This window comes from Chiloscyllium punctatum, chromosome 20, assembly GCF_047496795.1.
Source record: "Chiloscyllium punctatum isolate Juve2018m chromosome 20, sChiPun1.3, whole genome shotgun sequence".
Taxonomy (NCBI): domain Eukaryota; kingdom Metazoa; phylum Chordata; class Chondrichthyes; order Orectolobiformes; family Hemiscylliidae; genus Chiloscyllium; species Chiloscyllium punctatum.
Window position 1 is genome coordinate 73,381,634 of NC_092758.1, and position 1,128,889 is coordinate 74,510,522.

At 44.1% G+C, this 1,128,889-nt stretch overlaps 5 protein-coding genes across 9 annotated transcripts; 3 read left to right on the top strand and 2 right to left on the bottom strand.

The window, feature by feature from the left end:
• Positions 1-9,332: 9,332 nt before the first annotated feature.
• Positions 9,333-513,072, bottom strand: LOC140492194 (A-type potassium channel modulatory protein KCNIP1-like). 5 transcript variants are annotated; one of them, XM_072591070.1, is made up of 8 exons: positions 512,877-513,072; positions 83,264-83,388; positions 58,680-58,749; positions 56,266-56,336; positions 29,959-30,066; positions 28,639-28,743; positions 26,299-26,361; positions 9,333-10,344 (listed from the first exon to the last, which is right to left on the bottom strand). In XM_072591070.1, the coding sequence occupies exons 1-8, from the start codon at positions 512,950-512,952 to the stop codon at positions 10,297-10,299; spliced, it is 666 nt and encodes a 221-aa protein (XP_072447171.1). In that variant the 5' UTR covers positions 512,953-513,072; the 3' UTR covers positions 9,333-10,296. The 5 variants fall into 5 exon arrangements, with proteins under 5 accessions (XP_072447171.1, XP_072447168.1, XP_072447166.1 ...); XM_072591067.1 differs by lacking the exon at positions 512,877-513,072 and adding an exon at positions 322,439-322,688 and having other exon boundaries at positions 83,288-83,388; XM_072591065.1 differs by lacking the exon at positions 512,877-513,072 and adding an exon at positions 322,439-322,684.
• Positions 513,073-677,576: 164,504 nt separating this feature from the next.
• Positions 677,577-745,386, top strand: LOC140492195 (E3 ubiquitin/ISG15 ligase TRIM25-like). The gene is made up of 6 exons (XM_072591071.1): positions 677,577-678,125; positions 708,644-708,739; positions 709,717-709,947; positions 728,010-728,032; positions 739,648-739,781; positions 744,857-745,386. The coding sequence occupies exons 1-6, from the start codon at positions 677,577-677,579 to the stop codon at positions 745,384-745,386; spliced, it is 1,563 nt and encodes a 520-aa protein (XP_072447172.1).
• Positions 745,387-779,410: 34,024 nt separating this feature from the next.
• Positions 779,411-786,287, top strand: LOC140492196 (E3 ubiquitin/ISG15 ligase TRIM25-like). The gene is made up of 5 exons (XM_072591072.1): positions 779,411-779,759; positions 781,518-781,613; positions 782,084-782,314; positions 783,795-783,928; positions 784,617-786,287. The coding sequence occupies exons 1-5, from the start codon at positions 779,436-779,438 to the stop codon at positions 785,131-785,133; spliced, it is 1,302 nt and encodes a 433-aa protein (XP_072447173.1). The 5' UTR covers positions 779,411-779,435; the 3' UTR covers positions 785,134-786,287.
• A 15,981-nt stretch (positions 786,288-802,268) lies between these two features.
• On the bottom strand, positions 802,269-931,064 carry LOC140492197 (putative ammonium transporter 1). Its single transcript, XM_072591073.1, has 8 exons — positions 930,954-931,064; positions 900,174-900,263; positions 894,552-894,773; positions 892,249-892,322; positions 866,666-866,890; positions 864,953-865,091; positions 855,029-855,108; positions 802,269-802,333 (listed from the first exon to the last, which is right to left on the bottom strand). Exons 1-8 carry the CDS (start codon positions 931,021-931,023, stop codon positions 802,331-802,333), a joined length of 903 nt encoding a protein of 300 aa, XP_072447174.1. The 5' UTR covers positions 931,024-931,064; the 3' UTR covers positions 802,269-802,330.
• A 34,126-nt stretch (positions 931,065-965,190) lies between these two features.
• Positions 965,191-1,119,518, top strand: lcp2a (lymphocyte cytosolic protein 2a). Its single transcript, XM_072591074.1, has 21 exons — positions 965,191-965,352; positions 972,951-973,013; positions 981,865-981,911; positions 1,041,466-1,041,531; positions 1,053,647-1,053,678; positions 1,056,188-1,056,231; positions 1,056,348-1,056,549; positions 1,058,053-1,058,150; positions 1,059,492-1,059,573; positions 1,063,606-1,063,686; positions 1,073,001-1,073,026; positions 1,074,446-1,074,468; positions 1,077,919-1,078,026; positions 1,080,543-1,080,570; positions 1,080,707-1,080,719; positions 1,097,333-1,097,462; positions 1,108,821-1,108,861; positions 1,111,636-1,111,736; positions 1,113,331-1,113,405; positions 1,116,968-1,117,123; positions 1,117,873-1,119,518. Exons 1-21 carry the CDS (start codon positions 965,275-965,277, stop codon positions 1,117,996-1,117,998), a joined length of 1,620 nt encoding a protein of 539 aa, XP_072447175.1. The 5' UTR covers positions 965,191-965,274; the 3' UTR covers positions 1,117,999-1,119,518.
• The last annotated feature ends 9,371 nt before the right edge of the window (positions 1,119,519-1,128,889 follow it).

Genomic DNA, 1,128,889 nt, shown 5'->3' on the forward strand with positions numbered 1-1,128,889 from the left:
AGAGGGAATTCCAAGATTTTGACCCAGTAACACTGAAGGAATGACACTGTATTTCCAAGTCAGGATGGTGAGGGGCTTGTTGGGGAACTTGAAGGTGGTGGTGTTCTCATGGGTCTCCTCCCCTTATCCTTGCAAAGAGAAGTGGTCATGGGCTTGGAAGGTGCTGTCAAAGGAAATTTGGTGGCATGTATTGCAGTGCGCCTTGTAGATAGTACATAGTATTGCTGCTGAGTGTCACTGGTGAAGGGATGGATGCTTGTGAATGTGGTACTAATTGAATGGGTTACTTTGTGCTAGCTGCTATAAATGTCTTGAGTTTGGAACTGCACTCATCCAGGCAATTCAAGCATAATCTGTCACACTTCTGACTTGTGCCTTGTAGATGGTGCACAGGCTTTGGAGAGTCAGGAGGTGAGTTACATGCAGCTGCATTCTTCACCTTTGACCTGCTCTTAGAGTCCTACAGGCCCTTTGGCCCAAACTGGTCCATGTGGACCAAAATGTCAGTGCACACTAATCCCACTTCCCTGCACTTAGCCCGTATCCTTCTAATCCTTTCCTGTCCATGCATTTGTCCAAATGCCTTTCAAATGCTGTTAATGTACCCACCTTAACCACTACCAATGGCAGCTCGTTCCGTATGTGTACCATCCTTTGTGTAAAAAAGTTGCCCCTCAGGTTCCCTTTTATTCTTTCCCCTCTGACCTTAAAGTGATGGCCTCCAGTCGTCAATTCACCAACGCTGGGAAAAAGACTGAATGCGTTCACCCTATCCATGCCTCTCATGATCTTACACACCTCTATAAGATCCCCCGTCAGTCTCCTACGCTCTAAAGGGAAAAGTCCTAGCTTGGCCAACCTCTCCTTATAATTCAGATCATTGAGTCCAGGCAACATCCTTGTAAATGTCTTCTGCACTCTTTCTAGTTTAATAATAAGGTAAAAACTAGTTTAATAATATCCTACCTATAACCAGGTGACCAAAACTAACACAATACTCTAAGTGCAGCCTCACCAATGTCATGTACAACTGCAACATGTCTTCCCAACTTCTACACTCAATGCTTAGACTGATGAAGTGTAGGAGTTAGGACCCCTCTTCACTGGCCTGTCTATCTGTTACTCTACTTTCAGAGAATGGTGCACCTGAACTCCAAGGTCCCTCTGTTCAACCACACTCCTTAAGGCTCAACCATTCACCATGTAGCACCTACGTTGATTTGACTTTCCAAAATGAAAGACCTCACACTTATCTATATTAAACTCCATTTGCCATTTCTCGGCCCCCTTCCCCAGCTGATTAATGTCCTGCTGCACTTTCTCACTGTCCACGATATCATCTATTTTAGAGTCATCATCTAACTTATTCATCATGCCTTGTACATTCTCATCCAAATCAGTGATATAGACAACAAACAGTAATGGGCCCAGCACCGACCCCTGAGGCACTCCACTAGTCACAGGCCTCCAGTCCGACAAGCATCCTTCCACTATTATCCTCTGCTTCCAACCATCAAGCTAATTTTGTACCCAATTTGCCACTTCGCCATGGATTCCATGTGATCTAACCTTCCAGAGCAGCCTAGCATGTGGAACCTTATCAGAGGTCTTACCGAAATCCATGCAGACTACGTTTACTGCTCTGCCCTCGTCAATCTTCCAGGTCACTTCATCAAAGAACTCTTCACAAATTTGTGAGGTATGATCTCCCGCACCAAAGCCATGCTGACTACTCCTAATCAAACCCTGTCTTTCCAAATACATGTCTATCTTAACTCTCAGAATCTTCTCAAGTAACTTACCCACCACAGATGTTAGGCTTATTGGTCTGTATTTCCTGGGCTTTTCTTTTCGCAGCCCTTCTTGAGAAATGTCACATTTGCTACCATCCAGTCTTTTGGAACCTCACCCATGGCTCACGATGATGCAAAACTGTCTGCCAGGGCCCTTGCAAATTCCTCTCTAGCCTCTTGCAGTGTTCTTGGATATACCTGGTCAGGACCAGGAGATTTATCCACCTTCATATAATCTAATACATCCAACACCTCCTCTGCTGTGATATGGACTGTCCCTAAGATACTACTACTAAGTTCCCCAAGTTCCCAAGTCTTCATGTCTTTCTCCACAGTAAACACAGAGGAGAAGTATTTATTGAGGAACTCACCCATCTCCCGCAGTTCTACACGTATATGTCCAGTTTGATCCTTGAGGGGGCCTGATTCTCTCTCTAGTTATTCTTTTTTTCTTTAATATAATTGAAGTACCTCTTTGGATTCATTGTAATCTTCTCAGCCTAGGCTATCTTGACATCTTCCTGATTTCCTTGTTCAGTAAACTCCTGTATTCACTGTATACCTCCAGGGATTCCCTTGATCATAGCTGCCTGTACCTGAGCCATACCACCTTCTTTTTCTCGTCAAAGCCTCAATATCTTTGGTCATCCAGGGTTTCCTATTCCTGCCAACCTTGCCCTTCACCCTCACAGAAACATATAGACTTTGGACTCTAGCTATCTCACTTTTAAAGGTCTCCCACTTGTCAGCTATCCCATTGCTTGTAAACAAACTATTCCAATCAGCCCCTGCAAGCTCGGGTCTAATTCCATCAAAGTTCACCTTGCACCAACTTAGAACTTGGACATAGCCTTGCGTTTAGGTGGCAAATCCAGTGCTGTTTCTGGACCATTGTAACCCCTCTTTGTGATAGTGGAAGATTCAGTGATGGCAGTGTTACAACACGGGGTAAACCGTCCTGCTTAATTTAAACCAGCAATACAGAAAAGATTTGTCTCATACAGTAATCGGTGAAAATTCAAGAAGCCAAGAACTAGTTAAAGTAAAAATTAACAACTCTATTTCTCAAAGTATAATAGTTAACAGAGAATAATTAACTAACAACTATTTACAACTCCTTCCTCTAACCTATCTTTTGTTTTCTCATCTATTATACTAGTCTGATAAAACCCCAGATTAAGATTCACCCAAAATATCCAATTTTGAAACCAGCCAGCTGTTGTATCTTCCTCTATAGATGTGCTCTCCAGGTCGGTGCTGATGCTTTTCTCTGTGCAAGCTCCTTCTCTAGACAGGTACCTCTCTGAGAGTTCTTACTAGCAGCCACATCTGTTGGTCTTTTGGCAGTTCTCCCACAACTGTTCAATTTTCCCTGGTTTTATAGCCCCCTAAGCATCGGATTGTGTCATTGGTTTTAATATTGTCAGTATAATCAATTAAAACTGGATTGGAGTCTGTTTTTATTGGGGGGATATAATTTAAGCTGATTAGCTGAATTCAAATTTGTTTTTGTCTCCAGGCAACCAGCTACCCTAGCTGCTGGACCACGTTACATTGTTCCTTGATCAGAACAGTTGGTGCTGTCAAGTTGTTCTGCTAGCTAACAAACTCTCTTACATCTTCATAACAGCAGTACCATTAAAAGTCAAGGGGCAATGGTTACATTGTCTCTTACTGGAGATGGTCATTGTTTGCCATGTGTGTGGTGAGAATGTTATTTGGCACTCCTTTAGTATCTGAGGAGTAGCGATTGATGCTGAACATTGTGCAATCAACAGTCAACTTCTGACATAATGGAGGGAAGGTCATTGATGAAGCAGCTGCTGCTGAGGGTGGTTGAGCTTAGGACACATCCCTGAGGAACACCTGCAGAAATGTTCTGGAGCTTAGATGATCGACCTCCCAACAACCGTGGGGCAACGTGATGGCTCAGCAGTTAGCATTGCTACCTCACAGCGCCAAGGACCTGGGTTTGATGCCACCCTCGGACGACTGTTTGTGTGAAGTTGGCACTTTCTCCTTGTATCTGCACGGATTTCCTCCAGGTCGTTCGGTTTCCTCCCACAGTCCAAAGGTTGGGTTAGGTGGATTGGCCGTGCTAAATTGCCCAAAGTGTCCAGGGTTGTGTAAGTTAGGTGGATTAGCCATAGAGAATATGGGGTTACAGGGATAGGTGGGTGGGATGCTCTTTGCTGGGTCAGTATGGACTCAATGGGCCAAATGGCTGCTTCCTACATGCCAGGTACGCCTCCAACCAGTGGAGAGTTTGCCTCCTGATTCCAGTTTTGCCAGGGCTTCTTGAGGCCACACTCGGTTGAATGCAGCCTTAATGTCAAGGGCTGTCACTCTCACCTCACCTCTGGAATTCAGCTCTTCTGTCCATGTTTGAACCAAGGCTGTAATGAGGTCAGGAGCTGGGAGGCCTTGGCGGAACCCAACTGGATATCACTGAGCAAATTATTACAGAGCAGGCACTGCTGATTACACCTTCCTTCACTTTACAGATGGTTGAGAGTAGACAGATTGGACATAATTGGCCCAGTTGGATTTGTCCTGCATTTTGCATATAGGGCATAACTGGGCAAGTTTCCACATTGTCTGGTAGATGCTAGTCTTGTAGTTGCACTGGAACAGCTTGTTCACGAATACAGAGCTGGGAGCCAGAGGAAAATATGGATCTTCTCAAAGAAACTACCCAAATTTTTGATATTTGGAACCTATTCTCTACCCCACTATGGGAAGACAACATTCCTGACCTTACTTACAATCTAACTGGAAGCCCCAGTCGATCCCAGGGAGTATAGGGCACATTGACTCTGGAGCTCTGAAACTTGCCTGTCTGCAACGCTCAGGCAAGTTGAACAGGGATAGGGTTAGGGTGGTGTAGTGGTGTGGTAATATCCCTGGGTTAGTATTCAGAGGCCTAGATTAATGTTTGGGCACAAATTGGTTCAAATCCCTTCATGGCAGATGCTGAGATTTAAATTCAATAAAAAAAGTCTAGAATGAAAATATAGTTTATGATGAGGTTGAAAGCAATGTTGTAAAAACCACTTTGAAATCTGCCATAAGTTAGGCCCAGATGTGACATCAATGTAGTTCACCAACTTTGAGATGGCCAAGCAAACTATTTGGTTCAGTAGCAATTAGGGATGGAAATAAATGTCCACATCGCATTAAGGGAAGTAAGAAGAATCTGGGAACTGTGTGTGTAAAACTGGCATGCAGCACTCAAATCTCTGAGAGCAGGCACTGTCTCTGTTCTGAGGAAAGGTCAGTTGACCTGAAACGATAGCTCTAATTTCTCTCCATAGATGCAGGCGTAGGCCATTCGGCCCTTCTAGTCTGCCCCAGCATTTAATATGATCATGGCAATCCCTGTATCACATTCTGACCCTCCCCCCATATCACTCAATCCCTTTTCCCACAAGGGCCACATCCAGCTCCCTCTTGACTATATGCAATGAGCTGGCCCCAACAGCTTCCTGTGATAGAGGATCCCACAGGCTCACAACTCTCTGAGTGAAGAAATTCTTCCTCTTCTCAGGCCGGACTGGCTTACCCTTTATTCTTAGACTGGTCAGGGCTGGATGGATTGCATTCCAGGCTGTTAAAGGAAGCCAGGGAAAACATACGTGATGCTTTGAGGATCATTTTCCATCCTCACTAGATACAGGTGAGGTCCCAGAGGATGGGAGAGTTTGGGAATAATGACGTACCATTATTCAAAAAGGGTGCAAGGGAAAGGCCAACTAAGACCATAAGGCCATAACATATAGGAACAGAAGTAGACTATTTGGCTCTCAATCCTGCTCCACCATTCAATAGAATCATGGATGATCCAACATTTCACATGTTCATGTTCTTGCATTTGCCCCATAATGATCAAGAATCTATCTATCACAGCTTTAATTAAACACAATGTCTCTGCCCCACAGCTCTCTGTTCCAAAGTTTCTCAAACTTCTGAGAAAATAAATTCCTCCTCAGCTCAGTCGCAAATTGGCATCCCTCCAATCAGAGGCTGTGGTCTCTGGTCCTTGACTCTCCCATGAGGGGGAACATCCTCTCAGCATTTAGCCCGTCAGGTCACTTAAGAATCCTGTATGTTTCAATTAGAACACCTCATTCTTCTATATTCTAGAGAGTAGAGTCCCAACCTGTGAGGCTTTTGCTCATAAGACAATCCCTCTGTACTGGAGCTCATCCAAGTCAACCTCTCTGATCTGCTTCCAATAAAATGATCTTTCCTTAAATGAGGAGACCAGTTGTGGGTGGCATGGTGGTTAGCACAGCTGCCTCACAGCACCAGAGACCCGGGTTCAATTCCCGTCTCAGGCAACTGTCTATGGGGAGTTTGCACATTCTCCCCATGTCTGCGTGGGTTTCTTCCAGGTGCTCCGGTTTCCTTCCACAGACCAAAAAACGTGCAGGTTAGGTGAATTGGCCATGCTAAATTGCCGGTAGTGTTAGATGAAGGGGTAAATGTAGGGGAATGGGTCTGAGTGGGTTGCGCTTCGGAGGGTCAGTGTGGACTTGTTAGGCCGAAGGGCCTGTTTTCACACTGTAAGTAATCTAATCAAACCTGCTCACATTATGCCAGATCTACTCTAATCATCACTCTACAGTTACAGTAAGATTCCCCAATCCTCAAACTCTAGAAATAAGGACCAATACTCCAATTATCTTCCTGAATTCCTGCTGCACTTATGTGCTAGCTTTCTGGGTTTCATGCACAGGTATCTTTAAGTCCCTTTGTGTTGCAGCATTCTGCAATTTTTCTACATCTAAATAATAATATTCTGTTCTTTTGTCCTCCCTACCAGAGTGAACAATTTTACGTTTTCCCACATTATACACCATTTGTCAACTTTTTGCCCATTTACTTAACCTATAAATATCTCTCTGTAAACTATTTGAATCCCTCTCACAACCTGTCTTCATTTAGTTTTGTGTCAGCTGCAAATTTGGCTACAGTACCTTCACTTCCTTCCTCCAAGTCATTAATATTGTAAACAGTAGTGGTCCCAGCACTGATCCCTGTGGAACTCCACTGATTGCAACTTGCCAACCTGAGAATAAACCCCTCACTGTTTTCTGTCCATTAGCCAATTCTCTTTCCATGCCACTGTGTGCTCTAATCTTGTGACTTAACCATTTGTGAGTTACCATCTCCGACACCTTCTAGAAGTCCAAATACTATACACCTAGTAGTTCCCCTCTAATAATCTGGTTGAGACTTCCTTGAAAAACTAATAAATTAGTCAGGCACAATTTCCCTTTCATGAAGCCATGATTGATTCTACTTGATCAGATTATGGTTTTCCAAATGTTCTGCTCTTACTTCCTTACTAATTGATTCCGATACTTTTCCAACATGAGATGTTCAGTTAATCAGCCTATGGTTACCACTTTTTATCTTCCCTTGTTGAACAAGGGTGTCACATATAAATAATTACAGGCCGACAGTCAGATCACAATAGTGGGCAAATTACTACAGTCAATATTGAGAGACACAACTAACTGTTACTTGGAAAGGCGCAGATTACTTGGGAATAGACACCATGGTTTTGTTAAGGGCAGGTTCTGTCTTACAATAGCATCTTTTGAGAAAGTATCAAGTTGGATTGATGAGCAAATTGCAGTGGATGTGATCTACATGGATTGTCGTAAGGCATCCAAACATGGCTGACTGATCAGAAACATTAAAGTTCATGAGATAGATGGGAATGTGGTGAGTTGGATCCAAAATTGGTTCAGTGACAGGAAACAGAGGGTCATGGTTGATGAATGTTTTTTGCAAATGGAAAATGGTTTCAGTGGTGCTTCATAGACCCTGTAGTTGGGTCCTTGCTATTTGTGGGATATATTGACGATTTAGATTTTAATGTGAGCATGATTGGGAAATCTGCAGATGTCACAAAAGATTTGGCTGGGTAGGTGATAGTGAAGGGGGCAGCTGTGAACAGCAGGGCAATGGATAAGTGACAGAGAAGTGTAAGGTTAGATATTTGGTGGGGAGGGAAAACAAAGTGAAGGAATAGGCAATCAGTGGGTGGTAGGACTGCAATTATTCACAATTTATACAGACGATGTGGAGTTGGGGACCACTACAGGGTGTCAAAGTTTGCAGATGGACACTGAGTGGCAGAGCAAAGTGTGCAGAGGACTATGAAACTTTGCAGAGAACATAGATACTTTGAGTGAGTCAACAAAGATCTGACAGATGGAATCCAATGTTAATAAATGTGAAGTGATCCAATTTGATAAGAGTAATAGTAAAAAGGACTATTACTTGAATGGTGAATTGTTGCAGCATGCTGCTATGCAGAGGGACCTGGGTGTCCTTGTGAATGAATCACAGAAGGTTGGTCTACAGGTACAACAAGTAATTGGGAAGGCAAATGGAATTTTGTCCTTCATTGCTGAAGGGATTGAGTTTAAAAGCAGAGAGGTTATGTTGCAGCTGCATAGGATGCTGGTGAGGCCACAGCTGGAGTACTGTGTGCAGTGTTGGTCTCCTTACTTGAGAAAGGATCTACTGGCACTGGAGGGGGTGCACAGGAGGTTCACCAGGTTGATTCTGGAGTTGAGAGAGTTGGCTTATGAACAGAAATTGAGTAGACTGGGATTATATTTATTGGAATTCAAAAGATTGAGGGGGATCTTACAGAAACATGTAAAATTATGAAGGGAATAGATAAGGGAGAAGTAGAGAGGATGTTTCCACTGGGAGGTGAAGCTAGAGCAAGAGGACATCGCCTCAAGATTAGAAGGAGCAGATTTAGAATGGAATTGAGAAGGAACTTCTTTGCCCAGAGGGTGTTAATCTATGGAATTCCTTGCCCAGAGGAGTAGCTGATGCTACTTCAGGAAATGTTTTTAAAGCTAAGGGAGATTTTGTTGAACAATAAAGGAATTAAGGGTTATGGTGAGAGCATAGGTAAGTGAATCTGAGTTGATGAAAAGATCAGCTATGATTGTATTGAGTGGCAGAGCAGGCTCGAAGGGCTGGATGGCCTACTCCTGTTCCTAGCTCTTATGCTCTTACTGAGAGGAGTGGAGGAAATGAGAGACTTCACAAATGATAGGACAGGTAGATAAGGCAGTAAAGAAGGCACAAGGAATGCTTTCCTTCATTGGATGAGGGGACGGTCATGGGCAGGTGATGGGGAGGTTTGAGTGGGCAGTGGGAGCCGGAGGAGGAGGAATGGCCATTCCTGTATGGTTCAGGAATGATTTGAAAGGTCTGGCTAACACCCAACCCAGCCCTTGCCTTGGCCCTAGTGACGTGAATGATCCTAATGCAATGATGTGAGTTGTACAGAAATTTACTTTATAAAAAATTTTCAACTCTAATTATTTCCAAACGTAAAAGGACTGAAACGTCAGAAAAATACTATTTGAACAGAATGTGTCATACTCAGGGCTGTCAGAATTGTGGGGAATGGGCTGGACCAGGGAATTCACAGCTGCCTGTCAGTGTTTAGTGTGGAATGTGCACAGGTACCATCCAAAGCAACTTTGCTCCCACTCTATCTCCAAGAAAGGCTCCGAGAATTTATTTATTTAATGACATATAATACTAACAATGAATGACACGACAGAGCATATTTGACATCTTACATTCAGCAAAATATCACAGCTGTTAGAGTCCACGCCAATCTCCACCCATTGCTTTGCAGCATGTATACAAAACAATAATTCACAATTGCATTGGCTATTTTGCTTATTTTCTGGGTATGAGAAGGCAGATTTATAAAAAGTGCACAATCTGACAAATCCAGGTCCCAGAAACAGAAACTGAACGTCAGGTAGTTGATGACATCTTGAAGAGGAAGAAACGCAGTGAGCTACTACACAGACAAAGGAGGACTGATAGAGAAAATGGAAGGGACACAGAAAAGGGGAGAGGAACAAAGCAAGTTTGGCAGAAAGGGAGAGAGACAGAGAGAGAATGGGAAAGGAACAAGAGATTAAAAGGGGGAACAAGAAAGAAACAAGGGCAGAATTGAGGACTGAGGGGGAGTAAACAGTGAAGGATGGACAGAGACAGTAAAAGCAACAGATAATGAGAAATAAGCAACACAATTGTAGGAGAAGAAGTGAAAAATGAGGCAGGGACAAAGGAACAAGAAACAAAGGAAAGAGAGTAAAGAAAAAAGGAAAGGAATAAAGATAAATAGAATGTAGTGAGCAGTTCTATACTTGTGCTGTGAGTCTGATTGGATAGCAGTCAGATTAATACACCAGCTGTGGAAATAATCTCTGATTCCCATTTACACACCTCGACATTGGATCATGCTTTCATCAAAAATGGCTTGTTAAAAGTTCTTTGCACATTTATGGGCTTTTTGTTGTAGAAAATCAATGTGTCAGAATCTCTTTCTGGTTAGACACTACTCCAGCAGGAAACATGCATAAACAGAAGAAATGTCCAGGCAGAATCCCTCTCTCAAACTGTCTGATGAATATCCCACTGTCTGGGAGCTCCTTCTGGGTGGCTACATCACATTTTCAAAGAGTTGTAAAGATCTCATGATATTTTCATCCTGAAAAAAAGGAAGAAACAGAGTGTTCCAGATGATTAAACTTTAAAGACAAACAGATTGGGACCACCCTCTGTGACCAGCCAATACTGAGTGAAACTGTCTTATTCACTGAAACCTATAAAATTCAGAAAAGGCTGAGGCTCCACCACAGTCTGAACTGTTTTTGACATATTTGTTACCCTGTTTCTCTGACTTCCTACATCAAAACATTCCCTCAGACCAGTTCTAATGATCCCCAGCCTACTAAATCAGTGACTATGTCTAATCTTCATCTCTTGTGTCTAAGAATTGAACTCTACTAAAAATATAATCTTTGAACAAACTCTCCCCTCCGTTCTTTCTCATGCTCAATTCCTACTTTTGTAGTGAGAGTGGAAATTGCATTGGTAAACCTGTCACACTGTAATGCTACCCTCCCACCTTGGGGGGAGCACTGCTGCTGGTCAGTGGTATATTTATAATGAAACATGTTGACAGCATCTTAAAACTAAGAACAGTTTGCCCAGAGAGAGGTGGGAGACAGAGATGGGATAGGCAAACAAAGAGATTGCTGATGACGAGCTGAGAGCAGATAAATTGGGTGGGGTGTGAACAAGAGTTGAAAATGGATTGGCCGTGCTGGGAGCAATGTATACAAAACAGTACTTGGGCGTAGGCAGTGGACATCCAGGAGGATATTCACATACTAAAATTGTTAAACTTGATATTAAGTCCTGAAGGCTGTAAGTACCGTTGGGGGAAGAGCCCTCTAGTTTACGTTGAACTTCACTGGAGCACTGCAGCAGGCCTGAGACTGAAATGTTGGCTAGGGAATACGGTGGTGTATTGAAGTGGCAGGTAACTGGAAACTCGGGGTCAATTTACAGACAGAATCACAAAGCAGTCACTTAGTCTGCATGTCATCCCTCTAATGTAGAGTTCTGAAGAAGAGTCACTGGATCTGAAGTGTTAACTCCACTTTCTCTCTGCACATCCTGCCAGACTTGTTGAGTTTCTCCAGCAATGTCTGTTTTTCTGGAGGAGACCATACTGTGAGCAGTAAATAAAGTGGAGAAGATATGGTGTTGGACTGAAGTGGACGAGGTCAGAAATCACACAGTGCCAGATTATAGTCCAGCAGGTTTATTTGAAATCACAAACTTTCAGAGCACTGCTCCTTCATCAGGTGCAGAGAGGCACGTAGGCACACAATTTATAACAGAGATCAAAAGATCATATGAATGGTGAGAGTGGAATGTCCACAGGTCAAACTATAGGTCTCTGTAGGTGATCGAAGTGTCAGACAGTGTAAGTAAAGTGGGAGAAAGTGAGGACTGGATATCAGAGTCGAAGAGTGTGGCGCTGGAAAAGCACAGCTGGTCAGGCAGCATCCATGGAGCTGGAGAGTCGATGTTTCAAGCATAAGCGCTTCATCAGGAATGAGGTCCTGGGCCTCCTCCATCGCCAAACCCTAACCACATGACACCTAGAGGAAGAATGCCTCATCTTCTGCCTTGTGACCCTCCAACCACACAGGATCAATGTGGATTTCACTGGTTTCCTCATTTCCCTCCCTCCACCTTATCCCAGATCCAACCTTCCAACTCGGCACCGCCATTTTGAACTGTCCATCTTCCTTCCCATCTATCTGCTCCACTCTATCACCTTCACCCCCAAATTCATCGACCAATGGAATTCCCAGCTACCTTCCCCCCAGCCCCACCCCCACCCCCTCCCATTTATCTCTCAGCCCCCTTGGGCCACCCCTCATTCTTAATGAAGAGCTTATGCTCGAAACGTCGACTCTCCTGCTCCTCAGATGCTGCCTGTCTGGTTGTGCTTTTCCAGCACCACATTCTTCAAACTCGGTGTAAGTAAAGTGTCAACAACTAAATAAAAGTAAAAGGATGATTAAATGAGGCAGAAATATAATTATAAAAAAATTAAAAATAAGGTGAGTCAAACCAAATGACTGGAATAACATGATAGGTCTATGATTCGCATGGCGAGAGGCTAACCAAAGTAACAAGTAATTCAAAACTGTACAAACTATTTAAGGTAGAGATTAATAACACGTTATCAAGGTGATGGTGCTGCAACAGGACAGTAAGGAAGATTTTACAGATACAGACAGTGTGGTGGGGTCACATGTAGCGCGACATGAGCCCAAGATCACTGTTGAGGCTGTCTTCATGATTACAGAACGTGGCTATCAGATTTTGCTCAGCGATTCTGTGTTGTTGTGTATCTTGAAGGCTGCCTTGGAAGATGTTTACCCAAAGATCGGAGGCTGAATGTCCTTTACCGCTGAAGTGTTCCTGGACCGCGAGGGAACACCCCTGTCTGCCAATTGTTGCATGGTGTTCATTCATTTATTGGTCTTGCCAATATACCATGCCTCAGGGCATCCTTGTCTGCAGCGTATGAGAGAGACAATTTTGGGCAAGTCAGCTGAGTATCTGCTGGGTGTGTGGTGGATGGAATTCCCATGTGCGATGGTAGTATCCATGTTGATAATCTGACATGTCCTGCAGAGGTTGCCGTGGCAGGGTTGTTGTCAATGTTGTCCTGAAGGCTGGGTAGTTTGCTCTGAATGATGGTCTATTTAAGGTTTGGTAGTTGTTTGAAGGCAAGAACTGGAGGCATAGGGATAATCTTGGCGAGATGGTCATTGTCATCGATGACATGTTGAAGGCTGCGAAAAACATGGTGTAGTGCCTCTGCTCTGGGGATGCACTGGACAATGAAGAGGACTCTATCGGTCGTGACCTGTGTTTGTCTTCTGAGGAGGTCATTACATTTTTCACTCTGGCATGCGTGAACTGGTGATCAATGAGTTGAGCATGTTCTTCAAATCTTTGGGTGTCCGTTGCATTCCTCCTTATTGGAGCAGATTCTGTTTAGGAGATGGCTCCTTGAGCATGTTCAGCGTGGAAGCTAAAGAAGTGCAGCATCATGAGGTTATCCATGGGCTTGTGGTAGAGTGAGATACTGAGGTATCTGCCCATGATGGAAATGCATGTATCCAAGAATGACACTGCTTCTGAAGAGTAGTCCATGGTAAGTCTGATGATGGGGTGAATTGTTGATATCATTGATGTTGTTGTGCAGTTGTTTCAGTGATTCCTCGCTGTGAGTCCAAAGGAACATATAGTTGAGAAGATTTAGTGAAGTGTAGGTAAATTACTGCTTCACCTGAAAAGTCTGTCTGAGGCCTTGGATAGTGAGGAGGGAAGAAGGAAATGGGCAGGTGTTACAAGGGGAGGTGATAGCCTAGTGGTATTATCACTAGACTTAATCCAGAGACCCAGGTAATGTTCTGGGGACATGAGTTCAAATCCCACCATGGCAGATAGTGGAATTTGAATCCAATGAAAAAGAATCTGGAATTCAGATTCTAGTGATGATCATGATCATGACTTCATTGTCAATTGTCTGAAAAACCCATCTGGTTCAGCAGAGGACTGTGAGGTCCAGCAGAAAACTGTGACGATTTGCATCAGCACGGTCATCACTACCAGAAGGAGGACCTCAGCAAAACACCCTCTGAGTTCACGTGAAGGCAAGTGTCCAACAGATGACTGCAATGATATTGATTGGCTGTTGGGTGAAGATTTCCATCGGTGTAACGTCTGCCTGCCAAAGAAGATCAATGGGCTCCACTGGATGGTAAATGTACAGACCAGTATATATGAATGATTAATTCTGATCTCTGTATGTAAGGAAATGCAAGGTGCACCTATGAATGGCACCACCAATTGTACAGATTATCAAAATATTTTATGAATAAAGTATATTTTTGAAATAAAAAAAGGATTTACATTGGTGTAGTCACCACTACCAAACAGTGGTTTATTGAAGGAGCATTGTCAAGGAACAGTTACATTATGGTTGGTTCTGTTGCAGAGAGAAGGGGTAATAGTTATAGGAGGCTTAATTGTAGTGGGTGTTTCTGTGACTGCAAATGAGACTCCAGGATGGTATGTTACCTCCTTGGTGCTCGGGTCAAGGATGTCTCAGAGTGGGTATAGGACATTCTGGAGGGGAAGGGTGAACAGCCAGTGGTCGTGGTAAACATCGGTATAAGTGACACAGATAAAAAAAGAAGGGATGAAGTCCTAAAAATAGAATATAGGGAGCTAGGAATGAAGTTAATAAATCGGATCTCAAATGTAGTGATCTTGGGAGTACTACTGGTGTAGTAAAAATGACAGGATATATTGGATGAATATGTGGTTGAAAAGATGGTGTCGGGGGAGGGTTTCAGATTCCCAGGGCATTCGCACTGGCTCTGGAGGAGGTGAAACGTGTACAAATTGTACAGGTTACATATGGGCAGGACTGCGACTGATGTCCTCGGGAGAGTGTTTGCTAGAGCGGTTGGGGAGAGATTAAATTAATATGCCAAGGGATGAGAACCTATGTACATAGTCAGAGAAGGAGACAGTAAGGACAAAAACAAAAGGAGATAGAATAAGGAAAGTGACAGGCAGAGAAACCAAGCACAAAATTGGGCTATTGAGAAAAAATATTGGGAGCGAGACAAACAATGTTAAAAAGACAAGCTTCAAAGGCCTTGTGCCTTAATATGCGGTGCATTTGCAATAATGTGGATGAACTAATTGTGCAGATAGATGTAAGCAGGTACGATATAATTGGGACTATAAAGACAGAGCTGCAGGGTGACCAGGGTTGGGAACTGAATGCCCCAGGGGTATTCGGTATTTAGGAAGGACATTCAAAAAGGAAAAGGTGGTGAAGTAGCATTGCTGGTTAAAGTGAAAATTAACACAATAGTGAGAAAGGATATTAGCTCTGACAATGTGGAGACTTATGGGGAGAGTTGAGAAATACCAAGGGGTAAAAAACATTAATGGGTGTCATTTATAAGCCCTAAACTGCAGTGGTGATGTTGAGAATGGCATTAAATGGGAAATTAGAGAAGCATGAGATAAGGGAATATCAGTGATCATGGGTAATTTTACGCTGCGCACAGACTGGGCAAATCATATGAGCCACAATGTCATAGAGGAGGAATTCCTGGAGTGTATACGGGATGGTTTTCTTGACCACTATGTGGAAAAGCCAACTGGAGAGTCAGCCATCTTAGAAAGGGTACTGTATAATGAGAAGGGAATCATTGCCATTCTAACTGTGTGAGACCTCTAGAGGATGAGCGACCATAACATGATAGAATTTTTAAAAATCAAGCTGGAGACTACGGAGTTGATATGGAGGCTCGGGTGCTGAATCTTAAGGAAACTAAGAAGATATGAGGCTTGATTTGTCCTTGATAGATTGGGGAGAGTTAGGTAAAGGGATTACGGTGGATAGGGAATGGCAAACATTAAAGGAATGTAGGAGGGAACTGCAACAGCTAGTTATTTCTGTCTGGCACAAAATCAAAATGGGTACTAGGGTCAATCTATGGCTCACAAAAGAGGATCTAAAGAAGAAACACACCGATTGGCCAAGAAAAATAATAGGTCTGGGAATTGGGGATAGTTTAGAATTCAGCAAAGAAGGATCAAGGGATTGATTAAGAAGAGGAAAATACAGTATGAAAGTAAACTTGCAGGGAATATAAAGACTGACACAAAGAGTTTCTATAGGTATGTGAAGAAGAAGAGATTGGTGAAGACAAACATAGGTCCTCTACAGAGGAAATGGGGGAAGATATAAGAGGGGACAAAGAAACAGCTGAGCAACTGAATACATACTTTGGTTCTGTCTTCACTAATCAGATACCAGAAGAGAATGCAAAATTTAGTGAGAAAGAAGAACTGAGGGGGATCAATATTAGTAGAGAAATGGTGCTGGGAAAATTGAGGGAATTGAAAGCTGTTAAATTCCCAGGGCCTGATAATCTACATCCTAGAGTACTTAGGGAAGTGGCTCCAGAAATAGCAGATGCATTGGTGGTCACTTTCCAAGATTCTATGCACTCTGGTGCAGTTGCTGCAGATTGCAGAGTAGCTAATGTTATTCCAATATTCAAAAAGGGAGATAGAGAGGGAATTATAGACCAGTAAGCCACAGGAAAGAATTCTCAAATCCATTGTCAAGGAATTTATAGTGGAGCATTTAGAAAGTAGTGGCAGGATCAGACAGAGTCAGCATGGATTTGTGAAGTGGAAATCATGCTTGACAAGTCTGTTGGAATTCTATGAAGGTGTAACTAATAGAGTTGACAAGGGGGAGCCAGTTGATGTGGTATATTTGAACTTTCAAATGTGCAAGATTAAAATGCATGGGATTGCGGGAAGTGTATTGAGATGTTTAGGAAACTGGTTAGCAGAAAGGGAACAAAGATTAGGAATTAATGGGTCCTTTTCAAATTAGCAGGCAGTAACTAGTGGGGTGTCACAGGGATCAGTGCTGGGACTCCAGCAGTATTCACAATAATATTAATGATTTGGATGAGGGAACAAAATGTAACATCTCAAAATTTGCAGATGACACCAAGTTGGATGGGAGGGAGAATTGTGACAAGGATGCAGAGATCCTTCAGCATGATCTGGACAAAACAATGCCAGATGCAGTGTAAGTTTGATAAATGTGAGGTTGTTCACTTTGGAAGCAAAAGCTACCTGAATGGCTGTAAATTGGGAGTAGGGGAGTGTGCAGTGGGACCTGGGTTCCTTATGCACAGTTGCTGAAGGTCCAGCAGGCAGTAAAGAAGGCAAACGGTATGTTGGCCTTAACTGCTCGAGGTTTCGAGTACAGGAGCAAGGATGTATTGTTGCAATTTTACAGGAGCTTGGTGAGGCCATACCTAGAATATTGTGTGCAGTTTTGGTCTCCTTTTCTGAGGAAGGATGCTCTTGCCCTGGAGGGAGAGCAGTGAAGGCTTACCAGCTGATCCCGGGGATGGTAGGACTAATGGAAAAGGATAGACCAGATCTAAAAGTTGAAGTTCTAAATTGGAGAAAGGCCAATTTTGACGGTATTAGGCAAGATCTTTCAAAAGCGGATTGGGGGCAGATGTTCGCAGGTAAAGGGACAGCTGGAAAATGGGGAGCCTTCAGGAATGAGATAACAAGAATCCAGAGAAAGTATATTCTTGTTAGGGTGAAAGGAAAGGCTGGTAGGTATAGGAAATGTTGGATGACTAAAGAAATTGAGGGTTTGGTTAAGAAAAAGAAGGAAGCTTCTTTAAGTTATAGAAAGGATAGATTGGGTGAATCCTTAGAGGAGTATAAAGGCAATAGGAGTCTATTTAAGAGGGAAAAAGGGGACATGAGATAGCTTTGGCAAATAAAATTAAGGAGAATCCAAAGGGTTTTTACAAATACATTAAGGACAAAAGGGTAACTAGGGAGAGAATAGGGCCCCTCAAAGATCAGCAAGGCAGCCTTTGTGTGGAGCTGCAAAAAATGGGGGAGATATCAGTATTTACTGTGGGTTGGGGTGGACTGGTTGGGCCAAAGGGCCTGTTTCCACACTGTAGGGAATCTAATCTAATTTAAAACGATATGGAAGATATGGAATGTAGGGAAATAGATGGTGACACCATGAAATTGTCCATATTACAGAGGAGGAAGTGCTGGATGTCTTGAAATGCATAAAGGTGGATACATTTCCAGGACCTGATCAGGTGTACCCAAAAACTCTGTGGGAAGCTAGAGAAGTGATTGCTGGGGCTCTTGCTGAGATATTTGTATCATTGATAGTCACAGGTGAGGTGCCGGAAGACTGGAGGTTGGCTAACGTGGTGCCATTGTTTCAGAAGGGTGGTAAGGACAAGCCAGCGAATGATAGACCAGTGAGCCTGACGTCGGTGGTGGGCAAGTTGTTGGAGAGAATTCTGAGGGACAGGATGTACGTGTATTTGGAAAGGCAAGGACTGATTAGGGATAGTCAACATGGCTTTATGCGTGGGAAATCATTCTCACAAACTTGATTGAGTTTTTTGAAGAAGTAACAAAGAAGATTGATGAGGGCCGAGCGGTAGATGTGATCGATATGGACTTCAGTAAGGCGTTCGACAAGGTTCCCCATGGGAGACTGATTAACAAGGTTAGATCTCATGGAATACAAGGAGAACTAGCCATTTGGATACAGAACTGGCTCAAAGGTAGAAGACAGAGGGTGGTGGTGGAGGATTGTTTTTCAGGCTGGAGGCCTGTGACCAGTGGAGTGCCACAAGGATCGGTGCTGGGCCCTCTACCTTTTGTCATTTACATAAATGATTTGGATGGGAGCATAAGAGGTACAGTTAGTAAATTTGCAGATGACACCAAAATTGGAGGTGTAGTGGACAGCGAAGAAGGCTACCTCGTATTACAACAGCCCAGATAGGTTAATGGGCTGAGAAGTGGCAAATGGAGTTTAATTCAGATAAATACGAGGTGCTGCATTTTGGGAAAACAAATCTTATCAGGACTTATACTTAACGGTAAGGTCCAAGGGAGTGTTGCTGGACAAAGAGACCTTGGGGTGCAGGTTCATAGCTCCTTGAAAGTGGAGTTGCAGGTAGATAGGATAGTGAAGAAGGCATTTAGTATGCTTTCCTTTATTGGTCAAAGTATTGAGTACAGGAATTGGGAGGTCATGTTGTGGCTGTACAGGACATTGGTTAGGCTACTGTTGGAATATTGTATGTAATTCTGGTCTCCTTCCTATCAGAAAGATGTTGTGCAACTTGAAAGGGTTCAGAAAAGATTTACAAGGATGTTGCCAGGGTTGGAGTATTTGAGCTACAGGGAGAGGCCGAACAGGCTGGGGCTGTTTTCCCTGGACCGTCAGAGGCTGAGGGGTGACCTTATAGAGGTTTACAAAATCATAAGGGGCATGGATAGGATAAATAGACAAAGTCTTTTCCCTGGGTTCGGGGAATCCAGAACTAGAGGACATAGATTTAGGGTGAGAGGGGAAAGGTATAAAAGAGACCTAAGGGACAACCTTTTCACACAGAGGGTGGTAGGTATATGGAATGAGCTGCCAGAGGAAATGGTGGTGGCTAGTACAGTTGCAACATTTAAGAGGCATTTGGATGGGTATATGAATAGGAAGGGTTTGGAGGGATATGGGCCGGGTGCTGGCAGGTGGGACTAGATTGGGTTGGGATATCTGGTCGGCATGGACGGGTTGGACCGAAGGGTCTGTTTCCATGCTGTACATCTCTATGACTCTATGAATATGGAAGCTTCTGGGGTGGAAAGTGAGGACAAGGGGGAATTTATCGCTGTTGTAAGGGGAGGGAATGGGTGAGGCCAGAAGTGTGGGAAATGGGTCAGATATGGCTGATGACTCGGTCAACCACAAATGCTAGCAGACCTGCTGAGTTTCTCCAGCATTTTGTTTTTGCTTCAGATCTCCATCATCTTCAGTTCTTTATTTTTATTCTACCTGTTCCAGGATTGTGTGAAGTTTTCACCCACTGCAGTAAGTGGTCATTGAGCTCAATCGCTGAATCGTCAAGTAGGAATTGGGCTATATTCGCAGGCTGTGATTGAACACCCCTCATTTCACCTAAAGTTTGGTGTTGACTCCAGTGTGCAGTGCATAAGTTACAAATTGTGGGTCCCTCCCAAATGTCACACTCAAAGTGGAGTTAGTGTATGGGTAAGACTGTCAGTAAACCTTCACATATTGGTGGGAGTGTAAGTCCAATTACACATATAGGTGTGACTGCCAGTACAATGAAACATGTTGGCATGATGGTTAGTACAATTACACACTTACATACAATTAACATCTAAATGTGATTTCAATTACATATGTATGTGTGATTGTTCATACAATCACACATCTAAGTGTGACTGTGATTACACATGAAGTGTGATTGTTCATTTATACTAAATTAATATTTTCCTTCTGTGATTATTCAATTATAAGATACTGAATGGCATTGTTGAAAATGTGGGTGTTGAGCAACTGAGCAATTTAGAGATAGATAAAGTACAGGTGCTAAAAAGGCTGGCAACACTCCAGGGAGAGAAGTTGCAAGGTCTGAATGGGATGCATCCCAGATTGCTGGGGTAAGTAAAGAAGCAAATAGTGGAGCCGTTGACAGAAATCTTCCTGGCATATCTGAACACAGGATTACTCCCAGGGCATTGGAGGATTGTAAGTATGACACAGTAATTTAAGGAAGGGACAAGGATAACCCAGGAAATTACAGACCTCTCAGCTTGACATCATCAATAGTGGGAGAATGGATAGAGACCACAATACAGGAGAAGGTAAACACAGATACAGAGAAAAATATGTTATTACTGTACAGTCAACATGACTTTGTCAAGGGCAGGTCAAGTCATAAAACATAGAACACAAACAACAGAACATTGAACATACAACAATATAGGACAGGAATGGGCCATTTGATCTATGATATTGGACTGAACATGATACCAAATTAAGCTTAGCCCTTCTGCCTGACCTTAGTCTATATCCCTCCATTCCTTGCATATTTGTGTGTCTATCTAAAAGCCTTTAAATGGTCCCAGCGTATCAGCCTCCACCACCAGTATGTTCCAGACTCCTAGTGATCTCTGTGTAAAACACTTGCCCCTCACATCTCCTTTGAATTTTCACTCACTTACCTTAAGTGCATGCTCCCTAGTATTAGATTAGAGCTGACTGTCAGCTCTACCTGTGCATCTCAATTTTATAGACTTCTTTCCAGTCTCCCCTCAGCCTCCACTGCTCCAGAGAAAACAACCTGAGTTTTTCTAGCCTTTCCTTATAGCTCATATCGTCTAAGCCAGGCAGCATCCTGGTAAACTACTTCTGCACCCTCTCCAAAGCTTTCACATCCTTCCTGTAATGTGGTGACCAGAATTGAATGCAATACTCTAAGTGTGGCCGAACCAAAGTCTTATAAAGCTGCAACATGACATCCTGACTCTTGTACCAATGCTCTGATCAATAAAGGCAAGTAAGCCATACCCCTTCGTTACCCCCCATCTACTTGCATGGCCACTATCAGGGACCTATGGACTTGAACCATAGCACTCCAACCATAATCTACCATTAACTGTATACTTTTCCTTAACATTTGATCTCCCAAACAGCAGCACCTCACACTTGCCCGGATTAAACTCTTATCTGCCCGTTTCTCTGCCTGTATCTGCAACTGACTGTATTTTTGACAACCTTCTACACTATCCACAGCTCCACCAATCTTTATGTTATCTGAAAACTTACTAACACACCATCTACATTTTCATCAAAATTATTTAGATATTTCACAAACAGCAGAGATCCCAATATGGATCCCTGCAGAACAGTACTAGTCACTGACCTCCAGGCTGAAAAACATCCTTCTACCGCTACCCTCTGCCTTCTATGAGCAAGCCAGTTCTGAATCCAAATGGCTAAGTCACCAAGGATCCCATGCATCTTAATCTCCTGGATGAGCCTACCACGAGGGACCTGGCCGAAAGCCTTACTAAAATCCATGTAAACAGCATCCACTGCTCTTCCCTCATCAAGCACCTTCGTCACCTCCTCCAAAGATTCAATCAAGTTAGTAAGACAAGTCCTGCCCTGCATAAAGCCATGCTGACTGTCACTAAGTGGGCCATGCCTTTCCAAGTGAATTTAAATCCTATCACTCAGAATTCTCTCTAATAGTTTCCCAATCACCGATGTGAGACTCACCGGTTTATTGTTTCCTGGATTGTCCCTATTTCCCTTCTTGAACAGAGGAACAACATTAGCTACTCATCAGTCCTCAGGGACCTCTCCAGTCACTAGCGAGGACATAGAGACCTTGGTCAAGGCCCCAGCAATCTCATCTCTTGTCTCTCTCAATAACCTGGGGTAGATGCCATCAGGCCCTAGGGACCTATTCACCTTAATGCTCTTCAGGACACCAAACATCACATTGCTTGATCTCAAAATGCCAGAGCATATTAGCATACTCCACAACAATCTCACTATCTTCCATATCCTTCTCCTGGGTGAATACCAACATAAAATATTCATTTAGAATCTCGACTACATCCTCTGCCTATAAGCACAAATTCCCTCCTTTATCCTTGACTGATCTTACCTTCTCCCTAGTTATCCTTTTGGTTTTTAGAATACCTTGGGATTCTCTTTAACCTTACTTGCCAAGGTCGTTTCATGGCCCCTCCTTGCCCTCCTAATTGCCTGCTTGAGTTCTTTCCTGCTTTCTTTATATTCCACATAGGCAGTGTCTGATTTTAACTTCCTCAACCTTACATATGCTTCATTTTCCCTTTTGACTAAATTTATAATCCCACTCGTTATCCATGAGTCCTTTACTTGTCCTTGTCCATCCTTGTCCTTCCTCCTTGCTGGAAGGTGCCAGTTCTGAACTCTCCCAGCAGGTCTTTAAATAACTCCCACATAACAGTTCCTCCCAATTAACACTCCCTAGCTCCTGCCTAATACTAATGTAATCTGCCCTCCCCTAATTTAGTACCTTCCCACAAGGTCCTGACGTATCCTTATTCATAGCTATTTCAAAACATAAAGAATTGTGATCACTGTTTCCAAATTGTTCTTCCATGAAAGCTCGGTCACCTGACTAGGCTCATTAGCCAATATAAGTCCAGTGTGGCCCCCATTCTGCCCCATTTGAGCCTCTTGCCCTAAGGAAATCTCAGTCAATATTGGGATGATAAAGTCACCCACTATCACAACCCTGTTCTTATGGCATCTTTCCATAATCTGCCAACATATTTGTTCCTCAATATCTAGGTGACTGTTTGGGGGTCTATAGTATAATCCTATCAGAGATTGCACCCATCTTATTTTTGAGGTCTACCTATATTGCCTCAGTGGATGAACTCTCCAGTACATCCTCTCTGAGTGCATTCTCCCTGTTTAGAACATCATTCCTCCACCTGTTTTACCTTGCTCTCTACCTCACTTAAATCAAAGAAACCCTGGAACCTTGAGCAGTCCCACTCTCAACCCAAGTCTCTGTAACATCATAGTCCCATGTACTGCTCCAAGCTTTAAGTTTATGTGCCTTCCCCTTGTGTTGAAATAAACATACTTCAGATTGTCAGTCCCATTGTGCTCATTTACCTGTCTCTGCTTGTCCTTCCTTTCAGACTTATTGGTCCTAACCTTCCCCTCAATTTGTCCACTTACTGACCTGCTGCTCTGGTTTTCATCCCCCTGCCACTCTCGTGTAAACCCTCCTCAGTAGTACCCGTGAACCTCCCTCCAAGGATTTTGGTTTCCCTTCAGTTTAAGTACAATTCATCCCTCTTGTACAAGTCACACCTGCCCCAGAAGAGACCCTATGATCCAAGAACCTGAAACTCTTTCCCCGCTCCTGTTCCTTAGCCAAACATTCATCTGTCGGATCCTTCTATTCCTTGCCTCACTAGCATGTGGCACTGGTAGTAACTCAGAGTACTAGCCACAAGGTCCTGTTTTCCAGCCTCTTTCCGAACTCCCTTTACTCACTCCACAGAACCTCATCCCTGTTTCAACCAATGTCATTGGTACCAATGTGCACTGGCTGCTCACTCTCCTCCTTAAGAATTTCATGCAATTGCTCAGAGACATCCTTGACCCTGGCATCCTGGAGTCAAACAAATTTGATTGAGTTCTTTGATTAGGTGACACAGGCAGTGGATGAGGGTAATACTGTAGATAAGACCACAAGACATAGGAACAGAAATTAGGCCATTCGGCCCATTGAGTCTGCTCCACCACTCAATCATGACAGATAAGTTTCTCAACTCCATTCTCCCACCTTCTCCCTGTAACCCTTGATCCCCTTGATACTCAAGAACCTATCTACCTCAGTCTTAATATACTCAATGACCTGGCCTCCACAGCCTGCTGTGGCAATAAGTTCCATAGATTCCCCACTCTCTGGCTGAAGAAAGGTTTCTCCTTATCTCCATTCTAAAAGGTTTTCCCTTGACTCTAAGGCTGTTTCCTTGGGTCCTAGTCTCTCCTACCAATGGAAACATCTTCCCAACATCCACTCTGTCCAGGCCATTCGGTATGCTGCACGTTTCAATTAGATTCCCCCTCATCCTTCTAAACTCCATCGAGTATAGACCCAAAGTCCTCACAAGTTCCTCATAGGTTAAGATTTTCATTGCTGGGACCATTCTTGTGAACCTCCTCTGAGCATGCTCCAACGCCAATACAATCTTCCTGAGATGCGGGGCCGAAAACTGCACACGACACTACGAATGTGGTCTGACCAGAGCCTTATGGCCAGATGTTATTGGGCTTTTGGAAAGCATTTGATATGGTGCCACATGGTAGGTTGATTAGTAAATTAGAAATGTTTGCGATTGATGATACCTTGGCAGCACGGATTAGAAGTTGGCAGAAACATAGGAAACAGAGGGTAGGTATAGATGTGTGATTGTCAAGTTGGGAACAAGTGGAAATTGGCAGCATGGTGGCTCAGTGGTTAGCACTGCTGCCTCACAGCGCCAGGGACCCAGATTTGATTCCAGCCTTGGGTGGCTGTCTGTGTGGAATTCTCCCCGTGTCTGCATGGGTTTCCTTCCACTGCTCCGGTTTCCTTCAACAGTCCAAAGATATGCAGGTCAGGTGAATTGGCCATGCTAAATTGCCCGTAGTGTTAGGTGCATTAGTCAGAGCAGAATGGCTCTGAGTGGGTTACTCTTTGGAGGGTCGGTGTGGACTTGTTGGGCCGAAGGGCCTGTTTCTACACTGTAGGGAATCTAATCTATCTGGTGTTCCTCAGGAATTGACTTCTGGCACCTTGCTTTCTCTGATTAAACAAATGGTTTGGAGATGGGTGTTGAGGGCAAAATCTGTAAATTTGCAGATAACACCTAGCTGAACAGAATAATAAATCGTGAGGATGATGCTGGGTGACTCTAGAAGGACAGCGACAGGTTGGCCAAATGTGCAGACACCTGGCAGATGAATCTTAATGCAAGAAAATGTGAGATCGTGCACTTTGGAAGATGAAACATGGAGACACAACACAGGTACAACTTTGAGATGAGTAATGAAGCAAAGGGTTTACATGCATGATTCTCTGAATGTGGCCTGGCAAGTTGAAATAGCTGTTAAGAAAGCTTAGAGAATCCTTGGGTTTATAAATGGGGGCATAGAGTGCAAAAGCAAATAAGCGATGGTACACCTCTAGAGGGAAAGATTACAGAAATTGAGCTGCCTTTTCTTGCAGCAGAGAAGATTAAGAGGTGACCTTATTATTATTGAAGTGTTCAAAATTATGAATTATTTTGAAAGGGTAAAGAAGGATATTCTGTTTCCACTCATGGGTGTCAGTATTCAGGGTTACAATTTCAAGATTGCCAGCAAGAGAGCTAAAGGTGAGATGAGGAGAAACTGCTGTACTCAGAGAGCTGTTCGAATTTGGAATGTACTACTTGGGAGAGTGATAGAAATGGAATCGGTAGGGGATTTCAAAAGAGAGCTGGATATGTATTTGAAAGTGATGAATTTAGAGGTCTATGGAGATAGGGCTGGAGAATGGGATGAGCAGGATAGCTACTTTGTGACCCAGTACAGATACGATGGGTCAAATGGGCTTCTTCTCTACTGTAAAATTCTATGATTCCACAATTCTAGCTGGGTAGAACTGTACAGTAGTGCCCCTGTACCGTCGGGAGATACGTTCCAGGACCTACTGCGGAAGCTCAAAACTGCGGATAGGAGCGAACCCATTCATTTCAAATGGGAAATTTACCTTCCCGGTAGTCCTCAGGCCCTGGTTCTGGAAGGTTCCCAATAATATGTGTGGGCCGCGGCAAACCACGGGTAACTGAAACTGTGGAAAATGATTCTGCAGATATGGGGAGTCGCCCCATACTTACATGTACATGGTCAAGTGTGACTGTCAGTATACTTCCACTTGTAAGTGCAACTAAAACTACGTAAATGCCGTGATTGTCAGTACAATATACTTCTCACTATGACTGTGAGTCACATGTAGGTGTGATTGCCAGTGTAATTATACTTGTAGTTATCAGTACAATTAGACATGCAAACTGTGACTGTAAGAATAATTACATAGAGACTTACCTGGAGACAAGATTCTATAAACTCATCCATCGTTACTACACCATCCTTGTTCTTGTCCATTTTCTGTGATGGTACAGATTGATATGAAAGATTGTTAAGAAATGTTTCCATAAGGAACACACAGATACTTCCTCCACTGGTCTAGTCCATGCATGAAACAATCTTGGTGTAGACTTACATTTGAAACTTTTATGAAATTGAACAAGAATGCCAGTCTAGCTGTGTTTATAACCAGCAACAGGACTGGACAAAAGGACTGCAGCACCATCGCCAAATCACAAAATATGTCACTGTGCCCACCATCATCACTGGGTCAAAATTCTGGAACTCCCTCCCTCATGGCATTCTGGGTTTACCTACAGCACACGGTAATTAACTGCAGCGGTTCAAGAAGGCAGCTCACCGCAACTTTCTCAAGGCCAACTCAGAATGGGCAATAAATGCTGGTGCAGGCAGCAATTTTCACAATCTGTGCAAGAGCTTGACGCACACTGAGTACCCAGATATAAGTAGTTACATCTGAATATGGGTGGGCTAAACCTGGAAGGGTTAAAACTGAGGAGTGGCATAAACACCACCCATTGTGATGATATCATGTAGACTTGTGGATAGAATAGCTTGGTATCTTGAAGATTTTAACACTGGGTTCTCCTCAAGATCTCTGCAACAATGTCTATCATATCAATGAAAGCTGTCACTAGTTGCTAACATGCAATAAACTATATCTTGTTAATTGCAAAGGGCTCTTCCAGTTACACCAGGAAGTGGTTTCCCCCGGCCACACCACATGCCATGGTTCCTTATATTTAAAGAAGATGGTGGCAGAAATTTACATCATCAGCAGCAGCAGCTCACCCATTTCAGTGAGCTGACATAGCCATACAATAAGGTCATACCTATGACTGCCACAGGTAAGGGATCAGAGAATGGGAGATCTCTCTTAAACCATGGAGCCACCCAAATTTGTGTAAGATGTGAGTGCTGGGACATAACCATGAAGTGGCTGCTCAGAGTAAGAGGATTCTGAAGGCGACTGAGCATAACTAGCACTATCCTTGTAAGCCATGATACTGACAATCAATCCATCAGTCTCATCACTTCCACAGTCATAGAACATGCCAAAAATAAATCATCAAACTCACCAAGGAATTGGTTCTATCAGAAACATTTTAAACTCAGCTGTTAAGAAAAAGGCATGAAATTGGAATTTAGACCACAATCCCAAACAGAGTTGGAGGTTGGTCATGGTATGATGAAAGGCGTATAACTTACAAATATATTAATATCATTAATGGAAATTTGTTTTCAAGATAGACGTAGATGGGTATCAATTGTTTCTGTTAATAATGTTCTTTCACAATAAAAAAAGAGAGGACTTTGAGAGCACTTCCATAATAATTATTAAAGCTAGAAACATTTTTGTTTTATTGGATTTACAACTGTTAACTTTGTTTTCAGTTTAGGTTAGGAGACCAGATTGGTTGAGTTTCAAAACAAGTCCAGTTTCTCTCCAGGAAGGGGTTTAAGGGTGGTTCTGGGAACCAGTTTCCTCAGCTAAAGTGATTAGTTTGTAAGGAGAGTTTGGTTTGAAGTCTGCAGGTTATCAGAATTGAGAAAGTTTAAGCTCTCAGATTTGGAAAGGACATATTGAATTGTCTCTACAGTCCATGATAAAAAAAACTGTAAGAGGTCAGTTAAGTAGAATCCTAAAAAGTTGAGACATTGCATAATTTTCCTGTACTTGAGACTCTGCAATAGATATTGTGGGGAAACAGCTTATGATTTTATTCTGCTTTAAGATAACTATAATCACTCTACAGCCTCATGTGAACTAATTAATCTAAAAAAAATGATCTGTCAAGTCTGATTTCATTCTGAGATCTAGCTTGTCCAGTAGTGCCACCATGTGGGATCATGGGAACATTGATCTAAGGAGAAAAATAAATAAGATGCAGGTTTCCTGGAGTTCAGGCCTTGTCAAGTGTACCGTGAGTAATAAAGTGCCTTTTGAAACATAGCTGCTGCTGCCCTGTTATTCAAGTATGTGTCACAGTCCTAGTTGCAGCTGATAAATGATGAGATACACTGCCACTTGCCTCAGAATAACCCATAACCCTCACAGCAGTGACATTCTCGGGAACAATTGTGACCGGAGCAGGGACTCTGCATGGTCACACAAACCCACTGAGTAGATCCCTGACATATCCAAACCACAAAACAATTCCATCATTGTGGAAAGAATCCAAACTTGGGGCCCATGGGGAAAGGTCGAACAAGTCGCTCTCATTCAGACCACCACAGTGAACCTATTCTGGTAATTTTAAATCTGAAAGAACTTGCCTGAAAAAAGACATCCACATGATGGCGTGGAGCATCGTCCTTGAGCACAGGATAGGTGTACTTCCCCATCATGTCGTAGATAGCTCTCACAATGTCAGTCATCTCCTGTAGTTTCAGGAACAGCAAGTTCAGACACTTTCCCAAATTGAGGCACAATCAGCTCTACTACACTCGCGCTATAGTGAAGATCATCCACTTTTACAACTGTTCTCCATTGAAAATTAATTGTCCAATACACTAACTCGTCATTCAAGACATATCCTCTAGTACATTTGCTTCCCATTGAAGATCATTAACATTATCTTCTTTATTTAGATAGCTTATTCATTCTTCTTTCATGGAATTGATATTTTTCAGTTGTTAAAAGAAAATCTGCAGCCTCATGTGAACTAATTAGCTAATTAAATCAAAAAATGCCTCATTAAGGACCATGGTCTACTACACTAACTCCTCATTGAAGACCAATCATTCAGGACAAGATCTTTGTATTAAGACCATCCCTCCAGTACAATAACTCCTCATTGAAGACTCCTCCTCTAGTGCACTATGTCCCGATTGAAGACTATCCCTCTGGTGCATTAACTGCCCATTTAAGACCATTCCTTCAGTACACTAACTCATCATTGAAGACCATCCTTCCAGTATGTTAGAAAGTTCATTCCTCTCGTATACTAATTCCCCAATGAAGACCACACTTTAGTACATTAACTCCCCATTAATGACCAATCATCGAGTATAAGGACTTCATTTTGAAGATTATCCCTCTAGTATACTAAATCCCGATTGAAGACCAATTATTGAGCATAAGCACTTCACATTGACTCCCCATTGAAGGCCAATCATCGAGTATAAGGGCTTCATATTGAAGACCATCCATCTAGTACACCAACTCCCCATTGAAGACAAGTCCTGTAGTGCACTACTTTCCAATGGAAGATTATTCTTTCAATACACTAACTAATCACAAAAGACTTTTACTCCAGTACATTAAATCATCATTACAACCATTCCTCTTATTCATTAAGTCCTCACTGAAGACCATCCTTCAAGCAGACTAACTCCTCATTGAAGATCATTTCTTTAGTATACCCATTGAAGATCATACCTGTAGGACACTAACTCCATGTTGAAGACTATTCCTAGAGCAGACTAATTCTTCATTGAGGACCATCCTTGTAGTACATTAGCTCCCACTTAAGACCATTCCTTCAATATACTAATATTCCATATATCAGTATGATACAGTATCACAATTGGCTTGAACATTGCTCCAGTAAGTTAAATAATATTTCTGGTATTTGCTTGTTTAATTTTGCATACCTCTTTGTTGATATATCCATCCTTATTAATGTCATAGAGGTTAAATGTCCATCTGAGCTTCTCATGAACAGTACCCCTCAGTAACACTGAGAGAGCCATCACAAAGTCCTGAAATTAGAAGATCACAGAATAAATGTGTCCTTTGATAATCGATACAAATCAAGCCAGCTGGGGGCCTGTGCATTTGGTCAAATGTTTTAAAGGAACCAATCCAATTTTGAACATCACAGAAGATAGAGGCAACCATTCAGTTTATTTTCTAGCTTCTGTCAGAAAGAACGAGGTTCAATGGGAGGTCTGTGATCAGTGTATCTACACTGGGAGGCCTGTGAACAGCGTACCTACACTGCGAGGTCTGTCTACAGCATATCTACACAAGGAGGTCTGTGCATAGTGTATCCACATTGGGAGATCTGTGATCAGTGTATCTGTACTGGGAGGTCTGTCTACAGCGTATCTACACTGGGAGGTCTGTGTACAGCGTATCTATACTGGGAGGTCTGTGATCAGCGTATCAGCACTGGGAGGTCTGTGATCAGCGTATCTACACTGGGAGGTCTGTGATCAGCATATCTACACTGGGCAGTCTGGGTACACTGTATGTACACTGGGAGGTCTGTGATCAGTGTATCTATGCTGGGAGGTCTGTGTACAGTGTATCTACACTGGGAGGTCTGTGTACAGTGTATCTACACTGGGAGATCTGTGATCAATGTATCTATACTGGGTGGTCTGTCATCAGCGTATCTATACTGGGAGGCCTGTGTACAATGTATCTATACTGGGAGGTCTGTGTACAGTGTATCAATACAAACATTAGCTGAGTGGTTGACACTGATGAAGAAGGTCTTAAGTTTTATGAGGATATAGACAGATTGATCAGAAAGGTAGATCAGTGGCAGATAGAATGTAATCCTGATAAATGCAAGGTGATGCGTTTGGAACAAAGAACAAGACGAGGGAGTATTCGACAAACGGCAATACAGTAAGAAGCTCACAAGAACAGAAGGACCTCGAGGTGCTTGTCCACAGATCACTGAAGGTAGAAGGCCAAGTTAACAGGGTCGGTAGGAAGGCATAGGGGAAACTTGCCTTCATCAGTCATGGCGTAGGTTAGAAGATAAGGGACATCATGTTGGAGCTGTACAGGCTTTGATTAGGCCACAGCTGGAGTACTATTTGCAGTTCTGGCCACAGCACTATTGGAAAGATCTGACTGAACTTGCATTGTTGCAATGCAGATTTGCCAGGATGTTGCCTGGGATAGAGCACTTCATCCCAGCTGGGATGGAGCTGAAGAAAGGCTGGATAAACTGAGTTGTTTTCTTTAGAGCAGAAACATTTGAGGGTGTCCTGATAGAGCTGTTCAATGGTATGAGAGGCATGGACACTGGTGATTGTAATGAGGTCAGCCAGCTGGACCTCATAAAGTGAGGTCCCTGATTGGGGCTGTTAATCTAGCCCAATCAGGGAACCCTGGCTGACAGATCAAAAGGGTGAGTGTCAGGGATACAGACACTCTGGTACCTCAGTCTGAATGAGGTAATAATAATGCAGCTCCCTCACCCACTCTCTATCCCTCAGGCACCCTGTGTTACTCACTGTATCTCTAGTGACATTAATGCAGCTGCCTCACAATGTCACTCAGTAACCTCATATTCAACAGGGCCCTGTGTTTCTGACTGTGTCACAACTGATGATAATCTGCTCCCTCTAACTGTCACCCCAAAACCCCCCTGCAACCACAGACCTATTGTATCTCGACTAACTGATTGTATCTCAACTAACATTAATTCAGATGCTTCACATTGTACTCAGGAGCCCCTCTCCCAACAGCACCCTATGTTACTGACTGTATCTGTCCTAAGATTATCCAGAGATGTCAGACAGTTTTTCTTCCGTAAGCTCTCAATCCGTCAGGTTCTGACTGTACGTCCCCTGATGTTTAACCAGCTCCCTCACATTGTCACTCAGTAACCCCTCTTCAACCAAAGCCAGGTGTGATTGACTATAACTCTACAGAAGTTAATTCAGTTCTTCACACTCTCACTTAGAAACTCTGCTCCAAACCTGAGCCCTGTTTTACTGACTGTATCTTGATTAATGCTAATCCAACTCCCTCAACCTGTCATTCAAAACCCCTCATCCACTCCAGCACATTCTTTACTGACTGTACGTCTACTGACTTTATTAGGCACCCTCACAATCTCACTCAGTAATCCTCATACTTCCCACCGCCCTGTGTTACAGTGTATATCTCTAATCATGTTATTCCAGCTCCCTAATACTGTCACGTTTTATCCCCCCCTACCCCTCACTCCCTGCGTCTTTGACTGTATCTCACCGATTCTAATCCAGCCCCTTCACCCTGTTTTTGTCAAACTGTGTTACAGACTATATATCTAAATATCGACAAGGTAAAAACAATGACTGCAGATGCTGAAAATCAAATACTGGATTAGTGGTGCTGGAAGAGCACAGCAGTTCAGGCAGCATCCAACGAGCAGCGAAATCAACGTTTCGGGCAAAAGCCCTTCATCAGGAATGGCTTTTGCCCGAAACGTTGATTTCGCTGCTCGTTGGATGCTGCCTGAACTGCTGTGCTCTTCCAGCACCACTAATCCAGTATATATTAAATATGTTAATCATACTTCCTATCCAGTCACTCAGTAACACTGCTTTACCCCCAGCGATCTGTTTTTGTGACTGTATCTCCCCTGATGTTAATTCATCTCCTTCACTGTCATTCAGTAACCTCATTACCCCTCCAGACTCATGTGTTGCTCACTTTATCTCATCATTCAGTCACTCAGCAACACCTCTGACTCTCCAGCAATCTGTTTTATTGACGGTATCACAGCTGATGTTAATCAAGTTCCCTCACACTGTGACTCAGTAAGCCCCACAGTCCACAATGCCCTGTTTTACTGACTGTATTTCAACGTGTTACCCTGATCTCTCAGACTGTCACTGAAAGCCGCCTCTTTCCAAGTGCCCTGTATTATCCCCCCTACCTCTCACCACCCTGTGTTACTGACTGTATCTCTACTAATGTTAATCCAGCTTTCTCACACTGTCACTCAGTAAGACATGTACGCCTATGCATTGTTTTCCTGACTGTATTTTTATTGATGTTAATCCATCTCCATCACACTGTCACTCAGTAAATGCTCTCCCAGAAAGTGCTCTGTGCTTCAGATTGTATCTCTACTGATGTTAAATCAGATTCTGCATAATGTTATATTCTGAATCAGTATCACATCACCACCTTGTGTTACTGACTCTTTCTACTGATGCTAATCTAGCCTCCTCACACTCTTTGTCAATCCACCAGCACCTTGTTACAGATTAAATCTCTCAACATGTTAATCCTTCTCCATAACATTGTCACTCAGTAACACCCCCCATACATGTTAAACCATCTCCTTCAAAGTCACCTCTTTAACCCTCCAGAACATATGTGTCAATTCATTTTAATCCAACTTCATCATTCTATTACTCAGCAACACCTCTGACATCTCAGTAATCTGTGTTAATGATTGTGTCACTGCTGATGTTAATTGAGTTCCCTGACATAGTCACTCAATGACCCTCACATCCACTGTGCCCTGTTCTACTGACCATATTTTCACTGATGTTATCCTGCTCCCCCACACTGTCACTCAGAACCCACTCTTAGTGCCTCAGTGCCCTGTATTATTGTCTGTATCTGTACTGACATGTATTCAGCCACCTCACACTGTCACTCAGTAATCCCTATTCCCTTCCAGCTCCCTGTGTTATTGACGGTTTCTCTACTGATGATAATTTAATTCCCTGATACTGTCACTTAGCATTGCACATTCTCCCCAATACCCTATGTTACTGGCTGCATCTCTACTGATGCCAATCCAGTTCCCTTACACCGCCACTTGGAAATCTCTCTTAATTGGAGCATTGTATCACTGACTGTGTCTCTACTGATGTCAATCCAGTTCCCTCATACCTTCCACCCCAGCCTCAAGTTCACCTAGACCATTCCTGACACCTCCCTCCCCTTCCTGGACCTCTGTCTCTATCTCTGGAATCTGACTCATCACTGATATCCATTTCAAACCCATTGGCTCCCACAACAACCTCAACCACATCTCCTCTTACCCACCCTCCTGCAAAGATGCAATCCCATACTCCCAACTTCTCCACCTGCATTACATCTGCTCCCAGGATGAGGCATTCTACTCCAGGATATCCTGGATTTCCTACTTTAGAGACTTTAGTGTTCCCTCCTCAGCAATTAAGGATGTCCTCAACCGTATCTCCTCCATCCCCTGCACTTCTGCTCTCAAAACTCCTCCCCCAACAACGATAAGGATAGAGTCCCCTTAGTCCTCATGTTCCAGCCCACCAACCTTCGAATCCAATGCATCATCCTCCGACATTTCACCATCTAAAATCAGACCTCACCTTCAAAAAGAGTTTTTCATCCCCACCCCATCCGCTTTCTGCAGTGACCATTCACTTCGCAACTCCCTCATCAACTCTACACTCCCCACCAACTTCTCCATCACACCCAGTACCTTTTCCTGCAACTGCAAGAGGTGCAACACCTACCCACGCCTCCCTTCTTACTTCCATCCAAGGCCCCAAATAATCCTTCCAGATCTAGCAGAGATTCACCTGCACCTCATCCAACCTGATCTATTGCATCTGGTGCTCCCGATGTAGTCTCCTCTATATTGGAGAGACCAAGGCCAAACTCAGGGACTGGTTCACTGAGCATCTGGGGTCTGCATGCAACAATCAACCTGACCTTCCAGTTGCCGTCCACTTTAATTCCCCTTCCCACCTCTCTGGTGACATATCCATCCTTGGTCTCCTCCACTGTCAGAGTGAGGCCAAATGGAAACTGGAGGAACAACACCTTATTTTTCACCTGGGGAGCTTACAGCCCAATATGACCTCAACATCTACTTCACCAGCTTCAAAATCCCTCCTCCCCCACCCTTATTCTATGTGCAGCCCTCCTCCTCCTTATCTCCCTGACCTAACCTAACCTGTCCATGTTCCTACTCGCCTATCTGCTACACCCTTTCCATTGACCAATGACAATAACCCCCTACCTAAATCCACAATTCTCACCCACCCTTTTCCCAGCCCCAACACCACCAACCCCCTTCCCAACTCCCCCCCACTCCCCCCACCCTGCCAATATACTTCAGGGCTCCCCTCTCCTTCCTCAGTCCTGATGAAGGGTTTTGGGTTTCGGCCTGAAACGTTGACTTTCCTGCTTCTTGGATGTTGTCTGACCTGCTGTGCTTTTCCAGCTTCACTTATATTGACCCTGGTTTCCAGCATCGGCACTCCTTACTGTCGCCTTGTGTAACTAATCACACTTCAACAGTGATAATTCTCCTTCCACACACCGTCACCCAGTAACCCCTTTGTGCCTGTACCTTGTTTTTCTGACTGTATTGCTATTGATGTTAATCCAGTTCCATCACACGGTCATGCAGAAACGCCACTTACCCCTAGAGATCTGTTTTACTGACTGCATCTGTATTGATGTTAATCCACTCACTCATACTGTCAGTCAGTAACCCTTTTTCCACCAAGTGCTCTGTACTTTTGATTGTATCCCTACTGATGTTAATCCAGCTCCCTCACAATATCACTCAGTATCCCCTCTCTCGCCAGAAACCCCATTACTGACTGTATCTCTACTGATGTTTATCATGCTCCCTCACACTGTCACTGCAAAACCTCTCTGCAACCAGAGACCTGTATCTCAACTGATTCAGTGGCACCACATCGTCACTCAGGAACCCCTCTCCTAAGATTGCTAACACACTCCAGCACACTATATTTACTGACTGTATGTCTACTGACATTATCTAGCTCCCTCACAATGTCACCCATTAGCCCCCACTCTCCCCATTGCTCTGTGTTGCAGTCTATTTCTCTAATCATGTTATTCCAGCTCCCTAACATTGTCACACTAGATCCCTCCTACCCCTCACCATCCTGTGTGACTAACTCTATCTCAACTGATGTTAATCCAGTCCCCTCAGACTGTCTTTGTCAATCCACTTTGTCAGCCCTTTGTTTACAGATTATATCTCTAAACATGTTAATTCATCCCCGTCACACTATCACTCTGTAGCTTCTTTACCCTCCAGTCCCAGGTGTTACTGACAGTTTCTCTACTCATGATAATCCAACTCCATCTCATTGTCTCTCAGGAACGCCACTCCACCCAGAGCACTATTTTACTGACTGTACTTCAACTGATGTTAATCCAACTCCCTCACACTGTCACTCAGAATTGTCTCTCCCCTGAGTGCCCTGTATTATTGACTGTATCTGTACTGATGTTAATCCAGCAACCTCACACTATCACTCAGTGAACCTCTTCCAACAAATGCTCTACATTTCAAATTTTATCTCTACTGTGGTTAATCCAGCTGCAGCATAGTGATACTCAGGAATCCCTCTCCACCCAGAGTCCTGTTTTCCCGACTGTGTCTTGACTGATGTTAATCTAGCTTCCTCACACTGTCACTCAAATCTTTCTCCCACACAGCCCTGTATTAATGATTGTATCTCTATGGATGTTCATCCAGCTCCCTCACATTGTCACTCACTAAGCCTGAAACTCCCCAGGGCCTGTGTAACATATCTTGATGATGATAAACTTCCTTCCCCACAGCATCACTCATTAACCCTAGTTGTTATCCCTGGTTTGTTGCGCATGCTATGTGCAAGTGAGACGAGGAATAGGGAGAGAGAGGAGTTGAACATGTGGCTCCAGGGATAATACAGGAGGGAGGGTTTTGGATTCCTGGAGAATTAGGGTAGATGGTTCCTCTACAACAGGATGGTCTTCACCTGAACCAGAGGGTTACCAATATCCTGGGGGGGAAATTTGCTGATGCTCCTCTGGTGGGTTTAAACTAATTCAGCAGGAGGATGGGAACCTAAATTGTAGTTCGAGTATACAGGAGGTTGAGCGTAAGGACATCTGAAATAAGGTTTTACGGTCATGAGGGCATTGACAGGCAAAAGGTTGGTTTGAAGTGTGTCTATTTCAATGCTAGGAATATCCGGAATAAAGTGGGTGAACTTGCAGCATGGGTTGGTCTCTGGGACTTCGATGTTGTGGCCATTTCAGAGACATGGATAGAGCAGGGACAGGAGTGGTTATTGCAGGTTCTGGGATTTAGATGTTTCAGTAAGAACAGAGAAGATGGTAAAAGAGGTGGGAGTGTGGGATTGTTGGTTAAGGACAGTATTACGGCTGGAGGAAGAACGTTTGAGGACTTGTCAACTGAGGTAGTATGGGCTGAGATTAGAAACAGGAAAGGAGATGTCACCCCGTTGCGAGTTTTCTATTGGCCTCTGAATAGTTCCAGAGATGTAGAGGAAAGGATAGCAAAGATAATTCTCGATAGACCCCAGAATGACACAATAGTTGTTATGGGGGACTTCAACTTCCCAAATATTGACTGGGAATACTATAGTTCCATGGGTCAGTGTTTGTCCAATGTGTGCAGGACGGTTTTCTGACACAGTATGAATACTGGCCAACAAGGAAAGAGGTCACATTAGATTTGGTACTGGGCAATGGAGTCGGCCAGGTGTTAGATTTGGAGGTAGTGAGCACTTTGGTGATAGTGACCAAAATTCAGTTATGTTTACTTCAGTGATGGAAAGGGGTAGGTATACACCTGAGGGCAAGAGCTACAGCTGGGGGAAAGGCAATCACGATGCGATTAGACATGATTTAGGATGCATAGTATGGTGAAGGAAACTGCAGGGAATGGGTATAATAGAAGTGTGAAGCTTATTCAAGGAACAGCTACTTTGTGTCCTTGATAAGTATGTACCTGTCAGGCAGGGAGGAAGTTGTTGAGTGCAGGAGCAGTGGTTTACCAAGGAAGTTGAATATCTTGTGAAGAGAAAGAAGAAGGCTTATGTCAGGATGTACAAAGTTAGAAATCACACTACACCAGGTTATAGTCCAATAGGTTTAATTCGAAGCACTAGCTTTTGGAGCGCTGCTCCTTCATCAGGTAGTTTATAACCACCTGATGAATGTGTAAGCGCTCCAAACCTAGTGCTCCCAATTAAACCTGTTGGACTATAACCTGGTGTAGTGTGATTTCTAACTTTGTATACCCCAGTCCAACACTGGCATCTCCAAATTATGTCAGGATGAGATGTGAAGGCTCAATTAGGGTGATTGAGTGTTACAAGGTAGCCAGGAAAGGCCTAAAGGGAGAGCTACGATGAGTGAGGAGGGGAAATGAGAAGTTGTTGGTTCGGCTGGATGGGATTTATCCTGGGATTCTCTGGGAAACCAGGGAGGATATTGCAGAGCCTTTGGCTTTGAACTTTACATTGTCATTGTCTACAGGAATAGTACCAGAAGACTGGGGGATAGCAAATGTTGTTCCCTTGTTCAAGAAGGGGAGTTGAGACAACCCTGGAAATTATATACCTACGAGCCTTAATTCAGTTGTGGGTGAAGTGTTGGAAAAAGTTATAAGTGATAGGATTTATGATCATCTCGATAGGAATAAGTTGATTAGAGATAGTAACTATGGTTTTGTGAAGGGTAGATCGTGCCTCACAAACCTTATTGAGTTCTTTGAGAAGGTGACCAAACAGGTGGATAAGGGTAAAGCTGTTTATGTGTTATATATGAATTTTCAGTAAGGCGTTTGTTAAGGTTCCCCACGATAGGCTACTGCAAAAATACGGAGACATGGGAATGAGGACGATTTAGCGGTTTGGGTCAGAAATTGGCCAGCTGAAAGAAGACAGGATGGTGCTTGATGGGAAATGTTCATTCTGGAATTCAGTTATTAGTGGTGTACCACAAGGATCTGTTTTGGGGCCACTACTGTTGGTCATTTTTATAAATGACCTGGATGAGGGTATAGAAAGATGGGTTAGTAAATTTGCCGATGACACAAGTTGTGGATAGTGATGAAGGATGTTGTAGGTTACGGAGAGACATAGATAAGTTGCAGAGCTGGGCTGAGAGGTAGCAAATGGAGTTTAATACAGAAAAGTGTGAGGTGATTCACTTTGGAAGGAGTAACCGGCATGCAGAGTACTGGGCTAATGGTAAGATTCTTGGTAGTGTAGATGAGCAGAGACATCTCGGTGTCCATGTACATAGAGCCCTCAAATTTACCAACTAAGCTGATAGGGCTGTTAAGAAGGCAGATGGTATATTAGCTATTACTGTATTAGTTTTGAGTTAGGATTGAGATTCAGAGCCATGAGGTCATGCTGCAGCTGCACAAAACTCTGGTGCAGCTGCACTTGGAGTATTGCGTGCAGTTCTGGTCGCTGCATTATAGAAAGGAAGCTTTGGAAAGGGTTCAGAGGAGGGAAGGTATGGAGGGAAGGTCTTATGAGAAAAGGCTGAGGGACTTGAGGCTGTTTTCATTCAAGAGAAGAAGGTTGAGAGGTGCTGTAATTGAGACATAAGATAATTAGAGGGTTAGATTGGGTGGACAGTGAGAGCCTTTTTCCTCGGATAGTGACGGCTAGCACAAGGGGCATAGCTTCAAATTGAGGGGTGATAGATATAGGACAGATGTAAGAGGTAGTTTCTTTATTCAGAGAGTAATAGGGGTATGGAACGCACTGCCTGCAACAGTAGTAGACTCGGCAACTTTATGGGTATTTAAATGGTCATTGGGTAGGCATATGGACAAGAATGGAATGGTATAGGTTTGATGGGCTTCAGATTGCACCACCCTGTGAAACCAATCTCAAGGGCTGAAGGGCCTGTACTGCGCTGTAATGTTCTATGTTCTAACCCCTCTATGCCCACAACTTGTTCTCATGACTGTATTGCTGTTGATGTTAATTCAGTTTCATCACACTGTCAAGCAGTAACACCTCTCCCTCCTATCATCCTCTCTAATTTGTGTTACAGACTGTATCTGTACTGATGTTAACCCTCCTCACTCACAATGTCAAAAGCAAAAACAGAAATTGTGGAAAAGCTCAGCAGGTCTGGTAGCATCTGTGGAGAGAAATCAGAGTTAACATTTCAGGTTGAGTGACCCTTCCTCAGAATTGATGTTAATCCAGCTCCCCAATGCTGTCACTCAAAAACCATTCTGAACCCAGAGCCCTGTTCTACTGACTGTATCTCGATTTATGTTAATCCAGCTTCCTCAAACAGTCACACAGTAACCCTTAGCCTACTTCTGTGCATACTTTTATTGACAATATGTTTATTAACATTATGCAGTTCCCTCACACTGACTCATTAGCCCCCAGGTTTCCTAGTGACCTTTACTACAGTCTATATCTCTAATCATGTTATTCCAGCTCCCTAACAGTGTCACACTTTACACCCCCCTACTCCTCACCACCCTGCTTAATAAGTGCGTCTCTATGATATAAATAAAACCCCTCTTTGTCAATTCACTTGTGCCTGTGTTATATCTTTAAACATTTTAATCCTTCTCCCTAACATTGTCACTCATCTCTTTCTACACAGAAATCTGTTTCAGTGACTGCATCTCTCCTGATGTTAATATATCTCCTTTAGTCAGTCAGGAACCTCTTTACCCTTCCAGGCAAATGTGTTACTGACTGTACCTCAACGGATATTAATCCACCTCCACCATGCTGTCATTCAGCAACATGTCTGACACCTCAGCAATCGGTTTTACTGACTGTAACACAACAGATGTTGATTGAATTCCATGATACTGTCACTCAGGAACCCCGACACTCAAAACAGTGTCCTGTTTTACTGATGTCGTCCTGCTCCCTCACAACTATTGATTCCCCCAAGTTAACCTTCACCCATTCCTTTATCTGTCCAACTATCGCTCTCTCTCTCTCACTCTCTCTGGGTTTCATCTCCAATCATCAATTATTCATCCCCCTTATCCCATCATCAGCCTCTCTACCACCCTTTCCCTAGCTACAATTAGTTCAAGAAAACTGGTCACTGGACCCGAAACATTAACTCTGCTTTTTCTCCACAGATGCTGCCAGGCCTGCTGCATTTTCCCAACAATTTTTGTTTTCGTTCCTGCACGTAGTCACTCAGACACCCCTCAACCAGCCAGCACCTTGTGTTACTGACTTTTTAAAAAATTATTCATTTTGTGGAATGTGGGCACCACTGGCTGGGCCAGCAGTCACTGCCTGTTCCCTAGTTGCCCCTTGAGAAGGTGAGTTCCCTTCCTGAACAGCTGCAGTGCACCTTCCGCGGGTTGACCCACAATTCCATGAGGGAGAGAATTCCAGTATGTTGACCCAGTGACAGTGAAAGAACGGCGATTATACTTCCAAGTCAGGGTGGTGAGTGACTTGAAGGTGAGTGTTCCCATATATCTGCTGCCCTTATCCTTCTAGATGATAGTAGTTGTGGGTTTGGAAGGTGCCATCTGAGGATCTTTGGTGAATTTCTGCAGTGCACCTTGTAGATTGTACACACTGCTGCTGTTGAGCATCAGGGGTGCAGGGAGTGAATGCTTGTGGATATAGTGCCAATAAAGCAGGCTGCTTTGTCCTGGATGGTGTTAAGCTTCTTGAGTCTTGTTGGAGCTGTGCTAATCCAGGCAAGGGGGGAGTATTCTATCACATTCCTGACTGGTGCCTTGTAGAGGGTGGACAGGCTTTGGGGAGTCAGGAGGTGAGTTACTCACTGCAGTATTCCGAGCCTCTGACCTGCTCTCGTAGCCATTGCATTTATGTGTGACTCCTTTTGCGTTTCTAATCAATGATAACCCCGTCAGGATGTTGATAGTGTGGGTTTCAGTGATGATAACACCATTGAATGTCAAGACGAGTTGGATAGAATGTCTGTTACTGGTGATGATCATAGCCTTGCATTTGTGTGGCATGAATGTTACTTGCCACTTGTCAGCCCGAGTTTGGATATTGTCCAGATTATGTTGCAGTTGGACATCGACTGTTTCAGTATCTGAGGAGTCACACATGGTGCTGAACATTGTGCAATCATCAGCAAACATCCCTACTTCTGACCTTGTGATGGAGGGAAGGTCATCGATGAAGCAGCTGAAAATGCTTAGGCTGAGGACCCTACCCTGAGGAACTCCTGCAGAGATGTTTTGGAGTTGAGATAACTGAACTCCAACAATCATAACCATCTTCCTATATGTCAGGTATGATTCTAGCCACTGGATAGATTCCCCTTGATACCCAATGATTTCAATTTTGCCAGGGCTCCTTGATGTCACACTTGGCCAAATGCAGTCTTGATGTCAACGGCTGTCGCTCTCACCTCCCCTCTGGAATTCAGCTCTTCTGTCCATGTTTGACCCAAGGCTGTAATGAGGTCAGGAGCTGAGTGGCCCTGGTAGAACCCAAACTGAGTGTCACTGAGCAGGTTATTGCTGAGCAGGTGCTGCTCAATAGCACTATTGATAACACCTTCCATCACTTTACTGATGATCGAGAGTAGACTGATGGGGCAGTAACTGGCCGGTTTAGATTTGTCCTGCTTTTATTTGTAGGATGTAATTGGACAAATTTTCCATATTGTTGGGTAGGTGCCAGTGTTGGAACAACTTGGCAAAGGGAGTGGCAAATTCTGAAACACAAGTCTTCAGTACTATTGACAAAATGTTGTCAGGGCCTGTAGCCTTTGCAGTATCCAGTGTCTCCAACCATTTCTTGATGTCATGTGGAATAAATTGAATTGGCTGAAGACTGGTATCTGAAATGCTGGGGACCACTGGAGGAGGCCAATATGAACCATCCACTTGGCACTTCTGGCTGAAGATTGCCGCAAAAACTTCAGCCTGATCTTTTGAACTGATGTGTTGGGTTTTTCCATCATTGAGGATGGGGATATTTGTGGAGTCTCCTCCTCCAATGAGTTGTCTAATCGTCCACTATCATTAATGACTGCATATGGCAGGACTGCAGAGCTTTACCTGATCCATTGGTTGTGGGATTGCTTAGCTCTGTCTGTCACTTGCTGCTTACACTGTTTGGTATTCAAGTAGCCCTGTTTGGTAACTTCACACCAGGTTGACATCCTCATCTTCAGGTATGCCTGATGCTACTCCTAGCATGCCCTCCTGCACTCTCCATTGAACCAGGGTTGATCCCCTGGCTTGATGGTATTGGTTGATTGGGGGATATGTCAGGCCGTAAAGTTACAGATTGTGCTGAAGTACAGTTCTGCTGCTGTTGATGGCCCCCATTGCCTGAAGGATGCCCAGTCTTGGGTTGCTAGATCTGTTTGAAGTCTGTCCCATTTAGCACAGTGACAGTGCCACACAACACAATGGACGTTATTCTCAATGTGAAGGCAGGACTTCCTGTCTACAAGGACTGTGCGGTGGTCGCTCTTACTGATACTATGGTTGAGGTCAAGTATGATTTTCCCTCTTGTTTATTCCTTCACCACCTGCCACAGACCTGTTTTGCAGCTACGTCCTTTAGGACCCGACCAGCTCGATCTGCAATCCTGCTGCCGAGCCACTCTAGGTGGTGGATATTGAAATCCCCCACCCAGAGTAACTTTTGTACCTTTGCCATCCTCAGTGCTTTCTCTAAGTAATGTTCAACATGAAGGAGTACTAATTCATCAGCTGACGGAGGACTGTACGTGGTAATCAGTTTGCCCATGTTTAACCTGAAGCCAAGAGACTTCAAGGGGTCTGGAATCAATGTTGAGAACTCCAGGGCAGCTCTCATCTGACTGTATCCCACTGTGCCACCATCTCTACTGCTGTTGGGACTGCTGTGGTGGGATTCGAACCTGTCCCCCCAGAACATTATATTACCTGGGTCTCTAGACTAATAGTCCAGTGAAAATACTGTTAGGCCATCACCTTCCCACTGTATCTCTATTGATGTTAATCCCAGTCACCCCTTTCCAACCACAGGAGAAAATGAGGACTGCAGATGGTGGAGATCAGAGTCGAGAGTGTGGTGCTGGAAAAGCACAGCAGGTCAGGCAGCATCCAAGGAGCAGGAGAATCGACGTTTCAGGCATAAGTCCTTCATCAGGAATGATGAGCCCCTCATTTTGGATGAAGGGCTTATGCCTGAAAGGTCGATTCTCCTGCTCCTCGGAAGCTGCCTCTCCAACCAAGCCCCATATTACTGGCTGCATCTCAAACTGATTCTATTCAGTTTCATCATACTGTCACTCAGTAACCCCTTTCCCTCATTGCCTTGTGTTACAGACTGTATCTCTAACAATGTTCATCAGCTCCCCAACACTCTCACTCACCCTCTACACCTCGAGTGCCCTGTGTTAGTGACTGTACCTTTGCTTGTGCTAACCCAGCTCCATCACGTCAGTCAGAAACCCCTCTCCACCTCCACAACAATGTGTTATTGACTGTCAGTGCCCTGTGTTACTGACTATGTTTACTGATGTTAATCAAACTGTCACTCAGAAATCCATGTCTCCCCATTGTGCTCAGATACTCTCTAGTGTTAATCCATCATGGTCACACTGTCGGTCAATATCTGCACTCTCCCAATGCCCCGTGTTACTATCTGTATCTCTACTTTGATTAATCCAGCTTGGCGACACTGTCTCTCAGTATTCCCTCTTCCCCTCAGTGTCCTGTGTTACTGACTATCATAAGGAGACAGTGAGAACCCTGAGGTCACAGTAGATGCAAAACCTGCCCCCACACTTCCCCCCCTCACCTCTATCCAAAGCCCCAAAGTATCATTCCAAGTCTGGCAGAGATTCACATGCATTTTCTCTAACCTGACTTTCTGCATCTGTTGCTTCTGATGTGATCTCCTCTACATTGGAGAGACCGAGTGCAAATTAGGGACCAGTTCAGGCATCGTCTATGGTCTGTATGTTCCAATCAACCCCACCTCTGGTTGCCATCCATTTCACTCCCCTTCCCCTGATGACATGTCCATTCTGGGCCTCCTCCACTGTCAACACAAGGCTACATGGGAACTGGAGGAAGTATACCTCATCTTCCACTTGGGAGCTTACAACCTCATGGCTTAACATTGAATTCACCAGCTTCCAAATCTACCCCCACCCTCCCCCCCACAACCCGATTCCAGGTCCAAACCCTCTCTCTGCCCCGTCCCCTTAACTTGACCCAACCCCATCCATCTTCCTTCCCACCTATGCTCTCCACCTTTCTCACTGACCAATCCCAATCACCTCCTACCTGTACCCACCTATTGCTATTCTGCTCACCTTACCTCCAGCCCCACTCCTCTCCTATTTATTTCTCAGTCCCCTTCCCCCTCTTCCTGTCCTGATGAAAGGTTCTGACCTGAAATGTCAACTCTCTTGCTCCTCTGATGCTGTTGAACTGCTGGCCATTCTCTATCCACACTGACTTTCAAAGGGAATCTCATGCATATTTTTCCTTCTTGGACTTAAAAGTGGAAAATGGATATTGAGTACTGCTTTACATATAGCATACCAGGTGAATGTTATGACTTGAAGATCAAGTGTAATCTTGTGGTGAAAATTCAGTTACAGTAAACTGTCGAGGCCTACCTCAATGTCTGTTACAACTACCAGGAACTAAATTGCAGTAGTTGAGGTGAGATTCATGAGTTGAGAGCGTAGTGCTAGAAAAGCTCAGCAGATCATCCAAGAAGCAGGAGAATCGACATTTCAGGCATAAGCCCTTCATCAGGCATGAGGCTTGGGCCTGGGGGGCTGAGAGATAAATGGGAGGGGGTAGAGTTAGGTGGAAGGTAGCTGAGAAAGTGATTGGTGGATGAAGGTGAGGTAGAAGGTGATTGGTCAGAGGGGGAAGTGATGGGCAGGTCTGGGGGGCGGTGCCGGGTTGTAGGCTTGGGACCAGGATAATATGGGGGGAGAGGAAATGAGGAAGCTGTTGAAATCCATGTTGATCCCATGTGGTTGCAGGGTGCCAAGGTGGAATATGAGGCGTTCCTCCTCCAGGCATTGGGTGGTTAGGGTTTGGCAGTACAGGAGGCCCAGGACCTGCATGTCGTTGACGGAGTAGGGGGAGAGAATTGAAGTGTTCAGCCACGGGTGTTCCAGAATGTTGTCTGAAATGATCCGCAAGAAGGCATCCTGACTCCCCGATTTAAAGGGGATCACACCAGATGCAACGGATGCAGTAGATGACATTGGTAGAGGTACAGGTAAATTTCTGATGGATATGGAAGGATCCCTTGGGGCCTTAGACGGAGGTGAGGGGAGTGGTGTGGGTGCAGGTTTTGCACTTGCTGTGGTGGCAGGTGTGGGGTGTGGGCTGATGGGGGGTGTGGACCTGACAAGGGATTTGCTGAGGGAATGGTCTTTTCGGAACGCTGGTGGGGGTGGGGAGGGAAATATATCTCTGGTGGTGGGGGATCTGTTTAGAGGTGGCAGAAATGGCGGAGGATTAGATTAGATTACTTACAGTGTGGAAACAGGCCCTTCGGCCCAACAAGTCCACACCGCCCCGCCGAAGCGCAACCCACCCATACCCCTACATCTACCCCTTAACTAACACTACGGACAATTTAGCATGGCCAATTCACCTGACCTGCACATCTTTGGACTGTGGGAGGAAACCGGAGCACCCGGAGGAAACCCACGCAGACACGGGGAGAATGTGCAAACTCCACACAGAGAGTCGCCTGAGGCGGGAATTGAACCCGGGTCTCTGGCGCTGTGAGGTAGCAGTGCTAACCACTGTGCCACCGTGCTGCCCGTGATGCATTGTATGTGGAGGTTTAGTGCTGGAAAAGCACAGCAGCTTAGGCTAGTGCTGGATTTGTGAGGCAACTATCTATTAATGGATTTTTAGCAAATCTATTAATGGCACATTTGCCTCATAAATACATAGGCTCCTATCTTGCCCCACTCCCCTACTGTCCCAAAGAGAGCAAGTTTGATGCTGAGAATTCTTGGCACATCAGTCAGAGTGGAGCCCTGATGAACCTGCACTCCAAGGTCTTTTTGTTCAGCAACACTCCCTAGGACCTTACCATGAAGCGAAAAATGTCCTGCTAAGATTTGCTTTCCCAAAATGCAATACCTTGCATTTATCTAAATTAAACTCCATCTTCCACTTCTCAGCCCATTGGCCAAATACATGTATTTGGAAAGGTAAGGACTAATTAGGGATAGTCAACATGGCTTTGTGTGTGGAAAATTGTGTCTCACTAACTTGATTGAGTTTTTTGAAGAGTTGACAAAGAAGATTGATGAAGGCAGAGCGGTGGATATTATCTATATGGACATCAGCAAGGTATTCGACAAGGTTCCACATGGTAGACTGCTTAGTAAGGTTAGATCACATGCGATCCAGGGGGAGTAAGCCAATTGGATACAAAATTAGCTTGAAGGTTGGAGACAGAGTGTGGGGATAGAAGGTTGGTTTTTAAATTAGCAGCCTGTGACCAGCAGTGTGCCACAAGGACGGTGCCTGGTTCATTGCTTTTTGTTACCTATTTGGATATGAATATGGGAGGTACAGTTAGTAAATTTGCAGATGACACTAAAATAGGTGGAAAGTGAAGATGTTTATCTGAGAATACAATGGGACATTGATCAGATGAGCCAATAGGTTGAGGAGTGGCAGATGGAGTTTAATTTAGATAAATGTGAGGTGCTGCATTTTGGTATGGCAAACCAGGGCAGGACTTAAATATGTGGGGAGTTTTCCCAACAGAGCGAGACCAAGGGGTACAGGTGCATTGTTCCTTGAAAGTAGACAGGTTGGTAAAGAAAGCATTTGACACACACTTGCCTTAATTGGTCAGAACCAATGAGTATAGGAGTTGGGATGTCATGTTGCGGCTGCACAGGACAGTGGTGAGACCACTTTTAGAATGCTATGTCCAATTGTGGTCGGCCTTCTACAGGAAGGACGTTGTTAAACTTGAGAGGGTGCAGAAAAGATTTACAAGGACTTTGGAGAGACTGGAGGTTTTGAGTTATAGAGAGGGGCTGAATAGGCTGGGGCTTTTGTCGCTGAGGCATGACCTTATGGAGATTTATAAAATCATAAGTGGCGTGGATAGGGTGAATAGACAAAGTCTTTTTCCCGGGGTGGGGGAGTTCAGAACTAGAGGGCATAGGTTTAAGGTGAGAGAGGTCTAGTCATTGTAATGAGGTCATCCAGATGGACCTCACAGAATATGAGTGTCCTGACTGGGCTGTTAACCTGATCCAATCAGGGAGAGCTGGATGACAGACATAAACAGGAATGTAATAGATGCATTGTATTGTGGGTATTGAGTGAAGCTACTTCCTTCTCACTTTTCCAGAATTCAGATGAAGAAGAGAGACCTTTAAAGGCCATTAAATCCAAAGAGGTAATAGCATATCACAATGACTTGCAGAAGAAAAAAATATACAAAAGCAGTAGCAGAGGTTCTGCTCACTCTGAGAGCTGGCTCTGAGGTTAGCTTTCCAGTATCAAGTACTCGTACATGTAAGTAAGGGATGACTTGGTGATGGGATACTGGTCTCTGTGCAATTACTTCACCATGGTTATTGCCATCTCTTTAAAGTAAGCATTCATTATTTCTGAAGAAGGGTGACTGGACCCAAAATTAACTCTGCTTTCTCCCTCCACAAATGCTGCCAGACCAGTTGAGTTTTCCCAGAAACTACTGTTTTGATTCAATATTTCTTCTTGCATTTTTTTTTCCCATGTAATGACTAGTGTTAGGGGACTGCAGCCCACACCTACTATTGACTTAGTTTCCTTTTTATTCCTCATCTCCATCAAGCTGATTCTATACCCCGATCTCCGGAATCAAAGTGTTCTCTAATTATTGCATAAATCCTATCTCTTGGTCATATTTTGTAGGAAAAGGAGAAAGAAGTATAAACGGGAGTGTCAGAGGTTCTGCTCACTCTGAGAGCTGGCTCTGGGCTAGTCTTTCCAGGATGAAGGGGGTCTTAAGTGGCAATGAAAGAAAAAAAAATGCTCCTGAAGAAATTGGCTCACAGCAGTTGTCTTTGAGTTTGCGTAGGGCATTTCTGGCATTGTGCCATTATATGGGAAGCTCAACTCATTCAATCCTGCCTCAAAGACTGGGCCCAGTATGTGGAAAAAATATGTTTTATTTTTCCAGGCAAATGATATTGAGGCAGATAAAAAGCAACGAGTAATTCTCCTGACAGCTTGCAGACCCACAGCTTTTTCGGTTATTAGGAGCCTAACATTTCCCAAGGCACCAGACACTGAAACCTTTCAAGAGTTGATGGAATTAGTTAAGGAATATTATGACCCCAAGTCTCCTCTAATTCTGAGACATAGTCAGTTTTACTTGGCAGTTTGAGAACTAGGGTAATCCATGTTGGGATTTTTGATGAGGTTAAAATGACTGGACGAGGCATGCGATTCTGGTTTAACCCATAAAGAGATGCTGCGAGACCGTTTGGTATGTGGGATTAATGATGTAACCATGTAAAACTGCCTACTAGCTGAAGCCCAGCTTGACTTCAAGCAGGCACTTCAAGCAACTGGCTTATCTTTGGAAAAACCCCAAAACTCAGCCAAACAGTTAAAATTTTCTTCATGTTTTGAGCTGGCAAGCCATTCTTGTTGTTGCTGGTATGTCAACTCAAGATAGCTAAAGATTCCTTCCATGCCTGAATTGAGTAAGAGAACTCATAGGCTGATATCTAGGAACGTGTACACCCTGGAAAGCCCACCTGCACCTGGTTTGGAACAGTTAAGTTGCTCAGCAACATCCAAATCAGAATCAACCAAAATAAGTGGCTGATTAAATGGTCAGTCAGTTCCCATGGAGGTTGATACTGGTGCAGCTGTATCAGTGATTACTAAAACAAAATTCCCTCTGTGCTCCAAACCTTAAGTTTGCCTCAGACCTCAGCTAGACTGAGAACCTTTCCAAGGTAAGGCTAACACTTCAGTTCTGGTCTCTTATGAGAAACAGCTGGTTCAGTTTCCACTTTTTGTAGTAAAAGACTCAGGCCCAAGCCTGAAGGGGCAAAACTGGTTGAGAAAAGTTCGCCTTGATTGGCTCAACATTTTTTGATAACAAAATGACTGAGTGAAATCCTAACTAATTACCAGGAATTTATTTAGGAAAGTCTAGGGACTACCAGAGGAGAAAGTGAGAACTGCAGATGCTGGAGTGTCAGAGTTAAAAAGTATAGTGCTGGAAAAGCACAGCAGGTCAGGCAGCATCTGAACAGCAGGAGAATCAATGCTTTGGGTATAAGCCCTTCATCAGGAATGTAGGGGGAGGGCTGCTGCTGAGAAATAAATAGAGGGTTGGGGTGGAGCTGGGGGCAAGGTAGCTGGGAAGGCAGTATGTGGATGCAGGTGGTGGTGGTGGTGGGGGGTGGGTGTGATCGTGATAGGTCAGTGGGGAGGGAAGGAAGATGGACAGGTAGGAAAGGTCAAGAGGACGGTGCCAAGTTGGAGGATTGGATCTAGAATGAGGTGTGGGTAGGGGAGATTTGGAAACTGGTGAACTGGTGGAGCGTTTCAGAGAACATCTCTGGGACACACACAGAGAACATCCCCACCACCCTGTGGCTGACCACTTCAAACTCCCCCTTCTACTTCCTCAAGGATATGCACATCCTGGGCCTCCTCCACCACCAGATTAAAGTCACCTGCCAACTGCAGGAAGAACACGTTATCTTCTACCTCAGGGCCATACAACCATTAGGCATCAACATTGTTTCCTTATCTCCCCATCCCCGACCTCATCCAGATCCAACCTCCTTTACATTCCTCATGAAGGGCTTATGCTTGAAACGTTGACTCTCCTGCTCCTTGGATGTTGCCTGACCAGCTGTGCTTTTCCAGCATCACACTTTTTGACTCAGACTACCAGAAGAGCCAAGACCACTTTGCATCTTGATCAGGAAGCAATTCCATGATTCTGCAAGTACTGCCCAGTGCCACTTGCCTTATTTGCAAAAGTAGAAGCAGAAATCAGGCTGGAAAGTGAAGGAAGTATCAAACCAGTCCAATTTCCGGGATAGGCAGCACCGATTGTAGTGATTGTGAAGCTCAATGGGTCAGTTTGCCTTTGTGGGGATTTTAAATAAATAGTAAACCGCTCCATTGGAGGATAAAGTGAGGACGATTGAAGGTACCCTGGCTCTCACGTCTGTACTGGAGCTCAGGTATTCCCTTGGATTGGTGAATTATTACGGACAGTTCATACGTCAGTTGGCACCCTTGCACCTGCTATTGGAAAAGGGGCAGACTTGGAAATGGTCTCATAGCCAAGATGTAGCCTTGAGGGAAGTGAAGGAGCAGCGGTCATTGTCTAAGGTGTTGGCACACTGTGATCCCAAGGGAGATCTGGTGCTGACATGCAATGCCCCCCTGGAGTATCAGGGTAGTGTGGCTTACAGAGAGTCAATTAGAAAGGAATGCCCAATAGCATACACTTCCTGGACTTTGGCTGATGCAGAGCACAAATATGCCCAGATAGAGAAGGGAGGTTTGATAGTCAACTTTGTGTGAGAAAGTTCCACCAATACCTTTACAGATGTAAATTTGTATTAGTAACCCCTGCTTGGAATACTCACAGAACACAAATCTATGGCATCTAAAGCACCAAGTCAAATTCAGCAATGTGCTCTCATTCTAAGTGCATACAGTTACAAGTTGGAATAATGTCCAGGAGGCCATTAGCAAATGTGGATGCCTTGAGCCTCCCATTGGCAAATACAACATCAGTGTTCACCACTGGAAGAGCCCATTCTGGTTTTAAACTTTCTGGACACCCTTTCACCGCTGATGATAACTGACTGTGAATGCTCCAGTACTGGCAAAACTAAAACAGATGGCGGTGATGGGTAACAAAAAGGCTAATCATAACCAGAACAGAAACCTTTCTGGACCCAACAAGACCAGATCACTGCAGAAGACAGCATTTTACTATGGGGAGCAAGAGTGACTGTCCCAAGCAAAGGGGTCAGATACTGACTGAACCCCAACCCAGGGTCATCCAGGGGTTCGAAAATGAAGATGTTGGCAAGAAGCCATATCTGGTGGAACAGGACTGGATGCAGACATAACTGGGGCAGTGCCCAGAATGACAATATTTACCACCAGCATTTGGGAATAGCCAGGTAAACCCTGGACTCAGTTACACATCAACTGTGCTGGCCCTGTCATGAGCTCAATGTTCTTACTCATTGTGAGCGCCCACTCAAAGTGCATAGAGTTCATTCATCAAACACGGGGATGACAACAGAAAAGCTGTGAGCATCTTTTACGAGACATGAGCTCCCAGAAACATTGGTCGCAGGTCATCATTTGCCAGCAGGGAATTCAAGTATTTCCTAAAGTTGAATGGTATTCGGGCATATAAGGGCAGCTCCATAACATCCGTCATTCAGCCTGGCAGAAAGAGCAGTCCAAACTTTGAAGACAGGCTTAAAGAAACAACCTACAGCTTTACTCCATACCAAACTGTCCCAGTTCCCTTTTGATTACCGGACCACCCCTCATGTAACTACAGGGACAGCTCCAGCAGAGTGTTAATGGGGAGAAGACTCTGCACCAGGTTAAACCTGGACTGGGGGGTGGGGGAGGGTGAAACACCATCAGGAACACCAATTGCAAGACACAAGACTCCTCCAAGTGAGAGACACATTTTATTTCAGGGGATGAAACCATGGAAATAGCCCTGCATGCATAGGAGGCATGGTCGATGCTAGGTCAGGTCCCTTACAAGGTTTGGGGAGGTGAGACAGTCCTGATCAAGCACATGGACCACATGAAAGCTGCAAATCCACAGAGAGGTCAGGAGCAAAATGTAATCTGCACCTCAGAACAGACCAGGAATGCTGTTGGAGTCCATGGGTTCTCTCACTTGGTCTAGCGTTGAAGAAACCTCAGAATCTGAGATGGAGACAGCGTATGTCACACCTTGATACCTTTACTGCCTGAAGAAGACAATGTATTTCTTCCAAGACACTTCAGGTACAAGAGGCCTGATACACACCGTCTGTTTCTGAGGCTCAGACAGAGGAACAAGGCCTGTTGTGAAAATGCTCCAGGACAGGCTACAAGAAAACAAACAGGCCATGTCTCCAGCCTTAGAGGGTCTTAAAAGCAGGGAGCTTTTTCATGCAGAGGGTGGTGTGTGAATGGAATGAGGTGCGAGAGAGGAAGTGGTGGAGATGGGTACAATTACAACATTTCAAATGCATCTGGAGTGGTATATGAAAAGTAAGGGTTTAGAGGAATATGGGCCAAATGCTGGCAAGGGGACTAAGTCAGATGGGATGTCTGAACAAGTTGGACCGAAGGGACTGTTTCCATGCTGTATGACTCCATAATTCTATAACTGACCTCCAACTTATTTCACATATTGCCTAACTGCGTCATTCAGTTTCTGATTTAACACTCCTTGTCACTCATGGTGGTATTCCATACCCTTCCCTGCTTCAGGCCCTCCTGCTGCCCTCTTTCCCTCCTCTCTAGATTCACTGTCTCCATTACCCAACTTCAGATCTGAAAACATCCCCACTCTGGATCTGACCCTCCTTCCCACACTCAGCTTCTGCCCTTCACATGCTTCAGACTCAATTTGCCTTCTTCCTGTCCCTTCCCTTGCTCTGTGCCTGATCTGCCTCCGTTCTCTACCCTTCAGGAAAACCTACCCCATTCCTCCACCGCCAGATCCAACCAACAATGCCATCCCCTCCATGGATCTGACAACTACCCTCACCCGCCTTCCAAATAAACTGATTTCTGCCATCTCCTGGCATCCTGCTCAGGATTCCTCCTACAGTCCAAAGATGTGTAGGTTCGATGGCTATGCTAAATTGTCCACATTGTCCAGGGATTTGCAGGTTAGGTGGATTAGACATGGGGAATGCAGGGTTACAGGGAGAGACTGGGGGGGGGGGGGGGGGGTGGGTGGGTCTGGGTGGGATGCTCTTTGGAGGGTTAGTGTGGACTTGATGAGCTGAATGGCCTGCTTCCATACTGTAGGGATTCAATGATCCTAAAGATTTCAATCCAGGTCTCCAGAACATTACCAGGGTTTTGGATTAATAGTCTAATGCCAGTACCACTAAGCTATCACCTCCCAATGTCATTTCCATGTGATTGCAAACTGAATATTACCATCTCAATGATGATGACGTGAGCATCAATGACTTTAAAAAGAGACTAATTCTGGCTCAAGATGACCCACAATTTGGGCTGTGGGAGGAGGGAAACATTCTTCATCATCTGTCACGTCAGTGTGGTGATGCTGTCCTCTCAATGTAAGGTTACAATGAACAAGAACAAAGAACAGTATTGCACAGGAACAGACCCCAAGACTACATGATGCCTTTCTGAACTGAAAACATACTGCCTCAACAGAATCCATATCCCTTTTTTCCCTCCAATACATATTTCTATCAAGGTGCCTCTTAAAATTTGCCATTGTATCCAGCTTCACCACCTCCTTTGGCATCACATTTTAGGTACTTACTTGCCTCTCATCTCTTTTAAACTTACCTCTTTTTACTTTAAACCTAGGTCCCCTGGTAATTGACATTTCTACTTTGGGAAAAAGACTATCCATGTGATCCATGTCTCACATAATTTTGTAAACATCTATCAGGTTACCCTTCAGCCGCCGATGTTAAGTGAAAACAAACCAGGTTTGTCCAATCTCTCCTCATAGCTAGTACCCTCCAAACCAGGCAACCTCCTGGTTAACTATTTATGTAGCCTCTCCAAAGTCTCCATATCCTTTGCATAATGTGGCAACCAGAACTGTACACCAAATTCCAAATGTGGGCGGCACGGTGGCTAGCACTGCTGCCTCACAGCGCCAGAGACCTGGGTTCAATTCCCGCCTCAGGCGACTGACTGTGTGGAGTTTGCACATTCTCCCCTTGTCTGCGTGGGTTTCCTCCGGGTGCTCCGGTTTCCTCCCACAGTCCAAAGATGTGCAGGTCAGGTGAATTGGCTATGCTAAATTGCCCGTAGTGTTAGGTGAAGGGGTAAATGTAGGGGTATGGGTGGGTTGCGCTTTGGGGGATCGGTGTGGACTTGTTGGGCTGAAGGGCCTGTTTCCACACTGTAAGTAATCTAATCTAAGGTTCTATACAGCTGCAACATGACTTGCCAATTTTTATACTCTATGCCCCAACTGATGAAGGCAAACATGACATTCACCTCTTGACCACCTTATCCACTTGTGATCCACTACATTTTGTGGCTGATGTGGGTTTGGGAATGGGAAGGGGGTCAGAGCGCAGCAGGAACTGCCTTGTTGATGCAATGTGCTGGTCACACAGCCAGCATGGTACCTTCACCAAGTTGGTGTCCAAGGTGAGGTTGAAGCTGAGAGAATACTGGAGATATGGTTCTCATTATCAGGGTGTAGTCTATCTTATTGTGTGGAGGAGTGTGTGCAGCCCTTACCTGCAGGGTATACCACCACTGACTGTTCTCAGTGTTGAAAACCTCTCCTGCTCCTTGTGTTCCCAACATGGGTTATTTCCAGCATGGGACCAGTGTCCAGTTGCTAGTGGGGTGGTAGTCACTGAAGCTGCCTTCCTCAGGTGGATGAGGGAGGAGGGGGTCGCAGGCAAGACCAGGAGTAACAGGAGGCCAAGAGACACCCTGATCAAGGAGAATTTGCAACTGCAAGGCCACCCATGATTTGGAGATGCCGGTGTTGGACTGGGGTGTACAAAGTTAAAATTCACACAATACCAGGTTATACTCCAAAAGGTTTAATTGTAAGCACACTAGCTTTCGGAGCGGCGGTCCTTCATCAGGTGGTTCACAACTACCTGATGAAGGAGCGGCGCTTTGAAACCTAGTGCTTCCAATTAAACCTGTTGGACTATAACCTGGTGTTGTGTGATTTTTAACTCAGAGTGTGTGGTATGCACAGGAGGACCAGAGATGTTCATCCCTCTTACATTTCCTGGGAAGAGTGAGGCACATAGTTGGCCTTGGCTCTGTATGTCTCAGGACACTATAAAAAAACTGTGTCAGAATTCAGAACTGGACCTGAGGACTGAAGGAGTTGGGTTGGTGGGGGGAGGTGGGTTGGTGGGGGGAGGTGGGGTGGGGGGGCGGGGTTGGTGGGGTGGTGGAAGAACATCTCCTAATTCCAATGATGTTAACCACCTCCCTCCCACTGTCACTCTGTAACCACTCTCCAACCAAAGCCCTGTGTTCCTGTCTGTATCTCTACTGATGTTAATCTAGATCCCTCTCACTGTCATTCAGTAACCCCTAGAGCCCTGTGTTAAGGAATGTATCTTTAGTGGTTTTTATCGAGTTCCCTCACACTTGGTTGAGCTTAATCATTCTATTCTGTATTTAGTGTAAACACAGTTGCAAATATTCATGCAGTGTCCAGTTATCATGGAAGAAGAGTTACCTCAAATTTGATGGATCCATTATGTGCACTGTCAAAAGCATTGAAGAGGTAATGCGCATACATGCTGGCATCTGGAAGAAAAGACAGACGTAATAAGAAATCATTCACCGGAGCCTAGAACTGGTCACAATTATGGATAGTCATCTCTGTAACTGCTTTCTGCAATAATTAATTCAAATCTTTGACTGCTGTCTTTAGTAATTCCATATGTCTTTTACTGCTCTCTGTAATAATTGATTACATTCTGTTAGTCTCTTACAATTCATCACAGCCTGAAGCTGCACTTCATAATAAATCACTGCAGTTTGAAGATGTTTTCTGTAATAATTCATTACAGCCTGTATTACTCTGTTATAGCCTGTTCATGTACTCTAACATCTACTCTGTTCTAATTCACTGCAGTCTGTAACTTCACTCTGTAATAATAATTACGGTTTGTAACTGCACTCTGTAATATTCCTTACAGTGTGTTTTTCTGTATTCTAAAACAATATATTGCACACTGTAACTGGTCTCTGTTATAATAAATTAAAGTCTGTAACTGCTCTATTATAATACACTGCATTTTACATTAATCCCTCAGACTGTAATTGCTATCTATAATAATTTATTACACTCTGTAACTAATCCCTGCAATAATAAATTACAGTCTGTAACTTTAGTCTCTAGCTGCTCTCTACAATAATTATCTACTGTCTCCAACTGCTCTCTATTGTAATTCAGTTACAGTTTGTATCTATTCACTGTAAAAATTAATTATTAGCCATTACTATGCGATTGTTTAATTTATGAGAATGTGCCCTTGGGATCTTTTTGGTTTAGATTCCCTTTGCAGTAATGTTGGAGGTTTCTTTCCTGGATCTGTCTCAGGGCCCTCCTAGCTGAGCTATCTGATATGCATGGTGGGCAGCTGTTCTGGTTTAACTCCATGGTTTAACAGGCAGCCTGCACCTATTGTTGTAATTCAGATTGAAGGCTGGTGCTTGGGGTTGTGTGCGGAACAAGATTTGACCAGTCAGAGCAGAGGACGCCACGGTGGCACAGTGGTTAGCATTGCTGCCTCACAGCGCCAGCGCCGGAGACCCGGGTTCAATTCCCGCCTCAGGCGACTGACTGTGTGGAGTTTGCACGTTCTCCCCGTGTCTGCGTGGGTTTCCTCCGGGTGCTCCGGTTTCCTCCCACAGTCCAAAAAAAAAATGTGCAGGTCAGGTGAATTGGCTATGCTAAATTGCCCGTAGTGTTAGGTAAGGGGTAGATGTAGATGTAGGGGTATGGGTGGGTTACGCTTCGGCGGGGTGGTGTGGACTTGTTGGGCCGAAGGGCCTGTTTCCACACTGTAAGTAATCTAATCAAAAAAGGACGCCACCTGAGAGTGAAGTGGGAAAGTTCAGTAGAAAATATAACCCTCAGATTCATGGGCTCGCGTTAGAGCCAAAATATCAACAATACCATTTTAAATTCACCATGAACCTTCACCCTTTCAATTGTAGGAGAGATGGTATGTGTGGTGAGTAACCAATCTGCTTCCATGATTCAGTCAATCATCGAAACATGATAATGAGCCAGCACAGTTCTGGTTTTCACTCTATTCCAACAGAGGTTCTGGCCAAGTGGGTTTTGGGAACCCATCAGCTGAAGGGTGCATAGAACAGGTACCTGGATTCACATCACTGCTTGGGGGTCAGCTGGAGCAAGGAATGCCACATCTAACAGTCTGGTCATATAAAATAATCTGTTTCTGCTCTGGGATCAGACACAAATCAACATCCACTCTGACAATCTGATTCCTTGCAAACACGTCCTGTTCCACCAACCCTCTGCCAACCTATCAGATAGGAAGCAGCAACCTTCTTTCTTTTCACCAATCTCTTGCACCCCTCATCATCCAATTCCTGATTGTGAGGGCTACCTACTTTTTGTGACTCTCAGTTGAGCTGGCTGTGAAGCTAAACACTCTCCATTCACTCCCCTCCAGTAAGCATTGGGTATTCAGGAAAGACAGGGTGTGGTTGAAGAAGTTAGCAATGATTCTTCAAATGTAACTTTGATGGATTCCTTTCAGAAAAAGAATATTTTGGAAAACACTATCTGAGGAAGATGACAGATGATGTTTAGTCTTTGCAGATAGATTGGGAAGGTCAGGTGACCTTGGAGCCTGTATTTCATAATGCTCTCTATCACCAGAGAAACACCCACCTTCTGCCTGCGTCTGTTCAGAGCAGTATGAAGGCAATTACTCGGTATTTCCATTATAATTGCTTCAGGACTGGCAGATGATAAACTAAGTGAGCTTGGGTTTTCATTCTTCAAACTCCCATTACCTCAAGCCGCTCATTTCATGGATTCAGGACCTTATGAAACAACAATTGGAGTTTCCTTGTTTATTGGAATGTTTTGATGGAACTATCACTCACCTCCCTGTGGAAAGAACTGTGAATAAATTTGCTTAAAGGTCTCCTCATTGACAACTCCACTGGGACATTCCTGGGGAAAAAAGAACAAACAACAAATGAAATGAAGCTTGGAGATGTGGAATTCGAGGACCAATGTTCAATGACTTGAGGGAAAATTACATTGAGCTTTGGTGAATGAGCCCCTGAGAATGCAGACCAAACGATTCTGAGGTAGCTTGTTCATCTGGATACAGAGAAGATGCTCTCCCTCTTGAAGATATCTAGAACCAAGGGACATAAACAACAAGGTACCCATTTGGAGAGAGAGGGGAGGATGAATTTATTCTCCCAGAGGAACATTAAGTTTTGGAAGTTGCTCAAGAGCAGTGGAGACTGATTCATTGAATCTATTCAAAAGGCTGAATATTTAAGGCTTGCTCCAGCGAGTTAATTATAAATGATTTTTACTGAACAAATCCATGATGACTCTTCTGAATCCATCCTGCAAAGACCACATTATTACAATTTATTTTACTTTTGGACTGTCAGCTTAAAGAGGAATTGGAGCATGTTGAGAGTTGAAGACCACGTTGTCCTGTCCTACAATCCTGAGTGTGGAAACAGGCCATTCGGCCCAACAAGTCCACACTGACCCTCCGAAGAGTAATCCACCCAGACCCATCTTCCTACCCTTTTACTCCTGACTAATACACCTAACCTATACAACCCTGAACGCTATGGGCAATTTGGCATGGCCAATTCACCTAACCTGCGCATCTTTTGGACTGTTGGAAAAAAAACTGGAGCACCCAGAGGAAACCCACACAGACAGTAGCCCGAGGCTGGAATTGAACCTGGTTTCCTGACATTGTGGGGTCGCATGCTAACCACTGAGCCGTTGTGCTGTCCTGGAGCAGTAAGAGCAAAAAACAGATAGTCCAGAACTGAAGGACTCTGAACGTGGGAACAATTGCTCAACAACAACGTTTTGATTGGCTTCTGACTAGATGACCATGGATGCGTGCTCCTGTGGTCCAGAAACCTCTAGCCTGCAAAGAGAAAGTATGAAGAATCTCTTGCTCTCTCCTGTGTGGTGGTACTAGAAACAGATAACCTGTAACAGATAGCTGGCTGCCATTCACTTTCCTCTGTAAGCTGCCTGTTGAAGGACGAATAAAAACATCTTCAGAGATGTCGAAAGGACAAATTCTCAACCAGTGAATGATTGCCTGAACATCAATGGGGAGGCAAGCTTGTGCCAACATCAAAGAATCAAAAGGAAGCAAGAGCAAGCAGCTCACTGAATCCTGTGGTCCAGCCTGGTGCTTGAAAAGTGTGGGCCAGGTTTTACAAGGTGTGGCACAAACAGTGGCAATCTCACACAGATTGCCACTGTGTTCCTTTGTTTTGTGAAAGGAGAGAGCTCCAGATTTCTGACAGGAGATTCTACTCAGGGGTCCTTCAGAAAATGTAGAGCCTGTACTTTCAATCTGACAGTGCTTTTAGAGTGAAGGAGGGCAGGGTAACAGGTGGGATGGGCAGTCAAGTGCAAATATGAGTGGTGACAGCTGGGTAGGATGCCAGTAGGAAGTATGTCAAGTGGGTAGGTTGCTAGGACAGTAGGGTCCAGGTTGCTGGGGGTAAGTGAATAAAGGGTGGGTTGTCAGGGGCACCTTGGGAAGGATGCCGCATGGTTCAGGAGTAGGGTGTCAGGTGGGTAGGGGGAAGGGTGCAAAGGAACCAGGTAAGTTAGTCAGAATTTAGCCAGGGTATTGGGTGTGAGAGAAATCAGTTTTGGTGGAGGGCAAGTGAGGGTGGGTGTCAGGTCCACGGATGGCATTTTGTGTTGGGTCTGGCAATGGGGGATTGGGGTTGGTGGGGCTGGGAGGATAGAGAATGGAGGTGGATCAATCTCAGACCAAAGGAAGGGAGTGGGTCAGTCCAGAGTGTGGGAGGGGGGTCAGATCTGAAGTGGGAGAAGGGTCCAGATCTGGAGCTGGGTGATCGAGAGAGTGTGCTTGTGAGGAGAGAAGGAGAGGGTCAGAAGAGGGGTGTGGAGTCCCAGCGTGAGTGAGAGGGGTTGTTAAGTCAGGGACTGAATGATGTAATTGGGGGTGTGTGAAATAAGTTGGCGTTGAGTTGAATCGTTACTCAGATGTTAGACTAGATCTGATGTTACTCAGGTGTCTCATAGTCTAATCTTCCATGAGTAACTATTGTACTCAATTTCATCAGAAACCTCTGAATTGTCTGATTTAAATTGATCATTAAGAAGCCTTCCAAATGTAGGGAGATTGCCAATGGGATCGGGCTAAGTCCTTCAGAACCTACTTGGAAGTGGATTCTGCAGGATACTCATGCACACCTCCTACATATACAGGGAAAACAACTGTGGAGAATATGGGCCTTTGTTTCACTAAGTTTTAAAAAGGATTTTCCCATCCTTAATATCCATATCTTATTTATCTTTGTGTGTCAGTCTGTTTATCTAGATTTAAGAAGGGGTAGAGTTTAAGTCACAGCTTCAAAAGATTGCAATTACTACTTCCATTTTGCCATTGGTTAGAGAAAATTAGTTTGTAATAAGCTATTATATTCTTGCTAAGTATAGAAACCTGATGAGTGCTTTACTCTGAATTTGTCAATCCAGTAAACTTTGGAATAGTTTGACAAGATATTTTCACATCTGTGACAACTCTGGGAATGGTAGTCATGATTTGGAGATGCTGGTGTTGGACTGGGATGGGCAAAGTTAAAAATCACACAACACCAGGTTATAGTCCAACAGGTTTATTTGGAGGCACTAGCTTTTGAAGCGCTGCTTCTTCATCAGGTGGTTGTGGAGCAGAATCATAAGATACAGACTTTGTAGCAACAGGATTGCAGTGTCATGGAATGTAACATTAAACAGATTTATGTCTTTCATCTTTCAGAATTATCATGTTAGTTTTGGTTCCTAAATATGTAAATCCAAGAACATTTTTAAAGTTGCTTTCTCAAGATATCGTTTAACAATAGGCGTCATCTCAGCTCAGATAATGCATTGAAGGTGTGAAGTTAAAGTGTCTGAGTTCCAGTGGTAGGTCAGACTGATTCTATTCCTAAAGTGGGATTTATGCAACCTTACATGGCATTGTGTGATTTTTAACTTAGGGAATATTAGGATTTGAGTTTTAGTGCACTACTCCAGGAAGTCTTGAAAAAGTTTGGGAGTCTTGTGTCAGAATATTTTGGAACAAAGACAATTAGATGTGGAGATGGCCAATGTTAAAGGGATAAAAGAAAATATCAGGTTTTATAGTGTTGAAACTATGATGGCAGTAAAAACTGCTGAAGCCTTCTAGAAGAGATGACCTGATCAAGTTACAACAGATCCCAAAAACCAGGTTGACTGAATTAGCAAGTAAACTAGAAGTGGCATTGCCTGCCAAGGTTAAGAAGGCAGAAATAATTAAAGACGAAAAGCAGTATTTGGGCTAAATAGAGACATATGAGGTACCAAGTATTCCAAGTAGTGAGACACTGGAATCAATTCATATAGAGTTACAGTTAAAACAGTTTGAAGCTAAAGGCAGTGGAGAAAGACAAAGGATGAGCAGAAAAAAATAGTAAAAGGAGATGGAATTGAAAAGAATGGAATTGGAAATGAGAATGATATTATTGCAAAAGTGGATGCCGGGAGATGAAGAAATCTCTGATGGGGAGAATTCCAGTTATTATCTGAACAGTACAGCAAGGAAATGTTTTAGGTTTGTATGGGTTTTTCCAAAATTTCAGGAAATCAACATGAAGGCATTATTTATTCCTTCTGAGAAAATAATGGATCAGATGGGGGTGACTAAAGCAGGTAAAGTACAGGAAATTTATACTCTTACTGTCACAGGAGGTTTCTAGGGATTATAACACTGTAACTAATGCCTATGAGTTACCTCTAGGTGCAAATGTTTTGTAATATAAGGGAAAAGTCTAGGTAAAACAGCATTGAATTTGAAAGAGGTAAGCAAAGTAATTTTAGAGCTTTGTAAATGACTTCAACTCAGAATGTTCATATCCATCATTCTCGAGGTATAATTTAACAATGTACTATCTTATGTAATTTTTAAAAATCCATTGAAGACCAAACGGTTGCAACCTCTTGATAGACAGCAATAATAGCTAATGACTGAGATAAATAAAGAAACATAACATTCAACCCCAGGTGGCATTGTGACACAGTAGTTAGCACTGCTGCCTCACAGCACCAGGGCCCTGGGTTTGATTCCAGGCTTCGCTGACAGTCTGTGTGGAACTTGCACCTTCTCTTCATGTCTGTGTTGGCTTCTGCTGGGTGTCCACAGATGTGCAGGTGGATTGGCTATGCTGTAGTGTCCCGGGATGTGCAGGCTAGGTGGATTAGCCATGGGACATGCAGGGTTACAGGGATGGGTTGGGTCTGGGTGGGATGCTCTTTGGAGTGACAAAACAGACTCGACAGGTCAACTGGCTTCTCTCTGCATTGTAGGGATTCTACGATTTTTCAACCTCCCTAATACATTCCATAAGGAGTGAGGATCAGAAGACATCATAAAATCAGCATATGAAATACCAATTTCAAGGAATGCAGGAATACGCAAAACTCATGCATCAATAAACACTTTGCATGTCCAAGTGATTAAAACAACATGGTTTTAAGTCCCCCCTCCCAAGCATACCCTTAGCAAACACCAAGCTATCAAAAACAATATGGATGAAGTCAGATCTAGACTTACCTTCCAGAGGCAGATGAGAGACTGCTGTGTGCTCTGTTTTACAGAGAGATGAATCACTCCTGCCATACCTGACTGTGCCTTGCAAGGGACCGCACAGCATCCTCAGGTAAAGCAAAGGGCAGAATTGTATGCTTCCTAATTGTGACAATGCTGCTGTCATTTTAAAAAGGTTATTTGAAGTGAGGTTGTAAAGGCAGAGGTGTCAAACAGTCCAGGGAGCTAGATAGCTAAAAGAATTTAACAATGGAAGGGGAGTAGCCAGTTCTCCCAGTTCAGGGTTTCTAGTTTGTTTTAGCTGTAGCACTCACAAGGTGTTTGAGTCCCAGAAGGGTTGTAAGCTTCAATAAATGATTCCTCACTGACTTTCTCTGAAATCTCTCTCTGGATGTTGTTTCTTCCTGCCTGTAAGAATCTGTGTTTGAAATTATCGTTCTGCCAAGGGGTGTTTCTATATTGGAACTGCTCCTTAGTTAAGTTGCTGCATCAGGTTGGTTAAGTGTTCCAATAGTTAAGGTTTTCTAAATTCTGCTTTCTTTTGCTCATGTTTCATCTGTAGTGTTTAAATAAATTCTGTTTTGCTTAAAGCTGGTTTGACCAGCTGCATCACACTTGGAACACCCACTTCACATCTGCCTTTAAAATAAGAAAAAGTTAGGGTCTAGACTACCTTCTTAAAATATTTTGAGGAGGGTCTAACACTAATGAACACCTCTTGGTGCTCAGATGAGGTGACTGTGTGAGCCACTGGTCCCCGGCCCTGAAATACCTTACAGTGAAATGCCATCCCGACTATCTGCTGCACGAGTTCACCTCTGCCATCCTGACAACACTCTACATACCACCCCATGCGGATCTGAAGAATGCCCTGGATGAAATTTACACAGCAACAAATTCTCTGTAAACAAAATTCCCTGTGACTTTATCATGGCCGGTCACTTTAACCAAGCCAGCCTCAAGAGGGTGCTGCCAAGATACCACCGGCCCCCACTCGAGGACCGAACATCCTGGAGCACTGCTGCACAACCTACCGCTCCATCCCCTGCCCCCGCTTTGGAAAATCAGATCACAGCACCGTGTTCCCCCTCCCAGCTTACAAGCAGAAACTGAAATGGGAGGATCCTTCGCAGGAAGTAACACAATGCTGATCCGAGGCTCTGGAAGAGCTTCTCCAGGACTACCTAGAATTGATGGATTGGACCATGTTCAAGAACACAGCAGACAGCCTAGATGAGTATGCCACCATTGTCATGGACTTCATTAGCAAGTGCATGGAGTGCTGTGTACCAACAAAGTCAATCTGGGTGTGCCTCAATCGGAAACCCCCTTGGATGAATTGGGAAATCCATCCCCTGCTGAAGACCAGGCGTGCACATTCTAGTTGGATGACCCAGACTTATACAGAAAATCCACATATGACCACCACAAACCATCAGGAATGACAAAGAGGCAGTACCAGACCAAGTTAGAGGCCCAAACCAACCATATCCACACCTGTCACCTGTGGCAAGGCCGAAACAACATTACAGGATACAAAATGAAGCAGAGCAAGATAGCGGACAAAGACACATCCCTCCTTGATGCACTCACTGCTTTCTATGCTCAGTTTGAGCAGAATACCAGTGGCAAGGTATCACCTACCCCAACAGTCCCAGACGTACCTGTGCCCACTGTCATTGCTGCAGATTGGTCTTCCTGGGAATCAACCTAAAGAAAGCTGAACACTTAGGATGTGCGCGGACCGACTGGCGGAGGTCTTCACCAACATCTTCAACCTCTTCCTCCTAAAAACCAAAGTCCTCACCTGCTTCAAGAAGACCACCCATCATCCCAGTACCTAAGAATTCACATGCAATGTGCCTTTATGATGATCACCCTGTGGCTTTGACCTCCACAATCATGAAATGCTTCAAGAGGCTGGTCATAGCTCACATCAACTCGAGTCTCTCAGCCAGCTTCCATCCCCTACCAGTTGACCTCTCAATGTAACAGACTGATCTCACAACTCTGAATCCTAGGTCTCAGCTCTGCCCTCTGTAACTGGATCCTCAGCTTCCTAATCCATCAACTGCAATCAGTGAAGATAGACAACTACACCTCCTCCACGATAACACTCAACACTGGAGCACCCCCAGGATGTGTTCTCTGCCCCATACTGTATTCCCTGTACACCCACAACCATGTGCCCAAATTCTGAATGAATTCCATCTCCAAGTTTGCTGACAATACCGCTGTGGTAGGATGGATATTGATGATGAGTCAAGTTACTGAAAGGAAATAGAGGGCTTGGTGTCATGGTGTGATGAGAATAACCTCTCTCTCAATGTAAGCGAAATAAAACAACTGATCATTGACTTCAGAAAGAAAGGAGGAGAACATGCCCCATCTACATCAACGGGTTAGGGGTGGGGAGGGTGGAGAGCGCCAAGTTCCTCAGAGTGACAATAACTGACAACATGTGCTGGACTTCCCACGTAGATGTGAAGCTCAGGAAGGCACAACAACACCTCTTCTTCCTCAGGCGGCTTAGGAAATTCAGCATGTCCATAAGGATCCTCACCAACTTTTACAGATACACCATAGAAAGAGTACTGCCTGGGTGCATAACAGCCTGGTATGGCAATTGCTCTGCCCAGGACCATAAGAAACTACAGAAGGTTGTGTGCACAGCCAGGCCATCACTGAAGCCAACCTCCCATCTATGGACTCCATTTACACATTTTGTTGCCAGGAAAAGCTGCCAACATCATCAAAGACCCAGCCCATCCCAATAATGCTCTCCTCCAAACTCTTCTGTCAGGCAGGAGATACAGAAGCTTGAACACACCCACCAGCAGGTTCAGAAACAGTTTCTTCCTGGCAGTTTTTGGGCTGACGAATGGACTCTCTAACTTCAAATAATGTTGATCTTGCTTCACGCAGCTCCTGTACAGTGTAACTTGTGGGCCTCACTCTGTCTAACACTTTATGATCTGTTTGTCCTTACTTACTGCAATCTACCTGTACTGCTCGCAACAAAGCTTTTCACTGTACTTAGGTACATGTGACTATAATAAATCAAATCAAATAAGGTATATAGTCATTAATACCCACAGGATTGGGTTAAATGATGAAATTTCTTCTTATTTATTTCTAAAGATTCTCCAAAGGAATCTATGGAGTTAGCTCATTTGAATTGGTTTATGGTCATGTAGCTGTGGGCATGTTCTCCTCCTTTCTTTGTGAAGTCAATGATCAGTTCTTTTGTTTTGCTGACATTGAGAGGGAGGTTGTTATCATTGCAGCACGACATTGGGAGAAGTCTTTGAAGCAGAAAGATGGATCCTCAGAGTTGGACCATGTGTCTACGTTTCCAGAAAGACTCTCAGGAATGGCACAGGAATGCCTCACAGGCGCAAACGAAAAAAGAAATGCAGCAACAAGAATGTTTCAAGTGGGAATTGTCTTGTTACCTTTACAAGGTGAATTTCTCAAAGTGAAATTCATACAAAACATTTAGAAGGTTTTAGTAAAGTGTCTTATCTGATAAATATTCCTGATTGCAGGAAAAAAGAATCAGTTATTAAATAAACATGCTGAAAAGGTGCCATCATAGGAAATAGGAGAAGGGGAAACAACTGTTTCAGGTGGCAAGAGGAATAGAAAATTACAGGGATAGTGAGGAAGAGGAACAGGGAGAAGTAAGCAGTTCTCAATGTTAACCTTCTACAACTCAACTAGCTAACAGAGAAATATTGGGACAGTTAGATTCTGCGTTTCATACTAAGAGAATTGTGTAAGACCAGTAGAAACTATGAGGTGATCTGTGCAGGTACACTTGGATGTATTACATTCACTCAACAGGATATGTACGTAGGAGAGTCAGGACTGAGAAAACAACATCCGTATTGCTTAAACACAGAAATGCAAGATTAGGTAAAAACAGAGATTCAGAACATGTTGGAAAACCATTTGATTGAACCTGGCCAAAGCAGCTGGAATTTGTCAATAGTATTAGTTCCTAAACCAGATGGATTAACTATACTTTGTATAGATTATAGTAAGAATGCAGTCATGGAGATATGATTTGGAGATGCTGGTGTTGGACTAGGGTGTACAATACACACACACACACACACACACACGCACGCACGCACACACCAAAGATAATTTACAGCCCAGGAACAGGCTCTTCGGCCCTCCAAGCCTGAGCCAATACAAATCAACTGTCCAAACCTGTCGCCCAATTTCAAAGTATCTGTATTCCTCTGCTCCCCACCTGCTCATGCATCTGTCCAGACGCATCTTAAATGAATCTACCGTGCCTGCCTCTACCACCTCTACTGGCAACACGTTCCAGATGCCCACCACCCTCTGTGTGAAGTTCTTGCTGCGTGTATCTCTCTTAAACTTTCCATCTCTCACCTTGAAAAAGTGACCTCTCGTTATTGAATCCTTCACCCTGGGAAAAAGCTTGTCTCTATCCACCCTGTCTGTGCCCTTCATGATTTTGTAAACCTCAATCAGGTCCCCCTCAATCTCCTTTTTTCGAATGAAAATAAACCTTACCTACTCAACCTCTCTTCATAGCTAGCACCTTCCATACCAGGTAACATCCTCATAAACCTTCTCTTCACCGTCTCAGAAGCGTCCACATCCTTTTGGTAATGTGGCGACCAGAACTGTACATAGTATTCTAAATGCAGACGAACCAATGCCTTGTACAATTTTAACATAACTTGCCAGCTCTTATACTCAATACTATATGCCTTCTTGACCACTCTATCCACTTGTGCAGCAAACCTCAGATCTTTCTGCCCATCAACTTTTCCCAAGGCTCTTCCATTCATTGTATAATTTGCTCTAGAATTAGTCTTGCCTAAATGCATCACTTCACATTTGCCTGGATTGAACTCCATCTGCCACTTTTCCGCCCAACTCTCCAGTCTATCTATATCCTCCTGTATTCTTTGACAGCCCCTTATGCTTTCTGCTACTCCACCAATCTTCTTGTCATCTGCAAACTTGCCCTCTTCCAACAGTGCCCTCTTCCAGATCATTTATGTATATTACAAACAACAGTGGCCCCAACACTGACCCCTGTGGAACACCACTGGTCACCTTTCTCCATTTTGAGAAACTCCCTTCAACTACTACTCTCTGTCTCCTGTTACTCAACCAGTTCTTTATCCACCTAGCTAGAACACCCTGCACACCATGTGACTTCACTTTCTCCATTAGGCTACCATGGGGAACCTTATCAAATGCCTTACTAAAGTCCATGTATATGACATCAACAGCCCTTCCTTCATCTATCAACTTGGTCATTCCCTCGAAGAATTCTATTAAGTTGGTAAGGCACGATCTCCCCCGTACAAAACCATATTGCCTTCACTGATAAGCCCATTCTTTTCTAAATATAAATAGATCCTATCCCTCAGTACCCTCTCCAGTAACTTTCCCACCACTGACGTCAGGCTCACTGGTCTGTAGTTACCCAGAATATCCCTACTACCTTTCTTGTACAGGGGACAACATGAGCAACCCTCCAGTCCTCCGGCACCTCACCTGTATTTAAGGATGCTACAAAAATATCTGTCAGGGCTCCAGCTATTTCCTCTCTCACCTCCCTCAGCAACCTGGGATAGATCCCATCCAGTCCTAAGGATTTATCCACCTTAATAACCTATAATCTACCCAACACATCTTCCCTACTTATGTCAATGTAATCCAGACTAATCAAACGTTTATCTCTAATCTCAACATTCATCATGTTCCCCTCCTCAGTGAACACTGATGCAAAGTAATCATTCAGAACCTCACCCATTCTCTCAGGTTCAACACACAGCCTTCCTTCGTTATCCTTTAGTGGACCAATCCTTTCTTTAGTTACCTGCTTGCTTCTTATATAAGAATAAAATGCTTTGAAATTCTCCTTAATTCTGCTCGGAGAATTTCATGGCCCCTTTTAGCCCACTTTATTCCTTGTTTAAAACTTGTCCTGCTCTTCCGATATTCCTCCAGGGCCTGTTCTGTTCTCAGCTGCCTAGACCTTATAGACGCTTCCCTTTTCCTCTTGGCTAGTCGTACAATTTCTCCTGTCATCCACGGTTTGCGAATCTTGCCCTTCCTATCCTTTGCCTTCAACGGGACATACCTATCCTGCACTGCACTATCTTTAACCTATCTTTGAAAGCCTCCCACATCTCAAATGTTGACTTCCCTTCCAATGTCCAATCCACATTTCTGAGTTCCTGCCTAATTTTGATATAATAGGCCTTGGCCCAGTTTAGTACTCTTCCCTTAGGACCATTCTTTTCTTTATCTACAAGTATTCTAAAACCGTTACAGAATTGTGGTCACTGTTCCCAAAGAAATCCCCCACCGCAACTTCTACCACCTGTCCTGGCTCGTTCCCCAGTACCAGGTCCAATATGGCCCCTTCCCTCTTCGGATTATTGACATACTGCTCTAGAAAGCTCTCCTGGACGCTTCTTACAAATTCTACCCCATCCAGACCTCTGACGCTAAGTGTATCCCAGTCAATGTTGGGAAAATTAAAATCTCCAATCACCACTACCCTACCGCCTCTCCATTTTTCCTATTTGTTCTTCTGTTGGGAGACCCAAAAATGTAACTGCACCCTTCTTATTTCTCAGCTCCACCCATAATGGTCACTGTTGGGAGACCTGTAATACAGCCCCAACAATGTAACTGCACCCTTCTTATTTCTCAGCTCCACCCATAATGCCTTACTACCCAAGATCTCCATAGCGTGCTCCTTTAGCACAGCTGTGATATCGTCCCTAGCCAGCAATGCAACTCCACCGTCCCTTTTATTTCCCTCCCTGTCCTGTCTTAAGCATCTATATCCTGGAACATTTAGTTGACAATCATCATGCCCTTCCTTCAACCAAGTCTCTGTGACTGCAATAACATCATACTCCTAGGCACCAATCCAAGCCCTAAGTTCATCTGCCTTACACACTATACTCCTTGCATTAAAGTAGATGCATTTCAGGCCACCAGTTCTTTTCCACTCACCTGCTCTCTGCCTGCTCTTCCCTTTATTAATGTTATCTGCATAATTCTTACAGTCTCCACCTCGCTGCCTACTTGTTTTCTCTTCTGGTTCCCAGCCCCCTGCCACATTAGTTTTAAAACCTCCCCAACAGCAGTAGCAAAAACTCCTCTAAGGACATTGGTTCCGATCTGGTTCAGATGTAGACTGTGCATTTTGCAATAGTCCCACTTTCCCCAGAACCTGTCCCAATGTCCTACAAATCTCCTACACCATCCCTCAAGCCAGATGTTCATCCTGCCTATTTTTTCATTTCTACACTGGCTAGCACGTGGCACTGGTAGTAATCCTTCCTCTTTAACTTCTCTCCTAGCTCCCCAAATTCTTCCTTCAGGACCTCATCTCATTTTGTACTTATATTGTTGGTGCCTACATGCACCAACACAACTGGCTGTTCACACACGTACATTTGTGGGGTGAATTTGTACTTGCAGTTACATTGTACTTTGCTCAAAAACTGCATGAATCCATGTAAGACTCTGTTAACTCACTTTTTAGATTAGAATCAGTCTAAGCATTATGGCACAGATAGGGAACACAGGGGGCTAACATCTTCAACATCTCAGCATCGTATCTGTGCTGACACCAATTGCTACAGTTAATCTGAGAAAGTAACTTTTTAAGAAAAAGTTTTTTGATTTACATATGAAAGAAGTGAAACTATCATGGTCATTCTAACAGATGAGAGACTTAACAAACAATCAAGATATTTTTCAATGTATAATTTCAGTTACATCACACTGTAAACTTATGCTATAAATTTTGCGTCTTACAATCATGTACTCCACAACCACCTGATGAAGGAGCAGTGCTCCGAAAGCTAGTGCTTCTAATTAAACCTGTTGGAATATAACCTGGTGTTGTGTGATTTTTAATGTCATGGAGATAGATTCAGGCTCAATTCCCTTGTTGGAAGTCGCATGTAGTGTCTCATTCTTTTCAAAGAATAATCTATTGAAGTGCCATTAACATCAAGAGCTAAAAATGTATCCATTTTTATTGCACCAAATGGATTATATCAATATGGGTAATGCAATTTGAGTTAATGAAAACCTAACCTACATTGCAGAGGCTTATAAATCAAGTTGTAGCTTGAGTTCATAGCTGTGTTGTGCATTTGGTTGATGTCATCCATAGCAAGAATTGGGAACAACACATAAAAGAAGTCAAAGATCTGCTTAAGCAATTACAGTTCACTGGCTAAGTAATAACTTTAACTTTGCTTGATTATGGAAAATCAAGTGCAATTTACTTGGGGCATATTGTTGGAGAAGGACAAGTATTACCAAATAGAATTCCCTGCTCTGAAAACTAAACAAGAGATCATGACATTTTTAGAAATCTGTGGATCTTACTGGAAATTTGAGCACAATTTCAGTACAGTAGCTGTAACCTTAATGAATTTGTTAAAGAAACATGCAAAAGTGTGACGGTCAGCAGAAAGACAGGCATCCTTTGAGGAGCTGAAGGTGATCTTAATTAATGAACACGGTTAGCCGCCCTTGATTTTTCTGGGCTTTTCAAAATGGTGATTGATGTTAGCGACTTGGGATGGGTGCTGTCTTGTCAGGGTGAGGAGGTGGGAATAGAGATGCCAGTGGGGCATTACTCTAGGAAACTAAACCACTATTAGAAGGAGTACTGTACTGGGGGAGAAAAGACTTTGGGTTTGTGTTGGTTCTTCAACACTTTGAAGTCTACGTCCAACACAAAAATAAGGAAACACTAATTTACACTGATTCTAATCCACTGAAAAGTTTAAAATGTGAAATGTGATATTATTCTGTCGGAATCTTTTGTTGTAACCATTTAAAATAAAGATTATTCACTGAATTGGGAAAGATAATGTACAGATACATTAGTGTCCTAAGTAGAAAATTATGGAATAAGTTAAAGGTCTAAGAAATGCTAAGTTTAGAAGTCTTCATAAGGATGGAGGAAAAATGAATAGATGTAAGTAATGTGTTTTGCAGTTTGTGTATCATGTATCTTATAGTTTTGTAATGACATTTCAACTTTTATTTATTTTTAATGGGGCTTGAAATGAAAAAAGAACTGATTTGAAATCAATGATTGCTGCAGCATTGTTGCATGTTTTGACAGCAAATAACAGCACACGCATGTTAAGGCAATCTAACATAGTGGGTTTTTTGAGGAGAGGTTGAAGTGTGCTTGCAGAAGTATTGGAGCTGAGGGGCTGTATACCCTTTGATTGGTATGGCAGTCGATTGATCGGTGGACCACTGACCAGTTTTTGATGACAAAGTCCTTTTGCTTGCCAACATCAATGTGGTTGGTTCTCAGAAACAAAAACCAAAATTGCTGGGAAAACTCAGCAGGTCTGGCAGTACCTGTGGAGACAAAGCAGGGCTAATGTTTTGGGTTCAGCAATTCTTCTTCAGAACTGACTGTGGCTAGGAAATATTGCTGAAGATGGTTGGGATTGGGGGAGGAGATAAGGTGGAGGAGTCAATAACAAATGGAAATGAAGCCCAGAGTTCGACAGACAAAAAAATGGGTAAAGGTCAGCATGGGAGAATCAATAGCTGTGAATTGTGTCCATTAGTCCTGACAATGGTTGTGGTAGCAGCCTGTGCGAGGGCAGAAACTGATGTGCGCAGTTGGGGTAAGGACATGGGAGAAGGTGTTCAGGCCCTAAAATGATTGAACTCGATATTGAGCCCTGAAGGCTGAAGGGTCCCAAGTGGCCAGGGAACATGGTGGTGTGGTGAAGTGGCAGGCAACAGGAAGGTCAGAGTTTTCCTTTTCCTAGCTACAATCAGTTCTGAAGAAGGGTCACTGGGCCAGAAATGTTAACCCTGCTTTCTCTCCACAGATGTTGCCAGACCTGCTAAGTTTTCCTGGCAAATCCTGATTTTATTTCGGATTTCCAGCATTCGCAGTTCATGAGAACATAAGACCATAAGAACTAGGAGCAGGAATAGGCCATCTGGCCCCTCCAGCCCACTCTGCCATTCAATAAGGTTATGGACTCAGCTCCACTTACCCAGACCCTGCACACTTACTATAACCCTTAATTCCTTTACTGTTCAAAACTCTATCTGTCTTTACCTTAAAAACATTCAACGAGGAAGCCTCAACTGCTTCACTGGGTAGGGAATATCACAGATTCACAATCCTTTGGGGGAACAAGTTTCTCCTCAACTCAGTCCTAAATCTGCCTCCCCTCTTTATTTTGAAGCTATGTCTCCCACCCCCCTCCCCCGAGTTATAGTTTCACCTGCCAGTGGAAACAATCTCCTTGCTTCTATTGCATCTATTCTCTTCATAGTTTTATATGTTTCTATAAGATTCCCCCCTTCTAAATTCCTATGAATATAATCCCAGTCTACTCAATCTCTCCTCATAAACCAACCCTCTCACCTCCAGAATCAAACTAGTGAACCTCCTCTGCACCCCCTCCAGTGTCAATACATTCTTTCTCAATTAAGGAGACTAAAACTGTATGCAGTACTCAAATTGTGGCCTCACCAGCACCCTATACAGCTGCAGCCTAACCTCCTTGTTTTTAAACTTCATCCCTCTAGCAATAAGGGACAATATTCCATTTGTCTTCTTAATTACTTGCTGCATTTGCAAACCAACTTTTTGTCATTCATGCACTAGGACACCCATGTCCTTCTGCACAGCAGCATGCTATAAGTTTTCACCATTTAAATAACAGTCCAGTTTGCTGTTATTCCTACCATAATGGATGATCTCACATTTACCAACATTGTATTCCATCTGCCAGACCCTTGCCCTCTCACTTAACCTCTCTATATCCCTTTGCAGACTTTCAGTGTCATCTGCACACTTTGGTCCACCATTCACCTTACTGTCGTCTGCGAACTTTGACCCATTGCATTTGGTCACTAACTTCAAATCATCTAAGTAAATATTTTTTTGTTTAATGCTTGATTCTCAGGTAGCTGAACACTGTGGGGTTTGAATAAGATACAGAGCAGCCACAAGAGTATCAGCAGCTCAGGAGCTCTTTGTTCTCTGTGGGAAGGCATTTTAAGCCTGAAGAGAGCCACTTCATCCATTCTTCAGCTCTTTCTGGAAGTTATAACTTTTAATTGATAAGTCAGTGGCCTTTTATCAGCCACCCTCTGCCTTTTGCAAACCAGTGGTTGCATCCAGAGAAGGATGACTGAGAAGCTACCTTCTGATCAGCACAAGAATCATCATAGGAACTATTGAACTACCTTTGTTTTTCCCTCAACACCCATTGTTTTCAAATGTAAGTGTCATTTCATCAGGAATTTGAGTTTTAATTCATAGATTATATATTGGCAGTTCATTATTGTTTCCCTATATTGAGAGAATTTTTAAATAATAAGTAGCGCATTACAGAAAACCTAGTCCGTGTTTCTGTCAACTTGGGTCTGAAAGTCAGATAAATTGGGGAATGTTTATGTACTGTTTAAAAACTCTATGATTAGCATGACTCCAGGAATAGTGGGGCATGATTTCCAAGGTGCTAACCCAGTAAAGAGTCACATTTTTGTGACTGGTATAAGAATGGTCATGGTGGTGGAGAGAATGGATGTTTATGAATGTTGTGCCAGTCAAATAGACTGCTTTGTGGTGTTGAGTAATCATCCAATTAATATGAGGTGATGCACTTGGGCTGAACTAACAAAGCAAGCAAGTAAATGATAAATGATAGGCTCCAGGAAGCATGGAGAATCAGAGCTGGCCCCTTCAGGTATCAGGAAATGTTGATAAAATGGTTGAGAACGTATATGGGAACCTTGTCTTCATTAGTATTAATTTAACCTGGGGCAGTGTTTTGTAGAGGAATAAGATGGTGTTATTTTCAGGGTCTGTAGATTGTGAAGGAACAAGAATGGACTTGATATGGACTTGTCAGATGTGGGAGTTTAAAGACAGTTTAACGGTTACTGTGGATTATATATGTCATAAGTGCTGTTGGACGTGAATCTCATCAGATCGAATAGGGCAGTTGGAGAGATAGTTAGAAGCAATGAGGAATTTGCAACAGCAATAGTATGTGATGGATGGCAATTATAGGAAGGGGGGAAACTCTCAGATATAGACGCATAGATGGGTTAACCCCAGGAAAGGTAAGAGAGGTATGCACATAGTGCAGGAGTCTTTTGTGGATATACCCATTTCAAACAGGGATGCTGTTTTGGAAAATGTAGGGGGTGATGGATTCTCAGGGGAACGTAGCACGAACAGCCAAGTTTCTGGTATTGAGACTGGCTCTAATGCAATGAGGGGTATGTCGGCTTCCAAGAGATCAATTGTGTTAGGGGATTCTGTAGTCCGAGGTACAGATGGAAGTTTCTGTGGCCAGCAGCGAAAAATCAGAATAGTGTGTTGTTTCCCTGGTGCCAGGATCAAGGATGTCTCAAAGAGGGTGCAGAATGTTCTCACGGGGGAGAGGGGCCAGCAAGAGGTCATTGTCCACATTGGAACCAATGACATAGGAAGGGAAAAGATTGAGATTCTGAAGGGAGATTACAGAGAAGTAGCCAAAAATTTAAAAAGGAGGTCCTCAAGAATAGTAATATCTAGGTTACTCCCAGTGCTAGTGAGGGCAGGAATAGGAGGATAGAGCAGATGAATGCATGGCTGAGGAGTTGGTTTATGGGAGAAGGATTCACATTTTTGGATCATTGGAATCTCTTTTAGGGTAGACGTGACCTGTACAAGAAGGATGATTGCACCTAAATTGGAAGGGGACTAATATACTGGCAGGGAAGTTTGCTTGAGCTGCTCAGGAGGATTTAAACTAGTAAGGTGTTGGGGAGGGGGGGGGGACTCAGGGAGATAGTGAGGAAAGAGATCAATTTGAGACTGGTACAGTTGAGAACAGAAGTGAGTCAGTCAGGGCAGGCAGGGACAAGGTAGGACTAATAAATTAAATTGCATTTATTTCAATGCAAGGGGCCTAACAGGGAAGGCAGATGAACTCAGGGCATGGTTAGGAACATGGGACTGGGATATCATAGCAATTACAGAAACATGGCTCAGGGATGGGCAGAACTGGCAGCTTAATGTTCCAGGATACAAATGCTACAGGAAGGATAGAAAGGGAGGCAAGAGAGGAGAGGGAGTGACATTTTTCATAAGGAATAGTGAGGGCATAGCTGTGCTGAGGGAGGATATTCTCAGAAATACATCCAGCAAGTTTTTTGGGTGGAAATAAGAAAGGGATGATCACCTTATTGGGATTGTATTATCGACCCCCTAATAGTCAGAGGGAAATTGAGAAACAAACTTGTAAGGAGATCTCAGCTATCTGTGAGAATAATAGGGTGGTTATGGTAGGGGATTTTAACTTTCCAAACATAGACTGAGATTGTCATAGTGTTAAAGGTTCAGATGGAGAGTACAAGACAATTTTCTGATTCGTTATGTGGATGTACCTTCTAGAGAAGGTGCAAAACTTGACCTATTCTTGGGAAATAAGGCAGGGCAGGTGACTGAGGTGTCAGCGGGGGAGCACTTTGGGGCCAGTGACCACAATTCTATTCGATTTAAAAGGGATAGCTGGAAAACGGGACGGCTGGAAAATGGGGAGCCTTCAGGAATGAGATAACAAAAATCCAGAGAAAGTATATTCCTGTCAGGGTGAAAGGAAAGGCTGGTAGGTGTAGGAAATGCTGGATGACGAAAGAAATTGAGGGTTTGGTTAAGAAAAAGAAGGAAGCATATGTCAGGTATACACAGGATAGATCAAGTGAATCCATAGAAGAGTATAAAGGCAGTAGGAGTATACTTAAGAGGCAAGTCAGGAAGGCAAAAAGGGGACATGAGATAGTGTTGGCAAATAGAATTAAGGAGAATCCAAAGAGCTCTTACAAATATATTAAGGACAAAAGGGTAACTAGGGAGAGAATAGGGCCTCTCAAAGATCAGCAAGGTGGCCTTTGTGTGGAGCCACGGAAAACGGGGGAGATACTAAATGAATATTTTGCATCGGTTTTTACTGTGGAAAAGGATATGGAAGATATAGACTGTAGGGAAATAGATGGTGAAATCTGCAAAATGTCCAGATTATAGAGGAGGAAGTGCTGGATGTCTTGAAATGGTTAATGGTGGATAAATCCCCAGGACCTGATCAGGTGTACCCTAGAACTCTGTGGGAAGCTAGAGATGTGATTGCTGGGCCTCTTGCTGAGATATTTGTATCATTGATAGTCACAGGTGAGGTGCTGGAATACTGGAGGTTGGCAAATGTGTGCCACTGTTTAAGAAGGGTGGTAAAGACAAGCCAGGGAACTATAGGCCAGTGAGCCTGACCTCAGTGGTGGGCAAGTTGTTGGAGGGAATCCTGAGGGACAGGATGTACATGTATTTGGAAAGGCAAGGATTAGGGAGAGTCAACATGACTTTGTACATGGGAAATCATGTCTTACAAACTTGATTGAGTCTTTTGAAGAAGTAACAAAGAGGATTGATGAGGGCAGATCGATATGGACTTCAGTCAGGCATTCGACAAGGTTCCCCATGGGAGACTGATTAGCAAGGTTAGATCTCATGGAATACAGGGAGAACTAGCCATTTGGATACAGAACTGGCTCAAAGGTAGAAGACAGAGGGTGGTGGTGGAGGGTTGTTTTTCAGACTGGAGGCCTGTGACCAGTGGAGTGCCACAAGGATCGGTGCTGGGTCCTCTTCTTTTTGTCATTTAAATAAATGATTTGGATGTGAGCATAAGAGATACAGTTAGTAAGTTTGCAGATGGCACCAAAATTGGAGGTGTAGTGGACAGCGAAGAGGGTTACCTCAGATTACAACAGGATCTTGACCAGATGGGCCAATGTGCTGAGAAGTGGCAGATGGAGTTTAATTCAGATAAATGCGAGGTGCTGCATTTTGGGAAAGCAAATCTTAGCAGGACGTATGCACTTACTGGTAAGGTCCTAGGCAGTGTTGCTGAACAAAGAGACCTTGGAGTGCAGGTTCATAGCTCCTTGAAAGTGGTGTCGCAGGTAGATAGAATAATGGAGAAGGCGTTTGGTATGCTTTCTTTTATTGGACAGAGTATTGAGTACAGGAGTTGGGAGGTCATGTTGCGGCTGTACAGGACATTGGTTAGGCCACTATTGGAATATTGTGTGCAATTCTGGTCTCCTTCCTACCGGAAAGATGTTGTGAAACTTGAAAGGGTTCAGAAAAGGTTTTCAAGGATGTTGCCAGGGTTGGAGGATTTGAGCTATAGGGAGAGGCTGAACAGGCTGGGGCTGTTTTCCCTGGAACGTCGGAGGCTGAGGGGTGACCTTATAGAGGTTTACAAAATTATGAGGGGCATGGATAGGGAAAATAGGCATCAACGTCCTCTGGGGACGTTTCTCTGGGGTTGGGGAGTCCAGAACTAGAGGGCATAGGTTTAGGGTGAGATGGGAAAGATATAAAAGAGACCTAAGGGGCAACTGTTTCACACAGAGGATAGTATAGGTATGGAATGAGCTGCCAGAGGAAGTGGTGGAGGCTGGTACAATTGCAACATTTAAGAGGCATTTGGATGGGTATAGGAATAGGAAGGGTTTGGAGGGATATGGGCTGGGTACTGGCAAGTGGGACTAGATTGGGTCGGGATATCTGGTCGGCATGGACGTGTTGAACCGAAGGGTCTGTTTCCATGCTGTACATCTCTATGATTCTATGACTCTAGTTGAGGTGCAGAGTTTAAGATCAAAGACATTACTCTGGTTTGGCCACACCTAAAGTATTGTTTGCAGTTCTGGAATCCACATTATGGGAGGGATATGATAATACTGAAGAGGGACAGAGGAGATTTACTAGGATGTTGCCTGGGCTGGAGAGTTTCAGTTATGAGGAGAAACTGGGCAGACTGGTTTTTTTTAGAGCAGACAAGATTGATAGGGACATGATTGAGATGTATAGAATTATGAGGGGCATAGATAGGGTAGACAGGAAGAAACATTTTCCCTTGATGGAAGGATCAGTGACTGGGGTCATAGATTTAAAGTAAGGAGAGAAGTTTGAGAGGAGATGTAAGGAAATGTTTTTTCATCCAGAAGAGAGTGGGAATCTGGAACTCACTTCCTGTAAGAGTGGGAGAAGCAGAAACCCTTGAGACATTAAAAAGTATTCAGATGTGAACGTGTGATGCCAAGGTTATAAGGCAAGGGGCCGAGAGGTGGAAATGGGATTAGAATTTTGTTTTTGACCTGCACAGATGTGACGGGCGGAAGGGCCTTCTTCTCTGTTGTAGATCTCTTTCATTCTATGAGCTTCTGTTTGAGTGTTGTTGGAGCTGCACCCATCCAGGCAAATAGGGAATATCCCATCACATCTCTGACTCGTGCCTTGCAAACGGTTGACAGACCTTGAGCAGTCAGGAGGTGGTGCCATATTCCTAACCTCTAAACTGCTCTTGTAGCTACTCTATTTATATACTTAGTCCAGTTGAGATTCAGATCAATGGTAATCCCCAGGATATTGATAATGTCAAGGGGCGGTGGTTAGACAATCGACAATAGGTGCAGGAGTAGGCCATTTAGCCCTTCAAGCCAACACCACCATTCATTATGATCATGGCTGATCACCCACAATCAGTACCCTATTCCTGCCTTATCCCCATAACCCTTGTTCCACTATCTTTAAGAGCTCTGTCCATCTCTTTCTTGAAAGTATCCAGAGACTTGGCCTCCACAGCCTTCTGGGGCACAGCATTCCACATATCCACCACTCTCTGGGTGAAGAAGTTTCTCCTCAACTCTGTTCTAAATGGCCTACCCCTTATCTTTAAACTGTGTCCTTAGATTGTCTCTTATTTGAGATGGTCATTGCTTGGCATTTGTGTGGCACTTGTCACCCCAAACCTGTAGAGTATCCAGGCCTTGCTACATTTGGGCATGGATTGCTTCAGTATCTGAGGAGTCACAAATATTGCTGAACTTTGTGTGGTCATCAGCGAATATCTCCATTTCGGACCTTGTGACAGACAGAGGTTGTTGATGGAGCAGCTGTTGGTTGGGCTTAGGACACGACACTGAGGAACATTTGCAAGGAGGTCCTGGAGCTGAGATGACTGCAACCATCTTTCAAAGTGCCAGGTATGATTCCAACCAGTGAGAGTTTGCCCACTGATTTTCATTGACTCCGGTTTTGCTCGGACAGCTTGATGCCACACTCAGTCGAATGCAGCCTTGATGTTAAGAGCTGTCACTCTCCTCTCCCCTCTGGGATTCAGCTCTTTTGTCCCTGTTTGAACCAAGGCTGTAATTAGGTCAGGAACTGAGTGGCCCTGTCAGAATCCAAACTGAGGGCTAGTGAGCAGGTTATTGATGAAGGAGTGCTACTCGATAAGTTATATTTCAGCTCTACTTTTATTTGTCATTTCTGTAGTGGTTTGATACAGTTGAGTAGCTTGTTAGGCCATTTCAGAGAGCATTTTGGAGTCAAACACATTGTGGTGTATCTGCAGTCAATGGTCTCGATTAGCTTAGGACATCAGATTTCTGTCCCTGAAAGACATTAGTAAACCAGATGGGTTTTTAACCAGATGATAGTTTCATGGTCACCATCACCGAGACTAGCTTCTGTTAACTGATTAAATTTAAAATTCCCTGGTGCAATGGGAATGCTAGTTGCAATGTGAACTTATTACTCTGGATTACTAACCTCAGTAGCATCACTGGTGTGCTCAATCCCTGATGTACACCACTTCCATCCTTGCTTCATCTCACACAGCAGACCTTCTTTGCTCTCCATCAATCAATGTTCTCTCCAAGCTGCTTCTGCTATTCTCCTTTGATTACTCCTAACAAGCTTCCTGTCAGATAGCCTTTACAAATGTTCCCTGGATAATTGAACCATACAATAATCCATTTGGCCAATTCTTCCTGATTGCGTTCATTGCTGGAGCATCCAGCTGGTTCCACTATGGAATATAAAACAAATGAAGAGGAGCAAGAACGAAGAGAACTCGTAAAGGGGGTGGCCTCGGTAAAAGCAGACGAGCTGCAGTGGATCCATGAAGGTGACACCAAACAGACGAGCATGAAGGCTCCTTTCCTGGGAGGAGTAGCTACAAGCAGCAGCAATCGGGTCATTTTGGCTGCCCACATTCTTCCAACCAAAATGTATCACTTCTCTGCGTTAAATCTGATTTGCCATATACCTGCCCATTTAGAATCAGAGGCATACAGCACAGAAACAAATCCTTCAGTCCAACTTGTCTATGCTTACCAGATATTCCAATTTGACCTAGTCCCATTTGCCAGCACTTGGCCCATATCCCTCTAAATCCTTCCTATTCATATACCCATCCAAATGCCTTTTAAATATTGTGATCGTACCCCCCTCCACCACTGGCAGCTCATTCCATGCACGCACTAATCTCTATGTGTCTTAAGGTTCTTTTAAAATCTTTTCCCTCTCACCTTAAAACCAATGCCTTCTAGTTTTGAACTCTCCCACCCTCGGAAAAAGACCTTGGCTATCCACCCTGTCCATGCTCTGCATGATTTCTCCGACTTCTTTTGATGCCATCTTGATACATATTAACTTGGAAGTGTGAACTGATAGCCCTTTAGAGCTATTTCAATAATATCCATCAACATGGTATTTGCAATTCCCACCTCTACTGCATCCTTTTGGTTCAGTTAACTACATCTCCATTGAAAAGCTCTCATTCATTTTACACATACATTCCTGATGAAGGGTTTATGCCTGAAACATCGATTCTCCTGCTCCTCGGATGCTGCCTGACCTGCTGTGCTTTTCCAGCACCACACTCTCGACTCTGATCTCCAGCATCTGCAGTCCTCACTTTCTCCATGTACATTTTGTTACCCTGAACTAATCTATACCTTCCTAAAAACTCTGTAGATACAACTCTAATTGTGCACTCTAGGAATTCGCCCACAACTGGCCTGAAACTAATGGGTACAAAAAGGAAAAACCCTGCAGATGCTGGAAGTTTCTCCAGTCTAGTTTCTTTCCCTCTCCAGCAGAGAATGTAGATGTGCAAGTTGACAGGTACTGCACTGGCTACTTCCCTGCAATTGTCACAAACGATTATTCATTCACTTCTCTTGTCATCACCACTTGCACTTGCGTCACTAAATTGACAAACACTGTTATTACTTTAATGGCTCCACTGTTAAACTGCCAGCTTCACCTCCAAGTGGCTGTACTCTCTTGAACTGTGCTTTTAATGACTCTGTGCTTCACTGTTTTCATTTATATTACCGGCTGTCTTGTTTTCATAATCGCTTTCACTCTGTCTGTTCTCCAGCTGCAGATTTAATTCTCCTTATGTTCATTAGCATCACCTTCATCAACGATTATCCTTTCAAGTTTTTGATTTGTTGTGATTTACTGTTTATCCACAGAACTCAATGTTTTGTTGCACCTTTGTTTCACTATGTGAAAATAATATATATTCATAGCTGCGAGTTTCCCACTGATTATTTGCAGACATGTTTTGTAGAATTTCCGTCCAGTCAAATTCTCTCCGATCTCTCCTAATCCCATTAAACTTTGTTTCTTTCCAGTTCTACTGCAGCTTATCTTTCTCAGTTAGAAATCACACAACACCAGGTTATAGTCCAACAGGTTTAATTGGAAGCACCAGCTTTTGGAGCGATGCTCCTTCATCAGGTAGTTGACAATCACCTGATGAAGGAGCGTCGCTCCGAAAGCTAGTGAGCTTCCAATTAAACCTGTTGGACTATAATCTGGTGTTGAGTGATTTGTAACTTTGTACACCCCAGTTCAACACCGGCATCTCATATCTTTCTAGGAATTACTTCAGGGAGAATGGGACAGAAGGTACAAAATCTTACGTTCTTAAAGCCCCTATAGAGCACCTGAAGTTCCCTCTTGGTGAAGTTGGTTTGGGCCTGTAGTTGTCGTAAGCCCTCGGGCCGATGGCAAACCGTGGCCATTTCCAGCTCATCTTCAACCTTATCTGTAAAAAGAGAAAGCACAACCAAAGAATGTCAGAGAAATGAAGAAAAGCAGCACCTCAGAGGCACAAATAGCCCTCAGCCAAGGTCACACATCTCACCGGCACATTCAACACACCTTGTCTAATGCCTGGTACCAGTGAGGGTGGGAACAGATACATAGCCCATCACATTACCTGCACAAGCTGCTCCATCACATAGTTCCCAAATTTGGAGTATGTTCGTGTAGCAGTGCTTTCGCTGTCTCCTAACTTGGAGATGTGTCTTACAAACATAGAAAATAGAAGCTGGAGGAGAGCATTTGGCCCTTTGAGCCAGCTCCTCCATTCAATATGATCCTGGCCGATCATCTAACTCAATGTCCTGTTCCCATTCTCTTCCCCATGCTCTTTTAACCCTTTAGGCCTAAACACTTTATACTACCTTCTTGGAAACATTCAATGTTGGAGCCTCAACCACTTTCCATGGCAGAAAAATCCCCAGGCTCACCATTCTGTGCGTGGAGACATTTCTCCTCATCTCACTATGTTCACTATGCACGGGGATGGCTTTGCTTATCCTGATTCGGAATTTGACTTTCCCAATTGATATTGATGAATTTTTAGCCTGCACTCACAGAGAGATTACTGACATGTTATAGAATGCTTCTTACTCTCTGCAGCTTCACTGATCACCGGTCCTCATCCTGATGTATATGCACTGTAATTAAACACTTCCCTCTCTCACTAACATCACTGCACCTCAGCACTCCTTTCAAAACAGCTTTTTCTGTGTTAGTTCATAGGTACACAGATTAGAAACATTGCTTATCTGCACAGATCGATCATTTTGACACCATAATAGATGTGATATTTCAATACATCTGTAATCACTGGAAGTCAATGTTAATGTTCTGATGGATGTATTTATTACTGATTACAGAGCCATAACTGCTTTGATCCTCAGCTTAAATAAACAGAGTGAAAAGATCTTCGCAGATCCAGCTCAATAAATTGATTCACTGCGCCCATCCTTCATCATTCTGCTGCCTGGAATATTGCATAATTTACCTCTGACTGACCAAACTTCATCTAATATTTTGTGTTGGTGTCGCACCTTCAAAGTGCCATAACGTTCTGAGACACTTCATGCAAATCATCTGACGCAGAGCAACAGAAGGTCAAAAGACAGACATGTTTTAAGGATCCTCCAAAGGAGAGAGCAGCAAAGAGTTTTGGGATGGAGTTGCAGAGCACCGCGCTAGACAGGGTCTCCAATATTAGGAAGAGTGATGTTGGGGTGAGTAAGGGTTCCATGAGTGGAGATTACAGAGTTAGGGAGGGGCTTGAGCCTGGAGATATCTGAAGGCAAGGGTGAGAATTTCATAATTTAGGGCATAGCTTAACAGGGAGCCATCGAGCACATTAATTAGGAGAATGGGACGTGCTAGACATTAAGACACGAGCACCACAGATTTGGATGAACGACATTTATGGAGAATGGTAGATGGGATGCAGACCAGAGCATGTTGGAGGAGTCGAGTCCAGACCTAACAGAGTGTGACTGTGAGCTTCAACAGAAAGGTGATCTGGTTATCCATTTTGTGACTATTTTGGACACAGCAAAACAAAGGGACTGTTTGCAGAACAGGAATGGCACATTTCATTTTCCAAATACAGCTAAAGTTTCATTATCTAGCACCAATGGGACCAGGAATGTGCCAACAAATCAAATATTCTGGATAATCAAGTGGTTTGCTTAACCAATGTAAAAACAAACAGTAAATAAAGAAATGTAATGCAAAGGGTTGACACATCTTTGTTATACTTTATTTACGGCTTAAATCACTTTGCCTTAAATAAAACTTATCTACACAGAGCCCTCTCACTCGCACCCTCAATGGACTCCTTGGACATTGCAGCAGATTGTGGAATTTGAGGAGGAATTGACTCGTAATTGACTGTTGATGTTTTGTGCGGCCATTCAATTAAGCAACAAGCATACTTCCATTGAGTTAAATAAATTTAAAAATCTATAATAATTGTACAGAATAATAGTGAAATTTGCAGAATTTGAGGCATATAGTTTTTGCCAGTTTATCAACACTGCTGGTTCATAGGTGCCAGTTAAACCAAACTTTGCTGTACGTGTCTGTGACTAGACTGAAAAGGAATGGTTTGGTATTTAGGAAGTGTTTTATTTTGGTTACATCTTCCCAAAATATAGAGACATGCAATATATACTGTCAAGGTAAAAACAATGACTGCAGATGCTGAAAACCAAATACTGGATTAGTGGTGCTGGAAGAGCGCTGCTCGTTGGATGCTGCCTGAACTGCTGTGCTCTTCCAGCACCACTAATCCAATATATACTGTCAGTTGAGTAAATGGGTGTAAAAACCTTGAGAGACAGGGACGGACTCAGGCAGCAAGCGGAGGGCAAATAGAGCCTCTCATGCTTGATATGGAGATGAGGAAGATTGTCTTCTCTCAGGTGTAGACTGGTCTTTGAATTGTCTTCCCTAGACAGCAGTGGAGGCTGGGTCATTGACTACATTGAAGGTTGAGTTACACTGCTTTAACAGGGGGTAAGACAGGTAAGGGGAGTTGAAATTGATCAAAATCATTCATGATCATGCAGAACAAAACAACACGCTCAATGCACCCAATGGCCTCCTGCTGCTGTTATTTTGTATGAACTAATGATCTTATTAATTTAAAACACTCACTACACCAGATTATAGTCCAACAGGTTTATTTGGAAGTGCAAGCTTTCAGAGCACTACTCCTTCGTCAGGCAGACAGTGGAGCAGGATCATAGGACACAGAATATATAGTAAAGATTCGACACTTTGTTAAATCAAGTGTTAAATCAAGCCCCAGTGTTAAACTAGGCCCAGTCAGTGCACTGCAGTGTTAAACTAGGCCAATCAGTGCATTGCAGTGTTAAACTAGGCCCAGTCTGTGCTGCAGTGTTAAACTAGGACTAGTGTTAAACTAGTGTTAAATTAGTGTGCTGCAGTGTTAGACTTGGCCCAGTTAGAGTAATGCAATGCTTAACCAGACCCCATTCAGTCAGGTGCAATGTTAAACTAGACCCTGGTCAGTCCGGTGCAGTGTTAAACCAGAACTCAGTCAGTCTGTTGCAGTGTTAAACTACCCTTGTCAGTCTGGTGCAACGTTAAACTAGGCCCCGGTCAGTCTGGTTCAGTATTAAACCAGTCCCTTGTCAGTCTGATGCAGCGTTAAACAAGACCCCGGTCAGACTGGTGCAGTATTAAATCAGACCCCGGTCAGTTTGGTGCAGTGTTAAACCAAACTCCAGTCAGTCTGGTGCAGTGTTAAACCAGACCCCGGTCAGTCTGGTGCAGCACTGAACCAGACCCCAGTCAGTCTGGTGAAGTGTTAAACCAGACCCCGGTCAGTCTGGTGCAGCATTGAACCAGACCCCAGTCAGTCTGGTGCAGTGTTAAATCAGACCCCAATCAGTCTGCTGCAGCGTTAAACTAGACCCCGGTCAGTCTGCTGCAGTGTTAAACCAGACCCCAGCGCACTGCATGGTTAAACTAGGCCCAGTCAGTGCGCCACAGTGTTAAACTAGGCCCAGTCAGTGCTCTGCAGTATTAAACTAGCACCAGTCAGTGCGCAGCATGGTTAATCTAGGCCCAGTCAGTGCACTGTGTGGTTAAACAGTGGGCGGCATGGTGGTACAGTGATTAGCACTGCTGCCTCACAGTGCCAGAGGCCCAGGTTCAATTCCCGCCTCAGGCGTCTGTCTGTGTGGAATTTGCACATTCTCCCCTTGCCTGCGTGGGTTTCCTCCGGGTGCTCCGGTTTCCTCCCACAGACCAAAATTGTGCAGGGTTAGGTGAATTGGCCATGCTAAATTGCCCGTAGTGTTAGGTGAAGGGGTAAATCTAGGGGAATGGGTCTGGGTGGGTTGCACTTCAGCAGGTTGGTGTGGACTTGTTGGGCTGAAGGGCCTGTTTCCACACTGTAAGTAATCTAATCTAAACTAAGCCCAGTCAGTGCGCCGCATGGTTAAACTAGGCCTAGTCAGTGCACTGTGTGGTTAAATTAAGCCAAGTCAGTGGGGTGAAGTGTAGTGTTAAACTCGGCCCAGTCAGTGTGCTGCAATGTTCAAGGAGGCCTAGTCAGTGCACTGCAGTGTTAAACTAGCTCCAGTCAGTGCAATGCAGTATTAAACTACCACCAGTCAGTGCACTGCGTTGTTAAACTAGGCCTAGTCAGTGTGCTGCATGGTTAAATTAGGCCCAGTCATTGCGCTACAGTGTTAAACTAGGCACAATCAGTGCACTACAGTGTTACAAACTAGGCCCAGGCCATGTGCTGCAGTGTTAAACTAGGTACAGTCAGTGTGCTGCAGTATTAAACGAGGACAGCCAGTGCACTGCAGTGTTAAACTAGCACCAGTCTGTGCGCTGCAGTTTTAAACTAGACCTAGCCAGTGTGCTGCAGGGTTAAATCAAACCCCAGTCAGTGTGCTACAGTATTAAACTCGGCCCAGCTAGTGTCTTGCAGTGTTAAACTAAGCTCCCATCATTGTGCTACAGTATTAAATCAAGCTCCAGTCAGTGCGCTAGTGTGTTAAATTAGGACCAGTCAGTATACTGTAGTGTTAAACACTCCCAGACAGTGTTAAATCAAACCCCAGTCAATGTGCAGCATTCCCTCAGTACTGACCTTCCTATAGTGCAGCATTCCCTCAGTACTGACTCTCCGATACTGCAGTATTCCCTCAGTACTGTCCTTCCCACAGTGCAGCATTCCCTCTATACTGTCCCTCCTACAGTGTAGCATTCGCTCAGTACTAGCCCTCCCATAGTGCAATATTCCCTCAGTACTGTCCCTCGCACAGTGCTGCGTTCCCTTAGTACTGACCCTTCCACAGTGCAGCATTCCCTCATACTGTCCCTCCCACAGTGCAGTGTTCCCTATGTACTGACCCTTCAATAGTGTAGCATTCCCTCCGTACTGATCCTCCCATAGTGCAGCATTCCCTCAGTACTGTCACTCCCATAGTGCAGCATTCCCTCAGTACTGTTCCTCCCACAGTGCAACATTCCCTCAGTACTGTCCTCCCACAGTGCAGCATTTGCTCTGTACTGACCCTCCAATAGTGTAGCATTCCCTCTGTACTGACCTTCCCACAGTGCAGTATTCCTTCAGTACTATCTCTCCCATCGTGCAGCAATCCCTCAGTATTGTCCTTCCAATAGTGCAGCATTCCTCAATACTGACCCTTTGATAGTGCAACATTCCCTCTGCACTGACCCTCCCACAGTGTTGTATTCCCTCCGTACTGACCCTCCCACAGTGCAGCATTCCTTCAGTACTATCTCTCCCACCATGCAGTATTCCCTCAGTACTGTCCTTCCAATAGTGCAGCATTCCCTCAATACTGACCCTTTGATAGTGCAGCATTCCCTCTGTACTGACCCTCCCACAGTGCAATATTTCCACAGTACTGTCCCTCTCACAGCGCAGCATTCCCTCTGTACTGTCCCTCCGATAGTGCAGCATCCCCTCAGTGCTGTCCCTTCCACAGTGCAGCATTCCCTCAGTACTGTCCCTTCCACAGTGCCGCATTCCCTCATACTGACCCTTCGATAATACCACATTCCCTCTGTACTGACCCTCCAATAGTGCAACATCCCCTCAGTACTAACTTTCAGATGTGGTGAATGGCCTCTGCTGTCTCCCTTCCTAGTTGACTGGAAGGTTCTAGGGCCCGTTATATAGATGGTCTAGAACTGGCCCTTTCCAATGGATCCCTGTATGCCTGTGCGAGCTGAAAAGACTCAATTGCAGCTCGGGGGAGCTCACCCACCCAGTGCCTGCTGTTAATTACAGTGAGATCATGATGGATTATGTACCTCATTGAGAAATGTGATGTGCTAGAGGTTTTTTTTGGAATCTCGCACTAATAGCTGCTCAGTGTGGCTGGTACTGAGCTCTCCTCATTGCTCACATTCTTTCTGCTGTCAGTTTGATCGAGTACACACACTGTACTTACACATGGAGTTCGCACACCATCGCACACCACTGCTATTTTTAATCCAGTCTACTTCAGCTATCCCTGGGCAAGTCCTACTTACAGTGGCTTCACACTCGCTCTCAGGGACAATCTGTTGTGTGTAGGAAGTGGGTGTTTAGGAGAGTGTGGGCGTCTGTGGGATGGACAGTGGAGTTGAGGTTTAGAGGCATGGAATTGGGGGCGTTGGGAGGGGTGGGTTGTGGAGTGTCCAGGCTTGTGTGGGTGTGAGGAGAGGCGATGAGTCTGGGACTGTAGGAGATGGTAAAGGGGGGTAACAGGAAATGGCACAGTAGGTGACAGCCAAGTGGTATTGTCGCTGGACTATTAATCTACAAACTCAACTAATGTTCGGGGGACCCAGCCTCGAATCCCACCACAGCATAAAAAAAATCAGAAATTAAGAATCTACTGACAACAATAAAACCCATTGCCAATTGTCGGAAAAACCCACTAACGTTCTTCAGGGAAGGAAATCTGCCACCCTCACCAGTTATGTGACTCTAGACCTGCAGCAAAGTGGTTGTCTCTCAATTACCCTGTGAAATGCAAGCCATTCAGTTATATTAATTGCTACAAAACGCCTTCAAGGGCAATTAGGGATGGGCAATAAATGCTGGCTAGCCAGCGATCCCACAAATGAAAGGAAAATAAAGTGGGGCTGCCAGGGATTCACTGGACTCTCTGGGGTCAGGAAATAGTACCTACTGATTTTGGAGGTGCAAAGACCCCAGGTTTTAAAAACAAGCTTCTTTTTCACATTTTCTCTGGACTCCTCCATGACTTTATGATTTTTGCTGATGGGAATACAAACTGTTCCAATCCATGGGAAGGGGAGCTGGAAGGGGTGGGGATGGTGGAGCTAGGGGATCATGTGAGAATCTCCAGGAATGAAAGCAATCAGAGTTGGCGACCCTGGGGGGAGAGTGCCAAGGAGTTAGGGGCAGGAGTCAGGGTGCTTTGGGGAAGGGAAAGGGGTGGGGGCTATGGGTACAGTGAACAGGCAAAGGGCAGTGTGCTATGTGTCAGGGGAAGGGCTGGGGGAAGGCTGCTGTTGGTAAGGTGAAGCAGCAGTGATGAGGATGCAGCGTGTATGGACCTGTGGGCAAGGTGAAGGGTCAGGGTGCAGGGGTTATGGACATGTGGGTAAGGCAAAGGGTCAGGGTGCATGGGTTATGGACATGTGGGTAAGGCGAAGGGTCAGAGTTCGGGGTTATGCATATGTAGGTAAGGTGAAGGGTCAGGGTGCATGGGCTATGAGCATGTGGGTAAGGTGAAGGGTCAGACTGAACAGGTTATGGGTAAGGTAAAGGGTCAGGGTGTTGGGGTACAGGCATATTGGTTAAGGTAAAGGGTCAGGGTGCAGGGGTAATGAGCATGTGGGTAAGGTAAAGGGTCGGGGGGCTGAAGGGAAGGTGAAGGGGAGGGGTCGGGGGCTGTAAGGAAGGTGAAGGGGGAGGGTTTGGGGGGTCTGTTGGGAAGATGAAGGGGCAGGGGTTGGGAGGCTGTGGGGAAGGTGATGGGGTAGAGGTCGGAGGGACCCATGGGGAAGGTGAGGGGGAGAGTTTGGGGGAGGGGCTATGGGGAAGATGAAGGGGCAGAGGTTGGGGGAGGCCCATGGGGAAGGTGAAGGGGCAGGGGTCGGGGGACTGTGGGGAAGGTGAAGGGGCAGGGGTCGGGGGAGTGTGGGGAAGGTGAAGGGGCAGTGGTCGGAGGGCTGTGGGGAAGGTGAAGGGGCAGTGGTCGGGGGGCTGCAGGGAAGGTGAATGGGCAGGGGTCGGGGGCTGTGGGGAAGGTGAAAGGGCTGGGGTCAGGGGGCTGTGGGGAAGGTAAAGGGACAGGGGGCAGGGGGCCGTGGGGAAGATGAAGGGGCGGGGGTAAGAATGAAAATAAGTTGCAAAGTGCTCACATTGCTGAGATTCTATTGTTTTGGCAGCGTGTTAAATTAAAAATCAGGAAAGGGGCCCTACCCACCTTGGACTGCTGTTTTTGCAGGAATCTGTTCTGCTAAATGACCTGCCCAACCCTTTGTTCTTTAAGCCCAATGCATATCCTCCCAGTATACAGCGACTTCAAGCTATAGTGTGCCAGGTATACAGCCGCAAGTAGATTCTCGCAGGTATACAGCCCCAGGTGTGCACCCTCAAGTGTGTCTTGTAGGTATACTGCCTTAGGTGTGTGAGCCCAGGTATATAAGTGTAGTTGTATGCCTCCAGGTACATAGTGTTGGTATACAGTCTCAAGTATCTGCCCCGAGGTATATGCTCCAAGGCATATTGAGACAGGTATTCAGCTCGAAGTATACAGCCTAGGTATAAGAACCCAGATATCTTTTCCCAGGTGTACAGATGCAGGCATATACCTCCAGAACTATCCTCCATGTATATGCCCCAGATATATGTTCCTAGTTTTAAAGACCCATGTACACAGACCCAGGTATATCTCCCCAGGTATATATCCCCATTATATGGCACCACGTATAACTCTCCAGATGTATCTCTTATGTATGCAACCCAGGTGTATGACCCAAGTACATTGTGTCAAGTATACAGATCTGAACATATCACACCACCACCCCCCCCACACCCCCAGGTATATGTCTCTACCCTACCATTCACACACAGAAACCTTTAGCTTTGCTTCTCTCAGTTGCAGCGTTTGATGACATAATCCCCTCCCCCAACTGCAATTCCCTAAACCCAGCCCTACCTCCCATCTTGCGCTCACTCATTCCTAATTGTTGGGATCAGATTTCCCAGCTCCACTCTGCCTAGTCCCTCCAGATCCCAGGCGTGTGCACTGAAGCAGACAGTGATGATGATAAAGAGGTTCTGATGTTGATAACAATGGCACCTCCTGAGGCTTCCAACTCTCCCTTTTGCTCTCTCACTGCCCTATTCCCTTTCACACTTCCTGTCAATATTGAGACATCTTTGCCCCCTCCCAGTCTGTGATTTTGCTTTGTTCTGAACACAGACTTCTGCACTGTCCTTCCCCGATTCTCCACGTCTCCATCAGGATTTCTTTGCTCTAGTTTCTTTGCTGTCGCTGACTCAGGATAAATCTGTCCCAACTTCAGGAAGCTGCTGTATATTTATTTAAATTCGTTGTTGAAATGAGAAGCTCCGTGATCTCTCTGTGCAGTTTGGAAGAACAGTGAGCAGACAGGAGTCCCAACTCCGAGTGCAGACCAAGATACTCTCAACATCCAGGGCTGCAGCCCCTTCTCAGAGCTGTGACCAAGGCAGGAAATGTTTTACAGGGAAAATAAAACAGCTGGAGTCCCAGCAGGTTGAGCTAAAACTATCATGCCTTAAATGGTTAAACGCATGGCAAAATAAGGACACAGCAAGGCAAAGGAGAATGTGGGAGTCTCACTTACTGTCAGAAAAATCAATGAGTCCAAGAAAGTGGAGAAGTTTCAGTGATGTACATACTACGATCACAATTCCCAGAGTCTGCAGCCCCTCTGACTCGCCTTTGATATTCAGCATTCTTCCAAGTACTTCGCAGGGAGGCACTCCTTCCCCTTCATGACAAACTGCTGAATGTAATCCCACCGACCTCGTCCAACTTGCATCACCCTCTCCTTAAATCGCTATCACTATTCTTCCTCCTCCCCTCTTTCACACGCTCTCTCTCTCTCTCTACCTTGCTTCCACACCCTTTCTTTTACTGTACAGATCACCGTTCTCTCACTCTGTACATATCCTGCTCTCTCTCTCTGTCTCCTTCAGTTTGTCTCTTACTTTTGGTTTCTCTCACTTTCTATGTTGGTGTCTCCACCTCTCATTCTCCACGCTGTCTGCCCACTTACAGAATCGCTGTTTCTTGTTCTCCCTCCTCTCTCTATGCCTCTCGGTCTATATCATTCTCCTTTTCTGTGTTGTCGTCTTTTATCCAGCTCTTTCCCTTTCTCCGTTGTTTCTCTCTCTCTCTCTCTCTCTTTCTCTCTCTCTCTCTCACTCTGGGTATGTTACTTTCTGTCTACCTAATTCTCACTCTTCCTCTTGGTCTGAGTCCCTCTTTCTGGCCATTTCTGTCCTTCTGTCTCTCACTCCCTACCTCTGTGTGTCTTTCCACCTTAAGCCTTTGCACACCTGCTTGTCTCGATTGGTCTCTCTCTCTCTCTCTTTATTTCGTTTTTCGTTTTCTTCCACTCTTGTTAAAATGCTTCAAAGCTATGATATGCAACCTTGGCAACTCTCATGTTGGCAAGCTGTTGTACCTCCCTGTCTGGTTGGTTGTTCTGTGGCTCACTACAGTAGTCTGTAACTGATACTCCCAGCAGCAGCAGCAATGAATACACTTGCACATCCTGTCATATGAAATATGAATTTCTCTGCTTTTAACACACCAATTGGCCACATTTTAACTAACAGCTCATTGAAAATAAATATTTAATCCTGACTGAACGTTCTCAGTAGATTGTCTTAAAAGTATGGCGGAAACATATTAATGTGTTTTATTAAATGCTTCTGGATATATAGTTGTATGTGGATATTTGAGAGGTGATACATGTTGGAAGGTACAGCTTGTTAGTCAGAGGTTAATCAGCAAGGTAACATGGATAGTCTGGAAGTAGGGTCAAGAACAAAGGAATCCTGAGGGGCAAATATTAGAGAACCTTTAAATGTGGTTGGGAAAGTTGGTAGAATAGTTTAGAAACTGTTTACTCAGCTTTCCATTAAGAGACAGTGAACATAAATCAGAAAACAGATTTTTTTTTATCACTGTTTAACCTCAGCTACAGTTTGGTGTACATTTCTGGCTATTACATCTTAGAAAGCTTTGGAAAGGAATGTTACTGGGGTGATGCAGGGAGCAGGATCTTCAGACTGAGGAAGCAAGTTTGGAGAACAAACCAGAGCTCAGCAATTTAAAATCATTGCCAATGAATGAGAGGAAAAGTTAGAAGTGTTTTTAAATCAGCAACATTTTTAAAAAAACTTCCATTGGTACCTTCAAAAGGCAATTGAATGTGAATTTGAAGAGAATTGGTTCAAAGAGTTAGAGGGGAGCAGCTGGAGGAGTGAAACTAAATGGAATATCTCCTTCAGAGAGCCAACATAGACACGAGAGGCTAATGGCCTCTTTTTGAGCTCTAACATTCTTGGAGTTTATCGTTGGGAGCTCGGCTCACTGTCGTGACGAACTGACAGCTCAGGACAAGCTTTCAAATCAATATTGTTTGCTCTGTCTCTGTACTTTTCCTCAACATCTTACTCACAGTCTTGAATTTAACAACTGATATAGTCCATCAACAATTGGGTCACAAAAGCCTGTGATACTTAATTTTGAGATTTTCAGGTGGGTCCTGGCCTCACCCTCTTTGTGGGGGAGAGAGACTTCCAGATTTCTCTTCCTCACTGGGTGAAACAGTGTTACCTGCCATCTGCACTTAAACAACCTGACTCAAATCTGAAGATTCTACCCCATGTTCTGAACTCTCCCACCACAAATTTCATTTTCCCCATTTACCTATTCAAATCCTTTTAACTACCTCAAATAGCTCAAACCTTAATCCTCAATGCATGCTAAGTACACAATGAGTCTTTCTAGTCAGTCCTTGTGGGAATTCTGGGCAATAGATGTAAAATGGACCAATCATCTTCTCTTTCTGCTTCGGGAACTATAGGAAAGTTGTTGAGGAAAATTACAAATGCAGAATAGACGATAACAGTATCCCAAAATGATTTCAAACCTCATCACTATCAGAGTTAAGAAGCTCATTTTTGACACAGTAGACAGGCAGGAGGGCGGGAGAACACAGCAAGCCAGGCAGCATCAGGAGGTGGAGAAATCAAGATTTTGGGTGTAACGTTTCATCAGGACTGGGGGTGGGTGTAAGGGGAACTGCAGATAAAGTGGGCATGGGGGTAAGCGGAGAGGTTAAGAAAGGGGAGGGAGGTAACCCCTCTTCAGGTTATACCTGAAATGTCGACTTCTCCAGCTCCTGATGCTGACGGCTCGCTGTGTTCTTCCAGCCTCCTGTTTGTCTACTTTTGATTCCAGCATCTGCAGATTTTTTTGTCTCTCACCAAATTTGTTGACAAGGCAAAGTTAGGTGGGAATGTAAGTTGTGAGGAACATGCAAAGAGCCTGCAAAAGGATATACTTATGTTACAGTGACTGGCCAGGACTTAAGAGAGAGAATATAATGAAGTGTGGTGTTATCCACTCTGCATCGAAAAGCAGAACATTTTTGTTAATGGTGAGACAATAAAAATCATTTGCATTCAGAGGGTTCTGGGTGTCTTTGTACACAGAGTCAGAGAGATGTACAGCATGGAAACAGACCTGTCAGTCCAACTCGTCTGAAAAATTAATGTGCAGCTACAGGAAATGTTTAGGAAGAGAACGGTCAGTTAGTTAATGTTTTTGTTATGAAGGGATTGAAGTATAAGAGTAAAGAAGTCTGTACAATTAAACAGGGCACTGAGGAGACCACAGCTGTCACTCTGTGCAGTATGGGTTCCTCTCTAAGGATATGCATGTCCCAGAGAGAGTGTCTGGAGAATCGGATTGTTCAATGAGGAGAGATTGAGGAGATTCGATCTGTAATGTCTACTGGAGTTTGGAAGAATGACAGATGAAACTAAAAATTCAATTTCTGGATGTGGCCAGAGGTTCATGAATTTTCCTGCACCCAGTCATGTTTACCTGTTAATATTAAGATATCACTCCAAAACATCTCCTTATTTGATTGTCATCAATTAATGAGTCAAAATTAATGTTGAGAGTGATCAGCAACTGGCAGAGTTATATAAATCTTCTAATGAAGGTCCATGTAGAGGGCTGGTTTCTCTGCTTGTAGACCCTTTTCCCAATGAGAAGGCTTCATCTCTCTCACCCTCTTTCTCTATCCGTCTCCTTTCCTCTCATTGCCTCTCTCTGTTTCTTTCTGTCTCTCCCTCTCTCTCTCTCTCTTTTTCTCTCTCTGTCTCTCTCCATCTCTCTCACTTTCTGTCTGTCTCTCTGTTACAAAAATCAGGTTAAACTCAACTGGGCAATTGCCACCCCATCAGTCTACTGTCGATCATCAGTAAAGTTTTGGAAGATATCATTAACAATGCTATCAAGCAGCACCTGCTCAGCAATAATCTGCTGACTGATGCCCAGTTTAGGTTCTACCAGGGCCACCCAGCTCCTGATCACATTACAGCCTTGGTCCATACATGGACAGAAGAGCTCAATTCCAGAGGGGAGGTGAGAGTGATAGCCCTTGACACCAAGGGTGCGTTCAACCATTTGGCATCAAGGATCCCTGGCAAAACTGAAATGAATCGGTACGGGGGCAAACCCTCTGCTGGTTGGAGTCATACCTGGCACATTGGAAGATGGTTGAAGTTGTTGGAGGTTAGTCAACTCAGCTCCAGGATATTTCTGCAGGAGTTCCTCAGGGTAGTGTACTAGGCCCAACCATCTTCAGCTGCTTCATCAATGACCATAAGGTCAGAAGTGGGGATGTTTGCCAATGGTTTCACAATGATCAGCACCATTTAAATGCAAGAAGATCTGGACAATATTCAGTCTTGTGCTGACAAGTGGCAAGTAACAATCATGCCATACAAATGTTTGAAAATTGACCCTCTCAAAAAAGAGGCAATCTAAATAATACCCTTAGACAGTCAATGGTGTTACCATCACTGAATACTCCACTATTAATATCCTTGGGGTTGCCATTGACCAGAAATTCAATTGGATTCACCACATAAACACAGTGGCTGCAAGAGCAGGCCAGAGATTAGGAATAATGTAGTGAGTAACTCACCTCCTGACTCCCCAAAGTATATCCACAAGGCACAAGTCAGGACTGTGATGGAACACTCCCCACTTACCTGGATGGGTGCAGCTCCAACAACACTCGAGAAGCTTGACACCATCCAGGACAAAGCAGCCCACTTGACTGACATCATATCCACATGCATCCACTCCCTCCACCAGTGATGTTCATAACATCAGTGCATACCATCTACAAGAAGCACTGCAGCAATTCACCAAAGATCCTTCGACAGCACCTTTCAAACCCATGGTCACTTTGATCTGGAATGGTCAAGTACAGCAGATATATGGGAACACCATCATCTGCCTCTTCCCCTCCAAGCCAATCAGTATCCTGACTTGGAAATACTGTATATCACCATTCCTTCACTATTGCTGAGTCAAAATCAAATTTCTTCCCTATCAGCATTGTGGGTCTACCTACAGTTCACTATCACCTTCTCAAGGGCAACTACACTTGGCCAATTGGAGCCGAACTGACCTTAAGGTGAAGTTTTTGCCAGAGAATCCAAACAACCTATCAGTTGTATCAGAAAACTAAAATATCTTTTATCTAAAAAAATTGGTGGTAAGGTTTTTGGATAAAAGATTCCTATCAGTAAATATAGAAGCTAATCTCTTTTACAGGATATAGAACCTGGAGCTGGCCATTTTGCCGTTTGACCTCATTGCAAGATGGTCAATTGCATTAACCCTCACTTTCCCATATTCCCTAATTCCCTTCTGAACCAGAAATTCTATCTATTGAATGTCATATTAAATATATTCGATGTCTGAGAGTCTATAGCTCTCTGGCATAGAAAAGTCCAAAGATTCCCAACTCTCTCAATAAGGCAATGAGTTCTGATGTCAGTACCAGTATAAATGATTATACAAGAATAATCAGTTCTTGTATCCTGATTCTCGTGAGGAATGAGCAATGAAATGCCATTGACTTGTAATCTTACCACAATCTCTCTCTTTAGCTGCTACCTGAACTTTCCAACAGGCAGTTTTCCTGAAGACACTACAAGGCACAACTGGACTAGCTGTGGAGTCAGTAAACCATAAGGCTTCCAGTAATGACCACACCCATTAGCAATCATGCCATGGACCATCAAAAGAGATATCATTTATAGTGAATCTGCTTAGAATCAATGCCAGGATAAACTCTGCTGCTTATTATTCATGTCTGTGACTGACTTCTGTATTGAAGTGAATGTATTCAGGGAAAACTGTCAAAGTCAATCAAAAATCTGTTTGAGCCAGATGATTTCACAATGCAATGTTGATCCAGTGTCAGGCGATGTTGACTGGATACACACACTTTCAAAATTCACAAATACTTAGCAATTCCACCAACAATCTCTCATCACTTCATACACTACCAGCATTAGGGTCCTCCCCCAGTGTTGGGGGCAGGGTGATTAGTAATGGTCTGGTCTCAGTGTTGCAAGGGGAGGACAATCCTGTGTTTCGAGATGTGGGGGTGTTATTGAGGATACAGATAATCTCCAGCTGGTCACAGTTACACTGAGAATCGACAATTGCCCTGGACCGTTATGATATCACAGCAACTAAGGATGAATCTCCAGGAGGCAATTTTGAGCCATACAGCAGGAAAATGAGGAAGGTCATGGATATTGCGATGTTTTTTTTTATTTTCTTTGTACATTTAAAAATTTATAAATCCATTTGGATGTGTTTCTGAGACTATACATGGGTATGTGAATTGATGGATAGATGTGGTAGCATGGGTGATTACCCATGGAGGGGGTAACGGCATGCTGGTATCATCACTGGACTTTTGGGTGTAGGTTTGCTCGCTGAGCTGTAGGTTTGATATCCAGACGTTTCATTACCTGGCTAGGTAACATCATCAGTGGTGACCTCCAAGTGAAGCAAAGCTGTTGACTCCTGCTTTCTATTTATATGTTGGTCCTGGATGGGGTACCTGGAGTTTGTGGTGATGTCATTTCCTGTTCATTTTCTGAGGGGTTGATAGAGGGTATCTAGATCTATGTGCTTGATTATGGCGTTGTGGTTGGAGTGCCAGGCCTCTAGGAATTCTCTGGCATGTCTTTGTTTAGCCTACGAGATTAGGTTCAACAATACAATCTACGAACAAACCAACGGCACACCCATGGGATCTCCACTATCAGGATTCATAGCAGAAGCGGTAATGCAAAGACTAGAACAAACAGCCCTCCCAACCATCAAACCAAAAATCTGGGTCCGCTACGTAGATGACACCTTTGTCATCCCAAAACGAAACAAGATAGAAGAGACATTTAACATTATCAACAACACCCTCACAGGCATAAAGTTCACCAAGGAGGAAGAAACCGACAACAAACTCGCATTCCTGGATGTCACAGTCGAAAGAACGGACAACGGAGAACTACAAACCTGTGTATACAGAAAACCGACAAACACTGACCAAATACTTAACTACACCAGCAACCATCCCAACACATACAAACAAAGCTGTATCAGAACACTATTCCAACGAGCCACCACACACTGCAGCACAGACGAACTTTGGAAAACAGAGGAGAACCACCTATACAACGTATTCAAGAAGAACAGATACTCAAGAAATACAGTACGCAGATTCCTCAGGAACAAACCGCGACAAGCAGACCAAACACAGCCAAAAACCCTAACCACCTTACCATACATCAAAGAAGTCTCAGAAATGACAGCCAGACTACTAAGACCCCTCAGAATCCTAATAGCACACAAACCCACCAACACTCTCAAACAAAAACTAACAAACTTAAAAGACCCAATATAACCCATGGACAAAACCAAAGTCATCTACAAAATTACATGCAAGGACTGCCACAAACACAACAGGAAGAAAGTTAGCCACCAGAATACATGAACACCAGCTAGCCACAAAAAGACATGACCCTCTCTCCCTCGTAGCCCTACACACGGATGAAAAAAACCCCACCATTTCGACTGGGACAACACATCTATCCTGGGACAGGCTAAACAAAGACATTCCAGAGAATTCTTAGAGACCTGGCACTCCAACCACAATGCCACAAACAAACACATAGATCTAGATACCATCTATCAACCCCTCAGAAAACAAACAGGAAATGACATCACCACAAACCCCAGGAACCCCATCCAGGACAAACATATAAATAGAAAGCAGGAGACAACAGCTTTGCTTCACTTGGAGGTCGCCACTGATGATGTTACCTAGCCAGGTAATGAAACGTCTGGATGTCAAACCTACAGCTCAGTGAGCAAACCGACAACAAAAACCTCAACCTGAGCTACAAAACTTCACAAATCATCACTGGACTGTTAATCCAGAAACCCAGATAATGTTCTGGGGATGCTGGTTCAAATCCTGCCATGGCAGATGGTGGAATTTGAATTCAATAAAAATTTGGAATTCAGAATGTAATGATGACCATGAAGCCATTGGTGATAGTTGGAAAAATCCATCGTGTTCACTAATGTCCTTCAGGAAAAGAAATCTGCCACCCCTACCTGGTCTGGACTCCATGTGACTCCAGATCCATAGCAATGTGGTTGACTCTTAACTGCCCTCTGGGCAATTCAGATGGGCAATAAATGCTGGCTGACCATCTCATTCTATGAATGAATGAATTTTTAAAAGCTACATATGTGGCTATGAAGATGGGTGGGTCAAGGAATGGAACGCAGGAATATTGGAACAGGGGTAGGCCATTCAGTAGATCATGGCCTAATTCGGAGTGGGACCATTCGGTGCAGCCACTTTGTCGTGAGCGATTTAGCGCGGCCAGTTTGGCGCGACCCATTTAGGTACAGAACTGTTTTGTAGTTATTCAATAGTTTGTAGTTATTATTAAAATAAACTATAACCCATTAAAATGATATTCTGTTGAAATTGAAGAAATTCAGGGAAGCAAAAGCTAGAATACAGATACTTGTAAGAAGATTTAGTGAGAGAAATGACATTGAATATTTACGAGGGATTGCCCATAATTTTGAATAAATGTCATATTTCAGATTTTTCGTATTTACCTTATTTCTTTCATTTTTATTTTCTTTTTAACATTTTTACTGAAGAAGATAAACATTATTTTTCACTTTCTTGCTTTCATTAATGCTTGTAACTAAGCCTGAAAAGGAATAAATATGAGCTGCATCGAAACAGTTCTGCGCCTAAATGGGCTTGCACCAAAACGGGCTGCGCCAAACTGGCCATGCCGAATCGCTCACACCAAAGTGGCTGCGCCGTATGGTCCTATACCCGGCCTAATTCTACCCTGCCTTGGGCCCATGTCCCTTGATATCCTTGCTTCGTAAATATTTTTCTGCCACAGATTTAAGATTAACAATTGAATCATTATCGACAGCTGTTTGAGGAAGAGAATTCCAAATCTTCACTATTCTTGGCATGTGGCAGTGTTTTCTAATGTTTCTCCTGCCCCGATTCTAGAATCTTCTACCAGTGGAAATGGTTAATCTTTATCTTCCCTGCCTTTCCCTGTTAATATCCTGAAAACCTTGATTGGATTACCTGTTAATCTTCTAAATTCCAGCGAATAAAAGCCTAATTTGTCTAAGATCTCCATGTAACTTAACCCAGGGATTGAATTCAAGAGTCGTGAGGTGATGTTGCAGCTGTACAGGACTTTGGTTAGACCACATTTGGAGTACTGTGTGCAGTTCTGGTCGCCTCACTTTAGGAAAGATGTGGAAGCTTTGGAGAGGGTGCAGAGAAGATTTACCAGGATGTTGCCTGGAATGGAGACTAGGTCGTACGAGGATAGGTTGAGAGTTCTCGGCCTTTTCTCGTTGGAACGGCGAAGGATGAGGGGTGACTTGATAGAGGTTTATAAGATGATCAGAGGAATAGATAGAGTAGACAGTCAGAAACTTTTTCCCCGGGTACAACAGAGTGTTACAAGGGGACATAAATTTAAGGTGAAGGGTGGAAGGTATAGGGGAGATGTCAGGGGTGGGTTCTTCACCCAGAGAGTGGTGGGGGCATGGAATGCGCTGCCCGTGGGAGTGGTAGAGTCAGATTCATTGGCGACCTTTAAGCGGCATTTAGATAGGTACATGGATGGGTGCTTAATCTAGGATAGAAGTTCGGCACAACATCGTGGGCCGAAGGGCCTGTTCTGTGCTGTATTGTTCTATGTTCTATGTTCTATGTTCTATGAAATCTAGGTATTGTCCATGGAAATCTGAGTCAGTTCGCCATCATGTTGGGGTGGAGTTGAGGTGACCCAGCTTTCAGATATAACCTACAATCTCAAGGGGCTCCTTCTGTTGTAAGTGCTATCCTATCCTATCAACAAATCAACACTCTCTTACTCAGTCTGTCAACTAATAAATAAAAAGCCCAGAAATATGTACAATGGGAACGCGAGTTGTTAGAAATGTGCAAGAAACTGGGTCAAAGAAGCAGCAAGAAAGTTTGTTGCTCTCCTGGGCGAGAAAATGACTGAGGAGATAAATTGCTTTGTCTTGACTGTCTCAGGTCAGTATGAGTGAGGATTTGTACCCAGTGCTGGTGAGACTTGCGAATGTTTACAAACAGATTATTGGATGTTCAATCTTCCTCATTCCCTTTGAAAACTGGGGGTCTGGATAAAGAAGGATGAGAAGGCTGAACCAGGTCTCACTCCTCCTCTGCATGTGATGCTGGAGATGGTCAAACATCAAAATGAACAATTGAATCAAATAGTTAAGTTCTATTTATTTCAGTCTCACTTAGTTTCATATGAGTTCCACCTCAAATACTGTGTCCACTCATGGTCAGTCCCACCTCGAACACTGTGTCCACTCCTGGTCAGTCCCACCTCAAACACTGTGTCCAGTCCTGGTCAGTCCCACCTTGAACACTGTGTCCACTCCTGGTCAGTGCTACCTCGAACACTGTGTCCACTCCTGGTCAGTCCCACCTTGAACACTGTGTCCAGCCCTGGTCAGTCCCACCTCGAACACTGTGTCCACTCCTGGTCAGTGCTACCTCGAACACTGTGTCCACTCCTGGTCAGTCCCACCTCGAACACTGTGTCCAGCCCTGGTCAGTCCCACCTCGAACACTGTGTCCACTCCTGGTCAGTGCTACCTCGAACACTGTGTCCACTCCTGGTCAGTCCCACCTCGAACACTGTGTCCAGTCCTGGTCAGTCCCACCTTGAACACTGTGTCCAGCCCTGGTCAGTCCCACCTCGAACACTGTGTCCACTCCTGGTCAGTGCTACCTTGAACACTGTGTCCACTCCTGGTCAGTCCCACCTCGAACACTGTGTCCACTCCTGGTCAGTGCTACCTCGAACACTGTGTCCAGTCCTGGTCAGTCCCACCTTGAACACTGTGTCCAGCCCTGGTCAGTCCCACCCCGAACACTGTGTCCAGTCCTGGTCAGTCCCACCTCAAACACTGTGTCCACTCATGGTCAGTCCCACCTCAAACACTGTGTTCAGTCCTGGTCAGTCCCACCTTGAACACTGTGTCCAGCCCTGGTTAGTCCCACCTTGAACACTGTGTACACTCCTGGTCAGTCCCACCTTGAACACTGTGTCCAGCCCTGGTCAGTCCCACCTTGAACACTGTGTCCAGTCCTGGTCAGTCCCACCTCAAACACTGTCTCCACTCATGGTCAGTCCCACCTCAAACACTGTGTCCAGTCCTGGTCAGTCCCACCTTGAACACTGTGTCCAGTCCTGGTCAGTCCCACCTCGAACACTGTGTCCAGTCCTGGTCAGTCCCACCTCAAACACTGTGTCCACTCATGGTCAGTCCCACCTCAAACACTGTGTCCAGTCCTGGTCAGTCCCACCTCGAACACTGTGTCCAGTCCTGGTCAGTCCCACCTCGAACACTGTGTCCACTCCTGGTCAGTGCTACCTCTTCCACTCTGAGGAAAAGCACCTCTTCCACTCTGTACCAAATTTCCATTGTGCTCCAAAATCCCAGAAACACTCACTCAGTTTGTGCCTTATCCCGGATGTGCTATTTCCTAACTGCTTGTGTGGAGCTTTATCTGAGGCATCTAGATTACAAATAGGCATCTGAGAGGATGTCTTCGAGAGGGGCTTGAGCTTGTGAATGATTCAAAATCAGAGAATTTCATATTGTAGAAGAGGAAGACCTGCAGATTTTAGAAAACAAAGATCGATGAATCTCCAGGACCATTGTGGGAAGTTAGGGAAGAAATTGTTTTTGTATCATCAATAAACACGGGTGAAAAGCTGGAAAGAGAAGCCTGGAAACTATAGACCTGTGCATCTGACATCGATGGTGGGTATCTTGTTGGAGGTGATTCCGAAAGATAGTATTTACACGCATTTGTTGAGGTGATTAGGAATAGTCAGGATGGTTTTGTGCAAGGGAAGTCATGTCTCACAAACTTGATGAGTTTTTTAATGAAGTAACAAGGAAGACTGGTGAGGGCACAGTGGTAGACATGATCTTTGTAAAGTCTTAGAGAAGGTTCCACATGGAACACTAATTAGTCAAGTTTGATCACATAGGATTCAGAGTGAGCTTGACAATTGGATACAAAATTGGTTTGATAGTAGCAGACAGAGGGTGATGGTAGAGCATTGTTTTTCAGACTGCAGGCCTGTGATCAGCGGTGTTCCACAGGGATCGGTGCTGGGTCCACCTTTGTTTGTGTTTTATAAATGTACATGATTTGGATGAGAATATAAGAGGTATAGTTAGTATGTTTGCAAATGACGCCAAAATTCGTGGTAATAATGGACAGTGAAGAAGGTTATTTAAGAATACAAAGAGACCTTAATAAATTAGGTCAATGGGCAAAAGGAGTGGCAGACAACGATATAGGAAGGGAAAAGGTTGAGACTCTGAAGGGAGATTACAGAGAGGTTAGGCAGAAATTTAAAAAGGAGATCCTCAAGGGTAGTAATATCTGGATTACTCCCAGTGCTACGTGCTAGCAGGAGTAGGTGGATAGAGCAGATGAATACATGGCTGAGGAGCTGGTATATGGAAGAAGGATTCACATTTTTGGATCATTGGAATCTCTTTTGGGGTAGAAGTGACCTGTACAAGAAGGATGGATTGCACCTAAATTGGAAGGGGACTAATATACTGGCAGGGAGATTTGCTAGATCTGCTTGGAAGGATTTAAATGAGTAAGGTGGGGGGGGGGGACTCAGGGAGAAATGAGGAAAGAGATCAATCTGAGACTGGTACAGTTGAGAACAGAAGTGAATCAAACCGTCAGGGCAGGCAGGGCCAAGGTAGGACTAATAAATTAAACTACATATATTTCAATGCAAGGGGCCTAACAGGGAAGGCAGATGAACTCAGGGCATGGTTAGGAACATGGCACTGGGATAGCATAGCAATTACAGAAACATGGCTCAGGGATGGGCAGGACTGGCAGCTTAATGTTCCAGGATACAAATGCTACAGGAAGGCAAGTGAGGCAAGAGAGGGGCAGTGCCATTTTTGATAAGGGATAGCATTACAGCTGTGCTAAGGGAAGATATTCCCGGAAATACATCCAGGGAAGTTATTTGGGTGGAACTGAGAAATAAGAAAGGGATGATCACCTTATTGGGATTGTAGTATAGACCCCCTAATAGTCAGAGGGAAATTGAGAAACAAACTTGTAGGATCTCAGCTATCTGTAAGAATAATAAGGTGGTTATAGTAGGGGATTTTAACTTTCCAAACATCGACTGAGACTGCCATAGTGTTAAAGGTTTAGATGGAGAGGAATTTCTGAAGTGCGTATGAGACAATTTTCTGATTCAGTATGTGGATGTACCTGCTAGAGAAGGTGTAAAACTTGACCTACTCTTGGGAAATAAGGCAGGGCAGGTGACTGAGGTGTCAGTGGGGGAGCACTTTGGGCCCAGCGACCATAATTCTATTCATTTTAAAATAGTGATGAAAAAGGATAGACCGGATCTAAAAGTTGAAGTTCTAAATTGGAGAAAGGCCAATTTTGACAGTATTAGGCATGAACTTTTGAAAGCTGATTGGAGGCAGATGTTCGCAGGTAAAGGGACGGCTGGAAAATGGGAAGCCTTCCGAAATGAGATAACAAGAATCCAGAGAAAGTATATTCCTGTCAGGGTGAAAGGGAAGGCTGGTAGGTATAGGGAATGCCAGATGAGTAAAGAAATTGAGGGTTTGGTTAAGAAAAAGAAGGAAGCATATGTCACATATAGACAGGATAGATCGAGTGAACCCTTAGAAGAGTATAAAGGCAGTAGGAGTATACTTAAGAGGGAAATCAGGAGGGCAAAAAGGGACATGAGATAGCTTTGGCAAATAGAATTAAAGAGAATCCAAAGGGTTTTTACAAATATATTAAGGACAAGAGGGTAACTAGGGAGAGAATAGGACCCCTCAAAGATCAGCAAGACGGCCTTTGTGTGGAGCCACAGAAAATGGGGGAGATACTAAATGAATATTTTGCATCAGTATTTACTGTGGAAAAGGATATAGAAGATATAGACTGTAGGGAAATAGATGGTGACATCTTGCAAAATGTCCAGATTACAGAGGAGGAAGTGCTGGATGTCTTGAAATGGTTAAAGGCGGATAAATCCCCAGGACCTGATCAGGTGTACCCGAGAACTCTGTGGGAAGCTAGAGATGTGATTGCTGGGCCTCTTGCTGAGAAATTTGTATCATCGATAGTCACAGGTGAGGTGCTGGAATACTGGAGTGGTGCCACTGTTTAAGAAGGGCAGTAAAGGCAAGCCAGGGAACTATAGACCGGTGAGCCTGACCTCAGTGGTGGGCAAGTTGTTGGAGGGAATCCTGAGGGAAAGGATGTACATGTATTTGGAAAGGCAAGGGCTGATTAGGGACAGTCAACATGGCTTTGTGCATGGGAAATCATGTCTCACAAACTTGATTGAGTTTTTTGAAGAAGTAACAAAGAAGATTGATGAGGGCAGAGCAGTAGATGTGATCTATAGACAATAGACAATACGTGCAGGAGTAGGCCACTCTGCCCTTCGAGCCTGCACCACCATTCAATATGATCATGGCTGATCATCCTTAATCAGTATCCTGTTCCTGCCTTATCTCCATAACCCTTGATTCCACTATCCTTGAGAGCTCTATCCAACTCTTTCTTAAATGAATCCAGAGACTGGGCCTCCACTGCCCTCTGGGGCAGAGCATTCCACACAGCCACCACTCTCTGGGTGAAGACGTTTCTCCTCATTTCTGTCCTACATGGTCTACCCCGTATTTTTAAGCTGTGTCCTCTGGTTCAGCACTCACCCATCAGCGGAAACATGTTTCCTGCCTCCAGAGTGTCCAATCCTTTAATAATCTTATATATCTTAATCAGATCCCCTCTCAGTCTTCTAAATTCAAGGGTATACAAGCCCAGTCTCTCCAGTCTTTCAGCGTAAGGTAGTCCCGCCATTCCAGGAATTGACCTCGTGAACCTACGCGGCACTACCTCAATAGCCAGAATGTCTTTCCTCAAATTTGGAGACCAGAACTGCACACAATACTCCAGGTGTGGTCTCACCAGGGCCCTGTACAGCTGCAGAAGAACCTCTTTGCTTCTATACTCAATCCCTCTTGTTATGAAGGCCAGCATGCTATTAGCCTTCTTCACTACCTGCTGTACCTGCATGCTTACCTTCATTGACTGGTGTACAAAAACACCCAGATCTCTTTGTACTGCCCCTTTACCTAAATTGATTCCATTTAGGTAGTAATCTGCCTTCCTGTTCTTGCCACCAAAGTGAATAATCATACATTTACCACATTAAACTGCATCTGCCATGCATCTGACCACTCACCTAACCTGTCCAGGCCACCGTGTAATCTCCTAACATCCTCCTCACATTTCACCCTGCCACCCAGCTTAGTATCATCAGCAAATTTGCTAATGTTATTACTAATACCATCTTCTATATCATTAATATATATTGTAAAAAGCTGTGGTCCCAGCACTGATCCCTGCGGTACCCCACTGGTCACAGCCTGCCATTCCGAAATGGAGCTGTTTATCACTACTCTTTATTTCCTGTCGGCCAACCAACTTTCAATCCAAGTTAGTACTTTGCCCTTCTATATGGACTTCAGTAAGGCGTTCGACAAGGTTCCCCATGGGAGACTGATTAGCAAGGTTAGATCCTCATGGAACACAGGGAGAACTAGCCATTTGGATACAGAACTGGCTCAAAGGTAGAAGAACAGAGGGTGGTGGCGGAGAGTTGTTTTTCAGACTGGAACCCTGTGACCAGTGAAGTGCCACAAGGATCGGTGCTGGGTCCTCTACTTTTTGTCACTTACATAAATGATTTTGATGTGAGCATAAGAGGTACAGTTAGTAAGTTTGCAAATGACACCAAAATTGGAGGTGTAGTGGACAGCGAAGAGGGTTACGTCAGATTACAACAGGATCTTGACGAGATGGGCCAATGAGCTGAGAGTGGCAGATGGAGTTTAATTCAGATAAATGCGAGGTGCTGCATTTTGGGAAAGCAAATCTTAGCAGGACTTATACACTTAATGGTAAGGTCCTAGGGAGTGTTGCTGAACAAAGGTTCATAGCTCCTTGAAAGTGGAGTTGCAGGGAGATAGGATAGTGAAGAAGGCGTTTGGCATGCATTCCTTTATTGGTCAGAGTATTGAGTACAGGAGTTGGGAGGTCATGTTGCGGCTGTACAGGACATTGGTTAGGCCACTGTTGGAATTTTGCATGCAATTCTGGTCTCTTTCCTATCGGAAAGATGATGTGAAACTTGGAACGGTTCAGAAAAGATTTACAAGGATGTTGCCAGGGTTGGAGGATTTGAGCTATAGGGAGAGGCTGAACAGGCTGGGGCTGTTTTCCCTGGAACGTCGGAGGCTGAGGGGTGACCTTATTGAGGTTTACAAAATTATGAGGGGCATGGATAAGGTAAATAGGCAAAGTCTTTTCCCTGGGGTTGGGGAGTCCAGAACTAGAGGGCATAGGTTTAGGGTGAGATGGGAAAGATATAAAAGAGACCTAAGGGGCAACTTTTTCACGCAGAGGGTGGTACGTGTATGCAACGCGCTGCCAGAGGAAGTGGTGGAGGCTGGTACAATTGCAACATTTAAGAGGCATTTGGATTGGTATTTGAATAGGAAGGATTTGGAGGAATATGGGCTGGGTACTGGCAGGTGGGACTAGATTGTGTTGAGATATCTGGTCGGCATGGACAGGTTGGACAGAAGGGTCTGTTTCCATGCTGTACATCTCTATGACTCTATGGAGTTTAATTTGGATCAATGTGAGGTGTTGTATTTTGGTAATACAAACAAGGACAGGACTTATACAATTAATTGTCGGGCCCTCGGTAGGGTTGTAGAAGAGAGAGACCTTGGGGTTCAGGTACATAATTTTTGAAATTTGTATCATAGGTAGATATAGGTTAAGCCCTTTGAGTATAAGTGTTGAGATGTCATGTTTAGGTTGTACAGGTTGTTGGTCAGGCCTCTTCTGGAGTATTGTATACAGTTCTGGTTACCCTGTTACAGAAGCATATTACTAAACTGGAGAGGGTTCAGAAAAGATGTACCAGGATGTTTCCAGGAATGGAGGGTTTGAAATATAAAGATAGACTGGATGGGCTGGGACATTTTTCACTGGAGCATAGCGGGTTGAGGGGTGACGTTATTGAAGTTTGTAAAATCATGGGGAGTATAGATGGGTGAATGACAAGGGTCTTTTCAATGGAGTGCATCTTTTAAGGTCAGAGGTGAGATTTAAAAAAGACATGAGGGGCAACTTTACTTACACAGTGTGTGGAAAGAACAGCCATGAATGCAAGTACAGTTACAATGTTGAAAAGACATTTGGATAAGTTCCTGAATGTGAAAGATTTGGAGGGATATGGGACATGCTCAGGCAGGAGAGGTTAGTTTAGTTTGGGAACATGGTTGGCGTGCACTGGTTGGATTGAAGGGTGTGTTTGTACGTTGAATCACAATGTGACTGTTTAATTGGGAACATCCCTTTCAATAAACTGTGGCAACAGGATGCAATGTATCAGGTTCAAACTAGGAAAAAGGAGAGCTCAGATTGATGAAAGAGACAGAAGCTGACCATGAGATTGTTCCACCATTCTGTTCAATCACTGTCGATCTGCATCTGAATTCAATTTGCACACCCAGTGCAACATCATACTTATCCAACTAAATTACACCATTCACATGACTGAAAGCTTTACTCACTCACAGCATCCTGTAACTTCAGACTTGACCTGACTTCAGACGCCTATACATCGCACTGCTAGCCAGCAGCTGATAGAAGCACTATAGTAGTATCAAGTGGGTCAAATGCCCCTTGAATCAGGCAAACCTGACAGTGTTCATGCTGGAGGGTACCAGTTGGTGCCATACAGGCATAACCACAGAGGGTGTAAACTGAACAAATCTGGGGCAATGGATCCAGAGAGGAGGGGGAATTGGGAAGAAGGGAAGGGCTTTGCAATGTTAATGATCACTGAAAACCAGCAAACGCTGGATAGCAACTGTTGGATTAAAAGAAATAGGAAGACCTGACCTTGCTGTATCTTAATGCCACTCGTTCTGCTCAGCGAAACCTAATGCACATCAAAGTTCACACTTTAACTGCAAAAGTAGCACTTCAACCTTAAAGCCAAAGCCACAGTTCCTGAGCCACAGCCAAATTTTCTAACATTCCGTCTCTCTATCTCTTTCTCTCACTCCTGGATAGCAGAGGACCGGATTCAGAAGTGACTGAGGAAGATTCAGGGAGAAGTTGGCTCACTCACTGTGACTGAGAAAAGACTCACAAAACACCTGGTGTCAAAGAATGGTGAAGCCCCAAACAAGATGTGGTGCCGGAAGACTGGAGGTTGGCTAACATGATTTACATGTATTTGGAAAGGCAAGGCAATAATCAACATGGCTTTGTGCATGGGAAATCATGTTTCACTGACTTGATTCAGTTTTTTGAAGAAGTAATGAAGTGGATTGATGAGGGCAGAGCAGTGGACATGATCTATATGGAATTCAGTAAGTTGTTCAACAAGGTTCCTCGTGATATACTGATTAGCAAGGTTAGATCTCATGGAATAAAAGGGGAACTAGCCATTTGGATACAGAACTGGCTAGAAGGTAGAAGATAGAGGGTGGTGGTGGAGGGTTACTTTTTATTTTGGAGGCCTGTGACCAGTGATGTGCCACAAGGATTGGTGCTGGGTCCACTGCTTTTCGACACTTATATAAATGATTTGGATGTGAACATAGTTGTATGGTTGTAATGGTTGTAAATAGTTGTTATGGTTGTAAATTTGCAGATGACAGCAAAATTGGAGGTGTAGTGGACAGCGAAGGTTACCTCACAGTACAACGGGAATCTTGATCAGATGGGTCAATGGGCTGAGGAATGGCAGATGGAGTTTAATTTAGACAAATGTGAGGTGCTACATTTGGAAAAGCAAATCAGAGCAGGACTTATACACTTAATGATAAGGTCCTGGGGAACAAAGAGACCTTGGAGTGTAGGTTCATAGTTCTTGGAAGTGGAGTCGCTGGTAGATAGGCTCGTAAAGAAGGCGTTTGGTATGCTTTCCTTTATTGGTCAGAGTATTGAGTACAGGAGTTGGGACATTGGTTACGCCACCGTTGGAATATTGTGTGCAATTCTGGTCTCCATCATATAGGAAAGATTCTGTGAAACTTGAAAGGGTTCAGAAAAGATTTATAAGGATTTTTCCAGGGTTGGAGGATGTAATCTATGGGGAAAGGCTGCTTAGGTTGGGGCTGTTTTCCCTGGAACGTCGGAGGCTGAGGGGTAACCTTACAGAAGTTTATAAAATCATGAGGGGTATGGATAGGTACACAGACAAGGTCTTTTCCCTGGGGTGAGAGAGTCCAGAACTAGAGGCCATAGGTTTAGGGTGAGAGGAAAAAAATTTAAAAGGGACCTAAGGGGCACCTTTTTCACACAGATGGTGGTACGTGTATGGAATGACCTGTTGGAGGAAGTAGTGGAGACTGATACAATTACAACATTTAAAAGGCATCTGGATGGATATATGAATAGGAAGGGTTTAAGATGGATATGTCCAAAGTGCTGGCAAGTGGAACTAAATTAGGTTGGGATAGCTGGTCAGCATGGACAAGTTGGACTGAAAGGTCTGTTTCGGTACTGTACATCTCTACGACTTTATTACGATAGTATTTCCTTTCCTTTCTCATTCGCAATCCATAAAAAAGGAGTGAAAGAATGAAATGGAGAGATGGGATGTTAGAAAATTTGGATGCGGCTCAGAAACAGCAGTGCCTCAGCAGTGAGTTTGAAGTGTGGGCTTCGATGAACATTAAGCTTTTACTGAGTAGGGCAACCAGCACTCAGATACCGCAAGGTTGGGTCTCTCCATTTCTTTTAATCCAATAGCTACCAGAGGGGCAGGAACGGACATTAGTGCAGTGGCTGCTCCTGTGAGAAGTGGGAGATCAGGAGGAAGTTACATGTTCCTGACAACTGTGTCTGCAGGGAGTGTTTTCACATGTAGCTCCTCCCAGACAATGTGAATCTGTTGGAGCGGCAATTGGACTCTCTGAGGAGCATACCGGAGACAGAAAGTTCTATACATAGGAGATTCAGGGATGTGGTCACACCAAAAATTCAGCCAGATAGATGGGTAACTGCCTGGATGTGCAGGGAGGCATTGCAGGAGTCCCGTGTGGACATTCCCCTCTCAAACAGTGTTTTGAATACTGTCGGGGTAATGGAAAGCAACAACAGCAGTCAGGTCAGTGGCACCATGACTCTCGAGCAGAGAGCAGGGAGGGTTGAAGTGTAAGTGAGCAGTATGATGGGGGATTGTGTAGTCAGGGGCACAGACTGGCATTTCTGTGGCCGCAAGTGAGAATGTGTGTGTGGCCTCTCTGGTGCCAGAGCCAAGGTTATCTCTGAACAAGCACAAGGTATTCTGAAGAGGGAGGGTGAGCAGCCAGGGATTGTGGTCCATATTGGTACGAGCAAACAGGCAGTAAGAGAGATGAGGTTCTGCAGAGGGAATTTAGGGAGTTAGATAGAAAGTTAAACAAGCAGACCTATAGGGTTGTAGTCTCAGGATTACTCCCTGTGTTGCATACTAGTGAGGTCAGAAATAGGAAGACAACACAGTTGACATCTGGTGTAGGAGGGAAGGATTAGGATACCTGGATTAGTCAGATTTCTTCCAGGGAAGGAGGGATCTGTACAAGAAGGAAAGGTTCCACCTAAACTGGAAGGGCACCAATATCTTCGCAAGGATGTTTGTTGGTGCCACTTCGGAGGATTTAAACTAATGTGGTAGAGTAGCAAGTCAGCACATGTTGTGATTGAAGAGAGGTTAGAGGTGAAGTCAAGCAAGTTTAAGAGGAAGAATACAGTCAGGTTAATGAATGCAGTGGGACTGGTGGTCTGAAGTGTATTTATTTTAATGCAAGGAATATAACATGTAAGGCAGATCAGTTTAGAGCCTAGATTAGTCCATGGACCGAGATTGATAGGTTCTTGTTGTCTAGAGGAATTAAGGGCTACGGGGAGAACGCTGGCAAGTGGAGCTGAAATGCGCATCAGCCATGATTGAATGGCGGAGTGGACTCGATGGGCCGAATGGCCTTACTTCCACTCCTATGTCTTATGGTCTTATGGACCACAGTGTGGCAGCCATTACAGAAACATGGCTGAGGGAAGGGCAGGACTGGCTTCCAGGGTTTAGATGCTTCAGGCAAGATTGAGAGGGTTGTAATAGGGGAAGCTGCATGACTAATTAGAGAATAATACAGCTACGTTAAGAGAGGACACCTTGGTGGGCTCATTCAGTGAGGCAGTATGGGTAGAACTCAGGAATAAGAAAGGTGCAATCACTTTGAAGGGGTTATACTATAGTACTCCAAATAACCAATGGCACATAGAGGAACAGATATGCAAGTAGATCATGGAAAGGTGTAAAACATAATGTTAGTTTTAGTGGGTAGTTTAAGCTTCCCCAATATTGACTGGAACTCCCTTCGTGCCAAGGGCTCACACGGAGCAGAATTTGTTCAGTGCATCCAGGAGGGTTTCTTGAAACAACGTGTAGAAAGTCCAGTGAGGGAACTGGCCATATTAGACCTTGTATTGGGAAAGAGCCTGGCCAGGTGATTGAAGTTTCAATGGGGAAGCATTTTAGGAAGTGATCTAATTCTGTAAATGTTAAGGTAGTTATTGAAAAGGATGAGACTGATTCTTGCGGCAAAGTGCTAATTATGGGAAGGCTAATGAAATAAGTTGTCAAATGATATAAACATTAGGAAGGAACTGATGATTTCAGATCATGGGGTGGCTGTTTGAGGGTAAATCTAAATCAGACATGTGGATGTCTTTTAAAGACCATTGATCAGAATTTTGGACAGCATGTTCATCTGAGGATGAAAGATAAGAATAGCAAGATTTAGGAAATCTGGATGACAAGAGATATTGAATATTTATTCAAAAAGAAAAAGCAAGTATATTGTCAGATTTAGGAAAATGAAATCAGCCAAGGTCCTTTTGGAATGTAAAGGGAGCAGAAAAGAACTCAAACAAGAAATTAGAAGAGCTAAAAGGAGTCTTGAAATGCTCTTGACAAGTAAGATTAAGTTGTGTTCCACAAAGACAGTACTGGGACATCAATTGTTTGCAATACATCTCTACAAATGATTTGGATGAAAATATTACTGCTCTGAATAATAATTTTGCGGAAGACATGAATATTGGTGCAATTGTTGTGAGTGAGGAAAGTTGTCAAAGAATATAAAGCAGGATATAGATCAGCTCAAAACTGAGTGAAGAAATGGCAGATCGAGTTTAATGCAAACAAGTGTGAGGTGATACATTTTGGGAAGTCAAATGCAAAAGGAAAGTATACAGTAAATTGGAGGACCTTTAGAAGCTCTGACATATAAAGGGATGCTGGGGTGCAAGTCCAGCTCCCTGCAAGTGGCAACCCAACTCGAAAAGGTGGTAAAGAAGTTGAATGGCATGCTTGTCTTAATTGATCAGGGAATTGAGTAAAATAGTTGGCAAGACATGCTGTAGCTGCATAAGACTTTGGTTAGGCCATGTTTAGAATATTGTGTACAGTTCTGGTCACCACATTATAGGAAGGATGTGGATTCTTTGGAGAAGTTTCAAAAGTGGTTTTCAGGATGTTGCCAGGTTTAGAGAGCATTAGCTATAAGGAGAGGTTGGACAAACTTGGGTAGTTTTTGCTAGAGTGTCAGAGGCTGAGAGGTGAACTGATGAAATTGTGAGACGTATGGATAGGATGGATAGATGACACCTTTTTCCCAGGTTGAAAATGTCAAATATAAGGAAGCATAGGTTTAAGGTGACAGGGTGAAAGTTTAAATGAGATGTGCAATGCAAGTTTTTTTAATACTGGTAGGTACCTTGAACATGCTGACATGGAGGTGGTAGGTATAATAGCAATGTTTAAGGGGCACTCAAACAGGCATGTACAGGCAGGGAATATAGGGATATGGAGCATGTGCAGGGCAGATGGGATTACTTTAGAATGGCATCATGGTCAATGCAGACATGGCAGGTGGCTGTACTGTTTATGTTAGCATGGGTAGTGGCAAGTTTTGGATAGTCAGCATCACTAGATAGTAGTAGGTACTGGATGGTCAGGATCGATATATAGCAGAAATCACTGGATAATAGTCATCACTGGATTGTAGCAAGTAGTATATAGTAGCAATTATTGGATAATAATAATCACTGGATAGTAGCAAGCATTTGACTGAGGACGTCACTTTGATAGCAAGAAGTCCTGTGTGTTTTATTCCATTCCCTATTTCATATCTAGAGAATACTTGTTTTGGAAGTGGTACAGTCATTTTGTAGCTTGGGATAAGAGCACTGTCATGTGCTGAGAAGCTGAGGAAATTGGATCTGTGTTTTTTGTAGTTTAGAAGAATGAGAGGTGATTCCATTAAAGCACATTGACAGGGCAGAGAGTGAGAGAATGTTTCCCTTGATCTGGAGAATCTCATATAAGAGAATACACTCTCAGGATAAGGGGCTAATCAACTGGGCCTCAGATAAGGTGTCTTTTCTTTATTTGGAGGGTTGGAATTCTTTACCCCAGAATGTTGTGAGATCTCCATCATTGAATATATTTCAGGCTGACATTAATGGATATTTCTCAGGGAATAGAGAAATATTGAGAAGTGGGGTCAGTCAGGATTGTATCAGACTGGCTCAATGGCTGAATGGTTTACTTTGACTCAAATTCCTTATGTTCATCCTCCCATCATCTAATGATTCCCTTTCCTGCTTCCTCTCCTTTTCCATATCTCATCCATTTCCAATTTATCCTTTTGGTTCTCTATCTTGTTCCATCCAGCTCTCAGCTCCACATCCCCTTCCTCTCTTTCTTCCTCGCTGTCACCGTGTGTCTCTCACCTGAATAAGTTGCACAATTTGTAAAAGTACATTCTGCTTTTTGATCTATATTATCAAAGTGAAAACATTCACACTTCTTTACATTATGTTAGTCTTGTTCTCACTCGCTTAAATCGTCTGTATCTCTTTGTTGCCTCTCTGTGTTCTTCTCATAGTTTACATTTACATCAAACTTGGAATTGTTGTATTCCTCTCAGCTCCTTTGTCGAGGTCACTAATACAGAATGTAAAGTGTTGTGTCCCCCAATACTGACTGTTGCAGCACTCCTCCATTGTCTATGAACTTCAACATGCACCTTAGAACATAGAACATAGGACATAGAACAGTACAGCACAGAACAGGCCCTTCAGCCCACGATGTTGTGCCGACCACTGATCCTCATGTATGCACCCTCAAATTTCTGTGACCATATGTATGTCGAGGAGTCTCTTAAATGTCCCCAATGGCCCTGCCTCTACAACTGCTGCTGGCAACGTATTCCATGCTCTCACAATTCTCTGTGTAAAGAACCCGCCTCTGACATCCCCCTCTATACTTTCCTCCAACCAGCTTAAAACTATGACCCCTAGTGTTAGCCATTTCTGCCCTGGGAAATAGTCTCTGGCTATTGACTCTATCTATGCCTCTCATTATCTTGTATACCTCAATTAGGTCCCCTCTCCTTCTCCTTTTCTCCAATGAAAAAAGTCCGAACTCAGTCAACCTCTCCTTATAAGATAAGCCCTCCAGTCCAGGCAGCATCCTGGTAAACCTCCTCTGAACCCTCTCCAAAGCATCCACATCCTTCTTATAATAGGGCGACCAGAACTGGATGCAGTATTCCAAGTGCAGTCGAACCAAAGTTTTATAGAGCTGCAACAAGATTTCACGACTCTTAAACTCAATACCCCTGTTAATGAAAGCCAAAACACCATATGCTTTCTTAACAACCCTGTCCACTTGGGTGGCCATTTTAAGGGATCTATGTACCTGCACACCAAGATCCCTCTGTTCCTCCACACTACCAAGAATCCTATCCTTAATCCTGTACTCAGCTTTCAAGTTCGACCTTCCAAAATGCATCACTTCGCATTTATCCAGGTTGAACTCCATCTGCCACCTCTCAGCCCATCTCTGCATCCTGTCAATGTCCTGCTACAGCCTACAACAGCCCTCTATACTGTCAATGACACCAATGTGTCATCTGCAAACTTACTGACCCATCCTTCAATCCCCTCATCCAAGTCATTCTTTCTGCTTCTGTTAATCAATCCTCTATGCTTGCTAATACAGAGGAACCTCAATTATCGGAAAGAGATGGGCAGGCACTACATCGTTTGGATAATCGATTATTTGGTTATGTGATTGTATCAGATGGTGGGGCAGGCTCAATGGGCCCAAACCCAACCACCCCCTTTCCTCAGGGGCATGGAGTTTTCTGTTACGTCTGCTCCCTGTTCAGGAGACGAGGCAGCAGCACACCTTACGTGAACCCTCGCCTCCCCCCCACTCCACCCGGCCACCCAACGCCATCTAACAGCGCTCATGCCCCCCCACCCCACTCCCCCATAACCCCATCCAACAGCCCCCCCTACCCAGCCCCCAACACCATCCAACACCGCCCCCTCACCCACACCCTCAACCCCACCCAACACAGCTCCCCCGTCCACACCCCCAACCCCATCCAAAACCTCTCCTCTGCCCACACCTCCAACCCCATCCAACACCGTTCCCCCACCCACACTGTCAACCCCATCCAACACCGCTCCTCCGCCCACACCCTCAACACCATCCTCTACCACCCAACCACCCACACCTCCAACCCCATCCAACACTGCTCCCCTGCCCACACCCTCAACCCCATCCAACACCTCTCCCCCACCCACACCCTCAACACCATCCTCTACCACCCAACCACCCACACCCCCAACCCCATCCAACACCGCTCCCCCACCCACACTCTCAACCCCATCCAACACCTCTCCCCCACCCACACCCTCAACCCCATCCTACACCACCCAACCACCCACACCCTCAACCCCATCCAACACCGCTCCCCCATCCACACCCCCAACCCCATCTAACACCACTCCTCTGCCCACACCCTCAACCCCATCCAAAACCACCCCCCACCCACACCCTCAACCCCATCCAACACTCTCTGGGCGGAGCAGGTAACAGCTGTCTGGTGGTGTTTTTTTTAAGTCGCGGTATAGTCCAGTTATTGTTTTTTTAACGGCTAAAATTTAAAGTTTTTTTTAAGCGCCTAGCGGACCCGGAAGCTGGTGTCGCGCTAGCTTACCTGGGAAGGTTTTTTTTCTTATAAAAGCGCGCAGGCGAGGAACCCGAGGCACTCCAGGGGTAGAGCCTCCCACCCGCCCTCCTCCTCTAACCTAATAATACAACCCGTTGTGATAAGCAGGTAAGTGCTGCATTTTGCTTGTTTGTTTCTTTAGGTCTAGTTTTAAAAGTTTACCTTTTAGAGGGATGGCAGCGAAGGCAGTGCAATGTTCCTCTTGCAACATGTATGAGGTGAGGGAAGCCATTAGCGTCCCTCCTGATTACACTTGCAAGAAGTGCACCCATCTCCAGCTCCTCCAAGACCGTGTTAGGGAACTGGAGCTGGAGTTGGATGAACTGCGGATCATTCGGGAGGCAGAGGTGGTCATAGATCAGAGCTTTAGGGAAGTAGTTACTCCAAAAGTTATAGAGAGATGGGTGACAGTAAGGGGGAGTGGGAGGAAGCAGCCAGTGCAGGGACCCCCTGTGGTCATTCCCCTCAAGAGCAAGTATACCGTTTTGGATACTTGTGGGGGGATGACTTACCAGGGGTAAGCAACGAGGTTCAGGCCTCTGGCACGGAGCCTTTCCCCGTTGCTCTGAAGGGAAGGGTGGTGAAAGGTAGAGCAATAGTTACTGGGGACTCAATAGTGAGGGGCACAGATAGGCGGTTTTGCGGGGGCGACAGAGACTCACGATTGGTATGTTGCCTCCCAGGTGCAAGGGTACGTGATGTCTCTGATCGTGTTTTCCGGGTCCTTAAGGGGGAGGGGGAGCAGCCCCAGATCGTGGTCCACGTTGGCACCAACGACATAGGTAGGAAGAGGGGTGAGGATGTTAGACAGGCTTTCAGGGAGCTAGGTTGGAAGCTCAGAGCTAGAACAAACAGAGTTGTTGTCTCTGGTTTGTTACCCGTGCCACGTGATAGAGAGTCGAGGAATAGGGAGAGAGAGGAGTTAAATGCGTGGCTACAGGGATGGTGCAGGAGGGAGGGATTCCGGTATTTGGATAACTGGGGTTCTTTCTGGGGAAGGTGGGACCTCTATAAACAGGATGGTCTACACCTGAACCTGAGGGGCACCAGTATCCTTGGGGGGAGGTTTGCTAGTGCTCTTTGGGAGGGTTTAAACTAACTCTGCAGGGGCATGGGAACCTGGAGTGTAGCTTTAGGGTACAGGACCTTGAGTGTAGGGAGGTTAGGAACATGGCATCAATCTTAAAGGAGGGTGCCTGTAAACAGGAAGGTGGCTTGAAGTGTGTATACTTCAATGCCAGAAGTATAAGAAAGAAGGTAGGTGAGCTTGCAGCATGGGTTGGTACCTGGGACTTCGATGTTGTGGCCATTACAGAGACGTGGGTAGAACAGGGACAGGAATGGTTGTTGCAGGTTCCAGGGTTTAAATGTTTTAGTAGGGTCAGAGATGGGGGTAAAAGAGGGGGAGGTGTGGCATTGCTTGTCAAGGATAGTATTACAGCAGTAGAAAGGGTGATGGAGGAAGACTTGCCATCTGAGGTAGTTTGGGCGGAGGTTAGAAATAGGAAAGGTGAGGTCACCCTGTTAGGAGTTTTCTACAGGCCTCCTAATAGTCCGAGAGAAGTAGAGGAAAGTATTGCGAGGATGATTCAGGAGAAGAGTGAAAGTAGCAGGGTGGTTGTTATGGGGGACTTTAACTTCCCAGATATTGACTGGGAAAGCTATAGCTTGAGTTTGTTAGATGGGTCGGTGTTTGTCCAATGTGTGCAGGAGGGTTTCCTGACACAATATATAGACAGGCCAACAAGAGGTTTTACTGGATTTGGTTCTAGGTAATGAACCAGGCCAGGTGTTAGACTTGGAGGTAGGTGAGCACTTCGGGGGCAGTGACCACAACTCGGTGACTTTTACTCTAGTGATGGAGAGGGATAAGTGTGCACTGCAGGGCAACAGTTATAGCTGGGGGCAGGGAAATTATGATGCGGTGAGGCATGACTTAGGATGCGTGGATTGGAAAAATAGGCTTCAAGGGAAGAACACAAATGATATGTGGAGATTGTTCAAGGAGCAGCTATTGGGTGTCCTTGATAAGTATGTACCAGTCAGGCAGGGAGGAAAGGGTCTTGTGAGGGAGCCGTGGTTTAACAAGGAATTGGAATCCCTTGTGAAAGGGAAGAGGGCGGCCTATGTAAAGATGAGGCGTGAAGGTTCAGTTGGGGCGATTGAGAGTTATAAGGTAGCCAGGAAGGATCTAAAGAGAGAGCTAAGAGCAGCGAGAAGGGGACATGAAAAGTCCTTAGTTGGTAGGATTAGGGAAAACCTAAAGGCTTTCTATAGGTATGTCAGGAAGAAAAGGATGACTAGGGTAGGTATCGGTCCAGTCAAGGATAGTAGTGGGAAGTTGTGTGTGGAGGCGGAGGAGATTGGTGAGACACTAAATCAATACTTTTCGTCAGTATTCACTCAGGAACAGGACATTGTTGCCGATGTGAATATTGAGTCACAATTAATTAGAATGGACGACTTTGAGGTATGTAGGGAAGCGGTGTTGGAAATTCTGGAAAGGATGAAAATAGATAAGTCCCCTGGGCCTGATGGCATTTATCCTAGGATCCTCTGGGAAGCTAGGGAGGAGATAGCGGAGCCATTGGCCTTGATTTTTATGTCGTCGTTGTCCACAGGAATAGTGCCAGAAGACTGGAGGATAGCGAATGTGGTCCCCTTGTTCAAGAAGGGGAGCAGGGATAGCCCGAGTAACTATAGGCCGGTGAGTCTCACTTTGAGAAGGTGACCAAGGAAGTGGATGAGGGTAAAGCAGTAGATGTGGTGTATATGGATTTTAGCAAGGCGTTCGATAAGGTACCCATGGCAGGCTAATGCAAAAACTATGGAGGTATGGCATTGACGGTGCATTAGAGGTTTGGATTAGGAATTGGCTGGGTGGAAGGAGACAGAGGGGAGTAGTTGATGGTATAGGTTCATCTTGGAGCGCAGTTACTAGCAGTGTTCCACAAGGATCTGTTTTGGGACCATTGCTGTTTGTCATTTTTATAAATGACCTGGAGGAGGGGCTTGAAGGCTGGGTGAGCAAGTTTGCAGATGATACGAAAGTCGGTGGAGTTGTGGACAGTGAAGAAGGATGTGGCAGGTTACAGCGGGATTTAGATAAGTTGCAGAGCTGGGCAGTAAGGTGGCAAATGGAATTCAATGTAGCTAAGTGTGAAGTCATTCACTTTGGTCGGAGTAACAAGAAGATGGATTACTGGGCTAATGGTAGACTACTTGGTAGTGTGGATGAGCAGAGGGATCTTGGTGTCCATGTACACAGATCTTTGAAAGTTGCCACCCAGGTAAATAGTGCTGTGAAGAAGGCATATGGTGTACTGGGCTTTATTGGTAGAGGAATTGAGTTCCGGAGTCCTGAGGTCATGTTGCAGTTGTATAAGACTCTGGTGCGACCTCATCTGGAGTATTGTGTGCAGTTTTGGTCGCCATACTGTAGGAAGGATGTGGAGGCATTGGAACGAGTGCAGAGGAGGTTTACCAGGATGTTGCCTGGCATGGTAGGAAGATCGTATGAGGAAAGGCTGAGGCACTTGGGGATTTTCTCATTGGAGAAAAGAAGGTTTAGGGGAGATTTGACAGAGGTGTACAAGATGATTAGGGGTTTAGATAGGGTTGACAGTGAGAACCTTTTTCCGCGTATGGTGTCAGCTGTTACTAGGGGACACAGCTTTAAATTAAGGGGTGGTAGGTATAGGACAGATGTTAGGGGTAGATTTTTTACTCAGCGGGTTGTGAGTTCATGGAATCCCCTGCCAGTAGCAGTGGTGGACTCTCCCTCTTTATGGTCATTTAAGCGGGCATTGGACAAGCATATGGAGGTTATTGGGCTAGTGCAGGTTAGGTAGGCTTCGGTCGGCACAACATCGAGGGCCGAAGGGCCTGTACTGCGCTGTATTTTTCTATGTTCTATGTTCTAACACCGCTCCCCCATCCACACCCCCAAAACCATCAAACACTGCTCCTCCACCCAAACCCTCAGCCCCATCCAACATCGCTCCCCCGCCCACACTCTCAACTCCATCCTACACCACACAACCACCCACACCCCCAACCCCCCTCCCACACCCTCAACCCCATCCAACACCGCCGCCTCGCCCGCACCCCCAACCCTGTCCAACACCGCCCCCACACCCACACCCCCAACCCCATCTAACACCACTCCCCCGCCCGCAACCCCAACCACGTCCAACACTGCCCCCCACCCAGCCCCCAACACTGTCCAACACCGCCCCCCCCACCCAGCTCCCAACACCGTCCAACACCACATCCTCACCCAGCCCCCAACACCATCCAACACTGCTCCCCCCGCCCGCAACCCCAAACCCGTCCAACACCACCCCCTGCCCACAACCCCAAACCCATCCAACACCAACCGCTGCCCGCAACCCCAACCTCAGCCAACACCGCTCCCTCGCCCAACCCCCAACCCTGTTCAACACCACTCCCCCTGCCCAACCCCCAACCCCATCCAACATTGCTCCCCCCATCCAGTCCCCAACTCCATCCAACACTGCTCCCCCCACCCGCGCCCCCTAACCCCGTCCCAACTGCATCGAACACCGCCCCCATGCTCGCACCTCCAACCCTGTCCAACACCGCTCCTCCACCCACACCCCCAACCCCATCTAACACTGCTCCTCCACCTACACCCCCAACCCATTCCAACACCGCTCCCCCACCCACACTCAACACCACCCCCACCCACACCCTCAACTCCATCGAACACCGCTCCTCTGCCCACACCCCCAACCCCATCTAACACCACTCCCCCACCAACACCCTCAACCCCATCCAGCACCGCTACCCGGCCCACACCCTCAGCCCCATCCAACACTGCTCCTCTGCCCACACCCTCAACCCCATCCTACACCGCTCCCCCATCCACACCCCCAACCCCATCTAACACCGCTCCTCCACCCACACCTCCAACCCCATCTAACACTGCTCCCCCTGCCTGCGCCCCAAACCCCATCTAACACCGTTCCCCCACCCACCCCCAACCCTGTCCAACACCGCCCCCCACCCAGCTCCCAACACCGTCCAATACCGCTCCCCCACCCAGTCACCAACACCATCCAACACTGCTCCCCCCGCCCACAACCCTAAACCCGTCCAACACCACCCCCCGCCCGCAATCCCAAACCCATCCAACACCAACCGCTGCCCGCAACCCCAACCTCAGCCAACACCGCTCCCTCGCCCAACCACCAATCCTGTTCAACACCACTCCCCCTGCCCAACCCCCAACCCCGTCCAACACCACTCACCCTGCCCGGCTCCCAACCCCATCCAACACTGCTCCCCCCACCCGCGCCCCTAACCGCGTCCCAACTGCATCCAACACCGCCCCCATGCTCCCACCTCCAACCCTGTCCAACATCGCTCCCCCACACACACCCCCAACCCCATCTAACACTGCTCACCCACCCACACCCTCAACCCCACCCAACATCGCCCCCCACCCACACCCTCAACCCCATCCAACACCGCTCCCCCACCCACACCTACAACCCCATCCAACACCGCTCCCTCACTCACACCCACAACCTCATCTAACACAGCTCCTCTGCCTACACCCCCAACCCCATCCAACACCGCTCCCCCACCCACACTCAACACCACCCCCACCCACACCCCCAACCCCATCTAACACCGCTCCCCCACCCACACCCTCAACCCATCCAACACCGCTCCCCCACCAACACCCTCAACCCCATCCAGCACCGCTACCCGGCGCACACCCTCAACCCCATCCAACACTGCTCCTCTGCCCACACCCTCAACCCCATCCTACAACACCCAAACACCCACTCCCCCAACCCCATCCAACACCGCTCCCCCATCCACACCCCCAACCCCATCTAATACCGCTCCCCTGCCCACACCCAACCCCATCTAACACCGTTCCCCCACCCACCCCCAACCCTGTCCAACACCTCTCCCCCACCCACACCCTCAACCCCATCCTACACCACCCAACCTCCCACTCCCCCAACCCCATCTAACACCGCTCCCCCATCCACACCCCCAACCCCATCTAACACCGTTCCTCCGCCCACACCCCCAACCTCATCTAACACTGCTCCCCTTGCCCGCGCCCCCTACACCGTCCAACACTCCCCCACCCGTGCCCCCAACCCCGACCAACACCGCTCACCCGACCACATCCCAACCACATCCAACACCGCCCCCATGCCCGCACTCTCAACCCCGTCCAGCACCGTACCTCCAACCCCATCTAACACTGCTCCCCCACCCACACCCTCAACCCCATCTAACACCGCTCCCCCACCCACACCCCCAACCCCATCTAACACCGCTCCCCCGCCCACTCCTCCAACCCCATCTAACACCATGCCCCCACCCACACCCCCAACCCCGTCAAATACCGGCCCCCCAACCGCAACCCCAACCCCGGCCAACACCGACCACCGCCCACAACCCCAACCCCGTCCAACACCGCTCCCCCACCCACACCCCCAACCCCATCTGACACTGCTCCAACACCCACATCCCCAACCCTGTCCAAAACCGCCCCCAACCACATCCCCAATCCCATCCAACACCGCCCCCCCATCCACACACCCTACCTCGTCCAACACCACCCCCCAAACCACACCCCCAACCCTGTCCAACACCACTTCCCCACCCACACCCTCATCTCCAACCAACACCGCTCCTCCATCCACACCCCCAAACCCATTCAACACCGTCTCCCGTCCGCACCCCAACCCCATCTAACACAGCTCCCACACCCACACCCTCATCTCCATCCAAAACCGCTCCTCCACCCACACCCCCAACCCCATCCAACACTGTCTCCCGCCCATACCCTCAACCCCAGCTAACACCGCTCCTCCGCCCATACCCCCAACCCCATCCAAAACCGCCCCGCCACACCCTCAACTCCATCCAACAACGGTCCCCCGCTCACACCCTCAATCCCATCCAACACAGCTCCCCCACCCACACCCTCAACCTCACCAAACACTGCTCCTCCGCCCACACCTTCAACCCCATCCAACACCGCTCCCCCACCAACACCCTCAACCCCATCCAGCACCGCTACCCTGCCCAAACCCTCAATCCCATCCAACACTGCTCCTCTGCCCACACCCTCAACCCAATCACCCACTCCCCCAACCCCATCCAACACCGCCTCCCCATCCACACCCCCAACCCCATCTCACACTTCTCCTCCGCCCACACCCCCAACCTCATCTAACACTGCTCCCCTTGCCCGCACCCCCTACACCGTCCAACACTCCCCCACCCAGTTCCCAACCCCGTCCAACACTGTACCCCACACCCTTGCCCCCAACCCCGTCCAACACCGCTCACCCGACCACATCCCAACCACATCTAACACCGCCCCCATGCCCGCACTCTCAACCCCGTCCAACACCGCACCCCCAACCCCATCTAACACTGCTCCCCCACCCACACCCTCAACCCCATCCAATAATCGACCCCCACACACACCCTCAACGCCATCCAACACTGCACCCCCACCCACACCCACAAACACATCCAACACCGCCCCCCACCCACACCCACAACCCCAACCCCATCTAACACCGCTCCCCCACCCACACCCCTGACCCCATCTAACACCACGCCCCCACCCACACCCCCAAACCCGTCAAATACCGCCCCCTCCACTCGCAACCCCAACCCCGTCCAACACCGACCGCCGCCCACAACCCCAACCCCGTCCAAAACCGCCCCCAACCACATCCCCAACCCCATCCAACACCGACCCCCCGCCCACACCCCCTTCCCCGTCCAACACCGCCCCCCCACCCACACCCCCAACCCTGTCCAACACCACTTCCCCACCCATTCCCCCATCCCCATCTAACACCGCTCCCCTATCCACATCCCCAACCCCATCTAACACCGTTCCTCTGCTCACACCCCCAACCTCATCTAACACTGCTCCCCTTGCCCACGCCCCCTACACCGTCCAACACTCCCCCACCCAGTTCCCAACCCCGTCCAACACTGTACCCCCCACCCGTGCCCCCAACCCCATCCAACACCGCTCACCCGACAACATCCCAACCACATCCAACACTGCCCCCATGCCCGCACTCTCAACCCCATCCAGCACCGCACCTCCAACCCCATCTAACACTGCTCCCACACCCAACACCCTCAACCCCATCCAATAATTGACCCCCACCCACACCCACAACCCCATCTAACACCGCTCCCCCACCCACACCCCCAACCCCATCTAACACCGCTCCCCTGCCCACACCTCCAACCCCATCTAACACCATGCCCCCACCCACACCCCCAACCCCGTCAAATACCGGCCCCCCACCCGCAACCCCAACCCCGGCCAACACCGACCACCGCCCACAACCCCAACCCCGTCCAACACCGCTCCCCCACCCACACCCCCAACCCCACCTGACACCGCTCCAACATCCACACCCCCAACCCTGTCCAAAACCGCCCCCAACCACATCCCCAATCCCATCCAACACCGCCCCCCGCCCACACGCCCTACCCCGTCCAACACCACCCCCCAAACCACACCCTCAACCCTGTCCAACACCACTTCCCCACCCACACCCCCAACTCCATCTAACACCACTCCCCCACCCACACCCTCATCTCCATCCAACACCGCTCCTCCACCCACACCCCCAACCCCATTCAACACCGTCCCCCCGTCCGCACCCCAAACCCATCTAACACCGCTCCCCCACCCACACCCTCATCTCCATCCAACAGTGCTGCTCCACCCACACCCCCAACCCCATCCTACACTGTCTCCCGCCCGCACCCTCAACCCCATCTAACACCACTCCCCCACCCACACCCCCAACCCCATTGAACACCGCTCCCCCACCCACACCCACAACTCCATGTAACACCGCTCCTCCGCCCACACCCTCAACCCCATCCTACACCACCCAACAACCCACGCCCCCAACCCCATCTAACACCGCTCCCCTGCCCACACCTCGAACCCTCTCTAACACTGCTCCCCCACCCACATCCCCGACCCCAATAACACCAAGCCCCCACCCACACCCGAACCCCGTCCAATACTGCCCCCCGCCCGCAACCCCAGCCCCGTCCAACACCGACTGCCGCCCACAACCCCAACCCCATCCAACACCGCTCCCCCACCCACACCCCCAACCCGATCTAACACCGCTCCCCCACCCACACCCTCAACCCCATCTAACACCACTCCCCCATCCACACCCTCAACCCCATCTAACACCGCTCCTCCGCCCACACCCTCGACCCCATCCAACATCGCCCCCCCCACCCACACCCTCAACCCCATCCAACACCGCTCCCCCGCCCACATCCTCAACCCCATCCAACACCGTACCCCTGACCACACCCTCAACCCCATCCAACACCGACGCCCACACCCACAACCCCAACTAACACCGTTCCTCCACTCATACCCCTAACCCCATCCAACACTGCTCCCCCACCCACACTCAACACCGGCCCCACCCACACTCCCAACCCCATCGAACACCGATCCTCCGCCTACACCCTTAACCCCATCTAACACCGCTCCCCCACCCACACCCTCAACCCCATCCAACACCGCTCCTCCACCCACACCCCCAACCCCATCCTACACCACCCCACCACCCACTCCCCCAACCCCATCTAACATCGCTCCCCCATTCACACCCCCAACCCCATCTAACATTGCTCCCCCATCCACACCCCAACCCCATCTAACACCACTCCCCTGCCCACCCCCAACCCTAACCAACACCACTCCCCCTGCCCGCGCCCCCAACACTTTCCAGCACCCCCCCACCCAGTTCCCAACACCGTCCAACATCCCAACCACATCCAACACTACCCCCATGCCCGCATGCTCGCACCCCCAAACCCGTCCAACACCGCTCACCCACCCGCACACCCAACCCCATCTAACACTGCTCCCCCACCCACACCCCCAAACCCATCCAACACCCCACCTGCTCATCCGGGGCAGCCAGACAGGACACTAACAAGACTGCTGCTGCCTTTAGGGGGGTGAATTTCCAAATAGCACCTGCGCGCGCACACACATGCACACACACACATTTTTACTGCATTGGACAATGTTGGCAAGATTATCTGAGGAAGAGGGGTTTTGGGTACACCCCTGTCGAGAACTCCAGTAAAGTGTGGGAAGAGAGAGAGATGGCACGAGTTAAGTTATTTGGAGATGGTGCCTGGGCTCCCATCAATGATCAGGACTGTTCTTGGCAGCAATTTAGGAAGCCAAATTCATTTTAATCACTAAAAGACGCGATCAATGTTGGAAACACGTCTTTGATGTAATATTTCCATTGAGACCTTGAGATCTTCTTCAGATAATCCGAAATTCAGATAAATGATATTTGGATAATGGAGGTTTCTCTGTACACAAGCTCTAAATGTATGGAAATTTATCTTACCTTTTGCCTGTGACCTTATTGAATCTCTTGTTGAAATGCAGGTTTACTACATCTACTGGTTCCCCTTTAACCACCCTGACTACAGCATTCAAACTCAATTTATTGAACTCAGAAGAGGAAAAGAGAGGAAAGATTGAACAGAATGCACAAATTACAAACCAGATGGGAAAAGAAATGAACTAAAGAATGCACTTTCAGGAGAACGTAAAGACCTCTAGGTGTGTGAAAGAAATGAAAGAATTGAAGGAAATTTGTCAAGCATCAATAAGCACTCACAAGGGATTGAAAGAATTTGCGAAGACTTGATGTGAGTAGTGAAACTCCAGTGTAGTATATTGAGCATGAAACTACAATTATTGCAGAACTGGGTCACAACATCAAGGAGTGGTCACGTACCTGTTTCTGAGATTAATTAGTCTTCAACACCAAGAGGACAATGTGGACTAAATAACAGGAGGGAGGAAGAAATGGGCAAGTGCTTGGGAATGAGAATGAGAATGAGAATGGAAATTTCTGGATTTTCCCTGCAGATCAGCCCAGGTTGTGGCAGAGAGAGGACGAGGCAGTGTATGGTTGGGGTTGATGAGGCGGATAGGTCTTAATCCCATGTTGTTACCAAGCGTTTTCTCTGAAAGATTGTCATTATGAATTTGCTGAGCTGGGTTCCATGGTGTTTAGAGTTGGCCTGAGGTTGATCAGAGTGGTGCTGGAAAAGCACAGCAATTCAGGCAGCATCCGAGGAGCAGGAAAATCGACGTTTCGAGCAAATGCCCTTCATCAGGAATACAGGCAGAGAGTTGATATCAGGAACACGCAGGGTGACTGTGCACTGACCAGGTCAGACTCTGAACCAGCAAGAACCAACAATTCAATAGGTATTGAACTATAACTGGACTCACAAATCATTGCTTATCAGGTGCTGACAAAGCTGATTGGAAAATTGAGATCATCAGTTGGAGAATATTATTTGAAACAACACAATGCAAAAGAAGCAACAGGAAGAAGAAACATTGGATTCAGTCACTTCTGCTAAAACGCGGGTTTCTTCAATGCAAATTGACTATAACATGATTGAAGAATTTAGACCATTATTTGTAGAACATGAACTTTCTTTCCCTGTATTGGTTATAATGTGATGCTGGTCCCATTAGTTTAAATGGCTCTGCTATTACACAATTTTCTAATAATGCCGGATTGCGTGGGAATGGAACTATCACATTATATCAGAACCAACTGTAGTGTATTATGGATTTCCCCAATCATCTTTGGAGAGTAGACACTGATATAGACTCTCCTAGTGACTCTCAGTCACTGATAGCATATTATAGGTTCTATGATCACTTGCAGGCAGTGGATAGTGTGTTATAGACTGCCCCAACCACTCTCAGTCTCTGACAGTGTGTTATAGATTTCTTCAGTCACTTTTGGATAGTAGACAATGTGTTACAAACTCCTTTGTCATTCACTTCAATCATGCGCTCTGAGATTTGCAGAGAGGAACAGAAAAGCTGAATGCATTCAAGTGCAGTGCTCTGAGACACAGGGACCCGAACACAAGCGCCCTCTGCTGGCTATATTACACAATGCACACACACATGCACATGCACACACGATGGGGTTGATTCCAATGCTGGCCTTCCTGAGTATTTAGTTCTGATAATCAGGGAAGTCATTTGTGGTGACAGTACAGATTTGTTATTAATTGTGGCAGCATTATCTTTGATAGTATTGCTGATGTGTCCTCCCAGGAGAAAGTGAGGACTTCGGATGCTGGAGATCAGAGCTGAAAATGTGTTCCTGGAAAAGCACAGCAGGTCAGGCAGCATCCAAGGAGCAGGAGAATCGACGTTTCGGGCATGAGCCCTTCTTCAGGAATGAGGAAAGTGTGTCCAGCAGGCTAAGATAAAAGGTAGGGAGGAGGGACTTGGGGGAGGGGCGTTGGAAATGCGATAGGTGGAAGGAGGTCAAGGAGGGTGATAGGCCGGAGTGGGGGTGGGCGCGGAGAAGAAGAAGATTGCAGGTTAGGAAGGTGGTGCTGAGTTCGAGGGATTTGACTGAGACAAGGTGGGGGGGAGGGGAAATGAGGAAACTGGAGAAATCTGAGTTCATCCCTTGTGATTGGAGGGTTCCTAGGCGGAAGATGAGGCGCTCTTCCTCCAACCGTCGTGTTGCTAAGGTCTGGCGATGGAGGAGTCCAAGGACCTGCATGTCCTTGGTGGAGTGGGAGGGGGAGTTGAAGTGTTGGGCTACGGGGTGGTTGGGTTTGTTGGTCCGGGTGTCCCAGAGGTGTTCTCTGAAATGTTCCGCAAGTAGGCAGCCTGTCTCCCCAATATAGAGGCGGCCACATCGGGTGCAGCGGATGCAATAGATGATGTGTGTGGAGGTGCAGGTGAATTTGTGGGGGATATGGAAGGATCCCTTGGGGCCTTGGAGGGAAGTAAGGGGAGGTGTGGGCGCAAGTTTTGCATTTCTTGCGGTTGCAGGGGAAGGTGCCGGGAATTGAGGTTGGGTTGGTGTGGGGTGTGGACCTGACAAGAGAGTCACGGAGGGAGTGTTCTTTTCGGAACGCTGATAGGGGAGGGAAGGGAAATATATCCCTGGTGGTGGGGTCCGTTTGGAGGTGGTGGAAATGACGGCGGATGATACGCTGTATATGGAGGTTGGTGGGGTGGTAGGTGGTGCCAGTGCACAGGGGGCAGGGTGGGAGGAGGTGTAGTCTAGGTAGCTGTGGGAGTCGGTCGGTTTATAGTAAATGTCCATGTTGAGTTGGTCGCCTGAGATAGAAATGGAAGACTCCATCTTCTGCAGCTTATGTGGAACAGTCCATCTTCCGCAGCTACACTGGCACCACCCCCCACCTGTTCCTCCGTTACATCGATGACTGTATCAGCGCTGCCTCGTGCTACCACGAGGAGGTTGAACAGTTCATCCACTTTACCAACACCTTCCACCCTGAACTCAAATTCACCTGGACCGTCTCAGACTCCTCCCTCCCCTTCCTAGACCTTTCCATTTCCATCTCGGGTGACCGAATCAACACAAAATTTACTATAAATCGACCGACTCCCACAGCTACCTAGACTACACCTCCTTCCACCCTGCCCCCTGTAAAAACGCCATCCCATATTCCCAATTCCTTCATCTCCGCTGCATCTGTTCCCAGGAGGACCAGTTCCAATACTGAACAACCCAGATGGCCTCCTTCTTCAAAGACCGCAAATTCCCCCCAGACGTGATCGACGATGCTCTCCACCGCATCTCCTCCACTTCCCGCTCCTCCGCCCTTGACCCTGCCCCTCCACCCGCCACCAGGAAAGAACCCCACTGGTCCTCACCTACTACCCCACCAACTTCCATATACAGCGTATCATCCGCCGTCATTTCCACCACCTCCAAACGGACCCCACCACCAGGGATATAATTCCCTCCCCTCCCCTATCAGCGTTCCGAAAAGACCACTCCCTCCGTGACTCCCTCATCAGGTCCACACACCCCCACCATTCAACCTCCATTCCCGGCACCTTCCCCTGCAACCGCACGAAATGCAAAACTTGCGCCCACACCTCCCCCCTTACTTCCCCTCCAAGGCCCCAAGGGATCCTTCCATATCCCCCACAAATTCACCTGCACCTCCACCCACTTCATTTATTGCATCCGCTGCACTCGATGTGGCCTCCTCTATATTGGGGAGACAGGCCGCCTACTTGAGGAACGTTTCAGAGAACACCTCTGGGACACCCGGACCAACAAACCCAACCACCCCATGGCTCAACACTTCAACTCCCCCTCCCACTCCACCAAGGACATGCAGGTCCTTGGACTCCTCCATCGGCAGACCTTAGCAACACGACGGTTGGAGGAAGAGCGCCTCATCTTCCACCTAGGAACCCTCCAATCACAAGGGTGATTTCTCCAGTTTGCTCAGATTTCTCCAGTTTCCTCATTTCCCCTCCCCCCACCTTGTCTCAGTCAAATCCCTCGAACTCAGCACCACCTTCCTAACCTGCAATCTTCTTCCTGACCTCTCCGCCCCCACCCCCACTCCGGCCTATCACCCTCACCTTGACCTCCTTCCACCTATCGCATTTCCAACACCCCTCCCCCAAGTCCCTCCTCCCTACCTTTTATCTTAGCCTGCTGGACACACTTTCCTCATTCCTGATGAAGGGCTCATGCCCGAAACATCGATTCTCCTGCTCCTTGGATGCTGCTTGACCTGCTGTGCTTTTCCAGCAACACATTTTCAGCTCTGATGCGTTTTCCCAAGCAGATATGACAACATTCCAATTTATAGTTAAAAAGTACACAATATGTTCTCTTTGCCAAGCAAATGTTAATCTTTATTGTGAACCTTTTTCCCCATCTCCAATACTCCCCAATCAAGTTGGACAGAAGTGCCTTCTCCACAACACGGACTGTCTCCCTTTCCAGTCGGACCCCTCTCTCTGCCTGTTACCTGTACTTGATCTTATCATCGAGAACTGCCAACGTGACATTGGCCATTTTGTTTTCTTTGCTCCCATCCCCCAGTTTAGCCTGTCACCCTCTGAACTTGCTGCACTTCGTTCCCTCAGATCAAACCCTCCCCTTGTTATTAAACTGGCTGATAAGGGGAGTGCTCTTTGAATGTGTGGAAAGATTCAAGAAAAAAATACGCCAACTGCCATATCAACATCAGCAAAACTTTTGACACTGTCAACTTCTTAGAGTCATAGTGATGTACAGCACAGAAACAGACCCTTCAGCCCAACTTGTCCAAACCGACCAGATATCCCAACCCAATCTAGTCCCATATCCCTCCAAACCCTTCCTATTCATATACCCTCCAGATGCCTTTTAAACATTGTAATTATACTAGTCCCCACCACTTCCACTGGCAGCTCATTCCATACACGTACCACCTTCTTCATGAAAACATTGCCCCTTAGGTCCCTTTTACATTTTTCCCCTCTCACCCTAAAACTATGCCCTCTAGTTCTGGACTCCTCTACCCCAGGGAATCGACCTTGTCTATTTACTATATCCATGCTTCTCATTTTATAAACCTCTATAAGGTCACCCCTCAGCCTCTGATGCTCCAGGGAAAACAGCCCCAGCCTGTTCAGCCTTTCCGTGGAGCTCAAATCCTCCAACCCTGGCAACATCCTTGTAGATCTTTTCTGAACCGTTTCAAGTTTCACAACATCTTTCCGATAGGAGGGAGACCACAATTGCACACAATATTCCAACAGTGGCCTAACTAATGTCCTGTACAGCTGCAACATGACCTCCCAACTCCTATACTCAATACTCTGACCAATAAAAGAAAGCATATCAAAATGCCTTCTTCACTCTCCTATCTACCTGCGACTCTACTTTCAAGGACGTATGAACCTGCACCCCAAGATCTCTTTGTTCAGCAACACTCCCTGGACCTTATCGTTAAGTGTATAAATCCTGCTCTGATTTGCTTTTCTAAAATGCAGCTCCTCACATTTCTCTAAATTAAACTCCATCTGCAACTCCTTGGCCCATTGGCCCATCTGATCGAAATCCTGTTGAAATCTCAGGTAATCTTCTTCGCTGTCCACTACACCTCCAATTTTGGTGTCATCTGCAAACTTACTAATTATACCTTTTATGTTCACATCCAAATCATTTGTATAAATGACAACAAACAATAGATCCAGCACTGATCCTTATGGCACTCCATTGGTCACAGGCCTCCAGTTTGAAAAGCAACCCTTCACCACCATTCTCTATTTTCTTTGTTTCACCCAGTTCTGTATCCATGTGGCTAGTACTGCCTGTATTCCGTGAGATCTAACCTTGCTAATCAGTCTCCCATGGGGAACCTTGTTGAACACCTTACTGAAGTCCATATAGATCCCGTCCACCACTCTGCCCACATCAATCCTCTTCGTTACTTCTTCAAAACACAAGTTTGTGAGACATGATTTCCCACGCACAAAGCCATGTTGACCACCTCTAATCAGTCCTTGCCTTTCCAAATACATGTACATCCTGTCCGTCAGGATTCCCTCCAGCAACTTTCTCACCACTGATGTCAGGCTCACTGGTCTATAGTTCCCTGGCTTTTCCTTACCACCCTTCTTAAACAGAGACACCACGTTAGCCAACCTCCAGTCTCCTGGCACGTCACCTGTGACTATTGATGATACAAATATCTCAGCAAGGGGCCCAGTAATCACTTCCATAGCATCCCACAGAGTTCTTGGGTACACCTGATCAGGTCCTGGGGATTTATCTACCTTTATGCGTTTTAAGACATCGAGCACCTCCTCTTCTGCAATATGGACATTTTTCAAGATGTCACCATCTATTTCCCTACATTGTATAACTTCCATGTCCTTCTCCACAGTAAACACTGATGCAAAACACCCGTTACGTATCTCCTCCATCTCCTGCGATTCCATACATAGTCTGCGTTCTGATCTTTGAGGGGCCTTATTCTCTCCCTAGTTACCCTTTTGTCCTTAATGTATTTGTAGAATCCCTTTGGATTCTTCTTAACCCTATTTTTCAAAGCTATCTCATGTCCCCTGCACCAGCTCATTAGCCACGCATTCATCTGCTCCATCCTTCTATTCCTCTTCTCACTAGCTCATAGTACCGAGTGTAATCTAGATATTACTACCCTCGATGGCCTCCTTTTCAAGTACTTGCCTAACTCCCTGCATTGTCCCTTCAGAATCTCATCCTTTTACCTTCCTATGTCATTGGTTCCAATGTGTACAATGACCTCCTGTTGGTCCCTCTCCTGTTTGAGAACATTCTGCACTCTCTCTGGGACATTCTTGGTCCCGGCACCAGGGAGGCAATGCATCATTCTGATTTTTCGCTGCTGGCTGCAGAACTGTCTGTCTGTGCCTCTGACTAGAGAGTCCCTTATCACAATCGATCGCTTGGAACCTGATTTACCCCTCGATACCAGAGACTTGGCTGTTCATGTTACATTCCTTTGATAATCCATCACCCCCTACATTTTCCAAAACAGCATACTTGTTTGAAATGAGGATAGCCACAGGTGACTCCTATACTATCTGCCTCCATCTCCTATCTTTCCTGAAGTTAATCCATCTACTTGACTGTATCTGTGGTTTTTCACCCTTCCTTTGCCATCCATCACACCCCTTTGCTCCTGTAAATTCATCATTGCCTCTAACTGCTGCTCTAACCGATCCATGCAATCTGACTGGATTCACAACCAAAGACACTTCTTGTAGACATAATCTTCAGTAACATGGAAATGGTCTCTAAACTGCCACATCCAACAGGAAGAGTGCATCACTTGACTAAAGGCCACCTTTGCTGCTTCACAATCTACAGGCACAGAAAATAGCACTGTCGTATTGCTCTTTAAAAAAACCCACTACTCCAGGCTAACCTCATGGTTTATATTTTAAAAGTTTAATCGGGGACAGATCTCAATAAAACACATAATCACGAAAGAACCCACTCTACTCACTACTGTAGATTTACAGCAAGGTTACATTTAAAAAAAACCTATGCTCATATCTGTCCATGTGCTGTGAGTTCTCTCACCCAGGTTCCTACAAGGTCAGCTGTGAATTTGTTCATGTTTCCTAGATGCAATCCAACGTCCAGAGATACTTGAACTCAAACAGCAAAGGCAGTAACAGTGCAGATTCACTGCTGTCTCAGACAGCAGTGTGTAGGTTTCTTTTACTGACCATGTGGTCACTGCCTTTGTCTGTCTTCCTCCTTTTAAAATTGCCGTTGTTTTGATCTTTTCTCTCCCAAAGTTCCAAAACAATGCCACAGCATATTTTACACAATGGAGCATTCTGTTCAAATTTGGCTGTCCTTGGAAATCCATCCCCAGTTTCCACTTATTCCACAAACTGTGACCCTAGCCAACACAACCAGCATACCTCCCCTATCTATTCAGAAAAGACTGAGGTCAGATAAGGCCATAACATTGCACCTAAACAAGGGCACCCAGAAAAGGTTTTCAGTTACTGTTGACATGGAATGAGGTGGCTTTTGGCTAGGCAGCATTTATTTCCCACCCCTAAGGTCTAGCTGGCAGTCCCCATATCCTGTGAATGAATAAATGAGAAAATACTTGACTTTATGCTCCTCGCTGCAATACTGCACCTCACCTCCAGCAAATAGTCCACAGAAATGACTGGAATCTGTACAGAAAACAGGAAGTGATCAATGTCCACCACCTTCCATGCTCAGTCAGTATCAGGCTCCCTATGTGAGTCAATGTTACAGCGTGCACTTCATCTGCTTATACCCAAGTTCTGCATCATGCCTTGAAAGGTTTTAGTCATAAATATTGGAAACTTGGCCTAAGTGTACTTCTACTGGCAGTCTATAATAGGTAAAATGATTGAGTTATTTTTCCCACCTGTATTTCACTTGTGACTGGTCTCAGAGGATCAGACCCATATCCATAACAGAAGGATATACTGGTATCCTGTTCTCATTTTAGTGATGAGCTGCCAGAGGAAGTGGTGGAGGCTGGTACAATTGCAACATTTAAAAGACATCTGGTTGGGTATAGGAATAGGAAGGGTTTAGAAAGATATGGGCCGGGTGCTGGCAGGTGGGACTAGATTGGGTTGGGATATCTGGTCAGCATGGATGGGTTGGACCGAAGGGTCTGTTTCCATGCTGTACATCCCTATGACTCTATGACTCTATAATGGTTCTACACAGCCTGCTAACACCATATCGAATAATTCTTCAAAAATTAGCGGACACTAATTGTGCTGGTTTGATTGCAAGTTGAGATTTTGTCACCATTTTTACAAAACTGCACTCCATCTTAATGAAGACTGGCCAGTTAAAAAGATGACTTAGCAATGCTGGAGTTTTCCATATTTCTATATTGCTCTGATCACCACACTTTTTTTTTAGATTACTTATAGTGTGGAAACAGGTCCTTCGGCCCAACAAGTCCACACCGACCCGCCGAAGCACAACCCACTGAGACGCATTCCCCTACATTTATCCCTTCACCTAACACTATGGGCAATTTAGTATGGCCGATTCACCTAAACCTAATGGAAAAATACCTGGAACCTGTTTGTGTAACTGCTCTGTCTCTTCAAACTTGCTTTGATTATGGACAAAACTCAAACTTTCACTCCTGTTATGTTATCATTTAGTAGCTCCAACCACGAGTAACAACCCCTAACCTCAATGCTCCAAAAACTAAGTCCCATTCTTCGAGCACTTTGCGCGAAAGATTATATATAAACTCGACATTAATTCCAGTTCTTAAATCTTTGAATGTACTTTCTGAAGGAAGAATTATCTTTCTCCAGCAAAGGAATTTGAGTAACTTGGTTCTGGATTTAGCGGCATTATTTGAGGAAAAAGGATAATATTTCCTCTCAATAAGTATAATTTATGTTGCTCATCCCCTCTATTCTCCTCTCTTCAACTCATAGAAACACCTGCCCACAGTCTCATGTCTCTCTTGATCTATTGTGTTTTCGTTCTGGACTTCTTCAGTGAGTCCCATGGGTTTTGCTTCCAAACTCCAGCATCCTGAATGAAGGATTTCCACTTTATTGCTTTGAAAACACTTGGGGCGTTGACTTTTGCTTCCAATCTTCTTTCTGGTCTGAGCAGGAACTCCCAGTGTATTGCTATCTGTCCCTTCTTTACCCTGCCTTCCTTTCAATCTCCTACCTCTTGGATTATGGCTGGGTGATGGAAAAATGTTCCATTTTATGGATCCGATTATAATTGTCAACCAACCCCATTGCCTGTTTAGCTGGTGCAGCTGTCTTGGCTTCAGCATGAGTTCTAATTACCGGAGGAAGTAAATTCTTATTTTTTTTTCTGATCGACTGATTTCCCTGCATGTTTATTTCCAACGCCCACATTCAACAGTCAAACAGCAAAATTCAAATTCAGTGTCGACCTGTCCAGGTTGCTTCCCTAGGCATGCCTCAGGAACAAACTCATTTACACCTCCTATATCCCATTTTACTGCCTCATAATCCACAGAAACTTCTTTTGTCTTAAAAATGTTAAAATTTTAAAAATGTAGGTGGAAGAGTCAGCATGGAATTGTTCAGGGAAATTCTTGTCCAACTTGCTGAAGATTTTTGATAAGGTAACAGAAAGTGTTGATGTGTGTAACACCACTGATATGCTGTGCACAAACTTCCAAAAGGTATTCAATACTGTGCCACACAACAGGCGTGTGTGGAGTAGATTAGGTGAGGTGTTTGGTCACTAGTGGGATTACATAGCAGAACTGGTTGAGATATTATGTCTTTTATACTTTCCACAGCCTGAATGTTAACTGTTCTTCTTTTATATATTTCATCCAGCTGTACCTTTCCTACTGTCACTGGCATCTGTTGGTGGAGCACATTAATGGTTGTAGATGGAGCTTGATTGACTTTTCCTGTATCAAAATTTCTGATGCCATGTGGTAATACAGCATCTCCCATTACCTATGTATGTGATAGGTGTATTTTGCCATCCCACTGCAACATAAGCTATTACATTTAATCTGTATCTTGCCCCTTCTATTACATATAGCTGATGAGCATATGCTACTGAGGTGACTTCTGTACTATATTCATTTCGGGCTGTACAAACGATAATATCACTATACTGGGCCACTCTAACTATATCCTCCACGCTACTGCATATGGCAGTATATTGTGATATATAATAGTGGTTTTCCTTAATTACTCTACATTCTCTCCTGCATATGATAAGTGTTGACCCTGGTACATCAGTGATTGCCAGAACAATGCTGATTATGATACCATCACGTACAAAAGGTGGTTAAAAAAGCATTTGGCATGCTTGCCTTCATTGTTCAGTCCTTTGAGTATAGCAGTTGGGAAGTCATGTTGAGGTTGTACAGGACATTGGTGAGGCCTCCTCTGGAATACTGTGTCCAGTTCTGGTCGCCCAGTTGTAGAAAGAATATTATTAAGTTGGAGAGGGTTCAGAAGAGATTTCATAGAAATCATTGAATCTCGACAGTATGGAAACAGGCCATTTGGTCTGACAAGTCCACAATGACCCTCCGAAGAGTATCTCACCAGATCCATTCTCCTACCCAATTACTCTACATTTACCCCTGACTAATGCACCAAATCTACACATTCCTGAACACTATGGGCAATTTAGCATGGCTAATTCACCTAATCTACACATCTTTGGACTATGGGAGGAAACCAGAGCACCCGGAGGAAACCCCCGCAGACATGGGGAGAATATGCAAACTCCACACAGACAGTTGCCCAAGGCTGGAGTCGAACCCAGGTCCCTGGCACTATGAGGCAGCAGTGCTAACCAGTGAGCCACCATGCCACGTGATTTATCAGGATGTTGTTGGGTATGGAAGGTTCAAATTATAAAGAAAGGCTAGATAGGATGGAACTTTTTACACTGCAGTGTCGGAGGTGAGAGGCGATGTTATAAAAGTTTATAAAATAATGAGTGGTATAGATAGAGTTAATGGTAGTTGCGTTTCCCTACGATTTGTGATTTCAAAACTAAGGGGCACATTTTAAAGATGAGGGGAGAAACATTTCAAAAGGATTTGAGTGACAAACCTTTTGCACAGAGGTGGTTCACTTGTGGAATGAACTTCCTACTTTGGGATTGTGTTCCACATGGACTAGTTGGACCGAAGGGTCTATTTCCACACTGTATGACTCTATGACTCCATAACACATTCTACTTCAGTCTTATATCCACAGTTAAACCCTGAGTTAGCAGCTGGTTAGGCCATATTTCCTATATGATAAGTTAAACTGGTGTGCCTTGGTCATCCACAGGGGCGGTAGGGGGGAAGATCATTCTCTTATGAACATGTCCCAGCTTTTCCCTCATCTGCTCGAGTGTCCATGATCAACAGATGCTGCAGATATCATTTCTGATTGCATCATTTGAGAGATTTTACAGCAACCTGATAACTTTTTGAAGGTCCAGGCATGACTGTACTATTGTGGACTTGCTCGGAATCACCTATTAATTTGGACTGAGTTGCATATTCTGGATATATCCTTATACCTTTGCCAAGTTTTCCTTAAATTGAGAACTTAATCTTTTAATTGAGAGCTTAATCAGAGTCTGAATCTGGTTCACTGTTGACAAACTAATCCAATCTACTCATGAGGCCCCTGTGCTGAATACAAGAACCATATGAAAATCCAGACTGCATTTCAGTCGAGTTTAGTTCTGGACAGTTGCTGTAATCCTTCATTATTAACCCCAGCCTTCTGTGTTATTACTCACTTTACCAAAACCTATGCAATTCTCAGATCCAAACCAAACAGTACTCTGGTAGACAGATTTGGAGATGTTTTGAAACCTAGGTACCAGATCATGGTGTACATTGTAATAGAGATGTTTATTATTGTTTACTAACACCAGTCCATATTCTGGAGCTCCATGGCCCTGCTGCACTTTGCGAGTGGTGGTTTCTGTTATATTCTGGGACGTTTGTTGTTGGTGGGCATATTTCCCCCACTCTCCTGTTAACACTCTCGGTGTTGCTGACCTTACCACGTGGACCTCAGGATTCCTTGAAATGTTTTCACTCCATTATAGATGAGTGTAGTAGCAGTGCGGAAGCTGCTCATGTTCACATGTCAATGTGATAACTAGGAGGATCTGACAGCTCTCTTAGATTTGTCTGTCTTGGAACAAAGATAGCAGATGTGGTATGACATGAGAAAATGTGAACTTGTTCATACTGTCTAAAAGAATAGAAACAGCACACTATGCAAAAGGAGAGGGGCTGTCGACTGTTGCAGGAAAGTCTGTGATCTGAAGGCATGTACATGAATCACAAAATGTTAATATGCAGATAAAGCAAGTGATTAGAAGGTAATTGAAATGTTCCTCTTAATTGCAAAGAGAATCAAGTATAAGGGAGGGAGGTGCTGCTGCAGTTGTATAGAGCATTAACAGCACATCCTGAATACTCCAAGGTATTTAAGAAAGGGTATATTCATGACTTTCAGAGAAAGTCCACTCAACGCATTCTGGGGATTAAGTGTAGGTTTATGAGGGTGGGTCAGAAAGAGTGGCCCTGTATCATTTGGAGTTTAGAAGTATGAGAGATTTTATTATTGAAACATGTAAGGTGCTGGGGAAATCTGAGAGGGTGAATGTGAAGAGGATGTTTCCTCTGGGGAGGGGAGTCAATGACTAGGGGTCACTGTTTAAAACTAAAGGTCTCCCATTTAAGTTGGAGATGAATAAAATTTTTATATCTCAGAGGGTCTTTGGAATTCTCTTCCCCAGTGAAGGTTGGGTCACTGAATATATTCAAGGCTGGGTTAGACAGAATTTTGGGTAATGAAGGAGTTGAAAATTAAGGGGTCAGACATATTAAAATTGCAGGAGGAGTTAAGATCACAACCAGATCAGCCATGACTTTATTGAACAGTAGAGCACACTCGGTGGACCAAATGGCCTATCCTTAATTTCTTGCTTTTATGTTTATGATTGATCATCAGCTCAAAATACTAACTGCAAGTTTCACATGGCCCAGAAACTTCTCCTGACACATATTGCAGCTATACAGGACATTGGTTAGGCCACTGTTGGAATATTGCATGCAAGTCTGGTCTCCATCCTATTGGAAGGATATTGTGAAACTAGAAAAGGTTCAGAAAAGACTTACAAGGATGTTGCCAGGGTTGGAGTGTTTGAGCTATAGGGAGAGGCTGAACAGGCTGGGGCTGTTTTCCCTGGAGCATTGGAACCTGAGGGGTGACCTTATAGAGGTTTATAAAATCATGAGGGGGCATAGATAGGATAAATAGCCAAAGCCTTTTCCCTGGGGTGGGGGAGTCCAGAACTAGAGGGCATAGGTTTAGGATGAGAGGGGCAAGATATAAAAGGGACATGAGTGGCAAGTTTTTCACACATACATGTGTATGCATTGGGCTGCCAGAGGAAGTGGAGGAGGCTGGTACAATTACAGCATTTAAAAGGCAGCTGGATGGGTATGTGACTAGGAAGGGTTTAGAAGGATATGGGCCAAGTGTTAGCAAATGGAACTAGATTAGGTTAGGATATCTGGTTGGCATGGACGAGTTGGACTGAAGGGTCTGTTTCTGTGCTGGACATCTCTATGACTCTATGACCTGCTGTACTTCATATAAGCTGTGATGTCCCCACGGCCCAACAGCCTGCCCACACTCAGCTAGGAGTTGGGAATGGCCAGTGACCCCAGAACTAGATTGTAACTGTGAGTGTGCAGACAAACTCACCATCAGAGCAACAGCAGAGCCTTTTTGATAGTGCATGTCTTATTTTGTAGACGCAAAGAGTTTCTGCAAAGAAGACTCAAATCCTGTAAGGGAGCAGAGAGCGAGTGAAGCAGATTTTCAATGGGAAATTGATAGATTTGTTCTGCCCCTTTACTCTGCAAGGAAAAAGGAGGCTGGGCTGAAATGATGAATGGAATCAGAGCCTCAGAAACTGGAGAATACAGCGTTCCAAACAAAAGACCATTTCTCACTGTGACGTGGGGAAATGTAGGAGATTTTTCACTCTGCCCGGTGGAGCGAGTTAGAACAGTGCTGCTCGTTTCTCACTGTCTGTCTGTTGACAGCACTAAGTGGGCTGTGTGCTGTCAGCTCTTAGGAGGCACTACACCTGCTGATGCTGCACCTTCCCTGCGCATCTCCACTGACCCACATTCAAGTCGGTATGAGCTCACGGGCTGGTGGTTCAGTGCGGGTGGGGGAGGGGGGATTCTCCTGACTCTCCGCAGAGTCCACCTTTGTACCTGCCTTCCTGAAGTGTCTCTGATACCCCTGCTGGTAGATTTGCATCAGCAAAATGTCCAGCTGAAATTCAACCAGCTTCCCATGTTATCATGCAGTGTCCCTGATCTGGAAACATAGGCGGTGAAAACAGCATCTCTTGGAATATAGGCAGAAAACGGTACATAGCCCATGAGGGACCACAGGCATCTCAATGCAATCGGGACAGACAATGGGAGAGGGGGTACTACTCCACACGCAGAGTGAGGAAGTAGGCTCGGTGGCAGAGCAGTATTGGTAGATGGATTAAATTCCCACATTATTCTGCCTCACTCTCTAGCCGCCTGGCTACCTGGGATAACTGAAACCCCTTGGAAAAGTGAAACATCCAAACAATAAGGAATATGTACATAAAAATAATGGAGATGGGAGCAGGAATATCAGAATGACTGGACTAAAGGAAGTCGATCTAATTCACCTTTTACCTTCCAGGTATTTCCAGAGCATAGCAATAATGGAGTTCCTGACTAATTCATTTCCTGTACTGTGTGGCTTGATCTCACCCTGTGAGTTTGGATTCTTTGTAGTCTGGAGGAAGGCAAAAATCAAGAACAAAAGTCAAGAAATCAAAAATCTCTTCATTATACTTTAATACTGAATATTGTTTTACATTGTAATTCTAGAAAAATCAGGCTTCGCCTCATAGTTATAAAAGGTAAGGATGAATCTATGTTCTTTGTGTATTCATGTCCTTGTGCTTTCTGAATTTTGTCCAGAGAGTAGAGAGTTCTAATGTAGTCTGGTCTTGTCTGTCTTCCACAGTCCTTTCTCATTTGTTCTCATTCTGCCCACATTGTAGTATTTATACTTGGGGAAGTACAGCTCTGCGACATCACTGCAATCTTGCTTCAGGGTGCTAATACCCTTACACAACAATTATAAAACTCAGTCTCTTTCCCTGACATGAGGTGGGGGAATGGGGAAATCCCTTTAGTGCTGAGGAGCTTCAAGAAGTACATTTCCAAGATAATGGTTCAGAATCCCACCAAGTGTTCCCACAGATCATCCCAATTAGAGAAAGCTCAGGTCATGGCAGACACATTCGGTCAAGCAGAATCTCCAGTCTCAGCTGGAATGTCAGAAGTGAAAGCTGTTTCATTGGGTTATAACAAACTTCCCACCACCTTCTGATGGAGAGCTACAAGAAGTTGAGAAAGCACAAAATGAAAAACACACAGTGTGCACGCAGATCAGGAAATGTCAAGAAGGCTGCTCAAGATATAATCCTAACAACCAGCTCTTAGGGGAGTACCATGAACGTCAAGAGATAGTGGACAATTTTCTCAGTCTTCCCTCAGGATTTGGTGATATCCAGGGCCATGAGGAAGGATATTCTTCAATGAATCCACAGTGGTCACTTGTAAATAGAGAGTGTAGAGCTCAGCACAACAGTCTGTGTGGTGGCCAGGAAATTTCAGAGCAATTGAAGACTACACACAATTAAATATACTGGACTATGCACAGCAAATAAACCATTAATGAAAGAATTGAAAAATTTCACTTCAACCCACAGACTTCCAGATATTCCTGTCTTAGACAGTGAGTCACAGTTCATGAACAAATTCTTCAACAAGTGTCGTGAAGACTGTGGAAACAATGGCACTACTAGCTCTCCTCATCACCTATGAGCCAATAGAGAAGCTGGTAAAAATCACGCAAGTGAATATGTCTAACAGTAATGATTGGGACTTAGCCTCGCTGATGTATAGAGTGGCAGCCACGAACAATGGATCCTCAATGACAGAGTTAATCATGGGCTGAAGGTTGAAATAAATACCATCATTAAGGCCCAATTTAAGACTGAGTATTACACTAGAAGTGTGAATAAGAAACATGGGAAAGAATTGATGAGTAAAACAGAAAAGGTGACAAATTCACAGAGGTCTTGCTTTAATTAAAAACTGTTCTAAGGCATTAAAATAATCAGCAATAGAGTTTCATGCTGAGTCTCATGCATTCATCAAACTCCTGATTAAATTTCTCCTGGAAAAGGGCATGTTTGAATTCAGGAGTTAATTTGTCTTGTGTCCAGGGGAAAAGTAGTCTTTTGGTTAAATGCATTCACCCAGAATACCACTCTCTGTCTGTCCTTTACATTCATTCAAATCCTTTGAGAGCAGATTTCATCCTCAACAATCAGATCATCCAACACCCTTCCTGCCTGTAGACAGTGATCCACCCTGACCAGACCAGCATGAAGATCTCTGAGATCCCAGTGTTACCTGGGGACATGAATATCTATACATGGGCTAACGGTGCAGACACCTTCCTCATTGGCCTGGACAAGACGAAGGTCTTTGACAGGATATTACACACCTACATGTTCTTCACAGCCAAACAGCAATTGGATCTGACTGATCAGCACAAACATCAGTCTCAATCAATGGGTGGGAATCAGAAAGCTTTGTGATCAAACCTGGAATCAGGCAGGGCTGTTCTCTGTCTCTCTTGTTCTGCCCATGTGTTAAACAGAATCTTTTGCTATGTCCATCAGGAAGAATGTGGTAGAAGACAGATGGCTGCCTCAGGTAGTGGGGGCGGTCAGGCTAAATACCCCCTGGACGTGGACAATGCCACCATTAACTGGATAGGTCTACAGTTGGTGCACATTGGTGAGTGTTTGTGACTGGTTTGAATTGGCTGTTGAAGCTAAGGTAAAGCAAGAACACAGCCATGTCCTTTGAGACTAGTCTGTCTGGAACTTTATCCCTGAAGAAGGGCTTATGCCCGAAACGTCGATTCTCCTGTTCCTTTGATGCTGCCTGACCTGCTGCGCTTTTCCAGCAACACATTTTTAAGCTCTGATCTCCAGCATCTGCAGTCCTCACTTTCTCCTGGAACTTTATCCCCCTCATTATCAAGTCAGATTACTTGAAGCTGCTGTGGATATGGTTTGGAGGATCATACAAAAGCATACCCAACCTCACCATTTTTCTGCTAGCCACCTTTGTGTGAGGATATATACAGCTGTGTGTAGGCCTCTGATACATTATGGAGACGGACTGTGGAGTCGATGTGCTACTGCTGAGGTAAAAGTGTGGGATATGGTGAGCGTTGAGCTTTGCTGATGAGGGTGAGCAGCATTAGGGTAAGGTCTTTCCCTTATCTTTCACTAGAGGGTAGCAGAGGCAGTTCGTGGAGTGGTATGTTCCACCTATGAGATCAGGGAGAAATCAAAAGTCCCTGACAACTATGTCTGCAGGAAGTGTGTCCACCGGCAGATCCTCTCAGACCACATGGGTCAGTTCAAGGAGCAGTTGGACTCACTGAGGAGCATATGGGAGGCAGAAAACTTTATAGATAGCAGCTTCAGTGATGTGGTCACACTAAAGGATCAGCCAGATGGATGGGAGACTGCCCGATGGGGCCAGCAGGCAGGGAGTACAGGAGTCCCCTGTGGATATTCCCCTCTCAAACAGATATACCAATTTTGGATTGTGTTGAGGAGGGATGGCCTCTCAAGGGAAAGCAGCAGCCAGGTCAGTGGCACCATGATTGGTTCTGTGGTACAGCATGGAGGGTTAAGGTGTAGATGAGCGGCAGTGATAGGGGACTGTATCGTCCAGGGTCACAGGCAGGTTTTCTGAGACTGATTATGGTGTGTTGCCTCCTGGTGCCAGGGTCAAAGATGTCTCCGAGTGGACACAACATATTCTGAAAGGGGAAGGTGAGCAGCCAGAGGCCACAGTCCATATTGGTACTAACCACATGGGCAGGAAGACTGGTGAAGCCCAGCAAAGGGAATTTAGGGAGTTCGGTAGATAGTTGAAAAGCAGGACTGTATTCTCAGGATTACTCCCTATACCACATGCAAGTGAGGTCAAGAATAGGAGAAAATATAGTTGAATGTGTGGCTAAAGAGCTTGTATAGGAGGGGAGGATTCAAATATCTGGATGATTGGGATCTCCACCAGGGCAGACAGGACCTTTACAAGAAGGAGCACTGATATCTTTGCAAGGAGATTTCCAAATGCCACTTGGGAGGTAGCAGGTATGAAATTCGTTGGACAGCCTACCGCTTAGAGGACTCAACATTGAGTTCTCCAATTTCAAATAACCTCCCTTCCCATCTCCCGACTCCCTTCCCATCCCCTCCCCGTCCCTTCCATTCCTCTGACTGGCCCTTCCTTCCAGCTACCAACCGGATTCATTCCTCCCATCGACCAACCAGGTCGTAACCTCTACTTGTGTTCACCCATCCCTACCTCACCACTTTGACCCTCTCCCAATCCAAACTACCTTCCCCCTCCCCTGCTGTTATCTGCAATTCCCCTTATGGCCTATGGAGTATTATCGTTCATTAGCAGAGGGATTGAATTCAAGAGTCGTGAAGTGATGCTGCAGCTATACAGGACTTTGGTTCGGCCACAGTTGGAGTACTGTGTGCAATTCTGGTCGCCTCACTTTAGGAAAGATGTGGAAGCTTTGGAGAGGGTGCAGAGAAGATTTACCAGGATGTTGCCTGGAATGGAGACTAGGTCGTACGAGGATAGGTTGAGAGTTCTCGGCCTTTTCTCGTTGGAACGGCGAAGGATGAGGGGTGACTTGATAGAGGTTTATAAGATGATCAGAGGAATAGATAGAGTAGACAGTCAGAAACTTTTTCCCCGGGTACAACAGAGTGTTACAAGGGGACATAAATTTAAGGTGAAGGGTGGAAGGTATAGGGGAGATGTCAGGGGTGGGTTCTTTACCCAGAGAGTGGTGGGTATGCGCTGCCCGTGGGAGTGGTAGAGTCAGAATCATTGACGACCTTTAAGCGGCATTTGGATGGGTACATGGATGGGTGCTTAATCTAGGTTAGAAGTTCGGCACAACATCGTGGGCCGAAGGGCCTGTTCTGTGCTGTATTGTTCTATGTTCTATGTTACACCCACCCATAGTCCTGAAGAAGGGTTACACCTGAAACATTGACTTTTCCACCTGATGCTGCTTGGCTTGCTGTGTTCTTCCAGCTTCCTGCTTGTCTACCTTGGATTCCAGCATCTGCAGTTTTTTTGTCTCAAATAGGAAGAATAGGCAAGGCCAGATTAATGAACACAGTGGGACTGGATTTCTTAAGTGTATTTATTTTCATGCAAAGAGTGACAGACAGGGCAAATGAGTCCAGAGTTCAGATTAGTAAATGGACAAAGATGTGATTGCCATTACAGAATCTTGGTTGAGAGAAGGACAGGACTGGCAACTCAACAATCCTGGGTTTTGATGTTTCAGGCAAGACAGAGAGGGATGTAGAAGTAGTGGAGGAGTTACACTACTGACTAAGGAGAATGTTACAGCTGCAAATATGAAAGGACATCTTGGAGATCTCATTTAGAGAGATGATATGGGTAGAACTCAGGAATAAAGTAGGTGCAATCATTCTGAAGGGGTTCTACTATAGGCCTCTCAACAGCTAGCAAGAGATAGGGGAACAGATATGTAAACAGATCAAGGGAGGGTGTAAAAACGACAGGATTGTTGTAGTAGGTGATTTTAACTTCCCCAGTATTGATGGGGACTCTCTTACTGTCAGGGGCTTAGATAGTGTAGAATTTGTTAGGTCCATCCAGAAGGGATTATTGAAACAACACGTAGATAGCCCAACTAGAGAACATAGAACATAGAAAAGTACAGCACGATGTTGTGCCGAGACTTAATCCTAATGTAAAATATAGTAACTTAATCTACATACCCCTCAACTCACTGTTATCCATGTGCATGTCAAGCAGTTGCTTAAACGTCCCCAATGACTTTGCTTCCACCGCCAAGCCGGCAACGCATTCCATGCATTCACAACTCTTTGTATAAAGAACCTACCTCTGATGTCTCCTTTATACCTTCCTCCTAATATCTTCAAACTATGACTTCTTGTACCATATTAGACCATATTTTAGGAACGAACCTGGCCTGGTGATCACAGTTTCAGTGGGGGAGCATTTCAGAACAGTGATCATAATTCAGTAGGTTTTAGATAGTTATGGATAAGCATGAGGCTGGTCCTTGGTTGAAAGTCCTAAACTGAGGGAAGGCTAATTACACCTTCATTCAACCGGAATTAGACTGGCTGTTTGAGGGTTAATCCACATCTGACATGCTGGAGTCTTTTAAAGGCAAGTTGATCAGAGTTCAGGGCTAGCATGTTCCTGTGAGAATCAAAGGTACGATGGCAAGACTCAGAAATCCTGGCTAACAAGGGATATTGAAACTTCAGTCAAAAAGGGAAAGGAGGCATATACCAAGGTTGAGGAAACTGAAATTAGACAATGCCCTTGAGGAATATAAGGGAAGCAGGAAACAAGGAATTAGGAAGGTTAAAATGGGCCATGAATGTCCTTGGCAAGTTGGACTAAATTGTTCATGATTTTGGACACCTCAATAAGGTTACCTCTCAATCTTGTCCTTTCGGGAGCTTCATTTCTCTGCTCCGAGGAGAAGAAGCTCTATTTCTCTAATCTTCTTGTTTACCTAAAATTCCTCATTTCTGATAATCATTCTCTGCTCTCTCTCTCAATCATTCCTTAAATAAGGTAACCAGAACTGACAACGGACCCCGGAATATGGTCAGACCAATGATTTGTCAAGGTTTACTACCACTTCCTTGTTTTTATACTCTCTGCCTCTACCCAAGGATCCTCTAAAGCCTTCTTAGTCACTGTTACAACTTGCCTGGCCAGTCTCCATCAAAATGTATTGCCTCACATTTCTCCACATTGAAATTCATCTGCCAGCTGTTTGCCCACATAAAACAGCAAAAGGAAGGGCCCCAACACTGATCCCTGGGGAACAGTACTTTCAGCACATCTCCAGTCTGAGAAGAACCCAGCTGTACCTACCCTCTGTTTCCTATCTTTTAACCATGTTCTAAACGATGCTGACATGGACCCTCCAATCCCAAACATTTCTAACCAACTTGCTATGTGACACCGTATCAAACCTTTCTAAAACCTTAATATACAACATCCACAATACTGACCTTATCCACTGCCTGTGTCACCTCATCAAAGAACTCAACCAAATTTTTCAGACATGACCTGTCCTTGACAAAGCCATGTTGACTATCTCGTATTAACTTAGTTTCTTCTAAATATATATTTACCTTATTCTGAACTGATACTTCACAAAAGGATAGCACTCTCATCTACACAGAAACCATAGAGAAACGTTTCATGATTGTACGATCTATTTCAACTTTCTGATGTTGTATGCAGCTGTGATGGCCCTTGGGCCATCACAGCTGCATATTGTTCCTTCCAGAAGGGCTAGGATAGGCTATACATTCACAATAACACTGTTCTGAAAATCGCAGAGTTCCTCTGGACTTTTGTATCTTTGAAGGTGGTAGCACACACTGAGAGAGATGTTAACAATGTACAGGATCTTGAGCTTCATAAATAGATCTATTAAATGAAGACAAAAGTAAGGAAGTTGTGAAGAACCTTTAAAAAGCTTTAGGCCCCAGTTAGAGTATTGTGTCCAGTTCTGGTGACAATACCTCGGGAAGGATGTTCGGGTCTTTGACACAATGCGGAGGAGATGAATAAGAACAAGTGCACGGATGAGGAAGATAAGTTGGAGAAGCTGCGTTTATTCTCCTTGGAGTAAATGTCATTTAAAAGGAGACTTTATCAAGTTCCAAAACATTGTGATAGGTTGAGACAAGGTGGACACAGAAAATCTGTTGACATTTGCTAATGGCACTAGGATCGGAGAACACAGTTTGAAGGTTAAATGAGGTATTGGGTGGGGTGGGGGGGATTCGAAGACAAACGTCTTTTTCAAAGTGATGGGAATAACCTGGAATTCACTGCCTCTGAGGAAGGTGGAACAGGAGACAATGAATTTTAAAGGTAGAGACTGAAAATGATTGAGAATGAGACAGACACTGTGCAGAGAGCTGGACTGGGTTCAATAGGCTGAATGGCCTTCTTCAATACTGTAATTATTCTATACATCAATGACTCTATATATAGCAGGGAAAGGATGCTGAAATACAGTGACTATTGACTCCATTCTATATCACAACCAATGTTTTCAACTGGATGTAAAGGTCAAAGTTGTTGACAGTACATCTTCTCCAGGACAAATTATCTATGTTGGGACTTCTGTTCACATGAGTTTGGTTTTTAATTCACCTCATGTTGTCATCATTGTTCCTTTTTCTTTTTCACCCATATTTATTTAACTCGCTTCCCCTCAAAAGCATCTATCACCCATTTACCTCAACCAGTCCCTTTGAAAGCAACCGCCACATCCTCATCACCAGATGAAGGAGATTCATAAGAGTGACTGATTGGATTTATTGGTAACAGGCTCTGGTTTTGACATTGGCCCTCTTGAACCCCATCCCTTACCCCACTAGATTACCCCTGAGGTTTCTCCTTTCCAAGACAATGATATTTTATTGAAGAAACATGTTTTGCAGCCCTGAGACTGAGTAACAGTGCAACTAACATCAAACAATTGAAATACAGATTAAGTAATCAGGTTAAAAACCATGAAAACAGTTGTGAAAAAAATAGATCAATTCAGCTGGTATCTGCAGGTGGTTAGGATATAAAAGGAAGGGTCATACTAAATTGAAATGACTGACGAGTACGCCATTCCTACAGCACAAGTACTGACGTAGTTATTAATCCCATTATTTAAGAGCTTCATTGTGTTTTCAAACCATGTACACAATAAGGCAATCCTTCACTGCTGCATTTTACAGAGTTGAGCTTATTATGAATTGCCCAGCTTGTTCTGGCTGCAGTTGTAGTAATCACAAAAAATTGATAGATTCATGTGTGTTTGTCTACCCTTTCAATTTGAGGTGACTTTAGCATGTGCCGGGACAATGCACTGACTGGCTTTCTTATGCATTGTGATAAATCTGTGTGAGACCAGGGTGCCAAACAATCGCAGTGTGTTTGATTAATGGATGGATGTAGCCAATATCGATTACCAAAGGGCCATGGACAGGAGGTCAGAAAGGGATAAGGGATCAAGAATTAACATTCTTTCAGTGTTGTTTTAATCATATCACCCACAAGACCATCTTCTTTAAATTGGTTCAAACATGTACATCCAAACTTCCCATAGTTTTCATATTCTGGTCTACTGAAATCCATACACATCACACTGCAGTTATTAAGGTTTGTACTCTGTTTATCCCACATTCACTGAGAGAATCAAATGTGTCCTTAACCCTCCTACAAACTGACCCTGCCGCTCAGACTCTGCGAATGTCCAATTATTCACATGCTTTCAGCATTTGCAGGTAAGAGAAGAGAAAGCATGATCAAAGAGGATTGGGATTGGAACTGGATGCTCTGAGGCACAACACTGTATTTACTGAGCACCATGTGAGAGAGTATCCAACACAGGGAGTCCAGTCACTAAGAAATCCACAGCACAGAAACCCCAAGTACATTTAACTTTATCCAACCTCTGAACCACGACTGTATGATCAACCCTGTCAAATATCTTTGACAAGTCTGTTGTAATAATAATTGAGGTTGTTCTCAGCTCTCAAAGGATATCGAACCTTGTCAGTCTTCCAGCCCAGTGATCAGAGTGTTGCAGACTAGTACAGTTTGGGAATCGCGGATTGTGTGATCAGGGCCATACTAAACCTTGGGGAAACCACCACTGATGCACAATGCGGATAATCTAAGGTGTTTCAGCCAGATATTCACCAGGGGACTGAAAGCTATGGAACCCTCTCAGTCTGAGTGTTTGACATAGAATATACATTGAGAACTTCAACAGGATTGAACGTGTACTGAGGCACTGTGGCACTGCAAATTTACTTATATGTCTGTAATATTCATTTGAAATGTTTTGTAACATTTTTACGAATAAATTACATTTTTTCAAAACAAAGTTATGAATGTCTCTGCAATGTGAGGGAGGTGGTCTATCGGAATGAAGGGGTATAGTTTGGTGTTGCTGGTTGTCTTTTTAGCACTGGACAGTGATTATTGGCCTCCATTGAATTATTCCCTCCATGAAGCTTCAAAGTCATTGTATAGCAGAAGACAACACTCGCAGATGAAGATTGGACTAAGCTCATCTGGATTAGAGTGGTGCTGGAAAAGCACAGCAGGTCGGGCAGCATCCTAGGAGCAGGAAAATCGACGTTTCGGGCAAAAGCCCTTCATCAGGAATCCAATCTATACCAGCTGAATTTCGAGGTTTAACTCCCATGAGCTCTTGGAAGTCTTCTGACAGAAAGTTTTCTTGTCAGTAATTGGAAAAAGTCCAAAGACTAGCAACATCTATGAAGTATTTACAAATGACATCGGCAATAGAGGGTGGCTGGGACTGATCTCCAATGGGAGCTGCATTGACTGGAGACGACTGGGAAAGTGTCGTCATTAGTTTAATGTGTTAATGTCACAACCATGCATTATTGTTCTTCAACTTATTAAACAATCACGATCAATGTGAATACTTTTATAATGGCATATTTGACCTTAGTCCTGCTTCCCCCAGGAGTCCACATTGTGAAAAAACAACTGCGGTTTACAGAGAAGAGACTTCACCTTAGGAAAACCAAGTTTTGCTTTGTTGATAAATTTGAACACCTCTCTGTCTAGATTTGATTTGGGGGACCAACCACTGGTGGGATTGAGGGACATCAGGAGAAAGAGGGTATCTGGGGATGGAGGTGGGTGGGATTGAGATGCATAAGGTGGGTTGGATTGAGGGGCTTTGGGAAATGGGTGAGTGAAACTGAGGGCCATTAGGAGCTTCACTGCTGTTGATTACATTGTGTAAATTTTCCTGTTTCGCTCAGAGATGATGTTTCTGATTAGATTAGATTCAATTCCATACAGTGTGGAAACAGGCCCTTTGGCCCAACAAGTCCACACTGACCCTCCAAAGAGCAACCCACCTAGCCCCATTCCCCGACATTTACCCCCAACTAATGCACCTAACACTATGGGCAATTTAGCATGGCCAATTCACCTGACTTGCACATCTTTGAACTATGGGAGGAAACCGGAGCACCCGGACGAAACCCACGCAGATATGGGGAGAATGTGCAAACTCCACATAGACAGTTACCTGAGGCAGGAATTGAACCCAGGTCCCTGGCACTGTGAGGCAGCAGTGCTAACCACTGAGGCACCATGCCGTGACCTAGTAAATCCCAGCAGATCTCTCATACCACAGCAGGAGTTCCAGTTAAGACAATCAAAAAATCTAGTTAACTCCAGCAACTGATCTATGTAACTCCAGCAGGCAATCTGTATAACTCCAGCAGGAGATCAATGTAGCTGCAGTGTGAGATCTAGAAATCTCCAGCAGTAGATGTCCTTTAAACCCACAGCGTCGAAAGGGTAAAAGAAAGCTAACTGATTGAGCACTTTACCATTGTGTTGATAGTGGCAGACTTGCTATTGAAGTATTTGAAGAGTTAATCATCCAGTTTAATGGGTGAGTTGTGAAAAAAAATCTTTTAAAAGCCTTAAAAATATCTTTTATTTTGAGCGTAACTTGAGTTTTTTGTATATAGGATTTAACTCAATGACAGAAATAGTTCAATATTACTTAATTGTCCCTTACAGTGCCAGGGTAGTTATAATTTTTAAGAAATTTAAAATTGGCCTGAAAAATACGTGGCAAGGATGGATTTTAAAAATCCGATGCCTGTTTTAAGAAATTACTGTCAAATGCGTTGAATGAGGAGACACAGCTGCATTCTACAGATCAATAATCGGATATGATCTTTTCATTTCAAAGCTCCTGAGGGGATGAGGAAATTGTGGTTAACAGTGGAATTCGGAACCGCCTCTGCTTTCAAATGCAGCTTCACTGAGCTAGCTCAACATGCCCACTGCTTTAATTATTAAAATCCAGCAGGATCCAACTCTGATGAATATAAACAAATCCCATGCTCTCATGCACCAGTCTGCGCAGTTATGTCTTCAGCGAGATATGTTAGTTAACATTAACATTCAGATCAGTATGGCTGCTCCAACCTGACAACACAATCACAGCCGAGAATGAATGATCTGCATCTTTTCAGCTCTTGATTAAGATGATGATACTGACTTTGCAAACAAGCTCATTCCTGGAATGCGTAAATGTCACTAGATAGTGACCAATGAAGACATTCCCGATCTGTTTGCTCAGTGAATGGGAGTGTGGTAACTAATACTGAAATCCCCACCCAAGCATGAAACTGCATTACAGCTACAGGAAGAGGAGGTGCAAAATACCTCTGCTGGAATTACAGAGGGAGTGGGGGACGGTTTGGCTGGAGTTACTGAGGGAGTGGGAGATGGTTCTATTGGAGTTACTGAGGGAGTGAGAGATGGTTACTGTGGGATTTCCTGTGGGAGTGGGAGATGGTTCCACTGGAGTTACTGAGGGAGTGGGAGATGGTTCTACTGGAGTTACTGAGGGATTGGATGATGGTTCTACTGGAGTTATTGAGGGAGTGGGAGATGTTTCTGCTGGAGGTACTGAGGGAGTGGGAGATGGCTCTGCAGGAGTTACTGAGGGAGTGGGAGACTTTCTACTGGAGTTACTGAGGGAGTGGGAGATGGTTCTACTGGAATTACTGAGCGAGTGGGAGATGGTTCCACTGGAGTTCCTGAGGGATTGGATGATGGTTCTACTGGAGTTACTGAGGGAGTGGGAGATGTTTCTGCTGGAATTACTGAGGGAGTGGGAGATGTTTCTGCTGGAATTACTGAGGGAGTGGGAGATGGTTCTACTGGAATTACTGAGGGAGTGGGAGATGGTTCCATTGGAGTTACTGAGGGAGTGGGAGATGGTTCTGCTGGAGTTACTGAGGGAGTGGGAGATGGTTCCATTGGAGTTACTGAGGGAGTGGGAGATGGTTCTGCTGGAGTTACTGAGGGAGTGGGAGATGGTTCTACTGGAGTTACTGAGGGAGTGGGAGATGGTTCTACTGGAGTTACTGAGGGAGTGGGAGATGGTTCTACTGGAATTACTGAGGGAGTGGGAGATGGTTCTACTGGAGTAACTGAGGGAGTGGGAGATGGTTCTTCTGAAGTAACTGAAGGCGTGGGAGATAGTTTTACTGGAGCTACCGAAGGCGGAATGTGATGGCCTAGTTGTATTATCACCAGACTGTTAATCAATGCACCCAAGTAATGTTCTGGGGATCCGAGTTCAAACCTCACCATGGCAGATTGTGCAATTTGAATTCAGCAATAAATGTGGAATTACTAACAATAACCACAAATTCATTGTCAATTGTCAGAGAGAAAAAAAATCTGTTTCTCTAATATCCCTTAGGGAAGGAAACTGTCATCCTCCTCTGGTCTGGCTGACGAGTGACTCCAGACTCATCAATGTTATTTACTCTTCACTGCCCTCTGAGCAATTAGACATGGGCAATAAATTTTGGCCAAGCCAGCAGTGTCCTCATCCAGTGAATGTGTAAAAATAAAGTCCAAAATGGTTCTGGTGGAGTTACTGAGGGAGTCTGAGATGTTTCTTTGTATCCTCTTTAGCAATAGGTGAGGTCACAGTAGCCTTGTTTAAGAAGGGTAACAAGTATTATCCAGTAAATAATAGGCTGGTGAACCTTACATCTGTGGTAGGGAAGTTAATGGAGAAGTTTCTCAGGGAATGAATTTACTCACATTTGGAAAAGAATGGACTTATTCAGAATAATCAGCACAGTTTAAGCTAAGGGCACCCAAAGAGAAAATGCTAGAAACTCTCAGAGGGTCTGGCAGCATCTGTATGGAGAGAAAAGAGCTGATGTTTCGAGTCTAACTGACCCTTTGATAAAGGGTCAGTTAGATTCGAAATGTCAGCTCTTTTCTCTTCTTACAGATGCTGCCAGACCTGCTGAGACTTTCCAGCATTTTCTCTTTTGGTTTCAGATTCCAGCATCCGTAGTAATTTGCTTTAATCTAAGGGCAGTCTTGTCTCACAAACTTGAAGCTGATTGATGACGGTAGGCATTAGTAGTTATCTGCATGGCTGTTACATGTGACAAGGTCCCTCATGGTATGCTGGTACATGGGGTTCATGGTAAATTGCCAAATTGGATTCAAAATTTGCTTGGTCATAGGAATCAGAACATGGTTGTGGAGAGGTGTTTTTTTTCTGACTGTATGTCTGTGTTCCATGAGGATTCGTGCTATGACCTCTGTTGTTTGTAATATACATAAATCACTTTGAAAAAAGTGTAGGTGGTTTGATTATTAAGTTTGCTGACTATATGAAAATTGGTGGAGTTGTGGATAATGAGGAAGCTTGTCAAAGGATACAGCAGGATGTAGATCAGTTGGAAAGTTGGGCAGAGAAATGGCAGAAGGAGTTTAGTCCGGACAAGTGCGTAGTGATGCATTTGGGAGGTCAAATACAAGAGGAAAGTGCACAGTAAAGGGTAGGACTCTTAGGAGCATTGATATACAGAGTGCAAGTCCATAGCTCCCTGAATGTGGCAGCACCAGTGGATAAGGTGGTATAAAAGGCCTGCAGCATGTTTGTCTTCATCAGTCGGAGCATTGAGTATAAAATTTGACAAGTCATGTTGCAGCTATAGTTATTTAGGTCACATTTGGAGTATTGCGTGCAGTCTGATTGCCACATTATTGGAAGAAAGTGGAGGCTTTGCAGAGGGTGCAAAAGAGGGTTACCAAGATGATGCCTGGATTGGAGTCTGTTGGATATAAGAAGAAGTTGGACAAATTTGGATTGTTTTTGTGACAGCATCAGAGGCTGATGGGAAACTTGATAGAAGTATATAAAATTCTGAGAGGCATGGATAGGGTGAATAGTTGGAATCTTTTTTCCAGAGTGGAAATGTCAAATACAAGGCGGTACAGGTTTAAGGTGAGAGGGGGAAAGTTAAAGGAGATGTGCAAGGAAAGTTCTTTACTCACGGGATGTTAGGTGCCTGCAATGCACTGTCAGGGGAGGTGGTAGAAGCAGATAGCATAGCAATGAATAAAAGTTATTTAGAAAAATGCATGAATGGGCAGAGAAGAGAGGGATATGGATTCATTTAGAATGGTATCATGGTCAGCACAGACATAGTGGGCTGAAGGGCCTGTTCTTGTGCCACACTGTTCTATGTTCCGTATTCTGCTGCAGTGACTGAGGGTGTGAGATATGATTCCGTAGGAGTTACTTGAGGGTGTGTGAGGTGATTCTGCTGGAGTTATTGAGGGATTGAGAAGGTTCTTCTAGAGTTACTGGGGAGTGTGTAATAGGTCTGCTGGAGTAACTGGCAGATCTGGTGATGAATCTGATGGATTTACTGAGGGTGCTGGCAATGGACCTGGTGGAGTTACTGAGACTGTGTGATATGTTTCTGCTGGAGCTACTGAGGATATGGGTGATATTTCTACTAGAGTTACTGGGAGTGTGGGAAATGGTTCTGCTGGAGTTTTGGGGGTGTGGACAGTGGTTCTGCTGGAGCTACTGAGGCAGTGAGTGATGTTTCTGCTGGAGTTATTGAGGGATGTTTCTGCTGGAGTTACTGAGGATGTGTGAGATGTTTCTGCTGGAATTACTGAGGGTATGGGTGATGTTTCTGCTGGAGTTACTATGAGTATGGGTGATGGTTCTGCTGGAGGTAGTGAGGATGAGTGGTGTTTCTGCTGGAGTTTCTGAGGGAGTGTGTTATGGTTTTATTGGAGTTACTGAGGGTGTGGGAGATGGTTCTTCAGGAGTTGTTGAGCAAATGTGAGATGATTATTCTGACAGAAGTCATGATTTGGAGATGCTGGTGTTGGACTGGGGTGTACAAAGTTAAAAATCACACAACACCAGGGAATAGTCCAACAGGTTTAATTGGAAGCACACTAGCTTTTGGAGTGATGCTCCGATCCAATCCACTCCAATCTGCTCCAATCACCTGATGAAGGAGCGTTGCTCCGAAAGCTAGTGTGCTTCCAATTAAACCTGTTGGACTATAAACTGGTGTTGTGTGATTTTGAACTTTATTCTGACAGAGATATCGAGGCTGTGGGGAAATGATTTTCCTGGAGTTACTGGGAAATGTGAGATGGTTCTGCTGGAGTTACTGAAAGTGGCCTTTGAAGTTCCAGGGGTCACAAGTGGGCAGATAGCAATGACTTTGGGATCTATGTTGGAGGCATCTCAGAACAGCCGCTGATCAAGATGTGGTAAGGCTGCAGTTTGGGTGTGAAATGGTGCTTTTGGGACAGAATGGTTTATCAATCAACCCTCTAATGTGGGGAGCCCACTAACTGCTGATGTAGTGTCAGTCTGATGTCAGTCACATGGTTACTGAGCAGCCACAGACCTGATTTCATGGACATGTTTCAGGTTAGCTCAGAGTATCCTTGCAGTTGCTGACCTGACATTACAGCTGTCTCCCTGAGCTGTCAACATACTAACCTAGTAATACTTGTTATTGCAGTTTAACCTTGCTCCACTTGGAACAACTGTTGACAAAAGGACTGGAGCCGACTGCCCTCTAAGACAGTCCTCCTGTTATCTTTGGGCTCTACATCATTTATTTTAAACAGCCTGCTTGTCCTGAAGAAGGGTTACACTCGAAACGTTGACTTCTCCACCTCCTGATGCTGCCTGGCTTGATGTGTTCTTCCGACCTTCTGCCTGTCTACCTTAGATTCCAGCATCTGCAGTTTTTTTTGTCTCTGCCCCATTCACTTGGATACTCCCAGCTCAAGTATTTGTCACTTTTGTAGTAATATTCAGCTTATTCCCCACAATACTTTTTCTTTCTGTAGTACTCCAGTAAAAGGCTCAATTCTAGCCAGCAACCAGAGCATTTTGCAAACAACATTTGGATATCTTTTCCAACACAGTTAACACTCAACCATGAAAATAACTCACAGCCTCAATTCCTTACAAAGCACTTTACAGTGAATTTAGTTCCAGAGACCACGTACATCCAAAGAAGAACACTGTCCAACCACCTGGACATTTAACATCTCTCTGAAAAATGGCACTTCCAACAGTGCAGCACACTCTGTTAACTGACTTGCACTCTCCAATTAACTGGGAGGACTGCAGATGCTAGAGATCAGAGTCAAAAAAGTGTGGTGCTGGAAAAGCACAGTAGGTCAGAAAGCATTTGAGGAGCAGAAGAATTGATGTTTCGAGCATAAACTCTTCATCATGGACGTTGTATTTAGAATCTCTTTTAGAGATCAAAGAGATCTCTTCAAGAGACTCTAAGTACAATTCCCGATGAAGAGCATATCTTTGATATTCGACTCTTCTGCTTCTCGGATGCTGCCTGACCAGCTGTGCTTTTCCAGCACTGCACTTTGTGACCCTTTAAAACTCTGCTGCATCACTCATACTTTAACATCATCACACTGAATATTTCATTCGCTCAAGATGCAATGCCAAAGATTTGGTGGACTGTTTGGATAATTCCTGTATTTAAGAAGGAGACGGAATGATGTCTTGGGAATTATAGGTCAATCACTCACCATGGGTGGCAAGAAAATTAACGTCATCTTGACTAAAGGAGGAAAAAGAATATCAAAAAGCAAAAACCATAAGAATAAATTCAGTGTGGATTTCCAAAGTGAAGATCTTACTTGACCAAGATTTCTTTTGAGGGAGAAGATAACAGAGAGTAGATAATGATAATATAGATGATGTAATTTCTCTTGATTTTCAAAGCACCTTCAACAAATTGCCCTATAATACAACATAGAACAATACAGCGCAGAACAGGCCCTTCCGCCTTTCGGCCCTCGATGTTGCGCCGACCTGAGAACTATTCTCAGCTCGTCCCCCTACCCTATCCAAAATCATCCATGCGCTTATCTAAGAATTGCTTAAATCTCCTTAAGGTTGAGTTGACTACATTAGCAGGTAGGGTATTCCACGCCCTTACCACTCTCTGCATAAAGACTAATGAATAGCATCTGAGAATATGGCAGCTGGGGATGAGCAGCCAAATGGATTGCTTGTTGTCTTAAAGATCGACAGCACAGAGTGGGAATAAAGGGCAGTTTCTCAAAATGATAGCAGGAAGGAAGTGGTGTTCCATAAGGATCAGTTCTGGGAATGATCACAATTCACACTAATTATTTAAACTTGGGAATCAAAAACACAGGCACTAAACTCAAGGATGGCAACAAAGTTGGGTGCCCGGGGAGGGGGCGGGAGTTGGTGGTGTGGATGAGATGGTCAACACTGGAGGGGTTGCAACTATTGATAGAAGGTCATTAATAACTGTACAGAACAGGCAACAAATTGACAAATGAATCTCTACACCAATTATTGTGTGGTTGTAAAGTTTGATAGGAAGATTTGGGAAGCCACTTGTTAGCCGGGAGATAGGTTTCTGGTTGGGTTAGTGGAATAAAAAGATTCTAAGTATAATTGCATCAATCTCTGAAACTGTGCCACAGTTTTCGCAAAGCCACAGAAAAGGCAAAGCCAGCACCAGGCTTTGTTCTAGAGGAATACAATTGCAAAGTAGGGACCTTATGCTGAACCTGCATCAAGCACTGGCTCACCCAGATGTGGAGCACTGCATGCAGTCTTAGTCATATCATCATAAGAAGGGCATTGAGACACTGGAAGAAGTAGTTAATACTAGACTCAAGAAGTTAACTCTTCTTCTCTCTGTGCTAATAGTGTCAGATCTGCTGAGTGTCTCCAGCATTTTCTGTTGTAATTTCAGATTTCCAGGTCTTTCAAATGATGAGATGTTTGGATTGAGTGGACCCCGAAAGATTCCTGTTGTTGGGAAGAGCAGAACTACAGGCCTCAATATAAGGTAATCATCAGGAAACCAAATGGGGAATTCCAAAGACACCTCATACCTCAAGAGAGTTGTGTGAGTGTGGATATCACGCCCACAGTTCAGTGAAAAGGAAGGACTAGTGTACTAAGGAATGATGGCAGGAGTCCTGAGTGCAGCATTGATACCAGCCTGGGACAGGTGAGCTGTAATTATTAGACTTTTTTTTGCAGCATTGCTCCTAAAGTCACAGCATTATCGATTAATGACAGTATTGACCAAGGTTTTTCTGTGCCTGTTTCCCACCACATGCAAAACGTTCCCCTTGAAGTGATTATTCAATTCTCAAAGTTCCTTGGAACAAGCACAAACCCTTAGTACACTCATTTAGAAGGTGGTTCATAGTGTGCCCAGTGATTTCAGGGTTCACATCAGTGGCCCTATTTTTAGTACACAGTTGTCCCTTAGTACATAGCAATTTATTTGGAATTTCAGAAAACGCTTGACAAGGTACCACACAATCACCTACTTAATTGGATAAGAGCCTGTGATGTTGGGGGTAATACATTAGCATGGATAGAGGATTTGCTACCTAATAGAAGATAGAGGAGGACATTTTCAGGCTGTTACATTGTGCCGCAGGGATCAGTGCTGGGGCCACAATTATTTACAAAATATATTAATGACTGGATGAAGAAAGTGAATGTACTTTTGCCAAATTTGCAGAATCCACAAAAATTGTTGGGAAAGGAAGTGACTAAAATAGTGTGCAGCGTTTATTGGACCAAACTATATCAAAGAGAGAGCCTGGACCCTAACTTTTCAATTTATTTAATGGCAAGTGTAAGGTGTTGTGTTCCAGATGTGATTTAATCCATCCACCACTGGGCTTGAAACAAAACACACTTTTAATCTTGCAACACAATTAAAATACAAACAAAAAAAGATAAAATGAAATCTTTAATTAAATATTATGTTATTTAACTACCAATCATCAATTCTTCCAAGACAGCAGCCAGAAACACACACTTGGCAAATGCAAACTCAGCAAAACAGATTTTTCTCACGTGTGATCATCTTTCCAGTCCAGGAAAAAGGAACACTGACAGAAACAATTGCGCAGCAGAGAGAGAACTTAAGCTTTTTGCTGCAACACAGACAGAGAGCTGCATCTGTCTGCTCAACATCCAGCTCCAAAACCCAACGAAAAACAAAACTAAAACCCTGGGTCTGTGTTAAGCTGACTCCACCCAGTCATGCTTCTTTTGTCTAATTTGAAAAAAATCACTCAGGGAACTCAAAGTGATTTACCACTACTTCTGAAGCACTCATTCTAGCACCACTGTGGCAATATCGCTCTGCAAGAGAAACAACACAGGACAAACCTCTCTCAAAGGCCCAGTACCATCACAAGAGGGACACAGACAAGTTAGGTGAGTGGGAAAGAAAAATTGTGAAGATAGAATATAAGGTGGAAAAATTTGAGGCTCTGCATTTTGACCAGAAGAATAAAGTAGTTGAATGTTATTTTAGTGGCATGGATCTGTAGTGGTGGAATATAGAAGAATGAGAGATGGTCTTATTGAAACCTACAATATTGTCAGGAGGCGTGACACGGTTGATGCAGCAAGGTTGTTTTCCTTTGTGGAAGAGTCTAGGACCAGAGGGTATAACCACAGAAAAAGGGATCACTCATTTCAGACGAGAAGGAATTTCTTGTTAGATGATAGTGAATCTATGGAATTCTCTACCTCAGCAGGCTGTCAAGGATGCTTCATTAAATCTATTCAAGGCTGAGATAGACTTTTATTCTGTAAGGGAATCAAGTGCTGGAAGGAAAAGGCAGGAAACTGGAGTTGAAATCAACTGCGATCTTCATGTATGGTAGAGCAGATTCAAAAGGCTGATTGGCCTCGTCCTGCTCCTTTATCTTTTGGTTTAGTGTACACCAGTGTTCTACTCAAGTACATAACACTATTTTTATAATAATTACACCATATGCACCCAATGATTAGTCCATAATACTATTCCAGGAAAAGAGTACCAAGCACTATATTCACAATTAAAACACAACCTTGTTCTTGCAATTAGAACACATCACTGTTATCAATATTTGTACAAAGCATGGTTCCAGTACTGAGCGTGTTTCACTATTCCAGTGGTTGACAGATAAAACTATATCAATAATTAGTACACAACATTATTCCTCTAAATAGAACACAGCAATATTTCTTTACTGGAATACTGTGGAGTTTTTACTGAGATGCTCCATGATAGGTGGGGTAAACAGTGGAGATCATTAGAATAATAAGGATTGCTTTTAATGGCGAACATCCAGAAAGTAAAAGCTCCTAGGGCAGTCTCTCTTTTAGGACAGCTGACAGAGGTTAGAAACAAATATAGTTTCTTCTTTAGTAAGGAACAGAAGACAGTCAGGAAAGGTAGCTACTACAAGTGTAGGTTTAGTTTGTGAACTGTCCAAACCAGGAGTGTTTGGTTAGAAATCTGCAAGTTATTAAAAGCTCAGAAAGTCTATGTTCCCAGTTTTGTGAGCAGTCACACGACTGAGCTGGGAAGAATCAATTAAATCAAATGTAAAGTTTGATATAAAGGAATTTTTTTTTCTCCAGATGTGAATCTCCATGATGGATAGTGTCAGGAAAAGGGGTTGAAACATCGCTTTGCTACACATTTTAAGATCTTTTAAACTTTGTTCCATATTTCACAAGCTCTTCTGACTTCCATCTTTCCTACAATAAACTTATGTTCTATTGTTAAAAAAAGATTCTTCAGCCCAACTCAGTAAATAACAGCTCCATTAAATAAAAGTTTTAAAAATATGATTGATCAAGGCAGATTTTGTTCTGGAGTCTGGTTGTGCAATAATACCACCAAATGGAGTCATAATATTTAGTATACAACACTATTCTTGTTGTTTATATGCAGCACTGTTCTTGTTATTAGAATACTGTTCTTGTCATTTAACCATTAGTACTGTACACAGTATGATTCCAGTAATTAATATCCAGCACTATCCTTGTAACTAGGACTAGCTACGCTAACTACTGACTACACTATTCTTGTAATTAATGCAGAACACCGGTCCTGTAATTAGTACTTGAATAATTTGTATGTCGTCCTTTAATATGGATATTTTGAATCAATGTGTGCAGGTACATTGTGACAAGCTCTGGGGCAGATGGGACTTGAACCCAGGTTCCTGGCTCAAAGGTAGGGACACTACCAAAACATTGTCTCTGCAGTTAATAATTGCCACTGTTCCAGTGATTTGTACTCAGCATTGTAAATATTATACAACAATCTCCCTGCTATCAGTACCTAACACTATTCCTGTAATTATTACCTGTGATGTCATGCCATGTGTCTGGGTGTATATAAAAAAAGAACATTTTGTATTTAAAAAAAAGAACAAGACTGACCTTGTTAAAGATGGCCACCAGTGGTCGGTGAGTTTGTAATTTTTCCACTAGTCTGTCTGAACTTGCCTTTGCAAAATTCTTAAAACTGAACGACTGTATGTGGAATGCCCTTCCTTGAATATTCATTGACAATGTGAAACCTCTTGGGACGTTACAACTCCTACTCACTGAAGATAAGGCTGAGCTTTCACAGCAACCTTCAGCCCGAAACGCTGAGTGGATGATCCATCTCAGCCTCCTCCAGTGGTCACCAGCACGACAGATACCAGTCTTCAGCCAACTCAATTCACTCCATGTGATATCAAGAAATGGCTGGTGGTGCTGGATACTGCAAAGGCTATGGGCCCTGACAACAGTCCGGCAATAGTACAGAAGACTTGTGCTCCAAAACTTGCCGCTCCCCTAGCTAAGCTGTTCCAATTTAATTACAAAGAACAAAGAACAAACCAGCACAGGAACAGGCCCTTTAGCCCTCCAGGCCTGTGCTGACACATTTTGTCCTTCCGTACTAAAACAATCTTCACTTACAGGATCCACATCCCTCTATTCCCGTCCTATTCACATATTCATCCAGGTGATGCTTGAATGCTGCTGTGTGTCTGCTTCCACCACCTTCTCTGGCAGCATGTTCCAGACCCTCACCACCCTTTGTGCCCTTCTATGCTCTATCATCCCCTAATATATGTTGAGTTGCCATACGCCTCCCATCACAATAATTGTCCCCTCTGCAACTCAGCATGCTGCTTCCAATTCCACACTTACCCATCACAGCAGTTCTGCATGATAAAAGCCAATGCCCTTCAGCAAGATATAAAGCTAAAACCCACCTCTTCTTCAATATCACATCCCACCAGATCATTGGGTTTAGATGAATGAGAGGTGACCTTATTGAAACATTTGAGATTCTTAGAGGACTTGAGAGGGCAGCTGCAGAATGGTTGTTTCCACTAATGGGAGAGTCTAGGACCAGAGTGCATAATCTCAGAGTAAGGGTTTGCCAATTTGAGAGAGAGAGATGAGGAGGAACGTCTCCTCTCAGAGGGTGGTGAGTCTGGAAATTCCTTACCACAGAGGGCTGCCGAGGCTGGATCATTAAGTATATTCAAGACTGAGATAAACAGACTTTTTTAACCAGCAAGAGAGTCAAAGTTTATGAGGAAAAGGCAGGGAAGTGGAGTTGAGCATTATTTGTTCAACTGTGAGCTCTTCAATGGTGGAGCAGACTCGATGGGCCAAATGGTCTACTTATTTTTCCTGTAGGATCCCTACAGCATGGAGGCAGGCCATTCAGCCCATCAAGGCACAAGTGAGGACTGCAGATGCTGGAGATTCGAGTCGACAGTGTGGTGCTGGAGAGGCACAGCAGGCCAGGCAACATCTGATGAGCAGGAAAATCAACATTTCGGGCAAAAGCACTTCATCAGATTTTCCTGCTCCTCAGATACTGCCTGACCTGCTGTGCTTTTCTAGCACTATACTCTTGACCCCATTCAGCCCATCGAGTCCACACTGACTCTCCAAAGAGCATCCCACCCAGACTCACGCTTCTACTTATCTTTGTAACCCAGCATTTCCCATGGCTAATCCACCTAGGTCTGCACGTCCCTGGACACTGTGTCTACTCTTATGTTTTATGACAAATGATTTGCGATGTTATGCACAGGTTCACTGCCATCAATCCTTTGGTATTAGCCAAAATTACTCCGTGAGGAAGGGCTCCCCCAATAAATGCTTGGCATAAACTAAAATCATTTTGTAAACAGAGTCGGGTGATTACAAATGATTTAACAGCTAGTTACATCACACCTTAGTTCCACACTTCATATGAGACTATCAAGCTAAACCCAATCATGTGTAGATATGACTATGAGCCAGATGGATTTGGCAAGAACAACCAGTGCATGCAGAGTGCCGAGCACTCCCAGGAAGGGTCTTTTATATTCTGATGGGTGGAGTTTATCTTGGCATATCAGTTAACATAGAACATGGAACGTTACAGCGCAGTACTGGCCCTTTGGCCCTTGATATTGTGCTGACCTGTGAAAATAATCTGATGCCCACCTAACCTACACTGTTCCATTATTATCCATATGTATGTCCAATGCCCATTTAAATACCCTTAATGTCGACGAGTCTACTATTGCTGCAGGCAGGCCATTCCACACCCCTACTACTTTCTGAGTGAAGAAACTACCCTACTATCTGTCCTAAATCTATCACTCCTCAATTTAAAGCTATGTCTCCTCATGTTAACCTCCACCATCTGAGGAGAAAGGCTCTCACTATCCACCCTAGCTAACCCTCTGATTATCTTATACATCTCGATTAAATCACCTCTTAACCTTCTTCTCTCTAACGAAAACTGCCTCAGTTCCCTCAGTCTTTCCTTGTAAGACCTTCCCTCCATATCAGGCAACATCCTAGTGAATCTCCTCTAAACCCTTTCCAAAGCTTCCACATCCTTCCTATAATGCGGTGACCAGAACTGCACACAATACTCCAAGTGTGGCCTTACCAGTGTCTTGTACAGCTGAAGCATGACCTCGTGGCTCCAGGAGCGTAGGAGCAAGTGAGAACTGCAGATGCTGGAGATCTGTCAAAAACTGTGGAGCTGGAAAAGCACAGCTGGTCAGGTAGCATCTGGGGAGCAAGAGAGTCAATGTTTCGAGCATAAGCTCTTCATCAGGAATGTGACATTATGCTCGAAATGTCGACTCACCTGCTCCTTGGATGCTGCATGACCGGCATATCAGTTAACCCTTTCAGGTACTAACTGACTCATATAACAGCAAGCCTTTCCTAACTTCCATGTTTTTGTGACCATTTTGGATACTCACACAATGGTTTGAATACATTTGGCAGCCTCGTTCGTGAACTGGGAATGCATTCTGCCTGCTTATGGAGGGAAGCCTGAACCAGTTTGTATCCTGACATTTTTCCTCGAGGAGGTGGAGGAGTCATGGAGGTACAACTTCCTTCTGAACAGAGATTCAGGATTTTTACATCCTACTGTGAACTGCTGTTGCTTGCAAACAAGAAGCAAATTCACAAATCCTCTGGAGGATTGCAGAAGTAAACAAAATACCCTCCTGCCCCCAGGTTGTCTGACTCAGTTCCCATAACAACAAGTTCTGCCAAGCCGTCTGTTGCATGGTAACCACTAGTTGCTATAGCTGCTCTTCACACGTTAAGGATGGTTCCCAGCGGGCAGTTGAAACACAAACAGCAAATCTTATTGCACTTGAGGGTGCCTTTTCCCATTACAAATCCAGGAGCCTGAATAGTAGCATTACCTTCCTCACTGACTCATCAAATACTTCCTATAGACATGGGAATCAAGTGATATCACAGCATATATTTAACACAGTGAGCTGTTGAGACGATTGAGGCAAGATTGTATCTGTCTCTGTCTCCAGTGGCAATGGGAATTCAGCAACACTGATGAGTCTCCCAGGCACAGGCTGACAATGAGGGAGAACTCAAGTAACGCTTGATTTCACTTTCCACTGTTCAGGATAGCCTCCTGGCCTCATCAGAAAAGGTTGTGTTCAGTGACATTAACCATCCCCAGAGTGTTACCAACACTTATTGCTGCCCTAGTCCACTTAGAATAGAATAGAATCCCTTCAGTGTGGAAACAGGCCATTTGGCCCAACAGGTCCAGTGACCCTCCAAAGAGTATTCCACCCAGACCCATTGTCCTACCCTGTTACTCTATGTTTCCCCTGACTAATGCACCTAACTGAAACATCCCTGATTACAATGGGGCAACTTAGCACGGCCAATTCACCTAACCTGCATGTCTGCAAGGAGACTGGAGGACCCAGAGGAAATCCACACAGACACAGGGAGAATGTACAAACTCCACACAGGCAGTCGCCTGAGGCTGGATTGAACCCAGTGCTGACCACTGAGCCATTGTGCGTTAGGCACTTTGGGATGCTTTACAAAGATGAAAGCACGACATAAAATAACATGTAGCTTTAAGCACTTTCTGAATGTCTTTCCAGGAAGAACTAAGAGAGAAGTTGAGAAACTTTGGGAAGTCCAGCAACATTTTTCCAGCAAATCATGAGACATGGAGAGGTCAGAAACTGAAATAAAGGTCATGAAAGGTGGAACTTGGAAAGGGTTGCTCTGCTCACCAATTAGCACATCAGTAAAAATACTTGCTGAGTCACTGATTACATTGAGCCCTTGCGTGTTTGATGTGAGGGAAAGTTTTTTAACTGTCCTTGCACCTTCCAGGGAATATTTTTCTACCACTTGTGTGATGATACTGCTCCTTTAACATGGTTATGTTGTTCTTGGTTTTTTTTTCAGAGCGCTCGTAACCTCAGAGGCTCTGGGAGGTCTAGGTTTGAAGGGTTTTAGGGCCAGTTTGATTATAGTTAACAGACACTGCCTCAGGAAGAGGCTTTCAAGTTTAAAAAAAACACTTGTACAATGAAGGGGAGGTGGCCAGTTCTCCCAGCTCAGCGTGTTTCTGGCTTGGTTTGGTTTTAGCAGGCAGTCAGTTGTGAAGCTGCTGTGACCCAAAGAAGCAGATCCATGCTGTTCCTCCCTCTCTTTGACATCTAACCTGTAAGAACCTGTGTTGGATTTTTCGTTTGTCTGCAAAGGGGTGTTTATGGGAATTGTTGCAAGTATTTGGAACAGCATCATTACTTTGGGATAATCTGTTGAGTTTTTGGATAGGTTAAGTTATTCGATGCTTTGTTCTCTTTTGTTTGTGTTTCATTTGGTAATCTTGCAAATAAATTCTGTTTTGTTTAAAACTAAGTGGTTTGACCAGCTGCATGCATCCTGGAATATTGGCGTTACACCCGCTTAAAGCAACCAGCAAATTTAGGGTCTGGGCTATTTTCTTGAAATGTTTTGAGGGGGTCTGGCCTGCTCCATAACAAATTGGAGGATCTTTGTGGGATCTGTTCTACAGTTCCGATTGGGATTAGGGTTGTTGGACTCAAAGGATGTGAGTGGCAGGAATTAGTGTCTTTTATTCTGGGTATTGATTTCAGTTGGTTTAAACAGTGCTTGAGCTAGCAATGGCGCTTTCAGTCACTAAGAGTTTTCTAGGGGTGGAAGAAGTGACTTTGGGGATTTTACAAAAGGTGAGCAAGGCAAAGATGTTAGAATGAGCAGATAATCTGGGGTTGGAGCTGCCTCCTTCCGTAAGGAAAGGAGAGACAATTACAGCAATAGCTCAGCATTTATGTTTGCTGGAGACGTCATCAGAATCTTTAGAGATGGTTAAAGTTCAATTGAAAATGAAGCAGCTTGAGTTAGAGGCAAAAGACCAGAAAAGGACAAAAGAAATGAAATGGTTTGAATTATGATTAAAAGCAAGGAAAGAGGAAAAGGACAGAATGGCTTCAGCAGAACAAAAGGAAAAAGTAGAGAGAAAGGGAGAGTGAAGGGAGAGAAAAGGGGAGAGAGGAAAGAAATTGGCCTATGATGGGAAAGTCAGCTTAAAAGGGTGGAGATGAAGGCTGAAGGTAAGCTTAGTGAGGATGAGCAAACCCATGGGCGCCAAAGGCCTGGTGAGAAACTGTTTAAATATAGTCAAGCATTGCCTAAATTTGACGGGAAGGACGTGGAAGACTTTTTCATCTCAGCTGAAATGGTGGCTAAACAAATAAAGTAGCCAGTGACCATGTGGGTTTTGTTGATCCAAACAAAACTTTTAGGTAGAGGAAGTGAGGTATTCGCATCACTATCAGATGAGGGATCTGAAGTGAAGGACCCTGCTCAAACCTACATTGAGTTTGAAAGGATCAAACATAGTAATTTCGATAGGTGCATTAAAAATAGAGCAAACCTATGACACTCTTAGAGAGACAATTATTTTGGAGGAGTTCAAAACTTCACTTCTTGGAGTCATGAGGACACATGTGGAAGACCAGAGGTTAGCAGCTGAAATGGCTGATGATTATGAGTTGATTCATAAATCAAAGTTTGGCTTCCAATGTCAATTTCATTTTGTGAAGGATAGAAATTAGGGAAAAGAGAAATCCTCGCATGGAAAGGGAAAGGTAGATCTTGGTGAAGATCTTAAGGATAACTTACCACAAGGTAAAAAGGAAACCCTTGAATGGGAAAGAGAAGTTAAAAAGGTCTGGTGTTTTCATTGCAATAAAATAGGCCCCAAGAAATCACAGTGTTGGTGGGCTAGGAAATGCACTGGGAAGCCAGATGTCGGAAAACAGGACAAGCTAGTGAATCTTGTTGGAGTGGTAATAGAAAGCGCAGTGGAGGCTAGGAAGCTGCACCAAAATGGTCAAGCTGGTCAGAGGTTGGTTAAGGAGGAAGTACCAGATCTTCTTAAACCATATACCAGTGAAGGTAAAGTTTACTTGCATAGGCCAGGAGCAGCAGGTAAAGAGGTTACAATATTCTTCTTCTTCAGCCAGAGAGTGATGAATCTACAGAACTCATTACCACAGAAGGCTGTGGAGGCCAGGTGGTTATTTAAAACAGAGGCAGATAAGTTCTTGGTTGCCCAGGGGGTCAAAGGTTATGGGGAAAAGGTGGAAAAATGGGGTTGAAAAACTTTTCAGCCATGAATGGATGGCAGAGCAGACTCAATGGTCCGAATGGTCTTTTTTCTGTTCCTATGTCCTATAGTCTAGGAATAAGAAGCAGATTGCAGTAGCTGAAGATCAAGAGAGGATATTGCTGGGGCCTTGCCCAAGGATTTTATATCCTTGTTATCCACTGGAGAGGACTGACCAGTAGCTAGTAGACCAGTTGTTCCTCTGTTCAAGAAGGAAAATAGAGATAATCCAGGAAATTACAGACTGGTGAGTATCACATTGGTGGTTGGGAAGCTATTGGAGAGAATTGGAGAGAGTTTACAGGAATAGTGCCAGAAGACTGGAGGATAGCTAAGAAGAACCAGGAGGGGACACAAGAAGTCTTGGCAGGCAGGATCAAGGAAAACCTCACTTTCTATAGGTATGTCATGAATAAAAGAATGACTACAGAAAGATGAGGGCCAATCAAGGACAGTAGTGGGAAGTCGTGCATGGAGTTCGACAAGGTAGGGGAAGTGCTAAATAAATATTTTTCATCAGTATTCACACTGAAAAAAGATAATGTTGTCAGGGGGAATACTGAGAAGCAGGCTACTAGACTAGATGGGACTGAGATTCACAAGGAGGGGGTGTTGGCAATTCTGGAAAGTGTGAAAATAGATAAGTCCCCCAGGTCAGATAGGATTTATCTGAGGATTCTCTGGGAAGCCAGGAAGGAGATTACAGAACCAGCGAGCTTTACTTCGGTTGTGGGTAAAGCTTTGGAAAGGATTGTAAGAGATAGGATTTATAATCATCTAGAAAGGAATAATTTGATGAGGGATAGTCAACACAGTTTTGTGGAGGGTAGGTTATGCCTCACAAACCTTTTGAGTTCTTTGAGATGGTGACCAAACAGGTGCATGAGGATAAAGTGGTTGATGTGGTGTACATGGATTTCAGTAAGGTGTTTGATAAGGTTCCCCACGGTAGGTTATTGCACAAAATACAGAGGCATTGGGTTGAGGGTGATTTAACAGTTTGGCTCAGAAGTTGGCTAGCTGAAAGAAGACAGAGGGTGGTAGTTGATGGGAAATGTTCATCCTGGAGTTCAGTTACTAGCGGGGTACTGCAAGGGTCTGTTTTGAGGCCACTGCTGTTTGTCATTTTTAGAATTGACCTGGATGAGGGCTTAGAAGGGTGGGTTGGTAAATTTGCAGATAACACTAAGGTCGGTGGAATTGTGGATAGTGCCGAAGGATGTTGTAGGTTACAGAGGGACATAAATAAGCTGCAGAACTAGGCAGGGATGTGGCAAATGGAGTTAAATGCAGAAAAGTGTGAGGTGATTCAGTTTGGAAGGAGCCACAGGAATAACAAATACTGGACTAATGGTGAGATTCTTGGTAGTGTAGATGAGCAGCAAGATCTTGGTGTCTGTGTACATAGATCCCTAAAAGCTGCCACTCAGGTTGATAGGGCTATTAAGAAGGCATAGGTTTGTGTTAGCTTTTATTGATAAAGGGATTGAGTTTCAGAGCCATGAGGTCACTTGGAGTGCGGCCACACTTGAAGTATTGCATACAATTCTGGTCATTGCATTATAGGAAGGATGTGGAAGCTTTGGAAAGGGTTCAGAGGAGATTTACTAGGATGTTGCCTGGTATGGAGGGAAGGTATTTTGAAGAAAGGCTAAGGGATTTGAGGCTGTTTTCGTTCAATAGAAGAAGGTTGAGAGGTGACTTAATTCAGACATATGAGATAATCAGAGGGTTAGATAGTGTGGACAGTGACAGCCTTTTTCTCGGATGGTGAAGGCTAACATGAGGGGACATAGCTTTAAATTGAGGGGTGATAGATATTGGACAGATGTCAGAGGTAGTTTCTTTACTCAGACAGTAGTAGGGGTGTGGAACGCACTGCCTGCAACAGTAACCGACTCATCAACTTTAAGGACACTTAAATGGTCATTGGATAAACATATGGATGAAAATGGAATAGTGTAGGTTAGATGGGCTTCAGATTGGTTCCACAGGGCAGTGCAACATCGAGGGCCGAAGGGCCTGTACGACGCTGTAATATTCTATGTTCTTAGGGGTAGGATTTATGCACATTTGGAAATGCATGGCCTATTTAGGGTACAGTCAGCATAGCTTTGTGCAGGCAAGTCACGTCTTACTAAATTGATTGAATTTTTTGATGAGATGATGAAGGTGATTGATGAGGGTAGAGGAGTGGATCTTGCCTACATGGATTTTAGTAAGGCTTTTGACGATGACCCTCATGCTAAGCTCATTCAGAAGATTAAGATGCATGGGATCCATGGTGGCTTGGCCATTCGGATCAGAATTGGCTTGCCCATAGAAGGCAGAGGGGAGTGGTGGAAAAGTGTTTTTCAGGCTGGAGGTCCTTTACTAGTAGTGTTCCACTGGGATCTGTACTGGGACCTCTGCTGTTTGTGATATACATAAATGACTTAGATAAAAGTGTAGATGGTGGGATTAGTAAGTTTGCAGATGATATAAAGAGTTGTGGGTAGTGTAGAAGGTTGTGAAAGGATACAGCGAGATATAGATTAGTTGCAGATACGGGCAGACAAATGACAAATGGAGTTTAATCCAGGCCAGTGTGAGGTGTTGCACTTTGGGAGATCAAATGTTAAGGCAAAGTGTACCCTTAAGGGCAAGATCCTCAACAGCATTGATGTACAGAGGTGTCTTGGGGTTTCGAGGCCATTGCTCCCTGAAAGTGGCCACTCAAGTAGATAGGGTGGTAAAGAAGGTATATGACATGCTTGCCTTTGTTGGCTAGGGCACTGGGTACAAGAGTCAGGATATCATGTTACAGCTTAATAAGACTTTGGTTAGGCTACAGTTAGAGTATTGCATTCAATGCTGGTCGCCACATTTACAGGAAGGATGTGGAGGCTTTGGAGAGAGTGCAGAAGATACTGCCTGGATTAGAGGGTGTGAGCTATTGGAGATAAGCCCTTATGCCCAAAACGTCGATTCTCCTGCTCCTTTGATGCTGCCTGACCTGCTGCACTTTTCCAGTAACACATTTTTCAGCTCTGATCTCCAGCATCTGCAGTCCTCACTTTCTCCTCATGAGCTGTTGGAGAGGCTAGAAAAACTTGGACCATTTTCTCTGGAGCAGTGGAGGCTGAGGGGAGAGTTGACACAAGCCTATAAAATTATGAGATACATAGAAATGGTTGACAATGAGAATCTTTCTCCCAGAGTTGGAATGCCTGACACTAGGGGGCATGGCATTTAAGGTGAGACGGGGCAAGTTCAAAGGAGATGTGAGGGGCAAGTGTTTTACACATAAAATGGTAGGAGTCTGCAGCACACTGCCAGGGGATGGTGGTAGAGAGAGATACAATAGGAGCATTGAAGGGACTTTTAGATCAGCACATGAATATACAAGGAATGGAGGGATATGGACTGAGGGCAAGCATAAGGGATTAGTTTAAATTGGCATCATGTTCGGCACAACACGGTGGGCTGAAGGGTCCGGTCTTGTGCTGTACTGTTCTATGTTCTATCAACAGCTCTCAGAGTATTTGTAAGTAATTAGAAGAATTCCTGTTATGTGTCAGAGAAACAACTGTCTCCAGACCCTCCAAGGACTTTGTCCAATGCAGAGAGGTAGTGGGGCAGTGGCTCAGTGGTTAGCACTGCTGCCTCACAGTGCCAGGGACCCGAGTTTGATTCCAGCTTCTGGCAACTGTCTGTGTGGAGATTGCACATTCTCCTGTACCTGCATGGGTTTCCTCCGGTGCTCTGGTTTCCTCCCACAATCCAAAGATGTGCAGGTTTGGTGAATTGGCCATGCTAAATTGCCCATACTGTTCAGGGATATGTAGGTTAGATGCATTAGGTCAGGGGAAAATGTAGGATAATTGACTGGGATGCTCTTTGGAGGACTGGTGTGGACTTACTGGGCTGAAGGGCCTGTTTTCACACTGTAGAGATTCTAATTCTTACCTTATCTTCCTGTCTTCTCTACATATCCCTTAACTTGCACCCATATCAGTTGGTCTATCTGATATCCGATACTGGATGAACAGAAGTTTTCTCTACTTAACTACTGTGAACAGAGAAGTCATTCTTTTCCAGTCCTCACTTCACATCCCATTCCCAGTCACTGATCCTTATCCTTCTGTCTTGCAATAGACAACACAATAGGGCAAGAGATTGCAGGTAGGAACAAAGTAAGATAAGACCATTAGTAGCAAAGGAGTACATAAACCTTGAGAACAGGAATCCACAGAAGATAGCGACATATAAATTGAAAGGATGTGCTGTGAAAATGAAGTGGTATCTATTCCACAATGCATAGTCTCATAATTAATCAAGGGGTCCAGAGGAGGAGGGAACCAGACACCAGAGGGATTACGGACACACAGCTACAGAAGTATCAGCATTGGGGATTAAATATTGCAGGATATAGCATATCTAGAAAAGGTTGAATTTAGGTAGAGAAGGAAAGGGGCATGGAATAGTTGAACTTATTCAGGATAAAATACAGGCAGTTAGAGAAAGTGGACAGAGCTATCATAGAGGCAAATAATAGCATCTGTATAAAGAGAGATAAAAAGATGCAGAAGAATCCATCATGCTACCAGGTACAGTCTACAGAGCAACTGAAAATGGAAGGGAAATGGGGTAGAAGTTCAAAGATAAATGATGGAATTGAGTAAACAATAAAGGGTGAATTTCCCAATCTCAGTGAAAGGGTGATGTTTGACGGAGATTCATGGTATCCAGTCTAGCACGGCTCACAGCCGCTTATCTTACGTCACCTTCTGCTCCTCACCTTGTTAATTATGCCACTGGATGCTGTGGTATGTTTCCGAGGGAATCGGGCTGCAGGAGAGGTGGAAATACTCAACAGTGATGGGGCTCTCTGACAATCACACCACTAATGCTCAGCTGCACACCATTTTAGATGCTACAGGTCAGGAACCAGAACATTCACTGTGGAGCTAAATGGCTGCTACAGAGAAATCACCCAAAGGAAAGGAAAGCTCACTCTGCTTTGGAGACAGGGACATGGAGGTATTGTTGGAATGGGGTGGGAGACAGGAGGACTGTGCTTTCTATTCTGCGGCCACATGAGGCCACGTGACCAGACAAATCCGGCTTAGACACACACAGCAGCCAGTTCAGGACAGTGTCCTGGATTAAAAACACCCAACAATGCAAGGAGTATAGTGTGTAAGGCAGATGAACTTAGGGCTTGGATTGGTGCCTGGGAGTATGATGATATTGCAATCACAGAGACTTGGTTGAAGGAAGGCAACTAAATGTTCCAGGACATAGACGATTCAAATAGGACAAGGAAGGAAGTAAAAGGGGATGGGGGGGGGTTAGAGTTGCATTACTGGTCAGGGACAAAATCACAGCTGTGCTAAAGGAGACACTATGGAGGGCTTGGATAGTGAGGCATTATTGGTGGAACTGAGAAATAAGAAGGGTGTAGTTACATTGTTGGGGGCTGTATTTTCAGGCCTCCCAACAGTGACCATGAGGTAAAAGAACAAAAAGGAAAACAAATTATGGAAGGATGTAGAGGCAATAGAGTAGTGGTGATGGGAGATTTTAATTTTCCTAACATTGACTGCGATACACTTAGTGTCAGAGGTCTGGATGGGGTAGAATTTGTAAGAAGCGTCCAGGAGAGTTTTCTAGAGCAGTATGTCAATTTTCCAATGAGGGAAGGGGCCATATTGGACTTGGTACTGGGGAATGAGCCAGGACCGGTGGTAGAAGTTGCAGTGGGGGATTTCTTTGGGAACAGTGACCACAATTCTGTAAGTTTTAGAATACTCGTAGATAAAGAGAGTGGTTCTAAGGGGAGAGTACTAAACTGGGCCAAGGCCTATTATATGAAAATTAGGCAGGAGCTCGGAAATGTGGATTGGACACAGCTATTTGAAGGGAAGTCCATGTTTGAGATGTGGGAGGCTTTCAAAGATAGAGCAGGATAGGCATGTCCCATTGAAGGCAAAGGAAAGGAAGGAGGGTTCCCAGGGTTGGAGGATTTGAGCTATAGGGAGAGACTGAACAGGCTAGGACTGTTTTCCCTGGAGTGTCGGAGGTTGAGGGTTGACCTTATAGAGGTTTGCAAAATTATGAGGGTCATGGATAGGGTAAATAGACAAAGTCATTTCCCTGGGTCGGGCAGTCTGGAACTCGAGGGCATAGGTTTAGGGTGAGAGGGGAAAGATATAAAACCTTTTCACAGAGAGTGGTACGTGTATGGAATGAGCTGCCAGAGGAAGTGGTGGAGACAGTTACAATTGCAACATTTAAGAGGCATTTGGATGGGTATATGAATAGGAAGGGTTTGGAGGGATATGGGCTGGGTGCTGGCAGGTGGGACTAGATTGGGTCGGATATCTGGTAGGCATGGAGGGGTTGGACCGAAGGGTCTGTTTCATGCTGTATATCTCTATGACTCTATGACTCTATGACTCTGTACTCAATGCATTGGAATTGCACGCAATATAGGAATGGGGATGTCATATTGCGACTGTAGAGAACATTGGTTCAACTACTTTTGGAATACTGTATTCAGTTCTGGTCTCCCTGCTTTAGGAAAGATGTTGTTAAACTTGAAAGGGTGCAGAAAACATATACAAGGATGTTGCCAGGGTTGGAGGGCTTGAGCTAAAGGGAAAGGCTGAATAGGTTGGGGCTGTTTTCACAGGTGTATTAGATGTTGAGTGGTGATCTTATAGAGGTTTATAAAATTATGAGGGGCATGGATAGGGTGATTGGCAAGTTCTTTTTCCCTGGGGTGGGGAAGTCTAGAACTAGAGGGCATAGGTTTAAGGTGTGAGGGGAAAGATACAAAAGGGACCTAAGGGACAACTTTTCACGCAGAGGGTGGTGCATGCATGGAACGAGCTTCCATAGGAGATGGTGGAGGCTGGTACAATTACAACATTTAAAGAACATCTGGATAAATATATGAATAAGATGGTTTAGAGGGGTATGGCAAATGGAACTAGATTTATTTAGGATGAGTTGGAATAAAGGTTCTGTTTCTGTGCTGTATATTCTATGATTCTATGGTACAATTACAACATTTAAAAGGCATCTGGATGGGTGTATGAATAAGAACGGTTTAGGGAGATATGGGCCAAGTGCTGGCAAATGGGACAAGATTAACTAAGGAGTTGGACTGAAGGGTTGTTTCCATATTACACAACTGTACGACTCTAAGAACTGATGGATTTATGTTAATGAAGAGGTTATTGGGTGGGAACTGGCTGTACATGGATGCATGGAGAGCAACAAATCAGTGTGTTGGATTTTTGTGTTGTGTGAAGTTGACTGTAAAGGTATATGTCTGGCATCTGTTTAACTAACCTTCCAACTTCTAGTATTTAACAAAAATGTCTTTGAGAAAACTATTTTTTCCTGCATGGAGACTGTGGGAGTTATTGATTGTGAGGGAAGTGGATGGAATTAGTAGTGATGCATGAGAAGGAGAGGTGGTGAGGTGTCCCCGGTAAATGAGGAGGAAGTGCAGAGGATAGGAAGGGGCAGTAGTTTGGGAGAATGTAGTGGATAAGAGTCAATGAGTGGAAATGACATATGGAATAGTGAGAGCTGTAGTCCATGAGTCCTGATGAAAGGGATGAGCAGTGACAGAGTTAGACTATTGGGTGGTATTTAACTTGTGGAGCAGGGAAGATCATTGATCTTCTTAACAAAGAACAAAGAAAATTTACAGCCCTTCAAGTCTGAGCCAATCCAAATCTATTGTCTAAACCTGTCACCCAATTCCTAAGCATCTGTATCCCTCTGCTCCCCACCTGCTCATGCATCTGTCCAGACACAATTTAAATGAATCTGCCGTGCCTGCCTCTACCACCACTGCTGGCAATGCATTCCAGACACCCACCCACCTCTATGTATCCCCCTTAAATTTTGCACAACTCACCTTGAAAGTGTGACCTCTCGTTATTGAATACTTCACCCTGGGAAAAAGCTTATCTCTATCTACCCTGTCTATACCCTTCATAATTTTGTAAACCCCAATCTGGTCCCCCTCAATCTCCTTTTTTCTAATGAAAACAAACCTAACCTATTCAGCTTATCTTCATAGCTAGCACCTTCCATTCCAGGCAACATCCTCATAAACCTCGTAAACCTTCTCTGCACCCTCTCCAAAGCGTCCACACCTTTTTGGTAATGTGGTGACCAGAACTGTACACAGTATTCTAAATGTGGCTGAACCAACGTTGTGTACAATTTTAACATGACTTGCCAGCTCTTATACTCATCCAATGAAGGCAAGCATACCATATGCCTTCTTGACCACTCTATCCACCTGTGCAGCAACTTTCAGAGTACAATAATCTGCACTCCCAGATCTCTCTGCTCATCAAATTTTCCCAAGGCTCTTCCATTCATTGTATAATTTGCTCTTGAATTATACTCGTCTAAATGCATCACCTCACATTTGCTTGGATTGAACTCATTTGCTACTTTTCCACCCAACTCTCCAGTCTATTTATATTCTCCTGTATTCTTTGACAGTCCCTTATGCTTTCTGCTGCTCTACCAATCTTCGTGTCATCTGCAAACTTCCTGATCATACCAATAGTGTCCTCTTCCAGATCATTTATGTATATCATAAACAGCCGTGACCCCAACATTGACCCCTGTGGAACACCACCTTTCTCCATTTCGAGAAACTCCCTTCAACTCCTACTCTCTGTCTCCTGTTACTCAACCAGTTCTTTATCCACCTAGCTAGAACACCCTGCATGCCATGTGACTTCACTTTCTCCATTAGCCTACCATGGGAAACCTTACCAAATGCCTTACTAAAGTCCATGTATATGACATCAACAGCCCTGCCTTCATCTATCAACTTGATCATTTCCTCAATAACTCTGTTAAGTTGGTAAGGCATGATCTCCCCCTCACAAAACCATGTTGCCTATCACTGATAAGCCCATTCTTTTCTGAATATAAATAGATCCTATCCCCCAGAACCTTCTCAAGCAACCTTCCCACCACTGACATCAGGCTCACTGGTCTGTAGTTACCCAGAATATCCCTACTCCTCTTCTTGTACAGGGGAACAACATGAGCAACCTTCCAGTCCTCAGCACATCACCTGTATTTAAGGATGCCACAAAGATATCTGTCAGGGCCCCAGCTATTTCCTCTCTCACCTCCCCCACAACCTGGGATAGAGCCCATCCGGTCCTGGGGATTTGTCCACCTTAATAACCTCAAGCCTATCCAACACAGCTTCCTTCCTTGTGTCAACGTGATCCAGAGTAAACAAACGTTTATCTCTAATCTCAACATTCATCATGTTCCTCTTCTCAGTGAACACTGATGCAAAGTAATCATTCAGAATCTCACTCATTCTCTCTGGTTCCACACACAGCCATCCTCATTATCCTTTAGTGGACCAATCCTTTCTCTAGTTACCCACTTGCTTCTTAGATAAGAATAAAATGCATTGGGATTCTCCTTAATTCTGCTCGCTAAAGCTATTTCATTACCCCTTTTAGCCCGCTTGATTCCTTGTTTGAGACTTATCCTATTCTTCCGATATTCCTCCAGGGCCCAGACTGTTCTTAGCTGCCTAGACCTTATGTACGCTTTCCTTTTCCTCTTGGCTAGTCGTACAATTTCTCCTGTCACCCATGGGTCACGAAGGCAAAGGATTCGGAGAGAATGCAAAGAGGTTAGGAGAGATGTCAAAAATCAATTAGGAAACCAAAGAGGAACTATGAAATTATATTATTCAGGATCATAAAATAAATTAGATTAACTATTTTACTGAAGCATCAATACAGTAAGGAAAACTGTAATAGACAGGATAATAGTACAGATAATGATAGTGTGTGGCAAAAGTATTAAATCATTATTCTATTTCGGTATTTATCAGTGATATAAAACTGGTAGGCATGGCATTTAATGATGAATAATGAGATATATGTATTTTAAAATAATAAAGTGAAATGTTTGAATAAATAAAAACTCAAAGAGGACAAAACCCCTGGCCTGGTTGGACTGCATTCATGTAGCTTAGAAGCAACTGGAGATGAAAAAACAGAGGAATCACAACACCTTATTCATAATTCTTTCCATAAATATTTAATGTCAGTACTGATGGATAACTCATATCATTGGCCTGTTTCAGAAGGAGACAGACTGTGTATTCGGAATAACAGACAAGTCAACTGATCAAAAGTAGAAATAAAAATTGAATCCTGAGCTAAGACAGCATGTACAAAATTGAGAACATCAGAAATAGAATGACAAATATTAAGCCTGGATTTCAAAAGGGAAAGCCTTCTCTGACAAATTTTATTGCATTTTGCAGAGTGATAACAGAGTGTGGGCAATGAATCATAAAATCCCTACAGTGTGGAAGCAAGCCAGTCAGTCCATTGAGACCACACTGACCCCCTGAGCATCCCACACACACCTACCCAATCCCTATAACCTGCACTTCCCATCACCCATCCATCTAGCCTGCGCATCCCAGGACACTTTGGGAAAGTTAGCATGGTCAAACCATCCAACCTGCACATCTTTGGACCATGGGAGGAAACTGGGAGCACTCAGACACAGGAAGAATATGCAACATCCACACTGACAGTTGCCCAAGGGTAGAATTGAACCCAGGAACTTGGTGCTGTGAGCTAGCAGTACTAATCCCTGAGCCACTGTGCTGCCCAATCAATTGTGTGTCCCATAATAAACTGAGTAGTAAAGTCAACAAACGTGGAGCCAGGCAACTAACAGCAGATGATTACTCACTGATTTCAAGAGAGACAGAGGGCAGAGCGTGGGGGGATAGGGAGGCTATTCAGAATAACTGAAAGAATAGTGTTCCACAAGAATCAGCACTGGGAACATTGCTGTTCACAACAGAAACTTAGATTTTTGGAATCAAAAACACAATTTTAAATTTGTGGATGACATCACATTTGGGGTAAAATGGGAAAGGAGGGGTAAAATGGGAAAAATAGGACGGCTATGCTAAGCCAGGACCAAACTTTAGTTCGATGACAAAGTGTTAGCTGTTATTTCAGTCACTGTATTATAAAAAGGATACAGACATACTGGAAAATGATAGCAGAAGTAGATAAATACACATATAAGGAAAGGATAGAGTTTCTTTTGAGAGAGTTGCAAAGTGACCAATATTCAGAGTACTTGATGTTTTGGAAGGGCAGAAAGAGAAGAAAAGGGGGCAGGGCACTATCAAAAAAATGAGATCAGTACATTCGTGAGAAATAATCTTGACTTAGATGATCAAGACAAATCAGCAAAGGAAAACTTAGCTTATAGGCTCTGTGATGAATATTCATGATATTGTTTTATTATTATTGCTTGGAAGTGTCGGCTCTAAACTGAAAAACAATGTATAGATTATAGCTTGATTTTAATTTTTCTATTGTGCATTACGAAGGGAAGGATATAGTTTTGTTTCAGCCATGAGTTCTGTGAGTGGTGCTATCATGTCTGATGTTTTTCTGTATGCATTAAAAATTAGGCTTTTAAAACCCTTGAGGAGAACATTTCCATGCATTAAGAAATCATAGTAGAAAGAAAAAAATCTGCTGTTGCCCAGTCTCAACAGTTCAGAGTTCCAGAAAAATGGATGTGCATCATGTCTGTCCTCCACTTTTCCTACATTTTCTCTCTATCTCCTCCCCACTTCCTAGTCTTGCCATATTTATAACTTGTTTATTTTACTCTTAATAGAAAGGACCCATTCACTCCCTTTCACAGCATAATTTAAACCTGTTTTATGTCTCTATTTCTCTTTTGCAATGTGCTTACACACCATCTGTTCCCCTCACTCTTCCTCCACCTCTGTCAAAGTATAAAAAACCCTTTTCCATTCCCTTTCAGTGCTGACTCTTGAACATTGACTCTGTTTCTCTCTCCGCAGATGCTGCCAGACATGCTGAGTATCTCCAGTACTTTCTGTTTTACCTTCTGAACTATCCCTAAGGTCATCAGCAAATCGGTTATCAGCATATTGTCTGTCCTTTGGTATAAGTTCTTCATATTCTTTATAAATGGTAAGGTCCCATCACCAATGACTTGCTAGGTCCTGCCAGCCTGAAAAGACCCATTTATTCCTACTCTCTGCTTCCCATTAGCCAATCTTATACCCATGCCAAATCTCATCCCAACAGGACGAGCTTTTATTTTCTGCCAAAAATCCGTGATGTAGTACTGTATAACATGCCTTCCGGAAATCTTCACGCAGTACACACATCAGTTCCACTTTGTCCACAGCACATTAAATCCTCAAAGGACTTCAAAAGATTGGTCAAATATAATTTCCCTTTTACAAATCCATGCTGATGCTGTCTGATTACTCTGAACATTTTAAATTGCTCTGCTATAACTTTTTCTTTGCAATAATAGCTTTGAACATTTTCTGTGTGACTGATGTAAGGCTAATTAGTTGGTCTTCCCTGCATTCTGTCTTGCTCCCTTTTTAATAAAAATGTTACATTTGTCATCTTCCAACTCGAAGGAGCTATTCCCAGCTCCAGTTTTATAAAGTTAAACACAATGCATTGATAATCTCATCGGCCACTTCTTTTAAAGTTTCAGCCCACAGCTCATTCAGTGCCACTTCTCTGGTGATTGTAATTTTCCTGAGTTCCTCCCTCCATTCCTTGTCCTGATTCATTGCTGCATCTGTGATGTTACTTCTATCTTCTACAGTGAAGACTGCTGCAACATTTCAATTCAATTTACCGTTATCTTCATTAGATTACTTACAGTGTGGAATCAGGCCCATCAGCCTAACAAGTCCACACCAACCCTCCGAAGACCAACCCACCCAGACCCATTCCCCTACATTTACCCCTTCACCTAACACTACGGGCAATTTAGCATGGCCAATTCACCTAACCTACACATTTTTAGACTGTGGGAGGAAACTGGAGCACCCCCACACAGAGAGTTGCCTGAGGCAGGAATTGAACCTGGGTCTCTGGTGCTGTGAGGCAGCAGTGCTAACCACTGTGCCACTTCCTTTATCAATTTCCCAGCCTCATTTTTTAGAAGACCAATCTCAATCAGGTTCCTTTTCAAGTATTTGTAGGGATTATTTTTATTTGATTTTATATTTCTAGCTAGCTTTCTCTTGTAGCCCATATTTTCTTTATGGTCATTCATTGCTGTTTTTAATATTCTGTCCAATCTTTTGACCTGCCATTTGTCTTTGTAGAATTGTATGCATTTTCTAAGTTTGATGTTCTTTTAGCCATTTCAGTTAACCACAGGGATTGGGGCTGTCCTTTGAAATATTTTTTACTTTTTGGAATGTAGCTATGCTGCGTGTTCTGAAATATTCCCTTAAATGTCTGCCCATCCTTCAACCATTTCACTTCATGTTTCTCTCCTGCATAACTGTTTATATCTATGTTTTTGAAAATAGGCTCATACCCCCTCCTCTCTCTGTTAAACTGCTAGCTAGGGGTGCTGCTTTCACTCTCAGATCATTAATTAATGCCATCCCAATGCACAAGACCAGATCGATTCTGAACTGCTTTCTGATTGGTGCCAGAACATGCTGTTCTAAAATTCTGGCCAAAATATTTATGGTCTTTCAGCAAAAGGTTTCACTCTGGGATCTGCATTATCCAATACCACCCACAGCTGGGATCATAAGAGTTTATTGACCATAAGACATTGGAGCATAATTAGGTCATTCAGACCATCAAATCTGTTACACCATTAAATCATGGCTGACGTGTTTCTCAACCCCATTCTCTTGCCTTCTCCCTGTAATCCTTGATCCCCTTACCACTGAAAAACCTATCTATCTCTGTCTTAAATACACTCAATGACTTAGCTCCCACAGCCCTCTGCGGCAATAAGTTCCACAGATTAACTATCCTCTGGTTGAAGAGATTCCTTCTCATCTCAGTTCTCAAGTGCTGATCCCTCAGTCTGAAGCTCTGTTCTCAGGTCCTAGCCCTCCTGCTGATGTGAACAACCTCTCCATGTCCACTCTAACCAGGCCCCTTAGTATTCTGTAATTTTTAATCAGATTCCCCTCGTTTTTCTAAACTCCGAGTATAGACTGAACTGCTCAACATCTCTTCATATGACAATCTCTTCATCACCAGCATCATTCTTATAAACCTCCTCTGGACCTCTCCAGTACTAATATCTTAGATGTAGAGGCCAAATCTTCAAATGTGCTCTAATCAGAGCCTTATACAGCCTCAGCAGAACATTTCTACTCTGCTCTTGTATTCTCTTCCCTTTGAGTTGAACGTTGACATTGCATTCGCCTCCTAACTCCAACTGAACTTGCATATTAACCTAAAGAGAATCCTGAACTAGGAATCCCAAGCCTTTTTGAGCTTCAGATTTTTGAAACCTTTCCCATTTTAAGAAAATAGTCCACACCTCCATTCTTCTGCTAAAGTGCATAACCTCATACTTTACTACATTGTGATCTATCTGCTACTTCCTTGCCCAGTCTCCTCACCTGTCCAAGTCCTTCTGCAGCCTCATGCTTGCTTAACATTACCTGTCCCTCCACCTATCTTTGTGTCATTTGCAAACTTAGCAACAATGCCATCAGTTCCTTCATCCAGGTCATTAATGTATAAAGTTGTGGTCACAGTTGGACCCTGCACAACTCCACTAGTCACTGACTGTGATCCTGAAAAAGACCTCTTTATTCCTCACTCACTGCCCTCTGCTAGTCAGTCAAACCTCTATCCATGCCAGCACCTTGTTCCTAACACCATGAGAGAAAGTGAGGATTGTAAGATGCTAGAGATCAGAATCGAAAAGTGTAGCGCTGGAAAAGCACAGCTGGTCAGGCAGCAGCCGAGAAACAGGAGAGTCGACATTTCCGGCATAAGCCCTTCATCATTCCCGATCACTATCTGATCATCATGCCCGAAACGTCAACTCTCCTGCTCCTCGGATGCTGCCTGATCTGCTGTGTTTTTCCAGTGCCACACCATTTGACCCTAAAACCATGGGCTCTTATTTAGCAGTCTCCTCTGTGAGCACTTTGTCAAAGGCCTTCGGAAATCCAAATATATCACATCTATGGCTCTTCTTCATTTAACTTGCTTGTTGCCTCCTCAAAGAATTCTAATAGGCATGAGTTCCCCTTGACGAAGACATGCTGACTCCATTCTGTTTTACCAGGCACATCAAAGTACTCCACAATCTTATCCTTAATGTGACTCCAAAATCTTACCAATGACCAAGGGCAGGCTAACTGGCCTACAGCTTCCTGCCATCTGTTTTCCTCACTTCTTAAACAGGGGTGTTACATGGGTCATTTTCCAGTCCTCTGGGATCCACCTTGACTCCAGTGAGATTCCTGAATGATCACCACTAATCTCCTCAGCTATCACCTTCAGAACCCTGGTGTATAGTCCATCTAGTCAAGTGATTTATCCACCTTCCGATCTTCCTGCTTGCCCAGTAAATTCTCCTCAGTGATGGCTACTCCACCCACCTCTGTCCCTTGACTCTCTCGAAGTTCTGGCATGCGACTAGTGTTTTCCATTGTGAAGACTGATGCAAAGTACCTATTCAGTTCCTCTACCATTTCTTTGTTCCCCATTATCACTTGTTCTGCCTCATTTTCTAATGTTCCAATGTCCACTCTTGCCTCTCTCTTAGCTATTAGATATTTTAAAACTCTTGCAATCTTCTTTTATATTACTTGCTAGCTTACTCTCATATTTCATCTTCTCCTCCCTTATGACTAGACTCTGCTTCCAATCAACTCTCTTCGCTTGATCGGAGAGGTGGGTTTTAAGGATTGCCCAAGAGGAGGAGAGCAAGGTGGAGTAATGCAGGGTTTCAAAAGTGAATTCCAGAACTTGGGGAAGAGCAGCTGAAATCTCAATCACCAACATTGAGTTTTTCAAGGCAGGGATGTTCAATGGGGGAATCATAATATTGGAGTGAAGAGATTTGAGAGGATTGTGAGGAGGAAGGTTATTGACTTTGGGAGAGTTGAGGAGATGGAAGAAAGCCAAGGATAAGAATTTTAAATTGAGAGATTGCTTGACATGAGAACTGGTCTGCTGGCTCAGTGGTTAGCACTGCTGCCTCACAGCGTCAGGGACCTAGGTTCAAATCCAGCCTCCCTGTGTCTGCATGGATATCCTCCGGGTGCTCCAGTTTCCTACAACAATCCAAAGATGTGCAGGTTAGATGAATTGGCCATGCTAAATTGCCCATAGTGTCCAGGGATGTGTAGGTTAGGTGCATTAGTCAAGGGCAAATATAAGATAATAGGATAGGGGAATGAGTTTGGGTGGGTTACTCTTCGGAGGGTTAGTGTGGACTTGTTGGGTCGAAGAGTCTGTTTCCACACTGTAGGGATTCTATGGAACCAATATCAGTCAATGAGCATAGGGGTGTGAGGGGAATAAGACTCGCTTAAATTTAAGACACAGAATTTGGATGACCTTAAGTTTATGGGGACTAATGTGGGAGACTAGCCAGTTGTAGATTAGGACAGTCAATCTGGAGGTAGAGCTGGCAAGGATGAGAGTTCTAGCAAGAGACAGGGATAGATTTGAGCACTGCTACACAGCTGGAAATAGTCAGTCACAGTGATGGCAGGAATATGAGATCCGAATCCCGTAGTAGGATCAAATGTGACACCACGATTGTGAACAGACATCTCCCAAGTAATCTGATTGTAGTATCAAACTGAAAATCCATTGTCTGATACTTTGTGGTGTAACAGCTTCTCTTAAAGTGTATGATCCCATCCCATCAGTACTGAGGTGGGTTATCTTGATCAGAGCTACTCTTGGGAGATTTTAATCAGTCGTGCTATGCCAGAGAAAGGTGCAGTTTTCTGAGGCACTTGAACCCCATCATTGCACATATGGGATTACTGGAGTGATGCCCCTGCAGTTGTACAGCCCTAACAGCACCGACTGATAAGATTCAAACAGTGCCAATTAGAATCAGTCACATTATCTGTTGGCCAGTTCTGTTTCCTGGGCTCTGTGTAGCTGTATGTATTCTGCCACAGTACAATATCTAGCTGCTACCTCACAAACGTGTTGTAAATTCAATGCTTGGAATGTATTCTGATTGATGTCAGCCCCATCCACTTACAGGATTATGCTGAGAGGTTTGTGATTAGTTCTTGCTGTGCACGTCCCTCCAGCATCCTGCTGGGGCCATTTATTACACACACTCCTCTTGCTTTGTCTCCCCTCATCTGTGAGATTGTGTCAGACATGAACCTCGTACATTAAGCGTTTGCTGTAGATGTGTTCCTCAAACATTGCTACACAACCTATATCCCCAGCTATAGTACTGTTGCAATATCAGCTTTTTACATCATTTTCACCCTTTGTGTTTCAGACTTCTCCAGTACAAGAATTCTAGCATCTTTAAGAATACTATTGCTTGCCTCAGCATCATTATATAACAGAAAGATGACATTCAGCCCTCTGTGCCTTTACTGGCCCTGCCCAAAAGCTGTCTAATTAGTATTATTCCCCTTTTCTGACCTCCTAATTCTTCATTGTTACATCATTGTATTAATGCTGGTATTTTCAAAACAATTACTGAACCTGCTTCCTTTTGGGACATGTGTTCTGGATCAATGCAATTTGCTGCTATGTTTTGCATAGACATTTCTATCCATCTTCCCTTTATTTCTTTTATCCATTTCCTTAAAGGAATACAGGCCACGGCTATGCACCAAGAACTGGAAAATGGGATTTGAACAATTGGAGATTGGTTTGAATGGTGTGGACATGATGTGGATAGTGTGGACAAGCCTGTCCATATCACCCTGTAGTCTCAGGCTTTCCTCCTCATTATCTACCAGACCACCAATTTTCATGTCATCCATTTACTGATCATTCCTCCTACATTCATGCCTGGATTATTAATGTATATGACAAACATCAAGGCACCCAGCACCACGTCCTGTGATACACCACTGCACATACACTTCAAGTTGCAAAAAACATCACCCTCTGCTTCCTGTCTTAAAGTCAAGTTTGTATCCAATTTGACAATTCCCCTGGTTCCCATGTGCTCTTGACCAGTCTCCCATGCAAGACCTTGCTAAAAACCTTCCTGAGGTCCATGTACACCATAACTACTTCACTACCCATATCCACACATCAAGTCATCGTCTTGAAAAAAACTCAATCAAACTTGTCAGATGTAATATCTTCCTGATAAAGCCATGCTGACTATCTTTGATTAACCTTTGCCTCTCCAAGTGGAGTTTAATTCTGTTCCTCGGATTTATTTTTTAATAGTTTCCCTACTGCTGATATTGGACTCACTGGGCTGCAGTTTGCTGATTTATCTTTGCCACCCTTCTTGAATAATAGTCCCACACCAGCTGTAGTCGGGTTCTATAGAATTCCTCCTGTGGCCAGAGAGGATTTAAAATTAACATTAGGGCCCCTGCAATTTCATCTATTGCCTCCCACAGCAGCCTGGGATACAAAGGATGACCCGGGCCAGGATATTTGTTCAACTTTAAGTCCTCCGCTCAATGCTAACCTGCTCATGTCACAGTCTCCCTCCCTCTGTACCTATACTATCCTTCTCTGTCACGAATACAGATGCAAATGACTAATTTAAAACCACAGGTATGCCTTCTGACTCAACACACAGATTGCTGCATTGGACTCTAATGAGTGCTACTCTTTCCCTGGTTACCCTCTTGCATACTTACAAAGCACCTCTGGGTTTTCATTTGTTTTACCCATCAGTGTTCTCTTATGCACGCTCTTTGCTTCCTTAGTTTCCTTTTTAACCAATCTCTTGAACTTGCTATACTCCTCTCATGCTTCTGTTGTTTTGAGCCCTCTGTATTACCACACATTTCTCCATTTTCCCTTATCCATTCCTGTACATTCATTGATATCTAAGGCTCTCATGGATCTTTGATTCCATTCTTCACCTTTACAGGAACAGGGACTGTGCGCTTTCACTACTTCCTTTTTGAAAGACTCCCTTTGGTTTTAGTGAGAACAGCAAACGAGAGGACAGCAGATGCTGGCGATCAGAGTCAACAAGTGTGGTGCTTATGAAGAGCTCCTGCTTCTCGGATGCTGCTTGACTGGCTGTTCTTTTCCAGTGCCACACTTTTTGACTCTTAGTGAGCAGGGCAAGATTGGGCACATTGGATGGTGAGAGATATTGAGGGTCTGGTCAAGAGAAAGGAGGCATATGTCAGTATAGGCAGTTGGGATCAAATGAATCCCCTGAGGAGTATGAGATAGTTGACAATTTCCCTGGTTCCCATGTGTTCTTGACCACCAATCTACCAGACCACCAATTTTCATGTCATCCATTTACTGATCATTCCTCCTACATTCATGCCTGGATTATTAATGTATATGACAAACATCAAGGCACCCAGCACCACGTCCTGTGATACACCACTGCACATACACTTCAAGTTGCAAAAAACATCACCCTCTGCTTCCTGTCTTAAAGTCAAGTTTGTATCCAATTTGACAATTCCCCTGGTTCCCATGTGCTCTTGACCAGTCTCCCATGCAAGACCTTGCCAAAAACCTTCCTGAGGTCAATGTACACCATATCTACTTCACTACCCACATCCAAACATCAAGTCATCGTCTTGAAAAAAACTCACACTCTCTAAAGTTCACTTTAGAGAGAAATCAAGACGGCAAAAAGGGGACACAAGACAGCTTTAGCAGATAGGGTAAAGAAGAGAGTCTACAAGTATATTAAGGGCAAAAGAGTAACTCAGGAGAACATAGGGCTCCTAAAGATCAACGAGGTCATCTATATGTGGAGTCATAGAAGAAAGGGTGAGATATAAAATGAATATTCTTCATCAGGATTTACCGTGGAAAAAGATGTGGAAGCTAGAGAATGCAGGAAAACAAATAGTAATGTCTTGAAAAGAGCTGAAAATGTGTTGCTGGAAGAGTGCAGCAGGTCAGGCAGCATCCAAGGAGCAGGAGAATTGACGTTTCGGGCATGACCCCTTCTTCAGGACTCTTGAAAAGAGTCCACATTGAAGAAAAGGAGTGGCTGCAGGTCTTAGAAAAGCACGGAGGTAGATAAATCCTCAGGACCTGATCAAGTGTGGGAAGCTAGGGAAGAAATTGCGGCATCCCTAACAGATATTTGTCTAATCAACAGATATAAGTGAGGTGCCGGAAGACTGGAGGGTGGCTGATGCTGTGCCATTATTTAAGAAATGTTGCAAGGAAATGCCAGAGGATTACAGACCAGTGAGCCTAATGTCAGTGGTGGGTAAGTTATTGGAGGGGATCCTGACAGACAGCTCCTTGGAAAGGCAAGGACTGATTAGGGATACTCAGCATGGCTTTGTGTGTGGAAAATCTTGCCTCACTAATTTGATTAAGTTTTATGAAGAGGCGACCAAGGACATAAATTATGGCAGAGTCATGGATATTGTCTACATAGACTTTAGCAAGGTCTTCAACAAGGTTATGTATGGTAGCCTGGTTAGTAAGATTAGATCATATGGGGCCCAGGGAGAGCTAGCCAATTGGATATAAAATTGGCTTGATGGTAAGAGACAGAGAGTGATGGTAGAGGGTTGTTGTTCAGAGTGGAGGCTGGTTACCAGTGGAATACCACAAGGTTCAGTGCTGGGTCAACTGTTGTTTGTCATTTGTATAAATGATGTAGATCAGAATATACGAGGCATGGTTACTAAGTTTGTGGATGACACCAAAATTGGTGGTACAACGGACAGTGAAGAAGTTTATCTAAGAATACAATGGAATTGTGATCAACCGGACAGTAGGCCAAAGAATGATGGATGGAATTTAATTTCAAAAATGTATTTTTGGTGTTGCATTTTGGTAAGACAATCCAGGGCAGGACTTATACAGTTAATGGGAGGGTTGAAAGAATTTGTCGAAAGAGAGACAAAGGGGTGCAGATGCAAAGTTTCTTGAAAGTGGCATCACAGGTAGACATGGTGGTGAAGAAGGCTTTGACACGCTTGCCTTCATCAATCAAAGCCTTAAGTACAGGAATTGAGACGCCATGCTACGGCCGTACAAGACATTAGTAAGGCCACTTTTACAATACTGGTTGTACAATTCTGGTCGCCCTGCTATAGGAAGGATGTTATTAAACTGGAAAGGGTACAAAAAAATTTACAAGGATGTTATTGAGACTGGAAGATTTGAGTTATAAGGAGCGGATGGAGGGCTGGGACCTTTTCCTTGGAGTGTAGGAGGCTGATCGGTGACCTTATTGAGGTTTATAAAATCACGAGGGGCATAGATTAGGTGAATTGTCAAGGTATTTTCCCCAGGGTGAGGAAGTCCAAAACTAGAGGGCATAGATTTAAGGTGAGAGGGGAAAGATTTAAAAAGGACCTGAGGGACAACTTTTTCACACATAGCATAAGGTGTATATGGAATGAGCTGACAGAAAGTGATAGAAGTGGATAAAATTAAACACTTTAAAGATATGAGGATGAGGAAAGGTTTACAGGCATATGGCCAAACACAGGCAAATGGGATTAGTTAGGTTAAGGAAACGTGGTTGGCATGGATGCATTGGGCCTATAAGCCTGCTTCCTTGTTGTGTGACTCTATTACTCTGTAGTGTGGAATTTCCAAAAGGTAGCTGCTCCCAGTCCACTTTGGCCAAATCCTGTCTCATCATATTAAAATTTGCCTTCCATCAATTCAAAACTTTTATTTCTGGTCTCTCTGTCTTTTTCTATTACTCCTTTTTTATTTCTCAATAACAAAAATCCCTCAAATTATACCGACTAAAGCACTAGTAACCACCATAAACAAAACAATGAGGGCCAGTGGGATTTGAAGAATCTCAACCGGGCTACAAGCAGAATCTTTAAAGATATTTATAGCTTCATTGTGATTTATTATGTCAAAAACGCATCTTGGTGATTTAAAAAGATAACATAGTAACTGAACAAATACACTTAGGGCACAGTTAATTATGTGTTTAATAACTTCTAACTCTTAGTAATTTTCTTACGCTTTTTACTTGCATCCTGTCTGCCAATCCTCCTCCTCACCAATACACTTACTCAACAGTTCTCTCCCCAGTTCTCCCACTCACTACCTCCAAAATTTATGGAACGCAAAACATAGAACTATACAGCACAGGAACAGGCCCTTTGGCCCACAATGTTATGCCAAACATGACGCCAAATGAAACCTATCCCTTCTGCCTGACAATGGTCCATATCCCTCCATTCCTTGCATATTCATGTGCTGATCTAAAAGTCCCTTCAATGCCCCTGTTGTAGCTGCCTCCACCACCACCCCTGGCAGCACGTTCCAGACTTCTACCACTCTGTGTAAAAAAAACTTGCCCCTCACCTCTCCTTTGAACTTTCCCCTCTCATCTTAAACACATGCCCCTTAGTTTTAGACATCTCAATCTGGGGAAAAGATTCTGACCGTCAACCTGTGCATCTGATAATTTTACAGACTTCTATCAAGTCTCCCCTCAGCCACTCCAGAGAAAACAACCCAAATTTTTCTAGCCTCTCCTTATACTCATACCTTCTAATCCAGGCAGCATCCTGGTAAACCTCTTTGTACCCTCTGGAAAGCATCCACATCCTTCCTGTAATGTGGCGACCAGAATTGAATGCAATACTCTCAAAGTCTTATAAAGCAGCATGTGAGGGTTTTATGAAGCCATACTTTATGTTAAATTTGGCTTTATGCATTCATTGGCTGAAAGTACTGGTTGGATTTTAAAAGATGAGCAACAGCACTCCAGTGACTGGAAACAGCAGCCTCTAAGATGGCTGAACATTTGAAAACCTGCAGCCTACAAATTCTAATGCCATTAAAATAGATTCCAACTGTTTAGAACTTATTGGATGGATGTGAATGACCCCATATTCTCACCAATTGGTAAGAGAATTAGGCAGCATATGTGTGTGTGTTCAATTTGAATTTGATGTAATCACTTTGGAGGAGAGTGTCTAACTGAGATAGGAATGCTTCCAGTTGGAAAAAAGACTCAGAAAAGATTTACAAGGATGTTGCCAGGACTGGGGATTTTGAGCTATAGGGAGAGGCTGAATAGAGTGGGAATGTTTTCCCTTGAGCATTGGAGGCTGAGGATTATAAAATCATGAGGGGAATGGATAGGCTAAATAGTCAAAGCCTTTTCTCTGGGGTGGGGGAGTCCAGAGTTAGAGGGCACAGGTTTAGGGTGTGAGGGGAAAACTTTAAAAGGGACCTAAGGGGCAACTTTGTCATGCAGAGGGTGTATGTATGGAATGAGCTGCCAGAGGAAGTGGTGGAGGCTGGTACAATCACAACATTTGAAAGGCACCGAATAGCTGGTCAGCATGGATGAGTTGGACCAAAAGGTCTGTTTCTGTGCTGTACATCTCTATGAGTCTATGTCTAAACCATGGGGCTGGAGTCACTTGCTGTAACTATTTTTGACAACCAGTCAATTGATGTATGGGATCAAGTGATGAGTAAACTAAACCTGTTTGTGTTTTTCTTAGAACATAGAACATTACAACACTTCAGCCCTCGCTATTGCACTTACCTGTGGAATCAATTTGAAGCCCATCTATCCTACACTATTCTATTTTCATCCAAATGTTTATCCAATGACCATTTAAATGCCCTTAAAGTTGGCGTGTTTACTATTGTTGCAGGCACTGCGTTCCATGCACTTACTACTCTCTGATTAAAGAAACTACCTCTGACATCTGTCCTATATCTATCATCACTCAATTTAAAGCTATGTCCCCTCATGCTAGCTATCACCATCTGAGGAAAGACTGTTCTATCTGACTATAGACTGTTCACTCTATCGAACTCTCTGATTACTTTATATGTCTCAATTAAGTCACCTCTCAACCTTCTTCTCTCTAATGAAAACAGCCTCAGGTCCCTCAGCCTTTCCTCGTTAAGATGTTCCTTCCACCCCAGGCAACATCCTCCTCTGCACCCTTTCTAAAGCTTCCATATCCCTCCTATAATGTGGGGACCAGAACTGTACTTCAGGGAAGAGAAGAGATTTTGATTTTATGATTTGCTTTAATTAATGTCATGTGTATTGCCATGCTCTGGCATCATCTTAAAACACAGAAAAGTAAACCAAAACATAGACAATAAAAGCAGAAAAATAAAGAAGCAAAGCACAAATATTCAACTTTTCCAGTCCCTCTTGTTAAGCGCTCTGCCACGAGTCTGCACTGGGCCCATCTGAGTCCGCTCTCAGCTCACTCGCTGCTGCTGATGCCATTGTCATTACTGAGCTCTTCAACAAGAGGTTAGTAAAATAAAAGAAGAAAAAGAAAATGAGTAAAGAGGGAACAAAAGGAAAGAAATGAAAAGAAAAGCAGACGGAACAGACAAGCTGTGGGCTCAAAAGCCCTACTCCACCTCCATCTTACTGGAAGCAGGATCATTAGTGGAAACACTCTCTCATGGACTATCTGAAAGCTCAAGCCTTGCCTCTTGCTTGCCCAGCTACACAAAGGGGTTAACATCCAAAAGCCAAGCCCTCATTCGCAAATTCATGAACACCAACAAAAATAGTCTGTCAAAGTTTTTTTAAATTTCCCCACTGCAGAATTCAGAAAGAGCCTTGAGCAAGTCTGAAATCATCCAAATCATCAAGTTACTGAAGCGTTTTCATTATTTTTATTTGGAACATCTCCCAAGAGTTGAACATATTACTGATAAATATGTGATAAGTAAATGTTTGAGTCTTTTAATAGTCACAGCATTTCGGTGGTTAAAAATTCAAATCTCTGAATTGCCAAGTGTACGCTTTATAAGAAGATTCACTGCAGGTGTGGGGAAAAAAAAAAGAGGACTGCACCTTTGGTTCTCGTACAAAACTGAACCTTAGTGCACGTCCCATGTCAGATTCTCTCTAATGGGACTGAGGAACTCCTCCCACCATCAAAGTTTCTACTCACTGAGATCTTCAAGGAAAATGCATCAATTATAGTAGTACATGGCCTTTTATAATCTCACCAATTTTTTTTGACTTTGTCAACAAAAAATATTTATGGATGTTGCCCCAGCACCATTTTGCATTCACTCCAAAATGATCTGTACAATGTGATCCTCATACAGAACCACCATACCACAATCCAGTGAAGACACAGCTCAAAGAAGACTGTGTTTTCATCAACACTCTATCTTCCTTGCTGTATAACTGCACTTCACTCTCAGCAAATGGGGATAATGCACATAATAGAAGGAAGACTATTCAACTTATATGGCTTTCAACTGCAATCTAAAACCACTCCAACTCAGTCATTGAACTCCAGTTTGCAGTTCTGTGTGAGTTCCATTAAGAACATAAACCCTGAGTTATTGTTCCCACCTTCTCTGACGCACACAAGCAAATGGGACTTTCACTGAACATCCAGAATACGAAGGAACTCTTGCAAGGCCTCCCCAAATGATTAAGATCAAAGGTGAAATCCTTAAAACTGTGGCAATGTTTCATGTCTTGGAGTCTTTTCTCAATGGAATCAGACAAAGATCCACAGCCATCTCCCTATGAGCCAGACAAAGGTTGAGAGGTGACTTAATTGAGACGTACAAAATGAACGAACTGCCAGAGGAGGTGCTAGAGGCTGGTATTAAATTACAACATTTAAAAATATCTGGATGGGTATATGCATACCAAGGGTTTAGAGGGATATGGGCCAAATGCGAGCAAATGGGACTAAATCAGTTTAGAATATCTGGTTTGTGCAGACCAGTTAAACGTAAGGGTCTGGTTCTGTACTGTATAACTCTATGAATCGGTGACTCTATAGGAAAAGGTCTGTTATTTCTCATTGCACTGGGAACACTGATTATTTGCTGAAGGTTTTCCTTCAGCGAAAACCCACAGAATGTAACAGACTTTCAGAGATTAGCCTTGAAAATGTTTGCGCAGGGTATGAGCTTGGTTTTGTGCTATGTGGCTTTACATAATCTTTTAATAGAAAACGTCTTTCACTAAGCAATACAGCAATGAACAAACATAATGATGTGATCACTGGAACCATCATTGCTTCTTGCGGGTTTTGACCTTGCCTTATAAGTTTTGTGTGCGACAAGCCTGAAATGCTCTGCAGGCCTCAGATTTAGCCTCAGGTCTGACATGGATTCGAAACATTACTGTAACAAAGATAGAATCAAATTCCAATTAATTCTGGGCAAATTTTCTGACTTTAAAAGCATGAAGGGTCTGACAAAAAGTGGGATTATGGGATTGACACAAAGGATCAGCCATGATCACGCTGCTAGACTTTTGGGTGAAAGTGAAGAATGCAAATGCAGGGGTTTACAGTCGAGAGTATGGTGCTGGAAAAGTACAGCAAGTCAGGCAGCATCCGAGGAGCAGGAGAATCGATGTTTCATGCAAAAGCCCTTCAAGAGGAATGCTAGACTTTCCACCATTCCTATCGTCACACAATGTAACAGCAGGTGTAATTCTAACTCTTGACCTCTTCCACTGAGTTTAAACAGAGAAGGAGGGCAACGATGAAGATCATCAAGAACCACAGCTCCAAGGTTACCTGTTCCTCCTGAACATTCGACAGGTTGGGTAGAGGTGAAGTGACCATCTTTTTCGCTAATGCACATGGACCTGCAAGAACACTGAGCTATGTTTTGCTGATGCCATTAAGCTGCAAGCAACCCTTCCTATGACATTGATATCCAATTAATTAATAAGAGGGGCTCAGATTGCTTCGTAACTTCAAACCTGAAATCCAGACACCATGGTGTGACACCACGGGTGAGTTATCAAGATGGTGTGTGGATGGGTGATATCCAGACTCCACTGTTTGAGAACGGTCTTACTATCAGAGGCAATCTCTGAGGAGAAAGCTGTGATCTCATCTCAGAGACCACATTTCTGAGAAGAGGTTTAATAAGGGTATATTCTGAACAGGATGGTCGAAACATCTATGCCAACAAAGGAAGAGCACTCTTCCTAAAAAAAAAATTAAACAGAGACTTGAGCTGGCCTTGGACTCCCTGGTGAGTTCTGGGGCTTCACTTCAGAGTCATCGAGGTCTACAATATGGACAATGGCCCTTCAGCCCATCAATTAAAAGGCTCTTTGGTACATCGCTCTGTGTACCTTAACTGGAGTACAATGAGAGAATCTGCTCCTTCCAACATAAACTAACACACAGCCATCCTTCTGAATCTTCTGAGTGGTTTGAAAGAATTCAAGCCTCTGTTGCTTCAATTCTTTATCCCCAGGAAAGCAAATGGAACAAAAATCTCATGAAATCATAAAACATAAATGCACGTTCTGTTTATAAACGCAGTAATTTCCTGTGAGAGTGTGTATCTGTATGATTGAATGAGTGGGTGTTTTTACGTACATCCAGGTGCTTAACAATAAATGATTATCTTCTTTTAAAAAACTTTCAAAAGCCTGTCAATTAACTGTCCCTGACAAGTAAAGCTCTCAGGAGTTAGAACAGCTATTTTTAAACAAGCTGTCTTCAGTCAGCGGTTGAATGAATGTGATGGAGAGCACTGCCTCTCATCTCTCTCCTGTACAGCACAAAGAGCATTGGAAAGGTTGGTCAGATATCAACACACTTCCTCAGTCCCAGCCCCAGCTGCACGGCCCATAGCTGAGCATCACTGTCATTCTGTCCATCAGATCTTTTTGAAATTTGGGCCATGGATTTCCATTGGACTGGAGTTATCACCTCTACCACAACCAAATTTGAATTTGTTGTGTGTTTTTTTTGTTGAGGATATGGATATACAGTATCCCAGTAAGGGATTCTCTCTTCTTTATTTGATATAATTTGACTTAATTGATCTCAAAAGGTCTTGATGATATACGTGGGGTCCAAAGCAGGGTCTCTCTGTAGTGACTGTAACAAGGTCAGCCAGCTGGACTTCATAGAATAGAATTGGGGCTGTTAATCTGGTCCAATCAGGGGGACTTGGCTGACATAAAAGAATGAATGTCAGAGATATTGAGTCCTGAAATACCTGACTCGGTGAGATGCAGTGCTATTATCAAAGGCTATGCATTTGTAAATAAAAGGCAATTGGTGTTGGGACACCGGCCTGTGAAGAGTTATTTCAGTCTCTAGGTGGGAGGCCTCCCGATTACCCAAGAGGATTTAGTGTGGAGGGTGTTGTACATGACAGTCCCCTGTGCACAATACAGATATGCAGGCAGCCTGTATTTTCTGTTGCCTTGAAGACTCTCACATCCCAGGTGTGCTCGAGGCTGCAGCTCTCAGTTTTTTGAAGGGGCTGCTTCTTCAAGTTTATTTTCACTTCAGCCCCGCACCCCTGATCTTCAGGCCCTCGACAGGAGGAGGGATAGATGGCATTTGTGGCACGAATGTTACTTACTACTTGTCAGCTCAAGCCTGGATATATCCAGTTTGTGTTACATCAGTGTCTGAGGAGTTGCAAGTGGTGCTGAACATTGTGCAATTGTCGGCGACCATCCCCACTTCTGACCTTATGATGGAGGGAAGGTCATTGATAAAGGAGCTGAAGATTTTTGGGCTTTGGACACTACCCGGAAGAACTCCTGCAGAGATGTCCAGAGCTGAGATGACTGAATTCCAATAACCACAGCCATCTCCCTATGAGCCAGATACAATTCCAACTAGTGGAGAGTTTGCCCCCTGATACCCATTGATTCCAGTTTTACTCGGACTCCCTGATGCCACATTTCATCAAATGCAGCCTTGATGTCAAGGGCTGTCACTTTCACCTCATCTCTGGAAATCAGCTCTTTTGTCAATACTTGAAGCAATGCTGTAGTAAGATCAGGACCTTGATTATATCACCCCTTAACCTTCTAAATTCTAGAGAGCAAAGGCCTAATTTGTCTAATGTTGCCTCATAACCTAACTCCTAAAGTCCACGTGTCATCCTTGTAAATCTGCACTGAACTCTGTCCAGAACCAAAGCACCCTTCCTAAGGAGTGGTGCTCAGAGCTGCTCATAGTATTTGAAGTGGGGTCTAATGAGGGTTTTGTATAACTGCAGCATAACATCTGCATCCCTATTCACCAGCTCTTCAGAAATGAAGGATACCATTCCATTAACCTTCTTGATTAATCTCTGCACTTATTCATGGCATCTTGAAGAGCTATGCACCCAAATCTCATTGGACACCCATTGTATTTAACTTTGTGCCTTCTAAAAAATACCCTCACCTATCCTATTTTGGTCTGAAAACAATAACCTCACTCTTGCCCATATTAAAATCCATCTGCCACAGCTTTTCCCATTAATGTAATCTATCAATAACAACTTTATGCAGTTGTCAACACTGTCTACAAAGCTGCCCAATTTTGTGTTTTCAGCAAATTTATGTATTGACTTCTTATGCTAACATCCAAGTTGATTGATTTATTATTGTCACATGTACTGAGATGCAGTGAAAAGTATTGTTTTGCATGCTAACCAGATAAATCCTATCTCACATAAGTACATCAAGATAATAGAACAGAATGCAGAATATAATGTTACAGTTGCAGAAAAAGATCAACTCTATTATATGAGAGGCCTGCTCGTATGTGTGATAATAGTCGGGAAGAAGCTGTTCTTAAATCTGTGGGTAGGTGCTTTTTTCAAACTTTTGTATCTTTTGCCTGATGGAAGAAAGTGGAAGATAATGTAACCAGGGTGGGAGGGGTCTTTGATAATGTTGGCTGCTTTCCTGCAGCAGCGGGAAGTGTATACATAGTCAATGGAAGGAGGGCTGGTTTTCGTGATGGACTGGAGTTGTGTTCACAACTTGTTGTGATGCATCTGGGTAGGATGCATCTATAAAAATTGGTAATTGTCATTATGGACGTGCTGAATTGGCTTAGCTTCTGAGGAAGTAGAGGCATTGGTTTGCTTTCTTGACTGTATCATTGATATAGATGAGGTTGGACCATTGGTGATATTTACTCCATGGACCTTGAAGCTCTCAAACAAGTTCACCTCAGCACCACTGATACAGACAGGGGCGTGTCCTGAAATCGATGACCAGCTCCTTTGTTCTGTTGACATTGAGTGAGAGATTGTTGACTCTTCACCATGCCACTAAGCTGTCTATGCCCTTCCTGTACTCTGTCTTGTCATTGTTTGAGATCTAACCCGCTATGGTGGTGCCATCTGAAAATTTGTAAATGGAGTTAGAGCTGAATTTAGCCACACAGTCATTTGTTTGTAAAGAATAAAGTAAGAGGCCTCGTGGGGGCACCATTGCTGAGGATCATTGTGCAGGAGGTGTTATTGTCCATCCTTACTGACTGCAGTCTCCAGGGCAGAAAGTCAAGGATCCAGTGGGGGGGAGGGAGTGGGGGGGGGGGGGGGGGGGGGGTGGGGAGGCTGGGGGCAGAGTTCTTGCTCTCAGAGTTAGGAGCTGAGTTATTTTTCACTCATTTGTGAGATGAGGTGTTACTGGCTAGGTTAGCATTTATTGCCCACCCCTAATTGCCCAGAGGGAAATGTCAACCACATTTCAGTGGACCAGACCAAGTAAGGATGGAGCTTCCTTCCTGAAAGGACGTTAGTGAAGCAAGTGGGTTTTCCAGACAATCGATTCATGGTCATCAGGGAGGAGAAAGTGAGGACTGTAGATGCTGGAGATCAGAGTCGAGAGTGGGGTGCTGGAAAAGCACAGCAGGTCAGGCAGCATTGGAGGAGCAGGAGAGCAATTCCTGATGAAGGGCTCTTGCCTGAAACATTGATTCTCTAGCTCCTCAGATGCTGCCTGAACTGCTGTAGTTTTCCAGCACCACACTCTCATTTCATGGTTATCGTTGACATTTATGGTAAAACTTGAATCGGGACTGCAGAACATTACCTGGGTCCCGGGATTAACACTCCAGCGAGAATACCACTAGGCTATTGCTTCCCCATTGGAATTATGGTGTTGAAGGTAGAGCTAAAGTCAATAAATAGGAGGTGTCCTTGACATTCAGATGTTATAGGGATGACCGTAGGTCTAGGGAGATGACATCTGCCATGGACCTATTGTGATAGTAGGCAAAATGTTCGTGGATCAAGGTAATCGAAAGGCAGGAGTTGATGTGTCATATTTAACCTCTCGAAGCACTTCATAATGATGAATGTCGGAGCTCCTGGGCAGTAAGTCATTGTGAAGGTCTTTTGCCCGAAACATCGATTTTCCTGCTCCTCAGATGCTGCCTGACCTGCTGTGCTTTCCCAGCACCACTCTAATCTACTAAGTCATTAAGGCCCATTGCCTGATTTTTCTTTGGCAAGGAGGTGATAGCTGTGTTCTTAGAATGGTAGGACCCTCACGTTATAATCAGGAGAGGTTAATGATGTCTGCAAATACTCTTGCCAGCTGGTCCATGCAGGATTTGAGGGTACAGCCAGAAACTCCATCACGACCGGTTGCTTTATGTGGGTTGCCCTCAAAAAGCCCGATCTGACATCTGTGGTCATGGCAGTGGGTACGAGTGCACCTGAGATTGTTAGGGCAGGTGACACCATTTCACTGTCCTCTTCAAAACGAGCATTGAGCCCATCGAAGAGGGATGCATTGTTGTTAGCGACTCTACTTGACTTTGCTTTGTAGCCCATTATATTGTGTTAAGCTTTGCCACAGTTGGTGTGTGTTAGTCTGAGACTCTAACTTAGTAACTAACTTGTAAATTGTTCATGAATATTGTGAATAATTGAGGTCCCAACACAGATCTATGTGGGACACCACTAGTCACGGTCTGTCTATTGGAATACTTATCCATTATTCCAACTTTCTGTTTCCTGCCATTTGTTCTGACATCCAGCTGCGACTCAGACATGCAATCATCTCCCAGCAGAGGGAATTAGGAAGAGGAATATGATGGATTCCCACCTGCTCTCCTTGTTCCCTCGCTCAGGAAAACCAAGGACCACTGCACTGTCCCCACTAATTCAAAACATATCCAGGATCAAACGTGGCACTTGCTGGTCTGAGAGCTGATTATAAATACACAGTGAGAGTTGGACTGCTCAAACTGACAGAGGTATCAAGAAAGCAAGCTCAGGCCATAGGCATTGCTACACTGTGTTTAATGTTCAATATTGCACTGAATGTGTGGCTTCCTCAGGAGGATCAAGTATTCAGAACACCCAAAAAGCAACACACATTTGCTTTTTCAATCGACTTCAATTTTGAAAATAATTTTGAAAATTTATAAAGACCATTTGGTGAGAATGGAAGATTCTGGAGGCTCAGCACTGCCCCAGCAATAAAGTGTGAAGAATGTATCACACTGCCAACAGCTCTTGTTCCTACTCATTGACCTCTTCCACCTATTTGGTGCTGCTTATCTTTTTTCTCCGTTGATTCTGCTGTGATCAGTATTTCTCGAGTCCCCAGAGGTGTTTGACATATGCTTGAATAATTTGACAACTACAGCTTGCAAATTTATCTATCCTGATGACAACTGCTGTCCAGCCAAGCACTATCCTGCTCCCTCAAGCTTAATTAAGATGTTACAAAGTTGATGTGTCTCACATAGGATCTCATTTATAAGTGATTCAGTGTGTTCCACCTCTACATCGCCAGTCCAAAAATAGAATTGCAGATCTATATGGATGGTGAGAAGTTAAAGCATGATCCCAACCCAACGAACTTTGAATTGACTCTTAATTGGACTTTGTCCATCTGGGAACAACTGAAGAAAACGTCTGCAAAGATCCAATTCTGGAAAGAACTGAGGAACAAAACTCATTGGATAAACGTTGGCGCTGCAGGCACAACACTCTACACCTTAGCACTTGTCCTGTATGCTCTGTAGCAGAGTTCTGTGCACCTGCCTGCACATATGTGGAACTCCTCCCATCTCCACCATCCCCCACCCAAACCCCAGCAATTTGCCAGCTCCCTGTATTCACAAACATCACCATCACATCGATCCACTACTGATAAAAACCACAAGCTAATTGATTCTGCACCTCACTTCCCCACTCCATGATGACCCATTAAATCTACCTACTGCTTGCTTTCCATCTCAGTGCCCCATATGGAGTAACTTTCCTGAGCACAATCTACCAGTAGACATCCTTTGGATCAAGGAATATGAAACACAGCAAGTAATTCTCAAATTCCTTGTGACATCTTCAGACTGTCAAGTGACAGGTTTAGAATTGCTAAACACATTCAGGACAGGCCCAGTCTCCTGCACATCCAAACTGTACCAGTGGACCCTCAGTACTAATGCCTTATAAAAAAAGAGAGGGAGAGAAAATTGGAACAATGTAGAATGGAAAAGGATCATACCTTCATTCTGAGTAGCTGCTGACTGTGTGTGAAAGAGTGCAGTCACAGATAACGTGGAAGTAGAGCCTGGATCTGGAGAACTCCAATTAAGACATCTTCTCTTACCATCCTCTGGCTTTAGTTATGTTTAATAAATTGTTGCTGTCTGCTAACAAGGGAGTAGATTTTAAACTATTACAAAACACAGAGAACTGAGATACAGACAAAATGAGAGAGAGAGAGAGAGAGACAAAGTATAGAATGTGACGGAGATAGATGTTGATAAGATAATGTAGTTCAGTCAGACTTTTGACAAGAACTCACATAGCAGACTGATTAACACACTAAGAGGCCATGGCAATTTGGAAAACTGGATCCAAGATTGACTTAGTGGCAGGAAGTAGACGATGGTCAAAGGGTGTTTTTGTGACTGGAAGCCTGTGACCAATGGTGTAACAGAAGATTCAGTGGGTCCTTTGCTGTTTACTCTGTGCATTAATGACTGTAGAAGGTATAATCAGTAAGTTCACAGATGACATGAAAATTGGTGATGTGGTAAATAGTGTGGAGGTAAGCCTTAGATTTTGGGGTGATATCGATGACCTAGTCAGATAGACTGAACAGTGGTAAATAGCATTTAATTCTGAAAAGTATAAGGTAATGCATTTTCAGAGGACTACAAAGGCACAGGATTACTTGATGGATCTTCGAAAGGATAGGGGATCAGAAGGACTTTGGTGCACATGTCTATGTCCATCCTTGAAGACAACAGGAGAGATAGATAAATGGTTAAGAAGCTATATTTATTCATCGAGGCATTGAATACATGAGCAAGGAGGTTATAATGGAGTCATATATAACTTTATTTCGGCCACAGACCAAGTAATGTATGCAAGCCTCATTAAACACCTTCCCACAGAAGAATTGGTCTCTGCCTCAACCTCAAGAAGACACCAATCCTTTAACAACATGTCCCAAGAAAAGTTCTAACATGGAACATTTGTCTTATCTGGGAAGTTACTTCTCACCTAAGGCTAATATTAATATGAAGATTCAACATCTCATCCAATCTGCCACACTGCCTTCAGACTCCTAAGGGTCACAAGATCCTTGTGTATTAGGGAGTCAACATTCCAACTCTTCTATTTGGTTCCAAACCTTGGACTATGTATAAATGCCACCTCAAGACCCTTGAGCCATACCATCGATGCAGTTCAGAGACAGATTCTCTGCATTACCATGGAGGACAGCTGCACTAACATCAGCATCTTTGAAACAGCTAACGGTACCAGAATCAAGACCATGATCATCCAAAACCAACTCTGCTGACTGGCCATATGTGTAGGATGGCTGTGTTCTGACTGCCAGAGCAAATCATCTGGACCAAAGGAAGTGTTTTAAAGACATCCTGAAAGCTTCCCTCAAGAAACACAACATAGATGTCAATGTGTGGGGGACCCTTGTTCACATGAAACTGACTTGGCGGAAGGTCCTGTATGAAGGGACACAATTCTTTGAGAAGACCTGGTGGCAAGAGCAAGTATGGAAAAGGAACAGGAGAAAGGAATGCCAATGGACCAATTTGAGAGGGCATGGTGGCTCAGTAGTTAATATACTGTTGCCTTACAGTGCCAGGGACACGGGTTGGATTTCATCCTTGGGTGGTTGTCTACGTGGAATTTGCACATCCTTCAGTATAATTGCTAGAGTGTTGTCAGAGACCATGGCCTTTGTAGCATTCGGCACCTCCAACTATTTTAATATCACATTGAATAAATTGAATTGGCTTAAGACTGGCATCTGGATCACTGGAGGAGGCCAGGATGGATCATACAGTCAGCACACTAACTGAAGATTAGAACTTAGAACATAGAACAGTACAGCACAGAACAGGCCCTTCAGCCCATGGTGTTGTGCCGACCATTTATCCTCATGTAAGGTTCATCCTCATGTATGAACCCTCAAATTTCTGTGTCCACATGCATGTCTAGAAGTCTCTTAAATATCCCCAATGACCTCGCTTCCACAACTGCTGCTGGCAACACATTCCATGCTCTCACAACTCTCTGCGTAAAGAACCCGCCTCTGACATCCCCTCTATACTTTCCACCAAACAGCTTAAAACAATGACCCCTCATGTTAACAATTTCTGCCCTGGGAAAAAGTCTCTGGCTATCAACTCTATCTATGCCTCTCATTATCTTGTACATCTCAATTAGGTCCCCTCTCTTCCTACTTTTTTTCCAATGAAAAAGTCCGAGCTCAGTCAACCTCTCTTCATAAGATAAGCCCTCCATTCCAGGCAGCATCCTGGTAAACCTCCTCTGAACCCTCTCCAAAGCATCCACATCTTTCCTATAATAGGGCGACCAGAACTGGACACGGTATTCCAAGTGCGGTCTAACCAAAGTTTTATAGAGCTGCAACAAGCTCTCACGGCTCTTAAACTCAATCCCCCTGTTAATGAAAGCCAAAACACCATATGCTTTCCTAACAATCCTGTCCATTTGGGTGGCAATTTTAAGCGATCTATGTACCTGCACACCAAGTTCCCTCTGTTCCTCCACACTGCCAAGAAACCTGTCTTTAATCCTGTACTCAACTTTCAAGTTCGACCTTCCAAAATGCATCACCTCGCATTTATCCAGGTTGAACTCCATCTGCCACCTCTCAGCCCATCTCTGAATCCTGTCAATGTCATGCTGCAGCCTATAACAGTCCTCTATACTGTCAACGACACCTCCAACCTTTCTGTCATCTGCAAACTTGCTAACCCATCCTTCAATCTCCTTATACAAGTCATTAATAAAAATTACAAAGAGTAGAGGTCCAAGAACAGAGCCCTGTGGAACACCACTCACCACTGACTTCCAGGCAGAATACTTTCCTTCCACTACCACTCGCTGTTTTCTGTCGACCAGCCAATTCTGTATCCAGCCAGCTAAATTTCCCTGTATCCCATTCCTCCTGACCTTCTGAACGAGCCTACCATGGGGAATCTTATCAAATGCCTTGCTGAAGTCCATATGCACCATATCCACTGCTTGACCCACATCAAAGATTGTAGTGAGTTCTTCAGCTTTATCTTTTACACTGATGTGTTGAGCTCTTCCATCATTGAGGATGGGGATATTTGTGGAGCCTCCACCTCCAGTGAGTTGTTTAGTTGTCCACCACTATTCATGACTGGATGTGGCAGGACTGAAGAGCTAAAATCTGATCTGTTGATTGTGGGATCACTTAGCTCTGTTTATCGCTTGTTGCTTATGCTGTTTGGCATGGCAAGTAACTGTTCACACCTCATTTTCAGGTATGCCTGATGCTGCTCCTGGCATGCCCTCCTGTGCTGTCTATTGAACTAAGGTTCATCTCTTGGCTTGATGGTAAAAGTTGAGTGGGGGATATGCTGAGCAATGAGGCTACAGATTGTGCTGGAGTATAGTTCTGCTGCCGCTGATGGCCCACAGCACCTCTTGGATGCCCAGTCTTGTGTTTCCAAATCTGTTGGAAATGTACGTCATTTATTACAATATAAATACCACACACCATGAAGTGTACCCTCACTCTTCAACTACTATTCTCAATTCCACCACCCAACCTAACATCCCACCCTCACTCTGATCCCCATATCCCCAGTGGTAACAGCTTGATCCTTAGGCCTCGCCTGTGACTAGATTAGATTCCCTACAATGTGGAAACAGGCCCCTCGGCCCAACCAGTCCACACCAACCCTCCGAAGAGTAGCCCACCCAGACCTGTTTCCTTCTGACTAATGCACCTAACACTATGGGCAATTCACCTGACCTGCACATCTTTGGACAGTGGGAGGAAACCCATGCAGACACTGGGAGAATGTGCAAACTCCACAGAGACAGGCGCCTAAGGCTGGAATCGAACCTGTGACCCTGGTGCTGTGAGGCAGCAGTGCTAACCACTGAGCCACCATGCCGCCCAATATTTTCCACTCCTGGCACCATTCTGCCATCCTCAAAGTCACTCCTGACTCCATCAAATACTCCAGTGAATTCTCACACCAGTGAAACTCCCCCACCACTCTAACCCTGTCACCTGCAGATTCCATCAAACTTCCACCATCCCAATGCCTCCATGCTGGAGGATGTTCTGGACTCTGGACAATTCTGGTGTCTTTCAGCCTTTCTCTGGGGTCTACAGACCATCTAACACTCTGGTAGTGTGCAGGAACCATGATCCCAGGGCTGAAATGTCAAACCCCTGCAGTGCCCAGTCTGCTCAAAGGCAATTTCACCTTTCAGTAAATTCACCGGATCCTGGCTGGATGGAGCATGAATGTGGTTGATATATTGCTGATTGTAAATGAGATGTAGCTCCAAGAGGATGCCTGACCTTCCCTGTGTCCCACCTATCCAGTATCTCTGATCCTCATCCACAGCTGAATCGTGCCCCAGCCAGCTTCACTCTCTCTGACCTTTAACCGGACACATTCTGTAGCATGTCGTTCCCAATCAGATTGTTTACTGCTCCCAAACCCTTACTCAGTGCTTTGTCATCTGTCAAACCCAATTCAGCAGCCTCTGAGACAGACGCTGATTAATCGTGCACCCTGTAAGCATTTGATGTAAAACATTTATTTCCAATTCATCCCCTGTGCCTCAATCAACCTCAATTCTCCATCTGTTGCAAGCCAGAACCAATACAGCAAGGCAGATTAAACAGAGAGAAGAAAAAGACTCATGAATTATGAATCAGATGCATGCATGGAGACAGGAATCAATCAGGAAAACTAGAAAACAGCAATACAATTCCTTACAGACTGGGAACTCTCCACAATGTTTTACATTTAACTCTCACTGGCTCTCTCCTGTCCAATAATTGACTAAAATAATCTGCATTGACCAAAGTTCCCTCCTTATAACACTTCCAGAAGCATTCTGAAGAACAGTCATTCTGGACTCGAAACACCAACTCCACTTCTCTCTGCACAGATGCTGCCGGACCGGATGAGTTTCTCCAGCAGTGTCTATGTTGTTACAGCACTTCATTGGTTAGAAAGGTTTTTTAAGCTGTGCTATTGAAATGAAAATATTTCCTTTTTGCTATTAAGATCTCCCCACACCATGCTACACCAAATGAAAACATCCCAGTGATCAATGGCACCCAGTTCTAGTACTCCATTCCCTCTATGGTCATCCTCAGGATATCAGCAGGATCAGAGGGTCATCTAGCAAGGGAGGAACAAAACTAGGCACAAAACACTAGGCTCTCTTAATCCCTATGCAGGGGCACCAAGGCCAATTGTGAGATACCTAGCTATAGCTGCCATACTGTACACACCTGGGATTGAGCCATCCCTTCAGGAAATCACTTCTCAGTGAGAGTGCTTGATTAGACACTACATACACAACACTCTGTGAGTTTACATATATGCATTCTAATCCTGTCTTTGTGTTCCTTGTAATCCCTCTTAGTCCCCTCTTATCAAACACATAACTACACCTTTCTCAACACCTGCTCAGCTGATATGCTTACTCCTTCATGCACCTCTCCCTCACAAACATTCATCCCTTTTCAAAATCACATTTGTTCAGCTTTACTGATTCTGCTCAAATATCTGTAATCAGTCCTTGTTCACTTGATCAATGACACAATATGCCATCAACGCAATACAGCGATGTGAACAGAATAGGTGTACATGTGATAGATTGATGTGTGGTTACTCTGTGAGGCCTGCTGTCATTGGGGCTTGTAAAAAGTGCTTAGTAGAACTGCACGCACTAACTAATCCTGTACAAATTAAGGACCACTTCTCCCTGTGGATTTCAGGGGTATTCAGGACTTAGCATCAGATGTGAACTGTATCGTTCAACAGCCAGCACACCCAGGCTTTACTCTGGGCTCATATTGAGGCTAGGCAAAAGTGAGGACTGCAGATGCTGGAGATCAGAGAAAAGCACAACAGGTCAGGCAGCATCTGAGGACCAGGAGAATTGATGTTTCGGCAAAAGCCCTTCATTGAGCCTGTTGTATAGGCCAGAGGGCCTTGTGAATGAAAGTCGAGTTTCAAACAGTATTCCTGTTTCCAGTCAATATTCAGAGACCATGCCTGTAAAGTGTATGCGATCTGGGGAGAGGGCTTTTGAAAGTGTGATGCCCTTTGTAGTAGAATATCTGCATACTTTCAGCATTTTGCTTTTCTTCTGTAGAATGGAAATTTGGTTGATACACTTCAGAAATCTCACCCTTTTCTCATAATCTTATGCCCATATTCCAGAGTTTGGACTCCATACTGACTAGTTGAAGAGAAGGAAAGCTGTCTTCATGCTTAGGCTTCTTTACAACTCTATTTGGTGCATGTTAACATTAAGCACACCTCTACATAGTATTCTAAGGTCCACCAGGCTTGAATCTTACTGTTACATTGTAAAAAGACTATTGTTGACATATGCTTCACTCTTCATGTTCCCTTAATTCCACCCACAAGGTGCTATTTAAGCCCAGGGGGAGCAGTTCCGTGATATCATTGCAAGATCAATCCAGGCTCCTATACCCTTGCACAATATCTCTAATTTATTCTTTGCTGGCATGTCTCTCACTTCAGACAGTGGGTGGAATCTTGTTGATATGGAATCTTGCCTAAAGAGACATCTTGCCTAATCTAGCCTTCATAGACAATAGATGCAGGAGTAGGCCATTCTGCCCTTCGAGCCTGCACCGCCATTCAATATGCTCATGGCCGATCATTCCCAATCAGTATCCTGTTCCAGCCTTATCTCCATAACCCTTGACTCCACTATCTTTAAGAGCTCTATCCAATTCTTTCTTAAATGAATCCAGAGACTGGGCCTCCACTGCCCTCTGGGGCAGAGCATTCCACACAGCCACCACTCTCTGGGTGAAGTAGTTTCTCCTCATCTCTGTCCTAAATGGTCTACCCCGTATTTTTAAGTTGTGTCCTCTGGTTCGGCACTCCCCCATCAGCGGAAATATGTTTCCTCCTACCAGAGTGTCCAATCCTTTCATAATCCTATACGTTTCAATCAGATCCCCTCTCAGTCTTCTAAACTCAAGGGTATACAAGCCCAGTCACTTCAGTCTTTCCGTGTAAGGCAATCCTGCCATTCCAGGAATTGACCTCGTGAACCTACGCTGCACTCCCTCAATAGCCAGAATGTCTTTCCTCAAATTTGGAGACCAGAACTGTACACAGTACTCCAGGTGTGGTCTCACCAGGGCCCTGTACAGCTGCAGAAGCACCTCTTTGCTTCTATACTCAATTCCTCTTGTTATGAAGGCCAGCATGCTATTAGCCTTCTTCACGACCTGCTGTACCTGCATGCTTGCCTTCATTGACTGGTTGGCAAGAACACCCAGATCTCTCTGAACAGCCCCTTTACCTAATTTGATACCATTGAGGTAGTAATCTGCCTTCCTGTTCTTGCCACCAAAGTGGATAACCAGACATTTATCCACATTAAACTGCATCTGCCATGCATCTGCCCACTCACCTAACTTGTCCAGGTCACCCTGTAATCTCCTAACATCCTCATCACATTTCACCCTACCACCCAGCTTTGTATCATCAGCAAATTTGCTAATGTTATTGCTGATACCATCTTCTATATCATTTACATATATTGTAAAAAGCTGCGGTCCCAGCACGGATCCCTGCGGTACCCCACTGGTCACTGCCTGCCATTCCGAAATGGAGCCGTTAATCACTACCCTTTGTTTCCTATTTGCCAACCAATTCTCTATCCAATCTAGTACTTTGCCCCCAATACCGTGCGCCCTAATTTTACTCACTAACCTCTTGTGTGGGACTTTATCAAAAGCTTTCTGAAAGTCCAGGTACACTACATCCACTGGATCTCCCTCGTCCATCTTCCGAGTTACATCCTCAAAAAATTCAAGAAGATTAGTCAAGCATGATTTCCCCTTCATAAATCCATGCTGACTCTGTCCTATCCTGTTACTATTATCCAGATGTGCCGTAATTTCATCCTTTATAATAGACTCCAGCATCTTTCCCACCACTGAGGTCAGACTAACTGGTCTATAATTTCTTGCTTTCTCCCGCCCACCCTTCTTAAAAAGTGGCACAACATTAGCCGCCCTCCAATCCTCAGGAACCGACCCCGATTCTATTGAACTCTGGAAAATAATCACCAGCGCATCCACGATTTCCCGAGCCACCTCCTTCAGTACCCTGGGATGCAGGCCATCAGGTCCCGGAGACTTATCAACCTTCAGACCTAACAGTCTCTCCAACACCAAATCCTGGCAAATATAAATTCCCTTCAGTTCAGGTCCTTCAGCCACTGTTACCTCAGGGAGATTGCTTTTGTCTTCCCCAGTGAACACAGATCTGAAGTACCCATTTAATTCCTCTGCCATTTCTTTGTTCCCAGTAATATATTCCCCTGTTTCTGTCTTCAAGGGCCCAATTTTTGTCCTAACTATTTTTTTGCCTTGGACATACCTAAAAAAGCTTTTACTATCCTCCTTTATATTCTTGGCCAGTTTACCTTCGTACCTCATTTTTTCTCTGCGTATTTCCTTCTTACTAATCCTCTGTTGTTCTTTAAAAGCTTCCCAGTCCTCAGTTTTCCCACTTATCTTTGCTAAGTTATACTTTTTCTCTTTTAACTTTATATGTTTCTTTACTTCCCTCGTCAGCCACGTCCGCCCATGTCTCCTCCTGAGATCTTTCTTCCTTTGAGGAATGAACTGATCCTGCAACTTCTGCATTATACACAGAAATATCCGCCATTGTTCCTCCACGGTCTTCCCTGTTAAGGTATTGCACTATTGAACTTTGGCCAGTTGCTCCCTCATAGCTCCATATTTCCCTTTATTCAACTGAAATATTGTCACTTCCGATTGTACCCACTCCCTCTCAAATTGCAGATTGAAGCTTATTGTATTATGGTCACTACTTCCCAATGGCTCCTTCACTTCGAGGTCACTGACCAGTTCTGGTTCGTTACACAATACCAGACCCAGAATCGCCTTATCCCTGGTCGGCTCCAGCACTAGCTGCTCTAAAAATCCATCTCTGAGGCACTCCACAAAGTCTCTTTCTTGAGGCCCAATACCATCCTGATTCTCCCAGTCTACCTGCATGTTAAAATCCCCCATAACAACTGTAGTAACATCTTTGCGACAAGCCAATTTCAGCTCCTGATTCAACTTACATCCGACATCCAGACTACTGTTTGGGGGCCTGTAGATGACTCCCATGAGGGTCTTTTTACCCTTAGTGTTTCGAAGCTCTATCCACACTGACTCTACATCCCCTGACTCTAGGTCCCCCCGCGCAAGGGACTGAATATTCTCCCTTACCAACAAGGCCACCCCACCCCCTCTGCCCGTCAGTCTGTCCTTACGATAGCACTTTAGGAGTGAGATGGGGAGAAACATTTTCATCCAGAGTGGTGAGCCTGCAGAATTCTCCGCCAAAAAAAGTATCAAAACACTGAATGTTTTCAAGAAGGAGTTAGATGTAGCTCTTAGGGCTAGAGGGATCAGAGTATGGGGAGAAAGTGGGAGCAGGGTTGGATGCTTAGCCATGATCATCTTAAATTTTACAGTAAGCTCGCAGGATATCAATGTAATCCAGCAATGGAAACAGAATAGGTGTCTTCTGTTCATTATCACCTGGCCTGTAGACCCCCTTCCCTGTCCTGAGGTGAGGCTTTAACAAAAAAGTGGAAACGATGGCCACACTCAGCTGTGGGTCCACTTGCAGCCCTGTGTTCTCCTCATGCTTGGATTAATACACCCAATGCATCCAATACAAATATTAACAAATAGAGAAACAGTAACTAATCCCAGTCAATCACGAAGTGAACATGCTCAATGGCTCTCTGGAGAATTGACTGTTAATCTTGGCACGAGTCTAGCTTCCAGGTTATTGGTTACCAATGGCTTACTCCTGCTCCTGTTTCCTCTGTTTCTATGTCTCCATGACTCAGTGGTGGTCTCCCTTAGCAGCTGGACAGTCACTGAGAGTCTCACGCTGCCTAGTTAGATTGGTAAACCACATTCCCAATCACTCGCAGGACTGTCCAGCGAGAATAGTTGCCCAATCAGATTAAGGGTTCTCAGGTCTGGTGGGGGTGGGGGGAAGAATGGGGTCAGAGATATGGGCAAGGGGTAATTCCCACCTAGCTGAAGTTCACTCTATCGATCTGTCACTGACTGCCTTTGACCAAGGTCTACACCTCCAGCCTGAGCTGACTTCCTGCAGCTGTGATAATACCAGCATGGGTGGAATCGGGGTGAGGTGTGGGTGGTTCTGGGGCCTTTAAGTAGTTGTTAAAGAGTGTCAATTGGCAGTGCAGTGGGATGGCATGGGTACACCACCGCCTCCACCCACCCCACCTTAAGCTTGACAGTCCCGGGAGTAGAAGATCAATCCAAACCTGACCTGAATAACTCAGAGGTACAGTTGTTTCGGCATTCCATTCATTGTCTGAACCCCATTGTGACCTTGCCCTTCTTTCCCTATGCTTTCCACTTCAAACACCAATAATATCATGGGCGGGGGAGGGGAGATATTGGGGAAAATCAGCTAGATTCCAGCCAAATGGATTTTACAGCCATCAGTCATTGATGAGGTTAAAATAAGTCAAGGTGACATTGGGTCATCATCTGTTGGTAACCGATAACCTGGAAGCTGGACAGATGTCTAGGTTAATAGTCAATTCTCCAGAGAGCTATTGAGCTTATTCACTTGGTGATTGACTGGGATTAGTCGCTGCCCTTTCTATTTGTTGATATTTTTATTGGAAAAGCATTGGGTGTGTTAAGCCAAGCATTAGGAGACACACAGGGCTGCAAATGGACTCACAGCTGAATGTGGCCATCGCTTCCACTTCGCGGATGCATTTTTGTTAAAGTCTCACCTCAGAATAAGGAAGGGGTCCGACAGACTGGGTGATAAAGATGTTTGAGGACGGAGCAACATACCCAGAGCTCTCTGCCCACTTGGGGATCACACAGCCTCCTCCTCCTCCTCTAGTCAGGAAGGCAAGGAGGAGAAGGAGGGGGGAAATGGGGCAGAGCTAGCTGTTTTGGAACTAGTGAGGAATATGCTACTGAGAAAGGGCCAGCCAAGGTCAACAGCGACAGTGGACAGCAAGCAGGTGGAGGGAGGTGACCATTTCCTGGCACAGGATGAATTCCCTTGAGCTATGAGAATGTCAGTACCTTCACAGATTGCATTTCTCCAAGGAGGCAGTGACATCTTTATTGATTGGAGAAATTAATTCCAATTGCATTATTGGCCAAGCAATGTCAGAAGGTAACGTAGTGCCTTAAGCTTCTACCCCACTGGGATCAGTTCAGCCACATGCTGGAGAAACCTGTGCCATCTCATACCACTCACCATTTGTTGACATTCAGACAGGATTACAGAATTGTTATCGTGCAGGAAGCCAGTCAGTCCATTGTGCTTGCAGCAGCTACTTGAATGAGCATCATTACCCAGTGCGGCACGGTGACTGAGTGGTTAGCATTTGATGCCTCACAGCGCCAGGGCCCAGGTTTGATTCCAGCTTCGGGCGACTGTCTGTGTGGAGTCTGCACATTCTCCCCGTGTCTGTTTCCTCTAGGTGCTCTGGTTTCCTCCCACCGTCCAAAGATTTGCAGGTTAGCTGAATTGGCCATGCCAAATTGCACATAGTGTTCAGGGATGTGTAGTTTATGGGCATTAGTTAGGGGTAAATGCAGAGTAATGGGGTAGGGGAATGGGTCTGGGTGAGTTACTCTTCAGAGGGTCAGTGTAGACTTGTTGGGCCAAAGGGCTTGTTTCTACACTATGGGGGATTCTATGATTCAAAGTCAGTCAGTGCCAATCTCCTGCTTTTCTCCCATGTCCCCACGCATCATTTGTATCCAAATAATCACCTAGTGCCCTCTTGAATGGCTCAATTGAACTTGCCTCCATCACAATTCTTGGCAGCATATTCCACACCCTACTGTTGCTGTGTGAAAATAGAACATAGAACATAGAAAAATACAGCGCAGTACAGGCCCTTCGGCCCTCGATGTTGCGCTGACCAAAGCCTACCTAACCTACACTAGCCCAATAACCTCCATATGCTTATCCAATGCCCGCTTGAATGACCATAAAGAGGGAGAGTCCACCACTGATACTGGCAGGGCATTCCATGAACTCACAACCCGCTGAGAAAAGAATCTACCCCTAACATCTGTCCTATACCAACCTCCCCTTAATTTAAAGCTGTGTCCCCTAGTAACAGCTGACTTCATTAGCGGAAAAAGGTTCTCACTGTCAACCCTATCTAAACCCCTAAGCATCTTGTAAACCTCTATCAAATCTCCCCTAAACCTTCTTTTCTCCAATGAGAACAGCCCCAAGTGCCTCAGCCTTTCCTCAACGTTTTCCAAAATGTTTTCTCTCATTTCACCATTGCTTCTTTTGCAAATCATTTTAAATCTACACCTTTTACATTATTATGTCTTGCACAATGGGACAATTTCTCCCTATCTATTCTATCCAGTTCATTCATGATTTTGTAAACTCCAATCAGATCTCCTCTTAACCTTCTTCTTTCCACAGAAACCAGTCCCAGTTTCTTCAATTTATCCTCAAGCTGAAGTTTCTCATTCCTGCAACAATTCTTGTCAATCACCTTTGCAATCTCTCCAATACATTCACATCCTTCCTAATGTGGCGTTCACAACAATACACAGTACTCCAGCCTAGCAAGTATACTCGATGCCCCTAATGATAAAGCCAATGACACTGTCTGCTTTACTTACTGCTCTCTCCATCTGTCCTGCCATCTTTAATGATCTGTGAAAATATACATCCAGGCCCTTCTGTTCCTCTAACCCCTTTAGCACTGTACCCCCTATTTTGTTTGTTTTTTCCAATGGTCTCCTGACCAAAGTGATCATCTCACACTCTCTGCACTGAACCTGATCTGCAAACTATCCACCCACTCCATCAACTTGTCAATATTCTCCTGCAGTTCCACACTGTCCTCCTCATAGTTTACCATGCTTCTAAACTTTGTGTCATCTGCAATCCTTGAAATGGTCCCCTGTACACCAAGATCCAGATAATTAATATATATCAAGAAAAACAACAGTCCCAAAACTGGCCTCTGGTAAACTCCATTACTAACCTTCTGCTGGCTCAAAAAATATCCACTAACCAGTACTCTGTTTCCTTTCAATCAGACACTTTTGTATCTGTGTTGCTACTGCCCCTTTGATACTCTGTCCTATAACTTTCCTCACATCTGTCATGTGGCACTGTATCAAATGCCTATAGGAAATCCATGTTCATTACATTAATACCATTACCCTCATTGAGCCTTTCTGTTATCTCCTCAATGAAATCCAGCACGTCGGTTTAACATTTCCCCTTCAGAAATCCAAGCTGATTCTTCTGAGTCAACTCACCCTTTTCCATGTGACTATCAATTCAAATCCCAAATGATTTCTTCTAGATATTTCCCACCACTGAAATTAAACTGACTGGTTTATCATTGCTGGATTATCCTTGCAAACTTTCTTGAACATAAGGCCACAATGTTTACAATTCTCCAGTCTACTGACATCTCCCTTTTTGGCAGAAGGCAGAAAGTTTATGGCCACTTCTACTTCATTATTTTCATCAGAGATGACACTGATCAGGCTGAGAGGACCAGATGTTTTGTAGGTAAAGCTCAATTTCCCCAAACTCTAAGGGTTCATCAATTTCTCATATTTGTCAAATGATAAAGACCACAATGATTAGTGAGAAATGAGCTAGAAACTATGATAGAGAGTCAGTGGAATGGTCTCACACAAAATCAAATGACAGTTTCCCTACAGTGTGGAAGCAGACCATTCAGCTCTTCGAGTCTACATTGAACCTCTGAAGAGCATCCCACCCAAACCCAATCCCTGCCCCCCCCACCCCCATTTAATCCATGTAACCCTGCATTTCCCATAGCTAATCTACCTAGCCTGGACACTGTGGGCAATTTAGCATGCCTAATCCACCTAATCTGCACATCTTTGAATGTGGGGGGATGGGTGACAACCATGGTGAGTGTCTCCACCATTCTCAAGGTTTGCTTCAGATTTCCAGATTTCCTGGTTTTATACAGGTATCTCCATGATGACCATATACAGCAATATTTGGTATCATTGGAAAGAAACAGCTTATTTTGAAATTTAGGAAAAGAGTGAAGAAAAGTATAGCACAGGCCTCCAAGCCTGTGCTGATAATCCTGCCCAAATTAAACTAAAGAACAAACCTTCTGCCCTTATTTGGTCTATATCGCTCTATTCCCACCCTATTCATGTTACCATCCAGATGCCTCTCGAATGTTGCCAAAGGACCTACTTCCACCATCTCTTCTGGCAGTGCATTCCAGGCTCCGACCACTCTACATGAAAAACTTCCATCGTACCTCTCCATTAAACTTTCCCCCTCTCACCTTGAACCTGTATCCCCTTGTAATTGAAACTTGAACCCTTGGGAAAAAACTTCTGACTATCCACCCTATATATGCCTATTATAATTTTTTAGACCTCTATAAGGTCTCCTCTCAGCCACTGTCTTTCCATTTTAACCTTTCCACTTAGACAATGCCCTTGAGGCCAGGCAACGTCCTGGTGAACCTTCTCTGCACTCTCTCCTGAGTGTCCACGTCCTTCTGGTAGTGTGGTGATTAAAACTGCACACAGCACTCCAAATGTGGCCAAACAAGGGTTTTATATAGCCGCAGCATGGTTTGCCAACTCTTGTACTCCATGCCTGGCCAGTGATATATACTTTCTTAATCACCTTGGCCCCCTATGTTGCCACTTTTAGGGAACCATGGAGCTACACATCCAGATCCATCTGGATGTTGATGTTATAGAATCATAAAATCCCTACAGTGTGGAAACAGACCCTTCAGCCCAGCAGGTCCACAGTGACTCTCTGAAGGACATCCCACCCAGACCCATTTCCCTATTATTCCACATTTACCTCAAATAATGCACCTAACCTACACATCCCTGAACACTATGGGCAACTTAGCATGGCCAATTCACCTAACCTGTACATCTTTGGATTGTGGGAGGAAACCGGAGCACTTGGAGGAAATCCATGCAGACACGGGAAGACTGTGCAAACTCCACAGTTGCCTGTGGCTGGAATCGAACCTGGGTTCCTGGTGCTGTGAGGCAGCAGAGCTAACCACTGAGCCACCATGCCACCCTTAAAGGGTTCAGCTATTTACAGTATAATTCACACCTAAATTTGATCCACCAACATGCATCATCTTGCATTTGTCTGGATTAAACTCCATCTGCCATTTCTGTGCCCAAGTCATCAATCTATCTATATCCTGTTGTATCCTTTCATAATCATCGGCACTTTCAGCAACTCCACTAATCTTCATGTCACCTGCAAACTTACTAATCAGACCACCTACACTTTCCTCCAGATTATTTATATGTACCACAAACAACACAGGACCTAAGACTGATCCCTGTGGAATGTTAGTAGTTACGAGTCTCCATTCTGAAAAATATCCTTCCACCACTACCCCCTGTCTTCTATGGCCAAGCCAGTTTTGTATCCATTTAGCCAGCCCATCCCAAATCTCATGTGACTTTAGTTTTTGCACCAATCTGCCATATGGGTCTTTATCAAATGCCTTATTAAAGTCCATGTAAACTACATCCACAGCCCTTCCCTCATCAATAATCCTTCAAAAAATTCAATCAGGTTGGTGGGACATGACCTTCCCCATTCAAAACCATGCTGCCTGTTACTAACTACTCCATTTTTTTCCAAATGTGCATATATCCTGTCCCTCATTATCTTGTCCAAGAATTTCCCCACCACAGACATCAGGCTCACTGGCCTATAATTTCTTGGATTATCTCTGCTTCGTTTCTTAAAGAAGAGAACAACAATGGCTTTCTCCAGTCCTCTGGAACATGGCCTGTGGTCCGGGATGTGAAGATATCTTCTAATACCCCAGATATTTCTTCCCTTGCCTCTTGCAGTAACCTGGGATAGATCCCATCTGGCCCTGGGGACTTGTCTAACTTAATGCAGTTTGGGAGACTCAAAACTTCTTCCTTCAATATATTGACATTCTCTAGAGTATTCACACACTTATCCCCGATCTCAACATCAGGTCTGTCCTTCTCCTTGGTGAATACCGTTACAAAGTACTCATTAAGGATCATTCCCACTTTCTGTGGCTCCACACATAACTTCCCTCCTTTGTCTTTGAGTAGGCCTACTCTTTCTCTTGCTACCCTCTTTCTTCTAATATATACATAAAAAGCCATGGGATACTCCTTGACCCTGTTGGCTGAAGATATTTCATAGCCATTTTTCGCTTTCCGAATTCATTTAAGTTCCTTCCTAATTTCTGTACACACCTCAAGTTTACGCCTAAAGACAGTCCATGACTTTATTGTCTCCTCACCCAGTCTGTCTTGAACCCAAGCTTATGGGAAAGAGATAGGAGTTTGACACTTGGGAACAGAGCTTGGGAAGGATTGTTGTGTCAGGACTTCAGGACCCTGGAACATCCTTGTGATGATGTAACAGAGCTGCACATCAGAGTGTAAACAGTGAAGCATGGGCAGAGTTCATTCAAGTAAGACAAGACTGGAAGACTAACGAGCATGATTTGATTTGATCTGATCTATTACTGGCACGTGTATCGACATATAGTGGAAAGTGCTTTTTAGACAGATTGTATTATACAAGTACATTGGGGTAACAGAAGAGAGTGCAGGATACACTGCTGAGAATGGGCAGAGAGAGATCAACATTAACATTTAGGAGGTTTGGATCAGAGCCTGGTGTTTAATGTTGCTGGATAATAAATCTAAGCCTGAAGAGAGTTTTTGACTTTGCCTCCTCCCTGCCCAGTCTGCAAACTAATAGTGTGGCTTCAGACTATGTGAAAGAAGATGAACTGTGTAGTTATAAATTATTGAAGATTTTTAAAATATTTACACTATATACTCTCCCATTCTCTTTACTTCTCCAATATTCTTCATCAACATTTGAAAACCCCATACCCCTCAATCCTTAATCTCTTGGTTGAGTGTTTACAGTGAGATCCAGCAGGCTGACACATTAGGCAAGGTGCTCATGGTGTGATTTGTGTATTATATTATTTTAGATATGGATCTAAAATAATTCCTATTATTTATGTGCTGCAGGCTATTTTCCACCTGTCTGCCTCTATTAGCTTTGGAAGAGTGAGATATTTTACACAGAAATTGCCCTTCCACTATTCATCATATCAAAAAAAGACTGAACTACAAGAGGAACCTCGATTATCTGAATAAGATGGGTGGGTAGTATTTCGTTTGGATAATTGATTATTCGGATAATTGATTCAATACCTCTTCTCTGGGACTTGGAGTTTTCTGAAGTTTCCTTTTTCCTCGCCCTGCCTGCCTTGCTCCCTCTCTCTGTCTCAGGGTTGGTTTCTGGGCAGATACACACTTGTGTGTAAGGGACTGGCAGCATTGCTGAAGCTTCCCCTCCTCCCCAATCAGTTCAAAAGGATTTACAGAGTGAACATGCGCTAAGTTCCCCTCCCCATTCAGGAGACTAGGCAGCAGCACACCACGAGGGCGGCCCCGCCCGCCCCCGTCTGATCCCACCCCCATGCTCCATCCACATCCCCCAACCCTGCCTCCTCCAACCACGCCCCCACCGCTCCCTCTCCAGGGCAGCCGGACTAGACACCAACAACAAGACTGCTGCTAACTTTGGGGTGGGGGGGTTGGGGGCTGGTGAGTATCAAAATAGCACACACACACCCACACACACACACACACACAGACACACACACACAGACACACATACACACACACACACACACTTTTAACTGCAAACTTTTGACAGGTTCCACCTTTGCCTTGTACAGGACAATGTTGGTGAGATTATCTGGGAAGGAGGGTTTAGGGTACATCCCTGTGTAGAACTCCAGGGAAAGTTTGGGGAGAGAGAGAGAAAAGACGGGGGTGGTCAGTCTTTTGGAGATGGTGCCTGGGCTCCCATCGATGTTCAGGACTGTTCTCGGCAGCATTTCAGTAAGCGGAGTTCACTTTTAATCATTGTAATCAAAAGATGCAATCAGTGTTGAAACAGCTCTTTGAGGTAATGTTTCTATCAGGACCTTGAGATTTTCTTTAGATAATCTGAAATTCAGATAATTGATATTCGGATAGTTGAGGTTCCTCTGTACATCGACATTATGCTTTATTACTGGATAGTAAAATGTGTTACTGTGAAGTTTAAGCCTGAAGTAGTTCTTGACTTTGCCTTCAGTCTGTAAACTAATAGCTTGATATCAGACCACATGATCAAAGATAAACTGTACAGTTCTAAACCAATGAGCATTTATTAACTATTTATATTAATAAATACCCCATTCTATTCACTTCTCCAATATTCATCTACAGTATGTGAAGACCCCATACCCTTCAATCCTAAATCTCTCATTTCAGTGTTATACCGTGAGATCCAGCAAATAATCATGTGAGGTAAGATGTTCATGTTGCAGTGTATTGTGTTATTATTTTACAGAGAGAATCAACATGCTGCTGCCTATTTGCAACCTGTCTGCTTCTATTCCATTTGAAAAGAATGAGATATTGTACATAGAAGTTGTCCTGTTACTACCCATCACATTAAAACAAGACTGAGCTACAGTGAAATGATACCACAGAGTCTAAATTACTACAAGACTGTCTCTGACACACAGGAGATATTAGTCACCAACACGAGCTGTGAGGGCATGATTGGGCAGATCCATTGTTCTGAATTTTCTCAACCTTAGCATTGAAAATGTTTCTTTCTCTCTGCTCAGGATTCTTTTTTTTCCCACTCAGGCCTCAGGAGGACATTTTCAAACCCACGCCTTACATTTCTGTCAAGCACCACACGTGATTGGAATAACAATGCCGAGAGTGTCTGTGATGGAAGGAGTTTGAAGACATCTCTTTCAAATCCACAGGAGAATGATAGCATTATCTGTTGTGCTGCAAAAACCAGTGGTTGCAAATTCCTCTTCCCCTCCCCACTGTGAAGCATTCTGTTCCAAACAGCTTAATCAGACAACATCACAATCCAGTTGAGAGAATCCACTACAGATGTGGAACTGAAATACATAATTCAATCATTGGAAATGTAATGTTTAGTTAGCATCTCAGTATATTATCAATATTGTTATGAAGTTCAAGGCATGTACTGTACCTTTAAGAGAGTGTGAAAGCTGGTTAGTACTCTGCGTTGTGGCCACAGCAACCTCTGTTCGAATCCCTGACATGTGACTGACTAATAATCAGAGTGTGCTGGAAAATTGAAAGGTGTAACATTTTGGCTGTAAAATAGATGCCTCAGTTGTTTTGACCACCATTTGAATTTAACCAATCAGTTTAAATTATGCTCCAGGATAGTAAAACCCAATCAAATTTGAATTTTACTGTTTTGACAACATTGAACCAATGAGATGATCTGATGTTTTGGGGCATATAAAAAGCAGGCATTTTGGACAGTTGGCCAGAAAGAGCACCAACTGCCATTAAAGACTGCTATTCACCATACCCTCTGTCAAAGGTGGCTTTTTCATATGAAACATCTTTGTAGCAGAAGACCGAATACGACCCAGGGAGATCTACAGCCAGAGGAAGATTGACACTGGAGATGACAGCTGTTGTCTGATTTTGAAAATTAAGATGCTGTAAATTTAATAGGTGCTTTATTAGATCAGAGTATTGTTATAGCATCAGAGGTAGATGAAAACCTTTAAGGGAAAGGAGGCTTAGAGTTGTAAATAATTGTTGTTTTAATGTTCACTTTTAGCATGAAAGAATAAATTGATATTTTTTGTTAAATAGCAGAATTTGGGTAGTTCTCCATCACTCATACTTTAGCAGATTACGAGGCAAGGTGAGCATTTCTGTGTGTTTGATTTAATTAACAGAAGGATCCACCACCATGACATAACAATATGCTAATTATGAAATATATTCAGGAGGTAAATTTGGAGGGCAAAAAGGGGCCATGAGGCAGCTTTGGCAAATCGGGTTAAGGAGAATCCAAAGGGATTCTCCAAAACATTAAGGACAAAAGACTAACTAGGCAGGGAATAAGGTAAAAACAATGACTGCAGATGCTGGAAACCAGATTCTGGATTAGTGGTGCTGGAAGAGCACAGCAGTTCAGGCAGCATCCAAGTAGCTTCAAAATCGATGTTTCGGGCAAAAGCCCTTCATCAGGAATAAAGGCAGTGAGCCTGAAGCGTGGAGAGATAAACTAGAGGAGGGTGGGAGTGTGGAGAAAGTAGCATAGAGTACAATGGGTGAGTGGGGGAGGGGATGAAGGTGATAGGTCAAGGAGGAGACGATGGAGTGGATAGGTGGAAAAGAAGATAGGCAGGTAGGACAAGTCCGGACAAGTTATGGGGACAGTTACTGAGCTGGAAGTTTAGAACTAGGGTGAGGTGGGGGAAGGGGAAATGAGGAAACTGTTGAAGTCCACATTGATGCCCTGGAGTTGAAGTGTTTCAAGGCGGAAGATGAGGCGTTCTTCCTCCAGGCGTCTGGTGGTGAGGGAGCGGCGGTGAAGGAGGCCCAGGACCTCCATGTCCTCGGCAGAGTGGGAGGGGGTGTTGAAATGTTGGGCCACGGGGCATTGTGGTTGATTGGTGCGGGTGTCCCGGAGATGTTCCCTAAAGCGCTTTGCTAGGAGGCGCCCAGTCTCCCCAATGTAGAGGAGACCACATCGGGAGCAACGGATACAATAAATGATATTAGTGGAAGTGCAAGTAAATCTTTGATGGATGTGGAAGGCTCCTTTAGGGTCTTGGATAGAGGTGAGGGAGGAGGTGTGGGCGCAGGTTTTACAGTTCCTGCGGTGGCAGGGGAAAGTGCCAGGATGGGAGGGTAGGTTGTTTGGCAGGGAATAAGCCCCTTAATGACCAGCAAAGCTGCCTATGTGTGGAACCGCAGGAGATGGGGGAGATTCTAAAATGAGTATTTTGGATCAGTGTTTACTGTGGAGAAGGCCATGGAAGATAGAGAAATTAAGGAAATAAATAGCGACAACTTTAAAATTGTCCATATTACAGAGGAGCAGGTTCTGGATGTCTTGAAATGCATAATCCTGGACAGATATACCCAATTCTGTGGGAAGCTAGGAAAGTAATTGCTGGGTCCCTTGCTGAGATATTTGGATCATTGATAGCCACAGGTGAGGTGCTGAAGATTGCAGGTTGGCTAACTTGGTGCCAGAATTTAAGAAAGGCGGTAAGGAAAAGCCAGGGAACTATAGACCAGTGAGCCTGACATCAGTGGTGGGCATGTTGTTGGAAGCAATCCTGGGGGACAGGATTTACATGTCTCTGGAAAGGCAAGGTTCGATTAAGGATTGTCAACATGGCTTTGTGCATGGGAAACCATGTTTCATTAACTTGATTGAGTTATTTGAAGAAGTAACAAAGAGTACTCGTGAAGGCAGAGTAGTGGATGTGATCCAAATGGACTTTAGTGAGGCATTTGACAAGGTTCTCCATGGGATACTGGTAGCAAGGTTAGATCTCATGGAATACTAGGAGAACTAGCCATTTGGATACAGAATTGACTCCAAGGTATGAGACAGAAGGTGGTGGTGGAGGGTTATTTTTCAGACTGGAGGCCTGTGACCAGCGATGTGCCTCAAGGATCGGTGATCGGTGTTAGGTCCAGTGCTTTTCATCATTTATATAAATTATTTGGATGTGAGCATAGAAATTATTGTTAGTTTACAATTGACACCAAAATTGGAGGTGTAGTGGACAGCGAAGAAGGTTACTTTAGAGTACAACGGGATCTTGATCAGATGGGCCAATGGGCCAAGGAGTGGTAGATGGAGTTTAATTTAGATAAATGTGAGGTGCTGCATTTTGGAAAGGCAAATCAGAGAAGGACTTATACACTTAGAGGTAAGGTATTGGGGAGTATTGCTGAAGAAAGAAACATTGGTGTGCAGGTTCATTGTTCCTTGCAAGTGCAGTCACAGGTTGATAGGAAAGTGAAGAAGGCATTTGGTATGTTTTCCTTTATTAGTCAGTGCATTGAGTACACAAGTTGAGAGGCCATGTTGCGGTTGTATACGACATTGTTTAGGCTACTTTCGGAATATTGCGTGCAATTCTGGTCTCTTTGCTATAGGAAGGATGCTGTGAAATCTAGAAATGTTCAGCAAAGATTTACAGGGATGTTGCCAGGGTTTAAGCTATAGGGAGAGGCTGAATAGGCTGGGGCTGTTTTCCCTGGAGCATTGGAGGCTGAAGGGTGACCTGAAAAAGGTTTATAAAATCTTGAAGGGTATGGATGTGGTGAATAGGCAGGGTTGTTTCCAGGGAGTCTGGAACTAGAGGGCATAAGTTTAAAAGGGACCTGAGTGGCAACTTTCTTACACAGAGGCTGGTGCAGGTATAGAATGAGCTGCCAGAGTAGGTGATGGAGGCTGATACAATTAAAACATTTAAAAGGCATCTGGATGGGTATATGAATAAGAAGGGTTTAGAGGATTATGGGCCAAATGCTAGCAAATGGGGTGAGATTAATTTAGGATATTTGATCAGCATAGATGAGTTGGACTGAAGAGCTGTACAGCTCTATGGGTCTATGAGGAGAGATCACATAGCCTCGAATTAGAAGATTAAGGTAGGTTTGATTAAAGTTTTCAACACTTAAATGAACTATTAAGGTGGATAGAGATAAATTACTACTTGGCAAGGATGAAGAGCATTAGCCTAGAGATAAAGCAAGACTTATCACAAATAATGTCAGCAAACACTTGACACACAAAGGCTTGGAGAATGTTGGAACTCTCTTTCCACCAACGTATTTAGATCAAATGCTGATCTACATCAATTGTTACTACATCAATTGTTAATGTATTTGTTTCTCGATCAACAAAGTCATCTATGTGTGGAGCCACAAGAGATTGATGAGTTCCTAAATGAATATTTATCATCGGTTTTTACCGTCAGGCAAGGGAACTTGGAGAAATAGTGAGATCTTGAAGAATGTCCACACGACAGAAGAGGAGGTGCTGTAAGTTTTAAAACATATTAAAATAGATGAAGGGTATCCCAAGAGTTTGTGTGAGGTTAAGGAGGAAGTTGTGGATCCCCTAACGGAGATACTTGCATCATCAACAACCATGGGTGAGGTGCCCCAAGATTGGAGTGAGGCTAATGTTGTACCATTATTTAAGACAGGATTCAGAAAATGCCTGAGAATTATACACTGGTGAGCCTTAAGGTGGCTGGTTAAGTTGTAAGAGGGGATTCTGAGAAACAGATCTACAGGTATTTGGAGAGCAAGGACTCATTTGGGAGAGCTGACATAACTTTGTGCATGTCTTACAAATTTGATTGATCTTTTTGAAGGGGTCACCAAGTAGACGAGGGCAGTGCAGTTGACGTTGTCTATGTGGACTTTAGCAAGGCCTTTGACAAGGTACCACATGGTAGGTTGTTGAGTAACCCTCATGGGATCCAAGGAGAGCCAGCCAATTGGATAGAAAATTGGCTTGATGGTACAAGACAGAGGATGGCAGCGAGTGTTTTTCAGACTGGAGGCCTGTCATTAGTGACATGCCACAGGGATTGGTGCAGGGTCCTCTATTATTTGTCATTTATGAATGATTTTGATGAGAATTTAGGAGGTATGGTTAGTAAGTTTGCAGAGGACACCGAGGTTGGTGGCATAGTGCATAGTGAAGAAGGTTATCTGGAAATACAGGGAGAGCTTGATCGGCTGGGCCAGTGGCTGAGGAATGGCAGATGGAGTTTAACTTAGATAAATGCAAGGTGTTGCATTTTGGCAAGGCAGACCAGGGCAGGACTTACACAGTCAATGATAGGAACCTGGGGAGTGTTATAGAACAATGAGATGTAGGGGTACAGCTTTATTGCTCCTTGAAAATGGAGTCACAGGTAGACAGGGTGGTGTAGAAGGCTTTCGGCATGCTTGCTTTCACTGGTCAGACCACTGCATATAGGAGTTAGGAAGTCTTGTTGCAGCTGTACAATACGTTGGTGAGGCCATGCTTGGAATACCATGTGCAATTCTGGTCGCCCTCCTACAAAAAGGATATTATTAAACTAGAAAGAATGCAGAAATGATTTACTAGGATGCTATTTAGGGTGGAAGATTTAGGTTATAAGAAGAGATTGGATAGACTGGGACTTTTATCCCTGGAGCTTAGGAAACTGAGGGGTGACCTTATAGATGTCTATAAAATCATGAGAGGCACAGATAAGATAGATAGTGGACAGCTTTTCCCAAATGTAGAAGTCTATACCTGGAGTGCATAGGTTTAAGGTGAGAGGGGAGAGATACAAAAGGGTTCTGAGGGGTAATTTTTCACACAGAGTCTGGAACGGGCTGCCAGATGTAGGGTGGAAGTGAGTATAATTTTGTCATTTAAGAAACATTTAGACAGGTACAGGGCTGGGATAGGTCTGGCGGGATATGGACCAACACAGGCAAATGGAATTAGTTTAAACTGTGAGAACTGGGTGGCAAGGGCAAGGTGGGCTGAAGGGCCCGCTTTCATGCTGTAGACCTCTATGACTCTACGACTTTATGATTGCTAATGTAATTGCCACTGGATTAATTGTTAATACAATTATTATAACATGAATTCCAATTGTTAGTATAATTGTCACTAAATTTAGCAGCACGATGGCACAGTGGTTAGCACTGCTGCCTCACAGTGCCAGAGACCCGGGTTCAATTCCCGCCTCAGGCGACTGACTGACTGTGTGGAGTTTGCACGTTCTCCCCGTGTCTGTGTGGGTTTCCTCCGGGTGCTCCGGTTTCCTCCCACAGTCCAAAAAGGTGCAGGTTAGGTGAATTGGCCATGCTAAATTGCCCGTAGTGTTAGGTGAAGGGATAAATGTAGGGGAATGGTTCTGGGTGGGTTGCGCTTCGGTGGGTCAGTGTGGACTTGTTGGGCCGAAGGGCCTGTTTCCACACTGTAAGTAATCTAATCTAAACTAAATTATTTAGGAAATGGGGCAAAGGTAGATATAGTATATGGAAGCAGAATACTGTGGCTGCCATAAACATGAAATAAAGATAGAAAGTGTTGAAAATACTCAGGACTATGTTAATGATAATAATCTAATAATTAATCACTCATTGGAGTTTGATTAACTTTGTGGGTTAGTTTATTTAAATAGTAAACACAAGTTATGAAGCAGATGATAGAGAAACCAACTGATTGTGGTATGTGTCACTTCTAAATCTGAAGAGGAGTCATAGAACATAGAACATAGAACATAGAACAATACAGCACAGAACAGGCCCTTCGGCCCACGATGTTGTGCCGAACTTCTAACCTAGATTAAGCACCCATCCATGTACCTATCCAAATGCCGCTTAAAGGTCGCCAATGATTCTGACTCTACCACTCCCACGGGCAGCGCATTCCATGCCCCCACCACTCTCTGGGTAAAGAACCCACCCCTGACATCTCCCCTATACCTTCCACCCTTCACCTTAAATTTATGTCCCCTTGTAACACTCTGTTGTACTTGAAACATTATCTCACTCTATCTCTCTCTCTCTCTTTCCACAGATCCTGCCAGACCACTGAGTTTCTTCAGCACTTCATTTTTATTTCAGATTTCCAGCATCTACAATACTTTGATCTGATTTTTCTAAATCCATTGCAGTCTAACTGCCAGGGAGAGTACAGCTTGAGAGAGTGAATGTTGTGCCTAACACTAGTACTTTAAACTTCATTAAAGCTATTATATGGGTATGAAAACTGAGCTAGCTGGAGTGAACTGGGATATTAGGCTAGTGAACAGATTAACAGAGAAGCAGTGGCAGTCATTTAAGGAGATATTTTAATAGCTTCAGAGTAAATATATGCTGTGATAAATAAAATTCCAGGTGGAAGACCCACCAGCCATGGTTCACTAAAGAAGTTAAGGACATCAAGCTTAATTGTGCAAAGATGAGTGACAGCTCAGATGATTGAACAGAATATAAAGAATGGCAGAGAATGACTTAAAACTTTTTCAGGGGCGACAAATTAGAGGATGAAAAGAAGTTTGCTAGAAATACAAAAATGGATTGCAAGAGTTCCTACAGATATTTAAAAGAGGAAGGGGTAAGTAAAGTGAGTCTGTGTCCTCTATTGAATGAGAATGAGAAGTTAGTAGCAGATTGAATGGAAATAGCAGATCAAATGTGCAAATATTTTACTTTTGACTTCACTTTGGAGAAGCCAGAACATACTCCTCTAATAGCTTTAAATCAGGGTGTGGAAGACAAAGAAGACCACAGGGAAGTGACATTGAGAAAACTGATGACAAGTCTCTGGATCCAGATGGACTTTATCCTTGGACCGGAAAGAGGAGGTTAATAAGGTTATGGATGTTAATTAATGGCTGTTAATGTTATAGGTGTTAATTTTCCAAACAAATTAGACTCTCGAATGGATTGGAAAACAAACACAATTTATCACTATAAGAAGGGAAGAAGCAGAAAACAGGAAATGATAGACCAGTTTTCTTGACACCTATCTTAGGAGAAGGTGTTGGAAATGATTATTGAGGAGCTTATAGCTAGGTAAACAGAAAAGTTCAAGATAATTGGGAAGGGTCAATATTGTTCTGTGAAAGAAATCATGTTTAAGTAATTCTTTTGAATTCTTTGAAGGAGTAACATGCATGTAGCTAAAAGGGAGCTGGATATGTACGGCATTTAGAATACCAGAAGGCACTTGGTCAGGTGTCACATCAAAGGTTATTGGAGAAGATAAACCTCATAGTATTAGGGATAAAAATATTAACATGGAGAGAAGGTTTGTTGGCTAGCAGAAAACAGACTACACCAAAATGGGTATTTACTTGATGGACAAGAGGTAACAAGTGAACTCCCACATGGGTCTGTGCTGAGGCCTCAGTTTTTCATGCACATACATTTGACAGGATAATAGATAGTCTTTGTTTCCACTTAAAGACATACTTTTTGCGTGAATTGTTTGGGTAGGTACACAGCTCTTTGAAACTGTATCAGTCTGTGCTCTAGTGCACTGCCTCAGCTGGTGGCTTTTCCTGACAACATTGATCTAAAATTTGGCATTTCCTTTGTGGTCGCAGAAGGCCACAGCTTTCACATCTTGCCAGTCTTTGGGTATTCTTATTGGAGGTGGATGCTTTGGAGAGGGTACAGCAAAGGTTTACCAGGATGTTGCCTTGTATGAGAGATTTTAGCTATGAAAAAAGATTGGATGGACTGGGTTTGTTTTCACTCGAACACAAGAGGTTGAGGGGTGATCTGAAGTTTATAAGATTGTAAACGGATTGGATACAGTGGGAAGTATGAGGCTTTTCTCCCCAGGGTGGAGGGGTGAATTACTAGGGGACACAGGTTCAAGATTCAAGGCAGGTGGGGGGTGGGGTGCAGTTTAAAAGAGATGTACAGGGCAGGTTTTTCACTCGAAGGATGGTGAGTGCTGGAACGCACTGTCAGAGGAGGTGGTGGAAGCAGACACGATAGCAGCATTCAAGAAACACCTGGACAAATACATGAATAGACGGGAATAGAGGATAGGGATTCTGTTGGTGAAAACAGTTTTAGTGTGGAAGAGCAAAATGTGTTGGTGAAAGCTTGAAGGGCCGAAGAGCCCGTTCCTTTGCTGTATTGACCTTTGCTCTTTGTTCTATGTCAATTGTTGAGTTTGTACTTAGCTTCACCGACCTATGTGAACCGCTTCTCACTTACATTCATCCTCCAGTAACTTGTCAATGCTATAGATCTTCAACCTTTCTGGAAAACTGTGATCACCAACTTAGCAATTCTGCTTGCTAGCTCCCCTTCTGAAAAATCACACAACGGACCTTTATTCCACATCCACTGACAAAGTGAACTATGAATTCTGCCTAAATGACATGAGTTCCAGTTGATGAGTATACAGGTTTAAATTGATTCTAAGTTGATCTTCTAATGTAGTTCATGGGTATAGAACCTTTTAGCTCTTCGGCTGTTCAACCATCAAACAGCGCGAACAAAACTGGAGTCAATGGGAATCACAGACAATCTTATTGATGTAATGATGCTTATCTAGAATAGGTGAACTTTCATAATTATGGATTGAATGTTACAATGCTGCTTTCTTGCTATTTTGTTTTTGTTGTTTCCTGGGATCATACTAACTTTCGAATGTTAAAAAGCGGTGGCGTTGGGAAATATTTTGGATATGCTGGAAACAAGTATTGTACCTGAAAGTATTTGACTCTGAAAGAGTACATTAGAGAACCCACCACACAGAACATAGATAAGAGGAAATAAAATAGAATAGGAAATAAATTGAAATTGAAGGATTAAGTGTGTAATGAGGTCATAATAAATTGATGAAATAAAAACCTTAAATTTTGACTCCAAGAAACATTATTCACATGCAATGAAGAAGTAACAAAGAGGATTGATTAGGGCAGAGTGGTAGATGTGATCCACATGGATTTCCGTAAGGCATTCGACAAGGTTCCCCTTGGGAAACTGGTTAGCAAGGTTAGATCTCATAGAATACAGGGAGAATTAGCCATTTGAATACAGAACTGGTTCAAAGGTAAAAGACAGAGGGTGGTGGTGGAGGGATGTTTTTCAGACTGGAGGCCCGTGACCAATGAAGGCCACAAGGTTCGGTGCTGGGTCCACTACTTTTCATCATTTATATAAATGATTTGGATGTGAGCATGAGAGGTACAGTTAGTAAGTTTGCAGATGACACCAAAATTGGAGGTGTAGTGGACACCATGAAGGTTACCTCACATTACAATGAGATTTTGATCAGATGAGCCAATCGGCTGAGGAGTCGCAGATGGAGTTTAATTTAGATAAATGCGAGGTGCTGCATTTTGGGAAAGCGAATCTTAGCAGGGCTTATGCACTTAATGGTAAGGTCCTAGGGAGCTGAACAAAGAGACCTTGGAGTGCAGGTTCATAGCTCCTCGAAATTGGAGTCGCAGGTAGATAGGACAGTGAAGGCGGTGTTTGGTATGCTTTCCTTTATTGGTCAGAGTATTGAATACAGGAGTTGGGAGGTCATGTTGCAGCTGTACAGGACATTGGTCAGGCCGCCTTTGGAATATAGCGAACAGTTCTGGTAACTTGAAAGGGTTCAGAAAAGATTTACAAGGATGTTGCCAGAGTTGGAGAATTTCAGCTATAGGGAGAGGTTGAATAAGCTAGGGCTGTTTTCCCTGGAGTATCGGAAGCTGAGAGTCGACCTTATACAGAGGAATCTCGATTATCCTAATACCAATTATCTGAAAATCAGATTATCCGAAGGAGAGCTTGAAGTCTCCATAGAAACATTACATCAAAGATCACGTCGTTTGTTTACAGTGCTTAAATGGGCACTGTCACTAAATGACTGACCTCCCGTCCTCTCTCCCTCCCCACACTTTCCCTGGAATTCTACAAAGGGGTGTACCCTAACCCCATCCCTTCCCCAGATAATCTCTCCAACATTGTCCTGTACAGGGCAAATGTGGAACCTGTCAAAATGTTTAGTAAAACGGTGTGTGTGTGTGTGTGTGTGTTTACCCCACAAAGGCAACTGTAGCAGTCTTGTTGGTGTCTGGTCCGGCTGCCCCGGAGAGGGGGCAGTGTTGGACGGGGCTGGGGATAGGGGCGGGGGGCAGTGCTGAATGGGGTTGTGGGGGCAGGGTGGGCTTAGGGGTTGGGGCAGTGTTGAGTGGGGTTGGGGCAGGGCCAGTGTTGGACAGTGGGGGCGGGGGACAGTGTTGGGGGGTGGTGTTGGACGGGGTTGGGGATGGGGTTGGGGGGGCGGGGTTGGGGGCAGGGGCGGTGTTAGAAGGGGGTGGTGTAGCAGGGGCAGGCGGGGTTGGTGTTGGACAAGGTTGGGGGGCGGGGTCAGGGTTGGACAGGATTCTGGGGGCAGGGGCTCACATGCTGCGTGCTCCTGCAGTCTCCTGATGGGGAGAAGTCTTTAAAAACTCCAAGTCCTAGAGGAAAGGCATTTAATTGATTCACCGAATATTCAATTATCTGAACGAAATAGTGCCCGCCTATCACATTTGGATAATCGAGGTTCCCCTGTAGAGGTTTTTAAAATCATGAGAGGCATGGAGAGGATAAATAGATAAAGTCTTTTCCCTGAAGAGGTGGGAGGGAGTCCAGAACAAGAGGGCATAGGTTTAGAGTGAGAGGGAAAAGATATAAAAGAGACCTAAGGGACAACTTATTCACGCAGAGGGTGGTACGTGTATGGAATGAGCTGCCAGAGGAAGTGGTGGAGGCTGGTACAACTGCAACGTTTAAAAGGCATCTGAATGGGTATATGAATAGGAAGGGTTTGGAGGGATATGGGCCAGGTGTTGCCAGGTGGGACTAGTTTGGGTTGGGAAATCTGGTCGGCATGGATGAGTTGGACTGAAGGGTCTGTTTCTGTGCTGTACGTCTCTATGACTCTATAAAAAGATCCTCATGATTTGGCAGGATGCCTTCTGAAGATACTGCAGAGAAGCCAATGAAACAGACAACTCTTATAAAGTTCTCTTATAAACTCTTATAAATTAGTACGTAGTTTAAGAACACTGAGTACTTCACCATTTGCTGCCTGTTGTTTCCTGTCACAGTCAGCTTAGCAGCACAACTACTGAACTTTGCTTGATGACAACGGTTTTGTTTCCGGCACAGTCAATGTGGTTTCCGGCACAGTCAATGTGGTTTCCGGCACAGTCAATGTGGTTTCTGGCACAGTCAATGTGGTTTCCTTTCGCTGAATTTGGGTCCTTTCCAGATTTTCTCAAAAGTATTATTTCACAAACCAAATTCTTGTGGACATGGGATCATTGGTGAGACCAAGAATTTGTAGCAAAAACAGAATATCCTAGCAAACCTTAGCAGCTCAGACAACATCTGTGTGAAGAAAGCAGAATTAACATTTCAAGTTCAGTGACTCTTCATCCGAACTGTTAGCAGCTTGGAAAAAGTAGTTCTTCTGCTGAAGCTGAAGGTGAGGGAGAGGACGAAGGGGAGAGGTGAGTAGATAGGTGGAGATGGAGCCCAGAGAACACAATAAGAAAGGTTGAGGTAAACAAGAGGATAATGGGTCATAGAGTTATAGAGATGTACAGCATGGAAACAGACCCTTCGGTCCAACCTATCCATGCCAACCAGATATTCCAACCCAATATAGTCCCACCTGCCAGTACCCGGCCCATATCCCGCCAAACCCTTCCTATTCATATACCCATCCAAATGCCGCTTAAATGTTGCAATTGTACCAGCCTCCACCACATCCTCTGGCAGCTCATTCCATACACGTACCACCCTCTGCGAGAAAAAGTTGCCCTTAGGTCTCTTTTATATCTTTCCCATCTCACCCTAAACCTCTAGTTCTGGCCTCCCCGACCCCAGGGAAAAGACTTTGTCTATTTATCCTATCCATGCCCCTCATAATTTTGTAAACCTCTATAAGGTCACCCCTCAGCCTCCGACACTCCAGGGAAAACAGCCTCAGCCTGTTCAGCCTCTCCCTAAAGCTCAAATCCTCCAACCCTGGCAACATCCTTGAAAATCTTTTCTGAACCCTTTCAAGTTTCACAATATCTTTCCGAGAGGAAGGAGACCAGAATTGCACGCAATATTCCAACAGTGACCTAACCAATGTCCTGTACAGCCGCAACATGACCTCCCAACTCCTGTACTCAATAGTCTGACCAATAAAGGAAAGCATACCAAACGCCGCCTTCACTATCCTATCTACCTGCGAGTCCACTTTCAAGGATCTATGAACCTGGTCTCTTTGTTCAGCAACATTCCCTAGGACCTTACCATTAAGCGTATAAGTCCTGCTAAGATTTGCTTTCCCAAAATGCAGCACTTCGCATTTATCTGAATTAAACTCCATCTGCCATTTCTCAGCCTATTTGCCCATCTGGTCCAGATCCTGTTGTAATCTGATGAAACCCTCTTCATTGTCCACTACACCTCTAATTTTGGTGTCATCTGCAAACTTACTAACTGTACCTCTTATGCTCACATCCAAATCATTTATGTAGGTCGCAGGCCAGGATAAAAGAAAAGCTGAATCAGTGTTAATGTGAGCTAAGAGTAGGAGAGAATGGGTGAGCGCTACTGAAATTAACCTATATACTGTATTGTAACAATAGGCTGAGAAGTAAGTGACAATGGGTGACTGACCCATAAGCAACCCATGTCAGAACAGGACAGGAAGTGGTTGGGAAAAAAAACATGGAAAGGTGGAATCAATATCTCAAGTAATTGAACTCGATCAGAAACAAAAACAGAAGTTGATGAGAAAGCTCAGCAGGTCTGGCAGCATCTGTGAAGAGAAATCAGTTAACGTTTTGGGTCTGGTGGACCAGACCTGATTTCTCTTCACATAGACGCTGCCAGTGGTCATAATGTTGGTGTTCCAGCCTGCCTTTTTGTTTCCCCAGTATAGGGGAGAGAGCATTGCGAACAGCAAAGACAGTCGACCAGTCAGAATGAGGTACAGGTAACATTGCAGATTTATCTTGAAGGAATATCTCGGGTCTTGGATGGCGAGGAGGGAGGAGGATGTTACATCTTCTGTGAGAAGGAGCTGTGCATGTATAAGGAGATGCTGGGAATGGAGACTGTCTTAGATGGACTGGTCCCTGTGGAACATTGACAAGGGAAGGGAGAGGAGTATGTGCCTGGTTGTGACATCCCGTTGGAAGTAATGGGGATGGCAGCTTACTATCCTTTGGATGAAGAGGCAGATGGGATGGTGAGTGAGGACTGGGAGGATCCTATCGTTATTGTAGGAGAGAAGAGAAGGGTGAGGGCAGAATTGTGGGAGCAAGATCAAGGGAATCCTCGGTTGAGGAAAAAGATCGACATTTCTGATGCCCCCCCCAACAGAAGGTGGAATCATCAAAACAGATGTGACACAGATGGAGAAACTGGGAAAATGAGATGGAATCCTTACAGGAAGCCAGGTGTAAGGATGTATAGCTCAGGTAACTGTGACAGTCGGTATGTGTGCAATGGATATCAGTCATCAGCCGACCTCCAAAAATGGAAACAGAGATGTCAAATAAGGAAAGGAGGAATCAGAGATGGACCATGTGAAGGTGAGTGCAGGGTGGAAATTGAGAACAAAATTGATAGGTTTTTCCAGGTCAGAATGAGACAGGGAAGCAGCATCAACGTATCAGAGAATGAGCTGTGAAGAAAGACCTAAGCAGGACTGGAACAAGGAATGTTCCACATAACCCACAAAGAAACAGCCACAGCTGGGGCCCATGCAGGTACCTATGGCCACACCTTTGGCCTAAAAAATGTAAGTGAACTGATCATTCTGAAGAAGGGTCACTGGATCCAAAATATTAATAGCTGTGCCACCCACTTTCATCTCCCATAATACCTGCTCTCTCATATTCCAACATTCAGCTCCCACCCCTTCTGCAGAAGGCACCCTGTTTCTGACCTTTGCCTTCACTGACGCTTGCCGAAAGCCAGCTCAACCTTCTTTCCTTCATGTCAAAACTAAATAACAAAGCAAGACAGAAGTCACGTGAGCTTCACATTTCTGGTTGAAGGTAGAAGGGCAAAAGGTAATGGAGGTAGGCTCAGAGAAAGTGACCACTACGACAGCCAGTGAAGATCCTGGAGCTGCAGCTGGCTCCAGTCTATGAGCTGGGTGTGTGTCACTGAGCACACAATGTCCTTGCAGCAGTATGACAATTAAGTGGATCAGAGATATGCCATGAGGATACCCAGTGGTTGTACATGTTGAATGGCGATGTCCATTGGATCGATTGACTGATGCACATCGACCATGCTCCGAGATGTTACACTATGTTGATTACAGCATGCAACAGTATAAACCTCATTTTTTTTTACACTAAGTTTCACTGCTTTACTGGTTACTTCCATTTTAACACTGGGTCTGACACAGTATGTTACTGGGTATATTCCAGTGTATTACTGGCAAGGTTTCAGTGTATTAAAGCAAAATCCAGCAGATGTTGGAAATCTGAGACAAACACAGAAAATGCTAGAGAAACTCAGCAAGTTTCAGAAAGTTACTTGATACATTGCAGAATATTACTGAGTGTGTTGCAGTACATAATCAGTAAGTGTTTGTGAACAGAGAAACAGGTTAATGTATTGAGTCCATTAGGACTCTTCATCGTGTTTCAGTTCATGACTGAGTATGTTTCAGATTATTACCAAGTATTATTGTGCAAGTTTCAGAAAGTTACTCAATGCATCTCAAGTTTCAGAAAGTTACTCAAGGATATTACTGAGTATATTACAGTACATAATAGGTAAGTGTCACTACATTACTAACTACTTTCAATATATAAATGATTATATTTCAATGCATTACTGAGTGTTTCTGAAATTTTATCACATACATTTCACTACATTATTGGGAATGTTTCAGTATTTTACTCAGTACACCTCAGTAAATCACTTGGTGAGTTTCAGCATATTATTGAATAGGTCTCATTCTGTTACTGAACACCTCTTAGCATATTACTGAATAACATTCAATATTTTCCTGGCTAAGATTCAGCATGTTAGTGAGTAGGTTTCAGTATATTACTGGATACAGTTTAGTATATAAAAACCAAAAGAACTGTGGATGCTGTAAATCAGAGACAAAAACAGAAATTGCTGGATAAGCTCAGTAGGTCTGGCAGCATCTGCAGAGAGAAATCAAGGTTAATGTTTCGATTTGAGTGACCCTTCCTCAGAACATATAGTAGCTAGGAAAGTGTTGGTTTATATGCAGAAGATAGTGTGGGGGAGGGGATACTGAGTAAACGATAGGTGGGGACAGAGCCAAATGAGAGAGAAGAGCAGTTGGACAAAGGAGTAGATAATGATCTGTCTAGGGGGGATGAATATCTGTTAATGGGGACTGTTAGTTGATAACTACGAGTTGTGTGTAATAGCAGACTGTGAGATAACAAGTCAAAAAGTGTAATGCTGGAAAAGCACAGCAGGTCAGGCAGCATCCGAGGAGCAGGAGAGAGATGTTTCAGGCATACGCCCTTCATCAGGAATGTGATAGCAAGGTCTGGTGTGTTTGCGTTGGGGCGGGACATGGGAGAGCTCAATTCCTCAAGTTGCTGAATTGATCTTGAGTCCAGAAGGCTGCAGGGTAGATTAGATTAGATTACTTACAGTGTGGAAACAGGCCCTTCGGCCCAACAAGTCCACACCGCCCCGCCGAAGCGCAACCCACCCATACCCCTTACCTAACACTACGGGCAATTTAGCATGGCCAATTCACCTGACCTGCACATCTTTGGACTGTGGGAGGAAACCAGAGCACCCGGAGGAAACCCACGCAGACACGGGGAGAATGTGCAAACTCCACACAGTTAGTCGCCTGAGGCGGGAATTGAAACCGGATCTAACCACTGTGCCACCGTGCCGCCCGTGGTACCCAAGCGGAAAGTGAGGTATCGTTCTTCCAGCATGCAATGAGCTTCGTTGGAGCATTGCAGCAAGCCTGAGACAGAGATATTGTATGCTTCATTTCCCCAGTGCAGAGGAGGCCACATTGTGAGCAGCACATGAAGGAGACTCAATTGTATGAGGTGCAGGTAAAGTGCTGCTTCATCTAAATGGTGCATTTAGGCCCTTGGATACTGAGGAGGAAGCAAGTAACTGGACAGGTGTTACATCTATATCTCTGCATCTGTCATATTTTTCTGATGACACCAACGTCAACAAAGGAGCCTCTGAAATGTCCATCTTCTTCTTCAACCGAGGATTCACCAGGACCATTGTTGACAGGACCCTCAGCCAGGTCCCATCCATCTCCCTCAGCAATGGGGTCCCCTTTTCCCTATCTACACACAATTAATCACAATTAATTAGAATGGATGGCTTTGAGGTATGTAGTGAAGAGGTGTCGGAAATTCTGGAAATGGTGAAAATAGATAAGTCCCCTGGGCGCGATGGCATTTATCCTAGGATTCTCTGGGAAGCAAGGGAGGAAATTGCAGAGCCATTGGCCTTGATTTTTATGTCCTCGTTGTCTACAGGAATAGTGCCAGAAGACTGGAGGATGGCAAATGTGATTCCCTTGTTCAAGAAGGGGAGTAGGGATAACCCTAGTAACTATAAGCCAGTGAGTCTCACTTCTGTTGTGGGCAAAGTCTTAGAGAGAATTGTAAGGGATAGGATTTATGAACATCTGGATAGGAATAATGTGATCAAGGATAGTCAGCATGGTTTTGTGAAGGGCAGGTCGTGCCTCACAAACCTTATTGAATTCTTTGAGAAGGTGACTAAGGAGTTAGATGAGGGTAAAGCGGTAGATGTGGTGTATATGGATTTTAGTAAGGTGTTTGATAAGGTTCCCCACTGTAGGCTACTGCAAAAAATACGGAGGTATGGCATTGAGGGTGAGTTGGAGGTTTGGATTAGGAATTGGCTGGCTGGAAGAGAGTAGTAGTTGATGGTAAAGGTTCATCTTGGAGTGCAGTTACTAGCGGTGTTCCGCAAGGATCTGTTTTGGGACCATTGCTGTTTGTTATTTTTATAAATGACCTGGAGGAGGGGCTAGAAGGTTGGGTGAGCAAGTTTGCGGATGATACGAAAGTCAGTGGAGTTGTTGACAGTGAGGAAGGATGTGTCAGGTTACAGCAGGATATAGATAAGCTGCAGAGCTGGGCAGAAAGGTGGCAAATGGAGTTCAATGTGGGTAAGTGTGAGGTGATTCACTTTGGTATATGAGTAACAAAAAGATGGGGTACTGGGCTAATCGTCAGATACTTGGTAGTGTGGATGGGCAGAGGGATCTTGGTGTCCATGTACACAGATTTCTGAAAGTTGCCACCCAGGTAAATAGTGCGGTGAAGAAGGCATATGGCGTACTGGCTTTTATTGGTAGAGGAATTGAGTTCTGGAGGCCTGAGGTCATGTTGCAGTTGTATAAGACACTGGTGCGGCCACATCTGGAATATTGTGTGCAGTTTTGGTTGCCATACTATGGGAAGGATGTGGAGGCACTGGAATGGGTGCAGAGGAGGTTTACCAGGATGTTGCCTGGTATGGTAGGAAGATCGTATGAGGAAAGGCTGAGGCACTTGGGGCTGTTTTCATTGGAGAAAAGAAAGTTTAGGGGTGACTTGATAGAGGTGTACAAGATGATTAAGGGTTTAGGCAGGGTTGACCATGAGAACCTTTTTCCGCGTATGGAGTCAGCTATTACGAGGGGGCATAGCTTTAAATTAAGGGGTTGTAGGTATAGGACAGATGTTAGGGGTAGATTGTTTACTCAGCGAGTCGTGAGTTCATGGAATGCCCTGCCAGTAGCAGTGGTGGACTCTCCCTCTTTATGGGCATTTAAACGGGCATTGGATAGGCATATGCAGGATAGTGGGCTAGTGTAGGTTAGGTGGGCTTGGATCGGCGCAACATCGAGGGCCAAAGGGCCTGTACTGCGCTGTATTTTTCTATGTTCTATGTTCTATGTTCTACCATCCCACCAGCATTCACATTCACAGGATCATTAGCCACCATTTCTGCCACCTCCAGTGAGATGCTACCACCAGACACATATTCCCCTCCCCTCCCTTGTTAGCCTTCCACAGGGGCCATTCTCTCTGGGACACTTGGTTCACTCTTCCTTCACTCCCAATCTTCCCCTACAACAGCTGAAAGTGTAACACCTTTCCATTTACTTCCTCCCTTCTTGGTATCCAAGGGCTCAAACACACATTTCAGGTGAAGCAGCGTGTTACCTGCACTGCACACAATCTAGTCCCCTGCATTCGCTGCTCGCAATGTGGTCCCCTCTACACTGGGGAAACGAAGCGCAGATTGGGTGACCGCTTCACTGAACACTTGCGTTCTGCTTGCAAAAAAGACCCTGAGCTTCCAATTGCCTGCCACTTTAACACACCACTCTGTTCCCTGACCAACATCACTGTCTCAGGTTTGCTGCAGTGTTCCAGTGAAGCTCAGTGCAAGCTGGAAGAACAGCGCCTCATTTACCGCTTGGGGACCCAGGGCCTTCTGGGCTCAATATTGAGTTCAGCAACTTTATGGCTTGAACTCTCCCATGTCCCCACCAAAACACACCAGGCCTTATTATCTCACAGTCTGCTATTGCACATAATCCATTGTTAGACACTAACAGTTCCCTGTAATAGCTATTCCTCCCCCGAGGCAGATTGTTATCCACTCCTTTGCCTGATTAACTCTCTCTCTCTCTTTGGACTATTTCCCCAATTATCATTTATGTCTTAGCCCCTCCCCCACCCTGTCCTTTGCATATAAACTGACATTTTCTGAGCTACCATATGTTCTGAGGCAGGGTCACTCAACCCGAAACATTAACTTTGATTTCTCTCCACAGATGCTGCCAGACCTACTGAGCTAATCCAGCAATTTCTGTTTTTGTGATAGTCGAGTATATTACTGTTGCACATTAATGAACAGGTTTCAGTACATTACTAAATAGGTTATGATATATTTATCAGTAAGTTTCAGTATATTACTGAGTAAGTTATTCTATATCACAGAGTAAGTTGCCCTATGTCACTGGGTACATTTCCGCACATTACTGGGTGAGTTTCACTATGTTACTGAGTACATTTCAGCACATCACTACGTACGTTTCAGTATTGTACTGGATACATTGCTCTCTATTACTAAGTTTCAGCATAATGTTGGGTGTTATTCCGTGTATTATTGGATCAGTGTGAATATATAGCTGAATATGTTAATGGAGATGCTTCAGTATTTTTCTTAACATGTTTCAGCAATTTACTGAGTAGGTTTCAACATATTACTTAGTAGGTTTGAGTATATTACTGGATAAATTTCACTAATCTGGATGTAGGTTTGCTCACTGAGCTGGAAGGTTCATTTCCAGATGTTTCGTCACCCTACTAGGTAACATCTTCAGTGGGCCTCAGGTGAAGCAGTGTACATGATAACTGCTTTCTATTTATATGTTTGGGTTTCTTTGGGTTCTTAGGACAAGCCAAACAGTGACACGCACGAGAATTCCTTAATGGGAACTCTATCAACAAACACATCGAGTTAGACCCCATCTACCACCCCCTGAGAAAAAGAACAGGAAATGACATCACCACTGGAAATGACATCACCAACCTAAAGAAACCCAAACATAAAAATAAAAAGCAGGAATCATGTACACTGCTTCACCTGAGGCCCACTGAAGATGTTAACCAGTAGGGTGATGAAACGTCTGGAAATGAACCTCCCAGCTCAGTGAGCAAACCTACATCCAGAACCTCAACCTGAGCTACAAATTTTCTCAAAACTCACTAAAGTTTCACTATATTGCTGAATAACTGTTACTATATTACTGAGTAAGTTTAAAGATTTACTGTATAAGCTTCAGTGTATTACTGAGTATATTTAAATTATTACAGGTACTGAGGAATCAACACCATATTACTGTGTAAGGTTCAGTGTATTATGGGTGTGTTTCAGTACATTACTGACCAGGTTTCAGGATAATACTGACTAAATATCAGTAGAATCCTGAGTATGTTACACTATACTGCTGACTAAGTCTTAATATAATGCTGGATACATTTCCCTATGTTACTGAGTAAGCTTCAGTGTATTACTCACTGAGGTTTAGTATATGTCTGAGTATGTTTCAATATATTACTGTGTTAGTTACAATATATTGTTCTGTAAGTTTCAATATTTTACTGAGTCAGTGTTATTACATTACCGGGTGTGTTTCAGTATATTACTGAGTCAGTTTCTGCATTTTACTGCTTGAGTTCCTTTATTGTACTGTGCATGTTTCAGTACTTTACTGTGTGAGTTTCATTACATTATTGGATGAGTTTCTGTATTGTGCTGTGTGAGTTTCTGTATTTTACTGGGTGGGTTTTAGAATTTCACTGAGTGAGTTCCTATTTTTTACTAAGCAACATTTCTGAGTAGGTTTCAGCCTAATGTTGGCACATTTTTCAGTGTATTATTGATATATTTCAGGGTAATAGTAGGTAAATTTTGCTATAATACTCAGTTTCAGGATATTACTGAGTAGTTTCAGAATACACTGAATAATATTACTGAATATGTTCCAGTATATATTACTGAGTAAGTTATATTACTAAATAGATTACATCATATTACTGAGTAAGATTCACTGTGTTACTGAATATATTTCAGTATATCACTGAGTAAGTTTCACTATGTTACAACCTTTCAATACATCACTGATTAAGTTTCATTATGTTACTGAATACATTTCAGTACATTACTGAATAAGTTATACTACATTACCGAGTCAGTAACACAATATCAGTAAATAAAGTTCAGACTATTACGAGTAACTTACACTATGTCACTGAATATGTTTCCGCATACTACTAATTAACATTCAATATATTTCTGGATAATATTCAACATGTTATTGAGTATCCAGCACATTACTGGGTAACATTCAGTATATTGCTGTGCATGTTGTATATTAATGAGTAGGTTTCAGTACATTACTGAATAGGTTACAATATATTTCTCAGTAATTTTCAGTATATTAATGAATAATTTTACACTACATTACTGAGCCATTTACATCAAATTAGTGAACAAATTTCCTTATGTAACAGAGTAAGTTACATCATATCACCGAATAAGTTTCAGTATATCACTGAGTCCATTTCATTATGTTATTGAACACATTTCAGTCCAGTATATTACTGAGTCAGTGACACTATATTACTGAAAAAGCTTCCTTATGTAGTTGAGTTAGTTACACCATATCATTGAATAAATTTGTGTATTACTGAACAAGTTACACTAGATTACTGAATAACTTTCAATATGTTACCAAATAAGTTTCATTATGATTTGGACAAAGGAATTGAGTGCATGATCTCCAAATTTATAGATGACATTAAGCTGGATGACAGTGTGTGCTGTGAGGAGGATGATAAGAGGCTGCAGGGTGACTTGGACAAATATTTGACTTGAACAGTATTTTGGGCAAATACATGGCAAATACAATATAATGTGGACAAATATCCACTTTGGTCACAAAATCAGGAAGGCATATTATTATCTGAATCGTGGCTGTTTAGGAAAAGGTGAGGTACAACAAGAATTGGGTGACAGGCATAAAGGATGCATAGAATTCCTACATTGCAGAAAGAGGCTATTCGGCCCATTGGATCTGCACTGACCCCCCGAAGAGCATCACTCCCCATCTCCCATCATGGTCAAACAGTCGCTGAAGGTTGACATGCAGGTGCAGTAGGCGATGAAGAAAGCTAATGGCTTCATAGCAAGAGGATTTGAGTATCGGAGTAAGGATGTCGTGCTGCAGTTATACAGGACCTTGGTGAGGCCACATCTTGAGCTGGACATGTCCCTTGTGACTAAAGGGATCAAGGGGTATGGAGAGAAAGCGAGAATGGGATACAGAGATTGCATGATCAGCCATGATCATATTGAATGGTGGGGCAGGCTTGAGGGACCGAAAAGCCTACTCCTATTTTTTATGTTTCGATTATGTTACTGAATAAATTTTGGCATATTACTGAATAAGTTTCACTGTGTTGCTGAATATGTTTCAGTACATTACTGAGTAAGTTTCACACTGTGGCTGAACTAGTTCTATTGAGGAAGTAGAGCTGTCCTCATAGACCTGTGGCAAAGAATGGATAGCTGTCCTTCAGACAGTCGGATGCCCAGATATGATAAGGAGATACTGCAAGTAACTCATGAAATTTCTAGGCATGACATACTGGAATGGGGAAAACATAGGCATCAATAAGCAAGTAATTTACACAGCCATGATACCATAATGACATAGTGCGGTTCCGTAAAATGGCACATGTCAGAATCATTGAATGATTATGGTGCAGCAGGAGGCCATTTGGCTGATCCTGTCGGTACCATCTCTATTATTTTGTGCCAATCCCTTGCATTTTCTCCAGATCCTTGCAAAAAATTACGATTCAAAATGCTGTTGACTTAACCTGCCTCCATTACATTTCCAGGCAAGTGGCTGGAAAACTTCAACATGCAATCAGACCAGCACCTTTGAATCAGTACCAGTCTTTGAAGAGCTACTGAGCTGAGTTTTAGTGGATTGGGTTGGGCCATTACCAAAAATGAAAACAGGATATCAATTAATCCCTATGATTACAGATAGGATGACACAATTCCCAGAAGCTATTAATTCAAGGACAATTATAGCTAGGGTCAGTGGAAAAGTTAACGCAGTTAACACAATGCTGGTATCAAAAAGGAGGTGTTAGGTGATTGGAAAAACATTATAGTAGATAAGTGACGAAGGTCTGATAGAAGTTATCCGAGAATACCGAGGGAGAGGAGGGAGGAAATTTCTAGGATCTTGCACAAAATCTTTGAATCCTCTTTAGTCACAAGAGGACTCGAGAATAGCCAAAGCTGTTCCTTTGTTTAAGAAGAGCAACGTGGATAATCCAGAAAGTTACAAGCTGGCGACCTTTATGTCAGTGGTTGGGAAATTATTGGAGAGAGCTCTTCGGGAAAGAATTTACCCTCATTTGGAAAAATATGGACTTATGAGTGATAGTCAGCATAGCCCTGTGCAGGGGAGGCTGTATCCAAAAAACACAACTGAGCTTTTTGAGGATATGACAAAGATGATTGATGAGGGCAGCATGGTAGTTGTTGTCTGTATGGACTTTAGCAAGGCCTTTCACAAGATCCCTCTTGGCAGGCTGATACAGAAGCTGAAATCACATGGAATCTGTGGTGAGCTAGTAAGATGGAACAGAACTGAGCCAATTGAATGCAAAGTTGGCTTGAAAGTACGAGACAGACTGTGGTGGTAGAGGGTTGCTTTTTGAGCTTGAGGTCTTGTGACCAGTGGTGTGCCACAAGGATCAGTGCTAGGTCCACTGCTTTTTATAATTTATATAAATGATTTGAATGTGAATATAGGAGGAATGGCTAGTAAGTTTGCAAATGACACCAAAATAGGTGGTGTAAAAGAAGAAGCTTATTCAGAGTATAGTGGGACCTTGATCAGATGAGCAAATGGGCTGAGGAATGGCAGATGGAATTGAATTTAAATAAATGTGGTGTTCCATTTTGTAAGTAAACCAGAGTAGGACTTATACAGTTAATGGTTGGGCCCTGGGGATGTGGCCAAACAAAGAGACCTTGGGATGCAGGTGCATAGTTCCTTGAAAGTGGAGGTGTAGGATGACAGGGTGGTAATTAAGGCTTTGGTATACTTGTCTTCATTGGTCAGAACATTGAGTAAAGATGTTAAGACATCATGTTGCAGCTGTACAGCACCCTGGGGAGGCCACTTTTAGAATATTGCGAACATTTCTGATCATTCTTCTATAGGAAAGATATTGTTAAACTTGAGAGGGTGCAGAAAAGATGTTGCTGGGATTGGGAGAGTTTGTATTAGCGGGAGAGGTTGAATCGGCTGGGACTTTTTCCCTGGAACATCAGAAGCTGAGGGATAACCTCATTGCGATTTATAAAGTCATGATGGGCATGGATAGGTCAAATAGCCAAATCTTTTTCCTAGCCTGGGGAAGTTCAATACTCAAGGGCATATGTTAAAGGTGAAAGATTTTAAAAAGACTTGCGGGTAACTTTTTCATGCAGAGGGTGGTCAAGAAGGTGTATGGCATGCTTGCCTTCATCAATCAGGGCAAACAGTATGAAAGTTGACAAGCCATGTTTCAGCTGTATAGAACTTTAGTTAGGCCACTTTAGTTACTTCATACAGTTCTGGTCACCATATTATCAGAAGGATGTGACGGTTTTAGATAGGGTATTGAAAAGGTTTACCAGGATGTTGCCTGGTTTGAGGGTATTAGTGATGAGGAGAGATTGGACAAACTTGATTTGCTTTTACTTGAACAGCAGCGTCTGAATGGGGGACCTGATGGAAGTTTACCAAACTATGAGAGGCATGAATAGATGGATAGTCATTGTCAGTGTCTTTTTCCCAATCACTTGGGAACATTGGTTTAAGCTGAAAGGGGGAAAGTTTTAAGGAATTTATTTTACACAGAAGATGGTAGAAACAGATACAATAGCAATGCTTAAAGCATCTTGGCAGATACATGAACAGGCAGGGAATAGAGGGATAAAGACTAAAGGATTTTACTTTAGAAAAACATATGTGTTAGCACAGACCTGGTGGGCCTGTTCCTGTGCTGTACCGTTCTTTGCTGCTTATTTTGGTTGATATGGACTACGAATTGAGATACAGTCTGACTGTATGCCCAAAGTTTTCCAGGAAATCATTAGCAGTTTTGGAATAAAACACCTGAAGTTTTCTTTTCATTCATTCGTGGGATGAGGACATCACTGGATAGGCCAGCATTTAATGCTAGTCCCTAATTGCCCAGAGGGCAGTTAAGAGTCAACCACATTGCTGTGGGTCTGGAGTCACACGTAGGCAAGACCAAGTAAGGATGGCAGTTTCTCTCCCTAAAAGACATCAGACAACTATGTAATGTCCAAATATACAGGGAGCTTTGGAGAGGTGCCATCAGACTTTCAAAATAATGATTCAGGTGTACTGTCATGAATACCCACTGGATTGAGATAAAGGATTGAGATAAAGGATTAGATTTTGTACTATTTGCAACTAGAGATTCCCCAAATGAATCTTCTGAGTTTAGCCCATTTGAAGTGATCTATGGTCATGAGATTAGAGGTCCATTAAAGATGATTAGGGAGAAGTTCTTGAAGCAGAAAGATAAATCCTCAGTGTTAGATAATGTGCCTGTGTTTCTAGAAAGACTCACAGGAGTATGTACAAAGTTAAAAATCACACAACACCAGATTATAGTCTAATAGGTTTAATTGGAAGCACTAGCTTTCAGAGTGACATTCCTTCGTCAAGTGGCATAACCACCTGATGAAGGAATGTCGCTCCGAAAGCTAGTGCTTCCAATTAAACCTATTAGACTATAATCTGGTGTTGTGTGATTTTTAACTTTGTACACCCCAGTCCAACACTGGCATCTCCAAATCAAGACTATTTTGGGTAGCACAGGAACATTTAAACATTTCACAGGCAAAAAATGAAAAATAAATGAGCAGATAAATATTCAGCAGCAAGAATGTTTCAAGTAGGAGATAAAGAATTGATATTCTTGCCTTTACAAAGTGAATTTCTGAAAATGAAATTCAGCGATTCATATAAAGCAGTGGGAAGACTTGGTAAAGTGACTTATTTAATGAATACTCCTCGTCATACACAGGAGAATCAGTTATGTCATATAAACATGCTGAAAGGTATCACTGTAGGGAAGGGAGTAAGGAGGAAAAGTGTGTCAGGTGACAAGAGGAGTGGAAAATTACAAGGATAATAGGAGTAAGGTAGAAGGAGAGGTGTACAGTTCTCAAAGTGGCCCCTCTCAAATGTGGCAGTAATATTGTGACAGTTGGACATTGCATTCCCATACTGATAAGATAATGGGATGATCTTGTAAGACTACTAGCAGGAAATGCTGGATGACTAGAGAAATTGAGGTTCTCGTCAAGAAAAAGAAGGAAGCATATGTCAGATATAGACAGCAGGGATTGTGTATAAGGACAGTAAGATTATACTCAAGACGGAAATCAGGAGGGCAAACAGGGGACATTAGATAGCTTTGGCAAGTAGGGTTAAGGAGAATCCAAAGAAATTCTATAAATACTTTAAGAACAAAAGAGTAACTAGGGAAGAATAAATTAAATATATTCAATTTAAATAAAATAAATTAAAGATCAGCAACGCTGCCTATGTGTGGACCAGCAGGAAATGGATAAGATATGAAATGAATATTTCACAACAGTGTTTACTGTGGAGAAGGATATGGAAGCTAGAGAACTTGGGGAAATAAGTAGTGATATCTTGAGAAGTATATATATTACAGAGGAGGAGATGCTGGGTGTCTTAAAATGGATAGAGGTGGATTAAATCCCCAGCACCTGATCAGCTGTCCCCAGAACTCTGTGGAAAACTTGGGAAGTGATTGCTGGGTCCCTTGCTGAGATACTTGTATCATCAATAGCCATGGGTGAGGTGCCAGAAGACTGGAGGTTGGCTAACGTGGTGATATTACTTAAGAAATGTGATAAGGAGAAACCAGGGAACTATAGACTGGCGAGGTTGACATTGACGCTATGTAAATTGTTGAAGGGAATTCTGAGGGACAGGATCTACATGCATTTGGAAAGACAAGGACTGATTAGGAATAGTCAACATGTGGGAAATGTGTGTGGGAAATTTCATTGAATTTTTTGAAGAGTGATGAAGAAGATTGATGAAGGCAGAGTGGTCTACATGGACTTTAGTAAGGTGTTTCAACAGGGTTCAATATGGTAGACTGGTCAACAAGGTTAAATCACATGGAATACAGGGAGAGCTAGTCATTTTGGATACAAAATTGGCTTGAAGGTAGGAGACAGAGGGTGGTGGTGGAGGGTTACGTTTTGGACTGGAGCCCTGTGACCAGCGATGTGCCACATGGATTGATGCTGGGTCTATCGTTTTTTTGCCATTTATATACATGATCCAGATGTGAATATTGGAGGTACAGTTAGTAAGTTCGCAGACGGTATCAAAATTGGTGGTGTAGTGGACAGCGATTACCTCAAAATAGTACAGGACCTTGATCAGATGAGCAAATGGGCCGAGGAGTGGTAGATGGAGTTTAATTCAGATAAATGTGAGGTGTTGCATTTTGGTAGGGCAGGACTTACACACTTAACGGTAAGGTCTGAGGAGTGTTGCCAAATAAAGAGACCTTCGAGTGCAGGTTCATAGTTCCTTTAATGTGGAGTTAAGGTTGATAGTGTGGTGAAGCCTTTGATGAAGAGTTTCCTTGCCTTTAGTGGTCAGTACATTGGGTATCGGGGTTGGGAAGTCATGTTGTGGCTGTACGGGACTTCGGTTAGACCATTTTTGGAATACTGCGTTCAATTCTAGTCTCCTGGAATGGTGTTGTGAAACTTGAAAGAGTTCAGAAAAGATTTACAAGGATGTTGCCAGAGTTGGATGGTTTGAGCTATAGGGAGAGGCTGAACAGGCTGGGGCTGTTTTCCTTGGAGTGTCAGAAGCTGAGGGGTGGCCTTATAGAGCTTCATAAAATCATGAGGGGCATGAATAGGATAAATAGACCTAAAAAGAGAGCTCAGAAGAGCCAGGACGAGACATGAGAAGTTGTTGGTGGATAGGATCAGAGTTAAACCTAAGGCTTTCCATAGGTATGTCAGGAATAAAAGAATGACGAGAGTTAAATTAGGGCCAATCAAGGATAATAGTGGGAAGTTGTAGGTGGAGTCAGAGGAGATAGGGGAAGCACTAAATAAATATTTTTCGACAGTGTTCACTATAGAAAATGAAAATGTTGGCAAGGAAGATAGAGAGATACTTGCATCTAGACTAGAAGAGATTGAGGTTCACAAGGAAGAGATATTAGAAATACTGCAGAGTGTGAAAATAGGCAAGTCCCCTGGGCCGGATGGGATCTATCCTAGGATCCTCTGGGAAGCAAGGGAAGAGATTGCCAAGTCTTTGGCATTGATCTTCAAAACATCATTGTCTACAGGAATAGTGCCTGAAGACTGGAAGATAGCAAATGTGGCTCCCTTGTTCAAAAAGGGTAGTAGAGACAACCCTGGTAATTACAGACCAGTGAGTCTCACTTCAGTTGTTGGTAAAGTGTTGGAAAAGGTTATAAGAGATAGGATTTATAACCATCTAGAAAAGAATAATCTAATCAGGGAATATCAGCACGGCTTTGTGAAGGGTAGGTCGTGCCTAACGAATTTTATTGAGTTTTTTGACAAAATGACCAAACAGGCAGATGAGAGTAAACAGGTTAATGTGGTGTATATGGATCTCAGCAAGGTGTTCGATAAGGTTCCCCACAGTAGGCTATTATATAAAATGCGGAGGAATGGGATTGTGGGAGACAGCAGTTTGGATCAGTAATTGGCTTGCTGAAAGAAAACAGAGGATTGTAGTTGATGGAACATGTTTATCTTGGTGTCCAATTACTAGCGGTGTACCGCAAGGATTGGTGTTGGGTCCACTGCTGTTCGTCATTTTTATAAATGACCTGGATGAGGGCTTAGAAGGGTGGGTTAGTAAATTTACGGACGACACTAAGGTCGGTGGAGTTGTGGATAGTGACGAAGGATGTAGTAGGTTGCAGAGAGACATAGATAGGATGCAGAGCTGGGCTGAGAGGTGGCAAATAGAGTTTAATGTGGACAAGTGTGAGGTGATACACATTGGACGGAGTAATCGGAATACAAAGTACTAGGTTAATGGTAAGATTCTTGGGAGTGCAGATGAGCAGAGAGATCTCGGTGTCCATGTATACAGATCCCTGAAAGTTGCCACCCAGATTAACAGGATTGTTAAGAAGGCATACAACATTTTGGCCTTTATTAATAGAGGGATTGAGTTCCAGAACCAGGAGGTTATGCTGCAGCTGTACAAAGCTCTGGTACGGCCACACTTGGAGTATTGTGTCCAGTTCTGGCCACCGCATTATAAGAAGGATGGGGCAGCTTTGGAAAGGGTGCAGAGGAGATTTACTAGGATGTTACCTGGTATGGAAGGAATGTCTTATGAGGAAAGGCTGAGGGCCTTGAGGCTGTTATTGTTAGAAAGAAGAAGGTTGAGTGGTGACTTAATAGAGACATACAAGATAATCAGAGGGTTAGATAGGGTGGACAGGGAGAGTCTTTTTCCAAATATGGGGACGGCAAAAATGAGGGGACAACACTTTAAATTGAGGGGAGATAGGTATTAGACAAATGTCACAGGTAGTTTCTTTACTCAGAGAGTAGTAAGGTTATGGAATGCTTTGCCTGCAACGGTAGTAGATTCGCCAAGTTGAAGTGCATTTAAGTCATCATTGGACAGGCATATGGACGTACATGGAATAGTGTAGTTGGGATGGCCTTCAGATTAGTATGACAGGGCGGCGCAACATCGAGGGCCGAAGGGCCTGTACTGCGCTGTAATGTTCTATGTTCTATGTCTTTTTTCTGGGGTAGGGGAGTCCCGAATTAGAGGGAATAGGTTTAGGGTGAGAGGGGAAAAATTTAAAAGGGACGTAAGGGGTAACATTTACATACAGAGGGTGATGTGTGCATGGAATGAGTTGTTAGAGGAAATGGTGGAGGCTGGTACAATTGCAGCATTTAAAAGGCATCTGGATGGGTACATGAATAGGGAGGACTTAAGAGGGATATGGGCCAAATGCTGGCAAATTGATTAATTTGGGATTAATTTGTTTCTCTGCTGTACATCTCTATGACTACTTTATTTCACTATCTTCCTGCGTCTGTTCCATTATATTAATAGGTAATTTCCTTTACATTACTAGGTTTGTAACACTATATTGCTGGGTTTATTACACTATATTACTGGGTAAGTATACATTGCTGGTTTTATTGCACTGTATTACCAGATGATTACACAAAAGTAATACTATATTACTGGGTAATAACACAATATTACAATTCTACTACATTGTATAATTGATATGTGATACTATATACTGTCCATTTCTGAATAAGGGTCACTGTTAGACCTGCTGAGATTTTTCAACAGTTTCTGTTTTGCTACTATATTACTATGTTTCTTACTCTATCTTAGTGGGAGTGTTCCCAACGTTAGTGGATAAGTTTCATTATATTAATCGCTACGTTTGAGTTCATCACTTTGTAAGTTTATTATCGGACGCAGTTCCAGTTGGGTTTCGGTAATATTGCTATGTACCCCCTGTAATTATTTCAGATTCGCCCCATTCTGCAACATCAGCTGGTGTACCAAGCGCACAAAAGCCATCTCACACTGCCCACCATCAGCTGCAACAGTTTTTTAAAAAAAAAATCCACTCTGCATGCATTATTCTACAAACAGCACAGGATTTCACATGAACTTGAAATCAAGCAAGCAGGGAATCAACCCTTCAGTGCAGAAACAAAGCGTCTATTCCGGGCGATGACCCGCTTCAGTGAACGTGCCTTCTTCACTCAGGGAAAATGAAGACGTGAAGCAAATCACAGGCTGTGACTGCTCCCAGCACCTTACCTCTTGAATGTCTCCTCTGTTTTGTTGGCAGGGATAACGTACCCATCACTGCGCCCATTCTGAATGGCTTTCTCGTTCTCTGGCACTCAGTTCCTTTTTGCATTCAGCTGTGAAGGCGAGCAGGACCCACAAGTGTGTTCGGGAAAGCCAGGCACCTGGTGTGACTTCTACCTTTGCACAGACACACACACACACGTGTCTGTGAGACTGATTGTGAACGCTGTGCACTGTTACTCCTCCAGCGTGAGTTCAAGGCTACTTCAATTCCCTCAGCTGAACACTGTGGGCTGTCACACAGCTACATTGACTGACGCAGCCGCCGGATCGAAACGGAAACTAATACTGTCTGCACTCTCGTTTACACCAGCTCATAGCACTCACTACCAGAAGCTGCTGTGCTCTCCACTAGCGCATACCAAACAGCCTTTTCACAGACAGTGACAGGCCCACGGGACTGGGGGGGGGGGGGGGGGGAGTGGACCAGGTTACTAATGGCATCACCACATCCCGAACGCGGTGTAAACTCTGCTGAAAATTTCAACCACTGCACCCGATGCTGCCACCTCCATCAATCTCACATCGCGTGGATGAACCCTAGATTCCCTACAGCGGGGAAGCCGGCCATTCGGCCCTTCGAGTTTACAAAGGATACCTCATTCAGACCGACCACCTTACCCTGTAACCCGGCATTCCCCCTGGCCGATCCACCTAACCTGCACATCTTTGGACTGTGGGAGGAAACCAGCACAGACACAGGGAGAATGTGCAAACTCCACACAAACAGTCGACCCGGACCCCAGCGTTGTGAGGCAGCAGTGCTTACCACTGAGCCACCTGCCGCCCCAATTTCCAGACTCACATTTCCCACTCTGCACGCAAGTCCCAGAGGCACCTCTCCCTCTGTACTCAAATCCCCCACCCCTCTCCCCCATCTCAAATCCCAGACGCGTCCTCCCTCTATACTCAAACCCCAGAGACACCTCTCCCTCTATACTCAAATCCCAGATCTCCTCTCCCTCGATTCTCAATCCCACACTCCTCTCTCCGTCTATACTCAAATCCCACGGCCCATCTCCCTCTACACTCAAATTCCAGACTCACCTTCAATACTCAAATCAGGGAGAGATGTTTTCCTGTCTGTTTTCAATTCCCAGAGACCTCTCCCTCTGTACTCAAAATTGGCAGGTGTGTAACGAGCAGTAATGTCCCAGACTGGTATATCATATGACAGTGTACAAGAGGCTGATGCATCATGGTGGGCTGAGTAATGGATGGGTTGTACACTATGCGGGCTGTTTACTAGGAGCAGGTTGCATAATGGGTGGCTTGTATACTGGGTAAGCTACATACTGGGTGGCTTGTATACTTGATAAGCTAAATACCAGGCGGCTTGTGTACTGGGTAAGCTACATACCGAGTGGCATGTATACTTGGTAAGCTATATACCAGGTGGCTTATATACTGGGTAAGCTATATATCGAGTGGCTTGTGTACTGGAGAAGCTATATGCCGAATGGCTTGTATACTGGGTAATTTACAAACCGGGTGGCTTGTATTCTGGGTAAGCTATATACCAGGAGGCTTGTATACTGGGTAAACTATATACCGGCTGGCATGTATACTGAGTAAGCAATATACCAGGTGGCTTGTGTACTGGGTAAGCTATATACCAAGTGGCTTCTATACTAGGTAAGTTATATACCGGGTGGCTTGTATACTTGGTAAGCTATATACTGAGTGGCTTGTATACTGGGTAAACTATATACCAGGTGGCTTGTATACTGAGTAAGCTATATACCAGGGGCTTGTATACTTGATAAGCTATTTACCGAGTGGCTTGTATACTGGGTAAGCTACATACCTGGTGGCTTGTATACTTGATAAGCTAGATACCGAGTGGCTTCTATACTGGGTAAGCTATTAGATTAGATTACCTACAACGTGGAAACAGGCCCTTCGGCCCAACAAGTTCACACTGACACGCGAAAGCGCAACCCACCCAGACCCATTCCCCTACATTTACCCCTTCACCTAACGCTACGGACAATTTAGCATGGCCAATTCACCTAACCTGCACATTTCTTTTGGATTGTGGGAGGAAACCTGAGCACCCGGAGGAATCCCACGCAGACACGGAGAGGATGTGCAAACTCCACACAGAGAATCACCTGAGGTGGGAATTACACTTGGGTCTCTGGCGCTGTGAGGCAGCAGTGCTAACCACTGTGCCACCGTGCCACCCATAATATATACCAGGTGGATTGTATACTGTGTAAGCTATATACCGGGAGGCTTGTATACTGGGTAAGCTATATACCGGATGGCTTGTATATTGGGCAAGCTATATACCGAGTTGCTTGTACTTGGCAAGCTATATACCAACTGGCTTGTGTACTGGGTAAGCTATACACCGGGTGGCTTGTATATTGGGTAAGCGATATACCAAATGGCTTGTATACTGTGTAAGCTATATACCGGGCAGCTTGTATACTGTGTAAGCTATATACCGGGCAGCTTGTATACTGTGTAAATTATATACCAGGTGGCTTGAGTACTGGGTAAGCTATATACTGGGTGGCTTATATACTGGGTATGCTCTATACAGGGTGGCTTGTATACTGTGTAAGTTATATACCAGGTGGCTTGTGTACTGAGTACGCTATATACTGAGTGGCTTGTATACTAGGTAAGCTATGTACCGGGTGGCTTGTGTACTGGGTAACCTATATACCAGGTGTCTTGTATACTGGGTAAGCTATATACTAGGTGGTATGTTTACTGGGTACACTCTGTACCGAGTGGCTTGTATATTGGGTAAGCTATATACTGGATGGCTTGTATACTGGCTAAGCTATATACCAGGTGGCTTGTATACTGGGTAAGCTATACACTGGATGGCTTGTATACTGGGTAAGTTATATACCAAGTGGCTTGTGTACTGGGTAAACAAATACCGGATGGTTTGTATACTGGCTAAGTTATATACCAAATGGCTTGTATACTTGGTAAGCTATATAACAGGTGGCTTGTACACTGGGTAATGTATGGCTTGTATACTGCATAAGCTATTTACCAGGTGGCTTGTATACTTGGTAAGCTATTTACCAAGCATCTTGCATACTGGGTAAGCTATGTACCACATGGATTGTATACTGGGTAAGCTATATAACTGGTGGTTTGTATACAGGGTAAGCTATATACCGAGTGGCTTGTATACTGGGTAATTTATATACCAAGTGGCTTGTATACTGGGTAAACTATATACCAGACGGTTTGTATACTTGCTAAGTTATATACCGACTGGCTTGTATACTGGGTAAGCTATACACTGGATGGCTTGTATACTGGCTAAGTTATATACCAAGTGGCTTATATACTTGGTAAGCTATATAACAGGTGGCTTGTACCCTGGGTAATGTATATACCAATAACAGGTGGCTTGTACCCTGGGTAATGTATATACCAAGTGGCTTGTATACTGCGTAAGCTATATACCGAGTGGCTTGCATACTGGGTAAGCTATATACCGCATGGATTGTATACCGGGTAAACTATATAACAGGTGGTTTGTATATAGGGTAAGCTATATACCAAGTGGCTTGTATACGGTGTAAGTTGTATACCGGGTGGCTTGTGTACTGGGTAAGCTATATACCGGGTGGCTTGTATACTGGGTAAACTATAAACCAGGTGGCTTGTATAGTGGGTAAGCTATGTACCGAGTGGCTTGTATACTGGGTACGTTATATACTGGGTGGCTTGTGTACTGGGTAAGCTACATACCGAGTGGCTTATATACTGGGTAATTGTATACCAGGCGGCTTGTATACAGGGTAACCTATATACCAGATGGCTTGTATACTGGGTAAGGTATATACCGAGTGGCTTTTATACTGGGTAAGCTGCATACCGGGTGGCTTGTATACCGGGGAAGCTATATACCAGATGGCTTGTATACTGGGTAAGTTGCATACCGGGTGGCTTGTATGCTGGGCAAGCTATATACCAGGTGGATTGTATACTGTGTAAGCTATATACCAGGTGGCTTGTATACTTGGTATCCTACATACTGGGTGGCTTGTATACTGGGTAAGCTATATACCAAGTGGTTTGTATAGTGGGTAAGCTATATACCGGGTGGCTTGTATACCGGGTAAGCTATATAGCAGGTGGATTGTATACGGGGTAAGCTATATACCAAGCAGTTTATATGCTGGGTAATTGTATTACAGATGGCTTGTATACTGGGTAAGCTGCATACCGGGTGTCTTGTAATCTTGGTAAGCTATATACCGGGTGGCTTTTATACTGGGTACGTTTTATAGGGAGTGGCTTGTATACTAGGTAAGATATATACCAAATGGCTTGTATACTGGGTAAGCTATATACCGGGTGGATTGTATACTGTATAAGCTATATACTGGATGGCTTGTATACTTGGTAAACTATATACCAGATGGTTTGTATCCTTGGTAAGCTATATACCGAGTGGCTTGTACACTGTATCAGCTATATACCGGTTTGCTTGTATACTTGGTAAGCTATATACCGTTGCTTGTACTTGGTAAGCTATATACCAGGTGGCTTGTATTCTTGGTAAGCTATATACCGAGTGGTTTGTATACTGGGTAAGCTATATATTGGGTGGCTTGTATATTGGGTAAGCTATGTACTGGGTGGCTTATATACTTGGTAAGCTATACACCGGATGGATCTTGGTATCCTATATACCGGATGGCTTGTATACTGGGTAAGCTATATACCGAGTGACTTGTGTACTGGGTAAGCTATATACCGGGCAGCTTGTCTGCTGGGTAATCTATACACTAGGTGGCTTGTATACAGGGTAAGCTATATACTGAGTGGGTTATATGCTGGGAAATTGTATACCAGGTGGCTTGTATACTGGGTAAGCAATATACCGAGTAGCTTGTATACTGAGTAAGCTATATCCCGGGTATCTTGTAATCTTGGTAAGCTATATACCGGGTGGCTTTTGTAGTGGGTAAGGTATATACTGAGTGGCTTGTATACCAGGCAAGATATATACCAAGTGGCTTGTATGCAGTGTAAGCTATTTACCGAGTGGTTTGTATACTGGGTAACCTATATACCAGGTGGCTTGTTTACTTGGTAAGCTATATGCCGGGTGGCTTGTATACTGGGTAAACTATATACCAAGTGGCCTGTATACTGGGTAAGCCATTTACCCGGTGGCTTGTATTCTGGATAAGCTATATACCAGGTGGTTTGTATACTTGCTGAGCGAAATACCGAGTGGCTTGTATACTGAGCAAGCTATATACCGGTGGTTTGTTTACAGGGTAAGCTATATACCAAGTGGCTTGTACATTGGGTAAGCTATATACCAGTGAGTCTCACTTCTGTTGTGGGCAAAGTCTTAGAGAGAATTGTAAGGGATAGGATTTATGAACATCTGGATAGGAATAATGTGATCAAGGATAGTCAGCATGGTTTTGTGAAGGGCAGGTCATGCCTCACAAACCTTATTGAATTCTTTGAGAAGGTGACCAAGGAAGTGGATGAGGGTAAAGCAGTAGATGTGGTGTATATGGATTTTAGCAAGGCGTTCGATAAGGTATCCCATGGCAGGCTAATGCAAAAACTACGGAGGTATGGCATTGAGGGTGCATTAGAGGTTTGGATTAGGAATTGGCTGGCTGGAAGGAGACAGAGGGTAGTAGTTGATGGTATAGGTTCATCTTGGAGCGCAGTTACTAGCGGTGTTCCACAAGATCTGTTTTGGGACCATTGCTGTTTATCATTTTTATAAATGACCTGGAGGAGGGGCTTGAAGGCTGGGTGAGCAAGTTTGCGGATGACACGAAAGTCAGTGGAGTTGTGGACAGCGAAGAAGGATGTGGCAGGTTACAGCGCGATATAGATAAGTTGCAGAGCTGGGCAGTAAGGTGCCAAATGGAATTCAATGTAGCTAAGTGTGAAGTCATTCACTTTGGTCGGAGTAACAAGAAGAAGGATTACTGGGCTAATGGTAGACTACTTGGTAGTGTGGATGAGCAGAGGGATCTTGGTGTCCATGTACACAGATCTTTGAAAGTTGCCACCCAGGTAAATAGTGCTGTGAAGAAGGCATATGGTGTACTGGGCTTTATTGGTAGAGGAATTGAGTTCCGGAGTCCTGAGGTCATGTTGCAGTTGTGTAAGACTCTGGTGCGGCCTCATCTGGAGTATTGTGTGCAGTTTTGGTCACCATACTATAGGAAGGATGTGGAGGCATTGGAACGAGTGCAGAGGAGGTTTACCAGGATGTTGCCTGGCATGGTAGGAAGATCGTATGAGGAAAGGCTGAGGCACATGGGACTTTTCTCATTGGAGAAAAGAAGGTTTAGGGGAGATTTGATAGAGGTGTACAAGATGATTAGGGGTTTAGATAGGGTTGACAGTGAGAACCTTTTTCCGCTAATGAAGTCAGCTGTTACTAGGGGACACAGCTTTAAATTAAGGGGTGGTAGGTATAGGACAGATGTTAGGGGTAGATTTTTTACTCAGCGGGTTGTGAGTTCATGGAATGCCCTGCCAGTAGCAGTGGTGGACTCTCCCTCTTTATGGTCATTTAAGCGGGCATTGGACAAGCATATGGAGGCTATTGGGCTAGTGTAGGTTAGGTAGGCTTCGGTTCGCGCAACATCGAGGGCCGAAGGGCCTGTACTGCGCTGTATTTTTCTATGTTCTATGTTCTATGTTCAGGTGGCTTGTATACTGGGTAAGCTGCATACCGGGTGGCTTGTTTACTTGGTAAACTATGTAACAGATGGTTTGTATCCTTGGTAAGCTATATACCAAGTGGCTTGTATACTGGGTAAACTATATATTGGGTTGCTTGTACTTGGTAAGTTATATACCAGGTGGCTTGTATACTTGGTAAGCTATATACTGAGTGGTTTGTATAGTGGATAAGCTATATACCGGGTGGCTTGTATACTGGGTAAGGTATACACTGGATGGCTTGTATACTTGGTAAACTATATACCAGGTGGCTTGTATACTTGGTATTCTGTACACCGGGTAGCTTGTATACTGGGTAAGCTATATACCGAGTGGCTTGTGTACTGGGTAAGCTATATACCGGGCGGCTTGTATGCTGGGTAAACTACATACTAAGTGGCTTGTATACTGGGTAAGCTATTCCGAGCGGCTTATATACTGGGTAATTGTTTACCAGGTGGCTTGTATACTGGGTAAACTTTATACCGAGTAGCTTGTATACAGGGTAAGTTTTATAGCGAGTGGCTTGTATACTGGTAGTTATTAGCCGGGTGGCTTGTATACTGGGTAAACTATATACCGCATGGCTTGTATACTGAGTAAGCTATATACCAGGTTGTTTGTGTACAGTGTAAGCTATATACCAAGTCGCTTGAACACTGGGTATACTGTATACCAGGTGGTTTGTATACTGCGTAAGCTACATACCGGGTTCGAATCCCGCCACTACCAATTTAGCGGCTGTTCTACTGCAGGCAGTTGAATGTAGCAGAACCTCAGCCGGCCCTATGCGTTTTATTTGGTAAGCTATATACCAGGTGGCTTGTATATTTGCTAAGCTATACACCGAGCGGCATGCCTACTGGGTAAGCTATACACTACGTGGCTTGTATACTGGGTAAGCTATATACCAGGTGGTTTGTATACAGGGTAAGCTATCTACCAAGTGGGTGTATACTGGGTAAGCTATATACCAAGCGGCTTGTACACTGGGTAAGCTACATAACAAATGGCTTGTATACGGTGTGAGCTATATACCAGGTGGCTTGTATACTTGGTAAGCTATATACCAAGTGGCTTGTTTACTGGGTAAGCTATATACCGAGTGGCTTGAATACTGGGTAAGCTGTATACCGGGTGACATGTATACTGAGTAAGCTATATACCGGGTGGTTTGTAATCTTGGTAAGCTATATACCAGGTGGCTTGTATACTTGGTATTATATACACCGGTTGGCTTGTATACTGGGTAAGCTATATACCGAGTGGTTTGTATACTGTGTAAGGTATAAGCTGGGTGACTTGTATATTGCATAAACTCTAAACCTGGTGGCTTATATACTGGGTAAATTATATACCAGGTGGCTTCTATACTGGGTAAGCTATATACCAGGTGGCTTGTATACTGGGTAAGATATAAGCCGGGTGGCTTGTATACTGGGTAATTTATATCCCAGGTGGCTTGTATACTGGGTAAACTATATACCGAGTGACTTGTATACTGGGTAACCTATATACCAGGTGGTTTGTATACTGGGTAAGCTATATGCCGGGTGGCTTGTATACTGGGTAAACTATGTACTAGGTGGCCTGTATACTTGGTAAACTATGTATCAGGTGGCTTGTATACTTTGTAAGCTATATACTGAGTGACTTATATTCTGGGTAAGCTATATCTCAATTGGCTTGTATACTGGGTATGTTATATACCGCGTGGCTTGTATGCTGAGTAAGCTATATACCAGGTGGCTTGTATACAGGGTAAGCTATATATCAAGTGGCTTGAACACCGGGTAAGTTGTATACTGAGTGGCTTGTATACTTGGTAAGCTACATACGAAGTGGCTTGTATACCTGGTAAGCTATAATCCGAGTGACTTGTGTACTGCATGAACTGTATACTGAGTGACTTGTATGCTGCGTGAACTATATACCGAGTGGCTGTATAATGAGTAGCTTGTAGAATCACAGAATCCTAACAGTATAGATAGAGGCCATTCAGTTCATCGAGTCTGCACTGACTCCCAGGACAGCATTCCACCCAGCCACCCACCTCAGTGCAAACCGCCCAAATCACCTAACCTCCACAGCTTTAGGCAGTGGCAGGAATCCAGAACACCTGAAGGAAACTCACGCAGACACAGAGAGAATGTACAAACTCCACTGACAGGCGCCTTGGGCTGGAATCGCTCCCAGGTTCCTCACAACGCAAGGCATCGGGCTAACCCCTGCAGCTGTGAGGTTTGTATCGTAGGTTGGGTTGTAAAATGACAGTGTGGTAAACTGGGTGGGCAGTTAAATGGTATAAAGGGGATCAGTTTTGTTCAGTTGGCTGGATGGTTGGTGAGCAAATCAACTCTCCTTCTCAACCTCTCTCCTCGCCCAAGGTATGGTAACCCTCAGGTTAAATCATCAGCAGTCAACTCTCTCAAATGATAGAGCAGCCCTATGGTCAAACTACGGTGACACAAAAATGTTGTATATCAGGTGGTTTGTATACTGGGTTGGTTGTGTGTTATGTGAGTGATATCATGGCTGAGACATATTAGATGGATGGTATGATGGATTGATTATCTATCTTACTGTTAATGTCCCAGGCATCATCATCACCTTTCTCCCTCACCACCAGAACAGACCCAGCAGCAGTGGCAGCAGAGTTGGAGGAAGATGCTCTGGTAGTCCACAGCATTGACTCCCAACACCGTGAAGTCTCATGGCATAAGGTTAAATAACAAGGAAAACCTCCTGCTGATTACCACGCTCCATCTTCCATCAGCTGATGAATCAGTACTCCCCCACATTCAATAACTGTTGGAGGAAGCACAGAGGACGGCAAGGGTCCGGAATGTACTCTGGATGGGGGATTACAATGTCCACCACAAACAGCATGACTGATCGACCTTAAGGACATAGCTGCATCAACTGGGTCTGCAGTACAAAGTGAGGGAACCAACCAGTGGGAAAAATATACTTGACCTGATCCTTACCAATCTGCCAGCTGCAGATACATCTGTCCATGACAGTATCAGTAAGAGTAGCCATCATACAGTCCTTATGGAGATGAAGTCTTGCCTTCACTTCAGCAACACAGAATCTACTATTAGCATCAAGCCAGGGGATCAGCCCTGGTTCAAAGATAAGTGTCAGAAGGCGTGCCAAGACAAGCAAACGGTATACCTAAAAACGAGGTGTCAGTCTGGTGAAGCAAACTGCTGTGTTATACACGACCTGTAAAACATCTGCTACTGAAATACTTAACTGAAATACTCATTCTTGAAAAACCATACATACTCCTCCCATAATAAACCCACTCCTGATATTCCTACCTCTTTACTCTCATCAGTATATAGCCACCTAATAAAGATAGGCCTGTTACAACCTACTTATAGTGTGGAAACAAGCCCTTTTGCCCAACAAGTCCACATTGACCCTCTGAAGAGTAACCCACCCAGACCCATTCTCCCCCCCACCATTATTCCATATTTACCACTGATTAATGCACCTAACCTATGTGACAATTTTGCATGGCCAATTCAACTAACCGTGTGTCTTTGGACTGTGGGAGGAAACTGGAGAACGCAGAGGAAACCCACGCAGACACAGGGAGAATTTGCAAACTCCACACAGACAGTCATCCTGAGGGTGGAATTGAACCCAAGTCCCTGGCGCTGTGAACCATTGTGGGTTGGGGAATCCATCAGAAAACAAAAACATGCCCACTGATTCTCCTACTGCACCCAGTGTCAGAACGGGCACAGCAGCATCACTGACAGAATCTGATTGTTGGGAGCGTTGGTGCCCTTGCTGGTGCCTCTGCAAGTTGCTGGACCATGTGAACGTGTGCCCACATTTGGGGCAGGCGAACAGCCTCTCCCTGGTATAGACCCCCTGCTGCCTCAGCAGGTTGGAGGAGCAGGTAAAGCACTTCCTGCATGTAGGGCAGCTGAAAGGCCTCTCACCCGTGTGGTCCCATCAGTTGGCCATGAGGGTGGAGACATGGGTAAAGACCTTCCCGCACTCAGCACAGGCAAAAGGCCTCTCTCTGGTGTGGACCCGATGGTGAGCTACCAGGAGGGAGGCCTGGGTGAAGGCCTTCCCGTACTTTGGGTAAGAGAAAGGCCTCTCCCTGGTGTGACCGTGCTGGTGGGCCACAAGGGTGAATGCCTGGGTGTAGCCCTTCCTGCAATCGGGCAGGAGAATGGCCTCTCCCTGGAATGACCACGCCTGTGCCTCTGGAGGTGGGAGGTCTGGGTGAACGCCATCCCATACTCAGGATAGGTGAACAGCTTCTCCCCGATATGCCTCCGATGGTGGGGCATGAGGGTAGAGCCCTGGGTGTAGCCCTTCCTGTACTCAAGGCAGGAGAACGGCCTCTCTCCGCTGTGACTGCACTGATCAGTTTCTACAGAAGCCTTTCCTGCAGTTGCCATGCTTCCATGGTTTCTCCACAGGGCGGGATTCCTTGGGTTTCTCCATGGCCGAAGCTTCAGCCTCACACAAACATGTGTACAGTTCCTCCCTGCTGTGAATTCCTCTTTCCTGGCCGTATAACTATTTCAGGCTCCACATTCAGTGCACTGCAACAGTCGGGTGTCTCATCCAGTCCCTCTGATGGTGAAAATGTACTGAAGCAGGAACAAAAAAGCTTTGCTTGTCCTCACAGAATCATAGTCTAAATTCATTGTGGTGCCAGACATTGATGTGAAAGTGAGCACTGCAGACGCTAGAGAATCAGAGTCAATAAGTATGGCGCTGGAAAAGCACAGCAGGTCAGGCAGCATCCAAAGAGCAATAAGCATAAGTAGCAATGATAGATCAAGTGAAGCGATCCACTACCAATGGATCAGAGTAGGTTCTGCCACATCCAGTTGGTGGACAACTAAACAATTCACTGCAGGAGGTGGCTTTACAAATATCATCATCCTCAATGATGAGGTATATCAATACATCAGTACAATAGATAAAGCTGAAGCATTCCCAACAATCTTAAGCCAGGATTATTGAGTGGGTAATCCATCTTGGCTTTCTCCAGTGGTACCCAGCATCACAGATGCCAGTCATCTGCCAAATCGATTCACTCCACTTGATATCAAGAAATGGTGAAGGCACTGGACTCTGCAAAGACTATGGGCCCTGACAACAATCTGCCAATAGTACTGTAGACTTGCACTCCAGAATTTGCCATGTCCCTAGCCAAGCTATTCCAGTGCAGTTACAAATGAATACAAATGTGTTGATGATGTATAGAAATCAGGGAGACGGTCTGTGATACAATTAAAGAAATTAACAGAAATAGAGAGGATGCTTTAGTCATCTGGCACACCGGAATTAGACTGGATGAAACATATCCCAGATTGTTGAGTGAAGCAAGGGAGTAAATAGCAGGGGTGCTTGTAAACATTTTCAATTCCTCTTTGGCCGTGGGAAAGGTGCTGGATGACAAGAAATGTGGTATCATTATTCAATGGATTGACAAGCAACATGAGTTCGACTGGGACAACACTACTATTATAGGACAAGCCAAACAGAGAACAGCCAGGGAATTCCTCGAGGCATGGCACTCATCCACAGATTCAATCAATAAGCACACTGACCTGGACCCAATATACCGGCCACTGCAGCGGACAGCTGGAACTGACAACTGGAAGCGGCAGATACAAATCACTATAAATGCAGGAGGAAACATCACAGAAGTGCTTCACAGGAGGCTCCCAAGCACTGAGGATGTCACCTAGACGGGGGACGAAACGTCTTCAATACAAATTCCCAGCTCGGCGAACAGAACCACAACAACCAGCACCCGAGCTACAAATCTTCGCACAAACTTTGAAATTCAATGGATTGTATAATGAGTGGGTTGTATATTGGGTGGGTTGTGTAATAGATGCATTGTATAATGCACATGTTGTATACTGAGTAGGCTGTATACTGGGTGGGTTGCATAATGGGTGAGTTTTATACTAAGTGGGTAATATAATAGATAGGTGGTATAATAGGTGTGTTGCATAATAGGTGGCTTGTAAAATGGGTGGCTTGCACATTGGGTGGGTAATACAATTTGTGGGTTGTCTAATAGGTGAGTTGTATAATGAGTGGGTCATAGGTAAAATGCATAATAGGTGAGTTGGATAAGGATGGCTTGTATAATGAGATGTATTGCATAATGTGTGTATTGTATACAGGGTGGATTAAAATGTAGGTGTGTTTTTTTAATGAGTGAGTTGTATAATAAGTGGATTATATATTGGGCAGATTATATAATGGGTTGATTGCATCACAAGCGTGTTGTGTGAGGGTGGGTTGTGTCATGGGAATTGATTCCTGGTGAAGGGCTCTGGCCTGAAATGTCGATCCTCCTGCTCCTCAGATGCTGCCTGACCTGCTGTGCTTTTCCAGCAACACACTTTCAACTCTGATCTCCAGCATCTGCAGTCCTTACTGTCTCCTCATGGGAATTGATGTATAATGGGATATGTTGTATAGTGTGTGGCAATTCTTGCAGAAGGTGGTGGTACAGCAATAATGACACTGGACTAGTAATCAACTGCTCCAGGGTCATATGTCAGGGAATAAAAACTGAAAGAACTGTGAATGCTGTCAATCAGAAACAAAAACAGAAGTTGCTGGAAAAGTTCAACAGGTCTGTCAGCATGTCTGGAGAGAAATCAGAGTTAACGTTTCAGATCCGTGACCCTTCCTCAGAAGCATTAACTCTGATTTCTCTCCAGAGATGCTGATAGATCTGCTGAGCTTTTCCAGCAACTTCTTTTTTGTTTGCAATATGTCAGGGATATGGGTTTGAAACACACCATGGCAGATAACCTCATGGTGACCATGTAACAACTGTAATAGTCATAATAAACACATCTAGTATCCATTAGGGAAAGCAATTTGCCATCCTTACCCAGTCTGGCCTACTTGTGACTCCAGACCCATAGCAATGTGTTTTAGTCTTAAATGTCCTCCAAATTGGCCTGGAAAGCCATTCAATTGTATCAAAAAGCTACAGTCCAACAAAATGATCAAAAGTGGAAGCACTTTACAGCATCAATCTCGGCCTTGCTAGTGTTTGGTCAAAATCCTGGAGCTCCCTTCATAACAGTGTGTGAATATATCGATATCACAAAAGCTGCAGTGGTTCAAGAAGGCAGCTCACTAACCTTTTCTCAACAGGGTTGGACAATAATTGCATGTCCGGACAGTAACTACCACATCTCATACCATAATTTAGAAAAATTCTCTTTTCCCTTGGAATACTAGAAGTATGGAGAAAGGGTACTCACTACAGGAAGAATCAAATCCTCCATTGGCAGATTTCCCAACCTCCAGACTGCTCAAATATCCATTAGCTAAAACAATGCATTTTGTGACACACATTCTGACCCTCTTTGACCTGAACAGGCATTGATACTAAGAACAGACTTTACTGGTTTCTCACTGTCACACAGCAAGGTTTAGTAGGAGGCTGACAGTCACTTCCTCCAAAGCCACTTGCACACTCACATCTGCAGATTGTGGGTGGATGGTAATGGAGGAAGCTCCATTGTAATGTCTTAACAAACAGTCAGTGACAGCTCTGACTTCAGTGGATGCTGTCAGTTCTATACTTACTGAACACTTTACTACACAGACTGAAATTATCATCAATAACTCAGGTTCATTGTACTGGAAAACACTGCTGCTTTAACGTCGAGTTGTCATGGGAACAGGATGTTCTGTGTCCTTGTTTGGCACTTTCTCTGATGGATCTTTATGGCCAGAGAATGGCAGCAGTACAGTTGTGGTGGTAATAAACTGTACGTTTTGATGGAGGATCCATACATCAGAGTACTTTGCTTGGACAGGGGAACTCTAAGTTAATTAATTGAACTGTAATGTCGTTAAGATAAGATCAATGTCTGTGTATAATTAGAGCAGGGTTCAGATCAAGCACGAGGCTAACACTATCTCCATTTCCATGTTGGAACATCAGCCTTGCCTCTAACATCAATGGTACAATCCCTGATCTGAAAATTAATAATACTGACCAAAACGACTAACCCTACTCAGAACAACAATAGTCTTAACCTTAATATGGCCACCCCACCTAATCTGCACATCTTTGGACTCTGGGAGGAAACCAGAGCACCCAAACAGATGTGGGAAGAATGTGCAAACTCCACACAGTCACCTGAGGCTGGAATTGAACCCAGGTCCTTGGCACCGTGAGGCAGCAGTACTAACCACTGAGCCACCATGCTGCCTGATGGGATGAGAGAAACACTAAAACTTGGGGCAGCTGCCTCCAAGATACAGGAGGGAAAGACCACTGTCTAAAGTTTTTACTTCAAAGTATAACAAGCGTCTGTTAAGATCTGTGACTTCTTAGTTTGCCTGAAAGCAATGTAAATAATTTCCTTTCATGTTTCCCTGGGATTGGGGAGGCCAGAACTAGGGGGCGAGGGGGAGAGGGAAAAGATATAAAAGAGACCTAAGGTGCAACTTTTTCACACGGAGGGTGGTACGTGTATGGAATGAGCTGCCAGAGGATGTGGTGGAGGCTGGTACAACTGCAACATTTAAGAGGCATTTGGATGGGTGTATGAATAGGAAGGGTTTGGAGGGATATGGGTCGGGTGCTGGCAGGTGGGACTAGATTGGATTGGGATATCTGGTCGGCATGGACAGTTTGGACTGAAGGGTCTGTTTCCAAGCTGTACATCTCATGACTCTTATTAGAAAATGCCTTTTTGTTGTAACTGGATTTAAGCTGCAATGAAGAATGTCAAAGTCCAGCTGTAATTTCTGTAAAGTCTGTACAGACCTGTGTTATACTTGCTTTTTGTACTTTTATTTCAAAAATGTATTTAAATTCTAAGAAAAAGAAAACAACAGTATTAACCTTAACGTTAACATCAATAGAGACAAAAATTGGCAACAGAATTAGGCCAATAAGTCCTTTCAGGCTGTTCCATCATTCAGTTGGATCATGTCTGATCCTCTACTCTGAAGCCATATTCCCAACTTTCTCAGCATACCCCCCCGATCTCCTTAACATCTAAATAAATTATTATTTAATATCTAAGAAATGTTTCTTCATCATAATCTGAAATGGTCTACTCCATAGCCTGCGATTATGTCTTGACTTCCCAACCAGGGGAAATATCTTCCCTGCATCTAGTCTGTCCAGCCCTGTAAGAAACTTCAATCAGATCTACTCTCATCATTGTAAAATCAAGTCAATACATACTCATAGGACAGTCCTGACATCCCCATTTAGTGAACCCCTCCTCCCCCCCCGCCCCAATGAACTCCCTCTATGGCAAGTATATCTTCTCTTAGGTAGTGAGACCAAGAGCGCACATTCTACTCCAGGTGCGTTCTCACCAAAGCTCTGTCTAAGACAACCTACTTCTGATCTCAAATTCTCTTGCAAATGAAGGCCAATATATCATTTATCTTCCTATGTGCTGCACCTGCACCATCCACTTTTATTGACTGGTGTGCAGGACACCTAGATCCCTTTGTATATCCAATCCCCAATATACCACCATTTAAATTCTCTACCTTTCTGTTTTTCAAATTGATGTGTATAGCCTCATATTTGTTCACATTACACTGCATCTGTCATGCAGTTGCCCACACTTGTTTAGATTGTCTTGAGGCTTTTGTGCATCTTCCTCACAATTCACAATCCTGCCTAGTATTGGGTTCTTAGCAAGTTTGGAAATATTGTGTTTGGTTTCCTCATCCAAATCACTTATATATATTATGAATAGCTGGGAGTCAAGCACTGATTCCTATGATGTACCACGAATCACTGCCTGCCTGGGAAAAAGATCAATTTATTCTACTCTTCGTTTGTTGTCTGTCAACTAATTCTAGAACAACACCAGAACGTTACTCCCAAACCCACATGTTCAATCTTGCTCACAAGCCCTTATGTGAGGCCTTTTCAAAAGGCTTCGTGAAATCCAAATACTGCACATCCACTGGGTATCCTTGATCTATTCTATTAATTATTTTACTGGAGTTTTTTTTGAGAGTGCAACTAACTTTCATAAACCCAGGTTGGCTTTGTCTAATCCATTAATGCTTTCTGAATATCCTTTTACCAAATCTTTTCAACCAGTCTCTAGTATTTTCTCCACCATTGATGGTAAGCTAACTGATCTGTAATTCTGTTTTTTTCTCTCTCCCTCCTTTTTATAAATGATAGAGTTTCAATTGCCATTCTCCAATCTGTAGGAACTGTTCCAGAGTTGACAGAGTTTTGGAAAATGACCACAGTCAAGATTAGAATGGTGCTGGAAAAGCACAGCAGGTCAGGCAGCATCTGAGGAGCAGGAAAATCGACATTTCGAATAAAGGCCCTTCATCCATTCCTGATGAAGGGCTTTTGCTCGAAACATCAATTTTCCTGCTCCTTGGATGCTGTCTGACCTGCTGTGCTTTTCCAGCACCACTCTAATCTAGACTCTGATCTCTAGCATCTGCAGTCCTCACTTTTGCCTTTGGAAAATGACCACCAATGCATTGAATATTTCAAAGGCCACTTCCTTTAGTAGTCTGGGATCTAAATTATCAAGCCTTGCAGTCAACCTTTAACTACATTGATTTCTCTAGCACATTTTTTGTTTATAAATACTGATTTTTTTTTCAATTCCTGTATCATAAGATCCTTGGTTTCCTAAACATTGCTGGGAGATTATTTATTTCCTCTTTTGTGAAGACAGAGCCAAAATATTTGTTCAGTTCAAAAGTAGAAATTGTTGTAAAAACTCAGCAGATCTGGCATCACCTGTTGACAGAAAGCAGAATTGATATTTTGGGTCCAGTGACTCTTCTTTGGAAATAGTAACATAATACAAACCCCTGCGAGAGCTACTTAAAGAGGACAGGGCTGTGTAGGCCATAGATTCAGGTTAAATTCAGCAGTGGGCTCTTATTCAGAGTGTGTATAATTACAAGTTGCAACACCGTCTGGGAACCCATGTGGTAAATGCCTCCCACGGACAGATAGACCACTGGTGGTGCTGCCAATGGAAGTGTCTGTACTGGTTTTCCAGACACTCTTCCAGTCACCACTGACAATATCAGACTGTGGATGCAAAAAGATCCCGTCCTGGAAACACTAAAAGCTGGAAACAAAAGAGTCATCACAACCAGAATTGAAACTTTCCCGGAGCTGGTAGGACCAGATCACCCGAAAGGACAACATGTTATTATGGGGGAGCAAGTGTGATTGTCCTGAGCAAATACTGGCTGAACTCCACCAGCGGTCATCCCGGGGCTTCCAAAATGAAGAAGCTGGCAAGTGGTTATGTTTGTTGGCCAGGGTTGGATGCCGACATAGCCGCATCGATGGTGCAGTGTCAACAAGGACAGATATTACCGCCAGCAGCTCCCCCTTATTCACTGGAATGGCCAGGTAAGCCCTAAACTCAGTTTGTGTTGACTTTGTCGGTCCTTTTTTGGGCTACGTTTTCAGTCATTGTGGATGCTCAGTCAAAGTGTTGGACAGCATAGAGCTCATTCGTTAAATACGGGGACAACGATTGACAAGTTATGAGCGTCTTTTGTAATACGCAGACTCCCAGAGATGTTCTGTCATTTAACAGTAGGGAACTTGGTGCTGGACAAGCATGTGGACCACATGAAAGCTGCAACCTCGCAAATGGGGCAGGATCAAAAACATACCTGGCCCCTCAGAATATCCGGCAAGGCTGTCAGAATCTGTGGGGATGCCCAGCATCAAAGAAACCTCTGAGGACAAGATGGACACGGCAAATATTGCAACTGTTACAGCCTGAAGAAAATGGGTTTCAGGTGTAATGCTCCAGGTGCAGGACATGGACTGTGGTCTGGTTTACACTACCAGTATCCAGGACAGAGGAACCAGACATGGTGTAAAAACGCCTCAGGAGAAGCTACAGGAAAATGCACTGCCTTATGTTCCAGGACTTAGAGGGGGAGAGTTGGCGTGAGTGGAATGATATCAGTCAGATGGATCTCAGTGTTCGAGTTCCCCGATTGGGGCTATTAACCTGATCCAATTAGGCACTCCTAGCTGACAGATATAAGCAGTAGTGTCAGGGGTTCTACTCACTCAAGGAGCTGCTTCCGTTACTATGCTAGCTGGTAACTATGCACATGTAAATAAAGGGTGACTTGGTAATGGGATACCAGCTTTTGTGGAGTTATTTCGTAGGTATTAGTGCATTTTGGCAGTACAGACTTGATAGGCCAAAGGGCCTTTTCTGTACTGCATGATTCTTTGACTCTATGGTGTTCTTTTTGCTTCTTTCCCCTTCTGGTCTCTGATGTGCTCTTTCTCTGCTTGTTGGAATTCCATTTGAAATGGCTTCATTTCACATTGATTCTCAAGCTGCCTTCACTGCAGTTGAATTCTGGCTGACTCAATTAACTCATGGTTTGGTGTATCCAGTCCTTCTTGAAGTTCTACTAATCCTGAGTGTTATGTTATCACCTCAACGATCTCGGCCTTCTTAGCTTTTGCAGGCAACTCCACCTTTAACTCCTTTTCTGGTTCCACTAGCTTAGCCTTAGTTCATTCTCATAAAACAGCTAGGAATTACTCCCTCCAGCTGTAAGAAAACTTCAGCTATTTCCAATGCCATTTTGGCTTGATGATATGCAGAAACTGGTATCTGTTGCATTTATCCATTACCAATTATGACTACAACATGTTTAATTTCCCATTTTCCACGTGCAAGATCCTACTCTGAGCCCCCAAACTATGTCATGACTGTAATCAAGAATGTGCTCATAATAAAGCCCCCCCCGCCAACTCCACTAGTCATGCCACTGATATAAATGAATTGATTCAATCAATCACTGAAATAGATTAAATTGCTTCAATTTCGATTGAGTTAAAGACTGGAAGAAACTTGCGTTAGGTTTCTTTAACATTCTCATTACAATTCATTTACTTTATCTCCAAGTATACTTTTAAAACAAGTGACAAATGCTCATTAATATCCAAGCTGTAATCTAGAATGAAATTTATATTGTTTTAAGTACAAACACACTCAGACAACACCATAAACAATAATATCTGCAGAAATTATGTTGAACAAAAAAGGCATAAGGGTCTACCCTTGTAGGCCAAGGGTCTGAATACCAAGAATGGAAGGGCCTCTCATGATCTACAGAGTTTCCTTTCAATGAAATCGAATTGATGATAGTTATGGACTGATGGAAGATCATCAGTGTAGGTTTAAATTGAAATGGATCAGAGTCTTTGGTGTGCTAAGGTACTTAGAATTAATGATATTTGGAGACTGGTCCAGGAAGTTCTACTGAGAAGAGAAAGACATGAACCCACTAAGGATATCTTCTAGATTGACAAGGTAGATATAGTTTGCGAAACAGAAAACTCAGAGCAGAAACAGTATTTGCGAATGCAGCAAGAATCACATCTGTGGTACCAGAAATGGCTCATCTATAGGGAGAGACAAAAAAACCGCTATGCTGGAATCCAAGGTTATAATTCGAAACATCCACTTCTCCACCTCCTGATGCTGCTTGGGTTGCTGTGTTCTTCCAGCCTCCTGATTGCTTATCTCATCTACAGGAAAGCAAGGGAGGGAAAAAGGTAGGGAGAGGGCAGATGAGGAAACTGGTGAAACCCATGTTGATGCCATGTTGTGGGGGGGGGGTGGCATTGGAGGGTCCCAAGGTGGTAGATGAGATGTTCATCCTCCAGGGCGTCAGGTGGCTAGGATTTGGCAATGAAGGAGGCCAAGGACTTGCATGTTCTTGGTGGAGTGGGAAGGGAAGTTAAAGTGGTCTGCCACAAGGCAGTGGTGTTGTTTAGTGTGTGTGTCCCAGAGATGCTCCCTGAAACATTCCACAAGTTGGCATCCTGTCTCCCCAATTAATAGTTTAATTTCACATGTTAGTAATTAATGATCTATTTGCCACATGCTCGTTATAAGTTCGTTATAACAAATATGTTTTTGCCTTCTTTATGAATGAATCATAATGTGATTCTTTTTTATCTGAGATAGTGATCATACTCTGAAGTTAAGCATCCTATTGATTAAATTAGTCATATTTTACAATTTGACATCTGCTGGGAATAGTGAAGCTTAACTTCCAGCACACACTTCTCACCAGGATCATGGCACAGCGCGTGAACTGGGAGAGTCCAATTCAGCAACAAACCTTTTCACTGGGCTAAAGTTCAAGGAGTTAAAAAAACAATATTTAGGAACCTTTTATCAAATCTCCCGTGGCAGTTAGATAATGGACAACACCAGACAGCAGTGAGATGACCTAGCATTAGTCATTATACAGCAGCCAAACCAATAGCCCCAGTGATTCAAATATACTTTGATAAACTATCTGTGGATATGAATACAACCAATCAGTACAATATAATGTCAGCATATAACTGTAGTGGATATTGTTTAGGCTGAAGGAAGATTTGTAATGGAGTTCCCTCGGGGCTGGTACTAGGATCCTTGCTTTTCGTTTTATATATATTCATGATCTGGAGCTTGGTGTGCAGAAAACAATTTAGAAGTTTGTAGGTGACACAAGACTTGAGAGAATTCTGAACTGAGAGGACAGTGTTGAACTACAAGTTGGTAGAGTGGGCAGATGGGTGGTAGATGAGGTTCAGTGCAGAATGACGCACTTTGGTCAGGAGAACATTGAAAGAGAACATAAAACATAGGGTATAATTCTCAAGGAGGTAAGGGAACAGAGGGACATGGGTGTATATGTTCACAAATCATTGAAAGCAGCAGTGCAGATGGAGAGAGCAATAAATAAAGCATACAGTATCTCAGCTTTATTATAAGAGGCATAGAGTATAAGAACAAGGGGGTGATGTTGAACTTGTGCAAGATTCTTATTGGATCTCAGATGGAATATTGTGAACGCTTGTGTGTGCCATATTGTTAGAAAGATGTCAACGCATTAGAGAAGGTGCAGCAGGCTCCAGGTATGAGAAAGTTCAATCCCTGGAGAGAGATTGAAGATATTGAGACTATTATCTCTGGAGAGAAGAAAGCTGAGAGGAGATTTGATGCAGGTTTTCAAAATGATGGGCAGAGTAGTGAGAAGTTTTCACTGCGAAAAGAAACAAGAATAAGACAGTATATTCTCACAATATTGCACATTCTCCCTGTGTCTGCATAGGTTTCCTTCGCGTGCTCCAGTTTCCTCCCACAGTCCAAAGATGTGCAGGATAGTTAGATTGGCCATGCCAAATTGATCATAGTGTTCAGAGATGTGTAGCTCAGGTGGATTCTAAATGCTATAGATTTAAAAACTTGCAAAACAAAGCAAGTGTGATGTGAGAAAAAAACTTTTTCATAAAGCGAGTAGTTAGGATTTGGAATGCGCTGCCTTGGAACATAACGGAGGCAGATTCAAAGTGAATTTGAATTTGTGCCCCACCTTAGTGAATATCAGGCATGACATGACATTGAATTCTTCCTCCATTGCCTTCACTTCTGTGTCTATTTCTTTGGACAAGAGTTCTTTGACTGTCCCACAGACTCCTTCACCCAGCTCCAACACGCTCCCTCCACCTTGACCCCATCCCCCCACTGTTTTCCTGTTCAATGAGACCTGTCAATGTGACACTCTTCGCCTCAGTTTTCTGCAGTTCATCTCGCCCCCCCTCCCCCAACATAATACTACCTTTTTCCCTCTGAACTGACTGCACTTGCACTCTCAGATCCAACCCTGCCTTTGTAATGTGGACTACCAACACGGTGTTGTCTGGTGGACTGACTTCCACATATGTGTTGCACAGTTGGTCAGTGGCTAGTACTGCTGTCTCACAGCGCCAGGGACCCAGGTTCGATTCCAGCCTCGGGTGACTGTCTGTGTGGAGTTTGTACAATCTCTCTGTGTCTGCGTGGGTTTCTTCAGGATGCTCTGGTTTCCTCCCACAATCCAAAGATGTGCAAGTTAGGTGAATTGGCCATGCTGAATTGCCCATAGTGTCCAAGGATGTGTAGGTTAGGAGCATTAGTCAGGGGTAAATGTAGAGTAGTAGGTTAGGGGAATGGGTCTTGGTGAGTTACTCTTTAGAGGGTCAGTGTGGGCTTGTTGGGCCTAATGGCCTATTTCCACACTGTAGGGATATTATGATTATTATGGAAGCTGAGTGCCAGCTTTCAGATACTTGCTCCTATCCCCCCGGACCATGGCCCCATCACGGAACACCAGGTTATTGAGTCCACAGCAGCCACTGTCTCATTTCATCCCTTGATCTTATCCCCTCCCTTACCCAAGGTCATAGTCTCCCAGCTCGACACAATCCACTTCTACCTTCTTCCCAAAATCCACAAATAGGACTGTCCGGGAATAGACAATAGACAATAGACTATAGGTGCAGGAGTAGGCCATTCTGCCCTTCGAGCCTGCATCACCATTCAATATGATCATGGTTGATCATCCTCAATCAGTATCCTGTTCCTGCCTTATCTCCATAACCCTTGATTTCACTATCCTTGAGAGCTCTATCCAACTCTTTCTTGAAAGTATCCAGAGACTTGGCCTCCACAGCCTTCTGGGGCAGAGCATTCCATACACCCACCACTCTCTGGGTGAAGAAATTTCTCCTCAACTCTATTCTAAGTGGCCTACCCCTTATTTTTAAACTGTGTCCTCTGGTTCGGGACTCACCCATCAGCGGAAACATGTTTCCTGCCTCCAGAGTGTCCAATCCTTTAATAATTTTATACGTCTCAATCAGATCCCCTCTCAGCCTTCTAAGCTCAAGTGTATACAAGCCCAGTCGTTCCAATCTTTCAGTGTAAGATAGTCCTGCCATTCTGGGAATTGACCTCATGAACCTACGCTGCACTCCCTCAATAGCCAGAATGTCTTTCCTCAAATTTGGAGACCAAAACTGTGCACAATATTCCAGGTATGGTCTCACCAGGGCCCTGTACAGCTGAAGAACCTCTTTGCTTCTCTACTCAATTCCTCTTGTTATGAAGGCCAGCATGCTATTAGCTTTCTTCACTGCCTGCTGTACCTGTATGCTTGCTTTCATTGACTGATGTACAAGAACACCTAGATCTCGTTGTATTGCCCCTTTACCTAACTTGACTCCATTTAGGTAGTAACCTGCCTTCCTGATCTTGCCACCAAAGTGGATAATCATACATTTATCCACATTAAACTGCATCTGCCATGCATTCGTCCACTCACCTAGTCTGTCCAGGTCACCCTGTATTCTCCTAACATCCTCCTCACATTTCACACTGCCACCCAACTTTGTGTCATCAACAAATTTGCTAATATTGCTTTTAATACCTTCATCTATATCATTAATGTACATTGTAAAAAGCTGCAGTCCCAGCACTGATCATGTGGCACACCACTGGTCACTGCCTGCCATTCTGAAAGGGAGCCGTTTATCACTACTCTTTGTTTCCTGTCAGCCAACCAATTTTCAATCCATGTCAGTATTTTGCCCCTAATACCATGTGCCCTACTTTTGCTCACTAACGTCCTATGTGGGACTTTATCAAAGGCTTTCTGTAAGTCCAGGTATACTACATCCACTGGATCTCCCTTGTCCATCTTCAAAGTTACATCCTCAAAAAATTCCAGAAGATTAGTCAAGCATGATTTCCCCTTCATAAATCCATGCTGACTCTGACCTATCCTGTTACTGCTATCCAGATGTGTCGTAATTTTGTCCTTTATAATTGACTCCAGTATCTTTCCCACCACTGAGGTCAGATTAACTGGTCTATAATTCTCTGTTTTCTCTCTCCCTCCTTTCTTAAAATGTGGGACAACATTAGCCACCCTTCAATCTACAGGAACTGATCCTGAATCTATAGAACATTGGAAAATGATCAACAATGCATCCACGATTTCTAGAGCCATTGTTTCTGCTTGCTCCTGTCCACAGAACTCATCTCCTCCTACCTCAACAAGACTGTTTCGCTCACGTCCAGTTTCACTTATATCCGCAATCTTTCTGATGCTTTACAGTCAGTTTCAGAATTTCCAGTTTGCTTGCCCGAGTTGCCTCCTCTTCACCATCGATGAGCAAACTCTTTACATGTCCATCACTGTCAGGATGGTTTCTGGACTCTCTGCTTCTTCCTGGAAAAAAGACCTGAACCATCTCCTTTAACATGTTTTCTTCAGGTCAAAAGGGTGACCATGGCTACCTGCATATGCTCATCTCGTTCCAATCCTATCCTGCTCCCCACCAACAACTCAGGTATTGCATCACTCTCTTGTCCAGAGTTGGAAAAGTTAATCAATTTCACTTCCAGTTCACACCATGCTGTCACCTTCACCTGGTTCACCTGCCCTTCCTTGACACCGCTGTTCCATTTCTAGGGATAGGCTGGCTATCAATATCAGCTGCAAATTCACCCTGAAGATACATCCTCACACCCTGCTTCCTGTAAAGACTCTATTCCATTCTCCCAGTTCCTCCATCTCCATTGCAACTGTTCCGATAATGCCAACTTTGATGAAGGGCCATCTGAAATGTTGGCCTTCTTCCCAAACCAAGGATTCCCCAGCACCATGGTTGACAGCCCTCCGCCAGGTCTGACCCATTTCCTGTATTTTAACCCTTAGGCCCCTCTCTCCTATCCTATAACAGTGACGGGGTCCCCTTGTCCTCACCTACTGTCCCTACAGCGCCCACATCCAAAGGATCATTAGCCATCATTTCTGTCAGCTTCCAGCAGAATTCCACCAACAGACACATTTTTTTTTAGATTTCCTACAGTGTGGAAACAGACCCTTTGGCCCAACACATCCACACCGAAGAGTAACCCACCCAGACCCATTTCCCTCTGACAAATGCACCTAACACTATGGGCAATTTAGCGTGGCCAATTCACCTGACCTGCAACATCTTTGGACTGTGGGAGGAAACCGGAGTACCCGGAGGAAACCCATGCAGTCACGGGGAGATTGTGCAAATTCCACAAAGACAGTTGCCCAAGGCTGGACTCGACCCTGGGACCCTGGTGGTGAGAGGCAGCAGTGCTAACCACTGAGCCACCGTGCCACCCACTTTAGATTAGATTAGATTAGATTACTTACAGTGTGGAAACAGGCCCTTCGGCCCAACAAGTCCACACCGCCCCGCCGAAGCGCAACCCACCCATACCCTTACATCTACCCCTTACCTAACACTACGGGCAATTTAGCATGGCCAATTCACCTAACCTGCACATCTTTGGACTGTGGGAGGAAACCGGAGCACCCGGAGGAAACCCACGCAGACAGGGGAGAATGTGCAAACTCCACACAGTCAGTCGCCTGAGGCAGGAATTGAACCCAGGTCTCTGGTGCTGTGAGGCAGCAGTGCTAACCACTGTGCCACCGTGCCTGCCCCTGTGCCACTGTGCCATAAACTGCCTAACAGAAATCACTTCATATAAAGATTCAAAGTAAGCCAACATCAGCATTTCCTTTGAATACTTGAACAGAAAAATTGGACTTGTCAATATCTGGTACTGACACGCTGTAGAACACTTGACGTTTAAATCAACGTATTTTATTTGTCGATGTGACTGGCCTCTAATACAGCACTTTTAGTTAACCATATAAAATTGTTCAAACCCCTCCTGATACTAGAGTGACATATATGATGATGTTAAAAATGACACAACACCAGGATATAATCCAACAGGTCTATGTGGAAGCACTAGCTTTCAGAGTAATGACGACAACCACCTGATAAAGGAACAGCGTGCCGAAAGCTACCACTTCCAAATAAACCTGTTGGACTATAACCTGGTTTTGTGTCATTTTTGACTTTGTCCACCCCAGTCCAACACAGGCACCTCCACATTATACCTGACAATAGCATTTCCAAGCATACATTCCAGTTAGGAAAAGCAGAATGTCTCACTGTATTGCTGTGTTTTTTCCACAGTTCAATTGGATACTGCGCAAATTTTACAAATCAACTTTTAGATTTTACGGAAATTCCTGGTGAAAACCTTGCCAAGCATTAGCTTAAAATACAAAGACACTGTGACAATCACAAGGGATGAGAGTCGTCCGTTTGGCCTTTGAACTTACTCTGCCAGTCAATACACTCATAGTTTATCTTGGTTTCAAATGCATTTTCCACACTTGGAGACAGTAAGGACAGCGGATGCTGGAAGCAACAGTCAAAAGATGGAAAAGCACAGCAGGTCAGAGAGGTGAGATGCAGGGAGAAGGTGTTGGGCATGGATAAGGCTGTGGATGGAGGGATTTTGAAGCTGTTGAAATGAATATTGAGACCACTGGGCTGTAAGCTCACCCAGGTGAAATATAAGGTGTTGTTCCTCCAGTTTACATTTGGCCTCACTCTGATAGTGGAGGAGGCCAAGGATGAAAATATTGCCGAGGTAGTGGGAGGGGTAATCAAAACGGATGACAACCGGACAATTGAGTTGGTTGATGCGTGCAGGGTACAGATGCTCCACAAACCGGTCCCCGTATCTGCATTTGGTCTCCCCGATATAGAGGAGACAACATCAGAAGCAATGGATGCAATAGATCAGGTTGGATGAAGTGCTGGATCTGGAAAGATTATTTGGGGCCTTGCTCGGACGTGAGGCGGGAGGTGTAAGGTCAGGTGTTGCAGCTCTCGCAGTTGCAGGGAAAGTTACCTTTTCTGCTCCTCAGATGCTGTCTGACTTGCATTTTCCACATGTAAACTCACTATATCATTCATTTCACTTAGACACTAAAAATCTGTTTATTCCAGTCTTAAAAAGCGAAGAGGACATTACTTCACCATGCTTTGTTAGTTTAACATTACTAATAGTCTATAACTAGATAGCTGAATAAAGGTATCTTTTTAATAAAAGCTTTGACCTGGAAGAGAGTTCAAGCTGATCCACATTCCATAAGCTGCTCTGAAACCTCTGCTCACATTTTTACAACTGTGCCAAATTCCACTACAGCAGTCAAGACAACATGCAATATTCTAAAACAAAATAACAATCCACAAAATTCGAAAAAAAAGTTACTTTGGCTTATGTTCCAATGTTAAGGCATCCTTCAAAAAAAAATTTCAAAGGTCTAAACCTGCATATTTGCCAAAAAAAACTAATTAGTTCTACCTGGGGCAATACCATGCACCAAACCTTGTTGAAATATGTCCAATAGTTCTTGTGGCAGACTCTTTACAGATAAACTGACCAACAAGCATGAACAAAAACTTTATATCTTCCCATCCTCAGCTGTATACATAAATCTAGTCAATGATAGAGCATCAATAACTCTCTGGAGTAGAAAATTGCAAAGATTTATAGCATATTATTGTTAACAAACTTCACTTGTTCTCTAAACGAGCAATCCCTTATCCTATACTCATGCCCTTTGTTTGAAATAATCCAGTCAGCAGAAACAACCCCTCAGTGTGGACCCTGTTAAACCCTGTCAGAATCTTAAATGTTTCAAGATGATGGTTGTTCCCCTCCCCTCACTTGTCAGCCTTCCACAGGGACCATTGCCTCTCGGACATCTTGGTCCACTTCTCGTCCAATCCCAACATCTCCCCAAACCCCACAGCACTTTCCTGTGTAACATCTATCCCATGACTTCCTCCCTCCTCACTATCCAAAGCCCCAGACACCCCTTCCAGGTGATGCAGCAACTTACCTACACTTCACTCAATCTAGTCTACTGTATTCACTGCTCATAATTTAATCTCTTCTAAATCGGAGAGACCAAGGGCAGACTGGATGACTGCTTTGCAGAACATCTGGGATTTGTCTGCGAAAATGACCCTGAGCTTCCGGTTTCCGCATTTCAACACACCACTGTGTTCCCTGGTCAACATCTCAGCCTTGGACTTGCTGTAGTGCTCCAGTGAAGCTCAGCGCAAGCTGGAAAGACAACACCTCATTTTCTGTTTGGGAACCCTGCAACCCTCTGCACTCAATGTCGAGTTCAATAATTTTTGGGCCTGAGCATCCTTACCTTAAGGCTGCTACCACAAACATATCCTTGTCAGTCACTAATAGTCCCTATTAGCATCTATTGAGGATCCCAGGCTGACCTTTACCCATTTCTTTGTCGATCCAACTGTTTTTAATCTGTCTCTCTAGGTTCCATCGCCACCTATCATTTATTCCTTCTCCCTCCCCCCACCCCTTCTGTAAATATACCAACCTTTTTCTAGCTACAATTCATTCTGAAGTAACGTTAACTCTGCTATGTCTCCACAGATGCTGCCAGAATATACTGAGTTTCATTTCTGATTCCTAGTATCTGCAGTTCTTTTACTTGTTGTAGCAGGAATAACAGACATATTGACAGCATAAGGAAACTCTCCTAAATCCAGAGACTGTAGGACCTTTCAATGCCGAATAAGCTAAACAGCAGCATGGGAACAACAAATTAAAGCAAAGGGTTGTGTGGGAAGAACACGAAGAACACAATTGGAATCCAGTGGAGACCAGTCTTGTTCCACTAATCAAAAACAGAATAATCCAGATGCAAGACTTTGAAATAAAACAGAACATTTTGGAAATAGAATCCCCATTGTGTGGAAGCAGAGACAGTCCATCGAACTCATACCAAACCTCTAAAGAACATTCCATTCTATCCTTGAAAACCCAAATTTCCCCGGGCTTATCCACCTAACCTGCAGATCCCTGGACATAAAAGACACTTTAGCATTGCCAATCCACTTCACCTGCATATCTTTGGACTGTGGGAGGAAACCAATGTAGACACAGGGGAAGTTCTAAACTTCACACAAACAGTTGCCCAAGGACAGATTTGAACCCGGGTCCCTGGTGCTGAGATGCAGCAGTGCTAACCACTGAGCCACCATACCACCCCAGCCTGTTGGGCAATCTCTTTGAAGAGAGAAACTGAAACCAATTCTGATGGCATGTCGGAAACCAGAAATATGAACCCCACTACTGTATCATAGATAAATACCATCAATACCCACAACAAGATCTGAATAATACCCAGGATTAGGGATAACGTGGAACAAATGAAATTTGTGCCACACAAATATCAGGAAATGATCATCATAAATAAGAGACGTTCGACAAGGTTCTCCATGGGAGACTGGTTAGCAAGGTTAAATCTCATGGAATACGGGGAGAATTAGCCATTTGGATACAGAACTGGCTCAGAGGTAGAAGGCAGAGGGTGGTGATGGAGGGTTGTTTTCAGACTGGAGGCCTGTGACCAGTGGAGTGCCACAAGGATTGGTGCTGGGTTCACTACTTTTCGTCATGTATATTATGTGAGCATAAGAGATATTGTTGGTAAGTTTGCAGATGACACCAAAATTGGAGGTGTAGTGGACAGCGGAGAAGGTTACCTCAGATTACAACGGGATCTTGATTAGATGGGCCAATGGGCTGAGAAGTGGCAGATGGAGTTTAATTTAGATAAATGTGAGGTGCTGCATTTTGGGAAAGCAAATCTTAGCAGGACTTATACACTTAATAGTAATATCCTGAGGGGTATTGCTGAACAAAGAGACCTTGGAGTGCAGGTTCATAGCTCCTGGAAAGTGGAGTCACAGATAGATAGGATAATGAAGAAGGCGTTTGGTATGAATTTTTTTTGTTGGTCAGAGTATTGAGTACAGAAGTTGGGAGGTCACGTTGCGGCTGTACAGGACATTGGTTACGCCACTGTTGGAATATTGCGTGCAATTCTGGTCTCCTTCCTATCAGAAAGATGTTGTGAAACTTGAAAGGGTTCAGAAAAAATTTACAAGGATGCTGCCAGGGTTGGAGGATTTGAGCTATAGGGAGAGGTTGAACAGGCTTGGGCTGTTTTCCCTGGAGTGTTGGATGCTGAGGGGTGACCTTGTAGAGGTTTTTAAAATCATGAGGGGCATGGATAGGATAAACAGACAAAGTCTTTTCCCTGGGGTGGGGGAGTCCAGAACTAAAGGGCATAGGTTTAGGGTGAGAGGGGAAAGATATAAAAGAGACCTAAGGGGCAACTTTTTCACACAGTACGTGTATGGAATGAGTTGTTCGAGGAAGTGGTGGAGGCTGGTACAATTGCAACATTTAAATGGATGGGAATATGAATAGGAAGGGTTTGGAGGGACATGGGCCAGGTGCTGGCAGTTGGGACTAGATTGGATTGGGATATCTGGTCGGCATGGATTGAAGGGTCTGTTTTCTTGCTGTCCACCTCTAAGACTCTACGACTCTAAGAGACAATCTAGCCATTTCCCCTTGACATTCACTGGTATTACTCTGATGAATTCCTCACTCAGATATATCCAGGCTGAATTCCATTAATTGCTGATCAGCCCATTTGATCAGCCCTATATCCTCTTTGAACCTAAGGCTATTCTCCTCACTATGTACCACCAATTTTTGTGTTGTTTGTGAACTTACTGACCAACCATCCTACATTTAAACCTAAATCATTTATGTAAACCATAAACAGCAAGGCCCCAATAGTAATCCCACTGGACACAGACTTCCGGTCAGAAAACCTCTGTCAAGCACCATCTCTGCTGCCTGCCACTCAGCCAGATGCGGATCGAATTTACCAATTTCTTTGGATCCCATCTTACCTTTGCTACTTCAGGACCTTATCAAAAGCCTTGCTGATGTCCAATTAGGCGACACCAAAAGCACTGCCCTCATCTACACACCTGGTCATCTCTTTGAAAAATTTAATGAAGTTGATTAGATCTTTCTTCCCCTTAACGAATCCAGGTCGACAGTTCTTGTGTAACCCATGACTCCCTAAATATAGATTAATTCTGTCCCTCAGAATTGTTTCCAATAGTTTCCCCAGCACTGAGGTTAGGCTGAGTGGCCTGTAGTTTCATGGTTGATCCCTTGCTCCCTTTTGAATAATGGTGCCACACTGGTTGTCCTCCACGACTCTTCGCTGGCTACAGAGGAATCAAACATCTTTCCAAGTGTCCCAGTTATTTCCTCCTTTGCCTTGTTAGGAATCATGCAGAGAATGACTCAACTTCTGGCTTCCCAGATCCTGTCCACAAGGTCAAGTCAAATTGCCACAATTTTACCAGACCACATGGCTACTCTCTCATTAGAGAGAGAGGTGACCAGTGGTGATTTAACCTGAGGGCCACAACACCTTAGACACGGGGAAAGGTTGAGAAGGAGAGTCCATTGTGTGGGAATTGAGCCCACACTTGTCAGCATTACACTGCTTCACAAACGAATCATCCAGCCAACTGAGTGAAAGTGAACTGTGCTTGAATGGAAGGCACAAGTCAGAAGCGTGATGGTGTATTCCCCAGTTGCATGGATGAGTGCAGCTGCATCAACACTCAAAGAGCTCGAAACCATCCAGGACACAGAAGCTGCTTGAATGACACCCCATCCACAAACAAACGTTCACTATCCCCATCACTGACACTCAGTAACAGCAGTGTGTGCCATCTACAAGATGCACTGTAGTTATTCACCAAGGCTCCTTAGACAGTTCCTTGCAAATAACAATTAAGATTAAGAGAGATACATTCTTGATCAGCAAGGGAGGCATAGATTATGGGGAAAACACAGGAAAATGGATCTGAGGAATGTCGGATCTGCCATAATCCTATTGAATGGCAGAGCTGCCTGCACCTGTTTCTATTTCTTATGGTAACTCCCACCGAGAAGGACAAGGGAGCACCACCACCTGCAAGCTTCCCCAAGCCATACATCATCCTGACAGGAAAATATACTACTGTTCCTTCACTACCAGTGGGTCAAAATCCTGGCGTTCTCTCCCTCAGGGCATTGTGAATGTTTCTACACTTCATACACTGCAGGGGTTCAAGAAGGAATGCGCAATGAATTCTTGTTGAGCCATAGAACATAGAACATAGAACATAGAACATAGAACATAGAACATAGAACAATACAGCACAGAACAGGCCCTTCGGCCCACGATGTTGTGCCGAACTTCTATCCTAGATTAAGCACCCATCCATGTACCTATCCAAATGCCGCTTAAAGGTCGCCAATGAATCTGACTCTACCACTCCCACGGGCAGCGCATTCCATGCCCCCACCACTCTCTGGGTGAAGAACCCACCCCTGACATCTCCCCTATACCATCCACCCTTCACCTTAAATTTATGTCCCCTTGTAACACTCTGTTGTACCCGGGGAAAAAGTTTCTGACTGTCTACTCTATCTATTCCTCTGATCATCTTATAAACCTCTATCAAGTCACCCCTCATCCTTCGCCGTTCCAACGAGAAAAGGCCGAGAACTCTCAACCTATCCTCGTATGACCTACTCTCCATTCCAGGCAACATCCTGGTAAATCTTCTCTGCACCCTCTCCAAAGCTTCCACATCTTTCCTAAAGTGAGGCGACCAGAACTGCACACAGTACTCCAAATGTGGCCTAACCAAAGTCCTGTACAGCTGCAACATCACCTCACGACTCTTGAATTCAATCCCTCTGCTAATGAACGATAATACTCCATAGGCCTTCTTACAAACTCTATCCACCTGAGTGGCAACCTTCAAAGATCTATGTACATAGACCCCAAGATCCCTCTGTTCCTCCACCTGACCAAGAACCCTACCATTAACCCTGTATTCCGCATTCTTATTTGTTCTTCCAAAATGGACAACTTCACACTTGGCAGGGTTGAACTCCATCTGCCACTCCTCAGCCCAGCTCTGCATCATATCTAAGTCCTTCTGCAGCCGACAACAGCCCTCCTCACTGTCCACAACTCCACCTATCTTTGTATCATCTGCAAATTTACTGACCCACCCTTCGACTCCCTCATCTAAGTCATTAATAAAAATTACAAACAGCAGAGGACCCAGAACTGATCCCTGCGGAACTCCACTTGTAACTGGACTCCATGCTGAATATTTACCATCTACCACCACTCTCTGACTTCGACCGGTTAGCCAGTTTTCTATCCAATTGGCCAAATTTCCCTCTATCCCATGCCTCCTGACTTTCCGCATAAGCCTACCATGGGGAACCTTATCAAATGCCTTACTAAAATCCATGTACACTACATCCACTGCTCTACCCTCATCCACATGCTTGGTCACCTCCTCGAAGAATTCAATAAGACTTGTAAGGCAAGACCTACCCTTCACAAATCCGTGCTGGCTGTCCCTAATCAAGCAGTGCCGTTCCAGATACTCGTAAATCCTATCCCTCAGTACCCTTTCCATTACTTTGCCTACCACAGAAGTAAGACTAACTGGCCTGTAATTCCCGGGGTTATCCCTATTCCCTTTTTTGAACAGGGGCACAACATTCGCTACTCTCCAGTCCCCTGGTACCACCCCCGTTGCCAGTGAAGACGAGAAGATCATTGCCAACGGTACTGCAATTTCCTCTCTTGCTTCCCACATAATCCTAGGATATATCCCGTCAGGCCCGGGGGACTTGTCTATCCTCAAGTTGTTCAAAATGTCCAACACATCTTCCTTCCTAACAGATATCTCTTCTAGCTTATCAGTCCGTTTCACACTCTCCTCTTCAACAATACAGTCCCTCTCGTTCGTAAATACTGAAGAGAAGTACTTGTTCAAGACCTCTCCTATCTCTTCCGACTCAATACACAGTCTCCCACCACTGTCCTTGATCGGACCTACCCTCGTTCTCGTCATTCTCAGGTTTCTCACATACGCATAGAATGCCTTGGGGTTATCCTTGATCCTAGGCCCACATCCTCTGATTGATCAAAAAAAACTTCCAGTGATGTGGTACCTGTTGGAGAAATGGGGATTCATTGAAGAACAAGGCCAAAGGTCTGAGCTCATCTTTTAAGGTCATGTGCCCAGAGCAGTGTGCAGTGGGCCCCACATTTTTGGGGCCACCATGTTTTGAATGAGACGTTTACTCCTCCCTCTCAAATGGGCAAGAAACATCCCATAGCACTACTTCCAAAAACAACAGGAGGGTGCTTCTGGCATCTAAGATAATCTTTATCTCAATCAATATTTCAACGACAGATGACTTAGTGGTTATCATTTTGCTCTTAGTGGGAACCTATAGCCCACAAATTGACTGCTATATTATACCCACTATAACAGAGCACCACTTTGAAAATGCCTTATTTAGCAAAGCTGTTCTGAATGTTAAAATGTTCTGAAAAACATTTTACACGTGCAAATTTTTGTGGTTGGAGCTCAGTGTGCAGTTGGACATTACCTTGATTATTGGGAACAATTCCACAAAAGAGACTTCAGGAGAGATGTAAAAGACTCAGAAGGAACATTAAGGAGCTTTACCAGGATATTGGTTCCATAGAGCTACGGGGGAATGGTAGTTTGCTTATAATAGAACACAGAATAATTCAGCCTCATCCGAGGAGCAGGAGAATCGATGTTTTGGGCATAAGCCCTTCATCATTCCTGAGGAAGGGATTATGCCTGAAATGTTGATTCTCCTGCTCCTCAAGATGCTGCTTGACCTGCTGTGCTTTTCCAGCACCACACTCTCAACTCTGACCTCCAGCATCTGCAGTCCTCACTCTCTCCCACGGAATAGTTCAGCAGAGGAAACGGCCTTTCGGCCCACCATGCCTGTGCTGACCATGATGACATTCTAAATGAATCCCATCAACCTGCACATGGGCCATATCCCACTATTTTTTGCTTGTTCATTTGTCTGTCTAAATGCCTCTTAAGCCTTGCTATTGCATTTACCACCTCCAGCATTAGTGCGCTCTGTCTTCATAAAAGATTTGTCTCGTACATCTCCTTTACATTTTCCCTCTTTCACTTTAAACCTACAGCCCCTGATATTTGACATTTCTACTCTGGGAACAAACTCCAATTATCTATCCGATTCATGCCTGTCACAAATTTATGTACTTCTATCAGGTCGGCCCTCAGCCTCTGATGCTGTAGTGAAAATAATCCAAGTTTATGCAACCTTTCCTTACAGCTAGTACACTCCACTCCAGGAAATATCTTGGTAAACTTCTTTTGCACTCTTTCCAAAGCCTCTACATCCTTCCTCTAATGTGGTTACTAGAACTGCGTACAATACACCAAACATCAGCTCACTAAAATTCTATACAGCTGCAATATGATTTGCCAACTTTTATACACAATTATCCATTGGTGTTATCACTTTCAGAGAGCTATGGACTTGCACCCCAAGATCCCTCTGTATATCAGTGCTCCTAAGGGTCCTGTCATTCATAGTAATTTCATAGTTGCATAGTTGCTTTCCTGTGTGATGTTGTGTTATAGCAAATCATGCAATTGAAATAGTGGGGTCTGTGGGAAAAACAGGATTGGGGCAATCCACCAAAAACACGGTAAAAATTGAAACAAATCTCGTAGTTCACAGTCTAAGTAAATTTTGATTTCTTGTAACTGCTCTGTTGTATGGCACTATATAGTACAATTCATCAGGATCTTCAACTGGTTACTCTCGATTGGCATCTACATTCTAGCCAGCCTTCTCATCCCATCCAATGGCAACACTGCACAAGTCTGATCCCAGAATGTAAACTGCCTTGATAGTGAAAGAAATTAAGATTCAGCCCTTGATCTAAGTGTCAGTTTTGTCAGGTCTGTTGGAGGGTTTCATGTCATGATGCTTGTGAATGTCTATCACGCTATTATGCAAAACCTGCCTGATTTATTAACTACCCCACCCTTTCACACATTTTAGCACCATTATACTATGTGTCTTTTCCAAAACAACGCACCACTTCCTGGATATCCCAGAATTGACCAACATCCGTGGTGCAGCACCATCTTTAAAAAGATATTGTGCTCCTGGACAAGAGCTGTCAATCTGGAGCTGCCCTGCATGGTTCCTGACATTGGCCCTGGACATGGCAGACATTGGAAAATTGGTGCCTCTCTTTGTGGGCGTGGATATGGTGATGCTGCTGATGGGGATGGGGTCATGCAGATGCAGGATGTCCTTTTCTTTCAAGCCAATAGCAGACAGCATTCTACTGGAGCCACGCCAACCTACGCCAGGGTTACCATCCAGTCCAGTGTGGTCTCAACTTTCTGAAGGAATGCACAGAATGTAGGAAGAAGGTCAATAATCTTCTCCACTCTGCCAGTGCCACCATCTTCTTGTTGATACCTCACACCCACTCTACCTCTGTTGCTATACCCATCACTTCCTGCAACATTTTCCCTACTCATTCTCATAGTTGTAGAGCTGTACAGCGTGGAAACAGACCCTTCAGTCATACTCATCCACACTGATCAAAAGTCCTAAATTAATCTAATCGCATTTGGCCCAAATCCCTCTAAACCCTTCCTTTTCATCCTCAGTAACATCTGACCCTGACTAACCCTGGCATCTACATTCTAGCCAGCCTTCTGATCCCATCCAATGGCAACACTGCACAAGTCCGATCCCAGAATGTAACCTGCCTGGATAGTGAAAGAAATTGATAGTGAAAGAAATCTCCACAGCCTACTCACCCCCTCAGGACATCTCCACACATGCACTAAAAGTAACAGTGTACCTTTCTCTCCCTCATCCACTAAGTTCCTGACCCTGACCACCCTGAGCAGCTGACTGACCATGATCAAGCCCCTGTACTGGTAATTTTTAATGATTAGGCAAAAGTGAGAACTGCAATGCTGGAAATCAGAGTCTAGATTAGAGTGGCATCAGGAATGATGAAGGGCTGATGAAAGGCTTTTGCCCGAAACATCAATTTTCCTGCTCCTCGGATGCTGCCTGATCTGCTGTGCTTTTCCAACGCCACTCTAATCTACCATAGTGATTAGCCACTGAAACAGATAGACACAAGATCGCAGATATACATTTTTAAAAAATATTTTTATTGAGAAATTTGTTCTTTACAAAATTAAAGAATTACAAAATATAACAATTTAAAATAGTAACCACAATTACAATGAACTAACTACTACTCTACTCTACAAAACAAATCAAAACTACACTCACTCCAAATCTATTAATAAATAAACAACACCACTCACACTGAAGCTCCCAACCTTTGGGAGCATTAATTATTACACCTGTATTTATTCGGGATTCTTCCTCACAGGGCACAAGGCTCACTAAACCGAATCATCATGGCTAAACAAATGCCCTCATTAAAATGGCAGACAAATCTGCTTCCAGCTAATTCAAAAAGGGCTGTTATGTCATTTTAAAAAGTTCTGTTTTATGGTGCACCATGTTTAGGAAATCCAAAGGGATGTGTTCCATAATTAACTTACACCACCCCAGCAGGCCAAGGGCATTCTCAGACACCTAGCTCACCCAAATGTTCTTCCTTGCACAGTAAGTAAGGATGTCAAATAGCTTTTATCTTATGTACATCTAAGAAAGATAAATTCGGCAGACCTAAGAGAAGAGAGACTGGGTGTACCTTAGCTTCGGTCCCCAGGACCCTGTCTATTACCCTAACCTGAAAGTAACAAAAACAATCTCTGCTGGGCAGTCCATACTTGTGGCTCATTGGTCGAAGGACATCATGATCTCCTCCTCAAACAGGTCTCCTAAACAGGAGACTCCCCTAGTTGACAACAGTTTGAATCCAGGGACCATCATCCCTGCCCAGAATCCTGGCGTACCAACTATAGGGGTAAGAAAGGAGGCCTGCCCTCACTCTGTCGCATTGCTCTCCATGCTTTGACCGTTTCAATTATGATTGGATTCCGACAATACTCCATAACTGTCCTCATCTTACCCATAAACAACAGACTAGTAAGGGGGCACTTTGCCTGGGATGCCTGGATATCCTGCCATACTGATCTCAGGTTCTCACAAGCCCAGTCACTCATGAAGGACAGAAGGGAGCTTAGTTTGTATCTCTTAATGTCCAGAAAGTCTACTCCCCCCAGCTCTTGGGGTAACTGCAACTTGGCGAACTTAATGAGGGGCCACCTGTGATGCCAAATAAAAGAACTAAACCAACCAGTGAGTCTCCGCAACTTTTGCCTGGGAAACATCAGAGGGAGCACTCGACCTAACCAGGAGATTGGAAGGGCCTCTCATCTTTGAAGGTCTTGTCTAATCTTGTGAAGCAAATGAGCAAAATTAGCCTTAAATAATTGATAAAAGGCATGAGTAACAAAGATCTTACATGCCCTTGATCCCATTTCTGGGGTAGCTATGTTAGAGTCCTTACGGATAGCCTCTCCCAGCGGCTTAATCACCAATGTAAACAGTAGCGGTGAGAGGGGACAACCTTGCTGACTGCCCCTATCAATACTGAAATTACTGGATCTTACACCATTGGTGAGAACCACAGCCAGAGGGTCACTACAGGATCTCCACTGATCTGACAAAGACCTCACCCAGACCAAACCGCTCCAGAATATCAAAAAAGATATGGTCCTTCCACCCAATCGAATACCTTCTCTGCATGTAAAGAGATCACCAACCCCTGAACCGATTGTTGCTGAGACACTTGGACTATGTTCAGTAATTGTCTAATATTATTGGAGGACCTACTGCCCTTTATAAAACTCGCCTGGTCCGCCTTAACAACAGAGGGCAACGCTTTCTCCAATCTCAACATAAGATTTTAAAGTCTGAATTTAACAGCAAGGTGGCCTTATATGAAGCACAGAACTCTGGGATCTTCTGTTTCTTGAGAATGAGAGAGATGTTAGCCTCTCTCAGGGATGGCAGGAGACAGTCATGACTGTATGAATAGCTGTACCTGTCCAGCATCGGCCTTGACAGGATATTTATAAATTCTTTGTACAATTCATTTGGGAGACCATCAGGGCCGGGCGCTTTCCCACTTTGGAGCTGTCTTACTGCTGCCTGTATCTCTTACACTGTCAAGGGGGGCGTTAAGAAGAGACGCCTGTTCCGAGGTCAAACCTGGAAGGTCCAGGTTCTTAAAAAAAGACTCCATCTTAGCCAACCTACCTTCACAGCAATCTGACCGATATAGTTCAGAGTAAAAACTCCAAAATGCCATACTGATCTTTTTAGAGTCACACCTAAGATTCCCAGTGCCTTCTCTGATTGATGCAATAGATCAGAGGGTGCTCTTTTTCCTGCGCCAGGTATTTGGGTCGAGAGTGGGGCAATGGCATAGCACAGCCGGTCAGGCAGCATCTGAGGAGCAGGAGAGGCGACGTTTCGGGCATAAGCTCTTCATCAGAAATGAGGCTTGTGGGCCGTGGACTGAGAGATAAATGGGATGGGGGTGGGGCTGGGGGGGAAGGTAGTTGGGGATGCGAAAGGTAGATGAAGGTGGGAGAGAAGGTCGGAGAGGAGTGAATAAATGGGAAATGTGATGAACAGGTCAGGAGGGCAGTGCTGAGCTGGAGGCTGGGACTGGGATAAGGTGGGGGGAGGGGAAATGAGGAAACTGGTGAAATCCACATTAGTCCCGTGTGGTTGCAGGGTCCCAAGGCGGAAGATGAGGTATACTTTCTCCAGGTGTCAGGTGGTTAGGGTTTGGCGATGGAGGAGGCCCAGGACCTGCATGTCCTTGCCGGAGTGGGAGGGGGAATTAAAGTGTTCAGCTACGGGTTGGAGGAGTTGGTTGGTGCGGGTGTCCCAGAGATTTTCTCTGAAACAATCTGCAAGTTGGTGTCCTGTCTCCCTGATGTACAGGAGACCATATCAGGTGTAATGGATACAGTAGATGACATTTGTGGAGGTGCAGGTAGATTTCTGTCAGATTTGGAAGGATCGTTTGGGGCCTTGGACGGAGTTGAGGGAGGAGGTGTGGACACAGGTTTTGCACTTCCTGTGGCAGCAGGGGAAGGTGCCGGGAGTGACATGAGGGCTGGTGGGGCATGGATCTGACAAGGGACTGTTTGGAACACTGATCGGGGTGGAGAGGGAAATATATCCCTAGTGATGGGATCTGTTTGTAGGTGGTGGAAGACGATGCAATGCATGTGGAGGTTGATGGGGTTGGAGGTGAGCACCGGGGGGGGGTTCTGTCATTGTTGCGGTTGGAGGGGTGGGGTTCAAGGGCGGAGATATGGGAAGTGGAGAAGATACGCTGGAGATCTTCTGGAATGTTCTATGGTGAAATTGGTCCTCCTGGGAGCAGGTGCAGCAGAAGCGGGGGAATTGAGGATGGCATTTTTACAGGAGGTAGGTAGGGAGTAGGTGTAGTCTAGGTAGCTGTGGGAGTCTGTGGGCTTGTAGTAGATGTTTGTGGTTAGTCAGTTACCGGAGATGGAGGTGGAGAAGTCCAGGAAGGGGAGTGAGGTCATTGAGATGTTCCAGTTGAGTTTGAGTTTGGGTAAAAAGCGTTAGTGAAGTTGATGAACTGTTCAACCTCCTCGTGGGAGGACGAGTAGCACTGATACAGTCATCGATGTAGTGGAGGAACAGGTGGGGGGTGGTGCCAGTGTAATTGAGGAAGATGGACTGTTTCACGTATCTGACAAACTGGCAGGCATAGCTGGGTCCCATACGTGTGCACATGGCTACCACTTTGGTTTGGAAGAAATGGAAGGATTGGAAGGAGAAGTGGTTAAGGTTGAGGACCAGTTCAGCCAGGCGGATGAGGGTGTTAGTGGAAGTGTACTGGTTGGGATGGCATGAGAGGAGGAAACGGAGATCTAGGAGACCTTCGACATAGCAGATAGATCTGTAGGGGGACTGGATGTCCATGGTGAAGATGAGGCATAGGGGACCGGGGAAATGAAAGTCTTGAAGGAGGTTAAGAGGGGGTGTGGGTGGTATTCCGAATGTAGGTGTGGAGTTCCTGGACTAAGGGGGACAGGATGGTGTCAAGGTATGCAGAGATGAGTTCATTGGAACATGAGCAGGCTGAGACAATGGGTCGACTGGGGAAGTCAGGTTTGTGAATCTTCAGTAGGAGGTGGAAGCAGAGAGACAGTAAACATTTAGGATGCCATACTCTTTACCATGTATTAAAGCTTTAAGGATTATAAACCGCCCATATTCATCATTAACTTGATCTAATAACTTAAATGGGAGACTCTTCTGGACAAGTATGGTCTCTCCCCTGCTCATTGTGTTAAAACGAATTGTAAGGTTGGAGGCTGTGGATGGGAGATCCACAAAGGTGATTTGCCAGGTATTTGCCTGGTCTATCGCCATGCTCAAACAGCTTTTGTTTCATGGAAGAGAGTTCTTTCTTCGCTGTCTGAGTGAACATGGAGTTCAAAGCAACCCGCATTGCTGTGACTTGCGGCAATTTAGTCAATGATGGCCTATCAAAATATGCTGTTTCTGCTGCCTTCAACCATGCCTTGAGCAGACTCTGCTATTCTCCCCTCTGTCACTTCTGGCTAGCTGAAGAGATAACCATCCCTATAGCATAGGCCTCAGCGGTCTCCTAGAGTATAGACGGGTTACTAGCCGTACCCAAATTAATGGCCAAGACCACTTTAAACTCACCCGAGAAGTACTCGACAAACCTTGAGAATAAAAGGATCCATTCGCCAATGCCTGTTCTGTTGCCCTTAATTTCAACCTTTAAATACACTGCTGCATGATCAGAAATGGCTATGTTTCCAATTTTACAGGACATCACCGAATCCAGAAAAACAGATGGAGCTAAAAGAAAGTCAATCCTGGTTTGACACTTGTGTGGATTAGAGAAAGTGGTGAAGTCCCTACCCGGAGGGTGGAGACATCGCCAAACGTCCACCAGCCCCAGTTCCACACATACATCAACCAGTTGCTTGGATTGCAGAAAGATATTTGGGGACCTTTGGCCATTCTATCCACTGTGGGGTCCATGAGGTGATTAAAATCTCCCCCATGATCATGTGTCACGTTCCAAGAGCAATTAACTTAGAAAGTGCATCAGTCAGGAATTTGAGGGTGTGTGCTGGGGCACAGTAAACATTTAGGATGCCATACTCTTCGCCATGTATTAAAGCTTTAAGGATTACAAACCACCCATATTCATCTTTAACTTGATCTAATAAGTTAAATGGGAGACACTTCTGGACAAGTATGGCTTCTTCCCTGCTCAGTGTTAAAAGGAGGAAAAAAACACCCGATCAAACCCACCCTGCTGTAACTTTGGGTACTCCTTATCATTAAGATAGGTTTCTTGCAACAGGGCAGTATCAATCCTCTCCTTCCTGAGACTCGAAAGTACTTTTTTCCTCTTGACCGGTGAGTGACTCCCTTAATGTTCCAGGTGCACCATTTAAGGAGACACTTAGCTATATCCCTCTGTAACAACTCTTGAACCCCCAAGAGGAAGAACCCCTACTCACAACATGCCGAGTATAAATAAATAGACTCAGAGTCTAAAAAATACATATACTAAAACGTTAACAAAACTTTCAAAAACTACCTCTACTAAAAAGCAACTAACTAAATAACATACAAAAAAAACACTTGATGAGAGACTCACCCTCTGCCCACAGGGTGCGCTTACACTATCTGCATACACCTTCATAACTACTTCTAGCTTGAGTCACACCCCAGACTCAGACGAAGGGTAAAAAAAAGGAGGTATTATGGATAAAGTAATGAAACAAGGGCACTTCATCCATTCCTAATCCTACAATGATTTCATTCGATTTCAAAAAAAACATTTTCTGAAATAAAGTAATAAAGAAAAAGGAGAAGTACATGAGGTAGTGAAAGAAAATAAAGGAAAAGAAAAGAGAACCATCATTGTCCATGTTCTTTGGACCATCCGGTCTATTTCAAAGTGTCCAAAAAGTTCTTCGATTTTTCTGAGGAGTCAAATACATGCACGGACCCTTCGTGGTTAAAATGGAGCACTGCCCCGGGAACCTGATGGATATTGAATATCCAGATCCCTCAGTCTCTTCTTTACCTCATCAAAGGACTTCCACTTGTGGATCGTGGCCGCAGAAAGGTCCTGAAGAAACATAATCTTTGTTTCTTAATAAACCAGGGCCTGTGGACCCTCTCCTAGTGATCTGGAGACTTCCATTATCTTTTGTTTGTCCCTGTAGGACTGGAATCGCACAGGACCGGGCGGGGGCACTGGTCCGAACGGGGTCTGTGCACTGTCACACGGTGAGCTCTCTCAATCTGTACCCAGCCCACCTTGGCCTCCCAGCCCAGAAATCGCAACAACCATTCTTCAAAAAAACTGGCTGGCTGCTCGCCTTCCTCTCGCTCCAGCAGCCTGACCACCTGGATGTTTTTCCTTCAGGTCATCGACCTGGTCTACGAAGGCCCATGGAGAAAGTGAAGACTGCAGATGCTGGAGATCAGAGTCAAGAGTGTAGTGCTGGAAAAACACAGCAGGTCAGGCAGCATCCAAGGAGCAGGAAAATTGATGTTTCAGGCATAAGCCCTTCATCAGGCCTACTAAGGCCCGTACCTGCTCTTGCAGGGCCTGGATATGTTCCGGTGAGGACTCGACCGTGGTCTCTCATGTTGTGGTCCACTGCTCGACCTCCTCCACTTGATTCTCGAGGTTCTGCAGCTCCTGTTCATGTTTCTGCAGCATGGCTAAAATCAGTTGCAGCCTGGCACAACTCTCTTCAATCGATGCCTCGATCTTCTCCCGGGGTTTCGGGAACTCTGCAGCCAAGCCTTGTTGAGGAGGTGAGTCCACCGGGATTTTGGGGGAGGCTGCAGCTGCAGCCGTGCGCTTGTCTGATGCTGCGGGGGGATGTCCAGCCTGTTGCGATTTATTCTGTCCTTTGCCTCTAATCATCTACCCTTACTGAAAACAGGTACATAGCAATTCTACCGATATTAAACTATCAATTTTCTTCAAAGTAGCTTAGATGGGGAGGGAAAAGCATCACTTTGCCTGAGTTATGGTGCAAAGCTTAACAACGCACACCTGTTGGATTGCCAACATCTTGGATCCCCCACCCAGATATTCTTTAACATCGAAACGTATTTGTTCAACAAAAAGAGAGGAAAAAAAATCTCTTAATACAAACAAAAAAGCCAAGTTTCAAACTTCTCCTCAACATTGCCCTTTTGCTATTTATCAATTCCAGTGAAGTTTCACTTGTACCTCAACTGTTTAAGTTTCTAAACTAACAGATTGCTCCCAGTTTCTTGTGCTCATGCTGTAGAGACATTTTCACAATGATTTTCACAATGCCTTTCGCGAAACTCTTCACGAGAATGCATACATGCCGACCCATCACATGGTGCCAACGCTGAGCCCAGTCTTCCGCGCAACGTGACACCTAGTGCCAGGGATGAGAATTGAATAACAGCACTTTATAAAAATAGGTCGGCAATTCACAAATCCGGTTACAGCCAAATCGCGTTTAACAAACGCGTGTTGTAGGAGAACTACCTGTATACTCTCCTCTTGTATTTGACCTCATAAAATGCATCACCTCATACTTGTTGAATGCAGCTCCATCTCCCATTTCCCTGCCTAACTTTCCAACTGGCCTATAGCCTGCTGTATCCTTTGATAAACATTTAATTAAAATTCAATGAACTAAATCATTCTAAATTTGAAGCTGTTGTCAGTAAGGATGATCATGCAACAATTACATTGCAGTAAAAGTCCTCAGCCCTTTATGCAATCACTGAAAAAACATACATTTCCACCAAATCTCTAAACAGATGCAATAAATTGTTCAAAGTGCATGGTTTACAATGCATCCTTCCTTTCCTGAACAAGTTGCCTTAACAACCAAAGGTAGTTTATTGAGAGTTTTTCTCGTTGAACCTTCAATTTGTCATTGAGGAAAATAATTCATTCTTTTTGAAGCAATCATTGCTTCAGGAACAGGAGCAGGCCTGTCAGAAATCAGAATGTGTGACAAGTTGACCTTGTCCATCTGAATGGAAGTTCGTCAATGGAGCCAGCTTTCAGAGTTTCAATGGGAGCCACTCTGCGATTATGGATAAAAATGTTTGGAAAAAATGACTTATCTCACAAATCCTTTTGAGAAAGCGAGAGAGAGAGAGAGAGAGAGAGAGTCATGTTCATCCCACACCCACCTCTAACCTAACCCATCCTCATTCTCATCATCACCCTCAACACGACCCCAACCTACTCTCATCCTTACCTGCATCCTCACACTTATCCAACACCCAACCCACCCTTACCTAACCCCACTCCCAACTTATCCTCACCTCCAAATCCATTCCCACCTAACCTCATCCTCACCTTCAAATCCATTCCAACCTAACCCCATCATCATCTTTATGCACACACTCAACTCCATACAAAACCAATGCTCACCCTGAACTCCAACCCCAACTTACCTTCATCTTTATCTTCACCATCATTCTCTCACTCATCCCCATCCTTGCCCTCACACCCACCTCCATCTCTCTTCAACCCCATCTATACTCTCTCCGCCTCACCCTCACACCATATCCTCACTTTCACAATCATTTTCAAGCCACCCCTTCACCTCCCCCTCCTTACCCAAACACTTGCCTTCTTCTTCACCCTCACATTCTCCCCACACCCTTATCCTCAGTCCAATACCAATCCACATCCTGATTCCCAGGCCAATACCAAACTGCATCCTCATGCCCACGCCCACTGACACCCCCCATCAACTTACACATTTACACGCCATGATCACCCTGAAAGCAAACACCATTCCCAAGCTCAACTCCACTCACAGCCACTCGTCACAACTCCCACCCATACCCCAGTCGCCACAGAACACCAGCCTATACCTCAAACCTCACAGAGAACCCACTCTCGCACCAAACCCTAATCAATATAAAGACCCTCATCGCAAACCCCACCGTGGGCTCCCTCAGTTATAGATTTTGTAATTATCCCTCAGTTACATTATCATGCAATTATCATTCAGTCACATCCCTCTGTAATTATCGGTCGATTACATCCCTGTGTAATTATCCCTCAGTTACAGTCGCTGTAATTATTCCTCAGTAACAGTCTCTGTAATCACGTGGAACATAAAACACTACTGCACCGCAATGTCATGTCTATGCCAACCATGATACCTTTCTAAACTAATCCCATCTGCCTTCACATGATCTGTCTCATTCTATTCCCTGCTATTCATGTGTCTGTGTAACCTCTTAAATGTTGCTATTGTATCTGCTTCTACCACCTCCCCTGGGCAGTGCATTCCAGGAACCTACAACACTGTGTAAAACAACATTAACTGCATAAAAGAAAATTATCCCTGAGTTAGAGTCTCAGTAATTAACTCTCAGACACATCCTTCTGTAATTATCCAAAAGACCATAAAGAATGGGAACAGGACTAGGCTGTTTAGCCCCTTGAACTGGTTCCGCCATTCAGTAGGATGATGGTTGATCCTACATTCCTCACACCCAGTTTTCTCATCTTTCCTCATAACATCTGATCAAGAATTTATCTGTCTCAGCCTTAAATATACACATGGATTCTGTTCCTGCAACTCTATATGACAAGAACTCACAAAGATTTTTAATGCTGAGAGAAGAAATTCCTCTTCATCTTAGTCTTAAATTGGTGCTCCTATATTCAGAGACTATGCCCTCTCTAGTCCTTGACTCTCCCTTCAGGGGAAACATCCTCTCAGCATCCATCATGTCAAGACCAAGAATCTGAAATATTTCAATGAGATCACCTTTCATTCTTCCAAATCCAGTGAGTAGAGCCCCAACCTGTTTCAGCTTTGCTCATAAGACAATCCCTCCATAGCAGGGATCATTCTAGTGAACCTTGTCTGAACTGCTTTCAATAAAATGGTATTGTTCCTTAAATAAGAGGACAAAAACTGTTCACAGTGCTGCAGATGTGGTCTCAGCAGCACCTTGTATAGTTGCAGTAAGGTTTCCCTACTCTTATACTTGAACCTCCTTGAAGTAAGGGTCACCATGTCATTCACCTTCCTGGTCACCTGCTGCATCTGTGTGCTAGCTTTCCATGTTTCGTGCACAAGTACCCCCCCAAGTCCCTTTGTGGTGCAGCTCTGAGTTGCTCTTCATCTATATAATGCTCTCTTCTTTTGTTCCCCATTCCAAATTTAACAACTTCACATTTTCCCACATTATACTCCATTTGTCCCATTTTTACCCATTAACTGAACTTATCAACATTTCTCTACAAACTGTTTGTATCCCTGTCACAAATTGCTCTTTCCACCTTTTCTTATGTTGTCTCCAAATTCGGTTAGAGTATATTCACTGCCTTCCTCAAAGTTATTAAAATAAAATTGTATAAGTACAACAAACTGACTGGTTCCCCTCTATCCACTCTGGTTAAAAACTTCCTGAAAGAACCTCTCATAATTTAGTCAGACATGCTGACTTTATCATGAAGCCGTGCTGACTCTGCTTGATTAGGTTATGATTTTTCCAAATGTGCTGGCATTACATCCTTGGTAACTGATTCCAACATTTTTCCAACAATAGATGTTCGGCTAATCAGCTTATAGTTACCCACTTATTTTCTCCTTCTCTTTGTGAATAAGGGTATCACACTGGCAGTTATCCAATCATGTGGTACTTCTCCAGAATGCAAGGATATTTGGAAAATTACAACTAATGCATGCACTATCTCAGTAGCTGCCTCTTTTAGGATGCAAGCCACCGGGGATGTATCTGCCTTTAATCCCATTAGTTTGTGTAATACTACTTCTTTGGTGATGATGATGGTATTCAATTTCCCCCTGAAATCCTCAGTATAAATGGGCTGTTTAGAGTATCTTGCACTATAAAGACTGATGAAAGATATCTGTGTAACTCCTCCGTTATTTCCTTGCTCCCCAAAACTATCATCCCCAAATTCATTTTCTAAGGTGACTATGTCCACCTTGACCTGTCTTTTCCTTTTTATATATTTAGCAAAACTCTTGTCAATTTTTATGTCACTCACTAGTTTGTCCTCATATTTTATTTTCTCTATATTTATCTTTTTAGACCTCATTTGCTGAATTCTTAACTTATCCCGGTCTTCAAGGCTTTCGATGACTTTTTCTTCTTATCCTTTTTTGCTTTTAAGAAATTTTTCTAATTCAATATGTGGATGTACCTACTAGAGAAGGAGCAAAACTCGATCTTCTTTTTGGGATCAGTGATCATAATTCTATTAGCTTTAAAAGAGTTATGGAAGAACATAGACCTGATCTGAAAGTTAAAGTTCTAAACTGGAATAAAGCAAATTCTGATGGTATTTAGACAGGAACATTCAAAAGTTGATTTGGGAAAGGCTGTTCACATGTAAAAAGGACGTTTGGCATGCGGGAGGCTTTCAAAAATGTGATAATGAGAATTCAGCGACAATTTGTTCCTGTTGCTGTGAAGGGCAAGGCTGGCAGGTGTAGGGAAGAATGGATGGCGACAGATATTGAGGCTCTGGTCAAAACTAAAAGGAGGCATACGTAAGGTATAACAGTTAGGATCAAGTGAATCCCTGGAGGAGTATATATAGGAATATATATAAAGGGAAATCCGGAGGGCAAAAAGGGCACATTAGATAGGATTCTTCTTAACCCTATTCACCAAAGCTAAGAGATTTGACAAGTACATTAAGGGCAAAAGAGTAATTAGGGAGGGAATAGGGCCATTAAAGATCAACAAGGTTGGAACCACAGGAATAAAAACGTATTTCTGGAAACACTCAGCAGGATTGGCAGCATGTGTGGAGAGAAATCAGAGTTAATGTTTCAGGTCGAGTGACCATTCCTCAGATTGGGTTCGGAGGAAGGGTCACTCAACTCGAAACGTTAACTCTGATTTCTCTCCACACATGCTGCCAAACCTGCTGAGCTTTTCAGCAATCTCTGTTTACGTTTCTAATTACAGCATCCGCAGTTCTTTCAGTTTTTTATCTGGAACCATAGGAGACGGGTGAGAGAGTAATCAAATCAGCATTTACTGTGGAGAAAAAAAATGGAAGCCAGGAAAATTGAGGAATTAAATAGTGTTATCTTGAAAATAGTCCACATTAAAGAAGAAGAGCTGCTGAAGGTCCTAAAAAGCATAAAGGTAGATAAATCCCTGGAATCTGATCAGGTGTATCCAAGAACATCTTGGGAACTTAGGGAAGAGAATGTGGGGTCCCTTGCAGAGATATCATTCACGGCCACAGGTGAAGTTCAGGAATACTGGCGGGTGGCTAATGTTGTGCTATTATTTAAGAAAGGCTGTCAGGAAAAAACAGGAAAATATAGACCAATGAGTCTGATGCCAATGTTGGGTAAGTTGTTGGAGGGGATTCTGACAGGTAGTATTAACATGCATTTGGAAAGGCAAGAACTGATTACAGATGGTCAGCATGGTTTTATTCATGGGAAATCATGTCTCACAAATTAGACTGAGGTTTTTGAAGAAGATAGATTAAGAGTGGTAGACATTGTCCAATGGACTTCGCAAGGCCTTTGACAATATCCACATGGTAGCCTGGAAAATAAAGTTATATCTCATGGCATCCGAGGAGAGACAGCCAATTGGATACAAAATTGATTTGAAGATAGAAGACAGAGGGTAGTGAGGTGGGGGAAGATGTAAATGGGACCAGAGGGACAATCTTTTCATAGAGAGGGTGGTGCGTGTATGGAATGAGCTGCCAGAGGAAGTGGTAGAGGCTGGTATAATTACAACATTTAAAAGATGTTTGGACAGGCACATGAATAGGAAAGGTTTAGAGGGATAGGGAGAACGTGTGGACTGCAGATGCTGGAGATCACAGTTGAAAAGCACAGCAGGTCAGGCAGCATCAAAGGAGCAGGACAGTCCAAGGTTCAGGCATAAGCCCTTTATCATACAGGGGTAGGGGCCAAACACTGACAAATGGGACTAGTTCAATTCAGGATACCAGGTCGGCATGGACGACTTGTACCGAGGGGTCTATTTTTGTGCTGTTTACTCTAAACTTCATAGTCTTCTTAACTTAGCCATGGTTGGATTATCCCTCTATTAGAAATGTTTGTCTTTATTGAGATACTATTGTGGTAGATGTTTTTGCTGGACTGCTTGTTCCCAGCCATTTTTTAGTCAGTCATGGTGTTGCTCTTGCTGGCTTAGCCCCTTGCCCTGGGTGAGCCTAGTCTGCTAGAACATTCTGCAACAATCACATAACTTCTGCTTTTATCACTTAACCCATGAACTGTTTATCTGTAGAAAGTGCAACTCAGCCAAACATTATCAATGGGTGAATGTAGTATCTGGAGTGTGCATTGACTCAAGGTCTGAGAACAATAGCTCGTTATGTAGAGTCTTGGCAACTCTGCCTGGTGTATGCTCATATTGGCCATCTAGTACCTATCCTGTGATTCTGTGTCTTACTGAGTAACTGTCAGCTTGGACTTAAAAATCCGAGGCAATCTGAATTTTTTTGGAGTTTCGCTGGACAATGTTTAGGAAATGTGTACTCCCAATGATATTACGCAATAAAGTTTGTCAATGCTCAAGGTCTGAGTCCGGAGAAATTCTTCAACATAGGTAATATGACTACTGATTACATCACAACATACCTTAAAAGGCTGATCTGCAAACCTGTTCCCTCTTAGTCCCTATTTTCACACTTTGTCGAATCAAGAATCATTTCACCATCTCTTACCCAAGCTTTCAGAACCTCAACAGTATGTTACTCAGACAGTAAGCTCAGACAAAGCCAAGAAGTGTTTTAAATGCTAGCCCCAATCCTGCATTTTTAGGGATTTTAAAATACTGCCTCTCTCAGCAATCCCTGTCAAAAAGAACCTGTCAAACAATGCTGTCCCTAACTAAGTGCTTCATACTGGGAGTAGAGATTTGGGTGGGGTAGGACTTATCAAAGACAAAGAGGAAGAGAGAGGTCTAAGGATTTTGGTGTCAGCCAGTGTCTCAGTATGAGCCATAGGTTGTATCCAAACCTGACTCCACAAGACTTCGACATCCCACTGGAATCCAGGCTGACGCTTGCACAGCAGCACTGAGAGAATGCTGCGTCATCAGAGATGAGATGTTAAATTGAGGCCCTGCCTGCCTTATCAAACTGTCATTACTTTCCAAGAAGAGCAGGGCAGTTTAACATGGATCCCTCACCATCTCAATTTGAGAGGGAACAACATCTCGATTTTACAAACAATATGTCCTGTTAGGGGGGGATGGAGCATATCATCCTTTTTTAAATCATTCACAGGACATAGGCATCACTGGCTAGGCCCACTTTTATTGCGCATGCATAGTTGCCAGAGGGCATTTAAAAGTTAACCACATTGTTGTTAGTGTGGAGATGCATATACATCAGATGTGGTAAACATGGCAGAATTCCTTTCCTAAAGGGCAACAATGAAACGGATGGGTTTTTCCTACATTCGATAATGGTCATCATTAGACTCTTTATACTAGATTAATAGACTTGTATTTGGGATTAATAGTCTAGTGATAATACTAGTAGGCCATCACTTCCCCAAAGATGACCATCAATATTTCAAATTTACTGAGATGAACAACGTTTATCACCTGTTCAATGAGAATCAGAGATGCTCCAAGACTGAAGAGGGGATAGGCCAAGATGTGTGGGGCTTTGGGAGGGTTGGGAAGAGTTGGTGTTCACTGGGAAACATCAGAAGGGGTGTTGTTGGTAATAGGGCACTTCACCATGTGGAATTTCAGGGGTGGGTACACTCCGTGCATCCATACAAACTTACCTTGGCCCCACACCTGCTCTCAATCTGCTCGCCCACAATTCTCAGAGGCCAAAAAGGAACTGATGGAAAAAGAGCATCAAACACACAGTCCTTACCCCTCTTGCTGCAGCTCACTGTGTGGACTGGGGAGCAAATTCACAGGGTATGCTGATGGATGGGGAGGTGGATGATGAAGAGTTGCTGTCTTAAAATCCTCTGCTGTTTCTGATTAATTGAAACCTGTAGGGCATTGCCAGGTGGTTATATTGTTTCTCTCTGCTCCTTAATTTGTGAAGTAATAATCATTGCAAGCAAAGCCTTTCCCTCTCTCTCACTCTCTCTCTCTCTCTCTCTCTCTCTCTAGCAACAATACAGTTTCTCTCTCGCACTTTCAGGAGTTCAGCTACCCTCTGTCAGAGGAAGGTGGTGCCAGTGAGAAAGGCACTCATTATCCTTAGCCTGATGGGCCTCAACTTTACTTTATCCACACCTTGTCGGCTCAAGACCATGTCAAATTCAGATACCAAGCCTTCAGGACACTCCACACCACTCCTGTACCCCAATACTGCTCTTCTCAAAAGTTCTGTGAGAACATTCTTGAGAGAAATTATTCCCAACATCCCTCCTCGATTAGCGGAGTGAGACACTCACCAGAGTCCAGCAATGTAATTGTAAGCACTGGACATTGCTGCCCACACACGGTGATGATCACTGGATACCACTGATCAAACAGGGTGAGGATCACTGTAAACACTGGATACCACTGATCAAACAGGGTGAGGACCACTGTCAACACTGGAATCCACTGTCCACACAGTGAGGATCACTGTAAACACTGGATACCACTGCCCACACAGGGTGAGGACCACTGTAAACACTGGAATCCACTGCCCACACAGGATGAGAATCGCTGTAAATACTGGATTCCAGTGTCCACACAGGGTAAAAATCACTGTAATTACTGGAATCCACTGTCCACACAGGGTGAGGATCACTGTAAACACTGGAATCCACTGTCCACACAGAGTGAAGATCACTGTAAACACTGGAATCCACTGTCCACACAGGGTGAGGATCACTGTACAGCATCAGTTAAATCCATGCATCTCTTGCCACTGGACCTTCCCTCTTGCACTCATTTGCTCCTCCCAAAACACCCTCTTCAGGATTTGTGGCTTTGAACTGCCCATGTTTCTCTCTAACGGTGTTTGATGATAGACTTGGGTTGCTTGCTGCATAGAGACTGAGCATGTACTGGGTTTCTAGATCAAGATGTGTAAGGGCACCCACAATGCCTTTAGAGAAGGAATTCCAGGAGTTTGACCCAGCAACACTGAAGAAATGGCAATATATTTCTAAGTCAGCATGGTGAGGGGTTTGGAGGAAATTGATTTTCCCATGCTGCCCTTGTAGTAGAGGTTTGTAGGATTAGAATTGTTGTTGGAGGAGTCTTAGTGAGTTACTGCCATATGTTGTGGAAGTAGTGTATGCAGCTTGTCTAGTATTGTGCTCTGAATGTGATGTGATGTGATTTCCTCCAATTAAATAATGGAAAAGTCAAAGCCATTAACTTTGTGCCCTCTACAAATGGTGCTTCCAATCTACTGACACCATCCTCTCTCTCTATGGCAACTGTCTGAGGTTGATGCAGACCATGTACAATCTTAGCGTTGCTCTGCAAGTATTTAAGATGACCAGGAAGCCCTATGATGCCAGTGAACGGTATATGTCATCAGTAATGTCTGCTGACCTTCAGACACCCTTGGATATGGGTTGAGCCTACAGGGTCGAGGAATGCTCTCTCCTACCTATTTACCAACCAAGTATAAATCATTCACAAAGACCATCATCCATCAGTGTCACGGTGGCCGTGGCAGCAGACTCCTCACTCGGTAAAACCTCCTGGTCATCATCACATTCAAAGTGATCAGCAGCATGAGACAAATCCCGAGCGTATAAAACTAAAGAACAGCAGATGCAATAGATCTGAATCTTAAACAGAGATCGTTGGCACAACTCATCAAGTCTGGCAGCATCTGCGGGGAGAATGCAGTGTTAATGTTTCGAGTCCGGTGACTCTTCATCAGAAGCCCTGATGAAGAATCACTGGACTCGAAATGCTAACTCTGCTTTCTCCTCTCAGATGCTACCAGACTTGTAGAGTTTCACCAGTAATTTCAGTTTCTGTCCTTAGGTTGCCTATTTTGAGTTTGTGTGGAGATGGGCCAAAGAGCAGGAGCAGAAGGAAACTGCTGTTTCAACAGAATGGCATCAAGACTCACCAAGGCAGCCTGGACAGACAGCACTGCGAAGGGCATAGGAGCATCACGAGAAAGGAAGTGCTGTGCCATGGGAGAATGAATGCTCTGCGCACTGCTCGGATAGGTAATGCTTTAATCCCCTACGAGTACAAGCTAGCATTGTTAACTTCCTGCTGCAGGGGATTAGCACACACACAATTAGGTGCGTCACTTGCAAACTATTTCTGCACTTCATTGCAGCTAGCTATGTTGTACTAAGGAGCTAGAATTCTCAACGGCATCAGCTCTGACCCTTCTTTACAACCAGGAGAGCACACACATCACATCACTTCTCACAAAGCCTTGCTGGTAACAAAGGACACTGCTGTGAAATGTGCTTACAGGAGGAATACCACACTGGAATACCAGATGCACAGATCCAGTAGAGCTTCACTGGTCCTATCCACGCGAACATCTTTCATTCTGTAACTCTTAACTTTACCCAGAACACAGTGTGCCTACACTTAAAATGTACAGAGAGTCACACCTCTGGGAATTGATATCTCTATCTGTATCTATCAATGCTGGCATGAGCTTACGTACCCATGTTATCAACAAGGCAGGGGGAGGGAATAACTGACATAAGGTGGTTTGTCCATTTTTGTGGAGTAGGCCACTGTGCTGGCAGGAAAGCAAGGGCAACATGTCTGTTCTGAAGGGGAGACTGGATATCTACTGCCATCAAGTGGGAAAGCCTCCAATCCACTTCTCCCACATCAACAACAAAGTCTTTGCTCAAACCTTCAGTTAAGATGACATCACGACACCATCAAATAGTTATGTTTATCGTTGCAGCCTCCAAACACAGAACCAAGCAACGGGTGGAAGAGTAACAGCCCCAGCCCCATCTCCGACAAGTTCACCAAACACACCACTGAGGAAGGACAGAGGAGGCCTTTCTACACTCCCCCCACCGTCTCCCAGCTATTGCAGAGATGTGAGCCATCACTTGAGTCATGGGGATTCTATTCATTGCCTCAACAATAGGCGGTCCTTGGCCTCACTCAAGGTGGTCTAACCCCTCAAAGGGTAAGGGAGGTATCATTGCACATTAAAATGGAGGAGAAATTGACCAATTGCCTCCCAGGAATTGTCCTCTCAGGGCACTCAAGAGGTGCCTCCATTGTTTCAGGCTGAGGGGACGGCACTCACACGTGTGCAAGAGATTCCCCAAAAGGTCAGGGCCATCAATGCTCAAGGTCGCCACAGGATGCTCTGCTACATTCCTGCTGAAGGGCTTATGCTCAAAATGTCGATTCACGTGCTCCTTGGATGCTGCTTGACTGGCTGTGCTTTTCTCGTATCACACTTCCGACTCTGATTTCCAGCACCTGCAGTCCTCACTTTGCCATTGACTGTCGTGATCTACTGACTGATCCAGAGAAATTAAATCAAGCTCATGGGGAAGGGGAGGATGGGTAAAGGAGAAAGATATACAGTAACTGTTGTGGTAAGAAGTAATCTAAATAACTCTTCAGGACTGCCTCTAATGTTAGTTAGAGTTTTTGTCAGGGAATGAGTGTGAAGCATTTAAGGAGATTAGGACTCTACGGCAACCCTGTGTTGATGTGATGGAGCTGCACATCACTAAGTATAACCAACACAGTGTAAGTGAATTTCGAACAGATCAGACAGATCACAGTGAAGTGAGACTCTCTGAAAGAAACACGGAGAATACATGGATAGAAAATCACAAAGTACAGTCACCTTGGACTCAAAACGTTAAGACTGTTTCCCTTTTGATAGATGCTGCCAGATCTACTGAGTTTCCTCAGCATTCATTGCGTTGGTTTGTTGAAAGCGACAGAATCATAGATTCATAGTCATACAGCATAGAAACAGGCCCTTCAGCCCACCATGTATATGCTGACCAACAAACACCAAACAATACTAATCCCAATTACTTGTACCTGATCCATAGCCTATTATGCCGCAGTGTTTTAAGTGCTCCTCCAGATGTTTCTTATATGTTGTCAGAATCCCTGCCTCCATCACCCTCTCAGGCAGCACATTTCATATTTCTACCAACCTCTGAAAAAGATTTTTCTCTGATCTCTTCTTAAATCATTTGCTCTTCACCTTAAACTTATACACTCTCGTGTTAGACATGTCTGTCATGAGGAAGAAATTCTCATGATCTACCTTGTTCATAACTCTCATAATTTGGTGTACCTTAAAATTGGAGTTACCATATAGAGGTTTATAAAATTGTGAGGGGCACTGATAAGGTGGTTTTCCAAGGGTAGGGGAGTCCAAAACTAGAGTGTACAGGTTCAAAGTGAGAAAGACGAAAGTTTTAAAAGGGACCTGAGGGACAGCTTTTTCAGACAGAGGATGTTGCATGTATGGAAGGAACTGCCAGACAAAGTGATAGAGATGGTACAATTATAACATTTAAACGATATTTGGACAGATACATGAATAGAAAAGGTTTAGAGAAATATGGGCTGAATGTGGGCAAATGAAATTCAATTTAGATCCATGTGAGGTGCTGCATTTTGAAAAGACAAATCAGGGCAGGACGTATACACTTAATGGTAAGGTCCTGGGGATTGTTGCTGAACAAAGAGACCTTGGAGTGCAGGTTCATAGTTCCTTGGAAATGGAGTCGCAGATAGATAGGATAGTGAAGAAGGCGTTTGGTATGCTTTCCTGTATTGGTCAGAATACTGAGTACAGGAGTTGGGAGGTCATGTTGCAGCTGTACGTAGTTAGGCCACGTTTGGAATATTGCATGCAATTCTGGTCTCCCTGCTATGGGAAGGATGTTGTGAAACTTGAAAAGGTCCAGAAAATATTTGCAAGGATGTTGGCAGGGTTGGAGGGTTTGAGCTATAGGGAGAGGCTGAATAGGCTGGGGCTGTATTCCCTGGAGTGTCGGAGGCTGAGGGGTGACCTTATAGAGGTTTACAAAATCTTGAGGGGCATGTATATGGTGAGTAGTCAAGGTTGTTTTCCTAGGGTGGGGGAGTCCAGAACTAGAGGGCATAGGTTTAGGGTGAGAGGGGAAGATATAAAAGGGACCTAAGGGGCAACGTTTTATGCAGAGGGTGGTATGTGTTTGGAATGAGCTGCCAGAGGAAGTGATGGAGGCTGGTACAATTGCAACATTTAAAAGGCATTTGGATGGTACATGAATAGGAAGAGTTTAGAGGGATATGGGCCAAGTACTGGCAAATGTGACTAGATTAGGATCGGATATCTAGTCGGCATGGACGAGTTGGTCCGAAGGGTCTGTTTCCATACTGTATGGTGTTATGAATCTACAACTATATTAGAAGTTAACTTGTATAACTCTAAGATCAGAGCCCAGTGTATCCATATAGACCAGTATTTAGTGATAATTTATAATAAAGGGTGCAACCTTGAATTCTAAGCCAGAAGACTGTTCATGACTTTCCCTTTTCTTTGACCAGACACTCTCAAACCTAAACTCAGAGTGTACCATCAAACTACGTGGTAAAAGACTGCCAGGTTACAAAATTGGTCCAAAATATTATTCATTGTGAAACCCACGCACTGCCACTTGTACCCACATCCAGGTAAACATTACAAACAGCACAGGTAGAACTTGCAACTTTAGCTGTCACTTTTGACTTTAACACTGGAGATAAAGTCTTTTTTTGGTGTTCTCATCATCATTAAAACAGACTGACTGTGAATGCTTACAGTCATGGGACCACAAACGTGTTTCTGATTTTGGCACCTTTTAAACAAACAAGCATCAATGTTACGATACGGAATAGCAACATTGTCAGTCTGGGGTGAGTGTGAAGGAACTGGTCAGAATCATTCCCACAAATAGTTGAAAGTTTAACAATAGGCTAACTGACATTTTTGCTTTCCAGATAACACCTGATCCCAGTGCAGCTGGATAAAGCAAATATTACTGTACTTGAACTGGATGTAGTTCACAGAAGGTTCACTTGGCTGAGTTTTGGAATGAGGGGATTGTCTTACGAAAGGTTAAGCAGGTTTGGCTGAAACTCATTGCAGTTTAGAATACAGTAGTCCTCCCCGATACCTACGGGGGATACATTTCAGGACCTGCTGCAGAAGCCCAAAACCGCAAATAGGAGTGAACCCATTCATTTAAATGGGAAATTTACCTTCCCAGCAGTCCCCGGTCCCTGATTCTGGAATGTTCCTTGTAAAATGTTCAGGCTGCAATAAACCACAGGTAACTGAAACTGCAGAAATTGGACCCATGGATACAGAGCTCGCCCTGTAATGTGTGGTAATATTATGGAAACGTATAAGATCCTGAGGGGATTTGAATATGCGACGCTAATGTGATACCACTATTTAAGAAAGGTGGTAAGGAAAAGCCAGGGAACTATAGACCGGTGAGCCTGACGTCGGTGGTGGGCACGTTGTTGGAGGGAATCCTGAGGGACAGGATTCATACTTATTTGGAGAGGCAAAGACTGATGAGGGATAGTCAACATAGCTTTGTGCATGGGAAATCATGTCTCATGAACTTGATTGAGTTTTTTGAAGAAGTAACAAAGGATTGATGAGGGCAAATATTGGATGTGATCTATGTGGACTTCTGTAAGGCATTTCAACAAGAATCTCCATGGGAGACTGGTTACCAAGGTTAGATCTCATGGAATACAGGGATAACTAGCCATATGGATACAGAACTAGCTCGAAGATAGAAGACAGAGGGTGGTGGTGGAGAGTTGCTTTTCAGATTGGAAGCCTGTGACCAGTGGTGTGCCACATGGATTGGTGCTGGGCCCACTACTTTTCATCATTTATATAAATGATTTCAATGTGAACATAGGAGGTATTACATCGAACATAGAACAGCACAGCACAGAATAGACTCTTCAGCCCACAATATTGTGCCGACCATTGATCCACATGTAAGGTAAACCTAATGTATGAACCCTCAAATTTCTGTGACCATATGCACGTCCAGAAGTCTCTTAAATGTCCCCAATGACCTTGCTTCCACAACTGCTGCTGGCAACGCATTCTATGCTCTCCCAACTCTCTGCGTAAAGAACCCACCTCTGACATCCCCTCTATACTTTCCACCAAACAGCTTAAAACTATGACCTCTCATGTTAACAATTTCTGCCCTGGGAAAAAGTCTCTGGCTATCAACTCTATCTATGCCTCTCATTATCTTGTACACCTCAATTAGGTCCCCTCTCTTCCTTCTTTTTTCCAATGAAAAAAGTCCGAGCTCAGTCAACCTCTCTTTGTAAGATAAGCCCTCCATTCTAGGCAGCGTCTTGGTAAACCTCCTCTGATCCCTCTCCAAAGCATCCACATCTTTCCTATAATAGGGCGACCAGAACTGGACACAGTATTCCAAGTGCGGTCTAACCAAAGTTTTATAGAGCTGCAAGACGGCGCTTAAACTCAATCCCCCTGTTAATGAAAGCCAAACGTAATCCCCCTGTTAGTTAGTAAGTTTGTAGATGACATCAAAATTGGAGGTGTAGTGGACAGCGAAGGAGGTTACCTCACATTACAATGGGATCTTGATCAGATGGACCAATGGGCTGAGGAGTGGCAGATGGAGTTTAATTTAGATAAATGTGAGGAGCTGATTTTGGAAAAGCAAATCAGGGCAGGACTTATACACTTATTGGGCAGTGTTGCTGAACAAAGAGTCGTTGGAGTGCAGGTTCACAGTTCCTTGAAAGTGGAGTCGCAGGTAGATAGGATAGTGAAGAAGACATTTTGCATGCTTTCTTTTACTGGTCAGAGTATTGAGTATAGGAGTTGGGAAGTCATGTCCCCAATGTACAGGACATTGGTTAGGCCACTTTTGGAATATTGCTTGAAATTCTGGTCTCCTTCCTATCCGAAGGATGTTGTGAAACTTGAAAGGGTCCAGAAAAGATTTACAAGGATGTTGCCAATGTTGGAGGATTTGAACTATAGGGAGAGGCTGAACAGGTTGGGGCTGTTTTCCCTGGAGCGTCGAAGGCTGAGGGGTGACCTTATAGAGGTTTATAAAATCATGATGGGCATGAATAGGACAAATAGACAAAGTCTTTTCCCTGGGGTGGGAGAGTCCAGAACTAGAGGGAATAGTTTTAGGGTGACAGGGGAAATACATAAAAGGGACCTTAGGGGCAACGTTTTCATACAGAGGATGGTGCGTATGTGGAATGAGCTGCCAGAGGATGTGGTGGAGGCTGGTACAATTAGAACTAGATTAGGTTGGGATATCTGATCGGCATGAATGAGTTGGACCAAATGGTCTGTACATCTCTATGACTCTAGGATGTTTCCCCTCCTGGTGAGTCTAGAACTAGGGGGACACAATTTCACAATGTTGGATTTTATATATAGGTCAGAGATAAGAGGAACTTCTTCTCTCAGGAGATCGTTACTACAGGGCAAGCTCCGTATCCATGGGTCTGGTTTCCATGGTTTCAGTCACCTGTGGTTTACCGCAGCCTGAATATATTATAGGGAATATTCCAGAACCAGGGACCGGGGGCTGTCGGGAAGGTCAATTTCCCATTTAAATGAATGGATTCACTCCTATCCGCGGTTTTGGGCTTCCACATCACATCTTGGAACCTATCCCGTGCTGGTATTTTGCGGATGGGGGTTGGGGAGTTTGGGGGAGATGGTGGAAGCTTCTGTATTTGGAATGGTCTTCCCCAGACAGCTGTGGAGGCTGGGACATTGACAGTTTTCGATGCTGAGTTAGACAGTACTTTGAACGATGGAAGAGTAAAGGCTTATGGGAAACAAAGATCCAAATGGAATTGAGGCCTCCTCCTGCTCCAGTTTGGAACTAAGAACATTAAGGTGGCTGTGATCTAGGTAGCCTATTTTATTGCTTTAATATAGCCCTTTGCTTTTGACTTCAGACAATAAAGACAAGCATACTGTCTGTTATCTTCACCATCTTAACTACCCATCTAGCCAGGCCTCAGGGATCAGTGAACACGTACTCCAATGAGCCTTTGTCTATGCCAGTCATAGAGTCACAGAGATGTACAGCATGGAAACAGACCCTTCAGTCCAACTCATCCACGTCAACCAGATATCCCAACCCAATCTAATCCCATTTGCCAGCCATTGGCTCATATCCCTCCAAACCCTTCCTATTCATATACCCATACAGAGGCCTTTTAAATGCTGTAATTATCCTCGCCTCCACTACTTCCTCTGGCAGATCATTCCACACACGTAGCACCCTCTGCATGAAAAGGTTGCCCCTTCGGGTCCCTTTTATATCTTTCCCTCTCACCCTAAACCTATGCCCCTCTAGTTCAGGACCTGCCAGTTACTGTGTATTCCCCTGCTTTGTTTGTCCTCTCCAAATAGGTGAGACTAGATGGGATTGAGGTTCACAGGGAGGAGGTGCTAGCAATTCTGGAAAGTGTAAAAATGGATAAGATTACTAAGGATTACTAAGAAGGAAATACGCAGAGAAAAAATGAGGTACGAAGGTTAACTGGCCAAAAATATAAAGGAGGATAGTAAAAGCTTTTTTAGGTATGTGAAAGGGAAAAAAATGGTTAAGACTAAAATTGGGCTCTTCACGACAGAAACAGGGGAATATATTATGGGGAACAAAGAAATGGTAGAAGAGTTGAATTGGTACTTCAGATCTGTGTTCACTGGGGAAGACACAGGCAATCACCCTGAGGTAACAGTGGCTGAAGGACCTGAACTGAAGGGAATTTATATTTGTCAGGAATTGGTGTTGGAGAGACTGTTAGGTCTGAAGGTTGATAAGTCTCTGGGGCCTGATGGTCTACATCCCAGGGTACTGAAGGAGGTGGCTCGAGAAATCATGGATGCGTTGGTGTTTATTTTCCAGAGTTCGATAGATTCAGGATCAGTTCCTGTGGATTGGAGGGTGGCTAATGTTGTACCACTTTTTAAGTAAGGAGTGAGAGAGAAAGCAGGAAATTATAGGCCAATTAGTCTGACCTCAGTGGTGAAAAGATGCTGGAGTCAATTATAAAGGATGAAATTACGACACATCTGGATAGCAGTAACAGGATAGGTCAGAGTCAATATGGATTTATGAAGGGGAAATCATGCTTGACTAATCTTCTGGAATTTTTTGAGGATGTAACTCTGAAGATGGACAAGTGAGATCCAGTGGATGTAGTGTACCTGGACTTTCAGAAAGCCTTTGATAAATCCCATATTGGAGGTTAGTGAGCAAAATTAGGACGCATGGTATTGGGGACAAAGTACTGACTTGGATTGAAAATTGGTTGGCTGACAGGAAACAAAGAGTAGTGATAAATGGCTCCCTTTCGGAATGGCAGGCAGTGACCAGTAGGGTATCGCAGGGATCAGTGCTGGGACCACAGCTTTTTACAATACAAATTAATGATATAGAAGATAGCATTAATAGTAACATTAGCAAATTTGCTGATGATACAAAGCTGGGTGGCAGGGTGAACTGTGAGGAGGATGTTAGGAGATTATAGGGTGACCTGGACAGGTTAGGTGAGTGGTCAGATGCATGGCAGATGCAGTTTAATGTGGATAAATGTATGATTATCCACTTTGGTGGCAAGAACAGGGAGGCAGATTACTACTTAAATGGAGTCAAATTAGGTAAAGGGGCAGTACAAAGAGATCTGAGTGTTCTTGTACACCAGTCAATGAAGGCAAGCAGGCAGGCACAGCAGGTAGTGAAGAAAGCTAATAGCATGCTGGCCTTCATAACAAGAGGGATTGAGTATAGAAGCAAAGAGGTTCTTCTGCAGCTGTACAGGGCCCTGGTGAGACCGCACCTGGAATATTGTGTGCAGTTCTGGTCTCCAAATTTGAGGAAAGACATTCTGGCTATTGAGAGAATGCAGCGTAGGTTCACAAGGTCAATTCCTAGAATGGCGGGACTACCTTACACTGAAAGACTGGAGCAACTGGACTTGTATACCCTTGAATTTAGAAGACTGAGAGGGGATCGGATTGAGACCCTCTGGAGGCAGGAAACATGTTTCCGCTGATGGGTGAGTCCCGAACCAGAGGACACAGCTTAAAAATAAGGGGTAGGCCATTTAGGACAGAGACGGGGAGAAACTTCTTCACCCAGAGGGTGGTGGGTATGTGGACTGCTCTGCCCCAGAGGGCAGTGGAGGCCCAGTCTCTGGATAAGTTTAAGAAAGAGTTGGATAGAGCGCTCAAGGATAGTGGAATCAAGGGTTATGGAGATAAGGCAGGAACAGGATACTGATTGAGGATGATCAGCCATGATCATAATGAATGGTGGTGCAGGCTCGAAGGGCAGAATGGCCTACTCCTGCACCTAAAGTCTATTGTCTATTGTCTAAGTGCCTGGAGCAGATCGGATTTATCCTAGGATTCTCTGGGAAGCCAGGGAGGAGATTACCAAGACTTTGGCTTTGATCGTTATGTCGTCATTGTCTCCAGGAATAGTACCAGAAGACTGGAGAATAGCAAATGTTGTTCCCTTGTTTAAAAAGGAGAGTAGAGACAACCCTGGCAATTACAGACCAGTGAGTCTTACTTCAGCTGTGGGTAAAGTGTTGGAAAGAGTTATAAGAGATTGGATTTATAATTATCCAGAGAGAAATAAGATGATTAAGGTTAGTCAACATGGTTTTGTGAAGGTAAGTCGTGCCTCACAAGCCTCATCAAGTTCTTTGAGAAGGTGACCAACCGGTGAATGAGAGTAAAGCAGTTGATGTGGTGTATATGGATTTCAGTGAGGCATTTGATAAGGTTCCCCTTAGGTTATTGCGCAAAATATGGAGGCATGAGATTGAGGGTGATTTAGCTGTTTGGATCGGAAATTGGCTGATGATTGATGAGAAATATTCATCCTGGAGTTACCAGTGGGGTACTGCAAGGATCTGTTTTAGGTCTACTGTTGTTTGTCATTTTTATGAATGACCTAGATGCGGGTGTAGAAGGATGTGTTAGTAAGTTTGCGGATGACACTAAGGTCGGTAGAGTTGTGGGTAGTGATGAAGGATGTTGTAGGTTACAGAGAGACATAAATAAGCTGCAGAGCTTGGCTGAGAGGTGTCAAATGGAGTTTAATGTGGAAAAGAGTGAGGTTATTCACTTTGGAAGGAGTAACAGGAATGCAGAGTACTGGGCTAATGGTAAGATTTTTGGTAGTGTAGATGAACAGAGGGATCTTGGTGTCCAGGTACATAGATCCTTGAAAGTTGCCACCCAGGTAAATAGGGTTGTTAAGAAGGCCTACGGTGTGTTAGCTTTTATTGGTAGAGGGATTGAGTTTCAGAACCATGAGGCCATGCTGCAGATGTACAAAATTCTGGTGCTGCCACACTTGGAGTATTGCATACAGTTTTGGTCATCGCATTATAGGAAGGATATGGAAGCTTTGGAAGGGGTTCAGAGAAGATTTACTAGGATGTTGCCTGGTATGGAGGGAAGGTCTTATAAGGAAAGGCTGAGGGCTTTGAGGCTGTTTTCGTTAGAAAGAAGAAGGTTGAGAGGCAACTTAATTGAGACATATGAGATAATCAGAGGGTTAGCTAGGGTGGACAATTAGAGCCTTAGATGGTGATGTCTAGCACGAGGGGACATAGCTTTAAATTGAGGGGTGATAGATATAGTACAGATGTCAGAGGTAGTTTCTTTACCCAGAGAGTAGTAGGGGCATGGAACGCACTGCCTGCAACAGTAGTAGACTCGGCAACTTTAAGGGCATTTAAATGGTCATTGGATAGGCATGTGGGTGAGAACGGAATAGTATCGGTTAGATGGGCTTCAGAACAGTTCCACAGGTTGGTGAAATATCGAGGGCCGAAGGGCCTGTACTGTGCTGTAATGTTTTATATCCTATGTTCTAAATGCATTACCTCATATTTCCTCTGATTGCATTTCATTTGCCAGTTTTCTGCCCATCTTGCACATCCAATGATATCACCCTCTGGTCAACTGCTCCCTTCCTCATAAACAACAACAAAATCAATTTTTGCTTCATCTGCAGTTTTCTTAGTCATGCCCATGGCTCGAAGGTAAAGTCACTGATTTTTATCACAAATAGCAAGGGATCCAGTTCTGTGTCCTACTGGGATCCTTTGCTTCCTCCTGCCTGTGAGCTGATTTCAGATCACTCCCATTTTCTACCTTGGATCACAAAATGTGATTTTCTAACCAGTTTGCAATGTGGAGCCATATCAAAAGCCTTGCCAAATCTATTGAGACTACACCAAACACACATCCACACTTCTTATTGTTTCTTCAGGGAATTCAATACATCAATTTTTTTAACCACAACCTTTCCCTTAAAGATTCCATACTGTCTGTCTTTGTTTAATCCATTACCTTGTTAAATGACCATTTATACCACCCCACAGAATTTGTTCCAATAATTCCACCCTGCCCCACCCCCACCAAGGGACATTGACCTGAATTATTCTTAAAATGATATGATGTGATTTTTAGCCACCAGAGAGAGTAGGGAGGGCCTGAGTTTAGCAAGTCTTCTGCACTTCTGACAGTGCAGTATTCTGTCAGTACTGCAACGGAGTGTCACCCCAAATAGAATGAATGTGTAACCTCCTGGCTCAGAGTCCAGTGTTACATTCACACCCTACTCAGTTAAGCACTGACTTAAAGAAACTTTTGTCATTTGCTTCCTTGTCAGCCAGTCACCAAACGGGATGGAGGTACACTGAGGGAGGAATAAAGAATCAGGAATAAAGAAGTCTCCCTCACAGTTCGGTGCTCCTGAAGCTTCAAGCCTGTTTGATGGGAAAACAGGAAAACTCTTCGCTTCCACGTCCCAACATGGCCGTTTACACTCAAGGCTGTTGTCACCTTCACCTGTGTTTCTGAAGTAGGTATTTCGGTAATCTGGTTGGGGTACCAATCACTGAATCACTTCCAGAAACCACACACTGGCAATAGTAGGCACGAACTGGAACCTTGCAGAATCTCTCTCACTGCCTGCACTTGGCTCTGCACTGTTAACATAAATTCACTTACCCTGCAGATGGCTTTGCTGTTTAACTTGGATGGTAAAACTCGACAGCACTGCACCCATTTTCTGCACTTGCTTCCTGATGATCTCCCTCTCTCTCTCACACACATACTCTTTGTCTTGTTTTCTCCCTCCCTCTCGTTGAAGGCTATTTCTGATTTGTCCCCAGGTCTGTGAGTCTCCCAGTTGCCGAGCAGACACTCTATCTCCAGATACTGTTGGCGTAACTAAAACTAAATCAAATCCAGGATTATTACTCACTGTCCTTCTCCTTCGCATCATCAACACACTCGGGAAAGTCTCACACACACTTCATCAAAGCATTCAGCCCCACAGCTATCTGTACACAGAAGCCTGCTCTGAATCTCTCTCAGCACAACCTCCGCACACTTGTCTATGTACGACTCTCGCCTGCCTCACTTCCCCTCACTTCTGGATTAGTGGTGCTGGAAGAGCACAGCAGTTCAGGCAGCATCCAAGTAGCTTCGAAATCGACGTTTCGGGCAAAAGCCTTTCATCAGGAATAAAGCTCACTTCCCCTCACACCAACTCGCGCCCACATAGTCCGCCCTCTCTCTCTAATTCTTTTATTTTTCCTCTTTTCTCTGAGGATAACCTCCGGCTATAAGGAACTTGATATGAGACTTCGAAGTTCAATGACTTGGATCTTGCGTCCTTGCTTCATGTCAGTGTCTTTATCCATCTCTCTCTCCCCCACCCCCCATCTCAGTCACTGTCTGAGTTTGTTCCATTCCCATGCCACTGAACCCAATCTCATTCGCACCCAGCCACCAGGCAGAGTGACCAACTACAACGAAGGGCTCTGCGTTGCTGTGGCAACAACTTTGTAGCCTGGAGATACGGATACCGAAATCCCCAATTTTCTTCCCGCCACGTGGCTAACCGTGAGTTTTGTCCTGCTGCTATTGTTGAGCGTTGGGACGATTTAGATGCCCAATCTGTTTGTCCATGTTACGAACGCCCCTTTCCAGGACATCAAACCCGGAGTGGGATTGCAACCCAGAGTTTCTGGCTCCGAGGCCAGACACTATCCACTTCATACCAAGCCTCCTCAAGAATAGCTATACGAACATTAGTGTCATGTCACTCGCCATTCCCCTATTGCACCCAATTATAAACTCGCCAGCCTCTTCCAAATGTTTAGATCAGTGTGGTGCTGGAAAAGCACAGCAGGTCAGGCAGCATCGAGGAGCAGAAAAATCGAGTTTCGGGCAAAAGCCCTTCATCAGGAATGGAGGCAGGGAGCCTCTGGGGTGGAGAGATAAATTAAGGGGGGGGGGGGGGGGGGGTGGTGGTGCTGGGGAGAAAGTAGAAGGAGTACAACAAAGGGAACTGCTGCCTCCCAGCGTCAGGGACCTGGGGGTTCGATTCCAGCCTCTGGGTGTCTGTGGAGTTTGCACATTCTTCTCTCTGTGTGGGCTTCCTCTGGCTGCTCTGGTTTCCTCCCACAGTGTCCAGGTTTGTGCAGGCTAGGTGGCTTAGCCATGGGAAATGCAGGGTTAAAGGGACAGAGTTGGATCTGGGTAGTTTACTCTTCCGAGGGGTCAGTGCTGACTTGATGATGCAAATGGCCTGCTTCCACACTTTAGGGATTCTATGATTCTAATAATTTATAATATGTAGTGTTTCTAATGCAATGAAATACCCAAGGCACTTTACAGGAGCATTATAAGATGACAAAAGGCAATATTCGATTGCATAACCACAAGCTTGGTCAAACAGATGGGTTTCAAGGAGTGTCTTAAATGAGTAAAGTGATGTAGACAGGTGGAAAGCTTTATAGAGGGAATAGGAGACAGTGAGGTCTGCAGATGCTGGAGATCATAGTTGAGTGTGTGTTGCTGGAAAAGCATAGCAGATCGAGGAAATATACAGAGCTTGGGCCACAGGTAGCTGAGAGGGAGCTACTGTGAGTTATTACAACAGAAATTTGGATCATCTCATATAATCGTAGAATCCCTACAGCACAGAAAGAGGCCATTTGGCACATAAAGTCTGCACTGACCCTCCAAAGAGCAATCCATCCAGACCCAACTACCCACTCTATCCCCATAACCCCACATTTATCGTGGCGAGTGACCCAGCCACATCCCCAGCCACTGCAGGTCATAGGTCAGAGCATGGTCATAGAGGTGTACAGCATGGAAACAGACCTTTCAGTCTAACTTGTCCATGCCAACCAGATATCCTAACCTAATCTAGTCCCATTTGCCAGCACTTGGCCCATATCCCTGTAAACCCTTCCTATTCATATATCCATCCAGATGCCTTTTAAATGCTGTAATTGTATCAGCCTCCACCGTGTCCTCTGGCAGCTTATTCCACACACGCACCACCCTCTGTGTAAATGCCACCTAACCTGCACAACTTTAGACCGTGGGAAAAAAACTGGAGTATCTGGAGGAAATCCTTGCAGACACAGGGAGAATGTGCAAACTCTACACAGTCACCCGATGTTGGAGTCGAACCCGGGTTTTTGGAGCAGCAGTGCTAACCACTGAACAATTGTGGCATTCAGACTTACAGAGAGTAAAATGCAGGAGACTAGCCTGCAGCGCACTAGTATTGTGGAATGTGCAGAGATGGAGACATAAGGGGTAAAGTGGAATGAGGGTTTGGAGGTGGAAATGGCTTGTCTTGGTTATGAGGTATAAATGAATTAAGAAGTTCAGCTTGAGATCAAATGTGACAACAAAGATGCAAATAGATTGACTTAATTTCAGACTGTTATAGAGTCATAGGGATGTACAGCATGGAAGCAGACCCTTTGGTCCAACTTGTCCATGCCGACCAGATATCCCAACCTAATCTAGTCCCATTTGCCAGCACTTGGCCCATATCTCTCTGAACCCTCCCTATTCATATACCTATCTAGATGCCCTTTAACTGCTGCAATAGTACCAGCTTCCACCACTTCCTCTGGCGACTCATTCCATACACGCACCACCCTTTGCATGAAGAAGTTGCCCCTTAGGTATCTTTTATATCTTTCCATCTCACCCTAATTATGCCCTCTAATTCTGGACTCCTGCACCTCAGTGAAAAGACTTCATCTATTTACCCTATCCATGTCCCTCATGATTTCATAAAACTCTACAAGGTCACCCCTCAGCCTCCAACGCTCCAGGGAAAACAGCCCCAGCCTATTCAGTCTCTCCCTATAGCTTGTTCCATACACGCACCACCCTCTGTGTGAAAAGTTGCCCCTTAGGTCCCTTTTATATTTTTCCCCTCTCACCTTAAACCTATGCCCTCTTGTTCTGGACTCCCCCACCCCAGGGAAAAGGAACTTGCCAATCATCCTATCCATGCCCCTCATGATTTTATAAACCTCTGTAAGGTCACCACTCAACATCTAACACTCCAGCCTATTCAGCCTTTCCCTTTAGCTCAAACCCTCCAATCCTTCTAAACCTTTTCTGAACCTTTCAAGTTTCATGACATTCTTCCGATAGGAGGGAGATTAGATGTACACACAATATTCCAAAAGTGGCCTAACCAATGTCCTGTACAGCCGCAACATGACCTTCCATCTCTGATACTGAATGCTCTGACCAATAAAGGAAAGCATACCAAATGCCTTCTTCATTATTCTATCTACCTGCGACTCTACTTTCAAGGAGCTATGAACCTACATTCCAAGGTCTCTTTGTTCAGCAACCCTCCCCAGGACTTATTCATTAAGTCCCGCTCTGATTTGCCTTTCCAAAATGCAGCACCTCACATTTATCAAAATTAAACTCCATCTAGAACTCCTCAGCCCATTGGCCCATCTGATCAAGATCCCGTTGTAATCTAAGGTAACTTCCTTCGCTGTCCACTACATCTCCAATTTTTGGTATCATCTGCAAACTTTCTAACTATAATTCCTCTGTTCATATCCAAATCACTTGTATAAATGAAGAAAATTAGTGGACCCAGCACCCATCCATGTGTCACTCCACTGGTCATAGGCCTCCAGTCTGAAAGGCAATCCTCCACCACAACCTTCTGTCTCCTATTTTCGAACCAGTACTGTTTCCAAACAGCTAGTTCTCCATGTGATCTAACATGTTGCTAACCAGTCTACCATGAGGAACCTTATCGAATGTCTTACTGAAGTCCATAAAGATCACGTCCACTGCTCTGCCCTCATCATTACTTTTTCAAAAATGTCAATCAAATTTGTGAAACATAATTTCCCACACATAAAGCCATGTTGACTGTCCCTAATCAGACCCTGACTTTCCAAATATGTGTGTATCCTGTCCCTCAGGATTCCCTCCAATAACTTGCCCACGACCAATGGCAGGCTCAGTGATCTGTACTTCCCTGGCTTTTCCTTACTACCTTTCTTAAACAGTGGCACCACGTTAGTCAACCTCTAGTCTTCCAGCACCTCACCTGTGACTCTCCATGATACAAGTATCTCATCAAGGGCCCCAGCAATCACTTCCCTAGCTTCTAGGATATACCTGATCATATCCTGGAGATTTATATACCTTTATGTGTTTTAAGATATCCAGCACCTCCTCCTTTGTAATATGGACATTTTTCAAGATGTCACTATCTATTTCCTCACATTCTATATCTTCCATGTCCTTCTCCACAGTAAACACTGATGCAAAATACTCATTTAATATCTGCCCCATTTCCTGCGGTTCCACACATAGGCCGCCTTGCTGATCTTTCAGGGGCCCTATTCGTTCCCTAGTTACCCTTTTGTCTTTAATGTATTTATAGAATCCTTCTGGATTCTCCTTAACCCTATTTGCCAAAGCTATCTCATGTCTGCTTTTTGCCCTCCTAATTTTTCTCTTAAATATACTCCTACTGCCTTTCTAATCTTCTAAGGATTCACTCATTCTCTGCTGTCTGTACTGGACACATGCTTCCTTCTTTTTCTTAACCAAAACCTTAATTTCTCTAGTCATCCAGTGTTCCATGCACCTACCAGCCCTGCCTTTCATCCTATCAGGAACATACAGTCTCTGGACTGTTGCCAAGGAATGGATGGATTCAGTATCTAGAGATGTTAGAGCAGGGACCAAAGCAATGGCTTCAATTTATCCATTATTTAACTGGAGGGAAAATCGACTCATCCAGTATTGGGTGTCAGATAAGCAGTCTAATATTGGAGAAGCCTAGAGAGATGGTGAGCCTTTTTAACAGCCACCTAGGAGCTTCTGCAATCTGCTTCTCGCTAGTCTTGTATTCCATTTTCTCTTTATTGAGTAATATTCTGTCACGCCACTTTGTTGAATTTTACAATCCTTTACACCCTCACTGAACTCCTCATTAGCCACAGTTGGACTACTTTTCCCACAGGGCTCACATTTCTCGAGGATGTGAATATTCATCACAAATTGCGTTTTATTCCTTTAAATATATTTCATGGTTTAAGACAACTAAATCACTCTCAAATGTTAAATAAGATTCTACCATATTATAATAGAGGCCTTTTAAAAAGTTATTAATCAACCTTTTCTTAGTGCACAATGCTGCATCTAAAGTTGCCTGTTTCTGAATTGGTTCACAAAATCACAGAATCATTCAGTACCGAAGAGGTCCATCAGAACATTGACTTTGATTAGATTACTTACAGTGTGGAAACAGGCCCTTCGGCCCAACAAGTCCACACCGACCCGCCAAAGCTTAACCCACCCAGACCCATTCCCCTAATTTACCCCATCATCTAACACTACGGGCAATTTAGCATGGACAATTCACCTGACCTGCACATTTTTGGACTGTGGGAGGAAACCGGAGCACCCGGAGGAAACCCACGCAGACACGGGGAGAACGTGCAAACTCCACACAGAGAGTCGCCTGAGGCAGGAATTGAACCCGGGTCTCTGGCGCTGTGAGGCAGCAGTGCTAAACACTATGCCACCGTGCTGCCCACATTCTACATCAAAGTCCGTGACTTTGTACCAGCAAAATGACTGAACCTATACCAGCCAATTATCAGCACATAGTGATCCAGAAAGTGACCTTTACCAGCTTGTCCTGCATGACTACTGTAAATGTGGTTTGAGTCCAAATGAAGATTAAAGTTTACGATTACTGAAATTATTCTTGAGTCTAATTTCCTGATGAATGTTCCACCCAACAATATAACAATTGTGGGCGGCACGGTGGCACAGTGGTTAGCACTGCTGCCTCACAGCGCCAGAGACCCGGGTTCTATTCCCGCCTCAGGCGACTGACTGTGTGGAGTTTGCACGTTCTCCCCGTGTCTGCGTGGGTTTCCTCCGGGTGCTCCGGTTTCCTCCCACAGTCCAAAGATGTGCAGGTCAGGTGAATTGGCCATGCTAAATTGCCCGTAGTGTTAGGTAAGGAGTGGATGTAGATGTAGGGGTATGGGTGGGTTACGCTTCGGCGGGGCGGTGTGGACTTGTTGGGCCGAAGGGCCTGTTTCCACACTGTAAGTAATCTAATCTAATCTAATTGTTTGGGAGACTGTAAACAATAAACACTAATATTGCTTCTCAATTTCGGTTTTTTTAGCTTGACTGAAGCTAATTCTTCTTCCTGGTATTCCAAATTAAGATCCTTCCTCTCATATGTTTTAAGTGCATCCTTTATTATTAGGCTGTCCCTCTTCCTTTTTCATTTTGCATGCCTTTTTTAATGATTAAGCATCCTGGAATACTAAATTCCCAATCTGGGTCACACTGCAGTCATATTGCTGTGGTGGTTATTAGATCAAACAAGAGCACTGGAGGGTGGCTAATGTAGCACCTTTGTTCAAGAAAGGAGATGAGGAAATGCATAGTAATTACAGGCAGAGTATCAGGGTAGGGGGTGGGGGGTAAGGTGGTAGATTTTCTCAATAATAACCAGGGAAATATATCATCAGGCACTTGGAAAGGTTTAGATGAGATTTCCTACAGTATGGAAACAGGCCCTTCAGCCCAACAAGTCCACACTGACCATCTGAAGAGTAACTCACCCAGACTCATTCCCCATATGTACCCCTGACTAATGCTATAGGCGATTTAGCATGGTCAATTCACCTGACCTGTGGGAGGAAACCCACAGAGAATGTGCAAACTCCACACAGACAGTCACCCAAAGTGGGAATCGAATCCAGGTCCCTGATGTTGTGAGGCAGAAGTGCTAACCACTGAGCCACCAGGCTGCCCTGGTTAATGGAGGATTGTTAAAGGTAGACTGTGATGATGAAGTCACAGAGAAGGGTGATGAAGGGATTTTAAGAAATGGCTTGGCTCACAAAGAAGTCTAGTTATTAAAATTGGGGCTTGTGTATCAGGATGCTCACTGTTGCTTGGACAAAGATATTGGTTAAGGACAGAGAGCAGTTGTGGTAGATAGTTGTTTCTCAGACTGGGGCAAATGGCAAATAGTGATATTGCCCAAGGATCAGTACTCAGATCAAAGACTTTGTGCGAAATACAAGTAACCTGGAGTTTGGAATACTGGGTAAAATTTCAAAATTTACCAATGAAATTAAATTTGGAGAAGCAGCAATTGATGATGATGAGATTAGATTAGATTCCCTACAGTGTGGTAACAGGCCCTTCGGCCCAACCAGTCCACACCAACCCTCCGAAGAGCAACTCACCCAGACCCATTCCCCTACATTTACCACTGCCTAATGCACCTAACACTATGGGCAATTTAGCATGGCCAATTCACCTAACCTGCACATCTTTGGACTGTGGGAGGAAACCGGAGCACCCGGAGGAAACCCACGGAGACACGGGGAAGTACGGATCAATTACAATAGAAAATGGAGAGACTAGCAGAAGAGGCAGGCAAGTGGCAGATGGAATTTATTTCAGAGAAACATGAGGTAATGCATTTTAGTGAAAGCAACAGGGAGAGATAATATCAATCCCATGGTCCAGTTCTGAAGAGAAAGCAGGAACAGAGTGACCTAGGAGATTATGTTCATCGATCTTTGGTGTGACAGGACACACTGACTGAGTGGTTCACAAAGCAACTGGAAACATAAGAGCATAAGTAGAGGCATTCAGCGAGGACAAAGACAGGGAAGTTACTCTGAACATTTATAAAGCCATAAACTAGTGTATGGGTCCAGTTGTCTCCACACTTTAGGATGTGAAGATCCTGAAGATGGCGTAGAGAAGGCTGACCACAATAGGATTAGGTTTGAGGGCTTTCAGCTGCACGGTTCATTTGGAGAAACTGAAGTTATTCTGCTTGGAGGAAAGGAGATTAAAGGGAAATTTGATGGAGGTTTTCAAAATTATGACAGGAGTGAGTAATCAAGAACAAATCAGGATGGTTTATTTAAGGGGAGGTCAAGCCTGATCAAATTTTCAAAGAGATGACCAAGTGTGTACATGACCCAATGTCTTTGATGTAGTCAACTTTGCCTTCAGCAAGGCTTTTGATAGTATCCCACATGGGAAACTGGTAGCTAAAGTAAGAGTCCAATGAACCTTAGGAAATTTGACAAATTGAACCCAGAATTGGCTAGGTGGCAAGAAGCAAAGGATGATGGTTGAGAGGTGCTTTTCCAATGGGGTCCCACGGTCTCAGTGTTAGGGCCCTCACTGTTTGTCTTGAAATTAATCTTGAATCTAGTCTTGGATCTAAGAGGATGATCACAGATGATGCAAAAATTGCTTGGGTGGTAAATGGTGAGGGTAAATGGCCTTAGATTACTAGAAGATATAACCAAGCCGGTCAGATGGGCTGATCGGTGATACTTGTACATGGGATTCAATCCGATAAATGTAAGGGGGTGCACTTGGGTGGGACAAACAAGGCAAGGGACTACATGATAAATAATAGGATCCTGGGAAGCAGGAAGGATCGGAGGGACCTTAATGTACATGTGCATGATCCCTTAAGGTATCAGGACAGGTGGATAAATTCGTTAGAAAAGCATATTGGATACTTGCCTTTATTAGTTGAGGTACACACTTTAAGAGCAGGCAGGCTATGCTGTAACTGTATAAAACATTGATTAGACAGCAACTTGAGTGTTGTGTGCAGTTCTGGAATCCACACTATAGGCAGGATATGTTGGAATGGAGAGGGTGTGGAGGAGATTTCAGGATGTTGCCTGAACTGGAGAGTTTCAGTCATGAAGGCAAACTGGCTACCCTAGGGTTGTTTTCCTTAGAGCAAAAGAGGGGACATGACTGAGATGTATCAAATTATGAGGGGTGTAGATAGGGTAGGCAAGAGAAACATTTCCCCTTGATGGAGGATTTAAAGACCAGGAGGCATAGATTTGGGGTAAGGGTCCGAAGCTTTTGGGGAGATGTGAGGAGAAACTACTTCACCCAGAGGATGGTGGGAATCTGAAAGGTACTGCCTGTAATGGTGATAGAGGCAGAAACTCTCAAAATATTTAAGCAGCATTTAGATGGATACAGAAATGCTAAGGCATACAAGACTATGGGCCAAGTGCTGGGAAATGGGATTAGAATAGATAGGTGATTGTGTTTGACTTGTGCTAATGGACTGAAGGACCTTGTACTGTGCAGTAAGTCTCTTTGACTCTATGACAGACAAATGGGAATTGTCCCTGCAAGATAATGGACCCAATCAGGGGAAATGCTGAGGACAAGATGTACAATGTGAGGAAGAACATTCTTAAACAAGTAAGGTCACTGCCTATTTGCGGACAGGGAGGGGTGATGGGGGCACGCTGGGGTGTGTGTGAAGGGGTGCGCAGAGAGAGGGTGCACACTTGGGTGAGGGGGAAAGGGGATGGAAGCAATGGACACTTCCAAATGAAATTGGTTGGGCAGAAGAGGAAATGAACTTGCAAAGCTCAGAGACTATAATAAAAACCAAAGGCTGAATTGTCAGTTGCCTATAGGTTGGAGAAACAGGCCACTATGCTTTGAGGATTCAGCTGTCAGATGGCAGGCCAAAGTTCACTTGTTTGTGTCCACCCCTTCATTCTCCCACATCTCTTACTCCTCCTCACAATACCCTCCACCACACCCCCTAGTCATCCACTCTCCCACATCCCTTACCACCCACAATCCCACACCACTGACCACTCATGCCCCCAAACCCCTCACCTGCCACTCCTCCACAACCCCTGACCACCTACTCCCACATATCCCCGAACCACCTACAACACCCCACATCCTCTCATCATCCAGTTCCCTGATACCACCTGAACATCCTCTAACCTACAACCCTGACCACCTACTCCCCCATACCCCTGACCACCCATTCCCCCACGCCCTGTGACCACCCACACTCACTGAACACTTACCGCCCTGACTCCCTCAACCACCTACTCCCTGACCACTCACTTCCTGCACCACCCACTCCCTCTGACTATCCACCCACTCACTCCCCTAACCAATTACACTCATCCCCATGCTTCCTGACCCCTCACATCCTCTGACTACCCACACCCGCTGACCATGTACCCATCACTTTCACTTCCCCCACCATTCCCCCCTTCCCTGTCCACTCACCTCCCCTCACCACCCAATACCTCCACACTCAGTGGCCAATTCCCCCACACCCCCGCACCACCTGGGCAAGGTTTAATACTAGGTTCACTGTTTGATTCTGAAAAGAGGTTAATACACCCAGAGTGTTAATTCAGCCTTCTCTCCATAGATGCTGTGAGACCTGCTGAGATTTTCCAACATTTTCTGTTTTCATGACTATGTTCACAGTGTTCACTACAGAGAGCTGGAGTTCCCTCTGCTGAATGAATACTGTAACTACACTTTTAGCATTTACAGAAAGGATTAACAGAAACATTTCTAACAGTAAACCAGGCACGTGGACAGAATCACACTTGGCTCGTGAGATTACAGACAAGGGTGAGCTTGTGGGCAGATTTCAACTGTCGGAAATCCACAGACTGTTCAGAGGAACACAGGCTTCAACAGTGCCTGGAGGTGGGTAGACAAGAGTCATCGTGAGGAATGAATATCCTAAGCTGATTTGGGTTGTGTGTAGCAACACACTCAGCACATGTGGGCACTGGCTGATCTCCCAGGCTGGAGGTGGACAGAATGCTCCATTGGGAGTGGAGGGAGCCTGTAGCCAAGCAGAATTGATAATGAGTTTGTGAGCGCTGTGTGCAAAAAAAATGCCTGTACTTCTTTCCTTATTGTTGCCTGTTGTGCTTGAAAGATCTTACATACACCATTTATATAGCATCTTACATATCGTCAGGGTTATAGGATGTTAGCCTGGTGGAGTTCTGCAGGTGTCCATGTTGAGATTAAAACTATTCACTTTATACATAAGAGGCATTGAGTGCACTTTTGTTAAATTTGCAGATAACACAAACATAGGTGGAGGGGCAGATAGTGTTGAGGAATTGGGGGAGGCTGCAGAAGGACCTGGGCAGGCTGGAAGAGTGCATAAAGAAGTGCCAGTTGGAATGCAATGTGGGAAATGCAGTTTGATAGGAATAATAGAGGTGTAAACTATTGTCTGAACAGGGAAATTCTTAGGAAATCTAAAGCACAAAAGGACTTGGGAGGGAGGTTTACTAGTGCACTCAGAAGGGATTCAATGAGTGTGGTGGGGTGGAGGGAGAACAAGAGCAAGTAAAATGACTGGGGAGGAATCAGAGACTAAGCCTAGTGAGACCAAGAGGAAGAACGAACAGGGAGAGGTCACTGCACACGGCTGGGCTGGTGGTCTGAGCTGCATTTGTGTTAAGGCAAGGAGTCCGACAGGTAAGGCAGTTGAATTGATTCGTATAAATAACTATGATGTTGTAGTTACTACAGAGATTTGATTGATAGACAGACAAGACTGACAGCTTAATGTTCCAGAATTTAGAGGTTTCAGGCAAGGTAGAGAGGGACGTAAAAGAGTTGCTGAGGGAGTTGAGTTGCTGTTAAGGGAGAATATTACAGCCCTACTGTGGGAGATCACCTTGCGGTCCCCAATTCAGTGAGACCACATGGTAGAGGTCAGGCCTAGGAAAGGAGTAATCATTTTGACAGGTCTCCCAACAGCCAGAGGAATAGAGACGTAAACAGGTTAAGGAAAAATGTAAAAACATGGTGGCCAATTTTAACATTCCCAGTACTGACTTGGTCGACCCCTCGTGCCAGGGGCTTGGATGGGGGACAGTTTATTAAGTTTTTTGAAACAATAATTTAACTAGTGAAGAGGCCATATTAGCTACTGGGGAATGTGCCCAGCCAGGTGATCGAAGTTTCAGTGGGGGAGCATTTTGCAAACAGTGACCATAATTCTCTAAGTTGTGGATAAAGACTGTCTTTGGGTGAAAGTACTAAAATTGGGGAAGGCTAACTACCACAACATTTAGGCAGGTACTGGAGAATTTAAATGGGAGGCGGTTGTCTGAGGGTAAATCCATATCTGCCATGTGGTATTTACAGACAGTAAGCCTTGCAGAATATCAAGATAGCAGGAAAAAATTCAAATGAGGAATTAGGAGAGCTAACATGGACCATGAAATGTCTTTGGCAAACAGGATTAATAAAAGTCCCAAGGCTTTCAATATATATTTTAGGAGCAAGAGAGTAACTACTGAAAGGGTAGGTCCATTCAAGGACAAATAAGGGATTTTATGTGTGGCACCAAAAGAAGCAGGTGAGATAGAACATAGATCAGTAGAGCACAGAACACCCCTTGATGTTGTGCCAGCCTTTTATCCTACTCTAAGATCAGACTAACATACACACCCTGTATTTTACTCTCATCCATCTGCCTATCCAAGAGTCACTTAAATGTCCCTCATATATTTGATTCTGCTACGACCACTGGCAGTGCATTCCACGCATCCAACACAGTCTGTTGGATGACATCTGACATCTCCCCTAAACCTTCCTCCAATCACCTTCAAATTATGTCCCCTCATGACAGCCATTTCTGTCCTAGGGAAATATCTCCAGCTATCAACTCTATCTATGCCTCTCATCATCTTTACACCTCTATCAAGTCACCTATCATCTAGTCCAGGCAGCATCTGGCAAATCTCCTCTGCACTCTCTGTAAAGCTTCCACATTCTTCCTATAATGAGGAAACCAGAACTGAACACAATATTCCAAAGTGTGGCCTAACCAGGGTTTTATAGAGCTGCAGCATAATCTCACAACTCTTAAACTCAATCCCCCTGCTAATGAAAGCCAACAAACCATATGCTTTCTTAACAACCCTATCAACTTGGGTGGCAACTTTGAAGGGTCTATGGATGTGGACCTCAAGACCCCTCTGTTCCTCCACACTACCAAGAATCCTGCCTTTAACCCTGTAATCTGCACTTAAATTTGACCTTCCAAAATTATTCACTTCACAGTTTTCCAGGTTGAACTCCATCTGCTACTTATCAGCTTAGCTCTGTATCCTGTCAATGTCTCATTGCAACGTACAACAGCCCTCCAACTATCTATAACTCCACCAACTTTCGTGTCATCGGCAAACTTTCTAACCCACCCTTCCACTTCCTCATCCAAGTCATTTATAAAATTCACAAAGAGCAAAGGTCCCAGGACAGATCTCTGTGGAACACCACTGGTCAATAAGCTCCAGGCTGAATACTTTCCATCAACCACCACCCACTGTTTTCTATGGCCAGCCAATTCTGTATCCAGACAGACAGATTTGTCTGTAACCTATGCATCCTTACTTTTTGAATGAGCCTACCATGGGGAACCTTATCAAACGCTTTGCTAAAATCCATATGCACCACATCCACTTCTCTACCTTCATCAACGTGTTTTGTCACATCCTCAAAGTATTCAATAAGGTTTGTGAGGTATGACTTGCCCCTCACAATGCCATGTTGACTATCTCTAATCAAACTATGCTTTTCCAAATAATCATAAATCCTGTCTCTCAGAATCCTCTCCAATAATTTGCCTACCACTGACATAAGGCTAACTGACCTGTAATTCCCAGGGTTATCCCTATTCCCTTTCTTGAACAAGAGAATAATATTTCCTACCCTCCAATTATCTGGTACTACTCCTGTGGACAGTGAGGATGCAAAGATCAACACCAAAGGCTCAGAAATCTCTTCCCTTGCTTCCTATAGTAACCCTGGATATATCCCGTATGGCCCAGGGGACCTATCTATCCTAATTCTTTTCAAAACCTCCAGCTTATCATCCTTCTCAACATCAACCAGTTTGAGCATATCAGCCTGTTTCACGCTGTCTTCACAAAGGACAAGGTCCCTCTCAGTAGTGAATACTGAAGCAAAGTATTCATTAAGGACCACCTCTACCTCCTCCGACTTCAGGCACAAGTTTCCTCCACTATCCCTGATTGGCCCTACCTTCACTCTGGCCATCCTCTTGTTCTCACATTAGTGTAGAATGCCTTGGGGTTTTCCTTAATGCTACCCATTCAAGACTTCTCATGCCCCCCTTCTAGCTCCCCTAATTCATTCTTCAGTTCCTTCCTAGCTAACTTGTAACCCTCGAGAGCCCTGTCTGATCCTTGCTTCCTCAACCTTACATAAGCTTCTTTCTTCCTCATGACTAGATGTTCTACATCTCTTGTTATCCAAGGTTCCTTCACCCTACCATCCTTTCCTTGCCTGATTGGGACAAACTTGTCTTGCACTCGCAGCAGGAGCTCCCTAAACAACCTCCATACTTCCGTCATGCATTTCCCTGAGAATATTTGTCCCCAATTTATGCTCCACAGTTCCTGCCAATTAGCATTGCAATTCCTCCTCCCCAATTAAATATTTTCCCCAACCGTCTGCTCCTATCCCTCTCCATGACTATAGTAATAGTCAGGAAGTTGTGATCACTGTCACCAAAATGCTCTCCCAGTGAGAGATCTGACACCTGACCTGGTTCCAAATCCAATATGGCCTCCCCTCTCGTTGGCCTATCTACATATTGGGTCAGGAGATCATTAATAACTGCTTTGTATCAGTATTTGCAAAGGTAAAGGACATGAATCTTGGGTATATTGATAGCCTAGGACATATCAGTATAAAAAAGGAGATATTTTAAATTAGACAAGTCCCCAGGACCTGATAGGATCTAATCTAGAATGCTGAGGGAGGCAGGTGGGAAAAATGCTGGGGCATTGTAAAAAATCTTTGCATTGTCTTTTAAAACAGGACAGGTCCCAGAGGATTGGAGATTTTTCCTTTGTTTAAGAAGTGCAAAAAGGATAATACGGAAAATTACAGATTGGTGAGTTATGTCAGTGATCGTGAAATTAATGGAGAATTAAGGTTAGCAGTTACTCACGTTTGGAATAATATAGAACGTCTAGCAACGAACATGGCTTTGTGTGGGAAAAATTCTATCTCAAAATTTATTGAGTTTTTGAGGCAATGACAAATCTGATTAATGAGGCCAGGGCAATAGATGTTGTCTATATGGACTGTTAGCAAGGCCTTTGACAAGATCCCTCATGGCAGGCTGATATAAAAAAGGTGAACTCACGTGGGATTCGCAGTGACCTGTTAAGATAGGTAGAGAACTGGCGTAGTCATAGAAGACTGAGAGTAGCGGTGGAAGGGAGTTTTCTGACTGGAGGTCTGTGACCAGTCATTCAGAATTCAGTGCTGGCACTCCTGTTGTTTGTAATGTATATAAAAGATTTGAAAGAGAATGTAGCTGGCCTGATTGGTCAGTTTGCGGATGACACAAAGGTTGGGGGAGCTGCGAATAACGTTGAGGATTGCCAGAAGACACAGCAGGATATAGATAGAATGAAGACTTGGATGGATTCTCTTCGGGTTAACCTGCAGGTTCAGATGTTAGTTGATTCTGGGGATGAAAGATGTGTCATATGAGGACTCTGAGTCTCTACTCAATGGAGTTCAGAAGTATGAAGTGGGATCTGCTTGAAATTTATCGAATACTGAGAGGTCTGAATACTGTGGAGGTTGAGAAGATGTTTCCACGAGTAGAAGAGACCAGGTCCCGAAAGCACTGTCTCAAAGTGAAGGGAAAATGCTTTAGAACTGAGGAATGTCTTCAGCTGGACAGAGCTGTGGAGACCAAGTTATTGAGGGTATTAAACACATACGTAGATCTGTTCTTGGTTAGTAAGGGGATCAAAGATGATGAGGAGAAGGCAGGAGAATGGGCTTGAGAAACACATCAGCCTTGATTGGATGGTGGGCCAGACTCAATGGGTCTAATGCCTAATTTGGCTCCTATATCTTATGGTGTTTTGGATGGATTTCTAAGAACTACCATTGTGATTTAAGCAAATACAACAGTCAGTTAGCACAATGAAAAAGTGAGATGGAATTATATGTGATGTTGAACAGCATAGTGAGAGAAGTGGTACCACCAGCAGAATCTAACTTAAACAGGTGACTGTTGAAAATTAATAGGGAAGATGGACACCTAGTCACATGGATATTGGCAGAACGGTTTTGGGATTTACAGAAGCCGGGGAATAGGAAAGCAGTGGAAATGTTGAGGTGACAAAAGTGTTGAGAAGAGTTACAGAAGGACAGTGAGATGGAATAAAGTTTCAAAGGCAGAAATCCAACTTCCTCCCTCAACTCTACCAGCTCAGCTCCTTCCCAGAACATTTTATTCCCTCAGTCTCCACAAATCCCCAGCCTCAGGAATGGCTTGTTGTTCTGAGAATGTTTGCGATTTGTTCTGTACCTTAACAGCTCGGGATGCGAAGATAGAAAGTCATATTAGTAAGTTTGCAGACGACATGAAAGTTGTTGGCATCACTGATAGTGAGGAGAATGGTCTCAATCTGATGTCGACCAGCTGGTAAATTGGGCAGAGCAGTGGATGATGGAATTTAATTCTGATATGTTAAGATGATGCATTTTGGGATACCTAATAAAGGAAGGATATACACCATGGATAGTAGGTTCTGAGGGAGTATGGAGGAACAAGGTGAACTTTGTGTAACAAGCCATTTCAGATGCTTGCCTTCAATTGCTGGGCATAGTACATAGGAGCAAAGTAGTCTCGCTACAATGTTATAAAGCATCAGTTTGGCCTCACATGGAATACTGTTGTGTACAGTTCTGGATCCACACTATCGGAAGGACATGTCTGCACTGGACAGGGTACAGGGGGAACTCACCAGGACGTTGCTTGGAATGAAAAGTTTAGGAGAGACTTTATAGACCGCGTTTGTTTTCCTCAGAGCACAGGAGGCTGAAGGTGAATCTGACTGAGGTATACTAAATAACGGGAGGCACAGAGGGTGGTAGATATATGGAACAGGCAGGTATTCTTACAGCATTTAAGAAACATCTAGATGAGCACTTAAAACGCCACAGTATAACAGGCGACGGACGAAGTGCAGGTAAATGGGATTAGTATACTGTAGTTTGCTGGTCAGCATAAACATGGTGGCTCAAAGGACCTGTTTCTATCCTGGATGAATTATGTACTCGAAGCTGCTACATGATGTAGCCAGGATTTGGACTGCATACTGAAGGTTAATACCTCAGATGCAGCCTGTTGCAAGTGTTTTTAAGCTTCAGTATGTAATGCTGTTACCCTTTGAAGGACTTCTCCTTGCTTAAAATTGAAGCCTTCTCTCTCACTGAGCAAACAGTTACTCTAAAACAAAACAAAGAGCTGTGGATGCTGGGGATCTGACACAAACAAAAACAGGAAATTCCAGAGAAACAAGCAGATCTGGCAGCATCTGTGGGGAGAAGGCAGAGCTAATGTTTCAAGTCCAGTCTGAAAGGTGACTGAACCTGAAATATTGATTGCTTTCTCTCTCCACAGATGCTGCCTGGTAGCTGAGTTTCTCCAACAATTCCTGTTTTCTGTGTGTTTCCAGACACTGGCTCTGCCCATTCTGGGCGTGGTCACAATCTTTTTTACCTCCATTGTACACTTGTGATTTACCGTGATCACTCCTCACACAAGTTGCAGCTTCTTACTGTTAGCGAACCCCCCAAATGTACACACTCCCTCCTTGCTTGTCCTCCCTATCAAACCCATACACTTCAAACTTCTCCAAGTTACCAGGGGTAAGCAATGGGGTTCAGGCCTCTGGCATGGAGCCTGTCCCCGTTGCTCAGAAGGGAAGGATGGAGAAGAGCAGAGCAATAGTTATTGGGGACTCGATAGTTCTGGGCACAGATAGGTGGTTTTGTGGGCACGAGAGAGACTCACGTTTGGTATGTTGCCTCCCAGGTGCAAGGGTACGTGACGTCTCTGATCATGTTTTCCAGGTCCTGAAGGGGGAGGGGGAGCAGCCCGAAGTCATGGTCCACATTGGCACCAACGACATAGGTAGGAGGAGGACTGAGGATGTTAGGCAGGCTTTCAGGGAGCTAGGTTGGAAGCTCAGAGTTAGAACAAACAGAGTTGTTGTCTCTGGTTTGTTGCTCGTGCCACGTGATAGAGAGTCGAGGAATAGGGAGAGAGAACAGTTAAATGCGTGGCTACAGGGATGGTGCAGGAGGGAGGGATTCCGGTATCTGGATAACTGGAGTTCTTTCTGGGGAAGGTCGGACCTCTATAAACAGGATAGTCTATACCTGAACCTGAAGGGCACCAGTATCCTTGGGGGAGGTTTGCTAGTGCTGTTGGGGGGGAGTTTAAACTAACTCTGCAGGGGCATGGGAACCTAGACTGTCGCTTTAGGTTGCAGGACCTGGAGTGTAGGGAGGTTAGTAACATGGCATCAATCTAAAAGGAGGGTGACTGTAAACAGGAAAGTAGCTTGAAGTGTGTATACTTCAATGCAAGAAGTATACGAAATAAGGTAGGTGAACTTGCAGCGTGGGTTGGTACCTGGGATTTCGATGTTGTGGCTATTACGGAGACATGGGTAGAACAGGGACAGGATTGGCTGTTGCAGGTTCCAGGGTTTAAGTGTTTTAGTAGGGTCAGAGATGGGGGTAAAAGAGGGGGAGGTGTGGCATTGCTTGTCAAGGATAGTATTACAGCAGTAGAAAGGGTGATGGAGGTAGACTTGCCATCTGAGGTAGTTTGGGCGGAGGTTAGGAATAGGAAAGGTGAGGTCACCCTGTTAGGAGTTTTCTACAGGCCTCCTAATAGTCCGAGAGAAGTGGAGGAAAGGATTGCGAGGATGATTCAGGAGAAGAGTGAAAGTAATAGGGTGGTTGTTATGAGGGACTTTAACTTTCCTGATATTGACTGGGAAGGCTATAGCTCGAGTTCATTAGATGGATTGGTGTTTGTCCAATGTGTGCAGGAGGGTTTCCTGACACAAGATGTAGACAGGCCAACAAGAGGTGAGGCCATACTGGATTTGGTTCTGGGTAACAAGCCAGGCCAGGTGTTAGAATTGGAGGTAGGTGAGCACTTTGGGGACCACAATTTGGTGACTTTTACTCTATTGATGGAGATGGATAAGTGTGCATTGCAGGGCAAGAGTTAGAGCTGGGGGCAGGGAAATTATGATGCGGTAAGGCACGACTTAGGATGCGTGGCTTGGAAAAGTAGGCTTCAAGACAAGGGCGCAATTGATATGTGGAGCTTGTTCAAGGAGCAACTATTGAGTGTCCTTGATAAGTATGTACCTGTCAGGCAGGAAGGAAAGGGTCGTGTGAGGGAGCAGTGGTTTAATAAGGAATTGGAATCCCTTGTTAAAGGGAAGAGGGCGGCCTATGTAAAGATGCGGCGTGAAGGTTCAATTGGGGTGATTGAGAGTTATAAGGTAGCCAGGAAGGATCTGAAGAGAGAGCTAAGAGCAGCAAGGAGGGGACATGAAAAGTCCTTAGTTGGTAGGATTAGGGAAAACCCAAAGGCTTTCTATAGGTATGTCAGGAATAAAGGAATGACTAGGGTAGGAATAGGTCCAGTCAAGGATAGTAGTGGGAAGTTGTATGTGGAGGCTGTAGAGATTGGGGAGACACTAAATGAATACTTTTCATCAGTATTCATTCAGGAACAGGACATTGTTGCCGATGTGAATACTGAGTCACAATTAATTAGAATGGATGGCTTTGAGGTATGTAGGCAAGAGGTGTTGGAAATTCTGGAAAGGGTGAAAATAGATAAGTCCCCTGGGCCTGATGGCATTTATCCCAGGATTCTCTGGGAAGCAAGGGAGGAGATTGCAGAGCCATTGGCCTTGATTTTTATGTCCTCATTGTCTACAGGAATAGTGCCAGAAGACTGGAGGATAGCAAATGTGGTTCCCTTGTTCAAGAAGGGGAGTAGGATAATCCTAGTAATTATAGGCTGGTGAGCCTCACTTCTGTTGTGGGCAAAGTCTTAGAGAGAATTGTAAGGGATAGGATTTATGAACATTTGGATAGGAATAATGTGATCAAGGATAGTCAGCATGGTTTTGTGAAGGGCAGGTCGTGCCTCACAAACCTTATTGAATTCTTTGAGAAGGTGACTAAGGAGGTGGACAAGGGTAAAGCGGTAGATGTGGTGTATATGGATTTTAGTAAGGCGTTTGATAAGGTTCCCCATGGTAGGCTACTGCAAAAAATACAGAGGTATGGCATTGAGGGTGAGTTGGAGGTTTGGATTAGGAATTGGCTGGCTGGAAGAAGACAGAGGGTAGTAGTTGATGGTAAAGGTTCATCTTGGAGTGCAGTTACTAGCGGTGTTCCGCAAGGATCTGTTTTGGGACCATTGCTGTTTGTCATTTTTATAAATGACCTGGAGGAGGGGCTAGAAGGTTGGGTGAGCAAGTTTGCAGATGATACAAAAGTCGGTGGAGTTGTTGACAGTGAGGAAGGATGTTTCAGGTTACAGCGGGATATAGATAAGCTGCAGAGCTGGGCAGAAAGGTGGCAAATGGAGTTCAATGTGGGTAAGTGTGAGGTGATTCACTTTGATATGAATAACAAAAAGATTGGGTACTGGGCTAATAGTCGGATACTTGGTAGTGTGGATGAGCAGAGGGATCTTGGTGTCCATGTACACAGATTTCTGAAAGTTGCCACCCAGGTAAATAGTGCTGTGAAGAAGGCATATGGCATACTGGCTTTTATTGGCAGAGGAATTGAGTTCCGGAGTCCTGAGGTCATGTTGCAGTTGTATAAGACTCTGGTGCAGCCGCATCTGGAGTATTGTGTGTAGTTTTGGTCGCCATACTATAGGAAGGATGTGGAGGCACTGGAACGGGTGCAGAAGAGGTTTACCAGGATGTTGCCTGGTATGGTAGGAAGATCGTATGAGGAAAGGCTGAGGCACTTGGGGCTGTTTTCATTGGAGAAAAGAAGGTTTAGGGGAGATTTGATAGAGGTGTACAAGATGATTAGGGGTTTAGATAGGGTTGACCATGAGAACCTTTTTCCACATATGGAGTCAGCTGTTACTAGGGGACACAGCTTTAAATTAAGGGGTGGTAGGTATAGGACAGATGTTACGGGTAGATTGTTTACTCAGCGAGTCGTGAGTTCATGGAATGCCCTGCCAGTAGCAGTGGTGGACTCTCCCTCTTTATGGGCATTTAAACGGGCATTGGATAGGCATAAGGAGGATAGTGGACTAGTGTAGGTTAGGTGGGCTTGGATCGGCGCAACATCGAGGGCCAAAGGGCCTGTACTGTGCTGTATTTTTCTATATTCTATGTTCTATGTAAGTCTCTGTCCAACTGGTCAGTCTAAGTCTTCAATCCCAATTTTTCCAGGCAGAACTAGACAACATACAAGATATAATGGTACATTATCCCCCACATGTAGGCCAGTGCGGTGTTAATGCCTTTCCCCTCTTCCAAACATCACCTTGTCTTTCAATGGACTCCAATCATCCCCTTTCTGATACGTTAAGTAGTCCCATTCCCTGTTGTAATTCACTCTGCATCCCAGCCTTCTGACTCTAATGCCCCCAACTAACTGTGGCTGACCCATTGAGCAAATGATGAGTAATCAGGCCCCCAGCTGATATCTGTAAAGCTCCCAACTGTGTTCCTGTGATTCCTTGCATGGGTTACACTGGACCCATAGAACTGATCAGGATTTCTCCCTGGACTGCAGAGATACAGGCCCCTTGACCAAAACTGCCCTGTCCTGTTGACCCATCATGCCCAAGACTGATATCAGAGACTGCCCTTGACACACTGTGCCAGAACCCCCTGACTGGAGGATATCTCCCTCGTCTTAACTCAGGACTGCTCCTTTTGAGATCTGGCTTCTTTCGGGCAGGAAATATGTTTGCTGTGTGTGTGGCTGGCACATGGTGAGATTAACAAAGCACTGTGCCACACAGGAACATGCCCACCCCCTGATTGACTGATCATGGCATGACAGGCTTCATGGCTTTGTGTCTGCACTAATACACATGATAAGGTAGATGTAGTGTTATGACTTTAAGTTCTGGCTGAGGGAATAAAGTGCAAAAAGGCAGGGCAAGGCAGAGATATTGTGAGCACCAAGTAGACACAAAGTCAGTGCACACTCAGAACAGTAGAACACGTGAACTAGAGCAGGAGTAGGCGACTCAACCCCGCCTAGAGCCTGCTCCACCAAATAATACAGTCATGGCTGATCCCAACTTGGCCTCAACTCCACTTTCTTGTTCGCTTTCCATAACCCTTCAACTCATGACTAGTTAAAAATCTGTCTATCTCCACCTTAAAGTTGCTCAACATCTGGTACCCACTACACCCTGGAGTATTAAATTCCACAGATTCACAACCCTTTGACCTCTCGTATTAGAATGCCCCATGTGAGGAAACATTCTTCCTGCATTAACTCGGTCAATCCTCTTTAGCATCTGATAGACTTCAAATGGATCTCCTCTCATTCTTCTAAACTGCAGGGAGTAGGCCGAAACTGGTCAATCACTCCTCATAAGACAGGCAGGGAGGCGATGGACTAATGGTAATATCACTAGACTATTGATCCAGAAATTCAGCAAATGTTCTGGGGATCCGGGTTCAAATCCTACCATAGTAGATGTTAGAATTCTGGAATTAAAAATCGACTGAAGACCAGAAAACCAGTGACGATTGTCGGAAACACCCATCTGGCTAACAAATGGTCACTAATGAAATTTGCCATCCTTTCCCGGTCTGGCCTACATGTGACTCCAGACCCACAGCAACGTGGTTGACTCTTGACTGCTGTCTGAAATGACCAAGCTATGAAGAAGTGAAACCAGAGGGACCACCTAGTATCAACCTAGGCACCAGAATTGACAACCACCGAAACAGCCCTGTCGACCCTGCAAGGGTGCCCTGATTAACATCTGGGAGCTAGTGCCAAAATTAGGATAGCTGACTCACAGATGAGTCAAGCAGCAGCCTGACATACTCACACTCACAGAATCATCACCATCCCTTGATAGGTCCTGTCCCACCTGCAGGACAAAACTAGCAGAGGTAGGTAGGTGGGAGGGAGTTGAAGGGTGTGGTGCTGGAAAAGCACAGCCGGTCAGGCAGTCCTCACCTTCTCCAATTTGGGAGGGAGCTGCCCTGGGAGTCCTTGATATTGACTTCAGACCCCACAAAGTCTCAGGCTTCAGTTTAAACATGGGTGAGGAAACTTCCTGCTGATTACCACGTCATATCCTCCCTCGGCTATGAATCAGTACTCTCCCATGTTGAAAAACGCTTGGAGGAAGCATAGAGGGTGACAGGGCACAACATGTACTGTGGGTGAGGGATGTTAATATTCACCACTAAGAGTAGTGAGGCAGTAGCATTACTGAACAAAAGAACATTGCTGCAAGACTGGGCTTTTGACAGATAGTGAGGGATCCAACAAGAGGGAAAATAATACCTAACCTCTAACCTACCAATCTGCTGGATGCAGCTGCATCTGACCATGACAGTATTGATAAGAGTGATCACTGCACTGTCCTTGTGGAGACCAAGTCCAGCCTTCACATTGAGAATACCCTCCATTGTGTTGTGTAACACTATCACCATGCTAAACAGAACAGACTTTAAACAGATCTAGCAACTCAAATCTAGGCATCCATGAGGCACTGTGGGCCATCAACAGCAGTAGAATTGTACTCCAACACAATTTGTAACCTCATGGCCCAGCATATCCCTCATTAACCATCACGACCATGCCAGGAGATCATTGGAGAGTGCAGGAAGACATGCCAAGAGCAGCTCCAGGAACACCTAAAAATGAGGTGTTAACCTGGTAAGCTACCAAACAGGACTACCTGCACACCAAACAACATAAGCAGCAAGTGATAGACAGATCTAAGCGATCCCACAACTAACAGGACAGATCTAAGCTCTGCAGTCCTGCCACACCAAGTCATGAATGGTGGCAGACAATTAAATAACTCACTGGGGGGGGAGGAAGCTTCATAAGTATCTCCATCCTCAATGACGGAAGAGCCCAACACATCAGTGCAAAAGACAAGGTTGAAACATTCACAGCATTATTCAGTCAGAAATGTGGAGTGGATGATCTATCTGATTTCCTCCAGTGGTTACCAGCATCACAGATCCCAGTCTTCAGCCAAATCGATTCACTTCACATCGTATCAAGAAATGGACGGAGGCACTGGATATTGCAACGACTAAAGGCCCTGACAATATTTGGGTAATGGTACTGAAGACTGGTGCTCCAGACCTTTCCATTTCCTGAGCCATGCTGTTCCAGTACAGTTACAACATTGGTATCAACCTGAGAATATGGAAAATTGGTATGTCTTATACGTAGAAAGCAGGACAAATCCAACCCAGCCAATTACTGACCCATCCATCCACTCCCTTGATCATCAGTAAAGTGAAGGAAGGTGTCATCAACAGTGCTTTAAAGCAAAACCTGCACAAAATTTGCTCAGTGATGCCCAGTTTGTGTTCCGCCAGGGCTAGTCAGTTCCTGACCTCATTTCAGCCTTGGTCCAAACATAGACAAAAGAGCTGACTTCCAGAGGTGAGGTGAGAGGACAGCCCTTGACATCAAGACCGCATTCATCTGAGTATGGCATCAAGGGGCCTTAGATAAACCGGAATCAATGGTTTTCAGGGTAAAACTCTCCACTGGTTGGAGTCATACCTGACATATAGGAAGATGGTTGTGGTTGTTGGTGGTCAGTCATTTCATCTCCAGGACATCTCTGCGGGAGTTCCTCAGGGTAGTGTCCTTGGCCCAACCATTTTCAGCTGCTTCCCTTCATCATAAGGTCATGAATCTGGGTGTTTGCTGATTATTGCACAATGTTCAGTACCATTTGTGACTCCTCAGATACTGCATGTTCAAAGGCAACAAGATTGGGACAATATTCAGGCTTGGGCTGACAGGTGGCAAGTAACATTCACATTACACAAATATTTACTTCCATTAAGAGACAATCTAATTATTGCTCTTTGGCACTCAGTGGTGTTACCATCACTGAATCCCCCACTATCAACATCCTGAGGTTTACCAATGACCAGAAACTCAACTGGAGTTACCACATAAACACAGTGGCTACAACAGCAGGTCAGAAGCTAAGAATACTGCAACGAGTAACTCACCACCTGATTCCCCAGCGCCTGTCCACCATCTACAAGGCTCAAGTCAGGAGTGTGATGGATTACTTGCCACTTGCCTGGATGGGTGCAGCTTAAGAAAAACAACACTTAAGAAGCTTAACACAATCCAGCACAAAGCAGCCCGCTTAACTGGCGCCACATCCCTAAGCATCTACTCCATCCACCACTGACACTCAGTTGCAGCAGTGTGAACTGTCTGCCAGGTGAACTGCAGAAATCCACAAAGTTCCTTAGACAGCACCTTCCAAACCACAAAAACTACAATCCAGAAGCAGCAGATACATGGGAACACTAAGTTCCCCTCCAAGCCACTCATTGCTCTGATTTGCAAATATGTTGCCATTCCTACATTGCCACTGGGTCAAAATCCTGGAATTCCCTCCTGAAGGATGTTGAGGGTCTACCTACAGCATGGGCACTGCGGTATTTCAAGACAGCACTCACCACCCCCTTCTCAAGGGCAACAAACTGGCACATTAATACTGGACAACCAGCAATATCCATGTGCTACAAGTGAATTTTTTTAAAAAACCCTTAATCTCTGGAATCAATCAAATGAACCTTCTCTGAAGTGCCCCCAATGCAACTGAATTCCCTCTCAAGTAAGGGGACCAAAACTGTACTTGATACTCCAGATGCAGTCTCACTAATGCCTTATATAGTTGCAGCAACACTTGGTTACTTTTATACTCTATTCTTTTAGCAATTAATGCCAAACTTTGATTGGCTTCATTACTTGTTGCAGCTGCTTTCTGCAATTCATACATGAGGACACCCAGATCCCTCTGCATCAAAGCACTGAGAAGTTTCTCTCCAATTGGATAATAAGCTGCATATCTATTGCTCCAACCAAAATGGATAAATTCACACCTATCCGCATTAAACTTCAGCTGACAAATTTTGGCCCATTCACCTAACCTATACATCTCCATTTGTAAATTTATTATTTCTTTATTGCAATTCTTTATCACATATTTTAGTGAGATCTGCAATTTGGCTGTAGTACTTACTATACCCACACCAAGTCTTTAATATGATTGCAAATTGTTGGAGATTAAAGACAAAATTCTGTGGCACCCAGCTAGTTCCATCTTGCTAAAAAAAAATCCAATTAGCCTGGATCTCTGCTGTCGGTTAGCCCACCCTCAATCTAAGCTAACGAATTACCCTAAACCCAAGAGATTTTACCTTGTGTACTGACCTTTTGTGCAGCACCTTACCAAATGCCTTGTAGAAGTCCAGATATACAACATTTACAAGATCCCCATTATGCATACTGCTTGTACATCTTCCAAGCAAATTATTGTGCAGAGTAGGTTATGTCTTACTAACTCAATTGAAATTTTAATGCAAGTGACAAAGGTAATCATTGAGGGTAGAGCAGTGGATGGATTTTAGTCAGGCTTTTGACAAGGTCCCTCATGATAGGCTCATCCAGAAGATTAAGATGAATGGGATCCACGGTGACTTGGCAGCATGGATTCAGAATTGGCTTTCCCATAGAAGGCAGAGAGTAGTGATGTAAGGGTGTTTTTCAGGCTGAAGGCCCATGACTAGTGGTGTCCCACAGGGATCCATACTGGGAGTTCTGTTGTTTGTGATATATACAAAAAACTTGGATGAAAATGAAGGCGGGATGTTAGTAAGTTTGCAGATGATACAAAGGAGTTGTGGATAACATAGAAGGTTGTCAAACGATGCAGCGGGATATAGATCAGTTGCAGATATGAGTGAGGAAATGGCAGATGGAGTTTAATTTGGGTACGTGTAAGGTGCTGCACTTTAGGAGATGTTAAGGGAAAGTATACAGTTAATGGCAGGACCCTGAACAGCATTGATGTACAGAGGGGTCTTAGGGTTCAAGTCCATAATTCCCCGACAGTGGCCATGAAAATGGACAGGGTGTTAAAGAAGGCTATTACATGCTTGCCTTTATTAGTTGTGGAACTGAGTACAAGAGTCAGGATGACATGTTGCAGTTTTAAAAGACTTTGGTTAGGCCACACTTAGAGTCTTGCATTCAATTCTGATCACCAGATTACAGGATTGATGTGGAGGCTTTGGAGAGTGTGCAGAAGACGTTTGCCAGGATGCTGCCTGGATTAGAGGGTATGGGCTATCGGACAGGCTAGAAAAACTTGGACTGTTTTCTCTGTAGCAGCGGAGGCTGAGGGGAGACTGGGTTGAAATCTATAAAATTATCAGATGCATAGATAGGAGTGATTGGCAGAATCTTTGGGGTGGCATGGTGGAACAGTGGTTAGCACTGTTACCTCACAGTGCAAGGGACCTGGGTTCGATTCCAGCCTTGGGCAACTGTCTGTGTGGAGTTTGCACATTCTTACCATGGCTACGTGGGTTTCTTCTGGGTGCTCCAGTTTCTTCCCACAATCCAAAGATGTGTGGGTGAATTGGCCATGCTAAATTGCTCATAGTGTTCAGGGATGTGTAGGTTAGGTGCATTAGTCAGGGGTAAATATAGGATAATAGGGTAGGAGTATGGGCCTGGGTGGGTTACTCTTTGGAGGGTCAGTGTGGACTTGTTGGGCCGAAGGGCTTGTTTACACACTGTAGGAATTCTAATACTTTTTCCCAGAGTTGAAGTGTCTAATACATTTAAGGAGGAGAAAGTGAGGACTGCAGATGCAGGAGACCAGAGTTGAAAAGTGTGGTGCTGGAAAAACACAGCAGGCCAGGCAGCATCCGAGGAGCAGGAGAATCGACGTTTCGGGCATAAGCCCTTCTTCCCAACCTCTCCGCTTCCACCCCCTCTCCGGCCTATCACCCTCACCCTCACCTCCTTCCACCTATCGTATTCCCAGCGCCCCTCCCCCAAATTCCCTCCCCCCTACCTTTTATCTCAGCCCGCTTTGCACACCAGCCTCATTCCTGAAGAAGGGCTTATGCCCGAAACGTCGATTCTCCTGCTCCTCGGATGCTGCCTGGCCTGCTGTGTTTGTCCAGCACCACACTTTTCAAGTCATGGCATTTAAGGTGAGAGGGGGGAAAGTTCATTTACACAGAGCAGTAGGAGTGTGGAACGAGCTGCCGGGGCAGATGGGACATGGGTATTTAAGAGACATTTAGATCAGGACACGAACATGAAAGGAATGTAGGGATATGGACCAAGGCCAGGCATAAGGGATTAGTTTCATTTGGGGCCATGTTTGGCACAACATTATAGGCTGAAGGGCCCATTTCTGTGCCGTATTGTACGATGTTATATTGGGATTGAAGATAGACAAGGGCCTGATGGTCTCCATCTTAGGGTCTTAAAGAAAATGGCAGCAAACATAGTGGATCCATTGGTTATAATATTCCAAAGCTCTCTGGATGTGGGAAAGCTTTGAGTGGATTGAAAAAAAAGTAAATCAGTCAAACATGATTTACCTTTCATAAAACCATGCTGGCTTTTCCAAATGTCCTGTCATTACTTCCTTAATAATAGATTCAAACAATCTCCCAATGACACATGTTAACCAACTCAACTGTAGTTTTCTACTTTCTGCCTCCTTCCCTTTAGCACTTTTCTTTCCCAATCCACTGGAAACTTTTCCATATCCAGGGAGCTTTGGAATATTATAACCAATGGATCCATTATTTCTGCTGCCACTTCCATTAAGACCCTCGGATGTAGGCCTTCAGGCCCTGGGGACCTGTCTGGCTTCAATCCTAATAGGTTGCTCAGTACCTTTCCTCTGGTGGTGGTGATCATTTTTCTAAGTTCTTTGCTTTCTATAACCTCTGCATCACCCATTACTACTGGGTTAGTGTGAAAACAGAAGCAAATTATTGATTTAGTGATTATTGTTTCTGTGTTGCCCACAGATAAAGCCCCAGTCTCATCCTCCAAGGGACTAACATTAACTTTAGCTACTCTCTTCCTTTTTATACACTTATAGAGAGCAAGCAGGTAGGCCTGATATGTTCCCTGGTCAAATCTGAGAGTTGGGTGCCCATCCCTGTATACAAAATGCCCTGACATTGTAATGGAAGTGCAGCTCTGAAATACAGAACAGTACTGTAAGTGGATGGGAGATGTGACATGATGGATGAGGGTGCTGGGTGTCAAAGCCTTTGCAGGTGGTGTGCATTCAACCACTGCCCATGAGACATGCCCTGAGGTCTGGAGAGGCAAGGAGTCAGCTAGAGTTGCCAGGTAACCAAACCGACTTTCATGGTTAGCATCATCACCACCTCTTTTCTGGCAGTTGGACTGTAGGGAGACTGTATGATAACGATGTGAGATTAATACATACTAATAGGTCTTGGTTTTCACTCGCAAAAATCTCATCTCCCCATTTGTTGGAATATGGGCCTCTTTGCTCTTGATGATGTGTGTAGCTCCTCACTGCACACCTCATCCAATTTTCAAAGCTTTCTCACCATGGACAACATCATTTAGGGGCTGTAGAGATTCCAATGACTGTTTCTCGCTTCCCAGGCACTAGGGAGTATTTCTAGCATTTTTGCTTTAATTTCAGATTTCCAACATCCACAGTAATTAATTTTTGCAATTTGGGAAAAGAGCTGACTCCAACACATTTTGCACCAGGAGCACACTTCAAAACAGGAGCAGGAGAGACCATGCAATCCTTTGATTGGATGTTAAATGATATTGAGTCTGAACGATACCTGCAATTCTATGTACTCTGACCTGGATTGCACTGCCTTTAATGGAAGTAAAACCACAATCAATCATAGCTTTCTACAGGGTTTTGTGCAAAAGTTTGAACAGGAAATTTGCAAGCCCATGGGGGAAAAGCAGTCAGGGGAATTAAAAGGTGGAGGCGATGATTCTGTGGTGGACTGGGGTTCAATTCGCATTACAGCACATGGTAGAATTTGAATTCAGTAAGAACAAAGAACAGCACAGGAACAGGCCATTCGGCCCTCCAAGTCTGAGCCGCCACATTTTGCCCTTCCATACTAAAACTGTTTTCACCTACAGGATCTGTATCCCTCTATTCCCTTCCTATTCATGTATTTGTCCAGGTGCTTCTTGAATGCTGCTATTGTATCTGCTTCCACCACCTCCCCTGGCAGCCCGTTCCAGGCACTCACCACTCTTTGTGTGATAAGTTTGCCTCACACATCTCTTTTAGATGTCCCCCTCAGCACCTTTAATCTGTGTCCTTTAGTAACTGACCCATCCACCCTAGGAAAAAGCCTCATACTTCCCACTCTATCCATACCATTCACAATCTTATAAACTTCTATCAGGTTGCCCCTGAACCTCCTGCATTCCAGTGAAAACAAACCCAGTCTATCCAACTTTTCTTTATAACTAAAATCCCCCATATCAAGCAATATCCCAGTAAACCTTTTCTGTATCCTCTCCAAAGCATCCACATCCTTCTGATTGTGTGGTGACCAGAACTATACACGATATTCCAAGTGCAGCCTAACTGAAGTTCTATAAAGCTGCAGCATAACTTGTCTATCCTTATACTCAGTGCCCCTTCCAATGAAGGCAAGCATGCCATTGGCCTTTTTTACTATCTTATCTACCTGTGCTGCCACCTTCAGTGATCTGTGAACCTGCACACCCAGATCCCTCTGCATATCAATACTCCTAAGGGTTCTGCCATTCACTGTATAATTTCTACCTGTACTTGACCTTCCAAAATGCATCACCTCACATTTATCTGGAATAAACTCCATCTGCCAATTTTCTGCTCATACAAAATATTGAATTGAAAATCATAAGATTTTTGACATGGTGGTTAGCACTGCTGCCTCACAACACCAGAGACCCAGGTTCAATTCCAGCCTCAGGTGACTGTTTGTGTGGAGTTTGGACATCCTCCCCGTATTTGCATGGGTTTCCTCTGAGTGTGTCAGTTTACTCCTACTTTCAAGGAGCTATGAACCTGCACTCCAAGGTCTCTTTGTTCAGCAACATTCCCTAGGACCTTACCATTAAGTGTATAAGTCCTGCTAAGATTTGCTTTCCCAAAATGCAGCACCTCGCATTTATCTGAATTAAACTCCATCTGCCATTTCTCAGCCCATTGGCCCATCTGGTCCAGATCCTGTTGTAATCTGAGGTAACTCACTTCGCTGTCCACTACACCTCCAATTTTGGAGTCATCTGTAAACTTACTGACTGTACCTCTTATGTTTGCATCCAAATCATTTATGTAAATGACAAAAAGTAGAGGACCCAGCACCGATCCTTGTGACACTCCATTGGTCATAGGCCTCCAGTCTGAAAAACAACCCTCTACCACCACCTCTGTCTTCTACCTTTGAGCCAGTTCTGTATCCAAATGGCTAGTTCTCCCTTTATTCCATGAGATCTAACCTTACTTCTTTTGCCGTGTTATGGACCAGACCAGACCCCATCCGCTTCAGAATATTGTAAGGATATAGCCTAGATCTTAACTTTTATATTTATTTAAGGCAAGTGTAATATCCTGTGTTCCAGATGAGAGTTGATTGGTCCTCCTTAATCAAACACATTTTATTTTATCTGTTTCATCAGATTACAAAAAGAAAGAAGAATTCGCATAACTTTAACTCTATGAAATTCTTAACAAGATAATGTACTATGTAACCACTAACCATCAACAGTTCTAATAATGGCAGCGTCGCATAAACACACCTTGGCAAAGCAATTTAGCAGAACAGTTTTATTCTGATATGCTGCCTTCTCACTTCCCAGGGATGGGGAGTTGAAAGGGCATTTTGGGAAAGCAAATCTTAGCAGGACTTATACACTTTATGGTAAGGTCCTAGGGAGTGTTGCTGAACAAAAAGACCTTGGAGTGCAGGTTCATATCTCCTTAAAGTGGACTCGCAGGTGGATAGGATAGTGAAGAAGGCATTTGGTCTGCTTTCCTTTATTGGTCAGAGTATTGAGTACAGGAGTTGGGAGGTCATGTTGCGGCTGTACAGGACATTGGTTCGGCCACTGTTGGAATATTGCGTGCAATTCTGGTCTCCTTCCTATCAGAAAGATGTTCTGAAACTTGAAAGGGTTCAGAAAAAATTCACAAGGATGTTGCCAGAGTTGGAGGATTTTATAGGGAGAGGCTGAACAGGCTGGGGCTGTTTTCCCTGGTGCATCGGAGGCTGAGAGATGACATTATGGAGGTTTACAAAATTATGAGGGGCATGGATAGGATAAATAGACAAAGTCTTTTCCCTGGGATTGGGGAGTCCAGAACTAGAGGGCATAGGTTTAGGGTGAGAGGGGAAAGATATAAAAGAGACCTAAGGGGCAACTTTTTCATGCAGAGGGTGGTACGTGTATGGAATGAGCTGCCAGAGGATGTGGTGGAGGCTGGTACAATTGCAACATTTCAGAGGCATTTGGATGGGTATATGAATAGGAAGGGTTTGGAGGGATATGGGACAGGTGCTGGCAGGTGGGACTAGATTGGGTTGGGATATCTGGTCGGCATGGACGGGTTGGACCAAAGGGTCTGTTTCCATGCTGTACATCTCTATGACTCTATCTCATGAATCTTAAGTTAGACTCTAAGTAGAGGGCAAGGAGTACCATTTGAGAGAATCTGAGGATCTCTCCTTTGTACTTTGTTTTGAACTGGGCTGGTGAGCTGCAGATTGTAGCTGACAGCAGCAGAGGGCAGCATTGGGCAGGTTCACGCAGGACCAGAGTACTCTAAGCACTTCTGTTTCCCTGTTTATTATAAGCTGGGTGCAGGTTTCTGTATCATGATTACACGACGCACTCCAACCTGAGCTCAGAACCATTTTGAGATTTTCCCGTTGATAACAGGCAGAATTGTGATAACATCAGGAGAATCAATGCTTGCTGCTTGTGTTCGACAGTCTGGGATGTTCAAACCCGCCCCGTCCCCCAACAGTTCAAGGAGTCCAGTCACTGTTCCAGTCTGTGAGATAGGCCCCAAGTCCTGAACCACCTGACAGAATTGTGTGATATGAACAATGAGAAAAGAGCCACTTTTGTTTAACTTGGTGCCTCTCAACTTCAGAAGGCCTCAAATTGCTTCTCAATCATTTAAAAGTTTTTGAAACGTATTCATTGCCATCAGTTAGGGAAGAGATCAGACAATTTGTATACAGCAAGGTTGAAGTAGCTCCAGAGGCCAGTATCCTGTCACCAAGTCACCCTTTAGTTACACCTAGAGGGGCTCTGAGCTGATCCAGCTCCCTCAGGGCCAGCTCTCAGTCTGTCAGGATGTCTATTACTCCTGAATCTTTACTGTCAGCTGGGCAGTTAATTTGATCCAGTCAGGGAACTCATCTTCTATGAAGTCCACTTGACAGACCTTGTTGCAATCAGAATGTCCCCCTTGAGTCCAAGGACATAAGCCGGTTCTTTTTCTTGGAGCTTCTCCTGGATTGTTTTAGCACTCGGTCAGGTTCCTCTGAATTTGCCTTGGATACAGACATTGTGTAACAAAGAGTGGTGTGTCTCCTGTGCTTGGAACAGCTCAGAAGAAATTTATTCTCTTCTTCGGGTGGCAAAAGCATCGAGGCAGTGACACCAGCTGTGACCATCCCAGATTCTGAGATCTCTTCAACGTTTGACAGAAAGAGAGAACTGACGGGTTCGGCCAGCCTTTCCAATGTTCTGAGGAGTCGGGGCATGTTTTGCTCCTGCCCCATTAGTGGGTTTGCAGCTTTCAAATGATCCACATGCTTGCTTAGGAACGTCACACCTACCTGAACATTATACAACACTAGACCTGACCTTGAGTCAGCCATGCCTCTTACCCATGCAGGGCCATTCCCATGGTTCCTACACCAAACTTCATCCCCTGATCTAAACTGTCTCTTTTTGCTCAGAGAGTCTTGTGTCCCTGATGCCATTTGATCCTCCCGCTGAGGTTTGGGAAGATCAGATTTAATCTGGTGCAGAGTCTTTTCCCCATTAGCACACTGCTGGAGCTCTCCTGTAATTGGAGAAGGGATGGTCCGATAATCAAAAGGGAACCGGGACAGTTTGGTATAGAGTGAAGATGTAGGTTCTTTCTTTAAGCCTGCCTTCAGAGTTTGGACTGATCTTTCTGCCAGGCCATTGGACAATGATTGATATGGAGCTGCCCTCACATATTGAATGCCATTCAACTTAAGGAAATATTTAAATCCCCTGCAAGTAAATGATGGCCCATTTTCTGAGACCAACACTTCTAGGACCTGTGTATTGCAGAAGTTTCATGCATTTTTCTATCATCATCCCCCTGTTTGATGAATGAACGCTGTGCATGTTCAATCATTTTGAGCAGGTGTCCACAATGACTAAAAACATGGAGCCCATGGAAGGACCAGCACAGTCTATGTGTAACTGAGTCCAGGATTTACCCAGCCATTCCTAGGAACTTGGGGGAGATGCTGGTGGTAATTTCTGCCCTTGTTGGCACTCTGTGCACTGCCCCACCAATGTGACTGTGATTGCATCCAAATCTGGCTACCAAACATCTTCCATTTTGGAAACCCCTGGATGACCCTGGTAGATTTCATCCAGTATCTGGTGGCAACCTTGGCTTGGGTCGATCACTCCTGCTTCCTATAATAATATGCCATCGTCTACTGTGCTCAGGCCTCTCTGGGTCTAAGAAAGTTTCAATTCTGGTCCTTTGGTTTCCCCCATCACCACCAGCTGTATCAGTTTTGCCAGTGTTTAAAGTCCAGGGGTACTACCAGTGGTGGTATTTGCCAGTGGGAGCTGGCTCAATGCATCCACATTTGCTACTTGGCCTCCTGGGACAGTGTTCCAACTTGTAATTATATGGTCTTAGCATTACAGTCCATCACTGAATTTGGCCTGAAGCTTTGGGCGGCACTGCCTGTCCTTTCTAAGTAGATCTTGCGGGGCTTTGTGGTCCATTATTATTACAAATTTATGTCTGTAAAGGTATTGGTGGAACTTCCTGACTCCAACTATAACCTTCCTTCTCTATCGGGGCGCATTTACACTCTGCATTAGCCAAAGTCCTGGATATATACGTTGTTGGGTGTTCCTCTCCATTGGGCCACCTATGAGCTAATACTACCCCAATGCTGTACTGGGAGATATTGCATGTCTTGCTTGGGATCATAGTGTGCCAACACCTTAGAGGATAATCACTGTTTCTTCACTTGCCTGAATGCTATGGCTTGGCTACGTGACCATTTTCAAGGCTGAACCTTTTTTTGGAGTTAATGTCAAGGTGCCAGGATGGAGGCCAGGTTATGGATGAACTTTCCATAATAATTCACCAACCCAAGGAAACACCAAAGCTGCGATAGAGACGTGGGAGCCTGGGTACCTTTGATCACCCTCACTTTAGATTCTAACAGGTGCAACTTGGTCTTGTCAACTCAGCAGCTCAAGTACATCACTCGTGGTGCCTGGAACATACATTTTTTTCACTTTTGAGCTTTGAATTAGAATCCCTACAGTGTGGAAACAGGCCCTTCAGCCCAACAAATCCACAGCGACTCTCCGAAGAGTAACTCAGCCAGTCCCATTCCCCGACTATGCTACGTTACCCTAGACTAATGTACCTAACCTACACATCCCTGAACACTATGGGCAATTTAGCTTGGCCAATTCATCTAACCTGCAGGTCTTTGGATTGTACAAGGAAACCAGGGCACCTGGAGGAAACCCACGTAGACACAGGGAGAATGTGCAAACTCCACACAGATAGTCAACCAAGGCGGGAAATGAACCCGGGTCCCTGGCACTGAGGCAGCAGCACTAACCACCGAGCCACCGTGCCACCCCACCTTCTAAGGCATAAGCCCACCTGGGAGAAAGGCTAAGGACTAAGTGCTCTTTATATTGGTCTTCCTTGTTATTAGCACATCATCGAGACACATGGCAACCTGGGATAGACATTGTAAAATGTTCTCCATCATCTTCTGAAAAATTGTACTGGCTGACAATACCCCAAATGGCAGACTCGTACATTGGTACAAACCCTGATGGATTTTAATCGTAGCACATTTCTGGGAATCCTTATCTAACCACCATTGCAGGTATCATGGCTTATGTTCAGCAGCATGAAGGTCAGCACCCTACCAGCTTTGCACATAAGTCCTCTGTGCGAGGGATTGGGTGGTTATCCAGTTGCAAAAGGCAGTTTACCATTTGTTTAAAATCCCCATGAAGGTGATGACCATTGCTGCCCATTCCACAAACTATAATGATTTGATAATTCCGTCACTTTTCTGCCTCTACTTTTGCCTCTACAGTAAGGCAAATGGCAGTGGATGGGCCTCACAAAATCGTGGAATTGCTTCCTGGTTAACATGCAGGAAGGCCTTGGCTCCTTCAGTCGTGCCCAGACCTTGCTTAAAAATGTCTGGGTATTTATTTAGGACTTCACTCAGGCAGCCAGTTTCTAATCAAAACTGTTCAGCCAATTTGGGTGAATCTTTCTCAACCAATTTCACCCCATCAGGCTTGGGCCTGAGCCTTCTACTAAAATCAGTGGTAACTGTACCAGCTGCTTCTCATGAGAGACCGGAACCAAAGTTGCACCCATAATCTGTAAAGGTTCCTCAGTAATAGTTTTGCATTACAGCCAAGGTCTTGTGCAAACCTAAAGGGTTGGAGTCCAGAGCAAATTTCATTAAAGACTAGTTCTGTGATCATTGAAACAGCTACACCAGTACTGATTTCCATTCGAACCGAGTGACCATTTAACCAGATGTCTATTTTGATTGGTGCTGATTTGGATGTTGCTGAGCAATTTAACTGTTCCAAACCAGATGTAGCTGGACTCTCCTAGATACCGGCCTGTAAGTTCTCTTACTCAGTTTGGGCCTAGTGGGATTCCATTGCTGTCTCGTGTCTGTATACCAGCAGCAACTCTAAAGGCTTACCGGCCTGGATCTTGAAGGAAATTTTAACTGTTTGGCCGAGGCTTTGTTTTGAATTGGTTTTTTGCTGTGGGCTAACCTACAGACCCCTGTTCAGGATGTGTCCTGAGTGAGGCTATGCAATTGCTTTCACTCAGATGGTGTTCCCCAAGCCCACTCTGCCTGATGAGGGTGTCCACTTCCATTGGAATATTCGCTAACTCAAATGCTCCACTTGCCACATTTTCCAATGACAAAGCCAGTTGTCGTTCCTGTTTGAAGTCCAGTTGGGCTTCAGCTAGTCAGTGCTTTTGTATGGTTACAGCATTAAGCCGATATACCGAACAATCTCTCAGCATCTCATTAAACCAAAGTCACATGCCTCTGCCAGTCATCAAAAATCCCAAAATGGATTGCCTTGTTCTTTAACTGCTGAGTAAAAATTATAGCGTCTCAGAATTAGAGGAGGCTTGGGGTCATAATATTCCTTAACTAAGTCCATCAATTCTTGGCAGGTTTTAGTGTCTGGTGCCTCAGGTAAAGTTAGGTGCCTAATAACCAAAAAAGCTGTGGGTGCACAGGCTGTCAGGAGAATGGCTTGTTGCTTTTCAACTGCCACATTGCCACCCAGGTAAATAGTGCAGTGAAAAAGGCATATGGCGTACTGGCTTTTATTGGTAGAGGAATTGAGTTCCGGAGTCCTGAGGTCATGCTGCAGTTGTATAAGACTCTGGTGTGGCCGCATCTGGAATATTGTGTGCAGTTTTGGTCGCCATACTATAGGAAGGATGTGGAGGCACTGGAACGGGTGCAGAGGAGGTTTACCAGGATGTTGCCTGGTATGGTAGGAAGATCCTATGAGGAAAGGCTGAGGCACTTGGGGTTGTTTTCATTGGAGTAAAGAAGGTTTAGGGGAGGTTTGATAGAGGTGTACAAGGTGATTAGGGGGTTAGATAGGGTTGACAGTGAGAACCTTTTTCCACGTATGGAGTCAGCTATTACAAGGGGGCATAGCTTTAAATTAAGGGGGGGTAGATATAGGACTGATGTTAGGGGTAGGTTCTTCACTCAGCGAGTCGTAAGTTCATGGAATGCCCTGCCAGTAGCAGTGGTGGACTCTCCCTCTTTATGGGTATTTAAGCGGGCATTGGATAGGTATATGGAGGATAGTGGGTTAGTGTAGGTTAGGTGGGCTTTGATCGGCGCAACATCGAGGGCCGAAGGGCCTGTACTGCGCTGTATTCTTCTATGTTCTATGTTCTATGTTCTATTTACCAGGAAAGAAAAACACATTCATTCCACACACTGGGCCCAGTCTTTGACAGAAGGATCGAACAAGTGAAGCCTCCCAAATAGTGGCATGATATAAGCAATGCTTACCCCAACTCAAAGACGGCAGTTGTAAGTTTCTTCAGGACTCTCAGCAGTGCTCAAGTAACTCCACAGAGGGCAGTATCCCATCACTAAGTTATCCTTTACTGACATGTGCAAAGTCCTTAACACTGATCCAGCTCCCTCACAAGCAGGTCTCAGGGTGTGAGGATGTCTGACACTCCTGTTTTTATCTGTCAGCCAGAGCTCTCTGATTGGACCAGATTAACACACAGACAATCAGGGAATTCATATCCTCTGAGGTCACAGAAACATAGAAAACAGGTGCAGGAGTAGGCCATTCAGCCTTCGAGCCTGCCCCACCATTCAATATGATCATGGCTGATCATGCAATCCCTGTATCCCATTCCCAACCACTCCCCATGCCCCTTGATTCCTTTAATCACAAGGGCCATGTCCAGCTCTCTCTTGAATATAACTAATGAACTGGCCAAAATAGTTTCCTGTGGGAGAGAATTCCACAGGTTCTTAACTCTCTTAGTGAAGAAATTCTTCCTCATCTTAGTCCTGAATCCTCTGTCCCTGGCATTTCCTGAAGGTTACTTGTGGCCTCCTCAGGGAAGACAGATCTGAAGTAGTTCAACCGGTCTGCCATCTCTTTGTTGTCCATTATGGATTCACCTGATTCTAACTGCAAGGGACATACATTTGTCTTCACCTGTCCTTTTCTCTTCACATATCTATAGAAGCTTTTTATGTTTCTTGCAAGTTTACGCTTATATTCTATTTCCCCCTTTCGAATTAAACCCTTTGTCCTCCTCTGCTGAGTTTTTAATTTCTCCCAGTCATTGTGTTAGCTGCTTTTTCTGGCCAATTTATATGTCTCCTCTTTGGCTTTAACAGTATTCCTGGTTTCCCTTGTTAGCCATGGGTTGGGCCACCTTCCCTGTTTTACTCTTACGCCAGACAGGGATATCCAATTGTTGAAGTTCATCCATGTGTTCTATAAATGTCAGCCATTGCCTATCCACCATCAACCCCTTAAGTATCTTGAGCCAGTGTATCCTACTGTGCTTTTGCAGTGCCACAGTCTTCGACCCCCACTTTCTCTTAGTTTATCTTCACCAATGCACGCCTCATTCCATCAAAGTTAGCTTTCTTTAAGTTCAGGACCCTGGTTTCTGACTTAATTGTGCCATTATCCACCTTAACAAAGAATTCTACCAGATTATGGTCACTCTTCCCCAAAGGATCTCGCACCACAATGTTGCTCATTAATCCTCTCTTGTTACCATGATACCCAGTCTAGGATGGCTTGCTCTCCACTTGGCTCACCTCACTACAATCACTACAAAGGCCTTTTTATATCATTTTCCACGTGGTATAGGCATCACTGGCAAGACCAGTATTTGTTGCCCATCCCTAACTGCCCTTGATCTCACAGAATCACTGTTATTACAGTGCAGGATTTGGCCGATTGTGCCTGTATCAGCTCGATCAGCTAGTCCAAATCTATTACCCAAATGTCAATTTCCTGTCTTTTCCCCCATCTCCCTACCCATCATTTCTATCCAAAACAAACAGACCAATCCACTCTTGAATGCTTCGGTTGAAACTACCGGCTTTCTAGGTAGTGCATTCCACATCCTGACTGCAGAGGACCCTTGATTATCTGAAGGACACGGGAGGGGAGCATTTCATCCAGTTCATTGAATTCCGGATAATTGAGGTTCCTCTGTACTTGCTGCATGAAAAGGTCTTTTCCTCGCAAGCTCTTGTTTTGCTTGCACATCACTGTAAATTTATACCCACTTTTTAAAATTTTACAAACTGAGTGACTTGCTTTAGTGAAGAGTCACGCACATTAACATGGGTCTATGGTCACATGGCAGATAGTTTAGAAAAGGTTTTCCCTTCCTTAGAGACACGAGTGAACCAGGTGAGTGTTTAAGACATTCAATGATACATTCATGGATACCATCTCCGAGAATAGCTTTCAAATTGCAGATGTATTAACTACTTATAAATTCCACTTGTATCCATGGGTCCGGTTTCCAAGATTTCAGTTACCCGTGGTTTACAGGGTATTATTACAGGGAACATTTCAAAACCAGGGACCGGGAGGCTGCTGGGAAGAGAAATTTCCCATTTAAAATAATGGGTTTGCTCCTATCTGTGGTTTTGTGCTTCTGCAGTAGGTCTTGGAATGTACCCCCTGCAGATACGGGAGGGCTACTGTAATTTGAACTCATGAGCTCAGAGCAATAGCCTAAGCCTCTGGATTATAAATTCATGACCATATAGCAGAGCAGACTCATTCAATAGCCTAATTCAGATCCCAAATATTATGGACATTCCCACTGCACTCCTATCAACCCCTATATTGTATACTCAACAGGAGTTGACAGTGAGGCACACTTATGCTGTCCAGAAGCGAAGTATTCCTGTTTGTGTACTATCCTGCATGTGTCTTCCACAGCTTGGCTGTATGCTTATATAATAGAGTGAGGTTTTAATAATGAATAAATCGATACTAAGTTTAATTAAAATGCCATTATTTGAAGAAGTAGTTGAGCTGAACATCAAACATTTATGGAAGTGCTGTGATAAATGGTTTGAAGAAGGGAAGCCACTGATGTGGAAAACACGATCATTTTGAAACCACCACAGGCCAACATTTCAACAATGAGTGGCTGATACAGTTATTCAGATGCTGCGCTGAGAATAAGTGGATGCTTGATTACTCACAAGTTAAGATTCATCCTCAAACTCCTTTTCTTCTTCAAAGCCCTTGAACACGTTGGTTGATGTCATTTCCATCCCAATGTTTTTTATATTCCGTGTATGAATCCCTTCAATCAGGTTTCTGCAAATTCCAAGTAGAGAGATGGCTCATTTCAACGTCACAAGATGGCAGTCAATGTGACAGTGACAAAAGGAAGGTATCCCTCCACATCCTGTCCTTCTTCAGCTGGCTTTGATTAGGTCCTCAGATGTGGGCATTGCTAGCTAGACCAGCTTCGTTTGCCCATCCTCAAGAAGGTGGTGGTGAGCTGACTTCTTGAACTGCTGTAGCCCATTTAGCATGGCTAAATCCACAATGTTGGTCGGCAGGAATTTTGAACCAGGAAGGAACGGTGATATATTTCCAAGTGAGGGAGTCACTGGACAGCCTGCCCTGGGATCAATAAACCACAATTTACCAACCTAATCCTCAAACCTTGTTGCTGAGGAGAAAATTAATCACCATCTAGAATCATAGAATCCCTACAGTATGGAAACAAGCCATTTGGCCCAACAAGACCACACTAATCCTACAAAAGGTAACCCACCCAGACCCATTCCCCACCCTTTTACTCTACATTTCTCCTGACTAATGCACCTAACCTACACATCCCTGGACACTATAGGCAATTTAGCATGGCCAGTTCACCTAAACTGCATATCTTTGGGCTGTGGGATGCAACTAGAGCACCTGAAGCAAACCCACGCAGGGAGAACGTGCAAACTCCATAGAGACAGTCGCATGAGGCTGGAATCAAACTCGGGTCCCTGGTGCTGAGAGGTAGCACTGAGCCACCATGAAGACACAGTCAGCATGGCTTTGTCAAAGGTCATGCCTAATAAATTTGACTGAATGTTTTGAGGTGGAGGACACGTGTTTAGATAAGGACAGTGCAGTTGATGGATTTCAGTCGCACTGATGAAGCTTTACATGTAAATTAATCAATTGGAAAACATGGGTGATTTAATCATGATGGTTAACAGGTGAAAAAAAACTATGGATGATTTGCTGAAAAGAGAAGTCATTTAGTTGTGTGTAAGAGCATTTCTGGGTGAAAGAAAATGGACTGCAGAATGGCCTTTAACAAGGTCCCCCATGGGAAACTGATAATCAAGATAAAAACACATATGGCCAAGTAACAGGAGACAGAGGGTGGTGGTAGAAGGCTGTTCATGAGACTGGAGCTTGGTGTATGGTAGCATACCGCATGGATCACTGCTGGGTCCTTTATTGTTTGCGATAGTCATCAATGATATAGATGAGAATGAGGGGAGATGGTAAGTTTGTGGATGGCACGAGGATTGGCCAGTGTTCTGGGCCAGACAGTGAGGAGGAAGGTGTTAAGTTATGGGAGGATATGAACAGGTTGGTCAGGAGGACAGATCAGTGCCAGATGAGATTTCACCCTGATTAATGTGAGATGGCTCACTTTGGAGGAAGAAAGACAACAAGAATGACAGTATACTAGGTACAGTGGGATCTCAGGGTGCTTGTCCACTGATCGCTGAAGATGGAAGCACAGGTTAACAGAATAGTTAAGGCAGCATATGGGATGTTTACTTTATTATATATAGCATGGACTATAAGAGCAGGGAGGTGGTGTTGAAGCTGTACAGAATTTTGGTTAGGCCTCAGCTGGATGACTGTGTGCAGTTCTGGTCATGACACTACAAGAAGGATGTGATTGCACTGGAGGGGGTGCAGAGGTGATTCACCAGGAAGTTGACTGGGATGGAATGTTCCAGCTATGAAGAGAGGCTGGATAAGCGCGTGTCGATTTCTTTGGAGCAGAGAAGCCTGAGGGGGAGCCTGATCGAGGTGTATAAGGTTATGAGGGCAGTGTGATCAGGAAGGAACCTTTCCTCTCAGTTGAAAGGTCAATAACAAGGGGCATAATTTAAAAATGAAAGATGGGGGTTCAGAGGGAATTTGAGGAAAACCTTTTTCATGTAGAGGGTGGTGGGAGTCTGGAATGCACTGCCTGAGACTTGTGTTGGGTGTAGTATATCCTTGTGGATACAGAATCAATAGGCCAAAGAGTTGTATGATTAGCAATGCCAGGGGTCAGATGATGCCATGCTTAGGCTGACTACTCAGGCAGTCTGGGCAGACATCAGGCAAACGGTTTCAGGGTTGCTCAGGGTTGTGGTGGGGAGGAAACAGAAGTTCCTTTGTGGGTCCCCTGGGCACATTGTGGTCAACACCCTCTGGCCTCTCACCTGGCTGAGGTTCTGAATTTCCTGCTGAGTTGGGACAAACTGGACGCCCAGTACTGAGAATGCCTGAGGTGGAGGCCCTAATCCAATTACCCAATTACCTGAGTGCTGCCCCCAGTGTGGAATACTCCAACCAGACATTTTAGCAAGGTGACAGAGGACCACAGTACTCATTGAATTCAGCTTTGACTCGCAGTCAACCAACATCTTAACTTGAAAATTTCCTTCCCTCTTTCCAAGTGCTCACCTCTCAGTTTCTCCTCACTCGCCTCCAACCCTATGAGCCAGCCCACTCCTCAAGTTATTTCCAGTGCTATAATTTTGGAGTTTTGGGAATTCTCCAGTCAAAGGATGTGCAGGTTAGGTGGGGTTGGTCAGGCTAAATTGTCCCGTAGTGTTTAGGGATATGCAGACAAGATGGGGTAAATATGGGTGGGATGCTCTTCAGATGGTCAGTGAGGACTTGATAGGCCAAACGGCCTCTCTATGCTATAGGGATTTCATGATTTCTATGATATTAATCTCTCCCCCATTGAAAGGGACTGAGGTGAGATGCTGTGAAGCCTGGACTAGTGGCCAGGAGTAGTGGATTTGTGACATGCCCAATCACTGTCAGCCACCTGCCGTCACAGGAATTACAATCGAGGCAGGTCAATCCACAGTTGACCATTCTGCTCTGTTACCAGCTTAAGTGACCCTTAAGTGGTCAATTAATGTTTGGTAAAAACAATGACTGCAGATGCTGGAAACCAGATTCTGGATAGGAGTGGTGCTGGAAAAGCACAGCAGTTCAGACAGCATCCAAGGAGCAGGAAAATCGACGTTTTGGGCAAAAGCCCTTCATCAGGAATACAGGCAGAGTGCCTGAAGGGTGGAGAGATAAATGAGAGGAGGGTGGAGGTGGGGAGAAAGTAGCATAGAGTACAATAGGTGAATGGGGGTGGGGATGAAGGTGATTGGTCAGGGAGGAGGGTGGAGTGGATTGGTGGAAAGGAAGATAGGCAGTTAGGACAAGTCATGAGGACAGTGCTGAGATGGAAGTTTGGAGCTGGGGTGAGGTGGGGGAAGGGGAAATGAGGAAACTGGTGAAGTCCACGTTGATGCCCTGCGGTCGAAGTGTTCCAAGGCAGAAGATGAGGCGTTCTTCCTCCAGGCGTTGGGTGGTGAGGGAGCAGCGGTGGAGGAGGCCCAGGACCTCCATGTCCTCAGCTGAGTGGGAGGGGGAGTTGAAATGTTGGGCCACGGGGCGGTGTGGTTGATTGGTGTGGGTGTCCCAGAGATGTTCCCTAAAGCGGTCTGCTAGGAGGCGTCCGGTCTCCCCAATGTAGAGGAGACTGCATCGGGAGCAACGGATACAATAAATGATATTGGTGGATGTGAAAGTGAAACTTTGATGGATGTGGAAAGCTCCTTTAGGATCTTGGATGGAGGTGAGGGAGGAGGTTTGGGCGCAGGTTTTGCAATTCCTGCGGTGGCAGGGGAAGGTGCCAGGATGGGAGGGTGGGTTGTTGGGGGGCATGGACCTGACCAGGTAGTCACGGAGGGAACGGTCTTTGCGGAAGGAGGAAAGGGGTGAGGAGGGAAATATATCCACGGTGGTGGGGTCCGTTTGGAGGTGGTGGAAATGTCGGCAGATGATTTGGTTTATGCGAAGGTTGGTAGGGTGGAAGGTGAGCACCAGGGGTCTGAGGGTGGAGGCGCGGGATGTGGACGAGATGCATTAGAGGGAATCTTTAACCACGTGGGAAGGGAAATTGCGGTCTCTAAAGAAGGAGGCCATCTGGTGTGTTCTGTGGTGGAACTGGTCCTCCTGGGAGCAGATGTGACGGAGGCAGAGGAATTGAGGATATGGGATGGCATTTTTGCAGGAGGTAGGATGTGAAGAGGTGTAATCCAGGTAGCTGTGGGAGTCGGTGGGTTTGTAAAAAATGTCAGTGTCAAGTCAGTCGTCATTAATGGAGATGAAGAGGTCCAGGAAGGGGAGGGAGGTGTCTGAGATGGTCCAGGTAAATTTAAGGTCAGGGTGGAATGTGTTGGTGAAGTTGATGAATTGCTCAATTTCCTTGAGGGAGCACGAGGTGGCGCTAATGCAGTCATCAATGTAGTGGAGGAAGAGGTGGGGAGTGGTGCCGGTGTAATTACGGAAGATGGAATGTTTGGGTAAGGTCTCAGGCTTGTTGGGGGCCTTCACCAGGTTCCACATGGGTTGGTGTGTTGTATAAGAGACATGAAACAGAGGGACAGCTCGTAAGCTGAATGGGGTGGGGAGGCAGCTTTGGTGGGGAGGCAACTTTCACCAATCGGTGCACGGATGAGGGCACAGCATCATCAGATGAGACTGCCCAGTGCAAGCCACCATATTTCCTTACATCTCATTTCCCTACTCTCCACCAGTATTCATCCTACAGGGCAACTCCGCCTGTCAGGGGCAGGTATGGGGTAAACACTCCACTGTGGGGATTTAAAAGGAGGGCCCTCACAAAGGGGCTTGGGCCTACTTGACTGGCAGAGGATCTGGTGGACCTTCATCAAACATTGCAGCCTGGGTCACAGAATCCAGGAGACGAGAAACCCGCCAGCAACTACACAGAATTCCACTCCAATATCTCCAACCCACATTCCCTCCTCAAAGACACTCACAACCCACAACCCTGACCAAGCTCAGGACAACTGGTCAAGATGTGCAGTATTGCACTTGCATTAAAACACTCCTTTGAGGCAGTAGATAGTACTCTTAAAACAAAAGTAAATCTGCCTCTGCACTGTCACTATAGAACACTCCCAGGACAGGGCCTACATGGGCTTAATATACAGAGTAATGTCCTCTCAACTCTTTTAATAAGAAAGTAATGCTCCTTCTAAACAGTCACATCAAACACTTCCAGGACAGGGACAGCACAGGGTCAGATACAGAATAAAGTATCTTCCACTCTCGTAAACTGACAGTAAAGCTTTCTTTTTTCCAGCAAATACTCCCAGGACCAGTACAGCACAAGGTCAGATATAGGACAAAGCTCTCTTTACCCTTTTTGTACTGAAATTAAAATACCCTTGACACTTTGCCCATCAGACACTCCCAAGAAAGGGACGACAGGGGGACAGATACAGAATAAAGCTTCCTCTACAATTTTAAACTGAAAGCAATGCTTTGTTTGCAATGTCCCCATCAAACAGACCAAGCCCAGGTACAGCATGGAGTTAGATACAGAATGCAGCTCACTCTCCCTCAGAGCTATGTAGTGATAACACTAGTTATTAAGTGACATATATGTTTATTTCAAGAGTTTTAAAATACCTGACCAAGCTCCATGCTTCCTGCTCATTCAACAGCTGAGTTTCCAGCAGTTAACTGTATCTACTCCAGCTGTAGGTCATCACCAGCTCTATCAAACACGATGAGCAGAGATCAATTACCAGACTCAAGTAACCAATTACAATGCAATTGTACTATTGAGCACTGCAATGAGTGAAGCCCATGAAAGGCATCACTGCGAGGGTGAAATCGCTGAGTGAGCGAGATATCTGAGAGAGTGATATCACTAAGACAATGATATCGCTGACAGAGGGTTCTCTGAGAGACTGAAGTGACTGAGAGAGTAATATCTTTGGTATAATATCTGAGACAGCGAAGTCTTTGAGAGAGTAATAAATCTGAGAGACTGATATTGTTGAGAGAACAATATCGCTGAGAGACTGATATCTCTATGTTAATGGTATCTCAGAGAGTCAGTTATTTTGAGAGAGCAGTATCTGCATGAGAATGATATCTCTGACAGACTGATTTCAGATGGAATGCCATGTCACTGAGACACTGAATTCTCTGAGAGAGCAATATCTCTGAGAGAGCAAAGTTTTTGGTAGATTAATATTTCTGCAAGAGGGATACCTCTGAGAGAATGATAGCTTTGAGAAAGTGAAGTATTTGAGAAAATGATAATTCTGCGTGTGCAATATCTCTGAGAGAGTGATATCACACAGAGAAACCATGTCTCTGAAACAGTGAATTCTCTGACAGTGTGACTTTATTTTGAGTCAGTTATCTCTGAGAGAGTGATATCTGTGAAAGTGTGGTATACCTAAGAGAGTGATATCACTATGAGTTATATCTCTGAAAGATTGAATCTTTGAGAGAGTGACAGCTGAGAGAGCGATACACGTGAGAGCACAAAGTCTTTGAAAGAGGGATAAATCTGAGACAGTGTTTTCTGTGAGAGAACAAAGTCCCTGAGAGATATTTCTGAGAGTGATGTCATTGAGTGAATGATCTCTCTGATAGAGAAATATCTATGAGAGTGTGAAATCTCTGAAAACTGACACCTCTGAGGGAGTCATATCGCTGAGGAAACAAATTTTCTGAGAAAATGATCTCTATGAGAGTGCAGAATCTCTGAAATAGTGATAACTCTGAGGGAGTGACACTACTGAGAGGGCAAACCTAATGAAGGCGGGTTAAAATTGAATGAGCAAACTCTCTGAGAGTATCATATCTCTGAGAGAGCAAAGTCTCCAATTGGCTGATATCTCTGAGAGTGCACAAGATCTCTGACAGGCCAAATTATTTGTAAGTGCAATAATTCTGAGAGAGTGATACCATGCAGAGTGCCATGTCTCCAGGAGAGTGCATTCTCTGAGAGAGCAAATTCTTTGAGAGTGCATTCTCTGAGATTGTGATATATCTGAAAGTGTGGGACCTCTCAGTATGATACCACTGAGAGAGTAATATGTCTGAGAGAGTGGTACCTTTGAGAGAGTGATATCCACAGTGAGAGTGCCATTTCTGAAAGCTTGAATCTCTGAGTGCGGTATCTCTGAGAGATCAATACTACATAGAGGGCCATGCCTCTGAGAGAATTAATTTGCCGAGAGCATAATGTTCATGAGACAGCAATACTTCTGAAAGAGTGATGCACAAGAGGGTGTGATATTGCTGAGGAGGTAAAATATCTGAGAGTGATATCTTCGAGAATAGTTTTGGGAAATTGACCAGCATGAATGTGGTAATTTGATTTATTTATTATCACATATATTTATTACAAATACAGTGAAAAGTGTTGTTTAGTGTCAGCGACTCTCTGGAGCCATCTTAAAATGCAGAAAATAAACCAAAACACAGAACATGAAGCCAGAAAAATAAAACAATAAAGTTCATCTTATGGACTCAGGGGCATTTATTATTTCGGATGAAAGCGAAGTACTGTGGATGCTGGGTATCTGAAATAAAGAGGTAGAAGAGTCAAACTGGACTTACCAGATGTGTTGAGTTTCTCCAGCACTTTCTGTGTATGTTTCAGATTTTCAGCATTCACAGTATTTTGCCTTCGGATAAATACTATAAACACAATGGCTACAAGAACAAGTCAAAGGTTTTGAATCCTGCTGTGTATAATGTACTTCCTGACTCCCTAAAGCCTATTCACCATCTCCAAGGCACAAGCCAGGAGTGTGATGGAATACTCCCCAATTGCCTGAATGAGTGTGGCTTCAAAAAACACTCAAGTAACCTGATACCATCCAGGAAAAGGCAGTTTGCTTTTCTTTCCCATTCGATTCCTCGCCTGATGCACAGTAGCAGCAACATGTATCATCTACAAGGTACATTGCAGTAACTCACCAAGACTGCTTTGACGGTACCTCCCAAACCTGTGACCTCTACCACTAAGAAAGACAAGGGCAGCACATAGATGAGAATACCACTAACTGAAAGTGGCCCTTCAAACCACACACCAGCTCGACTTGCAACTAGATCAATAATCTTTCACTGTCATTGGGTCAAAATTCAGGAATTCCTTACCGAGTAGCATAAGTGGTTGTCTGTACGCCCCAAGGACCACAATGGTTCAAGAAGGAAGCTTATGACCACCTTCAGCAATACAGTTAGGGACTGGCAATAAATACTGGCCTAACCAGCAACCCTCACTACGCAAGAGAAATGAAAAAAGTAATTATTTGCAGTTTATTAAAATCTGTCCAGTCCTTTTTGAGCAACTGCTTTTTTTTGGAATTGTGCGATGTTTCTTTCAATTTGATACTTATTTATTTAATCACAAATCATGCATTTTTCCCAAAGTGTTTCTTTCCCTTTGGGATAAATCTTCACCGAGAGTTATTAAATATCTGACACTGCATCTCTGCTACATTAACTTTTCACTGAGTTCTCCAATGCACTTTAAGCTAACTCTGCTTTGATACCATTATTGTTGCCACTACTTAGGTTTAAGATACTAGTCTTTGTTCCACACTTCTCACCTTTAAAGTGGATGTGAATTTTTTTCATATTAGACACTTTTTTACTCTAAAGACAGTGATAATCCTGTCTTATTATACACAATTAAGTCCAGCTTGGAAGTATTGCTCTATGAATCTGCCCAATATGAACTCACTTTCTTGGCTATCTTTGTCAATATGATTTGCCCAATATTCTCATGTGTACCTAGGTATACTGAAAAGTTTTGATTTACAAGCAGTAGAGGCAGGTCATAGCAAACAAGGACACACAGATTTTAGGGTGTTTAGACACAGTGAGGCATATGAGGTTATGACTGCACAGAAGGTGCACAAGAGTAAGGTCAACATTAGATTTGAAATTGGAGAAGTCCAATCAGCAGTCTAATAACGGTGGGGAAGAAGCTGTTCTTGAACCTGCTTGTGTGTGTGTTCAAGCTTCTGTATCTCCTGCCTGATGGAAGAGGTTGTAGGAGAGCATTATGGGATGCGATGGGTCTTTGATGATGTTGGAAGCCTTTCCTGGCAACGAGACGTGTAAATGGAGTCTGATGTGTAGATGGTCTGGCCTGTGCACACAACCTTCTGTAGTTTCTTATGGTCCTGGGCAGTTTTCGTACCATGCTGTGATGCTCCCAGATAGAATACTTTCTAAGATTCATCTGTAAAAGTTGGTGAGAGTCCTTATGGACATGACATGAGGAAGAAGAGGCGTGTCTGTGCCTTCTTGATCATCTCATCTACATGGGAAGTCCAGGGCAGGTTGTTGGTTATCGTCACTCCTGGAAACTTGACTCTTTTAACCCTTTCCACCTCAGCTCTGTTGATGTGTGTGTGGGTGTGGCATTCCCCTTTCATCCTGAAGCCAATTATAGTTCTTTTGTTGACAGTAAGAGAGAAATTGTCATCATTACACCCAAACACCAAACCCTCTATCTCCTCCCTGTATTCTGACTCATCTTTGTTTGATATCTGGACTACAACAGTGGTGTCATCAGTGAATCTGCAGGGGGGGCTGATATGATATTTGGGGTCACAGTTGTGGGTGTACAGGGAGTACAGTAGGGGGCTGAGAACGCAACCTTGGGGGTCCAGTGTTGAGTGTTATCATGGAGGGGTACAATTGTCTATCTTCACTGATTGCGATCTGTGGTCAAGAAGCTGAGGATCCAGTTGCAGAAGATGGAGCCAAGTCCTCGGTCTTGGAGTTTTGAGATCAGTCTGGAGGAGATAATGGTGTTGAAGGTGGAGCTGTAGTCTATGAGCAGGAGTCTGATGTATGTGTCCTTGTTGTCTGGGTGTTGCAGGTATGAGTGTAGGGCTAGGGAAATGGTGTCTGCTGTGGACCTGTTACATTGGTTGGCAAATTGTAGAGGATCAAGGCAGGCAGAGAGACTAGAGTTGATGTGGGCCATGGTCAGTCTCAAAGCACTTCATGATTATGGAGGTCAGAGCCATTGGGCGGTAGTCATTAAGGCATGTTCCATGTGAATTCTTAGGTACTGGGATGATGGGTGGTCTTCTTGAAGCAGGTGAAGACTTTGGTTTCTAGGAGGAAGTGGTTGAAGATGTTGGTGAACACCTCCGCCAGTCGGTCCGCACAGTACCTAAGTGTTCAGCTGGGGACTCCTTCCAGGCCCAATGCTTTCTTTAGGTTGACTCCCATGAAGACCAATCTGACATCTGCAGCAATGACAGTGGGCACAGGTGCGTCTGGGACTGTTGGGCTAGGTGACACCTTGCCACTGGTATTCTGCTCAAACTGAGCATAGAAAGCAGTGAGTGCATCAAGGAGGGATGTGTCTTTGTCCGCTATTTTGCTCTGCTTCATTTTGTATCCTGTAATGTTGTTTCGGCCTTGCCACAGGTGATGGGTGTGGGTGTGGTTGGTTCGGGCCTCTAACTTGGTCCGGCACTGCCTCTTGGCATTCCTGATGGTTTTGTGGAGGTCATTTGTGGATTTTCTCTATAGGTTTGGGTCTTCGAACATGAATGTGCATGCCTGGTCTTCAGTAGGGAGTGGATTTACTGGTTTGTCCAAGGTTTCTGGTTGGGGAACACCTGGATTGACTTCATTGGTCCATGCACTTGCGAATGAAGCCCACAATGGTGGTGGCCTACTTGTCTAGGCTGTCCTCTGTGTTCTTGAATATGGTCCAGTCCAAGCAATCCAGGAGAGCTCTTCCACTGCCTCAGACCAGCGTTGTGTTACTTTCTGCAAAGGGTCCTCTCATTTCAACTTCTGCTTGTAAGCTGGGAGGGGGAATACAGCGCTGTGATCTGATTTCCCATAGTGTAGACATCTCTCAAAGTTATGTATGATTATTGCAATAACGTCCTTACGCATCCAATTTAATTCTAAACTTGCTCTTTCAAGGTCATCTCTGATTACTGTATTAAAGTCACCCTCTTAAGTAATAGAGCTGGCCTACCATTTTTTCTCAACTTTTGGTCTTTCGAAAATGTGAAATACTCTTTAGTTTCTGAGTTCCAGTTTTGTTCACCTTGCAAACATATGTCTGTGAGGGTGTTCAGGCTGCACACTTTATTTCTAACTACACTAACAATTCATACATTTTTTTAAACAAACGCTACTAGTATTCATTTGCAGAGGTTTCAACCCTGTCTTTTTACCAATCCTGGTACTGACTCTTCTAAATATTTACACGGTGGCATGTCCAAAACAATATCACAACACTGAATTTAAAAAAACATTATTGCCTTTGACAGCTTTTGAGGAGATGGAAACCCATGCTAATCTTTGACCTGTTAAAAATGGCAGAAAATTAACATCAAATTCAGTGAAGTCCAACATCTCTGTATTCAACTTTTTGAAGATCACATGGCATTGAACATCCTAACTGGCACCTTTCTGAGAGAAAAGGGCATCATGTCCCATGTAGCGACCCTGACTTACCAACATCACCTCTGCTAAAAAGACCAATACACAAGTGAACATAGAAGATAGAAGCAGGAGTAGGCCAGGGTCAAAGGTGTGGTACTGGGAAAGCACAGCTGGACATGCAGCATCCAAGGAGCAGGAGAGTCGACGTTTCGGGCACGCTGCCTGACCTGCTGTGCTTTTCCAGAACAACACTCTCAACTTTGATCTCCGGCATCTGCAGTCCTCACTTTCCCCTAGCAGGAGTAGGCCATTCAACCCCTTGAGTGTGCTCAGTTATTCACTAGGATCATGGCTGATCATTGAGATCAACACCCTAATCCTGCCCTCATCCCATATCCTTTGATCCCTTTCGCCACAAGAGCTACATATACACCTTCTTCTTGAAAACGCATTATGTTTTGGCCTCAACCACTCTCCGTCATACTAAATTCTACAGACTGATCACTCTCTGGGTGAAGAAATTTCCTCTCCTCATGGTTCTAAGAGGTTTACTACTTAAACCTGATTCTGGACTCCCCACCACAGAAAGGATCCTTCATGCATCTAACCTGCTCAGTCCTGTTAGAAATGTACAGCTTTCTATAAGATCCCTCCTCATTCTCTTTTCCTTTGTGGATATTTCACTGGAGTCCCATTGGATAGTATCTAGCTCCTTGAAAAGGTTCAATATTTTGGCCTCAACTGCTTTATGTAGCATAGAATTACCCACACTCTCCCTATATTCCTCATCCTCAATTAACCACACTCTCTCCATATCCCTCATCTCCAATTACCCACCTTTCCCCATATCCTTCAGCCCCAATTACCACACCCTCCCCATATCCCTCATCTTCATTGCCCATACTATTCCCATATTCCTCAGCTCCAATAACCCACACTCTCCCCATATCCCTCATCTTCATTTATCCACACTCTGCCATACACCCTCATCTCCAATTACCCACGCTTTCCCCATATCCCTCATCCCCAGTTACCCACACACTCCCATTTCCCTCATCTCCAATTACACACACACTCTCGATATCCGTCAGCCTCAATTACCCACCCTCTCCCCATATTCCTCATCTCTAATTACCCACACTCTCCCCTTATCGCTCATCCACAATGAGCCACACTCTCCCCATATACCTCAGTCCCAATTACCCACACTCTCCCCATATACCTCATCTTCATTCATCCACACTCTCCCCATATCCCACATCTCCAATTATCCACACTCTTCCCATAACCCTCACTCCCAATTACCCACACTCTCCCAATATTCCTCATCTTCACTTAACTATGCTCATTCCATATTCCTCATCTCCAATTACCCGCCCTTTCCCCATATCCCTCAGTCCCAATTACCACAACCTCCCCATATCCCTCATCTTCATTACCCATACTATCCCCATATCCATCATCTCCAATTACCCACACTCTGCCCATATCCCTCATCCACAATTATCCACACCATCCCCATATCCCTCATCTACAATTACCCACACTTTCCCCATATTCCTCATCTTAATTTAGTCACACTCTCGCGATATCCCTCATCTCCAAGTACCCACACTTTCCCCATAACCCTCAGCCACAATTACCCCCACACTTCCCATATCGCTCATCCTCAATTACCCACACTCTCCTCATATGCTTCATCTCCAATTACCCACACTCTCCCCATATCTCTCATCTTCATTACCCATACTATCCCCATATCCCTTATCTCCAATTACATCACTCTCCCATATCCCTCATCTCCAATTAGCCACACTCTCTCCATATCCCTCATCTCCAATTGGCCAGACTCTCCCCATATCCCTCATCTCCAATTACCCGCACACTTTCCATATCCCTCATCTCCAATTACCCACACTCTCCCCATAACCCTCATCTCCAATTACCCACACTCTTCTTATATCCCTCATCACCAATTACACACACTCTCCCCATATCTCTCACCTTCATTACCCATACTATCCCCATAACCCACATCTCCAATTGCCCACACTCTCTCCATATCCTTCATCACCAATTACACACACTCTCCCCATATCTCTCACCTTCATTACCCATACTATCCCCATAACCCACATCTCCAATTAACCACACTCTCCCCATATCCCTCATCACCAATTACACACACTCTCACCATATCCCTCATCTCCAATTACCCACACTCTCCCCATATCCCTCATTTCCAATTGTCCATATTATCTCCATATCACTAATCTCCAATTACCCACATACTCTGCATTTCCCTCATCCCCAATTACCCACACTCTCCCCATATCCCTCATCTCCAATTACCCGCACTCTCCCCATATCCTTCATCTCCAATTACCCACACTCTCCCAATTGCCCTCATCTCCAATTACCCATGCTTTAACCATATCTCTCAACTTCATTACCCATACTATCCCCATATCCCTTATCTCTAATTACCTCACTCTCCCATATCCTTCAACTCCTAATACCCACACTCTCCCCATATCCCTCATCTCTAATTACACACATTCTCTCCATATCCCTCATCTCCAATTACCCACACACTCCCCATATCCCTCATCTCCAATTACCCACACTCTCCCCATATCCCTCATCTCCAATTACCCACACACTCCCCATATCCCTCATCTCCAATTACCCACACTCTTCCCATATCCCTCATCTCCAATTACCCACACACTCCCCGTATCCCTCATCTCCAATTACCCACACTCTCCCCATATCCCTCATCTCCAATTACCCACACTCTCCTCATATCCCTCATCCTCACTTAACCACACTGTCTCCATATCCCACATCTCTAATTACCAAAACTTTCCCCATATCCCTCAGCTTCAATTACCACACCCTCCCCATATCCCTCATCTTCATTACCCATACTATCCCCATATTCCTCAGCTCCAATAACCCACACTCTCCCCATATCCCTCATCCACAATTACCCACACTTTCCCCATATCACTCAGCCCCAGTTACCCACACTCTCCCCATATACCTCATCTCCAATTACCCACACACTCCCCATATCCCTCATCTCCAATTACCCACACTCTCCCCATATTCCTCAATCCCAATTACTCACACTCTCCCTATATTCCTCATTCTCACTTAACCACACTCTCTCCATATCCTTCATCTCGAATTACCCACCCTTTCCCCATATCCCTCAGCCCCAATTACCACATCCTCCCCATATCCCTCATCTTCATTACCCACATTATCCCCATGTTCCTCAGCTCCAATAAACCACACTCTCCCCATATCCCTCATCCCCAATTACCCAATCTCTCCCCATAACCCTCATACATAATTATCCACATCATCCCCATATCTGTCATCTCCATTTAGTCACGCTCTCGGGATATCCCTCATCTCCAAGTACCCACACTTACCCCATATCCCTCAGCCACAAGTACCCACACACTCCCCATATCGCTCGTCCTCAATCACCCACACTCTCCCCATATCCCTCATCTTCAATTACCCACATTCTCCCCAAATCCCTCATCTCAAATTACCCACACTCTCCCCAAATCCCTCATCTTCAATTACCCACATTCTCCCCAAATCCCTCATCTCAAATTACCCACACTCTCCCCATATCCCTCATCTCAAATTACCCACATTCTCCCCAAATCCCTCATCTCAAATTACCCACACTCTCCCCAAATCCCTCATCTTCAATTACCCACATTCTCCCCAAATCCCTCATCTCCAATTACCTCACTCTCCCCATAACCCTCAATCCCAATTACCCACACTCTCCCCATATCCCTCATCTCTAATTACCCACACTCTGTCCATATCTCTCACCTCTAATTACCCACACACTCTCCTTATCACTCATCTCCCATTACTCACATTCTCTCCAAATTCCTTATCTCCAATTACTCAAACAATCCCCATTTCCCTCATCTCCAATTAGCAAAACTTTTCCCATATCCCTCAGCCCCAATTACCCACACTCTCCACATATCACTCATCTCCAATAAACCACACTTTCTCCATGTACCTCAGCCCCAATTACCCAAAATCTCCTCATATCCCTCATCTTCAATTACCCACACTCTCCCCATATCCCTCCAGCCCAATTACCCACATTTTCCCCATATCCCTCATCTTCAATTATCCACACTCTCCCCATATCCCTCATCCCCAATTACCCACACTTTCCCCATATCCCTCTTCTTCAACTATCCACACTCTCCCCATATCCCTCATCCCCAATTACCCAAGCTATCCCCATATCCCTCATCTCCAATTACCCAAGCTATCCCCATATCCCTCATCTCCAATTACGCACACTTTCCCCATATACCTCAGCTGAAAATGTGTTGCTGGAAAAGCGCAGCAGGTCAGGCAGCATCCAAGGAACAGGAGAATCGACGTTTCGGGCATAAGCCCTTCTTCAGGAATGAGGAAAGTGTGTCCAGCAGGCTAAGATAAAAGGTAGGGAGGAGGGACTTGGCGGAGGGGTGTTGGAAATGCCCCTCCCCCAAGTCACTTATCACATTTCCAACACCCCTCCCCCAAGTCCCTCCTCCCTACCTTTTATCTTAACCTGCTGGACACACTTTCCTCATTCCTGAAGAAGGGCTTATGCCCGAAACGTCGATTCTCCTGCTCCTTGGATGCTGCCTGATCTGCTGCACTTTTCCAGCAACACATTTTCAGCTCTGATCTCCAGCATCTGCAGTCCTCACTTTCTCCCCATATACCTCAGCCCCAATTACCCACACTCTCTCCATATACCTCTACCCCAATATCCACACTCTCCCCATATCCCTCATCTTCAATTAATCACACGCTCTCCATATCCCTCAGCCACAACTACCCACACTCTCCCCATATACCTCTACCCCAATATCCACACTCTCCCCATATCCCTCATCAATTACCCACACTCTCCCCATGTCCCTCATCTCCAATTACCCACACTCTCCCCATATCCCTCAACTCCAATTACCCACACTCTCCCTATATTCCGCATCTTCATTTAACCACACTGTCTCTATATGCCTCATCTTGAATTAGCCACACTCTCCCCATAACACTGGGCCCCAATTACCCACACTCTCCCCAAGTCCCTCACCTTCAATCACCCGTCATCTCCCCCTATCCCTCATCTTCATTACCCATGCTATCCCCATATTCCTTATCTCCAATTACCCACACTCTTTCCATATACCCCAGCTGCAATAACCCACACTCTCCCTATATCCTTCATCTTCAATTACCCACACTCTCCACATATTCACCATCCCCAATTACCTACTATCCCCATATCCCTCATCTCCAATTACCCACACTCTCCCCATATACCTCAGCCCCAATTACCCACACTCTCCCCATATCCCTCATCTCGAAATACTCACACTCCCCCCATATCCATCATCTCCAATTACCCACACTCTCCCCATATTCCTCATCTTCATTTAACCACTCTCTCTCCATATCCCTCATCTTCAATTAATCACAGTCTCTCTATATCCTTCATATCCATTTACCCACAGTCTGCCCATAATCCCTCTACCCCAATACCCACAGTCTCCCCACATCTCTCATCTTCAATTACCCACACTCAGCCCATATCCCACAGCTTCAGTTACCCACAATCTGCCCATATCCCTCAGCCCGTATTACCCACACTCTCCCCAAATTCCTCAGCCCCTATTACCACATGCTTCCCATATCCCCCTGCCTCAATTACTCACACTCTCCCCATATCCCTCTGCCCCAAATACCCACACTCTACCCATATCCCTCTGCCCCAATTACCTCACTCTCCCCATAACCCTCAACTCCAATTCACCACATTGTCCCCATATTCCTCATCTCGAATTACCCACCCTCTCCCCATATTCCTCATCTTCTATTTCCCACATTCTCCCCATATCCTTCATCTCCATTTTGCCTCACTCTCCCCATATTCCTCACCTCCAATTACCCACCCTCTCCCCATATCCCGCACCTCTAACAACCCACACTCTCCCCCAACCCTCAACACTAATTACCCATACTCTCCCCATATTCCTTACCTCCAATTACCCACACTCTCCCCATATACCTCAGCCCCAATTACCCACACTCTCCCCATATCCCTCATCTTCAAGTAATCACAGTCTCTCTATATCCTTCATCTCCATTTATCCACACTCTCCCCATAATCCCTCTACCCCAATACCCACACTCTCCCCACATCTCTCATCTTCAATTACCCACACTCTCTCCATATCCTTCATCTCCATTTTGCCTCACTCTCCCCATATCCCTCATCTTCAATTACCCACACTCTGCCCATATCCCACAGCTTCAGTTACCCACAATCTGCCCATATCTCACTGCCCCTATTACCCACACTCTCCCCGTATCCCACATCTCCAATAACCCACACTCTCCCCATGTCCCTCAGCCCCAATTGCCTACACTCTCCCCATTTCCATCATTTACAATTACCTCACTCTCCCCATAACCTTCAACTCCAATTACCCACACTCTCCCCATATCCCTCTGCCCCAAATACCCACACTCTACCCATATCCCTCTGCCCCAATTACCTCACTCTCCCCATAACCCTCAACTCCAATTCACCACATTGTCCCCATATTCCTCATCTCGAATTACCCACCCTCTCCCCATATTCCTCATCTTCTATTTCCCACATTCTCCCCATATCCTTCATCTCCATTTTGCCTCACTCTCCCCATATTCCTCACCTCCAATTACCCACCCTCTCCCCATATCCCGCACCTCTAACAACCCACACTCTCCCCCAACCCTCAACACTAATTACCCATACTCTCCCCATATTCCTTACCTCCAATTACCCACACTCTCCCCATATACCTCAGCCCCAATTACCCACACTCTCCCCATATCCCTCATCTTCAAGTAATCACAGTCTCTCTATATCCTTCATCTCCATTTATCCACACTCTCCCCATAATCCCTCTACCCCAATACCCACACTCTCCCCACATCTCTCATCTTCAATTACCCACACTCTCTCCATATCCTTCATCTCCATTTTGCCTCACTCTCCCCATATCCCTCATCTTCAATTACCCACACTCTGCCCATATCCCACAGCTTCAGTTACCCACAATCTGCCCATATCTCACTGCCCCTATTACCCACACTCTCCCCGTATCCCACATCTCCAATAACCCACACTCTCCCCATGTCCCTCAGCCCCAATTGCCTACACTCTCCCCATTTCCATCATTTACAATTACCTCACTCTCCCCATAACCTTCAACTCCAATTACCCACACTCTCCCCATATCCCTCACCTCTAAATACCCACACTCTCCCCAAATCCATCATCTCGAATTACCCACACGCTCCCCATATTCCTCATCGTCAATTCCCACATTCTTCCCATATCCTTCATCTCCGTTTTGCCTCCCTCTCCCCATATTCCTCATCTTCAATTACCCACACTCTTCCCAATTCCCTCATCTCCACTTCATCTTACTCTCCCCATATCCCTCACCTCCAATTACCCACACTCTCCCCATATTCCTCACCTTCAATTACCCAAACTCTCTCCATATCCCTCAGCCCCAATTACCCACACTCTCCCCATATCCCTCATCTTCAATTAATCACACGCTCTCCATATCCCTCATCTCCAGTTACCCACACTCTCCCCATATACCTCTATCCCAATACCCACACTCTCACCATATCCCTCATCAATTACCCACACTCTCCTCATATCCCTCCTCTTCAATTAATCACACTCTCTCCATATCCCTCATCTCCAATTATCCACACTCTCCCCACATCCCTCAGCACCAATTACCCACACTCTTCCCATATCCCTCATCTCCAATTACCCACACTCTCCCCATATCCCTCATCTCCAATTACCCACACTCTCCCCATATCCCTCATCTCCAATTACCCACACTCTCCCCATATCCCTCATCTCTAATTACCCACACTCTCCCCATATCCCTCATCTCCAATTACCCACACTCTCCCCATATCCCTCATCTCCAATTACCCACACTCTCCCCATATTCCTCACCTCCAATTACCCACACTCTCCCCATATCCCTCATCTCCAATTACCTCACTCTCCCCATAACTCTCAACCCATATCTCTTCCCATATCCCAACACTCTTCCCATATCCCTCATCTCCAATTACCCACACTCTCCCCATATCCCTCATCTCCAATTACCCACACTCTCCCCATATTCCTCACCTCCAATTACCCACACTCTCCCCATATCCCTCATCTCCAATTACCTCACTCTCCCCATAACTCTCAACCCATATCTCTTCCCATATCCCAACACTCTTCCCATATCCCTCATCTCGAATTACCCACACTCTCCCCATATTCCTCATCTCCAATTATCCACACTCTCCCCATATTCCTCACCTCCAATTACCCACATTCTGCCCATATCATGATTTGGAGATACAAAGCCAACACACCAGGACATCCTAGCTTGTCGTGCAATGGGACCCTGTGTGAGAATCTCTCCGGCTATGTGGAAGGCATCTTGAAACCTATTGTACAGGGGATCTCCAGCTTCTGTTGCGACACTACAGATTTCTTACAGAAATTCAGCACCCACGGACCTGTCGAACTGGGAACATTCCTTGTCACAATGGACGTTTCTGCATTCTACACCAGCATCCCCACAATGATGGCATCGCGGCAACAGCCTCAGTACTCAACACCAACAACTGCCAATCTCCAAGCACCATCCTATATCTCATCTGCTTTACCCTTGATCACAACACCTTCACCTTTGACAACTAGTTCTTCATCCAGACACATGGAACAGCCATGGGGACCAAATTTGCACCCCAATATGCCAACATTTTTATGCACAGGTTCGAAAAAGACTTCTTCTCTATGCAGGATCTCCAACCAACATTATACACCAGGCACATTGACGACATTTTCTTCGTCTGGAGTCACTGATAAAACGACACAGTGACATCAATAAGTTTCATCCCACCATCAAACTCACCATGGACTACTCTCGACTATCTGTCTCATTCTTGGACACATGCATCTCCATCAAGGATGGACACCTCAGCACCACACTCTACCACAAACCCACAGACAACCTCACAGTGCTACACTTCTCCAACTTCCACCCAAAACATATTAAAACAGCTATCTCCTATGCACAAGCCCTACGCATACACCGGATCTCATCGACCACCAGTTCCGACGTGCCACAGCAAGGAACCGTAATGACTTCCTGAGGAGGCAGACACGTGCTGCAACCAACAGTGTACCCTTCGTTGTTCAGTATTTCCCAGGAGCTGAAAAACTACGCCATGTTCTTCGTGACCTGCAGCATATTATCAATGAGGATGAGCACCTCACCAAGACCTTCCCTACACCTCCACTATTTGCCTTTAAACAACCGCCAAACCTCAAACAGATCATTGTTCATAGCAAGCTGCCCGGCTCTTAGGACAACTCCATACAACCCTGTTACAGTAGGCGCTGCAAGACGTGTCAGACTGTGGACATAGATGCCACCATTACATGTGGGGACACCTCCCACCTTGTACATGGCAGGTACTCATGTGATTCAGCCAACGTTGTCTATCTTATACGTTGCAGCAAGGATGCCCGGAGGCATGGTACATTGGGGAAACCAAGCAAAGGCTACGACAACGGATGAATGGGCACCGCACAACAATCATCAGACAGGAGGGTTCCCTCCCAGTTGAGGAACACTTCAATGGTCCAGGACATTCGACCTTGGACCTTCGGGTGACCATCCTCCAAGGTGGACTTCGGGACAGGCAGCAGCGAACAGTGGCCGAGCAGAGGCTGATAGCTAAGTTCGGTACCCATTGGGAGGGCCTCAATCGGGACCTTGGGTTCATGTCACATTACAGGTGATCACCATTACACTATACACACACACAGATACTACTACACACACACACACATACACTCTCACACACACAGGCACTCCTATACACACATACACACATATACACAGACGCACATACAGACACCCACGCACACCCTTACAGACACACACATTCCCACACTTACTCATGCATCCCTTCACAGAGTTAAGACACTTTGCACTCACTACACACACGCACATACACTTTCTCACACTCACAACCCCCAACCCAGACACACACACAGACACACACACACACAGATAGACAAAGACCCACATGCTCACATATATTTTGTGGGGTGAATTTGTACTTGCAGCGTTACATTGTACTTTGCTCAAAAACTGCATGCATTCATGTAAAACTCCATTATCTCACTTTTTAGATTAGAATCAATCTAAACATCATGGCATAGACAGAGAACACAGGGGGCTAACACCTTCAACATATTGTCTAGCTATCACCATTGTTAACAGCTAACCTGAGAATGCAACTTTTTAAAAAACAGTTTTGTGATTTACACATGAAAGAAGTGAAACTATCATGGTATTCTAACAGATGAAAGGCTTAACAGACAATCAATTTTTCAATGTATAATTTCAGTTACATCACACTGTAAATTTTTGCTATAAATTCTGTGTGTTAGGATTGAGCCCTCCACTACCACCTGATGAAGGAGCGGCGCTCTGAAAGCTAGTGTGCTTCCAATTAAACCTGTTGGACTATAACCTGGTGTTGTGTGATTTTTAACTCTCTCCATATCCCTCATCTCCAATTACCCACACTCTTTCCATATCCCTCAGCCCCTTTTACCCACACTCTCCCATTATCCCTCAGCTCCAATTACCCACACTCCCCTTATCCTTCATCTTCAATTACCTGCAGTCTCCCCATATCACTCAGCCCCAACTACGTTCACCTTCCTTGTAGCTATCAGCCCTAATCAATCACCTTTCCCTTATCATTTTCCCCAATTACTCAGCCTCTCGCCATATCCCTTATCCTCGCAAGCGAAATCCCATAATAGACAGAACATTGTGGTGTCAGAGTAAAGATAATAAGAACAAACATGGGAGTTCTCGTCCCAAGTGAGTGTGTCAGAGACATTCTGTATTTAGTTGTAAGTTCAATTCTTGACCTGAGAAGTACTTAGCTCCTTAAAACAGCTCCCAAACACTTCCTTGTCCAGCCATTCCAAATGATTGGTGTGTAAACACTGTTCAGTGATCTCTCACATTACACTCAGTTGCACACATAAGCACAATTACAGGATCTCAAAATCACAGCATAGAAGTCTGGGATGTGCAGTGATGTGTTTCGTCAGCAGCCTTCATCAAATAGAGTGTCATTAATCTGAAACATGATTTATATCCCTTTCTCTGCAGATGCTGCCAGACCTGCTGAGTATTTGCAGCAATATTAGCTCTTCCGTCAGGTTTCCAGGATTTGCAGAATGCTGTTTTTGCCTCATCAGCAGCTTGTGCTAATGACTCAATACAGCAATAAACTCTGTTGCTGGTATTTAATGTTAATTGTCAACACCCATGCATCAAAAAGCACAGTAAATTATTTGAATGTATCCAGTTTTTGCCCACAAGACAAGAAAATGCTTTAGGGAGCAGATGAAGGCTGATAATAAAAGAAATTAGTAACAAAGAAGGCTATAGATAATGCTATTACAGAGTGTACTGTACTAATATCAGATGCACAGAGACACACGATGCAGCTCATTACTCAATAACATATAGTTAAAAAGTCAGTGCAGGTAAATAATACCTCTTCATGTTATGAGGATTGGCATAGCAAGGAGGTGGGGGGAGGTGTTTGTGAAGATATTCGCTGTGCGGGGATATAAATTCCCACTAATTCATTCCAAGCTGTAGCTTGACACAGAACAAATTCCAAGTCAACACAAATGCAAATTCAATTCTATGGCACACAACCACGAATGGAAAAGCTTACAACTGGAGAAGCTGATAGAAACATAAAGATCCCATGATATTTTTGAACCCATTCACGAATGTGACTGTCATTGGCTGGGCCAGCATTTGTTGCCCGTCCCTATTTGCCCTTGAGGAGGTGGTGGTGAGCTGCTCCCTTGAACCGCTGCAGTCTAAGGTAGACCCACAATGCCATTAGAGTATTCCTACCAGTGTCCTGACCAACATTTATCCTTTACATAAAAGTAAAATACTGTTGATGCTGGAAACCTGAAATAAAACAGAAGCTGTTGGAAATACTCGGGAGTTCTGGCAGCGATTGTTGAGAGATGAGAGAGAAAAATTTCAGGTTGTCAGGTGTATGTTGATTTTAACAAATATAGAGGGTCTTTCAAAGAAATAGTTTTAAGCTAAGAAATAACTTTGAGTGTTGTAGCTGACCACGAAAGAAGCAGCAGGGGCATTTCGCAATAAGCTCATAGTTTGTAGGTCCGCTTTATGGACTATCAAAATAGTAAAGGATGATCTCAGAAGTCAAAAGGTAAGAAAAGAGGAACTGGATAAAATATCAGGAAGGCTGTAACAAACAAGGACAGCCAAATGAGACAGATTTAAAAGGAAAACAAGTGAGGTACTTAATAAGTATGATTGGTTTAGGCTTGGGTGCAGGGAATTACCAAATGAGGGAATAACGGGCGCAAGTAATAACCAAATAAGGGGATAGAATGAAATAGACACTTATGATAGGTTTATTGCTTAGTGTAGGGGTGTCGGGAGACCCCTCATAAAAGTATAAAAAACCTCTGCATTTTACTGTGGGGTGTGACTCTCCTCGTAGAGCCGCCCATCTTTAAAGATGTTCGAATAAATGTACTGCTTCGGAACTCTTTGACACGGACTGAAAATTATTGCTTAAGTGGGTTCGTTTCCCACAAGAGAGAAGCAGAGTTAACATTTTGATACTTCCTCAGAACACAGTTAATTCTGTTCCATTGTCTCCACAAGGACTCCAGACTGACTGAATGTAATGAGCACCTTCTGTGGCTATTCATCTTTCAACGACAGCACATGACCTGGAGATTATGCCATTGTCATTAGTGACAGCTGCAGAGCAATGACAGCATTGAAATAGGCCAGTTAGCTTTCAGGACCTTCGTGTTACTTTTTCACTCATCCTTACTGACATTCCTGCAGTTCCTTTCACCCTCATCACTCATCCAGCTTTCTTGTGCAGTATATCTATGCTAATCACCTCAGCCACATTCTGTGACAGTGAGAGATGTGTTCTCAGTATTGTCTGGGTCAAGGTTTCTCCTGGTTTTTTGATTGGTAACTATCTTGTATTTTATTCGCCTCTGATTCTGGTCTCACCAGCAAAGTGGAAATACGTGAATGTCTGCACTGTCAAATTATTCCATAACATTTTAGGCCCAAATCAGATCACCCTTCAAAATCCTCTTTTTCTGAGAGAAAGAAAAAACCCAGCCTGTTCACTCTTCCCTGACCTGGTCTCATTCCAGTCAATCTACATTGTATCTTTTCCAGTGCCTTGTTCTATAATATGGAGAACCAAAATATGCACAAAGTGGTCCTATCAATGTTCTACACAAATTGGCTTTTCAATTTAGGGTGGCACAGTGGCTCAGTGGTCAGTACTGCTGCCTCACAGTGGCAGGGACCGAGGTTTGATTCTTGCCTCAGGCAACTGTCTGTGTGAAGTTTGCTCACTCTCCCTGTGTCTGTGTGGGTTTACTCCCACAATCCAAAGATGTGCAGGTCAGATGAATTGGCCATGCTAAATTGCCTATCATGTTAAGCGTATTATTCAAGGGTATATATAGAATGGGGAATAGGTCTGGGTGGGTTACTCTTTGGAGGGTCGGTGTGGACTTGTTGGGCTGAAGGGCCTGTTTCCATACTGTAGGGGATCTAATCTTAAAAAAAAATTAACTTTGAGAAGTGAATCCCACTGCTATTTTTTAAGGGGTTTTTCAACCTGTGTCAATAACTTCAATGATTTGTGTAGCTATAGCCACAGATCCCTCTCTGTTTCTCCATATCATTTAGACATATTTCCTGTATTTGGGTGTTTGCCTTACTCTGCCTCACACTCCTCTACCTCAATGTTAATTGGTAAAATAAATATGCTGAAAATGTGTTGCTGGAAAAGCGCAGCAGGTCAGGCAGCATCCAAGGAGCAGGAGAATCGACATTTTGGGCATGCACCCGATGTGGCCTCCTCTATATTGGGGAGACAGGCCGCCTACTTGAGGAACGTTTCAGAGAACACCTCTGGGACACCCGGACCAACCAACCCAACCACCCCGTGGCTCAACACTTCAACTCCCCCTCCCACTCCACCAAGGACATGCAGGTCCTTGGACTCATCCATCGCCAGACCATAGCAACACGACGGTTAGAGGAAGAGCGCCTCATCTTCCGCCTAGGAACCCTCCAACCACAAGGGATGAACTCAGATTTCTCCAGTTTCCTCATTTCCCCTCCCCTCACCTTGTCTCAGTCCCAACCCTCGAACTCAGCACCGCCTTCCTAACCTGCAATCTTCTTCCTGACCTCTCTGCCCCCACCCCCACTCCGGCCTATCACCCTCACCTTGACCTCCTTCCAGCTATCGCATTTCCAACACCCCTCCCTCAAGTCCATCCTCCCTACCTTTTATCTTAGCCTGCTAGACACACTTTCCTCATTCCTGAAGAAGGGTTCATGCCCGAAACATCGATTCTCCTGTTCCTTAAATGCTGCCTGACCTGTTGCACTTTTTCAACAACACATTTTCAGCTCTGATCTCCAGCATCTACAGTCCTTACTTTCTCCCCAAATAAATCTGCATTCTACAAGTCTGACAATGTCTTCTTTGATTAACTGCAAATATTATTTGGTCATTATATTGCTGCATGGAAGAATTTGCTGTGCACATATGGACTAATGTACTTTCTGCGAAATAAGTCTTCACAAAGCATTTCAAACACATGATGAAACACATTACCTTCTGTTTCTGTTAACCTTTAATTTGATGTAATTTGCAAACTTAGGTATTGTTCCTGACTCCAAATTGCTGATGTAAATGATGAGCTAGTTTCACACCACTTCCATCTTTGTGTCAGGTTGAACAATCACATTTAATGGCTGCTGTGTATGAGGTAGGACTCCAAAAACCTCATTTCTCAATACAGCAATGAGATCTCTTGAATCCTCCTTGAGACAGCAAATGGAGACTTGTTTTTTTTTTGTCTCATCCAAAAGATGACACCTCTGGAAGGGTGGAAGTCTCTGTGAGTGCCAACCTACATTGTGGAGTCAGGCCTCTGGATGGAGAGTTTGGCATTGGGATTCTGATGTGAGAGTGTTACTAACACAACCCCTGTCAGTGGTATCATGGGAAGCAACTGGGTGAATGGGGTTGATGTAAAGGATGATATCACTCTGTCGCTAGCAGAGATGAATGCTGTATATACTTTATTCATAAAATACTTTAATGGTCTGTACACATGGACATGCCATACATATGTAAACATTCCATTTGTTTGCATACCGAAAACAGAGTAATCATTCCTATTTACAAGTCTGTACGATTACATTTTTAGCTGAGGAGTCAGCAGAGCCCAAATGACTGCGTGGGCCCCCTGTTCTTCTTTAGGCAGGCAGATGTTACACGGTGGTCTTTCCCCACCGCGCCTTGGCTGCAGCTGCCCCAAGCTTCAGCGTGTGCCTCAACACAGAGTCCTGGACCTTGGAATGTGCCAGTCTGCAACACTCAGTCGGGGTCAACTCCTTCAGCTGGAAGATCAACAGGTTTGGACCGCCCAGAGAGAGTCCTTCACTGAGTTGACGATCCTCCAGGCACAGTTGATGTTCGTCTCGGTGTGCGTCCCGGGGAACAGGCCGTAGAGCATGGAATCCCACGTCATGGCGCTGCTCGGGACGAACCTCGACAAACACCACTGCATTCCTCTCCAGACTTCTTCTGCGTAGGCACATTCCAGAAGGAGGTGTGTGACAGTCTCCTCCCCCCCGCAGCCACTTCGAGGGCAGCGTGCAGTGCGGCAGAGAGTCCGGGCGTGCATAAAGGATCTCACCGGCAAAATCCTTCTCACCACCAGCCAAGCCATGTCTTGGTGCTTGTTGGAAAGTTCTGGCGATGAGGCATTCTGCCAAATGGCTTTGACAGTCTGCTCAGGGAACCGCTCAACAGGATCCGCCCTCTCCTTTTCCCGAAGGGTCTCAAGGACGCTACATGCTGACCACTTCCTGATGGACTTGTGGTCAAAGGTGTTTTTCTTCATAAACTTCTCCACGAAGAACAGGTGATACGGAACGGTCCAACTACTCGGAGCGTTCCGTGGCAGCGAGGCCAGGCCCATCCTTCGCAACACCGGGGACAGGTAGAACCTCAGTACATAGTGACACTTGGTGTTTGTGTACCGGGGATCCACACACAGCTTGATGCAGCCACACACAAAGGTGGCCATCAGGGTGAGGGCGGCATTGGGTGTATTTTTTTGCCCGTTGCCCAGATCTTTGTACAGCGAGTCCCTTTGGACCCGGTCCATCTTTGATCTCCATATAAACTGGAAGATGGCCCGGGTGACTGCAGCGGCACAGGTTCTGGGAATAGGCCAGACCTGTGCCACGTATAATAGCAATGACAGTGTCTCACACCTGATAACCAGGTTTTTTCCCGCGATGGAGAGCGACCTTAGCTTCCATCTGCCCAGTTTCTGCTTCACCTTGCTGATATGCTCCTCCCAAGACTTGGCGCACGCCCCAACCCCACCCCACACCGAACCAAATACCCAGCACCTTCAGGTGGTCGGTCCTGACGGTGAAGGGGATCGAGGATTGGTCGGCCCAGTTCGCGAAGAGCATGGCCTCACTCTTGTCTCGGTTTACCTTTGCCCCCGAGGCCTGTTCGAACTGGTCACATATGCACATGAGTCTGAGCACGGACAGCGGCTCTGAGCAGAAAACGGCGACGTCATCCATGTACAGGGAGGCCTTAACCTGTAGGCCTCCACTGCCAGGAATAGTCACCCCTCTCAGGCTCGCATCCTTCCTGATGGGCTCGGCAAATGGCTCTATGCAGCACACAAACAAGGCAGGTGAGAGAGGGCAGTCCTGCCTGATGAAAGCATCATGTGATCGAGACTTAAAGAAAAATATGAGGGATGTGTACTCAGAGCAATGTGTAGATAGGATAAGTAAAGAGTGTGCTGGACAAGTCAGAGTGAGAGACACTTACTTTATTCTAAGGACAAGCTGGAGATGTGAGGAACTCAGAACTCAGCAGTCTAGCCAGAAGAGACCAGTATAGACCCCCAATATCCAAAATGCCCCAAAGTGTTTAGAACGCATTGAGGTATGGCCAGTAGGCAAGGGTTTGTGGGTAAAGGGCAATCCATAGGCAGAGCTGCAACAGGCCAATGTGGGGTTACCACATTGTAAAGTACCACCTCAAAGTAAGGAGGCAGTGAAGATTTTACCATCAACAAACTGAAACCCCCAGATCATGGTTGACAAGGTAGAAGAATGAAGAGGGGAGACTCTGGCAGGCAGGACAGAAAGAAAAAGATTTACACAGTGAAAGAATGCAAAGCAAAGATTCCATCAAATGAACAGAGATGACTGGAGCAAACAAGGGGAAGAAATTGCAGAGCTTACTCAGGTCAGTGTGGTGCTGTAGCCAAATGGGGTGGCAGCTCTAGTTGAGACACTGTCATTGTCACGGCAGCTTTAGGAAATTGAAGGTCTAAAACTGAGAGTTCCGGAAGTGACAGTTCTAAGAGAAACTGGACAGTATCAGGCTGACATGTGAAAGAACAGCAGTTTTAGGTCAGTATATTTCTGTACACAGTAGACCTGTAACAAATGATGAGAAATGAGGCAGAGTGCAAAAAAACAGTTGTACTGGCTTCAAGTCTGCAGATTGCACATCTTCATGTCTACGTTATCGTATATTGTGGTTACTGACAGGGGGCCTGTAGACCACTCCCATTCAGGACTTCTTTCCACTACTAATCCTCATCTCCAAGCAGACCGGTTCTACATTCTGAACTTCCAACCATGGTTAGCTCTAACAATTGCACCAATGACATTTTTGATTAACTATGCTACTCATCCACCTTTCCCTTGCTTCCTATTCTTGATTATCCTGCAATATCTTTGACTCGAATTCTCATAATACAATCTCTCAATGGGGTACTAATTCCCATATGACATTCCCAGAGACATCCACCCTACCAGAGGTGTCATCTTTTGGATGAGACAAAAAAAAACAAGTCTCCATTTGCTGTCTCAAGGCGGATGCAAGAGATCTCATTGCTGTATTGAGAAATGAGGTTTTCTGGAGTCCCAGCTCATACATAGCAGCCATTAAATGTCATTGTTCAACCTGACATAAAGATGGAAGTGGTGTGAAACAAGCTCATCATTTACACCAGAATTTGGACTCAGGAACAGTTCCTATGACACTGACTCTCACCAGGGTATAGTTTCCCTGCCAGTGACTCTCACTGACATAGAACCCTAAACAGACTGGCTCTTCAAAGCTGACAGACTTGTCGTTGTCATCTGTACATGCAACACCATCTTGTACAGATCCTCATACACATACAACCAGCACTGACATTTACAAAGATACAGGGGTCAGAACACTCCTCATGCTTGTGTCATGTCAAAGATGCAATTTCAGCCTTTGGCCACACAAGAGACAGAGTAATCCAGTGACTTCGACCTGTGTCATACAGTATGTTAGCCACATGTCCAACTGAAAGCCAAATCTGATGATTGGCAAATAAACACTGATGTAAAAAAAAGCACACAACTGTAAAGACTGGAAATCTGAAATGAGAACAGAAATTATTGGTGAAACTGACTAACTCAGCATCTCTGGAGAGAATGCATATACTCAATGCTTTGGATCCAGCGACCCTTCATCAGAACTGGTTGTTGCTAGAAAACGGATGCTGAGGACAAGAAGGAGGTTCAGCATCAAAGTGGGGAAGGTCAAAAGGGATAGTAAATATCCGAGAAGAGGTTAGAAGCAAGGATGGAGTCAAAGCGAAGGGAAAGGGTGGAAGGTTCCAGAGGGGCTTGGGGTACCTCTGAGTTGTTGCATCCTTTCCAAGTTTCTCTCTGCTTTCTGGGCAGTTTCTTTGGGATTTTGTCAAGAGAGTGTTTTGATGCTTTTTGAGACACAGCATTCTCCGCCACAGCTACCAACTCAGGCATGACTTCCGATCTCAGCAAACTCAAAAATTACATTCATCTGTTTATTAATACGTGGTATTGGTTTGACATTTCTTGAGCCTACAAGCCTGTATTAAAAGGTACAATATTATTATTGTACACCTTGATCAGGTCTCCTCTCTTCCTCCTTCTCTCCAGAGAGAAAAGTCCGAGCTTATTCAACCTTTATTCATAAGGCAAGCCCTCCAGTCCAGGCAACATCCTGCTAAACCTTCTTTGCACCCTCTCCACAGCCTCTGTATCTTTCCTACAGTGGGGCAACCAGAACTGGACAGGGTGGTCTCAACAGGGACTTGTAGAGCTGCAGCAAAACCTCACAGCTCTTAAACTGTTAATGAAAGCCAAAACACCATATGCTTTCTTAACAACCCTATCCACTTGGGTGGCAACTTTGAGGGATCTATGTACTTGCACACCCAGATCCCTCTGTTCCTCCACACTATCAAGAATCCTATCTTTAATCCTATATTCAGCATTTGAGTTCGATCTTCCAAAATGCATTACTTCGCATTTATCCAGGTTGAACTCCATCTGCCATTTCTCAGCCCAGCTCTGCATCCTGTCTACGTTGCACTGCAGCCTGCAGTAGCTCTCGATACTATCGACGACACCTCCAACCTTTGTATTATCTGCAAATTTACTAACCCACCGCTGAACCTCCTCATCCAAGTCATTTATAAAAGCTACAAAGAGTAGAGGCCCAAGAACAGACCCCTGCGGGACCCACTCAACACTGTCCTCCAGGCAGAATACTTTCCATCTGCAACCACTCTCTGCCTTCTGTCAGCCAGCCAATTCTGAATCCATATAGCCAAATCCCCCTGTATCCCATACGTCCTGACTTTACGAATGAGCCTACCATGGGGAACCTTATCAAATGCCTTGCTGAAATCCATATACACCACATCCACTGCTCTACTGTCATCAACCTGTCTTGACACCTCCTCAAAGAACTCAATAAGATTTGTGAGGCATGACCTGCCCCTCACAAAGCCATGCTGACTGCCTTTAATCACATTATGTTTTGCCAAATAGTCATAAATCCTATCCCTTAGAATTCTTTCCACAACTTTGCTGACCACAGACTGGCTGGCTGACTGACTGGTCTGTAATTGCCAGGGATTTTCCTATTATCCTTCTTGAAAAGTGGAACAACATTCACCTCCTTCCAATCTTCCAGTACGACTTCCGTGGAGAGTGAGGAGGCAAATATCCTCGCCAGCGGCTTAGCAACCTCCTTTCTCACTTCCTGGAGCAGCCTAGGGAAAATCTGGTCTGGCCCTGGGGACTTACCAATCTTAATGTTTTCCAAAATTTCCAGCACATCAACGTCATCAATCTTGATCTGGTCAAGACTGTATCCCAGCTCCTCTAAGTTTTCACTTACAACAAGTTCCCTTTCCTTGGTGAAAACCAAAGCAAAAAACTCATTTAGGGCTTCCCCTATCTGCTCAGACTCCATGCACGAGTTCCCTCTGCTCTCCCTGATTGGTCCTACCTTCTCCCTGAACATTCTCTTATTCCTCACGTATGAGTAAAATGCCTTTGTGTTCTCCCTAATCCGTCTTACCAAGCCTTTTTCGTGCCCCCTCCTGGTTCTCCTCAGTCCATTTCTGAGCTCCTTTCTAGCAAGCCTGTAATCCTCTAAAACTGTGCTAGATCCTTGCTTCCTCCACCTTACGTAAGCTGCCTTCTTCCTTTTGATGAGAAGTTCCTCTGTTCTCGTCATCCAAGGTTTCTTAATGTTACCCCTTCTTACCTGTCTCAGAGGAACAAATTTGTGCATCACTTGCAATAACTGCTTCTTAAGTAGTCTCCACATGTCTGTTGTGCCTTTTCTGTGGGACAATTGCTCCCAATCTGTACTTCCCCCGCTCCTGTCTGATAGTGTCATAATTTCCTTTTCCCCAATTAAATATCTTCCCTCGGTAACTGCTCCTTTCACCCTCCAAGGCTATGCCAAATGTGAGGCAGTTGTGATCACTTTCACCAAAGTACTCTCCCACCGCGAGATCTGACACCTGTCCTGGCTCGTTGCTGAGCACCAAATCCAAATCCTCTCATCTGTCTGTCTACATACTGAGTAAGGAAACCCTCCTGAACACACCTGATAAAATCGGTTCCATCCAAACCATCTGCACTTAGAAGGTTTCCGTCAATATTGGGAAAGTTGAAATCACCCATTACAACAACCCTGCTACTTTTGCATTTTTCCAGAATCTGCCTGCCTATGAGATCTTCAATCTCTCTACTGCTATTAGGTGGCCTGTTAAAAACCCCCAGTGCGGTGCCTGTTCCTAACTTCCACCCATACTGACTCAGTAGACAAACCTTCCTCAACAACCTTCATTTCTGTAGCTGTGATGCACTCTCTGATTAGCAATGCTACACCCCCTCCTCTTTTTCCACCCTCCCTGTTCTTTTTAAACATTCTAAACCCTGGAACATCTAGCAACCATCCCTGCCCCTGTGACTCTCTAACTCCTCCATATCTCTCTCACGCCTCCCTATCTTTCTAACTCCTCCCATCTCTCTAACACTTCCCCATCTATCTAACGCCTCCCTATCTCTCTAATGCCTCCCTACCTCTATAACTCCGCCCTATCTCTCTCATGTTTCCTTGTCTAACTCCTCCCTATCTCTCTTATGCCTCTCTGGCCCACCAATTCTGTCACTCTTTAATTGCCTCACTTCTTCCCTATCTCTATAAACTCAGATATCCACAAGTCTGGAAGTTCTGTACAGTCCTCTCAATCTGGCAGCTTCCATGGTCTGCTTCACGTATTCTAATGGCTGTCTGCATTCTGAGCCCTAAACGTCTGTGTTTCACTACCTGAATCTTTTTCAGGAAATATCTTCAAACCTACCAATTTGATGAAATATTTTACCATGTGACCTAGGAGCATCGACTTTGCTTTAGTGTTAGTTTTAGTCTGATTACATTGCTGGCTGAAGCACGCTGGATGTGCTGCTGCATTAAAGTGCTTTACAAATTGGCTGGAGGAAGGTATGTAATGGAGTTTCCCAGAGGTTGGTATTGGGGCCCTGGCTTTTCCTGATATATATTAATGATCTTAATCTTGGTGTGCATAGGACAATTTCAAAGTTTGCGGATGACTTATGAGGAGAACAGTGTCAAACTTCAAAAGGACATGTTTGTAGAGTAGGCAGCCAGTGGTAGACAAAGCTAAATGTGGTGAAGTATGAGGTGATGCACTTTTGTACAAAGAATATAGAGAGAGAGGATAAGGTGGAAAATGAGGAAGGCTGTGCAAGACCGAATGGTTATGCGTGTATATATGCGTAAGTCATTAGGGGTGTCGGGACACAGATAGAAGCAGTCAATAAAGCAGACAGTATTCGAGGCTTCATCAACAGAGACCAAGGGCAGGGAGGTTATGATGTACCTGCATAGGACCTCACCGGTAGTATCATATACAGTTATGAGAACCAGTAAGGCCTGAACATGTTAGAGAGAATGCAGAAGAGTTTTATGAGTCATAGAGGTATACGGCACGGAACAGACCCTTTGGTCCATCTCGTCCATGCCGACCAGATATCCTAACTGAATTTTCCATTTTCCAGCAGTTGGCCCATATCCCTCTCAACCCTTCCTATTCATATACCCATCCAGATGCCTTTTAAATGTTGCAATCGTAACTGCCTCCACCACTTCCTGTGGCAACTCATTCCATACACACACCACCCTCTGTGTGAAAAGGTCAGTTTTACATTTTTCCCCTCTCACCGTAAACCTATGCCATCTACTTCTGGAAGGTCACCCCTCAGCCTCCAATGTTCCAGGGAAAACAGCCCCAGCCTATTCAGCCTCTCCCTGTAGCTCAAATCCTCCAACCCTGACAACATCCTTGTACATCTTTTCTGAACCCTTTCAAGTTTCATAACACCAATCCGATAGGAAGGAGACCAGAATTGCATGCAATATTACAAAAGTGGCCTAATCAGCATTCTGTACAGCCACAATATGACCTTCCAATTCCTGTACTCAATGCTCTGACCAGTAAAGGAAAGCATACCAAACGCCTTCCTCACTATCCTATTTACCTGTGACTCCACTTTCAAGGAGCTATGAATCTGCACTCCAAGGTCTCTTTGTTCAGCAACACTCTGGGACCTTCCCATTAAGTCCCGCTCTGATTTGCCTTTCCAAAACGCAGCACCTCACATATATCAAAATTAAATGGCACCTGCCACCCCTCAGTCTATTGGCCCATCTGATCAAGATCCTGTTGTACTCTGAGGTAACCTTCTTCACTGTCCACTAAATCTCCAATTTTGGTGTCATCTGCAAACTTGCTAACTATACCTCCTATCTTCATATCCAAATCATTTATATAAATGATGAAAAGCAGTGGACCCACCACTGATCCCTGTGACACATTGCTGATCACAGGCCTCCAGACATTTCAGGTTAGATGAAAAGGTTCAGTTGTGAAGCTAGTTTGGAGAACCTGGTCTGATTTTTCCTAGAGAGGATAAAACTGAGGATTTTTGACAGTTTTTAAACCATGAGAGATCTGGGCAGAATGAGTTGGGTGAAACTGTTCCGACATAAACAAATCGAGAATCAGAGCATAGTTTTGCTAAAGAAGTGATGTGAGAAATTATTTTTCACACAGCGAGTGTTTCAGGTCTCGAATACAGTACCTGGAAATGGATTTGTTAAGATATTCAGGAGGCATCAGAAGATGATTTAAACAGAAGCTATGTGCTGGATTACTGGGAAAAGACCAGAGATTGGCAATAAGTTAAAATACCCGGCCGGCCTGTGCTGACTCAATGAGCTGAATGGCCTCTTTCTGCAACGGAACTGAAATAACTCCATGACAGCTGGTATCCTGTCACCAAATCACCCTTTATTTACATGTGCATAGTAACCATCTAGCATAGTAACAGAGGCAGCTCCTATAGTGAGCAGAACCCCTGACACTCCTGTTTATTTTTTTCTCTAGTGAACAGGTTATCTGACACTCCTGTTTATCTTTTCTTCTTCCTTTTTTTTCATAAGGTGTACGAATCTTTATTCAATTTCCACCACCAGGAAGAAAGGAAACACCCGTGTGGCCAGTGACAAGCAGTGCCCTACGCAAAAGGCAGGCACTCCTGTTTAATTTTTTTTGGTTTTTTTAAACAAGTTGTCTGACCCTCCTGTTTTTTTTTCTTCTCTTTTTCAGTTTTTCCCCAGCACCCATGTTGTGTGTGTGCAGGTGTGAGACACAGTGAGAGACACAAGGTGCACGAATCTTTATTCAATTTCCATCGCCAGGAGGATAGGAAACACCCGAGTGGCCAGTGACAAGCAGCACCCTTCACAAAAGGCAGACACTCCTGTTTTTTTTTCCCAAAGTTGAGTCCCAGGCAGCAGTAGTGGAGGTGGGCCTCCAGCAGTGGCAGTGGTGGAGGTCCTGGGGAGGGGACAAGGCGCGTCCCAGGCAGCGGTGGTGGAGGCAGGCCTCAGGCAACAGCAGCAGTAGAGGCAGGCCTCTGGCAAGTCCTAGGCCGCAGCGGTGGGGGCAGACTTGTTGGGGAGGGTCCCCAAGGCAAGTCCCAGGCAGCCCCGAAATTGAGTCCCAGGCAGCAGCAGTGAAGGTGGGCCTCAGGCAACGCCAGCAGTGGTGGAGGTCCTGGGGAGGGGCCCCAAGGCAAGTCCCAGGCAGCAGCAGTGAGGCAGGCTCCAAGCAGCAACAGGGACATTCCCTTCAAGGAGGAGAGTCCTTGCACGTGTGCACGCACACACACTCACACACTGATCCAACTTTCCAGATAGGCAAACACCCAAGTGGCCAGTGACAAGCACTGCCCTTCACAAAAGGCAGACACTCCTGTTTATATCTGTCAACTGGGAGTCCCTAATTGGATCAGGTTAACAGTCCCAGTCAGAGAACCCGTACACTAAGATCTATCTGGCTGATATCATTCCAGTCACTACATCCTTCCCCCTCTATGTCCTGGGACATAAGCCCATGGTTTTTCCTGTAGTTTCTCCTGGGGTGTTTTTGCACCAGCTCCGGTTCCTCTGACTCTGTCTTGGACACTGATGGCATGTACTGGACTGTAACCTGGCCCTCAGGACTGGAGTATCTCTGCTGAAACTCATCTTTAGGCAGTAACGATATTGAGGCTGTGACATCTTCTGTATCCACCTCATCCTGGGGGCAGGGATCCCACAGGTTCTGACAGTCTTGCCGGATGCTCTGAGGGGCCAGGGATGTTTTGCTCCTGCCCTGTTTGCGTGGTTGCAGCTTTCATGTTGTCTACATGCTTGCTCAGGACCGCCTCATCTATCCAAAAGGTGTACGTCACAGGACCTGACCTCCCATGACTTTTACCTACAGGGCAATTCTTGTAGTTTTGACACCAGACTTCACCCCCTGAAGTAACTGTCTCTCTCTCTCTCACTTACAGGAGTCTTGGACAACCTACATCCCAGAGGACGCAACATTGTGCTCTCCAATTTCAAATAACCTCCCTTTCCATTCCCCGACTCCCTTCCCAGCCCCTCCTCACTTCCACCAACCGGATTCATTCCTCCCATTGACCAACCAGGTCGTATTATCTACCTGTCTTCATCTATCCCCACTTCAGCACTTTGCCCCCACAACCCTCTTTATCTGCAGCTCCCTCTACATGCAGCCCCAGTCATGAAGACGGGTTACACCTGAAAAGGCAACTTCTCCAGCTCCTGATGCTGTGTTTTTCCAGCCTCCTGCCTCAAGTCTGGGAAGTCAGGTGACTTATGTTTGACATTGGGGTTTCTAATGCTGTTTCACACTCCCCCTCAAGTCTGGGAAGGTGCAGAGTCTTTTCCCCTTTAGTAATCCTGCTTTGAACTGTCCCTGTAGTTGCGTTCTATAATCAAACAGGAACCTGGACAGTTAGGTATCAATTGAAACAGTATGCTGCTTGTTTAACCAAATTTATCTTCATATACTTTGATACTGTCATATTCCCCCTGGTCCAGGAACTCCCCACATACATTTGGAACACTACCCACACCCTCCACCTTCTCCAAGATTTTCATTTCCCCAGCTCCCAACGCCTCATCTTCACCATGGACATTGAGTCCCTATACATCTCTATCGCCATAACCAGGGCCTCCAAGCCCTCCATTTCCTCCTCTCCCAGCATCCCCACCAGTACCCCTCCATTGACACTCATTCATTTGGCTGAACTGGTCCTCACGCTCAATAATTTCTCCTTTGAATCCTTACACTTCCTCCAGATGAAAGGGTAGCCATGAGCATCTGCATGGGCCCCAGCTATGCCTTTGTCTTTGTCAGTTACATGGAACAGTCCGTCTTCTGCAGTTACACTGGCACCATTCCCCACCTTTTACTCCCCTACATTGATTACTTTATTGTTGCCACATCATGCTCCCACAAGGAGGTTGACCAGTTCATCAACTTCACCAACACATTCCACCCTGACCTTAAATTCACTGGACCATCTCTGACACCTCCCTCCCCTTCCTGGACCTCTCCATTTCCATCAACAGTGACCAACTCAACTGACATTTTCTACAAACTCATCGACTCCCACAGCTACCTAGAATACACATCCTCCCACCCTACCCTCTGTAAAAACATTATCCCGTAATCCGAATTCCTCTGCCTCTGCTGTATCTGCTCCCAGGAAGACCAGTTCCATCACAGAACACACGAGATGGTCTCCTTTTTTAAAGACCACAATTTCCCCTCCCACATGGTTGATTATATCCTCCAGTGCATCTCATCCACTTCCCGCATGTCCGCTCTCAAACCCCACCCCTCCAACTGCAACAAGGACAGACGTCCCCAGTCCTCACTTTCCACCCCACCAACCTCAGCATACATTGCATCATCCTCTGCTATTTCTGTCACCGACAAATGGACCCCACCACCAGAGATATATTTCCCTCCCCTCCCCTATCTGCTCTCCGTAGAGACCATTTCCTCCGTGACTACCTGGTCAGGTCACGACCCCCAACAACCAACCCACCCCTCCCGACACCTTCCTCCGCCACCGCAGGAATTGCAAAACCTGCGACCACATCTCCCCCCTCACCTCCATCCAAGGCCCCAAAGGAGCCTTCCACATCCATCAGAGTTTTACCTCCACTTCCACACCCTCTACATTGGGGAGACAGGACGCCTACTTGCAGAGCGCTTCAGAGAACATCTCTGGGACACCCGCACCAACGAACCCCAGCACCCCGTGGCCGAACACTTCAACTTCCCTCCCACTCTGCCAAGGACATGCAGGTCTTGGACCTCCTCGACTGCAAAACACTTACCAACTGATGCCTGGAGGAAGAACATCTCATTTTCCGCCATGGGCTCCTCCAACCCCAAGGCATCAATGTGGATTTACCAGTTTCCTCATTTCCCCTCCCCCCACCTTATCCCAGTTCCAACCTTCCAACTCGACTCCGCCCTCATGACCTGTCCTACCTGTCAATCTTCCTTCCCACCTATCCATCCAATCCTCCTCTCCAACCTATCATCAATACCTCCACCTTCATCTACCTATCACGCTCTCAGCTACGTTCCCCCCCAGTCCCACCCCCCTCTCATTTATCTCTCAGCCCCCAGCCCACAAGCCTCATTCCTGATGAAGGGCTCTTGCCTGAAATGTTGATTCTCCTGCTCCTCAAAAGCTGCCTGACCTGCTGTGCTTTTCCAGCACCCCACTGTCAACTCTGATCTGCAGCATCTGCAGTCCTCAATTTCTCCTGGCTGTTTATTTAAGCCTACTTTCAAAATTATGACTGCTCCCTCTGCCAGACGATTGGATGGTGGATTGTATGGAGCTGTCCTTACATGCAATATGTCATTCGACTTTCGGAATTTGGCTTTGCCCATTGTCCGTGACTAACACTTCCACGAGTCCGTGTATTGCAAAAGCTGCTCGCAACTGTTCAATCATCATCCTCCTGTTTGATGAATGAATTCTCTGCACATCCGACCACTTTGAGTGGGCATCCACAATGTCTAAAAACATTGAGCCCATGAAAGGACTGGCATAGCCAACGTGCAACTGAGACTCAGGTATACCCAGCCATTCCTGTGAATGAGGGGGAGCTGCTGGTAGTAATTTCTGTCCTTGTTGGCATTCTGGGCACTGCCCCACCCATTTTGCTATGTCGGCATCAAATCCTGTCCACCAGATATAACTTCTCACCAACATGGTCATTTTGGAAACCCCTGGCTGACCCTAGTTGATTTCAGCCTGTGTCTGGTGATGACCTTTGCTTGGACAATCACTCTTGCCCCCCCATAGCATCAATATTAAAATAGGGTGGCACGGTGGCACAGTGATTAGCACTGCTGCCTCACAACGCCAGGGACCTGGGTTCAATGCCACCCTCAGGTGACTGTTTATGCTGAGTTTGTGCATTCTCCCTGTATCTGCATGGGTTTCCTGTGGGTCCTTTGGTTTCCTCCCCCACTCCAAGGATGTTGGATCTGGCCATGTTAAATTGCCTGTAGTGTCCAGGGGATGTGTAGATTAGGTGAATTAGCCATGGGAAAGGCAGAGCTGTAGGGTAGGGGGGTGGAGCTGGCTGGGATGCACTTTGGAGTGTCAGCGTGGACTTGGTGGGCTGAATGGCCTGTTTCCACACCATAGGGATTCTCTGAAATAATAATATGCCATCCTCCATGGTGATCTGGTCTTGCCACATCAAGCAGGATTTCAATTCTGCTTGTGTTTCCCACAACCAGCTCTTTTAGTTTTTGCCAGGTGGGCAGTGACTGGAGGAAAGTTTAAAACCAGAATGGACTCTTGCAGTGGTGGCATCACTGGTGGTGTATTCGCCAGTGGGAGGCAGCTCAAGGCATTCGCATTAGTCACTTGTCCTTCTGGATGATGCTGCAAGTAGTAATTGCATTCACTCAGAATAAGAGCCCAACACTTAATGTGACCTTAACCTATGGGGGGCATGGCCCTGCCCTCTCTAAGCAGTTAAAACAGAAGTTTTATCTCTGTGAAGGTATTGCTGCAAGTTTCTCACATCAAAGATGACCACTAAACCTTCCTTCTCTATCTGGGCATATACTATTGGGTGTTCCTCTCCTCTGGGCCAGTGGTACTACATGGGGAGGCTTCACACGTCAGCACCAAATCTCACTTGGGATTGTTGTGTGTTAACATCGTAGACGATGACAGCTGCTCCTTCACTTCCCAAAAGACTATATCTTGACTATGAGACCATTTCCAAGGCTGACCCTTTTTCCATAGCAAAGGTAAGGGTGCCAACGTGGAGACCAGGTTACATATTAATTTTCTGCAATACCTCACCAACCCAAGGAAAGACCAAATCTCCAGTACAGACGTGAGATCTGGGGCATCTTTGATTGCCCTCACTTTCTCTTTCAATGTGTGAAACCCAGGCTTGGAATCTCTGTAGCTCAGGTAGGTCACTTGGGTGCCAGGAAGACACATTTTCCTTTCCTAAGGTGTAGTCCCGCCTTGGAGAAACATTTAAGCATCATGTCCAAGCTCTGTAAAAGTTCTTCCTTATTCTTCCCAGTTATTAGCATGTCATCCTGATAAATGGCGATCTGGGGTAGACGTTGCAAAATGTTCTCCATCGTCCACTAGAAAATGGCGCAGGCTGATGATACCCCAAAATAGGGTGGCACAGTGTCTCAGTGGTTAGCACTGCTGCCTCACTCCATCACGGAACCCGGATTCACCACTGGGTTGTCCACCCTCGAGCAACTGTCTATGTGGAGTTTGTGCATTCTCCCTGTGTCTGCATGGGTTTCCTCTGAGTCCTCTGGTTTCTGCCCACCTGTGTATTGGTACATACCCTAATGGTGTTAATTTTAGCATACTTCTGGGAATCCTCATCTAATCGCAATTGCAGGTACACAAGGCTCATATCCAGCTTCATGAAGTATAGCTCCACCCACCAGTTTTGGTATAACTTCACTGTGCGAGGGATTGCGTATCCATCCAGCTGTGAAAAACAGTTCACCATTTGTTTGAAATCCCCACAAAGGCAAACCAATCCATTGGGCTTCACAATCAGCATGAACTGGACTGGTTGCTGATTCTTTCACATTCCAGCCTTCTGATATTTGCCTGTACGTTTCCCTGTGGCAAATGCCACTGTGCGGGCCTTGTAGAATTGTGGAATTGCTTCCTAGTCAACATGAAAGGTGGCCTTGCCCCCTTTGGTAGTCCCTAGACCTCCCTGAAAACCTCCGGACATTACTCAGGCGACCATTTCTAAACAAAAAGTGTTGAGCCAATCGAGTTGAATCATTCTCAAGCAATTTCACATCATCATGTCCAGCCTGAGCCTTTTACTCCAATCAGTGGGAATGGAACCAGCTGCTTCTCATCAGAGACTGGGACCGAAGTTGTACCAGAAGTATAGGTTCTGAAAAAGGGGCACCAAACCCAAAACATTAACTCCGATTTCTAACCACTAAACTGCCAGACCTGCTGAACTTTTCCAGCAATTTCTGTTTCTGTATCCTTAATCTCTCAGGATTCCTTGGTAAAGGTGCTCAGTCTGGCCAAGGTCTTACACAAATGTAAGGGTTGGAGTGCAGGGCAAACCTTGGTAAAAATTAGTTCAGCAATCACTTGATACAGCCATGACAGTACTGACCTCCATTAGAACTGGGTGACCATTTAATCAGATGGTTACTTTGATTGGTTCCGTTTGGACATTGCTAAGCAACTTAACTGCTCACAGTGCCAGAGACCTGGGTTCAGTTCCCGCCTCAGGCGACTGACTGTGTGGAGTTTACACATTCTCCCCGTGTCTGCGTGGGTTTCCTCCGAGTGCTCCGGTTTCCTCCCACAGTCCAAAGATGTGCAGGTTAGGTGAATTGGCCATGCTAAATTGCCTGTAGTGTTAGGTAAGGGGTAAATGTAGGGGTATGGGTGGGTTGCGCTTCGGCGGGTCGGTGTGGACTTGTTGGGCCGAAGGGCCTGTTTCCACACTGTAATGTAATGTAATCTAATCTAAACTTTCCAGGGCGTGCACTCTCCTGGATACTGGCCTATGAGTCTCTTACTCAATTCAGACCCTGTGGGACACCTTCATTGTCTCATGTCTGCATAACTGCAGCAGCTACAATGGCCCGGATTCTTGGGGCTTGGATTTGTTTTGGGGTTTTGCTCTGGGCTGACCTGTTCAGGATATGTCCTAATGAAGCTTGAAATTGCCCTCATTCAAATGGTTTTCCACAAGCTCAGTTGGGCTATCAACAGTCTCCATTTCAATTGGCATACCTTGTAACTCATAAGTTCCATTTGTGTTGCATTTTCTAAAGACCAAGCCAGTTGTAGTGGCTGTTTGAAGTCCAGTTGGGCCTGAGCTAGTTTGGCTGTTTTGCATAGTCACATCATTAATCCCACATACAAAATGGTCTCCCACTTATGACTAAACTAAAATCATATGCTCGTGCCAGTCATCTTAACCTCATCAAAAATCCTGTTTTGGATTCCTCTAGTTCTAGAACTGTCAAGTAAAACTGATAGCCACTCAGATTCAGAGGAGGCTTGGGGTTACAATATTCCTTAGCTAACTCCATTAACTCTTGAAATTTGGTGCCTCTGGGAAAGTTAGGCTCCTGATAACTGATAAAGCTGCAAGTCTCACCCTATCAGGAGAATTACTCGCTGCTTTTTGTCTGCCCCAACGACATTTGCCCAGAGAAACTAACGCGTACTTTCCACATAGTGGATCCAATCTTTGACTGCAGGATAGAATGGGTCAAGCTTCCCAAATAGCAGCATGATGCCAGAAATGCTTACCCCACCTCAAAGACGGCTAGTGTGAATGAATCTCTTCAGGAGCATGTTTCTCTCTCATGACTGAAATAACTCCACGAGGATCAGTACCCCACCATCAAGTCATCCTTTATTTATGTGTGCATAGTTTGTGACTCTGACACAGCTAGCTCAGAGTGACTCCTAGAGTGAGCAGAACCCCTGAAACTTGTGTTTATATTTGTCAGCCAGGGCTCCCTGATTGGACCAGGTTAACAACTCCAATCAGGAAGGTCACATTCTTTGAGATCCACCTGGCTGACCTCATTCCAATAACTACAGTAGCAATTCTGTTATTGCGAGAATTGCATTCCAATTAGGAGATGCTGAGTGGCCTCTTGATATTGGAACATTCAGATTCCACATTGAATATTTGGGCAATGATAGTCCATTGACAACAGAGCTGTAGGGAACGCCGATACTGGGGCAACATTCCTGTATTTAATCCCGGAGGAAGTCTATCTCCCTAGTATCACTCCAGTACATTCTTAAAATATTAGTTAAAGACACTGAAACAGATATATCCAGACTGCTAACATTTAATTATCTAGGAGCAATCTATCCTCGAAAACTTGTCAAGGTGGCAACTGTAATGTGGAGCACCTAACCGTGGATTTATTGACTGAAGGCACTGTGCTGGCAGTTCATACTGCACTAGAAGTGGCAGACTGTTCAAAGCAAAATGCTCAACATAAAAAATAACTATGTTCAATTATTTAGCAGCATTCAACTCCGTGTCCTTTAGGTCATGTCTTCACTAGTAATTTCCACTCAAGTACAGAATTCCAGTTCCAAACTTCAAACCTCACATCCATGCTTTAGGAGATAAGCAGGTTCCTGGAATCCAGCAAGTAAATTCTTCTGTCTCTGATACCCAACCTTGGCTCATGAGTTAAATCAATGCTCTGCATTATTCATTTGTGCTATCCACTCTCATCCAGTCAAGCATGTGCTCCTTTTTTATCTGATTAATTATTCATTTGCTGACATTATAATGAGGCACAGCCTCACATTAAAGTAACTATTCCCAACAATCTGCTCTCACTCATGTATATCGGGAATCTGACTCGGTGATGGATCCTGTTTGCTACCCCAAATAGTCAATGCAATATTCACTTCAGCTACCAATATTGGGAGGGAGGGATTGCTGCAGTAACCCATGTTCAGCCACTAGGAGTCCTTCAACTGTACCACTTTGTACATAAGCTGGTATTAATTTGTCTCAGACTGTGTGGCAATAAAAGGCTCTCAAAAGAGCAGTAGTCGGTTTTAAAATTCTCATCCTTGTTCTAAAATTCTACCATGACCTCTGCCCTCCCTATCTCTGTATCTCCCCAGAATAATACCTGGGATGTCTGGATTAAAAGGGTAGTGATAATACCACAAGGCCATTGGCTACTCTTTAAAGTTATGGCTTCTGGTCTTAGACACGTCTGCTATGGGGAAGAGATTCTCACAATCCACTTTATTTATGTCTCTAAACATTTTGTACAACTCAATCAGATTCCCTCCTCAGCCTCCTCTGTTCTCAGGAAAATAAATCCAGCCTATCCCCAGTATCTCTGAATTTTTTCATTCCAGGTAACATTCTGTTGAATCTCCACTGCACCCTCTCCAGTGCAATCATGTCCTTCTGACAGTCTTGTAACCAGAACTGCACACAATATTCCAACTGTGGCCTCACCAATGTTTCATAAATTTGTGACAAGACTTTTTTGCTCCTTTATTCTACCTTCCTTGCCCCAGCTAACAAAAATAAGCATCCTGTATGCTTTCCTCATCACCCTGTCTACCTGTGCTGACACCTCCAGGGATCTGAGTCGAGAGTGTAGTGCTGGAATAGCACAGCAGGTCAGGCAGCATCTGAGGAGCAGGAGAATCAATGTTTTGAGCATAAGCTCTTCATTAGGAATCCTGATAAAGGGCATATGCTAGAAACGTTGATTTTCCTGCTCTTCAGATACTGCTTGACCTGCTGTGCTTTTCGAGCACTACACTCTCGACTCTAATCTCCTGCATCTGCAGTCCTCACTTTCTCCTACCTTCAGGGACTTGCACACTGAGGTCCCTATATTCCTTAGTACTTCATGGTGACCTACCATTCATTGTGTATATCCTTCCCTATTAGATCTCACAAAATGCATTATGTCGCACTTAAATATCAGACTGTAGCCTGAGACCGTCTTCCTCACTATCAACAACACCACCAAAAGTGAGGGAAGTACAGTTAGCGCGAGGGAAGTAAATTAATGGTTCCACATTTTACACAAGAGAGTAAGTCAAACGCTTTACAGGAGTCCTGGCAGCAGAGCACACCCATGTGATATGCTCCTCCTGTAGCAAATCATGGAGGCTTCAGTTGTCTCTGGTGACCACATGCAGGAAGTGTGTCCAGCTGCAGTCACTGGCTAACTGCATTTCGGAGCTGGAGCTGTGGCTGAAATCATTGTGGAGCATCCACAATGTTGAGCAAGTCATGGATGGCACATGCAGTGAGGTCGTCACATCATAGGTGCAGACAGAACAGGCAGATAGGGGAATAGTTGACCTACCAGGCAGAGGGACAGTAGAGGGAGAGCAGGAGCCCTCTGTGGTCATCCCCCTTTCTACCAGATATACTGTTCTATATGCTATCAGGGGAGATGACGTTGCAGGGTCAATCAGTGGGAGCCAACTTCATGGCATCATGGCTGGGTCTGCTGCACAAGACTAGAGAGAGAAAAATTAACAGACTGTAGTGGTGGGGGATTCAATTGAAAGGGAACAGACACGTGTTTCTGCGGCCACTAAAGAGACTCCATGATAATTTGCTTTTTCCCTGCTGCCAGTCAGGGATGTCATGAATGAGCGACAGGACTTGCTGAAGTGAGAGGACAAACAGACAGAGACCATTGCACATACTGGTAACAAATGCATAGATAGAAAAGGAGAGGTGGCCTGAAAGCTGAATTTAGGAAACTAGGAAGCAGACTAAAGAGAGGGACCAAAAGGTAGTAATCACTGGACAACTCCTGGTGTCATGTTTGAGTGGGTAGGTTAGTCCTGATGAATGTGGCGGGACAGGTGGTCCAGGAGGGAAGGCTTTAGATTTATGAGATATTGGGACTGTTTTTGGGTCTGTTCTGGACTTAATCTTAGGTAACAAAGCTGGGCAAGTGATTGAAAAATCAGAGTGGGAGCATTTTGCAGACAGGCATCATAATTCCATTACATTCATGTTGTTGTGGAAAAGCACAAGGATGGGCCTAAAATTGAAGTTCTCAATTGGGGGAGGGTTTATTTTAATAAGATCATACATGATTGGACCAGAATAGTCTGGGAGCAGATACTTTCAGGTGAATCTGTCTGAGAAAACTGGGATGCATTCCAGAAGGAAGTATGGAGAGGACAGGGCCAACATGTTCCAATAAAGACAAAAGGTGGGACCACCAAATCCTGTGAACCCTGGATATTGAGAGAAATACAGGATTGGATTCAGAGAGGAAGGGAGGCTTATGACAGATACCAAAGGTTTAAAACAGCAGAAGCCCTACACGAGTATAGAATGTGCAACAGGGAACTTAAAAGTGAGGTTTGGAAAACTAAAAGGGGATAAGAAAGAATATTGGCATTTAAATAAAAAGAAAATCCTAAACTGTTTTGCAGGTACATGCAGGATAAAAAGATAACAAGGGAAAGAATAGGGCACATAAGGACCACAGAAGTCATTTGTGTGTGGAGTCAGAGGATGTAGACAAACTTCTAAATGAACACTTTGAGTCAGTGTTCACTCATGAGAGGGATGGTGTAGGTATAGAAATCAAGGAGAAAGATACAATTAAAGATGTTAGCATAGACGGAGAGGAGGTTCTGAGACAACTGGAAATGTATCACCATTCCAAATCATGGAACTCCGTCCCTTACAGCATTGCAGGGGTCCCTGCACCTCACGGACTGCAGCAGTTTAAGAAGGCAGATTACTACATGTCTTCCAGCAAAATTAGAGATGGACAATAAATGCTGGCCCAGCATGTGTCACTCACATCCCATGAATCAATAAACAATTGAGTAAGAAGCTAAACGAAAGGGGATCTAAGATGGCGGCGATCTGAGCAGATCTGCCTTGCTGAACTCTGCACCCCAACCCAGCAGTAGTGATATTTTTACCCCAACCCACAACCTTGTCTTTTTTTTTTGGAGAAATTTCATGTTAAACGGTTGTCAAACTGTTTAAATTTGTTTGCGGTGGAAACTATTTTGTCTGATTACACTATATGAGGATGAAGTTCTTATTTTTCTCTTGAACCCAGCAGTCTCGGTGCCCTCTTTGATACAGTGTGTTAATTCATTTGGTTCTTTCTCAGGTTACAAGATCAATCTTTCAAAGTCGGAAGCTATGCCTATGGTGGGAATACCTCGCATGGAAGGTGGGTTCCTCTTTAAGTGCACACAGGGAGGTTTTCTTTATTTGGGCCTCTCTATTAGCTCTAGCTCTGATCAGTTATTCAAGGCTCATTTGTTCACTTGTTAGACGAGATTAAACAAGACAATCAAAGATGGGGTGCCCTTCCAATATCATGGCTGGGTCGAGTCAGTCTTATCAAAATAACTGTTCTTCCTCGCTTATTGTACCCTTTGCGGATGCTCTCTTTTGTATTTCCTAGGCAAGCATTTTGGAAATTGAATGGCTGGTTTGGTTCTTTTATTAGGAGTTATAAGCAGCCCCTTATTAAGCTTACAAAACTGCAATTGCCCCAGGGATTGGGAGGAGTGGATCTCCCGGACATTAGACAATATCAACTGAGTTCCCTCCTGGGCCTGTGGGAATTCAGTGTCAACATGGTTGGACATCCAATAGTTACTAACCCTGTAAAAGTGTGGAGGGTAATGAGACAGATGGAGGGTAGTATGTCTAAAATATCTTTTCTTACTCCCATAGTTGGTATGCCAGATTTCCAGCCACGGACAATAGATCCTGGGTTTAAATATTGGTCAGATAGGGGAGTCTCTTGTTTGGGTGATCTGTTTGAGGGTGAAATGTTGATGTTGTTTGATCAAATAACTCAGAAATATGGATTGTCGAGTAAGGACCTCTTCTGTTTCTTTCACATTAGAGATTTTATCCAAAAGGAGACCATGCTTTTGACTTGAATGTTATAGATCTGATATGGAAAAGAGGGTGTTTCAGGCTAAGAGCACTCTTTCAGTGAGTACTCTCTATCATTTGTTCCTCGAGCGATTACGGGAAATCTAGGAGAGAGAGTTGGGGATGGAGAACACTTTGGAAACTTGGGAGGACATTTGTGACAGTGTGAAGAAGATTTTGATACGTTATGGGATCTGTGCCATGCAGTTAAAGATTCTTCATAGGGTTCATCTGGCCCCAGATTGTCTTGCAAAATTTACACAGGGTGCGTCTTCAATGTCCCCCAAGTGTATAACAAATACGGGTATCCTCACTCTGTGCGTACTGGAATGCTGTGACAGGAGTAATAGAGAGGGTCTTGGGGACCCAAGCCAAGGTGGACGCGGTCTCTTTGTTCCTGGGTTTGCTGAATTTATCTCCCTTAAATGTACATGGGAGAAAGCTTTTCAGCATTCTCACTTTTTGTGCAAGGAAGACCATTCTGATGTCCTGGGTGTCTGAGAACCCTCCGGGTCTGTCGGTGTGGCATAATTATGGAACACATTCCTTTGGACTTTCTTCCAAACATGATGCACCAGAAAGTGGACGACTTTTACAAGACGTGGCAGCCCTTTTTGAATTGCTTGGAAGCAAATCTGTCCGCCATTTTGATTAGGGCTTCTGTCTAACAATGGTGGTTTGGTCTGATAAACCTAAAGCCGTAAGAGGAAGAATTTCAAACAATCGTGGGTTTAATCATTGATGCTCTCGAAAGGTGACAGCTATGGTCTTGCTGGGTTGATCGGTGCTATTTATTTATTTATTGATTTGTAATTAATGTAGTTTTGATTTCTTTTGTAAAATAGCATAGTAGTTGATTTATTGTTTCTTGTTGTTTTTGATGTTATGATGCTATGTTTTCATGTTTCTGTAAATTTCTAACTTTGTAATGAAAAATTTTTCCATAAAAATATTTTGTATAAAAAAGCTAAATGAACGTACAAAACAAAGTGAGCTGGTAGGAGGTATGCTACAAGGACAGAGTGAGCCTGATGAAATAGATAACTGAACAGAACAGTAGCAGATGAGATTTAAAGCAGACAAGTATAAAAGTGCAGGATGAAGGTACAATACTTGTTCTGTATGATTGCTGCTGGAAATACTTGAGGATGAACTTCCAATAAAGTAAGGAACCTTTGTGAAGCCAATGATCAATAGGGTCAAGCACAGCAAACCCTGCAAGTGTTCACACCAAAAGACAAATAAGGAAAGAAAAACTGATGACAAAGCAGAATATTGCTGCTGATGCTGAGAACTGGAAATAAAAACAGCAAGTGCTTGAGAAACAGCAAGTCTGACAGCATCTGTGGAGAGAGACAAAGAGAGTTAATGTTTCAGGGCAATGAGCTTTCACCTTCCAAATGAGATTGAGTCAGGGTTAGGAAGAAGAAAGGGGATGAGAATCAGCAAAAGGACAGGTTTGTTATATAAGGCATTAAATAACAAGAGTTGGTTGTGCAGCAGCAAAGCATGAAGTAATGAGATGAAGTAATGTGTGCACAGGAGGTGCAATTGACAGGCTGATAAATTCACGCTCTCCAAAACCAAAGCCAAAGCTAACAGTCTGTAAAGAAAAGGAAACTAAACAGAAATTAGAGTCTCAAGTACTTGAATTAACTGTTGACCCCAGAAGTCTGTAAAGTGACTAATCAAATGCTGAGCTGTTAGTCCAGTTTAGTCAACAACAAACTGAGTAGTTTCCAGTTTTGGTCAGTCCCACCTCGAGCGCAGTGAGTAGGCAATACTTGAGTGATGTTTAATGGAGGATTTGGGATCATGAAGCAAATAGATTCAATGCGAACATGAGTTTAAATCAACCCTGTGGGAGTGTAGCGATGATCAGTTTAGAGAGAGAATTAATGAGTTTGTGGAACATTAACTGTGTAAATAGCACTGATGCAGTTACTGATCTTGCCTCTGTTTGGCCTTCATTGTTTTGCTGGAGAATGAATTATACAAAGACATTGCCTGTGTGTTTATGAGCCATGAAATCAGAGCAGTTAATGAGTGCCAGATCCATAACTGAACATTTAATTGATTTATTCCAGGAATAAATGCTGCTGATTCTTGGCACTGACTTATCTGGCATCTCGTTCTTTATTGAAACATTTTTTCAATGATAAGGCTTCAGATACCAGGAAGAAATGAGCAAAGGAAGGGAAATGAATGCAGAAGATTTCCAACAAGCAACCTCCCAATGATTAAAGTCTTTAATTATTTTAGTTGGCACTTGTGGTCTCGATCCCCAGTGAGATAAGATTCAGGAGGAGGTGCCAAACTGGGACAGTTACCAAACATGCTTGCTAATTGTTGTTTCAGTATTCTCATCATCAGAAACCTTCTGTTGTGAGGAGAATAAAATATAAAGTTGAGTTTTCTTCTGTGGAGAAATCTGATTGAAGGGGAGAAAAGGAAACCTTGATTTTCATATTTCTGCTTAATTAGTCCAACCAGGGCATTTTGGCTGGATCATGTCTTATCATATGAAAATTGACCTTCCACAATTGCTTTATTTCCAGTCGACCTTTGTCCTTATTGATGATTACCTGAAATGTTAATGAATTATAGTATTTTTGTCAGAACGTTTCTCCTCCACATCTACCCAGATTCACCCTCTTTGTTCCTTCCAAGACTGCATCACTGCGATGCTGACTGCAGGCCCCCCTCCCAGACTGCATCACTGCGATGCTGACTGCAGATCCCCCTCCCAGACTGCATCACTGCGATGCTGACTGCAGATCCCCCTCCCAGACTGCTTCACTGCGATGCTGACTGCAGATCCCCCTCCCAGACTGCATCACTGCGATGCTGACTGCAGGTCCCCCTCCCAGACTGCATCACTGCGATGCTGACTGCAGGTCCCCCTCCCAGACTGCTTCACTGCGATACTGACTGCAGATCCCCCTCCCAGACTGCTTCACTGCGATGCTGACTGCAGATCCCCCTCCCAGACTGCTTCACTGCGATGCTGACTGCAGATCACCCTCCCAGACTGCTTCACTGCGATGCTGACTGCAGATCCCCCTCCCAGACTGCTTCACTGCGATGCTGACTGCAGATCCCCCTCCCAGGCTGCATCACTGCGATGCTGACTGCAGGTCCCCCTCCCAGACTGCTTCACTGGGATGCTGACTGCAGATCCCCCTCCCAGACTGCTTCACTGCGATGCTGACTGCAGATCCCCCTCCCAGACTGCTTCACTGCGATGCTGACTGCAGATCACCCTCCCAGACTGCTTCACTGCGATGCTGACTGCAGGTTACTCTTCCCAGACTGCTTCACTGCGATGCTGACTGCAGATCACCCTCCCAGACTGCTTCACTGCGATGCTGACTGCAGATCCCCCTCCCAGACTGCTTCACTGCGATGCTGACTGCAGGTCCCCCTCCCAGACTGCTTCACTGCGATGCTGACTGCAGATCCCCCTCCCAGACTGCATCACTGCGAGGCTGACTGCAGGTCCCCCTCCCAGACTGCATCACTGTGATGCTGACTGCAGATCCCCCTCCCAGACTGCATCACTGCGATGCTGACTGCAGATCCCCCTCCCAGACTGCATCACTGCAATGCTGACTGCAGATCCCCCTCCCAGACTGCTTCACTGCGATGCTGACTGCAGATCCCCCTCCCAGACTGCATCACTGCGATGCTGACTGCAGATCCCCCTCCCAGACTGCATCACTGCGATGCTGACACCAGATCACCCTCCCAGACTGCTTCACTGTGATGCTGACTGCAGGTCCCCCTCCCAGACTGCATCACTGCGATGCTGACTGCAGATCCCCCTGCCAGACTGCATCACTGCGATGCTGACTGCAGATCCCCCTCCCAGACTGCATCACTGCGATGCTGACTGCCGGTCCCCCTCCCAGACTGCTTCACTGCGATGCTGACTGCAGATCCCCCTCCCAGACTGCTTCACTGCAATGCTGACTGCAGATCCCCCTCCCAGACTGCTTCACTGTGATGCTGACTGCAGATCACCCTCCCAGGCTGCTTCACTGCGATGCTGACTGCAGGTTACTCTTCCCAGACTGCTTCACTGCGATGCTGACTGCAGATCCCCCTCCCAGACTGCTTCACTGTGATGCTGACTGCAGATCCCCCTCCCAGGCTGCATCACTGCGATGCTGACTGCAGATCCCCCTCCCAGACTGCTTCAGTGCGATGCTGACTGCAGATGCCCCTCCCAGACTGCATCACTGTGATGCTGATTGCAGATGCCCCTCCCAGACTGCATCACTGCGATGCTGACTGCAGATGCCCCTCCCAGACTGCTTCACTGCGATGCTGACTGCAGATCCCCCTCCCAGACTGCTTCACTGCGATGCTGACTGCAGATCCCCCTCCCAGACTGCATCACTGCGATGCTGACTGCAGATCCCCCTCCCAGACTGCATCACTGCGATGCTGACTGCAGATGCCCCTCCCAGACTGCTTCACTGCGATGCTGACTGCAGATCCCCCTCCCAGACTGCTTCACTGCGATGCTGACTGCAGATCCCCCTCCCAGACTGCTTCACTGCGATGCTGACTGCAGATGCCCCTCCCAGACTGCATCACTGTGATGCTGACTGCAGATGCCCCTCCCAGACTGCTTCACTGCGATGCTGACTGCAGATCCCCCTCCCAGACTGCTTCACTGCGATGCTGACTGCAGATCCCCCTCCCAGACTGCTTCACTGCGATGCTGACTGCAGATGCCCCTCCCAGACTGCATCACTGTGATGCTGACTGCAGATGCCCCTCCCAGACTGCTTCACTGCGATGCTGACTGCAGATCCCCCTCCCAGACTGCTTCACTGTGATGCTGACTGCAGGTTACTCTTCCCAGACTCCTCCTGGTACTTCTCTGAAAGTGAATGGCCACTGGACGTTAGGGCAGTCCAAGCTCTTGGTTCCAAATCTCCAATTTAACTTAAGGGCTCTCTTTCTGCTCTGCTGCTTACTTTGCTCAACCACAGCTTCATTAACCCAAGAGCTGCTGCCCTTTGCCAGTATTGCTTAGTCTGTGTTGTCTTGATGATTTCTACACACCAGACTTGTCTCCGTTCTGGAGAGGGACGATCCCTCACACGTTGTCCAACACCACACACACTGAATTGATCTGTCTGAGATGTGTGAAATTGTTGTACCCATCTGAAAAGGGGTCAGGAGAGGCAAAGAAAGGAAAGAAAGATAAGGTATTTCAAAGTAGCAAAATAATCTATGAACACAACACTGTATCTGCTACTCCCGAGTGTACTGGTCCACGTTTTCTCTGAGGTAGTTGTAACCAACTGTGACCATTTATATACTAAACACTGAATGTTGGACAAAGGAGGCACAGTAGCTCAGTCATTAGCACTACTGCCTTACTGTGCCAGTCACCTGGGTTTGATTCCACCCTTAGGCAAAGGCAAGTATCTGTGTGGGTTTCCTTCCACAGTCCAAAGATGTGCAGGTTAGGTGGATTGGCCATGCTAAATTGTCCTGTATTGTCCAAGATGTGTAGGCCAGATGAGTTAGCCTCCCCTGGGGAAATGCAGGGTTATGGGGATAGTGGGTCTGGGTGAGATGTTCTTCGGAGGGTCAGTACAGACCCAATGGGTCAAATGGCCGACATCCACACTGTTGGGATTCTAGGAGTCAATGAAGGAAACTTAAAATTACGTGTGATTGATGTCTTGGTAGTCTCATACTAAACCGAAGTACAAATAAATTATGATTATACATGGAAGGGATGTTTAACGAGAAGGGAGGTGGTAAAGGGACAGATATTATATGGGAAGGTGCCATGGAAAGGGGATAATATGTTAGGAGTAACTGGGGAGTGGAGTAGAGAGTCAGTTCCTGCAGAATGCTGACACGGGAGGGAAGGGGAAAATGTCCATCACTAAATCCTCTCCATCAACATCCTGAGGGTTACCATTGACCCGAGACTCCATGGGACCCACCACATAAATACAATGGCTACAACAGCAGGATACAGCTTCAACAACATGAAAAGAAACTGACAAAGTTCAAGACAAAGCTACGTGCTTGATCAGGACCACTTTTGACACATTCAACATTTAGTCCTTTTGCAACTAATGCACTTTTGCAGCAGTTATACATTCTACAAGATGCACTGCCTCATCAAGGTTTCTACAATAGAACCTTCCAAACCCAAGACCACTACAAGCTAGAAGGACAAGGGGAGCAGGTAGAGTGAAACAGCACCCCTGCAAGTCTATCCAAGCCCCCCAGCGTCCTGACTTGGAAATGCAACACCATTCCTTCAGTGTTACTGGGTACAAATCATGAGTATCTTCCTTAATGGATTGAGGTTCGACCAACAGTGTGTGGACTGCAGGGGTTGAAGAAAGCAGCTCATCAACACTTTCTCAAGAGGTTTTGAGCCACTGCTATTTCACCATTGCTGTCTCCTCCAAGCCAATAAAGTTCACAGCTTGGGTTTCTTTTTAAATTGGAACAATAGAAACAGCATGAATAGGTCGGGTCAGCCTCCCACAGAACCAGTGTTTTAGTTTAGTTTTCAGTATTTGTTGGGGTTTGAAGTTGGAAGTGGAGCTGATACATCTTTCTTGGCCACAACAAAAAGCTATGGTTCTCTCTGCTGCCAGCATCCATGTGAGACAATCAATATTACTAAATTAGCCTTTGCTCAGGGTGTGTTTATGGGATGTTACGATATTAGGAGAGTTGCTGTTTAGTAGTTAAAATTTTCGGTAGTGTTAAAGTTATACCAATTGTTCTTTCTTTTCTTTATCTTTTAACTGTAGGGTAAGAATAGATTGTATTTTCCTGAACGCTGTATAGTGGAATTACATCTGGAAATGCAGCACCTTACATTTACCTTTAAACAAGATAAAGGTTAGGGTCTTTGATACATTTGAAAGGGGTTTGGTCTGGTCCATAACAGTACCCGGGGCGGGGGGGGGTCATGGCCCAGTGGCCAGTGATGTTCACATACCCTGAATTATAGAATTTGGCAGTACAGAAGGAAACCATACAATACTCCATGTCTGTGATGGGCTCTCAAAGGAGCTGCTCAGGTAGTCCCACTCTCCAGCATGAGAATAGTTCAGGAAAATTCCTCAACGTTTTGTATGTGAGTCAGACTGGATTTTGTGACCACAGGAAGTTACCCTACTGTCTTCAGAGCAAAGTTCCCTGAATTCTAATCAGGACCAGTCACTCCATTTAGACGGTCCAACAAGAAAACAAACATACATTCTTTCTAATCCATTTCGTGTTTTTGCACTTGTGCTTTGAGTGACTGTGTTTTTGAAGCATTCAGAGCAGATCTTATCCTCATTAGCACAGTGGCCAATAACCATTCTCACTCCCTTTGGCCCTGCACTACCTTTCCTTGGACATAAAATTACTCCTGCATTCCAGCACTTTGGGAGCCCTTTCCTTTGTTTTTTTTTCCTACCCACTTCCCTCTTTGGCCTATTAAAACCCTCTTATATTTCTAACTTATATCAATTCTAGGAAAAGATTGATCTGAAAGCATAAGACCATAAGACATTGGAGCAGAAGTTGGGCCATTCAGCCCATCTGCTCCGCCATTCAATCATGCCTGAAAAGCACATCTGGGATTTATCACCATGGTGATGGATCCACCCACTGGCCTGAGAAACTATCGTGCAATTGGCCACCTGAGATCAAAGCTTCTGCTCCTCAGAGATAGGAAGTCCCACCTCCAAGAATGGTGAGTAAATCAGAGAGCTGAAAACTCCCCACTCCAAGCATCACCACTGGTTGCAGTGGTCAATGTTGGAACTGCAGGTGCTTCCCTCTCCCTGCAAAACAGGGCATCCAAAAGGAGGGGATCTCCCACCCATCAACCAACAACCAGTCCAGCCGGGTTTGGTTGCTGAGCTCCCGATGGAAGCAGACAGGCATGTTGCCAACCAAGATCCCCCCACTCAAACCCCTGCTAGACAATTTGCAGTGGTGGGGGAGGGAGTGGCTCTGAGGAATTTCAAGTATTAATGCTGGTCTGCTCTCCACGGAACTGCAGGGGTTCTTCAGCTGTTTCTGCTTTCTTAAAAATTCTAATCAGGCTGTTCAGAGATGTCATTACACAGCTCTGCAGCAGGTAAGACTTGAACCTGGGTTTCCTGGCTCAGTGGGAGGGACACTACCACTGGAACACACCAGTCCCCACCAATCAATTCTGGACCTTTTTTGCAGTGAATTCAAAGTTCACAATCTGCCATGAACCAACATCTCCAGATCATTAGACTGATGCTCTGGGTTTCTAGACCCGTGTGTGAGATTATCACTACACTCTATGTCACCACTACTTTCTGCTTTTATGTGACCATTTCAAATGGTACAAGCTGGATCTCACTGATGCATTTGGATAATTTCTTCCCAGAGCACAGTGGATCTCTGAAACAGGCTACATGGTCAGGCAGTGAATAGTGAATAGAGTCCTGACGAAAGGCAGTACGATGGCTCAGTGGTTAACACTGCTGCCTCACAGCACCAGGGCCCCGGGTTCGATTCCAGCCTCAGGTGACTGTGCACATTCTCCCCTTGTCTGTGTGGGTTTCCTCTGGGTGCTCCAGTTTCATAGAATCCCAACAGTGTGGAAACAGGCCATTTCCTCCCATGTTCGAAAGAGATGCAGGTGAGGGTGAATTGGCCATGCTAAGTTGTCCCATAGTGTTCAGGGATGTATAGGTTAGGTGCAATATTCAGGGGTAATAATAGGGTAGGGGGATGGGTCTGGGAGGGTTACTCTTCGGTAGGTGTAGACTTGTTGGGCTGAAGGACCTGTTTCCACACTGTAGGGATTCTATAAAGGGTTCCCGCCCGAAACGTTGACTTTCCTGCTCTTCAGATGCTGTCTGACTTGCTGCGCCTTTCCACCTTTACACCTATTGACAGTGAATAGTGGATCACTTTCTAACTGTGGGTAGATCACCTCTATGAAACGGCACGGTCCTTCAATAATGATCAGAGCTGGAGTGGTCCGGACTAGTTTCAATTTCATTAACGAAAGGGTTTGGAGAGCAACTTCCCCAAATTTGCCAGTGATTTTCTGGTTTCTTTAGGTATCTCTATGCTGAACACACAATTTGGATGCAGCAGAGAGTGGAGATATTGTGACTCCCAAGGTATCACAGTAGGTTGAATGGATCAGAAGTTTTTAATCTCCCTCTTATTATTTGTTTATTAATGGGGTTCAGTATTATTTCTGACAGTAGCACTGCAGTATTTAGCCCAGATCAATGCAAGCTTCAATGGCCTCCTCATGCTTCAACCCCCTTTAGAAAGGTCTCCGAAGGCACTGGGTTAAAAGTCTCACAAGAATCAATTGAAACAGGGTAAGTAAGATTTTCTTTACAATGCTCTATATTCTAAACAATGCGAGATTTATGTTCCTCACCCACAGTTAAATCTGATCCCCTTTCTCCTGAGTACACTGTGGGACCCTGGGGCAGCACGGTTGCTCAGTGGTTAGCACTGCTGCCTCACAACACCAGGTGGGATGCTTTTTGGAGGGTCAATGTGGACTTGATGGGCCAAATGGCTTGCTTCCACACTGTTGGGATTCTACAGAACTGACCTTGACATGTTCAATGTTTATCAGGCCTCCAAACTGATCAGAGCATGGTTGGCATAGAGTTGCAGCTGAAACTGTTAAATCTCAATCTTAGCTGATCAACTCAGTCCAGGCAAGTGGACTCTGACTGGTTTGGGTCTATTCCTGGCAAAGGCAGCAGGAATGGCCAGAAAGATCAAGCTGCAGCTCCAAACCAACCATGGCCCAACTCTCTTCTCATGCTGTATAAATTGGTGCTCCCCTTCAATTTGTTCTTTTTTCACTTTGGTTCTGATGAGTGCAAGTGTGACTTAATAGCTCCTTTCAGTAATGTTTAGGTTGTACACTATCTGTAAGCTACTGTCAATATTTATGCACTGATGGGAAAGAGCCACCTTAACCATTCAGACTGACTCGACACATTTCAGTCTTGCTTTTCATTGAGCACAAGGGAACAAAGAGCAGATGAGGACAGTCGGAGGAGTTGTAGACAGTGAGGAAGGATATGGCAGGTTACAGCGGGATATAGAGAAGCTGCAGAGCTGGGCAGAAAGGTGGCAAATGGAGTTCAATGTAGCTAAGTGTGAAGTGATTCACTTTGGTAAGAGTAATAAAAAGATTGATTACTGGGCTAATGGTAGGCTACTTGGTAGTGTGGAAGAGCAGAGGGATCTTGGTGTCCATGTACACAGATCTCTGAAAGTTGCCACCCAGGTAAATAGTGCAGTGAAGAAGGCATATGGCGTACTGGCTTTTATTGGTAGAGGAATTGAGTTCCGGAGTCCTGAGGTCATGCTGCAGTTGTATAAGACTCTGGTGCGGCCGCATCTGGAATATTGTGTGCAGTTTTGGTCGCCATACTATAGGAAGGATGTGGAGGCACTGGAACGGGTGCAGAGGAAGTTTACCAGGATGTTGCCTGGTATGGTAGGAAAATCCTATGAGGAAAGGCTGAGGCACTTGGGGTTGTTTTCATTGGAGAAAAGAAGGTTTAGGGGTGATTTGATAGAGGTGTACAAGATGATTAGGGGGTTAGATAGGGTTGACAGTGAGAACCTTTTTCCACGTATGGAGTCAGCTATTACAAGGGGGCATAGCTTTAAATTAAGGGGGGGTAGATATAGGACTGATGTTAGGGGTAGGTTCTTCACTCAGCGAGTCGTAAGTTCATGGAATGCCCTGCCAGTAGCAGTAGTGGACTCTCCCTCTTTATGGGTATTTAAGCGGGCATTGGATAGGTATATGGAGGATAGTGGGTTAGTGTAGGTTAGGTGGGCTTTGATCGGCGCAACATCGAGGGCTGAAGGGCCTGTACTGCGCTGTATTCTTCTATGTTCTATGTTCTATCATCTGACGTCCAATTCACCAGGATCAAAGGGTGTCTCTAAATTGAGTCCAGCTCAAACTGACACAATGGACTTTGCTCCTAGTAGCTTTCAGTCACTCTTACTGAAGACATAGGGAAAGGAATGTCAGCTGGGTATATAGTTCAACACCAGGTTATAGTCCAACAGGCTTATTTGGAAGCACACTAGCTTTCAGAGCGTCGCTCCTTCATCAGGTGATAGTGGAGGGCTCAATCCTAACACACAGAATTTATAGCAAAAATTTACAGTGTGATGTAACTGAAATTATACATTGAAAAATTGATTGTTAAGTCTTTCATCTGTTTGAATACCGTGAAAGTTTCATTTCTTTCATGTGTAAATCACAAAACCTTTTTTTAAAAGTTTCGTTCTCAGGTTAGCTGTTAACAATGGGTGATAGCTAGACAATATGTTGAAGGTGTTAGTTCCCTGTGTTCTCTGTCTATGCCACGATGTTTAGATTGATTCTAATCTAAAAAGTGAGATAACGGAGTTTTACATGAATGCATGCAGTTTTTGAGCAAAGTACAATGTAACGCTGCAAGTACAAATTCACCCCACAAAATATATGTGAGCATGTGGATCTTTGTCTATGTGTATGTGTGTGTGTGTGTGTCTGGGTTGGGGGTTGTGAGTGTGAGAAAGTGTATGTGTGTGTGTAGTGAGTATAGTGTGTCTTAAGTGTGTGAGGGGGGGCATGTGTGAGTGTGGGAATGTGTGTGTCTATAAGGGTGTGTGTGGGTGTCTGTGTGCGCGTCTGTGTATATGTATGTCCGTGTGTATGTGTGCACAGGAGTGCCTGTGTGTGTGTGAGTGTGTATGTATGTGTGTAGAAGTATCTGTGTGTGTGTATAGTGCAATGGTGGTCACCTGTAATGTGACATGAGCCCAAGGTCCCAGTTGAGGCCCTCCCTCTGGGTACCGAACTTAGCTATCAGCCTCTGCTCGGCCACCTTTTGCTGCTGCCTGTCCTGAAGCCCGCCTTGGAGGTTGGTCACCCGAAGGTCCGAGGCTGAATGTCCTGGACCATTGAAGTGTTCCCCAACTGGGAGGGAACCCTCCTGTCTGATGATTGTTGTGCGGTGCCCATTCATCCGTTGTCGTAGCCTATGCTCGGTTTCCCCAATGTACCATGCCTCCGGGCATCCTTGCCTGCAACGTATAAGGTAGACAACGTTGGCTGAGTTACATGAGTACCTGCCATGCACAAGGTGGGAGGTGTCCCCACGCATTATGGTGGTATTTATGACCACACTCTGACACGTCTTGCAATCTGGATTAGTGGTGCTGGAAGAGAGCAGCAGTTCAGGCAGCATCCAAGGAGCTTCGAAATTGACGTTTCGGGCAAAAGCCCTTCGTCAGGAATAAAGGCAGTGAGCCTGAAGCGTGGAGAGATAAGCTAGAGGAGGGTGGGGGTGGGGAGAAAGTAGCGTAGAGTACAATGGGTGAGTGGGGGAGGGAATGAAGGTGATAGGTCAGGGAGGGGAGGGTGGAGTGGATAGGTGGAAAAGGAGATAGGCAGGTAGGGCAAATCCGGACAAGTCATGGGGACAGTGCTGAGCTGGAAGTTTGGAACTAGGGTGAGGTGGGGGAAGGGGAAATGAGGAAACTGTTGAAGTCCACATTGATGCCTTGGGTTGAAGTATTCCGAGACAGAATATGAGGCGTTCTTCCTCCAGGCATCTGGTAGTGAGGGGCCGGCGGTGAAGGAGGCCCAGGACCTCCATGTCCTTGGCAGAGTGGGAGGGGGAGTTGAAATGTTGGGCCACGGGGCGGTGTGGTTGATTGGTGCGGGTGTCCTGGAGATGTTCCCTAAAGCGCTCTGCTAGGAGGCACCCAGTCTCACCAATGTAGAGGAGACCGCATCGGGAGTAACGGATACAATAAATGATATTAGTGGATATGCAAGTAAAACTTTGATGGATGTGGAAGGCTCCTTTAGGGCCTTGGATAGAGGTGAGGGAGGAGGTGTGGGCGCAGGTTTTACAGTTCCTGCGGTGGCAGGGGAAAATGCCAGGATGGGAGGGTGGGTTGTAGGGGGGCAAGGACCTGACCAGGTAGTCACGGAGGGAACGGTCTTTGCGGAAGGCAGAAAGGAGTGGGGAGGGAAATATATCCCTGGTGGTGGGGTCTGTTTGGAGGTGGCGGAAATGTCGGCAGATGATTTGGTTTATGCAAATGTTGGTAGGGTGGAAGGTGAGCACCAGGGGCGTTCTGTCCTTGTTATGGTTGGAGGGTGGGGTCTGAGGGCAGAGGTGCAGGATGTGGACGAGATGCGTTGGAGGGCATCTTTAACCACGTGGGAAGGGAAATTGCGGTCTCTAAAGAAGGAGGCCATCTGGTGTGTTCTGTGGTGGAACTGGTCCTCCTTGGAGCAGATCCGGCGGAGGCAGAGGAATTGGCAATACGGGATGGCATTTTTGCAAGAGGTAGGGTGGGAAGAGGTGTAATCCAGGTAGCTGTGGGAGTCGGTGGGTTTGTAAAAAATGTCAGTGTCAAGTCGGTCGTCATTAATGGAGATGGAGAGGTCCAGGAAGGGGAGGGAGGTGTCAGAGATGGTCCAGGTAAATTTAAGGTCAGGGTGGAATGTGTTGGTGAAGTTGATGAATTGCTCAACCTCCTCGCGGGAGCACGAGGTGGTGCCAATGCAGTCATCAATATAGGGAGGAAGAGGTGGGGAGTGGTGCCGGTGTAATTACGGAAGATCAACTGTTCTACATAGCCAACAAAGAGACAGGCATAGCTGGGGCCCATACGTGTGCCCATGGCTACGCCTTTGGTCTGGAGGAAGTGGGAGGATTCAAAGGAGAAATTGTTAAGGGTGAGGACCAGTTTGGCCAAACAATTGCGAGTCTCAGTGTAAGGGTACTGTTGGGGACGTCCGGAGAGGAAAAAACGGAGGGCTTGGAGGCCCTGGTCATGGCGGATGGAGGTGTAGAGGGATTGGATATCCATGGTGAAGATAAGGCGTTGGGGGCCGGGGAAACGGAAGTCTTGGAGGAGGTGGAGGGCGTGGGTGGTGTCTCGAACGTATGTGGGGAGTTCCTGGACTAGGGGGGATAGGACAGTGTCGAGGTAGGCACAGATGAGTTCAGTGGGACAGGAGCATGCTGAGACAATGGGTCGGCCAGGGTGGTCAGGCTTGTGGATCTTTGGAAGGAGGTAGAACCGGGCAGTGCGGGGTTCCCGGACTATGAGGTTGGAAGCTGTGGGTGGGAGATCTCCTGAGGTGATGAGGTTCTGTATGGTCTGGGAGATGATGCTTTGGTGATGGGGGGTGGGGTCATGGTCGAGGGGGCAGTAGGAAGAGGTGTCCTCGAGTTGGCGTTTGGCTTCAGTGGTGTAGAGGTCAGTGCGCCAGACTACCACTGCGCCCCCTTTATCCGCTGGCTTGATGGTGAGGTTGGGATTGGAGCAGAGGGATTGGAGGGCTGCGCGTTGTGAGGGTGAGAGGTTGGAGTGGGGGAGGGGGGTCGACAGGTTGAGGCGGTTAATGTCCCGGTGGCAATTGGAAATAAAGAGGTCGAGGGCAGGTAATAGGCCAGCGCGGGGTGTCCAGGTGGATGGAGTGTGTTGGAGGTGGGCGAAGGGGTCCTCGGAAGGTGGGCGGGAGTCCTGATTGTGAAAGTAAGCTCGGAGGCGGAGGTGACGGAAGAATTGTTCGACGTCACGGCGTGTATTAAATTCATAGATGCGTGGACGGAGGGGGATGAAGGTGAGTCCTTTGCTGAGGACTGATCGTTCGTCCTCAGTGAAGGGGAGGTCTGGGGGGATGGTGAAAACTCGGCAGGGCTGGGAGCTGGGATCTGGTGTGGGTGTAGAGATGGGAGTGGGGGCGGAACCTGTAACTGGAGTGGCTGTGATGGTGGGGGGAATGGAGGTGGAATCATGAGCGGGGGTAGTGTTCCCCTTGGGGTTCTGGGGGGTGGGGATAGTGACAGTGGGGTCTGTGGGGGGCATGTCAGCAGAATGCAGGTGAGTGGCGCTGGTGGGGGCGGAAGTGGTGGTGGAAGTCACTGAGCATGTGGCATCAGCGATGATGTGAAGGGCGGAAGTGATGTCACGAGTGATGCATGAGGAATTGTGAGGGGTAGAAGTGGTTGTGGGAGCAGCCAAGATGGGGGGCGGAAGTGACATCATCAATCAGTGTGGGGGTGGCAGCTGCATCAGCCGCATGGCTAATGGTGGAATAGATTCCGAGGCCAGGGGTATCTTCTGGAATGTTTGAGGAGTGCTGGTTATGGCGGTGGGTGGATAAAAGTTTGTTGTACTTATAGTTTTTGATGTTGAGATGGAATACTGTTTGTTGAGAATATGAATTCTCTTGAGGATGTAGTACAGAGTGGGTCCTTTGCAATTCTGAGAGAGTGTGGCCCTCAGCTGAGGCAGGACTGACTGTAGAGAGGTTAGGTGCCGGCGCATTGCTGCAAGCGTGGAGCGGAGGATCTTGAAGGAGAACTGTTGCTGGTGTTTTTGAATCTGTAGTCTGTACTGTTTGTCCTGTTCGGGTCCAAACTCTGCTGGTTTAAAGGTGGTCTGGAGTCCGTGTGGGATGAGTTGGTTACGGAGGCATGCACTGAGGAAGCAAATGTGGCTGTGGTAGCGAGTTTGTTTCATGACATGGTTGAAGAGCTTCAGGGCAGAGGAAATGACCTGGGAGTTGCAGTGGGAGAGGGACTCCCTGAGATTCTTGTAGAGAGAGGAGGAAAACTTCTTCAAGGCAGGCATCCTTGCAAGAGGATTCACAGTAGGGTTAAAATCAACGAGGTTAAAAACAATGACTGCAGATGCTGAAAACCAGATTCTCACGTCTTGCAATGCCTACCGCGACAGGGTTGTATGGAGTTGTCTGAGAGCCAGGCAGCTTGCTATGAACAATGATCTGTTTGAGGTTTGACGTTGTTTAAAGGCAAGTAGTGGAGGTGTGGGGAAGGCCTTGGTGAGGTGCTTATCCTCATTGATAATGTGTTGCAGGTCACGAAGAACATGGCGAAGTTTTTCAGCTCCTGGGAAATACTGAACAACAAAGGGTACCCTGTCGGTTGCAGCACGTGTCTGTCTCCTGAGGAAGTCATTACCGTTCCTTTATGTGGCATGTCGGAACTGGTGGTTGATGAGTTGGGCATCGTACCCCATTCTTGTGAGGGCATCAACTGGGACCTTGGGCTCATGTCACATTACAGATGACCACCATTGCACTATACACACACACACACACACAGATGCACACACAGACACACACACACCCTTACAGACACACACACACACACACACACACTCCCAGACTCTCACATGCACCCCCTCACAGACTTAAGACACTCTTTACTCACTACACACACACATACACTTTCTCACACTCACAACCCCCAACCCAGACAGACAGACACACACAGATAGACAAAGACCCACATGCTCACATATATTTTGTGGGGTGAATTTGTACTTGCAGCGTTACGTTGTACTTTGCTCAAAAACTGCATGCATTCATGTAAAACTCCGTTATCTCACTTTTTAGATTAGAATCAATCTAAACATCGTGGCATAGACAGAGAACACAGGGAACTAACACCTTCAACATATTGTCTAGCTATCACCCATTGTTAACAGCTAACCTGAGAACGAAACTTTTAAAAAAAGGTTTTGTGATTTACACATGAAAGAAATGAAACTTTCACGGTATTCAAACAGATGAAAGACTTAACAATCAATTTTTCAATGTATAATTTCAGTTACATCACACTGTAATTTTTTGCTATAAATTCTGTGTGTTAGGATTGAGCCCTCCACTATCACCTGATGAAGGAGCGACGCTCTGAAAGCTAGTGTGCTTCCAAATAAACCTGTTGGACTATAACCTGGTGTTGTGTGATTTTTAACTTCGTACACCCCAGTCCAATACCGGCATCTCCAAATCATGGGTATATTATAGGCTGTCTATGGGCTTATGCCCGAAACATTGACTCTCCTGCTCCTTGAGTGCTGCCTGACCTACTGTGCTTTTCCAGCACCACACAATTCGACTGACTCTCCGGCATTCGCTGTCCTCACTTTCTCCTCCGTGTCTATGTAAGACCACTTGGACAGTACTGTTCACCATTTACTGCAGTGGTTTTTGGCATTGGTGTCCTCACCACGCTCCCCCCACCCACTCCCCCTCCCCCTCCCCCCTCCCCCTCCCCCTCCATCCCCAATAACTCTTGCCCTCTTTGTCTCATCGAACAAGGCTCACTCAAATCTCTGAGGTGAGTGATACACAATCAGCAAACATCCCCCACTGGTATCAATACTTTGACCAGTTAAAAAGTAAAAGCTTGCCTTTATGCAGTACCTTTCAGGCTGTCAGGATTTACCAAAATGCTTTATGACCAATCAGACACTTTCTTCTAATACAGTCAGATTGTGATGCCTGACACACAGCAATTAGTGTGCACACAGCTGGCTTCCCCAAGTGTCAAACTGTTTTAACGTTGAGGAAGTGCCCCTCTATTGGAGGTGCTGTCTGTCAGATGCAATGCTAAGTTGAGGTCTGCACTCACAAGTGAATGGGAAGATCTTACTTCTATTTAATTAGGTGTGGAGCAGCTCTCCTGATACCCTGGTCAATTTTTATCCTACAATCAATATCAGAGAGCAGATCAATTCGCTGGTCATTTCACAGTGCTTTCTGTGGGATCTTGCTGTGTACAAACTGGCTGATGCATATCAAAAGTGACTAAACAAGTATCAGAATGTTTTAGAACATCCTGAGCCTGTGTGTGACTCCAGTCTCAAACCTTCAGGTTTGGTTCCTGCCTGCCTTCTGAAGTGCTCGAGAAAACCATTCAGTTTTATCTCATCTCCACAACAGGCTTAATTGGCAGATTAAATCCCTTCCTGAACAATGCTGCGGATACCCCTATGGCAGTGGTTCAAAGAAGGCAACTCACCATCACCTTCCCAAAACCAAGTAGGGACAGGCAAGAAATGACAATAGACAATAGACAATAGACAATAGACAATAGATGCAGGAGTAGGCCATTCTGCCCTTCGAGCCTGCACCGCCATTCAATATGATCATGGCTGATCATTCCTAATTAGTATCCTGTTCCAGCCTTATCTCCATACCCCTTGACTCCACTATCTTTAAGAGCTCTATCCAATTCTTTCTTAAAAGAATCCAGAGACTGGGCCTCCACTGCCCTCTGGGGCAGAGCATTCCACACAGCCACCACTCTCTGGGTGAAGTAGTTTCTCCTCATCTCTGTCCTAAATGGTCTACCCCGTATTTTTAAGTTGTGTCCTCTGGTTCGGCACTCCCCCATCAACGGAAATGCTGGCCTAGCCAGCAGTACCACATCACAGGGTGGGGGCTGGGATGCTTTTGGAAGGGTCAGTGTGGACTTGATGGGCTGAATGGCTTGGTTCCACACTGTCGGGATTCTACGGAATTGACCTCGACATGTTCAATGTTTATCAGGCCTCCAAACTGATCAGGGCACGTTTGGCATAGAGATGCAGCTGATGCAGCGTTGCCACATGTGAACGAGAAGATCAAACTGCAGCGGTACCGTGATCCATGTAATCTATGTCGAGGCCCCCATAAGATTCAAATCCTGGTGAATAAAAAAATGAAGCAAATAAAGTTTGAAGTTTTTAAAAAATGTTTTTCCTGTTACTTTCCTGACCAGTTGTGTAATAATCTGGGGTCACTGTTGATAGGCTTTGAGCTTGAGGTTGATAGATTTTCAATAAATAATGATGAGCATCAAGCAACACAATCCAAAGCCATAGAGTTGTTTATTAGTGAACCTCTGGGACCTGATTTTACTGAGACTGCATTATGCTGTGTGGCACATCTTCAAGGAATTGTTGACATTGTGCATGTTTATCAATGCATTATTACGCAGCGTAGAGCAGTGAAATCAATCCTGAAGGGAGAACCCTGCCCCAGGACAAAAACTATATACATTTCTATCAATCCACTGGCATCAGGATTGACTCAATCGCGCAAGATATCCAAACCATGGACACAGACCAGTGTGCATATCGTACATAAATTCAGATAGAAAGACAAACAGACAGAAGGCAGACACACACACACACACACACATAGAGAAACTCACAAAGTGGGAAACATATAAACATGCATACTCAGACAGACACACACACGCGCAAAGAGGGACACATACACACAACGGGACAGATACAGATGACCACAGTCACTAAAGTACACATACACATACGGGGACATACACCCGCACGCTCATAAAGGGACTCACACATAGAGGGGGCAGTCACAGATGGGCATAAACACACAGAAGGATACTCACAGAGGCACACACAGAGGGATCAACACAGACAGGGACAGCCAGAGGCAGGGTCATACACAGAAAAGGTCACACACACAGTGTGACAGATGCAGAGAGAGGAACACGCAGAGGGATACATGCACAGAGGTGCACGTACATACTGTGGTGCAAACATACAGAGGGGTGCACATGCACACACACACATACAAAGACACACACACACACACACACATATACAAAGGCACACGCACTCACGTACAAAGACACACACACATATACAAAGACACACACATGTACAAAGACACATGCACATATACAAAGACACACACACATATAAACAAAGACACACACACACACACATATACAAAAGCACACACACTCACGTACAAAGACACACACACACATATAAAGATACACACATGTACAAAGACACACGCACATATACAAAGACACACACATATATATACAAAGACACACACACACATATACAAAGGCATAGAAAGGGTCACACACACAGTGTGATAGATGCAGAGAGAGGAACACGCAGAGGGATACATGCACAGAGGTGCACGCACACCCTGTGGTGCAAACATACAGAGGGATGCACACACACACATATACAAGACACACAAATACAAAGACACACACACATATACAAAGACTCGCACACACATATATACAAAGGCACACACACACATTTATACAAAGACACACACACATTTATACAAAGACACACACACGCACATATACAAAGACACACACACCCCACACACATATACAAAGACACATGTGCAGAGTGACACACAAACCAAGATGCACAGCCTGAGGCATGCACACATAGAGGGAAACAATACAGAGGGTCAAACACATACATAGAGGGAAACATACAGACAGATAAACACAGAAATACGCAAGGTCATGTAGAAATGAACAAGTACACAGGAAAGCGCAGAGAAATATACATATTAATACATGATATACAATACAGGGAGAAAAGTGAGACTTGCACAAGGAGTCACACACAGAGAGATTCACATCCAGTGGGAGTGTGACTGCAAGCAAGACAGCTGAAGGCAGGAGACCAGGACCCTCAGCTTTTGCTACTGTCCAACAGATTTAGTTCATCTGGATGAGAGTAAGAATTGCAGGTTGGCTGAGCTAACTGACCATGGCACCAAGATCAGGGAAGCCACTCAAGAACGGAAAGTCAGATTCGGTGTAGCAGTCATAGGGTACAATATCGTGAGAGGGACTTTCTCATTCTCTGCAGCAAAAAGCAGGAGTCCAGACAGTTGTGTTGCCTTGCAGGTGCCAGAGATCAGGATAATTGCTCAGGGCTGGAGAGGGAAGGGGAAGGTTAGGATCCAATGTGGTCCAAGAAGGTACCAATGACATGGGCAGAAGAAGAAGAAGAAGAAGAAGAAGAAGAAAGAACACAGTCAGTGTGATGTGATAGGCATCAAATTAAACAGTGGAACCTCAGAGGCCATAATTACTACCTCTGCCATGTGCAAATTGGCTCAAGGCAAATCAATTCGTGAGATGTATACATGGCTCAAAGGCTGGCCTGGGAGAACTGAGTTCTGGTTCTTGGGGCTCTGGTACCTGAACTGGGGAAAGTGGGATCATTGGAGCCTTGAAGGGTCAAGTGTTCTTGATAACCACATAATTCAGAATGTGGAGAGAATGCTTACAGTGGGAAGGGGATCAAATTTGGGAAGATGTGGTAAATCAAAGAATAGAATGAAGATGAAAGAGAAAGGCACTAACATGGGGAATATTAAACAGACTGCAGCAGGAAGGGATAGAAAGTAGGGCAGCATGGTGGCTCAGTGGTTAGCACTTGCTGCCTCACAGCGCCAGGGACTCAGGTTTGATTTCAGCCTCAGGCGACTGTCTGTACAGAGTTTGCACATCCTCCTCGGGTCTGTGTGGGTTTCTTCCTGGTGTTGCGGTTTCCTCCCACAATCCAAAGACATGCAGGTCAGGTGAATAGGCCATGCTAAGTCACCCATAGTTGTTCAAGGATGAGTAGGCTAGGTGCATTAGTCAAGGGAAGTGTAGAGTGATAGGGTGAGGAAGTAAGTCTGGGTGGGATACTCTTCGGCGGATCGGTGTGGACTTGTTGGGCCAAATGGCCTGTTTCCACACTGTAGGGATTCTATGAAAGTATAAATCCAGGTGTCAACCAACAGATAAGGCTAAAATTTACAAAGAAAGTAAAGATATGAAAGGTATATGAATGTATGTTGTATTTGAAACAAACAGATGAACTGAGCGCACAGATAGAAATGAACAAGTATGATACGATTAGCATTCCAGAGATATGGATGCAGGATGACCTGGATTGAGACCTGAATCTTGAAGACCACAGGGTATTTAGGAATAACAAGAAATTAAGGTAAAGTAGATGGGTGCCTTTGTTAGTTAATGATGGTATTAGCACATTAGAGAGGGACAATCTAAGTTGAGGACACCCAGATGTGGAAACATTTTGGGTATCAGTAGAGATCAACAGGTCTTTAGCCCTTAAAGTCCACATTCAGAAATATTATTGACAATCATCTGGATGAGGTCAGTCTAGGGTCTGAGTCAAAGTGAGGGTTGGTGGTGTTGGAGATCAGAATCAAGAAATGTAGTGCTGGAAAAGCCCAGCAGGTCAGGAAGCAAATGAGGAGCAGGAGAGTCGACGTTTCGGGCATAAGGTCTTCATTCCTGATGAACTCAGATGTTGCCTGACCTTGCTGTGCTTTTCCAAAACCACACTTTTTAAACTAGAATCTGGGTCCACTAGTCCACAGCTGGAGACACTTGCATTGCACCACCAGAATGGAAATGAAGAAAGGGCAAAGGCGAGAAGACACTGATGGGAACGCTGTATCGGCTCCTGAACACTAATCACACAGTCAGGTCAGGTATAAAGGAAAAAATAACAAAAACTTGTCAGAGAGCTCAATCTACATATAAACTGGAAAGTCAGAATGGGGAAATTGAGGACTGCAGATGCTGGAGACCAGAGTTGAAAAGTGTGATGCTGGAAAAACATAGCAGGCCAGGTAGCATCCGAGGAGCAGGAGAATCAACGTTTCGAGCATTAGCCCTTCTTCAGGAATGAGGCTGGTGTGCCAAGCGGGCTGAGATAAAAGGTGGGGGCTGGGGGGGGGGGGGGGGGGGGAGGGAATTTGGGGGAGGGGCGCTGGGAATACGATAGGTGGAAGGAGGTGAGGGTGAGGGTGATAGGCTAGAGAGGGGGTGGGGGTGGAGAGGTCGGGAAGAAGATTGCAGGTCAAGAGGGCGATGCTGAATCCGGGACTGAGATAAGGAAAATGAGGAAGGGGAAATGAGGAAGCTGGAGAAATCTACATTCATCCCTTGTGATTGGAGGGTTCCTAGGCAGAAGATGAGGTGCTCTTCCTCCAGGCGTTGTGTGGCCAGGGTCCGGCGATGGAGGAGGCCAAGGACCTGCATGTCCTTGGCGGAGTTAAAGTGTTTGGCCACAGGGCGGTTGGGTTGGTTGGTGCGGGTGTCCCAGAGGTGTTCCCTGAAATGTTCCGCAAGTAGGCAGCCTGTCTCCCCAGTGTAGATCAGGGAAGATAGCCTCAGTGTGAAGTTCATAGAATATTTTTGGGCCAGTTACTTGGAACAGCATATCGTGGAGCTGACAGGGAGAAGGAGATGCTGACTTTCGTGATGTGCAATGAGAGAGGATTAATTTATTAATAGTCTCATAGTGAAGACATTCCTCAATAACAGTGACCGTTATATGATTCCATTTTACATTCAGGTTGACACAGATAGGAGTAGGTTCAAGACTATTTTTTAAAGTTTAAATAAGGGCAGTTATGAGGACATTACAGCAGACCAGGCTGTTGTGAATTGAGAAATTAGGTTAGAGGATACGTCAATAGAGATGTAGTGGCAGACAGGAAATTTTCTGGAATACACAAAATAGATACATTCCAACAAGTAGACGATTTCTAAAGAGACATCTCTGGTTAATGAGAAATACTAAAGATGACATCAAACTCAAGTAAAAAGCATAGAGCTGTGTGAAGACAGGTGGCAGATGAAAAAAGGAATAATTGGAACACAAAGAATGCTGACCATAACTATAAAAACAGATAGCAACAGTTTCTATAAAAATTTAAAGAAGCAAATAGTTAACAAAATGAGAATTGGTCCTCAGGAGAGTAAAACTGGAAAAATAATTAAAGAATATAAGGAAATGGCAGGTGAATTGAGTAGGTATTTTGCATTAGTCTTCACTATTGAGGATATGTAACATCAGTGACAAACCAGGATATGGAAGGGAGGAACTCAGGAAAATCACAATCATGAGAGAAGTGATACTGAGTAATCTGTTGGAGCTGTGGGTTGAAAAATGCCCAAATCTTGATGGGCTTTATCCTAAGGTCTTCAATTCAATTCAATTAGCTTTACTGTCAGATGCACTCCAATGAGTACAGAGAAAAGTTTACAGTCGCTACATGACAGTGCCATCTTAGGTACAAACATACTGAAGTTAAAAATCACACAACACCAGGCCATAGTCCAACAGGTTTAGTTGGAAGTACTGACAAAGGAGCAGAGCTCTGAAAGCTAGTGCTTCCAAACAAACCTGTTGGAGTATAACCTGGTGTTGTGTGATTTTTAACTTTGTCCACATCGGTCTAACAGTGGCACTCCACATTACAGCTACTGAAGATAAAATCATTAAGAAATGACAAAGAAATGAGAAAAGTAAAGAAACAAACAGTCCAGCATTATAGATCATAGGAATAAATTAGAAAAATAAGGAAGAGGTTCAGAATGTCAGTTTTTCTGACGGAGTCCAAGCCTCAAGGGAAACCTCTACATCTCGCTGCTGCCTGTGTTGGACTCACGAACATAGGAGTCACCCCACTCCAGGTCCCATTTCTTGACAAATGGCCCAACTTCACTGACATTACTGAACCCACACAGGCTGCACAAACAAGCACTGCTGGTTCTGGTGCAAGGCCATAACACCACTGAGCCACGGTCCTGCTTCAGGTACAGATGTCACCACTGCCATCCACTTCAAATACCAGGAGAAGGTACTCACTGTCACTACAGACCCTGGACAACAGGATATCACATTCATTGCTGTCACAGATCCTGAGTAGTCGGACAACGCACTCACTGCTGTCACAGACCCTGAAAAGTACGAGAACGCACTCACTGCTCGCACTGACCTGCACAGTTGGAGAATACACTCACTGCTGTCACAGACCCTGAGAAGTACGAGAACGCACTCTGCCACGACAGACCCAGGGCAGTAGGATAGCACGTTCATTACTGTCACAGACACTGATCAGTAGGAGAACACATTCAATGCTGCCACACAACTTGAACAGCAGCATAACACACTCACTGCAGTCACAGACCGTGAACAGTAGGAGAATGCACTCAGTGCTGTCACAGACCGTGAACAGTAAGAGAACACTCTCACTGACGTCACAGAGCCTGAACAGTAGGAGAACATACTCATCACTGTCACACAACCTGAAAAGCAGGAGAACACTCACACTGCTCTCACAGACCCTGAACAGCAGTATAACAGACTCACTGCAGTCCCAGACCCTGAACAGCAGAAGTTCGCAATCACTGCGGTCACAGACCCTGATCAGTCAGAGAATACACTCACTGCTGTCACCGACTCTGGACAGTAGGACAATGCACTCACTGCTGTCACAGACCCTGAACATTCGGAGAACCCATTCACTGCTCCCACTTACCCTGAACAGCAGGAAAACACAGTCACTGTTGTCACAAAAGGAGAATCCACTCATAGCTCTAATAGACCCTGATCAGCAGGAGAAAATATTCACTGCTGTCAAAGACTCTGAACACTTGGAGTAAGCACTCATTACCGCCACAGACCTTGAAAAGCAGGAGAACACACTCACTGTTTTCACAGACCCTGAACAGCAAGAGAACACACTCACTGCTGTTACAGACCCTGAACAGTAGGAGAACATACTCACCATTGTCACACAACCTGAAAAGCAGGAGAACACACTCACTGCGGTCACAGACCCTGAAAAGAAGAAGGCACTTACTGCTACCAAAAACCCTGAAATGCAAGAGAACACACTCATTGCTGTCACAGACTTTGAACAGCAGGACAACACACTCACCACTCCCACAGACCCCAAACAGCAGGAGAACATACCCACATGTGTCACAGACCTGGGTGGCACAGTGGTTAGCACTGTTGCCTCACAGCGCCAGAGACCTGGGTTCAATTCCTGCCTCAGGCGATTGACTGTGTGGAGTTTGCACATTCTCCCCGTGTCTGCGTGGGTTTCCTCCGGGTGCTCCGGTTTCCTCCCACAGTCCAAAGATGTGCAGGTCAGGTGAATTGGCCACGCTAAATTGCCCGTAGTGTTAGATGTAGGGTAAGGGGTATGGGTGGGTGCGCTTCGGCGGGTCGGTGTGGACTTGTTGGGCCGAAGGGCCTGTTTCCACACTGTAAGTAATCTAATCTAATCTAATCACAGACCCTGAACGACAGGATAACACACTCACTGCTGTCACAGACGCTGAAGAGCACAGGATTGCAAACAGTGCTGTCACAGAACATGAACAGAAGGAAAACACACCCACTGCTGTCACACACCCTGAAAAGTAGGACAACACCCTCACTTCTGACACAAACCCTGTACAGCAGGAAAACACACACAATGCTGCCACAGACCCTGAACAGTAGGAGAACACACTCACTCCTGTCACAGACTGTAAACGCAGGAGAAAACACTCTCTGCTGTCACAGACGTTCAACAACAGGAGAACACACTCACTTCTGACACAGACTTTTAACAACAGGAGAACACACATACTGCTGTCACAGATCCTGAACAACAGGAGAAAACACACTCATTTCTGACAAAGACCTTGAACAACAGGTGAACACACTCACAGCTATAACAGACCGTAAACAGCAGGAGAACACACTCACAGCTATAACAGACCCTGAACAGTAGGAGAACACACTTGCAGCTGTCACAGACCATGAACAACAGGAGAACACACTCACAGCTGTCCCAGATCCTGAACCATCAGATAATGCACTCACAACTGTCACAGACTCTTAACAGTAGGTGAACACACTCACTTCTGACACAAAGCTTGAATAACAGGAGAACACATGCATGGCTTTCACAAATCCTGAACAGCAGGTTAACAACTCACTGCTCCCACAGACCCGAAACAGCAGGAGAACACACTCACTGTTGTCACAAACCCTGAACAGCAGGAGAACACACTTGCAATGTCACAGACCATGAACAACAGGAGAACACACTCACAGCTGTCCCAGATCCTGAACCGTCGGATAATATTCTCACAACTATCACAGATCCTGAAAAGTACAAGAACGCACCCACTGCTTTGACCAACCCTGAACAACAGGAGAACACACTCTCTGCTGTCACAGTCCTGAATAGTAGGAGAACAGACTCTCTGCTGTCACAGTCCCTGAACAGCAGGAGAACACACTCACTGCTGTCATAGTCCCTGAACAGTAGGAGAACACACTCACCACTGCCACAAACCCTGAGCAGAAGGAGAACGCATTCATAGCTCTCACAGACCGGAACAGCAGGAGACCACACTCACAGCTGTCCCAGATCCTAAACAGTAGGAGAACGCACTCACTCCTGTTACAGACTGTAAACAGCAGGAGATAACACTCTCTGCTGTCACAGTCGCTGAACAGCAGGAGAGTACACTTGCAGCTGTCACAGACCATGAACAACAGGAGAACACACGCACTGCTGTCCCAGATCCTGAACCGTCAGATAATGTACTCACAACTGTCACAGACCCTGAAAAGTACAAGAACGCACCCACTGCTTTCACCAACCCTGAACACAAGGAGAACACACTCACAGTTCTCACAGACCCTGAACAGCGGTAGACCACACTCACAGCTGTCCCAGATCCTGAACAGGAGGAGAACGCATCACTCCTGTCACAGACCGTAAACAGCAGGAGAAAACACTCTCTGCTGTCACAGTCCCTGAACAATAGGAGAACACACTCACTACTGCCACAAACCCTGAGCAGAAGGAGAACGCATTCATAGCTCTCACAGACCGGAACAGCAGGAGACCACACTCACAGCTGTCCCAGATCCTAAACAGTAGGAGAACGCACTCACTCCTGTTGCAGACTGTAAACAGCAGGAGATAACACTCTCTGCTGTCACAGTCGCTGAACAGCAGGAAATCACACTCACTGCCGTCACAGATCCTGAACAAGAGTAGAACACACACAATGCTACCACAGACCCTGAACAGTAGGGGAACACACTCTCTGCTGTCACAGTCCTTGAATAGTAGGAGAATACACTCACTGTTGTCACAGCCTCTGAACAGCGGTAGACCACACTCACAGCTGTCCCAGATCCTGAACAGTAGGAGAACGCACTCACTCCTGTTACAGACCGTAAACAGCAGGAGAAAACACTCTCTGCTGTCACAGTCCCTGAACATACTCACTTCTGACAAAGACCTTGAACAACAGGAGAACACATGCACTGCTGTCACAGAGCCTGAACTGTCAGATAATGTACTCACAACTGTCACAGACCCTGAAAAGTATGAGAACGCACCCACTGCTTTCACCAACCCTGAACAGGAGAACACACTCACTGCTGTTACAGACCCTGAAGAGTTGGAGAAAGCACTCATTGCCAATACAGAACCTGAACAGTAGGATAATGCACTCACCACTATCACAGACCCTGAACAGCAGATTACACACTCACTGCTCTCACAGACCCTGAACAGTAGGAGAACACACTCACAGCTATCACAGTCCCTGAACAGTAGGTGAACACACTCACTTCTGACACAGACTTTGAACAACAGGAGAACACACTCACTGCTCTCACAGACCCTGAACAGCAGGTTAACAACTCACTGCTCCCACAGTCCCTGAACAGCAGGAAAACACACTCTCTGCTGTCACAGACCCTGAACAGAAGGAGAACACACTCACAGTTCTCACAGACCCTGAAAAGCAGGAGCCCACACTCACAGCTGTCCCAGATCCTGAACACTAGGAGAACACACTCACTGCTGTCACAGACCCTAAACAGTAGGAGAACACACTTACTTCTGACACAGACCATGAACAGCAGGAAAACACACTCACAGCTCTCACAGACCCTGAGCAGCGGTAGACCACACTCACAGCTGTCCCAGATCCTGAACAGTAGGAGAACGCACTCACTCCTGTTACAGACCGTAAACAGCAGGAGAACACACTTGCAGCTGTCACAGACCATGAACAACAGGAGAGCACACACACAGCTGTCCCAGATCCTGAACCGTCAGATAATGTACTAACAACTGTCACAGACTTTGAAAAGTACGAAAACACACCCACTGCTTTCACCAACCCTGAACACTAGGAGAATACACTCACTGCTGTCACAGACCCTGAAGAGAGGGAGAACGCACTCATTGCCAATACAGAATCTGAACAGCAGGAGAATGCACACACCACTATCACAGACCCTGAACAGCAGATTGCACACTCACTGCTCTCACAGACACTGAATAATAGGAGAACGCACTCACTGCCGTCACAGACCCTGAACAGTAGGTGAACACACTCACTTCTGACACAAAGCTTGAATAACAGGAGAACTCCTGCACGGCTTTCACAAATCCTGAACAGCAGGTTAACAACTCACTGCTCCCACAGACCCTAAACAGCAGGAGAACACACTCACTGTTGTCACAGACCCTGAACAACAGGAGAACACACTTGCAATGTCACAGACCATGAACAACAGGAGAACACACTCACAGCTGTCCCAGATCCTGAACGGTCGGATAATATTCTCACAACTATCACGGATCCTGAAAAGTACAAGAACGCACCCACTGCTTTTACCAACCCTGAACACTAGGAGAATACACTCACTGCTGTCACAGACCCTGAACAGCAGGAGAACACACTCTTTGCTGTCACAGTCCCTGAACAACAGGAGAACACACTCTTTGCTGTCACAGTCCCTGAACAACAGGAGAACACACGCTTTGCTGTCACAGTCCCTGAACAGTAGGAGAACACACTCACTTCTGACTCAGAACCTGAACAGCAGGAGAACACACTCTCTGCCGTCACAGTCCCTGAACAGTAGGAGAACACACTCTCTGCCGTCACAGTCCCTGAACAGTAGGAGAACACACTCACTGATGTCACAGACCCTGAACAGTAGGAGAACACATTCTCTGCTGTCACAGACCCTGAACAGTAGGAGAACACACTCACTGCTGTCACAGACCCTGAACAGTAGGAGAACACACTCTCTGCTGTCACAGTCCCTGAACAGCAGGAGAACACACTAACTGATGTCACAGACCCTGAACAGCAGGAGAACACACTCACTGATGTCACAGTCCCTGAACAGTAGGAGAACACACTCACTGATGTCACAGACCCTGAACAGCAGGAGAACACACTAACTGATGTCACAGTCCCTGAACAGCAGGAGAACACACTCACTGATGTCACAGACCCTGAACAGCAGGAGAACACACTAACTGATGTCACAGTCCCTGAACAGAAGGAGAACACACTAACTGATGTCACAGACCCTGAACAGTAGGAGAACACACTCACTGCTGTCACAGTCCCTGAACAGTAGGAGAACACACTCACTGCTGTCACAGTCCCTGAACAACAGGAGAACACACTCACGACAGGTAGGAAGAGGGGTGGGGAGGTCATTCAAGAGCTCAGGGAGTTTGGCTGGGAGGTAAAAGCTAGGACGGTCAGAGTCGTCATCTCTGGGTTGTTGCCGGTGCCACGTGACAGTGAGGCAAGGAATAGGGAGAGAGTGCAGTTGAACACGTGGCTGCAAGGATGGTGTAGGAGGGAGGGCTTCAGGTATTTGGGCAATTGGACTGCATTCTGGGGAAGGTGGGACCTGTACAAGCAGGACGGATTGCACCTGAACCAGAAGGGCACCAATATCCTGGGAGGTAGGTTTGCTAGCACTCTTCGGAGGGGGGGTTTAAACAAATTTGGCAGGGGGATGGGATCTGGACTTGTAGTCCAGCGAGTAGGCTAGCTGTTTGTCAGGATGTCCAAGAATGTAGGGAGGCTGTGGAGAAGGTAGCACTGACAGGGAATACTTGCAGACATAGAAATGGGTTCAAGTGTGTATACTTCAATGCAAGGAGTATCAGAAATAAGGTGGGTGAACTTAAGGCGTGGATCGGTATCTGGGACTACGATGTTGTGGCCATCACGGAAACGTGGATAGAAGAGGGACAGGAATGGTTGTTGGAGGTTCCTGGTTACAGATGTTTCAGTAAGATTAGGGAGGGTGGTAAAAAAGGAGGGGGGGTGGCGTTGCTAATTAGAAACGGTATAACGGCTGCAGAAAGGCAGTTCGAGGGGGATCTGCCTTTGGAGGTAGTATGGGCTGAAGTCAGAAATAGGGAAGGAGCAGTCACCTTGTTGGGTGTTTACTATAGGCCCCCAAATAGCAGCAGAGATATGGAGAAACAGATTGGGAAGCAGATTTTGGAAAGATGCAGAAGCCACAGGGTCGTAGTCATGGGCGATTTCAACTTCCCAAATATTGATTGGAAGCTCTTTAGATCATGAGAGAGGGGCGAGAGAGACTCACGTTTGGTATGTTGCCTCCCAGGTGCAAGGGTACGTGACGTCTCTGATCGTATTTTCCGGGTCCTTAAGGGGGTGGGGGAGCAGCCTGAAGTCGTGGTCCACATTGGCACCAACGACATAGGTAGGAGGAGTGCTGAGGATGTTAGACAGGCTTTCAGGGAGCTAGGTTGGAAGCTCAGAGTTAGAACGAACAGAGTTGCTGTCTCTGGTTTGTTACCCGTGCCACGTGATAGAGTCGAGGAATAGGGAGAGAGAAGAGTTAAATGCGTGGCTACAGGGGTGGTGCAGGAGGGAGGGATTCTGGTATCTGGATAACTGGAGTTCTTTCTGGGGAAGGTAGGACCTCTATAAACAGGATGGTCTACACCTGAACCTGAGGGGCACCAGTATCCTTGGGGGGAGGTTTGCTAGTGCTCTTTGGGAGGGTTGAAACTAACTCTGCAGGGGCATGGGAACCTGGAGTGTAGCTTTAGGGTACAGGACCTGGAGTGTAGGGAGGTTAGTAACATGGCATCAATCTCAAAGGAGGGTGACTGTAAACAGGAAAGTAGCTTGAAGTGTGTATACTTCAATGCAAGAAGTATGAGAAATAAGGTAGGTGAACTTGCAGCATGGGTTGGTATCTGGGATTTCGATGTTGTGGCTATTACGGAGACATGGGTAGATCAGGGACAGGATTGGCTGTTGCAGGTTCCAGGGTTTAAATGTTTTAGTAGGGTCAGAGGTGGGGGTAAAAGAGGGGGAGGTGTGGCATTGCTTGTCAAAGATAGTATTACAGCAGTAGAAAGGGCGATGGAGGAAGACTTGCCATCTGAGGTAGTTTGGGCTGAGGTTAGGAATAGGAAAGGGGAGGTCACCCTGTTCGGAGTTTTCTACAGGCCTAGAGACGTAGTCCTAGAGACGTAGAAGAAAGGATTGTGAGGATGATTCAGGAGAAGAGTGAAAGTAATAGGGTGCTTGTTATGGGGGCTTTAACTTTCCAGATATTGACTGGGAAGGCTATAGCTCGAGTTTGTTAGATGGGTCGGTGTTTGTCCAATGTGTGCAGGAGGGTTTCCTGACACAATATGTAGACAGGCCAACAAGAGGTGAGGCTATACTGGATTTGGTTCTGGGTAACGAACCAGGCCAGGGGTTAGAATTGGAGGTAGGTGAGCACTTTGGGGACAGTGACCACAATTCAGTGACTTTTACTCTGGTGATGGAGAGGGATAAGTGTGCACTGCAGGGCAAGAGTTAGAGCTGGGGGCAGGGAAATTATGATGTGGTGAGGCATGACTTAGGATGCGTGGCTTGGAAAAGTAGGCTTCAAGGGAAGGGTGCAATTGATATGTGGAGCTTGTTCAAGGAGCAACTATTGAGTGTCCTTGATAAGTATGTACCTGTCAGGCAGGAAGGAAAGGGTCGTGTGAGGGAGCCTTGGTTGAATAAGGAATTGGAATCCCTTCTTAAAGGGAAGAGGGCGGCGTATGTAAAGATGAGGCGTGAAGGTTCAATTGGGGCGATTGAGAATTATAAGGTAGCAGGAAGGATCTGAAGAGAGAGCTCAGAGCAGCAAGGAGGGGACATGAAAAGTCCTTAGTTTGTAGGATTAGGGAAAACCCAAAGGCTTTCTATAGGTATGTCAGGAATAAAAGAATGACTAGGATAGGAATAGGTCCAGTCAAGGATAGTAGTGGGAAGTTGCGTGCGGAGGCTGTAGAGATTGGGGAGACACTGAATGAATACTTTTCATCAGTATTCATTCAGGAACAGGACATTGTTGCCAATGTGAATACTGAGTCACAATTAATTAGAATGGATGGCTTTGAGGTATGTAGGGAAGCGGTGTTGGAAATTCTGGAAAGGGTGAAAATAGATAAGTCCCCTGGGCCTGATGGCATTTATCCCAGGATTCTCTGGGAAGCAAGGGAGGAGATTGCAGAGCCATTGGCCTTGATTTTTATGTCCTCATTGTCTACAGGAATAGTGCCAGAAGACTGGAGGATAGCAAATGTGGTTCCGTTGTTCAAGAAGGGGAGTAGGGATAACCTTAGTAGCTATAGGCTGGTGAGCCTCACTTCTGTTGTGGGCAAAGTCTTAGAGAGAATTGTAAGGGATAGGATTTATGAACATCTGGATAGGAATAATGTGATCAAGGATAGTCAGCATGGTTTTGTGAAGGGCAGATCGTGCCTCACAAAACTTATTGAATTCTTTGAGAAGGTGACTAAGGAGGTGGACGAGGGGAAAGTGGTAGATGTGGTGTATATGGATTTTAGTAAGGCGTTTGATAAGGTTCCCCATGGTAGGCTACTGCAAAAAATACAGAGGTATGGCATTGAGGGTGAGTTGGAGGTTTGGATTTGGAATTGGCTGGCTGGAAGAAGACAGAGGGTAGTAGTTGATGGTAAAGGTTCATCTTGGAGTGCAGTTACTAGCGGTGTTCCGCAAGGATCTGTTTTGGGACCATTGCTGTTTGTCATTTTTATAAATGACCTGGAGGAGGGGCTAGAAGGTTGGGTGAGCAAGTTTGCAGATGATACGAAAGTCGGTGGAGTTGTTGACAGTGAGGAAGGATGTGGCACATTACAGCGGGATATAGATAAGCTGCAGAGCTTGGCAGAAACGTGGCAAATGGAGTTCAATGTGGGTAAGTGTGAGGTGATTCACTTTGGTATGAGTAACAAAAAGATGGGGTACTGGGCTAATGGTCGGATACTTGGTAGTGTGGATGAGCAGATGGATCTTGGTGTCCATGTACACAGATCTCTGAAAGTTGCCACCCAGGTAAATAGTGCGGTGAAGAAGGCATATGGCGTACTGGCTTTTATTGGCAGAGGAATTGAGTTCCGGAGTCCTGAAGTCATGTTGCAGTTGTATAAGACTCTGGTGCGGCCGCATCTGGAGTATTGTGTGCAGTTTTGGTCGCCATACTATAGGAAGGATGTGGAGGCACTGGAACGGGTGCAGAGGATGTTTACCAGGATGTTGCCTGGTATGGTAGGAAGATCGTATGAGGAAAGGCTGAGGCACTTGGGGCTGTTTTCATTGGAAAAAAGAAGGTTTAAGGGTGACCTGATAGAGGTGTACAAGATGATTAGGGGTTTAGATAGGGTTGACCATGAGAACCTTTTTCCACGAATGGAGTCAGCTATTATGAGGGGGCATAGCTTTAAATTAAGGGGTGGTAGGTATAGGACAGATATTAGGGGTAGATTCTTTACTCAGCGAGTCGTGAGTTCATGGAATGCCCTGCCAGTAGCAGTGGTGGACTCTCCCTCTTTATGGGCATTTAAACGGGCATTGGATAGGCATATGGAGGATAGTGGGCTAGTGTAGGTTAGGTGGGCTTGGATGGGCGCAACATCGAGGGCCAAAGGGCCTGTACTGCGCTGTATTTTTCTATGTTCTATGTTCTACGTTCTATGTTCTAAGTAGATTGGATGGGGCCGTGTTTGTGCAGTGTGTCCAGGAAGCTTTTCTAACTCAGTATGTAGATTGTCCGACCAGAGGGGAGGCCATTTGGATTTGGTACTTGGTAACGAACCGGGAGAAGTGATGGGCTTGTTAGTGGGTGAACATTTTGGTGATGGTGACCACAATTCTGTGACTTTCACCTTGGTTATGGAGAGAGATAAGTGCGTGCAACAGGGTAGGTTTTACAATTGGGGGAAGGGTAAATACGATGCTGTAAGACAGGATTTGAGGACCATAAGTTGGGAGCATAGGCTGTCATGGAAGGATGTCGTGGAAATGTGGAACTTTTTCAAGGAACAGATATGACGTGTCCTTGATATGAATGTACCTATCAGGCAGGAAAGAGATGGTCGTGTGAGGGAACCTTGGTTGAGGAGGGAGGTTGAATGTCTTGTAAAGAGGAAGAAGGAGGCTTACATAAGGTTGAGGAAACAAGGTTCAGACAGAGCATTGGAGGGATACAGGATAGCCAGAAGGGAGCTGAAGAAAGGGATTAGGAGAGCTAAGAGAGGGCATGAAAAATCTTTGGTGGATAGGATCAAGGATAACCCCAAGGCATTTTATGCGGATGTGAAAAACATGAGAATGACGAGAACGAGGGTAGTCCGATCAAGGACAGTAGTGGGAGACTGTGTATTGAGTCGGAAGAGATAGGAGAGGTCTTGAATGAGTACTTTTCTTCAGTATTTACAAACGAGAGGGACCGTATTGTTGAAGAGGAGAGTGTGAAATGGACTGGTAAGCTAGAAGAGATACATAGATTAGATTAGATTAGATTACTTTACAGTGTGGAAACAGGCCCTTCGGCCCAACAAGTCCACACAGACCCGCCGAAGCGTAACCCACCCATACCCCTACATTTGCCCCTTACCTAACACTACGGGCAATTTAGCATGGCCAATTTACCTGGCCTGCACATCTTTGGACTGTGGGAGGAAACCGGAGCACCCGGAGGAAACCCACGCAGACACGGGGAGAACGTGCAAACTCACACAGGTGGGAATTGAACCCGGGTCTCTGGCGCTGTGAGGCAGCAGTGCTAACCACTGTGCCACCGTGCTGCCCTTGTTAGGAGGGAAGATGTGTTGGACATTTTGAACAACTTGAGGATAGACAAGTCCCCCGGGCCTGACGGGATATATCCTAGGATTATGTGGGAAGCAAGAGAGGAAATTGCAGTACCGTTGGCAATGATCTTTTCGTCTTCACTGTCAACGGAGGTGGTACCAGGGGACTGGAGAGTGACGAATGTTGTGCCCCTGTTCAAAAAAGGGAATAGGGATAACCCCAGGAATTACAGGCCAGTTAGTCTTTCTTCAGTGGTCAGCAAAGTAATGGAAAGGGTACTGAGGGATAGAATTTATGAGTATCTGGAAAGACACTGCCTGATTAGGGACAGCCAGCATGGATTTGTGAAGGGTAGGTCTTGCCTTACAAGTCTTATTGAATTCTTTGAGGAGGTGACCAAGCATGTGTATGAGGGTAGAGCAGTGGATGTAGTGTACATGGATTTTAGTAAGACATTTGATAAGGTTCCCCATGGCAGGCTTATGCGGAAAGTCAGGAGGCATGGGATAGAGGGAAATTTGGCCAGTTGGATAGAAAACTGGCTAACCGGTCAAAGTCAGAGAGTGGTGATAGATGGTAAATATTCAGCCTGGAGCCCAGTTCCAAGTGGAGTTCCACAGGGTTCAGTTCTGGGTCCTCTGCTGTTTGTAATTTTTATTAATGACTTGGAAGAGGGAGTAGAGGGTTGGTCAGTAAATTTGCAGATGATACGAAGATTGGTGGAGTTGTGGATAGTGAAGAGGGTTGTAGTCAGCTGCAAATGGACTTAGATATGATGCAGAGCTGGGCTGAGGAGTGGCAGATGGAGTTCAACCCTGTCAAGTGTGAGGTTGTCCATTTTGGAAGAACAAATAAGAATGCAGAATACAGGGTTTACGGTAGGGTTCTTAGTAAGGTGGAGGAGCAGAGGGATCTTGGGGTCTATGTTCATAGATCTTTGAAAGTTGCCACTCAGGTGGATAGAGCTTGTAAGAAGGCCTATGATGTATTAGCGTTCATTAGCAGAGGGATTGAATTCAAGAGTCGTGAAGTGATGTTGCAGCTGTACAGGACCTTGGTTAGGCCACATTTGGAGTACTGTGTGCAGATCTGGTCGCCTCACTTTAGGAAAGATGTGGAAGCTTTGGAGAGGGTGCAGAGAAGATTTCCCAGGATGTTGCCTGGAATGGAGAATAGGTCGTACGAGGATAGGTTGAGAGTGCTAGGCCTTTTCTCATTGGAATGGCGAAGGATGAGGGGTGACTTGATAGAGGTTTATAAGATGATCCGGGGAATAGATAGAGTAGACAGTCAGAAACTTTTTCCCCGGGTACAACAGAGTGTTACAAGGGGATATAAATTTAAGGTGACGGGTGGAAGGTATAGGATGGATGTCAGGGGTAGGTTCTTTACCCAGAGAGTGGTGGGGGCATGGAATGCGCTGCCTGTGGGAGTGGCAGAGTCAGAATCATTGGCGACCTTTAAGCGGCGATTGGATAGGTATATGGATGGGTGCTTCAGCTAGGACAAACGTTCGGCACAACATTGTGGGCCGAAGGGCCTGTTCTGTGCTGTATTGTTCTATGTTCTATGTTCTATCTAATAGTAGGAGAACGCACTCACTGTTGTCACAGGTCCTGAACAGTAGGAGAACGCACTCACTGCTGCCACAGACCCTGAACAGCGGTAGACCACACTCACATCTGTCCCAGATCCTGAACAGTCGAAGAACGCACTCACTCCTGTCACAGACCGTAAACAGCAGGAGAAACCACTCTCTGCTGTCACAGTCCCTGAACAGCAGGAGAAAACACACTCACTTTTGACAAAGACCTTGAACAGCAGGAGAACACACTCACAACTGTCACAGACCATGAACAACAGGAGAACACACGCACTGTTGTCCCAGATCCTGAACCATCAGATAATGTACTCACAACCGTCACAGACCCTGAAAAGTACGAGAAGGCACCCACTGCTTTCACCAACCCTGAACAGGAGGAGAACACAGTCACTGCTGTCATAGACTATGAACAACAGAACAACACCTTCACTGCTGTCTCACATCCTGAACCGTCGGATAATGCACTCCCAACTGTCACAGACCCTGAAAAGTACGAGAAAGCATCCACTGCCTTCACCAACCCTGAACACTAGGAAAACACACACTGCTGTCACAGACCTTGCAGAGTAGGAGAACCCACTCATTGCTGATGCAGAACCTGAACGGTAGGAGAATGCATTCACTGCTGGTAAAGAACCTGAACAGCAGGAGAACACGCTCACTGCTGTTACAGACCCTGAAGAGTGGGAGAACGCACTCATTGCCAATACAGAACCTGAACAGTAGGATAATGCACTCACCACTATCACAGACCCTGAACAGCAGATTACACACTCACTGCTCTCACAGACCCTGAACAGTAGGAGAACACACTCACAGATTATGTGAGAACTTCGAATGACAAAACAATTCTAATCAATAATCACAGAATGTCTGACGTTTATGCAACTCATGATGCCAGCATTTTAATTCTCAGTTTGCTGATCTTAAGAAATATATAATCAACATCAGAGCAAGCTCATTTGGGAATATTGAATTGTTTACTTTGCCAGAGTTCTAAAACTAAATATCAATTCATTGTCATTCCAACAGTCATACAGAAATTCAATTTAGGTTTTGTGACACATAGTGAGAGCAGTTTTTGAGAAGATTCGAAGCTCTTGTTGATGATTACATAAGTTAGCTGGCTGAGCTGGAAGGTTTACTTTCCGACATATCGTCACCATGACTAGGTAACATCATCAGTGAGAGTCTCCGGTGAAGCACTGGTGGTATGTTAAATAAAAAGAACTGGAAATGACATCACCCACTTTAAGAAACGAAAAACCTATCAATAGGGAGGCGGGACATACCACCAGCGCTTCACTGGAGATTCTCACTGATGATGTTACCTGGTATGGTGATGAAATGTCTGAAACAAACCTTCCAACTCAGTCAGCTAACTTACAATACAAATATTGAGATTCACATTTTAATTTAATCTATTATTTCGTCATGCTAATATTACTGATTGGTTTATACTCCAATAATTACTGTTCATTTCTACACATTAAGGAGAGCAATATGAGATTTCTAATTCTTTTTAAGTTTGCTAGGACCAGTTTTTAAGATTAATTATTGCTTATATCTAATATTTAATCATCGTTCAAATCCAGTATATCCAGCTTTAAGTGTGGAATTACGGCTGAGTGACTTAAATGTTTTGCACAGTACATTCTCCCAATAGTAACGAATGCTGATTTTTATTTCAATTCTGGAATCCTAGTGGATTTGCAGTTGTAGGGTTTGGCCTGACTCTATCTGGAACAGAATGGTCCACGTTGGCTCATACAAAATTCCCAACAAACAAAAAGGGGCAGCTTGCCTGAGAATTTAAACGCAAGATGGGTGAGGGGAGATAAACAAGTCTAACAGTCTGTTCCAGCCTTTAATTTAAAAAAAGAACATTTTGAATAGACCTACTCTAAGGCCAGGACTACAGCATTCCAGACAGTTTTTGATAAGAGCATGCTGGCATACAGACAAACGACCAACACCGACCTTCATTACTGAAAGAATAATTGTCCCAGTGAATGAATAAATACCAGCTGCCGGATACAGCCCAGTTAATCCCCTAAGCAGCTATCAGGATAACGGACAGGGGTCATTGTCAGGAATAGTTACAAGATTAAAGTTACTTGGAACATTTAAAAAAGGTTCTAATTACAGATTTTTTTCAAATCATAGGGGTAATTTGCAAAAAAAACATATAACCAACGCTTAATAAATGTATTATAGAAAGGCATATATACTTAGATGTGAAGTTAACTAGCTTGTGGAAAAACAACTTCAATATAGGTTGTTCACTGCCCATTAATGACAAAGTCCTGACTGTGAGGGTGGGTGTATAATTTTACACTGTATAACTGACAATATAATACAAGTCCATATCACTAGTCTTAAAGCAAGTAAGTTAAAACTAACTGTCTTTTGTATTTCTTTGCACATATATTTTTAGAACAGTGGAAAATATGAGGAGAAATTGACTTTGATAAAATAAAATACATTGAATAACGGAATTCAAAATGTCCGTACAGATAAGCCAGCCTGAGAGGCCCGCAGGAGTGTAGCAATTAACTTTGGAATCCGAATGAGCAAGATGCGTGGAAAGATCCCAAGGTCTGGAGGTTATAGCACCTGTTAAATACCATGAGACGATAGGAGGCTGGAGCTATCCATAATGATGCCCATCTGAGATGAGGTAATTTACAGGCTTAGGTGTCTGGATGAGGAGGGAAGGGCTGTAACCACATTGCATGTGGTCATTGCAATTCCAAAAGTGAATAAAATACTGCTTTTCACTGCACACATTGCAGTATGCCATGGATCTCCCTCCCAAGACTGGCCTCGGTGGATGATCCCTGCATTAAAATGTAGCTGCATGAGTAAACATCTTCCACTTCCCTGAGTTCTGCCTGTCTCCTGGGTCTTCACTCACTGCCAGGGAAAAACACTCCTACAGCTAGGATGAAATTTCAATTCAATACAAACATTTATTGTGTGTGAAATGATTACATTCAAAACAATATCATTTTCATGTTAAAATAGTTTTACATTTGCTTTTCAATGGAGGTACATCCATTTGTTCTTTAGTTCAACCAGTATCAATTTTCTCGCTGCTGTCACAGACCCTGAACACAAGGAGAACACACTAACTGCTCCCATAGATCATGAACACCAGGATAACACACTCACTACTGCCATTCAGCCAGAACATTAGGAGCACACACGCACTGCTGTCACAGACACTGAACAGTAGGAGAACTTTTTCACTGCTGTCACTGGGACTGAACAATTGGAGAACACACTCACTCCTGTCACAGACAATGAACAGCAGGATAACTCACTTCTGTCACAAATTGTGGACAGTAGGAGAACACACTCCCTGCTGTCACAGACCCTGAACAGCAGGGGAACACACTCACTGCTCCAACAGACCCTGAACAGTAGGAGAACACACTCACAGCTGAACAGCAGGAGAACCCCGTGTCTGCGTGGGTTTCCTCCGGGTGCTCCGGTTTCCTCCCACAGTCCAAAGATGTGCAGGTCAGGTGAATTGGCCATGATAAATTGCCCGTAGTGTTAAGTGAGAGGTATGGGTGGGTTGCGCTTTGGCGGGTCGGTGTGGACTTGTTGGGCCGAAGGGCCTGTTTCCACACTGTAAGTAATCTAATCTAATCTAATCTAACACATACATTGCGGTCACACACCCTGAAATGAAGGAGAACACACTCACTGTTGTCACAGACCCTGAACAGGAGAACACACTCCCCTCTGTCACAGGCCTTGAATACCAGGGGAACACACTAACTGCTCCCACAGACTCTGAACAGTCAGAGAACACACTCTCTGCCGTCACACTCGCTGAATAGCAGGAGAACATACACACTGCTGTCAACAACCCTCAACAGCAGGAGAACACACTCACTGCTGTCACAGACCCTGAACAGTAGGAGAACACACTCACTGCTGTCACAGACCCTGAACAGTAGGAGAATGCACTCACTGCAGTCACAGACCCCGAACAGTAGGAGAATGCACTCACTCCTGTCACAGACCCTGAACAGTAGGAGAATGCACTCACTGCTGTCACAGACCCTGAAAAGTAAGAGAAAGCATTCACTGCTTTCACCAACCCTGAACACTAGGAAAACACACTCACTGCTGTCAACAACCCTGAACAGCAGGAGAACACACTTATTGCTGTCAACAACCCTGAAGAGAGGGAGAACACACTCAGTGCTGTCACAGACCCTGAACAGTAGGAGAACGCACTCACTGTTGTTACAGACTCAGAACATTAGGAGAACACACTCACTGCTGTCACAGACCCTGAACATGAACAGATCACACTCACTGCTGTCACAGACTCTGAATAGCAGGAATACACTCTCACTGCGGTCAGAGACCCTGAAAATTAGGAGAACACACTCACTGCTGTCAAAGACCCTGAAAACAAGGAGAACACACTAACTGCTCCCACAGACCTTGAACACCAAGGGAACGCACTCACTGATGTCACAGACCCAGAATCGCAGGATAACACACTCACTACTGGCATGGGGCCTGAACATTAGGAGAACAAACCACTGCTGTCACAGACACTGAATAATAAGAGAACACACTCACTGCTGCCACAGAATGTGAACAATAGAAGAACGCGCACACTGCTGTCACAGATCCTGAATGCTAGGAGAACACATCACGACTGCCATGGGACCTGAACATGAGGAGAACAAACACACTGCTGTCACAAACACAGAACAGTAGGGGAACACACTCACTGCTGTCGCAGACCATGAACACCTGGAGAACACACTCACTGCTCCCACTGACTCTGAACAGCAGAACAACACACTCACTGCTCCCACTGACTCTGAACAGCAGGAGAACACACTCACTGCTGCAACGGACCCTCAAAATTAGGGGAACACACTCCTAGCCATGAGAGATCCTGCACAGCAGGATAACACATTCACTGCTGTTACAGACCCTGAACATTAGGAGAACACACTCACTGATTTCACAGACCCTGAACATGAACAGAACACACTCATTGCTCCCACTGACTCTGAACAGCAGATCAACACACTCACGTCTCTCACGGACCCTGAACACAAGGAGAACACACTAACCGCTCCCACAGACCTTGAACACCAGGGGAACATGCTCACTGCTCTCACAGACCCAGAACTGCAGGATAACACACTCACTACTGCCATGGGCCCTGAACATTAAGAGAACAAACGCACTGCTGTCACAGACACTGAACAGTAAGAGAACACACTCACTGCTGTCACAGACTCTGAACAGTAGGGGAACACATACCCACTCCTGTCACAGAATGTGAACAGGAGGAGAGCGCGCACACTGCTGTCACAGACCCTGAACGCTAGGAGAACACACTCACTGCTGTAACAGAATGTGAACAGTAGGAGAACACACTCACTGCTGTCACAGACCCCGAACAGTAGGGGAACACACTAACTGCTCCCACAGACCCAGAAGAGCAGGAGAACACACTCACTGCTCCCACTGAATCTGAACAGCAGAACAACACACTCACTGCTGTCACGGACCCTCAACTTTCGGGGTACACACTCCTAGCCGTCAGAGATCCTGCACAGCAGGATAACACACTGACTGCTGTCACAGACCTTGAAGAGCAGGAAAACACACTCACCGAATTTCCAGACCCTGAACAACAGCAAAACGCTCTGATTGCTGTCACAGACCCTGAACAGGAGGAGAACGCACTCACAGCTGTCAGCGACCCTGCACAGCAGGAATACACACTCACTGCTGTCACAGACCCTGATCGCCAAACCGCTAACCGCTCCCAAAGACCCTAAAAAGGAGAACACACCCACCACTGTTACAGACTGTGAAGAGCAGGAGAACACACTCACTGCTGTCACAGACCTTGAACAGCAGGAGAATATACTCACTGCTGCCACAGAACATGAACAATGAGAAAACACACACCCTGCTGTCACAGACCCTGAACATGAACAGGCCACACTCATTAGTCCCACAGACTCTGAACAGCAGGAATACACACTCACTGCTGTCACAGACATAGAACAGCAGGATAACACACTCACTACTGCCATGGGGTCTGAACATTAGGAGAACACACTCACTGCTGTCACAGTCCCTGAACATTAACTGAACACACTCACTGCTCACACAGACTCTGAACAGCAGCAATAGACTCTCACAGCTGTCACAGACCCTGAAAAGTAGGAGAACACATACTCTGCTGTCACAGACCCTGAACAGTAGGACAACATACTGACTGCTGTCACAGACCTTGAAGAGCAGGAGAACACACTCACCGAATTTCCAGACCCTGAACAACAGCAGAAAGCACTCACTGCCATCACAGACCCTGAGCAAGAGGAGAACACACTCACAGCTGTCAGAGACCCTGCACAGCAGGAATACACACTCACTGCTCTCACAGACCCTGAACAGCAGAACACACTCACTGCTCTCACAGACCCTGAACAGCAGAACACACTCACTGCTGTCACAGACACTGAACAGTAGGAGAACACATTCATTACTGCCATGGGGCCTGACCATTAGGAGAACAAACACACTGCTGTCACAGACCCTGAACAGTAGGAGAACACACTCACTACTGTCAAAGACTCTGAACACCAGGGGAACACACTAACTGCTCCCACAGACACTAAGGAGAAGGAGAACACACTCACCACTGTTACGGACCCTGAACATTAGGAGAACACACTCACTGCTGTCACAGACCCTGAACACGAACAGAACACACTCACTGTGTCCACAGACTCTGAACAGAAGGATAACACACTCATTGTTGTACAGACTCTGAACAGCAGGAGAACACACTCACTACTGTCACAGACCCTGAACAGCAGGAGAACACACTCACTGCTGTCACAGACCCTGAATACAGGGAGAACAGACTCACTTCTGTGACACACCCCAAAGAGCAGGCGAACACATTCACTGCTCCTACAGACGCTTAACAGGAGGATAACACACACATCTGTCACAGACCCTGAACAGTAGGTGAACACACTCACAGCCATCAGAGACCCTGCACAGCAGGATAACACATTCACTGATGTCACAGACTCTGAATACAGGGAGAACAGACTCACTTTTATGACAGACCCTGAAGGACAGGCAAACACACTCACTGCTACTACAGATGCTTAACAGGAAGATAACACACTCACAGCTGTCAGAGACCCTGAACATTAGGAGAACACACACCCTGCTGTCACAGACTCTGAACAGCAGGAGAATATACTCATTGCTACCATGGAACATGGACACGGACAGAGCACACAGGAAGCTAGTACCTCAAAGCAGGGTTCCGAACAAGTTACAGGTGCAACACTTGGTTGGGGACTATGATCATTTGGGAAGTGATAGTGATGGAGATGTGGAGCACAGCCCTTCTCCTAGCCGGGCTGGGGAAGACAACAAGCGAACACACTTACTGCTGTCACAGACCCTGAACAGGAGGAGAACACACTCAATGCTGTCACAGACCCTGAACAGCAGGAGAACACATTCAATGCTACAACAAGCTGGGAACTTTAGGAGAACATATTCACTGCGGACCCAACCTTCACAGCAAGAGAACACACTCACTGCACCGACACACCCTGAACAGTAGAAGAATGCACTCACTGTTGTAGCAGACACAGAACATTAGGAAAACACACTCACTGCTGTCATGGACCCAGATTGCCAGGAGAACACACTCACTACCATTACAGACCCTGAACAGCAGGAGAACGCACTCACTGCTTTCACAGACCCTGAACGGTAGGTGAACAGACTCTAAGCTGTCACAGACCCTGAACAGTAGGAGAACACACTTACTGCTGTCACAGACTGTGAAGAGCAAAAGAACACACTCACTGCGGCCACAGAACATAAACAATGAGAGAACACACACCCTGCTGTCACAGACCCAACATGAACAGATCACATTCATTGCTCCCACAGACTATAACAGCAGGAATACACACTCACTATGATCACAGACCCTGAACAACAGGAGAACACACTCACTGCTGTCACAGAACCTGAACATTAGGAGAACAGACTCACTCTGTCACAGACACTGAGGAGCAGGTGAACGCACTCACTGCTCTTACAGATGCTTAACAGAAGGATAACACACTCACATCTGTCACAGACCCAGAACAGTAGGAGAACACACTCACTGCTGCCACAGACCCTGAATAGCAGGGTAACACACTCACTGCTCTCACAGACCCTGAACAGCAGAACACACTCCCTGCTGTTACAAACCCTGAACATTAGGGAAACACACTCAGAGTCGTCAGAGACCCTGTACAGCTGGATAACACAGTCATTGCTGTCACAGACCCTGAACAGCAAGAGAACACTCTCACTGCTGTCACAGAGAGTGAACAGTAGGGGAACGCACTCACTGCTCTCACAGACCCTGAACACTAGAAGAACACACTCACTGCTGCCACAGACCCTGAACAGTAGGAGAATACACTTACTGCTGTCACAGACTCTGAAGAGCAGGGGAACACATTCACTGCTCCTACAGATGCTTAACAGGGGGATAACATACTCACATCTGTCACAGACCCAGAACAGTAGAACACACTCACTGCTGCCACAGACCCTGAACAGCATGAGAACAGACACAATGTTCTCACCAACCATTAACAGTACGAGAACAGAGTCACTGCTGTCACAGACCCTGAACAGCAGGAGAGCTCACTCACTGCTGTCAGAGACCCTGAATACATGGAGAACAGACTCACTTCTGTCAGAGACGCTGAAGAGCAGGTGAAGAGTGCCTACAGACACATAACAGAAGGATAACACACTGACTGCTGCCACAGACCCTGAACAACAGGAGAATACCACACTCATTGATCTCACAGCCTCTGAACAGCTGAACACACTCCCTGCTATCACAGGCCCTGAACACTAGGGGAACACATTAACTGCTGCCACAGGTGCTGAAGAACAGAACACACTCACCACTGCCACAGATCCCAAACAGCAGGAGAAGACACTCACTGCTGTCACAGACCCTGAACATTAGGGGAACACACTCAGCCACCAGAGACCCTGAACAGCAGGAGAACACACTCACTGCTTTCACAGACTATGAACAGTAGGAGAAGGCACTCACTGCAGTCACACACTATGTACAGTGTGGAGAACACACTCACTGCAGTCAAAGACACTGAACAGTAGGAGAACGCACTCACTGCTGTCAGAGACCCTGAACAGCAGAGGAACACACTCAATGCTGTCACAGACCCTGAACAGCAGGACAACTCACTCAGTGCTGTCACAGAACATGAACAATGAGAGAACACATACACCCTGTCACAGACCCTGAACATGAACAGATCACACTCATTGCCCCCACAGACTCTGACAGCAGGAATACACACACACTGCTGTCACAGAATATGAACGTTAGGAGAACACACTCACTGCTGTCACAGACACAGAACAGCAGCAATACATACTCACAGCTGTCAAAGACCCTGAAAAGCAGGAGAACACATACTCTGCTGTCACAGACCCTGAACAGTAGGACAACATACTGACTGCTGTCACAGACCTTGAAGAGCAGGAGAACACATTCACCGAATTTCCAGACCCTGAACAACAGCAGAAAGCACTCACTGCTGTCACAGACCCTGAACAGTAGGAGAACACACTCACTGCTGTCACAGACCCTGAACAGTAGGAGAACACACTCACTGCTGTCACAGACCCTGAACACCAGGGGAACACACTAACCGCTCCCACAGACACTAAGGAGAAGGAGAACACACTCACCACTGTTATGGACCCTGAACATTAGGAGAACACACACTGCTGTCACAGATTCTGAACAGAAGGATAACACACTCACTGCTGCCTCAGACTCTGAACAGCAGGCGAACACACTCACTGCTGTCACAGACCCTGAGGAGCAGCTGAACACACTCACTGCTCCTACAGACGCTTAATAGGAGGATAGCACACTCACATCTGTCACAGACCCTGAACAGTAGGAGAACACATTCACTGCTGTTACAGACTCTGAACATCAGGAGGACACATTCACTGCTTTCACAGACCCTGTACACGAACAGAACACACACAGACTCTGAGCAAAAGGAAAACACACTCCCTGCTGTTACAGACTCTGAACATTAGGGGAGCACACTTAGAGCTGTCAGAGACCCTGCACAGTAGGAGAACACACTCACTGCTTTCACAGACTATGAACAGTAGGAGAAGGCACTCACTGTAGTCACACACCCTGACAGCTGAAGAACACACTCACTGCTGTCAAAGACACAACCGTAGGACTACACACTCACTTCTGCCACAGAACCTGAACATTAGGAGAACCCATTCACTGCTTTCACAGACCCCGCACATGTACAGAACACACTCACTGCTCCCACAGACTCTGAACAACAGGAGAACACACTCATTGCTGTCACAGACCTTGAAGACAGGGAGAACAGGCTCACTTCTGTCACAGACCCTGAAGAGCAGGTGAATGTACTCACCCCTCCTACAGATGCTTAACAGAAGGATAACACACTCACATCTGTCACAGACCCAGAACAGTAGGAGAACACACTCACTGCTGCCACAGACCCTGAACAGGAGGATAACACACTCACTGACCTCACAGACCCTGAACAGCTGAACACACTCCCTGCTGTCACAGACCCTGAACACTAGGGGAACACACTAAGTGCTGCCACAGACCCTGAAGAACAGGAGAATACACTCACCACTGCCACAGATCCCAAACAGCAGGAGAACACACTCACTACTGTCACAAACCCTGAACATTAGGGGAACACACTCAGAGCCATGAGGGACCCTGAATAGCAGGAGAACATATTCACTGCTGTCACAGACCCAGTACAGCTCGAGAACATACTGCTGTCACAGAACCTGAACAACAGGATAACACACTCATAGCTGTCACAGACCATGAACAGCTGGAGAGCAGGATAACACGCTCACTACTGCCATGGGGCCTGAACATTAGGAGAACAAACTCACTGCTGTCACAGACACTGAACAGTAGGAGAAGGCACTCACTCTGTCACAGACGCTGAAGAGCAGGAGAACACACTCACTGCTCCCACAGACTCTGAACAGCAGGAATACACACTCACTGCTGTCACAGACCCTGAACAACAGGAGAACAGACTCACTCTGTCACAGACGCTGAAGAGCAGGAGAACACACTCACTGCTTCCACTGACTCTGAACAGCAGAATAATATACACTGCTGTCACAGACTGTGAACAGCAGTAGAACACACTCACTGCTTTCACAGATCCTGAACTGTAGGATAACGCATTCACTGCTGCACTGACCCTGAACATTCGGGGAACACACTCATTGCCGTCAGAGAACCTGCATAGCAGGATAACACATTCACTGCCATCACAGATCGTGAACAACCGGAGAACACACTCACTACTGTCACAGAACATTAACAACAGGAGAACACACACACTGCTCCCATAGACTCTGAACAGCAGGAAAACATACTCACTGCTGTAACAGACCCTGAAAAACAGGAGAACACGCTCATTGCTATCACAGACCCTGAACATGAGAAGAACATACTGTCTGCTTTCATAGACCCTGACCAGCAAAAGAACACATTCAAAGCTTTTATTGACCTTGATCAGCAGGATTTCACACTCACTGCTTCCACTGACTCTGAACAGCAGAACAACACACTCACTGCTGTCATAGTCCCTGAACAGCAGAATACACACTGCTGTCACAGACTGTGAACAGCAGTAGAATACACTCACTGCTGCCACAGAACCTGAACTGCAGGATAACGCATTCACTGCTGCACTGACCCTGAACATTCGGGGAACACACTCATAGCTGTCATAGACCCTGCTTAGCAGGATAACACATTCACTGTGGTCAAAGACCGTGAACAGTAGAACAACACACGCACTGCTTTCATAGACCCTGAACAGTAGGAGAACACACTCAGTACCGTCACAGACCCTGAACAGTAGGAGAACACGCTCACTGCTGTCACAGACCCTGAACACTAGGAAAACACACTCACTGCTGTCTCATCCCCCTAACAGTAGGAGAACACACTCACTGCTGTCACAGGACCTGAACAGCAGGAGAACACACTCACTGCTTTCACAGACCCTGAATGGTAGGAGGAGACACTCACTGCTGTCACAGACATTGTACAGCATGTGAACAGACTCACTGCTGCTGCCATGTATCTCCAGGTGAAGCTATGTCCTCTGCTCTGCACGGGCCTTAAAGTAGCCAGTGAGAAAGCCAATACATCGGTTGCAATTTTCTCAATCTTCCTTGATTCAGGAATGATCTCATTAGATTGGAAGATAGTGAATATAATTCTTTTACTCAAAAAGGGAGGGAGGCAGAAATTAAGAAATGACTCACGAGTTAGTTTAGCTTCTGTCAGAGGGTAAGTACTCAAAGCTAATATTTAAAGGTTTATATTAGGAACTTTGATATGTTTCAGATAGTTAGGGCAGAATTGTTGTGGTTTTATGAAAGCAAACTCACATTTGACCAATGTATTGAAATTATTTTAGGAAGTGCAACATGCTGTGGATAAAGAGATATACTTATCTATGTAGATAAACCATACCATACTTAGAGTTCCAGATATCACTGGAAAGGTGCCACATCAGACATTATAATGGAAGTGTCACAGGGATCAGTGCTAGGATCTAAAAAAAAATGATGATTGGTGCAAATGATTAAGAAGAAGAGATGGAATATACAGTTACCAAGTTGGCTGATGACACACAGATAGATAAGAAGGTATGATCTGAAGAGGACATATGAAGATGAGGCTACTACTACAATGGGTAGGTGAAGTGAGTGGTTGTGAGATTGTCAATTTTCACAGGAAGAATAAAAAGAAAACATATTATGTAAACTATGAGATGTTTCAGAGCAGAGAAATCTGAGCATAATAGTACATGAATGGCAAAAATAATTCAGAAAGCTAATAAAATGTTATCATTTATCAGAAGGGGAGCCAAATAAAAAATTAAGGAAAATTGAGTGAACTGCTGATGCTGTAAATCAGAAACTAAAACAGAAATTGCTGGAAAAGCTCAGCAGGTCTGGCAGCACCTGTGGAGAGAAATCAGAGTTAATGCTTCAGGTTGAGTAACCCTTACTCAGTTCCTCAGCTTTTCCAGCAAGTTCTGCTTTAGTTTGTGACAAAATTAAGGAAATTATGTTTCGCCTTTCCAGGGCGTTGGTGGGACCACATCTGAAATATTGAATACAGTATTGGTCGCCTTATTGAAGGAAGGATGCAAAAGCATAGTGTTACAATACAGTGATAGCAAGCCAGACCAAGTTAGCCTCATTACACTGGATTCATGATACTTTGAAAGTATAGTATTCAATCATTCACAAAATTACCCACTTGATCTTAACTAGAATTTGCAAGTAAGGCCTCATGCTCCCAGATTAATGAGTTCAACTGTTTTCAACGTTTGCAGTCCTCACTTTCTCCCTTTGCAAATAACAAGTCTTGGACACTAAATTTACAACTTAAACAGAAATTAACATTTACTACCCCCACTCACACACTGACAGACAATGATAAGGGATAGATTTTAAAACAAAAGATTTAGGGCACAGTGGTGGCTTAGCTGGTTAGCACTGCAGCCTCACAGCTCCAGGCCCTTGGGTTCAATTCCAGCCTTGGGTAACCATCTGTGTGGAGTTTGCACATTCCCCCCAATATCTGTGTAGACTTCTACCCAATGGTCTAGTTCCCTCCCACAGTCTAATGATGTGCAGGTTAGATGGATGCACCATGGTAAATAGGCCTGGGATGTTCAAGCAAGGTGAGTTAGCCATGGTAAACATGGGGTGGTGGATGCTTTTCAAAAATCAGCGGGCTGAATGGCCTCTTTCTGTACTGTATGGATTCTATGATAAGTTGCCAGTTTGATAACCATCTCAACAATGAATGCTCATAAATCCAATGTGTCATATTACAGGAAGACAGGACTTTATCTTGTTTGAATTCTGTAGTCACTGGTCAATACAAACTGGGGACTTTTCCTGATTTTATTTTCTCGGAACTTTCAATAATTTGATAGGATCATATAATCCGCTATAGTGTGGAAGCAGGCCATTCTACCCATCAAGTCCATACCGACTCTCTAAAAGACGTCCAACCCACACCTGCTTTATCTTTCCAGGTCAATTCCCAGTAGCAGACATCAGTCGTTTGGTTCTCTCCTCTTTGTGAAAACAGTCTGTTGTTCAAAATCAAAAGTTCACTTCTCAACTGCAACTTATAATTCCAAATCAAAGTTGAGAAAAGTAAAAGATTTTTGAGAAGATTTGTAGCTCAGGTTGAGGTTCAGGTTGTAAGTTTGCTCACTGAGCTGGCAAGTTGTTTTCAGATGTTTTGTCACCATACTAGGTAACATCATCAGTGAGCCTCTGGTGAAGTGCTGGTGTTATGTGTCTTAGTCTGTTCAGGTGGATGATATCCTTTCTGGTTCTTTTTCTCAGAGTTTGGTAAATGGGGTCCAAGTTGATGTGTTCATTGACGGAGTTCCGATTTGAATGCCAGGCCTCTATGAATTCCCGTGCGTGTCTCAGTTTAGCATGTCCCAGGATGGAAGTGGTGTCCTCCTCCGTCTATGTGTAAGGATACTAGTGACAGTACTAGTGAAAGAAAAATACTGATGGTGTCAACAAATTGGAGGTGTTGTAGAGAAAGTTTATTAGACAAATACCTGGAATGAGTGGAAAGTGAGGACTGTAGATGCTGGCGATCAGAGTCGAGAGTGTGGTACTGGAAAAGCACAGCAGGCCAGGCAGCTTCCGAGGAGCAGGAGAATCGACATTTTGGGCATAAGCCCTTCATCAGAAATGAGAATTGTCAGTTGTGATGAAGGGCTCATGCCCGAAACGTTGATTCTCCTGCTCCTTGGATGCTGTCTGACCTGCTGTGCTTTTCCAGTGCCACACTCAATGAATAATACCTGGAATGAGAAGGTTGTCTTTTTTATGAAGCAAGTGGGGATGGTGTACATCTACTGGAATTTATAGATGACTTGTTTGAACATATAAGTTTCTAAAGGTTCTTGAATGGGTAGATGTGGAGAGAATGTTACAGGACAATCTAGACATCCTTATTAAAAGTCAACAGTCACCCATTTCAAACAGAGACAAGGCAATTTCTTTCTTTCAGAGAATGTTGACTCATTGGAATTTTTTCCATGAAAAGAGGGTGGAAACAGAGTTCTTGAATTTTTTTTGAAGGCAGAGTTAAATACAGACTTGTTAAGCATGAGTTTATCAGGAACATGCTTGAATATGGATTTGAGGTTGCTGTCAGTTCAGCCATGAGCTTCAAGAATGGTAGATAAACCTCAGGGCTGCTGAAATGGCTGCTCCCTGCTCCTTGTTCATACATTGACACATAACAATGCCTAGCAAGGTTCCCAGGGCACTGTGGCAGATGTGGCCCAACTGGGAAAATTCAGCTTTTAGTTTCATAATTAAACTTACAGCTTTTATAAACTTTGAGAGAAATGATAAAGTTGTTAGGATCTCATTAACAGAAACTGCCAGTCGGTGGCCAATCACAGCCAATCAATTGTAAACAGTAGACATTAATTACTGCAGATGGAAGGTGATTAATGTTAAAACTTGGCTGCATTTCAGAAAACTCAATCTCAATAAACAATATTCGCAAAGAGCAGTGGGGAAGTCTGCTTTATTCACTGAGCTGGAGATTTGGTGTAAGAGAGAATTCATTTGAAGGGGTGTTGTTGGAAATATTTCAATGTACTTTCATCTCCTGTGCCAATGGCAGAAGCTTGGGATAGTCACCATTAATTATCTTTCTCCAATGCTTATGGCAAGTTTGTGTGTCATTGGAAAAGAAGAATCTTCACAACAAAGTAAGAAAGCACAAAGAAATAACATCAAAACTTAGCATAAGATACAACTTGACAGGTTGTCTGTCTTGAGTGCAGTGTGTGACAGTGAGAATATTGTGAGGGAACAAATCTCCGAGGGGTGCAGCTGACTCAAATCCAGTTCAGAATTATTGAGCTGGCTGTGTGAGTGGGACACACACATGCACACACACACAGACACATATACCCAAGCGCGCGCTCATACACATACACCCTCCCCCTCCCCTCGCCCCAGTATCTCGGAGCAGTACACACATTAGTCTTTGGAAAGGAAATTGATCTTCGAGGACATGAGCATTCATTGAGGCAGACCATGATGATGCAGTTTGTCAAGGAGTTGCAGAGCGACATCTTTGAGAATGAAGAGTGAACCTGCCTCTACCACACTCTCAGACAGTACATTCCAGACCTTAACTACTCGAGTGAACCTACCTCCACCACACTCAGTCAAGGGCACACTGAGAGGTGCACATAGAGAGAGATACACAGAGAGGGTTGCACAAAGAGAGTCATGTGGTGACACATGGAGAGGCGCACATAGAGAAGGTCACAAATGAGTGCTACACAGAGAGTTTCACACAGTAAGGGTCACATACTGAGAGGCAGACAGCAAAGGTCACCCAGAGACAGTCAGACAGAGATGGACGGACAATGAGAGTCACACAGAGTGGGTCACACAGAGAGGGTCACACAGAGAGAACCGCACAGAGAGAGTCACACAGACAGGGTCACACAGAGAGACATGACGAGGGTCACATAGAAAGGGTCTCACCGAGATGCTAACACTCAATTTGAGAAGCTGTGATTTGAATAAATTGTGATCAGGACAATTATAAAAATCCGATGTAAGCTTACACTTAACCAATCAAACCTCCAGCATCCTATACTTCAACTGTCCCATCAATACACGGCTTCCTACTTTCTTAAAACTTTAGTTGGTCCTGTTATTCTATTTAAACAAAACCTTTCTCTGAGGTCTCAACATTCCCATGGCTACCCAGTTACAATCCCTGACAAGACCCCCCAGGAATGTTGAAGGACCAGTGACCTTTTTGTTTAGACAAAGTATGAAATCCCAGTTACTTACAAAGAGATTAAAGCCACAATTGTGATCAAGCAAATGTCTTTTACAGTACAGTCTTTGAAGAATAGTATGATCTACAATATTTACACAATTTAGATACTCTGATAACAAAATTAACATGAGGTAGATGTAGGAAACTGATAAAACCTGGTCAAACACCTCACAGAATAGCAAATATATCAGGATAGATCCCAGGGATTTCTCAGCAACCTCCCCCAACACTGGTGACACATTGGCTCACCAAATCTCATGAAAACTTTGTCTCCTCTCTGAGGAATTCAAACTCTTCATTCTCAAAGATGTCGCTCTGTAACTCCTTGACAAACTGCATCATCACGGTCTGCCTCAATGAATGCTCATGTCCTCGAAGATCAATTTCCTTTCCAAAGACTGCACTCCTTCTTCAGACTGTACTCCAGCTCCTGTTCATGAGAAAGATTCAAAGTCCTTCATAGACTGTGACTTTCACAAAATCATAGAATCATGTCATAGAAAACATACTACTATCTACACTAATCCCACTTTCCTGAAGTAGGCACAGAGCCTTGAATGTTGTGACATTTCAAGTGTTCATCCAAGTACTTTTTAAAGCCGAGGATGTTTGCCACCTCAGTTACCATTCCTAGGTACTGCATTTCAGATTTTATGCCATGATTGATAAACTGATAAGCGTCCTGTATTCTGCCTTAACTACCTTTGTAACATGCCCTGCTGACTTCAGGGATCTGTGGAAAAACACCCCAAGATTCCTCTGCTTCATTGAGCTTCTTAGTCTCCTGCCATTCACTAAGTACTTTCTTGTCTTGTTTCTTCTTCTTAAGAGCATCACCTCCCACCTATCAGGGTTAATTTAAATCTGCCACTGATCTGCCCCTCTGACTAATTCATTCTGTATCCTCCTGTTGTGCTATTAAAGAGTTGATTTGCTCTGCTGACCTGCAGGAGATTGGAAGTCCCGAGGCTAGGGTGGGATGCCTCTGATTTGCAGGTAGAGTGTAAGGAAATCACATTCCCATCTCTTGGCATTCAGAGTCATTTGCATGGCCATTTCCTAGTCTCCTATTCAGAAATCAGTAAGAATATTACAGTTGAAATTTGACTAATGCCCTATACTTACAAAAAAAAAATTCGCAACAGATTTGACCATGAAGGGATGATTTGCATTACATAGTTTCTGGAGGTGAGGCTGTCACTGCATTGTGTGTTGAGTGGCATGTGACTGAGGGAGTGACTGGGGGTTGTCCTGTGGCCATTACTGACTGTGATGTAAAGATTTTGTATAAAGGAAGGACTGTTTCCTTTGTTCAGAGAGACCTCTTGACACGCTTTGAAAGCATGGCGAAGAGCGTTAACTGTTTCTCCAAAGTTTGTACTGTATTTGCTTAATAAAATTTGATTGTTGTTCACAGAAGTTGGCATATTGCAGTTGCATCAAGTGTGTAAGAATCTCAAGAAAAAAGAACCTAACACTGTAAGCCGAGATCTTACTTCTCACTGACAACTACTGGGTCAATCTTTGTGTCATCCAAAAGTGCACTTATCATCTCCCATATTCTCATCTACATCATTTAGGAATACCATAGAGCTGTCACTATGGTGAGGGTTTTCCTGAGCTCCAACAACTCTCAGCTCACAATGCAAATTTTGTTGTGGCTTTACTTTGCCCGTACTCTCAGCTATATCAAACCAACAACATTTCCCAGGTATGTTACTGACACCCCCAACCATTCCAGATGTTTCCCAGGGTTTTTTGAGCACTAATTGCAACACTCAGCTGAATCTACTACCTCCCACAGCTTTTTCCTGGCCCCAACCTGCCTGAAGTCTGTAACAACAGCAGCTTCTCAGGATGAAACATTTTCCCCGCCCTTACACACTTGGCTGACCATCTGCCTGAAAGTAGCAACTTTCTGCTCTGACTGCCTTAGACAGACAAATTAAAACCGACACTGACCATTGAACTGCTGTTCGTTGATCATACTATTGATCTGGATAACCTATCAGAACTCTTCAAGTCGGTCCAGTCCCTTTTCCGAGGCAAGGTCACAGGTAATGACCAGCAGAGGATCTCCTTGATGACTGAAAGTTGGAATATTCCCAGATTACTGCCTCATACAGCACAAATGTAATGAAGAAACTTGATTTCATTAACACAGTTATATTCCCAACCAACTCACTCCTTTAAATGTTGACCTCCATGATTGAACCATCTAATACATTGAATCACCATTAAAGGTAAACCCTCTAGAATTCTAAGTCCCCACTGGAGACCTTTTCTCTACTACATTATGTCTCTATTGACGACCATTCCTCTAGTACATAAAGTCTTCATTGAAGACCAGCACTCTAGGACGCAAACTCTCATTGAACATCATTCCTCCACTACACTAACTCCTTATTGAGTACACTCCATCTGGTACACTAGCTCTCCATTGAAGACCATTCCTTCAGTACACGAACTCCCCATCGATGACCATTCCTCTAGGGCATTAACTTCTCACTGATGACCATCCCTCTGGGTATGCTCCACTAAAATCCATTCCTCTACTTCACTAACCTCCCATTGAATACCATTTCCCTGACACAATATCTCCCCATTGTTGACCAGTGCACTAAAGCTTTGTCGAAGACCATTCCTCTAGTATATGTATTCAAATATTCCGGAAACTTCTCAGCATTTATGTTTTTCTGTAGATGTTATCTTGTTTAAAAGAAAATAATTTATATATTTGGCAACTTTATTGTGCTTGCCTCCTTCATTATGTTTCAATTTTCAAGCCTTGCCATTAATATTTATAGAACCAAAAGCATGATTAAGTTTTGTATCTTTAGTTATTCTCATCTCTTGAACTCTCTTACCATTTGTAATAACACTGCTTTTCTAAAAGTGAATTTACTCCTCCATAATTTCTCCACCTCCTCCCTCCCTCTCAGTTTAGCATATTCTAGTGTTATTTTTTAAATTCTAATTTCCATTTAAATTACCTGATTCATTCATCGTGCTGCCAAACATGTTTTCCCCAGATATCCCCTTATCCTACCAATTGACTGAATCCCTGATTGTCTCATCCTCCCATCTAATTTATTTTATGTTCTCTCATTATAAAAGAGACCTGAGGGGCAACTTCTTCATGTATAGGTTGGTACGTGTATGGAATGAATTGCCAGAGGAAGTGGTGGACGCTTGTACAATTGCAACATTTAAAGGGCTGGATGGGTATATGAATAGGAAGGGTTTAGAGGGATATGGTCCAGGTGCTGGTAGGTGAGACTACATTAGGTTAGGATATCTGGTCGGCATGGACGGGTTAGATCGAATGGTCTGTGTCCGTGCTGTACACCTCTCTAACTCTATGGCTCTACTTACTCGCAATTCACCTTTTTGGAATTGTATATATTACCCTCTTTCTAATTGCTAGTGCTTTGTGTATTTTTACATTAAATCAGTAATTACAATTCCAATGTGCTTCATTGCTTGCAGTGTGCTCTGTAATGTCCTAAATTTATAGAAGGCTCTATGTAAATGCAATGCTTTCTTTTTATTTAGAAAAGTACAGCAAAGGACCAGGCCTTTCAGCCCACAATGTTGTGCCGAACATGACACCAAATTAAACTAATCCTTTCTGCTTGCCCGTGGTTATCATGTGCCCCTGACGTATCTGCCTCCACCACAACCCTTGGCAGCACATTCCAGACTCCTACCAATCTCCTACCAACCACTCACATCTCCTTTGAACTTGCCCCCTCTCACCTTAAATGCATGCCCCCTAGTATTAGACATTTCAATCTGGGAGAAAGATTCTGATTGTCAACCCTATCTGTGCCTCTCATAATTTTATAGCTTTTGATCCAGTCTCCCCTCAGCCTCCGCTGCTCCACAGAAAACAACCCGAGTTTCTCTGGCATCTCCGATAGCCCATACCCTCGAATCCAGGCAGCATCCTGGTAAACCTCTTCTGCACCCTCTCCAAAACATCCACATCCTTCCTATAATCTGGCGGCCAGAATTGAATGCAATACTCTAAGTGTATAAAGCTGCAACATGAAATCTTGACTCTTGTACTCAATTCCCTGACCAATAAAGGCAAGCATGCCATATGCCGTCTTTACCACCTTATCTACTTGTGTGGCCACTTTCAGGGAGCTATGGACTTGAATCCCAAGACCCCTCTGTACATCAATGCCATTCAGGGTCCTGTCATTAACTGTATACTTTTCCTTACCACCTCACACTTGCCCAGATTAAACACCATCTGCCATTTCTCGGCTAGTATCTGCAAATGCTTTATATCCTGCTGTATCCTTTCTACACTATCCACAACTCTACTAAACTTTGTATCATCTGCAAACTTATTAACATACCCACCTTTATTTTCATTCAAGTTATTTATATATATTACAAAAGGCAGAGGTCCCAGAATGGATCCCTGTGGAACACCACAAGACATGGACCTCCAGCTAGAAAAAAGGCCTTTCACCACAACCCTTTGGTTTCTATGAGCAAGCCAATTCTGAACTCATGTGGACAAGTCACTGTGGCTCCCATACGTCTTAATCTTCAAGCTTCTTGAGTGCTATTGAGCTGCACTCATCAAGGGTAAGTGGGGGAGGATTTCCATCACATTCCTGTCTTGTGCCTTGTAGATAGTGGACAGGATTTGGGGAGTCAGAAAGTGAGCTACTCACTGCAGTATTCACAGCCTCTGACCCACTCTTGTAGCCACTGTATTTATATGGTAAATACTTTGTGTGTGTGGAAACACAGCACAGGACAATGTAACGAGCCCCATAACTTCCTTCTAAATAAAGCACGGAGTTCTGCTGTTCTAATAAACATCCTTAGTAACATATTGCATGTCTTTTCAATCAAGGTTACAATTTCTTCCACTTCACTTTTCTTTTACCTTAGGTAGATCCAGCAGGAAGCACAAATAACATACACACCCTCATAAACATTACCAGCACAGAACATGATCCATTTACACAGTGTTCCAAAGGCATCGCCAGCATATACCACTATTTAGTACGCATATAATCCTGTGTTGCATCTTAACCAGATAGTTAATGCATTTTCTGTTGGCCTAGAGTTGCTCCTGGAATTTTCCTTTATAGCACCATGCTCCTATAAGAGTACTGCCCACTTGTACAACACCATGGAGAACTTAGAGACATCACAATATGAGCAGTATGTGTAATGTTTTAATTCTGAAATTTAGTGAGACCATGGTTCGCCTGTTATATCATTCCATATTTTGGTCTTTTCTCCAAATTCCTTATTGGATAACAAGAATCTAATCAACTCAGATGTAAAGGGAATTTGATTTGCAGATGTTTCGTCCCCTGTCTAGGTGACATCCTCCATGCTGTGTAGCCTCCTGTGAAGTACTGCTATACTGTGTCGGTTGGAATTTATTTGGTTTCTTTCCGGTTGACAGCATGTTAACCGACAGCCACACTCAGACAACAACTCACCAGAACAAAAGACTCAATGCCCATCATCTGCAGGACCAATGTGGTGTACAAGACTCCATGCAGAGACTACACGAAACACTATATAGGACAAACAGGCAGACTACTAGCGATCCGCATTCATGAACATCAACTCGCCACTAAACACCACGACAGCTGACACAGACAACAAGGACCAGAAATTCAACTGGGGTAACGTAACGATAATAGGCCAGGCCAAACAGAGAACAGCCAGAAAATCCCTAGAACCCTTCAACCCATCAATGTGGATTTCACCAGTTTCCTCATTTTCCCCTCCCCCTATCTTAACCCAGTTCCAAACTTCCAGCTTAGCACCATTCTCATGACCTGTCCCACCTGTCAATCTTCCCTCCCACCTATCCGCTCCACCTTCCTCTTCGACCTATCACCTTTACCCCTTCCTCCATCCACCTATTGCACTCCCAGCTACCTTGCCCCCAGCCCTACCCTCTCCCTTTATCTTTCCGCCCCTAAGACTTCCAGCCTCATTCCTGATGAAGGGCTCCTGCCCGAAACGTCAATTTTCCTGCTCCAGCCTGACCTGCTGTGCACTTCCAGTAATTTCATTGTGTCTATTTTTTAGATTATGCTCCACTTATTAATTCTGCCATCAGCAGTTTTAACAATCTAGCTCATCTACCCGTAGTATACTGGAAACCTTCTCAATGCCAGGAAATAAACCTTCAGCTAATGCAGTCTCTCCTCACAAATTAATCTTTGGAGTTGAGGTATCACTCTGGGAAAAATTGGCTGTGCTTGCTCCAAAACTGATGTCCTCTACCTAAGGTAAAGTGGGAACAACAGTTCACAATTCTCCATAACATGCATTCTACTCCTCAATATATAAAGACCAGTATTGTGATTATTTTCTACACCCTTTCAATGCATTTTAATGACCTATGTAACCAGATCAGGACTCTTTGGAGCATTACAATGTCCATTTTGTCACCATTTAAAAGATATAAAATAACATCTGCATTAATTCCAAAGTCAACGACTCTGCATTTGTTATGTTGAAATCCATGTGTCAAAGTTTTGTCCAATCGCTTATTTTATCAATATATCTTCACAATTTTATGCTTGAACCTGTGCTAACTTTCTTTTCCTCATGTCATCAATAAATGTAAAAGCAGCTTTCTATACCTTTATCTGAGGCATTAAAGACTAAAGTGAATATATCAGTCCCCATTATGTCTGCTTGCGGGAACCCCAATATTCACATTTTCTGAATTAAAGTCAAATCAAAACAGTGCTGGAGAAACTCAGCAAGTCAGGCAGCATCTGTGGAGAGAGAAACAGAGTTCATATTTTGAGTCCAGCACCAGTCTTCAGAACTGGAGATATGGAAAAGTTTATGCTGCTGAAAAGGAGAGTGTTCAAATTGAACAGAAGGGAAGGATTGGCAAACATTAGAGGGAAATTGGAGATCTGACATGTCAGAGAACGAAGGGCAAAACGAGTGGAAATAGTTATAGAGAAGACGAGGCAGAGATCCAGAGTATGTGTTAATTGCAGAATAAAGGTAAGCATTGGTTGAGAACATGCAAACAAAATATAGGCACTGGGGGAAAACATACCAAAATGGAGGACAGCATTCATGGTCTGAAATTGTTGTATTCCATATTGAGTTCAGGAGGCTAAATGGCTGTGTTTAAAAGGAAAATGAGGTGCTAGTTGTATTGAGCCTTTCTGGAACACTACAGCAGACCCTGAACAGGACCTTTTTTTTGCACGAAAGTAGGATGTTGCAGTGGAATAGACAGTGTTGGGGTTATATTTATGAACAGCAGAACAAAATGATCACAAGGTCCCTTTGGTCTCCCCAGTGGATAGGAGATCACATTGTGGCTCCAAGTATGAGAAAGATAGTGTGGAGAAGTTAGGATTGTTTTCCTGGGAGAGAAGAAGGATGAGATTTATTTGGCAGATGTGTTAAAAATCATGAGAGGTTTGGATAGAATAGATATAGGGAGAAATTGTTCTTGCTTATGACAGGGTCCTGAGCAAGACAGAACAGATGTGGAGCGATGAAGGGGATAAGTGACATGACATAAAAAAAACACATACAACCAGTAATCAATGTCAGGCATGCAGTGCCAGAGAGTGCAGTGAAGCAGTTTCAACCAAAGCATTCACCAAATAATTTGATTATTGTCTGAAAAGGCAAATAATGTGCAACATTGTAGGAGCAATGTGGGGGAAATGACCTCGTTAAATTACTCATTCTTAGAGCTGATGTAGACATAATAGCTTCATTCTGCACTCTATCAATTCTGTGACACTGTAAGATGTGTTTTCATTAAAAGGAAGCTCCCAAGATACAGAAAATTGTCCACATCTTCCAGGATCTCATCATTCAATATTGATTGCTGGGGGAAGTGTTGCATTGTGGAAGCTGAGCGGAACAGAATGTTAATCTTCTGCGTGTTCAGCGCAAGGTTCACTGCCTCGTGTGCCTTCAAAGGAGAATGAAAAATGGTCTGGAGATCCAATGCTGAATGAACATCCATACAAATATCATCTACACTCTGATGATAAATGAGGTTGGAGTGATTTTGACTTCAGATTGAAGGTTACGTTATTTGAACAGTTTCCCGTCTGTTGTGTAAATTATTTCCAAACTAGTGGGTACATTACTGACAGTGAGGTACAAGATTTCAGCATGGAAGATGGAGACAAGCATTGGTACAAAGACACAATGTTGTAAAAAGGCACAGACACATCTTAGAAGCTACCAAACCAGAATGGAAGCAAGTCATCCTTTATGTTGAGGGACTGCCGAATAGGAAGATCTGTCCTTTATCCCTATCTCCAACTCTTGTCCCCAGCTGATTCTTGATTATTTCCCAACTTGGCTTTACATGTCTGATTTTAAACTTTAGCTAACAGCTTCTAACATGGGATCTTATGAAAAATCTTCTGGGAATTCAGATAAATAATATGCATAGAAATTCTCTTATCCATTATATTAATTATTTCTTCAAACGATCCCATCAGACTTAAAACCCATTTGGCTCACTAATGTCCTTTGATTAGATTAAATTCCCTACAGCGTGGAAACAGGCCCTTCGGCCCAACAAGTCCAAACTGAACCTCTGAAGAGTAACCCATCCAGACCCATTTCTCTCTGACTAATGTACCTAACATTATGGGCAATTGAACATGGCCAATCATCTGACCTGTACATCTTTGGATTGTGGGAGGAAACTGGAGCACCCGGAGGAAACCCATGCAGACACGTGGAGAATGTGCAAACTCCACACAGTCACCTGAGGCTGATATTAAATCTGGATCCCTTGCGCTGTGAGGCAGCAGTGCTAACCACTGAGCCACTGTGCCATCCTTCAAGGAAATAAATCTGTTGTCCTCACCTGCTCTGACCTGCATGTGATTCCCAACCCATAGCAATGTGGTTGATGCTCACCTGCCCTCTGAAATTTCCGAGCAAGCTACTCAGTTCAAGGGCAGCTAGGGACAGGCAATAAATACCAATGTTCACATCCCACAAGTTCAACAATATTTTTTAAAAAATCTCCCCTTTACAAAACCATGCTTTTTCTCCCCGACTAACTGAACAGTTTGAAAGTGTTCAATTGTTTTTTTCTTTAATTGTGTTCCCTCTCTTGTCATGTACAGTTTTCCAATGTAAAGAAAGTTTCCAGAGTTTTATCACTCCTTAGTATTGTGATTTTCTCGATTACTGTTGCCTTGTATACATTATATTCAGTGAGTTATTGACACTGATTCAACTCTAACTCACTTGCAATATCTGACACATAAACTTTGACCTTGATGCAAATTGATCAATATGCTGTAATTTCCCTACTACAATAATGTGAACTTGACACTGCTTGCGTTTACAGTCCCATGGACTCTCCAGTGTCATGTGACTTCTGATTTTATTGTATAGGCACAGTAGTTATCATGCTAGTAAATTGATTAAATATCTGCAAATTTACTGTCAGACAGAAAATGGGCTGAATGTACTCCTGGAGCAGTCAGGACTCTGTTCACTAACAAATGCGATTGCACTGGAGGGAGTGCAGAGAAGATTCACCAGGATGTTGCCTGGGATTGAAGACTTTAGCTATGAAAAGAAACTGGACAAGATTATGAGAGGAATGATAGTTGGATTCTATTTCCCAGGGTAAAAATGACAAATGGTAGGGTTATAAGTTTAAGGTGGGGGGGGAAGTTTAAACGTTTTTACAGCAGGTAGGGCTGAGATAGAACTGCCCTTCAGCCCACCATGTCTGTGCTGAACATGATGCCATTCTGAACGAATCCCATCCACCTGCACATGGTTAATACCCTCTATTTCCTGCTCGTTCATGCATCTGTCCAGTTGCCTCTTAAATGATCAGCTTCTACCACCTCCCCTGGCAGAGCTTTCCAGGCACCTACCACCCTCTGTGTGAAAACTTCCCTCACACATATCTTTTGAACACTCCACCTCCCACCTTAAACGTATCCCACAGTATTTGTCATTTCTACCCTGGGGAAATAGACTCCAACTATCTACCCTTCTCATTCCTCTCATAGTCCTGTATGTTTCTATCACTTCGCCTCTCAGCTTCTGACACTGGAGTGAAAACAATCCAGGTTTGTCCAATCTCCCCTTATAACTGATAAACTCCAATCCAGGCAACATCTTGGTAAACCTCTTTTGCATCGTCTCCAAAGCCTTCCACATTCTTCCTATAGCGAAATGACCAGAACTGCACACAGTACTCCCAATGAGGCCTAACTAAAGTCTTATACAGCTGTCACAAGACTCACTAACTTTTATATTCAAAGTCTCGACCAATGAAGAGAAGCATGCCGTACACCTTAACACCTTATCCAGCTATGGACTTGCATCCCAAAATCTTTCTGTATATTAATGCTCCTTGTGTCCTTTGTGTTTTTGATAATCATGGAAACTCTTGAAGAAATAACAGCACAAAAACCATTGCCCTTCTCTTGGATGGCAGGATGGGGCAGGCGATCTATATTTCTGGATAATTTTGTACTGTTCTCAAATTCTTCATTGTGCTGTAATTTCTTTGCTACATCTAATAAACAGAAATGTGAAGTTAAGTCAATTGAGCATGGGACCTGTTCAGTTAAAGTAAAAGTAATGGATATTGCTTGGCCAAGGTTCAGATAAGCAGTGACTGCTTTCCTTGGATTAGCGAATGGAATATTACCTTGCAATCCAGTTCATGATTTATACTCAACTGAAGCAGGGGAAAGGAGCTCTACATTTAACTACCTCACGACATCTGGAAGAACTGTACAGTTCTTGAATTTGATTTTGAATTTGTAGCCTCTATTGCAATGCAAGTGATGCAGCAAATCAATTTATGCACTGTAAGATCCCACAAGCAGCAATGAGATAACAATATAAATACAGTTTCTTTAAATGGCATTAGTTAGGAATAAATACTAACCATTGTATTGGGAAGAAGGCTTCTATTCTTTAATAATCATGTAATGGGATATTTCATATCCAGTAAAGAAGGAAAACAATGCCTTGGCTTAATGCTTACTGCATCTCAAAACATGTTTCCTGCTGCTCAATCTCTTCTGCTCTAAGGAAAACACCTGGTCTGTCAAACTCTGTCCATCACTGCAACTCTCCAGCTTAGGCAACATTCTGCTATATCTCCTCTGCACCCACTCCAGTGCTATCACATGCCTCCTATAATGTGAATTCCAGAACTGTACACAACATCCTAGCTGTGGCCTAACCAACATTTCGTACATTTCTGGCATAACTTCTCCACTCTTAAACTCTATATCTTGAATAATGAAGGCAAGTATACCATAAATCTTCTCAACTATTTTATCCACTTTTCTGATACCTGAAGCGACCAATGGGCCTGCACACCAAGGCTCCTCTAATTCCTGGTGCTTCCCTGGGTCCTAGTGTTCATATATTCCCTTACTTTCTTTGTACTACCTCAATGCATCACCTCACACTTATCTGGATTGAATTCCATTTCAACTGATTAGCCCATCTGACCAGCCCATCTATAATCCTCCTGTAAACTATGGCTATTCCCCTCACTCTTTACCAACTCATCAATTCTCATATCATCGATGAGCTTACTGATCACCCCTGTACGTTCAAGCCTAAATCATTTATGTAAACCACAAACAGCAAATGCCCCAACACTGACCCCATTGGGACCCCACTGGGCACAGACTTCCAGTTGGAAAAAAACACTCAATCATCATTTTCAACTCTCCATCACTCAGCCAATTCTGGATCCAATAATTTCATATAGTCACAGAGATCTATAACGCAGAAAAAGGCCCTTCAGCCCATCATGTCCATGCCAGTCGAAAACAAGCACCTAACTGTTCTAATCCCATTTTTCAGCAATGCGTCCACAGCCTTAGCGTCATCTAAATATTGCTTAAATATTATGAGCATTTCTGCCATCACCACTGTTACAGGTGGTCTGCTCCAGATTCCAACCCCTTCCTCTGGGTAAAAATGGCTTGCCTGCTCAAAATTAGTCTATTTACCTTGGATACCAGGGCCTGACCTTTGTTATCAATCTTCCAAGCGGGACCTTATCAAAAACCTTGCTGATGTCCAAGGAGGCTACATTAAAATTATTGCCCTCTTCTGCACACCAGATCACTCCTGCAAAAAATTCAATCAAGTTGATCAGTCACAACTTAACAAAACTATGCTGACAGTTGTTGATTAATCTTTGCCTTAAAAATGGAGATTAATTCCGTCCCTCAGGATTGCTTCCAAACATTTCCCCACCACTGAGGTCAGACTGACGGGTCTGTAGTTTCTGGGTTTCACTCTTGCTTCTTTCTTGAATAACAGTACTATTTGGCTGTCCTCCCGTGCTCTGGCACCTCTCTCATGGCCAGAGAGGAATTCAAAATTATCACCAGCCCTCTGCTATTTCCTCACTTCCAATAGCCTGGAATATATTAATCTGACCCTGATCTACTTTTAAGCCTGCCAGACCACTTTGAATTTCCTCTCTATTAATGTTAATTTCTGTAATTGTTTCAAACTTGCCCCCTGATTTTTACAGCCATATTTTCTCTCTTACCAATAAACATCCACACAAAATATTCATTTAGAACCTTGCTTACATCCTCTGGCACAAATAACAACTGTACCCTCTTTCCTGAGTTATCCTTTTATCCTAAGAGTAATTGTAAAATAATTTAGGATTTTCTTTTATTTTACCTGTGTTTATTTAACATCGTCCTTTGATATCCTGTTTCTGCTCCCCTAATGTCCTTAACTGTACATTTAAGGTTAAAGTCAGAGCAGCCCTGATTGCATTCAATGGTGAAGCAGGTGTGGAGGGCCAAGTGGCCTATTCTTGTTCTTTATTCATCTGACCGAATGTAGTTGAACAAGAGAACTCAGAGAAGAAGCAAAAAAGAGAATCCAGCATATAAATATCTCTCTCAAGCTGCAAAACAGACAATTACTAGTGGGTTTTGAGAAGATTTGTAGCTTAGGTTGAGGTCCTGGATGTAAGTTTACTCGCTGAGCTGGAAGGTTCACTTTCAGACGTTTCGTCACCATACTAGGTAACATCATCAGTGAGCCTCTGATGAAGCACTGGTGTTAGTGACCCACTTTCTATTTATGTGTTTAGGTTTCATTGGGCTGGCAACGTCATTTCCTGTGGTGATGTCATTTTCTGTTCTTTTTCTCAGAGCCATTCCTGCTGGAAAAAGAACATGAAATGACATCACCAACCCAGGAAACCTGAACACATAAATAGAAAGTGGGTCACTAACACCAGTACTTCACTGGAGGCTCACTGATGATGTTACCTAATATGGTGACAGAAATATCTGAAAGCGAGCCTTCCAGCTCAGCTAGCAAACTTACATCCAGACAATTACTAAAATATAATTTTAATTATAGTTCCCCTCCTTCAGGCACTGATGATTGAGAAGATTCTGAAATGATTCTGAATCCCAATGCATCATCTGATACATCTGGACAAATAGCAATTAAAAGGTTTAATAGGTGAAACAGGAACCAGAAGCTGGATGAGGCCATTCAGCACTTTGAGCCTACACTGCTATTCAATCTGATCATGGTTATCCTCTATCCCAAAGGTATATTCCTGCTTTCTCCCCATCCCTTTTGATGTATTTAAAATCCAAATACTAATCTATATGCTTCTTGAATATACCAAGTGACTCAGCCTCCACAGCTTCTGTGCTACAGAATTCAACATGTTGACCACCCTCTGAGTGAAGAAATCTTTTATCATCTCAGTCCTAAATGGTCTGACCATTATCATGAGACTGTGACTCCAGTCCCTAAGCAAAGGGAACACACTCCCTGTATCAAGCCTGTCTAGCCCCATTAGAATTTTATGTTTCAATCAGCTGGTTGGAGATTTAAGCACACCCTCCAACACCTCAAATTTGCCTTTGCATGTTCCTAACGATATCCACTTGGTACATTTGATATCTATCCTAAAATTGCTTTTGTTTTGGTTAGTAGCCAGGGACTCCATTGAGTCAGTTGAGATGTTTAACCTCATCAGGGATGCTTTGCGGAGAATAGAGTTTCCGCCAAACAGAGGAGTATACGCAGTCAGATGAGAGGCATGGTCACTTGGAGGAGAGCACACAGATGAATAAAAGATACAGTCAGTCAAGCTGAAGTATCCTGGCAGATTCAGTATGCTTACAGTTACAAAGGCTTCATATTTAATACTTTTAAAGACTTGCATTTTGAAGGATTGTGAAAAGACTATTTAGTTCAAATCATGTGGAGATAGCTGGATTTTCTTTTATAAAGGGATCAATGGAAATTAGAACATAACTACATTTTTCTTAAAAAGGTAGTTTTGAGAAATTACATGACTTCAGCCAATTACATGGACACACTTCAGAATTCATCTGCTGAGGTGGATGGCTGTCTTGGTTGAATGGTGTTTTGCTTAGAAATTGGTTTTTCAGTAGGGGAAAGGCCTGTTGAGGAAATGTTGTCCAGTTCATTTGGCTTCTGTTTCTGAAATGTCTTTTCTGTATGACTTCAGACTTAAAAATCACGCAACACCATGTTATAATCCAACAGGTTTAATTGGAAGCACACTAGCTTTCGGAGTGACACTCCTTCATCAGGTGATTGTGGAGGGCTGGATCGTAAATTCTGTGTTGCGATCGAGCCCTCCACAATCACCTGATGAAGGAGCATCGCTCCGAAAGCTAGTGTGCTTCCAATTAAACCTGTTGGACTATAACCTGGTGTTGTGTTATTTTTTAACTTCGTACACCCCAGTCCAACACTGGCATCTCCAAATCATGACTCCAGACTGACTTCTTGAAGAGTGACTGGAAGACTTCCCAGTATTGTGCTTCACGAGCAAGTTGCATCTGCCAAGACCCCAGTGATAACTGTACACATTAGATTAGATTACTTACAGTGTGGAAACGGGCCCTTCGGCCCAACAAATCCACAATGACCCGCTGAAGCGCAACCCATCCCCCTACAGTTACTCCTTCACCTAACTCTACGGGCAATTTAGCATGGCCAATTCATCTAACCTGCACATTTTTTGGACTGTGGGAGGAAACCGGAGCACCCGGAGGAAACCCACGCAGACACGGGGAGAATGTGCAAACTCCACACAGACAGTCGCCTGAGGCAGGAATTGAACCCGGGTGTCTGGTGCTGTGAGGCAGCAGTGCTAACCACTATGCCACCGTGCTGCCCAGTATCCAGTGATGGTCTCCAGCAGCTCCGACGACTCACAATACGACCCCCGTGATATCTCCCCTGCCAGCACACGTCCGCTGCGTCGAACCTGCAGCACTCGAGCAGAATCTCTTCCTCTGGTCCTCATATTCCGAGCCAAAAGGCCGAGAAACCTGTACTGACTTGTGCCAGATTCCAGATGGACAGCTATTTGAATATTCCAGACTTTATCCTTTTTATTTCCTTCAATGGCTAGCCACTATTGGCCAAAACTGATTTTATCCCTAATGTGAATCAATGTAGAGAAAACTACAAATTTTACTTATTTTGCCGAGGTGTGTTTATGTGTTAGAGAATATATTTTAGGTTACTTAGAGGAGCAGATATTTTTACTTTCACATTGCAGATCATGTATGCAGGTTTGTAGCTTTATCAAATAAGTTCTGTTTTATAATAAATAAATAGGTTTGTGTTAATTAGAGAATTCTCACTTATGGATTTTAAAAATTCTAAACCTAATAAAGAAAAGACATACCATTGGCCATATCAGGATGTGGGTAGAGTGATTCAATATAGGTTATGAGCATGGAGCACTGGGATTAGAGAAAGATTGAGCACTCCCACAGTCTCAGTCACAGCTCGATTAATATTCCAGCAGTCAGATCATCAAAACTATAGCACGTAATCAGCAAGATAATTTATTTTGGAATGAAATAACTCTAGTCTAAAGGATGTACTTTGCAAAGACAACATTTTTACCTTTCATTTTCACTGTAGTTACCCAGTGAAGGAACAGAGAACATCATAGAATCTGCTCAGAAATACATCAGTCATATCGCATACAGTCAAAGCAGAGATACAGTCAATCAGAAGATAGCACACAGTCGATTCAGAGACACAGTCAGAGGACAGCAGACAGTCTACTTGGTTATAGAAGACAGAGGGAAAGTGTTTTTTTTATCAGAAGGTCTGTGACCAGTGTGTTCTGCAAGGATCAGTGCTGAGGCCTCTGTTGTTTGTAATGTATATAAACGATTTGGATGAAAGTGTTGGTGGTCTAATTTGTAAATTTTCAAATGACACAAAAGTTGATGAAGTTGTGGATAGTGAAGAATGTTATCAAAGGATATAGATCAGTTGAAAATTTGGGCAGAGAAATGGTAGATGGAGTTTAATCTGGACAAGTGTGAGGTAATACATTTTGGAAGGTCAAATGCAAGAGCAAAGTAGAACATAGAACATAGAACATAGAACATAGAACATAGAACAATACAGCACAGAACAGGCCCTTCGGCCCACGATGTTGTGCCGAACTTCTATCCTAGATTAAGCACCCATCCATGTACCTATCCAAATGCCGCTTAAAGGTCGCCAATGAATCTGACTCTACCACTCCCACGGGCAGCGCATTCCATGCCCCCACCACTCTCTGGGTGAAGAACCCACCCCTGACATCTCCCCTATACCTTCCACCCTTCACCTTAAATTTATGTCCCCTTGTAACACTCTGTTGTACCCGGGGAAAAAGTTTCTGACTGTCTACTCTATCTATTCCTCTGATCATCTTATAAACCTCTATCAAGTCACCCCTCATCCTTCGCCGTTCCAACGAGAAAAGGCCGAGAACTCTCAACCTATCCTCGTATGACCTACTCTCCATTCCAGGCAACATCCTGGTAAATCTTCTCTGCACCCTCTCCAAAGCTTCCACATCTTTCCTAAAGTGAGGCGACCAGAACTGCACACAGTACTCCAAATGTGGCCTAACCAAAGTCCTGTACAGCTGCAACATCACCTCACGACTCTTGAATTCAATCCCTCTGCTAATGAACGATAATACTCCATAGGCCTTCTTACAAACTCTATCCACCTGAGTGGCAACCTTCAAAGATCTATGTACATAGACCCCAAGATCCCTCTGTTCCTCCACCTGACCAAGAACCCTACCATTAACCCTGTATTCCGCATTCTTATTTGTTCTTCCAAAATGGACAACTTCACACTTGGCAGGGTTGAACTCCATCTGCCACTCCTCAGCCCAGCTCTGCATCATATCTAAGTCCCTCTGCAGCCGACAACAGCCCTCCTCACTGTCCACAACTCCACCTATCTTTGTATCATCTGCAAATTTACTGACCCACCCTTCGACTCCCTCATCTAAGTCATTAATAAAAATTACAAACAGCAGAGGACCCAGAACTGATCCCTGCGGAACTCCACTTGTAACTGGACTCCATGCTGAATATTTACCATCTACTACCACTCTCTGACTTCGACCGGTTAGCCAGTTTTCTATCCAATTGGCCAAATTTCCCTCTATCCCATGCCTCCTGACTTTCCGCATAAGCCTACCATGGGGAACCTTATCAAATGCCTTACTAAAATCCATGTACACTACATCCACTGCTCTACCCTCATCCACATGCTTGGTCACCTCCTCGAAGAATTCAATAAGACTTGTAAGGCAAGACCTACCCTTCACAAATCCGTGCTGGCTGTCCCTAATCAAGCAGTGCCGTTCCAGATACTCGTAAATCCTATCCCTCAGTACCCTTTCCATTACTTTGCCTACCACAGAAGTAAGACTAACTGGCCTGTAATTCCCGGGGTTATCCCTATTCCCTTTTTTGAACAGGGGCACAACATTCGCTACTCTCCAGTCCCCTGGTACCACCCCCGTTGCCAGTGAAGACGAGAAGATCATTGCCAACGGTACTGCAATTTCCTCTCTTGCTTCCCACATAATCCTAGGATATATCCCGTCAGGCCCGGGGGACTTGTCTATCCTCAAGTTGTTCAAAATGTCCAACACATCTTCCTTCCTAACAGATATCTCTTCTAGCTTATCAGTCCGTTTCACACTCTCCTCTTCAACAATACAGTCCCTCTCGTTCGTAAATACTGAAGAGAAGTACTTGTTCAAGACCTCTCCTATCTCTTCCGACTCAATACACAGTCTCCCACCACTGTCCTTGATCGGACCTACCCTCGTTCTCGTCATTCTCAGGTTTCTCACATACGCATAGAATGCCTTGGGGTTATCCTTGATCCTATCCGCCAGGGATTTTTCATGCCCTCTCTTAGCTCTCCTAATCCCTTTCTTCAGGTCCCTTCTGGCTATCCTGTATCCCTCCACTGCTCTGTCTGAACCTTGTTTCCTCAACCTTATGTAAGCCTCCTTCTTCCTCTTTACTAGACATTCAACCTCCCTCGTCAACCAAGGCTCCCTCACACGACCATTTCTTTCCTGCCTGATCGGTACATACATATCAAGGACACGTCGTATCTGCTCCTTGAAAAAGTCCCACATTTCCACCACATCCTTCCCTGACAGCCTATGCTCCCAACGTATGCTCCTCAAATCCTGTCTTACAGCATCGTAATTTCCCTTCCCCCAATTGTAAAAACTTCCTTGTTGTGTGCACCTATCCCTCTCCATAACCAAGGTGAAAGTGACAGAATTGTGGTCGCCATCACCAAAATGTTCACCCACTAACAAGCCCACCACTTGTCCCGGTTCGTTACCGAGTACCAAATCCAATATGGCCTCCCCTCTGGTTGGACAATCTACATACTGCGTTAGAAAAGCTTCCTGGACACAGTAAATGACAAGATCCTTAGGAGCACTGATATACAGAGGGATCTTGAGGTGCAAGTCTGTATCTCCCTGAAAGTGGGAACTCAAAAGGACACGGTGGTAAAGAAGGCATACAGCATGTTTGTCTTCATCAGTCAGACCACTGAGTATAAAAGTTTTCAAGTCATTTTGCATCATGTATAAATCTTTAGTTAGGCCACATTTGAAGTACTGTGTACAGTCGGGTCCCCACATTATAGAAAGGAGGCTTTGGAAAGGAGGGCAGAAGAGGTTTACCAGGATATTGCCTGAATTAGAGGATATTAGGTGGAAGGAGAAGTTGGAAAAACTTGCTTTGTTATTCCCCCAGTGAAGGCTGAGGGGTGACCTGACAGAAATACATAAAAAATAAGAGAGGAATGGCGAGGGTAGAAATCAGAGCCTTTTTCCCAGGGTGGAAAAGTCAAACACTCAGGGGCAAAGTTTAAGCTGAGAAAGAAAAAGTTTGAAGGAAAGGTTTTTTTTACATAGCGAGTGGTAAGTGCGTGGAACGTGCTTCCTGGGGAGACAGTAGAAGCACATATGATAGTAACATTTAAGGGACTTTTAGACAAACATGTGAACAGGTAGGGAACAGAGGGATACAGACCACGTTCAGGCAAATGGGGTTAGAATAGCGTCATGGTCAGCACTCGCATGATGGGCCAAAGGGCCTGTTCATGTTCTGTACTATTCTATGAGACAAAGAGGAGCACACAGTCTGCTCAGAGATAAAGTTGGTCAAAAAAGACCACTGCCAAATGAGAAGCATTGCCTGATTAGAGATACAAGAATAGCTAACAGTCTGATCAAAGATACAGTCAGAAGACAGAGTGCAGTCAGTCAGAAGGAGGAGAGAATCTGATCATGATCTTTGTGTCATCATGTGGGAGAGTTTTTTCCCTAAATGTTCTATTGCTTTTTTTTCTGCTCCTGTTCTCTTGTGTGGTATTGCTGATGGTCAATCAATGAACTGTGCCAATTGGTTAACTCTTCACCATTAAGGTCCTGATTGCGACATGACTGTGGCAATTAGCACTGCTACCTCAGCGCCAGGAACCCGGGTTTGATTCCAGCATTGGGCAACTGTCTGTGTGGATTTTGCACATTCTCCCCATGTCTGTGTAGGTTTCCTCTGGGTGCGCCAGTTTCCTCCTACAATCCAAAAATGTGCAGGTTAGGTGAACTGGTCAAACTAAATTGTCCCATAGTGTTCATGGATGTGTAGGTTAGGTGAATTAGTCAGGGGTAAATGTAGGATAATAAGGTAAGGGAATGGGTTACTCTTTGGAGGGTTGGTGTGGACCTGTTGGGCCGAAGGGCCTGTTTCCACACTGTAGGGTTTCTATGATTCTATGATTCAATGATAATCAAGCCTAATCCTGAGTCAATAACATGCAACAAGCCTTTGTACCAGGCTAGATGAGAGTTAATAGCAGCAAGAGACTGGCAAGTTTGCTCTTTGTGGTTAAGTATAAAACCAGCCAGTGCTCATTGCCAATGCTCAGTGTTAACATCTCTGTCACTAAGTTAGACATACACCACAGTTCAAAGGCTCACAAGTGAAATCTGGGCTATCACCCTGTGCAGTACTGAAGGACTGCTGCATGAACAAAAAGGAGATCATTTGGTTGAGATGGCAATAAAACCAAGACCCCATTTTCCCTCTCAGGTGCATGTACAACATCTCATGTACTATTCAAGTATTGAATGGGAAGTTATGCCTAATGTCCTGGCCAACATCTGAACTACAGTATATCAGCTTCATAACCCTGAAATCTTAAAATGATGCTACAGAACTGCATCGCTCTGAGTATAAATAGAACTGTGTGGGTGGACTTAGAACACTCTAAAAGAATCTAAAAGAATCAAAGACAACGTTGAACTCCAGAAGACAATTTGGTGGAGTGAGTGAATAGGTAGCAGTTGATGTTCAATGAGGTGATGCACTTTGGTTGGAACAACACTGAAAGACAAATAAAATAGGGGTACAGTTCTAATGGGGGTTCAGCAGCAGATGGATCTTGGTGTACGTATGCACAGATCATTAAAGTTGGTAGGCTTGGTGGAGGGAACAGTAAATAAAGCATACAATGTTCTTGGCTTTATTAATTGGAATATAGAGTACAAGAGCAAGGAAGCAATGTTGAACATGTTCCAGACAATTGTTAGGCCTCAGCTCTATACAGCTGTGGACATCACATTATAGGATGTGAATTTATTGGAGGAAGTGCAGAAGCAATTTATTAGAATGGTTGCAGGAATGAAAATCTTTAGTTATGAAGATAGATTGAAAACATTAGAATTGTTGTCCTTGGAGAGAAGGCAGCAGAGGTGAGATTTGATTGAGCTTTTCAAACTCATGAGTGGACTGGACAGGTTAGACAGGAAGAAGTTGTTCCCACCTATAAAAGGTGCAAAAACATGAGATCTAAAGTGATTAGAATCCTACAGTGTGGAAACAGACCCACACCGACCCTCTGAAGAATAATCCACTCAGACTCATTCCCCTACCCTATTATCCTACATTTCCCCCTGACTAATGCACCTAACTTACACACCCCTGAATACAATTGGCAATTTAGCATGGCCAATTCACTTAACCTGCACATCTTTGGACTGTGGGAGGAAACCAGAGCAGCCAGAGGGAACCCACGCAGACACAGGGAGAATGTACAAACTCCACACAGATGGTTGCTTGAGGCTGGAACTAAACTCAGGCCCCTGGCGCTGTGAGCAGGCTAACCACTGAGCCACCATGCCACCAATGAAGCAAGAGTGATGTGAGGCTATGGAGTGCACTGCCTGGAAATGCAGTGGAGGCAGGTTCAATTGAGGCATTCAAAAGGTCTTTGGATGATTTTCTGGATAGTAATGGTGTGCAGGGAGATAAGGAAAAGGTAGGAGATTGGTACTAGGTAATAGAACTGGCACAGACATGATGGGCTGAATAGCCTCCTTTTGTCATTCTGTGCTACCGGAAGACTCACATGAGCACGTGACATGAACACACATGTACATCCAACCAGTAAAACCTCACTGTGTCCACTTGTGGCTTGGCTGTTGAGTAACTCAAACCATACTGGGCTGGAGGTGCTGGTTTATCAAGGAACAAGGCTGATGTTTGTGAAGGACTCAACCAGGACTCCAGTTGCCCTCAGTGACTTACCACATCCTGTTCCAAAATAATGGATGGTGCTTAAGGGGGCTGTATTTAGCCCTGTTGTGATCCTCCTAAGGTTGAATAGCCCACGAACACATTGCAAAGATTGATCACTTAGCAAAGATGTGGAGGCCCAGATGGCCCAGCCCCTATGCTTTGTGACTCCACCTCCTCCCACAATCATTCCTGTAAAAGCAATATCCCTTACTCCCAATTCCTCTGCCTCCACTGTACCTGCTTCCAAGAGGAGCAATTCTACTCCAGAACATCTCAGATGTCTTCCTACTTCAAGGACAACAATCTCCCTCCCCCAAGACCAACAGTGCCCTCCAGTGCATCTCCTCCACTTCCCATATCTCTGCCCTCGAACCCTACCCCTCCAACCGCATCAAGGATAGAACCACACACCCCCACCCCACACAGCTCATGTCTTACCCCACCAATCTCCAGATACGATACGTTATCCTCCACCATTTCTGTCACCTACAAACAGACCCCACCACCAGATATATATTTCTCTCCCCACTGCTATCAACATTCCTCAGAGACTATTCCCTCTGTATCTCTTCGTTAGGTCCACCCCACCCCCCAACCAACCCACCCTCCATTCCTGCCAACAAGAGATGTAAAACCTGTACCCACACCTCCCCCCTCACCTCCCTCCAAGGCCCCAGAGGATTCTTCCACATCCAACAGAGATTTTCCTGCACATCCAAATACCTCACATACTGTGTCCTTTGCTCTCAATGTGGTCTCCCCTCCACTGGGGAGACAGGATGCCAGTTCACGGAATATTTCAGAGAACATCTGTGGGACACATGCAACAACCAACCCCACCGCCCTGTGACTGAACACTTCAACTCCCCCTCCCACTCTGCCAAGGACGTGCAAATCCTGGGCTTCCTCCACCACCAAATCCTAGCCTTCCTCCACCACCAAATCCTAGCCTTCCTCCACCACCAAATCCTAGCCACCCAATGCCTGGAGAAAGAACGCCTCATCTTCCATCTTGCAACCCTCCCAGTGCATGGCATCAACACTGATTTCACCAATTTTCTCATCTCCCTTCCCCTACCTCATCCCAGATCCAACCTTCCAACATGGCACTGCCCTCTTGAACTGTCATATCTGTCCATCTTCCTTCTCACCTATCCTCTCGACCCTATCTCCAACAGCCCCCTCCTGCATCTACGTATTGCCTTCCCAGCCACCTTCCCCCCCCCAGCCTCAGCCCCACCCACACCATCCTATTTATCCCTCAGCCCCTTCCCCCCACAACATTCCTGATGATGGGTTTATGCCCAAATGGTCAATTCTTCTGCTCCTCGGATGCTGCCTGACCTGATGTGCTTTTCCAGAACCACACTTTTCACGTCTGCTTTGTGAGGAGAGGAGGGAAAGGAACTTAGAGAGCAGTCTTCACCCTGGTCTGTATCTGTCAGCAGTCTGACTCCTGCTGAGAGAAGGCCTCAGCGTTATGTACAATGAGCGGCATTATGCGGTGACTGAATAGAGTTATAGAGATGTTGAAAACAGACTCTTCGGTCCAACCCGTCCATGCCAACCAGATATCCCAACCCAATCTAGTCCCACCTGCTAGCACCCAACCCATATCCCTCCAAACCCTTCCTATTCATATACCCATCCAAATGCCTCTTAAATGTTGCAATTGTACCAGCCTCCACCACATCCTCTGGCAGCTCATTCCATACACGTACCACCCTCTGCGTGAAAAAGTTGCCCCTTAGGTCTCTTTTATATCTTTCCCCTTCACCTTAAACCTATGCCCTCTAGTTCTGGACTTCCCGACCCCAGGGAAAAGACTTTGTCTATTTATCCTATCCATGTCCCTTATAATTTTGTAAACCTCTATGAGGTCACCCCTCAGCCTCCGGCAATCCAGGGGAAACAGCCCCAGCCTGTTCAGCCTCTCCCTGTAGCTCAGATCCTCCAACCCTGGCAACATCCTTGTAAATCGTTTCTGAACCCTTTCAAGTTTCACAACATCTTTCCGATAGGAAGGAGACCAGAATTGCATGCAATATTCCAAAAGTAGCCTAACCAATGTCCTGTACAACCGCAACATGACCTCCCAACTCCTGTATTCTGACCAATAAAGGAAAGCATACCAAACGCCTTCTTCACTATCCAATCTACCTGCGACTCCACTTTCAAGGAGCTATGAACCTGCACTCCAAGGTCTCTTTGTTCAGCAACACTCCCTAGGACCTTACCATTAAGTGTATAAGTCCTGCTAATATTTGTGCCCAAAATGCAGCACCTCGCATTTATCTGAATTAAACTCCATCTGCCACTTCTCAGCCCATTGGCCAATCTGGTCAATATCCTGTTGTAATCTGAGGTAACCCTCTTTGCTGACAACTACACCTCCAATTTTGGTGTCATCTGCTAACTTACTAACTGTACCTCTTATGCTCGCATCCAAATCATTTATGTAAATGACAAAAAGTAGAGAGCCCAGCACCGATCCTTGTGGCACTCCACTGGCCACAGGCCTCCAGTCTGAAAAACAACCCTCCACCGCCACCCTCTGACTTCTACCTCTGAGCCAGTTCTGTATCCAAATGGCTAGTTCTCTATCCCGAATCAGTCCTTTCCTTTCCAAATACATGTACATGCTGTCCCTCAGGATTCCCTCCAACAACTTGCCCCCCACCGAGGTCAGGCTCACTGGTCTATAGTTCCCTGGCTTGTCTTTACCACCCTTTTTAAACAGTGGCACCACGTTTGCCAACCTCCAGTCTTCCAGCACCTCACCTGTGACTATCATTGATTCAAATATCTCAGCAAGAGGCCCAACAATCACTTCTCCAGCTTCCCACAGAGTTCTCGGGTACACCTGATCAGGTCTTGGGGATTTATCCACCTTTAACCATTTCAAGACATCCAGCACTTCCTCTTCTGTAACGAAGGGTCTGTTTCCATGCTGTACATCTCTATGACTCTATGTGTTGCTAAAGGGCTTTTGCCAAAAACGTCGATTTTCCTACTCCTCGGATGCTGCTTGACCTGCTGTGCTTTTCCAGCACCACTCTAATCTCGACGCTGGTTTCCAGCATCTGCAGTCCTTGTTTTCTTATATGTCTTGCTGGTGTCCAGTGCTGTGTAAGGAAATGAAAACTCTGATGCAACATTTTGATAATGTTACAGAACCGGAGCGCTGGTGCTGGAGGGATTGAATGTTTGTGGATGTGGTGCCAATCAAGCGGGTTGTTTTGTCCTGGATAGTATCAAGCTTCTTGCATGTTGTTCAAGCTGCACCCATCCAGGCAAGTGGGGAGTATTCCATCGCACTCCTGACTTGTGCCTTGTAGATGGTGGATAGACTTTGAGGTGTCAGGTGGTGAGTTACTCGCTGCAGTATCCCTGTCTCTGACCTGCTCTTGTAGTCAATGTGTTTATGTGGTGAGTCCAATTGAGTTTCTGGACATTTGAACCTGAGCATTGTATAACACCAGCTGAGTTTCAACATCATGAATAATTCTTGCACCATATCCAGTGTTTTGCTTTGATATGCAGGCAAGAAATGTCTGAATGTGAGTAAACTGAGAGTCAGATTGTACACAACTCTCCAAGTGTGCTCTCACTGAGAAATTGATCCATAAACTACTCTCCAAGTATACTTTTACTTAGAATCAGAACTGAACATAACTCTAAGTGTGCTGTCACTCAGCCAGAACTGCACATGACTCTCTTTCAGCTCTCTAATCTAGAAACAGAACTAGATTAGAGAATCGGTGTTGACACGATGTGATTTCTGCCCAGTGCTCTGAATGTCAAAGTGAAGAAATTCAATGAAGCACGGGTAAACGGTGGGAGTAACTATGACTCACTTGCGGGGGATGTGACTAAGGAATATTGTTTGGTTTGTCTCCCAATGCCTATACGTAATCACCTTTGTAATCGTTCTTACATGTTTTTACCGATTACAAAGTGGTTGAACCTCCACGTGGTTCCCCCTGGTTACGACCTGGCAGAGGAAGCATATTCGCGGGAGTGTGATTTTAACCGGTATTCATGGTTTTATTGGTCGGGTTTTAATCATGCGTCTTAACTGACGGTTTTATCATTGATTTTACTGTTGGTTTTGCCAGTGGTTTTATCCTGTGTCAAGAGTGACTGTGAACGGTTTTAATTAATTAGTCCCATTGAATAGCATTACTCTAGTAAGTTTGGCTAATACAGCCTTAGAAAGAACACGAGACGGCTGGTGACCATCAGGTCAATTCTTAGAGAAAAACAAATTTGGCAGTTGGCAATTATGCTACACTACGAAAAATCAGATTGGGTGGGAGTCCGGGTAAATAACCGCCCCGCACAGTTGTTATTGGCGGCTCCATGCACTAAATGTACTAGCCAAGCAAGAAACAGACCTTCCGTTTATACTCAAACGGAAGAGGCCATTACAGTGATCCCAGCAAGGTTATCCTCAGGCAGACATGAGGGTACCAAAATAAATGCTGAGAAAAGTCCAGTTCGAATTAATGGAGTCACAGAGTGTTCCCCTCTTGAGTCCAGTTCTTTTAACAGTAGAACGACTTTTAATTCAAATTTTAAAGGGCCATATGATTTTAGTCTAAGTGGAGTTACAGAAAGAAATGAGGAAAATATTGAGTCACGGGTAGTTCTTCCGGTTGTAGTAGATAGAAATAGAAGGGAGGTAATAATTCAGAATCCATTGGATAATTTTATGTGTAAATCTTGTAATAATTTATAGAATATGGTTGGACAGTTTAGAAAGCGCTTGAATCAGTGCAAAGGGGTAAAATCGGTTAGAGTTAAATGTGGAAAATGTGATCTAGAAGGCAGCTATCACTCAATTGCTTGCCACTATTCAAAATGTAAAGGGAAAAAGGATGTAATTATTGACAAAGAGAATGAGACACAGTTTCAGTGTGAATCCTATCCGTTAAAATTTACTTCGGCCATAGGGTTAGGGCAGCACAAGAGGCACGTGCACCCGGCTATGAGAAATGTTAAAAGGGGTAAGGGAAAAAAGAAATCTAATAAGGTAGAAGGAGAAGAAAATAGTAGGAGAGGTGTTTGGTTGAAGGGGGAAGTGGAACAATTGTGAGTATTAGAAAAAGAATTTAGTGGTCATAGAAATATAAATAAATTAATAGCGGCAAAATTAATAAATAAAACAAGCAAATGTCCGATAAAAGAAGACTATTAAGTAGACATAAAAATAGTAATAAGGATGATGATAAAGTAGCGGACAAGGAAGATAATTATGAGGAGGTCTTCTTTGATGAGAATAATATTGAAGTAGTTGATGAACCCGGTGGTAGTGGTAGGACTGTAGGAATCAATGGTACTAGTACAGAGAATAGAGGGAGGGAAGAATTAACTACTAAATCGTTAAATAATTTATTGGATAGTACGGAGGCCCAAATAAATAAGAATAGAAGAGTAGCACTGAAGGAAGAAAAGGTTGTCATGAATGAAATAATTAAGAAATTAGATATCAGGAAGGATAATAATAATAATAATAATGATAGTAAAAAGAAACAGGAAGATAAGAATAGTGGCTTAAATAAGAATAAACAGAGTAAAAAACAGGTAATACCCAATAAATCGATGGAAAGGTATAGTAAAAAGAAAGGAAAATTCAAAGAAATGCAAAAATTGTACAAATCTAAAAGACAATATTTAGCGAGAACATTAATGGCTGCCCCTAATAACTACATTTGTCCTCTTAGTAAGGAGCAGTTGGAAGAGTACTTTAGTAAGAGATTATCTATCCCAAACCATAACAATAATTTGACAGGATTTGTAAAACATACGAGGAATGAGGAAAATATCTTGGGTGAACTTCTGATGGGTCCTGTCTCCATGGAAGAGGTTGATCATGCCATTAAGGCGACTGACTCAAAAACGGCGACGGAGACGGATCGGATGTCACTCAAGGATATCGTAGCGATTTTTAATAAAGATAATAGAGTCATTCCTAGAATTTTTACTATCTGGCTCAAATTAGCTACGATTCCAAAGGCTATGAAAGAAAGTAGAACTGTTTTAATCCCCAAGGTTAATGAAGAAAAGGGATTAAAAGACATTAACAATTGGCGGCTGATTACGATAGGCCCAATCTTATTAAGGATATTCACTAAGATTATGGTGAAGAGATTAAGCAGGACTATTGTATTAAATAAACGTCAAAAATGGTTTATGACAGGAGTATCGGGTTGTGAGGAGAATATAAAAATTTTGGAAAATATTATTAAAGGAGCCAAGAATAATAAGAGAAACTTGGCAGCGGTTTTCATAGACTTAGCTAAAGCATTTGATACGGTGGGTCATAAACTTACAGTAAATGCTTTGAAAAGAATCCAGTTCATAGAACCGGGAAATGTAGACAAATATTTAGGGGCTAGGATTGACCCACGAACAGGAATTAGTCAATCCCAGTGGGTTGATCAATTGGGTGGTTGGATTACTAATCTTAAAAAAGCCTTTTTAAAACCGACTCAGAAATTGGAAATTCTGAGAACATATTTTATCCCTAGATTATTTTATCACCTCATTTTATCAGAGATGTCCCTAAATTATTTGAATAAAATAGATAATATTATCAGAAATACTGTCAGAGAGATATTACATCTTCCGCAGAGCATCACAGATGGAGCACTGTATGCTAGAAATCGTGATGGAGGACACGGAATGACTAAATTATCGTTATTTATTCCAAGTTCAATTTTGAGCAAATTGGAGAAATTTTACAATTCCTCCGACAAAATTTTATTTTCCTCATTTTCGGTCGGAGGAAATTGTATGAAAACGAAAATGCAAAAAATCTGTAGATTTAATTGCTTATTGGAAATTTGGAACCCTTTTATCAACGAGCACACGGACAATATAGATGGCTCGGATCAAGGGATTGAAGAATATAGTAGTAGGCACTACAAGAATTGGTGTGATGCAGAAATGAAGAGATGGATGGCCCTACCTTGTCGGGGGTGGGTGTCCACTATTTTAAGAATGACTGTATCTTGAATAACTGGTTAAATAAAACTCAATTTATGAAAACGTCTAAGGTTATTAATTCGATCCTAGTGCGGACCAATTTATATCCAGCAAGGGAATTATGGTAGACAAGGGAATATGAAAAATTGTAGAAGATGCAATGATATGGTGGAAACAGTTGCACATATCTTTGGATGGTGCCCGTTCGTTAAAAATATGTGGATAAAAAGACATAATAGGATAGCAGAAGAACTGACTAAATATGTTAAAGTTAAGGGATGGACTATGTTCATTGAACCACGTATTAAGGACAAAGAGGGTAAATTGTGGATTCCCGATTTGATCTTTGCGAGAGAACACCAATCGATAGTGGTCGATGTAACAATACGGTTGGATACCCAAATAGACTCGTTAGAAAATGCGTGGGAAGAAAAGACAGTGAAGTATGAACATCTGGAGGAGGAGATTCGAGTTCTAACAAAAGGAACAACAGTCTCCTTCTACGGCTTTGTGATAGGATCCCGAGGGAAGTGGTTCGAGAAGAATAATGAGTTGTTGAAGGTCCTTGGGAACAAAAGGTACAAGTCTTTCGCACAGAATATCAGTAAGCTTACACTCTCTTTGACCCTGGAAGTATTGAGAATTTTTATGGACTCCTAGGATTCTTGGTTAACTCCAAAAGACATAAATTAATAGTGATTTTAAGTAATTTTAAGATAATATAGTTTTAAATAGATTTTAGAATTGTTTTTAGAATAATTTTAAAATTTAAATTATTTTTATTAATAAATATGGTATTTGTTTTAGACATGAATTAAAGGTGGTGGGTAGGTTGGGTGTATTAAATAAATTTCACTTTACACAACAGATGATGAGCCAGGTATTCTAATAGTCGAACTGTCGATTTACCTAGACTCAATCCTCGCTTCATTTTTTCTTAAATTCTGCTTCACAATAATTTAATTTTTTTTCCCATATTCTATAAGACACCTGGCTGTGCTTGAGCTAGGTAGGGGATTCATCACGTCGACAAGCGATGAGAAAATTTGAAACGGACTCAATCCATTTATATATCGTGAGTGCAGACATTTGCCAAACGTGCTCTAACCAAGAACCAGAAACAGATATAACTTTGCAAAGGTGCCCTGAGAACCAGAACTGGGCACAAATCTCCAAGTGTGCGCTACCCTAGAACCAGAACTGGGCACAAATCTCCGAGTGTGCATGAACCTAGAACCAGAACTGCACACAATTCTCCAAATGTGCTCTAACCTCGAAGCAGAACTGGGCACAATGCTCTGAGTACAGTCTAACTTAGAACCAGAACTGGGCACAATTCTCCAGGTTTGCTCCAAACTAGAACGAGAACTGGGCACAATTCTCCGAGTCTGCTCTAACCTAGAACCAAAACTGGGCACAATGCTCTGAGTATGCTCTAATTAGAACCAGAACTGGGCACAACTCTCTGACTGTGCTCTAACCTAGAACCAGAACTGGGTACAACTCTCCAAGTGTGCTCTAACCTAGAACGAGAACTGGGCACAATTCTCCAAGTGTGCTCTAACCTAGAAACCAGAACTGGACACAATTCTCTGAGTGTGCTCTATCTGAGAACCAGAATTGGGCACAATTCTCCAAGAATGCTCTAACCTAGAACCAGAACTGGACACAATTCTCCGAGTTTGCTCCAGTCTAGAACCAGAACTGGGCATAATTCTCTGAGTGTCGTCTATTCTAGAACCGGAAATGGGCACAATTCTCTGAATGTGCTCTAACTTAGAACCAGAACTGGGCACAATTCTGCGAGTGTGCTCTAACCGAGAAACAGAACTGGGCACAATTATCCGAGTGTGTTCTAACCGAGAACCCGAACTGGACACAATTCTCCAATTGCGCTCTAACCTAGAACCAGAATTGGGCAGAATTCTCCGAGTGTGCTCCAACCTAGAACCAGAACTGGGCACAACTCCCCTCGTTCGCACTAACCTAGATCCAGGACTGGACACAATTCTCTGACTGTGCTCTATCTGAGAACCAGAATTGGGCACAATGCTCCAAGTGTGCTCTAACGTAGAACCAGAACTGGGTACAATTCCCGAGTGTGCTCTAACCTAGAACCAGAACTGGTTACAACTCACCGAGTGTGTTCTATCCCAAAACCAGATCTGGGCACAAATCTCTGTCTCCTAATCTGGAACCAGAACTGGGCACAATTCTCTGAGTGTGCTCTAACCTAGAACCAGAACTGGGTACAATTCCCTGAGTGTGTTCTAACCAAAACCAGAACTGGGCACAATTCTCCAAGTGTGCTCTAACCTAGAACCAGAACTGGGCACAATTCTCTGAGTGTGCGCTTACCTCCAACCAGAATTGGGCACAATTATCCGAGTGTGCTCTAACCTTAAACCAGAACTGGGCACAATTCTCTGAGTGTGCTATCACTGAGAACAAGAACATAGCACAATTCTGTGAGTTTGCTCTAATCTAGAACCAGAACTGTACACAATTCTCTGAGTGTGCTCTATCTGAGAACCAGAATTGGGCACAAGTTTCCAAGTGTGCTCTAACCTAGAACCCAAACTGCGCACAATTCTCTGAGTGTGCTCTGTCCGAGATCCAGAATTGAGCACAATTCTCCAAGTGTGCACAAACTTAGAACCAGAACTGGACACAGCTCTTTAAGAGTGCTCTAAGCTAGAACCACAACTAGGCACAGCTCTCTGAATGTCCTCGAACCTAGAACCCGAACTGGGCACAATTCTCTGCATTTGCTCTAATCTAGAACCAGAACTGTACACAATTCTCTGAGTATGTTCTATCTGAGAACCAGAATTGGGCACAATTCTCCGAGTGTGCTCTAACCTCGAACCAGAATTGGGCACAATTCTCCGAGTGTGCTCTAACCTCGAACCAGAACTGGGCACAATTCTCCGAATTTGCTCTAACCTAGAACCAGAAGTGTACACAATTCTCTGAGTGTGCGCTTACCTCCAACCAGAACTGGGCACAATTCTTTTGAGTGTGCTCTCACCGAGTGTGAGAACATAGCACAATTCTCTGAGCGTGCTCTATCCCAGAACGAGAACTGAGCACAATTCTCTGAGTGTGCTCTAACCTAGAACCAGAACTGGGCACAACTCTCCGAGTGTGCTCTGACCTAGAAAAAGAACTGGGCACAATTCGCCAAGTGTGATTAGATTAGATTAGATTACATTACATTACAGTGTTGAAACAGGCCCTTCAGCCCAACAAGTCTACACCGACCCGCCGAAGCGTAACCCACCCCTACCCCTACATTTACCCCTTACCTAACACTACGGGAAATTTAGCATGGCCAATCCACCAGACCTGCACATCTTTGGACTGTGGGAGGAAACCGGAGCACTCGGAGGAAACCCACGCAGACACGGGGAGAACGTGCAAACTCCACACAGTCTGTCGCCTGAGGCGGGAATTGAACCCGGGTCTCTGGCGCTATGAGGCAGTAGTGCTAACCACTGTGCTACTGTGCCGCCCACTGTGGTCTAACCTAAAACCAGAACTGGGCACAATTCTCTGAGTGTGCTCTGTCCGAGAGCCAGAATTGGGCACAATTCTCCAAGTGTGCTCGAACCTAGAAACAGAATTGGACACAACTCTCCGAGTGTGCTCGAACGTAGAACTAGAACTCAACACAACTCTGCAATTGCGCTCTAACGTAGAACCAGAACTGAGCACAATTCTCCGAGTGTGCTCTAACCTAGAACCAGAACTGGGCACAACTCTCCAATTGTGCTCTAACCTAGAACCAGAATTGGGTGCAATTCTCCGAGTGTGCTCTAACTAGAACCAGAACTGGGCATAACTCCCCTAATGTGCTCTAACCTAGATCCAGGACTGGGTATAACTCACCGAGTGTGCTCTATCCCAAAACCAGATCTGGGAACAAATCTCTGTGTGTCTCCTAATCTGGAACCAGAACTGGGCACAACGCTCCGAGTGTGCTCTAACCTAGAACCTGAAATGGGCACCTTTCTCTGAGTGTGTTCTAACCAAAAACCAGAACTGGGCACAATTCTCCAAGTATGCTCTAATCTAGAATCGGAACTGTGCACAATTCTCTGAATGTGCTGTAACCAAGAACCAGAATTGGGCACAATTCTCTGAGTGTACTCTAACTAAGCACCATAACTGGACACAATTCTCTGACTGTGCTCTAACCTAGAACCAGAACTGGGCACAATTCTCTGAGTGTCCTCCAACCTAGAAGCAGAACTGGGCACACCTCTCCAAGTGTGCTCTAACCTAGAACCAGAACTGGGCACAATTCTCCGAAAGTGCTATAACCCAGAACCAGAACTGGGTAAAACTCTTCGATGTGCTCTAACCGAGAACCAGAACTGGGCACAATTCTCCGAGTATGCTCTAACCTAGAACCTGAACTGGGCACAATTATTTGATTGTCCTCCAACCGAGAACCCGAACTGGACACAATTCTCTGAGTGTGCTCTAACCTAGAACCTGAACTGGGTACAAACCTCCGAGTGTGCTCTAACCTACGACCAGAACTGGTCACAATTCTCTGAGTTTGCTCCAGCCTAGAACCAGAATTGGGCACAATTCTCTGGGTGTGTTCTAACTTAGAACCAGAAGTGGGCACAATTCTCTGGGTGTGCTCTATTCCAGAACCAGAAATGGGCATAATTCTCCAAGTGTGTTCTAACTTAGGACCAGAACTGGGCACAATTCTGCGAGTGTGCTCTAACCGAGAAAAAGAACTGGTCACATTTATCCAAGTGTGTTCTGAGAACCCGAAATGGGCACAACTCTCCAATTGCGCTCTAACATAGAACCAGAATTGGGCACAATTCTCCGAGTGAGCTCTAACCTAGAACCAGAACTGGGCACAACTCCCCTAATGTGCTCTAACCTAGATGCAGGACTGGACACAATTCTTTGACTGTGCCCTATCTGAGAACCAGAATTGGGCACAATGCTTCAAGTGTGCTCTAACATAGAACCAGAACTGGGTACAACTCTCCAAGTGTGCTCTAACTTAGAACACGAACTGGGCACAATTCTCCGAGTGCGCTCTAACCTAGAACCAGAACTGGGCACAATTCTCCGTATGTGCTCTAACCTAGAACCAGAATTGGGCACAATTCTCCAAGTGTCCTCTCACCTAGAACCAGAACTGGGTACAATTCTCCGTATGTGCTCTAACCTAGAACCAGAATTGGGCATAATTCTCCAAGTGCGCTCTATCCTGGAACCAGAACTGGGCACAATTTTCTGAGTGTGCTCTAACCTAGAACCAGAACTCGACACAATTCTCCGAGTGTGCTCTATCCTAGAACGAGAACTGGGCACAACTCTCTGAGTGTGCTCAAATGTAGAACCAGAACTGGACACAACTCTTTAAGTGTGCTCTAAGGTGGAACCACAACTGGGCACAACTCTACAATCGTGCTCAAACCTAGAACCAGAATTGGGCGCAATTCTCCGATTGTGCTCTAACCTAGAACCAGAACTGGTTACAACTCAGCGAGTGAGCTCTCTCCCAAAACCATATCTGGGCACAAATCTCTGTGTGTCTCCTAATCTAGAAACGGAACTGGGCACAATTCTCCAAGTGCGCTCTAATCTAGAACCAGAACTTGGCACAATTCTCTGAGTGTGCTCTAACGTAGCAGCATAACTGGAAACAATTCTCTGAGTGTGCTCTAACCTAGAACTAGAACTGGGCACAACACTCCGAGTGTGCTCTCACCTAGAACCAGAACTGGGCACAATTCTCTGAGTGTGCTATCACCGAAAACGAGAACATAGCACAATTCTCCGAGTGTGCTCTATCCCAGAAGGAGAACTAAGCACAATTCTCTGAGTTTGCTCTAACCTAGAACCAGAACTGGGCACGATTCTCTGAGCGTTCTCTATCCGAGAACCAGAATTGGGAACAATTCTCTAAGTGTGCTCTAACCTAGAATCAGAACTGTGCACAATTCTCTGAGTGTGCTCTAACCTAGAACCAGAACTGGACACAACTCTTTAAGAATGCTCTAAGCTAGAAACACAACTGGGCACAACTCTCCGAATGTCCTCGAACCTAGAACCAGAACTGAACACAACTCTCCAAGTGTCCCCTAACCTAGAACCAGAACTGAGCACAATTCTCTGAGTGTGCTCTGTCTGAGAACCAGAATTGGGCACAATTCTCCAAGTGTGCTCGAAACTAGGAACAGAATTGGACACAACTCTTTAAGAGTGCTCTAAGCTAGAACCACAATGGGGCACAACTCTCCAATTGTGCTCTAACGTAGAACCGGAACTGGACACAACTCTGCAAATGTTCTCGAACTTAGAACCAGAACTGGACACAACTCTTTAAGTGTGCTCTATCCTAGAACCAGAACTGGACACAAATCTCCGAGTGTACTCTAACCTAGAACCAGAACTGGGCACAACTATCTGAGTGTGCTCTAACCTCGAACCAGAACTGGACACAATTCTCCAAGTGTGCTCTATCTGAGAACCTGAACTGGACACAACTCTCCAATTGTGCTCTAACCTAGAACCAGAATTGGGCACAATTCTCTGAGTGTGCTCTAACCTAGAACCAGAACTGGTTACAACTCACCGAGTGTGCTCTCTCCCAAAACCATATCTGCGCACAAATCTCTGTGTGTCTCCTAATCTAGAACCAGAACTGGACACAACACTCTGATTGGGCTTGAACCTAGAACCAGAACTGGGCACAATTCACTGAGCGTGCTCTAACCTAGAACCAGAACAGGGACAATTCTCTGAGTGTGCTCTAATCTAGAACCCGAACTGGGCACAATTCTCCGAGTATGCTCTAACCTAGAACCAGAACTTGGCACAATTCTCTGAATGTGCTCTAACCTAGAACCAGAACTGGGCACAATTCTCCGAAAGTGCTATAACCCAGAACCAGAACTGGGTAAAACTCTTCGATGTGCTCTAACCGAGAACCAGAACTGGGCACAATTCTCCGAGTATGCTCTAACCTAGAACCTGAACTGGGCACAATTATTTGATTGTCCTCCAACCGAGAACCCGAACTGGACACAATTCTCTGAGTGTGCTCTAACCTAGAACCTGAACTGGTCACAATTCTCTGAGTTTGCTCCAGCCTAGAACCAGAATTGGGCACAATTCTCTGGGTGTGTTCTAACTTAGGACCAGAACTGGGCACAATTCTGCGAGTGTGCTCTAACCGAGAAAAAGAACTGGTCACATTTATCCAAGTGTGTTCTGAGAACCCGAAATGGACACAACTCTCCAATTGCGCTCTAACATAGAACCAGAATTGGGCACAATTCTCCGAGTGTGCTCTATCTGAGAATCTGAACTGGACACAACTCTCCAATTGTGCTCTAACCTAGAACCAGAATTGGGCGCAATTCTCCGAGTGTGCTCTATCCTAGAACCAGAACTGGTTACAACTCACCGAGTGTGCTCTCTCCCAAAACCATATCTGGCACAAATCTCTGTGTGTCTCCTAATCTAGAACCAGAACTGGACACAACACTCTGATTGGGCTTGAACCTAGAACCAAAACTGAGCACAATTCTCCGAGTGTGCTCTAACCTAGAACTAGAACTGGGCACAATTCTCTGAGAGTGCTCTGTCTGAGAACCAGAATTCGGCACAATTCTCCAAGTGTGCTCGAACCTAGAAACAGAATTGGGCACAACCCTTTAAGAGTGCTCTACGCTAGAACGACAACTGGGTACAACTTTCCCAGTATGCTCTATCCTAGAACCAAAACTGGGCACAATTCTCTGAGTGTGCTCTATCTGAGAACCAGAATAGGGCATAATTCTCTGAGTGTGCTCTAACCGAGAACCAGAACTGTACACAATTCTCTGAATGTGCGCTGACCTAGAACCCGAACTGGGCACAATTCTCTGAGTGTGCTATCACTGAGAATGAGAACATAGCACAATTCTCCGAGTGTGCTCCATCCCAGAACGAGAACTGAGCACAATTCTCTGAGTTTGCTCTAACCTTGAAGCAGAACAGGGCTCAATTCTTCAATTGTGCTCTAACCTAGAACCAGAACTGGGCACAGATCTCCGAGTGTGGTCTAACTCAGAACCAGAACTTGGTAGAACACTCCAAGTGTGCTCTAACCTAGAACCAGAACTGGGCACAACGCTGCAAGTGTGCTCTAACCTAGAACCAGAACTGTACACAATTCTCTGAGTGTATTCTAACCTAGAACCAGAATGGAACCCAACTCTCCGAGTATCCTCTAACCGAGAACCCGAACTGGGCACAACTCTCCGAATGTCCTCTAACCGAGAACTGGGCACAGATCTCTGTGTGTCTCCTAATGTAGAACCACAACTGAGCACAACTCTCCGAATGTCCTCTAACCTAGAACCAGAACTGGGCACAACTCTCCGAATGTCCTCTAACCTAGAACCAGAACTGGACACAACTCTCCGTGTGTGCTCTAACCTAGAACCAGAACAGGACACAACTGTTTAAGTGCGCTCTAACGTAGAACCACAACTGAGCACAACTCTCCAATTGTGCTCTAACCTAGAACCAGAACTGGACACAACTCTCCGAGAGTACTGTAACCTAGAACCAGAACTGGGCACAACTTTCTGAGTGTGCTCTAACCTAGAACCAGATCTGGACACAATTCTCCAAGTGTGCTCTATCTGAGAACAAGAATTGGACACAACTCTCCAATTGTGCTCTAACCTAGAACCAGAATTGGGCACAATTCTCCGAGTGTGCTCTAACCCAGAACCAGAACTGGTTACAACTCACCGAGTGTGCTCTCTCCCAAAACCGGATCTGGGCACAAATCTCTGTGTGTCTCCTAATCGAGAACCAGAACTGGACACAACACTCCGATTGTGCTCTAACCTAAAACCAGAACTGGGCACAATTCTCTGAGTGTGCTCTAACCTAGAATCCGAACTGGGCACAATTCTTCGAATGTGCTTTAACCTAGAACCAGAACTGGGCACAATTCTCTGAGTGTGCTCTAATCTCGAACCAGAACTGGGCACAATTCTCCGAATGTGCTCTAACCTAGCACCTGAACTGGGCACAATTCTCTGAGTGTGCTATCACTGAGAACGAGAACATAGCACAATTCTCCAAGTGTGCTCCATCCCAGAACGAGAACTGAGCACAATTCTCTGAGTTTGCTCTAACCTTGAACCAGAACAGGGCTCAATTCTTCAATTGTGCTCTAACCTAGAACCAGAACTGGGCACAGATCTCCGAGTGTGCTCTAACGTAGAACCAGAACTTGGTAGAACTCTCCAAGTGTGCTCTAACCTAGAACCAGAACTGAGCACAATTCTCCGAATGTGCTCTAACCTAGAACCAGAACTGTACACAATTCTCTGAGTGTGCTCTGTCCGAGAACCAGAATTGGGCACAATTCTCCAAGTGTGCTCGAACCTAGAAACAGAACTTGACACAACTCTTTAAGAGTGCTCTAAGCTAGAACCATAACTGGACACAACTGTTTAAATGTGCTCTAACGTAGAACCACAACTGAGCACAACTCTCCAATTGTGCTCTAACCTAGAACCAGAATTGGGCGCAATTCTCCGAGTGTGCTCTAATCTAGAACCAGAACTGGACACAACTCTCCAATGTCCTCTAACCAAGAACCCGAACTGGACACAACTCTCCATGCGGCTGACGCAGCTACCACCCCCACGCAGAGTGATGATGTCACTCCCGCCCCCATCATGGCCACTCCCACAGCCACTTCTGGCCCTCACATCATCGCTGATGCCACACGCTCAGTGACTTCCGCCACCCCTACTGCCATGATCACCACCACTTCCGCCTCCACAAGTGCCACTCACCTGCATTCTGCTGACACGCCCCCCCACAGACCCCACTGTCACCTTCCCCACACCCCAGAACCCCGAGGGGAACATTACCCCAGCTCATGCCTCCACCCCCATTCCCCCCACCATCACACCCACTCCAGGTACTGGCTCCGACCCCACTCCCAGCTCCACACCCACGCCAGATCCCAGCTCCCGGCCCTGCCGAGTTTTCACCATCCCTCCAGACCTCCCACTCACTGAGGACGAACGATCAGTCCTCAGCAAAGGACTCACCTTCATCCCCCTCCGTCCACGCATCTATGAATTTAATACACGACGTGACGTCGAACAATTCTTCCGTCGCCTCCGCCTCCGATCTTACTTTCACAATCAGGATTCCCACCCACCTTCCGAGGACCCCTTCGCCCACTTCCAACACACTGCATCCACCTGGACTACCCGCGCTGTCCTATTACCTGCCCTCGACCTCTTCATTTCCAACTGCCGCCGGGACATTAACCGCCTCAACCTGTCGTCCCCCCTCCCCCACTCCAACCTCTCACCCTCACAACGCGCAGCCCTCCAATCCCCCTGCTCCAATCCCAACCTCACCATCAAGCCAGCAGATAAAGGGGGCGCAGTGGTAGTCTGGCGCACTAACCTCTACACCGCTGAAGCCAAACGCCAACTCGAGGACACCTCTTCCTACTGCTCCCTCGACCATGACCCCACCCCCATCACCAAACCATCACCTCCCAGACCATACAGAACCTCATCACCTCAGGAGATCTCCCACCCACAGCTTCCAACCTCATAGTCCGGGAACCCCGCACTGCCCGGTTCTACCTCCTTCCCAAGATCCACAAGCCTGACCACCCTGGCCAACCCATTGTTGCAGCATGCTCCTGCCCCACTGAACTCATCTCGACCTACCTTGACACTGTCCTATCCCCCCTAGTCCAGGAACTCCCCACATACATTCGAGACACCACCCACGCCCTCCACCTCCTCCAAGACTTCCGTTTCTCCGGCCCCCAACGCCTTATCTTCACCATGGATATCCAATCCCTCTACACCTCCATCCGCCATGACCAGGGCCTCCAAGCCCTCCGTTTTTTCCTCTCCAGACGTCCCCAACAGTACCCTTCCACTGACACTCGCAATTGTTTGGCCGAACTGGTCCTCACCCTTAACAATTTCTCCTTTGAATCCTCCCACTTCCTCCAGACCAAAGGCGTAGCCATGGGCACACGTATGGGCCCCAGCTATGCCTGTCTCTTTGTTGGCTATGTAGAACAGTTGATCTTCCGTAATTACACCAGCACTACTCCCCACCTCTTCCTCTGCTACATTGATGACTGCATTGGCGCCACCTCGTGCTCCCGCGAGGAGGTTGAGCAATTCATCAACTTCACCAACACATTCCACCCTGACCTTAAATTTACCTGGACTATCTCTGACACCTCGCTCCCCTTCCTGGACCTCTCCATCTCCATTAGTGAGGACCGACTTGACACTGACATTTTTTACAAACCCACTGACTCCCATAGCTACCTGGATTACACCTCTTCCCACCCGATCTCTTGCAAAAATGCCATCCCGTATTCCCAATTTCTCCGTCTCCGCCGTATCTGCTCCCAGGAGGACCAGTTCCACCATAGGACACACCAGATGGCCTCCTTCTTTAGAGACCGCAATTTCCCTTCCCACGTGGTTAAAGATGCCCTCCAATGCATCTCGTCCACATCCCGCACCTCCGCCCTCAGACCCCACCCCTCCAACCGTAACAAGGACAGAACGCCCCTGGTGCTCACCTTCCACCCTACAAACCTTCGCATCAACCAAATCATCCACTGACATTTTCGCCACCTCCAAAAAGACCCCACCACCAGGGATATATTTCCCTCCCCACCCCTTTCCGCCTTCCGCAAAGACCGTTCCCTCCGTGACTACCTGGTCAGGTCCATGCCCCCCTACGACCCATCCTCCCATTCTGGCATTTTCCCCTGCCACCGCAAGAACTGTAAAACCTGTGCCCACACCTCCTCCCTCACCTCTATCCAAGGCCCTAAAGGAGCCTTCCACATCCATCAAAGTTTTACCTGCACATCCACTAATATCATTTATTGTATCCGTTGCTCCCGATGTGGTCTCCTCTACATTGGGGAGACTGGGCGCCTCCTAGCAGAGCGCTTTAGGGAACATCTCCGAGACACCCGCACCAATCAACCAAACCGTCCCGTGGCCCAACATTTCAACTCCCCCTCCCACTCTGCCGAGGACATGGAGGTCCTGGGCCTCTTTCACCGCCGCTCCCTCACCACCAGACGCCTGGAGGAAGAACGCCTCATCTTCCGCCTCGGAACACTTCAACCCCAGGGCATCAATGTGGACTTCAACAGCTTCCTCATTTCCCCTTCAGCCTAGAACCAGAACTGGACACAACACTCCGATTGTGCTCTAATCTAGAACCAGAACTGTACACAATTCTCTGAGTGTGCTCTATCTGAGAACCAGAATTGGGCACAATTCTCTGAGTGTGCTCTAACCTCGCACCGGAACTGGGCACAATTCTCCGAATGTGCTCTAACCGAGAACCAGAACTGTACACAATTCTCTGAATGTGCACTGACCTAGAACCCGAACTGGGCACAATTCTCTGAGTGTGCTATCACTGAGAACGAGAACATAGCACAATTCTCCGAGTGTGCTCCATCCCAGAACGAGAACTGAGCACAATTCTCTGAGTTTGCTCTAACCTTGAACCAGAACGGGGCACAATTCTCTGAGCGTTCTCTATCCAAGAATGAGAATTGGGCACAATTCACCAAGTGTGCTCTAACTTAGCACCATAACTGGAAACAATTCTCCGAGTATCTTCTAACCTAGTACCAGAACTGGACACAACTCTCCAAATATGCTCTATCCTAGAACAAGAACTGGGCACAATTCTCCAAATGTGCTCTAACTTAGAAACACAACTGGGCACAACTCTCTGAATGTCCCAGAACAAGAACTGAGCACAATTCCCTGAGTTTGCTCTAACCTAGAACCAGAACTGGGCACAGATCTCCAGGTGTACTCTAACTTAGAACCAGATCTTGGTAGCAGTCTCCAAGTGTGCTCTATCCTAGAAAAAGAACTGGGCACAATTCTCTAAATGTGCTCTAACCTAGAACCAGAACTGAGCACAATTCTCTGAGTGTGCTCTAACCTAGAACCAGAACTGGGCACAATTCTCTGAGTGTGCTCTGTCCGAGAACCAGAATTGGGCACAATTCTCCAAATGTGCTCTAACCTAAAACCAGAACTGGACACAACTCTTGAAGTGTGCTCTAAGCTAGAAACACAACTGGGCACAACTCTCCGAATGTCCTCAAACCTAGAACCAGAACTGGACACAACTCTCCGAGTGTCTCTAACCTAGTACCAGAACTGGACATGACGCTCTGAGAGTGCTCTATCCTAGAATCAGAACTGGGCACAATTCTCTGAGTGTGCTCTAACCTAGAACCAGAACTGGGCACAGGTCTCCAAAAGTGCTCTCATCTAGTACTAGAACTGGACACAACTCTCCGCGTATGCTCTATCCTAGAACCAGAACTGGACACAATCTCTCCAAATGTGCACTAACCTAGAACCAGAACTGAGCACAATTCTCCGAGTGTGCTCTAACCTAGAACCAGAACTGGGCACAATTCTCTGAATGTGCTCTGTCCAAGAACAAGAATTGGGCACAATTCTCCAAGTGTGTTCAGATCTAGAACCAGAACTGGTCACAATTCTCTGAGTGTGTTCAGATCTAGAACCAGAACGGGACACATTTCTCTGAGTTTGCTCCAGCCGAGAACCAGAACTGGGCACAACTCTCCGAGTGTGCTCTAACCTAGAACCGGAACTGGGCACAATTCTCGGAGTGTCCTCTAACCTAGAACCAGGTCTGGGCACAATTCTCCAAGTGTACTCTAACCGAGAACCAGAACTGGACACAATTCTATGAGTTTGCTTCAGCCTAGAACCAGAACTGGGTACAACTCTCTGAGTGTGCTCTAACCTAGAACCAGAACTGGACACAATTCTCTGACTGTGCTCTATCCTCGAACCAGAACTGGACACAATTCTCCGAGTGTGCTCTAACATAGCACCAGAACTGGACACACTTCACACGCCATAAGTCATCTAATTAAGTAACCTAAGTAATTCTTCAATTGTGCTCGAACCTAGAACCAGAACTGGGTACAATTCTCCGATGTGCTCTAATCTAGACACAGAACTGGATTCAACTTGCCAAATGTCCTCTAACCAAGAACCAGAACTGGGCACAATTCTCTGAGTGTGCACTAACCCCGAACCAGAACTGGGTACAACTCTCCAGTGTGCTTTAACTGAGAACCAGAACTGGGCACAATTCTCCAAGTGTGCTCTAACCTAGAACCAGAACTGGGCACAATTCTCTGACTGTGCTCTATCCAAGAACCAGAATTGGGCACAATTCTCCAAGTGCAATCTAACCTAGAACCAGAACTGGGCACAATTCTCTGAGTGTGCTCTTTCCGAGAACCACAATTGGGCACAGTTTCCACACTGTAAGTAATCTAAGTAAATCTAAATAACTCTCCAATTGTGCTCTAACCTAGAACCAGAACTGGGCACAATTCTCTGAGTGTGCTCTAACTTAGAACCAGAAGTGGGCAAACCTCCCCTAGTGTACTCTAACCTAGAATCAGAACTGGACACAATTCTCTGACTGTGCTCTAGCCGAGAACCAAAATTGGGCACAATTCTCCAAGTGTGCTCTATCTTAGAACCAGAAGTGGGCACAATTCTCCGAGTGTCCTCTAACCGAGATCCAGAACTGGAGACAATTCTCTGAGAGTGCTCGAACCTAGAACCTGAACTGGGAACAACTCTTCAAGTGTGCTCTAACCTAGAACCAGAACTTGGCACAATTCTCTGAGTGTTCTCTAACCTAGCACCAGAACTGGACACACTTTCCACACTGTAAGTAATCTAAGTAAGTAACCTAAGTAACTCTCCAATTGTGCTCTAACCTAGAACCAGAACTGGGTAAAAATCTCTGAGTGTGCTCTAACCTAGAAGCAGAACTGGCCACAATTATCCAAGTGTGCTCTAACCTAGAACCAGAACTGGGTACAACTCTCTGAGTGTGCTGTAATCTAGAACCAGAACTGGACACAATTTTCCAAGTGTCCTCTAACCAATCAGAACTGGGCACAATTCTCCGAGTGTGCTTTCACCAGTGGGGTTCTGTCCTGGTGGTGGTTGGAGGGGCGGGGCTCAAGGGCGGAGGAGCGGGAAGTGGAAGAGATGCGGTGGAGGGCATCATCGTCTATGTCTGGGGGGAAATTGCGGTCCTTGAAGAAGGTGGTACTGTTTTGGAACTGGTCCTCCTGGGAGCAGATGCAGTGGAGACGAGGGAATTGGGAATATGGGATGCTGTTTGTACAGGGGACAGGGTGGGAGGAGGTGTAGTCTAGGTAGCTGTGGGAGTCGGTCGGTTTATAGTAAACGTCTGTGTCGATTCGGTCACCCGAGATGGAAATGGAAAGGTCTAGGAAGGGGAGGGAGGAGTCTGAGATGGTCCAGGTGAATTTGAGGTCGGGGTGGAAAGTGTTGGTAAAGTGGATGAACTGTTCAACCTCCTCGTGGGAGCACGAGGCAGCGCCGATGCAGTCATCGATGGAGCGGAGGAAAAGGTGGGGGGGGTGGTGCCAGTGTAGCTGCGGAAGATGGACTGTTCCACATATCCACTTCCCGCTCCTCCGCCCTTGAGCCCCGCCCCTCCAACCGCCACCAGGACAGAACCCCACTGGTCCTCACCTACCACCCCACCAACCTCCATATACAGCGTATCATCCGCCGTCATTTCCGCCACCTCCAAACGGACCCCACCCCTATCAGCGTTCCGAAAAGACCACTCCCTCCGTGACTCCCTCGTCAGGTCCACACCCCCCACCAACCTAACCTCCACTCCCGGCATCTTCCCCTGCAACCGCAAGAAATGCAAAACTTGCGCCCACACCTCCCCCCAAGGCCCCAAAGGATACTTCCATATCTGCCACAAATTTACCTGCACCTCCACACACATCATCTATTGCATCCGCTGCACCCGATGTGGCCTCCTCTACATTGGGGAGACAGGCCGCCTACTTGCGGAACGTTTCAGAGAACACCTCTGGGACACCCGGACCAACCAACCCAACCACCCCGTAGCCCAACACTTCAACTCCCCCTCCCACTCCATCAAGGACATGCAGGTCCTTGGACTCCTCCATCGCCAGACCTTAGCAACACGACAGTTGGAGGAAGAGCGCCTCATCTTCCGCCTAGGAACCCTCCAACCACAAGGGATGAACTCAGATTTCTCCAGTTTCCTCATTTCCCCTCCCCCCACCTTGTCTCAGTCAAATCCCTCGAACTCAGCACCGCCTTCCTAACCTGCAATCTTCTTCCTGACCTCTCCGCCCCCACCCCACTCCAGCCTATCACCCTCACCTTGACCTCCCTCCACCTATTGCATTCCCAACGCCCCTCCCCCAAGTCCCTCCTCCCGACCTTTTATCTTAGCCTGCTGGACACACTTTCCTCATTCCTGAAGAAGGGTTCATGCCCGAAACATCGATTCTCCTGCTCCTTGGATGTTGCCTGACCTGCTGCGCTTTTCCAGCAACACATTTTCAGCTCTGATCTCCACCATCTGCAGTCCTCACTTTCTCCTCGAAGATTAGTAACAGGTGCAGCAAGTTCAGAATTAATTCTAAGATCTGCCAGAAAAAATACAGGGCTTGTTCTTCCGGAATACCTATTTACCTTGCGAAGGGGGACGCACTCTGTATTCCTTTCAATCCTCTTAAACAGACACTGTCTCCAAGAAAAAAAATCCTACTGTTCATTTCACAAGGATGTGTCAGTTGTGGGAAAATCAGTGCACCCTTATTCAGTTAAAAACAAACACGCCAACACCTTTCCCACCATGAGCCATACAGTTCAGGTGACTCTAGTGGAACAAGCCTTTCAGCTGCCCGAGCAACTGACTGAGTTCAAAAAGCTCCCAGCAACAGTCTGAGGCCATAAGCCAAGGAAGAATCAGGTGGGGTTCCCCAAAGGGCATTGCTTCAAATACAGTTTGTACCCGGTCTCTGTTGAGATGGAAAACAAGGCAATACCGGATGCAGCGAGAAGCTGTTCCACACACATGGGCTCAGTACCGAACTCTGAAAATTGCGAATTGGCAGTGAAGGGCTTTTGCCCGAAACGTCGATTTCGCTGCTCCTTGGATGCTGCCTGAACTGCTGTGCTCTTCCAGCACCACTAATCCAGAATCTGGTTTCCAGCATCTGCAGTCATTGTTTTTACCGAGTTGTATCAAAAAGCCAAAGTTGAAATGCTGGAGCGCGGAGGTTCTGTCAAACTGTTAATCAGGTGACATTTGAATGTGAGGTTTTTCATTTGCTGGTCGCTGGCTAATCCTCACAGCTTGTACGTCCACCCCGAGTGGGGGTGGGTGGGGAGGAGAGAGTCCCTTGCTGTCTCCAGGTAGATCAGCAGCAGAGTGACTGGGACTGGCACTGACCGCCAGGATTCCTATACAACGTGAGCAGGAGCTGCTATCACTGCCAACACTACAGAGCTGCCGGGCTACTGATCAGCTCAGCCCAGGGTCACAGGGGAAACCGCCTGAGCAATACTTTCTATCACTGCAGGAAGCCTGTCTCACTCCAACACAGGCTGCAGATGACACAGTAATTACCTCAACGTTTCAAAGCCATTTATTATTCAGACAAGTCCAATGCGATATGACAACCTCCAGTCACTCGTCCATATCTTACTTACAAACAGTTCCCATCACCGGATAGGGTTCCCTTGAGCCCCAGTTCATAGCTGTTTCATGGTCAAACTGGAGCTAACATCGATGCAAAGTGGGCAGACACACACACGGCGGGGTAGTGAGGGTGGAAACCATCTCTTACCTTGGAGAGAGCTGCTCACCAGCCTGACCACACAACGGAGAAATTTAATCATCTGATGTCTGCAGCAAGCGCTCATCCCTCAGCCCTTGCTCAGGGAGCTCAGTGGCTTCACTTGGTCCCTTCTCGTTGGCTGGATCCACGTACCGCTGCCGAGTTCTCCTGGATCAGAGTGCGGCGAACATCTTGCTACACACTGCAGCTACTCCCCTGGCTGCGATCGGAGAAGCGCATTCCGCGCCCCCGCCCCTAACACACAACCACACACACAGACCCCTGCTCTCCACTCTCTCTCTCACACACACAGACCCCTGCTCTCCACTCTCTCTCTCACACACACAGACCCCTGCTCTCCACTCTCTCACACACAGACCCCTGCTCTCCACTCTCTCACACACAGACCCCTGCTCTCCACTCTCACACACACAGACCCCTGCTCTCCACTCTCTCACACACAGACCCCTGCTCTCCACTCTCACACACACAGACCCCTGCTCTCCACTCTCTCACACACAGACCCCTGCTCTCCACTCTCTCACACACAGACCCCTGCTCTCCACTCACACACACAGACCCCTGCTCTCCACTCACACACACACAGACCCCTGCTCTCCACTCTCACACACACACACACAGACCCTTGCTCTCCACTCACACACACAGACCCCTGCTCTCCACTCTCACACACACACACACAGACCACTGCTCTCCACTCACACACACAAACCCCTGCTCTCTACACACACAGACCCCTGCTCTCCACTCACACACACAGACCCCTGCTCTCCACTCTCTCACACACACACACAGACCCCTGCTCTCCACTCACACACACAGACCCCTGCTCTCCACTCACACACACACAGACCCCTGCTCTCCACTCTCTCACACACACACACAGACCCCTGCTCTCCACTCTCGCACACACACAGACCCCTGCTCTCCACTCTCTCACACACACACACTGACCCCTGCTCTCCACTCTCTCACACACAAACAGACCCCTGCTCTCCACTCTCTCACACACACACACAGACCCCTGCTCTCCACTCTCACACACACAGACCCCTGCTCTCCACTCTCACACACACAGACCCCTGCTCTCCACTCTCTCACACACACACACAGACCCCTGCTCTCCACTCTCTCACACACAAACAGACCCCTGCTCTCCACTCTCTCACACACACACACAGACCCCTGCTCTCCACTCTCACACACACAGACCCCTGCTCTCCACTCTCTCTCACACACACACAGACCCCTGCTCTCCACTCTCACACACACAGACCCCTGCTCTCCACTCTCACACACACAGACCCCTGCTCTCCACTCTCACACACACAGACCCCTGCTCTCCACTCTCTCACACACAGACCCCTGCTCTCCACTCTCACACACACAGACCCCTGCTCTCCACTCTCTCACACACAGACCCCTGCTCTCCACTCTCTCACACACAGACCCCTGCTCTCCACTCTCTCACACACAGACCCCTGCTCTCCACACTCTCTCTCACACACACACACACACAGAGACCCCTGCTCTCCACTCTCACACACACATACAGATCCCTGCTCTCCACTCTCTCTCTCTCACACACACACAGACCCCTGCTCTCCACTCTCTCACACACAGACCCCTGCTCTCCACTCTCTCTCTCACACACACACACACACAGAGACCCCTGCTCTCCACTCTCACACACACATACAGATCCCTGCTCTCCACTCTCTCACACACACAAACCCCTGCTCTCCACTCTCACACACACAGACCCCTGCTCTCCACTCACAAACAGACACACCCCTGCTCTCCACTCACACACACACACACAAACCCCAGCTCTCCACTCACATGCATAGACTCCTGCTCTCCACACACACACTCACACGCTCTGTCCCCTGCAGTCTACTCACACACACCCAGAGACCCCTGCTCTCCACTCACACACACACACACATACACACAGACCCCAGGTCTCCACTCTCAAACACACAGACCCCTGCTCTCCACTCTCACACACACATACAGACCCCTGCTCTCCACTCTCACACACACATACAGACCCCTGCTCTCCACTCTCACACACACACAGACCCCTGCTCTCCACTCTCACACACACATACAGACCCCTGCTCTCCACTCTCACACACACACAGGCCCCTGCTCTCCACTCACACACATACAGACCCCTGTTCTCTACTCTCACACACACTGACCCCTGCTCTCTACACACACACACACAAACCCCGGCTCTCCACTCACACACACAGACTCCAGCTCTCCACTCACACACACATACAGACCTCTGCTCTCCACTCTCACACACACATACAGACCCCTGCTCTCCACTCTCACACACACATACAGACCCCTGCTCTCCACTCTCACACACACACAGGCCCCTGCTCTCCACTCACACACATACAGACCCCTGTTCTCTACTCTCACACACACTGACCCCTGCTCTCTACACACACACACACAAACCCCTGCTCTCCACTCACACACACACACACACACACAAACCCCGGCTCTCCACACACACAGACTCCAGCTCTCCACTCACACACACACACAACCCTCTGCTCTCTACACACACAGACCCCTGCTCTCCACTCACACACACACAGACCCCTGCTCTCCACTCTCACACACACACACACACACAGACCCCTGCTCTCCACTCTCACACACACACACAAACACACAGACCCCTGCTCTCCACTCTCTCACACACACACACAGACCCCTGCTCTCCACTCTCTCACACACAAACAGACCCCTGCTCTCCACTCTCACACACACACACACAGACCCCTGCTCTCCACTCACACACACAGACCCCTGCTCTCCACTCTCACACACACACACAGACCCCTGCTCTCCACTCTCACACACACACACACAGACCCCTGCTCTCCACTCTCTCACACACAAACAGACCCCTGCTCTCCACTCTCACACACACACACACAGACCCCTGCTCTCCACTCACACACACAGACCCCTGCTCTCCACTCTCACACACACACACACAGACCCCTGCTCTCCACTCACACACACAGACCCCTGCTCTCCACTCTCACACACACACACACAGACCCCTGCTCTCCACTCACACACACAGACCCCTGCTCTCCACTCACACACACACAGACCCCTGCTCTCCACTCTCACACACACACACACAGACCCTTGCTCTCCACTCACACACACAGACCCCTGCTCTCCACTCTCACACACACACACACAGACCACTGCTCTCCACTCACACACACAAACCCCTGCTCTCTACACACACAGACCCCTGCTCTCCACTCACACACACACAGACCCCTGCTCTCCACTCTCTCACACACACACACAGACCCCTGCTCTCCACTCACACACACAGACCCCTGCTCTCCACTCACACACACACAGACCCCTGCTCTCCACTCTCTCACACACACACACAGACCCCTGCTCTCCACTCTCGCACACACACAGACCCCTGCTCTCCACTCTCTCACACACACACACTGACCCCTGCTCTCCACTCTCTCACACACAAACAGACCCCTGCTCTCCACTCTCTCACACACACACACAGACCCCTGCTCTCCACTCTCACACACACAGACCCCTGCTCTCCACTCTCACACACACAGACCCCTGCTCTCCACTCTCTCTCACACACACACAGACCCCTGCTCTCCACTCTCTCACACACAAACAGACCCCTGCTCTCCACTCTCTCACACACACACACAGACCCCTGCTCTCCACTCTCACACACACAGACCCCTGCTCTCCACTCTCTCTCACACACACACAGACCCCTGCTCTCCACTCTCACACACACAGACCCCTGCTCTCCACTCTCTCTCACACACACACAGACCCCTGCTCTCCACTCTCACACACACAGACCCCTGCTCTCCACTCTCTCACACACACACACAGACCCCTGCTCTCCACTCTCTCACACACACACACAGACCCCTGCTCTCCACTCTCACACACACAGACCCCTGCTCTCCACTCTCTCTCACACACACACAGACCCCTGCTCTCCACTCTCACACACACAGACCCCTGCTCTCCACTCTCTCACACACACACACAGACCCCTGCTCTCCACTCTCACACACACACACACAGACCCCTGCTCTCCACTCTCACACACACAGACCCCTGCTCTCCACTCTCACATACACAGACCCCTGCTCTCCACTCTCTCTCACACACACACAGAATCCTGCTCTCCACTCTCACACACACAGACCCCTGCTCTCCACTCTCACACACACACAGACCCCAGCTCTCCACTCTCTCACACACACAGACCCCTGCTCTCCACTCTCTCTCACACACACACAGACCCCTGCTCTCCACTCACACACACACACAAACCCCTGCTCTCTACACACACAGACCCCTGCTCTCCACTCTCACACACACAGACCCCTGCTCTCCACTCTCTCACACACAGACCCCTGCTCTCCACACACACACACAGACCCCTGCTCTCCACTCTCTCACACACACACACAGACCCCTGCTCTCCACTCTCTCACACACACACACAGACCCCTGCTCTCCACTCTCACACACACATACAGATCCCTGCTCTCCACTCACAAACACACACACAGACCCCTGCTCTCCACACACACACACACACACCCAGACCCCTGCTCTCCACTCTCTCACACACAGATCCCTGCTCTCCACTCTCACACAAATACACACACATGGACCCCTGCTCTCCACTCACACACACACAGACCGCTGCTCTCCACTCACAAACAGACGCACACAGACCCCTGCTCTCCACACACTCACACACATAGAGACCCCTGCTCTCTACACACACACACAGACATGCCTGCTCTCGGCCCCCGCACACACACACACACACACACACGCACACGCTCTGACCCCTGCCCTCCACACACACACGTACATAGAGATCCCTGCTCTCTAGACACACGCACAAACACAAACTGACCCCTGCAGTCCACACACACAAACACTCACACTGACCCCTGCTGCCCAACATTAGCACACACACAGACTCTTGCTCTCCACTCTGTCACACACACATACACAATCACACAGACAACTGCTCTCCACACACACTGACCCCAGCTTTTCACACATAAACACACACAGAGCCTGCCCTCCTACACACACACTCACGCGCCAGCTCTCCTGACACACACACATATATACACACACACAGACCCCAGCTCTCCGTGCACACGCACACACATGCACTCACAGACTGCTGCCCTATACAAACACACACAGACCTCTGCCCTCCACACAGACTCTCTCTCACACACACAAACACACACACACTCTCTGACGCCTGCACTCCACACACACACACACACATATCACACACACACAACTCCTGCCATCCACACACACACATACACAGACCCCTGATCTCCACATATTTGTACACACAGAGACCCCTGCTTTTCACACACACAGACCCCCGGTCTCCTTACAATCACACACACACAGACCTCTGCTTACACACACACACACACAGACCCCTGCTCTCCACACACACACACGTACATGCCTGTTCTCCCCCCCCCCCACACACACACACACACACACACACACTCTGACCCCTAGCCTCCACACCCACACACACACTGACCCCTGCCCTCCATGCATTAACATATACACACAGGCACATTGAGACCCCTGCTCTCCACACACTAACACACGCATGCACATTGAGACCCCTGCTCTCAATAACACACAAACACGCACATTGACCCCTGCCCTCCACACACACAGACACACAGACTCCTGCTCTCCACACTCTCTCTCACATACATACACACACGCACACCTGCTCTCTACTCACGCACACACACAGACCTCTGCTCTCCACACGTGCACACAAACGCACACACACAGACCTCTGCTCTCCACACGTGCACACAAACACACACACAAATACTGACCCCTGCTCTCCACACTCACACACACAGGCCCCTGCCCTCCAATACACACACAAACCCCTACTCTCCATACACACACATGCTCACGCACACAGGCCCCTGCCCTCCAATACACACACAAACCCCTACTCTCCATACACACACATGCTCACGCACACAGGCCCCTGCCCTCCAATACACACACAAACCCCTACTCTCCATACACACACATGCTCACACACACATGCCCCTGCCCTCCAATACACACACAAACCCCTACTCTCCATACACACACATGCTCACACACACAGGCCCCTGCCCTCCAATACACACACAAACCCCTACTCTCCATACACACACATGCTCACACACACAGGCCCCTGCCCTCCAATACACACACAAACCCCTACTCTCCATACACACACATGCTCACACACACAGGCCCCTGCCCTCCAATACACACACAAACCCCTACTCTCCATACACACACATGCTCACGCACACAGGCCCCTGCCCTCCAATACACACACAAACCCCTACTCTCCATACACACACATGCTCACGCACACAGGCCCCTGCCCTCCAATACACACACAAACCCCTACTCTCCATACACACACATGCTCACGCACACAGGCCCCTGCCCTCCAATACACACACAAACCCCTACTCTCCATACACACACATGCTCACGCACACAGGCCCCTGCCCTCCAATACACACACAAACCCCTACTCTCCATACACACACATGCTCACGCACACAGGCCCCTGCCCTCCAATACACACACAAACCCCTACTCTCCATACACACACATGCTCACGCACACAGGCCCCTGCCCTCCAATACACACACAAACCCCTACTCTCCATACACACACACATGCTCACACACACAGGCCCCTGCCCTCCAATACACACACAAACCCCTACTCTCCATACACACACATGCTCATGCACACACCCCTGCTCTCCATACAATCACATAAAGACGCACATATGCATACACACACACACACACACTCTCTCTCTGACCCCTGTCCTCCACACACACTGACCTCTGTCCTCCACACACTGACACACACACAGATACCCACCTTTCTCATACACGCACAAACACACATGTGCAGATCTCTGCTCGCCCTACACACACAGACCTCTGCCCTCCGCAAACACTCACAGACTCCTGCTCACCCACGCAGTTGCACGCACATAGAGACTGCTGCTCTTCACACACACACACCTGCTCTCCACTCACGCACACACATAGACCTCCGCTCTCCACACACGCACACAAACACACACACATGCGTGCTGAACCCACACACTCACACACATAGAGACTACTGCTCTTCACACACACACACACACACAGACTCACAGACTCCAGCTCTCCACACTCTCCCTCTCTCTCTCGAACACACACACCTGCTCTCCACTCACACACACATACACACATGCATGCACACGCACACTCACACACACACACACAGACTCCTGCCCTCCAACACACACACAAGCACACTGACCCCCATCCTCCACATGCATGCATGCACACACACGCACGCATACGCACCAGCAGACTCCAGCTCTCCACACACACAGACCCCGCCCTCCAACACACATAGACCCTTTCTCTTCACTCTCTCTCTCTTTCACGCACACAGACCTCTGCTCTCTACACACACACCCACACAGATCCCTACTGTCCACTGTCAGACACACACACACGCAAAGACACAGACCCCTGCCCTCCACACACACACGTACTCACAAACCGCTGCCTTACACAAACACACACAGACCCCTGCTCTCCACACACTCACACACTCACAGTAACCCCGCTGTCACACACACACAGACACACACACTCTGAAGCCTGTCCTCCACACACACACACACACACACACACACACACATAGAGATCCCTGCTCTCTGGGGACACACACACACAAACACACACACCTCTGGCCTCTACAAGCACACACCATACACACACATAGACCCCTGCTGTCTACACACACACACACAAACACGTACACACTCTGACATCTGCGCTCCACTCACTCACACATAGAGACCCCTGCTGTCCACACACACACGTGCACGCACACTCTGACCTCTGTCCTCCACACACACACACACACACACATACACTGACCCATGCACACACCCACTGACTCTTGCCCTCCACACACCAACACACACAGTAACCCCGCTGTCAACACACACATACATGCATACCCACAGACACACACACACTCTGACCCCTGCTCTCCACACACACGCACACATAGAGACCCCTGCTCTCCAGACATACACACACACCTCTGCCCTCTACAAACACACAGACACACACACACACCAACCCATACCCTCCAACATATAGACATCGCACTGACCCCTGCCATCCACAAACACACACACACACTCACACACAGTGATCCCTTCCCTCCACACACACGCACACACACACACATACAAAAACACACACAGACCCCTACTCTCCACTCTGACTCACACCCACACACACAGAGAACCCTGCTCTCCGCTCTTGCACTTACACAGATCCCTGCCCTCTACTCACACACACCCGCACACTGACCCCTACCCTCCACACGCATCCACACACTCACAAACCAACACACACAGACCCCTGTCCTCCATACATACACACATGCACACACTAATCCCTGCCCTCAACGCACACACATCACACTCACCCCTGTGCTTCATACACACATACACACAAACACATATTACACTGACCACTTCCCTCGTATACACACACACAGACACCTGCTCTCCACTTGCACACACACAGTCCCCTGCTGTCCAATAACACACACGCACATAAACACAGCCCTACCTCCAACACACACACACACACACTGACGCCTACCTTCTACACACACACACAGAGAACCCCTATTCTCCATACACACACGCACACACAAACAACCATACTCACCTCTGTCTACACACACACACACATACACACACCCTGACCCGTACCCTCCAACATATACACATCACACTGACCCCTAATCTATACATACACATACACAGACCTCAGCACCCCACCCCCCCCCCCCCACACACACAGACCCCTGCCCTCCAATACATAGAACATAGAAAAGTACAGCACAGAACAGGCCCTTAGGCCCACGATGTTGTGCTGAGATTTAATCCTAATGTCAAAAATAGTAACTTAACCTACACACCCCTCAATTCACTGCTATCCATGTAGATGTCCAGCAGTCGCTTAAATATCCCTAATGACTCTGCTTCCACCACCTCAACTGGCAACGCATTCCATGCATTCACAACTCTCTGCGTAAAGAACCTATCTTTGACATCTCCTTTATACCTTCCCCCTAATATATTCAAACTATGACTTCTCGTACCAGTCAATCCTGCCCTGGGAAAAGTCTCTGGCTATTGACTCTATCTATTCCTCTCATTATTTTGTACACCTTGATCAGGTCTCCTCTCTTCCTCCCTCTCTCCAGAGAGAAAAGTCCGAGCTTATTCAACCTTTCTTCATAAGGCAAGCCCTCCAGTCCAGGCAACATCCTGCTAAACCTTCTTTGCACCCTCTCCAAAGCCTCTGTATCTTTCCTATAGTAGGGCGACCAGAACTGGACACAATATTCCAAGTGTGGTCTCACCAGGGACTTGTACAGCTGCAGCAAAACCTCACGGCTCTTAAACTCGATCCCCTGTTAATGAAAGACAAAACACCATATGCTTTCTTAACAACCCTATCCACTTGGGTGGCAACTTTGAGGGATCTATGTACACACCCAGATCCCTCTATTCCTCCACACTGCCAATAATCCTGTCTTTAATCCCATATTCAGCATTTGAGTTTGACCTTCCAAAATGCATCACTTCGCATTTATCCAGGTTGAATTCCATTTGCCATTTCTCAGCCCAGCTCTGCATCCTGTCTATGTCACACTGCAGCCTGCAGTAGCCCTCGATACTATTGATGACACCTCCAACATTTGTATTATCTGCAAATTTACTAACCCACCCCTCAACCTCCTCATCCAACTCATTTATAAAAACTACAAAGAGTAGAGGCCCAAGAACAGAGCCCTGCGGGACCCCACGCAACACTGTCCTCCAGGCAGAATACTTTCCATCTGCAACCACTCTCTGCCTTGTCAGCCAGCCAATTCTGAATCTAGACAGCCAAATCTCTCTGTATCCCATACTTCCTGACTTTATGAATGAGCCTACCATGGGGAACCCTATCAAATGCCTTGCTGAAATCCATATACACCACATCCACTGTTCTACCGTCATCGACCTGTCTTGACACCTCCTCAAAGAACTCAATAAGATTTGTGAGGCATGACCTGCCCCTCACAAAGCCATGCACACACATCACACTGACCCCTACCCTCCACATACACATACGCAGACCCCAGCTCACCATGTATACACATACGGACACACACAAACACACACACATTCACACTAACCCCTGCCATCCACAAACACACTCATATACAGTGACCCCTTCCCTCCACACATGTGCACACATGCACACATACACATACAAACACTCACAGACCCCTACTCTCTACTCTGACATTCACCCACACACACAGATACCGCTGCTCTCCACTCTCACACTCACACAGACCCCTGCCCTCCACTCACACACAACTGCACACTGACCTCTGCCCTCCACACGCACACATATGCACACCCCCACACACACCCACACACAGACTCCTGTTCACCATACACAAACACAGTGCTCAGCTCTCCAATCACACACATACATAAACACACCCCTACATCCAACACGCACCCCCACACACTGACGCCTACCCTCCACACACACACATACTCACACACACAGACATTACACTGACCCCTTCCCTCCGCGCACACACATATGCACACTCCCACACACCCCCACACACAGACTCCTGTTCTCCATACACACACACACAAACACGCATACTGACCTCTTGTCTCCATACACACACATACACCTGTTCTTTACCCACCACACATTCTGACCTCTGTGCTCCACACACACACACTCTGACCTCTGTGCTCACACAGACCAACACACGCACACTGACTCCTGCCCTCCACACACAAATACACACACACACACACACACACACGTAGAGACCCCTGCTCTCCAGACATACATACACACCTCTGCCCTCTACAAACACACACATACACGCACACACAAACACATAGACCCCTGCCCACCATACACACACATCACATTGACCCCTTCCCTACACAAACACACACTGACCTGTACCCTCCAACGTAATGACATCACACTGACCCCTAATTGCCACATACACATACACAGACCTCAGCTCCCCCACACACACACAGACCACTGCCCTCCAATACGCACACATCACACTGACCCCTACCCTCCACATACAAATACACAGACCCCAGCTCTCCATGCATACACAAAGACACGCACATACACACATCCACAAACACACACACACTCCACACACATACAGTGACCCTTCCCTCCACACACATGCACACACGCACACACACATACAAACACACAGACCCCTAATCTCGGCTCTGACACACACTCACAAACACAGAGACCCCTGCTCTACACTCTCACACTCACACAGACCCCTGCCCTCCACTCACACACACCCACACTCTGACCCCTGCCCTCCACACACACTCACAAACACACACACAAATCCCTGCCCTCAACACACACACATCACACTGACCTCTGTCCTCTACACACACACACAAACACATTATACTGACCCCTTCCCTCTGCACACACACACACAGACCACTGTTCAACATACACACACAAACACGCACACAGGCCTCTGTCTCTCCACACACACGCGCACACAAACACACACACACTCTCTCCACTCTGACACATACTCACACAAATATACAGACCTATGCTCCCCACTCACACGCACACACAGACCCCTGATCTCCACACATGGACACACGCACACATGCGCACGCACACACACACACACACACACCCACACACCGCTACCCTCCAACACACACACCACATACATGCACACACACAGACCCCTGTCTGTCTCACACACACAGAAACACACACATGCACAAATACCCACTCAGATCCCTACAGTCCAGCACACGCACATAAACTGACCCCTGCCCTCCACACACACACACACACACACACTCACGCTCACGCATACACATACAGACCCCTGCCCTACACACACACACACACTCAGACCTCTACACAACCACATACAGAGACACGCACACACACCTCTGGTCTACACACACCTACATATACACACACACACACACACACATACACACACACACACACACACACACACATACACACACACACACAGACCTCAGCTGTCCACTCACACACTAACAAACACACACACACTAATCCCTGCCCTCAATGCACACACATCACACTGACCCCGTCCTCCACACACACACACACACCCACACACACGCAAACACACTTTACACTGACCTCTTCCCTCTGCAAACACACAAATGCACACACACATACAGAGCCCTTGTCTCCACGCATGGACACACACACGCGTGTACACACATACCACTATCCTCCAACACACACACCACACATGTACACACACTGACCCCCCTGCCCTCCACATACACACACCCCTGTCTGTCTCACACACACAGAAACACACACACATGCAAAAGTTCCCACACAGACCCCTACAGTTCAGCACACGCACACACAGAAACATACACCCACCTACACACAGACACATACACACAGACCCATGCCCTACACACACACACATGCAGACCTCTGCCCTCTACACAAACACACACAGAGACACGCACACACACCTCTAGTCTCCACACACAAACACACACAAACAGACACACATATACCTCAGCTCTCCACTCACACGCACACATACATACAAGTGCACATATAAACACACACTAACTTCTGCACTCCACGCACACATGCACATACACACACTGACCCATTCACAGGGACACTGACTCCTGCCCTCCACAAACAAACATACACATGCACATAGATACCCCTGCTCTCCAGACATACACACACACACACCTCTACCCTCTACAAATACACACACACGCTGACCTGTACCCTCCAATATAAACACATCACACCGACCATCCACATACACATACGCTGACCCCAGCTCGCCATGTATACAAACACAGACACACACAAACACAAACACCTCTTCGCTCTACACACAAACATAGACCCTCATCTCCACACACACACACCCCCACACCCATGTTCTCCCCCACCACACACAAACACACACCTCTGCCCTCCACATACACAGTGACCCCTTCCCTCCACGCACATGCACACACGCACACACACATACAAACACACAGTGACCCCTACTCGCCACTCTGACACACACCTACACACATAGAGACCCCTGCATGTGTGTGTGGTGATGTATGTCTGTGTGTACGTCGAGAGCTGTGGTCTGCGTATGTGTATGTAGAGGGTAGGGGTCAGTGTGATGTGTGTGTGTATTGGAGGGCAGTGGTCTGTGTGTGTGGGGGGGAGCTGGGATCCGTGTATATGTATGTGGAGATTAGGGGTCAGTGTGATGTGTATGTGTTGGAGGGTACGGGTCGGTGTGTGTTCGTGTGTGTGTAGGGAAGGGGACAAATACACACACATACACAGACCCCTGCCTGCCATACACACACACATCACATTGACCCCTTCCCTACACACACACAAACACACACCGACCCGTACCCTCCAATACACACACACATCACACTGACCCCTACCCTCTACATACACATACGCAGACCACAGCTCTCCACGTACACACAGACATACATCAACACACACACATGCACACTGACCCCTGCCATCCACAAACACACACTCACACACAGTGACCCCTTCCCTCCAAACACATGCACACACATACAAACACACACAGATCCCAACTCTCCACTCTGACACTCACCCACACACACACAGAGACCCCTGCTCTCCACTCTTGCACTCACTCAGACCCCTGCTCTCCATTCACACACACCCACACACTGACCCCTGCCCTCCACACACACTCACACACTCACAAATACACACACAAATCCCTGCCCTCAATGCATGCACATCACACTGACCTCTGTCCTCCACACACATACACATAAACACATTACACTGACCCCTTCCCTTTGCACACACACAGACCACTGTTCAACATACACACACACAAACATGCACACTGACCTCTGTCTCCCCACACACTCGCACACACAAACACACACACACTCTCTCCACTCTGACACACACTCACACACACACAGACCTATGCTCTCCACACACACACACACACACACACCACACACAGGCACACACACAGACCCCTGTCTGTCTCACACACACACAGAAACACACACACATGCACAAATACCCACTCAGACCCCTACAGTCCACGCATGCACATAAACTGACCCCTGCCCTCCACAAGCACACACACACACACAGCCCCCTGCCCTACACACACACAGACCTCAGCTCTCCACTTACACACTCAGAAACACACACACACAAATCCCTCAATGTGCACACATCTCACTGACCCCTGTCCTCCACACACACACACACACACACACAAACACATTTTCCATTGACCACTTCCCTCTGCACACACACATATGCACACACAGACCCCTGGTCTCCACACATGGACACACACATGGACATGTACACACACACCGCTAACCTCCAACACACACATCACACACACACACACACACCTCCACACACACATGCACACACAGACCCCTGTCTGTCTCACACACACAGAAACACACACATGCACAAATACCCACACAGACCCCTACAGTCCAGTACATGCACATAAACTGGCTCCTGCAGTCCATATACACACACACACACACACACAAACACAGACCCCTGCCCTACACACACACACACACTCAGACCTCTGTCCTCTACAGAAACACACACAGAGACACACACACACACCTCTGGTCTCCACACACAAGCACACACACACACACAAACAGACACGCACACAGACTGTGGCTCTCCACTCACACGCACACATACACATGCGTACACATACACACACACACACTAACTTCTGTTCTCCACACACACACAGACCCCTGCCCGACATACACACACACATCACATTGATCCCTTCCCTACACACACTCACACACGCACATCACATTGACCCCTTCCCTACACCCACACACACACACACACACACACTCTAACATTTACACACTGACCCCTCATCACCACATACACATACACGGACCCCAGCTCCCTCCCACATACACAGACCAATACACACACAGCACACTGACCCTCCAAATACATATACGCAGACCCCATGTATACACACACAGACACACACAAACACACATACACACACACTGACCCCTGCCATCCACATACACACACACACACTCACACACACTCACATACAGTGACCCTTTCCCTCCACACACAGACACACAGACACACACAGACCCCTACTCTCCCTTCTGACACACACCCACACACATAGAGACCCCTGCTGTCTACTCTCGCACTCACACAGACCCCTGCTCTCCACTCACACACACCCACACACTGACCCTAGCCCTCCACACACACACACAGACACACTAATCCCTGCCCTCAACGCACACACATCACACTGACCCCTGTCCTCCACATACACAAACACACTTTACACTGACCACTTCCCTCTGCACACACACATATGCACACACACACACAGACCCCTGGTCTCCACACATGGACACACACACGCGAGCACACACACACACACCGCCACACTCCAACACACACATACACACACTGACCCCTGCCCTCCACACACACACGCACACACAGAGACCCCTCTGTCTCACACACACAGAAACACACACATGCACATATACCCACACAGATCCCTACAGTCCAGCACAAAAACTGACCCCTGAGCTCCACACACACACAGACCCCAGCCCTCCACACACACACACACTAATCCCTGCCCTCAACGCACACACATCACACTGACCTCTGTCCTCCACACACACATACACACACATGCAAACACACTTTACACTGACCACTTCCCTTTGCACACACACATATGCACACATGCACACACACACACCTGCTCTCCACTCGCACACACACAGTCCCCTGCTGTCCAGTAACACACACAAACACATAAACACACCCCTATCTCCAATGCACACACCCACACACTGACCCCGGCCCTCCACACACTCACACACACTGACGCCTGCCCTCCACACACATGCATACTCACACGCACACAAGCAGACATTACACTGACCCCTTCTCTCAGCACACACATATGCACACACCCACACACCCCACGCACATAGACCCCTGCTCTCCACACACACCGACCACTGTTCTCCATACACACACACAAACACGCACACTGACCTCTGTCTTCACACACACACAATCACACATTACACTGACCCCTTCCCTCCGTACTCACACATATCTGCACACACACACAGACCCCTCCTCTCCACACACTCACAGTTTTCCATACACACACACGCAAACACACACACTGACTTCTGTCTCTCCACACAACATACACTCACACTCTATAAACTCTGACACACACTCCCATACACAAACACTCCTATGCTCTCCACTCACACACACACAGACTCCTGGTCTCCACACATAGACACACGCGCGCACACATGCACACACACACCACTGCCCTCCACACACACGCACACACAGACCCCTGTCTGTCTCACACACACAGAAACACACACATACACACACAAACACACACAGACCCCTTCCATCCAGTGCATACACACACAAACTGACCCCTGCCCTCCACACACACACAGACACACACAGACCCCTGCTCTCCTACACACACACACTCTCAGTCTGCTGCTACACATGCACACACACAAACAGGCTCCAGCTCTTCACTCACACACACATACAGACCCCTGCTCTCCACTCACACACACATACACATGCATGCAAACACACACACTGACCTCTGCTCTCTACACACACACACCTCTGCCCTCCACACACTCACAAAGAGATATCCCCGCCTTCCACACATACATTCACACACACTTACGTCTGACCTACACACACACACACACACCTCTGCTCTCCAGATGGCACATGGTGAAGTTTGAATTCAATAAAAAAGTCTGAAGTGGCCTAATAGCAACCAGGTAACCAATTTTGTAAAAACCTGTCAATTCACTAATATCTTTCACTGAACAAAATAAGGCGACTTTACTGGTCCAGCTTTCATAGGATTCCAGACTCACAGCAACTACCCTCTGTAATGGTCTGCAGATGGACAACAAATGTTGGCCTTGACAGTGACATCCATATTCCATACCAGAATGGTTCCAGGAATGAGAAACCTCAGTCCTGAAGATAGATGAAGGTTAAGAGGAAGTTCAATAAACATTTTCAAAATTGTGTACAGGTTGGACAGAGTAGTAAGGAACTAGCAATGGCACTCTGTGTTTGTTACACATCAGGATGATTGTTTTCAATGTGGATCTCCCAGTGTGGGCTAAGAGCAAGATATAGAAATGTAGTGGCGCTACTGAGGGAAGATATCCTGAAATTCCCTTTAGGTTTCTCCATGTCCATTCTCCATTGTAGAGGCAGAATGGGAAAATCCCAATGGAAATATCTGATACATAGAGTCGTAGAGATGTGTAGCACTCATCCATGCTGACCAGATATCCTAACTTAAATTTGTTCGTTTTGCCAGCACTTGGCTCATATCCCTCCAAACCCTTCTTATTCATACATCCACCCAGAAGCCTTTTAAATGTTGTAATTGTACCTGTCTCCATTACTTCCTCTGGCAGCTCATTCCAGACACGGACCACAAATGCATGAAAACGTTGCCCCTTAGGTCCCTTTTAAATCTTTCCCCTCTCACTCTAAACTTATGCCGTCTAATTCTGGACTCCCCAACACCAAGGAAAAGACCTTGGCTAATTACCCTATTCATGTCCCTCATGATTTTATAAACCTCTCTAAGATCATTCCCCAGCCTCCAGCGCTCCATAAAGGAAGTTCAGGTCAGTGAAACTGAGTGTTGGTCACAATGAAATCAATAATACTTCCTTTAAACAGGAGTTTAAACTTCCGTTGAAAGGAGTGAATATATTCAATGTTTTGACATACTAACTTCTCGGGAATGGGAAGTAAATTTAACCTGATATTCCCTTAAGCTTTATCCTTGAGTGCATCAGAACAATATTAGATTGTCACTCATTCTGTATCTGACTTGCAACACATTGGCTCTATTGAAATTATACAAGATAATAGTTAATTGGTACATGGAAAATTACAGTATTCAATTTGATGTTATGGCACCAAATCATGAAACAAGGGAATATTGCATTTATTTAGTGCCTTATGCAAGTTGAAATATCCTTAGATGCTGTGCAAGTAGTATAAACAAGATTTGACATTAAGCTGCACAAAGAGACACTATCCCAAACACTCAAAGCTTGGTCAAGGTTGTGATAGGTTATAAGGAGTGTCTTAAAGGGAAAGCAAATAACTGAGAGACTGAAAACTGATGGGAGGGGCAGACCATGGAGGAATGTCAAAACAGTGATGAGATTTCTAAAACCAAGCCAGTGCTTAGTCAACAATCAAAGAGTGATTGGGGAATTGATTTGGTGTTTGACACGGAGAGCAGAGATTTGAATGATCTCTGGTTTGCAGAGGATCATGTGAGGAAGGCAGGCAAGATGTGCATTGGAATTGTCAATTCTCAGGGGACAAAGGCATGGACTAGGGTTTCAACAGCAGCTGAACTCTGTTACAGGAGGTGATTGTTCTAAAAGACCTAATGTTCACGTTGGATTCGCCCTACATGATCAGATTGTGTTTGGGTCGAGTAACAGTTTGATGTGCACGAGGTTCCAATGCAGACAGATGTCTCATTCCTGGCTCCTGTTAGTTGCAGGAGAAAGTGAGGACTCCAGGTGCTGGTGAGTCAGAGTCAAAAAGTGTGGTGCTGGCAAAGCACAGCTGGTCAGGCAGCATCTGAGGAGCAGGAGAATTGATGTTTCGGGATGTTTATCAGGAATTGACATGAAGAGCTTATGCCTGAAACGTCGACTCTCCAGCTCCTCAGATGCTGCCTGATCAGCTGTGCTTTGCCACACGTTTTGATCCTGATAGTTGTAATTATATCTAGCTAATGCTAATTAATTCAGGTTAATTGTACCCATTGTGATCATGCCATACATGATAAGACCATAAGATACAGGAGCAGAATTAGGCCATTCTGCCCATTCAGACTGCAATGCCATTTCATCATGGCTGATATATTTCTCAACCCCATACACTTGCCTTCTCCCTGTGACCCTTAATCCCGTTACTCATCAAGAACCTATCTATCTCTTAAATAAGCTTAATAACATGGACTTCACATCCCTCCACATGAAGAAATGCCTCCTTATCTCCATTCTAAAGAGCCGTCCCTTCATTCTAAGGCTGTACTGGTCTGTCCTAATGGTGGAAACATCTTGACCACATCCACTCTATCGAGGCTTCACAATACTCTAAGTTTCAATCAGATCGCTCTCACGTTTCTAAACACTATCGAGTACAAATTAATTGACTAAAAGAAATGGGCAGCATAGTGGCTCAGTGGTTAGCACTGCTGCCTCACAGCATCAGGGACCCAGGTTTGATTCCAGCCTTGGGTGACTGTCTGTGTGGAGTTTGCACATTCTCCCCATGTCTATATGGGTTTCCTCCAGGTGCTCTGGTTTCCTCCCACAGTACAAAGATGTGAATGTCGGGTGAATTGGCCATGTTAAATTGTCCATAGCATTAGGTGCTTTAGTCAGAGGGAAATGGGTCTGGGTGGGTTACTCTTCGGAGGGTCGGTGTGGACTGGTTGGGCCGAAGGGCCTGTTTCCACACTGTAGGGAATCTAATCTAATCAAGCCCAGTATCCTCAGCTGCTTCTCATATGATAAGCCCTTCTTTCCAGGGATAGAATTATCATAGAATCCCCACGGTGTTGGAGCAGGCCATTTGAGTCCTCACTGACCCTCCAAAGGATATCCATTCCAGACTCAATGCCCTACCCTAAAACCCTGCATTCCCCATGACTAAACCACCTAGCTTGCTCATCCCTGGACATGAAGGGAAACTTAACATGGCCAATCTGCCTAATTGCTCACCTTTAGACTGTGGGAGGAAACCAGAGCACCTGGAGGAAACCCAAGCAGACAAGGAGAGAATGTGCAAACTCTACACAGTCAGTCACCGGAGGCTGGAATTGAACCTGACTCCCTGTCGCTGTGAAGCAGCACTGAGCCACTGTCCCACCCCAGGATCATTCTTGTAAACCTCCTCAGGACGCCTTCCAATGCCAGCACATCCTTCCTTAGATATGGCAGCTAAAACTGCCCATAATATTCCAAACGCAGTTCGACCAGAGCCTTATACAACCTCAGAAGGTTATTTCTGCTCTTGTAACATAGCCCTCTCAAACGAATGCCTAAATTGCATATTACTTGCCAACTTTCAATTGATCTTGCATGTTAACCTTCAGCAAATCCTAAACTAGGACTCCTAAGTCCCATTGTGCTTCAGATTTCTGGATCCTTTCCCCATTTAGAAAATAGCCTGGACCTCTAATCTTACTACCAAAATGCATAGCCTCACACTTCCACATACTGTACTCCATCTGCCACTTCCTTGCCTACTCTCCTCATCTGTCTGAGTCCTTCCGCAGCCTCCCTGCTCCCTCAAAGCTACTTATCCCTCCAAACATCTTAGTGTCATCTGCAAACACAGCAACAATGCTTTCGGTTCCTTTCTCCAGGTCATTAATGTGGAACATGAATATTTGTGGCACCAACACAGACCCCTGCACAATTCCACTAGTCAGCAGCTGCTATTCAGAAAAAGTCTCCCTTATCTCCATTCTCTGCCTTCTGCTCTCTATCCATGCCAGTATCTTGTCCCTAACATCATGAGTTCTTACTTTATTGAGCAACTTGTCAAAGACCTTATGGAAATCCAAATAGATAACATCCACCGGCTCTGCTTTGTTTAATTTGCCCATTCTCTCCTCAAAGAATTCTCAACGACTCAGTGGTTAGCACTGCTGTCTCACAGTGCCAGGGACCTGGGTTCGATTCTAGCCTTGGGCAACTATCCGTCTGGAGTTTGCATGCTCTCCTCGTGTCTGCCAGGGTTTTCTCTAGGTGCTTCGGTTTTCTCCCACAGTCCAAAGATATGCAGCTTAGTCTACCTTTTAGCCCATGCTAAAAATTGTCCTTTAGTGTTCAGTGATGTGCAAAGTTCTGTGAGATAGCCATGGTTATAAACCCCACTTGGGGTTACAGGGGTTCATGATAGGTATGGGTGGGGCAGTCTTTGGAGGGTTAGTACAGAGTGGATGGGCCAAAAGACCTCTTTCTGCCCTGTAGGGATTCTGTGATTCTATAAAAAAGATTTGCCAGGCATGCTCTTGATGAAGCAGTGCTGACCCAGTCCTATTTTACCATACACTTCCGAGTACTCCGCAATTTCGTCCTTAACACTGGACTCTAAAATCTTACCAATGAAAAGGTCGGGATAACTGGCTTATTATTCCCTGTTTTCCGCCTCCCTCCCTTATAAAGCAGGGTGTTACATTAACCATTTTCCAATTTTCTGAGACCCTCTCTGACTCCATTGATTCCTGAAAGCTCACCACCAACGCCTTTACAATTTCCTCAACTATCTCCTTCAGATCTCTGGAGTTTAGTCCATCTGGTTCAAATGATTTATCCACATTCAAACCTTTCAACTTTCTTGGAATCTTTTCCTGATTGATGGCCACTGTGCTGACCTCTGTCCTCTGGCTCTCATGAAGTTCTGGTAATCTGTTGTTAGCTTCCACCTTGAAGACCGATGCAAAGTACCTATTCAACTCTTCTGCCATTTCTTTGTTGTCTACTAATACTTCCCCAATCTCATTTTCCGGTGATCCAATGTTCACTTTTCCTTGTCTCCTAGCTTTTAGGCATCTTTAAAAACTCTTGGAATCTTCACTTATTTTATTAGCTGGCTTGGGAAGATGTTTCCATTGGAAGGAGTGACTAGGACCCATAGCCTTAGAGGGAAGGGAAGACCTTTCAGAAATGGAGATAATAAGAAATTTCTTCAGCCAGAGAGTGGCGAATCTGTGGAATTCTTTGGCACAGAAGGCTGTGGAGGCCAGGTCATTGAGTATATTTAAGACTGAGATAGATAGGTTTTTGAGTATCAAGGGGATCAAAGCTCATGGGTATAAAGTGGAAGAGTGCGGTTGAGAAACTCATCAGCCATGATTGAATGATGGAGCAGACTCAATAGGCTGAATGGCCTAACTTCCGCTCCTATGTCTTATGGTCCTATCATCATCTCCTCTGTAGTTGTCCTCTGATTGTTCTTAAAAGTTTTCCAATCCTCAGGCTTCTCTCTAATCTTCACCACATTGCATACTTTTTCATTTGCTTTCATGCTGTTTCTGACTTCCCTCGTCAGCCATGGTTGCCTTATCCTCCCCTCAGTAGGTTTCTTCTTTCTTGTGATTAATTTCTACTATGTCGCCCAAATTACCCCCAGAAACTCCTGCTATTGCTGGTCTACCGTTTTCCCTGTGTTACGGACTAGGCCAGACCACTCAAACCATTCTTAAATAGGCAGCCCCCGACCATAACTTTGCAATTTGTTTTGGTAACTGCACAGTGACAATTACCCGGATTAAGTCAGTGAGGTTGACTACCAGGTTTTAAAACAGACAAAAATTTATTCACAAAATTACTCAATGAAACACAAAGATCAGAATAAAGAACCCCTACAGAACTCAGTCCATCCAAACAAGACTTAATTATACTGTTCCAAATATAACAACAGCTCCAATAAGCAAACCCCCTTTAAAACACAGTACAAAGGGATCAAATGATAACAGGTTGAAGTTAGAAGAGCAGAAGGAGTGAGAGAGATCCTGTTTTCACACAGCTCACTGTTGAACTCCCAACTAGTTCTGGACTGAACTGAACTGCTCAGCTAGAGAGCTGGCCACTCCCCTTTCATTATATGGGTCACTTCTAAAACATGACCACTTTGGCCCGAAGTCTCATCTGTTTATATATATAAACAAAAAGGCCTCCCAATACCCTTTAATCTCTGTACCAACACAGTCTAATCGGTGTCGGGAGCATTTACGACCCTTTGGAGAAAAACCAAGGACACAGTATCCTTGAGAAAAGGAACAGCTTTTCAAAGAAAAGAACCAGCCTTGTGAAAGCTGCTAGGTTCTGCTTCCAATCAACTTTGGCCAGCTCCTCCCTCATGTCTTTGCAGTTACCTTTATTCAATTGTAACACCGCTACAATTGATTCCGGCTCCTCCTTCTCAGGCTACAGGGTGAATGCTGTCATATTATGGTCACTGTCTCCTAGGACATTCCTTCACCCTAAATCATATAATCCAGAATTGCCTGTTCCCTAGTGGGTTCTTCCACAAGCTGCTCCAAAATAAAAATCTGATAGACATTCCATGTACCTTTCTTTGAGGGTCTGCTATCAACTGGATTTCCCCCTTTCAACTGAATATTGAACTCCTTCAGGATGATTGTAACGATTGTCTTTTCTATCTCCTGATTTATTTTCTTCCCCACACCTTGACCAATGGTGAGGGGTGGTGGTGGTGGGGAGGTGCGGGGTGGGGTGGGGGGGGGGGCGCTCTGTACACAATTCCCATCATGCTTTTGTTTCTTTAGTGGTTCCTCAACTCTACCCACACAGACTCTGTGTCTTCCAGCTCTGCATCACTTCCTGCTATCAATTTAATTCAATTTCTTTCCAAGAAGGCTGTGCCATCTCCTCTGCCTATCTTTTTGATGGGATATACCCTAGGGGTTTCTTTGCAGCAACATCTCTCTGATGCCTGTAACACCATAATCGCCTAATTAAATTTGCACTTTTTTTTACAAGCTCATTTACCTTGTTTTGTATACTACGTTTAAGTACAACACCCTCAGTCCTGTATTGAATGGCTCCCTTCCCCTTCTCATTGTTGTCCCCTTATCTACTGTGCCTGGGGTTATATTCCTGATTCTTTCTGTACTCTCTGCCCCAGTACTCGTTCTGGAGAATGAAATAACCTCTCTTGAGTCGTCCTCCTGTTAAACGAGTTCAATGTCCTTGTGCCCACCCTCAGTTGCCTTTCCTCTGGATCAGCTCCAAGTGGAGCATATCCCAAGGGTACAGTTCACTCCTGTCCTAGTGCCCCAAGACATGGAACCCTTCTTTCCCAAACTACTCCTTTAGCCACATGCTTACTTCCCTAATCATTGTATCACTTAGCAATTTTGCATGTGTCTCAAAGATTATAAACAGAGATTATAATCCTTGATGTCGTGATCTTTAATTTTGCACCTAGATCCTGTTAATCCCCAAACAGAACCTCTTCCCTCTCTTGCCTATGGGACCGCAACAACCAGATACACCTCCTCATCCCATTCCGATATCCTTTTAAGCCAGTTCAAATTGTCCCTGACCTTGATATCAAGTGGGCAACACACCATGCTGGTCTCTCGATCCTGACCACAAATCTGACGCCCTGATTACAGAATCTTCTTCTGAAGATCTAGAATCCCAGAGCAGACCCCTCGGTCTCGAGATTGGTCAAAAGAATCACTAAGAGTACAGTCTGTATAAAGCAAGGTTACCACTTTAATACATTAAGGCAGCCTGGCTCAGAAATGTCCAGCAATACGGAGGTTAAAATCCTCTGTGTTCCATGGAGTAATGGCACAATTACCTACGAAAATTGCACATTATTTATATGTTTTTTAAGAGACAGCACAGCCATAATTACAAGAAAAGTCCAATCAACTGTAATACGGTGACATGATTGACAGCAGACTAATCCAATGACATTTCCTGAGAAACAGGTTGTTCAACGCACAAAATCATCCCAAGCTTGCGAGTTCAAGGTTAGTTTGAATACCAAATCACTGTCTTATAATCCTGTCTTATGAAAACTCCATTGTTTTCTCTTATCTCTAAATACAACCAACTCAGCAAAGCATTAGTTCAAATTCACACTGTCAAAGAAAAATCTAAAGCCATTTTATGATGTTATTTTAAATTGAAAAGCCATTTTGTGGTTAATAAAAATCTACATATACTTGTTGCTTCTGATAACAGCCTAAATTCAAATTTTAGATCCTCACTTCCATGATCACTTTTCTTTGTCCTCCCCCACCACTTAAATGGACTCCTGCACCATGGTGTGGTGCTCAGTTTGTGCATCCTCTCTATAGTCCTTTTCCTTGTCCGCGCAAGGAGCAAGTATTTCATATCTGTTGGATAAGGAGCTGAAGGTCCTGGATTACAATGTCAAGGTAACTCCATCATGTCTTTGATGTGCCACAGTATCCAAAGCTCAGATCCTAGCTCATCAACCCGAAGCTGTAGGCACTTACTGAAGATATGGTCGCTGTGGCTCACAATGGGATCCATCGTTTGCCTCACAGTGCCAGAGACCTGGGTTCAATTCCCACCTCAGGCGACTTTCTGTGTGGAGTTTGCACATTCTCCCCAAGTCTGCGTGGGTTTCCTCCGGGTGCTCCGGTTTCCTCCCACAATCCAAAAATATGCAGGTTAGGTAAATTGGCCATACTAAAATGCCCATAGTGTTAGGTGAAGGGGTAAATGTAGGGGAATGGGTCTGGATGGGTTGCGCTTCGGCGGGTTGGTGTGGACTTGTTGGGCCGAAGGGCCTGTTTCCACACTGTAAGTAATCTAATCTAATCTAATCATCACCCATATCAAGTACGACCAACACCACCTGCACTGCCATTTATAAGATATGATGTGGAGGAGCCAGTGTTGAACGGGGGTGGACATGGATAAAGATCACACAACACAAGCTATAGTCCAACAGGTTTATTTAGAAGCACTAGCTTTCAAAGTGTTGCTCCTTCATCATTTAGCCTATCATCAGATAGGGTAGCTATTTGATGAAGGAGCAATGCTCTCACAGCTAGGACTCCTAAATAAACCAGTTGTACTATAACCTGGCACTGTGTGATTTTTAAATGTATACAATAGACAATCAGATTTGATTTATTTTAGTCTCAGATTGTTGCTGAATTAATATACTCCTTTCTGAATCTGATATGATTTAAGATTAGTCCCTAATGTAGGTCTCTTAGCACCTAATCAGACCATAGCTTCACTGTGATGTTATTTTAGCTCTTGACCCACTCAGGCGAGACTGTAAGGAAACCCTTCTCAGACTGCTTCACCATGATGACCGACTGCAAGGATACACTTATCAAGGTGCACTTTGTTAATTAATACCTTGTGATTATATGTTTTAATGTAAGACAAGACTCTTTCGAGGTTTGTCCTTTACCACTTGTAATTAGACAGGTCCTGAGACTCAGCACAGAAAGGAAGATTGTTTTGGAAGTGAGCGAGCTCCCATTTATTGATGACTGGATGATCTGACGTTATGAACTATGGTGTGGATTTGAATTCTGTTTGATCCTGAAAACAAAATGAGGACAACTAAGTTCACCACCTTAAAAATGTTACCACTTCAAGAAAACACAGACTGTCAGTCAGCAAATGAAATATAAAACCGACAGTCAGCGACAATAGGGTGTGATTAGCACTGCGAAAAAAAAACTTCAACTGAGAGCTGTAAAGGGACACAGGGAAACAGTGTGGGTTTACAAAAAAGGAAAACCTATACTCAATGGGATGAGATGAGACCCTGGAAAAGAAGGATTGTGAGCAGTGATTTAAAGCTCCAGAAGTAAAATTAGAAGTCTCTGAAGGAAAACTGTAAAAAAGCGAACAAAAATGAAGCAAATAGCAGGCAGACAAGGAAAATGATTGAAAACAGAGTTCTCACTCTCAAAATGAGCATTGCAACACCATGGATAGGGCTCAAACGGCACAGCCACATGGCTGAGAAAAATAATTTATACCTGGGTTACAGTATTGAAAAGGCTGCAGAGTTTATTTTACAGTAACACAGGGCAAATTTCACAGGTTGGAAAAATGATACTAATAAAGAAATTAACTAGAATAATTTTCAGACTTTCAGAAGATTGGGACATATAGAATTTGGCTATGATTTTGGCAGAAAATATTATACAGGATGAAGCCAAAGAAATTTATATATTTTTTTAATTGTGTAATGTGTAGTGTAATCCCCTCCCCCCACATTATCCCACTCCCAAGCCTCCAATTCGGCACTCCCACTTGACTGTCCATTGCCTTTCCCATCTGCTCCATCCTCTTCTCCGACCTATTACCTTCTCCACCATCTTCAACCACCAATCACATTCTTGGCTCTCTTGCCCCCATACCCAACCCCCTCCTAGTTATCTCTTAGCTCCCCCTCCCCTCCCCCCCGGCCCACAAGCCTCATTCCTGATGAAGGGCTTACGCCCGAAATGCCGATTCTCCTGCTCCTCGGATGCTGCTTGACCTGCTGTGCTTTTCCAGCACCACACTCTCAACTCTGACCTCCAGCATCTTCAGTCCTCACTTTCTTTTACTTTATATATGATGAATGCTCAAAAGAAGCATATGGAAAGTCAAAGCAGAGATTAAGCCAAATAGCAGGTACAGATTTAGTGTCAGTGTTATGGAACACAAAAACTTCATAAACACAGGCAATCCCCAGCATAACAAAGAATTCTATACCTGTAAATCGTAGGTCACTTACAGAAGAAATGCAGAAGCAAGAGACAGTTTCAAAACAGCAAATAGCCAAAGTATTATTGCTACAAGGAGGTTAATGTGGATTGGTTCAATTTCATTCGCAAGGATATACACCTTAGAAACTGTACTGATTTTCTTGTCCAAAGATGTGTAGGATAGGGTGGATTGGCCATGCTAAATTACCCATAGTATTCAGGGAAGTGTAGGTTAGGTGCATTAGTTAGGAGTAAATATAGGATAATAGGGTAAGGCAATGGGTCTGGATGGGTTACTCTTTGGAGGGTCGGTGTGCACTTGGTGGACCAAAGGGCCTGTTTCCACACTGTAGGGATTCTATGATTCTCTGATTCAAATACTTCAAATGAAATTACTGATCCAACCAATCTGAATTTCACAGAGTTCATTTACACCAATGGTCATCATGTTCATTTGAAATTAGTACAGAATCAACTGTCATTATCCTGTCAGATCAGAAATAATGCCTGAAGAAGCAGAAAGTCATCACGTTCAAATATGAAACTACATTTGTGAGGTGGAGCACAATTATAGGTAACATTTTGACACAAAATATCTATGTAGTTTACAATCAACACTCCACGCTTTTAAATCTACAGGAATGTCTTGGCCCCAAATCCTCGTGTAACAGAAAGAGTTCAAATAAGTTTGTGGAACAATTGTTTCAGAACAAATATGATCAAAAAGAACCAGTTCCAATTCCTTTGAAATCCTTTCTCCGACACCAATACCCCAGTCACATATTCAATCACTCAACTCTCCTATTCTTCAGCTCACTCGCACATAGATCTGGGAGCAATCCTGAAATTGCCACTTTGGAGGTCCTGCTTTTCAGTCTCTTTCCTGACTCTCTAAAAATCTGCTGTCAGGACCTCTTGCTATTTGTCATTGCTATTAAAATGGATCATGATCCCTGGCTCCTCGGATGCTGCCTGACTGGCTGTGCTTTTCCAGAGCCACACGTTTTGACTACCAAGAAGAATGGTCTACAGTCCTTGATCCTGGCACCAGAACATCTTAGAATCACATTGACAGCTATGAAATTGCCTGTCTGGTCCCGATCCAAAGAATCCCCTATCACTACAGCTTTTCCACTCTCCTTCCTCCCATCCTGTACAACTGAGCCAGCTGCAGTTCCACTGACTTGGTTTTGATTGCGTGTCTCTGAGTAAACAACTGATGAAGACAAATGTTTTTGAGAAAAGCAAAAGAGATAAAAACACTTCACCTGACTTACATTTTTTGAAATCTGCACTTCACTGGCATTTCTGTACTCAAAAATATTTTCTAAATCAATCTGCTCAGGCTCATAGTTACACACTGCTTGAGGAGGTAGGACTTTAACCTAGACATCCTGGTCTAGAGACAGGGACACTACCACTGTGCCACAAGATTTTTTTCCTACTTACGCTGTTTGGAGTTCCACTGTACCAGGCACACTGAACCAATTTACTAAATAAACTAACCAGCTACTCCGAAATCAAGCTTGTTTACTCTTCATAAGGCTGGAAGGAACTCATTTTGCTTTCCTAACTTACTTTAACTCTTCACAGATTAAAAAGCAGTTGCAACATAAGCCTAATCGCACCGATTTTCGAGATCTTCCAGCACACTTACTGTTTCGTTGGGAGCCTAAGGTACTTTTCTCTCAGGTATTTTTTTGGCAAACAAGTCACAGAAGGTACCCTCTCCAAGACGTTCCTGAGCATTCTGGGTGGATTGATAATCAGCTGAGGGCTTTCCTTTTGGTGCGATGCTAAATTGAGAGCCTGTTTGGCTGAAATCTTCATTTCTTGAAGGGAGGCGTCCAGAGATCTTCAGACAATGTTTTCTCAAAATCGTGCAGTTCTTTCTCCTAGAAAGGCAGCTCCAAGTCGCCAACATAACCACGAGAGAGAGAGAGGACCCTGCTGTTTCTATTGTAGGGAAACAGGTGCCAGGCTTGATCTTATCACAGATTTACATGGAGAGATGCTTGATCTCTATACAATGCAAAGGGAACTGTCGGCTGCTGATCATAGAGTCACTTAGTTGTAAGTTTTTCATTCAGATGTTGATTTTTGTGAGTCAGCAGACTGTGCCATAGTCACAGGACAAGTGAAGAAAAGAGACAGTATCTACCTTCGGGCCAAGCTCAGGAATAATGCTAGCAGACTGCAAGAGAGTTGAGATGAAAGGGTTCTTTCACAGCTTCTCCTTGTAGATTAATAACTGTCCACATAATAGATGCTTGATTTAGGTTTAGTGCTAGTTCAGCATTCATTTTGATAAGAGTTGGATTCATACTGACAGAAAAAGACTTAAAGTTTATCAGTCTGTTACAGAGACAGATGATAAATTACCCCAATAACGTGACTGTAAAGCTGCATTGCTGGACTTGTGTTCATTACCTGAAGGAGTTAGCTGATGAAAATGCTAACGCTGAAGAATTATGTTAATCTGGAGGCCTACCTAACAGTTTCAGAATACAATTCACCATAATCAAAGGACAGACTGAATTCCGATTCCCTGCTTTAACCATTATCAATTTAATCATTCATTCATTTCAGTGCTACCTGCAGGATTGTGAAATATCAAGGTGCAACTTACCAGATTCTGATTAACTGACTGCAATCAGTTCAAGCGAAGTTGAGTATTTTGGAGTCATCGAGGGTTCTAAACTATTGTTTTATCAACACCTTTTATATTTCTGCTGTTACAATGAAGTTGGGAGGGATTGGGTGTATGGGAACAACATGCACGATATTGACTCCTGTAAACAAAAACAGAACTATTTTTGCTGACAAAGAACAGACCCCATATTTCCAGGACAATTTTGAAAAGGTCAAGTTGTAAATCATTACATTTCGAAATATCTATTGAATTTCAAGATATAATAAAGTGGAGAGTATAAAGTACAGTTAATTGACATTTCTCACAGCTGCTTGGTGAAAGGCAACACTTGGTGGGGTCTGGGCTTTCACTGTTTTCGTTGAGATGAAGTAGTGCAGATCCTGGGGAAATACTTGAAGCCAAGCTGATTGTTACCTTCAGACAGGTAAGGAGGAAAATTAATAATTAGAAAGAAGAATATCAGCAGATGTTAGAATGAGAAATGAACAAACTGAAATGCTGACAATATTCTGCAGGGCAGACCACAGAAAGGAACAGAAAGGCTGAATCTTGCCTGTTTGGTTGGGCTCGATGCTTTGGGATGACCTTTGGCCTCAATACTCATCAGGATATCTTGCCATATCTTATGAGGTGAACTTCATTAAGTACCTGCCCCATGCTGAGTGGAGTCCCTCTTGTCCAACCCTAGGGTCCATCTTACCATGCCCTGTTTGCAGAACCATTTGCCTCTTTCGCTGGCTATCTACAGCCTGGTGGAAGCAGCCAAGACAAACCCATATTGAATTTGAAAGGATTAAGTAGAGAAATTGTGACAGGTGGATATGACCATTAGAAAGTGAGACCATGCAGAAAGGGCTTAGAAAAATTATCCTCGGAGGAAGTTAGAAACCAAGGATTGGTGAAGGATTTTTAAAGTAAGTAAATAAGTGTTATGGACTAGGCCAGACCACTCAAAACATTCCTGAACAGGCAGCCCAGACCACAACATTGCAATTTGTTTCGGTAAGTGTACAGTGAAAATTACCCGGAGTAAGTTAGTGAGGTTGTCTACTAAGTTTTAAAACAGACAGAAAGTTATTCAGAAAATTACAGAATGAAACACAAAGAACAGAATAAACAACCCTTACAGAATCAGTCTATCTAAACTAGACTTAATTATGCTGGTCCAAATATACATAACAGTCCCAGTAAGCAAACCCCCTTAAAAAAAACAGTATAAATGGAACAGATACTTACAGGTTGAAGTTAAAAGGGCAGGAGGAGAGAGAGAGTTTCCACACAGCTCACTGTTGAACTCCCAACTTGTTCTGGACTGAACTTCCAGACTACAGGTCACTTCTAAAACATGACCACTTTGGCCTGAAGTCTCATCTGTTTAAATATAAACAAAAAGGCACCCCAATACCCTTTAATCTCTGTACTAACCCAGCCTAATTGGCACCAAGAGCATTTATGACTCCTCTGAAAAAAACAAGGACATTGTAGACTTGAGAAAAGGAACAGCTTTTAGAAAAAAAGGAACCAGCTTAGTGACATAAGCTCTGTTTACACAGATGTTTGTTGAAGCTGTCATGGAGGTTTTGTTTACAGATGAGCAGGAGCCATGTGGTGTGTATAAATGGAACTTTGGCTGACAATATGGAGCTGACCAATTATCACTGACAAAGCCCTTCAGCCTGCCAACAACTACGTGATTGGTTCCCAGGTAGCTGAACAGCTTAGGCCTATGAAAAACATAGACGAGGCTATCTGATCCCTGCAAGGACAGGAATTGGCTCTTTTTCTCTGCAGTGAAACAAATAGCTAAAGTGTGAAGTAAACCAGTTCATTTCTCCCTCAGAGTCACTCAAAGCTGTAGCTCTAAAACAGTAAGTCAGAGATTTTATAAGTGTGAAACAACCACCCAGTACCCTGTAGAGGTGGCACGGTGGCTCAGTAGTTAGCACTGCTGCCTCACAGTGCCAGGGACCCAGGTTTAACTCCAGCCTCAGGCAATTGTCTGTGTGGAGTTTGCACATTCTCTCTGTCTGCATGGATTTTCGGGTGCTTCGGTTTCCTCCCACAAGTTTGGTGAATTGACCATGCTAAATTGCCCATAGCATTCAGGGATGTGTAAGCTAGGTGCATTAGTTAGAGTAAATGAATGGGTCTGGGTGGGTTGTTCTTTAGGGGGTCGGTGCGGACTTGTTGGGCCAAGTGGCCTGTTTCCACACTGTGGGGCTTCTTCTTCTATGAAAGATTGTGGATTACCATTGTGCTGCAATGGAGAGGCTTCAGTGTATCTATGTATGTGTCCACATCTCTGTTAATGTCAACATGTCTGTGCATTAGTCATGTCTCTGTGTGTTTGTATGTCACAGGTATGTCTGCGTATGTCTCCGTGTCTCTCTGTGTGTGCACATCAGTGCTTGTGTTTAAGTCTGTGTGTGTATTTCACAGTGCCTGATTGTATATCCATGTCTTTTATTTAGGTGTGAATGTGTGTCTGTCTGTGCTGTGTTATTAGTAGAGAATGCTTTAGTGCTAATTTTAGTTTAATTTTTAATTAGTTGGTTGGTCGCATTCAATTAAAATATTTATTAATGCTTTAAATCAGAAGTGGATGCATTAAACTGGCCAGATCCAGATTTCACATTTGGAGGAATTGGCCCACAGCACATGGGTGATAGGACTGGCTCATTCACAGAGCTGTTTCCTTGTAAATCTTTTCTGAGCCCTTTCAAGTTTCACAATGTCTTTCCTATCGCAGAGAGACCAGAATTGTATGCAGTATTCCCAAAGTGGCCTCATCAATGTTTCATCTAACTGCAACACGACCTCCCAACTCCGATACTCAATGCATTGACCAACAAAAGCACGCATACCAAATGCATTCTTCACTACCCTATCTACCAGGGACTCCACTTTCAAGGAGCTATGGACCTGCACTCCATAGTCTCTTTGTTCAGCAACACTCCACAGGACTTTACCATTACATGTATAATTCATGCCCTGATTTGCCTTTCCAAAATTTACAAGGATGTTGCTAAGACTGGAAGGCTTGTTTTATAGGGTGAGGCTGAATAAGTTGGGGCTTATTTTCCCTGGAGATGCCTGAGGGGTGATGTTAAAGAAGTTGATAAAATCATAAGGGCCATAGATAGGGTGAATAGCCAAGGTCGTTTTCCTAGAATGGGGGAGTGCAAAACTAGAGGGCATGAGTTTAAGGTCAGAGAGCAAAGAATGACAAAGGACTCGAGGAGTAACATTTTTATGCAGAGGGTGGTGCGTGGATGGAATGAACTGCCTGCAAAGGTGGTGGAGGCTGGTGTAATTTGAACATTTAAGAGACACCTGGATGGGTATATGAATAGGAGGGTTTAGAGGGATATTGGCAAGGTGTTGGCAAATGGGACTAGGTCATATTACATATCTGGTCAGCAGGACGAGTTGGACTGAAGGGTCTGTATGACTCTATGACTCTCACTCTATGAATACAATTGAAAAGTTGGAAAGTTATGCCAAACTTGTATTGAATCGAGGTTAGATGGAGAACAAAGTATTCAGTGGCTTTATTACAAAAAATAGATATGCTGGTTTCTGATTAATCCCATTTTCAACATAACAGCTTTTAATTTACTCCCCATGATCCACAAGAAAGCAATTCTTAAATGACTCCCAGCACCCCAAAAATAGTGTGATTACCCTCAGAGCGATTCACCATGTTGCTGTTTGTTCAGCTTGTTTTGGCCATTGCCTGCTTCTATGAAAAGCTGGATATGTTTTAAAACTATCTACAGCCTTCTACCTCCAAATAAGTAATCTTATATATCAGGCAAGAACATGACAAGATATTCTTTTCACATATTTTCATGTCTATTTTGGTGTTTCGGTTAATTCTGTGCTTGGAATATGTACCTATTTGAAATTCTGGGAACACAACACAAATATCTTACATGGGTTTCTATGGGAATATGTGTTTTGAAAAACATATTTTCACTTAATGATGTTCAGGAACATAACTATTGTATTAATCGAGGAACAGTTGGAGAGGACGGGGAGGGCGCACGGGAGGGATTTGCAAGGATGATGTGGGCATTCAGATTGGGTTAGGATTAACCAACTGTTCTCATGCACTTGCAATAAGAAGTCTGAGTGGTGACTCATTCGAGGTTTTCAAAATGTTGAGAGGCTTGGGTCAAATGGAGACAGAGAGATTCCTGTTGTGGGGGAGAGCAGAAATAGAGGCCTTATGTACAATAATCACCAAGAAACCCAATGGGTAACTCTGAAGACGTCTCGCACCCAGTTAACTGAACAGTACATTTAAGGAGAAGCTACATGAGTATATGAGGGAGGAAGGAATAGAAGGCTAGGGTGTTAGATCTAGTTAAGGAAAGATGGAAGGAGCACATACACCAGCATCAACTGGTTAGGCTGAATGATCTTTTTCTATGCTGTAATATAATCCTATGAATCATAAGTGACTAATGTATTTCACTCATTTCAATAAACTGCACTTTAATGGGCAGACCTGTCACAGAGCACTGAAACAGAATTGAAGGATGGTGAAAATAAGTGGGCTGTTGTAAATCCTTTTCCAATCATGAGACCACTTTGGCCTGTCACTGTACCAGGAGAAAGTCGAGAGTGCAATGCTGGAAAAGCACAGCAGGTCAGGCAGCATCCGAGGAGCAGGAGAGTTGACGTTTCGGGCATAGGCCCTTCATCACGTCTACCTGTCACTGTTCCACAGGAATTCTAAGGTGAAGAGCAGTTATGACCGAGAGGTCCATTCTTGAGCAGACAGAATGCACAGCTGACCTTCTGGATTCACTTGGAGGGTGCTGTGTCAGACCGTGTTGAGTGTTGAGGGAGAGAAATCGGTGCAACATCCACACACTCCTGCATCACGATGACTCAGAAATAGTGGGAGGACAGCTTATCACCAGGAGTGCAGAGAGCTGGAATTTTTTCATTTACTTGGGGTGTGTTATTTCATTTGCATCAATAACTGCTAGAAATACAGACAGCAGGAGGGCAACTGAAATTTCCCAGGCCAATAGACTATTTCCTTACCCACTAGAACAAGAACCAAAATAAACTGTGAAGAAGAAAATACGACAAGTCATATTCAAATTAGATGCAGGAACAAAACTAAAGAGCAGAGCAAAGGGAGAGAGAGAGAAACAAACAGAAAGGAAAGGAAAGGTGGAGTTGAAATGCCCATCAGCCACGATTGAATGGCGGAGTGGACTCGATGGGCCGAATGGCCTTACTTCCACTCCTATGTCTTATGTTCTTATGGTCTTATGGTAAGCCTCTGTTTTCGATTGCTTTCAATTTTAATATGCATAAACATTAAGGAACACACTTCTCCCAACAGACTCCTTTGATTGCACCTTTGATTGTGGGCGGCACGGTGGCACAGTGGTTAGCACTGCTGCCTCACAGCGCCAGAGACTCGGGTTCAATTCCCGCCTCAGGTGACTGACTGTGTGGAGTTTGCACGTTCTCCCCGTGTCTGCGTGGGTTTCCTCCGGGTGCTCCGGTTTCCTCCCACAGTCCAAAGATGTGCAGGTCAGGTGAATTGGCTGACCTGGTCATGCTAAATTGCCCGTAGTGTTAGGTAAGGGGTAGATGTAGGGCTTTGGGTGGGTTGCGCTTTGGCGGGGCGGTGTGGACTTGTTGGGCCGAAGGGCCTGTTTCCACACTGTAAGTAATCTAATCTTCCAAACCCATGACCACTTCCAGCTAGATACATGGGAGCACACTCACCTGGGAGCATCCCACCTGGGAGCACCCCAGCCTGGGAGCAGCCCCACCTGTAAGTTCCCCTCAAAACTAATTGCAATCCTGACTTGGAAATTTATTGTCGTTCCTTTGTGGCAGCTTGGTCATAGTCCTGGAAGTCCCTGCCTCCCAGCATTGTGGGTCTACCTACAGCATGTGGACTGCAGAAGTTCAAGAAGGAGTTTAGAGCAAGCTGCATTAAGCATTGCCTAACTAACAAGAAGAGAAAATATAATTGTGGAAGATCACAGAGACATTGAAAGATTCAAGACCAGAAATCCCTCAGGGCCAGTGGAATAACACCACCAATAATTCAAAGGGCTCATGGAATGTTGGCCTTTATCTCAATGAGGCTGGAATAGAAGACTTGGCAGTTCTGTTCCCACTGGGTACAATTGTGCTAGACCCCGCCTGGAAAATTGTGTTCCCCTCAATGAAGGACACAGTGACATCAAAGCAAGTCAGCACAGCATCACTAGGCTGGCATTGGGGCTAAAACAGCAGGGAGATTAAATCAACCGATGCTGAATGCATTGAATAGAGAGGATTAATCAGACATTCAAACTGATTAAAGAGTTTTATAGAGTAAATAGAGGAAAACATTTACCTCTGATGGGGCAGTACAGAGGACAGAAACTACAAATCTGACCCAGACCATGCAGAGGGTGATATCAGGAAGAGCTATTCACTTGAAAAAGTTGAGGTTATTCTCCCCAGAGATACAGAGGAAGGCTGAAAGGAGATCTGTTGAGTTTTCAAAATCATGGGCAGGTTTAGACAGACTAGATAGGGAGAAGCTGTTCCCACTCTTAAAAGGAGCAAATAATGAGAGAGCACAGATTGAAAGTGATGTGCAAGTGAAGCAAAAGTGAGTTAAGAAAAGAATGTTTTCATACAGTGATTTGTTACAATATCGAATGGCCAGCCTGGAAAGGTGGGGGCAGGTTAATCTGAGTACATTGGACAATTTGTTTGGACAGTAATGATGTGCAGGAAATTCAGGAATGGATAGGAGATTGGCACCAAGTAAGGGTGGTGCACAAGATAATAGGGCAAGTGCAGGTATGATAGACCGAATGGTCTGTTCCTCCACAGTGCTAATTCTGTGCTGGTTCTGATGAACGTAAACTGCAGCTTGATCCTATACAGGAGCAGTTCCTCACCCACTCATTTATTGAGTCGAAGGTTGTGTGAGCGAGCAATGAACCTGCAAACTATTTAAATGGCAAATGACAAGGGAGGTGCTGTCTTTTCAATCACTGTGCTTTGCTCAAACAATTTAACCAACAGCTGATTAATGTCCACACCCCTACCCCCTCCCCGCCTCCTCCCCCCAACCCCTTGAATTGCAGGCTGTAGTTGAAAAATGTGTCTTTAACCCAGTTGAATCTGTGCTGCGATCTGTTTTGATGCATTATTTTGGACCTCCCTGTTTGGACTGCGGCTTTTAAACAGCTGAATGCACCCAATTGACTGCAGCAGATTAGCCGAGTGCCACATGTCTGCTTCCTCGGTGCTGAGTGTGGAGTCAGATGCACAATTCTGATAGCTAATGCTTTATGAAGTGTGTCTGCAAGAGATTGGATACAAACTACGAGTAGCAGCAAGGAGTAGGACCCCTGCCGAGCACGATTTAATGTCAGGCTGAGCAGGAATGTACAAGTGGAGTTATGTAATGATTGAACACGTTCAAGAAATCAGGTCAGGTATTACAGAATTAGAATTACAGAGGGACTCAACTGTGTTGAGTGAGCACTCAGGATACAGCACAGGCTCACAGTCAGGAATCACAAATATAACAATTGTTTCACACACACCTCCAGAGACACAATGATCTGGGTGGTCAATAGCACTGTATCCAGCCTCAGGCTTGGCCAAGAATCTAGCTCCAGGGTACATCGATAAAAGACAGGGCCTCATCAAGCAGCCAGCCAGGTTTGCTCCTAACCCTACGTGGAGTGGGCAGCAGCTGCAGGTTGGGTTTTGAGGAGATAATTACACAGGACGGGAGTTTTCCGTTGGAGCTGCCTGGGATTGGGAGTTGGGGCCTCACTGTGAGGTCCACCATGGTCAATCAGTCCAGTGGCACTCACTGCACAATATCCAAGGGGAGAGGAGCAAGTTGCTGTGTATCATTAACATAGTTAGTGGCTGAGGGAGAGAACTGGAGGTTAACAAATTGAACACAATGAGAAGAACAAGCGGAGTGTCTGCGCCAATATAAAACAAAATAAAATATGAAGGACCCGCATTTATATGCCACCTTTCACATTGTTAGGAAGCCTCAGAACCTTCATATCCAATCAATCACAATTTGGAAGTGTAGTCAGTTGAAGTGAAGGAAACATCATAGCCAATTTGTGCACAGCAAGTTCCCCATAACCACAATAACAGGACAACCAGATCATCATTTTTAGTGATCTTTCACTGAAGATAAATGTCAGGATCCCACGGCGAACATCCCAGTGGTTCTTCGAAAACATGCCACGGAATACTCAACATCCACAAGTGAGGACTTACAGAGCTTCAGTTTAATATCATATCAAAAACTACACATTCCATCTTTCAGAGCTCACTCACCACTGACCCTCAGAGCGACACTCTCTCAACACTAACCCTCCAGCAGCACATCACTCCATCAGTACAGATTCTCCAACAGTGCAGCAGTCCCCCAACAATGACCCCCCCCACAGTGCAGCATTCCCTCAGTACTGTCCCTCCGATAGCGCAGCATTCCCTTAGTGCTGTCCCTCCCACAGTGCAGCATTCTCCCAGTACTGACTCTCCAATAGTGCAGCATTCCCTCAGTACTGTACCTCCCACAGTGCAGCATTTGATAAGGTTACCCATGGTAGACTAAGGGAGAAAGTGAGGTCATATGGTGTGCATAGTGTTCTAGCTAGGTGGATAAAGAACTGGTTGAGCAACAGGGGATAGAATAATAGTTGAAGAGAGTTTCTCGAAATGGAGAAAGGTGACCAGTGGTGTTCCACAAGGGTCAGTGTTGGGGCCACTGTTGTTTGTGATATACATAAATGATCTGGAAGAGGGCACTGTTGGTATGATCAGCAAGTTTGCAGATGACAAGAAGATTGGTGGAGTAGCAGAAAGCATAAGGGGCTGTCAAAGAATACAGGAGGATATAGATAGACTGGAGAGTTGGGCGGAAAAGTGGCAGATGGAGTTCAATCCGGGCAAATGTGAGGTGATGCATTTAGGCAAGACTAATTCAAGAGCAAATTATAAATGAACGGAAGAGCTTTGGGAAACGTTGATGGGCAGAGAGATCTGGGAGTGCAGGTCCATTGTACCCTGATGTTTGCTGCACAGGTGGATAGAGTGGTCAAGAAGGCATAATGCTTGCCTTCATTGGACGGGGTATTGAGTATAAGAGCTGGCAAGTCATGTTAAAATTATACAAGACATTGGTTCGGCCGCATTAGAATGCTATGTACAGTTCTGGTCGCCACATTACCAAAAGGATGTGGATGCTTCGGAGACGGTGCAGAGATGGTTTACAAGGATGTTGCCTGGCATGGAAGGTGCTAGCTATGAAGAGAGGTTGAGTAGGTTAGGTTTGTTTTCATAAGAAAAAAGGAGATTGAGGGGGACCTGATTTAGGTTTACAAAATCATGAAGGGTGGATAGAGGCAAGCCTTTTCCCAGGGTGAAGGATTCAATAACGAGAGGTCACAGTTTCAAAGTGAGAGGTGGAAAGTTTAAGGGGGATACACGCGGCAAGTACTTCACACAGAGGGTGGTGGCATCTTGAATGTGTTGCCAGCAGAGGTGTTAGAGGCAGTCATGATAGTTTCATTTAAGATGCATCTGGACAGATGCATGAGTAGGTGGGGAGCAGAGGGATACTATTGCTTCAAAATTGGGCGACAGGTTTAGACAGTAGATTTGGATCAGCTCAGGCTTGAAGGGCCGAAGGGCCTGTTCCTGGGCTGTAAATTTTCTTTGTTCTTTGTTTTATTCCCTCAGTACTACCCCTCCCATAGTACAGCATTTCCTCAGTCCTGTCCCTCCCACAGTGCAGCATTCCCTCAGTACTTTCCCTCCCACAGTGCAGCATTCCCTCAGTATTGTCCCTCCCAGAGTGCAGCATTCCCTCAGTACTGTCCCTCCCACAGTGCAGCATTCCCTCAGTACTGTCCCTCCCACAGTGCAGCATTTCCTCAGTACTATCACTCCCACAGTGCAGCATTCCCTTAATATTGACCTTCTGACAGTGTAGCAGTTCCTCAATACTGTCCCTCCAACAAGACAGCACTCCCTCAATACTGATGCACTGACAGTGCAGCACTCCCTCAGCAAGAACCCTTGGACAATGCAGCATTGTCTCACTACTGGTCCAATGAAAGTGCAGTGCTCCACCAGGATTGACCATCCGACAGAGCAGTGATTCTAATGCTTTGACCCTGTGAAAATGTGGCACTCCCTCAGCACTAACCCTTCGACAATACAAGATTCCTACAATATTGGCTCTCTGACAGTACAGTAGACCCTCCTCTAACAGTGCAGCATTCCATCAGTACTGACCCTCCGACAGTGTGGCAATCACTCAGCACTGACCCTCAGACAGTGCTACACTCCCTCAGTACTGCTCCTCTGACAATGTGGCACTCCCACAGTACTGACCCTGGAGCAGTGCAGCATTTGGTGATCTATTTGGATTTCCAAAAGGCTTTGACAAGGTGACACATAGGAGGCTCCTGAATAAGATAACAGTTCTGGATGTTAGAGGCAATGTTCTAACATATATCGAGGGTTGGCTGAGTGGCAGAAGCCTAGAGTAGGGATAAAGGGGTCTCTTTCAGAATAGCAGTCAGTGACTCGTGAAGTTTTGCAGGCATCGTTGTTGAGACCACAACTATGCATTAACAATCCGAACAAAGGAACTGAGGGCATTGCTGCTAAGTTTGCACATGCCATAAATGTAGTGGAGGGATAGGTAGTGTTGAGAAAATGAGGAACAGGCTGGAAAAGTGGACGAAGAGATGGCAGATGGAATACAATATGAGAAAGTGAGAAAATATGCTTTAGTAGGAAGAATAGAGCCATAGACTATTTTCCAAACTGGGAAAGCCTTTGGAAATCTCAAGCCCAAAGGGACCAGGGAATTATAGTTCAGGATGCTCTTAAGGATCATGCTCTGGTCTGTCTGCGTTTGGAATATTGTGAGCAGAAAGGCTTTTGCCCAAAACGTCGGATTTTCCTGCTCCTCGGATGCTGCCTGAACTGCTGTGCTTTTCCAGCACCACTCTACTCCAGAATATTGTGAGCAGTTTTGGCCCTGTACCACAGGAATGAAGTGCTGACATTAGAGGGATCCAGAGGAGGTTTACAAGTATGATCCTGTGAATGAAGGGCTTGTTACGTGAGTGGTGATTGTGGTCTCTGGATCTGTACTTGAAGGAATTTAGAAAGCTGGGGGGGTTCTGATGGAAACTTATAGGATATGAGAGGCCTAGACTAGTTGGATGTGGAGAAGACAGTTCCAATAGCAGGAGTGACTGGGACCTGAGGGCACAGCCTCAGAGTGAAGGGACAACCCTTTAGAACTGAGTTGAGGAGGAATGTCTTCAGCCAGATGATTGGGAATCTGTGGAGCTCATTGTTGCAGAGGACTGTGGAGGCCAAGTCATTGATTGTATTAAATGCAAAGATGGAGAGGTTCTTGATTGGGAAAAGGATCAAGAGTTGCAGGGTGAAGGCAGGAGAATGGGGTCAAAGAAACAGATCGAATGGCAGGGCAGACTCAATAGACAAATCAGGAGAAAATGGGGACTGCAGATGCCGGAGATCAGAGTCAAGACTGTGGTGCTGGAAAAGCACAGCAGGTCAGGTAGCATCTGAGGAGCAGGAGAATTAGCGTTTGGGGCACAAGCCCTTCATCAGGAACGTGGGCCGGGGCTGGGAGATAAATGGTGGTCCTCTTCCAGGCATCGGGTGGTAACAGTTTGGCGGTGGAGGAGGCCCAGGACCTGCATGTCCTTGACGGAGTGGGAGGAGGAGTTGAAGTGTTCAGCCACTGGGTGGTGGGGTGGTCTCCTCTATATCGGGGAGACAGGATGCCAACTTGCAGATCATTTCAGAGAAAATCCCTGGGACACCTGCACCCACCAACCCCACCACCCCATGGCTAAACACTTCAACTGCCCCTCCCACTCCGTCAAGGGCATGCAGGTCCTGAGCCTCCTCCACCGCCAAACCGTTACCACTCGACACCTAGAGGAAGAGTGCCTCATATTCCACCTTGGGACGCTGCAACCACACGGGATCAATGTGGATTTCAATAGCTTCCTCATTTCCCCTCCCGCCCCACATTATCCCAGTCCCAAGCCTCCAACTTGGCACCGCCCTCCAGACCTGTCCATCACCTTTCCCATCTATCTGCTCCAGCCCCCCCCAACCTATCACCTTCTCCCCACTTTCATCCACCTATTGCTTTCTCAACTACCTTCCCCCCAACCCCCACCCTTCTCCCATTTATCTCTCAGCCCTACGGCCCACAAGCCACATTCCTGATGGAGGGCTTTTCCCTGAACTGTTGACTCTTCTGCTCCTCAGACACCGCCTGGCCTGCTGTTTTCCTAGCAGCACACTCTCAATGTACCAAATAGCCAGATTCTGCTCCAATATCTTATTGTCTTATTGCACTCTTCAGCCTCCTCCGGCTTTCTTCAAAGATTCAATGAGATTAGTCAAGCACAATCTTCTCTTTCACAAATCCACACTGCCTTCCCTTCATTAATTCAAACCTCTCCAAGTGCCTGGTGATTTGTTTCAATGCATTCAGCTTCATTTGGAAATTGTTCCACCCTCTTCATGCAGTGTTTGTTTCCTGAATCATTAGGGGATGACAGCTCCTTTGTTTGTTAACCCCTCCCCCACAATTCAGCCAGAAAATCCTGCAACCAAGACTGTGTGAGCTTCCATTTGCATTGCTCTTTCGGCCATGGCACAGCCAGAGCTGGGGTATCATTCTCCACCTTCTTGCCTTTTTCTCTACATTCCTTGTGTCGAAATGGTATATACCAATCTACACTGAACACCTCCTTTGTTATCTATTTGTTTACCTTTGTTTCTTCTGCCTTCAACATTTTCTTGCCAATTTCCTGCCTTATCTCTCTGCCCTCTAATGCTACATAGAGGTTCCCATACCTCTGGCATGCCGGTTCAAACAGCACTACCAAAACTTACTGACAAAGCATTACTCCCAGCGGTGTTTGCTCTGTACAGGCCCCATCTCCACCCCCACCATCCCAAGAACTGGCCCCATTGTCTCATGAATCTGAAACCCTCACCCCTTACACCTTTCTCCATCCATGTATTCACCTGGTCTATCCTTTCATTTCTAAATTGACAATTAATATATGAGCAATCAGAGTTTAGACTGAGAACCTGCTTTCTAATGTCTCTGTTAGCTGCCTCAGCCCAGCCTTCAGGACCTGACCTTTCATTCTGCATGTTTCACTGGTACCGATATAGACAATGACTGCTGGCTGTTCACTCCCTCCTACTCCCCTTCCACTTCCCCGAATGGGTTCTCTGCAGTAGCTGAGGAAGATCTTTGACCCAAACACTGGGGAGGCCGTGCAGCATCCTAGACCCATGTCTGCAATCCAACTCTCAAAAGTCCAATCTCTATTGCTTTTGCAACCTTCTGTACACCTGAGCCACACATGGTTCCGTCAGTATTGCTCTGGCCTCATCCCACCAAGTAACCACCATGTTCACCACTATTCAGAGCCCTAAACAGGCCACTGAGTGATGGAGAGAGGGAATCAGTGATGATTCCACACATGTCTGGGGAAAAAGATTTTCAAGGGAGTGCACGGTCATTCAAGGCTGGGAGATACACACTGCACTTTCCTTTCTTGGCATCGAAAATTCGGGGCACATGTGTGGGCTTTGTTCAGTTTCTGAAAGCTATTGGCTCTGGACAGCAGCAATTAACTCACAAGACACTGAGATCTATTTCATTCAACACAACTTGTGCCAGTTTTCAGGGCTGTTATTAAAATCACTTTCTGGAAAGCTCCATAAAACCATTTAAATCAATAAAAATATCTTTACAATGGACCCAATGTCATTTAAAACTGATTTGGTTGTGAAAATCAATTTAATTTCTTCAGGATAGCTTTGAGGTGTAGTTGAGATAGACAGGAGTAGGGTGAGTGAGTGCTCAATTGGTGTTCCCCATATTCCCGCACAGGCGTTGTGAAACATAGGACTTTTCGACTTCTCTCACAGATCAATCTAGCACACTCCCCAATTAAGCTCTCAGCACCATTCCCTGTCTCTCAGCACCCACTCTAAAAGACTAATATTCCATCTGTCTTGGAGTTAACATTTGCCCAACAGCATCGCCAACACATTTGGTCAATTATGCACTCTCCAAAACACTGAAAAGTTCTCAATGATGGTAGATCAAAAAGAGATCCCTGAGGATCTCTTACCTACTGGCTATCATGAGAGAGACTTCACTGTGTACCCTTGGATATAATATCCTGACTGAAGCATTAAGAGCAACCCAAATGTCTGATTAGATTCTCTACAGTGTGGAAACAGGCCCTTCAGCCCAACAAGTCCACACCACCCCTCCGAAGAGAAACCCACTCAAACCCATTCCCCTACCCTATATTTACCCCTGACTAATGCACCTAACACTGTGGGCAATTTAGCATGGCCAATTCATCTGACCTGCACATCTTTGGATTGTGGGAGGAAACCAGAGCACTCGGAGGAAACCCACGCAGACATGGAGAGAATGTGCAAACTCCGCACACACAGGCAAGAATCGAACCCAGGACCCTGGTGCTGTGAGGCAACAGTGCTAACCACTGAGCCACTGTGTCGCCATGTCTGATATCAGTTCAGACTTTCGCTGCTGATGCTTTCTCCTGAGTGGTTAGAAAGACTGTCATATGTCAATAGTCTAAACTGGGATTGCCCAAAAATATCAAGTGTCCAATCAGATGGACACATTTATTCAGCAACATAGTAGGTCAAGGATTACAAAAATATATCGCAGTAATCTTTGCAGTAAACAGGGGCTGGTTGTGATTTTATTTGATTGAATTCCAGACTCAGCTTATTCACCCTAGAAACAGGTTTCAATGAGGTTCTCTCTAGTCTCAATGACAATGCATCATTCTGCCGTATGCCCCTCAATGATTCTCGCTGTCAAGGTCCACATTCTCATCTCATCCTTGAAATATTGATGTTATCCCTTCCTTTTTTTCAGCCTTCAGGACATTGCTCTCCACCCTACTTTATCAGGTCCAATTGTGAAGGACTCATCATCCCAGAGTCAAACAGATCAGATCATCCTTAGCTATACTGCAAGACTCCACTAAAGCAGCTCAGGCATTGTAACCCCATCTTAAGGAGGTCTAAGTCTGTTCCATTTCTGGTGTAAGTGTGAGAAGTGCCATATCTTCAGTCTGAATTGGTTTGAGGGTTCCTTAAAAGTGTACTGAGGCACATTTGGAGGGGCTAGCCCATATCTGCAATTTCTGAGCACCATAGAAGGGGGTAGGGTTCAGAGATTCATAGAATTGAACCCAGGTCCCTGGCACTGTGAGGCAACAGTGCTAACCACTGAGCCACCGTGCCACCCCAAATATGTGCCACCCCATCATGGCTCCCAGAATATTTGGCACAGAACCCCAGAATTTGGCATCGATGGTCACATTAATTAAAAAACTGATGGAGTGAAAGCCCTTTCTTTTGGTGAACTCTACAGATTGGTAGTAGGGTTCTGATAATTCCACATGGGTACAACCTATAGCACGCTGACCTTGAAAGGTGCCAGTGATTATGACAAATTCCCCTGGCCATTCTACTTGACTCTCCTCATCACGAGGGAAGGTTATAAACTGTAATCTGGAGGAAATGCTTTCAGTCTGGATGTATTTGTGGCTTGATGATTGGAAATTGCTAAACAAGTCTTCAGTTGTTTCTTTGAATGAGCCTGGCTAACTATAACCTGGATGACCACCCAGTTCTTGTGAGTGCAAATGTCCCTCAGACAGATCAAACAGTTTAGAAATGATGGAATAGAATATACTTAGTCTGTGCCTTCACTGTCTTTCAGACAGTTGAAGAAAATGACAGCGAGGCCTGTCGATCCTGTGTCTGTTCATTCTCTGTCTCCTTTGTGGATTTTCATATGCCATTTCTCTCTCAGGAGCCTGTGTTGTAGCTACTGGAGTTTACTGGATCTACTGGGCTTGTTAGTGAAGTAACAACAAATGTTTCCTTCAATTCTGTATTCATAGTTTGATCAAGATCACAAGGATTCCAGTTGTGGCAATTTCTATGTAAGATCCTTGAGCTAATAATTTGGACAGAATGTCTGAAAGATAAAAAGATTTTGTTGAAGGAACTTCTGAGTTCTCACATTCATCATAATGAAGTATCACTTTGCATCCACACAAAGTTTAACATGGAGTCTTTCCAAGGAGTCATTGTCACAACCTGATAAAGAATTCTGAAGTGTATCCAAATGTATGTTGCACAGCTTCAGTTTCCATGCTAGTTGGGTGAAGTTTTCTGCTTGTAAACCAACATCATAATCCAGCTCCAATCGAAATATGCAGTGTGTTGTGAAACAGAGACTTTCGGTATCATAGTAAAGTGCCTTGATTTCTTTACGCTTCCTTAGCTGACGTGGCAATGAGGCAATTAGTGAGTACAATGTAATGGTCATTTTGTTAATGCACATTCTTGGACTATGGATGACTTGCTGATGAAGTGCAAACTGAAGACAAAAAGATGGCAGTACTGAATCATTACAGGCACGATTACTGTAACAGCACCTAGCAGGGCCTCCAATTCCAAAAGGTTTACTTTGATCCCAAAGAAAAATGCAGTAAATTACTCCACCCACTCAGCACACAGTGTCAGTCATTTTGTGCGGACTTTGTACAGTTGCCTTTCACTCTGAAATGCCAAGTTTCTGATTTCATTTCAACAGGAGTAAGTCACAAGACACCCTAAGACACAGAATTGTACTATCAACACCATCACTTCCACAGAAAACCCACCCTACCAGCTCCAACTGTCTCTTCCACTGAGATCTTTCTCTCAGCAACCCTGTACAATGAAGGCTATAAACTGTAATCTGGACGAAATGTACAATGAGCCCTATCCACAAACTTGAACCCCAGGGACTGCTCCCGAAAGACCCCCTGACCATTACAGACCAAACTCCCAGGACTGACCAGGCAGTTCAAGTCCGATTGAGAATAGTCCAGCCCCACAAACTGTTGTCTCAACATCATCCTGACTGACCGATCTGACTTCTAGAAATGACCGTGTCCCAATCCCAGGAGTGTAAGAACACAGGTCCCCAGACTCCGGAAGAAGACAGATTCCTGGAATCTAGAAAGACACAGATTCCCAGACTCTGGAGAACATGGATCCCTTCAGTTTGGAAGGATGGCTAACCCAACCACTGGACAGGAATGGGAGAAACCCCTTGACTACATCCCCTGATTTACAATAGTTCCCCCTCAACACCACTGAGAATTGCATGCCTTTTGTCTTTCAGATTTGGCCAATGCTTGAAGCCCTTGCTGTGTGTTTGCCACATACATCTCTGGACGTACTGATGGTGTGATGATAACATTGCCTGGTGACACACAGCAACTTGTACAAACCCCCTTGACTGTTCAATGCTCCCCACCATAACAAGCTGCCTGCCTCTCCCTCTATGTTAAAAAGCATACAGCAGAGGCTGCTGCAACAGAGAACTAAAGACCCTCGGCAGTACAAAGTCACGTAAGCCACACAGAGACTGATAGCTGTAAATAAGCGCTGAAGCCAGTAAGTGTATGCGCAGAGTCAATGTGAAGTAGACAGGTGCTGCGGCCTACAAAAAAGTGCAGTGAGTGAGCATTAGGAAAGTGAGCTCAGGGATACAAAATGCAGCCTCTGTACATGCAAGAAATGTGTGTGTCTCAAAGTTCATTGTGAAGCAGCAGAAACATGCACGTTGTAAATGTTCTTTAGCTCCAATGTGAAGTGGTGAAAGTTGGAAGTGGTGTGAGAATTGGATTGACAGTGGGCATGGTGATGTAGTGAAGCCATTGATATAGGATTGTGAGAATTAAGTGTTGAGAAGGGTGGTGACGCTGATGTAGGCAGGGAAGTTGTCGTGAGATTGTGACCATGATGTGTGCAGGGATGTTGTTGCACGATGGTGACCATGATGTGTACAGGGATGTGTTTGCGAGATGATGACTATGATGTGTGCAGGGATGTGTTTGCGAGATGGTGACCATGATGTGTACAGGGATGTTGTTGTGAGATGGTGACCATGATGTGTACAGGGATGTTGTTGTGAGATGGTGACCCTGATGTGTACAGGGATGTTGTTGTGAGATGGTGACCATGATGTGTGCAGGAATGTTGTTGTGAGATGGTGACCATGATGTGTACAGGGATGTTGTTGTGAGATGGTGACCCTGATGTGTGCAGGGATGTTGTTGTGAGATGGTGACCCTGATGTGCACAGAGATGTTATTGTGCAATGGTGACCATGATGTGTGCAGGGATGTTGTTGCGCGATTGTGACCATGATGTGTACAGGGATGTTGTTGTGAGATGGTGACCCTGATGTGTACAGGGATGTTGTTGCAAGATGGTGACCATGATGTGTACAGGGATGTTGTTGTGAGATGGTGACCCTGATGTGTACAGGGATGTTGTTGTGAGATGGTGACCATGATGTGTACAGGGATGTTGTTGTGAGATGGTGACCCTGATGTGTGCAGGGATGTTGTTGTGAGATGGTGACCATGATGTGTGCAGGGATGTTGTTGCAAGATGGTGACCATGGTGTAGACAGGGATGTTGTTGTGAGATGGTGACCATGATGTGTGCAGGGATGTTGTTGCAAGATGGTGACCATGGTGTATACAGGGATGTGTTTGCGAGCTGGTAACTATGATGTGTGCAGGGATGTTGTTGCGCGATTGTGACCATGGTGTATACAGGGATGTTGTTGTGAGATGGTGACCATGATGTGTACAGAGATGTTGTTGCAAGATGGTGACCATGGTGTATACAGGGATGTTGTTGCGCGATGGTGACCATGATGTGTGCAGGGATGTTGTTGCGTGATTGTGACCATGATGTGTACAGGGATGCCGTTGTGAGATGGTAACCCTGATGTGTGAAGGGATGTGTTTGCGAGATGATGACTATGATGTGTACGGGGATGTTGTTGTGAGATGGTGACCATGATGTGTGCAGTGATGTTGTTGCGAGATGGTGACCCTGATGTGTGCAGGGATGTTGTTGTGACATGGTGACCCTGATGTGTACAGGGATGTTGTTGTGAGATGGTGACCCTGATGTGTACAGGGATGTTGTCGCAAGATGGTGACCATGATGTGTGCAGGGATGTTGTTGTGACATGGTGACTATGATGTGTACAGGGATGTTGTTGTGAGATGGTGACACTGATGTGTACAGGGATGTTGTTGTGAGATGGTGACCATGATGTGTACAGGGATGTTGTTGCGAGATGGTGACCATGATGTGTGCTGGGATGTTGTTGTGAGATGGTGACCATGATGTGTACAGGGATGTTGTTGTGAGATGGTGAGCATGATGTGTGCAGGGATGTTGTTGCGAGATGGTGACCATGAAGTGTACAGGGATGTTGTTGTGAGATGGTGACCATGATGTGTACAGGGATGTTGTTGTGAGATGGTGACCCTGATGTGTACAGGGATGTTGTTGTGAGATGGTGACCATGATGTGTACAGGGATGTTGTTGTGAGATGGTGACCATGATGTGTGAAGGGATGTTGTTGTGAGATGGTGACCATGATGTGTACAGGGAGGTTGTTCGAGATGGTGACCATGATGTGTGCAGGGATGTTGTTGTTAGATGGTGACTATGATGTGTGCAGGGATGTTGTTGTGAGATGGTGACCCTGATGTGTACAGGGATGTTGTTGTGAGATGGTGACCATGATGTGTGCAGGGATGTTGTTGTGAGATGGTGACCCTGATGTGTGCAGGGATGTTGTTGTGAGATGGTGACCCTGATGTGTACAGGGATGTTGTTGTGAGATGGTGACCATGATGTGTGCAGGGATGTTGTTGTGAGATGGTGACCATGATGTGTACAGGGATGTTGTTGCGAGATGGTGACCATGATGTGTGCTGGGATGTTGTTGTGAGATGGTGACCCTGATGTGTGCAGGGATGTTGTTGTGAGATGGTGACCATGATGTGTGCAGGGATGTTGTTGCAAGATGGTGACCATGGTGTAGACAGGGATGTTGTTGTGAGATGGTGACCATGATGTGTGCAGGGATGTTGTTGCAAGATGGTGACCATGGTGTATACAGGGATGTGTTTGCGAGCTGGTAACTATGATGTGTGCAGGGATGTTGTTGCGCGATTGTGACCATGGTGTATACAGGGATGTTGTTGTGAGATGGTGACCATGATGTGTACAGAGATGTTGTTGCAAGATGGTGACCATGGTGTATACAGGGATGTTGTTGCGCGATGGTGACCATGATGTGTGCAGGGATGTTGTTGCGTGATTGTGACCATGATGTGTACAGGGATGCCGTTGTGAGATGGTAACCCTGATGTGTGAAGGGATGTGTTTGCGAGATGATGACTATGATGTGTACGGGGATGTTGTTGTGAGATGGTGACCATGATGTGTGCAGTGATGTTGTTGCGAGATGGTGACCCTGATGTGTGCAGGGATGTTGTTGCGCGATTGTGACCATGATGTGTACAGGGATGTTGTTGTGAGATGGTGACCCTGATGTGTACAGGGATGTTGTTGCAAGATGGTGACCATGATGTGTGCAGGGATGTTGTTGTGACATGGTGACTATGATGTGTACAGGGATGTTGTTGTGAGATGGTGACCCTGATGTGTACAGCGATGTTGTTGTGAGATGGTGACCATGATGTGTACAGGGATGTTGTTGCGAGATGGTGACCATGATGTGTGCTGGGATGTTGTTGTGAGATGGTGACCATGATGTGTACAGGGATGTTGTTGTGAGATGGTGAGCATGATGTGTGCAGGGATGTTGTTGCGAGATGGTGACTGTGATGTGTACAGGGATGTTGTTGTGAGATGGTGACCCTGATGTGTACAGGGATGTTGTTGTGAGATGGTGACCATGATGTGTGCAGGGATGTTGTTGTGAGATGGTGACCATGATGTGTACAGGGATGTTGTTGCGAGATGGTGACCCTGATGTGTGCTGGGATGTTGTTGTGAGATGGTGACCATGATGTGTACAGGGATGTTGTTGTGAGATGGTGACCCTGATGTGTGCAGGGATGTTGTTGTGAGATGGTGACCCTGATGTGTACAGGGATGTTGTTGTGAGATGGTGACCATGTTGTGGGCAGGGATGTTGTTGTGAGATGGTGACCATGATGTGTACAGGGATGTTGTTGCGAGATGGTGACCATGATGTGTGCTGGGATGTTGTTGTGAGATGGTGACCATGATGTGTACAGGGATGTTGTTGTGCGATGGTGACCCTGATGTGTGCAGGGATGTTGTTGTGCGATGGTGACCATGATGTGTACAGGGATGTTGTTGTGAGATGGTGACCATGATGTGTACAGGGATGTTGTTGTGACATGGTGACCCTGATGTGTACAGGGCTGTTGCTGCGCGATTGTGACCATGATGTGTACAGGGATGTTGTTGTGAGATGGTGACCATGATGTGTGCAGGGATGTTGTTGTGAGATGGTGACCCTGATGTGTACAGGGATGTTGTTGTGAGATGGTGACCCTGATGTGTACAGGGATGTTGTTGTGAGATGGTGACCATGATGTGTACAGGGATGTTGTTGTGAGATGGTGACCATGATGTGTACAGGGATGTTGTTGTGAGATGGTGACTCTGATGTGTGCAGGGATGATGTTGCAAGATGGTGACTATGATGTGTACCGGGAGGTTGTTGTGAGATGGTGAGCATGATGTGTACAGGGATGTTGTTGTGAGATGTTGACCATGATGTGTGCAGGGATGTTGTTGTGAGATGGTGACCATGATGTGTGCAGGGATGTTGTTGTGAGATGGTGACCCTGATGTGTACCGGGATGTTGTTGTGAGATGGTGACCATGATGTGTGCAGGGATGTTGTTGTGAGATGGTGACCCTGATGTGTACAGGGATGTTGTTGTGAGATGGTGACCCTGATGTGTACAGGGATGTTGTTGTGAGATGGTGACCCTGATGTGTACAGGGATGTTGTTGTGAGATGGTGACCATGATGTGTACAGGGATGTTGTTGTGAGATGGTGACCATGATGTGTACAGGGATGTTGTTGTGAGATGGTGACCCTGATGTGTACAGGGATGTTGTTGTGAGATGGTGACCATGATGTGTACAGGGATGTTGTTGTGAGATGGTGACCCTGATGTGTACAGGGATGTTGTTGTGAGATGGTGACAATGATGTGTGCAGGGATGTTGTTGTGAGATGGTGACCATGATGTGTACAGGGATGTTGTTGCGAGATCGTGACCATGATGTGTACAGGGATGTTGTTGTGAGATGGTGACTATGATGTGTACAGGGATGTTGTTGTGAGATGGTGACCATGATGTCTACAGGGATGTTGTTGTGAGATGGTGACCCTGATGTGTGAAGGGATGTTGTTGTGAGATGGTGACCATGATGTGTACAGGGATGTTGTTGTGACATGGTGACCCTGATGTGTGCAGAGATGTTGTTGTGAGATGGTGACCATGATGTGTACAGGGATGTTGTTGTGAGATGGTGACCCTGATGTGTACAGGGATGTTGTTGTGAGATGGTGACTATGATGTGTACAGGGATGTTGTTGTGAGATTGTGACCATGATGTGTACAGGGATGTTGTTGTGAGATGGTGACCCTGATGTGTGCAGGGATGTTGTTGTGAGATGGTGACTATGATGTGTACAGGGATGTTGTTGTGACATGGTGACCATGATGTGTGCAGGGATGTTGTTGCACGATTGTGACCATGATGTGTACAGGGATGTTGTTGTGAGATGGTGACCCTGATGTGTACAGGGATGTTGTTGTGAGATGGTGACTATGATGTGTACAGGGATGTTGTTGTGAGATTGTGACCATGATGTGTACAGGGATGTTGTTGTGAGATGGTGACCCTGATGTGTGCAGGGATGTTGTTGTGAGATGGTGACTATGATGTGTACAGGGATGTTGTTGTGACATGGTGACCATGATGTGTGCAGGGATGTTGTTGCACGATTGTGACCATGATGTGTACAGGGATGTTGTTGTGAGATGGTGACCCTGATGTGTGCAGGGATGTTGTTGTGAGATGGTGACTATGATGTGTACAGGGATGTTGTTGCACGATTGTGACCATGATGTGTACAGGGATGTTGTTGTGAGATGGTGACCCTGATGTGTGCAGGGATGTTGTTGCGCGATTGTGACCATGATGTGTGCAGGGATGTTGTTGTGAGATGGTGACTATGATGTGTACAGGGATGTTGTTGTGAGATGGTGACCATGACGTGTGCAGGGACGTTGTTGCGCGATTGTGACCATGATGTGTACAGGGATGTTGTTGTGAGATGGTGACCATGATGTGTACAGGGATGTTGTTGTGAGATGGTGACCATGATGTGTGCAGGGACGTTGTTGCGCGATTGTGACCATGATGTGTACAGGGATGTTGTTGTGAGATGGTGACTATGATGTGTACAGGAATGTTGTTGTGACATGGTGACCATGATGTGTGCAGGGATGTTGTTGCACGATTGTGACCATGATGTGTACAGGGATGTTGTTGTGAGATGGTGACCCTGATGTGTGCAGGGATGTTGTTGCGCGATTGTGACCATGATGTGTGCAGGGATGTTGTTGTGAGATGGTGACTATGATGTGTACAGGGATGTTGTTGTGAGATGGTGACCCTGATGTGTGCAGGGATGTTGTTGCGCGATTGTGACCATGATGTGTACAGGGATGTTGTTGTGAGATGGTGACCCTGATGTGTACAGGGATGTTGTTGTGAGATGGTGACCCTGATGTGTACAGGGATGTTGTTGTGAGATGGTGACCATGATGTGTGCAGGGATGTTGTTGCGAGATGGTGACCATGATGTGTACAGGGATGTTGTTGTGTTTGGTGACCATGATGTGTGCAGGGATGTTGTTGTGTTTGGTGACCATGATGTGTGCAGGGATGTGGTTGTGAGATGGTGACCCTGATGTGTGCAGGGATGTTGTTGTGTTTGGTGACGATGATGTGTACAGGGATGTTGTTGTGAGATGGTGACCCTGATGTGTGCAGGGATGTTGTTGTGTTTGGTGACCATGATGTGTGCAGGGATGTGGTTGTGAGATGGTGACCCTGATGTGTGCAGGGATGTTGTTGCGCGATTGTGACCATGATGTGTGCAGGGATGTTGTTGTGAGGTGGTGACCATGATGTGTACAGGGATGTTGTTGTGAGATGGTGACCCTGATGTGTACAGGGATGTTGTTGTGAGATGGTGACCCTGATGTGTACAGGGATGTTGTTGTGAGATGGTGACTATGATGTGTACAGGGATGTTGTTGTGAGATTGTGACCATGATGTGTACAGGGATGTTGTTGTGAGATGGTGACCCTGATGTGTGCAGGGATGTTGTTGTGAGATGGTGACTATGATGTGTACAGGGATGTTGTTGTGACATGGTGACCATGATGTGTGCAGGGATGTTGTTGCACGATTGTGACCATGATGTGTACAGGGATGTTGTTGTGAGATGGTGACCCTGATGTGTGCAGGGATGTTGTTGCGCGATTGTGACCATGATGTGTGCAGGGATGTTGTTGTGAGATGGTGACTATGATGTGTACAGGGATGTTGTTGTGAGATGGTGACCATGATGTGTGCAGGGACGTTGTTGCGCGATTGTGACCATGATGTGTACAGGGATGTTGTTGTGAGATGGTGACCATGATGTGTACAGGGATGTTGTTGTGAGATGGTGACCATGATGTGTGCAGGGACGTTGTTGCGCGATTGTGACCATGATGTGTACAGGGATGTTGTTGTGAGATGGTGACTATGATGTGTACAGCAATGTTGTTGTGACATGGTGACCATGATGTGTGCAGGGATGTTGTTGCACGATTGTGACCATGATGTGTGCAGGGATGTTGTTGTGAGATGGTGACTATGATGTGTACAGGGATGTTGTTGTGAGATGGTGACCCTGATGTGTGCAGGGATGTTGTTGTGAGATGGTGACTATGATGTGTGCTGGGATGTTGTTGTGAGATGGTGACCATGATGTGTGCAGGGATGTTGTTGCGAGATGGTGACCATAATGTGTACAGGGATGTTGTTGCGAGATGGTGACCATAATGTGTACAGGGATGTTGTTGTGAGATGGTGACCCTGATGTGTGCAGGGATGTTGTTGTGAGATGGTGACCATGATGTGTACAGGGATGTTGTTGCGAGATGGTGACCATAATGTGTACAGGGATGTTGTTTTGAGATGGTGACCCTGATGTGTACAGGGATGTTGTTGCGAGATGGTGACCATGATGTGTGCAGGGATGTTGTTGCGAGATGGTGACCATGATGCGTACAGGGATGTTGTTGTGAGATGGTGACCCTGATGTGTGCAGGGATGTTGTTGCGAGATGGTGACCATGATGTGTACAGGGATGTTGTTGTGAGATGGTGACCCTGATGTGTGCAGGGATGTTGTTGCGAGATGGTGACCATGATGTGTACAGGGATGTTGTTGTGAGATGGTGACCCTGATGTGTGCAGGGATGTTGTTGCGAGATGGTGACCATGATGTGTACAGGGATGTTGTTGTGAGATGGTGACCCTGATTTGTGCAGGGATGTTGTTGCGAGATGGAGACCCTGATGTGTACAGGGATGTTGTTGTGAGATGGTGACCATGATGTGTACAGGGATGTTGTTGCGCGAATGTGACCATGATGTGTGCAGGGATGTTGTTGTGAGATGGTGACTATGATGTGTACAGGGATGTTGTTGTGACATGGTGACCATGATGTGTGCAGGGATGTTGTTGTGAGATGGTGACCATGATGTGTGCAGGGATGTTGTTGCGCGATTGTGACCATGATGTGTACAGGGATGTTGTTGTGAGATGGTGACTATGATGTGTACAGGGATGTTGTTGTGAGATGGTGACCATGATGTGTACAGGGATGTTGTTGCGCGAATGTGACCATGATGTGTGCAGGGATGTTGTTGTGAGATGGTGACTATGATGTGTACAGGGATGTTGTTGTGACATGGTGACCATGATGTGTGCAGGGATGTTGTTGTGAGATGGTGACCATGATGTGTACAGGGATGTTGTTGCGCGATTGTGACCATGATGTGTACAGGGATGTTGTTGTGAGATGGTGACCATGATGTGTGCAGGGATGTTGTTGTGAGATGGTGACCATGATGTGTACAGGGATGTTGTTGTGAGATGGTGACCCTGATGTGTACAGGGATGTTGTTGTGAGATGGTGACAATGATGTGTGCAGGGATGTTGTTGCGAGATGGTGACCATGATGTGTACAGGGATGTTGTTGCGAGATCGTGACCATGATGTGTACAGGGATGTTGTTGTGAGATGGTGACTATGATGTGTACAGGGATGTTGTTGCGAGATGGTGACCATGATGTGTACAGGGATGTTGTTGTGAGATGGTGACCCTGATGTGTGCAGGGATGTTGTTGTGAGATGGTGACCATGATGTTTACAGGGATGTTGTTGTGAGATGGTGACCCTGATGTGTACAGGGATGTTGTTGTGAGATGTTGACTATGATGTGTACAGGGATGTTGTTGCGAGATGGTGACCATAATGTGTACAGGGATGTTGTTGTGAGATTGTGACCATGATGTGTACAGGGATGTTGTTGTGAGATGGTGACCCTGATGCGTAGAGGGATGTTGTTGTGAGATGGTGACCCTGATGTGTACAGGGATGTTGTTGTGAGATGGTGACAATGATGTGTGCAGGGATGTTGTTGCGCGATTGTGACCATGATGTGTACAGGGATGTTGTTGTGAGATGGTCACCCTGATGTGTGCAGGGATGTTGTTGCGCGATTGTGACCATGATGTGTACAGGGATGTTGTTGTGAGATGGTGACCCTGATGTGTGCAGGGATGTTGTTGCGCGATTGTGACCATGATGTGTGCAGGGATGTTGTCGTGAGATGGTGACTATGATGTGTACAGGGATGTTGTTGTGAGATGGTGACCATGATGTGTGCAGGGACGTTGTTGCGCGATTGTGACCATGATGTGTACAGGGATGTTGTTGTGAGATGGTGACCCTGATGTGTACAGGGATGTTGTTGTGAGATGGTGACCCTGATGTGTACAGGGATGTTGTTGTGAGATGGTGACCATGATTTGTACAGGGATGTTGTTGCGCGATTGTGACCATGATGTGTGCAGGGATGTTGTTGCGCGATTGTGACCATGATGTGTACAGGGATGTTGTTGTGAGATGGTGACCCTGATGTGTACAGGGATGTTGTTGTGAGATTGTGACCATGATGTGTACAGGGATGTTGTTGTGAGATGGTGACCCTGATGCGTAGAGGGATGTTGTTGTGAGATGGTGACCCTGATGTGTACAGGGATGTTGTTGTGAGATGGTGACAATGATGTGTGCAGGGATGTTGTTGCGCGATTGTGACCATGATGTGTACAGGGATGTTGTTGTGAGATGGTCACCCTGATGTGTGCAGGGATGTTGTTGCGCGATTGTGACCATGGTGTGTACAGGGATGTTGTTGTGAGATGGTGACCCTGATGTGTGCAGGGATGTTGTTGTGTTTGGTGACCATGATGTGTGCTCGGATGTTGTTGTGAGACGGTGACCATGATGTGTGCAGGGATGTTGTTGTGAGATGGTGACCATGATGTGTGCAGGGATGTTGTTGTGAGATGGTAACAATGATGTGTAAAGGGATGTTGTTGTGAGATGGTGACCCTGATGTGTGCAGGGATGTTGTTGCGAGATGGTGACCATGATGTGTACGGGGATGTTGTTGTGAGATGGTGACCCTGATGTGTGCAGGGATGTTGTTGTGAGATGGTGACCATGATGTGTACAGGGATGTTGTTGTGAGATGGTGACCCTGATGTGTGCAGGGATGTTGTTGTGAGATGGTGACCATGATGTGTACAGGGATGTTGTTGCGAGATGGTGACCATAATGTGTACAGGGATGTTGTTTTGAGATGGTGACCCTGATGTGTACAGGGATGTTGTTGCGAGATGGTGACCATGATGTGTGCAGGGATGTTGTTGCGAGATGGTGACCATGATGCGTACAGGGATGTTGTTGTGAGATGGTGACCCTGATGTGTGCAGGGATGTTGTTGCGAGATGGTGACCATGATGTGTACAGGGATGTTGTTGTGAGATGGTGACCCTGATGTGTGCAGGGATGTTGTTGCGAGATGGTGACCATGATGTGTACAGGGATGTTGTTGTGAGATGGTGACCCTGATGTGTGCAGGGATGTTGTTGCGAGATGGTGACCATGATGTGTACAGGGATGTTGTTGTGAGATGGTGACCCTGATGTGTGCAGGGATGTTGTTGTGACATGGTGACTATAATGTGTACAGTGATGTTGTTGTGAGATGGTGACCATGATGTGTACAGGGATGTTGTTGTGAGATGGTGACCCTGATGTGTACAGGGACGTTGTTGTGAGATGGTGACCATGATGTGTACAGGGATGTTGTTGTGAGATGGTGACCATGATGTGTACAGGGATGTTGTTGTGAGATGGTGACCCTGATGTGTGCAGGGATGTTGTTGTGAGATGGTGACCATGATGTGTACAGGGATGTTGTTGTGAGATGGTGACCCTGATGTGTACAGGGATGTTGTTGTGAGATGGTGACAATGATGTGTGCAGGGATGTTGTTGTGAGATGGTGACCATGATGTGTACAGGGATGTTGTTGCGAGATCGTGACCATGATGTGTACAGGGATGTTGTTGTGAGATGGTGACTATGATGTGTACAGGGATGTTGTTGTGAGATGGTGACCATGATGTCTACAGGGATGTTGTTGTGAGATGGTGACCCTGATGTGTGAAGGGATGTTGTTGTGAGATGGTGACCATGATGTGTACAGGGATGCTGTTGTGAGATGGTGACCCTGATGTGTGCAGAGATGTTGTTGTGAGATGGTGACCATGATGTGTACAGGGATGTTGTTGTGAGATGGTGACCCTGATGTGTACAGGGATGTTGTTGTGAGATGGTGACCCTGATGTGTGCAGGGATGTTGTTGTGTTTGGTGACGATGATGTGTACAGGGATGTTGTTGTGAGATGGTGACCCTGATGTGTGCAGGGATGTTGTTGTGTTTGGTGACGATGATGTGTACAGGGATGTTGTTGTGAGATGGTGACCCTGATGTGTGCAGGTATGTTGTTGTGTTTGGTGACCATGATGTGTGCAGGGATGTTGTTGTGAGATGGTGACCCTGATGTGTGCAGGGATGTTGTTGTGTTTGGTGACGATGATGTGTACAGGGATGTTGTTGTGAGATGGTGACCCTGATGTGTGCAGGGATGTTGTTGTGTTTGGTGACCATGATGTGTGCAGGGATGTTGTTGTGAGATGGTGACCCTGATGTGTGCAGGGATGTTGTTGCGCGATTGTGACCATGATGTGTGCAGGGATGTTGTTGTGAGGTGGTGACCATGATGTGTACAGGGATGTTGTTGTGAGATGGTGACCCTGATGTGTACAGGGATGTTGTTGTGAGATGGTGACCATGATGTGTGCAGGGATGTTGTTGTGAGATGGTGACCATGATGTGTGCTGGGATGTTGTTGTGAGATGGTGACCCTGATGTGTGCAGGGATGTTGTTGTGAGATGGTGACCATGATGTGTGCACGGATGTTGTTGTGAGATGGTGACCATGATGTGTACAGGGATGTTGTTGTGAGATGGTGACCATAATGTGTACAGGGATGTTGTTGTGAGATGGTGACCATGATGTGTGCAGGGATGTTGTTGCGAGATGGTGACCATAATGTGTACAGGGATGTTGTTGCGAGATGGTGACCATAATGTGTACAGGGATGTTGTTGTGAGATGGTGACCCTGATGTGTGCAGGGATGTTGTTGTGAGATGGTGACCATGATGTGTACAGGGATGTTGTTGCGAGATGGTGACCATAATGTGTACAGGGATGTTGTTTTGAGATGGTGACCCTGATGTGTACAGGGATGTTGTTGCGAGATGGTGACCATGATGTGTGCAGGGATGTTGTTGCGAGATGGTGACCATGATGCGTACAGGGATGTTGTTGTGAGATGGTGACCCTGATGTGTGCAGGGATGTTGTTGCGAGATGGTGACCATGATGTGTACAGGGATGTTGTTGTGAGATGGTGACCCTGATGTGTGCAGGGATGTTGTTGCGAGATGGTGACCATGATGTGTACAGGGATGTTGTTGTGAGATGGTGACCCTGATTTGTGCAGGGATGTTGTTGCGAGATGGAGACCCTGATGTGTACAGGGATGTTGTTGTGAGATGGTGACCATGATGTGTACAGGGATGTTGTTGCGCGAATGTGACCATGATGTGTGCAGGGATGTTGTTGTGAGATGGTGACTATGATGTGTACAGGGATGTTGTTGTGACATGGTGACCATGATGTGTGCAGGGATGTTGTTGTGAGATGGTGACCATGATGTGTGCAGGGATGTTGTTGCGCGATTGTGACCATGATGTGTACAGGGATGTTGTTGTGAGATGGTGACTATGATGTGTACAGGGATGTTGTTGTGAGATGGTGACCATGATGTGTACAGGGATGTTGTTGCGCGAATGTGACTATGATGTGTGCAGGGATGTTGTTGTGAGATGGTGACTATGATGTGTACAGGGATGTTGTTGTGACATGGTGACCATGATGTGTGCAGGGATGTTGTTGTGACATGGTGACCATGATGTGTACAGGGATGTTGTTGCGCGATTGTGACCATGATGTGTACAGGGATGTTGTTGTGAGATGGTGACCATGATGTGTGCAGGGATGTTGTTGTGAGATGGTGACCATGATGTGTACAGGGATGTTGTTGTGAGATGGTGACCCTGATGTGTACAGGGATGTTGTTGTGAGATGGTGACAATGATGTGTGCAGGGATGTTGTTGCGAGATGGTGACCATGATGTGTACAGGGATGTTGTTGCGAGATCGTGACCATGATGTGTACAGGGATGTTGTTGTGAGATGGTGACTATGATGTATACAGGGATGTTGTTGCGAGATGGTGACCATGATGTGTACAGGGATGTTGTTGTGAGATGGTGACCCTGATGTGTGCAGGGATGTTGTTGTGAGATGGTGACCATGATGTGTACAGGGATGTTGTTGTGAGATGGTGACCCTGATGTGTACAGGGATGTTGTTGTGAGATGTTGACTATGATGTGTACATGGATGTTGTTGCGAGATGGTGACCATAATGTGTACAGGGATGTTGTTGTGAGATTGTGACCATGATGTGTACAGGGATGTTGTTGTGAGATGGTGACCCTGATGTGTAGAGGGATGTTGTTGTGAGATGGTGACCCTGATGTGTACAGGGATGTTGTTGTGAGATGGTGACAATGATGTGTGCAGGGATGTTGTTGCGCGATTGTGACCATGATGTGTACAGGGATGTTGTTGTGAGATGGTGACCCTGATGTGTGCAGGGATGTTGTTGTGAGATGGTGACCATGATGTGTGCTGGGATGTTGTTGTGAGATGGTGACCCTGATGTGTGCAGGGATGTTGTTGTGAGATGGTGACCATGATGTGTGCACGGATGTTGTTGTGAGATGGTGACCATGATGTGTACAGGGATGTTGTTGTGAGATGGTGACCATAATGTGTACAGGGATGTTGTTGTGAGATGGTGACCATGATGTGTGCAGGGATGTTGTTGCGAGATGGTGACCATAATGTGTACAGGGATGTTGTTGCGAGATGGTGACCATAATGTGTACAGGGATGTTGTTGTGAGATGGTGACCCTGATGTGTGCAGGGATGTTGTTGTGAGATGGTGACCATGATGTGTACAGGGATGTTGTTGCGAGATGGTGACCATAATGTGTACAGGGATGTTGTTTTGAGATGGTGACCCTGATGTGTACAGGGATGTTGTTGCGAGATGGTGACCATGATGTGTGCAGGGATGTTGTTGCGAGATGGTGACCATGATGCGTACAGGGATGTTGTTGTGAGATGGTGACCCTGATGTGTGCAGGGATGTTGTTGCGAGATGGTGACCATGATGTGTACAGGGATGTTGTTGTGAGATGGTGACCCTGATGTGTGCAGGGATGTTGTTGCGAGATGGTGACCATGATGTGTACAGGGATGTTGTTGTGAGATGGTGACCCTGATTTGTGCAGGGATGTTGTTGCGAGATGGAGACCCTGATGTGTACAGGGATGTTGTTGTGAGATGGTGACCATGATGTGTACAGGGATGTTGTTGCGCGAATGTGACCATGATGTGTGCAGGGATGTTGTTGTGAGATGGTGACTATGATGTGTACAGGGATGTTGTTGTGACATGGTGACCATGATGTGTGCAGGGATGTTGTTGTGAGATGGTGACCATGATGTGTGCAGGGATGTTGTTGCGCGATTGTGACCATGATGTGTACAGGGATGTTGTTGTGAGATGGTGACTATGATGTGTACAGGGATGTTGTTGTGAGATGGTGACCATGATGTGTACAGGGATGTTGTTGCGCGAATGTGACTATGATGTGTGCAGGGATGTTGTTGTGAGATGGTGACTATGATGTGTACAGGGATGTTGTTGTGACATGGTGACCATGATGTGTGCAGGGATGTTGTTGTGACATGGTGACCATGATGTGTACAGGGATGTTGTTGCGCGATTGTGACCATGATGTGTACAGGGATGTTGTTGTGAGATGGTGACCATGATGTGTGCAGGGATGTTGTTGTGAGATGGTGACCATGATGTGTACAGGGATGTTGTTGTGAGATGGTGACCCTGATGTGTACAGGGATGTTGTTGTGAGATGGTGACAATGATGTGTGCAGGGATGTTGTTGCGAGATGGTGACCATGATGTGTACAGGGATGTTGTTGCGAGATCGTGACCATGATGTGTACAGGGATGTTGTTGTGAGATGGTGACTATGATGTATACAGGGATGTTGTTGCGAGATGGTGACCATGATGTGTACAGGGATGTTGTTGTGAGATGGTGACCCTGATGTGTGCAGGGATGTTGTTGTGAGATGGTGACCATGATGTGTACAGGGATGTTGTTGTGAGATGGTGACCCTGATGTGTACAGGGATGTTGTTGTGAGATGTTGACTATGATGTGTACATGGATGTTGTTGCGAGATGGTGACCATAATGTGTACAGGGATGTTGTTGTGAGATTGTGACCATGATGTGTACAGGGATGTTGTTGTGAGATGGTGACCCTGATGTGTAGAGGGATGTTGTTGTGAGATGGTGACCCTGATGTGTACAGGGATGTTGTTGTGAGATGGTGACAATGATGTGTGCAGGGATGTTGTTGCGCGATTGTGACCATGATGTGTACAGGGATGTTGTTGTGAGATGGTGACCCTGATGTGTGCAGGGATGTTGTTGCGCGATTGTGACCATGATGTGTGCAGGGATGTTGTTGTGAGATGGTGACTATGATGTGTACAGGGATGTTGTTGTGAGATGGTGACCATGATGTGTGCAGGGACGTTGTGGCGCGATTGTGACCATGATGTGTACAGGGATGTTGTTGTGAGATGGTGACCCTGATGTGTACAGGGATGTTGTTGTGAGATGGTGACCATGATTTGTACAGGGATGTTGTTGCGCGATTGTGACCATGATGTGTGCAGGGATGTTGTTGCGCGATTGTGACCATGATGTGTACAGGGATGTTGTTGTGAGATGGTGACCCTGATGTGTACAGGGATGTTGTTGTGAGATGGTGACCATGATGTGTGCAGGGATGTTGTTGCGCGATTGTGACCATGATGTGTACGGGGATGTTGTTGTGAGATGGTGACCCTGATGTGTACAGGGATGTTGTTGTGAGATGGTGACCATGATGTGTGCAGGGATGTTGTTGTGAGATGGTGACCCTGATGTGTGCAGGGATGTTGTTGTGAGATGGTGACCATGATGTGTACAGGGATGTTGTTGTGAGATGGTGACCCTGATGTGTGCAGGGATGTTGTTGTGTTTGGTGACCATGATGTGTGCTGGGATGTTGTTGTGAGACGGTGACCATGATGTGTGCAGGGATGTTGTTGTGAGATGGTGACCATGATGTGTGCAGGGATGTTGTTGTGAGATGGTGACAATGATGTGTACAGGGATGTTGTTGTGAGATGGTGACCCTGATGTGTGCAGGGATGTTGTTGCGAGATGGTGACCATGATGTGTACGGGGATGTTGTTGTGAGATGGTGACCCTGATGTGTACAGGGATGTTGTTGCGAGATGGTGACCATAATGTGTACAGGGATGTTGTTTTGAGATGGTGACCCTGATGTGTACAGGGATGTTGTTGCGAGATGGTGACCATGATGTGTGCAGGGATGTTGTTGCGAGATGGTGACCATGATGCGTACAGGGATGTTGTTGTGAGATGGTGACCCTGATGTGTGCAGGGATGTTGTTGCGAGATGGTGACCATGATGTGTACAGGGATGTTGTTGTGAGATGGTGACCCTGATGTGTGCAGGGATGTTGTTGCGAGATGGTGACCATGATGTGTACAGGGATGTTGTTGTGAGATGGTGACCCTGATGTGTGCAGGGATGTTGTTGCGAGATGGTGACCATGATGTGTACAGGGATGTTGTTGTGAGATGGTGACCCTGATGTGTGCAGGGATGTTGTTGTGACATGGTGACTATAATGTGTACAGTGATGTTGTTGTGAGATGGTGACCATGATGTGTACAGGGATGTTGTTGTGAGATGGTGACCCTGATGTGTACAGGGATGTTGTTGTGAGATGGTGACCATGATGTGTACAGGGATGTTGTTGTGAGATGGTGACCATGATGTGTGCAGGGACGTTGTGGCGCGATTGTGACCATGATGTGTACAGGGATGTTGTTGTGAGATGGTGACCATGATGTGTACAGGGATGTTGTTGTGAGATGGTGACCCTGATGTGTGCAGGGATGTTGTTGTGTTTGGTGACCATGATGTGTACAGGGATGTTGTTGCGAGATCGTGACCATGATGTGTACAGGGATGTTGTTGTGAGATGGTGACTATGATGTGTACAGGGATGTTGTTGCGAGATGGTGACCATGATGTGTACAGGGATGTTGTTGTGAGATGGTGACCCTGATGTGTGCAGGGATGTTGTTGTGAGATGGTGACCATGATGTGTACAGGGATGTTGTTGTGAGATGGTGACCCTGATGTGTACAGGGATGTTGTTGTGAGATGTTGACTATGATGTGTACAGGGATGTTGTTGCGAGATGGTGACCATAATGTGTACAGGGATATTGTTGTGAGATTGTGACCATGATGTGTACAGGGATGTTGTTGTGAGATGGTGACCCTGATGTGTAGAGGGATGTTGTTGTGAGATGGTGACCCTGATGTGTACAGGGATGTTGTTGTGAGATGGTGACAATGATGTGTGCAGGGATGTTGTTGCGCGATTGTGACCATGATGTGTACAGGGATGTTGTTGTGAGATGGTGACCCTGATATGTGCAGGGATGTTGTTGCGCGATTGTGACCATGATGTGTGCAGGGATGTTGTTGTGAGATGGTGACTATGATGTGTACAGGGATGTTGTTGTGAGATGGTGACCATGATGTGTGCAGGGACGTTGTTGCGCGATTGTGACCATGATGTGTACAGGGATGTTGTTGTGAGATGGTGACCCTGATGTGTACAGGGATGTTGTTGTGAGATGGTGACCCTGATGTGTACAGGGATGTTGTTGTGAGATGGTGACCCTGATGTGTACAGGGATGTTGTTGTGAGATGGTGACCATGATTTGTACAGGGATGATGTTGCGCGATTGTGAACATGATGTGTGCAGGGATGTTGTTGCGCGATTGTGACCATGATGTGTACAGGGATGTTGTTGTGAGATGGTGACCCTGATGTGTGCAGGGATGTTGTTGCGCGATTGTGACCATGATGTGTGCAGGGATGTTGTTGTGAGATGGTGACCATGATGTGTGCAGGGACGTTGTTGCGCGATTGTGACCATGATGTGTACAGGGATGTTGTTGTGAGATGGTGACCCTGATGTGTACAGGGATGTTGTTGTGAGATGGTGACCATGATGTGTGCAGGGATGTTGTTGCGCGATTGTGACCATGATGTGTACGGGGATGTTGTTGTGAGATGGTGACCCTGATGTGTACAGGGATGTTGTTGTGAGATGGTGACCATGATGTGTGCAGGGATGTTGTTGTGAGATGGTGACCATGATGTGTGCAGGGATGTTGTTGTGAGATGGTGACCATGATGTGTACAGGGATGTTGTTGTGAGATGGTGACCCTGATGTGTGCAGGGATGTTGTTGTGTTTGGTGACCATGATGTGTGCTGGGATGTTGTTGTGAGACGGTGACCATGATGTGTGCAGGGATGTTGTTGTGAGATGGTGACCATGATGTGTGCAGGGATGTTGTTTTGAGATGGTGACCATGATGTGTACAGGGATGTTGTTGTGAGATGGTGACCCTGATGTGTGCAGGGATGTTGTTGCGAGATGGTGACCATGATGTGTACAGGGATGTAGTTGTGAGATTGTGACCATGATGTGTACAGGGATGTTGTTGTGAGATGGTGACCCTGATGTGTACAGGGATGTTGTTGTGAGATGGTGACCCTGATGTGTACAGGGATGTTGTTGTGAGATGGTGACCCTGATGTGTACAGGGATGTTGTTGTGAGATGGTGACCATGATTTGTACAGGGATGTTGTTGCGCGATTGTGACCATGATGTGTGCAGGGATGTTGTTGTGCGATTGTGACCTTGATGTGTACAGGGATGTTGTTGTGAGATGGTGACCCTGATGTGTACAGGGATGTTGTTGTGAGATGGTGACCATGATGTGTGCAGGGATGTTGTTGCGCGATTGTGACCATGATGTGTACGGGGATGTTGTTGTGAGATGGTGACCCTGATGTGTACAGGGATGTTGTTGTGAGATGGTGACCATGATGTGTGCAGGGATGTTGTTGTGAGATGGTGACCCTGATGTGTGCAGGGATGTTGTTGTGAGATGGTGACCATGATGTGTACAGGGATGTTGTTGTGAGATGGTGACCCTGATGTGTGCAGGGATGTTGTTGTGTTTGGTGACCATGATGTGTGCTGGGATGTTGTTGTGAGACGGTGACCATGATGTGTGCAGGGATGTTGTTGTGAGATGGTGACCATGATGTGTGCAGGGATGTTGTTGTGAGATGGTGACAATGATGTGTACAGGGATGTTGTTGTGAGATGGTGACCCTGATGTGTGCAGGGATGTTGTTGCGAGATGGTGACCATAATGTGTACGGGGATGTTGTTGTGAGATGGTGACCCTGATGTGTGCAGGGATGTTGTTGTGAGATGGTGACCATGATGTGTGCAGGGATGTTGTTGTGAGATGGTGACCCTGATGCGTGCAGGGATGTTGTTGTGAGATGGTGACCATGATGTGTACAGGGATGTTGTTGCGAGATGGTGACCATAATGTGTACAGGGATGTTGTTTTGAGATGGTGACCCTGATGTGTACAGGGATGTTGTTGCGAGATGGTGACCATGATGTGTGCAGGGATGTTGTTGCGAGATGGTGACCATGATGCGTACAGGGATGTTGTTGTGAGATGGTGACCCTGATGTGTGCAGGGATGTTGTTGCGAGATGGTGACCATGATGTGTCCAGGGATGTTGTTGTGAGATGGTGACCCTGATGTGTGCAGGGATGTTGTTGCGAGATGGTGACCATGATGTGTACAGGGATGTTGTTGTGAGATGGTGACCCTGATGTGTGCAGGGATGTTGTTGCGAGATGGTGACCATGATGTGTACAGGGATGATGTTGTGAGATGGTGACCCTGATGTGTGCAGGGATGTTGTTGTGACATGGTGACTATGATGTGTACAGTGATGTTGTTGTGAGATGGTGACCATGATGTGTACAGGGATGTTGTTGTGAGATGGTGACCCTGATGTGTACAGGGATGTTGTTGTGAGATGGTGACCATGATGTGTACAGGGATGTTGTTGTGAGATGGTGACCATGATGTGTACAGGGATGTTGTTGTGAGATGGTGACCCTGATGTGTGCAGGGATGTTGTTGTGAGATGGTGACCATGATGTGTACAGGGATGTTGTTGTGAGATGGTGACCCTGATGTGTACAGGGATGTCGTTGTGAGATGGTGACAATGATGTGTGCAGGGATGTTGTTGTGAGATGGTGACCATGATGTGTACAGGGATGTTGTTGCGAGATCGTGACCATGATGTGTAGAGGGATGTTGTTGTGAGATGGTGACTATGATGTGTACAGGGATGTTGTTGCGAGATGGTGACCATGATGTGTACAGGGATGTTGTTGTGAGATGGTGACCCGGATGTGTGCAGGGATGTTGTTGTGAGATGGTGACCATGATGTGTACAGGGATGTTGTTGTGAGATGGTGACCATGATGTGTACAGGGATGTTGTTGCGAGATGGAGACCCTGATGTGTACAGGGATGTTGTTGTGAGATGGTGACCATGATGTGTACAGGGATGTTGTTGCGCGAATGTGACCATGATGTGTGCAGGGATGTTGTTGTGAGATGGTGACTATGATGTGTACAGGGATGTTGTTGTGAGATGGTGACCATGATGTGTGCAGGGATGTTGTTGTGAGATGGTGACCATGATGTGTGCAGGGATGTTGTTGTGAGATGGTGACCATGATGTGTACAGGGATGTTGTTGCGCGATTGTGACCATGATGTGTACAGGGATGTTGTTGTGAGATGGTGACCATGATGTGTGCAGGGATGTTGTTGTGAGATGGTGACCATGATGTGTACAGGGATGTTGTTGTGAGATGGTGACCCTGATGTGTACAGGGATGTTGTTGTGAGATGGTGACAATGATGTGTGCAGGGATGTTGTTGCGAGATGGAGACCCTGATGTGTACAGGGATGTTCTTGTGAGATGGTGACCATGATGTGTACAGGGATGTTGTTGCGAGATGGAGACCCTGATGTGTACAGGGATGTTGTTGTGAGATGGTGACCATGATGTGTACAGGGATGTTGTTGCGCGAATGTGACCATGATGTGTGCAGGGATGTTGTTGTGAGATGGTGACTATGATGTGTACAGGGATGTTGTTGTGAGATGGTGACCATGATGTGTGCAGGGATGTTGTTGTGAGATGGTGACCATGATGTGTGCAGGGATGTTGTTGTGAGATGGTGACCATGATGTGTACAGGGATGTTGTTGCGCGATTGTGACCATGATGTGTACAGGGATGTTGTTGTGAGATGGTGACCATGATGTGTGCAGGGATGTTGTTGTGAGATGGTGACCATGATGTGTACAGGGATGTTGTTGTGAGATGGTGACCCTGATGTGTACAGGGATGTTGTTGTGAGATGGTGACCATGATGTGTGCAGGGAGGTTGTTGCGCGATTGTGACCATGATGTGTACAGGGATGTTGTTGTGAGATGGTGACTATGATGTGTACAGGGATGTGGTTGTGAGATTGTGACCATGATGTGTGCAGGGATGTTGTTGTGAGATGGTGACCCTGATGTGTACAGGGATGTTGTTGTGAGATGGTGACTATGATGTGTACAGGGATGTTGTTGTGACATGGTGACCATGATGTGTGCAGGGATGTTGTTGCGCGATTGTGACCATGATGTGTACAGGGATGTTGTTGTTAGATGGTGACCCTGATGTGTGCAGGGATGTTGTTGCACGATTGTGACCATGATGTGTGCAGGGATGTTGTTGTGCGATGGTGACTATGATGTGTACAGGGATGTTGTTGTGAGATGGTGACCATGATGTGTGCAGGGACGTTGTTGCGCGATTGTGACCATGATGTGTACAGGGATGTTGTTGTGAGATGGTGACCCTGATGTGTACAGGGATGTTGTTGTGAGATGGTGACCATGATGTGTGCAGGGATTTGTTGTGAGATGGTGACCCTGATGTGTACAGGGATGTGGTTGTGAGATGGTGACCATGATGTGTGCAGGGATGTTGTTGTGAGATGGTGTCCCTGATATGTAAAGGGATGTTGTTGTGAGATGGTGACCATGATGTGTGCAGGGATGTTGTTGTGAGATGGTGACCATGATGTGTACAGGGATGTTGTTGTGAGATGGTGACCATGATGTGTACAGGGATGTAGTTGTGAGATGGTGACCATGATGTGTACAGGGATGTTGTTGCGAGATGGTGACCCTGATGTGTGCAGGGATGTTGTTGCGAGATGGTGACCATGATGTGTACAGGGATGTTGTTGTGAGATGGTGACCATGATGTGTACAGGGATGTTGTTGTGAGATGGTGACCCTGATGTGTACAGGGATGTTGTTGTGAGATGGTGACCATGATGTGTACAGGGATGTTGTTGTGAGATGGTGACCATGATGTGTACAGGGATGTTGTTGTGAGATGGTGTCCCTGATGTGTGCAGGGATGTTGTTGTGACATGGTGACTATGATGTGTACAGGGATGTTGTTGTGAGATGGTGACCATGATGTGTACAGGGATGTTGTTGTGAGATGGTGACCCTGATGTGTACAGGGATGTTGTTGTGAGATGGTGACCATGATGTGTGCAGGGATGTTGTTGTGATATGGTGACCATGATGTGGACAGGGATGTTCTTGTGAGATGGTGACCCTGATGTGTACAGGGATGTTGTTGTGAGATGGTGACAATGATGTGTGCAGGGATGTTGTTGTGAGATGGTGACCATGATGTGTACAGGGATGTTGTTGCGAGATCGTGACCATGATGTGTACAGGGATGTTGTTGTGAGATGGTGACTATGATGTGTACAGGGATGTTGTTGCGAGATGGTGACCATGATGTGTGCAGGGATGTTGTTGTGAGATGGTGACCATGATGTGTGCAGGGATGTTGTTGTGAGATGGTGACCCTGATGTGTGCAGGGATGTTGTTGTGAGATGTTGAACCTGATGTGTACAGGGATGTTGTTGTGAGATGGTGACCCTGATGTGTACAGGGATGTTGTTGTGAGATGGTGACCCTGATGTGTACAGGGATGTTGTTGTGAGATGGTGACCATGATGTGTACAGGGATGTTGTTGCGCGATTGTGACCATGATGTGTGCACTGATGTTGTTGTGAGATGGTGACTATGATGTGTACAGGGATGTTGTTGTGACATGGTGACCATGATGTGTGCAGGGATGTTGTTGCGCGATTGTGACCGTGATGTGTACAGGGATGTTGTTGTGAGATGGTGACCCTGATGTGTACAGGGATGTTGTTGTGAGATGGTGACCCTGATGTGTACAGGGATGTTGTTGTGAGATGGTGACCATGATGTGTACAGGGATGTTGTTGCGCGATTGTGACCATGATGTGTGCAGGGATGTTGTTGTGAGATGGTGACTATGATGTGTACAGGGATGTTGTTGTGACATGGTGACCATGATGTGTGCAGGGATGTTGTTGCGCGATTGTGACCGTGATGTGTACAGGGATGTTGTTGTGAGATGGTGACCCTTATGTGTGCAGGGATGTTGTTGCGCGATTGTGACCATGATGTGTGCAGGGATGTTGTTGTGAGATGGTGACTATGATGTGTACAGGGATGTTGTTGTGAGATGGTGACCATGATGTGTGCAGGGACGTTGTTGCGCGATTGTGACCATGATGTGTGCAGGGATGTTGTTGTGAGATGGTGACCCTGATGTGTGCAGGGATGTTGTTGCGCGATTGTGACCATGATGTGTACAGGGATGTTGTTGTGAGATGGTGACCCTGATGTGTACAGGGATGTTGTTGTGAGATGGTGACCATGATGTGTGCAGGGATATTGTTGCGCGATTGTGAGCATGATGTGTACAGGGATGTTGTTGTGAGATGGTGACCCTGATGTGTACAGGGATGTTGTTGTGAGATGGTGACCATGATGTGTGCTGGGTTGTTGTTGTGAGATGGTGACCATGATGTGTGCAGGGATGTTGTTGTGAGATGGTGACCATGATGTGTGCTGGGATGTTGTTGTGAGATGGTAACCATGATGTGTGCAGGAATGTTTTTCTGAGATGGTGACCATGATGTGTGCAGGGATGATGTTGTGAGATGGTGACCATGATGTGTAGAGGGATGTTGTTGTGAGATGGTGACCCTGATGTGTGCAGGGAGGTTGTTGTGACATGGTGACCATGATGTGTACAGGGATGTTGTTGTGAGATGGTGACCATGATGTGTGCAGGGATGTTGTTGTGAGATGGTGACCATGATGTGTACAGGGAAGTTGTTGTGAGATGGTGACCCTGATGTGTGCAGGGATGTTGTTGTGACATGGTGACTATGATGTGTACAGGGAGGTTGTTGTGAGATGGTGACCATGATGTGTACAGGGATGTTGTTGTGAGATGGTGACCCTGATGTGTACAGGGATGTTGTTGTGAGATGGTGACCATGATGTGTGCAGGGATGTTGTTGTGAGATGGTGACCATGATGTGTACAGGGATGTTGTTGTGAGATGGTGACAATTATGTGTGCAGGGATGTTGTTGTGAGATGGTGACCATGATGTGTACAGAGATGTTGTTGCGAGATCGTGACCATGATGTGTACAGGGATGTTGTTGTGATATGGTTACCCTGATGTGTACAGGGATGTTGTTGTGAGATGGTGACCCTGATGTGTACAGGGATGTTGTTGTGAGATGGTGACCATGATGTGTACAGGGATGTTGTTGCGCGATTGTGACCATGATGTGTGCAGGGATGTTGTTGTGAGATGGTGACTATGATGTGTACAGGGATGTTGTTGTGACATGGTGACCATGATGTGTGCAGGGATGTTGTTGCGCGATTGTGACCATGATGCGTACAGGGATGTTGTTGTGAGATGGTGCCCCGGATGTGTACAGGAATGTTGTTTTTAGATGGTGACCCTGATGTGTGCAGGGATGTTGTTTCGCGATTGTGACCATGATGTGTGCAGGGATGTTGTTGTGAGATGCTGACTATGATGTGTACAGGGATGTTGTTGTGAGATGGTGACCATGATGTGTGCAGGGACGTTGTTGCGCGATTGTGACCATGATGTGTACAGGGATGTTGTTGTGAGATGGTGACCCTGATGTGTGCAGGGATGTTGTTGCGCGATTGTGACCATGATGTGTACAGGGATGTTGTTGTGAGATGGTGACCCTGATGTGTACAGGGATGTTGTTGTGAGATGGTGACCATGATGTGTGCAGGGATGTTGTTGCGCGATTGTGACCATGATGTGTACAGGGATGTTGTTGTGAGATGGTGACCCTGATGTGTACAGGGATGTTGTTGTAAGATGGTGACCATGATGTGTGCAGGGATGTTGTTGTGAGATGGTGACCCTGATGTGTGCAGGGATGTTGTTGCGCGATTGTGACCATGATGTGTGCAGGGATGTTGTTGTGAGGTGGTGACCATGATGTGTACACGGATGTTGTTGTGAGATGGTGACCCTGATGTGTACAGGGATGTTGTTGTGAGATGGTGACTATGATGTGTGCAGGGATGTTGTTGTGAGATGGTGACCCTGATGTGTACAGGGATGTTGTTGTGAGATGGTGACCATGATGTGTGCAGGGATGTTGTTGTGAGATCGTGACCATGATGTGTGCTGGGATGTTGTTGTGAGATGGTGACCATGATGTGTGCAGGGATGTTGTTGTGAGATGGTGACCATGATGTGTGCAGGGATGTTGTTGTGAGAAGGTGACCATGATGTGTACACAGATGTTGTTGTGAGATGGTGACCCTGATGTGTGCAGGGATGTTGTTGTGACATGGTGACCATGATGTGTACAAGGATGTTGTTGTGAGATGGCGACCCTGATGTGTGCAGGGATGTTGTTGTGAGATCGTGACCCTAATGTGTACAGGGATGTTGTTGTGAGATGGTGACCCTGATGTGTGCAGGGATGTTGTTGTGAGATGGTGACCCTGATGTGTACAGGGATGTTGTTGTGAGATGGTGACCCTGATGTGTACAGGGATGTTGTTGTGAGATGGTGACCCTAATGTGTACAGGGATGTTGTTGTGAGATGGTGACCCTGATGTGTGCAGGGATGTTGTTGCGAGATGGTGACCATGATGTGTACAGGGATGTTGTTGTGAGATGGTGACCCTGATGTGTACAGGGATGTTGTTGTGAGATGGTGACCCTGATGTGTACAGGGATGTTGTTGTGAGATGGTGACTATGATGTGTACAGGGATGTTGTTGTGACATGGTGACCATGATGTGTGCAGGGATGTTGTTGCGCGATTGTGACCATAATGTGTACAGGGATGTTGTTGTTAGATGGTGACCCTGATGTGTGCAGGGATGTTGTTGCGCGATTGTGACCATGATGTGTGCAGTGATGTTGTTGTGCGATGGTGACTATGATGTGTACAGGGATGTTGTTGTGAGATGGTGACCATGATGTGTGCAGGGACGTTGTTGCGCGATTGTGACCATGATGTGTACAGGGATGTTGTTGTGAGATGGTGACCCTGATGTGTGCAGGGATGTTGTTGTGAGATGGTGACCATGATGTGTGCAGGGATTTGTTGTGAGATGGTGACCCTGATGTGTACAGGGATGTGGTTGTGAGATGGTGACCATGATGTGTGCAGGGATGTTGTTGTGAGATGGTGACCCTGATGTGTAAAGGGATGTTGTTGTGAGATGGTGACCATGATGTGTGCAGGGATGTTGTTGTGAGATGGTGACCATGATGTGTACAGGGATGTTGTTGTGAGATGGTGACCATGATGTGTACAGGGATGTAGTTGTGAGATGGTGACCATGATGTGTACAGGGATGTTGTTGTGAGATGGTGACTATGATGTGTACAGGGATGTTGTTGTGAGATGGTGACCATGATGTGTACAGGGATGTTGTTGCGAGATGGTGACCCTGATCTGTGCAGGGATGTTGTTGCGAGATGGTGACCATGATGTGTACAGGGATGTTGTTGTGAGATGGTGACCATGATGTGTACAGGGATGTTGTTGTGAGATGGTGACCCTGATGTGTACAGGGATGTTGTTGTGAGATGGTGACCATGATGTGTACAGGGATGTTGTTGTGAGATGGTGACCATGATGTGTACAGTGATGTTGTTGTGAGATGGTGTCCCTGATGTGTGCAGGGATGTTGTTGTGACATGGTGACTATGATGTGTACAGGGATGTTGTTGTGAGATGGTGACCATGATGTGTACAGGGATGTTGTTGTGAGATGGTGACCCTGATGTGTACAGGGATGTTGTTGTGAGATGGTGACCATGATGTGTGCAGGGATGTTGTTGTGATATGGTGACCATGATGTGGACAGGGATGTTCTTGTGAGATGGTGACCCTGATGTGTACAGGGATGTTGTTGCGAGATGGTGACCATGATGTGTGCAGGGATGTTGTTGTGAGATGGTGACCATGATGTGTGCAGGGATGTTGTTGTGAGATGGTGACCCTGATGTGTGCAGGGATGTTGTTGTGAGATGGTGAACCTGATGTGTACAGGGATGTTGTTGTGAGATGGTGACCCTGATGTGTACAGGGATGTTGTTGTGAGATGGTGACCCTGATGTGTACAGGGATGTTGTTGTGAGATGGTGACCCTGATGTGTACAGGGATGTTGTTGTGAGATGGTGACCATGATGTGTGCTGGGTTGTTGTTGTGAGATGGTGACCATGATGTGTGCAGGGATGTTGTTGTGAGATGGTGACCATGATGTGTGCTGGGATGTTGTTGTGAGATGGTAATCATGATGTGTGCAGGAATGTTGTTCTGAGATGGTGACCATGATGTGTGCAGGGATGTTGTTGTGAGATGGTGACCATGATGTGTAGAGGGATGTTGTTGTGAGATGGTGACCCTGATGTGTGCAGGGATGTTGTTGTGACATGGTGACCATGATGTGTACAGGGATGTTGTTGTGAGATGGTGACCATGATGTGTGCAGGGATGTTGTTGTGAGATGGTGACCATGATGTGAACAGGGATGTTGTTGTGAGATGGTGACAATGATGTGTGCAGGGATGTTGTTGTGACATGGTGACTATGATGTGTACAGGGATGTTGTTGTGAGATGGTGACCATGATGTGTACAGGGATGTTGTTGTGAGATGGTGACCCTGATGTGTACAGGGATGTTGTTGTGAGATGGTGACCATGATGTGTACAGGGATGTTGTTGCGCGATTGTGACCATGATGTGTGCAGGGATGTTGTTGTGAGATGGTGACTATGATGTGTGCAGGGATGTAGTTGCGCGATTGTGACCATGATGTGTGCAGGGATGTTGTTGTGAGATGGTGACCATGATGTGTACAGGGATGTTGTTGTGAGATGGTGACCATGATGTGTGCAGGGACGTTGTTGCGCGATTGTGACCATGATGTGTACAGGGATGTTGTTGTGAGATTGTGACACTGATGTGTGCAGGGATGTTGTTGTGAGATGGTGACCATGATGTGTACAGGGATGTTGTTGTGAGATGGTGATCATGATGTGTGCAGGGACGTTGTTGCGCGATTGTGACCATGATGTGTACAGGGATGTTGTTGTGAGATGGTGACTATGATGTGTACAGGGATGTGTTTGTGAGATGGTGACCATGATGTGTACAGGGATGTTGTTGTGACATGGTGACCATGATGTGTGCAGGGATGTTGTTGCGCGATTGTGACCACGATGTGTACAGGGATGTTGTTGTGAGATGGTGACCCTGATGTGTGCAGGGATGATGTTGCGCGATTGTGACCATGATGTGTGCAGGGATGTTGTTGTGAGATGGTGACTATGATGTGTACAGGGATGTTGTTGTGAGATGGTGACCATGATGTGTGCAGGGACGTTGTTGCGCGTTTGTGACCATGATGTGTACAGGGATGTTGTTGTGAGATGGTGACTATGATGTGTACAGGGATGTGGTTGTGAGATTGTGACCATGATGTGTGCAGGAATGTTGTTGTGAGATGGTGACCCTGATGTGTACAGGGATGTTGTTGTGAGATGGTGACTATGATGTGTACAGGGATGTTGTTGTGACATGGTGACCATGATGTGTGCAGGGATGTTGTTGCGCGATTGTGACCATGATGTGTACAGGGATGTTGTTGTTAGATGGTGACCCTGATGTGTGCAGGGATGTTGTTGCACGATTGTGACCATGATGTGTGCAGGGATGTTGTTGTGCGATGGTGACTATGATGTGTACAGGGATGTTGTTGTGAGATGGTGACCATGATGTGTGCAGGGACGTTGTTGCGCGATTGTGACCATGATGTGTACAGGGATGTTGTTGTGAGATGGTGACCCTGATGTGTACAGGGATGTTGTTGTGAGATGGTGACCATGATGTGTGCAGGGATTTGTTGTGAGATGGTGACCCTGATGTGTACAGGGATGTGGTTGTGAGATGGTGACCATGATGTGTGCAGGGATGTTGTTGTGAGATGGTGACCCTGATGTGTAAAGGGATGTTGTTGTGAGATGGTGACCATGATGTGTGCAGGGATGTTGTTGTGAGATGGTGACCATGATGTGTACAGGGATGTTGTTGTGAGATGGTGACCATGATGTGTACAGGGATGGAGTTGTGAGATGGTGACCATGATGTGTACAGGGATGTTGTTGCGAGATGGTGACCCTGATGTGTGCAGGGATGTTGTTGCGAGATGGTGACCATGATGTGTACAGGGATGTTGTTGTGAGATGGTGACCATGATGTGTACAGGGATGTTGTTGTGAGATGGTGACCCTGATGTGTACAGGGATGTTGTTGTGAGATGGTGACCATGATGTGTACAGGGATGTTGTTGTGAGATGGTGACCATGATGTGTACAGGGATGTTGTTGTGAGATGGTGTCCCTGATGTGTGCAGGGATGTTGTTGTGACATGGTGACTATGATGTGTACAGGGATGTTGTTGTGAGATGGTGACCATGATGTGTACAGGGATGTTGTTGTGAGATGGTGACCCTGATGTGTACAGGGATGTTGTTGTGAGATGGTGACCATAATGTGTGCAGGGATGTTGTTGTGATATGGTGACCATGATGTGGACAGGGATGTTCTTGTGAGATGGTGACCCTGATGTGTACAGGGATGTTGTTGTGAGATGGTGACAATGATGTGTGCAGGGATGTTGTTGTGAGATGGTGACCATGATGTGTACAGGGATGTTGTTGCGAGATCGTGACCATGATGTGTACAGGGATGTTGTTGTGAGATGGTGACTATGATGTGTACAGGGATGTTGTTGCGAGATGGTGACCATGATGTGTGCAGGGATGTTGTTGTGAGATGGTGACCATGATGTGTGCAGGGATGTTGTTGTGAGATGGTGACCCTGATGTGTGCAGGGATGTTGTTGTGAGATGGTGAACCTGATGTGTACAGGGATGTTGTTGTGAGATGGTGACCCTGATGTGTACAGGGATGTTGTTGTGAGATGGTGACCATGATGTGTACAGGGATGTTGTTGCGCGATTGTGACCATGATGTGTGCACTGATGTTGTTGTGAGATGGTGACTATGATGTGTAGAGGGATGTTGTTGTGACATGGTGACCATGATGTGTGCAGGGATGTTGTTGCGCGATTGTGACCGTGATGTGTACAGGGATGTTGTTGTGAGATGGTGACCCTGATGTGTACAGGGATGTTGTTGTGAGATGGTGACCCTGATGTGTACAGGGATGTTGTTGTGAGATGGTGACCATGATGTGTACAGGGATGTTGTTGCGCGATTGTGACCATGATGTGTGCAGGGATGTTGTTGTGAGATGGTGACTATGATGTGTACAGGGATGTTGTTGTGACATGGTGACCATGATGTGTGCAGGGATGTTGTTGCGCGATTGTGACCGTGATGTGTACAGGGATGTTGTTGTGAGATGGTGACCCTTATGTGTGCAGGGATGTTGTTGCGCGATTGTGACCATGATGTGTGCAGGGATGTTGTTGTGAGATGGTGACTATGATGTGTACAGGGATGTTGTTGTGAGATGGTGACCATGATGTGTGCAGGGACGTTGTTGCGCGATTGTGACCATGATGTGTGCAGGGATGTTGTTGTGAGATGGTGACCCTGATGTGTGCAGGGATGTTGTTGCGCGATTGTGACCATGATGTGTACAGGGATGTTGTTGTGAGATGGTGACCCTGATGTGTACAGGGATGTTGTTGTGAGATGGTGACCATGATGTGTGCAGGGATATTGTTGCGCGATTGTGAGCATGATGTGTACAGGGATGTTGTTGTGAGATGGTGACCCTGATGTGTACAGGGATGTTGTTGTGAGATGGTGACCATGATGTGTGCTGGGTTGTTGTTGTGAGATGGTGACCATGATGTGTGCAGGGATGTTGTTGTGAGATGGTGACCATGATGTGTGCTGGGATGTTGTTGTGAGATGGTAACCATGATGTGTGCAGGAATGTTGTTCTGAGATGGTGACCATGATGTGTGCAGGGATGTTGTTGTGAGATGGTGACCATGATGTGTAGAGGGATGTTGTTGTGAGATGGTGACCCTGATGTGTGCAGGGATGTTGTTGTGACATGGTGACCATGATGTGTACAGGGATGTTGTTGTGAGATGGTGACCATGATGTGTGCAGGGATGTTGTTGTGAGATGGTGACCATGATGTGTACAGGGATGTTGTTGTGAGATGGTGACCCTGATGTGTGCAGGGATGTTGTTGTGACATGGTGACTATGATGTGTACAGGGAGGTTGTTGTGAGATGGTGACCATGATGTGTACAGGGATGTTGTTGTGAGATGGTGACCCTGATGTGTACAGGGATGTTGTTGTGAGATGGTGACCATGATGTGTGCAGGGATGTTGTTGTGAGATGGTGACCATGATGTGTACAGGGATGTTGTTGTGAGATGGTGACAATTATGTGTGCAGGGATGTTGTTGTGAGATGGTGACCATGATGTGTACAGAGATGTTGTTGCGAGATCGTGACCATGATGTGTACAGGGATGTTGTTGTGAGATGGTTACCCTGATGTGTACAGGGATGTTGTTGTGAGATGGTGACCCTGATGTGTACAGGGATGTTGTTGTGAGATGGTGACCATGATGTGTACAGGGATGTTGTTGCGCGATTGTGACCATGATGTGTGCAGGGATGTTGTTGTGAGATGGTGACTATGATGTGTACAGGGATGTTGTTGTGACGTGATGACCATGATGTGTGCAGGGATGTTGTTGCGCGATTGTGACCATGATGCGTACAGGGATGTTGTTGTGAGATGGTGCCCCGGATGTGTACAGGAATGTTGTTTTTAGATGGTGACCCTGATGTGTGCAGGGATGTTGTTTCGCGATTGTGACCATGATGTGTGCAGGGATGTTGTTGTGAGATGCTGACTATGATGTGTACAGGGATGTTGTTGTGAGATGGTGACCATGATGTGTGCAGGGACGTTGTTGCGCGATTGTGACCATGATGTGTACAGGGATGTTGTTGTGAGATGGTGACCCTGATGTGTGCAGGGATGTTGTTGCGCGATTGTGACCATGATGTGTACAGGGATGTTGTTGTGAGATGGTGACCCTGATGTGTACAGGGATGTTGTTGTGAGATGGTGACCATGATGTGTGCAGGGATGTTGTTGCGCGATTGTGACCATGATGTGTACAGGGATGTTGTTGTGAGATGGTGACCCTGATGTGTACAGGGATGTTGTTGTAAGATGGTGACCATGATGTGTGCAGGGATGTTGTTGTGAGATGGTGACCCTGATGTGTGCAGGGATGTTGTTGCGCGATTGTGACCATGATGTGTGCAGGGATGTTGTTGTGAGGTGGTGACCATGATGTGTACACGGATGTTGTTGTGAGATGGTGACCCTGATGTGTACAGGGATGTTGTTGTGAGATGGTGACTATGATGTGTGCAGGGATGTTGTTGTGAGATGGTGACCCTGATGTGTACAGGGATGTTGTTGTGAGATGGTGACCATGATGTGTGCAGGGATGTTGTTGTGAGATCGTGACCATGATGTGTGCTGGGATGTTGTTGTGAGATGGTGACCATGATGTGTGCAGGGATGTTGTTGTGAGATGGTGACCATGATGTGTGCAGGGATGTTGTTGTGAGAAGGTGACCATGATGTGTACACAGATGTTGTTGTGAGATGGTGACCCTGATGTGTGCAGGGATGTTGTTGCGAGATGGTGACCATGATGTGTACAAGGATGTTGTTGTGAGATGGCGACCCTGATGTGTGCAGGGATGTTGTTGTGAGATCGTGACCCTAATGTGTACAGGGATGTTGTTGTGAGATGGTGACCCTGATGTGTGCAGGGATGTTGTTGTGAGATGGTGACCCTGATGTGTACAGGGATGTTGTTGTGAGATGGTGACCCTGATGTGTACAGGGATGTTGTTGTGAGATGGTGACCCTAATGTGTACAGGGATGTTGTTGTGAGATGGTGACCCTGATGTGTGCAGGGATGTTGTTGCGAGATGGTGACCATGATGTGTACAGGGATGTTGTTGTGAGATGGTGACCCTGATGTGTACAGGGATGTTGTTGTGAGATGGTGACTATGATGTGTACAGGGATGTTGTTGTGACATGGTGACCATGATGTGTGCAGGGATGTTGTTGCGCGATTGTGACCATGATGTGTACAGGGATGTTGTTGTTAGATGGTGACCCTGATGTGTGCAGGGATGTTGTTGCGCGATTGTGACCATGATGTGTGCAGGGATGTTGTTGTGCGATGGTGACTATGATGTGTACAGGGATGTTGTTGTGAGATGGTGACCATGATGTGTGCAGGGACGTTGTTGCGCGATTGTGACCATGATGTGTACAGGGATGTTGTTGTGAGATGGTGACCCTGATGTGTACAGGGATGTTGTTGTGAGATGGTGACCATGATGTGTGCAGGGATTTGTTGTGAGATGGTGACCCTGATGTGTACAGGGATGTGGTTGTGAGATGGTGACCATGATGTGTGCAGGGATGTTGTTGTGAGATGGTGACCCTGATGTGTAAAGGGATGTTGTTGTGAGATGGTGACCATGATGTGTGCAGGGATGTTGTTGTGAGATGGTGACCATGATGTGTACAGGGATGTTGTTGTGAGATGGTGACCATGATGTGTACAGGGATGTAGTTGTGAGATGGTGACCATGATGTGTACAGGGATGTTGTTGTGAGATGGTGACTATGATGTGTACAGGGATGTTGTTGTGAGATGGTGACCATGATGTGTGCAGGGATGTTGTTGTGAGATGGTGACCCTGATGTGTAAAGGGATGTTGTTGTGAGATGGTGACCATGATGTGTGCAGGGATGTTGTTGTGAGATGGTGACCGTGATGTGTACAGGGATGTTGTTGTGAGATGGTGACCCTGATGTGTACAGGGATGTTGTTGTGAGATGGTGACCATGATGTGTACAGGGATGTTGTTGTGAGATGGTGACCATGATGTGTACAGGGATGTTGTTGTGAGATGGTGTCCTTGATGTGTGCAGGGATGTTGTTGTGACCTGGTGACTATGATGTGTACAGGGATGTTGTTGTGAGATGGTGACCATGATGTGTACAGGGATGTTGTTGTGAGATGGTGACCCTGATGTGTACAGGGATGTTGTTGTGAGATGGTGACCATGATGTGTGCAGGGATGTTGTTGTGATATGGTGACCATGATGTGGACAGGGATGTTCTTGTGAGATGGTGACCCTGATGTGTGCAGGGATGTTGTTGTGAGATGGTGACCATGATGTGTGCAGGGATGTTGTTGTGAGATGGTGACCCTGATGTGTGCAGGGATGTTGTTGTGAGATGGTGAACCTGATGTGTACAGGGATGTTGTTGTGAGATGGTGACCCTGATGTGTACAGGGATGTTGTTGTGAGATGGTGACCCTGATGTGTACAGGGATGTTGTTGTGAGATGGTGACCCTGATGTGTACAGGGATGTTGTTGTGAGATGGTGACCATGATGTGTGCTGGGTTGTTGTTGTGAGATGGTGACCATGATGTGTGCAGGGATGTTGTTGTGAGATGGTGACCATGATGTGTGCTGGGATGTTGTTGTGAGATAGTAACCATGATGTGTGCAGGAATGTTGTTCTGAGATGGTGACCATGATGTGTGCAGGGATGTTGTTGTGAGATGGTGACCATGATGTGTGCAGGGATGTTGTTGTGACATGGTGACCATGATGTGTACAGGGATGTTGTTGTGAGATGGTGACCATGATGTGTGCAGGGATGTTGTTGTGAGATGGTGACCATGATGTGTGCAGGGATGTTGTTGTGACATGGTGACTATGATGTGTACAGGGATGTTGTTGTGAGATGGTGACCATGATGTGTACAGGGATGTTGTTGTGAGATGGTGACCCTGATGTGTACAGGGATGTTGTTGTGAGATGGTGACCATGATGTGTGCAGGGATGTTGTTGTGAGATGGTGACCATGATGTGTACAGGGATGTTGTTGTGAGATGGTGACAATGATGTGTGCAGGGATGTTGTTGTGAGATGGTGACCATGATGTGTACAGAGATGTTGTTGCGAGATCGTGACCATGATGTGTACAGGGATGTTGTTGTGAGATGGTTACCCTGATGTGTACAGGGATGTTGTTGTGAGATGGTGACCCTGATGTGTACAGGGATGTTGTTGTGAGATGGTGACCATGATGTGTACAGGGATGTTGTTGCGCGATTGTGACCATGATGTGTACAGGGATGTTGTTGTGAGATGGTGACTATGATGTGTACAGGGATGTTGTTGTGACATGGTGACCATGATGTGTGCAGGGATGTTGTTGCGCGATTGTGACCATGATGCGTACAGGGATGTTGTTGTGAGATGGTGCCCCGGATGTGTACAGGAATGTTGTTGTGAGATGGTGACCCTGATGTGTGCAGGGATGTTGTTGCGCGATTGTGACCATGATGTGTGCAGGGATGTTGTTGTGAGATGCTGACTATGATGTGTACAGGGATGTTGTTGTGAGATGGTGACCATGATGTGTGCAGGGACGTTGTTGCGCGATTGTGACCATGATGTGTACAGGGATGTTGTTGTGAGATGGTGACCCTGATGTGTGCAGGGATGTTGTTGCGCGATTGTGACCATGATGTGTACAGGGATGTTGTTGTGAGATGGTGACCCTGATGTGTACAGGGATGTTGTTGTGAGATGGTGACCATGATGTGTGCAGGGATGTTGTTGCGCGATTGTGACCATGATGTGTACAGGGATGTTGTTGTGAGATGGTGACCATGATGTGTACAGGGATGTTGTTGTAAGATGGTGACCATGATGTGTGCAGGGATGTTGTTGTGAGATGGTGACCCTGATGTGTGCAGGGATGTTGTTGCGCGATTGTGACCATGATGTGTGCAGGGATGTTGTTGTGAGGTGGTGACCATGATGTGTACACGGATGTTGTTGTGAGATGGTGACCCTGATGTGTACAGGGATGTTGTTGTGAGATGGTGACTATGATGTGTGCAGGGATGTTGTTGTGAGATGGTGACCCTGATGTGTACAGGGATGTTGTTGTGAGATGGTGACCATGATGTGTGCAGGGATGTTGTTGTGAGATCGTGACCATGATGTGTGCTGGGATGTTGTTGTGAGATGGTGACCATGATGTGTGCAGGGATGTTGTTGTGAGATGGTGACCATGATGTGTGCAGGGATGTTGTTGTGAGAAGGTGACCATGATGTGTACAGAGATGTTGTTGTGAGATGGTGACCCTGATGTGTGCAGGGATGTTGTTGCGAGATGGTGACCATGATGTGTACAGGGATGTTGTTGTGAGATGGCGACCCTGATGTGTGCAGGGATGTTGTTGTGAGATCGTGACCCTAATGTGTACAGGGATGTTGTTGTGAGATGGTGACCCTGATGTGTGCAGGCATGTTGTTGTGAGATGGTGACCCTGATGTGTACAGGGATGTTGTTGTGAGATGGTGACCCTGATGTGTACAGGGATGTTGTTGTGAGATGGTGACCCTAATGTGTACAGGGATGTTGTTGTGAGATGGTGACCCTGATGTGTGCAGGGATGTTGTTGCGAGATGGTGACCATGATGTGTACAGGGATGTTGTTGTGAGATGGTGACCCTGATGTGTACAGGGATGTTGTTGTGAGATGGTGACCCTGATGTGTACAGGGATGTTGTTGTGAGATGGTGACTATGATGTGTACAGGGATGTTGTTGTGACATGGTGACCATGATGTGTGCAGGGATGTTGTTGCGCGATTGTGACCATGATGTGTACAGGGATGTTGTTGTTAGATGGTGACCCTGATGTGTGCAGGGATGTTGTTGCGCGATTGTGACCATGATGTGTGCAGGGATGTTGTTGTGCGATGGTGACTATGATGTGTACAGGGATGTTGTTGTGAGATGGTGACCATAATGTGTGCAGGGATGTTGTTGCGCGATTGTGACCATGATGTGTACAGGGATGTTGTTGTGAGATGGTGACCATGATGTGTACAGGGATGTTGTTGTGAGATGGTGACCATGATGTGTGCAGGGATGTTGTTGTGAGATGGTGACCCTGATGTGTACAGGGATGTGGTTGTGAGATGGTGACCATGATGTGTGCAGGGATGTTGTTGTGAGATGGTGACCCTGATGTGTAAAGGGATGTTGTTGTGAGATGGTGACCATGATGTGTGCAGGGATGTTGTTGTGAGATGGTGACCATGATGTGTACAGGGATGTTGTTGTGAGATGGTGACCATGATGTGTACAGGGATGTAGTTGTGAGATGGTGACCATGATGTGTACAGGGATGTTGTTGCGAGATGGTGACCCTGATGTGTGCAGGGATGTTGTTGCGCGATGGTGACCATGATGTGTACAGGGATGTTGTTGTGAGATGGTGACCATGATGTGTACAGGGATGTTGTTGTGAGATGGTGACCCTGATGTGTACAGGGATGTTGTTGTGAGATGGTGACCATGATGTGTACAGGGATGTTGTTGTGAGATGGTGACCATGATGTGTACAGGGATGTTGTTGTGAGTTGGTGTCCCTGATGTGTGCAGGGATGTTGTTGTGACATGGTGACTATGATGTGTACAGGGATGTTGTTGTGAGATGGTGACCATGATGTGTACAGGGATGTTGTTGTGAGATGGTGACCCTGATGTGTACAGGGATGTTGTTGTGAGATGGTGACCATGATGTGTGCAGGGATGTTGTTGTGATATGGTGACCATGATGTGGACAGGGATGTTCTTGTGAGATGGTGACCCTGATGTGTACAGGGATGTTGTTGTGAGATGGTGACAATGATGTGTGCAGGGATGTTGTTGTGAGATGGTGACCATGATGTGTACAGGGATGTTGTTGCGAGATCGTGACCATGATGTGTACAGGGATGTTGTTGTGAGATGGTGACTATGATGTGTACAGGGATGTTGTTGTGAGATGGTGACTATGATGTGTACAGGGATGTTGTTGTGACATGGTGACCATGATGTGTGCAGGGATGTTGTTGCGCGATTGTGACCGTGATGTGTACAGGGATGTTGTTGTGAGATGGTGACCCTGATGTGTACAGGGATGTTGTTGTGAGATGGTGACCCTGATGTGTACAGGGATGTTGTTGTGAGATGGTGACCATGATGTGTACAGGGATGTTGTTGCGCGATTGTGACCATGATGTGTGCAGGGATGTTGTTGTGAGATGGTGACTATGATGTGTACAGGGATGTTGTTGTGACATGGTGACCATGATGTGTGCAGGGTTGTTGTTGCGCGATTGTGACCGTGATGTGTACAGGGATGTTGTTGTGAGATGGTGACCCTTATGTGTGCAGGGATGTTGTTGCGCGATTGTGACCATGATGTGTGCAGGGATGTTGTTGTGAGATGGTGACTATGATGTGTACAGGGATGTTGTTGTGAGATGGTGACCATGATGTGTGCAGGGACGTTGTTGCGCGATTGTGACCATGATGTGTGCAGGGATGTTGTTGTGAGATGGTGACCCTGATGTGTGCAGGGATGTTGTTGCGCGATTGTGACCATGATGTGTACAGGGATGTTGTTGTGAGATGGTGACCCTGATGTGTACAGGGATGTTGTTGTGAGATGGTGACCATGATGTGTGCAGGGAGATTGTTGCGCGATTGTGAGCATGATGTGTACAGGGATGTTGTTGTGAGATGGTGACCCTGATGTGTACAGGGATGTTGTTGTGAGATGGTGACCATGATGTGTGCTGGGTTGTTGTTGTGAGATGGTGACCCTGATGTGTGCAGGGATGTTGTTGTGAGATGGTGACCATGATGTGTGCTGGGATGTTGTTGTGAGATGGTAACCATGATGTGTGCAGGAATGTTGTTCTGAGATGGTGACCATGATGTGTGCCGGGATGTTGTTGTGAGATGGTGACCATGATGTGTAGAGGGATGTTGTTGTGAGATGGTGACCCTGATGTGTGCAGGGATGTTGTTGTGACATGGTGACCATGATGTGTACAGGGATGTTGTTGTGAGATGGTGACCATGATGTGTGCAGGGATGTTGTTGTGAGATGGTGACCATGATGTGTACAGGGATGTTGTTGTGAGATGGTGACCCTGATGTGTGCAGGGATGTTGTTGTGACATGGTGACTATGATGTGTACAGGGATGTTGTTGTGAGATGGTGACCATGATGTGTACAGGGATGTTGTTGTGAGATGGTGACCCTGATGTGTACAGGGATGTTGTTGTGAGATGGTGACCATGATGTGTGCAGGGATGTTGTTGTGAGATGGTGACCATGATGTGTACAGGGATGTTGTTGTGAGATGGTGACAATGATGTGTGCAAGTATGTTGTTGTGAGATGGTGACCATGATGTGTACAGAGATGTTGTTGCGAGATCGTGACCATGATGTGTACAGGGATGTTGTTGTGAGATGGTTACCCTGATGTGTACAGGGATGTTGTTGTGAGATGGTGACCCTGATGTGTACAGGGATGTTGTTGTGAGATGGTGACCATGATGTGTACAGGGATGTTGTTGCGCGATTGTGACCATGATGTGTGCAGGGATGTTGTTGTGAGATGGTGACTATGATGTGTACAGGGATGTTGTTGTGACATGGTGACCATGATGTGTGCAGGGATGTTGTTGCGCGATTGTGACCATGATGTGTACAGGGATGTTGTTGTGAGATGGTGCCCCGGATGTGTACAGGGATGTTGTTGTGAGATGGTGACCCTGATGTGTGCAGGGATGTTGTTGCGCGATTGTGACCATGATGTGTGCAGGGATGTTGTTGTGAGATGCTGACTATGATGTGTACAGGGATGTTGTTGTGAGATGGTGACCATGATGTGTGCAGGGACGTTGTTGCGCGATTGTGACCATGATGTGTACAGGGATGTTGTTGTGAGATGGTGACCCTGATGTGTGCAGGGATGTTGTTGTGAGATGGTGACTATGATGTGTGCAGGGATGTTGTTGTGAGATGGTGACCCTGATGTGTACAGGGATGTTGTTGTGAGATGGTGACCATGATGTGTGCAGGGATGTTGTTGTGAGATGGTGACCCTGATGTGTGCAGGGATGTTGTTGTGAGATGGTGACTATGATGTGTGCAGGGATGTTGTTGTGAGATGGTGACCCTGATGTGTAAAGGGATGTTGTTGTGAGATGGTGACCATGATGTGTGCAGGGATGTTGTTGTGAGATGGTGACCATGATGTGTACAGGGATGTTGTTGTGAGATGGTGACCATGATGTGTACAGGGATGTAGTGGTGAGATGGTGACCATGATGTGTACAGGGATGTTGTTGCGAGATGGTGACCCTGATGTGTGCAGGGATGTTGTTGCGCGATGGTGACCATGATGTGTACAGGGATGTTGTTGTGAGATGGTGACCATGATGTGTACAGGGATGTTGTTGTGAGATGGTGACCCTGATGTGTACAGGGATGTTGTTGTGAGATGGTGACCATGATGTGTACAGGGATGTTGTTGTGAGATGGTGACCATGATGTGTACAGGGATGTTGTTGTGAGATGGTGTCCCTGATGTGTGCAGGGATGTTGTTGTGACATGGTGACTATGATGTGTACAGGGATGTTGTTGTGAGATGGTGACCATGATGTGTACAGGGATGTTGTTGTGAGATGGTGACCCTGATGTGTACAGGGATGTTGTTGTGAGATGGTGACCATGATGTGTGCAGGGATGTTGTTGTGATATGGTGACCATGATGTGGACAGGGATGTTCTTGTGAGATGGGGACCCTGATGTGTACAGGGATGGTGTTGTGAGATGGTGACAATGATGTGTGCAGGGATGTTGTTGTGAGATGGTGACCATGATGTGTACAGGGATGTTGTTGCGAGATCGTGACCATGATGTGTACAGGGATGTTGTTGTGAGATGGTGACTATGATGTGTACAGGGATGTTGTTGCGAGATGGTGACCATGATGTGTGCAGGGATGTTGTTGTGAGATGGTGATAATGATGTGTGCAGGGATGTTGTTGTGAGATGGTGACCCTGATGTGTGCAGGGATGTTGTTGTGAGATGGTGAACCTGATGTGTACAGGGATGTTGTTGTGAGATGGTGACCCTGATGTGTACAGGGATGTTGTTGTGAGATGGTGACCCTGATGTGTACAGGGATGTTGTTGTGAGATGGTGACCCTGATGTGTACAGGGATGTTGTTGTGAGATGGTGACCATGATGTGTACAGGGATGTTGTTGCGCGATTGTGACCATGATGTGTGCAGTGATGTTGTTGTGAGATGGTGACTATGATGTGTACAGGGATGTTGTTGTGACATGGTGACCATGATGTGTGCAGGGATGTTGTTGCGCGATTGTGACCGTGATGTGTACAGGGATGTTGTTGTGAGATGGTGACCCTGATGTGTACAGGGATGTTGTTGTGAGATGGTGACCCTGATGTGTACAGGGATGTTGTTGTGAGATGGTGACCATGATGTGTACAGGGATGTTGTTGCGCGATTGTGACCATGATGTGTGCAGGGATGTTGTTGTGAGATGGTGACTATGATGTGTACAGGGATGTTGTTGTGACATGGTGACCATGATGTGTGCAGGGATGTTGTTGCGCGATTGTGACCGTGATGTGTACAGGGATGTTGTTGTGAGATGGTGACCCTTATGTGTGCAGGGATGTTGTTGCGCGATTGTGACCATGATGTGTGCAGGGATGTTGTTGTGAGATGGTGACTATGATGTGTACAGGGATGTTGTTGTGAGATGGTGACCATGATGTGTGCAGGGACGTTGTTGCGTGATTGTGACCATGATGTGTGCAGGGATGTTGTTGTGAGATGGTGACCCTGATGTGTGCAGGGATGTTGTTGCGCGATTGTGACCATGATGTGTACAGGGATGTTGTTGTGAGATGGTGACCCTGATGTGTACAGGGATGTTGTTGTGAGATGGTGACCATGATGTGTGCAGGGAGATTGTTGCGCGATTGTGAGCATGATGTGTACAGGGATGTTGTTGTGAGATGGTGACCCTGATGTGTACAGGGATGTTGTTGTGAGATGGTGACCATGATGTGTGCTGGGTTGTTGTTGTGAGATGGTGACCCTGATGTGTGCAGGGATGTTGTTGTGAGATGGTGACCATGATGTGTGCTGGGATGTTGTTGTGAGATGGTAACCATGATGTGTGCAGGAATGTTGTTCTGAGATGGTGACCATGATGTGTGCAGGGATGTTGTTGTGAGATGGTGACCATGATGTGTAGAGGGATGTTGTTGTGAGATGGTGACCCTGATGTGTGCAGGGATGTTGTTGTGACATGGTGACCATGATGTGTACAGGGATGTTGTTGTGAGATGGTGACCATGATGTGTGCAGGGATGTTGTTGTGAGATGGTGACCATGATGTGTACAGGGATGTTGTTGTGAGATGGTGACCCTGATGTGTGCAGGGATGTTGTTGTGACATGGTGACTATGATGTGTACAGGGATGTTGTTGTGAGATGGTGACCATGATGTGTACAGGGATGTTGTTGTGAGATGGTGACCCTGATGTGTACAGGGATGTAGTTGTGAGATGGTGACCATGATGTGTGCAGGGATGTTGTTGTGAGATGGTGACCATGATGTGTACAGGGATGTTGTTGTGAGATGGTGACAATGATGTGTGCAGGGATGTTGTTGTGAGATGGTGACCATGATGTGTACAGAGATGTTGTTGCGAGATCGTGACCATGATGTGTACAGGGATGTTGTTGTGAGATGGTTACCCTGATGTGTACAGGGATGTTGTTGTGAGATGGTGACCCTGATGTGTACAGGGATGTTGTTGTGAGATGGTGACCATGATGTGTACAGGGATGTTGTTGCGCGATTGTGACCATGATGTGTGCAGGGATGTTGTTGTGAGATGGTGACTATGATGTGTACAGGGATGTTGTTGTGACATGGTGACCATGATGTGTGCAGGGATGTTGTTGCGCGATTGTGACCATGATGTGTACAGGGATGTTGTTGTGAGATGGTGCCCCGGATGTGTACAGGGATGTTGTTGTGAGATGGTGACCCTGATGTGTGCAGGGATGTTGTTGCGCGATTGTGACCATGATGTGTGCAGGGATGTTGTTGTGAGATGCTGACTATGATGTGTACAGGGATGTTGTTGTGAGATGGTGACCATGATGTGTGCAGGGACGTTGTTGCGCGATTGTGACCATGATGTGTACAGGGATGTTGTTGTGAGATGGTGACCCTGATGTGTGCAGGGATGTTGTTGCGCGATTGTGGCCATGATGTGTACAGGGATGTTGTTGTGAGATGGTGACCCTGATGTGTACAGGGATGTTGTTGTGAGATGATGACCATGATGTGTGCAGGGATGTTGTTGCGCGATTGTGACCATGATGTGTACAGGGATGTTGTTGTGAGATGGTGACCCTGATGTGTACAGGGATGTTGTTGTAAGATGGTGACCATGATGTGTGCAGGGATGTTGTTGTGAGATGGTGACCCTGATGTGTGCAGGGATGTTGTTGCGCGATTGTGACCATGATGTGTGCAGGGATGTTGTTGTGAGGTGGTGACCATGATGTGTACACGGATGTTGTTGTGAGATGGTGACCCTGATGTGTACAGGGATGTTGTTGTGAGATGGTGACTATGATGTGTGCAGGGATGTTGTTGTGAGATGGTGACCCTGATGTGTACAGGGATGTTGTTGTGAGATGGTGACCATGATGTGTGCAGGGATGTTGTTGTGAGATCGTGACCATGATGTGTGCTGGGATGTTGTTGTGAGATGGTGACCATGATGTGTGCAGGGATGTTGTTGTGAGATGGTGACCATGATGTGTGCAGGGATGTTGTTGTGAGAAGGTGACCATGATGTGTACAGAGATGTTGTTGTGAGATGGTGACCCTGATGTGTGCAGGGATGTTGTTGCGAGATGGTGACCATGATGTGTACAGGGATGTTGTTGTGAGATGGCGACCCTGATGTGTGCACGGATGTTGTTGTGAGATCGTGACCCTAATGTGTACAGGGATGTTGTTGTGAGATGGTGACCCTGATGTGTGCAGGGATGTTGTTGTGAGATGGTGACCCTGATGTGTACAGGGATGTTGTTGTGAGATGGTGACCCTGATGTGTACAGGGATGTTGTTGTGAGATGGTGACCCTAATGTGTACAGGGATGTTGTTGTGAGATGGTGACCCTGATGTGTGCAGGGATGTTGTTGCGAGATGGTGACCATGATGTGTACAGGGATGTTGTTGTGAGATGGTGACCATGATGTGTACAGGGATGTTGTTGTGAGATGGTGACCCTGATGTGTACAGGGATGTTGTTGTGAGATGGTGAACCTGATGTGTACAGGGATGTTGTTGTGAGATTGTGACCATGATGTGTACAGGGATGTTGTTGTGAGATGGTGACCCTGATGTGTGCAGGGATGTTGTTGTGACATGGTGACTATGATGTGTACAGGGATGTTGTTGCGAGATGGTGACCATGATGTGTAGCGGGATGTTGTTGTGAGATGGTGAGCATGATGTGTGCAGGGATGTTGTTGTGAGATGGTGACCATGATGTGTGCAGGGATGTTGTTGTGAGATGGTGACCATGATGTGTACAGGGATGTTGTTGTGAGATGGTGACCCTGATGTGTACAGGGATGTTTTTGCAAGATCGTGACCAGGATGTGTTTAGGGATGTTGTTGTGAGATGGTGACCCTGATGTGTACAGGGATGTTGTTGTGAGATGGTGACCCTGATGTGTACAGGGATGTTGTTGTGAGATGGTGACCCTGATGTGTACAGGGATGTTGTTGTGAGATGGTGACCCTGATGTGTACAGGGATGTTGTTGTGAGATGGTGACCCTGATGTGTACAGGGATGTTGTTGTGAGATGGTGACAATGATGTGTGCAGGGATGTTGTTGTGAGATGGTGACCATGATGTGTATAGGGATGTTGTTGCGAGATCGTGACCATAATGTGTACAGGGATGTTGTTGTGAGATGGTGACTATGATGTGTACAGGGATGTTGTTGCGAGATGGTGACCCTGATGTGTACAGGGATGTTGTTGCGCGATTGTGACCATGATGTGTGCAGGGATGTTGTTGTGAGATGGTGACCATGATGTGTACAGGGATGTTGTTGTGAGATGGTGACGCTGATGTGTACAGGGATGTTGTTGTGAGATGGTGACCCTGATGTGTGCAGGGATGTTGTTGTGTTTGGTGACCATGATGTGTACAGGGATGTTGTTGTGAGATGGTGTCCCTGATGTGTGCAGGGATGTTGTTGCGCGATTGTGACCATGATGTGTGCAGGGATGTTGTTGTGAGGTGGTGACCCTGATGTGTGCAGGGATGTTGTTGCGCGATTGTGACCATGATGTGTGCAGGGATGTTGTTGTGAGGTGATGACAATGATGTGTACAGGGATGTTGTTGTGAGATGGTGACCCTGATGTGTACAGGGATGTTGTTGTGAGATGGTGACTATGATGTGTGCAGGGATGTTGTTGTGAGATGGTGACCCTGATGTGTACAGGGATGTTGTTGTGAGATGGTGACCATGATGTGTGCAGGGATGTTGTTGTGAAATGGTGACCATGATGTGTGCAGGGATGTTGTTGTGAGAAGGTGACCATGATGTGTACAGGGATGTTGTTGTGAGATGGTGACCCTGATGTGTGCAGGGATGTTGTTGCGAGATGGTGACCATGATGTGTACAGGGATGTTGTTGTGAGATGGTGACCATGATGTGTACAGGGATGTTGTTGTGAGATGGTGACCCTGATGTGTACAGGGATGTTGTTGTGAGATGGTGACCATGATGTGTACAGGGATGTTGTTGTGAGATGGTGACCCTGATGTGTTCAGGGATGTTGTTGTGAGATGGTGACCATGATGTGTACAGGGATGTTGTTGTGAGTTGGTGACCCTAATGTGTGCAGGGATGTTGTTGCGAGATGGTGACCATGATGTGTACCGGGATGTTGTTGAGGGATGGTGACCATGATGTGTACAGGGATGTTGTTGTGAGATGGTGACCCTAATGTGTGCAGGGATGTTGTTGCGAGATGGTGACCATGATGTGTACCGGGATGTTGTTGCGAGATGGTGACCATGATGTGTACCGGGATGTTGTTGTGAGATGGTGACCCTGATGTGTACAGGGATGTTGTTGTGAGATGGTGACCATGATGTGTACAGGGATGTTGTTGCGCGATTGTGACCATGATGTGTGCAGGGATGTTGTTGTGAGATGGTGACTATGATGTGTACAGGGATGTTGTTGTGACATGGTGACCATGATGTGTGCAGGGATGTTGTTGCGCGATTGTGACCATGATGTGTACAGGGATGTTGTTGTGAGATGGTGACCCTGATGTGTGCAGGGATGTTGTTGCGCGATTGTGACCATGATGTGTGCAGGGATGTTGTTGTGAGATGGTGACTATGATGTGTACAGGGATGTTGTTGTGAGATGGTGACCATGATGTGTGCAGGGATGTTTTTGCGCGATTGTGACCATGATGTGTACAGGGATGTTGTTGTGAGATGGTGACCCTGATGTGTACAGGGATGTTGTTGTGAGATGGTGACTATGATGTGTACAGGGATGTTGTTGCGAGATGGTGACCATGATGTGTACAGGGATGTTGTTGCGAGATCGCGACCATGATGTGTACAGGGATGTTGTTGTGAGATGGTGACTATGATGTGTACAGGGATGTTGTTGCCAGATGGTGACCATGATGTGTACAGGGATGTTGTTGTGAGATGGTGACCCTGATGTGTGCAGGGATGTTGTTGCGAGATCGTGACCATGGTGTGTACAGGGATGTTGTTGTGAGATGGTGACCATGATGTGTACAGGGATGTTGTTGTGAGATGGTGACCCTGATGTGTAGAGGGATGTTGTTGTGAGATGGTGACTATGATGTGTACAGGGATGTTGTTGCGAGATGGTGACCCTGATGTGTACAGGGATGTTGTTGTGAGATTGTGACCATGATGTGTACAGGGTTGTTGTTGTGAGATGGTGACCCTGATGTGTACAGGGATGTTGTTGTGAGATGGTGACCCTGATGTGTACAGGGATGTTGTTGTGAGATGGTGACCATGATGTGTACAGGGATGTTGTTGCGCGATTGTGACCATGATGTGTGCAGGGATGTTGTTGTGAGATGGTGACCCTGATGTGTGCAGGGATGTTGTTGCGCGATTGTGACCATGATGTGTGCAGGGATGTTGTTGTGAGATGGTGACTATGATGTGTACAGGGATGTTGTTGTGAGATGGTGACCATGATGTGTGCAGGGACGTTGTTGCGCGATTGTGACCATGATGTGTACAGGGATGTTGTTGTGAGATGGTGACCCTGATGTGTGCAGGGATGTTGTTGCGCGATTGTGACCATGATGTGTACAGGGATGTTGTTGTGAGATGGTGACCCTGATGTGTACAGGGATGTTGTTGTGAGATGGTGACCATGATGTGTGCAGGGATGTTGTTGCGCGATTGTGACCATGATGTGTACAGGGATGTTGTTGTGAGATGGTGACCCTGATGTGTACAGGGATGTTGTTGTGAGATGGTGACCCTGATGTGTGCAGGGATGTTGTTGTGTTTGGTGACCATGATGTGTACAGGGATGTTGTTGTGAGATGGTGACCCTGATGTGTGCAGGGATGTTGTTGCGCGATTGTGACCATGATGTGTGCAGGGATGTTATTGTGAGGTGGTGACCCTGATGTGTGCAGGGATGTTGTTGCGCGATTGTGACCATGACGTGTGCAGGGATGTTGTTGTGAGGTGATGACAATGATGTGTACAGGGATGTTGTTGTGAGATGGTGACCCTGATGTGTACAGGGATGTTGTTGTGAGATGGTGACTATGATGTGTGCAGGGATGTTGTTGTGTTTGGTGACCATGATGTGTACAGGGATGTTGTTGTGAGATGGTGACCATGATGTGTGCAGGGATGGTGTTGCGCGATTGTGACCATGATGTGTACAGGGATGTTGTTGTGAGATGGTGACCCTGATGTGTACAGGGATGTTGTTGTGAGATGGTGACCCTGATGTGTGCAGGGATGTTGTTGTGTTTGGTGACCATGATGTGTACAGGGATGTTGTTGTGAGATGTTGACCCTGATGTGTGCAGGGATGTTGTTGCGCGATTGTGACCATGATGTGTGCAGGGATGTTGTTGTGAGATGGTGACCCTGATGTGTGCAGGGATGTTGTTGTGTTTGGTGACCATGATGTGTACAGGGATGTTGTTGTGAGATGGTGACCCTGATGTGTGCAGGGATGTTGTTGCGCGATTGTGACCATGACGTGTGCAGGGATGTTGTTGTGAGGTGATGACAATGATGTGTACAGGGATGTTGTTGTGAGATGGTGACCCTGATGTGTACAGGGATGTTGTTGTGAGATGGTGACTATGATGTGTGCAGGGATGTTGTTGTGTTTGGTGACCATGATGTGTACAGGGATGTTGTTGTGAGATGGTGACCATGATGTGTGCAGGGATGGTGTTGCGCGATTGTGACCATGATGTGTACAGGGATGTTGTTGTGAGATGGTGACCCTGATGTGTACAGGGATGTTGTTGTGAGATGGTGACCCTGATGTGTGCAGGGATGTTGTTGTGTTTGGTGACCATGATGTGTACAGGGATGTTGTTGTGAGATGTTGACCCTGATGTGTGCAGGGATGTTGTTGCGCGATTGTGACCATGATGTGTGCAGGGATGTTGTTGTGAGATGGTGACCCTGATGTGTACAGGGATGTTGTTGTGAGATGGTGACCCTGATGTGTGCAGGGATGTTGTTGTGTTTGGTGACCATGATGTGTACAGGGATGTTGTTGTGAGATGGTGACCCTGATGTGTGCAGGGATGTTGTTGCGCGATTGTGACCATGATGTGTGCAGGGATGTTGTTGTGAGGTGGTGACCCTGATGTGTGCAGGGATGTTGTTGCGCGATTGTGACCATGATGTGTGCAGGGATGTTGTTGTGAGGTGATGACAATGATGTGTACAGGGATGTTGTTGTGAGATGGTGACCCTGATGTGTACAGGGATGTTGTTGTGAGATGGTGACTATGATGTGTGCAGGGATGTGGTTGTGAGATGGTGACCCTGATGTGTACAGGGATGTTGTTGTGAGATGGTGACCATGATGTGTGCAGGGATGTTGTTGTGAAATGGTGACCATGATGTGTGCAGGGATGTTGTTGTGAGAAGGTGACGATGATGTGTACAGGGATGTTGTTGTGAGATGGTGACCCTGATGTGTGCAGGGATGTTGTTGCGAGATGGTGACCATGATGTGTACAGGGATGTTGTTGTGAGATGGTGACCATGATGTGTACAGGGATGTTGTTGTGAGATGGTGACCCTGATGTGTACAGGGATGTTGTTGTGAGATGGTGACCATGATGTGTTCAGGGATGTTGTTGTGAGATGGTGACAATGATGTGTACAGGGATGTTGTTGTGAGTTGGTGACCCTAATGTGTGCAGGGATGTTGTTGCGAGATGGTGACCATGATGTGTACCGGGATGTTGTTGTGAGATGGTGACCATGATGTGTACAGGGATGTTGTTGTGAGATGGTGACCCTAATGTGTGCAGGGATGTTGTTGCGAGATGGTGACCATGATGTGTACCGGGATGTTGTTGCGAGATGGTGACCATGATGTGTACCGGGATGTTGTTGTGAGATGGTGACCCTGATGTGTACAGGGATGTTGTTGTGAGATGGTGACCATGATGTGTACAGGGATGTTGTTGTGAGATGGTGACCCTGATGTGTACAGGGATGTTGTTGTGAGATGGTGACCCTGATGTGTACAGGGATGTTGTTGTGAGATGGTGACCATGATGTGTACAGGGATGTTGTTGCGAGAAGGTGACCATGATGTGTACCGGGATGTTGTTGCGAGATGGTGAGCATGATGTGTGCAGGGATGTTGTTGTGAGATGGTGACCCTGATGTGTACAGGGATGTTGTTGTGAGATGGTGACCCTGATATGTACAGGGATGTTGTTGTGAGATGGTGACCATGATGTGTACAGGGATGTTGTTGCGAGATGGTGACCATGATGTGTACCGGGATGTTGTTGCGAGATGGTGACCATGATGTGTGCAGGGATGTTGTTGTGAGATGGTGACCCTGATGTGTACAGGGATGTTGTTGTGAGATGGTGACCCTGATGTGTACCGGGATGTTGTTGTGAGATGGTGACCATGATGTGTGCAGGGATGTTGTTGTGAGATGGTGACCCTGATGTGTACAGGGATGTTGTTGTGAGATGGTGACAATGATGTGTGCAGGGATGTTGTTGCGAGATCGTGACCATGATGTGTACAGGGATGTTGTTGTGAGATTGTGACCCTGATGTGTACAGGGATGTTGTTGTGAGATGGTGACCATGATGTGTACAGGGATGTTGTTGTGAGATGGTGACCATGATGTGTACAGGGATGTTGTTGTGAGATGCTGACCCTGATGTGTGCAGGGATGTTGTTGTGGGATAGTGACCCTGGTGTGTACAGGGATGTTGTTGTGAGGTGGTGACCATGATGTGTACAGGGATGTTGTTGTGAGATGGTGACCATGATGTGTACAGGGATGTTGTTGTGAGATGGTGACCCTGATGTGTACAGGGATGTTGTTGTGAGATGGTGACCATGATGTGTGCAGGGATGTTGTTGTGAGATGGTGACCCTGATGTGTGCAGGGATGTTGTTGTGTTTGGTGGCCATGATGTGTGCAGGGATGTTGTTGTGATATGGTGACCCTGATGTGTGCAGGGATGTTGTTGCGCGATTTTGACCATGATGTGTGCAGGGATGTTGTTGTGTTTGGTGGCCATGATGTGTGCAGGGATGTTGTTGTGAGATAGTGACCATGGTGTGTACAGGGATGTTGTTGCGCGATTGTGACCATGATGTGTGAAGGGATGTTGTTGTGAGATGCTGACCCTGATGTGTGCAGGGATGTTGTTGTGAGATGGTGACCATGATGTGTGCAGGGATGTTGTTGTGAGATAGTGACCCTGATGTGTGCAGGGATGTTATTGCGCGATTGTGACCATGATGTGTGCAGGAATGTTGTTGTGAGATGGTGACCCTGATGTGTGCAGGGATGTTGTTGCGCGATTGTGACCATGATGTGTACAGGGATGTTGTTGTGAGATGGTGACCATGATGTGTACAGGGATGTTGTTGTGAGATGGTGACCCTGATGTGTGCAGGGATGTTGTTGTGAGATAGTGACCATGGTGTGTACAGGGATGTTGTTGTGAGATAGTGTCCATGGTGTGTACAGGGATGTTGTTGCACGATTGTGACCATAATGTGTGAAGGGATGTTGTTGTGAGATGGTGACCATGATGTGTGAAGGGATGTTGTATTGCGATGGTGACCATGATGTGTACAGGGATATTGTTGCTCGATTGTGACCATGATGTGTGCAGGGATGTTGTTGCGCGATTGTGACCATGATGTGTACAGGGATGTTGTTGCGCGATTGTGACCATGATATGTGCAGGGATGTTGTTGTGAGATGCTGTCCCTGATGTGTGCAGGGATGTTGTTGTGAGATGGTGACCATGATGTGTACAGGGATGTTGTTGCGCGATTGTGACCATGATGTGTGAAGGGATATTTTTGTGAGATGGTGACCCTGATGTGTACAGGGATGTTGTTGCGCGATTGTGACCATGATGTGTACAGGGATGTTGTTGTGAGATGGTGACCATGATGTGTACAGGGATGTTGTTGTGAGATGGTGACCCTGATGTGTACAGGGATGTTGTTGTGAGATGGTGACCATGATGTGTGCAGGGATGTTGTTGCGCGATTGTGACCATGATGTGTACAGGGATGTTGTTGTGAGATGGTGACCCTGATGTGTACAGGGATGTTGTTGTGAGATGGTGACCCTGATGTGTACAGGGATGTTGTTGTGAGATGGTGACCATGATGTGTACAGGGATGTTGTTATGAGATGCTGTCCCTGATGTGTGCAGGGATGTTGTTGTGAGATGGTGACCATGATGTGTACAGGGATGTTGTTGCGCGATTGTGACCATGATGTGTGAAGGGATATTTTTGTGAGATGGTGACCCTGATGTGTACAGGGATGTTGTTGCGCGATTGTGACCATGATGTGTACAGGGATGTTGTTGTGAGATGGTGACCATGATGTGTGCAGGGATGTTGTTGCGCGATTGTGACCATGATGTGTACAGGGATGTTGTTGTGAGATGGTGACCATGATGTGTACAGGGATGTTGTTGTGAGATGGTGACCCTGATGTGTAGAGGGATGTTGTTGTGAGATGGTGACTATGATGTGTACAGGGATGTTGTTGCGAGATGGTGACCCTGATGTGTACAGGGATGTTGTTGTGAGATTGTGACCATGATGTGTACAGGGTTGTTGTTGTGAGATGGTGACCCTGATGTGTACAGGGATGTTGTTGTGAGATGGTGACCCTGATGTGTACAGGGATGTTGTTGTGAGATGGTGACCATGATGTGTACAGGGATGTTGTTGCGCGATTGTGACCATGATGTGTGCAGGGATGTTGTTGTGAGATGGTGACCCTGATGTGTGCAGGGATGTTGTTGCGCGATTGTGACCATGATGTGTGCAGGGATGTTGTTGTGAGATGGTGACTATGATGTGTACAGGGATGTTGTTGTGAGATGGTGACCATGATGTGTGCAGGGACGTTGTTGCGCGATTGTGACCATGATGTGTACAGGGATGTTGTTGTGAGATGGTGACCCTGATGTGTGCAGGGATGTTGTTGCGCGATTGTGACCATGATGTGTACAGGGATGTTGTTGTGAGATGGTGACCCTGATGTGTACAGGGATGTTGTTGTGAGATGGTGACCATGATGTGTGCAGGGATGTTGTTGCGCGATTGTGACCATGATGTGTACAGGGATGTTGTTGTGAGATGGTGACCCTGATGTGTACAGGGATGTTGTTGTGAGATGGTGACCCTGATGTGTGCAGGGATGTTGTTGTGTTTGGTGACCATGATGTGTACAGGGATGTTGTTGTGAGATGGTGACCCTGATGTGTGCAGGGATGTTGTTGCGCGATTGTGACCATGATGTGTGCAGGGATGTTATTGTGAGGTGGTGACCCTGATGTGTGCAGGGATGTTGTTGCGCGATTGTGACCATGACGTGTGCAGGGATGTTGTTGTGAGGTGATGACAATGATGTGTACAGGGATGTTGTTGTGAGATGGTGACCCTGATGTGTACAGGGATGTTGTTGTGAGATGGTGACTATGATGTGTGCAGGGATGTTGTTGTGTTTGGTGACCATGATGTGTACAGGGATGTTGTTGTGAGATGGTGACCATGATGTGTGCAGGGATGGTGTTGCGCGATTGTGACCATGATGTGTACAGGGATGTTGTTGTGAGATGGTGACCCTGATGTGTACAGGGATGTTGTTGTGAGATGGTGACCCTGATGTGTGCAGGGATGTTGTTGTGTTTGGTGACCATGATGTGTACAGGGATGTTGTTGTGAGATGTTGACCCTGATGTGTGCAGGGATGTTGTTGCGCGATTGTGACCATGATGTGTGCAGGGATGTTGTTGTGAGATGGTGACCCTGATGTGTGCAGGGATGTTGTTGTGTTTGGTGACCATGATGTGTACAGGGATGTTGTTGTGAGATGGTGACCCTGATGTGTGCAGGGATGTTGTTGCGCGATTGTGACCATGACGTGTGCAGGGATGTTGTTGTGAGGTGATGACAATGATGTGTACAGGGATGTTGTTGTGAGATGGTGACCCTGATGTGTACAGGGATGTTGTTGTGAGATGGTGACTATGATGTGTGCAGGGATGTTGTTGTGTTTGGTGACCATGATGTGTACAGGGATGTTGTTGTGAGATGGTGACCATGATGTGTGCAGGGATGGTGTTGCGCGATTGTGACCATGATGTGTACAGGGATGTTGTTGTGAGATGGTGACCCTGATGTGTACAGGGATGTTGTTGTGAGATGGTGACCCTGATGTGTGCAGGGATGTTGTTGTGTTTGGTGACCATGATGTGTACAGGGATGTTGTTGTGAGATGTTGACCCTGATGTGTGCAGGGATGTTGTTGCGCGATTGTGACCATGATGTGTGCAGGGATGTTGTTGTGAGATGGTGACCCTGATGTGTACAGGGATGTTGTTGTGAGATGGTGACCCTGATGTGTGCAGGGATGTTGTTGTGTTTGGTGACCATGATGTGTACAGGGATGTTGTTGTGAGATGGTGACCCTGATGTGTGCAGGGATGTTGTTGCGCGATTGTGACCATGATGTGTGCAGGGATGTTGTTGTGAGGTGGTGACCCTGATGTGTGCAGGGATGTTGTTGCGCGATTGTGACCATGATGTGTGCAGGGATGTTGTTGTGAGGTGATGACAATGATGTGTACAGGGATGTTGTTGTGAGATGGTGACCCTGATGTGTACAGGGATGTTGTTGTGAGATGGTGACTATGATGTGTGCAGGGATGTTGTTGTGAGATGGTGACCCTGATGTGTACAGGGATGTTGTTGTGAGATGGTGACCATGATGTGTGCAGGGATGTTGTTGTGAAATGGTGACCATGATGTGTGCAGGGATGTTGTTGTGAGAAGGTGACGATGATGTGTACAGGGATGTTGTTGTGAGATGGTGACCCTGATGTGTGCAGGGATGTTGTTGCGAGATGGTGACCATGATGTGTACAGGGATGTTGTTGTGAGATGGTGACCATGATGTGTACAGGGATGTTGTTGTGAGATGGTGACCCTGATGTGTACAGGGATGTTGTTGTGAGATGGTGACCATGATGTGTTCAGGGATGTTGTTGTGAGATGGTGACAATGATGTGTACAGGGATGTTGTTGTGAGTTGGTGACCCTAATGTGTGCAGGGATGTTGTTGCGAGATGGTGACCATGATGTGTACCGGGATGTTGTTGTGAGATGGTGACCATGATGTGTACAGGGATGTTGTTGTGAGATGGTGACCCTAATGTGTGCAGGGATGTTGTTGCGAGATGGTGACCATGATGTGTACCGGGATGTTGTTGCGAGATGGTGACCATGATGTGTACCGGGATGTTGTTGTGAGATGGTGACCCTGATGTGTACAGGGATGTTGTTGTGAGATGGTGACCATGATGTGTACAGGGATGTTGTTGTGAGATGGTGACCCTGATGTGTACAGGGATGTTGTTGTGAGATGGTGACCCTGATGTGTACAGGGATGTTGTTGTGAGATGGTGACCATGATGTGTACAGGGATGTTGTTGCGAGAAGGTGACCATGATGTGTACCGGGATGTTGTTGCGAGATGGTGAGCATGATGTGTGCAGGGATGTTGTTGTGAGATGGTGACCCTGATGTGTACAGGGATGTTGTTGTGAGATGGTGACCCTGATATGTACAGGGATGTTGTTGTGAGATGGTGACCATGATGTGTACAGGGATGTTGTTGCGAGATGGTGACCATGATGTGTACCGGGATGTTGTTGCGAGATGGTGACCATGATGTGTGCAGGGATGTTGTTGTGAGATGGTGACCCTGATGTGTACAGGGATGTTGTTGTGAGATGGTGACCCTGATGTGTACCGGGATGTTGTTGTGAGATGGTGACCATGATGTGTGCAGGGATGTTGTTGTGAGATGGTGACCCTGATGTGTACAGGGATGTTGTTGTGAGATGGTGACAATGATGTGTGCAGGGATGTTGTTGCGAGATCGTGACCATGATGTGTACAGGGATGTTGTTGTGAGATTGTGACCCTGATGTGTACAGGGATGTTGTTGTGAGATGGTGACCATGATGTGTACAGGGATGTTGTTGTGAGATGGTGACCATGATGTGTACAGGGATGTTGTTGTGAGATGCTGACCCTGATGTGTGCAGGGATGTTGTTGTGGGATAGTGACCCTGGTGTGTACAGGGATGTTGTTGTGAGGTGGTGACCATGATGTGTACAGGGATGTTGTTGTGAGATGGTGACCATGATGTGTACAGGGATGTTGTTGTGAGATGGTGACCCTGATGTGTACAGGGATGTTGTTGTGAGATGGTGACCATGATGTGTGCAGGGATGTTGTTGTGAGATGGTGACCCTGATGTGTGCAGGGATGTTGTTGTGTTTGGTGGCCATGATGTGTGCAGGGATGTTGTTGTGATATGGTGACCCTGATGTGTGCAGGGATGTTGTTGCGCGATTTTGACCATGATGTGTGCAGGGATGTTGTTGTGTTTGGTGGCCATGATGTGTGCAGGGATGTTGTTGTGAGATAGTGACCATGGTGTGTACAGGGATGTTGTTGCGCGATTGTGACCATGATGTGTGAAGGGATGTTGTTGTGAGATGCTGACCCTGATGTGTGCAGGGATGTTGTTGTGAGATGGTGACCATGATGTGTGCAGGGATGTTGTTGTGAGATAGTGACCCTGATGTGTGCAGGGATGTTATTGCGCGATTGTGACCATGATGTGTGCAGGAATGTTGTTGTGAGATGGTGACCCTGATGTGTGCAGGGATGTTGTTGCGCGATTGTGACCATGATGTGTACAGGGATGTTGTTGTGAGATGGTGACCATGATGTGTACAGGGATGTTGTTGTGAGATGGTGACCCTGATGTGTGCAGGGATGTTGTTGTGAGATAGTGACCATGGTGTGTACAGGGATGTTGTTGTGAGATAGTGTCCATGGTGTGTACAGGGATGTTGTTGCACGATTGTGACCATAATGTGTGAAGGGATGTTGTTGTGAGATGGTGACCATGATGTGTGAAGGGATGTTGTATTGCGATGGTGACCATGATGTGTACAGGGATATTGTTGCTCGATTGTGACCATGATGTGTGCAGGGATGTTGTTGCGCGATTGTGACCATGATGTGTACAGGGATGTTGTTGCGCGATTGTGACCATGATGTGTGCAGGGATGTTGTTGTGAGATGCTGTCCCTGATGTGTGCAGGGATGTTGTTGTGAGATGGTGACCATGATGTGTACAGGGATGTTGTTGCGCGATTGTGACCATGATGTGTGAAGGGATATTTTTGTGAGATGGTGACCCTGATGTGTACAGGGATGTTGTTGCGCGATTGTGACCATGATGTGTACAGGGATGTTGTTGTGAGATGGTGACCATGATGTGTACAGGGATGTTGTTGTGAGATGGTGACCCTGATGTGTACAGGGATGTTGTTGTGAGATGGTGACCATGATGTGTGCAGGGATGTTGTTGCGCGATTGTGACCATGATGTGTACAGGGATGTTGTTGTGAGATGGTGACCCTGATGTGTACAGGGATGTTGTTGTGAGATGGTGACCCTGATGTGTACAGGGATGTTGTTGTGAGATGGTGACCATGATGTGTACAGGGATGTTGTTATGAGATGCTGTCCCTGATGTGTGCAGGGATGTTGTTGTGAGATGGTGACCATGATGTGTACAGGGATGTTGTTGCGCGATTGTGACCATGATGTGTGAAGGGATATTTTTGTGAGATGGTGACCCTGATGTGTACAGGGATGTTGTTGCGCGATTGTGACCATGATGTGTACAGGGATGTTGTTGTGAGATGGTGACCATGATGTGTGCAGGGATGTTGTTGCGCGATTGTGACCATGATGTGTACAGGGATGTTGTTGCGCGATTGTGACCATGATGTGTGCAGGGATGTTGTTGTGAGATGCTGTCCCTGATGTGTGCAGGGATGTTGTTGTGAGATGGTGACCATGATGTGTACAGGGATGTTGTTGCGCGATTGTGACCATGATGTGTGAAGGGATATTTTTGTGAGATGGTGACCCTGATGTGTACAGGGATGTTGTTGCGCGATTGTGACCATGATGTGTACAGGGATGTTGTTGTGAGATGGTGACCATGATGTGTACAGGGATGTTGTTGTGAGATGGTGACCCTGATGTGTACAGGGATGTTGTTGTGAGATGGTGACCATGATGTGTGCAGGGATGTTGTTGCGCGATTGTGACCATGATGTGTACAGGGATGTTGTTGTGAGATGGTGACCCTGATGTGTACAGGGATGTTGTTGTGAGATGGTGACCCTGATGTGTACAGGGATGTTGTTGTGAGATGGTGACCATGATGTGTACAGGGATGTTGTTATGAGATGCTGTCCCTGATGTGTGCAGGGATGTTGTTGTGAGATGGTGACCATGATGTGTACAGGGATGTTGTTGCGCGATTGTGACCATGATGTGTGAAGGGATATTTTTGTGAGATGGTGACCCTGATGTGTACAGGGATGTTGTTGCGCGATTGTGACCATGATGTGTACAGGGATGTTGTTGTGAGATGGTGACCATGATGTGTACAGGGATGTTGTTGTGAGATGGTGACCCTGATGTGTACAGGGATGTTGTTGTGAGATGGTGACCATGATGTGTGCAGGGATGTTGTTGCGCGATTGTGACCATGATGTGTACAGGGATGTTGTTGTGAGATGGTGACCCTGATGTGTACAGGGATGTTGTTGTGAGATGGTGACCCTGATGTGTACAGGGATTTTGTTGTGAGATGGTGACCATGATGTGTACAGGGATGTTGTTATGAGATGGTGACCCTGATGTGTACAGGGATGTTGTTGTGAGATGGTGACTATGATGTGTGCAGGGATGTTGTTGTGAGATGGTGACCCTGATGTGTACAGGGATGTTGTTGTGAGATGGTGACCATGATGTGTGCAGGGATGTCGTTGTGAGATGGTTACTATGATGTGTACAGGGATGTTGTTGTGAGATGGTGACCCTGATGTGTACAGGGATGTTGTTGTGAGATGGTGACCATGATGGTTACAGGGATGTTGTTGTGAGATGGTGACCCTGATGTGTGCAGGGATGTTGTTGCCAGGAGCCTATTGGAATGTGGCAGGACAAGCATTCAATGAGTTGTAGTTACTGGGTACCACTGTGATATACACATTGGGAACTCACATTGTCCAAAGGAAGGTGAGAAGAACTGGGGCTGTTACAAGATGCAAATGAATGGAACTAAGGTAGTCACCACTCAATGGCAAGAATTTGAAGTTGCCTTTTAGGCTCGAAGGGAATGTCACAATATCTCTTCTCAAAATCAAGGTATTGATTTTAAATTGTCTGCATTTTCTCACCTTTCTCACCATTGCTCAGCCCACACCAGGGAAGGGAACATTCTGCCCATGCTCCTGCACTACCGGAATTGGGATAAATTATGCTGTCACATCTTGGTGGGACAATGCTGTGGGTTAGGAGGCTGCTTTGACCTGGTTATTTTTGAAGAGAGCTTGTAAGGCAGAGGTGATAAGCAGTTTACCAAAACCATTTGAATGAACAACTTGTGTGGCCTTGAGTTTTTGTTTAAATTAGAACAAAAGAGACATTCTGGATGGGTGTGACCAACACATACAGACCAGGATTTCTAGTAAATTTTAGTTGTTAGGTTTAGCTTAAAACAGTTACTGTTGTGGGCTTGAAGAAGTAGAAACTACAGCTAGAAGCTAGTGTTTGTCTCTGCTGCTGGGTTACTGTGAGAAAAATGTGTTTTTCTGAATTTGTCTTTTTGCCAAGGGGTATGTTTTTGGGATGGTACTGAGTTGGAACAGTTAAGTAGTAATGGTTATTGTATCTAATATTCGGTAAAGTTTTCCAACAGAGTTAAGTTATTCTAAGTTATTCTTTCTTTTGTTTGTATTCTAATGATAGTGTTTAAATAAACTGTGTATTTGCTTAACATCGAACAGTTTGACCAGTCTCATTGCATCTGGATCATAGCACTTCATAAGTGTCTTTAAAATCAGAAAAAGTTAGAATCTAGGCTACCTTCTTAAAATATTTGGAGGGGGTCTGGTCTGCTTCATAACAATGGGTAAAGCTGTCAATGTTAGAAGACTGTCACACCAGCTGCTTCTGATACACACAAGAGGTACCCACACTGGCATACCAATCCTAAGGGCTGACCATTTGGCAGTGTTAGAAACAACTGGTGGCGGAATATACACCTGAGGATAATGCAATCAATATATTATAAATTAATCAACTTCTCCTTGAGTTGATGTAGAGGAAATGTCTTCATTTGGAGAGCGAGGAATGGTCTCCAATGGTGAGTTAGTTTACAAAAGGAATGGTCTTCAATGAGGAGTTAATAAACTAGAGGAATGGTCTTCAATGAGGAGTTAATATGCTAGAGGAATGATCTTCAATGGAAGAGCTAGTGTACTAGAAGAATGGTCTTCAATGGGAGAGTTAATGGACTAGAATAATGGTCTTCAATGGTGAGTTAGTGTTCTAGAGGAATAACCTTCAATGAGAGAGTTTCTATCCGAAAGGAATAGTCTTCAATGGTGAGTTAATGTACTGGAGGAATAATCACCAATGGGAGAGTTAGTGCACTAGAGGAATGGTTTTCAATAAGGAGTTAGTATACGAGGTGGATAGTCTTCAATGAAGAGTTAGTGTACCAGAGGAATAGTCTTCCATCAGATGTTTGTGTATTAATGAATACACAATACAAGAGAAATGGTCTTCAATGAAGTGTTAGTGTACTGGAGAATTTGTTCTTGTTAGAATAGTTTGGTCTGTAGGTTATTCTATCCTTACTTTCCCTCAGCTCGTTGTATTTATGTTTACATTTAGTTGAATTCTATCAAAATATCTTACAGTGTGATGTTGAAGTTCTCCTCTGACCACCATGAGAGCGAAGCTTAAAGTTTGGGTCATCTGTGTTGGTGCCTTTGTTTTCTGTGAGCATTGTTGATTTCATAAATGTAGAATTCTGCTGGACTTCAGATGAGCCCTTTTTAAATCAGGACCTTGTAGTTATTGTTGACTTGTAAGTACCATGATATTCCAGAGTTAGTTCTCATCCTGGTTCATGTAAATCCAAGCACTCCTTGTATAATCATCAAGTGATGTTTCATCATCTCTGGGAGCCAGAGTGAAGACCTGCCTCTAGCCAATCCATATAAAAAGTAAATGAACAAATGCCCTTTAGGTATTGTGTGATGAATGTCCCATGATTTGCAGATTGCTCTGAATTAAAAAAATACTTACATTTGAAACTACATGGAGTGGTAAAGTACAAGGAATCCATAGTGCATGTTTCACCAAATTAAAGTTAACAGCTAAAAAGCAATGCCGGCCATCAAGTTTGTCAACATGTAACTGTGAAAGAAAGACTTTATACATTAAAAAAAACAAAGTCACCCACAGAGATGGTGGCCTGTTACATTGCATGGTAAAAGCATTTGAATTTATTCATTCAGTTTCATGGCTAGCAGTCAGTTGGCTGAAAGGTGAGCTTACAATTTTTGAATACTTGGGAACAACCAAGTTCCAGGTTTGCAGCCATACAGGGGATATAAGACTGAGCACAGTTGGGCTTTCAAAGAGGTAGCTCAAGCATGATAGGCTGTTGCATTGTGGATAAAGTCAGACCAGACAGACACTGTACATTTTAGATAGTTACATGACATCACGACATATGGTGTTCTGGTATAAGGGTACCTACTTCACATTCAGTCACGTTCTCACTGTCATTGAATTTTTCTTCAATGAGCCAGCTATGTGTGTATAATGTACTATACCATCACCAATTACAGATCCAGAACTATCTATATACAAGTCTATATAGAATCCCTACAATGTGGAAACACACCCTCTGGCCCAACTAGTCGACACCAACCGTCCGAAGACTAACCCACCCTGACCCATTCCCCTACCCTATTATTCTACGTTTACCCCTGACTAATGCAACTAACATACACATCCCTGAACATTATGGGCAATTTATCATTGACAGGATTTCTGGTTCATTAACAGTCTGGATGAGGAAGCAAGGCTCTCAATTATCCCAAATAATTAATGGAGAAGAATCCAGAAGTAGGAATTGAGAGTTTGACTGTGAAAACCCTGAAGAGTGTAATGACACAGATTTATATGACTCAGTTTACAGAATAAAACATATTAACCTTGACGGCTTCACCAGTGTGAAATCGGATTCACCTAACCTGCATATCTTTGGATTGTGGGAGGAAACTGGAGCAGCCGGAGGAAACCCATACAGATAGTGATATTGTAGCCTGTAAATGGTCAGTGTTGTAAATAAACTTCAAGATATGCAACCCAACTATGTTTTCAAAGCTGAAAATTACATCAGTTGAACTGGCCTCCTTCCATATTCTGTTTCTACAATACTAGGAATTCCCTCAAGATTTTGTCCAGAAACCCCTTTCCCATATCTGTCCTATCTCTCTAATCTCCTATAACCCTCAGCAATTTGAGAACTCTGTTACTCCGATTCTGACCTCTTTCATGGTCCCATTTTAACTGCGGCACTACAAGGGACTATGCCTTGACTCCAGCTCTGGAATTGCTTCTCTGAAGCTCTCTACATCTCCACCTCTGCCTTTTTAAGATGCTAGTTAGAGCCGACCCCTTTGACAAAGCTTAAACGTGGATGCTCCAATATCTCCATTAATTCCATGTCAAATCCAATCCGATTTCACACTGGTAAAGCAGTCAAGGTTGGGATGTTTTATTCTAAAAACCGAATCATATAAATCTGTGTCATCACACTCTTCAGGGTTTTCATGGTCCAACTGTCAATCCCTACTCCTGGATTCTTCTCCATTTATTTTCTGGGATAATTGAGAGCCTTGCTTCCCCACCCAAACTGTCAATGAACCAGAAATCCTCATCAATGCAGTGCTTGATCCACTGAAGTGAATGATATTCACCATGCCACAGACTGATTTCAAATCAATGATTATGTGAATGAGGAGCAGGCTACTCTCTGACAGGTAGGTTGAGGAAAAATGAAGGTTTTAAGGGATTACTGCCATATGTTCAGCACCCTGACATCTCCGCAGTCAACTCTGATCAGAGGGCCAAGTCCTAGACTTCCCATGAAGTTGACCTGAGATTCTTGGAATAATAAAATTCACTCTTCAAGATTTCAACTCCTTAAGATTGAGCAATTCCAGGGTTTCCAGCTCAACTGGCCAAAAGATATTTCAAGGATTTGTTTCAAATGCATCAATCAATACGTGCTTTACTGCAATGTTAGTCAATAATCGAAACCTGCTTCAGCCAGTACGCTCCAGCAACAGCAAACAGATGAGGAAAGTTTCATTTCCTCAGAATTCCTGGAAAGGGTTTAAAACTGAGGCAAAACAACAGCAGAGAAGAATCTGAGGTTTGGTGAGGTTTTTGAAGTCTCCATCCTTGAACAGGTAGGCAGGCTGTAAGCAACCAAACCACAAAAGATTCCAATGGGATCTTCCCTTCCTCCCATGCTGTTACATTTACCCTTTCAAACCCAGGTAACAAACACTCAAATTTACGCTCAGGAGCTGCAGATACTTTTGAAACACCACCTCATGCAAGTTCCCCTCCTAGCCACTCAACATCCTCACTTGGAAATGTTCCTTCAATGCCACTGAGTCAAAATCCTGGAATTCCTTCCCTAACAGAATTACGGATCTACCTACAGCATATGGACTGCAGTGGTTCAAGGAAGGAGCTCCCCAGCACCTTCTCAAGGGCAACTAAGGATGGGTACTAAATGCTGACCCAGCATTTCTGTTCCTGTGTCTTATGGCCTCAGGTACAAAGGGGTTTGGCTGTCCTTATACACTTGTCACTGAATGTAAACATGCAAGTGCAGCGAGCAGTTGGAGTGTTTGCCTTCATTGCAAGAAGATTTGAGTACAAGAGCAAGGTAATTTTACTGCAGTTGTATAGTAACTTGGTCAGATCACACCTGGAGTACTGTGTGGTGGTGCAGTCTCCTTACCTGAGAAAAGCTGTACTACTCATTGAAACATACAATATTCTGTCAGGACTGGAACAGACTGGGTGCTTTGATAGGGTTTCCCCTGATTAGGATGTCCAGGACAAGAGGTCTTAAGACTCAGAGTAGACCATTCTAAACTGTCATGAGGGGAAATGTCTTCAATCAGGATCAAGAGCATATGGAATTCTACAGCTTGGCAAGCTGTGGGAATCACTGAATGCATTTCAGAAAGAAAGATTTACAATGAGATTAGATTAGATTAGATTCCCTACAGCATGGAAAGAGGCTCTTCAGCCCAAGAAGTCCACACAGACCGTCTGAAGAGTAACCCACCCAGACCCATTCTCCTATCCTATATTTACCCCTGAGTAATGCACCTAACACTATGGGCAATTTAGCACGGCCAATTCACATGACCTGCACATCTTTTGGATTGTGGGAGGAAACTGGAGCACCCAGAGGAAACCCATGCTGACAATAGGAGAAAGTGCAAACTCCACATAGACAGTCGCCCAAGGCAGGAATTAAACCCAGGTACCTGGTGCTGTGAGGCAGCAGTGCTAACCACTGAGCCACCATGCCAAACCTTGCTATGCTCTGAACAGCGCACAATCCGCTAGCACCAGCCACATCTACCATTCCACCACACACTGGCATTCCACTTTCCGGGAGTCTTGGCCATCATCTTGGTATCCTGCACTGGCACTGTGCCTGTAAAGGCTGGCTTAGCAACTAGCAGTGTATGACTGAGTCAGATATAGAGTCCAAACAAGGGAAGGAACTCATTAAAAAGCATGGACCAAGCTGGCTACCAAGGATGAATTTATTGGTGCCTATTGGTGTAGCTGCAGCATGCCCTGTCTTGCCTTGCCATGCCCTGTCTTGCATTGGCAGTTGGTTGGGTTAGACAAACAGGCAGCAGGGCTTGCCATGCAGTGGTCTTCAGTGAGTGGGGATTTCATTGAATGTCAGTGTGCTCTGACAGTCTAGAATGTGAATCGTTAGGGCTCAGCGTTCATACCTAAGCCATGTTCATCCCTGGAGCTCAGTGGTAAGCATTGCTGCATCACAGCCCCAGAGTTCAATCCCAGCCTCGGACGAACGTCCATGTGGAGTTTACACTTTCCCCCCAGGTCCGTGTGGGTTTCCTCTGAGTGATCTGGTTTCCTTCCACAGTCAAAAGGTGTGCAGGTTAGGTGGAATGGCAATGCTAAATTATCCATAGTGTCCAGGGATGTGCAAGCTAGGTGGATTAGATGTGGGAAATACAGGTTACAAGGACAGGGTAGGGGTGTGGGTGTGGGTGGGATGCTCTTTGGAGTTACTATGGACTCGATGGGCTGAATGACCTGCTTCAGCGCTGTAGGCATTCTATAATTCTAATACATAGAATCTGCAATAAGCACTGGGACATGTCTGAGAATCTTAGAATAGTCATCAGTGGAGTCTATGGAGGCCACTATCATTCAGGGAGTGCCCAGCACAGTTAGTCCTAACTCACCTTCCAACACCTGGGTGCTGGTGTAATAGGGATTCCAGTGTGTGGGTCTACGTGTAATGGGGATTACAATGTGTGGGGTGCTAGTGTAATGATGATTACAGTGTGTGGCTCTTAGTGTAATGGGGATTACAGTGTGTGGTGCGCTGGTGTAATGGGGATTATTGTGTGTGGGTCTTAGTGTAATGGGGATTATAATGTGTGGGTCTTAGTGTAATGTGGATTACAATGTGCGGATGCCGGTGTAATGGGCATTACTGTGTGTGGGTCTTAGTGTAATGGGGATTACGGTGTGTGAGTCTTAGTTTAATGGTGATTATAATGTGTGGGTCTTAGTGTAATGGGGATTACAGTGTGTGGGGCACTGGTGTAATGAGGATTACAATGTGTGGGCCTTAGTGTAATGGTGATTACGGTGTGTGGGTTTTAATGTAATGGGCATTACTGTGTGTGGATCTTAGTGTAATGGGGATTACGGTGTGTGGGTCTTAGCGTAATGTGGATTACAATGTGTGGGGCGCTGGTGTAATGACAATTATAATGCGTGGTCTTAGTGTAATGGGGATTACGGTGTGTGGGTCTTAGTGTAATGGGGATTACAATGTGTGGGGCGCTGGTGTAATGGTGATTACGGTGTGTGGGTCTTAATGTAATGGGGATTATAATGTGTGGGTGTTAGTGTAATGGGGATTACAATGTGTGAGGTACTGGTGTAATGGGGATTACTGTGTGTAAATCCTGCCGCAATAAATTAGCCAACATTCTATGAACCATATTATGAATTGTTAAGATGTTGTTAAGAGTAAATCTCTGTTTGAAACCTTTGAATAACTGAAATGTTTATCGATTGTTAGATTTGTGAGAAGCAGTCACTTCTAGAGAGGAGTGAACTCTGCAAGAATCTGCACTCCACAAACAGAACATCAGCAATAATCCAGTTAGAAACATCAGTGTTATAATAATTGGAAACAATGCAAAGTACTGAACAATCTTTTGCTTTCAAACTGGCTTTGACTCAGTGATATCTGTGTGAATCTAGCTTTTCCCAATCAATTCTGAAAACAGTAGCAAGACCTTTCTTGTGAGCGGTTGACACTATTACACTGCAAATCCGCTTTCACAGAGGCATTTGCTTCATTGATTAACAGTCAGGATGGTGAGCCTTCCCACTTGGGTCAAAACGTGCTGCTGCAGACCCTTCTGCTGAGAAAGAATCCTCTCTGTTTCCATCTCACAAACGCTTGATAGGAACGCCCCCTGCTGACATTTCCCATTCTTTACACCAGCCACCCTGGAATCTCAGAGCTTCAGGCAGCCTGGCTCGGTGTTGCCACAGTTCTCAGGATTATAAAATCAGCTATCCTGTGAACCACGATTAGAGAGAAAGTCTAACACCCCACAACAAAAGGGAAACAGCCTAACTTCTCGCCCTTTCCCTCTCTGAAAGGCATCCCATCAAAGCTGAGCCCCAACTGCAGACTGATTGTGGCCAATCAGAAACTCCAGTCCCTGCAGGGAAACCAGCTTTCCTCTGGAAACATACCTCTGGACAATCCGGGAATAATTTTCCTATTCCTGACTCCATATGTTACTTGGCCTAGTTTTACCATTGATAGAGTTTAGCTAGTCATTGTTGCATTTTTGTGGTAATGGTGGTGGGGACAGGGGGTGGAATTGTGTGATGTATTTTTGTAATAATGAGCATTTGAATTGTTCCCCTCCAAGCCATACCCCATCTGACTTGGAATCATATTGCGTTCCTTCACTGTCACTTGATCTACATCCTGAAATTCCCTCCTTCAGGGCATTGTGGGTGAACCTTTAGCACACAGACTGCAGCGGTTCAAGATGGCAGTTCACCACTACCTCCTCAAGGGTAAGTAAGGATGGGCAAAAAACGTTGTCCCAACAGGACGAGATAAGGGGGTGTCCAAGTGGTATTATCAGTAGGCCATTGAGACCCAAGTGATGTTCTGGGAACGTGGGCTCAAATTCTACCATGTCTACTGTAGAATTTCAGTTCAATTTGATAAGAAACTCGGGAATCAAGAGTGTAATAATGATCATGAAAGCGTTGTCAATTATTGGAAATACCCATCTGGTTCATTAATGTTTTTTAGGGAAGGAAATTGTCATCCTTACCTGGTCTGGCCTACATGTGACTCTAGACCCACAGTAATGTGGTTGACTCTCAATTGCATTTAGTGCTGGGCAATAATCTTGGCCCAGCCAGCAATGTTCACCTCCAATGAATGAATTAAACAAGAAGCTAGTGACATCACATCCTCTGAGTGATAATTTGTATAATTTAAACTTTTTTGCAAATAATTTGGACATCTTTGCTGGTGTGAAATTTAGACCTAGAACACAAACTCTTTGCTTGTTGATTTGAGGAATCTGACTGGATTATTGTCTGAGCTAAGGTTTCCCCTACCCTTCATCATCTGGATGACCATCACCCAAATTGTTCTCGCATCTTCTCCCAATCTCTGTGGAAATCCTTTCAGAAAGCCTGTGCGTCATTCAACCTAACTGTGAAACTAGGAACCTGATTTTCACTGTTTGGCAGCTCCAAGAGAAATATCAGCATCAACACCAACCACTCCACACAGCCTTCGCCGAACTGAGTGGAGAGTGTGTTGCTGGGAAAGCAGAGCAGGTCAGGCAGCATCCAAGGAGCAGGAGAATCAACGTTTCGGGCATAAGCCCTTCATCAGGAATGACAATAGATAATAGACAATAGGTACAGGAGCAGGCCATTCTGCCCTTCGAGCCTGCACCACCATTCAATATGATCATGGCTGATCATCCTTAATCAGTATCCTGTTCCTGCCTTATCTCCATAACCCTTGATTCCACTATCCTGGAGAGCTCTATCCAACTCTTTCTTAAATGAATCTGGGCCTCCACTGCCCTCTGGGGCAGAGCATTCCACACAGCCACCACTCTTTGGGTGAAGAAGTTTCTCCTCATCTCTGTCCTAAATCGTCTACCCCGTATTTTTAACCTGTGTCCTCTGGTTCGGCACTCACCCATCAGCGGAAACATGTTTCCTGCCTCCAGAGTGTCCAATCCTTTAATAATCTTATAAGTCTCAATCAGATCCCCTCTCAGTCTTCTAAACTCACGGGTATACAAGCCCAGTCACTCCAGTCTTTCAGTTTAAGGTAATCCTGCCATTCCAGGAATTGACCTCATGAACCTATGCTGCACTCCCTCAATAGCCAGAATGTCTTTCCTCAAATTTGGAGACCAGAACTGCACACAGTACTCCAGGTGTGGTCTCACCAGTGCTCTGTACAGCTGCAGAAGAACCTCTTTGCTTCTATGTTCAATACCTCTTGTTATGAAGGCCAGCATGCTATTAGCCTTCTTCACTACCTGCTGTAACTGCATGCTTGCCTTCATTGACTGGTGTACAAGAGCACCCAGATCTCTCTGTACTGCCACTTTACCTAAATTGATTCCATTTAGGTAGTAATCTGCCTTCCTGATCTTGCCACCAAAGTGGATAACCATACACTTATCCACATTAAACTGCATCTGCCATGCATCTGACCACTCACCTAACTTGTCCAGGTCACTCTGTAATCTCCTAACATCCTCATCACATTTCACCCTGCCACCCAGTTTAGTATCATCAGCAAACTTGCTAATGTTATTACTAATACCATCTTCTATATCATTAACATATATTGTAAAAAGCTGCGGTCCCAGCACTGATCCCTGCGGTACCCCACAGGTCACTGCCTGCCATTCTGAAATGGAGCCGTTTATCATTACTCTTTGTTTCCTATCAGCCGACCAACTTTCAATCCAAGTTAGTACTTTACCCTCCATACCATGCGCCCTAATTTGCTCACTAACCTGTGTGGGACTTTATCAAAAGTTTTCTTAAAGTCCAGGTACACTACATCTACTGGATCTCCCATGTCCATCTTCAGAGTTACATCCTCAAAAAATTCCAGAAGATTAGTCAAGCATGATTTCCCCTTCATAAATCCATGCTGACTCTGACCTATCCTGTTACTACTATCCAGTTGTGTCATAATTTCATCCTTTATAATAGGCTCCAGCATCTTTCCCATCACTGAGGTCAGACTAACTGGTCTATAATTTCCTACTTTCTCTCTCCCACTTTTCTCAAAAAGTGGTACAACATTAGCCACCCTCTAATCTACAGGAACTGATCCCGAATCTATCGAACTCTGGAAAATAATCACCAACGCATCCACGATTTCTCGAGCCGCCTCCTTCAGTACCCTGGGATGTAGACCATCAGGCCCTGGGGACTTATCAACCTTCAGACCTAACAGTCTCTCCAACACCAATTCCTGGCAAATATAGATTCCCTTCAGTTCAGGTCCTTCAGCCACTGTTACCTCAGGGAGATTGATTGTGTCTTCCCCAGTGAACACAGATCTGAAGTACCAATTTAATTCTTCTGCCATTTCTTTGTTCCCCGTAATATATTCCCCTGTTTCTGTCTTCAAGGGCCAAATTTTAATCTTAACAATTTTTTTGCCTTTCACATACCTAAAAATAGTTTTACTATCCTCCTTTATATTATTGGCCAGTTTACCTTCGTACCTCATTTTTTCTCTGCGTATTTCCTTCTTAGTAATCCTCTGTTGTTCTTTAAAAGTTTCCCAGTCCTCCGTTTTCCACTTATCTTTGCTATGTTATACTTTTTCTCTTTTAACTTTATATGTTTCTTAACTTCCCTCATCAGCCACAGCCACCCATGCCTTCTTCTAGGATCTTTCTTCCTTTTTGGAATGTACTGATCCTGCAACTTCTGCATTATACACAGAAATATCCGCCATTGTTCCTCCACTGTCATCCCTGCTAAGGTATTGCACCATTGAACTTTGGCCAGGTCCTCCCTCATAGCTCCATAGCTCCCTTTATTCAACAGAAATATTGTCACTTCCGATTGTACCCTCTCCCTCTCAAATTGCAGATTGAAGCTTATTGTATTATGGTCACTACTTCCCAATGGCTCCTTCACTTCAAGGTCCCTGACCAATTCTGGTTCATTGCACAATACCAGATCCAGAATTGCCTTCTCCCTGGTAGGCTCCAGCACCAGCTGTTCTAAGAATCCATCTCTGAGGCACTCCACAAAGTCTCTTTCTTGAGGTCCAATACCATCCTGATTCTCCCAGTCTACCTGCATGTTGAAATACCCCATAACAACTGTAGTAACATCTTTGCGACAGGCCAATTTCAGCTCCTGATTCAACTTACATCCGACATCCAGACTACTGTTTGGGGGCCTGTAGGTAACTCCCAAGAGGGTCTTTTTATCCTTAGTATTTCTTAGCTCTATCCACACTGACTCTACATCACCTGATTCTAGGTCCCCCCGCGCAAGGGACTGAATATCATCCCTTACCAACATGGCCACCCCACCCCCTCTGCCCATCAGTCTATCCTTATGGTGGCATGTGTAGCCTTGAATATTCATTTCCCAGGCCCTGTCCACTTGAAGCCACGTCTCAGTTATCCCCACAATATCGTATCTGCCAATTTCCAAAAGAGCCTCAAGCTCATCCATCTTATTTCTAATGCTTCATGCATTCATGTATAGTATTTTTAATTTGTTACTGCCCTCACCCTTCCCATCAACTCCTATTTCACTCAACCTTACAGCATGATCCCTTTCTGAGTTTTCTGCCTCATTGATACAGTTGTCTTTCTTGACTTTCCTTGTTCTAATTTTCCCTCCAATTTCCTTCTTAAACATCCAGTTTCTCCCCTCCCACCCGCTACTTCGTTTAAACGTAGCTGTGTTGCAGTAGCTAAGCTGCCTGCCAGAATGCTGGTCCCTAACCTATTAAGGTGCAAACCATCTCTCTTGTAGAACTTATGCTTACCGCAAAACATACCCCAGTGATCCAAGAATGAGGCTTGCATGCCGCAGGCTGAGAGATAAATGGAAGGGGATTGGAGTGGAAGGAAAATAGCTGAGAAAGTGATAGGTGGATGAAGGTAAGGGAGAAGGTCTGGAGGGCGGTGCCGAGATTGAGGCTTGGGATTGGGATAATGTAGGGGGAGGGGAAATGTGGAAGCTGTTGAAATCCACATTTATCCCGTATTGTTACAGGGTCCCAAGGCGGAATATGAGGCGTTCTTCCTCCAGGCGTTGGGTGGTTAGGGTTTGGCGGTGGAGGAGGCCCAGGACCTGCATGTTGTTGACAGAATGGCGGGGGGGGGAGTTGAAGTATTCAGCCATGGGGTGATGGTGTTCGTTGGTGCAGGTGTCCCAGAGATGTTCTCTGAAACGATCTGCAAGAAGGCTCCCTGTCTCCCCGATATACAGGAAAATGTGAGATTATACACTTTGACAGGAAGAATAGAGCTGAATATAATTTAAATGGAGAAAGACTACAGAACAGAGAGATTTGGGAGCCCTTGTGCATAAATCACAAGAAGCTAGCATTCAAGTTCAACAGATAATAGGGAAGGCAAATGGAATATTGGCATTTATTTCAAAGGGAATGGAGTATAACAAAGTGGAGGTCTGGCAAAAACTACACCAGACACCCGTCAGATCACAGCTAGAATACTGTGGACAGTTTTGGTCCCCTTAATGGTTGAAGACCTGAAAGGTTTGTCTAATGAAGAGAGATTGAGTAGATTAGATTCTCCTACAGTACGGAACCAGGCATTTTGGCCCAAAAAGTCCACACTGACCCTCCGAAGAGTAACCCACCCAGACTGACTAATGCACCTAACACTTGGGCAATTTAGCATGGCCAATCCACCTAGCCTGCACATCTTTGGACTGTGGGAGGAAACCAGAGCACCCAGAGGAAACCCACACAGACACGGGGAGAATGTGCAAACTCCACACAGACAGTCGCCTGAGGCTGGAATTCAACCTGGGTCCCTGGTGCTGTGAGGCAGCAGTGCTAACCACTGAGCTACCGTGCCACCCCACTTTTACTGGTGTTTAGAGCAATGAGGGGAGATCTGATTGAGGTTTCTAAGAGGCCATAGGGAATTGATTAAATAAACGCAGAAAGGATATTTCCTCAGATGGAGAGACCCAGAATGAGAGGTTAAGGTTTTAGAATAAGGGACAACAAATTTAAATCAGGAAAAATTACTTCTCTCCAGCAATTGTGACTCTGTGGAATTTACTATCCCACAGTGCAGTGGATGCTGAGATATTGAACAAATTTAAGGAGGATATACACAGATTTTTAACTGGCAATGTGTTGAAGGGTTATGGAGACCAGGTAGGGCAATAAGGTTGAGGTCATGATTGTATAAAATCATGGAGAACGTTTGAGGGACTGAATTGCTTGTTCTTTCTTCTTGTTCTTATGTTCTCAATTTCTTATGTTAAGCCTGCCTTACTGATTTGTCTTTGACTCACAAATGGGACTTCTGCCTACTAGTTCAGCAGGGGCTGGATTTCAATTAAACTAACATTCAAGCAGCTGGGGTCAAGTGATCCATGATGGATATTCACCAATGCTAAACTGTTAACATCTCCTATCCACCAATCACAGCAATTGCAAAATGCAACATATCCAATATTAGCAACTAATTAAGAGATCCCCAACTGCTCTCTGATATGGGGTAGTATGCTAGGTATAAGGTTGTCCCTCGTAGTGCTGACTCCTACAATCTACACACAGTGGGATTAGCTTTGTTTATAATTTTAAGGGCTTAACAATGCAAGTGGAAGCTATTTATTTTAATGCAAGGAGTATACTGTAATAGGCAAAGCAGAGGAGTACAGAGCCTGGATTAATATATGGGATCAAAATATGGTAGCCATTCCAGCAACTTGGTTGAGAGAAGAGCAGGCCTGGTAGCATAATATTCCAGGGTTTAGATATTCTAGGTGAGATAGAGAGGGATGTAAAAGGGGTGCAGATGTTGCATTACTGATGAAGAAGAATACCACAGCTGCACTAAGAAAGGACATCTTGGAGAGCTCATTTGAGACAGTATGGGGAGAACTCAGGAATAAGAAAGGTGCAAACACAATGATGCTGCTATATTCCCAAAGACCTGCTCCTCAGGTGCTGCCTGGACTGCTCTTATCTCAGTCCCAACCCCCAGATTCAGCACCGCCCTCTTGACCTGCAATCTTCTTCCTGACCTCTCCAACCCACCCCCTCTCCGGCCTATCACCCTCACCCTCCCCTCGTTCCACCTATCGTATTCCCAGAACCCCTCCCCCAATTTCCCCCTCCCCCACCTTTTATCTCTTGGCGCACTAGCCTCATTCCTGAAGAAGGGCTTATGCCTGAAATGTCGATTCTCCTGCTCCTCGGATGCTGCCTGGCCTGCTTGCGCTTTTCCAGCACCACACTTTTCAACTCTGGTCTCCAGCATCTGCAGTCCTCACTTTCTCCTTTTTTCCCAAAGTCCAGCAGAAGATAGAGGAACAGATATGCAAGCAGGTCAAGGAAAGATGTAAAAACAACAGGGATGGTGTGGTGAGTGATTTCAACTTTCCCAATATTGACTGGGACTCCCTTAGTGCCAACAGTTTAGGTGGGGTAGAATTTGTTGATGTATCCAGGAGGGTTTATTGAAACAATATGTAGATGTCCAAGTAGGGAAGAGGCCAGACAAGACCTTTATATTGAGGAATGAAAATGGCCAGGTGATCGAAGTTTCAATGGGGGACCATTTTGGGAACAGTGATCTTCATTCCATAAGTTCTAAGATGGTTATGAGTAAGGATAAGACTGGTCTTTGGGTGGAAGTGCAAAACTAGGGAAAGGCTAATTACAAGAGTATTAGGCAGGAATTGGATAAGGTGGCTGTAGAGGATAAATCCAGATTTTACATGTGGGAATCTTAATAGCTAGAATTCCGAAGCAGCATATTCCTGTGAGGATAAGAGATAACTTAGCAAGATTTGAGAAACCTGGATGACAAGAGGAATTGAAAGATTAGTCAAAATAAAATTAGAAGCACATGTAAGATTTAGGAATCTGAAATCAAACAATACTCTTGAGGAGTAGAAAGGAAGCAGAAAAGAACATAAATGAGTAATCAGGAGGGCTTGCATAGGCCATGAAATATCCCTGGCAAGTGAGATTAAGGAGAATCACAAGGCATTTTATATTTTAGAAGCAAAAGGATAACTAGGAAAAGAAAGGTCCACTCAAGGTCAAAGGAGGGAATTTTTGCATGGAGCCAGAGGAAGTGGATAAGGTTCTTAATGAGGTTGAGATTCACTAAGGGAGTTAATAGACTATATCCTGCACCTAGTGTTTATTCATTTACTGGGACGATTATTCTTTTATTAATGAAACTGAGAATATTTGCTTGTGTGATTTGTAGGCACACTCTTCTCAAAATTGTCTGGGATGGTTGCTGTTCAAGGTCCCCTTTCCCGGCTTCTGGAGTCGCTCCGTTCAAATGTACCATTGCTTACTTAAAGGCTGGAACAGAGTGTTCGTCTGGTTGATCTGCTTTCAGCCATCTTGTGTTTTAATGTTATAACAGGCTATCGTCTTTGTCAGCCATTTTGTTATAAGCAGGCACAGGTCACCCCAACAAGAATAAATTTTAAAAATCAGAGATAATTGAGGAAATTTTAGGCCGTTGAGCCTTACATCAGTCATAGACAAATTAGTGGAGAAGATTCTTAGGGACAGAACTTACCCATACTTGGAAGAGAATGGATTTATCAGGGATAGTCAACATGGCTGTATGCAGGGAAGGACTTACCTCATAATTTTTATTGAGTTTTTTGAAGAGGCGATGAAGATGATTGAGGGTTGGACAGTGGATTTATTTCTGTACGCTTTTAGTAAAGTGTTTGACAAGTTGGCACAGTGGCTGTGGTTAGCACTGCTGCCTCACAGCACCAGGGTCCTGGGTTCAAATCCACCCTCAGACAACTGTCTGTGTGGGGTTTGCATATTCTCCCCGTGTTGACATTGGGTTCCTCCCACAGTCCAAAGATGCACAGGTTAAGTGGACTGGTTATGTTAAACTGTCCTGTAGAGGTCAGGGATGTGCAGGTTAAGTGGATTAGCCAGAGGAAATGCAGCCTTATGGGGAGGGGTGATGGGCCAGGATGGGATGCTCTTTATAGGGTTGGTGTGAACTTGATGGACCAAATGGCCTGCTTCAAACACCGTAGGGGTTCTATTCTCTGAAAAAAGATCCCTCGTGTGAGCTGGTCCAGAAGATTAAATTGTATAGGATCCATGGTAAATTGGCAAATTTAATGCAAAATTGACTTTGCCACAAAAGTGGTGTTTTTTCTGACTGGAGGCCTGTTTTTCATGAGAGCATCAGACCTTGATGGATGACCTCATGCAAGTATATAATATGACAAGAGAAATGGATAGAGTGGATAGTTGGAGTCTTGTTCCCAGGTTATGAAATAATAGGGGGCAAAGGTGAGGGATGAGAGGCAAGAGGCAAGAGGCAGATGGGATTCATTTTAAAGGGCTTCATAGTTGGCACAGATGTGGTGGGCCAAAGGGACTGTTCCTGTGCTGTACTGTACTGGTTTGTTCTAATTTCTATTCAATCACTCATCCTATTCTAGTATTTCAGTTGAATTGTGTCTGATCTGTCATCTCACACCATTACACCCTTAGTTCCTTCATCCCTTATCCTGACACAATGTAAATCTATTGATTCCACTCTTGAAAGCTGTCATTGGAGCTAGTTCCAAATTTGCACAACATTTTCAGCAAAGGACTATTTCCTCATTCCATTTTTGAATAGCGTTATACTAACTTTAAGATGATGTTTTCTTGTTCTGAATGAGCCTCCCATCCAGAAGAATGTAGACAGATGCCCAAATAGGCAGGGAATAGAGGGATATGGACGATGTGCAGGCAGATAGGATTAGCTTGCAATAGCACCATGGTTGGAAGAGGGAAAAAACAACAATTAAAAAAAGACTAGTAATGCACGAAAATGAACATATCTGCTGTTTTGGAGTTTGATTTTGAAGTTTACAAAGTTTTACTAATTTTTTTTTCTGTCTGGGTTATCCTTCTTACCTGAATGGGAAGAATTCCTTTATATTGGCTGTTGTGAATAGATTGTTTAAACTTCTCAATTAAATTTGTGATCGCTCCCATATTCAAAAGAATACAAACAAAGTTTGTGCAACATGCTCTCCAAATAAAACCTTCTAAACCCCATTATTGTGAAGAGGAATACTGTATATACTGCACCTCCTTTAGGCCTGATATATACGTCACAAGCTGGGGAATCTGGAGCCAAACACAATGTTCCAAGTATGAGCTGACCGGGCTCCATGAAACTGGAGTATCCCTTTTCCCACCTTGGGAATCTATTAACATTGAGATAAAAGATAACATGTCAATGCTAGCTCAGAGTGTGTTTTGTACATGAGCTTGAAGCCCCTGTGTCACTTTGTTCCCCACAGTCTCCAGCCAAACAGAAATACTCCATCTGTTAAACTCTAAAACAAAGAGTTCTGATGGCGATTCACTGACTTAAAATAATTTGTTGACTTTATTAATAATACTTTATTTTGCAAAGACAACATTTTATACTTTCATTCAAGTCATGGGCGGCACGGTGGCACAGTGGTTAGTACTGCTGCCTCACAGCGCCAGAGACCCGGGTTCAATTCCCACCTCAAGCGACTCTCTATGTGGAGTTTGCACGTTCTCCCCGTGACTGCGTGGGTTTCCTCCAGGTGCTCCGGTTTCTTCCCACAATCCAAAAATGTGCAGGTTAGGTGGATTGGCCGTGTTAAATTGCCCATAGTGTTAGGTGAAGGGGTAAATGTCGGGGAATGGGTCTGGGTGGGTTGCGGGTTGGTGTGGACTTGTTGGGCCGAAGGGCCTGTTTCCACACTGTAAGTAATAGAATCTATAAACAAGGTAATGAAATAAGGCCCAGTAGAGATCTGGAGGGAATATCTTGAATACCAAGCCAATGCATGAACCTGTTACCATTTACCCCCACTCTCTATCTCCGAACTCATTTCCAAACAAGTCAAAATTCAACCACTAATGCACAGGTTCTACTTTTTGGAAGAGTGTTTTGTACAAGTACCTTATTGAATTTAGTTCAGGGGTCCATATAAATGAACAACTCTGACACTCAGGGATTTCTTCAAAACTTTCAACTAATAGACATTACTGATAAGCTTCTGAAGTCACTCAATCTTTAATGACATGATGATTTGTAATAATTGGAAGACATGTCAACTCCAGAAAGGAACCTCAGCAATCAGGGTTAATTAACCAGTTTTAAGGATTTGTCATAATAACAAAATGCTGGGAACACCGGTTCAGTGAATGTGATTTGAATTGTGTGGAAAAATGATAACGTCCCAACCTCATAGTCCAATTGGACTTGGATTCTCCTTGTAGATGGGAGCATTGGAAGATCAGTGCATTCATTATCATGCCAGATGGTGACAGCATCACTGCCAAGATATAAACACCAGGAATTACTGCTTTCCCCAAACCAAGAGTACTGTCCAACCCTATCAATACTCCCATACACAATCCTCATTCCTCATTCCTTCCCATCACTTTCTCCTTCCCAGGAATGGGATCCTGAGGAGAAGCTCTGGGAAGAAAGATCTTGATAATAATCTTCAAATCTTTCTGGGTGAGATGGATAGGGCTGTTGCAGTTGAGCAAGAGTTACTGATCTCCCATCGTCAGATAGAACCAAGTAGCAGTTTGCTGTCTTTGTATCCAGGCTCAATGGGCTTTTTCTTAGAGAGGAGAGAAGAGATCGGTCAAACAGAGCTATTCTACTCAGTTCACTTGAGTTAGCCATACCTACTGTACACAGTGGGTATGAGAGGACACAGTGGCCAGTGGCTGTGAGATGAAATGGGTGCTATACAACACCGTGTGAAGGGGAGGTACAGTCAACAGTTAGTGCAGATTTTAAAACTTGCTAGAGTACTGGACATGGAACAACATTGTGTTGGAGCCCTCAGAGATGGTGAGAACAATGAAAATGCTATGATTGAGAGGGGGATTACATAGGTGGGCAGAGTGCAAGTCCCAGGTGAAATGCTGAGACAGAACCTCAGCAAATATCCCCACGATCTGCCCTGTCTACTATGTCGGGGTTTAGGCTCAGAGAATCTTCGATGTTAATATGGGACCAATGTTCAATATTTTCAAACTGTATTGATGTTGCCAGTCTCTCTTGCTTTTCCCTATTTATAAAGTCAGTGTCAATGCTGTGCTAATATAAAACAGTGGCTGTGAATAAATCTAAGATGTTTGCCTGAGTCATTTGGGTCTGGAATTCTGTTAGCAAGGAAGTGGGGAATGTGTCAAAAGCCATTTCCATTCATAGGTCCTTGCAGAGGTAGGAAATGGAGACAGCTCTTTGAAGATGATTAAAATGCAAATTCCAGAGCCTGTTTACAGTGAATGCCTGAGACAATGTCACATTCCAGCAATGTCTTTCTTACTTTCCAAATATCTGAGAGACTCAATTTTTTTTATTTCAAAAATATACTTTATTCATAAAAATCTTTTGGTATCTGTACAGTTGGTGATGCCATTCATATGTATACATTACATGTCTTTACATACAAAGATCAGACTGACTCATTTGTATTTACAAGTCTGTATGTTAACCATCCAGATGTTTAGCTGAGGTGTCAGTGGAGCCCAATTACTGAGTGCCCCTCCCCGTTGTTCTTCAGCAGGCAGACCTTACACGGTGATTTTTCCCCACCGCGTTTTGGGGACAGCTGCCTCAAGCTTCAGGGCGTCCCTCAACATGTAGTCATGGACCTTGGAATGTGCCAGTCTGCAACACTCAGTCGGGGTCAATCTCTTTCAGCTGGAAGACCAAGAGGTTTCGGACAGACCAAAGAACATCTTTCGCGGAGTTGATGATCGTCCAGGCACAGTTGATGTTCATCTCGGTGTGCGTCCCAGGGAACAGACAGTAGAACACGGAGTCCTGCGTCACGAAGCTGCTCAGAAAAAACCTCGACAAACACCACTGCATTCCCCTCCAGACTTCCTTTGCATAGGCACATTCCAGAAGGAGGTGTATGACAGTCTCGTCCCCTCCACAGCCGCTTCAAGGGCAGCCTGCGGTGTGGCTGAGAGTCCGGGCGTGCATAAAGGATCTCACAGGCAGAGCCCTTCTCACCACCAGCCAAGCCATGTCTTGGTGCTTGTTGCAAGGTTCTGGTGATGAGGCATTCTGCCAAATGGCTTTGACAGTCTGCTCAGGGAACTGCCCAACAGGATCCACCCTCTCCTTTTCCTGAAGGGACTCCCACTTCCTGATGCACTTGTGGTCAAAGCTGTTTTTCTTCATAAATTTCTTCACGAAGGACAGGTGGTATGGAATGGCCCATCCTTTGCAACACCAGGGACGGGTAGAACCTCAGAACATAGTGACACCCAGTGTTTGCGTACTGGGGATACAGCCACACACAGAGATGGCCATCAGGGTGAGGATGGCATTAGGTGTGTTTCTTCCCCCTTTGCCCAGATCTTTATACATTGCGTCCCTTCAGACCCAGTCCATCTTTGATCTCCATATGCAGTGGAAGATGGCCTGGGTGACTGCGGCGACACAGGTTCTGGGAATAAGCCAGGCCTGTGCCACATATAGCAACACTGAGAATGCTCACAACTAATGACCAGGTTTTTACCTGCAATGGAGAGCGACCATTTCTCCTATCTGCCCAATTTCTGTCTCACTTTACTGATGCGTTCCTCCCAAGACTTGGTGCATGCCCCAGCCCCTCCAAACCAAATACCTAGCACCTTCACTTGGTCAGTCTTGACAGTGAAGGGGACAGAAGATTCCCAAAGAGCATGGCCTTGCTCTTGCCTCTGTTTACCTTGGCCCTCAAGGTCTGTTCAAACTAGTCACAGATGCACATGAATCAGTGCACGGAAAGCTGATCTGAGCAGAAAACAGCGACGTCATCCATGTACAGGGAGGCCTTAACCTGCAGGCCCCCGCTGCCAGGAATAGTTACCCCTCTCAGCTCGCATCCTTCCTGATGGACTTGGCAAATGGCTCTATGCAACACACAAACAAGGCAGGAGAGAGACAGGGCAGCCCTACCTGACTCCAGATCTGACTGGGAAGCTGATTCCCACCCATTGATTGAGACTGCACTGACAATGTTGGTGTAGAGCAGTCTGATCCAATTACAGATTCCCTCCCCAAAGCCCATTTTGAAGAGGACATCTCTCATATACATATGTGATATCCTGTCAAAGGCTTTCTCCTGGTCCAGGCTGAAGAGGCAGGTGTCCACCCCCTGTCCTGCATGTAGGCGATCGTATCCCTGAGGAGTGTGAGACTCTCAGCAATCTTCCTGCCCGGTACAACACAGGTTTGGTCAGGGTGAACCACCAATCCCAGAGCAGACCTGACCCGGTTGGCGATGACCTTTGACAGGATTTTGTAGTCTACATTTAGCAGCGAGATTGGTCGCCAATTTCTAATTTCCTCCCTCTCCCCCTTCCGCTTGTAGGTGAGGGTGATGATGCCTTTCCTCATGGATTCACTCATGGTACCTGCCCGAAGCATACTGACCTATACCTCAGGTCCTGGCCAATCAAGGCCCACAGAGCAGAATAGAGCTCGACCGGTAAGCCGTCGCTTCTGGGACTTTTATTCTTTTTGAAGGACTTGAGGGTCTTGGTCAGATCATCCAGAGATAACAGCTGGTCCAGCCTCTCCTGTGTTCTGACCTCCATGATAGAGGACAGGGACAACTGGGAGGCCGCACTCTCAGTTGGCTTCGAGTCATACAGACCGGCATAGAAGGATTTGCTGATCCTCATGATGTCAGCCTGAGATGACGTTACTGAGCCACCTTCTTCCTTCAGGCTGCTGAGCACGGAGCTCTCTTTGTGCACCTTCTGGAAGAAGAAATGTGAGCATGTCTCGTCCTGCTCCACGGAGCGGACCCTGGACCGGAAGATTATCTTGGAGGCCTCCGAGGTGAAGAGTGAGGCTTGCTGGCCCTTCACCTCCTAGAGGTCCTTTGTGACATTGACCCCCATCATCTGCAGCAGGAGCAAGTTCTGCATAGTTTCCTGGAGCTGGGACAGTTTTCCCCGCCTCTCTCTCACCTCCTGAACACCTTTAAGAATGAAGAACCTCTTGATGTTCCCCTTGACTGTTTCCCACCAGTCTGCTGCAGTCTAAAAAGGGGCGTCACGGTTCTCCAACCTGCGTAATCCCTCTTGAGCTCCTTGATATTTCCCGGGGGTCAACGGCTTCCACGTTCCCTTACCAGCCCGCTGCTCGTCCTGTAGGTGACAGTCGGCCAGCAGGAGGCAGTGGTCAGAGAAGGGTACCCAGGCCGGAGGACTTGTTATCATTGCCCCCCCGACCAAACTAACAGCACAGGGGCCCACAAGCATGACCATTTCCTGTAGCTGCTGAGGTGCTGTATCCCACACTCCTGCAGAAGCAGGACATCAGCTTTAATGTTGGCTAGGAAGGCCAACGTAGAAGCACATAGTGTACAAGATTTAACACTACGCACATTAATACTGGCAGTTTTAACACCCATTTTACAGTCTATAAAGTTATCAATGTCCATTTGCTGATGGTCCTGTCTCTGGGGCAGCTGTCTGCATCCCCGTTGTGAAGATAAACTGCTGGACCCTCGCGGGGCTGAGGTAGCTGTCCGGCTCCTCGCTGGGGTGATTTCCCCACCCTGGTGTCATCAGGCTGGGACCAGGGTCCGCCCAGTCCAGTTCTGTGTCTGAGAGTGGGGCTGCCAGAAGTTCGTGGCTCCCAGTTACCTGGAGCTGTGGGTCTGTGGGTACCTCCTGGTTCTCAACCGGTTGGGGTAGGCTTTACCAGTCACCTTGGGGGTTCCATCGTTTCCCAGTTGGGGAGTGTTGCCCTCCTTTCTCCCCGCAGCTCTCTGTCTCTTCTTTTGGTGACGACCCTCCTTGTGCCCGTCTTCACTATCTGAAGAGCTGTCCGTATCCTTCTCATGCAGCTGCCATTTCCCCCTTTGCTGGGAGGCTTTTGGGGCCTGCCATTGTTTTCTTTTTCTGTTTTTAACAGGCATCCACTCTCCTGCCTCTTTGGTTCCCTCCTCCTCCATTGCCTCCGTCTGTCCTGTAGGAGCTTGGGTCAGCTGCTGTGCCTCTCCACTGGCTGCCGCCTGCTCTACTCTGGCCTGTTCTTCCTGCTGGGTGCCCCCAGACACCGTTCCCCTGCAGGTTGGTGGTACCTTGCTGGTTTTTGGGAGTCTATGGCTCACATTGCCACCTCTGGCCATCTGTGCGTAAGCCCCCGTCTTGGGCAGGCCTTGTACATGTGGCCCTTCTCTCTACACAGATTACAGCTCTTTGCCTCCTTACAATCCTTGATCAGGTGACCCTCCTACTTACAGTTCCTGCAGACGGTTACCTTACAATCCACTGCCATGTGTCCTGACCTCCTGCAAGTTTGGCATACTCTGGGCTGCCCTGCATACCTCAGGTAGTCCTTGTTCCCTCCAATTGTGAAGCTAGAGGGTGGGTGGGGGATGTTCCCACTGGCGTCCACCCTCAAGGTTACTTATCCTGCCACTTGCTGGTCCAGATTCCGAAAGGATCCACCACATCAGTGCTGTCTCCTTCCATCTGCACATATCTTTCTAGGAAGGTCAGGACATCAGCTGCTGGGACATGGGAGTTGTATATATGGATGGTAACAACCCGACTCCCCTGTGCAGGAAGCACTCACAGTGGCACTGCAGACAGAATGGAGAACAGAGCCTCCCCTTCTTTCTCCTTCAAAACCTTCAGGAGTTGCTCACACTGCTCCACGCTCCTGAAGGACACATCGAAGTAATCTGTGCTGGGGAAATTCTGCAGGCAGGAAATGTCTGTTGCTTGGAATCGGCAGCACTCAAGCAGAACTCTCTTCACGAACACAGTCTGATCAACTGGTGTACACTCCTCCACCTTCTTCACAGTCACCCAGTCTGTAACTCACATTTGGGTTTTTTAAAATATAAATAAACCCCATGATCCCATCAATTACATTCCAGTCTGTAACTCACTCCTGGATATCTACTATTCCATATATAAACCACCCAAATCCCCAAGTTAGATTCCAATCTCCCTCACAGTGTTGTATGTGTTATTTCATATATAAATCACACCAAATCCATTGATTAGATTCCTGTCTGTAACTCACTCCTGGGTATCTGTTATTCCATATATATAAAACACACCAAACTCCTCGATTAGATTCCAGTCGTAGCTCACTCCCAGGTACCTGTTATTCCATATATAAAACACCCTGAACTTCTCGATTAGATTTCAGACCTGGACAATGTTTTACCCACTCGTTTACCATTTCTTCATCCAAATATCCTTCTCTCAAACCTTGTCCTTTGGTCAGTATGTGTGTATCTGTCTGTTTATCTCTCCATTCTCAGAATGTCTACAAATTGCCACAGCCATCGTTAGCCAGTTTGAGTTGGTTCATGGTGTCCATCTCCCCCATACAATCCCAGTAAGACTTCCTCATTAAACATTTTAATCACTCAGTGTTACAGGGCACTAGTGGCACTGACACACACAATCACACATATGCATACACACACACATGCAAGTGTGCGCACACGTGCACAAATATATTAAAAATTACTCGGAGCATGGAGTTATGAAAGCACATCAGGATCTGCAAGTATCAAAGATCCATTAACCAGCCCGGGATATCAGATGAACACAGGGCATGCACACACTTGGGTCAGGTTCAAGACTCACCTCCTCCCAACGCTGTGCGGCTCCTGTATCACACTCCAGATTGGAAGCAGATGCTGTGTTTGGGAGCAGGACATGGCACATGGGATTAGGGTGACTGTCCAAGTGGATGCTCAGAACCAGCAATCTAACAGTAAATCAGAACAGAACAAAGAGAATCCAACAAATAATTTTGGACATACACACAGATGTGGTCACTCTCACTCTCACGTGCACACACACGCACACACACAGTCACTTGCATGTGTGTGAGAGAGTGTGAGTGAGTGTAATCATCGAGCGCAATTCCCAAATCCTATCCTCCCCCTCATGACCCTTGGTTCATTTAGATGGAAGAACAAAAACAAGATCATGTATGAGACAGAAAGAGATAGAGAGATATAGTGAAATGGTATATAAGAGATAGAGAGAGAAAAGATAGTGCGATGGTGGGCGGCACGGTGGCACTGTGCTTAGCACTGCTGCCTCACAGCACCAGAGACCCGGGTTCAATTCCCGCCTCAAGCAACTGTCTGTGTGGAGTTTGTACGTTCTCCCTGTGTCTGCATGGGTTTCCTCCGGGTGCTGTGGTTTCCTCCCACAGTCCAAAAAAGGTGAATTGGCCATGCTAAATTGCCTGTAGTGTTAGGTGTAGGGGAATGGGTCTGGGTGGGTTGCTCGTCGGTGTGGAGTTGTTGGGCTGAAGGGCCTGTTTCAACACTGTAAGTAATCTAATCTAATGGTATATGAGAGAGATAGTGAGATTGTACATGGGAGGGTGAGAGAAATCATGAGATTTTACTTGGGAAAAGAGAGAGAGAAATAATGAGATTGTATATGTGAGGGAGAGTGAAAATGTACATGAGAGAGACTGGCCTCCCCCTGACACTGAGGGGCACCTGTATCACACACCAGAATGAATTCAGATGCAGGATCACCAGCAACCCAAAGCACGGAATCCAATGACCAATGACAGGTGACCCAAAGCAGGGACATCAGAGCCTGGTGACTTAAAGCAGGAACACCAGAGACCAGCAACCCAAAGCAGGAACACCAGAGCCCGGTGACTCAAAGCAGGAACACCAGTGACTGGTGACCCAAAGCAGGAGCACCAGTGACTGGTGACCCAAAGCAGGAGCACCAGTGACCAGTGACACAAAGCAGGAACACCAGTGACCAGCGGGGATGCTAGCGACAAGCAGCCCAGTGTGGAACATGGTGACAACCTGCTCTGGTCTGTTGCGGGTGGCCTTTGGAGAGTGACTGTGATTAGATTAGATTACTTACAGTGTGGAAACAGGCCCTTCGGCCCAACAAGTCCACATCAACCCTCCGAAGAGCAACCCACCCATCCCATTCCTCTACATTTACCCCTTCACCTAACACTACGGGCAATTTAGCATGGCTAATTCACCCAACCTGCACATTTTTCGGATTGTAGGAGGAAACAGGAGCACCCGGAGAAAACTCACGCAGACACAGGGAGAATGTGCAAACTCCACACAGACAGTTGCCTGAGGTGGGAATTGAACCCAGGTTCTCTGGCACTGTGAGGCAGCAGTGCTAACCACTGTGCCACCGTGCCACCCAAACAAAGGATGTTTGCCATTGTAACTTTGCTTCTCGCTTCTCTGCCCTGAGATTATATGGTGTGTATAGCTGGAATGTAACTGTTGATCAGCATTGTATCCAAATATCTTTGTACCTAAGATGGTGTTGTGAGTGCTGACTTATAAACTTGTCATTATACTCATTTGAATGCATGTGGCAATGAAGCTAATTCAATTCAATCCAATTAAATTCTCGCAGACGTTTGTCAAACATAATTTCCCTTTTGCAAAACCATGTTGATTTTGACTTAAGTTTTCTAAGTATCTGGGTATTTCTTCCCTAATAATGGATTTATAGCATTTCTAGCATTTTCCCAATGACAGATGTTAGACTAATTGGCCTATAATTTCCTGCTTTCTGTCTTTCTCCTTTCTTGATTGGGTAATCTCATTAACAGTTTTTTCAATCTATTAAAGCCCTCTCGGAATCCAGTGTGATTGGGAATATTTCACCCAAAGCCCCTACTATCACTGCAGCTATTTTCTTTTAAACCCTTGGATGGAGGCCACCAGGTCATAGAGTCATAGACATGTACAGCACATAAACAGACCCTTCGGTCCAACTCGTCCATGCTGACCAGATACCCCAATCTAATCTAGTCCCATTTGTCAGCATTTGGTCCACATCTCTCTAAACCCTTCCTATTCCTATACCCATCCAGATGCCTTTCAACTGTTGCAACTGGACCAACCTCCACTACTTCCTCTGGCAGCTCTTTCCATATGCACCACCCTCTGCATGAAAACGTTGCCCCTTAGGTCCCTTTTATATCTTTCCCTTCTCACCCTAAACCTATGCCTTCTAGTTTTAGATTCCCCCATCCCAGGGAAAGGACCTTGTCTATTTACCCTATCCATGACCCTCATGATTTTATAAACCTCTATAAGGTCAACCCCCAGCCTTCGACGCTCCAGGGAAAATAGCCCTAGCCTATTCAACCTCTCCCTGTAGCTCAAATCCTCCAACCCTGACAACATCCTTGTAAATCTTTTCACAACATTCTTCTGCTAGAAGAGACCAGAGTTGCATACAATATTCCAAAAGTGGCCGTACTGACATCCCGTACAGCCACAACATGAAGAGCTGTGTTCCTCTTTGAGGATAGTGTGCTTGCTGCAAACAAAAAAAATTCTTTGTAAATCGACCAGCACAAGTCGGACAATACAATACACAAATAAGTGTGCATAGCACCAGAATTAGACAGTAACATTTTGTAATGAAAATTGTTTCATTTTTCTGAAAATTAACATTTCCAAAAGTACTTTTGGAAAGATGATGTTGTTTGAACCGACAAAGGGAACAGGATGTGTTTCTCACCTAGCCGTGACTATCACGGCAGTGGGCGGGACGGTGGCGCAGTGGTTAGCACTGCTGCCTCACAGCGCCTGAGACCCGGGTTCAATTCCCGCCTCAGGCGACTGACTGTGTGGAGTTTGCACGTTCTCCCCGTGTCTGCGTGGGTTTCCTCCGGGTGCTCCGGTTTCCTCCCACAGTCCAAAGATGTGCAGGCCAGGTGAATTGGCCATGCTAAATTGCCCATAGTGTTAGGTAAGGGGTAAATGTAGATGTAGGGGTATGGGTGGGTTACGCTTCGGCGGGGCGGTGTGGACTTGTTGGGCCGAAGGGCCTGTTTCCACACTGTAAGTAATCTAATCTAATCAAATTTATTAAAGTGCAGGCATATATGCACCTTCAAGAAAATATTTCATTGTTTAACACAACACCACTGAAATAGTTCAGTGTAGCAAACAGTTATGATTATGTAGTTGTTTTCAACAAATAAGTACATCTTGTTTCAATTTGTGGAAAGAGAGTGTTAGATTCAAGGTCGGAAAGGGCAGGCAAATGCTCTTCGATTTGGCTGTAACACTTTTGAGCCCAAGAATTCCTCCTTCTCAAATGTTGACAGTATAAGGTACAGTTTGGGGTGGTTGTCCCTATAAATTTAGCACTGGAGCTGGCCCATGACTGAAATACACACTATAATCATTACCATTGTTTACTTTGTGCACAATTATAACAAAGGCACAGGATCACAGTCTGTCAATCAGCTGGAAAGTTGGCAATGAGAAACTCCACTTTTGTTGATGAAATCTAGTAGATTTCTAATGTAGTCATTCAGCAGTTTGCACTTAAAAGCAACCTCTAATATTGTCCAATATTTATTTACACACTAAGCAAATTTGCAAGATCTAGTGAACTTAAAAGAATGGATCATCAGTGTTGTATCAGTTTTTGTTGATACACATTCTGAAATCAGCTGATCACATCCAGGAGTAAGAGTAGGCCATTCACCCTTTGAGACTGCTCTGCCATCCAATCCAATCCATGGCTGATCATCAAACTCAGATCCCTGTTCCCACTGCCTTCCCATAGCCTCTGATCCCTCAACCCTCAACAATTTATAAAACATCCTTTCAAAAACATTACGTTTGGTCCTAACTGCTTTCTGTGGCAGAGAATTCCACAGGCTTGCCACTCCCTGGGTGAAGAAATTCCTCATCATCTCAATCCTAATTGGCCTACCACTTATCCTTAGACTGTGACTCCTATTTCTGACTCCCCAGTCATTGGGAACATGCCGCCTGTGTTTGCTCTGTCCAGTCCAGTTAGAATTTTGGGGGTTTCTATGAGATTACCCTTCATTCTTCTGAACTCTAATTAATGTATTCCTAACCAATCCGATCTCTAACGCATGAAAAATACGTCAGCGCTGCTGTCTCAGAAATCAATCTGATAATGCACTCTCTTCACAGCCAGAACATCCTTCCTCAGATAAGAAGATCCAAACTGCATGCAACTCCAGTGTGGGCTCACCAGTGCCCAATAGAATGGCATCATGAAAGCCACCATTTCATTTTCCACCTTCTCCTTCTGCTGCACCTGCATGCTTACTTTCAGCGACTTGTCTACAAGGACACCCAGATCTTGTTGCACCTCCCCTTTTCCCAATCCATTACCATTTAGATAAGAACCTGCCTTCCTGTTTTAGCTACTAAAATGGATAATCTCAAACAATGTTACACTTCCTCTCCCACATGTTTGCCCACTCATTCAACTTGGAGAAAGTGAGGACTGCAGATGCTGGAGATTAGAGTCAAGAGTGCAGTGCTGGAAAGGCACAGCAGTTCAGGCAGCATCTGAGGAGCAGGAGAATCAACGTTTCAAGCATAAGCTCCTCATCAATTGCTGATAAAGGGCTTATGCACAAAACGTCGACTCTCCTGTCCCTCAGGTGCTGCCTGACCGGCTGTGCTTTTCCAGCACCACACTCTCAATACTCACTCAGCTTGTCCCAGATTCACACTGGAGGATCCTTCTCGTAGCTCACCTTCCCTCCCAATTCTCTGTCATCTGCAGATGTTATATTTAACTCCTTCATCCAATTTATTAATATATATGTATGTATTGCAAAAGTCTGGGGACCAAGCACTGATCTCTGTGGCACCCCACTAGTCACTGCCTGCCACATGGAGAATAAACAGTTAGCCTCTGACTGTCAACCACAATTCCCTACCTATGTCAGCACATTGTCCCCAATCCCATGTGCTTTCACTTGACTTTAATATATCATGTAGACCTTTCTGAAAGCCCAAGTAAACCACGTACATTTCTACCCCCTTATCAATAATGACTACATCCTCAAAAGAAATCCAGTAGATTTGTTTAGCATTATTTCCCTTTAGTAAATCTGATCCTGTCACTGCTTTCCAAGTATTCTGCTATTAAATCTTTCATAGCAAATTATCTATCTTTCCTAGACTTGAGAGCATCTTCCCTATTTTCTCTTTACCTCCTCTTTTTTAAATAGTGAGGTTTCAAGATTGACCCTCCAATCCATTGGAACTGATCCAGAGTACGTATAACCTTGAAAGACAACACCAACACACTAATTTGACACCACATCTTGAAGCAATCTTGGGTGTAGTTTATCAGGCCCTTCAACCCATCATTTTTCCAACACATTTTGTTATGGACCAGGCCAGACCCCCTCAGAATGTGGTAAGAAAGTCGCCCAGACCCTAACTTTTTATTTTTCTTTAGGCAGATACAGTGTGGATATTCCAGGTATGATGCAATTGGTCAAACCACTCGGCTTCAAACAAAACAGAATTTATTCAAACACCACAGATGAAACACGAATGAAAGAAAACAGAATTTGTGTTATGGACCAGGCCAGACCCCCTCGAAACATTTTAAGAATGTAGCCCAGACCCTAACTTTGCTAGCTGTATTAAGCAGGTGTACAGTGGATATTCTAGGAGAGATGCAGCTAGTCAAACCATGTAGTTTTAAACAAAACAGAATTTATTGACAAGATTACCAAATGAGAAACAAACAAAAGAGAACAGAACACCGAATAACTTAACCTATGTGAAAACCCAGCAGAATATCCCAATGTAATGATGCTGCTCTAATAGAGTGAGAGAGCCAGAGAGATGTACAGCAGGAAACAGACCTTTTGGTTCAACTCATCCATGTCACCCAGATATCCTAACATAATCTAGTCCCATTTGCCTGCACTTGGCCCATATCCCTCTAAACCCTTCCTATTCATATACCCACCCAGATGCCTTTCAAACTCTAACAATTGTACCAGCCTCCACCACTTCCTCTGGCAGCTCATTCCATACTTGCACCACCCTCTGCATAAGAAGGTTGCCCCTCAGGTCCCTTTTGTATCTTTTCCCTCAATCCCCATAAACACCCCTTGGCAAAAGGTAAATTCAAATACAGGTTCTTAGAGGCAAGAGAGTTTTCAGAGAGAAAGTTCAGGCAACACCTCTGTTGAAACATGAAATCTCTTTTCTTCTCCAAGTCCCTGACAGTTTTCTGACTGCTTTCTAAAACAAACCAAACTGGAAAAACAAACAGAACTGGGAGAACTGTCCACTCCCCTGCTATTATTCAAAGTAACCATTTCCAGACAACCCGCATCTCTGCCTTTACAACCCCTCTTGAAAGAAACAAGGTTAATGTAACCTTGTTAAAAGGACAGCATATTTGCAATTTTCCTACTAATACTTTCTTTATTTCCTACCTCTCACTTGGGTCTGTGCTCCCCAATATTTTTTGAATGTTATTTTTATCTTGCTTCATGAAGACAACTGTCTTTAGTTGATCTACCATCTCTTTGCTCCTCAAAATAACTTCCCCTGTTTCTGACCGTAAGGGACCTGTATCTGTTTTCACTAACATTTCTCTTTTCACATACCTATGGGAGCTTTTACAATAAGTTTGTATAATTCTCTGCAGTCTTACTTCCATTGACTATTGTTTGCCCTATCAATCAATCCCCTTGTCCTCCACTCCACTCCAACCCTACCCCAAACCCCACTGCTACTCTGACTGAGCTCAATCCAGACCTTAATCCACTGGGAAGCTCTGGGGCATCTATTCATTCCCCTGGTTATCTCCTGATGCTGTCCCAACTGAGCTCACTTGCTTTTCAATACCAAAATTCCCAAGTTTGGGAATGTTTGGATTTTCTTTCATCTGTGGTGTCTTCTGTCAGCTGACTATGTTCCACTTGTGCATGAATTTTACCCTCAGGCTTTAGAGTAATTAATATTCAGCACATTTGTCCATGTAGCCACATCACACGCTGGAAATCTGGTAAAACTGATGTCAGTTGTGGGCAGATCTGTAAATACAAATGTGGAATAATCAGATATTTCATAGAATTCCTACAGTATGAAAACAGGCCCATTGGCCCAACAAGTCCACAACAACCCTCCAGAGAGTATCCCACCCTGACCAATTCCCCTACCCTACTACTCTACATTTGCCCCTGAATAACACACCTAATCTACACATCCCTGAACACCATGGGCAATTCAGCATGGCCAATCCATGCTGGGTGGGTTTCCTCCGGGTGCTCCGGTTTCCTCCCACAGTCCAAAGATGTGCAGGCCAGGTGAATTGGCCATGCTAAATTGCCCATAGTGTTAGGTAAGGGGTAAATGTAGATGTAGGGGTATGGGTGGGTTACGCTTCGGCGGGGCGGTGTGGACTTGTTGGGCCGAAGGGCCTGTTTCCACACTGTAAGTAATCTAATCTAATCTAACCTACACATCTTTGGACGATGGAAGGAAACCAAAGTAACCAGAGGAAACCCACACATACACAGAGAGAGTGGGCAAACTTCACACAGACAGGTGCCCAAGGCTGGAATCGAACAATTCCTGGCATTGTGAGGCAGCAGTGCTAACCACTGAGCTACCGTTCACAAATTAAAGCAATTAGTAAAGTGGGAGAACATGAAACTGAGTGACTTCTTGTTTCTTTTTCCTTCAAATGTAATTGAAATAAACAGCAAGGGATTTAGGATCCTTTGTTATGTTGGGACAAATGTGGTGATACTACATTTGCAGCTATTCGCAACTGGTTTGGAATTTTGTTCAAAGACTGACTGGAGCAGAGTGATATGTTGCATCCATTAATGTGAAGGGAGCAAGGTTCGGGATCACTATCACAAACCAAGATTGACATCCACTCAAGACTTAGGGAGCTGCCCCAAGTTTGAATCACATTGTCAAGTAGGAGCGATGAACGTTGAAAAAAGAAGCAAAGAATAGAAATCAGTGTCCAGGTTTTGAGAAACAGTGAATCTTCTTTCGGAAATGGGTTCAGAGCAAATGTTGCAAATCTGTATCTTGGGCCTATTTCTTTTCTTCATGGATGTTTCACTGCAGGCCAAAGAGATATTGCTAGTGACTCCTGGCTCATAGGTATGATGAATGGATTTCTGAACTGGCAGTAGGGCAAGGCCGCAGAGTGGGCACTCTTGGCTGCGGTAGGCCCGCAGCTTGGACTCTTTTAGAGGTGACGGATCATCCAATGCAGCAGTGTTGATGCCCAGAGCAAGGCCTTCCAGGTGCGAGTAGGCCTCAGGCGGGGATCTTGGAGTCATGTTTGGGACCCCAGTGGATGAAGTTTAACTCAATTTAAGTTCTTTCTTTTTATTCTTTTACACCTCGAAATGGCACTGGATTGTGCCAAGAGGGCACTTTTCACTGTATCTCGCCAGATACACATGACAACAAATCATTCATTCATTCAATTAGAATATGACTAGGGTATATAGTGTTGGGACAGATATTAAGGTGTGGGGAAAGGAGGGAGTGCAGGAATTTACTGAGTAACACCTGGGAAGCATGATGCCACAGAACATTTGAACACTGAGACCAGAGTGAGGGCAATCTATGCATAGCAACTCCACACAGTGGGATGGGTGAGCATCTAACCTTGGTGGTAGAAAACCGTTGGGAACAATTCTGAGAGGCAGGATTAATTTGCCTTACAGAAGCATTTAGATGGGCTGGTCAGATGTAAAAACAAGGACTGCAGATGCTGGAAACCAGAGTCTAGATTAGAGTGGTGCTGGAAAAGCACAGCATCCGAGGAGCAGGAAAATCGACATTTCGGGCAAAAGCCCTTCATCAGGAAAAGAGGCAGGATGCCTGCAGAGAGGAGAGATAAACGAGAGGGGGGTGGGGGTGGGGAGAAAGTAGCATAGAGTACAATAGGTGAATGGGGGTGGGGATGGAAGTGATAGGTCAGAGAGGAGGGTGGGGGAAGGTAGCAAAGATACATGGTCAGATGGGCTGATCAGTGGCAAATGGAATTTAATCTGGGTAAATGTGAGGTGATGCTCTTGGACAGGACAGCCATGGTGAGGGCGTACATGATGAATGGTAAGACATTGAGAAGCAACAAGAAACAGAGGGACTTTGGTGTGCACATACACCAGGGATCAGAACAAGCAGGTAAAGTGATTAAGAAGGCTTGTGCACTTGCCTTTTTGGTCGAGACATAGAATCTAAGAGCAGGGAGGTTATGCTGGAACTATGTTAGGCCAAGCTAGGATAATGTGCACAATTCTGGAATTCACATGATAAGAGGGATGTGATAGCATGGGAGAGGGTGCAAAGCAGATTTGCCAGGATGTTTCCTGGGCTGGAGAGTTTCAGTTATGAAGAGTGATTGATAGACTGGGGTGGGTTTCTTATAAGCAGTGGAGATTGAGATGGGGGCATCAGTGAAATGTATAAAATTAAAAGGGCTATGGATAAAATACATAGGAAGAAATCTATCTCCTTGTTGGAGGGATCAATGACCATGAGCAGAGATTTAAGACAGGGGACAGAAGTTTTAGATGATATAGAACATAGAACATAGAACAGTACAGCACAGAACAGGCCCTTCAGCCCACAATGTTGTGTGAGCCACTGATCCTCATGCATGCACCCTCAAATTTCTGTGACCATATGTATGTCCAGTAATCTCTTAAATGTCCCCAATGACCTTGCTTCCACAACTGCTGCTGGCAACATATTCCATGCTCTCACAATTCTCTGTGTAAAGAACCTGCCTCTGATATTCCCTCTATACTTTCCTCCAACCAGCTTAAAACTATGACCCCCTCATGTTAGTCATATTTGCCCTGGGAAATAGTCTCTGGCTATCGACTCTATCTATGCCTCTCATTATCTTGTATACCTCAATTAGGTCCCCTCTCTTCCTCCTTTTCTCCAATGAAAGTCCAAGCTCAGTCAACATCTCTTCATAAGATAAGCCCTCCAGTCCAGGCAGCATCCTGGTAAACGTCCTCTGAACCCTCTCCAAAGCATCCACATCTTTCCTATAATAGGGCAACCAGAACTGGACGCAGTATTCCAAGTGCAGTCTAACCAAAGTTTTATAGAGCTGCAACAAGATTTCACAACTCTTAAACTCAATCCCCCTGTTAATGAAAGCCAAAACACCATATGCTTTCTTAACAACTCGGTCCACTTCGGTGGCCATTTAAAGAGATCTATGTACTGCACACCAAGATCCCCCTGTTCCTTTACACTGCCAAGAATTCTATCCTCAATCCTGTACTCAGCTTTCAAATTCGACCAAATTTCTGAGGAAATATTTTTTAAACCAAAGGATGCTGGGAATCTGGAACTCACTGCCTATCAGGGTGGTAGGGGTAGAAACCCTCATATCACTTGCGAAGTGTTTAGCAATGAACTGCAATGCCAATGTAAACAAGGCTAAGGGGCAATGTGCTAGAAAATGGGATTAGAACAGTTGTTCTTGACTGGCTTAAGTGCGATGGGCCAAAGGAGTCTTTTTCTGTGATGCAGACCTTTCTGATTCTATGCTTGTTTCTCTCACTTAAGATCACTGAGCAATCATCAACAACGGTGTCTTCTTCCTCACTTGCTTCAAAATGGTGTGCTGCAAGTTGACCTCAACTGGCTTCTGTTGTTTCAGTTGTTTCACAACGTGTCACCATGATCACTAAAGACTTTGTACTATCTAGCTGATTGCCTGTTCTAGAAACTCTCAACACAGTTTGCAGTTTTGGTCATTTTCTGCAAGCTCGCTCATCACATTTCTTCTATTCTCAAGTGTCTTTGAAGAATGTCATAGATCATAGTCACAGAGTCATACAGCATGGAAACAGACCCTTCGGTCCAACCAGTCCATGCTGACCAGAATCCCAAACTAAACTAGTCTCACTTGGCCCATATCCCTCATAACCATTCATTTACTTATCAAAATGTCTTTTAAACATTGTAATGTATCCACATCCACCACTTCCGCTGAAAGTTCATTCCACATCAAACCACTTGCTACGTAAAAACATTTCCTCCATGTGTTTTTTAAATCTCTCTCCTCTCACCTTAAAAACGTTTCCCCTAGTATGGAAATCCTCCATCCGACGAAAACACAACTGCCATTAACTCTATTTATACCCCTCATAATTTTATTTTTTTGCCGTTCCTTTATAACTCAAACCTTCCACACCCGGCAACATCCTGGTAAATCTCTTCTGAACAATCTCCAGTTTAATAATACCCTCCCTATTACAGGGTGAACAGAACTGGACAGAGTATTCCAGAAGAGGTTGTACAGCACCAATGTCATGTACAACCTCAACATGACATCCCAACTCCTATACTCAAAGGACTGAACAATGAAGACAAACGTGCCACATGCCTTTTTAACCACCCTGTCTATATATGACGCAAACTTCAAAGAATTATGTACCTGCACCCCTTGGTCCCTCTGTGCTACAATATTACTGAAGGTCCTACCTTTAATTGGTGGTTGTGAAGTGAAGGAGCAGCGCTCTGAAAGCTAGTGCTTCCAAAAAACCTGTTGGACTATAATCTGGTGTTGTGTGATTTTTAACTTAATCAATTTTTGCCTCTCTACCTGTCCATAAACTCTATCTTGTAAAACCACCTCCAACAATTTACCCAGAGCCAAACCAGGCTCACAAGTCCCTGATTTCTCCTTATAATTTTTCTTAAATAAAGGTACAGCATTATCCACCCTCCAGCAATTAGGCACTTCACCCACAGTTATAGATGATGCAAGTATTTCTGCAAGGGGTCTCACAGTTTCCTCCCTTACTTCCGACAACTGGGATACAGTAGATCATGTCCCAGAGATTTATCCACCTTTATATTCTCTAAGACCACGCAAACGTCTCTTCTGTATTGTGAACTGCTTTTAAAATATCAAGATTTATTTCTCTGCTTACTCTAACCTCCATTTCTTTCTCCACAGTAAAAGCTGACATGAAATATTCATTTAGCATCTCTCCCATCTGCTGGGTTCAACACAAAGATGATCTCCTTTGCAGAACTCATAGTACTCCTTTGCAGTCTCACATTCGCATACTGACAGCAACTACAATGGCTTGTCAGCCCAGATTCAGAAGGACATTTGGACCATTTGGCCGAGGCTTGGCTTAGTTTTGGAGCTTTGCTGTGGGTTGTCCTAGAGTTTGTCTGTTCAGGACATGTCCTGTGTGAGGCTCTGCAATTGCCTACTTTCAAGTGTTGTTTCCGAGCTCACTTAGATAGGTGAGAAGTCCACTTTCATTGGGCTACTCTATAACTCATGTGCTCCACTTGCTACATTTTCCAATGACAAAGTCAGCTGTGGTGCCTGTTTGAAGTCCAGCTGGGCATTAGCTAGTACGTGCTCCTGCATGGTGATATCACTAATCCCACATACCAAATGATTTCTCTTCATCTAATTCAGTGTTAACCCAAACTCACATGCCTCTGCCAGATGTCTTAACCTCATGAAAAATTCCAACACAGATTCCCCTAGTTCAGTGGCTCAGTGGTTAGCACTGCTGCCTCACAGCGGGTTCAATTCCTGCCTCAGACAATTGTCTGTGTGGAGTTTGCACATTCTCCCTGTGTCTGCGTGGATTTCCTCCAGGTGCTCTGGTTTCCTCCCACCGTCCAAGGATGTGCTGGCTAAATGAACTGGCCATGGTAAATTGCCTGAAGTCTTAGGTGGACTGGCCATGGATAAATGTAGGGGAATGGGCCTGGGTGGGTTGCTCTTCGGAGGGTCGCTATGGACTTGTTGGGCCTAAGGACCTGTTTCCACACTGTAGGGAATCTAATCAAACAGCTGAATAAAACCAATGGGATCTCAGCATTAGAGGAGGCTTGAGATCCTAATGTTCCTTAACTACATGTGTCAATTGTTGAAAGACTTTAGTACCTGGTACCTCATGAAAGAGAGCCTTAGGCTCTAAATAACCAAAAGTGCTGTGTGTCTGGAAGCAATCAGAGGAATGTTGCTCTTCATCTGCCCCAGTGTCATTTTCGCAGAAAACAAATAATGCGATTGTTCCACATTCTAGGCCCAGTCTTCGATGGCAAGATTGAACAAGTGAAGCTTCCCAATTAAAGGGGTGGCACAGTGGCTCAGTGGTTAGCACTGCTGCCTCACAGTGCCAGGGACCAAGTTTCGATTCCAACCTCAGTCTGTGTGGAGCTTGCACATTTTCCCCATGTCTGCATGGGTTTCGTCCCATAATCCAAAGATGTGTAGGTTAGGTGAACTGGCCATGTGAAATTGCCCAGAGTATGTAGGATAGGTACATCAGGGTTCTGGGTGGGTTACATTTTGGAGGGATGGTGTGGGCTTGTTGGACTAAAGGGCCTGCTTTCACACTGTAGGGATTGTATTCTATAAAAAAAGGAAGATGCCAGAAATGTTTACCCCAACCCACTGTTCCTTAGGAACATATTGTTTTCCCTTGTCCCCATTGAAATAACACCTAGGAGGCAAGTATCCCATCACCAAGTCACCCTTTATTTACATGTGCACAATACATGGACTCTGACCCAGATAGCTTAGAGCCAGTCCCTGGAGTAGTGACAACCTCTGAGATTCCTGTTTAGATCTGTCAGTCCGGGCTTCCTGAATGACTCAGGTTAACAACCCCAACAGGGATCTCATACTCAACAAATCCACCTGGTGCTTGATCCGATCACTCTACAGTGGAACCCTATAACTGCGGATTCAGTATCCGCGGTTTACCACACCCGGAAAATGTTACATGGAACATTCCAGAAATAAATTCCAGGGGGCTGCCGGGAAGGTAGGTTTCCCATTTAAATGATAGAGTTCACTGCTATCCGCGGTTTTGGACATCCGTGGTAGGCCTTAGAATGTATCACCCGCGGATACAGGTGGGCCACCTGTACTATCATACTGGGATTGGATGTCTTCGCCTGAAGAATCCAACATACATTTATTGCAACAAACTGTTATATACAGACATAACATTGTCAAGACACAAAAGTGTTCTGGGCTAACATTAAGGTAAGAGTTTACCAAGACCATTATGCTTCCAGTAGACTGTCATGGTTCAAGTGAAATATAGAAAGAGACATGCAATGGTACTGCTGATATAATGAACATCTCGTAAAGGTACACTGACATCCTAGCCAGGTGACATAATGCAACACTTATTCACTTGTTCCTGAGTTTAGTGAGTTACCAAAGTAATTTTATTCCAGGTTTGGGCTAAATAGCCAAACACCTCTGTGAACTACTGAAAGGAAAAGAGGATTTGCCTTGTCTTGGACTTCACAGCAGTGGAAATCCCTAAGAATGTAGAGATGCAAACTCCTTGCTTTACCTCCCCTGATTGGATCTCATTATTTGAGCTTTTTTTTCAATGGAGCTCAGTCTCAGTTCTCTGTTACAAACACATAAATTCCTTATAACTGATTGCCTACACAACTTGCATCCCACAAAGAGCAAAAATGACAATCCAAAATTACAAAAGCAATATAGTTGGATAACAGTATAGAAGATGCAAGTCAATACCCTAAGGAAATCTCGCAATGTAGACTGTACAAGAGAATTGCCCAAGCAGTTTGAATTACTTAGATGGGAGAGCTGAGGCATGGTAGCTAATTTTGTAGATGACACAGGTAGGAAAGTATGTTGTGAAGCAGAAATAACAAGGTTGCATGTGGATATATTTAGGTTGAATGAGTGGGCAAAAGTCTGATAGATTGAGTATAATGTAGGAAATGTGAAGTTGTCCACTTTGGTAGGAAGGATGAAAAAGCAGAGTGGCACTCACATGGAGATCGACTGTGGAATTCCTGGGTGTAAGTTTTGGTATTCTCATGTATGAGTCGGAAAACATGAGCATGCAAGTAATCCAGAAGGCTAATGGAATGCCTTCTTTATTACAAGAGGAGCCTAAAGATAAGGATTCTATGTTTCAGTAATATAGGCCATTGGTGAGACCACATCATGAATGTTGTGTGCAGTTTTGGTCTCGTTATTTAAGGAAGAGTGTGTTAGAAGTAGTTCAGATGAGGATTAATAGTGGGTAACTGGAATAAATGGCTGTTTTATGAGATCAGGCTGGACAGACTGGACTTATTTCCAATGAAGGTTAGAAAAGTGACAATTTGACTTGATTCAAGTGTGTAAGATCCTGAAAGGGGCTCTTATGGTAATATCCCTATTTCTGGGCCAAATAGCCTGTGTAGGAAACCCACTTGTTCCAGAACTATATCTGGACATGTTGATTAAAAATATCTGTAAGATTCTCAATGATCTTGATAAGATGGACATGGAAAGCATGTTTCTTCTTGTGGGTCAGTAAAAGGCTGGAGGACATTGTTTTAAAATTAGAGGCCACCCTCTCAGAATGGAGCTGAGGAGATTGTTTTCTGTCAGACAGTTGTGTGACTTTGGAGCTTTGCTTCATAAGATGATGAGTGCAGCGTCATTAAATAGTTCTAAAGGCAATCAATTTATGTTCATTGGGGAATCAAAGCCAGATCTCATTGTTTGATGGATTAGGCTTGACAGATTGAATGGTCTGCTTCATTTTTGTATGTTCATATGTATGTATGTATCTATTCTCCACACACCCTCTCAATTTAATGCTGAATCCTGGAGATTCTCTCATCTCCTTACAAAGATTGAAGTAAACAGTTGTGGCAGTTTGTCCAAAGAAACCTTAACATCATTGCAAATGATGGTTACTGAAGCACTTCTAAAGCAGTGCTTTCCAATCATTTTCCCATTGGTCCCTATTTAAAGGACTGAAAATTGTTGTGACCTGTCAATGAGAACTGGGTGAGTTGGGGGTTGCTTGAGAGTGGGAAACTTTTGCAGCAGGAACACAACTGTTGTAACTCAGTGGAGCTTCACTGTAACCACTGCTGCCTCAGTGCTCGAGATCTCAAAATTTCAGCGAAGCATCATTCGAGTATGTCCTCCCAGGTTGCGATGCCCCATTCAAAAGAAATAAAATCATCCTCTTCTATTGTGACTGCAGGGCTTTCATGAAGTTGATTGAAGATTATTAACAATATGTACATGATGATATGGCAACAAAGCTCTCTGCTCTGAGTTGTTCTCATGCCAACCATCCAGCAGAGTCTTTATCAAACAATTAGTGAGGTAACAGTGATGTCACAGCTCACTTCAGAGGTTCATTTGCATATGTAGACAAAGAGTATTCTAAGAACAAAGAAAATTTACAGCCCAGGAACAGGCCCTTCAGCCCTTCAAGCCTGAGCCAATCCAAATCTACTGTCTAAACCTGTCACCCAATTCCTAAGCATCTGTATCCCTCTGCTCCCCACCTGCTCATGCATTTGTCCAGAAGCATCTTAAATGAATCTACCGTGCCTGCCTCTACCACCTCTGCTGGCAACGCGTTCCAGACACTCACCACCCTCTGTGTGAAGTACTTGCCACGTGTATCCCCCTTAAACTTTCCATCTCTCACCTTGAAACCGTGACCTCTCATTATTGAATCCTTCACCCTGGGAAAAAGCTTGTCTCTATTCACCTTTCTATACCCTTCATGATTTTGTAAACCTCAATCAAGTCCCCGCTCAATCTCCTTTTTTCTAATGAAAACAAACCTAACCTACTCAACCTCTCTTCAGAGCTAGCACCTTCCATACCTGGCAACATCCTCGTAAACCATCTCTGCACCCTCTCCAAAGCATCCACATCCTTTTGGTAATGTGGCAACCAGAACTGTACACAGTATTCAAAATGCGGCCGAACCAATGTCTTGTACAATTTTAACATGACTTGCCAGCTCTTATACTCAATACTCTGTCCAATGAAGGCAAGCATACTATATGCCTTCTTGACCACTCTATCCACCTGTGCAGCAAACATCAGGGTACAATGATGCAAGTCCACTCCCAGATCTCTCTGCCCATCAGCTTTTCCCAAGGCTCTTCTGTTCATTGTATAATTCGCTCTACAATTAGTCTTGCCTGACTGCATCACCTCACATTTGTCCGGATTGAAATCCATCTGTCACTTTTCCGCCCAACTCTCCAGTCTATCTATATCCTCCTGTATTCTTTGACTTGTATTCTTTCTGCTACTCCACCAATCTTCTTGTCATCTGCAAACTTGCTGATCATACCAACAGTGCGCTCTTCCAGATCATTTATGTATATCACAAACAACAGTGGCCCCAACACTGATCCCTGTGGAACACCACTGGTCACCTTTCTCCATTTCGAGAAACTCCTTGCAACTACTTCTCTGTCTCCTGTTGCTCAACCAGTTCTTTATCCACCGAGCTAGAACACCCTGCACACCACATGACTTCACTTTCTCCATTAGCCTACCATGGGGAACCTTATCAAATGCCTTACTAAAGTCCATGTATATGACATTAACAGCCCTTCCTTCATCTAACAACTTGGTCACTTCCTCAAAGAACTCTATTAAGTTGGGAAGACACAATCTCCCCCGCACAAAACCATGTTGCCTATCACTGATAAGCCCATTCTTTTCTAAATATAAATAGATCCTATCCCTCAGTACCCTCTCCAGCAACTTTCCCACCATTGATATCAGTCTCAGTGGCCTGTCATTACCCAGAATATCCCTGCCACCCTTCTTCTATCTTATTTCTTGGCCAATATTTATCTCTCAACTAACATCACCAAAATTGATGATTCAGTGTCAAGTCACTATTATTGGGAGGTTTCTATGCAAAGTCCAGCTGCAGTGTTTCCTACTTTGTAAACCAGCACCATTAACAATAAACTACTTTGGGATCTCCAGAAGTCGTGAAAAGTGACATAGAAAAGCAAGATTATTCACAACTGTAACATCCCACATGGTTATGCTTGTAGTTTTAAATGAATACAAGCCTGTTTCATCAGCATGTGACCATGCAGGACTTCCTGCTAATACTGTCAATTTATACACAGACTTTGGACCCAAAATCTCTCATGAGTGCTCACAAGACTTAAATTTTGCAAATAAAGTCTCCCCGGAAAACTCGAGGTCTCCTCCTGATTATAACCATTATACTTTGTGCAGATTAAAAAATCCATTCCCAAAGTTGGGTGTCCGTTGTTTGAATATTTTCAATATTGGAGGCACAGAGTTTTTGAAACAATGTTTTACAAGCTGCTACTGAAACTGAGAAGAAGATAAACAATGTGCAAGGAGAGATCATGAGAGAAATGTCACTACATGATGGCGAGGTGATCAGTTTCTTAACACTTACTGCTCTACCTAGCAACCAGGTCATTTTCTAGAAATTATATAAAAATCATTACTAATCCTACACTTTATGCAGATGGTATAATAACTTTTGCAGCAACATCCTCACAGATGCCTTGATGCTAGTTAGTGTTTGTTAGTCTCGTGATTCAGGACTCTGAGATTCTGTGAATCTCATTCCTTTTAGTTCTGTTTGTCTGATGTAGTGTATGGAATTTGCTGATGTGTTAGAAACCTTGGGACCAGCTAAAAATAATCGCAATTACATGTAAATCAGCAAGCCTGACAGTCAAAGGATCACAGCATTTTTCCAAATCTCCAGTGACGAGAGCTGGACACTGTAATCTGACCAGGACTAGACAGAATTAGACTCAGTGCTCAGGTGGGATTGCATCCATATCTTTGGCAATTCTCTGCTTTAGCTTGACTTTTAATGCCTTTGTCCTTCAGTCCTCCTGAAAGTCCTGTCCTGCCTTGTTGTTTAGCATAGACGCACAGCTAGGCAGCTTCCTATGGTTGGCATCAGTCATTAAGTAAAGAAGATTGTATTGTATGGCACTGTCCTACATCATGTGCCATGTTGCTTGTGCTGCAAGCAAACAACCAGGTCTCAAAGACAAAGGAAAATAGTCAAACCATAGGTGATACCCTTCAGTCGGGGGAGCTTCCAATATCAGGGGCTTGAGCACAGTCAGTTGGTGCTCAGGATTGTCAGCATCAGAGGGGGTATTGCACTAAAGTCCAGGAAGTGGGCCATAGTCAGCCTTGTCGATCCAGTGCAACCTGCTCAGGGAATTGAGGGAATACAGTTGGGAGATTTGCAGATATCAATCAGGAGGCTGGTCACTTATCACTCGGGGCTACCTTGCTGATTCACTCAAGGGGCGGGCCATGGTGGGTCCAGGGAGTTTCATTCACTAAAAGTAATGATGGGGTCTCGGGGTCATGGTTACAGGAGGGAGACTGGAGGACTCAATTGGGAGGATTGGAGTCCGAATATTGCGATTCAGAGGGGATTTCATTGGTGAATGGGCCAACCCAACATTGAAGGGAAGAAGATATTAGAGCACAAAAAGGAAGAGGGAAATGCAGATGGAGAGTCATCAATAGTCAACAGCACCAGGTTTCAATGGGAGGACAGGAAGCTACTAGAATGGCAAGTTTACTTTGCAAATAATACATGCTGCATGAACCCTCACCACTAACCACTATCCTTGCCCCCATACACCATTGACCATATCATGAATCAATATCACTCATGGCTTTGATGCAATTGAATGTTTTGCTACCAGGAAATATTGACCCGAGTTTCCAAAGGAACAATCATTTACTATTTAATCAATGATTTATTGTCACATTTCTCTGGGAGATACAGTGAAAAGTGCTCTGTCACTACAATCCAATACCATTTGGAGGTTAAAAAGGAATAAAAAGAAAGTACTTGAATAGAGTTCATTACTTATTACCGGTACATGATGCAGGAGCTTCTGACTTTGTATGTTGGACCACTGAACGTTGTGTTCAGGATGCCTAAACTTTGTAACTTCAATCTTGTAGATGTGAGCAGACAGATGTTAGTACAGAGTCGAGAGTGTGGTGCTGGAAATGTTGCTAATGAAGGGCTTATGACTGAAACGTTGATTCTCCTGCTCCTTGGATGCTGCCCGACCTGCCCAGCACCACACTCTCAACTCTGATCTCCAGCACCTGCAGTCCTTGCTTTCGCCTAGATGTTAGTACAGATAGACAATCCTTTATCCGAAATTCCAAAATCTGAAAAGCTCCAAAATCCAAAGTGTATTCATGAAATTTCTATCTGCATAACAAGGTTATTTGGTGTGCAAACAGTTAACCCAACTCCACACCCACTCAACCCACGTCACTCAGATGTGACATGGCGGCGTAGCCCAGCACTGACAGGCATCAATTCTGAATCGGCACTTGTAGTAATCACAGGTGTGTCTGCTGTTCGGTAATTTTTTTCTTATTTCAACCTGAATGTCACTTATTCCAAAATCCAACAAATTCCTAAATCCAAAAACCAGCTGGCCTCGATGGGTTTGGATAATGAATTGTGAACTCGTACACAGGGCTGATGGTGAAAAGTGAACATATATTTGCAGATGTGCTAACATATTTACCTTAGTGTGTCACCCATGCCACCAATGTACCTTCAGAAGGTCTTCCTCATTTCCTGCCTCCAACACCTCAGTGCAATCCTGGGATCTGCAGCAGCCCTGCAGAGGAACCCATTGGCCTTGGGTTTTGTTTGGGTGACCCTGGAGTGCATTTGTGCCCTGACATGCTGACTGTGTCCTGCCCAGAGGCAGATGAATACTCCTTGCCTTGACCTCCCAAAGGGCTGACTGCGAGTGTAAGGCCTAACTACCTCTACAGTGTCCTGACAGGAGACTTCTGTGGGGCCTGCGTGTAGTTCGTTCTCTGGCTGGTGTCCACTGGCTCCATCCTGTCTTCTTCATGGAATGATAGAATCCCTACTCTGTACAAGCAGTCAATTTGGCACATCAAATCTCCCAACACTCCAAAGAGCATCCCACCCAGACCCAGCCACCTACTCTATCTCTGTCACCCTGCATTTACTATGGCTAATCCATCTTGGCTGCACATTCCTAGGTGCTATGAACAATTTAGCATGACCAATCCACTTAATCTGCACACCTTTGGACTGTGGGAGGAAACTGGAGCACCCGGAGGAACATATGCAGACACGGAGAGAATGTGCAAACCCACACAGACAGTCACCTGAGGCTAGAACTGAACCTTGGTCTTGGTGCTGTGAGGCAGCAGTGTTAACCACTGAGCCACCATGGTATTTGTGAGGAAGGAGCACCTAGAATGAACTCAAGTTCCTCATCCTTCTCTCATCTTGTCACCAATGTCTGTGTGCATGTCCAGCAGACTCTGAGAGTGCTGGAACTGGCCCTCCATTGCAGCCACCAACCTGTCCATAAAAGCAGCCAGATGCTGAATGCCTGAGGCAGCATAGTCCAAATGCTTTGCTATAGTGCTGCAGTCCTTGTGCCAGTTGCTCAGTGCCTCTAACAAACCTTCCTGCTCTTGTTTGTCCTTCCTGCCCATGTGGGTGAAATCCCCGATTGTTGATATCACAGAGTCTTCTCCTGGCTGGGGCAGTCCTCTGAGTGCCTGTAGCTTCTTCTAGGACTAGTGCTAGGAGTGGTGGCAGAAAGGTGCTCACCAGCAGGTACTCCCAACTTTTATCTCCTTTACAAATTCACTGTTGTTGGGAGTATAGCAGGCAGCCTTGACTATATGTCCTCAGAGGCATCCATGCCTTCTTCCTCAGAGGTGGAGACAGCACGTCTTCCAGATTGCCCTCTGCCACAGAGGCTGTAGACACCCTGTTGATATCTCCTGCAATCAAAATAGAGAATCCATTACCAAGTGATAGAACTTGAGGTATGAGAATATTGCATTCATAGTGTAGCTATCATGTAGAATCATATAGTGCAGAGGGGGCCCATTAAGTCTGTACTGGCAAAACTGAACTATCTCTTCTCATCTTTCTGCACTGGGCTCATAACCTTTAAAATTATGACCCTTCAAGTACTGATCCAAGTACTTTTTGAGGTTTCCTGCCTCAACTACCCTCCCAGACAACGTATTACAGTCTCCACCACCCTGGGCTAAACAGTTTTTCCTTAAATTCCTCCAAACCTCCAATCTTTCACATTGACATTATGAGTCCTTGTTATTGACCCTTTAACAAAAGGGAACACCAGCTTTCTATTCACTCTGTCTATGACCCTAATAAACTTATGCATCTACATTAGGTCCCTTCTCTGCTCGAAAGAAAACAATCCAAGCTTATACAGCCTCTCTTCACAGCTGAAATGTTCCATCTTAGGTAACATCCTGGCAAATCTCCTTTGTATTCCCTCCGGTGCAATCACATTCCTCCTATAGTGTGGTGACCAGAACTGTATACAGTACTCCAGCTGGAGCCAAACCAAAATTCTGTACAGTTTCAACATCACCTCCCTACTCTTGTAATCCATGTTATGACTGATAAAGGCAAGCACGCTGTATGCTTTCAAAAATACCCTATTAGCAGATCTTATCTTCTTTAGGGGTCTGTGAACAAGTACCCTGAAATCTGTCTGTTTCCCTGTGCGTCATAGCGTGCTGCCATTCATTTGTCTAGTTCCGTTTTCAAATTGCATCATCGCATATTTCTCAGGCTTAAATTCCATCTGACCAATCCTCCTGTTATCTCACATTTTCCTCCTCACTGGCCAATGTTTGTGCCATCTGCAAACTTACTTATTGTTCCCCCAACATTTTCACCTGTATCATTTATGAATATCACAAACTATAAGGGACCCAACTCATTCCTGTGGTGTATCCCCGTGCACCACACTACAACCACATCAACAGTCTTTTCCTACTATCACCTCTGTCTCCTGTCACTAAGACAATTTTGGATCCAACATGCCAAGAATGCTTGGGTCCCTTGAGATTTTAACTTCTTTATCATTTTCCCATCGGGATCTTATCAAAGGGGAATTGGTTTAGCTCAGTTGGCTGGATTGTTGGTTTACAGAGCAGTCTAATGCCAACTGTGTGGGTTCAATTCCTATCACCAGTTTGAGGTTACCAGGAGGAACATTCCTTCTCAACCTCTTCCCTCGCCTGAGGTCTGGTGGCCCTCAGGTTAAATTGCCACCAGTCGCTGCTCTCTAATGAGACAGCAGCCCCTATGGTGTGGTAAGACTATGGTGGCACAACAACAACTTATCAAAGGTCTTGCTGAAATCCTCACAAACTACATCAATGTCCAACATTCATTGAAACACATGGTCAACTCCTTGAAAAATTCCACCAGATTTGTTAGGCATGACCTCCGTCTGACAAAACTATACTGACTATTCCTGACTTGTCTCTCTAAATGGTGATTAATGTTCTCCAATAGTTTTCCTAGAAACTTTAGAAACTGAAGAAAACTTTAGAACTTTAAAAATGGTCTACAGTTCTCTCATCAAACTCTATCATCCTTTTTTGTAAAGTGGAACCACATTAGCTGCCCTCGGATGCTCCGGTACCTCCCCTGTGGCCAGAGATGATTTGGGTAATTCTGTAATTTCCTTCATTGTCTCCCACAACCATCTTAGACACAACTGATCTGGACCTGGGTACGTGTCCGCTTTTACATTCGACAAAAACTCCAATACCTCCTCACTTCTTATACCAGTCTGTCCAAGAACTTCACAGTTCATCTGCTCGAATTCTGTTCTTTCATTCTCTTTTCTTGAGTAAAGACAGATGTCCTCTGGCTCCACATGCAGATTGCTCCCCAGGATCTCTAATAGGCCCCTGTCTTTTCCTGGCTATCTTCTTCCCTTTCCTATATAGAACATAGAACATAGAACATAGAACAATACAGCACAGAACAGGCCCTTCGGCCCACGATGTTGTGCCGAACTTCTATCCTAGATTAAGCACCCATCCATGTACCTATCCAAATGCCGCTTAAAGGTCGCCAATGAATCTGACTCTACCACTCCCACGGGCAGCGCATTCCATGCCCCCACCACTCTCTGGGTGAAGAACCCACCCCTGACATCTCCCCTATACCTTCCACCCTTCACCTTAAATTTATGTCCCCTTGTAACACTCTGTTGTACCCGGGGAAAAAGTTTCTGACTGTCTACTCTATCTATTCCTCTGATCATCTTATAAACCTCTATCAAGTCACCCCTCATCCTTCGCCGTTCCAACGAGAAAAGGCCGAGAACTCTCAACCTATCCTCGTATGACCTACTCTCCATTCCAGGCAACATCCTGGTAAATCTTCTCTGCACCCTCTCCAAAGCTTCCACATCTTTCCTAAAGTGAGGCGACCAGAACTGCACACAGTACTCCAAATGTGGCCTAACCAAAGTCCTGTACAGCTGCAACATCACCTCACGACTCTTGAATTCAATCCCTCTGCTAATGAACGATAATACTCCATAGGCCTTCTTACAAACTCTATCCACCTGAGTGGCAACCTTCAAAGATCTATGTACATAGACCCCAAGATCCCTCTGTTCCTCCACCTGACCAAGAACCCTACCATTAACCCTGTATTCCGCATTCTTATTTGTTCTTCCAAAATGGACAACTTCACACTTGGCAGGGTTGAACTCCATCTGCCACTCCTCAGCCCAGCTCTGCATCATATGTTTCGAAAGTCTGATGATTCTCCCTAAACTTTGCCCAGCAGCATATGTTCAAGCACCTGCTTGTTTTACTAATTGCTGCCCTCAGTTCCTCCTGCACTTCGTAAGCTCATCTCGGGTCTCGGTTGTTTTGCTCCCTTTGTACCTGTTATATGTCTCTCTTTTCATTTTTATCCAGTTCTGAATATTCCAGGGTTTTCTGGGCTTGTTGCCTCCTACATTTGACCCTAAAGGGAATATGTTGGGCCTGTATTCCCCCCAGTACCTTTTTAAACACTCCCCACCTGTTCAGCTGTACATTTACCCTCAAGTAGCTGTGTTCAGATCTTACCTTAATTTAATAAAATCTGTTTTACTCCAATCCAAAATCTTTTTTTTTTTTGAAGACATTCTTTATCCTTTTCTAAAATAAGCCTAAAATGTACCGTGTTGAGGTCTGCTAGTCTTCTGTGTTTCATGCACACATACCTGCAAGTCCCTATGTGTTGCAGCTTTCTGCAATTTTCTTTTCCATTTAAATAATTCTTACATTTTCCCTTCTAAAATGAACTTCACATTTTTCTTTGTGCATCATTCGCTAGCATTTTGCACACTTGCCTAACCTAAAACTTGCTTTCTGTAACCTGTTTGCATCTTTCTCAGGAGTGGTTGCCTGGATGGGAGAATATTAGGTATAAGAAGAGGTTAGGTAGGGTGGATAATCAGGATCTTCTTCACAGGATGAAAATGTAAAATACTGGGGCCCATAGATTTAAGATGAGAAGGGAATGTTTTAAAGGAGATGTGGGAGGTAAGATTTTTATGCAGAGTATGGTAGATGTATTCCTGATGAAGGACCTATGCCCAAAACATCGACTCTCCTGTTCCTCGGATGCTGCCTGATCGGCTGTGCTTTTCCAGCACCACACTTTACAACTCTGATCTCTAGCATCTGCAGTCCTCACTTTTGCCTGGAATGTGCTGCCAGGGAAGGTGGTAGAAGCAGATACAACAGCAATGTTTAAGAGACTTTTGGACAAACATCCAAACAGGCAGGGAACAGAGGAATATGGACCACTTGCGGGCAGATGGGATTACTTTAGGTGGGATTATGGTTGGGATGGTGGACCAAAGGGTCTGTTCTGTGCTGTACTGTACTGTCTGACCTACATCATCTGGCAGGAGGCTGGAAGGACACAGCAAGTCAGGCAGAATCAGAAGGTGCAGAAGTTAACATTTCGGCTGTAACCCTTCTTCAGGACTCCTGCAGAGGGTTACACCCAAAACGTTGACTTCTCCACCTCCTGATGCTGCCTGGCTTGCTGTGTTCTTCCAGCCTCCTGCCTGTCTACTTTGGATTCCAGCATCTTCAGGTTTTTTTTGTCTCTACCTACGGTCCTTAACGGGCTCTATTTTTTCCCTTGTTATCCTTTTACCCTTAATGTATCTGCAAACCTGTTTTGAATTTCCTTTATTTTATCTGTTAGTAATTTTTCAGGTTTCCTTTTAGCTCTCTTAAATTCATTTTTAAGCACACACTTGCACATTCTATGCTCCAGTAGGATTTTGGCTATTTTGAGTCCAGAGGATCTGCCATAAGCCTCCCTCTTTCTCTTGATCCACTGCTGCATATTCCTCAAAGTGCTGAGTTCATATGATTTGATGGTCCCACTCTACTTCTTGTAACATACAGATACTGGACAGGCTTTGGAGATGCACAAGGCAAATTACTCATTGCAGGATTCCTAGCCTCTGACCTGCTCATGTACGGGCTGTATTAATATGGCGAGACCAGTTAATTTTTTAATCTATGGTCACCGTCAATGATGGATCACTGAATGGCAAGGTTCAGTGGTCAGACTCTTGCTGCTTGGAGATGGTGATTGTCTGGTATTTGTCTGATGCAAATGTTAGTTGCCACTTTTCAGCCCAGGTCAGGATGCTGCCCAGGATTTGCTGCACATGGACATGGGTTGCTATAGTACCTGAAGTAATGTAATTGATTTAATTTTAACCGATACATCCCTGAACAGTATGGGTAATCTAGCATGGCCAATCCACCCAACCTATACATCCCTGATTTAACCTATGCATCCCTGAGCAGTATGGGTAATTCAGCATGGCCAATCCACCCAACCTGCCATCGTTGGATTGTGGGAGGAAGATAGAGGAAACCCACGCACCCGGAGGAAACCCACGCAGACACAGGGAGAATGTGCAAACTCCACACAGACAGTTGTCCGAGGCAAGAATCAAACCTGGGTCCCTGACACTGCGAAGCAGCAGTGCTGACCACCGAGCCAACATGCCACCCCATCATTAAAGGTAAATAATAATGAGGAAAAGGCAGGAAAATGGATGTGCGAAAGTTGGATCAGTTATGATCCTGTTGAATGGCGAAGCCAGCTCAAAAGACTGAATGGCCTGTTCCTATTTCTTATGGGTCTAAGGAAGAAGTGTTTACTCTTAGTGGAGGGGTCAGTAGTAAGGGGGGGCATACATATAAGGTAACGGGGTTGGAAGGTCAGAGCTGATTTGAAAAAAATGGTTGTAAATAACTGGAACTCCCCATCTGCAAGAACGGGAGAGGCAGGAATCCTTGTAACATTTAGATGAACATTTAAAATGCCTCGCATACAAGGCTACAAGCCAAGTACTGGAAAATGAGATTAGAATGGAAAGATGCTTGATAACCAGGAGGGTCACAATGTAGTAAAGGGCCTCATCCCATGTAATTAAACTCTACGGTTTAGTGACCTACCCCACTGCAATCTGAACAGAGTGGTGCTTATCAAGGGCAAAAAGTGCTTTGAGGGTTTTCTGTAAAGAATCTGAAACTGTGGTATGGGTGCCCTCAATGGCATCACACTATCTTCTCCTCACCATCATCTCAGCAGCATCCCAGCCTGTCAATGTTAAAACACAGTGCAGAAACACTCTCGGCCTGTCAAAGCAACATTACCGCACAATCTCATTTCTTCTGGAAGAACAACAGCATGTTGGTAAATAAAAATGATCTCAGAAAGGAACACTGGTGTTCTTGCTGTCTGCCAGAGTGAAGATCATAGAGTCACAGTGATGTATAGCACAGAAATAGACCCTTTGGTCTAACTCATTCATGCCAACCAGATATCCTAACCTAATCTAGTTCCATTTGTCAGCATTTGGCCCATATCCCCCTAAACCATTCATATTCATATACCCATCCAGATGCCTTTTAAATGCTGTAATTGTACTAGTCTCCACCACTTCCTCTGGCAGCTCATTCCATACACGTACAACTCTCCGTGTGAAAAGATTGCTCCTTAGGACCCTTTTAAATTTTTCTCCCTAAACCTATGCCCTCTCGTTCTGGATTCCCCCACATCATGGAGAAGACCTTAATTTTGCTCAATATCTTCCTCCCTGTGAATGAAGAGTCCCTCCTGGAGTCACAATGTGGCACAGTGGGACATCAAGAGGCACAGTGAAAATGACCTTCACAGGGTCTTCAAGAACAGCGCTGAGAGCAGCAGCAAACTCTTATACATGGCCTCCTTCAACTCTGTCAATTAAGGGATGGGTGACTTTGAAGTGTCCTTCTCAAATTAGGTTGCCTATAGAAACGTATCACCTTCCACCTGCTGCACAGTGATGTGAATGCCATGGTCCTCACCAACAGCTGCACTGTATGTCTGTGCAAACTGGAGTCAAACAAAGTTGTGTTACTGAATCAACACTCTTCCCCAACTCCTCTGTACCCACAAAGTTTCCTGCTGGACCGGAACTCTTCTGCAGAACAAGGGGGAGATTGTTCAACCTGCATTGCAACAATTCCAAAACCAAGACCATGCCAACTCTTGTCATTGGGCTGCAGGTGATCCTTGTGAGCATGTGCACCCTCAGAGGCCAAGATCCAATCTATTGTTGACACATTCATAGACACATAAGCGAAAACAAGCTTTAAGCTAAACATTCGGAAGAGAAATATCCTCTGCTGATTCCTTTCTGCCACACCAGATAGCCTGAACTGCAAGAATCATGGTGAGCCACTGGACAATGTGCATAAATCACTAGGCTTTATGAGTCTTCTTACAGTAAGGGCATTATAGACAATGAAATGTACATGACTTCCAGTACGCCAGCATAAACCTCAGCCCTCTGAGTAACAGCTTGCTACTTGACAAAGACCACAAACCTGACACCAAGCTCATGGTCAATCATGCAGTAGTGTTACCAGTCGTCCGGTACATATCGGAGGCATAGACAGTGTAAAACCAGTACCTCAGGGTCCTTGGGAAATATCACAAGTAATACCTCTGCAAGGTTCCACAATCCACTGGTGGATAGACATTCCAATATCAGTGCCTCCTTGGGACAACATGTGCAACATTGAGGTAATGGTTACTGTTCATCAGCTGCATTGGAGGAGCACATCATTTCTGATTCTGACACAAGAATCACAAAACAAGTCTAGTTTAGTCTACCTCACTTGGTTACTAGGAGGACAGAGGAAATGCTTCAAGGATGTCGTTAAAGCTTCCTTGAAGAAGCGTAATATTCCCACTGACCCATGGGAACCTTTAGGAGAAGAACCCACAAAAGTGGTAACCATTTCAGGTTGCTCCCAGTGATATAGGTGGAGGCCAAGTGGGAGCAGTGGAAGGTGCAAAAATCAAAATGTCCCAACCACCCTCTTAACACACCACCTACCCCACTAGAGCATGATTTGCAGATCTGGCTTTGGAATATTTAATGACCACAAAACAGGAATGGTAGAAAGTCATTCTTGAACCTAGGAATGCCTAAGAAGAAAAGTCTTCAGTTCTGTTGCTGAAGTATTGTCAGGGCCCATAGTTCAGTTATTTCCTATTGTCACATGGTGGGTGGGGGGGGGGGGGGGGGGGGGGGTGGGTGGGGGGAAGGGGGTGGTGGTTCCAAGACAACTGGAGGCTGGGCACTGCTGTTTGGCTTTAGATTGCCTGTAATGGAGGGTAGAGAAACTGGCTGAGAAACTCCTCTTGGAGCCACAGCATGGTTTTCAGCCACAGAGAGGCACAATAGATATGATTTTCACTGTCCAACAACTGCAGGAGAAATGCAGAGAAACGAACCTCTCCCAGTACATGGCCTTTTTCAATCTTACAAAGATCGTTGACACCATCAGTCAGGAAGCATTATGGAGCATCCTTCTCTGTTTTGATTGCACCATGAAATTTGTCACCATCCTTCACCTGCTCCACTGCAACATTGGAGTCCATCACTGACCCATTCCCCATTTGGAACAGTGTCAAGCAGGGCTGTGTCATCGCCCCCAACACTGTTCCTGATTTACCCTGCAGCAATGCTTCACCTCACCACCAACAATCTCCCCACTAGAGTGGGGCTAAATTACAGAAACTGTGGGAAAATATTCAACCTCCGTAGCCTTCAAGCCAAAGCCAAAGTCACCCCGACCAGTGTCATCGAGCTGTGGTACGCAGATGCTGCTTGTGCATGTACGTTTTCCGAGGATGCATTCTAGACCCATTGTCAGCACCTTTGCGGAGGTGTATGAGAGCGTGGCAAGATGAAGGTCCTCCACCAACCCCGCCTGGCATTGTGGAGCAAACCCTTGATCATCAAGGTCCACTGGTAGGCCTCAGAGAACGTTCAACACTTCCAATGCCATGGAAGTGTCCTGTGGGCCAAAGCAGATATTGATGAAGAGATCCAGCACTGCTTCCAGAGTGCTAGCACAGCCTTTAGACACCTGAGGAAAAAGGGTGTTCAGGAACAACTTCAGATCCGACACCAAGGCTCATGCTATAAGGAGCTGTGGTGGTTCCCACCCTCCTATATGGCTCTGAGACATGGACTGTCTACGACAGAAACCTCAAGGCCCTGGAGCAGTGCCACCACTGCTGCCCAGCACAAAATCCTGTGAATCTGCTGGGAAGAAAGACGCACCAACACCAGCGTTCTCGACCAGGCCAACATCTCCAGCATCGAGGCACTGACCCCCCCTCCACTGGCTGCGAGGGACTGGGCACTTTGTCTGTGTGACTGACCCAAGACTCCTCGAGCAGGCGCTCTATCCCCAGCTCCGAAACAGCAGGCGAGCCTCATCTGGACAGAGGGGTATCCTCCAGGCCTCCCTGGTGAAGTGCGCATTCCACTGACACTGGGGAATCAGGGCCCAAGACCATCCAAAGTGGAGGAAGGTGCATCTGGGAAGGCATGAACACCTGAAGACTTGCTGTCGGGAGAAAGTGGAAGCTGGGTGAGAGGAACATCCTGCCAAACCAACACCACACCAACACCCTTTCCGTGACCAACACCTACCCCAAATGTAACAGAGCCCGTGATAGTGCATCAGGCTGTGCAGACTCACCCTGAGAGTGGAAGACAGTCATTCTCGTCTGTGAGGAACCACCAATGAAATGAAAATGAAACTTTGCGGTTTGATTTTCTACTACCATGCCAGTGCTGCGACAGGACAGCAGAACTTAATTGTTCTCGATGGGCCGAATGGCCTTACTTCCACTCCTATGTCTTATGGTCTTATGGTTATGAGTTGTTGGATGCATTAGCCTGGTATTTCCACTGTTTGGTTTGTAAGTGCAGGCAATCCCTGAGTTGTGAACAGTTTCCATCCTTGTGTCTAGTCGCAAGTTGACTTCTACCACTCAAGTCAGAATGCAATGAAACATAAAGAAGCTCTTTGTATGTGCAGGGAATCTTCGTGTGTCAGATTTTTAAAATTACACTCTGCACAAGATTGTGTTTGTAAGTTCAATGTTCATAAATCATCACCTTGCAGTCTTCTGCTCTTGCTTCTCCAGGACACCGCCTCATTTTCCCACGCACTTTTCGTTGAAATTGCAATCTCATCCTTCTGACTTTGGTTCTGAAAAGTTACTGGGGCCTGAAAGAGTTAATCTTGAACCAGAGTGAATCACGACAGTGAAACTAACTTTATCAGTCCCTGCACTTTGCAAGAATTTCACTTCCTGCACTGGGTTTCTCAGCCCCTCTAGTGCTGTATGGACACTATTTCATGATTTAGAAAGATGCAGACTGAGGATTTAAAAGATGAGTTAACCTGTGCTCTCTGTCTCCAGGTGTACCAGGATCCTGTGAGATTGCCTTGTCTGCACAGTTTCTGTTTGAAATGTATTGAGGAAGCTTGGGCCCAGACACCAGGTGCAGGAAAGTTTGAGTGTCCTCAGTGTCGACAGATATTCAACCGCAGGCCCAGTTTGGAGAGAAAAGCCACAGGGGTACACTACCGCCGTTCAGAGTCTCCTACTGATTCACCTCATCTCATGTGTGAATACTGCATTGAGAATCCAACACCAGCTGTGAAGACGTGTCTGAAATGCGAAACATCTTTTTGCTCCCAGCATGTAAAACCACATTTACTGAAAGAGTACTACAAAGATCACACACTCATTGAGCCTGTGAGAAATTTTAAAGAAAGACAGTGTTTCGATCATAAAAAGGTTCTGGAGTTTTACTGTAATGATGATGCGGAGTGTGTGTGTGGTTCCTGTATTGTAACGGGGAAACATAAATCCCACACATTACTAAGCCTGGATCAGGCACAGTCTGCGATTAAGGTGAGTGACACTTTTGCTGATATTAAATGTAGTGAGTGAGGGTTTTCTTATTAATGACCAATGTTAACGGGAACTGATTACAGATGATACTGACTTACTCCAGTGTTTTCTTAACTATCCTGACTCTTAGTTATTGGCTGTTTTTTTATTTGTCAATTTAATTTGCCCTTTCCCCTTTTTCTCAGGGAATAAGGTAGGCTCCGGGAAACGTGTGAGAGTAACAAAGAGTGATTGCCCCTCACCCACACTTGGCCCCTTTCGGGTGGGTTTTGTAGACCTCACTGTATGGGCGTCTGTGGGATTTGGCACCTCATAACTCAGGGCTGTAGAGCAGTGCATGTTGTTTACAGTGTAAGTCCAGGGGCTTCTACTCTCAGCAGCATGGAGAGGACCATTAGTGGGGAGAGGGTAAGGGACTGATTGGCAAATTTCAACCTCACAAAAAGAGGAAATTGTTGTTTGAGAAACGCTGGTGTGCCGGAGTGCGTCTCCTTTTCCCCTCTTAGCTGATTCCTGGAAATTGGGGAGCTGGATCCGTGTGAAAGTACAGTGTGTGACTGAGAAAAATGCTTGTACAGAGGAACCTTGATTAACCAGCATTCGATTATCCAAATATCGGATTTCCGGCAGCATCACAAGATCCCAATGCTCGGCTAAACTATGTTATCTGGCATTCGATTATCCAGAATTTAATTAACCGTATGAAATACTGCCCGCCTGTGTCCTTTGGATAATTGAGGTTCCTCTGTATATCTGTGCAGTGATTGTAGCGAGGTCAGCCAGGTGGACCTCACAGGATATGAGTTTCTTGATTGGACCAGATTAACAGCCCCAGTCAGAGAGCACCGGCTGACAGATAAAAAGGGGGAGTTTCAGAGATACTGCCGCTCTGATAGCTAATTCTGAATGAGGCAATTCAAAGTCACGGACTGTTCACCAGTAAATAAAGAGAGTCTTGGTGATGAGATAATGGCCTGTGTCCAGTCCTTTTCGTGTGATGGGAGTAACGCATACTCCTGAATAAATTTGTTTGCAGTAGTCATCTTTGAGTTGCTGTAAGCATTCATTTGAGAAATTTGACTTGTTTGACCCTACTGTCGAGGACACGACACAACACCTGGAAAAAATATGTTTTTCTTCTGGTCAAATGAAATTGTGGCAGATGAAAACCTACAAATAATTCTGACAGCCTGTGGAGCTGCAGGTGGTTCTGTCATCAGGAGCCCAACCTTCCCTGAGGCAGCAGATACTAAAACCTTTCGAGAATTGATGGACATAGTTAAGGAATGTTATGCCCTCCCCCCCCCACCTCTAAATCTGAGACGCTATCGCTTTTACTCAGCAATTCGAGAACTAAGGGAAGCTGTATTTGGATTTTTGACTAGGTTAAAATGACTGCCAAAAGCCCATGAATTTGGTTTAGTACTTCATGAGATGCTTCAAGACTGCCTGGTATGTGGGATCAATAATGTACAATTAAAAATGCCTACTACCTGATGCCCAAATGGACTCTGAGCAGCTATACCATTGGAAACTGCAGCAAGTGGAGCATGTGAATTACAGGGAATTCTGATGGAAGTGGACATCCTCGCCAGGCCGACTGAGCTTGGGGTACACCACCTGAGTGAAGGCCATTGCACAGACTCACTCAGGACACATCCCGATCGGAGGGACTCTTGGTTGGCCCACTGCAAAACCCCAAAACAAAACCTTGGCCCAATATTTAAAATGTTCTTCAGGATCTGGGAAGGCAAGCCTTTGCAGTTGTTGTCGTTATGCAGACTCGAGAGAGCAGAGGAGTCTTACTGACCTAAATTGAGTAGGATAACACAAATAGCATTCAGGAGGATTTTCAGGAGCATTCATACTACAGTTGATTTAACAGGGACAGTTAAATTGCTTAGCAACATCAAAATCGGAAGTAGTCAGAAATCAGAGCACCAATGGAAAGAGAACAAGCTAACATTTTGAGTCGAGATGACTCTTCATCAGAGCTGAAGTGTGGAGGGACAGCATTTATGCAACGAGGGAGATATGGAGTGCTGTGGGAGAAAGAGTGCTGACAGTGAAGATTAAGTGGGGCAGCACGGTGGTTCAGTTGGGGAGGCACAGTGGCTCAGTGGGTAGCGCTGCTGCCTTACAGCACCAGGAACCCTGCTTCAGTTCCAGGCTCGGGCGACAGTCTGTGAGAAGTTTGCACATTCTCCCCATGTCTGTGCAGGTTTCCTCCGGCTGCTCCGGTTTCCTCCCACAGTGCAAAGATGTGTAGGTTAGGTGAACTGGCCATGCTAAATTGCCCATAGTATTCAGGGATGTGTAAGTTAGGTGCATTAGTCAGGGGGGAGTATAGGGTAGGAGAATGGGTCTGGCTGGGTTACTCTTTGGAGGATTGGAAGAGTGGACTTGTTGGACTGAAGCCTCATTCCTGATGAAGGGCCCTTTGCGGAAACATCGATTCTCCTGCTTCTCGGATGCTGCCTGACCTGCTGTGCTTTTCCAGCGCCACACTCTCGACTCTGATCTCCAGCATCTGTAGTCCTCACTTTTTCCTTGATGGGCCAAAGGGCCTGTTTCCACACTGGAGGGATTCTATATTTTAAAAAAAATTAAAAAGTGATCACAGTGTGAGAATGGCACAACATTGAATGGTCTATCAGCTAGACTGGAAAGAACAGATGGTCCTACTGGAGCGGGGGTAGGGAAGAGAGGACATGTTCGACAGAGAATAGAAGTAAGGCTAAAAGAAAGGGAAGGAATGGGAGTCAGTTCACAAGTTGAAAGTGTTGAGCTCAATATTAAGTCCAGAAGGTTGTAAATTTCCTAGTCAGAAGCTGGGATTCACTGGGGCATTGCAGCATGCTGAGAACAGACAAGTGGGCATGAGAGCAGGACACTCCTTCAAAATGACCAGCTACGGGAAGGTCAGGGTCATGCTTGCACATGGACTGGAGGTGTTCTGCAAGGCAGTCACCCAGTCTACGTTTGGTTTCTCCAATGCAATGTAGGGCCACATTGGGTGCAGTGGTATAATAGACCAAACTCAAGTAGGTACAGGTGAAACGCTGCTTCACCTGGAAAGACTGGTTCAGCCTTTGAATAGTGAGCAGGGAAGAGGTGAAAAGGTAGGTATTACACCTTCTGTGGTTACATGGGAAGGTGCCGTAGGAGTGGGTTGGTATTGGTGGCCATTGAGGAATAGGCTAGGGTGTCCCAGAGGGACCAGTCCTTGCTATGTGCAGGCAGGGGGAGTGAAGGGAAGCTGTGTTTGCTGCTGGTGTTCTGCTGAAGTTGTCTGAAATGGTGGAGGATGACTCTTTGAATGCAGAGGCTTGTGGGATGAAAAGTAACGATAAACATCTGGTTAAATGGTCATCTGGTTCTAATGGAAGTCCATACTGGCAAGGCTCCATCAGTGATCGCAGAGTCAGTTTCTAATAAAATTCAAGCTGAACTCCAGGCTTTAACTTTGCACAAGACTTGGGTGAGGCTGTGAATCTATACCAGGGAACCTTTACAGATTATGGGTACAACTTCAGTTCCAGTCTGTTATAAGAAGCAGCTGGTTCAGTTCCCACTGATTATAGTAAAAGGCTCCGGTCCAAGCCTGGTGGGGCAAAATTGTTTGTGAGAGATTCATTGAGATTACCTCAACATTTTTCAATAAGGAAACGGCTGCCTGAATGAAGTCCTAATTAAATACTCGGAGGTTTCTCAGGAAGGTCCAGAAGAGCCGAGGCCATCTAGCATGATGACCAGGAAGCAATTCCACAATTCTGCAAGTCCTGCCCATGCCATTTGTCTTTTGAGCAAAAGTAGAGGAACCAGTGGAAAACTGAAAAGTGAAGGAATCAACAAATCAGTCCAAATCATGTAAACTGGCTACACTGGTGATACCGATTGATGGGTTAGTTCGCCTTTGTGCAGATTGTAAACAAATGGTAAACCACCTTTCTTAGCTGGATAAATGCCCAATCCTGGATAGAGGATTGATACACCATTTAACTATCAGGAAGGCTATCCTTCACACAACTGGACATGAGCTGCACCTCCTTGCAATTGCGCTTAGACGAGGATTCCCAAAAGTATGCTATAATTAATATCCATAAGGGCTTGTACCAATATATGACACTACCATTTGGGGCATCGTCAGCCTGATCAATTTTTTGGAGGATGCAAAAAACATTTTGCAAGGTTGACCTCGGGTCGCCATTTACCCAGATGGCATCTCCTAATCAGGGTAGAATAATAAGGAACACTTCGAGAAGTTGGATATAGGCCTCAGGTGAGGTTTTCAAGGCAGGTATATGCTTACAAGGGAAAAGTGTGTGTTTTAGGCCTCCCAACCCAAGTGACTTGCTTAGGCTACACAGTCGACAAGACCAGTTTGCATTGGAAGATAAAGTTAAGGCATTCAAAGGTCCTCAGCTCCCACATCTGTCTGCGAACTTAGGTCACGTCTTGTGCTGGGAAATTATTATGGAAAATGCGTACATAACCTAACCTCCGTCCTGGCACCTTTGCATCAACTCCTAAAGAAGTATCAGCCTTGGGAATGGTCATATTGACGGGCGCTAGCTTTCCATGAAGTAAAGAAACAGCTATTGTGCTCCAAGGTATTGGCATCAGGATCTCCAATGCCAGACACAAGACTGCATCAAATGGGAATCACAGTGATGATTCCACATAGATAAGAAGCGTGGTTGATGGGAGGTCAGGTCAGGATCAGTGATGCATAAAGTTTGGGTAGGTGCAACGATCCTGAACAAGTATGTGGACCATATAAAAGCTGCAGGGTTTTAGTGCAAAACATATCCTGCTCCTAAGAACAGCCAGAAATGCAACTGGAATCCATGGATTCACCCTCTCCATCAAGCATTGTTGAGTCTTCTGAATTTGAGATAGACATGAAGGAGTTCATGGACCAGTTTGGGCCAAAGGCCTGTCTCTGTGCTGTAGGACTCTACGATTCTTAGTAGCTGCCTTGATGTCTTTTCTGCTGGAAGAAAAGAGTGAAATTCTATCAAGGGTGCTCCTTAGCAAGAGGCAGGCTCCCTTCATTACATGCCGTCCAAACCAGACACCGAGTTAGAGGAACCTGATCGGGTGCTAAAATGTCCCAAGAGGCTTTCCAACATAAAGGACTGGCTTATGTCTGTGAACTTAGACGAGGGATGTAATGATTGCAATGCGGTCAGCCAGCTTGACATCACAGAGCATGAGTTACCTGATTGGGGCAGTTAATCTAGCTCCAATCAGCAAATCTTGGTTGACATAAGGGTGAGCATCAGATATACTGACACTTTGAGAGAAGACTCTGAATGAGGCAGTAATGAAGTCACAGACTGTTCATGTCTAAATAAAAGGGAGACTTGGTGATGGAATACTGGCCTCTGTGGAGCTATTTTGTTCTGGTTGCTCAGTTCATATTAGACCATTTTTAAATATATATACTATAAAGAAATACATATAAGCAACCAGTGTCAGCATGGATTCATGAAGGGGAAATCATGCATTACCAATTTATTAGTGTTCTTTGAGGAGGTAACAAGCAGGATGGATAAAGGTAAATAGGTAGATATAATATATTTGGATTTCCAAAAGGTGTTTAACAAGGTACTGTTTGGAAGGCTACTTAATATGTTATGAGACCGTGCATTGGATAAATAATTGGCTAACCAAGGGAAGTCAGTGTTTGAGATAAAGAGGGCATTTTCAGGATAGAACACCTTGCGGAGTGTCACAGGAATCAGTGACCACAATTATTTCCAATATATTTCAATAGTTTGGATGTCAAAGTGAATGTATTATGAACAGATCTTATGGTCACATTCAGGGCAGGGATCAGACTTTACTGGCAGCCACAGAAGTGAATATTTCTTACCACATTCAGCTCTTGGGACCCTGAGGTTTGTAAGAATGTGTGATGAGCGGAACTGAAGAGAAGAGGATAACTATCAATGGCTTAGTGATAGGAACACAGAGAAATGGTTTGTGGTTTCAAGCTGGGAAGGCAACAGTTTGGTGTGTACTGTCACTTTATTGAAATTGTTTGCAAGGTGGAAGCCCCCAGTTAGTGTTGCATCGCAGATATCACATGCCTATGGCATACCTGGAGGCACATTTGTACAGATTTGTATTTAAAACATCCCTCTTTGCATATAAAGAATCCAGAAGAAAAAAAACATGCATTATTCTTTAAATTTTAAGACATCCAGGTTGCAAAATATACACATGACTATTCTCATGTATTCCTGATGAAGGGCTTTTGCCTAAAGCGTTGATTCTCCTGCTCCTCGGATGCTGCCTGACCTGCTGTGCTTTTCCAGCACCACACACTCGATTCTAATCTCCAGCATCTGCAGTCCTCACTTTCACCTATTCTTATGCATTAACTGTTCATTATTCCTGTCAGTCTTTGCCTTGCTCACATAGGTTTTAAACTTTGCCAGTGTCTTAATGGTATACACGAGCAGTGTCATTAGCTGTTCTATTGGAGTGTCCCTTCCGTTAATGATCACGATAATGGGAGAGCCCAACAGATGAATGCAAAAGTGAAGGCTGAAGCATTCCCATCTATCTAAAGCCAGAAGCTCCAAGCTCCACCTCTTCCTGAGATCCTGAGCATCAGAGATGCCAGACTTCAGCCAATTCAGTTCAGTCCACATGTTTCAAGAAACAGATGAAGACACAGGATACTGCAAAGGCTTGTGCCGTGACAGCGTTCTGGCAGTAGTACTGAAGATTCATATTCCAAAACTATCTGCTTCAAGCCAAGCTGTTTCAGTACTGTTACATTTACCGGCAATCTGGAAATTTCCTCAGGTTCATCCTGTCCACAAAAGTCAAGACAAATCCAACCCAGCCCACTATCATCCTCTTGGACTACTTATCAACAAAATAACATAAGGGGGTCTTCCGCATTACTGTTAAGTGACACTTGTAAAGCAATAAACAGCTCATCACAAGGACTGTGACTTTCTATTTTGTACTTTTGTAAACTGCTCACTTACATAAGAAAATATTGTTTTTTTTCAATTTTGCTTGTAAGGTTGGTTGCAGCTTTTGAAAAGTTAGTGACATGACACCCACGCTAAGCATTATGTAAGTGACTGTTTGAACTGAAGTTCAGATTGCACATGAATTGGAACGGAAGGAATGTATTGATGAAGATTTTGCTGGCAGCAAGAATTTGATTTGTCTATGATCTAGTGACCAATTAGTAATGGCATTGGCCTTTTTTGCCTGTCAACAAGTGTGACATTGTTTGTCAGTTAGCTGAGCAGCCTGGAGCTGGGAGCAAGATACAGAGAGGTAGAAGTATTCAGTTCATCTCCAGCTTTGGAGCAGTCTCCCTGTTCTCTGCAGTCAAGAATTCTCTGTAAAACTGAAGAAGCAACAGTTTAGTTTTTCTGCAACAGCCATTGTAAGCTGTGACTTTTAACTGCTAAGTTAGATATTCTTTGGATTGACTAGTCACCTTGTATCTCCCAACCAGTGGAAGCATCCAGAGAGAGAATGAAGTGATGTCCTGGTCAGCAGAAGTACTATAAAGATCATGACAGCCACATGGGAACAAAGACTACCAAACTGGCTTAAAAAGAATTAAATTACTACAGATGCTGGAAATGTGAAATAAAGACAGAACATCAGAAAAGTAATACCAGGCTCTAAATGTTACCTCTGTTTCTCTTTCCACAGATCAGTCTCCATCTGCTGCGTTTCTCCTACATTCTTGTACTTGTTGCTAATCATCTTCCCAGTCTTTCCCCTCTGTTGATTACCATTTTAACCCTGTCTATGTGTGTGTGTGCGCAATTGTGTGTATATAAAAAGGGGAGTTTACAAGGGCTTTAGTGCTACAATAAGTAGAATTATATGTCAGCAGTTTTTCTTGTTCAGTACAAAAATGCATCCTATTTATGCTTCTTATACACCCTAAGTCTGAAAGTTGGGAATTGGAGACACTATAAATCTTTACCTTTCGTGGGACTACTGGGACCTTGTTACAACACATTGGGTAGCATGTTGGAAACCAGGTCTGGGTGCTCATGGTCTGGAGTTGGATTGGGTTACATTAGATCAACTTAGAAATAGGAGCAACAAGAATTTGGGTGTGGTATTGGTAAATAATACAGTTGAAGGAAAACATCAGGGTCTACGCTGATTTAAAGCATGGAAATGACAAAATATTTTGTGCTAGTGGAGGAGTTGTGAGAAGCAGCCTTCACTTTTAGTCCTGCCACATAATTCCCCAGAAATGAATCAACTTCATCCCCAGGTAATTTCTTAATTTCTATCACTAGGCCAAGCAACAAGTCAGACTCCAATGGGACTTTGTACAATGGAACCCTGAATGTACTGTCCACCTATTCTGTATGCCAATATTTTTGCTTTTTATTGAACTTGCCGGAGGAAACCTAAACCTTCTCTAGCCAGTGAGCTTGAGTAGCCCCTGTATCTCCTAGTATTGTAATGGCCTTTGATTTTTCATTTGAAAACAAAGGGGTTATTTCTTCTTTAGATACAGAGCCTCCATAACATTTATCTACTCAATATTCGTCTTCTGCACTCTTAGCAGTGTCAAACTCTGATCTCTTATTTATATGATGGGGAAGTGCCAGCATTGGACTGGGGTAGACAAAGTTAAAAATCACACAACACCAGGTTGGACTATAACCTGGTGTTGTATGATTTTTAACTCTTCGTTTAGTTTAAGCCAAAATCTGATCCATGGTCTCTTCTTCCGAGTTTACTTTCTGGACTCATTTTTATAAACTCCACTAAATCCCTTTTAACTTTTAGCATCGTGAATGCAAATTTCAAAGAGCGTGTTTATTGGCCTGGCAGAGCTAAACTGTCAGAGATAATTGACATACTAGCGCAGCACTTGGGTTGAGAGTAAATGTTAAAAAGGTCAAGCACTTCAGGTAGTGAAATATCAAAATCTGGTGATGTTCAGTTTTCATTAAAGAAGTTAGCAGATGAGGAGAGAATGAAAAAGACAAGTTGGAGATGTAATTCCCAAACGGAAGTAAAATATAAAGAAAGAGAGATGGAATTGAAAAGAAGGGAAATGGGATAACTATAATTAGAGTTGCAAAGAGAGGAGGAAGGGAGAAAATATAAGCTTAAAATGATCAGATTCTTATCCAGGGGCTGCAAATGGTGAGGTGTCTGTGCCATAATTTGAGGTTCAAGAAGGAAATGTTTAAGTTTGTACAGGCCCTCCTAAAATTTGAGGAAAGTAACTTGGAGACATTTTTCATGTCATTTGAAAAAATGGCTCGGCAAATGAATTGGGCTAAAGAAGACTGAACATTGCTTATGCAGAGTAAATTGACAGGTAAAGCACAAGAAATCTCTGCTTCACTGCAGGAAGACACTGTAATAAAATATTACATTTGTTACACACGAGGTAATACCTGATGTAAACAGGAAATGCTCTGGAATTTAGGGAAACAATCCACACTAATCAACACTGAAATTGAAAGGTTAAGCAGAGTAATCTTGACAGATGGATATGAACATTAGAAGGTGAAATCATGACTGGAGAGGTTATCTCAGATGAAATTAAAAACTCAGTGCTGTCCACAATAAGAACGCATGTTGGGGACCCAAGATTTGCAACAATGGCTGATAATTATGAGATAACTCTAAATCTTTTTTTCTGTCACTCTCATAAATTCCAAAGGAGTAGAAATTTGGAGAGTTGTCTTGGATCACAGAGCGTATCCAAATTGTTCTTTTTTGGATCCGGTTAAATTGATTGATTTATTGTCATGTGTACCGAAATACAGTGAAAAGCTTTGTTTACGAGCTGGACAAGCAAATCATTGTAGGCAAGGATGTATAGAGGCTATAAAAAGACTTAGAAAGAGACATGCAGATTACATTGCATAAGGCATGTCCTAGACGAGATCAACATTAGCAAGATCAGCATTATTTGAGGCTAGAGAGTCCATTCATCAGTCTAATAACAGCTGGGAAGAAGCTGTTCCTGAACCTGCTATTGCATGCAGGTTCTGTATCTTCTGCCTGACGGAAGAGGTTGTAGGAGAGAGCCTTAGTGGGATGCAATGGGTCTGTGATGATATTGGCAGGGTTTCTGCAGCAGCGAGCTGTGTAAATGGAGTCCATGGATGAAAGGTTGGTTTCTGTGATGGTCTGGGCTATGCACATCACGTTCTGAAGTTTCTTACACTCGTGGGCAGAGCAGTTCCCATACCAGACCAATATGCACCTGGACTGTATGCTTTCAGTGATGCACCCATAGATGTTGATGAGGGACCTTGTGGACATGCAAGATTTCCTGAGCCACATGAGGAAGAAGAGGCATTGTTGTGCCTTCTTGACTGTAGCACCTACGTGGGAATCCAGGATAGGTTGTCGGTTATCTTCACTCTGAGGAACTTGACCCTCTCCATCCACTCCACTCCTGCTCCGTTGATGTAGCTGGGGGCGTGTTTCTCTCCTTGCCTTCTGAAGTCAATGATCAATTCTTTAGTTTTCTTGGTGTTGAGTGAGAGGTTGTTCTCATTGCACCACATCACCAAAACTTCTTTGTGTTTTCTGGCTCATCATTGTTTGAGTGGTATTGTCAGCAAACTTGTAGATGGAGTTTGTTCGGAATTTGGCTGTACAGTCGTGGGTGTACAGGCCGTACAGTAAGGAGCTGAGAACACATCCTTGGGGTGGCCCCAGTGTTGAGTGTTATTGTGGAAGATGTACAGTTATCTATCTTCACTGATTGTAATCTGTGGGTCAGGATGCTGAGGATGAAAGGTGAAGCCGAGACCAATGTCACGGAGTTTTGAGAACAGTCTGGAGAGGATAATGGTGTTGAATTCAGAGCTGTCGTCGATGAGCAGGAGTCTGATGTAGGTGTCCATGTTGACCAGATGTTACAGGAATAAATGCAGGGTTCATGTTAAAATGTACTTAAATGTAGTTAAGAGAAGGTTTGACTACAGCAATTTGCTTAAATATGAACATTTATTGAGTAATAACAAAAGACAAAAAAAAGGGATATTTATTAAGTGAATGAAAAAGAAAGGACAAAGATCAATAAGTCTCATGCCTGTCTGCCCACCAGGGGCCCCTTAATCTGGTCTGGACGCTTAGCTTGTTCCTGGCACTATTCACAATCCCAGTCTGGGGTGAAGTCCAGTGACTTAGTACGAAACTCTCTCTCTGTTATACAGTGTAACAAATAACCAGTACAGACAAGCAAAATCAGAAAACAAGCCATCTTTGGCACAGGCAGGAATGTTCACAGGACAATTCAAGGTCATGTATAGCTGTGAAATAATAACAAGTTTAGCCCTTCGAACCATCCTATACAATCCATACCTGATGATATTTTACAATGCATGTTACAATTGCAGATACAGATGCAAATCAGTGACTTCTGCGCAAGAACTATATTAAGAGAATTTGACCTGCACCAAGAGATTAAAACTACAATGAAAATGTCCAGCCTCAATACAAATGATAAAACAATAAGGTATATCATAAAATTACTGATTGCAGTGGTCTTTGGGGAGGTAAACCCTTAAATATATTCCACCCCTGATGTACAGTCAAGACCGTGATGAAACCAGCAAGTTGTTCCACATGCCAGTCTGCCTCCAGTGGGACCGATACTGAAAGGAGCCCACAGAGGATTAGCGTTTTCATGCTTATGCTAATGTCAGTAATATCCTTAATTACAGTCACTTAATGACCTTAATCAATCCCAGTTCCAATCCTGGATTCGAAGACCCTGTTCCTGCTGAGGGGTCTTCAAACCTGCGAGAGGGAGAGAGGGGAAAGAAAAAAAGGTGTGCCAGACTGATTGGCTTTAAGCCGATTTTACACGATTTCAATTAATCTACTTTCTTAATTTGCTCTAGATTTCATTATATTTCAGATTCCGGTTCCTTAATTTGTGTTTTGTTTTTATCCTCCTGTTCCCTATCCACAGATCACCTCACCTAATAACAACAAAGTAGCATTGTGCATGAACTTACACTTTCTCCAGCTCCCTTCTCCTCTATTTGTCTTGAGGAAACTTCTTCAACCTGTGTTTTCCCTTGCTGATTTTATGAATACCTACCTCCACATGCAAGTACCCCCTTTAAGCTACAATATACATGGTGACAAACAATACAGCTCGAACATTCACCAGGCTTTACTTCCAGCTTATGCTTCCCGCTTTTTATTTTTCCTGGGGTTCCCTGACCACAGACCCCTACAGCACCAGAGTCTTAGCTCAGTATTCTTTCCCAAACACTAACAATCCTGACACAATTTTTTTTTAGATTAGATTACTTACAGTGTGGAAACAGGCCCTTCGGCCCAACAAGTCCACACCGCCCATACCCCTACATCTACATCGACCCCTTACCTAACACTACGGGCAATTTAGCATGGCCAATTCACCTGACCTCCACATCTTTGGACTGTGGGAGGAATCCGGAGCACCCGGAGGAAACCCGGAGGAAACGCAGACACGGGGAGCATGTGCAAACTCCACACAGTCAGTCGCCTGAGGCAGGAATTGAACCTGGGTCTCCAGCGCTATGAGGCAGCAGTGCTAACCACTGTGCCACCGTGCCGCCCACATTTCACCAACTGGTTTAGTCATAATGGGGGCTCTGCATGTCACTCAGTCCACTGTTGTTCCTCCTAGAGTCCATATTCTTTCATTCCTGTAACATTTTGACATAATGGACAATGACACTTATTACTTTGATTGTTATTCCTTAACATCCCTTTCACTAATACTACTTTTATTGTTTTAAAGTCAGTTTCACTACAGATTTCGGGTCAGTGTCTTATTGTTTAAGGCACCAAGCCACACAAATCTTTTTGTCAAGTAGGTGTCCATGTCTGAGACCTGATCTTCAGGGCATGCTTTTATACCATCTCATGTTTGTTACCCCCAAACAAAACATTCACTCTTACACAGTTACATTGATACCCCAAGACAATGTCATACATACTTGACTCCCACATAATTTTATCAAATGATGTATGAGGTTTTACTTATCTCTCCACATATGGTCCTGATACCTTGGGTAGTGGCTGATCAGTCTTTCTAAAAAAAGAAAGACAAGGGGATAAACTTCATCAACAGAAAGCTATCAGTTTGGTGCTCTCATCTAAACTTGCTTTTCATTAAAATGCATTTTAACGTCAATCGCCATTTCAACCATTATCCTAACTTCTTTATCTTCTGCCTCCAGTCTCCACCCTTAATTACTTCAAGTCATCAAATTTTGCAACATAGCTATTACCACCATATATAATTCCAGAGATCTGTTGAGATTTGCAGTCCATGGAATATTATCTTATAATATTTTAAAACAGAAGTCAAACATTTCTGTTCAATTCAGGGACAACATACTTTATTCTTTTCCTAAGATGACCCACGATTGTTTTTTTAAAGTTACTTGATAACTTATTCTAGATATTCGATATATCTCTATGTAAATTCAATATTCGGTTTACTCCCTCAAAGTCACTAACCATTTAGATGCGTTGAAATGCACTTTATCATTTCCCAGAATTCCTTTAAAATCAGGCAACTATTACATTTATTTGTTTTAGAATACCAGGGCATCTGAGTTTTATTATAGTTTTTGTCATGATGGGCTAAAATGTACCCAGGTTCCGTAGCTTTGAGATTCCTCACACTCACTATAATTAATATTTCTACAGTACTTCCCCAACACTGAAATGAGTTGTTGATGAATGGCTTGATGGATTAAGGATGCTTCATCCATCACTGTGCTACGACATTGAAATTCCGCAAAAAGGTTGAGCCTTTAGTGTCTCCAATTTCTCAAAATAAACCCTCCATCCATTCCACGTCAAGCAGACTGGGTTAGTTAGTATCAATCTATGGATTCATAAAAAGGTGTGAGGCATAAACTCTTGCACATAATTACATCATCCATCTTTCCTCCTCCTTGAAGGAAGGAAAAGCCAATATCCTTTGTTAAATTTTCCTTTCCTTTACTCTGCGCTCAACATTCCAATGCTCCTATCACTTGGATATTAACAATGAGTCAATCTTATCATCCAAAACTAAAGATTCACTCATGTTAAAATAGTCTTTGGAAGTTCACGCTGGCCAGAAAATGCAATTCCAAGCATGGCAAATTCTGGAATTGGCATTTACCCAAGTCGAAACACAGGTCCCGTAGGTCTCTTTTATATCTTTCCCATCTCACCCTGAACCTATGCCCTCTAGTTCTGGACTCTCTGACTCCTGGGTAAAGACTTTGGCTATTTACCCTATCCATGCCCCTCATAATTTTGTAAACCTCTATAAGGTCACCCCTCAGCCTCCGACGCTCCAGGGAAAACAGCCCCACCCTGTTCAGCCTCTCCCGATAGCTCAAATCCTCCAACCCTGGCAACATCCCTGTAAATCTTTTCCGAACCCTTTCAGGTTTCAAATCATCTTTCCGATAGGAAGGAGACCAGAATTGCACGCAATATTCCAACAGTGGCCTAACCAATGTCCTGTACAGCCTCAACATGACATCCCAACACCTGTACTCAATACTCTGACAAATAAAGGAAAGCATACCAAAAGCCTTCTTCACTATCCTATCCATCTGTGACTCCACTTTCAAGGAGCTATGAACCTACACTCCAAGGTCTCTTTGTTCAGCAACACTCCCTAGGACCTTACCATTAAGTGTATAAGTCCTGCTAAGATTTGCTTTCCCAAAATGCAGCACCTCACATTTATCTGAATTAAACTCCATCTGCCACTTCTCAGCCCATTGGCCCATCTGGCCCAGATCCTGTTATAATCTGAAGTAACCCTCTTCGCTGTCCACTACACCTCCAATTTTGGTGTCATCTGCAAACTTACTAACTGTACTTCTTATGCTCGCATCCAAATCATTTATGTAAATGACAAAAATTAGAGGACCCAGCATTGATCCTTGTGGCACTCCACGGGTCACAGGCCCCCAGTCTGAACACCAACCCCCCACCACCACCATCTGTCTTCTGCCTTTGAGCCAGTTCTGTATCCAAATGGCTAGTTCTCCCTGTACTACGTGAGATCTTTGGTACTTCCTCAAAAAACTCAATCAAGTTTGTGAGACATGATTTACTATCCCTAATCAGTCCTTGCCTTTCCAAATACATATACATCCTGTCCCTCAGAATTCCTGCCAACAACTTGCCCACCACCAGCGTCAGGCTCACTGGTTTATAGTTTCCTGGTTTGTCCTTACCACCCTTCTTAAATAGTGGCACCACATTAGCCAATCTCCAGTCTTCCAGCACCTCATCTGTGACTATCGATGATACAAATATCTCAGCAAGAGGCCCAGCAATCACTTCTCTAGCTTCCCACAGAGTTCTAGGGTACTCCTTGTCAGGTCCTGGGGATTTTTACCTGTTTTAAGACATCCAGCACTTCCTCCTCTGTAATATGGACATTTTGCAAAATGTCACCATTTATTTCCCAACAGTCTATATCTTCCATATCCTTTTCCACAGTAAAAACCGATGCAAAATACTCATTTAGTATCTCCCCCATTTTCTGTGGCTCCACACAAGGGCCACCTTGCTGATCTTTGAGGGGCCCTATTCCCTCCCTGGTTACCCTTTTGTCCTTTATGTATTTTTAAGCATTCTTTGGATTCTCCTTAATTCTATTTGCCAAAGCTATCTCATATTCCCTTTTTGCCGTCCTGATTTCCCTCTTAAGTATAGTCCTACTTCCTTTATACTCTTCCAAAGATTCATTCGATCTATCCTGTCTATACCTGAAATACGCTTCCTTCTTTTTCTTAACCAAACCTTCAATTTCTTGAGTCATCCAACATTCCCTATACCTACCAGCCTTTCCTTTCACCCTAACAGGAATATACTTTCTCTGGATTCTCGCTATCTCATTTCTGAAGCCTTCCCATTTTCCAGCTGTCCTTTTAACTGCAAACATCTGCCCCCAATCAGCTTTCGAAAGTTCTTACCTCATTCCATCAAAATTGGCCTTTCTCCAATTTAGAACTTCAACTTTTAGATCTGGTCTATCCTTTTCCAAAATTACTTTAAATCTAATAAAATTATGGTCACTGGCCCCAAAGTGCTCTCCCATTGATACCTCAGTCACCTGCCCTCCCTTGTTTCCCAAGAGTAAGTCAAGTTTTGCACCTTCTCTAGTAGGTACATCCACATACTGAATCAGAAAATTGTCTTGTACACACCTAACAAATTCCCCTCCATCTAAACCCTTAACACTATGGCAGTTCCAGTCTATGTTTGGAAAGTTAAAACCCCCTACCATAACTACCCTATTATTCTTACAGACAGCTGAGATCTCTTGACAAGTTTGTTTCTCAATTTCCATCTGACTATTAGGGGGTCTATAATACAATCCCAATAAGGTTATCATCCCTTTCTTATTTCTAAGTTCTACCCAAATAACTTCCCTGGATGTATTTCCGGGAATATCCTCTCTCAGCACAGCTGTAATGCTATCCCTTATCAAAAATGCCACTCCCCCGGTCTCTTGCCTCCCTTTCTATCCTTCCTGTAGCATTTCTATCCTGGAACATTAAGCTGCCAATCCTGCCCATCCCTGAGCTATGTTTCTGTAATTGCTATGATATCCCAGTCCCATGTTCCTAACCATGCCCTGAGTTCATTTACCTTCCCTGTCAGGCCTTTTGCATTGAAATAAATGCAGGTTAATGTATTAGTCCTATCTTGTCCCTGCCTGCCCTGACTGTTTGACTCGCTTCTGTCCTCAACTGTATGAGTCTCAGATCGATCTCTTTCCTCACTATCTCCCTGGGTCCCACCCACCACCGCTCCCCGCCCCCACGCCCCCCTCCCCCCACCTTACTAGTTTAAATCCTCCAAAGCAGCTCCAGCAAATCTCCCTGCCAGTATATTAGTCCCTTTCCAATTTAGGTGCAATCCGTCCTTCTTGTACAGTGGCTTCTACCCCAAAAAAGATTCCAATGATCCAAAAATGTGAATCCTTCTCCCATACACCAGCTCCTCAGCCATGTATTAATCTGCTCTATTCCTGTCCTCAGTAGCTCATAGCACTGGGAGTAATCCAGATATTACTACTCTCAAGGACCTCCTTTTTAAATTTCTGCCTAACTCTCTGTAATCTCCCTTCAGAATCTCAACCTTTTCCCTTTCTATGTCGTTGGTTCCAATGTGGACCATGACCTCTTGCTGGCCCCTCTCTCCCATGAGAACATTCTGCACCATCTCTGAGACATCCTTGATCCTGGCACCAGGGAGACAACACACCATTCTGCTTTTGCGCTGCTGGTCACAGAAATGTCTGTCTGTATCTCGGACTAGAGAATCCCCTAACACTATTGATCTCTTGGACCCTGACGTACCCCTTGTTGCATTAGGGCCAGTCTCAATACCAGAAACTTGGCTGTTCGTGATATGTTCCCCTGAGAATCCATCACCCCCTTCATTTTCCAAATCAGCATACCTGTTTGAAATGGGCACATCCACAGAAGACTCCTGCACTAGCTGCCTATTTCTCTTCTGGAGCTAACCCATCTATGTGACTGTATCTGAGACTTTTCCCCCCTTCCTATAACTGCCTTCCATCACATACTGTTGCTGTTGCAAATTCCTCAATGCTTCTAACTGTCTCTCCAACTGCTCCACTCACCCTGCTAAGATTCGTAGCCAACAGCATTTATGGTAGATAGAATCCGCAGTAACCCTAAAACTCTCTTTAAACTCCCACATCTGACAAGAAGTACATATCACTCTATTAAAGCCATTTTTGCTCCTTCATAATCTACAGACCCAGAAAATAACGTCGTCTTATTTCTCTACAAAACACTGCCCCAGGTTAACTTAATAGTTATGGCTTATATTTTAAGTTTAATCAAGAGACATATCTCCAAAAACATATAATCAAGAAAGAACCCACTCTACTCACTACTGCAGATTCTCTGTCGGCCACACTTAAAACTTAACTGATCTGATTCTGTGCTGTGAACTTCATCCAGCAGTTCTTTCAAGTTCAGTTGTGCATTTCACTGTTTGTTAATTTTCCCAGACGCACTCCGATATCCAGTGATACATGAATTCAAACAGCAAAGGCAGTAACTGTGCAGGCTCTCTCTCTCTCTCTCTCTCCTGCAATGATGTCACCATGTGCTTCCTTTGTCTGTTCTCCCTTTTAAAACTGCTGTTGTTTTGACTTTTTTTTTCCAAAGTTACATGACCACTGATGGTTTCTTTAAAGGACATTACATTAACCACACATGTCCCTCACTGATACAAACACACAGCACACTTTCAAATCACCATACATTCCCAAAATGCAACCTAACTTCAAAGTACACCCCAAGTCTTAAACTCCAGGAAACAAAAACACATAAACTGTGCACGACAACATTTAGCAACCAACAAACAAAGGTGCATTCAAACCAGACTATAAAGAGTTAATTCTTCTACAAGGTTCAATGCACTTGCACAGTACAGAAACCTGGCATCCAAATCTCTCTTTTTCTCACAATCCATTGAATCAAAGAATCCCTTTGATTCTAGTGTGGAATCAGGCCATTCAGCTATCGAGTCCAGACTGCCCCTTTGAATAGTTTCCACCCAGATCCCTACCCTATCCTTGTATATTCCCATGGCTAATCCACTTAGCCTACATATCCCTGGACACTACGGGGCAATTTAGCGCAGTCAATTCACCTAGCCTAAACATCTTTGGATTGTGGGAGGAAACCGGAACACCTGGAGAAAACTCACGCAGACACAGGAAACACTGATGTAAAATGCTTGCTTATAGTGGAATCTCAATTATCCGAAAGACACGGGCAGGAAGTATTTCATTTGGTTAATTGAATGACTGGTAATCGATGCTGAATAACATAGTTAGCCATGGATCGGGACTTTGCGATCTTGTTCGGATGATCTGAAGTTCAGTTAATTGAATGCCAGATAATTGAGGTTCCTCTGTAGTATTTCCCCCATCTCCTGTGGTTCCACACGTAGGCTGCCTTGCTGATCTTTGAGAGGTTCTATTTCCTCCCCAGTTACTCTTTTGCCCTTCATGTATTTGTAGAATCTCTTTGGATTCTCCCTAACTCTATTTGCCAAAGATATCTCATATCACCTATTTGGCCTCCTGATTTACATCTTAAGTAAACATATCACACACCTTCTTCACTATCCTATCTAACTGTGAGTCTACTTTCAAAGAGCCATGAACCTGCACTCTGGGGTCTCTTTGTTCAGCAACACTTCCTAGGACCTTGTCACTAAATGTATAAGTCCTGCCCTGCTTTGTTTTTCCAAAATCCATCACCTCACATTTATCTAAATGTGGGGAGGTTGGCATGATCACTGGGATCAACACAGTGGGGTTGGGGGCAGCACAGTGGGTCAGGGGTTAGCACTGCTGCCTCACAGCACTGGGACCTGGGTTCGATTCCAGTCTTGGCAACCGTCCACGTGGAATTTGCACATTCTCCCCATGTTTACATAGGTTTCCTCCGGGTGTTCCAGTTTCCTACCACAATTCTCAGATTTGCTGATTAGGTAAATTGGCCATGTTAAATCGCCCAGTGTGTTCAGAGATGTGTAGGTTAGGTGTATTAGTCAGGGGTAAATGTACTGTAATGGGGAATGGTCTGGGTGGGATGCTCTTCAGAGGGTTGGTGTGGACTTGCTGGGCTGAAGGGTCTGTTTCCACATTGTAGGGATTCTATTCTATTTTATTCTATTCTATACTCTTACTGTCTTTACACTGTTCTAAGGAATCATTCTATCCCTGCTGTCTATAACTGAAATATGCTTCCTTCTTATTCTTGACCAAAACTTCAATTTTCCTAGTCATTCAGCATTCTCTATATCTACCGGCCTTGCACTTCACTCTAAGAGAACATACTGTCTCTGCTCTCATGTATCTCATTTTTGAAGGCTTCCTATTTTCCAGCTGTCCCTTTACCTGCATATATCTGCCCCCACTCAACTTTTGAAAGTTCTTGCCTGATACCAAAATTGGTCTTCCTCCAATTTAGAACTTCAACTATCCTTTTCTACCACTATTTTAAAATGAGAGAATTGTGGTCGCTGGCCCCAAAGCTCTCCCCCACCTGCCCTGCCCTATTTCCCAAGAGTAGGTAAGTTTTGCACCTTCTCTTGTGGATACATCCACACACTTAACAAATTTCTCTCCAGCTAAACCCTTAACACTCAAGCAGTCCCAGCCTATGTTTGGAAAGTTAAAATCCCCTACCATAACCACCCTATTAATCTTACAGATAACTGAGATCTGCTTACCAATTTGTTTTTCAATTTCCCACTGACTGTTGGGAGGTCGATAGTACAATCCTAATCAGATAATCATCCCTTTCTTATTTCTGAGCTCCATCCAAGTAACTTCACTGGACGTATTCCCAGGAATATTCTCCCTAAGTACAGCCATAATGTTATCCTTAATCAAAAACACCACTCTCTTGCCCCCTTTCTATTCTTACTATAGTATGTATATCCTGGAACATTAAACTGCCTGTCCTGTCTATTCCTGAGCTACATCTCTGTAATTGCTATGATACCCCAGTCCCATGTTCCCAACCATGCCCTAAGTTCATCTGCCTTCCCTGTTAGGCCACTCTTGCATTGAAATAAATACAGTTTAATTTATCAGTGATACTACATTCTTCACTTTGTTCCTACCTTCCCTAACTGTTTGACTTGCTCCTTTTCCCGAATGCACCAGTCTCAGACTGAACTCATTCCTCACTATCTTCTGGGTCCCATTATCTGCCCCCCCATAGTAGTTTAAATCCTCCTGAACAGCTGTACCAAATCTCCCTGCCGGGATATTAGTCCCCTTCCAATTCAGGTGCAATCCGTCCAGTCCAGGTCATTTCTACCCCAGAAGAGATTCCAAAGATCCAAATCTGAGAAGCCTTCTCCCCTGTACCAGCTCCCCAGCCATACATTCAGCTGCTCTATTCGCCTATTCCTACCTTCACTGGCACTGGGAGTAATCCGAATATTACTACCTTTGAGGACTTACTTTTTAAATTCCTGCCTAACTTCCTATATTCTCTCCTTAGAATCTCATCCTTTTGTCTTCTTATGTCATTAATGCCAATGTGTACAATGACCTCATACCTGGCAACATCCTGGTAAACCTCTTCTGAACCCTCTCCAGTTTAATAATATCCCTCCTATAACTGAGTGACCACACCTGGATACAGCACTCCAGAAGACGCCTCAGCAATGTCCTGTAATACCTCCACCTGACTTCCCAATTCCTATATTTAAAGGAATGAGCAACAAAGGCAAGTGTAGTGTGCCAAATGCCTTTTTAACCACCTTGACTATATATGATTTATGTACCCGAACCCCCTAGGTTCCTCTGTTCTACAACACTATCCAAAGCCCTACCATTAATTGTATAAGCCCGACTCTTGATCATTGAACCAAAATGCAAAACCTCACATTTATCCAGATCGAACACCGTCTGCTATTTTTCAGCCCATTGACCCATTTGATTAAGATCTCTTTGTAATCTTAGAAAACCTTTTTCACTGTCTACTATGCCACCAATTTTGATGTTGTCCACAAACTTATTAACCATGTCTTCGATATTCTCATTCAAATCATTTATATAAATGACAAACAAAAGAGGATCCAGAACAGATCCCTGTGGTGCACCACTGGTCCCACTGGTCTCTCGTCCAAAAAGCAACCCTCTATCACCACTCTATGCCTCCTGCCATTAAGCTATTTCTGTATCCAATTGGCAAGCTCACCTAGAATCCCATGTGACCTAACTTTACTAATTAGTCTACCATGCAAAACCTTGTTGAAGGCTTTACTTAGGTCCAAGTAAATAACCTCTACAAGTTCTTTATTTCTGAGGTGAGTTCTGAGGAAGGGTCACGGGACCCAAAGTGTTAACTTTGATTTCTATTTGCAGATGCTGTCAGACCTGTTGAACCTTTCCAGAAATTTCTGTTTTTGTTTGTCTACTGCTCTGCCCCTCATGAATCTTTTTGTTAACTTCCTCAAAGAACCTCAATCAAGTTTATGAGATATGATTTTCCTCACACAAAACAATGCTGACTGTCCCTCATCAATTTCTGCCTCTCGAAATATTCAATAATTCTACCTTTTAAAATCACCTCCAACAATTTGCCCACAACCAAAATCAGCCTCATAGGTTTCTGGTTGCTCCTTACGACCTTTCTAAAACTAAGGTACAACATTAGCCACCCTCCAATCATCAGGCACTTCACCTGGAGTTAAAGGTGATGGAATTATTTCCACAAGGGATGTCACAAATTTCCTTCCTTTCTTCCCACAGCATTCTGGGATACATTAGATCAGGTCTTGGAGATTTATCCACCTGTATATTATCTGAGACCTCCTGAATTTCCTCTTCTGTAATGTAAACTGTTTTTAAAACATCCACATTTATTTACGTGTGTTTCTAGCCTCTTTTTCTTTCTTCACAGTAAAAACTGAAGCAAAATATTTATTTAGTATGTCTGCTATCTCCTGGGGTTCAACACAAAAACAATTTCCTTGATCTTTAAGGAGCCCCTACCCTCTCTCTAGTTACCCTCTCGCTCTTAATGTATTTGTAGAATCCTTTTGGATTATCCTTCTCCTTATTTGCCAAAGCTATCTCATAGTCCCTCTTTGTCTTCCTGATTTCTTTCTACACCCTTTATATTGATTAAGAGATTCAATTGAACTAAGTTTTCCATAGTTAAAATAAGATTCTGTTTTACTGTTGAATCAACATCTTTATTCATCCATTGTTCCTTAATCTTACCAGCCTCACTCTAACAGGAACATGTTTCTGCACTCTCGTCATCACACCCTTGAAAGTCTTTCACTTGTCAGACGTCCTTTTACCTGTGAATGGTCCACTGCAATCAACTTTTGGTAGATCTTGTCTCATGTCATTAAAATTTGTCTTACTCCAGTTAAAAACCTTAACTTTTATGGAAGGCTTATCATTTTCAATAACCATTTTGAAACTAATAGAATCATGATCACTAGACCCAAAGTGTCCTCCCCCATTTATGTCAGTCACCTGCCTAGTGCCCAAAAGAAGGTCTAGTTTGCTCCTTCTCAAGTAGGAGCATCTACATATTGATGAAGCAATTTTTTTTGAACACATTTGATAAATTCTTCACATCCAGACCTTTAACACAATGGTAACCTCAGTCAGTGTTTGGAAAATTAAAATCCCTTTGTATTACAACTTTATGCTGACATATATGAAATCTCCTTACATATTTGTTTCTCTATTTCCCACTGACTACTGGGAGCCTATAGTACATAGAACATAGAACATTACAGCGCAGTATAGGCCCTTCGGCACTCGATGTTGTGCCGCCCTGTCATACTAATCTGAATCCCATCCCACCTACACTATTTCATGTACGTCCATTTGCCTGTCCAATGACGACTTAAATGCACTTCAACTTGACGAATCTACTACCGTTGCAGGCAAAGTATTCCATACCCTTACTACTCTCTGAGTAAAGAAACTATCTCTGACATCTGTCTTATACCTATCTCCCCTCACTTTAAAGTTGTGTCCCCTCGTGTTTGCCGTCCCCATATTTGGAAAAAGGCTCTCCCTATCCACCCTATCTAACCCTCTTATTATCTTGTATGTCTCTATTAAGTCACCTCTCAACCTTCTTCTCTCTAACGAGAACAGCCTCAAGGCCCTCAGCCTTTCCTCGTAAGACATTCCTTCCATACCAGGCAACATCCTAGTAAATCTCCTCTGCACCCTTCCCAAAGCTTCCACATCCTTCTTATAATGCGGTGACCAGAACTGTACACAATACTCCAAGTGTGGCTGTACCAGAGCTTTGTACAGCTGCAGCATAACCTCCTGGTTCCGGAACTCAATCCCTCTATTAATAAAGGCCAAAACACTGTATGCCTTCTTAACAGCCCTGTCAATCTGGGTGGCAACTTTCAGGGATCTGTGTACAGGGACACTGAGATCTCTCTGCTCATCTGAACTCCCAAGAATCCTACCATTAGCCCAGTACTTTGCATTCCGATTACTCCGGCCCAAAGTGTATCCCCTCACACTTGTCCACGTTAAACTCCATTTGCCACCTCTCAGCCCAGCTCTGCATCCTATCAATGCCTCTCTGCAACCTACTACATCCTTCGTCACTATCCACAACTCCACTGACCTTAGAGTCGTCCGCAAATTTACTAACCCACCCTTCTTAGCCCTCATCCAGGTCATTCATAAAAATGACGAACAGCAATGGACCCAACACCGACCCTTGCGGACACCAAGATGAACATGTTCCATCAACTACAACCCTCTGTTTTCTTTCAGCAAGCCAATTACTGATCCAAACTGCTATGTCTCCCACAATCCCATTCCTCTGCATTTTGTATAATAGCCTACTGTGGGGAACCTTATCGAATGCCTTGCTGAAATCCATATACACCACATCAACCGGTTTACTCTCATCTACCTATTTGGTCACTTTGTCAAAAAAGTCAATAAGAATCGTTAGGCACGACCTACCCTTCACAAAGCCGTGCTGATATTCCCTGATTAGATTATTCTTTTCTAGATGGTTATAAATCCTATCTCTTATAACCTTTTCCAATACTTTGCCAACAACTGAAGAGAGACTCACTGGTCTGTAATTACCAGGGTTGTCTCTACTACCCTTTTTGAACAAGGGAACCACATTTGCTATCCTTCAGTCCTCAAGCACTATTCCTGTAGACAATGGTGTTTTGAAGATCAATGCCAAAGGCTCGGCAGTCTCTTCCCTTGCTTCGCAGAGGATCCTAGGATAGATCCCATCCGGCCCAGGGGACTTGTCTATTTTCACACTGTGCAGTATTTCTAATACCTCTTCCTTGTGAACCTCAATCTCTTCTCGTCTAGATGCAAGTATCTCTGTATCTTCCTCGCTAACATTTTCATTTTCTATAGTGAACACTGTCCAAAATATTTACTTAGTGCTTCCCCTATCTCCTCTGACTCCACACACAACTTCCCACTATTATCCTTGATTGGCCCTAATTTAACTCTCATCATTCTTTTATTCCTGACATACCTATGGAAAGCCTTAGGGTTAACCCTGATCCTATCCGCCAACAACTTCTCATGTCCCCTCCTGGTTCTTCTGAGCTCTCTTTTTAGGTCTTTCCTGACTTCCTTGTAACCCTCAAGTGCCCTAACTGAGTTTTCACACTTTGTCCTAACATAAGCCGCCTTCTTCTTCTTGACCAGAGATTCCACTTCCTTAGTAAACCACGGCTCACACGTTCTATATCTTCCTCCCTGCCTGACGGGTACATACTTATCTAGGACACACAGGAGCTTTTCCTTGAATAAGCTCCACGTTTTTAATGTGCTCATCCCCTGCAGTTTCCTTCCCCATTCTACGCTTCCTAAATCTTTCCTAATTGCATCATAATTTCCCTTCGCCCAGTTGTAACTCTTGCTCGGTGGAGTACACCTATCCCTTTCCATCACTAAAGTAAATCTGACAGAATTGTGTTCACTGTCTCCAAAGTGCTCACCTACTTCCAAATCTAACACCTGGCCAGGCTCATTACCCAGTACTAAATCTAAAGTGGCTTCGCCCCTTGTAGGTCTGTCTACATACTGTGTCAGGAAGCCCTCCTGCATACACTGGACAAAAACTGACCCATCTATAGTACTCATACTGTAGTGATCCCAGTCAATATTTGGATAGTTGAAGTCCCCCATGACAACTCCCTGCCTCTCTCACTTGTATCGAAAATCATCTTTTCTATCCTTTCCTCTACATCTCTGGGACTATTTGGAGGCCTATAGAACACTCCCAGCACGGTGACTTCTCCTTTCCTGTTTCTAACTTCAGCCCATACTACCTCAGTTAACGAGTCCCCAAGCATCCTTTCTACAACTGTAATGTTGTCCCTGATCAACAATGCCACACCTCCCCCTCTTTTACCATCCTTTCTGTTCTTACTGAAACATCTGCATCCTGGAACCTGCAATACCCATTCCTGTCCCTGCTCTATCCATGTCTCCGTAATGACCACAACATCGAAGTCCCAGGTACCAACCCATGCTGCCAGTTCACCCACTTTATTTCGGATGCTCCTCGTGTTGAAGTACACACACTTCAAACCAGGTTCTCACTTGCCAGTGTCAGATACTTGATTTGGGAACTCCCTACTCTCATCCTCTTCTGTACCTGTCCTACAATTTTGGTTCCCATCCCCCTGCTGTATTAGTTTAAACCCTCCTTAATAGCTTTAGCGAATTTCCACCCCCCCCCCAGGATATTGGTACCCCTCTGGTTTAGATGAAGACCATCCTGCTTGTAGAGGTCTCACCTACCCCAGAAAGAGCTCCAATTATCCAAACACCCGAAACCCTCCTTCCTGCATCATCCCTGTAGCCACGTGTTCAACTTCTTTCTCTCCCTATTCCTTACCTCACTAGCACGTGGCACAGGCAATTCCAATAAAGTGATCTTTCCTATCTTATTTCTAACTTCTACCAATATATTTTCAGTGGACAACTTTTTCAGAAATATCTTCTCTAGTTATAGAAGTAATGTATTCCTTAAACAAAAACATACCCCCACCCCCCTCCATTATTGCTTTTTTTCCTTTCCTTCCTGTAGCATCTAAATCCCGGAACATGGAGCTGCCAGTCCCGTCTATCTTTCAGCCCAGCTTCTGTATTAGCAATGCCATCCCAATTCTTAAATATGCCCTGAGTTCGTCAGCCTTACGTGTAAGACTCCTTGCATTGAAATAAATGCAATTTAGTTCTTCAGAGTTACTACATACCTCTGACTCTCTGTTGTCTTTCCTTTCTAATTGACATACTCTCCAGGCATCCAGGATCTTTTCCCATCAATCCTTCCATTTACACTGCTACTTAGAATTCCTCTACTCCCTCTGTCTATCGGTATAAAGTCTCCCTAATGGCATGAGCAAATTTCCCCACTAGGATATTGGTCCTTTTTCTGTTCAGGTTAGACTCATCCATTTTGAACAGTCTTTTCTATCCCAAGTGACCAAAACCCAGAATCCCTGAAAAAACACCAGCTCTTCATTATCCTTTTAGTCCTCCCCTCAGTGACACTGGGAGTAAACCAGAAATTACTACTTTGAAGGTTCTTTTTTTAAAATCTTCTACCTGACCTCTTAAATTCGTTTTAACCTTTTCCCTAAAAGTGTCATTCCTACCAATGGGTACAATAATTTCTGCCTTCTCAGTCATACCTTTAACAATATGCTTGAAATGCTTAGAGACATCCTGAATCCCAGCACTAGGAAAGCAACAGACCATTCTAAATTTATACTCACTGCCACAGAATCTCCTGTCCTTGCACCTGATAGGAGACAATATTGTCAAATACTGCCTAAAATAGGAATCATTCCAAGTGTCCAATAAGTGACTGGCCCTTCCATTTTCCTCAGATAGGATATCCCCTTCAACAGTTCCAAAAACAGAATATCTTTTTGAAAGAGGAAAAGCTACTGGATACCTTTGCATTACTTTCTTACCTTCCTGACAGTCACCCATCTATCTGACTGATCCTTTTCTAAATCACTTTCCTAAAGCTATTAGCGATCCTTCTTCGTAGCTCTTAAATGCCCTCAATGGCATTAAGAGTCGAAGAATGTGGTGCTGGAAAAACACAGCCTGCCAGGCAGCATCCGTGGAGCAGGCGAATCAATGTTTTGGGCATAGCCCTTCATCAGCCTCATTCCTAATGAAGAGCTTATGCAGGAGAATCGATGTTTTGAGCATAAGCTCTTCATTAGGAATGAGGCTGATGAAGGGCTATGCCCAAAACATTGATTCGCCTGCTCCACGGATGCTGCCTGGCAGGCTGTGTTTTTCCAGCACCACACTCTGAATCTGATTTCCAGTATCTGCAGTCCTCATTTTCTCCTCCTTAATGACATTAAGGCTAAAAAATGTTCGATAATATCTCATGCAAAATAAACCAACTTTCATTACCTACACAAAGTAATGTTAAAGTGGAAAAAATATATATGCACACACATCAAGGATATAAAGCTTAAATAAAATTAACCACTTAGCTGATTAATTTAATTAAAATGACTCCTCTTCAATCCCTCGAAATAGAGTCTTCTCCAGAGCTGATCACACGTAAGGTTCCCTGAAATCAAAACACTTCACCTTATTTCAAAAAAAACTGTTCGACTTTTTAAAAAATATCTTACAATGTGAGAAAGAGACTCCCTTTCAAACATATATAGCTTTTCAGTTCCAAATTTAGAATGAAAAAACCTCAGCTGATTACTGATGGTCTCCAAACAGCTTGTAAAAAAAGTCTGAACTGAAAGAAAGTCATGATCAACTTTTGCAATGTGAAAAACAAACTCCGTTGAAATGGCCTGAAGGTAAAAGACAGGTGGGGGTGGGGGAGGGTTGTTTTTCAGACTGGAGGCCTGTGACCAATGGAGTGCCACAAGGATTGGTGCTGGGTCCAGTGCTTTTCACTATTTATTTCGATGATTTCGATGTGAACATAGGAGGTATAGTTAGTAAGTTTGCAGATGACACCAAAATTGGCGGTGCAGTGGACAGCGAAGAAGGTTGCCTCAGAACGTAACAGGATCTTGATCAGTTGCGCCAATGGTCTGAAGAGTGGCAGATGGGATTTAATCATAGAATCACAGAATAAAATCCCTGCAGTGTGGAAATAGGCCTTTTGACCCAGAAAGCCCACACTGACCCTCTGAAGAGTAACCCACCCAGATCCATTCCCCTATTACTCTACATTTACCCCTGACTAATGCACCCAACCTAAACATCCCTGAACACTATGGGCAATTTAGCATGGTCAGTTCACCTGACCTGCACATCTATGGATTGTGAGAGGAAACTGGAACACCCAGAGGAAACCCACGCAGACACAGGGAGAATGTGCAAACTTCACACAGACAGTCTCTCAAGGCTGGAATCGAACCTGGGTCCCCGGCACTGGAGGGCAGAAGTGTTAACCCTTAAGCAACTGTGCTGCCCCCAACTACCATGCCACACCCCCCAGCCACTGTGCCACACACTCCCTCACATTCAGATAAATGCAAGGTGCTGCATTTTGGAAAAGCAAAGCAGGGCTAGACTTATGCACCTAATGGTAAGATCCTGGGGAGTGTTACTGAACAAAGAGACTTTGGAGTACAGGTTCATAGCTCCATGAAAGTAGAGTCGCAGGTAGATAGGATAGTGAAGAAGGCATTTGGTATGCTTTCCTTTATTACTCCGAGCATTGTACAGGACATTGGTTAGGCCACTTTTGGAATATTGTATGCAATTCTGGTCTCCCTTCTATGGGAAGGATGTTGTGAAACTTGACAGGGTTTAGAAAAGATTTACAAAGATGTTGCCAGAGTTGGAGGATTTGAGCTATAGGGAGAGGCTGAACAGGATGGCGCTGTTTTCCCTGGAGCATTGGAGGCTGAGGGGTGACCTATGGAGGTTTATAAAATCATGAGGTGCATGGATAGGGTAAATAGACAAGGTCCTTCCCCAGGGTGGGGTCGTCTAGAACTAGAGGGCATAGGTTTAGGGTGAGAGGAGATAGATTTAAAAGAGACCTAAGGGGCAATTTTTTCATGTAGAGGATGGTACGTGTTTGGAAGGAACTGCCAGAGGAAGTGGTGGAGACTGGTACAATTACAGCATTTAAAAGGCATCTATGTGGGTATATGAATGGGAAGGGTTTAGAGGGGTATGGGCCATGTGCTGGCAATTGGGACTAGATTAGGTTGGGATATGTGATCAGTATGGACAAGCGGGACTTGAAGGGTCTGCTTCCGGTTGTACATCTCTATGATTCCAACACATAACTTTTTTAAGCTTCTAAATTTATAATATATGAAAACTTCAACCATTCACTGTAGCCCTTGGAAAACTCATTAAAAAGATTGCTCTTATCCCGTCATCGGCTGGCTTTCTGTCCTCATAAATATCACTGTCACTCTGACCCACTCACTGACTGACGATGCTGCACTTCACTTCCCCACTCCTGTTAAATCCACCTTCTGCCTGCCTTCTGTCTCAGTGCCCCATGTGGAATAAACTTTCTGAGCATGATCAACCAACAGACATTCTTCGGATGTGTGAAACACAGCAGGTAGCTCACAAGTGCAGTGAGAGGTTGACAGGTTTAGAATGATCACCATGAGAGAGGTCCTTGCTGAACATGTTCAAGACAGCCAGGACTACTGCATGTCCAAACTCCATCACTGAGGCCAAAGTACAAGCAACTTATACACTTATGGAGAGACAGAATCAGTGCTGCATATTTACTGGGAGGTGTCCCATAGACAGACAAAGAAGCAAACTAATCACCTTAAATTCAGCAATTAGGGTGATAATATGACACCAGGGATTTTCACTCACTCTGATATAATTTTTGATTGATTACACTCAGGATATTTTATGAAATTAACTGCAAATTGTTATTTTAAACAATTTCCAAACATCTTTCCAGGTAAAGTTAGAGAAAGAATTTGAGAAGATTGACGACATCCAGAGGAATTGTTCCAGCAAAAAGGAAGAATTGGAGAGATCAGAAGCTGAAATAAAGGTAGCTAAAATTAGGACTAGATTTGGAAAAGGTACCTCGACTCACTTAATCAGGCTGGTTCTGTTCGAACTGAGTCACTGATTACACTGAGCTCCCCTGTGTTTGATGTGAGGGGCAGCTGTTTAACTCTCCCTGCATCTCCCAGGGAATATTATTCCATCACTCGGACACTGGATTTACTGAAACACACACAGTGGCAGTTGAAGACTTGTCTTGGAGCCGGGATCATCTGAAATTAGAAAGGAAAGGGAAGAAAATCCCACTCACGCCAGTGAGCCTGCCCCATGCAGAGAGAGTTCATTCACACACCCACTGATCCACCATGAACCATGTCCTCATCTGACAAAGACAAACAGAGGACAGAATGAACACTTGCACCCAATTTGGAACAAATCCTGAGAAATTCCTCACCAGCTTCCATTTGAAGGGTGGGAGTGTTTCCATCCCCACTGCATGCTCAGGGGCTTTGTTGCAGATATTGAGGACACTGGCGTCTTATCTAACTTTCTGTCTCTGCATTTAATTTACCTGCCCTCTAGTCTGACCATCCTGACCCTTCTCAAATGCCTCACCCAATCAGTGAGTCTGATATTCTCTCTATCAATTTAACCTTGTCTCTCTCAGCTTGCCTTTCTCTCAATCAACTGACCTTTTCCAGATGATCCCCTGAACTGAAATCCATCACAGTCTTTGTCATTCTGGTTACCATTCACTCTAGAACCTCAATCTCCTTCACCAGGTACGGCACCAAAACTGGAGCCGTCACTGCAGGTGTGGATGGAAGTGCCCTTTCTTTTTAACTCAAGGTAACCCTGACGACATTTTGTTTTCCCTCGCAGTGGACAATCTCCACTGCTTGTCTATCTTTAATGGTGATGTGGTAGTGATCAAAACAAACTAACCTGGAAAGTGCCGTGTGCTCAGGGTAACAGCTGTGAGAAAGGACTGTTTGTAATGAGAGTTGGTTTGGTTTTCAGACACAAATCAATCAGATTAAAGAAAAGTTATCAAAGAACTTCTCTGAATGGAGGAGAAAACTGGATGAAGATGAAGAATCCACCATGAGAGTGATCGATGAGGAGGGACTCCAAGCTCTCTCTCAGATTCGAAGCTGCTCTGAAGCATTAAACAGCAAGATGGAACAGATTGCATTAATAGATAGAGAAATCCAGAGTTTCTTGCAGAAGGACCCTCTCTCCATTATTCAGGTACATCTTCAATACATATGGCCACTGCTGGGCAAAGGGAATTTTCTATGATGCCTGGTGGATAAATTATTGAAGAATGTTAGTGAAACTAGTATTTGTGGGGAGTGTGTGTGTGTGGGGGGGGTGGGGGGTGGGATTGTGTGTGTGTGAAATTTTGTGTGTGTGTGTGGGGGGGGTTGGGATTGTGTGTGTGTGCATGTGTGTGGAATTTTGTGTGTGTGTGTGGGATTGTGTGTGTGGTTGTGGGTGTTTGTATGTGTATGTGTAGGATCGTGTGTGTGTTGGGGGGGATTGTGTGTGTGTGGTTGTGTGTGTATGTGGGATTGTGTGTATGTATGTGTCTATGTGTGTATGTGTGTGTGGGGAATTATGTGTGTGTGTGGGGGGGATTGCATGTGTGTGTGGGGGGGGGATTGTGGAGGATTGTGTGTGTGTTTGTATGTGGGGGGAATTGTGTGTGTGTGTGTGTGCGAGCGTATTTGTGTGTGTGAGAGAGATTGTGTATGTCTGTGCGTGTGTGTCAAGGAGATAGCCTATACCCTAACTTGTATCGTTATGTAGAGGGAAGTATAAGGCACTGCATTCCACACGTGATTCAATCAGTCAAACCCTTTTGCTATTTGCAGAAAACACTTTATTATTACACCACAATTAAAATACAAACAAAAAAGTAATTGACATAACTTTAAATTTATCAAAATACTTAACAAGATAATTTTTCATTCACAACAATCATCAGCTTTTCCAATATTGCAGCAGTCCATAAACATACCCTTTGCAAATACAAATTCAGAAAAGCAGATTTCCTCACTTGCTTTCTCCTCTGGTCCAGGAGAAGGAATACCAAGAGAATGAACCTCGCAGCAGAAAGAGAACTCTGGTGTTTGCAGCAGAGAGAGAGAGAGAGAGGGAGAGAGAGAGGGAGGGAGAGAGAGGGAGGGAGCTGGTTCTAGCAACCTCAGCTCCAAAACACAATTTTCACAACTGAAAGCAGAACTAAAACCCTGAGGCTGTGCGAGCCTTTCTCCACCCACTCAAGCTTCTTTTATCGAATTTTTAAAAGCCCAAAGCTTCTTTCCATGGAACAGCCATCTCTCCACCAGGTTTACAAACTCCTCAAGAGAAGCATGAGCAAACAAAATCCTCTTCAAGGCACATATCATCACAGGGAGGGTCTGCAAGTGGGACTGTATGAGTATGTGTGTCTGTTACGGTGGAAATATGTGCAAGTAAAAACGCTGGTGGAACAAATTCATGATGGCCAGTTTGAGAGCAAACTGCTTCTGTACATGGGATTTGCTGGTAACAGCTTAATAAATTTGATTCTGTCTGTTGGGCTGCTGCTGTAGCTCAACCAATTTCCTGTGTCCAAGATTGACTGATCCACAAGACAGACGATGAGTAGTTGCAGGAACACGAGAGGGTATAGGTTTAGGGTGAGCTGGGGCTCCCTCTGTCCTGCTCTCGGAGTGGCAGTGCACCTTCCGTCCTGCTCTCAGATTGTCGATGTTCCCTCTGTCCTGCTCTCAGAATATCGGTGCTCCCTCTGTCCTGCTCTCGGAGTGGCAGTGCACCTTCTGTCCTGCTCTCGGAGTGTTGGTGTTCCCTCTGTCCTGCTCTCAGAATATTGGTGCTCCCTCTGTCCTGCTCTCGGACTGTCCGTGCTCCCTCTGTCCTGCCCTCGGAATGTCGGTGTTCCCTCTGTCCTGCTCTTGGAATGTCGGTCCCCCTTCTGTCCTGCTCTCAGAGTGTGGTTGTTCCCTCTGGCCTGCTCTCAGAGTTTCCGGTTTTCCCTCTGTCCTGCTCTCGGAGAGTCGGTGCTCCCTCTGTCCTGCTCTCGGTGTGTGAGTGCTCCCTCTGTCCTGCACTCGGTGTGTGAGTGTTCCCTCTGTCCTGCTCTCGGAATGTCGGTGTTGCCCTGTCCTGCTCTCGGAGTGCCGGTCTCCCCTGTGTCCTGCTCTCGGAGTGTCGGTGCTCCCTCTGTCCTGCTCTTGGTGTGTCGGTGCTCCCTCTGTGCTACTCTCGGAGTGTTGGTGTTCCCATTGTCCTGCTGTCAGAGTGTCGGTATTCACTCTGTCCTGATCTCGGACAGTTGGTGTTCCCTCTGTCCTGCTCTCGGAGAGTCGGTGTTCCCTCTGTCCTGCTCTCGGTGTGTCGTTGTTCCCTCTGTCCTGCTCTTGGTGTGACGGTGCTAACTCTGTCCTGCTGTCGGAGAGTCGGTGCTCCCTGTCCTGGTCTCGGTGTGTCGGTGCTCCCTCTGTCGTGCTCTCGGATTGTCAATGTTCCCTCTAGCCTGCTCTCGGAGTGTCAGTCTCCCTTTTGTCCTGCTCTCGGAGTGTCGCCCCCCCCCCCCCCCCCCGCACCCCTGTCCTGCTCTTGGAGTGTCGGTGTTCCCACTGTCCTGCTCTCGGAATTTTGGTGCTCCCTCTGTCCTGCTCTCGGAGTGTCGGTGCTCACTCTGTCCTGCTCTCGGAGCGGTGGTGTTCCCTCTGGCTGCTCTCTGAGTGTCTGTGCTCTCGCTGTCCTGCTCTCGGAATGTTGGTGCTCCCTCTGTCTTGCTCTCAGAATGTCGGTCCCCCTTCGTTCTGCTCTCAGAGTGTCAGTGTTCCCTCTGGCCTGCTCTTGGAATGTTTTAACCCCCCACCAATCCTGCTATCAGAATGTCGTTCCCCGTTCTGTCCTGCTCTCGGAGTGTCGGTGTTCCCTCTGTCCCGTTTGTCGGAGTGTCAGTGTTCCCTCTTTCCTGATCTCGGAGTGTCGGTGTTCCCTCTGTTCTACTCTCAGAGTTTCCGGTGTTCCCTCTGTCCTGCTCTCGGACAGTTGGTGTTCCCGCTGTCCTGCTATCGGAGTGTCAGTGTTCTCTTGGTCCTGCTCTCGGAGTTTCCGGTGTTCCCTCTTTCCTGCTCTCGGACAGTTGGTGTTCCCTCTGTTCTGCTCTTGGAGAGTTGTTGCTCCCTCTGTCCTGCTCTCGGAGTGCCGGTGCTCCCTCTGTCCTGCTCTCGGAGTGTCGGTTTTCCCTCCGTCCTGCTCTCAGAGTGTCGGGGCTCCCTCTGTGCTGCTCTCGGAGTGTCGGTGTTCCCTCTTTCCTGCTCTCGGAATGTCAGTGCTACCTCTGTCCTGCTGTTGGAGTGTCGGTGTTCCCTCTGTCCTACTCTCAGAGTTTCCGGTGTTCCCTCTGTCCTGCTCTCGGACAGTTGGTGCTCCCGCTGTCCTGCTCTCCGAGTGTCAGTGTTTCCTCTGTCCTGCTCCCTGAGTGTCGGTGCTCCCGCTGTCCTTCTCTCGAAGAGTCAGTGTTCCCTCTGTCCTGCTCTCGGAGTGTCGATGATTCCTCTGTCCTGCTCTTGGAGTGCCGGTGCTCCCTCTGTCCTGCTCTCGGAGTGTCGGTTTTCCCTCCGTCCTGCTCTCGGAGTGGCAGTGTTCCCTCTGTCCTGCTCTCGGAGTGTCGATGATTCCTCTGTCCTGCTCTCAGAGTGTTGGTGCTCGCTCTGTCCTGCTCTTGGAGTTTCCGGTGTTCCCACTGGCCTACTCTTGGAATGTCGGACACCCCACCCCCAGCCCCCCTCCCCGCAACCCCGTCCTGCTCTCAGAATTTCGGTGTTCCCTCTGTCCTGCTCTCGGATTGTCGGTTCTCCCTCTGTCCTGCTCTTGGAGTGTCTGTGTTCCCTCTGTCCTGCTCTCTGAGTTTCTGGTGTTCCCTCTGTCCTGCTCTCGGAGTGTCGGTGCTCCCGCTGTCCTGCTCTCGGAGTGTCGGTCCACCTCTCTGTCCTGCTCTCGAACTGCCCGTGCTCCCTCTGTCCTGCTCTCAGATTGTCGATGTTCCCTCTGTCCTGCTCTCAGAATGTCGGTGTTACCTCTGTCCAGCTCTCGGAGTGTCAGTGCTCCCTCTGTCCTGCTCTCGGAGTGTCGGTCCACCTCTCTGTCCTGCTCTCGAACTGCCCGTGCTCCCTCTGTCCTGCTCTCAGAGTGTCGGTGTTCCCTCTGTCCTGCTCTCGGAGTGTCGGTGTTCCCTCTGGCCTGCTCTCGGAGTGTCGCTGCACCCTCTGTGCTGCAGTCGGAGTGTCGGTGTTCCCTCTGTCATGCTCTCGGAGTGTCGGTCTCCCTTTTATCCTGCTCTTGGAGTGTCGGGCCCCCCCGTCCTGCTCTTGGAGTGTTTTTGCTACCTCTGTCCGGCTCTCGGAATTTTGGTGCTCGCTCTGTCCTGCTCTCGGAGTGTCGATCCCCCTTCTGTGCTGCTCTCGGAGTGTCAGTGTTCCCTCTGTACTGCACTTGGAATATCGGTCCCCCCCGGTCCTGCTCTCTGAATGTCGGTGTTCCCACTGTCCTGCTCTCGGAATTTTGGTGCTCCCTCTGTCCTGCTGTCTGAGTGTCGGTGTTCCCTCTGTCCTGTTTGTCGGAGTGTCAGTGTTCCCTCTTCCCTGATCTCGGAGTGTCGGTGTTCCCTCTGTCCTGCTCTCTGAGTGTCGGTGCTCCCGCTGTTCTTCTCTCGGAGAGTCAGTGTTCCCTCTGTCCTGCTCTCGGAGTGTCGATGATTCCTCTGTCCTGCTCTCGGAGTGGCAGTGCTCCCTCTGTCCTGCTCTCAGAGTTTCGGTGTTCCCTCTGTCCTGCTCTCAGAGTGTTGGTGTTCCCTCTGTCCTGCTCTCTGAGTGCTGGTCCCCCCTCTGGCCTGCCCTCAGATGTGTCGCTGCTCCCTCTTACCTGCTGTCGGAGTGTCAGTGTTCACTCTGTCCTGCTCTCGGAGTTTCCGGTGTCCCCTCTGTCCTGCTCTTGAAGTGTTGGTGATACCTCTGTCCTGCTCTCGGAGTTTTGGTGCTCCCTAAGTCCTGCTCTTGGAGTGTCGGTGTTCCCTCTGTCCTGCCCTTGGAATGTCTGTCCTGTTCTCGGAGTGTCGGTGTTCTCTCTGTCCTGCTCTCGGAGTATCGGTGTTCCCTCTGTCCTGCTCTCGGAGTATCGGTGTTCCCTCTGTCCTGCTCCCTGAGTGTCGGTGCTCCCGCTGTCCTTCTTTTGGAGAGTCTGTGTTCCCTCTGTCCTGCTCTTGGAGTGTCGGTGTTCCCTCTGTCCTGCACTCGGAGTGCCGGTCTCCCTTCTGTCCTGCTCTCAGAGTATCAGTGTTCCCTCATTTCTGCTCTCGGAGTGTCGGTGCTCCCTCTGTCCAGCTCATGGAGTGTTGGTCCCCCTTATGTCCTGCTCTCTGACCATCCGTGCTCCCTCTGTCCTGCTCTCAGCGTGTCAGGGCTCCCTCTGTGCTGCTCTCGGAGTGGCGCTGCACACTCTGTCCTGCTGTCGGAGTTTGTCGGTGTTCCCTCTGTCCTGCTCTCGGAATGTCAGTGTTCCCTTTGTCCTGCTCTCGAAATTTCCGGTGTTCCCTGTGTGCTGCTCTCGGAGTGGCGGTGCTCACTCTGTCCTGCTGTCGGAGTTTGTCGGTGCTCCCTCTGTCTTGCTCTCGAAATTTCCGGTGTTCCGTCTGTCCAGCTCTCGGAATGTCGGTGCTCTCTCTGTACTGCTCTTGGTGTGTTGGTCCCCCTTCTGTCCTCCTCTCGGAGTATCAGTGTTCCCTCTGTCCTGCTCTTGGAATGAAGGTGTTCCCTCTGTCCTGCTCTCGGAGTGTCGGTGCTCACTCTGTCCTGCTCTTGGAGTGTCGGTCCAACTTCTGTCCTGCTCTCAGGGTGTCAGTGTTCCCATTGTCCTGCTCTCAGATTGTCGGTGCTCCCTCTCTCCTGCTCTCGGATTGTCGGCCCCACCCCTCTATCCTGCTCTCGGAATGGCCGTGCTTCCTCTGTCCTGCTCTCGGAATGTTGGTGCTCCCTCTGTCCTTCACTCGGAGTGTCGGTCCCCCTACTGTCCTGCTCTTGGAGTGTCAGTGTTCCCTCTGTCCTCCTCTCAGAGTGTCGGTGTTCCCACTGTCCTGCTCTTGGATTGTCGGTGTTCCCTCTGTCCTCCTCTCAGAGTGTCAGTGTTCCCACTGTCCTGCTCTTGGAGTGTCAGTGTTCCCTCTGTCCTCCTCTCAGAGTGTCGGTGTTCCCACTGTCCTGCTCTTGGATTGTCGGTGTTCCCTCTGTCCTGCTCTCGGAATGTCAGTGCTTCCTCTGTCCTGCTGTCGGAGTGTCGCTGTTCCATCTGTCCTGCTCTCGGAATGTCGGTATTCCCTCTGTCCAGCTCTCGGAATGTCTGTGCTCCCTCTGTACTGCTCTTGGTGTGCAGGACCCCCTTCTGTCCTGCTCTCGGAGTGTCGGTGTTCCCTCTGTCCTGCGCTCTGAGTTTCTGGTGTTCCCTCTGTCCTACTCTCGGACAGTTGGTGTTCCCTCTGTCCTGCTCCCTGAGTGTTGGTGCGCCCTCTGTCCTGCTCTCGGAATGTCGATACTCCCTCTGTGCTTCAGTCGGAGTGTTGGTGCTCGCTCTGTCCTGCTCTCGGAGTGTCGGTCCGCCTTCTGTCCTGCTCTCGGATTCTCGATTCTCCCTCTGTCCTGCTCTCGATCTGTCCGTGCTCCCTCTGTCCTGCTCTTGGAGTGTTGGTTTTCCCTCTGTCCTACTCTCGGAATGTCAGTGCTTCCTCTGTCCTACTGTTGGAGTGTCGGTGTTCCCTCTGTCCTGCTCTCGGAGTGTAGGTGCTCCCTCTGTCCTGTTCTCGGAGTGTCGTTGTTCCCTCCGTCCTGCTCATGCAATGTCGGTGTTCCCTCTGTCCTGCTCTCAGAGAGTCGATGTTCCCTGTGTCCTGCTCTCGGAGTGCTGCTCCACCCACTGTCCTGCTGTTGGAATGTCGGTGTCCCCTCTGTCCTGCTCTCGGAGTGTTGGTCTCCCTTCTGTCCTGCTCTCAGAGTGTCAGTGTTTCCTCTGTCATGCGCTCAGAGTTTCTGTTGTTCCCTCTGTCCTGCTCTCGTAGTGTCGGTGTTCTCTCTGTCCTGCTCTCGGAGTGTTGGTTTTGCCCCGTCCTGCTCTCGGAGTGCCGGTCCTCCCTCTGTCCTGCTCTCGGAGTGTTGGTGTTCTCTCTGTCCTGCTCTCAGAGTGTTGGTGCTCCCTCTGTCCTGCTCTCAGAGTGTTGGTGCTCCCTCTGTCCTGCTCTCAGCGTGTCAGGGCTCCCTCTGTCCTGCTGTCGGAGTTTGTCGGTGTTCCCTCTGTCCTGCTCTCGGAATATCAGTGCTTCCTCTGTCCTGCTGTCAGAGTGTCAGTGTTCCCTCTGTCCTGCTCTCTGAGTATCGGTGTTCCCTTTGTCCTGCTCTCGAAATTTCCGGTGTTCCCTCTGTCCTGCTCTCGAACTGTCCATGCTCCCTCTGTCCTGCTCTCAGAATGTCGGTGTTCCCTCTGTCCTGCTCTCGGAGTGTCGGTGTCCCCTCTGTCATGCTCTCGGAGTGTCGGTCTCCCTTTTGTCCTGCTCTCGGAGTGTTGGTGCTCCCTCTGCCCTGCTCTCAGAGTGTCAGTGTTTCCTCTGTCCTGCGCTCAGAGTTTCTGGTGTTCCCTCTGTCCTGCTCTCGGAGTGTCGGTGCTCCCTCCGTGCTGCTCTCTGTGTATTGGTCCCCCTTCTGTCCTGCTCTCTGAGTGTCTGTGCTCTCACTGTCCTGCTCTCGTAATGTTGGCGCTCCCTCCGTGCTGCTCTTGGATTGTCGGTGTTCCCCTGTCCTGCTCTAGGGAGTGTCGGTCCACTACTCTGTACTGCTCTCGGACTGTCCGTGCTCCCTCTGTCCTGCTCTCGGCGTGTCGATGTACCCTCTGTTCTGCTCTTGGAATGTCAGTGCTTCCTCTGTCCTGCTGTTGGAGTGTCGGTGTTCCCTCTGTCCTACTCTCAGAGTTTCCGGTGTTCCCTCTGTCCTGCTCTCGGAGTGTCGGTGTTCCCTCTGTCCTGCTCCCTGAGTGTCGGTGCTCCCGCTGTCCTTCTTTCGGAGAGTCTGTGTTCCCTCTGTCCTGCTCTTGGAGTGTCGGTGTTCCCTCTGTCCTGCACTCGGAGTGCCGGTCTCCCTTCTGTCCTGCTCTCAGAGTATCAGTGTTCCCTCATTTCTGCTCTCGGAGTGTCGGTGCTCCCTCTGTCCTGCTCATGGAGTGTTGGTCCCCCTTATGTCCTGCTCTCTGACCATCCGTGCTCCCTCTGTCCTGCTCTCAGCGTGTCAGGGCTCCTTCTGTGCTGCTCTCGGAGTGGCGCTGCACACTCTGTCCTGCTGTCGGAGTTTGTCGGTGTTCCCTCTGTCCTGCTCTCGGAATGTCAGTGTTCCCTTTGTCCTGCTCTCGAAATTTCCGGTGTTCCCTGTGTCCTGCTCTCGGAGTGGCGGTGCTCACTCTGTCCTGCTGTCGGAGTTTGTCGGTGCTCCCTCTGTCTTGCTCTCGAAATTTCTGGTGTTCCGTCTGTCCAGCTTTCGGAATGTCGGTGCTCTCTCTGTACTGCTCTTGGTGTGTTGGTCCCCCTTCTGTCCTCCTCTCGGAGTATCAGTGTTCCCTCTGTCCTGCTCTTGGAATGAAGGTGTTCCCTCTGTCCTGCTCTCGGAGTGTCGGTGCTCACTCTGTCCTGCTCTTGGAGTGTCGGTCCAACTTCTGTCCTGCTCTCAGGGTGTCAGTGTTCCCATTGTCCTGCTCTCAGATTGTCGGTGCTCCCTCTCTCCTGCTCTCGGATTGTCGGCCCCACCCCTCTATCCTGCTCTCGGAATGGCCGTGCTTCCTCTGTCCTGCTCTCGGAATGCGGTGCTCCCTCCATACTTCTCTCGGTGTGTTGGTCCCCTTCTGGCCTGCTCTCGGAGTGTCGGTCTCCCTTCTGTCCTGCTCTCGGAGTGTTGATGTTCCCTCTGGCCTGCTCTCGGAGTGTCTGTGCTCTCTCTGTCTTGCTCTCGGAATGTTGGTGCTCCCTCTGTCCTGCACTTGGAGTGTCGGTCCCCCTACTGTCCTGCTCTTGGAGTGTCAGTGTTCCCACTGTCCTGCTCTTGGATTGTCGGTGTTCCCTCTGTCCTCCTCTCAGAGTGTCGGTGTTCCCACTGTCCTGCTCTTGGATTGTCGGTGTTCCCTCTGACCTGCTGTCAGAATGTCAGTGCTTCCTCTGTCCTGCTGTCAGATTGTCGGTGTTCCCTCTGTCCTGCTCTCGGAATGTCAGTGCTTCCTCTGTCCTGCTGTCGGAGTGTCGCTGTTCCATCTGTCCTGCTCTCGGAATGTCGGTATTCCCTCTGTCCAGCTCTCGGAATGTCTGTGCTCCCTCTGTACTGCTCTTGGTGTGCAGGACCCCCTTCTGTCCTGCTCTCGGAGTGTCGGTGTTCCCTCTGTCCTGCGCTCTGAGTTTCTGGTGTTCCCTCTGTCCTACTCTCGGACAGTTGGTGTTCCCTCTGTCCTGCTCCCTGAGTGTTGGTGCGCCCTCTGTCCTGCTCTCGGAATGTCGATACTCCCTCTGTGCTTCAGTCGGAGTGTTGGTGCTCGCTCTGTCCTGCTCTCGGAGTGTCGGTCCGCCTTCTGTCCTGCTCTCGGATTCTCGATTCTCCCTCTGTCCTGCTCTCGATCTGTCCGTGCTCCCTCTGTCCTGCTCTTGGAGTGTTGGTTTTCCCTCTGTCCTACTCTCGGAATGTCAGTGCTTCCTCTGTCCTACTGTTGGAGTGTCGGTGTTCCCTCTGTCCTGCTCTCGGAGTGTAGGTGCTCCCTCTGTCCTGTTCTCGGAGTGTCGTTGTTCCCTCCGTCCTGCTCATGCAATGTCGGTGTTCCCTCTGTCCTGCTCTCAGAGAGTCGATGTTCCCTGTGTCCTGCTCTCGGAGTGCTGCTCCACCCACTGTCCTGCTGTTGGAATGTCGGTGTCCCCTCTGTCCTGCTCTCGGAGTGTTGGTCTCCCTTCTGTCCTGCTCTCAGAGTGTCAGTGTTTCCTCTGTCATGCGCTCAGAGTTTCTGTTATTCCCTCTGTCCTGCTCTCGTAGTGTCGGTGTTCTCTCTGTCCTGCTCTCGGAGTGTTGGTTTTGCCCCGTCCTGCTCTCGGAGTGCCGGTCCTCCCTCTGTCCTGCTCTCGGAGTGTTGGTGTTCTCTCTGTCCTGCTCTCAGAGTGTTGGTGCTCCCTCTGTCCTGCTCTCAGCGTGTCAGGGCTCCCTCTGTCCTGCTGTCGGAGTTTGTCGGTGTTCCCTCTGTCCTGCTCTCGGAATATCAGTGCTTCCTCTGTCCTGCTGTCAGAGTGTCAGTGTTCCCTCTGTCCTGCTCTCTGAGTATCGGTGTTCCCTTTGTCCTGCTCTCGAAATTTCCGGTGTTCCCTCTGTCCTGCTCTCGGAATGACAGTGTTCCCTCTGTCCAGCTCTCGGAATGTCGGTGCTCCCTCTGTACTGCTCTTGGTGTGTCGGTCCCCCTTCTGTCCTGCTCTCGGACTGTTGGTGTTCCCTCTGTCCTGCTCTTGGAATGACAGTGTTCCCTCTGTCCTGCTCTCGGAGTGTCAGTGTTACCACTATCATAGAACATAGAACATAGAAAAATACAGTGCAGTACAGGCCCTTCAGCCCTCGATGTTGCGCAGACCGAAGCCTACCTAACCTACACTAGCCCAATAACCTCCATATGCTTGTCCAATGCCCGCTGAAATGACCATAAAGAGGGAGAGTCCACCACTGCTACTGGCAGGGCATTCCATGAACTCACAACCCGCTGAGTAAAAAATCTACCCCTAACATCTGTCCTATACCTACCACCCCTTAATTTAAAGCTGTGTCCCCTAGTAACAGCTGACTTCATTAGCGGAAAAAGGTTCTCACTGTCAACCCTATCTAAACCCCTAATCATCTTGTACACCTCTATCAAATCTCCCCTAAACCTTCTTTTCTCCAATGAGAAAAGGCCCAAGTGCCTCAGCCTTGTCTATTTATCCTATCCATACCCCTCATGACTTTATAAACCTCTTGCCAGCATTTAGCCCTTACCCTTCTGAACCCTTCCTGTTCATATACCCATCAAGATGCCTTTTAAATGGTTTAGCAAGATGAATACTTCTGTTAAAATTCAACCTACCCACAAGTTAGGATCATCTGAAACGAGGAGCCTGAGTAGGAGTAGTCATGGTTGATTCACAGAAACACACACCTGGACTAACCTCAGCGCAGATGCCTTTTGGTGGTATTCACTGCAGCAAGTATAATAAAAATTATCCTTATTTCAATGCTGAGTGACATCTCAAATTTTTCACTGGGGCACTTTTTCAAAATCCTTCAAAACCCCACTCAGCCAGCTTCAGAGGAAACCTTGCTAGATGAAGGAAGGTTGCTTTACACAGCCTGACTATGATTGTCAAAGGCACCTTGTCAGGAAAGGTGACGATGCGTTATACAAATTTAGGTGAAAACGTTAAGAAACCATTTTAAGATTTCAGATTTTTCCCTTTATTTAAAAAAAAGTTTCTATCATTTGCCATTGCTCATCATCAATACAAAATCACATAAATCAAGAGATAATGCTCACATCACAATCTCTGTTTTCAAAGGAGACCTCAGTGGCAGAGTTTTCAACAGATCCACATGGGCATGCAATTTCCAATTTTAAAATTTATTCAAAGCCAGGAACATTTTGATCTGGACAATCAATGAGTTGTCACAGCATCTCAAAATTTCTCATTCTGTAAGTCAAGCCAGTAGGTCTCAGATTTGACCAGTGCTTATTAAAAGGTGGATGATTCCCATGCCACAACCATCTGCAGCAACAGTTTGCAGAACTGTGGATTCAGAAATGCACAGAATGTGCATTCCCATTCTTATTGTTCTCGGTGCTGAAGTCAGATTATTCAGTGACCTTTCCAACCATTATCCTGGTCTTTCAACACCTACTGATTTCCACAATAGTGAAAGAGGTCCTTTTAAACAACTGAAAAAAAATCCTAAGTAATCATATGACAGCCTTGAAACAAAATAAGGCTGCAAGCGGTAATACAGACCAATAGGCCCATCGATTCCAAAATAGTTTACAGTGGTTATTGTGCAACAACCTTTTTAAAAATTACCTTTTAAAGAAAACATTTTCCAGCCACTATATCCAATCTACTTGTCAAGGTAGTGAATTTGAATAACTAAATTTCACTGACACGGAAGGAGTAAATATAACTTTGTAGTTGAAGAGACTTTACTTTAAGCAACTCCTTTTAGCTCCAAAAGCTGCTAGGTTTCAGAGCAAGGCACAGACTCTCCTGCTCTCGGAATGTCGGTGCTCCCTCCGAACTGCTCTCGGTGTGTTGGTCCCCCTTCTGTCCTGCTCTCGGAGCGTCGGTGTTCCCTCTGGCCTGCTCTCTGAGTGTCTGTGCTCTCTCTCTCCTGCTCTCGGAATGTCTGTGTTCCCTCTGTCTTGCTCTCGGAGTTTCCAGTGTTCCATCTGTCCTGCTCTCTGAGTGTCTATGCTCTCTCTGTCGGTGTTCCCACTGTCCTGCTCTCGGAGTGTCGGTGTTCCCTCTGTCCTGCACTCGGAGTGCCAGTCCCCCCTCTGTCCTGCTCTTGGAGTGTTCGTGTTCTCTCTGTCCTGCTCTCGGAGTGTCGGTGTTCTCTCTGTCCTGCTCTCGGAGTGTCGGTGTTGCCCTGTCCTGCTCTCGGAGTGCTGGTCCACCCCCGTCCTGCTCTCGGAGTGTCGGTGTTCCCTCTGTCCTGCTCTCGAAGTGTCGGTGTTGCCCCGTCCTGCTCTCAGAGTGTCAGTGTTCCCTCTGGCCTGCTCTTGGAATGTCTGTCCCCCCCCCCCCCCCCCCCCACCACCGTCCTGCTCTCAGAATGTCGGTGTTCCCACTGTCCTGCTCTCGGAATGTCGGTGTTCCCTCTGGCCTGCTCTCTGAGAGTCTGTACTCTCTCTGTCCTGCTCTCGGAATGTTGGTGCTCCCTCTGTCTTGCTCTCAGAATGTTGGTCCTCCTTCGTCCTGCTCTCTGAGTGTCAGTGTTCCCTCTGTCCTGGTCTTGGAACGTCGGACCTCCCCCGCCTCCTGCTCTCAGAATGTCGGTGTTCCCACTGTCCTGATCTCGGATTGTCGGTTCTCCCTCTGTCCTGCTCTCGGAGTGTCGGTCCACCTCTCTGTCCTGCTCTCGGAGTGTCGGTGTTCCCTCTGTCCTGCTCTCGGAGTGTAGGTTTTCCCTCCGTCCTGCTCATGGAATGTCGGTGTTCCCTCTGTCCTGCTCTTGGAGTGTCGGTGATCCCTCTGTCCTGCTCTCGGAGTGTCGATGTTCCCTCTGTCCTGCTCTCGGAATGTCAGTGCTTCCTCTGTCGTGCTGTCGGAGTGTCGGTGATCCCTGTGTCCTGCTCTCGGAGTTTCCAGTGTTCCCTCTGTCCTGCTCTCGGTGTGTAGGTTTTCCCTCCGTCCTGCTCTCGGAATATCGGAATGTCGATGAACCCTGTTTCCTGCTCTCAGAGTTTCGGTGTTCCCTCTTTCCTGCTCTCGAAGTTTCCGGTTTCCCTCTGTCCTGCTCTTGGAGTGTAGGTTTTCCCTCCGTCCTGCTCATGGAATGTCGGTGTTCCCTCTGTCCTGCACTCGGAGTGTCGGTGTTCCCTCTGTCCTGCTCTCAGAGTGTGGGTGTTTCCTCTGTCCTGCTCTCAGAGTGTCAGTGTTCCTCTGTCCTGCGCTCGGAGTTTCTGGTGTTCCCTCTGTCTTACTCTCGGACAGTTGGTGTTCCCTCTGCCCTGCTCCCTGAGTGTCGCTGCTCCCGCTGTCCTGCTCTCGGAGAGTCGGTGTTCCCTCTATCCTGCTCTGGGAGTGTCGGTGTTCCCTCTGTCCTGCTCTCGGAGTGTCGGTGTTGCCCCGTCCTGCTCTCGGAGTGTCGGTCCACCCACTGTCCTGCTGTTGGAGTGTCAGTGTTGCCCTGTCCTGCTCTGGAGTGCTGGTCCCCCCTCTGTCCTGCTCTCGGAGTGTCGGTGTTGCCCCGTCCTGCTCTCGGAGTATTGGTGGGCCCTCTGTCCTGCTCTCGGAGTGTTGGTCCCCCTTCGTCCTGCTCTCAGAGTGTCAGTGTTCCCTCTGTCCTGGTCTTGGAACGTCGGACCACCCCGCCTCCTGCTCTCAGAATGTCGGTGTTCCCACTGTCCCGATCTCGGATTGTCGATTCTCCCTGTGTCCTGCTCTCGGAGTGTCCGTGCTCCCTCTGTCCTGCTCTCAGATGTCGGTGTTCCCTCTGTCCTGCTCTTGGAGTGTCGGTGTTCCCTCTGTCCTGCTCTCGGATTGTCGGTGTTCCCTCTGTCCTGCACTCAGAATGTCAGTGTTACCTCTGTCCTGCTCCCTGAGTGTCGCTGCTCCCGCTGTCCTGCTCTCAGAGTCGGTGTTCCCTCCATCCTGCTCTTGGAGTGTCAGTGTTTCCCCTGTCCTGCTCTCGGAGTGTTGGTATTGCCCCGTCCTGCTCTCAGAGTGTTGGTGCTCCCTCTGTCCTGCTCTCGGAGTGTCGGTCCCCTTTCGTCCTGCTCTCAGAGTGTCAGTGTTCCCTCAATCTTGGTCTTGGAACGTCGGACCTCCTCCGCCTCCTGCTCTCATAATGTCGGTTTTCCCACTGTCCTGATCTCGGAGTGTCGGTTCCCCCTCTCTGCCCTGCTCTTGAACTGTCCGTGCTCCCTCTGTCCTGCTCTCAGAGTGTCGATGTTCCCTCTGTCCTGCTCTCGGAATGTCAGTGCTTCCTCTGTCCTGCTGTCTGAGTGTCGGTGATCCCTGTGTCCTGCTGTCGGAGTGTCGGTGTTCCCCCTGTCCTGATCTCGGAGTTTCTGGTGTTCCCTCTGTCCTGCTCTCGGAATGTAGGTTTTCCCTCCGTCTTGTTCATGGAATGTCGGTGTTCCCTCTGTCCTGCACTCGGAGTGGCAGTGTTCCCTCTGTCCAGCTCTCGGAGTGTCGGTGCTCCCTCTGTGCTGCTCTCGGATTGTCAATGCTCCCTCTGTCCTGCTCTCGGAGTGTCGATGTTCCCTCTGTCCTGCTCTCGGAATATCAGTGCTTCCTCTGTCCTGCTGTCTGAATGTCGGTGATCCCTGTGTCCTGCTGTCGGAGTGTCGGTATTCCCCCGTCCTGATCTCGGAGTTTCTGGTGTTCCCTCTGTCCTGCTCTCGGAATGTAGGTTTTCCCTCCGTCCTGCTCATGGAATGTCGGTGTTCCCTCTGTCCTGCACTCGGAGTGGCAGTGTTCCCTCTGTCCTGCTCTCGGAGTGTCGTTGCTCCCTCTGTCCTGCTCTCGGAGTGTCGATGTTCCTTCTGTCCTGCTCTCGGAATGTCGGAGTGTCGATGAACCCTGTGTCCTGCTCTCGGAGTTTCGGTGTTCCCTCTGTCCTGCTCTCGGAGTTTCCGGTATTCCCTCTGTCCTGCTCTTGGAGTGTAGGTTTTCCCTCCGTCCTGCTCATGGAATGTCGGTGTTCCCTCTGTCCTGCACTCGGAGTGTCAGTGTTCCCTCTGTCCTGCTCTCAGTGTCGGTGTTTCCTCTGTCCTGCTCTTGGAGTGTCGGTGTTCCCTCTGTCCTGCGCTCGGAGTTTCTGGTGTTCCCTTTGTCCTGCTCTCGGACAGTTGGTGTTCCCTCTGCCCTGTTCCCTGAGTGTCGCTTCTCCCGCTGTCCTGCTCTCGGAGAGTCGGTGTTCCCTCTGTCCTGCTCTCGGAGTGTCGGTGTTCCCTCTGTCCTGCTCTCGGAGTGTCGGTGTTGCCCTGTCCTGCTCTCGGAGTGTCGGTCCACCCACTGTCCTGCTGTTGGAGTGTCGGTGTCCCCTCTGGTCTGCTCCCGGAGTATCGGTGTTGCTCCGTCCTATTCTCGGTGTGTCGGTGCTCCCTATGTCCTGCTCTCAGAGTGTAGGCGTTTCATCTATACAGCTCTCAGAGGGTCAGTTTCCCTCTATCCTGCTCTCGGAATGCTGGTCCCCCTTCTGTCCTGCTCTCGGTGTGTCAGTGTTCCCTCTGACCTGCTCTTGGAATGTCGTTCCCCCCCTGTCCTGCTCTCAGAATGTCAGTGCTTCCTCTGTCCTGCTCTCGGAGTTCGGTGTTCCCTCTTTCCTGCTCTTTGAATGTCGGTTCCCCCCCTGTCCTGCTCTCAGAATGTCGATGTTCCCTCAGTTCTGCTCTTGGAATGTCGGTCACCCCTGTCCTGCTCTCAGAATGTTGGTGCTCCCTCTGTCCTGCTCATGGAGTGTTGGTCCCCCTTCTGTCCTGCTCTCGGAGTGTCGGGGTTCCCTCTGGCCTCCTCTCGGAATGTCAGTTCTTCCTCTGTCCTGCTGTCAGAGTGTCGCTGCTCCCACTGTCCTGCTCTTGGAGTGTCGGTGATTCCTCTGTCCTGCTCTCGGAGTGTCGGTTCCCCCTCTGTCCTGTTCTCGGAGTGTCGGTGTTCTCTCCGTCCTGCTCTCGGAGTGTTGGTCCACCCACTGTCCTGCTGTTGGAGTGTCAGTGTCCCCTCTGGTCTGCTCTTGGAGTGTTGGTGTTGCTCCGTCCTATTCTCGGAGTGTCGGTGCTCCCTATGTCCTGTTCTCGGAGTGTCGGTGTTCCCTCTATCCTGCTCTCAGAGTGTGGGCGTTTCATCTATACGGCTCTCAGGGTGTCAGTTTCCCTCTGTCCTTCTCTCGGAGTGTTGGTCCCCCCTCTCTTCTGCTCTCAGAGTGTCGGTACTCCCTCTGTCCTGCTCTCGGAGTGTCAGTCCCCCTTCTGTCTTGCTCGGAGTGTCGGTGTTCATTCTGGCCTGCTCTCTGAGTGTCTGTGCTCCCTCTGTCCTGGTCTCGGAGTGTCAGTGCTCCCTCTGTCCTGCTCTCGGAGTGTCGTTCTCCCTATGTCCTGCTCTCGGTGTGTCGTTGCTCCCTCTGTCCAGATCTCGGAGTGTGGGTGTTCCCTCTGGCCTGTTCTTGGAATGTCGGACCCCACCCCGTCCTGCTCTCGGAGTGTCGGTGTTCCCCATGTCCTGCTTTCAGAGTGTTTGTGCTCCCTCTGTCCTCCACTTGGAGTGTTGATGTTCCCACTTTCCGGCTCTCGGATTGTCAGTGTTCCCTCTGTCCTGCTCTCAGAGTGTCGATGCTCCCTCTGTGCTGCTGTCGGAGTGTCGGTATTCTCTCTGTCCTGCTCTCAGAGTGTCGATGCTCCCTCTGTCCTGCTCTTGGAATGTCGGTGTTCCCTCTGTCCTGCTCTCGGAGTGTTGATGCTCCCTCTGTCCTGCTTTCGGAGTGTTGACCCCCCTTCTGTCCTGCTCTCAGAGTGTCGGTGTTCCCTCTGTCCTGCTCTCGAAGTGTTGACGCTCCCTCTGTCCTGCTCTCGGAGTGTCGGTCCCCCTTCTGTTTTGCTCTCAGAGTGTTGGTGTTCCCTCTGCCCTGTTCTTGGAATGTTGGACCCCACCCCGTCCTACTCTCAGAATGTCGGTATTCCCGCTGTCCTGCTATTGGAGTGTCAGTCCACCTTGTGTACTGCTCTCGGAGTGTCGGTGTTCCCTCTGGCCTGCTCTCTGAGTGTCTGTGCTGTCTCTGTCCTGCTCTCGGAGTGTCGGTGTTCCCTCTGTCCTGCTCTCGGAGTGTCGGTGCTCCCTCTGTGCTGCTCTTGGAGTGTCGGTGCTCCCTCTGTCCTGCTCTCGGAGTGTCGGTGCTCCCTCTGTGCTGCTCTTGGAGTGTCGGTGCTCCCTCTGTGCTGCTCTTGGAGTGTCGGTGCTCCCTCTGTCCTGCTCTCGGAGTGTCAGTCCCCCCACTGTCCTGCTATCGGAGTGTCGGAGCTCCCTATGTCCTGCTTTCGGTGTGTCAGCGCTCCCTCTGTACAGATCTCGGTGTGTTGGTGATCCCTCTGTCCTGCTCTTGGAGTGTCCGTCTCCCCTCTGTTCTGCTCTCAGAGTGTCGGTCCACCCGTCTGTCCTGCTCTCGGAGTGTCGGTGCTCCCTCTGTCCTGCTCTCGGAGTGTCGGTGCTCCCTCTGTCCTGCTCTCGGAGTGTCGGTGTTCCCTCTGTCCTGCTCTCGGAGTGTCAGTGCTCCCACTGTCCTGCTCTCGGAGTGTCAGTGCTCCCTCTGTCCTGTATGTGTAAAGTTGGTAACTTTTCATTCCAGGTTGGAGTGCATTACAGTGTGGAATTTTTCTTCATTCCCATGGTCTGGTCCCATCTTCTGTTCCACACTGAAGTCTTTCATCTCAACTCCACATTTAGTGTTTAGTTCCATTCCGTGCTGGTTGAAATGTTGACTATTTTAACCTCCTCTGTTTATCCACAGAACTCAACGCAGCTGATTTCCAGGTAAGTTCCTCTCAGTCATACAGTCACTGCTGAAAGGGAACCTTTCCCTGGATCTGGGAAAGGAGTGAAAATAGAATCACGGTTTGGACCCCTTCCCAGATACGGTGTTTTCATGTGGTGGGAATATTGAGTGGTGTTTCGCTGTATTTCTTTATCATGCACGTGAGCGCTGCTGTTTTGGTCAGCATTGATTCTCCATTCATTGAGGAAGTGGTGGTGAGCTGTTTTGAATGCCACTGTACACCTTGAGCTGGTGGTACACTCACGGTGGTGATATGTCCTTGTATCTGCTGTCATTATACCTTTAGGTTCTAAAAGTCATGGTTTTTGAAGGTGCTGTTCATGGAGTCTCGTTGAGTTGCTGCAGATGGTACACACTACTGCTACTGTACGTCTGAGGTGGACGGAGTGGATATTGAAGGTGCTGTATGAGATACCAGTCAAACAAACTGCTTTGCCCCATTGTGTTTTGTTAGAACTGCACTCATTCAGGTAGAAGAAGATTATTACATACTATCCCCGACTAATGCTCTCTCGGTAGTTCAAGCACTGGGGAGTCAAGGTGAGTTACTCGCTGCAGACATCCTAGCCTCTGACCTGCTCACTTAGCCATTTAGGTATTTATGTGGTTGGTCCAGTTCAATGTTTGGTTAATGACAACTCCCTGGATGTTGATACAGGGGAGATTCTGTGACAGCAATGCCATTGAACATCAAGGGACAATGGTTTGATTCTCCCTTGTTGGGAGGTGCTCACTGACTGACACTTAAATGACATGTATTACTTACCTCTGACTAGCAAAAATGTGAATATTACCCAGGTCTTGCTGCATACAGACTCAGGGGAGTTGTGAATGCTGCTGAGCATTGTGCAATCATCGGCAAAGATCCTCACTTCTGACCTTATGGTGGAGAAAAGGTCATTGATGAAGCTGCTGAAGACGGGTTTGGAACTTGAACACTACCGTGAAGATCAGCTGCAGAGCTGTCCTTAGACTACAATAATAACTCAGAGACAGTGAGAACTGCAGATGCTGGAGATCAGAGTTGCGAGTGTGGTGCTGGAAAAGCACAGCAGGTCAGGCAGCATCTGAGGAGCATGGGATTTGATATTTCAGGCATAAGCCCTTCATCAACACTTCACTCTCAACTACAATAACTAATCCCAGCAACCACAAATTTTATGATAGGTGTGACTCCAACCAGTGGATACTTTTCTACCCAATTTCCATTCTCTTCTGTCTAGCTTGGGAACCTTGATGCTACAGCCTTGATATCAAGGTATTGACTCTCACCTCACTTCCTGCATTCATTTCTTCTGTCCGTGTATGGACTAAGGCTGTAATGAAATCAGAGGTTGAGTTGTCAACACAGAATGCAAACTGAGTGTCCATTAGTAGGAGTATATTGATTCAAAAATGCTCTTTAATAGCACTGTTAAATGTGCCTTTCATCACTTTACTGCTGATGATTGAGAGAAAATTGCTAGGCTGCTAGGTAGCCAGATTACATTTGCCATGGTTTTTGCAGCATACCTGGGCAATTTTCCATATTCAAAACCAGAAATCACTGGGAACACTCAGCAGGTCTGACAGCACCTGTGAAGAGAAAGCAGAGTTAATGTTCTGTGTTCAGTGACACGTCTTCAGAACGAACAGTCCTGGACCCGAAATGTTAACTCTGCTTTTTCTCCACAGATGCTGTCAGACCGGCTGAGTTTTCCCAGCAATTTAGAGGCATAGAGTCATAGAGATGCACAGCATGAAAACAGACCCTTCAGTCCAACCCGTCCGTGCCGACCAGATATCCCAATCCAATCCAATCCCATCTTCCAGCACCCGGCCATATCCCTCCAAACCCTTCCTATTCATATACCCAACCAAATGCAATAGACAATAGACAATAGGTGCAGGAGCAGGCCATTCTGCCCTTTGAGCCTGCACCACCATTCAATATGATCATGGCTGATCATCCTTAATCAGTATCCTGTTCCTGCCTTATCTCCATAACCCTTGATTCCACCATCCTTGAGAGCTCTGTCCAACTCTTTCTTAAATGAATCCAGAGACTGGGCCTCCACTGCCCTCTGGGGCAGAGCATTCCACACAGCCAACACTCTCTGGGTGAAGAAGTTTCTCCTCATCTCTGTCCTAAATTTTGTCCTGTATTTTTAAGCTGTGTCCTCTGATTCGGCACTCACCCATCAGCGGAAACACGTTTCATGCCACCAGAGTGTCCAATCCTTTCATAATCTTATAAGTCTCAATCAGATCCCCTCTCAGTCTTCTAAATTCAAGGGTATACAAGCCCAGTCACTCCAGTCTTTCAGTGTAAGGTAATCCCACCATTCCAGGAATTGACCTCGTGAACCTCCGCTGCACTCCCTCAATAACCAGAATGTCTTTCCTCAAATTTGGAGACCAGAACTGTACACAGTACTCCAGGTGTGGTCTCATCATGGCCCTGTACAGCTGCAGAAGAACCTCTTTGTTCTATACTCAATCCCTCTTGTTATGAAGGCCAGCATGCTATTAGCCTTCTTCACTACCTGCTGTACCTACATGCCTACCTTCATTGACTGGTGTACAAGAACACCCAGATCTCTCTGTACTGCCCCTTTACCTAAATTGATTCCATTTAGGTAGTAATCTGCCTTCCTGTTCTTGCCACCAAAGTGAATAACCATACAGTTATCCACATTAAATTGCATCTGCCATGCATCTGCCCACTCACCTAACTTGCCCAGGTCACCCTGTAATCTGCTAACATCCTCATCACATTTCACCCTGCCACCCAGCTTAGTATCATCAGCAAATTTGCTAATGTTATTGCTAATACCATCTTTTATATCATTAACATATATTGTAAAATGCTGCGGTCCTAGTACTGATCCCTGCGGTACCCCACTGGTCACTGCCTGCCGTTCCGAAATGGAGCCGTTTATCACTACTCTTTGTTTCCTATCAGCCAACCAACTTTCAATTCAAGTTAGTATTTTGCCCCCAATACCGCGCACCCTAATTTTGCTCACTAACCTCCTATGTGGGACTTTATCAAAAGCTTTCTGAAAGTCCAGGTACACCACATCTACTGGATCTCCCTCATCCATCTTCAAAGTTACATCCTCAAAAAAATCCAGAAGATTAGTCAAGCAGGATTTCCCCTTCATTAATCCATGCTGACTCTGACCTATCCTGTTACTACTATCCAGATGTGTCGTAATTTCATCCTTTATAATTGACTCCAGCATCTTTCCCACCACTGAGGTTTATAGACTAACTGGTCTATAATTTCCTGCTTTCTCTCTCCCACCTTTCTTAAAAAGTGGTATAACATTAGCCTTCCTCCAATCCGCAGGAACTGATCCCGAATCTATCGAACTCTGGAAAATAATTACCAACACATCCACGATTTCTCAAGCCACCTCCTTCAGTACCCTGGGATGTAGACCATCAGGCCCTGGGGACTTAACAACCTTCAGACCTAACAGTCTCTCCAACACCAATTCCTGGCAAATATAAATTCCCTTAAGTTCAGGTCCTTCAGCCACTGTTACCTCAGGGAGATTGCTTGCGTCTTCCCCAGTGAACACAGATCTGAAATACCAATTCAATTCTGCTGCCATTTCTTTGTTCCCCATAATGTATTCCCCTGTTTCTGTCTTCAAGGGCCCAATTTTAGTCTTCACCATTGTTTTGCTTTTCACATACCTAAAAAAGCTTATACTATCCTCCTTTACATTATTAGCCAATTTACCTTTGTACCTCATTTTTTCGCTGCGTATTTCCTTTTTAGTAATCCTCTGTTGTTCTTTAAAAGCTTCCCAGTCCTCTGTTTTCCCACTTATCTTTGCTATGTTATACTTTTTCACTTTTAACTTTATATGTTTCTTAACTTCCCTCGTCAGCCACGGCCACCCATGCCTCCTCCTAGGATCTTTCTTCCTTTTTGGAATGAACTGATCCTGCAACTTCTGCATTACACACAGAAATATCCGCCATTGTTCCTCCACTGTCATCCCTGCTAAGGCTCCTCCCTCATAGCTCCATAGTTCCCTTTATTCAACTGAAATATTGTCACTTCCGATTGTACCTTCTCCCTCTCAAATTGCAGATTGAAGCTTATTGTATTATGGTCACTACTTCCCAATGGCTCTTTCACTTCGAGGTCTCTGGCCAATTCTGGTTTGTTGCACAATACCAGATCCAGAATTGCCTTCTCCCTGGTAGGCTCCAGCACCAGCTGTTCTAAGAATCCATCTCTGAGTCACTCCACAAAATCTCTTTTTTGAGGTCCAATACCATCCTGATTCTCCCAGTCTACCTGCATGTTGAAATCCCCTATAACAACTGTAATAACATCTTTGCGACAGGCCAGTTTCAGCTCCTGATTCAACTTCCATCCGACATCCAGACTACTGTTTGGGGGCCTGTAGGTAACTCCCAAGAGGGTCTTTTTACCCTTAGTATTTCTTAGCTCTATCCACACTGACTTTACATCCCCTGATTCTAGGTCCCCCCGGGCAAGGGACTGAATATCATCCCTTACCAACAAGGCCACCCCACCCCCTCTGCCCGTCAGTCTATCCTTATGATAGCACGTGTAGCCATGAATATTCATTTCCCAGGCCCTGTCCACTTGAAGCCACGTCTCAGTTATCCCCACAATATCGTATCTGCCAATTTCCAAAAGAGCCTCAAGCTCATCCATCTTATTTCTAATGCTTCGTGCATTCATGTATAGTATTTTTAATTTGTTACTGCCCTCACCCTTCCCATCAACTCCTATTTCACTCAACCTTACAGCATGATCCCTTTCTGCCTCATTGACACAGTTGGCTTTCTTGACTTCTTTTGTTCTAACTTTCCCTTCAATTTCCTTCTTAAACATCCAGATTTCCCCTCCCCCCCCACCCCCAGCTACTTAGTTTAAATGTAGCTGTGTTGTAGTAGCAAACCTGCCTGCCAGAATGCTGGTCCCTAACTTATTAAGGTGCACACCATCTCTCTTGTATAATTTATGCTTACCGTAAAACATACCCCAGTGATCCAAGAATTTAAAACCTTGCTTCCTGCACCAGTTCCCCAGCCACACGTTCAAGTCCATTATCTCCCTGTTTCTGGCCTCACCAGCCTGAGGAACTGGAAGCAAACCGGAGATAACCACCTTGGACGTCCTGCTTTTCAGCCTTCTTCCTAGTTCTCCGAAGTCCCGCTGTAGTATGTTCCTCCTCCTCTTCCTGACATCATTCGTGCCGACATGTACCATCAACTCTGTCTCTTCACCTTCATCCTTGAGGATTTCCTGCACTCTGTCTGTGATGTCTTTAACCCTGGCACCAGGAAGGCAAAACACCATCCTTAAGTCTCGTCTGCTACCACAAAAACCCCGGTCAGTTCCTCTCACTATGGAGTCCCCTATTACCACGGCTCTGTGCGATGTCCGACTCTTCCGCTGTGCCTCTGCGCCAACATTTGATTGACAGACCTGGCCGCCTCGTGGACTGGCAGTGTCATCTGTCTCTACTGTTTCCAAAAGATTCAACTTGTTCCTGACAGGTACTTCCCCCGGGGTCTCTAGCACCTGTCTCCTCTCTGCCTTCCTCATTGTCTGCTCTCTTCTGCTCTCTTCTGGTATGATTGGTGTAATAACCTCACTGAAGGTCTTGTCCAGAAAGATCTCGTTCTCTCGGAGGAGCCTAAGGTCCTCGAGTTCTTTCATCAGTGCTGCAATATGCTCTATCAGTAGCTGAACTTGCACACACTTATACGAGCCAGACACACCAGAGTCGTTGACCTCCCACATCAAGCACGTAGCACACTGAAGCAGCTGGGCAGTCATGTCTTCACACTTTTCAACTGTGGCGTAATCACTTCACTCAACCTCCTTGTCAAAGACTCCTGAGCTAAAGCCTCACTCTTCAATCCACAGAAACTTCTTTTTAGGGCAAGTCTGTGGACTCTTAATTTAGGTTAGAGGAGGAGGCCCTACTATATAGGACCTGGGGTCTAGAACACACCCACTCTAATAACAATCACTTACCTTCCCGACCAGCTTTGTGCTCTGCCTTCACTTCCACCCAGCTCCCGCCGCTCTCTGATGAGAAAAGACCATTAAATGTTGCAATTGTACCAGTCTCCATCACTTCCTCTGGCAGCTCAGTCCATTCACGTACCACTCTCTGTGTGAAAAAGTTGCCCCTTAGGTCTCTTTTATATCTTTCCCCTCTCACCCTTAACCTATGCCCTCTAGCTCAGGACTCGCCGATCCCAGGGAAAAGACTTTGCCTATTTACCCTATCCATGCCCCTCATAAGTTTGTAAACCTCTATAAGGTCACCCCTCAGCCTCCGACGCTCCAGGGAAAACAGCCCCAGCCTGTTCAGCCTCTCCCTGTAGCTCAAATCCTCCAACCTTGGCAACATCCTTGTAAATCTTTTCTGAACCCTTTCAAGTTTCACAACATCTTTCTGATAGGAAGGAGACCAGAATTGCATGCAATATTCCAACAGTGGCCTAACCAATGTCCTGTACAGATGCAACATGAACTCCTGTACTCAATACTCTGACCAATAAAGGAAAGCATACCAAACGCCACCTTCACTATCCTATCTACCTGTGACTCCACTTTCAAGGAGCTATGTACCTGCACTCCAAGGTCTCTTTTTTCAGCAACACTCCCTAGGACCTTACCATTAAGTGCATACATCCTGCCCTGATTTGCTTTCCCAAAATGCAGCACTTCGCATTTATCTGAATTAAACTCCATCTGCCACTTTTCAGCCCATTGGCCCATCTGGTCCAGATCCTGTTGTAATTTGAGGTAACTGTCTTCGCTGTCCACTACACCTCCAATTTTGGTGTCATCTGCAAACTTACTAACTGTACCTCATATGTTCGCATTCAAATCATTTATGTAAATTACAAAAAGTAGAGGACCCAGCATCGATCCTTGTGGCACTCCACTGGTCACCAGGCCTCCAGTCTGAAAAACAACCCTCCACTACCACCCTCTGTCTTCTACCTTTGAGCCAATTCTACATCCAAATGGCTAGTTCTCCCTGTATTCCATGAGATCTAACCATGGGAAACCTTGTCAAACGCCTTACTGAATTCCATATAAATCACATCTACCACTCTGCCCTCATCAATCCTCTTTGTTACTTCTTCAAAAAATGCAATCAAGTTTGTGAGATATGATTTTCCACGCACAAAGCCATGTTGACTGTCCCTAATCAGTCCTTGCCTTTCCAAATACATGTACATCCTGTCCCTCAGGATTCCCTCCAACAACTTGCCCACCACTGACGTCAGGCTCACTGGTCTATAGTTCCCTGGCTTATCCTTACCACCCTTCTTAAACAGTGGCACCATGTTAGCCAACCTCCAGTCTTCCAGCACCTCACCTGTGACTATCGGTGATACAAATATCTCAGCAAGAGGCCCAGCAATCACATCTCTAGCTTCCCAAAACATTCTAGGGTCCACGTGATCAGGTCCTGGGGATTTATCCACCTTTATGCATTTCAAGACATCCAACACTTCTTCCTCTGTAATCTGGACATTTTGCAAGATGTCACCATCTATTTCCCTACAGTCTATATCTTCCATATCCTTTTCCACAGTAAATACTGATGCAAAATACTCATTTAGTATCTCCCCCATTTTCTGCGGCTCCACACAAAAGCCGCTTTGCTGTTCGTTGAGGGGCCCTATTCTCTCCATAGTTACCCTTTTGTCCTTAATGTATTTGTAAAAACTCTTTGGATTCTCTTTAATTCCATTTGCCAAAGCTATCTCATGTCCCCTTTTTGCCCTCCTGATTTTCCTCTTAAGTATACTCCTACTGCCTTTATACTATTCTAAGGATTCACTCGATCTATCCTGTCTATACGTGACATATGCTTCCTTCTTTTTCTTAACCAAACCCTCAATTTCTTTAGTCATCCAGCATTCCCTACACCTACCAGCCTTTCCTTTCACCCTAACAGGAATATACTTTCTCTGGATTCTTGTTATCTCATTTCTGAAGGCTTCCCATTTTCCAGCTGTCCCTTTACCTGTGAACATCTGCCCCCATTCAGCTTTTGGAAGTTCTTGCCTAATACCATCAAAATTGGCCTTTCTCCAATTTAGAACTTCAACTTTTAGATCTGGTCTATCCTTTTCCAGCATTATTTTAAATCTAATAGAATTATGGTCGCTGGGCCCAAAGTGCTCCTCAGTCACTTGCCCTGCCTTATTTCCCAAGAGTATGTCAAGTTTTTGTTTTTCTGTTTTTGTTTCTGATTTCCAGCATCTGCAGTTCTTTGAGATTGCTGGGTGTTAATTATTGTAGTCAAGAGTGTAGTGCTGATGAAGAGCTTATGCCCAAAATACCGATTCTCCTGCTCCTCAGATGCTGCCTGACCTGCTGTGCTCTTCCAGCACTACACTCTTGACTCTGATCTCCAGCATCTGCAGTCCTCACTATCTTCTAGTTAATTATTGTAGTCTCAGGACAGCTCTGCAGGTGATCTTCAGGGTAGTGTCCAACATGTTCCACATTGTCTGGCAAATGTCATATTTCAGCAGCAGTGGAACAACCTGGCCACCTGCACAACTCATTCTCAAGCACAAGTCTTCAGTTCTGTTGCCAGTATATTGTATCGCTTGCAGTGTTCAGTCTCTTCAGCTGTTTCTTAACATTGTGTGGAGTAATTCAAACTGGTAAAATGTAGTTCTGCTGCTGCCAATGGCCCATAGTGCCAGAGATGTAGCAGTCACTGTTACTGATACTGACATCGATAGATACATTGGACAGGGTGAGATCGAGTTGATTTTACATCTTGTTGGTTCCCTGATTACCTGCTGAAAACCCAGTCTAACAGCTGGGTGGGTGACGATTCACTGCCGCCAATTAGCCACTGCCGGTTCGCCAACAGCATTTCTCCACTGGGGTCGTTTGACCTCTGGAGACTACTCACCACCGGAAGAATATACATGTAGTGACTGTTTTCCCTCCCACCTGTTCTTTCATACTTCTCAGTGCCCTTTATTTATACAACAACATAGTATATATTGATTAAAAAAGAGGTGAAATAAATATCATTTTATTGGTTTATATATAAAAATGAGTTACAAACACTTGCAGTGGCAAATCATCCTCAGCAGTCAATGGGCCGTGGCAAAGTGTCCTCGGCAGTGAAAGGACAGTGGCTAATCGGCGGCGGCGAATGGTCCCATCCCACTAACAGCTATGTCCTTTACACTCAGCCAGCTTGGTCAGTAATGGGTCTGACCAAGCCACTTTTACTTGTGGATCTTGAAGCCCCTTGTGCCATTGCTGTCTTTAGTGTTTCATTCTATTGGTGTCCAACATGGAGGAGTACTGAGTCATCAGGCAACAGGATTGCTTTATGCGGTAATCAGCAGGAGATTTCCTTGCCCATGATTGAGGTGATGCCATTAAAATTCAGGATTCTATATTGAGAGCTTCAAACACAATTCTTGGCCAACAGTATTCCAATGGTGTCGTTACCTCTTGTGAGTTTGGCCTGCCAGTATGGTATACATGCCCCAGAATGTTATCTGGGACCTTGTCAGATATGATTCTGTGATAATGGCTGTGCCAAGATGTTATGTGTGTAGTTTGTGGGATAGTTCTCCCAATTTTGGCACTATTCCCAATGGCTCCTAAGGAGGACTTTACGGGGTCAACTGGATTGGGTTTTTAATTGTTGTTTCTGGTACCTGGTCTGGTGCAGTGGCTTGATGGGTTTCATTCCTTTCTTTAACTCTTGAAGCAGTTTTGATCCAACTGAGTGGCTTGCTTGGCCATGTCAGAGGGCAGTTAAATGCCAACCAGAATTCAATGGATCTGGAGTCATGTGGACCAGATAAGGTAGGGATAACAGATTTCTTTCCCAAATATATATTACTGATAGCAATTCTTGAGAAGATTTGTAGCTCAGGTTGATGATAAGTATCTAAGTTAGCTCGCTGAGCTGGAAGGTTTGGTTTCAGATGTTTCATCACCATGACTAGGCAAAATAATCAGTGAGAGTCTTTGGTGAAGCATTACTAATCTGTGTCAATTGAAGGAGATTGTAGAGTCACCACTTGAGCAGTTAATAATTCCAGATTCTTATTTCCATGGAATTCAAATTTCAACACCCCAGGTCATTTACCTGAGACTTTGTGATGACTCCTGCAAGGCTGGGATGTAAGGGTCTTGTCAGTCATAATGGCCGGGCCACGTTTAAATTCTCTATATCAGGCTCCCACTCAATAGCTGGTGATTGACACATGTCCAGACAACAAGAGTGAAACAGGTGACAGGGACAATGGGGGATCCATAGGAGTGTCCTCCCATCACTCAGCGAAGGAAACAGAAACTGCAGAGACCCCTTTGGGAGGTTGTTGATCATAAATTAGAGTTGAAAGATTAGAACTGGGGGAGGCCAAAGGCTCCCTGTGATGACTGAGAGTCTCCTGTTACAACGGATGCTAAAAGAAGCTAAGCTTTAGCACTGATATTTGCTCGCCCACTCCTCCAGCCTCTGATTTGTGGCCGGGCAATTGATGGTGCAGACCTCCCCCTGACCTCCTCTCATAATCTAGTCACCATCTCAATGACATCATCATTTTGAATGTTTGTTCGACCCTGGTACCCTTTCCCAGGAGCCTCATCGATGTCCTGACTTGTGTTAAGATTGACACGGAAGCAGAAGGGGTCAGGTTGGGGTCACATTACTGATCTTGTTGAGGCTCCAGGACAGTGGAAAGAGACTGAGCAGAGAATAGATTTGAAAATCACAAATTTCCATTCACTCCGGTTTAGCTCAGTCACCTTGTCGCCACAGTCAATTTGACGCAGTCTTGATATTAAGGCATTGATTCTCGCTTCACTTAGTTGCATTCATCTCTTTGATGCAAATGGACCAAGGCTGGAATGAGGGCAGAGGCTGAGTGGTCAGTGCAGAATGCAAACTGATTGTCCATTAGCAGCAGGATATTGATTCATGAATGTTCTTTAATAGCATTTTTGACAATGTCTTTTATCACTTTGCTTATGGTGATTGGAAATAAACTACTGTGGTACTAGGCAAAAGTAAGGATTGCAGATTAGAGTCAAGATTAGTGTTGTGCTGGAAAAGCACAGCAGGTCAGGCAGCATCCGAGGAGCAGGAGAATCGATGTTTTGGGCAGGAGCTCTTCATCAGGAATTATCACCTGGGGTACTAGTTGACTATGTTGGATTTGCCAAGCTTTATATGGAGAAGGCATACGTGCCAATTTTCCCTTTCAATAAACAAAAATTGCTGGGAAACTTCAGCAGGTCTGCAACATCTGTAGAAAGAAAGCAGAGTTAACCTTCAGAGTTCGGGTCTAGTCACTCTTCTTCTGAACTGCTCTGAAGCAATAGGTTCCCACTGAACGTGTACAGTCCAGAATGAATGCAGAAGAGAGTGCAAATCCTGAGATCCTGACATTTTCAGGATGGGTTGCTGCAGGGTGGGGGAGTCAGTACGAGGACTAGAGGGGGGACAGGTTGTTGCATCGATCACTCATTCCCCTTTGGGTTCTGACCTGAAATGTCCCACTGATTAAACCATTCTCTCCTCTTCAATTCCAGAGTTAAAGAGACAAAGAGAATCACAGAGCCAGATGTTCCAGTGGTCATCCTCAACCTGTCCAATATATCTCAACAACTCCAAAAGAAGCTGAAGGGATGGGAAATGTACCACACAGACATATTGGGAGCCATCAGTAAGAATGTACAACTTTTCACCAATCTAAGGGAATGAGAGCAGATCGGTTTAATTGTGTACAGACAGCAGGGAATATCCCTGGACTTTAATGTCAGTTGCCTGTGTGTAAGTGAGTCAAGAACCTGAGAATCACCATTAGGCCCCACTGAATCTGTGTGGACGTTCCTCCCCGGAATGGGTTGGAGCTTCACCTACCTTGTTGTTGTGTGTGAGTTCCATCCAGCTTAGGTTTAAAGTCGTTTCCCACTTAAACACAGAACACAGAACATAGACCATCATAGCACAGTACAGGTCCTTTGGCCCATCATAGTGCACTGACCTGTGAAACCAATCTAAAGCCCATCTAATCTACACTATTCCATTATCATCCACATGTTTATTCAATGACCATTTAAATGCCTTTAATGTTGGCAAGTCTACTACTGTTGCAGACAGGGCATTCCACGCCCTTACTACTCTCTGAGTAAAGAACCTACCTTTGATATCTGTCCTATATCTATCACCCCTCCATTTAAAGCGATGTCTCCTCATGTTAGTCATCACCATCTGAGGAAAAAGGCTCCCACTGTCCACCCTCTCTAATCCTCTGATCATCTTGTATATCTCTATTAAATCACCTCTTACCCTTCTTCTCTCTAACAAAAACAGCCTCAAATCCCTCAGCCTTTCTTCATAAGACCTTCCCTCCATACCAGGCAACATCCTGGTAAATCTCCTCTGAACCCTTTCTAATGCTTCCACATCCCTCCTATAATGTGGTGACTAGAACTGTACGCAATACTCCAAGTGCGGCTGCACCAGAGTTTTGTACAGTTGCAACATGGCTCTGAAATTCAATCCCTATACCAATAAGAACTAACACACCGTACACCTTCTTAACAACCTACCAAACTGGTTGGCAATTTTTAGGGATCTATATACATGGACACTAAGATCTCTCTGCTCATCCACACTACCAAGAATCGTACCATTAGGCCAGTACCCTTCATTCCTGTTAAACTAAACCTCAGCAACATTTATACAATTTAACAACAACTTTTGCTTCAAGGGAAGTGACAAAACTGCTCAACTTCCAACAGCAGCTTCATACAACCAAATGGAGCAAAAGGAAAACACAAATTTGTTTCTTTCCTTTTTGAACAGTATTCCAGAATCTGCGATGCAACTTGATTCCTACTAACTATTCTCGGAATCATATCAAAGTTTCATCGTTTTTCTCATTAAGTTGTAATGTGGACAGCTGCCAAACGCAGATCTTATCCACACTTCCGTCACATCCACTAGATAACCCATCTCTGGTATAACCCAAGGATTGTCCATAGCATCCTGGACCCACTCCTGTTTAAGAGGAAATTTGATCACTGGGGCACCCATACATGCTTGTCTTTAGGCTTCTGGCTGGCTCACCAGGACGCTGTAGAATGTGACTCCTTTCTAGAGTCTCACTTGTGTTCAGACACATTCTCAATACCAGGTATTGCATTAAAATAACAATTTTATTGGTTAATTACTATTATTGATAATATAATGATTATAAATTATAATATAAAGAAAAAAGAATGAAAGAAAATTGTGTGAAGGAAAAGAAAACACTATATACATTTTTAAAACAGAATAGAGGCAACTTTGTCAGAGTATAAGTAACAATCTCAAACTGGTTTGTCTAGGAATTATCCCTAAATTGATAAACCCTTGTGACATATGTCACCAAGTTTCCAAAGTATTATGCAATGGTAAAGTCTCCAATCAATCATTCTGTCGATGTCCTTTCCTCCATTGTCTTCAATGGTGGTGTTGATCACTGCACATGGAGTACCGAATGCTGGAGACAGTGTGCATTTAAGGCTAGTTTTTGTTTCATTTCAGCACTTCACGGCTTAAACCAGACTTACCTACATAATGGCTTAGCAACAATGATTCTGTATCAACTGCTTCCCCATAGTCTTTGCAAAATCTGCAGACTTTGCAGACTATTTACACATCTGGTGTAAGTAGTGTCTCTGACATGCTAACATTTACGACATACTGCTCCCCAAAAAAGCTCTGTTTCCATTTCGTTGGTCACCTTATGTGTAAGGCAGTTTATTATTGTGACTTGGAGTTGAAGAGTCATTAGGGTGAACGTGGTACAAACAGGTCCCCTTTTAAACAGTAGAAAACAATTTTATTGTCTGCAGCGGCGCATCGAAAGATAAACAAATGTTCAGTCAAAATAACAATTGTGAATATGACGTGTGAGGAAAGTTCTTGGAGAAGAGTTGAATAACTGTGTAACTTGATCTGAAACACAATCATACCCAGATTTAAATCAATTTCTGCAAAGTAAAATTCAATTTCAGGCTTACTGAAAAATCAAAAGCAAAGCAGGAAAGAAATGCAAAATTGCAAATATTAATGATTGCTCGCTGTACCCTGACAATGGATCAACTGGCAGATTTACACACTGTAAATCAAGACAGCTTCTTAAAGAAACACTGCTCCTCATTACTGCCAGTGTGTTTAGGAATAGAAGAAGAATTGCATTCATATAGCAACTTTCACAACTTCACAACATCCAAAATTTGATTACAACCATTAAGTTCTGTTTTGAAATGCAGTGATCATCGTAATGTAGGAATATATAAAGTTGGAATCTATAACAAATCATTGAGTGATATAAAGGAGGCTCGATCTCAGTGTCACATTTCCCGATTACAGTGTGTTCTGTTTACACTGCCAGCTTTCACCAATTACAGTGACCTATCAAATGTAACTCCTTCCCCACATGACTCCTTTAGGGTAGCCCCTGTCCCAGGGAACAGCCTCCTTTCAACTAGGGTCAGTGGGAGACCGGGAATATTCCAAGATGTGTTTACAATCTGAAACAGGGATCCGCAATTTGTGTTTAGCCCTCTCATTTTGCTATTAATCCTCTATTCCTGTTTGACCCTTTCTCTTTTAGTCATATTTCTTCAATCAGGGATTCAAGGCTTGAGTTCCTGCTCCTGTTCTTTCCTCACAGCACTGTATTGGTCTGAGTTTCACAACCTGGACCTAAGAGAGTGCTTGTGAATTCAGAAAGAACAGGGAGCCACAGAATTTAATTTACAGAAGGGATTTTGATTTAATCTCTTGAGCCTGTTCCATTGTTCAATAAACTCTTTCCTCATATCTAACCGAACATCATGTGAGGAGTTCTACCACCCTCACTGGTGCATGCTTAACCTTTTACTGTTTACTCAATATTTTATATTTTATTTAAATGATTTAGATGTAGAGATGGAAGATACAACTCCTAAACTTGCAAATGTCGTGTAGGGGTAAGAAAGTAAGTTGTGTAGGGGACATAATGTGGCTTCCAAGTGACAGAGTTAGGTTAACTGAATGGGAAAAGGTTTGTCAAGTAGAGTATAATGTAGGAAGGTATGAAGTTATCCATTTGGGCAGAAAGAATGAAAAAGAAGCATATTATTTAAATGGTAAGTGGTTACAGAGTTTTGAGATGCAGAGGATCTGGCGTGTCCTCGTTAATGAATCACAAAAAAACTTGTGGAAGGAAACCACAAGTAATCAGAAAAGCACATAGAATTATATTGTTTAATGTGAAAGGAATTGAACATCAAAATTATTCTTTAATAATATGTTATTGTTTAATGTGAAAGGAATCGAACATCAAAATTACAGTAACATAGAACATAGAACATTACAGCGCAGTACAGGCCCTTCGGCCCTCGATGTTGCGCCGACATGTCATACCAATCTGAAGCCCATCTAACCTACACTATTCCATGTAAGTCCATATGCTTGTCCAATGACAACTTAAATGTACTTAAAGTTGGCGAATCTACTACCATTGCAAACAAAGCATTCCATACCCTGAGTAAAGAAACTACCTCTGCCATCTGTCCTATATCTATCACCCCTCAATTTAAAGCTATGCCCCCTCGTGCTCGCCGTCACCATACTTGGAAAAAGGCTTTCCCTGTCCACCCTATCTAACCCTCTGATTATCTTATATGTCTCTATTAAGTCACCTCTCAACCTTCTTCTCTCTAACGAAAACAGCCTCAAGTCCCTCAGCCTTTCCTCATAAGACCTCCCCTCCATACCAGGCAGCATCCTAGTAAATCTCCTCTGCACCCTTTCCAAAGCTTCCACATCCTTTTTATAATGCGATGACCAGAACTGTACACAATACTCCAAGTGCGGCCGCACCAGAGTTTTGTACAGCTGTAGCATAACCCCATGGTTCCGGAACTCGATCCCTCTATTAATAAAAGCTAAAACACTGTTTGCCTTCCTAACAACCCTGTCAACCTGGGTGGAAACTTTCAAGGATCTGAGTACCTGGACACCAAGATCTCTCTGCTCATCTACATTACAAAGAATCTTACCATTAGCCCAGTACTTTGCATTCTGGTTACTCCAACCAAAGTGAATCACCTCACACTTGTCCGAATTAACCTCCATTTGCCACCTCTCAGCCCAGCTCTGCAGCTTAGCTAACAGGAGGAGACAGAACTCAGAACATACGCTTGCAGTCAGGAGGGACAGAAACAGGAGGAGACAGAACCCAGGGCATACTCTTGCATTCAGGAGGGACAGTAACAGGAGTGTGCGAGTTCAGAACACTCTCCTGAATTCAAAATGGGACAGTCGCAGGAACGAGAGAGAACACACATTTGTATTCAGAATAGGATAGTAATATGAGGGAGACGACCCAGAACACCCTCCTGTCAGCTATGTATTTCCCGAATAGCCAGTGCTGAAATTGGGAGGCTGTAATTCAGAGGCTGTGGGATGTGTTGTGTGCTGGTGAATTCCCTGCATTGTGCTGGGGAGAACATATGCACAGTGCCAGGGATTTGTGTGATTAAACTGACTGTTGCTGCAATTTTTGTTCTGAGTGATGTCTGGGACCCATACACTGCTCTCAAACAGGGAATTCTGACATTGTTTAATTTGAGAAGATTCCAATCTTACAGGTAAATGGGGCTGACAGTGAATAGGAAATACTAATGCTCCTACCTTACAGCTGTCACTCATTGATCTGTTTGGAATAACTGATTGACCAATCTCTTCTCTCCTCTTTAGGGAATAGCCCACTGAACCTGGATCCGAAAACAGCAAACTTCAACTTGATTCTGTCCAATAATCTGCGATCTGTAACGTGGACTGGACAGGAACAACCCTATCCACCTCACCCCCAGAGATTTAAGGACTGTCCCCAAGTTCTCTGCTCCCAGAGTTTCAGCTCAGGTTCCCATTCCTGGGATGTACAGATTGATGGGAATGAATGGGGTGTAGGGATTGTGTATGAAAGTTTGGACAGGGAGGGGAAATCATCTTATCTGGGAAGTAACAGTAAATCCTGGAGTTTAGATTGTGGTTATATTATTCCTGACTATCTTTGGGCCCGGCACAATTCCCAGTTCACCCTCCTCCCATCAATCCAGTTTAACCCCAGGATCCGAGTCCAATTGGACTATGAGGCTGGGACTTTGTCATTTCATCAGGTCACTGACTCATTGAGACATTTACACACTTTTCAATCCACATTCACTGAACCCCTGTTTCCAGCATTTTATTGTTATTGGAACACATCCATAAAACTGCTCAGTTAATCCTGATAGCAGTGTCTCACAGCCATCACTTCCTGGTTGGGAAGTTTCATGATATCACTTCCTGTTTGGGTATGTAGAACTCAGAAATATGTCACTTCCTGGTTGTCTTGGAGGGTGTGACTTCTAACAATTCTTGGAGGTTTTTGATGATGTCACTTTCGGGTTGATTTGGCAGGATCTTATTGTGTTGCACCAAATCAGCTTGTGGCTTTTTAATGCTATCCCTTTTGGATTGCCTTTCATTCACTTCTGGGTCACCTTGATGGATTCAAATGTTGGGTGGCTTAATGCCATCTCCCAGTAGATTTCGTGATTTCTGATGTCATTTTGTATAAGGTCATGATGATTTTGAAAGGATTAATGTTGGAGATTGCTTCACCTCTACCCAATCTGACAATAGCTTTGAGTCAAGAGTCCAATGGAAAAAAATTCATCTGGGTCATTGTACACTGACGAATCAAAGTCAAGATCAGAAGTAACATCACCATTCCTGAAACCAAAGTCTTACCAATCTTCTAAGTATGAACAGAATGTAATAATTGTGAAACCTCCAACTGCCTGAATTTCTGAAGTAAGATTCTTAGGGGGTAGATGTGGAGTGGTAAAAATAGTTACGCATAAATGTTAACAGTGTGTATTTGGGCAGATGTTGTTTAAGATATGGTTCTGAAAGGATGAAGGCTAAAGATTGCATTGAGTTCCAACCAATCCATCAATGTTGTAAAGTCTCAGCAATCAGAGAAGAGAATTAACACTCCAGCATAAGTTTCCAATGTGCTAACTCTGGATCCTGATAGTCTTTGTAACCATGCCGAACTAGTCCATGAAACTTATACCATTGACAGAAGTTTGGATATTGTGAGGCTGGCATCTCACATTCCTGATGAAGGGCTGATGCATGAATAGTAGGCTCTCCTGCTCCTCGGATGCAGCCTGACCGGCTGTGCTTTTCCAGCACCACGTTTTTTGGCTCTGACTCTCCAGCATCTGCCGTCCTCACTTTCTCCTCAGCTCACAGAGATTATCACTTTGCCTCTTTTTTTTAACAAATGAGGGGAGCTCCACATTTCTAAGAGGAGATTGTGTTTAGGGCTCCGTCAGAAATGTGGAGCCGTGCTCCCACCCTGATAGAGGAACTCTCTGAGGAAGGCAAACATAGAACATAGAAAACAGGCCCTTTGGCCCATGATATTGTGCCGAGATTTAATCTTAATGTCAAATATAGTAACTTAACCTACGCACCCCTCACTCACTGCTATCCACGTGCATGTCCAGCAGTTGCTTAAATGTCCCCAATGACTCTGCTTCCACCACCACAGCAGCAACACATTCCATGCATCCACAACTCTCTGCGTAAAGAACCTACCTCTGACGTCTCCTTTATATCTTCCTCATAATATATTCAAACTATAACTTCTTGTACCAGTCAATCCTACCCTGGGGAAATGTCTCTGGCTATTGACTCTATCTATTCCTCTCATTATTTTGTACACCTCGATCAGGTCCCCTCTCTTCCTCCCTCTCTCCAGAGAGAAAAGTCCGAGCTTATTCAACCTTTCTTCATAAGGCAAGCCCTCCAGTTCAGGCAGCATCCTGCTAAACCTTCTTTGCACCCTCTCCACAGCCTCTGTATTTTTCCTATAGTGGAGCGACCAGAACTGGACACAATATTCCAAGTGTGGTCTCACCAGGGACTTGTAGAACTGCAGCAAAACCTCACGGCTCTTAAACTCGATCCCCTGTTAATGAAAGACAAAACACCATATGCTTTCTTAACAACCCTATCCACTTGGGTGGCAACTTTGAGGGATCTATGTACTTGCACACCCAGGTCCCTCTGTTCCTCCACACTGCCAAGAATCCTGTCTTTAATCCTATATTCAGCATTCAAGTTCGACCTTCCAAAATGCATTTATCCAGGTTGAATTCCATCTGCCATTTCTCAGCCCAGCTCTGCATCCTGTCTATTTTGCACTGCAGCCTGCAGTAGCCCTCGATACTATCAACGACACCTCCAACCTTAGTGTCATCTGCAAATTTACTAACCCACCCCTCAACCTCCTCATTCAAGTCATTTATAAAAACTACAAAGAGCAGAGGCTCAAGAACAGAGCCCTGCAGGACCCCACTCAACACAGACCTCCAGGCAGAATACTTTCCATCTACAACCATTCTCTGCCTTCTGTCAGCCAGCCAATTCTGAATCCAGATAGCCAAATCTCCCTGCATCCATCGTCATTCTTGATGAAGGGCTTATGCCTGAAACATCAATTCTCCTGCTCCTCGGATGCTGCCTGACCTGCTGTGCTTTTCCAGCATCACACTCTTGACTCGAAAAGTCCTGACAGCCACTTTGCCAGCTGCGTTCAAAAGCGAAGTGTCTAAGTTAAATGTGATGTTAGGATTTTTGGGAGATGGCAAGGGGTAGTATGTCAACTAAGTAGAGTACCAGCTGGGTTGGGTGCTAGCTGCGTAAGGGATAGGGTGGATGGGTACGGGGGAAATGATGCCAGCTGAATCGGGATAAGATGCCAGGTGGAAAGGGTGTTGTGCCAGAGTGATCAGATGCAATGCGGTTTGGGGTCAGATAAGTGATATAGTATTTAGAATAGGTCAGGTCCAGTGGGACTAGGGAGGGTAATGTCAGGTTTTGGGTTGGTGTCAGGTTAGTGGCATGGCAGCAGGATTGGCAGGTCCAACAGTGGCAGGGGGTCAATTGCCCAGTCCGGATTGGTGATAGTGGGGGATATAGTCAGGATCTGGGGAGTGAAAGTGATTAGGTGGTCAGTATGGGGATCTGTTAAATAGTTAATAGGAAACTGTTAGTTGCTTAATTTCTGTGGAATAGTTAAACAAGCTCTTATGGGTTGTGAAACATAAATGGAAATTTCTGGAAAAGCTTACCAGGGCTGGCAGAATCTGTGGAGACAAATTAGAGTTTAACGTTTCTAGTTCTGACCTTTCCTCAGAACAGATGGTAGCTAGGACAAAGTTGATTTTTATACAGAAGATAGGATGGGAGAGGAGGTAAGGAGTAAACAATAGGTGGAGATAGAGAACAGTTGAACAGAGTGGATTACAATCAGATGAGCAGATTGAAGAGCTGTTAATGGAGACTGTTAGTACCTAACAATGGGTTGCATATATTAGCACACTGTGAGATAACAAGGCCTGGTGTGAGGGGTTTGGGGTAAAGACATGGGAGAAGCTCAAGCTGTGAATTTGTTCTTTTCTCTCTTTGGGCTCTATCTCCACCTATTGTTTACTCCTTAACCCCTCCCCCATCCGATCTTCTGCATAAAAAAACAACTTTCTCCTCGCTACCACCAATTCTGAGGAAAGATCACTGGATCCAAAATGTTAATCCTGATTTCTTCCCAGAGATGCAGCCAGATGTGCTGAGCTTTTCTGGTAACTTCAGTTTTTTTTCTCTGACTTCCAGCATCTGCAGTTATTTCAGTTTTCATCCAGTTAAATTGTTCCACAGCTTCCTAAGTACAGTCAGTTCTTGCATAACATTATGGTTGTGTGCTTATGCAACACTGCACCATAGAAAAATTGCACTCTAGAAACAGCGCTGTAATTTAATCTTGTTACAGTCAACACATACTTTGAAAATTGGCACTTTAGAAACAGCATTCCCAATTCTGCAATCACATTACAGGGAGTTTGCATTGACTAAACGCGTGTTACAGCAGAACAACCTGTAACTACTTTATTTTATTGGGATCCTCCAAAATCTTCAGGTTAAATGGTGACTTTCAGAGAGTTCTTAATGTACAGGAACTGCCCAGCACAGATTTCAATTTCTTGGGCTGCTCCTTCACATTCTGCTGTGGTGAACTCCAAAGGGTCTCCATGAGCAACTTCCATCTATGTTTATGGAATAACAACTGTCTGCCCATCAGAAAATCTGGATTTATATATCGCTAACGGCAAGATCTGTACTCATTAGTGACTCACCGATGGTTTATGCTCTACTAATTAGATATGCCCTTAGCTCAGAAAAAGGAATTAGTAACTGTACTTTGCTCCCAATAGTTGGTTCCATAGACTTTAGCATGGGGAACCACTGCTTAAATACTTCAAAGTGATAACATTGTAAAAAATCCAATCTAAAATGCAATATCACTTTAAGAAAGCTCAGACAGTAGCTACAAGTGTGTGAACAGAAGAGTAGCCAGAAGCACTCATGGAAGCAGCAGCAGAGAAAAATCAACACAACAGAAGAAAGCCTTCACCTCAAAACCAGTAACACATGTAAGTTTGCTCACTGAGCTGGAAGGTTCATTTTCAGATGTTTCACCACCATGCTAGGTAACATCATTGGTGAGAATTTCCGGTGAAGCACTGGTGGTAATTCTTAAAGTCATGGCATTCTAACCAGAACTCCATCAATAAACACATCAATTTAGATCCTATCTACCTTCCCTTGAAAAAAAAACAGAAATGACATCACCCACCTTAAGAAACCAAGACCTATAAATAGAGAGGCGGGACATACCACTTCACGGGAGACTCTCACTGATGATGTTACCTAGTATGGTGACGAAATGTCTGAAAACAAATCTTCCAGCTCAGCGAGCTAACTTACATACTTATCATCAACCTGAGCTACAAATCTTCTCAAAAATTGCTAACCAGTAACACATGCTGGAAAAACAATACTGAACAGGCAGAGGGTAAAAATCGGTTACATTTTGAAGTTAGAGTCCATACAGAAGAAGGATCTATAGGAGGTATTCAGAATTTTCTGAGTAAAGTTAGGAATCCTTGTGGGCAGGTGTGTTAAACTTTAAATCACAGTGTAAAGGACCAAATCGAAAGGGTAAGTGAGCAGGGGTGCTTATTCCTTCAGTGTATAAGCCCCACCGAGCAGATGCAAGAGCCCGTAAAATAAATGATACCAACATAACCGTATCAAAATGTCATTTAAGGCAACTGAAGGTTAATTTAGAAGATTTGGAATAAAGAGTCTTTAGAGTTTAAGGTTGTGATAAGATTTGTTTTACAATTTATAACTTAACACTGATTTCAGCAGTTAGAATTATTAAGGCTTCAGCCAAAGACGTTTATTTGAAAAATTATTCAATAATGCAAGATGGGAAAATATTCACTTTGCCGGGGAAAAAGTAGAAAATTTCCATCTTGCCTGCAGAAGATGGGGAAGGCTCCCAATCATAGAAAACCATCATTTAGATCCTGAGAAAGACAGAAAACCCCAGTAAGCACAGGGCAAACTACAGCAGTGGGAATAATGAGACAAACTAACTTGGGGATTACAGGCCCAACATGTTCCCCTTCAGTCTAAATGAAGGAGCAACAAGCCCAGAGAGCCATGGATGTCTAGGAATACGTAGGACGAGATAAAAAAAACAAAAGAGTGACGCATAAAATGTAAAAAGGGAGCAAAATATCAGTAGTGGTGGAATTCATGAAGTGCAGGGAGGACCTCAAGAAAGCCATTAGGGAGAGCATAGAGGGGTCATGGTAAAATTAGGGACAACCCCAAGATATTTTACAAGTGCGTCAGGGTTAAACAGATAACCAGGGAAAGAGTAGGGTCTATTAGGGACCAAAGGGGCAATCTGTGTGAAGTCAGAGGATAGTGGCAAGTGTTGTAGTTTAACTCAGTATTCACCAAGGAGAAAGGCATGGGTGTTGGGAAGTTCAGGAAGGGTACATTCTAGGGCGAGTTGATATTAAAATGCAGAGGTGTTTGGTATCATGAAAAACATAAAGGTGGGTAGGTCCTTGGGGCCACAGGACTCAAGAATATTCATTGTTATTCATTTATTTAAGAAACACAACAGGGATATTTCCAGGAAATTATTGGCCAGTGAGTCAGTGGTAGGGAAATTATTGGAGAAGGGTCTTGGGGCATCATTTATTTGCATTTGAAGATGAATGGACTGATTAAGGATAGCATGGCTTTATGCAGGAGAAATCTTATCTCGCAAACTTGGCTGAGTTTTTTTTGACGAAGTGATGACAATGGTTAAAGGGGATAGCCAGTACAGCTTTGTCAGAGGAAGTTCATAACCAACAAATTTGCTGGAGTTCTTTGAGGAGCTGGCCGAGTGTTTGGATGAGGGTAGAGCAATTGACATTCTTTGTATTGATTTCTGTGAGGTCTGTGATACTGCCCTGCAAGGGCAACTGGCAAAGATGATAAAAGCTCATGGAGTCCAAGGTAAGTTGCTAAGGTGGATACAAAGTTGACTTTGTGAAAGGAAACAGAGGGTGGTGGTCGAAGGATGCTTGTGTGATTGGAGCCTGTTATGCAGTGATATACCACATGGATCAGTGCAATTGATGATATTATTGTTGATGTTCATAAATGGTGTATGTAAGAATATGAGGCAGATGTTAAGTAATTTTGCAGATTGACAAAGATTGGCTGGATGGTTTGACCGTAGGGAGTAAAGGTTATGGGAGGCTATAAACAGCTTGGGCAGATCTGTGACAGATGGAATTTAACCCTGATAAATGTGAGGTAAAACACTTTGGAAGAAGTAAAAAGACAAGGAAATACTTTCTGAATGACAAGACACTAAGACATTGGAGGAACAGAGTGAGATTAGTGTGCTTGTCCACAGATCCATGAAAACAGCAGGAAAGGGTATTAGGACAGTTAAGAAGGCATTCAGGATGCTTGCATTTATCAGTCATGGCAGGGGTTATAATAACAGGGAGGTCAATTTGGAACTGTCCAGAACTTTGTTTAGGCCACAGCTGAAATATTGTGTGCTGTCCTAGTCTTTGCATTACATGGTTGCATTGGAGGGGCTGCAAAGGAGCTTCACCAGAATGTTGCCTGGGATGGAACAGTCCAACTATGAAGAGAAGCTGGATAAGTTTGGGTTGTTTTCTTCAGAGCAGAAGAAGTTGAGGGGGGAATTGAGAGTGATGGGGGGAGGCATATTAGATTATGGAGGCATGATTAGGGTGGAGGTGACTGAGGTGTCAGTAGGGGAGCACTTTGGGGCCAGCGACCATAATTCTATTAGATTTAAAATAGCTATGGAAAAGGATAGACCAGATCTAAAAGCTGCAGATCTGAATTGGAGAAAGGCCACTTTTGATGGTATTAGGCAAAAACTTTCAAAAGCTGATTGGGCACAGATGTTTGCAGTAAAGGGATGGCTAGAAAATGAGAAACCTTCAGAAATGAGATAACAAGAATCCAGAGAAAGTATCTTCCTGTTAGGGTGAAAGGAAAGGCTGGTAGATATAGGGAATACTGAATGACTAAAGAAATTGAAGGTTAGGTTAAGAAAAAGAAGGAAGTATATGTCAGGTCGAGTGATAGATCAAGTGAATCCTTAGAAGAGTAGAAAGGCAGTAGGAGTATACTTAAGAGGGAAATCAGGAGGGCAAAAAGGGGACATGAGATAGCTTTGGCAAATAGAATTAAGGAGAATCCAAAGGGTTTTTACAAATACATTAAGGACAAAAGGGTAACAATGGAGAGAATAGGACACCTCAAAGATCAGCAAGGCGGCCTTTGTGTGGAGCCGCAGAAAGTGGGAGAGACAGTATTTTGCATCAGTATTTACTGTAGAAAAGGACATGGAAGATATAGAATGTAGGGAAATAGATCGTGAAATCTTGCAAAATGTCCAGATTACAAAGGAGGAAGTGCTGGATGTCTTGAAACTCATGAAGGTAGATAAATCCCCAGGACCTGATCAGATGGACCCGAGGACTCTGTGGAAAGCTAGGGAAGTGATTGCTGGGCTTCTCGCTAAAATAGTTTTATCATCAATAGTCACAGGTGAGGTACTGGAAGACTGGAGGTTGGCTAATGTGGTGCCACTGTTTAAGAAGGGTGGTAAGGACAACCAGCGAACTATAGACCAATGAGCCTGACATCGGTAGTGGGCAAGTATTTGGAGGTAATCCTGAGGTACAGGATGTACATGTATTTGGAAAGGCAAGGACTGATTAGGGATAGTCAATATGACTTTGTGCATGGGAAATCATGTCTCACAAACTTGATTGAGTTTTTTGAAGAAGTAGCAAAGAGGATTGATGAGGGCAGAGCAGTAGATGTGACCTATATGGACTTCAGTAAGGCGTTTGACAAGCTTTTCCATGGGAGATTGGTTACCAAGGTTAGATCTCAAGGAATACAGGGAGAACTAGCCATTTGGATACAGAACTGGCTCAAAGATAGAAGACAGAGGGTGGTGGTGGAGGGTTGGTGTTCAGACTGAAGGCCTGTGACCAGTGGAGTGTCACAAGGGTGGGTGCTGGGACCTCCACTTTTCGACATTTATATAAATGATTTGGAATGCGAGCATAAGAGGTATGGTTAGTAAGTTTGCAGATTACATCAAAATTGGAGGTATAGTGATCGGCAAAGAAGATTACCTTAGATTACAACAGGATCTTGACCAGATGGGCCAATGGGCTGAGAAGTGTCACAGCATTCAAGGGTATTGGCCAAGTGTAGGTAGTAGTGTATTTTTGGTGGTACAGACTTGATGAGCTGTACTGATTAGATTAGATTACTTACAGTGTGGAAACAGGCCCTTCGGCCCAACAAGTCCACACCGCCCCGCCGAAGCACAACCCACCCATACCCCTACGTCTACCCCTTACCTAATACTACGGGCAATTTAGCACATTTTTGGACTGTGGGAGGAAACCGGAGCATCCGGAGGAAACCCACGCAGACACGGGGAGAATGTGCAAACTCCACACAGACAGTCGCCTGAGGCGGGAATTGAACCCGGGTCTCTGGCGCTGTGAGGCAGCAGTGCTAACCACTGTGCCACTGTGCCGCCCAGATTGTTCTATACCGTATGATTCTGTGAAAGTGTTTTTCAAACAAAATGCCACAGTATCGCAATAATAATGTTGAAAAACTTGTAGAACAAGATAATGCAATATTGTTGAGTTTCAAGCTTTAAAATAAAGAAAATCCTGCAAGATTATTACAGTAGTATTTAACTTGCACAGAGAAAATAATGCAAAATTGCTTTAATAGCATTTTAATATCTGAAGAGACTGACAACAGAAAACAAACATCATTGATTTTAATACAATAAACATCAGATTATAGTTCAAAATGCTGCATGTTGCTTAAACTATCATCAATTTATAGGCATAAATTATCACATGGAGAAGCAAGGAAAATAGAATAGAGGTTTATAAAATCATGAGGGGCATGAATAGGATAAACAGACAAAGTCTTTTCCCTGGGGTGGGAGAGTCCAGAACTACAGGTTTAGGGTGAGAGGGGAAAGATATAAAAGAAACCTAAGGGGCAACTTTTTCACACAGAGGGTGGTGCGTGTATGGAATGAGCTGCCAGAGGAAGTGGTGGAGGCTGGTACAATTACAACATTTAAAAGGCATCGAGATGAGTATATGAATAGGAAGGGTTTAGAGGGATATGGGCCAAGTGCTAGCAAAACCTAGAGATTTTCCAATGGACTATGTCCAATATAGTAGAAGGTGTCAAATATCCTGTGACATATTCTGACCTAATGATGGAGGCAAGATCATTGATTAAACAGCGGAAGATGGGAGAGTGCAAGGCTGAATCAGTTGATTCACCTTCCCTCCACCATCAGTTCAGAAGTGAGGATGTTCACTGCACAATGATCAAGACCATTGTGACTTCTCAGATATTGGAATAGTCCATTTCCAAATCAAACAAGACCTGGACAGTATCCAGGCTTGAGAGCTGAAAAATGGCAAGGGACATTTGCACCACATTCAGGCCAAGCAATGATTATCTCGAAGAGGAGAGAATCTAACAATTAATCCTTTGACATTCACTGGCACCCCCATCAGCAGAATAATCACTCTTACAGCCTCATAAATCTTATCAATTTTTAAGGCTGCACCCACCAAGAGCAAGAGCATCCTTCCTCAGAATAGGAGACCAAACACTGCACACAATATTCTAGGTGTGGCCTCACCAAGCCCTTGTAAAGCTGCAACAACTCATTCCTGCTCCTGTATTCGACACCTCACACAATGAAGGCCAACATGCCATTTGCCTTCTTTACCGCCTGCTGCACCTGCATGCTTACCTTCAGCGACTGGTGCACAAGGATACCCAGGTCCCTCTGCACATTCCCTTTCCCCAATTTACAGCCATCCAGGTAGCATTCTTCTTTCCTGTTTTTGCTTCCAATTCGAAGAACCTCATATTTATCAAAAATACACTGCATCCGCCATTGATTTGCCACTCACCCAACCTGTCTAGTTCATGTTGAAGGATCAGTTATAGAAAAGGAGATTCTCTCAGTCATGTAGGAGTGCAAGAGATTTTGAGACAACATCCAAAGTCTCAAAGTTCTTAGAGAAATTGGTTTCCATATTAGATGGAAAGTGTTGGGCGATAGAGGCTTAAATTCTGCCTTATGTGGTTTGCTTATGAGGTCTGAAATGTGCAATGGGAACAACAGTCAACAGCAGATATAGTTTCTAGATAAATTTTCAACAGCTGTACAATGACTGATGAGTAATTCATTGACGAAGTTGAATCACACACTCAGCCCACAGAATCAGTGTGCAATCCAAGCTCAACTGAATTTGACAAGAACAGGAGGAGTCTATTGTCATTCAGTATTATGTCAAGGTTGGCCATACTCAGTACTTGTAGGTTGCCCAGGAACTTTGAGCACCAACAGCATCTCACAGTTACAGACGGTTTGCTGTAATTTGATAAGAGGCTCATTATTCCAACTTCACTGAGGGACATCATTCAAGACAACATACATCAGGGGCATGCGATGACCAAGTGCAGGGCCATAGCTCAACACTGGTATGGTGGCCAGGGATCACAAAGGACCTCATAGCTGACTAAAAACTGTGTATTACTATTCACAGACCTGAGCAGACAGCCACAAATCCCCACTACTTAACCCACCAGAAAACTGACCTGCTTATGTTTCATGGATGGTCTTACTATATTGTGGCCAGAAACACAAAGGTTTATATCACCAGCACAGAAGCTGGCATGAAACATTTACTGCTGAAAGGATCCCAGATGTGGTTCTGACAGGCAATAGGCCACAGTTTGCTATCAAACCTTTCAGCCAGTTTTCAGCCACTTTCACAGAAAATACAGAAACTAGGAACAAAAGGAGGCTATTCATCCCATCAAGTCTGGTTCACCATTCACTACACTCTAAACTCCTGTGCTTTGTTACATTTAGTGTCTAGAAATCAACCTACTTTTTTCTAAAATATATTCCATGATGCGTACTTACATATGGAAAATTCCACAAGTTCACTATAAGATATAGGAACAGAGGTAGATCATTCAACACATTGATCATTCAACTACTCAGCTATTTAATGAGATCATGGCTTATCTGATAACCGTCAACTCCACAATCCTGCCTTTTCCCCCAAACCCTCGCTTCCCCATACAATTAAAAATGTCTATCTCAGCCTTGAATATCCTTAACAGCACAACCTTGAGAGCGTTCTGCCATAGGGAATTTGACAGATTCACTACCCTCTGAGGGAAGAACTTTCTCATCTCTGTCTTAAATGGCTGTTCCCTTATTCTTAGATTATGCCCTCTGGTCCCCACAGGGGAAACAACCTTTCTGAATCTGCCAAATCATATCCCCTTAAGAATCTTTTAATGATTCAGTAGGATCATCTCTCATTCTAACAAATTCAAATGAGTACAAGCACAAACTACCCAACCTCTCTTTAGAAGACAGTCCCTCCATAGTCCATAGCAGCCAGGTATACTTTCTCTGTACTGCCACCAACGCCAGTATATTATTCTTTAGATAAGAGGTCCAAAACAAGTCATTATATTCCAGCTGTCTCAGCAAGATCTCCCGACTAAAACTTGCTTTTCCCTTTGAAATAATGGACAACATTCCATTGGTCTTCCCTATTATCCACTGAATTTTGATGCTGCTTTTATGATTTCTGGATGGGGATTCCCAAATCTTTCTGCTGCAGCTTTATATTACATTTCTTGATTTAAATAATATTCATCTCTTCTATTTTTCCTGCCAAAGTACATAACCTCACATTTTCACACAGTATATTCCAACAGCCAAGTCATTTACTCACTTGCTTAGACTATCTATAACCATCTGTGTACTCTCTGTATTATCCTCATCACTTGCCTTCTCAGCTGTTTTTGTGTCATCCACAAACTTCGCTGCAATACGTTCACTTTCCTCATCCAAGTCATTAAAATATGATAAATAATTGTGACCCCAAAACTGATCCCTGTGTGGCACTCCATTACTTATAAGTTGCTATCCTAGAAATCCCCCTTATCCTAACTCTCTGCCATCTATTAGTTAGCCAATCTTCTATCCATGCTAATCTATTACCTCAAACCCTATTAGCTCCTATTAAACCGCCTAATGTATGATACTGTACCGAACTCCTTCCAAATATATTACATCTACTGATCCCCCTTTATCTATCCTACTTGTTATATCCTCATGATTTCACCTTCCTGAAGACATACTGATTCTTTTTCATCATGTATTTCTAAATGCTCTGTTATTTCATCACATATAACAGTCTCTAACATTAAACCTAGGCCTCTCCTTGTCTCCTTGAGTCTCCTTCCTTTTTCAATTTAAGATTTTACGTTGTCATTTCCAATCATCTGGGACTTTTTTAGAATCTAAGTATTCATGGAAGATTACTACCAATGTATCTTTTACCTCTGCAGCTACCTTCTTTAATAACCTCAGGTGCATCCAAACAGGTCCTGAGGATGTAGTTTCCGAAGTAATTTTTCTGTAGTGATAGTTATTGTATTTATTTCTCTGCTTACCTCTGCACCGTAATTATTTAATAAGTTTGAATGCTATTATAATATCTTCTACTGTATGACTGCCCTCTATTGTAAGGTCAGAAGTGAATGGTAGATTTTTTTACTGCAGGGGCAGATTGAACAGACAAAAGGAATATGGGTGACCGCCAGCCAGAGTAGAGGAAGGTAGCAAGTGTAGGTTTCCCCATTGGCCATCCCTCTTTCTAAGAAATACATGATTTTGGATGCAGTCTAGAGAGATGGCTGTGCAGAAGAAAGCCAAGGGAGCCAAACTCATGGGTGGGACTGCTGCACAAGATGAGAAGAAAAAGAGTGCAGGGCCATAGTGGTAGGGGATTCAATTGTAAAGGGAACAGACAGGCATTTCTGTAACTGCAAAAGAAAATCAGGGTGGTATCTTGCCTCCACTAAAGGGAGAGGACAAATAGAAAGAGATTGTGATACATACCAGTGTGATGATGCTGTCATTTCAAAAGATTATTTTGTCCTATTTTTGTTTGAAGAGAGTATTATGACATTGCAGGCATATACTATACTTTTTAGAAAGTTAAAAATCTGGCATGTCTATCATGTTGGAGATCGGAATGAGAACTTCTTCAGGTTCCTGATAAAGGGCTTATGATTGAAACATCAACTCTCCTGCTCCTCAGATGCTGCTTGATCTGCTGTGCTTTTCCAGCACCACACCTGTAAAGCCTATCATGTACAAATTGGGTGTACTGAAAAAAATTAAAAATGTAACATTTGGTTGTGAAACAAATACCTGAGTTGAGTTGCTATGTTACACAACAATTTGAATGTAGCCAATCAGTTTAAATTATGCCCCAAGATACTAAATCCTATCAAATTTGAATTTTACTGTTTTGAAGACATTAAACTAATGAGATGTTTTGGGTATAAAACTCAGGCATTTTGAACAGTTAGCCAGAGAGAGGTAAAGAGCATCAATACGGACTGCCTGTAGACCTGCTGTCTGATCAATGAAAGTCCTGTGAAGCAGAAGACCAAAGGAAAGAAGACAGCAAGATACAAAGAGAAGATCGACAGCTGGCTGGTTTTGAATTTTGATTTTTTAATAAATCTTAATTGGAGGTTTTATCAGATCAGAATATTGTTGTAGAGTGAGAGGTAGATAAATCAGTCAGACAAATCTACAGTGTAGATAGCTGTTGTTTTGTGCTTTTTTTTGGAGTTAAAGAATAAATTGCAATTTTTTTTATTAAATCGTGGGATTTGGTTAGTTTTTTTCAGTCACACATTAACAGATTATGAGGCGAGGTGAGTTTTCCTGTGTGTCTGGTTTAAATTAGCAGAAGGGTTTACAGTTTGGGGGCTAAAAGTCTGTAACATAAGACTCCAATGAAATAATCGCATATATTTGTCTTTAAATCATTCCAAGAAAGTAAGAGGATTGTGATACATATACATAACCATCTCTGACATATTGTTTGTGACATACACATTAAATTGTTGTAAGGCCAGAACCAAACTCAATAGTTATTTTTCGATTGTAGTTCTCTGGTGAGTGTTGAGCTTCTTTGAAAAGTAACCGACTAGCAGTAAAATTCCATCATTATCTTCCTGTAGCAGTACAGCTCCAACTCCTATGTCATTAGCACCAATTGCAACTATGAAGGTGTCAAAACGTTTGGTGCAGCTCAAACTGGTGAAACAGTTAATATTGCTTTTAAATTGTCAAATTTCTCCTGGCATTGTTTTGTCCACCAAAATTTTGTGTTCTTCAGAAAATCTGTTAACTGTGTCACTACGCTGCTGAAGTTTGGAACAAACTTCTGGTAGAATCCGCTTAGTCCCAAAATCGAAGCACCTCTTTCTTCGAGGTTGGCCTTTGTATTTGTGTTCCAGAGGGTCAACCTTCCATGACTGATGTTATGTCCCAAGAACATCACCTCTGCTTTCACAAATTCAGTTCTATTTATCACCAGTTTTGCTTCTCGTAATCGTTCAAAGAGCTCTGCCAACTGTACCAGGTGATCTTCCCAAGACTCACAAAAGCTCACTACATTGTCCAGATAGCCTGCACAGTTTGTTAACCCAGCCACAACCCTGTTCATGAGTCTTTGAAATGTGGCAGATGCGTTCTTTATTTCAATATGCATCACTTTGAATTGATATAGCCCATTTGGGATTACAACATAGAAATCTCCTTTACTTTCTTTGATAAAGGTACCTGCCAATAACCACTCAGTAAGTACAACTTTGTGATGTAACTGACTTGTCCAACTTTCTCTATATAGTCCTCTTATCTCAGAATTGGGTATGGGTCCTATTTTGTTACGGCATTGACCTTCCAATAATCCACATACAACCATTCAGTCCCGTCAGGTTTGGGAACTAAGACGATCGGTGAACTCCACTCGCTCTGACTCGGTTCGATGATATCTTCGTTGAGCATGGCCTCCACTTCTTTCTGGACCTGTGTGGCTTTGAAAGGATTAAGCCTGTAGGGATGTTATTTTATTGGATCAGCATTTCCTAGGTCTACCTCATGCACAGTAGTATTAGACAATCCCTGTCTTATTCCAGCATGTGTCCTCATACTGCTGTAACAAACCTTTCAACTAGGTTCTTTGCTCCTGAGGCAGATAGTTTACCAACCTATCCCACTTGGCAACGACTTAGAGTCAGAGAGTCAAAGAGATGTGCAGCACAGAAACAGACCCTTCAGTCCAACTTGTCCATGCTGACCAGATATCCCAACCTAATCTAGTCCCATTTGCAACACTTGGCCCATATGCCTCTAAACTTTTCCTATCCATATACCCATCCAGATGCCTTTTAAATGTTGCAACTGTACCAGCCTCCACCACTTCCACTGATAGCTCAGGCACATCAAATTCCAAAACATCTGGATTTGATTCCTCACTCTGCTGATCAGTAACCAACACCTGTTTCTCCAGTTCCTTCTCCCTATTATAATAGAGTTTCAATACATTGACATGACAGACCCAATATAGCTTCTTCCGATCTGGTATTTTTACCAGATCGTTACCAAATAGTTGACTCAATTTTTTTTCTCAATTTGATAGAAAGCACTAAACCTGACTTTGAAGGGATCTCCTATTACTGATAACAATACTAATATGTCATATTTTATCTGTCATCTACTTCATTTTATGCTTGCCCTTTTTAGCTGTTATTTAGCTAAATCACCTATCCAATTTAATCTCTCCCTCACCTCCGATACATATTCTAAGAGTGAGATCTCCAACTTTGGTCCTGTCAATTTTTCTTTCATTAATATCCAGGGATTCTCACTTCATGTCCTAATATTAACTCGAAGGGAGTAAACTGTGTAGATTCATTTGGGGCATCTCTCTTGGCAAACAATATGAATGGGATACCTTCATTTCAACCATTCGGGTAATCCTGACAGTATGCTCTCAACATGGTCTTCAGGGTCTAATGCCTCCTTTTTAAAGCTCCCTGGGATGCAGGATGATATGTACTGTATTTAAAGTGTTGTATACCTAAGCTATCTATAACTTCCTTAAACAGCCTAGCAGTAAAATTAGACCCTTGGTCTGACTGAATCTCTTTGGGTAGTCCATACCACATTAAGAAAGCTACTAACTCCTCTACCACCCTTTCTGCCTTAATATTTCACAATGGAATTGCCTCCAGAAATCTGGGAGACACATCCATTATGGCTCGCAAGTTCTGGTTCCCAGTTTTAGTTCTGGGAAGGGACCTAAACAATCAATTATAAAGCACGTGAAAGGCTCTTTGAATGTGGGAATCGGCAACAAAGATGCTGGTTTTATTACTGCTTGTGGCTTACCTACCATTTGGCATGTATGACACATACAGCAAATGTTAACCACATCCTTGTGCATTCAAGGCCAACAGATATGTTTTTTTCACCTTACCCTGAGTCTTTCGTACCCCTAGGTGACCTCCTACAGGTAGTTCATGTGCTACCCATGACACCTTCTGTCTGTATGCTACCGGCAACACAATCTGGTGCACATCGGCCCATTTCTTCTCTGTACTAACCTGCCATGGTCTCAATTTTCGTCTTAGAATTCTATTTCAGCTAATACCCCTGAGGAATATTCTCTGCCTCCTTAAAAATCCATTAGCCTTTCAGGACTAAACACTTCTGCCTGTCCCTCTGCCTGTTCAGGTTTTTCCTGCACCATTACATCAAACAGGATATCTGCTAACTGAACCTCAACTCCTCAATACGGACTTAGTTTTTGCTTCATGCTGCGATTATGATAGTGAGTTCTTGTTACTACACAGCCTGGGAAAATACCAGGATATATTTCTTTTAACTCCTCAGTTTCCTGGTCTTCCCTGGACATTTCTACAACAAGGTGCGTCACTCCCACCTTGGACCCTGCTAAATTATTCCCAAGAATAAACTGGATTCCTGGAACCGACACTCTGTCAATCACTCCCACTGTTACTTTACCAGTCTTGAGTTGGCATCTAACCTGATCTTACATAGGGGAATGGTAAATTTATGTCCATTTATCCCACAAATTACAACTCTCTCGGGTAACAGGTCAGAAAGAGTGCAAATATGTTCATCTTTTACTATTAGAGACCCGGTAAGATCCTGTATCTCTCAAAATTATAACTCCTTGCCCTTCTCCCCCTGTTCTATCTGAGTAAACATTACCCACAGAGGCAAATTCTTTACAGAGACCAGGGACTAACTCCATATGCAGCCTCTATCTTAAGCTGTGCACTCGTCTGCAGCTCCTCGGCTCTTCTTGGGATGTTCTTTACTACTTTCACTAATGCCACTGACTTAACTTCCATTACCACGCCTTTTCCCACAGTGCCTTTCTTTAATGTCCAGCACTTTGACTTTATGTATCCCACTTTACCACAGTGGAAACACCTGAGGTCTTTCACCTCTTTGCTATCCTCTTGGACTTCTTTTTAACCTGTAGTAAACTCTTACCAATGCTCTCTACTCTGTTTTGTAGTGTGGGATCACCCCTCCCCCCAACTTCTATCCCTCACAGGACGAAATCCTGGCCGGAAGCTTATCTTATGCACCAACATGTACTCATCTGCTAATTCTGCTGCTCTTCTCACTGCCTGAACTTTCTGTTCCTCCATGTGAATTCTTACCATGTCTGCAAGTGAGTTTTCAAACTCCTTCAGCAGAATAATCACTCTTACAGCCTCATAAATCTTATCAATTTTTAAGGCTGCACCCACCAATCAAAAGGACTATGTTTAATTCTTTCAAACTCAACATAAGTCTGACCTGGTTCCTTCTTTAGGTTCCTGAACAGCTGTCTATATACTTCTCGTACGAATTCATAAGCACTTAATATAGTCTGCTTGATCTCTTCATAATCTCTTAACCCCTCATCTGACAGTGCTGGAAATGCCATATTAGTTCTGCCTTCCAGTTTAGTCTGAACGAGCATTACCTACAAGTCCTCAGACCACTCCATCTGCCGAGCCAATTTTTCAAATGAAATAAAGAAGACTTCAACATCTTTCTTATCAAAATATGGCAGAGTTTTGACATGTTTGTACATATCACTACCTCCTCTTTCAGGTCCATCCTGTTAACTTGACTTTGCTGACTAAGTCACAACTTCTCAAGTTCAAATTCTCTCTCTCTTTCTCTCTACCTTTCTTCTCTATTTTTTTCTCTCTCTCTCTCTGCTCAACTAAGAACCTTCGCTCTCTTTCTTTTTCCACTCTCTTTCTCTCGCCCTTTGTTTATTTTCTGACTTAATTTTCCTCAATTGTAATTTAATGTTTTCTAACTGTACTGCACTTGTCTGTTTCTCTGACACACCTAAGTTTTTGAGTACTTCACTTTGTATTTCAGCTTTACTTTTGTCCTTGCTTAAACCCAATTCTAACCTATTTGCTAATTTTAAAAGTAAAGTCTTTTTCTTGCGTTCTAAACTTTCTTGGCCGATTTGGGAATCATCTTCAAACCTCAGAACCCCTTTAGCAATTTTAAGAGCCACTTCTCTCACTTTTAATTTGACCAACCACAAGTAACGGAAATTAAACAAATGATCTCACCTACGTTTTATTTAAGGATCTCGGACACTAACTGGCAAGTATTTAAAATCTATTGGTATATTTCATATTCCAACTCTATTCAAATCTATTCAAATCTCAGACTTAATATGTTTAAACCTATCCAAATCACAGACCTGAGCCCCCAAGCTGTTAATTTACAAATCATGCATGCTGCACGTCGTAAGAAGGTAATAGCAGATGCATTATCACAGAGTTAACTAATAAAGTATAAATGACATTGAATAGATACCAGTGTTGTATATTTGCGTGGGAAGAAGTTAATATGAACTTAGATTAAAGTCTTATGTATGTCATGATAATATGGTTAAGAAATAGATAAAAAAAAGTAAAGCCATCTTTTCATTATGATGGTTCATTGTTTTCTTGAGGGGGGAGATGTTATGAAGTTGTAGGTGTGTACTGTACCTTCAAGAGAGTTGAAAAGCTGACAAGTCTGTCATGTGACTGAGTGCAAGCACAGAGTGTGCTGAAAAATTTAAAAATGTAACATTTGGCTGTGAAAATATAGCTGAGCTGAGCTTCTACGTTACACAACAATTCAAATTTAGCCAATCAGTTTAAAGTATGCCCCTAGACACTAAAACCCAATCAAATTTGAATTTTACTGTTTTGACAACATCAAACCAATGAAACAATCCAATGTTTTGGGGTATAAAAATCAGGCATTTTGAACAGTTAGCCAGAGGGAGAGATAAAGAGACTGACTGCAGGCCTACTGTCTGAAATATAATCTTTACTGCTGAAAGTCCTGTGAAGCAGAATACTGAAGAAAAGAAGACAGGAAGATACAAAGAGAAGATGGACAGCTGACTGGTTTTGAAACTTGATGTTTTAACAAATCTTAATTGGAGGTTTTATTGGATCAGAATATTGTTGTAGAGTGGGAGGTAGATAAATTATTAGACAAAGGAGGCTTACAGTCCAGATAGTTGTTTAATGTTCTCTTTTTGGAGTAAAGAATAAATTGTTATTTTTTTCTTTAAATAGTAGGGGTTGGGTAGTTCTTTGTCACTAATTCTTTAACAGATTACAAGGTGAAGTGAGCTTTTTTGTGTGTCTGGTTTAAATTGGCTGAAGGGTTTACCCCGTGTTGTAACAAGAGCTTGTACGGCAGAAGTATTAAACTGGTTACTGAAAACAACTTGTGAGGCCCTTGGGTTTATTTTTTAAACTGCCTGAATAGGTGTGGTCCCACCTCACAGATCAAGATGTTTAGGTTTTGTCTTTTTCAGTAACATCAGATCTTGGGAATCTCAAAAGTATTGGAGCTTCAGTGATTGTCTCCTGGCTGCTACACTCTGAACATTCTCTTGATGTTTTATCCTCCTGATTTGGAGAACTGCATGTCTGAATCTGTCTGAATTTTGCCTTTTTGCCAAGGGGTGTATTAATGCGATGTTATTACATTGGAACAATTAATTAGTATATGTTACTGTATCTATTATTGGGTTCAGCTTTCCTCTTTTTGTTTGTATTTGAACTACAGTTTTAAATAAATTGTGTTTTGCTTAACACTGAGTAGTTTGACCAGTTGCAGTGCACCTGAAACACACATTTCACATTGACCTTTTAAAATAAGAAAATGTTAGTGTCTCGGATACTTCCTAAAAATATTTTTGGGGGAGCTGGTCTGGTTCATAACCTGAGTATGAATGATACAGGTAGAAAAACAGATGAGGTCCTGAAAGTAGAGGAAAGTAGGAGGAAGAATAATGAAGAGGACTCAAAAGGTAGTAATTTCTGGATTACTTCTGGTGCCACATACGAGTGTGTATCAGAATAGGAGGTTAGTCCAGATGAGAGAGACTGTGGAGGAGGGAGGATTTCAGATTTTTGGGACACTGGGAGCATTTTTAGTGACAGGGGATAATGTACAAGGTGGATGGGTTGCACTTTAACTGTAATATGGGAGGTTTTCTAGTGCTGCCAGGGAGGATTTAAACTAACTTAGAGTAATAGAGATGTACAGCATGAAAACAGACCTTTCGGTCCAACTTGTCCATGCCGACCAGATATCCTAACCTAATCTAGTCACATTTGCCAGCACTTGGTCCATATCCCTCTAAACCCTTCCAATTCATATACCATCCAGATGCCTTTTAAATGCTATAATTGTACCAGCCTCCACCACTTCCTCTGGCAGTTCATTCCATACACGCACCATCCACTGCGAGAAAAAGTTGTGCCATAGGTCCCTTTTATATCTTTACCCTCTCACCCTAAAACTCTGGACACCCCCATCCCAGGGAAAGACCTTGTCTATTTACCCTATCCATGCCCCTCATGATTTTATAAACCTCTGTAGGGTCACCCCTCAGCCTATTTAACCTCTCCTTTTTGCTCAAATCCTCCAACCCTTGCAACATCCTTGTCAATCTTTTCTGAACTCTATCAATAGGAGGAAGACAAGAACTGCACGCAATATTCCAAAATGGCTGCAACATGACCTCCCAACTCATGTACTGAAAATGTGTTGCTGGAAAAGTACAGCAGGTCAGGCAGCATCCAAGGAACAGGAGAATCGACGTTTCAGGCATAAGCCCTGTACTCAATTCTCTGACCAACTAGCCAGAGAACTGAAACCCAGAGGCAAAGTTCAGCAGGGAAAGATGACAATTATGGCAAGTGAATCGAGAAGATGTAGAAATTCTGGGCCAGTTGAGGCAGAAGGGAGTTTGGTAAGGTTGGATTCTATTTATTTTAATGTAAGGAGTCTGAGGAACAAGGCAGATGATGGCACAACTTAAGACATGGGGTATGAGGTCATTGCTGTCAGTGAGACATGATTGAGAGAGGGAGAGGACTAGCAGCTTAATATCCCAGGATACAGGATACTCAAAAGGTAGTAATTTCTGGATTACTTCTGGTGCCACACACAAGTGTGTATCAGAATAGGAGGTTAGTCCAGGTAAGTAGGAGGTTTTTCAGGTAAAAGGAGAGGAGGGGTTACAGTCTTCATCAGGCAATTGATAACAGCCGTTAGGAGAAATAATGTCTTAGAAGGCTCCTCAAATGAAGCCAAATGGGGAGAACATAAAAAATCATAAAGGAGCAGTCACATTGCTGGGTGTGTAGCCTTGGCCTCCTCACAGTGCAAGAGAAGTCGAAGAGCAGCTATGTGGTAAATCTCAAGCAAGTGTAAAAATAATGGGATAGCGATTGCAGAGAATTTAACTTCCCAAACATTAACTGGGGTAGTCATAGTGTGAAAGGCTTAGAAGGAGTGGATTAGATTAGATTGCTTACAGTGTGGATTGCCCTATGGCCCAACAAGTCCACACCGACCCGCCAAAGCGCAACCCACCCATACATTTACCCCTTCACCTAACACTATGGGCAATTTAGTATGTCCAATTCACCTGACCTGCACATCTTCTGACTGTGGGAGGAACTGGAGCACCCGGCCTGCAAACTCCACACAGTCAGTCGCCTGAGGCGGGAATTGAACCCGGGTCTCTGGTGCTGTGAGGCAGCAGTGCTAACCACTGTGCCACTGTGCCACCGTGCCGCCCTTTTTAAAATACATCCCAGACAGCTTTTTAAGCCAGTACATAGAAGGCCAGAGAAGAGACAGGTCTGTCTTGTCCTATCCAACATACTGCATCCACTTGGACATCATGTTGGTCTGTTACCTGCCCTCGACCTCTTCATCTCCAAATTCTGCTGTGACATTGACCACCTCAACCTGTCCACCTCTCTCACCCACTCCAACCTCTCACACTCAGAAAGCACAGCTCTGCACTCCCTCCACTCCAACCCAAACTCACCATTAAACCAGAGGAAAGGGTGGGCACAGTGGAAATTTGGCACACCAACTTCTACATTGCCAAACTCACGGACACCTTCTCCTACTGCCCCCTCGACCACAACCGCACCTCCCATCACCAAACGATCATCTCCCAGACTATCCACAACGTCATGGGATCTCCCATCCACAGCCTCCAACCTCAGTTCCCCAGTTCCTGGACCGCAATTTCCCCTCAGACGTGGTTGATGATGCTCTCCACCACATCTCCTCCACTTCCCACTCTTCCGCCCTTGAATCCCGCCCCTCCAATCGCCACCAGGACAGAACCCCACTAGTCCTCACCTACCACCCCACCAACCTCCAGATACATCGGATCATCCTTCGTCATTTCCGCCACCTCCAAACAGACTCCACCACCAAGGATATATTTCCCTCCCCACCTCTATCAGCGTTCCGGAAAGACCACTCCCTCCGCGACTCCCTTGTCAGATCCACACCCCCCCACCAACCCAACCTCCACTCCCGGCACCTTCCCCTGCAACTGCAAAAAATGCAAAACTTGCGCCCACACCTCCCCACTCACTTCCCTCCAAGGCCCCAAGGGATTCTTCAATATCCATCAGAAATTCATCTGCACCTCCACACACATCATTTACTGCATCCGCTGCACCCGATGTGGCCTCCTATATATTGGGGAGACAGGCGCCTACTTGTGGAACGTTTCAGAGAACACCTCTGGGACACCCGCACCAACCAACCCAACTGCCCCATGGCTGAACACTTTAATTCCCCCTCCCACTCCGCCAAGGACATGCAGGTCCTTGCCCTCCTCCATCGCCAGACCATGGCAACACGACGCCTGGAGGAAGAGCGACTCATCTTCCTCCTAGGAACCCTCCAACCACAAGGGATGAATACAGATTTCCCCTCCCCCCACCTTTTCTCAGTCCCAACCCTCAGACTCAGCACCACCTTCTTGACCTGCAATCTTCTTCCCGACCTCTCCGCCCCCACCCCCTCTCCGGCCTATCACCCTCACCTTAACCTCCTTCCACCTATCATATTCCCAACACCCCTCCCCCAAGTCCCCCCTCCCTACCTTTTATCTTAGTCTGTTTGGCACACCCTCCTCATTCCTGAAGAAGGGCTTATGCCCGAAATGTCGATCCTCCTGCTCCTTTGATGTTGCCTGACCCGCTGCGCTTTTCCAGCAACACATTTTTAAGCTAATATTATGATGGGCATAGATAAACCTTTCCCCTTGATGGAGAGATCAATGTCTAGGGGGGCATAGATTTAAGTTACAGACAAAAGATTCAAAGAAGATGTGAGGGAGAACATTTTTTCACCCAGAGGATGGTAGGATTCTGGAACTCAGCGTCTGAAACAGTGACAGAAGTTAAATCCCTCATAATGTTTAAAATGTATTTTGATGTGCACTTCTTTAAAATTATAAAAATGAAGAAAGAAGTCAAAGTGAACATAAGCAGCTTTGAAAATGCATCTGGGAAGGTGATTATTGGGGATTAGGAAATTGCAGAGGAGTTAAACAGATATCTTGCATCGGTCTGAAAGCTGGAAGATTCTTTGAACATTTGCAGCTTTGTATGAGAGTATTGTGCTCAATTCTGGTCGCCATATTTCAGCAAGGATGTGGAGTGTTGGAGAGGGTGCAGAAGTGGTTTACCAAGATGCTGCCTGGATTACAGGGTATGAGCTACAAGGAGAGGCCAGGACAACTCGGGTTGTTTTCTCTGGAGCAGCGGAGGCTGAAGGTGGACTGGATAGAAATCTATAAAATTATGAGATGCACAGAGAGGGTTGGTGGTCAGAATCTTTTGCCCAGAGTTGAAATGTCTAACACCAGGGGATATGTATTTAAGGTGACAGGGAGAAAGTTCAAAGGAGATGTGAGGGGAAAGGTTTTTACACAGACAGTGGTAGGAATCTGCAGTACACTGCCAGGGGTGGGGGTGTTGCCAGATTGGACAGGGGCATTTAAGAGACTTTTAGATAAGCACATGAATATACAAGAAATGTAGGGATATTGACCAAGGGCAGGCAGAAGAGATTAGTTTAATTTGGTATCATGTTCGGCATGACATTGTGGGCCGAAGGGCCTGGCCCTTTGCTGTATTATTCTATGTTCTATGCTCCATCCCATTAATACAAAAGAATACAAGGGGAGGGATTACGCTCTGCCACTAAAGAAGCAATGAATGGGGCTAAAGGCAGATAAGTCACCTGGCCCTGATGGCATAGATCCTAGGATCCTAAAAGAAATAGCTACAGAGATAGCTGATGACCTGGTTGCAGTTTTCCAAAAATCCGTGAACACTGGAGAATTTTCAGCTGATTGGGAAACTGCCAGTGTGACACCCCTGTTCAAAAAAAGGGAGGGAGGCAAAAACCATAGTCCAGTTAGCTTAAGCACCTATTGCTATAAAATGTTGGAATCAATTACCAGGAAAGTAACAGCAACACATTTGGAAAATTGTGATTTCATCAAGCGGAACCAGCTTGGCTTCATGAAAGGGAAATTGTCTAATTAATTAGTGTTTTCGGAGGAGTATAGAGAGGGGAATCAATAAATGTGTTGCATTTAGACTTGCAGAAGATGTTCAAATGATACCTCACACAAGTTTAATATAAGACAAGAGTTCACGGTCTTGGATGTAGTATGTGAGTACCGTGGCCTTTATTTCAAGGAGGTTGGAGTATAAGAGTATTGAAATCCGACTGCAACTGTACAAGGTACTGGTGAAATCTCATCTGGAGCTCAGTGAGTTTTGGTCCCCTGATTTAAGGAAAGATGACATTTCATTGGAGGCAGTTCACAGTTGTGAATTTTTAGGGTTCTCTACCTTAAGAGGTAGGTCATTATTCCTAAAATGTGGAGTATTCCATTCAAGACTGAGACAGAAAGATTCTTTTATTTCTATTGGAAAGAAAGTATATGCAGAAATGGAGGATAATAGGGATGATAAGGAATGGAGGATCCTGGGGGAATGCTGCATGATGGAGAAAATATCGAATAATGGGGAGTGGAGGAAAATGCAGAATGGAAGAGTGAGTGAACAAAGAAAGCCTTTAATTAATAAAGAATTATAGAAGTTCTTTGTTTAAAAATATTTCTTATATATTTATAGATTGATAAGCAGTACAATTTAGAATAATGAACAGGTTTGAGCTTCTGGGTGGCTGGAGGGGTGTGGTTAGTTCACTTGGTTCAAATGCCTTTTGATGTAAGCCGTAACTAGTAGCCCCCAGATTATGAGTATATTATGTGAGGACAGACAATAAGATGTCTAGCAACATATGCACAGTGAAAGGGACAGCAATACTTTCGAAGCAGCAGAGACCAATAAAATATTTGTAATGAAGTTATTGCAATAGTGTGGTGAAACACAATTATAATTCTGTCCCTGGAACATCAAGGTCAGCTGTATCTCCTGACAAATTCTCTTAAACTTGCACTAGAGGGAGCAGGACTTAAGGACAGTATTGGTCAGAGAATCCAACCTGCCCACACCTTGAAAGAGTTTGGCACTCTTCCTGAAAGCCCAAAGTTTGATTAAGTTTAGCGAGATTGTAATTTTCCCGAATTATTATTATAAGAGTCCAGGTGAAACTTCTAAGTAAATATTCCTCAACGATAAAGAAGAGGAGTTGCATTCACTAAGTGCTTGATCAATAATATTAAATTAGGTAATTTAAGTGTTAAGCACATAGAGTCTTAGAGTCATAGAGATGCATAACACAGAACGGACCCTTCAGTCTAACTCATCCATGCTGACCAGATATACTAACCTAAGATATTGTTAAAGTACTTTAGATGGATCAGTTTTTGTCCAATGTGTGCAGGAAGGTTTCCTAACACAGTATGTAGACAGGGCAACAAGGGGCGAGACCACATTACATTTGGTACTGGGTAATGAACCCGGCCAGGTGTTAAATTTGGAGGTAGGTGAGAACTTTGGTGATAGTAACCACAATTATGTGATATTTACTTTAGTGGTGGAAAGGGATAGGTATATAACGCAGGGCAAGAGTTATAAGTGGGGGAAAGGCAATTATGATGCCATTAGGCAAGATATAGGATGCATAGGATGGGGAAGGAAACTGTAGGGGATGGGCATGATTGAAATGTGGAGCTTATTCAAGTAATAGCTACTGCATGTCCTTGATAAGTATGTACCTGTCACGCAGGGAGGAAGTGGTCGAGCGAGGGAGCCGTGGTTACTAAAGAAATTGAATCTCTTGTCAAGAAGAAAAAGAAGGCTTATGTAAGGATGAGATGTGAAGGCTCAGTTAGGGTGATTGAGAGTTACAAGTTTGCTAGGAAGGACCTAAAGAGAGAGCTAAGAAGAGCTAGAAGGGAACATGAGAAGTCGTTGGCAGGTAGCATCAAGGAAAACCCTAAAGCTTTCTATAGGAATGTCAGGAATAAAAGAATGACTAGAGTAAGATTAGGGCCAATCAGGGACAGTAGTGGGAAGTTGTGCGTGGAGTCAGAGGAGATAAGAGAAGCACTAAATGAATACTTTTCATCAGTGTTATGAAGGTATAAGAGGTACTGTACCTTTAAGAGAGTTGAAAGCTAGTAAGAACTTAGAGAGGCACAGAGAGTCTGGAACAAGGTAACAATGTAACACTTGGTCAGAACAGCTAGCACTAGCCGGATTATTATGAAACAAAAACAAATTCAAGTTTGGCCAATCAGTTTAAATTATGCCCCATGATACCAAACTCCAATAAAGTTTGAATTCAGTATTTTGACAATATTAAAACCAATGAAACAATCCGATGTTTTGGGGGTATAACTTTTAGACATTTTGAACAGTTACCCAGAGCGAAAAAGAGAACTGCCAAAAGACCAACAGATGTAGACTGCTAGTAAGAACTCTCTGAGAGAATCCTGTCTAGAGAAGGAGGTCGCACAGAAAAACATTGTCACGAAATGGAGAGAAAATCTACAGAGGAAGATACAAAAAGAAGATTCAACAGCTTTGAAATTTGACTTTTTTTTGGAATCTTAATTGGCATTTTTTACCGGACCAGTGTTGTAGAGGTGGAGATAAAAGATAAGTTTAAGAGAAAGGGGTTAGTTGTTAGTTAATATTCTCTGTTGGACTTAAAGAATAAAGTTCTGAAACTTTTTGTACTTTGAATAGTGACTTTGGGGATAAGTTCTTTGCCTCTCGAATGTTAACAGATTACAGCCCAAGGTGAATCTTTTCTTTGTGGCGGTTTAAATTAGCAGAGTTTAAATTACCCCATGTCATAAAAGTCAGTATTCACTCTGGAAAAAGACATTGCCATCAAGGAGAACACTGAGATATAGGCTACTAGACTAGACGGGATTGAGGTTCACTAGGAGGAGATGTAAGCAATTCTGGAAATGTGAAAATAGATAAGTCCCTGGGCTGGATAGGATCTATCTTCAGATTCTCTGGGAAGCCAGGGAGGAGAATGCAGAGCTTTTGGCTTTGATCTATATGTCATCATTGTCTACAGGAATACTGCCAGAAGACTGGAGGAGAGCAAGTGTTGTCGCCTTGTTCAAGAAGGGAAGTAGAGGCAACCCTGGTAATTATCGACCAGTGACCTTTGGCTTTGGGTAAAGTATTGGAAAAGGTTATAAGTGAAAGGATTTATAATAATCTAGAGAGGAATAGGTTGATTAGGGATAGTCAACATGGTTTTGTGACGGGTAGGTCGTGCCTCACAAACCTTACTGAGTGCTTTCAGAAAGTGACCAGACAGATGGATGAAGGTAGAGTGGTTGATGTGGGGTATATGGATTTTGGTAAGGCATTTGATAAGGTTCCCCATGGTAGGCCATTGCACAAAATACAGAAGCATGGAATTGAGAGTGATTTGACAGTTTGGATCAGAAATTGGCCAACTGAAAGAAGACAGAGGGTGGTGGTTGATGGGAAATATTCATCCTGGAGTTTAGTTACTAATGGGGTACTGCACGGATCTGTTTTGGGCCACTGCGTTTGTCATTTTTATAAATGACCTGGATGAGGGCATAGAAGGATGGGTTAGTAAACTTGCAGATGACACTAAGGTCAGTGGATTTGTGGATAGCGCTGATAGATGTTGCAGGTTATAGAGAGACATAGATAAGCTGCAGAGTTAGGCTGAGAGATAGCAAATGGATTTTAATGTGGAAAAGTGTGAAGTGATTCACTTTGGAAGGAGCAACATGAATAAAGAGTACTGGGTTAATGGTGAGATTCTAGGTAGTGTAGATAAGCAGAGAGATCTCGGTGTCCATGTAGACAGATCCCTGAAAGTTGCCACCCAGGTTGATAGGGTTGTTAAGAAGGCATACGGTGTGTTAATAATTATTGGTAGAGGGATTGAGTTTCAGTGACATGAGGTCATGCTGCAGCTGTACAAAACTCTCGTGCGGCTGCACTTGGAGAATTGTATACTGTTCTGCTCACTGCATTATAGGCAAGATGTGGAAGCTTTGAAAAGGGTTCAGTGGAGATTTACTAGGATGTTGCTTGGTCTGGAGGGAAGGTCTTATAAAGAAAGGCTGAGGGACTTGAAGCTGTTTTCGTTAGAGAGAAGAAAGTTGAAAAGTGATTTAATTGAGACATATAAGATAATCAGAGGGTTAGATACGGTGGACAGTGAGAGTCTTTTTCCTCGAATGGCAATGGCTAGCACAAGCGGACATAGCTTTAAATTGAGGGGTAATAGATATAGGACAGACATCAGAGGTAGTTTCTTTACTCAGGGCGTGGAACGCACTAACTGCAACAGGAGTAGACTGATCAACTTTAAGAGCATTTAAATGGTCATTGGATAAACATATGCACGAAAATTGAATAGCATAAGTTAGATCGGCTTCAGATTGGTTTCATAGGTCCACGCAACATCAAGTGCCAAAGGGCCTGTAATGTGCTGCAATATTCTATGTTCTAATCTAGTCCCATTTGCCAGCAATTGGCCCATATCCCTCCAAACCCTTCCTATTCATATATCCATTTAGATATCTTTTAAACGTTATAATTGTACCAGCCTCCAACACTTCCTCTGGAAGCTGATTCCATACCTTCACCGCCCTCAACATGAAAAAGTTGCCCCTAAAGTCCCTTTTAAATCTTGCCCCTCTCACCCTCTCCCCTCTAGTTCTGGACTCCCCACCCCAGGGAAGAGTCCTTGCCTGTTTATCCTATCCATGCCCCCCCATGACTTTATAAAGCTTTATGAAGTCATTGCTCAGCCTCTGATGCTCCAGAGAAAACAGCCCCAGCCTATTCAGCCTCTCTCTATAGCTCAAATCCTCCAACCCTGGCAACATCCTGACTTCATTTCAATAGATTCTTGTCCTGTCCAATTAATCCTTTACAATTAATCCTTAGTGATCTGGTTTAAAGATATCATTTTTTAAATCTATCACTGCAGAAGGGAGGGACAGGAAGAAATGTTTCCTTTTGATGGATGGATCAATGACCGGGGCATAGATTTAAGGTAAGGGGAAGAAGGGTTAGAGGATATCTGAGGAATAGGTTTTTCACCCAGAGTGTGGTGGGAATCTGGGACTCACTGCCTGCAAGGATTGTACAGGCCAAAACCTTCAGAGAACATAGACACATTGTGGGCGGCATGGTGGCAGTGGGCGGCACAGTGGCACAGTGGTTAGCACTGTTGCCTCACAGCGCCAGAGACCTGGGTTCAATTCTCGCCTCAGGCAACTGTCTGTGTGGAGTTTGCACATTCTCCCTGTGTCTGCGTGGGTTTCCTCCGGGTGCTCCGGTTTCCTCCCACAATCCAAAGAAAATGCGCAGGGTAGGTGAATTGGCCATGCTAAATTGCCCCTAGTGTTAGGTGAAGGGGTAATTGTAGGGGAATGGGTCTGGGTGAGTTACGCTTCAGCGAACAGCTTTGTTGACAAGCAGTACAGGCAGATCATAGTAAGCAAGGAAGTACAGATTTAAAAAACTTTGAGACATACAGATTACATTGCTTATTCGGTGTGGACTAGTTAGGCCGAAGGGCCTGTTTTCATGCTATAAGTAATCTAATTAATCTAAAATAGATGTGAGGTAGGCCATTCAGCCCCTCAAGCCTGCCCCCCCATTTCAATATGATCATGCAATTGCATATCCCATTCCTGCTTTCTTTCCATAAACCTTGATCCCTTTAGCTGCAGACCATGCCTGGCTCCCTCTTATCCAACAAATTGGCCCCAACAGCTTCCTGTGGGTGAGAATTCCCACAGGTTCACAACTCTCTGAGTGAAGAAATTCTTTCTCATCTCAGTCCCAAATAGCTTCCCCTTATTCTTGGCTGTGACCCCTTGTTTTGGATTTCACCAACATCAGGAACATTCTTCCTATCTAGCCTGTCCAGTGCCTACAGGATTTTATATGTTTCCATGAGATCCCCCCCCACATTCTTCTAAATTCCAGTCAGTCCTGCCGTCCCGAGATTCAGTCTGGTGAATCTTCACTGGATTCCCTCAACAGCAAACATGTCCTTCCTCAGACTAGGAGACCAAAACTGCACACAATACTCAAGGTGTGGCCTCACCAAGGCCTTGTATAACTGCAGCAAGACATCCTTACTCCGATACTCAAATCCTCTCGCTATGAAGGCCAGCATGCCATTAGCTTTCCTCACTGCCTGCTGCATCTACATGGCAACCTTCAGCGACAGTTCCACCGTGACACCCAGGTCTTGTTACACCTCATCTTTTCCTAAACTGCCACCATTCAGGTAATAATCTGCCCTCTTGTTTATGCCACCAATTGATTGATTGATTTATTATCATGCATTCCAAAGTACAGCGAACAGCTTTGTTTACAAGCAGTACAGGCAGATCATAGTAAGCAAGGAAGTAGATTTTAAAAACTTTGAGACATACAGATTACATTGCTTATTGAGGCTAGAGAGTCCATTCATCAATCTAATAGCGGCTGGGAAAAAGCTGTTCCTGAACCTGCTGGTGCATGTGTTCAGGCTTCTGTATCTCCTGTCTGACATAAGAGGTTATAGAAGTTCATTACTGGAATGGGATGGGTCTTTGATGATGTTGGCAGTCTTTCTGCAGCAGTGAACTGTGTAAATTCAGTCCATGGATGGAAGTTTGGCTTCCAGGATGGTCTGGGCTGTGCACATTCCCTTCTGTAGTTTCTTATGGTCCTGGGCAGAGCAGTTGCCATACCAGGCCATTATGCACCTGGACAGTATGCTTTCTATCTGTAAAAGTTGGTGAGGCTCCTTATGGACATGCTGAATTTCCTGAGTCACCTGAGGAAGAAGAGTCGTTGTGCCTTCTTGATGATCGCATCTACGTGGGAAGTCCAGAGCAGGTTGTCGGTTATGGTCACTCTGAGGAACTTGACGCTCTGCACCCTCTCAACCCTAGTTCTGTTGATGTAGATGGGGCATGTTCTCCTCCTTTCTTTCTGAAGTCACTGATCAGTTTTTTAGTTTTGCTGAAGTTGACAGAGAGGTTGTTCTCATTGCACCAGCTCAACAAACGCTTTATCTCCCTTCTATACTCTGACTTGTCGTTGTTAGATATCCGTGCTACAGGTACGCAATTCTTTACCTGAAATCCTTGGAGTCAGTTGTTTTTCGGAATTTGGAATTTTTCAGATTTCAGAATAACTGACATTTTCACAGTGAAATAGAAAAGAATGACCTAACAGCAGACAGACGTGTGAATAGTACAGCCTGCCAAGCGCTGGGCCACGCCACCACATCACATCTGAGTGACATGGATCGAATGGGTGTGGAGTTGGGTCACCTGCCCGCATGCCCAAATGATGCTCCACACTCCACAAAAAAAACTTTGGACTCCGGAGCTATTCGGATTTCGGAATTTTGGATAAAGGATTGTGTACCTGTACTGTGGTGATATCATCAGCGAACTTGCAGATGGCTTTCATTTGGAATATGGCAATACAGCCATGGTCTACAGGGAATATATTATGGGGCTGAGGACCTCACCTTTATCCACGTTATATTGCATTTGCCAAGTGTTTGCTAACTCAGCCAGCCTGTCCAAGTCACCCTGCAGCCTTCTCGCATTCTCACAACATTTAAGAAGTATTTAAATGCCGAATTGTGATGCCAAGGCATGCAAAGCTACACAACTGCTGGGAAATGGGATTAAAATAGTTAGGGACTTGTTTTTGACCAGCATGGGATGGGCCCAAGGGCTGTAGACCTCCATAACCCCAGATGCAGTGTCACCATGGCCCGGTATAAGTGAAGTATAGCCTGTGTACTTTTGTTTTCAAGTTACGTCACCAATAAATATGACTTTCTGTTTGCTTTCCTGATTACATGCAGTGCCTATATACTCGCCTTTTGTGATTCAACTCAGATCCTTCTGTATCTCAGAGCTCTGTAATCTCTCACCATTTAAATAATAATTTTCCCTTTCATAATCTAACCTGCCAAAATGCAAAATTCCATGTTTCCCCATATTGTATTCCATTTACTGTATTTTTGCCCACTCACTTGTCCTGTCTATATCTTTTTGCAGCCTCCTTAGGTCATTTTCTTTCTTCATTTTTGCTAATCTGGCCTTGAAGGTCCCTCTCAGGAACTATTCAATCATGAACAGCCTCAAGGCCTGCTCCCATTCTGGCAAAACATTCTCTTTCCTGTGTTTACATTCCTACTCACTCTGAAAATGGCACAAATTTAGTATTTTACAAATGGCTTCTCCAAACCAGTACTGGCTGGATTTTTATGAGCTCTAATGTGGCTCAGTTACATGCAACAAATGCTGCTTCTGAACCTGTCAACCTTCACTCTTAGCCGGTCTTAATATTGAAAGGTTTCTGACCAGAATGGGACACAGTAGTCAAGGTAGGACTGACTGGGACAAGACACATTACTCAAGGTGGGACCTACCAGGACTAGATACGGTGATTGAGGTGGGACTAATGTGACCCTTACATAGATTGATTGCGACATCTTCTGACTGTATATGCTGAGGTTGTGGTCCAAAATTATTTTGCCTTTTGGCTACTCTGTTTGATCATCTTTAGTGCTCGATCATGCTTAATCCGACATTCCTTATATCCATTGCTCTTTGCCTCTTTAATTTTTCTGATTGATTTTCCATTCATTCCAGAGAGCTCTTTCCTTTTCCTCTCTGCAAGCTATAAATATTTCCACTTGGTACCACTTTTAATTTGTTTATTAAACTATGTTAGGTGTGGTATGACCTGATTAGTATTGGGTTTGTGTGTACCTCAGTCTTGGTGTATTTTGGCTCCATATTGTAAAATTGCAATCTTGTTGTTATGATTTGGACTCTGAACTGATACTGTGGGTGTGTGTTAATCTCCAAGCAGAGTGTGTCATGAAACTAAAACAAACAGTGTCACTCCCAGCGCCCTGTGTCCATAATAATTTCATTTCCTGTAGCTGTCTTACTCTCTGATGCTGTGTGAAAATACTTTGGAATCTGTAAGGATGCAGACTGAAGCTGGTTCATTTCATCTCACGTGTAAATATTGCATTGAGAATCCAAAACCAGCTGTGAAGACGTGTCTGAAATGTGAAACGTCTTTTTGCTCTCAACACTTAACACCACATTTACTGAAAGAGGCCTACAGAGATCACACACTCACTGAGCCTGGGGTTAAAGTTACCGAGAGACACTGCCCTGACCATCTGAAGCTGCGACAGCACTATTGTAAAGAGGATGCAGAGTGTGTGTGTGTTTCCTGTACAATTACAGGGAAACATAAATCCCACACATTACTGAGCCTGGATCAGGCACAAGTTGCAATTACGGTAAGTGATATTATTTCTAAGGTTAAATACAATGTGTTGCTTTTGTAAGACCTGAGCATTTGAAATAATAATCTCTCTTTCTGCATCAAGGCCTCGAGCTCCCTTTGAGGGTGGTTTTTCAGAATATGACGACAGTGTAGTTGTAGTGCAGTATTGTGTGATGCGGCACTCTGTGCACATATGTATACTGACACATGGCTATATAGTTCCAAAAACATTTTGGAACAATGTAACATTAAGGTTGTGAGTTTGGAAGGTGTTGACTAAGGATCGTTAGTGATTTTCTGCAGTGCATCTTGTAGATAGCACACTGAGTGTTGATGGTGGAGGGACTGGGCTCTTGTGGATGTGGTGCCATTCAAGTGGGCTGCTTTGTCCTGGTGGTGTCAAGCTTCTTGAGGTTGCACTCACCCAGGCAAGGGGGGAGTATTCTATCTCACTCCTGACTTGTTCCTTGTAGATGGTGGACAGGCTTTGGGGAGTCAGGAGGTGAGTTTTCATAGTCTCTGACCTGCTATTGAAGCCACTGTATTTCTGTGGCTTGTCCAGTTTCTGGTCAATGGCAAATCACAGTTTGAATCCTTTGGAATAGCTGTCTAAAGGTATTTGCCAAAACTCGTTTCCATAGCCGCATCACATTACTCAGTGACTGCCTCCGGCTCAGACTCACCCCATGTAGATTACAACTCAAGCTTCTTCTTTTTTGTTTTGAATCCACCCAGGATCACAGATGTTCAACGTTCCAGAGACAGCTGAACTCGCCCATGTGTTGCCATATGCACGCTGTCCACCTCCCTCTCCATCAGCACCACCCCATACCGTCTCAGAGCTGCCCTAACCCTCAGATCCACTTCATTCTCTGGCTCATTCAACATGCTAACACGAAATATTTTTTTTTCCTTTCAGACATTAAGGAACACAAGATGCAATAACTGAGAGATACTCTCACCCCTCTGGAACCTTCCTACCCTCCCCTCCCCTCCCCTCCGACTCCATTGCCCTCTCCCAACCCTACCTCCTGTCATGCATCTACTCCCCCTTCTGATCTTCTGCTCTCTGATGCTGAATGGATTGGACCCAGCAAAGGTCTCAGTCTGAAGCATCTGCATTCCCACTTGAATGCATTTCGGGCCTTAGCCACCATGCCCATTTCTTTAGACAAATGATCTCTCCCTGTCCCACAGACCCCTTTACCCAGTTCCAACACTCTCCATCCACCTGGACCCTTCCCTCTGGCCCCTGCACGTGACCTGTTCATTGAGAACTGTTGATGTGACATTTGTCGTCTCAATTTCTCTATCCCCCCTTTCCCATTCCAACCCATCTCCCCTTGAACTGACTGCACTCCTTGCTCTCAGATCCCACCCTGACTTTGTCATTAAGCCTGCTGACAAAGGTGGTGTTGTTGGTGTCTAGCATATTGACCTTTACATTGTAGTGACCGACCACCAGCTCGTAGATACCTCCTCCTATTATCCCACTGGACCATGACCCCACCATATGGAACACCAGGCCATTGTGTCGATAGTTATCACTAACCTTATTTCATTTGGTGGTCTCCCCTCTACTGTCTCCAAGCTCATAATCTCCCCAACCCTGCAGAGCCCACTTCTGACTCCTTTCCAAAAAAATATTTTCTGAAGTAGGGTTACTGGACCCTAAACGTGAACTCCGATTTCTCTCCACAGATGCTGCCAAACCGGCTGAGATCTTCCAATTGTTTCTGTTTCTGGAATGACTTTCTGCATGTCTTTCTAGGATGAACTGGAGAAGGAAATCAAGAAGCTTCAGGGAGTCCAGCAGAATTGTTCCACCAAACAGCGAACGTTGGAGAGATCAGAGGCTGAAATCAAGGTGGGGAAAAGTGGGACTTTATTTAGAGATGGTTTCTCTGTTTTCCAATCCAAAGATCGAAGACCCTCTGTGTTCATGGATTTTATCTACAGGCCTCCTAGTCTGACCATCCTGATCTTTCTCAAATACCTCACCCTAAAAATGAGTCCAATAATCATCTCGAATACCTCCTTCATGACCCTCTCAGCCTGTCTTTCTCTCAAACGCCTCATCCCTTGATGCTGATTCCCTGACCTAAAATTTGTTGGATTCTGTTTCTTTCTAGTCACTGTTCACTCATGAATCTCAATCTCCTACAGCAGGTATGGTCCAGATGTGAATGGCAGTTCGATCCCCCAGTCTAAATACAGTGCATTTACTTTTAGACTCAAAGTAAGCCTATTTTCCCTCCCAGTGGACACATCCCACTGCTTGTCTATCTGTAATGGTGATGGAGTGATCAAAACAAACGGTCCTGGTTTGGTTTTCAGACCCGAATCAATGATTTGAAAGGGAAGTCAACACAGAGCTTCTCTGAATGGAGGAGAAAGCTGGATGAAGATGAAGAATCCACCATGAGAGTGATCGATGAGGAGGGACTCCAAACTCTCTCTCAGATTCAAAGCTGTTCTGAAGCATTAAACAGCAAGATGGAACAGATTGCATTAATAGATGGAGAATTCCAGAGTCTGTTACAGAGAGACCCTCTCTCCCTTATTCAGGTACAAACACTAACTGGGTTTCTGTGAATCTGATAACAGGGCAAATTATTGAAAGATTGTTGATGGAGTCGAGCATTCAAGTTGGCCTTCAATCCTGCCCTCAGAGTTGTGGTGCTGGCGGTGTACTGTCCTTGGATTGTTGGTACTATTCCATGACGGAGTGCAGTGAAATGTGGGATTGTTCCTTATTGTTGGGAATCGCCCCACTTAATGTTTCATGCTGAACTCTTCCTCTCAATCCTAAATTCACTGTTTGGTTTCGTTGAGTGTTGGCTTGTTTGTTGACTGAATTTATCTCCTCTCTTTATTCACAGAACTCAAAACAGCTCCTTTCCAAGTGAAGTCCCTCTCAGTCATACAGTAGCTGCTGCTGATGGGGGACCTTCCCATGTACCTGAAGCAGAGTGAAGGCAGAATCACAGCTTGGAACCTTTCCCAGTTATAATGCTTTCACACTGTGGGAACAGTGAGTGATGTTTCACTGTAATTTGACATACAGCCAATATGGGTGGGAAGTGGAACATTCTACATGTAAACTGACAATACTGTCTCCATTGCTCCGGGAGGAAAATAGAAACTCCAGAGACCCCCTTGGGGAGGTTAGGGAAGGGAAATGAAGGCTGAAAGGTGAAGACTGGAGGGGGGCGGGGGGGGGGGGGGGGAGTGTTGTTGAAGGTTTTCTTGTGAGGCCTGGGAGCCTGTTGTTCCTCCTGGCCCACAAGGGGGTGATAAAAGGAGGCGGTCATTAGTGCTGGCCTTGGCCAGTCAGGGCCTCCTGCCTCTGATTGGCTGCCGGACAGCTAATGGTGCAGACCTCCTCCTGACCACCTCTCACACTCCAGTCACCACCTTAATGATATCACCCAGGCTTGGACTTCCTAATATTAACTAGACCCTGATGGGCTTTCACAGGAGCCTTGTCCAAGTCCTAATTTGTGTTAAAATTGAAAAGGGTGGGAAAGGGGTCAGTTTGGGATCAGGATCCCTGCCCTCTCTGTCCTGTAAGTGAGAGGGTGTTTGAAGTTGGAACGTCGGACAGACAATGTTGCTGATTATGGATCTCTGGTAGGCTGTGCCTTCTGTCTACATTTCACATGATTGCAGTGAGTGTGTTCCTGCAGTGCAGAGCGGAGCTTTCTGAGCACACATTGGAGACCTGCAGTTAATAATCATTCTGAATATTGGAAAGGTGAGGCTCCAGGGCAGTGGAACGAAACTGACTGAACACAGATAGATTTGCAAATCACAAACTGATCTGGAGCAACAGTAAACCAGGATCCCACTACTCGAGCCAAGTCCAGTGTGAACTCAGGGAGAGGGTAAATCTCAGGATTCTGACATTTACAGGATGGTTTGCAGTGGGAGGTCAGTACCAGCAGTAAAAGGGGGGACAGATTGTTGCATTGATCACTCATTCCCCTGAGAATTGCTGATCTGAAATGACCTACTGATCAAACCATTCTCTCCTCTTCAATTCCAGAGTGACCTAGATTCAGAAAGTCCCAGTGCGAGCTGTTCCAGTGTTCACCCTGAACCTGACCAATATATCAGAACACCTCCAGAAGACACTGAATGGATGGGAAAAGTACCACTCAGACATCTTGGCAGTCATCAGTAAGAATATTCAGCTTCTCTCCAATCGAAGGGAATGGGAACGGGTTGGGTTAGTTGTGTTTAGATTGCTGGGAATATTCCTGAACTTTCATGTCAGCTCCCTGTGTGTGCATCAGGAACCCGTTCTTCATCCTAAGTCTCCAAACTCAGTAAGAACGCAATTTGCTAAATCATCTCCTCCACCTGATACACAATGCAACCTCTGTTGGAACTCAGCATTTCACCTGGGACTTGCTGTCTGTCCACTTGTGTATCCCACTCTTAATCTTAGCATTTTCATTGTTCTCACCATCTCTGAGGGCTCCAACAGTATGTTATTCCATGTCCAGTACTCTAGCAAGTTTTAAAATCTGCACTAACTGTTGACTGTACCTCCCCTTCACACGGTGTCGTACAGCACCCATTTCATCTCACAGCCACTGGCCACTGTGTCCTCTCATACCCACTGTGTACAGTAGGTATGGCTAACTCAAGTGAATTGAGTTTTACAATGTTCACACTGACTGTACAGACTGGGATCAACATTACTCTTTAATAGGGATTTTGACTCAAGGCCATTCATTTAACATGGGAAGATTTCAGTCGATAAGGTAATATGGGGCGAACAGAATCTGTGAGATATTGAAACTCCCCCTCTACAGCTGTCACTCACTGAAATGTTTGACTGATCTCTTCTCTTCTCTCTAAGAAAAAGCCCATTGAGCCTGGATACAAAGACAGCAAACTGCTACTTGGTTCTATCTGACGATGGGAGATCAGTAACTCTTGCTGAACAGCAACAGCTCTATCCATCTCACTCAGAAAGATTTGAAGATTATTATCAAGTTCTTTCTTCCCAGAGCTTCTCCTCAGGATCCCATTCCTGGGAAGGAGAAAGTGATGGGAAGGAATGGGGAATGGGGATTGTGTATGGGAGTATTGATAGGGTCGGACAGTACTCTTGGTTTGGGGAAAGCAGTAATTCCTGGTGTTTATATCTTGGCAGTGATGCTGTCACCATCTGGCATGATAATGAACGCACTGATCTTCCAATGATCCCGTCTACAAGCAGAATCCAAGTCCAATTGGACTATGAGGTTGGGACGTTATCATTTTACCAGGTCACTGACTCGCTGAAACATTTACACACAATTCAAACCACATTCACTGAACCGGTGTTCCCAGCATTTTGTTGTTATGACAAATCCTTAAAACTGGTAAATTAACCCTGATTGCTGAGGTTCCTTTCTGGAGTTGACATGTCTTCCAATTATTATAAATCATCATGTCATTAAAGATTGAGTGACTTCAGAAGCTTATCAATTATGTCTATTAGTTGAAAGTTTTGAAGAAATCCCTGAGTGTCAGAGTTGTTGATTTATATGGACCCCTGAACTAAATTCAATAAGGTACTTGTACAAAACACTCTTCCAAAAAGTAGAACCTGTGCATTAGTGGTTGAATTTTGACTTGTTTGGAAATGAGTTCGGAGATAGAGAGTGGGGGTAAATGGTAACAGGTTCATGCATTGGCTTGGTATTCAAGATATTCCCTCCAGATCTCTACTGGGCCTTATTTCATTACTTTGATAATAGATGATTTGAATGAGAATATAAAATGTTGTCTCTGCGAAATAAAGTATTATTAATAAAGTCAACAAATTATTTTAAGCCAGTGAATCATCATCAGAACTCTTTGTTTTAGAGTTCAGCAGATGGAGTATTTCTGTTTGGCTAGAGACTGTGGGGAACAAAGTGAGACAGGGTCTTCGAGCTAATATGGAGGCTAGTAACATCACAGAGTATAAAATTAACACGGGTAAGGAGACAGATAGAAGTTCATGACATCATGGAACAAAAGGCTGTCTCCACTTGTATTGAGAAGGATAGGCACACATTTAACAAAACCTGCAAAAGAGGAAAATGTATCATGGGAGAATAAAAGCACTTTGCCATGCATTGAGTAATTGTGTCCTGGAATACAGTGCCCGGAAGTACCACGGGAGGGGAGAATTTAATTGTTACAGCGATGGGAATTGCAGGTTATCTCATGAGCAACAGAGGGCGCCTGTGGCTCAGTCTGGGGCCATCAGCTTCTCATTGATCTCCAGCCTCCAGCTCCACCTTGTGGTTGGTATAGGAATTGCAGCCTCCCTCCTTCCTGCAGCTCCTTGTATTTCTCACTGGATTTCACAAGTGGCATCAAGTTTCCCCAAAGTGGCTTTATGGGAGTCTTTACACAATGAATATCTAATGCCTGGTTTCACAGGGTGACCCAAAACATGGCAAAAAAAAAGAAACTACAAGATGTATCCTCATTCAAATAAAACTCAAACTCAGCAAGTTTGCAGACCTCAGTGGTTCATTGTAGTTTCATTAAACTGTGCAAAAATCTTGTGTTAATCTGTGGAATACATCTGTGTCGATCTGGGCAAAAAATGTTGCATCAATTTGTTTAAAAAACTTGTGTTACTTTGTGCAAACATCATGTCCAACCGGAACTCTATCAATAAACACATTGACTTGGACCCCATTTAGCACCCTCTGAGAAAAAGAACAGGAAATTACATCATCAACCCAAAGAAACCTGAACACATAAATTGAAAATGGGTCACTAACACTGGTGCTTCACCGGAGGCTCACTGAAGACGTTACCGAATATGGTGACAAAACATCTGAAAATGAATCTTCCAGCTCAGCGAGTAAACTTACATCCAGAACTTCAACCTGAGCTACAAATCTTTTCAAAACTCGCAAACTCTTTCCTTAATTTGAGAAATAAGCCCATGCTCACCTGTATCAATTTGTACAAAGAATGCATGTTCGGTTGTACAAACGTCTTGTGTTAGTTTGTGTAGTAAACTTGTGTTATTTTGTAGAGTGTGTGCCTGGAGCTGCTCAGCGTTTGAACCAGCAGCTTTGTGTGTGTGTATGTGTGAGTATTCCCAGGATGGGTTCAGTCAGGTGGTTTGGGAAAAGGACAGGGATGGACTGGGACAGTCCTGGTCTAAACATCTAAACCTGCTGCTTTCCCTCTGTAATCCCACAAAGATGATGATTGGCGTTTTTCATACCCTGTGGGGAGTGTGTTCCAGGTACTGAGAGTGGGAGTTGACTTGATGAGCTGGGATTTGGGAGGAGCTGGGATTTGAGTGACAAACGTGGGGGGTATTTAAACCTGGCTCAGGCAGCCATTAGCCTCTTGCCATGTGGAGTGACCAGGGGTGAGTATTGGTGAGTTACTCTCTCGATTTGTCTGTCTGTCTGTATGTGTGAGAGTGTGTGGGTTGTGTTTGAATCTGCATCCCAGTTTTGATCCTTTAGGCTTCCCCAAGGCAGGCTGTGTCCCTGCAGGGATCCTGGAGCAGGCTCTGTGCCTGATGGGACACAGAGAGAGAGAAACCATGGGGAGAGGGAGCTGGGACCAGTTGGAATGGTGAGTATGGTCGCCTTACCCTCTTGATGTCTCTCCTTGCCTCACCTTTGTCTGTACCTCACTTTTTCCCTTCCTGCTCTTTCCCTCTCTGTCTGTCTCTGTTTCATTCTCACTCTCTCTGAGCCTGTCAGTTTTTGCCTGTATCTGTTTGTCTGTTTCTCTCCATCCACCTTGCTACCTGTCTGTCTTGCACTCTTCCTCTTTATCTTTTGTTTCTCACTTTCTTTCTTTCTCTCTCTGTCCCCTTCTCCCATCCCCACTTTGCCTCCCCAACTTTGCAACCCACACTCTCCACCCCCTCGCAATTCTCCCCCCTTCCCCCCCAAAATAGAATGTATCTGCAAATATAATTCTGCACAGACATATTTACCCATAGGCTCATATGTGTGTGCATGCACGTGTGAGGGAGAGAGAGAGTGTATGTGAGTGTGAGTGCACATGTCTCTGTCTCTATCTCTGTCCCTATCTGCCTGTCTCTCTATCTCTCTCTCTCTCTGTGTCCCTGTGTCTCTCTGTTTCTGTCTGTCTCTCCCTGCCCTGCTTGACATGCAGGCACTTCTAACTTGACCTTCAATCTCTTATTTCCTTTCCTTTTCTCAAATGTAACAGCAGTGTTTGAGAATTTAAAACAATAATCACATGTCTGCTCCTCAACACACACATTTTCCCCTCTCTGCTTCCTGGCCCACTCTCCCCCACATACACTCCCCCCCAACACGGGACTGGGGAGATCATGGGGACAGAAATCTGATTGAGAGGCTTGGAGTGTTTTTATATCAAATTAAAGACACCCAGGTGTGTGTTACCGACTGGAATATAATTGACGGGTTCAGGGTGGTTTATATATGGAATAAAAGATACTGTGAGTAGTTACAGACTTGAATCTAATTGAGGGGCTTGAGGTCGTTTATATATTGAATAACAGATAACCGGGAGTGAGTTACAAACTGGAATCTAATCAAGGGGATCAGAGTAGTTTATATCTGAAATAACAGCTACCTGGGAGTGAATTACACACTGGAATCTAATCGAAAGGTGTGAGGTAGTTTATATTTAGAATAACAGATGCACAGGAGTAGTTAAAGATTCAAATCTCATCGAGAGGTTTGGGGTGGTGTACATAACAGATACCCAGGAGTGAGTTACAGACTGGAATCTAATCGAGGGGTTCGGGGTGGGTTATGTATGGATTAACAGATACCTGGGAGTGAGTTACAGACTGGAATCTAATCAAGGCATTTGGGTGGTTAAGATAGGGAAAACCAGAAACCCAGGAGTGAGTTGCAGACTGGAATCTAATCGAGAGGTTCGGGGTGGGTTATGTATGGATTAACAGGTACCCGGGAGTGAGTTACAGACTGGAATCTAATCAAGGCATTTGGGTGGTTAAGATAGGGAAAACCAGAAACCCAGGAGTGAGTTACAGACTGGAATCTATTTGAAGGGTTTACGGTGGGTTACATTTGGAATAACAGATAACCTGGGAGTGAGTTGCAGATTGGAATCTAATTGAGGTGTTCAAGGTGGTTCAGGGAGGGAAAAACAGATACCCGAGAGTGAGCTACAGACCAGAATCTAATTGAGGGGATTGGGGTGGTTTATATATATAATAACAGATACGTGGGAGTGAGTTACAGACTGTGGTGTTATCGAGGGGTTTGGGGTGGTTTATATATGGAATAACAGATACCTGAGGGTGAGATACAGACTGTGATGTAATTGAGGGGTTTGGGGTGCTTTATATATGGAATAACAAATACTGTGAATAAGTTACAGACTTGAATCTAATCAAGGGAATCAAGGTGGTTTATGCATGAAAGAGTAGATACCCGGAGGTGAGTTGCAGACTGAAATCTAATCGAGGGTTTCGGGGTAGTTTATATATGGAATAACAGATACGTTGGAGTGAGTTACAGACTGGAAACTAATCGAGGGGATTGGGGTGGTTTATATATGCAATAACAGATACCTGGGAGTGAGTGACAGACTGTGATGTCATCGAGGGGTTCAGGGTGGTTTTAGATGGAATAACAGATGCCACTAATGAGGTACAGATTGGAATCTAATCAAGGTGATCAGGGTGGCTTATGCATGATATAGTAGATACCTGGACGTGAGTTGCAGACTGGAATCTAATCGAGGAGTTCAGGGTGGTTTATATATGGAATAACAGATTCCAGGGAGTGACTTAAAGACTGAAATTCAATCGAAGGGTTTGGGGTGTTTTATATTTTGGATAACAGATAACCAGGAATGAGTTACAGACTGGAATCTAATTGAGGGTTTGGGGTGGTTTATGTGTGGAATTACAGATACTGGGTGTAGGTTACAGACTGGAATCTAATTGAGGGTTTCAGTGTGGGTTATATATGGAATAACAGATCCCCAGGTGTGTTACAGGCTGGAATCTAATTGAGGGGCGCAGGGTAATTTATATTTAGAATAGCAGATGCATGGGAATAGTTAAAGACTCAAATCGCATTGAGGGGTTCAGGATCGTTTTTATACAGAATAACAGATACTCGGGTATGAGTTACTGGCTCACCATCCCCATCAAACACTCCCAGAACAGGGACAGCATGGGATTATGACTTGGGGGCACTGGTGTTGGACTGGGATTGACAAAGTTAAAAATCAAACAACACCAGGTTATAGTCCAACAGGTTTATTTTGATGAACAGCTTTCAGAGGACTGCTCCTTCATCAGGGGCTTGTGGAGAATAAGCTATAAATTCTGTGATCCAAATCCTATTCTCCACAACCACCTGATGAAGGAGCAGCACTCCAAAAGCTAGTGCCTCCAAATAAACCTGTTGGACTATAACCTAGCGTAGCATGGTGATTCTATGACTCTATGACAAAGTTAGGCAGCATTGTAGACAGTGTAAATCAATTACAAAGGATGGTTGATAGACTGGGTGAATGGGCAAAACTGTTAGAATGAGTTCAGTGCAAGCTGGTATGTGGTTATTAACTTGGAGTACAAAAAAAGAGCACAAAGGAGGTTGACAAGAATGATCCTGAACTTCAGGGGTTATATTCTGTGCAGAGATTGTACAAATGAGGCTGGTTTTCTATCAAATTGAGATGGTTAAGGGGTGATCTGATCGACATCTTCAAAATATGAGCAGCACAAGGCAGGGTAGATCAAGGTCAACGATTCCCACCAGGTGGAGATTCTAGAATGTGAGGGAGCAGAATGAGGGCCCAGACCATTCAGGAGAGATGTTAGGAAGCCCTTTGACACACAAAGGGTGGGACAGTTTTGGAACTCTCTTCCACAAACAGCAGTGGATGCTGGATCAGTTGTTCAGGTTAAATCCTACACTGTCCCCATCAACACTCTCAGGACAGGGCCTGTACGGGGTTAGATACATGGGCAAGCTCCCTTTACTGCATCCCCATAAAACATTTCCAGGGAACGGACAACACCGTACCCATCATTCCCTCCCTGGTCAGGTAAAGCATTAAGTTTGATACAGAATAAAGTTCCCTTAATGATATCACTATCAAAAAAATTAACAGTAGGTATAATCTGATGAGAGACGCTGATTTAAATTCACTCCTTACTTTCCCCATCTTACACAGTCACACGTAGACACACTCAAGCACACAGTCACAAACACGCACACAGACATATGCACACAAAATCACATACACAACAAAAATGGAATTACTCAACAAATTTAACACCAAGTTCTTTGTTGCATTCTCTCTGTTCTGTTCTGATATCCTGTTAGATTGCTGGCTCCGAACATCCACATGGACAGTTGTCCTAATTCCATGTGCCAAGTCCTGCTCCCAAAAAAAAAGTGTCTGATTCCAATCCAGAGTGTGATACAGGAGCCTCTCAGTGTTGTGGGGAGGTGAGTCTTGAACCTGACCCAAGTGTGTGAATGTCCTGTGTTTATCTGACATCCAGGGATTCTTTAATGGAGCTTTAATATTTGGAAATCCGAATATATTTGGTCATTCCATGTCCCTGTGTAACTGGGTGAGCAAGTATGTGCGTGTGTGTATGACCAGGGCCCTGCATTATTGGGTCAAATATGACTTTACTCCAGGACTTATTAAGTATTCAACAATATTTTCCAGATCCTTGTACACAAATCGCAGAAAGCCATTGTGATGGTGTCACCCAATTTGAAGTGTTTTTGACACATTTTCCCCTCTCCTGTGATGACAGAATTCCAGATCCATAACTGAATCCTTCTCAGTTCCTGCCCCCAGGTTAACATTATACTGTTGAGTCTGTGTTGTCCCTCCTCAGTCTAACATCCAAACATCATCGCTTCCCATCTCACAGTATTCCATCGCCAGGAGCCTGAGAGATGGTAATGTACAAACTGTGAAGGGGTATTGTAATCTGCAAAACCAGGCTGAAGGATTTTGAAGGCAGCCATTTCATGTTAGCTCAGCACTGACATTGACTTTATAAATAGGGAGAGGCAGGAAAAAGTGGGGACTTGGGGAATTAATGTGTATCTGAGTGCAGTATAGATTCCCCAGAATGATAGCTGGACAGCAAGGGGTCACTGGGAAAGGAGGGAAATGACCCAAACCCAGGATTGTCTCCCTGGGATTTAGAAAGATCAGAGGGAATGAAATTTTTTGTGACAATAATGGAAACTGTGGGATAGATTGAAATAAAGGCTTCTTGCTGCTTCTGGGTCTAGGATTAGAATCAACGTCTAAAACTCTAACAATACTCTTACACCCTCTCACTGTCATTTGGGGCTTTACACATCGAATAACAGTTACATAAGAGTGAGTTACTGACTGGAATCTAATCAAGGGTTCAGTGGGGATTTACATACAGAGTAATAAGTACCAGGGATTGAGTTACAGCCTGGAATCTATTCGAGGGGTTCAGGGGGATGTATATATGATATAACTGAGAGTCAGAAGAGAGTTACACACCAGAATCTAATTGGGATGTTTGAGTGGTTTAGCTATAGATAATAATTAGCCAGGAATGATTTAAAGACTGGAATCTACTTGAGGGTATCGGGGTGGTTTATACACAGAGTGACAGATGTTACAGACTGGAATCTAATTGAGGGGTTCAAACTTTTTTTTAATATTAACGTAACAGTTATCCTGGAGTGAGTTATCAAGAAGATTGAAATTACATCATCATGCCATGAGACCATAAGACATAGGAGCAGAAACTAGGCCATTAGGTCCATCGTGTCTGCTCTGCCATTCAATCATGGCTGATAAGTTTCTCAACTCCATTCTCCCACTTTCTCCCCGTAACGCTTGATTCCCTTGTTACTCAAGAACCTATCTATCTCAGTTTTAATATACTCAGCCTTCAGTGGCAATGAATTCCATATACTTACCACTCTCTGGCTGAAGAAGTTTCTCCTTATCTCCATTCCCTTTACTCTAAATTATGCCTTTGGGTCCTAGTCTCTCTTACCAATGGAAACATCTTCCCAACATTCACTCTGTCCAGGCCATTCAATATTCTGCATGTTTCAATTAGATCAACCCTCATCCTTCTAAACTCCATCGAGTATAGACCTAGAGTCCTCAAATGTTCCTCATATGTTAAGCTTTTCATTGCTGGGACCATTCTCGTGAACCTCCTCTCACATGCTCCAGAGCCAGTACATCCTTCCTGAGATATGGGGCCCAAAACTGCACACAATCCTCCAAATGTGGTCTGTCCAGAGCCTTATAGAGCCTCAGAAGTACATCCCTGCTTTTATATTCAAGTCCTCTCCAAAATAAGTGCCATCATTGAATTTGCCTTCTTAACTACTAACTCAACCTGCGGGTTTACCTTGAGAGCATCCTGGACTAGAACTCGCAAGTCTCTTGGCACTTCAGATTTCTGAATTTTTGCCCCATTTAGAAGATAGTCTAGGCCTCTAAAATTTCTACTAAAGTGCATAATCTCTCCATCTGCCACTTCTTTGCCCACTCTCCTAACTTGTCTAATCCTTCTTCACCCTTCCCACCTCAATGCTACCTGTCTCTCCACCTATTAGATTAGATTACTTACAGTGTGGAAACAGGCCCTTCGGCCCAACAAGTCCACACCGACCCGCCGAAGCGCAACACACCCAGACCCATTCCCCTACATTTACCCCTTCACTTAACACTATGGGCAATTTAGCATGGCCAATTGACCTAACCTGCACATTTTTGGATTGTGGGAGGAAAGTGGAGCACCCGGAGGAAACCCACGCAAACACGGGGAGAATGTGCAAACTCGACACAGAGAGTCATCTGAGGTGGGAATTGAACCTGGGTTAGGTGCTGTGAGGCAGCAGTACTAACCACTATGCCACCTTGCCACCCTATCATTGTATCATCTGCAAACTTAGCCAGAAAGCCTTTAGTTCGTTCAACGAGATCATTAATATAGTATGGCCTTCGCCCAACTGGTCCATGTTGACCTGTTTTCTTAAACTGAGCCATTTGCACTGTTCCTATCCTCACACCCATCCGAACGTCTTTTAAATGTTGTTATTGTACTCACCTCTATCATTTCCTCTGGCAGCTCCTTCCATAAATGTATCACTGCTCTGTGTTAAAAGTTGCCCCTCAGGTCCCTTTTAAATCTTTCCCCTCTCACCTTAACGGTACGGCCTTCATGATTTTATCACCCTCTGTCAGGTCACCCCTCAGTGCTCTGTGCTCCGGGGAGAAAAGCCCCAGTTTCTCCTTGGAACTCAGGCCTTCCAATCTTGGTAACATCCTTGTAAATCCTTCCTATAGCAGGGTGAACAGGATGGTATACAGAGCTCCAAATGTGGCCTCACCAATGTCTTATACAGCCATAACATGACGTCCCAACTCCTAGACTCAATGCTCTGCCTGATGAAGGCAAGCATACCAAACACTACCCTTACCACCCTGTCTACCTGTGATGCCACTTTCAAGGAACTATGTATCTGCACCCCAGGTCTCTCTGTTTAACAACACTCCCCTGGACACTACTATGAACTGTAAGTCCTACCTTAGTTCAGTCATCAGGGACTATGTTTTGTTAAATGGTGAGAAAAAAAAGAACAGGTAGAAGGTAAAGTGGATATTTTTAAATCAGAGAAATTAAGCAAATTATAGCAGAAAGATGGAAAACTAAAGCAGCTGCATCAAAAAGCATACACAGAAAAAGAATCTGAGTGTATCCCAGAGTGTTACTATCTTCATAATGATGTCTTGATGAGGAAATGGAGACCCTCACATATTCAGGTAGATGAGAAATGGGCAAATTGTAAGAAGTTGTATTATTAGTGGTATGTAGAAAAGAAGTGTTGTGGGTTGCTCATGAACTACCAGTAGGAGGTCATTTGGTAATGAAGAAAACTCAAGCCAAAAACAAAACTTTTTTATTGACCTGAACTGCATAAGGACATATTTGAATTTTGCTGGACAAGTCATATGTGTCAGGTAATTGAAGACCTCAGGCAGTGATAAAACCAGCATCTTTAAAATCCATTCCTGCATTTGAGGAACCTTTTACACCATAGGATACCTACCTAAAACAAAAAGGGGGAATCACTATTTGCTGACCATAGTGGTGTATCTATTAGATTTCCAGGCACCATTGCATTATGCAATGTTACACCTAAAACAATTATAGAAGAGCTCCTCAAACCTTTTACTCGACACAGACTACTCATCGAGATGCAATCAGATCAAGGGTCAAATTATGCATCAAAATTATACAAGGAAGTTATGGATAGTTTAGGAATAACAATACAAATCCATTGCATGCCATCCAGAATTGCAGGGAGCATTAGAATGGTGACATCAAATTTCAAAGACCATGTTGAGAGCTTCTCGTCAAGATTATCCAGAGGATTGGGATAAAGAAATTCCATTTGTACTTTTTTTTGCAATTAGGAAAACACCAAATTAATCTACCATTTGATTCAGTTATGGGCATGAGGTGAGAAGACCACTGAAATTAATTATGGAGAGGTTGGTGAGCTAGAGTTCAGAGACCACACATTTGGACTGTGTCAAATTTTAGGGAACGATTAAATATAGCAGGTGAATTGGCTAGACAGCATTTAAAAGTAGCACAAGGTATGATGAAACAGAAAGCAGACAAGAAATCAAAAATTCACAATTTTGCTAGTGGAGACATTTTAAAGTGTTGTTTCCAGTGATTGGTGAACCTTTGACAGCAAGATTTCATGGACCTTATCAAATCAAAAGGAGATTGAGTGAGATGAATTCTTTGATAAGAATGCCAAATAGAATGAAATCTCACAGAATATACCATCTAAATATGCTCAAAAGGTATTTTGATAAGGAAGGAAAGCAAAAGGCAAATGTGTTACTGGTTACAACACAGAGTGAAGAACATGTTCAGAGGATTCCGAATTGGACATTCCTCAAATCAAATTGGACAATGAGGAAGTACTCAAAAAATTGGGAATTACCTTTCAGAGGAAGATCAATATGACCTGAAAGAGTTATTACTATCATCTGGGGAGAAATGCAGCAATAAGCTGAGAAATTCTAATTATGCATGTTGTAGATATAAGACATATTGGTTCAATTAAGCAACATCTTTCTAGACTTAGCCTTATAAGTTCGAATATCCTTTATTGTCATGTGTATTCAATACAAAATACAGTGAAAAGAGTGTAAAATTGCTGCACATAGACACCGTTCACATTAACTTAGAATAAAACTTTTAAAAAGATAGCTTAAAGAGAATACAACTTTTCCTCCTCTGTTACTACAGCATATCTCTGGAAGGTAATGCAATAATGTTTCCCAATTTTTGAGTACTTCCTCATTAACCAATTTGGTTTGAGGAATGTCCAGTTCGGAATCCTCTGAACGTGGTTCTTCACTCTGTGTTGTAACTAGTGACACACTCATCTTTAGCTTTTCTTCCTTATCAAAATACCTTTTGAGCATATTTAGATGGCACACTCCGTCAAAGTCCTGCTCTGGGCATCTCTGCCCACGCCATGCCATTGAGAGTGTCCCACTCCACCTTCCCAGTGCACGCCATGCTGTTGAGAGTGCCTCCGGGCTTTCCAACCCAGGCTATCGAGAAAGTCTTGCTCTGAACTTTCCAGCCCACACCATGATATTGCCACAGGCCAACTCCAAATAGAAGCAAGAGTCCTGCTCCAGGCTTTACATGCTGACCGACTGATCAACTCTGTAGCCATGCTGCCTCTAAAGTTGCCACTGCCACTCTGGAGCTCATCGAAGCCACCTCCTGCTGAAGAGTTCTGTTTATCAGCTAAGTTTGAGAAAAAAGGGGAAGAAGGAAAAAGGAAAGGAAAAAAATGCAGAAGGCAATGACAAGCCCAGGCATAAGAGTCCACACACTTCCTATTCTGTCGCCGTCATCTGAAGTTTGCACAGGCTGAACAAAAGGGATTGAATGCATGCTCAAGGACAATGATAATCGAATTGAATTGCAACGACTGGAGTTCACCCATAGTAATGTCGTCAAAACGGAATGGTATCCAATGGCTATGTATCAACTATCGCAAAGTCAACGTAGTTACAAAATCTAGTTCATATCCTATACTGCATTTGGAAGACTGTATTGACAAGGTTGAAAAGGTACCTCATATTTCTAAGGTGGACTTACTCAGAGGATATTGGCAGATTATTTTACACAAAAAGGCAAAGACAGTTTCAGCTTTCAGGATACCAAAGGGACTGTCCCAGTTTAAAGTGATGCCAAAGAAAAATGCGCCTGCCGTATTTCAAAGACTAACCATAAAGTCATTTCTGGATTACCCAATTATGTGATGTACATCAACAACCTAGTGAATTTTAGTTACACATGGAAGGGACACTTGCAGGATCTCTTGTAATTGTTCAATCAACTTTGGTTGGCAGGCTTGGTGGTAAACCTGGCTAAGAGTGAATTCATAAAAGCCTAAATCACTTTCCTGGACCACATCATCGGATATGGACAGATGACCACATGGAATGTGAAAACAAAGGTTATCAGTGAGTTTCCCATACCATCAACAAAGGAGGAAGTACAATGATTTCTGGGATTGAGTGGCTTTTATCAGTAGTTCATACTGAATTTTAGCAGTGTTGTTGCTCCACTGACTGACTTACAGAAGCAGTGCAGACATTTTCAGTGGACGGAAGGGTGTCAAAAGGCATTTGACAGGGTGAATGCTGTGTTAATCACTGCCCCAGTGTTAGCCACACCTAATTTGGCAGAGCCACTAAAGGTGTTTATCAATAAGAGTGATGTGGGTGTCGGTGCTGTACCTTTGCAAGATAGAAAGCACTGTTGGGTATTTTACCAGAAAATTGAATAATCATCAACATAAATATTCCATGATTGAGAAAGAAACCTTGAGCTTGATGTTGGCGTCACAATGTTTCAACAAATATATTGCCAGTAATGTGTCTGAGACAATTGTATAACCTAATCATAACCCCTTAAAGATTTTGGAGAAATTTAAGAACAAAAATTCTAGACTATTTAGATGGAGTTTACTATTGCAGCCATTCAATTTGAAAATTATACATTTGGCAGGATAAGAGAATGTAATTGCCAACGCATTGCCACAACTGTGATGAAGAAAGGTGGAGGTGTTCAGTGGCAGGAATAAACTGACTGAAATAGATTGTAGTGGTGAGTGTTTGCATGCTTAGAGTTGATAAAATGTATATGTATTGGAGCATGCTAATGGTATAAGACTAATGGTTTATAAAAATGAAGCCATCTTTCTATAATGCTAGCTCATTTTTTTAAGGGCAGAAAGTTTGACAATGCTGTGGCTTTAAGAAGTGTATTTTGTCCTAGTTTCTTTTAAGACAGATTTTAAGGCAGAGGTGCTGAGCAGGCTAGTGAAGGCCCATAAAATAAACACCTTGGGAGGTGTTGGAACAATGGAAGCAGCCTGGCTGGGTGTGGCAAGCGGTCACAGACTAGGATCTCTAGTTTTTAGCTTTGAGATTCCGCATCAGTTGCTGTTGGAATCTCAACACGATTGGAAGCTGTAGTAAATGTCACCTGGCTGTTATTTTAAGTTTTCTCTTGATATTTTGCCTTCTGGGTTATTGGAGTTACCCAAGAGACAAAACTATTTTCTGAATTTTGCTAAGGGGTGCGTTTTTGGTTCTAGAACAGTTAATTAGTAATCGTTACTGTATCTATTATTCAGTTAAGTTTTCTAATAGAGTTAAGGTTTTCTAAGCTCCTCTTTCTTTTGTGATATTTTAATTATAGTGTTTGAATAAATTGTGTCTTGCTTAACGTTGAGTAGTTTGACCAGTCGAATTGCATCTGGAACACAGCACTTTAGATTTGCCTTTAAATAAGAAAAAGTTAGGGCATAGGCTGCCTTCTGGTCTGGTCTATAACAACAGGACCAAGAGGACTGCGGTATTAGTGATATCTCACAGTAAACACAGGATGAGGAATGCAGAGTGGATGATACTTCACAAGAAATACAATACCAAGAACAGAGCATTTTGGTTGATATTTCAATCTCAATACATGGCCAAGAAGCATGCAATGTAAGTGATATCTCATAGCAACCACAGGGCCAAAAGGAATGCAGTGCAGGTAAAACTTCGAAATTCCAAATAAACCTGTTGGACTATAACCTGGTGTTGTGTGACTTTTAACTTTATCCACCCCAGTCCAACAGCGGCATCTCCAAATCATGGCCAAGAGGATTGCAGTGTGGGTGATATTTCACAGTAAACCACAGGGTCAAGAGGAGTACAGATTGCATGATATTTCACTCAAAACAGCTAAGCATATAGTGTGAATGATATTTCACAGCAATTACAGAGAAAAGAGAACTGCTGTGGATGATATTTCAGACTAAACACAATGCCAGGAAGGTAGCAGTGGGGTTGACATTTCATTCTAAATTAGGCTCAAGTGGAGTGCACTGTGGATGACATGTCACACTAAACAAAGGGCCAAGATTGGAGCAGTGCCTGTGATATTTCAGAGTAAACACAGAGCCAAGAGAAATGCACTGTGGAAGATATTCTCTCAAAACATAAGACCAAGAGAAGTGGGTGATATTTTGTAATGAACACAAGGTCAAGAGTGCAGTGTGGGTGATACTTTACAGGAAACATTAAGCAGAGGATTGCGATGTGTGCGATATTTCACAAGAAACACATGGTCAAGACAGGGTTAACTAATGTCCTTTTGGGAAGGAAATCTATCAGCCTTTCCTGGTCTGGCTGGCATGTGACTCCAGACTCACTGCATTGTGGGCTCAACCACCCTCTGGGACATTAAACATAGAACATAGAACATAGAACAATACAGCACAGAACAGGCCCTTCGGCCCACGATGTTGTGCCGAACTTCTAACCTAGATTAAGCACCCATCCATGTACCTATCCAAATGCCGCTTAAAGGTCGCCAATGATTCTGACTCTACCACTCTCACGGGCAGCGCATTCCATGCCCCCACCACTCTCTGGGTAAAGAACCCACCCCTGACATCTCCCCTATACCTTCCACCCTTCACCTTAAATTTATGTCCCCTTGTAACACTCTGTTGTACCCGGGGAAAAAGTTTCTGACTGTCTACTCTATCTATTCCCCTGATTATCTTATAAACCTCTATCAAGTCACCCCTCATCCTTCGCTGTTCCAATGAGAAAAGGCCGAGAACTCTCAACCTATCCTCGTACGACCTACTCTCCATTCCAGGCAACATCCTGGTAAATCTTCTCTGCACCCTCTCCAAAGCTTCCACATCTTTCCTAAAGTGAGGCGACCAGAACTGCACACAGTACTCCAACTCCAACATTAGAAATGAGCAATCCATACTGGCCTGGCCAGTGATGTCCACATCTGGCAAATGAATTTTAAAAAGTGTAATATTTCACAGGAAACACAAAGTCAACAGGAGTGCAGTTAGGGTGAAATTTCATAGTAAATACGGGCCAAGAGAAGTGCAGAGTGAATGATACTTTACAGGCAACACAGTGCCAACAGGACAGCTGTGTGGATGATAGTTCACTCGAAACCTCTGGCCAAGAGGAGTTAAATATGTGTGATATTTCACAGTAAACACAGAGCAAAGAGGAGCAGTAGGGTTATATCTCACAGTTAACAGAGGGCAGAGAGGAATGCCATAATTGTGATATTTCACAGTAAACACAAGGCCAAAATGAATGTGGTGTGGATGATATTTTACAGAAAGTATGAAGCCAAATAGAGTGCAGTGTGTCTGATATGTCACGGTAAACACAAGGCCAAGAGGAGATTAGTGTGAGTGACCTTTCACGTTAAACACATGGCCAAGAGGAGTACAATGTGGGTGATATTTTACAGTAAACACACAGCCAAGATGAATGCTGTATGTGTAACATATCACACTAAACATTAGGCTAACTGGAGTGCAGCTCAGGTGATACTTCACAGCAATCACAAGGTCAGGGGGAGTGCAGATTGTAGGATATTTCACATTAAGAACAGGAAGAAAATGAGTGCAAGAGAGCGTGACATTTCACTCCAAACGCAAGGCCAAAAGAAGTACATTTTTTTGCGATATTAAACATTCAACACAGGCCAAGAGGAGTGCAGTTTAGGTGATATTTCACTCTAAGCAAAGGGCCAAGAGGAGTGCAGTTTGGGTGATATTTCACTCTAAGCAAAGGGCCAAGAGGGGTGCAGTGTGTGGGATATTTCACTCTAAGCAAAGGGCCAAGAGGACAATAGACAATAGGTGCAGGAGTAGGTCATTCTGCCCTTCGAGCCTGCACCACCATTCATTATGATCATGGCTGATCATCCTCAATCAGTATCCTGTTCCTGCCTTATCTCCATAATCCTTGATTCCACTATCCTTGAGAGCTCTATCCAACTCTTTCTTAAACAAATCCAGAGACTGAGTCTCCACTGCCTTCAGGGGCAGAGCATTCCACACACCCACCACTCTCTGGGTGAAGACGTTTCTCCTCATCTCTGTCCTAAATGGCCTACCCCATATTTTTAAGATGTGTCCTCTAGTTTAGGTGATATTTTACTCTCAGCAAAGGGCCAAGAGGAGTGCAGTGGGTGTCATATTTCACTTTTAGCAAAGGGCCAAGAGGGGTGCAGTTTGGGTGATATCTCAATCTTAGCAAAGGGCCAAGAGGAGTGCAGTTTAGGTGATATTTCACTCTAAGCAAAGGGCCAAGAGGAGTGTAGTCTGGATGATATTTCACTGTAATCACAAGATCAGGAGGAGTGCACTGTGGGTGATATTTTTCAGTAAACAAAGGTCGAGAGGCATCCAGGATGTGTGATGTTTTGTTCTGAACACAGATCCAAGAGGAGTACAGTGTGGATGATGTTTCACAGTAAACACGGCCAAGAGGAGTGCAATGCGGGTGATGTTTCATTTCAAACACACGGCCAAGTGATGTGCAGTGTGGGTGCTTTTTCACTCTAAACATAGGATCTCTAGATGTGCACTATGGGTGATTTTTCACTCTGAACACACAATCAAGAGAAGCGCAATGTGGGTGATACTTCACTTGAAACACAAGGTCATGATGAGTACAGTGTGTGCAATTTCCCCAGTAAATACAGGGCTGAGAGTAGTGCCTTGGTTGTGATATTTCACTCTAAACCCAATGCAGCCTCTTGTTTGATTCTTTTTGACGGCAAAATGAAAAGTAGGTGTCAATATCTGTCATAAATTACTGAAGAGTTTAATATCAAAAACACTTTTTTAACACTGACAAGATTTCTGCATTGTTCTGAAATACAGTTCAATTATTTGCATTTTTCCAGTTCTTTATAATATCGAAGATCAAATATTTACTGAAATCAATCCGTGGAACTACTGCATCAAACTTCCGTACATAACCACTTGTTAACATGACACTAAGTTAATTATTAATCAGTTGTATATTAAAATGTGGGGATTACATTACTACCAATAAAATGAGGCAGGTGAGAAATCATTCATAAAAATAGTTATCTCTTTTTCATCTTGTTGACTGGTGTTTCACATTTTTCTGTTGAAAAGTTAGTTTCTTGTTTGTATTTGTCAATTACTGTAAAACATAATCAAAATATAAATATATATGAGCAGTAGTATTTATAATTCCTACACATCAAGTCCTCTTTTCCTAATTATGCTATGGTGTTTGAGTAATTTACTATGCTAATATTTGAGAGTTGGTAGCTTGGATGGCTGGTTTGTGATGGAGAATGAAATCAACAGCACAGGATAAATCACTGTACTGGCTGAGGTTACCATTTAGGTTTCTCCTACTCAACCTTTCCCCTTGCCTGAGCTATGGTGATCTTTCGGTTAAACCACCACCAGCTGACTCTCACAAATCAAAGGCTGGGGATATGTGACTTTACTTTTAAGATTATTATCCTATATGTGTCTATATAAATAAATGTTCCACTTGCTTCAAAAGTCCCATCAGTGTCTATTGTTGAACACTGCTGTCCTAAAGATTTACAAATAGTTCCACAATACTTATACCCTTCCCTCTGTCTGAACAGTTTATGTCTAATTGCAATAAATATTATCTGCTACTCGTCATCCAAATTTCTGAATCCATCCCATTCCTCTGTAGTTGGTTTGATTTTCTCCATTTTTTTAATGAATAACTCTGCTTCAAAATCTTTTCCTAAAAAGCTTGCATTTATATAGCACCTTTAACAGGGTCACAATGGCTTTCAAAAAGACATTAGGAGGCAAAATTTGATACAGATCCAAACAAGACATAGTAGGACAATTGACCAAATGCTTGATTAAAAAGTAATCTTTAAAGAATGCTTTTAAGGAATGGGGTAGATTAGAGACAGTTTTGGTCGTGAATTCCAGGCCTTAGTGCCTGGACAGCTAGTACCATGACCACCAACAGTACAATTAAGATCAAGGCGTGCAAGCCAAAAGCACTGAGTTCTTTGAGGATTGTAGGGCTGGATGATGTTACAGCTTTTGAGAAGGGCAAGCTTGTGGAGGGATTGATATATGAGGATGAATATTTTAATTGTGTTGTTCACCAGGAGCTGATATATGTCAGTGAGCAGAGTGCAATAGGGTAGAGAGACTTTGATGTGAATTAATAATCCAATGTTTATGACAGTAGAAACTGGATGTCTGGCAAGGATGGCATTGTAACAGTTGAGTCTTGAGGCAAAGATGGCATGGAGGTTCTTTTCCTCAAAGCAGGTGTAAGAGAGCAAAAATTAGTGATATTACGGGATGGAAGTAGGCAATCTTGGTGATAAAGTTGGAAAGTTATTGCAGAATCAAATAAGATGCTGAGATTGTGAATGTTTTGTTTCAGCCTCAGACATGGAGAGGAATAGAACCGGTCACTTGGTGGAGTTTGATGTCTTCCGAGTACTGACTTAGACACGGCTGTGTTGGCTTGCGTACTTGCTCATGTACCAGTTATGGTCCTTAAGTGGCATCTCATCCCCTACCACCAAATTTTATCTGTTATATGAACGCTAACAAGTGCTGCCATGTAAATCTGTGAGCATTGTGCCTAGGCTGGAGGTGGAGTTACATTCTAAATGAACATCCTGTGCCATCAGACAACTCTCTACAAAGTACTTCATCTCCTATAATGTTTCTTAACTCCCCCACCCTGTTAATCTCTGACTCCTTCCATCCCACTCCCCAGCCCATTCAGATTGGACTCAAAGATTTTGCATATACCCAGAATCTGTACTGCTCATCTGTGGGGACTGCCTGAACTGTCCCTTTAGTCTGTGACTGTGCCCACATTTCAAGATTCCCAGATAAATGGAAACATCTTTTCAATATCTACCCTGCCAAGTACCCTCAGAATCTTGTATATTTCAATAAGACTATACCTCATTTATAATGATTAAAGGCCCAACTTGTTTAGCCATTCTTGATAAGCCAACCCCTTCATCCTTAGCTAGGCAATGCATTTGATGTGCCAAACAGGGGAAACTTTAATTGTATCATGTTATGCAACAGGTGAAATGTTTCCAGACCCTGAACTACATGGATGGCAGAGAGAAATTTGAAAGAATTGAGCTAACAGAGGTCCTTCTCAACATCGAGACCCAAAAGTCCAATTTTTCAACCATGTCCTTGACATTGAATTGAGATTCTTGTTAGTAGGTGGCGAGAGGTCTATCATCATGGGTTATTATTCATTAGTGTCCTTCTTAGTATGCAACTGATCGCATTAATATATAGACTTACATTCTTCCGCTGGCTAAAGAGAAACTAGATGCTGAGAATTCCCAATATGACAGAGTGAGCACTTGGTAACTTCAGCTCACCATGTGCTCCCTCAGATTTCATCTTGAATGCCTAGCACATCTGAGGGCACATTCAATGGCAGCAGCTGCATGTATCCAAGGACACTGGCATTTGACATGTACCAATCTCTCCATATCATCATTGCATATGTCCAATCCACTTGTAATATAATTTCATCACTGCATTTCAGAATGCATCACAGCTTTGCAATGTTGCTGCAAGGACCATTTGCATACAGGGACGGGCATCCACTGCACAGATCGGACCAGGCTACATTGCAGGGCTGTTTGCTTGTTCTCCCAGTGCACACTCATTTTGTGACTATCTGAATGCTTTCCCTTTTATTGCCTTTTTCCTTCAGCCATACCTTAAGGGCTAAAGTGCTTCTGTCTTGCTCTTTAGTGCAGGCACTGAAAGCCAAGCAGCTTATCATGATTGTCAACATTAGTCAAGGGTGAGGACACATTAGGGCCTGACAGGTTTATTAGATTAGATTAGATTAGATTAGATTAGATTACTTACAGTGTGGAAACAGGCCCTTCGGCCCAACAAGTCCACACCGCCCCGCCGAAGCGCAACCCACCCATACCCCTACATCTACCCCTTACCTAACACTACGGGCAATTTTAGCATGGCCAATTCACCTGACCTGCATATCTTTGGAGTGTGGGAGGAAACCGGAGCACCCGGAGGAAACCCACGCAGACATGGGGAGAACGTGCAAACTCCACACAGTCAGTCGCCTGAGGCGGGAATTGAACCCGGGTCTCTGGCGCTGTGAGGCAGCAGTGCTAACTGCTGTGCCACCGTGCCGCCCACAGCACGGTTTATCCTCGGCTTCTATGGGAGTCAAGGGAAGAGATTACTGGTGTTCTGGCATATATATTTAATATATGTCAGGTGACTGGAGGATAGCTAATGCCATTCCCTTTGTTAAGAAAGGCAGCAAGAATAGGTCGGATAATTACAGATCAAGCTATTCTGCAATTAGGTGGTACATAGAACATAGAACATAGAAAAATACAGCGCAGTACAGGCCCTTTGGCCCTCGATGTTGCGCCGATCCAAGCCCACCTAACCTAGACTAACCCACTATCCTCCATATGCCTATCCAATGCCCATTTAAATGCCCATAAAGAGGGAGAGTCCACCACTGCTACTGGCAGGGCATTCCATGAACTCACGACTCGCTGAGTAAAGAAACCTTGGTAGAAATATTATTCGAAAAATTCTGAAGGACAGGATTAATAAATATTTGGAAAGGCAGAGATTGATCAGGGATAGTGAAATAACTGCACAAAAGTTGGTATCCCATTACCAAGCCACCCTTTATTTACTTGTGCATAGTACACTGGCTGTAGCCAGCCAGCTCGGAGTCAGTCCCCCAAAACTGGGGAAATTCTAAATCCCTTTTATATTGGTCAGCCAGGGTTTCCTGATTTACCCAGGTTAAAACGCCAATCAAGAATCTCGTAGTCAACAAGATCCATCTGGCTCCAACCACTGCATTCCCAACAGCCCCACCCACCCCCTCCACTCCCATAAGTCCAGGGATGTAGGTCTGGTCTTGTAGCTTTTCTTGTGATGTTTTCGCCCCAGGTCTGGTTCCTCTGACTCGGACTCTGACTTAGGTGATGTGTATTGGACCTTAACCTGACTCAAGTCTCCATAGCATCCAGGGACAGTTTCCTCCTTATCTTCTGGCGACAATGGTATTGAAAGCTGCATCCATTTTGGATTCCAAGGTTTCCTCGACAACAGATGGAGGGGGAGAACCTACATTTTCTGGTGGGCTTTCTGACTGTTCTGTGGGGCCAGATATGCTTTGGTCCTGCCCTGTTTGTGAGATAACAGTTTTCAGGTGATCTACATGTTTTTTTCAAGATTGTCTTACCTACTCAAACCTGTAAGTCACGTGACCTGATCTTGCATCAACTGCACTTCGTACACATACAGGCCATTCCCATGGTTCTTACACCAAACTTTCACCCCTGAATTAAAATATCTCTCTCATTTACAGAATGCATGTGGCCAGCATTGGGGTTCCTGCTGTCATTTCATCCTCTTCACCAAGGTCTGGAAATATCAGATTTAATCTGGGGTGGAGTCTTCTCCCCATCAGCAAACCTGCTGGAGCTATCCCTGTTGTTGCGCGTGGGACGGACCCATGAACAGGAATTGGGACAATTTGGTATCAAGTAATGCTGTAGGCTGCTTCTTTAAGCCTGCCTTCAATTTTTGGACTGCTCTTTCCACTGTATCATTGAATGGTAGATGGTATGGAGCTGTCCTTACGTGCTGAATGCCATTCAACTTTAGGAAACACTCGAATTCTCAGGTCATAAATGATGACCCATTGTTCGTGACCAGTACTCCTGGCAATCCGTGTATTGCGAACGATCCTTATAGCTTTTAAATTTTCATCCTTGAGTTTGTTGAATGAACTTTATGCATCCCTAATGACCAGGAACATTGAGACCATGAAAGGATTCACACAGTCAACATGCCACTGACACCAGGGTTTACTCAGCCATTCCCACAAATATGGGGTGCTGCTGGTTGCAATTTATGTACTTGTTGGCACTCTGGGCACTGCCCTACCAATGCAGCAATGTTGGCATCCAATCCTAGCCACAAGACATAGCTTCTTGCTAGCATCTTCATCTTAAAAAAACCCTGATGATCATCGTGGACTTCAGCCAGTATCTGACAACAACATTTACTTAGGACAATCACCCTTGCTCCCCGAGTTACAGACAGACGTTTCTGTGGCCAGCAGCGAAAAATCAGAATGGTGTGTTCCTTCCTTGGTGCCAGGGTCAAGGATGTCTCAGAGAGGGTGCAGAATGTTCTCAAGGGGGAGAGGGGCTAGCAGAAGGTCACTGTACACAGTGGAACCAATGACACAGGAAGGGAAAAGGTTGAGATTCTGAAGGGAGATTACAGCGAGTTAGGCAGGAACTTAAATAGGTCCTCGAGAGTAGTAATATCAGGATTACTCCTGGTGCTATGAGCTGGTGAGGGCAGGAATAGGAGGATGGAGCAGATGAATGCATGGCTGAGGAGCTGGTGTATGGGAGAAGGAGTCACATTTTTGGATCATTGGAAGCTGTTTTGGGGTAGAAGTGACCTGCACAAGAAGGATGGATTACACCTAAATTGGAAGGGGACTAATATACAGGCAAGGAGATTTGCTAGATCTGCTTGGGAGGATTTAAACTACTAAGGTGGTGGGGGGGGGTGGAATGGAGGGAGATAGTGAGGAAAGAGATCAATCTGAGACTGGTACAGTTGAGAACAAAAGCGAGTCGAACACTCAGGGCAGGCAGGGACAAAGCAGAGAACAAGGTTGGACTGATAAATTAAACTGCATTTATTTCAATGCAAGAGGCCGAATAGGGAAGGCAGATGAACTCAGGGCATGGTTAGGTACGTGGGACTGGGATATCAAAGCAATTACAGAAACACGGCACAGGGATGGACAGGACTGGCAGCTTAATGTTCCAGGACACAAATGCTACAGGAAGGACAGAAAGAGGAACAATAGAGGAGGGGGAGTGACGTTTTGATAAGGGATGGCATTACAGCTGCACTGAGGGAGCATATACATCCAGGGAGGTTACTTGGGTGGAACTGAGAAACAAGAAAGGGATGATCATCTTATTGGGATTGTATTATAGACCCCCTAATAGTCCGAGGGAAATTGAGAAACAAATTTGGAAGGAAATCTCAGTTATCTGTAAGAATAATAGGGTGATTATGGTAGGAGATTTTAACTTTCTAAACATTGACTGGCACTGCCGTAATGTTAAGGCTTTAGATGGAGAGGAATTTGTTAAGTGTGTAAAAGAAAAGTTTCTGTTTCAGTATGTGGATCTACCTAATAGAGGAGGTAGGCAAAAGTGAGGACTGCAGATGCTGGAAATCAGAGTCTAGATTAGAGTAGTGCTGGAAAAGCACAGCAAGTCAGGCAGCATCCAAGAAGCAGGAAAATTGATGTTTCAGGCAAAAGCCCTTCATCAGGAATGCCTGTTCCTGCTGCCTGACCTACTGTGCTTTTCCAGCACCACTCTAATCTAGACTCTACTACAGAAGGTGCAAAACGTGACCTACTCTTGGATAATAAGGGAGGGCAGGTGACTGAGGTATCAGTGAGGGAGCAATTCAGGGCCAGCATCCATAATTCTACTAGTTTTAAAATAGTGATGGAAAAGGATATACCAGATCTTAAAGTTGAAATTCTAAATCGGAGAAAGGCCAATATAATTGTTATTAGGCAAGAACTTTCAAAAGCTGACTGGGGGCAGATGTTGGCAGGTAAAGGGACGGCTGGAAATGGGAAGCCTTCAGAAATGAAATAACGAGAGTCCAGAGAAAGTATATTCCTGTCAGGGTGAAAGGAAAGGCTGGTAGGTGTAGGGAATGCTGGATGACTAAAGAAATTGAGATTTTGCTTCAGAAAAAGAAGGAAGCAGACAGGATATATCGAGTGAACCCTTAGAAGAGTATAAAGGCAGTAAGAGTATACTTAAGAGAGAAATCAGGAGGGCCAAAATGGGACATGAGATAGCTTTGGCAAATAGGATTAAGGAGAATCCAAAGGATTTTTTACAAATATGTTAAGGACTAAAGGGAAGCTAGGGAAAGAATACGCCCCTTCAAAGATCAGCAAGGCGGTCTTTGTGTGGAGCCGTAGGGGATGGGGGAGATACTAAACGAGTATTTTGCATCAGCATTTACTGTGGAAAAGGATATGGAAGATATAGAATGTATAGAAATAGATGGTGACACCTTGAGAGGAAGTGCTGGATGTCTTGAAATGCATAAAAGTGGATAAATCCCCAGGACCTGTTCAGGTGTACCCTAGAACTCTGTGGGAAGCTAGAGAAGTGATTGCTGGGCCTCTTACTGAGTTATTTGTATCATCAATGCTCACAGATGAAGTGCCGGAAGAGTGGAAGTTGGCTAACATGGTGCCACTGTTTAAGAAAGGAGGTAAGGACAAGCCAGGGAACTATAGACCAGTGAGCCTGACATCGGTGGTAGGCAATTTGTTGGAGGGAATCCTGAGGAACAGGATGTACATGTATTTGGAAAGGCAAGGACTGATTAGGGATAGTCAACATGGCTTTGTGCATGAGAAATCATGTCTCACAAATTTGATTGCGTTTTTTGAAGAAGTAACAAAGAGGATTGATGAGAGCAGAGCAGTAGATGTGATCTATATACATTTCAGTAAAGCATTCCACAAGATTCCCCATGGGAGAATGGTTAGCAAGGTTAGATCTCATGGAATACAGGGAGAACTAGCCATTTGGATACAGAACTGGCACAAAGGTCGAAAACAGAGGGTGGTGGTGGAGCGTTGCTTTTCAGACTGGAGGCCTGTGACCAGTGGAGTGCCACAAGGATCGGTGCTGTGTACTTTTCATCATTTATATAAATGATTTGGATGTGAGCGTAAGAGGCATAGTTAGTAAGTTTGCAGATAACACCAAAATTGGAGGTGTTGTGGTCATCAAAGAAAGTTACCTCAGATTACAAAGGGATCTTGATCAGATGGGTCAACGAGCTGAGAAGTAGCAGATGGAGTTTAATTTAGATAAATGTGAGGTGCTGCATTTTGGGAAAGCAAATCTTAGCAGGACTTATACATTTAATGGTAAGGTCCTCGGAAGTGTTGCTAAACAAAGAGACCTTGGAGTGCAGGTTCATAGCTCCTTGAAAGTAGACTCGCAGGTAGACAGGATAGTGAAGAAGACGTCTGGTATGCTTTATTGGTCAGAGTATTGAGTACAGGAGTTGTAAGGTCATGTTGCGGCTGTATAGGACATAGATTGGAATATTTCGTGCAATTCTGGTCTCCTTTCTATCGGAAAGATGTGAAACCTGAAAGGGTTCAGAAAAGATTTACAAGGATGTTGCCAGGGTTGGACAATTTGAGGTATAGGGAGAGGTTGAATCGGCTAGGGCTGTTTTTCCTGGAACATCGGAGGTTGAGGGGTGACCTTACAGAGGTGTATAAAATCGTGAGGGACATGGATAGGATAAATAGACAAAGTTTATTTTCCCTGGGGTGGGGGAGTCCAGAAGTAGAGGGCATAGGTTTAGGTTGAGAGGGGAAAGCTATCAAACTGACCTAAGGGGCAACTTTTGCACGCAGAGGATGGTACGTATAGAACATAGAACAGTACAGCACAGAACAGGCCCTTCAGCCACGATGTTGTGCCGACCATTGAGCCTCATGTATGCACCCTCAAATTTCTGTGACCATATGCATGTCCAGCAGTTTCTTAAATGTCCCCAATGACCTTGCTTCCATAACTGCTGCTGCCAACGCATTCCATGCTCTCACAACTCTCTGTGTATAGAACCTGCCTCTGACATCCCCTCTATACTTTCTTCTGACCAGCTTAAAACTATGACCACTCGTGTTAGCCATTTCTGCCCTGGGAAATAGTCTCTGGCTATTGACTCTATCTATGCCTCTCATTATCTTGTATACTTCAATTAGGTCCCCTCTCCTCCTCCTTTTCTCCAATGAAAAAAGTCCGAGCTCAGTCAACCTCTCTTCATAAGATAAGTCCTCCAGTCAAGGCAGCAACCTGGTAAACCTCCTCTGAAACCTCTCCAAAGCATCCACATCGTTCCTATAATAGGGTGACCAGAACTGGACGGAGTATTCCAAGTGCGGTCTAACCAAAGTTTTATAGAGCTGCAACAAGATCTCATGACTCTTAAACTCAATCCCCCTGTTAATGAAAGCCAAAACACCATCTGCTTTCTTAACAACCCTGTCTACTTGGGTGGCCATTTTAAGGGATCTAAGTACCTGAACACCAAGATCCCTCTGTTCCTCCACACTGCCAAGAATCCTATCCTTAATCCTGTACTCAGCTTTCAAATTCGACCTTCTAAAATGCATCACTTCGCATTTATCCAGGTTGAACTCCATCTGCCACCTCTCAGCCCATCTCTGCATTCTGTCAATGTCCTGCTGCAGCCTACAACAGCCTTCTATACTGTCAACGACACCTCCAACCTTTGTGTCGTCTGCAAACTTGCTGCCCATCCTTCAATCCTCTCATCCAAGTCATCAATAAAAATTACAAACAGTAAAGGCCCAAGGACAGAGCCCTGTGGAACACCACTCACTTTCAGGAAGAATATTTTCCTTCTACTACCACTTACTGTCTTCTGTTGGCCAGCCAATTCTGTATCCAGACAGCTAAGTTCCCCTGTATCCCATTCCTCCTGACCTTCTGAATGAGCCTACCATGGGGAATCTTATCAAATGCCTTGTTGAAGTCCACATACAACACAGTCACAGCTCGACCCTCATCAACTTTTCTAGTCACATCCTCAAAGAACTCGATAAGGTTTGTGAGGCATAACCTGCCCCTCACAAAGCCATGTTGACTGTATTTAATCAAGCCATGCTCTTCCAGATGGTCATATATCCTATCCCTCAGAATCCTTTTTAACACCTTGCAGATGAAGGACGTGAGACTTACTGGTCTGTAATTGCCAGGAATTTCCCTATTTCCTTTCTTGAAGAGAGGAATTACATTTGCCTCTCTGCAGTCCTCAGGTACAACTCCAGTGGAGAGCGAGGATGCAAAGATCTTCGCAAGTGGCGAAGCAATTGCATTTCTCATTTCCCAAATCTGGTCTGGGCCTGGCGACTTGTCAATCTTAATGTTTGACAAAACTTTCAGCACATCAGCTTCCTCTACCTCTATCCATTCCAGCATGCACACCTGCTCTTCAAAGGTTTCATTCACTACAAAGTTCATTTCTTTCGTAAAGACAGAAGCAAAAAACTCATTTAGGGCTTCCCCTACCTCCTCAGACTCCACACCCAAGTTCCCTATGCTATCTCTGATCAGCCCTACCCTTTCTTTGACCATTGTCTTATTCCTCACATAAGTGTAAAATGCCTTTGTGTTCTCCCTAATCCGTTCTGCCAAGCCTTTCTTGTGCCCCCTCCTGGCTCTCCTCAGACCATTTTTGAGCTCCTTCCTCACCTGCCTGTAATCCTCTAGAGCTGAGCTTGACCCTAGCTTCCTCCACCTTATGTAAGCTACCTTCTTCCTTTTGATGAGAAGGTCCACCGCTCTCGTCATCCAAGGTTCCTTTATCTTACCACTTCTTGCCTGTCTCAGGGGGACATATTTCATCACTCACAACAACTGTTCCTTAAACAGTCTCCAAATGTCTATAGTGCCTTTACCATGGAACAATTGCTCCCAGTTCCTGCTTCCTAACTCATGTCTAATCGCATCATAGTTTCCTCTTCCCCAATTAAATATCCTCCCATTTTGCCTAATCCTCTCCTTCTCCATAGCTATGTAGAATGTGAGGCAGTTATGGTCATTATCACCAAAATGCTCTCCCACCACAAGATCTGATACCTTCCCCGGCTCATTTCTGAGCACCAAGTGGAAGTGGTGGAGGCTGGTACAATTGCAACATTTAAAAGGCATTTGGCTGGGTATATGAATATGAAGGGTTTGGAGGGATATGGGCCAGGTGCTGGCAGGTGCGACTAGATTGGGTTGAAATATTTGATCAGCATGGACAAGATGGACCGAAGGGTCAGTTTCCGTGCTGTACATCTCTATGATTCTATATTGATTAGGGAGTGCAATGATGTGGTTTACATTGACTTCAATAAGGCTTTTGACAAGGTTCTACATGGAAGATGTGTTCATAAGATAGGAGCCTATGGGATCCAAGGTGAGTTGACAAACTGGATCCATAAGTGGCTTACAAATAGGAGGTGCAGAGGAGATTCACCATGATGTTGTCTGGGATGGAAAGCGTCAGTTATGAGGAATGAATGGATTGACTTGATAAATTTATTTTAGAGCAGAACAGATCAAAGTGGGAGCCTGTATGAGGTATACAAAATTACAAGAGGCATAAGACAGAATAGATCACGAAAATCTCTTCTCCATGGCTGAGACCAGACGGCAAAGTATAAGGTGAGAAGCAAGTGGTTTAGAGGAAATCTGGGATAAAAATCATCCTGAGAGGGTGGTGGAAGCAGGTATTATTGCAGCATTTAAAAAGGATCTGGGTGATGATTACTTAACAGTGAGTACCCTACCCCCTCTACCCCCCACCCACACTAACACCTCGATATATTTGGTAATGTTAATACCACGTATAAACATATAAAACTATAAAATTACAGTCTCAGCAGATAATAATTAAGTATAGTAACACAAAATAATAGGGGAGAAACAACCCCGCTCTAAAAGAAAGATATAAGGTCGGACAAGGCAGACACTCCTCCTCACCTGAATCAACGAGACCACCCGGCCTATATATATATAAAAAAAAGGAAAATCGCAAAGTGGAGAACAAATACGCCCCCCCTCCCTAGCCCCCAGAGATAATATTAAGCAATAAAGGTAATAAGAGAAAAAAAAGGTAAACCGGGGAAGCGCGGGGGGGGGTGGGCTCAGAACAACTCTTACAATTTATTTAAGAGAGGCCAAAACTTCCTTGGCCTTCTCTGATGATCTGAAGTTACAGACGGACCCTTTGTGGCTAAAATATAGCGTCGCTGGGTAGCGCAGGGAGTATTGAATGTTTAAATCCCTTAAAACGCTTCTTCATTTCATCAAACGCCCTCCTCTTGCAGACCAAAGCTGGGGAAAAATCCTGAAACAGCATAATCTTGGATCCTTTGTAAGTCATGGCTTGGGGATCTTTCCTGAGATTTCTGGAGGCTTCCAGGAGTATTTGCTTCTCTCTGTAGCACTGCAGCTGGAATAGGACCAGGCGGGGGCGCTGGTCCGACTCGGGCCTGCATATTGCAACCCGGTGGGCCCATTCTACCCTTATCTGGCCTTATCCAGCCTCCAGCTTCAACATCCGAGGGGAGCCACTGCTCCAGAAACACTGCAAGCTAGCCTTCCTCTTCCCGTTCGGGAAGGCCCAACAAATGAATATTTTTTCGACAACCTCGAGAATCGAAGCCGTCGATGTGATCTTCTAAGGCTCGGACTCGCTGTTCGAGAGTCCGGACCCGACCGATTTTGCAGTAGCCTTGGAGGTCGCTGCCTTTAGCTCCGCCCCTCCGACTTGATGTTCGATTTTTTTCTATGTCTCGGTTGTGCTTTTGCAGCGCAACCGACAACGATTCCCACCTGCTCCTGGACTCTTCTATAAAGGCATTGATCTTCTCTTCAAGCTGCAGCTGTGGAAGGTGGGGCAAGGGCTCCTGTGTGCTGTGAACTGCGGGCATTCTTTCCCTTAGTCATTTTAACAGAGCACCAAATACTCAAGTTTGGTGCAAAATGACTAGCTGTATTAAATAAAAGTTTCTTAAGTGATTTGGCAGGTGTGGTGGAGGCGGGCAGCCCACTTTGCCTGAGTCTTGGGCAGAGCACTACAGACTCAGACTTGCTGGGTCGCCGCCATCTTGGATCTCCCCGGGTGATGATTACTTCAGATGCCAGGGCATAGTAGACTATGGGTCAAGTGCAGGTAAATTGAATTAGTGTAGTTTGCTGTTTGTTGGCTTAGACATGGTGGGCTGAACAAGCCTGTTTCTATGCTGTATCACTCTGTATGTTGCTATACAGCAATGTCACATCTTATCGTCTCACCTACAGCATACACCAGGAGCTAATACAGCAAACATATTGCAAGTGTGATAACTGAAGAGTTCACAACTCCAGGTCACAGTTTAGGGATATAAAGCACAGGCCATTTAGGACTAAGCTGAGGAGAAATTTCTTCACCCAGAGAGTAGTGAGCCTGTGGAATTCTCTGGCACAGAAAGTCACTGAGGCTAAAACACTGAACATTTTCAAGGAGGAGTTAGATATAATTCTTAGAGCTAAAGGGGTCAAAGCATATGGAGAGAAACAGAGAACAGGGTACTGAGTGGCTGATTGGCCTACTCCTGCTCCTATTTTCTAAGTTAAATGAAGTCAGTCATACATTAAGAAAACTGACCCTTCAGTGCAACTCATCCATGCCAACCAAGTTTCCAAAATAAACTAGTCCCACTTGCCTGTGTTTGGCCCAAATCTCTCTAATCTTTCCTGCTTATATACCTATCCAAATGTAATTTAAGCATCATAATGTACCTGCATCTATTACTTGTTCTGTTAGTTCATTCCACATATGAACCACCCTCCAAATGAAAAAGTTGCCACTGAGGTGCCTTTTGAATCTTTCTCCATTCACCTTAAAATATGCTCCCTAATTTTGAAAACCCCCATCCCAGAGAAAAGATCATTGTTATTCACCTTATCCTTGCTTTGGCTGCCTCAAGGGCGTCATTGGCCAGTTGTTACTCTATAAACCCAGATTGCCATGGAGGGAACAAAAGATGAATATTGTCTCAATTTTTCTTTTTTATAATTTATGTAATGAAAATGGTGCCGGATTGTGGTGACTCATAGATGTCTCACTGTATTTTCATAAATACAAGTGACAATAAATTGCCATTCTATTCTACCCATGCCCCTCATGATTTTATAAACCTCTATAAGGTCCTCCCTCAATCTCCTACAGTCCAGTGAAAAAAGACCTAGCCTATCCAGTCTCCCCTTATAACAAATCCCAGGTCTTATCCACAATAGTCTCAGCAGTGAAGGCAAGCATGCGAAACGTGGTTAGCACTGCTGCCTCACAGCACCAGGGACCCGGGTTCGAGTCCCACCTCGGGCACCTGTCTGTGTGGAGTTTGCATGTTCTCCCCATGTCTCATAGGTTTCCTCCCACAATCCAAAGATGTGCAGGTCAGGTGAATTGGCTATGCTAAATTGCCCATAGTGTTAGGTGCATTAGGCAGGGGTAAATATAGGGTTGGAAAATGGATCTGGGTGGTTACTCTTCAGAGGGTCGGGTATGGACTTGTTGAGCCGAAGGGCCCGCTTCCATACTGTAAGGAATCTAATGTAAACACCTGCTCAACTACCTTGTCTACCTGTAACACAACTTCTAAAGTACTGCATACCTGAACCCCTCGTTTCCTACCACCCAGGGCTCTACCATTAACTGTTTAAAACCTGCCCCTGTTTGTTTTATGAACCAAATGGCTATGTCCCCAAGTTTATGGGGAGTGGTCCTCAGTTCAGTTATAATATGCTGCCATTAGTCAGTAAGCCCTAGTGTAATCACTCAACGGCAACCTCTGATATCAATCCAAAATAGTCACTAGGCTACTAAGGGCAGTCATGGGAAGGATCCTCTCCTCAAAGGGGATGAACAGTCACCCCACTACCCATCTTGGCACTCTCTGCCCTGCTATGAGTGCTGCAGGTGGGATAAACGTACTGAGATATCCCGAGTGAGTGATTAGGGGTGTCAAAGCTACACAGGGTTGTGGTCTGGGGAGGATTAGGTGAGTAACATGACTGAAGATGCTGCAAGTAGTCGTGAAAGTGGTAGAGCATGAACCACTCGTGGAATAGGAGTGCAGTAGCAGAGAGAGAGAGAGAGAGAGAGAGAGAGTGTGTGAGGTTGCAAAGAGAAGACAGTGGCATTTTCTCTGGAAGAGCACAGAAGGTCACAGAACTTCCTACAACATTGCTGTGTGTTCCATTTGAGACCACACTGATCTAGGTAGCAACCTTGCATCATGCTGACAAGATCTGGTGAGTTGGCCTCCTTCACTGCTCCGGCGGGAAGAGGATTGCCCTCTCATGCACCGTGTTGATCACCAAAACTTCCAGATCCTTGTCCACAAAACATTGCAGGATAGTTCAAGACTGCCAGCACTTGAGCAGGTACACAATAGCATTTTAAATATGGAACCAGCTGTTATAATGCCAGAATGGAATTATCATCGTTCAAGAGAGGTGTCAAAGAATGGTATCTTCTAATACAGTTGAGTTTGGGATAATTTGTAGGAAAACTTACTAGGTCCCACAGAGAGAACCCTCCATGATACTTGATGAAAATTACATTTAGTCGATTTCTATTAAAGTTCAGCCCAACGTGTCCAAGTCACTGCACGTGCAATTGGGTAGACCACTCCCCCACCACATGAGTGCAATCTGTTTTGCACCTCCGTAGCTGTTGATATCTACTGGTACATCAATTGCATTCCTTGGAATTGAATCAATATGTGTGTACATTAATCAAATAGGATTATTTAGAATGTACCTCACAGAAGCAGACTGCTAGGCCCAACAAAACCCTTCCATGCTGGTGTTTATGCTCTATTCAAAATTCTTCCCATCTTTCCTCTCTAAATTTTATCAATGTAACTCTCCATTTCATTCTCCCTCAAAAGCTTGACTTACCTTTAGAGAAAACTTCCCTATGAATGCAAACATTTCTAATTAATTCTATGGAAACTTTTCATTTGCTTTAAAACATCATTCCGGCCATCCATCAATCTTTCCTTACTGGAAGAACAAAAGTATGTCATTATTAATATTTAAAAGATTGTTAACATTGAATTATTATGAAAACTGAGAAGATGGTTGAACTATTTTTTAAAACGGTTACTGGGGACTTCAAAAACACACTTAGTGAAAGACACGGGTGACTTAAACTAAGCATACAGTTACGGTCTGATAGGTCCAGCAGTTCCACAGTCTATTTTAGGATATCGTTTGGGGCTAAGGTGGTCTGTGTAGCTTGTTGAAAAAAGGCATCCAGCTCATCCTTTTGCTATATTCCTGACAAAACCCTTCTCAGAAAGGGAGAGAACCCATTGTGAGAAGTTTACAAGGAAGTAATAATACAACAATTATCCTGAAAAGCTTCTGGATCAATTCTTCTCCACGTTTCCTGAATAAACTACTTTTGAAAAAGATTCTAGTGACAACTTCATCTGACCAATGACAAGTATTGACTGACACTCACCAGGAAGATAGACTGAAAACCATCTAGAAATTTTCATATTTTTTAAAATGAATTAACAATTATTTGGCAAAAGGAGTTTTGTCAAGTAGGTCTCTGCAGAAAAACTTGTTAAAATTCTTCTTTAACTGTTACTAGTGTTAAAAGATACCAGAAATGATTACAGTACTCCAATTATCTCCTAATTCATGTCTATATATGTTCAACAAAATTTTTCTGCTTGTAGTTTTACCCTTCCAGAAATAAACCCTAATACTTTGTTTTTCTTTTAATGGTCATATTAACCTGTGTTACTTATTTTCCAGGGAGTATTTCCTTATTGTTCAGATCAAAATGTATTATATCATAATTATCGACATTGCGTTTAATTCTCCAATATCCTTTTTTCCAAATTTGTTAACACCATTCTGTATTCCAGATGATTACATAAGATCGGCCACACAGAAACAGCTTAACTAGACCATGCTGGTGTGTGTGCTCCATTCAAGTCTTCACCCATCTTTACTCACCTAAATCTATTCATCACCCCTCTGTTCCCTTCTCATCTGGCTTACCTAATTTCTTTTTTAAGTATACACTTATGATCAACTTAACCATTCCTTCTGGTTGCAAGCTCTACTTTCATGCCACTTTTTGGGTGAAGAAGTACCTTCTGAGTTCTCTATTGGATTTCTTACTATTTTATATTAAGGCCTCTAGTTACATTCTTCTCCACAAGAAGAAACTTTTTCTTTGCACTCATATTCTCAAAATTTTCATAACTTTAAAGACCTTTATTAGATCACCCCTTAGATTTCTATTTTCAAAAATAGAAACACAAGAATTTCTTATGTCATCCATGTAATTGTTTTCTATGCTATCTCCGTTGCCTCAATATCCTTTCTATGATGTGGTCATCAAAACTGCACCAAGTGTGGTCCAAACAAAGTTCCATACAAGTTGAATAGAATTTGGTCCACTTCTCAAATCTTCTCCTCTAGAAGTCAAAATAGTCCTTGGTTTGTCTTTATTAGGACCTTGCTAACCTGTGGAACAGCATTCAGTGCTTAGTATACACGGACTTCTAGATTGCTTGGCTCCTCTAATTCACCAAGACTTTCATCTTTGAAATAACAAGTGATATCCCTAATTTTCCTCCCAAACTGGAATATAGTTGTATGATTGCATCTACTCAAAAACAAATCATTCATCCTGTGTACACTGATTGCATCATTTGCCTCCATCTTTTCAATTTGTTGACTTGTGAAATCCTAGCTACTGCTGATTGGCCAGCTAACAATCAATCAGATAGAAAGCCTTTGGACCAATATGCAAACGGCTTGGAGGTTTTCTGAGTACTACATGATTTGGATGTTAAAGACCAGCAGGTTATCCTGGGTCACTACAACAAATATTCCTTTCTAACCTTATGAATTGAGATGGTATCTCACTAATTAGGGTTTGTCTCTCTAAGTCCTGTTCATAAAACTCACATTTGATTCCTCCATTTTGAATATGTAATGAGACTTCCTGCAGCAGGTGACAATGGTGAGGGAGGGTGCTGATGAGGGTTGTTAAATCAATTGTGCAATGATCTTGACCAGCAGGTGGCAAGGAGGGGTAGTTAGAATGATGAAATATATCCTCTTTAGAAGAAAGGGTGTTTTTGGTGGTAATTGGTCCTGATGAGAAAAAGGGAGCATTCCTCAACTCCATGTAAACAACAGTCTTCCTTTGTTAAATACTGTGAATAGTTCCTTGTTTGACATGAATTTTCCTTCTTGTTTGTATTGACCTGACACCAATGGAACAAAGAATTCTTGCTCATGACCTTTGCTCTGTCCATGTTTTCAAATCTCAGATTACATCTTTGACATAGCAGAACCACAGCACCTAAGGTAGGAACCTAAACAGATTTCAGGGAACACCTGATGATCCAGCAATTGAAGACTGTATTAAGAATGCTCAGCTATTTATGGCATCTATGGGCCTCAATGCGACTGAGCAGGCACCATTTGTAATGAAGCATCACTGTGGGAAGACTGTTTGGGATATACAGTACTGGGAAGTGGAGCAAATGTTCCAAGAATTCAGCAGTGAATCTTTGAGGTACTGACAAGAGTTTCTAGGGACAGCAGTAGTCTGACAGTTATGGCAGAGGATTTATGAAGGCAAACAAGCTGAAGGGGAGGACCTGGTGAAGTTGTTTGATTGCATTGTCCTCCTGGATCTCTTCTTCAAATTGATCAGGGACAGGATACTGATGGACTGCCTAGTAAAATAAAAGAGGGATGGGAACATACAGATAGAGTTTAGGAGGCTTAATAGTGACAAATCTTAATTACTGTTCTGTGAAGCATATGATCACATCATCAAGATCATGGGAAAAGATTGGGTCCTAAGATCAGGAAAGAGACTGTCAGTGTGGATAGGGTTGTAGACCTCAGGCTGAAGAAGCAGGTCAAACAAATTGCTGTATAACAAGTGCAGCCCTACTCCTTTAAGACCTACCTCCAAGGTAAGCCCGATGGTTGATCCAACCAAGGGATGCTCTTAAGAGGGCTGGGCACTTCAAATATAACTGCCATCAACAACACCAATGTCACAAAGAACGGAGACCATATCCAGCGCACCAGCTCTCCTTTCTCATCAGACGTAAAACGTGGACTTCTTACCATGAGCTAGGGTGAGAGAGTGGGGGAGCTTAGAGGTTCCTACAGCAAAAGACACGACCATATGTAGAAAGATAGGGACTTGTCCTCCAAAGGGAGTGAAATTTGGCATATAACAAACATGCCTACTTGGCATAGGGTTGGAGATGTCAGCCATTACTCACTAGTTTTTCCATCAACATCTTGCTGAGAAGTGCAAGCTTACTGATCTCTTCACTGATTAAGTTTGCCTCAAAGGCTCTGGATATCCCCTATCAGAGCTACATTGAGCTCTCCCTGCCTGTCCTCAATCACACTTTTCACAGCCTGTGGTTTCTGGTTAGTTTGTGACATGATCAATAATGTAATGGAAGCAAGGAAGTTGAGAATACCTGTGATGTTGGGGTTGAATCTGGGTAAAATCCTGGAAAACAAGTATGGTGACTGTTGTGAGCAGTACATTATAAGATTTGGTAGACAGGGCACAAGAGTCTTTGACCTTGCCTCACGCAACTAAGGTATTTCAGCCTGTACAGGACCCTAAAATTGTTCACGTAGCAGGGAATTGAACTTCTTTTTACCTCTTTGCACTATCATTGTCCTTCGAAGCTCATGCCAGCTGTTGCCAACTGCATAAAATCAGACCTTGCTGGAGTATCATGTGTCACATGTCGCAGAGTTTGTACGTAGTGTAACTCTGGGAGACACCCTTGTCACTGTGGAAGAAAAGGGTAGGTTATCCACGCAGATGATCAAGTTCAAGTAAAAAGATGTTTATCTCCAACAAAGAACATCCATATGTGTCTTTAAAATTGCCAGTGTTATGATAGTAGACTGACTGGAGGGTGCATCTCTAACCTCATTTTAAAGATACACACATACAAGTTGGAAGAGATCCAGTGGAAGCAACTTGTTTCTAATCTCACCAATTACAAGATACTTTCTTTAACCAAAATAAAGACATTGGTCACTGTGATCTGATAAGCCACAGGATTGTTATGCCAGATGACCACTTAATGAAGGTTCCTTACCACAGGCTTGCAGTCTAGGACTATCTGCAGACATCTTTGGAGCAACATGTCATGAGTTGAATCAAGTCTGTATGTCTCCCCATTAACCTTCAAGAAGAAGAAAACTGGAAAATTGAAGATGTCTATCAAGTACCAGGTACTCAAGTCATGAAGATGTTTATCTTCTATATAGGATTCAGGAAACATTGCCTGTTATCAAAGATGCAATTAATTTCTGTGATCTCAATTTGGCCTGCAGCTGTTACCAGTTACCCATGCACGAACAAGATATTAAAAGACTAAGTGTTGAACAGGCTCCAGTGGCTTTTATGAACACACAATAATGCCGTTTGGGCTCTATAATGCCCTACCACTTTAATGTGTATCTTTGGCAACTTCAATATCCAACCCCTCATTCCATATCTGGACAACACACTCATCTTTACTTTGGTATGTGTGGAGACCCTTGCAAGATTAGAAACTGCCATAGCCCACATGCTGCAGTTAAAGAAGTGCGAACTTTTCAGGGCTAAACTATGATATCTGGAGCACTTTATTACCAAGGAAAGCATTACTTCGGACGATAAGAAAATCCAAGCAGTACAGGAATGGTGCAAGTCTAAGATAGAGAATGAACTGCAGTGGTTCCTTGTCTATTTGGCTCCTACAGGAGGTTTACACAAAGCTCTGCACACTTGGCTGTCCCACTCCATGATTTGCTGAGAAATTCAGACAGGATTGGCTGGGAAAGACCTATGAGGAATGATAGATTCAATTGACAGAAGTTAACTTGACCCAAAATAAGAAAGCGACTTCACCCTAGTGCAGGATGCCTGGTCGACAAGAGATATGCATAGGTCCTTGCTATGCATCTTCCCCAGTATTAAGGAGGCTAACTATATTTGTGTAATCACTTAAATCCTCAGCCAGTTCATGCAAACCATTCCGATCTCTGACTAAAAGGCTGTAATTATAGCCAGAGTATTACTATCTGATCTTTTTGCCTGTTTCAGTGTTCAATGTTGATTAACAATAATCAAGGTGCAACTTCGTGAGCAAGATCCTGCGGGATTTCTGCAAGGTTTATGGCTTGCTAGAACTGTACCACCCCCTACAATTCAGAGGGCAGTAAACAGCGTGAAGGATTACCACCTGTGCATCTTGTCCCCTAAGAGTAAACAGAAGTGGTCCAGATGGATTAGATAGATACCCTACAGAATGAAAACAGGCCCTTCGGCCCAACAAGTCCACACTGACCCTCTGAATAGTAACCCACACAGACCCATTCCCCTGCTCTATATTTACCTCTGACTAATGCACCTAACAATATGGGCAATTTAGCATGGCCATTTCACCTGACCTGAATATCTTTGGATTGTGGGAGGAAACCAGAGCACCCGGAGGAAACCCATGCAGACACTGGGAGAATGCGCAAACTCCACACAGACAATTGCCTGAGGTGGGAATTGAACCCGGGTCCCAGGTGCTGTGAGGCAGCAGTGCTAACCACTGAGCCACCATGCCACCCTAATCATTAAAATCCACTCAACCCCAGGAACTATAATATTGTTTTTTTTGTTGATGAAAATTCCTCAATTACTTTTGTTTTCAAATCCAATGGAGCCACCTGTGCATGTCCAATAGCATGGCCCAGGAAAGTGACTAGGGCATTGGCAAATTCACTTTTAGTTAGGTTTACCACCAAGCCTGCCTCCTGAAGTTGATCAAACAAGTCTGATAAATGCTGTAAATGTTCCTTCCATGAGTGACTAAAAATCACCAGGTCATCAATATACACCAAACAGTTGAGTAACCTGGCAATGATCTTATTAGTCAGTCTCTGAAATGTGGCTGGAGCGTTTTTCATACCAAATGGCATGACTTTGAACTGATATAGTCTATTTGGCATTGCAAAAGCCAAAATTGCCTTTGCTCTCTCTGACAGAGGTACTTGCTAGTAGCCTCTGAGCAAGTCCAACTTAGAAATGTAAGTTGCTTGTCCACTTTTTTGACACAGTCCTCCAATCGTGGAATTGGATATGCATCAGTCTTTGTAACAGCACTGACTTTGTGATTGTCCACATGTAATCATTGGGTACCATCTGGCTTTGGCACCATGACTATGGGTGAGCTCCAGTCACTGTGATTATGCCATCTTTGATTATGCCATCTTGGACCTTGCACTCTATCTCCTTCTGAACCTGTGCCAACTTTAGAGGGCTATGCCGAAAAGGATGTTGCTTAATCGGAGGAGCAGCTCCTATTTCTACTCCATGCACAATTAGGTTAGTAACTTCCCAGTTTATTTCCGCAAATCTCCCATATGATAATAATAAGTCTTTCAAGTCATTTAAATTTTCTTGTGGAAGGTAACTCAATAATTTATCCCAATTTTTGACAACTTCCCCCTTGTCCAATTTGCTTTGAGGGATGTCCAATTCAGAATCCTCTGAACTTGGTTCCTCCTGCTGTGCTGTAATCATCAACACCTTCTCCTCTTGCTTTCCTTCCCTATCAAAATACCTTTTGAGCATATTCACATGACACAGCCTGTGAGATTTCTTCCTGTCTGGAGTCCTTACCAAGTAGTTCACCTCAATCAATTTCCTCTTGAATTGATAAGGTCCACTAAACCTTGCTTTTAAAGGCCCACCTGTTACTGGAAGTAACACCAATACCTTACCCCCAATTGCAAAATTGCAAATTTGTGATTTCTTATCTGCATTCTTTTTCATTGCATGCTGTGATACTTTTAAATACTATCTGGCCAACTCTTCAGCTCTATTTAATTGTACTCTAAAATTTGACACATAGTCCAAATGGGTGGTCTCTGAATTCTGACTTATTAATTTCTCCTTAATCAATTTTAATTGTCCTCTTACTTCATGTCCAAAGATTAACTCAAATGGACGGAATTTAGTCGATTCATTTGGGGCATCTTTGATCACAAATGGAACTACCTTATTCCAATCATCTGGACAATCCTGACCATAAACCCTCAACATGGTATATAGTGTTTTATACCATCTCTCTAGCACTCACTGTGACTCTGGATGGTACACAGTAGATTTGAATTGCTTTATTCCCAAGTTATCCATAACATCCTTGAATAGTTTGGATTTGAAGTTTGGTCCTTGAGCTGACTGAATCTCTATTGGTAGCCCATACTGAGTAAAACATTTAAGTAATTCTCTACAATGACTTTTAGCTGTGATGTTGCATAATGGGATTACCTCTGGAAATCTAGTTGATACATCCATGACTGTTAATAAATGCTTATTCCCACTTTTTGATTGAGATAGGGGACTTACACAATCAATCAAGACCCTAGTGAAAGGTTCCTCAAATGCTGGAATAGATATGAAAGGTGCAGGTTTTATCACTGTCTGTGGTTTTCCAATTAGCTGCCATGTATGACACGTCCATCTGGCAAAGTTCAACGACATCCTTGTGTAGTCCAAGCCAGTAAAAATGTCTTTGTATTTTAGCCTGTTTTCCTTACACCTAAATGACCTCCAAGTGGTAGGTCATGCACCACTCGCAACACATCCTTTCTGTACCCTACTGACAAAACAATTTGATGAATCTCTGCCCATTTCTCATCTGTTTGAATGTGTGATGGTCTCCATTTCCTCATTAACACATCATTTGTTGAGTAATAACACACAGGGACGCATTCACTCTCCTCTGTAAATGCCTTTTGATAAAACTGTTTTAACTTCTCATCTTTCTGCTGCAACTCAACAAGTGTAGCAGAGCTAAAGATACTTGTACGTTTACCTAATTGCTCCTGCTTTGTCCCACTTACCTGATGAAAAAAGGTCTCAGATAAAGGCATGTCAGTTTCCTTATCTGTGCCTCTTGATCTCTCCTGCTTCAACTTGAGCCTCTGTGGATCTTGTGATCACACAACCTGGGAGAATTCCTGGATAAGCATCCTTCATTTTTTCAGTTGCCTGCACCTCCACTGGCTTTTCAACTACAATAGGCAGCTATATCATTTGCAAGGGCAAATTGCATTCCTGGAGCTAAGAGTTTGTGTCCTACCACAAATTTTCCACTCTTCTCTGTACTCTCTAGCCTCACTTTACATAATTTCAATGCTTTATGTCTCACCATGGATTTCTGCTACCAGTACCTTTTCTGGCAATAGTCCCTCAGGAGTACATATCTCCTCATCCTTCAACATCGCAGACTAACAGAATCCAGTGTCCTTTAATATTGTAACCCCCTTACCTACTATGTGTATAAACTTTATCCTTGCATGTATATTTTTTAAACACATCTAGCACTTCCTCCTTAACAAACCTCTGATTATCTTGTACACTCTGAGGCAGTTGTCTAACTTCCCTTGTGCGTTTTGTTACTAGTCCAATAAAACTTCCAGGCTTGTCTGGCTTTTCTACATCTGGCTTTATCCTAGCCCACCAACATTGTGACTTATCACAGTGAAAATATCTGAACTTTTTAAAAATATTTTTATTAGAAACGTTTTCAAATCTTTTACAGAACATCTTTGTACAAAAAAGAATAATATCAAAATACAGAAAAATAGAGGCATGACAACACTGTCATATCACGATACTATTAATAATGAACTACCTACTATTCTACCAGAACAAACATATCTACTTAACTTAAACTAAACTACAAACAAATTAAATTTAAAAAAACTAAACTGAATTCAAATTAACTTAAATTAAATTATATTGGACTATTCTATTTCACACACCACACCTCCACTGAGGCTCCCGTCCCCGGGACCACCAGTCATTGTACCCGTAGTCTTTTCCTTGGGCCCCACTGGCGCCCAGACTGATTCCCACAGCTTCCCCCAGCCCTAATTAATATTGCTGATAAGTCTGCATTAATATAATTTAGAAAATGCCACCACATCTTGTCAAACTGCTCCGTTTTGTAGTGCAATATATTTGAGGAGTAGTCTTGGGGAGATGCTCCATCACCAGCCTATGCCACCCCATGAGACCTGGTGGTTTTTCCAACGTTCAATTCATTAAAATGTTCTTCCTTGCACAGTGGATAAGAATGTCACACAATCTCTTCCCGTGTTTCCCCAGAGAGGGCAAATTTGGCAACCCCAGAAGAAGAAATACCGGATCCGGTTTAACTTTAATCTCCAGGATGTCCTTCAACTTCCTTACTATAACATTCCAATATTTCTGGATCTTACAATATGACCAATAGCAGTGTGTGAGAGTGCTTATACTAATTTTACACATGAAACACCCTAGTGATGCTCCTCTCTTGAATTTAGCTGAGTCTCTCTCTCTTGATTCCATGTCCTGCAGAGTCCCTTCACATCCCCTAAGACACATCCCTTCTGTAAATGATACAAAGTACTAACCAAAAGAGCACCCATATACTCGAGCACTCTTTTCACCATGTCTGCCTTGTAAAACTGACCAAGAGCGTGGTATTCCTCTGTATATAATCTTTTACCTGAAAGTACCGAAAAGGTTCCTGTTAGACAATCCATATTCCTGTTGAGAGTGTGTTGCTGGAAAAGCACAGCAGATGAGGCAACATCCGAGGAACAGGAGAATCAACGTTCCTGATGAAGGGCTTATGTCCGAAACGTTGATTCTCCTGCTCCTCGGATGCTGCCTGGCCTGCTTTGCTTTTCTAGCAACACACTCTCAACTCTGATCTCCAATATCTACAGACCTCGCTTTCTCCTAATCCATATTCCTGACTTAGTTGGCTAAATGACATGAAGACCTCCTCCTCGAATAAATCTCCCGAACAAGAGATTCCCTTATTCTCCAATAACTTATGCCCCAATGTTAAAACTTTGGGCTCCCACCAACGGGGTAAACGGCAAGGTCTTAAGCCAACTGCCCTCATCTTGCCTTATTACCCTCCAGGCTTTCAGCATATTCAAAATGATTGGGCTCTTACATTGCTTGGTCACAGATTCATAAATAATAGATTAACTAGGGGACACCTCAACTGCGAGGCTTCAACGTCAAGCCAAATCGCCTCCGAATCCCCCTATACCCAGTCACCAAAACATGCTAACAGGGCGGTTATTTGATATCTCTTCAAGTCCGGAAGATCCAACCCTTTCTCAACCTAAAAAAGCTGCAATTTGGTAAATTTAATTAGGGGGTACCTGCGACAGCAAATAAAAGAACCTAGTCAACCATTGAGCCTCCCTAATACTCATCTGGGTAGCAACAACGGGAGCATTCTCATGGAGTCCAACAGGCAAGGAAGAGCATTCATTTTAATCAGGACAATTCGGCCTAACCATGATAACGGCAATCCCTCCCACCGCTGCATATCCTGTTTTATCCTCTCCAGTAGTTGTACATAGTTAGCTTTAAACAGCTTTTGACGACCTTCTAAACACGAACTGCATTCCATTCATTAGATCAGACCACCTCCACTAATCCACCCCACCGGCATGGCTTCCAATTTTGTAAAGTTGATCCTGTAGCCCAAAAAACTGCCAAATAAATTAATTATTTGAATCAATCGAGGAACGGACTCCTCCAGACTGGCCAAGAACTAAAGGACATCTTCAGCAAATAGGGTGATTTTATGCTCCCCCTTCCCACCCTTGGCACCACTATTTCTGGATCCCTCCTGATAGCCTCAGCTAACGGCTCAATTGCCAAGGTAAATAACAGTGATGAAAGAGAACGCCCCTGTTCACTACCTCTCCCAATATTAAAGTAATCTGACTTAGTGCCGTTTGTGATGACTACTACCTTAGGATCATTATACAATACGGCCACCCATCTGGCAAAGTTTCTGCCCAGACCAAAGTGCTCTAGAACCCCAAACAGGTATGGTCATTCTATCCAGTCAAACGCCTTTTTTGGGTCTAGGGAGACCACTAAACCCAGGATCAATCTTTGCTGGCATACCTGCACTATGTTCAGTACCCTCCTGATATTGCTGGGGGAGGTTCGGCCCTTAATAAAACCCGTCTAACCTTCTTTAATAATATAGGGAAACACCTTTTCCAACATCAGGGCCAGCATCTTGGATAGAATTTTAAAATCTTCATTCAACAGTGAAATTAGTCTGTATGAAGCACATTCTTTGGGGTCTTTCCCCTTCTTTAAAATGAGGGAGATATTAGCCTCCCTAAGACAGGGCAGCAGACAATCCTGGGTATAAGAATACCTAAACATCCCCAGAAATGGGTCCACCAACACATTAATGAATTCCTTATTGAATTCACTTGGGAATCCATCTGGCCCCTGTGCTTTGCCACCCTGGAGATGCTTTATTGCTTTCTGCACTTCCTGTATTGTCATAGATGCATTCAACAGGAAAACCTGTTCCATGTTTATACTGAGGTCCAGGTTCTCAAAAAAGGACAGCATTCTTGCTGCACCATGTTCACCTCCCTCCAACTGACATAACTCTGTGAAGTCTTCCCTAAATTTAAGAGAAGGCTGGCATGGTTACCGTGAGTTGAAGAAGATTAACTCATGGGTAACTGTGCCAGCTTTCTCTTAAACAGACATAATAGATTGGGAAGCATTTTTCTTTCTATCCAGATATGTATCTGGCTTATCTCCAAATTTGAACAGTCTTTGTTTAGCAAAGGAGACCACTTTTTGCCACCTGTGTGTGCAATGAGCTGAGAGCCACCCGGAGGGCCGTGACCCGCTGCAGCTTGACCAAAGAGGGCCTATTATAATATACCTCCTCAGCTATCTGCAGCCGGGTCTCCAGCATCCTTTGTTGCTCCTCCCTCTGCCTCCTTCTAGTCGTTGAATACGAAATAATCAGGCCTCATAAATATGCCTTAGTGACCTCCCAAAGTATTGCCAGATTACTGGCCATACCCGAGCTGATATCCCAGAAGACCCTGAACTCTCTTGTGATGTACTCAACAAATTTGCTATCCCTTAATAGGAATGGGTCCATGTGCCAGTGCCATGCATCCATCCAAGACAGCTATATTCCCAATTTGGCACGCCAAATTTTGTCCAAACAATTCGATGGCATAAAAAACATGCCAATTTGTGTATGGCACTAGTATGGGTTGGAATAGAAAGTAAAGTCTCTTCCATTAGGGTGGAGGTGCCTCCATACATCCACTAATCCCAACTCCTCACACATGTCCACCAACTGCTTAGATTGCGCGGGCGCACCTGCTGGGCCCCTTGGCACCCTGTCAATCTCGGGATCTATTAGGCAATTAAAATCCCCTCCTATGATCATACAGCACAAGCCAAGATCATTAACTTAGTGACTGCATCAATTAGAAATTTAAGAGGGTGTGCCAGGGCACAATTCACATTCAGGATTCTAATTCTCCACGTATTAGATTAGATTAGATTACTTCAGTGTTGAAACAGGCCCTTCGGCCCAACAAGTCCACACTGAAGCGCAACCCACCCAGACCTATTCTCCTACATTTACCCCTTCACCTAACACTATGGGCAATTTAGCATGGCCAATTCACCTAACCTTAGAGCTTTAAGAATGATGAACTGTCCATGTTCGTCCTTAATTTGCTCAGTTAGCTGGAATAGGAGATTCCTTCTTACCAGTATAGCCACTCCTCTACTGTTAGAGCAAGAGGAGAAGAATAAACCTTTCATAAGCACCGCACTACATTAGTTTTGCTCATGTTGGGTATCGGGTCCTTTGTTCTGGTGAGTTGTTGTCAGAGCGTGGCTGTTGGTTTGTGTGCTGTTATGAGTCCTAGTGGTCGCAGTAGTCTAATGTAGTGTACAAAATCCCATGCAAGGACTGCACAAAACACTACATCGGACAAACAGGAAGACAGTTAACTATCCGTATACACGAACACCAACTAGCCACGAAATGACATGACCAGCTATCCTTAGTAGCCACACACACAGACGACAAGCAACATGAATTCGACTGGGACAACACTACCATTATAGGGCAAGCCAAACAGAGAACAGCCAGGGAATTCCTAGAGGCATGGCATTCATCCACAGATTCTATCAACAAACACATCGACCTGGACCTAATATACCGGCCACTACAGCGGACAGCTCGAACTGACAACCGGAAGCAGCAGAGACAGGCCACTATAAATGCCGGAGGAAACAGCACATAAGCACTTCACAGGAGGCTCCCAAGCACTGAAGATGTCACCTAGACAGGGGACGAAACGTTTGCAAGACAAATTCCCAGCTCGGCGAACAGAACCACAACAATTATGCTTGAGCCTTTGTGCATTAAACGCTGTGAATCTCTTCCTGGTCATCTTGCTGTTTCAATCACTAACTGTTTTTCTTTATAATGCAAGTGTCACACTAGGATTGCGTGGGGGTGCAGGTCTGACCCAGACCTTGCATTGCGAACTGGTGGCCCTGCTCCACACTCAACAGGCCTGACTCCAACTCCAGCCCCAGAGAGTTCTGGAGCCACTTCTCCAGGAAGCCAACGAGGTGTTCGCCTTCCTCATGTTCTGGAAGACCCACAAGCCATAAGGTTTTCTTCTATTTTTATTTTCCAGGTTGTCCACTTGCTCCTGAAGGACCTGAACCTGGTCTTCCAGCGTTAGGATCCTTCCTCCTGAGACCTCTGCCACAGTCTCCGATGCCGTGATCCTCTCCTCCATGCCTCTACTCTATGCCTCCATGCAAACTCTAAGAGTAACTGCTGCTGCCCCATTAAACCAAAGGGGCCGCCCCAGGAGTTTGAGCAATGGCTGCAGGCATCCCAATGCAGTAGGAGAGTACTTTCAGCCCCTTTCTTTATTTGTTTTCATTCTGGTCTTAAAGCTGTCACACCACAATTGTATCAGCTCCAGATGTTCAGTAAGTTTATATTAGCAAGCTTTTCTCCTGGGGTGGTTAATGAAAGGGGTAAAGGTCCACCTGGTCAGGGGGTATGGCACAGAGCCCAGCATAGAAGACCACTCAAACTGCCGCCATCTTGGATCTCCACCAGAGCTTTTTAACTTCTTTGTCCCCCTCAAGGATTTCTTTTTCTACCCCTTGGTAAGTTACCTTTATGATCTTATGACTGAGAGCTACCTTTCCCTTTCTACATGAGGATTTCTCTTTGCCCCAATTTCTATCCCTCGTGGACTGAAATTGATTCTGGAATCCAAACCGTGTTTTATGGACCAGCTCATAATCATCAGCAACATCAGCTGCTAACTTTGCCATTTTATCTCTCTGCTCTTCCTCATGAGTTAGCACTACTTCAGGCAATGAACTTTTGAATTCCTCCAAAATAATCAGCTCTCAAAGGGCATCATAGGTTTGCTCGATTTTTAAAGCTCTTATCCATCTATCGAAATTTGTGGGCGCCACAGTGGCACAGTGGTTAGCACTGCTGCCTCACAGCGCCAGAGACCCAGGTTCAACTCCCACCTCAGGCGACTGACTGTGTGGAGTTTGCACGTTCTCCCTGTGTCTGCGTGAGTTTCCTCTGGGTGCTCAAGTTTCCTCCCACAGTCCAAAAGATGTGCAGGTTAGGTGAATTGGCTATGCTAAATTGCAACTAGTGTTAGTTAAGGGGTAAATGTAGGGGTAGGGGTATGGGTGGGTTACGCTTCGGCGGTCGGTGTGGACTTGTTGGGCCGAAGGGCCTGTTTCCACACTGTAATCTAATCTAAAATTACTCTGTTTGATACTTTCAAACTCAATATAGGTTTGACCAAGGTCCCTTCTTAGATTCCTGAAAGGTTGTCTACAGGCTTGTGGTACAAACTCATATGCACTTAAGATGGCTTTTTTCACCTCCTCATGCTCAATAGATACATCTTCTGATAGGGATGCGAAAACCTCACTCACCCTACCTACAAGTTTCGTTTGACAGTACAGACTGCTGCTACTGAGCATCAGTATTGGAGGGATTGTATGTTTGTGGATATGGTGCCAATCAAGTTGGCTGCTTTCTCCTGGATGGTATCAAATTTCTCTAGTGTTGTTGGAGCTGAACCCATTCGGGCAATTGCAGTGTATTATATCACATTCCTGACTTGTGTCTTGTTGATGGTGAATAGACTTTGGGGAGTCAGCAGGTGACTTATTCACTGCAGAATTCCTGGTCTGTGATCTGCTCTTGTATTTACATGAATCCATTTGAATTTCTGGATTATGGTAACCCCCAGGGAGATAGAGGGAGATTCAGAAATTCACTGGCAGTGGTTAGATTGTTTCTTATTGGAGATGGTCATTACCTAGCATTTATACGACACAAATGTTTATTGCCATTGTCAGCCCAAGCCTGGATATGGTGTTGCATTTGAACATCGACTGTTGTGGTATCTGGGAAATCACGAATGATACTGAACAATGTGCAACCATCAGCGAACATCTCCACTTCCAACCTTATGAAAGGAGGGAAGTACATTGATGAAGCAGCTGAAGATGGTACAGTCTAGGTCACAACCCTGAAGAACTCCTGCAGAGATGACTTGGAGCTGAGATGATAGACCTCCAAAAACCACAACATTTTCCTAAGTGTCTCCAACCATCTCGGAGTTTGCTCCATGATTCCCATTGATTCCAGTTTTACTACAGCTCCTTGATGTCATACTTGGTCAAATGCAGCTTTAACCCATCTATATTCCATTACTGATTATGTCTAAGGGTGGAGATGAGATCAGGTCATGGACCAGGAAGAACATCCAAGAGAAAACTATAAAACTACATGTTATTGATCATGAGAAGCCAGATGGAATCTCAATGAAACTTGCTTTGGGAATGAATGACTTCCTTTCGTTGTGTTTTTTTTTCAAATTCACTCGTGGGTTATGGGTGTTGCTGGTTGACCAACATTTATTGCCCAGCCTACATTGCCCTTGAGAAGGTGATTGTGAGTTGCCTTCTTGAACCACTATAGTCCACGTGATGTAGGTTAATCTACAATGCCCTTAGGGAGGGGATTCCAGTCTGTTGGTGATAAGGCAAGCAACCCCTTGCTAACCCAAAATAAATGTGGTTCTAGTTATTCTTCCGAACCTTAAACTTTTCTATCACTGAATAAATGTTTTCTAATTCAGCGATCCTGTTTTCAGGTTTCTATACTTTACAGACCTGCCCCACCTCTAGGACAAGCAGTGGTCAGTGAACATTTAACATCACGTGTCATAAAGGTTAGGCTTCAGTCAGCTACAGTATGCTTGTGTTAAGGACAAGTAAGATTGTGATAGTTGAAGATTTCAATTAACCTAGGGTAGACTTGGAAAAGGTATAGAAGGGGATAAAATCCTGCAATGTGTACAGGAGAACTTTCTGAAACAGCAAATTTCCAGACCTACCAGGGAGGGTGCTGTGCTGGATATGGTCCCAGGAAATGAGGCAGACCAGATGGAAAATATCAGTGTGGGGGAGTATTTGGAAAATAGCAATTATTATACAATAATAGCTATGAAGAGAGATTGAGTAGGTTAGGATTATTTTCATTAGAAAAAAGGAGATTGAGGGGTTACCTGATTGAGGTCTACAAAATCATGAAGAGTATAGAGAGGGTGGATAGAGATAAGCTTTTTCCCAGGGTGAGAGATTCGGTAATGAGAGGCCACGTGTTCAAGGTGAGAGGAGAGAAGTCTAAGGGGGATACACACAGAAAGTACTTTACACAGATGGTGGCAGGTGGCTAGAACATGTTACCAGCAGAAGTAGTACAGGCAGACATGGTAGATTCATTTTTAAGGTGAATCTGGACAGATGCATGAGTAGGTGGTGAGCAGAGAGATACAGATCCTGAGGAATTGGGCAATAGGTTTAGACAGTGGATTTGGATCGGCTCAGCTTGGAGGGCTGAACAGCTTGTTCCTGCGCTATAAATTATCTTTGTTCTTTGTTCTTTGTAGTAATATTCAATATTAAGTTGTAAAGGGATAAAAGTCAAAAATTAAGATTTCAGACTGATATAAAGGCAGAAATTAGGGGTCTAAAACGTGAACTGGAGCAGGTTGATTGCAAAAACATTTGGGTGGATGCAAAATGGCAGAATTTCAAAAGAGAGACAATAGAATGCAGGGTATTCAAAGCTACAGTATCCTGGATGGCGAAGGATATTGAAGAGTAAATAAAATGAGAAAGGAGGCATCTGATAGATATGGAATAATAATAGCAATAGAAATTAGAAAGAATATCTCAAATGCAGAAGAGAGGCTAAGGCTGGAACAAGGAAGGCTATGAGGAAATATGCGGAGAAGATGGCAGGCTGCATTAAAACAAATAGTAAAATGTTACTCAAACATATGAATCATTAAAGATTAATGAAGGATCAAGCAGGGTATGCTGCTCATGAAGCAAACGGTATAGCAGGGCATTAAAGTGAGCACTTTGCTTCTGTCTTTACCAAATTAGAAAATGGTGACAATGACCTACTTGAAACTGTGAGTGTTAGCAACTGAATAATATAGTGATTGATAAGAGGTGCCAAAAAGGCCGGCAGCACTCCATGATCCAAGTCACAAGGCCTGGATGGAAGGCACCCTAGACTGCTGACAGAAGTAAACGAGCAAATTGAGGAGCTGTTGACAGAACGTTTCTAGGCCTCTCTGAACACAGTATTAGTCCAAGGGAACAGGAAGATTGCAAATGTGATGCCATTGTTTAAGAAAGGGGCTAAGAATAACTCAGGAAACTACAGGCCTGACAGACTGACATCATGAGTGGACAAACTGAAAGAGGCCGTAATTCCAGGATAAAGTACTTGGAGGAAATAAGTTAATACTAGACAGTCAACATGGCTTTGTCAAGGCACATTTGACAAATTTGACTTAGTTCTTTGACTAGGTGAAACAGACAATTGATGAGGGTAGTGCTGTGGATATTGTATACTCGGACGTTCAGAAAGCATTTGATATGATGCCACATGAGAGCTTGGTGAGCAAATTAGAAATACTTGGGATTTAAGTTCATCTGCTTTGGCAGCATAGACTGGAAATTTGCTTAAAGATAGGAAACAAGAGGGTAGGTATAGATGGGGATTTCTCAGATTGGAAATGAGTTGAAAATGGTGTTCCCCAGGGATCAGTTTTGGGACCCCTTGTGTTTTATGATTAATATTAACAATTTGGAGATGGAGGTGAGGGCAAAATCTCTAAATTTGCAGGTTATACTAAGCTGGGGCTAATAGTAAATTATGAGGATGATGCTGGGCAACTTCAGAGTGATACTAACAAGTTGCCCAAAACAGACTTAGCAGATGAATTTAACGCAGAGAAATGCGAAGTAATACCTTTTGGTAGAAGAAACACAGATAAACAATACAGGCTTAATGGCATAATTTTTGAAGGGAGTACAGGATCATAGGGACCAAAGGGTTCACGTGTAATTCTTGAATATGGTGAAGTTGGGACAGTTGTTAAGCCTTAAAAGATCCTTGAGTAGAAATATATAAATAGAGGCATAGAGTATAAAAGCAAGGAAGTGATGTTATACCTCTCCAAATCATTGTTCAGAGCACATTTGGAGTATTGTGTTCTGTTCTAGTCACCTTATTTAAAGAAGGATGTTAAAGCCCTGTAGGGTGCGATGTGAGTGTGTGGGGTGTGTGGTTGTGTGTGTGTAGGGTGTGTGGATGTGAGTGGGTGTGTAAGTGTGTGTGGGGGAGTGTGTGTATGTGTGTGTGTGGATGTGTGTGTGAGGGGGAGGTGTGTGGACGTGTGCATGGGGGGGAGGAAGGTGTGTGGGGGCATGTGTGTGTGTGGGAATGGTGGGTGGAGTGAGGTGAGCGTGTACATGTGTACGTAACAACCACAGGATGGCCGTTGCCAGCCACGTGCTTCTTCTAAGCAAGAGAGACAGCTTACTTCGGGGGACAAACTTTGGTGTCAAAACCACGGAAATGGCCCTGGATGGGTACAAGGCGAAGTTGATGCAAGGCCAGCTCCCATGACATACAAGCTCAGGTCAGTGAGGCAGTCCTGAATAAATATGTGGATCACTTGAAAGTTACTACCTCGCAAACGGCACAGGAGCAAAATATATCTAACCCCTCAGAACAGCCAGAAAGGCTGTCAGAATCCATGGGTCTGACAGATCCCTGCATCTGGCATCAGAGAAACTTCAGAGTCCAAATGGATGCAACCTTAATACCATTACTGCCTGAGGAAGAAAAGGAAACTGTTCCGAGATGCTCTGAGCTCAAGAAACAGGCTATGGTCTGGTGTATACTGCCTGTGTCTGAGTCAAAGGTGGAGGACAGGATTTGCGGCAAACACATTCCAGAAGCAGCTACAAGAAAAAGAGCAGCCTGCATCCTCATATTTAGTGGGGGAAGGAATGTAGTGATTGGAACAAGGGCCAAGTACTCATTTACTATGAGATCCTTGATAAGGATTGTTAACCTGAACCAGTCAGGGAACCCTGGCTGACAGGAGAATCAGAGTCTCTTCACTCTCAGGACTGGCTTTGAACTAGTTGATCAGAGTCCATTTACTGTGCACATATAAATAAACAGTGACTTAGTGATGGGATAGCAGTCTCTGTGCAGATATTTTATTTCCTATATGCTGTGTAAAGTCCTCAAAACCAAACATGAAACCGAAGATTTGAAGTATAAAGCTGGAGATACAGATTAAAGATCAATTGTATCGATCACAAGAAGCTTCAGGCCAATGATGAACATATTGGTGGCAGAATTTTTCAATTATGCAGTTTGGCAGTGAGTTCACATCTGTTGTGCGCAATACATAGGGTTGAGCTAACACTTAACCAAAGTAAAAAGAATCAGAACAAAATTAATGAATATGATTTCCATCAGTTTGGAAGAGATAACAGTAAAATCTTTGAAGAGTAGTTATTTCATGTAAAATAGCAAGAATCAATCATTTTATTAATATAGATGTAGCGTCCAGTGAAATATCCTTGTTTTTAAGCAGACCATCAACGAAAAAAACATTGATGAAATTTGATATAGAAAACAACAAAGCTCTGGTGTTTGGAAAATCTGTGGAGCTGCAATTTACACAGTTGGAACAATATTGTATTACTTTTATGGAACATAATCACTCCACTAAATAATTTAAAGAAATGTGATTGACATTAGGGTATAGAAATTTAGAAGACAAAGGCAATTGTGTTAAAAATATATAGGCCATTTTCTCATCTCATCCATCTTGTAGAACATTGAAACTTTTAGGAAAGAATGCAGGATTAAGGGCTGGAAGTACATTAAGCTCATAGAGATAATTGATGGTTGTCGGATACGTAAGAAGTATTGAAGAACACCATCCCAGTCTACAGTAAGTCTGCCCTTAGCATGATATTTCAATGAATAGTGGTTATGGATTTAAATATATAAGATGAAGGGAAAAAGAAATTCATTTTATATTTTGCACATTTGGCAACTTGTCTGTCAATAATAATGCAAAGACAGGAAAATAATTGTGACCTTTTTTATTCATTCATGGAATGACACACTGCCGACTAGACTGCATTCATTGATCATGACATTGTCGTGGGTCTTGGGTCACATGTAGGGACCAGATCAGGTAAGGAGCTTTTTTTATTAAAGGGTATTAGTGAACCAAATGGACTTTTCCAATACTGATTTATGGTTATCTTTAGACTCCTAATTCGAAATTTTCATTGAATTCAAATCCCACCATCTGCAGTAGTAGAATTCAAAGCCAGATGCTCAGATGATTACTTGGGTCTCTGGATTAACAGTCCAGCAATAATACCAATAGCCTGTTGCCTTCCCTTAAATAAGGTAATGAAAAAGTGGACAGGAATCAGACTTGAAACACCAGCCAAATTTCTCACTGACAATAAGTGGGAGTTTGCTAACGATTAAGTCAGAGATATATATGCAAATATGAACATAAATATTTACAAAAAGGACAGCAGAAAACTCTTTTATCAATGAGGTCAGTGAAAAGAACCATGCAGTAACAGAATTTACAGTTTAGCTGATCTGCCAAAATTTTATCATCTGCAGGATAGGATTGTAAGGGATAGGATTTATGAACATCTGGATAAGAATAATGTGATCAAGGATAGTCAGCATGGTTTTATGAAGGGCAGGTCGTGCCTCACAAATCTTATTGAGTTCTTTGAGAAGGTGACCAAGGAAGTGGACGAGGGTAAAGCAGTAGATGTGGTGTATATGGATTTTAGCAAGGCGTTCGATAAGGTACCCCATGGTAGGTTACTGCAAAAATTACGGAGGTATGGCATTGAGGGTGCATTAGAGGTTTGGATTAGGAATTGGCTGGCTGGAAGGAGACAGAGGGTAGTAGTTGATGGTAAAGGTTCATCTTGGAGTGCAGTTACTAGCAGTGTTCCACAAGGATCTTTTTTGGGACCATTGCTGATTGTCATTTTTATAAATGACCTGGAGGAGGGGCTTGAAGGCTGGGTGAGCAAGTTTTCGGATGATACGAAAGTCGGTGGAGTGGTGGACAGCGAAGAAGGATGTGGCAGGTTACAGCAGGATATAGATAAGTTGCAGAGCTGGGCAGAAAGGGAGTTCAATGTAGCTAAGTGTGAAGTCATTCACTTTGGTAGGAGTAACAAGAAGATGGATTACTGGGCTAATGGTAGGCTACTTGGTAGTGTGGATGAGCAGAGGGATCTTGGTGTCCATGTAAACAGATCTCTGAAAGTTGCCACCCAGGTAAATAGTGCTGTGAAGAAGGCATATGGCGTACTGGGCTTTATTGGTAGAGGAATTGAGTTCCGGAGTCCTGAGGTCATGTTGCAGTTGTATAAGACTCTGGTGCGGCCTTATCTGGAGTATTGTGTGCAGTTTTGGTCGCCATACTATAGGAAGGATGTGGAGGCACTGGAACGGGTGCAAAGGAGGTTTACCAGAATGTTGCCTGGCATGGTAGGAAGATCGTATGAGGAAAGGCTTAGGCACTTGGGGCTGTTCTCATTGGAGAAAAGAACGTTTAGGGGAGATTTGATAGAGGTGTACAAGATGATTAGGGGTTTAGATAGGGTTGACAGTGAGAACCTTTTTCCGCGTATGGAGTCAGCTGTTACTAGAGGACACAGCTTTAAATTAAGGGGTGGTAGGTATAGGACAGATGTTAGGGGTAGATTCTTTACTCAGCGGGTTGTGAGTTCTTGGAATGCCCTGCCAGTATCAGTGGTGGACTCTCCCTCTTTATGGTCATTCAAGCGGGCATTGGATAAGCATATGGAAGTTATTGGGCTAGTGTAAGTTAGGTAGGCTTCGGTCGGTGCAACATCGAGGGCCGAAGGGCCTGTACTGCGCTGTATTTTTCTATGTTCTATGCACTTGTGCGGGCTGTATATACTACATATTTATTGTAAATGATGGGAGGATATAGTTCTTATCAGCAAGCTTTTGGTATGAATCCTAAAGTTCCACTAGCAATTAGTGATCAGGCCCCAGGATGGGAAAGGGCTGCAACTAGATAAGCTTTATCAGAATATTTAAATACACTGCATGCAGGGAGAGAGGGGTTCATTTAAAGTCAAAGCCTCAGAAAAATATTGGTGGACCTTAAGATATAAGGTAAGGACATCAGAAACCACTTTTACTTTGGGAGATATGATTTATTACAAGAGAGAAGGTTAAAAAATGGAGAGGTCCAGTGAGGTTGCTGGTGGTGGTGTTCCCATGCATCTACTGTTTTTTTCCTTCTAAATGGAACCAGTAAAGAAGGAAAAATAATAATTTTACAGCATGGAAATCACATTAGTTGAGTGCATTCTTCAATACTGTTTGGTATGGATCACAAATTTGCAGATTCTTAAGAAGTTACAGAAAGTAATGAGGAGCAAGAAGCTTTTCATAACCAAATATTGCACAGCTATGAGGGTCATACTGGTACAATTGTCAGGTTGTCTGATCAGTTGTAGTGGTCAATATGAGGCCATTAGTCCCAAAAGACAACTATCAAAAGGTGGTACCAAACTCAAATGTGTAACAGAAGAGGCTAGTCAATGGAGAAATATATGTAGAGAAAGGAAGATCCGTGGAAAACTTAAATTTTGGTTGAATGTACAGGATGAGGGGCAGAAGGTTAGGTCCATGGATTGGGAACATGAAGCACAAAGATGGAAGGCATGAAAATACAGTATAAGCTCAAACAATGGGCCCAGAAGCGAACATGCCCTTTGAAAGAAATCATGAACTATAAAGAGAAACTCGATTCAGAAAATTATAGAAAGCAAGAAAGAGGGTATAGTTTAACAATGACAGAAACCATTGCGATCAGAAAATTTTGGTGTCTGTAAACAAACCAAAACATAAGTTAATAAAAGATGTGAAAACAAAGAACTACAAAGATGGATGGAATTTGAGATGCACAGTTAGGGGACAACCAGTACTGTCTTGTAGGTGGATATGGACCAAATAGCTGTTCCTCAATGAGACACAAAGTTAAAGCAAGTCTAGTGCCACAATGTTTTGAAGAAAAACTGGATTATCAAGACAGAAGGGTAGATTTACTGTGGCAGGAAAAGCAATTTTTGAAAATCTTTTTGGTTTTGTTAGTAACAAATACTTGGAGGAATAATGAGCTAGTATTAAAGCTGTGTTTCTGCAAGGAGATCAGCTTAAGAGGGAATTATTTCTTTGTCCTCTCAAAGAGGCACTAATTGTCATTGAAGCATTCTAGTCTGCAATGTAGAGTGACCCCAAAATATGGATTCAAATCAAACACTGGCTGCAGTTACCTTGAAGGACCTCCTTCTCAATGTCCCCCCGAACCAAGGCTTGGTGACCCTCAGATTAAATCAACACCAGTTGACTTGCTCTTTCTCTCCTGAGGGAGCAGCCCTATGGTCTGGTAGAACTATGGTGATTTTACATTAACGACAAGGGCAGAGTTCAAGCGTACAGTGGCCCTGTGAGTGTGAGGCAGCTGAGAGAAAATGGTGACACTTACCCTTAAGGAGCAGAGAAGGTCATTCACTCTCTTCCTGCACTGCTGTGCATTCCATTTCAACTAGAACATGGCACTAAGCTAGGCTGCTACCTCAGTCCAGCTAGGCTGTATCTGGTGACTTGGTCTCATAGAGTCATAGAAATGTACAGCACAGAAACAGACCCTTTGATCCAACTTGTCCATGCCGACTGGATATCCAACCCAATCTAGTCCCACCTGCCAACACCCAGCCCATATCCCTCCAAACCCTTCCAATTCATATACCAATCCAAATGCTTGTTAAATGTTGCAATTGTACCAGTCTCCACCACTTCCACTGGCAGCTCATTCCATACCCGCATCACCCTCTGCGCGAAACAGTTGCCTCTTAGGTCTCGTTTATATCTTTCCCCTCTCACCCTAAACCTATGTCCTCTAATTCTGGACTTCCCCACCCCAGGGAAAAGGCCTTGTCTATTTATCCTATCCATGCGTCTCATGATTTTATAAACCTCTATAAGGTCACCCCTCAGCCTTCGACGCTCCAGGGAAAACAGTCGCAGCCTGTTCAGCCTTTCCCTATAGCTCAAATTGTCCAACCCTGGCAACATCCTTGTAAATTTTTTCTGAACCCATACAAGTTTCACAACATTCTTCCAATAGGACGGAGACCAGAACTGCACGCAATATTCCAAAAGCGGCCTAACCAATATCCTGTACAGCCGCAACATGACCTCACAACTCCTGTACTCAATATTCTGACCAATAAAGAAAAGCACACCAAACACCTTCTTCACTACTCTATCTACCTGCAACTCTACTTTCAAGGAGCTATGAACCTGCACTTCAAGGTCTCTTTGTTCAGCCACACTCCCAAGGACCTTACCCATTTCAAACAGGTATGCTGTTTTGGAAAATGTAGGGGGTGATAGATTCTCAGGGGAACGTAGCACGAACAGCCAAGTTTCTGGTGTTGAGACTGGCTCTAATGAAACGAGGGATACGTCGGCTTCCAAGAGATCAATTGTGTTAGGGGATTCTGTAGTCAGAGGTATAGACAGACATTTATTTGGCCAGCAGAGAAAAAGCAGAATGGTGTGTTGTTTCCCTGGTACCAGGATCAAGGATGTCTCAGAGGGGGTGCAGAATGTTCTCACGGGGGAGAGGGGCCAGCAGGAGGTCATTGTCCACATTGGAACCAACGACATTTGAAGGGAAAACGTTGAGACTCTGAAGTGAGATTACAGAGAGTTAGGCAGGAAATTAAAAAGCAGATCCTCGAGAGCAGTAATATCTGGATTACTCCCAGTGCTACGAGCTAGTGAGGGCAGGAATAGGAGGATACAGCAGATGAATGCATGGCTGAGGAGCTGGTGTATGGGAAAGGGATTCACATTTTTGGATCATTGGAATCTCTTTTAGGGTAGAAATGACCTGTACAAGAAGGACGGATTGCACCTAAATTGGAAGGGGACTAATATACTGGCAGGGAAATTTGCTACAACTGCTTGGGAGGATTTAAACTAGTAAGGTAGGGGTGTGGGACCGAAGGAGATAGTGAGGAAAGGGATCGATCTGAGAAGGGTAAAGTTGAGAACAGAAATGAGTCAAACAGTCAGGGCAGGCAGGGACAAGGTAGGACTAATGAATTGAACTGCATTTATTTCAATGCAAGGGGCCTAACAGGGAAGGCAGATGAACTCAGGGCATGGTTAGAACATGGGACTGGATATCATAGCAATTACGGAAACATGGCTCAGGGATGGGGAGGACTGGCAGCTTAATGTTCCAGGATACAAATGCTACAGGAAGGATAGAAAGGGAGGCAAGAGAGGAGGAGGAGTGGCATTTTTGACAAGGGATAGCATTACAGCTGTGCTGAGGGAGGATATTCCCAGAAATACATCCAGGGAAGTTATTTGAGTGGAACTGAGAAATAAGAAAGGGATGATCACCTTATTGGGATTGTATTATAGACCCCCCAACAGTCAGAGGGAAATTGAGAAACAAACTTGTAAGGAGTTCTCGGCCATCTGTAAGAATAATAGGGGAGTCATGGTAGGGGATTTTAACTTTCCAAACATCGACTGGGACTGCCATAGTGTTAAAGGTTTAGATGGAGAGGAATTTCTTAAGTGTGTACAAGACAATTTTCTGATTCAGTATGTGGATGTACCTACTAGAGAAGGTGCAAAACTTGACCTACTCTTGGGAAATAAGGCAGGGCAGGTGACTGAGGTGTCAGTGGGGGAGCACTTTGGGCCCCAGCGACCATAATTCTATTCATTTTAAAATAGTGATGGAAAAAGATAGGTCAGATCCAAAAGTTGAAGTTCAAATTGGAGAAAGGCCAATTTTGACAGTATTAGGCAAGAACTTTCGAAAGCTGATTGGAGGCAGATGTTCGCAGGTAAAGGGATGGCTGGAAAATAGGAAGCCTTCAGAAATGAGATAACAAGAATCCAGAGAAAGTATATTCCTGTCAGGGTGAAAGGGAAGGCTGGTAGTATAGGGAATGCTGGATGACTAAAGAAATTGAGGATTTGGTTAAGAAAAAGAAGGAAGCAGATGTCAGGTATAGACAGGATAGATTGAGTGAACCCTTAGAACAGTATAAAGAAAGTAGGAGTATACTTAAGAGGGAAATCAGAAGGGCAAAATGGGGACATGAGACAGCTTTGGCAAATAGAATTAAGGAGAATCCAAAGGGTTTTTACAAATATATTAAGGACAAAAGGGTAACTAAGGAGAGAATAGGGCCTCTCAAAGGCGGCCTTTGTGTGGAGCCACAGAAAATGGGCGGGATACTAAATGAATATTATGCATCAGTTTTTACTGTGGCAAAGGAAGATATGGAAGATATAAACTGTAGGGAAATAGATGGTGACATCTTGCAAAATGTCCAGATTACAGAGGAGGAAATGCTGGATGCCTTGAAACAATTAAGGCTGGATAAATCCCCAGGACCTGATCAGGTATACCCGAGAACTCTGTGGGAATCTACAGAAGTGATTGCTGGGCCTCTTGCTGAGATATTTGTATCATCGATAGTCACAGGTGAGGTTCTGGAAGACTGGAGGTTGGCAAACATAGTGCCACTGTTTAAGAAGGGTGGTAAAGACAAGCCAGGGAACTATAGACCTGTGAACCTGACCTCGGTGGTGGACAAGTTTTTGGAGGGAATCCCGAGGGACAGGATGTACATGTATTTGGAAAGGCAATGACTGATTCGGGATAGTCAACGTGGCTTTGTGCGTGGGAAATCATGTCTCACAAACTTGATTGAGTTTTTTGAAGAAGTAACAAAGAAGATTGATGAGGGCAGAGCAGTAGATGTGATCTATATCGACTTCACTAAAGCATTCGACAAGGTTCCCCATGGGAGACTGATTAGTAAGGTTAGATCTCATGGAATACAGGGAGAACTAGCCACTTGGATACAGAACTGGCTCAAAGGTAGAAGACAGAGGGTGGTGTTGGAGGGTTGTTTTTCAGACTGGAGGCCTGTGACCAGTGGAGTGCCACAAGGATCGGTGCTGGGCCCTCTACGTTTTGTCATTTGGATGCGAGCATAACAGGTACAGTTAGTAAGTTTGCAGGTGACACCAAAATTGGAGGTGTAGTGGACAGCAAAGAGTGTTACCTCAGATTACAACAGGATCTCGACCAGATGGGCCAATGAGCTGAGAAGTGGCAGATGGAGTTTAATTCAGATAAATGCGAGGTGCTGCATTTTGGGAAAGCAAATCTTGGCAGGACTTATACACTTAATGGTAAGGTCCTAGGGAGTGTTGCTGAACAAATAGACCTTGGAGTGCAGGTTCATAGCTCCTTGAAAGTGGAGTCGTAGGTAGATAGGCATTTGGTATGCTTTCCTTTATTGGTCAGAGTATTGAGTACAGGAGTTGGGAGGTCTTGCTGTGGCTGTACAGGACATTGGTTGGGCCACTGTTGGAATATTGCGTGCAATTATGGTCTCCTTCGTATTGGAAAAATGTTGTGAAACTTGAAAAGGTTCAGAAAAGATTTACAAGGATGTTGCCAGGGTTGGAGGATCTGAGCTACGGGGAGGGGCTGAACAGAACAGGCTGGGGCTGTTTTCCCTGGAGCGTCAGAGGCTGAGGGTTGACCTTATAGAGGCTTACAAAATTATGAGGGGCATAGATAGGATAAATAGACAAAGTCTTTCCCCTGGGGTCGGGGACTCCAGAACTACAGGGCATAAGTTTAGGGTGAGAGGGGAAAGATATAAAGGAGACCTCAGGGGCAACTTTTTCACGCAGAGGATGGTACATGTATGGAATGAGCTGCCAGAGGATGTGGTGGAGGCTTGTACAATTGCAACATTTAAGAGGCATTTGGATGGGTATATGAATAGGAAGGGTTTGGAGGGATATGGGCCAGGTGCTGGCAGGTGGAACTAAATTGGGTTGGACCGAAGGGTCTGTTTCCATGCTGTACATCTCTATGACTCTATAAGTCCTGCTAAGATTTGCTTTTCTAAAATGCAGCACCTCGCATTTATCTAATGGGTGAAGGCTTCAAGCCCTAAAATAATTGAACGTGATATTGAGTCCAGAAAGCTATGTAGCTCCAAACAGAAAATGAGGTGCTGTTCTTCTAGCTGCACAGGATCCCTGCAGGAAGCCTGTGACAGGGATATTGGCCAGGGAACAAGGTGGTGTGTTGAAATAGCAACTGGAAGCTCAGGGTGTTTTTGGTTTTGCAAACAGAAAGTAGGTGCTCTGCAAAACAGTCACCCAGTCTATGCTTTGTTTTCCCAACGCAGAGACTATGTTGTGAGCAGCGAATGTAGTAGATTAGATTGAGTGAAGTTCAAGTGCTGCTTCACCTGGAATGTATGTTTGGGGCCTGTGAAGGGAGGAAGTAAGCAAGCAGGTGTTATACCTTCTACAGAAGTAACATCTCTGAACAGGTTGAATTTAAAAAAAAACCTAAATATCTTGGACATGCAGCTTGGGCCTCCTATGTAACAGTTATATTGGCCCTATCTGCTTCATAACATGTCTGAAATACCTTAGGGCAGCAGCTGGACCAGAAAAACGTTTATCAAGTCAAGCCTGTCTTACCATTCATCTAGAGTCTCACAGCTTGCATCACAGACGTTTTGGAATATTGATTTATTTTGTCTGCAGCAGTCCATGTTTGGGAAGGTGACCTGCCTGTCATTGAAGGAACTGGAAGCAGAGGGTTGCAACGAATATCTAGAAATATAAAACACTGTAGGAGACATTTCACGCATTGCGCCTGTGCTTGGGCTAATCAATTAGCTCTATACCTTAAGCAATGAACAGGAAAAAGGATAGCGTGTGTTGCTGGAAAAGCACAACAAGTCAGGCCGCATCCGAGGAGCAGGAAAATCGACGTTCGGACTGTTCCTCAGATGCTGCCTGACATGCTGTGCTTTTCCAGCAACACACTCTCAACTCTAACCTACAGCATCTGCAGACCTCATTGTCTCCTCAGAAACAGGATAGTCCTACTCTCCACCATCATGTCCACCAACATCTCCAGCATGGCCAAATTGTGGGATGAAAGTCTTTTTAGGATTGTGTACTCCATAATAATGGTGAAGCAATGAAGTGTTAATGGCAATTCCTGGTTTGCAGTGTCTGAAGTGCTGTGAAACTAATGTTTAAATATGGTGTCAGTGGAATGGACGTCATAAAATTGTGGCAATGGTGAGCATTTGTGCCAATCCTACTACACAGCTCCATGAGAAGGCATTAAAAGAGGCCAGTTGTGTAATTACTAAAGTGAAGAGCAAAGGATTGCAAGAGAAAAGTCAACATTGGCATGTCAGATTTGCTGCAATGAACCTCATTCAGGAAAATATTCAAAATAGGAAGATTTAATCCTAATATCTTCATATTATGAGCTAGTTTTTTCATATACCATCTTCTGCCTCAGTCTTTGTAATTGTTAGCTTTTCTTTACTGTTTCTCAAAGTCTGCTAAAACCTCTGACATAGCATTATCTTTTAAGATTTATTCAATAGTTCATACCATCACTGACTTCCTTATTTAGCCATGATTCATGCATTCTTTTCAAAGAGCCTTTCTCTCGATGGGATAAATCATTTTGAAGAAAGGTCTGTACTACAAATCTACATTTCAAGCTCACTATAGTTGGTTCTATCTGGCTGCTAAAGTTACCTTTATTTAGTTTTAAAACAGTAGTCTTGCACCCACATTTCATCCTCTCAAACTGAACAAGAAATTCTATCATATTGTGATCACTGCCACCTACAGTCCCCTGGGAACATGACTGTAAGGTCAGCTGCTTCCTTTACAATCAATAACAAGTGTGAATACTGCAGACATTGTCCTACCAGCTATGATTGCTTGCATTCCCCAAGGATTGGATAAGCACATGAATAAGAAATATTTGGAGGGTTACAGGCCCAAACACACACAAGTGGGACTAGTTTAGTTTGGGATTATAATTAGCATGGAATTGTTGGACAGAATGGTCTGTTTCTGTGCTGTATGACACTATAACTCTGGCTTGCATTTTTCTTTATCATGTGTGTATAGATGTCTCAGCAAAGACTGGCTCTCTCTAACTGAGCAGTTATCAAGTGAAGTGGTATTCCGAGTTTAGGCACCTAGAAATTGAAACTACTGTCATTGCTCAATATAGTGAGAATGACACAAGTTATATCAATGGCTTATTAACTTCAAACACTGGGCTGGAATATAAAGACACTCGAAGAGCAGGGAGCCAGGCATTGCCGTGGGGATGGTTTAAAATCAGAAGCATAACAGAAGCACCATTTCTAGTGCATAGTCCCTGCTCCCACTGTATTTTTCCAAGTGAGTGTGGAGGTATTGGAACATTTGAAGATTTCTTCCCACTATCTCTGATATTTATATCTGATATCAGTGATAAGAGAGGCCGGTGTATGACAAGTGTAAACCTAGGCAGCGCTTAATGCTTGGGCTGGTTGCTGGGCAAATAATGGGGTACCACCTTTATAGACATCCTGTGCCCATCAGACATCCATCTGAAGGTCTTTCCAAACCATATTTAGAGCTAAGAGCAGCAAGGACGGGACATGAAAAGTCCTTAGTTGGTAGGATTAGGGAAAACCCAAAGGCTTTCTATAGGTATGTCAGGAATAAAAGAATGACTAGGGTAGGAATAGGTCCAGTCAAGGATAGCAGTGGGAAGTTGCATGTGGCGGCTGAAGAGATTGGGAAGACACTGAATGAATACTTTTCGTCAGTATTCACTCAGGAACAGGACATTATTGCTGATGTGAATACTGAGTCACAATTAATTAGAATGGATGGCTTTGAGGTATGTAGGGAAGAGGTGTTGGAAATTCTAGAAAGGGTGAAAATAGATAAGTCGCCTGGGCCTGATGGCATTTATCCTAGGATTTTCTGAGAAGCAAGGGAGGAGATTTCAGAGCCATTGGCCTTGATTTTTATGTCCTCGTTGTCTACAGGAATAGTGGCAGAAGACTGGAGGATAGCAAACGTGGTTCCCTTGTTCAAGAAGGGGAGTAGGGATAACCCTAATAACTATAGACAGTTGAGCCTCACTTCTGTTGTGGGCAAAGTCTTAGAGAGAATTATAAGGGATAGGATTTATGAACATCTGGATAGGAATAATGTGATCAAGGATAGTCAGCATGGTTTTGTGAAGGGCAGATCGTGCCTCACAAAGCTTATTGAATTCTTTGAGAAGGTGACTAAGGAGGTGGACGAGGGTAAAGCGGTAGATGTGGTGTATATGGATTTTAGTAAGGCATTTGATAAGGTTCCCCATGGTAGGCTACTGCAAAGAAATACAGAGGTGTGGCATTGAGGGTGAGTTGGAGGTTTGGATTAGCAATTGGCTGGCTGGAAGAAGACAGAGGGTAGTAGTTGATGGTAAAGGTTCATCTTGGAGTGCAGTTACTAGCGGTGTTCCGCAAGGATCTGTTTTGGGACCATTGCTATTTGTCATTTTTATAAATGACCTGGAGGAGGGCTAGAAGGTTGGATGAGCAAGTTTGCGGATGATACGAAAGTCGGTGGAGTTGTTGACAGTGAGGGAAGGATGTGGCACGTTACAGCGGGATATAGATAAGCTGCAGAGTTGGGCAGAAAGGTGGCAAATGGAGTTCAATGTGGGTAAGTGTGAGGTGATTCACTTTGGTATTAGTAACAAAAAGATGGGGTACTGGGCTAATAGTCGGATACTTGGTAGTGTGGATGAGCAGAGGGATCTTGGTGTCCATGTACACAGATCTCTGAAAGTTGCCACCCAGGTAAATAGTGCGATGAAGAAGGCATATGACGTACTGGCTTTTATTGGTAGAGGAATTGAGTTCCGGAGTCCGAAGGTCATGTTGCAGTTGTATAAGCCTCTGGTGCGGCCGCATCTGGAGTATTGTGTGCAGTTTTGGTCGCCATACTATAGGAAGGATGTGGAGGCACCGGAACGGTTGCAGAAGAGGTTTACCAGGATGTTGCCTGGTATGGTAGGAAGATTGTATGAGGAAAGGCTGAGGCACTTGGGGTTGTTTTCATTGGAGAAAAGGTGGTTTGGGGTGACTTGATAGAGGTGTACAAGATGATTAGGGGTTTAGATAGGGTTGACCATGAGAGCCTTTTTCCATGTATGGAGTCAGCTATTATGAGGGGGCATAGCTTTAAATTAAAGGGTGGTAGGTATAGGACAGATGTTAGGGGTAGATTCTTTACTCATCGAGTCATGAGTTCATGGAATGCCCTGCCAGTAGCAGTGGTGGACTCTCCCTCTTTATGGGTATTTAAACGGGCATTGGATAGGCATATGGAGGATAGTGGGCTAGTGTAGGTTAGGTGGGCTTGGATCGGTGCAACATCGAGGGCCAAAGGGCCTGTAATGCGCTGTATTGTTCTATATTTCTCTCCCCTATTTTGTTTTACCCCCACCCTTAAGCACCACTGCTGCACCGTGACAGCTTGGATCCAGCAGTACATCCCTCACCCACCTGACTTATTTTCACATTCAGTCCAGTCTAGTGATGAGTAGCATTGGACATTAGCTGTAGTTGCAATGACTAACTCTGCTGGTGGTATTGCTTGGGCTCAGAGAGCTTCCAGTCAGTGTGAGACAGCCAAGCATGGCCAGGCTTATCCTGACCAAATGTGCCAGCCCTCCCAATAAGCCTTCAGCCTCTACCCCTACTCCTCAAATCAAATTGATTAGCTTTTAAATTTCTGTTTCACACTTCACACATACTGTGATAATTTTCAACATTTTCCATTTTTATCTTATACTAAAATAATTACTATTGGAGCTATTCTATCTTCTATGAAATATTAAAGTATCGGAAAGCCTACCTTGTGGCTCTAATTTTGGAAATGGCTTTAAAATTCCAACAATTTTTAGTAGCAGGTATACAAAACCCATAACAAATGCAGTCCAAATCATCACAACACAAAGTGCAAGGCAATTATATTCAATAGCCTGCAATAAAAGACAATGAACAATTCTTAAAAAGACCTTGAGCATGATTTCAATAGACCACCTGATAACTTTCAGTTGTTATTTCAATTAAGTCAATGATATTCAAATACCCAATAGTTCACAAATATAAAATATACATGTTATGTCATGCTAATTCTAAAATGCAGCCATTCTGGAAAGAAATTGAAGTGATACAGAGCAGCTGAATCAATTGAAAGGAAGGTCCTACAGTGGTGGAAGTCTCTGTGTTGTGTTGGACAATCTAAATTATTTTTCAGATAGCCTTTGCATTGCTATTCACACAGAAAACAGTATTAAATGTTTTTAGTTTCACTGCATACACTATCACAGTAAATATTAGGTTTCTTTCAAAATAATCAAACAAAAATCCTCTTGCTGGGTAAACATGTTGACATCAAAGCAAAGGTCTGATCTGAAATATGATTGATGTGTTCTTTATATCATCTATGCAAAGAACTTTGTAGATATTCTCAGTGTGATTTCTGACCTTCATTGTCAAGTCTTAGATAACAAATATCCAAATTTAAATTTCATACATTATACGTTTCAAAATAATGTCTCTATATCAGCATATTGAATGTATAGAATTTGCAACATTAAAGTAATCTACTCAGCCAAACAATTATATGCCCGTATTTATGTTTCATACAAGCTTTTCCAATTTAATTTCTAACCATCTCTAGACAAAATCCATTCTTGATTTACTCGTGACTCTTTTATATTTACAGCTTTTACTTTTGATCTGCCTTTCAAGTGGAAATGTTTTCTTCACATTAAATCGAACAACCCTCTTCAAAATTTCAGGAATTTCTGCCCGGTCAGCCATCAGTTCTCTTTATTCACTGCATACTAACATTTCTTTGTTTCTCAAGAATGGGGCCCAGCTTGTTCAATCTTTCCAGATAATTGTAGCCTGTCAGTTCTGGTAGTTTTCATCATGGCCAATGAATATGACAATGCTTCTTTGAGTACACACAGATGCAATTTATACTTACACAGGATCTTATCTCCAAAACGTTTGTCAATTAACTCCCTATTTTCTATCTTGAATATCTTCTTACCATTGTTAATAATTTCTTTTCATGTTCTGGTCCACCTTGTTGGTCTCTGCTTTGTGGAGACCAGACAAAGAGGTACAAATGTGGGGTGTAATTATGGAGGGGGCACCCCACGTGCCTATGGGAAACCAACCAAAGGTGGTTCCAACCCTTCCTTCCTGATCTTTCACCAAGTTTGATGAGAGACAACCTTCCTACTTTCACCCACCTTCCACTGCCCAGCATGTTGTTTTTAAATTAATCTATGGATTGTGGATGTCTCTGCCTGGGCCAGCAATTATTACCAATTGGTAATTGTTCTGAGAGATGGTGTTGTGATGCTTTCTTGAACTGATGCAGTCCTTGGGTTGTAAGGACACAGATGTGCTATTAGGAAGGGTGTTAAAGGATTTTGACCTAGTGACAGTGGGAGAAATAACAAGATAGTCCTTAGTCAGAATGGTATGTGGTTGCAAGGTGATGTTACAGGTGGTGATGCTCCCATGTCTTTTCTGCAGTGGAAGTCAAAGGTTTGGGAAGTGCTCTTGGAGGAGCCTTACTTCAATGCATCTTCAGTATACACTGCTGCTGCTGTGTATGAGTGGTGGAGTGAGTGAAGTTTAAAGGTAATGGATTGAATGCCAATGAAGCAGGTTGCTTTGTCCTGGATAGTGTCAATCTTCTTGAGTGTTGTCACAGCTTCACTCATCCAGCCAAATGGAGAATACTCCATCACATTCTGGATATGTATCCTTTGGATGGTACATATGCACTCAGGAGACAGGTGAGTTTCTTGACACAGAATTCCTGTCTTCTGTCCTGCTCTTGTAGTCAACATATTTATCTGGTGGTTCTGTTTCAGTTTCCCATCAATATAACCTTCAGGATGCTGGTAGTAGCTGATTGAACAATGGTAGTTTGTATAGTGTAAATGTTACTTTCCATTTCTCATCCCAAGCTATTGTCCAGATCTTGCTGTGTCTGGACATGGACTGCTTTAATATCTGAGGAGTTGTGAATGGTTCTGAATGTTGTGCAATCATGAGTGAACATCCCCACTTCTGACCTGTGATGGAGAGAAGGTCAGTGATGAAGAAGATAAAGATGGTTAGGCCAAGAGCATTACCCAGAGGAACCCTTGAAGTGGCTCATGAGGCTGAGATAACTGTTGTCAGCAACAAGAACAATTTGTTTTTGTGCTAGGTATTATTTCAACCAGGAGAGCTTTCTCACTGATTTTTAGATTAGATTACTTACAGTGTGGAAACAGGCCCTTCGGCCCAACAAGTCCACACCGCCCCGCCGAAGCATACCCACCCATACCCCTACATCTACCCCTTACCTAACACTACGGGCAATTTAGCATGGCCAATTCACCTGACCTGCACATCTTTGGACTGTGGGAGGAAACCGGAGCACCCGGAGGAAACCCACGCAGACACGGGGAGAACGTGCAAACTCCACACAGTCAGTTGCCTGAGGCGGGAATTGAACCCGGGTCTCCGGCGCTGTGAGGCAGCAGTGCTAACCACTGTGCCACCGTGCCACCCATTTTCTAGGGCTTCTTGATGTTCAAGAGTTTCACTTTAACCTCATCTCTGGAATTCAGCTTATTTGTTGATGTTTGGAGCATGAGAAGATTGTTCTTTTGCTGATTAACAAGACTAGAATTATAAAATGATAATTGGCTCGATTTTTATATACAGAACATTCTTGGGCATTCTTCCACATTGCCAAGTATATGCCATTGTTGTCGCTATGCTGGAACAAGTTGGCAAGAGAATGACTAGTTCTGTAGCAAAAGTCTTTTGTACTAATGCTGGAATGTTGTTGAGGTCCACAGCCTTTGCAGTATCCACGACTGTTAGCCAGCTCTTGATATTATTTGGAATGAACCAAATTGATTGAAGGGTGGCATTTATGATGCTGGGGTTCAGAAGGAGGTCAAGATGAATTATTCATTCACCAGTTCTGGCTGAAGATGGATGCAAATACTTCAGCCCTTTCTTTTTGCACTTGTCTTTTGAATCCCAACATGTAGGACAAATATATTTGTGGAACCTCCGCCTCCTGTTAGTTGTTTGATTGTCCAGTACCATTCATGACCAGATGTAGCCAAGACTGCAAAGATTAGATCTGACCCATTGACTGTGGGATCACTTAGTTCCATTACATAATACTTCCACGGTTTGTATGCAAGTGGTCCTGTGTTGTAGCTTTACCAGGTTGACACACCAATTTTAACAGATGCCTGGGACTGCTCCTGACATGCCCTCTTGCACTCTTCACTGAATCAAAGTTGATCTCCTGGCTTAAATGTATTGGTAGAGCAGGTGGAATATATCAGGCCATGAGGTTACAGATCATGGCTGAATATTATTCTGCTGCTAATGTTCCTGATTGAAGGGTTCTGTCCTGAAATGTAGACTCTGTTTTGTTCTACAGATGCTGAGTGACCTGCTGAGTAGTTCCAGCTGTACTTTCTTTCACGACAGAATTAAAGATGCTGATAACATGCAACAATTTGGACAACAATTAATCATTTTTGTCATAACAAAATTTGTTTTCTCAGTCTTATAAACCATACAGCAAGGTATTAATTCATTAATTTAGAATTTCAATCACTCGAGTATTCTGTTTGATAATTAAAAGTATGTCATGATATTTTATAATCGTTAGAGAGCTTTATCTTACCACAGCTTGTCCTTGATTATTTCTCTGGTCTATAAATAATCCAGCAAACATCAAGCCCAATGAACCTCCACTCAGGTAAACTAAAACAAAATAAATAAACGTGATTTATTGGCAATCGTTATCCTATACTTACACTTTTCATTTCATATATCATTTTATCAAATATTTTTTAACAAAAAGAAATATAAATTCTGTGATTAGAATTACAAACATGCCTATATATTGTGAATGTTGGATTCTCCATAACAGTTATAGCTTTTATCACATTTCAATGCAGTTCAAGTCCACAAAGCACTCAGTATCAAATGTTGGAGTTTTAATTGAACATGATTTTGAAAATTGATGGGAGTGGGTGAAAAAGGGAGTTCTATTTCTTTAAAATGTGAAATGTAGGCAAAAATTAATCATAACTGTCATTTACAGTTTAAATTATAACTTTTATCCAGTGTTAACATAGATATTTTCCTGGAATGTTATTACACACCTCTTGAGCAGGTGAGACTTGAATCCAATCCTGCTGGTTCAGAGGTGCAACTCAACCACTATATTAGAAGCACCTTAAGTAGTAAAATACAAATTCACTGTTTTACAGCAACTGGAGTTAGCTAATTAAGTAAACCAGTGGAAATTGCTTATGTAGGGGTGAAACTCTAGTTTCAGAGGAAATGATTAGAGGGATCTCAGTGCAACATACCACTGAGTGCAATTCTGAACACAGTCCTTGCAATCGGGTGAGTAAGGAAGTTGCACGAAGAAGGCAAAGGAGGTGCTTCTTTGCTTTTCAAATAGAAAATTAAACCATTCAATGGGAGGGAGGCAGAAAGCAGACAACTACAAGCCAGTTAATATCTGTCATGGGGAGGGCATTAGAATTGAATATTAATTATATTATAGCAGGTTCAAGGGAATTGAGAAAAATGAACATGGTTTGTAAAAGGCAATCAAACATGTTTAATCAATTTGACCAATTTATAAAAGAGTACTGTACTGTGGATAAAGGGAAAACCAATGTACTGTACTTAAATTTTCAGAAAGCATTTGATAAGACCACATTTAAGGTTATTTGCATAACTCTGGATTCTAGAAATCTAAAACAAACAAACAGAAATTATTGGAGAAATTCAGCAGATCCGGCACTTTCTATACACAGAAAACTGTATTAAAACTGTGTCTAGTGGCCCTCCTGTCAATGTTGTTTTCTCATCAGAGGCTGGTGGGCCAACTGAGTTTCTCCAGCCACAGTATTCAGAGTAGATGTAAATGGGTAATATTTTTGATTGGCAGAATGTAATAAGTGATTTGTCACAGGGATCAGTGCTGGAGCTTCAAAATTTTAATAATCTATATCAATGAACTCCGAGAGCTTAGATAGAGTGATTAACCAAGGTCTTTTTGTAAGGGTCAGGGAGTCCAAATCTACAGGCCATAGGGTAAAGTGAGAGGAGAAATATTTATAAAGGACCTGAGGGTAACTTTTTCATGCAGAGGGTGGTATATGTATGGAACAAGCTGTCAGAGACAGTGGTAGTGGCAGATACAGTTACACACTCAGGTGCATATGTGACCAGTTCAAACGAGCCTCGGGGGCCAAGGTCAACCGAGGCAAGAGCGAGGCCATGCTCTTCCGGAACTGGGTCGACCAATCCTCCACCCCCTTCACCATCAGGACGGACCACCTGAAGGTGCTGGGTATTTGGTTCGGAGGGGCTGGGGCATGCGCCAAGTCTTGGGGGTTGCGTATCAAGAAGGTGAGGCAGAAACTGGGCAGATGGAAGCTATGGTCACTCTCCATCGCTGGTAAAAACCTAGTCATCAGGTATGAGGCACTGTCAGTATTGTTATATGTGGCACAGGTCTGGCCTATTCCCAGAACCTGTGCCATCGCAGTCACCCGGACCATCTTCCATTTTATATGGAGATCAAAGATGGACCGGGTTCGAAGGGACTCGATTTATAAAGATCTGGGCAACGGGGGAAAAAGCACACCCAATGCCACCCTCACCCTGATGGCCACCTTTGTGTGTGGCTGCATCAAGCTGTGTGTGGATCCCCGGTACGCAAACACTACGTACTGTCACTACGTACTGAGATTCTACTTCTCCCTGGTGTTACGAAGGATGGGCCTGGCCTCGCTGCCGCAGAATGCTCCAAGTAGTTGGACCATTCCGTAACACCCGTCCTTCGTGGAGAGATTTACGAAGAAAACCACCTTTCACCACAAGTCCATCAGGAAGTGGTCAGCACGTAGTGTCCTTGAGACCCTTCGGGAAAAGGAGAGGGTGGATCTTGTCGAGCAGTTTCCTGGGCAGAATGCCTCATCGGCTCTGCCTGTGACATCCTTTATGCATGCCCGGACTCTCTGCCACACCGCACGCTGCTCTCGAAGTGGCTGTGGAGGGGACGAGACTGTCACACACCTCCTTCTGGAATGTGCCTTCGCAAAGGATGTCTGGAGAAGAATGCAGTGGTGTTTGTTGAGGTTCGTCCCAAGCAGCTCCGTGATGCGGGACTCCATGCTCTACGGTCTGTTCTGAAGTTAGAAGTTAGGCTTGGGGGGAGGAGAGTGATATGAGCAAACCCATCGGAGCTAAAGACATGGTAGGGATATATACAAGTATATTAAAACATTGTCAGATTTCAATGAGAAAGATGTCAAAGCATTTTTTTATCTTCATTTGAAAAATTGGCTCGGCAAATGGAGTGGCCAGAGAATTTGTGGTTAATGATTGTTCAAGCTAAGCTAGTGAGGGATTTGCAGCGTTGTCAGATGAGGAGTCAAGAGATTATGCAGATGTCAAAAAGGCAATTTTGAGTGCCTATGAATTGGTACCAGAAGCTTATATCCAATGGTTCAGAAATATAAAGAAGGAACCAGGTCAGACTTATGCTGAGTTTGAAAGAATTAAACAAAGCAATTTTGATACATGGGTGCAGAACTTAAAAATAGACAAGAAATGTGAGGGTCTAAGGGAGATTATTCTGCTGAAAGAATGTAAAAGCTCACTTCCAAAAATGATAAGAACTTATTAGATGAACAGAAAGTCCAAGAAGTGAGAAGAGCTGCAGAGGTGGCAGGTAAATATGCATTAGTGTATAAATCGCAATCTAACTTCTGACAGCAATTTCATTCCATGAGGGACAGAAGTTGGGAGAAGGGGAGATCCTTTACTACAAAACGAAAAGAAGATCACACTGGAAATAGTTCACCACCAGTTGAAAAAAGAAGCCCAAAGGGCTGAAAAAGAGGTGAAAGTCCTCAAATATTTTCATTTTGGTGAGGTGAGGCACATACTGGTCATTGAAGAAAGGCACTGGAGCAAAAGATATGGTCAAAGAGACCAAGCCAGTGGGATTAGTGGAAGTAGTAAAGGAAACGCAAAGAAGAGTTGAGGAGCTACAGGAGAATGCACAGCCTTGGCGGGCTGGGTATTGAATTAGTGCCCGATCTCTATAAAGACTTCATCTCTGTGGGTAAAGTTTACTCAGAAAGAACAAAGGGAGAAAGGAAAGAAGTTACAATTTTAAGAGATGCAGGATCTGGTCAGTCTCTAATAGTAAGAGATGAAAATATTTGCACTCTTTCTGACACGTTACCCGAGAGAGTGGTAATTTGTGGAATAGATGGTCAGAAATTTAGTGTCCTCGATGCAAGATCAAGTTGGAGAGTCAAATCAAGACTGGGGAAGTAAGAGTGGGAGGAATTGACAGAGCATCAGTTCCAGGAATACAGTTTGTTCTTGGAAATGGCCTAGCAGAATTCTATGGAACCCTTGGAACCCAAGGTAGGAGTTCTGCCTCTTCTGGTGGAAAAGCCAAAGGAAAAGCAGAGAACTGAGGAGTTAGAAGAAAAATACCCTGCAAGTTTTCCAGATTGTGTAATAACAAGACCCCACTATCATAAGTTACAGCAAGAAGGAAAAACTAAAGAGAAAGACAAAGGAGTTAAGGTTCAGATAGCTGATACCCTGTTTGAGGTAATGGTACAGGAAAATCCTGAACAGGTAGAGCTACAGGGAAAAGTGTTTAGTCCTGAAAGGATTTAAACAGATTAGATTAGATTCCCTACAGTATGGAAACAGGCCCTTCAGCCCAACAGTCCACACCGCCCCTCCAAAGAGTAATCAGTTCCTCTGACTAATGCACCTAACACTATGGGCAATTTAACATGGCCAATTCACCTGACCTGCACGTCTTTACCAGCACATGAATTACCAGTAGGAAATCATCCAAGTGTGAGGAAGACTCAAACTAAGGTACAAAAACACTTCTTATTGGCCTGGACTGCATAAAGATGTGGTTGAGTTTTGCTACACTTGTAAAATGTACCAGAGGATAGGAAAGCCACTGGACAAACAGGTGTTAATTACTGCCCCACAGAGTGAGGAATCAAATCCAGATAGTGTGGTTTTAAAATGCCTCAAAATACATTTAATAACGAGGAAGTCCTTGAAGAATGGGATAGGATAGTGAACTGTCTCAAGAGCAAAGAACCAAGGTGAAAGGTTTGTTGCAGCAATATGAGGACATATGCAGGAATAGTATGGGGAGGACTAATACTACTGTGCACGAGTTGGAAGTAGGGAATGCTGTTCCGATAAAACAACACCCCTACAGGGTTAATCCTCTCAAAGCTGCACAGGTCCAGAAGGAAGTGGATGCGATGCTCAATGAAGACATCATCAAATAGAGTCAGAGTGAATAGAGTTCACAAACCTATTAGGAGTTCTCTTTTGCTCACTCACAATTTTAATAGATTATGAGGCGAGACTAGCTTTTTGATTCTAATTAGCAGAGGGGTTCGTCCTCTGCATCGTAACAACCTTAATGTACTTAATGTCACATATTTGACAACCATCTGCGATAAAGAATCCGACAGACTCACAGAAATTCCTTCAACTGTTTTAAATGAATGATTTCCTTATTCTGAGATTACAAGAATTGCTCTGAGATGCTCCCACAGGGGAGTCAAAAAGCGTGGTGCTGGAAAAGCACAGCAGGTCAGGCAGCAACCAAGGAGCAGAACAGTCGAGGTTTTGGGCATAAACCCTTCATCGGGAATGTGGGGGGGTTGGGGGCCAAAGGAGCTGAGAGTTAAATAGGAGGGATGTGGGGCTGGGGGTGAAGGTAGCAGGGAAAGTGATAAGTGGATGCAGGTGTGGGGTGATGGTGATAGGGCAGAGTGGAGGGTAGACCAGATAGTTGGAAGGAAGATGGACAGGTGTGAAAAATTCAAGAGGGCAGTGTTGAGTTGGAGGGTTGGATCTGGGATAAACTAGAGGGACAGGAGATGAGGAAGCTGGTGAAATCAACATTGATGTAGTGTGGTTGGAGGGTCCCTAGTCGAATGATGGGGCATTCTTCCCTCAGGCATCGGATGGCGAGGATTTGGCAGTAGAGGAAGCCCAGTACTTGCATGTCCTTATTGGAGTGGGAGGGAGAGTTGAAGTGGTCGGCCACAGGACGGTGGGGTTCTTTGGTGCATGTGTCCTGGAGACATTCTCTGAAACATTCCGCAAGTTGGCGCCCTGCTTCCTCAATGTAGAGGAGACCACATCAAGACCAACGGATACAGCAGATGAGGGGTTTGGATGTGCAGAAAAATCTCTCTTTGGGGCTGGCTTAGAGGTGAGGGCGGAAGAGTGGTTACAGGTTTTACACCTCTTGCGGTGGCAAGTGAATGTGCCGGGAGTGGAGTGACGTTGTCTAGGAATTGTTGTGATAATTGTGTTTGGGTCTGCTGATAAGATGTTTTACTTTTTGTTGAAGTTCTTTTGCCAGTTTATGCAATGGAGTTCCAGGGAGTGTCACTATGGGTCTAAGTAGTTTATCTGGTTTGTGTACTTTGGGAAATCCGTAAAATCTTGGGGTGTTTTTGCTTTCTGGTTTCATCCTTTGTAGGTCAATCCTGGTTATTAGTCCTTTTTTTTGCAGGTTCCATAGTATGTAGTTTATTCTATTGGTTAGCTATGTCATGGGGTCACAAACTCTCTGGAGGTAGGTGTCAGTATCTGCAAGTAGTTTCTCTGCTTTCTGAATACATTCGGTCTTGATTTTAGATTAGATTAGATTCCCAACAGTAAAGAAACAGGCCCTTCGGCCCAACAAGTCCACAGCGGCCCTCCGAAGGGTAACCCACCCAGACCCATTCCCCTACCCTACATTTACTAATGCACTTAACACTATGGGCAATTTAGCATGGCCAATTCACCTGACCTGCACATCTTTAGATTGTGGGAGGAAACTGGAGCACCCGGAGGAAACCCACACAGACACGCGGAGAATGTGCAAACTCCACACAGACAGTCGCCCGAGGTGGGAATCGAACCTGGGTCCCTGGCGCTGTGAGGCTGCTGGCCACTGAACCACCGTGCTGCCCATCCATGATAACCATTATTCTGCCCTTATCCGCTGGTACTATGATTATATTCTTGTCATTTTTAAGTGTTTTTATAACTTCTCTCTCTTTGGTGTTGAGTTTGTTCATTTGTCTTTTCTAGAACGCTCAGAAGTAACCGACTAATCGAAGAGACACAGCAAACAGTCAGAAAAACCATTGTACCCTTACCACCATCAAAAACATAAATGTAGACAAGGACGAAGCAATGGTCTCCCTTGATGTAATGGCACTGTTCACTACAGTTGACAAAACTCTAGCCAGTGAGACAATAGCCAACCTCCTGGACAAGCAAAACAGACAACCTACCAAAAAGGACTGCATACTCAAACTACTAGACCTGGGCTAGACGACACACTATACATTCAACAACCAAATATATGAACAGATCAATGGAACACCAATGGGCTCACCCATCTCTGGGCTCATATTAGAAAGAGCGATGCAAGATTGGAACAAATAGCCCTCCCACAAATCCAACCCAAACTCTGGATCAGATATATGGACGACACTTTTGTTATCATAACTGAGCAGGAATCAAGCACACCAGATTATCAACACCATGCTCACAGGGATCAGATTTACGAGAGAGGAGGAAATCAACAATCAACTCCTATTCCTGAACGTGATGGTAGAAAGAACACAGAACAGTGAATGCACCTCAAAAACTTACAGAAAAGATACATACACCAACCAAGTCCTGCACTGCAACAGCAATCACCTGAACACACACAAGAGAAGCTGCATTAGGACCCTGTTCAAAAGAGCTACAACACACTCTCGACTTATGAAGGGAAGAAGAAGAACACCTCTACAGAGTATTCACCAAGAATGGATATCCCCGCAACTTCATCCGCAGATGCTTAACAGTCAAACAACTTGACGGGGATATGCCACGATCTAACTCACTAGCAATGTTACCTTAAATAAAACATGTCTCAGATCTGACAGCCAGAATTCTCTGAACACTGGGATAAATTACAGCCCATAAACCGACAGACACACTCAGACAATACCTCACCAGGACAAAAGACCCTATACCCACCATGTGCAAGACCAACGTAATTTTCAATATTCCATGCAAAGACTGTACAAAATATTATATCGGACAAACAGACAGACAACTAGCAATCTGCATTCACAAACACCAAGTAGCCACTAAACACCACAACTAACTGTCCCTAGCAGCCATACACCAGGACCACAAATTCAACTGGGATAACACAATGATCGCAGGACAGGCCAAACAGAGGACAGCTAGAGGACAGCTAGAGAATTTCTATAAGTGTGGCACTCATCCACGGACTCCACCAACAAACAAATAACCTAGACCCAATATACCGACTAGTACAATGAACAACCAGAACTGGCAATCGGAAGTATCAGGAATGGAACCAAATAAATTCCAGAAGACACAATACAGCAGCGCTTCACAGGAGGCTCCAAAGCACTGAAGATGTCACCTAGACAGGGGACAAAACATCTGCAAATCAACTTCCCAGCTCAGCGAAGATATCCACAACTACGACAGTAGTTACAGGTTGCCATCTTGTTAGTGTCCCCTTTATCCCAATTTTATGTTTTCTATCAGTTAGTTAATTCTCTACCCATCATAATAAAGGTAAAGTCACCACACTTTAACCAGACCATTGCGCTGCTCTCTCAAGTAGAGAGAGAGTGTGACAGAGTGACTGATGATGGTTTAACCTGAGGCTTATCACACCTCAGGTGGGGGGAGGCATCAAGAAACACAGTCTTTCATGAAAAGTCCACTCGGTGTGAGAATTGAGCCCACACTGTTGCCATCAGTCTGCATTGCAAACTTGCCTTCCGGCCAACTGAGCTTGCCAATTTCCCATGCTAATATATTATCCTAATACTGTGCACTCTTGTCTTAATAAGTATCTCATTTTCAGTCCCCAGTCCTTTCAAAAATCCATCTACCAGTTCTCCTTTATCGCCCTAATTGTTACCTCCTCAAAAGACTACATGAAATTTGTCGGGTACAATCTCTCCTTCATGAAGTCCTGCTGCTGGCTCTACTTGATTAAATTATGTATTTCTAAACATTCAACCATCCTGTATAATAGACTCGAACATTTTTCTAATAACATGTTAAGATAGCTGGCCAATAATTACCAGCTTTTTTTTGTCTTCCTCACTTCTTGAATATGGGTGTTACATGGCAATTTTCTAAGTGTCTGGGAAATTTATAGAATCCAAGGATTCTTGAAAAATTATTATCGGTGCGTTCACCATTTCTGTAGCTACTTCCTCTAAAATCTTATGATGCAAGCAATCAAATAATTGGTGTGCTTATCTTCTCACCCAAACAGCTGCTCCCCACCCGCCCGCCTAACTCTGCCCTTGATTATTTATTATTTGTGGGATGTTATTAATTTTGCCTAATTATTATCATTTATTCAACTCTTCTGCTACTTCTTGGCCCACCATTACTTTTACGACAACCTCATTCTCCAAGGGACCTATGTTTACAGTGGCACCAATTGTTTTTTAAAACAGTAAAAGTTTACATTTTATTGACTGTTTTTATGTGACATGTTATTTTCTCTCAAGAGCTTATTTTCTCCGTCTACCACTTTTTGTAACTTTATTGCTAGCTTTTAAAACTCTTAATCTTGTAATTTACTACTAAACACAGTGTGGTTTTCTTTCCTTCTTACAGAGTTGAAGACATAATCGGTGAAAGTAGCAGCAGAAGGAACACCATGTCTCATGGAGAATCAGAAGCTCTTAAGACAACCATCAGAAGGGATTGGAATAGGGACCAGAAATATAAATTCCTCGAGTCTGGACTTAGCAGCAGTGCATCAAGAAGTCCAATGACCTCATGTCAAAAGCAGTGAATGCATCTACAAATGACATCTCTTATCCTCAGTGCTCAGTGAACCACACTCCTATCACTCACCAGGTAGATAGAGTTGCTGAATCATTGGACAATAATTCTGGAGAATGCTGGATATACAACAGCATCCGAAAAAAAATACTGACAGTACTGAAAAGCACTTCCTACAAAACATAGAGGATGTAGTTGTCTGTTTGAACATTTGTGGAGTGACATCACAAAGGCTTTTCATTCATACATTCTTCCACTGACTGCTTGGCTGTCCTTATAGAAGTTATACCAGAGTTCACAAGTGAGTCTGTCAGCCCAAATAGCAAACAAAGGATGCTAATATTTCTCTAGCTTCCAGATGTTGTCAGGCAGATGGGCTTGCAAGTTGTAACTGATCCTTCTCAAGCTGCATTCCCATTTTTGTTGCTGTAGAAATGGTGATGGCAGAAAGGTAGTAGGCTGAGTGCAGGTCATATGATATCATAGGTGGGAATTAACAAGAACCAGATCAATTTGGAAAACCTGATTGGTGTCCTTTGTCAAAATATCTCTCTCAAACAACATTATTCCCACAGAATGTACATCAATGGCTTTGGGGACATTCTGTGATGATAAAAAGTGCTACATTAATTGAGTGCATCACTAAATAATATTATCAAGTGAATAACCTTACTGGCAATAGTATCTGTAGGATCATCAATCTTGGTAACTGTGCATAAATGTTCAAGTGCCATATATAAGAGAGATGCTGAGGCCCCACACATTACTGCCAGTGCAGGTAAGTATTTGTTGGCACCTCCACAAACTGCCACCTACCAAAAGCAAACAAGAATTAATATGGATGCATAAGTATTGTGTAAAGTACATGACTTTAGGAAAACAAACCTTTAAAACGCTTGTTTTATACATAAACTGTACAGTTTATGATGGAGCATATTTAAATCAGTACACAGCCAACTAATGACCTGCTGATTGATCATTCTTATATTTTGTTGCAACTAACAGCGGGAATTAGCCATTCACTCCTCAAGAATGCTATGCCATTCACTAAGATCATGGCTCTTGCTTACAGAATTCCAAAGAGTTATGTTCCACTGAGAGCAAAAATTCTTCCTTGTGTCCATCTTAAGTCAATGACCTCTTATTCTATATCCCCTAATCAAGATATCATCCTGAAGGGAATCAGTTTTTAGGAATCTAACCCACCAAACCCCCTCAGAATCTTATATACTTCAGTAAGAATCCTTTGTTTAGAATCCACTGCGAACAGACCAAATCTGATCAACCTTTCCTAATGAGACAACCCTTCGTCCAGGAACCAACAAATTAACGTTCTGTGAACTGCCTCCAATACAAGTATATGCCTACTTAAGTTAAGAGGCCACAACCGTACATCGGGCACTTATTCACTTGAAGACTGGTAGAAATGTGAAACTCTATTTTACAAGTGCAAATACAACTAGATTTTTGTTAGCCAAAGATATTAAGGACTGTCTGGTAAAACATATGAAGTCAGGTCATAGTTCAGCCAAGATCACTGAATGGCACAACAGGCTTGATGTATTAAATGGCCTACTCTGGTTCTAATGATCATGTACTCAGCCACCTCTCCTAATATCTATTTTAACACTGTATTACATTCTTCCTTAATACAGAACTATGAAGCACATTGGGATTTGTTACTCTATTAAAGGCACTATGTTAATGCAAGTTATTGACAAAAGCAAATCTTTAATTTGCTTAATTTGCTGATGGCACCAATGTGGGAAAAAGGTGGGGAATTATTTACCAAAAAAAGATGGAACAAGTAATATTTCCTATAATTGCTTCAGAGACTCAGAAAAAGAAGAGGAGTTATGAACACAAGTCTATTTGTGTAAGGCCAGAGACATGGGTTTCTGCTCTAGTTTCCTCCCACGGGACAAAGATATGCAGGTTAGGTGGATTGGTCATGGTAAATGCAGTGTCACTGGGATAGGATGGGTGGCTGGGTCTGGGTGGGATGCTCTTTGGAGGGTGGCTGCAGTCTTAATGGACCAAATGGTCTCTTTCCGCACTGTAGGGATTTTATGAATTCTATGAGATCACATAGAGGAATTCCAGCTTTTAAAGAATAATTAGTTTTGATATCTGAAATCATCACAAGCTCAATATTAAAAGGGAAGTGACTGAAAGTATCAAAACATCTGGTGAGGGATGTAGAAGTAATAACGTTATTATGTTCCAGAGGACATTAGATAAATACTTGGCAGAAAAAGGAAAGAAGAGGCATGAAACATAGAATATTGAAAATATTGCTTACTTTTTCTCTGTTCTAGAGCTGTATATTTTGCACACTATTTCATAAATACATTTGTGTCATTTGTTCAAATATTTGAATATTTACCATTCCTGTAAGCGCTGAATTAATCAATCGTGGTATACTGTAAGTGTCTCTCCTCATTCTCAGGAAAAACAAACCATATAGACCTGCCGATCCTGTTGATAGTAGAGTATTGACCACAGCAAGACTGGCCAACTGACCATCTCCAGACTCCGTAATGTGACCTTGTGCACCAACAACAAAGCCTAAGGAGCCAATTATTTGCATAAAAGCTCCAAGGACTGCAAGCTATAAAAGAAAACAAATCACTGTGTATTCATCATCGTTTATCTTATACATTATAATCATCCTTTTAAAGGATGTGGTTTTCTGCAAATGGATCTACAGTCTAGGGCTATAAAATGTTAACCATCTATTTCTATTTGTAGTGCAGTTGACAGAAAAACTCACAGAACACAAAGATTTTTTTTCATTTTGAATTAACTTAAAATGTTAATGTGGAAGAATGAAACATCTTTTAATTTCAGGGGCCCTTGGGGTACTCACAAGTCAGGTACAGTGCAATTGATAATTAGTGGGAGTAAGGCAAGGAGACAGGTTTCCATGAATTACCACAGCCATAACCCCAATCTCCTTGTAAAATTGAGTAATTTTTCAATAATTGATGACTTTGACTTGATTAAGCAAACAAGGAATTACATTATATTATTTAGTGGTTAGTTGTTAAACAGTTCTATAGGAAGAAAGTTGTTTGAGAGGTCAGAAGAAAGGTTTATGATTTTTGTTTTATGTAAACTTGGGCTAACATGCGAGAATGCTTTGAGGTTAAAACACAGTTTACGTTTTAAAATTATTTAGATTGTAACAAAAGTAGTAATAAGCCTACAGACATATATATGTGTGAACAAGAACAAAGAACAAAGAAAATTTATAGCCCAGGAACAGGCCCATCGGCCCTTCAAGCTTGAGTTGATCCAAACCTACTGTCCAAACCTATTGCCCAATTCCTAAGCATCTGTATCCCTCTGCTCCCCACCTACTCATGCATCTGTCCAGACGCATCTTAAATGAATCTACCTTGCCTGCCTCTACCACCTCTGCTGGCAATGCATTCCAGATGCCTACCACCCTCTGTGTGAAGTACTTGACACGTGTATCCCCCTTAAACTTTCCACCTCTCACCTTGAAAGTGTGACCTCACGTTATTGAATCCTTCACCCTGGGAGAAAGCTTGTCTCTATCCACCCTGTCTATACCCTTCATGATTTTTTAAACCTCTATGAGGTCCCCCCTCCAATCTTCTTTTTTCTAATGAAAACAAACCTAACCTACTCCACCTCTATTCATAGCTAGCACCTTCCATACCAGGCAACATCCTCGTAAACCATCTCTGCACCCTCTCCAAAGCATCCACATCCTTTTGGTAATGTGACGACCAGAACTGTACACAGTATTCTAAATGCGGTCAAACCGCTGTCTTGTATAATTTTAACATGACTTGCCAGCTCTTATACTCAATACCCCGTCCAATGAAGGCAAGCATACCACATGCCTTCTTGACCACTCTATCCACCTGTGCAGCAACCTTCAAGGTACAATGGACCCGCATTTCCAGATCTCTCTGCCCATCAACTTTTTCCAAGGCTCTTCTGTTCATTGTATAATTTGCTCTACAATTAGTCTTGCCTAAATGCATCACCTCACATTTGTCTGGATTGAAATCCATATGCCACTTTTCCTCCCAACTCTCTAGTCTATCTATATCCTCCTGTATTCTTTGACAGTTTCTTATGCTTTCTGCTATTTCACCAATCTTCATGTCATCTGCAAACTTGCTAATCATACCAACAGTGCCCTCTTCCAGATCATTTATGTATATCACAAACAACAGTGGACCCAACACTGACCCCTGCGGAACACCACTGGTCACCCTTCTCCATTTCGAGAAACTCCCTTCAACTACTACTCTCTGTCTCCTGTTGCTCAACAAGTTCTTTATCCACCTAACTAGAAAACCCTGCACACTTTCTCCATTAGTCTACCAAGGGGAACCTTATCAAACGTCTTACTAAAGTCCACTAAGTGTGCATCAATAAGACTGTAGAATTAGGTTTAATGTTGAGTTTTGTTGATTTGGTCTTCTTAGTTGTATTGCTTGAAACATTTGGGGAATAGTTAATCAATACACAAAGTAAACACAGACATTAACTTACTGGTGCTATTCTATCTTGGCAGAGATCTACATAATAAACCAAGATGACAAAACTTGGTCTACAAGGTGATTGATATGTGGAAGAATAAATCAGGAGACAATAGGATGCGATTTCAGGAGAGACTGCTAGCAACAAGTAAACGGCAGTTGGAGATGGAGCTCAATGACACAGAAATAACAGTTGGACAAACAAAGGAGTGTTTAAAGGTCAGTCTGGGGGAACAAAAAGCTTATAATGGGGACTATTAGTGATTGACAATGGGTAGTATGTGGTAGCAGCCCATGTGATGCCAAGACCTGATATGTGAGATGGTGAGGGAATGCATGGAAAGACCAATAATTGCAGAACTTAATATTAAGTTCAGAAGACTACAGAGCTTCCAAGCGGAAATGAGGCATTGTTTTTATAGCTTGCACTGAGTTTAGCCGGAGCACTACAGCAAGCCTGAAACAGAGATGTTGGACAAAAAAAAGGATGGTATATTGAAGTGGCAAGCAACTGGAAGCTCAGGATCTTTGGATGTAAATTAGCTCGCTGAACTGAAAGGTTTGTTTTCAGACATTTCGTCACCATGACTAGGTAAGATCATCAGAGAGAGTCTCTGGTGAAGCGCTAGTGTTCTAATAGAGTGTCCCGCCTCTCTATTAGAACATAGAACAATACAGCGTAGAACAGACCTTTCGGCCCTCTGTGTTGCGCCGACCTGTGAACTATTCTCAGCTCGTCCCCCTACACTATCCCTATTATCTATGTGCTCATCTAAGGATTGTTTAAGCCTCCCTAATGTGGCTGAGTTGACTACATTAGCAGGTAGGGCATTCCACGCCCTTACCACTGTCTGCGTAAAGAACTTGCCTCTGATGTCTGTCTGAAATCTACCACCCCTCAATTTGTAGTTATGCCCCCTCGTACAAGCTGATGTCATCATCCTAAGAAAAATACTTTCACTGTCTACCCTATCTAATCCTCTGATCATCTTATATGCCTCTATCAAATCCCCTCTTAGCCTTCTTCTTTCCAGTGAGAACAGACCCAAGTCTCTCAGCCATTCCTCATCAGATCTTCCCTCCAGACCAGGCAACATCCTAATAAATCCCACTCTGCACTTTTTCCAATGCTTCCACATCCTTCCCAAAATACGGCGACCAGAAGTGTACACAATATTCCAAGTGTGGCCACACCAGCGTTTTGTATAGTTGCAGCATGATATTGCAGCTCCGGAACTCAATCACTCTACCAATGAAACTTAACACACCGTATGCCTTCTTAACAGCACTATCAACCTGGATGGCAACTTTCAGGGATCTATGTACATGGACTCCAAGATCCCTCTGCACATCCACACTACCAAGAATCTTTCCATTGACCCAGTACTCCGCCTTCCTGTTATTCTTCCCAAAGTGCATCACCTCACATTTAGATGCATTGAATTCCATTAGCCACCTCTCAGCCCAATTCTGCAGTTTTTCCAAGTCCCCCTGCAACCTGTACCATTCTTCGAAACTATCCACTACTCCACCGACTTTAGTGTCGTCTGCAAATTTACTAATCTATCCACCTATGCCTGCGTCTAAGTTATTTATAAAAATGACAAACAAGAGTGGTCCCAAAACAGATCTTTGTGGCACACCACTAGTAACTGGACTCCAGACTGAACATTTTCCATCAACCACCACACGCTGCTTTCTTTCAGAAAGCCAGTTTCTAATCCAAACTACTAAATCACCCTTAATTCCATGCCTCTACATTTTCTCCAATAGCCTACCATGTGGAACCTTATCAAAGGCTTTACTAAAATCCACTTCTACTACGTCAACTACCCTACCCTCATCTACATGCTTGATCACATTCTCAAAAAACTCAATGAGGTTTGTGAGACATGACCTTCCCTTGACGAAACCATGTTGACTATCTGAAATCAACTTGTTGCTTGCTAGATGATTATAAATCTTATCTCTTGTAATCCTTTCCAAAACCTTTCCTACAATAGAAGCAAGGCTCACTGGTCTATAATTACCTGGGTCATCTCTACTGCCCTTCTTGAACAAGGGCACAACCTTTGCAATTCTCCAGTCATCTGGTACTAAACCTGTAGACAATGATGACTCAAATATCCAAGCCAAAGGCTCTGCTGTCTCCCCCCTAGCTTCTCAGAGAATCCTCAGATAAATCCCATCTTTCATTCCTTTTTAGAATTGATAACACCTGTTCGTGACTAACCTTGATCCTTTCTAGTCTAATATCTCGTACCTCATTCTTCTCCTCTACAATATTCTCCTTTTCCTGAGTGAAAACCGATGAGAAATGTTTGTTTAGCATCTCTCCGATCTCCACAGGGTCCATACTCAACTTCTCACTTCTGTCTTTGACTGGCCCTATTCTTCAGTTTCCTGAAGAAGGGTTTATGCCCGAAACATCGATTCTCCTTCTCCTTTGATGCTGCCTGACCTGCTGCGCTTTTCCAGCAACACATTTTTAAGCTCTGATCTCCAGCATCTGCAGTCCTCACTTTCTCCTGGCCCTATTCCTACCCTTGTAATCCTTTTATTCCTCACGTACCCACAGAAAGCTTTAGGATTCTCCTTTATTCTATTTGCCAAAGACTGCTCGTGTCCTCTCTTTGCTCTTCTTAACTCTCTCTTTAAATTCTTCCTAGCTGATCTGTAACTCTCTATTGAACCATCTTGCCTCATCAACATATAAGCCTCCTTCTTCTGCTTAACAAGAGATGCAATTTCTGTAGTAAACCACGGTTCCCTTACCTTATCACTTCCTCCCTGCCCGACAAGGACATACCTACCAAGGACATGCAATATCTGTTCCTTAAACCAGCTCCACATTTCCATTGTCTGCATCCCCCGCATTTTGCTACCCCATTCTATGCATCCTAATTCTTGCTTAATTGCATTATAATTGCCCTTACCCCATCGATAACTCTTGACCTGTGGCATGTATCTATCCCTTTCCATCACTAAACTAACCGTAACTGAATTATGGTCACTCTCTCCAAAGGTCTTCGTTTCTTAAGGTGGGTAAGGTCATTTCCAGTTCTTTTTATCAAATAGGGTCAAAATCAATGATGAGAGTTTATTGATGGGAGTTCCAGTTAGAAAGCCAGGCCTCTAAGAATTCTTGTGCATGCCTTTGTTTCACTTGTCCTAGCATGTGTGTGTTGTCCCAGTTAAAGTAGTGTCCTCCTTAGCCCGTATGTATGGAAACTAGTGATTAGATTAGATACAGTGTGGAAACAGGCCCTTCGGCCCAACAAGTCCACACCGCACCCGCCGAAGCGCAACCCACCCATACCCCTACATCACCCCTTACCTAACATTACGGGCAATTTAGCATGGCCAATTCACCTGACCTGCACATCTTTGGAGTGTGGGAGGAAACCGGAGCACCCGGAGGAAACCCACGCAGACACGGGGAGAACGTGCAAACTCCACACAGAGAGTCACCTGATGTGGGAATTGAACCCAGACCTCTGGCGCTGTGAGGCAGCAGTGCTAACCACTGTGCCACCCATAGTGATAGTGGGTCATGTCCTTTGGTGGCTAATTGGTGTTTATGTATCCTGGTGGCAAGTTTCCTACTTATTTGTCCAATGTAGTGTTTTTTTACAGTTCTTGCATGGTATTTTGCAAATGACATAAGTTTTACTGGTAGTACCTAATGTATCCTTTAGGTTCATCAGTCGCAGTTTAAGTGTATTGGTAGGTTTGTGGGTTACCATGATGCTAAGGGGTCTGAATAGTCTATAAGTCATTTCTGATATGTCTTTGATATAAGGTAATGTGGCTATAGTTTTTGGTTGCATTGCGTCTGCTGTTTGGGTTTGTTTCTGAGGAATTGACAGATTGTATTTATTGGATAATAGTTTTTCTTGAAAATGTTGTATACGTACTTTTCTTCTGATGCTTGTAGTTGTTGGGTGCTATAGTAGCTCATTGAAATAATATCTTGATGCAGCTCCATTTGTGGGTGCTGGGATGATTGCTTCTGAAGTTAAGTATTTGGTTTGTGTTTGTTGTTTTTCTGTAGATACTAGTTTGAAGCTCTCAATTAAATGTACGTTCAAATGTCAGGGTCTTTTTTGTAAAATCTCCATCTATCATTTATTCTACCTGCTTCTCACACCCTTCCCAACTCCTGTCTTTTGTGTAGAAACCATCTTTTCCTAACTGCCAGCAGTTCTAAAGGACCACTGGACCAGAAACGTTAACTCTGATTTCTCCCAGAAATGCTGCCAGACTTGATAAGATTTTCCAGCAATTTCTGTATTTGTAGCGACAAACAGGGTTGTAGTTCAAATAAATTGTTTAAAAGCGTTAAAGATACAAGTATAAAGATATTGTATCTAAATGCACAGAGAACTTGCAATCAGGTCGATCAATTAATAGCTCAAATAGTTGTACGCATGTATTTGATTGTGATTATGGAGACATAGCCATGGGGTAGCCAAGGCTGGGAACTGAACATGCAAGTGTATTCAACCTTTAGGAAGGAAAGGCAAAAAAGAAAAGGATGTGGTGTGCACTAGTGAGAAGGGATATTGATGCAGGTAATGTTGATGTGGAATCAGTCTGGGTCGACCTAAGAAGCAACAAGGGGTGGAAAATATTAGTTGGGTGTCTATTGTCCTCTAAAACAGTAAGGGTAAGGTAGGAGATGGCATTAAATAAGAATTCTTGATGCATGCAACAAGGGAGTCTTAGGTAAATATAGACTGGAAAACTACCTGAGCACTGATTCTGTGGTGGATGAATTCCTGTAGTGTGTACAAGATTGTTTGAGAGACCAGAATATTGAGAAGCAAACTAGTGGACAAGCTTTCCTGATCAAGTTCTATGCACTGAAAAGAGGTCTAGACTCTGGTTTCCAGCATCTGCAGTCATTGTTTTTACCTAGTTGATTTTAACCCTACTGCAAATCCTCTTGCAAGGATGCGTGCCTTGAAGTTTTCCTCCTCTCTCCACAAGAATCTCAGGGAGCCCCTCTCTCACTGCACCTCCCGGGTCATTTCCTTTGCCATGAAGCTCTTACCTGCCTATCTTCTTTTCCACCTATCCACTCTACCCTCCCCTCCCCAACCTATCACCTTCATCCCCTCCCCCACTCACCTATTGTACTCTATACTGTTTTCTCCCCACCCCCACTCTCCTCTCACTTATCTCTCCACCCTTCAGGCTCTCTACCTGTATTCCTGATGAAGGGCTTTTGCCCGAAACGTCGTTTTAACTGCTCCTCGGATGCTGCCTGAACTGCTGTGCTTTTCCAGCACCACTCTAATCTAGCTTTTAATCTTGTTGTGAGAAGCCCTGTAGGAAAAAGGTGACCATAATATGACATATTTCTTCACTGGGTAGAAAGTGAAAGGAGTCCAATCCTAAGCTAATGTCATAAATCTGAATAGACTGGGTAATTTTATTCAGAAGCAAGTTATTGGATAGTCAATGGCTAAAATTTAAGGAACAAATGCTGTACTGCAACATTTATACATTCCTTTTTGGTAAAAGAGGCAACAGGAAATGTGTCCCAAACATGACTAACAAAATAAATTATAGATAGTATTATATTCAAAGATGAGTCATATAATGTTGAAAGAAAATGAAGCAAGCCTGCAGACCAGGAGCAGTTTAGAATTCAGCAAAGGGGAGCCAAACGTTTGATTAAGAGGGAGAAGAAAGAGAATGAGAGTAGAGTTACAAAGAATATAACAGCAACAGTAAAAGCTTCTATCAGTACGTAAAAAGAGATTAGTGGAGACAAATGTCTTACAAATGCAGACAAAAGTGCCTTAACAGTCTGAATCAGCAGAGTTGATAATGAAGAACCAGAAAAAGGCAGAACAATTAAACAGCAACTTTAGTTTTGCCTTCACAGAAGGAGACAAAAATAAAAGTATGAATGCTGGGAGCCAAGAATCTATTAGGAAGGAATGAATTGAAGATCAGTATTGGTAAAAAAAAAATGTGCTGGTGAAATTAATCGGACTGACAACTGATAAATCCCCACTTGTTAGTCAAAATAAAGGGCATTAAAGGATGTTGTTGTAGAAATAATAGACATTTTAATTGTCATCTTTGTGATGAAATGGTGTCTTTAACTGCTGGGGTCTGTACTGTTTCTCTTGCAGAAAGCTGTTGGCACACTGGTATTGAAATGTCTCCATCTTTCAGGCAGTTGATAAACAGCTCTGAAGTCTCCCTGACTGTTTTTAACAAAAGAATCATGAGTAGGTGGGGTTAGGCTCTCATAGCTCCAAAAGAATTTGGTTTTGCTTTCAGTGATTTGATGGTTTTGCTGGCTGCTGGAGCTGAAGGCTTGAATTCCACTGCTAGAGTAAAATCTTAGAAGAGAAGCTTCCTTTTAAAACAAATCATTAAGGGCAGATTGTTTCTTTCCATGTTTCTTTTTACTGCACTGGAAAAACACAGCATGAGAGAATAATAAGTGTTTTGCTGAACTACCTTTCCCAAGGGTGAGTTTATGGGATGCTATCTATTTTGGAACAGTCAAATAATCCATCACCTTGTTAAGTATCTCAATAGAGTAAAGTTAAGCCAACTCTTCTTTTTGTTGTATTTTAACTGTTTTGCAAGAATCAAGTGTGTTTTGATTAAAGCTTAATGGTGGACCACTTGAATAATATCTGGAATATATCACCTTATACTTGCCTTTTTAAAAATATATAAAGTAGTTAGGGTCTAGGCTTTCTTCATTATATGCTTTGGGTGGATGGTGAGGTTAGGGGTGTAGGGGTTTGGTCTGGCCCATAACATCTTCCCAACTTTTGTGCTTTCTGGAACAGTCCGGCACATTGGAAATTGAAAAATGTCAAATGAAGCCCCACTATTTAAAAAGGGAAGGTGGGGAAAAAAAGTATAGGCCTTGCAAACAAATCTAACACCAGGAGTAGGAAAAATGATGCAGTCTATTATAAAGGATATGATACCAGGACATTTAGAAAGTATCAATGGGATCACACAAAGTCAATAAGACAAAGGATTTATGAAAGGAAAATCATCTCAAGTCCTCTCCCAGAGGTCCGTGAGAAAAATGAAAGCATATGAAATTGCTGGTAACATAGTCGAATGGATTGAGAATTGGTGAGCCCTCAATACTTATAGATTAGGAAGAAATGGATCATTTTCAGAGTGGAAGTGAAGTACCATACCCAACTATTTGGCTGAGGGAATCAAATGTAATTTTTTTAAAGTTTGCTGATGTCCCAACCCTAGATAGGACTGAGAGTGGTGAGAAGGATATAAAGAAGTTTTGGGATAAAGCAGAGAAGTTGAATCAATGAGCAAATATATGGTAGATGCAGTCTGGAAACACAGAAATTAGGAACAGGATGACACCATTCAGCCTTTCAAGCCTACTTCACCAGTCAATATGATGATGGCTGATCCTCTGTCTCAATGCTGTATTCCTGCTTGCTCTTCATACACATTGTTTAATTTTAAGGTATTAAAGGTATAAATCTCTTTCCTAAATATACGCAGTCGTCCAGCCTCCGTAACTTTCTAATGTAATGAATTCCTCAGCTGACCAACCTTAGTTAAAAAAATAGTACAGAGAACACAGAACAGTATAGCACAGGAACAGGCCCTTTGGCCAATGACATTGTGCCAAACATGATACCAAATTTAACTAATCCATTCTGCATGCCTTGGTCCATATCCCTCCATTCCTTCCTTATTTATATGCTTATATAAGGTCTCTTAAACTGCCCTATCATGTCTGCCTCCACAGCTACCCCTGACAGCGCATTCCAGACTCCTACCACTCTCTGTGTAAGACAATTGCCCCCTCAGATCTCTTTTGAACTTTCTCCCTCTCACCTTAAATGCATACCCTGTAATATTAGACATTTTAACTCTGGGAAAAAGATTCTGACTGTCAACCCTACCCATGCATCTCATTATCTTACAGACTTAGATTAGACTAGATTCCCTACATTATGGAAACAGGCCCTATGGCCCAACAAGTCCATACAGACCCTCCGAAGAGTAACCCACCCAGACCCATTCCCCTACATTTACCCCTTACTAATGTATCTAACACTATGGACAATTCACCTGACCTGCACATCTTTGGATTGTGGGAGGAAACCAGAGCATCTGAAGGAAACCCACGCAGACACAGGGAAAACATCACACAGACAGTCACCCAAGGTGGGAAACCCAAGGTCCCTGGCGCTGTGAGGCAGTAGTGCTAACCACTGAGCCACCATGCCACTCTTCTATCCAGTATCTGCTTAGCCTCTGCCACTCAAGAGAAAAGAAGCCAATTTTTACCTGCCTCTCCTTGTGGCCCAATCCCTCCAATACAAGCAGTATGCTAGGAAACTCTTCTGTACCCACTCCAAAGTCTCAATGTCCTTCCTGTAATATGGTGACATGAACTGAATGCAGAACTCTAAGTGTAGCCTATCCAATGTCTTATAAAGCAGCAACATGACATCCTGACTCTTGTACTCTATTCCCTGGCCAATAAGCCTTCTTTACCACCCTATCAACTTGCATTGCCACTTTCAGGGAGCAATGGACATGAACCCTAAGATCCCTGTATACATCAATGCTGTTCAGGGTTCTGCCATTAACTTTATACTTTGGTTAGGCCACTGTTAGAATATTGTGTGCAATTCTGGTCTCCATCCTATCGGAAAGATGTTGTGAAACTGGAAAGGGTTCAGAAAAGATTTACAAGGATGTTGCCAGGGTTGGAGGATTTGAGCAAAGGGAGAGGCTGAACAAGTTGGGGCTGTTTTCCCTGGAGCGTCGGAGGCTAAGGGGTGACCTTATAGAGGTTTACAAAATTATGAGGGGCATAGATAGGGTAAATAGGCAAAGTCTTTTCCCTGGGGTGGGGGAGTCCAGAACTAGAGGGCATAGGTTTAGGGTGAGAGGGGAAAGATATAAAAGAGACCTCAGGGGCACCCTTTACACACAAAGGAATGAGCTGCTAGAGGAAGTGGTAGAGGTTGGTACAATTGCAACATTTAAGAGGCATTTGGATGGGTATATAAATAGGGAGGGTTTGGAGGGATATGGACTGGGTGCTGGCAGGTGGGAGTAGATTGGGTTGGGATATCTGGTCGGCATGGACGGGTTGGACCGAAGGGTCTGTTTTCATGCTGTACATCTCTATGAGTCTATTTGATCTCCAAAAGTGCAGCACCTCACACTTACTCAGATTAAACTCCATCTGCCATTTCCCCAACCATATCTGCAACTGATCTATATCTCACTGTATCCTTTGACAAGTTCTGACATCATCAACCCAGGGAAACCTAAAGACATAAATAGGAAAGCAGGCGGTACCACCACTGCTTCATCCAGAGGCTCACTGATGATGAGTGCAATATGCTATCACTGGCCTGAAAATGGGAAACCAAAGCCATCTGATAGAAAGCCACCTGTGAATAGCTGTACTTCCTGAACGACTGCCTATGGAAACAGGTGCTACCTGTTTTAATTACAAACCTTCCCTTAACACCCCACCAGCCAAACGAATAGCAGAGCAAAACGGCCGCAGCATGCTTCGAGAAATAATTTCCGATGCCCACAAAATATAACCGGGAAATTTTATACCAAAAAAAACTTTACTCACTAATACACTAGACAGACACAGTACAACAAGTCATAGACATTAGACAGCGACAAACACAGAAAATGAAAAAAACTAGACCAGCAGAAAAAAACTAAACAAAATTATACAAAATAAGAACAGAGAGAACACAGAAGCATGGATAAGAAAAAAACTTATCTGACTGACCCTTAACAGACACTGAAAGACAACCAACTCACAGAGGAAACCCAGCAAGCCATCAGACAGACCATCACACCAATATTAAGCAGGAAAAAAGAAGGAAACACACTCAATGCACAAGAAAGGGAAGCGCTAGAAAGGCAAAAAAAAATTGTTATCCTACCTACAGACAAAGGGCATTTTACATCAAAGAGATTACATTGAGAAAGCGAATGCACCACTTGCAGATATCAACACTTACCAACAAGTGGTGATAGACCCAATCCCAAAACTAGAGAAGTGAATCACAGCCCTACTTGAAAACATCAGAAATCTGGAAAAATAAATAAGATCGACTTCCAAAAAATGAAACCAGATGGATCCAACACACTATATTTCTACCGGTTACCCAAAATTCACAAACCAGGAGCCCCCAACAGACCAATAGTCTCATTATCTCGAACACCAACTTACAGATTGGCCAAGGACCTACACCAAAGACTAAAACACTTAGTAGAGGACTCACGCCACTCCATCCACTCCACCCAAGAATTCCTGAAGACCAAAGACACCAAGATAGAAGAGGATGAAATAATGGTCTTCTCTTGACGTCCACATCCATCAGCAGCAACCTGGCCAAGGTAACACTGACTACATTATTAGAAGAACCAAAGACACACGTATACCAAACACCACCAACTTCATCAAGGATAATGTTGTCAAGCTACTGGAACCTCTGCCTTACCACCCACTTCACCTTCAACAACAAAACCTATAGACAAATCAACTGAACACCCATGGGATCTCCAATATCAGGGTTCTTAGCAGAGACAGTAATGCAGAGACTCAAACAAACAACTGTCAACCATCCAACCCAAACTTGGGTCTGCTGTGTGGATGACACCTTTGTCATCATTAAACAAAACAAATTAGAGGAAACTTTCAAAACCATCAATCATACCATTACTGGCATAAAATTCACTAAAGAGGAGGAAAACAACAAACTGCCATTCCTAAATATCGTAGTAGAGCAAACAGTCAATGGGAACTTCAAACCAGCGTCTGCAGGAAAACAACACATACTGACCAAAAACGGAAGTACAGAAGCAATCATCCCAACACCCACAAATGAAACTGCATTCGAACATTATTTCAAGAGCCACCACACACTGCAGAACAGAGGAACTATGCAGAGGAAAATCACCGACACAGTGTATTCAAAAAGAACAGGTACCTGATGAACACAGTCCGCTGATTTCTCAGCGACAAACCCCAACAAGTAGATAAGACATGTCCAGAAACCCAAGCCACTCTCCCCTACAAAAACATCTCAGAAATGACTGCCAGACTATCCAGACCTCTTGGCATCATGGTAGCCCACAAAACCACCAACATACTAAAACAGCTAATGGACTTGAAAGACCCTATACAGACAGCAAGCAGAACTAATATCATTTACAAAATACCTTGCAAGAACTGTAACAAACACTACAATGGACAAACAGGGAAAAAACTAGCCATCAGGATACATGAACATCAACTAGACACAAAAACACATGACCCACTCTCACTAGTATCCTTACATACAGATGAGGAAGGACACCACTTCGACAAGGACAACACGTCTATTCTAGGACAAGCCATACAGAGACACGCACAAGAATTCCTAGAAACATGGCATTCCAACTGGAACTCTATCAGCAAAGACATTGACTTGGATCCCATTTACATCCCATTACATCACTCCAGGAAATGACATCACCAACCCAAGGAAACCTAAACTCGTAAGTAGAAAGTGGACCATGTTTCAGCCGGAGGCTCACTGATGATGTTACCTATCATGGTGATGAAAAATCTAAAAATGAACCTTCCAACTCAGCGAGCAAACCTACATCCAGAACCTTCTGCACTATCCACAACTCCTCCAATCTCTGTATCGTCTGCAAACGTACTAACCTACCCACCTATGTTTTCATTCAAGTTATTTATATAAATCACAAACAGTTTTTCAGTTTTTATCAAATGGCCAATAAACTGATAATTCCTTTTCAGTACTTCCATTTTTAGAGTTCATTTTTGCTCTTGTTATTTGAAGTATCTCTTCGTTTGTCTTGTGTTCCGTATTCAACTTGGCATCCACATTTCAAAGGCTCCTTTTTCTTCCACAAATGTTTTACTCACAGTAAGATTTCTGAGGCTTAGAGCAAAATGGATAGCATGTAACATTTTATATGTTTTCCCCTGTACAACTTGAGTTTCCTTGAAGTGAACACATCTTTGATCTTCACAAAGTTATTTCTGGCTATCTCTTCTTATAACTTCTGCATCATATCCACCCTCTTTTAAAACATTTATCTAAGTATTTATCAATGTATCTATGCATTTATCTATGTACCTATCTTCCCACTGTGTCACCATTATAAATGCACTAACTGCCACAGTTACCTTGACTATATATCCTCACACCCTGCTCCCTATAAGGTTCAATTCCATTCTCCACGTTTCTGTCTCCATCGCATCTATTCTGCAGGATGCCTCAGACATGTGCACCTTTTTCCTCAACTGAGGATTACCCACTACAGTGGTTGATAAGGCTTTCCACCATATCTTCCCATTTTCTGCACTCTGCCGTCAATCCTTCCCTTCTCTGCCACAGCAACAGCCTCTGCATCTACAAGATCATAAATCACAATTTCTGCCACCTCCAAATGTATGCCACTACCAGATACACATATCCCACTCACTTCCCTTATTTTGCAGGACTCCTCCTCTGTTCTCAACATCTCCTCACAGCAGCTTCCCATGCAATTGTAGAAGGTGCAATACTTTCATCCTCACTATCCAAAACACTGAGACACACCTTCCAGATAAGGAAATAGCAGGAGAACTTAACAAGTACTTTGCGTCAGTTTTCACAGTGGAATATCCTTAATATCCTAAAAATTAAAGGGTATCATGGGGCTGAGTTGAGTATGGTTGCCATTACGAAAGAGATAATGCTAGAAAAATTAAAAAGTCTTAAAATTGATAAATCTCCTGGCCCCGATGGGATACACCCTAGAGTTCTGAGAGAGGTGGCTGAGGAAATAGCAGAGGCATTGGTTGAGATCTTTCAAGAGTCACTGGAGTCAGGAAAGGTCCCGGATGATTGGAAGATGGCTGTTGTAACCCCCTTGTTCAAGAAAGGATCAAGACAAAAGATGGAAAATTATAGGCCAATCAGCTTAACCTTGGTTGTTGGTAAAATTCTAGAATCCATCATTAAGGATGAGGTTTCTAAATTCTTGGAAGAGCAGAGTCTGATTAGAACAAGTCAACATGGATTTAGTAAAGGGAGGTCATGCCTGACAAACCTGTTGGAATTTTTTGAAGAGGTAACAAGTAGGTTAGACCAGGGAAACCCAGTGGATGTGGTCTATCTAGACTTTCAAAAGGCCTTTGATAAGGTGCCACACGGGAGGCTGCTGAGCAAGGTGAGGGCCCATGGTGTTCGAGGTGAGCTGCTGGGATGGATTGAGGATTGGCTGTCTAACAGAAGGCAGAGAGTTGGGATAAAAGGTTCTTTTTCAGAATGGCAGCCGGTGACGAGCGGTGTCACGCAGGGTTCGGTGCTGGGGCCACAGCTGTTCACATTATATATTAATGATTTGGATGAGGGAACCGGGGGCATTCTAGCGAAGTTTGCCGATGATACGAAGTTTGGTGGTCAGGCAGGTAGTACTGAGGAAGTGGGGAGGCTACAGAAGGATCTAGACAGGTTGGGAGAGTGGTCCAGGAAATGGTTGATGGAATTTAATGTGAGCAAGTGCGAGGTCTTGCACTTTGGCAAAAAGAATAAAAGCATGGACTACTTTCTAAATGGTGAGAAAATTAATAAAGCCAAAGCACAAAGGGATCTGGGAGTGCTAGTCGAGGATTCTCTAAAGGTAAACATGCAGGTTGAGTCCGTGATTAAGAAAGCGAATGCAATGTTGTCTCTTATCTCAAGAGGGTTGGAATATAAAAGCAGAGATGTACTACTAAGACTTTATAAAGCTCTGGTTAGGCCCCATTTGGAGTACTGTGTCCAGTTTTGGTCCCCACACCTCAGGAAGGACATACTGGCACTGGAACGTGTCCAGCGGAGATTCACACGGATGATCCCTGGAATGACAGGTCTAGCATATGAGGAACGGCTGAGGATACTGGGATTGTATTCGTTGGAGTTTAGAAGATTAAGGGGAGACTTAATAGAGACGTACAAAATAATACATGGCTTGGAAAAGGTAGATGCTAGGAAATTGTTTCCGTTAGACGAGGAGACTAGGACCCGTGGACACAGCCTTAGAATTAGAGGGGGTCATTTCAGAACAGAAATGCGGAGACATTTCTTCAGCCAGAGAGTGGTGGGCCTGTGGAATTCATTGCCATGGAGTGCAGTGGAAGCCGGGACGCTCAATGTCTTCAAGGCCGAAATTGATAGATTCTTGTTGTCTAGAGGAATTAAGGGCTACGGGGAGAACGTTGGTAAGTGGAGCTGAAATGCGCATCAGCCATGATTGAATGACGGAGTGGACTCGATGGGCCGAATGGCCTTACTTCCACTCCTATGTCTTATGGTCTTATGGTCTAAGCAGTAATTTCTGTGCACTTCATTCAATCAAGCCTGCTATTTTTGCCGCTCATAACGTGGTCTTCTTTGTATTGGGCAGGTGAAACTGTAGTCTTTGCAGAATACCTACATGCTGTCTGCAAAAATGACCCTTGAGCTTCTAGTATTTGAATACTTCAATCTGCCAACCTTTCTCACATAGAGAGGAACCTTGATAATCTGAAGAACACAGGCATGGAGTATTTAGTTCGATTAATCAAATGTCAGATAATCAAATGCCAGATAATCAAGGTTCCTTTGTATAAATATTTTAACATACTTCTACATACATATTGACAATTGTTCATAGATTAAATGGGGAGGCACAGTGGCTCTGTGGTTAGCACTGCTGCCTCACAGCACCAAGGTCCCAGGTTTGATTCCAGCCTTGAGTAACTGTCTGTGTGGAGTTTGCACATTCTCCCAGTGTCTGTGTGGGTTTCCTCTGGGTGCTCCGGTTTCCTCCCACAGTCCAAAGATGTGCATGTCAGGTGAATTGGCCATGCTAAATTGTCCATAGTGTTAGGTGAATTAGTCAAAGGGAAATGGGATTAGGTGGGTTACTCTTTGGAAGCTTGGTGCGGACTGGTTGGGCCAAAGGGCCTGTTTCCACGCTGTAGGGAATCTAATCTAAACGTTCCCTCTTATGTTTCTATTAAAGGTTTAAAGCCAGGCAGTGTTTCACCAATTTCTTTTACAAGTGTGTTATTTCTTTCTAATATAATTTTCAGAAACACTTCAATAAGATTGATTTATTTATTGTCATGTGTACCAAAGATGACTAACTTCTAAATACTTAAAATATGGTAAGTGAAAAATATATCTAACTTGTAAATGAAGCAAATTATCAAAAAGATTTCAGCTTTTAATAATGTATTATATATAATTCCTCAACTTACTGGTAAACTATAGCTTTGATTGATGGTAGGTATTGTATAGCGGACAGCACGTGCATTTGTGACAAATGATGCAATCAGTGCTGCTGTGCCACCAACTAAGAATACTACTCCACTTCCAGCATAGTCCTTAAAAAATGAAACACATAGACAGATAAGTGTATAGAGTCATGCCTGATCTGTGGTGACCTTTAGATTAAATCATTACATGTTGTACCTATTTCTCTCTCTAATGAGAGAACAGTTCTATGGTCTGGTAGGACTATGGCAACTTTACCTTTAGTCATGATTAGTTATTACAAAAATCATTTGACAATGGTAAGTAAAAGCAAAGCACATGAAGCATAACATAATATGAACAAAACACATATTATGGTCCATAGCTGCAGACACAGCCTCATTCTGATTTATAGATATAATGAACTTTTTGACAGCCTTGATCCTCCTCAATTTGAACTGGCCACTGCCACATAAAAAGCTGGTTACTGGATACTGCAGGATTACTAGCTAAGGAGCAGAAAGTCAGGAGAGGCAGTGCATCCCACACCCTAGTAACTTGCTCAATGAAAAGGATTCTTTTTCACATCATCTTTGCTTCATTTGAATCAATGCCCCCTCATTCCTTTACAAATGGAAATAGCTTCATCCTACCTCCTCTATCTAGCAGGATCATAATTTTGAAAACCTCAATCTGATCTCCTTCCAGCCTTCTTCTCTTCTGGAAGAATACCCCTAACATCTTCAATCTATCTTGACAACTTAAGTTTCTCATACCTTGGACCATTCTAGTAAATCACTTCTGCACTCTCTAAAGAGTAATAGAATGCCCACAACGTCCACAGTACTCCAGCTGAGGTCTAACAAGTATCTTATACAAGTTCAACATCATCTCCTTGTACTCTATGCCCTTTTAACAAAGCTTAGAACACTGTGTAGTTAATTTACTGCTCTCTCCATCCCTCCTGCCACCTTCAATGAACTGTGAACATATAACCCAGGTCGCTCTGCACCTGTGCTCCCTTTACAATTGTACCCCAATTTTGTATTGTCTATCAGTGTTTTTTTGACCAAACTGCATCATCTCACACTTTCTGCACTGAACTTCATTTGCCACCTATCTGCCTAATTTACTAACTTATCAGTATCCTTTTGTAATTTCACACTATCCTCCTCACAGTTTACAATTCTTCCAAGTTTAGCGTCATGTACAAACTTTAGAAATTGTCTCCTGCACACTAAGATCTGGATCATTAATGGAAATTAGGAAAAGTAAGAGTTCAAAGACTGACTCCACTACAAACCTTCCTCCAGCCTGAAAAATAATATCAAACATCCCTGCTTAGTATCACTCAGCCAAGTTTGTATCTACATTGCCATGTCTCAGTACCTTGTTAACTTTAAGTGCCAAAAATCAAATGAGGAGATCAAACTATCAGAAGTAGCCGTGAAAAATAACTTAGTCAATGTATTTGAGAACAATACGTTGTAGATCCAACTAGGGATCAGGCTCTTTTAGATCTAGTAATATGTAATTGGGGTGGGAGTGAGAAACTTGGATTGGAAACATCTTTCCTCAACCTAAGTCAGGAATAACAATGATGAACTTAGGGCATGGATCAGTACTTGGAACCATGATATTGTGGCTATAACAGAGACATAGATTTCACGGGAGTAGGAATTGTTGGTGGATGTGTTCCAGTGTTCACCTCTTTTAAAAAGAACGGGGTGGTGGAGGGGGGGGGGGGGTTGCGGTTGAGGAAGGGGAGTAGCATTGTTAATTAGAGAGTGAATCACAGCTGCAGAAAAGGAAATTGTTGAGGAGGGTTTGTCGACTGACTCAGTATGGACGGAAATCAGTAACAGGAAAGGAGCAGTCACTTTATTGGGTGTTTTCTATACACCCCCCCCAATAGCAGCAGGGAGATGGAAGAACAGATTAGACAGCAGATCTTGGAAAAGTGCAGATGTAACAGAGTTGTTTCTATGGGTGACTAAACTTCCAATATTGGTTGGAACCACCTCAGTGCAGGTAGTCTGGATGGAGCCAATTTTGTCAGGTGTGTCCAAGAAGAATTCCTGACTTAATATGTAAATAGGCCAACTAGGAGGAGGCCATATTGGATTTGATACTAGGCAACAAAGCAGGCCAGGTGTCAGCTCTCTTGGTGGGAGAGCATTTCAGTGATAGTGACCACACTGCCCCACCTTCACCATAGCCATGGACAGGGATAGAACAAACAGTATGGGAAGATATTTAGTTGGGGAAGGGGAAATTATACTACTATTAGATAGGAGCTGTGGAATATAAATTGGGAACAATTGTTCTCGGGGAAATGTACAACAGAAATGTGGATGCTGTTTAAGGAGCACTTGTTGTGAGTGTTGGACAACTTTGTCCCCCTGAGATAAGTAAGGAATGTTAAGATGAAGGAACCTTGGGTGACATGAGAAGAGGAGCTTCCCATCACAAGGAAGAAGGAAGCTTACTTAAGGTTGAGGAAAGCAAGGATCTGGCATAAATTTAGAGGTCATTCTCTACAGGGTAGTTAGGAAAGAACTCAAAAATGGACTGAGGAGAGCTAGGAGGGGGCATGAAAAAGCCCTGGTGGGAAGGATTAGGGAAAACCCAAAGGTATTCTACACTTACATGAGGAATAAGAGAATGATCAGAGAGAGGATAGGGCGAATCAGGGACAGTGGAGGGAACTTGTGTTAGGACTCTAAAGAGGTAGGGAAGGCCCTAAATGAGTTTTTTTGCTTCAGTATTCACATGACAGACCTTGTTAATAGTGAGAACACTGTGGATTAGATTAACATGCTTGAACAGATTGACACTTAGGAAGGGGAAGTGCTAGAAATACTAGAAAGTCCCCAGGGCTGGACCAGATATATCCAAGGTTACTATGGGAAGCGAGGAATGAGATTGCTGTGCCTCTGGCGATGATCTTTGCATCCTCACTCTCCACGGGAGTAGTACCGGATGATTGGAGGGAAACAAATGGTGCTCCTCTGTTCAAGAAAGGGAATAGGGAAATCCCTGGGAATTACAGCCCCTGTGGTAAGCAAGGTACTGGAAAGGATTCTGAGAGATAGGATTTATGACTATTTGGAAAAAAATAGCTGATTACAGATAGTCAGCATAGCTTTGTATGGGGCAGATGCAGATCATGCATCACAAGCCTTATTGAGTTTGTTGAGGATGTGATGAGACAAGTTGATAACGTGGTGTGGATGTGGTGTATATGGATTTCAGTAAGGCATTTGATAAGGTTCCCCATGGTAGGCTCATTCAGAAAGTTAGGAGGTATGGGATATAGGGAAATGTGGCTGAATAGACACAGAATTGTCTGGCCGAAAGAAGACAGCGAGTGGTAGTGGATAGAAAGTATGCATGGAGGTCGGTGATCAGTGGTGTCCCACAGAGATCTGTTCTTGGGCCTCTACTCTTTGTAATTTTCATAAATGACTTGGATAAAGAAGTGGAAGGGTGGGTTAGTAAGTTAGCCGATCCCACAGACGTCGGTGGTTTTGTAGATAGTATCAAGGGCTGGTGCAGGCTACAACAAGACATTGACAGGATGCAGAGCTGGGCTGAGAAGTGGCAGATGGAATTCAAACTGGATAAATGCAAAGTGATTAATTTTGGAAGGTCGAAGGGGTAAAGACAGGGTTCTTGGCAGTGTGTAGAAACAGGGTGGATCTTGGGGTCCATGTAAACAGATTCCTCTAAGTTGCCACCCAAATTGATAGTGTTGTTAAGCAAGCATATGGCGTTTGGCTTTTGTTAACAAGAGGGTTGAGTTTAAGAGCTGCGAGGTTTTGCTGCAGCTCTATAAAACCCTGGTGAGACCACACTTGGAATACTGTGTCCAATTCTGGTCACCTCATTACCGGAAGAATATAGATGCTTTAGAGAGGGTGCAGAGGAGATTTACCAGGATGCTGCCTAGAGGGCTTGACTTATGAAAAGAGGTTGAGGAACAACACTGGACAGAAGAAGGAAGAGAGGTGACTTGATGGAGGTGTACGAGATAATGAGAGGCATGGATAAAGTAGATAACCAGAGACTTTTACCCAGGGCTAAAATGGCTGCCATGAGCTGTCATAATTTTAAGGTGATTGGAGGAAGATATAGGGAAAATGTCAGAGGTAAGTCCTTTACGTAGAGAAAGGTGGGTGCATGGAATGCACTGCCATCGGTGGTAGTTGAGTCAAAGACATTAGGAACATTTCAGCGACTGCTGGGCAGGCACATGGACAGCAGTAAATTGAGTGGTGCGTAGGTTAGGTTGATCTTAAATTAAGATGTTTGGCACAACATCATGGGCTGAAGGGCCTGTACTGTGCTACACTGTTCTACATTCTAAGTAAGGGTAAATACATAGAGATGAGCACAGATTGGCTAGAATGGACTCGGAAAGGAGATCAGCAGAAATGAGGCTGAAGAACAATGATAGATGTTTAGAAAAATAGTTCTGCAGCAAAGATACATTCCAGTGAGGAAGGTGGATTCTTGGAAGTAGACAAACCAACAATGGATAAGTAAGGATGTTAAGGATAATATCAAATTGTAAGAAAAAATATACAATGTGGCCAATGTTCGTGGCAAACCAGGGGATTAGGAAACTTTTAACAGCCAAAGGATCACCAAAAAACTATTAAATAGAAACTAAAATCTTTGAGGGTAAACATGCAAGTAATTTAAAACAATAAGAACTTCTTTAAATATATAAACAGGAAGAGAAATTTCAAAGTGAACATAGATATTTCAGAGAATGAGGTTGGGAAATAGTAGGGGGGAAACAAGTAATTCAGGGGATTTGAACAAATGCTTTCCATCAATCTTTCACATAGATTTAACAGAATTCCAAAGATACAAAATCAAGTGATGAAAGTGAGGAAGAAATAAATACAACAACTATTACAGAAGAACAAGTACCAGGGAAACCAATGGGCTGAAGCTTGATTCCGCTGTACCTCAAGAGTTGCACCCAAGGAATTTAAATTGCAGACATAATGGATGCACTTCCAAGAAGAGTGAAATTCTAGGAAACTCCTCAAAAATTAGAAAACTGCAAATGTAACATACTTATTTAAAATGGGAGGGAGACAAAAACAGGTAACTTTAGGCCAATTAGCTTTACATTTGTCACGGGAAAAGGTTAATCATAAAGGTGTAATGGCAGAAATACATAATCTAATCAAACAGAGACAGCATTACTTCATGAAAGAGAAAGTATAGCTGATCAATTTATTGCAATTCATTCAGGAAGTATCAAGCAGGGTATATAAAGTAGAATCAGCGCATTGATTTCTAAAGGTGTTCGAAATGACACTGCACAAGTGTTCATGGTGTTCGAAGCAGTATTTTAGGCCAAATAAAGCAAGGATTAAATGATGAATAGTAGCACCCTAGAAAGCATCGAGGATCAGAGGGTCCTTGGTGCACATGTACATTGGTCCCTTAAGGTATCAGGAGAGGTAGACAAGTATATGGGACACTTGCCTTTTTAGTCAAGGCTCAAGAGCAGGGAGGATATGCTGGAACTGGATAAAACATTGGTTTGGCCACAGCTACAGTATTATGTGTAGTTCTGGAATCCACATTATAGGAAAGGGTACAGAAAAGACTTATCAGGATATTGCCTGAGCTGGAGGGTTTCAGTTACAAAGAGAAATTGGACAGACTGGGATTATTTTCAATAAAGCAAAGAAGATTGAGAGGAGAATAGATAGGGTAGACAAGAAGAATTTTTTTCCCTTGATGGAGGGATCTAGGCCATGGATTTCAGGTAAAGGGCAGAAGGTTTAGATGAGATTTGAGGAAAACATTTTCATTCAAAAGGTGGTGGGAATTTGGAATTCACTACCGGTAAAGGTGGGAGAGGTAGAAACCCTTATAACATCTAAATATTTAGATATGCACACAAGGCTATGGACCAATGTTCCTGAAGAAGGGCTCATGCCCAAAACATTGATTCTCCTGCTCCTTGGATGCTGCCTGACCTGCTGCACTTTTCCAGCAACACATTTTCAGCTATGGACCAATGTTGGAAAGTACAATTAGGTTAGTCAGATGACTGTTTTTGACCATCATGGACGCAATGGGCTGGAAGACGTTTTCTGTGCTGTAGGTCTCTATGAATCTTGGATAAAGAATTGGGCAGTTAATAATTGAGATAAAGGAGGCATTTTCAGGAAGGTAACAAGTGGAATATCACAGGGATCAGTTTTGGGGCCACACTTATTTACAACCTATATTAATTATTTGAAATTGAAACGTGAATGTACTGTCACCAAGTCAGAAGATGGAAGGTATGCACCGTCTTTCTCTTGACCCATAATTCTATCATAATTTTAATTGTTTTACTTGGTTCTTGAAAATATCAAACATATGTTTTTTCGATGTTAGATTTCAAACGAAAAGATCCATCAACTAGGATTTTTTTAATAAACACAAAACAGACTTATTATAAAGGGAATCTAGTCAATGACAATGCAAAACTAGTTATCACAGAATTTGCAGTACGGAAACACTGCATTTTTTCCCCTCTAAATAATTCAAAATACACAGATTTCTCTCTGCAGAGATTCAGTTGGGAAAAGTCACTTTTGATTGATAAGCCTTAGTTTTTGAAGGCAAAATGGCCTAGGTGTGGAGTGTTCAGATGACTGTCTAATATTCTGGCACACAAAGATGCATGTCACCGATTTTTTTCCAATACAACCTGCTGAGAAATTATAGCTTAAGGGTTTTTCTCTGGCACTCTTCAACCTAACAATCACGATTCAGATTGGACAAGGGCTCCAGCTAATAGACTGGACCTATAAAATGGGATTTTGTAAACAGAGAAGCTGGGCTGGGAAGCTCTTCCCTCAGGCTGGCCACCAGTTGAGAATCCAAATAATCTCCAAAGCAGAAGCCGCAACCTGACAATCACAAAGCCAGGAGCTCCTGTTCCTTGGATGCTGCCTGACCTGCTGTGCTTTTCCAGCACCACACTCTCGACTCTGAGCTCCAGCATCTGCAGTCCTCACTTTCTCCCAATCACAAAACCAGACAGGGAATGTGTAGTAAATAAGCAGTTATCCAAAAACATATACTTTTCAAAAAAATGCTGAGTAAAAACTCTTCCACTGTCCTTTCACTTCTTTCATAAGAAGCCAGGTGTTCACAACCCTTCAAACTCATCCACAAAAAATATTTAATATGAAGCCTGCATAACAGTGCTCTTTCACTTTCTTTATTACTTTAAATTTGATCAGTAGCACAAATATTATATGTGGAAATATTTCAAACTGCATTTACAATCAGGGTGTCCTTAAGCTTAATTTAATATATAATACACCCCCAAGATGGTGGCAGCAGCAAGCTAGAAAGTGTTTGGGTTCTGTGTCCATACGCTCCTGTTCACCTGGCCGGCCACATTCTTTGTTCTTTTTTAAAATTCTTCATTTCTCTTTTGTATCAAAGTTTACTACTTCTTTTTTGCAGCTGCAGTGCACCAAGGGAGTCATGAGGGCCTGCTGTGGTGGCAGCACTGTGGTGAATCCGGATATCTGTTTGTCATGGCCATATTGGCTACAGCCTTAACGGAGATTTAATAGTCAGTGGATTTGATCCATTCATCCTAGTGGCGGTGCGGCGGGTTCAGCGGTAGCTTTAGAGGCAGCAGGATTCCAGTTCATTTCTTGTGGCTATGAAGGCAATGTGACAGTTTCAGGCAAAAACTGAAGTGGCAACAGCTTGAGTGACAGCTTCAGCGCCGATGATTTGATGGGTTCAGGCTGTCCCTCCATGCATTGATTTTGGTATCGGCTTCAGCTATGGCAGGGTAGTGGATCCGGTCTGGAAATCCTTACTTTGGCAGTCTCAGGGATGGCTTTGGTAGTGGCATGATGTAGTCACTTAAGAAATCCAGGAGACTTGGAGGGAACAAAAGATGAACTTCTTCCTAACTTTGTCTCAGTTATTTCTTTCTTTAATTTCTGTAATTAAAATGGCGCCAAATTGTGGTGACTTATACATATGATTACATTTTCATAAAATACAAGTGGTGATAAATTGCTATTTTATTATAATTTTTCTTATCACAAGTGGTCAAATGATTCTAGAAATACAAAGGATTTGGAATTTAATATTTTACTTACCTCAACTGGAAGATTTATATTAAAAAGACCTGATTGATGCCAAAAGGACCGAGAAACAATTGGATAAACAAATCCTATAATAAAGCACAATATGAAAATGTAACTATTAGTCAACTTTAAAGTCCTCACAAAGTATTTCATCGTACTGTACATCAAACATGACAGATAGAATATTGCTATTGCACTAACGTTCCTCAAGATGCAACAGCACTTTTGAGCAGGCAATTCCTGTGTTCCTCATGGGTTATGTACACTTCTGTTCTTAGCCCATGATCACATATTTATTGATCCAAACTCAATTTCACTAAAACACTGCGAAATAGAGATGTAATCTCTTTGAGACTGATCTACAAAATGGGGGGTGGGGGGGAGAATTCTTCTCAATAATATGGATCATTCCAAGCTGCTGTGACAAATGCCTGATCAGTCAATTGGATGTCCATTGATGCATCAGGTGTGTAATCAAGGCTTTGTGTAAGGCAACATGCTTATTGCTGTGCTTTTGGAAATGGAAGTTGGCTTTACACAGCATAAGAGGGTATTGGATGATGGATAAGATCTTCCATGCCCTGAAATCTAAGTGCCGCAAACAGCAGTGAGTCAGACCATCATTTCCTAGCTGGCAAAGGTACTCCTTTCTCAGGATATTGCAGTAAAGTTTCCAAATAGCACACCAAATGTCAGAATATAGTAGTATGGCCACTTTGCTATCCACCAACATTCTTTTTCTTTTCATTTGAGCTAGGGTTTGTTCAAGTTATTTTTGCCTTGGACACATCCATTTGCAGAGCCTGGTAAGGAAACCATCCAAATGTTTACCATTAATTTTATTATAATTTTTTTTTCCCCATACACACAGAATCATAGAGTCGTAAAGCATGGAGACAGACTCCATCTATGCCAATTAAGTTTCCCAAACCAAACTAGTTCCACTTGCCTTCACTTAGCCCACATCCCTCTAAATCTTTCATATTTATGTACCTGTCTAAATGTTTTTTTTAAATGTTTTAATTGTACCACCAGCCACCACTTCCCCTGGCAGTTCATTCCACACACAAACCACCCTAAGGCCCCTTTAAAACGCTCTCTTCTCACCTTAAAATATGCCCTCTAGTTTTGAACTCCCATATCCGAGGAAAAAGACCTTTGCGATTTACCTTATCTATGTCCCTCTATGTGACCCCTCAATCTCCCACACAACAGTGAAAAAGTCCGAATACTGATGAAGGGCTTATGCCCGAAATGTCAACTCTCCTGCTCCTTGGGTGTTGCCTGACCTGCTATGCTTTTCCAGTGCCACACCTTTTGACAGTGAAAAGGTCCCAGCCTACCCAGTCTCTTCCTATAACTCAACCCCTCCAGTCTCAGCAACACTTTGTAAATCTTTTCTGAACCTTCTCCAATTTAATAATACCCTTCCTATAACAGGATGACCAGAGCTGCACACAGTACTCCAAAAGTGGTCTCACTAACATACTCTACAACTGCAACATGACATTCCAACTGCTATATTGAATGGTGTGAGCAATGAAGGCAAGTATGCAAAAGCCTTCTTAACCATCCTGTCTACCTGTGATGCAACTTTCAAGAAAGTATGTACCTGAACCCCTAGGTCTTTCTGTTTGATAACACTACCCAGGGCCTATATTAACCAAGTAAGTCCTGCTCTTATTTGTCTTATCAAAATGCTACTTTGCATTTATTGAAATTAAACTCCACCTGTCACTCCTCAGCCCACTGGACCAATTTATCAAGAGTCAATTAATTTAAGATTTAAAGTATTGACTAGATTTTGAACTGGCACAAAGTCAGAGAGCACTGCTATGGGTGTTTATGCCAATTGCCAAGTAAGTTAGAACTGTGAATTGTATTCAATTGTCTTAGTGGGTTCAAATTCCATCTGTTTCTGATTGTGCATACCACATCTGAACAGGCTGATTTAAAAATATCTACAATGGGCTTACTTGGGCCAGACACCTGGTCAAACATTCACAGCACAGATTTTATTTGTTGTACAAAACAGAGTTTAAAATATTGAGAAATACTGCAGTTTTCTTAATTCCAGAGGAAAAAAGTGATTAATATATTTCTACAAAAAAGGATATTAAATGTTAAGTGATCAGTCAATACTCATTCATGCATCTAAGTTTACTAGTTCAGTAGTTCATTGTCATTTACAAGAAAGAGATTTTCAGCTGGTAGGTTATTTATTTTGTACTCTGTAAATGTACAAACTGCATAATCTATCTTGTGTATCAAAAATCCAATATATGCATAACCATAAAAACTGCAGTGTACACTACCTGCCAAAATGTAGCTGGATATAATGTAACCAATTGGTTCTGTCTTTTGAGTAATAGCTCCTGATACAATAGTGGTGACGATGGCACATCTTGCATAATTAAAAAAGAAGTGCGAAAAGTTGACATTTCCAAAAGTAAAGAAATTCTTGCTTCCAATAATTCTTTCTTGATCCCCAAAAGCAAAGGCATAGCCATGTATCCAGTAGGCAAGTAAAGATACAACTACAAAAAAAAGTTTATGATTATATATATTTTTTAAGCGCTGTACACAGAAATAAGTCAGACTATAGTGACTGAAATTAATATTTTTTCTCAAAGTAGCTTGACTATTCTTTAAATATTCAAAGAAATTCCAAGCTTCAATAAATATATTCAACTTGTTGAGACATCCTTCTATTTTACACTGTTTCCCTCCACATCAATAGCCCAAACTTTTTAATTTGTTAATATTTCTTATTGACTTGCAGAGGTCTACAGGTTATCACAACCACGAAACTAGCCATGTGAAAGTTATTAAAGTTATGATGCCTCTGTTTAAAAGTACTAAGACTCTCAAACTTTTAAGTTTTATGCCTTTTCAAAAGCTATAAGGTTGCAATGAACATAACCACAAAATATCATACAATGATAGTATATCCAATTATATTTACTTAATGCAACTTATTTGCCAAATTTGCTGACGCACTGTTTGAAAATGTATAATTGGATAGTATTATCCACAAACAACACCAAGGATCAAATTGTGTAATAAAGCTTGTGTTGTTTCTTCCACTGCAACCATCTTATAAGCTTTGTACTTCCTGCTGATTTACATTGCAGCTGGCTGCAGCCCACTGCTCAACAAGGTGTTTGAATTATTGTGTGCATCAACAAGCAGTCCATGATTATACAAAGTAGTATCAGTTAAAGTTAGTCTGAACTATTTAAAACCAATTGGCATCTCCTGAAGGAGTTGCATTCTGGCTGAAATAGATACTGAAATTGGCAAGGTAAGACATTCTGTGCATAGACAGTACTAACTAATGGTGTAACAAAGGAGAGAGCAAACTTCAAGATTTCAATTTGTACTTGGAGGCCTTGATCCAGAAGAGGGGCAAGAGTTGCCCTAAACTAACAGAGTGAAGGTCATCCTGACAACCACTGTAAGAACCCTTAGGTCCTCAGCAAAAACTGCTTAATGACATCACATAAGTGGTTGAATTCATCTTCAAATATAATAAACTTTGTTTTCACCTGAACGTTATTGACTGGCACTCAATAAACTGGCAAAAATTATATACCTTAAACATCATGATGTCAGAGAATTTTTTTTTAAAACTCAAAATCTTTCTTTATTTTAATCATAAGTCTTGTCCATCTTTTACATGTTTATGCACTGCTGGTAGCCTGTGTGTATTATTCTTCTTGAACACAATTGGTTTCTGACTCCTCAGAATAGAACTGGTATGTCGAACTGCAGACACGCAAAGATCCTTTCGGTACTTGTCTCGGATAGCACTGCTTTTCTTGTTATAATTTCTTCATAGGATATTGCTAGCTTGTGTTGACTTGCTTGCTTTTTGAAGACAACCACCGCTCCTTACCCATCAGCTGCTGTCTCTATACCTACAGTTCTGTGGTGAATAAATCCATTGAAAGAGAAAGAGTTTCTAGACTTCAGATTGTTGGACTCAGTGCTGTAGATAGGCTGGTTCCTTTTAATCAGGAAACTGGACAGATTCTAGATGATCATCTACTGACAGTGAACTGAAAATCTCCCCACTGTAAATAAATTCTAACAGTGATGTGTATACCTCCTCCAATACATTTCTATTACTTACGATGTGTTTTTAATATTAACTTTAGGAGGTGTGTTGATGTTTTTACATGGATTTTGTGAGGGATGTTGATGCCTCGAAGCTTCACTCTGTCAGAGTAGCCGGGTTATGATCAACCGGCACATTCCTAGTCTCAGAGATGCTGGTTAATTAAAAAAAAATTGTTCTATCATATCCTCAACACCAAGCCATTAGCTTTACACTGCTCAGTTCACAACCTTCATTCACTCACCTACCAATAATCTCCGTCAACCAAGACAGATAGCTTACATTCATGGCTTTGCCTGAACGTCTCACGTTACATTTCACAGCCTGTACATTTTGCCACTTTATTCAACCACATCATGCGCATTAATCAAATTCCTTTTTTCTTTCAGGGCAAAATAGTCCATAAATGGAGACAGCTGAAGACAAGGACAGTTGCATGTCCTTACGCCAACTGAGGGAATAGTATCTCGATCACTAGCAAGGTCTTAACTGTGGCAGTGGTCAGAGGTGAGGCTGAAATCATCGATGATATCTGCATGCTCATCCCTAATTCTATTTCATATCCATTTTGCCTCTCAACTCTCAATCTTCTGGATATAAAATAGCCCCTATGGCTGCATTCTTCCTTTGTGGGAACCCGATTCATTTTAGTTATAGAGGTTTACAACACAGAAGAGGCCCTTTGGCATATAGAGTCTGTAAAGACACCTCGTTATTCTAATCCCATTTTCCAGCACTTGGTCTATATCCTTATATGCCTTGGCACTGCAAGTGCACATGTAAGTATTTAAAGGTAATGAGGGTTTCTAGCCCTACCAACCTTACACGAAGTGAAGTCCAGATTCCCCTCACCTTCTGAGAGACAGAACATTTTCCTCATATTCTCTCTCAACCTCCTGACTCTTACCTGGTCATTGAGTTGTCTGCCAAGGGGAAATGTTTCTCCCTATTTACAGCCCTCTAATTCTGTACATCTCAATTATGTCCACCCCAGTCTCCTCTGCTCCGAATAAACTACCCAGTCTACCCAATTTCTTTTCATAACTAAACATTTCCAGCACTACCACATCACTCCAATACTCTACCTGTGGATAAATCAATGCTTTATACAATTCCATTCCAACCTCTCTTAAACTTCATGCCTCTGCAATTAAAGGCAAGTATACAATATGCCTTAACCCAGCTGTACTGCTAATCTAAGGGACCAGTGAACAGGCATACAAGTTCCCTCTGATCTAATTGCCCATCTAACATGAAAAGCTTTAAGAGAAATCTCTGAGAAGGCACCATTCATTTAAAAAGTCTTTTGACAGCTAAAAATATTCTCAGTGAAAAGAAAGAAGATTACCCAGGAGAAGACAGTAGATTCAGTAGATTTGTGGGCGGCACAGTGGCACAGTGGTTAGCACTGCTGCCTCACAGCGCCAGAGACCCGGGTTCAATTCCCGCCTCAGGTGACTCTCTGTGTGGAGTTTGCACATCCTCCCAGTGTCTGCGTGGGTTTCCTCTGGGTGCTCCGGTTTCCTCCCACACTACAAAGATGTGCAGGTCAGGTGAATTGGCCATACTAAATTGCCCGTAGTGTTAGGTAAGGGGTAGATGTAGGTATATGGGTGGGTTGCGCTTCGGCGGGACGGTGTGGACTTGTTGGGCCGAAGGGCCTGTTTCCACACTGTAAGTAATCTAATCTAATCTAATTCAGGAAAAAGAGGAAAGAAGGCTGAAGGAAGAAGACCATCTCTATGGACTTTAGGAGATTAAGTGCTAACTTACCATTATTATTAATTGTGTTATTGGAACAACATATTAATATAATTGTGGTCAACTAAGCAATAACAATTAGTTAGGGGAAAGAGTGTTCAGTTCATCAATAATTTTGTTAATATTTACTGTTAAAGGTTAAATAAATAAATTATTACTTCTTAGTTATATGGTGGATATCAGGGATCTTCTTTCATTCACACATTTTTAAACAGATGACAAGGCCAGGTGATCTTCTCTGGACATTTTAGTTTAATTAGCAGAGGGGTTCAACCTCCATGTTGTGACATATTCCACTGCTTCCAGGATCCTACCATTCAGTGTACCTATAGTGTCAACTAGTGAAGACAGACTTTTTGAATCTATCGCAGGAACAGTGCAGGAGGCGGCTGGTGTTCTCCAGGAAGCCTTTAGTAGATCTTTGCAACTACCTGCAACAGAATCTAAAGCCAGAATTTTACATCATTTGATTCTAATTTGCTTCTCCTGAGATCAGTTAACTCATTTAGCTCAAAGGCTAGTTTGTGAAGATAACAGCATAGGTTTAATTCCCGCAGTGGCTGAGGTTACCATAAAGGTCGCACCTTGTCAATCTTTCCCCCTACATGAGGTGTGATGACTGTCAGGACCACCAGCAGTTGTCTCTCTTTAATAAGACAGCAGTTCTGTGGTCTTCTCGGATTAAGGTGATTTTATTCCTCCTGGAAATTTTATCTCCTGACCAGGTGGTATGGGCAGTGTTGCCTGCTGCTCATGAAACCATGAGTTATAATATCTATGTGGCTGACGACTTCTGGTGCTCTCACTTGCATGTGTCCCACTGCTGACTGCTACAATCTAACTGATGCCAGGAATCTGACCTATCTGACTTGTTGGCACCAGGGACATGAGTAACACAGACTCTACACAGGAGTAAGCCATCATTCTTGTACTTCTCCAATGATCCTGCCTGGGTCAGTGGTGTCCAAGGCTTCTTGCTCTGCTTGTGGGAAACAATGATGATAATCCCTTCTGCATCTTGTTTCTCTCCCTTCATTATATGCTGCTGCAAGAAAGGGCCTAAATTGGTGATTGTGTTCTAAAGGTGAATTAAACAAGTGTATATCATAGATGTTTGAGCAGCATCGAAGCAATACTATTGGAACAATCATGGATAGATATTAAAGGAAAATATGTATGATATTATGAAGTGGGAGTATTGAAAGTAATTCATGGCCATTGAAGTGGCATATGTAAAAGGTTAGTGGTGCAACTGTCAAGCATAATAAGTTCAAAGGAAGAGATGGGTGTATTTTAAAGTGAGCCAAGAGCTGTTTTGTGTGACACATTAGACATAATGGAAAGGATGCAATACTTCCTTATCGTAAGATAAACATTGGATGGTGTTGGTGAGAGAGATGAAGAGGAGTACTCAACTTTCCTTACTTGAGAGTTCATTGAACCGCCAACTACTGAAGTCAGGTCTTGAGAGGCTGTTGACACTTTACTTCTCAACCACCTCTTGTGGCCTGCTCAAAGGCAGCCGAGATAATCTTGTTGGGGATAAATGCTTCCCAGCTGGCCCTAATTAATTCCTCACAGTTTCTGGAGACAATAGTGAAGTTCAGGATGAAGGTATTGACGAAGCCAGCTCTGAGACCAATCTTTGCAGCCAACATGCTTCCCAGTTGTTTGATGAATGATGGAAGCACATGATGCAAACTCATTTTAAAGAAATTGCATTCCCATTCCATCTACAATGAGGATACACATCAGAAATTTCAGAGACATGGAAGCAGGCAGGACTGCAGCCTATTCTTCAAAATGTTAATAAGACCTTTATCCCTCAGCAGAAAATTCAAAATGTTGTCATAATCCCAGGATTCAAAAGTGAATATGAAATGACCATAAGAAATCATGACTTGATGTGCTAACAATCACTCCCATTGATGGAATAGCTGTTTTGATTGAAATAATTTATCTATACTCCAAGAATATGGACTGCTTCATAAAAAGTTAAACAAGAACACAAATGATCAGAACATCACTCTTGATACTTCAAATAAAAAATACTTACACGTATCTACCACATTTTTAAACAGAATAGCAATAGTACTTTGCGCTGGTGATCTCCCAACTTCATAGCAAGTTAATCCAATTTTCATAACTGCAATGAGTGAAACAAAGCATTTAATTTTACATTAATAATATTGCCATTGATTCTTTCTGAAATCCCAATTTATATGTAGATACTAGAGTTTAAAGTATCTAAAAGAGTTCAAGTGCCAATATTGGCAATTCTAACAAATAGCTAACATGGGAATCACTGACAAAAACATTCAATAACTGAGCCATATTGAGCAGACAGAATCATCTACTTACAGAATATGAGTGGATGTCTAGAGCATTTCTGGATCTTGACCCTGCTCTGACGTGTCAGGGCACCTTCATGTGAGATCTCCCCAAAGTGTGGAAGACCCTGTAGACTGTAAGCCCAATGAGATGTTTCAGCCTGAGGGCAACGGTCTTACTGCCAGATCTGCAACCTGACATTGTCAGAGAGGCGATGCAAGGACATCCCCATCTTAAAATACCCTCCAAACAAATTTAGTTGATAAATGTCTGGCTATAACATCTGAAAGACACCTACTTTGGAGGGAAATTTTCTTCTCTGGAAGGTGCAAGTCTGCAGCTAGCCCAATTAAGTGATTATTAAGTGACTATTAAGTGATGGTGGGATCACAGAGCAGGCAGTGGCTCTGACACCTGGCTAGCTTCACAACCAAGCACTCAGTTAAATGCCAGCCACCCAATCTGCTTTTCATCCCAAAACCTAGTCCGTTTTCATCCCACACATTCATCCACTTACTACTCAATCCATTCATGAACCTTCAACCATCACTGGACATTTAACTTGCCCGAATATGGCAGCTAGTACTCAAAAAAAAGAGCTGTATCCTCTCTTTCCCTGAAACTGTTCTACTGTAATTGAGTTTCCTGAGAAACATTACACTGTGCATTTCTTCTTCAGAATGGAGTACAGTAGTTGAGCGGTTTTGCTAAAACTATACATGCATTAGTTAGATCACATAGAATACTGTGAATAGTTCAGAGCCCCTTATCTAATGGGAAGTACGCTGGCATTGGAAACAGCCCAGTTCATTCACTAGGTTGATACCAAGTTTGGAAGAACTGTCTTGTGAGAAGCAGTTGGATAGTTTGGACCTGTTCCCAATAGAATATATAAGAATACAAGGCAACCTTGTTGAAACATATAAGAATCTTACAGGACTTGACAAAGTATTTGTGGAAAAGTTGTTTCCTCTTGTGAGAGAGTCGAGGACCAGAAGATATAATCTCAGAATAAGGATCAAACATTCAAGACGTAGATGAAATGGAATTTCCACTCTCGGAGGAATGTAAATCTGTGGAATTGTTTATATGAGAGGGCTGTCAAGGCTGGATCATTCAATGCTGAGATATACATTCAGAGATGAAACTGACAGATTTTTAAGTTAAAAATCACATTACACCAGGTTATAGTCCAACAAGTTTACTTGGAAGCACTAGCTTTCAGAGCACTGCTCCTTCATCAGGTGTTGTGAAGTATAAGATCGTAAGACTTAGAATTTATAGCAAAAGTTTACAATGCGATGTAACTGAAATTATATGTTGAAAATGTCCGAGATTGTTTGTTAAATCTCTCATCTTTTAGAATGAACATATCATTTTCAGTTCTTTCATATATAAATTGCAGAACTTTTTAAAACTTGTGTTCTCGAGTGAACTTTAACTATTGGTGTCATGTCGGCCTAGATAATGTATTTAAGGTGTGAGCTGTCCTGTGCCACAAAGTTCAGACCGATTCTAACCTAAAGAATGGATTTACAGGATCTTACATGGATTCATGCAGTTTTTGAGCAAAATAAAATGTAATTCTGCTAATACAAATTCACCCCACAAACTCATGTGTGTGTGTCCACAAGTATGTGTGTGTGTGTGTGTGTGTGGGGGGGGGGGGGGGGGGGGGGGATGAGTGCTGTGTGTGTGTGTGTGTGCGCACAAGAGAGCGCAAGTGTAAAGGGTATAAGTCTGTGAGAGGGTGCGGGTGTGCTTGAGAGTGTGGGAATGTATGTGTCAGCATGTGAGAGAGACCAGAATTTTTTGTGTGTGTGTGTGTGTGTGTGTGTGCGCGCGCGCGCGCACGCGCCGGTGTAGTGGGGTCACCTACAGTGTGACATGAACCCAAGGTCCCAGCTGAGGCCATCTCCATGGGTACCGAACTTGGCTAGCAGCCTCTGCTCAGCCACTTTGCATTGTCCCGAAGTGTTCGCCAGCTGTGAGGGAAGACTTCTGTCTGTTGATTGTTGTGCGGTGTCTATTCATCCGTTGCCGTAGTTTCTGCTTGGTCTCGCCAATGTACCATCCTCATTGGCTGAGTTGCGTGGAGTACCTGCTACGTATATGGTGGTAGTTGTCCACATGTGTAATGGTGTATCCCTGTCGACATTCTGACACATCTTGCAGCATCTACCATGACAACGTTGTATGGTGTTGTCCTGAAAGCCAGGCAGTTTGCTACGAACAATGAGTTTTTTATGGCTGTTTAAAGGTGAGAAGTGGAGGCGTGGGGAAGGTCTTAGTGACGTGCTCATCCTCATTGATAAGGTGTTGCAGGCTGCGAAGAACACGGTGTAGTTTTTCGGCTCCTGGACAATGAAGGGTAGCCTGTCGGTTGCAGCTTGTGTCTGTCTCCTGAGGTCATTACTGTTTCTTGCCGTGGCACATCGGAATTGGCAGTCGATGAATTGAGCATCGCACCCTGTCCTTATGAGGGTGTCCTTGAATACTTCCAGATGCCTATCAGGTTCCTCCTCATCTGAATAGAATCTGTGTATGCGTAAGGCTTGTCCATAGGGGCTTACGTTTTAATATGTTTCGGGTGGAAGCTGGAGAAGTGTAGCATTATGAGGTTATCCGTGGATTTGCGGTAGAGTGAGGTGCTGAGATGCCCATCCTTGATGGAGATGCATGTGCCCAAGAATGAGAGATATTTAGAGAGTAGTCCATGGTGAGTGCGATAGTGGGACGAAACTTGTTGATATCACTGTGTAGTATTTTCAGTGACTCCTTGCCATGTATCCCAGAGGAAGAAAATGTTGTCAATATACCTGGTGTATGGTGGTTGGAGGTCCTGCGTAGATAAGAAGTCTTGTTCGAACCTGTACATGAAAATGTTGGCATACTGGATTGCAAATTTGGTCCTCATGGCTGTTCCATGTGCCTGGATGAAGAACTGCTTGTCAAAGGTGAAAATGTTTTGGTTGAGGATAAAGCGTATCAGTTGTAGGATGGTGCTCGGAGATTGGTAGTTGTTGGTATTGAGTACTGAGGCTGTTGCTGCAATGCCGTCAATGTAGGGGAAGATGGTGTAGAGTGCTGAAATGTCCATTATGATGAGGAATGTTGCCGGTTCGACTGGTCCTAAACTTCTGTAAGAAATCTGTAGTATCGCAACAGAAGCTGGGGGTCCCCTGTACAATAGATTCAGGATGTCTTCGACATTGCCAGAGAGGTTCTCACAGAGGGTCCCACTGCCTAGTAGAATGGACGTCCTGGGGTGTTGGCTTTGTGTATCTTCCGAAGACAGTAGAAGTTACGTACACGAGAAGTACGTGAGATGAGGGTGCGTAGGGAACTCTGAAGGACTGGATCCAAAGTCCTGATCAATGTGTTTAGTTCACGGGTGTGCTGTTTGATCAACTCGGCCAGTAGTTGCCTGTAGTGTTCATGGTTATTCAGTTGTCGGTACACTTCCTTGCATAATCTGTTTTATTCTGAATGACGATAGCTCCTCTTTTATCTGCTGGTTTGATGACAATGTTGTGATTGGTTTTGAGAGCATTGATGGCATTGCATTGTGATCGGGTGATGGTTTGCTCTACCTTAAGGGTGCAACTGATGAATCTGGCATTTATGTATTTTCTGACAGTTCGAGCAGACAGGTCAAACCCAGGGCAGCGGCCCTCCAGTGGGGTCCAAGTTGACTCCTTCTTTGGTCGCTCCTCTATGGATCCCTGTGATGACTGCTCCAGTGTCTTGGTGGGCTTACTGCTGGTATCTTGAAAGAATTCCCGTAGTCTCATTTGGCTGATGGATTCCTCCATGCCTGCTGCAAAAACCATGGGGTCCACCTGGAAGTACTCAAGGACACCCTCACAAGAACGAGGTACGATGTTCAACTCATCAACTGCCAGTTCTGATGTGCCACAACCAACTGATGAAGGAGCAGCACTCTGAAAGCTCCAAATAAACTTGTTGGACTATAACCTAGTGTTGTTTGATTTTTAACTTTGTACACCTCTGTCCAACACCGGCATCTCCAAATTATGACTGATTTTAAACAGTCAGGAAATCAAGGATTATAGGGAGTAGGCAACGAAGTGGAATTGAGGATTATCACATCAGTCAAGATCTCAATGAATTGCAAAGATTGATGGGCTGAATAGCCTACTTCTGCTAATGTGTCTTTTGGTCTTATTAAGATTACAAAAAAATGCTTAATAGTGCAGGTCAAGAAAATCTTTGTTGGCCACTTCTAATGTTATTTACAGTTATGAAATTTAAAATGAAATAAGCTGAAGTGCTACACGGCATTCCAAGCTACAGAGGAAGTACCACTGCAAGAACAGCACCTCGTTTTTCGGCTGGGGACCCTGCAGCCTTCCAGGCTCAATATCGAGTTGAATAATGTTAGGGCTTGAGCTCTCCCATGTCCTTAACCCCAACCCCACACAACCGGTCTTGCTATCACACAGTCTGCTATTACTCACCACCCCTTGTTCGCCACTAATAGTTGATAAAAACAATGACTGCAGATGCTGGAAACCAGATTCTGGATTAGAGGTGCTGGAAAAGCACAGCAGTTCAGGCAGCATCCAAGGAGCAGTAGAACCGATGTTTTGGGCAAAAGCCCTTCACTTCCCATGTACAGCCATTCACTCTCCTCACAATTTTTTTCTCAATTGAAATTTTGATCTCCTGAGGTACATTTTTTAAATTCCATGTTGACAAAAATGTCAACCATTGCCATCATGTATCACAAAATTTAAAACTTGCTGCTGTTATTTTATATTCATTAAATTCATTGAAAGCACACAACCAACATTGCATAGTTATAAGAACTAAATGGCAAAAGTAACGTCTGAAATGGGAAAACTCGCCATCATTTTCCAACTGGAAAGACAACAAGATTAGGTGGCAAAGATTGAATAAGTGGAGATATTGCACACATCATACCCAGATGGGGATCAGGGACTTCATACCTTAGGTAACAGTATGAGTTTGCATTCAATTGATGTTCAGATAGCATCTAACACAAAGACATCATGGTGTATGTCAAATGTCATCATTCAAGAAATAGCCTTCATACTCTGATGACCAAAAATACCCACATCATCCAAAGTAGAAGAGTTGCTGAAAAAATGGTCTATCTAATGAGTATTCCTCCAAGAGCACAGGTAAACCAAATTACCTCAATCTCTGCCCAAAGCTTAATCACCACATTCAAGTCAGTTCAATGGACTTCTGTTGCACTCTTCTAAGGTAAATACATCTAAAGAGACCAAAACTGTACACAGTGCTCCAGCTTTGTATGAGTGACCATTACATATGAAAAGGAACAAGTGCTTGAAACAATGGGGAGAATTTTAAGTCGGAGGAACATGTAGATTTTATCAGGTTTAATAAAAATGCAAACCATCACAAAGTCAGTTCAAACCCACTGAACCACGCATGTAACTCAAATCTGTTAGACTGACTTTCACAACTCCCTCAAGGGAAGGACCCATCCCTCTGAACATGCTAATTCCTCAAGTGAAGCTGCAATGTGATTTATTTTTAAAATCTGAAAGTAGTATTGCTTCATTGGTTTCCTAGGCTTCCTAAAACTTGCCATTGAAAGTAAAAATACTTAATATTCAGACCTGCTTTCTCATCTGGTAGCAAAGTAAATGAAAATGGGACTGAGGCTAGTTATAAGGGAACTGCAACCACCATAATGAATGGACAACAGGATGGAGAAAGTTGCATATCAAGGCTTCAATGATCTGTATAATACAATTATAACTGCATGCTGATTAATAAAAAAGCACATAGAGCCAGAACTCAATTTTACTTGACAATCTATTCATGTATCATAATGCCATCGTGCCACCATAAGTTTAGCTGCTTTCAACTATGTCACAAGTATCCATTCTCACGTTACACTTACATTGATAGATGCAGAGCTTCTGCAAGATGGAAAATCATTACAGTGTGCAATTATTGCCAAACATCACCAGCTAACCACATCACTGGGGGAAAATTGAGAACTTGGAGCAAATTTTGAAAAAGCGCAGTTTGACACACACAGGAAGCTTGCTTATACTGTAGGGTATTACCATGAATTGTATTAACTGTATCGATTTCTCAACAGCAAGATGTCGAATTCTCAACAGGAAGAATGTATAATACATTGGATAGAGTAACAATGATAAATTGTGCAAAGATGAAGTATGAGTGAATGATTTGAATAACTGGATGTCTATACAAAAGAAGAATCATGATGACAAAGGATGCAGCAATATTAATCAATGGCATCCTTTATTAATTTTCTGTGGACAAAGTTCAAAGAGTTAAGGGATTTCCAGGTATAATGTCTTTCACATTTTAAGTTTTCAGTGCCTTCCAATTATGTTAGCTACTGAAGTGATTGAATCAGTTCTAGTTACTGAGGGTTAAATCTTTAGTCAGTAATGCTGTCAATAATAATAACTAGGAACAATGGATTACAGAGGCAGGATAAAGGATGGAAACATTTCAACGGGCAATACGTGGAAACCAGTGTTAGAAAGGGAGTAGGAGTTAGACAATCAGCAAATGTAAATGAGACTTTGGCTACAGAAAAATGCCTGTTATATACTGTGGGAAGAAGTCAACTGCATCAAGACACCTGGTCTAAATACCATCGGAATTGAACTGAAGAGAAATTTAATATAACATTTTGATATATTTTAAAAATTCAAATTTTCCAGAGTTAGTCTTAGACTGTTAAAACTGACTGCCTATGTCTGAATAAAACAATCAATGAGACTATCAGTTTGTCAAGTTATACAACAAGTTTTCCAGCATAGTCTTCAGGATCTCGAGTCACTTCCCTGCAGCATGATAATTCAGGTGAGTACATTTTAATTTACCATCCATAATTAAAGCAGAGCCATATCAAATTGACATGAATAAGTTCCAAGAATCTGAAGGAGGACTTGGGAGAGGCAGATGCAGGTGAGGAGGCAGAGCTCTGCTGGTGGGCCAGGAGAGTTGAAGCTATAGGTAGGTCAGAGTCCTCAGGAGTTGCTACAAGAATTATTTGAAGCAATGCTGGTCTGATATTTAAAACCATGCAGGCAAACTGGCTAATATTTGAAGAAAATCATTACGATGCTTTCGGAAAGCCAACTGTAATATAGAATCTGTTAAAGATAGGTCACGTATTGCGATATGACTTTCGAGTATACATACAAGACATTTCTTTGGCTCCTGTGTTCCATTCCTGGAAGGCAACTAGGGAACAAAAGTCAAGGATAAGAGACGTAAGAAATAGTGAATGAACACAGAGACAAATTTCTTTGGAACAATAAATTTTAAAAAGGACACTTAAAATGAAAGGAAATTTAAGTTATTTAAATTTGGAATAATTTTGAGATTCTAAATGGCTAAAGCAAGTTAGCAGATTACTTTTGAAAATCTGAGATACTGAAGTGTAAATAATGAATATTCAAGAAATGTTAGTGCTTGAAATTGAAGAGAAATGTTTGATTTCTGTATTAGGAATATTGTAAGAAATTTAATCAGATAGCAAAAGTCTAAGATTCACAAGTGAAATAGAATGATAGACACCACAGTTAAAAAGTAGAAAAGATAAATCTGTTTTGTTATAAGAACTTTGAATGATTTATCAGGATGAAATTCAATTGAATATATATCAGTTTAAAATTTATATAGATAATAGTGAAAGGAAAGTGCAAATGAGAATAATACATATAGGATGAGGTTTGGATTGGGACAGTATAGCTTTGTAGGAAGAAGAAGTAATATTCACAAGTTGGATACAGTTAAGGAAAAGATTAGATTAGATTAGATTACTTACAGTGTGGAAACAGGCCCTTCGGCCCAACAAGTCCACACCGCCCCGCCGAAGCGCAACCCACCCATACCCCTACATTTACCCCTTACCTAAGACTATGGGCAATTTAGCATGGCCAATTCACCTGACCTGCACATCTTTGGACTGTGGGAGGAAACCCACGCAGACACGGGGAGAATGTGCAAACTCAACACAGTCAGTCGCCTGAGGCGGGAACTGAACCCGGGTCTCTGGCGCTGTGAGGCAGCAGTGCTAGCCACTGTACCACCATGCCGCCCACAAAGAGAAAAGAGAAGTGAAGGATATTTTAGTTCATTCTACTTGGTAGTTAAAACACATATAGGTCTAAATACCAGTATTCAAGAATTCGCAAAAATTTCTGTAAGAGAATGCTACTGAGTGAGATCATCGAAAGGCAAATAGTATTACAGGTAGCATCTACATCTTTAGCTGTGGTAGACAGAACTAGAACCTTGAAAATAAATTGAAATGTTGGTTACAGACTATCAGACTTGAAGTGTCACCACACTCAACAGGCTAACATTTATACTGGCAATCAATGCAACTTTGAGGTTTACATTATTATACAGTAGGGTAGAGTTGAAACAGCAGGAGGGTATACTACCTAAAAAGGAGGACACACAATGCGTGAGATTGTAATTAAGAATTAATAGCTGCTAGAGTTCCATCAGGGACAATTGTGATCAAGACTAGAGCACACACCAGAAGGGTAAAGACTTTATCCAGTTAGGTATCTGATGATGGATAAGTAGGCTGCCATAACTGGTCATGAGCCACCAAGTGGCAGCTGCAGCAGCAGCAAGTGACAGAGATGAACATAATTGGCATACACATGCATGTGGAAGGAAAGGGGGAGAAAAGACAATAGGAAGAACAAGGAGCAGTAAAAAGTACCAACGGCATCTGGAAGCCAGAGGAAATGATAGGAATACAGTGATATATTAAGCATAACGTTATGAAAATATATCCCAGAAACTCACAATGGCAAGAGACCTAGCAAAACGTGGTCAGCAATTATTGGTATGCACTCAATATAACCTGGGAACACCAAATTCCATACTGTACTAGCCCCAACCAAATGTGCCATGGGAGCAAATAGATTTTGTGATTCCATCGAGTCAGGGAAAAACCTACCATTACTGATTAGCTTACAAGGTGGGTGAAGCCTATCTCACATGAGATTGTTCAAAACAACTATTACTCAAATAATGCTTGAAGAGGTAATTCCTAGATGAGATCAGATTAGATTATTCCCTACAGTGTGGAAACAGGCCCTTCGACCGAACAAGTCCACACTGACCCTCTGAAGAGCAACCCACCTTGACCCATTTCCCTCTCTCTCTCTCTCTAATGCACCTAACACTATGGGCAATTTAACATGGCCAATTCACCTGACCCGCACATCTTTCTGTCTGTGGAAGGAAACCGGAGCACTCAGAGGAAACCCACGCAGACACAGGGAGAATGTGCAAACTCCACACAGACAGTTGCCCGAGGCTGGAATCGAACCTGGGAACCTGATGCTGTGAGGCAGCAGTGCTAACCACTGAGCCACCGCGCCGCCCATATATCATTACACATGGATTCAGATCAGGGAACATGTTTATCAGGACAAGTAATTAAGGAAGTTTGTAAATTACTGTGAATCATTTAAAGAAACAATTGAAAATATTCAACAAAAATACATACCATTGAAAAGAAACTGCAAGAAATACCTATCCATGGCTCAGATAGGATTGGACCAAAAGAAGAAGTTTAAAATGCTGCAAAAAAGTCACCAGTCTGAGGAGTGGGAGTTTCTGCATTGTCCAGTGCCTCCAACTGTTTTGTGATATCATGTGCAGTGAAATCAAATTGGCTGAACATTGGCATTTGTGATAATGGGGACCTGTGGAGGAGGCCAAAATGGATCATCCAAAAGATGATCCTGAAGATTTTTGTGAATACTTTAGCCTTATCTTTTGCAGTAGTATATTGAGCTCCACCCCCTTGTTGAGGAAGGAGATATTTGTGGAGCTATCTTCTCCAGTGAGCCAATTGTCTACCACCTTTCATGACTATAGGTGGCCGGACTTCAGTCCTAGGTTCTGATTCGTTAGTTTTGGAATTGTTTAACTCTGTTTAAACTGTTTTGTAGCTTCAACAGATTGACATCTCATTTGTTGTTTTGGCTGCTGTTCCTGACATGCACTTCTGCATTCTTCATTCAAACAGGGTTGATCCCCTAGTTGAACAAAATCTTGTCAACTATGCAAAATAGAGAGATCCAGTTAAATCCTATGGTTAGTGACAGACTCAGTCTTGAAATAAAATCTTTTGCAGAAGTATCAAGAGATCCAGCACATAGTTCAATGGACATATTTAATGTTACTGCAAGCAGCATTTTTATTTACATGGCATTAGAAATTTCAGACCCTAAGTAAAAATATGTTGGGAAAACTGGATTTTTTCTAACTGTTATGATTGATTTGGTTTCTTTGTTTTGCTCAGAGAAACAGTGGCATGATCAATTTCATTGTGCTTGATTGGTTATTCAGACCTTGAGAACAGTACTGCATTGAGAAGGCACTAGATCTTGGGCAAGGTTACTGAATTGAGAGAAGGCATAACAGTATGACATACAGTATGAGAGAATGGTGTCTAGGGTTACATTATGAGAACATAATCATTGCTTATATTGTTTTAAAATTAAAAGGTTGAAGGATTATCCACCTGAGATTGTGAAAATGAAGAAGAAATTCAATAAATTTGATACTCCCCCTTGTCGGAAGGATCAGAATAATTTTAAAATTAGACCTGAACCATTTAGATGGGAAGAAAAGTAAGCACTGTCCCAAATTATGAACAGTGAAAATCTGCAACCCAACACCCCAAATGCTACAAATACGGAGTCAATTGAATTTTTCAAGACTGACAGAGATAGGTAAGGATATCAAGGGGTGGCAGCAAAGGCAGATAATGCAGCTGAACTATAGTCCCAACTAACCAGCAGGCAGGATCAGGTGGCAGAATGGCTTACTCCTTACTCCCACCAGTCACTATCCTTGCAGCTCCCTGATAGATGGTTCACGATTTCCAAGTGCTTTAGATGGTCCTACAGGACTAACCATAGCCCACTGCTCATGCTGTAGGGACATAACTCCAGAACATGATAATTTAACGCTTAAGTTTAACCATGACCAAGACCCTGGAATGCGTGCAGAAACCATCACTGCCTGATGATACCATTAGTGACAGCAGCCCCTGTTGAATTACTGAAGGACTAAACTCCCACATTCGTGGAGGTTGGTGATTTGGTTCAATATGCAACAGTGTGTGCAGGCAGCTGGCACATGCTGTAGGTTTGAGAATGATGTCTCACTGCTATTCAGCAAGATGTTCATTTCTGAACTGATGACTACTCAGCGGCATAATAAGCAGCCTGATTCTCTGCAGGCATTGAATAGCAATTCAATATGGCAGCATTGTGTTTAGACTCTAGCTGTGGAGTCAATAAAGGAATGTCACTGCAAGGTAAGGCAAGCTAAGGCATGGAAGTTGGCAGCATTCATGAAATGTAGCCTGGTCCAATTCATGAGCTAAATGGTTAACCCTGTGCACAAAGAGTCTTTGCAATAGCACACGAGTACATTGTTTTTACCTCGTTGATTTTAACCCTACTGCGAATCCTCTTGCAAGGATGCCTGCCTTGAAGAAGTTTTCCTCCTCTCTCTACAAGAATCTCTCAGGGAGTCCCTCTGAAGGGCTTTTGCCCGAAACATCGATTTTGCTGCTCCTTGGATGCTGCCTGAACTGCTGTGCTCTTCCAGCACCACTAATCCAGAATCTGGTTTCCAGCATCTGCAGTCATTGTTTTTACCTATGAGTACTCATTGCCAATGCAACTTTAAAGTCAACAAACATCCTTCAAGTGGATCAGCAAAGTGCCAGAAGAGTCCTGAGAGGTTGGCAAGTGTCTGATGCCAGCGGCCATGGACAGGGGTGGCTGCAGCTGGAGTTTGCCTTGAGATGTTTTGCTGGGTATCCAAGATGGTGGCCAGAGGAGAAAGCAGCAAGCTCAAGCTGCCAGTTACCTGTTCAGACTTTCAAGTTGAAAATTGTCAACATCTAATCTCTCATAGCAAGTGGTAGAACAAGAAGCTGCATATTAACAACGCTGTACACAAGCAATAATCCTCAACATCATTTATATAAATGATTTGGGTGTGAACAAAGGAGGTATGGTTAGTAAGTTTGCAGATGACATCAAAATTGGAGGTGTACTGGATAGCGAAGAAGGTTAGCTCAGAGTACAACGGATCTTGATCAGGTAGGCCAATGGGCCAAGGAGTGGCAGCTGGAGTTTAATTTAGATAAACGTGAGGTGTTGCATTTTGGAAAGGCAAATTAGAGCAAGACTTATACACTCAATGGTAAGATCCTGAGGAGAGTTGCTGAACAAAGAGATGATGCAGTGCAGGTTCATTGTTCCTTGAAAGTGGAATCACAAATAGATAGTATAGTTAAGAAGGCATTTGGTATGCTTGCCTTTATTGGTAAGTGCATTGATTATAGGAATTGAGAGATCATGTTGTAGCTGTACAGAACATTGGTTAGGCCACTTTTGGAATACTGCATTCAACTCTGGTCTCCCTGCAGTAGGAAGGATGTTATGAAATTTGAAAGGATTCAGAAAATATTTACGAGGATGTTGCTAGGGTTGGAGGATTGAACTATAGGGAGAGATTGAATAGGCTGGAGTTATTTTCTCTGGAGCATCGGAGGCTCGAGGGAGACCTTACAGAAGTTTATAAAATCACTAGGCGCACATACAGGGTAAATTGATAAGATCTTTTCCCTTCGGTGGGGGAGTCAAAAACTAGAGGGCATAGGTCTAAGGTAAGAGTGGCAAGTTTAAAAGGGACCTGCGTTTCACACAGAGGGTGATACATGTTTGGAATGAGCTGCCAGAGAAATTGGTGGAGGCTGTTACAATTACAACATTTAAAAGGCATCTGGATGGGTATATGAAAAGGAAGAGTTTAGAGGGATATGGGTCAAATACTGGCAAATAGGACTAAATTTATTTAGGACATCTGGTCAGCATGGACAAGTTGGACCAAAGGGTCTGTTTCCATGCTATACATCTCTATGGCTCTATAACAGGCATCTTGTCATTCTTCAGAGAGAGAAAACTTCATCTCAACTCCCAGAATTCTGTTGGAAAATACAAATACAAATGCTTTGAACCTCGAGAAAGGCCTCAGCTGATTTCTCACAGATCTCTCTTAGATTCCTCGCTAAAGTCAACATCATTCAGCCCCTTAAAGATTCTGTCCTGAAAAACTGATATTGCAATTCTCCTGAGAAACTTTTGGTACACTTCCGCTTGAAATCTCCTGAACGAACCACTTCTGAAAATATCTCAGTGACAACTATGGGCCTTATGGCAGCCATTCTATGTAACCAATGGATACCAGGGGAAAAGCCATCTTGAACATTTGCAATGAATGTATGGTCTGTCTTCTATCAACATTCCAGACCTGGTCACACGCCACTGAGGGGACAGTTTTCAAACAGGTCTCAGTGACTCTGGCCTTGAATACATATGGCATTAGCAACATGAGTATCACCTGAACCTTGGCATAAAGTGGGCACATTAATAATGGTGTAAAGGGGCTCAACCAAAATGATGGCCTGTTTCCATATTGTAGGGATTATATTCTATTCTATTCAAAATGGTGGGGAGGGGCTGAGACACTAAAATTCATTAGAGCCAAGGGACAGCAACAGAAAAGTGAACATTTAAAAAGGGGGAAAATCAGTGTCACAGGCACAGCCTGAAATTCACCCAACTAAAATCTGGAGGTCAGTAATTGCCAAAGGATACAGAGTGTAAATGATGGCCTTAACCAAACATAAGCACGAGAGACAATACATTGCAGCTGTCATACTCTTACACTGAAATGTAATTATGCAAAGACATGTGCTGTGGTATGAATGGGAAACTTTTCTTTTGGTGGGGATTGTGGGTTCAGAAAAGGTCTTTCATGGTGATTTAGCAGAAATCCAGTCCCAGCTTATCCAATCTTTCCTCATATCTCTAATGCTCCCTGCCAGGCAGCACCCTACTAAATCCCCTCTGCAACCTCTGTTGTTTAATTACATCCTTCCTAATGCGAGTCAACTAGAACTGCCCACATTGCTCCAGTTGCGGCATAATCAGAATTTTATACAGTTCCTTTTGTTATATTCCATGCCTCAGCTAATAAAGACAAGTATCCCATATTCTTAACCAGCCTATCTACCTACCCTGCTACCTTTATGAATCTGTGGACATGTATGTTAAGTTCCCTCTGATTTTCAGTATATTGCCATTCATAATGTAAACCCTTGCCTTGTTAAGCCTTCTCAAATACAATTACACTTTCCAGATTGAATTCCTTTTGCCACTGTTATGCCCAACTGACCAGTACGTTGATACCTTCCTGCAGTTTATGGCAATCCTCCTCATTTTTTATCATACTACCAATTTTGCATTATGCGCAAACTTCTTGATCATACAATCAACATTTCATCAATAGTATACTCTATAAACGGTAAGAGTTCCTCTAAGCGTCCTTCAGATAGGGGCAGCACGGTCTCAGCGGTTAGCACAGCTGCCTCACAGCACCAGGGTCTCAGGTTCGATTCCAGCCTCGGTTGATGTCTGTGTGGAGTTTGTACATTCTTCCCATGCCTGTGTGGGTTTCCTCCAGGTTTCCTCCCACAGTCCAAAGATGTGCAGATCAGGTGAATTGGCCATGCTAAATTGCCCATAGTGTTAGATGCATTAGTCAGAGGGAAATGGGTCAAGGTGGGGTTACTCTTTGGAGGGTCGGTGTGGATTTGTTGAGGCGAAGGGTCTGTTTCCACACAATAGGGAATCTAATCTAAGCCCACTGGAAATGAAACGACTTCCAGAATATAGAAACATCCCTCTTCAGTTACACTTGCCTCCCTCCTCTCATACAATTTTAGAACATAGAACATTACAACGCAGTACAGGCCCTTCGGCCCTCGATGTTGCACCAACCAGTCATACCAATCTGAAGCCCATCTAACCTACACTATTCCATGACGTCCATATGCTTGTCCAATGACAACTTAAATGCACTTAAAGTTGGCAAATCTACTACCATTGCAGACAAAGCATTCCATACCCTTACTACTCTCTCGTAAATAACCTACCTCTGACATCTGTCCAATATCTATCACCCCTCAATTTAAAGCTATCCCCCTCATGCTCACCGTCACCATACTTGGAAAAAGGCTCTCCCTGTCCACCCTATCTAACTCTCTGATTATCTTATACGTCTCAATTAAGTCATCTCTCAACCTTCTTCTCTCTAACGAAAACAGCCTCAAATCCCTCAGCCTTTCCTCATAAGACCTCCCCTCCATACCAGGCAACATCCTCGTAAATCTCCTCTGCACCCTTTCCAAAGCTTCCACATCCTTCTTATAATGTGGTGACCAGAACTGTACACAATACTCCAAGTGCGGCCGCACCAGAGTTTTGTAGCATAGCCTCATGGTTCCGGAACTCGATCCCTCTATATATAAAAGCTAAAACACTATATGCCTTCTTAACAACCCTGTCAACCTGGATGGCAACTTTCAAGGATCTGTGTACCAGGACACCGGGATCTCTCTGCTCATCGACACTACCAAGAATCTTACCATTAGTCCAGTACTTTGCCTTCCTGTTACTCCGACCAGAGTGAATCACCTCACACTTGTCCGCATTAAACTCCATTTGCCACCTCTCAGCCCAGCTCTGCAGCTTATCTATGTCTCTCTGTAACCTTCAAGGTCCTTTGTCACTATCCACAACTCCACCGACCTTAGTGTCGTCTGCGAATTTACTAACCCACCCTTCTACGCCCTCGTCCAGGTCATTTATAAAAATGACAAACAGCAGTGGACCCAACACCGACACTCGCGGTACACCACTAGTAACTGGACTCCAGGATGAACATTTCCCATCAACCACCACCCTCTGTCTTCTTTCAGCAAGCCAATTACTGATCCAAACTGCTACATCTCCCACAATCCCATTCCTCCGCATTTTGTTCAATAGCCTACTGAGGGGAACCTTATCGAATGCTTTGCTGAAATCCATTTACACTACATCAACCAGTTTCCTCTCATCTACATGTTCAGTCACCTTCTCAAAGGATTTTAGGGGTGGCATGGCGGCTCAGTGGTTAGCACTGCTGCTTCACAGCACCAGGGTCCCAGATTCAATTCCAGCCTGAGGCAACTGTGTGTTGTTTGCACATTCTCTCAGTGTCTGCGTGGGTTTCCCCCGGGTGCTCCAGTTTCCTCCCATAGTCCAAAAATGTGCAGGTCAGGTGAATTGGTCATGCTAAATTGCCCATAGTGTTAGGTGTATTAGTCAGAGGGAAATGGGTCTGGGTGGGTTACTCTTCGGAGGGTCGGTGCGGACTGGTTGGGCCAAAGGGCCTGTTTCTACACTGTAGAGAATCTAATCTAATCTCATACATGTGCTTTGGCTTGGATCTCATGTGTTCCTACCTTGATGACTAGTTTGCCATAAGAAACCTTATCTAAATTCTTGCTAACTTCAATGTAGACCACATCAAATGCATCAATGTCATAATGGCTCCTAGTAACTGGTTCAAAAACTTTGATCAAATTTGTCCAACACAACCTTTCCTTAATAAATCCTTGCTGACTAGTCCTGATTAATCCATGTATCTGCAATCACATGGTAAAGACGGTGAGCTTGCCAATTGGATTACAAAATTGGATTGACGGTAGAAGACAGAGGATGATGAGGGAGGATGGTTTTCAGACTAGAGGCCTATAACCAACAGTGTTCCACAGGGATCAGTACTGCATCCACTTCAGTTTGTCACTTATAGAAATGACTTGGATGAGAATACAAGAAACATGATTTGTAAGATTGCAAATGGCACCAGAATTGGTGGTATAATGGACAGTGAAGGTTACGTAAGATTTTGAGACAAAATCAAACTAAGGGATGAGGAGCATAGTCACTTTCCTTAGGGTCTTTTTCCTAAGGTGGGGGAGTTCAAAACTAGGCGGCATATTTTTAAGGTGAGAGGAGAAAGATTTAAAAAGGTTGAGGGGCAACCTTCTTACACAAAGTGTGGTTAATGTTGTAATGAACTTTCAGAGGAAGTGGCGAATTCAGGTACAGTTACAATGTTTAAAAATCATTTTGATGAGTGGTTGAATAGGAAATGTTTGGAGCGATATGGGCTAAACACAAACAAGAGGGACTAGTTTACTTTGGGAACATGGTTGGCATGGACTAGTTGGACTGTAACATGACTCTATGCACATACATTCTGTCCCTTAATTCTTTTTAATAATTTAATAATTTCCCCATCACTTAGGTTAAAATGACTAGCCTGTAATTTCCTGGTCTGTCCTTGCCTCTATTTTGACAATGAGACATTAGCAGTCCTTCAGTCATCAAGAACCTTGCATGTGGCCAGAGTTTTTGAAAATTACTGCCAGGGTTTTGATGTCTCCCTGCTTGCCTCCCTTAACAGCATAGGATACATCACATTTCTTACAATATTTCACAGTCCTCTGATGTACAAACCTGTATCACCCTTTTCCATTGTGAAGATCAATGCAAAGTATTCATTGAAACTGTACCTACATTGTCTGAGTCCACACATATATTACTCCTGTAGTCTTTCCAGAGGTATTGCTTTTTGCTCTTCATATATATTTTTTTAAGAACCCCTTGGGTTTTTTTTCTACCAGCTATTGCTTTCTTATGCACTCTCTTAGCTTTCTCAATTTCCTTTTTAAGGTCTCCCACCCCCACCAAATAGACTTTCCTTATTCCTCTCTGGGGACTTTGTGGTATTGAGCACTTGGCAACTGCCTTAAGCTTTTTTTTGAAATTGAACCTAACCTTAACTGGGTTCGCTGGCTTTAGACCAACCCTTTATCTTTATGGCAACATATTTGTTTTGTATCTTTTCGCCATTTCCCTGTTAAATGTCCCCCACTGCTCCCAGTCCACTTGGGTCAAATCATATCTTATCTTAGTAAAATTAGCTACTCCTGAGTTTCAAACTTTCATTTCCAGTCTATTCAGATCCTTTTTGCTAAATATCGTAAATCTGAATTATGATCAATATCTCCAACATGTTGCTCTCCCACCTGCCCAGATTCATTTCAGAATACAAGGTCCAACACTATCCCCCTACCTTATTGAGCTTTTTATGTATTGGCTAAAAGGTTCTTCTGGATGCAACTTAAGAATTTTGCTCTCTCTCCCCACCTTGCACACTGGAGCTCTCTCAGTTAATATTTGGTTAGGTCAAATCTTCGACTATTACTGACTTATTATTCTTATCCTCTGCTAACCTTTCAATGTGTGCGTAGATTGTTGAGTTATATTAATACTGGTTAAGCATCTTCTAAGATAGTGTTTGATCTGCAAGTGACAATTTGTACAGCTTTTCTCAGCAGACCTCTGTGCTAGAAGGGATAGTGAACTGAATTACTAATCCCAACCTTGAATGTCAGTGCACTCCCTTTAACAAATACATAGGATGAACCTTTCCTCTGCAGAGTCTGGAATTACTGATTCTGTATTCACACTTACAAGGTAAATGTAAATAGGATGGTATATAGGCCCCATTGCACATTCTGTAGATACTACATTCATTTCTGTCCATTTAATGCCTTGGCTGCAGTCCTAAACATTGTGGATCAAAGATCCTTGACTGAAGTTATAAGGACTCAGAGTTGGGAGCTTATGAGTGATGAGCAATCCTTGGCAACTGCAATTTCCTTTATCCTTGGGATACCTGATAAGGCTGCTCATCTCTCATGTGGGATTTAACCAGGTCCAACAGCAAATATTGCACTGTGGTCGTGTCAGTTACAGTGTAAATAAATATAATGACTGCAAAAACTAATTATGTTACATCTGTACCATCCACAGGCCCTCAGTACCTTTTCTGAGTCAGAAAGTCATACAGCATATATGCAGGCCTTTTGGCCCACCATGTCAATGCAAACCAACAAACACTAAACTGCACTAATTCTATTCACTTGCACTTTGTCCATTGGCTACTATGCCCCACCATTTTAAATGCTCATCCAGATACTATTTAAATGCTGCAAGAGTACCTGCCTCCAACACTCTGTCAGGCATCACATTACACATTTCTACCACCAATTGGATGAAAACATTGTTTTCTCAGACTTCCTCTAAACCACTTGATTCTCATTTAAACTAAGACCCTCTGGTCTTTGACACATCATGGGAAAGACAGTTTCACAATCTACTCTGACTATGCCTTCGTAATTTCGTAAACCTCAATCAGGTCCAAACCAAACCCCACACCACACAGCCTTTTCTGCTCCAAGGAAAATAAACCCAGTCTCTTCAGGATCTTCCCAGAACTGAGACTATTCAAGCATGCAATATACTGCTGAATCTCCTCTGCATTCTCTCCAGTGCAATCATGTCTTGTGGATAGTTTGGCAACCAAAGGCATACACGATATGGTCTAACCAATGTTTCATTAAGTTGTTACAAGACTTCCTTGCACCAATATTCTACACCCAAGCTAAAGCTAAGGAAGCATCCATATGCCATAGACCATAAGATACAGGAGCAAAATTAAGCCAGTCAGACCACCAAGTCTGCTTCATCATTCGATCATAGCCATTCTCCTACTTTCTCCCCCTAACCCTTGATCTTCATACTAATCAAGAACCTATCTATCTCTGTCTTAAACACACTCAATTTCTGCCCTTTGCTGTGATGACTTCCACAGAAATTCTTCTTCACCTTGGCTCTAAAAGGTTGCCCCTTCACCCTGAGGCATGTCCAATTGATCCAGGCCTTTCAATATTCTGTAAGTTTCAATCCAATCCCCTTTCATCCTTCTAAATTCTACTAAGTACAGACCAGGAGTCCTTAACCAATCCACATATGACAAGCCCTTCATCCCTGGGATCATTCTTGTAAACATCCTCTAGATCTCTCCATTGCCAGCACATCTTTCCCTAGATACAGAGCCCAAAACCTCTCACAATATTCCAAATGCAGTATGATCAGAGCCTTATACAGCCTCAGCAGTACATCTCTGCACTTTTTCTAGCCATCTTGAGATGAAGACCAACATAACATTGCCTTCCCAAACATCAGCTGAACCTGCAAGTTAGTTATAACAGAATCCTGAACTCAGAATACTAAGTCCCTTCATGCTTCAGATTTCCAAAGTCTTTCCCCATTTAGAAAATATTCTTTGCTTCTATTCTTCTTAAAAAAAAACGTATAACCTCACACTTTGCCGCATAGTATTCCATCTGCTACTTCTTTGTCTACTCAGCTGGTATGTCCAAGTTCTTCTAGAGCCTCCCGCTTCTTCAATACTACCTGTGTCTCCACTTATCTTTGTGTCATCTGCAAACTTAGCAAAAATACCCTCAGCTCCTTCATCCAGATCATTGATGTATAATGTGAATAGTTATGCTCTCAACACTGACCCCTACAGAACTCCACTTGTCACCATCTGCTATCCTGAAAGTGACCGCTTTATCCATTCTCTTTATCTTCTGCCAGTCAGCCAGTCCTCTAACATTGTGAATTCTTTTCCCCTAACACTCTGATCTTACTTAGCAGCCTCCTGTATGATACCTTGTCAAAAGCCTTACGGAAATCCAAATCAATCACATTCACTCCTGTCCTTTGTCATAAGTTCGTTGTTACCTCCTCAAAGAATTCCAGCAGATTTTTCACACATGACCTCTTCTTGACGAAGCCATGCTGACACTGCCCTATTTTATCATGCACTTCTAAAACATCCACAATTTCATCTTTAATAACAGACTCTAAATTCTTACTAATGACTGAGGTCAGGCTAAGTTGCTTATAGTTTATTTTCTTCTGCTTCCCTCCGTTCTTAAACAGGGATGTTATTTTAGCCACTTTCTAGTCTCCCTGACTCCAGCGATTCCTGAAAGATCACCAATATCTCTACAATCTCCACAGCCATCTCCTTCAGAACTCTGGGGGAGTCCAACTGGTCCAGATAATTTATTTGTTTTCAAACCCTTCAACTTCCCCAACACCTTCTCCTTAGTGATGTGCACTGCACTCATCTCTCTCCCCTGTCTCTCTTGAAATTCTGGTATGATGCTGGTGTCTTCCATTATGAAAACTGATACATTGTACCTATTCAGTTCCCCTGCCATTTCTTTACTCTCCATTCTCATCTTTTGGAACTCTTGCAATTTTCTTTTTTATTACTAGTTAGCTTACTCTCACACTTCATCTTCGCCTTACCTTGTTTCTTTTTACTTACCCTCTGCTTTTTTTTTAACCAAAGGCTTCCTATCCTCTGGTCTCCCACTCATCTTCACCACACTAATCTTTTCTTTCTTTGGCTTCTATATGCTGTCCCTGACTTCCTGTGTCAGCCATAGTTGCCTCAACTGCCCTTAATGGTTCTGCTTCCTTGGGATGAATTTCCACTGTGCCTCCCAAATTATCTCCAGAAATGTCTGCTATTGCTGGTCCACCAATCTTCCCTGCTAGGCTTTACTTCCAATCAACTCTGGCTAATCCTTCCCTCATATCATTGCAGTTATCTTTATTCAATTGTAATACCATTACATCTGATTCAATCATCTTCCTCTCAGTAGGTTAAATTCTATCATATTATGGTCACTGTCCCCAGAGGTTCCTTCACCTTAAGCTCCCTAATCAAGTCTGTCTCATTACACATCACTAAATCCAGCACAAATCCTCCAACCCTAGCAACATCCATGTAAATCTTTTCTGAACCCTTTCATGCTTCACAACATCCTTCTGATAGGAATGAGGCCAGAATTGCACATAATATTCCAAAAGTGGCCTAACCAAAATTCTGTACAGCTGCAACGTAGTGTTAGGTAAGGGGTAAATGTAGGGATATGGGTGGGTTACGCTTCGGCGGGTCGATGTGGACTTGTTGGGCCAAAGGGCCTGTTTCCACACTGTAATGTGATCTAATCTAATCTAAAACATGACCTCCCAATGCCTATACTCAATACTCTGATTAATAACAGAAAGCATACCAAACGCCTTCTTCGCTATCCTATCTACCTACGACTCTACTTTCAAGGCGCTATGAACCTGTACTCCAAAGTCTCCCCTTCAGAATTTTGTCCAATACTTTCACTCAGGTCAGACTACTTGGTCTGTAATGCGTGGCCTATCTCTGCTGTCTTTTTTGAGCAAATAAACAACATTAGCTATCCTCTAATCTTCTGGCACCTCACGTGTGGTCAGCGAAGTATTACAAATATCCGCCAGAGCACCAGCAACTTCCCTGCCTCCTAGAGAAGCCTGAGATACACCTCATCTGACCCTGGGGATTATGCAATTGTATGCCCACTAAAACATGTAACACCTCATTAATCTTCATGCATTCTGAAACCTCACCATTCTAACTGAAATCCCTGGCTACAATATTTTCCTCCTTTGTGAATACAGATGAGAAGTATTCATTTCTATCCACTGACTCCTTTGGTCTCTAATAGGTCCCACTCTTTCCCTGGTAATCCTCTTATTTTAAAATGCTTATAAAAAGCTTTGGGTTTTCTTGATCCTATCTGCCAAAGATATTTCATGACTCTCCTTTGCCCTCATTTCCTTTTTAGGCAACCTCCTACACTCTATACTTTTGAAGGTCCGCCCCAGTTTTTAATGTGCCGTACTTGACTATGTTTCTTTTTTTTCCTTCATAAAACTCTTTACCTCTGAATATTCCTTGACATTCTGAGTTCCCTGAATTTGCTGTCCCTGCCCTTCATTGTTAGAGGAACATGTTGGACCTATATTACACTTACCAAATGGAGACTTACCTGCTGGGAGCCACTGCCAATCTACGCTTACCAGATCCTATCTAATGATATTGAAATTGGCCTTCCTCCAAATTAGACAGGTACCTTCTGCATGATCCGTATCCCTTTCATAATGATTTTTGAAACTTACAGTTATGGTCACTATCTCCAAAATGTTCAGCCACTGAAAATTCAACCATTCAACCAGCTTCATTCCCTAGGATTCAGTCTCTCACAGCCCCATGTTAATAGGACTATTTACATACTGGCATAAAAAGCTCTCCTGGATGCACTTTAAAAATTCCGTCTCATCTAATCCTTTCATACATAGACAATCCCTGTTAGTGTTTGTAAAGTTGAAATCTCCTGCAACTCTCACCCTGTTTCTCTCATACATTTCGGTGATTTGTCTACATATCAGTTCCTGTAGTATTATCCCAGCAAGGTGATTGCCTCTTTTTTATGTCTAAGCTCCACCTAGATGGCTTCATTTGAAGATCCTTCTAGGGCATCCCTCTCATTACTGCAGTGATGGTTTATTTTGTCAATAATGCAATGCAAACCTCTCTTACTTCCCCTTTTATACCCTGGAATGTTGAGTTGCCAGTCCAGTCCTTCCACAACCCTGTCTCAGTGATTGCAAGAATATCATATACCCATGAGCTGATCAATGTTCAAAGTTCAACTGCCTTAGCATGCATTGAAATAGATATAATTTAGCTTTCTAGACCTCTCATGTGCCTTATCCTGACCATGTCTTCTCTGTCAACTGGACTGTCCTAACATTCCTCCGATATCTGATTGGATCTTGATCCCAATTTTACATCTATTCTGTGCCCCATCCCATTGCTAAATCAGTTTAAAAACCCACCAACAGCAGTCAAACCTCCCAGCAAGGATTTTGGAGCTCGTTTGAGTACAACTTGAACAGGTCCCACCTACCCCAAATGTTGTCCAATGCTCCAAAAATGTAAAGCCCTCCCTCCTACACCATCCCTTTAGTCACATGCTCATCTGACCTATATTCCTATTCCTACACTTAGTAGCACTGGAAGTAATCAGAGATTATAACCTAGTCATCTTTGTTGTTCATCTACTATCTAAATCTCCACATCCTGCTGCAGGACTTCATTTTATTTTTTTAAACCTATGCTTTTGGTATTGATATGTACCATGGCTGCTGGTTGTTTAACCTCCTTCTTCAGAATGCCCTGCCGCTGCTTTGAAACATCCCTGACCCTGGCACCACACGGGCAATATAGCATTCACTAATCTTATTTGCTGCTGCAGAATCACCCGTCAGCTCCCCTCACAATCGATTCTCCTACTACCAAAGCTCTCCCAGTCATTTTCCTCCCGCCATGGTGCCATAAACTTAGCTGTTGCTGCTTTCCACTGAAACCAACACCCACCCCTCCCCTAAACAGTATCCAAAATAGTACATCTATCTAAGAGGGGAATAGCAACAGGAAGAGTTTCTATTCCCCTCTAAAACAGATATAGAAGACCCCTGCACTATCTGCTCATGCTTACTAGTCTTCCTGGTTGGCATTCAACACCTTCTCTCCCTTCTACTACATCCAAGTGCATGCTTGATATCTACAACTAGATGGAAAGAACCAACTTTGTTGTTTGCCCTGTTGATCTGGCAGAACAGTGGGGTCACGTCCTGGTGCCCTTGGGCCTAGGGGTCTCATCATTCCTGTTGAGTCCTCATACAGACTCACCCATATTCCCCTTGTACAGCTTCAAGCTTTGGGATCACAGGTACATGAGGTGTGGAGAGGCTGTGCATTGCTGCAGAGTTTGGAAGAAACCAACTAGGCTACCTCTGTATTGCTTATCCTTCCTAGACACATCTACTGGCATCATGTATCAGAGAGGAAAGGGTACCAGGAATGAGGTTGAGATGACTTATCCCACAGCATTTTTTCCCATTCAGTAGATGCGGTTTCACTGGCTGGGTCGGAATATGTTAACCATCCTTGTCATTGAGAAGGTAGTAGTGAACTACTTTCCTGAACTGCTACAATCCATTTAGTGCAGGTATACTCAATTGTTAGAGGGGATTGGTCCAGGATTTTAACATGGTGACAGCACTGGAACTTCAATATATTTCCAAGTCCGGATGGCATCTTGGAAAAAAAACTTGCAAATGGTGATATTTGTGTACATCTGCTGCCTTGTCATCGACCGTCCAGGCCGTACCCTCTACTTGTCTCCACCTGTCCCCACTTCACCACACTACCCCCACCACCCTCTTTATCTACAGCTTCCTTTAGACCCACCCCCATTCCTGAAGAAGGGTTACACCCAAAACATCAACCTCTCCGCCTTCTGATGCTGACTGGCTTGTTGTCTTCTTCCAGCCTCCTGTTTGCCTTGCCCTTGTCATTGTAGCTGCTAATGGGACATGGGGTTTAAGGAGCCTGAGTAAATTTCTGCATTGTATTTTGTAAATGGTATTTACTGCTACAGTGTGTCAGTGGTTGTGGGAATGAATGTAGTGCCAATCAAGCGCACTGCTCTTCCACAGATGGCATCAAGATTCTTCAATATTATTAGAGTTGCTCTCATCCAGCCAAGTGGGCGCTATTCCACCACACCCCTGACTCATGCCTTGTAGACAAATCTTAGGCTTTGAAGTCAGGAGAGAGTTACTTCTAGCAGAATTTGCTGTCCTTAATCACGATCTGTACTGTGGCTATTCTAAGATTCTATAACACTGCTGTTCTACTGCAAAATGGTTAATGGGAACTTTTGTATTCACCAGTGAGGATTTAATGGCTTATTTTGACATTATATCTCCAACAATACAGTACAGACTCATTAGCATGGGAGGTCAGTTGAGATAATGTGCTCAATCTATATGTAGATATGACCACATCTTGTTCTTTTTTTAACCTATTTTATTGGTATTGACATGTACCATGACTGCTGGTTGTTTAACCTCCTCCTTCAGAATGCCCTGCAGCTGCTTTGAAACATTCCCAACCCTGGCACCAGAGGGGCAATATACCATTAAAGAATCTTGTTTGCTACTGCAGAACTGCCTGTCAGTTCCCCTTACAATCGATTCCCCTACCACTAAAGCTCTCTCAGTCTTTTTCCTCCAACCATGGTATTACAAACTTGACTGTTGCTGCTTTCCACTGAGAACAACACACACCTCTTCCCTGGCAACAGGAAGAGTTCTATTCCCCTCTAAAACAGATACAGAAGACGCCTGCACTACCTGCCCATAGTTACTAGTAATCACCAGGACGTTGATGGTGGAGGAGTCAGTGATTGAATGGCAAGGGTTGGTGGTTAGATTCTCACTTGCTAGAGTTGGTCATTGTCTGGCACTCATTAGTATGAATGTTACTTGCCATTTTCAGCCCAAGTCGTGGATATTGTCTTGGTCTTGCTGCAATTGGATGTGGACTGTTTTAGTATGAGGAATTGCAGAACATTGTATAATTATCAGTAAATGTCCTCAATTCAGACCTCATCATGGAGGGAAGATCAATGAAGAGCTAACGTTTGGAGCTAGAACACAACATAAACAAATTCCTTCAGAATGAAAATAGAAATTGTTAGAAAAGCTCTGCATGTCTGGCTCTGATTTCTCTCCATAGATGCTGCTAGACCTGCTGAGCTTTTCCAGCAATTTCTGTTTTTATTTCTGATTTACAGCATCCGCAGTTTTTTTCAGTTTTTTCTTCAGAGATGTCCTGAAGCTGAGATGACTCATCTCCAAACATCCACCAGCAATCTTCCTTTGTGAAGATATGAGTCCAACCAGACAGTTTATCCCAATTCGCAATGACTCTAGTTTTGTTCCGGCTCCTTGATGCCACACAGTCAAAAGCAGCCTTGATGTCAAAAGTAGTTACTCTCAGCTCACTTTGAGAGGTCAGCTCTTTTGTCCATGTTTGAATCAAGGCTGTAACAAAGTCAGGAATTGAGGTGACCCTGGTTGAACCTAAACTGAGCGTCAGTGACTAGGTTGTTGCTAACAAGTATAGATGACCCCTTCTATCATTCGAAGTTCAAGAATTGACTCATTTAGTTGTATCAGATGGGTTGGATTTGTCCTACTTTGATGGAGAATACATGGAGAAGACTGCAAATGCAAACAAGGATTTCAAGTTAGAAGACAACAGCATGCTGGCTACCTTATTGGACAAATGGTCCAGAGAGTGTGAAGTGAGGTAACACAATGGCATTTTTAAAATTAGCATTATGGTTTAAACAATGTGAACCATGAAACATTTGGTCTGTTATATAAACACAACTGGTTCACTTATGCCCTTTACAGAAGGCAATTGACGTCCTTACACTGTCTCACTAATATGATGCAGCCCTCGTCAAGATGACTTTTCAGTGCCCCTACAGTTCAACTGAGGAAGCTAGAAAGCCACAAAAGAAGAAGTTCCATTTTTACTTTTTTATCATGGCATCTTGGGAACTCAAGGATTAAACATTCCACTATTAAGAGGACTCACTGCGGTATTGATTGCATGCCTTTCCTCTTACAGAATGAGACAGGACACCACAGCAGGGGAGGGCTGGCTGACTCCCAGAGATCAGAATCCTCTGGAGCCATACATGTGGATTTCACTTGCAGCCTCAGGCAAAGATTTTTGTTCTCCCCACGCAAGACAGATAGCCTTAGCCATAACCATATTAACTGCCTCCTGTTCTCATGATCATGCTTCCCCTACCTATTAACATTGGCAAGTGAATCCAACAATGAGAACAAAGTCCTTCTGTCTAAATCTCTATCCATCAACATATGATTATGAAGAATACAATAACCAGTCCCTGTAAACCATTCGCTAGTTATCACAGGAAATCGGCAATCACTGGGCACTGTAGAATTGTAATTACCTGTCTTAAACAATGTAATGGCAAACAATCATGTGACTTGTAGACCTCTATATTATTCCTATAAAATATACTGCCTTCATGTGTAGAGCAAAGATTCGTTGAGAAGTGCCACCAAAAGTAGGCTACATAACTCCTTTGGTGTCACTGAGAATCTCTCATCGGCTATCCGATAATAAAGCATCTACCGTTGTATCAAAACTTGTGGAAAAGATACTGCAAAACACAACCATTCAGCAAGTTATATCATCATCTTCTCAGGGAATTGCAGGTGCGCAGACCCAGCAATGCCTGTCAGTTCCACTTACAATCAACTCCCCCACCACTAGTGCTCACATCCCAGAAATAAAACCAGTGACCAAATTAACAACTTACTAACAGCCGTCAAAATCTACAGCACAGTTAAAGGCCCTGCAGTCTACCATGTCCAAGCCAGTCAAAAAAAATCCAAAGTACTCTAAACCCATTTTCAAACCTCTGACCCCATAGCCTTTTACATCTTGTCCTCACCAGAAAATATTTCTGAAATGTTATGAGGGTTTCTGCCTCAACCAGTCTTAGAGACACTGAGCTCCAGATTCCCAGTACCCTCTGGTGAAAATATTTTCCTCACATTTCCTCTAAACCTTCTGCCCTTCCATTAAATCTATGCCCTCTGGTATTTGATCCTTCCATTAAGAGGAAAACCTTCTTCCTGTCTTTCCTATCTATGCCCCTCAGAACTTTATATATTTAAATCATTTCCCCACTCAATCTCCTCTGTTCTATGGTAAACAGACACTAGTCTGTCTATTCTCTATTCATAAACTCTCCAGCCCAGGCAACATCCTCTTCAATGCTATCAAATTCCTCCTTTAATAAGGATTTCAGAACTGCACACAACAGGCTTAACCAAAATTTAATACAGTTCCAACATAACTTCCCTGCTCTTAAACTCTGTGCCTCAACTAAATAAAGGCAAATATCCCATGGGCTGTCTGAACAATTTGTGCACTTGTTCTGAGTGAGTCATATAGCAGCTGTACAGGACATTGGTGAGGCCATTTTTGAAATGCTGTGTTCAATTCTGGTCTCCCTGCTATACTAAAAATGTTGTGAAACTTGAAAGGGTGCAGAAAAGATTTACAAAGATGTTGCCAAAGTCGGACGATTTGAGCTATAGAGAGACGCTGAATAGGCTGGAGCTATTTTCTGTGGAGCGTCAGAGACTGAGGGGTGACCTTATAGAGATTTATAAAATCATGATGAGCATGGATAGGGTGAATAGCCAAGGTCTTTTTCCCCGGTGTAGGGAAATCCAAAACTAGAAGACATGCATTTAAGGTGAAAGGGGAAAGACCTAAAAGGGACCAAGGGACAATGTTTTCATAGAGGGTGGTGTGTGTATGGAATGAGGTGCCAAAGGAATGGAGGCAGCTGGCACAATTACAACATTTAAAAGGCACCAAGAGGAGTACATGAATAGGAAGGATTTAGAAAGAGATGGACCAAATGTTGCCAAACTGGTCTAGATCAGTTTAGGATATCTGATCAGCATAGATAAGTTGGACCAAAGGGACCAACTGTTTCCATGTTGTTCACCTCTATGACCACTGAATATGCATATTAAGGTCTCACCAATCCTCAGTGCTTCCTACTGTCCTATCATTCATCATATATTGTCTTGTCTTGTTTGTCCTGCCCAAGGACATCATTCCACAATAGTCCTAATATGTAATAAATACAGCTTTTCATGACAAGGTGAAAAACACTCCTTGAGCTATCCTACAATTTTCCTTTACAAAACATTTGTCATGGCAAGTTATCTTTCGCTGCACTTTCAGTTTTACTGCATGGTAGACCATTTGAATGGACAACCTGCCAGTAAACTTCCATGTTACTCGCAGTCATATCTGAATTGTAATCAGATCAAAACTTGTGCTCAACAAATTGTTTGCAAAATTATGGAAATGTTTCTCTCCATACTCTTGCCTACTACACATTTCCAAACTCACTGTCAGGAGATACAGATATGAGCCTTGGTACTTTCCTCACATGAAAGCCAGTTACATATTGTTATTGGAGAGTTGCTACCTTGTGCTTAATAAAACAACTCTATCTGTCCCACAGATGCCCTGCTTTCCTGACTTAGAGGAAACTGTAAAGCCAAGGTGTAAAGCCAAGTTTATATGTCTATAGTATGCTTTAAAGGCAACATAAACAATGTTTTCACTGTCACAAAAGTAGAAATTGCTGGATAAACTCAGGTCTGGTAGCATCTACGGAGAGCAACCAGAGCTAACGTCCTTCACAAGCTTCCAGACCTGATGCGTTTTTCCAGCAACTTATCTGTTTCTGATTTCTAGATCCACAGTTCTTTCATTTTTTTCTTTTAAATAGTCAGACATTTAGTCCCAGTTAGTCACGAAAGCCAGACAGGATAGCTGACAAGAATTATTCTTTAATTAGGGAATGATGGGATTGGATAGATCAGAAATAGTGTGCAAAAAGAAAAAAACTGTTATGAATGACCTTGGGGATACTGCAGGGGAACTGTCTAGTTAAGTGTGACCTGAAAAACTGCAGTTTCCATTTGAGTGAATACGCAGTTCATTGATCTCAGAAGGGATATGTGTAGGGGTCCTGAAAAGATTCACCTCCTCTGGTTTGAACACATCAATATTACCCATTCCAAACGAACAGGACCGGACTATGTGGGTAGACAGCGGGAATTTGCGTTCTATCCCCACTTCACACTCGTGGGGCTAGTGTTTCTGTCACTAAAACCCCCAAACCTCGGGCTGCTCCCCAACATCCCTAGCCTCCTGACAGTCCTCGCTCCACTCACGATCCCGCCCGAGCTACAGCTACCTATGGTTTGTTCAAGAAGAGCGAGTGAGACCGCGCTCTCTCTCACTCACTCACAGAGCACCCAGATCCCGCAGAGAGTAACGAAGCCGTCGTTAAGCGACTCCTTATCGATAGTGATATTCATGGCGCCTTCTTGCCACTGCCTCGCACACGTGACCACCAACGGACGGTTTTTAGGGAGGTGCCACGTGACCACCCGCGCGCCTCCGACACCACGTGATGTTGCCGCGGCGGTTGTTAGGCCCGGTTCTTGTTTACAATAAGGTCAGCATTTAATATTTGGTAGTTTCCTCACTGATATTATCTTTACAAATTAATGCACCAAGTTCAATCCATTAACCATTTCCTCACTTAGATTTGTTTGATCTGTTTTGAATTTGCTCATCCTTTCAAAGATAAAACCAGAACAATGCTGCAGAAATTCAGCAAGTCTGACAACATCTGTGGAGAGAAAACAGAATTAACCTTTTGTGTCCAGTCACCGTTCTTCAGACCCTGCTTTTCAGTGTGTACAGGATAAAACAGTACCTGTGTCCAGCTCCAGGCCCAGAGGAACTGGAAGCTGCGTTTTGTAGAAGAGTCATCTGATTTTTAGGGTGGGGGAAAGTTGGGAGTTCTGTCAATATGGAGGTTGTGGCATGTGGGTGGTGAAAAGAGGGGTGAGAGAAATGCAAATACTGTAAAGAAGAGACAACCGTTTTAAACTTGTCTTCAAATGAAGACTTAGCTAACTGGGAACCAGGAAAATCTGAAGTCAGTGAAGTATCAAGTGAATGTGGAATCCCTGGCATAAGATTGTATATGTTCTTTGAGTCTTGGAGGTCTACAATACAGAAAAAGGTCCTTTGGCTCATCGAGTCTGCACCAGTTGAAAACTTGCTAGTTTTGGCAACATCCTAGTAAATCACCTCTGCACCCTCTCTGGTATAATCACATCTCTCCTATAACTTTGATTCCAGTAACTGCACAGAGCTCAACATTAACTCTGGGGTAAAATGCAGTGGTTGCTAGTGTAATGACAACTGTGTCAATTGTCAGATTTAAATATGAGATTTAGGGGAAAGGGTTAGGTGTTCCATCTTTGTAATTATGCAGTGAAAACAAATTAGTTGTGGCCAATTTGGAAGGTGTGTTTTGTCTGAAGAAGTACGTTTGTTATCTTGAAAAACATTGCACTATTTTATTCCTGTTAAAGCAAACCTCCTAAACTTAATATAAATAATTTTCTAACACTGTTTTGAAGAGGATCAGGGAATTCTCCCTTGTGTCTTATGTTCATTGTATATTACTTGGGTGTTCCGATTGTTTACAGTTCATCTTGTGCCAGTTTCAGTACTGTGGTATCGAAGAAACTAATATTTTCTTTCTCTGTTGAGAGTTTAATGGTAAATTGATAATTATCAATTAATTCTTTCTAATCCTGCTTCTGTGTGAGTCCATACATACCATACGTCAGCACAATTAAAGAAGTAATGTTCTGTGACTACATAGCCAATAAGTGAGTTGGTAAGAATGATAAAAGATTCTTCTGAAAATCAAATAGCAGCCCTTGTGAAAATCTTGAGTTCTCAAGGGAAAGGGGGAGACTTTCTTTTGCTCTGACTTGCAGGCAACTGACTCTATTTCTGCTTCTTTATTTAATGGATTTATAAATCATAAATGATCTGAGAAATGTTCACAAGCAGATGAACTAATTGAAAACAGACCGCAGTTTCACTTCAACTGAAACCCATCTCTGAGCAGAATAGCAAACCCAACCTCATCGAGAAAAACACTTTCAGTTTTTGCTTCTCTTTTGGAACTTGAGTGTCAATGTTTTTCAGTGTACGTTGTAGTTTGTGGGACATATCTGTGTGCAAGCTAGCTGTTGTTTCTTATATTAGAATCATGACTAAATTTCAAAATAACTTCATGCGCTTATAATACTTTGGAATGTCCAGAACCCTAAAAAAAATTAAATGCTCGCTCTCACAAAATCCTGTTTTTCCACTTTCTGTAACACTGGTATGCAGTATAATCTAAGTTTTGAAGATTGCTGTGGGATTACTAAATTGGATGTGAAAGTTTAGTAGGTACTACACAGTTACTGTAAGAAACATAAAATACAGTAGCATTGTATTAACAACAACAAAAACAAGCAAAATAGTTATGTGCAATGCAATGTGATTCCAATAATATTCTTTAAATAATCCAATAATCTTTAAAAAATTCTATCTTTTAATGAGGAATTAATGTGATACAAAGAAACAAAATCTCAGAAGATCTGGCAGCATCTGTGGAAAGAGAAACGGTTAACATTTCAGGCTGAAGATCTTTCGTCAGATGCTGCTAGACCGATGGAGCATTTCCAGCATTTTCTGCTCATAACTTAAGATTTCTAGCAGGTGCAGTATTTTGCTTGTATAAGAATGGCTTTTTTTTTCTCAAAATAAATCTGAATTGGATAGAGACTTTACTGCCTGAAATTAATGAAAGCAAGGCTATATCTCATCTCATGAGTAGTAATTTTTTAGTTTTAACTCTCCATTTCAGAGAAAACATAAGTCAATGTGGAAGTGCAGGTTGTAGCACATTAACCAGCAAATAAAATAAATTAATTTTACTTTGTCAAGCATGTCAGGATGGAGCAGTGATCTGTTCAGACAACGAAGGCCAGCAAAACAATTCCATTCACACGAAATGCAAATTACAAATAAGATACAGTAGTTTGCCATTTTGTTCTGTTTCCCTCTAAGTGAGCTGTTTTCTTTATGCAAGCTTTAAGAATATTAAACATCAACCAAGTCTATGAATCACATACAGTAACTAGCCACTTATCATATGTATTGCAACACATTTGAAACACAAGTAATTTCTAATTGTTTCCTTTGGAGAGCACACCTAATAGTTTGATTATGTATAATTTGGGCCAGTCTGCTGTATCATAACTCAATTGCAGAAATCTCTCCTATCAGCATGCTTGAAAACAGAGGGGCTTGTAAACTTTTTTTACTGCTTATTCCACCCTTCGCATTTTACTAAGATTGTTGGAGATGTTGGGTTGTCACTCACCCTTGAGCCTATTGTGACCCGAGAATGGCCAAATCATGGTGACATGAATATCTCATCACACCTCACCTCATTTTACCCATGGCAGATGGAGACCCAAATCAAATATCTGGTCTGCCAGCTTTAACTGCACAGACTGGTGTTGGGCAAACAGGACTAAGTAAGTCTCGTGGTCAGGAAAGAGAAATTACATCCAGAGTGAGACATAGCCTGAGTGAGTACATAGCTCTGTGAATTTGGAGGCAATGTGACCATTGCCTCCCTGGGCCACAAACTAAAAGAGCAGTATTAAATGTTTTAAAAATCAAATTAAGAACTGAGTAATTAAAATAGAGATGCCAGTCAGGCAATGTATCTGCATGACGTGGAAGCTGATGGACCCCTTTGAGTTCAACCGTGACCATGCCTGTGGCAAGTATTGGTTGCTTGAGGAACTCCAGTTCAGAGTTGATAAGCTGGAATCTAACTTTGAACACTGTGACACTTCAGGGACGGGGAAGAGTTATCCAGACAGGTGATTCAGGAGGCAGCCACACTCATTAGGTTACTACCTCAATTTCAGTACGTGATCAGGGACATAAAGATGTGAAGAAGAGTCAAGCAGGAAGAGAAATCCAGGACATCGTGTTGAAGGAATTTCAGCTCTTGAGCTTGTCAAACATGTTTGAGGTTCTTTCTCCCTGTGTGAATGACAATGGGAGCTATAGGGAGCATGAACATACTGACTATAGCATTGTGGTACTGGGATATATTCAAAGCCATTCAGTTGCTTGGAAAATAATGCAACAAGTTAAAGGCAGGGAAGGAATCAGCAAAGGTTAGTACAGTTTCCAGAAAAGTAATGAGGCTGGAGGGTGGGCAGGAGACAAAGAAATAGCAGAGGAACTGAATTGATACTTTGTATCAGTTTTCGCAGTGGAAGGCACCAGCATCATAGCAGAACTTAAAGAGAGTCAGGGATTAAAGATCAGTGCAGTGCCAAACACGAAAGAGCAGGTTTTGGGAAGTTGAAAGGTCTGAAGGTGGATAAATCACTCAGACCAAATGGACCACACCCAGGGCTTTGAAGGAAATTGCTAAGGAGATTGTAGAGGCGTTGATAGTGATCTTTCAGGAATCACTGAAGTCACGGAGGGACCCAGAGAACTAGAAAATGGCTAATGTTAACACCTCTGTTTAAGAATGGAGGGAGACAGGAAACAGGAAACATTGGGTCAATTAGCCTGACCTCAGTCATTGATAAGTTTTTGGAGTCCATCATTAAAGATTGCAGAGTATTTGGAAGCGCATTGTGAAATGGAGCAGAGTGTGCATGGCTTCATCAAGGCAAGTACTGGATTAGTGGTGCTGGAAGAGCACAGCAGTTCAGGCAGCATCCAACGAGCAGTGAAATCAACGTTTCGGGCAAAAGCCCTTCATCAGGAATAAAGGCAGTGAGCCTGAAGCATGGAGAGATAAGCTAGAGGAGGGTGGGGGTGGGGAGAGAGTAGCATAGAGTACAATGGGTGAGTGGGGAAGGAGATGAAGGTGATAGGTCAAGGAGGAGAGGGTGGAGTGGATAGGCGGAAAAGAAGATAGGCAGGTCGGACAAGTCAAGGAGACAGTAACTGAGCTGGAAGTTTGAAACTAGGATGAGGTGGGGGAAGGGGAAATGAGGAAGCTGTTGAAGTCCACATTGATGCCCTGGGGTTGAAGTGTTCCGAGGCGGAAGATGAGGCGTTCTTCCTCCAGGCGTCTGGTGGTGAGGGAGCGGCGGTGAAGGAGGCCCAAGACCTCCATGTCCTCGGCAGAGTGGGAGGGGGAGTTGAAATGTTGGGCCACAGGGCAGTTTGGTTGATTGGTGCGGGTGTCTCGGAGATGTTCCCTAAAGCGCTCTGCTAGGAGGCGCCCAGTCTCCCCAATGTAGAGGAGACCACATCGGGAGCAACGGATACAATAAATGATATTGGTGGATGTGCAGGTGAAACTTTGATGGATGTGGAAGGCTCCTTTAGGGCCTTGGATAGAGGTGAGGGAGGAGGTGTGGGCACAGGTTTTACAGTTCCTGCGGTGGCAGGGGAAAGTGCCAGAATGGGAGGGTGGGTCGTAGTGGGGTGTGGACCTGACCAGGTAGTCACGGAGGGAACGGTCTTTGCGGAAGGCGGAAAGGGGTGGGGAGGGAAATATATCCCTGGTGGTGGGGTCTTTTTGGAGGTGGCGGAATGTCGGTGGATGATTTGGTTGATGCGAAGGTTTGTAGGGTGGAAGGTGAGCACCAGGGGCGTTCTGTCCTTGTTACGGTTGGAGGGGTGGGGTCTGAGGTCGGAGGTGCGGGATGTGGACGAGATGCGTTGGAGGGCATCTTTAACCACGTGGGAAGGGAAATTGCGGTCTCTAAAGAAGGAGGCCATCTGGTGTGTCCTGTGGTGGAACTGGTCCTCCTGGGAGCAGATACGGCGGAGGCGGAGAAATTGGGAATACGGGATGGCATTTTTGCAAGAGATAGGGTGGGAAGAGGTGTAATCCAGGTAGCTATGGGAGTCAGTGGGTTTGTAAAAAATGTCAGTGTCAAGTCGGTCGTCACTAATGGAGATGGAGAGGTCCAGGAAGGGGAGCAAGGTGTCAGAGATGGTCCAGGTAAATTTAAGGTCAGGGTGGAATGTGTTGGTGAAGTTGATGAATTGCTCAACCTCCTCGCGGGAGCACGAGGTGGCGCCAATGCAGTCATCAACGTAGCGGAGGAAGAGGTGGGGAGTGGTGCCGGTGTAATTACGGAAGATCAACTGTTCTACATAGCCAACAAAGAGACAGGCATAGCTGGGGCCCATACGTGTGCCCATGGCTACGCCTTTGGTCTGGAGGAAGTGGGAGGATTCAAAGGAGAAATTGTTAAGGGTGAGGACCAGTTCGACCAAACGAATGAGAGTGTCAGTGGAAGGGTACTGTTGGGGACGTCTGGAGAGGAAAAAACGGAGGGCTTGGAGGCCCTAGTCATGGCGAATGGAGGTGTAGAGGAATTGGATATCCATGGTGAAGATAAGGCGTTGGGGGCCAGGGAAACGGAAGTCTTGGAGGAGGTGGAGGGCGTGGGTGGTGTCTCGAACGTATGTGGGGAGTTCCTGGACTCGGGGGGATAGGACAGTGTCAAGGTAGGTAGAGATGAGTTCAGTGGGGCAGGAGCATGCTGAAACAATGGGTCGGCCAGGGTGGTCAGGCTTGTGGATCTTGGGAAGGAGGTAGAACCGGGCAGTGCGGGGTTCCCAGACTATGAGGTTGGAAGCTGTGGGTGGGAGATCTCCTGAGGTGATGAGTTTCTGTATGGTCTGGGAGATGATGGTTTGGTGATGGGGGTCCGGGAACCCCGCACTGCCCGGTTCTACCTCCTTCCCAAGATCCACAAGCCTGACCACCCTGGCCGACCCATTGTTTCAGCATGCTCCTGCCCCACTGAACTCATCTCTACCTACCTTGACACTGTCCTATCCCCCCGAGTCCAGGAACTCCCCACATACGTTCGAGACACCACCCACGCCCTCCACCTCCTCCAAGACTTCAGTTTCCCTGGCCCCCAACGCCTTATCTTCAACATGGATATCCAATCCCTCTACACCTCCATTCGCCATGACCAGGGCCTCCAAGCCCTCCGTTTTTTCCTCTCCAGACGTCCCCAACAGTACCCTTCCACTGACACTCTCATTCGTTTGGCCGAACTGGTCCTCACCCTTAACAATTTCTCCTTTGAATCCTCCCACTTCCTCCAGACCAAAGGCGTAGCCATGGGCACACGTATGGGCCCCAGCTATGCCTGTCTCTTTGTTGGCTATGTAGAACAGTTGATCTTCCGTAATTACACCGGCACCACTCCCCACCTCTTCCTCCGGTACGTTGATGACTGCATTGGCGCCACCTCGTGCTCCCGCGAGGAGGTTGAGCAATTCATCAACTTCACCAACACATTCCACCCTGACCTTAAATTTACCTGGACCATCTCTGACACCTTGCTCCCCTTCCTGGACCTCTCCATCTCCATTAGTGACGACCGACTTGACACTGACATTTTTTACAAACCCACTGACTCCCATAGCTACCTGGATTACACCTCTTCCCACCCTATCTCTTGCAAAAATGCCATCCCGTATTCCCAATTTCTCCGCCTCCGCCGTATCTGCTCCCAGGAGGACCAGTTCCACCACAGGACACACCAGATGGCCTCCTTCTTTAGAGACCGCAATTTCCCTTCCCACGTGGTTAAAGATGCCCTCCAACGCATCTCGTCCACATCCCGCACCTCCGACCTCAGACCCCACCCCTCCAACCGTAACAAGGACAGAACGCCCCTGGTGCTCACCTTCCACCCTACAAACCTTCTCATCCACCGACATTTCCGCCACCTCCAAAAAGACCCCACCACCAGGGATATATTTCCCTCCCCACCCCTTTCCGCCTTCCGCAAAGACCGTTCCCTCCGTGACTACCTGGTCAGGTCCACACCCCACTACGACCCACCCTCCCATTCTGGCACTTTCCCCTGCCACCGCAGGAACTGTAAAACCTGTGCCCACACCTCCTCCCTCACCTCTATCCAAGGCCCTAAAGGAGCCTTCCACATCCATCAAAGTTTCACCTGCACATCCACCAATATCATTTATTGTATCCGTTGCTCCCGATGTGGTCTCCTCTACATTGGGGAGACTGGGCGCCTCCTAGCAGAGCGCTTTAGGGAACATCTCCGAGACACCCGCACCAATCAACCAAACTGCCCCGTGGCCCAACATTTCAACTCCCCCTCCCACTCTGCCGAGGACATGGAGGTCTTGGGCCTCCTTCACCACCGCTCCCTCACCACCAGACGCCTGGAGGAAGAACGCCTCATCTTCCGCCTCGGAACACTTCAACCCCAGGGCATCAATGTGGACTTCAACAGCTTCCTCATTTCCCCTTCCCCCACCTCATCCTAGTTTCAAACTTCCAGCTCAGTTACTGTCTCCTTGACTTGTCCGACCTGCCTATCTTCTTTTCCGCCTATCCACTCCACCCTCTCCTCCTTGACCTATCACCTTCATCTCCTTCCCCACTCACCCATTGTACTCTATGCTACTCTCTCCCCACCCCCACCCTCCTCTAGCTTATCTCTCCATGCTTCAGGCTCACTGCCTTTATTCCTGATGAAGGGCTTTTGCCCGAAACGTTGATTTCGCTGCTCGTTGGATGCTGCCTGAACTGCTGTGCTCTTCCAGCACCACTCATCCAGTATTTGATTTTCAGCATTTGCAGTCATTGTTTTTACCTTCATCAAGGCAAGGTCAAGTCTGACAAGTCTGTTAGAAATCCTTGAGGAGGTAATGAGCAACTTAGACAAAAGAGAGCCAGTAAATGTGATCTATTTTGATTTCTAGAAGGCCTTTGACAAGGTGTCACACAAAAGGCTTCTAAATAAGTTTAGAGCCCATAGTGTTAGGGGCAAGATGCTATCATGGATACAGGATTGGCTGACTGACAGGAATCAGAAAGTAGGGATAAACGGGCATTTTTCAGGATGGCTTTTTCAGGAGTTCCACAAGGGTTAGTAGGACCACAACTGTTCATGTTATACATTAACAATCTAGACAAAGGAACTGAGGACATTTTTGCTAACTTTGCAGATGATACAAAGTTAAGTGGAGGGTTGGGTAGTATTGAGAAAGTGGAGTGGCTGCAGAAGGATTTGACGTATCAAGTAAGTGGGTATCAAGAAGTGGCTGATGGAATGGAATACAGTGTGACAAAGTGTGAGGTTATGCACTTTGGTAGGAAGAATAAAGGCATGTTTATTTTCTAAACTGGGAGAGGCTTCAGAAATCAGAAGGGCAAAAGAACTTGCTAGTCTGAGATCATTATTCACTTTAGGATAATATTAAGGTTCAGTTGGTAATTAGAAAGGCAAATGCAATGTTAACATTCATTTCAAGAGAGCTAAAATACAAGAGCAGAAATGTAGTGCTAAGGCTGTAGACGACACTCTTCAGATCGCATTTGGAATATTATGAGCAGTTTTAGGCCCTGTATCTAAGGGAAGATATGTTCGTGTTAGATGGGGTCCAGAAGAGTTTTATCAACAATGATGCCAGGGATGAAGGAATTGTCATATTAAGAGCGGTTGAAGACTCTGGGTATGTCCTCTAGTGAGTTCTGAAGAATGAGGGAGGATCTAATTGAAACTTACAGAATACTGAGGTATTGTGGTTGTAGAGAAGATGTTTCACAAGTAGGAAAGACTAGGACCCAAGGTTAGAGCATCAGAGTGAAGGGACAACCATTTAGAACGAAGATAAGGAGGAATTTCTCCAGCCAGAGAGTGACCAACATGTGGAACTCATTGCTGGAGGAGCTGTTGAGGCAAAGTAATTCAAAACAGAGATAGATGGGTTCTTGATTATTAAGGGGATCAATAGTTATAGATTCATAGTCATAGAGATTTACAGCATGGAAACCGACCCTTCGGTCCAATCCGTCCATGCCGACAAGATATCTCAACCCAATCTAGTCCCACCTGCCAGCACCCGGCCCATATCCCTCCAAACCCTTGCTATTCATATACCCATCCAAATGCCTCTTAAATGTTGCAATTGTACCAGCCTCCACCACTTCTTCTGCCAGCTCATTCCATACACGTACCACCCACTGTGTGAAAACTTTGCCCCTTAGGTCTCTTTTATATCTTTTCCCTTTCACCCTAAACCTATGCCCTCTAGTTCTGGACTCCCCGAGCCCAGGGAAAATACTTTGTCTATTTACAATATCCCTACCCCTCATAATTTAGTAAACATCTATAAGGTCACCCCTCAGCTTCCAACGCTCCAGTGAAAACAGCCCCAGCCTGTTCAGCCTCTCCCTACATCTCAAATCCTCCAACCCTGGCAACATCGTTATAAATCTTTTCTGAACCCTTTCAAGTTTCACAACATCTTTCCGACAGGAGGAAGACCAAAATTGCATGCAATATTCCGAAAGTGGCCTAACCAATGTACTGTACAGCCACAACATGACCTCCCAACTCCTGTACTTAATACTCTGACCAATAAAAGAAAGCATACCAAATGCCTTCTTCACTATCCTATCTACCTGTGACTCCACTTTCAAGGAGCTATGAACCTGCACTCCAAGGTCTCTTTGTTCAGCAACACTCCCGAGGACCTTACCATTAAGCGTATAAGTCCTGCTAAGACTTGCTTTCCCAAAATGCAGCACCTCACATTAAACTCCATTTGCCATTTCTCAGCCCATTTGGTCAAGATCCTGAGGTAATCCTCTTTGCTGTCCACTACACCTCCAATTTTGGTGTCATCTGCAAACTTACTAACTGTACCTCTTATGCTCACATCCAAATCATATATGTAAATGACAAAAAGTAGAGGACCCAGCACCGATCCTTGTGGCTTTCCACTGGTCACAGGCCTCCAGTCTGAAAAACAACCCTCCACCACCCCTCTGTCTTCTACCTTTGAGCCAGTTCTGTATCCAAATGGCTAATTCTCCCTGTATTCTGTGAGATTTAACCTTGCTGATCAGTCTCCCATGGGGAACCTTGTCAAACGCCTTACTGACGTCGATATAGATCACATCTACCGCTCTGCCCTCATCAATCCTCTTTGTTACTTCTTCAAAAAACTCAATCAAGTTTGTGAGACATGGTTTCCCACGCACAAAACCATGTTGACTATCCCTAATCAGTCCTTGCCTTTGCAATACATGTACGTCCTGTCCCTCAGGCTTCCCTCCAACAGCTTGCCCAGCACCGACGTCAGGCTCACTGGTCTATAGTTCCCTGGCTTGTCCTTACCACCCTTCTTAAACAGTGGCACCAGGTTTGCCAACCCCCAGTCTTCCGGCATCTCTCCTGTGACTATCGATGAAACAAATATCTCAGCAAGAGGCCCAACAATCACTTCTCTCGCTTCCCACAGAGTTCTAGGATACACCTGAACCGGTCTTGGGGATTTATCCACCTTTACACGTTTCAAGACATTCTGCACGCTCTCCTCTGTAATATGGACATTTTGCAAGGTATCATCATCTATTTCCCTATAGTCTATATCTTCCATATCTTTTTCCACATTAAATACTGATGCAAAATATTCGTTTAGTATCTCCCCCATTTTCTGCGGCTCCACACAGTTATGGGGAGAAGACAGGAGAGTGGGCTTAAGAAATGTAGCAGCCATAATTGAATAATAGGGCAGACTTGATGGGCTGAATAGCCCAATTCTGCTCCTGTAAATTATGGTTTTACGTATATGTAGAAATTAAAGAGAAACCTTTTATGTAGAGCATGGTTAGAATGTGAAATTTACTACCATATGAATAGTTTAGATTAGATTAGACTAAATTTCCTACAGTATGGAAACAGGCCCTTTGGCCCAACCAGTCCACACCGACCCTCCGAAGAGTAACCCACCCAGATCCATTTCCCTCTGACTAATGCACCTACACTATGGGCAATTTAGCATGGCCAATTCACCTGACCTGCACATCTTTGGTCTTTGGGAGGAATCCGGAGCACCCGGAGGAAACCCACGCAGGCACGGGGAGAATGTGCAAACTCCACACAGACAGTCGCCCAAGGCTGGAATCGAACCTGGAACCCTGTGAGGCAGCAGTGCTAACCACTGAGCCACCGTGCTGATGTGAATAGCATTAATGTATTTAAGGAAAAGCGAGATAAGTAGCTATATAACTAAAGGCTCGTAGGGATGTCAGTACTCAGCTATGTAGTGAAGGGTAGAACTGGAACCTACTTTTTATATTTTAGTAATATTGTATAATTACAGAGATGGCATGCATTACCAAACTGACAATCATAAATGCATAAACGTTGCCTTTTTCTATATGTGTCGGTGTGAGTGAATCCATAATTAATTTTCACCAACTGAATGAAACTGGGCACCCACTTAATATATAATTAACAGGACAAAATGAAGAATGCCTGATTGTTTCAAAGTAGTGTTACAGAATCATTTGTGTTTAGACCCTGTGGCACCGTGATAGCGTCCCTAACTCTTGGCCAGATAGCCAGGTTCAAGCTCCACCTGTCCTAGACATTCATCATAACATGAAAAATATCCATGGAATTGTTTGTGTCAAGTTGAGAGGGGTTGCTTAATGTTTAACACAATAAAAGGCAACTCTCAATAAGGTCCGACACTTCCTTTTGTGATTCTCTCTCAGAAAATGGGCATCATCCTTAATTGCCCTTGAGAACATGGTACTGAGCTGCCACTTTGAACTGCTGAAGTCCATTTTCAAAGACAAACACACAATGCTGTTCAAGAGGGAGGATCTTAAACAGTGACAGTGAAGGCATGGCAATGTAGTTCTCATTCAGAATGTTGTGTGGCTTGGACAGGCACTTGCGAGTAGTGATATTCACATGTATCTGCTGCCCTTGTCCCAGTTTAATAGTCTAGGTTTTAGAATGGATTAATGGAGGAGCCTTGGTGAATTGCTGAGTGCCGCTTGTAGTTGGTATAAATTGCTGCTTCTGCCAGTGATGAAGGGAGTGAGTGCTTGTGAATATGGTGCCAATCAAGCAAATTGCTTCGTTCTGGATGATGTTAAGTTTCTTGAGTGTTGATGAAATTGCACTCATCTGGGCAAGTGGAGAGTATTCAATCACACCCCTGATTTGTGCCTTACAGATGTGGACAGGCTTTGGGGAGACATGAGGTGAGTTACTTTAGATTTTTAGATTAGATTAGATTAGTTACAGTGTGGAAACAGGCCCTCCGGCCCAACAAGTACACACTGACCCGCCACCCATTCCCCTAAATTTACCCCTTCACCTAACACTAAGGGCAATTTAGCGTGGCCAATTCACCTAACCTGCACATTTTTTGAATTGTGGGAGGAAACCAGAGCACCCGGTGGAAACCCATGCAGACACGGGGAGAATGTGCAAACTCCACACAGAGTCGCCTGAGGCAGGAATTGAGCCCAGGTCTCTGGCGCTGTGAGGCAGCAGTGCTAACCACTGTGCCACCATGCCGTCCATAAACGTCTTGTAAGGCCAATTCCAATCTCTGACCTGCTGCTGTAGTATTAATTGCAGAATCATAAAGTACAGAAGAGGCCCTTCGATCTATTGAAACTGTACTGCCAAAAATATATTACTACTTACACTAGTCCCACTTTACTGCACTAGACCTATGGAGGTGAATGTCATGGCATTTCAAGTACTCAGCTGAGTACTTTTTAAAGGTTGTGCGGTTTCTCACCTTAACAATCCTCCCAAGCAGTGAATTCCAGACCCCTGCCGTACTCTGGGTGAAAAAGGTTTTCCTGAAATCCCCTCTGAACCTCCTGTCTTTCACTTTAAAATTATTCCTCCTTGTTATTGACCCTTCAAGTAAGGGAAACAGCTGCTTTAGACCATAAGACATAGGAGTGGAAGTAAGGCCATTCGGCCCATCGAGTCCACTCCGCCATTCAATCATGGCTGATAGGCATTTCAACTCCACTTACCCGCATTCTCCCCGTAGCCCTTAATTCCTTGTAACATCAAGAATTTATCAATCTCTGCCTTGAAGACATTTAGCGTCCCGGCCTCCACTGCACTCTGCGGCAATGAATTCCACAGACCCACTACACTCTGGCTGAAGAAATGTCTCCGCATTTCTGTTCTGAATTTACCCCCTCTAATTCTAAGGCTGTGTCCATGGGTCCTAGTCTCCTCACCTAACTGAAACAATTTCCTAGCATCCAACCTTTCCAAGCCATGTATTATCTTGTAAGTTTCTATTAGATCTCCCCTTAATCTTCTAAACTCCAATGAATACAATCCCAGGATCCTCAGCCGTTCCTCTTATGTTAGACCTACCATTCCAGGGATCATCTATGTGAATCTCCGCTGGACACGCTGCAGTGCCAGTATGTCCTTCCTGAGGTGTGGGCACCAAAACTGGACACAGTACTCCAAATGGGGCCTAACCAGAGCTTTATAAAGTCTCAGTAGCACAACGGTGCTTTTATATTCCAACCCTCTTGAGAAAAATGACAACATTGCATTCGCTTTCTTAATCACGGACTCAATCTGCATGTTTACCTTTAGAGAATCCTGCACTAGCACTCCCAGATCCCTTTCTATTCACCTTGCCTGTAACACTCACAAGTATAATTTATTCACCTCTATCAGGTCCCCCCTCACCTTCTCTGCTCTAAAGAAAACAACCCAAGTGCTACAGCAGGTAAAATCCTCGTGAATTTCATTGAACTGAATCCCTACAGTGTGGAAGCAAGCTCAACAAGTGAACACCAACCCTCTGAAGAGCATCCCATCCAGACCAACCCCCTACCTCTACAACCCTGCATTCCACATGGCTAACCCACTTAGCCTGCACACTATGGTCAATTTAGAATGGCCAATCCACCTAACCTGCACATCTTTGGACAGTGGGGGGAAACCCATGCAGATGTGGAGAGAATGTGCAAACTCCATACAAACATTTACCCAAGGCTGGAATCAAATCGGGTCTCTGGAACTGTGAGGCAGCAGTGCTTGCCACTGAACCACTGTGCCACTCTTAGCACTTCCTCCAGTGCTATTACATCTTTCCTGTATGTAGCAATCAGAACCACACACAATACACCAGCTGTGACCAAACTAAAGTTCTGTATAACTCCAACATGATCTCCCTGCTCTTATAATGTAAACCACAACTTTAAAAGTTGTAAGCATCCCATCTGCCTTCTTAACAACCTTACTAAGCTGTCCTGCCACCTTCAGGGATCTGTGATAGATATAAAAGAGCAACCAAGATCCCTCTGAGCGTCCTAGTCTTGCCATTCATTGAGAACTCCCTTGTCTTGTTGCTTCTTCCAAAGTACATGACCTCTCATTTGTCGGGGCTAAATTCCATCTGCCACTGATTCGTCCATCTAATCAATCCACTTATAATATCCTCTAACCAAAAACTCTCCTCCTTACATCAACCACCCAGCTAATCTTTGTGCATTGGGTACAAAATCATGAGAATTGGCAAGTTGCTTTAGAACTTGTGCTGAAAGCCCTAACTGCTCGAGTTTAGAGCATTTCCATTTGGTCACAGCTGAGATCTTGTAACCACAACCTATGGTAAACCTAGCTACAACAGTTCAGTAGTACCATCAAGTTGACTTTGCAGCTGTAAGGCATAAGCAGCTGAATGTGGTGTACAAAAGAAAACCTTTTCACCCAGAGTCTGATGGGAATCTGAAACTCACTGACTAAGCCTGAAAGCCTAATAACATTTAAGAAATATTTCGATATGTACTTGTGATGACAAAGTGTACAAGGCTATGGGACAAGTGCTAGGAATGGGATTAAAATAATTTAAAATAGTTAAGTGGTTGTTTTTGACTGGTACAGAAACGATGGGATGAACATATAACATACAATAGTAGAGCACAGCGCAGGAACAAGCACTTCGGCCCATGATATTGTGTCAAAGATGACACCAAATTAAACAAATCTCTTCCCCCTGCCCTTGGTTCATATCCCTCCATTCCTAGCATATATCATTCCAATCTTTGCATAAGGCCTTTATCATTGCTGTAGACCTATTCTACTTTATAATTATGACTAAGTGTTGCTCAAATAGAATTCACCTCGGAAACTACAAGCTCAATAAAAGAACAATTGTTCCATTTCAGTAATTTCAGAATGGTGAAATGATACATACTTTCAGCACTGGAGGCCTAAACTTCACTGTATTCCTTTCCTGTAACGTAGAAAGTGTTGTTTTTAGTGAGTAAATGCTGGCATTTAAGTGTAGGCTAATTGAAGTTAGTGTCTGAGTTGCCACAAGTTCTCATCACCTAGAAAGTTCAGAGGCATAGTTACAACTGCAGTTATGAGTGACTATTGGTACTTGTGCAGAATACAGTGTCCTATATTGCTGCTAACAGAGTTAATTCAGACCAAATATCAACTAATTGAACGACAGTCACCATTAACCATTATATTACCAAAAGAGAAACCTAACATGTAATGGAAGGCAATGGAAATCACTTGAGAGTACGTATCCTGAGTTTCTGATTTGATCAGTGGTAAACCATAAATATTCCTCCAGCTTTATAGGAGAAATGAGCTGAATTTTACCAGAAATCAGTTATGAATCAATTTAAATGAGTTTCATTGAAGGTTTTCCTCCACAACCCCTAGCACATTTCCTCATTCTTTCTTCTCACACTTACTTCATTTCCTGTGTACCAAATGTCTATTGTGCCCCAATTGTGTCTTTCCATGTGCTGCGGGTAGAAGTACTGGCCATTGCCAGGATGTCCTGCAATTTCTGGTGCCATCTTTAAAGAGCAACCATGGACTCAGTCAAGCACTGGTAGTCCACAATTTCCATGCACATTTCCCTATACACATCAGGCAGCAGGAAATTGGCATTCCACTCTGCTAATATAGGTCTGGAGGTTTTAATGGATGAGGTAGAGATGTACACCCAATTGCTGTCCAGGGACCATACCCTGAGATGTTTATGCTTGGTATCCAGGATGTGAGGAGGACCTCAGTTGTGTCTTCTGGAAGGAACGCTTGAGCTGTGCACTGTGTAACATTTTTGTTTGCCAAATATATGTTCATGTAATTTGTTGTTTCAGATCAGAGTGCAGCCCCTCTGTTTAAGAAGAGTACAAATAACTTTCTTTTTTTTGTTGCAGCTCAACAGCCTTTACAATTCAGCTGAAACATGGAGCGCGTAAGATCAGAATCCCTCTTGATTGCAGATGATTGAGAGCTCTGCGCTGTCATCAGTTAGTATTGGCGGAGAGCTCTAACAAATACCTCAATACTTCCAATGAGATTGTAATTTATTTTCAAATTGTTCAAATTAATAGTTCCTAAAATACCCCTCATGTTATATGGGTAGGTGTCTCTCAGCAGTCCTCTAGCTCCCAAGCATAGTATCCATGTGCAAGAAGTCTGTATGATCCCAATACTTCAGTTTGGATAATTTTCAGACTTCCAAAGCAGAAAACCTAAAGTCTGGAGTCTGGAGATCAAACAGCGCCAAATGAAAAATGTTCTTAGTTCCAAGACAAGCATAATGTTTGTCAAGACCTGGCTGCCACTGCTCAGACATACTCCAGCACAGAACAGTCAATGGCGGAGTCCATATGTATCCCACAAAGCTGTGAAGTCCGTGGTGGAGTGCTCCCTTCAGTATGTGGTCAATTGTCCCAAATCCACATCTGCATTTTCTTATGTTAAGCTGACAGGTAGGCTCCATTGCAAGGTGTTATAGTTTTTAAATATGCACTTACCTACGTGCCCTTGATATTTGCTTTCTCAACATTATTGAACATCATCACTGCTCCTAATGCCCTACCGCCCTGATACTTTGTTGTGTTGTGAATTACATTGTCCTTCTTTTATCCCCATTTGCAGCATGGTATTGTCACCACCTCTGATTTGAGGGTATGAATGCCAAAGGGATATATAAGGAACAAGTCCAATGATATCTCGAAGAAGATCATAGACCTGAACTGAGCAAGAGAAAGGAATCCTGGTACAACAAGCCATGTTCTAGTCCTCAGCAGTTGTCATGGAGATGATTCAACTTTTCAAAGAGTTACTCGTCACAGCACCTCTGAGGTCAACCTCCTCCTATGCAACCCGACTCAACTTCCATAACCCACATAGCTTCCTGGTTTGCTATGGTACTTACGTGCCCATTTACCTGCACTACAATGCATTGAACCAATGTACCCTATCGTGACAATCATGTGTAAAAAAACATATTTTCAAAAGTAGCTCTTAGTTGGTAACGTTTTTGATTTTCTGATTTAAAAACTAATTTTATTGCTGGCCAGAAAATGGAGTCTGTTTTTCCAATGCAGGTGTAGGGAGGTGCCATTAAAAACAACCATGTGAGAGAATTGCTTTTGAGAAGAAAGCCTTTGGGAACATAATCAAAACATTTCAATTACTTGTATTATTGCTTGCTTTAAATTCATAGCTTGTTTTTCTCATTTGTTTTCTACAATAGAGAGGAAAAAGGATTCAGGTGATATTTTACCATTAAGCTGGGAAGTAATATGAAAACATATTCATGTTCTCAGGTAATCACAACAGCTAATAAAAGTATCAATCATCCAGACACTTTAAAGTATTAATAGCAGAAAGCAAAAGCACTTGAAACATTTTGTGTGAATAAACATTGTGCATTTGATAGCATTGGTTTTCAGATCTTTTCTATCAACAGGCTAATGGATGTCTGACCTCTAAACCAAGCCTCGTTATGTGTAAAATAAGTTCTTTTCATCCTCTCTCAGTACTTCCTTTGTCAATTATTTTATCATAATCTAATTGAATGGTGAAACAGGATTAGGGGGTAAAACGAGTTCCAATCCTATCCAACTTCCCACATTAAGTAATTGTTTATCATGCTTTGAAACATCTGATTTGGTTGACAATTCCTGCTCTCCTCTTGGTGTCTTTCAGAAATATAACTCTTACTGCAAGGCTTTCTACTACATCATGTTGCTGAGCACAACTTAGAGTGTTATTGTTCACGAGGCATCACACTAAGACTCCAAGGTTACTATCAGTTCAGATAGGCCTATGTGTTTGTTACATCAACATTTTAGCTGTGGATTCAATTTGATTCCAAAACCCTTCTTAACGCAAGAAAATCAAAATAAATGAGCTATACATTTAAACCAGCTAAATTTGTTCATCCTGTCTAATATAATCACTTCACTTACTGAACATTGCTTAAAATGTTTATTGATCGTACTTTCTTTTTCTCTCAGTGAATTGTTGTGGGAGTAACCCATATTCATTATTTTTCACCAACATCATCAATTATTACGAGGCCATATCTAGAATACTGTAAGCAGTTTGGATCTTCTTCTTTAAGGAAAAATATCATTTCATTGGAGGCAACTCAGAAAAGGTTCAATAGGATGATTGTCTTAAGAGCAAAGGTTAAACAGGTTGGAACTTTATCCATTGGAATTTTGAAGAATGAGAAGTAACCTCAAGAAAAGATACAAATTCTGAAGGGGTTTGACAGAGTAAATGCTGAAAGGATGTTGCCCTTCATGAAAGTGTCTAGGTCCAGAAGAGACAGTCTCAGAATAATGGGGTGCCAATTTAAGACTGAGCTGAGGAGGAATTTCTTGGAGGGTCTTTGGAACACCTTGCCACAGACAGCTGTGGGGACAGAGTCTTGTGTATATTTAGGGCTGAGATAGATTTTTGATCAGGAGGATAATCAAGGGTTACCCTTGAATACAGGGAAAGAACAGGAATATGCACATGGGAATGTCATACAGCCATGATCCAATTGAATGGCAGAACAGAGTTGAGGAGCTGAAAGAACTACTTCTGTTTTCTATTTCCTATGATCTTAAAAGATCTTGATCATGATTCAGCACTTTTTTAAAAATCTGCTCATAAGTAGCACTTAATCTTCCTAATAATGAATTCCTCAGAAAGCCAGTGAAAAGTTGCTGAACAGGCCCCAATCTCTCATTGCTCTGGAGGAAAATCTAGTCATGGTTAAAACAGTCTGAGAGCTGGTTATTCCAACACTCTGCTCTTTAATGAGCTGAAGCTCCAGGTTAAATTAAAGTAGATCCCATCAGCAAGGAGGTGACCTGTGGGTGTAGCTTGCCAGCTGGGAAATGGTCAGGACAATGCAAGTCTTTTGGATCATTGAGTTTAAGGAAGGGATATGATCCCGACCTGTGGCAAAAGTAGAATAGAAAGAGGCTGCAAGTTGTTATTCTGAGATAAGAGTGTTGTTTAGGTTTCCCCTTCACCCAAAAGCTATAAACTTTAATTTTCTTGAATGGTATGCCAAGGGAGTTTTACTTGTTAAAAAAAATGGAAAATTTAGCGAAATAAATTCAGCAAATAATGATTGTTTTTCAATGATTTGTTGATCTGCCTCACTTTCTATAAGTAAATATTTCTCCCCCCCCCCCCCCCCCCTTCCTTCCTGATGTGTGACAACACTTTCCTGTGCATGCTTTTAGTTTAAAGAGAGTTATTACCATTACACTCAGTGACATGATTTCATTTCTGTTCCGGTATCTTGAGTCAGCATCCACCAGTTGAGACTCAATTCTAGAACCACTCGCTTCAAGATTCTTGGGCTTGGTAAAAGAACAGTCTATAAAATACCTCATAGGAGCAAATTGCTGCAGATGCTGGAATCTGTACTGAGGACAAAAAATGCTGTGTGCCACTGTGCTGCCTGTTGGAGGTTCAAATCACTCTCCCAAGAGATTAGAACACAGGCTACACTGACATTTTAGTGTAGTATGGAGGGAGTGTTGGATTGCTCAGAAGTTCAACCTTGTCCGTGTTCTATGGTCTATTTGAAGAAAAGCTAGGTAATCCTCCAAGTTTCTAAACAATCTTCAATAAAAATATTATCTGCTCATTGTCTCATTATTTATCAGAAGATGCTGCTTACAATTTATAAGATTACGACAGTGAATATACCTCAAATAGAACTTCATGGACTGTAAAGGTTTTTGGAAATTTGTAAAAGGGTTAACAAGTGCAAATTATTTCTCCAGTTACGTCAGTTTTGTTTTTATATTTTGTAATTTTAATTTGTGATATTTAATCCACAACAGGTGGTCTCAGCCTTTGTGTGAGAGCCTCACATCACCTCACTTGGTTGGCAGGGAGTCTTCCCTGGGATTAAAGACTCCAATGTGGTGGGGGGAGGGGGGAATCATCCTGCTCCACTTCACCATACTCTCCCCACTCTCTCTTCCTCAAAGGCTGCAGGTGAATCAGAGAATGGCAGCTGTACATTGCAGATAGCAAGTGGCAGTGATGACCAGTCAGAGGCCCAGGATCAATAAGAGACCCCAGGCCACGGGGTGAGATGAGTATCAGATGGTGAGATTCAGAAGGGGCAGGAGGATGGTTGAACATACAGATACAGGATGATTTTCAATGCATGTCCCTCCCAAACTACCATCATTTCCAATACCAGGTCCCTAAATGAGGGTCTATATACCACTACCAAACACCCTATGAGTTTACAAGCAAACCCAACAAGAGTATTAATTGACCACTCATAGCCTGAATTGGCATTGGAACAGACTGCAATTCTGCCTTCAACACTATAATTCCCAACCAAACTAATCTTCAAATGCTGAGTCCTAGGTTTTTGCTCCATCCTCTGCAACTGGATCCCTAACTTACTGATTCACAGACTGTAATCATAGGCAACAGTAGCTCCTCTATAACAATTCTCAACACCAGCACCCGGCAAGGAAGCATATCCAGCTCTTATTGTACTCCCGTACACTCATGACTGTGTGGCCAAATTACATGTGAAATCCACTTATAAGTTTGCTGAATACACCACTGTTGTAGGCTGGATATTAAACAATGACGACACAGAATACAGGAAAGAGATAAACTGCTTGGTGCCATGGTGTAAAGATAACCATCTGTCCCTCAAAGTCAGCAAAGCTAGAGAGCTGATCATTGACAGGAAGCAAGGAGTGCACACCCCTACCTATATCAATGGAGCTGAGGTGGAGATGGTCCAGAGCATCAAGCGTCTAGGAATGACAATCACCAACAACCTGTCCTGGACCACCCACATCGATGTGATAATTAAGAAAGCACAACAGCGCCTCTTCTTCTTCAGGAGGCTAAGGAAATTTAGCATGTCTGTAAGAACTTTCATATATCTATTATAGATGGACCATAGAAAGCATTCGTGTGGATGCATTATGGCTTGGAAAGGCAAATTCTCTGGCCAGGACTGTAAGAAATACAGAAAGTTGTGCACACAGACCAGTTCACCACACAAAGCAACTTTCCATCATTGCCTACACTTCCTGATGCCTTCATCATCAAAGGCCCCTCCCACCCTGGTTATAATCTCTTACATCAGGCAGAATATACAAAAGCTTCAACACATGGACCAACAGGTTCAAGAACAGCTTCTTTCCTGTTGTTATTAGACTTCTGAATGTACCTCTCAAATTTAAAATTTAATGTTGATCTTACTTTAGTGAATCTTCTTTGCAACTGTAACTTTGTATTCCTCAGTCTATTCAATCACCCTATGATCTTTGCATGTTATGATCTGCCTGTACAGGTTGTTCTGCTAAAATGCCCATTTGTCAGCATGAATTGGTTATAACGCGATTGACGAATTGTGGACTTTCTATTGAACGGGTATAACAATTTTCTATTAGCGATCTTCTATAGCGCAATTTACAATAGCCCGAGGTCACAGAGGAATTCAACTGTCGTGTTAGCAAAACGACCTTTACTACACATAAAACAAAACTTTTCGCTGTACGGTAAATGTGGCAATAATAAATCAAAATCAAATCAAAATTCCACTAGCAGTTTATTCCATAAACAAACCTCCGTCTCTGTGAAGGAGTCCTTAGGTCCCCTTTAAATCTTTCTCCTTTTACTTTAAAGAAAAAAACCAGTTTTGAACTCCCCCACCCCAGAGAAAAGTCCTTTACTATTCACCTTATCTGTGCCCCTGATGGTTTGATAAATCTCCATAAAGTCACCCCTCAACCTTCAATGCTCCAGTGAAAATGCTATTCACTCTTCATGCTCATCTTGAAGGCTGCCGTACAGACTGCCAAGGTAGTCACTGTGAATATCCTGCTCCCTGTTTACCCATCCCTTTTTACAATCTTCCCCTTGTGGTTTTATGTTTTGACATATTCAAGAAGTGTTGTTTGGCCATCAACTGCTTCCTCCTGAGTAACACCAGATTTCAGAAAAAGGTGACTTACCACTTATACTTGCAGCTTGGATACAGGCGCTGAACATACAGTCAATTCTTCTATTCATGATGGTTGTGTTCTTGTGCAACCCCACGTTATAGAAAAACAATCACACTTTAAAATCAATATTCAAAGTGTTGGCATTTTAATCACGTTACAGCCAACACACATTTTAAAAGTTTGCACTTTAGAAACAGCATCCCTGATTCATCAATCGCGTTACAGTGAATTTGCATTGATGAACCACATGTTATAACAGAATGACCTGTACTTCAGATACCGATATGGAATGAAGGATAAAGTATGTCTGCATTCAATAAGCACATCAGGGCAATCAACCGGTTAGAACGGAGAACAGTACAGCATAGGAAGAGGCCCTCTGGCTCACCATGTTTTTGCTTTGGAGAGGCCGGTGTTGGACTGGGGTGTACAAAGTTTAAAATCACACAACACAGGTTATAATCCAACAGGTTTAATTGGAAGCACTAGCTTTCGGAGCGCCGCTCCTTCATCAGGTGGTTGTGGAGGACACAAATGTTTTTGCTGACCTAGGTGCTAAGCTAAATGAATCCTGTCTTCCTTCAGAAGTCTAATGGTCCATATTCCCTCTATTCTCTGCTTATATTTGGTCTCCTTGCTTCCTGGTTTCAGTGTAGAATCAGAGCCACCTCATTAAGGTGGTACTATGTTGTTAACTAACCAGCCCAAACTTTGTGTGGTGAGTTTAATTGGTAATGACTGTGTAAACATTGCAATTCTTCATGGGGACGTTAATGACGAGCTGCTGTCTTTGTCACTCTGGCAGCATATTAATGGAGCAATTAATGGAGAATCACAGATTTTGGGATATCTTTTCCTCTCCATGATTTACAATTTAATTTAGACATTAATAATGTAGAATTAACTGAACTAATTTGACAAGCAAATTCCCGTTTTGTGCATTTCTTAAAGCGATGCTATCAGATTAGAAAGTTACTTTTCTTTCTAATTCTGTTTTGAAATAGATGAATTAATGTGTTCCTCTCTAGTGTCTGTAACAGTAACTGTGTATATCTAATCCAAAATAATTTGTCAAGAGTTGTCATGAATTTCACAGATACCAACTGACTAAATTTGACATTTACAATAGGAAGTCAAGACACAAACAGTTGATTAAACACTTGGAAAAAAAAATGAATCCACAGCCAGGGACTGGATTCAATACATACAGTTGTTTTGAAGACTTATTATTGAAAATGTTAATTTATAATACCATTAACTGGACATGTTTCTTGAACTTATTGAAAGAAATGCTTTGCAAAGCAAGAAACACGAGCTACAGCAGTAACAATGTTTTATTGTTTGGAACAAGCTGCTTGTATAGAACACCATATCTGCAGCACTTTCAAAGAGAAGACACATGACCCAGTTTGTAGGTGAAAAAAAACATTTTAGCTCAAACATTCAGCGAGATAACTTGCTGAAACAACAGCTTTCACCTTGATTTTCTCCCTCTCATTTTTCTGAACACCATTCATCAAATTTGAGTTGAGTTGTAAACCAGCTAGGAAACCTCATCACCACAAGAGAAAGATTCTCAAAGGAATATTCCGAATCTTCACCACTGTCTCCAGAAAATGAAACAAAGCTAGGTGTAACTAATTCAGAAAGACCACAGTGACAACAGCTTGTGCGTGTAGTGTCATTAGCTACATACCAACATGTGGATAAACTGTGAATAATTACTTTGCCTAAATTTGCTTGATCAAAATAATTTTAATGTAACAATCTTCAAAGTTTTTATACTTTCCCTAGGTTAGGAGGTGTGTGTGTATCTGAATGTAAGCGAAAGTGTGTGTGTTAACACTTTCAAGAGGATAGTTTAAACCTTTTGATAATTGTCATTATATCTTTTGTGATAAACTGATTATTTATTCATTACTTAAGGAACCCGGCTGAGTTGTTTTAACTGTGGCGAAAGAAATGGAGGGAAATCATGTCTCACAAAAGTTACTGAGTGTTTTGATTAAATAACCAAGAAGAGCAGTAGACATTAATTACTTTAGTTGAGAGTGGGGTGCTGGAAAACCACAGCAGGTCAGCCAGCATCCAAGGAGCAGGAGAATAGACGTTTTGGTCAAAAGCCCTTCATCAGGACTTTAGTAAAGCCTTTGTCAAGGTTCCACATCATACACTAATTAGTAAAGGTAGAACATGTGTGATTTAGGGTGAGCTTGCCAGTGATACAAAATTGGCTTAACAGCAGGAGACAGAGAGTGATGATTGAGGCTTGTATTTCGAACTGGAGGCCTGTTACCCACAGTGTTCCAAAGAGAGGTCCATTTTTGTTTGTCATTTATATAAATTATTTTGATGAGAATATAGAAGGCACAGTTAGTAAATTGATGGATGACACTAAAGTTGGCAGTATGATGGACAGTGAAGAAAGTTGTCTAAGATTACAAATAGATCTTGATCAATTCAGTCAATGGGCTGAAGAGTGGCAGATGGAGTTTAATTTTGGTAAATGTGAGGTATTGCATTTGGTAAAATTAATACAATTAAAAGTAGGGGTCTGGGTAGTGTTGTAGAACAAAGAAATCTTTGATATTTCAAGTATATAATTCTTTGAAGTTTGTGTCACATATAGACAGGGTTGTTAAGCAGACATTTAGCACGCTTGTCTTCTTTGCTCAGAGTCTTTGAGTATGGGAGTTGGGACTTCATGTTGAAGTTGTATAGGACGGTGGTGAGACCTGTCTTGGAGTACTGTGAGCTGTTCTTTTTGCCCTGTTAAAGGAAGGATATTATAAAGCTGGAGAGGATTCAGAAGAGATTTACCTGGATGTTGCCAGGATTGGGTTACAAGGAGAGGCTGGATAGGCTGGGACTCTTTCACTAGAACTTAGGAGGTTTAGGGGTGACCTTATAGAGGTTTATAAAATCATGAGGGTTACATATAAGATGTTTGGCAGGTGTATTTTCCCTAGGGTGGGGGATTTCAAGACAAGGGGGCATATTTTTAAGGTGAGAGAAGAAAGATTTAAATAACACAAGTGGAATTTTTTTAATGCAGTAAGTGGTCCATGTGTGGAATCAACTTCCAGAGGAAGTAATGGATGCAGGTACAGTTTCAACATTTAAAAGACATTTAGGTAAGTACATAAATAAGAAAAGTTTGGAAGGATATGGGCTAAGTGCAAGCAGAAAGGACAAGTTTAGTTTGGGATTATGATAGGTGTGGACTAGTTGGACTGAAAGGTTGTTTCTGTGCTGTATGACTGTATGTCTCTATGACTCTAATACTTAAGTATATACAGTTTATTATTGGCAAAATCATCTCATTTTAAGTTCAGTTTTGTTGTGAGCAGTGGAGTACTGGGCTAGGAAAAAGTATCAGTTCGCCCTCCTAATTTGGCTGTTGCACAGTGGATGGTCCACAAAGTACCGCTGAAGAAAACCATATGAGTTGACAGTTTTATAAAACAAAATCGAAGAACAAAAAAAACTAAAGAATTTTGGATGCTAAAAGTCCAAAAAAAAACCTCAAATATCTGGTGAAACTCAGTAGATCTGGCAGCATCTGTGGAAAGAAAGCAGTGTTAACATTTTGCATCCAGTGATCCTTCTTCAGAGCTTTAAGGAACAGACTAGCTATCTGACTATTATTTACTCTTTCACTTCGCTATTATCAATCTTTAACCAAGGAGGCACACAACTGCTTTCAGCAATGTCGTGCACACTAAGAATGCTCTGAAGTTTGCCTTGGTAGCATTCCATGATTATTTATGTGTTATTATCGAGTCATTCTTGAAGGTTCAATGTGGTATTTAGTCCCTGTCAAAGATGTTCCCTGTGATGCTTTTTCTGTCAAGGTTTGTAGTGGAAACCATGTATGTAAACATTTACATCAGAAATCCAAATAGAAACATTTTATCATGGGAGTCCTAATGCATTTTTCAGCCTCTGACTTGTAGTGAGATGAGACTCACAAGGACATGTGCCAACATGCCAGCCTTCTTGTTAATTCATTTTTCAGTTTTTTGGCACAAGTTTAAAGCTTCAGTTACATTTCCGAACTAACTGATGGACCTTTGAGACTATTTCATTAACTGCACGGCATCCCTTACCTCTTTCAGCTCCATTCTACCCATACTCCAACCAGTCTGTTTGTTTCCCCTCATGATATGTTAGTAGAATTTATGATTTTGATGAAGGCATTCCCCCTCTTTCCTATCTTTATTCATGGTGTAACAGGTCTCTAAACTGCCACCTTTGGCCTTGCACCTCATCCATGTTGCAATCTATGATGCAATCGGTGCAGGCTCAAAGGGCTGAATGGCCTACTCCTGCATCTATTGTCTATTGTCTATTTCTACAATATCCCATCATGACAAATATAATTTCTAACCTCACTATGATTCCTGAACACTGAATGCCGTACTGCATTGGTTTTTTTTCTTGCACACTGCCAACCCACTCTATACAACTTTACTGGTACCTCATGTTTTCTCTGGGGACATAGCCACAGAAATGAAATTGCAGCAATGTGGTACTCCCTTGGTACTACACTGAAATATCAGGTTGGATGTTGTTCTGTAGTCTCTGGAGCGGGACTACTCCTCTCATGCACTCTCTGTCAGTGGAGACTGACCATTGCTGGAAGTGAGGGTCTCTGACCCATGGCTGATACCTATATTAATCTAATAGCTTGCTGGTTTACTTGGTGAGCAGCAGTGTTTGACAATATCGTTTAGCAGTGTATTATGGCACACGTGATTCATGTTGGTTTTTGTGGCCTCTGATTTCCTGTTGCGATTCTGCAATGTCAGAAGATATCACTAAGACATTTTGTTTTTGAGCTATTGTTCATTCTCCTTAGTAATGTTGAAGCAGCTTCTCCTGTCTGTTGCTAGGTCTAGCAAATTTGCATTTCTTGCAGTAACTGTGTGATTGTCAGTACTAAATGGGGACTTGAATGAATGGGATAAATTGGAGGTGTGGGGGGAGGTGGGGGGGTGTGGTGGGGAGAGGAGGAGGCGGGGGTTCATGGCCAAGGGTGCAAGGGATTTGAGGAGCAAAGCATCAGGGAGATTTTAATGGGATTGGGAGCACAGGCAATTGAATGGACCCCAGAAGCAACAGGGCACAATTTGTTACATTCCACAAATTATGAAAAAGTCTTGGTATCATAATTTTAAAAATCACACAACATCAGGTCATAGTCCAACAGGTTTATTTGGAAGTACTAGCTTTCGGAGCGCTGCTCCTTCATCAGGCAGTTGTGGAGTTTTAACTTTGTACACCCCAGTCCAACACAAGCACCTCCAAATCATATCATAATTTCAGAATGGCTTTCGCTGGTCACTTTTAGGCCGGTGGATGTGATAATCGATTGCACAGGACGGGGCTTCTGCCACTTGTCTTTACATTATGTGGAGATTTCTTGTTTTGTTTTCTTTGTTCTTATCGTGGGATATGGGTCTCAGGCAAAGTCAGCATTTGTTATCCATCCCCAATTGCCCTTGAACTGAACTTCTTAATAGGCCATTTCAGAGGACAGTTAAGAGTCAACCATATTCTATGACCTCAGACCTATATAGGTCAGTCCAACAAAGGACAGCAAATCTTCCTTTCCTAAATACAGGTCATATACCAGATATTTTGTTTTTATAACCATCAGTGATAATTTCATGGCAAACATCAGTGAATAATTCCAGATTATATTTGTTGAATCAAAATTCCACCAGTTACCATGGTGGGATTTTAAACCGATGCTCCAAGCATTAGCCCTTGGATTATTAGTTCAGTGACATTACCAGATCCCATCATCTCCCTGGAGCATCTTTGGACCCATTTATTGAATACCATACAATAATGTGATCTATTTCAAATCAGGTCACATTGGAAAATTATTACGACTGGAGACCCTCGCAGTAACCTCTTTTAGAGCTCGAGTTTCTTCATTGTTTGCACTGAATAGCATCAAGAAAAGAGCCAAAATCATCACCTAACACCCAGTGTTCAACATGATATGAAATTGGCATGAAAGGAAATTGATTAGTTTTTTTTGAACGGTAAGGGAGAAATCCCTGGATTGTAGTGTGAAAGAAACAATTACATACACTGCCTGAGAGTCAACTCAATTTACTACAATAAAACTGCTTCGGCAGCTAGTATCAAGAATCCAATATGATACCAGCGTTTGGAACTACTCCGATGTTTTAGCATAGTTGATGAACAGATTACATCTCAAGCTCCACAATGTCTTTAATGAATGTCTTTAATGTAATGTTGACAGGACAGCATCTGATGTGTTTGAGATAGTGAATGGTTCCAGTTCAGAATGTTGTGATAGATTCTTCCAATCTGCAGACTGAATAAAGACCTGTCTAAATGAAATCTGAATGAAGTTAGATGTTTTCCAAAAAATGTTTTCTTTCGAAGTCTGTATGTTTTAATGGCCCTTTCACTTTCACTGTTAGGTCCATTGTTGCAGTATTTGATGAACTAACATAGTCAGATTGATATTATTCAGAAAAATACATCTGACATGTAGGTTTCCTCTTTAATTGCAACTAATACCTGAACTTGTACCAACTACATTAGCTTGTATTAATTGTAGGACAGACAACTCACAACAACTGCTTTATATTAAGCTGGACATAGTATTTACAGTCAAGAACTCAAGAACTATTTTAACAGAAATCTGCTTAACCAAAGTGTTTAAAAAGCATTTTTTCTCCCAGAAAAAGAATGCTGACACAATGGTTAGCACTGCTATCTCACAGTATCAGGGATCCGGGTTCGATTCCAGCATCAGGCGACTGTGAGGAGTTTGCACATTCTCCCTGTGTCTGCGTGGGTTTCTTCAGGGTGCTCCAGTTTCCTCCCACAGTCCAAAGAAGTGCAGGTTAGGTACATTGATTTGCCCCGTAATGTGCAGCCTAGGTGGTTAACTGTAGTAAATGTAGTTTTACAGGGATAGGGGGCGATGCAGTTCGGAGGGTCAGTGCAGACTCAATGGGCCAAATGGCTTTTATCTGCAATGTAGAGATTCTATGATTCCATAACACACCACGAGGTGTGGAAAGGCTTCTGCCAACATCTGAGCAGGGCACACCTTCCTTGTGTCTGCTACAATAGCATCACAGGGATGTAGGTAGTGGAGGAATCTGGGATGGGATCTGATGGTGCTTCAAGTGCTGTCCTCCCACTCAGCAGGGGGGACTCTTAGGAAGATGTCACCTCCTCAAACTCTCACTGCTTGAATCATTCTTTTAACCTGCTTGGCTCTGTAAAGGTATTCAACAACATTAAGATTCCTCAATCATTTTCTAATCTCCAACTCTACTAGGTGTTTTATTCTATTTCAAATTATATTTCAACCTCACTCTCTACAGAAAACAATCTGAACTCCTTAACTAATTACCTGAAGTTTATATAAAACACCCTCAACACCTATATGATTCCAGTCTGTAGCAGATTCATGCCTGTCTAATCTGTTGCCTATAAAAGAATTACATTCAATTCCTGTTATCTTTTCATGTTCCTGTGACCACACTTATAATAGAAAATCCTCTTGTAAATTTGCCATATTGTAGTTAAACATTTTATCAGAGGAGTTACTAAAGTGCCACTCTTGGTGAGAGAGTGTAATTACAGCTCGACATGTATGTATAGGCACTTTCCACTGTGATTGCAGAGATCAGAATTTGTGATGAAATGTTTTTTATTCTTCAAGGGATGTTGGTGTCACTGACTTCTATTGCCTATCCATTATTGCCCTTGAGTGGTGAGTTGTCTTCTTGAACTGCTGCAGTCCATCTGGTGTGGGTACATCCATAGTACTGTTAGGAAAGGAGTTATCCTGCAGCAATGAAGAACAATTATATTGTTATAAGTCAGAATGGTATGTGGCTTGGAGGGGAACTCACACGTGATGGTGTTCCCATGTGTCTGCTACCCTTGCTGTCTAGACTGTTTAGGAGGTACTATGGAAGGACCTTCAGTGATTTTTTTATCCCCCGAGTGGTGTCAATCTTCTTGAATATTATTGGAGCTGCAGTCATTCAGACAAATCGGATAGAATTCCTTCAGAGTCCTATCTGGTGCTGGGCAGAGGCAGACAGGCTCTGGAAAGACATGAAGTGAGTTACTTGCAGCAGAATTCTCAGCCATTGACCTGCTGTTATAGCCACAGTATTTGTATTTCTGGTCCAAATCAATTTCTAGACAATGTCCAGAGTGTTGATAGTGGGGAATTCAGTGATGCTAATGCCATTGAATGTGAACAATCAGGTTCTCTGTTTTTGGAGATGACCATTGCATGGCACTTGTGTGATATGAATGTTATTTGCATATGAATATATGAATATTTTCTACCTAAACCTATCCATGTCGTATTGCATGGATATGGGCAGCTTCAGTATCTGAGGAGGTGCTGAACATTATACGGTCATCAGAAAACATCCTCTATATAATATCAAATGAAGAACTGCAGATGCTGGAGATCTGAAACAAACAAAACCAGAAATTGCTAATGAGACTCAGCATTACTTCAGCATTTGTGTCAACAGAGTCAACATCTCGAGTCCAGTGACCCTTCTTCAGAACGATAGTAGGATCATGCAGCTGAGATGACTGGCTTCCAAAAACTATATCTATCTATTTTTGTGCTGGGTGAGCAATTTCTCCTGATTCTCATTTACTTAAGTTTTAATAGGGTTCCTTGCTAAGTTACCAGCCTTAGTAGATTAGATTAGATTCCCTACAGTGTGGAAACAGGCCCTTCGGCCCAACCAGTCCACACCGACCCTCCGTAGAGTAACCTACCTAGACCCATTTCCCCCCAACAAATGCACCTAACACTACAGGAAATTTAGCATGGCCAATTCACCTGACCTGAACATCTTTGGACTGTGGGAGGAAACCGGAGCACACCCACGCAGACATGAGGAAAGCGTGCAAACTCCACACAGACAGTCACCCGACGCTGGAATTGAACCTGGGACCCAGGCACTGTGAGGCAGCAGTGCTAACCACTGAACCATCGTGTTGCCCTAAAATGCTGCCTTCATGTCAAGGACAGTCACTCTCACTATACCTCTCATGGTTCAGCTCGTTTGTCTATGTTTCGAGCAAGGCTATAATTAGACCCGGAGTTGACTCAGCTCAGTGGCATCCAAACTGAGTGCTAAGTGCCACTTGATTGCATTGTCAATGGCACTTTCCATCAGTTTACTAATGATTAAGAGTAGCCTGATAGCATGGTAATTGGCCAGGTTGGATTTGACCTGCTTTTTGTGTAAAGGACATTCCTGGGAAATTTTCCACGTTATCAAGTACAGAGGAACCTCGATTTTCCGAACGAGATGGGAGGGCACTATATCGTCCGGATAATTGATTATTCGGCTAATCGATTCAAGCCTCTCCTCTGGGGCTCAGGGTTTTCTGTTAAGTCTGCTCCCTGTTCAGGAGACTAGGCAGCAGGACACCATGCACGAGCCCTGCCCCCCAATCCCGTCCAACTCCGCCCCCGCATGCCGCAAAACTCCCCTCACCCACCCCCAACCTCCTGCAACACCGCCCCCCCCATCCGCAACACAACATCCCCCCACCCACACCCAATTCTGTCTAACACCGCCCCCCAACACCGCCCTCCATCCACACCCCACCCCCCTAAACCCTGGCTAGCACACCCCCCTCCTTGCACCCCACCTACCGTCTGGCCCCTGGCTCCGCCCCCAGCTTCCCCTCAACCGCTCCCCCCCAACACCACCACCACCGTGTTCCCCCGCCCTCCCATGCGCCCCTACCCCCTTTAGTCCCACACCCTCTCCGGGGCAGCCAGAGTAGACATTGGCAGTAAGACTGCTGCTGCCTTTGTGGGGTAAGTCTCCAAATAGCACATACACACAGACAGACACAATATTTTGACAAGTTCTACCTCTGCCCTGTACAGGACAGTGTTAGAGAGAATATCTGGGGAAGTGGGGTTTAGGATTCACCCCTATGTAGAAGTCCAGGGAAAGTTTGGGGAGAGCGAGGGAGGGGAGGAGGTCAGTCATTTGGAGACGATGCCTGTGCTCGATGTCCAGGACTGTTGTCGGCAGCATTTCAGTGAGCCAAGATCGTTTTTAATCATTGTAAACAAAAGACATGATCAGGGCTGAAACAGCTTTTTGATGTAATGTTTCTATTGGGACCACGAGATCTCCTTCAGATAATCTGATATTCGGATAATTGACCTACGGATAATCGAGGTTCCTCTGTAGATGCTGGTATTGCAGCAGCTTGGCTGGGGTGTAACACATTCTGGAGTACAAGTCTTCAGCATCATTCCTGGAATGCTGTCATGGACAGTACCTGCAAAGGTTGACAGAAAATGCATGTATATACATTTTTGAGAATATTATGAGCACTCCAGTGCTCATAATATTTAAAGTTTATGAACTTTAAAATTGCTCCTGAATTGTATTTATGGGCTTGTGCCCTTCTTTCTTTGAAAACTACTTGACTCTGGAAAGCAACTCAGATATGCTATACTGGAACCATTAAAAACATCAAATATAATCCTGTCCTACCAGTCGTAAATCTACTGTATCGCTTGATTTTCTAAAATTCACTGTCAGTAATGGACATCGCTATTGAGGTTGGCATTCATTGCTTATCCTTGGTTGCACTGAGAAGCTGATGGTGAATTGTCTTTTTGAACTAAATGTTTTGACACAATTTCTCGAGTGAGATGTTGGACTGCAGTTACTTTTGGATCAGACACTGTCAGCACACCCAATTTCCCTCCCAAATAGACATAAATAGACCTCTTGGGTTTTCAGTGACAGTTGTCAATCTCTTGGCAACATTTACTGAAAGTTACAGTTTTATTTCTAGAATTTCAAAACTGAGTTAAAATGATAATGTGATGATGAGATCAGATTCCACATTCTCCAGTTGATTGTGCCAAGCCTGTAGATCAGCAACATAACCACACAACTACTGTGGCTAAAGTTAAATTCCAGGTTGAAATTAATTTCTCACTGTTCGTTCTTCTTTAATGTGTGGGAGTACAATATTCAATCTCAATCTCTTTTAAAAACCCATTATGACTAGAATTTCATTTCCATAGAGTTGTTCTTTTTATGCTGCTGAGCAAAACATGCACCTCTCACATGTAGTCAAGTTCACTTTGTTATGCTCAGCGATGAAATAGCTTACTGAAGTCTTGTATAATCATGGGAGAGGACAGTTTCTGCTGAATTTCTGTAGAATAAAGAGGGGAAGTAACAAAGGAAGTTAGTCAAGTCCATTTCAGTATTAATTTTCTCAAAATAACATTCAGCAGGAGGCAATGGTAAAGTTTCACTTCAAGGTCTATCATTAGCATTTACTTTTCAGCCTACATTTAATTACTTGGAGAAGTAAACCAAATGCTTGTCGAATGAAATATCTTATTCATTGTAATCATTGATCAGCACCCTACGCACTTCCTTTCTAGGTACTGTGAAGGTTGTGGTGTGTGACAGGAAGAGAAAGGACCCGTTATTCTTCTCAGCTATATGTTGTAACATGAAATGAAGTGAAAAATAATTGGAGACTTGGGAGCAAAAAGATGGCTTTCAGAAACCTTCCAAATCGTAACGATGTATTTAACTGGTCTGCGAATCATTTGGCTGACTATTTCAGAATGGTAGGTAAAGCCAAAGACTATTTGTTCTTCCTTATACTCCGCTGATCTCCGTGAACAATGGTTTTTCAACTGTGTGGACTGATTATCTGGCTGACAGGCAAAGTGAAACTTTAAGCAGTTCAATGATTATCAACAAGTGTATCAAAGTATGCTTTTAAAATATTAGAATGTGATAACATACCTTTTTTCACCATGTGTTGGGAAGTTGTACTTTCTTTAGAGTCTAAAAAGTTATTTGTTTAACATTTCATGTATTAATATGCTCATCAATTTTGTTGATGCCTTACTTACCTTTAGATTCAACTATTCCCATGTTCTCTTGGCCAATCTCCCATTTTCGACCCTCCCTATACTTGAGCTTGTTCAAAATTCTGCTGTATGCCCAAACTTGTGCTAAGTTCTGGAGATCTTTTGCTCACTGACTTAGAAATGTCCCCAGTCCAGCAACATTTTGATTTAAAATTCTCATTCTTGTTTTCCAATACTTCAATGCCCTGGCTTTTCCTCCTTCTACAAGCTCCTCCAGCAGAACAAATCATTCTGATCTCACTGGTTCTCCAATTTTGGCCTTTTCAGCATCTCCAATTTTTGTCTCTCCTCGATTGGTCTTTAATTGTCTGTGCCATAAGCTTTGGAATTCCATCTTCAAATTTGTCATCTCTCTACCATGACCTCTTCTTTTAAGTCACTCCTTGAAATGTATCTCTTTAACCAAACCTTGGTTCACCTGTTCTCATATCATTAAAGTTGTCAGTATGGCATTTAATTAAATTAATTAAAATTTAATTAAAGTTTTTTGATAACACTCATGAAAAGCTTCTTATGGTGTTTTACTACATTAAAGAAGCTATATAAATGCCAACTCTTGTTGTTAGCACACCTTGTGCAGTTGATTGAAAAGGTAAAACGTGATGTTTGCTAAAGGCCATCTCTTTTTTTATTTTCAAAGTTTTAACTCGAACAAAAATTTGAAGACATTGTCAGTTTACAGCCTGAGTCAACTCATTCTGTAGATTAAAATATTTTGCAATAAAAATGCTTAAATCATCAGCTAGTTTCCAATAACTACTCATAGTGATATGTTATGAAATGGTTTTTTTTTAAATTGCAAAAGAGTTGTTTAATGAGACAAGCCCTGACAATTGCTTTTGTAATACTTATCCTGTCACCAGCAAGAGACAAATGATATGAAATTGTATTTCTTCCGACGAACATAAAAAAATGTGACTCTAAGTTAAATTGCTACATCAGTTTCTAAAATAATCTCATGTCTGTTTTGGATTTATTGAGCAAGGTGACAACTGTCAGTTGCATGTGAATGTTTCAAGTGAATAATTATTAATTAATACAATGGTACAGAAATAATGCATTCTGACAATCAGAATCTTTTTCCCAAAGTTAAAATGTCTAATACAAGGAGACATGCATTTAAGGAGAGAGGGAGAAAGTTCAAAGGAGATGTGAGGGGCAAGTTTTTTTTTGTACAGAGAGTGGTGGGAGTCTAGAACGCGTTGCCAGGGATGGTGGTGGAGGCATTTAAGGGACTTTTAGATCAGCACATGAATATGCAAGGAATGGAGGGATATGGACCAAGGGGAGGCAGAAGGGATTAGTTTAATTAGGCACCATGTCTGGTACAACAACAAGGGCTCAATGGCCCATTCCTGTGCTGCCCTGTTCTATGCTATATGTTCTAAAAATTATGTTGACCGTACATACCATAAAGTAGGCCATTGATGCCAGCCTCCCTATCTCGCTGTCTAGTCATTATTTAATTAATGGTTGTAATTCCATGTGCCTGTGTTGTCCCCATATCTCTTCATTCTCTTCAATTCAACCACATGTCTGACCTATTTTTAGATATACGGTGATACAATACAGCATGGGAACAGGCCCTTTGGCCCACCAAATGACTTCACATGGAAAGATTTTAACTATCAACAACTGATGTGTTAATAGAATTTGCTGGTTTATGATCCTGACAGTGATAGACTCAGTTCATGTTGAGGGATGGTTGAGATAGGATTTTAAAGTGCTGATTTCTGACTTGTCCGGAAGCTTGGTAATACATCATAGAGAAGTGAGATAATTATAAATCTCTTCTTATTAAAAAAACAATTTACCAGATACAGTTGTTGCATAGTGACTATTTTAATAATATGGCGATACATATTGTGATAACAGTGAAATCAGCAGTCAGATACAAGAAATCATCATAGCGTCCCTACAGTGTGGAAACAGGGCATTTGCCCCAACAAGTTCACAACAACCCTCCGAAGAGTAACCCACCCAGACCCATTCTCCTACTCTATTATCTCTACATTTGCCCTGACTAATGTACCTAACCTTCACATTCCTGAACACTATGGGCAATTTAGCATGGCCAATTCACCTAACCTGCACATCTTTGGACGATAGGAGGAAACTGGAGCACCCAGAGGAAACCCATGCAGACACAGGGAGAATGTGCAAACTCCTCAAAGAGAGTCTCTCAAGGCTGGAATTGAAGCCAGGTCCCTGTTGCACTGAGGCAGCAGTACTAACCACTGAGCTACTGTACTGTTGTGAAGAGAGGATGAAATAGCTTGTTATAGTGAGAGACGTACTTACAGGAAGCATCTTATATACATAAGCGGAATAAAAGAGTTTGCAGAAATCTACAAGACTCAGTCAGTAATTATTCATAGGTCAAGGGAAACCATTATAGGCCACAAGCTAACAGAAGAAAAAAGCATTGCCATTTTTTTAATGTGCAAAACTGAACCCCAAGCCAAAGGCCGCCTGGCAACTCAAATCAAACATTGCTGAGATTTAGCTACAATGTTGAACTCAAAACCTTAGTGTTGTTCAGGTTTCTCAGTCTTGCAAGGTACTTGAGATATTGTTTCCTCTTTCACCAATGAATTCACCTCATCCTTCTATCCTGGAATCTCCCTGATTCTTAGACTCTGACTCGCTTTCAAATTAATACAATCCTGTGAGTCAGAGATAGATAGACCAGACATCTGTTCATGTAAACAGAATGAACCTACCCAAATTTGCTCGAAGATCCCCCATCCAGTCTTTTCAGATTGAGCTATCTGCCTAACGTTTGTTCCACTACATCCATTAATCTATTTCCTTGGTTCCCTCCTTCAGTTTCTGCAGTTATCTTCAATTACAACATCTTTCTCAACTCTCCTTGTCATCTCTCCTCGAATATTGCTGACCTCCTCTCATTGCTTGACGTCTTCCTCCCTATAAACCGTCCAACTCATTTTTATGACTATTCTCTTAGCATTGCTACTTCACATGGTCATAGGGAAAGCTTTCTTTCTTTCTTTATTCTTTCATGGGATAGAGGCAGCATTGTCGAGACATGGACTTAATGCCCATTCCTAATTTCTTTGAAGTAACTGGCTTGCTAGGCCATTGCAGAGGGAAGCTCAGAGTTAACCATATTGGTATAGTCTGGAGTCACATGTAGGTCAATCCAAGTAAGGATAGTAGTTTTCCTTCCCCAAGGACATTAGTAAACTAGATAAGTTTATACAGTAGTCAATAACAGTGTCATGCTCACCACTAATTAGACTAAATTTCAATTCCAGATTTTATTATGTAAGTTTAAGTTATACCAGCCGCCTTGTGGATTTGAACCCAGTGTCCTGCAGCACCTCATCCCTATCCCCATCCAATTTCCTCTTTCAAAGTCATGAACCACATACTCTACAATGACTGTGGTCATCATAAATAATCCTTCTTTGTCCTCCAGGACATTTCTACGACCATTGCCATGATGAACTACAACACACTGTCAATACCCCCTCTCCAGAGTCAGCTTACTCTTACTTGGGGTCAAGATTAGTGCTGGAAAAACACAGCAGGTCAGACAGTGTCCGAGGAGCAGGAAAGTTGACGTTTCAGGCAAAAGCCCTTCATCAGGAATGAGGCTGGAAGCCTAGGGAATGGAGAGATAAATGGAGGTGGGGCTGGGGAGAAGGTAGTTGAGAGTGCAATAGGTGGATGGAAGTGGGGGTGAAGTTGATAGATCAGAGGGAAGGGTGGAGCGGATAGGTGGGACAGGTCATGAGGATGGTGTTGAACTGGAAAGTTGGAACTGCGGTAAAGTAGAGGAAGTGGAAATGAAGAAACCGGTGAAGTCCACATTGGTGCCCTGGGGTTGAAGGGTTCCGAGGCGGAAGATGAAGTGTTCTTCCTCCAGGCTTTGGGTGTTAAGGGAGTGGTGATGGAGGAGGCCCAGGACCTGTGTGTCTTCGGCAGAGTGGAAGGGGGAGTTGAAATGTTCGGCCACGGGACAGTGCGGTTGATTGTTGGGGGTATCCTGGAAATGTTCTGCCCTCTCCTATTCAATTGTAGTCAGGGTATCTCCAGAAATAACTAGTCTTCCTGCTCTTGCATTACATCTGGAGGTCTGTCATGGGGTTCCTTCTTAACCTTCTGCCCCTTGGTAATATTCGTCAAAAACTTATGGGGTCTGATTTTAACTCACTCAAAACTCACTCACTCACATGATAAATTTAGGCCTTTTATTTACACAGAGTCAGGTTGTTGTGAATAGAACATATAGCTCCACCTCTCCACCATCACTTTCAATCTTCCTACTCTTCCTTTCTGTTGTCAGGCATCTCAATTAACTATACTTTCCCCAGAAAATGGTCCACCAACAAATTCCATTCCTGAGCTGTTGATTCCATTGTTCTCCTTGGCCATTACTTCATGCTGAACCAGACCTTGGTGCCTATTTCACTCTGAGCTGAGCTACCAATCACATCTGCTCTCCATAACAAACATTATGTACTTTCTCATTAATATTTTTCACCTCTGCCTCTGCCACAGCCCATTTGTCACTGAAATTCTCATTCATAATCTCTACAGTGAACTTTTCCAAGATCTTCCTGATCAAGCCTCTCATTCTGACCCCCATTAACTTCACATGATCCCAAAACTTTGATGTCTGCATGTTATTCCACACACTGTTCATTCATCATATTCATCTGTAGTTCCCAATGCCCTAACAATTTAAAATTGTCAATCTTACATTTAAGACTTTTTATGGACTGTTGACTCCCTATCTCCATGCTATCCTTCACCCTTTTAACCTACTCCTGCACTCTTCAGTTCTTTAACTCTACCTCTTTGTCCATCCCTCTTCCCTTTGCCCCACAATTGACAGCCATGTCTTACGGATCCTAGGCCCCATATTCTGGAATTTCTTCCACAAAATATTGTGTCAACACTTATCTCACTTCCTAAAGCATCATGCCAATTAAGGCACCATATTTTGCCGGATGAAGCTTCTGTGAACCATCTTGACACATTTTTCCTAGTTGATATATAAATGTTATTTGTTGTTATCATAAAATTAGCAGACAAAAGACTGTTGTAATAACACAGATCCAGGGTAACATAGCAACAGAAGGAAAGCATTTGAAATAACTCTACGATGGCCGTTTTCCTATCACCATGTCACCCTTTATTTACTCAGGCACAGTACATGACACTGACCCAGTTAAGTCAGAGCTGGCTTCAAGAGTGAACATGACCTGTCAGCCATGACTCCCTGAATGGACCAGGTTAACATTCTCAATCAGCAAACTCACATTCTATGAAATCCACCTGGCTGACCTCATACCAATCACTACAACATTCAGCCCCTCAAGTATATTCTGCCATTCACTTAGTTCATAGCTCAGCTGTTCCCCAACTTCACACTCTCAACTTTTCTCCAATCTCTTGTTATCTTTAACTAACAGAAATCTACTCATTCTTCCCTTGAAAGTTTCTATTAGTATTTGCAACCTTTTAAGTGAGCAAGATCTCCAGTAACACCTCTTTCCAAAACATAACTTCTGATTTTACTCTACTTGGTTTGACTGTAATATCAAGATTGTGCTCCCTTTTTCTTGATGCCCTCACCTATAATCAATCTTTTTGATACATTCTGTGTTGAATCTCTTTATTGTTTTAAATATCTAGATCAAAACAGCTCTCGATAGTCTAAAATTTAAAATCAAAGGGTTACTGTTTACAACCTGACCTAATAATTGAACTTGTAAGGTCAAGTGTTATTCTAACCAATTTGCACTGCAATCCTCGACAAACAAATCAAGCAGTTACAATGTTATAATAAATACAAAGCTCCTTTTGTTGATAGACATAGTCAATATAAAAAATCAATTTTCAATGATCATTTGTATATTACATAAAAGCCGGTACATCAGTTTACTGCACTATTGCATTGTCTATGCTCTGCAGCGTCAACACATGACTATGCATCTCTCTCAGAGCACCCTTCTCTTCCTTCACGCCCAAAGATCACAGTGAAGAAAAGGCGGGGTGTGGGGTGGGGGGGAGAGGGAAGCGGTGGACAAGATTTGTGTAATATGGCCTGTAATCTCATTACCAGAATCCTCAGCCATGCCTTTCACTATTCCCACAATACCAAACCACCACCAAGTCTGGATCCATTCTGAGCATTTCTTACACAGCCAACCTTTCCCCCTACTTTCCCCTCAGTTCCTCCCTTCACTGGCTCTGTGCTGTCCATATTGGGTGAAAGAAAGGTCCCTGTTTCCCAGTTATAAGAATCGCAGTCCTGAAGAAGGATCACTGGACCCAAAACATCAGCTCTGATTTCTCTCCACAAATGCTGCCAGACCTGCTGAGATTTTTCAGCAATTTCTGTTTTTGTGTGCAATATACCCTCAGGTCTGACTTGCTGATAGCCACTTCCCACACCTGCTACATGACAGGTAGGCTGAAGATCCACTGGTAGAGGGAAAGAACCTCGTAGAAATCTCCTCCACCTTTTCAGGTGACCGCAAACATTTGACACCTTTCTTCTCAGCATTTTCCTTCCAATGTCATTTCCATCTCCCAGACTGGTCTATGTCATTGCCTCGCACTGCCTCTGTGTTTGCCATAGCCTGATGGAGTTTCGTATTTTGCATTGATAAGTTTCCTCTTTATAGTGAGAATCTGTTCATTAGAAATAAACTTCCACACTGCAAATTGAAGGAATGGTGGAATTTATTAAGTGTAAAAGTCCTTATTCTTCTGTCAGCAATTTATCACTCCCTGTGAAGGCACTGACTCTTTTAAGATCAACATCTGATGAAATAATCTTATGGAAAAGGGACTTGCATTTAAATCATATCTTTCCCATCCTCAGGATACATAAACCCACTTTGCAGACAATTAAATATCTTCAATATGCAGTCATAGTTGTAACATAGAATTTCTGTAGTGCAAAATCCCACAATCAGCGTTGTGACAAGAACCATATCACTTGCTTTGTTCATGTTGCTTGAAACACTGTCCACGATGTTAGGAGAATCCCCCTGTTATCTGTCAAAATAGTGCCATGGAAGCTTTTACATCCACCTGAAGTAACTGATAGGGCAGCACTACCTCAATTCCCCAGCACAGATTATTTGCTCAAGTCTCTGCAGTTGTATTTGAAACCACAAACATTCCACTGTGGGGCAAGAGTGCTACCAGTAGAGGTACAGGTGACAGCAGCTGAATGAATTTCTTGGTTCTCGTATTATTTTGAAATACATGAAAGTTAATTTTCTCACTGTGTTTGTGTTCAACAGCTGGATTGGAAAGACTGTGAAAAAGTTGTTAAAAAGAACAGTATTACTGGGCAGAGATTTCTGGTAAGTCTTTATGGCTTGTTTTTGGAACTCTTCTGATGGCCTGAAAATTGTATTCCATCTGTGGTAAGGCTTCTAGTTACCCTTTTGTAAAGTCAATAGTATAAGAAGGGCTGGAGCCATATTATTGCAGGTGTTTCATCAGTGGGACTGGATGGAAGCTGTGAGAGTCAAGATTAGAGTGGTGTTGGAAAAGCACAGAAGGTCAGGCAGCGTCCGAGGAGCAGAAAAATCGATGTTTTGGGCAAAAGCCCTACATCAGGAATGAGGCTGGGCGCCTAGTGGGTGGAGAGATAAATGGGAGAGGGGTGGGGCTGGGGGGAAGGTAGCTGAGAGTGTAATAGGTGGATGGAGGTGGGGGTAATGGTGATAGGTCAGAGAGGAGGGTGGAGGGAATACGTGGGAAGGAAGATTGACAGATGGGACAGGTTGGGTTGGAACTAGGGTAAGGTGGGAGGAGGGGAAATGGGGAAACCAGTGAAGTACTCATTGATGCCATGGGGTTGAAGGGTCCCAAGACGGAAGATGAGGGTTCTCCCTCCAGGCGTCAGGTGGTGAGGGAGTGGCAATGGAGGAGGCCCAGGACCTGCAATATCCTCGGCAGAGTGGGAGGATGAGTTAAAATGTTCAACCATGGGGCAGTAGGGTTGATTGATGCGGGTGTCCCAGAGATGTTCTCTGAAGAGCTCTGCGAGTAGACGTCCAATCTCCCCAATGTAGGGGAGACCACATTGGGAACGACGGATACAGTAAATGACATGTGTGGAAAGGCAGATGGAACTTTGATGGATGTGGAAGGCTCCTTTGGGGTGAGGGGGAAGGTGTGGGCACAGGTTTTGCAATTCCTGCAGAGGCAGGGGAAGGTCCAGGAGGGTTGTTAGGGGGTGTGGACCTGACCAGGTATTCACGGAAGGGACGGTCTTTATGGAAAGTGGATAGGGGTTGGGAGCAAAATATATCTCTGGTGGTGGGGTCCTGGTTTTGGTAGGCTGTGAGAGGGCAGGATTGCTAACATGAAGATTTGGAAAAATTATGGGGATTATTAAAATTACAGAGGGACCAGGCAAGAGGATTGCTGTTTTCTGTCTGGGGAGAGGGCTTGTCCTTTCATCACCTTCACTGGCTGACTACTCTTCCACTGCAGTTTACAACCACTGGCCTGCCCTCAATGGTACTCTATACCATCAACTCTACAAAGACTCTGGGCAACACCCATCACCTGTGTACTGCTGGTCCATAAGAAAATTCACAGAAAATTAGGACAGTACCATGTTTAGGCTTACTGATTGTTACACACTCAATGCACTCAACGATAAAGATTAGGTTTGAAAAGATTCTTACTTCAAAACTCAACCTAAAAGACATCAGAAATACAGATTTACTGTCAGATTTCCTGAGGTGTAACAGCAAATTTTTGATTTTGAATCTGAAGGATAAAGTCATGGAACTAGGGCATAGCTGGCTCGACCAGCATTTATTGTCTGTTCCTAGTATTTCAGAAAGTGTTGGTAAGGTGTTTTCATCTTACTGCAATCCATGTTATGTAAGTAGATCCACAATGCCATTAGGGACAGAATTTGGAACAGTGACAATGAAAGATCAGCAATATATTTCGAAGGCAGGCTGGTGAGTAGCTTGGAGGGGAACTTACAGGTAGTGGTTTTCCATGTACCTGTTGTCCTTGCCCTTCTAAATGGAAGTGGTTGTGGGTCTAACAATCTTGGGTGAATTTCTGCAGTGCATTTTATAGATAGTACACCCTGTTGCAACTGATTGTCAGTGGTGGAGGGGTGGATGGTTGTGGACGTGGTGCCAATCAAGCCGGTTGTTTAAAGACCATAATTTCCCCACACATGTGGTTGAAGATGCCCTCCAACACATCTCATCCATGTCCCGCGCATCCACCCTCAAACCCCACCCCTTCAACCGCAACAAGGACAGAACCCCCTCTTCTCCTCACCTTCCACCCCACCAACCTCCGCATAAACCGCATCATCTGCTGACATTTCCACCACCTACAAACGTACCCCACCACCAAGGATATATTTCCCTCTCCACCCCTATCCACTTTCAGCAAAGACCATTCCCTCCGTGACTACCTGGTCAGGTCCACGCCCCCCCCAACAACCCACCCTCCCCTCTTGGCACCTTCCCCTGTCACCGCTAGAATTGCAAAACCTGTGCCCACACCTCCCCCTTCACCTCCATCCAAGGCCCCAAAGGATCCTTCCACATCCAACAAAGTTTCATCTGCACATCCACAACTGTCATTTATTGTATCCTTGCTCCTAATGCGGTCTCCTTTACATTGGGGAGACTGGACGCCTTCTCGTAGAGCGCTTCAGGGAACATCTCCGGGACACCCGCACCAATCAACCCTACCGCCCAGTGGCTGAACATTTCAACTCCCACTCCCACTCTGCTGAGGACATGCAGGTCCTGTGCCTGCTTCATCGCCACTCCCACACCACCCGACACCTAGAGGAAGAACGCCTCATCTTCCGCCTCAGAACACTTCAACCCCAGGGCATCAATGTGGACTTCACCAGTTTCCTAATTTCCCATCCCCACACCTTACCCCACTTCCAACCTGCCAGCTCAGCACCATCCTCATGACCTGTCCTACCTGCCAATCTTCCTTCCCACCTATCCACTCCGTCATCTTCTCCGACCTATCACCTTCAGCCCCACCTCCCTCCACCTATTGCACTCTTAGCTACCTTCTCCCCAGCCCCATCCCCCTCCCATTTATTTCTCCACCCCGGAGGCTCACTGCCTCATGCCTGATGAAGGGCTTTGGTCTGAAACATCAATTTTCCTGCTCCTTGGATGCTGCCTGACCTGCTGTGCTTTTCCAGCACCAGTCTAATCTTGATACTTATTGGGAAGGTACCAAGCTTCTTTAGCGTTGTTGGAGCTACACTCCTCCAGGATGGTGTGAGTATTCATCAACACTCCTAACTTGCGCCGCATAGATGGTGGACAGGCTTTGGGGAGTCAGGAGGTGAGTGACCCATTGCTATATTCCTTGCCTCTGATCTGCCCTTGTTTATATGATGAGTCCAGTTGACCTTTGGTCAACGGTAATCCGCAGGATGTTGATAGTGAGGAATTCAATGATGGCAATCCCACCGAATATCAAGGAGAGGTGTTTGATAGCCTGTCCCTTTTTGGGAATGGTCATTGTTTGTATGACACTTGAAATCCAAGCCTGGATATTGTCCAAGTCTTGTTTCATTTAAACATGGACAGTTTCAATATCTGGGGAGTTGTGAATGCCACTGATGATTGTGCTATCATCAACAAACATCCCCACTTCTGACCATATGATGGAGGGAAGGTCATTGATGAAGCTGCTGAAGATAATTGGGATGAGCACACTACCCTAAGGAACTGCTGCAAAGGTGTCCTTCATGCCAGGTCTAACTCCAAAAATGGAGAGCCCCTGTTTCCCACTGATTCCAGCTTTGCTGAGGCATATTGATGCCATATATGGTTGAATGTAGCCTTGGTGTCAAAGGCTGTCACTCTCACCTCACCTCTGGAATTCAGCTCTTTTGTCCATATTTGAACTCAGGCTGTAATGATGTCTGGAGCTGAGTGGTCATGGCAGAAACTGGGTACTTGACAGGCAATTGAGTGTAGACTGATGGTGTGGTAATTGGCTGCGTAGGATTGTCCTGATTTCTGTGTACAGGACATACCTGGGCAATTTTCTGCATTGTCAGGGAGATGCCAGTGTTATAACTTACAGGAACAGCTTGGCTAGGGGTACAGCAAGTTCTGGAGCACAAGTCTTCAGTGCTATTGCTGGAATGTTGTAGGGCCCATAGCCTTTGCAGTATCCAGCGCCTCCAACCATTTCTTATATCATATGAAATTAATCAAATTGGCTGAAGACTGGCATCTGTGATACTGGAGACCACTGTAGGAGGCCGAGGTGAATTATCCACTTGGTGCTTCTGGCTGAAGATTGTTGAAAATGCTTCAGAGAGGCATAGAGGTCTACAGCACAGAAACAAGCCTTTTGGCCCAACTTGCCCAGGCCACCCAGTTTTCACAATTTAACTTGTCCTTCCCAACATACCTATACCATTCATATACCTGTCTAAATGTTTCTTAAGTGACAAAATTGTACTTGCTTCAATCATTTCATTTGGCAGCCCATTTCAGACACTCACCACTCTCTGTGTGAAAAGAATTGCCCCTCTGGACCCTTTTGTATCTTTCCCCTCACACCTTAAACATGTGCCCTCTAATTTTAGACTCCCCTAGCCTGGGGAAATGTTGTTGCCCATCCACCTGATTTGTCCCTCTCATGATTTTATAGACACCTATAAGGTCAAGTCTTAATCTCCTGTGCTCCAGGGAAAAAATGTCCCAGCCTATCCAACCTCTCCTTATAACTCAAAGCTTCCAATCCAGGAAGCATCCCAGTAAATCTTTTCTGCACTATTTCTTTTTTAATAATATCCTTGACATAATAGGGTGACCAGAACTGCACATAGTATTGCAAATGTGGTCTCACAACGTCTTGTACGACTGTAACAAAACTTCCCAACTCCTATACTCAATGCCTATTCCTGATGAAGGGCTTTTGCCCGAACTCGATTTTCCTGCTCCTCGGATGCTGCCTGACCTGCTGTGCTTTTCCAGCACCACACTGATCTAAACTCCTATACTCAATGCTCTGAACAATGAAAGCAAGAATGCTGAAAGCCTTCTTCACCACCCTGTCTACCTGTGACTTTACTTGCAAGGAGTGAACCTCCACCTTTTTGTTCTCTAACTCTCTAGGGTTCTACCATTGATTGGGTAGGTCCTGCTCTGGTGTGCCTTACCAAATGCAACATCTTGCATATATCTAAATTAAACTCCATCTGCCATTCCTCAGCCTACTGACCAGCAGTCAGACCATGTGGAGGCCCCATGCACAGGTCTGCTGCGGAGAGCCCTTGGATGAACCTGTGATATTTATCTTTTTGACTTGCTTTTCTGAGCTATGGTTATACTGTGTACGGTTGTAATGTAACCTTTTTTTCTTTGTTTCTCTATTCTGTAACTAAGGATTGTATCCATGTACTATGTTCCTAAGATGGCACTGTGTGTTGGTGACATTGTTACACTGTAACAAATCTGTAACTGAAGAAGCTGTACTTGGGTATCTTTGTACTTAAGTTAGCACTCTAAGTGGTGGCTTACAAACTTTTCATTGCACTCATTTGAGTATATTTGACAATGAAGCTAATTCATTCAATTCATGAAATTCTTCAGCTCCCAGTGTTGTGAACACTGCTACAAAACATTTAGAACCTCCCCCGCATCCTCTGCCTCCACTCCTAGGTTACTTGTTTTGTCTTCAATAGGGGCTGTTCTATTTTTGATTGTCCTTTTACTCCTTATACATTGTAAAACATCTTTGGATTTTCCTTGATATTACTTTTATTTTCCATGTCCTCTCTCTGCTTTCTTAATTTCCTTTTTAATTTCATGTTGACACATCCTGTTCTTATCTAGGCTTTTCTGCAGAATTAATAGCAATCTGTTTTAGATATATTTGTTTTTTTTTCTTACCTTACCCTCTATTCACCTTCTCATTCAGTAGGCTATGGCTGTCCCACTCTTTTCTTTTTGGGAAAATGCTTACTGTGACCCCTTGAATCTCCTGTTTGAATGCCTCAATTTCTATGATACTGGATTAGTGGTGCTGGAAGAGCACAGCAGTTCAGGCAGCATCCAACGAGCAGCGAAATCAACGTTTCGGGCAAAAGCCCTTCATCAGGATTCTATGATGTTGATTTATCTTTGTATTTCAGTTTCCAGTCCAGTTTGACTAAATTGTTTATCAGTTGGTAAAATCGGCCTTCCTGTGCCAAGATAGAATCTTTATTCTAATCCTGTTTTTGTCCTTTTCCATAATGATGTTAAATCTCACCAATTAATTATCACAACCAGTAAGGTGCTGTCCCAGTAGTTATCATTTTACACATCCAGCCTCCTTCCCTAAAATTAAATCCAGAATTCCATGCTACTCCATGGATTAGAAAAGTCCAAACTTGCACAGTTTTTCAAGTTACTCCAAAATGTGGTGACAAAGGCACAAACTGGGAAAAGACAGGTTTGACTCTAACTCAAAGATAAACAACAAACTGCAGATGTTGAAGATCTGAAACAAATAAATAATAGAAATTATTTGAAAAACTCAGCAAGTCTAGCAGCATTTGTGCAGAGAAAGCAGTTCGCATTCCAAGTTCCGTGAAGAAGGGCACTGGTCTATTGTCTATGGTGATGGGTCTAACTGTTATAGATTGGTGCAATATCAAAGTCAAGAGAATCTAGGACCCTGATTGAAATACTGAGAAATGATTGGTGAAGTGGGTCTTGCAAATGCAGTCATTTTTTACCAGTTACTGTACAACCTACACAATGGGGCAGTAAGGAGAGCTCTGTATGGTGGGAGGGGGAGCACTAAAGGCGCCATTGAAAAGGTTTATTTTTATTTTGTGGGGCACAAGGAGACAAAAGCAAATCCTCAGCGCGCGTGCGCGTGAAAACACACACACACACACACGCACACACACACACACACAAAACACACTTCAAATTGCCAAATCCTGGCATTATTCCCACATATGCAGCCTTAAGCCATGGAGAGAGAGAGCGTGAATCATTGGAGCTAGTTTGCAATTGATATAGGGCTGTGGGAGAGAGCAGGACAGTAGCATTAGTTTGTGTTTGAGCTAAGGTGAGCAAGTGGGACAGTCAGAATGGTTTGTCATGATGTGGAGGTGCCAGTATTGGACTGGGGTGGGCAAAGTTAAAAATCATACAATACCAGGTTATGGTCCAATAAGTTTATTTGGAAGCACTAGTTTTTGAAGCGCTGCTTCTTCATCAGGTGGTTGTAAAGCAGGACTATAAGACACAGAATTTATAGCAAAAGATTATAGTGTCATGCAACTGAAATGATAAACCTACATTAAATCTTTTATCTTTTAGAATGGATTTGCTCATTTTGGTTCTTTAATATGTAAATCCCAGAACATCCCAGATGGTTTGGGATTGATAAAGGACTATGCGGAGAGTACAGGGCACTGACATTAGTTTGTGATTGATATAGACTGTGGGTTAAAGAGTGGCTCAGTGGGTTAGTTTGAAACTGGAATAAGGTCATGGAGTGAGAATGGGGAATGAAATTAATTTGGGATTAACGTAGGGCCGTGGGGAGAGCAGGGTAGTGGGATGAGCTTTGGATTGATATAGGATTATGGGAATGAATGGAGAAGTGGCACATGTTTTGGATTGATGTAGAGTTGTGGTGACAGAGCATGACAGTGGGATTAGTTTGGGATTGATACATGGTTGTGAGGAGAGTGCAGGAAAGGGATTAGTGTGTGATTGAGATAGGGTTATAAAGAGATCGAAATTAGTTTAGGATTGATACAGAGCTATACGGACACAGTGGGGCAATGAGGCGAAAGTGAGGACTGCAGATGCTGGAGATTAGAGTCAAGTTTAGAGTGGTGCTGGAAATGCACAGTAAGTCAGGCAGCATCCGAGAAGCAGGAAAATTGAGGTTTTGGGCAGGAGCCCTTCATCAGGGCAGTAGGGCAATGGGATGACTTTTGTGATTTGAAACAAACTATGAGGGAAGAGTGGGTCAGAAGAATGAGTTTGTGATTGATACAGGGCGACAGAGCGAGACAGAGAGCAAGGCAGTCGGATTTGTTGAAGATTGATACACGATGGTCCAAGTGGCTTCTTCCTGTGCAGGAATCTCTGTGGTGCAGGCCAGACCTTTGGAATTATTCAAGGGAAATTAACAAATTTTATCTAATACTACCCTATTGATAACTGAGTGCTGAATGGGCTTATTAAAACTTAATGCTTCTAAATACAACCTTTAAGCCAATTACATGTATCAAGATACAAAACCACTTGTCATGTGAAAGTGTAAATCATATAAGAATAGAAATAGTTTAACATTAAAAAAGGTATTTTTGCAAATAAGGAGAGACATGGACTGGTAAAGTAATGTAAATAATGAAATCTTTGTTAATTCAATTTGGAGTCAGTGGATGATACAGGATTCTGAAAGGCTGTGAAAGGAATCTCACAGGATAATCTTTAGACTCAGTGACTCCCAAGAACTGTTGTTTAGGTAGCTGGTGGATGAAGTTGGAGGGAGTGTTGGTTTTGGAGGGAGGTTGCAGTGGTCATGGTGGATATTAATGTATATGGGTTGGGGGAGGAGAGAGAATCATGGAATTTGCACCCACTGGAAAGGCAGTACAGGTGGGCATGGGATTTACGTGGCAGAACATGATAGACTCAATGGACCAGCTGATCTTTTCCATCTAGTCTTTTTGAGTATTGTTTGAAATAGTTTCCCTATTATCTGGTTTCAGTAGTGACGTCTTGAGTTGTATCGCAACTTCTAAATCCGAAACTCGAAGTCTGAATCCCACTTATGGGTTCTCAAGTGTGTGCCACAACTTGGCTAGCAGGTCACCTGTCAGCTTGTAAATCCTTCCAATATCCCAGACGGTAAGAGCAGGAGAGTTTCCTGGTCAGTCACCCTGCAGTACACAATGACGAACAACTGCAGTACATTGAGCAATAAATGAAGATCAATCCAATGGATGTCCATTGCCAAACCCTCAGAAAGAAGGTTGCAGAAAAAGGCCAAAAGGTTTTAATAGGTTTCATACAAAATTGTAAAACTTATCCTAGTTTCATTTGCCACTCTTTATATCTTTATGCACCTGCTTTAAATTGATTCATTATATTTGATTTAAGTGTAACTACACTGAAAACAATGATATTTCTAAACAATTTTTTTTTTGATTTACAGAACATGTCTGAAAATGACATTCAAAAGTTCCCTACACTACGAGTGCCGTAAGTACTTCAATAGACAATAGACAATAGGTGCAGGAGTAGGCCATTCTGCCCTTTGAGCCAGAACCACCATTCATTATGATCATGGCTGATCATCCTCAATTAGTATCCTGTTCCTGCCTTATCCCCATAACCCTTGATTCCACTATGCTACCTGTCAGTTGTCTGGAACAATTTCTAGTCTGTGCATGACAATTGGAACATGTCACATTGAGTCACCTTGTTCAGGACCAGCTCCATTTGTGCCTACACATTTGCAATTCAACTGAATTATTTTATCAACTGATTGATCCTGACTTTTTCTGATTGTATCAACTGGGTGGCAATAAATTAACAGCCATATTACATCTCTCCCATTGACTAAGAAATGAAATAGAGGGAATTGAAAAACTAGCTTTCGATTCACTGATCACCCATTTTATACCTGGACAAAGTCAAGATGTATTTATGAAACTATTTGTTCAGCTGCTGCATTTGGATTAGAATTGAGAAATTATTTATCCACCTCTTAAATACACATTGTTGTTTCCTATGTTTTTGAGAAAGAAATCATTGAACTTCTCATACATTTTGTTCTTACTAAATCATAGCACAGCATTATTCACACAAAACCAACAACAATGCATTCTGTACTTTACATAGTCCATATAAAAATTTCTATAAAATTATCTGCTGAGTTTCAGGTGCGCAAATATATTAATTAAGGTATGTATATATTAATTAGTTATGCGTTTATAATATTTGTCTATCCTTTTCCAAGAGCATTGACCAATGCCAGTACAATGAAGTTTAATTGCCTAAGTGTATAGGAGGAACTGCCTTACAAGCGGATGTCAGGCATTCATCACTATGGTCTTTGCATCAAACCACAGAATTGTTATGCTACGGTAAGAGGCTTTATGGCCCACTGTGATCACATAGAGTTTACAGGGGCATGTCTGGTGTCAGATCCCAACAGGTCCATCATTTCTGATGAAAGGCTCCTGCCCGAAACGTCGATTTTCCTGCTCCCCAGATGCTGCCTGACCTGCTATGCTTTTCCAGCACCACTCTAATCTTGACTCTGAACTCCAGCATCTGCAGTCCTCCCTTTCACCTCCAGAGATATTGTAGTCAAGCTCAATGACTGTGTCCTCTGTACTTATTGTTATGTTATTTCATGAGAAGGGCAGGACTTGTACAATTCAAAGTAGGGCCTTGGGTAGAATTGTAGAATAGAGAGGCCTAGGGGTTCAGGTACATAATACTTTGAAGTTTGCATCACATATAGACAGAGTGGTTAAGAAGGCATTTAGCATGTTTGCTTTCATTGCTCAGAGCCTTGAGTATCGGAATTGGGACTTCATGTTGAGGTTGTACAGGGCAGTAGTGAGGCCTCTTCTGGAGTACTGTGTCTAGTTCTGGTTACCCTGTTTTAGAAAGGATATTATTAAGCTGGAGGAGGTTCAAAAGAGATATAGCAGGATGTTGCTGGGAATTGAGGGTTTTGAATTATAAGGAGAGGCTGGATAGGCTGTGACCTTTTTCACTGGAGCATAGGAGGTTGAAGGCTGACCTTACAGACATTCATAAAATAATGAGAAGTATAGACAAGGTGAATGGCATGTATCCTTTCCTAGGGTGGGGGATTTCAAGATGAGGAGGCATATTTTTAAGGTGAAAAGAGAAAGATTTACAAAACACATGAGGGTATTTTTTTTACATGTGCTTTATCTCCTCTATGAGGGCACTTATATCAGTCAGAGTTGATAGTACTTTGTCAAGCACCTTGAGCTCTCTCAAAGTAGAATTAGTTAGCTAAAGGAATAGGTTTCCTTGTCTGTTAGGGATTAATAGCCTAATGGCAAACTACACATACATTCCCAAGAATTAATAGTTGAGGCTAACTGAGAGTTTCAGGGTTAGTACCTGGAATGGAGATCAAGACGGGGTGATTAGCTCAAGGCTCAGGGTTCAAGTTGGCAGCAGGGAAGCCTGGCACTCTACACTCAGTTAAGATGCTTACTTTCTTTGTTGCAGTGGATTTTTAGGATTGGTTTCTCTCAGTGAGACCAACTATCAACATGGGGAAAGGTTGTCCATTGTCTGCCACCATCCACTGTAGCCAGTAGCATGTTCTCTGTCCATCTCAAGGACAGTTAAAGATGGACAATAACTTCTGGCCTTGTTAGCGATGCTGACAGCCCTTCAATATATAAATAGAAAGAGATATTGAGGCCTCTGAGCAGTCAGAGATCTGGCTAAGATAAAGTTCCAGGCTGAGGCTGCATCACTCCTTCTTATTGTGATGCTGATGAATGAGTTGGATCCTCTCTCACTTCCTTTACAGAACAGCACCTCCTCCCTTCCTGCCCTGGTTCCTTTATCTTCTATGAAGGTTGGTCATTATGGTTAAAATGTTGAGAAGCATCAACCTCCAACACTATTCCTTTCATGGTCTTCTGCCATCCTTGTAGAATGTCCTTCAATGAGATATTTTATAGAAGTTTTATTTGAAAAGTTTTGCATACAAATGCTCAGAGGCCAAAGTATTGTGGTGTCTCTGCAGGTCCTCATTGTTCTGGCATGGTCATCAACTTGGGGTTTCCTGGCTCAGGATAGATTCCTTGATTGATAGAACTGAGAAAGTTATTCAGAGGCATTGTATTCAGAGACTTGTATTCAGAGGCATTTCTTGCTTTTTAAGACAAGTCCAACAGGGGTGACCTGTTATCATTAGTGAGTATAGGTTTTGGTCATGCTCTTCTTTGTATTTACTCAGCACTAATGTTATACCATAGACCAAAGGATGTAGTAACAAAATTAAGTCATTTGGTCCATCGAGTTTGCTTCACCGTTCACTGAGATCATGGCTGAACTAATAATCTTCAAATTTGCTTTCCTCCCTTATCCCCATATTTCTAGATTCCCTTAATAATAAAAAATATGTCTTTCTCAGCCTTGAATAATCTTAATAACCACCCTCTGACAGAAAAAGCTTCCTCCTCCTCCATGTGTTTAATTTGCAATCTTTACTCTGAGATTATGTCCTCTGGTCCTAGACTTTCCCACAAAGGAAAATAACCTTTCCACAACTACTCTGTCAAGTCCTCTAAGAGTCTTAAATGTTTCATTAAGGTCTCATCCCATTATTCTAAATTCCTAATGAGAACAAGTCCAACATATTGAATCTTTCATCATAAGACTGTCCCTGCATATCCAGGATAAACCTATTGAACCTTCCTTGGATAGCCTTTCCTTGGGTCATAGTATTAGTGAATCATTTGCAATAAAAATGCATCCACGAATACTTTCTCCATATACCTCTGAACAAATTGATGGATTAACCAAAGGGTGGTCTCTGAAAGCAGTATCTTCCACAAGATGTCTGAAGTTAGTGAGTTCTTGAGATCCCTCTACCTCATTAAAGGCCAATCTCCAAGTTTGTAGTCCAACTTGGAAAGTAATATTGTTCCTGTGAATTTGGATTTCCATTGTTTTAGCATTGTTATCTTGTGTAAGCATCTCCTTAAAGTAATACTTGGATATCTTGCATCCAAGTACACCCAGATTGTGCCATCTTTCTACCGCTTGTACTGCCCAAGCTGGGGTGGTGATACCCAAAACAATGCTGTTTCACACCATATTTTCCAATGTGATCCTCTACACTACATTTTCTGGGAGGATTAAGTGACCGAGTTATATTTTCCCTGACGTGTGGTTCACTATTACCTTTGAAGTTTCCTGTGCCAACTATTGTTACATGAAAACACAGCTACACTTTGTCACATTGCACGTTACAAACTAGACTTCACAATGGCTTCTGGTCACCTATTCTACATTTCCTGGCTACTTGCTCATTAGTTTGTTCCCATTTAAAATGATATCATAACAACCACAAAACTGACAAAATGACACCAAAACTGACCACAAGACTGACCGAACAACACCAAAACTGACCACAGGTCTAATCAAACAGTATTGAAACCGACCACAGGACTGACCAAAGTACAACACCAAGACTGAGTAAATGAGGTAAACTAAGTAGCACTTCTGAAGTGTAATTCGGAACAATATTAAGTGTTCAAAGAAGCTATGAAAAGGTGACATCACTGGATGAGCAAGAAAATCTGGTAATGTGAGGTGAAGAGGTTGAACAGTTACATTGCCTGCAGAACCAGTGATAAACTCACATTTCCAATCAAAATGGGTAGAAACACCATTGACTTTAAAGGTTATTTTGGGTGAGTGTGCATGAGATCATTATCTCAAACAGTCTCTGCCAAAAAGGAAATTGAGAAACACAGCACAAAACACTGCCCAAGTGGAAAGAGCTGTTGCAGAGCACTTCCTGATTAGATTCTGGCTGATATCATTTGTGCATCAGATGAATGCTGCACGGAGCAATGCAATGCAGCAAACACAGTATACAGTGCCATTTTTATTGCTTTCTCATCAGATGTAGCAGAGGGTCCCATGTTGGAAAGTGTCAGTGAGAAGTTGGTGATGGTTTTTCCTGTATTTTTGACAGCAGAACAGATGCATTATTTACTGAGATCAGGACATTTTTGGGGACTTACAATAGATCTACTCAACACTGAATTGCCATGTACTCTGTAAAGTTAAGACTTCTTTAATATGGATATTGATTTTTGGTATCATTTTTATTTTTTCTAGTCATCCTTGCCTTTCTTTTAATAAGGGCATCTTAATTACAGTTACACTGCCAGGCTATCAAAGTAACAGTTTGAAGGAAAGGTTTTCACACCTTTTTTCACTCCCAAAACTTGACCAATACCAAAGAACAAATGGGTCATGTGGTGAGTTAAAATAGAAAGAAAAGAGAAATAACTTGGACTAATATAGCACCTAGGCCATCAGGATGCTCTCCACAACAAAGGGCCAGTTAGACTCAAAACATCAGCTCTTTTCTCTCTTTACAGATACTGCCAGACCTGCTGAGATTTTCCAGCATTTTCTCTTTTGGTTAATGAAGTTTAGTCACTGTTGAGATGTGTGGATAGCAGCAGCCAGTTTACAAACAGACAGTAATCAGCTTAGATAAAACAAAGACCTGCAGAACATCAAAAACAAAAGGAGAAATTGCTGGAGAAACTCAGTAGGTTTATAAGCATAACAGAATTAAGATTTCAAGTCCAGAAACATTAACTCTGCTTTCTCTCCACAGATGCTGTCAGATCTGCTGAGTTTTACCAGCAATTTCTGCTTTTGTAATAATCAGCATAAGTCTCCGTATAAACAGTTTGGGAAGCATTGACAGGAGAGTAAACATTAGCTAGGACAATGGGAAAATTCTCCTGCATCTCTTAAAGTACTAGCCTGAGAACTTTATAGCTATGAGATTATAGATCTCAATTTAATAGATCTGAGAGATAGAAACTCAGGTTGTGGAGCAGCCCTCCATTCAAAGGTACACTGGAGTGATAGCTGCGATAAGGTACTCAAGACTCAATTTTATTTGCTAAAGTTGGGTATCTTTTTTACCTAGAGTATGGGCATCTTTATTACTGAAAGTGAAGGTAACTATTTCTTGAAATTTCGGTAAATTTCTAACCTGGAGTAGGGATATCTTTATTATCTTTAGTCAGGGTTTCTTTATTATCAAGAGTGGGAGTAACTTTATTAACTGGTGTTTGGGTATCTTTATCACCAGGAATTTGGTATCATTACTATCTGGATTGGGAGTACCTGGAATTTGGGTATCTTTATTTACCTGCAGTGGGGTATCTTTAATACCTGGAATTTGAGTAACTTTATGACCTGGAAGGAGGCAACTCCATAGTGTGCAGGCTAGGTGGATTAACAGTGGCAAATGTGGGGTTGTAGGGATAGGATGGATGCTCTTTGGAGGGTCGATGCAGACTTGATGGGCCAAATGGCCTCAATCTGCATTGTCAGGATTCTGTGATTCTTTATTATCAGGATGTTGAGTATCTTTATTATTTGGAGTGGCAAGTAACTTTTTTTTACCTGGCATGCAGGTCAATTTATTATCTGAAATGAGGGTAACTTTGTACCTGGACTGGGGATATCTTTATTATTTGTAATTTGGGTAACTTTATTACCTTGAATGAGGATAATTTTATTAAATGGAATAGGGGTATTTTTATTATCTGGAATTTGGGTAACTTTATTACCTGGAGTTGGGATAATTATATTGCCTGGAGTGGAAGTACCTTTATTATCTGGCATTTGGGCAACTTTATTACCTGGAATGGGGGTAACTTTGTTACCTGGAATGGGCGTACTTTATCGACCTGGATAAGGGTAACTTTATTTGTTGGGATAGGGGTATATTTATTGCCTCCTGTTGAGTTAACTGTAACATGACTCTATACCAGGGATATTTTAATTATTTAGTGTAAGGAATACCAATTATTTTAACATAGACATAGAAGAATACAGCGCAGTACAGGCCCTTCGGCCCTCTATGTTGCGCCGATCAAAGCCCACCTAACCTACACTAACCCACTATCCTCCATATACCTATCCAATGCCCGCTTAAATACCCAGATTTTTTGATTTTATGCATTTTATGGTATTTTGAGACATTTTATACATTGTCATGGACTGCTATTTATGATATTCAATTTCATTTTAAGCACTCATTGCTTTCAGAGCTATAGAATTATGCATTAGCTTCCAAACTGAGGAGAGCCTGAGGTGGGTGGCTGTATGGTGGGGCAGGAATGGGGATATGAGTTGCAAATCTGCAGTTCACTCCATTACAGTCCTGAGAAGGTCGAAGAGCTACTTCATTCTGAAACTGGTTGTGCTTATTAATACCGCCTTTTCCAGATTTTGTAAAGCTGAATTCTAATTCTCAAATGATCACAATTGAATTTCTTATTCATTGTTTGAATGATGATTCAATGTCTGAGGTACAGTAACATTACCACAACAGTTGGTTGAAATAACTCCATGAAGGCCGGTATCCTGTCACCAGGTCACCCTTTATTTACATGTACATAGCAACCATCTAGCACAGAGCCAGTTCCTCGAGTGAGCAGAACCCCAAACACTCCTGTTTATATTTGTCAGCCAGGACTCCCTTATTGGACCAGGTTAACAGCCCAAATCAAGGCACTCATCTTCTGAGATATCCACCTGACCGACAACATTACAATCACTACATCTTTCCTTCCCTCTTTAAGTCCTGGGGCATAAACTTTCAGTAGTTTCCCCTGAGGTGTTTGTGCACGAGGTCTGGTTCCTACAACTCTGCCTAAGATATTGGCAGCATGTACCAGACCATAGCCCGCCTCTTGTGCCAGGAGCATATAGGCCGAACCTCATCTTCTTCAGGCAGTAACAGCATCGAGGCTGTGACATCTGCCATGTCTATTTCATCCTCTGAGGTTTCTTTGATATTGAACAGAAGGGGAGAACCCATGGGTTCTGACAACCTTGCCGGATGTTTTGAGGGGCCAGGTATGTTTTGCTCCTGCTGTTTGCAAGATTGAAGCATTTATGTAGTCCATATGCTTGTTCAGGCCCGCCTCACCTACCCAAACTTTGTACATCACAGGACCTGTCTTTGCAATAACTATGCCTTTTACCACTATAGGGCCATTCCCATGGTTTTGACACCAAACTTCGCTCCCCTGAAGTTAACTGCTTCTCTCAATTAGCAGAGTCTTGTGTCCAGCATTGGTGTCCCTGAGGCCGTTTCACCCTCCCCAGCAGGACCAGAAAGATCAGGTTTAACCTGGTGCAGAGTCTTCTTCTCATTAGCAACTCTGCTGGAGCTGTTTCTGTGGTTGTGTGAAAGGTAGTGCTATAATCAAACAGGAGCCAGGACAGGTTGGTATCAGGTTAAGCTTTAGGCTGTATCTTTAAGCTTGCTTCTTTCTGTCAGATCATTGGACGATGGAAGACATGAAGCTGTCCTTACATGCTGAATGCCATTCGACTAGGAAATACTCGAATTCCCTGCCAGTTGACTGTGACCAACACCTCCTAGAGTCCGTGGATTGCAAAATATGTAGATAGCTTTTCTCTCATCGTCCCCGTGTTTGATGAATGAAATCTATGCATGTCTAACCACTTTGAATGGGTGTCCACAATGCCTAAAAACATACAGTCCATGAAAGGACCGGCATAGCCTGAGTCCAGAGTTTACCTGGCAATTCCCAAGAATTTAGGGGACCTGCTGGCAGTAATTTTTGTCCCAGTTGACACTGGGGCACTGCCTCACCAAAACGGATCTGTTGACATCCAGACCTGTCCACCAGATATGGATTCTCACCAACATCTTCATTTTCGAAAACCCTGGATTACCCTGGTGGAGTTCAGCCAGTATCTGGCAACGACCTTTGGTTGGAACAATTACTCTTGCTTCCCATGATGATATGCCATCCTTTATGGTGATCTGGTCTTGCCGGTTCCAGAAAGCATTCAATTCTGGTTATGACAGCCCTTTTATTCCCTTTTCTTCTGGTTTAGCTTTGTCAGGATGGGATCTTTTTCTGTCCACTGTCAGATATTGTTAGCAGTGACTGGAAGAGTGTCCAAAAAGTTTAAAACCAGAACAGGCGCTTCCAGTGTTGGCACCATGAGTGATGTATCTGCCAGTGAAAGGCAACTCAGGGAATCTGGATTTGCACTTGGCCTCCCAGATGGTGTTCCAATTTTTAATTGTACATACTCAGTAAAGAGCCCAACACTGAATTCAACCTGAAGTAGTGGGCAACACGGCCCTGTTCTCTGTGAGTAGCCCTGGCTTGGATTTGTGGTCTCTTACTTTTATAGATTTATACAGCACGGAAACAGACCTTTTGGTCCAACTCGTCCATGCTGACCAGATATCCTAAGCTAATCTAGTCCCATCTGCCAGCACTTGGCCCATATCTCTCTAAATCCTTCCTATTCGTTATAAATGATAGAGAAGTGCTCAGAAAATAGTCATGATGTGGAGGTGCTGATGTTGGCTTTGGTGGAACGTTTTCACATCAAAGATGACCGCTAAACCTTGGTTCTCTTTCTGGGTGTATTTTTGTTCAACATCAGGCTAAATTCTGGGAAGCATACTTTTTCGGCTGTTCCTGACCACCGATGAGGCAACACTGCCTCAGTACCATATGGGGAGGCATTGTTTGTCAGCACCACATCTCACTTGGGATCACAGTGTGCCAACACCTTAGACGATGATAGCTGCTTCTTCACTTCCCTAAAGGCCACAGCTTGGCTATGAGATCATTTCCAAGGCTGACCCTTTTCCAATAGCAAAGGTTAGGCTTCCAGGATGGAGGCCAGATTATGTATGAAAGTTTAGCATAATTTACCAACCCAAGGAAAGACCTCAGCTCCGTTACAAACATGGGAGCCAGGGCACCTTTGATCACCCTCACTTTATCTTCCAAGAATGTAACCCGGTCTTGTTGACCAAGCAGGTCACTTGGGGTGCCTGGAACACACACTTTCCCTCCTAAGATGTACCCCCACTTTGGAGAAACATTTAAGCACTATGTTCAAGTTCTCCAAATGCTCTTTATTAATCTTCCTGGTTATTAAAACATCATTCTGATAAATGATAACCTGGGGTAGACCTTCTAAAAAGTTCTCCATCGTCCGCTTAAAAATGTCCCAAAAGGCAATCTCGTACCCTTATGGATATTAATTGTAGCATATCTCTGGGAATTCTGATCTAATCACAATTACAGGTATGCATAGTTCATGTCCAGCTTTATGTACAAGTCCTCTATGTGAGGGATTGAGTATTTATCCAGCTGCAAAAAGCAATTCACCATTTGTTTTATATCCTCACAAAGATGAATTGACACATTGGGCTTTACAATCAGTGTGACAACTGTTCCAAACTGGACTGGTATGATGGTTTCTTTGCTTTCCAGCCTCCTAATTTCTGCCTCTACTTTTGTATATAAGGCAAATGCACTGGCTGAATTGTGGAATTGCTTCTTGGACAACATGCAAGGTGGCCTTGGCCCCTTTGATAGTCCATAGACGTTTCTGAAAAACTTCTGGGTAACTAATTAGGACATCACTTAGACAGCCATTTTCTACTCAAAAAATATTGAGCCAGTCGAGTTGCATATTTCTCAACCAATTTTGTCCCATCAAGCTTGAGCCCAAGCCTTAAACTACAAATAATGGTTACTGAACCAGTTGCTTCTCATAAGAGACCAGAACCAAAGTTGTACCCTTAATCTGTAGGGGTTCCATGGTATAGGTTCTCAGCCTGGCCAAGGTCTTATGCAAACTGAAGGGTTGGAGTCCAGAACAAATTTTCTTGAAAATTGGTTCCACAATCACCGATACGGCCATGCGAATATTGACCTCCACCAGAAATGGGTAATCATTTAACCAGGTATTTGTTTTGATTGGTTCTGATTTGGATGTTGCTAAACAAATTCACTGTTCTAAACCAGATGAAGGTGCACTCTCCTGGATACCAGCCTATGAGTTCTCTTACGTTTGCTGTCTCAAGTCCACATACCAGCAGAAACTACAATGGGCTGCCGCCTGGATCCTCAAGAAAATTCTGGCTTTGTTTAGGGTTTTGCTGTGGGCTGACCTAGAAACCCTCTGCTCAGGATATGTCCTGAGTGAGGCTATGCAATTGCCTTCACTCCAGTGGTGTTCCCCAAAACTCAGTTGGCATGTAAAGGGAGTCCACTTCCTTTGGCATACTCTGTAACTCATAAACTCCATTTGATGCATTTTCTACAAACAAAACCAGTCATTGTGCCTGTTTGAAGTCCAGTTGGACTTCAACAATAGGTGCTTTAGCATTGTCACATCATTAATCCCACATACCAAACAGTCTATAAGCATCTTACCTCGTGTTAAACCAAAATCACATGCCTCTGCCTGTCATTTCATCCTTGTCAAAAATCCAGATGCGGATTTCACTGATTCTTGCACTGTCAAGTAAAACCAATAATGTTTCACAATTAGAGGAGGCTTAGCTAAATTTGTCAACTCTTGAAAGGTTTTCGCAGCTAGTGCCTCCAGGAAAGTTAGGCTCCAATAACAGAAAAACCTGCATGTCCATACACTGTCAGGAGATTTACTCATTGCTTTTTGTTTGCCCCAATGTCATTTGCCTGGAAAAGATAATACTTGCTTTCCACATACTGGGCCTGGTCTTTGATGGCAGGATTGGACAGATTGGCAGCATTTTGCCAGAAATGCTTACCCCAATACAAAGACAACTGTTGCAAGCAAATCTTTTTGGGGTGAGTTTTTCTATTGTCATCACTGAAATAACTCCATGAAAGCCAGTATCCCTTCACCAAATTACCCCTTATTTGCATGTGCATAGGAGATGACACTGACCCAGCTAGCACACAGCTAGCTTCTAGAGTGAGCAGAACCCCTGACACACCTCTTTATATCTGTCAGCCAGGATTCCCTGATCAACAGCCCCAATCAGGGAATTCATATTCTACAAGATCCACCTGGACAATATTGTTCCAGTCACTACATTTGTAGTGTTTTGTAATCTTTGATGTCCAGGCTATTCCTGCCCAGAATCAGTGTAATGAGGAGATCATTTTCCTGAATGGATTGTAGTATTGAAGCTCATACAGCTGACACCTTTCAACTGCAATTAACATCAAAAATATGAGCAGAAATTGGACAGTCCACCATCCAAGCCAGCCTCACCATTGTATATGATCAAGGCTGATCTGAACCCAGGACTCAACTCATCTTTCATGTCAGCTCATCATAGCCCTCAACTATTCAATATTTTAAAAAATCTACCTACCTCTTCTTTAAATACTTTCAGCCATCTTGCCACCATAACTCTTTGAAATAGAAAAGTCAAGTCATTCACTACCCTGAGAGAAATTCCTTCACATCTCAGTTTTAAATGTTTACCTCCTTATTCTCTAACTATAACTCCTCAGTTCAGACTCCCCCACTAATTGAAATATCTTCTCAACATCTACACTGTCAAGCCACCTCAAATCCTGTGCTGTACATCTCAATGACTCTCTGACTCTATGATAATTAGTTCTGGTGATGGGACATCAGCCTTCCTGGAGTTATTTCAGTGGTGACGAGAGAAAAACTCGCCCCAAAGAGATTTGCTTGCAACAGTCATCTTTGAATTGGGGTAAGCATTTCTTAGCAGGAGTTGGGCGGGGTCCTCGATGAATATTTTTCTTCTGTGCTTACCAGGAGAAGGACATGAAGACTTGGGAACTTGGGCAAGTTAGTGTTCATATCTTGGGGACAGTCCATATCACATTAGACGAAGTGTTGGATGTCTTAGAATGTATGAAGGTAAATCTCTTGCTCCTGACCATATATATCCAAGAGCATTGTAAGAGGCTAGACAAGAAATTGCGGGAGGGGATCCTGGCTGATATTGTTGCATCATCGTTAGCCACAGGTAAAGTCCTAGAAGACTGGAAGGTAACAAATGTTATTCCCTTATTCAAGAAAGGCTGCAAAATAGACCTGAGAACTATAGACCAGTAAACCAAACATCTGTGGTGGGTAAGTTTCTTGAGAAGATTCTGAGAGATAAAGTACACATGCATTTGGAAAGACAGGGTTTAATTAGGAATAGTCTGCATGGCTTTGTGCATGGGAGGTCATACCTCATAAATCTGTGAAGAATTCTTGATGAAGTGACCAGGAAGTTTAATGAGGGCAGGGTGGTAGACGTAGTCTATTTGGATTTTGGTAAGACCTTTGGTAATGTTCCATATGCTAGGCTGTTTTGGAAGGTTAGATCACATGGAATCCGGGGTGAGCTGGCAAATTGGTTACACAGTTGGCTTGATGTTCGGAAGCAGAGGGTAATAATGGAAGGATGCTTGTCAAACTGGAGGCCTTTGATTAGTGGAGTGTCTCAGGGTTTGGTGCTGGGCCCATTGCTGTTTGTTATCTCTATCAATGATTTGGATGAGAATGTACAAGGCATGATTAATAAGTTTGTAGATGACACTAAAATAGGAAGTATCATGGATAGTGAGGATGGTTATCAGAAATTGCAGCAGGACCTTGATCAGCTGGGGAAGTGGCCTGGGAAATAGAAAATAGAATTTAATATTGATAAGTGTGAGATGTTAAATTTTGGAAATCAAATCAATATAGGAGTTTCTTAGTGAATGGTAGGTACTTATGGAATGTAGTGAAATAGAGGGACCTTGGAGTTCAGGTGCACAGTTCTCTGAGAATGCAGTCACAAGTAGACAGGCCAGTGAAGAAGGCTGTTAGCATACCAGCCTTCATCAGTCAGGGCATTGGGTATAGAAGTTGGGAAGTTATGTTGCAGTTGTCCAGGACATTGGTGAGGCTGCACCTGGAGTATTGTGTTCAGTTTTGGTCACCTTGCAAGAGGAGAGATGTTATTAAACTGGAAAAAGTGTAGAAGAAATTTACAAGGATGTTGCCAGGACTCAACGATATGAGTTATAGGGAGAGGTTGGACAAGCTAGGACATTTTTCTTTAGAGCAAAGGAGACTGAGGTAGGATCTTATCAAAGTGTTTAAGATCATGAGATCCATGGATAGGGTGAATGCACACAATCTTCTTCCCAGGGTTGGGGAATCAAGGACTTAGAGGGCATCAGTTTAAGGTTAGAAAGGAAAGAATAAAAGGGAATCTGAGGGGCAAGTTTTTTACACAGAGGGTGGTACGCACTTGGAATGAGCTGTCAGTGGAAGTGGTTGAGGTGAATACATTAACAACATTTAAAAGGCATTTGGACAAATACGTGAATAGGTTTTGGTCATCATGGATCAGTTTGGGCAAAAGGGCTTGTCTCTGTGCTTTCAGACCCTATGACTCTATTATATATTCAAGACTTCTAGTGATTTACATTTTATAAGTCTATTGGAAAACTGAAATAAACATTTAAAATGTCACTTCTTTCCAGATGTTTAAACTAACATAAAAGCTGTTTGAAAGTTCCATTCCAAAAGGTGACCACAATATTCAATATTTTTGTCTTTGTACAGTGTGTTTTTCTGCTAATCTTGTAGTTTCACTACTCATTGCCCTAAACTGAAGTTTTGGGTCTTTGGTGGTGAGGGTGTGATGTAATTTCAGAGATATCCTGATTGGTTAACTGGTGCAAACTTTAGCATTAATTGCAAGATATGCAGTTCTTGCACAAACACTCCCTGCCAGCTTTCGATAGGAGCTGTGTACCAAGTGTAATTCCTGTAAGCTGTTTGATTCGAATGATATTGAATTAAACTTACTTCAATTTCTTGGGACTTTCTAATTTCTAAATCATGAAAATTTGAAATAGTTGAGGCTGCGGAGACTATTTAACTCATTAGTTACACTCACGACTATAGAAAATATTAATGTTTATGTTGCAGCTTTGTAGAATTTAAAATTATAGAGGCAAGAAAATCTTGCTGAACAGGGGAAAGTCCATTCAGCCTATCATGGAAGAACTAAATATTTGGTCCCAGTCCCTGGCTCTATTCCTACTGCACTGCAGTATTTCCTTTTCAAGTATATATTAGTTCCTTTTTAAATTTATTATTGAATCAGCCTCCATTGCTTTTTCAAGTCATTCTTTGCAGATCATCATATCTACTGTAGAAGGAACAAAACTTGACCATCTCTTGGGAAATAAGGTAGGGCAAGTGTGAGTGGGGGATCACTTTCAGATCACTGGTCATAATTCTATTAGTTTTAAGATAGTTATGGAAAAGGATGGACCTTGTATAAAAGTTAAATTTCTTAATTGGCAAATTTTGACAGCATGAGATGGGATTTTTCAAAAGTTGGGTAATGTTCCACATGCTAGGCTGTTTTGGAAGGTTAGATCACATGGAATCCAGGGTGGAATAGACTGTTCATAGGTAAAGAGATGACTGGCAAGTGGGAAGCTTTCAGAAGTGACAGTTCAGAGGTATTATGTTCCTGATAAAAGTGAAGGCTAAGGTAGTAAGAGTAGGGAATAATGGATGAATAAAGATGTTGAGGTCAAGAATAAGAAGGAGTCATCGATTAGACAACTGGGTTCAAGTGAATCTCTCGAAGAGTATAAGGAGTATGGGGGCATTCTTAACAGGAAAATCAGGAGGGCATAAAGGAGATATGAGATAGCCTTGGCAGGCAAGGTTGAGGATAATGCAAAGATTTCACAAGTACATGAAGAGCAAAAGAACAAATGGTGAGAGAATTGGGCCCCTTAAAGATCAGTGAGATCATCTATGTGTGGAACCACAGGAGATGGGAGAGATACTAAGCGAATATTTTGCATCAGTTTTTACTATGGAGAAATAAATGGAGGGTAGGGAACTCAGGAAAATAAATATTACTGTCATGAAGTCCACATTACAGAAAAGGGGGTGCTGGAGGTCCTAAAAACATAGAGCTGGATAAATCTCCGGAACCTAATCAAGTGTATCCGATGAAGTTGTCGGGAATTAGGGATGTAATTGCAGGCCCCCAGCAGACAAATTTGTATCATTTACAACCGTAGACAAGGTGCTGGAGGACTGGAGGGTGGCTAATTAGAATAGATTAGATTACATTACAGTGTGGAAACAGGCCCTTCGGCCCAACAAGACCACACCGACCTGCCGAATCGTAACCCACCCATACCCCTACATTTACCCCTTACCTAACACTACGGGCAATTTAGCATGGCCAATTCACCTGACCTGCACATCTTTGGACTGTGGGAGGAAACCGGAGCACCCGAAGGAAACCCACGCAGACACGGGGAGAATGTGCAAACTCCACACAGTCAGTTGCCTGAGACGGGAATTGAACCCGGGTCTCTGGCGCTGTGAGGCAGCAGTGCTAACCACTGTGCCACCGTGCCACCCAAAAATGTTGTGCCTGTATTTAACAAAGGATGTAAAGAGAGGCCTGGCAACTGAAGGCCTGTGGATTTGACATTAGCGGTGAGTAAGTTGTTGGAGGGGATTCTGAAAGATAAGATCTACATGCATTTGGAAAGGCAAGGACTGATTATGGTTAATCAATATTGACTTTGTGCCTTGCAAATCATGTGTTACCAACTTGATTAAGTTTTTTGAGGATGTACCCAAAATGATTGATGAGGACAGAGTCGTAGATATTGTGTACATGGATTTCAGCAAAGCCTTTGATAAGGTTATGTGTGGTAAACTAATGAGGAAAGTTAGATCACATGCGATTCAGGGAGAGCTTACCAACTGGATACAAAATTGGCTTGACAGTAGGAGACAGAGGGTGGTAGTGGAGTTTTTCAGACTGGAGGTCTTTGACTAGCAGTGTTCCGCAGGGATCGGTGCTGGGTCTATTTCTGTTTGTTATATAGCCAAATGGTTTGGATGAGAATTTAGGAGGCATGGTTAGTAAGTTTGTAGATGACACCAAAATTGGTGATGTAGTGGACAGTGAAGAAGGTTCTCTAAGATTACAAATGGATCTTGGTCAATTGGGCCAATGGGCTGAGGAGTGACAGATGGAATTTAATTTTGATAAATGCAAGGTATTGCATTTTGGTAAAACAGCCAAAGGCAGGACTTTGTTAATGGTAGGGCCCTGGGTAATGTTGTCGAGCAGACCAAGGGCTTCAAGTACATAATTCTTTTAAAATTGCATCACAGATCAACAGGGTGGTTAAGAAAGCATTTAGCATCCTTGCCTTCATTGCTCACACCATTGAGTATGGAGTTAGGACATCATGTTGAGGCTGTACTGGGCATTGATGAGGCCACTGTTGGAGTTCTGATCGCTCTGCTGTAGAAAAGATATTGTTAAATTGGAGAGGGTCCAGAAAAGGTTTACCAGGGATGGTGCAGGGACTGGGGGTTTGAGTTATAAGGAGAGGCTGGATAAGCTGGCATCTTCTTCACTGGAAAGTAGAAGGTTGAGGGGTGAGCTTATAGAGGTTGATGAGGGGCATAGATAAGATGAATAGCAACGATATTTTACCTAGGTTCAAAACTAGAGGACATATTTTTAATTTGAAAGGCAAAAGATTTAAAAGGGTTAGGAGGGTAACCTTTTCACACAGAGGGTGGTTCGCATGTGGAATAAACTGACAGAGGAAGTGGTAGATATAGTTACCACATTTAGAAGACATTTGCATAGGTGCATGAATAGGAAAGTTTTAAAGAGATATAGCAAAATACAGGCAGGTGGGACTAGCTAAGTTTAGGAAACTTGGTCAGGGTGGGTGAATTGGACCAAAGGGTCTGTCTCCATGCTGTATAACTCTTATCATCTATAATTCACTGCGTAGATAAAGCTCTGCATGTTCTCCCTTAGTTCCTTAGCCAATCACCTTAAATCTGTAGTTATTGACCCTCGTGCTAGTGGGAATAGTTTTTCACAGTTGACTTAATCAAAACTATCTTGATTTGAATACCTCTATTAAATCCTTGTCAGCCATTGCTGCTGCAAAGAGACCAGTGTCAAATATAGGTAATAGTTACTGAAAAACATTAACTTTAAGCAAACCTGAAGTTAAAGATCATAGAACACCAGGGTATAGTCCGACAGATTTATTTAGAAGTATTAGCTTTTGGAGTGTGGCTCCTTCATCAGGTGGTTGTGTAGTAAGACCATAAGACACAGAATTTATAGCAAAAGACTACAGTGTTATGCAACTGAAATCATATATTGAACAAACCTCGATTGTTGTTAAGTCTTTCATTTTTTAGAATGGGCTGCCGGTTTCTGTTCATTAATATGTAAGTCCCAAAACTTCTTTTAAGTCACATTCTCAAGATAACTTAAGGTTTTATTTAAAAACGGTAACATCTCAGCTCAGACAATGCATTAAACATGTGAGATTACAGTCTGCCTGTATCCAAATCTTCAGAGTGGTTTTATTTCCAAAGTGGAATTTATAAAATATTACGTGGATTGACTGCCTGCAGGTTGTGCATTTTTTGAGCAAAATAGAATGTATCTGCAAATGTAATTCTGCAAATGCAAATTCATCCATAGACTTATATGTGTGCTTGTGCAGGAGAGAGAGTGAGTGTGTGTATGTGAGTGCATGCGTGTGAGTGTGAGTATGAGTGTATGTGAGAAAGATTGTGTTTGCATGTGTGCAAGCTTGGTAAAGTGTGAGTGTGATGGAGTATAAGGCTGTGAAAGGGTGAGTGTGAGGGGTGTGTATGAGAGAGGGTCGACGTGTGAGAGAGAGAGAGTGTGTGTATGTGTGTGTGTGAGTAGTGGGGTCACCTGCAGTGTGACATGAACCCAAGGTCCCGGATGAGGCCATCCTCACGAGTACCGAACTTGGCTGTTAGCGTCTGCTTGTCCAACCCAGTCCAACACTGGCTCCTCCACATTCAAGCAACCAATGTGCAACCCTAGTTAAGAAACTTGCACTTTCATTAAGAGCAGAATTTTTTAAATATTGTAAAGCACACAGTGTAGAATGTGGGCACTTTAGTTTGTGGAATCGTCAATACAGAAAATCTAATTATCTCATTTGATTTTTGTAATCGTAACATTGTCTTGCTACAGGAAACATGGTAGCAAAAATACTGCAGTAACCTTTAGATATTCAAATCATAATCGGTAAATATAATTTACGAGCATTGAATTCTGTTTAAGATCTTATCACCTCTACTCACTGCAAGATCATAGTCATTGATACAGTTATTCTTGAGGGAATTTCCCCCTCCCTCTGGCACTGGAAATTACACTTGGGTTCATCTCACTTGTTTCCAGAATTCAAAATGAAAGCATTGCTTGTGAGTCACATTGTTTGGGGTTCAGGTCCTACTGCAGGGAGTGGAACACAAAATTGAAACTGATAATCCCAGTCCAGTTCTAAAGGAGTGCTACAGAACCAAGCTCTGTTCTATTTATCATGCAAGCAACATCACTGAAACAGATTACTCGGTCAGCATCATGTTTCTGATGGTAGGAGCTTGTTATGTATAAAATGTTCACATATTATAACAATGACTGCACTTCAAAAGTACTTTGGTGGCTGTAAAGTGTTTTGAAATGTAATTATATGATGAAGAGTGTAATGTAAATACAAATGTATTTTTCTCCTTTTAATGGGTCATAATCATCTCACTGCACTGTATGAGCTGCAATTCATTATGAAGATTGCAGTCACTGTCCTTTTTAAGTGTAAGAAACTAAAAAACTTGTTTGGTTAAGTGTGGGAAAGGAAAATCACTTCCTGGTCTAACTCAGTCTCTTGTAGTTGACAAGATTTAGTTTTCTATGTATTAGCAACTGATTACTTTGAAATGATTGACATGGTTACAGACACTTTGAAGAGGAGCAGATGCTTGGTCTCACTTCTTCAAGATCCTAAGCTGTTCTGCCCACAAGTCAACATGACATCATCATTGTGGGTGTTGCTTATTGTACTTCTCAGTATTAACCTTTCAGACTCATACAACAATAATACTCAAATTTTCAAAAAATATCAATTAGGTACTGTGATTGAGGCCACCAGAGCAAACAGTAGCGCAGAGTTTACCATAGTGCTGGAAGTGAAATGGAAAATAGAGCAAAATATATCAGAGGAAAGCCTGTTTGGAACCCAGCTGGAGTGGTTTGGTTTGGAAAGATGTCAAGAGAATATAGAGGAGATGAATTAGAATGGATATTGCCAGGGTTGAAGAATTTGAGCTGTAGGGAGAGGTTGAATAGGCTGTTTTCTCTGGAACATCAGAGGCTGAGGAGTGACCTGATAGAGGTTTATAAAATCATGAGGGGCATGGATAGGATAAATAGACAAAGTCTTTTCCCTGGGATGGGGGAGTCCAGAACTAGAGGGCATAGGTTTATGGTGAGAGGGGAAAGAGATAAAAGAGACCTCAGGGGCACTGTTTTCACTCAGAGGGTGGTATGTGTATGGAATGAGCTGCCAGAAGAAGTGGTAGAGGCTGGTACAATTGCAACATTTAAGAGGCATTTGGATGGGTATACAAATAGGAAGGGTTTGGAGGGATATGGGCCGGGTGCTGGCAGGTGGGACTAGATTGGGTTGGGATATCTGGTCAACATGGACGAGTTGGACCGAAGGGTCTGTTTCTGTGCTGTACATCTCTATGACTCTATGTATAAATATGTTTGTCAGACATCAAACTATGATCTTTGTGGCCAAAATGCCAGAAAGCAAATTGAAATTGTCTGATGTTTCCCAGAATCTGAACAAGATGACCAGTGGAAAACTGAAATGATTATTGAGTTTCATGTTATGCCTCCACTAAAGAGGAAACAAAGTATAGCCTTGGCATTTTGGTTTTTCTGTCAACTGTAAATCAGAAGTAAGGTACTTTGTGAAATGGATACTGATGAAAGTGGATCTTCTGATAGAATTCTTGGATGAAACTATGAGAAAGATATTCGATTAAATAACTGAGGCATATGTTGGTAGTTTTCTGCCTGTAAGGCAATTAATGAACTGTTCATTTATGATGCTGGTTCATCCACCAGGAATGAAAGTTCATGTTGTGCGTTTTGTACCATGGCCTTTCTGAAGCGTTAATTCTGGGGATAAGGATTTGAAATCAATGTTTTGAGTTTAAACAACTGTGGTTTTACATTCTATTAAGCCCTGGAATTCAATACAGGATTAAACTTCCTTACTCAACATTAACTTACTAAATTCTGGATTAGTGGTGCTGGAAGAGCACAGCAGTTCAGGCAGCATCTTGGAAACTAACAAGATGTACTTAAACAAAAAATACACGTACAGTTTTCTCTGCTGCACAATTGTCCCTTTCAGATTATGACGTGGAGGAACCAGTGTTGGACTGGAGTGGACAAAGTTAAAAATCACACATCAGGTTACAGACCAACAGGTTTATTTGGAAGCACTAGCTTTCTTAGTCACTGATTCAGCTTTGAGAAGTACAAAAGCAAAATACTGCGAGTGTGAGCAATTCAGAATACAAACAGGAAGTGCTGGCAATACTCAGCAGGCAGCATATTGAGAAAAGAATAGAGTTAATGTTTCAGGTTTCATTACAATCTCTTTTCGACAGGATTTCTGTCAATCTCTTTCTACCTTGTGTTCCGCAGTCTGAACTCTTCGGAATAAGCTCTGCCCCTCTGACCGTGCTGACTACTTTCTAGCATTTTTTGTTCTTCTTTTGTACATTGTTACATGATTGTCTTCCCATTAATTCTTGAGCTGAAATATCCTTTCATTGATACCACAGTCGGGAGTTAAATGACCCTGCAAGAAATGTAGCAGCATGACCCTTCCCACGATCCGTATATTGTAGTATTGAAGAGTTTGCCTCAAACCCTTCTTGAAATGAAGGAACTTGGTTCATAGAGTCACAACAGTGTTGCTGTGCAAAAGGACATTGTTCAGCCCACAGTGTCTATACTGGCTCTCCATCTTGACTTAATTATTTGTCTTTTTATAGAGTCATAGAGTCATACAGTACAGAAGCAGACCTGTTGGTCCAGCCAGTTCATGCTGAACAGAATCCCAAATTCAACTACTCCCACCTGCCTGCTCCTGGCCCATAACCCTCCAAACTTTTCCTATTCATGTACTTATTTAAATATCTTTCAAATGTTGTAATTGTGCCCACATCCACCATTTCCTCAAGAAGTTAATTTCACACGCAAATTACCCTCTGTGTTTACTCCTCATGTCTTTCTTAATTCTTTCACCTCTCACCTTAAAAATGTGTCCCCAGTCTTGAAATCCCCCATCCCAGGGAAAAGACAACTACCATTAACTTTATCTATACCCCTCATTGTTTTATAAGCTTCTATAAGGTTGCCTCTCAACCTCCTATGCTCCAGTGAAAAAAGTGCCAACCTAGTCAGCCTTTCTTTATAACTCCACCCTTTCATACCTGGCAATATCCTGGTAAATCCCGTCTGAAACTTCACCAGCTTAATATTATCCTCCCTATAACTGGGTGACCAGAACTAGACAGAGAAGAGGCCTCACCAATGCCCTGCACGCCCTCAACATGACTTCTCAACTTACATACTCAAAGGACTGAGCAATGAAGGCAAGCGTGTCAAATGCCTGTTTAACAAATGCCTGTCTATATGAGATGCAAACTTCTCATCAGAATTTGTGTGGGAATTTCCTGCCTCTTCTAAAGTACTGTAATCCACCATTAGTCACTATACCTCATTGGCCAGATGCTCCTGCTGATTGATGCTTTCTCCTTTCCATTCAGTTGTGTAAAAAGGTGGTTGTGAAATTGCTGTGAAAGTTGCCATAAGTTTGAGGGCAAAATATAATTTCTGCAGTAATGCTTTGCTAAATGAGTAAGGGGCAAACTTGGTATTAATTCCCAAAAGAGCAGTGAAAGAATACTTGACATAGATAAAGTGGAAGACCAACAGATGAATCACAAGAAAAAAAACAGACAGCAAAAGATCAGTGGTCCAATTGGGTGACGCTTTGCTAGATTAATCCCAGAGATGAAAGGTTTATGTTTTGAGGAGAGACTGAACTGTTTTGGCCTATTTTTAAAAAAATTCTTTCACATAACAATTTTGATTGGGTACAGAAAGCACTGGCTGGAATTGTGGTGGAGGCAGATTCATTTGAGTCATTTAAGAGGGCATTGATGGGTTCTTTCTGATAGTAATATAATGCAGGGAATACTAGAAAAGAAAGGAAATTGACACCAGATGATAGAACAAATGCAGTCATGATAAAATGAATGACATCCTTCTGCACTGTGGCGGTTCTGTGATGCTGTGATACTCGCGAGAGTTCAGAAGCATGAGAAGAGATCTCTTTGAGGTATATACAATATAAAGGGGATTGACAAAGTAGGTGCAGAGAGGATGTTTCCCCTTGTGGGATAATCTAGAACAAGAGCACATAGTGCTAAGAGGTATCAGATTTCAATCAGAGATAAGGAGCAATTTGTTTATTCAAAAATCGTGAATTTGTGTAATTCACTACCCAGAGTACAATGGATGCCAGGACGTTCAATACATTTAAGGAGAAGACAGACAGATTTTTAATTAATAATGAATTGCAAGTTTATGGGGAACAAGCAGGAAGGTGGATTTCAGACCAAAATAAGTCAGCCATGATTGTATTGAGTGGTGGAGCAGGTTTGAAGGGCTGAATTACTTACTATTGCTCCTTGCTTATGTAATGTTCTAAAATCCATATTTTGATAAACTTTGGAAAAATGACAGTCACTTCATGGATGAACATATCATGAACATTAATACATTTTTTGTGTAAGATTGATAAAATTTAATCAGGGGAATTCAAGATCACATCCCGGCTTTAAGTTATGGATTGTGCCAAGGTATTTCATCTGGAAGGACAAGTGATTCTAGCTGATCTCCAGTTCTCATAAAGGGAGATCTGTTAGATGAGCTACTGTTTATGAAGTATTCCTGAGGAAACAGTCATTTTTTTTTAAACTTTGTTGGAATATATGAGGCATGCCATGATAAGGATTCAACAATTACCAAATTCCAAAACAGTGCAGATACTGAACACCAATATCATTACAATAGAAAAATTAAAAGCAGGAGGAAAGCAGTATTATCAAATATGGCTATTAGAGCTGCAATAATGAGGGAACTAATTCCAGAAGTGTCCAAGGAATAGTTAATAGTAACTTCAGGTGTGACTCAAAGCATCATCATGCTTGGAGTAACCCATTAGGGTCCTCAAAATATCACATCGCGAGTAGAATTCTGAGAAACAGGATGAAGACATTGTCAAATTCCATCAAATTATATTGCTTACTTCAACAGCTTGTTGGATAGATTAGCTACATCATCCGGGTGCTCCGGTTTCCTCCCACAGTCCAAAGATGTGCAGGTTAGGTGAATTGGCCATGCTAAATTGCCCGTAGTGTTAGGTGAAGGGGTAAATGTAGGGGAATGGCTCTGGGTGGTTTGCTCTTCGGAGGGTCGGTGAGGACTTGTTGGGCTGAAGGGCCTGTTTCCACACTGTAAATAATCTAATCTAATCTAATCTAATCGTCATTTTACTTAGTGAGGATTGATACCACTGACATTAGTTATAATTCCATATCAAATAGCAGGTGGAAGCTATCTTCTTCATCCTAATATACTGTTGAATAACCTTTCTATGCAGCAGATATAAATTAAACTTGATATTGACCATAATAATGCAGCTAATTTTGGAAATTCAGTGGATCTGAAGTTTACCCTGTCATGAAGGATGTTTCTCCTCAGAATATTAGACAGGTATCAATGGCATCAAGTGGTAAGAGTCAGAGAGATGAAAAAAATCCTAAAGTTACACAAACAATTTGTTAACTCTGTCAAAGATTTTAAAACCTGCTAAACAATGACAGACGATGATGAGGATGGCAGAAAGCTAATAGAAAAGAATATTGAGAAATATGGGTTGTTATGGACCAGACCAAACACCCTCAAACTATTCAAAGTGTTGTCTAGACCCTAATTTTTTTTCTTATTTTAAAGGTAAAAGTAGATGTGTGTTTCAGATTCAATTCGATTGGTCATAATAACTGTTTTAATACAAAACACATTTTATTAATCCACTATAGCTAAAATACAACAAAAAAAATTGATTTGGAGATGCTGGTGTTGGACGAGGGTGTACAAAGTTAAAAATCACACAACACCAGGTTATAGTCCAACAGGTTTATTTGGAAGCACTAGCTTTCGGAGCACTGTTCCTTCATCAGGTGATTGTGGAGAATACGATTGTAAGACACAGAATTTATGTAAAAGTTTCCAGTGTGATATAACTGAAATTATATACTGAAAAAGATCTGAATTGTTTGTTAAATTTCTCATCTTTTAGAATGACCATGTTGGTATCAAATCTTTCATACGTAAATCGCAAAACTCTTTTTAAAAGTTACATTCTCAAGTGCACTTTAACAGTTGGTGTCATGTTGGCCCAGATAAGGTATTAAAGGTGAGGCTATCTATGCCACAATGATCAGACTGATTCTACTCTACAAAACAGATTTTCAGAATCTTACATGGATTCATGCAGTTTTTAAGCAAAATAAAATGTAATTCTGCAAGTATAAATTCACTCCACAAACTTATATGTATATGTGTGCATGTGGGTGTGTGTGTGGGGGATGGGGGTGGTGGAGATAGGGGTGTGTGTTATGAGGTGTGTATATGTGTGTCACAGACTTAAACCTCTTTACACTCACACACATATACACACCCACACTCACACACATATACACACCCTCTCACAGACACTCATAAGCTCCCCGCCTCCCCCCCCACCCCCCCCCCCCCCCCACCCCCACACACACACACATGCACACATAGACATATAAGTTTGCGGGGTGAATTTATACTTGCAGAATTACATATTACACATTCCCAAACACACCCTTGAGAGAGAGAGAGAACTTCAAGTTTCCGGCTGTAGCAAAGAGAGATGTGGCAGCTTTTTCACAACCCCAGCAGCGTCTGCCATGGAAAACCTAAAAATCCTAGTTCTGTTGTTCCAAGTTTTAAAAAAAGCCTTATGTCCTGACAAGTTGTTTATCTTCTCATAGATTGCTCTGCACATGTTCCCCCCAATTTCTCTCTAAAGAAATCCAGGATAAAACAAACCTCTTAAAGCCACAGCATCCTCAGAAAGCATCCTATGACAGAACATAGAACATAGAACAGAGAAAAGTACAGCACAGAACAGGCCCTTTGGCCACAATGTTGTGCTGAGGATTATTCCGAATCTAAAATAAAATAACCTAACCTACGCATCCCTCAATTCACTGCTATCCATGTGCATATCCAGCAGTTGCTTAAATGTCCCTAATGACTCTGCTTCCACCACCATCGCTGGCAATGCAATCCTTGTATGTACAACTCCCTGTGTAAAGAACCTACCTCTGACGTCTCCTCTATACCTTCCTCCTAACACCTTAAAACTATCACCTCTCATGCCAGTCAATCCTACCCTGGGGAAAGGTTTCTGGCTTTCGATTCTATCCATGCCTCTCATTACCTCATATACCTCGATCAGATCACCTCTCTTCCTCCATTTCTCCAGAGAGAAAAGTCCGAGCTTAGTCAACCTGTCTTCGTAAGGCAAGTGTTCCAGTCCAGGCAGCATCCTGGTAAACCTTCTTTGCACCCTCTCCAAAGCCTCTGTATCTTTCCTGTAATAGAACGACCAGAACTGGACACAATATTCCAAGTGTGGTCTCACCAGGGATTTGCAGACCTGCAGCAAAACCTCGCAGCTCTTAAACTCGATCCCCCATTAATGAAAGCCAAAACACTATATGCTTTCTTAACAACCCTATCAACTTGGGTGGCAACTTTGAGAGATTTATGTAGTTGAACACCAAGATCCCTCTGTTCCTCCACACTGCCAAGAATCCTGATTTTAATCCTATATTCAAGTTCGACCTTCCAAAATGCATCACCTCTCATTTATCTAGATTGAACTCCATTTGCCATTTCTCAGCCCAGCTCTGCATCCTGTCTATGTCACGCTGTAGTCTGCAATAGCCCGAGATACTATCAATGGTACCTCTGACCTTTGTGTTATCGGCAAATTCACTAACCCACCCCTCAATCTCTCATCCAAGTCATTGATAAAAACTACAAAGTGCGGAGGCCCAAGAACAGAGCCCTGCGGGATACCACTCACCACTGACCTCCAGGCAGAATACTTTCCATCTATAACCACTCTCTGCCTTCTGTCAGCCAACCAATTCTGAATACAGACAGCCAAATCTCCCTGTATCCCATTCCTCCTGACTTTATAAACGAGCCTACCATGGGGAATCTTATCAAATGCCTTGCTGAAGTCCATATACACCACATCCACTGCTTGACCTTCATCGATCTGTCTCATCACCTCCTCAAAGAACTCAATAAAATTTGTGAGGCATGACCTGCCCCTCGCAAAGCCATGCTGACTGCCTTTAATTACATGATGTTTTTCTAAATAATCATAAATCCTATCTCTGAAAATTTTTTTCAAAACCTTGCTGGCCACAGACATAAGACTGACTAGTCTGTAATTGCTAAGTCCTACTATAAGCCTTCCAGTACCCTGTGATTTTAAGAAACTAGTTTGAATACATCTGAAGATACATTCTACAGCATTCCATTCTACAGCATATAGATCTGGTAACCAGATTTAGTTCTGTACCATATTACAACATGATGTCAAAAGGACAAAGTCATGATGGAATGAAAGGAGTCCAGCAAAGTGTCTGATTGATAATGGAGGGGAAAGTGCGAATAACAAAAAGAGAAATTAACGATTTTAGTCCTTTCAACAATGGACTCTGCTAAAGAGACTGTGAGGTGAATGAAATTTTGCTGATCAACCAGAGGGCAAGTTAACCTCCTTGGTATGGGAGGGGAAGAAAGGTCATCTGCCAGTTAGCCAACTTTGAAGGACAAAGTACCAAGCTTAGAATAGCGTTAAAGAGTCTATGGGAAAAATCCAGAATTGTCTTCTGTGCTTTGTGATAATCCTCCTGTCGTCGGTGTTGCTACAGTTCTAATTTTTCTGTGCATTTAAATGATTCATATGCAAGAAAATAAACTTTTATTAAGTCTGAAGTATTAGAAAAGGTCATGCAGCATTAAATCACTTACCTTGATCAGATGGGCCAATGGGCTGAGAAGTGGCAGAGGGAGTTTAATTTATATAAGTGTGATGTGCTGCATTTTGGAAAGCAAATCTTAGCAGGACTTATAAATCTAATGGCAAGGTCCTCGGGAGTGTTGCTGAACAAAGAAACCTTGGGGTGCAGGTTCATAGCTCCTTGAAAATGGGGTCACAGGTAGATAGGATAGTGAAGAAGGCGTTTGGTATGCTTTCCTTAATTGTCAGAGTTGAAAAATGTGGTGCTGGAAAAACACAGCAGGCCAGGCAGCATCCGAGGAGCAGGAGAATTGACGTTTCAGGCATAAGCCCTTCTTCAGGAAGGGCTCATTCCTGAATAAGGGCTTATGCCCGAAACGTTGATTCTCCTGCTCCTCAGATGCTGCCTGGCCTGCTGTGTTTTTCCAGCACCACATTTTTCAACTCTGGTTTCCAGCATCTGCAGTCCTCACTTTCTCTTCATTGTCAGAGTATTGAGTTCAGGAGTTGGGAGGTCATGTTGCGGCTGTACAGGACATTGGTTAGGCCACTGCTGGAATATTGCGTGCAATTCTGGTCTCCTTCCTATCGGAACAATGTTGTAAAACTTGAAAGGGTTCAAAAAGATTTACAAGGATGTTGCCAGGGTTGGAGGATTTGAGCTACAGGGAGAGGCTGAACAGGCTGGGGCGGTTTTCCCTGGAGTGTCAGAGGCTGAGGGGTGATCTTATAGAGGTTTATAAGATCATGAGGGGCATGGGTAGGATAAGTAGAAAAAGTCTCTTCCCTTGGTTGGGCGAGTCCAGAACTCAAGGGCATAGGTTTAGGATGAGAGGGGAAAGATATAAAAGAGATCTACAGGGCAACCTTTTCATGCAGAGGGTGGCATGTGTATGGAATGAGCTGCCAGAGGTAATGGTGGAGGCTAGTACAATTGCAGCATTTAAAAGGCATCTGGATGGGTATATGAATAGGAAGAGTTTGGAGGGATATGGGCCAGGTGCTGGTAGGTGGGACTAGATTGTGTTGGGATATCTGGTCAGCATGAATGAGTTGGACTGAAGGGTCTATTTCCGTGCTGTACATCTCTATGACCCTCTGACTCTACAAAATCACAGTGTTGTTTATGGCATAGAAGCACACCATTTGATCCAACAAATTTCTGCCAGCAATTCAGTATAACAATTCAGTCAGTTACTACCCCCCAACCCCCTCACCATAAATCTTAGCCCTGCAAGTTTACTGTCTTCAACTGCCCATCAATGTTTCTTCTCTGCTACACATGTGCAGCTACTCTGATGTTCTGCGCATGGTGATTGGTATGTCAACATGTGTCACCACTCTGAGCTCTAGCTCCAGAATTCACTGTCGTAGTGTAGCCTGTGCAAAAGGTAAAAAAAACTTAGATGGATTGCTGGGCCCATCACTTTCCTATCAGAAGTTTTGATTATTGTTGGCTGTCCTTAAAGAATTCAAACCTCACCAAGTGTCTGTTAATCTTTTTCCAATTATTGTTTCTCAGACTTAACCCACTGCTGATTTTAAATTAACTAGCTTGTAGTTGGTAGGACTGTCCTTATACCATTTCCTGAATGTGAGTGTCACACTTTCCACTTTCCAATACTGTAGAACCTCTCCAGTCTCTAAAAATCATTGGAAGTTATGGGAACCCTTTCTGCTCTCTCCACTCCCATTTCCTGCCATAACTTGGGATATGACCCATCTGGTTCATGTTTTTAGCGTGTCCTAGCTATCCAGTAACTTTTGTCTCTCAATTTTCATTTTATCCATTGCTTTTACCTGAGAGAGAATTCAATTTAGGAGATTTATTGTGCTAAATAAGAGATGGGGGAGGGTGGGGATAGGAGGGGGGCAGGGATGCTGTTAACTCAGTCGATTAGACAGCTAGGTTAATAGTTAACACCAACAGGATGGAGTTTGATCCCCATTCCAGAGTCTAGGAGTCTGCCTCCACACTCTAGCTGAAATTAAACATCATGGAACTTCGCAGTCATTTGGAGAATAACCATGTGGATCCACCTTCAGGCAGAGAACTGAAGAAGAAAAAGAGAAAGGATCATAAGCAATACAATGGTCTTGATAAGATAACATATCATAATGGTATGATCAGACTTGTCAAACACGACAATTGCAGAATAAAAGTTAATTCCTAATCTTAATCAGAATCAATTACAAAATCTCAATATTTGAGCAGCTGATAGAAGTAGACAAGACACTCTGTACTTCATACTTTAATAGGTTTTGAAATAAAGGTCCTGAGGAACAGTACACCAAAGATCAGGACCTACATTAAGATCATTGAGGAGCTAGCATATCCAGTGGGAATTGTCAGGAATGTTACTTGGGTAATAGAAGGTTTTGGAAAGCTACAAGAATTGTGAGATGTTCAGGGAAAGCTACAGAAAGGTTTAATTATCGGCATGGACGAGTTGGACCGAAGGGTCTGTTTCAATGCTGTATATCTCTATGACTCTATGATTCTATCAGCTGAATGTTCAGAATGATGGCCAAGAAGCAATGTCCATGAATGGGGTGAAAAAGTGAAGGTAAGAAAATGCAGTACAAGTGCTGATAATGGGTCTGGTAGTTAGTCTTACATCAAAAAACCTTATCATAACTGGAGGAAATGTGTCTGCCTTTATTCCTGATGAAGGGCTTTTGCCCAAAACGTCGATTTCGAAGCTACTTGGATGCTGCCTGAACTGCTGTGCTCTTCCAGCACCACTAATCCAGAATCTGGTTTCCAGCATCTGCAGTCATTGTTTTTACCGACTGCAATGCAACTGGTCAAGCAAAACACAATTTATTTAACACTATAGCTAAAATACAACCAAAGAAAAAGGAATTTAGAATAACTTAACTCTATTGGAAATCTTAACATAATAATAGACGCAGTAATTATTACTAATTAACTGTTCCAAAATAGTAATATCTCATAAGCACACACTTTGACAAAAAGGCAAATTCAGAAGAAACAGATTTTTGTCTCACATGCAACCTCGCAGCCTAGCTTTTGGCTGTAATCAACAGTAGGAAAAATAGCTTCGACATCTTCAAGGCCACAACAGCAACTGCTTAAAGCTAAATGTAAAAACCAAAAATAAAACTCAAATCCTAGTTTGTGACAGCTGGCCTCATCCAGGCTGCTTCTATTGTTTCATCTTTTAAAAAAACCCAAAGCATCACAAGATGTTTACGTTAATGATTCTGGTAGACTGTTCAAAACCTCTGACTTACAACCTCTCTGTAGAAAAAAAACCAGCACAGCAGTGTTACACTCACTCACAGCTGGAAAAGTGATCTTAATTTTTTATTATTTTAGCCAAGTTTACAGGAGTGTAATTAAATCAACATTAAAGAAACATTACTTCAAGGCAAAACCTTTCAGAAAAAAAGTGGTTCTGAAACTATCTCAAGTCACCTGATAGAGAAGAGAAACCATGAAAACTAAATAATTGCATCTCTGGCCTGAACCCATCCCGGATGGGGACTTTTACAGTGTTTTGTTCAGCCAAAACCAAATCCTGCAATGCTTTATAGCTATTATGAAGGGAAATTTTCATACACTTTTAAAATGTTATTAGTTCACAGTTTCTGTGGCGTATTTGTGGACAAGTCAGCATTTATTACCCAATACTGGATTAGTGGTGCTGGAAGAGCACAGCAGTTCAGGCAGCATCCAACGAGCAGCGAAATCGACGTTTCGGGCAAAAGCCCTTCATTTATTACCCAATCCTAAATGACCTTCAATAGGTGGTGGTGAGCTGCCTTCTTGAACTGCAGTGGTCCATATGACATAGGCATATTCACAGTCCTGTTCAGAAGTCTGAATGTAGGTGATTTCTTATGAAATGCAGAATTTAAAATGTGTGATGAAAACAAGTTTAGAGTAGAGTTTAAGTTTAAAGTCATGTAACTGGAATTTCTAAATTAGTGTTGGAATAATGTGAAATCAACATTCTTGTTGACAGGGTGTAAATCCTTTTGTAGTCATTCATACTAAATCTTCACAGAGAAGTAATGCTGTACATAAAAAAGAAACTGGGAAAGTGTAAAGCTTAACCAGTCAGTTGAATACATTGTGGACTTAGATTAATGCCAATAAGAAGGACTGGTGGCAGTGAATCCTTCCCAAAGAATCTCATATGACACAACATATGCCAGTGAGGTGTCCTATCCCCCCAGTCCAGGAACTCCCCACTTACGTTCGAGACACCACCCACACCCTCCACCTCCTCCAAGACTTCTGTTTCCCCGACCCCCAATGCCTCATCTTCACCATGGACATCCAATCCCTCTACACCTCCATCCGCCATGATCAGGGCCTCCAAGCCCTCCATTTCTTCCACTCCTACATCCCCAACAGTACCCTTCCACTGACATTCTCATTCGTTTGGCTGAACTGGTCCTCACTATTAACAATTTCTCCTTTAAATCCTCCCACTTCCTCCAGATGAAAGGGGTAGCCATGGCCCACAGCTATGCCTGTCTCTTTGTCAACTACTTGGAACAGTCCATCTTCCGTAGTTACACCGGCACTACTCCCCACCTCTTTCTCCACTACACTGATCAGCACCACCTTGTCCTCCCACGAGGAGGTTGACCAGTTCATCAACTTCACCAACACATTCCACCCCGACCTTAAATTCACCTGGACCAACTCTGACACCTCCCTTCCTTTCCTGGACCTCTCCATCTCCATCAATGACGGCCAACTTGACACTGACATCTTTTACAAACCCACCGACTCCCACAGCTACCTGGATTACACCTCTTCCCACCCTACCTCCTGCAAAAACGCTATCCCATATTCCCAATTCCTCCATCTCCACCATATCTGCTCCCACGAGGACCAGTTCCACCACAGAACATGCCAGATGGCCTCCTTCTTTAAAGACCGCAATTTCCCTTCCCACATGGTTGAAGATGCCCTCCAACCCACCTCATCTGCGTCCCGCACCTCCACCCTCAAACCTCACCCCTCCAACCTCAACAAGGGCAGAACCTCCCTGGTCCTCACCTTCTACCCTACCAAACTCTGCATAAACCACATCATCCGCTGACATTTCTGCCATGTCCATATGGACCCCACCACCAGGGATATATTTCCCTCCCCACCCCTTTCCGCTTTCCGCAAAGACCATTCCCTCCGTGACTACCTGGTCAGGTCCATGCCCCCCCCAACAACCCACCTCCCGTCCTGGCACCTTCCCTGCCACCACAGAAATTGCAAAACCTGAGCCCACACCTCCCTACTCACCTCCATCCGAGGTCCCAAAGGAGCCTTCCACATCCATCAATGTCATTTATTGTAACTGTTGTTCCCAACGCGGTCTCCTTTACATTGGGGAGACTGGACACCTTCTTGCAGAACGCTTTAGGGAACAACTCCAGGACACCCACACCAATCAACCCCACTGCCCTGTAGCCCAACATTTCAACTCCCCCTCCCACTCTGCTGAGGACATGCAGGTCTTACGCTTCCTCCACTGCCGCCCCCTCACCATCCGATGTCTGGAGGAAGAATGCCTCGTTTCAAACCCAGGGCATCAATGTGGACTTCACCAGTTTCCTCATTTCCTCTTCCCCCACCTTACCTCAGTTCCAACCTTCCAGTTCAGCATCATCCCCATGACCTGTCCTACCTGCGTATCTTTCTTCCCACCTATCCGCTTCACCCTCCTCTCTAACCTATCACCGTCATCCCCACCTCCATTCACCTATTGTACCCTTGGCTACTTTCTCCCCAGACACCCCCGTCCATTTATCTCTCCCCTGCCTTCATTCCTGATGAAGGTATTTTGCCTAAAACATCAATTCTCCTGCTCCTTGAATGCTGTCTGACCTGCTGTGCTTTTCCAGCACCACTTTAATCTAGACTCTGATCTCCAGCATCTGCAGTCCTCACTTTTGCCCAATTTATCCTGAAATCTAACACACCAAAATCAGTATCTAGTCCAGTCTAAGTCACTGATATTAAGAGGGAAAGAATAGCCACATAATGTCTTTGGCAGAAGAGATGCTTCATCTTTTGAACACAGTATATTTGTTATATACTGCTTAATAGCAAGTTACAGTATATCTGAGTTCTATGAGACCTCTAGCTGGGCTTAAGCGTAAGTACATATTGTTATTTAGCTGCATAGAACTGAGCACTGATTAACAAGGTTAGCTCGACCAGGATCAAGGCTTTATATGCTGATGTCAGTGAACTCTTTCAGGTTCTATCTGCCTTGTTCAACTTACCACCTTGAAACAAATAATAGAGGGAAAGGAAATCTCTAAAGTAAAACAAGTGGATACAAGCCACCAACAATCAGATTGTTTCATACAAATATGTGCATAGATGAGGAAATTGTTAGGAGTTCTTAGAGAAGGATGCTTCACAATATAATGTTTCAAAAATCTTACAGAAGTCTGATTATTTTAGTTATACAAATAATGTCCTTTTTTTATTTAGAAAGGGGAAAGGAAATTTATTTTTTCTTTTTTTTCTTCTTTCTTTTTTTTCTTATTTTTTTTTCTTTTAACACCCGGGTGGCCAGTGACAAGCAATGCCCTTACCATCAGCTTTTTTTTCTTTTTTTTTACCCCCACTCTACCGCCTAACTGCGGTAGTGCTTATATTTTCCCCACCACCCATGGTATGTGTGTGCAGGTGTGAGACACAGTGAGGGAAAGGAAATTTATTAAGCCTAATTGAACACGCAAATTGGGTGTTCAATTGGATCAGATGTCGGTTTTAATTGCAAATTCATTTGCGCTTCTTACAGACCAGAGCTGAGTAAAACTTTGACTGTTTGATTTCGAAGTGACTGTTTGTAAGTTTACAAATGTGTACAGTTTAAGTTTGAATTGTATTCTTCCCTTCTTGGTGATCTGAAATGTAATACAAATGTTGGTTGGCGGAGGACACAGATTTGAACTAATTGGCAAAGGAATCAGGAGAGGGATGAGGAAAAATAGATGGAATCAAGTTGTTGTGAACGCACTGTTTGAAAGGGTGATGCCCAGAAGGAAAATTAATGAAGGCACAAATGGTACATTTGTGTATACAATTCATATACTTCAAGCTCCAGTATGTCTGGTACATTTATGTCAGTTCTTATTTATTCACATTGAATGGAAACAGATTCTAGAATGGACTTCCAAAGGGTATTGGGCATATATTCAAAGAAATTTTGACAGAGCTACAGAGAAAGAGTTGCATAATAAGACCAATTGGATAGCTTTTAGAAAGAGTCAACATTGGACCAATGGATCAAGCAATTTCCTAATGTTCTGTATGATGGAGCCAGCCAGCAGGTATATAGAGACAAACAGGGTTGGAGGACCTTTTTAATTCATTTACAAGATGAGGGTGTCACTGGCTAGGTCAGCATTTACTGCCAATTCCTAATTGCCCAGAGGGCAGTTAAAAGTAAACCAAATTACTGTGGGTCTGGGGTTTGATGTAGGCAAAAGTGAGTACTGCAAATGCTGGAGATTAGTGTCATAGAGTCATACAGCACAGAAAAAGACCCTTCAGTCCAACTCATCCATGCCAACCAGATAACCCAACACAATCTAGTCCCACCTACCAGCATCTGGCCCATATCCCTTCAAACCATTCCCATTCATATACCCATCCAGATACCTTTTAAATGTTTCAATCATACTAGCCTCCACCACTTCCTCTGGCAGCTCATTCCGTACATGTACCACACTGTGCATGAAATGTTGCCCCTTAGGTCTCTTTTATATCTTTGCCCTCTCCTAAACTTATGCCCTCCAGTTCTGCACTCCCCCATCCCAGGGAAGAGGCTTTGTCTATTTATCCTATCCATGCACCTCATGATTTTGTAAACCTCTATAAGGTCACCCCTCAGCCTCTAACACTCCAGGGAAAACAGACCTAGCCTATTCAACCTCTCCATATAGCTCAAATCCTCCAACTCTGGCAACATCCTTGTAAATCTTTTCTGAACCCTTTCAAGTTTCACAACATCTTTCCGATACGAAGGAGACAAGAATTGCATGCAATATTCCAAAAGTGGCCTAACCAATATCCTGTACAGGCACAACATGACCTCCCAACCCCTGAACTCAATACTCTGACAAATAAAGGAAAGTATACCAAACGCCTTCTTCACTATCCTATCTACCTGTGAGTCCACTTTCAAGGAGCTATGAACCTGCACTCCAAGGTCTCTTTGTTCAGCAACACTCCAAGGACCTTACCATTAAGTGTATAAGTCCTGCTAAAATTTGCTTTCCCAAAATGCATCACCTCGCATTTATCTGAATTAAACTCCATCTGCCACATCTCAGCCCATTGGCCCATCTGGTCCAGATCCTGTTGTAATCTGAGGTAATCCTCTTCGCTGTCCACTACACCTCCAATTTTGGTGTCATCTGCAAACTTACTAATTGTACCTCTTATGCTCACTTCCAAATTGTTCATTTAAATGACAAAAAGTAGAGGATCCAGTACCGATCCTTGTGGCACTCCACTGGTCACAGGCCTCCAGTCTGAAAAACAACCCTCCACCATCACCTTCTGTCTTCTACCTTTGAGCCAGTTTTGCATCCAAATGGCTAGTTCTCCCTGTATTGCAACTCTCTTCAACAAATAGCCATTAGTGCTAAATCGGTTTTAGTTTTAAAACTGAGATTGATACGTGTTTGTGAACCAACTTTATTAAGGGATATGGAGCATTGGAGGGGAAGGGGTACCTGCTGTTTGATCACAAATCAATGATCCCATTGAATGGTGAAACAGGGTGAAGAACTGAATAGACTCCTCCAGTTCCTAGGATTTCCACTAGTTGGGACAGTTAAATTTCCCCATGCGAAATTAATCAAAACTGCCCTTGAAGCTTCCAGTTTGAGGGTTAGGTTGGCTCAATTGGTAATATTCCCATCTGTGAGTTGGAAGGTTTTGTAACAAGTCCAACACCATGGACTTGAATACAACATCTAGGATGACAAGAAAGCACAACACTGAGCCTGCTGGAATGTTGAGGGTATGGTCTTTCAGAAGGGATATTAACTTGTGGTCAGGTCTGCTTTCTCAAGTGAATGTAAATGATCTCATGGCATCTTTTCAAATTCTCCCTGGAGGCCTGGCCACTATTCACCCATCGACCAATATCACCAAAACAGATTATCTGTTTGTCGAAACTTTCTGTGCATAGATTGTTTGTCATGTTTCTTATAACAGTGCCTACACTTCTATAATACTTCATTGGCTCCAAAGTAGTCATACAAAAAGGTGCAATGAAAATGCAAGTTTTATTTTAGCTAACTGTGTATCAATGATTATTTGCACCTCCATATTCACCATCTAAAGGGGTGCCCAGTAGCAGATAAAGGGTCGGGTCTGGTGCCGAAGACCACCCAGCCCACTGAGTACAAATGGATTATCAATGATTTTAAAAAGGTAACAACAATTGCTTGTGTTTTTTCCATTTCCATGGAAATAAAATAGTCAAAAAGATGTGACAGTTTGTTTGTGAGAGTTCCCTAGCTGGGTATAACTGGTAGGAACTAAAAGCAGCATTTGAAATTTTGTACAATTTGATAAACAGCATTGACTGTAGTCCCTCATTTACCCCATTTTCTCTCCTGAAGCTGCTGGTACATTCTGAACGGAGATTCAGTTATCGGCTGCAGCCTTGCAAAAGTCTTCAGTCTCCTTGGGAGAGTGTACAAAACAGAACCCAGCACTTAGGTTAGATGGTGCACAGTAATGTGGGGCCCCCTGTCTTTTTTTATCTCGTATTCCAACCCAGTGATGACGAATCCAGGCATAGCCACAAGATTGCTACTCTGGCTGAGATCAGTCAACTCAAATGAATTGAGGGCTGGACGTTTGTCCATTGGAAGTGGGGTTGGGGAGGGAGTTGGGTGGATGAAGACTGACAAAAGGAAGAAGTGAAGAGTTTGCATTTCTATAATGTCTTTCATGACCTCAGGATTTCCCAAAGCATTTCACAGTCACTAAGATAATTCTAAAGTGTACCTCCTGTTGTGATATGGGAAATGCAGCAGATATTTGCACACAGGAAGCTCCTATAAACAGCAACATGATAAAGACGAGCTAAGATGTTTTCATAATGCTGCTTAGTCATGGACATTGATAGGCAGCATCAAAGGAACAGGAGAATCAATGTTTCGGGCATAGGCCCTTCTTCAGGAATGACCTTCTTGTGCCTGAAATGTTGATTCTCATGTTCCTTTGATGCTGCCTGACTTGCTGCGCTTTTCCAGCAACACATTTTTAAGCTCTGATCTCCAGCATCTGCAGTCCTCACTTTCTCCATGGACATTGACCAGGACATCCGGCAGAACTTTATTGAACACCAAAGAAGCCAGGGATCTGAGAGGGCAAACAAGATATCTGTGCTTACACTGAGCCATGGTTGAAAGCTAAAGTTGACACCATTGGACTTTTTAAACTCAATATTATGAATAATATTACTTTTCCATCGACAAGTAAAGATGTTTCCTCAGCCTGATTAGATGTGTTAAAGTTTCCAGTGATTGGTTGATGTTTTGGACCAAATTACATGAAGGTGGGAAAAATATAACAGTATGAGTAATTTAGCTCAGTATGCCTTCAGTAATTTTGAATTTTCTGGTCTGATAAGCAACAATGCAAGTTTGTTTATACCAGTGTTATCTTCAAGAAAAATAATACTGAAATGCTGCAGGTCAGACAGAGTCAGTGGAGAGAGAAAATAGTGAACATTTCAGGTCAATAACCTTTTAATTCAGTTCGATGTCCTGTCACCTTTGCTGAGAGTGCTGACTCTTGCTTTGATTAATTTGCGTGAGTGTCTGACACTGTTAATATTAGCCAGACCTAGTGAGGGAATTTTAGTTGGTTAGTCCACCAAAGAGACATCATAGCCATGACTGACTTTGTCCTTGCCAGCCTGTACAGGGAACTCTCCAGTAAAAATCATACTGTTTAGTAATCTGGAGCACGTTGAATGTCTGGTTTGCTCTCTCTTCCTAGCCCATCATACAGCTACTGATTGAATGCTTCAACTGTTGCAATGACTGATGTCACCTAAAGTCACAAAATAGAAGGTCCTATGAGGCAAAAATCAGTTGGAGAAGTGAATACGTGGCTCAAAGACTGGTGTGAGAGAAATGAGCTCCTGTTCAGAGAACACTGGCAGTAGCACTGAGGAAAGTAGGGGCTATATCATTGCAACAGCCTCCATGTGAACAGTGCTGGGACCAGTGCTGTATTGAACTGTGTAACTGGGAAAGTAGGAGGATTTAGAACTAAAATAGAAGGGGCAAGGAATCAAAGCTGGGAAGATTTGGTTAATCAAAAAGTAGAGACAAGGCAAGAGAGAAGGGGTATTAATATAGGAAATGAAAAACAGACCATGACAGGAAACAATGAAAAGTACAAGTCTATGAGTACATCAACAGATAAGGCTAGAGCATGAAAAAAAAATGCAAGGACAAAACACAGTGCTCTGAATCTGAATATACATAGTATTTGAAACAAAACAAATGAACTGATAGTACAAAATAAGTAAATCATCATCTTCTTAAGCAGTTGCTGGGGATTGAGGATGGCTTTCTTCCACTCCAGGCGAAAGTGAGTACTGCAGATGCTGGAGATTAGAGTCAAGATTAGTGTGGTGCTGGAAAAGCACAGCAGGTCAGGCAGCATCCGAGGAGCAGGAAAATCAACATTTTAGGCCAAAGCCCTTCATCAAGAATGAGGCTGGGAGCCTCAGGGGTGGAGAAATAAACAGGAGGAGGGTGGGGCTGGGGGAAGATAGCTGAGAGTGCAATAGGTGGATGGAGATGGGGGTAAAGGTGATAGGTTGGAGGGAAGGGAGGGGAGGGGTGACTAAGCAGTCTAATACTGGATACACACACCCTCTCGCGGAGCAGAGGGAGGGAGGGGGGCAGTTGGAGGTGATGGTTGATGAAACAGTTGGGTTGTTTTGCATGATCTTTAAACTCTTGTCACTTGATCTCCATCTCGACCTGTCATAGAAGCTCAAAAAGATTGGCACCTTCATGGATGTTTCTTTGCTTCTTTGGGTAGTACAGAGCTAGAGGTTCACATGGGTCAGTGAGAATATTACTTTTCTCAAGGATGCTTTAAAGACACGCTCGAAGCATTTACTCTACCATCCTGAAACCACTTGGCGTCATGAAGGTCCAGGGAGAAGGCTTGTTTTGTGATTTTTATGTCAGGTTTACAGATGATGTGTCTTGTCCAATGTAGTAACCAGTATCTTAATGCTGGGGATGAGAGCTAGTGCCTGAGGGGCCACCAATATTGGAGCCCCTAACCTGTCAGTGGATAGCAGGATTTTGATATTTCCCAATGGATTTGAGATCCTGTTCTGTACTGTTCGTGCCTCTGAGTAAGACTGTAAGACTGCTGCATGATAGACCATGACCGAGGTGTCAGGTTTGTGGTCCTTGTTGTGTAGCAGGCTGTTCCTCAGGCGGCAAAATTTGGTGCTGGCATTCTGGAGGTGATGTTCAAAAATTACCCAAGGCTTCACAAATTGTTTATCTTCTTATAGAATGCTCGTCATCTGTCCCCCAATCTCTCTAAAAGAAATCAGGACTAAATACCCTCTTAACACCACAGCATTGTCACAATTCTTATTTGTACATTTGCCTTTTAATAATTTCTTCTCTAGGAAGATTTTTATTTGCTGTAAACATTGTCAATTAGTCATATTACTTCATTTCTAAAATTGTTGCAGTAGAATGAGCCAGACCATAACAATGTGAGGCATCAATCTCAATTCATTGTATCTAAATAAATGGGTTTCTAATAAAATATAACATTTAATGCTTTTAAATTTGGTCCCTCTCTTCTTCAAACAAGGCATAGCATTTACCAAACAGTGATTACACTGCATACACTTCTTTGCACGGCTAGTCTTCTTTCTCCTCTTGCTTTGCGAGTTTGGGAATCCGACCTTTTACATTTCCAGCTTGCGCAAGGTATTCATGGGCCTTGCCATCCAATAACTATTTCAAGAAAGTGCAATACTTTTATTAATTATTGCTATTAAGCCCCATTCATTGGGCAACAGTTGTTAATGATTCCAGTATCTTTACTCTCCAGCAAAGTAAATCAATCCAGTCAAACATAATGCCAGCTTAAAACCCCAAGTAAGAGAAATTGCAGATCATCAAAGAATTTTAGTTTTACTAATTATAGATTGGATCCTCCCATGTCATATCTTCTTCCTGGGAGTTTTTAAACCAGCAGCGTTTTCTCATGGTGGAAGATATCTATAGACCATATCACAGCAGGAACTGCTTTGAGTTTGTCAATATCTGCACCTCAAAGCATTACTTAAAGAATTTTTGGACATTGTTATACAGATTTGGGCTCATGAGGATATGGATATGAGGCTACAACTTTTTATATTTATGATTATTTATTATAAGAATCAATTCTAAGATGCAGTGTAATAATGAATGCCGGCACGGTGGCACAGTGGTTAGCACTGCTGCCTCACAGCGCCAGAGACCTGGGTTCAATTCCCGCCTCAGGCGACTGACTGTGTGGAGTTTGCACGTTCTCCCCGTGTCTGCGTGGGTTTCCTCCGGGTGCTCCGGTTTCCTCCCACAGTCCAAAGGTGTGCAGGTCAGGTGAATTGGCCATGCTAAATTGCCCGTAGTGTTAGGTAAGGGGTAGATGTAGGGGTATGGGTGGGTTGCGCTTCGGCGGGGCGGTGTGGACTTGTTGGGCCGAAGGGCCTGTTTCCACACTGTAAGTAATCTAATCTAATCTAATCTAAACATAGAATGTCAGAGTTAGTTAAAGCATGAGTGGTATTGGAAAGCACAGCTGGCCAGGCAGCATCCGAGGAGCAGGAAAGTTGATGTTTCAAGCATAAGCTCTTCATCCAGTCCAGCAGTCCTCCAGCAGTTCTCACTTTCTCTTAATTAAGACATGACTGTGCTACTTTAACTTATGCACAACATTTAAATCCACCCTAAAAAACCTTTTCAGATATTCAAGCAAGTAAGATTTAAAGAAAGCTAGACTCACAATCCAATATAATTTTTTTTAGCAGCTTTGTCTCAACCTTTAAAGGGAATTGGTGGTAAACCAACTTTTGGTGAAACCTTTTGTGTCCCTATGGCTGGTCAGTGCCTCTTCTCTGCTATATTTGTGTTTCAGTATTGTCTTTAAAGAGCTATAATTTGTCTCTGTGACAAATGAAAAATGATTAAATTGTTCATTGCACATCCTCAAATAAAAAGACTTGTCACATCTTTAAAATGGTCTTTTTTATGAATATTTGTTCGCTTACCTTGACTTTATCTTACTGTAGTGCCTCTAGAGATGAACTGGGTTGGATTTGTTCTTTTCCCAGGTCTGGGCAATTTTTCACATTTTATCACACCAAGTGAATTAAATTGGCTGAAAACTGGCATTTGTGATGCTGAGGACCTCTGGAGGTAGCTGAGATGGATTATCCACGTGGCACTTCTGGCTGAATATTGTTGCTAATGTTTCAGTCTTATCTTTTGCACAGATGTGTTTGGCTCTCCCATCATTAAGGGTGGGGATATTTGTGGAGGCTCCTCCTCCTATTAGTTGTTATATTGTTCACCACCGTTTATGACTGGATGTGGCAGGACTGCAGATCTTAGATCTAATCAAATAAGAAGTGTTTGGAGGGATATGGGCCAGTTCCTGGCAGGTGGGAGTAGATTGGGTTGGGATATCTGGTCAGCATGGATGGGTTGGACCGAAGGGTTTGTTTCCATGCTGTACATCTCTATGAATCAATGACTGTAGGCTTGCTTAGCCCTTTATATTGCAGCCTGTTTTTACTGTTTGACATGCATATAGTCCTGTGGTATAGCCTTCGGAGATTGACATCTCATTGTTCGGTATGCTGGTGCTCTGAGTTGAATCCTCATCACAGTTCGTCTTGGTGAAAGCTCCAATATAGTAAATTTTCTACCAGCATTCTCTTTCTTCGTGCAGATACACAGAGCTGCTTGGTCTAGTGTGGATGAAGAATACCACCTGGTAGTCAAATGAGAGCAGGATCCTTTCTTAATCAAGGTTATTGAATGATAGCAACAATGTACAAGTTAAATTGGTATGATAGATATTATTACAGAGACTGAAAGAGACCTCAGTGTTGACTCTTACTCCTTTAAGATCCCCACCTTCTTTCCCGTGGCATCAGCATTTAATGCTTTCAGACACTTGCATCTTTATACAATATCAGTTTTATAACACTGCATATGGCCATTAAAGTCATAGAGTCTTTGCCATAGAGTCATACAGCACAGAAGATGCTCTTTAACCCACTGAGTCTGTGCCAACCTATCTACACTAATCTCACTTCACGAATATGCCCATTCCTTTGAATGTTATGATATTTCAAGTGCTCATTCAAGTATCCACTATCTCATTCCAGAGTCCTACTAGCCTCTGGGTGGTAAACCTTTTTTCAAATGCCCTCTAAACCTCCTACCCTTCATCTTAAAATTAAGCCCCCTTCACCTAAAGAGAGCAGTTGTTTCCTAACCACCTTGTCCATGTTCCTTAAAATCTCATACAGCTCTATCAGCTCCCCCCTCAACCTTCTCTCACTAAAGAAAACAGCCCAAGCTTATCCAACCTGTCTTCATAGCTAAAGTGCTCTAAACCAGACAAGGTCTTGATGAATTTTCTCTGGAAACCCTCCAGGATAATCATCCTTCCTACGGTGTAATGCCTAGAAATAGATTAGATTACTTACAGTGTGGAAACAGGCCCTTCGGCCCAACAGGTCCACACCGACCCTCCAAAGCGCAACCCACCCAGACCCATTCCCCTACACTTACCCCTTCACCTAACACTATGAGCAATCTAGCACAGCCAATTCACCTGACCTGCATATCTTTGGACTGTGGGAGGAAACCGGAGCACTCAGAGGAAACCCACACAGACACGGGGAGAATGTGCAAACTCCACACAGATAGTTGCCTGAGGCGAGAATTGAACCTGGGTCTCTGGCGCTGTGAGGCAGCAGTGCTAACCACTGTGCCACCGTGCCGCCTGAACAATACTCCAGATGTGGTCTAACCAAACTTTGACCCACACTAATATATACCCTCTGCTCTTACAATCTACGTCACGACTGATGAAGACAAGTGTCCCAAATACCTTCTTGACTACCTTGTTAATCTGTCCTTCCATTTTCTAGGACGTGTGGACAAAGATCCCAAAGTCCCTATGTTACTTTAAGTTTTTAAGTTTCCTGCCATTCATTGAGTACTCCCTTATTTTGTTACTTCTTCCAATGTGCATTGCCTCAAATTTATCAGAGTTAAATTCCATCTATCACTGTTCTGTCCAGCTGACCAGGCTATTTATATCCTTAACGCCTTCCTTCTCACTGTTCACCACCCAGCTAATCTTTATGTCATCTATAAACTTACTTATCATCTCCCTCATATTCTCATCGACATAATTTATTTATAACACAAACAATAAGACCTAGTACTGATCCTTTTGGTAAACCACTGGATACTGATCTCCTGTCACACAAATAGCATTCCACCATGACCATTTGTCTCCTGCCATTAAGCAAATTTTGAATCCAGCTTGTCAAATTACCCTGAATCCCATGTGCTTTTACTGTTACCAGTCTCCCATGTCAAATACTTTGCTGAAATCTATATAAGCTGCATCAATTGCACTGTCCTCATCCACATACTCGGTTCCCTCCTTGAAAAATTCCCTCTGACAATGCCACGCTTACTATCCCTGATCCAACTTTGCCTCTCCAAGTGGAGATTGTCTTCTTCACTATTTTCTCCAATAATTTCCGTATCACCGATGTGAGACACATTGGCCTGTAATTCCCAAGTCTGTCTTTACCATCCTTCTTGTAGAGTGGAACCATATGTACTTCAATCCTCTGATAGCTGTCCTATGGCCAGAGAGAAATTAAAAATTTGGGTCGTAGCCCCTGTAAGTTCCTCCCTAGTCTCCTACAGCAGCCTGGGAGAAATATACAGACCTCGGGATTTCTCCATTTTTATATTGTCAAAAACTCCAATATCTCCTCACTCTCTATGTCAATTTACTCAAGAACCTCATAGACATTCTTCTCAAGTTCTGTCCCTGCATCCTCCTTCTCCCAAGTAAAGACAAATGTGAAGTACTCATTTAGCACTGACTACATGCACATATTGCCCACTTGGTCCCATTCAGTTAATCGAATCTGTATCAGTCAGAAAAGAGTGATCCATCTTATTCCTGCTTTCCAATTTGCTAGATTATATCACTACAAATAAATATACAAGTAGTTTTTAAAATGTGACATGGGTTTCTGCCTTTCATTGTGTTATAGAGCTCCACCAAGCTCTGACTTAAAGTCAAATTCTCATTAATTCCTCTAACCCTTTATTATGAAAACACATCATCATCCCGAATGTCTTATGAATACATTGAACTTTAAAGTGCAACATGTGTTGTTTTTAGAAAGGACATAAAGCCAAAAGATGACTGAGAATATAAATTCAGCGGTGATTTGGGAAAATCCCCTGTGTAGATTACGTTGAGTACTGAGAAAGAATCATGGAATGTCACTCTTGAATAGTGTCAAGGGTACTTCAGAGATCAATACTTCAAAGAAAATGATGCCATTTTGAAAAGTTGAACTGTGATCTCTTATGGGTTGTGTATGCTACACTGCAAATTGACCTGAGTTGAAAGAAGGACAGTTCTTGGTGAAGGGAATCTTTGCAGTTTATCCTTTCAGGAATGCACAAGTAAAGGGGTTAGAAAACCAATTGCAATGCCTTATCTCATGTGCTAGTGTGCTGGAGAGATTATGTCTTAGTAGGTTAGAGTGCCTACCTTTGGTTTAAGTTCCTCTCTGCTTAGCACTGCTGTGAAGAGGCACAGTTGGGAACCTCTATTCAACACCCTGCATACGCAAGTAAAAAAAGAAATAAAGTCTCTCTCTGATTGTTGAGCAAAGCTACTGGTGAAAGAAACTGAAAAAAAAGCTCCATTTAGCGAACAGCAGAACCAAGAATTGCTGAACAATTGCTCAACTAACAAAGCCAGCACTGCCAAACCACCCACCTTAACATCATTAATATTCACAGTCGATTAGATATGGTTATGGCAAAAACTGATTCACTTTATTTAACTCTTACTTTTAGGATTCACCTCTCATTTTCAACATGTGTTTAGATGTGTGATGATTATTTTTTCTCACATTTTAGTAGCCAATGATCTCTCTCTTCCTTGAACTGTTGAAAATCTAGTTAAATTGGCTCCTTTTAAAGATAAATACTTTTGACTTGGAAAAGGTGTCCCTGAAAGAAGCAATCTTTGTTAAATTAACTTTGTTGAAACCAACCAAGGGAGGGATTGAATGAAGAGGTCATCACTCCTCATCCAGGCGATTAACAAATTGGAGGGACTCATGTGGAAACTAGTCATACTACCTTCTACTGGTTACTTTCAATCTATTTTGCACTTCAGTTGCTGAGCTGATATTTGAGTACCATTCTGAGTTCTAATACTAACACAAAGCTGGCACCTCACTGGGCAGAGAAATAGGAATTCTAAGGGGCGGCACGGTGGCACAGTGGTTAGCACTGCTACCTCACAGCGCCAGAGACCTGGGTTCAATTCCCGACTCAGGCAACTGACTGTGTGGAGTTTGCACGTTCTCCCTGTGTCTGCGTGGGTTTCCTCCGGGTGCTCCGGTTTCCTCCCACAGTCCAAAGATGTGCAGGTTAGGTGAATTGGTCATGCTAAATTGCCCATAGTGTTAGGTAAAGGGGTAAATGTTGGGGAATGGGTGGGTTGCGCTTCGGCGGGTCGGTGTGGACTTGTTGGGCCAAAGAGACTGTTTCCACACTGTAAATAATCTAATCTAATCTAATCTGCTTTGCTAGTCGTAAGTGCTCACTTAAAAGCACTCAGGTTGCATATTAACATTAGCAGAGAGTGAATATTGCTGACTCTCTCCTATTATGAAATTTTATTTAGAAAGTAATAGACATTTCACCAAAAGCACTTGTGATGTTGCATCATGAAGTAGGAAGACACAAGTGTGAAACTGCTCATGTAAATTGGGAGCTGGAAAATCGCCAGCCCTGTTGACACCTCAACTGTTTTTATGTTCTTTGAATCATTAGATGGAGTTGTCAAATATGCTGGAGCTGCTGAATTGTCTGTAAATGATATTAACACGCAGTTCGTATTTAACTCTTGCAGGCTAACATTGTAATCTTATGACATCACCACCATTCGCCTCAACCAAGCATCTAAAGCTACTCAATGGAGAACAAATTGTGCAGAAAAAGTGGATAAAGAAAAACTATTTGCTCTGCTCAAGAGTTTAGAAAAATTAGGGTGGTTCTTAAAATTAGATCAAGGTTATTTGTCAGTTGATGTCACAAACCATATCTTGATTCAAAAGATAGTGGACATCTGGAACTCTGAAAAACTTACTGAAGCTGGTGATCAATTGAAAATTTCAAAACTGTGTTTGCTTTTTTTAAGTGATGTATATTGAGGATTGAAGAACCAATGTGGGTTGATAGAGTTAAGATATGAATTACAGAACAGGGCTGAATGGCCTCCTCCTCCTCCTCCCATTCTTCCAGCTGGTTTACTTATTTTGCAATGTACTTGGGACCAGATAACCACCTCCATCAAAAGTAGACATCTCAGACAGTGCAGCACTCCTTCAGGATAGGGAAATAGGGATAATCCGGGAAATTATAGACTAGTGAGTCTCACATCAATGGTTGGGAAGCTATTGGACAAGATTCATAGGGGCATGCATTTTGGAAAAGTATGGCCTAATTAGGGACAGTCAGCATGGCTTTGTTCAGGGCAGGTCATGTCTGATTAATTTGATTGTTTTTTTTTGAGGCAGTGATAAGGGTGATCAAAGAGCAGTGGATGTTGTTTCCATGGATTTTATTTCGAAAAGGTCCCTCATGGTAGGCTCATTGAGAAGATTAATATGCTTGGGATCCACGGAGACTTGACCATTTGGATTCAGAATTTGCTTGCCTATAGAAGACGGAGGATAGTGGTCATCAAGCTCCAGGCTGAATACTTTCCATCTAGCACCATCCTCTGTCTTCTATGGGCCAGCCAATTCTGTATCCAGACAGCCAGATTTTCCTGTATCTCATGCCTCTGTTATGGGGAAAATAACCAGTCTCGGAGTCAGATTCGGGATTCAATGACAGAGTTTATTGTACAAGAAAATACCGGAGCTCAGGGAGAGAAAGACACCAACATCACAGTGGGTCATCTGCTATTCTTCTCTCCACCCGGAGCACATGTCAAGATACTTTTATACATCTTGTGACACAGTAGGTCAATGATGAGATTATTGTCTTTGTAACATAATTTGTTTATGGCAATCACTGCAGAATCGTTGATAGTTTTGATACAGCCATTGTCAGTTCCAGCGCAGCCTTTGTTAATTTCAGCGCAGTTGTTGTTAGTTTCAATGCAGGCATTGTCAGTTTCAATGTCTGCGTGGAAATCCATTCATGTAGTAATGGGCGCAAATTGCTCTTCCTGAGAAGGATGCTTACTGCAGCTCTGGCTGTTAACACTTTTTATTGAGTCCATATCAAGCTGTTAGCATTTCTATCAAAGGTGTTGGCTGGACCCAGACACTTCGGCAGACAGTGTATGTTACTCGTGTGTATTCTCTCCCCCACCTGCCTTAAACTAATCAACTGGGTTGTGAATGCATTATGCTGGCATTCTGGTGGCCCCGGGTAGTATCTGTATTTGCTCTGCTGTCTCTCTCCATATTGTGGTTGAGTGGCCATTTTGTGTGTCAAGTGGCCAACTGATAGCTTAGCGGCCACCTTGTGTGTCCATGTGCCTAGTGTCATCCTGCCTCGAGCCATCTTCACTTCACTCTGCCATTTGTGGCCAAGGAGGCGACTTCGGAGATCTCCCACAGACCACCCAATTTACATGTAGAGGTAGGACAACTCTAGGAGCTCCTCCTCCTAAGGGGTAGCATGGAGTGCCAGTTTTGTTGGGGGATCTTTCATGGTGACACTCACTGCTGGTACAGTTCTTGTCAGTAGCGCCTTACAGCAGAACTTTAAACACATGCAGCCCACACAGCAATGCCAGCATTAGTGCAATGAGGAGAACTATCCCGTGTGCCAAATAGGGTATCCAAGATTTATGTATCAACCAATTTAGCCAGCTGTCTGTGATTGTGGCTCCCTGTCAAAAATTATCGAGTTGGTCTTGGATATTTTTGATGGCTTCTGCAATGTTTTAAGAGGCATCAATAAAATGTGTGATACAAGGACGGCACGGTGGCTAAGTGCGGAACGGTGGCTCAGTGGTTAGCACTGCTGCCTCACAGCACCAGGGTCCCAGGTTCAATTCCAGCCTTGGGAGTGTGGAGTTTACCCATGTCTGCATGGGCCCCGGTTTCCTCCCACAATCCAACAATGTGCATGTCAGGTGAATTGGTCATGCTAAATTGCCCATTAGTGTTAGGAGGGAAATGGTTCTGGGTGGGTTACTCTTCGGAGGGTCGGTGTGGACTGGTTGGTCTGAAGGGCCTGGTTCCACATTGTAAGGAATCTAATTGTCACCAATAATTGTACAAACTCCCCCTTGCTGTGCTAATTGATAATCCACCGCGTAACGTGTCTGCTGTGTGTAGAGTCTGAGTTCAGCCAGCTCTGTATTAATTGCTTCCAGTGCTTTTGAGGTACTTTTGTCTAAGATAGTCAGGCCGCATGCAAGGTAATTCCGGTTTTTAGTGCTGACAACCCCTACAGCACCCCCAAAGATAGAGATCCCAAGAATCCATATCCCAATAATGACCCCAATGATGAGGTGGCACGGTGGCTCAGTGGTTAGCACTGCTGCCTCACAGCACCAGGAACCCAGGATCAATTCCAGCCTCGGGCAACTGTCTGTGTGGAGTTTGCACATTCTCCCCGTGTCTGCGTGGGTTTCCTCCGGGTGCTCCGGTTTCCTCCCACAGTCTAAAGATAGTGAATTGGCCATTCTAAATTGCCCATAGTGTTAGCTACATTAGCCAAAGGGAAATGGATCTGGGTGGGTTACTCTTTGGAGAGTCAATGTGGACTTGTTGGGCCGAAGGGCCTGTTTCCATGCTGCAGAGAATCTAATCTAATCTAATCAAAACCCCAAAGAGGTGGGCACAGAATTCCTGACTAATAGAGCGGGTCACTATCCTTCTCTGAATATGTCCCCTGTTGGGGCATGGTACCATAAGGGGTGTAATTGTCCGTATTGCGAACAGGTTTGGGAGGTCTGGGGTATCTGTCATATAAGTCCCCTTAAATATAAAAAGAAATCCCTTCACTACTCAGTAACATACATTGTCCTGTCTTTCCATCTGTCTGTCCACCCATGTTGCCCCTGATCCCCCGGTGCTCCCCCGAGCTGGTGAGTATTGAACGGGTACATCCATGTGGCAGAGCTGACGTGGGTGCCATTGCACTGACCACATATGAATTGTCTGTCTGCGGTCACATTCAAGCATGCCTGCTCGCTGCAGGTGCAGGTAAACTGTCCCGGAGTGACCGTACAGTGCTGATAAGTGCACTGACTCTGGACGCATGACAACCAGGGCACAAACGCATCCCCATCCCTGCCCTGTGAAACAAAGTGGGTTATTACCAGGTTTTAATGGGTCTTCCCTTCCCTAGGCTGGGGGGGCCCCAGTCCAATGGGCTGGTGGTCCTGTTCAGCTGCGCACATCTACCGTGGAGTCCCCGCTTATACTTCCCTATCTGCCCTTTACACTGCGCTCCCGAAGTGTCTACTGTATGCAGGTCACGAGGAGTCCACACCGGGGTGGCCACAAATAGTGATTCCACTTATCGTGCCAGTGGGTAGCAGACAGTTCAGTTCCCATGCAAGCTGAGGTGGGTTTTATAGAAGAGGTTATCCTCAAATCCTGACATGCTCCCGACAGTTGTGACACTTAAACATAGTGAGATACATACAGATATATACATTTTGCAGTCAAAATAAAGTTAACGGTCAAAGTCGTTGCTTGTGTCAGGAGGTGCAGTCATGCTTCTGTGTGGTTTGCTCTGTTGGGTTGTTGGTACTCCCTCTAGGATGGCTGTCTTGTCCGCCATTCCTGTCTGCACCTGGGAAGTGGTCAATGACATTAGTTTGGTCACAGGAGTCTTTAAACGGTTTTAGTTGGGTCCTGTGCTTCCATGTGCCTATTCCTTTAATATCTATACAGGCACAGGTGTCCCCACTTATCACCATGTCGTAGGCCCATTCCATTTTGGGGCAAAGTCTGATTTGTCAATACTCGCACTCGGATGCGGCTTCCTGCTGCTGGGACCTCAGGGAAGATTTCGGGTTCCCCTGCCTTGTCCTTTTTGTCTTGTTTATCAATTACAAGTTTCTGCATCCCTTTCAGTTGGGCGCTCAATTCTATCACATATATCGCCTAATTTTGTATTTTAGTGGATCCATGTCAGTGCCACCTGTGATTATTGTCTCTGGCAATTGCATTGCTCGCCCAGTCATTAATTCATATGGTGTTAGCCCAGTTGCCTGATTCATGGTGGCTCTTAATTTCATTAATAAGGCTGGCAGCACTTTAGTCCATGTTCTGCCTGGGGTTTGTATAGCCTCAGCTAAAGTATTTTTGAGCGTTCTATTCATTCTGTCTACCATTCCTGAGCTCTGGGGGTGATAGGGAATGTAAAGGTTTGTCTAATGCCGAGCAATTGGCAGACAGTCTTCATGACCTTGCCTATAAAATGTGTCCCTTGGTCGGAGTCGATCTGGAGGGGTATCCCCCACCTAGGGATTACCTCCTCTGCTAATATTCTGGCTACAGGGGTCACAGTGCAGCTTTTGATTGGGCATGCCTCTATTCACTGGATGAATTGATCTATAATGACCAAGCAGTATGTTTTTCCACGGGAGGGTGGTAGTGGCTCTGTAAAATCTACCTGAAGGTGTTCCCAGGGTCCTCTTGTTCTGGGCTGGTGTCCATCTTAACTTTTATGGGTCTCCCTGGGTTATGTTGTGCATAAACCATGCTTCTACAGCAGTACTTGGCCACGTCTCTTCCCATTTCCTCCCACCACCACTGTCTCCCTCAGCTTGCTATCATGACCTCTCTACCTTATGGGAGAGCCTGTGGTGCAGTTCGAGCAATGTGTTCTGTATACATGCTGGTGCTCCCATCTTGTCTGCTCACCTCCAGACACCATCCTCCGCTTTGAATGCCCCCTGCAGTTCCCATTTCTCTCTCTCTTCCTGCAGCATGTCCTCCTGTAGCTGCTGAATTTGGATAGCATCTTTCTCTAATTCAATAGTGGCTATTGCAGTCTCATTAATGGCTTCTTGCTCTAGGGCTTTCTGAGTTGCTCGGTCTGCTGCCTGGTTTCCTTTGAAATTTAGTCAATTTGGGCTCCCTTTTGCTGGTTCCTTTTGATGGGCTTTTATTTTTATTACTGCAGCCTCTTCTCGCTGTTCACTGGCATGCAATAGTGTCTGAATTCTTAATTGGTGTCTGATAGGGGATCCCTCCACAGTGGTGAACCCTCTTCTACCCCATGCCACATTTAGTCATGGACCTCACCAAAGGCATATTGACCGTCGATGTAGATATTCACAGATTTTCCTTTTGCTAGTTCCAGTGCTTTGGCGAGTGCTACCAGTTCTGCTACCTGTGTGGACTGACTTACATCAATCCTTCTGGAAATAACTGTTTCTAACTTATCATTTACCACAGCCCATCCTGTTCAGGGTGACCCTGCTATGTATTTTCATGACCCGTCCAAAAAGAGAGTCTCCTCAGCTATTCAAGGTCGGGGGGGGGGGGTGTATCTTTTACTTGCCTCTTATCCTCATCCTGATCTATATCCCCACAGTTGTGCGGTTCCCATGCAAATAGACAATAGGTGCAGGAGTAGGCCATTCAGCCCTTCTAGCCTGCAACGCCATTCAATATGATCATGGCTGATCATTCCTAATCAGTATCCTCTTCCTGCCTTATCTCCATAACTCTTGATTCCACTATCCTTGAGAGCTCTATCCAACTCTTTCTTAAATGAATTCAGAGACTGGGCCTCCACTGCCCTCTGGGGCAGAGCATTCCACACAACCACCACTCTCTGGGTGAAGAAGTTTCTCCTCATCTCTGTCCTAAATGGTCTACCCCGTATTTTTAAGCTGTGTCCTCTGGTTCGGCACTCACTCATCAGCGGAAACATGTTTCCTGCTGCCAGAGTGTCCAATACTTTCATAATCTTATATGTCTCAATCAGATCCCCTCTCAGTCTTCTAAACTCAAGGATATACAAGCCCAGTCGCTTCAATCTTTCAGTGTAAGGTAATCCCGCCATTCCAGGAATTGACCTCATGAACCTACACTGCACTCCCTCAATAGCCAGAATGTCTTTCCTCAACTTTGGAGACCAGAACTGCACACAGTACTCCAGGTGTGGTCTCACCAGGGCCCTGTACAGCTGCAGAAGCACCTTTTTGCTTCTATACTCAATCCCTCTTGTTATGAAGGCCAGCATGTTATGAAGGCCAGCATTCTTCACTACCTGCTGTACCTGCATGCTTGCCTTCATTGACTGGTGTACAAGAACACCCAGATCTCTCTGTACTGCCCCTTTACCTAAATTGATTCCATTGAGGTAGTAATCTGCCTTCCTGTTCTTGCCACCAAAGTGGATAACCATACATTTATCCACATTAAACTGCATCTGCCATGCATCTGCCCACTCACCTAACTTGTCCAGGTCACCCTGTAATCTGCTAACATCCTCATCACATTTCACCCTGCCACCCAGCTTTGTATCATCAGCAAATTTGCTAATGTTATTGCTGATACTATCTTCTATATCATTAACATATATTGTAAAAAGCTGCGGTCCCAGCACGGATCCCTGCGGTACCCCACTGGTCACTGCCTGCCATTCTGAAATGGAGTTGTTTATCAGTACCCTTTGTTTCCTATCAGCCAACCAATTTTCAATTCAATCTAGTACTTTGCCCCCAATACCACGCGCCCTAATTTTACTCACTAACCTCCTGTGTGGGACTTTATCAAAAGCTTTCTGAAAGTCCAGGTATACTACATCCACTGGATCTCCCTCGTCCATCTTCAGAGTTACATCCTCAAAAAATTCAAGAAGATTAGTCAAGCATGATTTCCCCTTCATAACTCCATGCTGACTCTGTCCTATTCTGTTACTACTATCCAGATGTGCCTTAATTTCATCCTTTATAATAGACTCCAGCATCTTTCCCACCACTGAGGTTAGACTAACTGGTCTATAATTTCCTACTTTCTCTCTCCCACCTTTCTTGAAAAGTGGTATAATATTAGCCACCCTTCAATCCTCAGGAACCGACCCTGAGTCTATCGAACTCTGGAAAATAATCACCAACGCATCCACGATTTCCCGAGCCACCTCCTTCAGTACCCTGGCATGTAGACCATCAGGCCCCGGGGACTTATCAACCTTCAGACCTAACAGTCTCTCCAACACCAAATTCTGGCAAATATAAATTCCCTTAAGTTCAGGTCCTTCAGCCACTGTTACCTCAGGGAGATTGCTTGAGTCTTCCCCAGTGAACAGAGATCTGAAGTACCCATTTAATTCTTCTGCCATTTCTTTGTTCCCCGTAATATATTCCCCTGTTTCTGTCTTCAAGGACCCAATTTTAGATCTAACCATTTTTTTGCCTTGCACATACCTAAAAAAGCTTTTACTATCCTCCTTTATATTATTGGCCAGTTTACCTTCGTACCTCATTTTTCCTCTGCGTATTTCCTTCTTAGTAATCCTCAGTCCTCAGTTTTCCCACTTATCTTTGCTATGTTATACTTTTTCTCTTTTAACTTTATATGTTTCTTAACTTCCCTTGTCAACCACGGCCGCCCATGCCTCCTCCTGGGATCTTTCTTCCTTTTAGGAATGAACTGATCCTGCAATTTCTGCATTATACTCAGAAATATCCACCATTGTTCCTCCACGGTCCTCCCTGCTAAGGTATTGCACCATTGAACTTTGGCCAGCTCCTCCCTCATAGCTCCATAGTTCCCTTTATTCAACAGAAGTACTGTCACTTCCGACTGTACCCTCTCCTTCTCAAATTGCAGATTGAAGCTTATTGTATTATGGTCACTACTTCCCAATGGCTCCTTCACTTCGAGGTCTCTGACCAATTCTGGTTCGTTGCACAATACCAGATCCAGAATTACCTTCTCCCTGATCGGCTCCAGCATCAGCTGCTCTAAGAATCCAGAAATAGAATTCACTAGGCTGGGTTTTCTATTACCACGGTTTTCATATCCCTATTACCACGGACTGACTTGGGGGTAAAAGAACTGCCTCCCATTTTGCCCTTCTCATATTGGAGACGTCCCTCAGTTTCCCTGTGTTTATCATCTCTACCAGTGTTTAGTGTGAAGGATGACATTCCCTGTCATCCCTAACGGCCCAAGTAGCACAGCCTAATGCTGCTATGCACCTGGGCAACCCAGTGACTATTGGCCCTTCTGTAGTTGAGTTGTACCCTATGGGCCTTCACCTGCTACCATGGTCTTGGGTGACCACTGCAGAGTAAAATCCTCCCTCATTATTACAGAGGATATGAAAATCCTTCTGGGATCTGGCAGGCCTAGCCCAGGGGCTGATATGAGTTGAGTTTTAAGCTGACAGTATGCCTCCTCCTATTCTGGCCCCCAGGTTACAGGTTCCAAGGTGGGCGTGCCTTCTTTAATTAATCTCTGGATTGGTTCAGCCAATTTTGCGAACTCGGGTATAAAGCTCCGACTGTAGTTGAATAGCCCCAAGACCTTTCTGACTCCCCTGACAGGTCGTGGCATCTGTTGGATTGCCTTCTTGTAGTTATTGAGCATTTCTTTGAGTCCCTGGGCTATGAGGTGTCCCAGGTATAAGATTTGTGTTTTGCCACTTTGTGCCTTTGTGGGGCTGACTTTTAACCCTGCGGTTGACAATTCATGCAATACTAGACATAAAGCTTCCTGGTGTCCTGACCCAGATCCTGAAGCAATTAGGATATCATCTACATATTGGAAGGCAGCGCTACCCTCTGGTAAATCAACTCTCTTCGGAATGTCACTCATCACTCTGTGAAAAATAGTGGGGTTGTTGTGGAACCCTTGTGGCAGGTGAGTCCAAGTGTTCCTTACTGTAAAAGTGAATTTGTTCTGGGACTCAAGGTGTAATGGGATAGACCAGAAATAATTGGCTTTGTCTAAAAGAGTAAAAATCTTGTGCTTAGGGGCCAAGCCGTTTAAGATGGTAGAGGGGTCTGCTACAATGGCGTGCAATTTGGGGATGACCTTATTTAGTCCTGTATAATCAATAGTGAGCCTGTAGCTCCCATCAGGCTTTAGTACTAGCTACATTGAGGAATTTGTTATACTTGTGGTTTCTTTTAGGATTCCCTGTTTCACTAGTTCTTACACTATCTTCACAATTGCTTTTTCTACTTCAGGTTTTATTGGGTATTGCCAATGGGGCTTATGCTCTGATCTGGGATCCCTTATCGGGGCTATCATAACTAGACCTGTATCTAACTTTGTTTCTGCCCATGCTCTGGGGACATATGGTTCCGAATCCCCCTTTTTGAGGTTCTAGTCCCTACTGGTGACTGTAGCCACTTTAATAGTTTCAAGGTAGCTTGTAAGTTTCCCAATCTCAGTCTTCTGACCGTCCTGTCTGGGCCAAAAAAATTCCCTTTTGCACAATTGATTAGAACATTATATTCTTTCATGAGATTGTTGCCCATTTTGGTGCCCTCATTATTTTGGCATACATAGAATTTCATGGGGATATACAGGTAGTTTTGCTTAGGTAAGCTGGTGTTTTATCCCCTCCTACCCCAGTTTAGTGAACCATTTTATTTGTGTGTGGTAAGTTTGTGATAGATACGGTCGCTCCTGTGTCTACTAGCATTTCACATTTCCTCACTCCTATTACTTGCCCTCACGGATGGGGGCAGCTGGTTGCTGCAGTATTTTACATTGTTCCCTGGTTTATCTCCTGCTTGTGGGACCCTACACTATCTAGCAAAGTGTCCCTGCTGGCCACATTTGTGGCAGGATCATTTCATTCTATTCTCACCTCCATTCCGGTAGGCTGCTTTGTCAAATCTTGCCTTTATTGCAGGAGTTTCTGCATCCTGCTAGCCCACTTGACTAGGTCATCATAATCCTGGGACATTATTACTCCCATTTTCGGGATGGCTTGATGGGCGCTAGAGAGCCCATCTTTAAAAGCTTGGATGAATGCCTGGTCCCCCCGATCTGGGTTTGCATGCCCTGAGCATTCTTGATAGACCCTAAATAATTGTTCCCCATATTGAGAGGTTCCTTCCTCTTTAAGTTGCTTAGCGGTCACGATCTTGCTGCAGTTCGCGGGAGCATTTCCTAGCACCCTCTGGATTTCTTCTTTAAAGTCAGTGAAGGGGGCCTGCTGCGCATATATCTCAGTTGTGAAGGCAATGGCATGTGTTCACCATCTCCCCTTAACGTCTCAGGCTGCTGTGGCATTGGGTCCATCAGCTACTGCCTCCACTTGTCTGCTGGGCAATCTGCCTTGACCAACTGATGTATGTCCCTCAGGTGTCCTACCTATACAGTATCCAGCACTTTTCAGAACCTGGTATAATTTGCACAGGGAGGCCATCATCTGCTGCTGCTCCCCTGGGGTGAATGGTTTATGATTTGCTTTGCATTGTGATTCTGTCCCTCCTGTGGTAACAGGTGCTAAGTTATAATCTTGCATGGTTCGTCCAACAGAGGAAGCAGTTTCGTAGGAGGGGAGAATGCCAATTTGTCTCTCCTCTTGCATTCTTTCTAATGTGAATTCTAGATCCTTTATCCTGCTCTCCAGCTCTTTAATTTGTTGATGATCCTTTCTCCACCTACTCATGGAGGCACTCACTTGTTCAATTAGGTTGGCTGATTGGTATACAAACATTATCCCTATCTTTTTAGTATTATTCCATTTCTGCTTATCTATCCATTTGCTTTGTTGTGCTAATATCTAAGATGGGTCCCATCCACTTTTCTTCATTTGCTCTGTCAACCCTTGTCTGTCTGTCTTGTATTTCTCAATAAGGGAACCCTTTAAAACTTTAATCTGTCATTTAACAGATTGTGTACCCCCAGATATCATCAACAGTAAAGTGTTCCTAACCAGTGGGGACTTCTCTACCCCCGGCCAATAATACAGTCCCAGCACTGTCCGTAGGGCCATAGCAACCTCCTAGCAAGGTATATTCTCTAATGGTAGGACTTGTCCACCCTCCTGGCCACCATTACTAGTCAGTACCTTTCAGGCTGCTGGGAATGCTGGCTCAATAGGTGTGCTCTCTACCGTTGGGACATCTCTACCCTCCCGGCCACCTCTACTGACCCAACACCTCCTGATAGGCCCAGAAACGTACCTCTAGCTCGGTGTGCTCTCTACCGGTGGGACTCTTTACCCTCCCAGCCACCACCACTACTCAAGCTCTGACGTTCTACTGACAGGGTTACTCACAGTGGCCACGTTCCCCACTTTGGTAACATGCGGTCCACTGAGGTTTGGCTCTTGGTCAGATTGATCAGCTCCTCTTCCTCACCATATTTGAGAACAAACAGCACCCAACTGTTAACTGTTATCTGATTTTGCCACTTGTGCTTTACAACTCCGAGTGCCCTCAGCGCCTCAATTCCCACTTCACAGGGTGGGGGGGTGGCTACCCTTCTTAACAACTGGTTAGGGCAGGGCTTTTGAGACAGACATGACCTTGTCCTCTGGCTGTTTCAACACAAGCAGCAGGTTCTTACAACAGTTAGTACAGTTAGACACTTATTCTCCACAGAAATGCACGTAAAACATTTTAACTCAGTACTGCAGCAAATCAGACATTGCAATCCATATACCTTTTAAACTGTGTCCTTGGCCCGATCTGACTCTTCCCGTTTTCAGGTACAAACTGGTTCTTACCCCTTCGATCAGGGCACCATTAATAAGAACATTACTCACAGCACCAAGTGTTGTGGGGCAAATCACCAGTCTCGGAGTCAGAATTGGGGTTCAACGACAGAGTTTATTGCACAAGGCAATACCGGAGCTCCAGGGAGAGAAAGACACCCAACTGCGCAATGGTCAGCTGCGAGGCTTCTCTCCACCTGGAACATATTTTTATACATCCTGTGATACAAGTCAGTGATGAGATTATTGTTTTTGTAACATGATCTGTTTATTGCAGAATCGTTGTTAATTTTGATAATCATTGTCAGTTCCAGCGTAGTTTTTGTTAATTTCAGGACGATTGTTGACAGTTTCAATGGAGACATTATCAGTTTCAATGTCTGCGCAGAAGTCCATTGCTGTGGTAATGGGCACTAATTGCTCTTCCTGAGAAGAATGATTACTGCAGCCCTGGCTATTAGCACTTTGATTTAAGTCTGTATCCAACGGTTAGCATTTCTGTCAAAGGCATTGGCTAGACCCAGACACTTCAGCGGGCAGTGTACATTACTCATGTGTATGCTGTCCCCCACCCGCCTTAAACTAATCAACTAGGTTGTGAGTGCATTGTGCTGGCATTCTGGTGGCCCCAGGCAGTGTCTGTATTTGCTCTGCTGTCTCTTTCCATACTGTGATCCGGTGGCTATTTTGTGTGTCAAGTGGCCAACTGATGGCTCAGCGGCCACCTTGTGTGTCCATATGCCTAGTGTCACTGCCCCGTGCCATCTCCCATGTCACCTCCTTACTTTCTGAATGAGCCTACAATGGGGAACCTTATCAAATGCCTTGTTAAAATCCATGTACACCACATCCACTGTTCCACCTTCATCAACGTGTTTTGTCACAACCTTCAAGGATACAATAAGGTTTGTGAGGCATGACCTGCCCCTCGCAAAGTCATGCTGATATAATGCAACAATTTGAGTTATCAATTTGGAGAATCTCATTTTCGTTCTCTGAAGCTTTACCAATGATGCTTATGATCCATTTGATTTGTTCTCCAGGTAAAATCTTTATTTTCTGGTTTACAGACAGATTCATCAGCTGTGTCATGAGATTAACAAAAGGGAGGGGACAAGGAGCTTCTTCCCAAAGAGGTAAACGAGTGAAACTTATATATGATGAAAACAAAATGCAAGAGTCATGGAGATGAAGAATTCTGGAAAACAAACAGCAGGTGTAATCCCCAATTTAAGAACAAATGATTGCACATTCTAGTCCTGATGTGGACCTTGGACTGTGTACCTGTCTATTCCTGTCTGCTCAGCTTTTGAACCCATCATATGATCGATAGAATCCCTACGGTGTGTGAAAGTAGGCCATTCAGTCCCTCCAAAGATCCACCCACCCAGACTCACTCTCCTATTCTATCCCTTATCCCTGTAACCCTGTATAACCCATGGTTAATCCACCCAACCTACAGCTCCATTCCAGCTAACCTGTACACTTTTGGACCGAAGGTTTCTATTGAGCAATGTGTTGAGTATTTTAACCTGATGTTGCTGTGCACTCTCCATTACTCCCATTGTCTGACATTAATGGTCAGAAAAATCTTTTGGCTGGAGAAAGCCAAATGTGGTCCCTGTGCCCCATTGCCCACCATGCTCAGCCTGGACATTTGAAAAAGACTGGGTAGAAGGTGAGCAATGCCCCTCTCCCAAGGCAGGTGAGAACCAACTTAAGTGTACAAGTTAGACTCATTGCAATATTTAAGATTGTCACACTGCTCCCACACAAGTTAACCTTTGAATTTATCTGCTTAAAGAGGGCATCCTAAACTGCTCTGAAAACAAAGTGCAGAGGTTTTGGCCTCCCTTCCACCAAGATATTTTAGGGGTGGGGGTGTGTATATAATAAAGCAGGTGGCCAACACACGGCCTTTCCAATTATACCTGAGCTATCTCTATAGTAATGGGAGGCAAGGGAGTGGAGGGCATTGCTGTTTAGGCATCAGGGAACCTGGCTGCTCTTTGGCCTGTTGAAGCTTCTGCCATAATGTGTCAGTCTGTGGGGGAAGGCAAACAGTCCTGCAGTTTTGATAGCTCAAGTCTGCTGCCAGGCAGGAACATTGGGGTGGTATCCTGTGCCCAACAGGACACCCTCTCACACCATTCCACCTCATGATGGTACCCATCTCTGCCACCCACTGTCATTCACAACCCAACCTTTCTCATGTGAACTGAAGAAAATCCTTTCAGTTCCATGTTTACAGGACAGCTCACAGTATTTCACAATCAATGAAGTAACATTGAAAATTTGTCGCTGTTGTAATGAGTCACTTTGACAGAGCAAAATCCCTGTAACACTATTGAAATAAGTAAGAAAATCATCATTTTTGATTATGTTACCTGAGGGATACATATCAAATACACCACAGAATCACAGAAGCCTTAGAACAAAGAACAATACAGCGCAGGTACAGGCCCTTCAGCACTCCAAGCCTGCGCTGACACATTTGCCCTTCCATACTAAAACTTATAGGGGCCATATCCCTTTATTCCCTTCCTATTCACATATTCATCCAGGTGATGTTTGAATGCTGCTGTGTGTCTGCTTCCACCCCCTCCTCTGGCAGCATGTTCCAGACCCTCACCACCCTTTGTGTGAAATATTTACCTCGCACATCTCTTTTTTAAAAATATTTTTGTTGAAAAGGTTTTTCTTGATAAAATTATAGAATTACAAAAATATGAAAATATAACATGAGAACCACAATAAACAATAAACCAACTACTATACTATTCTATAAAAGAACTCACAACTGCACTCATAACACATTAATAAATAAATAAATAAATAAATAAATAACGCTGCTTAGCGGAATAAGACCACAGCTCTCAACCTTCGAGAGCATCAATTATTAAACCGACGTTTGTTCGAAATTCTTTCTCTTAGGACATTAGGCTTATTAAACCTAAACAAAAGCCCTAATTAAGATCTGCTTCCAAATAATTCAACAAGGGCTGCTGTATCTTTTAAAAATTGTCTGTTTTCTGGTGCGCTATATTTGTAAGAAAGTGCAAAGGAACGTGTTCCATAATTAACTTATGTCATGCCGACAGACCCGAGGGGTTCTCAGACACCCACCGCATCAGAATGATCTTCCTCGCACAAAAAGTGTACATTTAAGGGAGATAAATTCGGCAAACCCAGGAGCAAAGACACCGGGTCCACTTTGGCTTTGGTCCCCAAGACCCTCTCTATTACTCCTGTCACAGCACTCCAGTACACACAGAGTGTAGCAGGACCACAAACAATGAGTGGGGATACCCGTATTTGTTATACACTTGGGGGACATTGAAGATGCACCCTGTGTAAATTTTGCAAGACAATTTGGGGCCAGATGAACCATATGAAGAATCTTTAACTGTATTGCATGGGTCCTATAACATATCGAAATCTTCCTCACATTGTCACAAATGTCCTCCCAAGTTTCCAAAGTGATCTCCATCCCTAACTCTCTCTCCCATTATCGGTCAATGTCACCCCAGGAACCTCCCCCCAACAAATGGGAGAGAGTACTCACTGAAAGAGTGCTCTTAGCCTGAGATACCCTCTTTTCCGTATCGGATCTATAACACTCAGTCAGAGGCATAGTCTCTTTTCAGATAAAATCCCTGATCTGAAAAAAATCGGAAGCGGTCCCTACTCGATAATCCATACTTACGAGTTATAGATCAAATGACATTAACATCTTCAACAGGTCACCCAAACAAGAAACTCCTCTATCCACCCAGGATTTAAACCTGGCAAACCAACTATGAGAGCATGGAAGGATGTTTTAGATGTTTTACTCTCCATCTGTCTCATTGCCCTCCACGTATTAATATCTATTGGATTGCAGCAATGTTCCGCAACTATCATTATTTTGTCCAGAACCAACAGGGTAATAAGAGGACACTTTGTCTGTGAGGCCGCAATGTCCAACCATATCGATGCCAAGTCCTCACAGGCCCAATCACTCTCAAAAGATAAAAGGGAGTTCAATTGATATCTGCTGACATTCGGGAGATCTGCTCCTCCCAACCCCTGGGACATTTGCAATTTTTTATGCTTGATAATTAGGGCTGCTTATGGCATGAAATAAAAGAACTAAACCAACCAATTAATTTCCAAAGCATTTCTCTAGGAAAAAGCAAGGGAAGCGTCCGCAAAGGGTATAATTAGGGAGGGAGAACATTCATTTTAATAAGAGCAACTCAATCGAACCATGATATTGGAAGGGCCCCTCATCTTTGAAGGTCTTGACAAACAAATGAACAAAATTAACCTTGAATAACTGATCAAAACTAGGGGTAACAGAGACGCTCAAATAAAGAGAGCCTTCTTATGCCCACTTAAAGTGGAACCCTCCTTCAACATCCAATATTCCCCTAAGACATAGCCTCCGATTTTGAAAAATTGATCTTGTAACCTGAGAAAAAAACAAATGAATTCATACAATGTATCAAATAGGGCACCGAAACTGCCGAGTTTAAAAGAAAAATGAGAACATCATCATGATCCTACTTTTGGGGCAGCTATATTAGGGTTCCCACAAATGGCCTGTGCCAGCAGCTCAATCACCAATGTGAAGAGCAAAGGTGAGAGGGGACAACCTTGCTGACTGCCCCTACCATTGTTAAAATTATCAACCCTTATACCATTAGTGAGGACTGCCACCAGAGGATCACTGTAAAGGACCCTTATCCATCTAGTAAACACCAAGGCCAAACCTCTCCAGGGTATAAAAAAGATACGGCCATTCCACCCAGTCAAATGCCTTCTCCATGTCCAAGAAAACCATCAACCCTTGAACTGACCATTGTTGGCACACTTGAATCATGTTAAGCAGTCTCCCAACATTATTAGAAGATCTGTGACCCTTTATAAAGCCTGTCTGATCCTCCTTAACAATAGAGGGCAACAACCTTTCCAACCTCAATGCCAGGGTGATTAGATTAGATTATTTACAGTGTGGAAACAGGCCCTTCGGCCCAACAAGTCCACACTGCCCCGCCGAAGCGCAACCCACCCATACCCCTACATCTACCCCTTACCTAACACTACGGGCAATTTAGCATGGCCAATTCACCTGACCTGCACATCTTTGGACTGTGGGAGGAAACCGGAGCACCCGGAGGAAACCCACGCAGACACGGGGAGAATGTGCAAACTCCACACAGTCAGTCGCCTGAGGTGGGAATTGAGGTGGGTCTTTGATAAAATTCTAAAATCAGAGTTTAAAAGCGAGATGGGAATATCAGAAGCACAGTGCTCCAGGGCCTTCCCTTTTTTGAGGATAAGAGAAATATTAGCCTTGCTCAAGGATGGTGGGAGGCAATCCTACCTATATGAATAGTTATACATGTCTAGCATCGGTCCTGATAGTATGTTTACAAATTCTTTATAAAACTCACTGGGCAAGCCATCAGGGCCAGGCACCTTTCCATTTTGAAGTTGTCTCACTACCTCCTGTATCTCTTGGGCTGTTAACAGAGCAATAAGGAGAGACGCTTGTTCAGCAGACCTACCAGGAAGATCCAAATTCCTAAAAAAATGACTCCATCTTATCCCATCTGTCGTCACAGCTTTCAGACTGGCAAAGATCAGAGCCAAACCTCCGAAACACCTCATTGATCTTTTTAGCATTGTAAGTAATAGTCCCATTCCCTTCCTTAATAGAAGCAATAGACTGGGAGGCATTCTTCTTCTTGACCAAATATGCCAGGTATTCACCTGGCCTATCACCATGCTCAAACAGCCTCTGCTTTACAAAGGAAAGTTTCTTCCTGGATGTATGCGTAAGCATGGAGTTTAAGGCGGATCAGAGATCTGTGATCCACTGCAGCTTAATCACCAATGAACTGCTGTAATATGCCATCTCAGCTGCGTTCAGTCATGCCTCAAGCAGATGCTGCTGCTCTCCCTTCTGTTGCTTCTGGCTGGCAGAGTTAGAGTTAATTATCCCTCTAGTGTAGGCCTTAGCAGTCACCAAAAGAATGGATGGATTACTAGCTGTACCTGAGTTGGTGTCCAAAAAAGTTTCAAATTCCCTCGAGAAGTATTCTACAAACTTGCTGCCCTTGAGGACGAAAGGATCCATTCGCTCGCACCATGAGCCCATTGCATCACCCTTAATCTTAACCATTAAATACACTGCTGCATGATCAGAGATGGCACTATTTCCAGTTGAGCAGGATACCGCCAAATCTAAAAAAGCCATGGGAGTTAAGAAATAATTATTTATGAGAATTGGAAAAAAACATGAAATCTCTGCACATAGGGTGTAAATGTCTCCAAACATCTACCAATCCCAGTTCCACACATAAATCACTCAACTACTTAGATTGTGAAGAAAGCTTTGGGGGGGCCTTTGGGCATTCTATCTAGCACAGGATCCCCCCCCCCCCATAATAATATGCCAAGACGCCAAGGCCATCAGCTTAGATAGTGCGTCAGTGAGAAATTTAAGAGGCTGGGCCGGAGGACAATAGATATTCAAAATACCATATTCCTCGCCATGTATAAGAGCCTTAAGGAAAACAAACCGATCATACTCAGCTTTAACAGAATCTATTAAATTAAATGGGAGACCCTTCCGGATGAGTATTGCCACTCCTCTGTTCCTAGTACTAAAAGACGAGAAAAACACTCAATCAAACCCACCCTGCTGCAACTTCAAATTTTCCTTGTCATTAAGATGAGTCTCTTGTAACAGGGCAACATCCACCCTCTCCTTTCTAAGGCTCGACAACACCTTTTTTCTTTTAACTGGCGAATGAATCTCCCTGATATTCCAGGTGCACCATTTAAGAATGCTGCTAACCATGATCCTTTACAATCACCTTTTACCTGCCAAGAGGAAGAATTTGTCCTGCAATATGCTGAGCATACTCAAAAGGAGACTCATAGCGTCTATCTACAAAGGAACCACAAAACACAAAAGGCACACATTTCCCACACACACCTCCATCCTCCCTTCCAGCTCAAGCTGCACCCCAAACCCAAGCAATAGAAGAAACTAAACGAAGGACATTGTAAACACAAAAGTATAACAATAACAGTGAGCACTCTGCCCAACCCCCGCAATACATTAATACCAGTAATCTAATCTAAAGTAATCTAATCTAATCAGTCCAGCTTGGAGAGAATAAAAACCACTACAACATACAACTTCTTTGGGAAAAGAATGGAAGTACAAGAGATAAAGGCAAGACAAAATAATTGTCCATGTCCATAAATACATTTACATTATTTTAAAGTGTCCAAGAAGTTTTTGGCTTGCTCCATGGAATCAAATGACTGCACAGCTTCCTCATCAGTAATACGAAGTGCTGCTGTGTATCTCATGGAATATTGAATACCGAGGTCCTCTAACTTTCTCTTAAGCTCGTCAAACGATTTCCTCTTATGGATCACCACCGCAGCAAAGTCCTGGAAAAACATTATCTTAGTTCCCTGATATGTAAGGGCCTGCAGATCTCTCTCCAACCTTCTAGAAGTTTCCATGACTCTCTGCTTGTCCCTGTAGCATTGAAATTGTAACAGGACCAGACGGGGGCACGGACCCTGACCAGATCTGTGCTCCGCAACCCGGTGAGCTCTGTCAACCTTCACCCTGTCTGCCTCAGCATCCCAGCCAAGAAATTGTGGCAACCAGTCTTCAATAAAACTTGCTGGCTGCCCACCTTCTACTCCCTCCGGCAGGGCAACGACCCAGATATTTATTCTCCTCCCTCTATTCTCCAGGTTATTGACTTGCTGAGTCAGAACCTGAACCTGTTTCTCAAGGGCCTGGATCTGCCACGCTGAGGACTTGACCTCGGTCTCTGATGCCACGGTCCACTGCTCAACCTCTTCCACTCGCTTCCCGAGCCCTTCCAACTCCTTCTCATGCTTTTTCAGCATGAGCAAGATGGGCTCCAGTTGATTATGAGTCTCTTCCCTCATCCCCTGGATCAGTTGACGGATCGCTCCAAGCTCCCCCATGATGTTCTGCTGCGCAGGCATTTACTTCACAGCTGTCGAGGGAGCTGCAGCTGCTGTCCCATTGCAGTCTCAGGCCTGCCCAATGTTTTAGAGTGTCCCAAGTGTTGAGACTTTGCAGTTTGTTCCCCTTAGTCCTTCTCGCACTTTCAAAAAAGGATTTCAACAGTTATATTATCGTTTAACAATAACCTTAACCAAAAAACACTAAGGTGGGGGGGTAAAAAAAATTACTCTCCTAGGTTGGGCTGATCTATTCAGATCACTGCCATCTTGAAACCCCCTTGCACATCTCTTTTAACTGTCTCCCCCTGACAGCACCTTGAACCTGTGTACCTTAGTAATGGACCCCTCCACTCTGGGAAAAGCTTCATTCTTTTCACTCTATCCTTGCCATTTACAGTCTTATAAACTTCAATCAGGTCACCCCCTCAACCTCCTGCGTTCCATTGAAAACAGAATTAGTCAATCCAACCTTTCTTTATAGCTAAAATCCCCCATACCAAGCAACATTCTGGTAAACCTTTTCTGTACCTTCTTCAAAGCATCCACATCCTTCTGGTGGTGTGATATCTTATGGCATAGAAAGTGGTCATTTAACCCACGGCGCCTGCACCAACCTGGTAAATGAGTATCATTATGCAATGCCAATCCTTTGTTTAGTCCCCAGATCCTTGCATATTATTTTTATTCTAGTAATCATCTAATGCCCTCTTGGATGCCTCCACCACACTTCCAGTTAGTGCTGTTCACCCTCTAACTACTGGCTGTGTGAAAATGTTTTCTTTACAACATCCTCGGTTCTTTTGTGAACACTTTAAATCTTTGCCCTGTTGGTCTCGTTCCTATTGCAAGTGTGTAATGTTTCTCCCTATTTGCTTCATCCAGACACCAAATGATTTCGAAAACCTCTTTGGAATCTCCTCTTAGCCTTTATCTCTCCAAGGAGATCAGTTCCAACTTCTTCAATCTATCATCAAAACTGAAGTTTCTCATTCCTCAAACCATTCTTACAAATCGCTTCTGCAATCCCTCCAATGCCTTGACATCTTTCCTGTAATGTGACACCCACAACTGCACACAATTTACCAGCTGAGGTCTAAGAAACACCTTTCATAAGTTCAACATTGCCTCTATTACTATTGTACTCTATGCTGCTATTAACAAAGCCGAGGATACTATGTGCTTTATTTATTTCTCCCTCTGCCTGTCTTGCCACCTTTCATGATCTGTGAACATATAAATATAGCTCCCTCTGCTCCTACTACCCCTTGAGAATTACACCCCCTATTTTATATTGTCTTTCAGTGTTCTTCCACCAAAGTGCATCATCTCACATATCTCTGCATTGAACGTCATCTGCTATCTATCCACCAACACCACCCACTTGCCAATGTTCTTTTAGAATTCTACACCGTCTTCCAAATTTACAAATCTTCCTTGCTTCCATACGCCTCCCTCCCACACCAACTGTGATTTGACCCCACTCTATCTCTCCAAAACCTGGAGCTCAAGTTCCTCCAGCTGGAAACGCTTCCTGCACATCTGGGCATCTAGGATGCCAGTCGAATCCATGACTTCCCACATATTGCAGGTCACACATTCCACATGATCAACCTGTACTGCCACGTTTTAAACACCAAAGAGCATTCTCCAACCACTTATCTCCAAAAAGTATCACGAGATCTTTCATTCTCACCTGAGAGAGTTTTCCATTAACATTGTGGGTGGCATGGTGGCTCAGTGGTTAGAACTGCTGCCTCACAGCACCAAGACCTGGGTTCGATTCCAGCCTCGGGCAACTGTCTGTGTGGAGTTTGCACATTCTCCCCATGTCTGTGTGGGTTACCTCCGAGTGCTCCGGTTTCCTCCCGTAGTCCAAAAATGTGCAGGTCAGATGAATCGGCCATGCTAAATTGCCCATTGTGTCAGGTGCGTTAGTCAAAGGGAAATGGGTCTGGGTGGGTTACTCTTTGGAGGGTCTGGAGAGATTTGTTGGGCTGAATGGCCTGTTTCCACACTGTAGGGCATCTTGTCTGACCTGATTGACAGTACCTCTGATAGTACAGCACTCCCTCAGTTTTGCACTGGAGGATCAACCTGAATCATGTGTTCCAGTCTCTGGGGTGGGGCTTGAAACCAAAACATTTAGACTGGGGTACAAGGCTGCTATGAACTGAGTTTATGTTGTCGGTTTAGTTTGTTCATTTTGTTGTTGTTTTCAATTTCTTCAATGATTTAAGGAATGATTTCCTCAATTTCAATTCATACAAACTACCTAAGAGAATTGAAGTGTTTGGCACCATTATTCTGTGTTCCAGGTGCAAAATAGACATTTTGTACTGTTGTTTGGTAAAATGAGTCTCATTCCTTCATCACCTGGATGTGAGCCAGTTCTTTATTTTCATGATACTGGCGGAGATCTTCAGCAGTTCTCTCAAGCTGTTCACTCCCTTCCTAAAAGCATTGACAGTGCCTGAGATACATATCAACTGAGCATTCTCCATTTCCTTATAAAAGTATGGTTGGACCATTCGCACGTTGCCTTGTGTTTGCACGGGCTTATTTGTTTGCACGGGCACATGATATGGCAAGCCTTGATTTTAAACTCCTCATCCTTGTTTCCATATCACCCCAATGGCCTGACCTTTTCTATGTCTGATGTCTCCTGTAAGTCTCCAAGTATCTGCACCTTTACAAATCCCTGAATTTAATCACTGCACCATTGGCAGCACTGCCTTCAGTTGTAGAGGTCCCAAGCACTGGAATACCCTCCCTTCAGGTTTTTGCCTAACTCGCTTTCCTCCTTTGAGACACTCCATAAAATTTAACTCCTTTTAGATACCTGCCTTAATATTTCCTCACAAGGATGAGTGTCAGGGTCCTTCAAAGGCATGTATTGGAATGTCTTATTATATTAAAAGTGTTACATAAATGTAAGTTCTTGTTGTAATCCAGCTATTCTTCACACGTGCATAAACCTACTTGACTGGAGATCCAGCAAAAAAGTCTTATTAAGCACAAAATTCCAAAATTCTAGCCAGGATCACTGAACAATGAACAGTAAATACTGCTCGCTACTGCCCCCCTCCCTCAGCTTGTCAATCCCAGGCCCTCATTTTACGCTGGCCAGTCTGAGACTGCTCTAAATTCATAGAAATCATAGAACCCCTTCAGCGTGGAAGCAGGCTATTCGGCCCATCAAGTCGACACCAATCCTCTGAAGAGCACCCCACCCACACCCACCATGTCCCTGTAACCCTCCATTTCCCATGCCTAATATACCTAGCCCGTGCATCGCCAGGCACTGTGGTCAAAATAGCATGGCCAGTCCACCTAATGTGCACATCTTTGGACTGTGAGAGTAAGCCCACACAGACACGGGGAGAATGTGCAAACTCCACACAGACATCACCTGAGGTTAAAATCAAATCTGGGTCTCTGAGGCAGCAGTAGAATCATCATGCTACCCTATGTGGAATGATGATTGTCACTCAACTGAAAAGACAAAGAAATTTGAGAATGTTTCTCAGTTTATGGCAGAACTGAAAACAACACAGTTGTAACACTCTCTGGTTTTCTGATGCTGCAACAACACTGGTTTTGTCTGTCCCCATCTCTTATATTATCTTTACTCGTACAGTTTTCATTATATAGTTGACACAGAGTCACAGAATTGTTAGGGCACACAAGGAGGCCACTCAGCCTATTGTGGCTGCACAGGCTCTTCAATTGAGCATCATTACCTAGTGCAACCTTTGTCTTTGCCCCCTACGCTTGCATAATATTTCTGTCCAAATAAACATCTAGTGCCTTCTTGAATGTCATAAGAGAGGGTGACAGTGTCTCAATACTGAGATGAATCATTAGTTTTCTTTATAGATGTTTCATTATTTTCCCAACTTAGCTCTGAACTGGTCTAATTCATGAACCATGTCATGGTAAAGTGAGAATGAACGTTTTACCTCCAGGACACATGATGCTTTTCCAAGGAGCGTCAGAGGCATTGGAGTTTGTGAGACTCAAATCCACTCATTATCTACAAACAACTGTGGAACTGAGAACTTGATAAAAAACCACCAAAATGACATTTTGGTAAATGGCAACTGTCTTGAATTTCCCTAGTTTAGATGTTCTCCTTCTAGGATCAACCAAATAAAGTCAAAACATTTGCATTTATCGAGCGCCTTCCATAGAATCAGACCATTCCCAAAACACTTTTCACCCAATGGAGTGCATTGAGGTGTACATACACTGTTGTAATGCTGGCAATACATTAGCCAGTTTGAGTTGCAAGTACGCACAAACAATGTGATTATGATGAGCTAATCTGTTTTTTATTGATGTTCATTTAAGAATGATTATTGAACAGGGCATGAGGAAAACTCCCCCACAGTCTTCAAAATAATCGGACACTCATAAACTGTTATCGGATAGAAGGAGCTCATATGATCTTTCAAAGGAGCTTTTAAATTAGCACCACTCACCACTGCCATAACCCAAAAAGTTAGACCCCCTTCAAGTGTGTCTTGAGTAAAATGGCAGTTTCACAATGACAGGGGTGCAGTGGGTGCAGGTATAGCAGGCAGGTCGGTAATCTTGGAGGTGTAACAGACTGGGCTGATAAATAACAAGTAACATTTGTCCCACACAAGTGCCAGACAACGACCCTTTCCAACAAGAGATAATCGAGCCATCTGTAATGAGTAGAATTGTGGTGGGATCTGGTATATTGGTTGGGTATGTAATGAGAAGGGCATGGTGGGCAGGGGTATATCAAGCATAGGTGTAAATGTGAGAGGTGTAACCTGTATGGTGTAATGGAAGGAAGTGTAACATGCAGGGGTATAATGGAATGGGGTATAATGGGGGAAGCATGATGAGACAGAGTGTAATTGGAAGGGGTATAATGGTAGGGTGTGTAGTAGGTAGAAGTGTAGTTGGAGGGAGTGTTATTGACAGAGGTGTAAATGGGAGGGAGTATAACAAGCCAGGGTGTAATAGGAGGTGATGAAATGGGTGCGGGTGAAGTGAAATAAAGTGTAATTGGCAGGACAGTATGATTTAGGCAGGGCTGTAATGGAAAGGAGAGTAATAGGTGTGGATGTATAACTGGATGTATAACTGACCACTAATTTTCTTTCACCTGTTTTGGATCATTGTAAATGTTGTATTGCAAACTCAGTTGTCGATTATCAACAGATGATGCTGCAGTTTAATTATTCTAATTTATTTTGTGTTTAGGCATCAGAATCAAATAATTCATGAATCTACAGGTAAGATTGCAAAGTGAAGAACTTGATATTTGCAGACAGATATTCTTTCCTGAAAGTAGATGATATTATAACAATACATCTAATGTGAAGGTACATGATCACCCTTGGTTCTGGCTGAGTTTCCTGATTTGAACACTTAGAACTATTTGCATTTGACAAAAGCAGTTTTCAATTTCTTTGCTCAGTTCAGAATTTATTTACAGTCTGTGAACTACTTTTGAAGTGAAGTCACCTGTTGTACTTCGGGAAAGACACAGCAAGCTCCCACAAGCAGTAAAGTGATAAAGGCCAGATAACCTGTGCTTTATTTTAATTTTAGCTGATTGTTGCAGATGTATGTAGATTAACACTGAGCTAAGTCTGACAACTCTGTCAACTCCTGAGTTATAACAGCATCCTTACTAATGATGTCACAGCATTCAACCCAATCTCCTCCCAATCCAAGCACTGAGTGACACCAAGAGTTAACTGGTACTTCTCTTTTCCCCTCCCATTACCTCCACTGACTGTCTGGACAATAATATGGAACTTTACCGAACTAGAACATTTCTCTGTTGACTCAACTCACCACTTCCTGTGTCAGGGTTTTGAAGCTGTCCTTTCTCTTCCTGTTCCACCAACAGATTGACTGTTTGTGAATTACCTGCCAGCCTTTCAAGCAACTTTCCCAATTACATTCGAGGGTGTAAATCTTTGGTCTTCGCCACTCCAAAAAGCTGTAGCTGCCCAGCCTTTGGGTAGATTCAGGACAAAGATTGATAGATATCTGATCATCAAGATAATTAATGGATATTAAATATGGCAAGAAAATACAGTTCTTGTAAACGTTCACACATTTTCTTGTCAAATAACGGAGCAGGCCTGAAAACTCATTTAGCTTACGCCTCTTATTTCTTGTGTTTTCGTGAACCCTCCCTAGCTGAAGACCAGAGTAAACAAGGATGAAAGTCAACCACAGCAGTGTGAGGAAATGAGCACTAGTGAATCAGCAGCCTCTTTTACAGCTTCCATACTGACTTTAACAGTCTAAGAGAGAGGCCTTTTGTGAAACAGCTGTATTCAGGAATTTACCCTGAATGCAATTTGGTCATAGAGTCACAAGGAAATTGGATAAATACTGAAAATTCAAAGAATAAAAGACCATAGGGAAAGAGCAGGGAAGTGTGACTAAGTGTTTAATTGTTTCAAATCGGTGACATGATGGGCTGAATGGCCTCCTACTGTCTTCTTTAATTAAAATCTTTTTTAAAGATATGAACTGATGCATGTTGTGGAATCCCTTGAAACTGGGTGGTTTTGCGGCTGTGATGAATCTAGTTTAACAAGCAAATATCACAGAGGAATGGGTTTCAACTTCCTCCTCTGTGATCAGATTGCTACTGTTCAACACTGGCAGACAGTACAACTGGACTAAAACACATTTTTCCTTTAAGGAGTTACAGCTGTACAAAACTCTCGTGCGGCCGCACTTGGAGTATTGCGTACAGTTAGTTATGAGCACCGCATTATAGGAACGACATGGAAGAATTGGAAAGGGTACAGAGGAGATTTACCAGGGGTGTTGCCTGGTATGGAGGGAAGGTCTTACAAGGAAAGGCTCAGGGACTTGAGGCTGTTTCATTAGAGAGTAGAAGGTTAAGAGGTGACTTAATAGAGGCATACAAGATGATCAGAGGATCACATAGAGTGGACAGTGAAAGCCTTTTCCCTCGGCTGGTGAAGGCTAGCATGAGGGGACATGGCTTTAAATTGAGGGGTGATAGATATAGGACAGATGTCAGAGGTAGGTTCTTAACTCAGAGACTAGTAAGAGCGTGGAATGCCCTTTCTGCAACAGTAATAAACTTGCCAACTTTAAGGTCATTGGATAAATATATGGTTGATAATGGAATAGTGTATGTTAGATGGGCTTTAGCTTGGTTTCGCAGGTCGGTGCAAAATCGAGGGCCAAAGGGCCTGTACTGCACTGTAATGTTCTATGTTCTATGTAGTGTGGTGCAAAAGTAGACTTGGAGCAGAAGTTAATATGATCTGGAACACTGTCCCAACAGTGGGGTATTGTTGGTTCACTGAAAATTAAATTGAGACAATTTTCCAATTGTTGACACTTCACCAGATGGTCTGGCTATGTGCCACTGACCTTGAAATGTTTCTATAAACAGTTGTTTCATTGTCTTTTCTCCGTATTTTCAAGTTTTTGGCCACCAATTCTCGTGGGTCCTTATTTATCTCAGCATTTTGATGTTGATTCTGTATTGCACATCAGAATAGTTTATCATGTTAAAAGTGCTAAGCAAGTTATTGTTTTTGGAGTGGCAGTTAGAACGAATATCACCCCAGGTTGTAGGCTTGGAGCAGCATAGTTATTTCAGACTCTCAGTGGTGTAAACTTCAGAATAAACAGTTTGTCCATCTATCTCATGTATATTGGTGCACTTGGCCAGAGATATTAGGACATGAAATGGGAGTTAAAATTCCACACTTGTTCATTGTTCCTCTGTTATTACAGATGACAGACCCATTGATGACGTAGGATGGGACTCAGATGAATTTGTAAGTAATTTCATTTGTCTTTTCTGACTATCGTGTTTCTGAAAAGAGTGAATGAAAAATCAGCATTTATGCTTTAGTAAAAGGTTGACAGTAAAAGAAAATGTCATGTAATTCAGACAGAAGATGATGATGATTATGAGGACCCAGACCAACAGCAAGACTCTGGAGATGATGGTGGAGATTATGAATCACCAAATGAAGATGGTGAAGGGCATAATAGTGACAATGATTATGAACCACCTCCTTCAAATGATGAAGAAGCTCATCAGATCAAGATATGTGCAGCAAAACCAATCTCCAATGATTCAGACTATGCAGGTAACTTCACAAAATCAATTGACAAAGTGGTGTTTAGTGGGAACTGCTTCTAACAAATAGAAGGTGTTACGATCCCAGCTAATGGCAAGACTGGACAAGTCAGGTTCCAGAGTGATATCTGATGAGATAGATCATATGTTTAAATTTTCTAGTTGGTTGTTGTGGTTAGTCATTAAAACATAGGATATAAATGTTCTTTAATACAATAACAGAAATTCATAACACAAAATAATAAAAACAAAACAAAGCAAGTTAAATCATGTGAAAGACAATTTAGAAAGGTATTAACACCAACAATGCAGAGTTTCAACCTGTTCCACAGTGATAACCATGAGATGTTATGAATCTATGAGATACACAAATCTCAGAGAAATATCACTCCAATTTCAATTTGTTATTTTCTCCTTCAATTGACTCTGTTTAGTTTTCCTTCTGGGCCTGGCTAGAACAGTTTTAAGACTCTTTGCAGTCCTGCTTTGTAGACAGCTGGTATAAACCTCTTTTCGACTTGAAAATTTCTACCTTATCTCTCATAGCATGGGAGACATCATAAACAAAAAGCCTTCTGCTAGACTGAACTCTCTTCAAACTGAACCCTTAATTTGTCCCAGTCATTGTCAAGGCAAATGTGTCCGTCAAGGCAAAGCTTCAATTCTCTATCAGAAAACAAGACTTATAGCAATCTCATAAGGGAATTGCCTCTTGTTCAATTATGAATTTAATTGTGGCTTTTGAAAGCTCTTCATCTAATTATTATATTAGCTTTCCTTATTCACCTGCAGAGATGAAATACTTTAATGCCTGATGTTATGTGATTTAAATATGTTCAGTGATTTACCCAGTATGCGAATGTGAACTCTGTATCTGCTCCATGGATGTATTTTGGATTAGATTACTTACAGTGTGGAAACAGGCCCTTCGGCCCAACAAGTCCACTCAGACCCATTCTCCTACATTTACCCCTACCCCTAACACTACGGGCAATTTAGCATGGTCACTTCACCTAACCTGCACATTTTTGGACTGTGGGGGGAAACCGGAGCACCCGGAGGAAACCCACGCAGACATGGGGAGAATGTGCAAACTCCACACAGTCAGTTGCCTGAGGCGATTTGCAAGTCAGATGGGGTCAGTAGAGAACGAATGTAGACTAATAATGATGGGAGATGAACAAAGCTGGGTACCAGTATCTTGTTGGTGAAGGATACAAGGTGTCAAGTCAATCAAGAGAGCACTGAAATAATCAAGTCTTATGGGAACTGAAGCACCTCTGCCTCAAGCACAAGGTATACAAGCCCACAAATATTTCACCCCTTGCTACCAACAGAAATGTGAAATCTGGTTTGTGGGTGCAATGGACAATGACGGGGGAAGCCAACCAGGAGCATGTCAGAATAGTCAAGACTAGAGGTAGCAAGTGAGGATTTCAGTAGTAGATAAACATGTTTAACTCCATCTATTAGAAATAACTTAGCTGTGAAACATGTCTCACTTTTCTTTCAGATAAACGGTCAACAATAAAATCTGCAAACCATCCACCCATTCCCCCTCAGCGCCCTGGGTCAGTGCCAATTACACCAGCTGGAAATAGGGGCAATATGGTAAGTAACCATTGACAAAAGGATTGGCCATTTTTATCCCGTTTCTTCATGAGATTTATGCAGTGACTGCAGAGTCTGATTAATCGAACCACAGTGAATGAGACATCTAGTTAGAGTGGAATGCATTTCTTGATTAAGTATCTTGAACTTATATAAAAACAACTGCTAAAATGTTGGTAGATATGCAGCCGTGAAATGTTATGCCACATTTTGTAAATAAACCAACTATGAGTCAAGATTTATACTTCACCCTCTCAGCTGGCATGTAACACAGGGTAGGAAAACAACCCACCCCATTACATGTATGCAAATTATTACAGGAGTGGGCAATTTGGCCCCTCAAGTCTATTCCACCATTCAATAAGATTGTGGCTGATCTTACTACTTCACACTCCCATCCTTCCCTACAAAGTACATGGTATCTGCCACATCTTAAACATATTTCAGAACTCTGCTTACATCACCTTTTAAGGAATAATGTTCCAAAAATTCTCTGAACCCTTTGTCAAAATAATTTGCCTTCATCCTCTGTTTTGAATAGATGATCCGTTTAAACAGTGATCTATGGTTCTAGATTCTCCCAAAGGGGTAAATATCTTCTCCATATCCACGCTGTCAAATTTATTTAGAATTTAATGTTTCAATCTAGTCGCCTTTGCTCTTATAAACTCCAGCTGTAAGGAGCCTAACCTGACTAACCTTTCCTCTTAAGACAGGCTGCCCATTCCAGATATCATTTTAGTAAACCTTCTTTGAACTGTTTCCAACAATTTACATCCTTCCTTTATTCAGGTGGCCAGTACCATACACAGCACTCTGGATGTGGTCTCATCAATATCCTATATAATAAATTATGATCGCCCTTCTTTTGCATTCAATTCCAAAGCAATAAAAGATAACAGTTTATTAGCTTACCTAAATACTTGTTTTATCTGCATATTAACTTTGTGTGATTTGTGCACTAGGTTACTCAGATCTCTCTGCATCTCAGAGTCGTGAGACCTCTAACCTTTTAGATAATATGTTTCTTTTTTTTTCCTCCTGCCAAAATTGACAATTTTCCCATAATACAGTCAGAGCCCTTTTAACATCAAATGATGCACAGTGAACATTTACTTCTATCATTGCAATGTTAGAGACAGAAAATGGAAAGTATTTCATTCCTCAGGAGCTGACAAAGCTCAAAAAAATTATCAATCTTACAATCATGAAGTTGGTAAGCTGAATGTTTCTGTCTGTGCCATAATAATTTATGTTAAAATCTGTGCAGATAGATGAGGAAGAAGTACTCAATCACTTTTTTTTTACAAGAGACCTACTAATATATTTATTCTTGTCCAGGCAAACATGTTCTCCAATCTGTCTGTCAGTGAAGATTCAGGTCAAGGCAAAGACCGAAGCTTCTCATCACCTGGTTATAGAGGTACTCATACTTTGGATACTTATCAAACTTCATGAATTCAGTTTGTTTTAACTGATCTGAAAAGTAACTGAAGTCATAGAGTCATAGAGATGTACAGCATGGAAACAGACCCTTTGGTCCAACCCGTCCATGACGACCAGGTATCCCAACCCAATCTAGTCCCACCTGCCAGCACCCGGCCCATATCCCTCCAAACCCTTCCTATTCATATACCCATCCAAATGCCTCTCAAATGTTGCAACTGTACCAGCCTTCACTACATCCTCTGGCAGCTCATTCCATACACGTACCACCCTCTGTGTGAAAAAGTTGCCCCTTAGGTCTCTTTTATATCTTTCCCCTCTCACCCTTAACCTATGCCCTCTAGTTCTGGACTCCTCGACCCCAGGGAAAAGACTTTGCCTATTTATCCTATCCATGCCCCTCATAATTTTGTAAACCTCTATAAGGTCATCCCTCAGCCTCCAACGCTCCAAGGAAAACAGCCCCAGCCTGTTCAGCCTCTCCCTGTAGCTCAGATCCTCCAATCCTGACAACACCCTTGTAAATCTTCTCTGAACCCTTTCAAGTTTCACAACATCCTTCCGATAGGAAGGAGACTAGAATTGCACGCAATATTCCAACAGTGGTCTAACCAATGTCCTGTACAGCCGCAACATGACCTCCCAACTCCTGTATTCAATACTCTGGCCAATAAAGGAAAGCATACCAAACACCTTCTTCACTATCCTATCTACCTGTGAGTCCATTTTCAAGGAGCTATGAACTTGCACTCCAAGGTCTCTTTGTTCAGCACACTTCCTAGGACCTTACCATTAAGTGTATAAGTCCTGCTAAGATTTGCTTTCCCAAAATGCAGCACCTTGCATTTATCTGAATTAAACTCTATCTGCCACTTCTCAGCCCATTGGCCCATCTGGTCCAGATCCTGCTGTAATCTGAGGTAACCCTCTTCGCTGTCCACTACACCTCCAATTTTGGTGTCATCTGCAAACTTACTAACTGTACCTCTTATGCTTGCATCCAAATCATTTATGTAAATGTGTTTTATGGATTTTAAGGGCTTGCTGTTCAGTTACAGTATTTTGTTTTAGTATAGTTTGTCTGAAAGCAGCTCAGAAAATAGGCAAAATTTTAAATTATACCCAGTGCAACTCAAGATTCCATGATCTTTTTCACCAGTTTGTAAAATATCACACTGAAAGCTGGCAGTAGCCAGAAAACTGGGCACAATTTATTGTCAAAGTCAGTTTTTGATAATTATGCTTTTTTTGCGAGCTTTCGAGGTGATAGAACTCAGTACATTGTGTTTGTGTGCATGTGTGTGTGCGTGCGTGTGCACGCGCGTGTGCATGCGTGCTATGATGATGAGTCAAATGATGATGCAGATGCTGTCAAGGAGGCCAAAAGAGCAATTTTGCTCCCCAATTGTTCTTTGAGGGCACCTGACCAGTGAGCCACCATACTCTGGTGATGAAACCTCAGCCATTCGGCCTATTGAGTCACTGCTAGCTGTCCCACACCTCTGTTCTATCCCCATCAGCTTCAGCCACCACCTCCAGTGCCCAATAGTATCCTTTATTCATCATCAATGGCCTAACAAGGCTTTTGTGGTGCACTGGTAGTGTCCCTACCTCTGGATAGGGAGTGCTGGGTTCAATCCACCTGGTTTAACCTCTGTCATACCATCACTGAACAGGTTAATTAGAAAACATTGAAAAACAAATCGAGGGCCTTCTCTTCCGGCACTGCAATAGCAGTGACATCCAGGATACTATACCATTTCAAATTAAATTTCTTTTAATCTGCTAAAGTACTCTAATAGAATTGGGAAATAGCTCAATAACTTTTTTGTATTCATTGTAATTGGTTAAAATCAAGTTCGTAAGAGGTTCTGTGCAAAATGCTTGTTTTTGTGGTAAACTTGTTCCAGCTTTATTAATGCAACTGTGCCAAGTTATCTTCTTTAAGAATAAGATTTGATAAATAAATTTTTAAGATTGTGTTCTAAAATTCTATCTAATTGCCTTGGTTGATATTTTGTTTATGTGTCTGAGTTAGGAAGGACATTTCTTCAGAATTTTGTGAATTCTGAGTGTGATTTATTGCCTAGTCATTACATTTTACCCAAAGCACCACCCTTTAAAACTCTTTCAGTTGTTACTCAGAAACCTAAAGGCAGCCAATTTATAATACAGCATTAAAGGCTGATATTTTGGCCTAGGCTAACAGGGGTCAGGCTTGTTTCTGTATCAGAAGCCAATCTCCAGTGGAATCTGACTGGAGAGCTTTATGGAGAGGGAGTCCTTAATTGATATAGAGACCGTTTCCTGTCCAGTTGGAACTGGTGGGGTGGGAATGGAGCTAGTGGAAGAAGAAGTGGTAGAGTCATTTAGACACAACAGCCATCACTGAAGCTGCTGTGGTTGTCCTGAAAGAGAGAGAGATTTTCCTGTGTCTGCCAAATGGACCATAAATGTCACAGAGGAGCTGGAAGCCTGGCTCCCATGAGGGAGACAAAGGTGGTGCAGAAGGTCAGGGAGGGTGCTACATCATCATTAGGATTAGTGGGGGCACTCTGTTCAATGCCATCACCTACAGCTCAGCTCTTCACTCATCATTGATCCTCTGCCATTGAATCATTTCCTTGCAAAGCCTCACCAACTTTACATCCACTGGATTAGTGGTGCTGGAAGAGCACAGTAGTTCAGGCAGCATCCAACGAGCAGCGAAATCGACGTTTCGGGCAAAAGCCATTCATCTTTATTCCTGATCTTTATTTCTTCCAGCACCACTAATCCAGTATTTGCTTTCCAGCATCTGCAGTCATTATTTTTACCAACTTTACATCCACGCCCATTCTGGAGGGCCTTATTCAAGAGAGCACAATGAATTTCAGGACACTATCGGCCAGTCCATGCACCAAATCCAGAAGGGTCACTGGACCCAAAACATTGACTCTGCTTTATCTCTAGACCTGCTGAGATTTTCAAACAATTTCTGTTTTAGTTTCAACTACATCGTTCAGGTGGAGTCTGGACTTCCTGATGAAGGGCTTTTGCCTGAAACGTCGATTCTCCTGCTCCTCAGATGCTGCATGGCCTGCTGTGTTTTTCCAGCACCACATTCTCTATTTTAACAGCCCTGAACTATCTTAATTTCCCTCACCAGCAGGAAAAGAGAAAAATATCTAGATATACAGAGTTGATGCCATATTTCTCAGTCACCCTGATAGAGGCTGGGACAATTAGATTAGATTAGATTACTTACAGTGTGGAAACAGGCCCTTCGGCCCAGCAAGTCCACACCGCCCCGCCGAAGCGTAACCCACCCATACCCCTACAAGTACATCTACCCCTTACCTAACACTACGGGCAATTTAGCATGGCCAATTCACCTGACCCTGCACATCTTTGGAGTGTGGGAGGAAACCGGAGCACCCGGAGGAAACCCACGCAGACACGGGGAGAACGTGCAAACTCCACACAGTCAGTCGCCTGAGGCGGGAATTGAACCCGGATCTCCGGCGCTGTGAGGCAGCAGTGCTAACCACTGTGCCACCGTGCCGCCCACTGACCCTTTATTGTTCAGATGCCAAAATAAAATTGAAAATGTTTCTCATTGTTCGAAACCAATCAGTTCAAGACTCATGAAACTGTTGTGTTACAATGACAGTACATTGTTCCTTTCTAGCTGATCCAAATTCAAGTTTGATCACCTTTAATCTGTTTCAAATATCTGTTTACTCAACCAACTTGTACAATCTTTACTATCTTAACAATATCTAATAACCCCAGTTATGAAATTTTCCAATGTATCATTTTACTCTGAGATCAACATTTTTGTATTCCTTTGGTCAACTTTTTCTTCTGTATTTTCTGCTCCCAAGTGAGAGTGTGAAACCTATCTGAAGAGAAATGTGGGTAGAATTTTTGTCTTGGTTCTTTGAGGATCTTCCAGTGAGAGATATCTACACTAAGTGCACCTTTGGGATTCAACAGTTGGAAGATCAAGTTATCCATTTCCTTTCAGCTCCTGTTGTCGACAGAAGTAGGAAACCCACTTTAGACCAGCCAGCACCCGGCCACAGTGAAAGAGATTCCCCTTCAATGGGTGAGTGTTATGCTAAGACAGTTCTTCTCATTGTTTTAGTTGGTACATGATCCAGCAGCAATACTCCATATTTTTGCTGAAAAGGCATCAAGTAGCAAGTTAATTTGGGCTGTATTCCCTTTATTACACCACTAGGTGTACCCTCCTCAATTGTCCAACTTATAAATTCTGAATTCCCTCTTAGGTTTCTTTGTCTCAATACCTCTCTCTTGCCTCCTTTAAAATTTCCATAAAACCCATCTCTTTGATCAATCACCTGTTCTAAGATTAATACCTTATCCTATAATAAATCTGATTGCAAATCTTATATTTTCTTTAAATTTCATTTCATTTCCAACATATAGTCATGTTTTATGCATTTCAATGTGATATCAGACATCTACCTGAACCCACCAACAGGGGGCAGAGGTCACACTGTGCCATGTTAAATCTCATTTAATTTGGTCCAATGTACCTGTGCCAGTTTCGTTGAAACAACTACACAATTTGTCCAAGAGTCTTGCTCTTTCCTATAGTCCTGTGAACTTTCGTCTTCAAGGATATTTACAATTCCCTTTGAAAGGTTACGATTTAATCTGCTTCCATTACACTTCCAGGCATCGTATTCCAGGTAACAACAATACACATTGTAAAAATAAATTCATATTTTAAGTAATTTTCATAAAAGAATGCACCTGAACCTCAACATATTTGTTCATGCAGTTGTTAGCCTGTTCAAATTAGGGGGAAAAAGATTATTTTATATCTACATTCCTGGGGTGTGAGCACTGTTAGTAGGGCTTGCATTTATTGCCTATCCTGATTCCTCTTGAGGAGTTGCTGATAAACCATTTTCTTGGATCACTGCAGTGCTTGGGACATAGGGGCAGTACAATACCATTAAGAAGGGAGTTCCAGAATTTTGACCCATGACACTAAAGGAACAGTAATATATTTCCAAGTCAGGATGGGGTGTGGAATGAAGAGGAACTTGCAGGTGGTTCCCATGCACCTGTTGCCTTTGTTATTCTAGGAGGTAGAGGATGTGGGTTTGGAAGGTGCTGTCTAGGAAGCCTGAATGCACCCTGAAGATTGCTGCTACTGGGGGTCAGTTATGGGGGGAGTGGATATTTGTGGATGTGATGCTAATTAAGCAGGTTATTTTGGTCCAGAAAATGTCAAGCTACTTGAGTGTTGTTGAAGCTGCACTCATCCAGGCAAGTGGGTAGTATTCTGTTGCACTCCTGACTTGTGCCTAGTAGACGATGAACAGACTTTGGGGAGTCTGGAGGTGAGTCCCTTGCCGCAGTTTTCCTAACCTCAGACCTGCTCCTGTACCCACAATATTTATATGGAGAGTCCAGGTCAAATTCTGGTCAGTGGTAACCACCAGGATGTTAATGATTATGTTTCAGCAATGGTAAGAATATTGAATATCAAAGGGAGATGTTTAAGTTCTCATTTGCTGAAGATGGTCACTTGCCAAACACTTTCTACATTACAACAGTAGCTACATTTCAAAAAAGTTCTCTTAGCTGTTAGCCACTTTGGAATACTTTGTAGTCATGCAAGGCACCAGATAAATCTATGTCTCATAAGCCTGTTGTTTTTGTGCACTGTGAATGTTACTTGACACTTATCAGCCCAAGGACGAAATACTATCCAGATTTTGTTATGTGTGATCATGAGGCATCACCATCATCTGACACATTGTGAATGAACAAGGTGATTTTATATTCATGTCGCACAGAGTCAGTTGTCTCCATTCATGAATGTTTTTGATGATCAACATAAAGGCTGATAAATACTGGGCTACAGTCATCACTTTACATCACTGGAAGAGGGAAATCAGGCAGGGTGTAAATGGATTAAAATGGGTTTTTGTCTGCCGTTTGGTACTATCAAAATAGATCATACACCTCACAGTAAAGTCTCATTGACTTTATCCCAACAATGTTCCTGATACCCAAACTCAAACAAGAACTCACTTCTCAGGAACTCCCAGTGTACTGTCTATCCGATTAAGTTATTTTAAGGTGTTCTCATTGTTGTAATTTATGCTGGTTCCACAAACATAATGATAACTAGTTGTCTTATTTTAATGGTGCTTATTGACCAGGATACAAATGAGAATGCCCGCCCTGTTGCAAAATAGTGACCTAGGAATTTTCTAATGCCCATTTAAGAAAGCATCGATTTGCATCATTTCAGGGTATAATTTGTTAAATGGGACATCAAGTGAATACCGCAGGTGAAATGTCTGCTGTGTTGGAATGAAGTAGCCAATTTGATATTATATCAGAGCCAGTTTTTATGTATATGAGTGACTGCCGGGCACTGAGTTGAAACTACTCAGATATATCTATAAGAACGAGACTTTCATCCTGTAAGTGAAGATTTTAACCAAAGTTTCCATTTCAAAAAAACATTGTGCTGTCTCACTACTCTGCCCTGTGTTTCTGTTTTAAAAGCAATCTGCCTACTATTCAAGCCATATGTAAGTAATGAAGGAAATGTGGTCTGACAGGAACATAAACCACAAATCTGTGAAGCAAACACATTATTGGTAATCACTTGCTTACTAATATGATTGTCCACCCAGGAAATTCTGTGTCATTGGTCATAGGTTCTCTGGTTCTTTGTATGACTCATGAGCCCAATCCTAGAGCTGCCTCTCCAACCACACATTTGGCAGGTATTTCCTGGAGATGGAACTGGTCCTTGGCCCGGAGATCACTGGTATTCATTTCTCTGTTCTTTTTCTGTACTTCTCATGCCGACGGCAATTCTCAAAGAATTATGTCCCCTCATGGAGGACCTTCCTTCAAGTCAGTTTCTTCTGAATGACAGTCTCCTAAACCTTGACATCAGTGTTACATTTCTTGAGGTAAGCCTTCAGGGAGTCTTTGCCTCCAAGAAGTTTTGTATTTGTCTTTTGGTACAACAATTGTGATGACAAGTTGAGGTTCCACACATTTGATGAGCAGGAGAATCCGTAAGAAGTACAATTCCTGATTGCTTCCTTTCCAACCCTTGAAATCTCCAAGGAGAATAATTTCATCTTCCTGATGGATGTTGGTCAGTATCATATCCAGGGTGGAGTAGAAAGTTTCTTTGGAGTCATCTATGCATCAAGGGTTAAAGCTCAGGCAATCACAACCATTGCCTGCTGGTTTTTGGCAAGTTGCACATGGAGAGTCATGAAGAAATTGTTGATGCTAGTAGGGAGCTTCAAGAGTTAATTGACAAGATTGTTCTTGATGGTGAATTTAATTCCATATATCCAGAGTTGAATCTCAGATTTTACCTTCCAGAAGGAGATGTAATCAATGCCTTCGTCCCTGAGCTCCCCTTCGCCAGCTCCTTGAATTGCTACTGGGCAGCAATATCAGTATATCAATATGTAACCCGGGTTCACAGACAACAAGGGCAATTCTCTGTTTCGGACAATTGTTTTGCTCATTATCAATGAAGGTTCATACATTCTGTGTTCTGAGATTTGACTTTGGTTTTCAGGGTAGGTGAGCCTGCCAGATGTGGTTTTCCAGTTAGGTTGGTGACGGAACAATTTTTTCAGCCACAGTTTCTAGCCCCTCCCCCATGTGGGTTGATTGAATGGATCCTGAAGCAAGCTGCTCAATCATGAAGAGAGCTGCTGAAATCCTCTCCTGTTCCTATTCCAAGAGCTAAGTGACTGAGTCAAATTGTATGTGAGTGTGTGCGGGTGTGTATATATATGGGTGTGTGTACACACATATATATGTGTGTATGTCATTTGCAACATGTACAACTGATAAGACTACCAGAGAAAGGCAACTATAATCCACTATAAGATCACTTAGCAGGAAAAAAACAACAAACTTTATGTTCATGTTGGTTCACATGAAAGAGGTGCCCTATAACAGGGGAGATAGTCATCACTTTGTTGCTAATCATCCTCCTTGCTTTAAGCTAAGTACAGCAGTATGATAAGTCTGGTCCAAGAACTGCACCCATTTCTTTCTATAGTGTACATGTGAATGTTCACCTCTATTGGCAGGAACTGATCAAAACATGTCCATTGCTTGACATAATCACAGGCTTTGAAATTTGTTCTAAAACTTATTTTACAATTTCTCACAATTTCCTCAAGTTGTTTTCTCTGACCTCACTGAAAAGTCATTTGGTGAGGCAATATCTAAATCTCAAGACTTAACTGGGAAGAATGCTCCAAAAATCATACCCACTGTTCCAAAAGTCATTACAAAATGTATAAAATTCCATTGAGACCACCAAAATGATAATTTTGCCAGTGTGACTGCTATTCAGGCCAAAAGCAATTTACACCAGGTTTCATTTTAACAGAAAATAATTACTTAGGTAACACACTTAAAACAGAGAAAGAGCAAAAGCAAAAATCAGGGAAAAGAAAGGATTTCTAATCTACTGCTAAGCAACTTAAAATGTACCCTGTCAAAAATCCTCAACACAGACACACACACAGTTAAAAGACAAGATAGCTTGACATAGATTTTATAGATGGGAAAAAGAATACTAATAGGATGAACAAAATTCTGATGATCTTAAGTCCACATTTGAAGAGTGGATTACATTGTCTGTCACAGCTTATTTTAATTTTGAGCATTGATGTGACAATGTTGCCTTTAGGGTAATAGTCATTCATCAATTTGATGTTTAATTAGATAGTCCTAGATCTTTTCTTGTGTGAATTCTTTCTTTTGAGCATGTTTGTATTTTCTGAGGCAAAGAGAGAGAGGGACAGATGAATGCTTTCTGTGAGTAGGCTCTGGATGTTTCCCTGCTGCCTGCTGCCTTCACACATAGTGTTTCTTTATATCTACATATTAACCAATCAATTTCCTTAACTCAAAACACTTGGGGCCCTCAGTCTCAATTCTTCCCCTCACGACTCCATCAAAGAATATAAAATTGCAGAGCTCAGTACTATGTGAGATTCTCGGCGAGGCATTGCTAAAATGACTACATAATGATATCAGCAAGTTTCATCCCACTATCAGACTTTCCATAGACTACTCTTCAGAGTCAGTCTCATTCTTGGACACATGCATTTCCATCAAGGATGGATACCTCAGTACATCACTCTACCGCAATGCTACGGATAACCTAATGATGCTGCACAATGTAAGCTTCCATCCTAATCATGTTAAAGAAGCCATCCCCTGTGGACAAGCCCTGCATATACACAGGATCTACTTAAACGAAGAGAAACTGATCAGACACTTAAAGATGCTGAAAGACATCCTCATAAGAATGGGATATGACGCTCAACTCATCAATCATGAGTTCCGATGTCCCACTTTAAAAAAAATGCAACAACCTCCTCAGAATATAGACAGAACTGATACAGTACCCTTCATTGTCGAATGCTTCCCTGGAGCAGAGAAACTATGCCATATTCTTTGCAGCCTTCAACACATCATCAATAACGATGTGCATGTCACCAAAATTATCCCTACCCCTCCACTTCTCACCTTCAAACAACCGCCAAACCTTAAACACACAATCGTTTGCAGCAACCTACCCAGTCTTCAAGGCAACATCAACCACAACACCATGTAACTCTGCCATGGCAACTGTGAGAAACAGAACTCACTCACAAATCAGCCTGAGACAAAGCCTTGGAAACAAGAACAATTTATTACAGACGCCTCTGCAATCAAGCAAAAATGTGCGTGAAAACAAAGCATGTAAGCATTCTTATTCAGTTTGCAAGTTGCGGAATCATGCCTCCCTTTTCCCATCCTATCATAAGCCGATTGCCTCACTTGTGTTTTCTCTCTGGTTATTTTCTTATCTGACCATCCTGCTGTCCTTGTATGTCTGCATTCTTTGTTCCTTGTTTGTTACAGCTTGTTCTTTTATCCAGTTTCTCTTATTGTGAAATGCCCTTACTGCTTATTTTGTGGTCAACTACAACACTTTAAAGTTATTTCTTATTTTAAAACTATTTCTTAAACAAAACCCTCTATTAAAATCTTAGCCTTAAGTATGCTGCAAGAATCCCGCGACCATTTGTATAATGTTCCCCTTCCCTTCCCCCCACTACACTCCCTCCCCCACCTGCAGAAACTACATTTCCACACATCCGCTGCAGAACATATTAAATCATCAACATGGATACTACCTTCACATGTGGGAACACCACCTGAGTCAGGTACTCATCTGACTCAGCCAATGATACCTCATGTATCGCAGGCAAGGATGCCTTGAGATACGGTATATTGACGAGACCAAGTACACACTACAGCAACAGATGAATGAACACTATGAAACAATCACCAGATAGGAATGTTCCATCCAGGTCGGGGAACACTTCAGCAGTCAAGGACATTCAGCCTCCGATCTTCGGGTAAACGTCTTCTAAAGCAGCCTTCGAGATACACAACAACACAGAATTGCATAGCAAAATCTGATAGCCAAATTCTGTACCCATGAAGACAGCCTCAACAGTGATTTTGGGCTCATGTCAAGCTACATGTGACCCCACCACTCTGTTCTATATCTGTAAAATCTTTCTTACTGTCCTGTTTCAGCACCATCACATTGATAACTTGTTATTAATCTCTCGACCTTAATTAGTTTGTACAGTTTTGGATTACTTTTTACTTTGGTTGGACCCTTGCCATGTGACTGTTATTCCAACCATTTGGTTTGTCTCCAGCAGCATCTTGTTTTAAATTTTTGTTGTTATCTCTCTGCCTCATTTAATCAGATTACAGGTCTTCCACTTCGGTTACTATTCAGCTGTTGATACTTTACTCACTCTGCTGACACTTTTGATCACCTGCAGAGGCTTACATTCGGCACTCCAGTCACACCATTTGTATGATCCTTTGAAGTCTCTGCCCTTTATCTCTCTGCCTATAGGTTCTGTGCCTAAATAAGTTCACTTAAAGAGAGGGCAGCGCTCCGAAAGCTTGTGATTTCAAATAAACCTGTTGGACTATCATCGGGTGTTGTGTGACTTTTGACGTTGTCCACCCCAGTCCAGCACTGGCACCTCCACATCGTCAATAATGTGCAGTATCAAATTTTCAAGTTGCAAAACTTTACTAGTCCGTCAGTTATTGTAGCCCATCTTCTACTTCAGTTTATTGTACTCAAAAAGCAAAAATAGGTTTTCTTGCATCAAGCTTCAAGTTAGCAGCCAGTTTAAGCTTCTATACAATTGTAACTTCCACAATGCTGCTAGGTGGAAGCTTAAACTGTTTGATGTTGTTGACGGTTCCGCTGTTTGGATTACAGTCATTGTTTAATCTTGGATCACTGGGACGTCTTCTGGGGCAGGGGTGACCTGTACAAGAGGGATGGGTTGCGTGTAAACCAGACCTCAGCATTAACTCTGATTTCTCTCCAGAGATGCTGCCAGACCTGTTGAAGTTTTCTAGCAATTTCTGTTTTGTTTCTGATTTCCAACATCCACAGTTATTTTTTTTCTTTATATAGCTGCACATGATTGCTGAGACCACACAGGGAGTATTGTGAGCAGTTTTGGTCTCCTTATGTAAGAAAAGGTATACTTGCCAGAGAGGAAGTGCAGTGAAGATTTACCAGAATGATTCCTGGGATGGCAGTCAATACATATAAATTTCTGACATGGATAGACAGACTTGTCGCAGGATGGCCACAACAGTGGAAGGGTGCAGAACAAGTGATTGAGGTGTCAGAATTTGTTGTACCAATTCAGATTGAGGTGAGAAATATCTTAACTCAGAAATGTGGAGGTTCTGATGTTGGACTGGGATGGACAAAGTTAAAAATCACAACACCCAGGTTATAGTCCAACAGGTTTATTTGAAAGTATAAGCTTTCAGAGCACTGTTCCTTCAGCTCCTTAACTCAGAGAGTGATGAAGCACTGGAATTCTACAACGGAGAAATCTATGGATACACAGTCTTTGAATATATTTCAGAAAGAAAAAGATAGATTTCTAGAAGCTAAAAGTGTCAAAGGGTATGATAAGAAAGTGGGAGGATCAAATTGGGATAGGAGATCATCCAGGATCATGTTGAATGGGGGAAAGATGTCATTGATGTTGAAGAAGGTTGATGTTAAAGAACCTGAATTCCTGAGCTATGGTAGCAGTGTCGCTATGCGTGTGTGTGTGTGTGTGGGGGGGGGGGGAGGGGGGGTGGTGGGAGGAGGTGGAGGCGGTGGTGGGGGGCAGTGATCCTTAAGTCTGTATCTGTCAGGCCCTATATCCCTGGGACAGTTCTCCTTGGAAAAGCTTTAGAGGAGTCTTCATGAAGATTCAATATCATGTGGGAGCTGGAGAGGGAAAAACTGTACCTGTTGGCTGAAGAGTCAAAAATCAGAAGGCACTGATTAAAGGTGATTAGGGAAGAAAGCAAGGTTGTGGCATTTTTTAATGCAGTGTGGTTGGGATACAGAGTGCTGGAGGTAATAGATTCACAGAATCCCTGTCGTGGGAAAGAGGCCATTTGACCCATTGTGTCTGCACCAACCCTCTGATGAGCATCCCAGCCAGACCCAGCTCCCCACCATATCCCCATATCTAACTATGGCTAATCCACTTAGCCTACACATCCTTGGACACAACAGGGCTGTTTGGTATGGCTAATCCACCTCACCTAACCTGCACATCTTTGGACTGTGGGAGAAAACTAGAGCACTGGGCAGAAACTCATCCACACAGTCAGTCACCTGACGCTGGAATTGAACCTGGTTCCCTGGCACTGTGAGACATCAATGCTAGCCACTGTGCTATCATGCCGTGTAGTGGCTGTCAATGGAGAACAAGATAATTATCATAATAATGGTGACATAAGATTTGGAAATGCTTGATGTAAATTCTGGTTCCTCTTCTTTGAATAAACAATGAAAAATTACCCATAATACATGCCTGGTTATCACACTTGGCATTAATTTCTATTTGTCTGTTCTCTGATTATGTCTATCTATGGTCTGTAACTTCAAAGAATTCGTACATTGTGGGAGCAGGTCATTTAGCCTGTCAAGTCCACACCAAACCTCTGAAACCATCTCACCTCTATACCGCCACATTCCCCATGGCTAATCTACCTAGACTGCACACTATAGACAATTTAGCATGGCCAATCCACCTAAACTTTGGACTTTGCAAGGAAGCTGGAGCACCTGGAAGAAACCCATGCAAACATGGGGAGAATTTACAAACTCCACACAGACAGTCACCCAAGGGTGGCATCAAACCTGGGTCTTTGGCACTATGAGACAGTAGTGCTAACCACTGACCCAACATGCCAACCACTTGACTTACTTGATTCTCATAAGAAACTTTAATACCTCCTATTTATGAATTGTTTTTTTTTCAGGAAAGAAATCTCCATTTCCAGAAAAGGTAAGAGGACATTTCATTTCATTATCTGACTGAACACCTCCCTTTGTCTCCTTTTCATTGTCTGAGTGTCTGAGAGATGAACCTGGTTTGTTATTGAACTAACATGAGGTATGTTTTGCATTATAAAGAAAGTTAAGTGCAACGCAGAAAAACATTCTTTAAAATAGTTGATTCCTGAACTATATTTCTAAATAAGAAGAACCTTCTCACTAATATTAAAGAATTATTAAATACATATAAACAGTAAATAATTTTAATTTCTCTAAAGAAAATAGACAATGAAACAGTGTGCAGAATTTGGCTGTACAGCTTTCTAACATTAAGGACCACAAGACCCACTTTCTGTTATGTCATTAGAGAACTGGATCTCTAGCTGATTTGATTGCTACCTAATGCACATATACAATACCAAACAAAAGGGAGAAACCTCAGTGGACATGACAGTTTGGAATGGTGGGGGACTAAGGGGGTGAGGGCTACAGTGGGAATACTGGTTCCAAGTAAGCAAGACTGGAGCATTTCCCTTTGAGTGATCAAAACTAAAACAAAATCAATTGATCCCGGTTCACACTGGGACAGAATCTGATCTAAAAAAGAACCAAGTCAGCAAAGGCTTAGATACGGGGAACAAAAAATAAGAAGAGGGACAAGTCACTGATAGTGTCCAGTGTACCTGACAGCTGTGATGATAATCAGTGTGGCCAATATGAGTGAAATCCAGAGTTACATGTTGAGGTGGGGGACCCAGGATTAGACGGTAGCAATGACATCAAAGGTATGACATGATGTAAGGGCTCACAGGTTCAAGTCCCAGATTTCAGGAGTTTAGATATTCTGTCTGAGTATTTACATATCATCAGCTGTTTTCCGCGAGGTAACTTGCTGTCACTTTGTTGGAGGAAGAATGGTTTAACCCTTTCTGCTTTGGTAAGGAGTTAAAGTTCCCTTTGGTACCAGAAGTTGCCCAGGTTCCCTGGCTTTTACCCATGCAGAGATTTTTGATGATATTGCTGGCTCAGGAGTGGTGCTGCCCTCTTTCTCCCCCAACCCCCAATTGTCAGACTGGAGAGATCTGGGACTCAGAAAGTTCTTTATTTTACACTTTCGTTTGTGGGTGCCAGGAGGAGCAGGAATATCACATGCCCCACAAGGAAAAGCATTGGAGTTAAAATCAACCACTTCTTAAATATTCTCCAGCAATGTATTTCACAGTTGTCCCATCCATCAAATAACAAGAGGTTGAACGGAGGAAAATATAAGGGAGAGAACTCAGTTACTCATATTCACAGTTTAGTAGTTCATAACTTAAATTTGGTTTGATCAGCATCTTCTGTGTTAAATTTTTTATCATATTTATATGTTTATATATGTGTATATAGGCTGTCTTCTCGTCATCATTGTGTTTTTCTGTTTCCTCAGCCTGCCATGCCAGGTCCACCGAGGTAAGCAATGTTCCAGAAATACCTCTTCACTTGAACTACTCTCTTCTCCTCTTCTGTCTGAGCACCGGTCAGCAGGGATCCACACAACCCTGAGTATCCAGGTTCAGGTCACTTACTGTGCCTCACAACTCCCCAGGCATTGGTCACCACGTCACTTTGTGGCTGGAACAAAACAGAGAAAAATGCATGACAATCACTTCCTCTCGCAGGAACAGGGGAATGCCATTTGGCCACTCAAAACTGTTCTGTCTTTTCACTTAGGTCATGGCATGTCCACAGTCCAACCCAGTATTGTTCCATATACCTTGGTACCTTAACCTGACAAAATTCTATCAATTCCGGGCTTGAAAACTTTGTTTGATCCAGTACCAATGAGATAGAGTTCCTGATTTCCAACATTTTGTCTGAGAAAAATGCTTCCGATATCACTCCTTGCTTTGTTTTAAAGTCATATCCCTTTTATTCTGGTTTCCTTCACTAAATGAGTGTTTCTATCTGCCTCATGAGTACCTGAAGAGGAAATATTCCTCAGTCTGTGGATGAGGGAGAGGGACTCACTAAATTGTCCTGACAGAAAACCAGCAGCATTTCAGTGGGCCAAATAGCTGCCTTTTCTGCTGTAACCATTCCATACTTTATTGAAGATTTTGATCAGACCATCCCTCATTGTTTTTACAAGGAATGCAAGCAAAATTTATTCATCCTTAATCCTCAAACGTTAACCACAGAAAACCTAGTGAAATTTGTGCCTGTGAAATCTATAAAGCCCAAATGTTTCAATAATTCCTCACAAAACTGTGAGGAGTTAGTTGTTGTTCTCCACCAATTTGAAGAATTGAATATCTGCTTTCCATGAACACAATGTGTGGTCTGAACAGAACACTATACAGTTCAAATATGACTTATTCACACTTGTATTTTTCTCTCTTGTCTAGTTCGTTAACCACTGTTCATAAGCTAATTCCTGATAACAGCTAATTGACATGTTGACAACCAAGTTTAATAAAACCCCAAGCTTTCAAATTCATTCTCAGTCATTTCAGTGTAATTTAGTTTATGTCACCCAATATTCTCTTCCTGTGTCACCCTTGTAAGTGGTCATTGTTCTGTACTTTATGTCCTTTAAATCATGAGCTATTCCATGTCTGGTTTGATGCCTTCTGTAAATTTGATCTTTGGTTACAGCCTTTGACGTGCAGTCATTATCATGAATGAGAATTGGGTGTTTTTACTTCTTATTTTGGTTGATCAGTGTGGTTATTTAAATTAATTATCTTTGGGAGTGGGCAATGCAGTGATCGAGATCATAGTTTGTCCAGACTATAAACCATGAACTCAACTCAGTTCAAGATTATGCTTTCCAATATATTTTCTGCCATTGCATACATGGAAACACTGTCGCATATTCCCTGGAGCCTCCAAAAGACTGTGGAGATGAGTGCGGTTGTTAACAGTGGGCTCAGAGCCCACTTCATCATGAAATTTTAATCCAGGCTCACAGTCTGTGTAATTCTAATGGAGCATTGTGCCATTGGGGGTGCTAGCTTTCAAATGAGACATTATCCCAAGGCCCCATCTGCCCCTCTCTCTCAGCTGGATGTAAGAGATTCCACAGCAATATTTCTAAAAGATCAGGAGTATTTATACCTTGCCGTTGTCTCTGTGGGAACTCACTTTGTGCAAATTGGTTCCCATGTTTCCTACTTTAAAACAGTGACTGCAGTTCAAAAGCTTTTAATTGTCAATGAAACACTTTAGGGTACAGTGAGGTTGTGAAAGGTGCTGTATAAGTTCAAGTCTTTATTCAAGTGGAAAAGCAAATAGGATAACAAAGGATACTGACCACCTATCCTAGCTGTTGGATGGGAAGGTCAAGTAACCTCAACCTCAGCACGCTTGATAAGCTGTAAAAATGAAAACCAACTTCAGCAGATTGAAGTTGGTGAAAAAAATTCATATTCATTCCTATTCTAATATTTATCTTCCTTGGATAAAACTCTCCTAAGGCTGTCCTATCTGTTAAAAAAAAGGGGGGTGGCATAGCAGTGATGTCACTGGACTAGTTAACCAAAGGCCATAAGTCAATACTCTGGGGACACAAGTTCAAATCCTACCATGGCAGGAATTTGAATTCAGTTAAATCCTGAACATAAACCTATTCACATACCAACTGTCAGCCTTGCTGTAAAACCCCATCTGATTCACTATTGGTTCTGAAAGGAAGGATATCTGCCAATCTTGACTGGCCCCACCTACATGTGACTCCCGACCCACAACAATGCAGGTGACTCATAAGTCCCCTCTGTAATGACCTAATAAAACACGTGGTTCCTTGGAATTAAGGATGTGTAACAAAAGCCACCCTTGCCAGCAGTGCCCACATCCCATGAAAGAATAAAGATATTAAAACATGGTTAGGAGTATTCTTTGATCTGTTAATCTGCTAACTGAAAGAGTATTGACAAAGATGTTGCGGTAATTTGCAAAACAGTTTATTTGTCAAGCTTTTCGAAATATTTCAAACAATGAAGGGATTCGCCCAGGATAGCAGAAGCATAAGACACGTTTACAAGTTATAAATACATCAGGAATTAGGCAGATTTTGTCCTGAAATACAAAATAAAGATCAAAGTGATCGATATAACTAATGTTTTAAGCCGTATATTGTGGGTTTGGTCCTTAGACTGTAACTCTGAAAGGATTGACTGGATGCTCATACCTTGCCCTGGTATAGGGACCCTTCACAATGAGTGTCCAATGAGTGTGCTATCCTATTGGAAGGATCACCACTGAAATACCTGTTCATGGTCTTCATTCACCAACCAAGTGTGGAAATGGTGATCAGAAGCAGAAATCTTCACTATTGTTATGAGCATGCATTAACTGAGAAACATTAAGGTGAGTCTCATCATTTCCACCCACAACCAAATTCAAATCAGCACAGATTGGAAGTCATTCCTGGAATTTTCCTGGTCTTTATGACTCAAGAAAAAAAAACTTGAATTTATGTCGTGCTTTTCTCATTTAGTTCTAACATTTCTGAAGTACATTTGCAGTGTGATAACTGAACATGGAAGACAACAATAGATTACTCACAGACAGCAATGTGAGAAATTAATTTTTAATCAGCTTTGATTAAGCTGTTTAAATGTTATCCAGGGAAACTCCCAACTTTTTCTCAAATACGGCTGAATGGGCAGAGACAGGATCTTGCTTTAACATCTCACCCAAATGATGGCAATTCTGATGGTGCTGCACTCCTTCAGTATTGTGGTGACATGTCAGTCAGTCTTGCAATTAGGTCTTGCGCTCGAGGTTGAATGACTGACGTGTCACTGAGCCAAGCTGACATGATGATAACAATAGTTGGAAATTCTTGTCTCTGTATTTTTTTGATGAGTTCTCCTTCACTGCAAAATAAATTCAGCTGTTCCTTTTCAACATGTGTAGGCCTCCTTTTGGCAACAGACCCGAACCCACATCCTCTCGGATGCCGAAACCAACCATGCCAGTAGACAGAAGTAATTCATCATTGGGTCGCAGGCAAACATCTCCAAGGTAGGAGTTCATGGTCATTTCCAGAACCTTAACAGCTCAGGACATTGGTGTGTTGGGGTTTGGGTAGAGTGCTGTATTATCTGATGGTCAATATGTTATGACAATGCTAGTCATGCAGGTTCCTTTAGGGATAAACCATGAGTTAACTGAGGACAGATGATGCTCATTAGAGGCTCTGTTTAAATCTTCAGTTTTACGCCAGTGGTTCCAGTGCTTCACTTTAAAGCTCCAAAGGTTAACCTTAGGGTCCTTGGTTGTATAGTCATTAGTAACCCTGCCTGACATGTAGAAGAGTGGGGTTCAAATCCCCAACGGAGAGGATTGAACATTTTGGTGTGCCCTGTGGTTGTGTAGTGGTAATATCCCAAACTCTTGGACCAGGATGTCTGGGTTCACATCTCACCTGCTGCAGAGATGTGCAATAACATTACTGAACAGGTTGATTAGAAAAATAGATTAAGTTAAAAAAATTAGACCCTTAAGGATTGGTGATTTTGGGGGGGAAGAAGTGGAAGGAAAAGAAGTGAAAGTTGGGTTTTAACCTAGGGCTCATGTGACGCGGTGGTACTGTCCCTAACCCTGGACCGAGAGATCCAAGTTCAAGTCATACCTGCTGTAGATATGTAGAATAACATCTCTGAACAGATTGATTAAGAAAGTAGATTTTTAAAAAGTGATGAGTTTTAGGAGCTCTGTGGCATAATGATAGTGTCCCTACAATAAACCAGGAGGCCCGGTTTCAAGTCCCACCTGCTTCAGGGGTGTGTAATAACATCTCTGAACAGATTGATGATAAAATACTAATTGTTGGCCTTTCTTCCCTCATCTTTTGTGTCACTTGCCTTTGCCTTGACAGGGTCTACAGGTAAATTAATTAATCAGAAACACGAGTGATAAGTGGTGGTGAAAAGGTGAAACGTCCCATGGTGATGTGGTAGTGGGACAAGAGCTCTTTAGTTGTGTTCGATAGCACTTCTCGATGTTGGAAAGAGGTACTGGGGACTCTTCTGGTGCAGTAGGAAGGTCTCAACCCCTCCGTGTTCAGGTTCCACCTGCTGTAGAGGTGTATAGTAACATCTCAGAACAGATTAGAAAAATAAAGTTTATAAAGTATTGGGTTTTCCACCCTTGTAGTCTTTAGAGAGATTTGGGCACCATAGGGTTTGGAGTGCATTATTATCCCCTCCAACTCTATTTTAATTTACCTTCCCCTTTATTTGTTGTTGTGGAGCTGCATGGGTAGCACTTGATAATTGTTCTTTTAATTTGCAACATGGGTAATTTGGTAGTTGTAAAAAGAAAACCATCCAGAGATAAAAGAAACAAAAATGCTGAGTTTTCAGGAACTCTTTTGGTGTAGTGGGTAGTGACCCTATATCTGAGCCAAGAGGTGGGTTAAATGTCTCTTGCTCCAGAGGTGTGTCACAACATCTCTAGAAAATATAAAGTGCTGTGGTTTCTCCCAGTAGGCAGTTGGTTTTTGGATAAAAGCATTCAGGTGTAGTGAACTATGATTTAGCAATAAAATAGTTATAAATCCATGAAAATGCGCAAATTATTCAGCACTTACATAATCTGTTTGTTAAACTTGTGTGGGATGGTATGGTATGAGACGAACAATGATGTTAACTATATGGGATTGTTGTTGCAGCAGCAATTTCAATGAACTGATCAAAATTAATTTGTCTGTGAGATTGAACATCCTCTGAGATAAATAAAAATTCCAGTTTTGGGAGTGGGTACAGTGGGAAATCAAATCTACAAATGTGCAGTACAAGTTCACGGAGTCCCTTCCCATCAAATGCATCATAACTCTGGCAACACCAGTAATCACACAGTGGAACAACTTCTCCTGTCTGTACTTGGTATAAAGCTCCCTGACTCCATGAGAAACTTACTCACATCTGTCCAAATTCTTGTCATCTAATGATCACTTTCAGGTTGTACAGTGTTTTGGGTAACAATTCAGTATTGGCGGGTTTGCATTATGATTGTGTAAGACATCAAATAGCAATTCACCAGATTGAGTTAAAACACTTCTATCAATGGGAATATTAAGTAGGGGTAGATGTTAACCAGGACATTGATTCAATACCACCTAGTTTACATTATTGCACATTCACATTGATCTATATGTGTGTATGCTACTAATGCAACCGTTTCATTAATATGCATCATTGACCAGGTCAGTGTTTATTGCACACTCCTAATGGCCCTTAAACTGAGTAGGTAGTGATGGCAGTTAAGAGTCAACCACATACATGACTAATAAGAAGCAGTAAAAACATCAGTATTGTAATCTTGTAGTATAGATCGCACTGACTGTTAATTGGATTAAAACAGCTAAACCATGTCTACAATGATTTCAACCAACTACCATTGAGTCAAAGCTGGATAAAGTAAAAACTCAGACACCACTGGTGAAAAATCTTTAATCTAACTTGAAGCATCCCCTTTCAGAGAAGTAATTTCAATCTTTTGAAAGAAATATTGATCTTCATCTTTTTGTTTATCAGACCAAGTATACCGGACAGAAGACTTGATGTAAGTGTTTATTGTTTACTGGAACAAATTACAATTATTTTCATATGTCTGAATCTACATTATATTTATTTTGTTATTTATGGAAGTTGAATTTCAAGGCTGTTCTCTAACAATACATATCTCTTTTCATTCTTAGGATGAAGAAGATAGTGAGTAAACAATTATCAGATAAGTTTCTTTATCAATCTGGCTGGATTTGTGCTGAGGTGTACCTTTACATTCTTTATAAAAACAAAATTGCAGGATCTTAAATATCAAGTGGTATATTTGTGAAAATGTGAAACTCCTAGTTCCCAGCTTCAGTGTTATCAACTTTCAGAAAACCTTGTCAGTATAATTTTAATTCATTAGGCAGCAATGGCATGTGATTGATCAGAACAAGAGCACCGTGACATACTCCTGAGCTGGATTTTTCAATGAGCTTTTAGAAAGTTTATTGAGCGGTTGCCAATTTGAGAGTTGCAGGTAAAGCTCACAGTAAAGATCAAGGAAGTGCACATAACAGGATAATATTCTTCCCCAATTCTCTTATCCTAAATAGAAAGACAATATTTTCAGGCTGGCCTCGAGGTAAGGGGCTAAAATGCTAAAAGGCTAGAATTACTTGCCCTTATATGACCTGAGTGGCTTAATATTAGTAACAGAAAGCTTCAGAAACAGAAGACTGCAAAGAAGCTTAAGGAGCACAGGTTAAAAAATAAGTAAGCTTTGTTAGCAGTTTGTTTAAGGGTCTCATAAAGAGACAGTATCTAAAGAAATTGCATCAAAGCGAAGGCAAAGGTTTGCCAGAAAGAAACCAAGTACAGCCATGCCACCTGAATAAGGGACAAGGGGGGAGGGGAAAGGGAAAATGACAGGGACTATGGAGGCAAGTAGAAAGATAAGCAGCAGGTTAGCATGTGCGCAGGGTTTAAATTCATGGCAGACTAGGAATGAAGCAAAAAAGAAGGTTAACTTAGGTCATATTTCTAGAGATGTTGGAAATCATGTGGATAAGTAAATTAGCATTAAGGTGCTTTACCTGAATGCTCGTAGTATTTGTAACAAAGTAGATGAATTAATGTCACAAGTCATCATAAATGATTATGACGTGGTAGGCATCACAGAGACATGGTTGCAGGGGGTTCAGGACTGGCAGTTAAACATCCAAGGATTTACAACTTATCGAAAAGACAGGGAGGTGGACATAGGGGGCAGGATTGCCTTTTTGGTTAAGAATGAAATTAAATCGATGGCACTGAATGCCAGAGGGTCAGATGATGTGGATCTGTGTGTGTGTGGAGTTGAGGAACCATAAAGGCAAAAAATCATAATGGGAGTTATGTACAGACCTCCTAAAAGCGGTCAGGACCAGGGGCAAAAGATGTACTGGGAAATAGATAGGGCATGTCAGAAAGGAAAGGTCACGGTGATCGTGGGGGACTTCAATATGCAGGTGGACTGGGTGAATAATGTTGCCGGTGGATCCAAAGAAAGGGAATTCATGAAATGCTTACAGGATGTTTTTTTTGGAACAGCTTGTGATGGAGTCCACAAGGGAGAAGGCTATTCTGGACTTAGTGCTATGTAATGAGTCAGACTTTATAAAAGATCTTAAAGTAAGAGAACCCTTAGGAGGCAGGGGTCATAATATGGTAGAGTTCAGTCTGCAGTTTGAAAGAGAGAAAGCAAAATCAGATGTGATGCTGTTACAGTTAAATAAAAGTAATTACAGGGGCATGAGAGAGGCACTGATGAATATTGACTGGAAGCAGAGCCTAGCAGAGAAGACAGTAGAGCAACAATGGCAGGAGTTTCTGGGTGTAATTGAGGATACAGTACAGAGGTTCATCCCAAAGAAAAGAAAGATTATCCAGGATGGGGGTGGGGGCACATAGGGGGTGGGGTGGGATTAGACAGCCATGGCTGCCTAAGGAAATGTATCAAAGAAAAAGAGAGAGCCTAAAAAGTGGCCAAGAGCACTGGGAAATCAGAAGATTGGGAAGACTACAAAAACAAACAGAGGATAATAAAGAGAGAAATAAGGAAGAAGAGGTTCAAATATGAAGGTAGGCTAGCCAGTAATATTATAAATGAAAGTAAAAGTTTCTTTCAATGCATAAGAAACAAACGAGAGGTAGAAGTACACATTGGGCTGCTCCAAATTGATGCAGGAAGAAGATAAGGAAATTGCTGAAGAAATTAATAGTACTTTGTGTCAGTCTTCACAGTGGAAGACATGAGTTGGGATATAAGTAATATCCCAACAATTAAGCAGAGTCAGGGGGCAGAATTGAGTATGGTAGCCATTACAAAAGAGAAAGTGCTAGAAAAGCTAAAAGGTCTAAAAATTGATAAATCTCCTTGCCCCGATGGACTTCATCCTCGAGTTCTGAGGGAAGTGGCTGAGGAAATAGCGGAGGCGTTGGTTGTGACCTTTCAAAAGTTACTGGAGTCAGGGAAAGCCCCAGATGATTGGAAAATCGCTGTTGTAACCCCTTTGTTCAAGAGAGGATCAAGACAGAAGATGGAAAATTATAGATCAATTAGGCTAACCTCAATAAGGATGAGATTTCTAAATTCTTGGAAATGCAGGATTGGATTAGAACAAGTCAGCATGGATTTAGTAAGGGGACGTCATGCCTGAGCAATTCTTGAACTTATGCTGATTAACTTATTTTAGTATCCTGAAGAATTTGAGATCTGTACAACCTCTTCCACTTAAAGAAGAGAATTCCTGATTCTGCATACCATAGGATGTCTACAGTGTCAGATTTCCTCTTTCCTGGGGTGTTGCCTGTAACTTTCTCTTGACATTTAGTATGATTCCTTCTAGACATAGTGGCTGAATTTCTGTTGAGGGATCTGGCTGTCCTTGTGCATTGAAAATTAGCATGCAGTGTCAGCACATAATAGAGAAGGCAAATGGAATTTTGGCATTTGTTTCTAAAGAAATAGAGTATAAAAGTAAGGAAATGTTGCTGCAACTGTACAAGGCACCACACTTGGAGCATTGCATGCAATATTCGTCCCCTTAATTGAGAAGGGATGTAGTTGCATTGAGGGTAGTTCAGAGGAGGTTCAGTATATTGATTCTACAGATGAGGGGTGTTCATAAGAGAGATTGAGCAGTTTTGGCCTATACTCACGAGAATTTAAAATAATAAGAGGAAATCTAATTGAGGTATGCAATATATTAAAGGGGATTGATAAAGGTGATATAAAGCAGATGCTTGCTCATGTGGGACAATCTTGAATGAGATTTAGGATAAGGGGTAGTAGAAATAAATCAGGTACAAGGAGAAATTATTTCTCTCAAATGGTTGTGAACCTGTAGAATTCCCCTACCCCAGAATGAAGTGGATGCCAGGAAATGAGTAAATTTGAGGAGGAGATAATCAGATTTTTAATTTATGAAGGATTGAAGGATTATGGAGAGTGGGCAGGAAAGTGAAGTTGAGACAAAGATGTTGGAGCAGGCTTGAATTTCCTACTGATGTTCCAAGTTCATATATTCTTACTTTCATATAGAGGCAATATATTGGCAGCCACAGTTTATTGACTGATGAGACAGTTATACTGATTCCAGTAGTTAGTTTAAAGTTCCTGAAGTGTCTGTAAATGCATATACCTGTATTCCAGAGTGCATGGTTGGAATCATTGATCTTACCAAGAAAATACTTTGTTAGTCTTCTGACAGAGATTCTTCATTATGTTTTGAAAATGTAAAAGTAGAAGTTTTAATTTAGCACATCTTTCTCAAATGGCCAATTTTCCTGCACAGAATGCTTTCTTCAATGTTGACAGGATAGTATTTGCACCCATAGGTCATTTTGATGACACAGAGCTGGGAAGCTTCATAGCATCTTGCATTTTCCCTGCCGGTTGTACTTTCTCTTCATTTCGATGTGTATAGTCACTGGAGGTTTTTCTTCACCTCGCAGTATTACCGTTGTTCTGTTTATGGACTTCTGTTTGTTACATGAGCTTTTGTTTTATTCACTCATGGGACATGGATCTTGCTGGCTGTGCCCGTCTCAAGTTGCCCTTGAAAAGGTGTCGGTGAGTTGCCGTCTTGAACTGCTGCAGTATATGTGCTTTAGGTAGGCCCCAAAATGCCCTGAGGGAAATAATTCCAGGATTTTAACCCAGCAATGGGGAAAGAAAAGCAATATATTTCCAATTCAAGATGGTGAATGGCTTGGAGGAGAGCTTGCAGGTGGTGGTCTTCTCATGTATTGCCATTGTCCTTCTAGATGGAAGTGATTGTGGGTTTAGAAGGTGCTGCCTAAGGATCTTTGGTGAATTTCTGAGGTGTATCTTGTTGATAGTACTCACTGCTGCTACTGTGCATCAGTGATGGAGGGCACGAATATCTGTAGATGTGGTGCCAGTCAAGCAGGTTGCTTTGTCCTGGAAGGTGTCAAGCTTCTAGAGTGTTGTTGGAACTGCACTCATCCATGCAAGTGGGGAATATTCTGCTTTGTGCCTTGTAGATGGTGGACAGGATTTGCAGAGTCAGGAGGTGAGTTACTTGTCGCAGTATTTCTCACCTGTAACCTGCTCTTGTAGCCACTATGTTTATCTGGTGAGTTCAGTTGAATTTCTGGTCAACAATAATCCCCAGAAGAAAGTGAGGACTACAGATGCTGGAGATCAGAGTTAAGAGTGTGGTGCTGGAAAAGCGTAGCAGGGGTCAGGCAGCATCCGAGGAGTAAGAAATCTATGTTTCAGGCATAAGCCCTTCATCAGAGATGCCCAGGACATTGATAGTGGAGGAATCAGTGATGGTAATGCCATTGAATGTCAAAGGACAATGCTTGGATCGTCTCTGATTGAAAATGGCCATTGCCTGGCATTTGTGTGACACTTGTTAGTCCCGCCAACCCTGCATATTGCCTATATCTTGTTGCATTTGAACAATGACTACTTTGATATCTGAGGGGTTGTGAATGGTGCTGAATATTGTGAAATAATCGGCGAAGATCACCACTTCTGATCTGATGGCGGGAAGGTTGTTGACGAAGCAGCTGAAGATGTTTGGATCTAGGACACTACCCTGAGGAACTCCTGCAGAGATGTCCATGACCTGAAATAAATGACCTCCAACAACCACAGCCATCTTCCTATTTGCCTGGTTTGACGTTAAAAAGCTTTTTCCCTTGATTACCATTGATTGTAGTTTTGCTAGGGCTCCTTGATGCCACATTCAGTTGAATGCAGCTTTGATCTCATAAACAGTCACTTTCATCTCTCCTCTGAATTCAGCTCTTTTTCCTAGTTTTCACCAAGGCTTTAATAATGTCAGGATCTTAGTGGCCCTGGTGGAACCCAAACTGGGTGTCACTGAGCAGGTTATTGCTAAACAGATGCTGCTTGATAGCACTATAGATCAGACCTTCCATCACTTCCCTGATGATTGAGAGTAAACTGATGAGGTGATAATTGATGGTGTTGGATTAGTCCTGCTTTGTGTGTACAGACACACCTAGATAATTTTCTGCATTGTTAGAAATGTCAGTATATGGCTGTACTGGAACAGCTTGGCTAGGGGAGTGGCAAGTTCTGGATCAAGTGGCAAGTCTTCATTACTATTGCTGTCAGGGCCCACAGGCTTTGTTGTGTTTGGTGCTTCCAACTGTTTCTTAATATTATGTGGAGTGCTCCAAGCTGGCATCAGACTGGGTATCTATGATACTGGGGACCGGAGGAGGAGGTCAAGATGGATCATCCACTTGGTACCTTTGGCTAACAATTGTTGCAAATGCTTTAGCCTTATCTTCTGTTCTGACGTGCTCTTCCATCATTGAGGATGGGGATATTCATGGAGCCTCCTCCTCCAATGAGTTATTTAATTCTCAACCTGCATTCACAACTGGATGCATCAGTATTGCAGAGCTTAGATCTGATGACCTTGGTTGTGGATCACTTAGCTCAGTCTATCATTGTTGCTTATGCTGCATGTAGTCCTGTTTGGTAGTTTCACCAGGCTAACACCTCATTTTTAGGTATGCCTGGTACTGCTCCTGGCATGCCTTCCTGCACTCTGCATTGAACCAGGTTTGATCCCCTGGCTTGACTGGGGGATATGTCAGGCCATGAGGTTGAAGATTGTGTTGGAATACAACTCTGCTGCTGTTGGTGACCCACAGTACCTCAGTTGAGTTTCTAGATCTGTTCCAAGTCTGTCCTATTTAACACAGTGATGACGCCACAAAATTAAGAAAACCTTTTATTATATGTGAAGGGGTACCCCCACATTCCGGATTCCTTAACTGTTACCCCCACACTCTGGATTCCTCAACCGTTCCAGTATCTTCCATCGGCCTCCAGAACTGCTCGGGCGCCATTACCCACGCGGCTGCTGCAGCAAACGCCGCCGCGAACCATGACATCACTTCTTCCCCCACCAACCATGCAGCCTCTGTGATCACCGGCCAGACAACCACCTCCACGATCGCCAGGAAGATCATTGCCGACAGATTCGCGGCCTCCGCGGGGTCCACAGCCACCGGGAACAACACCGTTTCTGGCGTCGCCGCAGCCACTTCCGCCCCTGGAGTTGCCGTTGCTGCATCCACTTCCGCCCCCAGTGACGTCACTCACTTGCACAAGGACCATGCCGCATGCATCTCCGCCCCACACTGATCTCCGCCCCCACGCCAATCTCCGCCCACCCACCAATCTCCGCACCCACGCCCAACTCCGCCCCCATGTCCAACCCAGCCCCATCCCCAGCTCCAGCCCCACACCAGGTCCCAGGTCCTAGCTCCCAGCCATGCCACATTTTCACCATCCCTCCAGACCTCCCCCTCTCTGAGGATGAAAGATCAGTCCTCAGCAGAGGACTCACCTTCATCCCCCTACGCTCCCGGTTTAACGAGTTCAACACACGGCGAGACATCGAACAATTCTTCCACCGCCTTTGCCTCCGCGTCTACTTCTTCAACCAGGATTCTCGCCCACCCTCTGACGACCCCTTCTCCCACCTCCAACACACCCCATCCACCTGGACACCCCGTGATGGCCTCTTACCTGCCCTCGATCTCTTCATAGCCAACTGCTGCCGCGACATTAACTGCCTCAACCTGTCCACCCCTCTTACCCATTCCAACCTCTCACCCTCGCAAAGTACAGCCCTCCACTCCCTCCGCTCCAACCCCAACCTCATTATCAAATCGGCAGACAAGGGAGGCGCGGTGGTAGTTTGGCGCACCGATCTTTACATTACTGAGGCTAAACACCAGCTCACGTACACCTCCTCCTACTGCCCCCTTGACCATGACCCCACTTCACACCACCAAACCATCTTCTCCCAGACCATCCATAACGTCATCACCTCAGGGGATCTCCCATCCACCGCCTCCAACCTCATCGTCCCACAACCCCGCACCGCCCGTTTCTACCTCTTGCCCAAAATCCACAAACCTGTCTGCCCTGGCCGACCCATTGTCTCAGCCTGCTCCTGCCCACCGAACTCATCTCTGCATACCTCGACATGGTCCTGTCCCCCTTAGTCCAAGAACTCCTCACCTACGTTCGGGACACCACCCACGCACTCCACCTCCTCCATGATTTTTGTTTCCCCGGCCCCCAATGCCTTATCTTCACCATGGACATCCAGTCCCTGTACACCTCCATCCCCCATCACGAAGGACTCAAAGCCCTCCACTTCTTCCTTTCCTGCTGACCCAACCAGTACCCTTCCACTGACACCCTCCTTCGACTGACTGAACTGGTCAGTTTCCCTCCCCTCCCCTATCAGCGTTCCAGAAAGGCCACTCCTTCCCTCGTCAGGTCTACACCCCCCACCAACCCAACCTCCACTCCCAGCACCTTCCCCTGCCGCAAGAAAAGCAAAACTTGCGCCCACACCTCCCCCCTCACTTCCCTCCAAGGCCCCAAAGGATCCTTCCATATCCATCACAAATTCACCTGCACCTCCACACAAATCATTTACTGCATCCGCTGCACCCAATGTGGCCTCCTATACATTGGGGAGACAGGCCGCCTACTTGCGGAATGTTTCAGAGAACACCTCTAGGACACCCGCACCAACTAACCCAACAGCACCGTGGCTGAACACTTTAACTCCCCCTCCCACTCCGCCAAGGACATGCAGGTCTTGGCCTCCTCCATTGCCAGACCATGGCAACATGACACCTGGAGGAAGAGCACCTCATCTTCCGCCTAGGAACCCTCCAACCACAAGGGATGAATGCAGATTCCTCCAGCTTCCTCATTTCCCCTCCCCCCACCTTTTGTCAGTCCCAACCCTCAGACTCAGCACCGCCTTCTTGACCTGCAATCTTCTTCCCGACCTCTCCGCCCCTACCCCCTCTCCGGCCTATCACCCTCACCGTAACCTCCTTCCACCTATCATATTCCCAACACCCCTCCCCCAAGTCCCTCCTCCCTACCTTTTATCTTAACCTGCTTGGTACACCCTCCTCATTCCTGAAGAGGGGCTTATGCCCGAAACGTCAATTCTCCTGCTCCTTGGATGCTGCCTGACCTGCTGCGCTTTTCCAGCAACACATTTTTCAGCTCTGACCTCCAGCATCTGCAGTCCTCACTTTCATCTCCACAAGGACTGTGAGATGGTCACTCATTCATTTGTCATGATAGTACTGGTATGTGCAGCTGGCAGATTGATAAGGATGAGGTCAGGTATGTTTTTCCTTGTTGATTCCCTCACCAGCTGCCACAGATCCAGTCCAGCTGCTACATCCTTTAGGATCCCACCTGCTCAATTAGTGGTGCTGCTAGTAGTTTTGGTAATGGACAATGAAGTCCCCCGACCAGAGTACATTTTGCACCCTTGCTTCCTTCCTGTGTTCAACACTGAAGAGTACTGGTTCATCAGCTGAGCGAGGACAGTGTGTGGTAATCAATCGGACGTCTTGTTGCCCATGTTTAACATGGAGCCATGGGACTTCATGGGATCTGGAGTCAAGATTGAGGCAACTTCCTTCCGATTGCATACCATTATGCTGCCACCTCTATTGGGTCTGTCCTGCTGGTGAGAAAGGGCATATTCAGGGATGGTGATGGTGGTATCTGGGACATTGTCAGGAAGGTATAATGCCATGAGTTTGTGAGACAGCTCTCTCAGATTTAGCACTAGCCTCCAGATGCGAGTAAGGAGGACTTTGCAGCATTGACAGGGCTGTTTCTGATGTTGTCCTTTAAGTTCCTAGGTCAATGCCAGGTGGTCCATCTGGTTTCATTCCTTTCTTGAGACTTTGTAGTGATTCATGGATTCATACAGCACAGAAAAGGCCTTCGAGCCCATCAAGTGTGAATCACCATAACTACCACTAAAAGTGTGCTCATCCCAGTTTTCTGCACTTGTCCCATATCTTTGAATGTTAGGATATTTGAAATGCTCATTCTATTATTTTTTTAAAGGTTGTAAGGTTTCTATTACCATTACCTCACCAGACAGTACATTCCAGATTTCCGCCACCCACTGAGTGAAAAGATTATTCCCAAATCCCATCTGAATCTCCTTAAGGCAATGCCATCTTGTGACTGAGCTCTCATCCAAGGGGAACAGCTGCTCTCTATTCTCCCTTATCTTATACACCTCAATTCTGTCCACCTTCAGTCTTCTCTGCTCTAGAGAAAACAATCCAAGCCTATCTCGTCTGTCCTTGTAGCTCAGTTTCTCTATCCCAAGCAACATCCTGGTGAACCTTCTCTGGTAGCCCTTTCCAGTGCTATCACATCCTTCCTGTAGTGAGGCGATCAGAACTGCACACAGTACTCTAATTCTGGACTAACCAACATTCGGTACAACTCCAACATTACCTCCTTGCTCTTATACACACTGCCAGGACTGATGAAAGCAAGTCTCACAAAAAACTTCCTAACTATCCTATTCATGTGCTATGTCGACTTCCGGGATGTGTGAATGATTATTCAAGATCCATCTGTTCCTCTAAGCTACCCAGTGTCCTGCCATTCATACTCCTTCATCTTGTTTCTTCTTCCAAGGTGGAGATAGTGAGTACTGCAGATGCTGGAAAGTCAGAGACAGAGTCAGAAAGTCAGAGAGAGTCAGAAAGTCAGTTCTGATGAAAGGTTCTGACCTGAAACGTTGACTCCCCTGTTCCCCTGATGCTGCTTTACCTGCTGTGCTTTTTCCAGCTCCACACTTTATCAACTCTTCTTCCAAGTTGCATTACCTCACACTTGGCAGTGTTAAATCCCATTTGCCACCTGAATAAAGTGCTAAGGAATACCCAGAGGTTTTTCAGGAAGGTCTGACTAACCAATCAATATTTTCCCGTAACCTACAACCATCTTCTCCTCTATTAACCACTCTACTAATTTTGGGGTCATCTACAAATTTGTTTAACATTACCCCCAACATTTATCTAAATAACAAACAATAAGGGTTCCAGTACTGATCATTGTGGTACTGATCCTTGTTGGACACTGGCCTCCAATCCCTCAAAAAGCCTTCCACATCTGTGATTGATAGGCAATTAAAAGTCAACCACATTCAGTCTGGAGTCACAAGTAGGGCTGACCAGGTGAATGAAATAACTCCACAGAGACTGGTATCCCATCACCAACTCACCCATTATTTACACTTGGAAAGTCCACAGGACTCCCTCACAGCCAATTCACAGAGTGTCAAAATGTCAAACACCCTTTAATTCACCTTAATCTGTACATCTTTGGACTGTGGGAAGAACCAGAGCACCCGGAGGAAACCCACACAGTCATGGAGAATGTGCATACTCTACATAAACAGTTGCCCGAGAGCGTAATTGAACCCAGGTCCCTGGCACTGTGAGGTAGCAATGCTAACCACTGAGCCACTGTGGCATTCACAGCACTCCTGTTTTTATCTGTTAGCCAGGGCTCCCTGATTGGGGCTGTTAACCTGGATCCCTGGTACTATGAGGTGATAATGCTAACCACTGAGCTACCATTGAGTATTGGGGAAATACTTAAAATCCTTGCTGGTAAATGATGGCCCATCATCTGTGACCCATATTTCTAGGAATCCGTGTATTACAAACAATGCATGCAGTTTTTCTACAGCTGTTCCGATGTTTGAAAAATATGCCACCAATGCAGCTATGTCTGCATCCAAGCACATTCTCCCGTGTCTATGTGGGTTTCCTTCGGGTGCTCCGGTTTCCTCCCACAATCCAAAAATGTGCAGGTTAGGTGAATTGGCCATGCTAAATTGCCCATAGTGTTAGGTGAAGGGGTAAATGTAGGGAAATGGGTTTGGGTGGGTTGCGCTTCGGTGGGTCGGACTTGTTGGGCCGAAGGGCCTGTTTCCACACTGTAAGTAATCTAATCTAATCTAAAGAACCTCTCGCCACCATCTTCACTTTGGAGACCCTTGGATGACCCTTCGAGGAGTTCAGCCAATATCCGGCGGTAATCTTTGCTTAGGACAATCACTCTTGCTCCCCATAATCAAATGTCATCCTTTGGTCTCTCCGGGCCCAAAATGTTTCCAATTCTAGTTGTGATGGCCCTTTGGATCCCCCATCACCACCAGTTTTTCCAGGATTAGATCTTTTGGCACGCAAAGATTGATATTGTAAGCTATGACTGGAAGTATGTCCAGAAAATTTAAAACTATTGCAGACTGTTCTAATGGCAATATTGGTACTACATCTGCTAGTGGGAGGCAGCTCAATGCATCTGCATTCAAGTCTTGGCCTCCTGGACAGTACAAAACCCTTGTAATTATACACACTTAGTATTAGAGTCCATCTTCCGCCTCGGGATCCCATGGCACCAGTTTCCTCATCTCCCCTTCCCCCATGTTATCCCAGTTCCAACCTTCTAGCTCAGCATCGCCCTCATGACCTGTCCATCTTGCTTCCCACCTATCCACTCCACCCTCCCCTCTGACCTATCACCAATACCCCAACCTCCATCCACCTATTGTACTCTCAGAAACCTTCCTCCCAGCCCACCCCCTCCCATTTATCTCTCCACCCGAGGCTCCCAGCCTCATTCCTGATGAAGGGCTTTTGCCCAAAATGTCGATTTTCCTCCTCCTCGAACGCTGCCTTCAAAATCAGTACGACTGCTGCTGCCCATCCTGCAGACTGAACTTATTTAATGGTTCTTTTGCTGTCCAACCTTCTGATTTCTGTCTCTGCATTTTGTCTGTAAGACAAATGGCACTGGGTGGGCCTTGCAGAATCATGGAATTGCTTCCTGGTCAACATGCAAGGTGACCTTGGCTTCTTTGATAGTCCCTAGACCTTCCTGAAAAACTTTTGAGTATTCCTTAGGACTTTATTCAGGCAGCCATCTTCTAATCAAAATATGTTGAACTAATCTAGGTGAATCACTCTCAATCAGTTTCATCTGGTCAAGCTTGGGAGGGAGACTTTTACTACAGTCAGTGGTAACTGAACCAACCACTTCTCATAAGAGGCCGGAACTGAATTTGCACCCTTAATCTGTAAAGGCTCTCTGCTATAGGCTCTAAGTCTAACAGAGGTCTTGTGCGAACCTAAAGGTTGGAGTCCAGAGGCGAATTTTGTTAAAGACTTACTCTGTGATGTTATGAAGCAGACCATACACCTTCAAAGTATTTTAAGATAGTTTAGACCCTAACATTTTCTTATTTTAAAGACAAATTTAACATGCTGTTTTCCAGATCTAATTCAATTCATCAAACTACTCAACTTTAAGCAAAACACAATTTATTTAAGCACTGTAATAAAATACCACCAAAGAAAGAGGAATTTAGAATGTCTTAATTCTGTTGGAAAAGTTAATAGAATAATAAATCCACTTACTGTAGCGAATCCAGTAACATTTCACAAAAGTACCCATTGGTTAAAAAGGCAAATTCAGGGAAACAGACTTTGTCTCACATGCAGTCTAGCAGCTTAGGAAGAGAACCCTCAGCTTTTGGCTGAAATTGAGAGAGGGAAAATAAAGCTTCCAATTCTTCAAACCCACAACATCAACTGCTGAAAGCTAAAACAAAAAATCTGGTCTACGTGAGCTGCCAGCAACCATATAGGTTGTTTCTATTGTTCCAATTTTTAAAAAATCCAAGCTCTTAAAAGTTGTTTATCTGAGTGGCTCTGGTAGACTGGTCAGCACCTTTGCCTTAAAACCTCGCTTTAAAAAAAACCAAGACAGAATAACCCATTAAAGCTACAACATCATCACAGTAACCACTGAAATGGCTATATTGGACTCAATTCAAACCGGATAACCATTTAACCAGATAGTTATTTTGAATTGTTCTGATTTGGATGACACTAAGCAATTTAACGTTTCCAAACCACATACAGGTGGGCTTTCCAGGGTGTGCACTCTCCTGGATACAGGCCGATGAGTTCTCTTACTCTATTTAGGTCCAGTAGGTTTCATTTGCTGTCTCAAGGCCGCATACCGGCAGCAACTACAATGGCTTGCCGGCCTGGATCTTGAAGGAAATTTTAACCATTTGGGCGAGGCTTGACTTCGTTTTGGGGTTTTGCTGTGGGCTGACCTAGAGCCCCTCTGTTCAGGACATATCCTGAGTGAAGCTATGCAATTGACTTCACTCAAGTGGTGTTCCCCAAGCTTGGACTGGCGAGGGTGCGCATGTCTATTGTAATTCCCTGCAACTCATGTGGTCCACTTGCCACATTTTCCAATGACAAAGTCAGTTGTGGTTCTATTTGAAGTCTAATTGGTCTTCAATTTGTAGGGAGTTTTATATGGTTACATCATTAATCCCACATACCAATCAGTCTGTCAACATCTCATTAAGAGTTAAACCAAATTGCTTGTCTCTGCCAGTCATCTTAAGTTAGTCAAAAATTATGATACAGATTCCCTAGGTTCTCAAATAACAAGTAAAAATGATAGTGTCTCAGAACTAGAGGAGGCTTGGAGCCATAAGATTTCTTAACTAAATCTGTCAACTCTTGAAAGATTTTAGTATCCACCTCCAGGAAAGTTAGGCTCCTAATCACCTAAAAAGCTGTGTATCTGCAAGCTGGTCAGGTGAATTACTCATTACTTTTCATACGCACCAATGTCATTTGCCTGGAAACAAATAATACATTCTTTTGAAATAGTGAGCCCAATCTTTGGCAGGGTCAAACAAATCAAGCTTCCCAAATAACAACATGATGCCAGAAATGCTTTCCCCAACTCAAAGGCAACTGTTACAAGCGAGTTTCTTCAGGAATGTTCTTTACTCTTGTTGCCACTGAAATAACTCCACAAAGGTCAATATCCCATCACCAAGCCACTCTTAATTACACGTGGAAAGTCCTTTCACTTATCCAGCTCCCTCAGAGCCAGCAGACAAATTGTCAGAATATCTAACCCTCCTGTTTTGATCTGTCGGCTAGAGGTCCCCAATTGGATCAGATTAGAATTTAGAATTTATTTTCATATGTATTTTTACAAGAAAAATACAATGAAAAGTGGTCTAAGTTGCCCTTCCATGGCACCTATATTGACAGAAGCCATGGTAAAATCATAAATTATAAAATTAAGTAAATATAAGACAAAGATCATCAAAGTCCATTTAAAGGCACCAGGTCTCAAAGAAAGTGGATCCAGGACGAGAATGACACATTGGGATGAAAACCGAAACGCAGGGATGCCACTCCATTGGGATGGAAGCACCTGAAGAAAAACTGCTGCCAGGAATGCTACTTAACAAAAAATGCTGGGCCTCGGATCACTAGGCCGCTACCCACAGATAAAACGAAACACCAAGATGTCGGAACACCGAGCGCTCTCTGAAGATTAAGATTTACAGCCCCAGTCAGGGAACTCATGTGTTATTAGGTCCACCTGTCTGACCTTATTACAATCACTACAATGAGGATGGCAGATATCCTACCCTTAGTGGACATTAGTGAGCCAGGTTTTTCTGGCAATCAACAATGGTTTCAAGCTCATCGGAATATTCTTAATTCCAGAATTTTTTTGTTGAATTCAAATTCCACCATGTTTTGTGGCAGGATTCAAACTTGAGTCTCCAAAATATGACTAAGTTTCTGAATTAAGACTGCAGTGATATTAACATTCGGCCTTCACCTTCCTTCTATCGCCCTGTTGCTGTTCTGGAATGAGGTCAACTTTAGATTGTATCTGACAGGGCGTCGTCAGCACTATCAATTACTGTGTGGTCGTTTTTCAAATAAGATTTTTGGTCTCTATACTCACATACTTTAAAGGCTACTAATAAAAGGAACTACTGATTTGCTTGGTTTCTGGACCCTTTTGATTAATCTTATTTATCAGCTTGAGATAGTTGTCAATGGTTTTTAAGACTTCTCACATTTATCAGAAATCTCATTAATTTCCTGTTCTGTATTAACATCATCTGCTGCTGTAGCTATGGAGTGATGTGTTGACGCGTTCAACTTCAGACTTGCTGTCCAATCTTGAAGGAATTCACAAGAATCCTTTTGTCCAAAGTCCCCAGTTTTATGTTTGATTTAGTCCTTCCAAATGTCTGAACCTTTTGTTTGTATAAATTTAGGATGTGTGTTTTTTTTCCTCAGCTTTCAAGCAGTTCATGTAAAATTTTAAATTTTCCTTCCACTGTTGAAAGCTTTTCTGTGCTGCTCAGCTTCACACTGACTCATCCAGATACTGCTGTTGCTCACTAAGAAATACCTTATTTGGAATTGGTATTTCTTAAAATGTGCAAAACCATTACAAATTGTTTTGCTTTAAATTATTTCAACAATCCCTTCACTCCCTTACGATGGAATATGAAGTATTTGCAATCATTTTTTATTTTGTTTGCTAGCTCGCAGTTGCTGTTTCTAATGGCATCGACCTTGGATCAGAACTGCTGAGTTTTTATTTTAAGCACATGTTTGGGATCTAATTTACCCAATGCTACCTGACTAATGTGTTGTTAAAATCAAATTTCATCCTTTTTAAGAGCTGCTCACCAGATTCACAAACTTTATATAACTCTCCGATATGAAGTCTGTGTTTACTGGATTATGATGTTCTTTACAGTTTACCAAGCTGCTTTGGTGTAGTTTGGATAATTTTGAAAGCTGATTTTGTTCTGACTCTCTCTGCTTCCACTTCACCTATATAGCAAGTTTGAAAGTCTTCAACTGTCTTTTTATAGACCTGCAGTCCTGGTGCCATTTTTTCAGATTGTCTTTAAAGTTGAATTTTCAATGTTATGGGTTCCTCCAGATTGTATGTGGTTGGTCTGGTTTTGGAGTGATGACTGAATTGTTGATACATTCTACTAACATCTGGTTTATTATGTATTAAGGTCCTATAAAAGCTCCACATGACTAGGTCTTGCAAGGCTGAAACCATGCTCATTCTCCCTCCAAGTCTCTCAGTCACATGCTAACTCCCTTCATCAGTATGAGAGGTGAAATCCATCCAGGTCCAGACATTAATCTTGACATACTCAGATACCACAGGTACAACTGCCAAAAACACAGTCAGCAACTTCACATAGAAAATGTCTATTTTCTGAGACAACTGTTCGCACATGTAAATAAAGACATTGGATTAAAATTCCCTGTGCACAGAAGTTGAATCTGACCTGTTTCACATGAAGTTTTCATCCAGACAGAGCATTAGTTGGAAAATTGACTGCAGAATGTTAAATAACACAAGTTAATGTGCTCAATGATATAATCCTTCCTTACTTAGTGTATTAGGGAGAAAAAAAACTTCCTTGTAAAAGAGATATTTGCAGTTGTCTCTGTGAAAGTATAAATGTTAGATTCCAGAATGTAGAGTCTACTTGCCAATACTGAACCTGTTCTGTCTAATTCTCCTTTAGATTTTCCTCAGAGACCATTACCTCGACCAGTTGACTCTGCTTTGAATGCCAACACATTCCCGTACAGAACTCCAAGACCAGGACCAAAGCCCAACTTCTCTGGAGGGAACCAGCTTGCCAATCCAGATAGGTATTTTGCCAGCAGTGTTCCTACATGTGACCACTAAGAGCATATCAGAGTAAAAAAACTTTAACAAATTTGTTTTTATGATTTTGTGAAATGTAAGGTCACTGGCATTTGTTGCTTTTCCCTAATTGCATCTTGTAGGTGGCGCACGCTGCTGTTATACATCAGTGGTAGATATGGTGACAATCAAGCAAGCTGCCAAATCTTGTTTGGTGCTTTCTTCATTGTTTTTGGAGCTACCCTCCAAATGGGGAGTATTCCATCACACTCCTGAATTGTACCTTGTGGGTGGTGGAAGGCTTAGGGAGTCAGGAGGTGAGCTACTCAGTGCAGAATTGCCTTCCACTATGCTGTTCTTGTAGCTGTAGTACTTACACTGTCTTGGTTCAGTTTCTACTCAATGGTGATAACGCTGATAATTTAGGAATGGTATTTAGTAATGGTAATGCCATTGAATATCACAGGTGACATTTAAATTCTCTTGTTTTGAAGATGGCTGTGCCTGGTGCTTGTATGGCACCAATGTTACTTTATACTTGTCAGCCCAAGCCTGGATGTTTGTCTTGCTCCATAAAGACATGGACTGCTTTAGTGTCTGATGAGTCACATTTGTGCCCTGAACAAAGAACATTCCCACTTATAGAGTCATTGAGTCAAGCAGCAGGGAACCAGACCTTTCAGTCCAACTTGTCCATGCCAACCAGGTTTCCCAAACTTAACTAGTCCCATTTGCCTGTGTTTGGCTATCTCCCCCTATACCTTTCCTTTTCAAGACATTTGGACCTGTCCAAATGTCTTTTAAATGTTGTAATTGTACCTGCATACTTTATCAGTTCATTTCACATATGAACCATGAGCATGAAGTAGTTGCTCCTCAAGTCCCTTTTAAATCTTTCTCCTCTCCCTTAAAAAATATGCCACTTAGTTTTGAACTCCCCTACCCAAGGGAAAAGACCTTTACTATTCAACCTCCTATGCTCCAGTGAAAGAAGTCCTAGCCTTCCCTCCAGTCCAAGTAAAATCTTGGTAAACCGTTTCTGCACTGTCTCCAATTTAATAATACTCTTCCTATAGCAGAGTAACCAAAACTGTACATGGTGTTCCAAAAGTGGCCTCACCAATGTCCTGTACAACCACAACATGACGACCCAACTCCTATACTCAGTGGTTTGAGCAATGAAGGCAAGCATGCCAAATACCTTCTTTACCACCCTGTCAACCTGTGATACAACTTTCAAAGAACTATGTATCTGAACCCCTAGGTCTCTCCATTTGACAACACTCCCAGAGCCCTACCATTAACTGTATAAGTCATGCCCTTGTTCATCTTACCAAAATGCAACACCTCACATTTATCCAAATGAAACTGCATTTGCCACTCCTTGGCCCATTGGTCCAATTGATTAAGAACCCTTTTGATGGAGGAACAGTCATTGTTGAGCAACTGAAAACAGTTGGGCTAGGACATTACCCTGAGGAACTCCTGAAGAGAAGTCTGGGATTGAGATAAATGCAGGACTACAGAGACAGTGCAGAAGGGAGAGCTTCAGATTTCTCATACATTGAGACTGTTTTTCATGGCGGTGGGACTTGTACAGGGTGGGTGGTTGCTCTTGAACCGGAAAGGAGCCACCATACTTACATAGAGCTTTGTTAGTGCTGTTGGGGAATGTTTGAACTAACTTGGCACCTTGCGGTGAGATCTAGATGCAGTGTTGAACAGTGTAAGGTGAATGGCCAAAATGAGAAGAGATAGCAAGTAAGTCAGGAGACTGGAGAAATTCTAGGCCAGGTAAGGGAAAGGGAGTTCGGCGAGTGTTGGATGGTAATTATTTTAATGCAAGGAGTCTGGCAAACAAGGCAGATCAGTTGAAAGCACAAATTAAAATATGGGATACAATATCATTGCTGTCACAGAGAGAGGGACAGAATTGGCAGCTCAATATTTCAGGATAAAGTATCTTCAGGCGAGATAGGGATGGAGGCAAAAGAGGAGGATAACTGCAATATTGATCAAGGAATCTGTTTCTGCAGTAAGGAGGGAACATCTTAGAAGGCTCCTCAAGTGAAGCTGTATGGGCAAAATGTAAGTACCAATAAGGTACAATAACATTGCTGGGATTGTACAATAGGCCCCCAAACAGCATGAGAGAAATAGAAGAGCAGACATGGAGGCAAATGTTTTTTAATAGGGTAATGATAGTAAGGAATTCCCCAACATTAATCATAGAAAGGTTAAGAGGGAGTAGAATTCCTAAATGCATTCAGGAGAGCTATTTAGGCAGGTATATAGAAAGCCCTACAAAAGAGATTGTGGTTCTGGACTTAACAAAGCTGGACAAGTGGTTGAAGTATCAATGGGGGAGCACTTGCAAACAACCGTCATAACTCCATTAGATTCAAGATTGTTATGGGCAAAACAAGTATGGGTCTGAAATCAAAGTTCTCAACTGGGTGAAGGCTGACTTTATAAGAATAGATATGATTTGGTCACAGTAGACTAGTTGCAGATATCTTCAAATAAATCTGACTCAGAACAGCCAGATAGTTCAAGAAGAAAATGTGGACAGTACAGGGCCAACATATTCCTATAAAGATATAGGGTGGGACTATCAAATCCTGTGAACCATAGATATCAAGGGTTATTGGATGAAGAGAAAACAGGAGACTCGTCGCAAATACTGAAAGCTCAAAACAGCAGAAGCCTTCAGAGTAGAGAATGTGCATGAGGGAACTTAAAAAGGAAATTAGGAGAGCTTAAAGGGGATAAAAAAGACAATGGCAGGTAAAATAAAGGAAAATCCGAAGTTGTTTTACCCTTATTTTATGTGTAAAAGGGTAACAAGGAATATATTAAGCCCCATTAAGGACCACAATGGTAACCTGTGTATTGAGCCAGTGGATGTAGGTAGAGTTCTAAATGAATACTTTGTGTCAGTGTTCAGTTGTAAGAGTTACAATACAGGTGTAAAAATCAGGGAGAAAGAAATTAGCATAGACAGAGAGGAGGTTCTGAGTGGTCTAGCAGTCTGGTAATAGATAAGTCTCAAGGTTGAATGAAATGTATCCCAGGTTGTTGAGTGAGGCAAGGGAGGAAATAGCAGGAGTGCTTGTAAAAATGTTCAATTCCTCTGTGGCCAAAAGAGAGATGCCAGAAGACTGGAAGACAGTCAGTGTGGTTCCATTATACAAAAAGGGAAACGGGAACTCCAAAACCAGGAAACAACAGGCCAATTAGTCTAACCTTGGTGGTGGGGGAACTATTAGAAGCAATCCTGAGGGACAGAATTAATCTGTGTTTGGAGAGGTAGGGACTAAACAAGAACTATCAGTGTGATTTTAGTAATGGGAGGTCATGTCTGACCAACGTGATTGAATTTTTGTTTTAAAGAGATGACCAGGTGTATAGATGAGGGCAGTGCTTTTGATGTGGCCCACTTTGTCTTTGTGTCATCTGCATACTTGGCAACAATACCCTCAGTTCCTTCATCCAGATTATGAATATAGAACATGAATAATTGTGGTCCCAATATAGATCCCTCTAGAACCCCAATAGTCAACAACTTCAATCCTGAAATAGATCCCTTTATCCCTATTCTCTACCTTCTGCCAACCAGCCAATCCTCTACCCATGGTAGTACCTTGCCACAAACACCATAGACTTTTATCTGTGCAGCACCTTGTCAAAAGGCCTTCTGGAAATCCAAATAGATCACTCCCACTGGCTGTCCTTGATTTAACTTGTCCATTACTTCCTCGAAGAATCCTAACAGGTTTGTTGGAGATGACCTCCCCTTGGTGAAACTGTGCTTACCATGCTCTTCCAAGGACTCCACTGGAGTGTTACATTAGCCATTTTCCTCTCCTATGGAATCCTCCCTGGCTCCAGTGATTCCTATCTCCTTCAGAACTCTGGAGTGCCATCCATCCAAGTGATTTATCCACCTTCTGACCTTTCAGCTTCCCCAGAACCTTCTCCTTTGTAATGGCCACTATTCTTACCTCTGCCTCTCATGCAGTTCTGGTATGGTACTGCTGTCTTCAGCCATGAAGACTGACGCAAAGTACCTATTCAGTTTCTCCATTGCTCCTTTGTTGCCCACTTCTCGATTCTCATTTTCCAGCAGTCAAATGTCCAACTTGCTTCCCTCTTACCTTTATATGTCATCTTTTATATTAACTAGTTTACCCCCATTTTTCATGTTCAGCCCTGTTATTGCCTTCTTAGTTGTTGTTTGCTGGTTTTTAGAGGTTTCCCACCAATCTTCACCACATTGTATGCTTGTTTTTTCCCTTCTGCTGACTTCCCTTGTCAGCTATGGTTGCCTCATTTTACCCTTAATATGTTTTTGACATTTTTGCTGTGCCTCCCAAATTACCCCCAGAAACATCTGCCATTGCTGCTCCAGGATCTTTCCTGCTAGGCTTCCTTTCCAATCATACCTGCCCAGTTCTTATCTCATGTCTTTATAGCTACCTTTACTCAATTGTAATGCCATTACATTTGATTCAAACTCATCCCTCTCAAATTGCAGTTTGAATTCTATCATATTATAGTGACTGACCCCTAAGCTCCCTTTATCAAGTCTGCCTCATTACACATCACCAAATCCAGAACTGCCTGATTCCACCTGGGCTGTACCACAACTGTTCCTAAAATCCATTGCCCAGACATTCCACAAATTTCTTTTCTTGGGATTCACAACCAACCTGATTTTTCCCAGTCCACATGCATATTGAAGTCCCCATGGTTATTATAATAATGCTTTTCTTACATTCCTTTTCTACCTCCTGATTTATCTTCTGCCCCACGTCTCCACTACTGTTAGGGGGCTGATACATAATTCCCATCAGGGACGTTTCTCCTTTGCGGTTCCTCAACTCTACCACATAGATTCTACACCTTCAGACTCTATATCATTCTTGCTTTTGATTTAGTTTAATTTCTTATGAACAAGACAAACCCATCCCTGCTGCCCAACTGCCTGTCCTCCTGATAGGCTGCATATCCTTGGATATTTAATTCCCAGTCCTGATGTCCTTGCAGCCACATGTCGCTGATGCCCACAACATCATACTCACCAATTACGAACTCATTTACCTTGTTTTCTATGCTTCACGCATTGAAATATTACATCCTTAGTCCTGTGTTGATCTCCCATCCCTTCTTACAGTCGACCCTTATCTGCTGTGCCTGAAGTTAGATTCATGACCCTTTCTGTACTGTCTGTCCTATTAATTGTTCTGGTAACTTGAATAACCTTCTCCTGAGCCCTGTTCCCTTTAACTTTTTCTGTAATTTTCCATGCAACTGAACCCAGCCCTGCCACTGGCTGGTCAGATTGGATGACTTAGTGATAATGGAATTTAATCCAGATAAATTTGAGGTGATGCACTTGGATAGTATAAACAAGGCAAGGGAATACGTGATGAATGGTAAAGTCATAGAGGTCTACAGCATGGAAACATGCCCTTTGGCCCAACTTGCCTATGCCGCCCAGTTTTTACAATTTAAACTAGTTCCATTTGGTTCATATCCCTCCATACCTATCCCATCCCTGTACCTGTCTAAATGTTTCTTAAATGACAAAATTATACTCACTTCCACCACTAACCTCTAGCAGCCTGTTCCAGACATTCATCGCCCTCTATGTGACAAAATTGTTCCTCCAGACCTTTTTCTACCCTCTCACCTTAAACCTATGCCCTCTAGTTTTAGACTCCCCTATCATGGAGAAAGCTGTCAGCTCTTTGCCTTATCTATGCCTCTCCTGATTTTACAGACATCTATAAGGTCGGCCTTCAGTCTCCTACGCTCCCAGAAATAAAGTCCCAGTCTACCCAACCTCTCCTTATGACTCAAACCATCTGACCCAGGTAGCAGCCTAGTAAATTTTTTCTGCACACTTTCTAGTTTAATAATATCCATTCATTACTAGGGCGACCAGAACTTCACATGGTAGTCCAAATGTGGCCTCACCAATGTCTTGTACAGCTGCAACAAGACATTCCCAACTCCTAAACTCAATGTTCTGACAGATGAGAGCAAGCATGCTGAAGCCTTCTTCACTATCCTGTCTATTTGCGAATCAATTTTCAAAGAGGTATGAACCTGTAACCCGAGGTTTCTTTATAACACTTCCCAGGGCCCAACTATTAACTGTGTAAGTCCTGCCCTGGTCTGCCTTACCAAAATGCATTATCTAAATTAAACTCCATCTGCCATTCCTCAGCCTAATGGTCCAGTTGATCAAGATCTCACTGCATTCCTCGATAACTTTCTTCACTTTCCACTATATCACTAATCCTGATGTCATCCGCAAACTTATTAATCACACCTGCTAAACTTTTATCCAAATGATTTATATAAATGACAAATAATAATGAACCCAGCACTAATCCTTGTAGCACACCACTGGTCACAGGCTCCCAGACTGAAAAACAACCCTCTACCACCACCCTCTGCCTTCTACCATCAAGCCAATTTTGTATCCGATTGGCTAGCTTTCCCTGGATCTAGTGAGATTTAACCTTACTCAACAACATATATGTGGCACCTTGTTAAAGGTCTTGCTAAAATCCATGGAGATAACATCTACTGTATTGTATCCTCCTTAACTCATGACACTAACAGAAGCCTGGGAAGCACCGAGGATCAAAGGGACCTTAGCATGCATGCATGTACACTTGTTCCTTATGGTATAAGGACAGGTGGATAACATAGCTGAGAAGGGATATGTTATGCTGGCTGGAACTATATAAAACATCAGTTAAGCCACAGTTAAAGTATTGCGTGAAGTTCTGGAATGCATAACAAAGGAGGAATGTGATAGCACTGGAGAGGGTGTAGAGGAAATTTATCAGGATATTGCCTGGGCTGGAGAGTTTCAGTTATGAAGAGAGATTGGACAGACTGCAATTGGTTTTCTTTGGAACAGAAGAGATTGAGAGGGGGCATGATGAGGTGCTTAAAATTGTGAGAGGCACAGTGAGAAAACTGCACAGACACTGGTATCCTGTCACCAAGTCCCCCTTTATTTACTTGTCCATCCACACTGGCTGTGGCTGACCAGCTCAGAGGAGATTCTAAATCCTCTGTTAATTTTTGTCAGCCAGGATTTCCTGATTGACCCAGGTTAACAATCCTAATCAAGGACCTCATAGTCAGCAAATCCACCTGGTTCCAATCATGACGTCACTTCCTCCCCAAGTCTGGAGATGAAGGCCTGGTCTTGTAGCCTTTCCTGCCAGACTTCACCCCAGGTCCAATTCCTGTGACTTGGACTGAAACACGGACGGTGTTTACCAGATCGGAGTCCATCACTTGCGTCCAGACCATCTTTTTTTTATTATTAGATTAGATTACTTTACAGTGTGGAAACAGGCCCTACGGCCCAACAAGTCCACACTGACCCGCCGAAGCGCAACCCATCCATACCCCTACATTTACCCCTTACCTAACACTACGGGCAATTTAGCATGGCCAATTCACCTAACCTGCACATCTTTGGACTGTGGGAGGAAACCGGAGCACCCAAAGGAAACCCACGCAGACACGGGGAGAACATGCAAACTCCACACAGTCAGTCGCCTGAGTCGGGAATTGAACCCAGTTCTCTGGCGCTGTGAGGCAGCAGTGCTAACCACTGTGCCACCGTGCCACCCACATCTCAGTAGGGTTTCTTCCTCTTCTTCCAACGGTAACAATATCAAGGCTACATCCATCTCCAACTCTGAGGTTTCCTCGACATGAGACAGAGAGAGAAAACCTATGGTTTCTGACAGCCCTTCTGGCTGCTCTGAGGGGCCAGGTATGTTTTTTTTGCTGTACCGTTTGAAAGGTAACAGCTTTCAGGTGATCCATATGTTTGTTCAGGGCTGCATCACCTACCGGAAATTTTTAAGTACCTGACGACATGTCAACCTCACATTGTACACATACAGGGCCATTCCCATGATTCTAGCACCAAACTTCATCCCCTGAATTAAACTGCCTCTCTTGCTTAGAGGAGCCACGTGGTCAGCATTGGTGTTCCTTGCTGTTGTTTCATCCACCCCCACCTTCGTAAAGGACAACTTCACCCTCTCCAACTTTGCATACAAATCCTCTGTGCAAGGAATCGGGTATCTATCCAGCTGCAAAAAGTGGTTTACCATTTGCTTAAAATCCCCACAAAAGTGAACTGAGCCATCAGGCTTCACAATGGGTATGACCGGAGCTGCCCATTCCACAAACTGCACTAGTTTGATGATACCTTCGCTCTCCAGCCTCCTAATATCCACAAGGCAAATGGCACCATATGGGCCTTGCAAAATTGTGGAATTGCTTCCTGGTCAACATTGTCAACTTAAAATCCCAAGCCCCTCCTGAAAAGCTCCTGGGTATTTCACTAGGACTTCACTGAGGCAGCCATTTTCCAATTTAAAAATGTTGAGCCAATCTTTCTCAACCATTTCCGCCCCAAAAGCTTGGCCCTGAGCCTCACTCTACCATCAGCGGTCACAGCACCAACTGCTTCTCATAGGAGACCAAAGCTGAAGTCGTACTTTTAATTTGCAACAGTTCCCCAGTGTGTTTTCTCAGTCTGGCAGAGGTCTTGCGCAAACGTAAAGGTTGGAGGCCCCAGCAAATCTTGTTAAAGACAGATTCTGCAACCACGGATACAGCTGCATCACTATCAATCTTTGTGAGAACTGGGTGACCATTTAATCAAACATCAATTTTAATTGGTTCTCATTTGAATGTTGCTAAGCAATTTAATTGTTCCAACCCTCACGTAGGGGGACTTTCCAGGTTGTGAACTCTCCTAGGTACTGGTCTATGAGTTTTCTTACTCACGTCAGGCCTTCCAGGGCTCCTTTGCTGTCTCAAATCCACGTTCGGGCAGCAACTACAATGGCTTGCCATCTCAGATCCTGAAGAACCTTTTAGCCACTTGGCCAAGTTTAGCTTTTTTGTGGAGTTCTGCCCACTCTTGTCACTGTTTCTGGCAATTAGCACTGCTGTGGGTTGGCAGAGGGTCCATCTGCTCAGGATTTACTCTGTGTGAGGCTCTGTGATTGCCTACACTCAAGTGGGGGTGTTCCTCAAGCTCAGTCAGACAGGTGAGAGTGTTCACTTCCATTGGGATGCCCTGTAGGCTCCATTTGCCGCCTTTTCTAATAACAAAGCCAGTTCTAGTGCTTGTTTGAAATCTAGCTGGGCTTCAGCTAGTAGGCACTTCCGAATGGTCACATCACTAACCCCACATACCAAAACAGTCTCTCAGCATCTCATTCAGGGTTAATCCAAACTCACACGCCTCATCCTTTTATAACATGTTCAACAAAAATTATCTAAGAAAATGAAAACAATCAATTATTTTTCTCATACTGTTTATATATTTTGACCTGGCTAGCTTTAAATTATGTCCATACATCATACATTTCTGGAATCTCCAAGGCATATCTTGATTTTGAACAATAGCTGAAATGGACAACCACAAGCCAAACATCTCTACGGAAAGAATCTAGAAAGGTTTCTTATAGGAACCCTCATAAGCCAAACAGCTAAATCACATGGTAGTACAACGCTATCAAAATCAACATAGGCTCCCCACTTTTGACTACTCTGAGGAACTCCAAAGTAGAATTCCTGGAGCTGAAATGAGTATCTGCCAACAACCATAACCATCTTCCTGCAGGACAGGGAGAATCCAACTAGGAGAGAATTTTTGCCGTGATTCTCATTGATTTGTTTTGCGAGAGTTCCTCGACACCAGATTGGGCCAATTGCAGCCTTGATACGAAGAGCTGTCACTCTCACCTCACTTCTGGAACCCTTTCTTTCCAACTTTGAACCAAGGCTGTAATGAGGTCAGGAGCAGAGGAGCCCTGGTGGAACCCAAACCGGGGGCATCACTGAGCAGGGTATTGCTGGGCTGCTTGATAATGCTATTGATGACACTTTCCATCACTTTACTGATGATTGACAATAAACTGATAGGGCAGTAATTGGCTGCTTTCTTTGTGTACAGCCCATACCTGGGCAATTTCCTACACTGTCAGATAGATGCCAGTTTTTTAGCTGTATTGGAGCATGTGTGGCTAGTCCTGGAGCATAAGATTGTAGGACTAATAAGGATGTTGCCAGGGTCCATTACTTTTGCAGTCATCAACAAATCTGACCTTATGATGTCTTCAGCCATTGTTTGATATCCTGTGAAATATATAGCTGAAAACAGTCAGCTGTGTTTTTTTTATATATAGAATTCCTACAGTGTGAAAACAGGCCCTTTAGCCAAACGAGTCTACACTGACCCTCTGAAGAGTTACCCATCCAGACCCATTCCCCTATATTTTCGGCTGACTAATGCACCTAACCTAGGCATCCCTAAACACTATGGGCAACTTAGCATAGCCAGTTCACCTAATCTGTACACCTTTGGATTGTGGGAGGAAACCAGTGTGCCCAGAGGAAACCCACGCAGATATAGGGAGAATGTGCAAATTCCACACAGACAGTCACCTGAGGCTGGAATCGAACCTGGGTACCTGGCACTGTGAGACAGCAGTGCTAACCACTGAGCCACCGTGCCACTCTATAACGTGTGTTAGGGACTTCTGGAGGAGGCCAAGAAGGGCCTTCCTCTCGGCATTTCTGGCTGAAGATTGTTATAAATGCTTCAGCCTTATCTTTCGTACTGATGTCCTGGGCTCTTCCATCATTGAGGATAGGGATATTTGTGGAGTTCCGTCTCCAGTGAGTGTTTTAATTATCCAGCATTATACATATTAGGCTGTGGCAGGCAGCATTCCTTCTAATTTTCTGTCCAGCTGCACAGGCCTCTGAAGTCTGTGCTTGGCAATGACTTCTGGAACCAAAAATTAATTTTTCTTTTATTCGTTCCCAAGATGCCAGTGCTGCTGGCTATTTATTGCCCACTTCTAATTTCCGGTGAACAGTTAAGAGTCAACCACATTGCTGTGGGTCTGGAATCACATGTAGGCCAGACCAGGTGAGGATGGCAGATTGTTTCCCCAAAAAAGCATTAGTGAACCATCTAGGTTTTGCTGACAATGGTTTTACGGTCATCATTAGATTCCTAATTCCAGGCTTTTATTGAATTTAAACTCCACCATCTGCCATGCCGGATTCAAACCCAGTTCCCAGAACATTACCTCTGCCGCTGGACTAGTTGTCTAGTAATAATACCATAAGGACATTGCCTCCCCGTCATCACTTGCTGACTAGCACAGTTAAGCTAATAATTTTTTAAGAATCATTTTCTCTTTTCAGCGTTATTGTGTCCAGTCGTCAATTTGTTTGTTGCTGTCTAATTAACATTCTGTTTTATTTTTCTTTCTCCATTTTATGACCAGTCTTTCACCAAGTGGCTCGCTGCCACCACGTTTTCAACAAGGTACAGAAATGTTTGTCAGCTTCTCTTTCATTTTTTTTGCTTAAAATCCTCATTGTCTTGTCAAGAAGTTGATTCCTAGTTTAATCAGTGCAGTACTGAAGGAGGGCTGCACAAAAATTGATTCATAAAATTTTGAGATTGTGAAGCACTGTACGAATGAAAACTCTTATAAATTTTACGAATGCTAGGATTTAAAGGGGATTTTGATTGAAATCGAATATTCAACAATGCTAACATCAATTTCAGATAAAGTTCATTCTCGTGTGTACTATTACTGGATCAACATTTGAGGAAATAATTTAGCATCAAGTGTTTTATAGAATATCTTTAGCAAATATTTTATGAGGGGACTATTCTTGGGGATTTAGTCATTGTAAAAACCTAGAATTAATTTAAAGCAGATCAAAACCACTCACTATGAACAAGCCTCTTCTGTTTTAATTATCACAGGATAGAATCATAGAAGTTGGTGGCACGGTGGTACAGTGGTTAGCACTGCTGCCTCACAGTACCAGAGACCCAAGTTCAATTCCCGCCTTAGGCAACTGTCTGTGTGGAGTTTGCACATTCTCCTCGTGTCTGCGTGGGTTTCCTCCGGGTGCTCCGGTTTCCTCCCACAGTTCAAAGATGTGCAGGTTAGGTGAATTGGCCATGCTAACTTGCCCGTCGTGTCAGGTGAAGGGGTAAATGTAGGGGAATGGGTCTGGGTGGGTTGCTCTTCAGAGGGTTGGTGTGGGCTTGTTGGGCCAAAGGGCCTGCTTCCTCTCTGTAAGTAATCTAATCTAAAATCTCCACTGTTTGGAAGCAGGCAATTTGACCCATAGAAAATCTCCAACCTGGAAACAGGCCATTCAGCCCACCAGATCCAGATCCATAGATCCTCCGAAGTGCATCCCCAACCCCATTTCCGATGACTAATCCATCTAACCTGGACAAATGTGGACACTTGAACATGGCCATATCCCTCTAACCCGCACATTTATGGGACCAAACCAGAGCACCCAGAAGAAACCTACGCAGACACGGGGAAAATGTGCAAACTCTATGCAGACAGTCACCTGAGGCTGGAATCAAACCCAGGTCCCTGGCGCTGTGGGGCAGCAGTGTTAACCACTGAGCCGTCCTAAGTGATGTTGATCCTTCCCTTGATTAAGGCAAGGCAAAAGATTGGAGCCCACATACACAATTGGTTTAAAACAGAATGGCCACTCAAGTATAGACCTCAATTGATTTATCATTCCATTGACTCTAATCCAAGATGGAGGACGGGGAAAATTTCTGGCTGTAAGAGCTGCTCCTTGTTTTGAGGTATTTTAGGTGTTGGAGGTGATTTCCTCGAATTCCAGGAGCAGCAATTACTGTTGAGAGACAGAGAGAGAGGGAGAGAGAGGGAGAGAGAGCAAAAAAAGAAAGAACACTGAAATGCACAACTAATCTTGGAGGAACTGTTGGGCAAAGTTCACAGAATCAGATAAGTTAATTGTTGTTTTAAGTCTGTCCAAGAGAAAGGCTGCAGTAGTGAGTATAGTGGATTCTTTCTTGATTATATGTTTTTGGAGATAAGTCTCTTGATTAAACCTAAAATATAAGCCATAGCTCTTAATTTAACCTGGGGCAGTGTTTGTAGAGGAATAAGACGGTGTTATTTTCTGGGTCTGTAGATTGTGAAGGAGCAAAAATGGCCTTTACAGTGATATGTACTACTTGTCAGATGTGGGAGTTTAAAGAGAGTTTAAGGGTTATTGCGGATTGTATCTGCCGTAAATGCTGTTGGATGAGAATCTTATCCGATCGAGTGGATCAGTTGGAGAGACAGATAGAAGTGATGAGGAATTTGCAACAGCAACATTATGTGATGGATGGCAGTTATAGGAAGGGGGGGAAAGTCTCAGATACAGTCACATAGATGGGTTAACTCCAGGAAGGGTGAGAGAGGTTGGCACCTAGGGCAGGAGTCTTTTGTGGATATACCCATTCTAAACAGTTGTGCTGTTTTGGAAAATGTAGGGGGTGATGGATTCTCAGGGGAACGTAGCACAAACAGCCAAGTTTCTGGTGTTGAGACTGGCTGTAATGCAACGAAGGGTTCAAAGAGATCAATTGTGTTAGGGCATTCTGTAGTTCGAGGTACAGACAGACAGACGCTTCTGTGGCCAGCAGAGAAAAAGCAGAATGGTGTGTTGTTTCCCTGGTGCCCAGATCAAGGATGTCTCAGAGAGAGTGCAGAATGTTCTCAAGGGGGAGAGGGGCCAGCAGGAGGTCATTGTCCACATTGGAACCAATGACATAGGAAGGGAAAAGGTTGAGACTCTGAAGGGAGATTACAGAGAGTTAGGCAGAAATTTACAAAGGAGGTCCTCAAGGGTAGTAATATCTGGATTACTCCCAGTGCTACGAGCTAATGAGAGCAGGAATAGGAGGATAGAGCAGATGAATGCATGCAGATGAATGCAGATGAAGGTGGGGTGATCATTTTTTGACAGCAAGTTCTTACAATCTGGAATGCATTATCTAAGAGGGTGGTGGGACTTAAAAATGAAAATTAGAAGCGTGAAAAGGAAAAAAAAAATGTCATGGGATAAAAACAGATGCAGCTATTGGAAAACATCATCAGAGAAACAGAACAGGATCTATGAGCTGAATGGTCTCCTTCTATGTCATATGATCCTATGAAAAACATATCTGAGCAGTTGTTGTGGTTTGTATCAGTTCGACAGTTGTTCTGTGATGACACCACCACAATGTGATCAACTGACTTTGTTTTGTGTCCACAGAAACCAACCAATCTTTCTCAAGAGGTCCAAGTGACCCCAGACCACCTTTGCCTTTACCGGTCAATAAAGGACGGCCAATTCCACCAGCACCACAGGAACAGGTAGGGAAACAGTACACTATATTGATGATCATTCTCTTATATTTTTACATTTATTGCGTTCACTGTTCACTCCAAATAGCAGCAGCACCAACCGTCTATCACCTGTTCCCAGCAGCTGGGTCACCCAAAAGATAATGGCCCAGATCTTACGGTAGTCAGAGAGTCAGAGACAAGATGCACATCAGGACCCTAGCAAGGCTGATGTACTTATGTGAAGGAATTGCCTGGGAAATGTAAACCTCTGATAAACAATTACCATGCATCTGGAACCCTCTGAAAAGATCCCAGCTGCTCCTCTCAATCTGAGTACAAGACTTTGGAGGGTTCTGATTGACATACCCAGATTAGATTAGATTAGATTACTTATAGTGTGGAAACAGGCCCTTCGGCCCAACAAGCCCACACTGACCCACCGAAGCACAACCCACCCATTCCCCAACATTTACCCCTTTTTACCTAACACTATGGGCAATTTAGCATGACCAATTCACCTAACCTGCACATCTTTGGACTGTGGGAAGAAACCGGAGCACCCGGAGGAAACCCACGCAGACACAGGGAGAATGTGCAAACTCCACACATTCAGTCGCCTGAGTCGGGAATTGAACCCAGGTCTCTGGCGCTGTGAGGTAGCAGTGCTGACCACTGTGCCACCATGCCGCCCGTAGTTACCCATGAAATATAAGGGAAATTAACACTATTTCTAACTCCTGGGTGACCATTCTAATTACATAGCTTGATATCCACATAAACATGCACCCCTGGCAACTCCACTCAGTTGTAACCCCACTACCAGACCTCCATCTCCTCCACAGACCTGACCCTGCTCAACCTCGGAGACCCCATTATCTTCTTGCTACCTCATTCCCTTTCCCACCTTTCACCACACTCCCTCATTTACCACCCTATTCACTTGCCATCTTACCTCCTCACCCATGCGGGACTTTATCCCTTCATCCCCTCACTCAACCATCACTCTCATCAACCTGGACTGTATCTTTTCCCTCCACTGGCCATCATTACTTCCCACCCACCAGTTTGATCCTCATGCACCCATCACTCTGTCCCCTCCTTCACCCATTTGCCACCCTACAAACCCCACTCTGTATCCTGGTGCAGTGAAAGGTGCTGTTAAAATGTAACTTCTTCCTTGTTTTCTCTTTTCACAGTCTCCTGATAAACACAACCTGGCAGGGGAGGGTCTCACCAATGGCTTTGACTGGGAGATTTGATCAGTGTTTTGCAAATGCCTTGTTTACCAGTTTATTGCTACCAAAGCCCTGTGAGTGGGCAGTACTAGCAATAGCTTCATCAGCAGTAGAGGAGGGAGTGACATTGCTTTCTGCTTATTTGTAAATGTCGGTAATTGCTGCTCCTTTAATATACAGGGCTCATTTACATTTGGATCCACACACAACATGCCAAAACACCATCCTGGGTGTACACCATCAATCTGAAGCAAATAAATTCAGGGAAATGGACCAGCAGACCACTTTACTGTTGCAATTCTGTTGTTGTGTCTTGAGTCTGTCTGTCTGACTATTTTTATAAACTCTCAGTTCCACAGTTTCTCAGATTGATTCTTGTGTTTCAGAGTTTGTCCAGGGAATGGTATGTGAGTGATATTGGTCGAACAGAAGCTGAAGCAGCTCTTCGAAGCAATAATAAGGTAATGAGAGCTCCTGTTCCTTTAAGAAACATGAACATCAGCCTTAGCCATTGTAATTTATAAAATATGAGTCTTAACAAAAATCCTACCAGTTCCCTTCCAAACCACTCACCATTCTGACTTAGAAATACAGAGGAACCTTGATTATCCAGACAACATGGGCGGGGAGTATTTTGTTCGGATAATCGAACATTCGGATAATCGAATGCCGGATAATTGAGGTTCCTCTATATATTGCTGTCCTTCAGTGTCACCGGGTCAAAATCCTGGACTCACCTCTCTCACAGCATTGTGGCTTCAAATCTGGGATTCCGGGCATTACCTGGGTGTCTAGATTAATGGTCTAGTGATATACCATTAGGCCATCGCTTCCCCTTTAATAGACAATTGTGCACTTCATCAGTTGCTGGCACTCCAGAGCTGTCCGACATGGTTAGAGTAATTTTCCAAGGTCAAGGCAGATAAAGGGAAATTTGTGCACTGCTTTGTAGACAGAGACCTGGGGACCATGGTGGTCAGTGTGGTGCAGAGGATGGACATCCTCCTTCCCCAGGATCAACAAAGAAGGCCACAATACTCATTCCTGATAGCCGGTGTGCGAGATAAGTGGCTATCCAGCCCCATCTACGGCACTTTTTATTTCCCTTCCCAGGAACAAAGACACGGAGGAGTCTGTCCAAAACTTTTTCATTCAACTTTGCAAAGTCGGGTGCTGTTCCCAAAGGTACACACACACAAGCATAGTAATCTCCACGCATTATATACGTGTATATGTGGGCTGGGTCTACTACTGCTGCCTTGACCAACGAGTGCTAGGATTCCCCACTGTTTTCCTTATTTGGGTTCTGGTGCCTGCGATTATTTTGTTATTCACTTGGCCAATCAGTGTTTGAGCTTCCCGTTCTTCCCTTATATGGATGATGTTGTACAACTGTGGTTAAGGGCGGCCTCTCAACTATCGAGGAAAGCTGTTACAACTGTTTCATTCATATAAATGTGGGGGAGGTCCGGCAACAGTTTCGAGTGTCTGCTTGTGTTTACTATGAGGTAGAAAAGACTAAAAGGCAGCTAACCGTCTACCCCCTACATGCTTGTGTTTACTATGAGGTAGAAAAGACTAAAAGGCAGCTAACTGTTTAAAAATTACACTACCCCCTACACCGGGTTTGAGGATGTCACCCAGGTCTGTGTGATCTCAATCATCCAGAGGAACACCAGCAATGTAGAAAGAAGGTTCATTACCTTCTCTGCTCCACTGGGATAAATGCCTTCATCATCTCCTTGCTCCCTCACACTCACTGTGAGTTTACTACTGCACCCATCTCATGCCAAGGTGAGAGTTTCAATTCACTCTGCTCACACTACTCCAACAACATCTCCTGACACTTCCCACCCTCCGCCTCCCACACTGCTAAACCTGCATGGCATCTGTGTTACATCCAACACCTAATCACCTTCCTGCCACCTACAGCAGCACTAACAGTTGTGCCACCCACTTTCATTACACTCAATCCCTCCCTCTCTCTCATTCCAGGAGTAAAACAGCCCACAACAAGGGTAGAAAGAGCCATTCAGGTTGATGAGGAAGGGTCCTGACCTTAACCTACTATGCTGGGACCCAATGACTGAAGGGTGCCTCCCTAGTCTTGACTGAGGACTATTCCCCTCAGACTTTGACACATGGCTGTTTGGTTGAAGCATGTTAAAATTTGCTGCTTATTTACTTAGCGAAACTTAGTGGTGTAGTTACAACATTGATATAGCAAGGTGTCCACACAGCAATGTGTCCAATGCTGACTGACCACTGCTATAACAAGTTGCACAAATCTTTTTCTGTACTAAAAGGCAAGGCAAGATGGAGGTGCTATGAGCATCCAAACAGGCTCACAGTGAGTGAGCACTCAGACAGCAGCACTGAGATGCAGCCCGATCCAGTTTATGAGTTCAGTGCCTGCTTCTGCACTCATTAGAACAATAGGTGTCAATGCATTCCAAAATGCAGCACTGAAAGACAGAACTACATTCTAAGTGCCGGAGGGTGCATAGAGACTTGTATGTAATCGATTGCCAACATATGTGGATTGGGGCGTGCATATGTTTATTGCCCCCTGAGATGGTGGTGCCAAGTGTCCAAGATAGAAGTCTAGAGGAGCAAGTGGTGAGCTGGAGTTGCAGGTACCCACTCAGACTTTCATTTCAGGAATTCTTGGCATCTAGTTTCTGTCCAGTGGGTGGGAGAATGGGACTGTGCATATCAATAAGGTGAGTTTATGCAACAATGAGGGTGATGACGAGCGATCATCTATGTTAAAAGGACTTTTGTTGCTCATGAGAGAGAATCTCATCTCAACACCCAGGAGTTGGTTGGAAAATACAATATTTTGGTTGAGGAGGGCCTCACTTCGCATCTCACTCAATGTTCCCAAATTCCTCACTATAGCCCACATGTGGTCACAGTCTCAGGGCACAGACCATTTAGGACTGGGATGTGGAAACATTTCTTCATTTAGAGGGTTGTAAACTTGTGGAATTCTCTACTATGGAAGGTTCTGGAGATCAAAACACTGAATATATTCAAGAAAGAGGTAGATAAGTCTTTAGATTCTAAAAGCATCAAGGGGTGTGGGGAAAAAATGGGAATATGGCATTGAGAACAGCTGTGTTCATATTGAATGCAGATTGCCCTGAGGGGCTGAATAGTTTTTATATTCTATGTTTCACACAGATTAGAGTCCAATAAAAGATAAAAGTTACAAGATATACAGATCAGTCCTGGATTGTTTGTGCTGAGTAGATAATGGATTATTGATAGTTGAGCAGTCATTTTCAAGATTATTGGCTTTACAGGTTAAGACCAGCAGACATAGGAACAGAAGTTCATAACTCACCTTGTTCAAATTCAGAACCGTACTTCTGAAGAAGAGACACATCAGACTTACAACCTGAACTCTTTCTCTCTGCACAGTTGCTGCCAAATCTGCTGAGTTTCTGCAGAATTCTGCATTTGTTTCAGATTTTGCCTTTCATAAGTTCAGCTGATTTGTTCATTAATCTCATTGCGAACTGTGGGACATTGCTCTGTGCAGATCGTTGCCCTTTTTCCTTAAATGGCAGTAGTGATTTAATTTCAAAAGAATTTCATTGGCTATGAAATGCGTTAGGACATTATAAGGTTGCGAATGATGTTATAAAAATGTAACTCACTCATTCCAGACTAACAGCATGGAAGATAGGATAATGAATACCTGATATCTTGTTTTTAAAATATTGAACACAGGTCATTTTGCTTTAGCACGCTTTTAGTTAATGCTAGTTCACTATAGCATGATTGATGAATTGAAGACACTGTTTCTAAAGCACAAACTTTGAAAGTGTGTATTGGTTATAATGCGATTCTGGCCCCATTCATTTAAATGGTGCTCCTAATATGCAATTTTCTTATAACATGGGATTGCACGAGAACAGAACTGCCATGTTATAGCAGAACCAACTGCATTCTTTTGCAGTTAATGCTTGCTCAATCTTGTGGTATTATACAGGTCACTCGTACTCTATTTTACAGGACGGTACTTTCTTAGTGAGAGACAGCTCACGTAGAAACAATGAGCAGCCCTACGTCCTGATGGTACTGTTTGGATACAAAGTATACAACATTCCAATCCGTTATCAGGAGACCACGGATGTATTCTTATTGGGAACAGGATTGAGAGGAAGGGAAGTAAGTTGAAAAGTTTCTTTTGTTCTCAGCATACTATTCAATAACCTGATTAATTTCAATGTCCATGACTACTAATATGAGTACACATATTTCTTCAAATATTTATCTGATTTCCAATTGAAAGCCCTGACTAAATCAACTTTGTCACCACACTAAGTACATTCGAATTCATAACTTCTCATTGTGTAAAACATTCTCCTCATCTCTCCAACTACAATTTGTTCCCCCAGTTACTGAAAATACATTGTTCATGGCAATGCCTCAGCCAATCAAAGTTGACAAGCCAACCAATCAGCACCCTTTGTCCATGTTGTCCAAACTATTGTGATTGTTTGAAATTTGGCATTCTTGCACACTGCCCTGATCAGTGTGAAAGCAAATCTGCAGCGTCATGTTTCTCTTCTCGGTATTTTAAAAGAGGTTATTTCTGGAAACTCCATCAAAAATGGTCTCAGTTTTGAATTTGTCGATTAAATCTTCTCCCTACCTTTCTCTGCTCCTAGGCAAACAACTGCAACTTTTCCTTTCTGGCAATATATCTGAAGTCCCTCATCCCCAGTACCATTTCCCCAGCTCTTCACATCCTTTCTAAAGTGTACCCAGAGAGGGAGACAGTAGTCCAAATGAGACCTAACGAGTGATTTATTAGGATTAAAGATTTAAAATGACTGCTCAAATCCAACTTAGTTCCTAAGTTTTTCCTTTTGCAATGCAGATGTGACAGTTAAACCTTTTGATTCTTTCCACAGAACTTCAGGTCGGTGACAGAGATTATTGAGTACCATTCACAGACACCACTTTTACTGATTGATGGTAAAGATCCTAGCGGAGTACACAGGAATCAGTGTGTGTTAACATATCCAGCTGGTCAATAAATACTGCAACTCGTTTTAGATGGACCTGAATTACAGGCAATTTAAAGTACAACCAGTAATGAACCTGCATAGTGATCCTTTATAGGGAAAGGGAAATCTGTATAGTCTTATGTGGGTCTTATGTGTATTATATTGTGGTCAAAATGTGACAAAGTCTATTTTACTGCTTTACCGACAGCTATCGATGATGGCATTCACCCCATTTTAGGATTAGATATTGGTCTCCAAACAAACTTGTCTGCTATCTGATTTCTCCTCCCAAACACATTGACCCTTCTCTCCCATTGAACACATTGGTCCCACTGAACACATTGGTCACCTCCCACCCCAAACACACTGCCTCCCTGCCCCAAACACTCTGACAACACCCCGAACACACTGCCCCCCACCGCCCCGAACACACTGCCCCCCACCGCCCCGAACACACTGCCCCCCACCGCCCTGAACACACTGCCCCCCACCGCCCCGAACACACTGACTCCCCCACCCCAAAAACACTGACCCACACCACCCCCTGGCGGAACACACTGTGCTCACTGAGCACACTGACTCCCCTAAAATGCGATAACTCTCGTAAACAGACTGTTTCCTCACTCCGAACACACCAACCCCTCCCCATCCTCCAAACATTCTGATCCCACCTCAAACCCTCTGAACAGTTCCAGTTGAGACATGGTGACCCCTCCTGAACATGCATTACCTCCCTCCCCTCCCCCGCTCCGCTCCCCCATTCCAAAAAATACTGAGCACCCCAGCCCCCCACATGACACACTGACCACTTCGGAACACATTGCCCCCTTGAACACGTTGGTCTCTTCCCCCACTCCCGAACATATTTCTCTCTGGAAAGCATGAACTGGGTTGGATGGTAGTGTTTGGGAGAGACACATCCGCTTCATGAGCAGTTAAACTACAGTGGGTAGGCTAAGACTATGTTTACGTGGCCGAATGCTTATCTTTTAACATTTGCCCTGACATTTTATTGTAAAAGGTGCAGCTCTTAGTTTTTATACATCAGGGGTCACAAGAATGTCACAATAAATAGAGCCACTCAGCATCTCAATATCAATCACAATAGCATTTCAGCACAACTAGTTTCATCTATTATGATGGATAGTAAAACACATTGCACTATAAAATTTATCTTAAGCAAATGCCTGCTCAGAGTGTTTTTTGATTAAGAAGACTAAATATGCCAGGAGAATATTGCTTCAAGTATCAGTGTCCAGAATGTCACAGGGCAAACCAAGAGTCAACTTGATGTCACTGGGGTTGGCCTGAAATACATATTACAAACAGACATTTGATGAAGCTTGTCACAATGGCTCACATTTCAATTCATCAAATAACAAACATGTTTTTCTTAAACATGCAAATACAATCATTTTTTCAATCTTTCTCCCTGGTATTTTAATAATTGCAGTTGTCTATTGCTCAGATCATTATACAAAGTTGGACTACCAGATCATTATTGTGTACAAAATAATTCTGAGAATTATAATAAACAGTAATTTACTGTATTTCCGCTGCCCTATGGATTTCCTCAGTATTGATATTCTATGAAACTTCAAAAGTAGGTCAATGATGTGAATTAGTTCTTGATCTTTAATGTCCCAAACTGACATGAAGGACTCTCCTTCTGAACCTCTCCCCTCATCTGTGGCATGATAACCTTCAGGTTAAACCACTACCAGTGATCTCTCTGAGAGAACAGCTCTATGGTCTGGTACGACAATTGCAACTTCAACTTTATAAAGTTATAGCATACCTATATTGTAATGTTCACGTAAAACATGGTGTAGTTTTGTTTCTTAGGCACCTTTCTTTCAAATTCATTGATGGGATGTGAGTGTTGTTGGCTGGGTCAGCATTTATTGCCAATCTCTAGTTGGCCTTGAAAAGGTGGAGGTGATTTACCTTCTTAAACAGCTGCAGTCTATGTACAATGCCAATCGTGAGGGTATTCTAGAATTCCGTTCCAGAGGGACTCCAGGAATGGGAATATATTTCCAAGTCTGGATGATGAGGGACCTGGAGGGAAGCTTGCAGCTGGCAGTGTTCCCATGCATCTATTCCCCTTGTCCTTTTAGATGGTAGGCATGTGGGTTTGGAAAGTGCTGTCTAAGGAGTCTGGGTGAATTTCTGTATGCATCTTGGAGATGGTACATATTGCTCCAATGGAGTGTCGATGGTAAATGGAGTGGATGAGGTACTAGTTGAATGGGCCACTGTGTCCTGCTTGGTGTCAAATTTCTTGAGTATTGTTGGAGCTGCACTCATCCAGGTATTCAATCACACTCCTAGCTCATGTCTTATAGATGGTGGTCAGACTTTGGGAGTCAGGAGGTGAGTTCCTCACTGTAGGATCTTTAGCTACTGACATACTGTTCTAGCCACAGTATTTATATGACTAGTCCAGTTCAGTTTCTGGTCAATGGTAATGCCCAGGATGTTGGTAGTAGGGTAATTCAGCGATTGCAATACCATTGAACACTGATGGATAATGGTTAGATCTTTTGTTTTTGGAGGTGATCATTGCTGACACTTGCATGCACAAGTGTCACTTGGCCATTTAAGAGAGAAAGGATTTGCTGCATTTGAACATGGATTGCTTCAATATCTGAGGAACAAAAACATAAGTTACTGGAAAAGCTCAATAAGTCTGGTGGCGTCTGTGTAGAGAAATCAGAATTAACATTTCGAGTCCAGTGACCCTTCCTCAGAACTGATGATAGCTAGGAAAGTTTGGTTTATATGTAGAAGATAGGGTTGGCGGGGGGGGGGTTGGGGTTGGTGGTGGTGGTGGTGGATAAGCAGTAAATGTTTGAGGAGTTGTGAATTGTACTCAATATTGGGTGTAGTCATCAGTAAACATCCCATTATAATGGAAAGTCATTGATGAAGCAGTTGAAGATGGCTGGGCCTAGGACACTACCCTGAGGAACCCCTTCAGAGATATCCTGGAGCTGAGATGACTGACCACCAACGACCATAACCATCTTCCTATGTACTGGGAGCAACAATATTAACAACGTGAAAATATAAACCACCAGAGAATGTATATTCCAGTCACATAAATTAAATGACTACATAATGTATACAAAGACCACCTCTCTATGTCTATTTGTCTGTGCTTTTGCTTATTTTAGTATCTCAACACATTTTGTGTTTTTAATTTCAGGTTTACAGATTCTGTCTGAAATTGGGACTGTAGGGTTAGGACATGTTTGCTTGTGATATACAATTCTGTAAATAAAAATGTAAGTGTAAAAAGATTAACTCAAATCTGTTCCTTCCCTGATTGGTTTTCTGAAATAAACAGTGCCTCAGTAATCCTACTGATTGATTGCTGGAATGTCATGATCTCCTTTGTCAACGTCCTTTGAACAGTGATAACTAGAACCTTTGCTGTAGCACCTGTGCCATCATCCATGTGAATATGGCCACAATGCACCTCTCCTTTTGATGCAGTAACATGAGCCACATGATGTCAATTCCCCTAATGATGAGTAAAGTCAATGAACAGCACAGGCTACAAGCAATAAACATTTAGAAGAGAAAACAGCAGAAGTTTCATTGTGCTCACCATGACTATTTTCAGAGATGATCCAAATTCTCTGCTGTGCTTGACAGTACAATATTAGGAGAAAGTGAGGACTGCAGATGCTGGAGATCAGAGTCGAGAGTGTGGTGCTGGAAAAGCACAGCAAGTCAGGCAGCAGCCGAGGAGCAGGAAAATCGACGTTTTGGGCAAAAGCCCTTCAGCATGAATGAAATACAATATTAACCTCCTGTTGAAGTAAATTGAAAAATATGGTAAAGAATCACCTCTAAGATACTGAAGATGTGTCTGACACTTACTAGTGTCTGGTTGAGGTAATAGGAGTCCACATGTGCTGTGGGCTTGAACTGTACAGGTAGATATTTACTATCAGATTCTACAGAACACCTCCCTCTTGTGTAATATTCCAAACCAGATTGGGTCACGGAGACAGAGAGCTTGATAAATATTGCATGAGTGTTTTGATGTAGCGTCAACATTACCATTTTATTTAAACATAGTAAAACTATTTTTATGATTGCAGCTAATGGTAATATTAGAAACATCAGAAACCAGAATGGAACCAGATAGGTCAAAAGTTTAATTTTTACCATTGATTATCTTGTTGGTTAACCATTGAAATATACTACATGGGATCAAAAATGTCTCTTAACAAAAGAACACAAGTTTATTGCACAAGCATAAGAAAAAGCTAGATATATGTAAGATACTTTACCAAGATACTAACATAAACAGCAACAAAAGGTTTCATAAAGCAAAAAAAAAACTGCAGATACTGGACTTCTGAAACAAAAACAGAAGTTGCTGGCAAAACTCAGTAGATCCGGCAGCAACTATGGGGGAAAAAGCAGAGTTTTGAGTTAATGTTTCGGTGACTCTTCATTGAAACAAAACGTTTCAACCTGTTTCCCACCAATATCTTTTACAGTTTCTCCATCCCAGAAATATATCACTCCTCTCTCAACTCTTTCATTTCCTTCCCTAACATGACTCTTTCCAGTTGTCCTCCTTGGACTGATGGCCTAACCTCTTAGCTTGGAGCCTTAACAAACTAAAACCCTTCTTCTGGAGTAACTTCTTCTGAACCATAAACCTATCTTCTAAATTGAACTCCTGGTTGTTCTGAACTGAAGTCAAACTAAAGCTAGTGACCTTTGGTCTGTTTTCCCTCTGCCATAAGCTTAAGAAAATAGACATTCCATCAATTAACAAGACGATATCCTGCTAGGCACTTTAACTGAATCACATGCTTTTATGAAAATGATGTGTCACATCACTATTCGAAGTGACTATCTGGTCTTTAAGAATACAGCTACTATCATAAAATCATCTGCTTTTGTTTGAAAAAATCAAATTTCCAAATGATATTAACATTTAATGCATGTTTATCACTAATGTAGGTTAAGTTTCCACCTCTCCTTCAAGGCTGCTGGAGAGGACCATCTCCAAGTCAGTAATATGAGCTTGCATTAATCATGTGATCTCAATTATGTAAAAGCATTGTCACATTAATCCTTTACATTGTAGGTTTTTTAAAAATTCAGCTCCACAGCCAGTGGAAGTCAGTTATTTTTAGGTGAATTAGTAATTGTTTCGAATAGATTTTTTTAGGAATTTTCTGATATTATCATGAGGTATCAATCATGGGACTCTTGGGTGCAGCATGGTGGCTCAGTGGTTAGCACAGCTGCCTCACAGTACCAGGGACCTGGGTTCGATTCCAGCCTTGGGTGACTGTCTGTGTGGAGTTTGTACGTTCTCCCCGTGTCTGCTGTGGTTTCCTCCGGGTGCTCCAGTTTCCTCCCACAATCACAAAGATGTGCAGATTAGGTGAACTGGCCATGTGAAATTGCCCATAGTGTTCAGGGATGTGTAGGTTAGGTGCATTAGTCTGAGGTAAAATATAGGATAGGGGAATGGGTCTGGGTGGGTTACTGTTCAGGGAGTCGGTGTGGACTTCTTAGGCTGAAGGGCCTATTTCTACACTGTAGGGATTCTATTATTGTCTCTGAGTGTCAATGCTGTAGATTAAAGAAGTCCCATTCTAGAGACTAAAGTACATGAATCAGGCTGGCAGTGCAGACAGTGAGGCTACTCTGTCAGAATTGGTCTTTCAATGAAATGTTAAACTGAAGCTTCATTTATTCTCACAAGTGGACCTTGTGATCACCTGAAATTATTTAAAAGAAGAACAAAAGACTTCTGCTGGATCAATACTTACTCCTAAACCATTACAACAAAAATAAGTTACCTGTTTTTAACATATTCTTTGTGGCACAAGTTAGCTGTGTGCACATTGGCGACCTTGTTTCTGACATCACAACATTCTCTGCACCTCAAATAGTAGGCTGTTAGGTGCTCTGGGTCATCTTGTGATGATGGGAAAGTGCTATATAATGGAATATTCCTGTGTCTGTGCCTTGATGGTATGATTGTTGTTGGTATACATTGATGTTATAGAATCCTATAGCATGGAGACAGGCACTTCGGCTCAAACTGGTCTATGCTGACAAAAATGTCCATCCATGCTAATCCCATTTCTCTGCACTTGGCCCATATCCTTCTAAACCTTTCCTGTCTATAAGAACATAAGCATTAGGAGCAGGAATAGGCCATCTGACCCTACAAGCCTGCTCTGCCATTCAATAAGATCTTCTAGTGGCCTCAGCTCTGCTTACCCGCCCTCTCACTATAACCCTTAATTCCTTGACTGTTCAAAAAATATCTATCTTCGCTTTAAAAACATTCAATGAGGAAGCCTCAACTACTTCACTGGGCATGGAATTCCATAGACTCACAAACCTCTGTGTGAAGATGTTCCTTGTCAATTTGGTCCTAAAACTGCTCCCTCTAATTTTGAGGCCATGCCCTCTTGTCCTAGTTTCACCTACTAGTGGAAATATCCTCTCTATGTCTATCTTATCTATTTCCTTCATAATTTTATATGTTTCTATAAGATTCTCCCCTCATTCTTTGAAATTCCAATGAACATAATCCCAGTCTACTCAGTCTCTCCTCATAGGCCAACCCCCTCAACTCCAGAATCAACCTAGTGAACTTCCTCTGCACCCTCGCTATCAGCAGTACGTCTTTTCTCAAGTAAGGAGACCAAATCTGCATGTAGTACTCCAGGTGTGGTCTCACCAGCACCCAAACAGCTGCAACACAATTCCCTGCTTTTAAACTCAATCCCTTTAGCAATGAAGGACAAAATTCCATTTGCCTTCTTAATTACCAGTTGCACCTACAGACCAACCTTCTGTGATTCATGCAAAAGAATACCCAGGTCCCTCTGCACAGCAGCATGCTGCAAGTTGTTTACCGTTCAAATAATAGTTCATTTTACTGTTATTCCTACTAAAATGAATGACTTCACATTTATTAATATTGGACTCCATCTGCCAGACATTTGCCCACTCACTTAAACCATCTATGTCCCTTTGCAAAGTTTCAGAGTCCTCTGCACACTTTGCTCTACTACTCATCGTCGTGCCATCCCAAGACTTTGACACACTATTCTGCTGTGGACTAGGCCAGACCCCCTCAAAACATTTCAAGGAAGTAGCCCAGACCCTAACTTTTCCAGTTGTTTTAAGCAGGTGTAACGCTGATGGTCCAGGATGGATGCAGCTGGTCAAACCACTTGGTTTTAAACAAGACAGAATTTATTTACAAGCTTACTGAATGAACACACAAAAAGAACAGAATACCGAATAACTTAACCTATGTGAAAACCTAACAGATTATATAAATTTAATGAAGCTGTTCCAAATACTTGCAACAATCCCCATGAACATTCCTTGGCACAAAAGGTAAAGTCAAACACAGGATCTTACAGGAGAGAGGTCAGAGAGAGGGAGGACTGGCATGGACCTGCTTCTTTGAGTCCAGCAGTTTCACAACTGCCTGACTCCTTTCAGTGAATAGCCAAACCAAACCAAAGAAAAGCTAAGCTGGGAGAGCTGGCCACTCCCCCTTCATTGTGTTTTTCTTTAATGTTAAAGCATTTTGTCTGAGGTAGTATCTGTTAGCTATAATCGAATTGGACCTAAAACCTATCCAAGCCCAGACTTTGTGTTTTTATGACCTCCTGGAGGAAAAAAATAAGGACAACATAACCTTGTTAAAGGAGCAGCTTCGTCACAATACGTGGTCTCCAACTCCAAATCATTTATTTGTCCAAATGCCTTTTAAATGTTGTTAATGTACCTGCCTCAACCACTTCCGCAAGCAGCTCATTCCATATGCGTACCACCTTCTGTGGAAAAAAGTTGGCCCTTTTATTCTTTCCCCTCTAACTTTAACTGATGTCCTCAAGCCCTGGATTCCCAAACCCTGGGAAAAAGACTGAGTGAATTCACCCTATCCATGCCTCTCATATCTTATACACTTCTATTAGATCCCCCTCAGTCTCCTACACTTTAAAGAAAACATTCCTAGCGTGTCCAACCACTTCCTATAACTCAGACCCTTGAGTCCTGGCAACATCCTTGTAAATTTCTTCTGCACTCTTTCCAGTTTAATAACATCCTTCTGTAGCAAGGTGACCAAATCTAAACACAATATTCCAGGTGCAGCCACACCAACATCCTGTACATCTGCAACATAACTTCCCAACTTCTACACTCAATGCCCTGACTGATGAAGGCCAGTGTGCTAAAAGCCTTCTTCACTGCCTTGTCTACCTGTGACTCACTTTCAGAGAACCATGCACCTGAACTCCAAAGTCCCTTTGTTCCATTACATTAATTAAGACCTACCATTCACCATGAAACTCATACCTTAATTTGATTTCCAAAATGCAAGACTTATCTATATTAAACTCCATTTGTCATTTCTCGGCCTACTTCCCCAGCTGATTAAAGTCCTGCTGCAATTTCTGATAACCTTCCTCACTGTCCATGATACCACCTATTTTAGTGTCATTTGCAAACTTACTAATCATGTCTTATACGTTCCATATTCATTGATGTAGATAACAAACAGTAATGGACCCAGCAATGAGCCTATTAGTCACAGGCCTCTGGTCCGACAAGCCCGGATTCCATGCAATCTAACCTTCCAGAGCAGCCTACCATGTGGAACCTTATCAAAGACTTTACTGAAATCCACATGGACTACGTCTACTGCCCTGCCCTCATCAATCTTCCTGGTCACTTCATCAAAGAACTTGAACAAAGTTGTGAGGCATGGTCTCCTATGCACAAAGCCATGCTGACTTGTCCTAATCAAACCTTGTCTTTATCAAACCTTGTCTTTCCAAATGCATGTATATCTATCTGAGTGACTAAAAAATTACACAACACCAGGATTATTTGGAAGTACAAGTTTTTGGAGCGCTGCTCCTTCGTTGGGTAGCTAGTGGGGCAAGATCATGGGACACAAAATTTACAGCAGCACTCCGAAAGCTTGTACTTCCAAATAAACCTGTTGGATTGTTACCTGGTGTTGTGTGATTTTTAACTGTGTCCACCCCAGTCCAACACTGGCCCCTCTATATCTCAGTATGATGTGCACTGAGTAGGACTAGTTAGCTCAGATGGTTAAACGTATCAGATTTATATGATATTGAGAGTATTAGTTCAGTTCCTCTGCTGGCTAGACATGATTTTATAAGGTGCTTGGTTTTGAAAATGTGCACATTAAGGAGCGCATTAAGCTGAACCCAATGTCACATGGATGTAGGTGGAAAGAACAGGTTTGGATCTCAATGGAAGCAGACCTACCATTCAAGTCTCCTCAAAGTCTTGGTAATAATGCCTATCATTCAAATGTAACTTGTATCTCATCGCTATCATGCAATACGCTACGTCTTATTTAGCACCAGAGGCTCTTCTCCAAGTGGTTTTCCTCTGCCATACTTGATCCTGTAGAACCCAACCTTAAAGGAAGCTGATTGCGAAAAAATCCACTTTGTGGTGGCCAAGAGTCCAGCTAAACTCAAATAACATGGTGAGCAGTGATGAGAATCCATCGTATAACATGGTGAGCAGTCATGAAAATCCACCATATAATAGGGTGAGCAGTGATGAGATTACTTACGGTGTGGGTAGATAATATGTGGGCAGCACGGTGGCACAGTACTTAGCACTGCTGCCTCACAGCGCCAGAGACCCGGGTTCAATTCCTGCCTCAGGCAACTGACTGTGTGGAGTTTGCACATTCTCCCTGTGTCTGCGTGGGTTTCCTCCGGGTGCTCCGGTTTCCTCCCACAGTCCAAAAATGTGCAGGTTAGGTGAATTGGCCATGCTAAATTGCCCATAGTGTTAGGTGAAGGGATAAATGTAGGAGAATGGGTCTGGGTGGGTTGCGCTTTAGCGGGTCAATGTGGACTTGTTGGGCTGAAGGGCCTGTTTCCACACTGTAAGTAATCTAATCTAATAGGGTGAGCAGTGATGAGAATCCATCATATAATATGTTGAGCAGTGATGAGAAGCCACCATGTAACATAGTGAGCAGTATTGAGAATCCATCGTATAATAGGGTGAGCAGTGATGAGAAGCCACCATGTAACATAGTGAGCAGTATTGAGAATCCATCGTATAATAGGGTGAGCAGTGATGAGAAGCCACCATGTAACATTGTACCTGCAATAGATAACATTTTATCTTAAAACATGGTGAGCAGGAGTGGAAATTTCAATGAACACAGAAGAGTTTTTCAGTCATGGCTTTCAGAGAGATACTAACAGACCATGATATTATGATGCCAGTGAGTCTTGATACTTGACCCTTGGACACAGAGAGAGAGGGAAAGCGATGGAGAGAGAGAGAGAGAGGAAGAGGGAGAAAGAGAGAGAATCTGGTGTCTATCTGTCTTCATGTTTAGCTATGTTTACACAAATCTTTGTTCTAGTAACACTACATCAGCTGTGCCTCAGCTCAAATCATTTTAATTCCTCTTCAGTTGCTTTTCTCTTACCAATTATTGAATGCAACGTTGCACCAGTTACTTCTGTTGTAAGCAACTGTACTTTCTTGACAGGTTTCATTTCAAACAACAGGGTGATATTGACAAACTTCGGTTACAAGGTGACTGATCACAAATTCGCTTTGTCAGACCAATGTCACTGGATGCTCCACTGTCTGCCTTCAGCATTGTCCTCTTGTTGGGATCATTTCCCTCTTCTTTCAGACACTCACTTAGTGGGCTGATGCCCCCTATCAACACCCAGGCACTCACTTCAAATAATTCATCAGCCTAGCTTTTGCCCAATGGCTCGCATTATCAGATGTCTTACAGCATGAATGTGAGTTGAGGATATTGGTGGACATCTATTGAGTCTTGGCAGATTAAAAACTAGAGAGTGCACCTACTAAAGGTGCATAG

Coding starts and splice junctions, on each gene's coding strand:
- LOC140492195 (XM_072591071.1), top strand. CDS start 677,577: ATGCAGACTGAGGATTTAAAAGATGAGTTAACCTGTGCTCTCTGTCTC. Junction 728,033..739,647: donor TCAACGCAGCTGATTTCCAG/GTAAGTTCCTCT, acceptor CTTCAATTCCAG/AGTTAAAGAGACAAAGAGAA. Junction 739,782..744,856: donor AGACATATTGGGAGCCATCA/GTAAGAATGTAC, acceptor TCTCCTCTTTAG/GGAATAGCCCACTGAACCTG.
- lcp2a (XM_072591074.1), top strand. CDS start 965,275: ATGGCTTTCAGAAACCTTCCAAATCGTAACGATGTATTTAACTGGTCT. Junction 1,113,406..1,116,967: donor CTCTTCGAAGCAATAATAAG/GTAATGAGAGCT, acceptor TCTATTTTACAG/GACGGTACTTTCTTAGTGAG. Junction 1,117,124..1,117,872: donor CAGGATTGAGAGGAAGGGAA/GTAAGTTGAAAA, acceptor TTCTTTCCACAG/AACTTCAGGTCGGTGACAGA.
- LOC140492194 (XM_072591068.1), bottom strand. CDS start 92,913: ATGCTGAATATCAAAGGCGAGTCAGAGGGGCTGCAGACTCTGGGAATT. Junction 58,750..83,263: donor TCTATAGGGGCTTTAAGAAC/GTAAGATTTTGT, acceptor TTTTTTCCCCAG/GAATGTCCCAGTGGAGTTGT. Junction 10,345..26,298: donor TTATAGAATCTTGTCTCCAG/GTAAGTCTCTAT, acceptor CCTTTTTTTCAG/GATGAAAATATCATGAGATC.
- LOC140492196 (XM_072591072.1), top strand. CDS start 779,436: ATGCAGACTGAAGCTGGTTCATTTCATCTCACGTGTAAATATTGCATT. Junction 779,760..781,517: donor AGGCACAAGTTGCAATTACG/GTAAGTGATATT, acceptor ATGTCTTTCTAG/GATGAACTGGAGAAGGAAAT. Junction 781,614..782,083: donor GATCAGAGGCTGAAATCAAG/GTGGGGAAAAGT, acceptor TTTGGTTTTCAG/ACCCGAATCAATGATTTGAA.
- LOC140492197 (XM_072591073.1), bottom strand. CDS start 931,023: ATGAATATCACTATCGATAAGGAGTCGCTTAACGACGGCTTCGTTACT. Junction 900,264..930,953: donor CTGCGGGATCTGGGTGCTCT/GTGAGTGAGTGA, acceptor CACTCATTGCAG/TTATGAAAATTGGATTAACT. Junction 892,323..894,551: donor ATCCAGCTACATTTTGGCAG/GTAGTGTACACT, acceptor GCTTTATTATAG/GATTTGTTTATCCAATTGTT.